The sequence below is a fragment of the Phacochoerus africanus genome, chromosome 10 (genome assembly GCF_016906955.1).
Source record: "Phacochoerus africanus isolate WHEZ1 chromosome 10, ROS_Pafr_v1, whole genome shotgun sequence".
Lineage (NCBI taxonomy): Eukaryota > Metazoa > Chordata > Mammalia > Artiodactyla > Suidae > Phacochoerus > Phacochoerus africanus.
In genome coordinates, this window is record NC_062553.1 from 36,566,941 (window position 1) to 37,638,129 (window position 1,071,189).

At 38.4% G+C, this 1,071,189-nt stretch overlaps 6 protein-coding genes, 2 long non-coding RNA genes and 1 other non-coding gene across 11 annotated transcripts; 3 read left to right on the top strand and 6 right to left on the bottom strand.

The window, feature by feature from the left end:
- Positions 1-108,652: 108,652 nt before the first annotated feature.
- Positions 108,653-108,895, bottom strand: LOC125137338 (cytochrome c oxidase subunit 7B2, mitochondrial). Its single transcript, XM_047798025.1, has one exon. The coding sequence runs from the start codon at positions 108,893-108,895 to the stop codon at positions 108,653-108,655; it is 243 nt and encodes an 80-aa protein (XP_047653981.1).
- An 88,421-nt stretch (positions 108,896-197,316) lies between these two features.
- On the top strand, positions 197,317-197,423 carry LOC125110455 (U6 spliceosomal RNA). Its single transcript, XR_007130629.1, has one exon. It is a non-coding gene; the product is annotated as a U6 spliceosomal RNA (small nuclear RNA).
- Positions 197,424-254,039: 56,616 nt separating this feature from the next.
- GABRA4 (gamma-aminobutyric acid type A receptor subunit alpha4) lies at positions 254,040-326,091 on the bottom strand. The gene is made up of 9 exons (XM_047799333.1): positions 325,669-326,091; positions 325,147-325,265; positions 309,669-309,736; positions 308,384-308,604; positions 308,126-308,208; positions 305,365-305,508; positions 303,529-303,681; positions 297,328-297,587; positions 254,040-256,471 (listed from the first exon to the last, which is right to left on the bottom strand). Exons 1-9 carry the CDS (start codon positions 325,752-325,754, stop codon positions 255,941-255,943), a joined length of 1,665 nt encoding a protein of 554 aa, XP_047655289.1. The 5' UTR covers positions 325,755-326,091; the 3' UTR covers positions 254,040-255,940.
- A 779-nt stretch (positions 326,092-326,870) lies between these two features.
- LOC125137810 (uncharacterized) lies at positions 326,871-342,427 on the bottom strand. Its single transcript, XR_007137511.1, has 3 exons — positions 342,025-342,427; positions 332,270-332,340; positions 326,871-327,435 (listed from the first exon to the last, which is right to left on the bottom strand). It is a non-coding gene; the product is annotated as an uncharacterized LOC125137810 (long non-coding RNA).
- Positions 342,428-362,949: 20,522 nt separating this feature from the next.
- GABRB1 (gamma-aminobutyric acid type A receptor subunit beta1) lies at positions 362,950-737,726 on the top strand. Its single transcript, XM_047799271.1, is given in 10 exon segments — positions 362,950-363,095; positions 363,260-363,351; positions 363,779-363,846; positions 508,015-508,235; positions 641,420-641,502; positions 718,602-718,739; positions 718,844-718,996; positions 723,696-723,940; positions 737,235-737,550; positions 737,553-737,726. Coding segments are annotated over 10 exon segments (1,422 nt in total). The 5' UTR covers positions 362,950-363,015; the 3' UTR covers positions 737,579-737,726.
- Positions 737,727-739,728: 2,002 nt separating this feature from the next.
- LOC125138115 (uncharacterized) lies at positions 739,729-747,959 on the bottom strand. Of its 3 annotated transcripts, XR_007137579.1 has the most exons (6): positions 745,804-747,959; positions 743,546-743,673; positions 743,096-743,148; positions 741,655-741,909; positions 740,669-740,848; positions 739,729-739,785 (listed from the first exon to the last, which is right to left on the bottom strand). It is a non-coding gene; the product is annotated as an uncharacterized LOC125138115 (long non-coding RNA). The 3 variants fall into 3 exon arrangements; XR_007137577.1 differs by lacking the exon at positions 739,729-739,785 and having other exon boundaries at positions 739,839-740,848; XR_007137578.1 differs by lacking the exons at positions 739,729-739,785; positions 743,096-743,148 and having other exon boundaries at positions 739,839-740,848.
- A 5,340-nt stretch (positions 747,960-753,299) lies between these two features.
- COMMD8 (COMM domain containing 8) lies at positions 753,300-767,024 on the bottom strand. Its single transcript, XM_047799018.1, has 5 exons — positions 766,923-767,024; positions 765,044-765,199; positions 760,029-760,181; positions 758,301-758,456; positions 753,300-757,258 (listed from the first exon to the last, which is right to left on the bottom strand). Exons 1-5 carry the CDS (start codon positions 766,986-766,988, stop codon positions 757,238-757,240), a joined length of 552 nt encoding a protein of 183 aa, XP_047654974.1. The 5' UTR covers positions 766,989-767,024; the 3' UTR covers positions 753,300-757,237.
- Positions 767,025-794,388: 27,364 nt separating this feature from the next.
- On the top strand, positions 794,389-916,450 carry ATP10D (ATPase phospholipid transporting 10D (putative)). The gene is given in 24 exon segments (XM_047797955.1): positions 794,389-794,641; positions 827,875-828,196; positions 831,817-832,011; positions 842,855-843,018; positions 843,021-843,058; positions 845,557-845,642; positions 852,160-852,266; positions 852,555-852,686; positions 853,636-853,763; positions 853,880-854,132; positions 863,954-864,192; positions 872,350-872,538; positions 875,224-875,833; positions 877,174-877,280; positions 880,042-880,168; positions 882,424-882,608; positions 885,691-886,000; positions 888,744-888,820; positions 890,508-890,633; positions 893,263-893,463; positions 898,759-898,839; positions 900,034-900,138; positions 904,678-904,865; positions 915,212-916,450. Coding segments are annotated over 24 exon segments (4,323 nt in total). The 5' UTR covers positions 794,389-794,619; the 3' UTR covers positions 915,543-916,450.
- Positions 916,451-919,463: 3,013 nt separating this feature from the next.
- On the bottom strand, positions 919,464-1,028,744 carry CORIN (corin, serine peptidase). The gene is made up of 18 exons (XM_047798095.1): positions 1,028,714-1,028,744; positions 1,022,339-1,022,452; positions 1,010,844-1,010,951; positions 1,007,117-1,007,227; positions 1,005,878-1,005,994; positions 1,000,599-1,000,706; positions 990,352-990,583; positions 986,213-986,358; positions 985,204-985,311; positions 973,671-973,784; positions 970,904-971,014; positions 969,221-969,350; positions 953,870-953,986; positions 949,590-949,639; positions 949,263-949,437; positions 931,665-931,936; positions 929,771-929,904; positions 919,464-919,861 (listed from the first exon to the last, which is right to left on the bottom strand). The coding sequence occupies exons 1-18, from the start codon at positions 1,028,742-1,028,744 to the stop codon at positions 919,685-919,687; spliced, it is 2,355 nt and encodes a 784-aa protein (XP_047654051.1). The 3' UTR covers positions 919,464-919,684.
- Between the last annotated feature and the right edge of the window lie 42,445 nt (positions 1,028,745-1,071,189).

A 1,071,189-nucleotide genomic window follows, 5' to 3' on the forward strand; every position in this document is an offset into this window, starting at 1 on the left:
AGGATCAACTGGGACTGATATTAAAATTGTAGAAATTTCTGAACTCCAGAACCAGAGCTTTAATTAGGTTGGCTTACATCTGACAGTATCAATTTTTTTAATGCACTTGAGAAGTTTTATTTATAGAGATTTTAATAAACATTTTGATTTTTTATAATAATACTTTATTAAAGTAATGAAATCAGAAATGGAGATCTTTCTTAAGACTTTTTAAATAGCTTAACTGAAGTATGACTGACATATAATAAATTGCATATGTTTAAGTTGTATATTTGATAACTACACCAGTGAAGCTACCATCACAATCAAGATAATGAATATATCTACTACCCCCCCCAATTTCCCATTCAGTTATAATTCGTGTCCCCTTTCCTTATATCCTCTTCTTAAGCAATTACTGATTTGCTTTCAGTTACTAGTCACCTTTCTAGAATCTTATATGAATGTACTTATTCATGGGACAGGATTCTTTGGGTTTTTGTTTGTTTTTTAAAGGGAGAGACATGGAGTTCCTGCTGTGGTGCAGGGTATTAATGACCCAACTTCTCTCTGTGGCACTGCTGGTTCAATCCCCTGCCAGGCTCAATGGCTTAAGGATCTGATCCCTGGCCTGGGAATTTCTGTATGCCATGGATATAGGGGGAAAAAGAAATAAATAAATAAAAGGAGAGATGTCTGGCTTCTTTCATTTAGAATAATTATCTTGAGATTCATTCATGTTATATATGTATCAATAGGTGCTTACTGAGTAGTATTACCACTCTGTCTGAATATAAACCACAATTAGTTTATGCATTTGCCTGTTGATGGACTTTCAGATTGTTTCCAAATTTTGGCTATTACAAAAAAGCTGCTATGAACATTTATGCACAAGTCTCTGCTTGTGCAAATGCACTCATTTCTGTTGGGTAAAAACCTAAAATTTGTGACTGCAGAGTCATGTTTAATTTTTTAATGAAAATGACAAACTGTTTTCCCAAGTGGTTATACCACTTCACATTCCTATTTAGCAGTATATGAGAGGTCCCCTCTGCCCCATATCCTTACCAATGCTTGGTATCATCAATCTTTCTAATTTTAGAACAAATGTACTTCCAATGACCATGTAGGAGTTTCTCATAGTAGTTTCAATTTGCAATAAACTGTGACTAATAATGTGGAGCCCTTCATGCACTTATTTGCTACTTAGATCTCATATTACTAAAGTATCAGTTCAAAAATTTTGAACATTTTAAAAATAGGTTATTAAATATAGATTTTTATTCAAACATAACCCTTATCAAAATGAGAGGATTCTTTCATTTTCTAATTTGTTGTGAGTTGTTTTTTATAATCAGGAATCAATTTAATTTTGTGAACTGTTTTCTTATTCCTTATCTAATAATTTATACCATTCTGGCTCAGTTTTGATTGAGTTTTCTTCTCATTAGTATTTCCCTACTTATTTGCATGAGTCGTGATTTTTGATTAGGTACCATAAATGGTAAAATTTAAATAATATGTTTGTATTTCACTAACATTCTTTTTTTTTAATTTTTTTCTTTCTTTTTTTAGGGCTGCACCTGCAGCATATGGAAGTTCCAGGCTAGGGGTTTGATCAGAGCTGCAGCTGCTGACCTACATCACAGGATCTAAGCAGCATATGCAACCTACACTGCAGCTTGCAGCAACACCAGATCCTTGACCCACTGCGTGAGGCCAGGGATGGAATTTGCATCCTCAGGGACACCGGTCAGGATCTTAACCTGCGAAGCCACAATGGGAAATTCTCCACTAAAATTCTTGAGCTTTGTTATGGGAAACCACTAATAGCTTGGAAGCAATCTGATCCTTTTAGATCTGCTTAAGGTTTGCTTGGCAGGATCAGGATATAGTCTAGGTTAATTTTTCCCCACTACTGATGCAAGAACCTTAGTGATCTATCACACACCTGTGATTTGCAAGGTTTTCCAATCCGGCTGTTAGGAAAAATACTGTTCTAGACCCTGTGTGAGTTTCAAGTATTATTCCCTCTAATCTTTTCAGATGATTCTTCCTCAGCCTTGAATATTTTCTGCGTACACGTGCACTGATCAGACCTCAGCTGAAAACTCCAGTTAGGCCCTCTCAGGGCTATGGTTGTTTGTCCAGGAAGTTTTCTCTTCTCTGATATTCTGCCCTGCAAAATGAAGTTGTTTGGCTTCCCTGGGCTTCTGATTGTGTCTCACTGACCCAGGAAAAAGGCTGGGATGTGCTTCTCATGGCACGGCCTGGATAATTTTTCCTGGAAGTATCCTGGAGCAATCAATGGGCTCATCTCCTTTGTTTCTCATCTCAGGGCCCACTGTCTTTCATTGTCTAATGCCCAATTCTTCTAAAACTATTGTTTCACATTTCTTGCCTGGATTTTTAGTTGTTTCAGGCAGCAAAGTATTTTTGATCTCTACTGTGCCACCTAAGTTACCCATTAAACTTTTAAGGTCAGTTTACAATCTTTTTCTTTAATTATAGATTCAGTAAATATTTAACTATCACTTTAAAGGTGGCTTTTAATGAATAGTTTGCCTAATTTATAACTGGATCTAACCAAAACATGTCATCCACATTTGTCATTTTCAATATTCAATTTTGTTCATAATTGAACTATCTCATTGAGAGCATTGGGGGAGGGGGAGGGGGAGGGAGTGGGATGGATTGGGAGTTTGGGGTTAATAGATGCAAACTATTGCTTTCAGAATGTAATCATATTTAACTATTTAACTATGCAATCATATTTAACTACTATAAAACTTATGATTGTACTTTAAGGCAAACATGCATTAAACCCTTAGAAATACTGCAGGTTCCATACTGCAATAATATGTAGCTATATTATCATCCTACAGTCTATGTGGCTATATTATCAATGGAACTGCTATTTTGCATTGACTTCTGTATGCAGGAATGGATTCTGTTTAATAGCTGCCTCCTATCTAGGCCTACTAGGGCCAAACTAGTATATCTGTTAGAACCTTAGTTCTGACTGCAAGGAAATTTTTTTAATTAAAATAAAATATGAGTTTATACATGATTTTATTTAGCTATAGTGGGAAGTAAATTGAATCACTGAGTGATGTAACATAGAGATCATATAAATTCAGATCATCATATAAATTCTTTATGACTAATTTTTTAACCAATACTTTAAACAAGACTAAGAAATAAGTATGACAAAACACCTTCAGTTTAGACCAGGGTTTCTCAACCTCAGCACTGTTGACATTTTGGGACAGATAATTTTGCATATGGATGGGCAAGGGGAAAGAGGCTTTCCTATGCTTTGTAGGGTGTGTATCAGCATTCCTGCCCTATACCCAAAGAATCCCAGTAGCATCTCCCACTTCAATTGACAATAACTGAAGTTTTCTACAGACTCTGGAGAAAAATATCACTTCCACCTGAGAACAACGGTCTAGATATTCCCAGTCCTCCAAGTTTCTGGGATCACATTTTTCTTGAGTATAAAAACAAATATCCGCAACCTTCATCCAATTAAATATAAGCACTGGGAACTATGTCTAGTCACTTATGATGGAGCATGATAATGTGAGAAAATAGAATGTGTACATGTATGTGTAACTGAGTCACCATGCTAAACAGTAGAAAAAAATTGTATTGGAGAAATAACAATTTAAAAAAATAAAAAACAAAACAAAATGAAACAAAATAATAATAATAATAAATAAATAAATAAATATAAGGTTTACTTGTGAGTGGGGCTGTAAGTTGACCCTATTCCACATGGCAGTCTGAGCCTCCACCCTTATGTGGCTCCTGCAATTGCCCCAGCACCTATGCTTGTCCACTCTACTTTCATTCTTCAAAAACCACCACTAAATCTAAGGCTAACATGCTTGTCAGATTTTACAGAATGTTAAAATATGTAAGAGAAATGTTTTATCAAAGGGCAAGAAACAATTTTACATTCAGCATCAATCATCCCCACATCTTCAAAATTATGGACTATTTGTTCCATTAGGAATTTCTCCATGGGACATTCTCTGTGCTGCCAGCATTCTGTTATTGATGGGGGCTGCATCTGCAGGCCCTCCTCACATACTTCCCTTCCACACTTTTCCTTTATGGTCACCTCTCTCCCCATTTCATAATCTCAAAAATCGTGTGTCGCCACATAGAGCAACTCTGCTTTGTCGCTTTTTCACATTCCCTAATTTGAGCCATATTCATTCCCCCCAAAAATGTCCATTGAGACCTATCAGGATGTTTTTCTAAATATTGGAACTATTTGACCAGGAGATGAGTTATAGTCCTGCTCTAAATTCTGAAATAGCACCTCTCCCTATAGAACATTCTACTCCAACTCTTCACCTTGCTTTTCTTTTCTTTTTTTCCAGGGCCCATTTTAAATATTATTTCCAGAGAAGCTGTCCCTGACTCCTTGGTTCCCAACAAAGTAATTTCCCAACTAGGTTAATCTCTTTCCTAGCAGCCAGCTCTTTTACTTAGTTACTCTTATCAGGATCTATAACTATATATACATATATTTGGCTAATTCTTTATTCACTTGTTTTTAGTCATCTCTAAACTCCCTAAGGGTAAGCACACATTTGGTTTTTTCAACTATGCCCAATGTCTAGTGCTGAATACATGTGGGGGGGGGGTTAATTTTAAAAAAATGAATAAATGAGTGTTATAGGAGACTGCAGTGGAAAAGAAAGGCACTTTAAAATATACTCAAAGATTCAATATAAGCTTTACGACAGAAGTGGTAGACTAAGAAGATGAATTAACCAAGATATTTCTAAAGTGGTCCAGAGCAGGGAAGATGAAAGGATCATCCAAAAGGATTCCAACAGCAGTATAGGTACCATTCCTTAACTGCAAAGAATGTAATAAAACCTGTGGTGTCTGCTCTTTTCTTCTGTAATTAATTACTAGGATAGAAATCCTTTTTAGCTCCAGTGATATGTACAAGGGAGATTCTATAATGACCTATTTAGAGAAGCAATAATGTTTCTTTAAAAAACATAAATTATTGAAAATATAAACAATAACTCTGTATTGCATAGACTCCCTCTGAAATCAGTGTTTAAAATCCCTCAAAAGGTGAATGAATACCAAGGGAGAAAAAAAGAGAAAAAGAAGGGAACAGGCAGCCTCTGGACTTGCCCAGCAGGGGAATTAGGCTAGGCAGAAGCCTCAAGCTCCCCCAGGGCCAGAAGAGATGACAGATAAATATGCAAACCAGCTTCTGTTCAAACACTCAGTCAACCACCCCACCCTAGTACATTTCAGATAGCTCTGCCAACATAAATAAATAGATCAAAGTGAAATTCATTCCAAAAGAACCATTTAATTTCAACACCAAAATAATATCTTCTCGAAAGAGCTTATATATATATACATATATATATATATATACACACACACATATATACATATATATATACACACACACATATACATATATATATATACACATATATACATATATATATACACACACACATATATACATATATATACACACACACAGCTAAGAGATACAGGCAAACACATACAAACACGTAACATGCATGCACATACACTTTAACTCAGCAGTAGCTAAACAGTGCCAGCTCAAGTTGAGCTTAGCAACACAGGCTACTGGAACTACATGGCCCTTTAAGGATTTTATAGGATTTTAATTGTTTTACACAATGTCCCGAATCCTTATTTTTAAAATGAGGAAGAAATTGAGCCTCAAAAAATTTCAGTCACATGACCAAGATTACTTATCAAGACAAAGGACATGCTAGCAAGAATGAGAATCCCATTCTTCCAAGTTCTCATGTATTGGCTTCTTACGACCCCAGCCCCATTTCCCACAAAGCTTACAGAGAAACACATGGTTGACATTGAATTAATTGACTGCTTTTCTCAGTACAATTGTTATTAACTACCCCTTGAAAACTAGTGCTATACAAGAGAGGAGAATATTGGAACTAAAAAAGGTATCTATTTCTTAGTGGTGGGCATGTAACTATTACAGAGGCAGAACTAGAGTATGAGCACAGATCTCAAAAAAAAAAAAAGAAAAAGAAAAAGAAGGAAATTCCTGTTGTGGCTCAGAGGTAAGAAGCTCAACTAGTATCTATAAGGATGCAGGTTCAATCCCTGGCCTCGCTCAGTGGGTTAGGGATCCCACATTGCCGTAGCTGTGGTATAGGCCCCCAGCTATAGCTCCTATTCCACCCCTAGCCTGGGAACTTCCATGTGTCACAAGATGCAGCCCTAAAGAGTAAAAAAAAAAAAATTTCACATTATTGCCAATATTAAATTATAAGGGATAAAATAAATGATATGTTAAGGATATGATATGTTAAGGACTACATCCAAAAAAATCTATTTTCTATTCAAGATAGTATCTATATTACTCTCAAAACTTGCCTGAAATAAGAAGAAAAACAAAACACTAAACCCATAGCTACACAGAAAGTCAAAGACTGTGTACCATATACCATGGACTTGCTAGATAGGCCCAGCTGAAAATGGAAACCCAAATTACTGAAACATCTTCAACCTTATGCATTGGAAAGAGGCTTCCAACTGATAGTCGAGGGAATTCTGGGACAATGCTAAGGTAAGGGCTTCTGGGCTCTGGGAGAGGGAGCAAGCTTGAGATAGAACACTAGGTAAATAACTAAGGAATAACAAAGGTCTGAATAAAAATGCTTATCAGAATTTAGAAATGTACATCTAGTCAAACTAGTTTGATTTTATATATATATACATATATATATATTCAATGGTACTGAATATGAGACATTGCTAGACATTAAAGAATTCAAAAATTCATTATACACATTTATTCTGAAAAATTTCCACATCTATACATTTCAACAAAATATAAAAAAAATTACTGAGCCATTGTGGCTCAGCAGATTAAGTATCTGACTAATATCCATGAGGATGCAGGTTTGATCCCTGGCCTCATTCAGTAGGTTCAAGGATCCAGTGTTGCCTCAAGCTACGGTGTAGGTTGCAGATATGGCTTGGATCTGGTGTAGGTCAGCAACTGCAACTCTGATTAGACCACTAGCCTAGGAACCTCCATATGCCACAGGAGTGGCCCTAAAATAAGCAATAAGTAAATAAATAAATAAAATTTTTTAATTACTAAAAAATAGTTGAAAAAAGGAGAATAAACAAAATGTACCACAGAAATTATAATACCATATATAGAAATGGGAAAATTAAAAATCTACAAACAATCCAGACCAAAAAAAAAAAATAGATGAAAAACAGCTGTAGGAGTTCCTGTCACGGCTCAGTAGTTAACGAATCCACCTAGGAACCATGAGGTTGTAGGTTCGATCCCCGGCCTCGCGCAGTGGGTTAAGGATCTGGCGTTGCCATGAGCTGTGGTGTAGGTCACAGATGTGGCTGGATCCCGTGTTGCTGTGGTTCTGGCGTAGGCTGGTGGCTACAGCTCCGATTAGATCCCTAGCCTGGGAACCTCCATATGACAAATGAGCAGCCCTAGAAAAAGGCAAAAGGACAAAAAAAAAAAGACGTAAATATTGAGTTCTTGATACATGCTAGTCATTATGCCAGAGACTTTGCATTCTTTACCATAATAAATGCTCAAATTAACCAGTGGGGTGGATTTAATTACCCATTTTAAAGGTGGGGGAACTGAAGCAAATATAGCTGAATAGATTGTACAAGATTATATATTTAAAGGAGGGCTCAATGGGTTAAAGATCTGGTGCTACCACTGTGGTTCAGGTCACTGCCGTCATGCAGGTTTGATCCATGGCCCAGGAATTCTGCATTCCATGGGTGTGGGGGAAAAAGAAAGATTACACAGTTAATATGTTTTGGAATTGGAATCTGAGGTTAAGTAATAGGACTTTAGATCCTATTCTTAATGACTAAATAAAAAAAGATATACAAGATTTAATATCTATCTTTCTCAAATGCTTTAGAAAAACTGAAGAGTATAGAAGCCTTCCAGACATTTTACGAAGCCAACCTTACCATGATACCAAAATCAGACAAGAACACAAAAAACAGAAAATTACAGGCCAAAATCCTTGATGTATCAAGATGCAAAAATCCTCAACAAAATAATAGCAAACTTAATCTAGCAATATACTAAAAGGAACACACACCATGACCAAGTGAGATTTATTCCAGAAATGCAAAGATGGTTCAACATCCACAAGTCGATCAATGTGATGTATCACATTAAGAAAATGGAGGATAAAAATCATATGATTATCTCAACAGATACAGAAAAATGCACTTCACAAAATTCAGCATTCAATTATGATTAAAATTTCTCAACAAAGTGATAATAGGCCTAATTTTATAAGGTACATAAACATACTCTAACATAATAAAGGCCATATAGGACAAGCCCCCACTTAGTGCTGAAAAGCTGAACTTTTCCTCTAAGATGAGGAATAAGACAGTAATGCCCACTATCATCACTTTTATTCAATGTAGTGTTGAAAGTTCTAGCCACAGAAATTAGGCGAGAAAAAGAAATAAAAGACATTCATATGGGAAAAGAAAAAGTAAAACTGTCACTATTTGTAGATAGCACCATATTACATATAGAAAATGCTAAAGGTGCCACAAAAAACTGCTAGAACTAATAAATTAATTCAGTAAATTTGCAGGATATAAAATCAATAAGCAGAAATTGTGGCTTTTCTGTACACTGATAACAAACTATCCACAAATAACAAGAGAAATTAAGAAAACAACCCCACATACAATTGTATCAAAAAGAATTAAACACATAGTAATAAATTTAACCAAGGATGGGAAAGACCTGTACACTTAAAACTATAAGACACTGACGAAATAAATTGAAGAAGATACAAATAATGAAAAGATAGTTTGTGTTTATGGATTGGAGGAATTAATATTGTTAAAAGGCCCATAGTACCCAAAGCAATCTACAGATTCAGTATAATCCTTACCAAAATTTCAATGGCATATTTCACAGAACTAGAACAAATAATTCTAAATTTTGTATGGAACCACAAAAGATCCTGAATAGTCAAAACAACCTTGAGAAAAAAAGGATTCTAATTATAGCTAGCATGGGATTCTAATTCTGTTATGTTGATTATTATTAACAAAATAGCCAAGATCTGGAAACAACCTCAGTGCCCCTAGATGAATGAATGAATAAACAAAGATGTGATATATACAATAGAAATACTACTCAGCCATAGAAAGAATAAAATCCTGTTATTTGTTATACCTTAAAGGTATAATGTTTAGTGAAATAAGTCAGACAGAGAAAGGTAAATATCACATGATTTCACTCAGAGATGGAATCTGAAAACACAAAAGAACAAAAAAAAATACAACAAAAATAAACTCATATATATAGAGCACAGATTAGTGGTTACCACAGAGGAAGTGTGGTGGGAGAGTGGACAAAATGAGTGATAGTAGGCATCATACAATGGATGACCCAAATGGGTCAACCAGATGGCGATGAATTGCAACTAGACTTGAGATAATGATCCTTGGTAGTGTACACAGATAATCAAATTACAATGCTATATCCCTGAAACTTATATAATACAAAAGAATGTGTATAGAACCACTTTTCTTCATAGTCAAAAATGGGGGAAAAATATACAAGTATCCTTCCATAGCTATAGAAAGCATATATTGATTGGAGGAGATTCATTCAACTGTATCATGTATAAAGCATACATTACTCTTAGATTTGACAAGACACATTATACTGAGTAAAATAAATGAGAAAACAAATAAAAGTAGAGCATTATTCTCTGTACACAAATTTGCAAAGCAGGAACAATTAATTTAAGGTAATAAAAGCCTTGATAGTTTAATAAAGATTATCTTTATCAGGGTTAATGACTGGAAAGGACCAAGAGGGTTGCTTCTGGGTTGACATTAATGCTTTAACATCTTAAACTGGGTAGTCATCGTGTTGATGTGTTGATCACTTTATAAAATTTCCTGAATGCTATATTTAAGACTTTCTCACCTAAATATGGGTACAATTTTCAAAAAAAAGAGACTGTACTTCATATGATATATATTTAATATGTACACATAAATAATATACAATATATATTATACTATAACTTTTTTATGCATTTGTCATTCATTGTGACTATCTGTCCATACCAATAAATCCACTAGTTATAACATCAAACATTGTCATATATTTCCTTTATTCATCTGGTTAAAATTTGCATCATTTTCACACCAAATAAAAATATATTTTTAAAGTATAAAAAAAGTTAAATGGAGATATATAAAGCAAATAAGACATTTTTTATGAATTCCCTTTGAGGTATATTAGTCTCAGGTTTCCTAGAACATAAAGTAAATCCAATGAAATCATTGCAAGAAAATTAAACTTCACACTTTTTTTTCTTTCTGGATGGATGAGTCATTTATCTTTAAGATAGGAAAGGCGTCATGACTCATAAATTATTAGCCGATGGTGGGAAGTCAGCTTTTATGAACTGAAGACAATTAAGACTTCAGTACAAAGACTGCAGAGTGTTCTCAGGCCAGAGTTTCCAGGTGGAAACACAAGTGGGAAGAAAGAAATATATCTTTTAAGTAAATTAATTGAGACATTTTCTTTTCTTCCTAGGCTAGAAAAGTTCTCCATCCTTCCAGACACTGATTAAATGATATCCTTTGAGCACCAATCCTGTACATCAACATATATTCCTCCTTTCAATTCTCCTCTGCACAAAATCAATGTCACTGCCACATGCCTAATGAATGAGGTCTTACCTTTATTTTAAATACTTGTTGTTAATTTTATATACCCATCTTCCCTTATGAAAATGTATTTGGTGAAAAGTATTGAACTGGTAATACCTGGTAATTTACAGATAAATTTTTTGAATTCAGGAAGCTCTACCTTATCCTCTAATATCCTCTCACATTTCTTCATATTACCATTTGCTTACTATTCCACAGTTACTAGAAATAATAAACACACATATCTTCAGAAATGAATTTAAATTATGTCAAAATCTTTCCTAAGAACAGGTGTGGGCAAGGAGAAGGTGGAAAAAACAAAAGCAAAAACACCAGACATGAATGTGGCATGCACGATGGATGGGAAGAAACTTGAACTGAGAAAGTCCCTTAGGAAAGGGCAATGAGGCAGTCATTTATTTAGGACTGCAAATGTAGAAAGAGAAACTAGTGTTTCCATATATAGGGTACCTATTTTATGTCAAGGGTTCATCTTCAAAGAGCTTTATTTTACAGATGATGAAACTGAGGCCCAGAAAAGGCCAGAAATCTATTAGGGTGTACTCAGGTTCCTAGACATTGACAGGTGTTTCTATACTTACCTCTAAGGCTCATCTTTTATTTTACATGTTTAATTCACAACTAGAGCACAGAATCATAAAATATGTGATTAAGTAGACTGTTATGTGAATCATTTGTTGTTGCTTTTCAAAATGTGCCTCGAAATATGCTATAGTGATTTTAAGCAGTAGCCTTTTTATGTAACGTATCAATTTAGTTATAAATTCAAGTTGAAGTCAGGGACAGAGTTGGCACATGAAGAATACACTTATTTTTTGCAGAGATCAAGTGGGGATAAGACAGTGGCACACTACCTAAAAGTATGTATCAGGGGGGAAAATGGGGTCACTTTTCAGTGTTATACATTCCCAGATATTTTTGTGCCATATATACATACTCCAATCCATAAGAACCAACTGCTTCTAAGAACCATTGTCATTGGTAGCTTCTTAAACTCAGTGTTTTGTGGCACAAAGATGTTTGAAAACCACTGCCATAAAAATACATGCTAGAACGCCTATCCAAAATTTAATTTTGTATATTTCAAAGTAATCGCCTTTAACAGTCCGCTACACATTTGGTCAGATACCTTCGATGCTAGTAAATCTTCCAAGGAAAGCTAATTTAACGTTCAGAAAAAAATAATCATTCAGAACCACTTTTCATTTGTCTCAAGAGGCATGTCTGTCCATGATGTTGATTTGTTCTAGTGGCTGAAAGCAGAAGGTAATTCCAAGAAGTTAAGTCCAGCTGTGGGTTGAGTAATGGCTGCCTCTTGGAACGTCTGCCTCCTTATTTTTGAAAAAAGAATAATAGCATCTGCACCAACAATTCACAATAGCGTCTGGTGAATACCAAATGAATTAAATAAGATAATTATGGTGAAATAACGGGCAGTACTTCAGGTACAAAGAAATTGCTCAGTTAATCACTGGTGAGGTTGAAGTGGAAGTTTGACACAATTTAAGGGTAGGTTATACATAGGAAAGCCTGGCAGGCCTGAGGAAAAGCCAAACTCTTTACAACAATTCTAGAGGAATTTAATCAGCTTACTAGGTGGATGGCGAGTGTAACCCAGTACAAAGGAAACAGACAAAATAATGATGGTTAAGAAGTTGAAGATGATACAATATATTAAAATATTATCCTTTTTTGGTTGTTATTGCTTAATTATATCTCATACAGTATCTCTAGCATCCTGAACTATGTTTGCTTTTGTCTCAAACCATCAGGACTGGAACCTCAAGAATCTCTGATTTATATATCTTGCCTTCAGTTATGCCTACAACCAACTCATTGCACTTTCATGTGTGTCTAATACCTCCAGCCCATTCTGTTCCCTCTGCTACCAGCTTAGTTCAGGTTCTCGTTGCTTTCACATGGATTACTATAACATCTCCTGAGAGTTTTCCATTTACCATCTCCCCCAATCGTCCAAATTGTGTCCTGGTGTCACATTAATCTTCAAACAGCACAATAGTCATATCACTCCCTTGCTCAACAACCTTCAATGCAATGCCTTCCTGTTCCCAAATAAATCAACTTCCTATTTTTTTCCACGGTATACAAGGCCCTCCAAAACATAGCTACAATTTTTCTGGCCTTATTCTCAACCCTTCCTACACAAACATTATAAATGCTGGCTCTCTGCTATGACTTTCAACCTACAACCTTATTTAATGCTCACCATAGCACTGATCAAGTATTAACATTTCCAATCTATATAAGTGTAAAATTATATTTATTTATTAATAGTATTTAATATTATTACAATTATATGCTAACTTTAAATTGTTACATTTATTTTACATATCTTTATATTTTTGTAATTAACATTAACTTGACAAAATCCCACATAGAAAAATGTTGCTATGATTCAGATTTAAATTTTCCAACACCAAAGTCCTTGGGATTGCCAGTAAACCTGAGTACCCAATTCTATGAAGTTAGGAATCTCTGACAAGACATTTTAATGATTCTAGGACTTGGCTTCTAATTTTATTGGCTGGTGAATAAAGTATCCCTCTTGCACATACTGTCATCTATTTTTAGGGCCATATGATTTATTCATTAAGATTCTTTGGGTTGAAAATAGTAGATATTGGCACTGGCTAACCCAAGCAAAACAGGTTTATTGGAAGGACATTGAAGTTACTCTTAGAATTAAAGCAAACACCAAGTCTCAAAGCAGCATAATGACAAAAACTAGGACAGCTCCTGGTATCTTAGCAGCAACTTCTACTATATGATGACTCAGTTTCAACCACCTCTGACTTTATGAGTATCCACAGGATTTTTCTAAAACTTGAAAGGTAGATGCTGATTGTCATAGCTTGGGTCATTAGATTAAAGCTTGGATCAGTTAGCCATGTCCAGAGGATAGGAGTTGTAGCATAAATAGAGGCTGTCTTGAGCCAAGCATTTGCCCAAATTTGTGTCTGTTACAGATGTTGACTCTGCAAAGAGGTAATGTAGTCAATATCATTCCCCTATTTGCATCTACTAATTAAAAACTTTTAAAGGAGCTTTCTATAGGAAAATCTGTAGGATCCTAAGATACATTTTCTTACTCTGGATGTTACAAATATATATATATTTTAAATCTATAAGATGGTACTTATCCTTACAAACCAAACAAAAAGAAATGACATTGAAATCACCAAGGAAAATCTAATTCATTCATTCATTCAGTCAGTCATTAAAAAATATTTACTGGATGCCTAAGGTTTGTTTTGGGGATACATTGATATATATATATATATATATATATATATATATATATATACACACACACACACACACACATATAGTATCACTGCCATAGAAGTGGAAAATATGAAATCAGTGAGCTGGACTTAGCATCAGTCTAGATCGTTAAAGGGAAACTGGGTCCAGTTGATACTGGAATCTTTCCTGTAGCAACCATGCAAACATTCTCCTTCTCTGTGTGTGTGTGTGTGTGTGTGTGAATTTACAGTGGAATACATTTGTCAAACTATAGCATGGCCAGGATTCAGTAAAGACAAATGTAGGGTCAATGAAAGTGTGGCTCGGGGACATCACAGGGAGAGGGGTGGTTGGGATTGCTTGAATAAGTGCTTCAGAAAGTTTCAAATTTCTGGGGACCTTTTGGACTTTCCAATGACTATCAGTCCCAGCTATCTACAGCATGACAGAATCACTGGAGGAAAGGGAACAAGCAGGTGAAGCTTTTGGGGCTAGGAATTGCCCTTGAGAACTATGTCTGAGTTCTCCAGCACTTGGCATCAATCAGTCCACAAGAAGGCTTGAAACCAGGGCACAGAAAGATTCCCCCAGAGAACCTCAGAAATATCAAGAGAAAGGACCCACCATTTAGACTAGAATTGTGCTGATAAACAGGTAGTAACTGAGAGCTGGTTGGATTTGGTATGGTAACACACATATCATCTCATTTGTCACCAGTGATGGTGAAGCATCATTAGGCACAGTTATGGACTCTCACGGAGAGCACAGACCCTACCAAACACTCCACTGCTGTTTATCCTCACTGCTCCAGTTTTTATTGTGTACTTTAATTGTATTGCTCTCTAAACCCTGGGCAAAAAAAGGGGATTTATACATTTAGTTCATTTTACCAGCCCCCTTCTCCTTAGTTTTACTCAAAACCCACCACCAAGATATAAACAAATAAAACGCTTCAATTGCAACTGTGGTTTAGCCCAGGTGTTATTCTAGGAGACGTTGTGTACTAGGAACTTCATTCATTTGTACTTTCTTTTTCTTTCTGAAAGTCTACCTTACCTTGGGTTCATCATGATTTGTTATTCTCTTTTCTGCATGAACTCTTTCAGGACACAGTCTGTCTCGTTCATATTTGTCCCAAATTAAATGAAATTGAATGTATGCTGACCTGATGTAGCAAGGCCATTTCTTCTGGAAGGATAATTCGAAAGCCTGGCAAAAATTGTCTTATTTTCAGGACACTAAGAAAAGAAGATGCTGTAGAAGTATCCCTGTGTGTTATTCCACATGACAGAAAGCCAGAAGTTTTCTCAAGAAACACCCCAGGAAAAGCAATGTAGGGAGACCTAGGGCTTTGAAACACATGCTTACACAGAATATATTTTAGAAATGAAAAACTAAAATGTCTTTATTGAGGGAGTTCCCTTCATGGCTCAGAGGTAATGGACCCAACTCGTATCCATGAGGACGTGGGTTCCATACATGGCCTTGCTCAGTGGGTTAAGAATCTGGTGTTGCCGTGAGCTGTGGTGTAGGTCACAGATGTGGCTCGGATCCTGTGTTGCTGTGGCTGTGGTGTAGGTCTGCAGCTGCCACTTTGATTCCACCCATAGCCTGGGAACTTGCTGCATGTGTGGCTCTGAAAAGACCAAAAAAAAAAAAAAAAACTTCTTTATTGAAAGAATAAAAGTAACATTAATAATATGGGAAAAAAATTGAAATTTTGTTAAAGAAAACTCTGAATTGTATGACCAAGAAACTATACTGAAGAGAGAACTCTGGCCCAGACTGACGGGTAGTGGTGAAAAGAGAGGCCATTGAGTAGGATAAATTATTTTCAATACTGAACCACCTTCTAAATGATGGAGCCCTTGTCTCAGCCTTTGCTATTAAGAGAATCAAACTAAGGCAGGATGGGAACAAGATTAAAAGCCAACAGATAGAGAATGGCTCTTCCTCTGAGACAGAAGAGAGAGAAAAACATGGTGCAGCAGGCTTAAAAATATCCCTCCACCCCCCAAAAATACCCACGTCAAATTCTTAGAAGATGGGAAAGTTACCTAATTTGGAAGAAGAGATATGATATACAGATACGATTATGTTCAGGATCTTGAGATAAAGGATTATCCAGGTAGGCTCTAAGTTCCATCACAAGTGTCCCTGTGAAAGAGAGGCAGAGGGAGGTTTCACCCAGACACAGAGGGAAGGCAACATGATGACAGTGGCAGAGACCTGAGTGCTGTGGTCACAAGCCAAGGAGGCTGGAAGAGGCAAAAAAGCAATTCTCCTCTAAAGCGTCTTTAAGGAGTATGGCCCTACTGACACCTTGATTTTGGCCTTCTGGCCTCCAGAACTATGAAAGAATAAATGCCTATTGTTTTGAGCCCCCACATTTGTATGGCAGCCCTGGGAAATTAACACATGCAAATTAAGATTACAGGTAGAAGAGAAGGAGGTAGAAAAGTCCTTACCAGGTGGTCTGATTTCCTGTTCAAGTAAGAACCAAGCATTAACTGAGTTTTCAAGGCCTCTTGTCCTCCAGAAGGGGTATGAGAGTCTTTTTGAGGAACTGGGGAAGAAATGCACGGCAAAAGATATCTAAAGAGCACTCACACGTTTGAACTCATGAATATGTAATGTATTTACTGCCATCTCTTGGGGTTTGACAATCAGCAGCAGGGATGCTTAATAAGCAGACAAAAATCATTCTAGTGTCTTGTCTGAGTTCAGGGGTCAACTAAAGATCTTGGCAAGAACTGGCGAGAACAAGACAAGATTCTAATTCCCAGGAGGAAATATGTAAATAGGAAGGCGCTACAATGATAATGCACCAATATGGGCTCCTTCTAAGAGCTGAGAATATTTAGAGATGTCCATCATCTAGAGGCAAAGCAGAAGCCTGGTTAACAAGGTAGGGCACCTGCTGAAGGTAGGGTATCAATTGCTGCTTAGTAACTTATGTGCCTCAGTTCAGAAGGAATCCAGAAAACTGAGTTGAACTGATGATGCAAATGAGAAATCAAATGGCCTTTCCTCTTTGTATAACTGGCCTTTGGGACTTCATGCTCTTCTTGCTGTTTTCCCATCCATTTCTGACTTCATTGCTCTTTATTCTCAGACTAAAGAGTATTTGGGAGGGAAGGGAGAGGAGAAAGAGGAGAAAAAGAAGAGATGGGAGCAGCTGGAGGGGGAGGGAGTGTTTTTACAAATATCATCTCATATAAACCTCACAAGTATATAATTTAGGTATTACAATCTGTATTTTAGAGAGAAGAAAAATGAGATTTGAAAAATTAAACAGCCCAAAGTCACACAACTTGTAAAAGATGAAGCCATAATTCAAACCCAGGTTGGATTATTTTATGTTTGAAAGTGCCAGAGTTTATTTATCCACTCACCTACTGAAGGACATCTTAGTTACTTCCAGATGTTGGCAATTATAAGTAAAACTGTTAAAAACGTCCATATGCTAGTCTGTATGTGGACAGAAGTTTTCAACTCATTAGGGTAAAGACAAGGAGGGCAGCTGCTGGATTGCATGGTAAGGGTATGTGTAGTTTTGTAGGAAACTGCCACACTATCTTCCAAAGTGGCTGTACATTCCAGTTGATTCACATCCTTATCAGCATTTAGTGTTATTTGCTTTCAGTATTTTGAAATTTGCAATTTCCTAATAACGCTTGATGTTGAACATCTTTTCATATGCTTCCTTGCCATCTGTTTATCTTCTTTAGTGAGGTTTTGATGTTCAAGTCTTTTGCCTATTACTTAATTGGATTATTCATTTTCTTAGTTGGGTTTTAAGAGTTCTTTGTATATTTTGGGAGTTCTCATCGTGGCTCAGCAGAAACGATTCCAACTAGGAACCAAGAGGTTGTGGGTTCGATCCCTGGCCCTGCTCAGTGGGTTAAGATCCAGCATTGCCATGAGCTGTGGTGTAGGTCGAAGATGAGGCTCGGGTTCTGCATTGCTGTGGCTCTGGCATAGGCCAGCAGCTACAGCTCTGATTGGACCTCTAGCCTGGGAACCTCCATATGCTGCGGTGTGGCCCTAAAAAGCAAAAAAAAAAAAGAAAAAGAGTTCTTTGTATAATTTGGATGCGACACCCTTTTTCAGAAGTGTCTTTTGCGAACATTTTCTCCCAGTCTGTGGCTTTTCTTCTCATTCTCTTGACATTGTCTTTTGCAAAGCAGAAGTTTTCAATTTTATTTTATTATTATTACTTGTTTCTGGCCACACCCGTGGCATGCAGAAGTTCCTAGGCCAAGGATCAAAGCCAAGCTACAGCAGTGACAATGCCAAGTCCTTAACTGCTAGGCCACCAGGGAATTCCCAGAAGTTTTCAATTTGAATGAAGTCCAGCTGATCAATTGTTTATTTCATGGATCATGCCTTTAGTGTTGTATCTAGATCCAAGGTCATACAGATTTTCTCCTATGTTGTATTCTTAAGAGTTTAATATTTTTGAATTTTACATTTAGGTCTATGATCCCTTTTGAGTTAGTTTTGTAAGGTCTGCATCTAAATTCTTTTTTAAAAAATTGCATCTGTCCTGTTGTTCCAACACTATTTGATGAAAAGACTCTCTTTGCTCTATTATATATATATATATTTTTTTTTTTGCCAGTACTACACTGTCTTGATTACTATAGCTTCATGGTAAATCTTGAAGAGTAAGTCCTCTGACTTTGTTCTTTTTCAATATTGTGTTGGCTATTCTGTATTTTTTGCTCCTCTACATACACTTCAGAATAAGTCTGTCAATATCCATAAAATAACTTGAATAATTTGGGAAGTACTGACATCCTGCCTATATTGAGTCTTCCTATCCATGAAGATGGACTCTCTCTTCATTTCTTTCATTCCTTGATATCTTTTATCAGAGTTTTGTAGTTTTGGAGATAAAGGAGTCATATTTCAAAATGATTCTTTTCCCTTCCTCCTGCTGGAACAAAGAGAGAATTTCCCTCCACTATTCACTATAAGTAGCTGGTGGAGCTCCTGGAGGTAAAACTCACAGAAGTATGCCCTCCCCCCTCCCCTTGACTGGGACACCTCAGAGTTTTTCTGTCTCAGTATTGTCCACATTTCAGCAATTCACTAGTTATGGCTCAAGTTTCCCTACCATGGTACTAGTTCCTGTGGAGTTTTAGGTGAAGAAGTTCTGCTCTGATCTCTGTATTTGCCTGTCTCTCCAATTTTGAAGGCAATGTTTTTTCCTATGAATGCACTTTCTGAGAAATCTAAGGAAAGTTGTTGATTTTTCACTTTATACATCTTTTTAATTTTTGTTAGGATGGAGTGACAATTTTTAAACTCTTTATATGCCAGACAAAACTAATTATGCTTATTTTTTACTCAGCATTTTTTTATTTATATAATGATTATTTTTTTCATCATAGCTGGTTTACAGTGTTCTGTCAATTTTCTACTATCCAGCAAGGTGACCCAGTCACACATACATGTATACATTCTTTTTCTTACATTATCATGCTCCATCATAAGCGACTAGTTATAGTTCCCAGGCTATACAGCAGGATTTCATTGCTTATCCATTCCAAAGGCAATAGTCTGCATCTATTAACCCCAAGTTCCCAATCCATCCCACTCCCTCTCTCACCCCTTGGCAACCACAAGTCTGCTCTCCAAGTCCATGATTTTCTTTTCTGTGGAAAGGTTCTTTTGTGCCATATATTAGATTCCAGATATAAGTGATACCAGAATGGCATTTGTCTTTCTCTTTCTGACTTACTTCACTTAGTATGAGAGTCTCTAGTTCCAGCCATGTTGCTGCAAATGGCATTATTTTGTTGTTTTTTGTGGCTGAGTAGTATTCTATTGCGTATGTATAGCACATCTTCCTAATCCAATCATCTGTCGATGGACATGTGGGTTGTTTCCATGTCTTGGCTATTGTGAATAGAGCTGCAATGAACATGTGGGTGCTGGTGTCTTTTTCAAGGAAAGTTTTGTCCGGATATATGCCCAAGGGTGGGATTGCTGGGTCATATGGTAGTTCTATGTATAATTTTCTAAGATCCTCCATTCTGTTTTCCATAGTGGTTGTACCAACTTACATTCCCACCAACGCAGGAGGGTTCCCTTTTCTCTACACCCCCACCAGCATTTGTCACTTATGGACTTATTAATGATGGCCATTCTGACTGGTATGAGGTGGTGTCTACTCAGCATTTTCAAGTCTCTCAAAATCTTTCGTTTCTAATCTGCTTTATCAATAATCACCAATTATCACTCATGGAACAAAAGTTACTAAGTAGCTACTACATATAAAAAGTCTCTGCAGGTTGAGGGAAATCAAACATTAACTTGTAACCAAGATATACATCATGCCTGCTTTCATGATTTTATAGCCTAGTGGAAGAAACCATCAATGAATTTCCTTCTTTCTTTTTTCTTTTTTTTTTTTTAAATCTTTTTAGAGCCGCATCTATGGCTAGGAAGTTCCCAGCCTAGGAATCGAATTGGAACTGTAACTGCTAGCCTACACCACAGACACAGCAATGCAGGAGCTGAGCCTGCATCCTCGACTACACCACATATCACCACAAGGCTGAGTGAGGCCAGGGATCAAATCCACATCCTCATGGATATTAGCTATGTTTGTTACAGCCAAGCCACAATGGGGATTTCTTTCCTTTCTATTGCCTACCTTTCATATCTAGTTAATAAGCCATTTGCTGTCCACATTGAATTACATATCTTACAGATAGAACATGGTATCATGTAGGAAAAATTTGAAGTTATGAAAGTTATTTTCAGCACTATATGAAGCAAACTTAAGACTGTTGGGGTCCTTGGTAGTAATTTAAATTATGAATTTCAATAAGAATTCAACAGTTACAAGGAAGAAATACATAAACAACAGAAGAACATTGCGTTGGGAAGAGGTGATTTAAAGCTAGATTTCTGTACTCAAATAGCATATTTTCTTTTAAATAGAAAATCTCTACCTCAAGTTAAATCTAGGTTTCAGGCAAAACCGTCTCTGGTATTTATTATTTATGTACTGAGAGGTAGGTAGAAACACAAAAGTAATTTTAGATTTTGCTTTGGTAACAAATGTGAAACTACCATAGTAGTAGAATGACAGACTCAATCATCTGATAAGAAACACTCCTGTGTTTGCCAAGAGATTCTGCTCTGAGATGAATTTCAAGGGTTTATTCTACCTAACCAGGTGGGAAATTTGCAACAAGAAATAGTTGGAGCCTTTTCAGAAATTACAATATGCTAAAAATATTTTAATACATCTGAGTATTTTCAACATCAATATTCACAATTCATCACTTCTCTTATTTATTTTCCAAGTTAAATACTTTCCATAATTCATTAGGAATATTATAAACTTAACAAGCACCTAAGTGGTATTCATCACATGCAGTTAAATAAATGTTGCTCCTAGCCTATGCAGCAAAGCTTTCCCATGTTCAGTTTTTTCCCCTACATAAATGCTCATTTTCATGTGTTCCCATCCTCTCATGTCAAGCATTCAGTACTTCTGCATCCACTTAGAGTTTAAATAAATGTCCCACATAGTTTGTTATGAAATTAGTAGTTATTTCTCATATTTAATAGAAATCAATAAAACAAAACAGTCTGTGGGTTTGAGAACACACTGGTAAATTCAATTAATGAACAGTATATTACAGAATAAAAGCCATGACAAAACTCAAGCAAGCATATGGTTCACCTGTGACTTCCAACTTCCTCAAATATGTACATAGCCTTTTGAAATAACAAACGTCTCTCTTTTTCAATCTTGCAAAGTGTAAAAAAAATAGCAAGATTTATTAACTTACTTAAACATTATTTAGTGAATACTTAACAGGTATTCGGTAGTTTCCAGGTACTGGGAGGATTCAATGACAAATCTGACAAATAGATTTCATCTCTTTCCCATATGGGGCTTTGAATATAGGGTCCTCATCTAACAGGAAGGCAATTATTCTGGTCTTCATTTGTCCTCTCATCATTCAGTTCTCAGTTAAGAAATATCTCCTTAAGCTCTCTGTAATCATCCTGATGAACGGGCCCCTATTCCACCCCCATCATTTTCCATCACAAAACTGTGTTTGACTTCCTTCATTACTTTTTGACATAATTTTACATATATTTCACTCACTTTTTTCTTGCTTTTTTATCTAAGTAAAACAAAAGTCCCATAGGGTAAACCTTTGCAGCCCTTCCAGTAATGCAGATAATAGCTTATACACAGTAGATTTTCAATTAATGCTTCTTAAGTTAATTAAGTATTCAATAAGAAAATAAATACATAAAAGTTCCTGACAATGTGAGGTTAACTTGTGTTGTGATTTTTGTACAGAGGCTATCTTCAGATGCAGTGTCATTGAAAACTGTAATAGAGAACTGAGGGAATCTACTGGTTGAAGAGAGTGTTGCTTTGCAGGTAGAATTCTAGCCATTTGCTTTTCTGACCACTATTTTATTTCTACAAGGAAAAATCACTACATACAATCAGTTATTCTCCCCCAGCCCTCATTCCTCTGAGATTGTTTCTGCCATTAAATAAGGTTATTCATTTAGTCTTCAAAGACTGTACTTTTTTTGTGGATTGGAAATTGTTTAACAGGAGGTAATTGTGTGATGATTAAAGATGTCAAGTTCAAGTTGTGCCCCTTTTTCATCTCCCTCTAAATTGTGGCCCAAATTTCTCTCCCACCCCTGGTGTTGAGAGTACAGTCAACTTTTACCGATGATTTTATATATGTGGTAAGATAATGGATACCAGCTAAAAAATGGGAAATGGTTATTTAATAGGCAACTCACAGTATCTAGTATATCCCTGGAAGAAGTAATGGTTTCAAATCAATTCAAACAATTATTACCATAATAAATGCTCGCAAATTTCTTTGTAAGAATTAAGGGAGTGAGTCTTTATGTTCTGTTCTGCTATTTACAAGTTTATGTACATTAGTGAAATGTCATCCTAAAAAGAATTAAAATAGGCTAATTTCAACTTTACATTGCCACTTTCAGTCCTTGCATTTTTATAGTTCTCTAATGTCTTCTATAGTTGCTCAATTTCTTCACACTTCAGTGGTCATGGCTAATGCATGTCACATAGCTGTTGGGAATGGAGTGACCTGAAAACTGCCCAAGTCATTGAATGAACAGTAACTGTAAAGACAAACATCAGGGAGTTTTTCTCAGGGAGGATTGAGTTAGTCTTCTACAATATCCTTGAAAGTTTAACTGTTAGTGAGATTTCAATGTCAGCTAACTTTTAATATGGCAAAGTGTAGAAGCTCTTTCTTGTGTGTATTTTATTTATAGTTTTTTCTTTTTTTAATTTTATTTTTAATATGATTTTTATTTTTTTTCCATTTAGCTGGTTTACAGTGTTCTGTCAGTTTTCTACTGTACAGCATGGTGACCCAGTTACACATACATAACTGGGTCTTTTTTCTCACATTATCATGTGCCATCACCTTTTTTATAAACATAATATGATCAGTTTGGGGGTGTTAGTCTTTTGTCTGTTGATAAATTAGTTACAAAATGGTTTTCTTATCTGTAAAATGTGTAGGTTGCACAAAGTCATCCTGAAGTTCCAATAACCAGCCAGAGCACTGGCTGCTAAAGCATGACCATCATCATCCTTCCCCTGCTCAAGAAACTGTGCCAGCTTCCAAGCACCTGCGATATAAGGTCAAATTCCTTTATTCGTATTTCAAGGCTCTTCACTTTCTAGAGTCGCTCTCATTCATGTTAACACTCACTCCTCTGATACACACACACAGTGCACACTGAAGAGATGGCTCAGGCTTGGGTTTATCACTTTAGGAACCATAGCTCTGTGCCATACCCATGCTGCCGAAGATGTGATCCATGTCCCTGTACTGGTCCATGAACCATTTCTTATAGGCTATGACAATGTAAGTCCAGGAACAGAAAGTATTTAGACACTTTTACAGTAATTTGGCATTGCCATGACATTCAAGTTCATCATCCGTGAACTTGTCTTTTCGGCCAGTTACAGTGCCTCCAAACTGGCCCTGTGAATAACATACAGCAGGAGCTGCATGCTGGTCATATTCAGAGAGACCACACTGCAGGATGCATGCAGCCACTGAATTTGATCAAATTTGTACACAAATATGAGAACATTCAAACATTCACATTTGTAACATTTTTGGAATTGTTTTCATTTTTACTCAAGCCTGCTTTTAAATTTAGTTTAATGTTCTTAGCTAAATTAAGGAAATAAAATTTCTATTAGTTATTTTCAATCCTAATTTAATTACGATGATACAAGCAAGCTTCATCACACATTTTTGTCAAGAAAAGATACAGCTTTTAAAAACAGAGCAACAGTCATAAACTAAATCATGGTTCTAAAGAAATGAAGACCAAAAACATTTATATTATATTAAGTCCTGTTTAGTAGCCGTAATTGATGAGAAAGTGTTAAAACTATAGTATGTTCTAGCTAATGTCCTTGCTAATGGGGCAACAGAACCAATGAAACTTAAATAGCTTTTAAACCCAAAACATAAATAAATGTTACAAACCAAAAGTGTTCTATCAAATAGAATATTGAATTAAAAAGTTGATGGAAGTAAATGTTTAATATTTTATATATAACCATTAGTGTTTTGTGAGCTTATTATAAGTAGCCCTGTAAGCTGCTAGCCCTAGAAGTATATAATACTTAACTGCTGAGTTTTTAGTGCAGACTGCTTCATAGGCATTAGCTTGAAAAATGGTGGGTGGAGTTTCAGCAAAGAAAATAATTCAAGTACCACTTTTCAAGGGCACCATACATCAACTTCTGAAACGAATTAATGACATGGAATACCAACTCAGAGAATAAATAAAGCTAGTAAAGAAATTTTCATTGGAACTTAACAAATTCTTAGCATAGGAATCTTTTCAGTATACGTGCAATTTACACTTGAACATTTTCTAGATTCATTGTTAAAAGATACAACTCTACACAAAGTGCATAAAAATATGCAATCTGGAGTTCAAGGTCTGTGTAGGAGTATGCTCTTGTGGTACAGTTGCAAAGGCAAGAAAGCATTCTGAGGAACTAGCCAGTTTTACTGATTCCAGAATAGTAATTCCTATACTCCTTACCTCATCGGAATATTTTGATAGTTAAAGAAAAAAAAGGTAGATGCACTAAGTATTGTGTTTAGGATGTAATAAAAATTATGAGTCAGTAAAAACCAAAATTTCAAATTTGAGATTATTCTCTTTATTAGAAAGTAATATGAAAGCTGATCACAAACTATTGTTGCATGTTGAAGTACAACAGTTATCAAGGAGAAAAGCTCAGATGAAAATATCTGGATTGCAGAATAAAACAGTATAAGATAAAAAAAAAATCAGTTTAGTGTTAACATTTTTCAGATTGTGAACTGAGCATCCAGACTTCTTACTTGTCTGGTAGTTTGGTATTTTTTAATGATCTCAATACATCCATGCAAAGGAGAAATGCAATATATTTATCATAGCAGATAAGTTTTAAAAGGAAAATCAAAGCTTGAAAAAAGGGAGCTTCTACAGAGTGTTATGATGTGGTCCAGAACGTAATAACAATTACTAAATAAGTACATAGTGATCTTGATAATTTTTATCTGTGGAAAGTTATCAACAAGTAACTTATAAATTTGAAAGAATGATTTAAATTAATTTTCCATCAAAAGAATATTCATTTGTCAGATATTAACAGAACCCCAAATCAACTTCTTTTATCGTAAGTTAAATTAAGTTTAGCAATAACTTACAGGATAAATTGTTGGCATTGGCTGCTGATAAAGTATTTACGGTGAATTTTGAAAATATATCATCCTGGATAAAAGTTTAAAATGAGTATCTTTAGCTGGCTAAAATTGCTTTAAAATCACCTTCATTACTATCTAACATATTGTGTGAGACCAATTTCTCTACAATGAGTTTATAAAAAACTGAAATAGTTTAGATATGTTATTCCCTATGAATAGTGTTGTCAAAATATTAAAAATGATATATTTTGATGTGTAGGACATCTCTTCAAAGTGTGATATAAGTGTCCAGTATGGAGAATCTCTATTTTACTCATAACTTTTTAATTTCTGTTATTACACTACAAGTTCAAGTATAATAGTGATTTTCTTTATGAATCACAGTGATGCAACTTTCAATGAAAAAAATGTATGTATTTTTAATTTTTTCTTTTCTCCCTGTAATATTTGTTCTGATTGTATTTATTAAATGCAATTTTTTTCTGTTGAATATAATAAAAACTTGGCTTGTGGTTTTGGTCTGTTTTTTAACTTCTTTTTCCTAGTATTTCATTTTATTGAATTTTACAAAAGTTTAAGTTTGCAACAAAATGGACATTTTTTAAAAAACTGATTTTTTGCTGTAAATAGTTGAACACAATGTCCTATTCTATTCTTGCCATGAGTGATACAGTATTAGGAACACTGAGCAAATGCTGAGCAAATAACTGTGGATATATAGATTTTATCAATAAATTGGGTTACATTTTCTAAAGGGAATAATTTCCCCTAGTGGATGGCTATATCTAGAGAGATTCTTTTCATCTACCAGTTTCCAGGGGTAGAAATCATTAAAATACACAACAGGAATCTCATCATTCTTTTGTCACTGCTCTATTCTTCTTTTTGTCTTTTGTCTTTTTTTTTTTTTTTTTTTTTTTTGTTGTTGTTGCTATTTCTTGGGCCGCTCCCGCGGCATATGGAGGTTCCCAGGCTAGGGGTCCAATCGGAGCTGTAGCCACCGGCCTACGCCAGAGCCACAGCAACGCGGGATCCGAGCCGCGTCTGCAACCTACACCACAGCTCACAGCAACACCGGATCGTTAACCCACTGAGCAAGGCCAGGGACCGAACCCGCAACCTCATGGTTCCTAGTCGGATTCGTTAACCACTGCGCCACGACGGGAACTCCCCACTGCTCTATTCTAATGCTTCTGCAGTGTCAAGCTATTTATTCCATTTTGGATAAAGTACCTAAGGCAAACCACAGCATCAGACCTCAAGTAGGTAGAAAAAAAAGGTATTAACCTATTAATAAAAACATGGACAAGTATGCCTGGCCAGTAATATCTTACAAATTTCACCCCTGAACATGTGTAAAGGATTTGGCTCTTTAAAATATTCAATTAAAATGGAAATAACTCTGGAAACTTAGCTTATTGTTGTTTTATCATTCAGATAACTGGAAGAGGAAAATGGGAAGAAGGGTTTCAGAGATAAGATTCACCAACTCCATAATTTCTTTATGAAAATATATTACTGCCTATATACATATGTATGCATATATATTATACTATATTCATATACACACACAAACACACAAACATATATATAGTTCCATCCTCATGGAAATATAGTAAGCTAAAGATTATTATATCTGATTTAACAGCAAGAAAATAAGAGGAAAAACAAACGACAACATGGAGTATTTTTATTAAATGAAATTATAAAAGACTTAAAATTCTCCATATTGACTATAAATTGAGGCAAATATAAAAAAGAAAAAAGCACAGTTATTTGCTACCATGTTACCCATGTATTTAAGAAACCAAATGATTCAGCACTAAAAATTACATTGGCTTAATTTTGCCACCTGTAACACAGAGTCTCAACTGTAAAAAATAAGCAATCAAACACGAGTAATTTATTTTAAATTTCTGCTACCCTTATGGAAAACCTAAAAAATACTTAGTCATATTTGTACTTATTTTTCTCTCAGATTTTAAAACAACTTCATATTATGCACTCACAAGTCATTCATTCTACATTTCATATTAGTTTCTGATATAAGGCAAAGATCAGATTTATTTTCCTTCACAGTAATTTTTCACCTTTTTTCTTGAAGAACTGGTTGCTTTCCTGCTGGTCTGTGATATCTTATAATAAGTTAGAACCCTGGTTCACGTGCAAATATTCTTATCCCAGTTTGGGGTTCCTAATATTCATTAGTTTAGTTTAGCTTTGCTAATGTTCAGAGAAAAGCTTTTGTCCTCACTACTGAGAATGATTTATTCCTGGGTTATTCAGGAGCTGGGTAGCTTTTGCCTTATGAGAATGTAATATAGATTTTCCAATTTTTGCCATGTCCTACAACATATCTGGCTTCCCAAGCCATTGTTTGTTTATTTTTACCACCAACCCTGTTGCAATACTGGAAATTGCAGGGGCAAGGCAGATGTAGTAAAAGATAGCAGTGCATGAATACATCCCAGAAAGCTAGGTTCCTGCAAAAGGAGATTAACTCCTGGCCCTCTGGTTGGCAAGGCAAGGTGCTTCAAAGCAAAGGAATGGGATCCACAGAGATAATGTGTAGAAGTCCTCATAAATGCAGAAACACGAATGAGTGGGATGTCGTGGAACACTACATGGAGTTCCCAATCTCTCTGAACAAAGCAAGCACATCTTTCTTTTTTCTATACACTGTACAAACCAGTATGCAGGGAAAACAATACTACAGAATGTCTAAAAAGTAGCAAAGATGCTGATGTGATCAGAAAATTTCTTTAAAGACCAAAAATATGGAAGAATCCTGCTACCTTTTGTGTCTGAAGATTTGATGATAGGAAACCAGTCAAGCTGAGATTGTTTGACCAAAGGTAAAACAGAAGAATACACATAAATGTACAAAATGAAACATTACACCACAATGTCTACATTTAATCATTAGTCTCATCCAGGAATGCAAAGTCAAGTTATCTTTATGGTAGTCCATGGGCGAAATGGCAAAAACAAACTAAATCAGCTCATGGTCCTTGGTCTCCTCTTTAACACCTATATTATAGAGTATACCTATACTCAAGTACTTGGGAGTTAGAGAAAACTTTTGCTTTAGACATATTAGTGTGTGAAATCAGTCTTAGAGAAATCACTTTCTCATCAGGTCCAAGTAAGAATCACTCCTTGTCTGTAAGACTTTAAGTGACTAGAATAATTCTTTAGCATAAAACTTTAATGAAGTTCAGCTCTTTCACATAAAATCTTTCATCAAAGTCTTAGTGTCTTCTCTATTCTTGGGTTATATCAGGGATCCTATAAAGGACAACTGACTATGTTCTTTTCCTCCCTGAAGTGAAGAATATAGTTGCCACTACCATTCCATAGAATTCCTACCTTGCTTTTCCAATTGCATGAACCAAGAATATACTCTTTCTCTAAATGATCTAAAATATGGATAGTTGTTACAGTGACTTTCATTCATGTATCTGTGTAAGTGAACTGCAGAATGGTTTCAATTACCTACCAATAAAATTCCTTAGGGAATGGAATTCATTCTCCTATTTTTTTTAAATTGGATATTAGTGTGAATCACTATAGACAAACTCTGTTTCTTTAGTGTAGTTGATAGAACTCACCAAATTACCTAGTACTATCTTAAGGTTAATGGAAAAGAGAAACATTAGCAAGTTAGAACAATTTAGATATAGAAAAATATTACTTTTTTTTTTCTTTTTATGGCCGCACCTGTGACATCGGAAATTCCCTGCTTAGGGGTCATATTGGAGCTGCAGCTGCTGGACTATGCCAGAGCCATAGCAATGACAGATCTGAGCTGCATCTGCGACCTATACCACAGCTTGTGGCGACTTGGGATCCTTAACCCACTGAGTGAGGACAGGGATCAAACCCACATCCTCATGGACACTATGCCTGGTTCTTAACCAGCTGAGCCACAACAGGAACTCCTAGAAAAGTATTTCTATAAGAAATTATGGAGATTTTTAAGAGAAGACACAGGGGCCCTCTTTCCTCACAAGTAGATCATTTCTACATAGGTCCTGTGTCTTAGGAAACTGTTTGTGTTACCATCCTCTCTCATCACCTCTACCAGCAACTCCTATGTAGTCTAATAACCAAAGTCCCTCCAAAGAGAGTGTTATTTGGGGGTATGTGAAATGCTTATTTATATCTCTTTTTAAAACCCCTCAGTAACACCAACAAAAGGCTTTCGATTAATCCAGTCTGTTGACAAAAGAGTGGGGCAAAGTTAATTGTGCTAAAGTTATTTTCATATAACAAACCCATTTTGGATCTTCGTCAATTCAAATGACCAGAGAAAGGAAGTTATTTTAACACTAAAAGAAAAGGTCTTTGCCATATTTAAAACGGAATGAATCTGCCGAAATGCCTAAGAGAGTTTATAAAATTTGTACAAAGATTTTATTGAAAAATAATTGGAAACCACACATGGTATACTATAAAAATTCTAATATTTCGTCCTTTTCAATTCTGACACTGTTAATTTTCTTGCCAGTAACATGGAAATTGAAACACAGTAATTTTTTCCCAATGTTTGCCTAAACAGAATTATGTTATATTACTGTAAGTTCTTTCTATTCTCTGAAAATAATCTAGAATTTCTATTAAATAAATAAAAATCTTTTTTTATTCACATATTTGTTACTTACCTTATTTATAATTTCAAGGATCATCCAAAACTAACTTACATCAACTTACATAAATCCTTACCTTGCTGTAAATGAACACAATTTTGATTCTTAGCAGTCATGATATGCATCGTGCCACAATTTCAAATACATAAACAATTAAGTCATAGCTCTATCTCCTATGGGCCCACTAGATGGGGAACAAAATTAAAAACATGTAGATGAATCTACATTTCTTGAGCAGGAAACAATATGTATTTGCTGATTAGTCAAATGCATACTCTATTTCTTTTTTCTTTTTCTTTTTTCTGTTTTTTGCCTTTTCTAGCGCCGCTCCCGTGGCATATGGAGGTTCCCAGGCTAGAGGTCTAATTAGAGTTGTAGCTGCCGGCCTACACCAGAGCCACAGCAACGTGGGATCTGAGCCGCATCTGCAACCCACACCACAGCTCACGGCAACGCCGGATCCTTAACCCACTGAGCAAGGCCAGGGATCGAACCAACACCCTGATGGTTCCTAGTCGGATTCGTTAACCACTGAGCCACGACGGGAACTCCACATACATCTATTTCTTTGTTAACCAAAAAATCTGATTAGTCTTATAAACTATGGGTCCCTTGAGCATACTTAGATTATATTGAAAATCTAATTTATGATTTTCTTTATTCAAATTATTGATGATCTGTAAAAATATGGAATATGTAGTTCAGTTTTTATTTGTTTCGATTTTTGCTTTTTAGGGCCCCACCCACAGCATATGGAAGTTCCCAGGCTAGGGATTGAATCAGAATTACAGCTGCCAGCCTAGGCCACAGCCACAGAAACTAGGGATCCAAGCAACTTCTGTGACCTACACCACAGCTCATGGCAATACCAGATCTCCAACCCACTGAGCGAGGCCAGGGATTGACCCTGCATCCTCATGGATACTAGTCAGATTAGTTTCCACTGTGCCACAATGGGAACTCCTATAGTTCAGTAGTAAGAGAAATTATCTAAAACAAAATCCAGAAAGAAGAGGAGAAAAGTATATTTACTTTTATGATAAAGTAGGAGGAATAATTGGTATTCTTTTAATCCTTTACTTCTCTGGACTAAATTATTTAAATTGTTCTTATCTGGCAGAATAGATGTAAGTGTTTTGTATAGAAATTCCCCCAGTGTCCTCAGATTTGATTTCTGAGCACATTTAGGTATTTTCTCTCACTCTCTTTTTTTTTTTTCTTATTTCTCTTCCTAACAGAGTGGGAAGCTGTGCTTTTCCCTACAGACAGTTCATAGACAACAGTCTAGCTTGTGGCTCCCTTTAGTGCCTACCCATCTAAATTTAAAATGTTATCACAAGATTGCTTCTAAATCACCAAATCTCTGGCTATTTTCTCTCTGCATTTCTACTTGCCGCTTACTCTGTCCTTTGATGCTGCAACACCAATTCAAATTTCCTCTTCTCTCCCCATGCCTAATACAAAAGAATCATCTATCAGCAAAACTGATAATATCTGTCCTTCATCTTAATTTTTAAGAAAAATGAATCATTTAGATTTATCATTTTAATTTTGAAAGGGAATAACTTATTTGCTATTCACCACTTAATAATAGTTTTTAATATACACAAAAAAGTTCATGTAAAAGAGGAATTATTTTAAGTTATGTCAATGTGAAAATAAGAAAAAGTTTACCAGAGGCAAGAGTTTGGAAGAGACCAATGTCTAAATGTATTTGCATGTAGATTGAAGGCTTTGTATTTAGAGTTCTAAGATCATGATGTAATTGGGGAGTATTCCATGGAAATCAATATTTCCATTTCAAGCTGACTTAGTTACATGGTGATGACAAAATATTTATATTTGTCTCACATGCGTAGCAAGATACAGTTAAATTTTCTTAAACTTTAAATTAAAATGTCACTCAAGAACATAGAACACTTCATGTGCATTTTAAAATTCTTATGACCCAGTGTTCTATAGTTGTGGTACTAAATGATATTAACAACAAACAAAAGTGTTTCCCAGGTAATGATGTGGGATGTTTCCTAAGTTAATTATATGGAGTGTCAAGAACTGAGTCCAAGCTAATTTGTGGACTACTAGTAGTTTCAGAGTACTTGGATAGTTTTTAAAGTGAATTGCTGCTCAGTTCACTATATTAGTACCTTCTCCTCTTTTTCTTATTGCCAAAATCATAATCCAAATGTGAGAAAAAAGACAAGTAGAGAGAATATACATTTTAGAACTATAGAAAATGTATGCCACTTTTCATCTACCTAAAGAAAACTAGCCTTTCTTCAAGCTGTGCATCACAACCCATTAGAGGGTCATAAAAAGTTATTTCAGTGAATCAAAGCTAGCATTTTCAAAACATATATTAGAATATATGGCATACAGTAAAGCTGACTATAAGGGTACATTTTCATGAAAGTTGTTAATATAAATACATACTTGTGAGGTCATACTTTAATTTTTTTTTTTTTAACCATGAATTGTAGTAAAAAGTTTTGAAAACTCCTGACAAACACCCTCTTGGTAAAACTAGAAACTCCAAATCTTAAAACCTAAGGGTAAGACCACATGGACACATAAGGTTATATAAGGTTATAAATGAACGAATGCATTTTTCTCAGACTTCTGATTGTTTTCTCAGCTGAGTGATATTCTCATTCCTTCTCACCTATGCCTGTCTCTTCTGTGGCATAAATAGTTTGTTCATGTTTATCTTCTCAGGACACAGCTATCAAGTATGTTCAAAAAGGGAAAAATGGTTCTAAACTTTCTAGCTATAATTCAGACAGCATCTATAAATGGAAAAATAAAATCTCTATGTTAGTTTCTTACTTTCTAATGTTTAAATACTAAATCTTTATATTTTAATTTTTAAAATTACCTTATAGAACCATGAAAATTTTAAATGAGATATTCATTTTTAAGTCTTAAACATATGTGAAAATTGGCTGTCAATTTACAAATTGATTAAAAACCTAACACTCTGATGCTAATACAAACCCATCATAATTAAAAGAATAAAAACTCAGCAGTGAATTGACTTGATAAAAAAGTAAATAAATAAAATAAAAATAAAATAAGTCACTCAAAACAGTTTGATTTTATGTTGGTATATTTCCATTAAAAAAAAAAAGACCCTAAAAGTAGAAACAAAATAGAGACAAAATAAAAATAACAAACCAAATAAACATATTTAGAGGTTCCAATTTCTTAAAAACCTTATCATTGATGGTAAATATTTCTTAAAACAAATTTTAATCCTCTCAATTAAATTTAAACCAATCTTTTCCTATTTTCCCACTGGTATGACTTAGAGTGGTTCTAAGGCTTTTTATTCCCCACAGATATTTGATTACATCCTAATCCACACACTGGGTCACATTTAGCCTTTCTCACTCTTTAAATCATGCCTCAGTCACTTATGTCTAAGTTTGGCCCTTGAGAAGATTTATGAAAACAAGAGATGTGGTGAATCACTTATTTCATCTGTTAAAGATTTCATTATGTATTTAGTGCAAGGTAAGGAAAAGGTGACCGCTCTGAAGGCCACAGCTCACTGTAACATTGCTGGTAAGATGCAGATCACGCTCTATTTCCTCTTTTTTAATGTCAGTTTTGTAGAAAAAGTAATCAGCACAGGCTGTCTTTTATCTGTTACCAGTTCAATTCTAAATTTTTGAGATCTACCATCAGTCTTCACTACTGGACTAAAAAAATTGCTCTCAAGATATCTAGTTAGTAAAATACAATTATGTATTTTCAGTCCCATTCTTCTGAATTTCTCTAAGTAATTTTTCTTCACTGCCCAGATTCTTGAAACAATTTCTACCTTTAGCTATATCCTGCTTTATTTTCCCAATTGCCTGGTAGTTCTTTTTGTAGTTGTCGTATGTATGTTTCTACATCATAAAAATTGAAATTTTCTGAAGTCTGGTTTTCTAAGGTCTACTTCTCCATCTTTTTCTCTTTGCACTAGGCTCTCCATGTAGATTGATCCAATCACTCTTACAGCTTGAATTACTATTTTAATGGAGATGATACAAATCTTTTCCTAAGACAACCTGACCCCTAGACCAGTTACTCCATTTGATGACAATATATTTATTCAATCTTAAACATTATTATTTTTTGTGTTAAGCATATTTTTGTTCATCCCCCTGACATGCTATCCTTTTGCTCTTCCTCGACTTATCCTATTGAAAAATCTTTCTAAGATGTGTCTCATATGTCTTCTTGATTCCCCAAAATGGGCATGAGGATCATTTCTTCTGCATGACTTCTAGGGTTTTTGTAACAATTGTCTTACTCTACCTGTTTTTGCTATTCTCCACCCGATTGTTTAATCCTGTGTAAGTTATACTCTTTTTCATGGTAGGTGTCTCTATAACAAGATACCATAGACTGGGTGGCTTACAAACAATATAATTTTATTTCTCATAGTTCTGAAGGCTGGGAAGTAAAAACTGAAGGGGTCTGTAGGGTCATATTCTGGTGAAGGCAACTTCCTGGTTCATAGCTGGCACTTTCTTCCTGTATCCTCACATGATGAAAGGGGTGAGGAAGCTCTCTGAGGTCTCTTAATAAAACACTAATCACAATCATGAGGGGCTCCACCCTAATTGACTTAATTACCTCCCAAATGTCCCACCTTCTAATACTATCATTATACTATGTTAGGATTTTAAGATACACATTTTGGGGGACACAGGCATTCAGTCTATAGGAGTAGGGATAATAGCTTAACGTCCTTGTTTTCCCTGAAATGTCTACTCTATAGTGCCTTCAACATATTGAGTGGATCAAGTGGATTTAATGTTTCCACCTTCTCATAATTTTCATTTGGGGATTCCAAAAACATCAGTTTCATGAAACAATCCACCATACAGTTGTGGAGGAAGAAAGAAGTTGGACAACAGTCAAGATCCACTTTTGAGATAACTGGAAGGCAGAGATGTGCATCTAACTGAGACTGAGAAGTTACTGCTTTCTCTAGTCATTGGAGAATTCAGTCTGCGGTACATTCACACCAAGAAAAAAATCATGACGGAACTAGAAAGGAGTCTGGACATTCCATAAGGTATGTAACAACAATCTGACCACTAAAATATGATGAAATCATTAGGACCAAATCTTTCCTGCATAAAACATATTTATCAGCATTAGTTGGTTATATGCCCTGGTTTGATAGTCCAGGTTTTTACTATTGTCTTTAAGTAATTATCATCACCTTGTCTTTAGCTCTCAAAAATGTACCAGTTAGAATGATCATCTTAACTAAAATACACAAGGCTGGACAGTTTGTCTAAGCTATATCTCTATGGTTGCCAAACTATGACCTTGAAAATGCTCACATCTGTCACATTTTGAGCAAAATTATTTATGCTGAATTCAGCATGATTGGCATACTAATTAATTTTTAAATTAATGGAAGGTAAGAATCATTGCATTCCTTCCCTCACTGGGCCTAACAGTGCCTTGTACATTATCGGTCCTTGTTTGGGGTGTATTAAATTGAATACATGCTCTAGAGGGCCAATATTAAAAGTTCTCATTAGGAGAGTCCCTGATATCAGGGGCTCTCCACTAAGTCACACATTTAATACTTTTGTATACATTTAATACATAGATACCTGCTTAAAAAAATGTTCTCATTTAATTATTTGGATACTGAAGATTCAACTCATAGAATTGAGGCTGCTAAGACAAGATTAGCACAAAGAAGAATAGAATTCACTGGACTCTACTATGTTTCTCCTCCTTATGGATACTAGTTGGGTTCATTTCCGCTGCACCACAACGGGAACTCCCCCTTTGAGTAATTTTCAATATATCAAAAAGGAAAATTTAAAGAGAGTTCCATCTGCTTTACTTTCAACTCTTTCTTATCCACTTATTTTTAGCAGCCAAAAAAAAAAAAAAAAAAATCCTGAGAAAATAAAAAAGGTGGCAGCTCGTTTCCCTTATTCCTCCCCATAATCATTTTTAAGATCTCATTAAATTAAAAAAAGATGCATCACTGAATGTGCAAAATTAAAGTTCCTCTGCCACCGAGTCCATTAACCTCTCCAAGAGGACTCTCTGATGCTAACTCTGATAATGCCCTTTAGGCTTACATGCTGTGAAGGAGATAAATGAAGATGAGAACAGAGAAATGATGGAAGCAGAAGAGAAAATCTGGCATCAGTCTTCTAATCTGCAGCACTGGGATTTCTAAAAAAATAAACGCACCATCAATCATGTCAATTAATCCACACTACACCAATCTCCAGATAAAAGGCAATTTCATATGAGGGGAACTGGAGTATACAGAGCAGAACATCAGACCTATTAGAGAGAAGACCGGGCAGAAGTGTTCACTCAGAGATGTGGTCCAGAAAGTAGAATCAGGGTTGCTATAGCCAATTCCAAAATGAAGTCCAGTTATCCTAAGTGTACCAGAGTTTGAAATTCACTATACAATAAGAAATGATTCCCAATGTAGGTCTAGGACATAGCACAAGATTCAAAATCTGAAGGACTGTAGCAAAGGAATTGGTCAGGAGAGAGAATTCTGATTTTTAAATATTTCTTGCTATTTTTCTTTAATTGTATTTGCTCACAGGTGTTTTGCCCCTCCTGTTTGTGCAGAACATTGGCAAGTGGATGAATGAAAGAATGAAGTGTTTCTGAAAGCACTTAAGCCTTATTGCATGAGTTTCATGAATACCTTGGCCAAAAAATGGGGTGTTTAGATGTCCCCTGCTTCTCCCCTAGGCTCTATACACACCCTCTCCTCTCATCACCCACCTATTTGGTTTTAGTAGGCACTTGAGGACCAGGTAGCTGTATGGGTCTCTTCTTTTCTTACCCTCCTATTCTTTACCCAGGGGAGTCTGAGTGAGTATGAAATTTGTACTCCTTCCAGAATTATGAATATCTGAAACAGACACACCAACTCATATCTCAGTTGGTGGCTAAAGTGATATTCCACTAGAATTCAAGATTGGCATCCAACCTAATCAACTGGTGCCCTTGCTGGATCTCTTATTACATATTTTTAATATTGTATGTGGCCAGTAGAGTGTATCAAGTTAATAAATAGAGTTAAGGAGGTTCTTGATAGCTTTAGTGGTTAAGGATTCTAATGTGGCTCATGTTTGACCTCATGCTGGAAAACTTCTGCATGCCACAAGTGTGACCAAAAAAAAAAGTATAATTGAATTCTAAGCATGTCTTAATGCAGAGCTGCCCTATAACTGCCCTATACTCTACTCTTTCTCTAGCTCAAGATCACAAAAATTATCTCCAATATAGTCTTCTAGTACTTGTATAGATTTACATCTTCAGTTTAGATTTTTGAACAATTTTAAGTTAATGTATTTTATATACTTGTATGGTTCCAAGTATCAAAGTTCTTTTTTTGTTTCTGCATACTGATATGTTGATATCCAACGTTTCCAGCACCAGTTGCTGCAAAGACCCTCCCATAATGATTTACCTACAAAACTACTGCTCACTTTGCTTCAGATCTTTGGGATTGCTATGGCTCATGATATGGTAAATATATATATATATTATGGCTTGCCATAAAAAATCTTTGATGTAATATTTCACAGACATAAAATGAGGATAGATCCTTGTCTGCATCACTGTTATTCTTGAAGAATTAAAGATATGCTAAGATAGCAAATTTTCATAGTGAACTCATCTTTGCTCTTACCTATACTTTACAATCCTGCCCTAATCAGTAAACTTCAGAGTTGGGGAAAATTGAAAAATAAAAGAATGATAGATAAAATAGACTAGAGATTAAAGTAGAGTAGTCTGTATGTATTCTGCCCAATATAATCTCAACCTTACTAAGTAACTCTATTAGCAATTTGGAGGTCTATAGTACATTGGGGAAAATGGCACAATTTAACTGAACAGGGGAAGGAAATTTTTCTTTGACATTTTCTAAGGGTTATCTCCCATTATATTAAGAAAATGTGGCAGCATTTTATTGGAGACAGCAACAGAGATAAATTTTTGTGTGAAACCCCAATCTCTGGTCCAAGAAAGGTCTTTATTATTTAGCCTTCAAGAAAATGGAAGTGACAGATTGCAATTGTCAGTAGATACTGACTGCCTTTATGTTCCCCTATGCTTCCTATTCCCAATAGGATGGAGAACTAATTGAACTCTGACTCCAGAATGTGAAACCAAGAAGTTTCATAGCCATCTGAATGCCTTTAGCATGCCCAAGTGTTGCCATGGAGATCAGCATTACTTGCACTTGACATTATAATCCACATTAGCTTCACTAAAAATGGCTAAATAGATGTTGTGTCAGAAAGCTGATAATTCCAGTTGTATGACTTAAATCCCATCCTTCACCCTGATTTTTCAATCTTCTTAAATTTGGTTTGCTGTTTCTATGTATTGCTACAATATACATCAGAGAAGGTATATTTATATCAATCCCATTCAATTGTCTATGTTAATAGGTCAGCAAATAATCTTTTTATGGGTATCACCATTCAATTCAGGAGATTTTAAGTCAGAAATCCCTGGCATCAAAATATCTGTAGTTTAACTACAAAATTAGCAACAGGTCAGGCAAAAGTTATAGGACTCTCTCGAACTAAGATTTATTCATGCTTAAGGGCTTTCTTTCTTTCTTTCTTTCTTTCTCTTCTTCTTTTTCTTTCTTCTTTTTCTTTTCTTTCTTCTCTTTTTCTTTCTTTCTTTCTTTCTTTCTTTCTTTCTTTCTTTCTTTCTTTCTTTCCTTCCTTTCCTTTCCTTTCCTTTCCTTTCCTTTCCTTTCCTTTCTTCTTCTCAAGCTCAATTCAACAACCAATTCATACTCTACTTCCTAACTATTTCTGGAGGTTTCAATTGGAGAGCTTTAGCATCTCAGTGCCTCTGAGATTAACTTTGACAAGAGCTTCCAGACACACCTTCCCAAGGTCATTGGGCTGGTCAGGCAAGCAACTAAGAATATACAAGAGTAGTGTAACTGACCCTGGATAAACCATCACAGTACACTTGGCTATAAAGTTACTCATTAAAAATCTTTACCTTCCACCCTAATCAACATCATGATTCTTCTTCTTTATAGCTGTGTGTGTGTGTGTGTATGCTAAATTCTTTCTGCATGCAGATAAGAAAGTTTTTAACATAATATGGTTCTTTTGATGATAGTTGGGTTGAGCAGCGCTACAGTTTTATTATGCAGTATAGAATGCTTTGGTTTTCAAAAAAAAAGGCATATTTAAAAGCCATTTCTAATTGGCTGACTATGACTGCCTATTGGTCTATTTCTGCATCCAGCTCTCTGTTCCCATGGCATAACTGTGTCAGATTATTATTCTTCATATTATTACCTTTCATTTTTATTTCCAGCCTGGATTTGTAAGCTCTGAGTCCTTACTATCTACTTTCTCCTTTAGTGGAAAAATATATCAAGAAGTATAAGAAAAGTCTCTATTTCTTCCCTTTTTCTATACCTGACAATTTCAAGAAGCCACATTTCAAATACATGAATAACTATAGAGCATTCACTCCAGGTCACAGTATTTTAAAATTTTTAAATATTCAAAGTTTTAAAATATTTTCAATGACATCTTACTCAGATTCAATCCATTTGGTTCAAACACATCTTTAAAAATGTATACTGAAATTTGGATGCAAGTGGTACTTAAAGCTTCGATGATTATTTTGGTTGTTCTGTCATATATTTATATTTTTGAATCTTCAATGCTAATTAATTAATGACCAAGACAAGGAGGGTTATGAAAAAAAGAAGATTAAAAATGGATCTTAACTAGAATCTTTAATGCTTGTCTTTGATTCCAGTGGCAACCTCTGAAATAACTACCTAGAGATCCCAGGGCATAGCCAGTCAAGATTTTCAGAAGCATAGGTACTGATTTTAGCAAAATTAGAAGTTCCTCTGAAATACTGGGAATATTTCCTAATCTGTCTAGTCCACAGGAATATTATTTTATGTTAAGATTGAAAAATACTCTGATTGCTGATTGCCTGGAGCTATGTGTTGCAAATGATTCTGAGATATCATGAGGAAGCATGCTCCACTGGTTCACAAAGTGTGGTTCCTGGTCAGCAGCCTCAGCACCTCATGGGCGCGTGTTAGACATGCAGATTTTCTGGTGCCCCTTCAGATGACTGATTCAGAAACTCTGAGACTGGGGCCTAGCAATCTTCATTTTAACAAGATTTCCAAATGTTAAGTCTCAAAATGCTAAGCTTCAAGAACCGTTGCTCTAACCCATGAACTATTTCTGCCATGTGTGTGGGGTGATGAACCAAAAGTCACTTACCTTTCTGGATAGGAAGAAATAAAAATAGTGACAGAGTAAAGAATTACTAAGCCATTGAAGTTTTTAAAAGTGTGGAATTTCACCATCATGAACTTCACATTGTGATATTCAGTGAGTTTAAAATGAAGTAAAAGCTAAAGGAATTACTAGCGAACAACTGTGGCTAAGCACATTTACTCTTGTCTGCACTGAACCTCTTCTTTTTAGAACAAACCCTCCATATTCCATGATTCTATTGAGGCTATTATTTGGGACCTATTATTAAAAATTGGTTCCAAGAACACAGTATTCAAGGAGATAGACAATTAAATACAGCAAGTTGCATTGGCACAGCACCCCATTTTCCTGGCTGAAATTTGACAGATCTTTCTTAAGTGGTAGCAAAAACTCTGCCTAATGTTTTATCAATTATATAAAATCCAAATTCTGTCTCTATTAATGTTACAGTTTTAGAGACCTTGGCAGAAATATGTCAGTGTTAGTGTATGCTGTTAATTTCTTGACATCAGGAAGATTTTTAGGAATAGACTACCTTATTTTACACAAGGTGGGAATTTCTAAAACAGAGAGGGTAGAATGCAGCCTTATGCTAGGTTACTGTCTTCCTACAGTTAGCAATGGCCAAGGGTGAGGATTCCCATAGTTATGTATTTTGTGAGAATCCTAGTGAAATCTCCATTTCCAATAAAGTTTAGTGTACGCAAAGCCCCGGAAGTGGGAATGTATAGTTGATAATAGCGGAAAGTGAAGTCTTTGCTTAGAAGGCTCATACCTCAGATGTCTGTATGCTTCACCATCTCCTCCTCTTACACCAACTCAAATGCCAGCCTCCTATTTGGGCTCACTGAGACTGCCTCATTTATCACTTCCATCAGCCCTATAAAACACCTCACTCCTGATCCTACTTCACCTGCTATATTGTTTTCCATATGACTTATTGCTTTCTAACCCACAATTAAATTTACTTGCTTACTGTGTCTACCAGTTTTTGTCTATGTTTCCCAGATAGAATGTGAGCTCTCTAATGGCAGGAATTTTTATCTGTTTTATTTATGTATGTATCCCCCATGCCTAGAAGAGTTCATGGCATAGAGTTTGTGCTCACCACATGATTTGTTGAATGAATCAAGAAAACTGTGTCCATTTATTACGTAATAATAAATTGCTTTGCAATAGCTTTGGAACTCTCCATAAAAACTACATCCTTTAAAAATGTATTTAACTTATATACATTACATATACACTCACACACACACACACACACACACATATATACATACCATGTCTGATACAGAGATATGCACTGTAGATTTTTTTAAATGTTACTAAGAAAGTCAATGTTACGGGCTGAATTGTGTTCCCTCCAAATTCATATGTTACCCTAACCCAAAGTACCTCAGATTGTGACTGTATTTGGAGACAGGGTCTTTAATGAGGTAATTAAGTTAAAATGGGGTCATTTGGATAGACCTTAATTCAATCTTAACCATGTCCTTAGAAGAAGAGGAAATAAGGGAACAGACATGCAAAAAGGGAAGACAAGGCCAAGACACAGGAAGAAGATGGCCATCTACAGGCCAAGGAGAGAGGCTTAGAGGAAATCCCTCCCCCATGGCCCTCAGAAAAATTCACCCTCCCGACACCTTGTCTAGACTTCAAATTTATGAGAAAATAATTTTCTGGTGTTAAGCCACCCAGGCTGCAGTTCTATATTATTACAGTAGCTCTAGCAAACTAATAGAGCAGGTTTTTACATACAGCATTAGATTGGGAAAGATTGATGAATCTGCCCACCAGAGACCATTTTTTATATTTTTACATTGGGCAAGAATTTTTTTTTTTTTGGTCTTTTTAGGGCTGTACCTGCAAAATATGGAGGTTCCCAGGCTAAGGATTCAATCAGAGCTGTAGCAGCCGCCCTATGCGAGAGCCACAGCAAAGGGGGATCTGAGACACTTCTGTGACAGCTCACAGCAATGCCAGATCCTTAACTCACTGAGCAAGACCATGCATCAAACCCGAATCCTCATGGATGCTAGTCGGATTCGTTAACCGCTGAGCCACAATGGGAACTCCTAAATTGGGCAAGATATTGATTGTCATATAGCACTTCTGTTGAGAGCCCTCCTGTGTGTGGATTTTTGTCTCTAAGTTCTATGCTCTGGTTCCATTGCTCTCAGGCCCACATCTTTCTAATGGAAACCCTAAATCACCCAGAAAAGGAAAATTTTAGTGGGACCTCAGTGTTCACAAGTTGAATTATGAAGTGTCTTTGACCTTCCCTATATGCATTCAAGCTCTGCTTATTCTTACAGAGAGTAGCTGTTATAGGTCAACCAGGACAGTGCTCATTTTAATGGCATTTGTTAATTATCATAAGAGCAATCCATAAGGATGATGGTATAATAATTACAACAAGCAAACATAAAACATGTTAGTGGTATTTGGCTAATAGTTAACCTACTTTTATGGTTCAGTTAGCAAGGATAGCAAAAAAGAGAGACCAAGTAGGCTATATATATTAAGAGTATCTGCAGATTGGTTTGCATGTATCAGCATGTATATTGGATGAAACAGGCTGAAAATTCAGTGGATTGGTTAACAATTGACAGAGGGGTCTTTGCCTTAACAAAACCAAAAGGCACCCTTGCCGATTTGATAAAGATTTTCTCACTTACTAGTTTCCTCTAGTCTCAGCTGAATAGAGGAAACGTCTCTGCAAGAGCAGTCTTTGGTAATGGGAAGGATTTTCATCTTAGCTAGACCAAATCAGTTCATTTATAATTTAAACATCTTCATCTCAAGCTCAAATATGTCTCAACCTTCCCTGACAATAACTGATCAAGAAAACATGGCAAAGGGGATATCTAGTCAAGAGTTCAGAGTTCCCATCGTGGCTCAGTGGTTAATGAACCCGACTAGCATCCATGAGGATGCGGGTTCGATCCCTGGCCTCACTCAGTGGGTTAAGGAACTGGCATTGCCTTGAGCTGTAGTGTAGGTCGCAGAAGTGGCTTAGATCCAGCATTGCTGTGGCTGTGGTATAGGCCAGCAGCTACAGCTCCGATTTGACCCCAAGCCTGGGAACCTCCATATGCCGCGGGGGTGGCCCTAGAAAGACAAAAAAAAAAAAAAAAAAAAAGTCCTAGACTTCAACAAGAGGATTCTAAGAAGAAAGTTACTTGGAGGTATTTCATCAATACTCACACCAAAGTTAAAATACCCTCTGCTTAGCAAAGCACAGAGGGTCGCTCTAAACAGGTATCTTGTAACTTTAAACTGTTGGTAAAATAAAGTAGATCCATATGTGTACACATTTGTGCACAGTGAGATTTATTCTCTTGAATATTAGATTTATCCAGTCAGTAATATTTTTGAACTTAAGCTTTCCTTTCAAAGTTCTCTCTGTTATAAAACTATTTCTCTTTTATTTCATATAACCACTTACTCTCTCTCTTCAGTTGTCCATTTGATTTTCCTATCTGGCTCTAGCTTTTTGGTTCAATGTATACATAATTCATTCATAGCCTGATTTGGTCCTGGTAAATATACCTCTTTAGTTTAGCATCTCTCCACCCTCCTTGTTCCTGGCAGTTATTAGCCCTCTAGAAAATCTTGTTAGATGAAAGAAGTCTCTCCCATTTTTCTACCTACCTCTAAGGTCTTCAAAAATTTTGTCTTTCAAAATAAATAAGTCAGAGAAAGAGGAGTTTCCACTGTGGCACAGCAGAAATGAACTGACTAGTATTCATGACGATATGGGTTCGATCCTTGGCCTTGCTCAGTGAGTCAGGTATCTGGCATGGCCGTGAGCTGTGGTATAGGTTGCAGACAAGGCTCAGATCCCATGCGGTTGTGGTGTAGGTTGGCAGCTGTAGCTCTGATTCAACCCCTAGCCTGGGATCTTCCATATGCCATGGGTACAGCCCTAAAAGGCAAAAAAAAAAAAAAAAGTCTGATAATGACAAATATCATATGATATCACTTATATGTGGAATATAATAAAAAATTATACAAAAGAACTCATTTATAAAACAGAAACAAACTCACAGATATTGAAATCAAATGTATGGTTAACAAAGGGGAAACCATGGGGGGAGAGGGATAAATTAGGAGGATGGGTAATCACATACACACTACTATATATAAAATAGATACTAATAAAAAGCTACTGTGCAGCACAGGAAGATCTACTCAATATTCTGTAATAACCTATATAGAAAAAAACAATGGGAGTTCCCGTCGTGGCGCAGTGGTTAACGAATCCGACTAGGAACCATGAGGGTGCAGGTTCCGTCCCTGCCCTTGCTCAGTGGGTTAACGATCCGGCGTTGCCGTGAGCTGTGGTGTAGGTTGCAGATGCGGCTCGGATCCAGCATTGCTGTGGCTCTGGCGTAGGCTGGTGGCTACAGCTCCGATTCAACCCCTAGCCTGGGAACCTCCATATGCCGCGGGAGCGGCCCAAGAAATAGCAACAACAACAACAACAACAACAACAAAAAAGACAAAAGACAAAAAAAAAAATTCTAAAAAAAATAAAAAAAAATAAAAAAACAATGGATATATGTATATATATAACAGATTCACTTTGCTATACACCAGAAAATAATACAGCATTGTAAATCAACTATACTCCAATAAAATTTGTAAAAGATATATCAGTGTATAATCTTTCCATCATTACTCATATTAGATAATAGAAAGATAGTTAGGTCATTAGGTAGGTTAGATAGACAGATGGATAAAATCACATATACATATAAAACACAATCAGAAAATATATTTCATATTTGTATATGTGCATTGAACATTTTTGTAATTTTTGGATTGAGAGCTTACCAAAAAGTAGAAGAGTAGATCAAGAAAGGGATTCAGATACAACCTGAAATCAGCTCACTATATTCTCCAAATGTTTGCCTCAGTCTAGCAAAGACAGAGACAAGAGGTCATGGCTCCAAAGGACTCAGTGTTTCTGCTGGCAATGCACTTTTAAGATTAGTAGTCAGAGTTTATTACTGACCCACTGTTATGCTAATCCACACAGACCAATTGGAATTTCTATTGCTCTTTGCATTATCATCATGAGTATTGTTGCTTACCATTGTGACAAAGGCAAGAAATTTTAAAACTGGGAGGAGGGAGTAATGAACCAGTTAAGAATTTGAAATAAACAAATAAATAATCTTTTACTTGATAATGTGAAAGCTACAAATATGGAATACAGGGGGGAAAAAATCACTATCCTATTTTTCTATTAACCCTTCAATAAATCTGTATTTTAACAAAGAGAGAAATAAGTCAATAGTTGCCAATAAATCAATAGTCTACAGAAGGTTCAAGTGAAGAGGGTTTTTTTGAATGTTTACCATTGCTAATTATCTATAAATTACTTAAAACCCTATAGGATTTCCCTTCCTTTATTCTTATTATGTTTGTAACATTTTCAACATCATCTTTTCCAAGTCTAAACTAATGATATTACTTACTTTCATTTCTTATTCTGTGCCTATAGCCAGAATATACTGTCACGAGTGGATCTCATCCACTTCAATGTTTTTAAATGCTATCTATATACTGATAAATCCAAATTTTATATCACCAGCCCCTGCCATTCCTTGGGACATCATTAATGTTTATTAGAGTCACCCCAGGATCAGTAATTCTCAGTTGTCAAAACATTAGAGTACACCCTAACATGGGAAGGGAATCACTCACTCAAACCTAAAAAGCACAACGAATATCATATAAAATAAGCCCAAGGAGGACCACTCCAAGACACACATTAATCAAACTGACTGTCTTTAGATGCTGAACAGGCACTGCAAACTTAACACCCTGAACTGAAATGTTGGTTTTACCCTTCACAATTGCTCACTTTTCCATGTTCCTTATATCAGCAAATGTCATCACTATATCCCTCAGACCAAACATTTCTTTTTCTCACACAGCAAATCTAGTTCACAGCAAATCTGATTGAGCCCATCAATTATACATTCAAAATGCATCCCCCTCAATAGTTCAATTTCCCTGAGTTCCAGTCACAATTCCTGAGCTCCAGGTCTTCTTACTTTCACTCTTTCCCTCTGCATAGTTTGTTCTGTAGACAGCCTACACAGGAATCTTTTTAAAATGCAAAGAGTATGCACTCCCAGATAGTTATTTATTTATGGCTTCCCATCTCAATCAAACTCAAAGTTAGAAGCCTTACAATGGTCCTTTATGATCTAATTACTTCCCAAAGGCCGCACCTCCAAATATCATCTTTTTGGAAATTAGCTGTCAAAATGTGAATTTTGTGGAGACAGTATATTCCAACATTCATTCCTATCTTAAAGGGAGATAATCTAAAGGCCTATCTAGTTACTGAACTCAGCTTGACATCTAGGATCTCTAGATACTAAGCTATCTTTTCTTTAGGTCCTAATGTGATTCCTATGAATATGGCAACATATAAACTACAATGACAAACTTGTTGCTTCGCTACTTAGTACAAACAAGCCAATATACAATGATGGAGCAGGAACAGGGCATGCCCAATAAAAACTCCGAAACAGTGAAAATGGGAAACACACCACAGTTACTGATACATGGCAGTGACAGAATCCTCCTGGGCAAGCTTTTGAAAAATCCTCCTCTCCTCCTTACTTAGACCTGGATTTGGTTATCTTGAAGGAACCCACTGTCCATTGTACTCTGCAACTCTCGGCTCAGCCCACAGAGGCATTGTTAGGAGAGTGTGGACAATATAGCTTTTTTATTATGCTTCCTAACAAGGCAAGTTGGAAAGGTAGGCTAAGAGCTGGTTCAAAGTCACAAGTTATTTTTGGCTAGGCTCATGGTTCCTTAGCAATAAAGGTCCATCAAAAACCTTATCTCTTTTCTGTCAGTTCCATGGTCAGAAACCACATACAAAATATTTTTCTAGATAAAGTTCTCAAGTCTTCCTTTTCTTCCACATTTTTTCCTCAAACGACCCCCTCCTCCCTCAAGAAAGAAAGAGAGAAGTGGGGGGGAAGAAAGAAGAAAGAAGGAAGGAAGGAAGAAAGGAAGGAAGGAAGGAAGGAAGGAAGGAAGGAAGGAAGGAAGGAAGGAGGAAGAAAGGAAGGAAGGAAGGAAGGAAGGAAGGAAGAAAGAAAGGAAGAAAGAAAGAGGAAAGGAAAGGAAAGGAAAGAGGGACGGATGGAGGGAGGGAGGGAGGAAGGAAGTTAGTTTAATTCCAGTACCTTGAGGTACAGCTGAAATAACAGGCTTAGGATGAAGGGCAATTAATTCCCTTAATTTTATATGGCCCCATGACTGAATTACATTTTTTTACCTGAGAAGTTTACATGGTCTTTATGCTTTTAATGTCTTTCAGTCTTATTTTCTATTGTTTAAACCCCAGACATTATTGATCAGCTTTTATAATCATGCAAAATCACAGCAGTACATTTTCTGCTTGAAAGCTGATTATTATTGCCAAAAAGAGGTAACAAAAAGATCCTAAAATTCTGAATGTTTCCAACAATTTTCTTAAGAGTTACAGGCTTTGTAGGCACTTGATCTACTGTCTAGGTTATTATAGGTGACAGTTTTATCAAATGTTTGCCATGGTAAACTGGGATCTTCAGCTTTCTAGCCTTCAATATTCGCTACCCACATTGAGATTTCTAAGCCAATGCCACAAATTTTAGTGTTTTCTTATAGTAGCTCTCTGCTTCTGATATAAATTTCTATATTTTTAGGGCAACCTAGCTAAGGTAATAAATAAGCACCTGATTCCAGTGGCTTAACAGAGTGTAAAAGCATTTCTCAATTATGTAGCATTTCTAGGCATCCATCCTTGTTGCTTTCTTCAATGTGATGAATCAGAGACTTGGGTTATGTCCATGTTATGGCTCTGCCACTTCCTAGACTTTAGAGTTCTCTGCATCAGGCTAGCGGATAGAGAAGGAGTGGGAGAACTGTGCATAGGAGGAAGCCAACTTTATAATTTTTAATTTTTGATAACAGTATAAATTATGGTTGTCATGATTATGATTTTTAAAGTAGTTATTTCCTAATAATTACCTGAATTACATTTAATTCATTTGTTATGGAGTTACTTGCTCTCCTTTTAAGGAATGTCTAGTTAAACATTAAGCTGTAGCATTGCCTCCTAATGACTTTATGTGGTACATCAAAAACCACAGTTCTTCTAGGTCTTATAGGAAAGATCTCTCCAATTGGGCTTCCCACTGTGCTTCTCATTTCTCTATTCTTTACACCAGTATCAACCCCTATAGGCTTTTATTTTATGAAATGCTTTTACCTTTATTTTACTAAAACTTGGCAACTCACTCACGTACTTAGTACTCAGCTTTTCTTACCCCAGATGCTTCTTTCTTCTTACACTGCATGAACTTTTGTGACTCACCTCCACCTTCCCTGGCTTTTTGCCCTCCATGCGTATTTTTTTTTTTTTTAGCTTTGCTACTTTTATGCCAGGGATAGCTGCTCAAAATAAGTCTTTATAAAACATAATAGATGCTAACCCTTCTTCAAACCCCTCACTTTTGATCAACAGCCTTTTTATAACTCCTATTAGATTCCATTTGGTAACTTCTGAGTCTATTTGATTTAGCAAGAAAGCATCAATCTGTATCATCCTAGCTACACTAGAACAACAGCTTTTATAATGTATGTAAATGAAACTTAAAGAAGTTGTTGATCAGAAAGCTAAAGAATGCCACTCAAGAAGAAAGAAACCTAAATACCTAAACATGACATTGTGCCTTTGAACCATAAGTCCCATTTCAGATCTCCTAATACTCCAAAGGTGATGTTGTGAAAACAAATATCTTAGCAGAGGATTACCTACTCCTGAGTAAACTGCCTACCTTTCCAGTGATCTGGATGAGCATTTATAGAAGCCTTCAGTGCGCAGCATCTTTACGGTGTTTCAGACCAATACATCTTTCCGGAAAACCAAACTGGATCAGATCCAGTCCTCAAAGTGACAGCCTTGAAAGAATACAGAATTTAAGCACCCTTAGAGAATTCGGAGGGTCTGCAGCCCACCTCCTCCATTTTATAGACTTAACCTAGAGCTATGCTGCTCTAAGTGTGGCCCACAGACAACAGCTTCCGGGAACTGTTAAAAATGCTGAGTCACAGGCCCCACTCCATCCCTACTGAACAGGAATCTGCACTTTCATAACATCCTGGATGATCTATAATAAATCAAGCATAATAAAGTTTAAGAAACACTGGCCTAAAAGACTATATGTTTATATAGGATGATTGATCAATTTGATTTTGGTAGCAAACAACTTTGATTACTTTTTATTACAAAATTACAGGTCATGCATGTCTGGAATAATTTAGAAAACACAGTAAAGAAAAAAATGATATTAAAATTCATAGACTTGTATTTTTACTGCTCGGATATATTCACTGTTATTACTTGGGTATATATCCCTGTTTCTGTAAACTACTTTTATGAAATAAATGATCTCCCCCCCCCCCCAAAAAAAAAAAGAAAGAAACTGGTTGGACTAGTTCTAGGTCCAACAGTTCACGTCAGAGACTAGCCAGGATTCAGTCTTTATGTCTCAGTTCACATTTCTCGGTATGGTCCACCCACCCCAGTGGTATCTCCTTGGCCTTTATTTTCTACTAGAGTGGGTATGTTCAAGCTCCATGATTATAGGGAGACTCTACGATGTGAGGCCACATCCTTCAGAGAAACTAAAGCCATGTGCCACAGCACACCTTGGTGAGGTACATCATAAACCAGCTTGAAAAGGGTGCATAGGACACCTCTGATGCTTATCCACACAGCTCCTGAACATAAGATTTTAAATAGTCAAGAAGTCTGGGACATATAACTCTTTTAATAAATTGAGCTCTGCTTATAAGGACTTAATTAATGGAAATGAAAGAATTAATGACTGGATACAAGCAAAGAACAGGCAATGCCTTGAGGGAGAAGTCCAGTAGAGGGGCAATGCAGATTAAAGAAGTCTAGGGTTTCCACCAGGAGAGGTGGTAGGTTAAAAATAGGCTCTGGTACACACAAAAGTGGAGTGAATATAGGTAAAAATTCATCAAAAAGAAATAGACATTCAAAAACAAGTTCAACGAATGAATTCACATTAAAATCAAATTTCAGACTAGGATTGAACTGGACTAAGAGCTGTTCCTGTTTTCTGAGATGTTCAGAATACATCACATACATACCAAAACAGACAAAAATCATAGACTTAGTGGCAGTGCCAGGGTTCAGGAAGGTAGAGCCTCTTTTGGAGACAGTAACAACAGATTCTACTCTACTTTGGTTTAGGGTCACACTTTGGTGCCCTAGGTTGCAGCCTTGACTTGGCACCAAGGACGGTTTTCAAAAGGCTTCCAGCACTGTTCAAGATCTGACTGACTTTCCTCTGCCTCTTCCATCCTTATTAATTTGCTTTTGCATCACAAAAGAGGCAAATCTTTTTATGTTTCTATAAAGTTCCATCAGGGAAAGGGCATGGTTCAAACCTTCTCTTCAGTTTTAATATCTTCATATCTACCACATACTGTATAAGACATGAAGGACATTATTCAAAACAATTTTACCTTTCTCAAATAAAATAGCCTATACCCTGAAAGTATTATGGAAGTGAACGTTTTTAAGCATTTAAACAAGCAATCGACTCTGACATGACCATTCTCCTCACGAATTTAATGTTCTATTATTTTTAAATACACTTGTTTCATTCTACATTCAGCTGAGTAAGTATTAGACAATTTTTTTTTCTCATCTCAATAATGCATGGAATGTTATATAGTTCCACCCATTTGGAGCAGCCTTAAATCCAGTAAGGAAGGAAACTGCACATCCTCATCACATAATATGCATACTGTTTGTGACCATTTATCTTGTGGCCAAGAATTTGAAATTTTTTCTAGTTATGTTTTACAGAGGCATCATTTTTCTTATTCTCCTTAAAGTAGGCCAGATTCTATTTTTTTGAAATTAAAAATGAAATTTCTCATCTTTCCTTTTCAGTAGCCCTTAAACAATAACTGCTGAACCTTTTTTTCACTCAATTCCCCCAGGAGCTTAACAATATATTGAACATTTCTTATAGAAATGTTCTCTCTCTTTCATGTTTTAAACAACACACAATTCACAAACCTTGTAAGGCAACTTAAGTTTTTACCCAATTGTTTATTTCAAATGTAGCTTTTCTTTCATAATAGCTAAACACTTGAAAGTTGTTCACAATTACTTCCTTTATAATTTCAAACCCCAAATGATTGCTTTAATCTCCCAAATGTATTTCAAAATTGGTTGTGTTGATGTGTTGAATGAGTCAGAGTACTGCAGCACAATTGACTAGACCTTTGCATAAACACATGATTTTTGTAATTAGAAATTTAATTCCACTTTCCCCTTGTCGTTATCCACCAATTGCAATACATTTTTATCAACTTTGTCCCAGGGGATGTGGCCACCATCTCAAAGTCTATCTCAATTTTTTTTTATTGCTAAAATGCCATTGTTTTTCTTTTTCTTTCATGTTAAATTCTAATTATTGCTGTTTACTTTTTGAAAAATATGTACCCAAGGACACTTGTCCTAAGCCTGGCAAGTCTGTGTTCCAGCTACATAATTTAGTTTTTTGGAAATCTATTAGTGATGGCCCTTGTACTCTCTTTTTCAGTGCTCTAGCTCACCTTAGACCATTGCTCTTTAAAAATTCAGCTCCTCCAATTAGGCCTCCTCCTTGGTGGAAGGAAGTTGTATTATACACTTCAGACAATCTGCGACTTTTCTGTCAGAGCACTAAGTACCTGACTTATGCCTTCTTCCATGCTTGTTGATCATTTCTTCACATCACAAAAGAAACAGCATCTTTTTATGTGCCTGGTTTGAATAAATTTCCATCAGCAAAAGGACATAGTTTAAATGTTCTCTTAAGTTTACTTTCATGATCTTCATAGTTTGTGTTTTGGGGAAAACTGCTCAGGGATTCCCAAACAATCTTCTTGGGGAACTCAAAGGGATGTCAGTGTGAGCCTTGTTCAAAATATACTGTGAGAAAGTATTATTGCAGCAATTAGTTTCCTTTTGTTGACCGAAAAAAAAAAAATAGACTGCCAGGTATTTCTCCAGCAAAGATGATTTTTTTTTCCCCAGGATCAGAAGAGAATTGCAGTTTGGTGTCTGCAGCCATCCAGAGTCATGTCTGCCTTCTCTGGCAAAGGAAGGAGAACACATTTATAAAGGGGAAAAGGAAGTTGGGAGGGCTACAGGAAACAAAGAGTCCATGGCTTTTCATTTGGCAGAGTCACTGCTAGGAAAAAAGAGGAGACTTTCTTAGTCCTATTGGACTCTGTTATCAATGCTACCCCTTCTGGCCTCCCAAGTCTAATTTGGGTTTCTCTCTATTAATGCTTTTACACTTTCAAAGTCTTAGAATACAATGTCTTCTATTAAAGTGAAATAATATTTTAAGAGAAACTAATCCATGATAAACAGAAGCACTAGCTTGGAGTAACACTCCATTACACGTAATTAAATAAATTAGATAATTAGATAAATCTACCTCTTTTTTTTCACCAGATGATTGGAAGTTCCCTCATTATCATGTATCTTCAGGTAAAGGAAAACCAGCTGCTCACTGTAAATGGACAGATGCAATTTTCCAGTGATGGTTTTTGAGAAATTGAGGAGGAAGGATCCATGTCTTACTCACTTCTATATTAGTTTCTAACAGAGTGGCACACAAAAAAATACTTTTGTTGAATTCAAGCCAATATTGTTTTATGTCTTTAAATTAATGACCCCTTAATTTAGATAGCATGTTTTTCTGCAGATATTAATTATGTTTAGAATTTTTGTGCTATAGTTTCTGCACATAATTCCCAGTTGCTTTTATCAACTCATTGTGCAAGTGAGGTAGCAATGAAGTGAGAGAAATATGGAGCAGATGCTTTGCTTAACAGTTCTTGACTTGACAAATAAAGAGGTGCACTACAAGTGAGACTTTAAAAGTATGAAACTACTTGTACATGACTTTTAAAACATTACATTCAACTGAAAATTAATCATGCAGCCAAAAATTTAAAGCATTTTTATTAAATAGAAGACAATGTTTTTTACATTAAGTCCCATTTAAGAAGTCATTACAATAATATTATCTTTCTTTTTGGTCACTCTTCTGTATTTTTAACTCAATATCTTTTCAATTTCACAGGAGACACCTGCCTTAGTTTTTGAGCATGCTTGCTAAGTTTTAAGCCTCAGTGAATTTTCTTAGTGATTTTAAAAATACTCCAGAAGAATGGAAATCTTTCATTTCAGCAGTTTGAATGACGCAGCAATAACGGTCTCCATGGGAGAGTTAAAGAAGCAATGAACTGCAAAGCATGAATTCAGATGGTTGGATTTGGAACTCAAAAAGGGCTCGGATTTGAAATGTAATATATCTACTCATATTCCAGTTCAAATAGAAATGGGGAAAGTCTGACATTACTAAGCATTTATTAATTAAATGACATGCAACACAATTATTCATAGAAGGACTCTCAATGCTGGGTCACTTTAGAACGTACCTCATCTAATGATCACCAAACTGGGAGGAAACCATCATTCAAATCGGTTAAATAATCTAGCCAGTGATAACAGAGGTAAGACAGAATTGTAGACCTGATTCAAAACTGAAGCTCTTTCCACTGCATCTTGCTATTTATCAATTAGGACAGATACAATTATCATAATTTTTGCCTTTTTACCTACACATAAAAGCCCTGAACTAAACTCAGAAACCATGAATTGCAGTTAAGTGCTCTGTTAGAATTTGTTTGACCTTGAGCAAGTTCAGTTCACATCTTATAGTTTCCTCATCTGAAAAAGGAAAGCCTGAGCTCTATAAGCACTTTGAAGATTTTTCTACCTCCAACAAGATGTACTGTAATATTGGAGAGGCAAGGTAATGATAAATAAGGATAAAAAGGAAAAAAAGGAGTTCCTGCTGTGGCACAACAGGATTGGCAGTGTCTCTGGAGCCCTAGGATGCAGGTTTGATCCCTGGCCCAGCACAGTGGGTTAAGTCGCATAGGTTGTAACCATAGCTTGGATCTGATCCCTGACCCAGGAACTCCAAAGGCCATCAGCGAGGATGACAAAGAGAAAAAGGATATATTTTTGCAATTCATGATAAACTCTTCCTAGGGAAAACCATAAATATTTAATTTTGTTCACTATCCATATCAAAACTCACAAAAGTTCTTTTAAGCATTTAAAAATTCTTCTTTAATATGTATCTTTATAATTAGAGGAATTCATAATTATTGTAACAGTAGAAAGCTCAATAGATGATCTTCATGACCTCAATTTACTCATTTCTTTAATTGTTTATAAAGCATATTAAGAGGTTCTCTAAAAGTATAATAATATTAATAAATATATGAAATGACAAACTGAATTCTCCCTCTATGAGGCTTTTCCTAGGAGGCACATGCACTTTTAGCCTTAAGAACTGAACTTTAGGACAGCTCCAATTAGACCCCTAGCCTGGGAACCTCCATATGCCATGGGTGCAGCCCTAGAAAAAGACAAACAAACAAAAAAAAAGAATTGAACTTCAGGACTGCAAAGGGACCATGGTGTTGGTTACCAGAATCGGTTGTGCCAGATGGGCATATTACAATAATTATAAGCTGTGTAGTAATTAATTGGCACTTGCCCCAAAAGGGTTCTCACCTTTGTCCTGGGCTCCTAGGAGGGAACCTTTTAAACTCTTAGAATTTCTCAAGCAGTAAGAATGTCTTTGTTATGTGTGCTGGGCCCCTTGAACCGTACAAGGTGATTCATGACCCGAGGTAAAGCAGCATTTATACATTTTTATGACTCAGCCTTAAATTGATTTTTCAATTGATTGACCATCTCTGATCACAAGTGAATCGAATAAGAAAGTTTCTACTCCATAGAAATCCATCCCTCCTTAAAAAATTAAAAAAAAAAAGAAAACAAGAAAACCACCAAAATTTCAGCACCTAGAGAAAAGCACTGTTAACATTCGGATAGAGAAAGCCAGAGACAGAGAAAGACAAACGGATTGACTTGCATATATGAATTGTAAATCAAAGTTCAATAAAAAAATGTAGAATATATCTCAGGGTTTTAGTGGATATACTAAATTTATAACACATCAGTGAGCTCAGCCTTTGAAGGCTACATGAAAGGCAGTTCCCTTGGCATCTGGGGATTTTGAAGATTAGTAACATACAGTACCTTAACTTGAGAAACAAATCAAATCTGATATCAAAGATATTTTCTTAAAACACATTTTATTCACCTACCAAAATATATTGAACATCTACTATGTGCTTTGTTCATCTTATCAGTGCAGATAGGACAATAAACAAAAGAGACAGACATGAGCCTGACAGTCACACTTTATTTTATTGGAGGAAACCAAAAAGAAAAATAAATAAAACAAGGATAATTTTTGTAGTGGTTATGAAGAAAAATATAATAAATACATGAAAGAGAGTGACTGGCTCGTTACTCTTTATCAGGTGATAAGAGAGGATATGGGGAACAGGATTTGCCACCCCCAATATATGCTTCTCTGCATAAGGATTATTTTTAGCTGGTGATTTTTAATAAACTGCAGGCAATGGAGAATCTCTGAAAGAGTAAGTTACCCTTTGTAAGAAGCATTTATGGGAAGTTCCTTTGTAGCTCAGAGGGCTAAGAATCCTGCAGCTGTGGCTCAGGTTTGATCCCTGGTCCAGAACTTCAGTATGCAGCAGATGCAGCCAAAAAAAAAGAGAGAGAGAGAGTGACACATTTATGCTTGTAAGGGAATTCTTCATTGACAGGGTGTCTCGCTCACTGTGCCAGGAAGAGGTAGATGACTCAATCTCTAGAAACTCTTACCAGTGGAGAAGGCAAAGACTCCAAACCACATACTTTTACATTGTGGATCACTTTTATGTTGACTTTTGAACGACAAGTAGCTAACAAGCAGGCCAAGAATTGGGGAGGAATATTCCAGACAGGATACATAGCTCATGCAAATGCCATAGAGTAGAAGCAAGCTTAACAAGCTTGATAAAAAGAAACTTAGTAAGGCTAGAATGTCTTCAATGTATGGGAGAATGTATGGGATGAAGTCTGAGAAGTAAGAGAGGCAGATCAAGGAAAGAGTTTGGCTTTGGAAAGTGTGATGGGAACCATTTGAGGCCATGGAGGGGGTGGGGTGGGAGGTGGTAATGGGATTTCAGTAGCTTTTAAAATTGTCCCATGGTTTGGGGGTGTTCTGTTCTGTTTTTGCTTTGTTTTTATTTTTATTCTTAATTCTCTTTGCATTTTGGTTTGGGAAATTTCTTGGGATCTATCTTTAAACAAACTAATTCTTTCCTTAAGTGTGTCCAATCTGCTGAAGAAACATCCAAAAGCATTCTTTGTTTCTTTTATTGTGCTTTCGATTTATGACATTTCCTTCTTGTTTGCTAGGATTTCTGTAACTCTGTTACTTCTCAACTATTTTTGCATGTGTCTACTTTTTCTATGAGAGCCCCTAACATATTAATCATAGATATTTTAAATTCACAGACTGCTATTTCAAACATCTATGATATATCTGAGGCTGGTTTGGATGACTATTTTGTCTCTTCATTTTTTTTTTAATTTATTTTCTGTCTTTTGCAGTCTTTTGGATTTTTTGGTTGTTGTTGTTGAAAGCTGGATGCCTTGCATCAGATAATAGGAACTGAGATAAACAGGCTTTTATGTCAATCTGGCTAGGAGTTGGACTATGTTTAATGTTTGCTGTAGCTATAGGTCCCAGAGGCTTCAAATTCTTGCACTGTCTTTGTTTTGTCTTCACTACGATCTTTCAGCTTTCCTAAGTACACTTCCTCAAAGAGAGTTTACATTTTGCAGCTTTTTAGCTGTAATGCACTATTAAACAGAAGCCCTGTTGATGTGGCTGTAATGCATGGATAAAGCATTCTACAAACTTATGATTAACTCTCAGTCTTTTAGTAGGCCTGGGCTACTGGGCTATGACCTTTACCTGTGTTTCTTTTTTTCTTTCTTTCTTTTTTTAATTTGTGACCACCCCACAGCATACGTAGTTCCTGGGCCAGGGATCAGATTTGAGCCTCAGTCACTACCCAAGCTGCAGCTGCTGCAGCACAGGATCCTTAACCCACTGGGCCAGGCTGGGGGGTCGAACCTGTGTCCCAGTGTTCCCAAGATGCTGCCCATCACATTGCACCACAATGGGAATTCCTACATGTGTTTCTTACATTTTCCTTTGCTTATTTGAAACAGGAAGTCACAGAGGAGGCTAGAGTGTGAGGAAGGCCCTTCCTCCAGGGGCGATATAGCTCTGGTCAAGTGTTATCCTCTGAAAAGGAAAACTGTTGCAGGGAAATACACTGTGTGTATTTCACAGTGATTGCTCCTCTAGGCCCCTTAGCAGAGCCAAGAGGGGTCTTCATCTCTTCAACATGAGATCTTGGTAGGATTTCTAGAGGTTAAAATCTGTGAAAGTCAGGGAGTCCCTTCATTCTGAAGAACCCAAGAACTTCTCTCTTACTAGCCCATTCTCAGACTCTAGCAATTCATCAAAATTACCATCTGTGTTCCTACCAGTTAATGTCTCCAGCGGCTTCTGCTCCAATGGTTCTGTTCCAGATTTTGTCTGTGACTCTCTGGTTTCACCCAGATTTCACCCAGATTCTGCTTCGGTAGTTTGTCTTTCAACCTCAACCCTCTGAAGCGTCCAAGAAAAAATCATTGATTTTTCATTTGTTCAGCTTTTTCTTATTATAATAAGGACAGGAGTGGCCACTTCCAAGCTATTTTCATTTCAGAACTGAAGTTGGAATTCAAGAAAATTCATAACAGAGGCTTAATGAATTCTTTGAAAGATACTGACTAAAGGAATCAGTCTATTTTTCAAAAGAGATAGAACACACTCCAGAAATGTGATCTTTTGTATCTGCTTCTCACAGCCTAAAAGCCTTCAATAAACCAGAACAATCTGCATACAGAGAAACTGAGATTCGGAATACTTCTTCAAGACAAAATATGAAAATTCACACCATCAGCATTTACTGCTTTATCCTGGCTTTCTGCCCTTCCTATTTCCATGGTTCTTGAGTTGTGACCCAATCCTCATTAAGTACTCCCTGCCCTTGTTAAATGCCATCTATATCTTTAATCTTTATGGTCCAAATTAGAAAACCATCTTCATCCCTTTCCTAAGACCCCCACCCCAAATGTGTCACTAAGCTCTTTTATCTGATTCCAATTTTTTTCTGGGCCACACCTCCAGCATATGGAAGTCGCAAGCTCAGGGCTGAACTGGAGCTGTACCTGCCAGCCTACAACACAGCTATAGCAACATGGGATCTGAACCACGTCTGCAACCTACACCACACTCACAGCAACACTGGATCCCCCATCCACTGAGTGAGACCATCAATCGAACATGCATCCTCATGGATACTAGTTGGATTCATTTCTGCTGTGCCACAGTGGGAACTCCTTCTGACTTCATTTTCGACGTTTGACCATGGAGAGTTTTCAGGTTCTGTCTTTTCCTATCTCTTGCCCCATAGCCAAAAAAGCCAGTAAGAAAGTCACCCACCTTCCTTTGGCACCAGCAGGAATGAGAACTATGCAAACCCATCCTATACAGGAACTCTTACACTGGCCCTACAACCTAACCAAATAAAAACAAAAGTTCCTCCCTCTGCTCAAGTTATTTTGCTTGACTTACGAGCAACCGCTAGTCCCACTATATAAGCAATAAACTTTTTCTTAACTTCTTGGCACATGTGTGATGTCATCAACCTAACATATTAACCAATTTTGATGGAGGTAGAGATGGGCAACTGCAAAATACCTTCCCTTTTTAATTTTTAAAAATCTTCGTTGTATCACCTGACATCTTCTTTTGGTTCTTTTAAAGCAAAACTTTTTAATGCTCCAATTCCTCTATTCCCATTATCTCTTGAATACAATTCAGAAGTACTTTCACTCCCACCTCCTCACAGAATCTCTTCTTCTGAAGGTCAGCAAAGATCTCATTATTATTTAATCCAAAGGTCAATTTTTAGACTTACTGCTTGAATAACCAGTAGTATTTGATTCAGTTGGTTATTCTTTCCACCTCAAAAAAAATTCTTCTCCTGGCTTTAAGACACAGTAATCTGTAAGTTTCCTTCTATCTCACTGGTGCTTTTTTTTTTAGTCTCTTTAATTTCTTCATCCTCATCTGCCTGAACTCTTGGTGTTGGAATGCTCCAAAATTCAGTTCTTAGACCTATCTTCTCTGTCAAGATTATTCCCTTAGTCATCTTCTCTATGAACTGAGAACTGCCAAATTTTTATCTCAAGGCTTGACCTCTCTCTCTGAAACTCCAAAATTATAGGATTCAACTTCCTACTCAACATCTCTACTTAGATGCTTTAATATCCATTTCAAAATTAACCATATCCAAAACTAGACCCCTGAGAGTCTTCTTTCCAATTTTCTCCACCTGCAATTTTCCCACCTCACTTAACAGTCACTCCATCTTTTCCTGAAGACATCCTTATAACCCTCTTTATCTCTCATATCTTCTAATTGTGAGAAACTTCACTTGTCTCTATTTTCAAAATATATTAAGAAACTGATAAATTCTCACTCTCTCCACTGCTATCACCCTGGCCCAAAGTATCACTATATGACACTGAGTTAATGCAATACTCTTCTAACTAGTCTTCTCTTTTTACCATTGATCCCCTTACCCCCAGTCTATCAGTACAACAGTGAGTTATTCTATAAAGACACATTTGATCTCTCCATTTTTCAAAAACCTTCAATGGTTTTCCACCACAGCCAAAAGAAAAAGCCAAAGTTCTTACAAGAAAACTACAAAGTTCTAAATAATCCGGCATCCCACTGTCCATCTGACCTAACACCCCACCGCTCTCCGCATTGCTTCCTCCATCCCAGCCACACTGGCACACTTTGTTGTTTCTAACTCACTTCCAGGCTTTGATCATTCTATTGGTGTTCCCCTCTGTCAGGAACGACTCTCCAAAGATAACTGCATGACCTAAAACTTTACCTCCTCTGGGAGTTTCCTTTGTGGCTCAGTGGTTAATGAACCTGACTAGGATCCATGAGGGTACAGGTTTGATCTCAGGCCTGGCTCAGTGAGTTAAGGATCCGGCGTTGCCATGAGCTGTGGTCTAGGCCGGCAGCTGTAACTCTGATTTGACCCCTAGCCTGGGAACTTCCATATGCTGCAAATGTGGCCCTAAAAAGTAAAAAAAAAAAAAAAATTCGCCTCCTTCAAATTTATCTTAAATATTACTTCATCCCACATCATCTTATTTAACTTCTCCTTCCTTCCAGCTCTTCATGTCACCCTTCATTATTTATTTCTCCATAGCATGTAATATACCTACCTTAGATATTTATATAATTAAATATACTGTGAAAAATACAAATGACAAGGTATGTTATCCTTTTTTTCCTTCCAATGTTGACAATTGGTCAGTAATGTAAATTCAAAACTTAAGATAGGAAAATCTATATATTTCTAAATTTGAAGCTTCCTATGGTAAATATAAAAGCATTTAACAAGAGATTCCTAACCAAACAAAACTAGATGATATTAGTAGACTTACACATGGGGAGGGATTAATTTTTTATTCTTTAAGAGAATTATTAAAGTTATAACACATTATTACTATGAAATATAAAGGTAAGATATTCATCATAAAACTTTTGGGGGAGAAAAATTCACCACCTCCAAATGCCTCTTTGGCATGAGGATTAATTGAGACTAATTATTTTTGAGAAACAGAAGACCCAGGAAGTCTTTCTTTTGCCTCGAGAATTTAGATAAAGGGCCTGTTTCTTTTTTTCTTTTTTTTTTTTTTTTTGTCTTTTTGCCTTTTCTAGGGCTGCTCCTGCAGCATATGGAGGTTCCCAGGCTAGGGGTCTAATCGGAGCTGTAGCCATAGGCCTACACCAGAGCCACAGCAACGCGGGATCTGAGCCGCATCTGCAACCTACACCACGGCTCACAGCAATGCTGAATCCTTAACCCACTGATCAAGGCCAGGGATCGAACCTGCAACCTCATAGTTCCTAGTCGGATTCGTTAACCACTGCGCCACGACGGGAACTCCGAAAGGGCCTGTTTCTGAATAGAGATATCATCAGAGATACCTGCAAAGAATATGGTCTAGGTGTGCTGGGAGAGACTTGGCAGGCTCTAAAGATCAGAGTCCACTCCATGTCCCATTACTTCTGCATGGACCAGCAAATATGGATTTACCAAACATTCGCTTTTTCATCTTCATGACATTGCCTTCCTCCCCTCTGCAGGGTCAAACCACTACCTGCAGCAGCATCGTCTTTTCTCTTGAGCTGAAAATGGTATTTAAGATGAGGATTCAACTATTTGGTCAAATAGCTCAGTATTTCTGGGTCTCTTCCACGTATACCTGTCATTAAACTGTTATTTGATTGTTCTCCTGCTACCTGTGTCATATCAATTTAATTCTTGGACCAGCTTGAAGAACTTAGAAGCAAAGAGGAACATGTCTTTCTCTCTAACAAACCCAGGGCACTTCTAGTGAACTGAGTAGGTATGATTTCTCCTAGGAAGTCTCTACGTCCCTCCACATGAAATACTACCTCACTGCAGGAAGCATTTTGCTCCCTCCACGGATTCTGCACTTTGCTTCCTGTTACATCCAATTTCATCAGTTTACTTTAAATTTTAATCCCATTCTCAAGAGGCCATTTATTTCCCCTGTTAGTATTCCCTTTATAATCTGGGCACTCTGTCAGCACATGAATCATCAACTCTAGTTACTGTGATGCAGTTCAGCTAATCTGACTTCTCTAAGGTTGCTTTAGAAAAACCATTTGCCCCTAGTATGCACCCATCCTTTATAGCTTAACTCGACTATGTCAGAATCCTTGAAGAAGCCTTTCCGTATGTGTCCCTATAGTATCTAACCTTAGATAATTAAACAACTTGCAAACCATTGGCCCAAGACAATTTTATCCACAGCTTGGACCACGCATTAGATTTCTTTCCTTGGAATTTGAAATTTGGATAATGAGAGAGACTGAGACATTTGTTAGCAAAACAGAGGGTGGAGAAAGCAGATACAGTAAGTACAGGTAACTGAAAACAAAGTCAGACAAACTAGAGTGAAAGTCAACAAAATCCAGTCACTGGGGCACCTGGAACTAACCCAATTTTTGATTAACTTTCAGCATTGTGGATTTTTATGAGATTGTTTTATCCTCCCCTTTATTTGAGCAATCTTGAGTGGATTTCTGTCCCCAATCAACCAAAAAGATCAACCAAAATCCCAAAGACCCAATTATCCTACTGTGTCAATTTGTATAATTTGTGTGAATGCTTCTGTTTTATTGTATTTGTATATTTTGTGTGATTTTCTAAATCTTTCAAAATAAAATTTATTAGATTTAATTAAATGATCAGAAATAGTAAACAGTAAATTAATAATAATGAATAAATAAGTCAGAGTTCCCATCATGGCTCAGCGATTAGCAAACCCAACTAGCATCCATGAGGATGTGGGTTTGATCTCAGGCCTCGCTCAGTGAGTTAAGGATCCAGCGTTGCTCTGAGCTGTGGTGTAGGTCACAGACACCACTCAGATCCAGCATTGCTGTGACTCTGGCTAGGCTGGCAGCTACAGCTCTGATTGGACCCCTAGGCTGGGAACCTCCATATGCTGCGGGTGCAGTCCTAAAAAGACAAAAAGACTGAAAATAAATAAATGATAAAATTTTGATTTTTTGCTGTGGCTTTGGGGTTTTTGTTTTTGTTTTCTTTAAAATGTGGTGAATATGGTATCAATTGGTGCATTTTATTACCTATTAAAATGTTTTTTAGAAAGCCCAACTTTCTCCTTAGCTTGACGGTACAAGGTTTGCCAGTTCCTTTGTGCTTTACTTCTTTCTTAAGTAATGGATGTCTGGCAACAGTCTAATTGCAAAGCCTGCACCACCCTAAACAGGCACCAGGTGATAGCCTATATTTGAAAGCAGAGTAATTAGAAAAATATAAAAGTTACTCAATAAGGAAATGTCTTAAGAGTCAAATCGTAAAGTCAAACATGCCCTGATGTCTAGATGTCTTGAGCATCTTCTCTTAAAACAATATTGTAAAGCAGATCTTTGGGTGGCTTAGGAAATGGTCTAACTTGTTTTTAAATTATTAACATCTTGATTAGAAATACAATCTCACACCCTGCAAATTCATCTAAATAAACAGTACTAAAGGTAAAATGTAAGGTAATCAAAGTAATTGCCTACATGATGTCAAATGCTGTCATTCTATATTCAGAGTGTTATATAAAAATATATCCATGTACACTGAGAGTGAAAGAAAATATTATAAATGTAATTCTGCTGCGTAGCTCATTTACTCATATGTGTGTTATTTCAATCATCTCTCTAAGGAAAGTGCTTCTCAGTGTGTGGTCCCTGGACCAGGTGAATTACTATCATCCAGGAACTAGTACAAAATAAAAATTCTCAGTCTCTACCCCAAACCTAACTGAATTAGAAACTGTGGGGTTATAGCCCAGAATTTTTTTTTTTTTTTTAAACAAAAGACTTTCCGAGATTATAATGCAGCCAACGTTTGGGAAACATTGTTCTTGGAGAAAGACTGCTGAGTAACGCACATTGTACCAAAATGTAGAAAACCAAATTATTCCATTTTCAAATAATTTACAACATGCTACATGGTCAAGCTAAAAGACAATATAAGGTCATTTTCTCACCAGAAAAAGTCATTTATTTGAAGTTTTTTTGATGTCATTGTGTTTTTAGACTGAATGCTGCTCCAGTGTACAACTCAAAGAGATATCCTTCCCCTCAAAAGCCATGTGACTGGGAATTTCTGCTGTGGCACAACTGGATCTGTGGCATCTTGGGAGCGCTGGGTCACAGGTTTGATCCTCAGCCCAGCACGGTGGATTAAGGATTCGGCATTGCTGCAGCTGTGCCTTGGGTTGCAGTTACGACTCGGATCTGATCCCTGACCTAGGAACTCCAAATGCCTTAGGGCTGCCAAAAATGAAAAAAAAATAAGAAACAAAATAAACAAAAAAACTGTGTGACTTGTTCCTTCTATAGATGTACAGATGGCAGAGTCCAAACGACAAAACACTGGTCCTGGTGTTAGCAGCTCTTTATGAATTCTATTCTTCACCTCCCTGTATGAGGCACAGTATTAGAAAACACAAACAAAAAAAAAACCCCACTGTGATAAATAATCATGTCATCAGCTTATTTTGTTTCAAAATTTTAATTTTAATGTTAATTCTCTTTCATTTTAGGTGTGTACACTGTATGTACATTGCATGTGTGTTTTTCTTATTCATGGATTTACTGAAAGCTCTTTTCTATTTTAAACATTTGGTAAGATCAGAAAAAAAATCCTTCATGTGACTCTTCATTGTTTCTGTTTGGGGGATATTTTAAAATAATAATCAATTTAAGGGAGGGGCTATCTGAATACATTACAACAATCTAGCATTCAAAATGAGTCTTGGAATTTCTACTTTCTCTCAATAACAGTTTGGTGAGGACAGGATTTGGCTGCAGTCTCAAAACACTCCATATGTTTGATTTAGAATATTTTCCATGTTGTCACTATTTTTTCACAGATGCACAGATGAAAGGCAAAGTAGATTAAGCTGCCATAAAATACTAAGCTGTATTTTACAACAACCACACAATGATTACCGCTGAATCCCTGCTGAAAATTGCCCCTTCCTTTTTGGATTTCTCTTTAGGTGGCATAGAAAGAAACAGTTGGATGCAGCATTAAGAAGTCATTTGGCATCTTATCCTGCTTCTAATAAAGCCTATGTACATTTTGATCTCCTCCAAGGGAGGGTTAACTTATGTTTTTACTTTGAGGTACATGAAGAGTAAAGCTTGATTACATTCCAGTTTAAAAGTATTTAATTTGCTTTGACATCTATTGTTTACCTATGCCAGGTACGTACAAAGGAACATAAGACATGGTCCTTGTCCTTAAAAATCTCATAAGGGTCCCAAATCATACTTAGCTAAGAACAACAAATGTCAAGTACTTTATATATTAAAGCGGACTTCACAACATTCCTGTGAGATAGGTGTTATTATTATTACCATTTTAGAGAGGAGGAAATTGATTTTCCCAAAGGTATATAGTAAGTCTGTAGGGTTCAAATTTACATCAATGTATTTTCATTCCAAAGCCCATTCCTATTCCAGTACTTCTCATTTCTACTTAACTGGTGTCATCACTCTTTCTGGTTTTCACCGCAGAGAAATGAGCAGTGAGTTGGGCTGGGACATCAACATGAGGCAGAAATAGTTCTTGGCTATATCTGACTTCTGGAGGCATATATAGACAATTATATAATTCAAACAAGTCTACCTCCCAAACTCACCATTGATAATCAACCCCGGTTTAATTAGCCCGATTAGGGAAGGGGCTCTGTTCATGAAGCATGCATACATCAAATCATCATGATGTACACTTTACCTTACCATTTTATGTGTCAACTATACCTAAATAAAGCTGGGGAAAAAAAAAATTTAGCACCAGAGTCTCCGTTCACAAGGAGCCAATGAAAACCATTTTGCTATGCTTATCTAGTCTAGTCTAAAACTTATTTCCTCAGGTTTACAGTTGTACTAAGTACACTAGAAATTCTTAGTAAGGTATTCAGTACTATTTAAATATCAAGTTACATGGCCTCTAAAGTTTATTCTCAACCAAGCAGCTTCTTTACTTTTTGTTGTAGAAGAAAATCTTAATGGGATTGTAGAGTAAATTCACGAGAATTTTCATGATGAATTCTTCTCTGATTTAAATAACTCTTCATTCCTTTCTTAGTGTGAAGATTTTCCACAGGAAATTGGAGAGAGAATTTGGATTGAGCAACAGGTAGTGGTTTGGGGGGTAGAATTATTGGGTATGTATTAATCGATTTAGAAACTTTAACCAAAAACTCTGTTTATTTGGATGTGAATTTATTCAATAACAAGCAAATGTTAGCAATGTTATATACTTTGAAGCAATCACCCTGGCTCACTGCCCTCCATAGGCATTTTGCAGTGCTCCCACCCCCGTGGAATCTTGCTAAATTGCAGAGTATATTTGCATCTAGGGAAGAGATCTCCAACATCCCTTAACCCTCACCGTCAAGAATCTCATTCTTGACCCAGATCAGACTATCCCCTCTCCTCTCTCTGCTTCTAACTTTCTGGTGCTCATCTGTGTACTACAGTAGCCGTTAACTCCATGTAGATATGAAGCACACAAAATACAGCCCGTCTGAATTAGGTGCTCTGTAAGAACGAAACAACCACAACAACAAAACAACCTCTAGTTCAAAGACTTCCTATGAAAAGGAGAATCTTAAGTATCTCAATAATTTGTATATAATTTGATTACATGTTAAAACAATAATATTTTGGATATGTTAACTAGAATCTAGTATTAAATTTACGTTTACTCTTTCCTTTAACTTTTTAAAAAATAAGGTCACCAAAATATTTAAAACTACATGTGTGGATCACATGATATTTTGGTTGGACAGTGCTGCTCTAAGATCATTTCAGCTACATTTGTTGATGAATCTGTCCTTGTGGATGACTCTGGATTGTTACTTATTTGAGAGTGTTACCTCCAACAAAGAGAATCAATTATCATTCCTCCTCTCAGCCCCTAGGAGAATTTAAGAAAGATACAATTTTGCTGTCCCAGGAGAGGCAAAAAGAGAAAGAAAAAAAAAAACAAAACAAAACACTTTTCTCTCTTTCTTTTTCCTCTAGGAACATCTAGTGAGAGAAATATACAATTAGGATTTCTCAGAGGTATCTCAGAACTATCAGCACAGCTGTGAGATTGAAACATGGGTCCAAGGTAATAAAAAATAGTTTCTCCCTGTGTTCCAATATATTGTGTGACATAGCTCTTCTGTTCTGAGTTACCCAGGGTCTCAGTTTCCATGTCTTAAACAGAGAACAGGTCATTAAGCTGTTTCCCATCTAGATCTCCTGTATGATGGAAACCACGACTTTCTTTTTCATGTTTTTAAACAGAGAAAGAATCAGTCTGTAGTCAGGAAAGTCAGGACTTTCTTTTTCATGTTTTTAAACAGAGAAATAATCAGTCTGTAGTCAGGTTTTAATCTTATAAGCTTGTAGAAAGTTTAACTTTCCATCTTGATGCAATTGACCATATGACATCTAGATACTGAGTAGGCAGACTATGCCCAAACCCAATTACTGGACTGCTGGTCATGATCCAATTATTTTCATCATTCAGAAAAAGTTTCCTTTGGTTTCATTTACATTTTAATCCCCTCATTGGGGAGGGCTCTGCTCTGTACCTAACTCCCTTGGTATCATTTCAATCAAGTGATTTTCACATCTCTGGATCTACCTGTGAATTCTGTGTCCTCTTGGGTTTCATGAAATGGCATGAATTTTGTGACTTGGGTGGTGAGAAATACAATATTCTATGCCCGTGTTAAATAATATGGAAAATGACTCTTTCCTGAAGATAGATGCTTTTCTTCATAACTAAATCTGATGATAATTTTAATTGCCATTAATATAAAGTCAATACTCATTTTTGAAAAACAAATAGAAATGGCTTTTCACTAAAATTAGAAATGCTTGAAAAAGTCTGATTTTAATTGATGTCTATAATCTTCTAACTTACGCCTGAAAATTATGCCAGAACCTATTATCTTGACTGCATTTCATAAGATCTGGATAAAGGTTTTGATTTTAATTGCTTTTTAGTGCTTAATTTCCCAGAAAACATTATATTTCTGAACTGATATCTCATATTGAAAACTGTACCAAAATTGACATGACTCAGCTGCAATTCAACAAAGTAAGATGCTATCCAAAATGGTCCTTCTAAGAAGCTCTGCAAAAGATATATGGCTCTCTATTAATTTTTTAAATTTTTTTTTTGGCAAGTGCTTATACTGGCTAGTTCCATTAGCTTATTTATTTATGTATTATTTATGAACTCTAATGTAGATATTATTCTAATGATGTTCATTTTAAAATATTGACATCTTTCCATTAAAACATTAAGGTCAGTGGTTATTAATAAGAATAATCTTCAATTCCAGTAGGAAATAACAGAAGTTTGAAAACACTCCTCTCTCTTGGAGTTATATTAGAGAATAGGAATAATTATACAAAAGCCCTCTCTAGGTATACTGGAGAATCAGATTGGTGACTGGGTGGTTTAAGAATAATCTTGAAGAAAAAATACTTTAAACCTCTCTTCTAATCTATGACAAAGGAGGTAAGAATATACAATGGAGAAAAGACAGCCCCTTCAATAAGCGGTGCTGGGAAAACTGGACAGTCACATGTAAAAAGAATGAAATTATAACACTTCCTAATACTAAACACAAATATAAATTCAAAATGGATTAAAGACCTAAATATAAGACCAGATACTATAAAACTCTTAGAGGAAAGCATAGGCCAAACACTCTCTGACATAAACCACAGCAACATCTTCTCAGATTCACCTCCTAGAGTAAAACAAAAATAAACAAATGGGACTTAATTAAACCTCAAAGTTTCTACACAGCAAAGGAAACCCTAAACAAAACGAAAAGACAATCCACATAATGGGAGAAAATATTTACAAATGAAGAGACTGACAAGGGATTAATCTCCAAAATTTATAAACGACTTCTGTAGCTCCACACCAAAAAAAAAAAAACAAAAACAATCCAATTACAAAATGGGCAGAAGATCTAAACAGACAATTCTTCAAAGAAGACATGGACGTATACATGGCCAAAAAACACAAGAAAAGATGTTCAACATCACTAATTATTAGAGAAATAAAAATCAAAACCATTATGAGATACCACTTTACACTGGGCAGAATGGCTGTCATCAAAAAGTCTACAAACAATAAATGCTGGAGAGAGTGTGGAGAAAAGGGAACCCTATTACGCTGTTGGTGGTAATGCAAATTGGTGCAACCACTGTGGAAAACAGTATGGAGATTCCTCATAAAACTAAAAACAGAATTACCATTTGATCCAGCAATTCCACTCCTAGATATCTATCCAGAGAAAACCATGACTCAAAGAGATACATGTACTTCCAATGTTCTTTGCAGCACTATATACAATAGCCAAGACATGGAAATAGCCTAAATGTCCATTGACATAAGAGTGGATAAAAAAGATGTGGTACATATACACCACGGAATATTACTCAGCCATTAAAAGGAAAGAAATAAACCTCTCTTCTATTGACTTCACATCCTATAGTTTTGTTTTTAATTTCAGAAATATGAACACGTATACTCTGCAGTGTCAAAAAAAAAAAACCTAACTAAACAGTATTTTAATCAATTGGGTTGATGAATTCTTTATCTGAAATAAATACAACAGTTTTTATTAAAGCTTCTAAAAACACCTACACTACTCCAATATTTATCAACTTCATCTGTTGCTTCTGCCCTTAATCCTCTGGTGAAATTATTCACAATAAAACCACAAAGTCACCAATGTTTTCCTAATATCAAATGCCAGTTTACAGTACTGTATTTATTGATGTCATCGACGTATGACTGGAGTTTGGCTGCATGAAGCTTGATGAACCGTACTTGATAGGGGTCTTGTAGTACAACTGAAGAGTGTTCCCCTGTAAGTGTCTTTTCTAATAGACAAACTCTCCAGTTTTAAGTTGTAATGCTTAAGGTCTTCAATCTCCTGAGGGTGCACTTGTGAAAAGATTGCTCTACCCAAACATGGTTATTTTTAGCAGAAGCAATTGGGCCTTTGCAATATTAGAGTATGTCTCCTTTTATAAGTTGTAGGTCAAAAGAAGCAGGTGCCAAGTGAATGGGACATCCTGTGACTAACGGTAAGGCTTTATGAGTCCCAGGAAGGGTGGGTCTGAGATTCAGAAGGACCAACAATGATACTTTTGACCACAGTATTGGAAGGCCTCTACAAACTTTTCCAACTGAGTCTTCATAATGCCATTAGTCTGTTCAACTAGGCACGAGGATTGAGGGTAGTAAGCGCAGTGAAAGTGCTATAAAATTAGCCAAACAACACAGACTTGTAAAAGCACCTGGCCAGTCAAATGGGTTCCTCTGTCACTTTAAAGTTCCAGCGGAGTTTTCCAGGTAGAGAGAAAATTTTCCAAAGGGACTTCAGCCACGGAAGAGACAAGAGTCTTCCTGAAAGAAAAGGCTTCAGTCCAGTGTGAAAATACAAAGCTCCTGACTAACACATGTTTATATCCATTAGACAGAGAAAGTTGTATTAAATCCATTTTCCAGACTTCAAATGGTCCACTAGACAGTTTAAAATATTCTAGGAGCACTTATAAACAGGCTTCCTGGGTTGTACTTTAGATAAGTAGGACAAGTAAGGTAGGTACTTTTGTGGACTTGTTGATATTTTCCCACCAATATTAATTCCTTAAGGCTATTGTTTTGTCAGTAAACCAATGGTTAATGCATATACAGTGTGAAGAGTGGAAATTTTAGCATTTCCAGTAGGACTGGGTTGTTATTTAGCCCCAAACAGAGCTTTCTCTCTTTGTCAAAACAACAACTGTCAAGTTTTCAATCTTTTTTTTTTTTTTTCTTTTCTGAGGCCAATTGTTAGGCCTCTCTAGCCAGTTTTTCTAAATTACTATTTGGATAAATATTCCTTTTGGATCAGGACAAAGATTTGGCTGCTGTTTCTCCCATTAAGGCTAGCATGCCTGGCAAAAATATTAGCAAGGTGATTTTCCCTAGCTTCCTAGAGTCAAGTTTAGAATGTCTTGTACTCTTAATAATAGCTAAAGTGACTGGTAAAAGTATTGCACCCAATAATTCCTGAACATAGGGACCAATTTTACCTTTATTTCACCTGAAAGTAAGGAGGCCATATTGCTTCCACAGCATTCCAAAATCATGAGCTACTCTAAGAGCATATCTAGTATCAGTATAAACATTGACAGTTTTGTCCTTGGCCAAAGTACAAGCCTGTGTAAGAGCTTGTAATTCAGACTGGTGAGTTGAAGGAGCCATAGATAAAGATGTTGCCTCAGAGGCTTGACTTGAAAGTGATGGGTTTTGACAAGTTCAGAGGAAAAGGAATGGGGCAGGTTTAGAGAAAAAGGGAAGTTTAGTGAGATGATTAGTATGAGAGAATTGAGGTCATAGTGGAGGCAGAGACATTGTAGAAGGGAAGGAAGAAGATGGCACCAGTGATGGTTTCTGGCCACGAAGGAACCAAGGGAGAGAGACAAGATGATGGCTGGGGAAGAGCCTGAGGCAAAGAAGCCAAGGAAGAAGAATCTGAGGCTTCATGAGTCAGTCTGTCTTTCTTTAACCATTTGTTTACCTTAGCGAATATTAAAATTTTATTTTGCAGAGAGGCAATTTTAGGCTCCTGAGGTTTGAGGAAGCTTCAAAGTAAGCATCCCACTCAATTCTGAAAATTTCTGAACTATTATAGTCCAATTCATTTTTAAGGAAACTAAGTTTGGCAATTACAAAAGTTCCCCATAATGACCACTGATATTCTAAATTGCCTTTGGTCAGGTCAGTCCATAGTCCATTTGGTTAGGATGCACAAGAAAATAGACCATGGTTTTTAAACATAAAATTAGCCAGAGTCCCTGTGTGGGGATGCCCTCAAAATATTTAGATAACTGGGATCTCATTTTCAGAGGTTTTTTTTCCCTATAAAATAATAATTTAAAAATTTCAAATAGCTCAAACAGCTTACAGCACAAACGGCTCAATTCAAACAGCTTGCAAGCCAATCCCAACCAGTCCTAAGAAGACAGCTTGGTCTGAGAAGAGCCAAACCAAAGGCTTATTTTTTCCTTTTTAGCCAGTCTCCAGAAGATACTTCTTCCAAAGGAATAGTCTGAAGGGAGAAAAATTCAGCATAGTTTCTTCTGAAGTAGTCCTTTCCTGGAGGAATTGGGCAAACAGCACTTCGAGCCACCATCAATTGAAATTTCAATCTTGAGATCAGACCGAAGTGCCAAATGAGTACTAGCATACAGAACAAGGTCTTAAGCAGAAAGTCAAAACCTTTAAATAGATCCCAAATAACCCCTGCAAAGCTTCAAATGCAAAAAGGGTGTGAACTCAGATCCAGGAGAAAGCCATACCTTCAAACCCTAGAGTTGGCAAGAAAAGCAGTAAGTGACAAATAGGCTCAAATCTGCTCAGCAGCCCCAGAGCCCTCGGGGGTCCTATGCATCCTGAATGGGGAATCAAAAAGTTGACCCCAAACCAAAAGACTGCCAGATATTTCTCCAGCAAAGGTGGGTTCATTAAGGATCAGCAGAGAATTGCAAATTGGGGTCTGCAATAATGGCAAATCAGTCGGCAAGGGAAGAACACATTTATAGAGAAGAAAAGAAAGTTGGGAAGGCTGCAATAAAGAGTCTATGGTTTTTTGGTTTTTCGTTGGTTGAGTCCTTGACAGGAAAGAAGAGGAGTCTTTCTACTTCCTGTTGGGCTCTGCTACCAACACAGGGCATGAGAGCTCCCCCTTCTGGTCTTTCAACTCTATTTAATTGAGGTTTCTTCTTTTCTTCTTTTTCCCCTCTTCCTCTTCTTTATTTTATTACAGCCAGTAGAGAGCCAAGATTTCTGGTTAAAGTTGGCATAATCAAACACACACACACACACACACACACATGACTCCACTACACAATTATCCCTAGAAACAAAGTAGTCTCAAATTTCAAGCTATGGAGAAAAAAACTGATTAACATTTTGCATTTCAAATTTTATGATGTGGTAGGTAAAGAATGGATTTTCATGTTAATCTACATGTTTTGGTAACGTTGAACAAACTGTACTTAATTTTTTCCTGAGAAACAGTAGCTGGCTTACTTCTCCACTTTGGAAGTGTTGTTGGTATTCTTTCTTACTAATAAAATCATCTTATGACTAAATAAACTCTTTGCCACTTATGTTGTAAAGAATCCATCCTGGAGTTCCTGTCATGGCTCAGCGGTTAATGAATCTGAGTAGGAACCATGAGGTTGCGGGTTCAATCCCTGGCCTTGCTCAGTGGGTTAAGGATCAGGCGTTACCGTGAGCTGTGGTGTAGGTTGCAGACGCGGCTCTGATCCCGAGTTGCTGTGACTCTGGTGTAGGCCGGTGGCTACAGCTCCAATTAGACCCCTAGCCTAGGAACCTCCATATGCCGCAGAAGCGGCCCAAAAATGGCAAAAAGACAAAAAAAAAAATCCATCCTGCCTCTTGTTATAAGCATCAACTATTAGTGTTTTCTGACATATTCTTTCAGAAATTTTCTATCCATGTGTATGTGTGCCTTTTTCATATAAGGGATATATATTCTTTAACATACAGGAAGATTACAAACTCTTCAGTATTTGCTTACATCATTTAAAAAATATTTTTTCAGAATTCCCATTGTGGCTCAGTGGGTCATGAGGATGTAGGTTCAGTCCCTGGCCTCAATCAGTGGGTTAAGGATCCGGCATTGCCACAAGATGTGCCATAGGTTGCAGATGGGGTTCAGATCTAGCATTACTGTGGCTGTGGTGTAGGCCAGTAGCTGTAGCTCTGATTCGACCCTTGGCCCGGGAACTTCCATATGCCTCAGGTGCCAGGATTTAAAAAAAAAAAATTTCATTTACAATATATTTTTAGAGGATTTTTCCTTGTTAGTACACATTTAAATCACTCTTTTTAGAGACTGATAACATCGCCTTTGTAAGTATATAATGTTTTGTTTAAAAAGATCCCTTTCCCCTGATTGTTTCTGGACTTTTAATATTGAACATATCACATTGTATATATATCTTTTAATATTTGTAACAGCCATCTGTAGGAAATTATTGGGTTGAAAGATATGTGCAGTTAGAGTCCTCAGAGTTATTATCAAGTGATTAATCAAAGAAAAAGTACCAATTTACATTCCATTAACAGTAAGGGAGTGAGTACACATGTTAATCAAACATTTTAACTTTTGCCAACATAGACCAAAAATGTATTATCATTATAGTGTTAATTTGTACGTCGTGGATTCTGAGTTAAGTTGAGCATGTTTCAAATTTTTATAAGGTATTTGCACTTCCTTTCTTCTACAAACTGTACATAAGCTTTGCTGGTTTTATGTATATTTGTGCATAAGCAAGTATATTTATATAAAATATACCTTAAGGATTTTATTTACATGTTTTATGTTTCAAAACTTTTGTTCATTTGATCTTTCTTGGTGTGAGAAAGGTAGACAGATCAAAGGAACAGAAGAGAGAGAACAGAAATAGAAGAAAATGCATATAGGGGATTTAGCGAATAGCTAAATGTGGCATTTCGCTTCAATAGGGAAATGATGGATTATTTTTTCTTTTTTCTTAAAGTGTTTAGAACGACTGTTGGTCACTAGGAACAAACAGAGCTATATCTCAACATTATTATTTTTACCAAAATATATTTTAGAGAGATCAAAGTAGAAAATGTGAAAACTAATCTCATAGGTAATAGGGGAAAAAATGAATATATTTATGCATTATCTTACAGTGGGAAATGACTTTTTTCATGAGACATACATCCCCAAAACTGTAGAGGAAAATATTAAAGTTGCATACTGTAAAATTATTAAATATCAGTACAGAAAAATATTATAAAAATTAAAATAGTAATTGATAAGCCAAAATAGGGGGCAGTATCTCCTAAAGATATAAAGCATTTCTCCACATTGGAAAAATAACAACAGCCCAATAGAAACGTGAGTAGATTATATTAAAGAAGAAATATCACCAATTTATAAACCTCTCTCAGAATCAACAAAATGCAAGTTCAAACAAAAATTTGATACCATCTTGAAGTTCTATGTATAGATTTCTAAGGTATCTCCAAACTGTTCTCCATAGTGGCTGTACCAGTTGACATTCCCACCAACAGTGCAGGAGGGTTCCCTTTTCTCCGCAGCCCCTCCAGCACTTGTTATTTGTGGATTTATTCATGATGGCCATTCTGACTGGTGTGAGGTGATATCTCGTGGTAGTTTTGATGTGCATTTCTCTTATAACCAGCGATGTTGAGCACTTTTTCATGTGTTTGTTGGCCATCTGTATATCTTCTTTGGAGAAATGTCTATTCAGGTCTTTTGCCCATTTTTCCATTGATTGATTGGCTTTTTTGCTGCTGGGTTGTATAAGTTGTTTATATATTCTAGAGATTAAGCCCTTGTCGTTTGCATCATTTGAAAGTGTTTTCTCCCATTCTGTGAGTTGTCTTTTTGTTTTCTTTTGGGTTTCCTTTGCTGTGCAAAAGCTTTTCAGTTTGATGAGGTCCCATGGGTTTATTTTTGCTCTAATTTCGACTGCTTTGGGAGACTGACCTGAGAAAATATTCATGATGTTGATGTCAGAGAGTGTTTTGCCTATGTTTTCTTCTAGGAGTTTGATGGTGTCCTGTCGTATATTGAAGTCTTTCAGCCATTTGGAGTTTATTTTTGTGCATGGTGTGAGGGTGTGTTCTAGTTTCATTGCTTTGCATGCAGCTGTCCAGGTTTCCCAGCAATGCTTGCTGAATAGACTTTCTTTTTCCCATTTGATGTTCTTGCCTCCCTTGTCAAAGATTAATTGACCATAGGTGTCAGGGTTTATTTCCGGGTTCTCTCTTCTGTTCCATTGGTCTGTCTGTCTGTTTTGATACCAGTACCACACTGTTTTGATGACTGTGGCCTTGTAGTATTTCTTGAAGTCTGGGAGAGTGATGCCTCCTGCTTGGTTTTTGTTTCTCAGGATTGCTTTGGCGATTCTGGGTCTTTTGTGGTTCCATATAAATGTTTGGATTGTTTGTTCTAGGCACAATCCCACTCTTGGGCAGCTATCCGGACAAAACTCTACTTAAAAGAGACACATGCACCTGCATGTTCATTGCAGCACTATTCACAATAGCCAAGACATGGAAACAACCCAAATGTCCATCGACAGATGATTGGACTCGAAAGATGTGGTATATATACACAATGGAATACTACTCAGCCATAAAAAAGAATGACATAATGCTATTTGCAGCAACATGGTTGGAGCTAGAGAACCTCATACTGAGTGAAATGAGCCAGAAAGACAAAGACAAATATCATATGCTATCACTTATAACTGGAATCTAATATCCAGCACAAATGAACATCTCCTTAGAAAAGAAAATCATGGACTTGGAGAAGAGACTTGTGGCTGCCTGACGGGAGGGGGAGGGAGTGGGAGGGATCGGGAGCTTGGGCTTATCAGATACAACTTAGAATAGATTTACAAGGAGATCCTGCTGAATAGCATTGAGAACTTTGTCTAGATACTCATGTTGCAACAGAAGAAAGGCTTGGGGAAAAATGTAATTGTAATGTATACATGTAAGGATAACCTGACCCCCTTGCTGTACAGTGGGAAAAAAATAATAATAAATAATTAAAAAAAAAATTTGATACCATCTTTACCTTCTAGGATGATAAAAGTAAAAATATTTCTTAATAGCCCCAAATCTCAAAAGCTGGTGAAACGGCTGTCAGTTGGCTCCACCTCTTTGGAGAATAATTTGGTGATAACAGAATTTAAAAGGCACATATTTTCTCGTTTAGAAATTTTACTTCTTGGAATGTATTCTTATATGTATGTGTGCACAAAAGTGTATGCACTGACATTTATTAACAATGTTGTTTTCTGTCAGAATATTGTTAGGGAGGAAAGTAAAAAACTGACCAATAGAGAGGGAAGTGTTCCACTGAGACAGAAGACTAACTCAGGTAGTTAGTGTAGGAGCCTGGGCTCCCATACATTCTTTTGATATGGATATTGATTAACCTTTGTGGCTTAAGGGCTCCAGGAAGTAACACCTCCACAGGACTTGTTTTATTATGGGAAGTGCTCATTTCGCACAGACTTTGCTTACTATAGGAAATGCGAATCTCTAGCCCACTCCTCGACCAATAAAAAGGAATGAGAGGAATGGTGACTTAATCTAAAGAAAAGGACAAAGAAACCATAAAACATACACGGGACATTTCCAACCCTAAAACCCCTATTGGACAAGGACTGATACATGTAATTGAACAAGGCCAGTGGGAGAAAACCACATCTTTCTGGACCCCACGGTGGTATACCCCCCATCTTTAAGTAGTAAAAAACCCTATAGGACAATAAAGGAGGGAGCTCTTCTCCCCACTCCCGGCTGTCCTGGGAGCTATTTGATTTTCTTTAATAAAGACTTTGCTTGCTCGCTGCCTGTGTGTTCGCGGAGGAGTTCATTCTTCTACTGCCATGGACAAGAACCCGAATTCCGGTATCATCTTTCCGGTAACACTATGTGTGTTGGCTTTGACTAGACTGGAATGGAAACCACTTTCCATTGCATGCATGTTCAAATGTTACCGTATGAATGTGTTATTTAATTAATAATAATGCAGGTGATAATAGGATTTTTACTATTTAATATCTTGGAATTTAATATTACGGTGGAGTTTCACCAATCTTACATCGAAGGGTTATCCAGGAGCACTGAAATTTTAACCTACACCAACATCATCCTTCACATGAGACTATACACACCAAACAAGGACAAATGGGAGAAAGAAGCTTTGGGTATAAGTCATATTTGGCCCTAAACCTCAAAGTTTATAATCCTCTTATGTAAGGACTTCCAAAGCTTGACCTGTCACCTCCTTTATTTCACTCAACCTCCTCCCACATACGTCTCCTTAACCTAAAGCAGATTTTCAGTATTATCAAGTGTTCATTTCCTGGCAGGAAGAGTCAGAAGATATGCAAAGAAAGAGAAAAAAAAGTAGCCTCCAGGGCTGTTGAAATGGCCAAGTTACTGAATTGTTATGAGCCAGGGAGTCAGGAGAGAGAAATTCAAATTGAGCTAGCCATTTAACCCACCGATTAGCTTCACTCATCTGTTATAGCCTCTTCAGTATCTGACATTCAATAAACAGATTTCTTCTTTAAGAGTAAAAAGGAGAAGTATGAGGAATCTTGAAATAGTGCTTTTTCTCACAAAGCTAACAACTCTTTAAGTCTATATTGCAAACTCATTCCTATATTCAGAGGCCCAGACTATATTTCTGACTCAGCTAAATTTCTTAATTTGGATATCCCACCATCATCTCAAAATTAACTTCTCCCAAACGGAACCTATAATTTTCTCCTAAATCTGTACCCCTTGTTATAGTAAGCTCTGTCCTGGTTAAGGACCCACCAGGAACCTAGACACCTAAGGTAAAAATGTCACGGTGGTCCTCCCAGCATACTGGACAAGAGAAACACTTACACTGATTCACGCCGTTTTTCTTTTTCTTTTTCTTTTTCTTTTTTTTTTGTCTTTTTGCCTTTTCTAGGGCTGCTTCCACGGCATATGGAGGTTCCCAGGATAGGGGTCGAATCAGAGCTACAGCTGCCAGCCTATGCCACAGCCACAGCATCGCGGGATCCAAGCCACGTCTGCGACCTACACCACAGCTCACGGCAACGCCGGAACCTTAACCCACTGAGCAAGGCCAGGGATTAAACCTGCAACCTCATGGTTCCTAGTCAGATTCATTAACCACTGCGCCACGACGGGATTCACACCCTTTAAACAACCCTAGATTTCTCTCTCTCTCTCTCTTCTTTCTCTCTCTCACACACATACACACACAATTAAGGAAGTCATGGGCACCTCTGTCCCTATGGGTCCGTCACCTAGACCAGCATAACATGAAATGTTCCACTATCTTTTCTCTCTCTCTTTTTTTTTTTTTTTGGTCTTTTTGCCATTTCTTGGACTGCTCTCACGGCTTATGGAGATTCCCAGGCTAGGGGTCAAATCGGAGCCATAGCCGTCAGCCTGCACCACAGCCACAGCAACACAGGATCCGAGCCGATTCTGCAACCTACACCACAGCTCAGGGCAACGCCGGATCCTTAACCCACTGAGCAAGGGCAGGGATCGAACCCGCAACCTCATGGTTCCTAGTTGGATTTGTTAACCACTGAGCCACGACTGGAACTTCTTTTCTCTTGACTAGAAGAAAACCTCCAAGTTCCATGGCAATGTTTCTCCTATCTCCCCTTCTGAACAATGAGGAAGTGAGTGGTCTCTGTCACCACTGACTTCAGAAAGGAGCCGTGCTGTGGAGGACGATGAGGATTTAAACTGTGGATATGCATGGCTCAGAGAAAACGAATCTGACTATGAGGACACAGGTTCGATCCCTGGCTTTGCTCAGTGGGTTAAGGATATGGTGTTGCTATGAGCTGTGGTGTAGGTCACAGATGTGGTTCAAATCTATCTGGCATTGCTGGGGCTGTGGCTGGAAGCTGCAGCTCCAATTCAACGCCTAATCTGGGAACCTTCATATGCCGTGGGTGTGGTCCTAAAAAGACCAAAAAAAAAAAAAACAAAAACCTGTGGATATGTTTAGCTAAATGAAAAGACAAATTAGTGAACTCGTCAAATGCTCCTTCAGATAGCCTGGGTGCAATGGATTCTTGCAATAATAAAATAGAATTTCTCATTAGTGCCAAGCATCCATTTTCATGTTCTCTTCATGTTCCAATTTATAGTTGCAGAGGTACTCCAGCATTAGTATTGCATTACTAACTGTTCAATAAAAGCTGTGGAACAATAGCAATATTAACAATTCATATTGATCCAAAATTTATATCAATATAGGTCTAGAGGAAATATGAACAAAGAATGTTACCAATTCTTTACGTTGGTAACCAGATGTATGTTAAATGCTTGAATTGTATTCTAAAGTATAATATTCATTGTAATTCACATTTTACATCTTAATTTGAATAGATAAATGCATTGCCTTTGGATGAAAAAGCTTCCTAAAAATATGAAAAGTAATTTTTTAAGTTACTTCAATTTACCTTTTATTGAAAACATATTAAATTATATATATTTTGACTACAATTACATTTTAGCTTTTAATCCCTTAAGCCGTTATTTTCACGAAAAACTGCTGAGCAGAACACTCAGATATATACTACAGTAATTAAATTTAGCTCACATTGATATTTTGCCAACATTGTTATATAAAAATCATAGATTAACACTATAGTTAACCTGTCATTACCGAATTATATTTTGCAAGACAGAAGGATAGAACATGTTTTAATTAACAGATTGTTAAATTAAATAAACTTTAAAAAATTCTTGGTATGTTGGCCTCTGCTGACTCATGCACTGGGACCTGAAATGTGATGGGTTAGCCTGCTCTTCCTAGGACTCCCCTGTTCTCTCACCTCCAGCACCAACTAACTGTTCACCAAGTCCTGCTGGTTCAACTCTTAACTCTTCTTGAACCATTCCCCTCTCTGAAAATTCTTGGCCCACACTCTCATGGGTTTAACGTGGATGACAACAGTCCTTTAATTGGTCTCTTTTCCTCTATTCTCACTCTCATCAAATCTGTTTTTCACAATACCAGAAGAGTGGCTTTTCCACCTATCAAGCAAGCCTTGCCACTACCTTGCTTTACATATTTAAACACTTTGAGAGCACGATGATGATAAGTGAGATAAGTCAGACAAAGAAAGACAAACACTACATGGTATCACTTATACATGGAATCTGAAAAAAGCCATACTTGTAAAACCAGAGAGTAGAATGGTGGTTATCAGGGATTTGGGGGGGGGGGGCGAAGATTGGGGAGATGTTGTTTAAGGGCACACATTTCTAGTAGATACATAAGTCCTAGAGACTTAATACACAGCATAGTGATTATAGACAACGATACTGTATTACAAACTTCAAAGTTGCTAAGACACTAGATCTTAATTGTTCCCACCACAAGAAATTAATTGTGTGACCTGATAGAGGTGTATTGCTTTAACGGTAATCATATTGCTATAAACAAATGTATCAAATCCACACATTGTAAACTTTAAACTTACACAGTATATGTTAATTATATCACAATAAAAATAAACTTAAAAATAAATAAATAAATTGAAGTTGACAGACAGCTAGAAAAGAACACCATGATCATTAGGAATCGGCACAAATAAATAGAAGAAAAAAATGTATAAAACTAAGCAGCCTATCCCCGCCGCAGCAGTTCTGGTGGTGGTTAATGGAACTACCAGACTGAAAATATTTCAGTTACTCTGTGTTACGTAAGACTTTCAATAAAATGATAGAATCTCAAAAATTATATATACACACATGTGCATACCTACGTACATATATACATAGTCAGTCCCCCAAATGACTTATGGGTAAAATCTGAATCTTTTATCATGATATTTAAGGACACTACATAACTTCCATGGTTAATCTTCTGTCATTTTCTTATATACCTTATTCCCGGTAATACTTTTTTTGTTTTCTTTTCATAGGCTTTATTTTCTGAAGCAGTTTAGTTCCAGAGTAAAATTAAGCAAAAAATACTATTTCCACATACCCACTGACCACACCCATGAATAGCTGTCAACAACTGTCACCAGAGTGGTACATTTGTTACAATCGATGAATTTAAATTGACATATTATTATGACCAAAAGCCCATAATTTACAGGAGAGTTCTCTCTTGGTGTTGTACATTCTGTGGGTTTTACAAATGTATAATAAGATGTGAACACCATTATAGTGTCATACACAGTAATTTCACTGCCTAAAAGTATTTTGTGTTCTGCCTCCTCATCACTCTCTCATCCCTAATTATTCACAATCACTGTTCTTTTTACTGTATCTGTTGTTTTGTATTTATAGAAGGTCATAGTTGAAATCACACAGTATGCAGTATTTTCTGATTGGCTTCTTTCACTTAGTAATATTCATTTAAGTTTCCTTCTTGTCTTTTGATGGGTTTTTTGCTTTTTTCAGTGCTGAATAATATTCCATTTTATTGATTTACCATAATTTATTTATCCATTTACTTACTGCTGCTCCCAAGTTATGGCATATAACAGCTTTGTTATATCTGTACGCAATGGTTTTTTGTTTTTTGTTTGTTTTTTTTTTTCATTTTTTGTTTTGTTTTTGTGGGCATGTTTTTAACCCATATTGGTAAATACCAAGGGAGTGTGACTGCTGGATCATATGGTAATAAGCTTAATGTAAGATTCCCCCTAAGACTGGGTCCTCTTGAGTTTTTAAATCTCAGGATTGCCCACACTGAACCTCTAGCAATTTGTCAATTACAGTTTGGATTTCTCCTTCAGTAAACTGTGATTTTCCATGTCCTCTTATCTCTCTAGTTTTGAGGGGGCAGCAATTTGTTCTGTGACTTCAGTTCTCTGATGGATTTAAGAAGAGTTGTGGGTATGATTGGTCCAGTTTTTTACCTTTTTTTTAGGACAGAATGATAACTTTCAAGTTCCTTCTGTGCCAGACTTTAACACCCGCAAATGTTATTGATTTTCTTAATGTGTCGCTATCTCTCTTACTTCAATATCTTTTACAAACTGTTCTATCAGTCTGGGCTTCTGTGCCCTTACTGTCAGCATCCACACTAATCTACATTGGGTTTGTTTTTGTTCATTTCACTTGGAGATGGAAGCTACATACACAGTATCTACATAAGACATCAGGACACAGTTCTTTAACAAGAAATAGAAACAAAACTCAAATTAGCTTAGACTAAAAAGGAAAACCTGTTGGCTCATTTAATAAGAAAATACAGGTGGTAGTTCTTGCTTTAGGCTTGGTTGGATCCAAAGTTTCAAATTTTATCAAGCAGCTACTGTTTTTTCATTCTCCAACAGACTATCCACATCTTAACAAAGATTGCGCTCTGGGTTTGCTATTTCCTTATACCAAATATTCCTGCCACAAAAACATAATAATCTCTTTACTGCTGACATCTATGTTGATCTCTTGAAAAGTTCTGGCATTGTCACTATTCCTAGCAATAAGGGCTACTTTTACAGTCATCCTGGATTCTATTCTTTCTCCTGCAGCCAGAAATCTCACATATAGAGGAGAAGAACTCACACAGGAAGGAATAAAGAGAAGAAGGAATAAAGATAAGATATAAAGATCACAGACGAATTCCATTATTTGTAACCTAGATAGTCTCAAAAATGCTAATATAATGATTTGGGGCAATCAAAATAGACAACTGAAATTACTCCTAAATTCTTTTTTTGTATTTGTTTTTTGCAGAGTTCAAGTTCACTGAAAATTTATTAACACTCATACCTAGTTTGAACTGTCTACAATAAGTGCTAACAAATATATATCCTTAACAGCTACAAAAATAGAATCTAAATTAATAGCTATGCCTTGAAACAATTTTGTTTCATTTTACCCCCAAAATTAGCTTTAATATGATTCTGATATTGTTTTGTACAATTAAAAGGTTTTGCAAAAAAGAATTCTTGCCAAAGAGAGAATAACTTCAAACCATTGCAAAGGTTATTTTAATTGGTATAGAAACAACCATACAAACTTCTATTTAAAGAAACACCAACATTTGCAACTGTATCTGCCTTGAATGTGAATTAATAACCTTTCCATTATGTGTGATAATAATCAGAGCTGCTTGTACTTGCCCAATGCTGTTCTGAAGAGTTTAGACCATTTTTTGACAGCATTAGCTAATAAATAAAACATCACCTTGAGGAAATATTGTAGATGTGGTTATTTTCAGCAATACAGAAAAATGAAAACAGAAGAACTCCTGATCTGCCTTATTTACTTATCAAATCACAAAGACTGAAAGAAGGAGGAGAATTTATCACCAGCTGTGTCTGCAGTCCTCTGCTTGCGCATAATTCTGACTCATTCGTTCACCAAATACTTATGAAGGAGTAGCCTATCAGCAAGCACTATACTAGATCCTGCACTGCTTTGCATTCTTCACAACTGTCTTCCAAATTAGGTGTTCTGTGTTAAGAATATAATATTATAATTCTTGCTATATGTTTCATTTCTTTATGCTTCTATTGTGCTTATGATTTATTTTTAAAAGTTTGGCAACATGAAAAACTATATGTAGATGATGACAGTATCCACAGAAAACTTAAAAATTGATTGGATATTTCAGGCAGGCTATACACTACAAAATTTCCAAAACAGCTAGTATCTTTGATATGGAACACATTTTCGTTTGCTACAAAATTCTAAAATGCAAACATTACATATCATGATTGCAAAAATTAGCAAAGGATCTAAGCAGATAATTTGTGAAAGAAGAAACAGAGACAAGTAAAATTTAAAAGATGCAAACTTGTTAGTGATTAAAGAAAAACCAAGAAATATAAGATGTAATTTCTTTATATAATATTGACATCTAAAAAATGTTAACATCGAAGTTCCCCTTGTGGCTCAGTGGGTTACAAACCCAACTAGTTTGTATCCATGAAGATGCAGGTTGGATCCCTAGCCTTGCTCAGTGGGTTAAGGTTCTGGCATTGCCATGAGCTGTGGTGTAGGTGGCAGACAACTCGGCTTGGATCCTTGGATCCTGAGTTGCCGTGGCTGTGCCGAAGGCTGGCAGTTGCAGCTCCAAATAGACACCTGGTCTGGGAACTTCCAAATGTCACTGCTGTGGCACTAAAAAGAAAAAAAATAGTTAATACCATATTATGTAGAAATATTGGTGATGAATATTGCTCCATAAATTGCTGATGGATACATTTTATTGTAAAGAGATCAGGCACATGAATTGTGGAATTTAACATTTGTATAGACTTTGATTCAGAAACTTTACTTTTAAGATAAAAGCTTAGGGAAATAATCAGGAATGGGGATAAAGATTATGTAAAGTATTTTCACTGCATCATTATTTATAACGCAGTGATAAAGGAGAAAATATTCTATATTCTAACCATGAGGGAAGAGTAAATTATTTTACGATATACTCATGTGTACAATAAAGAATTATTTTTTCCTTTAATTTTTGAGTAATTATTATTCGCATGGAAAATGTTCAGCATACAATGTTGGGCTCAAAGTTGGACCAAATCTACACTAGAGCTATAGAAACAGAAACAAAATGATCTAGAAACTTGAAAAAAGTAGGAAAATGCCATTATTATTAATATCGAGACAATTGTTGATGGTTACTTCCTTCATGTTTTTCTCGAGTATAACACGTTTTCTTCACTGATCATGTATTTAAAACAAAATACAATGAATTTTATCTTAAAAATTAACGTGGTTTCTGGTTCAGGACAGCCAACTAAATATTTTCTTTTCTTACCTCGAGATCCTCACTAGGGGTCAATAAAGAGTAAAAAGTATAAATGACTATAATAAATTGGACCAGGGCTTTTAGCAGGTGGAAGATTTATCAAACATGGACAAACAGAGAAGGGCACACCCACAAAGAACTTAAGAAGGAGAAGGGTCCCACGATGGAGGGAGCTGACCTTGGTATTAATTTTTAGGAGAGCTGAAGTAGTCCGCATTCACCCTTATCCCTAAAGCAATGCAAACCCACCCAAGTGTGAGGGGAAGGGGGAGGGCAAGGAGGACTTCCTTCTAATGAAATGGACATGGCTGCATATGCCCCACATAGGATAAGTGAGTATTTGCCTGAAAAGCAAAACTGCTTCATATTCTACTCTTCAGAAAAATTCCAGTTCTCTGATCAATTACCCAAAATGAAGTCAGCCACTTGACAGGCCCCATTCACACATCTGACACTGCCAGTGACTCTCAATATGCAAGCATAATCAAAAATGCTAGAAATTGAAGAAAAACTTCTAGGAAGAGAAATATCATGATAAACAAATTTGGAAAAGTTACCACAGTAGAAATATCAATTATCAGGGAATTGAAGAAAACTGTATAAAAAAACAAAGAGTCCTAACCCTAGCACAAAGAGGTTTGAAAAGATTATTCTAATCCCCAAAATGAGAACAGGGTGGTAGAAGAAAGGAATGTTAAATATTCACCTATCACACAAAGACATTTATAGACAATGAATGAAATGGATTAATCAAGACATATCCATTTGAGTTCATGATGTGGGGCTACAAGAAGAAATAAACAGAAAAACATTTAGAAATGGTTCTAATGAAAGAGATACTGAAGATAGAAAGAGATGGTATGGGAGACCTTTTTTAAAAAACTTTATGATGCTAGATTTTTTAAAACCATGTATTTATATTACTTTGTTACAAATAAAAAATAATGTTAAAAGTAGCAGGGAAAAAAAATCTATTGCAAAATGTTCCTTCTCAAAATAACAAGATTTTCAAACAAAAGTCAGGTTTCTAAATTCACACTTGTTTTAACTCTCAATCTGAGTTGTGAAAACAGAAATGGAGAACCATCTCTGAAGTTTTAACAGGGATGATTTATTTGGTTGTTGTCACTGAAATTCTATAGTCAAATATGTACTTGATGTGAGTTAAATATTGAGGTGAAGCCTGGGGATTTCAGTGGTTTATATAAGCTACGTCTGTGAATGAAATTTTCCAAGCATTTTGCTAAATATCTCCTATGCCATCATTAAAGATGCAAAGCCAAAAGATTGATAAATAAATTCTGCTTTTAAATGTTGATTTTTTCAATTAATTCCCTCTATCTTTTCTACTCATGACCTATTTGAGGCAAAGACATGTGTTCACAGTGTAAGACACTGGTGATTCTCTGTCATAAACTGGCTTCTGCAGCCTTTAAACTAATAATGCATCTTGACTCAATGCCAGCAATCCCCTGCTGGGATCAGGGGCTCTGACAGCCAGGATTCTTCAACCAATTCAGACTGCAAAACAGCCGTGGAACAAGTTGGTCCAGCTCTGATCTGTCTAGAGATCATCCATTTCCCAGGCTAAATTGGCAAAGAGATTGATAGATTGAAGGATGTTAAGGGGAGCAGTTGACTAGAGCGGGGGAGGTGGTGGTGGGGGGACTTGCAAAAGACAAACAACTAGAGCCCAAGTCTGTGAATGCTTCTCTGATGTTGTGATCCCAAAAGATGATCCAAGAGAAAAACCTTGTTGGAAAAGGTCAAAAGAAATGATTGATTAAATGATTACATTAAAACTAAAAATTCATCTGTCGAAAATATCCTGACTGAATTTAAAGGGCAAATGCTAAAGTAAGAGAATGTTTGCAGCATATGTGACCAAAAATAACTAGTATTTTATGATAGCATAAAGTCCTACAATTTAACAAGGCAAGAATGTATAAAAAAAAAAAAGGAAAATAATGGACAATACACACATTCATGTAATAACAAAATTATAGGGAGTTCCCATTGTTGTACAGCAGTAATGAACCCGACTAGTGTCCGTGAGGTTAGGGGTTCAATCCCTGGCATGGCTGAGTGGGTTAAGGATCCAGCGTTGCCATGAGCTGTGGAGTAGGTTGCAGATATGGCTCAGATCCCATGTTGCTGTGGCTACGGTGTAGGCTTGCAGCTGTAGCACTGATTCAACCCTTAACCTAAGACCTTCCATACGCCATAGGTGTGGCTCTAAAAAGCAAAAACAAACAAAAAAAATTCTTTTATTTTAAAAACGTCATACTATTAACAATCAAAGCAATGAAAATTATATAAATGACATGGCACTTTTTTACCTCTTGGGTTTCAACTGTGCTTTTTAAAAATGAGATTTCTAAGTGGGACTCAAGTGTAAGCAACTTCACATAATGTTGAAACAGCCAAGTACAACTGCTGGAAGCTGGCAAAATTATTCTAAAAAGCATTCTATTAATATTCATATCAATATAAGGAGTTCCCATTGTGGTGCAGTGGGAATGAATCCAACTGGGAACCATGAGGTTGCAGGTTGGATTCCTGGCCTCACTCAGTGGGTTATAAGGATCGGGCATTGCCGTGAGCTGTGGTTTAGGTCGCAGACCTGGCATGGCTGTGTCTGTGGCATAGGCCCGCAGCAACAGCTCCGATTAGACTCCTAGCCTGGGAATCTCCATATGCCATGGGTGTGGCCCTCAAAAGACGAAAAAGACAAAATATATATATATATATATATATATGTTCGTATCAATATATGATGCAAGTTTGAAAATGGTTCTATCTAGTAATTTATTTCATAAGACCTACTTAAAAATAGCTAAAGTAAAGATTCAAGATTTGTGTATAAGGCTGCTTCATGCAGTATTATTTCTAGTAGTACCAAAGGAGGAATTTATAGGTCTAATAGAAGATAAATGTTTAAAGATAGGTGACTCTCAAATAACACAAGCTTTCCAAGCATGATAAAATGCATTTAGCTAATAAAAGTTGTACTTCATAGGGTAGTTGAGGGTATCAAATAAATTCACACAACGTCCTTAGAACGGTGCCTGGCACATAATAATAATAGACATTAACCACTGTTATTTAATCATTATTAAATAATATTAAAATGATGTATTTACTAAAAACTTTGCAACCAAAATTTTTATCACTTACCACTAATTATACAGAATGGCAGAAAGGTAAACAGTTGTAAGAGTAAAGGCTTTAAAGTCAAATAAATGGAAATAATTATAAAAAGATTATATATTTATTGAGGAAATTTAAAGAAATAATGCATTTAAAGTGCATTTAAACATCAGAGCTCTCAAATGAAAGCACATTGTCATCATTATGTACTCATTATGATTACCAACAAAATATACTATAAATGAATATACTAAAAGTATTTTTGATGTTTAAAATATCAAAAACAATATATAATATAAAAACAGAAGTAATAATAAAATGAGCTCACACAAAATCCTGTTTTAAATAGTTTTCAAAAATTGGCCATTTTTCAGTCACAGGATACAAAATCAATACACAGAAATCGATGGCATTTCTATACACTAACAATGAAAGAGCAGAAAAGGAAATTAGGGAAGCAATCCCATTTACCATCGCATCCAAAAGAATAAAATACCTAGGAGTAAACCTATCTAAAGAGACAAAAGACCTGTAGTATGAAAAATATAAGCCACTGATGAAAGAAATCAAAGATGACACAAATAGATGGAAAGATATACCATGCTCGTGGATTGGAAGAGTTAATATTATCAAAATGACTATACTGCCTAAGGCAATCTACAGATTCAATGCAATCCCTATCAAATTACCAAGGACATTTTTCACAGAACTCTAACAAAATATTTTAAAGTTTGTTTGGAAACACAAAAGACCCAAAATAGCCAAAGACATCCTGAAAAAGAAAAAAATGGAGCTGGAGGATTCAGGCTCCCAGACTTCAGGCTATACTACAAAGCAACAGTCATCAAAACCACATGGTACTGGCACAAAGACAGAAATAGAGATCAGTGAAACAGGATAGAAAGCCCAGAATTAAACCCACGCACCTACAGCCAACTCATCTATGACAAAGGATGCAAGAATATACAATGAAGAAAGGACAGCTTGTTCAATAAATGGTGCTGGGAAAACTGGACAGCCACATGGAAAAGAATGAAATTAGAACACTCCCTAACACCATACACAAAAATAAACTCAAAAGGGATTAAAGACCTAGATATAAGACCAGACACTATAAAACTCCTAGAGGAAAACATAGGCCAAACACTCTCTGACATAAACAACAGCAACATCTTCTCAGATCCACCTCTCAGAGTATTGACAAGAAAAAAACAAATGGGACCTAATCAAAGTTTCTGCACAGCAAAGGAAACCCCAAACAACACAAAAAGACAACCCACAGAATGGGAGAAAATCTTTGCAAGTGAATCAACTGACAAGGGATTAATCTCCAAAATTTATAAACAACTTCTGCAGCTCCACACCAAAAAAACAAACACGCCTATCAAAAAATGGGCAGAAGATCTAAACAGACAGTACTCCAAAGAAGACATACAGATGGCCAAAAAACACATAAAAAGATGTTCAGCGCCACTCATTATTAGAGAAATGCATATCAAAACCACTCTGAGGTACCACCTCACACCAGCCAGAATGGCCATCATCCAAAAGTCTACAAACAAGAAGTGCTGGAGAGGGTGTGGAGAAAAAGGAACACTAGTACACTGTTGGTGGGATTGTAAATTGGTGCAACCACTGTAGAAAGCAGGATGGAGATTCCTCAGAAAACTAAACATAGAATTACCATTTGATCTAGCAATCCCACTCCTGGGCATCTACCCAGAGAAAACCACAACTTGCAAAGACACATGTACTCCAATGTTCATTGCAGCACTATTTACAATAGCCAAGACATGGAAACAACCTAAATGTTCATCGACAGAGGAGTCGATCCAGAAGATGTGGTACATATACACAATGGAAATGTTACTCAGCCATTAAAAAGAACAAAATACCAGCATTTTTTGCAACATGGATGGACCTAGAAACTATCATGCTAAGTGAAGTCAGCCATACAATGAGACACCAACATCAAATGCTAACACTGACATGTGGAATCTGAAAAAAGGACAGACTGAACTTCTTTGAAGAACAGATGCTGACTCATAGACATTGAAAAACTTACGGTCTCTGGAGGAGACAGTTTGGGGGGTGGGGGATGTGCCTGGGCTGTGGGATGGAAATCCTGTGAAATCAGATTGTTATGATCATTATACAACTACAGATGTGATAAATTCATTTGAGTAATTAAAAAAAAAATGGCCATTTTTGTTTCATTTATATACTCACCCCCAACACTCACACAGGATTATTTTGAAGCAAATTCTAGAAAGCATTTTACTTTATCTTTTTTTTTTTGTCTTTTTAGGGCTGCACCTGCTGCATATGGAGGTTCCCAGGCTAGGGTCCAATTGGATCTATAGCTGCCGGCCTACGCCACAGCCACAGCAACTTGGGATCTGAGTAGCATCTGCGACCTACACCATAGCTCACAGCAATGCCAGATCCTTAACCCACTAAGTGAGGCCAGGGATCGAACCTGCATCCTCAAGGATGCTAGTCAGGTTCATTAACCGTTGAGCCATGATGGGAACTCCTAGAAAGCATTTTACCTTAAAATGTCTTCATGTATTTCTAAAATATGAGTATTCTTTCATTTTTAACATAACCAAAATATCATTACTTCCTAAAAAAAAAATCTTTAAAACCATCACATCTCTAGTCAGTGTTCAAATTCCCTACTGTCTCATATATTTTTTGTTTCTTTCTTTGAGTCAAGATCCAAGGAAGGTTCATACATTGCAATTACCTTCTCTCTTAAGTTTCACTTAATATATATGTTCCCACCCACTCTTTTTTTTTCTTGCCAATTATTTGCAGGGGAAACTGAATATTTGTTCAAAAGAGCTTCCCAGACTTGATTTTGTTTTCTGCAGCCCCAAAGTATTGTCCAAATGTTTCTGTTTCCTTAATTCCTGTATATTAGTAGTTAGAATGATATTCAACTTTGGATTTTTTTGGAAAGAGTAGTTCAGAGATAGTGTTTGCACTCTCACCGGTGGGCATATAATATTTGATTTTCTTGTTTTTGGCAATATAAGTAGTTGCTAATTATCATGGGTTGGATCCATTCTTTAATTTAATGGTAATATTCTAACTCTGTCTTTTCTGTTATTACTTTATTAACTGGAATAATAGGAAGAGACTTCTCACCATTTATTTATGCTTTAAGGGAGTTCAGATAGAAGAGATAGGGTGAATACTACTTTTTTTTTTTTTTCCTTTTTAGGGCCTTACCTGCAACATATGGAAGTTCCCAGGCTAGGGTCTAATCAGAGTTACAACTACCAGCTTATACCACAGCCATAACAATGCCAGATCCAAGCTGCATCTGCGACCTACACCACAGCTTGTGGCAATGCCAGATCCTTAACCCACTGAGCAAGGCCACAGATGAAACCTACATCCTCATAGATACTAGTCATGTTCTTAACCTGCTGAGCCACAATGGGAACTCCAAATGCTAAATTTTTTTATTCCAATTTTTGAAATAATGAGATGATTTCCTACTATTCTCCAAAGGGAGCATTTGATTCCACTTTAGAGTTTTTCTAATTTCTAAGCATCACAGACAGATGCTTATTACGGTATCACAGATACCAACCAGCACAAGCCTGCTGGTTGGCCCTCATTAAAGGTCTGGATGCCAGCTCTGCAGGACTCTAATATCAAAGAAGGCAGCACCAGCTCAGAAGTGCCCTTTCTTTGGAGGTCTAAGTACTGATTCTGTTGACCCCCTCTTTATGCTTTCAAGTTCGCATAAGTGCAGCTTTTTCTAACTTTGTTTCCCTGGTCATAGTGAAACCCAGCAGGGCCCTCTGGGACTCCTGGCCACAAAAGCCTTTCTGTGTCTCCCATTTCTTGTTCTTGGGAAATGGGCCTCATTCAGCCACCATGACCTACCCAGAGTTCCTAGGAACAGGTTCAGATGGTTGCTGATCAGGTAAGGGAGGAACAGTCAGGTAACAATAGTACAGACTTGGGGCAGGATGCTGGTTACCTCTCAAAGGATATACATAATAATATAGGCATCTTACTATTCACAATAGCCAAGACATGGAAAAACCTAAGTGTCCATTGACAGATAAATGCATTAAGAAGATGTGGTATATACACACAATGGAATACTACTCAGCCATAAAAAAGAACAAAATAATACCATTTGCAGCAACATGGATGGAACTAGAGACCTTCATACTAAGTGAAGTAAGTCAGAAAGAGAAAGACAAATACCATATGATATCACTTATATCTGAAATCTAATATATGGCACCAATGAACCTTTCCACAGAAAAGAAAATCAAGGACATGGAGAATAGACTTGTGGTTGCCAAAGGAGAGGGGGGAGGGTGTGGGATGGATTGGGAATTTGTGGTTAATTGATGCAAACTATTGCCTTTGGAATGGATAAGCAATGAGATCCTGCTGTATAGTACTGGGAACTCTATCTAGTCTCTTATGATGGAGCATGATAATGTGAGAAAAAAGAATGTATACATGTATGTGTAACTGGGTCACCTTGCTGTACAGTAGAAAATTGACAGAACACTGTAAACCAGCTATAATGGAAAGAATAAAAATCATTATTAAAAAAATACAGGCATCTTATACACCTAAGAGAAAAATTACTACATTCCTCATGCTTTTTTTAGAAATGAGTACTTTACAACTGAACAGCTTAGAGTCGTTCCTTGTCCTTCTCCCTGACTTAATTGCACCGTAAACACAATCACCCGTAAACTAGAGATTAGGGACCCTGAGAACAATTGCCTGTGGGTTAAAGATTATTAGCACATGATGCTTTTCAGGAACATTCCTAGTCTGTTCTAATCTCTGATCAATATGCCCTTTCCACAAGTACTGTTATTCCAGACAATAACCCAGAAGGCCACCATCATGATCATACTGTGATCTCCTGACTCCAGATTTGATGACTAAGATTCTGCCAAAGAAAGAATGCGTTTTGTCCCAATCCTGATTCCCATCTGAAAACCTGTTTTTCTCCTTTTTTATTATAAAACTCCTCACAATTCTTTCTGAGGGGGGGGCGTGGTCTTTAGGGCTCTAGCCTGCTGTGACCCCCCCCTTTGTCTGGCAAAGCAATAAAGCCACTTTTTCCTCCTTTACCCAAAACTGTATCTGTGTTTCAGTTTGGCACCAGAAGAGGCCAAATTCCGGCAACAATAGGTTTTTCCCTTTAGTTATTCACTGTGATTCATAAATATTCTCATTTTCATCTAGTTATAAGATTTCATTTTTAAAGTCTCAGAACAGTTTGGAATCAAACCAGTGAAGAGTGCCATAAATGGAATCAGTTTCATTTATTTTTCCTATGCTTAACCAGCTAGTCCAACACTACCTATTAAAAAGTCCAAGTTTTCCTGAATATTGTTTGTTCTTCCAAATGAATTGTATAATCAGCAAGTCAAGCTCCAGACAAAAACATTAAGTGTGTGATAAAGCCAGTATTTAAGTCAATGGGGAACAAATTCTTGGAGTGAAATGTTGCTGTTGTGACACTCAAAGGAAATGGAGGTAAAACATCCTTTAGATCCTTTAGAAAGGCTAGCATCCTTTATTTCCTGAGTTCTGGTCTTTCTAGAGTGCCCCCTGCAGGCAGAGACTAATGGAAGCTGGGGAGCAAACAGAAAGGTGGTTGGTTAGCAGAGGCCCAGGCTGCAAATCTAGGCAGTTATATGGGTGTGGATTTTGGAGCTGAGGAAAACAAGTTTAATAACTGGCTATTCACAGGTTTTTGTTTTCATTTTGTTTTGTTGCTATTACAAAATAATGTTGCCATAAATAGAATTCTGCATACACCTTTTCACGTATTTGCCAGTGCATTCCGAGATAGAGTTCTAGAAATGAGATTGCTGGGTCAAAAGATAAATGCAGACTATAGCCAAATTCTCCTTCAGAGAGATATACCATTTTCCATTCTCAGTACCACTCTGTGAGAGTGCCTGTTTTCCCTTAGCCTTATAAATATTTAGTCAAACTTTGGGATTTTCATCAATCTGATTGGTGAGAAACAGTATCTCAGTTTAGCTGTAATTAGCACATTTCTCTTACGGAAAGTTGTGAATATTTTCATATGTATAAGAGTTATTTGCATTTCTTTTTCTGTGAACTAACTATTTATATCTCTTTTGCTCATTGGTCTTTTACCTCTCTACTTTCAGAAGCTTTTATAAATTAGAGATAGTAACTCTTTAAACTGACATAATTTTCTTTTTCTTTTTTTTCTTTGTCTTTTCAGGGCCGCACCCGCAGCATATGGAGGTTCCCAGGCTAGGGGTCGAATCGGAGCTACAGCTGCCAGCCTATGCCACAACCACAGCAATGCAGGATCCGAGCCATGTCTGTGACCCACACCACAGCTCACGGCAACGCTGGATCCTTAACCCACTGAGCGAGGCCAGGGATTGAACCCACAACCTCACGGTTACTAGTCAGGTTCATTAACCACTGAGCCATGACAGGAACTCCATAAACTGACATAATTTTCAAACACTTTTCCTGATTAGTTGTTATGTTTTTCACTTTGCTTACTGGATTTTTTTGCAATGCAAAAGTTCTTTATATTGTTAAATTTATCATTTTTTTCTCCTTGCATGTGGATTTTGACTCACATTAGGAAATTTTTCTCACTCTTATAAATTCCCCCATATTCTTATTCTTTATTATTATTATTCTTTATTATTATTACTACTATTATTATTTTGTATTTAGAGATCCAAACCAGTTGGAATTTTTCTTTAGTGTCAGAAATGGATACAATTTCATTTTCCTATGGTTAACTAATTATCCCAACACTACTCATTACAAGCCAATATTCTCCCCAGTGTTTAAATGCTACCTTTATCATATATTAAATTTCCAAATTCAATAAGGTCTACTTATGGATTCCCTACTCTATCATATTGGTTTGGCTTCATTTGTACATGATCGCATAGTGCTTTAGAAATAGAGACTCTGAAAGGTGTTTTAATAACCAAGAGAGTCAGTCACTACTTCCAAGATTTTCATCTGTCCCGATTATTATTTGCTCTGCTAAATGAATTTTATAATTCACTTGCCAAGTTCTAAAGAAACATATCTTATTACTATTTCCTGGTAAAGATTTAATGTTATAATTATCTCAGGGACCATTAAACTCTATATGACACTGAGTCTCCCTTTCCAAGAACATGGTATGTATTTTCATTTATTCATGTAGACATACATACATTTGTTGGACACCAGTTAATATCTAGGTGTTCTATGTCTTCATTTATTCTCCCTTTTGGAAATGGAATTGTTGCATCCATTTATCTTTTTCAAACATTGATTTTATGATTTTATAATCTGATTCTACCCTGGAATTCTGTTATTGTTTATAGTTTCCCCATCAATTTTTTTTGGTTTTCCAGATACATAATTCTATTATCTGCAAATAGCAATTAACTCTTTCTTTCTAATTCCTATCCTATGCTTCTGATTATGTTTTTACTGACTAATTTTATAAGCTAATTTCTACAATGAAAATGTTAAACAGCAATGGAAAATATATTTGCTTTGTGCCTGACATTAACCAAAAATCCTTAATGTTTTTTTATTAGGTAAGATGCTAACTTTAAGGCCAAGGGTTGTAGAGTGTGTGTGCGTGTGTGCATATGTGTGTATATGTGTGTGTACACATGAATTAGAACTTTGTTTTTAAAACATAATAAATTTTAAATATTTTTAAATATCTGTATGCATCTATGAACATCAGCAGTTGATTTATCAGTACAATGGATTATATAAATGTTTGTTAATATTTTACTATCTTTGCACATTGCATTCCTGGAATACATCCATATGATTATCAGATATTATTCCCATACTGCTATTGAGACTCGATTGTAATTTTACTTGAGGCACAATCTTTGTAACATATTGGGTCAATAATACACTCATGTCATTCCTGAAATGAATTTGGAATTCATTTTTTTCCTGTTCTTTAATAGTTTAAACAGACTAAAGATTTTCTTATTTTCAAAGTCTGGCAAAATCCTCAACTAGGACCATTCAAGGGTGCTTCTTTTCATTAGCCATGCCACAGAAGTTCCCGAACCAGGGACTGGAGCCATGCCACAGCAGTGACCCGAGCTACAGTAGTGACAATGCTGGATCCTTAATCCACTGGGCTTCCATGGGAACTCCTGTTTTGTTTTTTTTGCTTTCAAATTAGAGTTGTTAACTAAAATTAAAAAAAAGCACAACATGAGAGTTGTGAGTTATGTTTTATTTGGGGCTATCACCTGTGAGTCAGCATTTCAGATAGCTCTGAGGAACTTCTCCAAATAAAACATAACTCATGACTCTCAGGTTGTACAATTTCAGTATTTGTGTCCTCTCCCCCACATTTTTGAAAATATGATTTAACATTTATTAATTAGTTGTTTATTGCATTGATCATTTCAAGGAAGTGAGTTGACCTTTGGATTAATTATTATTCTCAGAATTCCCTTTGTGGCTCAGCAGAAATGAACATGACTAGTATCCATAAGGAGGCAGGTTCGATCCCTGGCCCTGCTCAGTGGGTTAAGGATCCGGGGTTGCCATGAACTGTGGTGTAGGTTGCAGACAAGGCTTGGATCCTGTGGCGTTGCTGTGGCTGTGGCATAGGCCGGCAGCTGCAGCTCAGATTGGACCCCCAGCCTGAGAACATCCAGATGCTGCTGGTGCGGCCCTAAAAGGAAAAAAAAAAGTTCTTAATGGTGTTTTGTTAAGTTTTAGAGTTGATTTAATCCTTCTGATTTGTTTGATTTTTATATAATTCTTTCTAAACTTTCCTTTACTTTTACAAAGCTGTCAGCTGTTTAATTAATTTTTATTGTTATAGGTATTTAATCTATAAATTTCCATCTAATACCTAATTTAGCTGTATACTATCGATTCTGGTATGTTGTGTTCTCCTGAATCTTTATTTTCAAGATCTGAAATTTTGGATTTTATTTCCTCTTTGACCCAAGAGTTTTAGTGTCAACTTGGCTGAGCCACAAGGTACCCAAATATTTGGTCAAGTATTATTTTGATTGTGCCTGTGAGGGTGCTTTAGAATGAGATTAATATTTTAATTGGTAGATTGAGTAAAGGAGACTGCCCTCCCTTAATGTGGGTGGCTTTCATCCAATCAGCTGAAAGCCTGAAAAGAATAAAAAAAGCTGACCTTCCTGCCAATACTCCTCATGCTGACTATCTGAGCTGGGACACTGGCTTTTTCTGGCCTTTGCATTCAGAATGAAATATCACCTCTTCCTGGGTCTTGATCCTGCCAGTTTTCAGGCTGGAAATTACATCATCAGCTGTCCCAGTTCTCAGGCCTTTCGACTTTGACAAACTTCATATCAGCTCTCCAGGGTCTCCAGCTTGTCACGAGCCCTTCAGATCTTGGGACTTGTCAGCTTCCATAATTGCATGAGCCAACCTAGCCCTTACTATATATATATATTATTCCAGGTGGAAGGGGCTTTCTGTTTTATAATTTTTTATTTTTTATTTTTTGGTTTTAATTGCAATACAGCCATAGTATTTATATTACTGCAATTACTCACACATACAGATACACACACACACACACACACACACACACACACAATCTCTCTTGTTTTTAACGGCCACACCCATGGCATATGGAAGTTCCTGAGCCAGGAATTGAATCTGAGCTACAGTTGTGACCATGCCTGGGGCAATGTCGGATTCTTTAGCCAGCTGTGCCAGGCCAGGGACTGAGCCCATGCCTCTGCAGTGACCTGAGCAACTGCAGTTGGATTCTTAACCTACTGTGCCACAGTGGAAACGCCTACACAATCATATTATTTCTATAATCATACTACTTTGGAAGAAAGGGGACTTGAACTGTTTTACCTTGAGAGATGTGTAAATCTCCTTCCTATTATTACTGCTTCCTATTTGTCCTTGCATTTCCTGTGGCTTCTTTTGTTGCTACATTGTTGGTTACTGCCCTGAACTCTTTGCCTACACTGGACTGCTAAATCAGAGAAAAATAAATTTCAATTTTCTTGAAACTCTATTTTAGGTCTTTCTGTTTAGCTTAGTCTTACTGTATCTAACTAACCACAGAAAAACTTACTAAGTTTACCACATTTATAACATTTAGCTCTGAAGAGAAACTGACTCAGTGACAGGTAGCTTTACAAAGTGGTCACTTATTTGCAACTAATACAAATAAAATATGGCACACATTTGGGACTAATTCATGATAGAAGATGCTTTTTGTTATTTTGCCACTCTCTTTACAACAATCACTTCAAATTCTAATAATTCTACTCCACAGACTAGATAATTATATTGTATTCTGAGGAGAGGCATAATACAACACAGTAAATTATTACTTTTGAATGTGTTAACTATACAAAACATTTGCCTTAGTACTGTTGTAGAAAGGGGGACCCCTTTCAGAGTCTGAGAATGGGCTTTTGTCTAACACTTGGAAATAAAGTGTCTGGAGAGACACACGTGCTGACAAAACAAAAGATTTTATCGGGAAGGGGTGCCTGGGTGGAGAGCAGCAGGATGAGGGAACCCAGGGGAACTGCTCTGTCACGTGGTTCACAGACTCAGGTTTTAATGGGGATGGGGTTAGTTTCCGGATTGTCTCTGGCCGGTCTTCTTGCTTAGCCCATACTTGGTCCCTGGCTCAGGGTTCTTCTGGGTGATATGTGCATCTCTCAGCCAAGATGGATTTCAGAGCCAAAGATCCTGGGAGGGTGGTTGTCTCATCCCTCCTATTGGCCCCTCCTAAATTCTTCCAGTTAATCTTCAGGGCAGCACTATGTTCCTCATTAGGGCTTCTTGTTGTGAGACAACTCGTGTAAGCAGCTATTGACTATTACCCTGCCTGGCCAAGGTGGTACTTTCAGTCAATGGCCCCCTAACTGTACATTCAAGTTGCTATAACAGAATCCCATAGATTGAGTGGCTTATCAACAACAGCAATGTATCTCTCATAGTTCTGGAGGCTGGGAAGTCCAAGGTCAAGCTGCTATTAGATTCAGTGTCTGGTAAGAGCTTGCTTCCTCATTTAAAGATAAACTTCTTGTTGTGTTCTCACATGTCAGAAGAGCAATTAACTATCCTAAATTACTCTTTAATAAGGATCTCTCTCATAAGGGCATTAATCCCATTCATGAGGATTCCATTCATGATCTAATCACTTTCCCAGGGCCCCACCTCCAAATACCATCATATTGGGGTTTAGTTTCAACATGAATTTTGGAAGGATACATTCACTCTATAGTAGCATTCTCCTAATTAAATGCCTATCTAAATATGTTACCTATAAGTAAAGAACAAGTAAATAATCTTGTTTAAAAATTTTATGTAATATATCTAAAAAATTAGTAATATACCTTAAAAAGTAGTAAAATATCGTTATGTAATATATCTTTAAAATGATGTGGAATATAAAATTCCTCTTCATCCAGTTGTCCTGGAAACTTCCTTTTGGGTGTTACTAATAGCACTTTTGTTCCATTTTACAGAAGTAACCACCATAAATTTCTTCACTTCTTAGGTCATAACTCAAGAATTGACCACTGAAGTTGGGTAACACTTAGCAAATAAAGAAAATTCTATTTTTTTCTTGTTGGTTTAATTCTTTAATTGGCCAAATTTTAATGCTATTTCTTCCAAGAAGGTGAATAAAATTATTATTTTTTAACTTATAGAATAATTCTCATGCTCAACTAATTATTCCATGCGGTCACATCAGAAAAAAGACAAAATTCAAAATTATTTGTATTTCAGGTATAGTATTGTTAAAATATGTTTAAAATTAATTTTCACTCCTATATTAAATGGTTAGTTTCTAACTTACAAGCAATTAATTTATGAATAACTTCTTAAAAATAAGTGTAAGATCAGAAGTCTTATCCTATTCCACAGGGGATAACAGTTTTATTGCTCTTCAGTAATCTTAGGGAGTAATTTTTAAAGTTACTAGAACTGAAAAAAAAAAATGCTCCTGGTAACACAATTTAGAGAATGTATGAAGTAGCAGACTTTGGCAGGATGGTATAAGGTCCTAACCAGCATTCTCAGAACATCAAGTGATGTAAAAACTATATAATGTCTTGAATAATCTTATTACAGTCCTAAGAGTTAAGAACCCAGGTTCACAAATTATTTAGTAGGTAGGGGAGATAGGTATATAGAGAAAAACAAAGAAGTTGGAGTGAATTTAAGGTTTTTCTAGCATATGCCCTTCAAACATATATTAACATTGAATGTGCTTCATTGAGAAAAAAAAGGCATAAGATAAATGTAATGCACTTGAAGTTGTAACACAGATGAAAGCCTATTTTAACCTGAGGTAGGTCAAATTTTTAAAATTGTTCTTTAACATACTTGAGGTAAATATAAATTATCATATGGCTTATGACTCTTCAGTCATTTCCTCAAAAAACAATCTGAGAATTCTACAATGAGAGGACATGCGTTTAAAATACTTTTAACTATACCCAGGACTTCTTAACCCACAAAACATGCATGTTCCTATTGCTTTCTTTCACTGTTTTTTGAAAAATAAAATTCTGAATACAATCAAAAAAGCCTGTTGTACATCATCTCTGCTTACATGTGTTAAGGCAGAGAGAGTTTAAAAGCTGCTTAATTTTTATATTGTTTCCGTATATAGTAGAGTCACATCATATACGCATTTAATTTAATCAAATTCACCCATATAGGCTTGGAGATAAATAAAGAGGAACAGAAGAAAGGAAAACATAAAGAGGAGTGGGCAGAACTTAAGAGATTGGACTTAGATACAGAATAACAGAGACATAAAGCAAAGAGAAACAATGCATACAGGTCAGAACATTTCATCTCTTGTTCTGCTCAATAAGTTATGTTGGTGAGTGACCTTTTTTGGTTTCACCCTGCTGTTACAAAAGGGCATGTCCTCACAGTCTGTGGAAACCTACTGTACAATTATATTTATCATGTATAATTTTGTCTTGGTAAATGTATATGACTGTATATATTCTTTATATAACAGAACACTGAACTTTATGTGTAACCTCAGATAATATTGAAAATATGATTTTTACCTAACAGGCTTATTTTAGAGCTACTTCTATAATATGATGGAGTCCCTTTCCCGCCCCATTCATATAACCCAAGCTCCAAACAACGATCTTGAAAATAAACTTTTGGAGATTATTCAAGTTTTGAACTAGGGCTAGTCTTTGTATTATCAAAGTTAAATCATAGTCAAAGCTCTTGACATGAGAGGATGTGACATTTCTATTTAGTCTCTATCACCTAGAACAATACTACCTCTTAACCATTCATTAAAGGGCTGAAATCATCATCTGCAATCTCATCCTCAGCAATACTTCCATCACGCATTTATTTATTTCACCAGAAAAAATTGCTTACTAAGCATTTAGCTTAAATCATTAACAAAAAAATCTGTAAATCAGGTATTATTTCCCTCAATTTCATAATCAAAAAACTGGGAGAGATGAGTCAGATAGATAAGGGGCAGAGTTAGGCTCTGAATATAGATCTTTCTGAATTCAAAGTCCATACTATTTTAGGAAGTTGCCTTTCATGCAACAATCTAGAAAGAACAATATTTAAATAGAATGACAGAATGTTGTTTTCAAAACTGTATTTTTATTTCTGTAGTTAGCATCATACTTATCATTTAAATGTTCTCATCTATGAAATAGTTTTAAACCTCATCTGAATGTATTATCTAATAAAATATCCACATACTTTTTTGCTGTTGTTGGTATATTTGTCAGATACCCATCAGTTATGGCTGTGTGTCTGATTGGAAGATCTTTCATTTCAAGAAAATGTGAAATGTTTCCATGGAGATCAGCTTGAGATAGCCCAGTGACGAACTTCTTAGCTATAATTTCACACTGGTTTCTATGGTTTCCAGATAGGGGAAGAAAATGAAGTTGCAGATTTTTTTGCAATGTAAAAGGTTATTGAAAAATAAGAGATACCGCTCAAATTAATGCCATCCCCCCGCCCCAGGAAAGCAACGGCTGTTACTGCAAAACATGAAAGATTTTATGATGTATGTTGTACATCTATGCCATTTTCTCTACCCATAGCAAATGAGGAACAACCATGGTACTTAATTTCCAAATTTAGCAGAAATCTCTCTTAAAAGTGGGAATTCTCTATGAAATCTGTTTTAACAATGGCTACTAATAACTAGCTCACAATCTCCACTTCATTTTTCTTACATCACATCTTTAAAGATGACACACAGTGCATCTGTTACATCAGTTAAGGATGGAGTGAAAACTGTGACACAGAGATATCTCTTTATTTACTGTTTATATCTGAGACCAGAATTTATACAATTTTTTTGGATAGCTCTTGTCATTGTGATTAACTTATCTACATAGTTGTGTCATGAAGCAAACTAAAAAATACTGGACCTTGTATTCAAATCCCTTTAAAGTGGCTTCACATAAATTAGACTGAGCAAACACATACTACCCTTTTGTCCACTTCTCCAGCCTGACCCTTTAACTTACCAATCATCCCAAGAGTTGGCATGCAGCCACACCAGTTATTTATCAATTTACCATCATCATGCAGGATGAGATCAGGGTTGTCTTTACTTAGCATATGAAATTTCTAATGGAGTAGTAGACCAAAAGCCAAGAGATGTGGATTCTATCATCATTCTTAGATGGCTTCCACGTCACTTAACCAAGCCATGGCTAATCATAGGTATATATCTATTCAATAGGATACATGACCAGCTTATATACCGTACAGGATTGTTATGGATTTCAAATGAGAAAAATACTCCTTTAACACATAGATACAGAAAATTTTAACTACTCAGTCTTCACTTTTTTTTTTTTCTTTTTAGGGCCTCACCCACAGCATATGGAAGTTCTTAGCCTAGAGGTGGGGTTGGAGCTATAGCTGCTGGCTTACCCCACAGCCACAGGAATGCTGGATCCAAGCAGCAGCTGCGACCTACACCACACCTCATAGCAACCCTGGATCCCCAACCCACTGAGTAAGGCCAGGGATCAAACCCGCATCTTCATGGATACTAGTCAGATGCCTTTCTGCTGCACAACAGTGGGAACTCTCATTCTTCACTTATTATTCATACTTAAGCCCAGTAGTAAAGTGTAGCCCTAGTAGCCCAGTTTTATCAATAAAAGGAGAACACTATCAAAATGAAGTTCTCCTCCTTCACTGAGAGTAAGCAAATGCATTCAATAACGGCAAAGGAAAATATTACTTTGTATGAAACAATGTAAAAATTAAACTGTGGCTGGAAATTTGATAAATATTTTCAAAAGTTAGTTTTAAGACACAAAGAGAACAACAAAACAGCTTGCAGTCCATGTTTTATGTGTAATTGGGTTGTAATAATCAGTAAGAAAAGTTAGAAACAACAAAAAAATCAGTATCAATTTTCCTCTAAGACACAAATTTATTTAATTAATTAATTAATTTATCTTTTTAGGGCCATACCTGTGGCATAAGAAAGGTCCTAGATAAGGGTCAAATCGGAGCTGCACCTGCCAACCTGCACAACAGCCACAGCAATGCCAGATCCTTAACCCATCAAGCAAGGCCAGGGATCAAACTCACCTCCTCATGGATATCAATTGGGTTTGTTACTGCTGAGCCCCAATGGAACTCCCAGCAGGTACAAATTTAATGTCAAAATAATTACACACACAAAAACACACACATGCACAGCATGCATATGCTCATATATACATATATAACCCTGGCAAGGTAAACTTTAATTCTTATTTCAAATAGAAAAATATTCAAGGTGAAGGTAAGGAAAAACAAATGGTCATTTTAAAATATAGTACCCATTATATACCTCATGCATTCCCTGTCTCTGCTTCCTTGTTTATATACTCTCTTGAAAATGTTTTTTTACCCCTATAGTTGTCACAACAATCTATGATAGCTCCCTATTTTCTCTTGTTCCAGTTTTAATCTTTCTCCAGAAATTCAACCTGTAAACTTGAAGAAAAACTAACAGACAGTATAACTTGGAAGCAAAAGAACATGTTCTAAAAAGCTTGACTCTTGACTCCATTGTTTATAAGTTGTGTGTTTAGGAAAGTTTAAAGTCACTTCAAACCTAGGATTTATAAGTTTGTAAACCAGCAGACCAAGGAGGCAAATAGCTTTAGCAACTACAGAACTAAAACAGCTTAGTTCCAAATTGTCCCTGAAGAAGGGAAATCTTCCTATTGGGCAGTACTTTAAGTAGTGCACATAGTTGTTGCTTTGAAGGAGAAAGGGCCAGATGTACAACTATACACCAAATTGAAGAGACTTGGTGACTTGGCAGGCTAGTTAGGGAATTACAAGGAACAGTATTAGAAAATTAGTGACAAGTTTGGGAATGGATTATGTGAAAAGACTTCTATAAATGAGCAAGGAGCAGGAATATATTCAGGTCCCCTATAAATACTCACCAAAAGGATACTCAGCAGAAGGGTATCTTAACACATGTGTGGACAAAATGACCCCTTCCTATGGCTATCACTCTCTTCCTCAGACACCTGTGCTTTCACAATGGCTCAGAGGCAAAGAGGTCATGCCAGCAGGGATGGAGATTATGTGTATGCTCAATAACATGGGCTTGCACTCATCCCAGAGTTAGTCTGGCTACAGTCACTGTTGAGTGCCCAAACTATCAAATGAACAGACCAATATTGCACCTGCATTTGGCAGTATTCTTTGGAGGAAGGAAGCAAATCAGTCAGCCATCAGCACCAGGTTGATTTCATTAGACCATTTCCATCATGGAAAGGCAGCACTTTGTTCTCACTTGAATACGCACTGAATAAGGTAGATTTACCTTCTCTCCCTGTGACTTTTCTGTGAATACCATCATCCATGACCTTATGAAATGTCTTATTTAGTATCATGGTATGCAACACAGCACTGATTCTGTCCAAGAAGCTGACTTTATAGCAAATAAAGCATAGTAATGAGCTCATGCTTACAGGAGTCACCATGATCAAGCCAGGGGAAGGCATAGTTTCAAAGTGAAGGGCATAAACTTCTCTCATAAGCCATCCATGTCATCTTAGTTAGAGACAATGAGAAACAGGTTCAGGCTCCAGTTCATGTTCATGATTTCAGTGCACGTTCCCAAATCCTTGTTGGCCCTTGATCTCCCTTACTTCATGCTCAGCTTTCCTCCTTTAGCAAGAACTTACTTGTATCAGATACAAAGGCAACAGCCTTGTAAAAACTTCTCTACTAGCTCCCCAAATTGCATTAGTTCTAATTTGAATAACTAACCCTATATACTGTACTATTCACACTGCTTCTGCCTCTCTGATTAAATCATAGAATTAGCATGAAGATTACACAAAAAATTCTACAAATGGATAAGCAAAAAAAAACTGAACAGAAAAAAATGATAAAAGAAACAGAAAGATCATATACACACAAAAGAACCCAACACAAAAAGTTAATACAAGATGTTGACCTGATCAGTAGTCAGAGAAAGATAAATTAAAATATGAACTGCCTGAAATTTCATGCTCATCAAAGTGGCAAATATTAAAATGTATGAAAACTCTAAGAAGAGTCTTATGTGGAACAAGAGCAAGTTGTATAGGTTTCTAGTGAGTGTAAACTAACTACTTTGGGAAATAACTTAGCAAGATCGAGCTTTTAGCAAAGCTGAAAATGGGTTCTCTAAGACTTACAAATTATATACCCATGAAGGACCCTAGAAGACTCCTACATAGTAAAAATGAGGAACATATAATGTCCTTTAGCCAGGGAGCAATATCATTATATATTTTAGCTTGAGGAATAGTATACACATCTTGAGGTTGACCATCCAGGAGTAGGAGGTGGTCTCCATTGTCAACTGTGGTAGGTCTCCCACAAGATACCCTCCAATGATCTTTGCCTTAAGGCAATCATGCCCCTATATAAGGCCCTCCTCTTTTGCATGGTGTTGATTTAGTGTTTCACCTCCTAATGAATAAAATAGATTCATTAGAATAGGGGTGATGGTAGAGGTGATGGAATGTTACTTGCAAGATTAAGTTACAAAAAGACTGTTAGCTCCTGTCATGGGCACCTGTCCTTTGTTATACTGTGAGCTGCCCTAGGGTGAGACCCACAAAACCAGAAACTGATGTCTCCAGCTAATGTCCAGCCAGGCCCTGAGACCAGCAAACAACCATATGAGTAAACTGGGATATGGATCCTCCCCTAGTTGTACCTTAAAATGATGACATCCCTGTCTGACACTTTGCAGAAGTGTAAAATCCTAAACCTGAGGCATCCAGCTAAGTCATGCTCAGATCCTTGACCTACAGAAACTGGTATTAATAAATGTTTGTTGTTTTAAACCACTGAGTTGTAAGGAAATTAGTAAAATGGCAATAAATAAGGAATATGCCCTCCAATAATCATTGCAAATCCACAGTGGTAAACAAATACATTATTTTCAGACTAAGAAGGACTCTGAATTACCTAAAGTCAACCATCGATTCATTAATTCAACCACTAATTACTGAAGACCTAATTTGTCAGGCCCTGTTTTAGGGATAAAGTCATGAAAAAAATAGTCTCCAAGCTACACTTTAATGGAATTTTTCACACAAACAATAATAAAATACATTCTTTGTCAGATGATGATAATCCTAAGAGAAAAATAAAGCACGCAGGAAAGACAAAGCCTGGTGTATGTAGGGATTGCAGTTTTTAAAAGGGTAGTCAGAGACCTTCTCTGAAAAGATAACATGCAAACAAAGCCAAGGAGAGTGTGATAAAGTGAGTCCTACAGGATCTGAAGGAAGTGCATTCCAAGCAAAGTAGAGCAAATGCAAAAGTCTTGATGAAGGAGTGAGTGAAACAAACCGCTACAGCATCTAAGGGGCCTGTGGACCATTTTAAGGACAGTAGCTGGAGTGAAATGGGGAGTTGTAGGGTTTTGAAAAGAGGAGTGACATCACTAAACTAATGTTTTAGAATGATCATTTCGGCTTTTGTGCTTAAAAGAGATTGTGTGTGGCAGGGTTTACAGGGACAGGGCAGGCTTAGGGGTCATCAAGTGTAAAAAAAGGAGACCAAGTAGAAAGTTTTTATAATAATCCCAGTGAAAGTATGGTGATTCAGATCAGGGGGGTAAAGATAAAGGATGTGAAAAATGGTCAATTATGAATATATTCTAAAGAAAGACTCAATAGAATTTGCATGACAATTAAATTAACATGTAAAGTACATATGTGTGTATTTCCACGGAAGAATGTATAGTGTAAATCAATAAGCCAGAAAAATACATGCTCCATTAATTCTACTTTCAAATATCTACTATCCATATTCCCCTATAAGCCATACCCACTGCTACTGCCTTGCTTTCAGGCACTGCAATGAAAATTTTCAATGACTTTTTAAAAGTTCCAAATACATTTTACTTCTTCAGTTATGCTATATCTTAATGAGCAAGAGAGAACTTAAATGACAAGTTGGGTTGGAAACAATTCTGTATTACAGTAACTCTGATGGTTAGTCATCATTCCACTCTTTTGGGGTGACTCTGCCAACAGGGGTCAGGTTCCATTCTATTCCAATCTGTGTAGCTATCAACACCCATGCAACAAGACAGAAGGCAGTTCCGCTAGCTAGTAGAATATTACCATATTTGTCATGAAAATCTGGTGAGTATTTTGAGTGGTTCTGTCTTGTCCTAATTTGCTGAATGCTTCGAATCCTGATACTACTTAGCGCATTTCTGACCAAGGGAAACATTACGAAGGTATGGTAGAACTGCAGTTGATTGAAGCTGCTGGTCTATTTCCTTAAAAATAAACCTGGAAAATCAAAAGGTGGGCAATGACATTTGATCTTTCAGTTCTTCCCACTTTAAAGGTTTCACCCACATCACCCTCTGCAGAGTGGTCCGAGTGTGAGTTTTGATAAAACAATTTGTCTGGATTTGCATCTCAGCTCTGCCACTGATCAGCTGTATGAACTTGGGTGGTGAGTTAACCACTCTTTGACTTAGTTTCTTCAATGGCAAACTGAGATAATAATGTCCAGTTGATAAAATAGCTAAAATACCCAACATGCCTCACTAGGCCAATGATCTGCCTGTGTCTACTATAAATTCCAGTTTCAGTCTGAATGACAAGACATTCACAGGGTATGTCATAACTTTTCCTCCTCCCCTTGTTCCTTGCCTCCCTTCTTTTTAACTCCCTTCCCTACTTCCCCACTTCTCTATCTCTACCTGTAATTCTTGACTTGTATTTTCCTACAGGTAAAATTCAGCTTGCCATTTATTTATTTATTTATTTATTTATTTATTTATTTATTTATTTATTTATTTATTTATTTATATGGCCATATTCATGGCATATGGAAGTTCTGGGCTAGGGGTTGAATCTGAGCCGCAGCTGTGACCTATGCCACAACTGTGGCAATGCTGGGTCCTTTAACTCACTATGCGGGCTGGGGATTGAACCTTCGCCTCCACAGCAACCTGAGCCACTGCACTCAGATTTTTAACCCACTGCACCATATAGGGAACTCCTCTACTTGCCTTCTAAATCCCAGTATAAAGCCACTGCTTTTATGAATTCTTTTCCAAACCTCCCTAGGCTGAAAATGCCCCCTTTTTTCTGGGCTTATACACTTGTTACAACCCTTCTTTCACAGCATTTGACATGCTGCATTGGCTTTATCATTTTTAAAAATGGACTTTATTTTGTTTTTTTAGAGTAGTGTTAGGTTCACAACAAAATTAAATGGAAAGTACACAGTCCTCATATACTTCCTGACTCCACATGTGAATGTCTTCTCCAACCTGAACCAGAGTAGCACATTTGTTACAACCAATGCACCTACATAACAGTCCTTTATCATATATGTCTTTTGTAAATATTTTCTTTCATCCTGTGGCATGTCACTCTCTCGAGGAACTATCTTTACATGCTCTTCCAATAGTTTGCAAAATCTTCAAGACCAAAGGATGTAATTTTGCATACAGAGTAGCTGACACAAAAGTGTAGAAAGAACATTTGTGAACCAATCTGAAATATAAATGAATGCTGGTATCCTCATAAGAAGAAAAAACCAACTGAAAATAAGCCAAAAAATCATGAAACCAAAGTACATGTCATAATAGCCCTAATAATTACATATTTTAAATAGATAGTTATGTTGAAGAAGAGATGTAGAAGCACAAACACATGGAAGAGTTCTGTCCATTTCTCTTCTTTGTGCAAGCTGTCAAACAGTGCTGTCTGTAGCAATGACATATGTTAACTGTGGCCCAAATGCAGGCAACATGGATACAAAAGGGCCTGAGGTCAGAACTTATAAACTTATAACTGTTCATTGAGATTTGCCAACTCAAATGATTTTATTCCCAACTTAAAAAACAAGACCCTAAGGTTCTCTTTTATTTGTTACCAGATGGTAAAGTGGTACTCTGCGTGATTGTGACAAACAAGGCAAAAACAGAACCAATTGTATTTCCTCTGATGTTCCAAACATTCAAAGTTTTTTTCCTGTTAGTCATGAATCTCTCCACCAAAAGGCACTACAGTTTTAATATGGTTGAAGGCGAAATGGATCAGTGTATGACAGGTGCAGCCATAATCCAATACAAAACACTTATGCCACACAAGGCTGTCAGTCCTTAGAAAGGCACAGAACCAGAGAATAATTTGTGATAATAGGGATCTCTTGTGGGTCATCAGCTCATGCCTGCTGCTTTATGACAAACTGATTTCCTTAGTCCTATCCTCATGATGTTACCTTGAAACTCAAAAACTTTGTTTTTAGTGACATCAATCATATTCCTTTGTAGCTTAGTTCATCCTTTGGCAATTCTTCTATCTGTGAAGCTTTTCTTTTCCATCTAGTCTGAATTTGCTTTTGCCAACAAGGGTTCCTTATTAAGAATTTTCTATTAGGGATGCCTTCTATAGTTCATAGTTGGCATTTCATCCTATAATAACCAAACTCCAGCCTTTTCATTCCTATTTTGTTTTTCCTTGTCAGCATCAGCTACATTTGAGGCAGCTGCTTGCATACCTACCTTTTATCTATTTTTGTTTTTAAAGCACATGTAAGAGCTAGGAACACAATGATTAGAGAAATTTTCCATCTTTCTGAACTCCACATGACTTACTTCTACAATAGATTTCGTGTTATCTAAGGGTCTTGAGCCTATTACCTAAACTACAGATTCTAATATCCATATGAAAGCACAAAAAAGGAAAATTCAATGATGTAATACAGGTAAAGAAAATGCTTCTCAAAGTAGATACTTTCTGATGAAAAGAGACTACAAAGAGATGGAAGAAGACAGATTTCTCTAGGTAATAAAAACAAAGTAGAGGTTCTCTCATGCTTATGGCAAAAAAGAAAAGAAATATGTTCTGAATAAATATAAATAAATAGTTAAATGGAGGGAAGTGTCCTATGAGGATGAAAAGGAAAGAGTGATTGTCTCATCTGTTTTATACAGTAATGTTGAAGCTCAGTCCAGAGAAAAGAACTAATACCAGACCTCAATCTAACTGTGATAAGGAGGTATAGAGATTTGAAGCTCCACTGGTAACAATAATAGTTTTAAATCACCAAAGGCCATAAAAAGAAGTAAAGCAATAATGCAGGAAGGAAACTAATATTTATTGAATATATGCCTGTTTCCCAAACATCATACCAGAATTTTGTGCATCTGCAAAATCAGTGTGAGAGGACAATTATTTATCTCCATTAGTTGACAGGAAAAGATGTCAACTCAAGTTGTCTGATTCTAAAATCCAGTGCAGTTTTCCACTACATCTTTTTAAAAAATTATATATTTATTTATTTTTTATTTTTTGGTTTCTTTAGAGCTGCACCCATGGGATATGGAAGTTCCCAGACTAAGAGTCAAATTGGAGCTGCAGATGCCAGGCTACACCACAGCCACAAAAACTCCAGATGTGAGCCACATCTGCGACTTGTGCCATAGCTCACGGCAACTCTGGATCCTTAATCCATAGAGCAAGGCCAGGTATCAAACCTGCATCTTCATGGATACTCGTCAGGTTCATTACTGTTGAGTCACAACAGGAACTGCTAAAATTATATATGTTAAAATTTTGAGATATTTATAGATTCACATGCAGCTGTAAGAAATAATATAAACAGAAAGATCCAATGCATTACCAGTTTCCCTCAATAGTAATACCTTGCAAAACTATAGTAAAATATCACAACCAGGATGTGTATACTGATAGTCAAGATACAGAAGAATATATTTCTGCATATATTTCTCCTCTTGACCTTTTTTTCATTTTTTAAAGTTTTATTGAAGTATAGTTGGTTTATAATATTGTAATTTCTGTTGTACAACGAAGTGATCCAGTTGTACATGTACACTCATCCATTCTCTTTCAGATCCTTTTCCCACATAGATTATCACAGAATATTGGGTAGAGTTCTCTGTGCTATATGGCAGATCCCCATTGGCCAATCATTCCATATACCTCATTATGCATTATGCCAATTGCAAACCCCCAGTCTCTCCCTCCCACCTACATCTGTCCCTTTTGGTAACCATAAGTTTTTCAAAGTCTGTGAGTCTGATTATATTTTGTAAATAAGCTCACTTGTGGTGCAGTGGAAACGAATCCAACTGGGAACCATGAGGTTGCAGGTTCGATCCCTGGCCTCGCTCAGTGAGTTAATGATCCGGCGTTGCCGTGAGCTATGGTGTGGGTCACAGACGCAGCTCAGATCTGGCATTGCTGTGGCTGTGGTGTAGGCTGGCAGCTGTAGCTCTGATTAGACCCCTAGCCTGGAAAACCCCATATGCTGCAAGTGCAGCCCTTAAAAGGGGGGATTAAAAAAAAAAAGAAAGAAACATAAAAAACAAAAATGGTGGGAAAAAAATGTAGGTAGAGAGCTGAAATAGCATGGGAGCAAGATAGCCTAATGAGAGCAGTAACACTAAGTAATAAGTGTTGGTGGAGCAAATACCCACAGATGAGCCTGGAGGTATGAGGAAAGGCACACTCAGAGCTTCTGGCTATGGCATGCTATGGCATTTGGACTCAGTGCTACAGGTCAGTGTTTCCCACTGCTGAGAAAACAGTGCTCAGACTCAAAGCCTTTTCTGTGAGTTAAAAAATAGAATTCTTAATTCTGCCTCTGTTTTTTCTTTTAATCTTCACAATAATGTGAAGAAATACAAGAAAATAATATGAGATCTGACTGATGTAACTTATCAATTTCCTGTGCCTTTTTGTCCTGCATTTTGGTTGCACTTATCCATCTGGGCTAATGTGAAGAGAATGGCGGCAGCTTCTACATTTAAATGATGTGTTCATGCCAGGAACAGAATGAAGAATTAGATGAACAGAGTCATGCCACAGCTTGAAAATAAAAGAACTTAAGGCCACTGAAAGCAAGGTCATACAGTTTTAGGACAATATTAACTGTCATACTGAATTAATGTTGCAAATTTGAATGCTCTTTATTGAATAGCTTGGTTCATTTTAAACTGGAAAATATGTTTTGATTTCAGACTTTTATTACACCTTAAACATAAAGAGGATGAATTTAATTTTATGTTTATACATACATGTGATTTTACAACAAAATAACTTAAAGTGGTACAAATTGAGATTAAATAATTTTGTTTCTTCTTTTAAAAGATACCCTATATGATCCAAATTTGAGAAACATTCTTATAAGTTAGGAAAAACTACATATTGGTTTAATAAGGAAAAGGTTAAGGTGGGAAAAAATCTAAAGGAAAAAGCATTTTACAAAGATAGGTTAAGGAGTTCCCACTGTGGCTCAACGGGTTAGGAGCCTGACCAGTATCCATGAGAATGTGGGTTCCATCCCTGGCCTCTCTAAGTAGGTTAAAGGATCTGGTTTTGCCATAAGCTGTGGTATAGACCAGTAGCTGCAGCTCTGATTCAACTCCTAGCCCGGGAACTTTCATATGCTGCAGGTGTGGCCCAAATAGGTTAGGTGGAGAAATGGCAAGAAGATAGAAAAAGTGGCAGAAAAATTAAGAGGTCAGTTAACTGTTTATTTCAATGGTTCATTAAAAAGATGAGGATCTGAATTAAGTACTGATAACAGACAGGAGAGAGAATTGAAAAATATTAGTAAAAGTAAATCATACTGTTTTGGAAAATAAATTACTCTAGGTAAATTGTGTATTCTCTTCACTCAACCTCTGGGTTAAGATTATGACCAAAATTCTGTTTCAATTTCTTTTAAAAATCAGCAGACATTGACATTGTAGCTTTTAGCCGATCCCAGGTAATTAGAGTTTGGGTGATCTAGATACAGGATGTAGCAAGGTCAAAGCTGATATAATTGAGGTGTGCTAGGAATGACAGGTCTAGATACCTGAGTAGAAGAAAGAGGAGGAATCCTAAAAGGATTTACTTGTATGGTCCTAAAGAAAAAAAAAAAATCAATTTCATCCAGTCTAAGTATAGTCTAACATGGACCAATAAATGACCTGCTTAGCTCTGATATAAGGCTTTCTATCTAATTTCAGGAAGAAAATTGGAAACTGTGCCCTACTTCTCAAATGTGCCCAGAGAGTACCATTAAGTATCTCACAGGGAGATGATGCTCTAGAAGCAATTAATATCAGGGTTACCCAGCCTGGGCACTTTTGACATTGTGGTCCAAGTAACCCTTTGTTGTGGGGGCTGTCCTGTGCAGTGCAGGGCATTTCACAGCATCTCCGCCTCTATATACTACATACCAGTTACTTCCTTCTCTTTAGTTTGACACCAAAAATCTATCTCCAGACATTACCAAATGTCACTTGCAGAGCAAAATCACTCCCTGTTGAAAACCACTGTTGTACACAGAGAAAAGTGTTTCCTGTCACTTCTCCCACAGTCTCCTAAATGGCATTGTTCTAATTCAATACAGAAGGCTTTAATTCTGATAAAGATACACCATGGGATCCATGAAGGTTGTCCATCAATATTTTTTTTTTCGTGAACTCACCTCAATTTTTCAAATGTTGTGCAATACAACTTAGATGAATCACTTAATCTCTCTAGGCATCTGCTTCCTCATCCGTAAAATTAAAAAGTGGAACTAATTTGGCTTTTCCGAAAACCTGCCTGATCCTAAGAGTTATCCAGAATCTCTGTCACACAATGTAGATTCCTGGGCTCCATGTCAAACATACTGTAACAGAGTATCCAGGGGAGTAGCCTGAGAATCTATATTTTTTAAACAAGTTCTCAAGAGAGCCTCGTCATTAGACAAGTTTATGGAACACTGAATCAGATAATCTCTAAGGTCCTACCCAGCTCTAACACTCTAGACCTTTCCAAGGAGAAAAACATTTTAGGAAGACCATTTATTCTTTTAGGCCACTGAAAGAGTACAGTGGTAATTGAATTCACCACCATGGTAATTTAGAAAGCAGTACCTGAGTGACCTGAAGAGTGATAGGGACCTTCTGGGAATAAGTTAGTCAACAGAAACATTTGGCAGCATTTAAAACCATTAAAAGCACCGGTAACACGTGTTTTACTGAATAACAAAGATACACTTTCAAAGCTAAGACTCCTAGACTCCATTACTCAACTATAACACCTTTATTTATTTCCACCTGATTTTTACTTCTACTCTTCTTTCACTGCTTCAGAATATCGACACAAAATAAGAAACAGTAAAAAGGCAATCTTGAAATGAAAATGCACATAACCTGCAGTGTCTCCCATTCACTGATGTATTTCTCAGAAAACTAGGCTTCTCAAGGAGGGATTAAGTGTACACGGTGCAGTGACCCCCATCACGAATTCTTAAGCCTTCAGCCTTTTCCTAACAGGAAATCTGAGAACCCTGCACGAAGCAATGCTGTTGGTGGAAATGCTGAACAATGGTTCTATTTCATACGTAAGGGTATCATCTCCTGAGTCACGGAATTGATGAATGGTACAATCGTTTGCTTAAGGCTATGGCTTATGCCACTTTATTAAGTCTAAAAAGTTTCATAAATGGATGTTACCAGAACAAATAAAAAGGCAGATTACAGTAGCGGATTATTATGTCAGGGGGAGAAATGACAGAATGGACAATTTGCCAGAAGACGTCCTCGAATGGCAAATGTTGCCGGGAGAGTGAAGGGATAGAAGGGATATATTTTCTCTCATCCATTTCACAGCCAAGATGAACAGACCCCTGCCCCACAGCAGCCACCCAAGCCACTACAGTGACAATACGGATCCATAACCCACTGGCTGAGCCACACGGATAGAGAATGCTATAAGTATTCAGTAATGCCCATCCTGGGGATAATCACAGTGTTCATTCAGGTAATTCTTTTTATGTACCTGATTACATTAATGTGGTTCACTTATTAAGTGCCCATTATATTTTCTTTAGTCACAAAGTACTCTCAACTATGCTCATTTTGTCTCTCTCTGACAGCTATGTGTAAGAGAACAAAACAATAACAGAGGCTGGGGGCTTTATTCCGTGACACACTTCAAGTCAATGGCATGACTGTGTAATAATTCTTATTTTGTTTTCTACTAAACTTTAGCAGGCCCAGCAAGTTTCCTCAAAGTGGATGTCCACGTTATTATTACATTACATTTCAAACATTGGCAATAGGTGACCTTGTTTTTTCAGGCAGTACACTAAGTGTTAGAAAGAAGGCTTCTATGCTTACTTTCGAAAGATTTTATATTAACTGCATTCCATGACTCTTTGATTATTGTAGTCAGGTCCAGCTAGAAGAGTATGTTTCAGTGGATCCAGCAAATCAAAACATCTGGATAAACGCACAGCGTTTTTCCAACTTAATCTTGGAACAGAGATTGTGGCCATACTAAATTCTAGAAACTTTGAAAATCTTATCCAGAAAATGATATGGAAACATTGAAAGACATAAGGAAAGTGAGTTATGGGGTCAAATTTGCAGCTTAGATGTTACTCTTTTGTGGGGGAGAGTGTGCAGGGGAATAACGCAGTGTTAATGAGTAATGATAATGACATGCACTTGGACAGTTCACTCAATTAAGATCTTAAAATGTGCCAGTCTCTTATTTCTGCAGTCATCATATTTCTGCATCCAGTCCTTGGCTTCTTCAGAGTCAGACCACGATTCTTTTGCACAGGCACCTAAAGGTAACAGCCTCCAAGAATCCACCTCATGCCCATGGAATTCTCAGAACTTGACATACAAACTGGAATATGAGAATTTATTTTATCAAGTTTAAAAGAAGAGTATTCCATTCCAGTGACTGGAATACATAATTTATCTTTCAACTTAACTAGCTTGACACTGATTACAATTGTAAAGTGACCTTCTATTAGTATTTCCCCAAAGATGTGCCTATTTCACTAGTTTTGTTGGATGCTATTGAGTGTTACTTATAAAAAGGGCTTCAGAATCATCTAGTTTTGGGAAATACACAGGTAAAAAAGTCAAGTGCTTTTTTTATTGAAGTATTTCCCAAACCTCCATGGTGCTAATGCATACTGGTTCTCTGAGAGGGATGCTGCGTGGTGCTTAGCAAACTTAGCTGAACAGCCATACTTTCTTCCCTCTGGAGCATGTGTCCATATTAGTGTTTTCCAGAATACGCTTTGGGGAACATCAAAGGACCTCTCTATGTTCTCAATGTTGTTACATCATTGTACTCACTTAAAGTGGTTTAATAACTCCAAGAGGCATTTCACAAACAAAATCACTTCCTTGTGGGGACTTGTAACATATGACTCAGGGAGTACAGAGTATGTGGTAAGCCTAGGGTATCTTAACAATACTCAAAGCAATTAACTCTAGCCTTCATTATGTGATTCTAACTTCTGCAGCTTTAATATTTGTGCCCATGTTTTTCTCCTCTCCACATCTACCTTTATTCATTAAATGCTCTGTGAGTACAAAGACTGCATGATTTTGCAATGCCCATTAGAGTTGCACCAATGACCCTTCATTGCATAATTTGAAACTTTCATTTAGATCTTGAAATGAAAATGAACAAGCCATTCCCGTCTTTAATCTAGGTATGCCACTGATATAGTCATATAAAAGCAAAGAAAATGTTTAACTTTTAGATATCAAAGACACTTTAAAGATAACATTGACCAGGTGTTTCCATTTTTCATGAATGTTTGTAGTTGCTAATCAAAAATTAAGCCAGGAAGGGTCAACTCCAGAAGTTAATTTTGATCAAATCTAAATTTAAATTGGACTATTTAGAGCTGCAAAATAATCTTGTCCTCCTTATTTCTGAAAATTCCAGATTTTTAAATTTCCAACTTGGACTATCTCTGCCCTCCTAAACTCTGCTCAAAATACATCTGTAAATAAAACCCTTATGAGTAAGGCTTTTGTTATTGCCATCGCCTGGGCAACCTATGGAGCATTTGCAGAGAAATTCCATTTGATGAGAAGAGCCCTTCAGAGCCCTAAAGTTGTAACGGTGATCACTTTGCAAGTTGTTTTACCAGGCCAGTTATGTCTTTCAGTATAATTTACCTTTTCCTTTTCACTTTCATAAAATTTTGGAAAACATTTTTGAAAACTTTTAATAAGATGCTGGCATTTTTTTCTTTTTTTTCTCTTCCATTTAAGATTCGTTATTTGGAAGTGAGAAAGACTTTGGCCAGAGGGGTTATCTTTGGTAAACTACTTTTTTTTCTTGTAAATGCTTCAAAATAAACAGTGAGACAGGATGCACTCTGCCAAACCTTGGGGCAGAGTGCCTGCTTTAGTGAACTTATATTTCATTTTAGTTTTTCTTTTAAGCTCCTGAGGGAAGAAGGTTAAAGAAGAAAGCAAATCTGAAGAAGGTTACCCATCTAAAAATATGCAACGGAAACTGAGAACACAGATTTTGGTTTTGAAATCCTAGATTTTCAATTAGAAGTCTGGTTTCAAAAAGGTTACTTTTTTTTTTTTTTTTCCGCTTTTTAGGGCTGCACCCACGGCATATGGAGGTTCCCAGGCTAGGGGTCTAATCAGAGCTGTTGCTCCCGGCCTATACCACAGTCACAGCAATGCCAGATCCAAGCTGCGTCTGTGACCTACACCATAGCTCATGGCAATGCCAGATCCTTAACCCACCGAGCAAGGTCAGGGATCAAACCTGCAACCTCATGGTTCCTAGTCGGATTTGTTTCCATTGCACCTCGACGGGAATTCCTCAAAAAGGTTACTTTTTAAAACTTCTCTTTAATCTAACGTAGTTTAAAATTTCATAGACAAGGGGAGAGAGGACAAGATGGTGGAGGAGTAGGGGGACATGCTCGCCCTCTTCCACAAACACAACAAAAAAAGCACATCTACAGAATAAATGACTCGCACAGAACAGCAGCCAATTGCTGGCAGAAGAACCTAAACTTCAATAACAGCAAGAAGTTTGTGACATTACTGGGCAGAACGGGAGAAAAGAGGAGAGTGAGAGAAGGTGAATCCGAGCGGGACGGGTGCTCCCGAAAGGGAACTGCGGAGGAGAAAGGGATCCCGCACCCTGGAAAGTCACCTACACGGGGGAAAGATCAAACGAACCAGAGCAATCTCCAGATGCAGAGAAGAGTGTAGCAGTAAGTTGGAGTACAGAAAAGCCAATCAAGAACCGAACGGACCATCTGAACTACGGGCACAGTCACCAAAAATTGAGACGCCTGGGTGGGGGCTGGGCACCGAATCCTCGGCTCCAGAGGTTAGTCCCCGGGAAAGGGCCGGGGGACGCCTGGGTGGGGGCTGGGCACCGAGACTTCACCTCTGAAGGTTAGTCCACGGGCTGGTGGGGCGGGGCGGAGCGGAGCGGGAACTGCTTCCGAGCTCTAGAAACCATTTGACGGAGCAGAGACTGCCTGGGAGAATAGAAAACAAAGCTGTCGCAGAGGAAGGGAGCAATACTCTAGGGGCGGGGAAGTGGAAAGCCGCATCAGAGGGAACCTGGGAGAAGAGCCTCGTCTGCGCCCGTGCTGGGGAGGGGAGAGAAGAAGGGGTGGGTCCCCATAGAATACCCCCCACACCACAGCAAGCTTGCAGGCCCCCTAGCTAGCTGAAAGCTGTGCTTTCCAGTGCATCCCCTCCCCCCACCCCTGCCACCTCCTACGCTCTCGCCAAACCTGGGGCTGCCTGCAATCCAGGAGGGCTGGCCTCAACAATTGCCTGAAGCCTAGCACAGCAGGGGCTGTCCCTGCACAGGACTGCTTGCCCTTTGGAGGGGCTACACTTCCGCAGAGTAGCACCAAACACCACCAGCCCCCGAGAAAAGGCCTGCAGCCCAGAAAAGCTAGAACAAGCCTAGCCAGGCAGTGAATAGATCTGCCTAATTCTCGGACGGTTTTTCTGAGTCGGGCTGACCCGGGGAGGAGCATCTTCGGTTTCCAATGGCCCTGCTACCCGCCCAAGCCCCCAGGGGGTGCCCTAGTGGATCAGCTGCATAGGACTGCCAGCTCCAGGCAGGACCCCCTACAGCCCAGAAAAGCTGCAACAAGCTCAGCCTAGCCGGGAAAAGATCTCAGACGGTCTTTCTGAGTCGGGCTGCCCTGGGGAGGAGCCTCTTGGGTTTCCAGTGGCCCTGCTACCCGCCCAAGCCCCTAGGGGGTGCCCCACTCCCATGGAATAGCTGCTCAGCACCACCAGCCCCCTAGAAGAGCCCCTGCAGCCCAGAAAAGCTGCAACAAGCTTGGCCAGACTGTGAAAAGATCCACCTACATTCTCAGGCCGTCCTTCTGAGTTGGGCTGCCCTAGGGAAGAGCCTCGTAGGTTCTCAGTGACCCAGATAGCTGCTCCAGCCCCCAGGGGGTGCTGCACTCCTGAGGAACAGCTGCCCAACACCGCCAACCCCCTGCAAGAACCCCACAGCCTAAAAACACCAGAGCAAGCTCTGCATGACCAAGTGAAATCTGCTACCATCGTGGTGTGGACCTCTCAGTCCTGTCTGCCCTCAGGAAGTCCTCCTTTGCTTCAAAGAAACCCTGTTAGCCCCATCAACACTCCAGAAAAGCCATACTGCCTCAAAAAAGATTGACCAACAACGCCAGCCCTCAGGAAATATTCCATGGCAGTGACAAGGCAAACACTGCCAGATAACGGAGAGTACAACTCCCTCAGGAGAAAGAAAACAACAAGCAAGATGAAGAAGCTGAGAAACCACACCCAGTCAAACCAACAAGAGAACTCACCTAAAACAGTCAACAATGAAACAGATCTCTGCAGTCTGACAGACCTGGAGTTCAGAAGAGAAATAGTGAAAATACTGAAGGAATTAAGAGAAGATATGAACAGTAATGCAGATACCCTCAGAAAGGAACTAGAAAATATAAGGAGGAGCCAAGAAAAACTAGAACATTCATTTGCAGAGATGCAAACTGAACTAAGGGCAGTAAAAACCAGAATGAATAATGCAGAAGATCGAATCAGTGATATGGAAGATAGAATAATGGAAATCACTCAATCCGGTCAACAGACAGAAAACCGAATCAAAAAACTGGAAAGCAATATAAGAGACCTATGGGATAATATAAAGCGGGCCAATCTATGCATAATAGGAACTCCAGAAGGAGTAGAAAAATATAAGGGGATGGAAAATATATTTGAAGAAATTATCACTGGAAACTTCCCAAATCTAAAGGATACTGGGTTCAAGATACAAGAAGCACAGAGGGCCCCAAACAGACCCACACCAAGACACATCATAATAAAAATGGCAAAAGTTGGTGATAAAGAGAGGATCCTAAAGGCAGCAAGAGAAAAACAGAATGTTACCTACAAGGGAACCCCCATAAGAATATCAGCTGACTTCTCTACAGAAACACTACAGGCCAGGAGGGAATGGCAAGAGATATTTAAAGTGCTAAAAGGAAAAAATATGCAACCTAGAATACTCTATCCAGCAAGAATATCATTTAAAATAGAAGGGGAAATAAAAATTTTTTCCAACAAACAAAAACTTAAAGAATACTGCAACACAAAACCCAGGTTAAAGGAAATACTGAAAGGGCTTCTCCAAACCAAAAAGAAAGGAAGAAAAGGGAAGAAAAAAGAAAAGAAAAAAAAAAAAGAAGAAGAGGAAGAACTAGGACTGAGGAAACCACAATCAGAGAGCAGTCACTCAAATAAGCCAGCATACAGATTTAATCATGAACAGGCCTCAAACAAAATAAAATTAAAAAGAAAAAAATAAAAAGAGTCATCAAAACCATAAAATGTGGGGCAAGGGATGTTAGGAAGTAAATAACCCTTTTTGTTTGTATGTTTCTCTTCTTAATTTTAATATAGTAATGAAGTGTTTGAACTTACAGGACCATCAGGCTAAAACACACAATTATGGGAAGGGGTTAGCATCCTTAAAAAAACAGGGCAACCACAAGCCAAAACCAAATATTGCATTTGCAAAAAATGAAAAAAAAAATACACTCAAGCAGATAATAACAGGAGACCATCCAACCAAAAAAAAAAAGAAAGGAAGAATGGAGAACCATAGAATCAACTGGAACACGAGGTTCAAATGGCAATAAATAATCATCTATCAATTATCACCTTAAATGTCAATGGACTGAACGCCCCAATCAAAAGACACAGAGTGGCTGAGTGGATAAAAAGGCAAAAACCTTCAATATGCTGCCTACAAGAAACTCACCTTAGGACAAAAGATACATAGAGATTGAAAGTGAAAGGGTGGGGAAAAATATTTCACGCCAATAGACATGACAGAAAAGCAGGAGTCACAACGCTCATATCAGACAAAATAGACTTTAAAACAAAAGACATAAAGAAAGACAAAGGACACTACTTAATGATTAAGGGATCCATCCAAGGGGAGGATGTTACTATCGTCAACATATATGCCCCAAATACAGGAGCACCCAGATACATACAACAAATATTAACAGACATAAAGGGAGATATTGACGAGAATACAATCATAGTAGGAGACCTTAATACCCCCCTCACATCAATGGACAGATCCTCTAGACAGAAAACCAATAAAGCAACAGAGATCCTAAAGGAAACAATAGAAAAGTTACACTTACTTGATATCTTCAGGACACTACATCCAAAAAAAGCAGAATACACATGTTTCTCAAATGCTCATGGAACATTCTCAAGAATCGACCACATATTGCGACACAAAGCTAACCTCAATAAATTTAGGAGCATAGAAATTATCTCAAGTATCTTCTCTGACCACAATGCCATGAAATTAGAAACCAACCATGGGAAAAGGAAAGAGAAAAAACCTACTACATGGAGACTAAACAACATGCTACTAAAAAACCAATGGGTCAATGAGGAAATCAAGAAGGAAATTAAAAACTACCTTGAAACAAAGGATAATGAAGACACAACCCCTCAAAATCTATGGGATGCTGCAAAAGCAGTGCTCAGAGGGAAATTTATAACAATACAGGCCTTTCTCAAAAAAGAAGAAAGATCCCAAATTGACAACTTAACCCTCCACCTAAACGAACTAGAAAAAGAAAAACAAAAAAGTCCTCAAGTCAGCAGAAGGAAGGAAATTATAAAGATCAAAGAAGAAATCAATAAAATAGAGACAAAAAACAATAGAGAAAATTAATAAAACCAAGAGCTGGTTCTTTGAAAAGGTGAACAAAATTGACAAACCCCTGGCCAGACTCACTCAAAAGAGGAGAGAAAGAACTCAAATAACCAAAATTATAAATGAAAAAGGAGAAATCACAACTGTTACAGCAGAAATACAAAAAAACCATAAGAGAATACTATGAACAACTATATGGCAACAAATTTGACAATCTGGAAGAAATGGACAATTTTCTAGAATCTTACGGCCTGCCAAAACTGAATCAAGTAGAAACAGACCAACTGAACAGACCGATCACTAGAAATGAAATTGAAGAGGTCATAAAATCACTCCCTACACATAAAAGTCCAGGACCAGATGGCTTCACAGGTGAATTTTATCAAACATATAAAGAGGAATTGGTGCCCATCCTCCTTAAACTCTTTCAAAAGGTTGAAGAAGAAGGAATACTCCCAAAGACATTCTATGATGCCACCATCACCCTCATTCCAAAACCAGACAGAGATACCACCAAAAAAGAAAACTATCACCCCATATCATTGATGAATATAGATGCAAAAATTCTCAACAAAATCTTAGCCAACTGAATCCAACAACATACCAAAAAAATTATACACCATGACCAGGTTGGGTTCATCCCAGCTTCACAAGGATGGTTCAACATACGCAAATCAATCAGCATCATACACCACATTAAAAAAAAAAAGTCAAAAATCATATGATCATCTCAATAGACGCAGAAAAAGCATTTGACAAAGTCCAACATCCATTCATGATCAAGACCCTCGCCAGACTGGGTATACAGGGAACATTCCTGAACATGATCAAAGCCATTTATGATAAACCCACAGCAAATATAATACTCATTGGGAAAAAACTGAAAGCCTTCTCATTCAAATCTGGAACAAGACAGGGATGCCCTCTCACCACTGCTCTTCAACATAGTTTTGGAAGTCCTAGCCACAGCAATTAGACAAACCAAAGAAATCAAAGGCATCCATATAGGAAGAGAAGAGATCAAACTGTCACTGTATGCAGATGACATGATACTATACATAGAAAACCCGAAGGACTCAACCCCAAAACTCCTTGAACTGATTCATACATTCAGCAAAGTAGCAGGATATAAGATGAACATTCAGAAGTCAGTTGCATTTCTGTATACCAGCAATGAAATATTAGAAAAGGAATACAAAAACACGATACCTTTTAAAATTGCACCTCACAAAATCAAATACCTCGGAATACACCTGACCAAGGAGGGAAAGGACCTATATGCCGAGAACTATAAAACTTTAATCAAAGAAATCAAAGAAGATGGAAAGAAATGGAAAGATAGTCCATGTTCCTGGATTGGGAAAATCAATATTGTAAAAATGGCCATACTACCCAAAGCAATCTACAGATTCAATGCAAACCCTATCCAATTACCCAGGACATTTTCACAGAACTAGAACAAACAATCCAAACATTTATATGGAACCACAAAAGACCCAGAATCGCCAAAGCAATCCTGAGAAACAAAAACCAAGCAGGAGGCATCACTCTCCCAGACTTCAAGAAATACTACAAAGCCACAGTCATCAAAACAGTGTGGTACTGGTATCAAAACAGACAGACCGACCAATGGAACAGAAGAGAGAACCCGGAAATAAACCCTGACACCTATGGTCAATTCATCTTTGACAAGGGAGGCAAGAACATCAAATGGGAAAAAGAAAGTCTATTCAGCAAGCATTGCTGGGAAACCTGGACAGCTGCATGCAAAGCAATGAAACTAGAACACACCCTCACACCATGCACGAAAATAAACTCCAAATGGCTGAAAGACTTCAATATACGACAGGACACCATCAAACTCCTAGAAGAAAACATAGGCAAAACACTCTCTGACATCAACATCATGAATATTTTCTCAGGCCAGTCTCCCAAAGCAATCGAAATTAGAGCAAAAATAAACCCATGGGACCTCATCCAACTGAAAAGCTTTTGCACAGCAAAGGAAACCCAAAAGAAAACAAAAAGACAACTTACAGAATGGGGGAAAATAGTTTCAAATGATGCAACCGACAAGGGCTTAATCTCTAGAATATATAAACAACTTATACAACCCAGCAGCAAAAAAGCCAATCAATCAATGGAAAAATGGGCAAAAGACCTGAATAGACATTTCTCCAAAGAAGATATGCAGATGGCCAACAAACACATGAAAAAATGCTCAACATCGCTGGTTATAAGAGAAATGCACATCAAAACTACCACGAGATATCACCTCACACCAGTCAGAATGGCCATCATTAATAAATCCACAAATAACAAGTGCTGGAGGGGCTGCAGAGAAAAGGGAACCCTCCTACACTGTTGGTGGGAATGTCAACTGGTACAGCCACTATGGAGAACAGTTTGGAGATACCTTAGAAATCTATACATAGAACTTCCATATGACCCCGCAATCCCACTCTTGGGCATCTATCCGGACAAAACTCTACTTAAAAGAGACACATGCACCCGCATGTTCATTGCAGCACTATTCACAAGAGCCAGGACATGGAAACAACCCAAATGTCCATCGACAGATGATTGGATTCGGAAGAGGTAGTATATATACACAATGGAATACTACTCAGCCATAAAAAAGAATGACATAATGCCATTTGCAGCAACATGGATGGAACTAGAGACTCTCATACTGAGTGAAATGAGCCAGAAAGACAAAGACAAATACCATATGATATCACTCATAACTGGAATCTAATATCCAGCACAAATGAACATCTCCTCAGAAAAGAAAATCATGGACTTGGAGAAGAGACTTGTGGCTGCCTGATGGGAGGGGGAGGGAATGGGAGGGATCGGGAGCTTGGGCTTATCAGATACAACTTAGAATAGATTTACAAGGAGATCCTGCTGAATAGCATTGAGAACTTTGTCTAGATACTCATGTTGCAACAGAAGAAAGGCTGGGGGAAAAATGTAATTGTAATGTATGCATGTAAGGATAACCTGACCCCCTTGCTGTACAGTGGGAAAAAAATAATAATAATAATATACAACAAAAATTAAAAAATAAAAAAATAAAAATAAAAAAATAAAATTTCATAGACTAAAGCGCATTCTTAAATTAGCATAATTTAACCATATGAACATTTGTTAAGGGGAAAGGTAAGATTTATATACAAATAGGCCAAAATTTTGATTACATGTACAATGTATACTGCTCAGAACCATTGCTGATGCTGGAACTGTGTGTGCTTCTTACACATATTATCTATTTTATCACATTCTTTGAATCCAAATCGTAAGACTCGGACATGACTTAAGTTGCCATTTAATGCTTATGGTCATATTTTGGTCACTGGTCATTCATGATTTGGGTTTATAAATATATGTTGAAGAAGAACATGGGTAGAAATAGGAGGAAGGGGAGAGGATAGTAAATACACAGATTGAGAGACTCCTTTCCTGGATTCACATTCTAATTGAGGGAGAACCAAGCATATGTATGTATTTTTCTAAAACAATCTAGTTACAAGAGGCAAAGAGATCTAAGTATGGATACAAGTATGGACCCTAAATCCTCTGCCCTTTTCTAGAATCAGCACACTGAGCAATAGGATGCTGTAACCAGAGGGTGGAACACATACTGAATGGTCAAAACCAACCCAAACTAAAACAACAAACAAAAACAAATGCAAAAGATGTCTATTATATTAGAAGAAAAAAATCAATTCAATTATAGGTCCATTGGAGTGGGAGTGGAAACACAGAGATTCATTTCTTAAACGACAGGGATCAGTGAAGTAGATTCTCTCTAGTTTCTCCCATCTCTAACACTGTGTTTCTGTATCAAAAATTTCAAGTATCATGTTGCACTGGCACAGAGAAGTCAGTATGAGGGGCAATTAGGGCTGTGTGAGGATAAGTGCATGTACACTATTCTTTCTGATACTTATTTCCAGAACTGAAAGCTGCCCTTTCAAGTTTTTGGCATAATAAAAAGATCCTCTAGAAAATCCTAAATAGTAATGTGATTGTTTTGTTGCTTAAAATGAATCAATTAAGTTCCTATTATGTGACTGCTGCCTGCTACACACCGGAGTTACAAAAATGGATAAGAAAGGTCCATTCTTTCTAAGATTGCTCAGTGGGAGAGAGACAATCATAAGGTTTCGATGTGAAAAGTGTTGCAACAGATATGATCAGGATACTAGGCCACCAAAATTAAGAGGCACCTTCCCCATCCAAACAGCTTATGAAGAGCTTCCTGGAGTAATGGACGAATGAGCTAAATAAGTTCATAAATGAACTTCAACTAGATGTAAAGGAATGAGGGTGGAATGGTTTATCAAGGGTTTTTCTCCATCTAGCAAGACTAAAATTTAATTTTCAAACACTTCCCCTTTAAAGGTGACCTTCAGATCCAATCATGTATAAATCAAGTGAATTTCCTTTAATGTCAAATTCATAACAAGAGCACACATCACAGTAGCACATAAACATCATATTGGAATAAAGCTCCTTCTGGCTTTTTGCCAATTCTATAATACATTTTCATCTTAATTGAACATCATATTGTGATCATCATAAAAATGTATTGTTAATGTTACTGAGAAATAATAGCAGACAAGCCTGAGAGACTTCTTTGAGAACAAAAGCAGGCAATTTATAGACTGGATAAACACAAAATAATCAGAGTTAAGATTGCAAGAATCTAATTGTATTTTGAATTAATAATATCCAAAGTGAAGCAATTTCCTGATTTTACCTCATAGTTCATGATTTTGCAGTGTCACCTATAATTTTATAATTCACATTAAAAGGCCAGAGAGAGTAACTAATAAAATCTTGGATTAATACTGTGAAAATAAATCATAGTCATGCTTCCTAAATACATACAGGCTTCATCCAGGGCTGGATTAAACTAGATTACGAAGGTATTCCCTTTAAGTATCCCTTACAACAAATGTCATACATTATGTAAGAGCCTACAAATGGTAAATGCCAAAATATTGGGAAAGTCCAAAACTAACAACCTATACCCGGTAGTGGATTACCTATGTAAAACATTTAACTATTTGACTGAAAAATTAGTCCCAGAAAAACAACAATGATACCTTAAGTCGAAGCATTAATTTATACTAAGTGAACTGTACACAATGTGAGAATGTATAGAAGGACACAATCCCATGGAAAAAGGGATCTAGTTTCAAACAACAATGAATGAGCCCTCAACACTTCATGAGTTTCCCTTCATTTTCTTGCATCTCATCCACTTTCCACCTCATCATTCTATATAAATAGACATTACAAGGAGCAATAATGGCCTTTCTGCTTCTAATATGGATGTGTTAAATCACTTCTCTTGACTTTTCAGCTACAATAACACCAATGATGCACCCCTCCACTGGATATCTCCTCTCCCATTAGCTTCTATAATATTCCCTATTATAGAAATAATTTTTCCCACTGATGAGTTATATTCAAGATACATGGTTGACTAGAAATATTACACCAGGACTAATACTCTTGCATTAATGAAGAATGAGAATCTGGCAAGCAGAGTGGCCTGATAAACTGGGAATAGCACTTTATCTCTAGAGTTCTATTGGTCCTGAGTTTGTCTACTGTATACAGAATTCTATTATATAATTTAACTATCCAGTTGGCTGCTTCTGCCTTTGAAAAGAGTATCATTGGCCTTGTTGTTGTTGTTTTTCTTTCTTTTTAGGGCTGCACTTGTGGCATATGGAGGTTCCCAGGCTAGGTGTTGAATCGGAGCTGCAGCTGCCAGCCTATGCCACAGCCACATCAACACAGGATACAAGCCACATCTGTGACCTACACCAGAGTGCACAGTAACACTGGATCCTTAATCCACTGAGCAGAGCCAGGGGTCAAACCTGCATCCTCATGGATACTAGTCAGTTTTGTTACCACCAAGCCATATCTGGAACTCCCTCATTGGCCCTGTTTTAATGTAAGAAGTGTACCAAAGTGCCTAAGGACAGTGCCTGAATCTATGTTCTGATGGCTTCTTTCTATTCGCTTCCATCTATTTCATAGTATCAAGTTGAAGAGTTTCAATACTTAAGAACATAATACTGTCCAGTGAACAATCTACTCAAACTATTAGTGAATACAAATATTTACCAAAAGAACCCGACAATGCTGAAAGGCCAAATTGTTTTAGGTCAGGACACAGTACCACTCAAGAGTTTCTTATTGTTTTTAAGACTTTTATCTTTGACATGACTATCCCAGTCTGCTCAGGCTGCCATGAAAAAAAAAAAAAAACCACCACAGACTGCACGACTTCTCTCCACTCAGTGTGCTAATTTTTCTTCTTTACTTCACATAGCCAATTCTAACACATCCTTCTCTTATCAGCTCAAACTGTCCTCAGAGAGATCTTTATATTTTCTTATTTATTGTATTACTTAAAAATAAACACACAAAAAACTGGGTCTATGATATGCTTCATTTTGAATTTATTGAAGCACATATATACATTCGTTATTGTTGGTGGTGGTGTTCATGACATGCCATTTAGTGAATATTTATATATGCATTTTAGAATTTCTTACACCAACATTTTCCTTTAACTTCTATTACAAAATGTGGAAGTTAATTATTATTTTCATTTTAGAGCAGATGAAACCGAGATTTTATGCTGTGCTTTTATTTGTACATTTGAGTAATTACTGAAATAGCAGTTAAAAAAAAATTCTTTGGCCTCAAGGAGCTTAAACAAATCAATGAGAAGGAAAATCATTAAACAACCTCAATCAGATATAATTATAATATGTGATACATTCTATAAAAATGCCAAGTATTAATAACATTAAAGTTATTTTATAATCAGTGGGCAGGAAAGATCTCTCTGAGCAAAAGACATTTATGGTGAGACCAGAAATGACTAGAAATGTTCCAATAGAAGGAGAAGGAAATTCTAAAAATGTTCAACACACACGGAGACCCTGAAGTGGAAACTGAAAGAAGATCAGTGTGACTCAAGGATTGTAAACGGGAAGGAAGCCAGCACATGAGAAGTTAGGCAATACCAGTATAAGCCAGTAATGCAGAACCATGCAGGCCTCAAAAGGATTCTGGATTTTATTTATAAGTACAATATTTTATTTTATTTATAAGTACAACATTTGTCATCCAATAAAAACTATGGTAAGTCAAAGTGCAGTGAAAATTTTCCTATAACAATTAAGACAACCTAGCCTAGTCATATTGCTTTCTAATGTTCTAAACTGCGAGTCATAGAGTAAAGAAATGTAGAGAAGTGGGTGGCTGGCAGGACCCTTGGAGAGAGTAAACCTATCTATCTTTCTCAAAAGAGCCATTATCTCAGCCATATATTTTGCAGATATTAGATGGCAAGTCAGTTTCATGTCTCTGCTTTCAGGCAAGTGCCTAAACATGCAGATAGTCTGCATGTGTTTTCTGACTAAGCTTTAATGTCTTTCCATCTCCAGAAAGTGGAGGTAACAAAGCTGGTATTACATGAAGAAAAAGAATAATGAGTCATTCTATCTCAGCAAAAGAGAGAGATTATAAAAACTGCTGTTGGATCAAATTTTCTTCCCCAGAGTACTTTTAATTAAAATTTATATTTGCAGTAATATGGCATGATACATGGAAGTATATTTATTCATGCAAATATATCTCAAAACAGAGGTTTACAAATGGAGGAACCCAGTCAAATAGGCACAGGAGGTTGGCCAGCAGTTATTCTGAGATTTTTTTCCCCAAGAAGTGAATCTGGATTTCAGTTTTCATGGTTTCACTGTGTATGGAAACTAGTATCCAAAGCCAAAACCTTTCCAAGGCAGAGATCTACCTTCTTACAACTGTGATCCTAAAGGGTTATATCTTCAGGGAAAGGGTGGGCCAAAAATAACCCACTCGGTGGAAAACTGCCAGCAAACTAACTCTCTCAAACTTTGAAGCTGCCTAGAAGGCACTGGTTAAAAATGGTGATTAAGATCTTAGAACTACAAACTGGCCTCTTGCAGGTTTACATCCCAATTTCTCAGGGTCTTGGTAGTCTGAAAGCCCTCAAACTGAGAATATAATTTAGAGACTAGACTCAGAGAAGTAAATGTAAACCCTTTCTGGAAGAACACACTTCCACCCCAGATCTCGGAGGATTTTCACAGTTAAAAGTCTAAGGAAAATGAGCAGTTCATAAACAAAGTACAGAACACAAAGGAAATGAGGCACGACAGGCAGGCACCAGAAGAAATAAGAGAAGAAACTGACACATGAGTACCTGAGACAATGGAATTATCAGAGATTGTCTCCAAGACAATCATATTTATTATATTCAGATACTTTTGAAAAAATCTTAAAACATATACTGTGAACAAGAAACTATTTAGAGCCACTAAGGAGATGTGAAAAGGAACCAAAAAGAATTTCTAAAAATATAAAAAATCAAAATTAAAAACCCAATGAATAGTTTAGTGGCATTAGTCACAACTAAAGAGAGAATTAGTCAACAAGAAGATAACTCTGAGGAAATTATTCAAAATTCAGCAGAGAGAAGCAAAGAAAAAAGTATTAAGAAAGGTTTTTGATGTGTTCAGATGCCTAGAAGAGAAGACAGAACCACACTGGTGAGCGTACATGGCAGCAAATTATAGTAACATATGACTTAAACTGGGCCTCCAGGGATTTTCTCCTTCTTTTGACCCTTAAAATCATTCTGGCCCTTTATTTCTGTCACTTGAACTGTTTGCAAATCAAACAGAGGAAAACTTCTTGGAAAGCAGATGAGTTATTTACATAGAAAGCTGAGTATTCTCTTAGCAGGGCCTCAGCCCTTCCTCAATCAGGGCCTCTTTTTTAAGTGAGTAGAAAAAGCTTTAAAAAGAATGCTATGCCAGCAGAAGCCAGAGCTCCCTAAAAGATAGCTGTTCCTTCTAAGTGTACAACTTGCTTGTCAGCAGAACCAGTAGCAGGGGGCCACCTAAATGGTAGCATCTGGAGTGTAATATAGTTTCCTACTGTTTTCATGCAGCCAAGGTATCCATTAAAGATCTGGCACAGCTTCCAGAGGCACATTAGAAATGGCCTTTACTAAATACACAGTCTCCTCTTCCTTCTACATATAGATTATATTGCTTTAATTGGTCAATCATTCCTACTGTGTTCTCCTGGTCCCAGGACGGGGAGAGAGATGAACTGTTCCTGTATGTGTTACGTTACTGCTGTTTCCTACTGAGAAAGTGTGAACAGACTTAAGGCTAAGAATGCATTTTCCAGAGACTATTAGTTCCTTTTAGTTTTATGTCTGAAATCAGAATGTTTGGACTCAATATCTCAAGCTATTTGAAACTCAAAGGTTCATTGCTTTGCCCCAGGGAAATATGGATCTCTGCTGGTCAACATGATGAATTGCTTTTTGTTACGCCCTTCTCAGACCTTTGGAAGTATTAGGGATTAAAAATCAAGGGAGCCCAGGAGAGATCAGAAATTCTAACTAGAAGTTATTGAGAAGATTAAATTATAAGAGACCTAAAAATTCCATCATCTATTAAGGCACCTTACTGATCTCTTTAATCAAAACTGTCATATATTCATCTACTGTCTTTTTTTTAAAAAAAAAATATCTTGCTGAGACTGCAAATAACCATATGAGCAGTATGATCCTGGGTACAGAATTCAGGAAATTCGATCTCAGCTCTGCAACTTTATTAACTATGTGACCTTGGGCAGGTTGCAAATTCTCCTTGCTTCATTTTCTTCATATGTAAATAAGGATAATAATAACTATTGTATTCTAAGGGGAAATGGGTTTATAAGAGGTTTAATGAGAGTAGGAATAGGTGACAATGGAATACAGCATATAGCAGAGGAGAATAAAAGGAATTTTAACTTTATAATTGCATATTTTAAAATTTATTAACAAGGTCTGCCTTCTGATTTTTTCCCACTTAATCATAAACTTATTGATAATGGGGAGTCTTTTATTCATATTTGAATTCCTAGCACCTATGGAGTATTTTGCATATAAAAGTTCTCAACAAATGTTTGCGGAGTGAATAAATTTTTACAGAGCTAAGTCAAAGTAGGTGTCCAGCTATAGCGCCAACCAGAGGAGACAAGGAAAGGGGGTATATAATTGAAGTTTTCATATGTCACATCAGTTAAATGGAAACATATTCATATAGACATATAGATTACATGTAATTGCTCGTTTCAGTCTCCTTTCTTTCTTTCTTTTTTTTTTTTTTTTGGTCTTTTGTCTTTTTAGGGCCGCACTCGCAGCACATGGAGGTTCCCAGGCTAGGGGTCTAATCACAGCTACAGCTTCCGGCCTACATCACAGCCACAGTGACACCAGATCCAAGCCACATCTTCGACCTGCATCACAGCTCATGGAAACACCAGATCCTTAACCCACTAACCAAGGCCAGGGACTGAACCTGCAACCTCATGGTTCCTAGTTGGATTTGTGTCTGAAGTGCCACAACGGGAACTCCCAGTTTCTTTTCTTAATAAAGTATATAACTTCATGAACTTAAAAAGCATTTCCTGTTTCCTCATTTGTGTGTGATCTTTTATGTTAGACGGTCCTAGAGGAAGACACAAGGATAGAATCTTATTCCTACCAATGATGACCCAAGTGGGTCTAGTTGCTCTTTAAATTGTCTTTGATATAGTTTCAAGAGTACTACAACATTTAAACGTTCACGCACAAAATAAGGCCTCTCATCTGTCTCTGACCATTTCTAGCAGAGTTCATGATGATCCTGATTCAATCAAATTTCACCCTTACTTAATCAGACTTTATACGTACCTCAACAATTGTCTCTCCATCCATGCCAAATCATAGGAATTTAAGTCAAGAGATCGAGCACAAGACAGGTATAAAGTGTATGCTCTACATGATTTTTTGGGTGGAAAATCAAAGTTGCAATTTTATGGACTAAGTATGAAGCCACTGGAGAACTCAAATATTTATATTTGAAGTTGCATCCAAATATGTGTGTGGATATATTGTGTACAAACAAAATAGACAAATGATTAATGACTTTGGCAACAAGCTGATTATCCAGGTTTTATTTAAATGAACATTTGAGTCTCTTTATGTAGGCTGAATATAATTTGGCTACACAAAGAAGGTAATTCAAACTCTTGAAGTATATTAGGGAAAACAAAATAGTTTGGAATTAAGAATGTGGCTAATGACAATACACTCAGGTCAGCCTCACTCAGAAGTAGGCAACTGTCTACATAACTGATTTGAAGTGATCTGAAAAATTACCTTTCCAAAATCATTTCCCTTCTCTAGCTGCTGCTATGTCAGAATTCTTTAGCAAATTTTCCTTACTTTTTAGGACCTTCAAGTGTATATATTAAGGCAGTGAGTATTTCTTAATTTCCTCTTTGTTTAGATGATATCAATATAACAACAATTATATAGAGATTTAAAAAGATAATATTGCCACATTAAATTATACATTGTCAGATAAACTAATTTCAGAGATGTTGATGTGAAAAAAAAATAAAACTCAAAGCAATAAAATGCATTTTTTCATTTAAAGAAATGACAAAGAACAGAATAGTAGCTACATTAGGTGCTTAAGTAGAGTGACTGCAATCCAGCACCTGATCTTCATTAGCACAGAAAGTCCTTTTTTTTCCCCCAGCAATTTATGCAGGTTATTTAGGTTTCAGATGTTCAAGTTATACTATCCATACTCACAATCTTAGATACCTGTTTGATTTATTGCTAGTGCCTTTGTAGTGCAATATTTAGGGTACCTATTCCCTGTAAGTCAAGGTTCTAGGATACTGAATTACCTAAAAAATTATGAGCTTTAAGTAAAATTATTTTTTAAAATTTTGGATTGTTGAGTTTAGAGTATATGGCATGGACTTAAATGTCCACAGACTCTAGAAAAATAATAGAAACATGGCAAAGGGGCTAAAGGTTTTCATAAGAATAAGGTAGGATATTTTTACACTTCAACAAAAATACATATAGTTTCTGTTTTCTTGTAACACATGAAATACAATGTCTATTTTTACTCTGATTGGATTTTCCATTCTAGAGACGTGGGCACAGAAAAATATTTTTCTACTGTTACAAAGAAAACTCATAGTGTAAGCATGATAAAAACTGAGAACTAACACCAAGCTTTAGTGCTGGGGAGAAATAGGCTATGTTGGAAACAGTGGTAAAATAATGAAATCATGTTCTTTATACAAAAGAAAACTGTACTTGACTGTTGCCTTGTGAGAATTTGATTTGGGTTTCCAGATTTAATTTTATAAGAGAAATTGAACATAGAGATTATGAATGTGAAATAGTCTGATTTTTAAAAGTGGGTTTAGTTTCTAAAAACAAGGTGAAGGGCAGATAAAAACACATATAGGGGCCACATTCAGTCTACGGACAGCCTCTGTAAGTCTTTTATCTAGAGGAATGGTGCTGTGGTCTGTGCTTGCGTCCCTGTAAAGTTCACATATTGAAACCTCAACCTCCACCAAAGTAATGGTATTATAAGATGGAGCCCTCATGAATGGGATTTAGCAAGACGTTGGCAGTCTGCAATTCAGAAGAAGGTCCTTAACCGACCATGCTAGCACCCTGATCTCAGGCTTCCAGCCTCCAGAACTGAGAGAAATAAATCTCAGAACTTCCGGCCTCCATAACTGTTGCTTATAAGTTACTCATTGTGTGGTATTTTGTTAGAGTAACTCAAAAGGACTAAGATGGACGTTTTAGACAGACAATGACTAAACTTAATTTCATGATCCAGAAAAGGCTATACCTCCTACAGTAACTGGAAACATGGGCTTTCTTCATTCCCTCATCCCATTTTTCCCTTTAGAATAACCTGGCTATTTGCTCTGGTTTTTCAGGAATACAGTCCATTAAAAATTTCTTTCTAAAGAGTCAGATACAGACTTGGTTAGGTTATGCTCTCCATGGTTACTTTTCAGTCAAGACGTTCACCTTTTAATATTTTTGATAACTCAAATAGCCATTATTCCCTTCTTGAAAGGGGCTTCTAGTTTCTGCAGGTGGTTCTTTTTGAAAACACCACCTTCCTTACTTGCATTCGCTAGCCATACAATTTAAACTTATCTTAGGATCTAATTCCTCTCTTAATGGCTACTTTCAATGATTCTGTGTTGGATTTTAAATTTGCCTGACCTTGTCTTTCATATCTAGAGAAATTATACTAACTCCCCATCTGCCTATACTCAGTACTGTTTCAGTGCTCTAGTTTTATTAATTTTTTCATGCCTATCACCAATTCTCCTCTCTAAATCTTTCGTGGATAGTCTTACCATGTTGTCCCAAAGTAGAGTACTTGACTTTAAAGGAGAGGTGATGGCTGTCTTACCCTTTTCCATTGGTAGACCATTGTCTATTTTCCTTAATTCCAGTTGTAAATGATCATTTGTTGGACTGATAGCTATAGAGAATTTACCCATTACTTCTCTCTTCTCCTTCTCTGTTACACACCCTGGTCCTCTTTGATATCTCCATCTATTCTGAAAGCTCAATTTTTACCTGGAACTCTCCTTCCCTCAGATGTTAGTACTGGTGTGTAAAAGTGGCAACTGATAATAAACCCTCTTGGGAGTGGTGAAGGGACTATTTTTCCTATGGTTGTTCCTGACTCCAAAAGGGAAACAATTTAAAAGGAGCAGAGATTTGACTAAATGTAAAATTTACAGTTTCACTATTTAATTAACACAGCAAGTCATTCACTTGGAAACATAAGGCATTATATCAGAAGATAGGTTATATTTACTTTGAAGTATAAAGATATATCATTTATTTATTAGATAATTGATATTTCTAAATATTTGAAATAAAATTAGGTTTCTGTAAATTTTAATATTCTAATTTGTTACCTCAACTACATAATTACCCCTACTCTAGACATTATACATGATACTGCTTGATACTTAAAAATATACATAAATATACATGGTTTCTTAACCTTTCTTTAATTCTATTAAAGGTAATGACTAAGAAAGAACAAGCTATATTCTTTATGGGAAAGTACAATTAGGACTTCCAGTATGTTATGAAAAGCCTATCTTATAAGACTATATTTTGAAAACCAGAGTATCAGGCTTTCTGGAGCCAAATTTTAACACTAGAGTCATATATTGTTAAAAGAATCATCTCTATTCAGTTTGGTGTTCTAATGCAATTGCAAAAAGTTGCTGTACTTCAGGATGACTTTAAATCTTTCATCATGGAAAGCATAATGCCCAGTTTTTAGAATTTTACATTTCCCCTAAGTATACTGCACATAACTGTACACGACCTACATTAGCATAATCTTTTACTGTTCAGTGATAAATATGTTATTTAAATGCTTTTTTCTAATTGGGTCATATTGCAATGAACAGCCCCCTGCATTATGTATGGCTGTATAATAAGAAACTTCTGAATAATGTCTGTTTCTTCACATACAAAGTAAAATCTGTTACAGTAGCAGGATACATAAGAAAGCCAAAACCTTCCATTATTTATGATGTCTGAAAGAACAGTAGATGGGGTTCAATGGGGCAAAAGTAAGACAAATTAGAAGGGAATTTTAGAGGTAGATTTTGGTTCAACATGAAGAAGACAATTATAAATATTAAAGAGATCTTGTGAGGAAACAGGGACTTTGAGAGGCAGTGAGATCCTTGTTACCTGAAGTGCTTGAAGAAAACTGAAAGTGGTGGAAAATTAAAATACTAAGCAGAACAATGGCCATCAATATTTCCAAGTCATTGTCAAAAGACAAGCTGCCAATAATCGGCAATTTTAAGGAAGATAGTAGAATATTTATTTAAGTTGAAGAATATTTATGTAAAAATATATTTTACATAAACATTCCTAGGAACATTTATATTCCTTACATACTGTGTTAGGAATTTTCCTGTGCCCTGGGGAAAAAACAATGAAAAAGACATACTTCTTGATTTCATGAAGTTTGTAGTCCTTTGGAGAAAACTGTCAAGAGACAACTACAGACAGCTTGAAAAGCAAATGCCCCCAGTTCTGAGTACAGGGCAGTAAAGGATTATCTAGTAGACAAAGCTCAAGCTTGTAGCATCAGGAAAGCAAGGGATCAAAAAAAAAAAAAGATGTTTTTAAAGGAACCTGCATTTCATATAAAACAGCAAAGTTGTCAGGATGGCAAAAGTGTAATTTTTGGACTTATTTTATCATTTACCATTTCCTGTTAAGGTGTTTGGACCAGCTCCTGATGGCCATAAGGAGCCGCTAAAGAATTTTAAGCTGGAGAGTGATCTCATGATATTATAAGTTACAGAAAGACAACTATATTTTCAATGTGGAAAGGGGCGGACTCAGAAGCAAGATGCGCACTGCTGTAATACAAACTCAGAAGGAAATGACTCCAAGTTTAAGGTGGTGGCAATGGAAATGCAGAGAAGAGGAAAGGATCAAGAAAGATCAGCTTTTTCTGAATTTGATGACTGATTACAGAGAAGGAAAATGAAAGCGGAATAATAATGCCTCTTGGATATCTGTCTCCTTCCTTTAGCCATTTCATTTCAACCGCTGAAGATGGAGCAATAAAATAAGGCCTTGGACTTCTCCATGTACCAGGAGGAGCGCAGTAAAGACTGAGAACCACATCCCTTACCAAGACCCTATGAAAGCAAGAGAGGATGTCCAAGAATCCTGTTCCACACAGCCACAGTTTCTCTTGATTATCATACAATAGCTGGCTTAAAATCTAAGCTCCATGGTCTATTTTCCTTCTTGTAACCTACATGTAAAAGCAAATAATCTGCAATAGATAGCAATACGGTGGACCTAGTCAACCTTATTTTTAAGGTAATATTCCAATTTATTCTTACTATTTATGCCCTCCCCCTGGATGCCTGTTTAATACAAACATTTTACAGATATACAAAGACTGTTGCACCATTCAGAGTGAATATGAGGTGTATGTGCTTAGTAAGCTTATGCGATGGAGAAAAGCTAGTTCAAATGGAATTAAGGATACTAAACTGTCTTAAAAACACATTTTCTGGCTTTGAGAATTATACTTTTTGGAAAATTTACTCCAAGGGAGAAAAACATGAATCTTTAATACAATTACCCTACTGTTAAGAGACTCGTGTTCCTGAGCGCAAGGAAATTCATCTACTAGGTTGAAAACAAAGTCATGTAGTAGTTAATTTTATGTCTACATAATTAAATCTCTGATGATGTTTCAAAGTCCACTGATTTGGAAATGATCTCTTCCTGAGATTCATCCTCTTGCATGGTAAAGATAAAGTCTGAGGAAATGTTTTTGGTAACCTAGAAAAGCATTTTAAAGAGTTTCATTAAAATTTAAGAGGGTATATGTCTTAAGTTAGCTTGAACTACTATAACAAAATAGCATAAGCTACTTGGCTTAAATAACAGGTATTCTAGATGAAGGCTGGGAAGTCAAAGATCAAGGTGCTGACCTACTCAGTTCCTCTTCCTGGCTTGCAGGTAGCTGTCTTCTCACTGTGCCCTCACAGGTCAGACAGCAGGTCTGGTCTTTCTTCTTGTAAGGACATGAATTCCATCATGGATACCCTACCCGCATAATTACTTTCCAAGGACCCCATCTCCAAATACCATCTCATAAGGTGTTAAGGCTTTAACATCTGAATTTTGAGTGAACACAGACATTCAGTCTGTTCTGCCCCTGGCTTCCCAAAGGTCATGTCCTTTTCACATGCAATATGGTTTCATTCCATCCCAACAGCCCCCCAAAGTCTTAACTCTTTTCAGCGTCAATACTAAAATCTACAGCCCAAAGCTTAATTTCAGTGTCATCTAAATCAGATATAGATGATACTTAAGGTCTGATTTCTCGTGAGGCAAAATTCCTCTCTAGCGGTGAAACCAGACAAGTTCTGCACTTCTAAGACACAATTGCGGGACAGATATAGTACTGATATTCTCATGCCAAAAGAGAAATAGGAAAGAAGGGAAAGGTGATGGCTCCCAAGAAAATCTAAAACCTAGCAAAGAAAATTCCATCAGATCTTAAGGCTTGAGAATAATCCTCTTGGGTTTGATGCTCTGCCCTCCAGGTTCACTGGGGTGGTAGCCCTGTTCCCATGGCTCTGCCCCTCAGTTCCACAGGGTGGTCCTGTCCCAAGACTTCAAGTAGAGGTCATCTGGTCTGTTGAAACTGAAGCAGTGTCCCATCTGTGGATGGCCTTTAGGGTAAATTTTTCCCTCTTTTTGAAAAAGAGCACACATTCACAGCTGAATAACTCTATAGTCCCACCCTTATCAAATCCAGAGTCCAACAGTCTTCTTCATTTCATCCCATCTCTGCCCTCTTCAGTTCAAATTGGCAGTGTTTCTGCAGCTATAATCCCATAAGCTCTATCCATTACTTTATAGAGTGATAGTCCCACGACATCCTTGGTGTTCTCTTTGGAACATGATTTCTCAGACTTTCAATAAGAATAGGCTGAGAATTTTCCAAATCTTCAAGTTCTGGTGCCTATTGCTTAACAATACTTTCTTCAATATATCTCTCTTTCTTTGCAGTTTACCAAATTACTCCTTTAACACTTTGCTTAGAAATCTCCTCAGTTAAATATCCAATTGCACCATTCACAAGTTCCATCCTCCAAAACACACTAGAACATAGTTCAGGTAAATTCCTTGCCACTTTACAATAAGGATCAGCTTTCCTCCAGTGTCTAGTAACATATTCATCATTTGCATCTGAGAACTCACCAGAATTTCCCATAGTATGCTCCTCAAAACTCTACTAGCCACTACCCATCACCCCATTCCAAAGCTGCTTCTACATATTCAATTATTTGTTACAGCAGCACGCCACTGCAAATGCCAAAATCTGTCTTAGCTTGGGCTGCTGTAACAAAATACCACAGATTGAGCAGAAAACAATTATTTCTTAACAACAGACAAATTTATTTTTTACAATTCTGGAAGCTGGGAAAGCCAAGATCAAGGTGCTGGACAATTTGGTTTCTGATGAAAGCCCCCTCCCTGACTTATAGAATGTTGCCTTCTTACTGTGTCCTCTGCATCCACTGTGAGAGAGGGGGATCTGGTCTCCTCTTCTTATAAAGATATTTGTTCTTCAGGGGGGCTCTACCTTCATGATATCCTATAAATGTAATTATGTCCCAAAGGCTCCACCTCTAAATACCATCACACTGAGGGTTAAAACTTCAACATATGAATGTTTGAGAGATACAAACACTTAACCCATAATAGTATATATAGGAGTATCATGATGGAGGATAATGTGAGAAAAAGGATGTATATATATCTGCATGACTGGGTCACTTTGCTGTACAGTAGAAATTGACAGAACATGGTAAACCAACTATACTGGAAAAAATAAAAATCATTTAAAAAAGATGAAAAATATTCATTTAACAAATATGTATTGTGTCTACTATATGTCCAGGTAACGTGAATATAGAAATGATCAAATAAAAAAGTAAAATTTCTTCTGTCTTACGTCATACTTTCAAGTGTGGGAGGCAAAAACAACGAATAAAATATCCCCCGGTGTAGCAGAAATGATAAACGCTACGGAGAAAAACATGGGGATGGGCATAGGGACTTCAAGAAGAGTGTGAAATTTGGAACTGGGTTTTGAAGAAAAGCCTCGTGGAAAAGATGGGATTTGAACAAAGACTTATAGGAGGTGAAACAGTAAGCCATGTGGTCAAGAATTTCAAGAATTTTGGTCTACCTCTAAATGAGACTGGAAGCTAGTGAGGAATAATAAGCAAAAGAACGACAGTCTCAGTTGCCATTTCACAATATGACTGCTGTGTGTAAAGAGGCTATGGAGGAGGAAGGGTGGGAGGAGGGAGGTTCTTATAAATGCAGGCATTAAATAACTGTCACTTAGACTAGGATAGTAGCAATGGAAGAAATAAGAAGTGGCAGGATTATGGATACACTTTCAAAGTAGAGCTAACAGGATTTCCTTATGGGAATGTGAGGTTAATGATAAAAAGAAGAATCAAGGATGATTCCGTGTTTTTGGCCTGAGCAGAGGAAAGGGTGGCACTAGTGGGGAGGGACTGGGGGTTTACTTGGAAAGGGCAGGGATTTGGTTTTAGAAACCCTAGTTTTGAGCTGTCTGTCTGTCATCCAATGAAGAATGATGAGTAAAGATCTGGATGTGCAGGTTGGGGGTACAAGAAAAGATTGGGCTAGAGATAGAAATGATGGAGTCCTTAGCACACAGAGATGGTATCTGAATCATCTCAGTAGCAGTTAGCAACTGCTGCTAAATCTTATTGGGTTAAAACAACAAATATTTATTTCTCACTTGCATTACTTCTTGATAGCTAAATGGGCTTCATGCTGCGCTTTTTTCTGTCTTCTTATTCCAACATCCAGGCTGAAGGAAGAACCTGGACTATACTAGTTTTTTGTCTTATAGGAAAAAAAAAAAAAAAAAGGAGCAAGAATGTGGACATATAAGGCTTCTGCTTAGAACTGGCATACTGTCCTTCCACTCACATTTCATTGGCCTAACACAGTCAGTCACATGATCAAGCCAGAGAGGGGAGTAGTGACATATATTCCACCTACAGGGTGGCACTGTTCAATGCTAGTCACACTGCAAGAAAAAAGTATGCAAAATCTTATTACAGGACACAAGGAATGAATGACTGAGGGCAATGGTCTAGCGCACCACAGAAAATATGCTTGCATTTAAAATCTCAAGACTAGACAAGATCACCAAATAAGTGACTTTAGCAAAAGAAGCAAAATTATCAAGGACTGAGCCCGGCTCGTTACATCATTAGAAGGATGACTAGATGAAGAAAAACTGAGGGAAAAAAAAGTGACTGAAAAAAAAACCTCTACTGCTAAAATAAAAAAGCCAGAAGAGGGTGGTCAACTGTAAGCAAAGTATAGAAGGAATTTCACAGAGAAATGAGTTGTTATTTGTGTCAAGTGTCAATGCGAAGATAATGGGAACTGACAAATGACCACTGGATTTAGCAATATAGAAGCCTTTGTACTTAGATAAGGAAATTTCAGTGTAATGAAAGGGAGTGATAGCATCAATGCAATGGTTTTAAGGAAAAATGGAAGAACTGCGATTGAATATAGTCAGTATGGATTACTTATGAGAAATGCTGCTTTTGACAAAGAACAGACAAATGAATCAGTAATCGAAAGGTAAAGTGAGGTAAAGAAAAAGTGTGTGTGTTCATGTGTGTGTATGTGTTTAAATAATAGAGAATAATATCATTGATGTTCTCTGGTTGGGAATGTTTCATTAAAAAGAGAAAAACTAACGCAAAAAAGAAAGAGGAAAATTGCTAGACCGAGGTCTTTAACTAGACAAGAGTAAAGGGATTTGGATACAAACGGAGGGACTGTCTTCAGAGTGGTGCTTAGACAATTCATCTGTAATATAAGAACACAAGCAGAATATGTGGCTACAGACACCGGCAGGTAGAAAACTTTAGTTTTCTCAAGAAATGCACAGGGCTATAAAAGAAGCAGCAGTAGACTAGGAAAAGCAGATTAACATGGTAGAACAAGGCATTGTAGGGATTTAATTCCTGGTTCAGTCCTTAACCAGCTATTTGCCTAAAAGCAAATTGCCAAACTTCTCCACACCTCAATTTCATCAATGTTAGATGGAGCTAATACTGGCACCAACTGAATACACTTGAAAGGGTTTAAATGACATAATGTATCTATTTTCCAATACAATCACAAGAAAATGTAAGCTCCATGAGGACATGAATTTCCATTTTTTTTCTTAAAAGTGGTGTAACATTTAAATAACATTAAAGTTACAGTCCCAGCATTCAAGTGCCAAGATTCAGTAGGGACACAGCTAATAATGAATAAATTAACACCTGAAAAATGCTTACATGGTAACTGGCACACAGTAAGTGTTCAAAAAGTGCGATCTATTATTACTACCACCAGTTACTAATATTAACACCATCTTAATTATTTCATAGTGTAGTAATTCCTTCCAAGATAAATACCAGGGACCTTTCCATGTGGTGGAAGTGTGTGTGAGGTTGGACAGGAGCAAATGTGAGAGGTGTCATCTCAAAGTCAAATTCTGTAATAGTTAAATTGAAAACTTCAAGATTCTCAGGAGTATCCACGAACAAGCCTAGACCCTTTCCTATTACTATCCTTACTGTTTATATTTCTCTTAAAGGTTGTTACAGTAGTTACTTTCCTTTATTTTTTTCTCATTAAGTTTTCTTTCTCATGGTTACACAGTAACCATGACAATAACATGCATTCGGCAAACCAAGTTATCTTCTGACTTTTCTATGGTCTCAGTATTTTCTTCTGGTAATACTGTAGTTACAGGCAAGTGCATGCAGATCTTGAGCTTCATTAATTTTCATGACTACCCAACCAAAATGTTTGTTGACTAGTGGAACAAGAAAAATAAACACAATATTTCAAGTCAATTATGAGTGACCTACTTAAGCAGTTTCCCACTGTTACACTCAAATTTAAAAATGTGCATTTGGTGTTAATGTGTGACAGAATCAATAGACATTTTCAAATATAGCTAATGTCTTGTACATTTATGATCCATTGAATAATTTGATATATCAATTAGCTCCATCAGCATTAAAATATTTTCTAGTATTTTTAGCAGCTGTTAATTCAGCTGCTAGAATAATCAATGAAACTTAACTTTCCTTGCAGTAATTCAATAGTCCCTTTGCCTATTTTATTCAATTTTGAGATCCGTTCTTCTCAAATAACAATATTTTACATAGTGGGCATGTGTTCTTATTCAATAACACTGAGTTTTCATAACTGCATACATTCAAAAATACAACATTAAACACAGATATTACTCTTGTATTGTAAATATTGGAAATGTTTACATTCATTGATATAATTATTTTGACAAAGAACATGGCTTTTCCCAAGAAGAGCTAGGTAGCCATTGTAAGAAACTACAAATGGGAGTTCCCATTGTGGCTCAGCCATTAACGAACACAACTAGTATGCAACTAGTGTCTGTGGCGTAGGCCTGTGGCTACAGCTCCAATTCTACTCCTAGCCTGGCAATCTCCATATGCCATGGGTGTGACCCTGAAAAAAGAAAAAAAGACAAAAAAAGAAACTATAAATGTTCACTGAATAACCAATGTTATTAGCTATACTTAATTTAAAACTTATGTGCCAGACACTAATTAGAAATTTACTTCCATTATCACATCTATTTCTCACAATACAAAAAGATGCAATGTTATTCACAAATCACAAATAAAAATTAATTAGATTGATTGGATTCAATGACTTACCCATGGTTACATAGCTGGAATATGATAAATCCAGCAATCAAACTCAGCTGTCACTAAGTCTGTGACTATCATGTCCTGTGCTCTCATGTCCAACTAAAGAGCAGGTTATGAGACATAAAAATGAATGACACAGTCCCTGCTTCACAGTGTGGCAGGGGCACACAGAACATAAAACTAAAAATTTCAGAACTAATATAATAAATTACTTAAAGAAAAAACTATAGAATGATGCAGGCATACAATCTCAGGCAAAATTTGGTTGGTTCTCTAAGAACTTAAAACATAAAATCTGGAGTTGCCGTCATGGTCCAGTGGAAACGAATCCGACTAGTATCCATGAAGAAGCAGGTTCAATCCCTGGCCTTGCTCAGTGGGTCAGCGATCCCACATTGCCGTGAGCTATGGTGTAGGCCGTGGTATAGGCTGGCGTCTGTAGCTCCGATTTGACCCCTAGCCTGGGAACTTACATGTGCAACACAAGCAAAACAAAACAAAAAAACTCCATCAAATCTGTGATTACATTCACTTGAAACATAAACACAACTCTAATTGTTTCAGCTTTTTCTTTTGTTTTCAGGCTGGCATGCCTATATTTCTATATGCTATACAAAGACCCTCTTTTGCTCCCATTTTTAACCTATTTGAATAGCAAAGTCTCTGTTTATACATTATACCATAAATAGCATTTGGCCTTGGTCCATACTCATCTTCACCATAAAACTAATGAAATTAAAACAGTGCATTACTTCAGAACACTACATCATTTTTATCATGTGAAGTCAATGTATTCATTTATTACACTTAAGAAACCACTAAATTTATTAAATATATGAAACTATTTTTCATTATATCATCCCTGCAAAGGAGATTTTATAGCTCATGATGGATTTCGATATGTCAGACATAGGATGACTATTATCATTTTGAAGTTAGAAGAAGCCACCCTAGTAACAGCCAGGTATGCTTATCAATAGCTTAGATCATATGTTCTCCCATGTAGCTAAGAGAATGGATTTTCTATTAATTTTTTTTTTTTTTTTGCTTTTTAGGGCCGCCCTCACGGCGTATGTAGGTTCCCAGGCTAGGGGGTTGAATTTGAGCTACAGCTGCCGACCTAAGCCACTGCCACAGAAGCGCGTCTGTGACCTACACTACAGCTCACCACAATGCCAGATCCACTGAGCGAGGCCAGGGATCAAACCCGCAACCTCATGGTTACTAGTTGGATTCGTTTCTGCTGTGCCACAATGGGAACTCCGCTTCTTTCTTCTGATAACAGACTCCTGCCCACCCTGATCACAGGAGTGAGCACATACCCAAATTAAGCCAATCAGATTCTCTCCTTCTCTCCTCTGGAAATACTAGCCTTGGGAAACACATATATAATTAGTTAGAGCTGCGTTTCTAATGACAGTGCCTTAGAGACTCTGTCATCATCAACCAGTCTAGACAAAAACAGAACTGCCCTAGTTTCTGAACATCTCAAGAGTTGGTTTTCAAATCTCCTCTTCAATCCTTTCCTACATATTCTATATTTGACAGTTCTTTTTTCATAACTAAATGAGTTATAAATTCTAACTTGGCACCTAAGTGGGGTACATGAAAAGACTAGGGAACCCACAGGTACTGGTCCATTGCATTCCTTGTTCCATCACAAAGTGAGTTAGAAGATGAGAGATTATTTGTGTGGAATATTGTGACACTATTTAGAACACTCAGTAAACCCACGAGTAATGAATCTGACATAAACAGGTAGGAAAGCAAAGCTAAATTAAAAATAAATATTTTTGAGACTGTACATTGTTGACCTTTTTTAAAATGAAAAAAGCCCAATGTAGTTGACCTGTAACCAGGTAGCTGGCTGATCTCTTAGAAATACCATTTCACACTAGGGCCCAAATGAAAAGTATTCCAAAAAACTTTCAGAATCTATTTTATTATTCTGAATTTCAGAAATAGGTTTCAATAGCATTAAAAACCATCAGATATGGCACACATTTTATCACTTTATGTCTCAATCTTTATGCAGTTGTTGTCTTGTCTGATTCTAACACCAGTAGAGCTTCACTCACATGCACATTAAGTGAGCGGATTATACCCTGTTAGGGAAAGTTATACCATCACTGAAGTGGAACATATTGCCAAAGATTTAGACCTAACACAATGCTGCTTTCCTGAGAAATCTCTACTCTTGCTGGGAAAGGAACACAAAAGAATTCCAGAAAATCTATTCCAGCAATTTGTGTGGAAACTCAACAGTTATCCTTTTACGAATTATATTTCTTCTCCTCATTCCCATGTTTAAAGTCCTCTTGCTCTCCCTTTGTCACCAACTTCTACCCAAATGAACAGCAATGGAAAGCATGCTAAGATAGGAATCAAAGAGAAAGGAAAAAAGAAAGACTTGGAGGCTAACCTTCACATAACCTCATGGATGGAGTAGAAAAGAGCTACGCATGAGAGAAGAGCCTGTAACTACACAGCACTCCTGCCCAGTAGGAAACACAGCTCTTCCACCTACCAATCTGATTAATACTTCCTCCTCTAGGAACAAATAAGAAAAACAAACAGAAAAAAAAATCCATCTTATACCAATTTTCAGGATTGGTGAGAAAAATAGAAATAAGGTATATAAAGTACCTACCAAAGTGACTATACACAGAAAACATTTAGTAGAGGACCAATCAAATATTTTTGAAATTCAAAATCATTCTTTTAAGTTTTATTTTCATAGTTAAAAGAAAATACACATTCCTTGGAGAAAAACTTAAGAATGTGAGTGAGCAAAAAGAATAAAGCTGAAAACTCTTGAATTCCCATTAGATGGATCAGTTAGTCAACACCACTGGTAAAACTTTGGTATGTGTCTTGTCAATCACGTTCTTTGTAAACTATATTTTACATCTAAATATGTATTATGAACATTTTCTAACATCAGTATCAACATCATTTGAACGCCCTTATACTCAGGTAGTATAGATGCAACTACTTTATTTGACCACTTTCCCACTGCTGAGAGCTAGTGTTGATTGCTTTTTCTTTCTTTTTCTAATAAGTGATACTGTGATAGGCATAAATGTAGCTAAATACTAGTGTGCTTGCTTGTTGGGGAAAATAAATCCTCTGGGTTTATTTGGTAGCTGTAACTACAATTATTTTTCTCATCTATAACAGTCACTTGCTCAATATGTGTCTTCCATTTTAGACTGGCAAGCAAAAATTTTTGAGAGCTTCAGATATATTTACTCCCTTTCTCCATTTTACTGAGATAATCTGGCTTCGCAATTCTTCCCCTCAGTTCTTCCTTTGGCAGAAAGTGGAAGCAGTTCAAGAAACCTGTCCTTTACCAAAAAAAAAAAAAAAAAAAAAAGCTGAAATCACTGAGGGGACTATGCAGGTATCTCCAGATGAAAAAAAGTTAAGGATGCTGCTTGTAGAAAAAGATGTCTGTAGGTCCCTTTTGTATTATAGACCGTGGTTGGTTCCCAAGGTGACCAGACCTAAGAGAACAAAGTTGCAGGACAGCACTTCTTAGAAACTTGAATCCTAGCAAAAAACCTGAACACCACATATAGGAAAATAAAGTTCCTGGATTTCAAGTGTCCGCTGTGGTCTTGGAAAAGATGATGACACTACCAACCATGACAAAGAGACCAATCAGGGGCTTTCTTCCATTTTCTAATCATTGCAAATTCTCCTTTTGTGACTTTAGGAGGAAATGTGAGACCAATAAAGACTGACAAGGAACTTGTTAGCAGAATGCCTATAACACGGCAGGCATTAAATGTTTACTGAATTGAATTAGAAACTAAAAATACAAAGGGAATATTGGTGGAGTATGAAAGGGACATATTAATTATAACTTGGGAAATACTGAAGAGAATTTTTTTATTGAAGAGAAAAAACATCTGAGATGAGAATCCTCGAAGAAGACAGTATCTGGCAGAGGCTTGATATTCATAGACCTTAGCACCTGCTCAGCAGGACTCCATTAAGCTGCAAAGAGGCTGGAAATGAATTCTGAAATTACTTTCACACCTTGCCTTGTCTCTGAGTACTTGGTGTTCTCCCTATTTTCTTTCCTGGGATTTTAGTCTACCCTAGTTTTAGTGGTTTCTACTTATCCAGTTCCTGACCAGCCATGTAATCCCACCACTCGAAGTGTATCTTCCTCACTCCAGTTCTCTTGGATGGATGGCTTTTAGTCCTGATGTGTATGGCCTATGATCCCAAAGTCCTTTTTTTTTTTTTTTTCATTTTAAATAAATTTCTCCTTCATTTTTTTTTTAATATTGTGGTAAGAACATTTAACAAGAGATCAACCTTCCTAATGCTTCTTTATATGTACCATACAATATTATTGCTTCTAAAAGCATGAGCAAAAGCCCAGGAAGAAAAATAAAAGAAAAAGCTGCAGAAGAGCATTGTTGCAAAGTATCGGACCGGAGGGAAGCCCCAACTCCATAGTTTAAAATGTTTGATATCATTCTTCACTTGTATTCAGTCCAGTTACATTTAAATCAATAAAAATGAAATGCTGGATATTGCATAATGGTTTAATAACTGAATTGAAAAACTAATTTCATTACTATGGAAGACAATAAAATCATAATATATAACAGGTAACAGAAGGCAAAAGTTGCCTTTTGAGAGTATTGATGAAATTATTATGTCCTTAAAAGATTTATCTTGTTAAAAACTATGCTATTTTTATAAATACCTAAGGGTCATTTCTCAGTTAAAAAAAAATTGATATCAAGTGAAATGGCTATTTTCAAGAAGTCAGAAATCTAAAATAAGGAGTTAGACATTCAAAAAGAATTTTTAGGCAGCAAGCTTTGACCTGAATGATAATTTTTAGAATCCTTAGAATCATCAGGATTGATTCTTACCAAGTTAAAATATATATTATAGCTATAATTATATTTTTATAATTAATAATTGTATCAATTATATGTTATACATAATTAATAAAACTTATCAAGAAAGTCACAAAAAGAATAATATAATTAGAGCAAAACTGATAGTTAAATCATATTGTTCCAGGCTAATGAAAAGCTACAGAAAAAATGTGAGAAGTTCATGGAAAGCATGATTTTGTGTATCTTCATGCAAAGCAGAGAACAGTGCTGACCTGGGTCAGTCCATGAATGATCCATGGAACAAAATTCTTTATTCTCAGGATTAGGTATGGAGGCTACCATTTCTAACAAGCACTGTGCTGACTCAGCTACTTTCCCAAAATATCTGCTTGTTCTATTTTCTGCTCTGGGCCCTAAATCACCTCTGTTGTGCTCTAACTTAGTATTTGGTTTCTGAACTTCCCCAAGATTTTCCACTGGGAAGCAAAATTAAGTTGAAGTTTAGTTAGAAAAACTTTACAGGACTCTATTTCACGGCCTGTGAATCCAATCAACGCTCAAAAATGAGGTGGATGATTAGCTAGTGTATAGATTATCGAGGCCATTTACTTATTTTCCTTTGGTTGCCTCTCCTCTAACTATTCAGTTGTCTACCTATATTTTGACCAGATAAGACTCAAGAATAGCAAAGTCCAAAATGAGTAAACAAGACTATCAAATAATAGAACAGATCGATATTGTACCTCTTGTACTTATGTCACTGTGGGTTAAAAACAACCACTACCAAAAATAAAAATCTCAAGACAGAAAATAGATTTAAAAAATATTCTCTAGGAATGTTGAAATTGTTTATTGAGTTAAAAGATCCTTTTGATTTATTGTCAATTTCATTATCTACCACTGTTCTCCACTACTCTGAAAATTTAAGAATGAGCTGTTTCTGGTGGACATATTACTGTTCACGGCATTAATAATGTCATGATCCTGGAACACTAAACTACATAAAATAAAATAAGATGATATGTTTCATCCAATCCCAGGGGGAAAAATATGAATTGTCACCCAAATGAACCACTAAAGCTTCATCCCTCAGTCTTCCTTCTAAATATTAAGATGAGCAAAGGAAGACTTAGTTTTTCAATATTTTTGATTTTGGTTTTGGTTTTGTTTTTTCTCTCTGTAAACCCTGAATTGGTTTCTGTAAAACGGTCAGAGATATACTCTGGGGAATTGCTTTTATAGCTCCAATTAAAGCGTATCCTACTAGTATTCTGAAAGTTCAGCTTCAGCAAACATTACCAATGTAGGTGACATTTCTTGGAATTTTAAAGACAATGTGAGTAAAGTGAGCTCCTCTTTGGAATTGTCACTTAGTAACTAAAGGAATTAAAGGTTATCATACAGTTTTCACCAAAAAAAAAAAATTTGTAGGTTTGTTTTTAAAAAGATAGCAGGGAGTTCTTGTTGTGGCTCAGTGGAAATGAATTGAACTGGTAGACATGAGGTTTGAGGGTTCGATCCCTGGCCTCACTTGGTGGGTTAGGAATCTGGCGTTGTCTTGAGCTGGAGTGTAGGTCACAGACTCAACTCAGATCCTACATTGCTAAGTCTGTGGTGTAGGCTGACAGCTGTAGCTCTGATTCAACTCCTAGCCTAGGAACTTCCATACACCATGGGTGCAGCCCTAGAAGTAAAAAAAAAAAAAAAAAAAAAAAAAGATAGCAAAAATACACTGGTTTGGACAATACTATATCTTAATGCTATATCTTGATTTTACACTCAAAATCAAGTATACTTTATGTGAAAAAGTGTGTCTATAATTTTTATGTCTGTCATCTAAACATATTTATGCAATGTGTGCAATCAAGAAATATAGGGGCACTTGAGGCAGGAATAGAGTAAGCAATTTATCTGTCTTAGGTGTGTTCTTTGTAATTCTATTAACCTGCTCAGCAAATGTTTATTAAGCCCTGGCCTAAGGCTAGGTTCTGTAGATGACTCACAGTTTGTACCTTAAATGTAGGGGGTTTATTTCATTGGGTGGGGGCAGCTAAACAGCCCCTAAAGAGACAGACTCCTGAGTCTTTTCATCATACATATAGCATTTATAGTGTTTTGAATAATATTTTATGACCAATAGTCTGGTCACTTCATTTTCAAAACTCAAATTATGTATATAGGTAATTTGTTATTTTATGATTGCTATACTTGTCTTATTGTTGCTCCACTTTCATTGTCTCTTTTACGATTCCAGATCAAGACTGTACCATTTCAGATAAAGACAAACAAAGTCACCTCCAACTATATTCCCTGCCTTTGTTATCCCATCTTCTGAAACATTTTAATTATTTTCAACCCCCATGCCTGTTCCAGTTCCCTATATCCTCCTGGAACTTCTAACAAGATCAACCTCTTAAGACTCCTGACAAATCTGACCAAAGAAAGCCATACACTATCAGTCTCATGGGAGGGGTCTGCTGAGGTAAACACTATTAGATGAGCTCTAGGTACATGCTTGACCACCATTTGGAACCTCTGTTATGCCCCTACTCTGTTGATAAGGTGACCAATTCTTGTTTCTTAAGAATCAAATCCTAGCCTATTCTCATTTTTCTCAGGTTTTTCTCCAAAAGTCCTTACCAAAAGTGGAATTACATTGCAAATTTCAGTTTGTTTCACAAGGGTACTTCTTTTTACCCTCAGCCAATATCTGAACTCCTAATACTATGCACTGATTAATTACCCAGTTTTTTTTGAGTAGAAATAGTCTCAGGGAATACATGCGATATTTTATAATTCTAATTTTAACAAAAGAATATTATTTTGAACAAATGTTATGGGTTTTAAATAGATTTGTAGGTGAATCTTGACTGACTTTCACATATCCCTTTGTCTCTCTTACATCACACTGGATATCTAGTGAATGACCTTGGGCGCTTCCTCTAGACTCTTTAAAGTTAGTTAGCTAGGACCAAGTAGCTCTCCTTCTTCCCAGCTAAACTTCCAAAGGAACCAGGAGCTTCCACGATCTCAAAATGCTGGGCATCTGGCTTTCTAACACTCAATTAAATGCCTAGCACCTAAGTCCAAACTATTTATTTCTTCCCATGCAAAGCTGGTCTCACATGTGCCCTTTATAAAGAAAACAATAACTGTTAAGAGTCTCTCTCCTGGAATCCAAACCATGGGAATACAGACCCGCACCCTTATCCAGGCATCCCCTTCCAAAGGATTCTGAAAGAACAGGGGACCTCTCTATCTGCCATCCCTCCCGCCTGTGAGTATCAGCTTGTGATATTTATTGGTATCCACCCAAGTCTTTACACACTACAAGAAAAGATGGTGTTATAATTAACAGCTATTTTCAATTCTGATTTTAGTATATACCGGTGAAATGAGATAACATTGTTTAAATGGGTACAAAACCAAAGAGCACCTTAAATTCCCCAAATATTTCATTTATCACAAAGATCCAATGAAACTTGCCTGATTAACTTCCAGGAGTAGGTTTCAACATCTGTAGTAAGAATTCCTATTATGTCCTTGATAGATTAGGGGCCCTATAAGATGGCAAATACTTTGCTTAGAATCTTCTAGATTGAATCATCAAATTGCCTAAGACCTTGATCTTCAGATGCTTACTCAAGAAATTAATAAGGGTTTAGGGTCCACAATGACACAGAAGAGATGTCATTGAAATTACCTCTATATTATTTGAGCCAGGCATTTTTGCAAGATATTCTCAAGATTGATTATTTCCATTCCAGATTCCAAGAAGCCAAAGAGAATATGAGTTGTTAGACATTAGCAGTCTTCAATAGTATCGTATAACACAAATGAAGTATTTGGCATTGAGGACACCCAAATCAGATCTTAAATGACCTCTTTAATATGCATTGTTCTCCCACATATCATTGAGTTAGATTCATCTTAGAAGTCTAGTTCAGTGAATTTTCTAACCTTCGCCACCTGATCTTACAACAGTCTATTGAGAACCTCTATGGAGGTTCCCAGGCTAGGGGTCAAATCGGAGTTATGGCTTCTGGCCACAGCCACAGCCACAACAATGCAGGATCCAAGCCAAGTCTGTGATCTACACTACAGCTCACAGAAATGCCAGATCCTTAACCCACTGAGTGAGGCCAGGGATTGAACTCACAATCTCATGGTTACTAGGCAGATTCATTTCCACTGTGCCACAATGGGAACACCTCTTTCCTATTTTTTTTTAATTTTTTATTTATTTTTTTTGTCTTTTAGGGCCACACAGGGAAGTTTCCCAGCTAAAGGTCAAATCTGAGTTTGCAGCTGCCAGCCTAAGCCACAGCCACTGCTATGCTGAATCCAAGCTGTGTCTGCAAACTACACCATGGCTCACAGCAACACCAGATACTTAATGCATTGAGCAAGCCAGGGACTGAACCTGCATCCTCATAGGTACTAGTTGGGTTCACTACTGCTGAGCCACAATGGGAACCTCTCCCCTTATTTTCTTAATATAGAAGTACTGGGGCCTTTGCCAGGAAGATAAGGAAAACTCATACAAAATTTGCCTCAAGAAGCTCTAAATGTACCCCTTGCATGCATAGGTCTTTAGAGCTAAGAGCAGATATACTTATCGCAGCCAAGTGAGCTCCATACTCATTGTGAGCCCTTTCCTGGACAAAGTTCTTTCCTAGTTTTTTTTTCTTTTTTTTTTTTAATGTCTACACCCATGGCATATGGAAGTTCTCAGGCCAGAAACTGAACCCAAGCCACAGGTGAGACCTATGCTGCAGCTGCAGCAACTGCAACCACAGCAACACTGGATCCTTAGCCCACTGCATGTGCTGGGAATCAAACGCATGCCTCCACAGCAATCCAAGCCACTGAAGTCGGATTCTCAACCCATTGTGCCAGAGCAGGAACTCCAGCTCTTTCCCACTTTAAAAGCATCTCTTGATGGACAAAAACCAGCATAGAAGTTACCACTGTAGGAGAATTCATTCAGATGGTTTCCATTCATTTGGTTAGGACAAACTCGGCAGATATGTCAGTCTAAAGGGCCAGTGCTTAGATGAGGCACAGAATTGCAGGGGCCCAAATGAGCATTAGGGATATACTAATTGATTTTTGGCTACATGTTACAGGGGTGAGTTTATTAGTTTAAAGGAGATATGCAGGACTACACAGGGAATTAGGTGAATGTGCATGAAACATCTTGGAAGACGTCCTTCGATATGACAAAAACTTGCTTATTTAGCTAGTTTCTATGGCTTCTTTCATGGAATGAATAAAGTGAACACTGGTTTTATGGAAGTGCTGATGTTGAGAAAATCATGCATAATAGAAAATTCTGCAGAGTATTTTTAAATACCCTTTTGGGGGCACATGTCTCCAATTATAAGTCAGGTATTTACCCCACCCTCACCCCAGCAACATTACTGTCATTTCACTCATTTTAAAGAAGTTATTTGGGCAACAAAGAATGAATTATAGTTATTCCAATCTATTTAAGGGTTCTTACATTGAGTTAGTTCTCCAAAGATTAGCCACAAGAGTTTCTAACCACGGGAGAGGCTGAAAACTGGGCTGTCACATTTACAAAATGTCTCATGCTTGGGTTACTTTGTGGAGAAGTTGTGGAAAAGGAAATTGGAGGGATATGGGACTTGCTTAAATTATCCCCACAACTATCTGCAGTGAAGTTACTGGAACCTCAGGGACTGATGAGCTGAAAAACCTAGTCCTATAAAACGTTGAAGGGATTGGACCTGAGGGGAATTCTGGTAAGTCTTAAAATAGGCTTCCAGAGAGAAAAAGGTACCTGGAAAAGTCCACCTTCCACTCCCACAAGAAGGATTGCCTTTAGATGGCTTTGAATCATCCTCAATAAAGGAGCGTCCATACACTTCCTTAGCAACCAATAGCTGTGGCAAAAATTTTTCCATATGTTCTGTCTTAAAGAAGACAAATCAGGAGTTCCCGTCATGGCGCAGTGGAAATGAATCAGACTAGGAACCTTGAGGTTGCGGGTTCGATCCCTGGCCTTTCTCAGTGGGTTAAGGATCCAGCGTTGCCATGAGCTGTGGTGTAGGTCAAAGATGTGGCTCAGATCTGGCATTGCTGTAGCTGTGGTGTATGCCGGTGGCTACAGCTCTGATTAGACCCCTAGCCTGGGAACCTCCATATGCTGCAGGTGCGGCCCTAAGAAGACAAAGAGACAAACAAAAAAAAAAAATCCCTGCTTCTTGTATTTCATACTTTTCTCAAGTTGTAGCTCATTCTGGCTGTTTGGCATTCTTTCGTGATGCTGTGTGGTTAACTGATCCTCCTTTCTTCTTGTCTCTGGATCCTTATTAAATACCTGAGTTCAATCAGTGTTCCCTGTTCAGTTACCATGACCCAGTTACCATGCTTCTGACTTCTCCATCAAATATTTCATTTCATTAGAGGCAATGTTTTTAAGATTTTCATCGGTCTAGGAGTTCCAGTCGGGGAGCAGCAGAATCGAATCCGACTAGGAACCATGAGGTTGCAGGTTTGATCCCTGGCCTTGCTCAGTGGGTTAAGCATCTGGCGCTGCCGTGAGCTGTGGCATAGGCTGGCAGCTGTAGCTTCGATTAGACCTCTAGCCTGGGAACCTCCATATGCTGCGGGTGCAGCCCCAAAAAAGAACAAAAGGCAAAAAAAAAAGAGTTTCATTGGTATGGAACCAAAGTTCCTTTAAGAGTCTCAGACCATACAATCATATCTTTACATTTTCTCCCACTTCCCCCACCCCAAATATGTTTAGCACTTATAAATAAAGTGCATGTCTTTATTCTCAGATAACTTGGACACTTGCCATGTTTCCCGTGCTTGCATATCACACCTATTCTTGCTCTTTGGCCAAAAATTAAACCTAATTTACTTGATTGCTTTTTATACTTTTCAATAGATAAAGCTGTCCACAAAAAGTTAAGTATTTCTTATAGTTTACACACACAGCCCCATTTATAAAATATCAGAATGAGACTTTCTAAAGCTATCTTCCCTGAAGAATATTGCCTTTGTGCTACCTTAGAGGTCTCTGTTAGGAAAGTATCAACAAACTCCTTTCAAAAAGACTCAAAATGCTACATGTTACTTAAAGAATATACTCCAAAAACTATGTGTGTATATGATTATGTTACAGGTTGCACATATTATTTTATTTCATCTTCACTACTATCCTGCAAGGTAAATATATCAAGAATTCTTATTCCTGTTTCACAGCTAGAAGTACTAAGACTAGTGAAATTGAAGGTTACATGGCAACAAGTGGGAGATAAACAGGTTAAACTTAGTTTTTTTTTAAGAACTCTAATGTTTTAAGGACATAGTTTTTGTTTCCCTCTCTTTTTATCCAGTTTGGTTCTTTCCATTTATCTTCATGCAACATCCTCCTTTCCCTTCATATTTTCTGCCACTTTGCAGATCTTCATAGGTAAATAAGACCTTTCATATGCTGTTACTCCTTTCCACCTCTATTAGATGTTGTTTAAAAATAAATAAAGGAAAAAAAAAATACCCTTCCATGTCTTCATGTAACCTTTAAATAGTTGATGGGATGGGACAATAAAAGCCCTTTGTGAGCTTGAATATCCTTATAATTTAATCACCTGGGGTCCAGGTCTTTTTCTTTTTGTTCCTTTATCTTCCTAAATCTTGGCAGAGCATATAGGCTTAATCAGTATGGTCAGGTAAACACACACATGCACATGTACACATATACACATAACTCAGAGGCATTGTCTGTGCCTTTGTAATTTACAGAGTAAGAAACGCTTGTTTGGTTCCTATTCAGTCTTCTTGTAACTGTATATTCATCTTACCTTTTTCCTGCTATTCCATTCTGTTACATGGATTCATGCTGGCCCTTAATGTACTGGCCCTACTTATGTCCTCACAATCTTCCTCCTTTTATCTATCGCTATGGTAACAGGTAAACGGTATCTATATCTTAATACTCCATTTTAATATTTCATGTTCATATATTTCATGTTTCATTTTTGTCGGTTGTTAAAACCACCAAAATCAAATGACAAGAAGCGTGGCTTAGGGCCTATAAATGGAAAGATAAAAATCACAATGCTAATGACTGACTTTCCATATCACAAAAAAATAAAAGATAAAATGAAACATATCTTCATGTAACCATTATGAATTAGTACTGGGTTTTCTTTGTTTTTTGTTTTTTGTTCTTTTTAATAAATGTGGACCTAAACAGTATGTCCCCCTATTTTTAGTATTGAATTAGATTAGCACTCTGTTGGATTATTATAATAAACATTTATATGAGTTAGGATAGCCTAATTGCTATGACAAATATACTCCAAAATAGAGCATGAGTGAAACATACTAGAAATTTATTTCCCACTCACTTAAAAGCATCTGACAGGTAAACAGTGGGACCAATCTCTCATACAAAATGAAATCTCAATTCCATGCTGCTGCAAGGGGCAGTAAGCATGGAAGCACATACATGAGAAGTTTTATTTCATTTCCAAGCCTGTAAGTGACATGTTTTACTTTTGCTCCCATTCCTTTTATCAGCACTCAGTCACACGGTCATGCCTATCACAAAAACGCTTCGCAGATATCTCCTAGTTTGACCAAAAAGAAGATTGAAACATAGATTTTGGTCAGCAATCAGCAATACCTCTAACATTGTTATTATTAGCTGCAAATGAATTTTGAGGTTAATTAGACAATATTTCTTTAGTCATATGACAAACTTTTAAAAATATTTGTTATTTGCCTAATTATTAGTCTGTCATTGGATACCAAACTTGTTGCACTGCAGATCTCAGAAGCAGACTTCCATTTTGTCTTCTCAAATTCATTGGAAAAGCTGCCTTATGAAAGGTAACATATCATTCTGCTTTCCTTTAGGTGGATCAACCAGTGAAAAATGAGCTGAGATATTTCTCTTTAAGTTTATTCTTCCTGGATGTAATCATTTTCCTACTGAAAAATTGCTAGTAAAAACACATAATTTATTTGAATGCAAACTATGGAACATTTACAAAATAAAATGTTTCCTTAAGGAAATGTATTAAGCCTATAGCTATTTTTTAATAAAGTTACTTTAGAAAAGCTTCCTGCTTTAGAGACATGTATATTAAAGAAAAAGTTACAACTCATACTAATGAATGATAGTATGTTATAAGGTTCTTGGCAGTGAATGATTTCAAAGATTATATTGCAAGATTTGTCATTTTTTTATGAGTGTGTATTACTGATGAGTTGACTGCTATTGGACACATCTGTTGAAGAGGTATCAGCATTAACTATGATTGTTTACAGTAGTTATCAAATTTTAGATGTTAGGAAATTTGTATGAGTTGGTAAAAAAAAGTGTTTAACAATACTATAATTCTTTTATTTTGTTAGTATACAGATTTGGTTTAAGAAAAATGTCATTCAGAAGCATATGATTATTCAGATAGTAAATAAAAATTATCTCCAGTTGGTGTTGAAGTCAGACTCTTCTCTTAAATGATCAATTAATGTTGTAGGATAAATGTGAACGATTCCATAAGTCCATTAAATCTGCATTGCATTGCCTCTTTTTAGACAGACCTCATGATAGTCATATTCATCACTACAGGCTGCAATGTGCAATGTGATCATTAACAATCCCACTTGTCAATAATTCTAATACAGACTTTCCCTTTTTATACTGTACAATTTTTTTTTTTTTTGCCTTGTCCACAGCCGGAGGAAGTTCCAAGGCTAAGGATCAAGCCTGCGCCACAGCAGCAATCTGGGCCACTGTGGTGAAACCTCAGATCCCTAACCTGCTGCACCACCAGGAGAGCTCCTATATGGTATATTTTGTGCATCTTAGATCTTCTTTCCCCATGTCTCTCCTCAGTGCTATCCAAGAAAATTGCAGAGCTTAGCCTTGGAAATTAAAGACCGCCCTGACTCTAGTTAAGAGAAATCTTAGCAATTTAAGAAGGAGGATATGTTCTACCTTCACCTAAAACTGCAGAAATACAGATTCAACTCTGTTCAAGCAGTGAATTAAGAATTTAAAATTTTACTTTCTTGACCAGGTTGGGGGAAATATATAAACTTTTTATTTTTTATTTTTGAAACTCTCTTTGCAAGTATTATTTCAACAAAGAATTTTTATGATATCAAAGGCTCTAAGAATGTTGCAATACCATATGAAAGTATGCTTTAACCCCTAAAATGTCTGTAATATAGATTAGTCATTATAGTAAGTAACACTTTGTTTCCCTGGTAATACTTAAATTAACATTGTTATTTTAAAAAGGTACCAAATAAATACTTGTAAGATTTGTCAAACTAAAAGATCAGTGACCCTTCTTCTTTCATGTATGAGAGTAAAATTATACTTATGATTGTCAGATTTTTAATATAAATAAAAAGTCTGAGGGTTTAGCTTATTGAAAATCAAAAAAAATTGATGACATCAGGAGAAATGGATATGGAGATCTCCTTAAATCCTCCACTAACATTGGCTACCCTCAGTCAGTCCACTGGACAAGAAAATATATACAAACAATATACAGTGAATATAAGACTGAGATTAATCCTGTAATTATAACAGCATATAAAATTGCAGTATTCATGAATCCATATGAAAGAAAAAAACTAGCTTGGTATTCAATACCCTTAACGATGTAGATGGTAGAGTCAAACATTAATTCACACGCTTTATTTAGGCTTCATTCATGTTGGATATCTTTGCCACGTTAATACTTGCCTTATCTCTTCTAACCTCTAGTTATTTGCTTTAGTTGTCCCGTTGCCTAGATGCCCTTTTTTCTATTCCTTTTTCTGAATCTCTTAGACTATAATGGACATCTAAAATGCCATCATTTTTCAAAAAATCCCACCCTTTTAAAAATCTAAACTAGAGTAATCATGCTCTTCTCTGAATTTTCACAATATGTTACTAAAAACTCTAAAATGATCTACTCTGTATTGTAATTATTTAATAGTTATTCTATCTATTATTACATTGTATTCACCTTGAAACTGTAATTGATGTCTTTGTTAATACTCTGCAAAATATCTTGTACATGGCGGAAGCTCAAATCAAATGTTGAAAAAATTATTTAATTTCAAAAAGTATTCAATTTCAAAATAATATCCTGTTTGCACTAGTATGTTTTTTCACAGCCAGAAAAAGTCTACTGCATAATAATAAAGAATTCATGGAGTTCCCGTCGTGGCGCAGTGGTTAACGAATCCGACTAGGAACCATGAGGTTGCAGGTTCGGTCCCTGCCCTTGTTCAGTGGGTTAACAATCCGGCGTTGCCATGAGCTGTGGTGTAGGTTGCAGATGCAGCTCGGATCCCGCGTTGCTGTGGCTCTGGCGTAGGCCGGTGGCTACAGCTCTGATTCGACCCCTAGCCTGGGAACCTCCATGTGCCGCGGGAGCGGCCCAAGAAGTGGCAAAAAGACAAAAAATAAAGAAAGAAAGAAAGAAAGAATTCATAACATCACACAGTATTCACTTGAAGCAGAATACTACATATCTCAGTGACTTGTTTTCACTATAACCCTGGCTGAGTGGGGACTACAAGTGAACCTATGTAAGAGGCATCCAACTAGTAAGTAGTTGCTGCACTATCTCAGCTTACTGAGTGAGAGCCTACTTTGAATGTCCGATAGCTTATTTGTGAGCCTCTGAGCATTTTTAAAAAGTGGGGGTTAGACTCAGGATTTTGCTTCATTTTGCCTTTAAGATGTAGGGTATGGAGAGAAAGAGTGATTCAATCTTAGCTCAGTATTTTCAGGCAAGAGTTCATTACCAGGAAATTAAAATAAGATACAGTCAAGAATAAAGGGGATAGAGAGGAGGCAAGCAAATTTTAAACCTCAATTATACAGATTAGTGGTTAACTGTTAACATGCCATCATTCCTTGCTAGAGTCTATTCAGCTTGACCTGTATATGGATGGAAAAGAGGAAAAGGAAGAATCGGAAAGAAATTAAGGATTAGATGTTAGCAAGAGCCAGGCATTCTGCTAAGTGATTTGCATGAATTGTATTCCATTCTAACAACAGGGAGAATCCTGCTTTTTATTGATGAAGAAGTTGAGGTTCTGGGGATTTAATTACAGCTGCAAGGTCAACAGCCAAGCTAGGTTCACAGTTCATCCTGTCACTTCCCCAAGTTTTGACTTGTCCACCACAAGATGCTGAATAAACTCAAGTTTGATCTGAACATCAACATTTTCACCATCACTGTGCTTTTTTAACCCCTTACTTTTCTCTGACATTTTTCACTGGACAACTTTAATTCATTAACTATGGGCTCTAAACATTCTGAATTATTATATAACAAGGAATAATCCTAGATCACAAAGTAAATACACTTTCTGAAATATTTTTCCTCTTGAGGAAAGAGGCTTAGAATCTGGTTGCAGAGTCAGGCTCAATGAAATTTAAAGAAAAAACAAGAGATGAGGGAAAAGCCTCAAACTGGGACAGCTGAAAGAAGGCCAGATACTCCAATTATCTCAGTAGATTAGAGTTCTGGTACTAAGAAAAGTTGGGGGGTCACCCTATTGAGACTCTCTTCAAACACATTCTCTCCCTCGACTTTAGAACTTGCTTTGTACATGAGATGTTTGAATAACTCTTTGAACCTACACATTTTTTCAGCAGAACACAGAAAGGAACTGATTAGAAATTTAAATTTCAGAAACATTCAGAATTGCAAAATATAGATTTCTTCCCAAAATACTATGCAGTGGCTTCCAGTGAGTCTTATTATGCCCTTACAAAGGGTAACCACACTGGCATCCATGCCAGAATGGACTGTTTAAAAACATTCAGATTGGTTGCACAAATGAGAATAAGATAAAAATTATGTTAATTTTCAATTATTCAATGCTCCTGTATGTATTCTGCAACCTTTGCTGAATTTACTATCTTATTAATCCTTTGCACAGTTAGCAGAAGCTAGGAAGTGTCAGTTTTTTGTTTTTATTGGAGCCCAATCTGTTTAGAATATTGCAGTGAACTTTGTAAAGAATACATGAGCATAAAAGACTGTACTCCTAGATTTTAAGCATCTTTCAAAGTAATAAAAAAGTTAAGTACACAAAAATGTGCTCATTACTATAAGCAGTGCCCTCTGACACAGAAATATGACACAGCATACATATGCATTATCGTCTGTAAGAAATGGACCATTTCTTATCTGTGCCATAAACATAGAGTCTCTGTTCTGTGCATTTCAGACATTTCAATGTTGCAGAAAGCCCCTACCTTGTTTTAACTATTCATTTGGCTATCTTTCTCCACTCCAATGTTGTAAGCTTTGAAAATGAAGTGATCATTATTTCTGCATATTAATGTATATATGGTGCTTTATATAAGTGCTCAATAACTATTTTTATTTATTTTTTTTAATTTCCCCAATACATTCTTTTTTTCTACTGAATATACTACTCAGCCATAAAAAAGAACAAAATAATGCCATTTGCAGCAACATGGATGGAACTAGAGACTTCCATACTGAGTGAAGTAAGTCAGAAATAGAAAGACAAATACCACATATCTGGAATCTAATATATGGCACAAATGAACCTTTCCACAGAAAAGAAAATCATGGACTTGGAGAATAGACTTGTAGTTGTCAATAACTATTTTTAATGAATGACGGAATAAATGAATACAGTGTTTTCAGAGTCACTTTAACATATTCACAATCACCTCAAATTTTGCTCTTTTGAAAACTTCTTTTTTAATGTTGAAACAGAGCATGGGCTCCTGGGCACACAAGCTTTTCTGTGTCCCCCATTTCTTGTTTGGGGGGAATGGGTTTCAGCCTCCATGACATCCCCTGAGCTCCAAAAAGCACGTTCAAACAGTCTGTAATCAGGGAAGGGAGGGGATGCAGAGACCAGGGAGGAAGAGTCAAGAGACAATAGTGCAGCCTAGAGGCAGGGTTCTGGCTCCTAGAAATATACATAACAATATCTTTGAGTCCTTCAAAGAACTGAAACCCCCAACAAATGGAAGATGCTGATGAAGCATTCTTAATTCCAAAAGAAGGATCACCAGAACTAATCCTGGGACCACCTAAACACCAGCTTTGAAAAAAAAATGAAAGCTTTCATCTACCCTAATCCTTAACAGTGGCCCTATTTTTCACTCCCAAATGATAAAACCACCTTCCAATCTCTCCCAAGGTGGGCAGGGTCTTTAAAGCATTAGTGTGCTGTGGCCACCTTTGCCTGGCAAAGTAATACCGTTATCTTTTTCTCCTTCACCCAAAACTCTTGTCTCCAAGTTTCTCTTGGCAATTGTGGACAGAGACCAAGTTCTGGCAACAATGTCATGCTAGGTTCTTTTGGCTGACAAGTGACAGCATTTCGTACATAACAGGAATTATTAAATGACTACTTCTCATAGAAAAAACAATTGTAAAATGAGGGTTAATTTGATTTGAAGAACTTCCTGATTCACCTTTTCATCAAAAGGGTCTTTTGTGGTACAACTTCAGGGTCACACCTCATTCATTCTTTCCACACAAGTGAATTAAAACTCTCATGCTAAGAGCTGGAAGTACAACAGCAAGCTAACACCTCACTCTCAGGGATCTTACAGTCTACTTATAGAGAAATCGATCAAAACAACAAATAAAAATTACAAGACATGATTAAACACTAAAGCAAAGCAGAGTAGTGACAGAAAATCTTGATCTAGTCCCAGATAGAAACTAGGGGATCAAGGCTAAATTCCAGACCTTTCAACTAACTGTCTTCATTTCAAAAGTCAATTGCATCATATCTGCAAGGCTGACTGCAAGGTATACAGATCAAAACAACCCTCTATCTGACTTGTTTTTGCTACCATATAACAGCAAGTTATGCAGTGTATCTTAAAACTTAGTCCAATCTAAGGTAAAAGTTAAAAATTAAGATACAATAGCCCACTACAGAAAGCCAACTAGAATTACTGCAGCCGAAGCCTAGGGATCTGTATTTTAACAGGGTCATAGAATAAGTTTTATACATATTAAAATTAGATCCACTATCTTATGCTGACTTTGCCTACTTAAAAACTACCTCTGAGTTTCAAATCTGGTTGTTTTACTTGAAGCTCTTCTACTATGAATTCAATTCAAATATAGATTTTTAATCGATTATTTTTTAACAAGGTGTCATAAATTCAAGAGGAAAATATGAAGTAAAAGCCATGAGAGGCACTTTGAAAACTGCACCAGAGAGAATTCAGTCATTCTCATCAAAGACAACAATATTAGATAGCACAGATAATTCCTTCTGACAGAAATTACTTTTCCAGAAGAAAGTATGAACTCTATTTGGCAGCAACATTCTTTGAAGTTTTCAGTGAATCCTTAAGTAGTTTTGACTCTGTGTTACAGCCTGTATATAAATGGACTTAAATTAAGACACAAGACAATAAGCAAAGTCATCACATGCAGCAGTCTTTTTAGCAACACAAGGACTGGATTTGGAATATGCAGACTTGGTGGTTGCTCCACTATTTGCTTTATTACATTAAGCAGAGCATTTAATCCCTCTGAGCAGCAAGTTCTCTAATCTTGGTATGTGGACAACAATACATTATACAACACTTGCAGAAAAGAGAATAAATTGAATGAACATAAGCAGTATAAACTCTGACATGTTATTCAAATGTATAAGCTGAATAATAATCATTATCATAAATATTTATTATCAATGTCCAATAATGAGATTATAAGTCTAATATGGAGCACTTTCTGTTGATTAACGATATTATATTATAAACTAAGCCCGGGAGACAGAAATCATGAAGTCCATCTCTCTTACATCACCAAGATAGCTGCTAAGTTTTTAATATACTTTAAGAACTCAATATTTTCAACTGTTTTCACTAATATATTTAAAAAATGATAGCTTAGAGATCAAAAGAACTAGAAAGAGCTCTCCTCTTACCATTATATAACAAAAACAAAAATTAGACAAACATCAAGCAAACAATTTTCTTTAACCCACCAGAGAATTGAGGTCTCAATACAAACAGCTGTAGGCACATCCCAAAGATATTGCTGGTTCGGTTCCAAACTACCACAATAAAACAAATAGTGCAATAAAGAGAGTCACATGAATTTTTAGGTTTCCCAGTGCATATAAAAGTTATATTTATATCATACTGTAGTCTATTAAGTGTATAATAGCATTATGTCTAAAAAAACCAATCTACATACCTTAATTAAAATATAATTTTTTATTACTCAATGAATTTATTACATTTATAGTTGTACAATGATCATCACAATCCAATTTTATAGGATTTCCATCCCACAACCCCCCAAACTGTCTCCTTTGGAAACCATAAGTTTTTCAAAGTCTGTGAGACAGTATCTGTACTGCAAAGAAGTTCATTGTGTCCTTTCTTCAGATTCCACATGTCAGTGACAGCATTTGATGTTGGTGTCTCATTGTTTGACTAACTTCACTTAGCATGATAATTTCTAGGTCCATCTATGTCACTAAAAATGCCAGTATTTCGTTCCTGTTAATGGCTGAGTAATATTCCATTGTGTATATGTACCACATCTTCCTTATCCACTCCTCTGTCGATGGACATTTAGGTTGTTTCCATGTCTTGGCTACTGCAAACAGTGCTGCAGTGAACATTGGAGTACATGTGTTTTTTCGAGTCATGGTTTTTATTGCTAAAATATGCTACCCATCATCTTGTATAGCCTATCAGGTCTTCAACAACAACAATAACAACAAAATCACAAAACATGTGAAAAGGCAAAGGAAAAAAAAGTTTAAGAAACAAAACAATCTTTAGGAAAAAAGACCTAAATCAGGTATGACATTCATATTGGGACTATAAAACAGGACAGTTGATGCTGCGGGTGCAGCCCTAGAAAAGACAAAAATAAATAAATAAATAAATAAGTAAGTAAATAAATAAATAAAATAAACAGGACAGTTGAAATGATTATGGTTAATGTGTTAAAGGCTATAATGAATCATATAAAAATGTAAAAGTGGATAGGATAGAAAGAATCAAATGGAAATGCAAGGAACCAGATATACAGTAAGGAAGGAAGGAAGAAGGGAGGAAGGAAGAAAGAAATGAGGGAGGAAGAAAGGATGGGAGGAAAGGGAAGGAGAAGAAATAATAATAAATTAGATGTAAAATGAAGCAAAGAACAAATGCAATGAATAGAAAACTGCTAGCACGATGCTAGATTTTAATCCAATCATATGGAAAATCATTTGGAATATGAATCATCAAAATAAACAAGTTAAATGACAAAATTTATCAGACTGCATAAAAAGCTAGACCCAACCATATGCTGTCTACAACAAAGCCACTTTAAATATAAAGTCTTAGGCTAAAGCTAAAAGGATGGAGAGATGCATACCATGAAAATAAAAACTTTAAAAAGCTATTATAGTCATATTAGTTTCATACAAAGTAAAGTCTTAAGCACAAGGAAGTTACCTGGTATAAAGAGGGACAATGCATAATTATAAAGGAGTTAATTCTATGAAAAGATGAAAAAATTCTAAATGTGCATGAATCTAATGAAAGAACTTCAAAATAGATTAAGTAACCATAAGTGTACGGGTTCTTTTCTGAGATTTCTATCATGTTCCATTGACCTGTTCCATTATCTGTGTTTTTGTGCTAGTACCATAGTGCTTTGATTACTAGCTCTGTAGTATAGTCTGAAGTCAGGAGGCACAGTTCCTCCAACTCTGTTCTTCTTTCTCAAGATTGTTTTGGCTATTTGGGGTCTTTTGTGTTGCCATACAAACTTTAAAATTTTTTGGAGTTCCCATCGTGGTGCAGTGGTTAACGAATCCGACTAGGAACCATGAGGTTGCGGGTTTGATCCCTGGCCTTGCTCAGTGGGTGAAGGATCTGGCATTGCCGTGAGCTGTAGTGTAGGTTGCAGATGTGGCTCGGATCCCACGTTGCTGTGGCTCTGGTGTAGGCCGGTGGCTACAGCTCCAATTCGACCCCTAGCCTGGGTATCTCCATATGCTGCAGGAGCAGACTGAAAAATGGCAAAAAAAAAAAAAAAAAAAAAAAACCTTTAAATTTTTTGTTCTAATTCTGTGAAAACTACCATTGGTAATTTAATAAGGACTGCACTGAATCTGTATGTTGCCTTGGGTAGTATGGTTCTTTTAATAATACTGATTCTTCCAATTCAAGAGTATGGTATATCTTTCCAACTATTTGTGTAACCTTCAATTTCTTTCATCAGCATCTTATAGTTTTCCAAGTACAGCTCTTCTGCCTCCTTAGGTAGGTTAATCTATGAAAAAAGAGGCAAGAATATTCAATGGAGAAAAAATAGTCTCTTCAATAAGTGGTGCTAGGAAAACTAGACAGCTACATATAAAAGAATGAAATTAGAACATTCCCCAATGCCATACACAAAAATTAACTCAAAATGAATTAAAGACCTAAAATGTAAGACCAGAAACTATAAAACTCCTAGAGGAAAATACATGCAGAACAGTCTTTGACATAAAACATAGCAATTATTTTTCAGCTCCCTCTCCCTAGAGTAATGGAAATAAAAACAAAAATAAACAAATGGAACCTAATTAAACTTAAATGGTTTTGTACAGCAAAGGAAAGCATAAACAAAATGAAAAGAAAACCCACAGACTGGGATAAAATATGTGCAAGCAATGCAATCAACATGGGATTAGGTTGCAAAATACAGAAACAGCTCATACAGCTTAACATCAAAAAAATCATCAACCCAATTAAAAAAAAGGTGCAGAAGACCTAAATAGACATTTCTCCAAAGAAGACATACATATGATCAATAGGAGTATGAAAAGATCTTCAATACTGCTAATTATTAGAGAAATGCAAATGAAAACTACAGTAAGATATTACCTGACATCAATCTGAATGGCTATCATTAAATAGTCTATAAATAGCAAATGCAGGATAGTGTGTGGGGAAAAAAGGAATCCTCCTACACTGTTGGTGGGAATATAAATTGGTGTAGGCACTATGGAGAATAGAATGGAGGTTCCTTAAAAAACTAGATATAAAACTACTATATGACCCAGCAATCACACTCCTGGGCATATAGCTAGAGAAAACCATAATTTGAAAAGATAAATGAACCCCAACGTTCACTGTAGCACTATTTACAATAGTCAAGTCATGCTTGATATTTAGCCACCTAAATATCTACGGACAGAGGAATGTATAAAGAAGATAAAGTACATATATACAATGGAATATTACTCAGCCATAAAAAGGAATGAAATAATGCCATTTTCAACAACATGGATGGACCTAGAGATTATCATATTAAGTGAAGTCAGACAGAGAAACACAAATATCATATGATATTTATATGTGGAATCTAAAATAATAATACAAATGAACTTATTTACATAACAGAAATAGACTCACAGATACAGAAAACATACTTATGTTACCAAAGGGGATAGTAAAGGGACAAAGATAAACTAGGAGTTTGGGATTAACATATACACACCTCTATATGTAAAATAGTTAAAAACAAGGACTATTCAATGTTTTGAAATAATCCATAATAGAAAAGAACCTTAAAAAAACTATACATATGTCACTAAATCACATTTGAGGCTAATACAATATTGTAAATTAACTACACCTCAATTAAAAAATGGTTAAAAATGAGAAAGGAGAAAAAGAACATCAAAATATATGAGTATGGAAAAAATTACAAATCTATAATACTAGTTGAAAACTTCACCATTCTTTTCTCAGTAACTGATAGAAAATTAAGCAGGGAATATTTAATTATACAAATAACACTGTGAGCCACCTTGCCCTAATTCTCATTCACAAAACAATCCACCAAACAATAGCAGAATATACATTTTTCTCAAGTGCACATGAAATATTAAAAGAAATATATCATATCCCGGATCTTATATTAAACTAACAAATTTAAAAGAACAGAAATAAAGCAAGATACATTTTGAGACCATAAGGGAATTAAACTAAAAACTACTAACAGAAAGGTAACTGAAAACCCTCAAATATTTGGAAAATAAACAACACTTCTAAATAACACATGAACCAAGAAAGAATACTCAAAGGAAATTTTATAAATAACAATCTAAAACATAATAAAAACATATCCTCATATAGATATATGAGGAATGCAGTAAATGCTGTGATTAGAGGAAAATATATAGCATTAAATGTGTACATTTTAAAAGATGTAAAAATTAGCAATCTAAGCTTTTAGATATCTTAATAAACTAAAGAACGAGGAGCAAATTAAATGCAAAAGCCAGGAGAAGAAAGGAATGTATAAAGATTAGAGTAGGAATCAATGAAGTTAATGCAGAAAATGGTAGATAAAAATCAAAGAACCAAACATAGGTTCTTTGGAACATTAGTAAAATTGACAAACCTATATCAGGACTGACAAAAAAAGAGAGAAGACACAAATTACAAGTATCAGGAATGAAAGAGAGGACATCATGACTGATACCACAGGCATTCAAGAGACAAGAAGGAAATTGTACAAAAGGGATAACCTGAATAATCCTACATCTATCTTAAAAAATTAAATCTATAGGGAAAAAAATCTTCCTAAAAAAAAAAAAAAAAACTTCACTCCCAGAAAGTTCCACTTGGACATTCTACCAAACATTTAAGGAAGAAACAGCAGCAATTATACACAATCTTTTCCAGAAGATTAAAAACGAAACACTTTCCAATTCAATCTATGATGTCAGCATTATCTAAAAAAGACAAAGAAAATAAAACAATAATCCAGTATCCCTTATAAATATAGGCGTAAAAATGATTGACAGATATTAGCAAATCAAATCCAGCAATATAAATAATGTGGATCATATATCACAATTAAGTATAGAGTTCATTCTATGAATTCAAAAGTGATTCAGTGTTCAAATAACACTCACTGTGGTTCACCATGCTAACAGACTCGATGTATAAAAACATATGATCTCATAGATACCAAAAAGCAATCAATCAAATTCAGCATGCATCCTGATAAAAGTGAATGAATTAAAGTTTTAGCAAATTAGAAGTAGAAGGATACTTCTTTAATTTAATAAGAAATATGTAAAAAACTTTAGTTAACATAATACCAAATAATAAGAGACTGAATTTTTTAATCCTTGAAACCAGGAAAAAAGCAAACATTTTCCTTTACCATTCCTTTTCCTTGTTGTACAGGAAGGCCTAGTAGTGCAATAAGACAAGAAAAAGAGATAAAAAGGCATATGGATTGAAAGGGAGAAATAAAATTGCCTGAATTTATAGACGATATGGACATCTATGGAGAACACACCAACTAAAATATTCTAGTACTATTATGTGAGTTTAGCAAGGTTGCAGGGTAAATATAAATAAACAAAAGTGAAAGTGAATTTAACATCTACATAATATCAATGCGCAACAAAAAATTCATTTTTTTATTTTTTATTTTTTAGGGCCACATCCGTGGCATATGGAGGTTCCCAGGCTAGGGGTCGAATCAGAGCTGTCATTGCTGGGCTACACCACAGCCACAGCAACACAAAATCCAAGCCACATTTGCAACCTACACCCAGCTCACAGCAATGCCAGATCCTTAACCCACTGAGCAAGGCCAGGGATCAAACCTGCATCCTCATGGATGCTAGTTAGATTCGTTAACCACTGAGCTACGACAGGAACTCTGATGTACGAATAAAATTTTAAAAAGAAAATCCCACTTGCAATAGTATCCAAAACATTTACATATAAGTTAACCAAATATACGTAAGATCTATGTGTTAGTCTGGTTCACCAGAGAAATAGAACCAATAGGGTGTGTATGTATGTGTGTATAGAGGGTGATCTGCTTTAGTCAAAGCCTAATGATTTAAATGTTAATATAAAATTACCCTCGGAGTTCTCTTGTGGAGCAGTGGGTTAAGGATCTGGCCTTGTCACTGCAGCAGCTTGGGCCATTGCTATGGTGTGGGTTTGATCCCTGGCCCAGGAACTTCCACATGCCATGGGCACAGCCAAATAAATAAAAAATAGTATCTTCACAGGACATTCAGACTGATGTTGCTTAAGTATCGGGATCCATGACCTCGCCAAGTTAACACATAAAATTAGCTATCACATCTCTATACTGAAGGCTACAAAACGTTAATGAAAGATATTAAAGACCTGAATAAATGGAGAAGTATACCATGGAAATGGATTGAAAGACTCAATAGATATGACTTAGTAGATATAAATTCTAACAAAATTTATCTACAAATTCAATGTAACCATAACCAAAATCACAGCATGCATTTGTTAGATTTTGCCAAGCTTATTCTAAAATTTACACGAAGAAACAAAGGAACTAGACTAACCAAACAGTCCTGAATGAGAACAACGCCAGAAAACTCATACTCCCCATTTCAAGACTTACTATAAAGTCGAAGCAATTATGACAATGTGGTATTGGTGAAAGAATACACATAGACTAATGGAATAAAACTGAGAGTCTAGAAATAGATTCAGATGACTATAGACAATAGATTTTTGATAAAAACTGCCAAGGCAAATTAACAAAAAGGGACAGTCTTTTCAACGATCATTGCTGGAACAGCTGAATATCCTTATTCAAAAAAATGAGCCTGAACATACAACTCATATCTTATTCAAAAAGTAACTTGTAATAGATCATAGACGTAAATGCAAAAATGTAAGACTATAAAATGCCTAGGAAAACAAAGAAGAAAATAGTATCTGTAAAACTTTGGGTTTGGTAATAACTATTTCCTTGACACCGAAGGCAACATACATAAAAGAAAAAAAAACTTGGTAATTAGGAGCTCATCAATATTTAAAACTTGTTTTTGCAAAAGATACTATGAGTAGAACGCAAAGACAAGATACAGACTGGAAGAAATACTTGCAAATTATATAGATGATTAAACATTTGTGTGTAGAATATATTAAGACCTCTTAAAACTCAATAATAAGTTTAATACTCTACAATAACAAATAATTATTTTTGAAAAGACACGAAAGATCTAAATAGGTATTTCACCAAAGTAAATATACAAGTGATGAATAAGCAGAGTTTCAACATCCTTGTATATTAGGAAAATACAAATTTAAACCACAATGAGGTATTATCATAGGTCTATTAGAAAGGCTAAAATCAAAACAGATTAACTTATCCTGACCAATCAAAATCCACTGACGATATGAAGCAATAAGAACTCTCACTCGCTGACAGTGGAAATTCAAAGTGATACAGCCACTTTGGAAAATGGTTTGGCAGGTCCTCATAAAGTTACACATATATTTATAATATGATCCCACAAGTGTTAGACTAAATAAACAAAAGATTACTAAGGATATAAAAGATTTGAATGACTCTATTAATCAACTCGATCTAATTGACATTTATGGAACTCTCCACCCAGTCATTCACCCAATCATTCATAAATAAACTAAAGAAAATATTGGGAAGTTAAAAAAACATATCTCCTCAAATCAATCTCCTTTGCAAATTCATAATTAATTCCTGACTATTATACGCCCTTGATCTCTTTTGGAAATCTAATGCAGTCTTCAAGTCATATCCATCAAATACTAATGGCTCACTATAATCATACATTTGTTTATAAAAATCAAGAATATATAATTTGAGGAATGGTTTCATCAACAGGATAAGATAACACTCTTAAAAAAGTAATGATGACTAAACATTCACAAAGAATTTTTGTAACAATCTGTTTTATGTGTTCCTACACTGCCTCATGCTGTTTGCTGCCACATTTCAAAAATACCAAACATCAAAGTAAGGTGTGAAGAAGGACAATAATAATAATGAACCACAGGACCAATTTATAAATGAAAGATGTACAAAATGTCAGAACTCCCCGTTCCGAAAGACTGAGGTTGAAGTAACTGAAATTACTGTAAACAAAGAAAATATGGATAAGGTAAACATGGGTTCTTACTGATTTCTAGATGCTTAGAATATAAATCTAGAAAACAGTATACTCTTTGAAAGTATATTACTGTTTCACAGATGATGTAAAGTAGCCTGCTAACTACAAGAAAAATGGTTTCTAGAAAATTTCACATATTCTGTGTCAGCATCCAATTATGAAGGTAAGTTAAAAACTATTGGGGTCAAATCCCTAGTCTATGGCATTTGACATCATGCAAAATAATCATACTTCCTCAGAGACAGAACTTTAAAGTTAAAAAAAACATCATGAATGAACTACTTTATATGTCTTACATTAGAAATAATTCAGATCCAATATATCTCAGACATAAAAACATATGAAATGAAAACATATCATATATATGTATACACACACACACACACACACACACACACATACATACATATATATAATTATCAGAAAACCATTCTTGGTAAATATCATTAGGTGAGGTATTTAGCATTCCTTATTAGATGAGTGCAGATGAAATATAGTCATAGAAGCCAAAACACCCGTTATCTATGTTAGTTGCTCTGTTGTTGTTTTTTTTTGGTTTTTTTTTTCCAGGAAGATTGGGCTCCTGCCATAGAAGAGCATCTATAATTTTCTTTCAGCGCTGGTGGTCATGCATCAAAGCACAGCTTGGCCCATTAATCCTGAGTAGAATAAAAGTATGGAGTACTTAGTGATCACACATGTCTTAAAGCCTTATTGGTATTCATAGCTTCTCTCAAGTGTGTGGTAGACTGGAGATGGTCAGTCCTTCTTATTCAAACCTGGATCACTGGCAGCCTTCCTCTCATTCATCTTCTGGGAAAACCCTCAATTACAGTTAGAAGAAATGGTAATGTGCTCAAATTTCCTTCTGTAGCTTATCCCAAGAACTGAGAGTTCTGAATGGCATTTGGCCCAATCCCAGAAATTTTATTCCACATTGGTTTTGCCTTTCCTGAGCCTTTTTTTTTTTTTTCCATTTTAAAATCTGAAACCTCCCCCCACCCCCCCAAAAAAGTGCTTAAGATCAAGCACTGAAATCAAGGCCCTGGACTCTTTTTTTTGAATCAGGTTCTTTGAGCATTTAGTGCCTTTACAAAACATCAACTGATTAACATTTTTATGCTTTATTTTGAGATCAGTTTCTCATCTTAACTCCTTGAGTCGCTGTGATTTTATAAATAGTGTCTTTATTAAGATCGGCTACTGGCTTTCCTCATAGACACCACCGAGTGTGCAGAGTAGAGCAGCCTATTTTTGTGCTCTCTTGAGGAGGCTTGTTCCCTGGCCCTCCCTCATTGTGAGTTTGTTCCGGGCTGTCGGCTGCCTGATGTTTTGATGTCTCTCTCCATTAACTAACTCTTTCCTTTCGACCACTGAGCTTTGGTTTCTTGTTTACTGCCATCCTTGTCACAGTTCTTAGCTTGCTAGTCTGTGTCAACAGAGTCCTTGGCAACTTTCTGTGTCATTTCTTGCCCCTCCTTCTCCACAGACTGCTCTTCACCAATTTGACTTTCCAAAGATAGCCTGTTCAAAGTGTGGATTTTATCTCTGGTCTCACAGACTGTGCTCATTTGAATTATTAGTGAGAGGCAGACTCACACATCAGGTAAGTGACCAACTACACTGTTACTAAAAAGGCATAAAGACAGGTTCTCTCCACAGAGCCTGAAATCCCAGATGAGAGATTCTTTTCTCTGATTTCAAAAATTTTAATATTTTTAGGAGAGTTGATCAAACTATAAACACTCCTCTGTTTACCCTTTGGCTTTTCTACATATATGAACTATTGTGGTATTTACCATACTATATACTCTATTTTACATTATATTATCATAATTAATCACAGTTAAAATATAACATAATTAATTTTATGTTCCTGTGTCCCTATGAGATTATAAGCCACTGTATGGGAATGGTGTTCCAGTCCTTATGTCTTGGTATCTAGGGTAGGACATAGTGACCATTTAAACCATGTTCTAATACATGGTTTTGAGTTAGTAGATATAAAATATAGGTGGAGAGGTGAAAGCTTACACCATTAGCTTCTAATATATTCGTTTTAACAGTAAGAAGTATCGGTTTGGGAATTGAGTCAGCTGATACAACAGAAAAGCCAAATAACAATGGCTTGACCACAACACGCTGAATTTTTCCCATATAATTACAAGTCCAAGGGAAGGAAAATGCTGATATTGACTTGTAAGTTCAAGGATTCCATGAGTAAAATATCAGTAATGTTCCTGTCCTTTCAACGCAGCAAGGTGGCTACTCCTATTCCAGTCATCATGTATACTTTCCAGGCATAAAGAAGAAAGAAAGGGCCAGAAGGAAGATAAACATCTATATCAAGAAAGCAGAACCTCCCAGAAATTCCATCAGATTTGTTTATATTTCATTGGACAGAATTACGGCAGATTGTCTCCCATAGAACAAGGAGGATGAGAAAATGAGGGCCTTGTGGGTTTAAGCCACAAGAAATCTCTGTCACAGAGGGGTACAGAGTAAATGGAAAGAGTCAGTGTAAGTGAAAATGTAAATATAAGAGAGTTAATGTAAATGAAAGAGAGCATATGAAGTCAACTAAGAGCTGCTTCACCATCCTGCCCAGTAATGGCTAACAGGAGACAGACATTTTGATCTGTAAGTTTGAAAGCCTGACTGAGGCATGGGCTTCAAAAAAGAAAGTTTCCTGAACACTTTCTATGTATTTGGCTCTGTGATATACTGACTAATATAACATAATACTTCCCTTAGAGCTGCCCACCTTAACCTAAATTTTGCAACAAGAGAAGTGAGCACAGGATCTTGCAGAAGCACTTACTTCAGACTGGGTGTGTAGTTGTGGAGTGAGAGTCTTTTCAGGGAAGGACTGTCACAGAAGAGAAAGTACAGCTCACCAAATGACGTGCAGAAAGCTCTTACTGGCATAAAGGCAATGCATGAGTATGTAAAGGCACAGGAAGGCAAAGAAAGTGAAAAACATTTTGGGACTTGTAATTTTTTCAGGGATGCGAAGCACAGAATTCGAAAGGTGAGGACAATGGTAGTGAGACAAATTAGAAGACAGGTAAGCAAGAACCAAAGAGTCTTTCTGAACAGAGACAATGGATAATTTTAAGCTGATACTAGTTCTATTTTGGGGGGAAAATTATTCTAAGCTACTGGGGACAGTTTATTGGAGACAGGTAACACTGAAGAGAGGAAATTCAATTATGGGACTATTTCAATCGTTCAAGTGAAAAATACATGGTTTTATCTTGAAACAATACCAGAGGATTTAGGGAAAAAAAGGACTAGACTCCACAAACAAGTCAAAGAACAAACTCACCAAATGCTGTGTGTGCATGTGTGGGGTAGGCAAGCAGAGAAACAAGGGTAGAGGTGGGGCAGAAATGAGAGTAGAAAAACTAAAACAGCTCACATTTCTTCACTCATTCATGGATTCAATAATGGCAATTGAGCTGATTTTCCTAAAGACAGGATGTACTTAGCATAATATGCAATCTCAGTAAGGCATAATAATATACACATCTGTTTATATTAATGTCTATACATCTGTCCCAAGCACATGACATGAGGCAACTTCAAGAAAAGTGACTCACCACTGAGAAACCCAGCAATGAATTCCTGAATCATGGTTGAACAGCCTACTTTCTAGAGTAAATCTTAAAGACCAAAGGAATACTATGAAACACCAGATTTTATTAGGCAAAGAACAGGCTTGTTCATACCATGGTTCCATGAGGAGTTACTCAGTAGCCTTCAAAACAACTTGTTAGTGAACTGAGAAACTTACTACATTGGCCTCTATAGCAATTAAAGAATAAAATCTGGTATCTAAAATTTCTTAAACCATAAGGAAAATGATGCAGTCATCACAAAGCCAATCCAAGTCATTAGATACTTAAATAAGAACAGCAAGGCACATAGGTCCAAGCTCCACAGAAAATCAGCAGAAATGGTGAGTTGGAAGCATGCAAGAGTTCCTAAAATTAGCATTCTATTATCCTGCTTTTATATTATGCATAAAGGTGCCTTAAAGTTCACTAACCCAATAGTCCTTGTCATTGCTATTTCTAGCTCAACCATGCTAATAAGAAGGAATCTCTTAATGCGCTGCCTGGTTTGAAAAAATTGTATGGAAGAATAAATTCCCAAAGTAATTCTGATTTGTAGATAAGAAGAACATCCATATTAAAAGACCCAGCTCTTCTTTTATAAAAGATTGGTTTCCTCTATATTTGTGCATTGGGAAATTATTTGACCTTAAGGAAAATGAAACTGACAAATTTTCAGAAATGGATAAGTATGATTAAAAAAAATACAGAGCTTAGTGGTTATAAGATCACATTAAGTTAGAAAGACCTCGACTGGAGTCTTGATTTTTGCACTTATCAGGTTTCTTACCGAGCACCACAAATAACTCAGAAAAAAATAGCACCTCATTCACAAAATTGTTGTAAGAAGTAAATGCTCATGAGGCATCCAGCCTCAAATCTGGGATCTTAAATCTTAAATATATATTAATATGAAGGGTGAATTAACAACATTCTGCAAAGTAGTGCTTTACATTCCCTTTTTACACAAGAAGAGATTAAGGCTGTGAGAGGGTCACTGACTTATCCAACGTCGCGATGCAAATAAATTCAAAACTAAGACTACTATGATAGGTTAACTGCTCTGATTCTCTTAATTCTCTATTTCAGAAAAAATTCTTTCAATAGGCCAGAACTAAATGTAAATACTGTACTGAGCTTATGGCTTCAGAATTCAGTGAAAGAGGGAGCATATGGCAGGAAATGAAGGTAAAAGAAGTCTACTCCAAAGAGTTCAGTGTGACACAGTCCTGCCCGTGATCAAGCTTAGAACATAGAACCTATGAGACATGGTGAAAATTATCAAGATAATTTAAGTCTGGTGGAGATACAGCAGCAGAAAATATAAAATATAAATTATCAAGTTTACACAAGTGTAGTTTCGAAGACCACCATGTCCAATTTCACTTTGCAAGGATGGTTTAATTATTCCCAAAGGACTAAATATTAAATGTAAGGAAAAATGACAGTTACAAAATACGCACTCTGCTGCCAAGTTTATATGAGAATTTTCAGGAGTGGGGGTGACTTCAGGGAATGGATGAGGGCTTGATTTATGATGCAGGGATGAATTATTATGTTTACATTTACAAGTTCTGTTATTATCAAGGACGTGATAGATTGTAAGAAGACCTTAAAACTTGGGTTAATTTTTTTCAGGTGATGAAGAATTTGAAACCAAAAATATAATGTCTGAATTTTCATGTTCAATTATTAAAATGCCCATGAGTTTACCAAAAAGAAACTGGTTACACTAATTTGCCACTTAACAAAGTTATTACCACCAAAGAATTTCATTATCCTATAAAGTTATATCTCAGTATATAAGTTCACATTTACCAAAGGATGTCTCATTGGTTATTAACTTCGATTGAATAAGTTTAGGGATCAGTATTCCCAAATTCCACTTTCAAACTAACAACTGATTCCAGATAGAATCATAGATAAGGGCAAAGAAAAAATTAATCTCATATTTCCAGATAGTTACACAGCATAATGACCAGGTCAACATAATGCAGAAAGAAGGCATATCACCATCTAATAGGAAAGAGATTTTTAAAAACAATGTCTAAAACAGATAAGCAACCAGGGTATGTTTTATAACACAGGGAATTACACCCATTATCTTGCAATAACTTATAATGGAGTATAATCGGCAAAGATATTAAATCACTATGCTGTTTACCTGAAATTAATATAATACTGTAAATCAACTATACTTCAATAAAAAAGAGAAAGTATTCAATAATTTTTTTAATTAAAAAAAATTGTGCCTAAATTTCTCATAAGCATTATTATACAATCACACCAGGGGGCGCTCTTAACACTGAAATGATGGATGACATTTTAAAACACATGGTGGTCTCAACTAGCCAAAATGAAAGATTTTTCTAAGCAGGTACAGTCCTTGCAATATGTGCTTATCTCATCAAAATGTTTGTTGGAAATACACACATTTTCTTTTCATCCAACTGTTTGCGTTGTTAAGACTATCAAGTTAGTCTATCAAGAAAACATTTTTGGCTGACAGGAAAAATCTTATTTTGGAAACATTTGTCTATTTAGATTGGCATCTATCTCTTATTCTTTCTGTGGTTAGGCTAACTTGGAATAATAAATAGGGTGCTTAAGAGTACATACAACTTTTTTAAATGGTTTCATTGTCAATTTTTTTTCAAAAAATTTCTTCCCATACCTTTATCTTTTTTTTTCTTTTATATAAAAGGAAGAGTCTTCAAAATTACTTAAAACTGAAACTCATGGTGAAATTCTAATCTGATTAGTATGGGCCTTTTCCATATTTTGTCATTACCTGGCGGGAACTCTGAAGCTCAGATGCTTTCCTCAGAAAGTTCAAGATTCGGATTCCTAAAAATATAATTAGAAAAAAATCAGTGTGAGGTTTCAAAGAAACAAAAAAGGCAAAAGGTAAAGGTGGGGTAATTACCCAGAGAAAATCACCATCAACTACTCAACCGAGGGTAAATATTTTTATATATGACATTTGATTAAATAAATTTTAAGAAATAAAGTTGAAAGGAAAGAATCACCAAGTATGCGAATGGAAAAGGACATAGTTAGCTATCTTCCTATAGTGATATAGAATGGGTCAGTCTATAAATTTTTTGCAAACCGTGTATGAGAACACCTTCTTTTGTCTGTAAGCTGCCGCCATGAGTCACTGTCTACCTGAGCTCAAGCTCAAACAGGAAGATTTCTGGTCAAGGTTCACTTGATATTTCATGGAGAACAGGCAGCTACCTCTTGCATGTGAGTTCAGGGAAACAGGAATGAATCTATACTCTTTGCATCCTACATCTAACTCATCATCATACTAATGTCTTAAATCCTGGTGATAAGAACTTTTTTTTTTTTAATTCTACAAAGTAAAAATATACCTGAAGAAAATGATGTACGTATTTACTACTTTAGACTAAAGTGTGTGTGGATGATAGGAAGTCCTAGCTACCCAAAAACATACATTAACACAGTTTTCAAAAATGTGGGCAAGAAGGAAGAAAAAAGAGAAAATAATATGAAAACAGGGTAGACCAAAGGAGAAAATCCTATGGGGAGAGTATGTTAGGAGAGGGGTCAGGTGACTATTATCTTCATTACTCCTGCTTAGCCTTTGAAGTGAAACTAGTACTTAGAGGCTCATAAAGGCAATGCGGTCTTGTTTGATGAGAGGCAACATCTGATGTGAACAAATCTGGCATATTAAAGGCCACAAGAATTTCCATTAACAGCAAAGACAGAGAGTGACAGGGTTGGAGTTTCATGTGGTCCATCCAGTTAGAAGCAGACCCTGAGCCAGCTGGTAGAAAACAGAAAGAGGTTACTGCCCAATAGGCCTGGAGTGGTTACCAGAAAGCCACCAAGTGACCTATATTTTAGATCAGGTCCTAGTGCCACCTGAAGCTAAGGACACTAACCCAAAATAATGGTAAAGAAAAAAAATTTTAAATAAAAGATTTAATTTAGATATGTGAGAACAGAAAAAATTGAGGATGACATAAAGCTTTTTGATCTGAACAACTGAAAGAATAGAACATTTAATAGGACTTGGAAGCTATGGGGAAAGCAGGTTATGTTTACTTCTAAGGGAAATAATTATTTTGACTTTGGATATATGAATTTTGAGGTGCCTATCAGACAAATATACCCAAAAGGAACAATATAAAATAAGCAGTTGACTATATCAGTGCGGAGCTTAGAAAAGGCTATCAAGCTCGGAATATAAAACCTGTCTACTCTGACAACATTTAAAGCCATGAGACAGAAGAGGAAGTGAGCTCGGCTAGAGAAGAAAGATGACAGAGACCAGTCCTAGGGTGGGTAGACTTTTAGGTGCCTCCATCATCCTTTCCCTCTGGTGGTGATGCCCTTATATGATTCCCATTCCCTAGAATGTGGGCAGGACCTGTAACTTGCTTCTAACCAATAGCATATGTGACACCATGTATGTGATTAACACCGTATCATCACATAATTACAATATAAGGTTAGCGCCCATAGTATTGGGAGTTTTTTCTAGCTGACTTTTGTGAAGCAAGCAGCCATGCTGAGAAACCCACCAGGCAAAGAACTGAGAGCAGCCTCTAAAAACTGAGGGCAGCCTCTAGCTGGCATCTTATAAGGTCTTCAGGGTCCAGCCAACATAGAGCCCTCACTCCTACAGTCTTAAGAAAATAAACTCTGCTGAAAAGTTGTTTAAGCTTAGAAATAAATTCTTCCCTTGTCAAGAATTCAGATGATACCCCCAACACTCCCTGAGATCTTGACTGCAGTCCTACAGAAGACCTAGTTAAGCTGTGCCCAGGCTTGTAACCCAAAGAATCTGTGAGATAATACATGTGTGTGTTGTTTCTAACCACTGAATTTGAGGTAATTTGATATGCACCAATAGAAAAGTAATACAAGTTCCAAGTTACTATAATATTTAGAGGTCAGAGAACTATGAAAGAACTAGGGAAAAGACCAAGAGGGGCTGATGAGGAAGAAGGATAACCAAGAGAAAAGCGTTTCTCCAAGGGGCTAATTGCCAACTTCCTCAGAGAAATTTGAAACTGATAAAGAACAAGAGAAAGTTGAGTCTGCTGACCTGCTACAGGCTCATAGGTAATCACCATTGAAAGGGACATGAGAAGCCAGGTGGAGCCACCTCTATTCCAGCTTTGGAATCCCCTACTTTATCCCTTCCTGGGAGAAAGTGATAAGAGGCAGTGATTCTGTGTGGGAATTGGTAGAAACCAGGAAGCTTCTGTTCTTTCTGCTCTAGATGATCATTCACTAACAATACTAGTCCTTTCATTGAAAGATTTACAGCTGTTTCTTAGCAATGAGGAGTTTCCCTGTAGGTATCTTTGAGGGGGTGGTTCTAGTAATCTAACCAGCCCCTAGGTGATCACCAGGGAAAGGGACACGAGAAGCCAAGTCCAAGTCACCTCCATTCCAGCCTCCTTCCAAGGAAAAAGTGCTAAGAGGCAGTGCTGAGGAAAAGACATTTAGCCGTATTAGGTCCCCAGAAGAACCAATTTGTGCCAGAATTGTGCAACCTCACTGTTTACAAGGCTTTGAAAGTTGGTATTTCAAAACCGGCCAACACGTAATACTAATCAAAGTCAGTTCATTTTAATTACCAAGTAGCTAACAACCTATTTTTAAACTTTTGTTTTTAGACATGCTTAGATTGGCTTTTAATGTGTTTTTTTTTTCCTAAATCAATACAACCAAATCTAATGAGCATGTATTATGTGCAAGGCCCTGAATTAACTAGGTGTAGCTCAGTGAAAGAAGCTGCCCTGCTGCTTTTTGTACATCTATAATTCGTATGCAAACTTATGCTATTTATAAAGCACAGTCACACAATCAAAGACTATGTTGTGCCCTAATGTGATTAGTATTCAGCTTTTGTCTAGATTTATCTACAGCAAGCATCCCATTTTCCTACAATGCTTTGAAAGCAATTTCTTTCCTATTCATTAATTCAATGAAGATATATTGAGCACTTAGTTACATAGCAGAGCAAATTGGATAAAAAAGTACACAAGTAGTCAATATTCCTGTTCTATAACAGTGCTATCCAAGATGTGTCCCTTTTATGTCCTCTATATATTTTATCTGTGTATATGTGTGTATACGTGTTATATATATATATATATATATATGTAAAACATATAGTTGACTCTTGAATAGGACAGGGTTCAGGAGCACCAATTCTCAGTGCCACTGAAAATTCTCTTAGACCTTCATAGTCGGCCCTCTGTATCCATGGCTTCTCCATATTCTCAGTTCCACGTTTGCAAATTCAACCAGTTTTGGATTGTGTAATACCTTACCTTTTACTGCTTAAAGAAATCTGCCTATAAATGGACATGTGAGTTCAAGCCTGTGTTGTTCAAGGGTCAATTAACATATGCATATATATACATTTATTCTACCTTTTTTATATATAGAGAGTATATAGATAGACGTGTGCGTACGTGTGTGTGTAGAGGGAAAGAGAGTATATTTACCTATGTATACACTGCCTAACCTAGCAATACAACCTTCCCCCTTGCACCATCAGCCTTTCCCCAGGTTCTGCTCTATCATCAAGGCTAAAAGTCAAATCAATTGCTCCTATATGTCAGTTTGTTCAGGTTAGCAGTCTTCATTATTCTCTGTAATGTCCTTGGCACTGTTAGGCAAAGGGAAGTATAAAACTAGATCATGGCATGGAGGAGTTTTCAACTTATTTTACTACTAACAGCTTTCCTAACCTTTTTTGGCTGATCCTCACTTGAATGTATGCCCTTCCATGGCATTTATTCCTATTATCTTTTCATTGAAATACTTTTTAGTACAGAGTATATGCTCAATAAGAATTACTTAACTAAAAAGATACTTTCCAAAATGACTGAGGTGGCTTGCATGAAAATGGAAATATACATTTAGACAGGCAAATGAAAATATACCATTATATAAATATATACCAACTACAGCTAAATAAAAAGAGCGCACAAAATGTTTAGCCCATAGTTTTCACTCAATAATTTGTTTAATGAATTTAAGACAATAACTATTTTAAAAAATATGTCCGTATAAGTACATTTGAAAATTGAGCCCTGTGCTTTCTCACAGCTATTATAAAGAGAAAAATATAGATTGTGTTGCCTTATTTCCAGCAAAGAGAGGTATTTCATTTTATGAAAGGAAACATTATTTCTCTGGGTGATTAATTCTAAGAATTTGTTACAAAGATAATTATATTAAAGCAAAAATCAGAGCATGTCTTCCTTAACTGTCTAAAGAAAGATGGGTAAATTAACACAGAATTGCTAAAATGAAGATGTTTGATTGAGATACACAACTCTTTCCAGAATTTCCGTTGTGATTCTATCAACTATCACTCTGTGTTATTTATATCTCTACCCAGGAATGATTATTTATTAGAACAAGTTGGTAAGCATTTTCAAGAACAGAAAAAAAAAACAGACTACTAAATGAACATAAATGTCTTGTGCTTTCCAAAATGCACAATGCATGTACATAGTATAGATATCTCACATGAAAAATATACCTCCATATTAATATCTATTTTCCACTCCCCAAAGGTTAAGACTTTAATAGGAAGTATCACATGAAATTATACAAGTGAACACAATTTTAGCCTATAAAACACTGCAAAGATTTAAATTACTAACATTGTAAAAATTATAGTTACTTACCACTGTTATATTAATGAGAACAAACTGCTACTCTACTAGGTCAAATGCATTGCCTGTCAGTGCCACAGTAAGCTGCTGAAGCCATTATCCCTGACGAATGCAACCATTAGGCAACCAGGCTTTGTACCACATGGCTATGCCCCCATAGGACCAGAACTCAGTGGTCCTGGGTTAGGCATCTACTCCAAGAGCAGTGAATCCATTGAGTTGGCTTGTGACATTAAATGAGAACTGGTTCAATTAAAGAACAATGTTGGGGCCAATGTATTTCTTTCTCTTTGCATTCAAACTAAGAAATGCCAAGAAGATTGAGGAGTGACAGAACTGAAAGTGACAGAAGAATAAAGAGGTACTACAAGTCACTTGGACATATAGACATTGAGGGTAGTAGAGTTGCCATCAGAGGTATTGATTCATGACAGGATCCAAGAAGGTAGTGCCCTCCAAAAGCATTTGCTTTGCAGTTCAAAACAAATCCATCTGTGTTCTAGGAAGAGAACACCTTTATCTTTTTTTCCAGCTTTAGTGAGATATAATTGACATGTAATACTGTACAAGTTTAATAAGAGATACAATGTGATGATGTGATAGACATATATATTGCAAAATAATTACCACAGGCCAGTTAGTGCAACTATCACCTCATATGGTTATCACTCTGTGTGTGTGTGTGTGTGTGTGTGTGTGTGTGTGTGTGTGGTGAGTACATTTAAGATCTACTCTTAGCAATTTTCAAGCATATGATACATTAGATTCCCAAGAACTTACTCATCTTATAAGTTATGTACTTTTTGACCATCATCACCCAATTCCCCTCTCCACCCTGCAACTCTACTCTCTGTTTCTGAGCTCAGATTTTTTTAGATTTTTTTTTTGATTCCGCATAGAGATTCGACATGAGATCATAGAGTATTTGTTTCTTTCTGTCTGACTTATGCCATTTAGCTCTCAAGGTTCATCCATGTTATCAGAAATGGTAGGATTTCCTTCTTTTTTGGCTGAATAATATTATTTAATTATATACTCATAATTATATTGTAAATTAATTTTTATATAATAATTACTAGTATCAATAATATGCTACATTACACACATATATATTCTGCTTTTCAAAGATTTGCTTTATACCACTTGGCTGTTAGTACCTGGTTTTGCTCATCAAACTCTGAAGAGAATTTTTCACATTTATGAAAAAAGGTGCAAAGTGAAAATAGCATTCAGCACTTGTTTTGTAGTGAGGCCGTTATGTAAGCCATGTGTACCTGTAGCACCAAGAGTGGCACTAACAAGCTCCCTCCACATGAACTACACTCAGCATCTCAGCATCAAGCCACCATAGCTCCTAACTGTGTCTGTGAGCCTCTATGCCTTATCTAAGATTTACTCTGTGCATCAGTTAGTAAGATGTGTCTACCCTAAGGTAAGTGCTTCTTCAATTTAAGCCGTTTCAGCTGAAGAAAGTTTTCATAGGACCAGTCTGCTTTCGAATAGCGAAAGAAATCTGTATACTTTTTCCTTACATTCACCAGATTTTCCACTAACGGTTGTTTTCTATTCCAGGATCCTATTTCTAGGATTTAGTGATTTTTGTTCTCCTTAGTCTCCTCTAGTAGTTAACAGTTTTCTTTGCTTTTCTTTCATGCTCTAGACATTTTTGAATAGTATTTAACAGTTACTTTGTAAAATATCCCTCAATTTGCATTTGTCCAATAATCTCTCAAAATTAGAATAAAGTTACACATTTTTTGGTAAAATAACACAAAAACAATGTTGTGATTTTCCTAGTGCATAATTTCTCATGGTATCTACCAATATGTCATATTACCAGTGATATTTACATTGACATTTGATTAAGCTTAGCCAGGTTTCTCCACAGGTTTCTTTTTATTGATAAGTATCTTTGGAACATTCTTTGAGACTATGCAAATCATGTTTCTCCTTAACGTCTTCCCACTAACTTAAGAGGGTTTTATGTGCAACATGTGTTATTGTGGTTTTTGCCTAATGGTGGCTCCCTATTTCTCTATTTAATTCCACATTAATTGTAATTCTACTGTGAGGACGAGCTGTCTTCTCCCTCACGTATTTGCTTATTTACGGAATTATTTATTATTATCTGTAAGAACACATGGGTATTTTATTATTTCTGTTAAAATTCATACTATTATTATTTATTTTGTTCTATCTGTTCTGGCTTTGGCCATTAAAGACTCTTTCAGACAACATGTCTCCCATATTCTTTAGACAAGCTGATATTTTTCTTACTTCCTGAAACCCCAAGATGTTACAGACTCATTTTGTATTTTTCCTGCCCTAACCTTCCAATCAACTACTTCTCAAAGGAGTCCTGGTTCTTTTTTTACTGGAGAATGGTGTGTGGAACCAAGATCTAGGTGCTGGGTTTGCTCACTTTAGTGCAGCATCATTGCTTCTGAACCTTTCAGCATACATAACTAGGTTATATATGTGCGCATGTAAACTCTGCATGTTGATCTGACTGCATTTATAGAATCACCTACTTGTTAAAATTTATTTGCAACCCTCAAATTAACACTTCCAGTACTTTCACAGTCATCCTCAGATGTGTGGAGAGCAGTGAAAAATTTGAATCACCCACTATGTATGTTTTCAGCTGAGGTCAAACAAGACAATGCTTCCACCTTATTTCAGCTTTCATAGCCTACACGTGAAATAGGGTGGCTTATTTAGTGCCATGTTTTTATGGGGTTTTTATGGTCAGTGATTTCATTGTTTAAAATGGCTCCCAAGGGTAATGCTGAAGTGCCATCTAGTGTTTCTAAGCACAAGAAGGCTGTGACATGCTTTATGGAAAAAATACATGTATTAGATAAGCTTCATTAAAAATGATTAATAGAGCTATTGGTTGTTAGTTTAATATTAAAGAATCAGCAATAAGTAAGATATCTTTAAACAAAAACACACATAAAACAAGGAAACAAGGCTAAATAGTAACCATTTGATGAGACAGAGGCTTGTAGGAACCTAATCCTATATTTCACCTAGAAGCAATGATTGGTATTCACTAGCTCAGTATTACTAGTGACTTCACAGATCATAATTACTGTAAATAATGAGAATAGACTATTTATCTTATCTGTTTATATATTAAAAACAATGAATTCATATTGACATCTCTGATTCCAATCCAATACCACGAGATTCATTTTAGCCTTCCCTCCTTTTCTTAATTATACTCCTTTCTGCAACACTGAGGAACCCAGCTCTCATTATCTACAATCTATTTCATCTATTTATTTATTTGTTTAATCCTAGTATATATGTGTGTGTAAAATACATGCTTTGCTAACCCATTCCTGCTAAAAATACTTTTACTAATTAGATGACAGCATTTCTGTACACTTCTTTTTGTCACATGTATACACTTAGGATTCTTTTCTACACAGTAAAATTTGGTCAGTTATTTTCTTCCCTATTCTCAATGTGGTTACATTATTCACTTCTAATACAGTTAGGTTAATTTTTTAGTCTGTATTCTATTCTGGCTTCTCCCTCCACCTCCTCATTTGTTTTAATTACATATTGGTTTAGTTTAGGAATATATAAAATATTACTATAATTCCAAGAGTTAGAGTTATACAAAAAGATATACCCATAGACATGTCATTAATGATATATTTTAATTTAATTGATTCTGTTTTATTTACAACTTAAGAATTTAAATGTTTTCCATTTCAATTCTAAAACCTAGGTTTGCTACATGCAGTTCTATATAACTATAGGCCTTCAAAAAATTTTAAAAAAATCTAAAAGCAAAAGAATCAAATGTTTTACTTGCAGATAAGTAAAGTCTGCTTCTTTTAAACTATTTTTAACCACATGAATAAAAACAGCAAGATGCATTGAATATAGTATAGAGTGATTATTTCATTTTATTTTTGCTTTTTAAGGTGCAACCATGGCATATGGAAGTTCCCAGGCTAGAGGTCAAATCAGAGCTATAGCTCCTGGCCTACACCACAGTCACAGCAATGTGGGAACCTGAGCTTCATCTGCAACCTACACCATAGCTCATGGCAATGCTGGATCCCCCACCCACTGAGCAAGGACAGGGATCAACCTGCATCTTCATGGATACTAGTCAGATTCATTTCTGTTGCACTGTGAAGGGAACTCCCCAGAGAGATTATTTTAAAATTAGACTTCTAATGAAATTTTAGCTTCTCTTAATCATTTTCCAAAGATATAGTACAATAGATAATAACATATGCATCAATATTATCAATACATAGCTTTTAAGGATTTTCACATTTACTTTGGATAACTGGCTACCTAATTAATATATTGAGGTAATAATTAATATAATAATATAATATATATAAATATATAATATAAAAATTATTATTGAATTTAGTAAAACTAAATCAACTACCTAATTAATATATTACCTCAATATATATTAATATATTGAGTAAAATATATATTTAGTAAAACTAAATTCAACTACCTATTTAATATATTACCTCAATATATAGTTAATATAGTTAATATATTGAGGTAATAATTAATATAATTATTATATTATATACATTATATAATAATATAATATATATAAATATATAATATAATATAAAAAGTATTATTGAATTTAGTAAAACTTCTGAAATAGAATAACAAAGATATTTCTCTTCACAGACTATATAAGACAACTTAATACAAATCTATGAAAGTTTTAACAGTAAATAGTAGTCAAGATAGCCAGCAGATTCAATATAAATAGGTGAATTTTACATTTGTTCTATGCAAGAAGGTAAGCACTAGCCATATGTGGCTATTAAAAATTAAATTTAAATTAGTTATATACAGTTATAGGTCAACATATAAATCCCATGTTTCATCAAATGAAAATATGACATACATGAAAACTAGAGAGAAAGAAACACAAACACACCACTAAAGAAAATCATCAAACCACAAGCTAAGAAACTAAAAGAAGAAAAGAGTATAGAAGAACTACAAAAAAATACCAGAAAATAAGTAACAAGATGGTAATATTTATATATCTATCAGCAATAAGTGTAAATGTCAATGGAGTAAATGCTCAAATATAAGAAGTAATTAGTTAAAACAAGATCCATCTACATGCTGCTTACAGTAGACTCACTTAAGAGCTAAATACACACACAGACTGAGAGTAAGGGGATGGAAAAAGATATTTCACACAAATAGAAACAATAAGAAAGCTGGGATAGTAATACTCATATGAGACATAGTAGACTTTTTTAGACATGTACAATGAAAGACCAAAAAAAAGGCATTATATAAAGGGATCAATATAAGAGAATATAACACTCATAAACATGTATGCACCTAACACAGGAGCTTCTAAATATATAAAGTAAATATTAACAGACATAAAGGAATAAATTGACAATGATACAGTAAGAGAGGATTTTAACATCTCCACATATATAAATGGAAATATCTAGACAGAAATCAATAAGGAAACATAAGTTACCTTAGATACTTTAGACCAGTTAAACCCAGTGGATATCTATAGGACATGACATCCAAAAAAACAAAAAGCAGAATATACATTCTTTACAAGTGCACATGGAATATTCTTCAGGATAGATAATATGCTAGGCCAAGCAATCTCAAAAAATTTAAAAAGATAGAAATTATATCAACTATTTTTTTCTAAACACAGTGGTATAAAATTAGAAAACAATTTCAGGAAGAAAAAAATGGGGACAACATAAACATGTGGAGACTAAACAATATGCTACTAGTAAAACCAATAGGTCAATTGAAGAAATCAAAGAAGACATGAGAAAATTCCTCAAGTCAAATGAAAATGGAAATAGACCAACCCAAATTCTATGGGATGCAACAAAAGCAGTTCTAAGAAGGGAGTTTATAATGATACAGGCCTACTTCATGAAAAATAAAAAATCTCACACACACAAAAAAACTTACCTACTATATAAAGGAATTAGAAAAAGAAGACTAAACAAAGCCCAAAGTCATAATGAACAAAATAATAAAGATTGTGGAGAAATACATAAAATAGAGATAAAAAATACAAAAGATCAATAAAACCAAGAACTTTTTATTGAAAAAATAAACAAAATTGATGAGCCTTTAGAAAGAATCATTAAGAAAAAGAGATGATCCAAGCAAACGAAATAAGAAATGAAATAGGAAAAATAACAACCAATTTCACAGAGATCTAAAATAATCATAAGAAACTACTATGAACAATTACATGCAAATGAATTGGACAACGTGGAAGAAATGGATAAATTTCTAGAATCATACAATCTTCCAAAACTGAATGAGAAAGGAAAAGAGTATCTGAACAGACTGATCACTAGCAATGAAACTGAATTTGTAATTTAAAAAACACCAAGCAAACAAATTTCCAGGACAAGATGGCTTCACAGGAGAAGTCTACCAAACATATAAAGAAAAGCTAATACCAATCCTCAAACTATTCCAAAATTTTTAAAAGGAGGAGACACTCCCCAATTCATTCAACAAGGTTACTATAACCCTGATAATAAAACCAGAAAAAAAAACAAATCTACAAAACCAGAAAATTACAAGTCAATATCTCTGATGGAAGTAGATGCAAAAATTCTCAAAAAAATATCAGCAAACCAAATCCAACAGTATATAAAAAGAATCATACACATAATCAGGTTGGATTTATTTCAGAGTCACAAGGATGGTTCACATACACAATCAATCAATGCGATACGCCACATTAGCAAAAAGAAGGAGGAAAATCACATGATTGTATCCATAAATGCTACAAAATCATTTATCCAAATTTAACATCCTTTCATGGTAAAAACTCTCATCAAAGTTGGTATAAAGGAAACATATCTCAATATAATAAAGGCTGTTTATAACAAACCAATGGTTATCATCATACTCAATGGTGAAAAGCTAAAAGTTTTTACTTTAAAATCAGGAATAAGACAAGGATGTCCACTTTGCCACTTCTACTTAACATAGTATTGGGAGTCCTAGACACACAATCATACAAGAAAAATATAAAAGGCATCCAAAATGGGAAGGAAGAAGAGAAACAGAGGACATAATACTAGCATAGAAAATCCTAAATTCTCCCCCACAAAGAAGTAATAAATGAAGACAGTATAGTTGCAGGATACAAGACCGATATTTAGAAAACTGTTGTTTTTCTACACACTAAATGAACTGTCAGAACAAGAAAGCAAGAAAATCATCCCATTTAAAATCATATAAAAAATACCTAGGAATAAACTGAATGAAGGAGGTGAAAGAGCTATAAGATATTGATGAAGAAAACTGAAGATGATACAAAGAAATGCAAAGATAACCATGAATGTGGATTGGAAGAATGAATATTAAAATGTCCATACTACACAATGCAATTACATATTTAATGCAATCCCTACTGAAATTACCACATTTTTCACAGAACTAGAATAAATAATCCTAAAATTTATATGGAACTATAAAAGCTCCTGAATTCCCAAAGCAATTTGAGAAAAAAAGACTAAAGCTGAAGATATTACATTCCAAGTCAGACTATACATCAAAGATAAAGTAATCAAAACAGTATGATACTGACAAAAAGAGACATATAGATAGAACATAACAAAGAGAACAGAATTCAGAGCCCAGAAATAAACCTACATGCTTACAGTTAATTATTCTATGGCAAAGAAGGTAAGAATATTCAATGGAGGAAAGTGTCTTCGATAAGTGGTGCTGGGAAAAGAGGACAGCTACATGTAAAAGGAAGGAATTAGAGTATTTTCTCACACCAAATACAAAAATAAAGTAGATTAAAGACCTAAATGTAAGACTTGAAACCATAAAACTCCTAGAAGAAAACATAGGCAGAACATTCCTTGATATAAATTGCATCAATATTTTTTTTGGATCTGCGTCTTAAAGCAAAAAAATAAAATAAAATAAAATAAAAAGGGGGACCTAATTAAACTTGAAACCTTTCAGACAGAAAAGTAAAATAAACACTGAAACAACAAAAAGACAACCTACTGAATGGAAGGAAATATTTGGAGATTATACAACCTATAAGGAGTTAATATCCAAAATATATAAATAGCTCAAACAACTCAATACAAAAAATGATTAAAAATGAGCAGAAGAATTGAATAGACATTTTTTCCCAAAGAGGACAGGCAGATAGCCAATAGGCACATGAAAGGATGTCTGACATCACTAATCATCAGAAAAATCAAACAAAAAACACAATGAGGTATCACCTTACACCTGACAGAACAGCCATCATCAAAAAGAACACAAATAATAAGCGTTGGTAAATTCATGGAGATGAGGGAACCCTAGTAAACTGTTGATTGGTATTATGAAGTAGTGGAAAACAGTATGGAGATGAGGGAACCCTAGTAAACTGTTGATTGGTATTATGAAGTAGTGGAAAACAGTATGGAGATTCCTCAAAAATTACAAATGTGATCCAGCAATTCCACTGCTGGGTACACATTTGAAGACAATTAAAATACTACTTCAAAAAGAAAATGCACCCCAATGTTCACAGGAGCATTATTTACAATTTCCATGATATGGAAGCAATCTAAGTGTTCATCAGCATATGAATGGATAAAGAAAATGTGATATGTTTAAGGAAACATTACTCAGCCATTAAAAAGAATGAAATTTTGCCATTTATAACAACATGGATGGATCTGAAGGGCATCATCACTGAAATAAGTCAAACAGAGACAGGAAAATACTGTACCTTATTATCACTTACATGTAGAATCTAAAAAGTAAAACTAATATATGACTATAACAAAACAGAAACAGGCTCAGAGTTCAGAGAACAAACTAGTGGTTACCAGTGAGCAGAGAGAAGGAAGACGAGACAAGATGGAGGATTAAGAAGTATAAACTATTATGTGATACAAGGGTATATGTATAGCACAGTGACTATAGCCAATAATTTATTATAACTATAAATGGAGTAAAATCTTATTGAATCATTATGTTGTACACCTAAAACTACTATAATATTGTAAGATTGAAGTAAACAACTATACTTCAATTAAAAAATGAAGAGAGAGGAGTTCCTGTTGCAGCTCGGCGGTAACAAATCTGACTGGTGTCCCTGAGGACACAGGTTTGATCCCTGGCCTCAAACAATGGGTAGAGGATTTGGTATTGACATGAGCTGTGGGGTGGGCCGGCAGCTACAGCTTTGATTCAACTCCTGGCTGGGAAATTCCATGTGCCACGGGTGTGGCCCTGAAAGGACAAAAAATTAAAAAAAAAAAATGTTACAAGGGAACACACCTTAACATAATAAATGCCATTTACGACAAACCCACAGCAAATATAATACTCAGTGGAGAAAAGCTGAAAGCCTTACCAGTAAAATCTGGAAAGACAAAGATGCCCACTCTCAGCACTTTTATTCAACATAGAATTGAAAGTCCTAGCCACAACAATTAGACAAACAAGAGAAATAAAAGGTATCCAAATTGGAAGAGGTAAAATTGTCATTGTGTGCAGATGACATGATATTATATGTAGAAAACCCTAAGGACTCAACCCCAAAACTACTAGAACTAATGAACAAATTCAGCAAAGATACAACATTAACATTCAGAAATCAGTCATATTTCTGTATCCTAACAATGAAATATTAGAAAAGGAATACAAAAATACAATACCTTTTAAAATTTCACCCCAAAAAATTCAATACCTGGGAATAAACCTGACTGACCAAGGAGGTGAAAGACTTATACGCTAAGAACTATAAAATATTAATCAAGGAAATTAAAGAAGATTCAAAGAAAGGGAAAAATATTCTATGCTCTTGAGTTGGAAAAATTAATATTGTAAAAAAGGCCATACTAGCCAAAGCAATCTACATATTCAATGCAACCCCTATCAAGTTACCCATGATATTTTTCACAGAACTAGAACAAACAATCTAAAAATTTACACGGAACCACAAAAGACCCAGAATTGCTAAAGCAATCCTGAGAAACAAAAAACAAGCAGGAGGCATAACTCTCCCAGACTTTAGGCAATATTACAAAGCTACAGTAATCAAGACAGTACTGGTACCAAAACAGACATGCAGACCAATGGAACAAAATAGAGAACACAGAAATAAACCCAGATGCCTACAGTCAATTCATCTTTGACAAAGGAGGCAAGAAAATAAAATGGGAAAAAAATCTTCAACAAGTGGTGCTGGGAAAACTGGACAGCTGCATGTAAATCAATCAAACTGAAACACACCTTCACACCATGCATAAAATAAACTCAAAATGGTTTAAAGACTTAAACATAAGACAAGACACCATCAAACTCCTATAAGAGAACATAGGCAAAACATTCTCTGACATCAACCTTACAAATGTTTTCTCAGGTCAGTCTCCCAAGGCAATAGAAATAAAAGCAAGAATAAATCAATGGGACCTAATCAAAGTGACAAGCTTTTGCACAGAAAAGGACACCATAAAAAAAAAAAAAACAACAACAACAACAAAGAAAAACAAAAAGACAACTTACAGAATGGGAGAAAGGAATTTCAAACGATGCAACTGACAAGGGCTTAATCACTAAAATATACAAGCAACTTACACAATTCAAAAGCAAAAAGCCAACAACCCAACTGAAAAATGGGCAAAAGACCTGAATAGACATTTCTCCAAAGACATACAGATGGCCAACAAGCACATGTAAAAATGCTCGACATCACTGATTATTAGAAAAATGCAAATCAGTTACCATGAGGTACCACCTCACACCAGTCAGAATGGCCATCATTAACAAGTCAACAAATAACAAATGCTGGAGAGGGTGTAGGGAAAAGGGAACTCTCCTGCACTGCTGGTGGCAATGTAAATTGGTACAACCACCATGGAAAACAGTATGGAGGTACCTCAGAAAACTAAATATAGAACTACCATGTGACCCAGAAATCCCACTCTTCCTTGAAAAAGACACATGCACTTGCATGTTCATTGCAGCACTATTCACAATAGCCAAGACATGGAAACAACCTAAATGTCCATCAACAATTGAATGGATTAAGAAGATGTGGAATATATACACGATGGAATACTACTCAGCCATAAAAAAGAACAAAATAATGCCATTTGCAGCAACATGGACTGAACTAGAGACTCTTATACTAAGTGAGGTAAGGTCAGAAAGAGAAAGACAGTGCTTGCTTCGGCAGCACATATACTAAAATTGGAACGATACAGAGAAGATTAGCATGGCCCCTGTGCAAGGATGACATGCAAATTCGTGAAGAGAAAGACAAATACCATATGATATCACTTATATCTGGAATCTAGTATATGGTGCAAATGAACCCTTCCACAGAAAAGAAAATCATGGACTGGGAGAACAGATTTGCACTTGTGGTTGCTGAGGGGGAGGGAGTGGGATACTGGGAATTTGGGGTTAATAGATGCAAACTATTGCCTTTGGAATGGATAAGCAATGAGATCCTGCTGTATGGCCCTGGGAACTATATCTAGTCACTTATGATGGAGCATGATAATGTGAGAAAAAGAATGTATTACATATGTGTGACTGGGTCACCTTGCTGGACAGTAGAAAATTGACAGAACACTGTAAACCAGCTATGATGGAAAAAATAAAAATCGTTTAAAAAAATGAAGATAGAGAATGTAAGTGGAGAATAACAAAATACACTATTCATCACAGAAGAAAACGTGACAAAGGCATTAAAACATACTTTGGTGCAATATTAAATTGGCAAACCAGTCATGTATTTTGTGCTCCTCTGACTTTTGGGTTAAGCAAAAAAACTAAGCTAAAATTACATAAATAATATGATCCTAAATTTGTTGATTGTGTGTGTGTGTGTGTGTGTGTCTGTAAACTATAGAAGCAACAAACAGGTGTTTAGGCAGTTAGGTACACAAATGCGAATAAACATAATTAACAGTTTATAATGGATTTCTCTATGTGTTAGATGATAATATTTTTCTTCATACTTTTTCATAGTTTTAAAATATTCACTGTTAAGTCTTGTTTTGTTTTCTAATCAGAAAAATGTTCTAAAAAAAATAGCCCAGGATCTGAATTATCTTCTTCCTCCAAGTTCTTACAGATCAGTGAGGAATGAGAGCCAGGCAGAGGATGTGGCTAAGGTACCAGGACTGGGTAGTTTCCAAACTCCTTGACTAACATCACCTGACTCAAGTGTGCTCACTCCACACACTCAGCTCATCCTAGCACAAGAGGACCAGAACACTGATTTTCACTGTTCAGGGTCACTTATATGGACGTATTTACACACCAGTTCATATGTTTTACTCCTCAACTGCAAAATCAAGTTTCCATTCCTTTAGTATCTTTACAAAGCATCTCATCAAGCACTGGATATAGCTTTTGCAAATATAAGGACCTTAAAAAGGTGAACAGAAAATTATCTCTTGAATATAAAGTGCAGTTTTTCATCCCATTAGGTACTCTTTTCACAGAAAGTGTGAAATTAATTCTTGAAGACCAAAACTACTCCTAGGAGAAACAATATTTTTTTGAGTACTTGAGAAAAGGCTTGAGGCAAAATTATTAAGAATCATCAGTGTTGAAGTGTTTTTGCTTGCATGTATTTTAAAGCGGCAAATAAAAGTAAGGATATTTTCAGTGGAAGAAAATCACCACTTTAGTAATGTCAGGATTTCACATCAGCAAAATTTCAGATTGGTGAAACGGTGAATAGGAACAGAAAGAGTTGATACAATGGAGATACAGTTTGACGGAACTGTGTAATGAAGGTAGAAACTTTTATCTTTAAAAGGTAAACTTCAAGCAATCTCAGGTAAAAGACTGAAAACTCTGTGAACATTGTACCAGTTCTTACAAGCAGACTTGAAAATGCAGACAGAATAGAGAAAATAAGCACATTACAAGGTAAGTAGCCTAGCGGTTACAGACACAGAAGCTGAAGTGTGATGGCCAGAGTGGAAATCTCACCTCCACTATCGCTAGCCGTCTCACTCTCAAAAAGTTACTGAGATTATCCTACTGCAAAATGAGGATAATAATAATATTTACCCCACATGGCTCTTGTGAGAATAAAATAAAACCATAAATACTAGCTGATTTAGATTATGAGGTGGAAAACATAGGTTTATTTCTGTGGAATCCATTTTATGTGTTTTACAACATCATAAAAAGCTGAATTCCTATTTAAAATTTAAATATCAGTTTGAATTGGAGTCATGAATGATGGGCTCTAGTTGAGCTTCTCTGACCTCAAGGTGAACTGTGAGCACACCATATTTTTTTCTAAGCCCTGGTGATGTCATGAGAGAGTATTGTGGGTAAGTTTTACGTTCTCTTGCTGCTTTCAAATTCCTATGATCTATATAGCTGGGAGAAAAAAGTGTTTTAATACTGCTGCTTACAAAATATTTTCACAATAGGAACTGAGATAGTGGAGCGTTTCAACATATTTATGTAACAGCTAAATTAAACAAAGAGCGAGTACAATTTCCCAGTGGGAGAACTTTATAGAAGTAAAAACTGATCAAAACAGTTTTCAGAATGTGTGCATACTAAAGTTTCAGTGAACAGAACAAAATCCCTGAAAAACCAATCCTGGCATTGGAAAGAGGAAAAATTAAACTTTTTTCTCTTTTCTCTGCATGTATATTCCTTCATTATCTCATAGTAAAATGGAAGGTATACTGATAACAGATAAAATCAATTCCACTGACACATTATATTTTTCAACCTCATAATTTAACTAGTATTTATTAACTTCTGATGTGATATAACAGTTAGAAGCTGGTAGGGTTTTGAAGATTTTTTTAAAATTTCAGGTCTTCCCTCTAAAAACTTATTCATATATGTTTACTTATATATACATATATATACATGTATTATATATATATAGCAGAGTAAGAGATATGTATTATATATAAAGATATATACAATACATATTTTTATATACCATGGAATAAGATGTATATACACACAGTTAACAATGAAAGGTAGAATGTATTTAAACACAAAATAAATGGCTTATATCCAGGACAGTAAATTCAAATGATAATCAGGTCCAAGGCAAGTGAGTAAGAGCAATGGGCAAGGGAGATACTGAGCCACACTGAAGCATGTCTTTTCAGTTTGGTAATGGAGGCGGAGGGTCCCCAGATTTTCTTTTCTTTTTTTTTTTTTTTGGTCTTTTTGCTATTTCTTGGGCCGCTCCCGTGGCATATGGAGATTCCCAGGCTAGGGGTCTAATCAGAGCTGTAGCCACCAGCCTATGCCAGAGCCACAGCAACGCGGGATCCGAGCCGTGTCTGCAACCTACACCAAAGCTCACGGCAACGCCGGATCCTTAACCCACTGAGCAAGGGCAGGGACCGAACCCGCAACCTCATGGTTCCTAGTCGGATTCATTAACCACTGCGCCACGACGGGAACTCCCAGATTTTCTAACCTTCTAAACAGAAACAAGAATTTAGGTGTTTACGTAAAATAGCTATTTGTTTCTACTACTGGAAACTAATTTAAAAATTTTTAAACACTGTGTAAATCAAACAGACACATCTCTAAGGCCTAATCATCCTGTGAACTGCCACTTTACAATCTTTGGATTATTAAATGCCATAGAAAAACATTTGTTAGCACTTTATGATTCCCCAGATATTTAACCCGCTGTAATATTTTTTCTCATAAAGCCTGAAGCAATTATTACACTAATTTTTACAATTTTATGGGGAAAAAAAAGGATCAAGGAAGCTAAATAATGTCTATGTAGTCCTGCAACAAATAAACAGAAGCTTTGATTTCAAAACCAGGTTTGTCCATCTCCAATGTCCATATCCTTTCTAATACGCAATATTTTTATCAAAAAAAAAAAAAAAAGGCTGTGTGAAAAAGAAACAACTTTATTTAAGACCTGGGAGGATAGGTAAGATTTGGGTATCCAAAGGGGAGGTATGAAATAGTTTTAGAGACAACATGTGACTATTGGAGGAAGGAATGAGCACAGTACTTTCAGACAATAACTTGAAAACTGGACTGGTGACAGTAGACATTGCATAGGGTGAACCAGGAAAGTGAATTATATATAACACATAAGTAATATTTACTTTAACATTCACCTCAAAATATTACACCCAAAGCTAGTAAACTTAAATTGCTCATTTCTATTCATGTTAATCTCCAGTGTCAAGCAATGATCAACAACAACCTTCACTGTCTTTAATATTCTAAGAAAAATAGATTCTGGTGACAATTCAGAGGTGAAAATCATGTTGACACATGTACATGAGCAAAATTATCTAATACCCTCTCCTCCTAATTCAGACATCCAAAAGCAACACCCAAGTGCAGTTATTCCATATTTCAAACAAGAGTTAGTGTCCTCCTAGATAAATTATCCATAAAATTACACTTCCTAATTTCACCTGAAGAGTACTCAAGTCTCCCTACAAAGTGTCTTAGGCTGACATCCCAGACAGCATGATCTGCCTGTCAAGAAAGTTTAAGAGCTTTCCTGATCACTGTGATAAAACTAGTCTACATTCTTAAATGGTTTGTTTAGTTTCAAAACCACAAAAAGAAGCCTCTAATTCCTTTAAAAATCAAATTGTACTAGCCCCATTAAAATTACCTAACTTTGTGGGAAAATTCAAAATAATATCAGTAAGATTATCTCAGATCTAGCTTGGGGAAGATGGTCCAGTGTTGCCAGAACTTCTGACATATTTCTTCAAAAAATAAATTGGAAAGCTGTTCTTTTTAATGTAAAGTCTCTTAATTTTTCAAATTTTTGCTCACTTAAGAAAATAATTTATAAGCTAAAAACCAAAAAAACTGCAGATCTCCTAAAGGAAATGTATAAATTATCCAGGGTTGGGGCTGAGTAGGGTAGAATTGCAGCAATGTTCAAACATTGCCATAGAAACACTGTATAAGAAATGGTTTATACAAAGGTGAGGAGGAAAGAGACTGCTAATCACATTTGGAAACAGAAATGTAACTTGTTAACTTTCTTTACAAACACTCACCTTGTCCCCTTCCCCCAGTTTCTGGACAAAATGAAGAAAGTACTGAAGCATCATATATTTTCAGAGATTTAAATAAACCAGCTCAAGCAGCATGTGGGTTTCAGGCTCTTTTTCATTCATAAAAAGATTAGCTCTGTATTAAATACATTTTAAACAGAGAGAAAAAAGACAGACATTACTGCAGAGCTTTAAAATACTGCATCTCAAAGTTACCTAATATTTGGTTTGGTACAGTTAGACACACCCTAGAGAAATATCTAAGTATTTCCTGTGAGCAGGAGACTTTTTCAAACAATACATTTGTTTCCCCCAATTCTTGAAGATTCTCATGGGTGTCGTGTGTGTGCGTGTGTTGGTGTTGTGTGTACATTTGTCTGGGTCTGGGGATTTCTAAAGATTGGCAATCACAGCCCTAGTCTTTAGCAATGGATATGGAAGTATCTTAATCTTCTAATATATAAGTAAATAAAAATGACTAGAAATCAAGGTAATTAGTCATGACAGTAACTAACACGTAGGAGAGGGTGACCACATTTTTAAAGCCATTTCACGAACATCACTGATTGCTCATTACCCCAACTTTGAGAGATGAATGCTGCTTACTGCTTAAAAAGTATGCATGTATGATTCTCCCCTGATTATTCATCCAGTAGCTGGCAGAGCCAGAATCTCAACTTAGACCTGCTGACTTAGGGTGGAAAAAATACTTTCAGGGATAGTGTTTTGTCCTTAGTGTATGTGGATGAATGTAAAGAGGAATGCATGGTTAGATGAATGAGCCCTCATGCTAGGATCCCTAAAAGGGGGAGAAGGCTGAAAGCCTCTGTCCTCACTAGAAATGTGGTCTCCTCCTGTCAGTGGGGTTGCCTCCATCCTAATAATCCATACCCCAGCCCTACCAAGCTTCCTCATTTTTCTTACTGCCTTAGCCACATATACAACCTCTTCCATTTCCCCTATGTCCTGACTTAACTGCCTCTTCTAATCCCTCCTTTTGGGCTCACAAGTTCCTATTAAGATGAACACAGATTTGTGGAGTCAGAGACCTGTGTTCAAATTCTGAATCTGACATTTACAAGCTCTGTGATCCTGAAAAAGGTATTTAATGTATCTGAGCTGTAGTTTCCTCACACGGAAAATGGCACTAGGAAAGGAGAGTAAGTTGGGAACTTTAAATGAGATAACTTAAGAGGTATATTTGGTAGCTATTGTTATTATATTAATGCCATTTTGTACCCTCCATTTATCTGACTATTGGGAATACATATTGTTGTTTCTCATGTCTATCTCAGAAAGGCAATTCTTCAAAAATTATGTCAAACAGAGAATTTGCACACCATGAATAAGGGAAATAAACTCAGAGGTCAGAATGCCAGAGTCTAAGTTCATGTCTTACCTCGTCCTAACTGTGGAAACTTGGACAATTTACTAACCCACTGTGTGCCTCAAATGGAGATAGCAATGCTACCTACCTCATAGAGCTTTGGTGTTAATTTAATTAAATGGAAATTAAATAAAGTAGAAATCACTTAGATTATGGTAGGTGCACAATAAATTTTACTATTATTTGTTAGTGGAGCTATTATTTCCTTCTTTATTTAAACCACAGTCACATTCTTTTAGTCAAATTATCAGGGGACTAAAATCGATGTTCAGTTAGTAAATGGATCAAACTATTATGAACCATAAAGAGAAAAATATATTTTTCTTTCAGATTACAATTTACTTCGTGTCTCAAATCAAATTGAAACAAGTCTCCTCTTGTTTGGGAACTCTAGCTTATCCATCTATTTTGACCCTTTTTTAAAGAACATTTGGCTTATATTCCTGTGAAAACTAAATGCAAGGCATAATTTACAACATACAACCAAAATCCAACATTTAATTTTATGTTTTATTCAAGTAAGAGCAGCAGAGCTTGGAGGGGAGAAAACTTGGAATTTGCTTAAATTTATGATACTTTTAAGATTCACAAAATATACTTAAAGCAAAAATGAGGTTATTTTAGTTTCAGTGAAGATACAAGAAGATCCCAAAGGTATGAAGTGGAGAGTAGAATTTCATCCCTGAAGTCTTCACTAGGAATATACTTTTCAGTTGCAACATCTAACATACAAAACTAAAAAACAAGCTGAAACTTATCTAACCTTCATTTTATACTCCATTTCTGTAAGTACCAAACAACATATGGCCCATCATATTGGTTAATTTGTGTATGTTTTTTTGTTCCAAAAGCAGAATGTGTTCTTAGCTATATTAATCATACTTCAAAATAAAGGGTATACTTGGATATGTAGGTTTTATATAATCCCTCATGCCCTCTGAAAGCACATGGTATTTTCTGTCTATGTAGACTTAAACATGATACTTTAAAAAAAAAAAAAAAACAGGAAAAGGAAATTATAAACTTGGCCAAATATCTGCAAATATAGTAGATGTTTTCTGGAAATTTCTCTCAACACTGATATTTTTGTGTATTTTATAAGAATGACACATACAATTCCATGCTGGTTGCTTTTCTTCTGTTCTATTTGTTTGTATACAAACATAATCACAGTACCTTTTAACTGAAGTATTCCCTACTTTATATGCATAGATCTATATCTATCTATCTAACATATATCTCAGATAGATAGATATAGATACAGCTAACTATATAAAAATATAGATAGATAGATCTAGAGAAATATATATATATATATATATATATATATATATATATAGAGAGAGAGAGAGAGAGAGAGAGAGATAGATAGATAGATAGATAGATAGATAGATAGGCAGGCTGCAACACCATTTACAATAGCCAAGACAAGAAAACAACCAAATTCTCATCAATAGATGAATGGATAAAGAAAAGTATATTTATTATTTATATATATATTATATTGAATTATATATAACCAAATTTTTTCATTCATGTATCTATATATTATATGTACCATATAAATTTATCATATAATATATATTTTATACATAAATACTTATTATTCATACATGTAATATATAAATACATATAAATGTATACATATACATACACACAATGAAATATTATTTATGATAACACTTAGGAATGCTAAGGACATTATGCAAGTGAAATAAGCCAGACGTAGGAAGAAAAATGCTGCATGATCTCACCTATACGGGGAATCTAAAAAAGTCAGATCCATAGAAACAGAGTAGAAGCATGGCTTCTGGGGCCTGGAAGTTGGGGGAAGTGGGGAGATGTCAGCTAAAAGGTATGGATTTTCAGTTTTATGATGAATACATTAAAAATGGTGACAATAGCTAATAATAATGCTGTATACTTGAAATGTGCTAAGAAAGTAGATCTTAACTTTTTTCACCACAAAAAAGGTAACTGTGAGGTGATGGATATGTTAATTAGCCTGACTGTGGTAATAACTTCACTATATACATATATATATATACACACACATATATATTATATATTATATATAGTATACATATACACATATATATTATATATTATATGTATATCTATCTCAAATCACTGCACTGTACACCTTAAATACAATTTTTCTTTGTCAATCATACTTCAATAGAGCTGGGAAAATTTTTAAAATATAAGCCACAAAGTAAGAAAGTGCTCAAATAATGGGACGTATCCTAAGAACAGATAAGCCAGTTTAAGTGCACTACTGCTTGCCAAAAGGAACAATTTGAGCACAAAAATAAAACAGAAAGCTTCTAGCTTACATCGATTAAAATTAACAAATTGAACAACAGATTTAGGAGGAACAGGACATTTACAAAGTTCCAAAGTATCATCTCACAAAAATATTTTCAAATCACAACAGAGAAGGATTCTAGCAGGTATCACATTAATCTAGTAATTGAAGTGAGTATCATGAGCAATGGGGCAACTTGAAATCATTCAGCACCTGATAGAATGTAATAAAATGAGGAAATTATTCTTTCTGTGGTTTCCTAACAAAGATGCCTAATCTGAATGTAACCATGAGGAAACATCAGAGAAATTCACATTGAATGAACATTCTACAAAATAACTAGCCTGCCATCTTCAAAAGTGTTAAGGTCATGAAAGACAAAGAAAAGGCCATGGAAATGTTCCACACGGAAGAAGTCAAAGAGATAAAATAACTAAATACAATATGAGAATTTTAGCTGGATTCTTTCGCTGGATGTATTTAGGACAATGGGCAAAACTAGAATGGAATATGAGATTTCTCTGGATATATCAAAATTGATTTCTTGATTTTGACAGTGGCATCATGATTATGTGGAAGAATGCTTGTTCATGGGGATCAAACACTAAAGTATTTGGAAATGATAAAAAATCACATTAGTAACTTACAAATGGTTCAGGGGGAGGAAAGTACAGTCTTTGTACTGTGCTTCCAATTTTTCTTTTGAGATTCTATAATAAAAACATTAACAATAGAAACTTTTAAAATTATTAAAATATGTTAATGTAAACCTACATGTATATAAGCCAGCGTGGGAAAGGCTGATGTAAGCACCAACAAGAAATGTGAAGCTTTACGCTGAAAACTTATTTTTTGTTTTCTGAAAAGTCACTATACCTACTCAGTGTTAAATACAACTAATTTTAGTAAAACTTTGGTTGTTCCAAATCTATTTCTTAAAAATCATCTCAGAAAGACAGTCTAGCCTGGTAATGACTGGCTAGAGTTCAAATATGGTAGACTGATTTTATCTTTGCTAACTCAAAAAAAATTAAATAAATAAAATACTATAAAAATATACTTTCTTAGAAATATTAGAAAAAATGGTATAGTTCAAAACTTTGGGCCAGCAACCAGACATATCTCTTAATCTCTTAAGAGATTCCATTCCTATCATATAGAAAGTTTCTCCCTTCTCCTTCCAGTATCATGTGCATTACTGATCAAGAGATGTTCTGAAAAAAAAAAAAAAAAAAAAAAAAAAGGAGAGAGATGTTGCGAAGAAGTGGCTGGTGCAACTGATTGAAAGCTATGCAGAAAATTTTTACTAAAAGTCCTAGAATTTTAGATGCATGTATTGCAGGATAACAAGAGAAAAAGCATCTCTTTGATAATCAAAGATCTCTATTTTCTAAACTCTATATGTTATAAAAACACCCATGTACGAGCTGAGATCCTATTCCAAATCACTTTAAAAGAAAGAATGGATTCTCAGCTTACTTGGCTCTTATTCACCACTACTCCTGCCACATCTCAAAGACAAAAGCAACTAAAGAATGCAAAGATTGATTTTTATCTTCAACTCCACCTTCATGTGGTCTCTATGACACTATAAACTCTGCCAATAGATGATAAGTCTGATAAATTACCCTGAAGTATAAACCATTTTAATGGGTCTAATGGAACATGGGTTGTAATTCAACTTTTAGTTTAGTAAACTTTTACATTAATATCTCAAGAGGAGTCCTGACAAAGACAGACAGCCTGGGGCTGCTACTTCCTATGCTTTTCTAGTACTGCTTGAACAAGACATCTTGTTAAGTTGAGGTTTTTCCAATGCAGCCTATAGATTCATAAAGACCCAAAGGATACTAGTTAGAGCTTAAAAGAAAGCAATTCTTTGAATGCCTTTTGATATAGCGGCCTGCAGAGAAGAATAAGAATCAAATAGTAGACCCTGTCCACTTCCTTGAAGAATTCCACAGTCCTGGTTCTTAACCTTTTCTGTCTGCAACCATCGTTATTACTGCATAGCTCTACTATTCCTCATTACCTGTGATGAGTTTTGTAACGGGGAAGAGACATTTAATAAACATCCTTCACTTGGGCTCGGGCAACTTAACCTGAAGGTTATAATTTTATTAAAAAGTAAGGTCAGTTTTCCTTTTATTTTTGACAAGCAGTGGGAAATAAAATCTTTACCATAAATGTTTATTTAAAAAAATCAGGGTGCATTATATTTTCATACAGTTGAATCCTAGGTAAGGCTAGTACCAATTCTGAGTATAATTAAATTGATATCACATCTGGATTAAAATATTTAATTCTAGAAGGAAATATTTACCCATGTGAAGGACACTATCAATTGTTTTGACAATTCCATTTTTTTTTTCTTCTTGCCTTTTTGCATTAACTTCATAGATTTGGTATCTTGTATATGCCTTGGTATTTGACTTAATTCAGAAAATTACCCCTTTGATTTGGTCCTTTCACAATCTCCTATCTTTGCACATTTTTGCACTAAAATTTTCACTAAAACTAATTCTTGCCTACCAATTTATAAAATGTTAAACATTTAATTACATTGCCTGAATATCAGTTTAAAATTCTTGTCAGAATCTGTCTTAGCCCATTTGGGCTGCTACATTGGTACACCATAAACTGGGTGGTTTATAAACAATAGACATGTATTTTTTTATAGTCCTGGAGGCTGGTAGTCCAAGAAGAAGGTACTGGCACAGTTAAGTAAAGGTTCTCTTCCTGGTCACAGACTTCTTATTGTATCTTCACGCGGAAGAATGGGCTAGGGAGCTCTGCGAGGTCTCTTCTAACAGCACTAATCCCATTCCTAATCTCCACCCTCATGACCTAAGCACCCCTTCAAGGGTCCCACCTCTTAATACCTTCACACTGGGCATTAGAATGTCAGCTTATAAATTTTGAGGGGACACAAATATTTAGACCATAGAAAGGTCTCAAAATTTATATCTGCTTTCAGAATAAAGTTTCCAGTGTTGTCTTTTTTTTTTTCCCCATATGATCCTGGAACAGCATTATCATGACTACTATGAATACTCTTCTAACCACTGTCCTTTCTAAGTACCTAAAGTAAACAAAGACAATTTCACTGCTATACAGAAGAAATCAGAAGAGCTGTGTTTGAATCTTCATTTTACATAACATATTATTGGATAAATTATGTAACATCTTATTCTTAACCATTTATAAATATTGCTAATTCCATTTTAGAAACTTAGAAACCTGAAGCTCCAAGAGGTTCAATAACATGTACAGAATCAGACAACTAATAAAAGGAATCATGATTCAAGACTGTATTTACCTGTCTTAAATATCTGTGTGAGTTTTACAATTTTTTTTTCTGTTCTATAATGACATCCTTAATCATTTGCTTAATAGAAAGTTCTAATCCAAGTTTTTTCAATTTTCGAAGTAATAAAATACAGTCTCTTCAGCTATGCCTCCATGTTTGGTATCAGATGGTAGGATAAACATAAAGGTGAATAAGATACAACCCTTTCCTTCAATAAATTTACAGCCTAGAATAAAACCAGAAAAACTGGCCTTGATTATACTGGAAAGAGCTTGTCTTTTTTTCTACTTGTCTTTGACATTTAAATCTTCCACTGGAGGTAGAACCTATTAAATATGAGAAGGCAATGAATTGTTAGAGAAATCTGGTTTTGGGTCACAGGCCATCATCATTGGCTCAGTCACAGAGAAACAACATATAAAGGTTATCTAAATGAGGCTTATCCTAAACTGGGTTTCCAGGTCAAGAGATTTCATTTTCATGTTAGAATAAATATATTGAGTCAACTATTGGAATTTTCACCATATAGACAATGTTTCAGTGTCTATAAGTAAATAGTACAATAAGATTTCTCAAAGAGTAGGGGTGAAAGTTAAGATTTTAGGGACCACAAAAGACTCATAACCTAGCATGAGACCCTGAATTTATCCTAGTGGTCATAGAAAAATTGCCAAAGACACCTGACTTCAGGTGGGCCTAGAGGCAGTAATTAGCTAAAGTTGCAGGGACTGGCTTAAAAATGACTTACGTGCTAGAGTTCTTGTTGAAAAACACAATATATATTTATTAAAAAAAATTGTTCCAGAATGATATAAAGAAAACAACTACAGAGACCATAAACAGATTTATTCTCACAACAAATACAATTATTAAGCCTTGGTGTCAGTGTATATTAATCATAATTCTTCAGATATTTGTATGTTATGATGAATACAAGCACAGATATGCAGTTTATTTTTAAATAATCCAATGCAGATGGTAAATGTAGTTACTGCAAAAAGAGCCCTGATTTATAAATAAAAATGTCAAGATATAAACTAAAACAAAAATGAAATGAAACAAAAGAAAAAGGAACTAAAGATGAAGTTATTTCTCAAATAGGAATAGGCAGTATACCAGAATCTATTTTCAGCCTTTCGGAAAATAAATTGGTGAAACCAAAAGTTCAATATGAGGACATGCCTTTTCACAGATTTAAGGAACACTTGATTAAAGGAAAAAGGCAACCCATCTGTGTACATGAAGGAGTCCACCTACTGGACAGAACTGTTAATTGGTGTGGAAAAAAATCACAACCAGGTGTTTTATACTCTAGGCAGAAATCTTCTCAGCAACATAGAAATACAATTGGATTTTTTTTTTTTTTTAATTTTTGGCCACCACACAGCATACAGAGTTCCTGGGCCAGGGATCAGATCGAAGCTACAGATGTGACCCAATGATGCCAGATCCTTAACCCATTGTGCCAGGCAGGGGATTGTACCTGAGTCCCAGCACTCCCAAGATGCCGTTGATCCCGTTGTGCCACAGCAGAAACTCCTATAATTGGCTTTAAAAAAAACAATTAGCATTAGGATTCTAACAAGAGGCAGGAGCCATTAAGTATACCTCAATCTAGGAGGTTTAATACAAATCAAACTGAAAGGAAGGGAGCAAGGAATGCAAGGAGGGAGGAAGGAAGAAGTAAATCTCGTCTCTTCTAGAATCTTTATGTTTCACTTTGTTAATTTGCTTCTGAAAAACATTTTAGGGGATAGATTTTCATGTGTATTTTCCATAGAAAGATACTATGTCCTCCTTTCCTCCTAACTCAAGGGTATTAGCAAAAAAAAAAAAAAAAGAAAAAAGAAAAAAGAAAAAGCAGAGACTCACTTACGAAGCAAAATTTCATTCTAGCCCTAGCCAGTCAGACATCTACGGGAAAAGTTTGCCTGATGTCCTTCAGCTGTACACTGGGGCAGAGTGTACTCCCATTGTGTGGTGTCTCTTAGAAGGGGCCATAAGATCTCATCACTTTCCTTGGAGGAAAAGACTTTGGTATCTCAGAGGGGGTACCTTCAGGTATCAGACACTGCATTCCACCAAGACTTCAATAAATTCTTTCAGGATTATAGGAAATATGCAGCATTTAAATCATGGTCTATTTCTAGCTTATTAATGCCAACTTATGATTTTAAGTACTTTTTAAATAATAGATTTGATTCAAATCACAAAAGTAATACATAAAAAGTCAAGTAACAGTGATGGACAAGTTACTATACTTCTAAAGATAACAGATTACTGTACTTCTTGAATGGTTGTATTGCAATGGCATATCTTTCCTATTTGTCTCTTTTATATACTTCCTACACCCCAATTCTATCTCTTCCCCTAATCTCCATCCTAGATACTATGAATACCACAAAGCAAGCACCAAGAGATATTTTAAGGCACGTGGACAGCTATTCATCTGCATTTTCTAGTGTTTCTATAACAATCATATATTAATTAAACAAACACATGGAGGAAAGATCCATTTGGTAGAACTAGTTCAGCCACCCTTACAAAAAGTTACCACGTTTCCATCATCTACTGTGTTTACCACCTGCATGCTCTCTGGCTAGGGCTTAATATCTTTGTTAGGTCTGGCCTTGGATCTACAAATATGGTCCTATTAGAGACCTGCTCCTTGGATTTAGGTTCTGTCACAATAGTCTTAGCATTCAACTCTTCCCTATATCCAGCAGGTCTGACACTCCAGCACTACTCTACTCTTCCTCAAGTCAGGGACACACACATTTTACTCTCCTGTCTTCACTGACTGAATTCTGTTTTCCAATATTGCTCCAATATGTCTGAGCAGGCTGCCACAGGTATTGCCTCTGAGAGAGGGAGAGGGACTAGATAGATATGACAAAAGGGACAAAGGTACATTCAGCACAGGGTAATGGTAACGTGGAAGGAATGAAGCCCAATTTCATGTGAAAGGAATGCCTTCTGAACATAGTTCATAAATGAGGACAGAAAGTCAAATCCCTCATTTTTAAAATTAATATTATTAGGATAGGAACAAAGGGCTCTGAACAAAAGTAGTGGTCAGTAAATATTGTTGGCTTACCCCAACCGTGTGAACATGCACACACATATGCACACAAACACAAACACAAAGACACCAAAATAAATAAGAAATGTGTCAAAATTAACAGTGTTTCTAAATAGTGAAATTTTGAATGATTACTTTCCTGCTTTTTTCTACAATTGTTGTTCTTACAATGTTTCCTCATTAATCTAGTCTGTGTTACTTTTATTATGAGGACAAAAATGATTTATACAGAGAACTAAATGCCAGTATAAATGCTAAGAAATCCACCTAAGCAGGGAAACCTCTAACCAGCACAGCCAGCTGAGCCCAGCTCTGGAAATAATGGATCTGGCTGAAGGTAGTAGGATAGCGGACTTAAGCCCCACTAAGTAGAATCTGGAATGAGTCCTAAAGCTTTATGTTACTCTGTTGTGTCTGAAAAACTGAAGTCTAAGGCCTCCCTCAGTACACGCCATGTTTTTATAATCACAAGGATTTGGCTTCTGTTCTAGTACAGATTAGCTGCTAAAAGCCGGGTCTGGCAACTGCCTGGAAACTATAATGGATTTAGCCACAGATATCCTCCCTTCACCTATCCCAACAGAAAGGATGCTTCTATAAAGCAAGTGGAGCCCCTAGAATATTAATTATGCCTTATTCATCCATTACTTAAGTATTTATTCAATGCCTATACTACACAAGGGCTTTTGAGACCCTGAGCATATAAAAGAAGATAAATCAGACCACGTCTCTTTCCACATAGATCTTATATTCTACTGGGAGATGTGGACAGTAAATAAAGATGTAAAGAAAAATAAAGCAGGGTAAAGGTGCTCTTTTGAGCAGGACAGGTAGTGAAGGTTTCTCTGACAAGCTGACAAACAAAGACTGAAAAAAATAAAATAAAAGAGCAAACCACTTGGACATCTGGATGAAGATGATTCTGGACAGAGGATGCAGCAAGTGCAAAGACTCTGGGGTAAAGTCCTTCCAGCAAAGCAAAGCAGCTGGAGAACTGTAACTAAGGATAGAAACTAGTGAGTCTGGAGGCAGACAGTATAAGACCTTTGGGTCATAATGAGAATTTTTTTTGGCCACATCCACATCATGTGGAAGTTCCCTAGCCAGGGATCGAACCTATGCCACAGCTGCAACCCAGGCCACTGCAGTGTCAAGGCCAGATGCTTAACCCACTATACTACCAAAAAACTCTGAGAACTTTTTATTTGCATGTGATATGAAAGCATTTGAGAGTAATGGCATATTTACAAATTAAATGGATCTTTCTGGCTATGTATGATATATAGATAAGTGGAGGCAAGAGTAGACACAAGGGGTAGGAGGATAATTCATGTGTTCAGGCTACAGAAGACGGTGGCTTGAATGAAAGCCGTGATGACAGAAACGGAGAGAGGTGGTCAGATTCAGAATAAATTTCAAAAAGGCAGTACCAAGAGTTTTGCTGATGTGGGAAATGAAATGAAGAGTGATGTAAAGGGTGATGCAATTTTTTTTTTAACCTGAGCAACTAGATGTTAGCATTTACTCAAAAGGAAACACTTTGAGAAAGAAGGACCTAGTGGAGAAAAATCAAGAATTTAAATTCAGATATGTTATGTTTAAGTAGACAGTTAGATATGGGTCTGAAGTTCAGAGGAGAGATTCAGGCCAGAGATGGAAGCTGGGGAGACTTTGGGGTCAAGAAGGTAATTTAAAAGGTCACCTAAGGAGTGAATACACCGAAAGAAGACAGGAGGTCCAGGGACAGAGTCCCACGACACTTCAACAGTTAAAGTCAGAATGAGGAAAGGGATCCAACAGAGAGGACTGAAGGGGATAGCAATGAGACAAATAGGAAATCAGAAGAAAGACAACCCCAGAGCCAACTAAATACAGGGTATAAGGTAATACACTTTCAATAATATAACTATGTAAAATTTCTTTGTCTTGGCTCTGATCTCAGAACCCTGGAGAAAAGACATTAGATTATATCAAATTTCAGTTTTCCATGTCCCTTTGAAATTTATGTTGTAGATTTCTGTGTAGATTAGTTTGTTTACCTGAGCCCACTCTTGCTTCTTTCCCTTCTCCTCTAGCTTGTTTCATTAGGGAATGACACTGGATTCAGCACAAGCTAAAGAGACACAGATTTTTCAGAATAACACATCCTGAAAGCAGAGCTTGATTGTGAGCATTGTAAAACCAAATTAAATTTCAGGCATGTTATTCTGATGCAGTGAAGAGAAAATGAATCTCAGATGTAAGGAGGTTTCTTTTGTTCCAGCTCTGTGCAACAAACCTCTTATGTATTCGTTTATTTCCTTACTCTTTCACCCTATTCAGTTAAACTTATTTTTAGCTATTGTTGGCCATCCTTTAGAAGAGCCAAATACTAAGGACTATAATCGAGGACAAACCAAAAGTTCCAAAGAACAGCCTACTTAATGCATCAATGTCAAAAGAAAGAACACCGTTCCTCCCAGAAGGGTCAAGAATCCTCCTCGCTAACTCCTGTAGCCTGTGGGTCTTCCTGACTTTGATATTATCTGTAGGGACTATTGGTATTACTGTTATCGATTATAATATAGCCTAAAAAGAAAAGAAAAGCAGTATCACATAAGTTTTTAGACTTCAGTAATACTTTTGATAACACAAGTGGGACAAGCCTATCAAGAATATTACAAGTTAATACAGGTAAACAGTATAAGCAGACATATTTTAAATCACTGTCATGTATCTTTATTCCTATTTCCCTTGATGGACTTTATGATGCATCTTACAAAAGGTCTTTACTGGGCTGGCCATGTGCAAGAACTGAGTATACCAAGACATGCATTCCTTGCATTGGAGTTCCTTTGGGGACAGTAGTTTATATAGAAGGTAGTTTATATGGAAGCAGTGCTTTGTGCACTTAAGAGGTGATTTACTCAATGGTGCTTTACTCATCTCATACTTTGCAGTTATTTCCCACATCAATTTCCATTATCAGGGAAAAAAATAACTCATTAGAAGGAGATAAAATCAAAATTTCCCCTACGTCTTCAGAAAATACGAATCAGAATAGATCACTGTATCCCCAGACCACCAGTGATTTTGGTAAGGTTTTCTGGTTGTGGTTATTGTGAAAAAAAAATTTATGAACATATGTAGTTGGTGAATGCCTAGGTAAATTTATTTTTCTGAATTTTGTTGCACTGGTCATTTTTAATGCATAAGTATAAACATTTACTTTTTTACCTAAAAGTTTACAGTTTCGTATTTTTCAAAAAAGACCCCCCCCCCCAATTTGTATAAGCTCAAGCTGCACCAAAATCTCATCTCCTTGAGGTAAAAATTATTCACTTAAAGTCACGTAGCTGGGAGTGCCCTGGAGGTTCAATGTTGTCGCTGCTGTGGCCCTGGTTGCTGCTGAGGTACAGTTAAATCCTTTGCCCTGGAACTTTTGCATGCTGAGGGCACAGACTGACTAAATAAATAAATAAATAAATAAATAAATAAATAAATAAAATCACATAGCTGGAAAATGATGAAAAGTGGGCTTGAAGCTAGGGCTGTTTGTCTCAGAGAGCCACCTTCCTTTAAACCTCAGTGTGAATGGATTTTGTCTCCTCTTGAGAATAAATAATTTTGGAAGGGAGTGAAAATCAATGAGGCTTCTGGAGAAAGATATTATTAAGCACACAAAGATGAGTCTAGAGACACCTAAAGTTAAAATATTCCTACTTCAAAATGTTGCCTAGATTTGCGCCACTGGCCTGTTACAGAGCTGGCGGAAAAGAACTATTTACGGAGTGTATAGGAACATGAACCTTTCCTTTGTCCTTACCCATGCGTTTCTATAAATTTGATTATCATTTCACTATCAGCACACCCATGAGATTGTACGATGGAGGAAAAAGAAAAATCTGCAGCATGTTCTTTGTTTATGGAAATCTCTATCTCAGAGGTACCAACCTACTTTTATCTTTGGACGCCTTTTATTATTGTGGTGGTTGCACTATTGGCAAACGTACCCAGTGGCAATTTCATGACTTGCATACTGAATAAACGCAATAAATAATTAAACCTAGCATTAAACAATGCTAATAAATCTATAGGATTGTTTCCTAAAATAATTACACCAGTAATATAAAAAGGTTATAGCAGGCAGATAGACAAGGTAATCAAACTTGAGATTTGATCATCCTCTAGAAGATTCAAAGTATCTCTATTAAAGCTAGTAGGGAAAAACCTTTCTCTGCAGACTATTTTCCTGGTTCATTTTGTACTGTGCTAGCACTGATGAAAAATGGACTAAAAAGCACAAGTTTCTATAATAGAAGTAAACTACAACACATCTAATACATAGTTTTGGTTAAATGAATATTGCATTTTTGTCAACAGCAAGCAACAGGCACTTTCATTAATGCAGTTCTGGTGATACCAGCAGGAAGAACTGAAAGAGGAGAATGTGCTTTATCATCTGTTGCTGAATTTCAATTTTCTTGTTCAAGCACAGTTGAATGCATTTTTTTTGCAACCCAAAGACAGAAGATCTTGATTACCATTGCAGGAATAATCTCAATATTTGTGTGAAGAAGATAGGGAAAATAAATAGTCTCTTCGGATGATGTGTCAGCTTGTGAACTTAACAAAACAAGATATTTTCTTGGAGGTAGGGAAATGAAATTAAGGTGAAATGGTAGATCTATTAAAATGACAACTGAAGGCCTATTTTGTGGCTCATGGCTGGCTTCCCAATTGTCCTTTGTCCTTGTCTTACCCCAGGGGCACAGACAACAGAACTAGAAATAAACAGGGTCAAGACAGGGGCAACTGTCTGGAAATACAGGTCACTCAAGCTGTGGGCCCTATCATGAACTGCTAGTTTTTTTGTAAAATTAAGTTTCCAACTTCCTTTTTCCCCTGCCTTCCACTATCACTACTCTTGTTACAAGTCTTTAAAAAAGAAGTGATCTTTCTTCAGATTTCTTCTCATTTTTTATCCAAAACAAGATCAATTCAACATCAGCTCAGCTGGGATTCTTTGTCTCTATAGGAGGAAATGCTAAGCAGAAAAACATCACTTAGACTTCTGCTAAGAAACAAAGTAGTTCTTTGCCCCTGGGGGTATTAGAAGACACTAATTTAGGAACCAGACCATTCCTGTACAATCAATACAAAACATATTTGCAAGTTTTGCAAAAGTCTCATGGTCAAGATGGGCCTCTTTCTGACACTAACAAACTGGTTTTCATGTACAAAGTTGGAGAAAGCTGGATTGATAAAACTTCTTTTCAGAATCCATACCTTACAGGAACAAAAACCTTTCTAGGAGGAGCTTGCATTTCTCTCCCTGTGCCTTTGAAAAGAAAATGTTCTACCTGATCCTCAGTTCTGTGTTTTGTTCTTAGGTTCTGTTCTATGTTTTGAAAGCTTGGTTTCTGTATATACTGTACATGAATCTGACTGAGGTGTTAGAGGCTGACTTTCTGATGCCCCTCATTTAGGAAAGATGTTAGGCCAGTTTCCTCCCTAATTACCCAGGCCAGATTGATTAGTGTCTTTCAATTGAGCAAACTGCAATATCTTTCAGCTGGGGCGCTTTCCCCAGGTATCCTTCAACTGGGGGGGAAACCCTAGTATCTTTCAATTGGGTAATTCTTCCTCAGTGTATCTCAGCTGAAGAGCCAGGTATCTTTTTACTCATCACCGAGTGAAATATGGCAGGAGATCTAAGATCCAAGAGCTATTTGTCTAATCACGTGGCCTCACTGAGGGGGTGGACCGGCACAAATGACCCTTGCTGGTACCAAGGCTCTGGATCCTTGTGAGGTTCAAGCAAAGGAGAGAAGTCTACTCTGGGTTCCTTTACCGTCACCAAAACAGAAACAACCCAAACAAACAAGAAAACACACCTCTATTATTTCCATTAGCCTCTGAATGTCAGTCCTCAGGTTTTACTTCATATTGTATGGATTCTGGTAACCCTATTGGTTTCCTTTAGTATGTTTAATTAATACTGCCTGAGTGGCAGATATATAAATCTGAGGGGAAGGGTGTTTGGTTTTTGTTTTTGTTTTTGTCTCAAGGGTGAATTGTTTTGGGTTTAACTTGTGCACTCTAGAAAGAGGGTCTTTGTTGAATGCTTTGTGCAAGCTTTTGAAGGCATAATAAAATGAACCCTATAATTCTAGAACATAGACCTCTTATTTCTAGTTTAATTGGAAACACTGTCACTGATCTAAAGAAGAAAGTTAAAGAAAACATAGTTGGTAAATCAATGTTTTGATATCATTTAGGTGGCAAGCCAGTTCTTCAGAGAATGAAAAGCAACTGACTTTGTCTTGAAAATCTCTACAAATGAGAAATTTAAATACAGTCCACAATGACTAGAGACTGAGCCTAATTAACTCAATCAGGTAGGACCTTAAATCATAGAAAAAATAGAAAGAGACCTTTTCAAAAGTACAAACTACTATGGAGTTCCCATCGTGGCTCAGTGGTTAGCGAATCTGACTAGGAACCATGAGGTTGTGGGTTCAATCCCTGTCCTTGCTCAGTGTGTTAAGGATCCGGCGTTGCCATGAGCTGTAGTGTAGGTTGCAGACACAGCTCGGATCCCGTGTTGCTGTGGCTCTGGCATAGGCCGGTGGCTACAGCTCTGATTAGACCCCTAGCCTGGGAACCTCCAAATCCCGCGGGAGCGGCCTAAGAAATGGCAAAAAGACAAAAAAAAAAAAAAAAAGTACAAACTGCTGGAAAGGCTTTCTTGCTCAAAGTCTAATTCACAGTTTACTTAAAGGTTTACCAAGGACAAATAGAAATCTTAAGTCTTTTCCACAAATAGTAAAAATCAAAATTTGCTTAGTCATCTGAGCAAATTTAACTTATTCCAACTGTTATTTACAAACTAGTAAGTTTATATTGTAATACCTGATTCATGACTAAGTTTTAAAGTGAAGCTATGAGATCACTGGTTATAGGTGTTTATACATTTGTATGTACATTATAAATATGATACATCTCTACTTCTGGTATCATCGAAATTCATTAAAGAACTCTAATTCACTAAAAAGCAAGTGCTTATAAATTATTTCTAAATGCAATAGAAATTAACCAAGTTCATGTGATCTGGGAAATAGTATTCAATTAATATGGTATTAAAGTTTAAGGTTGTTTTATTAACACAGAAATGTGTTACTTTTATTGCACCTACATTAAAGTCAAATAAGGTCATATTATCTGTTATAAAATTTATCAGCAAAAGAAATAGCTTGGGGTGATGGCTGACTTGGTTTAATGTCATGAAATTTTTATGGCTAATCTAAACATAACTATTGGGGAAAACTGAATTAAATAGATATAAATGGGTTTAGGTGAATTGTTAAAAAATGATTGTTTTATGGTATACCTGCTAAAAAAATAGTTTCCAGATTTTTGGTAACTTGAAAATTTAGAGTTTTGCTAAGTTAAATGATGGAAATTTATTAAATATCTACATCATTCCCAAATAAAATGAGATACTGAAGCACTAATTACTGAACATAGTCTTCCTTTTGAGAGAAAATATGTTTAGGACTACTAATAAAAATGTTTGTTAGATACTGAAATATTTTCTTTAAAAAAAGTATATTTTTTAGAAATCATAAATAATATTTATAAGTTTGCCAATCTACAGAATGCTAATGCTAAAAAACAGTTCAGGAGTTTCCAATGTGGCTCAGTAGGTTAAGGGCCTGATGTCTCTGTGAGGATGTGGATTCAATCTCTGGCATTGCTCAGAGATCTGGCACTGCCTCAAGCTGCAGCATAAGTCACAGATGTAGCTCAGATCCAGTGCGCTATGGCCGTGGTGTGGCCTCAGCTGCAGCTCCAATTTGAACCCTAGCCCAGGAACTTTCACATGCCGCATGTGCAGCCATAAAAAGAAAAACAAAAACAAAGAAAAAAACAATTCAAAAATGTTTATTTCTTAGTTTTCACTAGAAATTAAGGTTTTAAAAGACAATGCCAATTAATACACGTAATTAAAATGATTAAAATAATACAATCATCTGTATATGAAAGGATAAAAGATATAAGGACTGGAAATGCATTTTGTTAAAGGAAAAGAAGTAATTTTGTCCTGGAGAAAAAAAAAGAAAGGGACAGCATAGGATAAAATCTGATAAGAAAGGAACAGAAGGTTTGTGGAAAAGAAATCCTGAAAAAAGAATTTTATGCATAGTCAAGATTGGCTAAGATTAGGATTGAATTGAGTAAATAAATTTCACTATTAAAAGTAAGCTGGTACAAAACTAGAATTTGTTTTCCTCTCTGCGTTAAAAGAACAAAGTTTTCTTGGAATATTGTGCTCCGTTTGATAACAGGTTGTAAATTTTCTTTACCTTTTAAGCAATCTGTCATAACTTTCTGTATTTGCCTTTAAACTCTTGTATTGCCACTTTGGTTGAATGAATAAGTATTGTCCCACTATGGCCTATGACCCTAGTTGCCCTTTTAAAGGCTTTTGATATCTTGGACAAACTTCCTCAAATAAAATTCTAAATGTTCTTTTGACTTCTAGCTAACTTTGAGATGCTTCAGAGAGCCCCTGATACATCCTAAAGAAAGATATTAAATTAATTAGGTTGATTTGGTATGTTAAATTACACGGAAAACATTGCCCAAAAAGTGGTAATGAACCTCCCTAAGTTATACTGAATGGGTAAATGCCATTAATCTAGATATTCCAGAAATTATATGGAATTCCTAAAAATCTGATATAATGTCATCAGTCATAATTACAGTTATCATCTTAAAATGTTGTATGTCACAGAAATAACCAGTTTCTTTGTCAATTGCACCGTAATTAGATCTTTAACCATGCTATTTTAAGTCCTTCATCATTTATAGACAGTCATTGGTTTACTCTGATGCTTTTAGAAAAATGAAGATTTTCCAGAAGATTTGTAAAAAGGACTTTTTGACAAATATAGGTTTCTGATGATTTTTTTAGGTCACATCACTGAACTGGGTAAGAAATTCTAAAATCTAGTGGAAAACATGATGATTTCATCCAAACCAACAAAAATTAATTACATGGGGCTGAATGAACTGATAAATATGATATATAAAGTTATGGCTTTTTTTGAAATGTTACTTTGTCAGAAATCCTTTCCTCTTCTAAGACCTATAGCAAGTTAATAAAGGATTATTTTATAAATGAAGATGAAACATTTTTTTTTCTCTCTGAGCCCTCTAGAACTTGGCTTCTCCCAGGTGGCTTACTGCGATTCACATTGCAACTAGTTATACTAATCATTGTTTTATTTTGTTCTTTGTTGTTTTAAAATTGTTTATGCTTTGTGTCTCTCTGCTGTACTATGACCTTATTAGTATTACTAGCTATATTACTTATATCTTGTCTATTTTATGATTGTTTTCTCTTGCATTACCCATTGTATAACCAGACCTCCAACAAAATTAATGGTCGCTAAGTGTATTTAGGCAATTTACCATATATTTATCTCCACATAAAATTAACTATAATATTGCAACTCTAGATATGGGAAGAAGCAACAAGGAAAAAGCATTTTCCAGATCTAAACAGACTATTAAGATGCATGCTCCAGAGAATTTTAGGTTATTAACAAGGCCTAATCCAGGTATAGGACATAAATGGCCTATCACCAAGATCCTCCCCTATCCTAGGAGTAAGTTACTTTATGTAAATTTATGACCAAAAGGGGCACTGTGAATAAAAAATAATGTTGCCTGCCATTCCAGTTCTATAAGGATCAATCCATCACTACAACAGTGCACCCTGAGGGGAGCTCAGGATGGAGAAACACAGGAAGCATTCTGTTTTTGATATGCTGTTTTTGATATTGTTTTTTCAATGATCCCATATTCTTACATTTTCTTATACATAGAAAAGCACTAAAATAATTGAGATGTCTATTCCTTGTAATTAGCAGTAATCTTTTCATGCTTGACTATATGTTTTTCCCAGCAAAAAAGTCCATATATATCCTAGTCCCTCCCTTACCCCTGCAGAGCAGTTCTTCAGAGCTATCTGAGAGACTGTCTTCCAAGCTATAGTTCTCAATACGGTCCTTGAATAAAATTTAATTCAACTTTTACATTGTGCTTTTTTTTTCTTTTTATGGCTGCACCTGTGGCATATGAAAGTTCCCCGGGCTAGGGATCAAATAGGAGCTGCAGCTGCTGGCCTACACCACAGCCACAGCAACACCAGATCTGAGCCACATCTGCAACCTACGCTGCAGCTTGTGGCATCGCCAGATCCTTAACCCACTAAGCAAGGCCAGGGATCGAATCCACATCTTCATGGACACTAGGTCAGATACTTAATCCACTGAGCCACAGCAGGAACTCCTTTCATTGTGCCTTTTTATTTCAGTCCAATTTCTTTGCCTAAAGGCTATAAAAGTTGCCAGTTTTGGTCATTTCTTTGGATTTCATATCTTTGAGTCCTAAGTATGCACAAAATTAAATTAGTTTTTCTCCTGTTAATCTCTTTTTTATTACACAGAGTGTCTCAGCCAAAAACCTAGAAGGGATGAGGGAAATTTTTTTCCTCCCCTACACAAGTCTGTTTTCTCAAGCACTTCTCAGGATAACCCCTATGGATGCCAACTCAGCACTGCCCTCCTATCACCACTCACACTGCTACTCCTCCTCCCTCTCCGCTGTTCAAACCTAAATAGCTCATTCACAATTTATCTGACACATCATTTTGCAATAAGGGGTGATAGTAGTTTAACGTGAAAATTTACATGGATAGAAAAGTTCAGACCTCATTTCATACCTACCCCACATGGGGTAACACTTTAAACCAGAAGATTAATCAGGATTTCTCAGACCTAATTTTCTTTTACTTCACATCAAAATTTGATATAGCTGACCAGTGCAGTGTAAGCCCTGACAGTCGTTTTCTCTTTTTTGTAATGCAAGTGCCTGACTTAAGCTCTGATTACCCAGGCATCCACTTAAAAGAGGCATTCCCTTCAAAATAGCTATCTCAAACATATTCCCAGTCATATTACTAGATAAAGATCCAGGCCTCACCCCAGATTCCTTTGTTAAATTTCTGCTCTTATGTTTAAATCCACTAGTAAAGAGTGAGCCACCAAAACCCGAGGGGCTCACCTTCCATCCCAATAAAAGCAGAATCCTAAAACCATGCACTCCCTCTCTCTTACTGCGTCCTCAATGAGTGGCCCCAAGTGTTCCATATATATAATTGCCAAGATTGTAAATAATAAATCTTTTTTTTTTCAAAGTTTCCTGAGTTATTGCCAATGACATCTTGCAACCATATTAAGAACTGAAAAAGCTAGTCTAGTCATAACATTAGTTATCAATAGGCATACAACACCGCATTAACCTGACATCACAAATTTTTTATCTTCACTAAGTATACTGGCTATGTTCTCTGACGTTCACCTCTCTTTTTCTTCTCCTAGCCCTCCAAGAGCTATTTCTCTAAAATATATGCTTTAGCCTTAAAACTAAAGGCTTACACACTCTCATGACTGCTAGCTATCTCCTTTGGGTTGGTGAATTTTAAGCCTTTATCTCCTGCCTAGAATTCCAGTAACGAATGTTCAATGTCTATATAGATTTTTTTCTTGTATTTAGCCACTGACCAATATCCAAATATGCACAAAAATGAATTTGCTACTTTCCCTTCCAAATTTATATACTTTTTTCCAAAAAAAAAGTTACTTCTGAATTGCCTCTTCCCTTCCATTCATAAATTAAGTCTAAAAGAATTGCTAGTTATTCCTTTGAATTCTCTGTTCAAAAAGTCAAAATTAAATTAGATGTTCTCATCCTTTACTGCTTATATTATTCCACTATTTCCCTAATTGGCCTTCCTGATTCAATATCTCTCCATTCAATTTATCAATGACCAATTTTCCTAGAGTACTGTTTTTTCATTCTTTCACTTTCTGGTTTAAAATCTCTGTTCATCCTCTATTACCCATAGCATCTATCTTAAACTCTTTGTTCTAAACTCATAGGTTCATTGTTGACAGCAAATTCTCCTTCTGTTCTCTAATCATAAAAGTAATCAGTGAATCACAGTGTACTGTAAAGTTACTACACTGTAAAGTCATAGGGAAAAAGAGGGCTGTTCATTCTTATTTATCATTGCACTTCTCTAAGAGCAGAAAGTTATTATATGTTCAAAAAAATGGCCTTAGTTCATATTAGTTTCCATACCGGATATACTGTCTTTTTTCTTTACTTCTTATAAAAAGCAAGATCCAAATTGTGTACCATCTTCCCCACTAAATATCATCAACCCTCCAACTTGTATTGATCCTTCTCCTTTTTCAATTCCTATAGGTTTACAATATCCTATATTCCACTTCACCTGAAATAACTTGGTCTTTCTAGCTAGATATTATCATATTCTGTCTACATGAAAATCTGTCATTATATTAGACATTAAGATAAATTTGAATCCTTCTAACTAGAGTCTAAAAGATGAGTAAAGACAGGCAAGTGAATAAAAGCTCACTACCCAAATATTGGGTTTAGCTACTAGTAGGGTATAAAGTGCCAGTGCCTTAGAAGGCATAAAATCCATTGTGATAAAACCGTACAGAGAAGAGAAAACTAGTGCACTTTAAGGAAGCATGTGCATGTGTGTATGTGACAGCTGTACAGGTATGTATGTATGTATGTGTAGGTAGGGAGTACTCCCTAACTAAGGAGGGAGGGACAGTGAGTTGTAAACCAAACAGTGGACTCCATGAGGAAGAAGGAGATTCTTCTCGCAGATTCCAAGGCTCATGATAGATACCATCCAATCTAAATTTCAACCACAAATTCATTTCATAAGTGAAATAATTAATTCAAAAGTAATTCCCATTTTAATGTTCCTTCTGCAACATGGATATAGGCATTTTTAAGGATCTTAAAATAATAAGCATAATAATTATTATAATAGCTATAATTTGTGAAGTATTTGCTATGCCCAAGTACAGCATTAACATCTTTATGCAGCAGAAATGACAGAAAAATCATGTAAGGGATGTGTGGGGAAATAAAACATCCTGGATTCCTCATTGTTCCTATAAAAAGTTCAAGCCTCCTGCAACAAAGGAACAAATTCACTATAAAGTTAGAGAATCTATTCTTTCTTTTCTCCTAGAAACAAGTTCATATATGACAGGATTATATCTGTGGTCATTTGTTTTCCTAATGATGGTACTAAACTGCCCTTATCCAAAAGAATAAGACTTACCTCCTCCAAAGCCAAAAGGTTATGTCCTAGGGTAGGAATGTCTAAGTACTGGGGACTATTGCTAGGTATTTACATTTCAAGGACAAATGAGACCCAGGATTTAGAGACATTTCTCAGTTTGAAATATACAAAACTATCTGACTTCCAGAGAGATTTTATTTACATTCCATTATGGTTATGAATCAGGTCCATCATGTTCCCAAGGATATTTTTCAGGAAGAGAAGAGACAGATAGCTCCTTACCCCTTGATAAGCAGAGAAAACAATGTTTTTTTTTTTCACAGTCTTTACTTACAGACAGTTTGGCTACTTGAGTAGAACAACTGACCTTGCTTTCATCATGTTACCATAAATTTAAAGCTGGGGCCAGGGGTAGAGGCGGTGCCTTTATTATTAATAAAAATCTGTCACTGATACAAATACCCAAGTGATGATTCAGAATAAAATTAATAAAGATTAATATTACAAATCCCAAACCCAATATCGTGTAACAGCATAGGCAGTTCTAAAAAGTCAGGTGTACAATATAATAACTTACTGTGTGTCTGTCTACATCTCATTATCTCTGCTTCTAATAACTAAGCCTACCACAAAACTTTAATTTTGATTTTTAAATTTAGGCCTTCAATGATTTCTCACTCTGTTTTCTGTAAAAGTCTATGTAACATTAAGGCATCAAGGGCAGTATGTGTATGATCCTTGTTCATTTTTCTGCAGAGATCTTAGGGACACATAACTTGAACACATTCCCTCCACATGGCTGTCAAACATAAATTGTTATTGGAGCAGGTCCTAAATGCACTTTATGGTGATGTCCCTTGCTAAACTGATTCCCACCTCAGTTATGAGGCATAACATAGCATCTGAAACTTTAGTTCCATCATCCTACTGTGCTTATTATGGGCTTCCTAACTTGATGAATTGAATGTAAGGAAGGTCAATAATTGGTACTCCTACTCAATTTTTAAAGAATTAAGAGACAGAAACTAGTTAGCTTATTGGGAGATCCAAATATTACCTTTGCATCTGATTACAGCAGGTAGTGAAGAGTACAATTTATCTCTAATGTGTTTTCTGGTACTGAATCCAAAAGTATGCTGCTTCCTTCTTAGCAGTAGTATGGGACATACGCTTCCCTCAGCAAAGTACTATGGGGACAGGCCTTTCTCACCCTTGGAAATGGGAGAGCAGATTATCTTCCTGAAGACAGTTCAATCCCAAGAACAACTGGAGAAAAAGGAGCTCCTCGTTTCTTCTTCTCAAGTCAATAATCAAATAATCCCCTGAACCACTCCGGTAGAAGTTAGGGTGAGAGGCCAGACATGTTATGACAAGGGATCTTACACATAAAGGAAACATCAGAAGTGGGGAGGAAGCATTCTAAAATCCTCCCCACACACCAATATTCTCTAGCATTCTGTTCTCCTAAACTACTGGGCTTGATCAGTAAGCTTCAGCTCAGCCAGGGGAGTGGCATTCCCCTGAAAAAATGAATCAGTAACCTATCAAGACATTCCTGCTTCCACCACTGAGTCACCCATTCCACCAATGACTTGGGGTATCCTTCTGGAACTACTGGTGGCAGTTTAGATTTTTGAGCCCAGAGTCCTCCAAAACAGGTAAAAAAAAAAAAATTAGATTAAATCTGTAATAATTCTATATAAAAATCTGAAAATCTATTCCCAGTTCTATTTCTTATCCCAAATTGTGACTAGCATATTATTCAACATTTCTATCAGAGGTCCTATAATTATAGCAAATGGCTTAAATTCTAAGAATAAAATTCTACATTGTAGAGGTATCCCAAATTTGAAAATAACCTCTTTAAATTATTAAATTCCAAAGGAGAATTTAAAGTCCAAACATTAGGTCACCTTGAAAGTTCATACAGAAAAAATTCTAAGATTCAAAGGAATTAAAGTCTATGGTCAAATTTCCATGCCTTTGTGAGCTGCAGCTTTAAGCTGTTAAAATCAGACTATTAGGAGAAAGTCCAAAACACACGTTGACGAATTTCTTCTACTTCCTCTCAGTCAGAGGCATTTTCAATGCCTGAAGTGAGTATGAATCCAGGAATTCATAAATTATATCAGGTCAAAGACAGGATTTCACCAGTTATGTTTTAAAGAGTCCAAAGAATTGTCATCTGGAAAAAGATAAAGCTGAATCTATATCATACTCCATGACCACTGATAAACTCAAAAAGAATCAATGATTTAAACGTATAAAAGAAAAAAACTGCAGCCATGAGAGTCCAAAAGAAAACATAATTTCTTTACAGATTTGGAGAAAGACACTTCTAAATATGACTCAAAACTCACAAAATAAAATATTGATATATTTCACTACACTAAAAAAAAATAAGCAGGATCAGAAAACAAATCACTGGCATGGGAAAAAAAATCAGAAATTCACATCACGAGCAAAATGTCCATCTCCCTCATATAATAACAGCAGCTAGATATCAAACAGAAACAAAACACTGAAAGTTTCCTAGAAAATGGGCAAAGGAGAGCCAGTTCACAGAATAAAGAAATTCAAGTGGCCCTTAAACAAATGGAAAGATATTTAATTCATTCATATATAATTATTAAATAATACAAATTAAAACAATGCTGAAGTAATATTTTTCATCTATGAGACTGGCAAAAATCTAAACATTTCATAATACTCAGTTGACAAGGCTAAGATGAAGCATATTGTAAGCAGAATGCAAAACAGTAAGAAATGTATGGAATTTGGCAATATATAAACAATGTTACATATGCATTTATATTTTGATCCAACAATTCAAGTTCTGAGAATTTATACTAGATATACACTTAGCAAAAATGACAAGTGCATACATTTATTTATTACCACAATACTATTCTTTTTTTTTTTTTTGTCTTTTTTGTATTTCTTGGGCCACTCCCGCGGCATATGGAGATTCCCAGGCTAGGGGTCGAATCGGAACTGTAGCCACTGGCCTACGCCAGAGCCATAGCAACGTGGGATCCGAGCCGTGTCTGCAACCTACACCACAGCTCACGGCAACGCCGGATCGTTAACCCACTGAGCAAGGGCAGGGACCGAACCCGCAACCTCATGGTTCCTAGTCGGATTCGTTAACCACTGAGCCACCACGGGAACTCCCACAATACTATTCTTAATCACAAAAGAATGGAAATCGCCCAAGTGTCCATCAACAGGGGCCTATTTAAACAAACTATGATACATTCACATAACAAAGTATTAATACTACAGCTCTATTAATATTTTATACAATGAGAAAGAACGAGAGACTCTACATATTGATATGAAAATGTTTCCAGAATATGCAATTAAGAGAAAAAAGGTGCAGAACAATGTATAAAATTTGATTTCTTTTGAAGAGAAAAGGAAAAATTAAATATATATATATTCATATTTGCATGAATCTGCCTTTTAAAAACGACACAGGAGGCATACATAATATAGGACCTACTGAAGAGTTTATCAAATTAGACTCAAATCAGACTGCCTGGGTCTACCTTCTACTTACAAATCAGTTAAACTCTTTATGTTTATCTATAAAATGGGAATTAAAGGAATTCTTACCTCATAGGATTGACACAAAATAAATGAGTTAATATTTGCAAAGTACATAGGACAGAATTGGGCATTTACTAAGTATTATAGAAATGTTTGATAAACAAACAACTAAATAAAACTTGCAAAGGATAGGTTAGAAATAAGATTTATTACTGCATATTTTTTTAAGATCACCTCAGTTTGTGAACTATTCATTTTTGAGTATTGGATGTATTGAATCATACATCCAATACTCAAACAATAGTAAATTAATACATAACCTTAAAACTGGCCCCTCAGCTGAGAAAAGTAAATACAAGACATTCCCAGGTTCTACAGTCGATATCCCCCCAAACACTGTGTTCTCAGAAACCAGAATTGACTATCAACCATCTAAAGGAAGGGACCTGGAAATATTCTTGGTTTCAGCTTCATCAGGATGCTTATTTGTATGACTAGCATAGATTCCAGAAAACATCTATTAATACATTAATTCTGACCCTATGGATTCATCATATCTGGGAGCAGGATACACTTAGCATAGCATTCCCTCTCTTAAAGAATGACATTTGAGACACCCCTGACTTCCAGGAAAGCTTAAACATTTGCAATAAGATCATCACATTTTATTTGAAGTACAATTTTTTCCTCTGCAACCTATTATAAAAACCTCTTCATTTCCTTTTACTCCTTTAATCCCAGTTTCTGGCACTCTGGTATTACTGGAAGTGGAGAGACTATTTTAGGAAACAGGGCCTGCTATCTCCAGTAAGCAGGTATTTCCCGTCCTATACCACAGTGGCTCTTTCCATTACCTCTTAGTATGAACAGAAGTTGGTGCAATGTGCCTCTCAGGGAGGGCTTCTTTCTTATCCCGTTTGTTTTGGCTGGAAAATCACTCTCAACAGATTCCCGAAATGAAGTTGCAATTGATGCTTCTGAAGCCTGAGACCCTAGGGGACCACTGAGAACTAATACCCCTTCCATGTTCTCCTGCAGGCAGTGTCTTTCCTCACTGAATTGTTCATACCTTGAATAGCATTCTTTTCTGTTACACATTTTTCTGCAGCAACAAAATATGCCTCTAGTTTTTATTTTATTCTGTCCTCCTACACCTTTCAGAAAGTTCTAATTTTTTAACACTTTAACCTACTTATTTGATTTCTTCTCCAAAATAAAAAGGATTATTGCCATTTGCTGGAAATGAATACTTGCCTTCCTTTTAAGTCTTTTCTAGATATTAAGGTTTTTTTTCTATTTTCCCCCTATTTTTTAAATTCCACAATCATTCCTACCATCAGAGACAAAATCACTAAATTCTGAGTCTACTAAAAGCATCTAATATTTAAACAAATCTCTTCTCCTCCACTTCCCTGAGATAGATAATTCCACGAAAAAACTTTTCTCCCAACAGACTGATATCAAGCCCATCCAAGCTTAAACTTTTTTTTTTTTTTTTTGTCTGTTGTCTTTTTTGTTGTTGTTGTTGTTGTTGTTATTGCTATTTCTTGGGCCGCTACCGCGGCATATGGAGGTTCCCAGGCTAGGGGTCCAATCGGAACTGTAGCCACCGGCCTACGCCAGAGCCACAGCAACGCGGGATCCGAGCCGTGTCTGCAACCTACACCAAAGCTCACGGCAACGCCGGATCGTTAACCTACTGAGCAAGGGCAGGGACCGAACCCGCAACCTCATGGTTCCTAGTTGGATTCGTTAACCACTGCGCCACGACGGGAACTCCCAAGCTTAAACTTAACTCATGTTCTCACCTTGCTCCTTTCAATATGCCTTATCTTGCTGAGCCTTGTCTTGAGTCCTAATTCTTTTTTTTAAATTTTCTTTGAAGTATAGTTGATTTACAATGTTGCGTTAGTTTCAAGTGTACAGCAACGTGATTGAGTTACACATACATATATATCTATTTTTTCCACATTGTTTTCTGCTATAGGTTTATTACAGAATATTGAGTATTTTAGTCCTAATTATTGAACATGCTCCTTCAGGGCACAAGCTATATCTCTACAAACCTACAAGGACTACATTACCTGAAAAATCACCTAATAATACTTTTCATATTCTACAGATCTTCCTAGATGTCTCATTCTTAAAGATTCTGTTCTCATGCAGTTTATACCATTTCTTATCTGTGAACTCTCCATAGTTTCCTGCTTCTTAACTCTCTTTGAAGGAGTCATTCCATTTTAAGATCTTACCTCTTTCGCCTTTTGATTAATTTGGGACCTGGGACCCCATCTCAGTCTAGTAACAGCTAACACCTCTCCCTTTTCCAAGATTCCGTCGCACAGTACTTAGATCCCCTTGAATCCTCATTTCTCTCTTATAGATGTCTATTTGAACTTCAAAGTGTTTTCTACATCATTTTGTCAATTCACTCCTTAATTTCTCAAGTTTTTTCTTCTAAAAAAAATTTATTTTCCTCTAGCTTATTTTTTTGTTTCCAGCCTTCCATTGTTCTATTATAACCCAAAGCATAAGTTTTAAATTACACTAACACCTGAAATTCCTAAGAAAAATCAAGGATTACAACTAAAGCACTCCAAACACCGGCTTTTTTGACTTGCCATTGTTTTTGCATTTTTTTGACTAGCCATTGTTTTTGCAATAATTTTATGGAACTGTTTCTCATCCTGAATTTGAGAAGAAGATATATGTTCTTTAGAGTAAGGTCCACAATTTTTTTTTTGATTTTGATAGCCATCAATCTCCTGTGGGTCGAGTCACAATTTGAATCTCAGCAGTGGAAAGTTATGGTCAGACTGTATGAAATTACCAAATTCAGCGTCACTTGCTATCAAAAGATGGGAGCAACCTTTATGTGTACCGACAAGTCACATGACTCCTAGATTTGCCCCTCTAACATTCCCTCTTGACTCTGAAAGGGATTCAAAACAATATAAAAGATCAAAAGAATTTCAACAGACTTTCTCTGCCACTAACCTAAGCTTGGCACTAAGTATGTCCTGTAGGTACTGCTGGAAATAGTAAAACACATTGAGACCTAAAAAAGGATAGTACATGAAAAGACTCTCTATAATAAAACCCTCAACTCAGGCAAGGCTATTTATAAAATAATCAGGTGTGCAGAGTTTAAGGTCATGTCGTTACCACTATTTGGCTAGGATATATTTTAAAAGGATATCTCTGGAAGTCTGTAAGTTCCCATTGTGGCTTAATGGTAACAAGCCCCACTAGCATCCATGAGGATGCGGGTCCTATCCTTTGCTCAGTGGGCTAAAGGATCCGTCGGTGCTGAGCTGTGATGTAGGTCGCCGATGCAGCTACGCCACATGCTGTGGCTATGGTGTAGGCCAGCAACTGTAGCTCCAATACCACCCCTAGCCAGGGAACCTCCATATGCTGTAGATTCAGCCCTTAAAAAAAAAAAAAAAAAAAAAAAATGGGTGTCTCAGTAGTCCTGGTCAGATTTTGCTTGCTGAGTCTCTCAAATGCCTGCCTTTGTTTACAAAGACTGCAGACTTTCCTCATGAGAAATAAGTGTTTGCTTATATAAAAACAGCCACTCGTCTATAGATAAAACCGCCATAAGCTGCAACAACCCACTACAGAGAATATGTGGTCAGTACCTAGTCCAATACTGTCAAAGTTTAACACCTCCCACTGCCGCCATGCCATAAGCATGCCCGAAGTTTTACTACATAAACACTCCACAACACAGAATTCTCTTTTTACGCTTTCTCTTTATACCCACTCTATATCCTAGATGTTGGAGTGTGAAAGAGTCCCTGGAAAGAAATGAAAAAAAAAAAAAAAAGCAAGAAAATCAAAATATATCCTTACAACTTGCTAATGAACATGTTTAAGACTGTGGCTTACAACAGCAGACTTACTCATACGGAACTCCAGAATTAGACTTACCAAGGACAGACAGACGGCAGCCAACAGAAGAGAACGCAGAGGCAAATTGTGGACCTATCAACCTTACCGCCTGGAGAGGAGGAGTAAAATTGTGCACTTTAGGAACTGCTCCTCCCTAAGAGGAAAGGAAGGGGCGGGTCACACACGCCGACTTCCGCTTTCGGAACTGACCAATCAGATAGCTGATTTCCCCCTCCAGGGAGGAAGAAAAAGAGAAGCTTTACCCTTAGCCGCGTTTTTTATATGTCCCTCCGACTGAAGGAAACAGCTTTGGGACGAGGTGTTCCCGTTCCTCAACATAATGCAGTCTCTGCAGTCAGGATCTTTTCCTTCCTTGTTACTGCAGTCTTTTAACAAATTTACTGGTTCTATTACATCTTAAGCCCACTTGGTCACAAGGAAATTTTGAGATTTCCAGTAACCACAAGTGTGAACTACAAATCCTATAGCGTATCTGACCTCTCCTAAGCATTCCAGGTTAATTATGATAACCATGTAACTAATCTGCTTTACAAATTAGGACTCTTGAAAGGAAAGGGGGACAATAAAATTTAAATTAAAATTTTTTGAGATTTTGTATTTGTGAATTTATAAAGAGCACAATTCAAAATTCATTTTGTAAGAAAATTATTTATAAAAAAATCACTATAAGCAAAAACTTTAAAATATCTTCATTATAATATGCACATTATTTTTTTATATATAATGATTTTTATTTTTTTCCATTATAGCTGGTTTACAGTGTTTTGTCAATTTTCTACCTTATGGCATGGTGACCCAGTTAAACATACATGTATACATTGTTTTTTTCTCACATTATCATGCTCCATCATAAGTGACCAGACATAGTAAATAATAATAATAATAATATGCACATTAAAAGTAACAGAATGAGAATTCTTGGGAATGTTTATGTATTTTAAATAGTTTCAGCTTTTATTATCTGTAATACTGGGTCACTAGTATTTTTCTGAAGAACACATTTCTAATATGGTGTTATTTTCAATTTTTTTAATTGCAGATAGTCTTCTCAAATATGTATGTTATGGTTGATATATGGGAAATTTTGGCACCATTAATTTACTTTTCACTGTAGATGATAATTTAATTAAGGAGTTACCGCTATAGCTCAAAGGAAATGAATCTGACTAATATCCTTGAGTATGCAGGTTCAATGCCTGGCCTTGCTCAGTGGGTTAAGGATCCAGTGTTGCCATGAGCTGTGGTATACGTTGCAGTTGCGGCTCTGACCTGGCATTGCCCCCTCCAATTTGACCCCTAGCTTGGGAACCTCCATATGCCACGGGTATGACTCTAAGAAAACAACAACAACAAAAAAAAGGTAATTTAGGTAATTTAGTTAAGAAAATAAACTCAGAGAAGTTATGCTAAATAGAAAATCTCATTTCTGTTTTTCCCTAAAATATGCAAATTTTCCAGTCCAAATATTTTCCCAAGTACTGTCTTTTTGCCTCTACTTAGAGTAACAATCTTCAGCAAACATTTGTATGAGAAAAGCTTCATAAAAATGTTTTCCATTATTTATGATCTTTTGAAGTTTTTGCCAAATTAGATGCTGCAAATTGGAAAGCATTTTAAAGTTCATTTTATTTCTCTAAGAATGTGAATTTATTCCATTATAAGAGAAGCTTCATCAAAAGATTCTTCTGTGGGTTAAGATATTCCAAGGTACAGTTGTAGAATTTCAAAATTAAATCTTATGCATAATTTAAAATCCATTTGAACTTGTTTAGGATATTCCTTGATTTTGTAGAAGTAAATTTAAATATCTTCCTTGTGTCACAAGCTTTTTTTCAATAAATGCAATCTGCAAAATCTGAACTTTATTAGCATAGTTTTTTCAGTGTTTAATTAAAATTTCTAAATGATTTTAAAACAATACAATAAAATTTTATGAATTTTCTTTTTAAAAAAGTAGTACCTTTGTAGGCCAAAATTTAAATTTAATTATATTTACAAGGTGTATGTTTAAAGAACTATTTAAAAAATCATATTTAGGAGCAAAGAAAGAAAAAATGCTATTATGTTTGAATCTTTCTTTTTTTTCCTTTTTTGGGTACTCGATTCTAATTTTATCACAAAAAGTTTTGTACTTTGATTCATCAAACTGTTATATACAGTAGTACCTTGGTATCCACAGGGAATTGGTTCAAAGACTCCCTCCCTCAAATGATACCAAAATTCACGAATGCTCAAGTTCCTTATATCAATGCCACAGTATATGCAAATAACCTAAACTGCACATTCTCTCATATACTTTAAATCAACTCTAGATTACTTACAATATCTAATGCAATGCAAATGCTATGCAAATAGTTGCCCATGCACTACAAATTTAAGTGTTGTATTTTGAAACTTTCTGGAATTCTTTTTTCAAATATTTTCAGTCTGTGATTGGTCGAATCTGTGCATGTGAAACCTGCAGATATTGATGGCAAACAGTATAAGGCAGATCTCAGAGATATTGTAGGTTCATTTTCAGACCACTACAATAAAGCAACTATTGAAATAAATCATCACACAAATTTTTTGGTTTCCTAGTGCATATAAAATTATGTTCACATTATGTTATAGTATACTAAATGTACAGTAGTATTACATCTAAATAAAACAATGTAAATACCTTAATTTTAAAATGTTTTATTACTAAAAAATGCTAACCATCATCAGAGCCTTCAATGGCATGGTAGTAACACCAAAGATCACCCATCACAAATCACCATAACAAATGTAATGATAAAGTTTGAACTATTCCAAGAATTACCGAAATGTGACACAGAGACATGAAGTGATCAAATGCTGTTTGAAAAATGGCCCCAATAGATTTGCCAAAAGGAGAGTTGCCACACACCTTCAATTTGTAAAACAAAAACAAACAAAAAACAATGACCCCCCCCAAAAAAAAACATAGTATCTATAAAACACAATGAAGTGAAGCACAATAAAAATGAGGTATGTCTTCACGTAACAATATTTCTGAAGTTTGGCAGTTACAGCTTATAAGTCATTTGTAGTTTGGATGCATTTATGAGTTATGTGCACACCATGGCCAATTCAGAGGATATTGTTATTCCATGTTTCTCCATAAGAATTTTTATATTTTACTATGACCATATGCCCTGCACACTGTAAATTCATTTTACTGCAAATAATTTTATTTCAAATATAATCCTTTTAACTTAATATTCACAAATATAGTAAAAACTTTACTTTTGAGGAATGAACTTTCAAGTTTTAATATGATTCCATAAGCTGAACAGGACAAAAAAAGAGCATTATATTTATATCTTTTTTTTTTTTTGTCTTTTTAAGGCTGCACCCGTGGCATATGGAGGTTCCCAGGCTAGGGGTCTAATCGGAGCTATAGCTGCCAGCCTACACCACAGCCACAGCAATGCCAGATCCAGATCAGAGCCACGTCTGCAACCTACACCACAGTTCATGGCAACGCTGGATCGTTAATCCACTGAGCAAGGCCATAGACCAAACCCGCCACCTCATGGTTCCTAGTCAGATTCACCATGCACCATGATGGGAACACCAAAAAGAGCATTAAAAGTTATTTAATTTATTTTCTATTTGAAACATTGGATAGCAACGATATTAAATTGGCCTTAAGTAACAGCCAACATCTCAACCTACATGAACTAGGAAACTTGGAATTAAAAATAAGAAAAATTAAGTAGATGAATACTCATTTAATCTAAAGGAAAAGATCTATTTCACAGTGTAATATGTACATGTACCTTCTTTAGCCATGTGTGCGATAATTTCTTATCTTCCAAGTCTTCTTAAAATAACTACTAACCTTTGAAATAGGTGCTGATGATTCTTCTGCAAGTCCGTATCTTCTGATTTTCATATGACATCGCTAATGTTCTCATGTTCAGTATTAATAGTGACACTTATATTGTGCACCTTACATATTATTTATCAACTTTCTTAAAAACAGGTATTTAGTAATTAAAATCTTCTTAAACATATACTTTCCTTTTTTAAAAATAGTTCATTGCTCATGAAAAGGCTTATTGCAAAATTCAAAGTTTTATGAAATAATAAAATACTTATGTATCTATACAGTGAATACTAGAACAACTGTAGCAAGAACTTATATATTTACAATATATAGTAAATGACAAAACAACTATAACAAAAACATTCAGCCTACCATGCGTGAGCCCAAGTAGTATGACTTCAACCATTGTCCAGGCATGTTCTGTGTGCCCTTAACTACAATGTTCCACTGAGCCAACATTTTGACATCTTAAGCCTGGAGACGCCCTGCCTCTCAAAGACCTGTGCTGGATCCATGCCACAGCTGTATGGCACCCGAATTGGGTAGCAAGGAAAACAGCATCAGGGAGTTTGCTCACCTTGACTTAAGACCAGACAGAGTTAGCTTCCCTAGCTATCCTGTGCTGTGTGTCCCAGACCACCTTGCTTTAGTAGTGAATGTCTTACATAATCAAAGATGTTGGTTATGCTGGGTCTGGAAAGATCAGGGCCAGAGACAATCTATTTTTGGTTGTCTTTTCGGTGTGACCATGTGCCAGAATTTTGTGTACTATACATGTTTCACACATTTCTAAATGAGATCATGGCAGAAACCACAAGACTAACGCTAAGATCTAACAAATCCGCCCTGACTAATGCAAATATAAATAATGTTTTTTTCATCAATAATGAAAAATCTGAGATAATTTCTATATTGGACAAGATGCCAAGAAATAGGATATGCATTCTTTTGTGTGGCATGCTTCTGTGAGCCTGACACCTTTGGAACTCTCCGGACAAGGAGTGGAAGCAAGTCCTCTTTGAGAAGATCTTCTCTAACCCAGCTGTGTACTTGTGTTTGCTTCCCTCCCTTTACAGTTATTTATAATTGCACAGATTCTGTTTCCTTCAATCACAGAGTTTAACCTTGAAAGCGAAAAGGGGCAGACTGTGCTTACCTCTCCGTTTTTCACCATAACCCTCTCTCTTCTATCTCTGAATACTGACCACCTCACCCTGCTTCTCAGTTTAGCTCATACTCAGATCCACACTGGGGAGAAGGAGTGTTGGAACTCTCTAAAGAAAATTTTGTCAGTTGCCAGATTGGTTATTTTATTTTATTTTTGCTTTTTAGGGCCACATTCTCGGCATACAGAAGTTCCCAGGCTAGGGGTCAAATAGGACCTACAGCTGCCAGCCTACACCACAGCCACAGTAACATGGGATCCAAGCCTCATTTGTGACCTATACCACAGCTCACAGCAATGCCAGATCCCTGACCCACTGGGTGAGGCCGGAGACAGAACCTGCATCCTCATGGATGCTAGTCAGATTCATTTCTGCTGCACCACAATGGGAACTCCTTGGTTCATTTATTCATAATGCAATATGAATAAGAATTAAACTAGAGAGCTAGGTGGAAAGCAGTAGGTAAAGATGAGCAGTGCATGATATGGGTCTTGAGGAATTTATGGAGATTTTTGGAGGTAGGCATATGGAAATAACTGGAATATAGAGAAATGGATGGCACATAAAAGAGGAATTTTAAGAAGTGTTCATTTGTATTATATGCATCCACTTCAAGGTGTTTAAGAAATCCAAGTGAATAAATTAATTTACTTCGAAATTGACCTCTGATGACTGTGCTATGATTCTATTCTATCACCATATGCAATTGTATGATTTCAATAGGATAAAAAAATGGACCAAACAATGGAATTTAGAAAAAAGTCATAAAATAATAGGTCAAGAGATGATTCAGGTTTAAAATATTTATCTAACTATATTAGCATTTGGAAGATATGTGTTTAATCTGTGATACCAAGCTGCACAGTTTTACAGCTTGACCATCCACATGACTTTCTGAGAGACTCTACTTGATGCTTCCCAGCAGGTTTTTGTTTTTTTTTTTTTTAAACTAACGGTTTGCAGGTTGTTTGACAGAACTGACATCTCCATTTATTTAGGTCATATGAACTGCTTGTCTATATTTGTGATGCTGCACTTCAAAAGCTAATTTAAAAATTTCCTTGTTTCGAATTGCCACTCAACTGGCTCAACTGCCAGCTCATGAAGATCTGGAGTTAATTAGCTAAATAAGGGACAGTTAAGGGGATGGTGTAATAGCAACAGAAAGATCTCCATTGCACAATCCCAAAGCTCTGAGTCCCTGTACTTAATTGTGCTGCCATTTTTAGCTAAGGTTTAGGAAGAAGCCACCTTGCCCTGGTAATTCTTTTCCCTGAAACCTAAATGACCTCTAATTTTTACACCCTGCTGAGAGCAACATATGTGACCCAGTTCTCTCACAAGCTTGTTCGATGTGTTATAAATGTAGAGATATGTGTTCTCTATGGAGTTTATTAAAAGGCAAATGTTTCTTCCCCTAAGTCCTCTTCTCCAGATTGGTGTTTGACCATTAGGTAATGGCAGTGCACACAACAGCACACTAAATGGCACAGGTCAAAGGGGAATAATAATAGGGGAATAATAGTTCAGGTTATTTTTCATAGGCTGAAATTCTGTACTGATTATAAAGCTAAATATCCAAACACCATTTTTTAAATATCTCAGTGTAGAAAATCCAGGGCAAGTATATCTAAATGCCACAGAGATTATCAACTGCCAAGAAGTCATGACATGTTAGTATTCATTAAATAGGCCACTGAATAATTTTAATATACATAACAGGTTAAAAATGGCTACAATTCTTTGACCCTTCTCCCATTGAGAGGTAAGGTCCGAGCCCCTCTTCTTGAATATGAGAGGACTCTATTTTGACCTATAGACTATGGCACAAGCGATGTATTTCTGCCAGTTTGTAGGATGGACATTAATGGACTTATAGCTTCCACTCCCCATTTCTTGGAATGCTTGCTCTGGGGAAAGCTAGCTGAGATCTGAGATCTGATTTATGAGACTACCATGCCATGAGAACCCCCAAGACAGTCTTGTACAGAGAGACATCCCCAGAGAGCCACTATGATTGTAGTCCTCTCAGTCTGGGCATCAGGTAGGTAAGCAAAAAAAAAAAAAAAAAAAAATTCCTATGATACCACCCTCATCCATTCTTTGATTGCAACTGCATGAAAGATTCCAAGTGAGAATCACTCATTTGATCAAAAAAAAAAAAAAAGACAAAAGAAAACAATAAATTGTTGTTTTACACCACCAAATGTTGGGGAGGTTTGTTAAGCCCCAAGAGATAACTGGGATAAAACTCAACATGTATCAAGTATTTAATAGGAGCCAGGTACTTTTCAAAACATATTTACATGAATCAACTCATTGAAACATCAAAACCACTCTTAAAATAATTATTTTTATTTGACAAATGGGAAAACTGAACAGCGGTGAGATTAAATGATATGCCTAATGTCACACTATTAAGTGATATACAAACCCAGAGCTCCTAGACCACTGCTATACCTCGAGGTAGTATACTGTCATCTTACATATCTCAGTTTGTGGTCTCCCATTTACAATACTGAGTGTGTGTGTGTGTGTGTGTGTGTGTGTGTGTGTGTGTGCGCGCGCGCGCGCGTGCACACTTACCTAATAATTTGTGCCGACATTCATCAAACTCATTGAAAATACTTTCAGCTTTATCATATCAGGTGGCAAGATGTATATAAACTATGAAGACACTATAAAGATTTGTGTGGCACAGTGGGTTAAGGACCCAACATTGCCTCTGTAAGAATTTGGGTTTGATCCTTGGCCTCACTGCTGTTGCTGTGCAATAGGTCAAAGCTGCAGCTCAGGTTCCACCCCTGGCCCAGGAAATTCCATAAGCCACAGGTGTGGCCATAAAAAGGAAAAAAAAAAAAAAGATTAAATTTAAAAGTAAAATCAATAGTTTAATACAAAGTTATATCTATATCATATACATGTTTCCATTACTTATGTAGTAATAGACATGCTTCTTCTCTCAAATGAAAAAAAAAAAAAAAGAAAAGAAAAGAATCATTTGTCTATAAGCTCCTATCCATATATACATCATGTAGTCTTTTTTTTTTTTTTTTTGGTCTTTTTGCCTTTTCTAGGGCCGCTCCCCTGGCATATGGAGGTTCCCAGGCGAGGGGTCCAATCGGAGCTGTAGCCGCTGGCCTACGCCACAGCCACAGCAAAGCGGGATCTGAGCCTCGTTTGCGACCTACACCACAGCAACGCCGGATCCTTAACCCACTGAGCAAGGCCAGGGATCGAACCCGCCGGGAGCGGCCCAAAAAAAGGCAAAAAGACAAAAAAAAAAGTAACATTGAAACATCAAAAGTAAAATAAAATACTAGATCATGCAGTCTTTTCTTAAGCTTTCATAGCCAGGGGTAGTTAGAATTCCCAGAGAGGAAGGTATGTTGATACAAGGAATATCCGATCACTTTATATTTCACTTTTTAAATTAACAGTGTTAATTTTGGTTTTATACATCTTAGAGCCTCAGAGTATTTCTGCCCTCACTCTGTTTTTTATTTCCACAGTTTCTATCTTTAAATAAATCTCACATAACAATATAAAGATCAATTTGTATTCTAAGAAAGTCACTTCTTGCCAATCAGGCATCAGGTAGGAGAGATGGCTGACTTAATTTTATATTTATAGCCTCAAAACCAACAAGACTCAATAAAAGTAGCTAGATCAACAGCAATTTGATTGTCCACACTGCTAAACATCTATGTTTCTGTGTAAACAATTCAGAAATAAGAACACAACAAGCTTGAATATGCATCACGTTATACTAATTGAAAAAGACTCTTCTCATTCTGTTTTTTCCATTACCTAAAGTTACTGCTGTGGCCGCAGGTTAACTTGTAATTGTATAAGATCAATTGAAAACCGATCTAAAAGTGGTGGAATGGCATTCCTGCCTTGTAAATTATTTCATCTCATTCTACGCCTGGCCAACTTTAAAAACCATTATGGAACTTCTTTCAAAATACTTCTTACCACAGTTTCTAATTTTTTTCCCTCTCTCACCTCTTTGATAAGGTCCTTTTTTTCCTCCTCTCACTAACAGAAGGTGTTTGGTACATGCTAGCGTGCCATAAGCAACACACCAAAGTAAGATTTTCATAGAACAACAATGTAATGTCAACATTCTACTTCTGAAACCAGTGGAACCAATTCTATCCTACAATTACTTTATCAAAACATTTATTTCAAAACAGATTGTACTGTCTGAGTAAGGCATGATTTTTAACTCAAAGCATGATCTTAAAGCATGATCTTATCCAAGAATCACAAATGAGCACTTAAATGGCAAACAACAGTTTTCAAGGAGTATAAAAAGTTTTCAACCATGATATGAGGGTGAAGCTGAGCCTTTTAATTTTCCATAAGTATTTTCTTACCAAGTAACAAGAAGGAGAAAAAACAGTCAAGAACTGTAAAGCTATATTTATTATGTAACAAAAATATACAACCTTACAATAATTTTGAAATATGTAGGTCTGAATCTCTGGCCAGTTGCTACCAACTAAATGTCAGAATTGACTATAGAGCCATGAAAATACCTTTAGTTAAGACCATTAAAAATGGTTGTTTTGATTCTGCTGCGTGTAGCTGTCCAAACTGAACTACTCTCTGACATCATGCACAAAAATAAATCCAAAACAGAGTAAAGACTTAAATATAAGACCTGAAACCATAAAATTTCTAGAAGAAAGCATAAGCAGAAAGATCTTTGACATCAGTTTTAGTAATTTTTTTGGCTTTGTCTCCTCAGGCAAAGGAAACAAAAACAAAAATAAACAAATGAGGACTATATCAAACTAAGACATTTTTACACAGTGAAAGAAACTATCAACATAAAGAAAAGGTCATCTACTAAATGGGAGAAGATATTTGCAAATGATATATCCAGTAAGGGGTTAATACCCCAAATATGCAAATAACTCATACAACTCAACATCAAAAAAACAACCCATTTTAAAAATAGGCAGAGAAAGACACACAGATGGTCAACAGGCACATGAAAAGATGCTCAACATTATTAATCATCAGGGAAATGCAAATCAAAATCACAATGAGATCACACCTCATACCTGTCAGAGTGACTATTATCAAGAAGACAACAGATAGTAAGTGTTGACCAGGATGTGGAGAAAAGGGAATCCTCCTGCACTGCTGGTGGGAATGTAATTGGTGCAGCCACTATGGTAAACAGTATGGAGAATCCTCAAAATAAATAAACAAATAAAAATAGAGCAACCACATGATCCAGCAATTCTACTCCTGGGTGTTTATCCAAAGACATGAAAACACTAATTAGAAACAACATATACATCCCTATGTTCACTGAAGCATTATTTATAATAGCCAAGCAACTTAAATGTCCATCAATAAATGAATGGTTCAAGAAGACACACACACACACATACACACACATGCGTGAGTGCACACGACAGAACATTACTTGGCCATAAAGCATAAAAAAAGAATGAAATCTCGACAACTGGGACAATAGGGATGGACCTAGAGGGTATTATACTAAGTGAAATAAGTCAGACAGAGAAAGACAGATATTGTATGATTTCATTTATATGTTAATTCTGAATAAAAAATAAATGAACAAACATAACAAAACAGAAAAAGAGTTATAGATACAGAAAACAAACAAATGGCTGTCAGAAGGGAGGGAACAAAGAAATAGGTGAGGAAATTAAAAGGTACAAACTTCCAGTTACAAAATAAACGTCATGGGTATGAAATATACAGTGTGGGAAATATAGTCCATAACTATTTAATATCTTTGTATGGTGATATATCTCAACCAGACTTTTATGGTGATAATTTTGAAATGTATAGAAATATCAAATCACTATGTTGTATAAAAGCAACTACCATATTGTCATAGGTCAATTACACTTCAAAACAAAGAAACTCATGGAAAGAGACCAAATTTGTCTTTACTGCAGGGGTGGTAGGTGAGGTAGAGGGGAAATTGGATGAAAGCAGTCTAAAGGTACAAACTAAGCATCTTATAAGATAAATAAAATAAATAAGTACTAGAGATGTTGTGTAGAACATGATAAATATTATTCTATGACATATGCAAGTCAAATTATGCTGCACACCTTAAATGTATACAATGCTGTATGTCAATTATATCTCAATAAAACTTGGGAGGACCCTTCTCATGTTAAAAAAGGATGTTTTCACCACAATCTTAAATTGGAAGTGGATGAACAGATTTGTTTATCTTATTTATCTTAAATTACTAAATATTTTTTATCAAAATGTATATGTAAAGTGAAAGCTATTGTTGGCAAACTATCCTCTTTGGCAATCAACTCAATTCAAATTATCGAGTAAACTAAACCTATAAATTGCCAAGTGCTATGCTAGGATCCTCAGTTTGTTACAAGGCAGTGGGCATATTAATTTCAGTCTTGTTAAACTTACAAGATGAAATTGAACTCATGATCAGGGAACAGAGCCGCCTCATCCATTATCCAAATATAGACACTTTAAAAATGAAAAACACATGTTATCAAATATACATAAGTTCATATGAAAGTTACTACAAAAAAGACATAGGAGACATGGGTAAATGCCATGAATTAACACCTGGGAATTAATTCTGGGAATCAGAAATGGCCTCAGTGAGTGGGGATATTAGTGCTGTGATTATTTAACGAGAAAAGAGCTGAAGAAAGGTGATCATGCAAAGGATTTAGATTGAAAAGACACCAATGTGTGCTCAAGAAGAATACGTCCAAAGAATTTCATGTTGTCCTGGATGCCCAGGTAGTAGAATAGGCAGAAGGAGAGGGTGAAAGTGACATTAGCTGACATTAGGTGAAAGTGACATTAGATTGTACTGAGCCCTGAATTTCATGGTCAGGATTAATGTTTTACTCCAAAGGTGATGGAGAACCAAGCAATAGAGACTTAAAGGCAAGTGTGACACGAATTGAAGTATTCTGACATCAGCGTGTAGAATCGGTGGGGCTGCAGAGATGAGATCAAAGGGCATAAGTAAGGCCACCACTTGAGCAGAAATGCAAAGAGTAATTGTGTAATGTAAAATGGATTACATATCACTCAACCTTTATGATGAATGCCAGTGTTTTAGATCTGCTCTTTGAGGGACATATTTGAATAATTCAGTTAGCACAGTCTCTACAAGGCATTTTCAATTCTATAGTTTATTCTTAGAATGGCCAGAAGGTATTATTCTATTCACAATGCAACCTTTTCCAAAATAAAAAGCAATAGCTTTTCCCCTCACATTTGCTTTTCTGCTAAAAGAAACATTAGACCTAGTCTTACTTATGAGTAAGAATGTATTGTTCTCATTTATGGAGGAGTATTATATATTATAAGATGCATTGGTTAGAAAATTATGCACTTGAAAATATACAAAAATAGAATAACGCTTTCACCCTTTCCATTTTTGCATTCATGAGAAAAAAGGATTTTTTTTTTCCCCTTCTCTCCATGGCACTGGTAGGAACACCAGAAACCAAGGGAAGGAGTTTGGGTGCCATACTACATTAAATTTACCCTAACGAGTGAGGAGACTAAATGCAGGAAACTGAAGGAAGAAATGCAAATGTATCAGAATACTGGAGTAATACCAATTGAGGTATCTTCCTCTGTTAGGAGTACACATGTATCAATCTATTTAGTTTTCAACTGATAAATGCACATGGGGCATCTTGACAATAATATTATTCCACAAGCAAACATATGGGTCTTACTTAATAAATGATACCACTGATTAGCAGTTTTCTTAATGCTAATGATAACAGATTCATGAATCCATTTGCCTAGGATACCAGGTTGATGAATGTTACCCTGAAGAGTTTTTAAATGAGAACATAATCCAAAATAATGTTAAATGGATGACATTATTTTATATCTTCCAGAATAAAATGAGAAGGATAGTATTTAAGATCTCATATGATGGATGCATATTTGACATCAGGAAAACATACTAGAATATAATAGCAAGATTTTCATGTAATTTTCCTCAGGAGAGAGATTAATTTTCAAAATGCACTGAGAATGATAATATAGATTAGGTAACACTGTAAACAAGTTCACAATTACTGAACCACCCTAGGGTGTATTTTCATAACTGAGTGTCCAGCATCAAGATTCTGCTTCCAATTAGTCAGAAAGAAAATTAACCTTTAAATATGAGCTATGTAGAAATTATTCATAGAAGATTGAAACAAATGAAACTAGGAGTTCCCATTGTGGCTCAGCGGAAACGACTCTGACTGGTATCCATGAGGATGCAGGTTCGATCCCTGGCCTTGCTCAATGGGCTAAGGATCCAGCGTTGCCATGAGCTGTGGTGTAGGCTGCAGACACAGCTCAGATTCCACATTGCTGTGGTTGTAGCATAGCATAGCTATAGATTGTACCTACAGCTCCAATTGGACCCGTAGCCTGGGAGCCTCCATATGCCACAGGTGCAGCCCTAAAAAGACAAAAATAAATAAATAAATAAATAAATAAATAAATAAATAAATAAATAAATAAAATAAAACAAATGAAACTAGTGTAATTTAAACAATTGTCTTCCAACTTGAAAAGTCATAATACCTCTGCATGTTCCATTAACTTGCTTTTCCTACCTCTCTATTCATGCTTGGGTTTCAGAATAGCTTTGGTTTTGACTTCCTTTTTCTTCTACATTAGTTGCACATCTCTATTATCAATAATGAACATAAAAGGAAAGTATTAGCTAATTAGTATTCAGTTCAATTGGAAATAGGATCTGGTGAACAATGAAATTTTCAAAAACTAAAAAAAAAGTAGCATAGCACAAAACATTACACAATAAAGAGGCTATATATTTAAATATTAAAAAATGAATACAGTAGGGAATTGCCTTACTCAGTTCAGGCTGCCATAACAGAACACCATAGACTGTGGGGCTTAAACAATAGAAATGCATTTCTCACAGCTGTGGCGGCTGGAAGTCCATGATCAGGGTGTGAGCATGGTTGAGCTGAGTTCTTTCAGGTTGCAGACTGCCAGCTTCTTATTGTATCCTCATGTAGCAGAGAGCAGAGAGAGGAACAAAGCTCACCTGACTCTTATTTTTGTATTTATTATTATTTTTCTAAATTTTTATTATTATTTTTTTCTTTTTAGGGCCACACCTGTGGTATAAGGAAGTTCCTGGACTAGGGGTCAATTTGGGGCAGCAACTGTCAGCTACACCACAGCAACAGCAATGCCAAATCTGAGCTGCATCTGAGACCTACACCATAGCTTGTGGCAACACCAGAACCTTAACCCACTGAGCGAGGCCAGGGATCGAACCCACATTCTCATAGACACTATGTTAGGTACTTAACCTGCTGAGCCACAAAGGGAACTCCTCACCCGACCCTTAAGAGGGCACTAATCCCATTCAGGAGGGCTCCTCTCTTATGACTTCATCTAATCCTACTTCTCTCCCCAAAGCCCCACTTCCTAACACCATCACCTGGTGGGGCTGGGTTCCAATATTTGCATTTTGGGGCCCCACAAACATTTATTCACAATAAGAATCATATTTAACTGAACAAATATATACTGAACAATATACTGAAGGGATAATTAATATGTCATAAAAATAAACAAGGAAAAAGAAAACTATATTATGTAATTTATTAGTGTGTATTCATAGAAAAATGTGTGTATATATGTACATGCTGTGAAGACTCTGTGGTCAACTATGTTATCTCAGGTATGTTTCTCTTTTTTTTAAATGTTTAAATCAAAAGTCTTAATTTTCTTCAGAAAACAGGTGTTTTAGAACAAGGAGGGTTACATTAAAAATGTTTCATGGGGAGTTTCCATCATGGCTCAGTGGGTTAAGGATTGTCTCCATGAGGATGTGGGTTCAATCCCTGGCCTCACTCAGGGGGTTAAGGATCTGGCGTTGCTGTGAGCTGTGATGTAAACTGCAGATGTGGCTTGAACCTGGTGTTGCTATGGCTGTGGCATAGGCCTGCAGCTGCAGCTCCAATTCATCCCCTAGCCTGGAAACTTTCACATGTCACAGGTGCAGGCATAAAAAAGAAAAAAGTAAAAGTAGTTCGTGGTACATTATTAAATATTAAAAACACACGAACAAAACTTTCATTAGAGACTATTGGAGTGTTCAAAGTGTTCATCTTATCAAAATAATTACAGCTAATATTCCAAGCTAAATATTTAAAAACATAAGTTCACATATTTTTATAAGTGAGCATTGTTCAGTTTCTCAGAAATTTCCTTTGGTTTCACAAGCTGCGATTAAGTCATAGATAGCTATAGTCTACTAAATTTGACTCATCAGAAAAGATGAGTCATTTCATACCCTTTTAGTTAACCAAAATCACATAGTTAGAGACTTCCATTGTGCCACATCAGATCTCATGAGCCTAATAACTTTTCTTCATCCATATCACCCTCAAAGAATTTTCTCAACCATGAGAAATTAGTAAAACAACAATCTAGATATTGGTACTGGCCATGCAAGGAATTAAAGATAAGTAAAAACTAGGAATGTTCATGACAGTGGCAGAGCTTCAAAAGTGAAATAGCAAGTGAAAAATGATTCTCTGCCTTATTTATTTATTTATTTATGGCTGCACTGGTGAAATATGGAAGTTCCTGGTCCAGGGATCAAACCCATACCACAGCAGTGACTCAAACAGCTTAGTGACATTGCCAGATACATAAATAACCCTTTGTGCCACAAGAGAACTCCTGTGCCCAATTTAACAGGAAAGATATTTATAAATACAAAAATGGTCCTAAGCCCCCAAATATTCCAAATGTGTTATGTTTGTTGTTTAAATTTAAATAGAAAAACTGCGTTAGATAAATGTAATTTCGTATTTCAGCAATTCCAAAAGTTTAGCTCCAACATATTTGTTTTAAAATATAAGTATCTGTGATCAAATTTTATATAATTTCAATCCTTTATTTTAAACACCCAGTCAGCAGTAGAAATTAAAATCTGAATTATTCTCCATGATAAGCTCGGGTATAAATTTTTTTTGAAGAAATTCATTACTGCTATTAATAAGTTTAGCTTTGAGAATCAACGGAAGTTTGCTTAAAAAGATAGCATTAAAACAAAAATTTCCTAGAGTTCCTGCTGTGGCATAGTGCATTAAGAATCCATAGGTTGCAGTTACGGCTCGGATTCAGTCCCTGGCCTGAGAACTTCCATATGCCACTTGTGTGAATATACACAAAAATCATTTCCTAATGAATTATTTAAAAATATTAAACCAACATTTGATAATATCCCTCTTGGCCAACGCAACACCATGATGACTATGTGTTTCTCATCATAATTTACCACGGTAATACTCTCACAGAGAATAAAATCATCAATTTCGGGGGACAAATGTGATAGTTATAAGCTCCAGAAATGTGTATTTTGTAAGAAAACTGTGTTCCTATGAAATCAATTTCCTTGTATCCCTTACCAATTTTGAACTCTTTTAAATATCACACTTTATTACCTGCTATTCTAATTGAACAAGAATAATGAAGCTCAAAGGATGACAAATTCAGCTATGATATAATAAAATATGGAATATAATTGCTTATTACTCTCATAATAAGGAATGTTTTCAATGGTACCATTAAAGAAACAACTTAAAATTATTCAAAGGATGGACAGTTAAGTTTTTACTCCTCAGTTTTTACAACACTCCAATTAATAAACCAAATAGAACACTATTTCTTCTTCAGTTCTCACTCTTTTTAGCAGAAAATTATTAAGAAATTTTCATCAGTATGGATAAACTGGTGGAAAATTTACCTTCATATTTACTACAACCATTCAATGTCTTATAGAGTATGGCTTTGCGTGAAAACCAGATTTTGATTCAATTTACAGTGAAACGTCCTTAAAATCATAAAGCCTTACCTCATTGACTAACAATAATTTGTATCTTGAAAATTAATTTATATGAAATCTCTGATATATCGCATATTTGACTTAGGAAACTGAATACATAACCAGTAAAATGACAACAAACATGCTCTTTAGAGCAGCAAACGTCTGCAAAGATGGTATGCAGACCACCATTCACAAATTAATACAACTGAAAAAGAATATGTCAGTCAAAGGTTAACCACAATAATATTTATTTTCTATTATTATGCTTTCTTTTCCTGCCCCTAAAGGGAAGTGTTTTCTATGAACTATCTTATCATAGATTTAATCCAGGTTAAAATACCTGATTCCAATGACAGCTGATAAACAGAAAGGGAAAAACCACGTAGCTCTGGTTGTTAGTAAATGATTTCAGTAAAAGATACTCTGGTTGACCCTGGTCTAAAGGATATAAAAATGATAGATGGTTAGTAGATGCAAACTATTACATTTAGAATGGATAAGCAATGAGGTCCTACTGTATAGTACAAGGAACTATATACAGTTTCTTGGGATAGATCATGGTGGAAGATAATATAAGAAAGGGAATGTGTATCTGTGTATGACTGGGTCACTTTGCTGTGCAGCAGAAATTAGTTCTACAATGTAAATCAACTACAATTAAAAATACAAATAATAAAAACCAACAGCAACAAAAAATGATAGATGGTGAGTCAATTTAAAAGGGTGAAATAAAAGCATTTATAATCACACCTCTCCTATGAAATCCCTCCAAAAATAACTTAATCATGAAAAATTGGAAAGAAAAATAAAAACCATGTCAGCAATTATAAGTAACTAACAGCAAACTATAATAAATGGCTTTCAAATTGAGAGACATTTGCACTAATAAGAGAAAGAATACTGACTGGTGCATGTATTTTGACAGGATGTAGATTTCACTAACCGTTATGATCCTGAGATGTCCTCCAAAGACTGAAGACACCAGGACATGGGGTGTGAAGAGGCCAGAGAAAGACATAATCCTGTGTTCATAGGTTTTCAGTTATACATTCCCAAAGGGTAGAATATGGAGGTAAAGAAAAACCCCTGGGAGACTCTACGTGATAGCTGTGAAACAACCTCCTAGCATTATAGAGGGAAAGCTGGGAAAAACCACCAGAGCACTAACAACACACACAGAGTAAAACTGAGAATTTTACATTGTGAGCCACATCAACCACCCTAATGTCAAAAAACAGAGAAAAAATATGGTCCCTGGGCAGAAGATAAAACAGATTTGGGGAGGTGGGCTTGAAACCTGAAACTTAAATAGCTGCTGTGGGCTGATCTGATTCATTCTCCCACCACTTCCCACACTATAGTTCAGTAAATAGCTGGCTTCATTCAGTGATTAATAGAAAGAAACTAGCCTGGATTATAGGCAAAGAAGGCAAAAACCCAACAAAAAAGCAGAAAAAACCCTCCCAAAAAATTGTTTTCAGGAAACAAAGGAAACATTTATGCAGATAGTTCTCTATAGTCTAAAATAAATTCTAGAGATGGGATCATTAATAGCATGAGAAGCTCAAAGAAAAGACAATATTTTAATAAAGACATTGTAAGCAAAACAAGCAGAAAGAAATGAAGAAAGGAAATGGTACAAAAAAGCAAGGAAAGGGAGGTTCCCGTCGTGGCGCAGTGGTTGACGAATCCAACTAGGAACCATGAGGTTGCGGGTTCGGTCCCTGCCCTTGCTCAGTGGGTTAACGATCCGGCGTGGTCGTGAGCCGTGGTGTGGGTTGCAGACGCTGCTCGGATCCCGCGTTGCTGTGGCTGTGGTGTAGGCCGGCGGCTACAGCTCCGATTTGACCCCTAGCCTGGGAACCTCCATATGCCACAGGAGCGGCCCAAAGAAATAGCAAAAAGACAACAACAACAACAACAACAACAATAAAAAAGCAAGGAAAAAGAAAACGATTGTGAAGCTGAAAATTACATTGGAGGTTGCAAAATAGAGTAAACACAACTGAACCCTCACTTGGATTATGTCTGATAAGAATTAACAATGGATGGTAAAACATAAAAATGATTACAGAGAATGTTCTGGTTATAGAAACAAAAGAACATTTTGAAAAAAATTATTTAGACACTAAATAGGAAAAAAATCTTTACTGAAATAAAGACTGACATCTAGGATAAAAAGACATAGCATCCCCTAAATCTCTTACTTTGATTAAACACTATCTAAATTTCAATGATTTCTTCAGTTTTATCCTTATTTTATCTTAAACTAAGATAAACATAAATTTCATGATTTTTAAGTTAAGAGCATTCATATATGGCATATTTGGCTCCTCAATTTACAAAATTCTGTCTTTTAATCATCTTCTGCTCTTCAATACAAACATCTGTATAAAAGCATCTGGCAGGATATTCATGAAATATTAACAATTCCTCTGTGGTGGGATTCTGAGAGTGTTTTTAAATTTCTGCAATTCTCATTTTTATTTTTTTAACAATCAGATATCATTTTTACAATTGACAATAGAGTCACTGGGATTAAAAATAAAAAAATAGGTCAAAGGCAAAGATTGAGAGAAAAGAAAAATGAGATATCTCAATGCTTCTACTACCTCTAGATCCATGCCCCTTCACTCCATAGTTCTTTCAGCAATCAGATGATTTCTCTACAATATAAGCAGAGCATGTTCATTTTTATCTTATTATCCTGTAAGATTGTCAATAAATTGCCACTGGTCCAGGATCACATCTAATATCATCAGTAATTTATATAAAACTCTCTCTAATCCAGTCCAGTAGGTCTTTTCAGTATCAACAATTGTCACTTCCCCCTGTTAGACTTCCTTCCCCAAACCCTGAACTATTCGTAGGAAGAGTTCCCTTTGAAGTTTCAAATCTCTATCTCTTTTGTCTCAGATGGTAGGATACAAAGATGTGCTTTCGTTGTTTGTTTGTTGGAATAGGCAGAGGGGCAAAAATTCCAAATCACTCTACAAAATTTCACTTAATATCTCCATGAAGACTTTTCTGCCATCACTCTTTTTTTCTCTGCATCAACTGTCATAAAATTATGTGTAGCCATCTTCCACCCTCTATACCAGTGCCATGCCAAGCAATATTAGAGTCTGGTGTAAGAAAAAAATTATGAATACCGATCCCATATTTATTTAAATTTTGGTAGTTTGTTCTTCGTCGATTTTTGCATAAATTTTGATTTTTTAAAAATGATTAAAAATGACCTTTCAGAGTTCATTCCAGCTCTGTGCTTTAAATTTTTTCAATAACTTTTCTATGATTCGTATCCATCTGCAAAAGAGGGTGACTCTACTCTCTGCTGACTCTAATTCAAGATTTCTGAGGTCCAATTTAAAATATACATTATTCAAACACTCTGTATACACAACAATGCAAGTCATTTTTAACTGTGAATTAATTATGTAAATATATTATCACACCTAGCCATGCCTGGAGGAAATTAGAAGTCATTATTCAGCAGTTAGTGGCCAACGTGGGGTTGAAAGCTAGAATATAGATATTGGTACTGAATGAAACTATTCTGAATTTCACCATTAAAATGTAGAAACATAACAAAGGTACTGTTCTCACCCCTTCTTCACAGGGACTTTGGGGCCTCTTAATGACTCTTGTGATGTTTTCTCAAGGTGAAAAGTGATGGATTCTTCACAAAAGTTGTCCCATTTAATGCAGCTCTGAGTTACTGAAAAGATAGAAATGACGACCAAAATTAAAAAATTAGCTTTGAAATAATTTGACCAAATTGAGTTAAGGAAAACTCTGTATTTTTATTACTTACATTGTATGCAATTGAAATAATTCCTTTTCATATTAATGATTAGACATTCTGGTCAATTTATTCTTCCAATTAAGAATCCTTCATTAATTTTGTTCTTTCTCTTTGTCTGGCTACCTGATTTATTTTACAATCTTCTTCATATACAAAGGTAAGGACAAAACTATGAATTCACCTATATCACGTATCTACAAATCTAGTTATTTATTCTCATTCCTTTAAAATCCATAAAAATCTATAGAAGAATTTCTTTAAAAAAAAAACAATGAAATATTTCTCAAAAACTGGCCAACAGACTAGCAAAGGGATAGAGAAATAAAGCCATTTTGTTGGAGTAATGAACAACTGTAGCTCATGGCCACAATTTCAAGCATTGTCCTCAAGGTTAGAAATCTTCTCACATTCATGAAATAATTTATTATCAGCTTTTTTGTATAAGTACTCTTTATTAAATATACACATACATACAAATTTTACTGGGCTTCATATTACTGGCATAAAGTTTTGAAGAGTTTGGATTGAATAATGTCTGAAATACTCTTCAACCTTAAAATTACTGATGATTCTAAGAAATACCTAGAGACATAGCCAAGAAGGAATTCTCAGATACGACTCACAATAAATATTTGGCATTTGCATATTTTACAGGTCTCATGTACAACCATTCCAAGGCAATGAAAGAACTAAAAAAAAAATAATGCCAATTCATTAATACAATTTCTTTTCTAAAAAATAAGAGATGCGATCTTCAAGGTGGCCATTTCTATCAAAATGTTCCCCAAGCATCCAGAACATATTCATTCACACCACCCAGATCAGGAAGAAATAAGTAATGAAGAAAAATTTTGGAAGTAACACAACAAAAAACTAGACCCAGATTTAGTGGCGTAGGATGCTGCAAGAAATTCTATTTAGTGGTTAAGCCTACCTAATGAAAAAGAAAAATAAGAACATGAAAATCCTGATAAATTGCATAACAGAGTGAGCAGCATCTTACCCCTTGGCTATGATTCTTTTTTCTTTAGTCAATTCCTTTGTTGTTCTTTTAATTTTAAAATGCTTTCGTTATGAAACTATACAAATATTCTCCGGAATAAACACAAAACTGCCCAGAAATACAAAACTATGGACACAAAAACTCCCTAGAAGCTTAGTATTTCACCAGCTAATATAGATCTATGTTGAGAAAAGCTCTAAGAGACTTTTTACTGAATTCCTAATTCTGATGAGTCTGTGATTTTGATAAAATTCTATTCTGTGATTCTGATCAAATTTGAGACAGGTAATCTATATGGTCTTACAGTGCCCAGATTTCTACTTCAAGGTGCACAGCGCTTTTCACTTAGAGAACAATCTGTACCACATTTTCATTATATTTTGAAGTCAACTTGCTGAATGAAGTTGCACTAACGTGTAATAATCTTGAAATTCTCTATCAACATGGGAGAAATAAATATTTTGAATATGTTATCAGACTCTAAATAATTCTCCCCCAGGAAAGAATGCAATGTCCTCTGCTAGGTGATGGTTTGTTCGCATGCATTGACTGTTCTACTATTTGAGTAATATTACAGGTAAAGGTGAAAGAGCTTTTCTAGAGAGACAGTGTCTCGCATAGTGCCTGGAACATGGTAGGCTCTGAATAACTATATGCTGAAAGAATGCATAACTGAATGAACTATTATCAAAGGGATTCATACAACTTAAACTTTGGCTCAAAGCACAAATTTTCAAGTCAACGATTAAGTCCTGGTGGCCAACATATGGCAGGGAACACATTTTCCCTGGTCTCTGTCTTTGTTGCAGCAGACGTTTCACTCTATTGGTCAGCATTTGTTGTGTTCCATTTTCCTTTCAAAACTGTTTCATTGAACAGGGAAAGTCCTTTTCTTGAAGACACTAAGAGGATCTCCAAAGGTCACCGCATATGATATCCAATAATTCTGATTAAGGGCAGTGCCACTGGGAAATTTAGGGTGGTTGGTTGATATTCATAGTGTGTGTTAGAAAATGTCATAGTCTGTTGTCAAATTTCAATGCATAAATATGCACCATGGATCTCTAATAGCCCTATTTCTCTTGTCCAAGCTTTCCAGGATGGTCTGTATTCTGTCTAATTTGAATGCTGAATTGATTCTATTTAAATCATCTTTCTGAAATGAAAGATGGCTCTCTTTCCCTTCACTGAGGAATTAATTAACTCTCCCAATGACTGGCTTGAATTTTTTAAATGGAAAAATGACATGGAATTTTTATTTTAGCAAAGAACAACTGTTTATCTTTAAAAATATTTAAAAAGACATTCTTCGTGAAGTTCATCATCTTTTAGCAAACTACTATAACAACGAAATTACATTAGACTTTCTGATTTCTCCATAGTATCCTTAGATAAATAAACAACCCAATAGACCATATTAAATGCCCCAAATGTTACTGGAAAGAGAATGCGGGCATATTTGTCTATTTTACTTGTGCCAGATCCAGAAGGTGGCGGAGCAGAGGGAGTAGTGGCGGCCAGCCTCCCAGAAGCCCCTATGCAATTAACTGTGGTCTTAATTCGCCCCAGTCTTGATCCAAACACACGCTGGGTAGAAGCAGATCCAACTGGAACTTGCTGGGACAAATACCCAGTTCTACTAGGAGTAGAAGAAGGAGCAGATGGAATTGCTCTTGCGGCAGATATAGTTTCAGCTGCATTTGCATGGCTGAATGGGTTTGGACTGGAAGCTAAGTAAGACTCTGGTGTGGCTTCAGAAGATCCTTGAACAACCGTGGAAGATTTGCTCGAATGGTTTCCCACCTCAGTTCTGTTGCCAACATCAGATTCAGAGTGAACCAAGGCATTTGCTCTTTTTCTCATGTTCAGGTTGGTATTTGGGTTCTGAAAAGGTATATTGAAAATTAGATCAGTTATGTAGATTTATACAAAATTTAAATGGATCAGATAATTACAAATCATCTGATTTGTAAATCATGAAATAAATCTTTATTTATGCTATAGCCACTCAGCTTGATATAAAAGCTTTAAAATACTAACTAAAAAAGCGCATGCATATATTTGAAACTCTGAATCAAAAATCTTCTATTTCAAAATGTTATGCAATCTTAGAAATAATTAGAATTTAAACCTATACGAAGAAGATTAGGCTTCTAGGACTATAAACTAGCATTATACTTGATTTTACTTTAGGAGTTCATGATGATAGCTGCACAACTTCTTTGTTCAATTTCATTGTAAATAACATTCTATGATATGCTGTATACATTTCAATGAGTTTTGTACATGTTCGCTTTATAAATAGGAAGAACTACATCTATTTGTGTGCACAGAATAAAAACAATAATAGCAATCCGTATGTGCGTGACATTCCTTAAAAGAAAGACAGAAACTCCAAAAGCTTTAATTTCCAAATCTCTGGGATTTATTTTCATAATCTTACATAGACATTATTATAAAATCTAGAAATCCTAATGCCTTTTAGTTTTTCACCACAATTTATAATGCAAATGCAAAGCAAATTTATTTTAAAATAATGACGTATTATACATATAAACAGCATCTCAATTCATTGCATAAAATCTGAGTTCAAATTATTTACCAACAGAGAATGTTTAAAGCAAAATGGAATTCACTATTTTCCATAAAATTATTTTATGGGTAGAACAAGACCGTATTTGAATACAGATGACAAACATTAAAATTTATTCTTATATTTTGACAAGTATGATAAATAACCATATGATAAATAGCCATCTATAGATTGTCCATACTAATGAATGAAAGTAATTGCTTAAATGATCCATAAATAATCACATCTGTCTTTAGAAGATACTATGATTTGGGGTGGCAAAGTTTCCCCCCCTTAATTATGTTTATTCTGAGTTATATTAAGGGTATATTGTAATTACTTTTTCTACCCTCATTGCCTACCATTTTATGAAATAAATGGTTGGTAAGGAGATGGGGAAGTTGAGGAAAAAGATAGAAAGAAGAATAGCTCAGGAAGTTCCTGTCCTGGCTCAGCGGAAAAGAATCTGACTAGCATCCATGAGGACGGAGGTTGGATCCCTGGCCTCGCTCAGTGGGTTAAGGATCCAGCGTTGCTGTGAACTGTGGCGTAGGTTGCAGATGCGGCTCAGGTCTGACATTGCTATGGCTGTGGTGTGAGCCCGCAGCCAACTCCGATTCTACCTCTAGCCTGGGAACCTCCACATACTGCAGGTGCAGCCCTAAAAAGCAAGGAAAGAAAAGAAAAGAATAGCTCACAAGTGGGTGATTAGAAGAAGCCCAGCCTGCAAGGAATTTTATGGATAATATTGCATACAGTTAACTGTGAGCTCACTTTACAGAGAGATTTTATTCTACAGGCAGACTCTTTTCTCATTGCTACACTTCTCAAGTACGTTAAGTGTTCAATCCATATCTCATATACTTGTGAATTATGGCTTCACGTTCCCTGAGAAAGAAGAAAAAGCCTCATAATATGCAGAGTCAAAGCACTATTTGAAAGGTTTAGAAAGTATTTTTCATGTCAGCCTGGAATATTCTTCTGAACAGGTTGTAGCTGAAGTCATGAGAAATTGTAGTCTAACATATGGCACCTAATTTGGGTAGAGACAAGTGAAACCAAAATTGATACTGACTCAAAAGCTAAAGGTACCATTAATTTATCCTGTACTTTTCCTCTACAAAGCACATTGTAAACGCCACCTAATTATCCTCAGATTTTGAATCCTTCCTTACAGAAAGGAAGGATAATCATTAATTACTCAGCATCAATTCTAAAATGTTGTACACACGGTGAAAAATATAAAGAAGGATAAGGCATCCCCAACAATGAAGTAATTTACATTGTCATTTGGAAGATAATACACATGCCCACACACAATCAATAATAAAACAAAAAGTAAACTATCAGGAAGCAAATAAGGTGGCAAGACAAATTAATATTAAATATATGTTAAATTAAATACACTAAGAAGAGAAACTGAGGGAGTAATAAAGGACCAACTGGATAAGCAGGAGAGAAATCTATATTTTCAAATATAGTCTGATATTGGAATATTGCCTTCCTCCACCAAAAGTTGAGTTGCCATAATCTTTAGACACTCACGTTCTCCTTCAGACTAAATTCTAAGAATTGGAGATTTCCATTTCTGCACAAATTGAAGTAACGGGGACTTAATTTACTCTCCCGATCAATAAAATGACAAAAATAAAAATAAAAACGTTAGTAAAACAACTGTTTTGGAAGACATTGGGCATTAGACAATACAGGGCACGGTCACTGAGAGAGAGGAAACAAACTTAGTTTGCATGCTGTGGTGCAGGAAAGGAGAATCTAGGAACAATCTGACCGATTCCCTAAAATTGAGGTGATGAAGCTGAGACTGAGGGAGTGAAGGTGGCTAAAGTTCACAGGAAAAAGTAATAGAGAAGCTTATGCTAGAACAAAAAAAAAAAAAAAAAGAGAGAGAAAGAGAGAGAGGGAGGGAGGGAGAGGGAGAAAACTCCAAAAATCTGGAGTTCCCCCTGAGAATTTTGCTAAGCACAGATCCATTTCTGAATGTAAAGTAACTACCCAAGGCAAAAACAACTACCTGAAAGGATTAGAATAAACAGTACCCAACATACACCAAGCCAGGAAAAGTGCACATTCCCACCAGACATACTGGAAAATCTCCACACTCATGGAGCATTTGCTTTAGTCCTCAGAATTGCCTTGCCTCAGTAATATGGAATAATCAGCCCCCAAGACTGCTCTAATCCTACCTGTTGAGTAGGACCTTAAAGGATGAAACTAACGCTAGGTAACTTAACTGCATCCCAAGAGGAAGCACAAGAAAATTTCCAGGACCCTGTCTTCTTTCCCTTTAGCTCAGAATCCTTCTGAAACATCCTGCAATCCCAACTGTGAATTACATTCTAACAGGGTTAACTAAATATAAACAGGCACCAATTTTTCCTCCCTCTCCTTATTAATGTGCCTTGTAAAGCAGATTTCCCCTCCTCCTCCCATCAGGAGATGAACTCTACTTCCCCGCAGGCTTCCTTACAACCTTCTTTGGTCCAATAGTACTTGGTGGAAGTGATGGTGGTGTTATTTCTGAGTCTTGGTTTTAAGAGTCCCTGATTGCTTCCATTCCCTCTCCAGACACTGCTACACCACCACAAGAGCAAACTTAGGCTAGCCAGCTGGAGAGATCCTTGGGAGCACAGCCAGTCATTGTAGAGAGGCCATCCTAGATCACCCAATAGATAGCTAGCTGACCACTAGACATGTGTGTGTGTGTGTGTGTGTGTGTGTGTGTGTGTGTGTGTCTGTTCCAGCTTAGAGATGAACTGTCCAGCCAAGCCTAATCAAGATCACTGCAACTTCCCAGTTGACTTTGCCTTGAGAATAAAAACAAATGCTTATTGTACGCTACTGAGGATTTGTAGCTGTTGGTTTATGTAGCATTACTGTAGCACCAGATAATGTATATAGCAATCAAATCAAGGGTCCTAACTGGAGTTATTGCCATACCTCTTGTGAGGAGAATTTTCTCAGCCGTTCTGGGATAATTAGAGAGCGCTACCTCCCAGAATTCATCAAAGACCATTAGGGGGCTCTCTTGCCTAACCCCATTTTATTTTAAAGGACCAAGATATTTTGCCATTTACAATCCCATTCTTAAAGAATAACAATGTTTTGGAGTTCCCATAGTGGCTCAGTGGTTAACGAATCCGACTAGGAACCATGAGGTTGTGGGTTTGATCCCTGGCCTTGCTCAGTGGGTTAACGATCCGGCGTTGCCGTGAGCTGTAGTGTAGGTTGCAGACGCAGCTGGGATCCCCCGTGTTGCTGTGGCTGTGGCATAGGCCGGTGGCTACAGCTCTGATTAGACCCCTAGCCTGGGAACCTCCATATGCTGTGGGAGCAGCCCAAGAAAAGGCAAAAAGACCAAAAAAAAAAGAGTAACAGTATTTTAAAACTAGCTGAGATTCTAGTGCTCAATTTATTCCAGTTCTTCATTTTACAGTAGAAGAAGAAAACAGCAGAAAGGTGATGGTAGATGAAAGTCAGACACTGAGTTACTGAGTGTTCTGCCATGTTGTATAGCTTTTGGATGCACAAATGCAGAGGAAGCATTAAAGAATTTCACAAACCCACCTATATGAATCAGTCAAGAATCTGTAATAATCAAGTATATTGTTAAAAATTGATTCAAGATTAGGACAGCAGAAAGGAGTTCAGTGTATCCCTTCAATGTCGTTATGGTACATTGTTTAAAAAGTTCACCCAAGGATTATAAAGTCTCTAGGGAACTGACTTGAGTTAGATTTTGGTCTTTAATATTGGATTTGACCCCAAATATTGTGAAGTTACATATTACCTTATAGATTGCTGTTCAATAGAAAAGAAAACCAAAGGTTATGGCTTTGTCGCCCTGAAAGATATTGACTACTGTATTTAATCTAGCAGTCTTATTCTAGGATTCTTTCTTTAAAAATTGCTACTTATAGAATACAGCAACACAAAACCCAGGTTAAAGGAAATATTGAAAGGGCTTCTCTAAACCAAAAAGAAAGGAAGGAAAGGGAAGAAAAAAGAAAAGAAAAAAAAAAGAAGAGGAAGAACTAGGACTGAGGAAACTGCAATCAGAGAGCAGTCACTCAAATAAGCCAGCATACAGATTTAATCATGAACAGGCCTCAAACAAAATAAAATTAAAAAGAAAAAAATAAAAAAGAGTCATCAAAAGCATAAAATGTGGGCAAGGGATGTTAGGAAGTAAATAACCCTTTTTGTTTGTTTGTTTGTATGTTTCTCTTCTTAATTTTAATATAGTAATGAAGTGTTTGAACTTACAGGACCATCAGGCTAAAACACACAATTATGGGAAGGGGTTAGCATACTTAAAAAACAGGGCAACCACAAGCCAAAACCAAATATTGCATTTGCAAAAAATGAAAAAAAAAAATACACTCAAGCAGATAATAACAGGAGACCATCCAACCAAAAAAAAAAAAATAGAAAGGAAGAATGGAGAACCATAGAATCAACTGGAACACGAGGTTCAAATGGCAATAAATAATCATCTATCAATTATCACCTTAAATGTCAATGGACTGAATGCCCCAATCAAAAGACACAGAGTGGCTGAGTGAATAAAAAGGCAAAAACCTTCAATATGCTGCCTACAAGAAACTCACCTTAGGACAAAAGATACATAGAGATTGAAAGTGAAAGGGTGGGGAAAAATATTTCACGCCAGTAGACATGACAGAAAAGCAGGAGTCGCAACGCTCATATCAGACAAAATAGACTTTAAAACAAAAGACATAAAGAAAGACAAAGAAGGACACTACTTAATGATTAAGGGATCCATCCAAGGGGAGGATGTTACTATCGTCAACATATATGCCCCAAATACAGGAGCACCCAGATACATACAACAAATATTAACAGACATAAAGGGAGATATTGACGAGAATACAATCATAGTAGGAGACCTTAATACCCCCCTCACATCAATGGACAGATCCTCTAGACAGAAAACCAATAAAGCAACAGAGATCCTAAAGGAAACAATAGAAAAGTTACACTTACTTGATATCTTCAGGACACTACATCCAAAAAAAGCAGAATACACATGCTTCTCAAATGCTCATGGAACATTCTCAAGAATCGACCACATATTGGGACACAAAGCTAACCTCAATAAATTTAGGAGCATAGAAATTATCTCAAGTATCTTCTCTGACCACAGTGCCATGAAATTAGAAACCAACCATGGGAAAAGGAAAGAGAAAAAACCTACTGTATGGAGACTAAACAACATGCTACTAAAAAACCAATGGGTCAATGAGGAAATCAAGAAGGAAATTAAAAACTACCTTGAAACAAATGATAATGAAGACACAACCGCTCAAAATCTATGGGATGCTGCGAAAGCAGTGCTCAGAGGGAAATTTATAACAATACAGGCCTTTCTCAAAAAAGAAGAAAGATCCCAAATTGACAACTTAACCCTCCATCTAAACGAATTAGAAAAAGAAGAACAAAAAAGGCCTAAAGTCAGCAGAAGGAAGGAAATTATAAAGATCAAAGAAGAAATCAATAAAATAGAGACAAAAAACAATAGAGAAAATTAATAAAACCAAGAGCTGGTTCTTTGAAAAGGTGAACAAAATTGACAAACCCCTGGCCAGACTCACTAAAAAGAGGAGAGAAAGAACTCAAATAACCAAAATTATAAATGAAAAAGGAGAAATCACAACGGATACAGCAGAAATACAAAAAACCCTAAGAGAATGCTATGAACAACTATATGGCAACAAATTTGACAATCTGGAAGAAATGGACAATTTTCTAGAATATTACGGCCTGCCAAAACTGAATCAAGTAGAAACAGATCAACTGAACAGACCGATCACTAGAAATGAAATTGAAGAGGTCATAAAATCACTCCCTACAAATAAAAGTCCAGGACCAGATGGCTTCACAGGTGAATTTTATCAAACATATAAAGAGGAATTGGTGCCCATCCTCCTGAAACTCTTTCAAAAGGTTGAAGAAGAAGGAATACTCCCAAAGACATTCTATGATGCCACCATCACCCTCATTCCAAAACCAGACAGAGATACCACCAAAAAAGAAAACTATCACCCCATATCATTGATGAATATAGATGCAAAAATTCTCAACAAAATCTTAGCCAACTGAATCCAACAACATACCAAAAAAATCATACACCATGACCAGGTTGGGTTCATCCCAGCTTCACAAGGATGGTTCAACATACGCAAATCAATCAGCATCATACACCACATTAACAAAAAAAAGTCAAAAATCATATGATCATCTCAATAGACGCAGAAAAAGCATTTGACAAAGTCCAACATCCATTCATGATCAAGACCCTCGCCAAAGTGGGTATAGAGGGAACATTCCTGAATATAATCAAAGCCATTTAGGATAAACCCACAGCAAATACAATCCTCCATGGGGAAAAACTGAAAGCCTTCTCACTCAAATCTGGAACAAGACAGGGATGCCCACTCTCACCACTGCTCTTCAACATAGTTTTGGAAGTCCTAGCCACAGCAATTAGACAAACCAAAGAAATCAAAGGCATCCATATAGGAAGAGAAGAGATCAAACTGTCACTGTATGCAGATGACATGATACTATACATAGAAAACCCGAAGGACTCAACCCCAAAACTACTTGAACTGATTAATAAATTCAGCAAAGTAGCAGGATATAAGATGAACATTCAGAAGTCAGTGGCATTTCTGTATACCAGCAATGAAATATTAGAAAAGGAATACAAAAATACGATACCTTTTAAAATTGCACCTCACAAAATCAAATACCTCTGAATACACCTGACCAAGGAGGTAAAGGACCTATATGCCGAGAACTATAAAACTTTAATCAAAGAAATCAAAGAAGATGGAAAGAAATGGAAAGATAGTCCATGTTCCTGGATTGGGAAAATCAATATTGTAAAAATGGCCATACTACCCAAAGCAATCTACAGATTCAATGCAATCCCTATCCAATTACCCAGGACATTTTTCACAGAACTAGAACAAACAATCCAAACATTTATATGGAACCACAAAAGACCCAGAATCGCCAAAGCAATCCTGAGAAACAAAAACCAAGCAGGGGGCAGAACTCTCCCAGACTTCAAGAAATACTACAAAGTCACAGTCATCAAAACAGTGTGGTACTGGTATCAAAACAGACAGACAGACCAATGGAACAGAATAGAGAACCCGGAAATAAACCCTGATACCTATGGTCAATTAATCTTTGACAAGGGAGGCAAGAACATCAAATGGGAAAAAGAAAGTCTATTCAGCAAGCAGTGCTGGGAAACCTGGACAGCTGCATGCAAAGCAATGAAACTAGAACACACCCTCACACCATGCACACAAATAAACTCCAAATGGCTGAAAGACTTAAATATACGACAGGACACCATCAAACTCCTAGAAGAAAACATAGGCAAAACACTCTCTGACATCAACATCATGAATATTTTCTCAGGCCAGTCTCCCAAAGCAATCGAAATTAGAGCAAAAATAAACCCATGGGACCTCATCAAACTGAAAAGCTTTTGCACAGCAAAGGAAACCCAAAAGAAAACCAAAGGGCAACTTACAGAATGGGAGAAAACAGTTTCAAATGATGCAACTGACAAGGGCTTAATCTCTAGAATATATAAACAACTTACACAACCCAACAGCAAAAAAACCAATCAATGGAAAAATGGGCAAAAGACCTGAATAGACATTTCTCCAAAGAAGATATACAGATGGCCAACAAACACATGAAAAAATGCTCAACATCGCTGGTTATAAGAGAAATGCACATCAAAACTACCACGAGATATCACCTCACACCAGTCAGAATGGCCATCATGAATAAATCCACAAATAACAAGTGCTGGAGGGGGTGTGGAGAAAAGGGAACCCTACTGCACTGTTGGTGGGAATGTCAACTGGTACAGCCACTATGGAGAACAGTTTGGAGATACCTCAGAAATCTATACATAGAACTTCCATATGACCCCGCAATCCCACTCTTGGGCATCTATCCGGACAAAACTCTACTTAAAAGAGACACATGCACCCGCATGTTCATTGCAGCACTATTCACAATAGCCAGGACATGGAAACAACCCAAATGTCCATCGACAGAGGATTGGATTCGGAAGAGGTGGTATATATACACAATGGAATACTACTCAGCCATAAAAAAGAATGACATCATGCCATTTGCAGCAACATGGATGGAGCTAGAGAATCTCATACTGAGTGAAATGAGCCAGAAAGACAAAGACAAATATCATATGATATCACTTATAACTGGAATCTAATATCCAGCACAAATGAACATCTCCTCAGAAAAGAAAATCATGGACTTGGAGAAGAGACCTGTGGCTGCCTGACGGGAGGGGGAGGGAGTGGGAGGGATCGGGAGCTTGGGCTTATCAGACACAACTTAGAATAGATTTACAAGGAGATCCTGCTGAATAGCATTGATAACTTTGTCTAGATACTCATGTTGCAACAGAACAAAGGGTGGGGAAAAAATGTAATTGTAATGTATACATGTAAGGATAACCTGACCCCCTTGCTGTACAGTGGGAAAATAAAAAAAATAAAAAAATAAAAAAAAATAAAAATTGCTACTTATAGGCATTCCTCAAAAAAGATGTTGAGCCAATTTCACTCTTTATGTGGCCCCCTTCTTAGTTAATGAGGCAGACAAAACTTTTGACAGGTTCATTCCATATTTGTGTGACATGTTTTTGACAGTCTAAAAATTATACTCTGGCAATGTCTACTATTGGATAAGTTATAAATATCAAAGAAATATAAGCATAGACTTGAAGAATATGTCTGGAGGAAACAGTGATCCCAAGTTAAAGACAGAGGATAAGTCTAAGATGATTGGAATAAAGAACAAATGAAGCAAGAGACTTTATGAAGATGCAGGAAGTGGCATGACTTATGCCACTAGGATTACCATAGAAAACAAAGATCAAATCTTTTTATTCTCCGCTTTACATATTAGTGAACTTCTAGGATATGAATCTATCTTATTAATCATTGGAGGCACACAGCAGGCACCTACTTCATTTTTTAATACATTTCACTGAAATGGATATAATACAGAGTTGATTTCTTTTTCAAATTAAAGTGTCAGGAACTTTCAATCTGACCTTCAGATGACTATTTCTTGGTTTGTGGGCATATTTCTAGAATATTGCAGATATCACTAAGGTGGGTATATAAGTTATATTGATTCATCCCAAGTCTGACTAAGAATGCCTAAAAAGTCTCAGCACTGTAAGTATCAGAACCTGTATAAAGGAAAGCAGAATTTGATTGATTTGAGGCTTAAATCTCTGTTCTCTGCCAAGCGGCCAAATGATACTCAAGTTATTTTGTACTGATGTCTCAAGGTCTACTATGTAAAAAGTAGTTGTTATTTTCCATGATGACAAACTATAAAAAGATTGAGAAATCTGCTGACCTACCTGGCACAGGACTCACCATGAATAATATTCACACAGCCTTCAAGTTTTGGAATAACTAATGTGTCAGCCAGAGTGATGCTATGTTTCATACAGACTGTAGAGTGGTTCCATCAGTATTCAGCAGACACAGCGGTTACAAACAAGAAAAGCACCTAAGCTTCATTTGAATTTTAAAAAATGATTTAGTTTGAAGTCATTTTGTCATTAGTCACAATAGCCTGAAGCAAGGAAACTGGTGGGATAGAGATGCGAGGTGGCAGATTCAAACATTACCAACAAATTAAAGCAGCAACAGGCAAACAGGAGCAAATCCAAGCAATTCGTCAATCATGACTGTGATCTGACACAATTTCTAAGGTAGTATTATCCACTGCAAAAAGAACATTCATCTCAACTTATTACCCTAGCAGCAAAGAGATAAAGTGACTATGACGAGGTTTGCAGAATGCAAGCTACCTTCATATTGCTTGCTTCAAAAGCTAATGAAGTTTAATAAAATGTAATTTAACTCTTCTAAATTAAAAACAAACAAGGCTAATAATGAACAGGTTTATCTTGTAGAATATCAATGAGTCACCCCTCCAAAAAAATCCAATAAGGCAAAGACATTTATTTAAGGCCGTTCCGACAGAGCTTCAGGGGTTAGCCACACATCTTATTTAATAAGGAAATAAACAACTGTGGTAGAGCAGTTGAAACTAAACCCCAAGGTAATGATTTACTGGGGACTATCAGTAGTGTTTTTAAAAAATGCTACTGCATAGAAATGGAAAACATACCCTACAAATAAACACGCTAAATATTTCATAAATTGTTACCAGGGGACTCCATCACACATTGAACAACAAAATGTAGAAATGAAAACACTGAGTTCTCTATTTATTGTATTTCATTTCCTCCCAATGTTAGCATTTAATTCAATGTTTGTATTTCCATAAGCTACAGAAATATTACTTTCAATACCAGGCACTGGGATAAGAAATTTATGTCTTCAATTTGGAATTACCAGAGAACAAGGTCTTACAGAATTCATTCATTTTGTCTTTACATATTGAGAAGTTGAAAGTTTAAAATAGTGGGCTTTCTTGAAGATAGGAGCTTTTGCGGTAGGTTTTGTTACAAAGTGATTTCTAGCACTCCTTTCTATTTGCCAAGGCTTTGCATATTAAATATATGGCTCTAGGAGAGGAAATTTCTTTGTCAGAGGCTTCACCAGTCAGAGTGGAAGTTCTCAGCTTGATCAAGCAGTCTTGGACTTGATCAGAATGCTACCTGGAATTGTTCCAGAAGCTTCATTCACCAATGCTGCCAGCATAACCCTGGAGAGGGTAGAAGACGAAACATACTCCCTTCACTTTCTCTAAATGCTAACACTGAGCTTGATAAAAGTATCATTATAGTCACTCTAAGTGCTTATAAGAATCACCTGGGATCTAGATAAAACCACTGTCTCAGGCCCTTGAGGGAAAAAAGTCTTCTTTATTAGTTATATTGTTGCCAGTTATCAGGTACCAGAAATTAGGAAACATTGGCTAAATAGTTAGGATTATGGGCCACCAAACCAGACAGATCTGAACTTAAATACTGAAGTTGCCAGTTACTAGCTGTGAGATATGTGGCAAGTTACTTAACCTCTTGAAACCTCAAAGTCCTTGTTAAAGCAGGAGCAATAATGGTACCTCCTTGTAAAGCAGAAAGAAGATAATATATGTAAAGCATGTGGTATACAGTAGACAGCAAATGAATATTATATAGAAATAATTCACAAAGCAGATAACAAGAGTCTGCCTCTGAAAGAAAAAGTTACAGCCGTCATAAACAAATCATATAGATAACAAGATTTTAGTATGTTTTTCTATATTAAAAATAAGGTCACCATTTCTAATAATCAGAAAGGTCCAATCCGAGGACCACTGAAGCAAAGGATAGTCTGTGGTGAATTCAGCCATGAAAAGGATGTTGCTGGTTAAAACAAGAATAAGGACGAGGAAATACAAAATTCAATAGGAAAACTAAAATTCATATTAGTCATGGTAAAAGTAAGAATCAACCTTATATGATGATTTTTTTATTTTTTTCCACTATAGCTGGTTTAGAACACTGTAAACCAGGTATAATGGGAAAAAAAAAGAAAATCAATTGAAAAAAAAGAATTCACCTTAGAGTAAATCCTATAACTATGATTAAGACAAATATACCAAGTGCATCAAGGAAAACATAGCAACAGCAGAAAGCACAGTTAGCTTTGACTGAGTGGTTCTTTTGCACCTGGCATTCAGCTAACATAACTTTCAACTAACCAGCTACCACAACCATATGTCATGTTCCATGTAGGAAAAAACTATAGTTAACAAGTATTTCAATGTCCAGAAAATATGTAGGTCACATAGAAAGGGCATCTCATATTGACATATTAGATCACTGCTCTCTCTCTCTCTCTTTCTCTCTGGAACTTTCCAACTATCAGTGAAGCCTGGACACTGGTAATCAGGGAGACAGCAAAGACTGGAAAAAACTGTTGTAACACAACCTACAGGATGATATTCACACTTCATGATGCTATGAAAAGACGTACCCAGAACACTGGCTCACAGTTAAAACTTTGGCAACCCAGTTTGGCTGGCCCACTTTCTAAATCTAATGGACTATTAAAAAGCATTGTATCTATGGACATATTGGCCTGGTTTTATAGTACTACTCTTTTTCTTTCATCTCTTATTTCAATTACAGTAGTCAAAAGGACTTTCTTCTACATTTAAATTGGAAGGAGGGAATGGGACAATGAAGGACACCAGACTAGGGACAGTAGAAGGCAACAAATGTCAAAGAAGGTAAGAGTGACATATTAAGAGGTTGTAATCATTGCTACCGACTGACGTGCATACCCTCCAAATTGATATGTTTTTACAGAACCCTCGTGGTACTGTACTGGAGATAGGATCTTTAAGAAAGTGATGAAATGATATCATAAAAATGGAACCTTGATCAGATACAACTGGTGTCCTCATAAAAGAGGAAGAGACAACAGACAGACCTTTCTCTGTATCATGTGAGGACACAGAAAGAGAGCTCTCACCAGAAACAAAACCTGCCAGAACCTTGATCTTGAGTTGTCTGGACGTTATAACTATAAGAAAATTAATTTCTGTATTTTTTAAGCCCTCTAATCCATGTTATTTTGTTGTGGCAGCCTGAGGAGACTAAGACAATCACCTGCCTTTAATAAAGTAAAATTTAAAACCCATATATTTTAAGATTTTAAAATAGTAAATGTTAACTTCCTCATAGGAAAAAAAAAATAAAACTTAACAAAAAAACCCCCAAAACTGGCAACTCTCTGTTCTCAAATATTTTCTTTGCTTCTAGTCTACAAGCAGAGGAGTCTCTCTTCTCCTCTGAATAAGTCTCCTTTCCTGATAACCGCAAATCCTAGGTAGAGGGAAGATACAAGACACACAGAAAAATGGAAACACTTGTGACAGGAATTTAGCACTGATTCTTTGTAATATTTTTAGTTGTCCTTGATGAATGAAAACACCCCCCCCATATCCACCAGGGGGCATCAACATCATCTTTCTAAACTGTCCAAGTTGCCTAGAGATGAGTCCTCCAGGATACCTCTTAGTTCCCTTCTGCTTTTCTTCATCTAAATCAGAGGACTTCGGTTAACCAGGACTTTCATTTAACCTTCTAATTTGGACTTAGCTCCAGATCCTTCTTCAACTACCTAATATCTTTCCCTAAATATTTTTGCCTCCCTTCAGAGTGTGTGTCCATGTGCTATGGACTTCAGAGCATTCATTTGTTTAAATATTGAGAAAATGTCTCTAACAACAATTTCTAACCTTTGTTCACATTTTACATTAAGAATATTTTTTAAATCCTCCAAATAGGGTTAATGAATGTAGATATGTGATAAAACATTGCGAAAGATTTTATTGGGTTTTTCAATTCCTAACTTGGGTGTCCATACAAATTCATTTTTTAAGCAACCACATTATCCTATGGAAATGATTTGTTTCAGTTTTAAAGTATTCAGAAAATTCTATTTGAACTTAGAAAACATTTGGACAATGCTTTTTTTTCTTAATATAGACTTGATACAATTTGATCATAATGAAACTGTGCTATAATAAAAACTCATCCAGAAAAATCCAGATTCCTACTAACCATATAGGAAACTGGCATAGCAAGCAGTCTGAGTCATAATTTTATCTGCATCAGCAAAGGCAACAGGGGCACTGTCTGAAAAGGAATAATTTATCAAGACCAGATCTTCAGTATACTTCTGCTTTGGGGGAAAATTCCAACGCTCAAGAATTATCAGCCAAGTTGCTTTGTAAAATCATAGCAATGCAGCATAAGGAAGCCTTTGATGAGCCAAGAACTTTACCTAAAGCAGGCTGAATTTTTTTGGAATATTAGATAATGTTTGAATCTAAACATTTATAATAACTTTAATAGATTTATTTTTAGGAAAAAAGGCTCAAGTCCCATGTTTCATCTCTTGATGGAAATGAGCAATAGAAGAGCCACTTTTAAGGGCATAAGCAATAATGCACTTTTTTTTTTTTTTTTTGCTTTTTAGGGCTGCACCCATGGCATATGGAAGTTTCCAGGGAGGGGACCAACTGAAGCCACAGCTACCGGCCGACACCATAGCAACGCCAGATCCGAGCTGCATCTGTGACCTACACCACAGCTCACAGCAACACTGGATCCATAACCCACTGAGCAAGGCCTGGGATTGAACCCACACCCTCATAGATACTAGTTAGGTTCCTTTTTTCACTGAGCCACAAGGGGAACTCCAATAAAGGATTTATTAAAGGCATTGATTCACCCAATTCATTCATTCATTCATCAAATAGGTACTGAGTCCTTAATTTTTCAAGTTACTTTGTCAGGCACTAGGAGAATGGGGTGAAAAAATACAGGCCTTGCAACTTCCACCAGGAATTATTAAAAAGTTATAATAATTAATAAATGCTATGATGGAACTTTTTTGTTTTGTTTTGTTTTGTTTGTTTTTTTGCTATTTCTTTGGGCTGCTCCTGAGGCATGTGGAGGTTCCCAGGCTAGGGGTCGAATCAGAGCTGTAGCCACTGGCCTACGCCAGAGCCACAGCAATGTGGGATCTGAGCCGCATCTGCAACCTACACCACAGCTCACAGCAACGCCGGATCGTTAACCCACTGAGCAAGGGCAGGGACCGAACCCGCAACCTCATGGTTCCTAGTCGGATTCGTTAACCACTGTGCCACGACGGGAACTCCCTGATGGAACATTTTTAAAGTCAGGGAGTACATTATGTAGCCTGGTTGCTGGGAAAGCCTTTTTGTGAAAGAGACACATAAGCTGAAACTTTGGGGATGGGTAAGTCTTAATCAGAGGAAAGAAAAACTGAGGGAACGGAACGAGGTGCCTGATGGAAGGGGAATGATTGTCAAAAGTTTCTAAGTGGTGTAAGAATAAAGAAGGCCAGTAATCTTCCTTGTCAACTAAAATTCAACATCCCTTAAGGATGTTCTAAACGCTTCCTTTTCCTTACATTCTTTTGAAATAGACAATTGAGGCCATGCTTCACATTCAGGAGCTACTTTAAATAATTCATGTCTGATACCAGAACTTGCCAGACAGAAATTCTGAATATTTGTCAGCATCTCTACAATGTATGGAGCACTTACGGTGGACCAAACTATACTAAATGGTTTTCACGAATAACCTCACATATTTCCTACAACCACCAGGAGAGAGGATTAAAATTCTCCTCTTTCCAATGAGGACACTGAAGCTTGGGGAAGTTGAGTACTTCTAAGGTCAGACAATGAAAATGGGATAGAGTCATGATTTGAATTTCAAGCCAACAATTTGTTTTTTTGCCTTTTGGGGGCGGAGGGGAGCTGCATCTGCAGCATATGTAAGTTCCCAGGCTCAGAGTCAAATCAGAACTGCAGCCACAGGCCTACACCACAACCATAGCAACGCTGGATCCTTAGCACACTCAGCAAGGCCAGGGATCGAACACTCATCCTCATGGATACTAGTAGGTTCATTACCACTGAGCCACAACAGGAACTCCAAACCAACAGTATTAACCACTTCAGAAAGGTGCTTAAAACAGAAAATATGGTGATTTGCTATGTTAAAAAGCTACATTAATGAGCTTGAAAGAAAGCAGAAAATAATTTACCTGGAAGAGGTAAAAACCCAAGCCAGGTTAAGTGACATTTATAAACAGCTTGTTTTTTTCAGATTTGGATTTTAGTTACATTTATTTAGTTCCTATTAGAGGCTAAATACTCTACTACCCTTTGATCCACGTTATCTCACAGAACCTTGCTCTGATTAATCCTTCCTTTCCCATATATATAAAAATTGTTGTAGAGTTTTTATGAATTGTTCTTGCTCTTGTTCTGATATCTGTCCTACTTTTTTGTTGCTGAGCCATCACAACCTGCTTATGGATATTACTTTGTATCCCACAGAGCCTGTCCATTCAGGCCCGAATGTTTATCAATAGGTCCACAGTTAGACAATTTATTTTACAGAAAATGTTCTCTTAACCAACACTGCAATCCAGATGAGCAAAGTTTATTTTTTAACTGAAGAAAACTTCTCCTCAAGTTGTTTGAAAAATGAATCAGCATCACCACTCAAAATCTGCAACTTCTCTAGGATAAAAATATTTTTATGCCGTTCTTCTGCAAGAGGGAAGCTATGCTCCAACTTCCTTCCACAGACTTTCCCTTAAGTTTGAATACAGAATTTTCAAGAAGATGTTTACAAAATTACTATTCAAATATATGGTAAAACTGAACCATTTTTTCCTCCTGGTGCATAGGACACTGCAATTTCAACTTTAATTATAACCCAGGGAAGATTCCAACATAGGCACTAGCTCTAGTTTTTGACGTGAAAATGATTCCTCAAATATGTAATTATCTACAAATAATTAAAGTTAATGAAGTTCAGCAATGCGTGTGGCAAATTATGTATAGCATTTACTTCTGTGCACACACATGTGTATGTAGCAGAAAAGGACTCATTAAGCACCCATTACGTACGTTCTTATATTTTAGAAATCAATCCCGTTCCCTCATCTTTACAAATGAAAGCACAGTCAATTGGCCATAAAGCATATGTTGCATTATCCTGTTAACACAATTCAAGTCTCTATCTAGAGTACAACAGCACATAATGTCAGCAGAACAAACATATTCACCATGACACTAGCTGTCAAACAGACACACCCCCCCCGGCCTCCCCCTCCCCCTTCTCCCCTTCCCTGCACCCCCCTGAAAAGAGCCAAAGCCATTTTGATTTTCTCTAGGAAATAACTATGTCCTGAGGAGTAAGTGCCCTGCTAACAGCTATAGTTTCCAATGAGGCATTAGCAAAGCCATCTGACATTTAACGAGGCTCTCATGATGAAACAGCTGTTCATCCAAAGTGAAAATTTAAAAACTTTCTCTGAGCCTAGATAATCTTACTGGAGCTCAAAAATAAGGTATTAGACTATTCCGCATGTGCTACCGCTTTATGACAAGAAAGCCAATTTTGCACTTCACTAAAGGCAGATTGCAAATTAAGCAGGAATTAAACCAGTTAGCTGAGTTGCAATTTATGGCAAATGGCTCATCAGCACATTAATGCATACCACCAACCTAACCTCTTAAGCCAAGCAGGCCAGAAATTAGAAGACACAAATATCTGGTAAGCAGCAAGGGAAATATGCCATCTATAGACATCTGTAAAATGAATCCTAAAACCAAAAGCTACCAAATATCTATCTTCATTATCATTCCTATGGGCAGGATGACGTCAGCTAAAAGCTGATGTCAGAAGCACAAGTTCTAAAATCAGGTAGATTCAAGTTTTGGATTCTGCTAAATACTAGCTGTGTGACCTTGGGGAAATTATTTAGCCTCTCCATGCTACATATTTCGCCTGGGTAAAACGAGGATAATAAGAATAATTACTTGCGAGTTCCCGTTGTGACACAGTGGAAACGAATCTGACTAGGAACCATGAGGATGCGGGTTCGATCCCTGGCTTCGCTCAGTGGGTTAAGGATTCAGCATTGCCATGAGCTGTGGTGTAGGTTGCAGATGCAGCTCAGATCCGGCATTGCTGTGGCTGTGGCGTAGGCCAGTGGCTAAAGCTCCAATTTGACCCCTAGCCTGGGAACCTCCATATGCCGCAGGTGCGGCCCTAAAAAGGAAAAAAAGACAAAAAAATTAAAAAAGATAAAAATAAAAAGAATAATTACTTGGTATTATGAATGGAGTAGTATTCCTAAAGTGCTTAACACACTGCCTGGAGCATAGTAAGGGATCAATGCTTGTTAAATATTATTGTGAAATCGTTATTCATACTCTAAAACAAAAATGTAGGTAGTCCTGAGGCAAAATATTACGATAGAAGTTTCTATTATTTCTCTGTTCTCACTTTTTTTTTTCAACAGAATGAGATGTTTAATGAATACAGTAACTATCCACCTCAGAAAATATTGAAAATATATGGCAACCCTACATTTTGTTCTGTCTTCAAAATTCAGCTTATGTCCTATTCCTAGGTGAAGATAATCGGCTCCAGCCCTTGGGGCAATGCTAAGAACCAGCTATTACACAGTTTGCCCCATCTGCCAATCGTAAAAAGAGATATTTAAGGGTTTCCATTTAAAAGATTTCCTCTGGGCTGATGGCTGTTTGAAGAGCACATAAAGTCAACAATCCTGTGGATATTGTTCTAATTAATATTAATAATAATTTTAAAAATATTTTCACTTTCTCAACGTACAACATACGAAAATTTCTCACATACTACAAAGAAATAAATGGAAATATAAATTCCCACAACTCCTTAACTTTTGACCTGCCTCCAGCTACTACCCTTTCTTTTACTGCCAGATAGGGATCTGTCTGCCGTTTTTTCACCTGTTTCTTCTTCAATCCACTGTGATTTTATTTCCCTTCCCATCTTTCCTTTGAAACTCTTTGTAGATTAACCCACAGGCACTTTTTTTTTTTTAAGAATTCTTTTTTTGTTGTTCTTTTTAGGGCCTCACCTGCGGCATATAGAAGTTCCCAGGCTAGGGGTCGAATCAGACCTGCAGCTTCTGGCCTATGCCACAGCCACAGAAATGCCAGATCCGAGCCACATCTGCAACCTACACCACTTGTGGCAACACTGGATCCTTAACACATGGAGCAAGGCCAGGGATTGAAGCAGCATCCTCAGGAATCCTAGTCGGGTGAGCCATGATGGGAACTCCCCAGTAGGCATGTTTAAAAATCCGTATCTTACATCTGTGCTGGCAGCATCTGTCACTACTGATTACTTCTTCCTCCTTTAAATTAGTTCTACAAATTCCACAATCTGATCATGTTCCCCTTACCTTTCTCGTCCTGTATGGAATGCTCTTCCTCTGCCCAATCCTAAAATGTTCCCTTCCCTGGGGTCCAACCCTCAGACATCTCAGTTTTCTCAATCTTCAGGTACATTAACCTGTCCAGCGGCTTGAATTACCATCTTTATATCAATATCATAAAATCAATATCATAAAATCAATGTCTACTTCCCAAATTTTTCTCCAATCTGAAGACCTATATATCCAGCAAGACATGTACGAGGGGCATACCAATCTTTTAATTGATTCATCCAGGCATTCACATATTAATTCATTTGATTAGTCACCGAATATTTATCGTGTGTCTATTTGTCAGGCTCTGCCTCCCAGTCTAGCTATATTTTCCCCTAGATTCTCAAACCCTCCTCTTAACCACAGCAGATAGGCTAGTGAAGCATATGCTGTGGGTGCCGGGTCTGTACTCACTTGGTTTCCTCAGACATCACTCCAGACAGGCTGATGACTCACTACCTTTCTCTGCCTAAGGGGTTTCTCTGTCTATAGGAGCTTGTCCGGAGTGGGAGAGAGGGTTTGACCAGAAGTAGAAGTAAGTTCACATCCCCTAAATAAACGTAATCAACAAGAGATAAGAGTTGATAAGTAGGCACCTCAGCTTCGCTGCCACCCAACAGGACAGCTCTGAGGTGTGTTTCACACATATTCTGGGAAAGTCTCTGGCAGGATGAGAACAGAGTGGTAAATCTGCTCATTAGTCAGCCTTTATTGGATCATCTTCCTTTCCATCTCACTTTCCTCACAGTGCTTGTTGGGAGCACCTCAAGTATAAATTGCTTGCACACAAATCCTTGCCACAGAGTCTACTTTGAGGAAACCCAATTAAAACACCTGGATTCTATCCAGCATGTCTTCATTTAGTTCTACAAGGATGAGCTACATTGTCTTGTTTCTGGGTCTTGGCACATCCTCTTCTCACTGCCTTTCTTCCATCTTCATTGCCTCCTTTCCATGCTTTCTGTGATAACACTTAGCCATCACTTCCTCTGAGTTTCACCTGCCACACTCCCGCTACAGCCTTATCAGAATCTCCCCCCCAAACAGAGCTGCCAAACAGTACTGTGACATCATCCTATAGCATCCTATGCTTCTTCCTGGCCTGGCATGCAGCATGCTGGCTGTGTGCTGTGAATTTCCTTAGGGCTGCAACCCTGTCTTCCTCTCTTCCTCTCCCCACCAACTAGCACAGGACCAAGCACTAAGAAGTATTCAATAAAAATAAGTCAAATGAATAAATAATAAATGCGGGATGTGTGAACAGTATTGAAATCAATCAACAACAAAACCATTCCCTCCTGGACACTCAAAACAGCAGAAAGGCGTCTCACACAATGTGTCTCAAGAGATAAGTAGTTGGCAAAGAGATATAGCCAAAAGCAGCCCATTTAAATCCACTTGAAAACCAGATGACTGTCATTTACTCCATCCAGATTGTACTTCCTGGGCCACTACAGTAGTTAATGGACTGTTTAATGAGTCAATCCCAGAATATTAACTGATAACCAGAATTAAATGCCTTTCCTCTCTCATGTCATACATTTGCCTGTTTAAAAGTAAGACAGAAGGAGAGAAGACAGTCACCTCCTGGGTCAAGCCTCACCTTCCCCTTGGCCTCTGCTACAACCTGAAGGCTATGGGTACCCACCTGCCTCTCCAGGAGCAAAGTGATGAGACATATGTGCCTCTCTGTCTTCAAACTGCTTGAAACATGGAGCCAGCGGCTGAAATAGCTTGTTTAACAAGGACTGGATTTTTCCTCTCAATCACAGTTCTAAAGCTATCAGTTATTGAAAAGCTGATTTTCAAAGCACACACGAGAACAGCTTTTCTGTACAGCTGCAATGCTATTTAAATCTTCCATGAATATATCCACAAACCCAAGAAAATTCTAAGCTAAAATATTGCTCTTAGAGAGGACATAGTAAAATAAGACCCTAGCAGGGAAAAAAATCCAGGAAATGAAATCTGGTTGTTAATTTTAATACTGGAATTACAAAATTAGCCATACAGCTAGAGGAACACCTGAAGTCACTACTGAGAATTGTCAGCCTGACAGGCTTTCTTTGTGAGGCTCTTCTGTGGCCATTAGCTTGTCTGCCCCCACGGTCATTCTCAATAGGTCTCGAGATGTGGATGAACATCTTAGCCTCACTTTCTGCCATGATGAGGCTGGAAATGGATATAGAATAAGCAGAGTAAGGCAATGCTTTGGAAACACCAAACAGATTCATAAAAGGCAAGACCATCCTTGGAAAGAACTGACTACTTGAACGGTGGTCTCTCAGTGAATCTCAAGACCTTGTCTCCAGCATGACTGTGCCAGAATTCTCAGAAGCCCATTGGTGATCCTGGCAACACTACTGCCATGCTTTAATGCTTTTGATCATTCTCCTTCTATGATCACTCAGTTCCACTGCAAAGGTGTAGGCTGCCTTTGTAGCATTCTATAATGTTGGATACTTCTTTGACTTTCATCCAAGTGGAAACTTTTAGACTCTAGCTACATTGCAATCGGAATGTCCTTCATTTAAGACATTCGATTTCATCAAATTACCTCTCGAAGGACATTATATTGAGTGTGAGTCACTATCATAAATATTTTGGAGCCATTCACTTGGAAACTGGTGATGAAAACAAGGTGACTATACCAAGGGAATTTCACTGAAATCACTGACCAAAGAAAAGCCATGATGAGAACTATTCTATGCCATCTAGTATTGCGTAGCTGTATGCTTCACTTTTGACATCTCTTAGCTCCTCTATAATAGGCTTTCCAGGTTGGAGCTAAATGAATGCTTTTTAACTTATTGATTTACTTCAAATAAAGAAACACCACAATATCCCCTGGATATAACAGGATGATGGTAAAATGTAAGGCAAGCGATCTACACAGCCTCAATACTTAGCACAATGCCTGGCACAAATTAGACAACAAGTATTTGTTGAATGAGTAAATGAATGCGTGTATGCTGAGACCCTCATGTTTATGAAAGACCTACTACACACCATGGCATTGAAAGTTCCACACAAATGTCTGGAGTCACCATGTGAACCCAAAGAATGAATAAAAAGCTCAGCAGGGCCAAGGAAAATTTGGATCTCATCCATATTTGAAAACATGGTGGAATTAATAAATGAAAATTTAATGCCATTTCGAGTTCTAGTGATGCTGTGGAAGCCTGCTGGTCCCTGGGTTTTAAAATACTTTCCCAGCGTACAAAAATCAGAACTCTTTTTCTCATGTTGTTCCTTCTTTTGTTTCCATAGGAAACAGTGACTTCCAGGCATCCGAGATGACACAACACAGATTGCCAAATTGCATGCCACCCTGCAGTTGCCAAGGAGATAATGTATGTCATTCCTACAAATAACATGTTGCTCATGCCTTCATTTCCTTTATCTAGCTTTTGAAGATTATTCTTCGCCTGAACTGAATTCAGATAACGTTCACTGTGGACTGATGGAAACACGCCTTTTTTAAAAAATGTGTTTACCCTACTCCCCCAAGGCACTCGATTGCACCACACACACTGTCTGTGGAGGGTCTGGGCGTATTTCATGCCCATTTTGGAACCAGTGATTCAGCAGTTTTCACTGGAAAATAAAGCATCCTGAATTCTGTCTGCTTGCGTTTTAAGTAAGGGTCCAATTAAATCCACACCTGGCACTAATATATTCCAGTTTATTCCAGTTTAAAATGGCCTACCGCAAAAGCAGCTGCACTGTGTTGAATTTACATGGGAAGGAAAGAAAGGGAAGGAGAAAGCAAGCAAGAAAGGCAAGGATGGAAGGAGTGAAGGAAGGAAAGAAAGAAGGAAGGGAGGAGGGGAGGATGGGAGGCAGGGACAAAATGGAGAAACTTATATTTATTGAGCACCTGCAGTATTCCAGATTAAACATCTGTAAGATGAACAAAGAGAATTAGAGAAATTTGAAATCTTGGCTGACATCATTCCACTAGTGGCGGGTAGAGTCAATATTTTAACTTGAGCATGTCAGACTTAAAAGCACATATGTTCCAGCTACCTAGTGCTGCATAATAAATCACCCCAAAGGATCATGGCTTTAAGCAACAGCAATCATGTTAACACCTTCCTTTATGGGTTTGGAGGTTAGCTGGACTCAGCTAGGCAGCTCTCATTCATTCAGCATCCCTCACATGGTTTCAGCCAAAGCAGCTGTTACTGGAGGCATCTCACTCACATGCCTGCCACTGATGCTGGGGCTGTCAGCCAGCACACCATCCTGTGGTTTCTCTATACGCCCTGGGCTTCCTTACAGTATGGCGGCTGAGTCCAAGAAAGCAATTTTAAGAGATGCAGCCTCACAGTCATAAAGTAACACTTCTCCTGTGGTCACAGGTCCACCCAGGTTCAAGCGTGAAGGAACATTTGTCCACCATACTTTGTGAGAAATGCACGTGGGATGGATGGCCAGTGGCAAGAGTTCTTATTGCAGCCATCTTCAAAAATGTTTTCTGGCACAACACAATTTTTGCCATATTCATTGATGCCTCAAAAACCCTGGGAGCCAGGCTTCACAGGCTCTTTTTGGTCTGCTTGGCGGAATAATTAGGAAGGGAACAGTTACAATGATCAGTCAAAAAGAGCAATGGAGCAACTTTTACTGTCAGCTTGATGAATTGTGAAAAAAAATGAACATTGAAATTAAGCTTTGGAATGAGTTTCTGGTTAATTTTTTGTCCTTACAGAAAGTCCCTTTTTACTCATGCATTGCCAATTTTCAAAACATTCAGATATCATAAACACTAACTTTCCACTAAAACTGTATTGTGGCATAATCATACATGTTAGCACTAACTGTACAGTATTATCAAAAACTGCTTTTACCTAATGTAGGGTTTTGGTTCTTTTGGTCCTTGGGTAAATGGGAGTTTCCTACATGAATCAAATGAATTGTTGTTACCAGGGGTAACAAAATCCACTTGGACATACGTTCTTGCCATCTTAATCTATCATCAATAGATCAGGTGACTTCTGGCTAATGTCTTTACCTTCTTAGCACTCGTTAAACTGGTCTAGTAGTGAACCTAGCCAGGCTTGGGCCACGAACACACATCCAGCAGATCTGAAACAGCCATCTGACCTCAAATCAATATCCAATGTGTCCTTTAACCATTAAAGTAATCACACATGTTTATCCTTTGAAAATATACCCAACTATTATCATAAACAAAGAGAACCTCAGAAAGAAAATAGGATGTTGATGATGCAATACAAAGAAAGAACACCACAAAGACAATAAAGGAGTAAAGACAATAATCAGACTCCGCAAGTATTCAAGCTGGGGAAGCATTTTATGGTGAGCTTGTGAAGAAACAACAGCAATTGCAGTCATCTCATTGCTTGCCTTGCTGAGAGTGTATGATGGTGCTCACTCTACTGTACTGGCAGATTGGCCTGGAATAAACATATATCTAATGTCACTCTTGCTGAGATGAACAGCTCTACAATGAATCAGGTTATACTACTCAGTGCAAAATCAAGTCTATCAGGCAGAATCCCAGAATCCCAAACACAGAAGTGTTCTCTCCAGAACGTGACACTGTTATTTCTACCTCTCTCTTCCCAGACAAGCCCAACATCTACTTTCATTCAAGCTAACACACAGGATGAAACTAGGATTTCCTCAAATTAGTGCTTCACAGAAAAAAAAAAAAAAAAAACCTTAAAAATTGAAATGCTCAGGTAATGCACAAAGCAGTGCCCAGCAAGTGACATGGAAGAAAGGATATTCAATACTTCTTTCTATTTCTGATTTCACCCTACATATTTCAGCTCCAAATTTTACATCTTTCTGTAAAGTTTTTTTCAAAAGAGGAAGAAAGCCTGATAAAATTCCTGAGGATAAAGTAACAGTATCTAACTTTTTTATATTATAGAACAATTAGCCTTCACCTTACACAAACTACGAAGATTTGAGATCTTTTTACTTCTCTGTTTTCTTCATTGTTATGTGTCTTAGAACTTGGATGCTTTATAACACTGTGATTTCTAATACTGTGAGTGGCTAGTTCCACTTAATGGCTACAGAATGCCTGGATAGTAACCAGGAAGTTTACTGTAACCAGTAATTAACTCCAATTGTTTCATGAAACTCTGAAATCCCCTATGAATTGTCATTTTTAACCTTTAACTCCATTTTAATGTGTCTATTACAGTCATATATTTCTAAAGTGCTATTTCTAGTCACATATTTCTAGATTTCTAGGAGACATTTTACTGAAATACTTAAGCAAATTTTCAGTGCTAAAGGAAGACTGATTTTTTACATTTTCTCCATCATTAAGGTAACTATCCACTCTCTTGGTTAAGCTGCGATACTTTTGTCCAGAACAAATATTTACTGGTAGGTCACAAAGACAATAGGCATATACTGGGGTAGTTTCAGGCAGTGGCAAAGTCAACCTATACATGATACATTAATTGAAAAAAATAATAAAAATTTCCAACTTGAAGATCACATAGAAAAAAAAAACCTGCATGTTTCCCTGAAAAAATGATTTTTAAATCTTCCCAAAGTCTATACAATTGGATGCTTCAATACACTTCTTTTAAAGTATATGTAGTAATGAATTTGATAAAATAAATTTGGCAATGGTACAAACCCTTTGCAAAAGTGTCAAAATGAATGGTTTATGGAATTTTGAGAGACGAATGCAATTCAATAAAGAAAGACTGGGGGAAAATAAGAGAAAAAGAACTTGAATGTTGAAAGCTACTAAAGGAGAGAGTCTTTTTTTTTTTTTAATTAAAAAACCAACAGGATTCTCCCTCTAAAATCTCCTTCTACTTTTATGAATTGCTCAGGGATACTAATATAACTTTCTGTCAGCAGATCAAGTCTCCATTGACCACAATCTATTTCAGTCCTGAAATGCATTCTTGTTCTGTGGATAATAGGTAACCTCCTTGCTGCCATTTTTAGATCAGCCCGTTGGCAAACATTAAGCAGAAAGCATGTTCACATTTTCAGGATCAGCTCAGGCTGTAGCAAAGTGGGTTTCTTGCTTGCAGAACCAGCAAGAGTGAGCTCAGCACAGGGAAGAGTGCCTATTGAAGCTCCTCATCTGTACAAGCCTCAGTGGCTTCAAGTCAGAATCAAATAAACAAACCAATGAAACTGGCACAGAGAATATGCCCCCATCAGCCCCAGGCACCAGGAGTACAACTCCCAGGCTGGGATATTCTCAGCTCCAAACTCCATCTCTGTCTTGAAGACAAATAAACTAATAAATGTTAAAAATGATAATCACAGGGTGAGAAGAAGAATGTATACATATGTATGACCAGATCCCTTTGCTGTAGAGCAGAAATTGAGAGAACAGTGTAAATCAACTATAGTAGAAAAAATAAAAATCTTAAAAAAATAAAAATAAGTAAACATGCTAATCACTATAATCACTAGCACAATTTCTTACTAATTCCCTGTTTTGTTGTCAAAAGGAGGCAGCTAATAAAGGAAATGATAAGTCAGATCTTGGCCTCAACTTTACTTCAAAAGGCCATTTGTGATTTCCTTAAAATTGTTTGTAACCAGAAAAATAATAGTATTTTTATAAGCCTCAACCAAATAAAACCTGGGTTTTCTCAAAACAAATCCCAGGCTCCTCCTTTCTTCATGGAAGGGGCAGCCAGTGAAGGTCAAGTGCCCAGTTGTCCACTCATCACTGCTTGTCCACACGTCTTTGGTCAAGGATCTGCTCTGCAAGAGCAGCAAGTTATTATACATTTCCCAGCACTTGCTCACTTTCCAGGGAAGCACCTTGCAAGCTCCATGGAGGCCTCCTTTTTTTCACCTTCCAAGAAGGATGCCCTTCCCAGGGCTTCTCCTTTCAAACCAGTGTTCAGAAGAGTATTGAATAGATCCCTTTTTTCATGTGCACCCAGAGACCATTTCCTTGTTTTCTAGGTGTAAAGAGCAGAGTTGGGCATGACTCTTATCTCCCATGTAGTAGTCCATCTATGTAAGATACAGAAATAGCCCAAACCACAAAACCAAGAGTCAAAAGCACAGACAGTGAAAGGGCAGAGATAGGTGCTCCTTCCTTGGGAAGAATTCTGAAGAAACCAGGTAATTTCAGGTCAAGAACTGTATTATCCAGATTTCCTTCAGTAACCCCAAAGGTCTGGGTGGGTGTATGGGCTTCAAATACAAAAAAGCAATGCTGGAATGGGATTATGGGAATTCCCTCTGCTATTGTTGTCATCTAGGACTTCTCTTCCCTGTCACTATTAGTAGTAGTAATATTGTGCAAGAGACCACATCACATTCATTCTTTCATTCTTTGACTCAGTCAACAAATACTGGATGGGCATTTCCTGGGTGCCAGGCTCTGTGTTAAGCATTGGTCTTATAGTTTGTATTCTTCAAAATGCTTTCTTTAAAAAAAAAAAATCTTGCTGTGGCTCTGGCGTAGGCTGGCAGCTACAGCTCCGATTAGACCCCTAGCCTGGGAACCTCCATATGCTGTGGGAGCGGCCCAAGAAATGGCAAAAAGACAAAAAAAAAGTCATTAAAAAAAAATCTGTTCAATAGACTAATCCCAGATGTATTATACTCATTTTGTTTTGAAAAGTTGCCTTTCTGCTCTTTGGATACAGTGTTCTCACCACCTTTTGCTGGGTCCTCTTTGCAAATGTTCATTCTCAAATATCAACAACCTGCCAAAGAAAAAGTGTAGATGTGCTAAGTGGTGGGGGACCTTCTTCTTCCATACCTCCTGCCTTTCTCTAACATTTTCATGGGACAATTTTTTACTTTCAAGTCACCCTCCGTATCCACATTAAGCTGACTGGACTTAGCAAAAACTTTTCACGAGGCAAAAAGAGAAAGCACTCACAGGGAAACTAACCCCCCACACTCATCTTCACACTCCCATTCTCCGTCTTGAATCCCCTAAAGACAGACTGTTCTCTGACTATGGAACCTACAACTGCTTCAATTAGCTGAAAAAGTAAAAGTGAATTTAAAAGTTTGCTTTAGCCAAACTACTCCCAAAAGAGAGACAGCTGGAGAATTCGCTGGACTACACGGTTAAGGAGTCATGAGATTGCAGAAAACAAAGAAATGCCCATGCTGCTAGTTTTCAAAATAAATAGGTAAATAAAAATAAAGTCAAGGACATCCCATCATTGCTCAGCGAAAAGAGATCTGGCTAGCATCCATGAGGATGCAGGTTCGATCCATGGTGTTGCTCAGTGGGTTAAGGATCCGACGTTGAGTGAGCTGTGGTGTAGGTCATAGACGAGGTTTGGATCCCCTGTTACTCTGGCTGTGGTATAGGCCAGCAGCTACAGCTCAGATTTGACCCCTAGCCTGGAAACCTCCATATGCCATGGGTACAGCCCTAAAAAGACAATACCAAAAAAAAAAAAAAAAAAAGTCAAAATTCAATAAAGAACAAATGAAGGAGAAAGCAAAGAATCTCATGGAATAAATACGCAAGAGGAATGTGAAAATCCAGGCTTACTAATAAAAGCAGCCAAAGAGACTTTGGAAAAGACTGCTATTCAAACCAAGAAGATAGGCCGGGAGGGTCAGAATCTCTGGAATGTGAGGTGCTAGTAAATATTAAGAAAAACATACCATGACACTCAATCTGAGTAGAAAAGGCCCTCTCCTTATATTGACCAAAATACATCATAATTTCCTTCGACCAAAGATGTTTTGATGCATAATATCCTCTAATTCATTTAAATGAGAAGAAGTAAGTAATACTCAAACTGACATGTCTTGAAACTTCTAAATCATCTGCCGAGTGAAAAGCTGGAGATTTAGCAATGTATATTAGGTTGTGGGAAAATTAGCCCCTCAAAATAGCAGAAGGGAAATTGGCAGCTTAGTCAAATAAACCAGAAGGAATGACTAGTCTTACTCAGTAGCTTAGGGAAGAGAACTTGCTGGGAAACACAGCTAAACATTGAAGGAATTTCTTTCCATGGTCTGTATATTTCTGAAGCTGACTATTTTTTTTCCTTCCAAAAAGAAACGCTAGCCCACTCACATTGCTAACATAGAAAAAGATCACTAGATTAATACTAACTGGAAACACCATTAAGAAGAAAATGTTGATAACAAAATTTCACGAGAGGAAGTACAGTTCCTTTATAAATTGCTGTCCCCACACCTGAGCATCGATCTCGTTTATACCAGGAATGAAATCATCAGTATGTATTTCTTGAGCACCTCTAGGTTCTTAGCAAATCTGTGCTAGATGTGCTAGAGAAGGAATGGAGTAAATGGAGAAGTAATGAAAATTCCAACAATGCAGTATTAGTTTATTAATTATATAGCAATTCTAGAGTGATCCTTAAACTAGCTCCTAAATGTCACAATCCAAATTAATGATGTCTACAGTAATGAGCAGGCTCATTTCTTTTATCTGTTTTATCTCTTTTATCTGTTGATTATCAGTAAAATACCCTCACTGCCAGGCTGCATTCTCCCATCAGCCCCTGGGAGATGTTTTATGTCTCTTGGTCTCTCAGAACACCTATTCCTCTTGATTATTTACATTGCTATACTCTATCAACTGACATAATACAAATTCATTTAGGGCAAACATTATCTGTTGAAATTCTTTAAAATTTCCCTCAGCACCTTTATGATGGAATTCTTTTGAACATGTGTATAGTAAATAAATATTGTTAATTGACTATATGAATGCCTGCCAAAGCAAAAAATAAAAGTAATACTTTATTTAACATTTTTTAGATGTTTAAAATGTCAAAAAATTAGGAAAACTCTGGATAAGTCTATAGTTGAAATGACTCCGGGAAATCAATTGATTCTTAACCTCAAGAAAATCCACAAATGTTTGTTTTATGTCAAGCTAGAGATTTGGGAGATATGGCTAATTTTCTGAGACTTTGGGTTCTTTGTAAACTAAACTACCAGCTAAGGGATATGGCTTGTTCATAAATGAGATAGAATTTTATAGGAGGGCTTACACTTTCAACAAGATGAACATTAAGACAAACTTCAGGGAGTTCCCTTTATGGCTCACTGGTTAACAAATCTCACTAGGGTCCATGAGGATGCAGGTTTGATCCCTGGCCTCACTCAGTGGGTTCAAGATCCGCCGTGCCATGAGCTGTGGTGTAGGTTGCAGACATAGCTCAGATCCTGCGTTGCTGTGGCTGCTGCGTAGGCCAGCAGCTGTAGCTCCAATTCGACCCCTAGCCTGGGAACTTCCATATGTCTTGAATGCGGCCCTAAAAAGGAAAAACAAGAACAAAAACAAAAACAAAAACAAAAACAAAAACCTTCAGAAAAATAAGGATTGAGGTGGGCAGTGAGTAAATGTGGGAGGCACAGCAGAGGGTCAGTAGTGTTGGCTATAATGTAGGGGCAGCAATTTCTGGGGTAGTGAACCTGGATTTCACAGCCAGACTCTGTGAGTTTAAATCTTAGCAGATGTGTGACTGGACAAATCACTTAGGCTTCTCTGTGCCTCAATTCTTCATCTATGAAATAGGATGAGGATGGGACAGGACTGCTATGCCAATTATATGAGTTAGCAGATGTAAAATATTTAAAATACTCTCATTCAAAATCTATGGGATGCTGCAAAAGCAATTTTTAGAGGGACGTTCATAGCAATACAGGCCTTCTTCAAAAAAGAAGAAAAATCTCAAATCAACTTAACCTACCACCTAAAAGAATTAGAAAAGGAAGAAAAAACGAAAACTAAGTCAGCAGAAGGAAAGAAATCATAAAGATCAGAGAGGAAATCAATAAAACAGAAATTCAAAACAATAGAAAAAAATCAATAAAACCATGAGCTGGTTCTTTGAAAGGATAAAATACTCTCTGGTGTTTACTGAACACAGGATCAGTTGATGCTCTTATTGCTGTTGAAACAGTATGGATTTTTGCAGTATGGATTTAGCTTGAATATTTAATAATCAGTAAAGTAATCTGACTCAGAGAATCAAAAAAGTATCACCCCCCCCCTTGAATCTATTCTTACTAACGTAAGCATATGTTAAAAAGTATAGCATAGCAAGCTGGCATTAGTTATGGATAGTGAATGAGTTTGTAGTCACACAGATTTTTAAATTAGAAGGGAATATGGATATCATCTTGTTTAACTTCATCATCCAGCTGACAGAAAAATGCAATCTCAAATATTGGGTTCTGTGATCAAACCTACATTGGAAAACTGAGTCAAAAAAAAAAAAAACAAAAACCCTTAATGTTGCCTGTTTTCTGTCGGTGAAAGATAGCATTGTGCATCTGAAAGCATCCAAAATACTTCACCAAGGCTCTGTTTCTTCAATCACAAAACTGTGTGTAACAACACAGCAACTCATCTTGGGGCATATTGTGGAGAATAGAGAAAACATAGATAAAGCTACTAGCACAATATATATATGGCACATAGAAGACACTAAAGTAACAGTAATGATGATCATGGTGACAAGATACCTCCCCATATTCTATATATTATGTATATGCACTTCACAGCTTCTTCCTTTGCCATGATATCTGTGAGTATAGAATGCATGAAAAATAAATGGATATGTTTACTATTTAATCTATAGCCATACCATAACACACACAATCCTACACTGTATTATACTAGATGCATTATACAAGATGCCTTATTACTTCCTTGAGCACTGGTTAATATATCTAGCCTCCCTGATGCAGAATTAAAGTTATGGCATTTCCCCCATCTAGAGGAGAAAAGAGCCTAAATTTTTACTTATGACGCTAATGTTGGCATTTTTCTTCCCACGTGATATTAGTACCAATAATTTCCGAGATAGGTACAATATTGCTTCAATAAGCTACTAAAATTGATTGCTTCTCTTCCTTTTGTCGCTTTGAATGATATCCCTTCCCTCATCACTTTTGCATTTCAAAGGCTAATTTGAAGTCTCAGCTTCACTCTCTCTGATATGATTTATCATCACCCTCTCTACCTTTCCTTCACAGCCTTTTTATTATTTAACTATTTGAAGTTAATTGTTAAATGTCAGCCTCCCCACTACCCACAGATCTACAAAGGAAGTACACACGGTATTCTCAGCCTATGGACACTTACTAGGTACCTCATAAAAAATAGCCATAAATATAATAGGTTCCCAGACTATAACTGTATGTATAGATCCAACATATTTTAGCAGGTAGGTCTAAGGTAGTAGTGCATCTTTGAGAGTAATATAAGCTATATTACTATAAGCATGATTATGTTATTCTAAAACCAGGACTCAGACCACAATTCCACATACTACATGTAGTCACTTACAAGAATAATAGCCTGCCGCTTTCACTAGACTAATTCCCAGGTTTTGTCTTTGAATCCTCAGTGCCTTGCATGGTGAGTGGCACATAGCAGTTGCTCTGTAAACAACTGCTAAATCCCTAGCTGAGATGTTCTCTCTTGCTTTAGCAAAATGACGATTTCTCATGCAGCAGAACATGACACATAAAACTAACAGGTGAAAAACATGATGGAAAAGGAAACATAATGCTGATATTCTTGACACTCAAATCATAGAGTTTGATAATTGTACAATTAAACAATTACTCATTGCCAAAAGAGCATTACTAACTACAGAACATTCTGCACTGAAAAAGGTATGGCTTCGGGGAGGTACAATTTATATAAGATTTAAAGAATGTCATTAAACTACTGTCACCAACACACCGAAATGTCAAGTGAACTGACAGTATTACTTCATGTCCTTGTTCAAACTGCCAAGGAAAGAGATTTTAAACTAAGTTAAGAAATGTAAGAGATAAAGACAAATGAAAAAATGAAAATTTTTTTCATGTGGCTTAAACTATTTAAAGAACAGCACTTCTAGGAGGAGTATTGAGAATGATTGAAATAGAAATTTGAAACTGCCCTAGTTTGTAGACCCTGTTGGAAAGGACTGGACCTTGTGTATTACCAACCACTGGGAAATCATTGCATTTTACATGGATGTCGCTCTCAGGCACTGAGACCTGGGTAAGTGAGCTGGCTAAAACGACCAAAACAACAAACTATGCTTTCCTCATAATGGCTGCACTTGTAGATTTACTGAGGCTTTTTGTTCGATATTTTTTGTTTTCAGAGCATCCTCCTCAGTTCCATTAGTCAAATCCAACTGCTGACAAGTGTGTCTCAGACTGAGTATCTGCTGTTTTCCAGCCTCACTGAGACCAGGCTCTAGCTCACTACTTCACATCTGCCTGTTATATTTACTATGATAAGGAAGAATTTTACATAAAATACAGCTGTTTGGGGAAATTGGTGATAAACATATTGGCTTTTTGAGGCACTACATTTCCTATTGTCGGATTCTTATGGTTGGCTCTTTATAATAAACAACTGTGACTATAAAACACTGTGCTATGTGCTGTATGGGAAGAAAAAATGAAGCCATAATCAATTTTATTAGGAGCTCACCATCTACCCAGGTAAACAGAGCAATGAAACAACTGATGCAAAATATTTCAGGATATTATAAGTGAAAAACTATGTGATGCATACTTTAAATGTTGAAGATGCTCAATGAAATGAAGGATAATAATAAACCACAGCTACGATAATCATCAGGGAGATGTCAATCAAAACCACAATGAGATATCATCTCACATTTGTCAGAAGGCTATCATCAAAAAGACCACAAATAACAAATGCTCCAGAAGGTGTGTATAAAAGGCAACCCTGTACATACTTGTTGGGAATGTAAATTGGAATAACCACTGTGGAAAACAGTATGGAGCTTCCTCAAAAAACTGAAAATAGCATTACCATATGATCCAGCAGTTCCACTCCTGAGCATATAACCAAAGGAAACAAAAACACTAATTTGAAAAGATACATGCACCCCAATGTTCATAGCAGCAGTATTTATAATAGCCGAGATATGGAAGCAACCTGTCTATCAATAGATGAATGTCTATCTCTATTCAGCAGTAGAAATAAGCATTGCCATTTGCAACAACACGGATAGATTCGGAGGGTATTACATTTAGTAAAATAAGTCATACAGAGAAAGACAAATACAGTATGTTATAACATATATGTAGAATCTGAAAATATAAAACAAATAAATGAATATAACAAAATAGAAATAGATTCACAGATATAGATAATGATTGGGGACCAGTGGGGAGAGGGGAGGAGAGAAGGGGAAGATAGAGGTAGGGCATTAAGAGGTACAAACTACTATGCATAAAATAAATAAGTTATAAGGATATATTACACAGCACAAGGAATATAGCCAATATTTTAGAATAACTAAATGAAATATAATCTATAAAATATTGAATTACTGTGTTTGCACACATGAAACTAATATAGTAAATCAACTATACTTTAAAAAATAATAATCGCAGCTATTATTTACCGGGTAGTAAGCACTGTACTATATACTTTACAAGTGTGATGTAATTTTATCCCCAGTATCAGCCTTTCCAGTAGATTCTATCATCACTCTCATTTTGTAGATGTCGATTCTTGACACCACATTTTTGAGATCCTTGAGTTCAGTCAAAATGATCCTCAGATGGGAAACAGAGCTAAAGTTAGACTTTGAACAATGGATAATAGAGAAGGAGATTCTCATGAATGCACTCGAATTATTGAACCCAAGGTGTATCCTTAATTATCTATATATTCTTTTTAATATCATCTTTCTTCTTAAAGACTCTAAGGAGAGAAAATAGCTCTTTAATTTTACAAATATCCTTGTTAAGAACCCATGAACACTTAAAAATTGAGAAGTTCATGAAGAATAGTTAACAATGAGAGGGAAACAGACAAAGAAGTTAGGTAGATGGGAATGGAAAGATGCCCAGAGGAGAAGTATGCACTTGTTGTTCAAAAAAATTGTCATCACTATCAAGGATAGGAAACAGTGTCCCACTATGGAAATTTTCCACCTGTCTAAACTTGAGCTCATTAGCTTCTTCATTACATGTGCTTGACTGCTCTTCTCTATCCTAGTAAATGATGCCACCACCATCTATCTCATTCCTCGTTTCCTTCACTCAGTTTTTCTCATCAGTCACTAAGGCTTGGGATTGAAAGGTATGGGGTTTGCTGGCCCAACCCTGCCACTTACCAGATAGATAACTTTGGGCAGATAACTCAATTCCTAACTATTGATTTCCTCAGTGGTAAAACATGGATAAAAGTAGAACATATAATACAGGTTGTTAGAATTAAATTAACAACACAATGTCTTTAGAAGTTCTTGTAACTGGCACATAAAAATCATTCAGAATATTTTGCTATTATTATTTGGTCATAGAAATATGAACAACAAGACTGTGTTGGGCGCATTGTTTTGCACATACATATTATGTATACATTCTAATCTCTATAGTTATAGACATAACCCTAAATTAAATACTATAAAGTAGCGTTCAAGGAACAAGTATTGCATTCAGGCCTATCTGAATTGAATTAAATATTGGGTTTACCATATCTTAGTTGTGTTATATTGACTCTATCGCTTAATAACTTCAAGCCACAGCTGCTTCATCTATAAAATAGTTATTGTGAGCTTGAAATTAAGTAGCACATGTAAAGCACATCACATAGTATCTGGCACAATTTAAAAGTCCGAATAAGTTTGGTCATCACCTTATTGGATTTTTTTCACAGGATACACATGCATGCATTAGTGCTTCCTTTCTAACTGAACAAGGACTACAAAATATATTTTCAGTTGATTTTTTAAAATGTGATTTTATTAGGAAATCTCTTAATTTTATTTTATAGTTATTTCTTTTCATTACCGGCATCAGTGGGAGAGTAAGTACTCTAAGAAGTAGTAAAGGTATAGAAGATAGAACCACTAGAACAGAGCTCATTTTAAATATTGCAAGAACAGAGAGAAAAGCAGAATTATGGTAATGCTGAGGAGAAACAAAACAGCTGCTTTCCCTCCTTAGATGCCTAAAGACATACTTAAGCTGCCCTGACTGTAGCTCCTCTTAGATTCTGCCAATCAGCCTTTTCTCCTTGCTTCATGAATATTCCATACACCATAAGCTTTCAAATTCTCAAGGAATAAAAATGGTCACCATAAACCTCAGCCAGGCCGTTAATAGTCCATAGGTCACATATGGTGACAATGAATCAAACCACTAGTGAGATTACCCAAAGGACTATTGAATTATCAAGTTCTGTGCAGACTGAAGGCAATTGCAAATGAGTTTAAACACATTTGAAAGAAAGGCAATATCATTCAAATGAGCAAATAGCCATAGAAGTTGGAACGTATCTTAGAATGAGCAAATTCTAGTTGTTTGATTAGAATCTCTACAGAAACTCCAAACTCTCTAAGATTATTAGAATATTTCCTTCCAGTAACATCTTTTAAAATTTTGCTCTTAACACACATTTATCCTCTTCTTGATTTCCTTCTCCTGATTTATATAGTTTTCTCTCTCTCTCCCTTCTCTAATTGTAATGTGTAGTTAAACTTCAAAGTCAAATTTAGTATTGAAACTATTCAATGCCAACTGACACTCCAAAGACAGCTGTGCTCTGGCAGCAATGTGTACTCTGGAGGATGGGTGGACCCACCCATTAATCCCTGTCCTTAAAACATAAATATTCTCCAAGTAAACTTCTGTGGAGATCAAAGTTATAATATACATATATATGTAGTTACACACTGTAGAAGACATGAAACATATGATGGACATTTTGAACTAGATTTGTTATGAACTCCTTCCCAATCCTTAAATACTATGTCTCTATGTCCTTCACAAATTCCATCTTCTTAATCTTGGTTATGGCCATTTACATGCAGCATGTAGCCCATGCTGCCAAGAAGAGCTGGTGAACCAGAGTGAACTTAACCAACAGAATGTATTCAACCAAGCATTCACCAGTCATGGCAATGGCTGTAGTAAAGACATAGGTTTCGAGGAACTACTGGTTCTGCAGAACAGTTTTACACTAAGTGCTACTTTCAAGTATTTATAATATTATAATGCTAGTGCAAGGAGTCTCATTGCCTTGCAAAAATGAAACGACCACTACAACAACTCATCATAAAACAGAAAAAACTACACATATAAAATGTCTTCAAATGCAGAATCTCGAGAGTTGAGCAATCCTGGAGTTGAGGGGAGTTAATGGTTACAGGGAAGAATCAGTATATTTTATAATTTAAACAGTATTAGAAAATCAAAAGTTGAAATATGTTGTTTTAAGACTTAAAGATAACCACTGTTATATAATAATATGTTATACAGCTTCCAGAGTACACGAGAAAAGAAAGAATAGGAAATTTTAGCAATAAAAATATATTATAAAAAATAATATTAAGGAAGAATGTAAAAATAATAAAATCAGACCAAATAGAATTCAAGGGGCATTACATGGAACCTACCCAAAAAAGTTATTTTATTATTAAATTCATAGTGATATAAAAATAGAGCTGTTATAAATCTTTATATGTTGAATATCATAGCATCAAAATGTATGGAACAAAAAATATTTAAAATGCAAAACAACCAACATGATCTCATAATATTTGAGAGAATTTTTATATCTTTTCGGATACTTGAACAAAGTGACTTATTTAGATGGTGAAATAATAAGGTTTCAAGTAAAATTAATTTAACAAATAACAGTCAACCCCTTTCAAATGCCCATCAAACATTTATAAACTTTTGGAGTAATTCAGGGCACAATGAAAATACCAAGAACATTAAAATATGTACAGGTAACATTTCTAGACATAAAATGATAGAACTGAAAATATAAGGGAGCTAAATAAACAAAGTCCCATTCAGAAAGTTTAATATTATCCTCCAAATAATTCTGAGCTTGTAAAGGAAAAAAGCAGCATAATTGCAGAATATTTAGCAAATAATTGCAACATTTCAAAAGTTATGAATTATGGCCAAAAGCTGTATGCAATGCAAATCTCATTACAACAAAGAGGACTCTATTATTAAATAAGAAACACTGAAAATAAATTAATAAGAACTAAACTTAAGAAGCCAGAAAAAGTAACAAAATTAACCTGCAGAAGGATGAAACCCGCATGTTCACTGCAGCTCTGTTCACAATAGCCAAGACATGGAAACAACCCAAATGTCCATCGACAGATGATTGGATTAGGAAAATGTGGTATATATACACAATGGAATACTCTTCAGCCATAAGAAAGAACAAAATAATGCCATTTGCAGCAACATGGATGGAACTAAAGACTCTTATACTGAATGAAGTAAGTCAAAAAGAGAAAGAAAAATACCACATGATATCACTCATATCTGATATCTAATATACAGCACAAATGAACATTTCCACAGAAAAGAAAATCATGGACTTGGAGAAGAGACTTGTGGTTGCCGGGGGAGGGGGAGGGATTGGGAGTTTGGCGTTAACAGATGCAGACTGTTGCTTTTGGAAAGGATTAACAGTGAGATCCTGCTGTGCAGCACTGAGAACTATGTCTAGATACTTACAACGGAGCATGACAATAGGAGAAAAAAATTACGTACACATGTGTGTGTAACTGGGTCCCCACGCAATACAGTGGGGAAAAAAAAGTGTGTTGAGGGAAATAACAATAAAAAATAAATTAAAGAAATAAATAGGTAAATAAAATAAATCGTAAGTCAATAGTTAGAAAGAAACAGTAAAGTTAATAAATAAATCCAAGATAACTTTTTAAAAGGAAGAATAAATGGAATTCTTCTACAAAAGCTTCAACACAACAAAGCACAGCAAATGAAACAACGAACAACAATAAAATGGAGAAAGGGCATAAAATTACCTATGGGGAATGGGGAAGATAATGAAACTGTAAATAATCTTTTTTTAATTGAAAATAATATACAAAATTCATTATAATAATTTTGACCATCTCGGTAAAACTGATTCCTTTAGCGATGTAAGCTTTACAAACTTCATTAATCTCTCGTGCGCTGTTCTTAGAGAATCAGTGCCCAGAGCCTTGTGGGAGGAGAGCTATAAACAGCAGGACCCTCAACAGTTCATTCCTGTCTGATCTGCCCTCCTCTCTGGCCACCTTCCCTCGGAGGACTTCGCTGACCACCTGGATTCTGAACTGAATCTCACCCAAGACAAGGCCCCAGCATTTCCTTCCCACCATCAGAGCACCATCACCACCTAACACATCTAGTGTTTTATTACATAGTTGTGTTTTTATTGTCTGCCTCCCCGTCCTACATACTTAAATATAAGCCTCACAGAGTAAGATATGTGCCAGGGGCTTTGGTTCTCAGACCATAAACAGTGCGTGGCGCATCACTGGTACAACATGTATATTTGTTGAATGAGTGGGGAAAAAAAAAAAAGAATGAATGCATGGGATGGGTTATAACTGAAGGAGAAGAAAGCTGATGATTCACAAACTTTATATACACTTTGATTGGGAGACAAAGGGGTTTTCGACTACCATTTGCGGCAACTGCAATACGGCTGTACGTACATGACCACAGGCACTGTGCCGATGCTAGAAAGACGCCGAGTAGAGTGAGAGAGAGAGAGAGGAAGAAAAAGAGAGCAGAGTGTCAGAGGAAGAGGAGGAGAAAGAAGAGGAGGAGGAGGAGGTGGGGGAGGAGGGGGTGACTGCTTTCTCATTTTCATGATGATCTTGCTATTTTTGTACGACTGGCATCCACGAGGGAAAAGCCATCTTCCTTTTTTTTTTTTTTTTTTTGTAATCACAGAACCACTTATGTGCCTAAATGTAAATTATAGTAACTCTTATTAGGCTTTCACATCCTTTTCGCTGTCTCTTTAGGACAAGAATTCTCAATTTTGGATGCACATCAACTGCAACTGTGGGGCTTCTTGTTATTGGTTTTATTTTCTTCTTCCGTAGGAGGGGGCAGGCCCTACCCAACCCCAGGTTTAATTCTAATGTAGGGCCGCATTGAGGACCGCTGCTCTGCTTTGTTCAGTGAACTCCACTAAAATGTCCTTCCACCTCATTGAAGAATATCCACAGGGTTTTCCTAATAGCATACATAAGATCGTGCCCCTTTCTGTAGAAAATGTTTAATTCTGAAAAGAATTTTCAAACAACTAGCCCTATGGACAGCTAGCTCATTCAGAGCTCCTTCATTTTTAAGCCTTTAACCACAGTTTTAAAGTTTAAATTCACACGTATCTTTTTATACTTTCTTAGATTTTTAAATGGCTTACACTTGGATTTTCCATTTCTCATCTTTCCCTCCTGGGAATGAAAATTTGACCAAAATGCTGAAATCTTAAAACTAAAGGAGATTAATTCAAATACCTGCAGAGGAGCTTCAGGATGCTTTTCCCTCAGCACTGGAGCAGCTGGAATTTCCTGGAGGGCTTTTGATGTCTTCCTTTTGGCTTTTTCCATCTGAACGTTGGTAAAGTAGTTGACAGCAGCAAACTCAATAAGGGCCGAAAATACAAAAGCAAAGCAGACAGCTATGAACCAATCCATGGCAGTCGCGTAGGACACTTTGGGCAAAGAATGCCGCGCACTGATGCTCAGTGTGGTCATGGTGAGGACTGTGGTTATTCCTTCAAAGCAAAAGAGCAATGAGACAAAATACTTTATGGTTACTTCTATGAAAAAAAAAAAATTCACCAAACAAAAAGACTTAGAAAATCGGTGGGATGGGATGACAAAGTTTATAATAACTCAAACCAAACCGTCCTTGATGTAAGATTTTAATCCTAGTGGTGCATTGAAAATAGCACAGGCTTTGGAGTGAGAGACAAATATGGTTCAAATCCAGCTTTTCTAATCATTTGCTCAGTGTGAAATGGATTAAGTTAAGAAAACTCACTGGGTTTCATTTGATGCCCACTTATTGGGTTTAATATGAAGATTAAAAGTACGTAAGGCACCTAATATACATTGGGTTAATATTAGGACCTGGGCCGATGTACCTGAGAAACAACACACACCTAACGGGAAGGGTGGATCTTGAAGAACTGGTTCTCAAGCAGAAGTGGGAAGGCAGGAATACTACAAATGGAAGCATCAGAATTTCTGGAGTAGGCATGGCCCACTGCTGCTGAGAATCTTTACCAGAAAAAGCACAAGTTGTACATACTTATAATCTTCACCTAAATATTACCTATTGAATTAAAATAATAAATTTACTAGTTGTAAACTACCTTAATTTGTATAAAACAATAAAGGTTTGCTACTGACAACTAGATTTCTACAACAATTTAGCATTAAAAAATATTGGACATCTACCATCCATCAGCTTATGGTTGGCAGGAAAATATTTGCAATAAGAATCGAGGTACTTCTCTTTCATCCATAGGCTTCTGAAGCATATAATCTCCAGAAGAACCTTCTCTTAGCCTGGAAGAAAAGTCAGTCCCTATTTTCAATGGAAAAATTCCATCTGCCACTGAAATTACAGAGAAAGACATTATTTAAGGATGATAATATTTGTCCATTTCTGCATTTTTGTATCTCTGTGTATCTAATTTTTATTATCTAGTTACGCTTGAAAATGTATATGGAAATTCACTACAGCCATTGAAACGTATTCTATATAATGCCTTGGAAATCTGAACTGACATACCAGGTGTTTGGGGGTGATGATGACCATGACACTAATGATGAGGAAGGCATAAACTACAAATTAAAATCCATATCAATTTCTAGCTGAAAGCCAAATAATAGCTGTTAAACTCAAGAGATGGTGAGCCCCATGCAATAATAAAGGAATAATATTTGGATGTAGAAAGAAATAATATTATCTCCTCAACTCAGCACTTAATTATATTCTGCCTGTATTGTTCCCTAATTGTTCCATTTGTGAGAGCTTTGTTTCCAAAACTTGATTGAGCATAGATATCTTAAGGGCAGAATTGTCTAATGTTGCTTCAAGATCTACTATAATATTTCACATAATGCCAAGCACATGATAAATGCACAGTAAATAAAAATACATTTTTCAGCTCTTCGCTAATCCATTTTCTTTCCGGTCCCTTCTGATTTTTCAATGTTAAAACATAAAAAATTAGAGCAACTGTGTCGCTTATGAGCTATGGATCTTTCAAAAACATTCCATAAACTATACAGAGAAAGTTGATAATGTGGCTGTAAACCCTTTAAAAATTTATTTGTGATTTTTTTATTTCTATTTTATTAGTCTAAAAGAGTTTTTTTTTTTTTTTTTTTGTCTTTTTGCTATTTCTTTGGGCCGCTCCTGCGGCATATGGAGGTTCCCAGGCTAGGGGCTAATCGGAGCTGTAGCCACTGGCCTATGCCAGAGCCACAGCAATGTGGGATCCGAGCCACATCTGTAACCTACACCACAGCTCACGGCAACGCCGGATCGTTAACCCACTGAGCAAGGGCAGGGACCGAACCTGCAACCTCATGGTTCCTAGTCGGATTTGTTAACCACTGCGCCACGACGGGAACTCCTAAAAGAGATTTTTAATGTGTTTATTCAGTCAAGTATATAAATACCTAAATACTTATGAAAATGCAATACTGTGAATTTACTGCACTTTGTTTTGGAAAGAGACCTAGAGAATTTTAGTTCTCTATTTCACTTTATTTTTATTTTCAATTTTTTGTCTTTTTAGGGCCACACCTGCAACATAGGGAGGTTCCCAGGCTAGGGGTCAAATCGGAGCTGTAGCTGCCAGTCTACACCACAGCTACAGCAACGCTGGATCTGAGCTGTGTCTGTGACCTACACCACAGCTCACGGCAACTCTGGATCCTTAACCCACTGAGCAAGGCCAGGGATAGAACCTGTATCCTCATGGATGCCAGTCAGATTCTTTTCCTCTGAGCCACAATGGGAACTCCTAGGTTTAAATCTGTTTTAAACTCCTCTGTTTTAAATCTCAGAAAAATGGCACCATTCCCATGTTCACTGTGAGATGTGTGAATGAACCCTAAATTAATTTTGAGAAATTGTAGTTACAAAATTTAAAGATAAATCAAAGTTTTTATTCTTATTCATAACAACCTGAGTTTAGTGGCCTATTAAGAATTCAAAAATGTTTTACAACTGTATCAGGTATATTTCCTCTAATAGCATAGACATGATGCTGAAAGCACTTGAAAATAAAATATGAAGAGTGCAGTCTAGATAGGAATACTACTCAGAAAATTTTACAGAGACCATAACGCGATAACTAAATAGGAAATTGAGACAAACATAAACAACGTAACATCCTTCATGTTGCTTTGAAACTTTTTTTTTTTTTTTTGGTAATAGAGCAATTTCTCTTGAGGATCAGAAGTAGTGGTCTTCCTCTTTTCCTGCAGTATGAAAATAAATTCCATTATTAATGCCAAGTAAGCAGAAGATTAATGTAATTATTGAGCTATGAATCCCAAAATTTCTTTCTCATTGTTAAGGAGAGTGGATCACTAGTTTTATGAATATGTTAACTGATGGAAGGATATCAATGTAAAAATGCTGGGTATGTGTCAGCTCTCAACTTCTCTTTCACTGTTTAGGGTAAACTTGATTTTAAAATTTGTAGAAGGGCCCTTCAGATATTATGGTTCATATTTTTTGACTGTTGGCGAAATTATAAAAATAACTGACATAAACAGTCAGCTAAGCATTTTGAAGTTGCCATCTCTTTAGATGTTAAAAAGCTTCTCTGCCTGGAGTTCAAATTTAAGAAAGCACTAGCATAACAGGAATGGGTTTATTCTGACCATTTTTATGTGGAGATTTTGGTTAAATAAATACCAACAGAATAGCAGATGCCAACCTTTCCGATAAGAAGCCATGCTTGCTTTGTATCTAGGAAGACAGTTGATCTGTTACATCTACCCCCAAAACACCTTAATAACCATGGAATTTTTTTTTTTTTTTTGACACATTCAAGTATTGATGCCAGCACCTGTTTTTAGAGTTCTGATTTGCACCATATTGGCTGGGCCAGGAGCCGGAAGAGGATGTATAAGAGTAGGCTAAGGCTCTACCCAAGAGTATATTTTTGGCTAATCACTCCTAGAAAATGAACTAGTAATGATGTAGATATGTCAGCTGGCATTTACCCAGATTTAATGTTTTACTATACTGGAATAATTAGAAAACTTAGAGGCATACAACTTTAGGGATAGAAGGCCTTTCCAGAGAATTTAGCATAGTCTACTGTTCCTATTTACACTGGTTTTTGTTTGGTTGGTTGGTTGGTTTTTGCATGATCTCTGGTGACATCCCTGACCCAGCAACTTCTTTCCTTGAGTAAAGAGGAAAATGAGAGTTAGGAAAGATAGATATTAGCACCAAAATAATTTTTTAACCTAAATCTCATATGACATAGATTGCAAATGCCCCCCAAATACTTAAAACTTAACTTCCTTATGAAAATACCATTGAAAGCCAATACAATTTAATATTTACCATTCTGACACATCTTAGGTCTTAGAAGACTTAATTACTGGGAATAATTTCCCTGGTTAATCAATACCAATTATCTTGGCACATGAGCACAATGAGAAATAAGCATATGGAAAAAGCTACCCACAAAGTGTTCTCGGCACACAATCATACATTTTCACTAAGCAGCTCTGGAATTCTGCATAAGCTCCCCCCACTGCCATACACACACACACACACACACACACACACACACACACACACACACGCATCCTCAGAACCCCCGTGAAGACAGAATGGTGGAATAGAAATAAGAAAGTTCTCAAAGTTAGACAGAAATTGTCTTGGGTCTATCACTTAGACATAGGACTTTATACAAGTTTCTTAATCTCTTTGAGTCTGCATCCTTATCCATATAAAATTAATAATGCCTACCTTGCTAAGTTATTGTGAAGATTAAAAAAGATGACCCCTATCAGTATATGGCAAATCTTATCATCATTATTAATGTTATTGGTATCCTTACCACATGCTACTTCATTTCCTTATAGTATCTTATCTGGATAGGAAATGTTGGGCGGGTAGAGCTGTAATCAATGCTCTCTCTCCCCATACCACTGAGAATTTCTATTATTTGGGGACAAATGAAACAGAACAGTGGCTACCAGTTTATAATCAACTAAGAAAGCATTCAAAGCATTTGAATCACAGTAACTATAAAATACAATGAACATTCACATTATAGCATCAAGTAATGATTCTCAAATGAGGTAGATGGGATTGTGACATACTATTTTTAGTGTCATTGATCATTATGACAGTACATGATGTAAAAATACTAAAAAGTTTTAAAGTATTTTAGTATTTAGTAAAGCTTAGTAAATTTACTAAAACTACAAAATTAATTACTAAATTAGTGAAAATACTTTAGTAAAAAGACTAAAAATAGTATTTTAGTGTATTTTTAGTGTGGTAGACATTGTTCCAAATGCTCTATCCAAATTAACTCATCGAATCTTCATAGTAACCTTATGCTGAAGGCTCAACGACTTAACCCATTGTGACACACGATGAAACAGGCAGAAATAACCCTTTGAAGGCTCAGGGCTAATAAGTGATAGACCACTGAGAACACCAAGAAGCCATTATGAGAATTTCTCTGAGGACTGGGGATGGGGTGAGAAGTTCCCTATCTCCAGTTCCTTCTCATCAGCATCCCTTCAGCCATTGTATGACAAGAGATATTACACCATAGCGTCTATTTGGCTTCCTACCAAATATAAAAAGCAAAGGGAAATTGGAATTTCTTGTGAGGCCATCCTCCCTTTCCAGAGCAGTTCCTACAACGTTCATTCTTATCCCACAACTGAATGCTTCTGCTACTGAGAATCACGAGAAAAAGAATAGAGAGGTATATTACCTTGAATAAATATCACTGTAACTAATTTTATTATTTAAAAGCATGACTGACCTGCATAAGGCTTATTAACAGCTATAAAATTAAAACACATGTGTTCTGGACTTCTTATGGTTAAGAATATGATCTATAAGAATATATTCACTGTAAAAGCAAAAGGAACAAACTATGTTGTATTCAGGAAAAAAAGATGTAGCTCAAATATAACAAATGAACTAATAAACTAAGCACATAATCCTTCCAATTCAATGCATTTAAGCTATTTGCATTTTGTTCCTCTTCATTAAAAGGCAAATTATTCTAAGGCTTTCATATTCATTCAGCCATGACTTTTATTTGTTTTATTTTAAGCTCCCAGTGCATTCCATTTTAACACCTAGATATGATTTTAATTCAATTACACAGCAATAAGCTAGAAACCAAGAATATCACCAAAAGTGAAATAACATTGAGATTCATACTTGATCTTCAACTGTCAGTTCTCAATAAAGGAAATCTGATGGGGTCCCAAAAGGAGGGAGGGGCTCCCCGTATCCTCTTAAGCTTTATTACTTTGTACCGGCTGATAAAAATGAAATCTAATGGGATTCTTTACTCAGCACAGCCTGATATATTACTGTTTAATATTTTCTTAGAAATGATATCTAAAGGGCAGTTCCATGAATCATGATCAAAATGTAATGTGGATAAAAATACCCCCAAAATGAATTATAATTACCAAATACAGTCCTAGCTGGAACTGATTCCTTATTTATCCAGAAGGAAACTTGAGAAAGAATTACTGTCATAATGCATGGAATGTATGTCTGAATCATAAAATAACCCATCTTCCGTCTGAGGTGGAAGTAAACTGTCATAACAATATATTCACCTGTGAATGAAACACAAGGAGAATGCGTTATGGTTCTGCAGGCAATTATTCAATGGCCTTATAATCATTTTTCAGACTAACAAACAATATTCTAAGCAAAGAAAGTATCTTCTGTGCATCACAACATGAACATTGAGAAATATGGAGTTCCCAACTAGGGTGGAAATGGTTTTGAGCATCATCCCACAGAAAAACATTTTTCTTGTATGTAGTAATTAAGCAATTGAATGAATTGGGCTATAACTTTTTAAAAAAATTCTTGCAGTGCTTTCTATTTTAAAGTTCTAACACTGTGAAAGAAACTAGCCTTCATTTTCAGCATTTCTGGAGAGCTTAATTTAGCCCTAACTTTTATGGAAAATACTAGAAAAATTTGAAAATACACACAATTTATATATGAAAATATAAAGCTTAGTTTCAGAAAGAAGTGAAATACATAAGGTATACATTACATACACATAAATGCTTAGGGAAAGGCTGCCGTACTTCCTTAGTTTTAGGAAAGAGCTTTATTTCTAAATGTGGTATGTGTGAAGAACAACACAAAGAAATGCATTTAACATAGAGCCATACATAACACCCCTGAGTTCAGGCATGTTTTATTGGTATTTAGACAAAAACTTTAAAAAACGAATAAGTAAATAAACTGTAATATTTCTGGTATCTTTTGATAATATTTTTAATGTTACATCTGAAAAGGACATATTAAGAAAGTTACTTAGGAAGCAGTAGCTCTATTCTCAGACTTTGAAGCCCAAGATTCGAAAGCCTCAAATCCTCCTAAAATATAGGTTTTTTTTTTTCTTTTTACAGCTGCACCTGCAGCATATGGAAGTTCCCAGGCTAGGGAATGAATCAGGGCTGCAGCTGAAGGCCTATGCCACAGCCACGACACAACGCCAGATCTGAGCCACATCTGAGGCCTACAGGGCAGCTTGTGGCAACACCAGATCCTTATCCCACGGAGCAAGGCCGGGGATCTATCCTGTATCCTCATGGACACTATGTCAGATTCTTAATTTGCTGAGCCACAACAGGAACTCCCAAAACAGATTTGTAATCCCACTTGCTGGCTGGAAAATATTTTTTTCCTGGTGAGATGCATATGTAAGGAATAGTTTTAAAACAAGCAATAATCAGCTGTTTTTCCTCATCGAATATGATAAAAACTAAATCCTACCATTCCTCCCATTCACATTTCAAAAGCAATACAGACCAAGAATCATCACTAATTACCATCCATCTACTCCTATGACAAATTTCATTTATAGCCTTAATAGAATTTATAATTAAGCTTTATATTTTGCTTTGAAAAGAAGAGGAACAAACATTGGGGGAAAAAAAAAAAGATTTGGGGAAATATAGCTTCCAGAAATCAATGGTCAGATTTCCGGCCTCAGAATTCTATGGAAACTAGCTTTAATATATTTTATTCCTGATTTTTGTTTCTGAATAAGGAAGCCAACACACTTCTCACATCTTCCCAACTCAGAATTTATTTTAGACAGAAATAAGGTTTATATATTAAAAAAGAAATCCTGCACTGTGATTTATGCCTCAACTCCCTTTCTGGAAATTTTCTGTTGTCCCCTGAAAACACGAGAGATTTCAATAAACAAGCCAGGACAAAACCCCACAGCTCATGCCAAGTACCACATTGACTTGAATTGTTCAACATCTCACCCGTGATGGATTTGATAGTTTCACTTGATACAGTTTGCCCAATCAAGTCATATTGAACTAAGCTAGAAGACTCCTTTGGCACTTCCACTGATTTCTCAGGACCTTTTGTCCAGGTGTAGATCATCTCACTCTTTGGATAGGCATCTGGAGGGGAGCATAGAAATGGATGGAGTCAGTGCTCCTCTTCCATCAGCATTGATGGTCAATGATGAAGAAGATTGCACATGTCCAAGAAAGATGGAATAAATGAGAACAGTACTGATCATGATTTCTTCAACATGTTTACAATTGAGACACTTGTAGGAATTAAACAAGCAGTCTTGCAACTGGGCATATTCCTTGTTTATTATGCCAAAGATTTGGAGGAGGAGAGACAAAACTAAGGCAACGCACTTGGATATGTTTCCATACCAATAAGATAAACAGTTGAAAAGCAGAAATAATAACCCCACCACCACCACCTGTCAAAGGGCTACTCCTTTCCTTTCTAACTCACTTCCAGAACTTGACCAAGTGACTTCTTCCATCCTAGTGCAATTCTGCCAGTTAGACATGTACCAGATGCTGCCTGTAACACTCCAACAACAAAAGTGGGAAAAACAAACCCTACTATTGGGAGAGCTCTCCGGGGGTCACCCATTTCAGACTCTGCCTCTGGGCAACACCCAGGCTGTTTGGGAACCATTCTGTGGCGACAACTGGCTATGCTGTTTGTAAAGCTCTCCAGGGGATGTACTCATACAACCAGTTCCACTACCTTTAAACTCTTACAATCAGAACATTTTTCCCTTCTGTCTTCAACAAATCCCTCCCAGCGGCAATTTAAGCCCATTTTCTATTATTCGGTGTTCAGTGCAAATGGAGACCAGCTGCTTGCTTACCAGTCTACCCAGAACAGATAGCTTGGCTCACACACAAATGAGTTCAAAAGAACCAAGATGAATTGTGTGCTACCCTCCAGAAACCTTCCCAAAATGGCTAGAGCACAGCAGATCCTCAGTGAAAGTGTTTAATTCTGCAAAAAAGGAATTGATACCTGTGGAGACTATCTTTACAAATGACTTTGCAAAACAAAATATAAGACGTGTGTTGTCATTCAGCAGCATACAATTATGTGCCAAAGTTTATCTTCTTAAGTATATTCCTGTTTAATCATACTTTTAAAGTCCCAGAATGCTATGTTCCTGCCCATGATATTTTAAATCAGGTATCCTACTCATGGTTATCTTATAGCCTTTCCCCCCACCCTGTTTTTCTCGTATGAAATGTAAACATAGTTAAATGATATTTTTCTCCTTCCAGAGTGATTAAGAATACTTCTTTGCTAAGTATGATGGGCCTCTCTCTTTAATTCCCAACCCTGAATCATCAGCTCCAAGGGGTAATTTCTTTATGTTATACAAATCCTGATTGAGGACCAATGAGAAGAGTGCCTTCTATGAGAACTAGGCCGGGGGGTGGGGGGGGGGGGGCAGGGTGATGGGTGGTCAAGGACTTTCCCTAGATTAGAGCTATCTTGGGTAAAATTTATACAGCACAAATAGTTTTAAATTCTGGCTACAGTAAGGTTGCCCTTTCTGTCTACCTACTTTTCTGTTTTTATATTCCCTCATTAAATCACTGGCCAGGGAGCAAAGGATTCTCTCTAGCTTCAAGTTAGCCAATTGAATATTGTGATTACTAAGGGTTATAAAAAGAATGGTGACTTAATGGAGTCTCATTAAGTTAAGCAATGAGCAAAGATAACAGCAGAAAACAATTTCACAATCAGTGCGACTAAGAATCTGAAGCAATAGTAAAAGTCAGTATCTATTTTCGGTAGATTCTGATTGAGTCAAATATTTGAGGCAGACATGAGAAAAGGCAATCACATTTTGCTCCCGTCTCTGAGAAAGGAGCTTGGGGAAAAGGAATTCCATAGTCCATCCTACCCATTCATTTCATCCTCTTCCCTTCACCTCCACAATATATCCCAAATCCAGCTGTCTCACACTTCCCGGTACCATCCTAGTCTAAGCCACCACCCTCTTTGTACTAAGACATACAGCCTCTAGTCTTCTCTGCTTCTTCTCTTGCTTCCCTATAATCCATCCTCCATAGAAAAGCTGAAATGAAATTGTGAAATGTCAATCAAAGAATGCCATGCCCTTTAGTAAAACCTTCCAAAGATATCCCATGGCATTAGGAATAATATCCAAACTCCTTAATGTGATCTATAAGGCACTATATACTGTCTTGCTCTCTCTACATAGCAGACCACACCTCCTACTCTTTAGTTGGGCTTTGGTCACTTTAGTCGTAACAGAGCTGCTTATTTTATTCTAACCTATGTCATGCCAGGAAGCCCTGAACCTTCATCTATTCAAGTCTGTCATAAAGGATTCTGCTTGTAACATAAACTGTTAAATTATGAAAACAAGAAAGTTATTTATACTTTCTATGTTACATCACCAACACTTGGAGTTTAGAGGTCCCTGAATTTTTCCATTGATCACCAACCTATGACTTATGAGTCAATTTACCTAGGCTATCTAGGTAGGCTAGGTAAGTAGAAATAGATTTTTTTTTGGGGGGAAGGGTTATTTTTACTTCTTTACTTAAATATGTTAGATAATAAACAGTCTCCTAAAAGTCAAACCTTGGACAGTTTTTGTCATGGACAATGATTTTAATGTTGGACTATGGAAAATCATGGATGTATAAAAATATCGGCTTTCATGAAATAGTCATAAATTCTAACAACAGTTTTATTGTAACTTACAACTCCCAAATTTCAAAGGACATGCATGGCCATCCATGGGGAAATCCACCAATCTCATGGGACACTCTGCACTTATGGTGAGTCTATGATGGAAAAAGGCAATTAATCAAAATCGACACTTCAAAAATAATTTTACAAATCCCTCAATGAGGAAGAAGGAGGGAAGGAAGGAAAAAAGAGACAGGAAGGAAGAAGGGGAAAAAAGAAAAGGGAAGAGTTAAAAAAAAAGGGGAAACAGAAAAAAGAAAAAATGACTACCTCATTGTGTATAAAATAGTGCCATTTCTCATAATTCTAAAAAGCTTATTTGGAGCTGTCATATTATGTGAGACAGATTTCTTTCCATTCCTGAAGAAAGTATCAGGGGTCCATACTTTTGTTACCATCATATTATTCAATCTCAAAATTTCAATGGGGCCATCATATTTTAGTCTTTTGTCAATCCATGTCTGTCTGAAGAACACATCCATTGTGTATTCCTAAGGAAATTAGTTTCAGACATATTCAAATCACAGGTGAGTATGCATAAATATGCAGATAATGCATTAAATTCTAGCCTCTTTCCCACTCAAAAAAGAAATCCCCAAATAACAAATAGGAGCAGATTTAAAAAAAAAAAATCAATGGAACAAAAAGATTCTCAACAATTAAAGGTCACTTTGCTGTATAGCAGAAATTGACGGAACACTGTAAATCAACTATAATAGAAAAAACAAAAATCTTAAAAAATAATAAAGTATGTCATATCTACCTTAATACCTTAATCTTCTACATTTGTTAGATAAATACATTATCATACATATTAATCATTCAAGAATAATTACTGTAATTTAATAAAACTGCCAGCATCAGGTAATTACATTTGTACTTTGTTTTAAATCAAGTGACAAAATGAGTTGATGTGTAACCAATATCATTGCATAATTAATCATAAAATTGCAGGCAAAGACAAAGTAAAATATGTAAGACAAAGTAAAATATGTAACAGAGAAATTTTATGTCCACATAATTTGTTAACATCTGCCTAGGGTCAAGGGAAAAAGGAAAGTAGTTTCTTTGACCTGGAAACTAAAAACATTTAATATTAGAGAGCACAACTGAATGGAAAAATTTATCCTGACCAGTGCTTGATGTTCTAAGCTCTTGAAGTGTGAGAAAGAGGGAAGTGGGGGGAGCAACTGGGCCAACAGGGAATTCAAAATGCAATTAGGACTACAAGATAGTTTTGGTACCAAAACTAATTTCTAATTTTAACCTCCTCAGTAAGTTCCAAAGGGGGGGAGGGAATACTACGTACAACATTTTACTATGGGGACTAGTAATAGAACGTTCTTTTCTTATTGAGAATGAATCCACCCCCCCCCAAAAAAAATACTCAAATGTTAGAGCTGAAATGCAAATCCAATATCATACTTATAAACTTTTTAGGCTGTTCTTTGACTCTCTAGCTCTGTGACTGTCTGCAAAATACATGTTAATTGCCCTCTTTTCTGCATGTTTTCTCCAAATCTAAAAAAGTACATTTAATTTCCCAAATACCTACCATTTCAACATCAGAAACAGGTCCAAAGCTAGTGACATATATATCGGTTTTTACTTCAGTAACAGGACCTAGTAAGTATGAAGTAAACAAGTGTGAAAATATTATCAATCTTACAGGCAAGATGGGTTTGATAATTAAAAAGTAAGGACAGATAGATGTATCATGTTTTTACAAGCATCTTAAATTTTCAGTGAGATAACGCATCTTTACAAAAAAATGTAGACAAAAGAACAATAAAACCAGAAAGCAATATTTACTTACAGGCAAAAAAGAAACCCCAATTACTTACCAGGAACCTTGTTTCTCCAAAGATATATCACCCCCAGGCACTGTTACAACAGCCAGTGCAGGGAACAAAAGCTTTTAGCTTTTGTGATTTTTTTATAGTCCATCATCAGATTGGCCTTTAGTAAAGAGGTGAGCTGTTAAAAAGAGGGAACTTAAACCACAAGAGTGAGGAGAAGAAAAAACCATAATGGCTGCAAGGAATGCATCTTTGGTGAGTTGAAGATATTGGTAAATAACTTAAACACAAAAATGATTCATGTCGTCTTTCACGATAGGCAGACCATCCATTGGTCAGTAGAATCAAAGACAAACTCTCCTAAAAGTCAGACCTAGTTATGCTCTGCCACCTACTTGCTCTGTGATCTTGGGTGAGTTACTTTACTCTCAATAGCAGCAACCATACCTATCAGGCAAGACTGTTGATGATGATCAAAGGAAATTCCTCCTAAGAGACCCTGAACACAGTCACTCTCTCATGGGAGTTCTTATCAAGTTTTAGTTTCTCTTCCCTTCCAATGATGGCCCCTACTGAGATTCTTTCCTATGGCTAACTAAGACTGGTTCAGGAACAAGTATAGGAGTGTGTCTGGCAGAAGAGAAAGGTGGGAGCATCATGATAATGGGGCTGATACAGATTTTCAGCAAAGGAAAACTGCTGCAATCTGGGTTTAGCACAATGCTTAAAACCAGAAATTCTGGTGTTCACATTTGGCTGTAACACTTTCTAACTGTATAATCTTGGTCAAGTCACATATCATCAGAGTTAAAGGTTTTAATGACTATTAACTGAAATAATACATGTAAATCACTTGTCCCAGTCTCCATAACATAACAGCATGCTCAATAATGATAAAAATATTATTATACATCACATCAACTTTTATTACTAATAAAAAATTCTTACACTCTTGAGTATCATTTCTTAAGTGATGGTTTATAGCACTGTATGGCCAGAGGCTACACAGTCCATACTGGAAGGAATAACATCTGCTCTCCAGATAGACTATTTCCCTTGGATACTGGTTAGGCAACTGGACTTATGCCAAAAAAGACAAAGAACAATTGGAATAGCTTAATGCCCTAGGTCTATAGCTATCCTCATAAAAATATGAGACTATTTTTTGTTTCTATGTGGTAAAGACTGAGCCTTAGAAAGAAAAACATTTTGAGGGAGAAAGCAAAAGTTTTTGAATACGTATCCTAAAAAAAAAATTATTCTTTGGAAGTACAGTGAAAGGAAAACTATAGATCACGTTGATCTGCCATGAGTTTTCATTTTTTAAAAATAACACTTTTGGAAAACAGAGAGAATAGGTGTGAGAAGTTAATTGAATTTTTATTTGAATGAGAAAAGGGAAAACAACAACTACAAAAATATGATCGTAATAAGCTTATCAAAATCAAAGTGTTCCAGAAATAGATAAGTAATCAGGAAGTCAGTAAGGTGTTGAACCCTAGCGGATGGAGATTTCATTCTAAAAGTTTCCAAAATGGAAGAAATCACTCTCCTAGTTTCTTCAGGACAATTGCTAAAGTGTTGGGAAAAAACAAAACAAAACAAAACGATATTTTGGTGCAAGTCAGAGCAAGACGAGATAATACTCAGAACAATTAAGGTTGAGTAGGTCCTGACAAGAGGACTGTTTGACAAGAATCTTCCGAATAAAATTAGGATACTTGTTCTCAAACTTTAATAGGGTCAGAATCACATGCTCTATGTTCAGCATCACGACCTCAGTATTTGTTTGTGAAATTATTCAGTATTTGCTTTATATGATTATAAAAATATCTTTGAGATTGAATGAGATCCTAAAAATATATATAATTGGTAGAGAAATTTCATTTGGGTATCCATTCTGTAAACATTTATTGAGTGAACATCTGCCGTTTGCCAGGTTCCATGCTGGGCCCTGGTGTTATGTGGTAAACAAAACTCACAGGTTCCCTGCCTCAGTGAATTAATGTGCTGTTGGGGGAGTCAAAGTATAAATAATAAAGAAAGAGATTAAATGGAAGAATGCTATTATTCATAAGAAACAAAACAGGCTGATAATGGAGTGGGTCTGGAAAGCCCCTCTAGATTTTTTTGGCCACTATTCAAAGCAATGCCTTTTGAACTGAAGGAAGATCACGAGCCATTGAAAGAGCAGAGAGAATGCATTTCAGGTGAGGAAAACGTCAGGGGAAAAGCTCAGACAGAGCACCTCCTTCTCTGCCCATATTCTGAAAGTGGTATCTTTTAAGCAACATATGTATACAGTATGTAATAGTGACAGTTTTAAACTTGTAGAAGAACCAGTGAAAGAGGTTGTTGTGGCCTCAAGTATGTTCCTTCTAAACTCATATATTAAAGTTCTAGCACCTGGTACTCGGAAAGTAATAATATTTTGAGGTAGGGTCTTAAAAGGGGGGATTAACTTAAAACAAAGTCACTAGAGTGACCCTATGCTAATACGACTGGTGCCCTAATAAGAAGAGATTGGGACCCAGAAACACACAGAAGAAGAACCATGTGAAGACACACAGAGAAGACAGCCATCTACAAGCCAAGGACAGAGAGCCTAGAAGAAATCAACCCTGCTGACACCTCGATCTTGGACTTCAAGTCTCTGGAAATATGAAAAAATAAACCTGCTATTACTTAAGCCACTCTGTGGTGCTTTGTTATGGCAGAAGCAAATGAATGCAGAGGTTAATCAGTTGTCCTGTGTTCTTTCCCCAAGTTTTCCCCAAGAAAAATGTTTTCCCTTGGATACTGGTTAGGTAACCAATTTAGGCAAAAAAAGACAAAGAACAATTGGAATAGCTTAATCCCTAGGTCTAAAGTTATCCTCATAAAAACCCCTCTGATCTGCAGTCCAGCTCTGTCTCTGTTTATAGGTTATGGTGAGAAGTTTGATTTGTTGTCCTTTAATCATTGGGAGACCACTAAAGATGTAAAGAAAATATATGATCTGAATTATCTATTTTACAAAATCCTACCAGCAGCTGTATGGATAGCGAATTACAGGGAGGCTAGAGGAGAAGAAGAGCTGTTCTAAGAGGCTGATTGTTAGTCCAGGTAGGATGATGGTATCTTGGATTAGGGATATGCAGTGGAGGTGGAGAGGAGACAGATCAAGGTGCATGTATGTGTGGAACTGCTCACATGAAATAGGGTTTTTCCCAAAGAACAGTAAGTAGAGACACTACTACTATTGATTTAAGGCTTTCCATCTGCCAAGCAGGACGCCAAGCTCTTCCCATGGGCTATTTCATTCAATCTTCACAACACCTTCCGGGGTGATATTTTACAAGAACTTTATGGATTTGGAAACTGAGCTCACACAAGTTCAATATTATACTCCAGAACCAGAATTACAACTCCTGCTTTTCTGTGGTCACACCTGAGGCATGGAAAGGTCCCAGGCCAGGGATTGAACTTGTGCCACAGGAGCAACTCTGAACCATAGCAGTATCAATGCTGGATCCTTAACCCACTAGGCCACCAGGGAACCCCCCCAAACCCTTGTATTACTCTAGATTTACATTCTAGATTTACCAAGCTAATTACATCATTAAATTCTAAGTCAGCAATTAATTACATATAATTTTCTATCGAGTACATAATAGGCAATACATATCTTTCCTGTTTTGTTTCATGAGTAGTTTCTCAACTATGTTCCTACAGCTCTTTCTCTGACCTTTCTCTTACTCTCATTATAGCCTGCTTGAATCTGTCTCGCCCTCCTTAACAGTGAAGACAAGACGAAATCTCAATCCTCTTGCAAATCCCAAATGAGCACAGTGCTTTACATATGCTAGGTGGTAAATAACGATGTGTTTGACTGAGTTCCTCATATTATTCCAGTAGTGGTTTTAAAATCTCCCCAAAGGCAAAATTACTGGGACTCATTTGTTACATCAGTTAGGCTAAAAATATTTCCCGATTAAAGTAGAATCCGTGTGGTTTTATCTATATTTGCATCCTTTCCCAGAACAAATCCCAGGCCATAAACATAATAGGTTTCCAATAAATCAGTTTTCAATGAGCAATGGTCGCTATGCAATTAAGAATAATTCTTAGAGACACTTCCTCTAACCCTGCTGTTTAGGATGTTCAAATCAACCTTTTCTAAGAGCGTAATTACATAGAAACCAGATAATTTTGAGCTTGGAAGGACTTCTCATAATTTTATATTCATTTTTGTAACATGAGACATCTTTTATTTTAAAATGCTACTTTTTTTGGTAATCGGGAAATAGTTTTTAACCCCCTCCCCCATAGAGTGGATAGTTCCTAAGGCAAAGTGATCTTCAACAGTCATTGAAAAAACAAAGAGCCAAAACCACCAGGATCAATTTCAGAGGAATACTCCCATCTTACTAATGAATATAACTTGCTTGGGAAGTGGAAAGGTAATTAACAATGTGTCTCAGATAATTTCCTAGTGTTTACTTTAGCTATATAGACCTGGACCAAAATATTACTTTTTAATTTTCTTCTCCAGTAATAGAGTACAATTTGCTGCCACACCCAGGAGAAGGACTTAAGCTGTTTTGCAGATGTTGAAAGGAGTCAACTCTGTTTTCTGCATTGCCTCCCCAGCTATGCATTTGAGGAAGTATTTCCAGTTTCTCAGTCACCTAAAGCCATGCATCCAGCTACATCTTACAAAACACTATTAATGTGTCTCCCCAAATCAGGAGACTTAGAGTACTTTTAATCGATAGAGCAACAACAAAGAAACTTGGTGGAATATTTAAAGAAATCTCTAATTCCATTTGTCACTTACAAAATACAGAAAAACTAGCCTTCTCGTATATTAAATAAGGGACAGATGTATTGATATTGCTAAGAAAGCAAATTACTATAGAGTCTTACTTAGATGACATTAAAGATTAATGCTTCTTTTATGCTATGATCCTTCTATCAATCCAGCTCCACTTTTTAAATATTAAAGCCATCAAAAAAATAAATAAGAAAAGTCCTAAAAACAACAATAGAATATGAGCAAAGGCTGAGAATGCAATTCATGGGAGGAAAATTCTGGGGGTTTTTTACTTTTGAAAATTTTATTTTTTTACTTTTTATTATAATTGATTTACAGTGTTCTGTCAATTTCTGCTGTACAGCAAAGTCACCCAGTTATACATATATATATATAGTGTGTGTGTATACACACACACACACACACACATATTCTTTTTCTCACATTGTCCTCCATCATGTTCCATCAAATTGATTAGATATAGTTCCCTGCTATAGGAGGAGAATCTTGTGGGCAATAAAGATTTGAAAAGATATATACAATTACATATACATATATATATTTTTTTTGTTTTTGCTTTTTAGGGCCGAACCCATGCCATACGGAAGTTCCCAGGCTAGTGGTCAAATCAGAGCTGCAGCTGCCGGGCTACACCACGGCCACAGCAACGCTAGATCCAAGCCTCATCTGTGACCTATACCACAGCTCACAGCAACACCAGATCCTTAACCCACTGAGCAAGGCCAGGGATTGAACCCACATCCTCATGGATACTAGTCAGGTTCATGACCACTGAACCACTACAGGAACTCCCTGTATATTCTTTACTAAAGTGTTGAAGAGTTTGTGGATCCTGAATCTCTTTTTCACTGTAAATGGGAGTTTGAATTTGTAAATCCACCAGAGAAAACAGTTTGGCATTATCTCATCAAGTTGAACTCCCACTTACACTAAGATCCAGAAAAACCCATTCTTGGATATATATGCAAAAGAAACTCTTGCACATTTACAGCAGGAAATTTGGGCCAGAATATTCACAGCAACACAGTCTTGGAAACAAGCAAAATGCCTACTGCCAACAGAGCAGATGAATCAGCTGGTTTCGATGCAGTGGGAATATCACACGGCAGTCAACATGAATGATCTACAGCAATACACAAGGGTGAGAAGGAATCCTGTAAATACACAATCAAGTGAAAAAAAGCATCCGAAGATTGTAAGCATCATGTTAAAAATTATTAAATTTTAAAATTTTAAATGTATTTGTTAAGGAATAAAATTGCGCTAAAATGCTATTCAAATAAAGCGATGCAATACTTCAAACCAAGATTCAGAAAGGTGGTCACTTTGGGTGGGAAAGATTAAAAAATAGGATAGAGGAGACCATAGAGCAGAATAAGTTGTCATGGTTGTGCGGTTTAATGATTTAAGTGGGTGCTTATTGTATTATAATAAATGAATGAATAAATGAATAGACGGATGGATAAAAAGAAGGTTATGTTTGGACCAATAATGGGAGTGTGACATGAGCCAAGGATTATTAATCCAGAATCCAATTCTGTGCAGCAGAAGTTTTTTAAAATAAAAATATTATATGGATGGACCTAGAGATTGTCATACTAAGTGAAGTAAATCTGAATTACTGCAGAATGACAAGGAAGACAAACATCATATGATATCACTTGTGTGGATATCCATATGTGGAATCTTAAAAAAAAAAGGATACAAATGAACTTATTTGCAGAAAAGAAACAGACTCATAGACCTTAGAAACTTATGGGCACCAAAGAGGACATGGGGGGGAGGGATGGACTGGGGGTTTGGGACTGGCATATACACGCTATGGTATACGGAATGATTGGCCAGTGGGGCTCTGCTACTTAGCACAGAGAAGTCTACCCAACATTCTGTGATAATCTATATGGGAAAAGAATCTGAACAAGAAGGGATGTATGTCAGCGTATAACTAAATCACTTTGTTGTACAGCAGAAATTATCACAACTTTGTACATCAATTATACTTCAATAAAACTTTAAAAATCAAAAAACTAAAAACAAAAAATAAACAAAAACATTAAAAAGGCCTAGACAATAAAGCAGCTATTTGCTTAATAATATACAAAATGCAAATTGACATATTTATTTCATCTGAAAGAAAACTCACAACCCAGTGAAATATCATCAAAATATCCACTAATTTATTAATAAACTGTATCTAGGTTTTCAGTTTATTTCACCAAATGTATTTTGCATATTCTTACCCTAAAGAACATGTAAATATACATTAGCACCAGCACGTCTTTTTTTATTAAACCAAGAGCATAAGAAAGCAGATTTGTGTTCTGGATTCTAGACATCTTTTTTTCAGTTATCCATTCCCTCCACTCTATATTAAGTTATTCTCTACTAGTCTATTTCCAGGGGTATACAAACAGGTTATGGTACTTCTAATCCTTTAAAAAGGGCAATCCCATACAAGTTATCCCAAACTATTGAGTAGGTTTCCCTGTGCTATACAGTAATTCTCATTAATCATCTATTTGATGTGTTATTCCCACCCTCCCAATTCTTCCTTCTCCTGAGTAGTTTCACCTACGGTAACCATAATAAGATTTGTTTTAAAATCTGTGAGTTTCTGTTTTTAAATAAGTTCTTTCATATCATTTTTATTAAACTCCACATATGTGATATCATATGGTATTTATCTTTTTCTGTCTGACGTACTTCACTCGGTATGAGAATCTCCAGATCCACCCATGTCCCTGTAAATGGATATATTTATATATATGATTGGTTCACTTTGCTGTACACCTGCAACTAATGCCACATTGCAAATCAACTATAGGCCAATAAAATTAAATCTAAAAAATAAAAATAAAGATGTCAACCTTTCCTCTTTCTCTTCTTTTTCATATTTAAACTTCTAGGGACAAAAACCTATGCTCCCTGCCTGGAATTCTGCTCCCCTTTTTGTTCACTCAATCATCATAATCTAGTCTTCAAGCTCAGGATCCACTAAAATTCCTTTTTTTCGATATGATCAGTTTCCCCCTATCTACAGCATTGTTCCCACAAACTTAAAAAACTCTTATTTCTCACTTTGTAAAACTCCCCTGATGCTGCTTTTCCTTCCATTTATCAGCCCACTTCCCTGCTGCCCCTTAAAATGCCCAGAAAGAAACTTCTGCCATTCTTTCTGGTACCCAAGCAATCAGACTTTAGTCTTTATCACACCACCAACGCTGCTCTTGTCAAAAATCAATGCAGACATAGATATTGTTAAATCGAGTGGTCCATTTTACCTTCTCATCTTTCTTAATCTGTCAGGAGCATTAGATGTAATTCATCAATCCTGCCTCTACTTTGAAATGCTTTTTTTTTTTTTTTTAAGCATCTGCTATGTACACTTGCGTTGAGGTTTCCCTCCTGTCTCAAAGCCCACTCCTTTTCAGTCTTCCTGGGACAGAGATTCCTCTTCTTTTCCCACCTCTTAACATTGGGGACTTTTCAGAACTCAATATTTTGTACCTCTTCTTTAGGATCCTCTTAGGCTTGAGGATCTCTTTAGTCTTACGGTGTTAAATATCATATACGATGATCTCCCCAGTATCCTTCATTCCATGCTTATCTTCGCTTTATACCTAGGAAGTAAGTCAAATTTAACGTATCCCACAAACAAATCATTCATCCACATCCCTAAGCTGCTTCTACCATAGTCTTGGCAACTCTGTTTTTCTAGATGTTCAAGTCAAAAACTTAAGTGTCCCACTAGACACCTCACTTTTTCTCGCATCCAATATTCTTGCTGTCACCAGGGGACTAGAACTCTGAAATATAGCTAGAAGCCAATCATATCTTACAACTTTGCAAATTCTCTGTCACCAACTTGATCCAAATGTCCATTGTCCCCTGCTCGATTTATCTTAAAAACTTTTCTGCACTTGCCCTTGATCGCCATTCACTATTCTCAATCCAGTAACCAAAGCGAGCCTTTGAAAATTAGCCCTTTCAGATCTCGCGCCTACTGGAAACTGATCAGTTACTTCTAATGTGATTTGTAGTAAAAGCGAAGTTCTCACCAGCCTGCAAAGATCTACACAAACTCATCCCTGTTTCTCACTGACCCCTTCTTACTCTTTGGCCCTGTTAACTTCACTGCAGTGACACCCCCACGCTTAGCATGTTTACACATAGACTCTCTTCTAACAAGACCCGGCTTATGCTCTTACCTACTTTGGACCAAGTTCAAATATCCCTTCGAGACTTTCCTAACGACTAGTTAAAACTGCAACCTCCTTGCCTGCTTAATACTACTTGATAGGAGTTCTTTATTGACATTTGACACACTGTATAGTTTGCTTATTTCTGTTACCCCTTTTCTGTCTCTTTCACCAGAGTATCAGCTCAGGAGGGCAGGGAATTGTGTCTTTTTTGTTTGCCAATGTATCCTCAGTGCCATCCTATAAGAGTGTCTGGTATATATTATACAATTGATGAATTTTTGATGAAAAGTAAATAAAATTAAATATCTCCATGTGATCAGTCCTTATCTTACTCAATATCTTAGAAGAACTTGAGAGTGTCTCATCACTCCTTCCTAAGACATTCCATTCTCTTGACTACATCACAGTCTACTCTTTTCCATTCTCCTTTGACAAGTCTTTTTTTTTTTTTTTTTGTCTTTTCAGGGCAAAGATATATGGCTGTTTCCAGGCTAGGGATCGAATGGGGGCTGTAGCCACCAGCTTACACCACAGCCATAGCCCATAGGATCTGCGCCTCGCCTGCAACCTACACCACAGCTCATGGCAACACCAGATCCTTAACCCACTGAGCAAGGCCAGGGATCGAACCCAGATCCTCATGGATACTGGTCAGATTTGTTTCTGCTGAGCTATGACGGGAACTCCTCTGACAATTGTGTTTTCTGCCCTTACTCAATTGTTAACGTTTTCTTGAGGTGTGGTTCTGGGCTCTTTGCTCTGCTCTCTCTATAGTCTTCTCTATACATCTACTCTATTCTCACAGCATTATATACTGATGACTCCAGACAAAACTCTCCTCTGATACTAAGACAAGAACAACCACTAGGATGCCATCCCAGCATCCTAAGCTTAAAGATAGCCACACATGAGCTCTTGATTTCACCCCCCTCCCTTGACTGTTCTCCTCCAGTGCCCTCCAATCTACTTTACTCAATAGCAGCAATCATACCTATCAGGCAAGGCTATTGATGTACTTTTTCAAAAAAAAAAAAAAATGGGAGTCATTTTTGATTTCTCCCTTTCCTTCACCACCCATAGAGAATCCACTGCCTATTGTTTGTTGAATTATACCTCCAAAATATATCTCACTTTTATTCATTTATAGTCATTTTTTCTATTTTTCTATATCTACATCTTATTCCAAGCCACAATTAATTTAATGGAGAGAACCAAGAAATAAAAAGCTTTTTCATTAGTCTCCTTGTTTCTAATATTGCCCCACCTCCAAATCTAAGCCTTTCTTTTTATTATGCAGCAACCAGAGGGATCACATTACAATCTAAGTCACACCACGTCGTTCCCCCCACACCCCTAAAATACCTCAGTGGTGCCCAGATTCACAAAAAGAAAACTCCTTTACCAAAAGCCAAGATAATCCCATGAGATTCTTCCTCTTGATTTCTAACTCCAGGCATACTGGATCCATTTTACTGTATAAATCTCACTAATTTATTATCTACCTCAGGATCTTTGCACTTGCTTTTTTTTTTTTTCTGCCTAAGAACAACTTTTGCTTAATCTTTCCATGTCTGTCACCTTTATGTTTTAGCTTAAAAGACTTCCTTGTCCACTGTATCTGAATTGATACTCCACCCAGTTTATTCCTTATCTTAGCATGCTACTGGATTTTTCCATAGCATTATCTTTAATTATTTTATTTGATACCTTGTTATTTTTTATCTCTCTTCACTGTGTCTGATTCAGAATTATATCTTTACAACTTATCATTGTTCTTAACACATAACAGTCTCTATGTATTGGTTCAACAAATGAATGAATGAATGAATATGACAAATCAGAAGAGAATGAAGCTTTATTTTTCTGTTGCCCTGTGGGTATAAAATGTTATTTTCATCTATATATTTTTAAAAATATATATATTTTTTGGTCTTTTTTTTTTAAAAGGGTCACAGCCATGGCATATGGAAATTCCCAGACTAGGGGTCAAATCAGAGCTACAGCTGCCAGCCTATCCCACAGCCACAGCAACATTAGATCCAAGCCACGTCTGTGACCTACACCACAGCTCAAGCCAATACTGGATCCTTAACCCACTGAGCAGGGCTAGGGACAAAACCCATATCCTTGTGGATATCAGTTGGGTTTGTTACTGCTGAGCCACGTTGGAACCCCTAAAAAAATATATTCTATGTCAGCATTCAAATGAATAAAGCTAGCACATGACACCTCAATTTAATTTTTAGGCTGAGCTATATAGATCATCTGAAAACACTGCAAGGAAGGATATTTTCATTTCTGTGGGAAATTTTTTAACAAATTTACCTAGATGTACACACTCCCCAATGTTTCCTTTTCTATTTCAAAATGTTATTAAAGCTTTAGACTAAAAGTCCTCATTTTATCCCTTTGGGAGAAGTATAGTTTTGCTTATTTTAAAGACTTGGTAACAAGAGGTATTTTAATGATAATTTAACTCCTAATAAACAGAAGGATGCAAAAAAGTCTTAGAAGGGTTGTAGCGATAAACTAGCTGCCTGGCCTTGTCAATTCCTAATCATAGGGTTCTTGGGTAATTCATTGCAATGTTTCTCAGCCTTCTCTTTAACCGAGAGATGATGCCCACCCTGCTTATCTTTTTGTGTTGTTTTGATCGTCTTTTTAGACATTGCTTGTGAACATGTTTTGAAACGTGGTGAAAACCTTACTAATGTGAAGTCCTACTGTGTTGGTAAACAACCTTGCAAAACTGACCCGAGTTCTCCACTCCCATTTCAGAGAGATTATGGAAAATGATGTAAGGCAATCATCTATATTTATATTTATCTGGAAGCATTTACTATTTCTGAACGTTACCTCAAAAACTGGAGATGCGCAAAAAGTTGTGTAGTCCTTCAATAAATGGAAGTGGGTAAGGGCTGGCTTCCTAAACTCTCTCCTGGTGGTTGGCACCTTAGCTATGCATTTTTAAAATGATGCGTAAGAGTGTTGAAAGTGGATATGAGTCCAAAGGGTGATTTTCTAGCTCCTTTGTGGAAGGGTTCACTTGTGTGTCGCTTCTAAGCAAGTAGAAGCTACTTCTGGATGAGAGCAGACTGATTTGTCAGAGGCTAGAAGGACTCTACCCCTCAGATGTCCCAACCTAGCCTCCCTCACTCGCCTCCTTCCTTCCTTCTCACCTTTCCCCTTTCCTTCTCCAGTGGAGAACGTGGGAGACAAAGGAGGGGAGATCCTGGAGGGATGAAAAGAAAGAACCCTTTCAGTTCCTTTCACTTCCCCTTTGCAAGCTGTGCTGCTGAGTTAAAAATACATAATTTCATTTCCACATCTATTTCAACCCCTGCCTGGCCTACTGAGCAATCACAAACCATCCAATTTCAATTCAGATCTTTGCTTCTAGCTTTATTTTAAATGGAACACAGCTAAGTTGTATAAACAGATATAAAGTAAAGGCTCCACCAAGAGCAGAAGTAGGATTAAAGGAACCAAGAAGTAAATCTGTATTTATAGTGTACGGGTCAAAATCAGAATTGTTTTCATTCCATTTCTAAAATGCCAAACTTAAGTATAAAAGGCCAAAGAAGGGATCAAATTCGTGGCATCCAAGAGTCTCTGCTTACCATGTGTTCTTATTACTTTTGGTGATACTCATTTACAATATCTTATAAATAGATTATACATTTTCTGCAGGTGAGAATCACTATTCCGCTATCACATTGGGAATACTGTGCATTTATAGAAAATAAAAATGAAATCATATTTACCAGAAATATTTATGAGCAACAACCTCCAAACTGTGCTATATAGTAAATTATTAATAATTAATCAATGGCTAACACTTGAAGTAATGCGAATTCAATCCTTTCTCATAAAGCTATAAAAGAATCTCCAGGCGGATAATGAAGATCCCTTGGCAGAGACTAATAATATGACTAATAATGCCCTTGAAACATTTTAGCAGTACTGCAGCTAACCAAAATCCAGCAAGGGCTTACATAGGTTGATTTCATTCATTCTATTGGCTATATATTATCATAGAGGAGGGTCATTGGTAAAAAGAATACATCCACAATGGATCCCATCTTCCTTTTAAATTACAACTTGCATTATAACCAACTGGGCAGATATTATTTCAATTTTCAACATTTAATAATAAAACCATATCATTTCAATGATAACTTTTCACTTTAATTCATGTTCAGGGACATCAATTCTCTAATGAATTCTCTAATGAATACTTAAACTACATGTGATTTGGTATTCCTGTTTTTTTTTTTTTCTCAAAATGTCAAGTTTAGAAACTTTATGGGCAGATAAATCCTCTTTTATTGATATAATATAGTCATAAATGGTATCACATCATCTGAAACCTTCTCCACAAAATTATTTTTGATCTAAAGTGATAATTTTCCAGTCACTTATCAAAGATCGTGCATTGACAAGTGATTCACTTCTGTAAGGAAGCCTCTTTTCAGATTTGCATGACAGCAAATACAGTGTTGAGCATCCTAACCCTGGAGAGGCAATGTGAAAAGAGCCAGGAAAATCCTTCATCCTTCTCATCCGTCTTTATCACTCTCAACATGCAAATCTGAAGTAGTATCTGCTATGGCTTCCTGTAACCTTCTCAAAAAAATCCAGAAAAAAAAGTGGCTCTTGATTCCAGAAGACCTGATTCCAGCCTATGCTATTTTTCCTTCTATAAATCACTCTCTTTCTAATCTTCAGTGTTCTCCTTTGTTACATGAGAAGAACAAGACTAGATGGACTCCAAAGCCTCGTCCAACTCTATCCAATTCCCTTTCATTTCCAACAATTCCTTCCAAGCTGGGACCAGACACCTTGGAAATAATGTCGAATCCCACACTGTTTTCCAGTAAAGTCCCACTCCCTTTTACTTTCTGCATTCCCTATCTTCTTATCTCCTAAACACCCTCGGTAGGAAGCTTGAATGCATCAGTGCTTCTAATATCATGACACTCATAACAGAGTAGCTGATAGCATCACAGTCTTTATGACTTTGTCTTTTGAATACACATCCTGGCCATGCCACTTACTAATGGTGAACTTGGACCAGTTGCTTAAGCTCCCCAGCCTCAATTTCTTCATCTGTAAAATAGGAAGAGTAGTAGTGTTCCCTCAGGGTTGCTGTGAGGGTAAAATAAGAATGCCTATGAAACGCCTGGTATGGATGAAATTTGGGGTAAATAAATATGATATGAGTTACTGTTACTACTACTTCTAGAATATAAGTGCCTTTAAGATAGAGCCTGTGTCTTCTCAACTCACTTCTCAAGAGGTAACTAGCTCAGAGGAGTGGGAAGAAAGGGATTTGGTGGTTAGGAAGACGTGTGCTCTGAACTGCACTGAGGGGGTGTCTGAGGTTAAGAATTGTATCTTGAGATTTCTGTGAACCTGGTGCCTAGCACAATGCTTGCCACAGAGATTCTCATTACATAAGCAAATAGACTATGAAAAAGAGCAACAGTGCTGTTAGTGGACGTGCCTCTATTAGACCCTTTATACATATTTACTGAAGGAAGATGTAAAGCAGAAATACCTGACTCCAAAGTCTTAGAAGGGGAGTAAATGCCACTTCTCCAAATAAAGTAAAATCTCATCCCACTATGGAAAAGAATAGGAAAGGACTGGGTTCTCTTGCAGAGCAGGCAGCTTCATGCCCCAGATTCATTTCCTAGGTAGCACAGGGTCGAGGTTTTGGCAGAGGGACTGACACCACGTGGGAGGACAGGGGACTTCGGATCAGCTGTCTCAAGTGCAATGTGCCCTGAGCAAAGTGGCCAGGTTCAGGGGAGTCCATTCCAGGGCGCAGTGCAGCGGGGCAGCTGAGCCCCGAGTTCCCATTTTTTGACTCTTCCCCTCGAACCTCCCCCGCCCAGTAGTCAGGTCCCGGGAGGTAATTACTGTGGGGGAGCGGCAAAGCTTCTGAGGGGGCAGGGAGAGGGGAAAGTGCGGGTGGGGGCGGTTTTCTTGTCAGAGGTCTCATCAAAAGAGCAGAGAGAGGGAGAGAAAAGAGACAGAGGGAGAGGGAAAGAGGGAGAGAGCTAGAGAGAGCAAGAGATTGAGAAGAGAGAGAGATTGAGAGATTTTTTCATTTTCGCACGCGAGGCATACCTAATGATATTCCCACAGACAGACAGGCAGACGGAGAGAGAGACAGACAGGACACACTTGCGCGTTTGAAATCGTTCATACCCCCAAATCCAGGACGCAGCCTGTTGTCATAACCATCGAGTAAACCGTCCAGGATGCGGGTAAAATTTTCCGGGCATAATTTCTCCTCCTTTTGGTTCGGTCCTGGGGATTCGTTTAAACTGCAAAGGCGTAAAATAAAAATAAAAATAAAAAAATAAAACAGCGGGCTGAGGAGATTATTTTAAGAATTGATCAGCGAACAGGTGGAAATGGGTTTATCTTCTAGGAGAAGAGTCTCTTGCCCCAAACTAAAGGAAGCAGGGCTAAGGGATGGAGGAGAGAGAGATGAGCAGGAAATGTGCATCCTGCGCACAGGGACCCTAGTACCCACACTCATCTTGGACCTGGTCTCTCATCATCTCCGCCTCTACGCGGTCAGAGCAAAGCCAGGCTCAGGGCCCCTGACCTCACAGCGGAGACCAGAGGGTCTGGTTTGCCCTGGGAGGAGAAGGCGTCTAGAGGGGACCGAGAGATGGCCCCTTCGCCACCTTCCCCTGGCCCCCAGCACCCCAAGGAACTCACCAAGCCGCCAGGCACAGGACGTGCAGGAGGGCGAAACTGACCCCGAAGGACGTCGCAATCGCGGGTACCTTCTTGCCAGAAACCATCTTTGCAACATGCCATACTTTAAGCCTGTTCAGGTTTCCAGGCTCTCCAGATGCCCTGAGCAGGGTGCAAGGCGAGGGCAGAGGCTCTCCGCGGCGTGCGCACACTCGCGCTCACACTCGCCCGCGCTCACACTCGCCCGCGCTCAGCCAGCCCCAGCCGCGGTGGGCGCGTGTGTGCACGCGGGCCGGGGAGGCGGATCTTGCCTTGCCTCGCCCCCTCCTTTTCTCGCTGAGCTCTCCAGTGTATGGAGAGCCGTGTATACCGCTCACACCCTTTCGTGCCTGCACCCCGAAGCTGCTGGGGTTAACCCTGTGGCGCTGGCACCAGAAAAGCTGAACCAAGTTTTTTTTCCGACCCTTAATTCCAGGGAGCAGGACCCGGGGCTCCGGCCCCTCCTCACGATCTCAACCCTCCCATCCCAGTTCGGTCCCCGCCCACAGGGGACCTCCACTTCTCCCTCCCGCAGGGATTTGGACTTAACCCCTGAAGCTCCTCTCTTCTAAGGTTGTTGGAGCACCTGTTTGTACCCATTTTCAAGGCTAGAGGTGGAGAAAGGACTGGAAGGTAGCGCTTGCTGGGCCTGGGGATGGGAGACCGTGACGGCTAGAGGGGATCCAGTCCCTCTGGGACTCTCTCCTTCAAGTGTTGGGAGGCGGGGATGGAAAGAAGATTCTTCCTGGTAAAAGGGTTTGCAACTCGCTGGGCGGACTCTCGCCAAACTGTTGGGAAGTGGCTTTGGGCCTCATTTTACAGTCAACTCCTTTGCCAAGCTGTTGCTGTAAAGAAACCAAATTTCTTTACACGATGCCCGCCGCCGCCTGGCACATGCCCTCTGCTTTGTTGCTCCATCCTTTTTCTGGAGGGGAGAAAAAAGGTAGTGGCAAAGGACATCTGGTCAAAATCACTTTCTTTCACTTCTTTAGACATTTGACACTCTTCTTCCACAGCAGAGGTGACTGACTTCCAGAAGGCTTCAGGGAGAGGGAAAGGATTGCTGGGGAGAGGGAGAGGAGAAAGCAGAAAAAGAGAAAATGTGTGTGTGTGTGTGAGAGAGAGAGAGAGATTAAAATGGAAGGGAATGGCTCACAGTTCATTAATGACTTGAAAGGCAATACTAAGCACTATAACTTTAGTGTTTTATTGAACAGAGATAAGCACTTCCAAGAGAACTTTTAAAAACGTTAATTATTGCTTTCAAAGAAGAAAGGTGTCTTTCGCATTAATAGTGATGCATATGGAAATGCTTCCATGATGGAATAATGACCTAAGTAATTTCCATGAATTTAGGGCCCTGGATCCAGTCACCGCCAATAATTATGTTCTGTTTACAACTGTGATGGCTTGTTCAAAGTTTGATGGCAGGTGGACTGATTTGATATGGAAACAGTCAACCAAGGGAGTTTGGAGGTTCCGTTTGTTTATTTTTGTTAGTTTGTTTCAGTCTCCTGGTTAAAGTTTTCCTTGCAAGGGGGAAGCTTTTCTGATTGCCAAAAGGTCATTACAGCCAGAGGTGGGTACTTTCATGATATTCCATATTGCTTCCTTCATGGCATTTATTATACTTCATCCTAATTCCATCCGTATCATTCTTCTCTGAATGACGTAATCTCCTTGAGGGCCTGGGCTGGGTCAGTTTTGTTTATCTGTGTTTGTTCTTTCTCTCATTACAGTGCATGGCACCTAGTACAGGATAATAAATATTTATTGAATGAACAATTAAACAAATTAATGAATTGCTTGTTTCCAGATCCATCTTAATTAATTCGGATGAAATTCAAGCTCACTCTCTTGGGAAAAAAATGGAAATACTAGTGTATTCCCTAAATGTGCTACGAAATCATTTGCCTCCTCAGATTATCCACATAACAACTGCTAATTTGTTATGTTGTTATATCATACTATATTATTTCTCCAATCTTAGTGGTTCTCTACACTTCCTAAAGTCTGTCGGTATTCTCTAATTTTCCTTCAATTTCCATTTGAAAAATATATACCAGGAGTTCTTGTCATGGCTCAGCAGTTGCCAAACCAGACTAATATCCATGAGGAAATGGGTTCAATCCCTGGCCTTATTCAGTGGGTTAAGGATCTGCGCATTGGCTTGAGCTGTAGTGTAGGTTGCAGACACGGGTTCAGTTCCTGCATTGCTGTGGCTGTGGTATAGGCCAGTGACTGCAGCTCGGATTCGATCCCTAGCCTGGGAACCTCCACATGCCGCAGGGTGCGGCCCTAAAAAGAAAGAAAAAGAAAAAGAAAAACCACACAATACCATAAATAAAGTTAATTAAAAAGATTCAAAACATTAAACATAAAAAAATAAAAAATATACCAGAAAATAAAGAATAGGAAACAATGGCCTTGGAAAACAAAGTTCCATATTATTAAAGATGTCTTTAAAATTCCAGTTTTAACTATGTGAAACTAAAACCTTCAAAGGGATAAAAAGAAGATTCCCTTCATATAGCTATCTCCAATTATATATATATATATATATATATTTTTTTTTTTTTGTCTTTTGTCTTGTTGTTGTTGTTGTTGCTATTTCTTGGGCCGCTCCCGCGGCATATGGAGGTTCCCAGGCTAGGGGTCGAATCGGAGCTGTAGCCACCGGCCTACGCCAGAGACACAGCAACGCGGGATCCGAGCCGCGTCTGCAACCTACACCACAGCTCACGGCAACACCGGATCGTTAACCCACTGAGCAAGGGCAGGGACCGAACCCGCAACCTCATGGTTCCTAGTCGGATTCGTCAACCACTGCGCCACGACGGGAACTCCCAATTATATTTTTGGTAACTGATCTATAGTACATAAGATCACGATCAGCTGAAGATAATAGTGGAGACATTTATATCTCATTTTGTTTTATATCACAGCCTTTCATTGATGCTACCTTTGCATTATTAAAGAATTTAGATGCTGGGTTTTATTTTCTAAAATCTTATGTATATATCTTGTCACTATGAATTTTATACTAAATCCCATATTCAAAAACTTACAGTTTAACCTACCATTATCATTAAATATGCTATTATTTTCTATATAAACTCCTATCTATTATGATCCAGATTGTGGGTGATTTTTTCCTTATACAGCTGTGTAGAAATATGAAGGTGTTAAAATTATACTTATAACTTCCTTTTTAAAGTTAACATAATGTCTTTGATTGCTATATTCAGATGCACAACCCCCAAGCATCACTATGTTAAGCCAGCAACAGATTATAAATATATCATGAGGGTTTACTTTTGATATGGAATGCAAATAATACAGACCACCCTACTGCCAAAGTCTGAGGATGGACATTTTGTCCACAATGCTTATGAAATGTCTTGGAAATTTTTCCGTGTGGCTCTTCATAACTTTTATCAGATTCTCAAAGGCTATGAACAACTATAGTATGTATGTACCAATGTTTACTATGAAAGATGGCATATGTAACAGTCATTGATAATCAACCAAACAGGCAAACATTTATAACTAATGTGTGACAAATATCTTTATCCCATTAGATAAACTTATCCATTGCCTGTTCCTACAGACTATTATGTAGATAGTCTGTCTCCTTTGAAAGTATTCTGCCTGATTTTTGTCAGTTTATTAAATGGCCAATCAGACTGGTACACAAAAATTGGGGATGATAATAAAGTGAATAACTTGTAAGAGTTCAACCTGTTTTTCTTTCTACTAATTATTTCTAGTAAACTAATGAACCTGTTTTAACTATTTTATGCTTTACATTCTGGAGGCTTATGGATATACACCTAGCTCAAGTATTTTAGTTCTGAGAACATAGTTATTGACTACTTTTAAATGAATGCATCTCTTTGTCCTGCACGTTTAGATAGGTGAGAAGAACTGATTTGATGCTCTTGAGTCATGCCTTTCCTTATTTGTATTAAGACAATGATTTTACAAAAATTGAGCTGCATGCTGGCCTGTAATTACTGTCTAGTTGTTCATTTTTATCTCTGTTATTAAGACATCTCAAAACTGTGTCTGTTGTCCTAATGGTTATTACGTTTAAAATGACCAAGCTGGGGCACCTTGACAAAAACATATTTACAAAACAAATATTTTGTAATATTAGTTGATTACTGCTTCCGAAATAAGTATATATTTTTCTCTGCCATGTAGTGAATACAGATTTAGTTGTTTCAGTGCGTTCCCTTTAAAGAGAATAAAATTTAGGCAATATTTGTATCTTACTTGAATAATTTCTATACATGAAATTTGGAAAGTCAACTATTATAATAAACATTTAAAAATAATTAAATTTTTGTGATTGTCCACGACCAAGTTGGACATTGAAGGAAGTATATCCACACTTAAGGGTCTCTAAGATCCCACGTTAATTTAAACTGTAATAGGAAATACGAGCTCTCTAATATAAGCTTTTGTTTCTTTTGAAAGTCCAATGTGTTACAATAAGCAGAAAGTATGTATTTTAAGAGCCTGGAATCCAAGTAAAGAATTTAAATACTTTTAGATTTAATTGGAAATGACTAATAATGTGTGAAGCATTACTTTATTTATTAGACCTTGAATTCTAGAGTGAGTTCTCAGAGTAATTAAAGAAGTACTACTTTATACCAGACTCCTAAGAGCTATGATTGGGGTGGGTGTGTGTGTGTGTGAATGTTCTATAAATTCCATGCAAAGTACTATTAGGAATATCCCCTTGATTTCATTCATGTATGTGTTTCTGTGCATTTTCAACATTTCTGAAAAAAAAAAACTATTATCAAGTGATAGATTTTTTTCAGCATTTAATAATAATGATTAGCAAGGGTAATTTATGCATTATCCATAGTACTCAACATTAAATATATTGTTAAATTTGCTAGCAAGTGCCTATGTTATGATAAACATATTGTCTTTTTCTTTTCTTTTCTTTTCTTTTTTTGCTTTTTAGGGCTGAACTCCTGGCATATGGAAGTTCCAATGCTAGGGGTCAAATCAGAGCTATAGCTTCTGGCCTATACCACAGCCACAGCAATGCTAAATCTGAGCCACTTCAGCAACCTACAACACAGCTCATGGCAATGCTGGATTCTTAACCCACTGAGCAGGGCCAGGAATGGAACCCACAGCCTCATGGATACTAGCTAGATTTGTTACCACCGAGCCACAACAGGAACTTCTGCTTTTTTATTTCTTTCTACTTATTTTTATTTTTATTTTAGGTAAAATAACAGGAGTTAGCTTTCTATCAATTCTGGAGGCTAGAAATCTGAGACCTATGTGTTAGCAGAGCTCTTTCTTCTGAGGCCTCTCTCCACAGCTTACTAATGATCATCATGTCACAGCCTTTTCTCTGTTTGCATGTGCAACTTTGTCCAAATTTCCTCTTCTTGTATACATATTGACCAGGTCCACCCTAAAGACTTCATTTTAACTGAATTTCTTTTTTCAAATATCTATTTTCAAGTAAAGTCACATTCTGAAGCATTGGGGTTAAGACATCAATGTATGAATTTGGCAAGGACAGAATTCAGCACATAGCAGTCATGATCTTCCTTCAACTATCTATAATGAATAAAAGGAAAGTCATATACATATAATTATCTTTTAAATTCATTAAGCCACAAAGACATATATGATATTCTTATGTCAACAGTAATGATGGTGGTATTAAGAACCTTTATTATAATAATAGCAGTTAAACTTTATTAATAGCTAATCTCATTTAAATCTTCAGAAGAAAACATTTATAATAAGGTAGTATTTCTTTCATTTTTATAGATAAGGAAACTGAAGCTTAAAAATGTTAAATGATTTGTTCATGGTTACATGATCAGAAAATGGAAATGTCAAGATTTTGCTCTACTTCCTTGAATATTAGATTAAATTTTTGTTATTTTATTTGATATATGTATGTAAAATGACTGCTACAATGTTAGTTAACACACCCATCACATCACACAGTTACGTGTGTGTGTGAGTGTGAGAAAGAGATGAGAACATTCAAGATCTATTCTTAGACAATTTCCAGTGTGCAATATAGTATTATTAATGATAGTCCTCATGCTATACTTTTGATCTTTAAAACTTCTTCTTATTTTTTGTCTTTTAGGGCTGTACCTGCAGCATATGGAGGGTCCCAGGCTAGGGATCAAATCAGAGCCATAGCCGCTGGTCTACAGCACAACTCACAGCAATGCTGGATCCTTAACCCACTGAGCGAGGCCAGAGATCAAACCTGCATCCTCATGCTAGTCAGGTTCCTTTCCAGTGAACCACTATGATGGGAACTCAAAAAAAACTTTCTTATTTTAATTGAAAGTTTTAAATCCCTTTGATCAACACTTCCACATTTCCTTAACCTCAGCCTCTGACAACCACCCATCCACCCTCTTTCTATGAGTCAACTTTTTTAGATTTTAGGTATAAGTGAAATCACCCAATATTTATCTTTGTCTCTGTTGTCTTATTTCAAGAGTAATACAGAACTAATACAACCAATTCGGAAAGCCATTTTCGACATGTACATAAAAGTTGAACATGATCATACCCTATGATCAGGCCAGCCCAGGCTTGTTTTATAGCCCACAGAAGCTCTCAAACATATTCATAACCAGGGACCTAGAAAATAGAGTATTTTTTTTAATAGTGGGGAAATAGCAACAAACGAAATTCTCTTTAACAGGGAAATGGATATATTAAATTTGGTGTAAATGAAGCACTATATGCAATTAAAATTAAGGAAATCAGGTATATATCTATATATATAGATATATAAATACATGTCAGAAATATAATGTGAACAAAATAAACAAGTGGCAGAGTAATACCTTCCATAAAATATACAACATTTAAAACATGAAAGATAATGTACATTCTTTATGGGTATACATGTAGTAATAGATGTGCATAAAAGAAATAAATACCAAATTAGAGGTAATGTCTATCTGTGAAGAAGAAAGAGAACTACAGTATGGAGAGGAACATTGGCTACTTTCTTTATCTAATGAAGAAAATATGGCAAAATGTTAAACATTGACAAATCTGGTAGTAAGGACTTGGGAGTTTCTATATCATTTTTTTTTTTTGTATTGATCTGACCATTCCTTGCTGTACAACAAACCATTACAAGACTCACTGGCTTGAAACGACAATTTATGATGATCTCTCAGTGTTGACCAGGCTCATCTGGTGGCTCTCTTTGGGGGTGACTCATCCTGTTGCAGTTGGATGGTAACTAAGGCTGTGGTCATCTGAGGGCTTGACTGAGCTAGCTATGAAGATAACTTATTACTTCACATGACTGGCACCTCAGCTGGCACCTCTGGAACAGCTGGAGGGTGACTGGATATCTCCTCTCTCTTTCACCTCCTTACTTAGTTAACGTGGATTTCCTCACAACATAATGATCTCAGGGTAGCCTGACTTTTTACATGGCAGCTGGCTTCCCCAAGGCAAACACTTCAAGAGTTAGGCTGAAGCTGCAAGACTTCTTAAGAAAGAGCCTTAGAAATCAGTGTCACCACTATAGCATTCTATTGGTCAAATCAATTATAGGACCAAACTACATCCAAGCAAAGAGGATGCACAAAAATACAATTATTGGAGACATGGTTACTAAGTGACCATCTTTGAAGACTATCACAGGTATATTTCTATATGCTTGAATTATTTCATAGAAAAGTTGATTAATAGTTTATATGAATGGTCTCAACTTGGTTTGGCTACAGTACCCAGATATTTGGTCAAAAATTATTTTAGATGTTTCTGTGAAAGTACTTTTTGGATGAGGTTAGCATTTAAATCAGAAGTCTCTGAGTAAAGGCGATTACCCTTAGGAATATAGGTGGGCCTCATCCAATCAGTTGAAGGTCTTAAAGAAAAAAGACTGACCTACCCAGAGGAAGAGGGAATTCTGCCAGCAGATCTTCAGATTCAAACTGTAATTCTTCCCTGGGTTGCCAGCTTGCTAATCTATCCTATAGATTTTGGATGTGCCAGCCTCCATAAGTGTGTGGGCCAATTTCTTAAAATTAATCTCTCTCTCTCGGTTTCTATTTGTTCTGCTTCTCTGCAGAACCCTAATTTGAGACAAGTGGCGGGGGGATAGAAGACTAAATGTTTATTGAATCTTTTAGGTATGAGAAAAATTTAATGCTGTGTCCAATCAACAAGTAAACATTTTTCTTCCTTTTCAAATACTTTTAAATGTTCCCTAAATAAGTAGTATGAAATTATTATAGAATCCTAGATCTTCTGTTATCATATCTTCTTATCACTGTTGTTCTTAGGATGGGTAGGTTTTTTGTTTGTATGTTTGTTTGTTTGTCTTTTTAGGGCTGTACCCTCACCATACGGAGGTTCCCAGGCTAGGGGCCTAATCAGAGCTGTAACTGCTGGCCTATGCCACAGCCACAGCAATGTAGGATCTGAGCCATGTCTGTGACCTACACCATAGCTCACAGCAACACCAGATCCTTAGCCCACTGAGCAAGGCCAGGGATCAAACCCATGTCCTCATGGATACTAGTTGGGTTTGTTAACTGCCAGGCCACAATGGTAACTCCTGGGTGGGCAGTTTTTTTGTGACAGATAAGGACTCACAATATGTGAGGACACATAAAGTTTAAACATACATGAGCCATAACTGAGGTTTTAAATCAACCACTGTATTTGATTTTTATCATTTTAATTAGCCAAATAATATATGCTCATTAAAGAAACTTTGGAGAATACAAAACATTAGCAAAAAAACCCCTCCAAATTATGTACAATTATTCAAATAAAACATTTTAAACTTTTTCTTTTAAGAAAAAAAGGGGGGGGGGCTTAAGCCTTTGAAGATATATCACCATTTGCTTTACAAGCTTTAAGAAAAACAGTAGTAAGGGAATATAATCAGCAATTAAATAAGCTCAAATAACAGAGATGTGAGATGTCTTTTATGAAAGACAATTCATAAATTGAATTGCATATTTTATGAAATTTTATTGTATATATTTGCATTATTTTTATTTTGTCATTTCGTTTTTTACTAGTAATATGAAGAGACCCCTACTTCACAACCAGAAGAAAAATTAAATTAGCCTAAAGGATGTGTTTTTTTTTCACTAATCATTATAGACAATAGTTTAGTCTTTCAAATTGCTTAAATTAAAAAAAAAACTTTGATGAAAAGCATAAATGTCTATTATTTGTATATTTTTTCCAGTATTTTTAAATCCACAGTATAGAACCTAACACAAAAATCAGGTTCACACAAATTAAATCATCAAAGTATCACAAGTATATACTGGCTGATCATCAAACCAACACAACATTTCGAACTAAATTTTCCATACAAACCCAGGAACATGTAACATAACACTGTGGTAGTGCATTTGGTCCTCAGAAGACTATGAAGCCAGACTGCTCTTCATTACCATCTGGTGGCTACTGCATGGAGTGGCATTAACCATAATTTTAAAAGAAAGAAGAACTGCATATCCTACTTCCAAATAGAGAGCCTCAGTGTTATTGATGAATATTAAAAATACACACAGGTAAGAACCAAGGAAGGATTTTGGACTTTCCTTGCTATGAAAAGTGTACCAGAAAAAGTTATTTATTGGAAACAATCCACAATGGACAAAAGTTGAATGTTTGACACAAATGATTGATGAACAGCCTAAGACCTCCAAATCCCACATGTCTGTTTTACAACAGAAAAAGACAATGTAATGTTTTTTCTTTTAGTGATAAATCAGATGAAGTCATTTTTCTGAATTTACTAAATATCTTGGTCATCCATGTATCATCACGTATCATTTGCCAAAGAAATATCCTTTCCTATTTTATCTACCTCATAAATACATATGTATCTTTAAAAATGTAGCTTAAATGATGTTTTGCTTGAGAAGTCTATCTTAGCCTTCCTGGCTAAAGTTTCAGTTATTCATCCTTGTAGACTTCTTGTCTACTAAGCATTTGTGTCGTAGTTTTTATTCATGACTATCTGAGTTTCTCAGGAGAGTGGATGGTGCCCTATTTATCATTATAAAACCCAAGTTCTAAGCATTTAATATATATTTATGTAAGGAATGAATCCAGGAAGTTCATTGTTATTTAGGAAATTTAAACCAAAGGAAACCTCTCACATTTCAGGCTTAACGGACCTTGAAACTAGGACAGAGTGAAATTTTGGAGAAAATAAATGTTCACGTTGACCTTTTAAATTTCCCTTTCTATCTTAGAGTTACAAAGCCAAAATAGAACCCGGGAAATCATCTAGTTCTGCCACATAATTTTAAGTATGAAACTGAGGCTCAGAGAGAACATTTGACTTCCTCAAGTTTCTGCAACTAATAACCACTGGATTCAGGATTTGAACCTCTATCTTCTGAGTCCTCATCAGTGAGATTCTTATTCTAGTGGTTTAATCTATGAATTCTTTTAGGAAAAATCTTAGGTCTAGGAAAATGGACTTTAAAAATTAAACTCCCCCTAGTTGCTGTGGCTCTGGTGTAGGCCGGCAGCTACAGCTCTGATTCGACGCCTAGCCTGGGAACCTCCATATGTCGCGGGAGTGGCCCAAGAAATGGCAAAAAGACAAAAAAAAAAAAATTAAACTCCCTTTTAAGGATCTGAACCCTATACTTGATCTGTGACCCAGGCTATACCTATTTACAGGCAAGTCAGGAAATTTTTAATTATGTTATAGGTCCATGTGATAATTCAGTTGAACCTTAAACAATGCAATTTGAAATATGCAGATCCACTTATACGCAGATTTTTTTTTTTTCAGTAAATACATTCTACACAGTACTACCCAATCTGTGATTGGTTGAATCTACAGATGTGGAATGGCCTCATAGGAGGGCTAACTATAAGCTATAGAGGAATTTTACACTGTGTGTGGGGGGGTCCGTGTCCCTAAATTCTCTACCCTACTCCATTGTTCAAGGATTAACTGTAGGTTTAAATTTTTTAACGTGCTTAAATTTGGTACCAGCAGTTCTAGGAATTTGTCTTAAGAAAACAGCAAGTCATGCTGAGATTATGAGCACAATGAGCAACCAAACAGCATTAGTAATACTTTTGAAAAAAGGATAGTCTGATATAACTTGCGTCTTTGGCTATTAAGGAGTATACATTTTAGCTGAATAGCAGGTGGTTATTTTTTCTTTTTTTCTTTTTTGGCTGCCCTGTGGCTTACGGAGTTCATGGGCCAGGGATCAGATACCAGCCTCAGTCGAGACCACAGCTGCAGCAAAGCCAGATCCTTAAGGGATTGGCTGGGCCAGGATCAAGCCCGAGTCCCAGATCCCAAGATGCCGCCAATCCCATTGCGCCACAGCAAAAACTCCAAGTAGGAGGTTCTTGAGATACTCCAAATGCACCTTGTTTTTTCATCAAACCCATGTGATAAAAACAGATGATACAGTCTCTTGGAATGTGTTTCTCAAAAGATATGCTGGTCAACATCCAGAACCAGTTTTCTTCTGTGAATGTGTGTTTCATGGCGCATCATCCAGTATTTTCAGCTTTAGAAATTATACTAACGGCAAAAAAAAAAAAAAGTTTTTGGCATTTTCAGGCTTAACATTTATAGTTTCCATAATTTTGGCATTTCCCATGGGTGTCTGGCATGTAGTTATTTGTAATTTCTGCTAAGGCATAAATATAAATAGTAGGTGCTGAGAGACCAGAGAGCAGGCAGAGCCAGTCAATTGGCTGATCTTAGCCAAGGGCAGACCTGGACTGAGGCCAGACATCAACCTGGCTTTGTGATTCCGGGGGTTAGTATCCCACAGATAGAAACTCTCCATAGGTGATTAAAATTTCAGTGAATGCTGAAAATGTAGCAAACATGTTTTGAGCAGAGTCTGAAAAGAACCCCATGATACTAAAAGAAATGGAACTTCGAGAGAAAGTAGCAAAGCAGTGCAAATATCCAGTATTCATAGAGACCATCAACGATCTATCTTAAGTTAGTCATTTTTGTAAAAGCTTTCCAAAGACACAGCACCAAAAATGCCTTTTTTTTTTCTTTTTTTTTTCTTTTTTTTTCAGTCACTGAGAACATTGCTTCTCCCTCTGGAAATTCTCTAATATTAGGAACCAATGGTTTTACAATGACTACCAAATCGTACCTGAATTTTTAAGCAGGTGAGCTACGCATATGGAACTCAGTTAACTAGTGCCTTCATTTAATTTGCCCTCTACTCCACTTATTTACAGTTAACTCTCTGCATTTTAGACCTTTCTGTACAAAGATTCTCTTCTTTTCTTTCTTCTTGTCCTTTTGTAAAAATTTTATTTGAAACTTGGAAGTATCTAAGGAGACTTTTTATATATTTTTTCAAGTCATCTAATAAAGAAGCAATACTTTCTCTTTATTTTCCACTTGCTTGGTTTAATCAGACTATTTTTTCTGACTCATTTTGATGTTCTTCAAATGGAATCCTTTCAATTGAGTTATTTACAACAAAATTATAATGAAGATTGTGTTATTTCTCTTCCTTTCCATATCAAATTATGACCATATATTTTGATTTTAGGTTGGGATTGGCTTCCAGAAATTTCATAAGACTTCCTAACACCCATAGCCAGATTCCTCATTATATTGTACTGAAAGAAAACCTGGCTCTTGGGAAATAAATTTAACATATTATGATTTACTTCATTATTCCAGAGTGTGTAGTCTCATAAAGTTTTCAGTAAAAATTTTAAAAATTTATAAAAATTACCCTGTAATAATCATAAAAATATAATTCTGTGCTCTTATGGGTCTGGTACATTTACTACATCTAAACTTTGTTTCACATCATGAATACAAAATCACTCCAAAATCAAATTGCTTCACTTGGTTTTGATTACAATAACTTTAATTATGCATCAGTATGGAACCTGTAGGCAAGCTGCTTATGAACTAAGGAATTATAAAGCCTAAGCACTAAAAAGTATTATAGCTGGGTTTGGCATAAGGTTCTATAATAAGATGTTGTCTTCAACATATTTGACTTGCTTGTAACACAAAATTTTGCCGTATGTGAACCCAGGCAGGAACACACAGTAAGTGGGACAAATAGAAAACATTGTAAGATGATAGATTTAAACCCAATATTCCAATAGTTACAAGAAATTTAAAAATGAATATTGCAATGAAAAGACAAAGGTTGCTGGTCTGAATAACAAAATAAAGCTTAAGTATACGGCACTTAAAAAAGAGTCCCATTGTGGCTCAGGGGGTTAAGGACCTGACACAGTCACACCACAGGTGTGGCTGTAAAAAGAAAAAGAAAAGAGAGAGTCACTTTTGTTCCAACTGTGGCCAGGTTTAGGACCCAGCATTGTCTCTGCAGTGGCTTGGGTTGCTGATGAGGCTGGGGTTCAATCCCTGGCCCTGGAATATCCATAGGCCACCAGTGCAGCAAAAAAAGAAGGAAGGAAGGGAGGGAAGAAGGAAAGAAAAGAAAGAGAAAGAGAAAGAAAGAAAAAAGAAAAATTCATTTTAAAAGTAAGAACACAAATCATTTTAAGGTAAAGTATATCCCCATGTTGTCACATATTGTAACATCAGCTAAAGCAAATTTTCTCTCAAAGAAGCATCATTAGATATAAAGGTGGATGTTTTGTATTGAAAAAGATATATTATATATATATATATATATATTATATATATATATATATATAATATATATATACACCCCAGAATGATATAATTTTGAATTTGTTTGCATTTCAATTTATAGTCTTAAAAAAACTTTATAGAAAACACTGACAAAACTAAGATCTCTAATCATAGTGGGAGATTTTAACATACTTCTCTCAAAAACTGATGGAGCGCAAACAGACAAAATACTTAGTAAATGTATAGATAATTTTAAGAGCACTGTTAACACACTGGACCATTATAGGGGACAGCTGCACCTAACAACTACAGAGTATATCTTTTCAAGTGACATGGGACATTATCCCAACTGACCACATACTGGGGCTTAAAGCAAATCAAAACAACTCTCAAAGGACTGAATTCATACCAACTATATTTTTTGACCATTGTTAAATTAAGCTAGAAATTAAATAATACATAAATAGCCATAAAATCTTTCTGGAGAATGGAGAAAAGGGAGATGGAACCAGAGGCCAGAGGGATGGGGTGGGGGGAGTCCAGGCATGTGAGGCTTAAGTCATCCTAAGGTGTTCATATCCTAATAGCCCTGGGAAAGCATTAAAGGATATACATCTCGGGACTGATAAAATCAAGTTTGCATTTTTAAAAGGTCATCTGGCTGTGTCTGCGGTGATGGGAAGTGAGGGGGTTAGACTGGATGAAGAATAGTTTTGAGTGAGGAAACTCTGGAGTCCTGGAAGCCAGGCAGCAGGTGCATGCAATATGACATAGATGAGGCTGGCTTTCTGAAGTAGAACAGTGGCATGGAAATCAGGGATGGAAATAAATGGAAAGATGAGAGAAATATTTAGGTGACAGGATAAGTACTGCTAGCATTTGTTGATAAGAAATGACTCTCAGGTTTTTGTCTTGGTTAAATGCTAGGGTGAGGTACCAATTGCTTAATACAGAATATAAGAGGTGGGAGGGGAGGAAATTGGTGATAACAACTACGAGATACCCAAGGGGATCCTAGAGACACTTAAGTTCAGAACAGTCTTCTGGACCTTAAATATACACTTGAGATTTTAAGTGGTAAATACAGCCATATGTGTACATAAGATTGCACAAAGAAATGAGTAGAAATTTTATGTTAGAAGAAGAATGGCAACTTTTAAACTTCTGATATCGACTATCATTTGGGGAAAAATAAGACACTTTTCCTTATACCTAGACTTAAAAAATACTACTAATATAATTTGTTTATATAAATTTAAGGAATAACACCTGATATTAATGCACTCAACATTACTAATCAATACCACCTACTAAGCTTAACATGTCTGTGTTCAAAAGAATATCAATTTTAACATTTTTATGGAGGATGAAAAATAGAACTTGAAGGAGTTTCTGTTGTGGCTCAGTGGAAATGAACCTCACTAGTATCCATGAGGATGTAGGTTTGATTCCTGGCCTGGCTCTGTGGGTTAAGGATCTAGTGTAGCTGCCAGCTGTGATGAGAGGCCAGAAGCTGTAGCTCTGATTTGATGCCTAGCCTGTGAACTTCCATATGCCTAAACTGCAGCCCTAAAAAAAAAAAAAAAAAAAAAACCAAACAAACAAACAAAAAAACAACTTGAGTGTTAATGAATCTAATTATACAAACCATGGTTAAGACAGTTAAGACGAATGTAAAATGTGTAACACTGAGGGTCCAGGTGATGTCAGAGGTGATATGCCAGTAAGAGCATTAATCCACATAATTGTGGTTTTGCTCTGGAATTTGATTGTAGAAATAAAATTAATTGGTTGAGGTGATTTAAAATAGAATGTTTCAGGGTTGGTCCATTGGATAAGAACAAGTGAATCAAGAACATCATGTATTGGCAAATGGTGGTTGATGTAGCAGAGGATGAGCAGTCTTAAGATAGACAAAAAAGAAAGTAAAACCAACACTGCAGATTTCATCCAAAGGCAGTGTTTTTTTTTGTTTTTTTGTTTAAATACATATGTGTACTTTGAAAGACTTGTTTTGTTTTTCTTTTTAGGGCTGCATCTGTGGCATATGGAAGTTCCCAGGCTAGGGTTTGAATCAGAGCTTCCGCTGAGGCTCACACCATAGCACAGCAACACCTGATTTGAGCTGCATCTGTGACCTATGCCCCAGCTTACAGCAGTGCCAGATCCTTAATCCACTAAGCAAGGTCAGGAATCAAACCCACATCCTCATGGAGAAAACATCAAGCCCTTAACCTGCTGAGCCACAACGGGAACTCCTGAAAGTATTTTTTTTTTTTTTTAAATCTTTGTCTAGGAGTTCCCATTGTGACTCAGTGGTTAATGAATCTGACTAGCATCCATGAGGACGCAGGTTCAATCCCTGACCTTCCTCAGTGGGTTAAGGATCTGGCATTACCGTGAGCTGTGGTGTAGGTTGCAGAGTTGGCTTGGATCTGGTGTGGCCATAGCTGTGGCATAGGCTGGCGGCTCTAGCTCTGATTCAACCCCTAGCCTGGGAATCTCCATATGCCATGGGTGCAGCCCTAAAAAGACCAAAATATATATATATATATATATATATATATATATATATATATATATATATGTCTAGTAGCTCTCAAAACAAGACATTTGGATGGACTTCCCAAGCCCTTGCAGATAAACCAAGAGTTATTTGCTGGCCACTGCTAACACTTTAGGTTTCTGCTTACCTCTTGATAAATGTGGCTGTTTGATTCCAGTTCTTAGTCAATCTTAGCTTTGGTACATATTCAAGGAAGCTTTCTCAGTGAGTGGTATACACTGTCTTGACCTCCCTTTGATCAGTAGCCAAGCAATGTAACAGAAAGTGCATTGGCATTTCTCTTCCATAAATTCCACAAGCATCAGGTTCACATTCCTGCCTCTGACATACTGGCTGCAAACAAAAATCAATTCTTGCTGGTCCCTCACATGAGGAACTAGAAGAAAAAGGAGGGCTCAGGTCTGAAAATATTGATAAAGTCAAAAAATCTCTCCTTTTTGAAAAAATATCTGAAGCAAGATGCATGTAAGCTTCATCGAAACACTCTGGAAGTTCCCATTGTGGCGCAGTGGAAACGAATCCGACTAGGAACCATGAGGTTGCGGGTTTGAGCCCTGGCCTCGTTCAGTGGGTTAGGGATCCAGCATTGCCGTGCACTGTGGTGTAGGCTTGGATCTGGCATTGCTGTGGCTGTGGCATAGATAGGCCAGAGGCTACAGCTCTGATTGGATCCTAAAAAGACAAAAAAAAAAAAAAAAAAAGAAGAAGAAAGAAAAGAGAAAAAAAATAATAAATAAGTAAATAAATAAAACACTCTGGGACCAAGCTTCAGCTTATCATGAGGTTTATATAATTCTGGGAGAATTTGCTCCCTAGTCCTGCCTTATTCCCTGAGACCTGATTTCTCACTTATGACTTAGACTTGAACCTGAGTCCTGTTCTTATTCTCCTTGCCCAGGGAGTAGAATCCCCCTATGTATAAGTTCCAGATTCCTGGGTTAGAGCTCTCCTATTTATAGATTTCTTTGGTACAACTCTTGGCCCTTCAACTTGGACCTTCAACGCTGCTTGCCTTTCAACCTCACAAGAATGTGCCCTGAGCAATAGAGTGAACACACTCTTCTTGACGTTAGGGTTCACTAAGATGTTTAGTGTTCATCTTCACTGACACCAGTTTGTTGTTGACATTTTCTGTTGTTCATGTTTTCCTCTTGGTATCGGAGTTTTTCTTACCATGCCTGTCCCTAAGCCTGCTTCCACTGCCCATTGTCTTCTAGGCTTTGCCACCTCACTGCTGCCAAATGGGCTCTTCTTAGGCTTTTCCACTGGACCCAGATGCCTAGCATCTGAATACACAATATCATTTCCACAACTGTATCAGCACTGGAATCCACATCTGAAGTGGAATGACTGCTCAACAGATATCAGAACTCACAGGCAGCTCAATAATTGGGCTCAAAACTAAGACACTGAATAGTGGACATTAGGAACAAAGTCTTTTTTTTTAATTTTTAAGATATGATCCGATGGTTATATTACCAGAGCCACAAACTATAATGAAATATAGCCAAAAAATTATCAAGACCCTTTTACAGACTATTAGAGCAGAAAGAACTTTTAAAATTATCTAGATCAACTCCCTGTCTCCTATTCCAGTGTTCCTTTAATGATTACATTGTATTTCAGATTAATGAAGGAAATATGACAAGCCATAACCTTATTTTTATTAGTGTAAGAAACTAATCAGTTGAAATGGTGGCTCATTTCCCTGACACTATTTATTGTGGTGAAATTATCATGTATCACCATATTGTTTTTTTAAAAGTTATTTGTCTTTTTGCCTTTTCCTGCGGCATATGGAGGTTCCCAGGTTAGGGGTCTAATCGGAGCTGTAGATGCCAGCCTACACCAGAGCCACAGCAACGCGGGATCCAAGCCGCATCTGCGACCTACACCACAGCTCATGGCAACGCCAGATCCTTAACCCACTGAGCAAGGCCAGGGATCAAACCTGCAACCTCATGGCTCCCAGTCGGATTCATTAACCCCTGGGCCATGATGGGAACTCCGTGCATCACCATGTTATGCTTATTATGTAGCAAAGTTCCTGTTTCTTCTTCCCCAAAGCTGCAATATTATACTCTGATCTTTCTTTTGTGTGTGTGTGTGTTTTCTCAGGGCCACATCCATGGCATATGGAAATTTCCAGGCTAGGGGTAGAATTGGAGCTGTAGCTGCCGGCCTACACCACAGCCACAGCAACAACAGATCCAAGCCACATCCTACAACCTGTACCACAACTTACCGCAAATGGCAGATCCTTAACCCGCTGAGTGAGACCAGGGATGGAACCTGAATCCTCATGGATCCTAGTTGGGTTCTTTACTGCTTCACTACCACAGGAACTCTTATCTGATCTTTTCTAATCCTAGCTTCCCTATTACTTAACTGTTTGACCTTGGAAACATTGTTTCACTCCTCTGGGCATCATTTTCATCATTTACAAAATAAGGACAATGATAGTGCCTATTTTATAGCACTGTTAACAAGGATTAAATGTGTTAATACATGTTAAAACAATTCAGAGAGTGCCTGGAACATAATGAGCACTAACAAAGTAGGAGCTATATTTAATAACGAATATATTTGATTTTTTTAAATTGACACTTCCAGAAAACTCATTGCCACTGATGGAGAGAAAGTCTTTCTACAGCTAGAGGTCAAAAGCTGAAAAGTGTTAAAACATTAGGGTGTTAACACATCCGTGTGAATAAGTTTTTGTCAAGGTGAAAATGAGGGCATTAGACAATTTGCAGTTTCAATGGTAAATGGAGTTCACAGGTGGCCGAGGTACCTAAAAAATGAAAGAACATGCAACATGAATGGGCAAGTTTCCAAAAGAGGATGTGGGAGGCTCAGAAAAACTTCAAAGACTTTCCAAGTTGTTGGAGGAGGTCATGGAAAGGACGGGACTCCTGGTTGACTGGGGCTTCTCACCCGCTCCCTGTTCCTGAAATGTACATTCTGCCCACCGTGTCCACACTGGGAGTTGTTTCAGTGGCAAAGCCTTGATGCGGCGGAGTGTTCTTGAGACTGTTTGGATGGAATATGTGACTGAAACCCATTAGGACCTCTGTATAAAGTTTTAAGTTTCTGGGGAGCATGTATGAAATCTACCTGTCTTGCAGCCACCCAAAACAAGCCTCGCATGGGATGTCCCTTGTTTATGAAACCTGCAGCCATCAATCCTGGGCAGTCTGCCTCTTTCTTCAAGTCTCTCCTTGCCCTCATTTACCGGGGCCAGTTTGTGAACCAATGCAACTGTGTCCATTGCTGCTGCAGGAATAAACCAGAGGTGTGATCAGGATGGCTTTTTTTTTTTTTTTTTTTTTCCCCGGCTTGATTGTGCAAACCCACACCAAGCCTGCAACTGTGATCCTGCCCTGGGCTGAGGGGGCTGTCATAGGCACTCAGCCCAGCTATGAACTGTTTGAGCAGCAAATACTAAGAAAGCTGGCAGCAAGACCGATGTGGGGCTGAGCCAAAGACATCTGTACTGTGTGCTGCTCGCCTGGGGCTAAAAACGAGGTGCAGGAATGGGTAAGAGTAGGTCCCAGATGGGGCCAAATAGTTACGCTTGACTGGAAAGCAGAGCTGTCCCAGACGGTTCCCAGGGAGACCTGTTTTGGGCAAGCTTACCTGTTCTCTGCGGTGATTGTGTTCCAACAATTTGTGTTGGGGTTTACAAATTTGACTAATCTCTGTTTCACTTTGTAGTTTTAAACTGTTCCAACCCTGGGGCAACTCATAGGTTTATACTTTCTAAGTAAAATACACTCTCAGTAAAGGAGAAAGACATACTTTTTTTTTTTTTTTTGGTCTTTTTAGGGTGGCACCTGTGGCATATGGAAGTTCCCAGGCTAGGGGTCAAATCTGAGCTGTAGCTGCTGGCCACAGCCACAGCCACAGCCACGCCAGATCCAAGCCGTGTCTGCGTCCTATACCACAGCTCACCCCAACTCGGGATCCTTAACTCACTGAGCAACTCCAGGGATTGAACCTGCAGCTTCATGGATACTAGTCCGGTTCATTACTGTTGAGCCATAGTGGGAACCCAAGACGTGCCTTTTTCAGAGTTTTGTGATTTGTGCTTACATCTAATTTTATATGTTAGATGAATATGGACCGATTTTCTCCCCATGATTTATATACTTCTTTCTAAACTCCTCCCAAGCCTTAAAAGTTGATTTTTTAATATTTCAAAATACAAGGGGAAAAAAAAACAGAAAATTATAAAACAAATGTACTCTGCTCCACACTCAGCTCTATTAAATACTAACATTTTGTCAAAATGTATATAGAACTTGTTTAATAAAAACATTACAGATACAATTGAAACTTCCCAAGAACTTCACTATAACTGATCTTCCATCTTTAAATATAGTTCTTTTTTCCACATATATTTGTAACATTATTTATATGCATACAAAATAATAAGTTTATTTAGCATGCTTTTGGTATTTTTATATATAGTATGCAATTTGCCTTTTATATTATGTCTTTGAGATTATTGATGATTATACATTGCCATGGTAATTAACCCTAGCTTCTGCAACAAACAATGCACAGCATAATGAGACAAAAGTTTATTCCTCCCACACGTAAGGTCCAATGTAATTTACTCATTTAAATTTTGAATAGATTTCTCCAAATTCTGACTTAGGGGGTCTCAGCTTCTTCCATCATGTGGCTTCTCTATTTTAGATTTCTGGTTTTCTAGTCTCATTGAAGTGGGAGAAAGAGGAAAATAAAGGTAAGTACACTAGCTGTGTAACCACCTTAGCCAAAAAAGTAACACACAACATTCTTCTTGACATCCTATTGCTTGGAACATGTCGCAGTCACCCTAACTTCAAGGGAATTACTGAGTTGCAAAAATGAGAGCAAATGGTTTCAGAGCTTTAATCAGATAGTGTTGCCATTAAGTATCTGCTTTAATTGGCAGCTATTAGTCTGCTGTTTATCAGTGTACTATATAAACTATGAATAGGCATCAGTTACTTTCGCAATGTTTACTCTCTCTGATTAACAAGACAATACATTAAGTTTTTTTTTTATTTAAATGATTCTTTCTCTCTCACTCTTTCTCTCTCTCTTTTTTTTAAGGGCCTCACCCGCAGCATATGGAAATTCCCAGGGGCTCGAATCAGAGCTACAGCTGACGGCCTACACCGCAGGCACAGCAACAAATGATCTGAGCCGCATCTGCAAGCTACACCACAGCTCAGGGCAACACCAGATCCCGGACCCACTGAGCAAGGCCAGGGGTGGAACCCACATCCTCATGGACACTAGTCAGATTTGTTTCTGCCCCGCCACAACTGGAACTCCTCTTCTCTTCATTTTATTCATTTGATTCATTTATTCAAGATATATATTTGATCTCGTACAATGTATCGGGATTTTTTGTATATTCTACCACAGATATCTTTCTTAGACCATACAACCTAGCAGGAAAACATATGTCCAGAAAATTATAGAACTATGAGGAAGATGTTCAAATAGAGATTTGAATCAAATGCTACAAAAGCTGGAGTATTAGGGAGAACTGTATCTTGACATCCTTGAGTATGAGATGGGCAGAGAAGCACTGCAGTGATAGAATCCAGCATGTCAAAGACTTGCTTCTGTTTATACAGAAAATGAGATAAATTCAGCACTAATTATATATAGAATGTGTGGCAATAGGGGAGGAGTTCAATGAAGGAAAAACAATATATACAATAAAGGTAATAGACAGGGTTGTGGTTCCCTTTGTCCCCAGATAAAGCATGCTGCTTTCAACAGCATAATGAACAAGGCTACGAAAGCCAGAGATTCTTTAAAAATGCTTCACATTTGCCCTATAAAAATTTCATATTCTTGGGTACTGAGTGAAAAGTCAAGCCTATTTTTTCTATTATTTTTTCCACCTCATCAAAAATGTTCAAGCTCTTTTAAAAATGATTTAATAGAAATTTTTGGAAAAACCATAATCATTTGAATTGATCACTAAAGTGACATAGTGACAGTGAATTACAAAATTGCTTAATTTTTGAAGGAAAATCAAATCCAGAAATGTTCTTTACCTTCCTTTAGGTGACAAAATTTATGTTATGCTGACAATTTAATGAACAAAATAATGTTCCTCGGTTGACATGATATGAGAGTAGAATCAGTTTTTAAACTAGGTGCTAAAATGTCCAATCTGTTATTATTAGGAAGTTTAACTTTTGATAAATAACATGGACAGTTTTAAAAGCAGGGGTTTAGAAATACCAGAATTAATATTATTATTATTATTATTTGGCTGGAGAAAAGAATGATAAGGCATTTGGAAAGAGTGATGATTGGAGTTAACTGACTTAGAATGGATTTCTAGGTCTGTAATTTACGAGATGTGTGACCTTCTTCAGGTCATACAGTTTCTATATATCTCACCATATCTCACCTTGAAAAGAGAGTGTTGGGTCAGATTGTCAAATTCTGTGCTGGTATAAAAGCCCAAAGAGTCTAAAGGAGTATTTATTAGGCATCATGCTCCAGATATGACAAAAGTGTCAGAGAAAAGTTTTATGCCTCTGGCAACTATATAAAATTATACACACCTTCAATGATACTTCCATAACTCTGATGCTTCACTGATGTTTGCATTATTTATGTTTTTACTCAAACTCTTTGGAAAATTAAAAACATTTTCTTGACTGAATACTGCATGCAGTGTTACTTCAGGGAAATAGTAAGAAAATACAAGATCGACTTCTAGGAGAATTATACTGTGAAAATCACTTTAAGAAGCTACCTAAGAGAAAAATCTGAATAAATAAGAAATGGTTGGAAACAAATAGGAATATATATGAATATATAAAATAGGAAAGAGTAACTATAAACAGCAAAAAATAAAAATTAAAATAAAGTCTAATAATTTATTAGATCACACACACACACACACTGACTTCTGTGGAATATTGGCAACATACTTCCTCATGACTGAATACCTTTATCTTGATTATCTCATGAATAGCAGCTGACTAATCTCTAAATTGAAATTTTTCACACTGCTTTAGAACCCTGTGCACATTTATCCATAGAGTTCTAAAGAGAGGTTAAAATTAGGTAGGAATAACTGGCTAGTATCTCTCAGAGCTCAAATAATTAATTTGTTGTTAAGTTCAGATTTCAATTACTGGATATTTCAGTCTATGCTCTACCTTTTCTCCATCAGAAGCAGTGTAGCTTAGTAGTTAATATTACTTGCTTTGGATTTTGACTTTGTGAGCTTGAACCCTGGCTCTTTTTTTTTTTTTTTTTGTCTTTTGTTGTTGTTATTGTTGTTGTTGTTGCTATTCCTTGGGCCGCTCCCGCGGCATATGGAGGTTCCCAGGCTAGGGGTGGAATCGGAGCTGTAGCCACCGGCCTACGCCAGAGCCACCACAACGCGGGATCCGAGCCGCGTCTGCAACCTACACCACAGCTCACGGCAATGCCGGATCCTTAACCCGCTGAGCAAGGGCAGGGACCGAACCGGAAACCTCATGGTTCCTAGTCGGATTCGTTAACCACTGCGCCACGACGGGAACTCCAAACCCTGGCTCTTTGATATCTAAGCTGTGTGACCAGTAGCAAGTTGCTTTTCCCATCTGTTCTCTCCTTCCAAAAAATCTGAAAAATGAAGACAGTATTACCAGAGTTTAAAGATCTTAGGTGTAAATGACTTAATGCGGGGAAAAAAGACAACAGTGCCTAGCACATAGTAAGCATTAAATAAATTATAGCTTGTTTTTATTTCATAATTTTTAAAGTAAGGCTTATTCAAAATATCTCCTTCTTCGTATATTTCATGACAACCAGTCAATGTCATGGCACCCCCTCTAACTTGCAAATGTTTTATGTCTGTCTCTTTTGCTGTAGCTTCAGAACAATTTCTTAACAATTGCTTTCGATTTCACTGCATTTAACTTAAAAATCAGGGAATAATTTGTTTTATTGGTTTATCTGCTTATCACTTAATTTTATGCCTTAATTTCCTCTTTCTTGTATTGATGTTTTGTTTAGCTGTAGTAATCCTTAGGTAATTCTTGCTGAAGGGATTTTTCGTGGGCACACCATTCTCTGTCCTTTTATGTCTAAAAATGACTTTATATTATCAACAAAACTGAACGCTAGTTTGTGAGAATACAGAATTAGCACTTGAAAGTCAGATGTTTTAAGTCATTTCATTGGCTTCCTGTACTAAATTTGTTGATAATAATTTCAGATGTACAGGTTCATAAATTTGCTCATTTTACGCCTTAAAAAATAATTTGTTACTAAATTTGCTGACAAAAATGAGAAATTATTTTTTCTGTGAAAATGACATGATTCTTTTTCTCAAGAGAATTCTGGATTTATCCAGAATGTTCTGAAAATTCACCAGACTATGACTAATTATGCTGTTTAACATTCAACAAGCTTGTTCAATCATAAAACTAATAATTTTTGTCACTTCTAGGACATTACTATTTCTTTTACTACTTGCTCTTCTTTTTCTCTATTTTTTCCTTATGTAACTTTTGAATCTCTTTTCAATGACTCTATATTGTCTTTGCAATGCAATCTTGATTGTTACTTGATTCTATTATCTGGGTCACTAATAAAATCTTCAATTGTGTCATTCGTCTATCAAATTTTCTTTTAAAACTTAACAATTTCATTTCAAATTCTAGAGACTCTGTTTTTTATTTTTGCTGTTATTGTTGACTTTTGTTTTTGCCCAACAGTTTCTTTTTCTAGTTAGACATGCTGTATATATGCAAATCTTTCTCAAACTAGTATATCTGCTTTAACATAGCCTTACTTTCCATGAGATTTAATTTTCTACTTGTGGAATTTATTCCTTTACCTTCATGATGCTGATTTTCCTTAAAGATTTGCTGACCCTTGATTATCTGCCTATATTTACATGTGAGGGTCTATATTAACAGTATTTCTTAAACATGCATTAGAAATATTACATGACGGAGTTCCCGTCGTGGCGCAGTGGTTAACGAATCCGACTAGGAACCATGAGGTTGCGGGTTCGGTCCCTGCCCTTGCTCAGTGCGTTAACGATCCGGCGTTGCCGTGAGCTGTGGTGTAGGTTGCAGACTCGGCTCGGATCCCGCATTGCTGTGGCTCTGGCGTAGGCCGGTGGCTACAGCTCCGATTCGACCCCTGGCCTGGGAACCTCCATATGCCGCGGGAGCGGCCCAAGGAATAGCAACAACAACAACAAAAAAAAAAACAAAAGACAAAAAAAAAAGGAAATATTACATGCCAGGAGTTCCCCATAGTGGCTCAGCGGTTAATGAACCTGACGAAGAACGTGAGGTTGCGGGTTCAATCCCTGGCCTCAGTGGGTTAAGGCTCCGGCATTGCCGTGGTGTAGGTCACAGATACGGCTCAGATCTAACATTGATGTGGCTGTGGGTTAGGCCGGCAGATGTAGCTCGACGTCTAGCCAGGGATCCTCCATATGCCACAGGTGTGGCCCTGAAAAGCAAGCAAACAAACAAAAAAATTCCAGGCCAATGGCTAACACATTTCTAATGAAAGGAAATGACAGATGCCTGCATCTTCCAAATATTCCACCCATATTTACTTAGTTTTAGCAGATGGTGGAAGTGACTCTTGACTGAAGAAAAGACTTAGTTGCTCAGAATTTCGGGTGATTTAGACTTTATCTCCAAAAAGGATGGTTTTGTAAATTTGTTTTTTTTTTTTTACTTAGAAAAGTATTATTTAATTAAAGAATTGTACTGAACCATTCAATGATTTGTCCAAATGTCTAGGTTTTTCAAATTTTCCTTCCAATTCCCCCTAAAATACTTTACTCCATCAACCACATAAGTCAAAGCCTTTGCTTGTGTTTTGCACCTGCCCCAACTTTTCCAAAGCACGTAACTGTGAATTTAAGGTCTAGCAGAAAGTTTCAGTCTTTTGAGGTGTCTTTCTTGACACTCTAGGATATATATATTAAACTTTTGGTGTCTCAGTTACTTCATCTGTAAAACAGAACTAATTATAGTATCACTACCTCATAAGGTATTATAAGCACTAAAAATGTCAAATGGTTAAAATAGGATTAATAAATAATAAACCCATAAAAATGTTAATTATTCTTACTAAAACATAAAATTAGTATTTTAAATAGAAGCATAATTGAAATAGCTCTATTATGCACTTTTAAACAAGAAATCATTTATTTATTTGGGTAGAATTCTTTTTGTTTCTTTTTTTAATTTATACAATGATTTTTATTTTCCATTGTAGCTGGTTTACAGTGTTCTGTCAATTTTCTACTGTACAGCAAGGTGAGCCAGTTACACATACATGTATACCTTCTTTTTTCTCCCATTATCATGCTCCATCATAAGTGACCAGACATAGTTCCTAGTGCTACACAGCAGGATCTCATTGCTAATCCATTCCAATTCTTAAAACAAAAAAATATTACCTTATAGTCACTCCAAATACTGGAAATAGTAGAAATATGGAAAATAGAAATATGGAAATTAGAAATTTAAGAAGATTTTAAACAGAAGTATAAATGTAAGGAAAGAATAAAATGTGAATTATTTACGATAATATAATTTATAAAATTTTATGGCATGATGATTAAAAGGTAAAATGAAAAAAGGGTAAAGTTCCTGTTGTGGCTCAGAGGTTAACGAATCTGACCAGCATCCATGAGGCCACAGGTTTGATCTCTGGCCTTGCTCAGTGGGTTAAGCTGTGAGCTCTGATGTAGGTTGCAGATGTGGCTTGGATCTTGTGTTGCTGTGGCTGTGGCATATACCAGCAGCTACAGCTCCGATTCGACCCCTAGACTGGGAACCTCCATATGCCATGGGTGAGGCCCTAAAAAAAAAAGGGGGGGAAAAGAAAAAGAGGTAATATTGCATGAAAAGAGGCCGTATTACATGATATGTTTTATTTCTCAAAAGTCCACATTATAATATGTGAATAAGAAGAGCTGAGAAATACAAAGAAAAAAGGAATTTTTTATATTAGCAGTTACAAATTGTTAAATAACTGGCTATTAATATAATCTGAAGCATAAGACACTTTCGTAAGAAAAGAGTAAACTTTTAGAGAATAAATTCACATCCAAAAAATGAAATAAGACTATTTCCATTAACACAGATAAAAATACTACTTAAGCTAATTAGTATATTTACTGTAATAACAAAGTTACATGAGAGTTTATAATCTAAAGAAGTTAATACCATACTTATTCTACAAAATAAAATGTGAAAGCATAACAAACGACATCTGTTTCAATGATAGTGTGGCTACCTTACCAAAATTCAAATCTTACTAAAAGTGATTGTGATAAAAATATATGATATTATAAACGAAAAGTTTGTATTCTTTGACCAACTGCAAGATCTGGGAAACTAAAATATATCGTGATGATTATAGTTAATAATTATTGTATTGTATACTTAAAATCTGTTAAGAGAGTAGATCTTAGGTGTTCTCATTATACCCACACTCAAAAGGTAACTATGTGAGGTGATGGATATATTAACTTGGTTTAGTAAGCATTTCACAATGTATATATATATCGTATATGTAATATATATGCTTATGTATGTATACTTATATATTGTTTTATACATTATAATTGAATGTGATGAATATAATGTTTACATATAATATATATCACATATCTGGTACATATAATATATATGTATCATGTCTATATAATGTTAGGTTAAATCAGAAATGTTGATTAAACAGAATGAAAATTCCACAGATTCAGAAAATAGTATATGACATGGCTGTTAGTATTACAAACAATCCTTAAGATAGATTGTGGTAATTTATCCTGCCCCCAAAGTATATGAAATCATATTTCTCCACAGCATTCAAGATACTTGAGTTTAAATATTTTTAAAATAACAAACTAGTGTAGTTCTCTTGTGGACCAGCAGGTTAAGGATCTGGCATTGCCACTGCAGTGGCTCTGGGGGCAGGGAGAGTGGTCAATCCCTGGTCCAGGAAATTTACATGCCATAGGCAAGGCAAAAAAAAAAAAAGTGAAAAAAAGGTACTTCAAATTTTTAAAATTGTAATTAATTTGACTGCTAACTACAGAGGTTGAAAAACTTTTAATTTTTGGAAACTTTCTTTTGTGATATGCTTGCTGCAATCACTTGCCCATTTACTTACTGGATTTTTTCTCTTATTGATGCGTATCAACATTAAAAAATTATAAACTGCAAATATATCTTCCCAGTTTGTCACTTGTTTTAATTAGTTTTTATAAAATCAAATACTGGAAAATATGGAGTGGATAATGAACACCCACATATCCTGTTTTCATTCATTGCTTGAGTAATTTATCTTGGATAAAGTATTATAGATTAATTTGAAGCATGTTTTATATCCTAAAACCGAATACCCTTCCTATCCTGTTGTCTATTTTTACCATAGACCTCCATCTACCTACATATCTATCATCTATTTATCTATCCATTGTCTCTAAGTATGTATCTATATACAAAATAATATGTATTCTGATTTTTGCACTTAAAGTGTTTTAACTTTACTAAAGTTATCGCATTCATTTTGATCCATACCCAGCTCTCTTTTGTTTTTGCTTAATGCTTCGTAGTGGGATTTATCTCTGTTAAAACATATAGACACATATATTTTCAGTATTACATTTCATTGTGTACCTATATCCTTATTTATCCCCTTTAGATAAATATTTAGCTCACTGCCAGTTTTACACTGTTAGAAGCAACACTGCAATCTACATTCTTAGACTGCATGAGTATCTCTCTAGGATGTGTTCCTAGTGGTGGAAATTCTGGGCCAAATGGCACGTGCATCTTTGACTTTATCAGATATGCACAAATTGCTTTACAAGTTGTTCATCCATTTATATGCCTCCTGAAACTATGTATATGAGCCTCTCTAACCAGTATTTGACATTCTTAAATTTTTCATATCTGATACATTTGAGATGGTGTATCATTGTTTTAATTTGCAATTCCTCTATCAGAGTAGCTCTTTTTCTCTGTCATTTACTTGTAGGTGATTTTTCTTTTCTGAGAAATTCTTCATACTACTCTTCTGGCAGTCAAATTTGCTGAAAATATGTGCTTTCAGTGTACAACTTGACTTTTCACTATACTAATAGTCTTTTGATTTAAAGTTCACATTTTGTTTTTTTTTTTTTTTTTGTCTTTTTGCTATTTATTGGGCCGCTCCAGCGGCATGTGGAGGTTCCCAGGCTAGGGGTCGAATAGGAGCTGTAGCCACCAGCCTACACCAGAGCCACAGCAACGCGGGATCCGAGCTGCGTCTGTAACCTACACCACAGCTCACGGCAATGCCGGATCGTTAACGCACTGAGCAAGGGCAGGGACCGAACCGGAAACCTCATGGTTCCTAGTCGGATTCGTTAACCACTGCGCCACGACGGGAACTCCTTAGAGTTCACATTTTTATGTGGTGATCACTATCAGTCTTTCTCTTTGTAGTTTATACTTTTATTTACCTACACTCAAATCATAAATACATTTCCTGTACAATTTTTCTAAAGTTTTGAATTTTTAGTTTTATATTTGAATTTATATCCACCTGTAATAAATTTTTGTACATGTAATGAGGTAAAAACTTTTTTCCCTTAATGGATAATAAGTTGGCACTACAGCATTTATTGAATAGCTCATCCTCTCCAACTTTTCCTAAAATAGAAGAATGTCTTGATGCTCTTTATTTGATTGTATTTTTTTTTTTTTTACTGTCTGTGCATGAACTCCAATCTACATAGAAACTCTTAATTTCTCTCTCTCTTTTATTCATTTATTTATTTATTTATTGAGGGCCTTACCCATGGCATAAGGAAGTTCCCAGGTCAGATCAGCACTGTAGCTGCTGGCCTACATCACAGTCATAGCAAGGTGGGATCCCAGCTGCATCTGCAATCTACACCACAGCTCATGGCAATGCCAGATCCTTAACCCACTGAGCTAGGCCAGGGATTGAACCTGCATACTCATGGATGCTAGTCAGGTTCGTTTCTGCTGAGCAATGATGGGAACTCCCTGTTTAATTTCAATATTTCAATGTCTTGATATTTCAAAGGCAAGTGTCCTCATATACTCCCTTTTTTAGTCTTCCAAATTTTGTCTTTTTTCCACTCTTCACTTTTACGTTTGAATTTTAGAATTGCTTTTTAATTTCCAATATAAATATAAGAATGATTTAAATTGATTATATTTCTTACATTATATTTATAATATAAAGAATTGACATCTTTATAACATTGGATCTTCCTTACCACAAATTTTCCATTTATAGGTCTCATTTTATGTCCTTCAATGTTATAAGGATTCTCTATAAAGCTCTTACTTTTTTTTTCCAGATATTCCTAGATACATCAGAATTTTTGCTATTTTTGTAGTGGAATAACATTTGCTTGTTTGTTCAGTAACTGCTGTGTATAGGAATGCTACTAACATGTATTTAAATAGTTGATTTTGGAGTTGCTGTTGTGGCTCACTGGCTTACGAACCTGGCCAGTATCCATGAGGACATGGGTTCGGTCCCTGGCCTTGCTCAGGGAGTTAAGGATCTAGCATTGCCGTGAGCTGCAGTGTAGGTTGCAGAAGTGGCTCGGATCTCAAGTTGCTGTGCCTGTTGTGTAGGCTGACAGTGCAACTTCTTTTAGCCAAAAGGGTAAGGGGGTGTTTATATTTATTATTTTCCAAAGATACAATTGTCCTAATATTTATTGGAAAAGCTATCATTTACTCACTAATCTGAAACATTAATTTTACTATATGCTTAACTTTTTTTTACAGTGAGGTCAATTTCTGAGGAATGGAGAATAAAGTTAGTGTGTGCATTTATTTTGTCCTCACAGGAAGGAAGCTACTTTGCAGTACTTCCAAATAATTATTATTAACTTTCTTCTACATATATCCAAGCTAATATATTCATTTAAATAAGATTTTAAGATGGATAATAAAGGACTGCAGAGTTTCATACTTGCTGGGCACAAAATGGATGCTCAATAAATTTGATTGAAGCAAAACTGAATGGAAGTGAATTTTAGTTACATTCTTTTTTAAAAAGGTGAAAATATGTATTTTTTAAACAAAATCTCTATTATTAATCTTCCCCTTACAGTGTGCCGTCTACATTAAAGCTACATAATATCCCTGACGTGACTTATCAAAAACAGCTTTAACTTATATATTATCTGTCTGGACTCAGTATTTACAAGAATAAATAAATAAGAAGGACCAGTCTGAAAGAGAAACTATCATTTTCAAGTTTGATCCCAATTCAAAGTAGCAATTCAAAGCTTATTACTCTAAATGTTTATCAATAAGCATATTTAGTCACTAAGAATATGTGTAAGGTTTTTTGACCTTGAGACACTTCCATCCTGGTTGGATGATAATTTTTTGTTTCCCTAAGACTTATCAGTAGAGGATAATAGGATGACCAATGACCCTCAGGTGCAGCTTTCACACACACACACACACACGAAACTAAAGTGATTCTTGAAGGGGGAAGATCTGATTTAAGAGGATTGGTTGATTTGGGGAAAAAACAAGCTACTTCACAGAGGAAGTAAGTTTTGGCTTTTTCAAGCCATGACAAATCCTATAGAAGGTCTGGACCTATGATATTTAAAATTTTTCAATTATTGATTTTTCTATATTATTTTGAATTTATTTTTTTGCCAACTGGTTCTAACAATTAGTCAAAACAGCTTACACACTGTATCTATTTATCTATCTACCTATGTAGTATAAGACACCAGTTTTTAAAATAGTGACAAAGGAAAATTAAATTTAGAATTCTAAAGCATCAGGGAGAAATGTAATATATCAACATGCAGATCATTAGGATCTTACAATAATGATTACAGCTGAATTATACCTATAATTCTAAGATTCCCAGTGGCTAATAGGGAAGTGAATGAACTTTAGGATTCTTCTTGCCCATGAGATATAAGCTATTCAGGAAATGAACTTTCAGAGTATTAGGATCTGGGAAAATTTTTTTCCCCACAGGTCTTCATTCATAAGATTCTGAGTGATACAGTAGGCTCCATCCTCATAGCAGCCCAATAACAGCTGTGGTCATGAATATTTTATGACTTCTTACACTATATCCTTCCATGTAAGTGGAAGGCATCATTTAAAACCCAATTCAGTGAAACTGATCCCAACTGGGGCATGCTAAACATTAGGATTCAAGTATGCAGAGTCACCAATACTTTTCCTTAATTCTGCAGTGACAATCTTGACTCTTTGGCAAACACTGACAAATACAATCCTGGTTATTAGTCAAAAAGAATTATTAGGGTTTATGACCAACTGGAAAACATATATCCCAATAAAAGCTATATAAATTAAACATATATAGTGAACACTGAACCAATACATCATCTATGAATTGAATTTGGCTACCAGGGATGATAATTTGCAACCGTCAATGGATAGATCAATTGACAAATTCCATGTGGAAGAGGACTCAGTGCGCTGTCTTTTCTACTATTGTACCACCAGCGGTTAGCATATTGTTTGACACTTAGTAAATTTCAATAAATACTTGAGAAGTAAATGACTAAACAAATGAATGCATGAAGTAGACCTCCACATATTTTATCTTCTACAGTGCAACTTTTGCAAAGAGTTGTGCAGCAGAGAGGGGTTCTATGCTTCAACAAGGACCTGAAGCATAAATAAATCTTCTCTTTTACCTATTAAAAGGAGATCCATATGGATTAAAAAGAGGTAGATCTGACATCTTTTAAGAAAATTAAGAAGCCTGATTAAGTTAACATTGGCCCCAGAAGAAATGCTCCTAATGTTTAAAGTTGTTGGGAAGCTCAAATGAAAAAATGGAATTAATGTATATGTAGAATGTTAAGATCTATACATGTATGAATATATGTATAATTCCTCAAGCACCTTTCAAAAGTCTGTAAGTCCTGACCTTTCCAACAATTTGATGTCTCCATTATGCTTATGAAACTTTGTACTAGTCTATTACTTCCCCTCCATGCTAAACACTATCTGACTTTAGTTCTTTTCCCTCGGGCTATTGTAATAATCCTTCTTCCTTATTGTTTTTACTGTCTCTGGCTCCTTCTTGGGGTATTTGCTTCACAGCATAGAGTAGATGGCTGATGTCGCCATTTATTAGCTGTTTGATATTGAAATAATTTCATTACTTTGATTCATTCTCAGTATCGTCATCTATAAAATGAGAATGATAAAAATAATATCTACCGCATTTGGATTGCTATAAGGGTTAAATGAGATCATCTATGTCATGTGCACAATTATGAGCAAATAGTCCACAATGGATGAGTGCTAATTGTTCTTGTCATGATTATTCTACCAGAACATCATTAGGTCAGATGAATATCATTACTTAAACTGTGATTTCTTACCAGCCGTCAGGTGACTTCCATTACATGAAAAACGCTAAAGTTTGGAATTGTTTTGATTTTTCTTCCAGTGGTTACAAGAAGAAAAGGACTAAAAGCAATGCAGTATTTATGATAACATTTAAAAACGCACATGAGGAAAAGATTAAGTCAACTCTAATATATTAATATAGTGTAATATATAACTAAAACAGTGTTCAAGCAGTAAGCATACAAAGATTTTGCTAAAATTGTTAAACTACCACATGGTCATCAAGATTTATAATGTGGCTATTACTTAAAAACATTGTTTACATGGCAGTAGGCCGACTGAATGTTTAGATGTATGTGTGTTTTTTTATGGCTTAGTAACAAATTACCACAAATGTAATAGCTTAATACAGCCAAAAATTCTTACCTCACCATTTCTGTAGGTCAAAAGCCTGGTACCACATGGCTGGTCTGCTCAGGGTTAACACAAATCTGACTCAGAGGGGTCCCTCAGGCTGAGTTCTTCTGGAGGTTCTGGGAGAAGTCAGCTTCCATGTTTAATTTCAAAGCATTTATATTCCATGAAAAATTCAGTTTTTTACAGTTTTAACACTGTGGTCTCTGGTTTCCTTTCTGACTGACTGTCCGCTGGGACTGCTCCTCGGTCTGACATTCCACCAGCGTCTCTTGCTGCAAGGCCTCCTTCATCTCCAAGCCAGAAAGGGTGCATCAAGTCCGAAAGGGTGCATCAAGTTCTCATGACTCTGACTCAGACGTAGAGTTTGTGTGATTCGTTAACACCCACATGGATAATTCCATTCTTGGTAATCAATTGACTTCATAACTTAATCGTACCTATGGAATTCCTGCTCAGGAGTGTTGCTTAAACTTGGCTTCTGCACACTGGCACAGAACTGAATCATGGAGACAGAGTTTTGGGTGAAGTAAAAATGAATAGCTTCATTTCTCTGCCAGACTCAGGGAACCGCAGCAGACCAGTGCCCTCTAAACTGTGCGTCCCACCCTGGAGACGGTCGTGAGGAGTCTTATAGGGCTCAAGGAGTAGGGTGTGGTCAGCTCATGGGCATTCTTCTGAGTGGTTGGTGGTGAGTTATTTGGAAGTCAGCATCATCAACCTTCTGGTTTCAGCTGGCTTGGGGTCTATTTGTTTGTGGGCATTTAGTTAACGTCTTTTACCTGATGAGAATTGCAGTCTGCAAAACAGCTTGAAAACACATGGCCCAGAGTACTATCTACATAGTCCTTGAAGAAGAACTAAAGGTCCTTGACTTTGTTGAATGACTAAAGTCTTATTTTGTCTTGCTTGACTGTTTTCCTTTCTTTGGGCATTTTCTCACTTCTATGATTAAATTTATTTTTTTGCCTGAGCTTTTTCTATAGACAAAAAGCAGGCGGAGGATGTAGGTGGAGGTCGATCCTGCAAAGGCCCCACAGAGTCCTGCTCAGTTATAGGAGTACCTAGATTACTATTTAATTGAATAATTGAGAGAAGATGTGTAGACACCAAGATTCTGGGCAATACTGTATTTGAGAACATCTTAGAAGTCTGTCTATAGATAACAGCTCCATTTCTCACAGAATGAATTCTTTCTGGGGAAATAGTTAAATAAATCTACTTAAGAAATTGTTCTGATGTCAGGAAGGAGGATAAAGAAACCAGCCATCCCTATGTGGAAACTGTATTTTTTTAATATTTAAGAAATAACAAGAAATCTCTTGAACTGATGGGAACTGAAGGAGTGGATAGAAAAGGAAAGCAGTTGCTTGGACTATGGATTTAGGTCCTGGTTGGTATTTGTGAGGTTTTCAAATTTAAAAAAGGAATTTATTTTTAATTGTCTTTCTCTGATCTAGTGGGTACATCAGTGGTGTCTCAATGTGTTTTCAATTTACATTTCCCTCATGACCAACTATGTAAAATGTCTTTTCATATCATTATTAACTAGTTACATATGCTCTTTTGAGAAGGATCTGTCTGTCTTTTTTCCACTTTTTAAAATAATTGAAATATTTTTTCTTTATTGTTGAGTTATAACAGCTTTTTGTGAATATAATTTGCCAAACATGTTTTGCTGATATTCTCCCCAGATTAATTTGCCTTCCTTAATGATGTGTTTAACAAGTAAAGTTATTTTTTATTTGGAAAAAAAAAAAAACAAACAAACCTGTGATTTCCAGAATCTTAACTCTGTAAAATGGTAATTGTAATTTTCCTGGTGGTCTAGCCTCAGCTTCCCGTTGCATCCTTGTTACCTGCCCTCTCTCCCTTTAATATTCTGCTCAATTACTTCAGGGTTCAGCTATCTAAGCAGATCTCATGCTTTCAAGTCTCAGTTTGTCAAAGTGTCTTTCAAGTTTTTTGGCATAGGCTATTCCTGCCTTCAGGAATGCCCTTCCCTCCCAGCTCTGGAAAAAAGCTTTCTCCTCCTGAAGCCATATCTACTTCTTGCTGGTAGAATTAACAACCCTCCTGTCACTATGAGAACTCTTTAGAGATATATTGAATTTACTTGTATTTGTGTCCGTCTCCCCGATTAACCTATGAATTTCTCTAGGAAGGGAAAATTCCCTTCTACATTCTCTGCACTGCGGATCTTTGGGATAATAAAGTCATCTCTAAGTCCCACAATGCCCAGAACATAGCAAAGATTTAATATATACTATTAAACAAATGAACAAACGCCTGGCCGAGGGTCTCCCGCCAAACAATGAATTATCGAATTGTACTGACTGAATTTAATTTAATTCAAACAACTCTTGTTCCTACAGAATCCCACTCTGCTAGGAAACAGAGGTTAGACCCTCTGGGTGTTTCAGGGTCCTGCTTTGGTAACTAATAGGAGCTAACACGCTGGCAGTTAAAACAGGGTTTTCTTACTAGAACCTAGAGGAAAAGTGAGACTTGCAGCAAATGGCTCTAGAAAAAGGACTGGCTGCCTGAGACGCTGCCTCTTACTTGCTCCCCTCACCTCTCAGCCTGGAAAGACGGGAAAGGAGGAGGGAAGAAAATTGGGGGGTGGGGGAGCGAATACAAAAGTTGGCCCGCCCCTCTCTCCTTCTCCCACCCCAAGCTAGCTTTCCTAAAATGCTTGGCGCTGGGGGCGCGGGGGAAGGCGCTGATTCTTGGAGTCCTCATTCTTGGAGTCCTCAAATACCTCCTGACTTTCCTTCTCTGGCTCTCGCTCGCCACTCACTTCGCCCCCCAGCCCCTTCATGCCTGCCTCCCGTCATCACACACACCACGTAACCAGAGAATCGCCTCCCCTCCAGACTCCCAGTGACTGTCTGAGACCCCAGTGACTGTCAACGAAAGATGCCAGTCACAGACAGCCTAAGCCAGATCCCTGGGAGTTGAGTTAAAAAAAAAAAAAATCAGGTTGAAGGCAGCAAGGAAAAGAATATAGCAACCTCCAATGCACAAAGATCCGTATCCACATGCACGTAGGATCCCGAACAAGGAAACAGCAGAGTATCTTTTACTACTCGGAGGACGCGGAGCACCACAAACAGGAACTTTAAAGGGATTGAAATCTGTTGCCTGTTCCACTAGGAATATTGTTTGCAAGGCACAAGGTGTCTTTTGGTAGTGAGCACCCTCTGCGCATGCGCAGGTCCATTCGGGAATTACTGCCCTGCCGCCGACTAAGTTGCATTCCTTGAACCTTCGCAGAAAAGACAATTCTTTAATCAGAGTTAGTAATGTGGACAGTACAAAATCGAGAGAGTTTGGGGCTTCTCTCTTTCCCTGTGATGATTGCCATGGTCTGTTGTGCACACAGGTGAGCTGCTGTTGTTGAATGTCTCTATTTTCTCGGTGTTTTTCTTTTTACATGCTTGCTGGATCATGTAGCTCGTTATTTGGGGGGTAGGTGTGCCTGTCTATTTTTATGTATGCTCACAGTTTGTGTTCATTCTGAATACGGTCCCTACTTCTTCCCTTCAGCGCCAATGAGCCCAGCAACATGTCATACGTGAAAGAGACAGTGGACAGATTGCTCAAAGGATATGACATTCGCTTGCGGCCGGACTTTGGAGGTAATTCTTCATCTTTTTTTCAACCTGTAACCCACATCTAGTTCTCCTTTCTTGTCAAAGATAAATGTCAAAAAAAAAAAAAAAAGAAGAAGCATGTCATTTTCGTAAGCGTGCACTACGCCCTAAGCGCTGGCCAAACACACACACACACACACGCACACACATGCACACGCTGGACCTTCAGTCGCAGGTGGATGAAACCCCAGGCAAAGCCGACCTTCCCCCGGCCCGACACACCCTCTGCATAGTCACTGCATCACGCGTGTGCCCACACCTGTTTTCCCAGGCTGTCCCCTGCAAGGGGGTGGAGAGGTGGGGGTGGCAGGAACCCATTCCGAATGTAGTAAGCGCAGGGAAGCCCTCAGCCCCTCCCCAGCCTGTCGCCACTCTGAGATTAGGTCCAAAATGTGTTCCACCTCCCCGGCAGGGCCCCCCGTGGACGTCGGGATGAGGATCGATGTCGCCAGCATAGACATGGTCTCCGAGGTGAACATGGTAAGTGGCCTTCCGACTGGCCGGGCGGCCAGGCTTACGCAGATGCGAAATGGGCCGGTCTCCGTGCCCTCTGTGTTTCGTTGGCGGTCACCTCGCCCCGGCCCCTGGAGTCCCACTCCGCGCGCGCTCCCTACTCTGTCGCACACACCCTGCTGTCCCTGGTTTGTATTTTCCACACACACGCGCGCTCACACACACACACGGGCTACTGCGGTGTTCTGGAGGAAACGTGCTCCGCACTATTTGGGGAAGGACGAGTGACTGTGGCGACAGCGGAGCGGGTGGGGCGGAGTCAGCGGTACTTTCGCAGGGTTTCCTTTGCTGTTGCGATGCGCAGGGCACCATCTGCCGGCGGCCGGGCGGGCTGCACGAGAGTATCCCCGGACCGTGGTCCGCAGCCGCCTCCTCGCCAGGCGCGGTCCCAGCAGCCCGCGAGCCGGACCTACCCAGGCCCGCCACCAAGGACCCAGAGCGTCCCCTCCCTCTTTCCAGGCTCTGGCACACCGAGTGGCAGGAGCAACAGGCTGAGGCAACAGTCCAGCCTGCTAGCTAATATGAAAGTGTTCTAGCCAGCTTCGGGGGAGAGGCTGTTATTGTTCCCACGTGGGGGTTGGTGAATTTGTCTTGCTGCACCTTGCGAATTTAAGTTGAGACGGAATGGGTCGAGTTATTGCTTTACTTTGCCTTAGAAACCTAAGCATGCTGAAAAAGCCTATCAAAGAGATGGTGGAAGGGGGATGCGGGTGCGTGTGCGGGTGGGGGGCGACAGTAACAGTGCAATGCTTTCATTGAGATGAGTTAAGGTTTATTTTTTTTTTCCTCCTTACATTCTGAAGCTGTTGCAAAATGGATTGAAATCATAGCTGTCTGTCACTTTCTCTATTGGCTGTTTCCAACCACTGTGGGGTAGCAGTTTTCTAGAGTTTCTAACTGTTGCTTCTTATAAGGCAGGGGGGAAAGATCGTTGCTTTTCTAGAACCAACCACCCAGGGAACAACTAGACCTACCTGAGCAAAGTGCCATTTTATTGCACTTGCAAAAAAAAAAAAAAAAAAAAAAAAAAAGAAAGAAAGAAAGAAAGAAAGAAAGAAAGAAAAATATATGTACATGGTGGCAGCAGAAATTTAGACAGCCTGAATAATTTAGACACTAAAGCCAACTGGGATTTTGTCACTTTATAGCTGTAAAGGCTATTGAATTGTCATTTCATTTCAATATTCGTGTGTCGTTTTATTTTAACACGCTAAGACATTTTTTTTTCTTTTCTTAGGGTATTTAGGGGAAGAAATACATATATTGAAAATCTCTTGAGTGGGGATTAGAATAAAAAGTGTGGTTATTAAATTTCTGTGTTTTAATGTTGTAACTATCTCTGCTATAAATAGCTTATTTTAATACCATTTTAAATTAATATCTCTGAGGGATGTATTAGAAAAGCAATCTTGAAATATTAATGTACAATGAACATTTTCTGAGTTGGAAAATATTTTTAAAAGACTCTTTTTTTAATATTCTGTTCACATACATGTCACTATCACAAAGCACCCAAGACTCACTATTCACTTATGCTTGGAAATGTAATAATATTTACAAACACTGGCGAGTGTAATAATGTGTGTATATATACAAACTGTACCCAATCTGTGCTATTGCGACTGGATAAATTAGACAATTAGTTTAACAATTTGTTTGTATCATGTAGATAAATCATGATAATACTTTTCTTTTCACTCATTTATTTTGTTGCCTTGTAAGTACTCACACAGATAATTTATAAACTAGGAGAATATTCAGAAAGCTCAAAAGGCAAACTGCATTTTCCAGTGGTCTGCTTTTCAGAGTACTATGCTTTTCAGAATTTTTTAAATGTGTAATTCTGTTCAGGATATTTATAAATGACTTTTCACTTAAAAAAAAAAAAACTGAATCGAATAGGGAGATTGCTGTTAACTAAAATAACCACTACAATGAAAAGCCTCTGTATAACCAGTTGTTCAAGTGAATTCATATAAAAACTCAGAAAAAAACACTGAATTTAATTTTAGTACTGCCGGAAATAGCTCTTAATGATGGAATAATATAATCTATTTACTCACTGTACCATATATATGTACTTGATTTTTAAAAATATTCACCCGAGATAAACCTTTAAAAATATATTCTGCTAAATTACCCATTACCTTTTCACAAAGATGTTAGGGACACGATGGGAAAATAGAAGCTACTGAACATTGAAAAATAATAAGCCTTGACTTACTTATTCTTACTAGTTTCTCTTTTTAATGAGCCCTACCAAGACCGAAGTTTTATTTTTTTTTCTGTCATCTATGACAAGCATTGAAATATGTGGATTGGAAATAACGCCCCAAAAATGGAAACAAAGAGGAATTTTAGAATTGAGGGATCTATATAAATACAATCTGGATAGTTAGCCTTGGTTAAGAGCACTGTTTATGATGCACTTTGATTTTTAGATAATATAAGCAGGATTGAAATGTCAATAGGAAATAAGACATTTCTTTTATATTGAGCATGTTTCAGAAGCTTGATAAGCAGTAACTTCTGCTGAAAAGAGGAGTAAGAGGCAGTTGGAGCAAAAGGATACAGTAGCCTCCAGAAATTGCCTCAAAGTAACCACTAACATGGAGGGGAGATCCGATTTGATCTTCTGATTGGTCTCGGGCAGGATACCTTATTTGCTTGGGGAACAGGTTATATAGTAGTGGGGTGAGACCTGGGTGACATTCCTTCTCTAGTAGGGAGTAAGCAGCCCAGGCTGATCAAAGTGGGGGAAGGGGTATTACAATGAGACATGGCCAGAGGCTTTTGGGTTTAATCTTCTTGAAGGAGACTTGAAGCTAATGACTTGAAGTCATTAGCACAATAAAACAGGTAGTAATAGGTTATTTAATAGGATTTTTTCAACAAAATTAACAATAAATAAGTATGGACATTGAAAAAATAAAACTAGTTTTAAAGAAAACTCAAATTAAAATCCATTGCTAAAACATTGGTCATTTTAATATTTTTATTCATTACTGTTATTGGCCACGCATTTCCAAAGCTGGGAAAATGACGTAATTGTATATTAATGGGTTTGAAAGCTAGATTCTGTTAATTTGTGTTCTCTTCCTATGCTACCCTTAGTGAAATATTCCAGATTGGTTTCTAACATTGCCTGTTTTAAACACTAACATCACATCAAGAGTATTTTCTGATTCACGTCCTTCCAGATTTCAAATGTTTTTTTTCCCCAAATTTAAGACTGAGTGAGACAGAGAGAGAGATTTTTTAGTCAAGAATTTCTATAGTCAAGAATTGTTGGTTCTGACCAGCGAATGCAAAACCCCTGAATGCAGGAAAACCTCTGAATGCAAAACCTCTGATGCAGGGAAAAACTATACTTGGGAACAAGAGTTTTCTCTTCAGACAATAATGCTAAATCAGGAAGAATGAAGAATTTTTCTTTGGGCATCATGGGATATATTGTGCATTTGATAGGGACTACATACTGTCATTATTTTCTAAACAGTGATCTTAAAAGAAACTACTGTAATTACCATATATTTTAAAGTAAATCTCTCAATCCTTCTCTTTTAACAATTTCTGCCAACACATATACTGATAGACAAACACACACAAAAGATTGATGCAAGAGGAATAAGAGGCAATTGGAGGAAAAGGACAAGCCCCCAGAAATTCCCTTAAAGTAACCACTAACGTTGGCTGATGTAAACCCAATAAAATACAAATAATAACAAGCCAGTCTTCTCCTAGAGTAGTAGGTTGGGGGCACAAGATATTAACCACCTGCAAACAAAAGGTTGAACTCTTGCATTTCTGACGCCAATGACTAACTGTTCCTTCTCATTAAAGAGGCAGCTCCTGATCATCAAGGAGGAGTTCCAAGCACAGAGCTCTCTGTCCCTGATCTAAAGACTTGATGGTTTGAATGGCCACCCCCAGACAACTTAACATCTATTGAGTCCTAGCTCAAAGCTGTTCCCAGTAATGAATAGCTGTCACATATTCCTTGTTTTCTTCCTTCAGGCATGTATCATCAATGGCCAGCTGATTTTACATTCCTTTCTGTTTGTGCCTGATTGCCCCATCCCTCTAATAGAAAGATTTATTAACTAAGTTGGGTGTCACTCTGTTTCTGGTGGAGCAAGGGACCCATCCTCATCACCAAATGGTTCTAACAGAAAACAGAGAGGAACCGATTGAATCTGAAGCTGAGGTAGAAGCCTTAGTGGACCCTGGAGAGTAGAATATAGAGGTTCCAGGCTTGGCCAAAAATATCCAGTTGAGACCTAGGCAGGAATATCCCTGCAAAAAAGCAGTACCCCTGAAAATCAGAGGCAGAGGAGGATACTGTTAAGAACCTAACTCATTTATGGAGAGAGGGTTTCCCAAAGGCAAGGTGCCACCCATGGACCAGGACATCAGTGGGAATCGAGGGACCCAAAGGAGACAATGGTGCACCTGATCGATCCCTAAGGTTTCCAAGCCCCCCCGCCCCAACTGCCCTGTGAGCCTTGAGCCTCAGGTCCCATGGGTTCCCGTGGTTCCCCAACCCCCTTGGCAAGAATGGTAAAGCCAGAAAGCCCTGAGGCCCCAGTGAGATTTGAACTCATGACCCCTGGTTTACAATGCTCTTACAGCCATTACAGTGAACACTAAAAGCAGCTCCTCTTCCTCCCCCCCAAAAACCTAAAATGAGTCAACTTTCTAAATAATGGCCCAAAGAAAAACAAATTTAACTTCTCAAATATCCACTATTGTTAAATTCCACTGTTGTTATTTTAATATTTGATTCCAGAGGTTTCTGGGGCCCACTGCAGTTATGTCTAATTACCATCATCTTAGTGACACAAAACAGTAACCACTTGTCACAAATCTCCCTCCCGCATTTCTCTAAACCAGTGTTTCTCCTTCTTTAATGTGTATCTGAATCACTCTGGGATCTCAAAGCGTTAAAAGGCAAATTCTGATTCAGAGGCTGGGATGGAGTCTGACATCCCACGTTTTTAACAACCCCCAGGTGTTGCCAATTGCTGGTACGCGGACAGCACTTTGAGAAGCAAGAGTTATTCTAAGTTCTAGCAGTATCACAAAATGATTTTTTCCCCCTCTTAAATTTCTCCAAGAGTGGTATTTTTCCAAGGTTTCAAATTAAGTTTCAAGTTAATTTCTAGGTGGTTAAACTGGTAGCTGTGCCTGAATGTGAAAATTAGTTTAGTAATTGATGGTAAGCAACAGGATGAAGATGAGAGCCTGGATGATTGGGTTTGACTTAAACTAATAAGCAGTCCTCCTAACTGTCAATACTTCTGAGTCAGCCAGCCTTAAATGATGGCTATGAAAATGTCACCAAGCACCTAACTCCAACAAGGCTATCCTGCTGCTTTACAGAACAATGACTTTTCTCCTTCAGAATAGAGAACATTGCAAACCAGATTTCCCCCCACTAGGAGCTTGCAATAGCTTTGTACAATCACCTCAACATACTCTTGCTACTGTCAGTAAATTCCCTGACCCTCTGCAAATAGAGCAAGTACAGCACTACCCTGTAAAGGCATCAACAGTTATCAGCAATTAAAGATATAAATGCGTTTTTCTCTTATATGAGTAATCAACCAGGTCTCACTTTTAGGTGCTGGGTTACAATATTATACTATGTGGAGAAGCTAAGAGAGGAAAAATTTCCCTATGTCTTTCTGTTTGGGGAGATCTTCTTATACTCTAAGACACATCAAAGCAAGCCTATCCAGAATTTGTAAAGTTTGAGATCACATTTGAAGCCTCTGTTCTTAGGATTACACAGCCAGACTAGGTATTAAAGAGTGTAATACAATGAAAATAGTGACATCTATTGAATGCCCTATGTATAAGGTATGGCTATCAAATGCTTAGCAGCCCATTTAAAGCTCTTCAGTTATCATCTCCCATTACAGTTGGGGAAACAGGTTGAGAGATGGAGAAACATAGGTCAAAAGAGGTTAAAAAACTTGCTCAGAAGTTACAAATCTAGTAAAGAGAAGAGCCAGGATTTGAACCCAGGCAGCCTGACTCCAGCATCTGGCTCCTATCTTTGAGGCAAGTAAAAAACATATTCTTGATATTTACCTTTGGGACCTTGAGAGAGTCACTTGACTTCTCCGGGCCTTAAGTTTCTCCTCTGCAAAATGCTAAACCTCTTTCTAATTCAAATCTTCTACCATATAAACTTAGGCTATTAAATATTTTAGACTTTGTCAAAAATCAAGATTCTTCTCCATCTTATTTTCCTGCCACATTCCATGTAACTCCATTTTGTTCTCCTGTTAAGATGTGTCAGTCAACAAGCAATTATTTATTGATTTTTTCTTGTACATACTTTCTAATTTTATTTTTCATTTTAAAAATTGTTATTGAAGTGTAGTTTTTACAGTACTGTGATAATTTCTGCTGTACAACAAAGTGATTCAATTATATAGGTACACACATCCATTCATTCTTTTTCATATTCAATAGGCATTTATTGAATTCCCACTGAATGTAAATGCTGATAGTCTCCTGGGAACAGTGTAATAATGACTGCGTGCCATCCAGGGCCTCTTGAATTACCATTTTAATTGGTCATGGCTTTATCATCCATTTTTTTCCCTAGTTAAACACATTCCCAAAGACAGCAACAAGAAATGTTGAATCAATGGTCTTCAGAATGAAACTTGACTGATGTCCAGTTTATATTGTATTGATTATTGGAGTCAAGACCAAATTGGAAGTATTTCTATATGATGTTGTCCACTGTATTTATTGCTCAACTATTGCCAAACTAATAAATGTTTCAACACTTAATGTGAAACAGAAGGACTCCTTTATTTTCTACGATCTGGGTATCCCAAAGGATTTACCCAATCCACCTAAAATCTTTCCATCAGGTGGTCTGGGAGCAAGAGGTAAAGCCAAGGTGTTCATCTCAGTTGAACATCACTCAGGATCGATTCTGTAAATGTTTGGTGCATTTTTCTTGGCAGGGTCCTAGACACACATGAGATGACATCTTACATTATCAGGGAAGGTCAAACATTTCAAAAGAAAAACAAATGGTATTCAATGTTTCCAGTTGATTTGAGTTTCAGTAACTCAAATAACTTATCACTGAGGAAGATGAGTGGTATATGCTTGCAATTGATTACATGTTAATACAGGGTTTCCCCATGAACTTTTTCAGAGCACTGAATCCTGTTTTTCATAATCCCAGGATAGAGTTTCTGCATTTTAGAATACTTCTGTTTTCAGAAGACCATGAATTTCATAAAGTCTCTTGACTGCTGATCGTTGAAAGAAATTGTAGTCAGTAGCATATAACAATCTGTTGCTCAACACTTGGCAAAAATGCTGGAAACAAAGTTTAAAATTAATTCCTATCACTGGTGATAACTTAGAAATAAGGCTGGTCACATGAAGCGTGAAAGATGAATGGGTTTTCTTTCTTTCCTTTTTTATTTTTATTTTTTGGTCTTTTTAGGGCCACACCCACAGCATATGGAGGTTCAAGGGCTAGGGGTCCAATCAGAGATGTAGCTGCCGGCCTGTGCCACAGCCACAGCAATGTGGGATCCGAGCTATATCTGCTATCTATACCACAGTTCAAGCCAATGCCTGATCCTTAACCCATTGAACCAGGCCAGTGTTATTGAAGTGTTCTCACTTATATGAAGAGAAGCCTCTCTAGAAACATATATTTTTGTATATGGACTGACCAGTTCTGGAGGAATATACAGGACATGAGTAACAGTGGTTGTCTCTTGGTGGTGGAACCAGCACTGGCTGTGTGACTTGCAGGGATACTTTCTGTTCTTTTTTTTGTTTTGTTTTGTTTTTTAGGGTCCCCAGGCCAGGGGTTGAATCAGAACTACAGCTCTACAGATGCCGGCCTATACCACAGCCACAGCAAGGCCAGATCTGAGCCGCATCTGTGACCTAAACCACAGCTCATGGCATCGCCAATCCTTAACCCACTGAGTGGGGCCATGGATCAAACACACATCCTCATGGATGGTAGTTGGGTTCATTTCTGCTGAGCCACAGCAGGAAGTTCCTTTCTGTTCTTTATATTCCCTTTTGAATTGTTTGATTTTTTTTTAAAGAAATCTTACACATTTTACATTTTCACTTTAAAAAGACACATGTACATATGTAGAGAAAGAGACACAAACAGAGACAGAAAGAAATGATGCTGAAATGTGTATGCTAAGGAAATCAATCCTGATCCTGAAAGACAGAAAACCTGCTACAGGTTCTAACAGGTGCTACATTTTGCATTTCAGATAGATCATTCTGAGAGCTGCTTGGAAGATGAAGTAGAGATGGCTAAAACCAGGGCCTGTGTTCCTAGTCAAAAAGCATCGAAAAGTGTTTCAAAGTCCAGATGAGAGATGATAAATGACTAAAGTAGAACAGCGACCCGAGGACTGGAAAGGAAGGAAAAAAAGATATTCAAATAGAGGCCAATCAGAGGGATGTCATGACCGGTTCGATGTTGGAAGTTAGAGATCAGGGAGCCTAGACTGCCCCCTGGGGTTCCCTATAGAGTGATGGGTACTATGGCACCATCAGCCCAGGGAGGGAAACAGGAAAAGAAGCCCCAGCTACCTTGTTCACCACCAAAGTAGATATGTTTCTGGATTTAAATATATATATCAGAGCATATCGTTACCAGTTACTGGTGGGAACACTGAGGTAGAATATTGGAGGTTGAAACCGTCTTGAAAAAAGCTAGTGACCCTTCTAGTTCTGTTCACAAATAAGGCGAGGTCTGCAGGGAGAAGTCCTGGGCCCATAAATGCAGAGGCTGAAATGAGGTGGTTAGAGATCTGCAGAAAGGGTGCTGGCCAAGGATAGAGAATGCAGTGCAGTCAACTTTAATCTGCAGCAATATGGTTCTTTATCGAAGAGGACTCAGACCCTGATAGATTTAGAACTTACTTTTCAAATCCACCCCCACCCAGGGAAGTGACCTTTGTCCTCTGTTTCAGTTGCTTTTATAACACCATATAGGGGTAGAACATGATGGGAGATGATATAAGAAAGGGAATGTGTGTGTGTGTGTGTGTGTGTGTGTGTGTGTGTGTGTGTGTGTGTGCATGAGACTGGGTCACTTTGCTGTACAGCAGAAATTGACACCACATTGTAAATTAGCTCTAATAAAAATTATGTAATTTGTGCTATTAAAATACTCAGAGAATAAAAAAATGTTACATCAACTCAGATCAAAAAACCATATAGGTAGGGAAAAAAGATGTGTGCGGAACCCATTTGCAAAGCATCTGCTCTCTTCTCCATTGCGTCCCTAAAATGATTCAGAGTCCTTCTGGAACACTGTGTTTCCATGGGAAATAGCACGGAAGCAGTGTGAGTTCTTGTAGAAAGTGTATTTGGCGATGAAATGAGACGAGGTATAATAGATAGCACAAGTGGGGCCAAGAGCTAGCCCAGAGAGATGAAGCTTTGCTGCCAGGAAATTCAAAAGTGACTCCCAGGAGCTTTGTAGAAGAGCAGAAACATTTGAATGGCTTGGTGGGGATGATCTTAAACACGAAATCAACAAAGCCCCATCCCTGCAAATGGTCTCCTGGACAGAGGATATCTATTTAAGCAAAGGCATATTCAGAGATGGTGTCATTTAATTTAGAGAAAGAAAGTAGAGAAGCCGCTAGAGAAATACATTCAAACAGAAGAGGGTTCTTAGGTAGCTGTTAGCAATCAGCTATTCCATCCCTACCGAAAGTGAAAAAGTGTGGGTTAAGGTCCTTCAGATGCAACAGGAAAGTCAGAGGCCAGATGTCTTGTTCTTGTTGCTGAATGGATTAATCAGGGAAGTTGCTAGGAATGAATCTTGCTTGAATGAGAAGGTTTATTTGGGATCCTTCCTGAAGGCGGGGGAATAGATTTGTTGAACGCTCAGGGTCCCTGCCTACTCAAACCTCCTGTGACTCATGGGGAGTTTTTTTTTTTTTTTCCTGATCTATTATTTTCAAGAGAATGATATACAATTCTCTAGCTGAGAGAAACAGCTTTGTGGTTTCCATAGAGATAGTTCGACGACATTTATTTGAAATCCTACCTATGCCTAGAACATTTTCTCGTGTCAGAGGCCATCATTTCTCCTTCCTACCACTTGCAATCCCTCACCCACTCAAAGGCGTCTAGATCTACTTTAAAACCCACAGGAAATCATCTTTCTTCTATAAAGCTTTCTCTGCAGCCACACGGGAGAGAAATCTACCAGAGGAAGAGTGCATATAAACAAATCAAGACTCTGAAAGACAAAAGACGCTATGTAACATAATTGTCATCTTTCCATTTGTATAAGGTTTTTATTAACCTTGATTTCCATCCCCCACCCACAGCACTACCTAAGCCCCAGGAAGTTTAGGGTTGTATTCTTTATGCTCTCTATGTAGCTCCTCGCATATTATAGGGACTTAATAACATTTATTAGGATTATAAAAGAATTTTTCTAGCCGTAAAAAAGTGTTAGTAATAATGGCATTTAAAATTTCTAATTCAGAAATTAATAGTTTCTCTGTCAGGTCCACCTTATACCTTCACATGTAATTTTCTTTTATGTTGAGCATGAACCATGAGCCATTTCCATAGAAACAGCTTTATCACATGGCACAGCTAGTTTCACAGATACAAATCTCTTCATGACAAATATCAATGTCATGAAGATATATATGTATCATCATATACAGTATATATATATATATATATATATATATATATATATGCATATGTGTGTATACACACGTAACTTTTTAAAAAATTAGTGAATTCTTTCCATTTTTCAAAATGTCATCTGTCTGCTGGTACCTGAACTATCAATATTTCTGGAAACATTTAAGAAATTACTAAAGAATAACTTGATTGGAGTTCCTGTTGTGGCACAGTGGTTAACGAATCCGACTAGCATCCATGAGGTTGCGGGTTCGATCCCTGCCCTTGCTCAGTGAGTTAAGGATCCAGCATTGCTGGGAGCTGTGGTGTAGATCGCAGATGCGGCTTGGATCCCATGTTGCTGTGGCTCAGGTGTAGGCTGGCGGCTACAGCTCTGATCAGACCCCTAGCCTGGGAACCTCCATGTGCTGTAGGAGTGGCCCAAGAAATGGCCAAAAAAAAAAAAAAGAATAACTTGATTGATGACTCCAAAGTGAATTTAGAAAGGAGAAAAATCAAACATAAAAGATAGCCTATGAAAAGGGGGTTCCTCAGCCATCTAGAGTGGTTTTGAATGAGGTAAGTTAGATTTTAAAAGGTAAACAAGAAACTGTATCAAATTTGAAAATATAAAGTAAATGATATGTCTAATCCAGAAATAGATACATATATTCTATATGTTTAATATATATGTATTTAATAGCTATTTATATCAGTCTACATCTATCTAGTCATTTCTGCTATAATCGTGTCCTTATCACAACATGATGTTTGCTTTCAAATGTCAGCTTTTGTGTGAAACTTCCACATCCACACAGTGATTTGTCATAACTAGTAAGTGTACTAAATCAACTACTGCATTAAATGGAGATGAGATTCTTTCCACAGACATCACACCTGCCCATACTCCAACACACACACACACACACGTGCATGCACCCATGCACACATGCACACAATTCAGCACCTCCCAAAGAAACAACCAAGAGAACAAAAATCCCAGTTCAAACTGACTGCAGAGTTCAGATGAGAAAATTCACTATGAAGGGTAAGGTTGGTCCATTGAAAATGTCTGGCTAAATGCAGTGAGAACTGATCTTTTAGAAGTTTTGGGAATGGGAGGAGGAGAACAGAATGAAATATTTGGAGAGTGGAAGGGACTCACAAAACTGGAAAGCAGTATTCACTTTTGGGTGGGTTATTGGTGCATCTTACATCTATGCCAACCCGACTTGGGGAGACGCCCCTGTGAGCTGTGGGGTCATGAAGGGGATTTCATAACCTGGTTGTCTGCAGTTAAGGAAGGGAATGACTTTCGGGATGTGACATGTGCCCTAACAGTGTGCAAACATCCCTGTCACAGAACATAAGCAGGTCTGGATGAATTACATTTTGGCCTAGTTATCAAGCAGCTTGTCCGCCTTTTAAAGGATCCGTACCTTCGGCTCTGCAAAAGATATGTAAGTCCAAACTCAAACAAAGCAAATGCCATTTTTTTCAATACTAACAAACCTCACTGAGTGGAGGTTTGCTTTTGCGTGGAAACGTGGGACACTTAGTAGTGTAGGAAGGTAGCACCGACAGAAGTTGACTTCAGAAGCTACCTGTTTGAAATATCAGATCTTGCTATCTTCTGCTTTGATGCCTGCCGAAACGTGAATAACCCTGAGAGAGGTGGTACCATGATGCTCATCTTTATGTCTTGTATTTAGACCAGCCTGTGAATGAATGGTTGGATGACAAAACAGGTTTGCAAAAGAGACAGAGACTAGAAAAAAATGTGAGGAAAGCAAGCCATCAAGAGTTATTTCATACTTTCCCCCCAAATCAGCCGTGTCTTGATTTCAGGAGCCCAGGTGAAGGGGCTCAAAACAATGGCTAAGGTGTGCTGAGACAGGATTTGTGTTGTCCACACTCATCCTGTGCACTTGAAAAGCATTTTGCTTGATCTGACAGTGATGCCCAGTACTTTGTAGCCCAAGATGTGAAATCATCAAATTCACCTCCATTCCCTGGGACCATAGCATCTATGCTAACTGGGCCATGTGACCATAATACCTTATAGCTTTAATAACATGATAAATCTCATAGTTAAAAATCAGTGTCTAGTGGGCAGCACACTGGCAATTTTTTAAGTTCAGACATTCCTCGTCTGGTGTATAAATGTTGGACTTTCTCCTTAAGCACATTCCCCTTGAATGTGCTCCAGTCAGTTTATATTTGAATACTTTTAAATTGCTTTAAAATGTCAGGATGATAAGGTATCCTAATTTACAGTCTCAGGTATAAATCTTGTGACTTACTTAAACCCTTTGATTCTCAGTTTTGTGTAAAATGGAAATAAACATTTCTGCTCTACTTATTTCAGGGAGCAGTGAGAATCAAAAGAGATAAATCAGATACAAATATATGCTCTGTATATGTGATATATAGTATAAATTACCATATGAATGTTAAAGGCTGGTATTTTTATTATTTTACTATTATCTCCCAGGCTTGTAATGGATTTCTCCCTCCTTAATGTCCAGGCATCAGGAATAACATTCATTCGCATCTTGCATAATCAAAAATAATACGATTTTTGTTGGCTACTGGGATTTTCATCATGCAGTTGGAGTTCATAGCCCTATTTCTAATTGTGAAACTATCCTGTGACATCTGACAGAAAAAAAAAAAAAGGAGTTTCCCTCACCTTTCCTTCTCACCATTTTCTCTTGGTTTTCACACTGAGACTTCTCAAATTTACAAGTTTCAGTCTGTATACGGTTCCCCATCCCTCTCTAAATTTCATATTTTGTGTTACTCCCTGGTATTTGAAAGAGATGGGGCATGTGGTTTTCTGAGGGTTTAGCCAAGGAACTAGGGCTCTGGAATTGACTTCTAATTTTACTTACAGTTCCTCCAATTACAGACCCTGTTACCTTGGCACTAATTAACCCTAGAGTAATCATATAATTTATTGTTCAAATGTGAACTTTTGAGAATGACAGGGAATGATATTACTACTACCTGGGTCAAGAAGTGTGAACCAATACTGTCCTGGGAAAGCCAGGCTTTATGACCATCCTATGTCATTCAAAGCCTGAATTTCTTTATCTTTAAAATGGGAATAAATTATAATTTCTTCTTAGATCATTGAAGGCTTAATGAGACAGTATGTTCCCAGACTTGGAGATAGTATCCGTTATTGATAATGTACTTCTTCCTTTTCGTTTTCTCCTCCCCTTTCTTCTCCTTTTTCTCCTTCTCTTTCTACTTTTCTTCCTCTCCCTCCCTTTCCCCTCCCTCCTCATCCCCCCTCCTGCCCCTCTTCCTTCCCCCTCCCCTTCTTCCTCCTTCTCCTCCTCCTCCTTCTTCTTCTCCTTCTTCTCCTCCTTCTTTATTGAGCACATACTGTGTACCAGGTACTGTTCTGAACACTATATGAGTATCAACGACAGAATCAGGTAGAGTGGATGAGATAACCTGATAAAAACTGTATACTAAAGTTTGAGATAAGCAAACATAAACATTATCTATCAGCTCACCACCCTTGCTTACGGAGAACATTATAAGGGTAAAGAGACTTGCTAGGAATTGGGATGCATTAGAAGAAATTGTAGGATTTACTTTGTTTCTTTGAGGAACAGCCAAGAATCTCATTGAGAAGTTGAGTTATTAAAAGATAACTATCTTTGGGAGTTCCTGTTATGGCACAGCAGAAACGAATCCAACTAGAAACCATGAGGTTGTGGGTTCGATCCTTGGCCTCGCTCAGTGGGTTAAGGATCCGGCGTTGCTGTGAGCTGTGGTGTAGCTCATAGACTCGGCTCAGATCTGGCATTGATGTGACTGTGGCATAGGTCACAGCTGTACCTCCAATTAGACCCCTAGCCTGGGAACCTCCATAGGCTGCAGGTGCGGCCCTAAAAAGCAAAAAGATAAAAATAAATAAATAAATAAAAATAAATCATCTTCATGGGGTCATAATTGTCCCTAACACTAAAAAAGGGCCCTGAAAATGAGATCTCAACTTAAGACATGACTTAAGACATGACAGAGAAAGTTCAACCAAATTGAGCTGTTCTAAGGGAGGATAACCTAGAGGATAACCTAGGTAGGAAGGTGATGGATATTCCAGGCAAGGCAAAATAGTACAAAGATGTTTACAGATGAAAGATTACCAAGAACAATCAGATACGAATCTTAAGGCCTGGAAAACCTTCTTGGAGTCTTAATAATAATAATACTTACCAAGTACTTCTACAAAGCAGGTGCCATTCTAAGTACTTTACAAATATTAATCCATTTAATACATAATGCAGCCATATGAAGTATCTATGTTTATTATCTCTACTCTACTGAGATAATAAACTGAGACACAGAAAAGTTAGGAAACTTGCCCAAAGTTACACAACTAGCACCTTATAGAGTGCTAGTTAAGGAAACTGAGACACAGAAAAGTTAAGAAACTTGCCCAAAGTTACACAACTAGCACCTGAGAGAGTTGTGATTTGTACCCAAGTAGACTGGCTTCAGAATCTTATGTGTGGTGTTTAGGTCATTAGATCATAAAACATCATTAGTTCTGATAACATTTAAACCTAGAGAGGTTTCAAAGATTAGGAAACATTATTAATACTCAGCAAACTGGGTCCTAGGATGAACTGCATTCGCAATCAATATAATTTAGCCCTGGGTTAAAGTTGGTAAAATTAAGGGGTGGCTTGATTAATGTCTTCAAGTTTATAAAAAAATGTTTGATCTGTTCACTGATTTAAATCACAGTGGACCAGAGTTCCCATTGTGGCTCAGTGGTTAATGAATCCAACTAGGAACCTTGAGGTCGTGTGTTCGATCCCTGGCCTTGCTCAGTGGACTAAGGATCCGGCATTGCCGTGAGCTGTAGTGTAGGTTGCAGACTCGGCTCAGATCCCGAGTTGCTGTGGCTCTGGCGTAGGCCGTCAGCTACAGCTCCGATTAGACCCCTAGCCTGGGAACCTCCATATGCCGAAGGAGTGGCCCAAGAAATGGCAAAAACAAAAACAAAAACAAAAAAACAGAGACAAAATAAACAAAAAAGAAAAAATAAATAAATCACAGTGGACCTATTTTGGTGCAAGGTGTGAAAGTGCTCTGTCAGGTCCTTACAGATTACATCCCCCTTCTGAGAGAACTCCTTAGCCTGCAGGAAGAAGCAAAGTTTAGATTGGACATAAGGAAGAACATCTTGACTGTAATGAGTGAGAAGATGCTGGAAGCAGCTATGAAGAGTATCTGGGAAGTGTCCATCCTTAGAGAGCTTCAGAACAAGAAAAGCTAATTATATCTGTCCTAGTTGGCTTACATGGCTCTTCTACCCAAAAGCAAGAGGGTGACAAGAGAAAGGAAATTTCTCTAAGACCCATCCCAACTAAGGAATCTGAACTTCTAAAATTTTTAATTAATATTTACAAACCATCTGTTTTTAGACCTTCAAAAATCACCACATTTTGGTCACTTCTAGAGTGTGTGTAATTCAAGAAGTTTACAGCATCACAACCATGCACTTAGAGACCGTGGGAGGGCACTTGGCTGGGCTGTCATTAATTCAGTGGCTCTTTTTGGAGCAACTAACTTATTGACCTCACAATGCACAGTGCTCAAACTTATATCTAAGAAAAAGTTGCCATGTCACTAACCTTCATGTTGGTTAATGAAGAAGAGATTCAAGAGACATTAAATCCTCAAATGCCACGGGTGTTCTGTAACAAGAGCTTCTTGAAGACTGTGCCTGATGAATGCATTTTGCACAGGGCACATTGGGTAAAATCATGAGGACTTGAAATGGAAATATAATGCATTCAGGTCTGTGTATACTTCTGTATTTTCGTGCAGGAAAAAAGACAACCCTTAATGTTAAGAATAGAAACAGTGGAGTTCCCGTCGTGGCGCAGTGGTTGACGAATCCAACTGGGAACCATGAGGTTGCGGGTTCGGTCCCTGCCCTTGCTCAGTGGGTTAAGGATCCGGCATTGCCGCGAGCTGTGGTGTAGGTTGCAGACGCGGCTCGGATCCCGAGTTGCTGTGGCTCTGGCGTAGGCCGGTGGCTACAGCTCTGATTCAACCCCTAGCCTGGGAACCTCCATATGCCACGGGAGCGGCCCAAGGAATAGCAACAACGACAACAACAATAACAAAAAAAAAGACAAAAAAAAAGAATAGAAACAGTTACTAAATTATAATGAATATGCACCATGTATCAGGTACTAACATAAACGCTGGACATCGGTTTTTACAAGAGCCACCTGAGATAGGAACACTTAATATCCTTATTTCACAGATAAAGAACTGAGTCCAGGAAAGCTGCTGTGTGATGGGGTTGTGTTTATAGCTCAGGCCTGTTGGACTCAAGAGCCAGATGTTTAACTCCCTCTTTTGGGTCCTGGAACCCGATTCCAATGTGTGTGTGAATGTGTGTGTGTGTGTACGGAGGGGGGCAGGTTGGGAGGTTCCCCACACATATGACCAGTCATTCTCTGGACACCACTTTGGTGTCCTACACTACAACTCAATTCTGACACTATCCAGAGATGGCCTCAGTTCCACAGGTTAAGGGTTCTGCCCTGCAAGACTCTTCCCTCTCCCTCCTCAGATGCAAGACCACGTTGTTACCTGTACTTTGACTAACTGGCTCTATCTAAAGCAGAGTTTCCCGCAACCTCCTCCTCGGGCTTGTTTATTTTTTGCTAGAGAACTCAGAGAAACATTTTACTTCCTAGAACGTCGTTGATGTTGCTAGAGCAGCAGTGGGATGGGAGAGAGGCATAGGGCAAGGTGCAGGCAAAGGGGGCGGAGCTTCCATGCCCGCTCCAGATGTACCCCTCTCCCCTGTTTCCAAGTATTCACCCACTGTGAAGCTTTGAGCCCCTGTCCTTTCAAGCCTTTCTAGAAGCTTATATATTGCATATATATAATTAAATCATTGGCCCTTATAGATTGATTCATCTCCAGCCCCTTTTCCCTCCCTGGGGGACAGGGGGTGGGAAAGGAAATTCCAGTCCTCTAAATGCTCAGTAGGCCGTGCAGGCAATTAGCTCCCATCTTTTGGCACTTTCCCTAAATCGCCTCATTAACATAACAAAAGACACCTTTCTTGCTCTTAGCACTTGGGAAATTCTAAGGAGTATTAAGAGTTGTTTGCCAAAAGCTGACAGGGGTGGGGAGCAGGAAGACCAAATATGTATTTCTTATTATAAATCACAGTACATACACCCCCCCTTCTCATTTTCTCCGACAATCACTTCTTTCCATTTCAGCGTTCACTCTGGTCCGACTTGTGCTGTTAAAGAAACAGATCTTTTCCTTCTGCAGAACCGGGCAGCATCCCTCCCAAAAGAAACAAGTTGTGGATTTCAGGCCTCAAAATGAGCATAAGCACGAGGGCTAGCTGGTGTTCTTGCTCGCGTTCAGAGGGATGACTTCCCCGGACAGAACCTTACCTCTTAATCATAACCATCTCAGGATGAAAGACTTAAAAAAAAAATGACACCCACCCGGGGAGAGCGTTGTTTGGTGGGAGCCCAGGTTCTTGTTTCTCCCTCCAGTGCCATCCTAGTCATGGTCCATAAAACAGGAAACACAGCATTTTTCCGGTCAGGTCAGCTTGCAGGGCTGATTTGTTTGTTTGAGTCCAAGATGAAGAGTCAGAAGATCTAAAATCTGTTATTTTTCAGTTCACAAGATTTCCTGCCAGTGGAAAGGAAGAACTGCCCTCCATTCCAGGATTCTCTAATGGGGCCTGGGTGGGGGGGGGCGTCAACCACAGGAAGGGGTGAGGGTTGGGGGGGGGAGCCAGTTGTTTCTTGGTGGAGAGAGTAAGGACACTAATTCGAGGACCCATTTCTGGGTAGAGAAGACAGAAAAGTTTCAGGTATATTTAGCTCTTATTTTTCCGACTGAACACAGAGAGAACTCAAACAGCAATATGTAAAGGTCAGATCATTTCATCACTGTCCTTTCAGAAGTAGGAAATTACATTATGAAATGCAGATGGCATCTCGAGGTTAAAATAGCAAGTTATTATTACCACATAGCTTACAGGAGAGATTTTTCATTTTCCTGTCTCCTGGAGGACTATACATTTAAAACACATTTATTAAAAAAATTAAATAAGTATATTTAAAAATGTGTAAACTTGTTTCTTCTGGCTTGGTTGAAATGATGCCAGTGAAAATAAAACAATCACTTAGCTTGCTTCTACGAAAATAAAAACCAATGAATTTACTGGCAAAGAACAGTATATTTATAAGTAGAAAACATTCATGGAACATGGTTTAGAGAGAAACGACTTGCTTGAAATAAACTATCTTTCTGTATTTCAAAAATGCAAAGTTGGGCTGTTTGAGAGACCACTCAAATGCTGCTCAATTCTGCTAAAACCATTACAGGCTTTCACATTTACTTTTTTTTTTTTGGACTATATAAAGCGTAGTACCGCTACTCACCAATATAGATCTTGCTGTATTTGTTCATCCCTCATAGCTAAAGAATAATCTATGCTCTTACAAGGAGTTTAACAAGGACAGGGTTAACTGCACCTGTGCTGTCCCTGAAGATTGTGGCTCCAGGCAGTTTCAGGCACACACGGGTCGGGTCAGGTCAGAACTTCATCACCTTTTTTTTTTTTTTAAAAGCGATTCAGATGGTAAATATTCCTTTTTAATTTTTTTTCTTCTTTTAATTGAAGTATAGTTGATTTACAGTGTCGTGTTAATATTATGTATCAGTTAAGTAATTCAGTTATACAGACATACGTATCTTTTTTTCAGATTCTTTTCCCTTAATATTATAAAATATTGAGCAGAGTTTCCTGTGCTATGCAGTAGGTCCTTGTTAGTTACCTATTTTATATATAGTAGTGTGTATATGTTAATTCCAAATTCCTAGTTTATCCCCTCAGCCCCCTCCCCACTTTCTCCTATTGGGTTCAAGGATAATACCAAATTCTCCGCGCTGGAGGGTATGTCGCATAAGGTGGGCTTCAGAAAAAGTTAGGCTTAGGCATCCTGCATTGTGTGTTTTAGGGAAGTCTGAAAATATGTAATTTCAGAATGACTTTCATAATTGAAATCACCAGATCAGTATATTATTTTGAACTTCTCAACCCCTTTAACTCCTGATTTTATTGGAGAGTTAGTAGAAAAGAAAGATTTATGTCAGCTAGTAAATATACGTATTTTTAAAGAGATGCTAATTAGAAATCCCCAAGAAGTTGTTTGTTTGTTTCTTTGTCTGTTTTGGAAATTCCAGATACAAAGGGGAAAACGAAGGCCCATGCACACAGTTCAGGGAAGCAAAGACTAGTTTTGATGAAATTTAATTTCAAGAAGAGTCTAGAGACACCTTCCTATCATCATTGTTAGACAGCTGCTCTGGAAACACCTTGCTATCGGCGGACATCCAACACTGAGAAAAAAACCTATGTTCCCCCAAAATTACCTCCTTTACATTCAGAAGTAAATTAACAACAAAGGTGCCCTTCTCTCTCCTGACTCCTCCCATTTTTGCTCCTTATTATACATGAAAGAAATAAACACTCCCATCACAAACTCAGTTTCACTATCACTGATAATTCCTCTTTCTTCTTCCATCTCTTCTTCCTTTCTACCCTCGTTGCCCCTATGTTTCCTGAATTTAGTAGTTAATGGAGACTCCTCTGGCCACCATCTCTTCTGGAAAAGCCACGTGGTGGAAAGTAGCTGGGTTATGACTTGGCCCACCCTGGCTTCTGCCTCTGTCTTTGTAAATGTTCTCTCTGCTAATATCCTTGTCTCTGCTGTTGGAGCAAGAAAAAAAAATGTCATTCCCACTCATCAAGCCGCCTTCTTCTTTCTCAGGCAAGGAGGCATAGTTTCTGTCAGTGTGAAAATAAATCTTTGGGCTCCCCTTTCCACTTGTTGAGAATGGTGGCGAGGGAGGAAGAAAGAGAAGATTAGGATTTCAAAGGCCCAACCAATTAGTCTGTGATGCCAAGGGGTAAGACCCAGAATAACTAACTGGCTCTTTGTTTAGGGGAATGTTAATAAATTCTTGGGAATAAAACATACATCTAGATTTAAGAAGGGGAAAAGAAATAAAATTCTGGACATGCACAAAAACCCAGAGACAACATTGGACTTTTAACAGTACAATGATAGAGAGCTTGGGTTAATTGATTTCAGTCTCAAAGGATGCCAGCTGACATATAGCTATATGTAAAATGTCATTAAAACCACCGTAGAGGAAAGAGAAAACCTATTGTTTAGTGGATACTGAGTAAGCCCTCGCCCCCTTGTCACGGAAACAATATGGAGACCATGTCACCGGAGGAAAGGAATATAGTGTGAACTGAAGTTTGGCACTTACCGTGCCTCTACATGGAGTAAAACATGAGCCATTGCAGCTACCAACCTGCAGCACCCCCTGAATGGAGCTCAGGCTGGAGACCCGGAGTGAGGCACTCTGTGCTCTGGGAAAACTGGGAGAACAGGCCTTCAGATAGTCTGATATTTTTAGAAGATTTTATGAGCCCAATTCTTGCATCTCCTCACATCTGGAAAAATACTAAAATCCTTCCTGGCCATGTCTGCTCCTTGTGACAGGTAGTAACCTTCAGGAGACCAGCATCAAACTTTTATAATATGTATGTATGGCTTCATGAACCTCGCCCTCACCTTTATCATATCCTGATATTTCCTCTTTTCCTCTTTGGGCGGTATTTCAGAGCTGTCTGAAATACCATGCCCCGTCTGTAGTTAAGAATAAAAGAATGCCTCAATCATCTCCCCCAAGGGTGAGAGCCTGTGAGTCCTGCAAGCTGTGAAAACTCAGGATACAGGCTCTGATAGTTGAGATGCATATCAAAGCCTAGCCCTCTTTTGTTCCCATTCCTTGCCCTTTGCTGCAAAAACTCACACATATCCTAGCTCCTCCCTCACCACCTAGGAGCAATTTCCCAGGGCTACCTGAGATGCTGTCTCCTGGGGGCTTGCGTCCTAATTTTGCCCCAGATAAAACTTTTCTCTCAACATTCAGGTTGTATATTTTTATGTCGACAATAGGAAGACTTGAACTGAGGACACAGAAAGACAAGAGCATGGCAATAAGGCATATGATCATATGCCTTATTGCCATGCTCTTGTCCCCCAATTTCCTACTTGTACTCCCATGGAGACAGCAAACTCAGGGGTGAATAGTGATGCACCTCTTCAGATATGGGGCTGAAGGGGTCGGGAGAGGGGCTATCTTGCAATTCAGACCCTGTAGCATACGCAATTAATGAAAAGCCTGTGGACCACCAATTTAAAATTGTTTTGCATGCAGACTCAGAAGCCCCGAGCTTCAGTTGCCACAGTGTGAACTCCTTAGACCCAGTTCATGCTGTGACCTTTTAAATACCAGAGGTGGTGAAACCCAAGAATAGGGAACCAACGTTTTGAACTCATCAGAGGTATGAACCCCATGTTCCTGGCCTCTTGCTGGCCCTCCTGATCCTTCTGTTTGTGTTCCATGCTTTCTAACTTTTTGTTCCATTCTCTCACTTTCCTCTCTGACTTGATCATAGCGGTATGAATCTTCCTGTCAGTATATCTATCCCTTTGTGGCTTAGCTTGCAAAGCATTCGGTGGACTTAAATACCATGCGATTCAAACCAGCTATTCTGGTGGAAACAGATAGTGGCTTCACTGTGCCACGTTTGTTCCTGAGCACTGAGCCCCTAGCCAGGCACACCCTATTTGGCTAGCTGTATAGGATAAGACAGCTATAGGATAAGAATGCTTCCCTGTGTGAACCCCGTTGAGATACCCAAAGAAGATAAAAGAAGAGGAAAGCAGGGGAAAAAGAGAGGGATAGAAATAGAGAGGGAGAAATATGGGACTAGGGTGAGTTTAGTGGGTGCAGTTAACTCCAGTGAAAATCAGAGAAGAAATTTGAATATAAGAATGAGAAAATAGCAATACCTGCATTGTTATCTTCACCATACAAATGAAGAAACTGAGGAGTTAGGCACCTCTTCCAAAGTCACTAGTCAAGGCTGAACTGATTTTCAAACCCAGCCCTATCTTACTCCAGGACACTTGTCAGTATTCAGCTGCTTCTGGAAATACAATATTATTGAAATATTCCACTATTTTTTTTTAGGATTTAGATTGCTTTCAATTTTTCGCTTTTATAAATGATGATGTAATAAACATCTTTATACATTCAAACAAACAAAGAATGAGAAAAAAAGCGAGGAGTAGTATATGACTCTTTTGCAGGTTGGGTTCTCCTTAAACAATGAGATCAGAATTTCTGTTCATCAGGACGTATTAAATAATGCTCTTAGGAACAGCTCCCGTTGGAGCATAAGTGCAGCAGCATTCATTGATGAAAGGGAGAGGTGAAATCATGGTGAAGTTGAATTCAGATGTAGTTGCTGGGAGTTCCTGTCTTGGCTCAGGGGAAATGAACCTGGCTAGTATCCATGAGGAGCGAGTTCGATTCCTGGGCTCACTCAGAGGGTTAAGGATCCGGCATTACCATGAGGCTGTGGTGTAGGTCACAGATGCAGCTTGGATCCTGAGTTGCTGTGGCTGTGTTGTAGGCCAGCAGCTGTAGCTGCAATTAGACCCCTAGCCCTGGAACTTCCATATGCCCTTAAAAACAAACAAACAAACAAACAAACAAACAAAAAAAAACCCCACACACACAGTTGCTAAAAATGCTTAACTAATCCCATGGAGACCCCTGGAGCTAGAATGACCCTTCAGAATGATCTAGAATTGAGGCATGTGGCCTGGGGCTTCATTCCCCACCCCCAACCTTCTCCTGCAACATCTACTGGCCATATGATAAGGGCTGTCCCTGGGAAAGGTGTGACTTGCTGTGAGTGGGGAATCCTCCAGCCAGGACATTGCTGGAGAGGGACTCAGCTGAGAGGTATCAGCCATCACTCCTGGCAGCTGGAGGAATGAGTGTTTCAGTCTTTAATGGGATGTGAGATTCAACTGGCTTCACAGCATCTCAACAGCCCCAGAGTCAGAATGCAGCTGAAAAGGCTGAACTGAATTTCCCTCACAAGCTTGATGGCATTTCGTCTCCTACTAGTCACTGATTATTCCATGTGCATTGGTCTTGTTTCCCATCTAAACTCAAAACATTCTGAGCCCTAGTATCACATCTCACATACTTTTCTACCCCGTAATAATTCCTTTAGCCACGAGCTGTGGTGTGGGTCGCAGACGCAGCTTAGATCCCACGTTGCTGTGGCTGTGGTGTAGGCCGGCGGCTACAGCTCTGATTAGACCCCTAGCCTGGGAACCTCCATATGCTGCAGAAGTGGCCCTAGAAAAGGCAAAAAGACAAAAAAAAATTCCTTTAGAAAAGTAAATGGCCCAATCTAAGACTGATGGAAAAACCAGACTGTGGTAACGTGATACTGAAATAACACAAAGTTCTCTCCTCTGTATGTTGAAGAAAATAAAATTGACCTCTTGTTTACCAATTTTTTCCCCTGTCATACGTGCATATAAATGTCTCCCAAGTGAACTAGTTCTGATGCTCTGTGAAAGGCAGCCCTATACCTGGAAAATCCCAAAGACAAGATAGTGGAGACATGGAGAACGTAGGTGTGAAAGTGAATACGAGCTCCGTCACTTGACCAGAGTCTGAAGACCAGCTTCTCTTTCCTGCTGTCCTGTTCTTACTGTGTGATCGTGAGAAAAATCAGTTGACCTCTCTCAGAGGTACTTCTTTTTTCATGAAATGATGAAGCGTAATGTTGTCTGCTTTACCTTCTTGAACAGCAGTGGGTGTCGGACTGAAGGACTTGATGAGGATCGATAGATAACGCCTGCCTGGTGGGCTTGAGGCCTAAAATGCAGTGCAGGAGGAGTTTCATTGTTATTGTGATCAGTTTGAAGATGAAATTTCTTTTTTTAAATTATAGCTGTTTCACAATGTTTCTTCAATTTCTGTTAGACAGCAAAGTGACCCAATCCTACACAGTTCCCTGTGCTGTACAGTAGGACCCCTTTGCCCAACCATTCCAGACATTACAGTTTGCATCCACCAACCCCTGTCTGTCCCACTCCCTGTCTTCCCTCTGCCCTCAGCAACCACAAGTTTGCTCTCCAAGTCTATGATCATGGACACAGATCACAGATGAAATGTCTAAAATTAATATCCTACATTCTACTGTATATAGTAATAAAAAGGCAATTTAGGTTTTTTTGATTATTGACTATAATGGAAGAACTCTATTTCATTCACAATGTCAGACCCTGAATTGTTACACTGGCTTCTAGGTTCCTCGTTTCTGAAGTGAAGGGTCAGGTATGTAAGATGACTTCTCATAAAGGTTTGGTTTCTAAACTTCGTAAATATGCATCTTCCAAACCAGCATTTTTGTCTATCAACCAGGGGAAATGAGACATTGATACTTCTTGTGTCTGTTTAACAAAGTGATTTAATTGTTTGTGGGGAGAAGGTTAATACAGATGCATATGTACCACGGAATCTGGAACAGAGATGTTTTGGAAGAATTTCAGAATGTTCAGGGAAGTAAGGTTAACCTCAAATAATTTCAGACTGCCAAACTTAATTATGGGTTGGACTTAAATGTTCTCCATTAATGCAGTTATCTGTCGAGTTGAGATTGAAAGGGTTCAGGAGTAGGCTTTTTAATGACCTATTTCGGTGTAGAAGGCTCTCAAGTGGTAACCAAGCAGACACCATTCACATGGGCATGTGCTTTGTCTAAATATTGTTTGGAATGCTAATTACATTCCCCAAATGGAATAACTTTTCTTTTTGCTGATCTTAAATTAAATAGCACCCCTCAACACACACACACACACACACACACACACACATTGCCTAGCAGAGGCAGAAATGTGAGGTGGAAGGTGAGATTCTCAGGGTGGCTGAGCTGGGCATCATTTTTAGTACCCAAACACATACTATTTGCCACAAGTCAGGAAAATTACCAGCTGGAGATCAGGAGAAAAATTAGCAGCAAAATTCTCTTTTTATTCCTCTTTTATCTAAGCTTTGACCTCCCCATCCTTCTGTGGGTACCTAGAGTTTTTTTTTTTTTTTTTTTTTTTAATATCTAGTTTTCCATTAAAGAAAAAAAGTAAAAGCCTACCTTTAAGACTGGGTATGAAGGGAGTTCCCATCGTGGTGCAGAGGAAACGAATCTAACTAGGAACCATGAGGTTTCAGGTTTGATCCCTGACCTCGCTCAGTGGGTTGAGGATCCGGCTTCGCCATGAGCTATTGGTGTAGGTGGCAGACACAGCTCGGATCTGGCATTGCTATGGCTCTAGTGTAGGCCGGCAGCTATAGCTCTGATTAGACTCCTAGCCTGGGAACCTCTATGTGCCACAGATGCAGCCCTAAAAAGACAGTTGACACACACACAAAAAAAGACTGGATATGAAGCTCATTTATAACCATGTTCAATCCATTGGAAAGGCTTATTCCAGGACTCTCCTTAAGGGCATTTGGCACTGACAAAATGCAAAGGCTGAGGTCCAAGAGTGGGCTTTTAATAGTGAAATGTTTTGTTTAATTTTTAAAAATTTTTATTGGAATATAGTTGCCTTATAATGTTGCATTAGTTGCAAGGGTACAGCAAAGTGACTCATTTGTACATATCCATTCTTTTTCATATTCTTTTCCCATATAAATTATTACACAGTATGGAGTAGATTCCTCTGTGCTATACACTAGGTCCTTGTTACTTATCTATTTTATATATAGCAGTGTGTATATATTAATCCCAATCTTCTAATTTATCCCTTCTCACTACTTTTCCCTTTTGGTAACCATAAGTTTGGTTTCAAAATCTTTGAGTCTGTTTTGTAAATTAGTTTTTTTGTATCATTTTTATTAGATTCCACATAGAAATGGTATCATATATTTGTCTTTGTCTCACTTCACTTAGTATAATAATCTCTAGGTCCATCAATGTTGCTGCAAATGGCCTTATTTTGTTCCTATTGTTGTTGAGTAATATTCCATTGTATATAGGTACCACATCTTCTTTATCCATTCTTGTGTTGATGGATATTTAGGTAGCTTACACACCCTGGCTATTGTAAATAGTGCTCCAATGAACAAATGCATGCATGTATCTTTTTGAATTATGGTTTTCTCCAGACATATGCCCAGAGTGGGATTAATCTCAAAAATTAACAAAGAGCTCATGTAGCTATATATCAAAAAAACAAACAACCTAATCAAAAAATGGGCAGAAGATCTAAAAAGAATTTCTCCAAAGAAGACAGACTGATGGCCAAAAAGCACATAAAATATGCTCAACATCACTAATTATTAGAGAAATGCAGATCAAAACACCCTGAGGTATCACCTCACATCAGTCAGAATGGCCATCTTCAAAAAGTCTACAAATAATAAATACTAAATAGGATGTGAAGAAAAGGAAACCCTCCTATACTGTTGGTGGAAATATAAGTTGATACAACAACTATGGAGAATTGTATGGAATTTCCTTAAAAAACTTAACATAGAACTACCATATGATCCAGCAGCCCCATTCCTGGGCATATATCTGGAGAAAACCCTAACAGTGAAACTTCTAATACTGGTGAAACCTAGGCTAAGAATTTCAAATAATCAGTGACCTCATATTAAGTATCCTCCAGGTGGATGGTATTGATTGCGTTCTGTTGATATATCTAGATCCCAACTCTTATTCCATCCATGACACAGTCTGGGAAACAATGCTGGCATCCTTTCTATTTGACCTAATTCCTATCCTTATTGAAACATAGAGCTTAAATTGATTAGAAACAAAGCCATGGAGACATAGCAAGAACCATTCTCTCAGAGGTCTTCAAATCTGTCACCCTTTACTTTGGTGAAGAAAAATTAAAATCTATTATTTTAATTGTGTTCTTTTGGGAAGCTACCCTCTCTAACTTGGCTTAGAAAGCATGTCTTCAAAATCAGTGTTTTTTATCTCACTTGAGTTGGGTTGGACTCATAGATATTGTATTTCCTAGCCTTTCACAGCTGGGTTTGTGCAAGGTTGAGACCCCCCCATGTCAGGGGTGTGGATGAGGAAGGGTGGAGGCTCCGATCACATATGAAGGTAGAAACGGTAGCTAGTTTTTTTCACTTTAATCATCCAACTCTAACATAGGTGAGAAAGAAAACCAGAAGAACACAACATACAAAATGGACAAATTAGTTGGGATCAGTGCCCGAAAGACTCAAGCCTGGGTAGAAATTGATAAGAAGGAAGGTTGCTGCTTAAAATAATTCACAGAAGGACTGAAAGAATAGAAAAGGATTTGAATTGGTATCCTGATGTGGTCTTTACTAACTCCAGACTGTCTGAAATGAAAGAGAAAATAGGAGAAAAAGGCAGAGAGAGATGGAGACAGAGAAATGGTTTGTCAGACATAAAGTGTGGTCAAAAACTATGGGCTTTGTTCCACTTTTATATCACTAATCACAATAAGTGAGAGACAAAATGAACTGAGGAACCTAGATTTCTCTCACTGTGTCTCTGATAAGTGTTCAATCTGGGGAAAAAGGATATGATTCCTTAATGACTCTGGCCCGCAGATTTTTCTATTAAATAGCAGACATTCCCGAGCTTTTTTTTTTTTTTTTTTTTTTAGTAATATGTGATCCATTGAATTATTTTTAAGATGACGATTGCTATCATTTAAAAGAATTTCTCCAGAATGTTGAGGTTTGATGCAAAACAAAGGATTAATTATGAAAATCTCACATAAATTCGGAAACCATCAGAAAAGAGCCTGGATAGGATGACTCTAGCGCACTTAATGCTTAGACTAAAGATAAGTTCCTTTGCATAGTTAATGCAACTGGAATTTTTCTAAGTAGCACATCCAGTGCACATCCAGTATAACTGAAGCACAATAAATAATAAACTTCATTATTTAATGTCATTATCTTTCACACTCATCCTGGCTAACTACATCATAGTGGACTTTCCAGAATCAATCCATATTTTCTCCCCGTCTCTTAGGATGAGATGGGAGTCTGAGACCACTGCTGAGAGGAATGTGTACCCTTTGTGCAGATAAAGACAGCAGTTTGGCAATGGTCTCAGCCAGTGAGTACAATCCCTATTACTAAAGTTATGCATGGCTTCTTGCACAAGTGTGCTACGTGCTTGAGATCATATACAGAATACCAAGGACAGAAGTATGGTGAAGTAAGTTCCTGATAGAGAGAAACTAGCTATGGTGAGAAAGTGACAAAATAGGGATTGAGGGCAAAAATCTGAGCAAGAGACATTAGTCTAGAACCCACACAATGCATAGCACATTTTCCATGAAAATAGGCAATAGTTAAAACTACCACCTGAAAAAGCTGCACAGAGCTCTAGGCAGGTGATTCACTTAGGACATAGTTTTATATAGCCTGTGAGGTTAAAGAAGGCCAAAGATTCATGAGCCATGAGATGCTGATAGGACCTGGATTTTCCACTTAGAGAACAAAACGTTCCTTTCTGTGTAGAAGGTTCCATCATCGCTCAGGAAGCTCTTATTAATCACTGACCTATACATAGAGACAGGTCATTGAACAAGTAAACAACTAAGACTTTATTGGGAAAAAGTCTATATGGTTTCTATAAGTGGAAATCACACCAGACTAAACAACCTGAATTCTCTCAGGCATAAACAGGTCTTTTAAAAACAAATAGATGCTCATACTAAGTAAAGTAAATTACAAAGAGAAAGACAAATACTATATGATATCACTTATATGCGGAATCTAATATATGACACAAATGAACCTATCTATAGAAAAGAAACAAACGCATGGATGTGGAGAATAGACTTGTGGTTGCCAAAGGGGATGGAGTGGGTTGGACTGGGAATTTGGGGTCAATAGATGCAAACTTATACCTAGAATGGATAAGCAGTGAAGTCCTGCTGTATGGCACTGGGAACTCTCTCCAATCACTTGTGATGGAACATGATGGAAGATAACATGAGAAAAAGAATGTATATTTAATATATATATGTGTGTGTGTATGTGTATATACACGTGTGTGTGTGTGTAACATTGTAAATCAGCTATCATAAACATTTAAAAATTAAAAAATAAATAAATAAACAGATGCCTTGTAGACAGGGAACTACCAGTAGAAGTAATTTAATTTGACATGTAGAAAGCCTTTGACAAGCTAGACCTCATGAGATATGTCACTTGGGGGGCTTTCAAATGTCAGCTATCCACATGTCCATGTTGGGAGATGGTTCTCATGTCCAGTAGAAGGGTGGATTACCTAGAAGTGTTCAAACTACGCCTTTTGGACTTTCACAGATGGGCCCTAAGGCCCGTGCATGACCAAGTAAGCTAATGGCAGATATTATTTCAATAGGGCAGTTCTGTACTAATTTTATATATTGCAATTTCTACTAAGCTTTCATTCCAATGGCTTGAAAACCACTCTATTAGATTACCTTTGAAATCCCTTCAACTTTTATGAAGAATCTGTGATTGTCATTTTAATCTACCCCAATGGATATACATTTTTATTCACTAAGGAACTTGGATAATTTTTTGGAACAGAAAACTGCATTTAAAGCAGAAAACAAAGCATAGTGATAAATGACACATTTTTTAGAAAATAAATAAAATGTAGTGTCTACTGAGAACCGACACCAAGGTCCATCTTTTTAATTAATTAATTAACTGGTATTCAATGAGGAGATTGCAATATTCAGTTTTACAGCTGAGTTTATCTTGGAAATAAGTGTCAGTTAAGTTGGCTCCAATATGACTTTAATATTTATTATAGGCAAACTCAAGGAAGAGTGCTATGAGCCAATTTAGCCTTAGAGAAATTCTCTACACTATGAAAGATTTAGGACAATGCCAAATAGGAGTGACTTTCTAGTCCTTCCACAGACCCGTTTTATTCACCTACGGCTGACTGGGGTGAGAAAGCATATTGTTCGCCCTTGAATCTTGTGCTATGTGAAGTCCTGGGGTAAGACTAAGTCTTTTGACTTCTCTAGTTCATATGACCAGTTCATTGATGTTACTTCTATTAGTTTCCTCGTGTCTTAGTCCTAAAAGCTAGTCAACAGCAGAGACTTTTGTGTAGTTCTAAAGATATTTTTTCAGTGGGACATAAAAACCTAAAAAAAAAAAAAATGAGAGAGAGATATCATGCTAAATAAAATCTATAATACATTAAGCCCAGTGTGTTGTTTCTGATAGTAAATGGTGAGTTGTGGAAGGCCAAGATATCCCTCTAAAATGTCCATTTTAGAGATCACATCCAATTTTATGACTTTAAATATAACCAATGTGCTGGTGAGTTCCAAATATGTAGTCCTAGCCCTGACCCATCTTTCACACATTTACTCCTTTATTCAATTGCCTGCTAATCATTTTTGATGTAAAAATGACCATTTCTCAAATGCAATATTCCACAAATGGACTTATAGCTTTTTTTTTCAAATTAGCATTTTCAATATTCACAATCTCTGTTAATGGCCCCAGGCAAGCACCAAAATATGTATATAGACCCGTTATTCACTCATCACATATTTTTTTCCTACTATTTTCTGTGATCTTCAAACAAATACACTTAAATGATAACTCTCTGGGGTTAGCTTTTAGGAAATGGTTCACAAACTTCATCCTTTATAATTCACGGATTTCTATTTGCCAGAACAGTCTTCAAGAAACAAATATGGGAGTTCCTGTCGTGGCACAGTGGTTAACGAATCTGACTAGGAACCATGAGGTTGTGGGTTCGATCCCTGCCCTTGCTCAGTGGGTTAAGGATCTGGCATTGCTGTGAGCTGTGGTGTCACAGACTCAGCTAGGATCTGGCATTGCTATGGCTGTGCATAGGCCGGCAGGTACAGCTCCTATTAGACCCCTAGCTCCTGGGAACTTCCATATGCTATGGGTGCAGCCGTAAAAAGAAAAAAGACAAAGAAAAAAATGCCATCTGCAGCAACATGGATGCAACTAGATATTACCATACTCAGTTAAGAAAGCAAGAAAGAGAAAGACAAATACCATATGATATCACCTGTATGAGGAATGTAAAATATGGCACACATGAACCTATCTACAAAACAGAAACAGACTCACAGACATAGACAACAGATTTCTGGTTGCCAAGGGGTTGGGGAAGGAAGTGGGATGGACAGGGGAGTTTGGGGTTGGTAGATGCAAACTATTCCATTTAGAATGAATAAGCAATGAGGTCCTACTGCACAGCACAGGGAACTACATTCAGTCTCTTGGGATAGACTATGATGGAAGATAATATAAGAAAGAGAATGTGTGTGTGTGTATATATATATACCTGGCTTACTTTGCTGTAGAGCAGAAATTGACACAACACTGTAAATCAACTATGCTCTAAAAAATAAAATATAATTTAAAAAATTTAAAAAAAGAAATCTTTAACAATAAAAAAATAAAAAATATGACCTCCAGTATATAAACATATATCCCACAAAGGTGACAATCTGTAATCCAAATACCATATCACACAGAAAGTAAGGGAACTGGAATATAAATATAGGCCTCCCAGACTCTGAATGTAAGACTACCCTTAAGGTCATCATCATATGCTGAATCTCAGAGCAAGTAAGCTGTTGTTTTGGCAGTCATAAGTGAAAGGGAAAAAATAAAACCACAGAAATATCTCAGCTTCCAGAGGTATGCCTTAGAACTACACAAATTAAGTCAACCCTTTGAACATTTCTGCATTTACATTGGTGAGGGTTATTTGTTTTTCTCTCAGTGGAATTAATTTCCACATGTCCTTTTCAATTATAGTAAATACAGGTAAAGAATTTTGAAAAGAGTTTGCAGTTTGAATAGAAAGCATTTCTCCTTGTGACTTTTTTTTTCCCCCATCCTGAAGCCAGTGGCATGCTTGTTATCCCTCAGAATTTCTCACCTTAACACGCATCTCTACAGAGGGTAGGTTGCCAGGCTTGCCTTAGTGGTTTCAACAGCTTCAATTAATTTCCAGTATGGAAATGCCTTAGAGTGAGTCATGTACACCGCACAAGAAAGATGGCACTTTAAAATGAATGTGCGATGTTGGCCCTCAGCCATTCCCCATTTGTTATTTATTACATAATTCATAGTTGGTTGGATAAATCATACTATTATTCATCTCAAGCATTTTGCTTTTAAAAGTAAGTATCCAATTCCAGGATTTTATGGTTTCAATTGAAGAATTAATGTCCCATGGTGAATCTACAATAAACATATTTAATCTTCTATCCCATCATTATGAAACAGAAGATTACTAAAACATAGCTATCAAATCCATTTATTCAAAAATATTTTGCTAGCAAAATAATAATGCTTCATATGTGCCTATTTTTTCAAAAGGCTTTGACATGTTGATTTGAATTTCCCTTTGGGTTGGAAATCTGTACATCTGTAATTGAACTGTCAACTCTCCCAGGGCAAAACTCAATTCTGAAAAAAATGATTTTTGCCTATTCCATTCATTCTAAGGAAACTAACAAAGGTGAACTATATTATAGTGCTTTTTTAAAAATTGGATTATTGATCTCTTCTTTGAAAATAATTTAGTCAAGGGTTTGAGGAGTCATGTAGGCAAAATAGAGAGTTGACTAAGATTGTTACTTTTTGTTTATTAGACTTAAACAGTGAGGGAAAAGGGAACAGGCTGGAATTCAGAAGCAATTGGGCTTCTTAGTACATCCTACCAAGAAAATAAGTTGCTTTTCTGCTACTAGCTGGGTGGATTATCTCCAGTTACTCAAAGGGAGCTTTGAAGAATTAATTGTTTTTTTTGTTTTTTTGTCTTTTTCTAGGGCTGCTTCCTGCGGCATCTAGGGGTTCCCAGGTTAGAGATCTAATAGGAGCTGTAGCCACCGGCCTACACCAGAGCCACAGCAACGCAGGATCTAAGCTACACCTGCAACCTCACACCACAGCTCACAGCAACGCTGGATCCTTAACCCACTGAGCAAGGCCAGGGATTGAACCTGCAACCTCATGGTTCCTAGTCAGATTCATTAACCACTGCACCATAACGGGAACTCCTGAAGAATTAATTGAACTAAAAGAAATGTCATGTCATAAGCAAGGCCAAGTCCACAATGCCTTTTCTTCATTCATGCAGGAGCTACATAGAAAGCATTGAACTCTGTAGCAAAATGTCTCATCTTCAGAGTAATTCCTCTGGTGAGGTGTCTTCTTAGACTCTAATTTATCAACCCCTGGTTTCTCCCCAAAATGCTCATCACTCTGTGGTGACGTTGCAAATATTTTCTTTTGATTCGTTTGGTAATGTGTGCTGTTTTTCCTCAGTGGAATTTGTCACCTGAGACTAGCTTCAGTGTAGTCCCTCTCAACTCTCAAATGGTAATATCCATTGCTATTTTTCATTCCGACGTTGAATTCTGTTTCTGTAATGGTGACACATAAGATGCTGCCAAGGTAAATCAGAGTCATATTTATCTTCTCCTCAGAGACCTTATTGCATTATTTAGTCTTATGAGGCCTTTTCATTTATGCTGCTTGGCACCTTATCGGGTCTCAAAGTCCTGGCGCGCCCACGCCAATCTGATGTGACACAGCTGATAGCATTTGAACTGCATCACGTTAAGGGGCACTTGTAAGCCACTTATACCAAATTCCACTGAGAACAGAGCAAAAATCAGACAGGGTTATTTTCTCAAAAGGATTTTTCCAATCCTGAGTTATTCCCAACACATTTCCAGTGACTCCTTCAGATCAAGCTTGAAGCAATGTCTTTTTTTGACAAGCTAGAGATTAATTTATTGCTTGGTGTTTTTGCTGACACAGTGGAAACCTGTTCCCACCAAAAAAAAAAAAATAAACAAAAACAAAAAACAAAACAAAACAAAACCCCTATGCCTTTCTTTGGAAATTTGGACTACCTAGAATGTTCTTTGATGCTATGTATATGTTCAATGCCAATTTGGGAAAACTCAGCAAAACAGATGAGGCAATTTATTTTAAATTACTTATGTGACATGACTTGATTTAAATATTTGAGCATATCCTAGGAAGATTACAATATTTTACTTTTCTTCCTTTATTTAAAGCAGCATTTTCTAACTCTTTCTATAACATTCAAGAGATTTCCTTATTATCCTTCTGATTTTCATAGAAATCTTGTGTAGAAAGAATACTCTGCTTGAAGTCAGGAGACTTGGTGTTCTCATAGTAAGGAAGGGATCCTTGACCATATCTCTTCAACTCTGTCTGTCTTGGTTCCCTTACGTACTAGTAGTCTTGTCCAGTTCATGTCTTCAAATCCTAATAGGTGTACATCGAGGACTGAATCTTTTGAAAACAGTATCTCCAATTGGAGGCATGGAGAACATTTCAAGTTTTATATACACAAAATCTTGAGTTTACTCCAAACCTCTTCTCTCAGTGTTTTCAGTTGCAAAACATGGCACCGCCATTGGCTCAGTGACCTCGACCAAAAATCTTGGAGTCTTCTATGGCTCTCTCATACTTCACGTCAAACCCATCAACGGATTCTTCCAGGTATACCTTCAAGTGTATCCAAAATTTGACCACTCTCACCACATTTATGACTACCACCCAAATCCAAGCCATATCATCTCCTTCCTGAATCACTGTGAAGCCTCCTAACTGTTCTCCGAGCTGCCACTTTGCCATCTTCAAATCCACTCTCTATTAGAGAAGGCAGAGGGCTATTTCCAAAACACCATTCATATTATATCACTTCTCTATTCTTTTTGAAATCTTTGTTTTAATTGAATGAGAGATTCTTTAAATTCTACAGTGCTTTAGAGTTTTCAAAAATTTCACACACATGATTCCATATAATCCTTTTTCCCCCACTATCCTTATATTGCCCCTCTCCCTTCCCTCTCTTCACTGGTAACCACTTGTTTGTTCTCTTTATCTGTGTCTGCTTCTTTTTTTGTTTTATTATATAAAAAAAGAAAGAACTTTGGCCATTTGCAGCAAAATGAGTGGACTTGGAAGGCATTATGCTAAGTGAAATAAGTCAGACAAAGACAAATACTATATGATATCACTTGTATGTGGAATCTAAACAAAAGAAAAAAAAATCGCTTTACTATTTAAACCCTCTGATGTTTTCCTCTCTTACTTAGACCAAAATCCAGAAGACTTGTACTATTTTCTAAGACCATAAGGACTCTCTATGGCAACCTCTTTCATTTATCATCTTTCTCCCTGTCTCTTTTTTCAAGCCCTCTTGACCTCCACCATGTAAGTGTTGAACATGCCAAGCACATGCTCCGTTAGACTTGTTAGGGTCTAACTGGTGCTGTGAGCCCAACATATACAATTTGGGGGATGCTTTTTAGGTAAGAGAGAGCGCAAATTAGATATAGAAGTGAATATTTAGAATAAAAAAATCACTGCAATTTACAAATTTGGATAGGCTGGCAAACATCTTAACAGTATTTTAATTAAATAACTGGCTTCTAGACCTCAGTACAATAGATGTAGACATATACTTGGATTCCTACTGTGGTAAGCCAGTGATAGCTTAAATAACAAATGACTGCCAACCACATAAACTCACGAAAACCAAACTAATTAAGTCTCCTCATGATCCCAACAGTACCCCTAGCTACTCTAACTCTATGTGATGGAAAGGAGGGAAGTGTGGTGGAAGGAAGAGTAGGAATCAAAAAGCAAACATAAGCAGTGTGGTTAACAGTCCATAGTGTGCAAGTCTCATAAGGAGTACATGACCCTGTGAACACTAGGCTAGGGCCCTTCCCGGGACCTTGGCAGGATCTGATCAAATGAGGTGTCTTAAAGCTTCAGCTCATTAGCTTGAAGGTGGGTCAGTCTCTGCATTGGCCTTTCCACTTAATGGAATGCTATGCCCCCATTTGTGTCTCTATTTCAATGTTCTTACTTCCATGAGCCCTTTCTGTGTCTTCTAACTAAAGCAATGAGCCTTGTCACTCTCTCTTCCTTTTTCTTATTTTTCTTCATAGCATTTACCACTTAGTATTAAATAATCTATCTACTTTTTATTAACTTATTGTTTGCTTCCCCTGCTAGAATGGCAGTGTCATGACTACAAGGACACTTTTTTTTGGAATGTAGTAGATGCTTAGTAAATGTCTATTGAATGAAATGATGAATGTATTATCTCAAAATGTTTGTGAAGGCCAATGGGATTATGGTATTTGTAAGTGGTATGAGAACAGAAAGGTCTCATTGTTATAAAGACATTAGTGATTTGGTTTTGGCATCACCAGAAGCTAGCTTCCTCCCAGAAAGGATATTTAATTGGGAAATACACAGGAAGGACTTTGGCAGTGCAAGGAGAGATTTGGCTGGGTTTTAATTATGAATTTGTTAAAATTGGCCTGGACTCTGTGAAGTAGTTTGAATGCCGTTCCCATGGTTTTACCTCACCACTGGGAAAAACTGGTGACATTTTAAATGGCACTAGATGTTGGAAAGACAAATGGCACATTAAAACCCACACACCAGCGTGCAACGCTGCCTCAACCCAATAACAACTCTTCTTAATAAAAACAATGTTTCATCTCTCGCATAATAAAGGTTTTTCTCCCCCTTGCTCTCAAATGGGTACTGTCTCTTTCATCGAGACATGTGCTTTTTTTTTTCCCCCTTTAGCAAAAGTTGGAAAACTGCCTCCTTGTTGAAGCTATGCAATTTCTCAGTCCTCCCAGGATAGCCAGGCAGCTCGTCACTCATAGTGATAGCTCCATTCACACACTGACATCATAAAAACATGAAGGAAGAGAAAGACAGTATTGTGCAAAGGACTTTAAGACAAGAGAAAAATAAACCCTTTGGATATTTCAGAATAGAATCCTAATGCACGGTGAATGGCAGAGTCTTGAAATTCCTGTTTTAAATTCCTCTTGATGAGAGACCTCCAATTGTTAGCGCAATCAAAGTTTTGCCAGTCTTCAGGTGAGCCAAACACTGAATAACTCCGGACCATTGAACAACTGATGGTTCTTCTGCTTTGTCGTCTTGAGGCTGAAAATGAGGGAGGAAAAGATGGCCCCATCCAAAACACATAAAGGAATAAAACCATTGATGAACATGGGATCTCAGAATTATTTAAGCTTGGAAAAACTAGGTTTTTCCAAAAATTGACATTGAAAAAGTAGCATTTATCTATTTAAATATTTTTTAAAAAGCAGTTTTTTTGGAGGGAGTGAGGGAGGGAGACAATAATTTCTAAATTATTTGTTAGTGATGTGTCTCTCTCACACATTAGGGTAAGTGTGTTAAGTGGTTGACACCTGTATCTCAACAAAGTCCCTTCTCTTTGGAGTCATCCAAGTTCATAAATCAGCACTGAGATGTATGTATGAGCTGTCAAGGCTCTGAGAGCAGTTGCTTAGGTGCCCAGAACAAAGGAGCCCTGGATCTGGGAACGTGAAATGATTAACAACAGCGAGAGGTGCCAAGCCCTGGCTTCCTCCATAAAACAAAGATTTCTCCAAGTTTGCCTTTGTATCATTCTGGATTTTTGTTCCAATCTAACCTCTTCTCTAAATGGTGTCTCTTTCCCTCCCATCCTCATTTTGGGAGGACTCATAGCCTCTCCTTATGTAGGATTAATTTAGATCAGCTTTGAACCGGAAACCCGGCATGAAATACTATTCTACTCCTCTAAAACTAATATTTTCCTCTTCCATTACCCATATTCAGAGCATCATCAGTCTTCCTAAACCCTCCAGAAACCTTGGTGTTTTCATCAAACTCATTTTTGCCTTGATCCCTGATTTCCTGTTTTCAAGTTATTTCTCAGATCGGTCCTGTTTCTACCTCCTAATTGAAGCCTCCATTTCTCCTCTTCAGAAATGAAATTATTTTCTAATTATTTCCATCCCTTCTGTTCAATCCTCCAAAATACCCATCAATCCAAACAGTCTTCCAAAGTTACCATTAAAAATACATATTGGTTAAAAAGCTTCTACAGGTTCAAGTTGTATCACTTAAACTCTGAACTCCTTAAGTAATTAATATTTTATACAATTTGACCCTCACCTATTTTTTTGGTTGCATTTTCTTCTTTACTCCAGTTTATACCCTTAGGAACCACATTCTCTAGCCAGGTCTTTCAATGCTGTTCCTAAAAGACTTCTGTGATTTAAATATATTCTTCTCACCAGAAAGGTTTTCTCATGTTTGTCCATCAAAATCCTTCACATTGCAACCTCTTTAGGATATTCAATTTCCTCATTCAGAAAAAAAAAAAAAAAACCCAAAACAAACAATTTCCCTTTTCCTATTTTCCATGGTAAATTTTATCCCTAATGTAGCCCACTTCTCTCCTTTTCTTTGCAATAAAAATACTTAAATATACTGACTATACCCACTACCTCCAATTTCTCTTCACACATTTCCTTTCGAACCCATTGAAATTACTACTCCGACAAGACCATCCATATCTGGATAACAAAAACCTCTACATTGCTATACCTAGTGGTTAATTCTCAGTCATCTTAGTAAGAATATTGCATTTGCCCTTCTTCCTGAAATATTTTGACCATTTGCCTCCCAGGATACCACTCAATCTAGGTTTCTCCCTAATTTGTCAAGCACTCCTTCTCAGTTCCCTTTGCTATTACACATTGTCTCCCAACTTCTAAACTTTGGATGACCCCAAGGACCATTTTTCAGATCATTGTTCTTTTCAACCTCCTCCTTGAGTGACTTTATCTAATCTAATGGCTTTAAATATCAAACTTCACTCAAGGACTCTCAAAGTCAGAGATCTCAAGCATGAATTGCAGACTCTTTACCCAACTACTGCTTTTGCTAGCTCCACATAGCAGTCTAATGTGCATCTCAAATTTAACATGTCCCCAAACAAATCCCGATTCCCAACCCCCACTGTAACCTAAACTTTCACTCCCACATATTTTTTTAATCTAAGACAGAAGCAATGCCATTCTGATTGCTCAGATCACCCATTTAAGGGGGTCACCTTTTCTTCCACATCCCATATCAGACCTATCCGCTAGTCCTAAATGCCCTGCCTTCCTAATATGTTCAGTCTCCTCATGTCTTAAACTCATTGTTTTTGTGAGTCCTGGATTATGGCAAACGCTTTTGAACGAACTTCTCTGCTTCTGTACTAAACCTCCACAATGTATAGTACTCAACAAAGCAGCCAGGACAGCCTTCACAAATCCCAAGTCAGGTCATGTTCCTCTTTGGCTCCCACATTCCAGTGGCTTCACTTGGCACTCGAAATAAAATTCCCAACTTTAACGTGGCCAAGAACATCTTTCTGGCCTCAGCTACTTTCTTGAGCTTACCTTTTGCTACCTTCCCCTGTACTGTGGCCCCAGTCACGCCTGCCTCCTTTCTGATCCTCAGACATTCCATACACTCCCTTAATAAGACCTCTGTACTAGCCTTCTCTGCCAGAAACATGTGTATCCAGATTCTTGAATGATTTTTATCTCCTTTCAGGACTCTGCTCAAATGTCATTTTCCTTGTGAGGCTTTCTCCTGAGTACCCTGTATAAAATGGCACACTCGCCCCAACCAGAACCCTCCTTCCCTGCCCAGCACTTCTTATCCTGATTATCTTGTTTTTGCTTTATCAAGAGAACTCATCAGCATCTGAAATGTTACATAGTTACCTGTTTTATTTTCCTTTCTCTCCTCAATAGATAATACCAGTGCCAAGATGGCAGGACTTTGTATCTATTTAGTTCTTTGTTGTATTCCCAGTGCCTAGAACAGTGCCAGGCATATAGAAGGCATTCAGTAGATATGTATTGGATAAACTCTTCTCCAGAGTTTTTAAGTTCTTAACTCTCAAGCCAACTGGTATAAATATAATATGTATATAACCTATTTTTCAGCAAAGCATAAAATTCCTGTTCTATTTTAATTGGGCGATGAGAGTGATGGGGATGATGAAGCTGAGGTTAGACTATCTTGAGAATCACCATGTGACTGAAAATTACTTTAAAACAGCTCTGTGATTTAGGGAGGAAGTGAAGTCGTAATCTCTTAGTCATCAGCAAGAAGAGCTGAAGTGATACAATACAAAAAGTCATCTTGACTGGATGGAAACGGGGCATACTTTCCTGCTTGGAAAAAGCCTTAGATTTCTTTTTTAAGTGGTGCCCTCTCAAGCAAATTTTGACACTCATGTATATTTATTCAATGAAGAAGATTGTTATTGCATCACAGTGCTTCAGGATGGTATCTTCCCGTGGGTTTACCATTTTAAGCAACTGATGGCATTTACCATAGAGAGTACGTGTGGATTACAATTTCGGAAGATACATTGTGGCGGGTTTCCTTTAGTATCATAGTCTAAGGGAAAAAGTTAAGAGTTTAATATTTTATAACTCACAGCAGGTTACACATTCAAGCTAAACATGTTTTAGTAGCAATGCTTCGAGCGACCAAAGACCATTGCTGCTAGAGAAAAAAAAGAAATGTTTGTTTGCTACTATGGTTCCCAGCAGAGTCTAGACTAAATAAGCAGCCTGATAAAGGAATAAGCTATTTTATTCCCATAATATTTAGCTAAGTACAACTTCTACTATGTGGTATCATATTTGGTAATATTTCTCTAATATCTACCTGAAAATATGCTGGCATAATAATCAGGCAATGCTGTAAATTTTAATCTACTCATATAGTCTTGGTTCCTGAGAATGATATGTCTACAATACCTGGCTGTATATGCTACCACATAAAAAACACAGATAAACTTAGGAAGCTGGTTTCTGTTTTCTCTTGAGATAGGTTTCTTGAAATCTGTGTTATTTATGTGTTGTCACCAATTTAATTAACATTAAGAAATTATACAGCCAATTTGGCAGTACTTTAAGTTAATGTAACAATTTATCTGGCATTGTTAATGTGGTTTTAAACGCTGACATGTCACCATTATTGAGTATTTACTAAACATTTCCGTTGATTAGCACACACACAAAGTTCTGTCTTTTTAATTTAGACAGTTCATATTACAAACCTATACACTGTGACTTATCAGAAGGGCTATTAAAACACAGATACTTACAGTTAATCTCAAAGAGTATCCAGAATTGGATTGAATACAGATGCTTGGTGGCAACAGCTGTTTTAATGGCCTAGACTGCTTCTCTTACCTTTATCTGCTTGGAAAATTCATAAGTATCTCTGATTCTCATTTTTTATTTTGAGATTATCATTAATTTCAAGCTATCATTGCATTTTTTTCTAAATGAGAAGAGTTAGTGCAAGATAAATAAATTTTTTTCAGATCTAATTTTAAAAACAATATTGGGAGTTCCCGTCGTGGCGCAGTGGTTAACGAATCCGACTAGGAACCATGAGGTTGCGGGTTCGGTCCCTGCCCTTGCTCAGTGGGTTAAGGATCCGGCGTTGCCATGAGCTGTGGTGCAGGTTGCAGACGCGGCTCGGATCCCGCGTTGCTGTGGCTCTGGCGTAGGCCGGTGGCTACAGCTCCGATTCAACCCCTAGCCTGGGAACCTCCATATGCCGTGGAAGCGGCCCAAAGAAATAGCAAAAAGACCAAAATAAAATAAAATAAAATAAAATAAAATAAAATAAAATAAATAAAAACAATATTGTTCTTGCCAAGTATTTTTCAATGGTCTTTAACAATGGTTTTTTTTGGAAAAATCGGACAATGAATGTTTTAATGTAGAAATACATTTTTACAAGCAAATAGGCTAAACAATAGTATATTTTAGAAACTGCCTTATAGACTTATGGTTGCCAAGGGGGAGGAGGTGGGAGTGGAGTGGACTGGGAGCTTGGGGGTGGTAGATGCAAACCGTAACATTTAGAATGGATAAGCAATGAGGCCCTGCTGTATAGCGCAGGGAACTATATCCAATCTTTTGGGATAGAACATGATAGGAGATAATGTGAGAAAAATAATGCATATGTATGTATGACGGGGTGATTTGCTTAGAGCAGAAATTGACAGAACATTGTAAATCAACTATAATAAAATTTTTTAATAAAATAAAAAATAAAATCTGCCTGTATAAAAAGGAACCAAATAAAGAACTTATACAATATGCTGAAACATATCTTTGAAGCTTGTGTCTAAAAATGGCACAAATTAAAGAGCTTAAAGTATTTTGCAGCTCCTGCAAAATAGATCCCCCTTGTAGCATGCAAGGCTAATGTTGGATTTCCTCACATTAAACTTTCTAAACTACTTGCTGAAAGATACCAAGTAAGAAGGCAGAGACTGCCAGGGCAGGGTGTTTTCTGTAAAATAGAGCTACTAATATTACATTTCTCATAGAATTTTGTGAAGATTAAGCCATATACTGGCTATGATGCTTCAAGTGCTTAGCATAGAGCTTGATGCATAAGAAGAAGAGGTGAATAAATGTGAGCTATTGTTATTATTCCTACAGTTACCAGGGCAAACACAACATGCAAAAAAGGGCTCAGAGGCTGAAGTAACTAACACAAGGAAGACTTCAGAGGAGGTGACATTTGAGTCTCATTTAGAACACGAATATATAATTGTGTAAAGATCGAAAGGAGCTAAAGCTGGAAGAATTATAATGACCAACGAAGATGCAATTGTTAATTGAATTTTAAACCACTTGTCTTTTCTGTGCACCACACCAAAAGTAACTAAATGGCAGATGCGGCACTAGAAAAAAATCTCAGGATTATCTCAGCATTTAAGGGCAAATCACTTAAAATAGCCATGTTACTGAAATGGAGGAATTTCCTTCCTCTCCTGCCAAGGTCTGGTGAGGAAGAGCTGTTTTTAGAGCTGGTTTCTTCCAAAATTAAAAATGGCTTCCATGAGGATTTTCACTGCCAATATGAGGCTGTATAAGTGGTTTCTGTTTCGCTGAGGAGCCACTGGTGCGCAGAATGAAATCCCGATGAAATCAGAGAGCAGGGAAAGCGCCTCGGAAAATTCCTGTTGTAGCAGCAAATGAGAAGCATCCTGTGATTTTCCTTCCCCTTCTGTTTCTGACCCAACCAAAGTAGCACCCTGATTCCACAGGTACCGGCTGAATTAGGTGTTGCAAACATTAGGCATTGGGGACACATACCTGATGCTATGATAGTCATTAATATAGTGGTGCAATTAGAAATAAAGCCTGCAGTCCAAGGAGAGTTGTCTTCGTGAATGCCAGGGGTGAACTGGCAGTCTATGCTTGGTCTTTTTGTCTGTCGCAAAGGTGAATCAAACAAGCGAATCAAGTGTTAAACCTCTCCAAAATAATCAAAGCAGCAATGAAGCTTGCACCCCATCCTTCAGCCAGCATGTTTGTGATATAGAAAGAATTCTTTTAGGTGTTATTTTTTCATGCCTATTTCAGTAACAAGGAAATTATCTTTTTAAGATGTTTGTTCTTCCCAGAAATCCCTTCTTGCCACATCAATATGGGGTCCCATGAAATATTAGAAAATACGTGAAAACAGCATAAGCCAAATGGAGGGGAGGTATCTACTGGCTGTGGATAATTAATTATATTGGAATTGGGATTTCCAAGGGTGTGTCATCTCCCTTTCTCAGCTCAGTCCCTAAGTATCACCTCCATTCTACCTGCTCCCAAGCAAACCTTGCACAACACAAAGCTTGTTGCATAAACTTAGAGGTACAGTGGAATGCTATCAGAAATCGAAATGTACCCAAGTCCCCAGTGTTCGTCTGTCTTACGGTGTGCATCATTGGATCTCTATTTAAAGAACTGATTTTCGAGAGTTCCCTTGTGGGTCAGTGGGTTAAGGATCTGGCATTGTCACTGCTGTGACTCCGGTCATTGCTGTGGCATGGGTTAGATTCCTGGCTGGGGAACTTTCACATGCCCTGGGTGCTGCCACAAACAAACAAGCAAACAAACAAAAAACAAAAACAAAAAAACTGAGTTTCTGGAGAAGGTTCACATGATTCACTTATTCCTTAGTTTGTTGGGAGTTAGTCTTGTTTGAATAGAATAGTCCTTTAAAGACTTTAAGCCACAAACTATTCTAAGTTTTACATACAATATGCATTAAGCCATCCACATGGCAAAGAAGACCTGCTTATTATCCCCCTGGAGCAGGGGCCAAAAATAATTAACTAAAGTAGAAAATAAAATATCCATAGAATAGCTATTTTTCTTATTCCATGTCATCTGTATCATGTCCCTTTGAGGCAAATATATCTTGAGTAGAATGTACAAGCAGCAAGTTTTCTATTATTTACAAATTGCTGAGTATATCCTGTCAAAACACTCACTAAAAATACTTCACATTCTCTCAATCATGCTAGGAAAAACACAATCACTCAAGAAAGAGTTTGCCTACAGAATATCACACCCTTCTAAATAAATTGTTAGGGAGACCACATGAGATACTTTGCTCTACTTTTGCCCCTTGCCAAAAAGCAGCTTCTAGAAGACCTAGAGCTGAGCAGTCTTTTCAAAGTCTCATTAGCTCACGTTGTTATTAGTGATTAGAAATATTGGGAGTTCCCATCGTGGTGCAGTGGTTAACGAGTCCGACTAGGAACCATGAGGTTGCGGGTTCGGTCCCTGCCCTTGCTCAGCGGGTTAACGATCCTGCGTTGCCGTGAGCTGTGGTGTAGGTTGCAGACGCGGCTCGGATCCCGAGTTGCTATGGCTCTGGTGTAGGCCAGTGGCTACAGCTCCGATTCAACCCCTAGCCTGGGAACCTCCATATGCCGCGGGAGCCGCCCAAGAAATAGCAACAACAACAACAACAACAAAGACAAAAGACAAAAAAAAAAAGAAATATTGTTATCTTATCAGTCACTGGAAAACTTTGAGATGCAACATTAATTGAAAGTATTCATAGTTTTTTTACTTTTTTTCTCTTACCTCACATTATCACCCTTTCCTGCAAACTGACACTTTCACCTGCTAACTTTTCACTGTTTACATTGAAGAGGACTTAACCTAATTTAAATGCCCCTTTTTTTCCCTTGCATTTTAGAGCCACACCTGCAGCATATGGACGTTCCCAAGCTAGGGGTCAAATCGGAGCTGCCAGTCTATACCACAGACACAGCAACACTGGATCCAAGCCCCATCTGCAACCTATGCTGCAGCTTGTGGCAACGCTGGATCCTTAACCCACTGAGGGAGGCCAGGGATCAAACCTGCAACCTCATGGTTACCTGTCATGTTCTTAACGCGCTGGGCCACAACGAGAACCCCTAAATGCCTTTTAAAACATACCATCCTTGAGGAAAGTTGTCAGAGGAGTGAAGGAACCTGGTGTATGAAGCTGGGAGGCCTGACTTTCATTTTTGCTCCATTCTTTTCTTCCTGTATGTCATTTGGTTTGCTGCATAGTCTTTCTTACAGCCCTTGCTTTAACCATCTGTAAAATGGGAGTGTGAGACCAGTGAGCCTGAGGAGATCTTTCAGCTCTTAGACCCTGGAATGCTGGAATTTATCTCTCCAGGCCCCTCCTCCTTGTCCCCCTCCAGCCAACTTTTCTTTGGCAATAACATATTATCCCACTCCCTCTAGCCAAAACTCCCCAACCTTTTTTATCCTCCAGTTCATCTCTTCCATCCTCGGTGACCAGAGACTTGTTCCTTCTGGGTCCTATGCTCTGCATAGAAAGAGACTTGACCACTCAAACAAGAACGAGGGCCCTCTCCTATCATGTATTAGTTTTACATACATGGCAAATGGCAGACATGTTCTGTGTCCTACTCCTCATGTGTGAAAGGGAACTAAAAACAGTCTTCTGTCAGCTTTGAAACGTAAGGAGTTTGGAGGATGAGAGAGAGAAGTGAGTGTGAAACATGCAGTGTCCTAGAAATGCAGTGTATTGTGACAAATGAACACATTCGCATGGACTGCTATGGAATCTCTCCTAGGTAACTCTTGTTCTTTTTAATAAGACCTTCAAGACACACATTTCTTAATCAAAAACAATGACCCTGAAAGTCCTGTGGACACTCTACCAGCCCGGTGCTGGAGACAGTGAGGATAAGAGAGGAGCCTGATGGCCGCTGGCTGATAGCACTCCCATTTATAGTTCTGTGGTTAAACACAAGGGAATTTGCCTAGATGTCTGTCTTTATGGATCAACTGCTCCAGCTCCATTCAACAATGGTGTGAAACCCACTCGCTATGCAAGATCCGCACATCAGGTGGACTATTGTTATAGTCTGAACAGTATCCAAAAGCCAGGATGAAAAGGAAGAGGACTTAACTCTAAGCCTGCAAGATTATGTTTTACAAGGAACAGTGATCCCGAGGAGTGAAATATTGTGAATTAAAAATCATCCCCCAGCTTAAGATGACATAATGCAGCCTTTGATACCTCTGAAAAACCATCCAGAACTAAGACCCAAAGTATTTAATGGATCAGCTATAGCCAAAAAAATAATCAGATTTTTCTGTCCTCAGATCATTATGGGGATAAAGCAACAGAGGGAGGGTTATGTCAGCACTGAGGCACTGTTCAATGGACCTTAGGCCTGGCATTTAAATTCATTTTCTTCATTTGCGGAATTAAGATAACCTTCACTGAGATGGTGCATAATAAAGCAGCTTGTATAAACTTAACACCAGGCAGGTGATTAGTCCAGCTGACACATTTATTATTATATTTGACGCTTTCTCTTCTCTAAATTTTGCACAATACATTCTCTCTGTGCAGCTCTATGAACATTCAAATAAGGTGTATGATTTTTGTGTTCAACTATCATTGTGTTCAACAAGCTCTCGTTATCCCTGAACTTGTGCTGACAGTCTCTGCCTCCAGAAGTTTGTTAATATCAAACTTCTCCTCTGGGGGGTATATCCACCTTTTAGGGGCCAACAAGCACACTAATAAATCCACATAAACCTGCCCAAGACATCAGGGTTGGTCTAAAGAAAGAAAGAAAAGAATCATAGACATATACTTTAAGGAGTATATCCCTTCCTTCATCTCTCTCTTACTCAATGGGTGATAAATCTCAATTTATCCAAACTTAATGGATTGAATGTTTTAGACAGGAGCCACTATGATGGCTTTTCCCTGGTAAATAGACATTAGAACCCATGCAAATCCAATCAATTCCTAGTATTTTGTGTAGCATGTTTTCCATTTTCTTTGACTAGTGGGACAGGAGTCCTTTTGGCTAAAAGACTGGACTATGTACCAGGCAGAATAACCTCTGGAAAAACCGAATTTGCCTTTCTTCGGGTTCTCTCATGTGTTTGTTGTGTGATCATGTGTAAGTTGTTATGCTTCTCTGGGCTTCATTATCTTCCACTCTACAATAGAGATGGTAATGCTTGCTTATTTTACTAAATTATTAAAGAGATGCAAACAACTTTAGATAATACATGAAGTGATACACATAGAAGAGTTTATAAAGTTAGTGGTATAAATGATATCCACATATTTGATTTCACTGAACTTTAGTCAACTACTGTCACTTTCATGATTTTTATAACAGCTGAGGATCTCTTGAGCTATAAGTACATAATATTTTGTTTCAACTCTGTTTTGTTACCAGAATTAATTTATTTTTAAAAGTAAACTTTATATCACTGTTGTAAATGGAAAACAGATATCACTTTGAGAAACAGAAGATAACTTTAAAAACAAATTCAATTGGGAGTTCCCATCGTGGCTTAGTGGAAACAAATCCAACTAGTATCCACAGGGATGTGGGTTCCATCCCTGGCCTTGCTCAGTGGGTCAGGAATCTGGCGTTGCCTTGAGCTGTGGTGTAGATTTGAAGACATGGCTCGGATCCGATCCTGCATTGCTGTGGCTGTGGTATAGGCCAGCAGCTGTAGCTCTGATTCTACTCTTAGTCTGGGAACTTCCACATGCCTCAGGAATGGCCCTAAAAAGGAAAAAAAAAATTCAATCGAAACTAATGTAATTAAATTCTAGCAAGATTCTTCTCTGCTGTGCCTCTGACCTACTCTTCGTTAAAATCAGAGACTAGCAGATATTACAGAGCATTAAAAATTACCCTAGTTTTATACCAAGGCTTTCCAATAGATGTAAACCAGAAGTTTTGCAAGGTATTTTAAAAGAGTAATTTTCTCACTGTGTTATTCTCTGCCGTTTCTTAAATGACTTGAAATTATCTTGCTTACCATCTGCAGGATGTGTCCTTTGTTTGAAGGAAAATTGGCAGAGCAAGAAATATAATGGGTTAGGAGTCTGTGGCTCTGCCCTAGACCTTGGCACATCACTAATGTCTGTGAGCCTTAGATTCTTAATTTCAAGTAATGATGTTGGGATATAATATTTCTATGATCTCTCTTTGCTAAAATACTGTGCAGTGTATTTCATTTATACATGCAGAATAGAGAGCACCTCATTTAGTAAATATCTGAGACTGTCTAGCTTCTTATTACTAAAAGAACGATCTCGTTCATCACAAGGTTTTATCTCCAAAAATAAGGTCATTCTGAACTTCTACTGACATCACCAGTTCAAGAGATGGCCTAGCCTATAGGGAAATCAGGGAATTCATTTTAATACTGCCTGTAATGGAAGATTAGATGCAAAAGAGTATGCAAAATTATCAGATATTCATGAATAATAGGCTACCCTGATCTTTCCCGCTAAAGTGCTACAGAAATATCTTGATTGATAGTACGCTTTTACAAAGGAATAGAAAAAAAGGACAGATTGCCCTACTTCCAACAGGCCTTTTGAAAGCACACCTGAATAAATACAGCACTAGATTAATTGAGGAGACCATTAGCTTTGTAATAGATGGATTCTCGATGATTTAATGATGACTTGAAACGCAAGCTTTAATGATGTCCTCAGCTCTGCAAAGCAGGTCATTTCTGTTGGTGAGAGACACCGACTTATGTTGCCCATTGCATGTTTTAGACTTTCCATTCTCAGGGCTATTGTTATTTGCACACATGAATACACACACAAGTGTAATATTAGTGCAAGGGAGGAAAAACGAGTTCCTTTTAGTGTGTAGTATCTTGCAACTTTTCTTAATGTCTTGTTTTAAGAAATGTAGAGTCTTCTAAAGCTGGTGATTATATATTCCACCCAATTTTCCATTAATTATCATAATAAAGTAATGGTTATGCATCAAAAGTTTCATATTTAAGGCCTGGTGTTAGAGGCTCACCCAGGTGAACTGGTCAGTGATTAAAGCATGGCCTCCTCGCTCAGATTTTCATTGTCTTTGGTCAGGCAGACCAGTGTTGGTCAGTAGAGCTCTAGAGCATGGCTACCCACCCATTCCCACTCCAAGACGCTTCATCTCCTTGTTCCACACCAGAGCTTGCTTAGGCCTGGCTTACCTGTCCTTTGAATTTTGGATCTCACCCTCAGAACATTGGCTCTGTTAAAGATGCCATCCTGACTATGTTTTACTACTCAGCACTCAATAATTGTTCTGGATTTCCCCTAAGCCTCTACCCATCTAGTCTCATTTTCTTTTTTTTTTTTTTGTCTTTTTGCTATTTCTTTGGGCCGCTCCCGCGGCATATGGAGGTTCCCAGGCTGGATCGTTAACCCACTGAGCAAGGGCAGGGACCGAACCCACAACCTCATGGTTCCTAGTCGGATTCGTTAACCACTGCGCCACGACGGGAACTCCTAGTCTCATTTTCTGATCAAAGACGTATCTCACTGGAGAGTCTGCACCATCAGCCACCTACTTGAGGCCCCCAGCCAACTCACTCTGTCTCCCAAGCCCTGGGTATGGGCTGTAACATTGCATTGCCTTGTAAGAAAAAACTCTCAGCTGTAAAGAAAAAAAAAATAACAGGAAAAGAATACAGTTTGATTCCTTTCAATTAAAACTGATCAATTTTTAATCAAAAGGAATCCTAAGAGTAAGTCATCAATATGAATGTAAAGTAGCTATGGTTTCTTTCATGAGGGATAAATTAAATTGAAAGTCTCAAGGACAAACATCAATAACAGCTTCAATAAATAGAATGTGTTGGACTGAAATGTCACGCTGTTTCTATTTCAGCCTTCTGTGGGAATGCTTCTGCCAATATGTGGTTTTGGCTTTGTAAGGCAAACACAGGGAAGCTATTTTTTTGTCTTCTAGATCTTCAACTGGTAATCAGTATAACCTGGCATCACTGAACTGGCTAAACCTGATTACTGTCTATACTCACATGTGCCTTCAAACCAGGCTTACCCATCCCTGCATTTCAAGGTCAACACCCAATAAAAGTCAATGCAAAATACCAAAGAGACCAAAGCATCTCAGATATCTCCCTCTCTCTCTCTCTCTCTGGGGGGGTGTGTGTGTGTTTGGATGCACTGAATAACCAGCTCTGACATCAATAATCTTTCCCTAGAGTCAGTGTATTCAATTCACGGAAGCATTTAGCATAACACTTGGCACAAAATAAGATTTTGTAATGGTAGCTATGATTAGTTTGGGGCTTCTCACACTGCCTGATTCTGAGCTTCTCATCCTTCAGGCTTAACTCTGTTTCTGGTTCTAAGAGATTTCAAATGAGTCATAAATAACATAGTTCTGGCACCCAGAGTGTTTCCTGGCAGAGCCAGGAGAAGTCTCCTTAAAGATGGTGCAGGGACAGTAACCCTCTGTCTCCACCTTCAAATTGTGCACTTGGGCTCCACACTGACAAAACCAATTTCAGCTGCAACTGCCACTTACTAGTTGTGGGACAGTGGCCAATATATAACCCTGCCAGTGTCTGTTTCTCTTCATTTGATATGGCTACACTAACTTATTACATGACTTGGGTAAAATGCCTAACTCACTTTTCCCCAGTGTCCTCATCGATAAAATGAAGAAGTTGGACTTGTCACTGCTAGATGACCTCTACAATTCCATCTAGATCTAATATTTTTATTCATTGCCAGATGATAAAAAAGTCTGTAATAAAAATTTATATACCATTTCCCCCTCTTGATATTAGAAGTTTAATGAAAAGAATCTATGGTAATATATTATTCTAAATTAGATTTTGTAGCTTTTGTCCATATAATCTTTAAAGCACTTTTTTTTGCATCCAAAACAAGTGAAACCAAAATTCACAAGTAAACAAAATTCACTTTGCATTAATGCAGCACTTAATTTTCTGTGTTCATCAATGCTCAGATTGCTTATGACAACAGAAGTACTTTCCATATTGGCACTTGACAGACATTGAAACAGTGTATTGAACTTGTGTAAATAACAAATTTAGAACAGTGGGTTCTTTGCAAAAAAAATATTCTCACTTCTCAGGAAATCTTATTTTTCAGGGGAAGGGAAAATTATATTTAATTACTTTAGTTATTGTTTCTGCATAAGAAATACATCCAAAATCTAGTGTCTTAATGTTATTTTTCTCAAGATTTCCTGGGTTGATGATCTGGGCAACAATTTTGCTGGTCTGATCAGGAGACATTCATGTGGTTGCAGTCACCTAATGACTCCATTGAAGGCTTAATTTCAAGGAGATGCTTTTGTTCATATTTGCACATGCTGCTCTACCTGTCACCTCCAGCTGGCCTCTCACCTCCACAGCCTGGTACTCCAAGGTTCCAAGAACACCAGAGGAGACACTGCAAAGTCTCTTGAGACCTGGAGAGGTTGCAGTATCACTTCTGCCACATACTTTTGGTCAAAGCAAGTCACAAGAAGATGAAGATACAGGAGGGTGAAGAAATTGCTTTCAGCCCTTGATGGGAATGAGTAGCAAAGTCATATTGCCCAAGCATGAGATACAGAGAGGACTGATTTATTGTTAAATTGTGGGTTGTTTAATCCACCATGCCAATACACTCTTTCCATAAAGACAACTGGGAAAGAATTCTTTTATTTTCATGGTCTTAACATTCTTGATTTTAAATACTATGCTAAGTAAAGAAGAGGTCTTATAATTAGCTAAACTCAAAGTATTCAGAGAATAGTACAGAGACTTTTTTTAGTGCAGAGACTTTTTTAAAAAGAGGACCCCTTTCTACTTTTCAAATGTTGAGGATTCTTAATCAAACATTTAGTTGTTTCAAGGTAAATTTGTGGTCTATGAGAATTAATTAATGGTTCTTTTGTGTTTGACAGGGAATTTCCTTCCCAAAAGTCTTTTCAGTTTCCTTCAAGAAAGTCATCGGTTACATTAATTCTTAAGATATCTAAAATCACCCTTATTTACAAAAGAAAACCAAATCTTGAATGCATTCTCTTATATTAGAAGATTTTTTAACACATATGAAAAAGGCAAAAGCTAGAGGAAGGATAGCCTTGGTTTATAAAGGGAAATTGCAAGCACTCAGTAAGAACTCAGAACTTTGTCAGTGAAGAAGTCAAAAGTCACTGAAGTATCAGTAATGGGTGTGCTAAACCAAGCTGAAAACTAGGGCAAAAATTCACGGCATGGATTTATGGGGTGAATACAAATGCTCCTGTACCTGTCATGTTATCCCCTGCCTAAACCATTGGCTCATTGCCCACATCTGTGTTGTAGGAGGGTTTGCAGTCCACAGGGTGTCTGTCTCACAGCATCACTCAAATAGGTTCTCGTTTCTTCCAAGACAGTCCTCTTAGTGGTCTTGTCAGGAAGGGGGAAATTTTTGCCTCTACCTCTCTTGACTCTTTGTGCCTTGACTAACAGAGTGGACATGCAAAAGCTTAAAAGGAGAAAAACACATCTTAATTTGTGTGCATGGAATTCTCATAGAAAGGAGACCAAGGAGTGGATAAAGCAGGCAGCTTTTTATACTTTTCAGACAAAAAAAAAAAACAATGAATTCATGAGGAACTGACAGGACAAAGAGACTTAGGTCTGGGATACTTCGTTAAGGAAGAATCAGAACAGAATTTGGGCTTAGGTCATAAACTGAAAAAGTAACACGGGTTGTTTATACAGGCTTCTCAGCCCTGGGTTCACCATCTGGGGTAAGAGTGTCCTCTGCCTCCAGGTGCCGGGAGTGCATCTCTTGTGAGGGGTTTATTTCCTGCTTTTAGGAAGACAGGGAGGAGGGTTTGAGTGTCCCTCTTGCATTGACTCCTTCTTAAGTAACTAAGTCAAAGTAATCAATAGCCACTGAGGCTCATTCCAGGGTGTCCTGTTCTGGACCCCACAGTCTTCAGTGCTCAGGAGGCTGCTGGAATTCATTGCCCAGTACTGCTTCTGACATCTCCATGGGAATCATCACTCTGATTCTCTTAATCCTGCCATCAAAGTGCCAAAATGTTTCTAGATTTCCCGTCATCCTTATGGTGCTGGGACCCTGCTCCAGCCCATGTGGAAGTGGAGGAAATGCTACTCTCCCCCGTTTGGACTTTTCACCCGAACGCTTAGGCTCTACTGCTTTTACTTACATAGCTCACAAAGCACTTGATGGATTTTCAAAGCTCCTTCAAACTTTGTCCGCATTAATTCTCTCCAAAGGGCTTATACTTAATCTATGAGGATGGGAGAGGGTGCTTGTATTAGTCACGGATCTCCAGGGAAACAGAAGAAAGAGGATGCACACAGATGCAAGCTAGAGATTTATTAGGCAGATTGGTTTGTATGGCTATGGAGGCTAAGAAGTCCCATCATCTGCTGTCAGCAAACTAAAGATCCAGGAAAGCTGGTGGTATAATTCAGTCTGAGTCTGAAGGCCTGAAAACCAGGAGAGCCGTGTGTGTTAAGTCCTACAGCCCAGGGGCCCAAGAACCATGAGTTCAGATGTCCGTGGGTAGGAGATAGACAGCTCAACAAGAGAGAGAATCTGCCTTTCCTTTGCCTTATTTTTTCTCTTGGGACCCTCAATGGAAACCTCCACGGATGATACCCACCCACATTTGTGAGAGCAAATCTCTATTCAGTCTACTAAATCAAATGCTCATCTCTTCCAGAAACACCTTCACAGACACACCTATACACAAAGTTTACCAGCTCTCTGGGCATCCCTTAACCCAGTCAGCTTGCCACATAAAACTAACTGTCACAGTAATGAAACCAGGCTATTGTCCCCATTGACCATTTAGGGACTTTCCCTTCCCACAGATGAGTTTCTGCAAATAAGCAGGTACAATTCCTCACAAGCCAAGAGACATTGGGGAAAGATGAACATTTGTTGACCTCACCAACTCATCAAAGCTTCCACAATGTATCTGAGATGCAGTTTAGACTCAGCTAGAACTTAAGACATATGACATAATTAAATACATTAGAATTAATACCTGATATTCAGAATTTCCCAGACAGGAACGTCAAATCCTAGAATACCTACTTTAAAGCCATGTGATTATTAATCATGCAAGCCCCATAATATTATAAAACTTTCCTCTAAATAAACTTTTTGAAAGTACCTCGGGGAAACGACATCATGTGGCAAAAAGAACTTGCAGTTGGATAGATCTTAGTAAACAAGCACTCTCTCATTTTAAGGCTTGTTTTCCTCATTTGAAAAATGAGGATAATAAAACATAATGGAGGATGATTTGAATGATTGAAGAGGAAAATGTGTATAAAGCATTCAGCATACCATCTACTAAGAGGCAGCAGACTTTTGATACAAACTAGCTAGTACTGTTTTTGTAACCTAGGGACCTACTTAGAGCCTGAGAGAAATAGTTCCCTTCTTGAGTATACATACATTAAAATGGTACTTTCTATATGTCATAATATATGGAAATGTTAATTTGGGTACTATTTCAATTCTTATTTACTATAATTGTTAGAGGACAAAAAATATGACATTGCACAGGATATCCACTTCACGAAGACACTTTAAAAGAAGAAAAACTTTTTCACTTTTTCTGCTTTCAGAAAAACATGAGCCATTAGAATTCCTTTAGCTGACATTTATTTAACACCAAGGGAGCATAGGAGCCTGCCCTCATAGAAGGGGACAAACAGTAAACAAATGCGATACTGAGCTAGGAATATCCAGAAGCTGAGACAGGAACATCCGGTCAAAGAAGATATCTTTAAATGGGGAGGCAGGGAGGCCACTCTAAAGAAGTGATGCTAGACTGAGACCTGGAGAAGGAGAAGGGTCTAGCCATGTAAAGTCCAGGGAGGACTAGGCTAGGGAAAGAGCCACTGACAAATCTTAGTGGAAGAGCCTGGCATGTTTGTGTGGCCAGCCTTAGAAAGAGGAAGACAAGTGGTAGGAATGAGGCTGGAGAGGCAGGAAACAGCTATGGAAGAACCATGAGTGCTAGAGCCTTGAACCCTGAAGAAGAGCTTGTTTCTTTCCTTGATAGCTGTGTCACTAAGAAGACCGGCTGATATTATGGGGACCTATAAGCATGGAATTCTTATTTCATTCACTATTTAACAAATGTTGTTTCAACCACTTGAATGACCAACTGCTGTTGCCCATCCAAAGACTAAACTGCCCACCACCCTTCCATCAGCCTGCATGATTTCACATAAAGATCTAATAACTGTAATCTCTCCTAGCTGTAGCCAATGTTTGCAGGGCTTGTCTTTGTAAAAATAAGAATTTTGTACTTTGAGGAGTTCCCTTCGTGGCTCAGTGGTTAATGAACCTTACTAGGATCCCTGAGGATGGGGGTTTGATTCCTGAACTCGCTCAGTGGTTAAGGATCTGGTGTTGCTGTGAGCTGTGATGTAGGTCACAGATGTGGCTCGGATCCCAAGTTGCTATGGCTGTGGTGTAGACTAGCAGATGTAGCTCCGATTTGTGTGGAATCATGCAGTCTCAAATGCTTACACACAGGCCACTTCAGAGTGACATTTTGAGATGAAGGTGGATTAGAACACAGCTCTTTGTTGCCCAAAGTCAAGGTTTTTTCCCCCAAACTCATGTACTCTTGAGAAAAGGCAGATTCTGGAGATTTACAAGGTAGGAAGGGAAAATAGGGAGCTCCACTTTCAGGAAAAAAAAATCTAAAGACACAGTCCACTGAATCATTTCAGAACCTCAGAAATACAGAAGCAGCTGGAGACCAGAGATCCCCAAAGGGAAAAACATAGTTTCTAGGGATCTTTCCTTTACCTGTTTCCCTATTCCAGTGTTTGTTAATCATTGGGATTACTAGTAAGGCATATGAAAAATTGTTTTGTGCTTCAAAAAGAATAGCTGGAGTATTAAAGAACTAAATACAAGATGAAAGACTTGAATATAAATGTGACACTATAAAACTCCTAGAAGAGAACATAAGCAAAACATTCTCTGCCATAAGTCATAGCAATATATTCTTAGGTTAGCCTCCCCAGGCAACCTAAATAAATAAATAAATAAAATAAAAGCAAAAATAAATATGATCTAATCAAAGCAAAGGAAGCCATAAACAGAATGAAAAGACAACCTATACACTAGGAGAAAATATTTGCAAATGATGACCCAAAAGGGCTTAACTTCCAAAATATAGAAACAGCTCATACAATTCAATATCAAAGCACAAACATTCCCATCAAAAAAGGGGAGGAGACCTAAATAGACATTTCTTCAAAGACAGAGAGGGCCAACAAGCAAAGATGCTCAACATCACTAATTATTAGAGAAATGCAAATCAAAACTACAATGAGGTATCACCTCATACCAAAGTGGCCATAATCAAAAAGTCTGCAAACAATAAATCCTGAAGAGGGTTTGGAGAAAAAAGTACCCTCCCGCACTGTTGGTAGGATTGGAAATTGAGGCAGCCACTATGGAGAACAGTATGTAGGTTCCTTAGATAACTAAAAATAGAGGAGTTCCCATTGTGGCTCAGCGAAACAAATCTGACTCCATGATGACGCAGTCCTCCCTGGACTTTACATGGCTAGACCCTTCTCCTTCTCCAGGTCTCAGTCTAGCATCACTTCGTTAGAGTGGCCTCCCTGCCTCCCCATTTAAAGTTATTTTCTTTGACTGAATGTTCCTGTCTCAGCTTCCGGATGTTCCTATCAGTATTGCATTTGTTTATTGTTTGTCCCCTTCTATGAGGGCAGGCTCTATGCTCCCTTGGTGTTCAATAAATGTCAGCTGAAGGAATTCTAATGGCTCATGTTTTTCTGAAAGCAGAAAAAGTGAAAAAGTTTTTCTACTTTTAAAGTACCTTTGCGGTGTGGATCTCTTAAGCAGTGTCATATTTCTTGTCCTCCATCATTCCCTCTATAACAATCATAGTAAATAAGAATTGAAATAGTACCCAAATTAACATTTTCATATGAGACTATTTTCTCATTAGGAAAGTAAGAATAATAGTCCCTATTCTTTCACAGAGTTTTGGTGGAGAATATACAGAAAAGATACATATGTTAAAAACATATATCATCAAGAGGCTTTAGAAAGAAGGCCTGAAACATGCAATGTTTTATAAAGAAGTAAAATAATAAGTTTTTAAGAATTCCAGTATTACTTATAATCACATAATCAGATAGTCAATAATGAGATATGATCAACTTTCTATGATGGATAAAAAAGGTTTATTAATGTATGTACTATGGCTACCTTTTATACTTTTAAAATGTGGAAGGATAATAGAAACTACATGGAAGTAAATGGTATAAAAAATAAAGCCGTATTAATAATTATAGTAAAAAAATAAATCCCAAGCTCTTTTCAACCATAATAGGAAAATTGAAGATATGCCAGTTGTTATCAGATTATTTGCAAGTAGCAGATTTAGGGCATAAAAGGGACTTCTTCTTTTGATAATTCTAGAGAATAATTTATGCCTAATGTCATTTTAGTTCTGTCACATTTGTGACTGTTCTTCCTTCAGTGCATTTTTTTTTCAATCAGTAAACTGCTAATGTTATCAGACTTTTTCGTTGAATATAAAAACAATTACTGCTATGACTAGGAAAGTTATTAATGCAATAAATGACCCATCTGCGGGATAGGAAATTGAAAATAAGTTGCTTATTTTACATCCTGTTAGCAAAGAAGTTTGAATGACATGCTTTTAATTTCATGAAATGTAAAATGTCTAATACAATCAGTTATAACTAGCCTTTCCCACAATAGATTTATCCCATCTTATCTATTTAGATTACAAAATCGCATAAAATTTGTCGTACAAAATCATTTTTCAGTGTTTCCTTTTAGTCATCAGAAATGTTAAAATCTAGGGATTGTGCAGAACTGGAATCTGACAGTGGGAAGAAAAGGTAAAATACAGCTGGACGAAAATCAAACTGATGGATATTTTAATGGCAACTGATCCAGACACACACAGAACTGGGCAAGTTATTGAGATATTACCCATAGCATATTGGAATATTTGGGGGCTGGTGTGATCTCAACTTGACTCTCTTTTTCCTCTCTCAAGAATTAAGGACAGGGGCCCTGGCTTAGGCTGACCCTTCTATTGATCTCAAGCCTTCAGGGAAAGAAAAAAAGTTCTATCTCACTAACTACTAAGATTAGAGAACCTAATACAATAAAATCATGGATATAAGCAAACTTTACCCAGAGACCTCAAAAAGATGAGAGTGGGTGGACTACAAGGTATGGATCAGAGTATCATGGGGTGAGCAGTTATGCCCTGTGTGTGTAGTGTGCAGTGTGCAGTGTGAGGCGTACATGTGTGCCTGGCCTGGGATGGTTTTTTTCTACCTAGTTCTTTTCTACTCTTCATCCCGAGCCACCCCAAGTATCAACTCTTCTATGAGATTTTTCCAAACAATATCTCCCATCCACTCAAAGAATATAGGCTTCTTATACTCTGGTCCCATTGTGTGTAACTCAATAATAGCATTAATTACATTTTAATATGATCCGTTTATTTATCCCAAATGGTAGTTTTGTCCCCCAGGGGACATTGGGCAGTGTCTGAAAATATTTCTGGTTGTGTGGTCTAAGGAGGAGGCTGCTTGCCCTGGCATCTAGTGGGTAGGGGCCAGGGATACCGCTAAACACGTTGTGATGCGCAGAACAGCGCCTCCCGCCTCCCAAACGGAGAATTGTCCTGCTTGAAAACTAAGTACTAAGGTTGAAAAACCTTGTAACAGCTAGTTGACTTTTGTTTTTTTGGCTGGACCCATAGTACATGGAATTTCCCTGGCCAGGGATTAAACCCTTGCCACAGAAGTGACCGGAGCTGCTGTAGTGACAATGCCAGATCCTTAACCCGCTGCACCACAAGGGAAATCCAGCTTGCTTTTAAACTCTCGCTAAATATCAGAACCTGTGTTAGGATCAGAAGGGAAAGATAAATAGAAAGATAACAGGGTCGAGTTGTTTGTTTCCCTGGCTGTCTCCCTCCCCATATTAAAGTAGTGATATTCTTCAGACAGAATTAATTCTCATAACTCTTCCCCCCCAATCAACCTCTTGGCTCAATGAGTCATGCAACTGTCCATTCATTCTGTTCCTCAAGGCTACGGGTCAACGTGGTCACCTCTCACCTCCCCATTTAGTTTTAATTCCTTGTGCTTTCATTTGCCCAATTGTGGGAAAGTACAAAGTTGTAGGCAGTAATCATTTGCAGTACCATTTTTTTTCCTGAGGACAGAAGAAAAAAAATCTCATCTTATTACTTATCTCAGTCCAAAATTATCACTTAATTGAAATAGCAGGGGAAGCTAAGAGTCAAAGATGACTTCCTAATAAAAAGTTAGCAGGAAAATTGGGGGAAAAGCAATTTCTGTCTCTTAACATATGTATTAGAACCTTAAGAATTGATAAGACTTTGCATTATCACAAATGTGCACTGATGATTATGGCAAACTTTTTCTTAAGTTATGAGATGAACTAATTCTAAGAGACCATTTTATGCCCTAAAATTCCTAATGGTAATAAATTAAAAAAAAAAGGTTGTCATGTAATCTTTTTCTTTGCCTGGATACACTGCAATGAAAAAAGAATTTTGTGCATTTGCCCCCATTTCTACCTTATTTAGAAGCTATCAAAAAATAATGATCGCACTGCCTTCCATCTGTCCCTAGTGTTTTGTAGTGTTCCCTTGGGGATTGTGGCTGTGAATGGAGGAAAGATGGGCTAACACACCTGGCAGGCAAGACTTCTTCCTCAATTTTACCTCAACCAGAGCCTGCTCCTTTCAGTTCAATAGAAAAAAAAATGTTAGGATTTTAATAAGGTCTCCTTTATTTATTTTTTTTTCTTTTCATTATTCTAGAAGATGGAGCAAAAAAGAGATACTGCTGCAATTTATGCCAAACTGTGTTCTCGTCTATGTTTTCCTCTAAGAGTTTTCTAGTATCTGGCCCTACGTTTAGGTCTTTAATCCAGTTTGAATGTATTTTTGTGTATGGTGTTAGGGAGTGTTCTAATTTCATTCTTTTACGTGTAACTGTCCAGTTTTCCCAGCACCGCTTATTGAGGAGACCATCTTTTCTCCACTGTATATTCTTGCCTCCTTTGTTGTAGATTAGTTGACCATGGATGTGTGGGTTTATTTCTGAGCTTTCTATCCTATTCCATTGATCTATATTTCTGCTTTTGTGCCAGTATCATACTGTTCTGATGTATGGTCTGAAGTCAAGGAGCCTGATTCCTCCAGCTCTATTTTTCTTTCTCAGGATTGCTTTGGCTACTTGGGGGTCTTTTGTGTTTCCATACAAATTTATAATTTTGTTTTTAAAATGCCATTAGTAATTTAATAATGACTTCAGTGAATCTGTAGATTGCCTTGGGTAGTATAGTTATTTTGACAATATTGATTCTTACAATCCAAAAGCGTGGTATCTTTCCATCTGTTTGCATCTTCTTCAATTTCTTTCATCAGTGTCTTATAGTTATCAGAGTATAGGTCCTTTGCCTTCTTAAGTAGGTTTATTTCTAGATATTTTATTTTATGATGTGGTGGTAAGTGGGATCGTTTCCCTAATTTATCTTTCTTATTTTTTTGTGTGTGTAGGAATGCAAGAGATTTCTGGGTATTAACTTTACATCCTGCAAATTTACCAAATTCATTGATGAGCTCTAGTAGTTTTCTGGTAATATCTTTAGGATTTTCTATATATAGTATCATGTCATCTGCAAACAGTGACAGTTTAACTTCTTTTCCAATTTGGATTCCTTTTATTGTTTTCTCTTCTCTAATTGCCTTAGCTAAGACTTCCAAAACTATATTGAATAAAGTGGTGAAAGGCGACATCCTTGTCTTGACATCCTTATCTTGACATCCTTATCTTAGAGGAAATGCTTTCAGCTTTTCACCATTGAGAGTAATGTTAGCTATGGATTTGTCATATGTGGCCTTTAGTATGTTGAGGTAGAGTCCCTCTATGCCCACTTTCTAGAGAGTTATTTTTTTTAATCAAAAATAGTTGTTGAATTTTGTCAGATGCGTTTTCTGCATTTATTGAGATGACGGTATGGTTTTTATTCTTTAGTTTGTTAATGTGATGTATCATATTAATTTGCAGAACTTAAAGAATTCTTGCATCCCTAGGATAAATCCCACTTGATTATGGTGTATGATACTTTTAATGTACTGTTATATTCAGTTTTCTAATATTTTGTTGAGGATTTTTACATCTATGTTCATCAATGATATGGGGCTTTAATTTTCTTTCTTTCTTTTTTTTTTGTAGTGTCTTGGTCTAGTTTTGGTATTAGGGTAATGGTGGTTTATTGAATGAGCTTGGGAATATTCCTTCCTCTGCATTTTTTTTTGAATAGTTTCAGAAGGACAGGTGTTAACTCTTCTCTACATGTTTGATAAAATTTTCCTGTGAAGCCACCTAATTGTGGACTTTTGTTTTTTGGAAGTTTTTACATCACAGTTTCTATTTCAGTACTTATGATTGATCTATTTATATTTTATGTTTCTTCCTGGTTCAGTCTTAGAAGGTTGTAACTTTGTAAGAATTTGTCTATTTCTTCTAGGTTGTCCATTTTATTGACATATAGTTGCATATGGTAGTCTCATGATCCTTTGTAGTTCTGTGGTATCAGTTGTAACTTCTTTTTCATTTCTAATTTTATTGATTTGGGCTCTCTCCCTTTTTTCTTGATAAGCCTGGCTAAATGTTTATCATTTTTATTCATCTTTTCAAGAATAAAAAAGGAAAAAGCAACCCACAGAATGGCAGAAGATCTTTACACATGAAGGGGTCAATCTCCAAAATATGCAAACATCTCATACAACTCAATATAAAAAAAATAAACAACCCAGACATTGAAGAACTTATGGTCTCCGGAGGAGACAGTTTGGGGGGTGGGGGGGATGTGCCTGGGCTGTGGGATGGAAATCCTGTTAAATCAGATTGTTATGATCATTATACAACTACAGATGTGATAAATTCATTTGAGTAATAAAAAAATGGAAAAAAATAAAAAAAATAAAATAAACAACCCAAATAAAAAAATGTTCAGAAGACCTAACTAGACATTTCTCCAAGGAAGACGTGCAGATGGCCAAAAAGTGCATGAAAAGATGCTCATCATCACTAATTATTAGAGAACTGTGAATCAAAACTACAATGAGGTATCACCATACATCAGTCAGAATGGCCATCATCAAAAGGCCTACAAACAATAAAGGGGGTGAGGGTGTGGAGAGAAGACAACCCTCGAACATTGTTGGTGGGTATGTAAATCGGTGCAACCACTATGGATAACAGTATGGAGAGTCCTTAAAAAATTAACATAATGCTCTGGTGGCTCAAAGGACTAGAGATCCAGCATTGCCACTGTTTTGGGTGGGTTCAGTCCCTGTCCCCAGAACTTTCATGTGCCATGGGCACAATCCAAAAACCCTACTAAATATAGAACTACCAAATGATCCAGCAATCCCACTCCTGGGCATATATCCAAAGAAAACTATAATTCAAAAATATACACACACCCCAATGTTCATTGCAGCACTATTTACTTCAAAGATGGGAAAAGCAACCTAAATGTCCATCAACAGAGGAATGGATAAGGAAGAGGTAGTTCATATATACAATGGAATATTAACCATAAAAAGAACAAAATAATGCCATTTATAGCAATGTGGATGGGCCTAGAGATTATCATATTAAATGAAGTAAGTCAGACAGACAAATATCACATATCATTTATATGTGGACTCTAATAAAAATGATAGAAAGGACGTATTTACAAAATAGAAACAAACTCAAAGATTTCAAAATCAATCCTATGGTTACCAAAGGGAGACACAGTGGGAGGAATAAATTAGGAGGTTGAGATGAAGATATAACAGTACTATATATAAAATAGATAAGTAACAAAAGCTACTGTACAGCACAGAGAAATCTACTCAATACTTGTAATAACCTAAATGGGAATAGAATCTAAAAAGGAATATATATACATATACATATATATATATATATATTTATGATAACTGATTCACTTTGCTGTACACCTGAAACTAACATGACATTGTAGGTCAACTATGCTCCCATAAAGTTTAAATAAAAAAATAACATGCTAGGAAACAAAAATTTTTAAAACACTGTTTTGAAAAAATAAGAATGAAAGAAGGTTTTATTCTAATCAATAAGTATTAAGACTTATGTGGGATGGAAATCCTGTGAAATCAGATTGTTATGATCATTATACAGCTACAGATGTGATAAATTCATTTGAGTAATAAAAAATTTTAAAAAAAGACTTATGTAATTAATATAAGTCTTTGTTTTTGTCTTTTTAGGGCCACACCCAAGGCATGTGGAAGTTCCCAGGCTAGGGGTCGCATCAGAGCTGCAGCTTCTGGCCTACACCACAGCCACAGCAATGGTGGGACCTGACCCACATCTGCAACCTACTCCACAGTTCACAGCAACACCAGACCTTTAACCCACGTAGCAAGGCCAGGGGTGGAAACTGCATCCTCATGGATACTAGTCAGTTTCGTTACTGCTGAGCCACAATGGGAACTCCTAATCTAAGTCTTTTACATATACAGAGGGTCCAATCTTTAGCTTAAGCTGTATATCCTGTTAGGATTGAAAATATGGAGTGCATCTGTTGGACTGGTAAACCACACCTGCTGGGGGTCAACTTGCATGAGAATCTGAGAAGATGCTTCAAGGGAAGAAAACAGTCATGCAGAGAAACCTAGCTAAGAAAAAAAAAAAATCCCTGACACAGCACAGGGGTTTGTCGGAGGGTTTGGTAAGGAATGGGGCTGCTAAATGCAACTTTGAAATATATTCCATTAAATGTAGTAAGACATGGAGCACGATGTTCTGGAACCCCGTTAACAGAATATTTAAGAATTTACATTAGAAAAAGGAGGAACAGATGCAATTTCTCATTTTGATAGAACTCCAAACAACTCTGGGAACTTGAATGTCCCAGAAGTGATGGTGGGGCTAGGCAGGTGCCAGCAAGTGTAACAGACAATGCAGAAGCACCACAGCACCTGGTGGCCACCCATGGCAAAGGCACCAGTGATCTGTGGATTGCTTTGAATTGGATGAACACTTCTGCAGTACCCAGGAATGTGGACCAGGAAAAGAAAAGAGGAAAAGTAATATGCTTGGCAAATAAAGACTACAGTTGAGGAGCCTGGTTCAAGTGTGTATATGAGAACTTTCCAAGGAGATGGTGTCATGTATGTGCAAATAGGGAACAAAGAGACCTTGGAAAATGGTGACTACTCTGACACTATACCATTTGTACCTGCAGACTGGTGAGGCCAGAAGGAAACACTGGGAACATTTATGACTCATGAAATTCCTAAACTGATTCTTGATTCTTACTGATCTTTTAATCTTCACATTCTTCAATCACTTTCATTAGCTGTCACTGCTGAGTTTCTCTTGAAATATCACAGATGTGGATATTAATGTATTCTTTGCAAATTGTGCTTATTCTTCAATGGAAGTGACTATTATCTTTGATAATTTAATGAGGACTTTCATTCCAAAGATCAATCACATGCATCAGATTCCATAAGCCATGGGTCATCCTTACCTGGAATTTAAATGAAAATCATTGCTTTATCATAGGGAAAAAAAATCCGATAGACAAGACTAACCATATGTTTGAGGAACAATGAAAAATCTTTGGAAATATAAAATGCTTAGTGTAGAATAATGAGAAATATTTCACTTTACTTTTTACTGAGCTCATTTTTATTTTATTTAAGGGACTTTTTTCATGGAGTCACAGAGCTAGAAACATACCTCCACATGTCACATACTCTGTTCTCCCGCCTTCACAAAGATGGTGGTATAGCATACTTTTATATATTTTCAGGGATCCCTTCTCTTTGCTCACACCAGTATGAATATAAAAGTTCCTATGCGGAGAAAAAAATACAGCTTCCAATACCCTACATTGATTTTAGATTGGAGAAGTCTTTGGTATTCCAGTATTATTCTGTTTTGCCTTCCCGCTAATTAAAATGGAAACACCAAGCTAAATAGGTAGTGAAACAGGCCAGCCAAGAAGTGAGAAGGCACTGGAAACAGGACATGGCTACTGCAGGTTAGACTTGGATTCACCAAGTCTAACCTGCAGAGAAAGAGGTTTTGTAGAAGGAACAAGGTATACACAAGCGAGAACAATAAGTAAAAAGTAGATTGTGCTAAATGTGTGTGGTAGGCAGGACCATGTCTCTCCATCCCATTCCCTAAAGATGCTCATGTCCTAATCCTTTGAACCTGTGAGTCGGTTACCTTAGAGGGCAAAGGGACTTAGCAAATGAGATTAAAAATTAAGTTAAGGACCTTGAGATGGGGACATTATCTTGGATTATCCACATAAATGCAATCTAATCACATGGGTCTTTAGAAATAGAGAACATTTCCCACAAGTGTTAAGAAGGAAGAATAATCAGAGACAGAGTCAACTGTTCCTATAGAAGGACATTAAGAGAGTGGCACCTTTGTAGGCTTTGAATCTGGAGGAAAGACATGAGCCAAGGCATGTGGGCTGGAAACTAGAAAAGGCCAAGAAATGGATTCTCCCTTAAGAGCCTCCGGAAAGGAACCAGCCCTCCTGACACCTTGAGTTTAGCCCCATAAAACGTGTGCAGACTTCGAGCCTATGGACCTATAACAAAATTGGACTATTTTAAGCCACCAAGTTTGTTGTCATTCATTAGAGCAACAATAGAAAACTAATATGATAATAAGGTTGAGTCTCCCTTCTGCCCTTGACTGCTTACATTCTATTCCCAAAATAACATCCAGAGTGATCCTATTAAGACAAAAACAGATCATGTCTCTTTTCTGCTCAAAATCCTCCAGTAGCTTCATGTCTCAGTCTGAGTTGAAAACACACATCCTCACAATAAGCCTCCAAGGTCCTACACCATTCATCTCATCATTTCTTCAGATTCTATCCCTCCTCCTTTCCCTCCCACCCTTCTCTGGACACACTGACCCTCTTGCACTTCCAGGAACTCACCTGGCACACTTCTGCCTTAGGACCTGGGGCTTGGTGTCCCTGTAATTGAAAATCTCTTTCCTTAGATAGCTGCATGATTCACTTCTATACCTTGTTTAGGTCTTTGTTCCAATGACATCCATTAAGAGAATATTCTATGACCACAAAGAAAATGGGAATTGAAAGCTCCCACTCCACTCATTTCAATTTTATTGCTTTATTTTTTGTCGCATAACTTTTACATATGATGTACAACATCATTTTACCTATATTTTACTTATTTCTGTTGTCCATTATCTTTTTATTTCCACTAGACTGTAAGGCCCATTAAGACATAGAGTTTTTTTCTATTTTATTCATCACTGATTCTCCAGCACCTAGAATTTTGCCTGGCACATAGTTGGTGTTAAATACCTATTTATGGAATATGTAAATGAAGATGACATTAGAATTAAAAGAAGGAATCACCTTAGGTATTTATTCTCTTCTTGATCTCATAATGACATTTACAGTCAATGGAACCCAAGTAAAAAATTTTGAGAAACAGCATAAGGCTCTCTACGCAAAACACGAGTTTTGTAGTTTATCTTGGGTTTCTTAGATTCATGGTTAGTCTTTTTCTAATCCAAGATCTTTCACTATCACAACTTATTTCTCAAAAACTTAACAATGTACTCATATCTATGATCATGAAATTCGCCCTGGCACCCTGTGTGTATCTTTCATTTGGTCTTGTCAAATTGGGATATACTTAACTGTGCATGTGCTATCTTTCCACAGCCTCTTCTTACATTAAAAGTGCATTGGACATAACTGCTGTAACTCAGTTCTCTATCAGTAAAAATTAGAATGGTGATCTGGAATGTAATTTGTCAGCACACACACAAAAAAGTGTTTGTTTTTCAATTGAATTTCTTTCTTCCTTCTGTGTTTGTTTCCAGTTCAGCTTCATTAAAATTTGCCAGGCCTCCTCTGGAGTTGTCTCCCTGTCTCACCCCAAATCAATATAGGTATCATTTACTTTGGGGGTTTATTAACTCAATGTATCTCATTCAAAGATCTCATTACTGGGTTGGCATTTTATCATAAAACTTTATAAGCAGCTATCATTCTCACAGAGGAATAACCCCAAACCCTTCTGCTATCTGCCCTTTGGAACTGATTCCTTCCCTAATTAGGGTATCAACCAAATGTTATTTTAGTGTTTTGTTTATTTTTTTCCAAATGAGCGTCCTGACAAGACAGAGTATCGAGACTGATTTATAACATTAGGCTGAAGATGCATTATATTTCATGGCATCCAATGGGACTGGGTTTTAAAATAAGCATTCATTTTTATTATCTCATATTAATCTCACAACACTGTAGAGGTATGTATAGGTTCAAAATTAACTGACTCACTGTGACTCAGGTTTATATAAATTTCCTAAGGTTAAATAATTGTTTAAGAACTTGAGGTGATGGTGAGGAAAGTGGGGTACTTTGATGTTGTCCTGTATTGTGACACTTAGTATTGTGATGCCAATCTGGAGGTTTTTCAATGAGCTGTGCTTTTTTTCTGTAATAACCCCAGGTAGATGTCACCTTGAATCTTCTTACAAATTTTCATTGAAAAGCATTGAAACTTTATAGAAACAACCTATTCTATCACCAATTGTGTCTTATTGTTGAACAGCTCTTATACAAAAGGGGGTGGGATGGTGGAACTAAGTTCCAGTGATTTTTCACTCACTAGTTCTACTTCTGGCTTCTGGGGCAACACACATTACCTTCCCATTTGGCAATATAGGTAATAAAGTTGTATAGATATAGCCCTGGTAAAAAAAAGTCTCTATCTTGGCATGACAATTCCATCAAAAAAAGAAAACGTTCAAATCAATTACAGGACAGTTCTCAAATAGTAAGAACATAGCAACATCATGACCTCAGGCCACTGTAACCTGGTGAGAAATAGGAGTTTGGTCATATTCCTCAGGGTAGAGGAAGAAGAAGGAGAAGAAGGAGAGGAAGACTGAGAGTCATGGCTGTAGGGAATGATTTCCATCTCTCCAAGGACAGAATATGAACTATAATGAAATCTTCCCCACTCAACTTTTGAGATCTGGCAGACATAACCTGTGAATGCCCCCAGTGGCAAGATATCTTTACCTGGTCCTTTGCCCTTGCCTTGAGCTAGACAATGATGTCTGCCTGCTAATGGATGTTCATAGTGATCATTAAAACTGGACCTCTCCTCTTAAATACAAATAAAGTTCATGGTAAAAATTCTACTATGGAGATTTTTTGAGTGAATGGATTGCTCATTGTCTGTGTCCCTCAGAGCCCCGTGTTGTCCGTTAGGTGCTACGGAAGCAAGTATTCAGCTCTGGGAATGTTTAAAAAATTTTTTTTCACTCACCACACCTGCAGAGACATCTCTTTAGGCCTTCTGGGTAGTTTTGAGCAAGAAATTGGGGGTAATCGCTACCAAAGGAAGAATTATGTATGTTTCTGCAAGTACATCCAAGACTGAAGTGTCTAGTGCTGTCAATACGCTGCTTTAATGAGCATTAAATTCACTTTCAAAAGTCAACGAAACACCTTTCTGTAACAAGCTTCTTAGATGCCTTATTTAATGATTACCAAAAAAAGGCATTTAGTTGTAAATTCGCCTACATGATTCGATTTAAGAGTGTATCTATTCTAGGAGATCCTGTTGTGGCTCAGAGGTTAACAAATCTGACTAACATCCATGAGGACGCAGGTTCAATCCCTGGCCTTGCTCAGTGGGTTAAAGATCCAGCGATTCCGTGAAAGGTGCTGTAGGTCTCAGACACAGCTCAGATCCTGTGTAGCTGTGGCTGTGGCATAGGCCGGCAACTACACCTCCGATTAGACTAGACCCCTAGCCTGGGAACCTCCATATACCGCAGGTGCAGCCCTAAAAAAGGAAAAAAAAAAAAAGAATATTTCTATTCTATTGTACTCTGTAAACCACATTTAGACATTATCAAAAGAGGAATATAATAAAACAAGCAAATTATATAGATTTATTTCAGTTTTCAGATTAAAGTTATATGCTCAGAGTTTCAAAGACTTAAAAGGCAGTTCAAGAGAATGCTATTTTGTTTTATATATTCAGAAAACGAGGACCTATTTCTAATTAAAGTGCAACAAAAATCAAATGACTATAAAATTATTTCTAGGGGAAATTGTGTTAAGGAAAATATTTATGTAATAACATTTTAGGGGGTAATAACTCATGCAGGATCATGTTTATTGTCTACTATTAATTTACAAAATTATATCTTAAGACCCTAAAACTGCTGATACAGGTTTCAATTGTGTTTTTATTTCAGGAGGCTGTTTGGCTCTTTAAGATGCAGACTCCGGGAGTTCCTGTAGTGGCGCAGTGGTTAACGAATCCGACTAGGAACCATGAGGTTGCGGGTTCGGTCCCTGCCCTTCTCAGTGGGTTAATGATCCGGCGTTGCCGTGAGCTGTAGTGTAGGTTGCAGACGCGGCTCGGATCCCGCGTTGCTGTGGCTCTGGCGTAGGCCGGTGGCTATAGCTCCGATTCGACCCCTAGCCTGGGAACCTCCATATGCCGTGGAAGCGGCCCAAAGAAATAGCAAAAAGACAAAAAAAAAAAAAAAATGCAGAGTCCGAGCAGAACATAAGTCAGCAAAGAAAAGCTCGGTTCTTGAGGAAAAGGAGCAATATAGTGTCACTTCCCTGGGCTTTTAATTAGTTATAAATGAGTCTGAAATATTTTGATTATCTTTGAATACAAATAATTTTGAACTTTTTTTGGTCTTTTGTCTAAAAAGACAAAAAGGGCTGCACCCGTGGCATGTGGAGGTTTCCAGACTAGGGGTCCAAGCAGAGCTGTAGCTGCCAGCCTACACTGTAGACACATAAATGCAGGATCCAAGACGCATCTTTGACCTATACCACAGCTCACAGCAACAACGGACTTAACCCACTGAGCGAGGCCAGGGATCGAACCTGCATCCTCATGGATACTTGTCAGGTTCATTAACCATTGAGCCACGATGGGAACTCCTAAACTTATTTTTAAATTTTGGTGCAATGTTAAGTGAAATAGATTCCTTTTTCTTGTAAGTCTTTGCTGATTCCTCCTCTGGAATCTTGTATTTATTTCTGTGCTCCCATGGCATTTCATTGATTTAAATAACATTTTAGTCACCCTATGTTGCAAAAAAGCAGAGATGGGAAGGGTAAGGGAGAAAACCAATTAAAAAAAATATATATATATATACAATACATATGTATTACAGTATTTATAGTGTGGAATAGTAAAGGGTAAAGGAGAGAACCAACTAAAAATATGTTACAGTATATATGTATGTATATAAAAGTAAAGAGTAGAAAGCATCTACTCTTAGCTCAGGAAATACTCAACCATGAGAGACCCACTCTACCCAAAGGTCAGAATCAAAGAAGAAACCTTAGAAGCACTGACATCAAGAAGTAGGTCTGAAAGTATAATAGAGGGGGCTTGCAAGTATTTCTGAAAAAGAGGTCAGCTTGCATGAAGTCAGGAAGGTGTACACGCATATACATGTGAAGGAGATCTGAGCATCAGACACTGTGTCTGTAACAGAGTACATACAGGGGGGTGGGCACAGTGAAGCTGGAAAGTTAGGTTGCAGTGAAACTAAAGAATTTCTATGCTGTGCTTAGAAGGTTGGATTTAGTTCTCTATGTAATGAAAGTTTTACATGAAGTTCCCCTTTGCTAGACTCCCTTTAGGACAGGGCTTATCTGCACTCACATGTTTTTGAGCTTGACTCCAAGCCCCAGAATATACCTCAACCATAGCCCATGATTACTGCCCTGTAAAGAGTTGTTGAATTCATATATGGGTGCATGAATCATGCATGAAACCAGATTATTGCTGTGGAATCGAAAGCTAGGATTCAAGAGAGCAATGTTTCGTTCAGTAGCTTCAGAACAAGAGGAATAGAAATACAGAGTTAAAGTAGCATTGCCTTGTGGATGATTTTTCAATGTAAAAAAAAAGGATTATTAGGCAAATAACTTTATGTGGAAATTACCATTATTTTGTTCCATTTTGGTGTAATATGTATAATATACAATTTCTGTAAGCTGCATTTAATTAAGATGCATGGTACCTTTATTTTCACCTCCTTTCTTTGGACTAAATTTCTCACTGCCACTGCGGCAAACAGCTTCTTTAAACAGTAGAACTAAAGAGAAGGAAAAAAAATCACTTTGGACTAATATCGTCTCTACTGACCTCTATCCCATTATGTGTAACAATTCTGGTTTGTTCGGCTCCTCCTAAGTGTTTATATGTGAAAAACCATGCAGATGTCATGGTAGGAAACATCACAGCAAAATGAAAACACATTTCTATTTTAAAAGCCAAAACAACCAATAAAATTATGGAGAAATATACGGGTATAGAGTGTTTTATATTCTGGTCCTTAGATGCAGAATGCTTATTCCAGAAAGAGATGGAAATGGCAGATGGGTGCCATTTCTCTTTGAAGTCAGGAAGGTGTTTTTACAAAAGCACCTTCTTCATCTCTGAAGTGTATTTCTAGATAGGAAGAGGAAGAGTGCCATTCTTTGTAGGAACTGCAAATAAACCCCAATTTGCCATTTTAATTAGCAGCGAACCTAGGTTTACTTTAGAAATTGAAAAAAAATAAAATAAAGTGCTTGGAGTCAACCAACAGTTGGCACGTTGTCATAAAAACTTGGCTGTGAAGGTGCAGGATAAAAGAACTCCATAGTTTCACAAACCTTGCTAATCTGCATTTACAAACAGGGTTGACAGTTTAGGGAATCCAATAGGGAGGGAAGTTGGAATTTCAGTTGAGATTTACAATCAAGATATCATATTTTGGCTTTTTTGTATATTATTCCACCCACAAAAACCACATGGTGACAAATAACTACATGGTGTTCACCCTCAAGGATGCTCTTCAGAGACATGTAGGTCTCAGCCTGAATATGATCTGGTCCCTACCCTCCAGAAGTGTAAGAGCTTGTTATGGAGATGAACAAGTCAATAGGCAAATTAGAATGCAATGAGAATTGCCGTAAATGGAATGATTATGGAGAACCATAGGAGTGGCTATGAAGAGAGTCAAGCTATCTCAGTTGATCTAGGGTTAAGGAGCCAGGGGAAGATTCCAGAAAAGTGAAGTATAAATTGAGTCCTAAAGCCAGGCTGGGGTTATCCATTTGAAGGAAGGAAGGTAGCAACAGAATGGCAGAGATGATTGAGAAAATGGCAAGTTCTGAGAACTTAACTCTATAATGTGGCAGAAACATAAAGGGCCAGAAAGTGCTAAGAGATGAGAGGGGAGGAAAAAGTAGAGGCCAGTACATAGAGGACAAGCAACTTAAAATTTATACTTTAGCTATCCTCCTAAGACTGGGTTGAAGAATACTAAGACTGGGGTCAAGAAGGGTCAAGAGATTACTACAGTAGTTTAAGTGAAGAATGATGGACCTTAGTTACCTTAAGAGTGGAGAGATCTGAAAAAATATAAGGAAGGTAGAATTAGCAGTTAGTAGTGGCTACCTTGAGGTGAGGGAAGGGAGAAGTTAAGGATGACTTCTAATTCTTTCTGTGGGCCACTGGGTGAGTGGTTGTACATTCTTTGAGATCTGGAACAAACCAAATGAGGCTTGTGTGTGCAGGTGGATGGAGATGTGGAGTGAGGGGAGAAGTCGAATTTGTGGGAATTTGTGGGCTATCCAATGAAGAAGTTCAAGATGTTGAGTTTAAACAAGTAGTATGTATCTCCAAGCTAAGACCATAGAAACAAAAGAGGGAAGCAGTCTTGTCTTGGTATTCTAAAGTTATTATTTTATTTATCTTAGTGCCAAATGTGAAAATCAAACCTCTGGCCTCCAGAAATATTAAAGATACAGTCTTTTGGTGGAAATCTTTTCCAGAGTGGTAACTGCCTCTAGATATCTTGAAAAACTAAAATGCAACCCTATTGCAACCAGGTTATTTTCCTGAACTCATATTTTTTTGTGTTAAAACTGCTTTGTAGTGAGATTGATACTTATACTTAAAAAATTATTTTATTAGATTATTTTATTATGTTACTCTATTTAACTACATCATTGGATGTGTGGTTAAAGGAATTATCTTTCTATGATATTGTTTTTATTCAACATAAGAAAGTTTAGTTAAGTTGATTCCAGTGAAGTTCAAATCACATTTTATATTTCTATGTAGAAACTAGTCAATGGCTAAAACCAAATGAATCATATTGGTTATATTGGAGAAATAATAAAATTGTTTAAAAATATAACTTGTTTGTAGTGTAAGAGAAAGTTTGAAAGAATTATACATAAGTCCTTTGAAACTATAACATGTTTACATCCATAGAGAGATAAGCCAGGCAATCTTCTGACTAGTGGTCATCTTACATCTTGTTATGTCCTTTATTTTTTATCACACCATGGTGATTGGTGACTCTTTAGTAGGCAGAAGACCTTCCTGATGGAATATTATTGTCAAAGATCCCCTTTGAGGCAGGAAAATAAACTCTATCATGCCCTCTCTGAAACACTATTGTTCACCAGCTAAAGAGCATCTGGTAAGCTTTTCAAGGCAGTCATTGAAATTACTCCACAAAATTTGGCCTGAGAACATCAGCTCCACAGAAATAGAGTATTCCCTATTTCTTTTTCCAAAGATGACTTTATTCAGCTGGTAAGTATCACTATTTAGTGATGTACTTAGAATGCTAAACTCTTAGAACTGGAGAGAGCCTCTCAGACACTTACTGCACCAGTTCTCATGGGTTGATATCCAGCATCTACTTGATGCCTCTCTCAAATTCTCACCAACTTGATTACCTGCCTCAGGACAAATTCTCGTTTGTCTCTCCCACTGAGATTATCAAAAAATTGCACTGCTTAGAACTAGGAAAGTAATAAGGAATAATTAATTTCACAGGGTATCATTGCTTTTAGAATAACAATAATGACGTCTTGACTGCACTACTATCTAGTGTGATATTAGGGAACTTAAACTCTCTGCACTTCTGTTTACGCATCTGTGAAATGAGCCAATAATATTAGTTTAATTTGTATAATAACCTTTTAGGGTAGTTGGAGGAAATAAATGATTTAAAAAAAACCATAGAACAATGTTTGGCACATGGTGATCTGTAGAAATCAGCTATTAGTAGGAGACAAACAAATATGGAAAAAAACAAAAGTAGCTTTCTATCAGTGATCCCAAATAGACACAGATTTTTTTTCTTAAAATGTCAAATTTTCAAAAAACTGGAAAGACACCAAATTTCATAAGAGAGTTCCTTTTAGATGGTATTGTTTTATCTTTGAAAATGATGGCAGAACCTAGAAAAATTACAGCTGCTAAAGGTTGAGATATTTTTGGTCAGTAATATTTTGTTTTTGTTCTTATTTTCCATTCTCTGGAATCCAGTAATTGTGTTTACACTAACCCAAATCTCCTCTTCTTTCCAATTTAAATGAATCCACTTTGAATCCACTTCAGACGCATGGTTTTATAATTTCATATTCATGACATGCTATTCATCTCTCTGAACTTGCCTTGCTCCCACTGACAATCAGAATCCCCTCAGATGAATTTCACAGGCACTTGAAAATTAATTCTGCAAGATGGTTGAGGAGGCCATTGAATTTTTTTAAAGAAATACTTTTAGCTTAGATCTCAGTAGTCATCTGAATTAATATCCAGACTTATTTCCCACTTTTTGAATAATAAATAAATCCATGAAAGAACTAGGAAAGTATCAATAGAAAAGAAACTGAAAAATCTTCTGGAGTAGATTCCTTGTGATTTTATGCTGAAATAATTCTAAAGTCATTAGGTAAATACAAATTTTATAAGAATCATATTGATTCTTATAAATATTATTTTTTTGACATTTCACTACTTCTTTAATTATAAAAAGCATAAATATCTGGCAATGAATTTCACAGACCCATCTGCAGTAATAACTATTCATCACAAAGAAAAAGCTAACAGAATTTTCCATCTAATAAAATTTTAATAAATAATTTATTTCTTTGCAGCCATATTGTCATATTAATTAGTTTTGAATTACATGTTATAATCATTGTGATTCTTGCTTTAAGCTTGTATGTTAAATCTTTTTAGTAACGATTGTTTTTTATTATAGGGAGTAGTGAAACAGTGGTATAATTTCCCTGTAAGTGTTACCTCAACAGTCTTCTTTTTTGACAAATAAAATTCTGGGGAGTTCCCTTCATGGTGCAGCAGAAACCAAATCTGACTAGAATCCTTGAGGATGAGGGTTTGATCCCTGGCCTTGCTCAGTGGGTCGGGGATCTGGCATTGCCATGAGCTGTGGTGTAGGTTGCAGAAGTGGCTCAGATCTGGTGTTGCTGTGGCTGTGGTGTAGGCCAGCAGCTACAGCTCCGATTCTACCCCTAGCCTGGGAACTTCCATATGCCACAGGTGAGGCCCTAAAAAAAAAAAAAAAAAAAAAAAAAAGACAAAATGGATGAATTCTTAATGGCCAGGACACTAAAGTGGATCATGAGAAAACTATTTCCCACAGAGTTCAAATGATGTACCTTCTCTCTTAACTGAAGAGATTAGCTCAGCTGCTGGAATAAAGCCTGATGGACTCTTTAAAAGGCATTTGCTTCCTGATATGTCAGTGGTGAAGACACTGTTTATGACTTTGAGATACTTTAAGTATTAAGACTGTTGTGAGAATTCAAATGAAATAATTTGTCAAAGTTCTTTGAAAACATTAAAGCACTCTAGAAAGTGAGGTTGTTTTGGTAGGTTATGGTATATCGTTAATATCTTTAGCAAAGTAGTGATACAATCAGATGTATTTCTAGATGATTAATATGGATATGGGTTTAAGGATGGCCTATAGTGGGCAAAGACTACATGTTGGGTGACCAGATAGAAGGGTACTTGTAATAAAAATTATTAGCTTGTGACTGATTCAGTGGGAAAGGTAAGAACGGGACAAATAATATGGATGTAGGTAACTTAGATAATCATTAAAGTTCCTTTTAAAATTGACATTTAGTTACAATCTGATAAACAAACACTATGCCTGACATCCATATACGCGTAATTTTATATGATTTTATCTGAAAACTACAAATACCTAAACTCAATGTAGAATTGGAGAGAGAGGGAAATGCTAGAGGATCCCGAGGTTTGATGGCAGGTTGATTTAGAAAAGTGATGATGTCTCAATAAAAAAAATAGGCATTTAGGTGGCAGGCTTGAGGTGGGAGATAGGGAAAATGTGACAAGTAAGTTTAGAGACTTTTTTTTTTAATTTTAGAGGCTAAAGAAGGAGAAATATCTATCAGGCATCTTGTGTGGGGCCCTGGAGCTCTTGAAAATGGTAGATTTAGAGAGTTAACTCTCACTTTGGGAGTTATCTGCATATGGAAGATGAAAACTGGGATTTAAAACCTTCTGGAGTTCTTCATGTTTGATCTTTTGAGAACTTTCTTTCTTTCAAAACAAGAATAAAACCAGGACTCTGGTTGTCTATTTCTAGGTCCTTGGTGGCACTTTAGTCCCCAAGGCTGGTGTCCATATATTAGACTCTGTGAGCTGAAATGGAACAGCCAGAAGCAACAAAATAAAAGGTTAGTATTGTAGTGGAAGAAGGAAGCCAGAAATCAAAGACTAAGGACCAATGAGTGATACCAAGTGTCAAGAAAATGACTGTTATTGGTCAAGGTATAAAAATGAAACGAATTAGACAGGAACCTAAAGGGTCAGCAGGTTGAAGTTAAGGTTCTAGACTACTTTTGGGAACACAGGAGGTTGCTATGAATCACCTTTTTAAAGATTCTGAGCCAAATCTAACTATATAAAATATTTACCCAGATTTAATCTTCTGTCCTCACTATATTTCTCTTCAGCAAATCCCTTAAATAGATTTTTAACCATGTACAAATCTCAAGAGACACTGCTAACCTTAACTACTCTTATCTCTAAATAAAGCCTTTTCCTGTAAGTAGTGGTAATTTCATTTTCATGAACACAGACAATGCTCTTTTCTTTTGTTAATGAAATTATAATAAAACAGAGAAGATGCATAAGGCCTAAGTGTACATCTTCAAATAATGCTATTTTAGGTATTTTTGTCAAATCTTTGCTTAATCAAAACTTAAAAAAAAATTGTATTAATTAAAGGAGTTTATTCTAGTCAGTTGCAATAACTCATATGACATTTTGTTCCAAAATGCATTGAAGGGAATTTTTTTTTATATTAAGGTAGAGTTGATTTACTATGCTGTACCAATTTCTGCTGTGCAGCAAAGTGACCCAGTCATACATATATGCAAAAGGGAATCCGTTTTATAAGTGAGAAATATCTTTATTCAAAGTAAATGAATTCAATTTTCAATTAAAATAGTTTAAAATATTAATGAAGGACAAGTTTGAGAAATCGTATCTTTCTATAGTGATAGAGTGGTAGTAATAAAAATAGTGATTTAATAAAAATAAATATCATCAGTTCTATCAGAGGAATCTAAAACAATGAAGCAACATTAATTCCTTATTTAGAGAGTCAGTTGCCAAAATGTGAAAGTATATGAATTTCATTTATTCAACAAATACTTACTGAGATCTCACCATATGACTGGAACTTTTTCAAATTTTTTTTCATTGGAGTGTAGTTGGCTTACAAATGTTATATTAGTTTCAGGTGTACAGCAAAGAGAATCGGTCATACTTATAAATATATCTTTTTTTCTCATGTAGGTTATTATAAACTATTGAGTAGATTTTCCTGTGCTATACAGTAGGTTCTATTTTATACAGTAGTTTGTATGTGTTATTCCCACCCTCCCAATTCGTCCCTCCCCTCAGTGGTTTCACATATGGTAACCAAGATTGGTTTTGAAATCTGTGAGTTTGTTTCTGTTTTATAAATAAGTTCTTTTGTATCATTCTCATTAGATTCCACATATAAGTGATATCATATGATAGTTGTCTTTGTCTGCTTTGCTTCACTCAGTATGATAATCTCTAGGTCCATCCATGTTGCTGAAAATGGGATTATTTCATTATTTTTTATGGCTTAGTAATATTCCATTGTATATATGTACTACATCTTTATCCATTCCTTTGCCAATGGACATTTATAAGACTTGACTATTGCTAATAGTGCTACAATGAATATTGGAGTGCATGTATCTTTTCAAATTATGACTTCCTCTCAATGTATGCCCAGGAGTGGGATTGCTGGATCATATTGTAGTTCTACATTTAGTTTTTTAAAGAACCTTCATACTGCTCTCCATAGTAATGGTACCAGTTTACATTCTGACCAACAGTGTAGATGGGTCCCCTTTTCTCCACACCCTTTCCAGTATTTATTGTTTGCAGACGTTTCAATGATGGCTATTCTGAGCTGTGTGAGGTGATACTTCATTGTAGTTTTGATTTGCATTTCTCTAATAGTGATGTTGAGCATCTTTGCATGTGTTTTTTGGCCATCTGTCTTTCTTCTTTGGAGAAATGTCTATTTAGATATTCCGTCCATTTTTTGATTTTTTTTGTTTGTTTGCTTTTTGGTATAAAACTCTATGCAATGTTTGTATATTTTAGAGAGTAATCCCTCGCTTTGTTTGCAAATATTTTCTGTCATTCTGTGGCTTGCCTTTTAGTTTGTTTATGGTTTCCTTTGCTGTGAAAAGATTTTTTTTTCTTTTTGTCTTTTATTTTTTTTTCTTTCTTTCTTTCTTTCTTTTTTTTTTTTTTTTTTTTTTGCTTTTGGCTTTTTAGGGCTGCCCTGGCAGCACATGGAAGTTCCCATACTAGAGGTAAAATTGGAGCTGCAGCTGTCAGCCTATGCCCTAGCCACAGCTCTGGGGGATCCAAGCCTTGCCTATGACCTACACCACAGCTCATGACAATCCTGGATTCTTTAACCCACTGAGCGAGCCCAGGGATAAAACCTGCATCTTCATGGATACTAGTCAGGTTCATAACCCTCTGAGCCACAACAGGAACTCCCCAAAAGCTTTTTTGAATAAGGTCCCATTGGTTTATTTTTGTTTTTATTTTCATTTTTCTAGGGGGTGTGTCAAACAAGATATTACTGTGATTTATGTCAGAGTGTTCTGCCTATGTTTTCCCTAGGAGTTTTATAGTATCTGGCCTTACAGTTAGGTCCTTAATCCATTTTGAGTCTATTTTTGTATGTGGTGTTAAAGAATCTTCTGGTTTCATTCTTTTGCATGTAGCTATCCAGTTTTCCCAGCATCACTTATTGAAGAGACTGTCTTTCCTCCACTGTATGTTCTTGCCTCCCTTGTCATAGATCAGTTGACCATAGGTGCTTGGGTTTATTTCCGAGCTTTCTATCTTGTTCCATTGATCTATATTTTGTCTGGGACTTTTTAACCTATATTTCTCTGAAGAAGTTGGATGAGTTTCAACTATGAGGCAAATTAATTCAGATTATGAATGCAAATAAGGTTTACAATAAAAGATCCTATAGCATGAAGCAAGAATAGTTTATTTGTATAAGAACAAAAATAAATTAGATCTAGTAACAGAATCTCTCACTGTGATTTTGAAACAGAGCAGGACCCTGTGATCCTCCCTCACCCATGTCCTCCACCTGCCCTTTGTCTACAGAAAAATTTTAGTCAAAGAATACATTTAATCGGAGAAATGAGAAAATGCAGAAGCAAAGGAAAATTGTCAAACAAGACAAAATAACAGTTTAGTCATTAAACAGAGTCAAGGACACTTAGTTCCTCCTCAAGGATTACAGATATTATTCTGAGCCATATCCTTTGAGATATTTTATAGGTATTGAAACCTCCACCAGTTAGAAAAACTTAACTACGTGATGACCAGAATGTAGCCATGAAATGAGACAGCCACGATTCTGAGAACTGGCCTCAAAGAAATGGGAACAAACTGACCCTGAAATTGAAGATTATCTGTACTTGAAACAATCAAGATGATGCTGATCAGACCAATTCAAGATTATGACCAATTTCAAAATGACTGTCAGAGCTGACTCTGCTGTTTCTGCCTGTAGCCCCTTCCTCTGCCTACACAGCCTTGAAACACTCCTTTAAAGGTCTTTCCCACTGGTTGTCATCAGGGAGAATCAGCCTTTAGACACAAGTCTGCTCTCTACGCACCACAACCCCCAGCTGCCAGCTTCCAAAGTAAGGCAAATCTTCCTTTTTACCAACTTTGCCTTTTTTATTGGCTTTAGAATGGCCAGCAGCAGGACCCCACTTTCAGTAAATTTGGGGAAAAAAAGATGATACATTTATTTTCTGTTGTCCCTCAAAAGATTGTATCTCTGAGTACTAAACCAGAAGATTTTCTGGGTTAAAAATTAGTTTCAGTTTGGTATGTCATTTTATTACTCTATGACTTAAAATGTGGGGGTGTAGCTGGCAGCTAAATAACACTTCTCACAATTTCTCAAAAATAATTTGGCATTATTAAGCTTCCATGGTGAAGGGGCAGTTCAAGTGAGATGTGTCCATTTAAAAAGTAAGCTGATAGAAAAAAAAAAAAATTGGAGTTTCCATCATGGCACAGCAGAAACACACCCGACTAGGAACAATGAGGTTGCGGGTTTGACTCCTGGCCTCGTTCAGTGGGTTAAGGATCTGTGTTGCCATGAGCGGTGGTGTAGGCTGCCAGCTGTAGCTCCGATTGGACCCCTAGCCTGGGAACCTCTATATACCATGGGTGAGGCCCTAAAAAAGCAAAACAAACAAACAAACAAACAAAAAAGTAAGCTGATGGATTTCCCATCATGGCTCAGCAAAACAAATCTGACTCGCATCCATGAGGACGCAGGTTTGACCCCTGGCCTTGCCATGAGCTGTGGTGAAGGTCACAGATATGGTTCAGATTCCGTTTTGCTGTGGCTGTGGCTTAGGCCAGCAGTTGCAGCTCAGTTTCAACCTCCATATGTTGTGAGTGCGATCCTTAAAAAAAAAGGCAAAAATAAAAAAATTTAAAAAGGTAAGCTGTGAAGATGACATAAATCTAAATTTCTGAAAGACTCATGAAATAAAATAATAAAACTCATGCTTTTAAAGATATATATCAGAGAGTTGATTTCACATCAAGATTAATCTTTCTGAACCATGCTTAGGAAGTGGCGGAATTGTAAACTTGAACTTGGTGTCTAGGCTGCCATGTCATTGCTTGTCAAAGATATAGCCTTATCAGGAATTTGTGTTGCGGTGTAGTGGAAGTGAATCGGACTAGGATCCATGAGGTTGCATGTTCAATCTCTGTCTTCACTCAGTGGGTCCAGGATCCAGCGTTGCCATGAACTGTGGTGTGGGTCACAGATGTGGATCAGATCCTGAGTTACTGTGGCTGTGGCGTAAGCCAGCAGCCACAGCTCCAATTTGACCCTTAGCCTGGGAACTTCCACATGCCGTGGGTGCCCCCCCCCAAAAGATATCGCCTTATTAGAAATATAATGCCAAAGCATGGAGGCAATCTAAATGTCCATCAACAGATGAATGGATAAAGAAGATATGGTGTGTATGTATATACATATCCATACAATGGAATATTACTCGGCCATAAAAAAGAATGAAATAACCTCATTTGCAGCAATGTGGATAGACCTAGAGGTTATCATACTAAGTAAGTCAGACAGAGAAAGACAACTATCATATAATATCGTTTATGTGTGGAATCTGAAAAAAAAATACAAATGAACTTATTTATAGAATAGAAATATACCTATGGGCATAGGAAAAAAACTATGGGGAAGGGAGGGAGGGAAAAATGAGGAGGATGGGATTAACTTATACACACTACTATATATAAAATAGGTAAACAACAAGGACCACTATATCACATAGGAAACTCTACTCAATATTTTGTAATAAGCTATAAGGGAAAATAATATGAAAAATAATGTTTATATATTTTTAAAAATTAATGCAATCAAATAATCCCATAAAGTATTTTACTAATGCAATGAATTCTGTTCAATCAGTGGATATTGAGTACCAGCCCTATGCTAGACACTGTAATAGGCAGTAGGGGAGGCGGCAGAGAAATTCTTAAAAATCCTGCCCTTATGGAGCTTATATTCTTACTTGTGAAAAGTAACTTCATTCTTGTTAAAAAAAATTAATCACATGCTTGCCTCTGAACTTATATAAAATTATAAAATTATCTAAGTTAAAAAATCCCCTCTATATCCAACTTTTATCTCTTACTTCCTTTTTAAAATTTAGCCCTTTCTGTCTTCTCTTCAACTATAATACTTTTTTTTCCCCCCAAAGGTCTACCTTTATATTAAGTTTAGATGGATTTAGAGGGTTGGGTGGGCAGGGTATACAGAAGAGAGAATCTATGCTGAAAAAGATAAATGTCACAGCAAGGAAAGAAAATATAAAATTATGAGGAATAGCTTAATCCATATGATAAAACATATTAAATGATAAGTGGTAATTTAGCCACTGAGAATTCAAGGAAGGGAGAAATAAGTCAATAGAATTAATCAAAACAAACTTCAAAAATGAGATGGAATTTAAGCCAACATTAAAAGATTGGTAAATTTTAGAAATCTGAGAGAAGAAAATAACCATTAAAAGGAAACATTTTTTTTTCTCTCAACATCTAATGCCCAGGTCCCTATCATTACTCTAGTTATGCCAAATTTCAGATTAATAATTGAAAAAACTAAGCTTTTTAGCATAACACAATCTGCAAATAAAAGGGTTTTTTTTTTTTAGCTTGATCAATAGTTCCAAATTTCCCAGGTATCATTTTTTATTTAATTTATTCAGCCATAAAGAATGGAGATCCCTAGAGTTCTGCTTTCCAATAACAGAATAACAGGACGCACAGAATGTCCTTAGACCTCCGAAAGGACAGGTCTTAAGTCCACAGCCTTATGGCAGTTTATTGTTCCCAATAGACCTTAGCTCCGATGGTTAGCATTGTCTACATGAGTTAGAGATGCACATACAAGTTGCAGTTCTTTGGTTCTGAAATGCACTGCTCCATCTCCCTAGCAGCATACGGTGCTCCTGCCCTCTCCATCACCCCTACCCGAAAGCTTTCCTTAGACAGCTGAGCAATCCATGATGTACCCGGAGAGGGTCACAGCCTCTCTTGCCACCCTCTGCTTCCTGCACAGCCCATGCTCAGAGTACTTTCAGAGTACACGGCATGGTTGGAAACAACCATTTGGCTCAGACAGCGTGGAGTCCTGGCTTTGGTTCATTTTAAAGATAGTTCCTCAGTGTTAGGGTGTTTCTCTCTGGTCTTGTGAAGCTCTTCATACTAAGATTGGGTACTAGAAGTGCCAGTGCATCAAAATGTTCATCCCTAGCCCCACCTGTATTTTTTTGTGGCCATCTGCCTGCCTGTGATTCTGGGCACGAAGTGTTAGGTGTGTTGGCCAACAATGTGCGTTTCTATTCATCTTTATCAAGGAGGCAGATCATTGAATTTCTGCCCAGGTTTTTGGCATGTGGCTTTTCTTCTGTATTATTTCATGCCATTATTGCCAGCGTCGTGTCTGTTTTCATGCAGTCATGGGTGTTTTCATCAGAATCCTGGGGGACGTGTATTAGTCCCTCTCTGTGCTGACTGGGAACTTACTCCACCTTTCATTTTTGAAACCAGGACCAGCTACATATTTTGTGAGGCGCAGTGTAAAGTGAAAATGTGGGGCCCCTTGTCCAAAAATCCAAGATTATGTCTTCAGTTCTCAGATATTCTTTTTCTACTATATAGTTCTCAGAAATCCCTGCTAGTTTAATGATCTCAATTACTCCTTCCTGAAGATGGCTCCAAATATCTCCAGCTTTTATGCTTCTCATAAGATAGAGGTACAAATTTCTAATCACAGACATTTACTAATAGCTGATACACCTGCAAGAGGATCTTTCATCTTATCTCTCAAGCTACTGGCTACTTTATGTGAATTTCCTTTACTCTGAACCTTCGATTATTTCCCCCCACCTCCGGCTTCACAAATTTAAGTAACAATAAGAGTTCCCGTCACGGCTCAGTGGTTAATGAACCCAACTAGTATCCATGAGGACGTGGGTTTGATACCTGGCCTTGCTCAGTGGGTTAGGGATCCAGCGTTGCTGTGAGCTGTGGTGCAGGTTGAAGATGCAGCTTGGATCCTGTGTTGCTGTGGCATGTGTCGGCAGTTGCAGCTCTGATTGGACCCCCTAGTCTGGGAACCTTCATATGCCACAGGTGCGCCCCTAAAAAAGACAAAACAAACAAACAAAAAACTAAGTAACAATCAACCTTTGATTTTTCTTTAAATTTGGGGGTATTAGCCAAATAATATTTTTCTGATTTTTTTTTTCACTTGCCTTGTCACATTGTTGGCTGCTTTAAGTACTTTAATCCTTCATAAGATCTTGACAAAAATGATTTGGAAAAAAAGATCAAAATATCAAAAATACTGTTTTTTTAAAAGAAACATTTAACTTAACATAACGTTTAAATCTTGACTGATACACTTGATTTTCATTTTTGGATTTAAATTCTAGGAAACATCTCTTACAAAAATCAACCGAAAATTATTTTCTTTTTCTTTTTATTTTTTGCACATATGGAGTTCCCAGGCCAGGGGTCAGATTTGCTACCTAATCCTCAGCTGTGGCAATGCTGAATCCTTAACCCACTGTACCAGGGCTGTGTCCCAGCACGCCCAAGACACTGCCAATCTCATTGCACCACAGTGGGGACACTGAAAATTATTTTCATATAATGCTATTTTATATGTTGAAAAGGAAAAAAGCATAATTTTAATAATGTATAAACAGTGAACTGGAAAAGACTTTTTTTCTGACATATTAAGATTTTTTAATCAAACAAAAGTACTGTGTTAACAAGGTTTCATAAAACAAAGTTACAGCAAATGGAAATTTCTCTGATTATTTGAGACAGGAATATTATTTCTCATCTCCTTATAAATCCAATCGAGTTTCACATTAATGCTGAAACAAGACACATGATACTCTGCTTTCATTTGTATTATACTTTCTAGCTTCCTACTTTGTGTACCTGATTTTATTATTATTGTGAATGTCCATGATAGCTGGAATGTGTCACTTTGCTAAAGACAACTTCAAAATATTTTCTGCATTTAACCACTATAAGCCATAGGTGCTCTCTCTTGCTACTTTCAGGAAAACCAAGCTTCAAACTTTGAAAATATTTTTGTAAGTAGCCCATGATTTTTAACTCAGTTTTAGTTGAGCATCTTATAACAAAATTAATTGCCAAGGCTGATATATTCTACAGCTAGTTACTTAAGGCGGTATCTATGAGCTGCACAAAGACAAAGGTTTGTTTTGTTTTCCTAAGTATTATTTTTCTGTTCTGCTGGTGAATTGTTTGGAAGTTCATTCCTAACCCAAGACATTCATCTCAATTAGCTGAATTGGCTCCCTGCAGATAGCCCTTAATATGGAATATCATTCACTTACAAAATAGTCGCCGCAGACATCTGCCAGTGCTCAACCTGGCAGCAAAGATGTATAAAAAACATTTCAACTTCTGTCTTTGGACATGCAGAGGCTATCACTACACTGTAATGTTTAGTGCTCTGATTTGTCGTCACTTACTCTCTCTGCTTATCTCTCTCCTAAATCAGTGACATTGTCACGGTGACCTATTTTGGAACGTGTACTAGTAAATTCGTTTGTGTTAAAGTAGGTGGGAGACTATAAGGTATTTATTAATTTTCCCTTGGGCTTTCTGATTAGATATTATGGCATATTGGTTGTATGGGATTTCTGATTAGATATTATGGCATATTCGTTGTATGGTTCTTACCGTTGTGATGCAGACACTCTGGAGCTTTTCTTTGGGCAAGCAGAAACACATGCAAGCTGTTGAAAAGTCCTGAAACTACTGCATTTGTGTATAATGAGAAAGTCACTAAAATTTTTTATATTTTTGTAATGGGAGAAGCCAGTCCTCTGAGTGTTTTAGAAAAAGAGTTGAGTTATTTTTGAAAAGTTCATGGGCATCGAAGCATGTACATAAGAGACAGGGTTCAGCCATACAAAAATTCTTCAGAGTCCCCACTTGACATGCCCCATCAGGCCTCCAGGTCTTTGTATGAGTAAGCCTGTCTGCCCTTGATGCCTTCCTCAGCCTTTCTGATTGCTGGCGGGGGTGCTGCCTTCAACTGGATGGGCCCTTTTTCAAGATTCAGTTCAGAAATGATCTCCTCTGTGAAACCCCTTCGAACATCAATATCTTTTTTCCTCTACACATTCAACTCTCAAACTCCTCCCCAGGAATCTATTTAGGATCATCTTGGAGCTCAGGAAATGACAATAGTTGTGTGATATCTCTGGTTCTCCCACTTAACACACTAACACTTAGCAGCTATAGGGCTGCTTTTTGGTATTTGGCTCCGGGAAACATCCCTGTTAAAGAACCACCTGAAATTCTGAAATAATTAAGTTATGAAATACCCGTGGATTATAAAATCCTTTTTATGTAATAAGGTTAGATTATGAAATACATTAGGAGAGAACAATTTAGACTCCATAAGTTCCAGATTCATCATTTGTAAGATAAGGGGAAGGTGCATGTAGGGTTAGGAACATTTTAGGTAAAGAAACATCAGAAAGTTTCTAGCACACAAGAAACAATCAGTGAATGTTCACTATTATAAAGTCACATATCACATAGTCTTTCTAAGCATTTACTTCTCTTTCTTATGAAATTCATGAAGGTGGTCTATGAGTTATATACCAATATAATCCCTGAACCTAGAATAAAACCTGGCAACTAGGTGATGCTTAATAAATATTTATTAAAATTAAAATGTAAGATATAAAATATATGGAGTTTCCATTGTGGCTCAGTGGGTTAAGGACGTGGATGTTGTCTCTGTGAGGATGCAGGTTTGATCCCTGGCCTGGCTCAGAGGGTTAAGGATCTGGTGTTGCCACAAACTGCAGCATAGGTCACAGATGTGTCTCAGATCTAGTGTCGCTGTGGCTGTGGCTGTGGCATAGGCCAAAGTTGCAGCTCCAATTCAATCCCTGGCCTGGAAATTTCCATAAGCTGCAGGGGTGGCCTTAAAAAGAAAAAAAAAGATATAAAATATAGGACAAAAGTAGTTAACTTTTTCATTATTGATTATGGACTGGGTCCAAATATATGTTTTAAATTTAGTCCAGGTGTTTAAGCTTATCTCAAAAAGGATGGAAATGTGTTTATAGTGAAAAAACATAAAGTTAAATGCCAATGAATTTAAAGGACATTTAGCCTTTAAAATATCAATTTGCTATCATGTTTGCCTACTAATTTCAGCGTCTATAACTAAAGAAACACATCATTCTTGGGACTCAATGAACAATTCATTGACCAAAGTGATTCAGCCTAATGTCATAAAAAGCTGGGCTTCTTGAAATTATGCAAGTAGTTTCACTCCCTTTCATGTGATAGAGTATTTGATTTTTTAAAAAATTGTTTTTACTGTTTTCAAAATGAATTAAAACCCTATGAAAAGTTCTGTTGAGGACTTCTTACTGTGGCACAGCAGAAACAAATCCAGGTTGCATCCCTGGCCTTACTCAGTGGGTTAGGGATCCGTGAGCTATGGTGTAGGTCGCAGACACCGCTTGGATCCTGGGTTGCTGTGGCTGTGGTGTAGACCACCAGCTGTAGCTCCATTTGACCCCTAGCCTGGGAATTTCCATATGCCACAGGTGTGGCCCTAAAAAAAAAAAAAAAAGAAAAAGAAAAAGGAAAACAAGTTCCGTTGATCTGCTAATTACTATATGGTTCTCTCAGATGTAAAAGAAAATCCTTCATCAGGAATAAAAGCAATAGTTAGAATTCCATATAAGATTCTTAGTTATGTATATGTGACCCCTGATGAAATACTCTCTAAACCCTTTTTAAGAATAAATAGATGTGATTATTGAAGTAGTAGCCTTAGAAATTCATGCACACTCAAACACACACTCATACACACACTCATATACGTACACCCTAACGTATACATGCAAGTATACTTACATATATATCTCCAAGTACCTCCAGAAGTAAGGTTCAGAAACTTGTGTCAACAAACACACTGGCTAAACAGAATATGCCCTGTGGATGATACATTTCTAAGCCAAACATCTGTCTCCTACATTAGCAACCACAACTTGCAATTCAGGCATGTGCCACATACACTGAAAGATAAGAGAGAAAGAGTTAATTAAAAGATACATGGAATTAAAATGAATAAGTATTTGATAAAAAATAAGCCTCCATTTTAAAGTAACATTTGCAAGCTGTACATGTGTATGAAAACATAAACATGCTCTACCAGATTTTTTCTTAATTTTTTAAAATTGTTTTTCATATTTTATTTTTTACTTTTAACTTTTTTTACTTTTTTTACTTTTTTTTTACCTGTGGCATATGGAAGTTTATTTTATTTTTTATTAAAGTGTAGTTGATTGACAGTGTTGTGCCAATTTCTGCTGTAAAACATAGTGACCCAGTCAAACATATATACGCATTTAGATTTTAAAATTTATATTACTGAGTTAAGACAGTGTAATGTTAATATGGGAAGAGGTAAACAAAGAACTAAGGTATTTATGTATATAAGCATATCTATATACACATGGAAATTTGATATAAAATAAAGATACCTTTACAAACCAGAAAAGATTAACTATTCAATAAAAGGTGCTAGAAATTTTATTGTAAATATTGGAGAGTATAAAATTCTATTCTTATTCATACTATATCCTAAATAAATTTCATATATACATAAAACCATAAGTAAAACAGTCAAATTTTGAAGAAAGCAGAGGCAAACATAACTTCAGGAAGAGAAAATAGTTTTTTCCAACAAAATACAAAAGAATATAAAATTAGAGTTTGGTAAATTTAACCACATCAAAGTTAAGTCTTTAACTTCAACCTAAGACACCAGAAGTTAAAGCAAAACTCAAGCTGAGGGAAGATTTTTAAAGTGTGTACAAGCACATACCATTACTATCTATAATGCATAAAACTACTCCGTAGAAAATTAGGTAACAGATTTAAAAAGATAATTTGGGAGTTCCCGTCGTGGCACAGTGGTTAACGAATCCGACTGGGAACCATGAGGTTTCAGGTTCAGTCCCTGCCCTTGCTCAGTGGGTTAACGATCCGGCGTTGCCGTGAGCTGTGGTGCAGGTTGCAGACGCGGCTCGGATCCCGCGTTGCTGTGGCTCTGGCGTAGGCCTGTGGCTACAGCTCTGATTCAACCCCTAGCCTGGGAACCTCCATATGCCGTGGAAGCGGCCCAAGAAATAGCAACAACAACAACAACAACAAAAGACAAAAGACAAAAAAAAAAAAGATAATTTGCAGGAGTTCCTGTCATGGCGCAGTGGAAACGAATCCAACTAGGAACCATGAGGTTGCAGGTTCAATCCCTGGCCTCGCTCAGTGGGTTAAGGATCCCGCATTGCCGTGAGCTGTGGTGTAGGTTGCAGACATGGCTCGGATCTGGCATTGCTGTGGCTGTGGTGTAGGAAGGCAGCTACAGCTCCGATTCGACCCCTAGCCTGGGAACCTCCATATGCCACAGGTGCGGCCCTAAAAGGACAAATGACAAAAAGATAATTTACAGAAAAGAAAATCCATGTGGCCAATTAGATTAGCACCTGAAAAGAGGTTCAATGTAGCTGGTAATCAAGGGTATGCAAAATAAAACAATGAGACATCATTAAACATCCATAATGTAGGTAAAAATTAAGGAGTCAACTGATACTGATGAGAAACTAGAGAAATAGGAGCATTCATGCCTACAGAGAGGGGTGTTCATTGGTTCAAGCCTTGTACTGACAATACCTACTACAGATGAAGATGGGCATTGACATTCAACCCAAGGGATCCTACTTCCAACTATGTACCCAGGAGAACTTGAACTCATAAGCCTAAGGAGCTATATGCTAGAACATTCATCATTCATTTAAGAAAATATGGAGTTCCCATTGTGGCTCAGCAGTTAATGAACCTGACTAACATCCATGAGGATGTGGGTTTGATCCCTAGCCTTGCTCAGTGGGTTAAGGATCCGGCATTGCCATGAGCTGTGGTGTAGGTCTCAGATGAGGCTCGGATCCCACGTTGCTCTGGCTCTGGCATAGGCTGGCAGCTACAGACAGCTCCAGTTGGACCCCTAGCCTGGGAACCTCCACATGCAGCTGTGTGGCCCTAAAAAGATAAAAAAAAAAAAAAAAAGTTGGCTGCAACTCTAATGTTCCTTATGTAAAAATGGATAAGCAAACTATAGCATATTCATAATGAAACATTTGAAGTCAGTTAAGATGAATGAACTAAAGAAACCCCATATCAACATATATAAATCTCAGGAATTCAATTTTGAACAAAAAATATGTTGCAGAATCATATGTAATTTATGACATAGCTTATATAATGTTTGAAATGTTGCCAAAGAATTATAATACTTTTAGAATACATAAAGTAATAGTATAAGAGCATACATGTAAAATAAAAACATCAAAATCAGCTTATAGTTACTTTGGCAATGAAATTTCAGAATGGATTCTGGGGGCATACAAGATTCTTCAACTAAACTGGTAATTATTTACTCTAAATATTCAAAATCAAACATATCAACTCTAAACATTCTATAAAATGAGATGAGTTCTGAGTACCTTATGCACCCTAATTTTCTATAACTTTAAAAAGTTCATAATACATAATGTTGTACATCAATGATACTTCAATTTAAGAAATTAAAAATTTTTTTAAATAGTTTTTTTTGTCTTTTGTCTTTTTGGGGCCACATCCATGGCATATGGAGGTTCCCCACAGGGTCAAGTTGGAGCTAAAGCTGCCAGCTTTCACCACAGCCAGAGCAGCATGGGATCTGAGCCACATCTGTGACCTACACCACAGCTCACAGCAATGCCAGATCCTTAACCCACTGAGCAAGGCCAGGGATCGAACCCGCTTCCTGATGGATACTAGCTGTGTTTGTTAACCACTGAGCCATGACAGGAACTCCTAAAAAATAAATTTTAAAAAATTGTTCATAATTAAAAATTAATTTTAAAAGAAATTAAAAGTATTAAAATTAAAAGGGAAGAGGTAAAAATGTCATATGAAGATGACATGATACTATATATAGAAACCCTGAAGACCCCGCACAAAAACTATAAGAACTTACAAAGGACACAAATCTGTTGCACCTCTTTACACTAACAATGAAATATCAAAAAGAGAAAGTAAAACAAAAACATCCCTGTTAAAATCCCATCAAAAATTAAAAAATTCAGGAATAAACCTTACCAAGGAGGTGAAAGATTTATACACTGAGAACTATAGAGCACTGATAAAGGAAACTGAAGATGATTCAAAGTGGAAGAATATCCCATGCTCTTGGGTTGGAAGAATTAATATTGCTAAAATAGTCATTCTACCCAAAGCAATCTACAGATTTAAGATGATCCCTATCAAATTACCCATGACACTTTACACAGAACTAGAAAAAATTATTCTAAAATTTATATGGAATCACAATAGATTCAGAATGGCCAAAGCAACATTGAGGAAAAGGAATAAAGCTGCAGGCATAATCCTCCCAGACTTCAGACAATACTACAAGGCTATAGCTATGAAAAGATTGTGGTACTGGCACAAAAACAGACATATGGATCAATGGAATAGACTAGAGGACCCAGAAATAAACCTGCACACCTACTGTCAACTAATCTTTGGCAAAAGAGGCAAGAATACACAATGGAGAAAGTCTCTTTCAGCAAATGTGAAAGCTAGTCAGTCACATTTATGTCTAAAGTTAGAACAAAAATAAGCTCAAGATATATAAATAGCATTAAACAAATTTTACTTAGATAATTGCCTATGAAAACGTATCTTGCTTGTAGAAATGGATTTCATTTCAAAGGATGCATACACAACCAATTTTCATTAAGTGCAGTCATTTAAATGATTTTATGTAAGTGAAAGAAAAGCTTTGTTTAGAATTTTGAGGTGGTTTCTTTACAGTAAGGACTTATAAAATAAGTAATTGTGCTAAATGAACACCAAATATGTCCAATCAATCTAACTTGATTTGAATAGCTTTCAAAACATTTAATTTCTTAAAGATGTAATTTTTAACAGTTACTTAATATTAATATAAATTAATATCATTATTAGGCATGATCTTCTTGTGAAATGAAAAAAAAATTAGACACTTCTCTGGTTTTGCAATCCATTTCCATGATGTCTGTATCTTTAATTCCATTCCTGACTACTGTTTGGGCTCTTAAACTCTGCACACAGCCTAGAGCAGAGCTTCTAGGAAAGCCCTGTCAGCATTTAATAAGTGATCATCCTATCACCGTAATATTGCCCGGAGCTGTACTTCCAAAAATCACATAACTGGATTTATGCTTGAAAACTTGGAATCATCTGTGGTCAAGGAAACACTTTTCTGCAGAGAGTTTAAAATTTTAGTTGACAATGCTGAATCTCATTTTGCTGAATTCATTCTGGGTGAAATAACTTTCAGGCTGTTTGGTTCTTCTTTTGTTGTAAACGTCTTCCTTTTGCATTTGATACACTAGGCAAATGAAAGTATGAAAAGAGAATTCTAAGATATCATGGATGTAATAATTTTGGAAGGCAGCTAACACCCCCAAGGCTGGTAGGAAAGAGGTAGGAATTACTAAAACTCAGACATTTGGAGGAGGAAGGGACCCATGGCATTGAAACTCAGGCTTCTGAGGGTGCTGCTCAGCAGGAGCTGGTGCTCTGAGGGGTAGCATAATGGAGTGGGCTCTGTGAGTGTCGGAAAAACTGCAACAGCTGCTGTCACAGGATAAAACTGTCACTATCGGGGTAAAGAATTCTTGCTGAGGTTGGAATCACAGGAACCAGAGCAGACAGAAGCTCATTGGAAACTCATGAAAGAGTTCAGCCTGCAACTTCCTTCTAGCTCCCTCTACTGGCAGAGCTGAAGATGAATGAGCTGGCCACACCGAGTTGTTTAATGGAGTCACAGTCTTGAGTATAGAAAATAGGGGTTGGGAGTTCCTGTTGTGGCTCAGCGGTAACAAATCCAACTAGTATCCATGAGGATGCGGCTTGAATCCCTGGCCTTGCTCAGTGGATTAAGGATCTTGTGTTGCTGCAAGCTGTGGTATAGGTCACATACTCAGCTCAGGTCCAGCATTGTGGTGAGGGCTGGCAGCTACAGCTTTGATTCGACCCCTATCCTGGGAACTTCCATATGCCTTGGGTGCAGCCCTAAAAATACAGGGGGAAAAAAGGAAAATAGGGGTTGGGAGTTCCCTGGTGGTCTAGTGGTTATGATTCAGAGCTTTCACTGAATCTGCCTGGGTTCAATCCCTGGTCTGAGATTCCACATCAAGCCACAGCACACTGTGGCAAAAAAAAAAAAAAAAAAAAGTTGGGGTTGGAAGTGAGAACAAATTACTAAGTGGCCTCCATGTTATCCATATCAACATACAAAAGGTGGAGGCTGTCATTCTACAATGGTCTGAAAGCTGGTAGATAGATGACCCAGAATTCTCCTGACTGCTTCAAATCCTGTAAACTTTAGACATCATAAATATCCCTTGGGATTGTTTATTCAGTAATTCCAGTATTTTTTTTTTTTTGGTCTTTTTGCTATTTCTTGGGCCGCACCCGTGGCATATGGAGGTTCCCAGGCTAGGGGTCGAATCGGAGCTGTAGCCACCAGCCTTCGCCAGAGCCACAGCAAAGCGGGATCCGAGCCATGTCTGCAACCTACACCACAGCTCACGGCAATGCCAGATCGTTAACCCACTGAGCAAGGGCAGGGACCGAACCTGCAACCTCATGATTCTTAGTCGCATTCGTTAACCACTGCGCCACGACGGGAACTCCCCCAGTATTTTTTAATTCACTTTTTAAAATGAAATTTATTTACAACCGCATTGGAAGAAACCTTTTTCTGGGCTAAAGAGGAAGCAAACTCAACTTAGTTTTTTCAAAGAATCGAAAATCTACAAAGCAAGACAAAAAAATATATAGGGAGTTCCCATTGTGGGTTAGTGGTTTAAGAACCCAACGTTGTCTCTGTGAGGATGCAGGTTTAATCCCTGGGCTTGCTCACTTTGTTAGGATCCAGCATTGCCACAAGCTGCAGGGTAATTCACAGATGCAGCTCGGATCAGGTGTTGTTGTGGCTGTGGCATAGGCCTGCAGCTGCTACCCCAGGAACTTCCATATCACATGGGTATAGCCATTAAAAGAAATTTATATACACACATATATACACACGTATGTGTTTGTGTGTGTGTATGTATAAATCAATAGGAAAATTAAAAGCTATACAATCTAAGTATATAACCTGAGGTCATATGGCCTTCAGATAAGTCTATCACTCCTTAAAACTAATTGATAGAAGAGATAAAAAACCTGCGGGATCATTTGTAAAAGACTTTGTTGAAGAGACTGCATGGTCTTGAGGAATGGGTAGGATTCTAAAATTGGCTCTTGGCATTAGAGGAACCTTACAGACAGGGAAAATGGCATGTTAAATCTGGGCTTGCAGGAAAATAAAATGTCCATTATAAAATAGCAAAAATCATCAGATTCACATTGACTCTGACGCTGATGTAAGAGAATATTGAGAGAGAAGTCAGGAGAGGAAATTCAGAATCAGACTGTGGGGCTTTTTAGCGTTATGCCAGAAGCTTGTTATTTATTAAGTAGATAAGCTACTGGAAATTTTTGAGCAAATAGGTAAAAAGCTTCACAAAATTAAACTAGTGACTGTGCACCAATTGAGTCAAAGGAGAAGAACATACTGGCAAATATTACAGGAAGATCAGCAATGAAGCCGAAAGAGCAGAAAGGAGGGAATAAGGGATCTGAAAAAATTATACATTTCTTTCCATCTTTTTTTTTTTCTACAGTAAGCCTCCATTTCTGCATAAGCTAGATGAGGTGCTAAAAATGTTTCCTATGTGGGTGGTTAGCCTCTGCTTCCATCCTCATAATACAGCTGTCCCTTGCCATGATATTTTTAAGAAACATAAAAATAGGCCAAAATCAGATACAGTTTCAGTAGGGAAAAACATAAGAGTGCCTTCATATATTAAGTCTCATATCCTAACCAAAGTATCATGTATGGATTAAATATTTATAATATTAATTATGAGGAGAGTAGTCTAAAGGACTTTATTTAGGTCAAGCATATAAGGATGATATCAATAAGCTCCTATTGATCATTTTTTATAAAGGACATGAATTGGACTAAAGAAAAAGACTAAAAAAAGAATATAGAATGCAAACATATATGGATATTTATATATATAAAATATATATTTCATATATAGATGAGCTAATTTAGTATGAGAACCTTTGGATATACAAATTAAATTGGCCTCAACTACTTTCTATGTCCAATAGTGCCCATAAAATAAACAGAAACATGTTTAAGGAAATTATTTCTTTTCTTCATTGATACCACAGTTTCTAAGACCTTATCTTTTCCTTCATGAATTAGTTCATTAGCCATATGAAAGTATTTTGCTATGGATTTTCTTTCTTCTATTATTGTTTATACATGTCTTCTCACTATCCCTTTGCTCATATGCTGGTCTGCAAGTAAATTGCCCTAGGCTAAATTCTGCATTTCCCTTTCAACATTTTCTTTGCCTCCTAGAAGATCTTGGTCAAGAATATGTAGTTTCTGTGCCTCTAGTCATTTCATCTATAAAATGAGATTTAAAATATTGCCTTACCCTGTGACCAATTAAAATGCATATTATTCCTTAGAACATCTTTAGAGCAATCACGGAAAGAGCTAAATGAAAATGAGTGGTGAGTAACTGAATAATGGACATAAAACAGAATAATAAAAATGTTATTAATCTAATAGAAGGCAGGAAAGGAAAAAAGAAGAAAAGAGCAAATATAAAACAAATAGCAAAAAGATTTAACTTGAGTTCCTTGGTGCCTAGAGGTTAAGGATCTGGCATTGTCACTGCTGTGGTGTGGTTCAATCCCCAGCTGGGAACTTTCCCATGGTGTGGGCATGACCAAAAAAGGGGGTAGATTTTAATTTAACCATATCATTAATCTTATTAAATATAAAACATTTATAAATGCAAGCCAATGAAAAGGTGGAGGGTGTCAGAAAAATGTCTATGAGAAATCAATTTTAAGTATAAAGAACAGGTTAAAGTGGAATGATGGAAAAAGATGCAACCTTTAAACTCTAATAATAAGTCCAAAGTAGTTATATTTTAGACTAAATGAAATTGAAAATTCCACAGATCAAAATTGTGGAATGTAGTTACTGCAATGCTGAGAGGGAAACAGTTTTAAATGTTGTATTGAAAAAGAAAAAAGATCAGTGATGATCTAGGCTTCCATCATAAGAAGCAGAGGAGAAAATTAAACCAAATTAAGTATAAGAAAAGAAGTAATAAAAAGAGAAAATCAATGAGATAGAAAAGTCTGTACTTAGACTAATCTACCTAAACTGATCAAAATAAAAGATATTGATCACACTATCAATATCATTAACAAAAAAAGAACTATTACTTCATCTCAAAAACATGAGCAGAAGAAATGATGCAAAAACTGGACATTGTATAATTCTATTTATATGAAATCCTAGAATAGGCAGATCTGATTTAGCATGTAGAAGGCATATCATGGAGCCAATTTTTTGAATACTTTTCTTGTTTTATCATGTTTCAGAGAGTTAGAATATTCTGGAATATTCAGACATAACTGGTGGTGGGACAAAAAACTTTATTTCCTGGTAATGGGAGCAGTGCCACAGATTAGTTCCTTATATCACCCTGTAGGTCTTGAGTTTTCTTTTTCCCTTGATCTTGCCAGTCCCTGGCCTTCTCTTCTACTGCTTTTGGTCTGTATTCACACCAATATGCATTTGATTATATTGACTTGATTAGGTAAAGTGCTTAAATACCAAACTGCTTGTTGGTGAATAATGATGGCCTACTGGCAACCTATTTATTATAGTAAAAGCTAAAGGTATAAATGAAATAAAATCACATCAACAATATAAATATACTTAATTAACTAAGACTTCTAATACACCACAAAAATGCTGCTGTAATTTTTTCCTAGTGTTGGAAAAAGAGATTTGGGCAACACTTCTTGGACTAGCCATAGAGTTAATGATTTTCTGATGCTGGTCATGGATTTCCCCAGGCATATAATATGCTTTAATGTGGGTAACTAAAATATTGTAGTCTATTTCTCTCATCTCTTATAAATATGCAATGGCTCTTATAGCAACCCCTCCCCCTGATTTCTCATATGTTAAAGAGGAAAGTTATACTCATATGACTGAGATCTGCCTCACTCCAGTAGAGGGTGACTGGGGGTTCTGGAACTAAATTTCAACTCTCAGCACAATTATTAGTTTCTGCAAAGTAACCAAAGCATAGAAAAGCCATAGTGTGTGACAATTAAAGATGGAATATGTCCCAGTGAGCTAATGTCTCATAAACTTTGAACTTTAAGCAGAGCCATTAGTAATGATTAGATTTTCCATAAGGATATTTTTGCTAAAAGGCAGATCATAGGTACCAATGTCAAAATCACTCCATAGGCAGTGAACTGCCAACATCATTTATTTCCAAATATATCATTCCTTCCCACCTACCCCCCTACATCTCTCTCGCCTCCTCCACCCAAAGGAACACAAGTTAAATATCCTCTTCAATTAACTTCAGGTCCATATGAAGTGCAGTTCTCTAGACTATTCATCATAAAAGAAGCATGATGGAAAATACCTATATGCACCATCACCCTAAAAACTCCAGATATTTCAAAGATTAATATGGATTTAATTCTTGTTAAGTAAGTTGTATTGCATTGTGGAGTTCCTTGGTGGCACAGAGGGTTAAGGATCCATCCAGTGTTGTCACTACAGTGACTTTGGCCATTGCCATGGCATGGGTTCAATCCCTGGCCCCAGAACTTCTTCAAGCCGCTGGCTCAGCCAAAAAGAAACAAAGGTCATATCTTATTGCATTTATTTAACTGATAAATACTTTTTCACTTCCTATGATGTGTCAGGTGCTATAGGTTTGTAATATAAAATGGTGATATGACAGACATAGTTCCTGCCTTCAATATTCTTATAGTTGAATGAGAGAAACTCAAATTAGATGAATAATTATAAATAATTAGTTAAGCACCAGGATGTATCTGGTGCAATGGAAATCACCATGAATGTAGCTATTTTGGATTCTGAGAGTCAATTTAAGTCTTCAGGGAGAAAGAGATACTTAACTAAGACCTAAGAGGGATTGGAAGGAAAAACTTTCTTTGGGAAAGGATACAGCAAGTGTCCAAAGACTTCAGACAAGAAGAGATAATCAACTTTCCAGGAATGGAAAAGAGGTCAGCATAGGAGAAAAGCAATCTAAAGCAGTAAGATAAATGTAGGAATAGATAGATACAGATGATAGATAGATAGATAGATATATGGAGTCTAGCTTTACTTTTCGTGTGTATAAGTCATTGTTTCATTTTTAAGCATCTATTGAAAAGCCTGCTAGAAATTTCACATCTTTTGCCTGGATGACTGTTTCCTGCATAATCTCCTAACTGATCACCATAACTCTTTGCCCCCACTTCCCATGGTCTCTTCCCCCACACCAAGCCAAGGATTTTCTTTCTAAAATGCAAATTGGATTACATTGCTTCACTGCTTGAAAGAAGCTATGCCCTCAAAAAATAAAGACCACAAACCTGAACCAGTCCTGGGTGGGCTGGCCCCTGCTCCTCTCTTCAGCCTCCAATCAGTGCAGGCTCCCTTTTTCCATGATGTCTGGCTTGAGCTACCATGGCTTTTCTTTCCGTCTCTAGAAAATATAATGCCCTACTGCAGCATGCCCTTTGCACAATTTGTCATTTCGGCTTGAAGCCTACTTTTGGCTTGCTTTTTATTTATTCTGGCTTCTGTCAAATACGCCTTTTTTTGTGAAATATTTGTGACCACTAGCCCACATTCTCATCAAGAAAGGGTCAAATCCTCCTATTACACGCTTTGATGGAGGCGTGCAACTTCTCTTTTGTAACACTAGGTGCTGTTTAATTTATATATTTAGCTGTATAATTATTAATTAGTACTTGTCTCCTGCACTAACAGTAGGTCATAAGTATAATGAGGGCAGGGACTCTACATGCTCTAAGGGCCAAAAGGACAGGGATTCTTTTGTGTGTTACTCATCACTGTATCCCCAGCTCTGTGGTAGGTACCTATTTGGGGCTTAATAAATATTTCTTGACTGAGGGAATTCGAGTCATAGTCAAGAAGGCTAGTTTCAAGTAAAGTTTTTAAGGTCCTTTAGGAGAAATTACAGGAAGCAGGCTTATTGAAGATGGACTGGTGGCCAGACTATCAAGTGGCTTTAAAGCACGGCTGAAGGTCTGTCTATGCTTTTGCAAAACCACCTTCACGTCTCACGGTTTAAAGGCTCTGTGTGCTCACATTCACACAAAAATTCTGCTGTCCTTGGCCCAGGAAGAAAACAGAAGAGACAATTTTCTGATTGTTTGAATCCATTGTTCCTCCTGGAGAGTCTTGTTATTCCTGAATGCAAGTCAGTTTTACATAATGTATCCATTGCTTTAGATTTCATCATTACCTGTCTCTTCAGTGCTACAGAGGGAGTAGGCAAATTTGCCAGAGTTTGGATGTAGAAAATATTTATTATTTTCAAATGAACCATGTGGTGTTATGATACAATGAAAGAACCAATACCTTGGGTTTGATGACCCAATTTATATTTCTATTATGCTACAAAAGCTCCAGGAACCTGGGCAAACTACTGAATTTTTAGATAAGGTTGACTATCAGAATTTAAGGACTCTGGGTGCCTTCTAGCTGACAAGTACTGAAAAACGTTACTGATGTCTCTGGCTGAGCAAAACAATCTTTTGTAGCTCATAGGATCATAATTCCATATTTAGAAATAATGTTATCCTTTACCTATTTTTTAAAATTTACAATTTAATTTGACAGATAGCCTCTGGACTACTGCCTCAGAAAGAGAAGTTTGAGTTTTCATATATTTGGAACTTAGGTTTATTTTATTTACTTTGCTTTATTAAATCATGTATGTATTGGATCTTTAACTACAGTGATAGCGAAGAAGGATAAAAATCAATTCATCAAACATCGCATCGGGCAGATTTCATCTAGAAAGAACCATTCAGTTTGAATTTCTTCCTTTTCTTAAAGTGTGGTTTTGTTCCCTTTTTGACAATGTATATCACATTATACATTATACAATGTTTATACATTATACGCTTTCTCTCTTGGCAGTTCCCTGTTGATGTGATAGATAGCTTAGTGACATAGGTCCTCATCTTAGAATTACTATTAAAATCCTCCAATGCCCTTAGGCTGGTTTAGAATCTCCGTGGAAAAGTTACCTCTTTTTGGCTTGTATTGCTTTAAAAATGGATATGGGACCATTTAGAGATGAGTTTTTTTTTTTTTTTAATTTAGTTTAAGATAACAGTCTGATCCTGACCACTATATCGCTAAAGAGCCAATTAAAAGGTTTTCATAAGCTAAAATTTCATGTCAGTGAACATAGGATGGAGGCATTAATGAACTAAAAATCTCGACAAAGTTTAGGAATGAAGGAAAGTGCATGAATAAGGGTGGCCTGGTAAAACTAGATGGAAAGAGCCACCATCTAGATTATGTTCTGAGGACCCTGCCACTGAGTAGGAAGTCAGCAGGCCTGCAGAACCCCAGATTGACTCCAAGACAAGAATGAGCAGTATCTATAATTCCTTCAGGAAGAATCCCACCTTGCTTTGATTCCTGATCCCTCTACTTACAACATACTTCCTTTTCTATGGAGTTTCCATCGTGACTCAGTGGTTAATGAACCCGACTAGCATCCATGAGGACGGAGGTTCAATCCCTGGCCTCACTCAGTAGGTTAAGTATATGGTGTCACCATGAGCTGTGGTGTAGGTCACAGACATGGTTCGGATCCTGTGTTGCTGTGGCTGTGGCACAGGTTGGCAGCTGCAGCTCTGTTTTGACCCCTAGTCTGGGAACCTCCATAAGCCTAAAAAGACAAATTAAAAAAAAAAAAAAACAAAAAACAAACCCACAAACCCACAAAAACAAAACACTTCCTTTTTGTATCTCCATGCCTTTCCACCTTATTTCTTTCTTTCAATTCCCTTTCCAAATATCATTCTATAAAAGAGATACTCTTTTACTACTTTATCTAAACAAGAACTCTCTCTCTCCCTTCCCTCAAACCCATCACTGTATCTCTACTCTGCTTTGATTTTCTTCACAATACCTAGCATATTTTATCTTCATGTTCAATTTGTTCAATGTCTCTCTCACAAAAAAAAATAATAACTTTCATAAGAGCAATGTATGTGTTTGGCTAACTAATTTGTAGACCATGAATAACAATTTCTAGATTAATTAAGTGAATGAATGATTGAATTGTGAGTATGAACTTCTGATGTGGCCCTCAGCCCAACTTCATGCTTTCCGCACTACAATATTTAGAATACCTATTAGCCAGATATTTATTCCCAATTTGGCTGAGTGAGGAAAAGGACTTCTTTAAAGAATGAATAAATGGTCAAAAGCAAACTGCAGTAACGAGTGTCGATGTTGGTGCTTTGTGTATATGAGTGTCTCCCAATATAACTGCCACCTCCTATCAATTTACCCTAGTCCATAAACTTCCAGTCAGATTATTTACTTCATTCTTTTCTCGCTCTGTTTTTTAGGGCTTCACCCATGGCATATGGAAGTTCCCAGGCTAGGGGTTGAAACAGAGCCGCAGCTGCTGGCCTATGCTATATCCACAGCAACTCAGGATCTGAGCCGCATCTGCGATCTACACCACAGCTCATGGTAATGCCAGATCCCCAACCCACTGAATGAGGCCAGGGATCAAACCCACATCCTCATGGATACTAGTCGGTTTCATGTCTGCTACACCATAAGAACTCTACTTCATTCTTAAACACAATGATCAATAAAAACTTACTGTATATTTGAAGAAAGCATGTGGGGGTAACAATGATTAAGCAGAGTAAGCAAAAACATTTTACTGTAGAAGAAACAAATAAAACAATAAATGTTTAACAAAATCTAATTCATATCCTTAGAGAGGTTTGAGAAGAGATTACATCCTCAGAACTAGAACAAGATGCTATGAAGAAGGAACAAAAACAATAAAGAGCCCTTGGTAATTAAAAATAAACCAGTCAAAATTTAAAAAGAAAGCCAAATCAAGGCCAAAAATAAAATCAAGATAATTCCTTACAATATAGTTAAGAAAGAGAAAAGATGTAAAGAACATTAGCCCAGAAGGTTCAAATTTCAGCTAATAGAGATTCCAGAAAAGTACAATGAAACAAGATCTTTAACTTAAAAATACTAAATAGCGTAGTCTAGAACTGAAGAAAAGCGTAGATCTTTAAATCTAAAAATCCCAGTATGTATAAATAAATGACAAAAGTAGTGTGTGCTGAGAGTAGCATGTGTAACTTCACTGTGAAGCTGCAAAACACTTACAGTGAAAAAGATTAAAAGCCCCCAGTGAGGTAGAAAAACAAACAAAAAACAACAACAATAAAAAATTGGTTACCACTAGTGAATGAGAATCATAAGAAATTATACATTTCTCTCAGAACTCCAGATGCTAGCATACATAGATAAATGAATTTGAAGTCTTGAGAGAAAATAGTTTCAAATCTAAAATCTGATGTCCAGCAATACAATCAGTAAATTAGGAGAGTAAAGACATTTCAAGATTTACAATGGCTTAAAATTTACCTATCTTGGAAAAAAAAAAAAGCAAGAAGCATAACTCTCCCAGACTTCAGATACTATTACAAAGCGATAGTAATTAAGACAGTGCAGTACTGGTACAAAACAGACATACAGATCAATGGAACAGGATAGAGAACCCGGAAATAAATCTAGACACCTACGGTCAATTGATCTTTGACAAAGGAGGCAAGAATATAAAATAGGAAAAAGTCTTTTCAGGAAGTGGTGCTGGGAAAACTGGACAGCTGCATGTACATCAATGAAACTAGAGCACACCCTTACACCATACACAAACATAAACTCAATGTGGCTTAAAGACTTGAACATAAGACATGACACCATAAAACTCCTAGAAGAGAACATAGGCAAGACATTCTCAGACATAAACCTTATAAATGTCTTATGTCAGTCTCCAGAAGGAAGAGAAATAAAAACAAAAATAAACCAATGGTCCTAATCAAAATTACAAGCTTTTGCACAGCAAAGGAAACCATTAAAAAAAAAAAAAAAAGACAGCCTTTGGAATGGGAGAAAATAGTCATAAACCATGCAGCTAAAAAGGGCTTTATCTCAAAAATATACAAACAACTCATACAACTCAACAAGAAACAAGCAAACAACCCATATATATGCAAGCAGCATACATATGTGTGGGTGTATATGTATACACCAGGTCACTTTGCTGTACAGCAGAAATTGGCACAACAATGTAAATCAAATATACTTTTATTTTAAAAAATGAAAAAAAAACCTTAGTTAGAAAATCCCTTGAGAAAATGCATCAGAAAATTAAGGAAGTAAATTTTAAAAGGGAAAGAAATATTTGGGATCCATGGATTAATAGAATCAGTTAAGGAAAATCCTATAAAGAAATCTCTGTAGTAATCTAAAGTGGAACCAACCCACACAGGATCAAGCTAATGGAAGACTCCTAATTCATCAAAGAGATCTTTGGTGAAAAAGAGGGACAATGTTAGAAACTTAGAAAGAATATAAGATTAGTTTAAAAGAAGAGAATATAATTAAAAAGAAAGAAAATGGAGTTCCTGTTGTGGTGCAATGGAAACGAACCCAACTAGTAACCATGAGACTACGGGTTCGATCCCTGGCTTTGCTCAGTGGGTTAAGGATCCGGCGTTGCCATGAGCTGTGGTGTCACAGGTAAGGCTCAGATCTGACGTTGCTTTGGCTGTGGCATAGACCGGTGGCTGCAGCTCCGATTCGGCCCCTAGCCTGGGAATCTCTGTAAGCCATGGGTGCAGCCCTAAAAAACAAAACATAACAAAACAAAAAACAAAAAAGAAAGAAAACTAAAATCTCTAAAAAGAAAATTAAGTTAAAAGCCAGTGTTCTTAAAAAGAAAAATAGGAATGGATTCCAAGCAACCAATGAGTCAGAAGCTATAAAATATTAGGAATAAGGTTTTCTTCTCCCATCTTTCAAACACAGCCCCCCACTCCCACATGTACACACACAAAGGCAATCAGCAGATAAAGACTGTACAAAAAAGGTATAATGCTAAAGTGAAACTTAGCACAATTTTGAGATACTGATACTGTGTTGGAAAGGGGGATGCACTGAGGATTTCTTTGAGCTCTAGAGACTTTATATTTGAACTTGAGGCAAGGAAACAATCATAGTACGCTCTTTGGCTCTGCTTTGTCTTATGGTCATAAGAAATAAGATAACTGCTTCTCAATTTTTCATTTTTAGAGTAAATGTAAATGAAATGTAACGATTACGAAGTCAACCCTGACTAGGGAGATCAAAACTACAGCTGAGGGAGATTGGGAGGGGGTAGGAAGAGACATGGAGATAAACACAGTTGTCAATATCCTTATTTTATAAAGTAGAGTCAAGAGACACTGTGTAAAAAATAGTAGAAGTATAAGAAAACTTTTCAAATATTATGAATAGAGGAAAACAATTTTACAATTATATTGTGGGGAGGCAAACATATTTGTGAGCTAAACCTTATAGTATGAAGTCTATGAGAAGAAAAAATAAGCATATTATTGAGAATTTTGAAAGTATCTACTTTTCAAATATTATGAATAGAGGAAAACAATTTTACAATTATATTGTGGGGAGGCAAACATATTTGTGAGCTAAACCTTATAGTATGAAGTCTATGAGAAGAAAAAATAAGCATATTATTGAGAATTTTGAAAGTATCTACCAAAGCTAACAATAGAAATAGTTAAAAGTTTGGGGAAAAACAGGATAAAGAAAGTGCTTCCATATTATTTTACGATTTCAAAATGTACATGAGCACATTTTAAATGTATTTAAGTTCTTTTGACAAATTCTAATTATAGTGAAATGCAAACAAGTAAAACATGCAAAGACCTTTCACCAAGTGCTAGCATACTAGAACGAGGTAGCATTTTTTAATAAAAAGAAAAGCTATAATACATAAAAGGAAATATACTTGGGTAGTTTTATTTCGATATAAGCTCAAGCTTATAGAAATATTTTGAGAATAATACAAAGAATTACTTTTTTGTTTATATTTGCCCATCCCCTCCGTTATTTGTTCTTTAAACACACGAATATGCACATTTTTCTGAACCATTTGTGAATAAATTGCAGACATTGTATTCTTTTACCCCTAAACACTTCAGTGTATATATATTTTAAGAACAAAGACTTTTCCTTTCATAATTACAGTATGATTATCAATATTAGGACATTTAACATTGACACCTTGTTATTTCAAAATGTACATGGGCACATTTTGACAGTTCTTGCTGTGGCTCAGCGGTAATGAACGCAGTTACTATCCATGAGGATGCGAGTTTGATCCCTAGCCTCATTCAGTGGATTAAGGATCCAGCGTTGCTGTGGGCTGTGGTGTAGGTTGCAAATGCAGCTCAGATTCAACCCCTAGCCTGGGAACTTCCATATGCTGCAGGTGCAGTCCTAAAAAAGCCCCCCCCCGCCCCCCGCCAATGAAAAGTGCATGGGCACATTTTAAATGTGCTATTATCTATTCCAAAGTTCACAATACAATTTCCTCAGTTGTCCCAATTTTTCCTCTATTCAATTACCTTTGATAGCTCATTACATTTTTCCCTTTCCAGTTCCTAATCCAGGAACATATTCCAGTTAGTGATCATTTCTTTTTAACACAGAACTGTTCATCAGTATCTGTCTTTCATGATCTTGACATTTTTTAAGAGGCTAGCAAGCTGTTTTATAGACTATCTGAATTTGAATTTGTTTGATGTTTCCTCGTGATTAAATTCAGGTTATGCATTTTTTGGCAGAGATATTACAGAAATGACTGTGCTCTCGGTGCATCCCTTCAGAAGACACATGGTATTGGTTTGCTCTATTGCTGGTGACATTATCTTTGATAATTTGGTTAAGGTGGAGGCGTCTAGATTTCTCCATTAAAAAAAAATTAGAATTTTCCCCTCCGCAGCTGCAAAATAATTCTTTTGATACTACATAAATATCTTGTTTCTCATCAAATGTTTATCCATTCGTCTTAGCATGGGAATATGGTAAGAATTTAAAAGAAAGTTTTGGGGAACATTAATCTCTCATTTTTATTTCTGTATTCAAGAACTTTCAGTCAGTATCTCAATACCTCAAGATAGTTATAGGGAGATTTAAAAGCACCAATGTTGATTTCATATATTCATTCCCATTGATGATTTTTTAAAGGTATCTCTTTTGCATATACATTTAGTAATTTAGGATACTTGTAACAATAGGTTAATAATCACTTGTTTCTAATCATACTCCACTGAATCATTATGAAGCTGAAAATAAAGGTTATGTTACAGTTTTCATCTGTGCTTTGGAAAGGATTAGTGCTGTTTATCCTATCAGGACAAACACTGCGTAATTGTACCCTCTGTTTCCTAATAATTAGGAGGTAGGGTTATATCACATGAAATACACACAATAAAACCACCCATAACTAGCTTAGTTTGGGAAAAAAAAAGAAAGAAAGGAAAACAAGATTGATATCACCAATGTGTGGAGAAAACAATAATTAGAAATAAAATTCTCAAATACAAATGATAGAACCACGACAGATATTCTTGGGGAAAAGACCAAATTTTTAAATATATAAACTTTGGTTTATTTTATGTAAATAATTATATTAGATTCTTTTAATAGATGAGTATCTTAAAAACTTAGAAATGTTGCCAATTGCAAAAAAAATTCTCTGTCCAGCATATAGGTAAATGTAATTTTACATTCCTAGGAAATTTGAGTTTAGTATTGAAGTAGTGATTTAAAAAAAGCTTTCTGTGTTCTAATATACAGCATGCTGTGCGGAAAGATCTTAGCAAAAAGTTTCAGCTGGAAATGCAATGAAGGACAAGTAAGACTAGAATGCTTTATAGGTATAATGAGTAAAGGAGAGAATAGTAAAAAAAAAAAAAAAAAAAACCAAAATATTGTCATTCTGGAAAATCTAGAACATGGCTGTTGGATTTTTATTTTATTTTATTTTTTTATGGTAATGGTGAGAAGCTCCTTTAAGGGGGAAGGTGTTGAGCTCCATTTCAGAAATTGGCAGCATGGTCATGAGAGATAGAATAACCAGCAGTGGGTTAGAGGGATAGAGAGATTAGTACTATTAACACTTTCATGCAGACAAGTCTATGGCATCCAGAGACTCCCAGGGGGAGCAGACTTAGAAGGAGGGCACAACACCAGAGATTTCACTTTCTGCACAGCTTAGTCCAACAGTAGAAAAAGAAGAGAAGCCACTGGAGACATTTCAGTGGTCGGAAGAGAAGTGAAAAGCACCATTCTCAGATCTTATGTCACTAAAAATCCTGATGATGCTCCCTTCTTAGTGTCTCTCTCATCTGCCTCTTTCTCCATCCCTACTCCTCATTTTTTTGGTGTAAGCCTGTACCATTTCTTAAATCAGTCAACTAGTGGTCTGTGCCTCTAACTTCTTTACCTCCCTCTCCAATCTACTTTCTGCACCACTGTGCTATCAGAGTGATCTTTATAAAATGTTCAGCTGACCAAAAACATTTCCCTGATAAAAAAAAATTATTTACTGGCTCTCTTATGCCTTCAGATTTGTCTAAATTATGATACAGACATACTTACTTCTCAAAATTCCCAAGTCCTCTGTGTTATTAAACTGAGTGGTCCTTTTTTTTTTTTTGTCTTTTTGCCTTTTCTAGGGCTGCTCCGGCAGCATATGGAGGTTCCCAGGCTAGGGATCGAATCGGAGCTGTAGCCACTGGCCTAGCAACGTGGTATCGGAGCTGTGTCTGCAACCTACAGCACAGCTAACGGCAACGCCGGATCCTCGACCCACTGTGCAAGGCCAGGGATCGAATGTAAAACCTCATGGTTCTTAGTCGGATTCGTTAACCGCTCTGCCACAACGGGAACTCCTGAGTGGTCCTTCTTAAAATGCTGAATACTCGCCCTGAAAGCCTCTCCTCTCTTCCTCACCTGAATAATTACTAATAGATTTAAAAACTTGGATCAAGCGCCACCTCTAGAAAGCCTTTCTCTTCCTAAAATAGGTGTCCTTCCTATTGAATAGAGTGGCGCCAGTGTATTCCACAGAAGATATGAAAAAAAAAATCAACAAAATACATACAACTAAAAAGAATAAATAGCACTACCATTTGGGATTAACATATACACATTGCTATATATAAAACATAAACAGCTAGGACCTAGTGCATAGCACAGGGAACTATACTCAATATTTTGTAATAACCTATAAGGGAAAAGAATCTGAAAAAAGTATATATATATATATGTATAACTGAATTACTTTGCTGTACACCTGAAAATAACACAGCATTGTAAAGCAATTCTGCTTCAATTTTGAAAGAAAAAGAATAAGTAGTAAATCTGGGCTATGGGAAAAATAAAAGTAGAACCACAGAGATAAGAATATCACATGGAAACACAGGTTGCCTCACACTGTACAGTTGTAGATGAAAGCTGAAGTCCTATTTTCCTGGCAGCTAAGTCAAATAAGAAAAAGCACACTTTTACAAGGTTCCCCGGATGCATAAAAAAGCAAAATGAGCCTTAAAAAGGAGGACGATTTCTGTGAAACTGAAATGCAATGTATATCATAATTCCTTTGTCTGTCCTTTTCTCACTTGTTCTCTCATATCAGGTCCGAGGGCATCATAAGGAAATGTAATTGAGAAAGACTAGTTCTACTGAAGCCAAAAATTTCTGATCAAAACAGCCAATTCTCTGGTGGCTTTGCTTCGACAAATGTAAAATTTATAATAGCTAGAGAAATGGATTGGATGGGAATTATTTACAAGCACGTTAGATGCCAGGGAAATTTGGAAAATCCCCAAAGGGATGTTAAACTCATTTTTGCTACCGTGAACAAAAAAAAAAAAAGGACAGAATTAAGTTCGCAATGATCACGTTTGCCGGGTGTAAGGTAAAAGTATTACGTTGGTGATGATGTGTAGAACAGAGTGGGCAAGCAGATTACACAAACTATGAATTGTTTAGCTCTGACATTCAACTGTCCCATTACTTTTTTTTTTCTCTAAATTCCTACCAAGAGAAGGAAATGCCTCTTCTTCCTCTACTATGGATCATGTATCTATTAGCCCATTTTTTCGTTTTGCCTTTTATTTTTTTTATTACTCAATGAATTTTATTATGTTTATAGTTGTACAATGATCCTCACAACCCAATTTTATAGCATTTCCATCCCAAACACTCAGTGCATCCCCCCACCTGCCAACCTGTCTCCTTTGGAAACCATAAGTTTTTCAAAGTCTGTGAGTCATTTTCTGTTCTGTAAAGAAGTTCATTGTGTCCTTTTTTTAGATTCCACATGTAAATGATAGCATATGATGTTGGTGTCTCACTGTCTAACTTCACTTAGCATGGTAATTTCTAGGTCCATTCATGTTGCTGCAAATGCTGTTATTTCTTTCCTCTTAATAGCTGAGTAATATTCCATTGTGTATACGTACCACATTTTCTTTATTCACTCCTCTGTTGATGGACATTTAGGTTGTTTCCATGTCTTGGCGGCTGTAAATAGTGCTGCAATACATATTGAGTACATACATGTTTCTTTTCGAGTCATAGATGCCCAGGAGTGGGATTGCTGGGTCAAATGGTAATTCTATTTTTAGTTTTCTGAGGAATCTCCACACTGTTTTCCACAGTGGTTGCACCAACTTACATTCCCACCAACATTGTAATAGGGTTCGCTTTTCTCCACACCCTGTCTAGCATTTATTGTTTGTAGACTTTTTGATGACAGCCATTCTGGCCAGTGTAAAGAGGTACCTCAGAGTGGTTTTGATTTGCATTTCTCTAATAATGAGTGATGCTGAAGATCTTTTCATCTGTTTTTTTTTGGGGGGGGGGCCATGTCTATGTCTTCTTTGGATAATTGTTTAGATCTTCTGCCCATTTTTTGATGGGATTGTTTGTTTTTATTTTGGTATTGAGCTGCAAGAGGTGAGCCCATTGTTTCTTTAATCTGAACTGTATAATTAAGAGATCTCTGGTTTGAAAAAACCAGAACCAACTTAAGCTAGTTTATCAAAAAAGGGCATTTTGGAATTCCCGCTGTAAATTAAGGATCCACAATGGGTTAAGGATCTGGCATTGTTGCAGCTGCAGCTTAGGTCGCAACTGTGGCTTGGATCTGATCCCTGGCCCAGGAAATCCAAATACCCAGGGTGGCCAAAAACCAAAGCAAAAAAGGGAGGCATTCCTATATGGATAAAGAGGTACAGATGATATCCAAATTATTTAAAAATGACCAAATCTCTGCCTTCTTTGCTCGGTGCCTAAATATTCCTTCAATCCCTCAGTGTTTGTAAGAAATGTACTTTTAAATGAGCAAGACTGGAGTGTAGAAAACATTTAAAAATGAGTATAGAATGGGTCCTGATCAATTTGAATAAACTACCATCATAAACAGACTGATATTGCTTTGCTAGTGTATTTGGCTGAATTCCAGCCTTGTGCAGGGGTATCAAACTTTCACTCTGACTGGGGCCTCCAGGAAGGAATGGAACCGGACCCTGAAAATCCATTCGGTCTCCTTCTCCATTTCTTGTAGTTGCTCCTGCTGCCTGCCTGCCTCATTCTTTTCTCCATACACAAGGTTTGGCTTCTTATTTTGCCTGATAAGTAGAGGAAGAGCATGCCTAAGTTCCCAAGTTCAAGTTTCCTACAGAACAGCTTCTTTATTCAGATTCAGAATTTCCAGAAGAATGTATTTGGTCATCGTTGCTTAGGCCAGAGGATCTATTCCTAGTCCAGTCAACTGTAGCTAGAGGTTCTGGATCATATTTTTTTTTTTAATGATTTTTATTTTTTCCATTATAGGTGGTTTATAGTGCTCTGTCAATTTTCTACTGTACAACAAAGTGACCCAGTCACACATACATATACACATTCTTCTTCTCACATTATCTTCCATCATGCTCCATCACAAGTGACTAGATATATTTTATATTTTAAAAAACTGCCAAAAATTCAAGTGGTTATTATGAATATTATATTTTATGTACCATGAAATTTATTTCTTGTCATATTTTTATTTACTTCCTTTGTCATGATTTTTTCACATGACTATATTATGATTTTATAAAGTTCTACAATCTTCCCTGCTTTCTCTGAAGTTGGTAATGATTTCTGAGAATCACTTCATATCTTTATTAATAGCTTTTAAGCTAGAACTAAAGAACCTATGGTTTCTTCTCTAGGGATGCATGTGAATTTAAATAAATATAAATATCTATCACACCAAACAGTATCCCAAGACCATGTGTTAATAAGTGGCTGACCTTTTAAAGATGGTCTCGAGCCAATAATTCAGATAACACAGAGGCAGACTCTATAACCATATGGTCCTTGAAATGACTGTTTTGTTTGTCTGACTCATTTATTGGTTAATTCAGAAGATATTTCATGAGGACAATAACTTTGAGCTAAGCATCAGTTAGATGCTGGAAAGAATGGATACATAAAATATAATTCCATCTCCAAAGGAGCCTCTGCTATAGAGGAAAGACATTAGGAAGGAGGTGATTTCAGGAAACGTGACAAATGTAAAATAAAGGTAAGCCCAGAGTGCTATAGGCTCCTTGTCCTATGAGGTGAAGGAATGAAGGGATGTCCAAATGGGTGTCATTAATTTAGGACTAAATAATGGGAGAGGGAGAGGAGGCACAGGCAGAGAGTGTAGTCAGGATTGGGGCAAAGGCAAAGAGAAATAGAAATGCTAAAAGGTATATTCAGAATGTTGGTGTATGAAAACGTAAGAGATGGTATAACAAGAGTGTGGTCCTTTCAGTACATGACAAATGAGATTTCATGACTAGAGCATAGAGTTCAAGATGGAGGAAGAAATGAGAGATGAGACTGGGCGTATAAATAGATCATAAATGGTCTGAGAAATCATGTCAAGATGTTTGAATTCACTCCTGAGAACAATGGGGAGCCATATGAGAAAAGTAGGGACATGATCAGATTCTCATTTTAGAACATGAGACAATAATGTGAAAAAAATCAAAGAGGGTGAATTGAAGGCAGGGAAACCAGTTGGAATTGCACAGTTATTCAGAACAGAAGAGATTGTGGTCTGAAGTAAGATTATGGCAATAAGTAGGAGAGCAGGGGATAAATTTGAAGTGTATAGTTAACCCTTGAACAATACATGTTTAACTCTGTGGATCCACTCATACATGGTGTTTTTCAATAGTAAATACTATGGTACGACATCATCCGAGGTTGGTTGAATCCAAAGATGCTGAATGTGGATACAGAGAAACCACAGATATGGAGCATGGACTGTAAATTGTACAAGGGCATGGAGGGTCAGCACTCCTAGCCCCCAGCGTTGTGTTTAGAAGTTGTAAATAAAAGAAATGTGTAATTTATTGGATTGGTGGGGGTCTTGAGTGAAAGAGGAGGAGACAAAGTCAAGAAGATTCCCAAATATATTGACAACAAAGATGGTACCTGGGATGTGAAAGGGAAATAACTACCCCCACTTGATGCAGTGATGTTTAGTCTCCTTTATTAGCATTTGCTTGTATATTATAAGATAAATACATTTTGTATTTATCAATTTTCTTCTATAAAAATCATCTCAGCTTCATAATCACCTTGTCCTCATGGAAAGCATGATTTCTTTGACCTTCCTACTGGGAGCCAGATTTGCAGATCTATTTTTCATTATAAACTAAAAATATGCTGTGAACTGTATTCAGAAAGTCTGTACCAATACTTCCAGCAGCAGTACCATGGTAGGACTTTTCCATGATGTTTAGGAGTAGAGCAGCCAGCTAAAATGCTTCTCCCACCCAGGAAGACAAGGATTCTGTTTCTCTATTATTTCTCTCTCTCTCTCTCTCTTACTTTAACTTATCCGTTGAGTGAACAATGCCCTTCCAGCAGTGCTAACCCCAGGCACATTGTGAATTTTATAAAATTTGTCTTCCATAGTGGAATCCTAATTTTCTTCACCTGTATCGTTTTCCTTCTGTTTTAAATTATCCTGTTCTAAAATGTCAAGGGTTTCTGCTGATTGCTCCATCTGGACGGGAGGAACACACAGACATTCACACAAACAATTTTAGGTAAAGATTTTAGAATAAATCACAGGGACAAAACAAGGCAATACTGCACATTTATTTTTTAGTGTGATTTTCTCTAGAATTCTACATAAAGGGTGAATGTACACATATATGCATGTGCATGGCCCATGGATGGAGAAAACATCTTAGAGGTCCTTGCCATATTGGACCCCATAAGCAATCACCCAGTTCATTACTAGGTCACTCTGACCCTATATCTTGGTGTATTTCATATTTCAAAAAAAAAAAAAAAAAGCTGGGGTTCCTGTCATGGCTCAGCGGTTAATGAACCCAATTAGTATCCATGAGGACGCAAGTTCAGTCCCTGGCCTTGGGCTCAGTGGGTTAAGCATCCGGTGTTGCCGGGAGCTAAGGTATAGGTTGCAGATGTGGCTCGGATCCTGCGTTGCTGTGGCTGTGGTATAGGCTGGTGGCTCTAGCTCTGATTTGACCCCTAGCCTGGGAACTTTCATATGCCATGGATACGGCCCTGAAAAGACCAAAAAAAAAAAAAAGCTAATGGTGTTTTCTGGTCAGCAAATTCTAAATATACTGCTAAGATGTTAGTTGGGTGAAGAATAAAATAACAGTAGTAATGTCAGATCATATCCATTGAAAGGCTTAATACAGAGTTCCCGTTGTGGTGCAGTGGTTAACGAATCCGACTAGGAACCATGAGGTTGCGGGTTCGAACCCTGGCCTTGCTCAGTGGGTTAAGGATCTGGTGTTGCCGTGAGCTGTGGTGTAGGTCGCAGACATGGCTCGGATCCCGCATTGCTGTGGCTCTGGTGTAGGCCGGTGGCTACAGCTCCAATTAGACCCCTAGCCTGGAACCTCCATGTGCCAAGGGAGTGGCCCTAGAAATGGAAAAAAAAAAAAGAAAGAAAAGAAAAAGAAAGGCTTAATACAAGCTAGCTCTCCTATGTTCCTCTAGCTCTGAAAGGTCTTTCTTCTCTTTAAACTTAGAGCTAACTATTGTTCCCTGGAACCTCACTGAGAATAGAAGAAAAGCATTCTATCTTGTTCATTGTTGCATCCTCAGCACCTAAAACTATCTTTTGCTGTATATTATGCACTGAATAAATATCTCTCGGTATATCAATGAAAGCTGTCCATTAATTGTTTCGTGAGTATCCTTTTCTCCTGGACCACACTGAAGGTAGGGACGTCATCAATTCTATAGTCCACATAGGAGCTAAAATTCTAAGTACTAAAATGTTACTGATAAGGCTGACTGACTAATTAGGTTAGTGAATATCTAACAAAAAATATGCCCGATTCAAAAGAACAGCTTTAGAAGAAGATATGTTAGTTTCCTACACCTGCCGTAATAAATGACCACAAGCCAGGTGGCTTCAAACAACAAAAGATATTTTCTCTCAGATTTTCTGATGGCCAGAAGTTTGAAATCAAGATGTCAGCAGAGGAGTTCCCACTGTGGTGCAGCAGCTTAAGGATCTGGCATAGTCCCTGCAGCAGTTAGGGTTGCTGTGTGGCCATCCCTGGTCAGGGAACTTCTATATGCCTTGGGTGCAGCCAAGCCAAAAAAAAAAAAAGATGTCAGCAGAGCTGTGCCCCCTCTGAAAAGTTCCAGGAGAGAATTCTTTGCCTCTTCCAGCTTCTTGTGGCTCCAGGTGTTCTTTGGTTTGTGGCTGCATAACCCCAGGCTTGGTTTGCATCCTTACAGCACCTTTTTCTCTTTTCCCTTCCGTTGCTTCCATGTATGTCTCTTATAAGGAAAATTTGTGATTGGATTTAGGGACCACACCTAATCCAGAAAGATCCAGAATGATCTTGTCTCAAGATATTTAACTTAATTTCATCTGAGATGTCCCCCTTTCCAAATGAGGTTACAGTCTCAGGTTCTGGGAGTTAGGGACATATCTTGAGGAGGGGGTGCACCATTCAGCCCACTGTAGGAGGTGTGTGTAGTAGAAAATGTACAGCTTTGGAGTCAGTGATACCTGGATTCAAAACCCAGCTCAGACATTTATAACTAGCCTTTTGAATCTCTCTCAACCTCAGTATCATTATCTCTGCTTTTATGAGTTGCTAAGACTACATACTATGTGAGATCATGTATAGGAAGTGAAGAGCAAAATATATGGTCCCTTGTAAATGCTCAAGAAATGCTTCCATTGTTTCTCACTTATTAAGCACCTTGACCAAAAGTACTTAACCAGTTCAAGGCTTTCTTCTGAAGACCAGTTGTAACTTTTACAGTATTTTATTGAATATTTCTCTTGCCAAAATCTTCTCAGAAATCCTCTCACTATTGAATCTTATAATCAAACTTGTCAAATAATATAGTCTTACAACAAAATACAACAAGAGCTCTTTAGAAATTATAACTTGGCTTAAGAGTTTGAAATCAACATTCATTTTTGGATATCTGGAGGGAATTACAAGTGATGGGGACAGGCCATTTTTCCTTGGTACTGCTAAGTGGAAAAAGCTAATGAATTATAAGTACATCATTTTGTCTTCTCTGACATGTATCAAAAAACAGTTTCTATGAAATACCTAAAATGCTTGCCTCGAGTCCTTATTTTGACTGGTGCCAAGAATCTCATGAGATAGACTTTACTTAGAACAAAATTAAATATGAATATTAATGGGATTAAAGGCTTCAGTAAAAGGGCACAGTATAGAGCTTTCAGACACACAGAACTTCAAAAATTCTTATTTATATTTCAAATCAATGAATGTAAGCTTGGGTGGCAGGGGAGGGGTGCATGTTCACAACTGCATATCTAGAAACAAGATAAGATTGATCTCTATATTATATACTGTCTTCAAAAAATTATATCAGCATCACCAAGAAATTACTCTTAGCACTGTTAGATTAGTTTATTCATCACTGCAAACATTGAAGACTGTTAATGAACACCTATTATATTCTGGACATTGTGCATGAAATAGTTAAAAAAAAAAAAAAAGAAAGAAACACTGCCTTCCTGGCAGGCAGAGTCTAGGAAGGGGTAAAGACATGGAAGTAGATAAATGCCATATATTATACTAAGTTTGATACTAAGGAATAGGCATAGATAGCGAGAGGGAGGGAGAAACTCTCCTGGGGTTGCAATGCCTAGCAGAATGACTGGCGCAGAGTAACGATTCAAAAATTAGTTTATAGGTGAATAAGTGATTACCTTGGGCTAAGTTTCAAAGCATGACATACCAAAATAAAACTATTGAGATCCTAAGCTAGGCACTTTCAAGTTGTCAGAGAAGATTTGGGTTGCTCTTATTTGAGCTGACAATATGTGGAGGCCTCTTTAAGAATTGATAACCGAATTAGTACCCACGTAGTTGGACTTTACCAGGAAATAAGATCCTGTATCAGCATCTATAATTAGTTCCAGAGATGCCCAGCATATCATTCAAGGGACTCAGCTGTTCGTTGTCTTTGCTTTATCCGTAAATACTTCTGGTTCCCCTGTTTTCATCGGAAATTCTTACTTGTCTCCTTTTTCTTTCTATACACGGTTTCCTCTCTGTGTCTCTGTTTCTGCTCCAGGCTACTACCTGTGTTCCTTTCTGTGTGTCTTAACCTTCAAACTCAAGAGAGAATCTCTAGCCAGTACAAAGCATGCATAATGTGCAGAATGAATATCCAAGGACAATTCATAGCCCACCACCCAGTCTTTTTAAGCCCTTTCTCTGCATCAGAGTGTTGTGGCCAGCCTGGGCAAGTCATGTGACCATAGTATACTAAAATACAGATAAAAATAATGGCTGTGGACAAGGCACACCATCAGAGGACCTTTTTATATGCAGTATAGCAATCACGAAGGGGTGCTTATTGCTCATGGAATGGATTTACAATGAGATCCTGCTGTATAGCACTAAAAACTGGGTCTAGATACTTACAACACAGCATGACAATGGGAGAAAAAATTATATATACATACATATATGTGTAACTGGGTCCCCATGTACAGTGGAAAAACAAATGTGTTGGGGGAAATAATGATAAAAAAATTAAATTAAAAAAAAACAAAGGGGTGCTCGGTGGTATTGCAGGAACAATTGAAATAAAGCAATTTCTTGTGGTATCTCTAAGTTATACTTAGAGTAGTTACTCTTGGTTGAACACATAATTGTACACTAAGTGCTATCTGAAGTGTTTTATTTTACTATCTTGATTAATTTCAAACTAAGGTGAGGAAATTTGACCTTGGAAAGGTTAAGTGAATTGGTAACAGAGCTAATAAAAGACAAAGCTGGAATTAAGTTTAGATCCATTTGACTCCACATCCTATACTTTAATTGTGATACTGCATGACTACAGTTTCTAAAAGTGCAGCCCAGCAGTGGATTTTAGAGAAACTGTCACAACTGACAGCACATTATGCTTAATTCGGAAATGGGATATTCATACACTGCGTTGGAGAGACTAGCCCATGTGGTTTAGTGACTGGTCTACTATGTCATGAAAAATCAGAACCCCAAAGATCCTCAGTTTGCTGTTCTCCTGAGTGAACATTATTTATTCAGTGCATATCAATATATTTACATCTAGTAAACATCTACCAGTATCTATGTGCTAGATAATGTGGGCATACAGAGACAAATAAGACGTGGACCACATGCTCAAAAACATAGAGTGAGGGTACAGGTGAAAAAGCCAAGTAATGACCATACGAAATAGAATGGATAGACACTGTCATAGAGCAATTAACAGAGTAACAAAGAGCAGAATAAGGGGAAGATTAATTTGGCTTAGAGTGGGGATTGGAGAATTCTTTATACAGATTGGTATCAACTTGGGCCTTGGAGGTAAGTAGGATTTTGATTTTTAATAAGGGGAAAAAATACAACCCTAGACAGAGATATGGAAAAATACAAGAATGTTAAGGTAATAGCCTTTGTGTCAGCAGCAGGGTGCACTCAAGTAGTTGGGTAGTCAAGGGGCAAACGATGTTGGAAAAGTAGGTTGTCTTTACTTGACAAAGAAGAGACCAGACCTCTTTTTCTGGAGGTATGGCAATTATAGGCAATTTTCTTCTGCCAAGAAGGTCTTCCTGGATTATGATCAGGAAACCACACAAATGCTGCCCATGGTGACTCCACATGATACGGTAGCATCATTTGCCTTCAGGCGCAGTTGCAGTGTGGCAACCTGCTAGTATTTTCACCACTGCCCTGAAAATTGGGGCTCATGACTGCTCTCCAGAGTCTCCACTTCAAATATTTCAAATATGAAGGCCACCAATTACACACATACATGTACACACTTAAGCCCAAGAAAAAGGATGAAGAGGGTGAGGAGAGAGAAAGAGATGTGCTATGAGCACAGGAAGGATTTTTATGGACTTGTCTTTCATCTTGCAGAAGAAATGAGCATGATGTGGCATGGCTATTTATAGATCTCTAAAAATGATTTCTAGTCAGGTAATCTTGCAAAATCAAGGAATGCATATATATGTATATATTTACATATATATATATATAAAAAAACATAATGAATATTTAAATGTAGCGGGAACTTCAGATCCTCCTGAAACGAAGGCGTTTCAGTGGCAACATCAGAAGGGGACTGACTCCAAAGGGATGAGAATTGTTTCCATGGCAACCCCCAGGCTGACTCATTCATAGATGACGCTTTAAACTTGTGACATGAGAGAAATTGCTTGAGGATTTTTAACACTGTACCAAAATATGCATTGCTCCATGCAAATGAAAAAATACAACAGCATAGCCCTTTTCCCCCCTAAGGCTTTCTGTGACACTTGTAGACAAGACCTGCCATCAGCCTTTACATGGATTAAATCATGAGCCACGGCAACTGCTGACCCGCAGCACCCCCTGAGGAGATCTCAGGATGAAGACCAGAAGTGAAGCACTCTGTACTCTGGGAAAACTAGAAGAGTAGGTCTTCAGATAGTCAGGAGAAGATTTTATGTACCCAATTGTTGCATCTCCCCATATCTAGAAAAAAAAACACTAAAATCCCTCCTGGTGATGTCTGCTGATGGCAAGTGCCAAACTTCAGTTCACAGAAATAAAACCATAGAAGCTCTTACTTTCAATCTGTTTATGCTCATCCACTTCTAATGTGTTGTCATGCACACACAATCTAAGTGAAAAGATCTGTAACCTGTAGTATTTACTGTGTTTGCTTTTCATCTTAATGTCACTTAGAAATAATTTCTTACAAGGGTAACATAGTTGCTGCCATAACTCATCACTAAGGAGGCTTTTATTTGAAAATGGTAGAATACTTTGGCAGGCTTTTGAATGTGAAAGCCATCCCACCAAGAAAATTACTCTACTTCCTGTACTCCTCGAGGATTATTTAGGGACAAAAATGCTCTTTCCCTCAGCAAACATCTGAAGAATCATCCAGGGCAGTGATGAACAATTGACTGTATTTAGCATTCCGTGGGGCTGTCCACAGCACACAGATAAGAGCATGCAGCCATACTCATTACCATCGCCAGCTGATGAAGGGGAGTTCATGGATAAAACATCAGAGGGGGCTGAAAAGTCTACATTAGAACTGAATGTTAATGATTTATTGCCATCCACAAAAAAAAGCAAGGCAGAAGTCAGCCTTAGGCAAGAGATAAAAGCCTTGTCCTAGGAGGGAAATCTTTTGTGCTTGTGATACATGTTTAAACCACTGCTTGTTATGTGGTACAGTGGAAAGAACTAGGAATTTAAAGACAGAAAAACTTGGATTCAAATTATAGCTCAGACTTTTCTAGCAGAGTTGCTGTAGGCATCCCTTAAACTAAGAGTCTCTTCTATAAAAAAAGGAATATTAATTTAAACTTCATAGATTTATGAGTTTTAAACAATGTAACATATAGAAAGCACCTAGTAAAGTGCTGGTCAGATAGCTGAATATTCAGTAATAGCTCTTATTATTCAGGATGCAGTGGGAAAAAATTAGTAACTTAAAGGGAATGAAAATAGGTATTGCATTGTTCTGAAACATGCTTTTAGCTACTTGATTTTCCTTATTTAAAGAGTTTTTTTTAACTGTTTTTAGGACTATTATATTCATTATTTCAATTCATCATTCCAACAATCTTGTTGATAGTTTCCCTGCCCATCACATAGGTGAGGAGATTGAGTATCAGAGTACATGACACATTTGTTCTAAGATCCCAGAAATAATGAACAATGAATCTGTAACTCGATTCCAACTCCCCCAATTCTGTTTTAGCCAAAGACTTAGTTGATAGCTCAGTTTGTTTTAGCATGGTGTTAGCCTGGAGCTTTTATTCCTAGTTGGGTCTAATCTTTATCCTTAATGCAAATCTACTAAGATATGCATGCTTGGTATAGGTCCAAGGAGGGCTGTGAAGTTGTATCAGAGGGAATTTAAGTTTATCAGAATTATTAGCTTTAGAATTCATTAGCCAAATATTTTATACTGCCCAAGATATTCTTTGAGTGTTTTTTGGTCATCATGTGGTATAAGGTTGCCAATCTCTTCAGGAATATGTGCCAAGTCACTTTTCAGCCCGACCCAGTCAAAGATTAACACAAGTTTGAACAGATGCTCCATGAATTTAAGCCACTGGAGGAGACAAATATGGGTATATATGTAGCTTTTTGATTCTGTAAACCTGATTTTAATGCCTTAGTTGATACTTTTGAATTAAGTTCAATATTTAAAAATGATTTTACCAAAGGAGCAGGTATTTTTATTTTCATTTACTTTAGCAAGTTATTAAGCTCCAGAGCATGGCATCATACAAGACAAAAGATTCAGTAAAACAAGAGTATCTTTGATATTTATATCTCTGTCTCTATATCTATCTATCTACAGAAAGAGAGAATTATTGAAGCATTATTTTTAAGTTGTAAAAGAACCTGAAACAACTTCAATGACCTTTGATAGAATAATGATTAATTTCTATGTTATCGTATACTGTGCAGCCATTAAATGGAATGAGTTAAATGTCTAACCATTGATTTGGAGGACTTTCTGAGTTGACATTAAGAAAAGAAAGATTCACATAAGTGAATACAATACTATTTAAAAAAAAACAACAGAAGTTCTATCTATATGAATATATGTTGGCAGATAATTGCATAAGCATAAGCAAACATGTAAAAGTTTGTCCACCAAGTTACTAATTAGTGAAAGAAAGAAGAATGGAGGAAGTAATATTCCTAAACAATAAACAAGTAGACAAATTAATAAATAATAGCTGTGGGAAAAAGTAATAATGCTTATGATAAAAATAGCATCTATAGGAGTTTCAGTTGTATCTCAGTGGGTTAAGAATCCAACTAGTATCCATGAGGATGCAGGTTTGATCCCTGGCCTTGCTCAGTGGGTTAAGGATCTGGCATTGCCCTGAGCTATGGTGTAGGTTGCAGGTGCAGCTTGAATCCCGAGTTGCTGTGGCTGTGATGTAGGCCGGCAGCTGTAGCTCCAATTTGACCCCTAGCCTGGGAACTTTCATATGCTGCAGGTGTGGCCCTAAAAAAAAAGTAGTATGTAAAGAATGATCTTATTTCTTATAATGGCGATACCAAAAGTTTATAGTTATTATCGCCAAATGGAAAATTAAAACAAACCAAAAAACAAGATGGTACAGTAAAGAGAGGTTGGAACAGAGAGTAAACGTGATAAAGTTTACATTTAGACATTATAATTTGCTACCTATTCTATCTTGAGAGTTCCCCAGGGATTCCCCAGAGATCATGATCTATAGTCTCGTTAGGGTGATAATTTGATAGAAATCCATCTTCCCATTAGAAAGTCTGAAAATAAGGTTTCTGAGCATGTCCTAAGGATTCCTTCCTGCGAAGATAAGTTAATGCCTTAAGAGCTATTAGAAGTGCTAATTCTGGAGAGAGAGATTACTGTAGCACTTAACAATCCCTCCATCAATCCTATTAGTTTTAAAAAATTATTAGACTATAATTGATTTACAGTGTTGTGTCAATTTCTGCTCTACAGCAAAGTGACCCAGCCATGTATATATAATTTTTCTCATACTATCATCTCCATCCCAAGAGGTTGGGTATGGTTACCTGTCTGCCCTATTGATTTTTCTTTCTTGCTTTTATGGCCTCACCCATGGCATATGGAGGTTCCCAGGCCAAGGGTCAAATCAGAGCTGAAGCTGCCAGCCTACACCACAACCACAGCAAAGCCATATCCGAGCCATGTCTGTGATCTGCACCACAGCTCACAGCAATGCTGGATCCTTAACCCACTGAGCAAGACCAGGGATCGAAGCTGTGTCCTCAGGGATACTAGTCAGATTCGTTTCCACTGAGCCACGATGGAAATTGCCACTCTATTAATTTTGAGTTCCTAAAATCTCACTGTCTTCCAACAAAACAGTACCAGACCTAGAAGTTTGCCTATTGACTGCTCCCTTTTAAGCTCTATACACATTACGAGATCACAGATTACAAGAGAAAACTGCCTTCCTGGGCTAGAAAATGAGCACAATTTTTTTTCTCTTCTAGGTGTGTGTGTTTTGATAGAATCTTAGTTTAATTCTGTTCTTATACCCTTTCCCAGTTTAGCTCACTACATAGCTTGGCTTTTTCAAGTTGCCATGCATACCACATGTTGATTACCATTCTGGTCATGAATTTATAGTTCAGCTCAGGAGGGTCAGCTAAAACCACCACATTCTGAAGTTGCAGATCCTCCATGCATCTGATTTTATTTTATTTATTTATTTCTAAATAAAATAATTGCTTTTATTTAGACATCGGGGAAAATGGAAACAGTAATTTTCTATGAACCTTGGGAACTAGGGAACTTTGGAAAAAACTTAAGTAATTAAGTATGTGGTTTTAAATGTCAGTGCTTTTCTTTTTTTTTCTTTTTTTTTAATTACTCAAATGAATTTATCACATCTGTAGTTGTGTAATGATCATAGTGATCTGATTTCACAGGATTTCCATCCCACAGCCCAAGCATATTCCCCCACCCCCCCAAACTGTCTCCTCCAGAGACCATAAGTTTTTCAATATCTGTGAGTCAGCATCTGTTCTGCAAAGAAGTTCAGTCTGAACTTTTTTCAGATTCTACATGTCAGTGAAAGCATTTGATGTTGGTGTATCATTGTATGGCTGACCTAGCAGGATAATTTCTAGGTCTATCTATGTTGCTAAAAATGCCGGTATTTCATTCATTTTAATGGCTGAGTAATATTCCATTGTGTATATGTACCACATCTTGATCCACTCCTCTGTCGATGGACATTTAGGTTGTTCCCAAGTCTTGGCTATTGAGAAGAGTGCTGCAATGAACATCAGAGTACATGTGTCTTTGTGAGTTGTGGTTTTTTTCTGGATAGATGCCCAGGAGTGGGATTTCTGGATCAAATGGTAGTTCTATGTTTAGTTTTCTGAGGAATCTCCACACTGTTTTCCACAGTGGTTGCACCAATTTACAATCCCACCAACAGTGTACTAGGGTTCCTTTTTCTCCACACCCTCTCCAGCACTTCTTGTTTGTAGACTTTTTGATGATGGCCATTCTGGCTGGTGTAAGGTGGTACCTCAGAGTGATTTTGATTTGCATTTCTCTAATGATGAGTGATGTTGAGCATCTTTTCATGTGTTTTTTTGGCCATCTGCATGTCTTCTTTGGAGAACAATCTGTTTAGATCTTCTGCCCATTTTTGGATGGGGTTGTTCGTGTTTTTGGTATGGAGCTGCAGAAGGTGTTTATAAATTTGGGAGATTAATCCCTTGTCAGTTGATTCACTTGCAAAGATGTTCTCCCATTCTGTGGGTTGTCTTTTCGTTTTGTTTAGTGTTTCCTTTGCTGTGCAGAAACTTTTCAGTTTGATTAGGTCCCATTTGTTTATTTTTGTTTTTCTTGTCAATACTCTAAGAAGTGGATCTGAGAAGATGTTGCTGTCGTTTATGTCAAAGAGTGTTTGGCCTATGTTTTCCTCTAACAGTTTGATAGTGCCTGGTCTTATATCTAGGTCTTTAATCCATTTGGAGTTGATTTTTGTGTATGGTGTTAGGGAGTGTTCTAATTTCATTCTTTTCCATGTGGCTGTCCAGTTTTCCCAGCACCACTTATTGAACAGGCTGTCCTTTCTCCATTGTGTATCCTTTCCTCCTTTGTCATGGATTAGTTGGCTGTAGGTGCATGGGTTTAATTCTGGGCTTTCTATCCTGTTCCACTGATCTCTATGTCTGTCTTTGTGCCAGTAGCATGTGGTTTTGATGATTGTTGCTTTGTAGTATAGCCTGAAGTCAGGGAGCCTGATTCCTCCAGCCCCATTTTTATTTTTCAGGCCAGGGATCAAATTGGCTTCCTCATGGATAGTACTTGGGTCCATTACTGCTGAGCCACAAGGGGAACTCTGCTTTGATGACCTCCCCTTTTGTACTTTTTGGAGTGTATGAATGTATGATTTTCAGAAAAAAAATGCACCCTACAGGTGCACAACGTCTAAGGTTGACTGTCTTGCCACCAGCCTGATCATTTTCCAGATGGGAAAACTGACACCCAGGAGAGCCAGGGCACTGCCTGACCTTCGAGGTTGGCCCATGGCCACATCCAGCTCCAAGCTGCAATCAGCCCTTGGCTTGCCTCAAAGGCAGTGCTCAGGTGAGATCACTGAGCAGGGAGCAGAATCATCAGAGAGCAGGGTGTTCTAGAACATGGTGGGCCTCCCCCTCCCCCAGCCCTAACAGCCATCTGCCCTGGTTGCCAGGCACCTGTGTGTTTGGGTGGCAGAGTTCCGTGGGATCAGTTGTGGCCAACGGTCAGAGGCAGAGCTGTGGTGTCTGTGGGGCTGGAGAGGGCCTGCTGCCTGCCACCAAAATGTTTTGGATGCCAGCCATGGAGCTCCTGGGGAACGCTCTGCTGGTGGTGTCTGACACCTTGAGAGAAGTTCTGGGTCTCCTGGGGCTTCCCTGGGAGACCCCTCTCTGGGCCGCTCTGCTGGTCTGGGTCGTCCAGAGCGGGCGTCCTTCAAGAAGAGGAAGAGAGCCAGCCGAGAGGGGTTCTGTCCAGGCTGAAGTCTACAGAAAGGTCAGGAGGAAGATGGGACTGATGGCCCGAGGCCTTGAAGCCCTCCAGCCACCTGCTGTGGAGGCCAGCGCTCCCACGTTGCAAAGCCTGTTCTTGGTGGCACTTCATCAAATCCCTAACAGGTCATCTCCCGACAGGGAAGGCTTCCTTGGAAAAGGACGGAAGAGCAAGCACTCTCACATTTGCTGTCTCGGGCTGATGGGGGCTCGCCTCCAAGGACAGATCCAGTCCCTTGCAGCCACCTCGGAAGCCTATGAATCCCAAGGGACCAAGGCCCAAAATGCCCTGAAAACATCCCAGGAGAAGGTACACCACCTCCAGGAGAAACTCATGATTGGGCTGAAGGAAAACACTCATTTTCAGCAATGTCTGGCATGGCTCTGCCAGGAAACAGAGGGATGGAAGCAGAGAACGCGGGTCCCAAGGGGACGAAACAATGTGCTGGAACGTTTCCACGCACGGAGGCAGCGGGCCCCGGAGGAGAAAGGGAGCCAGCTGATATCTCTGGTCAAAAGCACCCTGAAGGCCATCCATTGGCTTGAGCTCTGGGAAGCAGAGGGAACCCGAGATGTGGACGATGACCATCCCCCGGCACGGCTGCCTGAAGCCCATCTGAAGCATCCCATTGACGCAGGGCACGGCAAAGGATCCCTGCAATGGCGCGCAGAAGAAATCAAGGCCATCTCCAGAAAACTGCCTGAAGACCATCAAATCAATGGAGAGCTGGCGGGACAAGTACAAAGTCTCCAAACTGAGCGAGCATCCTTGCAGGCGGAGAACACGCAGCTGGAAAGGGAGATTCAGGAGCTTCGGCTCCAACTCAGGATGCTGCCTCAATTACATGAACAGCACCTCAAGCTGCTCCTGAGAAGATCCATTGAGGAGGAAGCTCGTGGCCTAGCCTTCCAGAAGAAATGTCCCCAGGTGTTTAGACGCCTGGGCTCTCTGTGTCAGCAGGGCAGAGTCTACAAGAAGATAGCGGAAGACACGGGCAGAGAGTTGGCCAGGACCACTGTCTCTTACCAGAACGAGATCCTCTTCTATGAGACGAGAGCCCGAGAAAGAGGGATGGCAGCTCTGTGCGCCGAGAGACAGCTCCTGGAGCTCAGAAGGGAAAACGCTGCCATGAGACAAAGGCTGGCCCATCTCCAGTTCGAGCTCCAGCCTTTCCCGAGCAGGGCTGTGGTGCCTGCTGTTCCACACAGGGCCCAGAGGCGCCCGCAAGTCCCAGGGCAACCCCTCGCTCATCCAGTTCCCCAGGAAGCAGGAAGGTCACACCGGGAGGGCTCAGGCTTCCCAAGTCCCACGCAGGTTGGATTCCCTGGTCAGACCAGCTGGGTCTAAACACCCACAGCCACCCCGAGACCTACACCTGTGACCTCTCCCTAGACAAGGAGATTGGATTTCTCCCTTTCCAGTCCAACTGCTCTATTTAACTGATGCGCTCACGCCTCCTGCTGGCATTAGAGTGCCTTGTTAGTATTGGCTCAAATAGGGATTCGTTTAGTATCATTCTTAGGAATACCTGCATTTCAGGTTACTGGGCCCTCACATTGAAAGTGTATAAGGATTGTATTTTGATTTCAGTAAAAGGTCCACTTTTCATCAAAAAAAATTAAATGTCAGTGCTTTATGATCATTCTGGTAAATGAATCATCAGTCTAATATTTTATTGAAATTTTAAATATTGACTAACAATATTCAGCAATGTCTGGCATGGCTCTGCCAGGAAACAGAGGGATGGAATAGAGATATTTTAAAGCTTTAGTATAAATAGGCTTATACTTCTAAAATGACAAGTTGTTACTGGAATTACCAATGAAATTTCATTTGATAAAATTAAAAATATGTCTATTAACACTTTGTAGAAAGTCACTATTAATTCACTCCTAAAGGGCAAGTTTGTTTTAAACTCCATATGCTTTTATCATCTTCCAGAAATGTACCACTAATTTCCTATATTAGTGGTAATTACAGATTTATTAATCTTGTGTGGTTAGAGAATAGAAAATCTGGATTATTAACTATTTTAGCTAACTGAGAGTCCTCATGTGTGTTATTTAAGGATAACCAATATTTCAGAATTTAAGATGAGTTTGTACTAACATACTTAGTGCTGATATTGACTGCCCTAAACACACAGCACTACTTAATTCACATTCAACTAACATATTTGAGCACTTGCCATCATCAATGGTGCACTATGTTAGGGCTGAAAAATATAAACCCCCGCCCTTGGGGAGCTCAAAATCTAGTGGGACTGAGAAATAATTACAAAATATGTACTATAATCAAAGTAGAAGAGTGTTCTGAGAACTCCAAGGAGTGACTCATCCCAGAGTTGAATTTCCCAGGGGTGTTATCCTCTTCTCACCTTCTCTGCTCTCTCCATGGTGAGCTAATCCATTCCCACAGCTGCATCTCTATCACTCATGACTCACTTGGTTTTGTTTCTGCCCGAGCCTTGTCTTCCTATATCCTGGCCCCTAACTGCTTACTTGGCACCTCTCCGTACAAGTGCCACCGACACCCACAACACAAAGCAGCCCGAAAGAAATTAGTCATCCTCAGTCCCCAAACCTCATTTCTTACTATTGTGATCCATCTGCTCACTTAGGTCAGAAACCCTATTGTCATCTTTGATTCTCCTTCTCTCTATCCTCCAAGATCAAAATCTCACCAAATCCTGCCCTAGCTATTTGTTTTCTCTCAGCCACCTCCCCTTCAGTGCTGTATTAACTCTGACTTATCTAATTCTCTAGGTGAATTCCAGAGCTTGTTAAACTGTTAACCTCCTACTCAACAATCTTGCCTCCTGTAGTAGGCAGCCACCAATGAAGCAAAATGGAATCACTCTGACTCCTCTAAGTATTTGAAGGGGAGGGGATTTCATGCAGGGAACTGGTCGCAGAGGTGATGGAAAGACCGAGAAGCCTCTGGAGGCCAATGAGGCAGCCTGGAAATAAACAATGCTCATTTTTCCCGGCCTAGGAATTCCTTGAGGCAGGCAGGGAAAATGTATTAGTCAACATTTTTGCCTCAGCATCTGGTAGAATACTATGCCTTCAATCTAGTCAATAGTCATCCAGTGTTGACAGGAAATTAGTCACTCTAATAACCTAAGATCAAAAAATCTTTTGACTTAGAAGTTTCTAGAAAAAGTTCCCTGGTTCAGGCTCTGCTTTCCACTATATCTTACCATGGAAACAACTTTAATTATTTAAGCTTCTGACTATTTAGATTCTAGAATATAAGACATTTAAACTGTCATTTTATGAAACACAAATTTTATCATATCCTTTATAATAAACTGGATTCATTGTATAGAAAAATGTTCTTATATTTTTAAGGAAAATGAATCTTTACAGCTTCTGAAGTAAATCTTAGATTACAAATTGTTGAAATTCTCATGTTATACAGTCTCAGTTTTATGTAGTGAGACTCTCCTGCAGTCTACTGCTTTGGAACACATATTCATACTCCAGTTGTCCTGTTGGTGTTATATGTGCCCATGTGATTTCCTTAGATGACTCTCATTGGTATAAGCCCATAACTCTTAATGTTTTTGTTCACCCACAAGATTGATTCATTCCAGAATTGTTCAGAACACAAGACTGACAAAAAGTCTGACAACACAGATGGGTAAACCAAATGGGGCTATTTAGGATGAAATGAAGGTAAAAGAAGATTATGTTCTCTGAGGCAATGCACAGTCTACAGTTGGTGGGGGAAAAAAATTAGTCATAAGTAAAGAGCATGGGCTTTGGCAAAATGAGAATGCATGTATTTTAAAGCTATTGTAAAAAAAAACATGGTTAAGGAGAAAGCACAACAAATATGTATCAATAGTTACCATGATATTAGGTGATGTTAAGATAAAAGATTAGAAATTAACAGAAAATCTGAAGATACGCTGATGCATTTCTGCTGCAGAATGTACTTAATAATTGACACTGATACACAAAACTTTCATGTAAACAGGAGGTTCCATTAGAAACAGATATTATATTGTTCATTTTGATTACAATCTAAATTGGTTTATTTAACAGGAAATATTTGACTAAACTTCGTCAGGCAATTTTTGATTAAACTTTCATCTTCATGAGATGCAAGTTGTGTAGGTTTTTTTGTTTTGTTTCCTATACTTATAAGAGGCACCACTACTTTTTGTTAGCATATACACTTAGTTTCCAAGTTATGTTTCTTAATAATTGCCCTTATGTCTGATGGGAAATTGTCTCCATAGAAGTAAATATGTTTTCCTTCTCTCTCCTTCCTCTCTTGGTTAATAAAAAGTATCTAAGACGTCTTCCCCTTTTTTCTAGTCATTTAGCATCTCAGAGTCTCATATTCCTTATAATACCTCCTTTTTTTGAAATGAAGGAGGAGGGCCAGATGGTTGAGGTTTTCTTAGGTTTTTAAAATATGTATAATTATTGCTTAAGGAGATTCTGATATGGACATTGAACAGCATAATTATTATGGCTTTTGTTTGACTGGAGGAAATAAAAATGGAATCTACTTAGCACAAGGAAAGTGAAGTTTGTTGTAATAATTTAGAGGGTTCATAAGAAGCTGAAGTATTAAACAGGTCCAGACCTCAGAAGAATTAGAAATAGGAAGCAGAAAGTCTTATGAACTTGGTAATTTGTTATCTAACACAATGTCAGGCACTCTCCTGGCTATTTTCTGCATCTTTCTCCTTTTGCTTTCTTCCTTTGCAGTCTGGCTTCCTCTTTTTATTCATCATCTGTCCTCTCTTACAACTCCATAATAGCAGTGCAGCCCTTGTTCTATGTCATGACGTTTGCACTTGGTCGCACAGCTCCTGTATCAATCCTTTGTCCAAGGCAAATTTCTGGGAGAGCACTTTGATGGTCTATCTCATCTTTTTAAGCCAGGCACAGGTTTATCATCTGCCTCTCAATCAGCTGGTCTTAAATTAGACATTTACTCTTCATTCTCAAGGTGGGAGGGGGCAGAATCATGCGATGTAAAATATGCTCAAGCTCTGGAGTTCCTGTTGTGGCTCAGCAGGTTAAGAATCCAACTAGTCTCCATGAGGACATGGGTTTGATCCCTGGCTTCATTCAATGGGTTAAGGATCTGGGGTCGCTGTGAGCTGTAGTGTAGGTTGCAGACATGGCTCGGATCTGGCGTGGCTGTGGCTGTGGCTGTGGCCAGGAGCTGCAATTCTGATTTGACCCCTAGCCTGGGAATTTCCATATGCTGGGGGTGCAGCCCTAAAAATCAAAACCAAAACCAAAACCAAAATACGCTCATGCTCAGCCAGCGAGGACTGTAGGCAGGGCAGTTTCCATCCCAGAAGTTCCTGTAGAAGTGATGCACAGCTCTACCACAATCAGCTTTGGGAGGAAGCAGCCTTAGCTTTGGAATGAATGGATCTTCAACTAAACTGGCATAAATATTTTACAAGGAACAGGGATTTGTGCTTGGGTCCCCTTATGATGTATAATGTACAATCAAATCAATGAAAGATAAAATACAAATTTGTACAGGGGGCTTGTTCTTTCATATATATCCCTTTTCTTGAGAACAGTTTGAAAAGGAGGGATTGCTCATATGATCCTTCTGATCAGATGCAATATTACTAGATGTTAAAGCAATATTTTGTCTCTTTACTATCAAATTAGTTTGAGATGTGTGCTGATTGTGGAGGCAGCTAATAAGAGACTTTCACTTTTTTAGCCCACTGTGAAGTCTTCTTAGAGCTCATTCTGGTAAAAGACATATGGCAGGATATTTGCCTAAACCATATCGCTCTTTCTCCCTATTTTGATGCTAGATAATTAATGGATTTTAATGAAATGATTTCTTATGTTAAAGTGGGTAATTATAAACCATTTAATGACAGTATTTCTTACAGAATTTTAAGGGATATGTTGAAAGTTTGAGTAGATGCGTTGATGATAAAGGATTTTTTTTTTCTTTTTCTTTTAACAGTTGCAGCGGTGGCACATGGAAATTCCCAGGGTAGGGTCAGATCCGAGCTGCAGCTGCTGGCCTTTGCCACAGCCACAGCAACACTGGATCCAAGCCATATCTATGCCAAGTTCTTAACCTGCTGAGCCACAATGGGAACTCCTGGATTTTGAAATATTTTACTGGTACTGAAATGGAAGAGATCTTCATTTAAGGCTGGGTTTCTTAACCTTGACACTGTCAACATTTGGAGCCAGATAATTTCATTGTAGGGGATATGCTGTGCAGTGTATTAGGTTGGGGAACTTCCCTGGCTTTTACCCATAGATATTAGTGTTACCAAGTCCAAGCTCATACTGCTTGTCACACAAAAGGACAATAAATTGAGAGAACTGGTCTTGGGACAAGGAACAGTGACTTTATTCAGAAAACCAGCAAACTGAGAAGATGGCAGACCAGTGTCCCAAAGAAATATCTTACCCAAGTTAGAACTCAGGCTTCTTTTATACTAAAAGGGAAGGGGGTAGGGCTGGTTGTTGCAGACCTCTTGGTGCCAGAATCCTATATCCTTTCAGCTATTCACATAGGTCTGGTCACAATGTTCCTATAAATGTCCATGGCAGTTATGTTCTGTTCAGCAACTTTTTATCTATGTGAATGGAAAACTGTTAAACCTTTAAAGGTCAAGCCTAGGAGGCAGAGCATGGAGAAAGGGCTGTTACAAATATCTCAAGCTGTAGGCAACCATTGTTTTACAAAGGTGCAGAGCCAGCATGACTAAGCACAAGCAACAGAGCACAGGGGTTAAAGCTAAAAAAATAGATTTAATATGGAGTCAGGTTTATTCTTCTCTATTATGCTAGTAGCACACAGAGTACTTCTAGTTGTAGCAAACAAAACTGTCTCCAGAAATTGCTAAATGTCTTCTTGGGGATAAAATCATCCTGAGTTTAAAACTACTGATCTTACATCACTAAACATAGTACTCTCCAGACCCACTGATGTTGCAAATGGCAATATTTCATTCTTTATTGTGGCTGAGTAATTCCGTGTGTGTGTGTGTGTGTGTGTGTGTGTGTGTGTGTGTGTGTGTGTGTGTCTTTATTCATTAATCTGTTGAGGGACACAGGTTGATTCCATTTCTTGGAAAGACAAATATTGTATGGTATCACAGGTAGCATCTAAAAAAATAAAACAAATGAACACATATACCAAAGTGAAACAGATTGACAGGTATAGAGAAATAAACTTGTCATCAGCAGGGAGGGGGAAAGAGAAAGGGGCAAAATAGAGGTAAGGGATTAAGAGTTACAAACTTCTATGTATAAAATAAATAAGCTACAAGGATATATTGTACAGCACAGGGGATACAGCCAATATTTTATAAGAACTTTAAATGTAGTCTAATCCATAAAAATATTGAATCACTATGTTGCACATCAGAAACTAATATAATATTGTAAATCAACTATACTTCAACAAAAATAGGTAAATAAGTGGATTAATAAAAAGAATGTTGCCTTTATTTTCCAAAAGAATTGCTTTCATTAATTAGAAATATTTTCTATTCCTTTAAACATTTTTAGATTTAAAAAGTATGGTTTGGGGAATTTAATTGAGCTCTACTTATTTGGTATTGTCTCTCCTGCTTTTCCCCAATGAATCAAGTCCTCTCATGCCTGAATTAGCCTGACCAATTTCATTAGCAATCTCATACCAGTTAATCCCATCAATTTGCCTCAGTGTCAAAGAGTCCCCTGTGGCCCATAGTTTCTAAACATGTCACAACTTAGTTCAAGTAGTAGTTTGCACACTTGAGCCAGTTGAACATTTATAATGCACCTGGAAGAAAAATGATTTTAGCATTCTTGGCCAAAGTATTAATACTTTTAATTTCTTTCTGAAAACTACATTCTCCTTGGCATGCTTGTACTTTGGACAAATGAAGAATTAATAGAAAATCTGTTGCAGGGCTTCCTGTTTGTGGCGCAGTGGAAATGAATCCAACTAGTATCCAGAAGGATGCAGGTTCGATCCTGGGTCTCGCTCAGTTGGTTAAGGATCTGGCATTGCCATGAGCTGCAGTGTAGGTCGCAGGCGTGGCTCGGATCCCGAGTTGCTGTGGCTGTGGTGTAGGGCAGCAATTGAAGCTCTGATTCGACCCCTAGCCTGGGCGCCTCCAAATGCCACACATGTGGCCTAAAAAAAAAAGAAAAGGAAAAAAATCTGCTGTGTCAGAGAACTCAATACAGCGATTTTAAGCCTTTCTTTCCCATCTAAAAATAGAATACACCAAAGTGATATCATAGGCTTTATTATATGCAGATGTCACTGTTAATATTTATACCAAGGTGCAGATAGAATAATTAATTTAAAATTCAGTAAGTAGTTTCTCAGAGATGTAAACCTTAAATCCTCTCAAGGAGAATTTTCTTCTTTCACAAGCTTGTGGGAACAAAATGTGATAATAGATACAAAAGGCTATGAAAACCACAGAGCTCAGAACACACTAGGAGAAGGAAACTATTGTCATGGGTGGTACAATATACATAGTAAAGAAATTTTGCTGTGTTTTAAGTCTTTCCACATTGTCATTATCACAATTATCATAAGCGTCAAAAAGTTTTTAAGGTTATCAATCTTAACTCAATACAGCGATTTTACAGGTCCATATTTCTATTTATCATTGAGTCAGTTCCTAGATTAGGATAATAACCCTAGAAATGCATAAGAAGAAAATTTCTGAAAGGTACTTGCCCCACATCACCCACTTCCAAATGTAAAATATTAGCATACATAAATTTCCACTGAATTACTTCTTATTGCAAATAGGGTAAATTACTGCTTTAATTGAGAAACATGGTGTGATTTTTTTTTTAGTCAATATTTATTGAAAACACAGTGAGTTCGTATAGACCAAAGATCTGACTACCTGTATATAGTTCTCTCTTTACAGCAAACAAAACAGTATCCAGACAGGGAAGGGGAAAAGTCTAAACACACACCCACCCCCCCACCCCACCCCCCCGCACACACATGTTCACATATACTTATTTGGTCTATGCAGAGATCACTCATGTTTATATTATCTTCTTCTCCCATTCTCCATTGTTTACTTACCACAAACATTTTCAGAATTATTATTAGAGTATTATTTGTCATTATATTCATTTGTACATTAAGTTTTCCCCATCACACATTAAAAGTTTCTTTATTGAGAAGACCGTGGAGTAAGGATTTCGCCTCATGGTCTCCTTGTGAGGAAATCCTCTGTATCACCCATGAGAGCTGGAGGCTGATGAGTATTCAGCCTGAGTACTGAAGAGTAACCTCTGGTGATGGTGCTGGTCCACCTGGCAAAGTTTACAATAATGTACCTTTAGATAGTTATTAATTTTCTTACATTGGATGAATGACAAGACCCCAACAATAAGACTTAACGAAATAGACAACTGCTTATTTTCATGGTCATCGGGGTCCCCCTGCCTACAAGTTCTTTTATAAATATCCCCTTAAAAGTAAAAATGCTTATGGAGATGAATATGTACATTCCAAGTAATTTGGAGATGTAATAGTCATCTTTAAATAGCAGCAAACAATTTGGAAGATAATATATTTGTTTATTAGCAAGTTTTCTAAAGTACCCGCACCATAATTTTCCCAGTTAATTCTTGCACGAAACCAGTAAAATGCTATAGTTTTTCTTTCAGAAATGAGACATCCAAGATGCAAGGAATTAAGTTAGTTGCTCATAGTTACATAGCAAGATATTTTAGAATCTAAGGCCCAGAATATATCCATACATTTTCTTCCAAAAAGATATGATGTTAAGAGCTTGAAGAGGATGTAAATGAGAATGCTGGCAATTGAAGAGAATTGTATATAACTCTGTGGGTTTTCTTTTTGTTAAATAAAGGTAAGGTACAGGGATGTTTCAGACCTTTTAAAGGGATGTTTTATGATTAATAGCAAAGAGCAAATGTCCTTGTCATTGAACAAGAAAGGATGGCTTCGAATTATTACAAAACTTTTCCTGAGTAAACACTGTAAGTGTTCTCAAAGATAGTGGTTAAAGGACATTGGAACTAATTATCCAGAATAATTGAATAAATGAATATTGTCTATCATTTAGAAAATCTCAGAGGTGTATATATATCCATATAGGGATTTTTTTTTAAGTTTATACTACTACTTTATTTTTTTATTTGTATAATGATTTTTTATTTTTTTTCCATTGCACCTGGTTTACAGTGTTCTGTCAATTTTCTACTGTACAGCATGGGGACCAGCTGCATATACATGTATACATTCTTTTTTCTCATATTATCATGCTCCATCATAAGTGACTAGACATAGTTCCAAGTGCTACACAGCAGGATCTAATTGCTAATCCATTCCAAAGGCAATAGTCTGCATCTATTAACTCCAAGCTCCCCATCCATCCCACTCCATCCACCTCCCCCTTGGCAATCACAGTCTATTCTCCAAATCCATGATTTTCTTTTCTATGTACAGGTTCATTTGTGCCGTGTATTAGATTCCAGATATAAGTGATATCACATGGTATTTGTCTTTTTCTTTCTGACTTACTTCACTCAGTATGAGAGTCTCTAGTCCCATCCATGTTGCTGCAAATGGCATTATTTTGGTTTTTTTTATGGCTGAGTAGTATTCCATTGTGTATATATACCACTTCTTCCTAATCCATTCATCTGTTGATGGACATTTGGGTTGTTTCCATGTCTTGGCTATTGTGAATAGAGCTGCAATGAACATATGGGTGCATGTGTATTTTTCAAGGAAAGTTTTGTCTGAATATATGCCCAAGAGTGGAATTTCTAGGTCATATGGTAGTTCTATGCATAGTTTTTAAGTTACCTCCATACTGTTCTCCATAGTGGCTGTACCAGCTTACATTCCCCCCGTGTAGGAGGGTTCCCTTTTCTCCACACCCCCTCCAGCATTTGTTATTTGTGGACTTATTAATGATGGCCATTCTGACTGGTGTGAGGTGGTACCTCATAGTAGTTTTGAGTTGCATTTCTCTAATAATCAGTGGTGTTGAGCATTTTTTGTGTGCTTGTTGGTCATCTACATATCTTCTTTGGAGAAATGTCTATTCAGGTCTTTGCCCATTTTTCAATTAGGTTGTTGGCTTTTTTGCTGTTGAGTTGTATTAGTTGCTTGTACATTTTAGAGATTAAGCCCTTGTCAGTTGCATCATTTAAAACTATTTTCTCCCATTCTGTAGGTTGTATTTTTGTTTTCTTTTTGGTTTCCTTTGCTGTGCAAATGGTCATCAGTTTGATTAGGTCCCATTGGTTTATTTTTGCTTTTATTTCTGTTGCTTTGGGAGACTGACCTGAGCAAACATTTGTAAGGTTGATGTCAGAGAATGTGTTGCCTACGTTCTCTTCCAGGAGTTTGATGGTGTCTTGTCTTATATTTAAGTCTTTCAGCCATTTTGTGTTTATTTTTGTGCATGGTGTGAGGGTGTGTTCTAGTTTCATTGATTTGGATGCAGCTGTCCAGTTTCCCCAGCACCACCTGCTGAAAAGACTGTCTTTTTTCCCATTTTATATTCTTGCCTCCTTTCTTGAAGATTAATTAACTGCAGCTGTCTGGGTTTATTTCTGGGTTCTCTATTCTGTTCCATTGGTCTGTCTGTCTGTTTTGGTACCAGTACCACACTGTCTTGATGACTGTGGCTTTGTAATATTGCCTAAAGTCTGGGAGAGTTATGCCTCCTGCTTGGTTTTTGTTCCTCAGAATTGCTTTGGCAATTCTGAGTCCCTTGTGGTTCCATATAAATTTTTGGATTGTTTGTTCTAGTTCTGTGAAAAATGTCATGGGTAATTTGATACAGATTGCATTAAATCTGTAGATTGCTTTGAGTAGTATGGCCATCTTTACAATATTAATTTTTCCAAGCCAGGAGCATGGAATATCTTTCCATTTCTTTACATCTTCTTTAATTTCCTTGATTAATGTTTTATAGTTCTCAGAATATAAGTTCTTTACCTCCTTGGTCAGGTATATTCCCAGGTATTTGATTTTTTGGGGTGCAATTTTAAAAGGTATTGTATTTTTGTATTCCTTTTCTAATATTTCATTCTTTGTATACAGAAATGCAACTGATTTCTGAATGTTAATCTTTTTTTTTTTGTCTTTTCGTCTTTTTTGTTGTTGTTGTTGTTGCTATTTCTTGGGCCGCTCCCGCGGCATATGGAGGTTCCCAGGCTAGGGGTTGAATCGGAGCTGTAGCCACCGGCCTACACCAGAGCCACAGCAACGCGGGATCCGAGCCGCGTCTGCAACCTGCACCACAGCTCACGGCAACGCAGGATCGTTAACCCACTGAGCAAGGGCAGGGACCGAGCCCACAACCTCATGGTTCCTAGTCGGATTCGTTAACCACTGCGCCACGACGGGAACTCCTGAATGTTAATCTTATATCCTGATACTTTGCTGAATTTGTTGATCAGTTCAAGTAGTTTTTGGGTTGAGTCCTTGGGGTTTTCTAGTATAGTGTCATGTCATCTGCATACAGTGACAGTTTTAAGTCTTTTCTTCCTATTCAAATGCATTTTATTTCTTTTGTTTGTCTGCTGTGGCTAGGACTTCCAATACTATGTTGAATAACAGTGGTGAGAGTGGGCATCTTTGTCTTGTTCCGGATTTTAGTGGGAAGGCTTTCAGCTTTTCTCCATTGAGTATTTTATTTGCTGTGGGTTTGTCATAAATGGCTTTTATTATGTTAAGGTATGTTCCCTCTACACCCACTTTGGTAAGAGTTTTTATCATGAATGGATGTTGGACTTAGTTGCTTTCTCTGCATCTATTGAGATGATCATGTGGTTTTTGACTTTTCTTTTGTTAATGTGGTGGATGATGTTGATTGATTTGTGTATGTTGAGGTACTTTTCTTTTTAGTTTTTGTGAATGTAATATTCAGTTTTGATTTGTGGTTGCCATGTTTTTTAAGTATGTTAACCCCTTCCTAAATTTGCTTGCTTTAGCATGATAGTCATATAGGCTCAAACACATCATTAAAATAAAAAAAGAATCTATATTTTCTTACTTTACTTCCCCACATTGTATGATTTTGAGGTCCTTTTTTTTTTTTAACATCTTCATGTTTAGCTCTGTTTGCTGGATTATTTAAGTGACTGCTTTCTAATTGCGGTTTTTCCCATCCTAATTCTTTTTTTTTTTTAAGAGAAGTTCATTCAGAATTTCTTTTAGAATGGGTTTAGTATTGCTGTACTCTTTTAGATTTTGTTTGTTGGAGAAATTCTTTATTTCCCCTTCTGTTTTAAATGATATTCTTCCTTGGTAGAATATTCTAGGTTGCAAATTTTTTCCTTTCAGCACTTTAAATATATCTTGCCACTCCTTCTGGCCTATAGTCTTTCTGTAGAGAAATCAGCTGATAGCCTTATGGGGGTTCCCTTATAATGAATGCTTTGTTCTCTCTTACTGTCTTTAGGATCCTCTATCTTTAAATTTTTGCCATTTTTATTATAATATGTTTTGGTGTGGGCCTGTTTGGGTTCAACTTGTTTGGGGCCCTCTGTGCTTCCTGTATCTTGATATCAGTATCCTTTATTTTTTTAAATTTTTTTATTATTTTTTCTTTTCTAGGGCCTCACCCACAGCATATGGAGGTTCCCAGGCTAGGGGTCTAATCGGAGCTATAGCCCCCTGCCTATGCCAGAGCCACAGCAATGCAGGACCTAAGCCACGTCTGTGACCTACACCACAGCTCTCACAGCAATGCCGGGTCCTTAACCCACTGAGCAAGGACAGGGATCAAACCCAAAAACTTGTGGTTCCTAGTTGGATTTGTTAACCGTTGAGCTATGACAGGAACTCCAATTATCAGTATCCTTTAGATTTGGAAAATTTTCAATCATAATTTCATCAGATATATTTTAAATACCCTTTTCTTTTTCTTCTCCTTCTGGAATTCCTATTATGTGTAGATTGACCTGCTTTATATTATCCGATAGGTCTCATATTGCTTTCATGTTTTTTCATTTGGTTTTCTGTCTGCTGTCCTGATTGGGTGATTTCCATTATTCTATCTTCCACATCACTAATTCATTCCTCTTAATCGTTCATTCTGCTCTTTATTGCCTTTAGCTCAGTTTGTATCTCTGAAAATGAATTTCCTAGTTTTTCTTGGCTCCTCCTTATATTTTTCTAGTTCCTTTTTAAAGGAATCTGAATTGCTGTTCATATCCTCTCTTAATTCCTTCAGTATTTTCACTATCTCCCTTTTGAACTCAATGTCTGTCAGACTGCAGAGGTCTGTTTCATTGTTGACTGCTTTAGGTGAATTCTCCTGTTGCTTTAACTGGGAATGGTTTCTGAGCTTCTTCATCTTGCTTGTGTTTTTCTTTTTCTGTGGGTTTGAGGAAGTCACACTGTAGTCTTATAAGGCTACTTATATGCAAGAATACACCTTTGTATTTTGGGGGGGTACTATTTATTTTTGGTGTGGGAGTTTGAATATTTGCTGTCTCTTTCTTTGGTGTTAGCTAGCAGGCTGTTATCCCCAGGATGCTCAGTGTGTTTTCAGGGAGGAGGAGGCAATGGCTACTACGGCCAGTAGTCAGTGCCTGGTCATTGGGCTCTCAACAGCAGCAAGGACCTGCAGGAAGGTGGCACAGGCTACTCCTAGATGCAGGTCCCTGGGAAGTTGTAATGAGCTGTAGGTAGATCTACAAGGTGACCAGAGCATTTGGCAGTAGCAGCAGCAGCAGGGTGTGTGAGTTCCCAGGGGAGTGAGAGCAACAACAGCTTATGTTTGATTGCAATGCCCTCCTCTGAGATGACTGGAACCATAGGCAGTGCCTGTTCAGGGACCCCTAGTGGGAGCGGGCCATGACCATCTCTAGAGCCTGTGATAACTGCAGTGGTTTGTCCCTGCCACCTGTAGACCATGCATGAAGCACTCCATCTCACTTAACCCACATAGGAGGTGCTGTACAGGCTGCTCCTAGTTGCAGGATCCTGGGAAGTGACAGAGATCAGGCATGTGGATACTGCCCTGGAGCATTTGGCAGTGGCAGCAGCAGGGTAGATGTGTTCCCAGGGGTGCGAGAACACCAACAGGTATGTTCAGCCACAATGCCCTCCTCTGTGGTGCCCTTGAGGTGAATGGGGGTGCAAGTGGTCTCTCACGGACCCTAGTGGTGGTGAGCCACTCCAACCTCTGGAGCCAGAGGTAACTGCAGTGGTTTGCCGCCACCTCCTGTAGACCATGCCAGAAGCACCTCGTCTTGCTTCTCTCTCACAGGAGGTGCTGCACAAGCTGCTCCTAGTTGCAGGTTCCTTGGAAGGGACAGTGATCAAGTGTCTGGGCACTGCCAAGAGTGTTTGGCAGTGGCAGCAGCAGGGCGGGTGTGCTCCCAGGGGAGCAAGAGCAACAACAGGTGGTGTTCCATCACAATGTCTTCTTCTGTGGTGCCCTTTAAGGTGGTTGGGGCTGCAAGTGATTTTTGTTCAGGTATCCCCAGTGGCAGCAGGCCACGCCCACCTCTGGAGTCAGGGATGACTGAGGCGGTTTGCCCCCGCACCTGCAGACCATGCAAGAAGCACCCTGTCCCACTTAGCCCACACAGGAGGTGCTGCACCAGCTGCTCCTAGTTGTAGGGTCTTGGGAGGGGACAGTGACCAAGTGTCTGGGCACTGCCCAGAGCGTTTGGCAGTGGCAGCTGCAGGGTGGGTGTGTTCCCAGGGGAGTGAGAGCAACAGCGTATGGTGCTTGGTTGCCCTCTTTTTTTTCTTTTTTGCAAACCCCTGAGGTGACTGGGGTCGCACGCAGGTGGAGCCCATTCACAGGCCTCCAGTGGTGGCAGGCCATGCCTCCCTCTGGCCTCTGAGATGACCGCCACAATCTGTCCCTGCTGCCTATAGATCATGCAAGAGGCACCACGTCACACTTAGTCCCCTGATGCCCTTAGCCCACACAAGAGGTGTCTGGCCACCTGTAGCCTGCACAAGAAGCGCCCAGCCTTCCCTATATGAGCAAGAGTCTTCTCGCCACCCGTAGCCTGCGCCAGAGCTGCCCTGCCCTCTGACAGCCTGTGGGCATGCGCACACTCTGGTGCAGGGCGTTTCCCATGGCGGTCTGCCCTCCACTTCTCTCCCTCCCCAGCAGTAGCGCCTTCCCTCTCCTGGGGGTCCAGAACTTCTCCCAGGTTTGCTCTGCTCTGGCGTTCCCTCTGCTGTGGCGTTCCCCTCCTCAGCCCATGGTGTATCACTCCCCCACCAGTGCCGCACTGCTCCTTAGCCCCTCAGGCTGTCCCCACACAGCCACCCCCAGTCCTTTCCCCGGAACTGACCTGCGGAGCCTAAGTCTCAGCACCCAGCCCCCGCCCGAGGCCCTCAGGCTGTGGTGTCCAGGCCAGTGTTTCAGATGATCTGTGCGGCTCTCCCTCTGCATTGCTCTTCTCAGTCCAGCTGCTGCGCTTTTCTCGGCAACTTTGAGGTGCATCTGACTTGGCTGATCTTAAGTCAGTTAGGTGGGTTCCTTTTCTCTTTCACAGCTCCCTCTCAGGAATGCTAGTCCCATCCTGATTCCTTTTCTCTCTCTTTTTTCCTTTTGTTCTACCCCGTTATGTCAAGAGTTTCTTGCCATTTTTGGAGGTTTAAGTTCTTCTGGCAGCAATCAGTTGATGTTCCGTGTGAGTCGTTTTACATGCACATGTGTTGTTTTTTGATGTGTTTGTGGGAGAAGGTGTGCATGACCTCTTACTCCTCCACCATCTTGCTCCGCCCCCCATATAGGGATCTTCATGAAGTGTAGTTTGCCCAGATGTAAGGCATTATCTGAGTTAATGTTTCCCCAATGCAAGTGGCATAGATAACAATGGCAGTACACAAGAGTTTTGCAGGAATTATGCAGTGTTTTCCTAACTGTTGCTAAAGAATTCTGCTAAAGCTATCAACCGATAAATGTCCTTTTAAAAAAGTGAACCTTCTGTTTTCATTATATTTGGAGCCACATCTTAAGTCTTTCTGGTTTCACTGCTCCCTCTTATTTTTTTAATGGTCAATTACCCTTTGTATGCATAGAGTTCTTTAAAAACAGACAACTAAAGACATCACCTTTCCTCTCCTGTAAGCTTGATGCATTTATTGAATCCAAATCTTCTCGTCTCTCACTGCAAGAGGAAACATGGGCATAAAAAAAGTGCAAAGGTACATCCTTAGAGAAGGTGGGAAAATACAGTACAAAACCAACTCTGAACTCAAACCAATTCCTGAATCAAAGCAAGAATGAGGTTTGAGAGGAATTCTTAAGCAGTTCCACCACTGATGTCTGTTTCTTAGGCCAAATAAATATCTCCATCCATGCATGACATATAAACTACTTTTCAGGGCTAATAGACAAGTTGTAATTTGATAGAAAGATTCAGATAATGGACATTGACAACCTTTGTAAGGAAAACAGCACTATTCATTCAAAAGGCATTTGCATTTAGGAACTCATCCTCTCCTTTTAAGCTGCACCCACTTTTAGTTAAGATTTAACCAACATACCCCTCCAAAACAGTACTGTAAATATAATATCCAGAGGCAGATTTTTGTGGACATGAATCTCTAGGTACAACTTCCCTTTATGACCTTCTTCATGATATCTTTACCTTAATGCCAAACCTTAAAATTCATTTAAATGGATTTCCTCTCTACTGATACAAATACTTCTGCATGCATTCAACAATTGCTCTGGTACTTCTAACCTATAGGTTGCCCTATACTTGGGAGTGCAAATTTCAGTATATTCAAATGTAACCTCTTGGAGGAGAGCAGCATGGTGGCATCTGCAGTACCGCATGCTATCACATCCTTAACAAAAGTCCTGAGATGCTGCTGCTGATGATGATGATAAGGATGATAGTAAAATTCTTTTTTTATTTCCTTTCTTTTACAGGATTATACACTTACTATGTATTTCCAGCAGTCTTGGAAAGACAAAAGGCTTTCTTATTCTGGAATCCCACTAAACCTCACACTAGACAACAGAGTAGCTGACCAACTCTGGGTACCAGACACCTACTTTCTGAATGACAAGAAATCATTTGTGCATGGGGTTACAGTGAAGAATCGAATGATCCGACTTCATCCTGATGGGACAGTTCTCTATGGACTCCGGTAAGCAACTTTATGTTGCATGTTTTTACTGTTGATGCTCACATTGTTTTATTGTTTACTTTGGAAGTGGGCAGAGGGGAGAGAGGCAAGTAGGTGAATACACAGACTATTTAATCTGTAAAATAAAATAATATTAAAGATCAGAAAATCTCTTTAGAACAGTTTGAGCTAAACCTAGACAACCTTGTCCATCAAAGGTAAGTGATTTACCCTGACCTTCAAATAATAAACATAGTAATAAGAATATGTCTGTTAGATTTCACATCTAGTTTATTCTAGACATTACATCTTTAGCCAACTGCATTGTCATCTCAGACCCACTCAGACTCAATTACAGTGTGTTCTAGGTATTCACTATAGTTACTTCATTATGAAATGGAATTGGGAAACAGTATTTTGAAGAAATGGGAAAATATTTTTAGTGACTTTGAGAAGATTCAGAGTGATTTTATTCCTTTAAGTCTCTACCTTTTCACTTTTTTGGAATGTATATGATCCACATTAAATTAATTTTTGTGTTTGTTATGAAGTAAGGGTTGAGGTTCAGTTTTTTCCATATGGCTATCCAGTTATTCTAGACCCATTTGCTAAAAATAAAAAGATTTTGCTTTTCCTATCAGATTGTGTTGGTACCTTTGACTGGATAAATGGGAGTCTATTTCTAGGATCCATTCTGTTCCATTGTTCTTTTTGTCCATCCTTAAGATAGTAGCACACTATTTTAATTACTATAACTAAGTCACGAAGCCGCATAATGTAAGTCTTTCAACTTTACACTTATTTAACTGCTTTGGAAATTCTAAGTCCTTTGTATCTCTCTATAAATTTTAGAATCAACTTGCCAATTTCTATCCCAAATGTCTGCTGGGGTTATAACTAAGATTGCACTGAATCTATAGATAAGTTTGGGGAAAATCGACACTTAAAATTATCAAGTTTTCTAATCCGTGAATATAATGTATCATTATATATTTAGGTTATCCTTAATTTCTATCAGCAATGTTTTTACTGTAATGTTTTGTTTTATTTATTTTTAAAGAATCAAATATAAAAAATATTCTATACTTATAAAGGTAAATTATTAAACCCTCATGTAGTTAAGGGTTTATTAAAACTTTTAGGCTGCAATTCAAATCAGCTTCCACTTTTATCAAAGAAATATCTGAATTGTGACATTGTTATGGTAGGATGTGTAGAGTGGTGGTAATTTAAACTTTGTTGTCACCTTTTGTGATCCCTTTGCAAAGCTATTGAAAATTTCCTATTATTTTAGAGTATTCATAAACCCCCTAAAACCCTTTTATATAGCATCAATGCTAAGCTAAAACTATAGTTAAGGGGCAGAAGTCTAAAATTAATGTGTGTGCAATATCCAAAAACATGAAGTGTGTAAAGAATGTATCTATGATAAAACTTTTGAACTTAACCTAATGGTTCATTATTTAGTTGATAGCTTTGGTCCTCATTTGCACAGTAAAATAGCATCAGATGATCTTGGCAAAATGATCTTTGGAATTTTCCCACACTTTCAGTACCCCAGGAGCTGTCAACTCTAGTTAAAAACCTCTGACCTAAAAATCTTCTCAAAAATGGTGAAACAAAGTAACAATTCCCTCAAGTATATTGTTATTACTACAGTCAAAAATCTAATCCAAGAGCAGTGGTGATCATTAGTGATAGTTCATGCACTGGAAATCAGTTGTAATTTGTCTATTACCTATGTAGCTTCTATTATATATAACAAAGGCGTAAAGTGATGACTTATCCTTCTAAAGTATTCTGGGATAATAATTCTATGACTCAACGTAGTAGGCTGGTCAACCACAACAACCGTGTAACATGTGGTCATCATATGTGATTAGTCAAGAGTTTAAAAAAAGTTGTTTTATTTAAAAAAAAAAAAGACAAGATTTTTTTCAAACAAGAAGGTGGGTTGCATTCTCAGTTTACCGAGTCTCACTTCAGGCTTTTTCTAAATTATCGCAGTCTCTACCAATGGCAGTGCTGCAGAGGTAGAAAAATATTTGAGAACTAAGAAGTTGAACATGTCTCATTTTAAACTGAGAAATCCAGGAGTTCCCATTGTGGCTCAGCAATGACAAACCCAACTAGTATCCATGAGGATGCGTGTTCCATCCCTGGCCTTGCTCAGTGGGTAAAGGATCTGATGGTGCCGTGAGCTGCAGTGTAGGTCACAAATGTGGCTCAGATCCTGTGTTGCTGTGGCTGTGACGCAGTCCAGCAGCTTACAGCTCTGATTGGACTCCTTACCTGGGACCTTCCATATTCTGAGGGTGCAGCCCTAAAAAGATAAAACCAAAAATAAAACTCGTAAATATGAGGCACAGAAGCGGGGAGGGCCTGATCTAAGAGCACAACAAAATAATGGCAGCGTTAGGACTAAAATCCAGGTGTTCTGATTCTATACCTGTGCTTTGGGCCGCACCCACGGCATATGGAGGTTCCCAGGCTGGGGGTCTAATCGGATCTGTAGCCGCTGGCCTACACCAGAGCCACAGCAATGCCAGATCTGAGCCATGTTTGCGACCTACGCCACAACTCCCGGCAACGTCCGATCCTTAACCCGCTGAGTTAGGCCAGGGATCAAAACCGAAACCTCTTGGTTCCTAGTTGGATTCCTAGTTGGATAACCTCTGAACCATGATGGGAACTCCTATCCCTATGCCTTTCTTACTCCACTGTCTTGCAAATGCATTTGGAAGTCAGTATTGCCTTCCAAGTTGCATAGTATTGTTTTCTCCTCTCTGCAACCAAGCCGCAGCTTTGTAGCTAGGAGCCGACCAACACATCTCTCCAGGAATATCACAAAACCTTCATCTATCACTTGGACTCTGATCTCTTTCATCAACTTTCCCTATGAGAGCCTTGCACGTGTTCTGCTATCTCTCCCCGCCTTCTCTGTCTTCCTCTCTATCTCTTTCCTCACAAATTTGTTTTTCTTTTCCCTAGATCTTATAAATATTCTGGTAAAACCATAGGCATAAGAAAGAATGATAACTGGAGTCACCGGACCAAAGTTGGGCTCCAATAGTATACATACATCAGATCATATCAATCCCACCCTGGAAAAAAAAAAAAAAAAGACAACCCACACAAACAAACCATTCATGTTTTCTTGGTTCCCATAAATTAAGGTTTCATTTTTCTGTCTGGAATCTGAGAACCTCTGCCTATGGCCAAAATGTCTTTCCCACATTGTTATCCACTTCCTTCCTCTAAGAAGCCTAAACATTTATAGAACAATTTACTCATTTCTCTAAGCATACCTAGGCATACTCCTCCAGGCCCATGAGATTTGTAATTCTCTTAAGATGTTCTATCTTTCTGTGTTTTAGAGTTATTTTCCTGTGATGTAAATAAGATTATATATTTGTTGAAAATGTGAACTGCATTTCTTTAACTATTGTATCCCCTTTCTCCAACCAAACGTCTGAAACGTTGCAATGAAAATTTGTAGGATGTGGTCACCGGACTGACAAAATGTCAGCTGCCACATTTCCTATATCTAAATCAAGGCTTTGAACCAAAGAACAATTATCACTATTAATGACCAGATGTGTTCTGCCTCTTGTCCAAACACGATCCAGCTGGCTGAAAACACTGATTGTCTCCAAGGCCTAGTGCTGTGGGTGCTGAAAGGTTGTGTTTATCTTTCCCTGAAAATGGCAGGCATGGAACAACTTAATTCTGGGAAGCCATTTAGTGGTGCATTTAAACTCCTTAAATTGATCTTCCTTTTGCCTTTCCCTCCTAACATTCGCCTTGCGTTTCTTTCAAAATTTCACAAGGTTATTTTCCTACATCTTCCACCAAAGGTGAGCCCAGGGCCAGGTGGTTTGGAAGGGCTACGTGAGAATGGGGAATGGAAAGGGTAATGTCAAGCAGAGCCTTTCCAGCTCACGTTGGGACGTCATACACGTGTTGTATACATATCACTTTTTTTTTTTTTAACTTTTTAGGGCCGCACCCTCAGCATATGGAGGTTCCCAGGCTAGTGGTTGAGTTGGAACTGTCCCTGCCAGCCACAGCCACAGCCACACCAGATCTGAGCCATATCTGCAACCTATACCGCAGGTCAGGGCAGCGCCAGATCCTTAACCCACTGAACAAGGCCAGGGATTGGACCCATGTCCTCCTGGATACTAGTAGGGCTCATTAACCACTGAGCCATGAAGGGAACTCCCACATCACATCATTTTAATATTGATAGCAATTCAACCAATATCCAGGTATATAAATAATGAAACTGTACTATCCATCAGGCACTATGCTAAATGCTTTACCTATATTGTCATGATTAATCTTGACCACAACACTATGAACTTTGCATTATTATGCTAATTTTACAGATACCAACACTAGGAGAGCTAAAGTAATTTTTCCTGTCTCATAACTTATGAACTTTTCAAAAGCAAGTAGGTACACATATTGCGTTTGGCTTGTAAACCTATCTAAAATTTCTTTTACTCTGTTTCCTGTTCCTTCATTTTCCTTCCATAAATATTTTTTCTTAAGAAACCATGCTGTTTTTTGTGATTACATCCTTTGTTGTAAATGTGTTCTTTTATGCCCCATATTTGAGGCTTGATCAGATTTGGATTAGTTATTTTGTTGTGCTTTGGCCAGGCTGCTTCATAAACCAGCTATATTGTGCATTTTTATCAGGTCCGCCTGTCTGTTTTTGTGATATGAACACTGATGTGCTGATTCAGACATTGACAATACAATCTATCCATAATTGTAATTCCATGGATTTTTATGTAACAGCATGTGTCTAGCGCTGCTATAACAAAATGCATGACTTAACAGAAATTTATTGCCCGCCAGTTCCTACCAAGGGCTGTGAAGGAAAGATCTATCCCAGGCCTCTCTCCTTGGCATAGAGATGACTGCTCCCTGCGTCACCTTTCTTCTATGTGTATTTTTGTGTCCCTTTTTATAAGGACACCCATCATGTTGGATTAGGGCCTACCTTAATGATCTCACTTTAATGCAATTACTTTTGTAAAGACCCTTTCCTGCAAACAAGATCACATTCTGAAGCCCTGGAGGTTATGACTGCAACATATGGATTTAGGGGGACACAATTCACTAATGATTTTAGCAGCCACTGATAATCTTTGTCTAAAACTATTTAGAGTTTACAAAATGACCAAATTCTTATTTATTTAATTTTTTAAATGATTTTTGTTTTTTCCATCATAGCTTGTTTTACAATGTTCTGTCCATTTTCTACTGTACAGCAAGGTGGCCCAGTCACACACACATATATACATTCTTTTTCTCACATTATCACATGCTCCATCATAAGTGACTAAACAGTTCTTAGTGCTACACAGCAGGATCTCATTGCTTATCCATTCCAAAGGCAATATTTTGCATCTATTAATCCTATTCCCAGTCCACCTCAATACCCCCCTCCCCCTTGGCAACCGCAAGTCTGTTCTCCAAGTCTGTGAGTTTCTTTTCTGTGAAAACGTTCATTTGTGCCATATATTAGATTCCAGATATAAGTGATATCACATGGTATTTGTCTTTTTCTTTCTGACTTACTTCACTCAGTATGAGAGTCTCTAGTCCCATCCATGTTGCTGCAAATGGCATTATTTTGTTCTTTTTTGTGGATGAGTAGTATTCCATTGTGTATATATACTACTTCTTCCTAATCCATTCATCTGTTGATGGACATTTGTCTTGACTATTGTGAATAGAGCTGCAATGAACATACAGGTGCATGTATCTTTTTCAAAGAAAGTTTTGTTTGGATATATGCCCAAGAGTGGAATTTCTAGGTCATATGGTAGTTCTATGCATAGTTTTAAGTTAACTCCATGCTATTCTCCATAGTGGTCGTACCAATTTACATTCCCCCCAACAGTAAAGGAGGGTTCCCTTTTCTCCACACCTCCTCCAGCTTTTGTTATTTGTGGACTTATTAATGATGGCCATTCTGACTGGTGTGAGGTGGTACCTCATAGTAGTTTTGAGTTGCATTTCTCTAACAATCAGTGGTGTTGAGCATTTTTTGTGTGCTTGTTGGTCATCTACATATCTTCTTTGGAGAAATGTCTATTCAGGTCTTTGCCCATTTTTCCATGGGGTTGTTGGCTTTTTTGCTGTTGAGTTGTATTAGTTGCTTGTACATTTTAGAGATTAAGCCCTTGTCGGTTGCATCATTTAAAACTATTTTCTCCCACTTTGTAAATTGTCTTTTTGTTTTCTTTTTGGTTTCCTTTGCTGTGCAAATGGTCATCAGTTTGAATAGGTCCCATTGGTTTATTTTTGCTTTTATTTCTGTTGCTTTGGGAGACTGACCTGAGCAAACATTTGTAAGGTTGATGTCAGAGAATGTGTTGCCTACGTTCTCTTCCAGGAGTTTGATGGTGTCTTGTCTTATATTTAAGTCTTTCAGCCATTTTGTGTTTATTTTTGTGCATGGTGTGAGGGTGTGTTCTAGTTTCATTGATTTGGATGCAGCTGTCCAGTTTCCCCAGCACCACCGGCTGAAAAGACTGTCTTTTTTCCCATTTTATATTCTTGCCTCCTTTCTTGAAGATTAATTAACTGCAGCTGTCTGGGTTTATTTCTGGGTTCTCTATTCTGTTCCATTGGTCTGTCTGTCTGTTTTGGTACCAGTACCACACTGTCTTGATGACTGTGGCTTTGTAATATTGCCTAAAGTCTGGGAGAGTTATGCCTTCTGCTTGGTTTTTGTTCCCGCCCTTATTTATTAACTAGATTATTCTCTAAAGAACTTTCCCTCACCAACTAGTTGGTAATCCTGGGGTCAAATTGCTACAATGAATGTAAGATAAATGCTTGATTATTTCCCTTCATTTAGTTTTCAAAGCAAGTTGTTTCTCTAGAACCCCTCAAATGTAGCCACTGAAGTTTCCTTGGTTTTGTATGTGTGTGTGTTTATTATTATGAAGTCACAAGTTTATAACAGGTATGTCTGTTTCAGTCCAATGCCGCTGTTATTTTTGATCCTCTTTGCTTCTCTTTGGCCAGTGATGAGTGCCTCAGTTCTTTCAACATGACCTTAATAGCAACTGATAGCTACTTTGTCTTCTGGCACATCAAAGTGTACGTTCTTTGTCCCTAAGGGGGATAAAAATATCATGGGTGCTTATTGATGTTTCTGATTCAAATTTGATATTGCTAACAAACCCAAGTTCACTCTGTTCACCACACAGCAGGCCAATAAATTTGAAGATGAGTTGTTGTGCAAGGAATAGAGACTTTAATCAGAAAACCAGCAGGCAGACTAGTTTCTCAAAAAACCATCTTGCCTCAGTCTAAATTCAGACTCCTTTTATACCGAGGAAAGGGAGGGGGAGGGGCCAACGGTCACTCACTAACTGTCACTTGCTTGAGGGAAGGGACCACTGCAATGCTGACCAATGGCTGAGCAGGACCACTGAAGGTCACTCACTAACAGTTACTCACTTACAATATTACAGGGCTTTTATTCCACTTCTTTGATTCAATCTTTTGTTTCTTTCCTCCTCATTGAAAACATTAATTTTCAATGCGTGAACATTATTTATTTACTTTGTCCTGCCATATATATATATATATACATATATATGCATGTGAGTATCTAATAGTATATATATAATCATTTTTTAAATAAAAACAACAACATCATTGTTACTAATAATGTGATTACCAAAACAGGTTTAAGATTTCCTTGTAGTAATTTTTGTCTTTAGGATATATCCTGTAAGGGACATAAACTAGAATTACTATTCTTTTAAGTTACATTTTTTTAACTGAAGTATAGCTGATTTACATGATTCTGATGTACAACAAAGTAATTCAGTTATATATATATATTCTTTTTATTTATATATTCTTTTTCAGATTCTTTTCCATTATAAGTCATTACAAGGTATTGACTATAGTTCCCTGTGCTATACAGTAGGTCCCTTTTGTCTTAGGTTACATTTTAAGTTTCAGGTTAGGAACAGTTCCTAACAGCACCTTTTTCCTTTTTTTTTTCTTTTTAGGGCCACTCCCACCACATATGGAGGTTCCCAGGCTAGGGGTCTAATCAGAGCTGTAGCTGCCGGCCTACACCACAGCCACAGCAACCTGGGATCCAAGCCATGTCTGCGACCTACAGTACAGTTCACGGCAACGTCGGATCCTTAACCCACCGAGCGAGGCCAGGGATCGAACCTGTGTCTTCATAGTTGCTAGTCATTCATTAACCACTGAGCCACGATGGGAACGCCTTAGGAACAGTTCCTTACTGAATGGTTAAGCTACCACTTAACTTCATTCTGTTTTTGGTTTTGATTTTCTATTTAATATTTCATAATTGTATAAAACATTTACATGGCTAAGGTCAAACTATGAAATAAAAGTAGTGTTATTTCCATTGATGTCCCAGCCCTCTTCCATTCTCTTATTCGTTTTTGACCTTGTTCTTCCATTGTAACAAACATTATATAGAGTTATAGTCCCACCTTTGCTAGAAGGTTGTATGCCTACTCCTCATTACCTTGTCAAGTGATTTTGCAAAGCCAGAGTGTTAACCTGAGTCTTCTCATCTCCACCTACACTCTTAGCCCCTGCACAGAGCAGCTTAACCATCCTGTGTTAAGCATTTTTTTTCTGCCATAGATCATCTCTAGGAAGACAGTTGTCCATGTAAGATGATTTTGTTGCTTGCCATTTTTGTAGAAATGAAAATAATTATAAAGGACAGATAGCATCAATGGGAGAACAGCTCTGCCAAGTGTGTGTTTTATGAAATGAACACAGCTTTGTCAGATTCTCTTACACATACCCATGGCTCCAAATCTCAAAGAGAAGCTTCTAAGCTTTAGGTTTCACAGAAATGAATCAATGTTCACCAGAAACCTGTGTCCTGATGAGGGTTTTGAGAACTCCCTTACCATATTTGCTTACCTCGCTCTACTTTGAATCGATTTTTTTGTTTTTGTCTTTGACACTGCCTGACTGTGGATTGTGCATGAGAATAAAATCAATGGCTACATTTATTGAATATAAAAGAAAAACAGAGTTTCCCACTGTTCCTTGGAGGATCATCTCATCTTACCTTGTTCTTCATGATAAAGCCAAGCAAAAAATAGAGGCAATTATCTTGATAACATAGATCCAAAAGAACCCCACCACTATTGATTTTCAAAGCAGTTTAGGGGTTCTAAATTTTTCATATTAGCTTTCTATATTGATTATACACCCTGAAAATAAGATTTCTCTCAAAGACTTTCCATGTATAGAAGCCATTATGATTGCATCCAAGAGTCCTGGGCAGATCACATGGGGCTCACTGTGAGATATAGGCTGGACAAAAATATTGTTAAGGGGATTGCAGAGAATAAATATGTGGGTGGATGCAGTGTTTGCAGAGGAGGACTGGCTGATATTGACAAATGGACGCTGTTAAGAGAGAGAAACTTGTTACATCAAATGGAAGATAGAAAAAACAAAGCATGCATAAGGCATAGGTAGCTGACTTTATTAGAAAGAATGCCTGGAGACTCTCTATAATTCCCACCAAAGACCATAGTGTTGTTATTCCCCTCACACTGTAGTTGGACTACATTGTAGAGTTTCATCAGTGGAGTACAGAGAAAGCTATTTAAAATGTTCTCCAGTGAACAGCCTGATATTTTTGTCCCTTAAAATTTTCATTTTTATTTTTAATGTTCTTTAGTCATATACATATGTACACATAGGAAAAACTTTATGAGGCAGTGATTTTTGTTAGGGTCTCCTTTTTTCTTGTAAGTATGGTATTGTGACTAATTCAAATACAAAGTGAGCAATTTAAATAACTATGTAGTTAATTAGCTATTGTGTGGTCACATGACCTGTGGGTGGGCTATAATGTTTAAACCTCCATAATTAAATTAATGTAAAAGATTAAGTAAAAACAGCATAAATTATCTAAAAAAAACTATCTCCAAATTCTTACCCTTGATTGAGTCTCTCATGGAATAATAGCTAATGTGAACATTTGGAAAAGAAAAAAAAAGAAAGAAAGAAAGAAAGAGGAGGGAAGAAAGGAAGGAAAGAAGGAAGGAAGGAAGAGACAGAGGAAGCAAAAGGAGACAAAAAAGGAAAGGAAAAACTAAATATCTTGGAAATATGTTATGAATTTGACATCTTAGTTATATTACAAATTACACTTCCAATAAGATATAATAGATTTTGACAACTGTTTGTGACTATTTTTTTTTGTCTTTTTGCTATTTCTTGGGGTGCTCCTGCGGCATATGGAGGTTCCCAGGCTAGGGGTCGAATCGGAGCTGTAGCCACCAGCCTATGCCAGAGCCACAGCAACGCGGGATCTGAGCTGCATCTGCAACCTACACCACAGCTCACGTCAATGCCGGATCGTTAACCCACTGAGCAAGGGCAGGGACCGAACCTGCAACCTCATGGTTCCTAGTCGGATTCGTTAACCACTGCTCCACGACGGGAACTCCTGTTTGTGACTATTTTTAAGAAATCTTCTCTAAGACCTCCATTTATTCCATTAAACCATTATTTCCAACTTCAGTATTTAAGTACAACTTCCATGATTTCTGCCACAATGGCATATCATCTAAAAATATTGGCATATTTTTCAATTACGTATATATGAATGTGTATATATGTGTGTGTATATATATATATATATTACATATTTATATTTTAAAGGGAACTTTTATTACCTCTATATGTAGAAAATTTTTTAAAGTAGACATTAAAATACATCTAATCCTGCCGTATAACACAGGAAACTGTATCTAGTCACTTGTGATGGAACATGATGGAGGATAATGTGTGAAAAAGAATGTATATATATTTATGATTGAGTCATTTTGCTGTACAGCAGAAATTGACAGAACATTATAAATCAACTATAATAAAAAATTAAAATCTTAATAAAATAAAATTACCTAAGTTAACAATTTTACTAAAATTTAGAGTTCCCGTCATGGCTCAGTGGGTAAGGAACCCAACTAGTATCCACAAGGATGTGGGTTTAATCCCTGACCTCAGTGGGTTAAGGATCCAGCATTGCCAAGATCTGTGGTGTAGGTTGCAGACACATCTTGGACCCCACATGGCTGTGGTTGTGGGGTGGGCCAGCAGCTGCAGCTGCAATTTGACCTCTAGCCTGGGACCATCCATATGCCACAGGTACGGCTCTAAAAAGACTAAAAAAAAAAAAAAAAAAAAAGAATTTTACTAAAATTTAAAAATGCTTATCCATGTTCCATCTACAATGATCCTTCCTCATTTATAGAACTGAAATAACAATGTTACCTATCTTATGGGATATTATTAAGACTAACGATTTAATAGCAGTAAAGGATTTACAGCATTCTGACACATATTAAAGGCCAGATTTGTGCTGATTTATCTTGTATAAAACTTATGGTATATGTATGCATAGATAATGAGCATACACTGTTGACATAATAATGATCATCAGCAAAGGCCTAAGTTTTCTTTACTCAACTTAGAGCTAACCTCCCTTTCAGCATTCTGTATCTCACATTGTGAAACAGCCACCACTGGAAGCCACCAGCTGGCTCTTTTGCAAATTCAATTTCTCTTTTTGTATACAAAAGGGAAGAAAAGTATGTTTCTCAGACCTAAAATTCCACTTTGGCTTCTCTCTCAGGGTTAATTAAGCTAGGTATAGCATTTCTTATTTTTTAGTGTTATTGTCATGTTAGAGCTTTCCATATATGGACCAATCAATGTAGCATGATGCTCGTGGAGGATGCAGTAGCCCGTCACCACTGGGAGGCTGTAGTCTACTTGCAAGTAGACGAGAAATTTCACAAAGGATTCCTGAAAGGATATGTACCATTAAAACAAAATAGCTGAGTAGTATTCCATTGTGTATATATACCACATCTTCCTAATCCAATTGTCTGTAGATGGACATTTGGGTTGTTTCCATGTCTTGGCTATTGTGAATAGAAAACATTTTCTAAGGCTAGATCTTTTAGAAAAATATTAACTTACTTTTTATATCAACCCAAAGAATCTCATTAGCAACAGTATACATTTACAGTAAACCTAATATTGCTCTATTACATATAAAAGAAGTAATAAAACAATGAATACCATAATTACTGAAATTAATGCCTCATCCTACTGAGTGTCTCAAACCACAAAAGACATCTTGAGGGGAAAAGAAGCTTTCCTACACAGCCCACTCTTCCCTCCCTGTTTGAAAACGTGAATATTATTTATTCAAGTAGAGCATGCCTTATTCTTTCCAAGACATGGAAGGTTATATTCAAGGAGCAGCTCTTTGGCCAACGAATTAGTATTTGCTTTTCTATATCTTCTAGGAAAGTTTTAGTTTGATCTTTCCCCTTTATTTAATAAAGATAGGGATGGAGCTATCAGGGTAAAGCCTACCTGTAATGAAACCAGAAGGAGCTGGAGCTGATTAAGCTGCTTAATCCATTGTCTTCTAATTGCAAAGTACTGGTAGAAACTTGAATAACAATGACAACAGCAAATAATGTAAATGGGATTTTTTTATTAAATCCTCACATTCTTAATATTTTTTACAAACAGAATTCTTTGTTCTTCTTAAGCATCAAAGGATTACTGAAAATGGGGAAATGTATTTCTCTAGAATGCAAAAAACAGATTGCTTTGAAAATCTAGATAATAACATTTCAAAAACTCAAGTGGAATCCTGAAGATTAATAAGTGCCACTTAAGGTGTTATGAACATATGTATGTTATTACACATTTCTACTTTCTTAGTTAAAAAGTAGACAACACCAGGAAAGACGAACTTCATCTTTTCAGGTTCAATAATATTTTATTCTCAGGCATGACAGGCATAGGTCCCAGGACCTGCTAGCTTTTCGGTATTTTGTGAAAATATTTGAACTTGAAAAGCAAAGCTTAATGGCTCCAAAACAAAAAACTCTTTTAAGATCAAAATTCAAATTATGTGTTAAATGTCTTCAACAGTGACATATCTACAAGCCACTTGTAAACTTAAACATAAAACTCATATAAAATTATTATTCATAAAAATAATTTATGAATTTTTAAAATTATATTTACTGCATTTGTTCAGGAATGCCTAAGAAGAAAATAATATTCGCAAAGATCTCACTCATGCTTTGTTTACTTTGGAATTTCCTACCTGGTCTCTTGGTTCTGTTGTCTCCTTTTTCAGTTCTCATCCTCAGCCCACTGGCAGATTTTTTAAAAAATAAAACAGTATTTACGATGCCCCTCCCCTGGTCAGGAACGTGTTAACTCCCAGTCACCCACCACACTTTACATTTAAGTATGCCCCTGCCACACAGCCTCATTTGAGATTTTGCCCAACCATGAAGTCTTACACCTCAAGTGTGGGTTTCCTTTCACTTTCTCTAATCACTAGACTGAGTCTTATTTCCTAGCTTGTGGTCAGTAGTTCCCCTTCTTTCTTGCCAACTCAACAATGAAAAATCTTTCCATTTCCTTTTAATCAGTAATCAGTAATGATTATACAGTTTTGTTGTTGTTGTTGTTTTGTTTTGTTTTGCTATTTTAGGGCTATACTCGAGGCATATGGAAGGAAGTTCCCAGGCTAGGGGTCAAATTGGAGCTGCAGCTGCCGGCCTACGCCACAGCCACAGCAATGTCAAATCCGAGCCATGTCTGCAACCTACACCACAGCCCATGGCAATGCCGGATCTTTAACCCAATGAATGAGGCCAAGGATCGAACCCATATCCTCATGGATCCTAGTCCGATTTGTTAAGCACTGAGCTACAAAGGGAACTCCGATGATTGTACAGTTTTTTTGATCTGAGGAACTGAAATAATGAGTTGGAGGAACTGTAGATAAAAGACTTCTGGAGATAAGCTAAGCTCTGTTTGGAGGATGTTTTCTTTGAAATGTTTGTAGATGTGCAGATGAAGAGGTTGATTGGCAGTTAGATAGAGGAGTGAGGGCTGGATTCAGGGTCATTAGTATATAGGTGGCCTTCAGAGTCACGTGACTGGATGATGTCACCAAGAGAATGAACATAGATGGAACAGAGATGAGACCAACATCAGGAGAAAGGAGAAGTCCCCTGAAGCAAGAAAGAAGAGGGAAAAATAGCAAAGGAAACTAAAAAGAAGCAACCTGTGGAAGTAGGAAAGAAGTCAAGAGAGTTTGGTTTCCTTGAAGCCGAATGACCAGAGTATTCCAAGAAGGTAGAGTAATCAGTTGTGTCAAGCATTGTTAATCAGTCGAATGATTGGAGGGTTATTGGTGTTTGTCATGACCAAACTGGGTGCAGGGTTGGAGGAAGCAGTCTAATTAAAACAGATTCAGGAGAGAAAGGGAGGAGTGGGTTTGCAAACAATAGACATAGAAGTGTACTGTTGCGACAGATACATTTAAGGAGGGGAATTTGATCACTGGGGAGAGAGCCAAGAGGCACTCTGGCAGTGTCTTTGAGTAGGCAAGAAGGTATGACAGCTAATGTAAAAGTGGAGGCTTAGCCTTAGATAGGGACGTGAATAATTTCTTCATTGTAATAGAAGGCAGTCTGTGGATACAAAGTCAAATAGATCAATGTGGTGGTAGCATTTAATCATTGCAACAAGTCCTTAAGAGAGGTGGTCTCATTGTCTCCCTTTTAAAATAAAGAAACTGAGGCACCAAGAAGTTAAATAACTTATTTAAGATCATATAGCTGGAAAGTGACCAAGTCAGAATTTAAAACCAAGTGATCTAACTTCATGGCCTAAATGCTTAGCTACCATTCTAACAGATATACAGGGTCAACACAAGGTCAGGCCTCACCTAGACTCTTTTTCTCAGTCCTGGATAAGTCATTTTTGAGAGTAATATTGACAAGCCAGAGAAACACAACTGGGATGGCAAAGGCCTTGGAACTCTGTCCCTATGCAGATAATGAAGCTCTAAATACCTTCTGAATATTATCACTCTTAGATCTTTTTTTCTGTAAGGCCACAGAAGAGATGCCAATATAGTTGCTTGTGTTTAAAAATATAAGAACAAAAACTAGGGTTTTAAAAAGATGTTGGAAGAAAACAGGAGGAAAATGTAGAAGGAACTAGGGAAGGAATTTATTTTACCTAGACATAACATAAGCCTAGCTAGTGGAAAAATATGATAACTCACCTGAAGTATTTGAAAACCTGGTATTTCAAAGAAAGCTTAGATTTACCCTGTATTGCTTCCAACAGAAGATCAATGGCCAACATATGAAACTTTCAAGGAACTTATCAGTTCCAACTGTCTACCTTTGTGAACCTAATATGAAAGAAGTTCACTACAAAAATTCTAGTATCTCTCTGGAGGTAGATAGACTGATGAAAACAAAAGAACTTGAGCTTCAAAATCAGAAGAACAAGCCCCAGCATTTACTGGTTGCATGCTTTAGGGCCAGTTACCCAACCTCTTGATCCTCAACTTCCTCACTTATAAAGTATCTGTAGTGTTACATCTTTCAGATTTTTGTAAGATTAATGTGTGTAAAGGAAGAAGAACAGCATTTTTGTTTGTTTTGTTTTGTTTTTCTCTTACCCCTCTCTAACATCAGCCTCTCCATTACTAAATGTGCTTAGAGAGAGGTTGGATAAGTACAAACACATATCAAAGATGCCTCAAACGGGATTCCAGCCCTGAGCGTGAGGTTGATTAAGTGGATTGTTAGGTGCGTTATAACTCCACATTCCTATAGAGCTAAGGGAAATGTTAAAAGCATCACTCTTGGGAGTTCCTGTCGTGGTGCAGTGGTTAACGAATCCGACTAGGAACCATGAGGTTGCGGGTTCAGCCCCTGCCCTTGCTCGGTGGGTTAACGATCCGGCGTTGCCGTGAGCTGTGGTGTAGGTTGCAGACGCGGCTCGGATCCCGCGTTGCTGTGGCTCTGGCGTAGGCCGGTGGCTACAGCTCCGATTCGACCCCTAGCCTGGGAACCTCCAGATGCCGTGGGAGCGGCCCAAAGAAATAACAAAAAGACTAAATAAATAAATAAAATTAGTTATTTAAATTAAAAAAAAAAAGCATCAGACTTGGAGGTACACAGTCCTGGGATAGAATATCTAATTCTCCAGCATGTCAGCTATATGACCTTGGACACGTCAATTAACCTGTCTATGCCACAGTTTCTTTAATAGAATCATGAGTGCCAATAGAGCATGATTGCTGAGATGGATGAGAAGTACATTTTAAATGCCTAGCACAGGGCCTATCTTATAGTAAGCACTCAATAAATTGCAGCTGTTCCTATTCTTAGGACTACTCTGTGGGTTTAAGAGCCTATCTCTTTAAAGAGTTGTCTCACTTCCTTGGGAGGTTACTGCTGCTTTCAAGATAAAGTGGAAGGTTCTTTCATGGCCCTTATAGAATCATTCGGATTACCTTCGATGATATCTGCAGCTAGCCCCTTAGACTCTCTCTAGGTTTGTTCAAACTGGACAATGAAGAGGCATTTCATTCTTTTCTCTGCTCTGAGTTTTTTGAGACATTGGATTAGTGGAGCCAGAGAAGAATGAAGCCATTATCTTGGTGCAGGAAACTCTGTTATTGCTCATTATTTTCAAGTATTATGTACTTTCGTCTTTTGTGTCACAGGATAATTCTGTACCAAGGAAACCGTATGTGCCAAAAATATAGCATCACTTTTATTCACCCCCATATAAAAAGGGCAGTGAAGGATGCCATTTTTAGAAAAAGATAAAAAGAGTCTTTGAAGATCCTCATCCTTTGTGTCTTTTATCTAGAAATACACATGCCAAATGAGATGCCAAGAGATTTGGTTTCTGCTAAGAAGCTTAAGAAAATTAGGGCTATGGTTGAATGTAACATTTCTGGCTTAATATAGAGAAAATGCAGTATAATGAGTTGCTTTGTTCCAGGTTCCACTTTCATGTTCTGCCTTTATCTTCATCTTTATTGTCAAAAAATTTGAAATGTTCCAACTTTGTGACTGTGAGAATGATGGGCCATACTCTTAAGTCATTCACTTTTTTCAAAAAAAGAAAAAAAAAAAAAAGGATGTTTTGCATGTTTTCAGGGTGTGAGAAGAGTCAAAGGGGGAAAAAAAAATAACACAATAATTAGCCTATATGATATGCCCAAAAGAAAATAGAAGACTAATATGCCATCAAATAGGTGTAGTTCTAACAGGGCCATTTCTGGAATATCCCAGGGTCTGAAATGATTAGAAATCTTTCCCTTCTGACCTTCAGCAGCTGCAAGAAGAAATTTGGCAAAGAACCACCCACATGCTCACCAGTCTGTGTGCTGACTCTCTTCCCCAGCTGTCTTCCCTTCCCCTAACTCTAGTAATCAAGAATTAGCATTAGGGAGTTGCCATTATGGCTCAGCAGATTAAGAGCCTGACTAGTATTCATGAGAATGCGGGTTCAATCTATGGCCTTGCTCAGTGTATTAAGCATTGCCCAGATCTGGCGTTGCTGTGGCTGTGGTGTAGGCCAGCAGCTGCATCTCCAATTTGACCCCTGGTCTAGGAACTTCCATATCCACAGGTGCGGCCCTAAAAGAAAAAAACAAGAAAAAACAAATAGTCATTACTTAAAAAAAAAATAAAAAAGAATTTGCATTAGGATTAAACAAGCCAGATTCTGATCATTGGACGTAGCTTGGTGCATCTGCTAGGACTTTGGGGTCCATCCACTAAGATAAGCCCATGAATTCAAGTTAAAGTTTGGAATTTAAGGGGATCTTAGGAGTTCCCGTCGTGGCGCAGTGGTTAACGAATCCGACTAGGAACCATGAGGTTGCGGGTTCGGTCCCTGCCCTTGCTCAGTGGGTTAAGGATCCGGCGTTGCCGTGAGCTGTGGTGTAGGTTGCAGACGCGGCTCAGATCCCGCGTTGCTGTGGCTCTGGTGTAGGCCAGTGGCTACAGCTCCGATTTGACCCCTAGCCTGGGAACCTCCATATGCCGCAGGAGAGGCCCTAGAAAAGGCAAAAAGACAAAAAAAAGAAAGAAAGAAAAGTGTCCTCTTTGACAGAGGCACACAACAATAGCACAGTAGAACAGGTATAAGTCAAACAGCCTCTTTTTCTGGCTAAAACTTCCTAGGCAAAGAAAGAGACTCCAGATATAGGGAATACAGGGAGTGCACTTTTGTTTTTCATCTTTTTAGGGCCACACCGGCAGTATATGGAGGTTCCCAGGCTATGGGTCCAATGAGAGCTGTAGTCACTAGCCTACACCACAGCCATAGCAATGCCAAATCTGGGCCATGTCTGAGACCTACACCACAGCTCATGGCAATGCCAGATCCTTAACCCACTGAGCAAGGTCAGGGATTGAACCTGTGTCCTTATGGATACTAGTCAGATCTGTTTCCACTGAGCCACGACAGAAGTCCAGGATCCAGGGTCTAGCCTTTTCCTTGACTCTACAGTACAATGCAGTCTAGGATAGTGACTCCAACCAGTATAGAAACTCAATCCATACATGAATCTTGGGAGCACAGAAGACAAAGGTTGTGCCCGCATAGTTGTGTAGACCCTCTGGTTAGAGGCAGTGATAATTTTGCATCCACACGTGAGTGACCTTTTGTTGGAGGCTAAAAGGACTTATTCATAGGGACATTGGAGACATTTCCTAGGCTATCCCAGAAAACTGTGAGAATTTCTGAAGTAAATACTTTTTAGAAGAGGTGTGATCATCAGGTTTGCTATCAAATACTATTAATGCAATGTCATTTAAACTTCAGGATGATGTGTTATAGGGAAGTGTGAGAAGTAGAGAGCCATGGTTTCACACTGCAGAAAATAAATCATGACATTCAGATTATTAACGAATCAAAAGTCTTCCTTAATGCTTTTAATTGGTGAGCAAGTGATGCCATAAAATCTCATATTTACCAAATACTAATAACCATGTTATAGAGCTCCCTTGATATTTAGAAAGGAAGAAATTTTGCTCTTTACATGCTTAGGGAACATTATTTGACTCCCAAGATAAGCAGCATCTTTCTCTCTGTCTTCTGGACCTGTGACCTGGTACTCCTCTAAAAGCATGACCTATCCATTCATTTCTTCCACAGAGCTCCCACCTTTCTTCATTCTACCAACCTGGAAATGGAGGGCCAGGTAGATAATTTCCTTTTTCCCAGTTGCTGCTTCTAAACAGTTAAATCACTCCTCTCTTTCTGTACCTGTCTATACTACTTTTTTCAGCCTCCGCTAGTGTTGCCTTGTATCCCATAAGGTTATAGCTACTTTCCAATACAATTCACATAACTCATAGTTTTGGTTTTCCATTCTATTCTACCTTGAACCCAATGAACTCTACATCCAAATAGATAATACTGTGGACCACCTACCATCTCAGTTCAGTTGACTCCAGATTCATTCATATTGAAAACCTACCAGAAAGTCTACAATTGGTCTACACGCTTTGGTATTTTAACCTCTTCACGCAATTCCCACAAGCCTTCAATGGTAAGTTCTGCCTTAATGGTTTCTCCAGTTCTCAGTCCCTTCCCAGTTCACCCACATTAGACTTGGTGAGTAGGGTGCAATGGTTGGCCACTATAATGTGGTTCTCCACTACATTTTAAAACCTTCCAGCCTCTCCAGAAGTCCACTCTTGGTTACTCTAATAATCTGCTTCCTGTGTTCCTGTTCCTAGAATGGACACCAAAACTACATTGGCAGAAACTACTTTTAACATTCACTTTGTCCATTCCCTCCTCTTGAAAGTAGAGTTCCTATAAAATATTTCATAAGCCAAAACAGCAGAAAGTGAGGAAGCAATTATCTTAGGACACATGGCTAATGGATGCACTAAATTAATTAAGATAGAGCACAGATGCTCAGACACAGTTCACAGCCATGGCAGACTGATGCTGAAAGGTGCTTGGCAAAGCCACTCTCTACCTCAATGTGGCTGCCTCTATAGGCTGCTGCAAAACCAACAACGAGCACTATTTTTGCTTGTGGCCTTTTTTTGTAAAAACAAAAATCCTACTTTCTTTCAGTTAGCAAAAATAAGAACTAGTGTAGGTCTCTTGTAAAAGTGAAGTCGCCTAAGGCGAACTTTGAAAAAACAGGAAATACCTATATTCATTCTCCCAGCACCTCAGTTTCCTCATCTGAGGATGCTAATGACACTTGCTCCCCAGAATTTTTATATTATGTGTCATCATATGTCAACTTTTTCTGGATGTGCCTTCAGTTTTACAAAGTCGAGGAATTAATTGATGGGTGGAGTGTTTCAAAACAAACATCACCAAAGTAAACCTGGGGGAGCCAGTCCTCAGCTCTCTCTTGTAATCATTGCACTTAAATGATCTTTAAAGGGTCTGTCTGAAAGTAACTCTATCCTGAGCACACATCAGCATGCACACTAAGTATCAGAACATGAACCCAAATCACAGAAAGGTGCAGGGCCAACTGAGACCTGCTGTAGAGCACAGGGGACTCTACCCAATATTCTGTGATATATTCTACATGGGTAAAGAATCTGAAAAAGAAATAATGTGTGTGATATGTGTAACAGAATCACATTGTTGTACAGCAGAAATTATCACAACGTTGTAAGTCAACTATACTTCAATAAAACTTTAGAAAGGAAAACTAATGAAATCTATCCTGGGGACTAAATGCTTGGTTCAGTGGGACCCACTGCATGTATACATTAAGAATGCATCTAAATTAAATATATCCTGAATATTTCCAAATACATGTTGTCAACCAAATTGTTACTCCCCCTCTAGTTGGGACCAACCATCTTTTCTCTCCTGAATGTGGCTGTCACTGTACCTTTACAACCACAGTGCTATAGGGCTACAGATCCTTCTGAGAAGCTGGTGTGAGAAATGCATGTTGCCCCCATGAAAATAAATGTTCATACATTTCACACATACAGGCAAGAGCACAATCTAAAAATGACAGTCCATGGCCCCTCCCTAGTGGAGACTCTTCTTTGAGGTTTTAACTCCTCCTCCAGAGTCTTTTAGATGCACAGCAGCCATGATGATGCTTGAAACAGAAGTCATGTCACTTCTGCACTAAAAACCTCCAATGACTTCTCACCTCACTCAGAAAAGAATCTAAAGTATGGTATCACATAATCTGACCCCATGGTTCCTCATTTCCTACCCCTTCCTTTCAATCACTGCACTCCTGTCACAAAGGCATTGCTGATACTCACCAAGCAGCCTCCTGCCTAGGTTCCAAGTATTCCTTCTGCCTAGAAGGTTCTTCCTCTGGAAGTACACAGAGCTGGCCCCTTCTCTCAGATCCCCAGTGCCATCTGACCACAGAGGCCCTTATCACTCTCTCTCCCTTTGCCTTGATTTGTTCACTGTCTTAGCAATCATGACCATTTTTTAAAAATGATTTTTATTTTTTCCATTATAGTTGGTTTACAGTGTTCTCTTAGTCTTTTACTGTATAGCAAATTGACCCAGTCACATACATGTATACATTCTTTTTCTCACATTTTGAATCATGTACTTGTTTGTACTTTGACTCCAGTTCCCATACACTAGGTGATCATTTCCATGAGTACGTGAAAGTTGTTTTGTTTTCTGCTGTAATCCCAGTGACTAGATCATGGTTGGTACATGGTGCATACTTGTGCAGTATTTGTTGGATGAAAGCATGATCTAGATAAACAATTAATAAATAAACATCACACAAAATGTAAATCTAAGTGAGTACCTTCCCAGGCAAGATAACCTTTTAAAAGAAGACACATGTGTTTGTCTTCAAAGGTAGTTCAGAATTAGGCCACAAACCATTCAAGGGGTTGATTTCATTACTTTATGGTCACTTTAGAGGGTTTTTTTTTTAACGCAAGATGGTATATATTTTTAGATTGATAACCCATTTGTTCACCAGGTGTGTTTCTGTTTGATTTTTCACCCCAAATCTAATTGACTGCAAGAGGGAAAATTGTATTTTGGGTGCCAAGTTAAATGATGCTGTGCTTGTTGGGTTGTGATCAATAGTTCTCTCTGAAAATTCTTACATATAAAGAAATATTGTTACCCTTAGAGTTCACTGTTTGTCAGAAATCCAATATACTTTAGAGGGAAAATCAAGAAACCATTCCCTCTGTCCCCTCTGCCATGATGTGTGACATTGAAGACTGGTCCAAAATAGTCTTTAAAAGGGCTAAAAGTATATTATTTGACCCAGGTAGACTTCATCAAATAACAGTATTTCATCAATTAACATGTTTAAAAATTACAGATAGTACCCAAGTAAAATACTCAAATTTCCTTGGTGCTGAGGTCAGTACATACTTTCCTCACTTATATAAATGCACGCTGCTTTGTGTTTGGGGGTTAGACTAAGGGTTGCTCTACATGAGGCAAATACTCTATGTAGTTAATCTCTAGTTATCCATTCCACAAACTTTTATGGAGCACCAGCTGAGCTCCAGCAGCACTACCAGTTGGTAGAGATACAAAGTCAAGTGATACATATGTTTTTGAGGGAGAGAGAATCTAGAAAAGAAATTACTGCAGGGCATTGTACAAAGTATCCTGGGAATGGAAAGGTACAAGATGGAATAGGACCAGAAATGAATAGGAGCTTAGGTCCTCCAAATAAAATGAAGAAGAGCAGAGAGATATTTAAAGAAGGTGATATTTGTGCTCGGTTTTGAGGGATGCCGAGAAGCTTACCAAAAATAGAAGAAGTCAGAGGGCAGAAATGGCTTTCAGGGCAATGGAAGTACTTGGAAAGTCTTGGAGTGGATGGAGAATACATTGACCGAGCTAAAAGCAGGAGTCAAACCTATGAGGATAAGTGAGGGCCTTGTGCATTGCATTGTGGTAGTGATGAGCAGCTCAAGCTTAGGAAATAGTCTAATGACCATTTCAGAATTGTTTGTGGACAAGGTCCTCTCTAGCAGCAACATGGAGGAGGTGGTATGGGAGGCAGAGTCTGTGTTGAAGCTTGAGGGGCCCATTTGCGTTTTGAAACAGGGGTTTTGTTAAAGACCTAGACCTCTTTTGTCCACAGACTCAAAAAGATCTGCCTCCTGCACCACACTAGTTTGTAAGGTCCTGAAGGTAGAGTACCTGGTTTTATTCACCTTTATTTCCCCAGAACCCGGCATTCCGGGACTGCAGGTGTTCAATAAATAATTTTTAGTTGAATCAGTCTGCTGTTTGGATTTTTTTTTTCTTTTCTTATGCAGTGAGTTTCCAGGCTCTGTTGTACAGCATATTCTAACACAAAGATGGAACTATCACTTAGCCTTTTACTGGTATTCAGCAGCCCAGCTTGGTAAGAAAGAATTATGCTGACACTCAATATCCAGGATAACTGCACTGGAAAGTGGTTGCCAAGGCAGAGGGGGAGGGTGGGATGGACTGGGAATCTGGGGTTAATAGTGGCAAACTATTGCATTTGGAGTGGATAAGCAACGAGATCCTGCTGTATAGCACGGGGAAGTATATCTAGTCACTTGTGATGGAACATGATGGAGGATAATGTGAGAAAAAGAATATGTGTGTGTGTGTGTGTGTGTGTGTGTGTGTGTGTATGAGACTGGGTCACTTTGCTGTACGGTAGAAAATTGACAGAACACTGTAAACTAACTATAATGGAAAAAATAAAAATCATTTATTAAAAATAAGAAAGAAAATGCAAGAAAGCTCTTCAGGCCACCTTGGTTTGCTCTCCCTCCTTCATAATATAAAGCCAGAACAAATGGTTCAATCAGAAGCAACTTTGAATTCCTATTTGACCTGACTCCCTTAATCTTCTACTAGGTTCAGGGAATAGAACCTAGTATGAAGTGTGAAGATAACTGAGACAATTTCTCCAGAAAGGCAGCTGAAGCCATCATTGGTAAAACTTAGTTAAGAAAATAATTGTCACATTGTACATCCTCCAGCAGTTGACTCAACAGCTAAGATAATAAGTACTGCCCACCCATTTTCTGCTAATCATAGTCAACTCTATCTAAATTAGCTTTAAAAGATTGGATTTGGGAGTTCCCATCGTGGTGCAGTGGAAATGAATCCGACTAGGAACCATGAGGTTGCAGGTTCAATCCCTGGCCTCGCTCAGTGGGCTAAGGATCCGGCATTGCCATGAGCTGTGATGTAGGTCGCAGACGTGGCTCAGATCCTCCATTGCTGTGGCTGTGGCCAGCAGCTGTAGCTCTGATTCGACCCCTAGCCTGCAAATCTCCATATGCTGTGGGTGTGGCCCTAAAAAGAAAAAAAAAAAAAGATTGGATTTGTATATATGTATAACTGAATCACTTTGTGTAGCAGAAATTATCACACCATTGTAAATCAAACAAACTTCAATAAAACTTTAAAAAACAAACAAAAGAAACCATGAAAAAATTAGGTAAATTGATAATTTCTTTTTTTTTTTTTTTTTGATCTTTTTGCTATTTGTTTGGGCCGCTCCCATGGCATATGGAGGTTCCCAGGCTAGGGGTCGAATCAGAGCTGTAGCCACCGGCCTACACCACAGCTCACAGCAACGCCGGATCGCTAACCCACTGAGCAAGGGCAGGGACCAAACCCGCAACCTCATGGTTCCTAGCCGGATTCGCTAACCACTGCGCCACGACGGGAACTCCTGATAATTTCTTAATTTTCAATTGATGTGACACACAAGGTAAGTTTAAGTATCATGTATTGTACAATTACTGTAAACCAACATTCATTGTATTAATAGCTTTATACATGTTATCTTTTTAAATTTTTCCAACAAACTTGACCCTTGTCAACCCTTGCACCTAGTCCCCCATATATGCTTCAGAAAGCCATCACAGCTATTTTCGAAAGCTTTTAAATCTCCTCACTTCAATGCATAATGAATATACTCTTTTGAGAACAAAAGAGAGAGGATATAAAACAAAAATTCAGAAAGGTTAAATAGGACAAGGTCATATCGTGTAGTAAGAAGGATTTAAATCCCTGCCTGTCTGACTTCTAATCCCCCTAGTTCTCAAACTTTCTTTTTTTCTCATCTTTATTGAGATGTAATTCACAAATAACATTGTATTAATTTAAGGTATACATAATGCCTTGATATTTGTATATATTATAGACTGATTACCACAATTATTTAACAGCCGTCACCTCACATTGTTACATTTTCTTTTCTTGTGATGAGAACTTTTAAAATCTACTCTCTTAACAAGCTTCAAATCCACCATACAGTATCATTAACTATAGTACAATGCCATACATAGTATCCTTAGGATTATATATTTCATAACTGGAAGTTTGTGCCTTTTGATTATGTTCAGCCTCAACTCCCACCTCTGCCTCTGGCAACCACAAATCTGTTCTCTGTTTCTACAAGTTTGGTTTTGTGCATTTGAATCACCTCAGAATATTATGAAAATACATATTTTGATTTGGTAGCACTATGTATCTAAGGCAAGGCCTGAGATTCCAGGGACCATAACTTGAGTATAATTACTAAACCAATATAGTTCTAAACCACAAAGCTAGACCTGAGTGTAGAAAATTCAGTCTCTGTCAATAATTGTAACAGATTCTTGACTGTTTGCTCTGCAAATTCTGGACCCAAGTCTAATTCAAACGTGGAATATTTCTCTGGCCTGACATCATACATTTTATTCCCAGAATTTTCAGATTTTTAGACAAAATTCAGGTCTGTTTGAAGTATTAAACCCTCAGAAAATTCTTTATGATCTACTTCACATTCTCCCCCTCTCCTGGAAAGAAAGTGTCCACATAGAAGACAAGTTAGAGTTAAAGAAAAGATGATCAGACAGGCAATTCATCTGCTGGATATATAGCCAAAGAAAATGAAAACATGAATTCCAAAAAAGCACATGCACCCCAATGTTCATAGCAGCATTACTTACAATTGCCAAGACAGGGAGTTCCCATCGTGGCTCAGTGGTTAATGAATCCGACTAGGAACCATGAGGTTGCAGGTTCGATCCCTGCCCTTGCTCAGTGGGTTAAGGATCCGGCATTGCTGAGAGCTGTGGTGTAGGTTGCAGACGTGGCTCGGATCCTGCGTTGCTGTGGCTATGGAGTAGGCCAGCAGCTACAGCTCCAATTCCACCCCTAGGCTGGGAACCTCCATATGCCGCGGGTGCAGCCCAAGAAATGGCAAAAAGACAAAAAAAAAAAAATTGCCAAGACATGGAAGCAAACTAAGTGTTCATCAACAGGTGAATGAATAATGTATGTATCGTACTATACATATATATTATATATATAATATTACTCAGACATAAAAGGTATGGGATTCTGCCATTTGCAAGAATGTGGATGGAACCAAAGACTATTATGTTTAGTGAAACGAGTCAGAGAAAAAAAATACTCTGTTATCACTCATAAGTGGAATCTATAAAATAAATAAAACAAACAAATGCGTATAACAAAACAGAAACAGACTCAAGATATAGAAAACAAACTAGTGGATACCAGTGAGGAGAGAGAATGGGGGAAGGGAAAGATAGAGGTATGGGCTTAAGAGATACAAACTACTATGTATAAGATAGATAAGCACCAAGGATATATTGTAGAGCACAAGGAAATATAGCTATTATCCTGTAATAACTTTAAAGGGAGTATAATCTATAAAAATATTGAATCACTATGTTGTACAACTGAAACTAATATAATATTATAAATCAACTGGATCTTAGTAAAAAACAAAACAAAACAAAAAAACAAACAAAAAAAACCTCCAAAAGAAAAGGTAATCAGAACCAGCAGAGAGATAGAGAATAATATCACTAAACCAATGGTAACAAGATTTAACAAGGACGAGGAAGACAAATATCCCTCAAATTTTTTCCTTGTAGTTACTCCAAGATGCCTAGCTCTCCAATACCTCAGGGCCCTTTTTCTTTTCTGTTTCTGGGCTTTTCTTTCCCACATCACACAGTAGATTTCATCTTTCAGCTTTTGGCTTAAAAGTCACCACCTCAGAAATGGCCATCTTACCTAAAATAGGTCCCCCACTTTTACTCTACCCTCAAACTATCCCATGACCTTCATAAATGGAGGAATTCACTTCTTCCTTATTCACCAATTTCAATCATCATCAATGATTAGTGAAATGCATGGCTCGTGGCACAGAGCCATACATTTGAAATATTTGTTAAATACATAAATGAAAGCAAAGCAGGATGAGACCAAGAAAATGTCAATGGATTTGATAATTAATAAATTATCAATGCCCTTAGATGAGAATGTTTTGAGTCAGGTGGTAAAAGTTAAAGAATGCTTTGAAGAAAATTAAGTCTACTCCTTTAGGAAGACTGGCTGTGACAGGTGAAAAAAAATTATTAGGAAAGAGGTAGGGAGTAAGGGAGTTGGAGGCTTATTTTGGGGTCTTATATAGTTGAATGTTTTGATGAAGAAAAGAGAAAGGGTCATCAGCATGAGCTATGTTTGAAAATGCAGAAAGAATTCAAGTTATCAAACTAGTATTAAAACTGAACTATTTAAGTGAAAACCCAAACTAATGATTCAAGAAGACCGTCAATCACATAGATGGAATGCTGATTCACAAACTGAAAAATTACAAATTGTGACATATAGTCATTTAAAGACCTTTAAACAGGAGTTCCTGTCGTGGCTCAGTGGTTAACAAATCCAACTAGGAACCACGAGGTTGTGAGTTCGATCCCTGGCCTTGCTCAGCAGATTAAGGATCTGGCTTGGCCATGAGCTGTGGTGTAGGTTGCAGATGCGGCTCAGATCTGGCATTGCTGTGGCTCTGGTGTAGACTGGCGGCTACAGCTCTGATTAGATCCCTAGCCTGGGAACCTCCATATGCCACAGGTGTGGCCCTAAAAAGACAAAAAAAAAAAAAAAAGACCTTTAAGCATATAAATTTGTCATTCAAAGAACTTATACTATTACCAAAACTATAACACATTCTCCTTCCGTTGTTGTTCTGGGATCTTTCTTTTAAGACTCAAACATTACCACACCAGAATCAGAATAAGAGGTAATTGTGTGTTTGCGAGGTGTTTTTAAAGAGAGACTCTGGGTCTCTCTGTCTTTAATACCTACTTCACCGACAGCGTGATAGGAAATGGTATGAAAACCAAAATCTGTCTGCACTAAGGAGTGTAGCATTTGTACTGATGATCATCCTTCTACATGACTTTTGAAAGCTACTGCAATCATTTTTTCAGGACTTTTGAATCACCTGACTTCAAAGCACAGTGAATATATTCTTGGTGAAAAAGAAGAAAAAGCAATTAGGGCCCCCTCAAATTTGAACAGAGTAGAAGGAAATTGAAAGAATGTTTCAAAATGCATTCCATTCTGTCATTTAATTACTAACCATAATATATTTTTCTTTATTACCTCATTAATTGTTTAACATGTTCATACTATTTCCAAAAAATATTTGAAGTGGCTTCTGGATTAACATAAGTTTGAACACTTACAAAATAAAATGGAACAGATTCCATGTTAAGATAACGTCATTTAAAAAAATATGCAGTTTTGAATTATTAATCATTTATAATTAAATGTGTTATGGTTATGTTTCTTCCTCCATATAAGTGAGAGACACCTTGGAATAAAAGATTATACTCTCCACCTATGCATGTATCCCCAAAACAAAATAGATTCTGTGATATATTTACTTTATCATAAAATTTAAAAAAAAAATCAAGGACTATAAAATTAGCAATGAATTTAATAGTTGAAAGACCATTTCAATAGCAATTAATAGCTAAATTTTATGAAAGGAAGTTCTAAGGCACTGTTCTGACTTCTATGTACTAACTCATTTATTCCTTATAGCAACCATATACTGTGGGAACTAATTTTATTCCCATTCTATAGATAAGAAAATGGGATTAAAAACAATTAAATAACTTCCAGTTTACCTAAGAAGTAGAAAAGCTAGAAATTCAAAGTGAGGAGCTCAGCTTCAGAGCCCTCATGACTAACCATTTAGGGAGGAAGTTTACAATCCACAGGAAGCCAGCACTGCATAAAGAGACAAGATCTTTTCAGTCTCCTCAAAGCTCTATGAGATAACATGATTTTATCCCATCTTACGAGTGAAGAAATTGGGGATTCGAGGTGAGGTTCCATACAATCTGTGAGCATTGACAATCTCTCTAAGGCTCAATGTCCTCATTTGTAAAATGGGTTCTATCAAGCATCTCATAGAGTTTGCAGGGTGAATTAAAAATAATCATATATGTAGTGTTTATCAAGTAATAGATTTTCCATACATGGCCTTTCATTGAAGGTGTTATCTAAATATCTCCAGAGGAATGTCTTTCTCAAGGACCTGGGAATCATCCCTTTGAAGTGTAATCATCAAGAAAGATGGGGGCCTTATCTCTCAGTATCTATGGGGGGGGATGTTAAGAGCTTAACTTCCCTAAGTGTGAGTTAGGAAACACAGATGGCTTAAGCATATTGAACAACCTTATTTTTCCACTAATTCACCCTAGGACTTAAAAATTCTTCCACCTTTTCTTCCAGTAGAGTTTTTTTCAGCCTTTCTCCCCTATTGCAAAAAGTCTTTGAATAAAATCATCCTTGCCAGTTTAAAATCAATCAATCAACCTAAGTGTTTTTCATAATGAAGTAATAATCTACATTGAAAACATTTAGTCTAAATCTATTTTATCAATGTAACAATTTTGTGCAAAGGGAATATTGCAGAGGCATATGCATACGTGTGTGTGTGTGTGTGTGTGTGTGTGTGTTTTGTAGTGAATTTAAATTAAATTAGTGCCCCATTGGGCACTCTCTCTTCATTGGAGAGTTGGGATTTTCATCATTTGACAATAAGGTAATATCATGCAAAATGTGATTGATATCTGAATGACATTTTTGTGACCAAGAAAAGGTCAGCAGCTCCTTTTTATCATCTAATTTCCATGCAAAATGCATTATTTCAGACACAATATTCAAGAATGAGATACAACAGATGATTATTTTGAAAATGACAGCATTAAACTACACTCAGTTTCTCTTTAAATTTTCACCAGTTTCATTAACTATAAAATGACTTGTACTTTGACTCTGGCACTCTCATCTCAAGCTTATTAATATACTGCTTTTATTTCTTGTAAAACTCATGTCAAACTGATTAAACCTGAACATAAGTTCAACAGTGCGGAATAAAACTGACGTCATTTTGTCAGATGGTCTCCTTGCCTGGAATGAGAAAACAGTCTGAGCCATCCCAAATTTGGGATGTCTTTTGTTAGCCAGCCTAAGGACCACACAATAATATACATATTCTTTTTAACAAGCTTACATTTTTTTTCACTGGCTAAACTCTATTTAGAACAAGTAGATGTTTCTGCTAGTCTTCTTCTTTTGCCTTTCCCAGCTGCCATTCGTGTTATTAAAAATGAATGATAACACATAAAACTATTATTTGTATTTATTTTATCTCTTCTCCTCATTCTAGAAATTCTGTATTAAACTTCAAATTTTCCTTTTGCTTGCTTCATTTAATAATGCACCAAGTGTTCTAAGTTCTTATGGCAAATACTATTTTTCCCATGATGAGTCATCAGGTGGGTGTTATCAAACCAGCACGTCAATGTACAAAAGTTACAAAATAGAAGTGCATTTTTAAACCTTTAATAAGATGTTTTTCGAAGACCTTCTCAATGAGGGCCTTTCCAAGAGTCTCTGCAGGACTTAATGAATAGATTCCAAAGAGAGAAGATTTGTTGGAAGTGAGAATTTGACCTATAATTTTTTAAGATGTGGTACACTTAGCATCTAAAAGATAGAAAGATATTTAAACAACCACAACCTCAGACTAAGAAGTGGCTTGAGACCAGGGCAGAGGCATAGCTAGGCTTCAGCAGCCAGAAGTTGTGCAATTCTATACATAATTGCTAGGCGCCCCTTCTTGGATGTTGGAAAGGGTCCAGTGAAAGTGAGAAGACTTAAAGTGGAAGTTTCATTAGTTCACTGTGAATCTGCCTCTTGACATTAGGTGGGCAAAAATGGGTAAAATGGGTGGTAATTGTGCCCTGCCTACATAAATTATGTGTTTATTTATGCATGCATACATACCAACAGTGCTAAAATTAAGCTCTTAGTAGGTTCAAGTCACTGTCAAAGATTCTACCAAATTATTTCATTTAATTCTCTCAGCAACAAGGGGAGAAACATGATTTTTTAAAATATTTTATTGTTGAGTATACAAACTACTGTGTAAAATAGGTAGTTAATGAGAACCTACTTTGTAGCCCAGGAAAATCTACTCAATAGTTTGTAATAACCTATATGGGAAAAAAAGAATGGGTATATTTATATGTATGACTGACTCACTTTGCTGTACACCTGAAAGTAATACATTATAAATCAACTATACTCCAATAAAATTAAATTTTGAAAAATATTATATTGTTGAGAAATTGAGACTTAAACAATTTAGGTGATTTACCTAAAGTCGCCAGTGATTCAGTAACAAACCCTGTCTGTCTAATGTCAAAGTCTATGGTCATCCTTTCTCTAGCCCAAAAGGCAGTACTGTTTCTGTAGTACAGAGTGGATAAGGAAAGTAAAATCAGCCTTTGTTAGACATTCCTAGTTGGGTGAAAAGCTCAAAACGTGTAATAGTAGTGAACATTTTAAGGACTTTTAGAACAAAATTAATTGAATTAACAGCTATATATTTACCAAATAATGTATCCTAAGAGATCCCCCACCCCACCTCAAACTGGGATATAACCTTGGAAAGCAAAGGCCATGGATTTAAATAGGTGATAAACCATCAAAGAGTCTCTTAGGAATCATTAGGTAGAAAGTAGATTATTTGTTAGACTGAACAATTCACATGTGGAATTCAAGTGAATTCTCACTGACTAGATTTTAAGATCAGCCTTAGTAACAATTCCCTCATGAGGACTTTCAGATGTGTCCAGAGTCCATCTAGTCCCAAGTGCGTGAGACTGGGTCTTCATGGGGTTCACACTCTAATCATCATGTCCATGGTGGAAGCAATCAGGGAGATCCATCACTAAGGAGATCCAGCCTAGAATCTTGCATGGAGCCACAGGGAAGACCAGGTAGAATATTGAGGACTCTGTGTATATGCAAATAAGAAAGGAAGATAGACATGAAAACAATGGCACTAAAGATCTCTCTTTTCCAGAATAGACCCAGACATTTCCAAAGACCCCCTTGGGGTTCTAGTTGACTAGAGAATAGAGGTGTCTTGGGTCTTCCAAGACATCTTTTCTTAAAGATGTGTGTATAAGGACTAGAACAAGAGTCAGACATGTTGTTAGAGTTCTAGGAAAATATATGCCCAAATGAATTTAAATTGGGGAATTTTTTAAACAAAGTGCTATTTTTAAAATAAAATGTTAAGTACTTTTCACCTCTCAGATCTTAGTGCAGGTAGAATCAATATGCTCCCACTATTATTTCTGTACTTTGTGCATAGATTATATTAAGCACATTGTAGAGCAGCTCTTTGTTCCTTTGTTTTCACCCCCACCAGAATGGGAGTTCCTTGAGAGTGATGTTCACAATTCTTTCCTATGTATAACCCTTATACGCTCCTACATAGACTCTCAGTGTGTACTTGCTGAGTTGCAAACAAGAACCTGAGGCACAATGAGGCTTAAGCAACTTATGTGGAGCAACAAATTAGAACTTGTTAAGAGAAAGCTAACAACCTCTCAGCCAGGGCTTTTCTATTAACCTACAGTAAGAGCTGGGTGTCCTCTGAAAGTGTCCAGACATCACTGAGAAATGCTAGAATTCTCTCAGCCATCTAGCATTATCAAATGCAGAAACAATTACATGTGGTATCCTACAGTTTTGTTTTGCTGCAAAACGTAGGACTTCCTATACTTATGCGTCATCACTAGTTGACTCCATATCATTTGAGTGGATTTGTTCATTGGATTTTATTCTTCCTGGATTACTCCATTTTATTAACCGCATTTTCCAGGCGCTGATCCCTCCCAGTCTGCCCCCAATTCATGAATGGAAATGTGGCACAATAAAAAATGCCCATCTGGTGGCCCATTTTTGTTGACCTAATGAAGTGGCTCATTAGAACTGTTGATTTTCCTTAATATTCGCAACTGAATCCGATGAAGGCAAATAATGCTAAACTGTCCATTTCCCCAGGCTGAATCAATAGGGCTGTTGTGATATTACAGGCTCTGGGCTCATGACTCTATCACAGTGCTTTCCACGCCATATTATAATATGTCTGAACACAGAAGCTATGATTCCCCCATTGAAATATAAGTCTTCTTGAGGTAAGAGACCACATCCAGTTTACCGTAGGATTCCTAAGCCCTACCCTAATGCCCAGCCCATAATAGGTACTCAATAAACATTAATCACAGCACACCACAACTCTGCTTTTTTCCTCCTTCCCAGCTTCTCATTAAGATAAATCTGAATATCACAAGGGGGCATAGGGAGGTGTTATCTTGGAATCAGAAATACCACCTGGCAGGAGCAGGTCCAAGGAGGTACCCCATAAACTAACACCCTTCCTGATCACTTAGTTCAGAGTCTACTGGAACATCTTATCTAATAGAGTAAATTTCCAAGACATATATAAGATCTATAAGGACCTCAAGAATTTTATATGAACAGATATTATACCAGCTTGGACTAAAACAGAGAGGGGACAAAATGAAAGAAGCTCTCAAAATTCTAAGGCGGGAAAAACTGATTCTCAGCTGCCTTTCATGATAAAAGAAAGAGAATTTTGAGCTGTGCCTTGGGTTCAGATTGTGAAACCTAGAGGCACTGAGGATTATTTCCATGCTTTAAAATCTAATGGAATTTGCCTGGTTGTATTTCTAAATTCCTTAGGGCCAGCAACTCTTTGTTTCTTTCCATTTTATCCTTCTCTGAATGAAAATGTCTATTATTGTTTTCCTATGCATGTCCCACCATTGTATTTTGGTAGCAATGGAATATAGGTAGAAATAAGCCTAAAGGAACACTATAACCTTGTTATTTCCCATTGTGGCACAGCAGAAACCAATCCAACTAGAATCCATGAGGATGTGGGTTCGATCCTTCATCTAGCTCACCGGGTCAGGGATCTGGCATTGCCATGAGTTGTGGTGTAAGTCGCAGACATGGCTCAGATCCTTTGTTGCTATGGCTGTGGCATAGGCCGACAGCTCCAGCTCAGATTCTACCTCAAGCCTGGGAATTTCTATATGCAGTGGGTGCAGCCCTAAAAAGCTAAAGAAAAACAAAAACACCCTAGAACCTTATTTTCCAGATTTCTGAATGGACAAGAGGGATAAGAGTGATAGGAAGAGAATTACAAACTCATCATGAGACAGTGGTACATTTATTGTTAAGTTTTATCTAATGAAACATGGTGATGTCAGCAGCCCTTAGGAATGTTGGGCATTATCTGATGACTGTAAGCTTTGGAGTTAGTGCTAACTGTGAATTCCAGCTTGGCCATACGCTTTTCCCTTGATATCCTAAGTTGTCTCATTTGGAAAATGGGGATTTGAATCTCTCGTTTATAACATCAATGTGTGGATTAACTGGGGAAATTCTGCACCTAATTTATCAAGTGCTTTGCTCGTGGAAATCACCATTGGAATCATCCTTTTTATTCAAGCATTCAGCAAGTTTACTTAGTACAGATCACGTCCTACGCACTGCTTTATATGCTGAGGATAAATCAGTGCTAAAAAGATAGAAAAATCCCTGTCTTTGTGTCATGTATATTCTTTTGGAAGGGTTATGTATTAAACTAGATAATAAAGTAAAAAATATTTTGTGTAACACATAGGAATAAGTGCTCAGGAGAAACACAGAGAAAGGGAACTCAGTGGTAGCTGGAAGCATGTATATTTGCAAATGACAATAAAACAGTACTAAAGGAAAAGCAGGTGATGCAGGAGCAAGAGGGTAGTAGGGTCGTTGTTTTAGGTGAGAAGAACTGGGATCCAGAGCACAAGTGTTAGGTAGCTGACACATGCAGCTCATCTGCAGTTGAGATGTAAGATAAGTCTATGGGACGGAAGCCGGTGGGAAGATGTATGTGGGCTCAGAGTGTGTGCAAGTTCTCTTCTGGTGGCTTCCAGTTTCTAGGCAAATAGATAGGCATGTCATCAGTTGAGAGTAAGAATTGGAGGCAAATGTTCAATGTTGGGAGAATGAGCCAGAAGAAGGAAAGAATAATCCAGAAAAAAATGGAAGGTACCACCCAGACTAGACAAAGAAAGGATAGCTCAGGCAGCAGAATTAGGCCTGTTCTGTCATCCTGAATTTAAAGAGATTAATCAGCTTGGTTGTTGTTCTTCCCTATCCATTTTTCACTGCACAGAAGGATGCATGCAGTTAGCAGATATAAAGATTTAACGAAGGTTATCCTTTAGCCAATGAAATTCAACAGAAAAAGAGGTTGGTAAGAGAATTTGAGATATATGTAAGGGAGTGATTATAGTAACTCAGCTTAAAAATTAAGCTGAGCACAGAGGGAAATGAGGACATGTGTGTGTGGAGGAGGGAACATACTGAAAATAGTGATAGGATCAGTGTATTGTCCTTGCAGAACCAAAGTATTGCTGGAATTGAAGTGTTAGAAGGACAAAATTGAGACACAGAAGAAGGCATTTGGGAAGCATTATGTTTGCATTTGAAATGCAGTTATTGATCATAATGCAATGTGAATCTGGCAGTGAGTGGCTGGGATGGGCAAATGACAAGATCATTGGAAAAGAGGTCCAGAAGCTGATCAAAACATTGAATAGATCACCCAATGGTTATTTAAAGAAGATGAAATCTGAGTCTTAGAAAAGGTTTATCCATAATGGCATAGTTTTTTTGTTTTTTGTTTTGTTTTTAGTAAAGACAGTCAATGCTCTGTAGCAAAATAACTTGTCTTTGACATATTTCATTTACAATTACTTCAGCCAAAAACCAAAATGGTTTTATATATGTATACCTTATGTTGTGGGAATGACTGATGGATGAATACCATTAATAATAGAAGTGTCACCCGTGAATTCAAAAGCTTTTTCCAAACAATTGGATCCTCAGAACTTTGCATGATACCAGGAAATAAATATTCAGTGAATATGTGCTACTTTAATAAAGGTGTATATGACACACCTAAAGTTACACCTTTAGCTACTTTTATGTAATATTAACCCCATCTTGAGAAAGTCATCTCTAGAACATTAGTTTAACATAAATAATTGGCATGCTATAATGTACATACTTAATTTCTCCCTGTTACTTGCAATTCAAGCAGCCAGGCTGGTTAATAATGTTATTAGCCAGCTAGTGTAGCCATTAACCAGTTTTATAATTTAAAATCATGTCATTTCCAACTCTAAAAAGTTTGGTTGTGATGATCATTGTACAACTATAAATGTAACTGAGTAATAAAAAAAAGCTATATAAAAAATAAAATAAAATCAGGTCTGTAATTAGACATACTACATTTCAACAAATATAAATCTGGTATATAAATATAATTTTATAGCTGGTTTACAGTGTTCTGTCAATTTAACACTGTACAGCAAAGTGACCCAGTCACATATACATGTATACATCCTTTTTCTCATATTATCCTTCATCATGCCCATGATGAGTGACTAGATATATTTCCCAGAGCTCTACAGCAGTATCTCATGGCTTATCCATTCCCAAGTTTGCATCTATTAACCCCAGATTCCCAGTCCATCCCACTCCCCACCCCCCATCCTCCTTGGCAATCACAAGTCTGTTCTCCAAGTCCATGAGTCTCTTTTCTGTGGAAAGCTTTATTTGTGCCATATATTATATTCTAGACATAAGTGATATCATATGGTATTTTTCTTTCTCTTTCTGACTTACTTCACTTAGTATGAGAGTCTCTAGTTCCATCCATGTTGTTGCAGATGGCATTGTTTTCTTCTTTTTTATGGCTGAATAGTATTCCATTGAATCACTGATATTTATTGGAGAAATATTTTCTTACCTTGAATAAATTTGATGGCTAATCATTCTTCTTAAAATATGTCTAAAATCACCTGCTCTAAACCGTGCAATGTCTTTTAAATATGTTAAATCCTATGAAAATGAAATGATCCAAAATTTTGGAAGGACAAAAAAAATAGTAAATAATAAAGAAGACAATCTCATACAGCCTATTATCTTGTATTTTTGAGTGGAATTTACCAAACAGCCAGTACAAAAATTTTTAACTTTTAAGGAGAAATTTCATCTGCAAAAAAATTGATGTCTGCTTTTGGACACTCACTTCTTTTGCATGGCAAAGTTTAAGGCATGCCTACCTGGATCTATTGCCTCTCCAGATTGAAAAATTGACACTTTTTTAATGTAGAGCTAGTGAAAGACCGTTTATTCTCTGTCATTCTTTGCTATATAATTGAATGATGAGGAAAATAACATAGAAAGTCCCCCTGTTTCTGGTTACCTCTTAGGAAAAGGCAGCGGACACACCAGTGTTTTCACACAGGTAGATTCAGCCGTATTGGAAATGTGTTGTTTCTTAAGCACCATAGCTATGAATGTTTCATCATTATGCTAAAAATAAATATGTAAATAATAAATAAAATGTATGGGTTTGTTACAAAGATTTTTAAATGAATGAACTATTTCATGATTAAAATTTGTAAAAACAAAAATAATGTAGCTAAAGCCCTATTATTGAAGAGTCAAAATGTTAGCCAAATATAGCATATGTTCTTATTTGGGGAGGCATGTGATAGTGTTGCTTCTGTCCTGTCTGTTCTGTTCTTTTGGGGGAAGTACAAGCATCTTCTGCTTCATCCTGTTTTAGATTAACTGACATAGAAGAGTATCCTTGTAGAAGAAATTGACATGGATACTCCCATCCTAATCCAACATGTAATGCCCTCACTCCACAAGGAATATTCTGTCTCTCCACCCTCAACACTCTGGGTCCAAACTAGTTGATGGAGATCATGGCACAGCCTTCACTCATTTAATAAGTATTTGTTTGTTGAAAATCTTGTTCAGAAAAGGAATCATAAGTTTTGAGATCTCTTCCCTCCTACATGAATAATCCACTTCAGGTTTTCTGACTATATAAACTGTTTAAGTAGCCAGCTAGTTCATTAGGAGATATGGGACAATTGCAATATATTCTGAGAACAAAGCTAGTGAAAGGAAAAACAAGCACAGAATTGACTCTTTCAAAAGAGGCCATTTATTTTCTGTGAGGCAAGAACTTAATTTCCAAGGAATGGTTTACACAGCCTTCCTAACCGGTATGAATAATAAGACTTTCCCAGTAATGAAAAAAATACTATCTCAGAACTCTCCCAGGAACACTCAGCATTGCATCAAAACTAATTCCTTTATTTTATTTTATTTTATGTTATTTTATTTTATTTTATTTTATTTTATTTTATTTTATTTTGTCTTCTTAGGGCCACATCTGCAGCATATGGAAGTTCCCAGGCCAGGGGTCAAACTGGAGCTGCAGCTGCTGGCCTACGCCACAGCCACAGCAATGAGGGATCAGAGCTGCATCTTCAACCTACACCACAGCTCATGGTAACAACAGATCCTTAGCCCATTGAGCAAGGCCAGGGATTGAAGTCATGAATACTAGTCAGGTTCCTTACCACTGGGCCACAATGGGAATTCCATAACACTAGTTCTTTTGAGCTGACCACCTCTTTACAAAAAGAGAAGAAGACTCTGGCTGCCTGGTTGGGTGTCTGTCCATCCACGTGAACAGGACAAGCTCCTGGTGTCCATCAGCACCAATACCAAGGACAGCAGCTCCTCTCTCTCTCTCTCTCTCTCTCTCTCTCTCTCTAACAGGAACACATATCACTGGTCTATAAAGTGGGCACACAAAGCTTGAAACAGAAAAGAAGTGAGGCCCCTGTTGCCTCCACCTCCCATGTAGACACTCTCCAAGCAGACATTCCTGGAGGAAAATCCTGGTGCTGAGACTTTTAACTACATCATCCATAAGCCACACTATGGCCAACTATGTAATTTAAAAAAATAATCCCAAGCACTTCCAACTATGGATAAACTATTTTCTCTGTTTTCCATTTTTAATGACTCTAAAAAAACTGCCTCCTGCCATCTCACCACAGGAAGCAACTTGTGCGCTGCCACCTTGTAAAGAGTCATTCAGCAGGGTAAACACAGTATCATGTTTCACATCCCCTGGTCAAATGCCACAAATTGCCTCTCCCTAAATCTGAGCAGGGCTGCCTATCATGTATACTATTTCAGTCAGTAACTGAGACCCTCCACCTCAAAAATCCACTTCTTTGCTGCCTACCAAGACACATCATACAACGATGAGGGAGTGGGGGCAGAGGATGAGGAGGGATCTTTTTTCTTTCTTTTTTTTTTTCTTTTTAGGATCACATCTGTGGCATATGGGGGTTCCCAGGCTAGGAGTCAAATTGGAGGTATAGCTGCCAGCCTACACCACAGTCACTGCAACACGGTTTCCAAGCTGCATCTGTGACCTACACTACAGCTCGTAGCAAGCCAGATCCTTAGTGAGGTCAGGGATGGAACCCACATCCTCATAGATTCTTAACCCACTGAGCCACAATGGGAACTCCCCAGGAGGCATTTTTGAAGCAGTTAAAAAGAAGGAGAGAGGAAGAAATGGGAATGCCTGTTTCTGCTGTTAAAACCTGCCTTCCTTCCTTCCAGTAGCTCTTTTAACAGAGAGGTGCCCTGGTTGCTGGTGGCAACCCTCACTTGTGACACTCTGATGGCATGCGGCAGATCTTCCCTCCATGGTCCCATGGGCACAACACCAGATTGTCATGCACAATGATTTTTCCCTCATCCCATAGAGACATCACAGCTGCCCCCTCAGAGTGTAGACTGGAGGCAAAACCTCACTCCTGAGCGGGACAAATGTATGCTCAGAGCACTGCTCTGGGAACAACACGATGATGCTCTAAGCCTGTTCCATTTACTTCATCTGGGGTTGAGAAAATGAAAGCAAGGATCTCAGAGGACCTTTGACAGGTCTGAGAAATAAAAAATAAAACATCTAGTTTAAAGCCAATAATTTCTCTGCACTTTACACTCTCCTCTTGAAACTATGGCTGTGGAAGATGCTGAGAAAGAGAAAATTGAGTGTGGTCTTGAGGTTCAAAGGGAGCAGATGCATCTGAATTTAAATGGTAAAATCACTGTGGTCTTCTTTATGAGATGATGAATGTACCCAACTGGACGCTTACATACTGTTGTAACATGTGGGGCCTGGATTTGTGGTTACACTCTTGGCACACATACGGTCTAGTGTCTCTGTTCAAAACGGGCTGCATGTTGTGATTTCTGCCTGATTTTGAAGATTAAAATCAAGGAGGTGGGAGGGATAGATTGGGGGTTTAGGCTTGGCAAATACCAGCTTATGTATGTGGACTGGATGATCAACAGGGACCTGCTGTAGAGCTCGGGGAAAATCTACTCAGTGTTCCATGATAACCTATATGGGAGTGGATATGTGGATATGTATGGCTGAATCACGTTGCCGTACAGCAGAAATTAACACAACATTGTAAAACAACTTTAATAAAATTAAATTTTAAAAAGCATCAGGGGCAGGGAATATGGTGACAAACAGCACTGACTGGACAAATATTTTAGCGTTTCCAGGGCTACTCTGTCACAGTGATGCTTTGACCTTAAATCACAGATTAAATATTTAAAATTATTGTTTGGGTAGTTTTACCCTGATTATAAGGGATCCTGAGAGGCTAATGTTTCTCACTCTCCTCCCATGAGAAGTCCCTAAGTATATCATCAAGAAAAATGTTCATCTGATCAAATACAACTAACCAAACCCTTCACTCATCTTGAGCTTTAATCTGTTGATAGATCAATAGCCTCAGGCACAAGTGAAGTGAGTGAGTACTTGCTGGGTTTTAGAGCCAGCATCTTTGCATTTCCTCTACTCACCATTCTACATGCACACAGATACACGAGCATACACACACCTAGGCACACAAAGGCAGGCTTATCAAGTTGATGGTATATGATATCCCTGTAGTTATAGACCATAGTTAATTCCAAATCTTAACTTCCAAATACGCCTGAGAGGGTTTATGAGTTAATGCAAATATGCACTCACTGATACCAGATTCATTCATGAGAATAGTTCTTATAGAAAGAAGGCACCAAGATTATAACAGGATGGAGAGAAAATGTGGTGAAGAAAAAAGTTTTCTGTTTCCCAGTGTTCTAAGATATATCCAGCTCAAAGGAACTGTGATTAAATCACATGTCTAGATTTGGTATTTCATAAAATGTATTGCCTTGTAAGAATTATGAGATGTCTTTGAAGTCTAAGTATTTAATTTTTCCTTAACGTTTTCCATTTAAAAATGTTGTCCAAGGAAAACCCTTGAACATATTTTGATTTCATTTCAAATTTTAAAGGCAATCCAGTTTAAGGTTTATGAATGCTCTGAAACGTCTTCTGAAATTCTATGAAATGCCTTGAATGATGATTCCAGAGGTCATCGTCTTATGTTTTGGTAGTACAACCTCTTGAAGGTTTTCCAGTTCCACTTACCATCTAGAACACAGTCTAGCAGTTTGCTTTGTTCATTATCACCCAACCCTTCTTTTCTTTTTGAGTTTCTGCAATTATTGAGTCAAAAAGGAGAATAATGCAAGAGAAGAAAATATTTTCTGTGGAGTACTAAGCAAAACCCTTTTAAAGGAGCCCTTTAAGGGAAGTTTGTTAAACATAAAGTATTTGGGGGAGCTTAGTGATTTTGGTCGAAGGTGTCTTTACCACTCTCCAGGTCTTCGCGCAGCTCATCTCTGAGTGCTTACAAAGACCAGCGTGGAGCGTATTCCCAGAGCTAGCTAAGCTCGTAAGGCTTAACTGTAAAAGAACCATGGGGATTTTCTTAATAAAACATTTCACCTGGGAGCATTAGGATTACAGGATAAAAACAACAACACTGAATGTCTTAAAACCATGAATTGACCTAAAATCTATAGACTTTCCCTTTGCCAGGACGGGGCTTGTTCATCTATTTGATTCAGACGTGCTGGTGGAAAAAAACATAGTTTAAAAAGAAGGATTAGTTAACCTGGCAGGGATGAAAGAGGTAAGGTGAAAACGCATGGTGCTAGGTTTTTGTTCTTTTTTTTTTTTTTTTAAATTCATGGAGGCTCTAAGTCCTGTAACGGTCTATAAATAATTCTGGTAAATGATGCCAAGGGTAGAAATGGCTTTCTCTACATGGGAGCTGGATGGCATTTGATCTCCTTAAATACACAATGATCTCACACTTCTTTCAAAGGTCTAGTCTTGTTCAACTTTTGCAACTGTGTCTAAAGACAATGGCAAATAAAATATCTAAAACACACTTTTTAATCCTTATTTTTAAGTGTAATGAATATTTTCACTGAAAAACATAGTGGCTAACATTGTTTTTACTACTTACTGCATATAAAGCATGTGCATTTTATTAATTCATTGAACCTTTACAACGCAAAACACCTAGGTTTTATTATTTTTCTCTGACCAAGGAACCCAAAGGATGGAGGTAACTTACCCAAAGTCACAGGCTAGTCAACAGCAGCAAATATATGAACCACACCATCTATCTAACTCACAACCAAACACACAAACATTTAAACAAGGTGCATTTTTAGAGAATAGATTTCATTTTATTGAATCATAACTTCCATTTCCCAGATTACACCAGAAAAAAATGTTCTGAATTTAAAATCGTATTCAGAAGCCTGAAAAGTGTTAAGCCACGATGGTGATGTCTTCTGCAAGTTAATTTTCCATCTTTCCAGCAATCTATGTTAATTTGAGATGAACTCAAATCTAATGCCTTTTTGACAGGGAGGGAAGAAACAGGATTTTTATAAAGAGATGACTAAAATTCGCTAGAGTATACCAACGGCTTTGACAGGACACTCAGCATCGTGACACAACTTGAACAAACCCCACATAAGTTTAGCTCACTTATCCACCTAAGCAATCTACTTTCTTTTAATTTTTGATAGTCTTTATTTTTTATTTTTAATATTACTTTTTATTACAGTATAGTTGATTTACACTGTTGTGTTGATTTCTGCAATCCATTCATTTGATGTTAAAGTGGCATTACATTTAACTTGTGCTTTTCCCTGTTTCTCCTTCCTTTAAAGTGTCAACTTCTGATTTTGTTTCCTTATTAATATATGAACTCTGATTAGGCCATAGGAAGAGAAAACTATACAAAGATAATGGCCCTGCCACAGCTAGCCCATGTCACTCATTTCTGCCATAATATTCTGCATCTTACACTAGTGAGAAAAGCACGTGAATCAGAATTAAATGTAGCCTTCACAGTTCTCATACTCTTAATCCCTTTTAGGCTCTACTTACAACTAATTAAAAGCTAGCAGTCAACCTTTGTTTTATAAAACCTGGATATGCTGATGTTTTGATCCAGTGATTTCAATTGTGTAGTATTTTTACATTATTAAAACCATACATAACAGCCAATTATACATACTGATTTAGAAGTGGCTTCTCCCAACCTACTTGGCCAGCTATTCAATTACATTAATGCAGATTTCCACTATATGTCATACCACTGTAGCACATGGAACTCCAACTCATTTTAGTCCCAAAGGTTCCCAGGTAACTTTTAATTATATATTTAACCTAGAAAGGTCAGTCAGTCTTGAAAACTAGAGTGCAATGGGGGTATAGTCCTTAGATACTTTTCTGGGCTATGACTTCTTCAGTGACCTTGGGAGAATTATTATATCTTAACCTGTTAAGTTTATGGATTTACTTATTATAATTAAATAATGACTATAAAAATGGATTGCCCTGATTTGTACACCAATATTCATGGCAATATTATTCACAACATAAAAAGTTAAAAACAACCCAAATTTCCATCAATAGATGAATGGATAAACAAAGACCAGTATATAAAAAGATGGAATATTATTCAGCCATAAAAAGGAATGACGTTCTAATGCATGCTCCAACATTATGAGCCTTGAAAACATTAGGCTAAGTAAAATAACTAAAATAACCCAGACACAAAAAATATTATATAATTCCAATTACATGAAATTTATAGATTAGGCAAACTCATAGAAACAGAAAGTAGATTAGAAGTCACCAAAGACTAAGGAGAGTGAGGAATGAAGAGTTAATTAATGCTTCATGGGTACAGAGTTTCTGTTTGGAGTTATAAACAATTTTTGGAAATAGTGATGATGATTGTACAACATTGAGGATACAATTAATATCATTGAAGTAGACGCTTAAAATACCTCCCTCAAACAGCAAATTTTGGGCTAATATATACTGTCTTACTGTAACTTTCTTAAAATTAATAATGTCATATGCTAAGCACATTGAATTCTACACTTGAATGAATTATAAGGTATGTATATTTATCTTAAATGAATGAATTATAAGGTATATATATGTATCTCAATAAAACTGCTAAAGACAAACGAAAAATATATTGTTCTGAGGTTCAGTTGAATGTCAGCAACTAAAAGGGATAGGCAGGGTGACGGACTTAGGATCCACATGGAGAGGTCAACGTGGTGATGTGGTACCTGAGTGAGAGCTGGCACTGTTGCAATCCCATAAACTGCTCAAGTTTGCCTCCAGCTCTTTTCTGGGGCATTCTTTATATCTATGTGGCATTTTCATTTCTCTCCCAGAGATGGGTCCATTCTGGGAAGACAGTTATGACCCAGAGGCCTAAGACCAACTACTTGGCTAAGCTCTTGGTACCATCCACACTCTTAAGTTACTAATAATTGAGGAACTGATTCAGTGCTGACAGCTTCTGTCTCTTTGGACATAACCGTCCGAAAGGCAACGATAGCAGTGCTCAGTTTGCCTGCCTATCCCTCTAGATACTCAGACATCACTTGAGACCACAGACAGGGTTGACTACCATATGGGAACCTTGACAGCATGAGTTCTCACATTGCTTTTAGACCTTTCCATTTCCCTCCATAACTGAAATGTCCCTGGATACTTTATAACCTGAGAGCCTCAACTGTTTCACTAAAGGAAGAAAAAGTACAGAGCTGTTAAATCTACTTTTTTCACATGTCACAAGTTTGGACTGTAATTTGATTCTATTTCTCAAGTTGCTCAGTAATCCATTGAGGTTTCTAAGTTAACCACAACTCCTGACACTCCCTTTATTAGACTATTTCTATACCATGTAACCTCCACAACACCAGCATACTGTTCATTGCACTGAACGATTTTTGGCATATTTATCAGTCTCCCCTAGAAAACCTTGAACTTCACAATGGCAGGGACCACATGCTCTTTATCTCCTTACTTCAACTGGGAAAACAGGCCTGCAGTAGCTGCACAGAAACATGTCAGCTAAATGAATCAAGGAATAAAAAATGAATCAGTAAATGAATGGCATTGAAAGAGCTCCATAAATACTTTACTGATTAAAAAAAGACATGTCAGTGAAAAAAAAGTGTTCAGTTTTGTGACTAGCAACATATTCAGTGGGCCAGTATTAGTTATATGTGTAGAGATGTAAATATATGCCTTGGATCCTCCGTAGCTACAAATATCCTTCCTTACTGTTTGTGTACATAATTTTGCAGTTCAAAGGTTGTGGTCTTATTAAAGGAGAACAAGGCATTATCTTTCAAAATTAGCATAATTTCCTGCTGGTGCCATAACAGAAATGGATGACAGTCTAGCTAACTACTTTTTTCAGGTTCTTAATGCTCTCTGTTTACCTTCTTCATTTAAACTTTTACTCAGTTGATGTGCCATTAAATATAAACCAGGAAGGGAAGAATGCAGAACTCCCCGTAGGATGCTTACTACTGGCTAGGATCCTGCCACTCTTGTCTAAGAAATGTTGTGGATTAAATATGTGCCCCAGAGTTTTGGCCTCCTTGATTCTAATAGAAAATCTTTGTAAGTTACTTAACCTTATAGCTTGAATGCTCACTAAAGCCAAGAGCTGACATATACACAGAGGCTGTAAAACATACGAATGAACCAAAGCTGGAATGTATTTATAGGATGACAAATTATCCACATTAAATTTAGGTAACGGAAAAGGAGTCTCTCAGGGATCTACAGATTTTCAATTTCATATGAGCATTTGTTTGCTTCTGATGTCTGGCTGTTCCATTTTAGGTAACTATTTTTACATCATGGCATTTCCCTTGCATTATTTTTGTTTTAAAGCCTTGAATAGGTCTATTGGGTACTATTAAAGGCTGTTAATTTCAGCTCCTGAATGGATAAAATTTAATGCTGGGAATAGTGATGTTTATTGTATAAATACTGATTTACTCACTTATGATGTAGATTTAACTTTAGATGTTGCTTATTATTCATTCATTCACTCACAGTGAATTTATTAAATATTTGTTAAAACTGTGCTATGAACCAGATACCATATTAGCTACTAAGGACACAGAGATAATGGACATAGTGTTATCCTGAAAGAACTCACAGTTTAGTGATGAGAGACAGATTAATAAATATTTCCAATATATTTGATTAGCAAAGATGGAGATAATCACAGAGGGCTAATGCAACATTGAAAGTGGACCCCTAACTCAACTTATGAATCATGGGTAGCTTCTAGGAGGAGGTGACAAAGTGGAAACTAGGAGCAGAGAAGGAAACAAGGGCATTCTGGATAAAGAGACAGCATGTGAGAAACCCAGAGACACAAGCCAACCATCCCCAGTGGCAGAATACTGAGCCTTTTTGTCACTCAAGATGTTCTTTTTTTTTCCAAGTGATTTTATTTTTTTTTAATTTTTATTAAAGTATTGTCGATTTACAATGACCCAGTCATACATATATATACATTCCTTTTCTTACATTATCTTCCATCATGGTTTATCCCAAGAGACTGGATAAAGTTCCCTGTGCCATACAGAAATACTTCATTGCTTATCCATTCTAAATGTAATAGTTTGCATTGACTAACCCCAAACTCCCAGTCCATCCCACTCCCTCCCTCTCTTCCTTGGCAACCAAGAGTCTGTTCTCTATGTCAGTGAGTCTGTTTCTGTTTTGCAGATAAGTTCATTTGTGCCATATTTTAAATTCCACATAAAATTGATATCATATTATTTGTCTTTCTGCTTCTGACTTACTTGACTTAGTATGAGAATCTCTAGTTGCATTCATGTTGCTGCAAATGGCATTATTTCATTCTTTTTTATGGCTGAGTAGTAGTCCATTGTATGTGCCACTTCTCAAGAAGTTCTTAGCTTTAAGCATTAGTTAACCAGGTGATATTTTCCATGCTTGAGAACTATTTCTTTCCCATGTTATCAGATTAACTTGTCTTTTTAGGTTATTCTGAGAGTCTTAATCAGAATCTATTCTTGTGATTTGGATCCAGGCCTAATTTAAGTTTATGACACCTTGATCTATTCACTCTGGCTTGATTATCTATTCCAGGTGACTATCCAAGTGAGTGAAGCCCAACAGTATAGAACATGTAAAACATTTTCAACCAACCGATCTACATTACTTTACAACTTTAAAATGTGTGCTTTCCTCATTAATTCATTTGCCCTCACAGTCATCTTGTATAATAGGTGTTATTAATGATAATGCCCACTTTTAAAAGTGAAGTAAAAAAACTCCTAGAGGTTTCTGACAAAAAAGAAGGCACATGAACTGGGTAAATCAGGATAGTTTAATGTAAGGATTACTTGCAAAGTATGGACAGAGTTTAGGGTCACCAATAAGGGACAGTATGTGTGCTACCCTGAACTAATAAAACCAGGTAAGGAGCCCATACCTCCCTAAGCCTGGGCATTCTTATGTTATTGCAGGTGTAACAAATTACCACAAACTTAGTGGTTTAAAATAACATGAATTTAGGGAGTTCTCATTGTGGCTTGGCAGCTTGCAAACCCAACTACTATCCCTAAGCATGTGGGTTCGATCCTTGTCTTTGCTCAGCAGATTAAGGATCCAGCATTGCCATGAGCTATGGCATAGGCTGCAGATGTGGCTTGGATCCCAGGTTGCTGTGGCTGTGGCATAGGCTGCAACTACAGCGCTGATTTAACCCTTACCCTGGGAACTTCAATATGGCACAGGTGCATCCCTAAAAAGAAAAAAAAAAAGAAAAAAAAATATGGCACTAATTTGTTATCATACATGTCAGAAATCCAAAATTGATTTCCCTCTGCTAAGTCCCAGTGTCGACAGGGAGGTGTTGCTTCCAGAGACTCTAGAAAAGCCTTGAGAGGTTGTCCATTTCTTGGCTCACATGCTCACATCACACTGTCCTTTCTCCCCTTGCTTCTAGTCTTACATTCCTCTTATAAAGACCCTTATGATGATAATCAAGATAAGCCAGGATAATCTCATCTCAAGATCCTTAGCTTGATTACATCTACAAAGTCCCACATTCACAGGTTCCAGGGAAGCTAGATCTCTTCCAGGGAGGCTATCATTCAGCCCACTGCAACCTGAGAGGCAAGGGAAGGCAGCGTTATTGAGCCCAGAGAGAGCTGTGTACAGAGGACATCTGATGTCAAATGTGGGCTTCTTCAGAGAGACACAGTCAACCATGCAAACCCTTCAAGGGGGACCTGGAAGAAAGAAGTACCCTCTCTTCATGCCCTCCTACCTCTGACCTCCTACCTGAGTCTCCCATTGGCCCAACCTATTGGCCCTTCCAGTAGTGGGGAGGCAATAGGAGCCCACCAATGACATCTGGGCATGTCCAGTTCTCTGATGAATAGCCAGGTGAAGAATGAAGACAGGTCTGTGAGGCCAACAGAAGACATCCAATGGCATTCCTTTTGTGAATTTTAAAAAAATTTTTAATTATTCTTATAAAAGTTTTATGTGCTCATTACTTTAAATGTCCAACAGTAAAGAAGCATAGAAAACAAAATTGAAGTTCTACCCCCCAACCTGTCCCAACACCCTTCACACACCCCCCTGCTAACCAATCTCCTAGGTGGCAGGGCACACAAATGTGCATATCAGAGAAAGAGTAGGTATGGAGAAACTGATTACACTCATAAAATCTTTTTCAGCTTTTTTTCCTGATGCAAGGTATGCAACAATGTTATTCCTTCTGTCTAAAATTAGAAAATAGTCTCTCTTCAAGATTTTCTGCTTAAGCCCCACTTACCACTCAGGTCTTATCTCAAATAGCACTTCTTCAGGAAAGCTATGCAAAACTTCCCAGCATAAATTAGATACCCATCCCCATGCACTTCGTACTCTTTTGGCATCTGGCATTTTCCTTTAATTAGGAAAGACTTTTATTTGTCTGCTTTATTGATTAATCCATGTATGTTTATCTCCCCATTGGTTTCTGAGCTCTAGGAGGCCAGATAACCTCTGTAGCCCCAGCAGTGGTTGGCACATACTAGAAATGAAATGCTTTATATCTATGTGGGTACCTCAACTTAAATCTCACATCTAAAGAAAAAATTCAAAGTTTAGTACAAGCAAATGCATCAATATTTAACATATTTTCACAATTTGTGTGCTGTCTTTGTCTCTCTCTTTGGCTTACTCTCACTCTTTCTTCTTCACCCATTTTTCTATCCTTCTCTCTCTTTTTTTCGCTCTTTTTCTTTTTTTTGGTTGCAGCAACCCAAGCCACTGCAGTGACAACACTGAAGCCATAACTCATTGTGCCACCAGAGAATGCCTCTCTTTTCTGATTTATGTTCTAAATATCTGATTTCCAATTCAAACTCAATTTTGATGTCTGAAAATACTTAACAATACTTAACTCAGACTGAGCATGTCCTTACTGTTTTCCTCTACACCACTGTAGGTGTGGGAGGATCTGTTTATCAGCAAATATCATATGATTCTCATTTCTATTTTCTTCTCATATTAACTGTGATTGCCATCTTCTGTTCATTGTGAAATGTCTTATATTTTTTCTAGGCCAGAGAAAGAGTGATTTGTGATTTCTGTGACTTTGAAAATTTCTCAGCTGAAGAGAGCTTTTTTCTGTCAGTCCTGGGAAATACAGTTTCTAAAATCAATAGTGCTTTCTTTGGTTCTTTATAGAAAAGTGTTGCTCTATCTTATTACTTTGCGAGTCTTTTATCTTTTGGTAAGATTTTTGATTTTCACTGTTCCTTTTTCCTCTTCATCACTAAGGCTTTTAGGTTGCTTCTCATGTGCAGAAATGATGTCTTAATGAGACTCCAGTGTCTGGTCTTGTGTATGCTTTCACTCTTCTTCTCTTCAGTGCTCTGAGCTATCGAGTCTTGGCCCTGTCATCAATATTTCTCCTCTTATGATAGGATTCCTTTTGTCTACAATTAATAGTATTTGTAGTCTATCACCCTTGGTCCCCCATTACCCTCTTCTCTCTTCCTTACAATCTCCACCTGACTCTCCATTCTAGCATGTGCTCTATAGCTGGCTCCACTGATTTAGAAATATTTCCCTAATTATGTGTAAATTATAGTTCTATTCTTGCCTCCTGGTAAGATTATAGGCATAGGTTAAGGGTGATTTTCTTTTCTCCTTGAGAATCTGCACTGCTTTTTGGAGAATTCTGGAGAAACTCAGATTTAGAAGAACCCTCTCTATCATGGGAAATGAGAATTTAAATTGGGTTTTGAAAAAGTAGTTATTAACAACCTCTTTGATGCAAAATATGGCTAGAAAAGTGCTCAAGTATCAGATATTATGTTGTCATATTTTTAGTATTGAATTAAAAAGCTCTTCTCCCAAAATTGATCTCAACTCAAAGGCCAACCACGTCAATAACAGTATCCACTTGAGTCTCATTTTTCTTTCTAAAGCCATCAGTCAACAGAATTTCTCTACAATACTGGGAGGCTGCTCAATGTTGTTGTTGAGATTTGTAGAAGTTCCCACATTTCTGTTCTTTACTCCTTCCTTAGGAGCATAATCCTATTTTATCTAGGCATATGGCTACACTAAGTAAAGATTACACTTCTTGTCTTCCCTCATAGCAAAGTATGGTCATGGGACACATACTGGTCAGTGGTGTAAAACCAAAAGAATCATGGTTTAACTTCTGCAGGGATCCCTCAAAGAAATGGGTATACTCTTATTCAGCCTTCCTCATTTCTGCTGGATGGAATACCAACACAATGGTTGGTGCACAAGCAGCCATCTTAAACTAGGAGGAGAAAGTCCCACATGTTCAAGAAGGAAGAATAACAACATAGAAATAACATGATTCCCTGATAACTGTGGAACTGCCATATCATTTTAGGAATGTTAAATTGCAAATTGCATTTCAGAAAAAGAGAACTAAGTATCTGTGTTTTTTAAGTCACTGTTATTTTGTTTTCTGTCATTCTTAATCAGACCTAATTCTAAAAGTATGCTGGAAATCTAAAAGTAAGCGGATGTAGACAACTGCTCTGTATCAACTGTAGCTGCTACATATAGTACTAAAATTATCTTTGGACCACATAAGTATAGTTCAATTCTGAATCATCAAGAATAATGCTGCTTCATCTATGCACTGAACAGTCTACATTATGTGTAAATTTCCCCCATCTTCTTGTAAATTATTCTGTATTAGAAGATACTTGATCTTTTATCTTCAACTTATAATTGCCATAATTTCTTCCAGCTTTGTTTCTTTAAAAACACGCATATTTTATAAGATTGAGTCTTAGATACTTTATAGTACCTGTTTCTATTGAAGATGAATTCCTTTTTCATCTACATATTTTATAATTAGTTATATATCAGTATTGCTGTTGACTTGTAAAAGTTGATCTTGTATCCAGCAACCCCATTAACTCTCATATTAATTTAAAAGTTGCCTGTAGATAGTTGTATGTTTAAAATACTCAGAAAACATCTGTGCAGATGAATTTATTTTCTGTAGAACAACAAGTCCAAAAGACTAAGCTAAGTAGATTAGGGAGAAAATTAAAAGATAGATAAATAAATAAGGTATACCCTGAATCAGTATTAAAAAAAAAGCCAATATTCTTTGATGTACCATAAGATATTGAGTTTCTCTACTTTGGTAAAAGAATATAAAAGAATCAATCATATCCTTAAAAGAACCATTTGCTTTGATTTTTACACCCCAGAGATTTCAATAAACTGATCCATTTAATTACTGGAGTTCATTTTAAGTCAATACAGTAACTTATTTATAGGGAATAAGCCCACTTTAGAAGTTTTGTTCACACTGGCTAGAGCTCAAGAACTCTAGAACGATCTTGGTGAAGAAATGAATAGCACCTCTTCAGAAGCCAGCTCAGTCAAATTCTTCATTCATATTGGATGACACAGTTCCTCTCAAATTATTCACACAGGAGCTTTGCAACTGCATAAATTATTTCAAGTGGCTGATTTCACATTCTATGAAATCTTTTACCTTAAATGAATGGCTGGTATGCCTGTCTGCTATTGACAAATGGGAGTGGAATATATTAGTCATAAAGAAGAATAGGCTTTCCAAGCTAAAAATGGAAATAAATAGGAAAAACAAACCACGAATAAATATCGTGCTTTGAGAAGAAAGTTGAAAAACTCTGCCAGATTTCCTGAGAATCTCTTCTCTCTTTTTACACTTCAAAACAAGTCTTTTTAGAGTGCTTCAATCAGTTTTCACCCTTCAACTCATTCAGGATTCATTATATTATCTCATATTGGTAACTTAATTTTACTATATTTAATACTTTAGTGTTATTCTAACAGAGGAAAAGGATGTCTTTGGCTCATGAGTAAGACAAATCATAAAGTAACATGCTATTGCTCTAAACTCCATTAAGAAAAAAATCATGGTTGGAGTTCCCATCCTGGTGCAGTGGTTAATGAATCTGACTAGGAACCATGAGGTTGCGGGTTCGGTCCCTGGCCTTCCTCAGTGGGTTAAGGATCCGGTGTTGCCGTGAGCTGTGGTGTAGGTTGCAGATGTGGCTCGGATCCCATGTTGCTGAGGCTCTGGTGTAGGCCAGTGGCTACAGCTCTGATTCGATCCCTAGCCTGGGAACCTCCATATGCCACAGGAGCAGCCATAGGAAAAAAAAAAGAAAAAAAAATCATGGTGATTATAGAAAACATGTGATGGGAAAGCCAACACTGATCTTCTTAAGCAGTTTTCCCTAGAATTGAATTAATCTCAGTGATAACGTTGACCTGTAGAGGAACAACCTCAAGCCTCATTCAACACCAGTGCTCTTTGTAATGTGATACTCTGCTCCCATTTTTATGCACATAAATAATTCATTATATTAAAAACTGTGATCAATCATATTGAGGTCAAGAGTCAAAAATCACTCATAGATTTGTAAAAAGAATTAGAGAATTCCAATGACAAATGGACATATGATTGGAGAATCAAATCTGCTGGTAATTAAGGAGTTAACATTTCCCACTCATTTGAGTAATAGTTTAAAAAAGTCTGACAATGACATGTTGGCAAGGGGAACTTACTGAAAGAAATACACATTTGGGACCACCGTTTTGATAAGCAGCTCATTCATATCTAGTAAACTGAGTTTATGCATTCTTCAACCCAGGAAGCCTAGCCCTAAGTTCATGTTCTCACACTTGTGTTTAAAAACAAAGGCAATGAAATGCTTGTAGCAGCATTGTTTTAATAGTGGGAAAAATCTGAAACAACCTAAATATCCATCAATAGGAGAATAGAGAAACAAAATGTGATGTAATCATACAAAAAACCACTGCAAATAAAATAAGAATGGTTTGCAGGTATTGATATGTATAAATATTTTTAAAAACCCCTTGTTAAGAATATGTACCATATGGAACAATTCATATACATCTTAAAAGGTGGACCACGTAGTCTCTTACAAAAATGTATACCTTGGAGTTCCCATCGTGGCTCAGGAAACGAATCTAGCAGAAACGAATCTGACAGGTATCCATGAGGACACAGGTTTGATCCCTGGCCTTGCTGAGTGGGTTAAGGATCCGGCATTGCTGTGAGCTCTGGTGTAGGTTGCAGGTGTGGCTCAGATCTGGCATTGCTGTGGCTATGGTGTAGGCCAGCAGCTGTAGCTCCAATTCAACTCCTAGCCTGGGAACTTCCACATGCTGAGGGTGTGGCCCTAAAAAGACAATGAAGACATTCTAGAAAGTGATAAAAATCTATTCTGGGAATGGATGAAAAATGGCAGTGTGCAAGAAAACAGGTACACGGGAGGATTTTCAACTATTTGTGGTAGTACATATCTGATATGGAGAATGAATGAATACATACTTGATATTTTATCCTCTATATTTCCTCCTGTCTTAAATATAATTATAATCATTCGAATTGTTTATAATACCCCAAACTTGCAAGAAATATTATTTATCTCAGAACCCCATGCCGGATTGAGTTCTGAGTTTCTAATTGATGACCTTTCCTGGGAGATAAGAACTCCAGAGGAAAGGAGATAGCATTCTTAGACATTTCCCATGAGCTCATGTCACTCTCTAGAATTTACCTAGAAAAACATAAGTTAGAGGCAACCTATGAATACTACAAATTCCAAGTTTGAACCCTAATTCTTAAGCATTGCTTCTCTAATCAAATCATAGGAACTCCCCCCCCCCCCCTTTTTTAGGGCATTTGAGACATATGGAAGTTCCCAGGCTAGAAGCTGAATTGGAGCTGCACCTGCTGGCCTATCCCACAGCCATAACAATGTGGGATCTGAGCCTCATCTGCAACCTATACCACAGCTCAGGGCAACACTGGATCCTTAACCCACTGAGCAAGGCCGGAGATCGAACCCGCATCCTCATGAATACTAGTCGAATTCATTCCCACTGAGCCACAACAGGAACTCCCAGATCATAGGGGTTTTTCCCATGCTTCTCTTTATTTCCCGTTTCCTCCCTGGCTTACTAGCTTTCACATTTGCTTCTCTTACTTTGACAGGAAAGAGTGGCTGTGTCTTAGTTATTTTTTTATTCTCTTTATAGACCTGAAATGTCTGATCATAGAGAAACATCTCTCACTGTGCACTCTTCTAAAAGTTAATATAAAAAGAGAATGGTCTATGGTCAATAGAACTGGTTTCAAAACTTGGTGCTATTTACGATTAATCAGCTGAGTGATCTCCAGAAAGTTATTGACAATCTGTTATTCTGCATCATTTCCTCCTTTCAAAAAGAAGAGGAATTTGTGCAATTCTTATGAGAACCAGAGAAAATAAAATATGTAAACGTTGATTAAAATATACTTTTAAATATTTTATAGCATGTTGTGTAATTGTGGTGACCATGTTAAAAATCTGATGATAGGAGTTCCTGTTGTGGCTCAGTGGTAACGAACCTGACTAGTATCTCTGAGGATGCAGGTTCAGTCTCTGGCCTCGCTCAGTGGGTTAAGTATCCGGCATTGCCATGAGCTATGGTATAGGTTGCAGATATGGCTTGGATCCCAAGTTGCTGTGGCTGTGACATAGGCCAGCAGCTACAGCTCCGATTCAAACCCTAGCCTGGGCTCTTCCATATGCTGCACATGTGGCCCTAAAAAGAAAAAAAAAACTGATGATATAACATTAAAATTAAAGTTCAATTCATTGCACATAATTCTATGAGGATCTGGCTAAGTTAATATGAAACAGTCATAGCCTTCCAGAGTTCCACTACACCAAATCATCAAATGTGACACCTGCCACTCCCTGCAGAAGTTAAGTACAAAAGTACCTAGCCTAGTACCTGGTTAGATACAGAAGCACCTGGCTTGAACTATATATTCCATAGATATATCATAAATATAAAGCACTAAGTTACTGTGTTATTACTTTTATTCTTCTAGCCTTCTATTAACTGCCTTGGAAACCTTGTAAGCAACCATGCCTAGACTCATTCATTACAGTGCCGCCACTGTAAAATCTTTCGGACTCAATGTTGTTCATTTTTGGTCCTCCTTTCAATTCACTTCCAGGTCATTGTTCTTTAATGATGGCCCTTTGATGACTTCAACATTTATGTTGTAACCTTCCCTAAACCCTGTTCCTCAAGCTCTTTAATCTAGTGTCTGTCATCCGCATCTTATTTAATATGCACATAACATACCTGACATTACTCTACTTCCAAAATCAAAACCTAAGAAAGTTTCCTCTCTGAGTCAACCCTCAGGCTATAGTTTTTATTTCTTTGCTTCTTGATCTTAGTGAATCTATTCCTCATCCCTGGTGTGACTTTGATCTGCATCTTTTTCAATTCTTATGGACTAACACATCCATGCAAGAATTGCCTATCTTCCTACCCAAGACCTCACGATCATTCATTTCAGAACTGCTTCTATCAGATGCATAGAATTCTTTATAAGCTTCCATTTGTCATGCCAACTTTCCATTTACCAATTCTGATTAAACCTATTATGTTTTCATCTTCCTTTGCTAAAATCACAAAATATATTTTCAAACCTGCCTCTGAAAAAGCCCCTCTCCTAAAGAAACTTTCTCAACTGAGCTACCTTCCCATCTTTTTTTTTAAGACACCAAATATTCCTCAACCTTTTGCAATCAGAACTCTCATTCCAGTATTCTTTTTTTTTCTTTTTTTTTTTTTAGGGCCACACCTGTGGCATATGGAAGTTCCCAGGCTAGGCATCAAATTGGAGCTAAGCTGCTGGCCTACACCACAGCCACAGGAACGTGAGATCTGAGATGCATCTGGGACCTATGCTGCAGCTTGAGGCAATGCCAGATCCTTAACTCACTGAGCAAGATTAGGGATTGAACCCGCATCTTCATGGATACTAGTTGGGTTTTTAATCTGCTGAGCCACCACAGAAACTCCCCAGTATTCTTAAACCCACTTCCTTATAGTTTTAAAAGAACTTCTACTCACCCAAACAACACTTCCTTGGTATACCATCATAACTTGATACTTTCCTACTTCTTGGCTCTCTTTCACTTTGATGCCTCTATTTTACATTCCCCTGTTTCCTTCTGTTCAGTGAAGGATTCCTTCATGTTCTTATCCTCTTCTGCAGTTGCTCCAATTTGGCAATATCATCTATAATCACAGCCTCATTAACTACCTCTCAACAGATGGTTCCTAAATCTATGCCCTAAGCATAGCCTTTCCTGAATTTCCTGCTTCCTAACGATTTTCTTCCCCTAGAGGTTCTATCAACAACAACAATAAGCATACACCACTCCAGGTCCTAAATTCCTCCTAAAACCTCCTAAAATCTTCTCAATTTCAGTAAATGTCATCACAAGCCTTTTATTCAGAGGAATCCAGAACCTCCTGTTCATCTTTTATTCCTGTTCTCTTCTACTGCTTAGCCATAATTCTGTGCATTAAAACTCTCTGATGTCTGTGGATTTCTTACCCTTCTTTGGGGTTCTAATGCACCTTTTATCACTTATCTGGCTTTTATGATAATATGTTGTTATCTCTTTTCCATGACCCTTTTGTGGATCCTTTTCTCCTATTACGTCTAATCCAGCTGCTTCCAAAGAAAACTTAGGATCAAAGCATACCTCTGACTAGATTACTTCCTCTACTCAGAAATCATCAGCTGTCTATGTGTATTATTACACATAGAGTTATTAAATATGGAATTAAAAACCCCTCATGAGATAGATCCAACTCATCTCTTCTGAAGGAGTAGTGGTTACATGCTCCACTCTGAAGTTAGGGAGACCTGGTTTTAATCTTGGCTCTACTACCTCATTGTTGCCATAAATGTTGATTAAGCTCTTTAAAATATTCCAAAAATTATTTGGGGACCTGGAAATACACAAATGAACAAGAATACAAGGTTCAGAGTTCAAGTTGTGGCTCAGCGGAACCAAATCTGACTAGTATCCATGAGGATGCAGGTTTGATCCCTGGCCTTGCTCAGTGGGTTAAGTAAGGATCCAGTCGTGAGCTGTGGTGTAGGTCACAGATGCAGCTTGGATCTGGCATTGCTGTGGCTGTGGTGTAGGCTGGCAGCAACAGCTCCGATTTGACCCCTAGCCTGGGAACCTCCATATGCCACAGGTGCAGCCCTAAAAAGACAAAAAAAAAAAAGAATACAAGGTTCCTGCCCCCATGGAACTTGTACATCTTTCAGTAAGTGCTTGTCAAGGGTCTGCTGTGTATCAAGAAGGTCTCTACCACTTTTTGGGTATAGGGGATACATCTGTAAATAAAACAAGTAAATGAATAAACAAATGATTGACTATACAAACACAAATATATAGTATATAAATACATATGTCATTATAATTTGTTTCAAGATTTGATAGTCTGTTCAGGGAAGGCCTAAGCTGCTAACACTTGGTTTGAGAGCTGGGGCAAAGCATTCCAGGAGAGGGATTTACAATTGCACATGCCCTTGGTAATGATGTCAAGAATGAACTTGGACTTAGAGAAATAGGAAAGGATTATGTGATGGAAGGTGCTGTGACTTTAGGCAAGTTACTTATTCTGTCTATGCCTCAGTTCCTTTACCTCTGAAATGATACCAATACCACACTTCATCATTTTGTAGTCAGGGTAAAATGAAATAATGCATGTGACACACTTAAGGAATTGTATTAAATGCTCAGTAAATGGTACCTGTTGCCACCTTTGATGTAATCACTGCACTTGGACTTCATGATACAGACCCCCTTCCAAGTGCTCCAAACTTCCTCTTGCCTCTCCCACATATCTTTTGTTCATGATGTTCCTTTCTTTAGAAAGAAACCTCATTTCCCCTCATCTTTATCTGTCAAAATATAATCCACATTTCAGTATCATCTCTTCCATAAATCTTGTTCTGATTTCACCAGCCGAATGCATCTCTCATCTCTAGGCTTTCTTAGCACTTTATGAATATCTCTTTTCTAGCCCAAATCATATTCCCCACTTCCTGACTTCCTTACTGGATTCTGAGCTCCTTTACGATAATACTAAGTGTTCAAATGTTTATCTCCAGCCCTAGCACCTACACATGGCATTACCTTGCCCAATTATATTAATGCCTAATAAATATTTATCAAATTGAATTAGAATTTAATTCATTCAGTTCACCTTGGGCTTGTCACTTGATCCATTCCATTATTGCTTAGTTTATCAAGAGTGGCTTATGATTTTCTTTAACTATCCCTAGAAATAATATAGGCACACTAAACTACACTAGGTAGGAACTGATATATAGTCATTCATCATTGTTCATGGTAATTATGTTCTATAAAGTTCTGCAAACATCCAATTAGCAAATCCTAGAGGTTATATAGGGTTAGACTCCCATGAATCTCTAGTTATAACTTTCTGTCAACCAGTCAGTATATAACCTTGTTTAATATGTACTGATGCATAAGGACACCATGTTGAATGTGTATTGTTGGCTCAGTAACATTGAACTCATAGCCAACAGCACTATAATGTTTGCCTGAGTGCAGTTTATCTAGCTTGCATACTTTTTCCATAAGGCACATCACAACCTTCTTGCATTTAGGATTACCAGACAGCAATTTAGCACTGTGCTTAGGGTTTTAAACAGCAACATCACCAGTGAAACACAAAAATGTGAGAATATGACACTAAGTATATTGCCAAAAGAACACTTGTTTAGTGTATGAGCCGAAATGAGAAGGCAGCTCGTTGTCTTATTCGACCTATGCTGGGAACACCTGGGTTGTTAGGCAACTCCAATTTTTCTCTGCTCTGCACAAGTCCACAAATGACCACAAAAGCACTATGAGTTTTGTTTTGGAGGTTACAAGTACAATTTTGCAAGTAAGCAAATTTGCAAATACAAAATCCATGAATAATGAGTTTCCATTAGATGTGCCTCTCTGGTATGTCATCACAATAATGGTACCACATTAAGTCCTGCTTGCCTGTATCCCCATCCTTGTGCAGTCCCCTTTCATACTGATTCTGGCTTTGACCATGTGACTTCCTTTGGCCAAAAGAACAAGAGTAAATATGAAGCAATCAAAAGCCTGAAAAGCTAGTCACTGGGGCTTGAACTCTTAGAATGCTGCCACCATGTGAAGATATAAGAAATCAGTTTTATTGTGCTACAGAAGCAGGAATGAGCAGACAGCCAGCATACACTACAAGACCTGTGCATGAGGCCATCTTGGACCACCTAGCCAGTCAAGTCACAGGATGATGCAGCCACATAAATCACTCCAAGACACTCAATAAGAAAACTACCCAGCTCAGATCATCTTAAATTGCTGAGTCACAGATCATGAGCAAATAAAAAGCATTGTTGCTTTAAGCCATTAACAATTATGGTATTTTTTTTTTAGAAGCAATAGATAACTTTTACAACCTCTATATTCCTCAGGTCTACAATTCTAACAAGATTTTTTTAAATTGTGGACTTCAAAGAAATCTGCAGTTTATGTGTAAGCACTCATTCCATATGATCTAAAAACTTTAATTCTCTCATATTAGAATGATTCCTTCTAGATTCTCAAAGAAATCAAATGGCATCTTGCCATCCAGACTCATCTGAAGCAATATGATTGCCCAATTTCCCATGGTGGACAAGGAAGAGTCATGTCCCCAAGGCAATTTCTTCTCCTCCGTCCTTCTCCTCCCCTCCTCCCTCCTCTTCCCCCCATTTCCTCTCCATTTTCTTCTTCCTCCCCCTCCCCCTCCTCCTCTGCCTCCTCCTCCTTTCTTCATCATCTTCTTCTTCCTCCTCTTCTTCTTCTCTCTCTCTCCCTCTCCTTTATTTCTATCTGCAACTCTAAGCCAAGTCTCTCTGACTTGTAAGAGTTTTGTTTTCTATTTTTAATTTTCTTAGCTTATCCTGGTTAAATTGAAAATTATGAGAGGTAAAACTGCCTTTTTTACTATAGGCTCTCCAGCAGTGCCTTCACTGGTATTTTTCATTTGTTATGGAAGCATGTACAGGCACACACAATAAAAGTTAAGGAGAAAAAAGACCTAGTATTTCCTTGTCAAAAATGAAATTTGGGATGTAGGTAAATAAGAGATACAGTGTAATAAAATATCTACATAAATATATGACTATAATAATAAAGTGCTATTTAATATCTTCCAAACTTTATAATATTTTTCTTTATTTGAGTTTTTTTTATTCTTTTATATAAAACCTGACAACTACGAAGCTTACTTAAGTTTGAAGCATACCTATGGGGTAAAGAAAGAGTTATGAAGGGAATTAAGAAGATGATGACTTTTGGACATCCAGTAACAGATTGGTAGACTTTGGAAATTCAGAATTCTTTATAAGAAAATGCCCATGGGAGTTCCCTTGTGGCTCAGTGGGTTAAGGATCCTGCATTGTCACTGCTGTGGTGTGGGCTCTATCCCTGGCCCAGGAACCTCCACATGCCGTGGGTGCAGTCAAAAAGAAAAAAAGAAAATGCCCATGTTCTAGGGAGCTGTGGTTCTAGCTCATTTGATGATGAGTTCCTTCTCCTTTAATACTCTGTATGTCTAGACTATGACATTTGGAAGTCAACTCTTACAGAGAATGGAGAAGGGTGAAAAATTACAGACAATAAAAAACCGAGAGTTCTGTCTCTGACAGAAATTTCCTTTCCACTAAAGCAAGTAACATCCTAATCCGTAACAGATTTCTTATAAATCTCTCCTCTGTAGTCACTCTCCTCTAGTTTTGAGAACATGTGAAACTTTAAAAAAAAATCTCAACATAATTTATTCATAGTTAGATTTAGATAGCTAAATCTATAAAACTTGGTAGCTTTAAAAGTTGAATTATAGCAACAATTTAAAAACTTCATTAACTGAAAAGATTGAACTTTCCTGAGCTCTGTGTTCCCAGAAAACAACCGCTGTTGAGATGTCCCTTCGCCACTTTATTTTCCAAACCCCCTCTCTTCATTTTTCGCTCCAGGAAATGGCCAGTCACCAAGAACCCTTTCCCATGTGACTCAAATAAGACACATTGTCCACTTTTCCTCATGACTACCAAAAAGATCCCAGATGACTCCTTGTTTATCTGCCTATCATTAAATTAAAAAATACTCTTACACCTATTAAAAATGATAGGGAAGACTTTAATCAAAACTATGGCAATTGAAGTCAGCTCTTGAAATGATGAAGAGACCGTGCTCACCTCCAGTTCCAGCAAAAAGAAATAGAGATTCAGAGCCAAAGGAGCAGAGTGAGGGGATCAGTAGAAGTAAAATTACTAAGAAGAAGCATCAATGGTTGGAAGATTCCTGTTCAACTGGCCTAAAAGGATTCTTGCCTAAGGCAAAACAATGACTTATACATCAAAGGTGGGGGATGAGAAACTTGATCAGACATCAAGGGTGATGTGATATCAAGGTTGGGGGTATTTTGCTAAACTGAGCAGAATTCTTGCTAAAGTTAGACTCAGCAATAACAGACACAGAAGGCAAAGATCAAGGGTCTACTTGAGACGAGGGCTCAGAGGAGCCTAATTAAAATTTGATCAAAGAGGTTCTGCTATGTAGCCCAGGGAGCTGTATCTAATCTCTTGGGATGGAACATGATGGAAGATAATATAAGAAAAAGAATGTACATAAGTGTATGACTGGGTCACTTTGCTGTACAGTAGAAATTGGCACAAAATTGTAAATCAGCTATGCTTTAATAATAAATAAATAAATAAATAATTTGTTTTAAACATAGGCAGAAAAAAAGAAAAGCATCTTTGAGCCTAAACAAACCCCAGCCTGCCCTTCCTTTTCTTTGAGACCTTTCTCATTAGTACAAGTTCTCCATGTTCTCATAACATGAATAAGATCATCTCATTGATCTCTCCATTCTCTTTGTCTTTAACATTGGAGCATTTCCCTGGTTTTATGACCCTGGAGCAGAGACTCTCAACCCCTGCCCAGAGTAAGGATTCGGAGTCTGTGGCCCCTGCACGGAACTGTGTGAAGATGCAAATTGGGCGCAGAGTAGAGATCTTATGCATAGCGTTCATCAAATGTTTGGACAAATGTATGTCCTCATAACAATTTACGAAGCCCTGATAGATGTTTTTCATTTTTTGGTTTGTTTTGAGTATGGGATGGGATGAATTTGGTGTGACTTAATTCAGAATGGGAGAGCTGTGTACCCTGTTTTCCTTGACAAGTTTCAGATTCACAGGTTTTTCTTTTATTGAGAAAAGACTGAAGAATGGGTAGGAAGATAAATTAACTGCAGAAAGTCTAGATGTTTCAAGCACAGAATTAGTAATTCTATGCTAATTCTCGGAGGTTAAATAATCTTCATAAAACACAGATTAGGGGAAGTGAGGGTGAAAGTAGCTCTCAGGGATGGTGGACAATATAATCTGATTCTGTTTATATGGTTATCATTGCCCTTTTAAATTCTCATTAGCTCTGTTAATCACCGTGAACTCTTTCAGCACAAATTAATAGTTCATGCAAATCTTATTTGTTTCACCCTTCCGCAGAAGTTTCTTCAAGTAAATGCTTGTGCAGTGGGTCTGAACATGCAACCACAAATATGAATCATCAAAAATGGTTGATTATGGAGTTCCCGTTGTGGCGCAGTGGTTGATGAATCCGACTAGGAACCATGAGGTTGCGGGTTTGATCCCTGCCCTTGCTCAGTGGGTTGATGATCCGGCATTGCCGTGAGCTGTGGTGTGGGCCACAGACGTGGCTTGGATCCCACATTGCTGTGGCTCTGGCATAGGCTGGCAGCTACAGCTCCGATTAGACCCCTAGCCTGGGAACCTCCATATGCCGCGGGAACAGCCCAAGAAATGGCAAAAAGACCAAAAAAAAAAAAAAGATTGATTATTTTATTTTCTTTAAATCAGGATAAATCTAACTTAGAACCTGCAGATATACTGCAATCTTCACCATGCAGCATTGCATACTCACTAAATGATTGTTCTCCATAGTATTTATTTCTATCTGACAATATATATTTCATTTACTTTTATTATTTCTTTCCTCACTCTTGAAATGTAAGCTTTTGAGAGTAGAAGTTGTTCTTTTACTCCGCATTATAGCCACACCACCTGGTACTAGGCTAAACAGCAGGGGTTGAACAAATGGCAATAATTCCTGTACTGTTGACCATCCCTGGGTTGTGGGACTAGCCCTGGAAATGCACGAACTTGAATTTTCACCCAGACTCTAACTACACTGCAGTTGCAACAGAGTGATTAGTTCAGCTCCTGGAGCCCTGGAATGAAGACGAGGCTGAGTTCAGATTCATCCTGAATCAAACCAATGTGGTTGGGCTTTTTTCCCCCATAGTGACCAACAATTGGAAGTCAGAGGGTGTCTTAGTTTGCTAGGACCACCAGAACAAAATACCACAGAGGGGGTGGTTTAAATGACAGAAATTCATTTTCTCACAGTTCTGGAGGCTGCCAGTCCAAGGTCAAGGTGTTAGGTTTGATTTTTCCTGAATCCTTTCTCCTTGGCCACCCTCTTCATGCCTCTTTACAAGGTTGTCCTTTATGCATGTACATCATCTTTTGTCCCTGCCTGTCCTCATCTCTTCTTCTCTGACAGAAGTCAAATTGGAATGGGGCCCACCCTAATAGCCTCAGTTTAAAATAATTACTGTTTTAAAAACCCTGCATCCAGCCGAGTTTCTGTTGTGGCTAGGTGGAAACGAATCTGACTAGGAACCATGAGGTTTTGGGTTTGATACCTGGCCTTGCTCAGTGGGTTAAGGATCCGGCGTTGCCGTGAGCTGTGGTGTAGGTCGCAGACGCGGCTCAGATATGGCGTTGCTGTGGCTGTGGTGTAGGCAGGTGGCTACAGCTCCAGTTAGACCCCTAGCCTGGGTACTTCCAAATGCCACAGGGGCGCACCCCCCCCCCCCAAAAAAAAAGACAAAAAAAAATCCTGCCTCCAAAAATAGTCACATTCTGAGGTATTGGGAGTTTAGGGCTACAACATCTGCATTTGGAGCTAACACAATTCAGTCTATAACATTCTGCCCTTTGGACGCCCCAAAATTCATGTCCTTCCCACATGAAAAATAAATTCCCAAGTGTCTTCACCTATTCCAGCATCAATACTAAGTGCAAAAATCTCATCTAAATGGTATCCAAACCAAGTATAGAATATACTCACAATTCCTCTTGTGGCAAAATTCTCCAGCTGTGAACCTGTGAAACAAGACAAGTTATGTGCTTCTAAAATACAACCATGGGACAGGCATAGGAGACACATTCTCATCCCAGAAGGGAGAAACTAGAAAGAAGGAAAAGGGTCATGGTTCTCACCTGTGTGGAATGTGCTACCTTCAGAATGCAGAAGAGCCTACCAAGGATTTTCCTTCTTTCTCAGGAGTGAGAAATGTGAGAAGTAATAATCCCTTTTATGTCAGAGGGGATGTCCCTGCATTCTAGACTTACAGACTCTTAACACTTCACTGATGTGGTAGCTCCCTGGATATTTGTCTCTCACTCACCCTTCTTTACCCCTAACCACTCAACTCTAAGTCTCCAAAATACTTGCCACTTACTGCTGGTTAACATAATACCGTAAAGAGGAAGGGGCAGAGGCAGAAGCTGAACTGTGGGGCAGTGGCAAAGGTGGGCCTCAGCTAATTCCACAGGATGACGGGAGTTGTATGGGCTTTCCGAGTTGAAACTGTATTTCCCCCACAGTGTTGAGTAGTCATTAGATGCCTCCAGAGGCATAACCTTGGGCCATTTAGATCACTTCACTGAAGGTCAAGTCCTGGAGAGGGAGCCACGGATGAGTCCTTCGATTTTAAAGGAAGATCTGGGTGATGGACTCTTATCCACTGCAACACGGATTTGTGCTCATATTGCTTATGGCCAGTATGAGATAATATCTGTTGTTTTAGTGGGGCTAAATAATTTGTCTCAAGTTATGCAACTAGTAAATGGCAGAACTGAAGTCAAACTGGGAAGGATTCATACAAGCTTCTTTACCCCTAACCACTCAACTCTAATACCCAAAGAAAAGAAAAAGGGAAAAGAACATTTGATCCTGGTTCTCAAGGAGGGTACAAGGACGAGGTATTTAATGAAAAAAAATGAACAGAATAATTTCTCCCTATTCCTACCCTGTTATGTTCACTGTGATGATCTTTCTGCACTCTTTCTCATCCCACCTCAAACCCAGACACCTTTTTCGGTTTCAGGCTTAGGGCTGAGCTAACATGTTTCTCTGCCATAGACATGGCTTTATTAAGCTATATCTCAAGCCAGGAAACACTGGGGATCAGAAGCTCTTTCTCCAGGTCTAGAAGTCATTTGAAAACCCAAGTACCCTGCTCCATTCTCTCTTCATCCAACATCGTTAACGTGTTGGAACAGCCGCTACCTTAAATGATATTTAAATTTCTTGTGTCAGCCAGGATAGGAAACATGGCACATTCATAGTAGGTTATTTGTAGAGTTTAATTGGGGTCTCGGCAAAGATGAGACAATGTCAAGAAAGCTAGTGTGTAATTAGTGCAGTCCTGGGACTAGTAATCATGAGGAGCCTTAAACTTGAAGGATGAGGTGAGAGAGAAGAGTGTCTTTGTATGAGGGCAACCTGACATTGTCAACCAGGGGAGCCCACGAGGAGGGAGCTGGAGTAATAGATACCTTAACTTCACTGTTCTCCTCCAATCTCCTGCCACTGCCACCATTAACCAGATCCAAAAGGAACCTAAAGGGGCATAGGAGCCCTCTGAACAGTCCCTACAGGGTAGCATCCTGGAGCATGAAGGGAAGCAGATAAAAGACGGAGACTGGGGCTAGAGGAGCAAATGGAAAATATCAAAAACACTATTTAACTCTATTATGTTGTGCCTTAGATAGCATCTGTTTGGATGATGGGTCTTACAATTGTGCATGGTTCAAGTGGAGAACACACCTAGAACTTTCTTCTTGGCATCATAGGTGCATGTGCCCATAGTGTGGTGGGGCAGAGAGGGCAGGAAGTATTAAGGAGATAAAGAAAAGGAGAAGGAGACTTTAAAAACTTTTATTACATTACACAGAAGGAGGAATTGAGGTTAATATATACTTCATTCAGGAACAAGTGCCCAATAGTTTTTTTTTTAAGGGAATTATCCTTGACCAGAGATATTTATATAACTCTGTGATATTACATAATATTATGTAATATAGGTTCTTTCTGTCCTTAGACTGCAACCCACAGAAACACTTTATCAGTGAGCAGTTGAGTTATAATATGATTCTTCTAAAATGATGCAGTGGACAGAGGCTTTAAGGCAGACTCGTCTGTGAGATTGAACAAATGATTCAACCCCTCAAATGAGCCCAGTTTCCTCTCCAAATGAATATAATAACAACAGTTACCATTTATACAGCACAACCAGGCACTGTGCTGGTGCAGTGGATATTCATATATCCTTTTTACAGATGCAGAAACTGACACTTCCAGAGGCGAAATAATTTTCCCATGGCTAGCAAAGGATGGAGCCAGGATTTGAATCCAGCCTCTCTGACTTCAAAACTCTAGATCTTAATTATTATGTGGAACTCCAGTTCAAAAGGATTTTGGAAAATAAAGTGACTTAATTTTTTGAAGTGAGTGACTCAAACCTAATATATGTGTGTGTTCAATATGTGTTTGCTGAAAGAAATTGAATGAATGAATGAAACTCATGCTGCAAGCCCATTCAGCATTGTAATAGCTTATTTAATAAGAATGACCCAGTGAGAATTCCCATCGTGGCACAGCAGAAATGAATCTGACTAGAAGCTATGAGGTTGTGGGTTTGATCGCTGGCCTCGCTCAGTGGGTCGAGGATTTGGCATTGCCGTGAGCTGTGGTGTAGGCTACAGATGCGGCTCGGATCTGGCGTTGCTGTGGCTATGGTGTAGGCTGGCAGCTTCAGCTCTGATTAGACCCCTAGCCTGGGAATCTCCATATGCCATGGGCACGGCCCTAAAAAGACAAAAAAAAAAAAAAAAAAAAAAAAAAGAATGACCCAAGCATGAGAAGGAAAGTGGAGAGAGAGGGAGAAGTCATATTTAATTGGCTCTGACTGTACTTATGTGCATTAGATATGAGCAGTTTTCCTCATGGTTTGTGTGATCCAAGTATCAAATAATTCTTTATTGATTGCTGGCAAGAAAATGAGTATGGCCAAGCAAAAATGGATAACACCTGGTAACCATAATGTCTATTTTAGGCTGAGAAAAACACTCCTTCAAAGATACGGTCCCTTCCTAATGCCCAAACCTGTAAATATTACCTTAGATGGCAAAAGAGTGAATAGTACCTTATTTTGCATACAATGTAAATAAGTTAAGGATCTGTAGAGAAGATGCTTATCTTGGATTGTCTAGGTGGGTCTGAAATGCTATCACATGTATCCTTATACAAGAAACAGAAGAAGTTTTGAGACAGACATACATGGAAGAAAAGGCAACATGAGGAGTGAGGCACATGCTGGATTGATGTGGCCATAAGTTAAGGAATGCTTCCCTTCAGGAGCCATCAGAAATGAGAAGAGACAAGAAAGGGATTCTCCACTAGAGCTTCGGGAGGGTGTGGCCCTGTCAACACCCTGACTTTGGGATGCTGGCCTCCAGAAATGGAAGCAAGTACATTTCCGTCATTTAAATCCACCAGTACGTGGCAATTGGTGACAACATCAATAGGAAACTAATACACTGTCTTTCCAAGTGATGCCTGATTAAATTGTGTTAGTTTTCAAGGGTACCATTTGGCAAAACAAATTATTGTCACTATAGTAAAGACTGAATTCTATAGGAAATATATTGTTAATTGCCATGAGGACAGGAAATTCGAATATTTCACTGAAGAACTACTTTTCATTCCCCTAAAGCCTTGAGGCTAGCTAAGGGAAAGAGAGTGCTACCAATGAATCATATGAGTGTGTGGTTTGGGGAAGAGTTAGATGATAGGATAGAAGGAAGTTGAGTCTTGAGGTAGGCAGGACCAATGAGGAGCTAATTGCTGCTGGATGGGGTACCCATTGATCTTTCCATAAATCACAGCCAGGAGCGCAATGCTATGTTTACCTCTGGAAAGTGATCTAAAAAAAAAAAAAAAAAGATGCTGGTTGACAAAATCAGAAATTTCCTTGTTGATATCTGAAACCGACCCCCACACATGTAAGGCAAGAGACCAGAGAAAGAGGCAGACCAATCCAGCAGATTGGTAGGTGGCAGTGTCACTAAGCAAGGGAACTTACAAAGCTTGCCTCCAGCAGCCAAAAGATGAGTATATCTCTGCCCCTGCCTGCCAGAATCTTAAAAGTTTATATAGAGGCCTTACCTGGGTTCAGCCAGGTATTCAATCCAGATGGTCTCAACGATTTCTTGCTCTCTCAAGGCTACATCCTTGAAGATGGCTTTGCAATGGAAATGGTGAACAGAATGTATATTTCACAGATGGGGAGAGGGTGGGTGAGAAGCTCTGACTGCCCAGGCGCAGCTCATGGGTCGACCACTAGTCATGTTCCCTCAACGACTTCCTCCAACAAAAGACCACTCAAATACATGTGCAGAGAAACAAGGACCTCAGGCGTTTCAGTGACGGGGATTTGGGAAGATATAGTAGCGAACGAGAGAGACTACTCAGTGCCCCCACCCCCAACCTGAAGAGTCTAAATGCTTGCACTTGTGAGATTTTAGAAGCTCCTGGAAGATTCCTATCAAGTTACTAATAGTTAAGGCCTTTTGGAGTTCCCATGTGGTGCAGTGGTTAACAAATTCGACTAGGAACCATGAGGCTTCGGGTTTGATCCCTGGCCTTGCTCAGTGGGTTAAGGATCCAGCGTTGCCGTGAGCTGTGGTGTAGGTTGCAGATGCGGCTCAGATCCTGCATTGCTGTGGCTCTGGCGGAGGCCAGCGTCTACAGCTCCAATTAGACCCCTAGCCTGGAAGCCTCTATATGCCATGGGAAGCGTCCCTAGAAAAGGCAAAAAAAGACACACACACACAAATAATAATTAAGCCCTTTTGTATTAAAACAACAGTGCATGACGTTTAGTAAAATTGATTTTTTTTCCATAAGAGTTTAAAATAAATTAGCTATTTCCAGAAGTTCATGGTTGTCAGCAAATAGAAATGTCATATGCTTAACTCCAATCTTAGTAATGCTCTGTGTTAGTCATTTGATTTCTCTTAGCCTCAGTTCTTTCATCTGTAAAATGAGGAGGTCGAAAAAAATAATTATAACCATGTTAATAGTCGCCAATGGTCTAGAAACCTATGACTCAATCACTAAAAGCTGGAAATATTCTGCTCTTATGATGATAAATTACTTCCTTAATGCTGCAAATGTACTTAGAAGGAAATCAAAATGTACTGGATGGTAGTGGCAATTAGTCTATTATATGGTATTTTTTATTATTGAACAACACAAACTCACAATGCAATAGTTACCTGGGAGAAAGACAAATCCAATAATTTGAGGGACAGGATTTAGCTTTTTGTATCAACCAGACAAATAATGTGAGCTCTTTGAGTACATTAACCATATTTGGAACATGCCTGAAACATAATAGCAGATACTCACTTCCATGTGAAAGCCTATTGTTAGATCTTATTTCCAGACACAGGCAGCATAAGGAAAATTACAATTACTTACAGATTTTCAGCATTGTATCTATGTTCAACTCTGTTGGAGTTTCAGTAAAGGTTTTCCATGGCAACACATTGATAGTGGTCATAATTATAGCACATTATATTTTTAAAATATTGTTTATACATTTCTAAGCATCTTTAAGCTCTGTTTGTAGAGCATCTTATTTTTTGCAACAATTACCTTCAGGAGTAGTAGGTAATATTCTTCTAGTCTACAAAAATGGAGGAAGCAAGCTGTAAACATGACTGTGAATTTGGGTTTTATCCATAGTTCTAAAGTTAACTTATTCTCTCATCTGTCACAGGAGCCTCCTGGAGTTTTTTTGTTTGTTTGTTTTTGGTTTTTTTTTTTGTTTGTTTGTTTTTTGTTTTTTAGGTTTTTTTTTCCTACAGGACTACTCCATTATGTTAATTTTTTTATTGTTATTTCCCCAATACGATTTTTTTCTACTGTACGGCATGGTGACCCAGTTACACGTACGTGTATGCATTCTTTTTTTCCCATTATCATGCTCCATCATAAGTGACTAGATATAGTTCTCAGTGCTTTTAACAACTGTACAACACTAAAATTCCACAACCAGAGCCACTTTTCACCACCCTTCAGACATGGTAGTCATCAGCTTGGTCCTCAAGGGTGATAGAACTGATCTCCGATGCTTATTTCACTGAGAACATCAGGGACTCTTAATTGCCAATCCAGGTAACTATATTCAGTTCTCATTCTATTAGGCATATTTTAGACATTTACATATTTATTTATTTTCACCATTCTTTAGCTTTTGAGGTAGAAATTTCCAATTTCTCTTCTTTATTTTATTGCCTATTTCTCATCATCTAATAATCCTTTGACTGTTAATCTCCAGATTTCTGTGCCAATCCTCTTATTTGAGCCATCCATGATCACTCACTTTTGTGACTTTAAAAATCACTTTTCTTTGCTAAAAACTCTGTTGTATCATCTGACCCCCAATTTTTTTATTGTTATTTCCCCAAAACAATTTTTTCCCACTTACAGCATGGGGACCCAGTTACACATACATGTATACATACTTTTTTCTCCCATTATCATACTCAGTCGTAAGTATCTAGACATAGTTCTCAGTGCTAGACAGCAGGATCTCATTGTTAATCCATTCCAAAAACAATGGTTTGCATCTGTTAACCCCAAACTCCCAATCCATCCTGCTCCCTCCCCCTCCCCCTTGGCAACCACAAGTCTAATCTACAAGTCCATGATTTTCTTTTCTGTGGAAAGTGAACCCCAAATTTGATTACAAATATCCCCATCTGGATTCCCTGAGTGCACTTGATGCACATGGTAAATTCCAAGATAGAACTCAAGCTTTTCCTGCAAGTCTGCACCATCTCCAACACAATATGCTTCTGATATGAGTACTCATATCTATGCTATCTTTCAAACATCTTCATCAAACCCACCTCCTCGTAGTATATCCCATGGGTGATCAGATCCTTCGGATTCTACCCACAAAATACTTCTCAAATTATCTTTTCTTGTCTCTATCCCTACTTCCTCTGCCATAACTCAGATTATCATCTCCTTTTTTATGTTTTCAGAAGCCTCATCTTCTTCCCATTGTCTCTCTCTCCTCTTGACAATTCTCCCCACTGCTGCCAGTCACTATTCCACAAAATTAAGTTAATGGCATTGTCCTCTTACTGAAAAACATCCCTGAACCTGTAGAACCTTCCGCAATTTGGAATGAAATTCTAACTTCTGCACTTGACATGTGAGGAGGTTTGCAATCTGGCCCAGCTCCTTTCTAGCATGATCTTTTCTGCTCTGCTGAACAGTTAGTACTACTGATGTTGAACTTCTTTAACTCCCTACTCATATCCAAACTTTTTTAGGATTCTACTTTTTTGAACAAATTCTTTGCTCATGATGTATGTAACCTCTCAATATAGCATTTTCTTATATTTGAGAAATGGTCAATTGTTCCTATTCTAAGTTCTCAGAGCTTTTTTAGCATATACACGCCAATTCACTAAATTGCACTGTAATTTCTTCATTTATGCCAACAAATACCACTAGACTATATTAATTTGTCACTGTCTATATACAAGATTCTTGTCAAACCTAAAAGTGAAATCTGATATGTAGTACCTTTTAGAAATTACATCGTAATTATATTTTATGGTGTTTTAAAAATGCTGTGGTTTCAAATGGGAACTAATCAAATTTATAATCTTTGGCACAGAAAAGGACACCATAAACAAAATGAAAAGAAAACCTACATAATGGCAGAAAACATTTGCAAATGGTGCAACCAAGAAGAGCTTAATTTCCAAAATACACAGATAGCTCATACAATGTAATGTCAAAAAAAAAAAAATCAAAAAATGAGCAGAAGGCTAAATAGACATTTCTCCAAAGAAGACATACGGATGGTCAACAGGCATATGAAAAGATGATCAACATCATTAATTTTCATAGAAATGCAAATCAAAACCACAATTAGATATCACCTCACACCAGTAAGAACAGCTATCATCAAAAAGCCTATAAATAATAAATGTTGTAGAGGGTGTGGAGTAAAGGAAAGACTCTTACACTGTTGGTGAGGATGTAAATTGGTGCAGCCACTATGAAGGGTCCTTAAAAAACTAAAAAATAGAGTTACTATATGATCCAGCAATCTCACTCCTGGGCATATATCTGGAGAAAATTCTAATTTGAAAAGATACATGCATCTCCAAGGTTCATAGCAGGACTATTTACAATACCCAAGACATGGAAGCAACCTAAGTGTCCATCAATAGATTAATGGACAAAGACATAGTATATGTATACAATGGCATATTACTCATAAAAAGAAGGAAATAGTGTCATTTGCAGCAATATGGATGGACCTAAAGATTATCATACTAAGTGAAGTAAGTTATAAGAAAAATATATGATTGTAACTTATATGTGGAATCTGAAAAATGATACAAATGAACTTATTTGAAAAACAGAAACAGACACATATAGAAAACAAACTTATGTTTACCAAAGGGAAAAGGCAGAGGAAAGGATAAATGTGTATAACTGAATCACTTTGCTGTGTACCAGAGACCAACACAACATTGTAAATCAACTATATCTCAGTTTTAAAAGTAGTATGACTTCAAATTGTGCAGATAGTGAGTTTATTAGATGTTTATAACCTAAAAACCTCAGATAAGAGTATTTAATGGACAGTCAGGAAATTGCATTTAACGTTACTACTGCACTCTTAAAGAGTAAACTCCAGAGTTCCCGTCGTGGCACAGTGGTTAATGAATCCGACTAAGGTTGCAGTTCGATCCCTGGCCTTGCTCAGTGGGTTAATGATCCGGCATGGCTGTGAGCTGTGGTGTAGTTTCCAGGCGAGGCTTGGATCCTGCGTTGCTGTGGCTCTGGCATAGGCCGGTGGCTACAGCTCCAATTAGACCCCTAGCCTGGGAACCTCCATATGCCGAGGGAGCGGCCCAAGAAATGGCAAAGAGACAAAAAAAAAAAAATTTGCTTCTTGAAACCTATGGTTGTTACACAATACTAATTGAAGTGTGACCTAATAATAAGAATATTTTAACCATAGAACATCTTCCTTGCTGATTTTTAACAGAAGATTTCCTTGGGAGTGATAAATCGTGTTGAATGCTAAATATACATTTGTTCACAAGAATGTAATAAAACTTGAAGTTTCAAAGCATAATGCCAATATTTCTCCTCCCTAACACATGTCAGAAACTCCATCACGTAAGGTTTGCTTTGCTTCTCCAAGTTCAAAAACAAAAGCATTATTTCACCACTTGGCTTCTTTCATTTTTTGAAAGAAGCCTATTTTCTACTTTTTTTTTTTTTTACAAATTTTTTCTTTGCTTTTTCCATTTTATGATATTTTTGGTGGTAAAATTGCTGGCTTACACTTAAGTTCCCTAATTCAGAGCATTTAAAAAGGAAGAAAAAAGTCTCTTTTTACCCTATTAACATATTAGATCTGAGCATGTATTTTGATATTGCCACATGCACAGTTGAAATTCTCCCTTCACTCTACGAATATCTCTATATTGGGCATAAATTTTGAGGTTACTACATTCTTGATTTTCTATCCCTCTTTAAGCAACGGTCATTGAGAAGCTGCAAGTGAGAATTATGAGTAAGGTCTTTGGAAAGAGAGCAAAGAACAATTCATTTTGATTGAATAAAATGAAAGATAAAAACCTTAATTTGGAAGACAATGTAATTAAGCTCCACTACTTTAAATTAACTGATAAATGCAATTAAATACCAATTCCAGGTTCCATAGGATATTCTAGGTACTCTTACTTTTACCTTCAAAATATTAATATATAAAAACATTAGCAGGTGGCAAGAAAAACAAAGAAAATAGATGACAGGTAGATGATAGTGGGGAGAGAGGGATAGAGGGCCAAAACCACACACAGATGATTGATGGCAGGTTGTGTCTTAATTTTACAAAATATTTTAATATTGTAATAGAACCATACATGGCATTAGACTTTAAAGAATTAGGAGGAAATGTTCAGTGGAATTAGAATTGAGATTTTAAATATATTTATTCTTTTATAAGCATTTCAGCAAAATTAACATAGCAGTGGATAATATTACTTTGTAGTTTTTTATTTAACTGGATATTTATGTGGAGGATAATTAATTTGGATTCATCTTTCACATTTTACATTACTGTAAGTAACAACCAAATCAAAAAACATACAAAATATATTGGAGTTCCCGTTGTGGCTCAGTGGTTAATGAATCCGACTAGGAACCATGAGGTTTCGGGTTCGATCCCTGCCCTTGCTCAGTGGGTTAAGGATTCGGCGTTACCATGAGCTGTGGTATAGATCGCAGATGCGGCTCAGATCCTGCGTTGCTGTGGCTCTGGCGTAGGCCGGTGGCTACAGCTCTGACTGGACCCCTAGCCTGGGAACCTTCATATGCCACAGGAGCGGCCCTAGAAAAGGCAAAAAGACCAAAACCAAACAAACAAACATACAAAATGTAAAAGAAAATACAATCACACAAGTTAAATAACAACAGAAGAAATAGAAACTCAGTCCATTCATGAAATGAAGGTTATTAGAGACAAATAGATATGTCCATACATGTAAAGAAAATGTTTTAAAGGCAAAATGCCATAAAATAGAAATAACAGAATGAAGAAAACATAACAAATAAACATAATTGATAAACTTTCACTATTTGAAGTATGGAGAAAGCAGATTAATGTATGGTAAGTATATAAATTCTACTTAATAAATGCTCAAAAATAGTATGTGGATGAGAATTAGAGAAATTAGCTTATAAATTGCCTATGAAAACATGAATAGAGATGGCATTTTAGAAATAATATGGCATTAAAACAGACTCTGAGAATCCACATATGGCTTTTGTCCAAATAGCTCTACGTCAGAGCATATAACTCAAAAAATAAACTGAGAATGGAAAAACAAGAAGATCTGTTTATTATGAATGAAAAATTGAAAACATTCTAAGTTCTCAAGAATAGTGGAATAGTTGAGTAAAGAGTATATTAAGGAAAGCTATAGCATGAAATAACAGTGTATAAACTATGGCAATGCTAGGTAATGTTTACATAAAAATTATATAGAGCAAATGCTTGTTAGACCAGATATATATATATACATATATATACACACACACATATATACATACACACACATATATAAAAGATATATATATATATTGATATAACAGACATATGTATCTATATATATCTTAACAGACATATATATATATATATACATACATACACATATAGAACATTTCTTCCAGAAGCAACAGAACACACATTCTTAAGTGCACATGATACACTCACCAGGGTATATGAGGCCCAAAAACAAGTCTTAATAAATTTAATGAGGTTGAAATCATACTAAGCATCTTTTCCAACCATACTGTAATTGATTTTTAATTAAATTCTTCTTGTAAAATCAATTACAAGAAGAAAACTGGAAAATTCACAAATATGTGGATATTAAACAACCTGCATAAGAAAAGTAAAAGGCTCAATATAAATATTAAATAAGTACAAATTTTTTTCTGTCCTAATGCTTTCCCTAAAAGGGGAAGCCTGAATTAAAGGATGCAGCATTAAGTCTTCAATTATGGTGGGAAGAGATTTAGAAACATTAGTTGGGGGAGTTCTCATTGTGGCTCTGTGGGTTAAAAACCCAGTGAAGTCTCCATGAGGATGCGGATTGGATCCCTGGCTGAGATAAAGGCTAGGTGTATGTTTTTGGTTTAATAGATACTGGTACATTGTTTTAGGGGAAAAAGTAAAAAAACAAATAAGCAAAGGACCTGTCCAGTTAGCAATGGGCCTCATCACCTCTAAAGCTTTCTTTTTTTAATATTGTTTATTGTATCGCAATTCAATACAAAAAGAACTTAGCACACTGGTTCATCTGAAATTATAAGCATCAAGTTTTCAGTGGTAATAGCTTTTAAGTAGTTCAGTTCAAGAAAACTGAATTTTGGAGTTCTCGTCGTGGCTCAGTGGTTAACAAATCCGACCAGGAACCATGAGGTTTTGGGTTCGATCCCTGGCTTGCTCAGTGGGTTAAGGATCCGGCGTTGCCATGAGCTGTGGTGTAGGTTGCAGACATGTCTCGGATCCCTCGTTGCTGTGGCTCTGGTGTACGCCAGCGGCTAGAGCTCCGATTAGATCCCTAGCCTGGGAACCTCCATGGGCCACAGGAAGCGGCCCTAGAAAAGGCAAAAAGACAGAAAAGAAAAAGAAAACGAAAACTGAATTTCTCCAAGTACAGTCAATCCATCTTCTCAGGAGCAAGTTTGCCTCAAAGTCAAGAGCAATGGTTGTTTTTCACGTTCTCAGGGATGCTCACAGAATGCATGCAGTCCTGTGCTCTGGAGCCTTCCTGCAGCAGCTCAGCACTGGTCTGCATTCTCTGTTCCAGCACCGCCTGATGAGCCAGCCTAATTGGCCTTGCTCACTCTGCACCGCCACAGGGCCCAGTGTTTAGGCCAAGCAATCATCTTTGCACACATTGCTCCTGCAAAGATCTTTCCTTTTCTTGTATTTCACTTAATAAAATTAGTCACTACACACGGTGGATTAGCAGCAGCAGCAGCTCAGCTTCCTCGGATTTACATGAATTTATTCTCAGTGGAGAGATCAAGAGGCAATTTATTCAGTTCTTGGCCTTGTTAGGAGCTCCCATCACCCGACCCTGCAGCTCTGTCTGAATAACATGTTTGTGATTATTTGTTATTTGGTACAATGATTCTCACTTTTGCAGGGAGCTCCTAGGAGATCATTTCCAGATTCTAAATTTTTCTAAACTAGTTCTATCAGAGCAAGAGGGAGCAAGAGCCAAAAAAAAAAAAAAAAAAAGTACAAGTTTTAGAAAGTGGGCCAAAATGTCCAAAATGTGACTGGTCACAAAACAGTTCTCACAGTCTCTATTTTTTCCAAAGTGACTCTCAGGATATTTCTCTGAACCGTAGGAGTTATGTTTTCAAACAAACTGTCCATGCACTGTGCTCGTATGTTTAATACATTGAAAATTCAGTATTTCAAGAGTGGTGGCTGTGAACATTTCATTGATCTAAGGCTACAGTTAGAGAAGGGGCAGTCTCCCTGAATGTCTACACAGATAGCTAGAGGGAAGGAAATGATGACAGAGTACCACTCTCCTCTCCTCTTTGATGCCTAAAGATATTTCTATGATGAAAAGAGCTGAATCCAGAACCACCAAGCCGTAGAATATGAAAGTGTCTCTCTTTTCCAACTTCAAGATATATGGAAAGGCAGGCAGGTAATTTAAACTGTGGTCCCTTACTCTTCTTACATGTGTGTATAACAATAACACCAACCTCGCAGGACCTTGGTGGAGCTTAGATGGGATCAGGCCTTACAAGGATACAACACAGCACCTGGATTTAGTATATTCATATTATATTAGAGTATACAATAATATTAGCTGTCACTATTGTGGTGACTATTAGTGTCCTTGCCTTCGTTTCCTTCTCTCTCATCCTGTTCCTCCCCTTCCAGCCTCCAATTCCTACATAAAAGAAACACAAATTGTATATACTCATGCCAATGGTCTATATGACTAGAAAGAACCACAGAAAACCCAGATGTATAAAAAGAAAGAAAGATTAAAAAAAAAAAAAAAGAGGGAGTTCCCTTAGTGGCTCAGTGGGTAACAACCCTGGCCTCGCTCAGTGGGTTAAGGATCCGGCGTTGTCGTGAGCTGGGGTGTAGTTGCAGACACGGCTCAGATACTGGCTTGCTGTGGCTGTGGTGTAGTTTGGCAGCTGCAGCTCTGATTTAACCCCTAGCCTTGGAACTTCCTTATGCTGCAAGTGGAGCCCTAAAAAGCTAAAAAAAAAAAAAAGGAAGGAAGAAAAGAGAGAGAGGGAGGGAGGGAGGAAGGGAGGAAGGAAGGAAAAGATAGAAACACTCAGAGAGTATCTGAGAAACTATTACCAGTATTTGCCTTTGCTTTTAACTGTACACATTTCTTTATTGTTCAAATTTTTTACCATATCCATATATGATTTTTATTGAAAGTAAAAAAATGGGAGATTTTTAGAAAAAAACTTGGAGAAACTCAAAGACAATGGCATAAAATAATAATAATAACAAACACTTTTATAGCTCTTGGTATGTACCAGACAGTATAGTCAGTATGCATTGACTATTTAATACTCACAATAACCTGGGGAAATAGAAAAAGTCATTATTCCCATTTTACATGTGAGCAAAGTGATGTACAAAGATGCTAAATAACTTGCCATCAGTCACACTCCTGAAAATTGGGGAGCCACAATTTGAAGCAAGGCTGTGTAGCTCCAGGTTCTGGACTCTTAAACAAATATACTATATGGTAGTGAAGATAAAGGAAGAAGGTTGAGAGATGGTATGATTTTTACCCTTATGTATACAAGGAATTTAAAAGAGAAGGGAAATTTTTTTGTTGTTTTGTCCATAGAGTACCCCACTTGTAGTACATGAGTTCTAATTAAAGCAGAAATAAATGAATTTATGTAGGAAATAACTTGATTATCAGTTGAAAAAAATCTGAAATGGTACAAGAAGAAGATGACTTTGAAAACATGGCTTTTTCTATTATTAAAAATCTCTCTCTAAGTTCCCTGGTGGCTCAGCCAGGTAAGGACCCAGTGATGTCACTGCTGTGTCTCTGATTACAGCTATGGCACAGGTTTGATGGCTGGCCTAGGAACTTCCACATGCCACAGGCACAGCCAAAGAAAAAATTATCTCCAGGGAGTAATTGTAATAATTAAACTGCTCATCTTCATGAGTATTGTTGTTTTGGGGGGCATGCAATGTCTCTTACCACCTAATTCCATTTCTTTAGTCTTATTTACAAATTGCGCCCCTCAAATGATCAATCATATACCTTAAGAGATAGTATCTTGAAGACTACCCACCCTACCTTGTTTCATTTGATGGATCTCATTACTCTTGTAAGGATGAAATTAAGATGATTAAATAAAACATATTAAATAAATCATGAAGGTAATCTGTATGAAGTACATCACTTTTTTGAGACACAATTTTCTGGCGTATAAAGAAAAGGCTCTAATAGTCAAGTATTCCAAAAAAAAATGTTGTAATGAAATTTCTCTAGTAAAATAGGTAATGGACTGGTAATTGCATACTTTATTGAAGATACTGGTCCTCCCATTAATGGGATCCATAAAATGAACACTCTCTCTGACTTCATTGAGACCAGAGTAGTAAATGAGCTGATAGTGCTTATAGATAAAAATAGAGGCTATTGCACGGACAATAGAGGACATCTTATTTTAGAAAAAAGGAAAGTGTTGAAACATTGAGGTAGTTATTTTGCAAATCTGCTAGATCATTTTCTCTCCTAGTTTTGTCTGGGGCCCATGATCAAGAAGTTTTGAGTCCTGCCATTACTTCACCAGATGATCCATTATCATAGAATCTTCCTGTCTCTAGTGAGAAATAAATTTGGGAGAGGCTTTCTCAACAACCCCCTTATCCCCACCTGATTATATACTCACCAGTTCTGTAAAGTCACACCTGACAGTTTCTCCATGTTGCAATGCACATGAAGGATGATGTTGCCACTCCCACAAATTGGCTGTAATATTTGCACAATACCTTGCCCAATAACCATATCACCAACCTCTCCCTCTTCCCTTTACAGAAGCACATTGAAATGCAAGAATCTGGAAGAAACATTATTTTATAGATAACCTTGAATCCTTCTCACTTCTACAATTGAAGGATTCTACAAGTGAATCCTTGAGTTGTACGCAAGGATAAGTCACACATAAAATCTCTCATTTTATCATCTTTTGTATCAAGCCTTGTATGTAATCAGTTTGAAAGAACTAACTTTCCATGAGACTATGGAAGAGAACTGACACTAGACCACATCATAACATGTCTGTCATTTGCCTAGAGACCAAATGGAATTATACTCCATTGCCTGCAAGAGAATCAACTTCTCTCTACTTTGCTTGAAATAAAAAGGGAAGGCTTGACAGAAAATAGAGGCAATTGCTTTCTCTATACTTCAAAGATAATATGATGTTTAAATATCTGATATTGGAGGTCAAATATACCTGAGTTCAAATCCTGGCTCTGCTGCTTGTTAGATTCGTAATTCTGATTACGAGTTACATAACCCTTTTGAGCTGCAGTTTATTCATCTATAAAATGAGGCCAATTAAATAGAGTTTAAACCATTAACTGTTATTAGTAGGAGAAGGAGTAGTTATTCATCATTGTCTGGCATATTTTCAGAAGAAACCTGATTATATAAAAACCCTGTCCTTTCTCCTAACAAATATATCAACCCTTCTGAATAAATATTTGTACAAAACTATTTTCTTAAAAAAGTTACCGTAAGAGTTAGGTTTGTTCGTTTCAAATATGGGCATTATCTGAACAAATAATTATTTCAGTTCAGGGAAATGAAATTAATTTGTTACCAATTAATCAGCAAGTCAATTCTGAAGTCTTTGATGCCCAAAATAAGTTTTGGGCATGAAGTAAGCAGAATGGACATTTCCGAGACCGAGAGGCATGGCAGCACATCTCAAATCTGTGTGTTTACCAGACCACTTGAGCAACTTGTTAAAACACAGCTTGCTGGCCTCTTCTCCAGAGTTCCCGGTTTAATAGGTTTCAGATAGAGCCCAAGAATTTACCATTCTAACACTTTGTAGTTGATTTTGATGCTGCCAGTTTGGGACAACACTCTGAGAACCCCTGGAATAGATGATGTATTAGGGGATTGCTGGATGGTTTGTTACTGAAGATGCAATGTAATCAACACATAGCCAGAGATTGGGCCAGAAGAAAAAGAAAAGACACTGATCATCAAACAACTTCGACCTTTACTGAGATGGGTGTCAGTTTATCCTAAGGTCCAGTTTAAAAGTATTGATACTGTAGGAATGGAGTGGGGAGTGAGAAGCCAGAAGCCTAGCTGGCCAGTTGAGAAGTGGATGTAATAATCCAATGCAGAGATGATGGAGGCTTGAGTTAAGTCAGAGTGGGGATGCAGATGAAATAGAACTTGATAATGTATGAAGTGAAAGGATGGAAGGAGCATAGTTTGAAGATGCTTTTTAAGGACTCACAGTGGACTCATAATTTATAATTAACTGTATTAACTATTATTTCACATATTTATATCCATAATAAAATAGAACAGGCTTGAAAGAGTACATTCCAGTCAACTACTGACCACTTTGGCAGTAAAAAAGATTCCCAAAGAATAAGAATGCTAGTGTGCATTCAGTGCTTGCTTGCTTGCTTTGCTCTAGGAACTGTACCACATACTCTACTCTTAGTATTTTATTTAGTTCTCCATACACTCTACAATGTAGGTACTATAGTTAGCCCCACTTTACAGAAGCAGAGAACATGATTCACAGATTAAATCACTGGCTGTTTCAGATAATCTTCCTTTTGCCCTTCCAAATATACTTTTCATTTTTTTCTACCTGCTTTCTGCCTCAGGAAGCTGACCTGTGTGGGCAATCTTCAAGTTGGATGTGGCCAATAGGAGAACCTGGCAAGAAATGAGAAATAGGGAACAAGGAGAGGTCAAGTGTTATCTCCTTCTCCTCTGTTTTCTCACACTGGCTATGTTCCTCAACAAAATGTCACAGATCCTCTGTCTGTAGCCCTGTCTACACAGCTTTCTCTTTCCTGGTTCAAGGAACCAACTCTTGCCCTCTTCCTTTCAGGTTTAAAGAGAGTAAGAGCTCTTCTGTTACTAGGACTAGCATACTAAACAACCCCTCACAGTTGCCTTACAAGCTGCTTACAATTTTAAAATTGGTCCCTTTATGAAATTCTCCTCAAATTATTCTACTTTGAGGGAGCTACCTCTTTCCCAATGGAACCCTGAGTGATACAATTGCTCAAAGATCACAACTAAAGGAGAAGGGAGGCAGGAATTAGAAATCCCACCATCTGGCTCTAGGCACCACGCTAATTATATGCTAAAAATGATTTTGAGTTATTTCACATATTTGTATCCATAATAAAATAGACCAAGTTTGAAAGAGGAGGTTCCAATCAACTGTTGACCCCATTGGCAGTAGTTGCAGAGCTATAGACAGAAGATCTGTGACATTTTGTTGAGGATCATACCCAGTGTGAGACAACATAGGGAAAAGAGATAACACTTGACCTCTTTATGCTCCGTATTTCTCATCTTCTGCCAGGTTCTCCCATCGGCTACATGCACTGGAAGTAGAGGGCTGTGTGGAGGACAAGGGTGAGGGGAGAGAAAGATTGGTAAGGAGTGTCTCCTCTCCTCTATTTGGGAACCGAGGGCAGAGGAGGGCAAAGGACCATCTAGTTAAATAGCTTTCTACAAATCAAGAAAATCTAAGCATCTAAAAAAATAAGACTGGTGAAAATCCATGCTCTGACCTCTTGACTGGTTCATCCTAATTGGGAAAGAAAAGAAGACTCTTTACTCCCTTCCTTGACACCTTTACAAGAGAGCAACAGTCTGTTTAAAAATAGATCAGGTCTAAAGCACTGCTATTACGAAGATAATAAGTGGCAGCGCTTGCTTTCCTCAATCTCACACCTCACTCTGGTGCCTGCCCTTTCTATCAGCAAGACACGCAATTAAAATAGTGTGCTGAACAAAATGAGACAGGATAGAGCCAGCTCCTGTGAGGTTTCTGAAAAGGCTGTTTAAACTAACAACCTGTACATGATGTAGATGACAATTTTTTAATGGGTGAAAGTATAGTTAGAGGATGAAAAGCAGCACTCTAGATATATCTCTTTATTCTCGCATGTCCGTATCCCATTCAGTTAAAAGAACTCATTTTCTTGCCGCGTGTGCTATCATATTCCTGTTGATAGAGTGCCATGTACAGTGATATCATACAGTTATAAGTAATGAAAGTTAATATACATGAAACCATCAGAAAACAGATGGATGTTCAACTTTCCAGAACTGATTAGAATTGTTAATCAGTTCAGAAGCGTGCAGACACAGCCAAGATAACAGTTCTAGGGACTTGTGATATTTTCTGAACAGCATAATTCTGTCTCGACGTAACCATAGATAAGTTTAGGTTATGTGCCTATCATTTTATATTTAAATATATTCATTCTTTAACCCAGAAATCAAAAGCCATGAGCATGTTGCTCTAAAATGCAGAGCTAGATATTGACGATAAAAGTGGCAATTATGACCACCATGGAGAAAATAAGGACTTGAGAAAATGAAAACAAAAGAAATTTACTAGATGTAATAACTTTTCTAGGAAAATCACAAAGTGACAACAAAGATACATATATATATCACAAAAGAAGTTTAAAAATTCAGAATTCAAAAGAATGATAGTTTATTAATCAAAATTTGATTTACTAATGAGTCAAAATATTTAACATATTTTATGTGCACAAAATAACATGCAACTTTCTATAAATCCACTAGGAATATAGATATAGATATATAGAGAGAAATATATATAATAAACAGTTCCATTCTTCTCAGAAAGTGTCTTTTTACATTGGAAATGAGTGATAGGCCAGTGCACCATAATGTCTAGATCTCTTGTCTCTAAGCTCAGAATTATCACTTCAGTAAATTTCTATTCTAACCAATTACACAGAAACAATCAATATCATGTCTTAAAAATACCATATGATATCACTTATATCTGGAATCTAATATATGGCACAAATGAACCTTTCCACAGAAAACCGTTGGACTTGGAGAACAGACTTGCAGTTGCCAAGGGGGAGACAGAGGGAGTGGGATAGACTGGGAGTCTGGGATTAATAGATGCAAACTATTGCCTTTGGAATGGATAAGCAATGACATCCTGCTGTATAGCACTAGGAACTATATCTAATCACTTATGATGGAGCATGATGGAGGATAATGTGAGAAAAAGAATGTAATATGTGTGTGTGACTGGGTCACTTTGCTGTACAGTGGAAGACTGACACAACACTGTAAACCAGCTATAATGAAAAAAAAATCACTTTTAAAAAATATATCATGTTTTAGTTCCCATACTCTACTCAACTGCCTGCCTGCTCCCTTAGTTCTAATCAAGTGAATCTATTCTAGGTCATGCCTATATGCAGCTGATTTAAATGAACTGCAGCCTTGAACAGGACTTTCATTGCTGCCATTGATGTGATCAATGCAGTCACCACAGTCACATTGATCATGCAGCAACAGACATCCATCTTTGAGACAGCCACATTCAACATTCCCAGCATGCCTCTGTTTACTGTCAGCCACAGATAAGTCTGAGGCTCACACTGGACAGGAAGTTTCCTAGGCTAGGGAGATGATGCACACTTAGCCCCAAATTCTAAAGTTAACAATTTGGATGATCTACCATGTTAATTATTGTCAGAAACAAGGCAAATAAGGGGGCGGATGCAAAACTTGTAAGAGTAATGAGCAAGCCAAACCTGGTCTCTAGAGTAACAAGTTAGTTTTTTCTGCAATACTTATAAGGTATGTTTGTATATTAGAAATAACAAACATTTATGTACTCTTTTATGAGCAAGGCACTGTTCTAAATTGGGGGGGTGTCATTTATTACCTTATTCAGTCTGTTCAGCATCCTAATTTTTTTATTTATTATTTCATTCATTCTACTCAATATCCTACAAAGTATTTCTTATTAACATCAATATATACTGAGGCTATGGAAGGTTAAATAATGTGCTCAAGGTCACCTAACAAGTGCTGGGGCTGGATTCAAACCCAGGTCCGAAAGGTATCAGAACAATGTTGGATTTTTGTACTGCAAACCTCCCCAGTCATAGTTGAGGTCACTGCCAATACCCCTTCTGGTGATATATACACCACTCGTTGTAGTTCATTTCTTTAATACTCTCAACCCCAATTCCTACAAAACTATAGAAAGTTTGACATCTATTCCAAATTATAAATAATGTCAAGAAGCTTAAATGATTAACCGGAATCAAATTTTTAAGACAAAATTAAATCTGATATGAAGCATGGATAGAGAGAGTTAATGAAGGCAAGGGAGAGCTCCTTGAACTCTTATAACGCCCTTCAGCTGGTTACCTTCTCTGGTATGAGAATAAGTTAAAAGGTCGCCATGAAGGGCAGGTTATTAATATTTTCTTGGAAAGGGCAGAGACCAGTCAATGAACATTTGACTCAGCACTTCACTGGAAGGCCTTCCTAAATATCAAATCATTAAATCGTTTCAAAAATGTGGATTTATTTTTTGGAATTCTGGTTAAATGTGGAGAAATGAACACATACATCTATTTCTGCCCACTCTTTTACTATTACTGAAATGAAAGAAGAGAAATAAAAGCAGTAAGAATCTTCAGTGACGAAATGAACAAACAAAAATATGGACAGAAACAGCTGCAGGAAGGAAGGAAGGAAAGAATATGGACAAATATCTGGTAGGTAGGAGGTTGATGAAGGAGAGGTTACTGACTTAGCTGAGAAGAGAAAGCTAAGCTCTGTGTCTGTACAAGGAGATAGATGCAAAAGACGAAGTTCTTCCTACAACTTTTGCAACCAGGCAAAGATGAAAAGCAAAAGAGACAGCCCTCGGAACCCCAAATTGACTTGAGAATAGGGCACAATATTCCATGAAATGTCAGGTAAAGCTTAGGGCTGAAGAGAAAGACTTCTTTAAAAAAGAGATAAATAATGGGGTCCTACTCTACAGCACAGGGAACTGTGCCTAGTCTCTTAGGTTAGAAGGCAATGGAAGATAATGCGGAAAAAAAAGAAAAGAATGTATGTATGTGTATGTGTGGCTGGGTCACTTTGCTGTACAGCAGAAATTTAAGGAACATTGTAAATTGACTATACTTTAATTAAAAAAAAATTTAAAGGTTAGACCCAAATTTCTTCCTGCAACCTTTGCAACCAGGCATTCATTCATCCCCAACTTCCTAAGACCAGAGGAGTTTTACTCTTTCAAGAAAATGAACCAAAGAATTTAGATTCAGGATTCCTCGATGTGATGAGGACATGGTGAGTTACTAAACAGAAAGCAGTGAGTTAAATGAAAGTCTCCAGAGTTTCATGCTGGGCCTCCCAGCCCCATTCTCATACCTCTGCTCCCAGACCTCTGGCGTCCCAGAGTATATCTGCAGCTTAAGGATTTGTCTTTGAAAAAAATCAGAGGAGACTTACAATTACTAACATATAGGATGGTGTCTGAATCCAAAGAGCAAGTCTCAAATACAAAACATTAGCCAGATGCTGTCACTTCAATGCCTCACTCTTAAAATGAACAGACAGCGCACAGTAAGGGTAACAGCAATATGAAGAAGCCCTTGTATATCAGAGACAGAGGAAAGAAATGAAGTTTAGAAGGAAAAAACAGCACAAGGGATAGAAAGTAATTATAAAAGAGAAGTATTTAAGAATATATCCATAGAAAGAAAGAAGAGATTTTATTCATAAGACACCAAATGGGATGCTATTTTTAAAAGAACAACATCAACAAAAAAGCTGACATAAAAATAGTATAGTTCTTGGGGAAATATACCAGTGAAAGAGTAGAAAGACGATCCAAGAAAGCCTCAGAAGAGGTGGAATTAAAAAAGCCAAAAAAAAAAAGGACAGTTAAAAAAAAAAAGAAACAAGTGGTAAGAAGTCAATCACCCAAATAATCATTTCATAGGCAATGAAAAAAATGGGAGGAAGGGAATTATCAAATTAATTCAGAAACATTTCAGAGATTGGAAAAAAATAGTTTCCAGGTTGAAGGAGTCCCCTAAATTCCCAGATCAGTAAAGAAAACAAAAAACAAACAAAAAAAAAGCCACTCCAAGTCCCATCGCAATGGAATCACAGCCTCCCAGAGACAAGTGAAATTCCAGGAGCTTGCAAGAGGAAGTTTAAGTCATGTGCAAAGAAGAATCTCTGGCATTCCCATTGTGGTTCAGCAGGTTAAGAATGCAACATAGTGTCTGGTGAGGATGTGGGTTCAATCCCTGGCCTGACTCAGTGGGTTGAGGATCTGGTGCTGCCACAAACTGCTGCGTAGGGTCTCAGATGTGGCTCAGATAGGGCTTTGCTGTGGCTGTAGCCTAGGCTGGCCGCTGTGGCTCTAATTTGATCCCTAGCCCAGGAACTTCCATATGCCACAGGTGTGGTCATAAAAAGAAAAAAAAAGAAGCAGAAGAAGAATCTGAATGGCATCTGACTTTTCATAAGCAGAACTAGAATCTAGAGTTACTAGTAGAGATGTACGTTAAAAATTCTGAGGGAAAATGATTTAACCTTCTATGTGTAATAAATCATCTATCAAATGTAAAAGTAAAATAACAAATGTTTTTTGATATTCATGACCTAGAAAAATTTACCTCCATTTGTATATTTTTCTAGACAGTTACAACTGTCTTGCTAATGACAAAATGAAATAATAACTAAAATAATAAAATAAAGTACTGTAATAATAATAGCAATAGTGACAATGATGATAATTATAAACACATGCAATATAAGTGAGATAACAGAACCTAACAGGAAAGATTATGTGAAGTGTGAGAAATCTGAAGATGACTGGTTTGTGCCACACCTGGAAAGCCACCAGCCTACGCTGAAACAAAAAGACCTGTGAGAGTGGATGACTGGGATGTGGGCATGGGGTGGTTGTGGGGGGTGCTACTGAATATTTTTAAATAGTATAAATAGTAATGGAATTGAAAAATACAAAAACAAGAGATAAATAGTAATGGAATTTGAAAAATAGGAAAACAAGAATTTTTTAAATGAAGCAATTAATAAAGAAGAACACAACTTGAACATGAAAAGAAATACAATTGTACAACTTGGTTCACATAAACAATATTTTTGTAACCATAACAATAATAACACAAAAACTTAAACTCTAATTGAAGCAGATGTATACATACATACATTTTATATATATATGTATATATATACACATATAAATTATGTGGGAAAATGAAAATAAAGGAAGTGGGTATAAGAAAGCTAAATATTCAACCATGGTAAGAGAAAGGCAATAGAAAATTATATGGTTGGAGTTCCCATCTTGGCTCAGAGGTTAACGAACCCAACTAGGAACCATGAGGTTGCTAGTTTGATCTCTGGCCTCGCTCAGTGGGTTCAGGATCCGGCATTGCCGTGAGCTGTGGTGTAGGTCACAGACGAGGCTCGGATCCCGTGTTGCTGTGACTGCGGTGTAGGCTGGCAGCTGTAGCTCTGATTAGACCCCTAGCCTGGGAACCTCCATATGCCGAGAGAGCAGCCCTAGAAAAGGCAAAAAAAAAAGAAAAGAAAATTGTACAGTGGTATAAATATATATACATATAATACTATATAATATACATAACATAATAAATATGTATATATAAATATTATTTGGTGTTTGTCATTAGTTCCTGAGTTTATGCTAATGACATGGGACCCCTAAAATACTCCAGGATAGGGGCTGCTTGGCAGAAAAAAACAACTGAGTGACTAGAGCTCTGGAACTTCCATTCCCATCTCGACTTCCAGAAATTGAGTTCAATCATGTAGCCAGTGACATTAACCAATATGCCTCATAAAGAAACTTTGGTAAAACACTCTGGATTGGAAATTCCCATTGTGGCTCAGCTGTAATGAGCCCAACTAGTATCCATGAGGATGGGGGGTCAGTCCTTGGCCTCGTCAGTGGGTTAAGGAGCCAGCATTGCCATGAGCTGTGGTGTAGTTCGAAGATATGGCTCAGATCCCGCATTGCTGTGGCTGTGGTGTAGGCCAACAGATGTAGCTCCGATTCAACCCCTAGCCCAGGAACTTCCATGTGCCCCAGGTGGAGCCCTTAAAAAAAAAAAAAAAAAAAAAAAAAGCAACTCTGGTCAGTGAGGTTCAGGGAGCTTCCAGGTGGGTAACCACATCATTTGTGCTGGGAGGGTGGTGCACCCAGACTTCACTAGGAGGGGGCATGGAGGTACTGTGTCCCGCCCGCTTCCCTCCACAAGACCTTGTCCTATTCATCTCTTCCATTTGGCTATTCCTGAGTTGTATTCTTTATAATAAAATTGCAAAAGTGTAGCACTTTTTTTTTTTTTGTCTTTGTGCTATTTCTTGGGCCACTCCCGCGGCATATGGAGGTTCCCAGGCTAGGGGTCGAATCGGAGCTGTAGCCACCAGCCTACGCCAGAGCCACAGCAACACGGGATCCGAGCCACGTCTGCAACCTACACCACAGCTCACGGCAACGCCGGATCGTTAACCCACTGAGCAAGGGCAGGGACCGAACCCGCAACCTCATGGTTCCTAGTCGGATTCGTTAACCACTGCGCCACGACGGGAACTCCCAAAAGTGTAGCACTTTTAGTACGTTCTGTAAGTTGTGCAAGAAAATTTTCGTTCTTGATGGGGTTTATGGACACTCCCAAATTTGTAGCCAGACAGGAAGAAATACAGGGATCATAGGAACACCCAGGACTGACATTTCCAAGTGGGAACAGTCTTGTGGGGTCTGTAGTAACTCCAGATTTAATTGAATTGTGAAACATTAAATTGGGGTCAAAATGTTGGCTGTTGAAACACAGCAGCAAAAGCATAATGCTTAGAAATATGAAAGTTAGTACCAGAAGGAAAAGCTAAAATAGTTCAAAGTTATTTCTCTACAGAGCTGGATTAAAGAATGGAGAAGAGTGGGCAGAGGTTGCTTTATTTCCTTAAAATCTTTTGTTTTACCATGAGCATACATTACATTGATAAAAATGAAATTTGATTTAAATGAATTAATTCATTTCTAAGAGGTGAATCACTTATTTTACTATCCACTAAGCTCTTCAAGTCATAATGTCTACTACTTAACCATTCATTCATTTCCATATTTATTATCTGACATTCTGTGCTCAGTGGGGAATAAAAAGACTTGGGGAATGTCTAGTCTTTCTGAGAAAAGCCACATGAAAAAAGAAAGAATAAATTCAGAGCAATAGATACTATATTAAAAACACATTATTATCATTATTATCAACTTCCAGGAGTAGGCATTTTTTTTCTAATGGGCAGATTTTTATAACTTGTATTGGCATAATGTGATCAATACAATTTGCATGATACAGGTCATGATTTTTTTTATTATGGTTGATTTACAATGTTCTGTCAATTTCTGCTGCACAGCAAAGTTACCCAGCCATACATCCATATACATTATTTTTTCACATTATCCACCAAGGTCATGATTTTTTATTATACAAAAGTGTTTCAAAAGTGATCAAAATGTATATATGAAAAATCATTTTGTGAGCACAGGAAAACATGTTTCATATAAAACATGAACTCAAGCTGTTTTATTTTCATGCCTAGCTTCTCATTTGGCAACGATTTTTTAGTTTTATATTGGAATTTTGATCTGTGCTACAATTTGTTTTTATGGTTTCCAAAGTCATTGAATTTGGTCTGGTTTTATGCACTGTTCAAGGTTTATTCAGTGACATTTAGGTTGTTTTCTTTTTATCCATTTGCATCAGTCAATGCATTATTTTGAGCTTGCAAGAAGAATGTACAAATGTCTTTCTCTTTACTATTTAAATTCCCATGAGAAATATAACTCTGTTATGGCAAAGCTGAAACCCCAATCCCAAATCTCTACTTCCCCTTGAAACAGTGGCTTTTATTATGCACTTCTTTATTAACTTGAGGTCTCTTTGGCAAGCACCATTGCATGAGCACAGAACAGACATTCAGATAGATAATGAAATAATGGGTCATAATCAGATAATGAAAACCACTCTGTTAGTCCAGCAAATTTTGTCAACTTGTCTCAGCTAGTCACATCCAATGAGAGATGGGGGTCCACTGGGGTCTAGGGCTGGGGCTGAAATGTTGGCAACATCCAACAGTTGAGGTAACTGGTCACACTGCCCTAAGGCTGGATGCACCTCATTCTTCCACTGTCCTTTCCCCTTCTTTGTTTTCCTTCTATTCTGTCTATCTTTTTATTATTCTTTGTTTCCCTTTACTCTTATTTTCCTACATGCCTTCATCCTGCCAAACATACATATTTAGCATGTATTATGATCAGGGCTGATAAGCAGTGTACATTTATGAACTTATTAATCCTCACTACAGCCCTATGGAATTGGTGTTAATTGATATTTCCATTGCACTACTAAGAAACCAAGGCAAGGAAGAACTCCCCAAATTCACCTAGCTAGAAATCCCACATTCTGGATTATTGTATTATATTTGTTATTGATACACTGCTTAACAAGCTGGATGCTGTAAGGTACCCTTTTCAACTCTCTCCCCCTACCCACCCCCAACCCCCCACTCCCCCACCCCCCCCCCACCCCAGCCCCACACCCCCACCACACCCCCCACCCCAAGGCTGTCTAAGTCTGGTGACTGTTAAGCCCAGCAAATTCCAGGTTTAACTAGTTCACTCAAAGTGATCAGTCTTTGGCTGCAATGCAGCTGTTAGTTTTCCAGTTAGCCTCTGGATTCTTAAGCCACTTCTACCTTCCAAAGCAATGCGAAGTGTTGTTAGAGACAAATAAGAGGGAAAAGTCAGATTTGTGGGATCTGAATTTACCCATGTGACATGACTGTTTTGGTTTTAGCCTTAGGGTGCCTTCTTCCTAAAGCTTACCTGGGCTTTATAAGGTGGTGTGGGCAGACTGTTGCTCCTAAAATGAGGAATAATTCCTGCCTATTAGCAAGTGAGTTTACCTCCAGGAAACCGTTGAAAGTCAGTACAAATCAGAAGAGTTTCGGCAGGAGCCTAAATTAACCTGCAGGAGCCTTTCTGAGCTGCAAGCCATATTACTCCCAAGCACAAGGTCAGCTCCGTCACGATTTTGGCTCTGCTCCTAAAGTAGGAATGATTTTTGAAAAAGAAATTGCCTGTTGCTTTATGTTGTGGAAAAGAAAAAAAATTTAAGAAAATGTAACTAATCAAGAGCTAGAAGACTTGAAAACAGAAGTTTTCAGATTAGTAATGCAAAGCTGGAATCATGTTTCCTTGTATTTGTCAAAGTGGGGAACATAAAATCCTGCTAACCTATTCAGTTAGCTAAAAGGTTTCCATGACAACTGTGGGAACTTGGAACATTTAGTACTCTTGTCTTCAAAAATAACCTTTCTGTATAGGCAAGAGATTGTTCAAAGCACTAACCCACCTCACCTTTCTAGAACAAGGTAACTACCTGACCATTATCTTGGTCTCCTACAACCCTGGAAAAATTTCAAATGGTCTTTTTACCCTACAGCATAGGAATAAAAATCCAGATAACTAGTCCAGGATAAACTGTGTTTTAATCTCAACAGGTTTATTATGCACTCATTAGTTTTTCCAAAGGAAAGTGAACTTACTTCTGTGCAAGGAATTATAGATATAAAGGTTGTTCTTTCCTTTTAAGGCCAATCAAGTTGACAATAGAAAATATAGTTATCTCTTATAAAAAAAAATCCTGAAAAGGCAGCAACACATGTCATGGTAGATAGGATAGGAAAACTAGAAAAATTGTAAGGAAAAGATAAAATATCCATTATCTCACAACACATCCTAACCATTGTTAACATTTTTATATATTTCTCTTTTAGTGTTTATATCATATCTTTATTTTGTTTGTTCATTGAAAAAAAAAAACTGAAGCATTCTTTAAATTTGACCCACAGAGATAAGCTTGGGTGATGGAGGGTTTCTTGCAAAAACAAACAAACAAAAAACATTGATAATCACTTGGGCGTCAGTGCCTCTAAGATCAACTCTATAAAGAAACAAAACAATAGCTTCATGGATACAAAAGTACAATTAACCTACCTCATCTGTGCAGTGGCATTCCTATTTCTCCAGAAAGAGCTTCTGATTGGTCTGTTGGCCATTATCCAATAAGGAGCATCTCTCTTCCTAGCTTATTCCATCCTTGCCCAGTTTCAGATGTACAAGTGGCAGAAGCTCCAGACATTTCATGGACCATTTCAGCCTTCCTTGTGCAGAAGGGAATCTCACAGGCTGCTTACCAATATACCTTATACACAATTTTATGTCTTTTTTTTCCCCTGAGATTTATCATCAGTAGCATTTCAGCAACGGAAGTTCATTCCCACTGCAAGCAATAAAGGTATGGGGAGGGCATTCAGGAGAAATTAAAAGTAATCATTAATCAATAAAACCAACCAAAATTTAGCCTTCCTTATATTAGCACAATGCTCCAGCAATTTTAAATATTGGGAATAAAATATTTCTTCTCCAAAAGTATTTTTTGTTGGTCTAATGTCTAAAGAATTAGTGGAGACACTGATGGATTTTACTTAAATAATATATATGTGCATATACATGTAAATGTCAAATTAGGACATTTTAGTTCTTACACTGTCATTAACTTTGTGATCTACAGGGGAGTTAATTCAAAGGACTGCCTGTGCAGTCCATGACAGAGAATTAGCTACGATGTTCCTCGGCTCTTAAGAGTAAGTTCCATAGGGTTCAAAATCATTCGAGCTCACTGTGAAGGCAGTTCATGTATTCATTCCTATGCCCTGTACCTCCGTGCGCTTAGACAGGAGATTTGGAACAGTGTTGATGTAGTTGCTGTAAAAAGTAACAGAACTTGAGTTACTTTAATTCTGTCATTCTGTGTGCACATCATCCTCTGAAACAGGGAGTTCAGTCTTTTGGAAGTATTTCTGCATGTGCTTTTGCCCACTTCCTTCCAAAAAAATATGAGATCCTATTGTATAGCCCAGGGAACTATATCCAATCTCTTGAGATAGAACATAATGGAAGATAGTATGAGGAAAAGAATATGTGTGTATGCATGTATCTATATCTAAATATCACTATGCTATACAGCAGAAATTGACACAACACTGTAAATCAACTATATTATAATAAAAAAAATAAAATTTTAAAGTAAAAATGTTAATTTACTACTTTTCCCATTTTGTACTATAGTATTTATTTTTAAAATCTATTTTAGTCTATTTTCTCTATTGACATGTAATCACATAAAAAATTCAAAGCTAGAAGAATTTTACTGTTCATATATCTTTTTTTGGCCATTGCTACTATTTGTTATATTCCACAATTATTCCTGAAAGTCATTTTGTCCTGGAGAGAAAGAAGGGAATTTGGAATGATTCATTCCAGGTGTCTGACACACAAGATACTCCATTGTCTGTCATGTTTTAAGCATTTAATCACATTAGGTTCTCATTATAAACACTGTTTTGCTATAATAATATCCCTTTATCTAGAAATGCCAAAACTTTTTATCAGCTATTCATCTAATTATTGGACAATTAGCTTGTTTCCAGGCTTCACTTTTATAAATAGGGTTATATTGGATATCTCTGTACACATTTTATTTCTACTTCCTGGCTTTACCTCAGGCTAATTTTATGGGACAAGTTACAGTCAGTAAATAGAGCCAAAAACCAGGACAGGAGCACCACAATCGATTATCCACAAGCTAGACGATGTGAATCATCACAGCAGTGAACTCTAGCTTATTCAATAGTTAATTACCCACAAGCTGAGTATCCATAATTTATATGACCTACCTACAGCATCCTAGAAAAAAGCAAAAATATAAAAACAAAATCATTTTATGGTGCATTGTCTTTAAAAAGGCTTCAGAATCTCTTTCTCTCTTTGTATCTGCATCTATTATTTATGTGCTGTATTCGTGAACATTCCCATCTATCATGTTATGCAGAGGCTCTGCCGAATAAAATCCTCACAGGCAGCTCCTAGTCATCTAGGACATCCTAATCTGCTATATTTATTCATGTTTCAATGCATATGCCAAATAAGAAATTGGCAAGGTGATGTGAGGGGCTATGGATACTCAGCTTTGTTCTTAAGCTTGGAGTCAGGCAACATTTCTCCTGCTAGTTTATTTCCTACCAAACTTATGTGCAGAATATAAGGAGAATCTGATTTACACCCACACTAAGGAAGCTGTCCTGCCCTGAAATCACAATGCAGTGCATTTCAAAGTGGATCTTTCTGCGAGAGACAGGGCAAAGTCATGGGTAAGTGTTTGGGTATAGTGCCAGGCTGCCTGAGTGGGACTCCCACTGGCTGGTGGGGTGACCCTGGGCTAGTCAGGGGTTGTACTAAGCTCTGGGCTAAAAGAATAAACAAATTATAGTTCCTGCCTGATGGAAACTTACAATTTAGAGAGTCAGACAATGAAAAAAGATCATTATCTAAGAGAATGCCAATAAGTTATCCCATCCAGACTCAGAATACCTGCCAGTTATTACCATATTATTACTAAGATTGATGTTACCTCCCACAGAAGATTAAATCCCTTTGAAAGCTGAAGTTTGGGGTTGGTAGATGCAAACTATTATATTTAGAATGGATGAGCCCTATTGTATAGCATAGGGGCCCTATATCCAGTCTCTTGGGATAGAGCATGATGGAAAATAGTGTGAGAAAAAAAAATGTATATATATATATATATGACTAGGTCACTATGCTGTACAGCAGAAACTGATACTGTAAATCAACAATATTCTAATAAAAATAATTTAAAAAAAAAACACCATAGGTACACAAGGTAGATTGCCTCTTTCCTCAACCTCTCTCTCTCCATGTATGTAGCGACATGTGTGTGTATACACACACACACATATATTGAAGATAGATTCTCTCTGCACATGCATATACATATACACATTTATATACATGCAAATATTTACATACATATGTAAATATATTTTCTCCTCTAGGGAAAAAAAAAATGGGTGGATGCTCCCACCACTCCCCTTTACTATTTGCCATCTTCCTCATTATTTTGTTCCTTCTTGTTCAACCAAGAATACCTGACTCAAATTCAACCTCTTGCCAGTTTTCTGACCTCTGCCAAATTTACTTGACTTCATGAAGCCTCAGTTTCTCCACCTATAAAATGAAGACTAAAAGCAATATAATCTCATGGTGATTGTATGCAGATTCTAAGCAATAAGCTATATCAAATGTTAAACATAATGCCAGGCACATAGTTAAGAATTCAGTGAATGTTAGATGCTTTTACAATTAGTATGTAAATTACTTCAGTCAATATAAGATCATCATAGACTTGGAGCTCATTATTATGACCTTCCCTCTCGGATCTTATAATTATTAGAGAATAATTATTGAACATTTATAGGGAATATAAATGTTCCTTCTATACAAGGAAGAGATTATTTTCTATGGCTTCCTATGAACTATTAGATATAGCTACTAGTTCCAACTACTGGTTCCAATGACTGCACTGCACGTTGCCTAGATAAGACGTTCTTTTCTCCATACCCCTTCACCACACTTGTAAGTGTCACTTGACCCCAAAGCTCACTTCTAGCATGTGGAGAAGATTACTACTCACCCAAGTAAGCCAAATGGAGGGTCTTAGGCACATAGACAGGCATCACTTTCTAAAGGAAATTTGAACAACAGCACACTGGCTGCTCTCACTGTGGAATTCTCAGCAGTGGGAGATGAGAGGGAGAACTGAAAGCCTGGGCTCTGTGCCTGTCCACACACGGGGCCATGTGGTCTCATTCCCGGTGCTTCTGTCCAGCTACCTATTATGTGGAGCTTGGGGACCTTTTCTTTTGGACCTAGCTGCTGTCCAAATGGCCACTGCCCCCATCCAGCTAAAGAAATTTTTTCAGGCTAGGCAAAAACTAGATTAAGTCAAGTTTTCAAATCATTTTCCTGTCATACTTAAGAAAAAGCCTTTGAAAAGTCCAAACCATACCAAAAGTATGTTCATACCATCCTGAATGTACCCAGTCTTGTCTGAAAAGTCCAAGAGCTGAAATTCTGACAACTTTGTTCTCTGAATCCATTTTGACAACTTCCTTTTAAGCCAGTGAATGGTTTGCATCAAGCTATCCAGGCAAAAAAGTGAGGAAGGAATTCAGGGTACAAGTCAGTGAAGCATCTAAGGAGGAACCACAAAGGGTGCAATTGACATTTACTTCCTTTCTACAGCTACAGCAAGTTGGCCTTGGTAAAAGAGCAACAGGGAAGCAAGCATTCCAGAGTGGTCTAGCCCTTTGTAACCAATCCCACCTCTACTCCTACTACAAATTTAACACTTAAATAGTCACCACATTGCTGGAGCAGGGAAGAAGTAAAGGATTGGACTGGAGAGACATTCTCTAGTAGTAGCTAAGGCCATGTGCTCTGAAATCAAAAAAATCTGGGGAGTTCCCTTCATGGTGCAGGGGAAACGAATCCGACTAGGAACCATGAGGTTGCAGGTTTGATCCCTGGCCTCGCTCAGTGGGTTAAGGATCCATCGTTGCTGTGAGCTGTGGTGTACATCACAGCTGCGGCTTGGATCCCATGTTGCTGTGGCTGTGGCGTAGGCCAGCAGCAACAGCTCCGATTAGACTCTAGCCTGGGAACCTCCATATGCCGCAGATGTGGCCCTAAAATGAAAAGACAAAAAAAAAATCTGGGTTCAGGGTTCCCATTGGGGCTCAGCAGAAATGAATCCGACTAGTATCCATGAGGATGCAGGTTCGATCCCTGGCCTCACTCAGTGGGTTCCGGCCTTGCCCTGAGCTGTGGTGTAGGTCGCAGACACAGCAGGATCTTGTGTTGTTGTGGCGTAAGCCTTCACCTTCAATTCAACCCCTAGCCTAGGAACCCTCATATGCCGTGGACGTGGCTCTAAAAAGGCATAAATAAAATAAAATAAAATAAAATAAAATAAAATAAAATAAAATAAAAAGATCTGGGTTCCAATCCTTTTTCAGCTACTTACATGCTAAGTGACCTTAGCAAATTATTCAACTTCTGTTAGCTCTGGCTTCCTCAATTGATAAAGTGGGTGGTAGCTCTGACTTCACAAGGTTAATCTGGGAACTCAATAACAATAAAGTCTTGGCACAAGGAACCCACCAGCCGGTGTTAGCTTCTGCTATGTTTAAGGCGGATGGAGGAAGGGAGATTAAGTCAAGAAAACTTTCTGATGTCTGTGCTGTGCTGTGTCAAGCCTGTGTTATTTGGTTTCCAAGATTAGGAAACCACTGGATGCCTTGTCCAATGTTGGCAGCTCATTTTTGTTGTGCAAAATTTACATTTGCAGGCCTCGCAGAAACTGTTACAGAAAGAAGCACATAAAAGATTCATGCACATTCGGCAGTTACCTCCCAGATAACGCTTCTCAGGGGATTGATTAAGGAATTTAATTTAAACCAACAGAACCAGTAGTATTTCAGCAGATCCCTTGTGTAACTGTTAGTGAACATAAATATACATGGACAGGCTTAGGGTATTTCTGTGATTCTTACAATTATCTAGTTCAAAGGAAAGCAAACTGATTACCATATGCATGAAACGGAGAAAGAGAAAGTTCTGTTCTGTGTCAGCAGTAGGGGGAAAGGTGGTTTTGAAATATGAATGTCTTGCTACTTTTTTTTTGTCTTTTTTATCTTTTTTGTTGTTGTTGTTGCTATTTCTTGGGCCGCTCCCGCGGCATATGGAGGTTCCCAGGCTAGGGGTCCAATTGGAGCTGTAGCCACCGGCCTACGCCAGAGCCACAGCAACAGCGGGATCCGAGCCGCATCTGCAACCTACACCACAGCTCACGGCAATGCCAGATCGTTAACCCACTGAGCAAGGGCAGGGACCGAACCCGCAACCTCATGGTTCCTAGTCGGATTCGTTAACCACTGCGCCACGACGGGAACTCCTGTCTTGCTACTTTTTATTCGATGTGTTTTCAATGCTCATAGGAAGAAAATAATTACCAAAATATGGCACATGGAAGCAAACGGAGTGTGTATTTTCCTTCTCAAGTTGCTTTGTTCTAACTTAGACCAAAAGTAATTCTAGCTAACATAATCCCTGCAATAGTATGTATATCGGAGGGATTAAATGCTAAATAAATCATCCTTTTCTTATATTTGGTTATCATCATACACTTCATAGTTATGTCAAGCATTAGTTAGAACAGCAAAGTTTTGCTTTTTCAATAATATCTTTCATAGAAGCTAAATAAAAAGCAGAAATTCTCTGATTAAAGGGGAGATTAGGAGTTCCCATCATGGCACATCAGAAATGAATCCAACTAGGAACCATGAGGTTGCAGGTTCAATCCCTGGCCTTGCTCAGTGGGTTAAGGATCCAGCATTGCCATGAGCTGTGGTGTAGGTTGCAGACAAGGCTCAGATCTGGCATTGCTGTGGCTGTGGTGTAGGCCAGAAGCTGTAGCTCCAATTGGACCCCTAGCCTGGGAATCTCCATATGTCCTGGGTGAGGCCCTAAAAAGAAAAATAAATAAACAAACAAACAAACAAACAAACATACATAAAGGAGAGGTTAGATGCCTGAAATTCAGGCCTTTTATCTTCCCCGTCAGTCTTCAGAAATAGCCCCCAAAATGACCCTGTGCAATCCAGAGACTCAAAAGAACATAGTTTGAAAACGTGTGTTATGCATGACTTTATTACACACCTTCACACCATTTTATTTTAAACTCCTGAAAGACCTATGGTATAGATCTTAACACCCTCATTTTGCAGATCAAGAAACCAAGATTTGGAAGGGAAATATTTCTCAAGATCACTCAGCTTATGAATCTCAGCTTTTGGACTCAAAGCAAATCTTCTTGCTCTAAAGCAAGGTTTCTTTTCTTTTTTCTTTCTTTCTTTTTTTTTTTTTATTTTTGACATGAACCTTTTTAAATATTTGTTGAAGGAGATCATTATTTATTTATTTATAATTTTGTTTAATTTTATTGGAGTATAGTTGACTTACAAAAACATGGCACAATGAACTTATCTACAAAATAGAAACAGACTCACAGACATGGAGAACAGACTTGTGGTGGCCAAGGGGGAGGGGGAAGGAAGTGGGATGGACTGGGAGTTTGGGATTGGTAGACACAAACTATTACATTTAGAATGGATAAGCAACAAGGTCCTACTGTACAGCACAGGGAAATTTATCTGGTCTCTTAGGATAGAACATGATGGAAGATAGTATGAGGAAAAAAAAACTATATATACATACATACATATATACACGTATTACTGTGTCACTTTACTGTGCAGCAGAAATTGATAAAACACTGTAAAGCAGTGTGTCTTAACATTTGCACTACTGATGCTTGCAGCTGGAAGATTCTTTGTTCCATGGGGCCATCATAGAATACCCTGCCCATCATAGACGATTTAACAGCATCCTTGGCCTCTACCCACTAGAAGTCAATAGTACACTATCCCTGCAATGACAACAAATATGGCTCCAGGTACTACCAAAGGTCCCATGCACTGGAGTGCAAGGACACAATGTTCCCAGGTGGAGAGCCAAGGTTCGTAATCTGGTATGCATGGATCCCCCAAAAGGCCCGTGGATAGATAGGACTCTAGGAGTCCTTGAACTTGGGGGGGAAAGATTTGTGTTTTTTATTTTTGGTAACCTCTATTAGAAATTTAATATTTCTTTCCATGATAAATACAAGTGACAGGCCTTAATAGAATTATCAGTACTTGTGACGTTTAACCAAAAGAAAGTACCAATATACCAGATTTTTACCTAATTTTAGTTAGGTAAAAATATCATTGAAAATTAGTATAAATGACTCTGATTGTTACTTCAAAATTATGCTAGATATTTGACCCATTGTCTGATCTTATTTAAGACATTACTAAAGAGTATATATTACATTTCTTACATTTTGCTAATTATATTGCAAAATAATTGTTTTCCTTTGTAATCCTTTCTTCACTTCACTGAATCTTTACAGTTTTCTGAGAAGCTGTCCATAGGTTTAGCTTGATGGTAAAATGAGTCCGTGATACAAAGAAGTTTTCAAAGCACTACTCTAAAGCATCTGCATTTTACCACTTATATTTGGGGAGACATGGGAAAGTTCTCTAGTGGCTCAAAGTACAGATTCTATTCTACCTGCACTCACATTACTGTCTGTAACCTTAACCAGATTAAATCACTCTCTAAACTTCGGTTTGTTCATCTGTAAAATGAAAATAATATTAGTATGTACCTCATACTGGCTCTCATAAGGTTGAGTGTTTACTACAGTGCCTGGCCCATAGTGGGCACTTAATAACTACAAGTTAGTATTATTCCTACGTTAGTGTCTTAGACTAAGGCATCTGTTTATATATAATTGCCTACTGAGCATTTTGTCAATAGCAGTAGCATTGACAAGGCATGGAAATCTCTGAAATATATGTCAGTAAATACAAAATACTTACATTAATCTCTCTCTTGGCTAGTGATGGTTAGCTTTTTCCATTTGCGGGAGATATATAAGAAATTCATTTTCTTTAAGAAGGATTTGAAAGTACTCAAAATTTCATTTGTTCCTAGACACTATGAGAATGGAAACAGCCTTTATTTCGCAGTGCTGGGCTCAATGGGTGAGGAATCAGCAGGAACAGTGACAACAGAAGTAAGCTGGGAATTGCTGGACTAGGTGAAGCTTCAATCCCCAGGTTTCTGCTGTTTCCTGCCCCTCGGTGCCAATTACCAACAGACCCCTGCTGATCACACTTTTCCATCCCTGCTCGATTCTCACTCGAAAGAATTTCTTTTCTCATGTGATGCCAATTCATGATAAATGCTCACAAAGGCATGACAATTTCAATTGCCAGACCATCTGGCTACTGGATATTTTACCGTGGTTTTCAGAGCCAAGAGCTTCACCACTTGCCCTGTTTCGAAGGAAACAAAAGCCATAGTGACAATTCGTGACTTAGATGAACTGTCTCACTGCTCATTAAAGATGGCCTCTGGGGGTCAGCAAGCACAAGCTGTACTTGTGTTCCTGCAGCCAGAGCACTGGGTGCTATATTGCTCATTTTCATTATTCTTATTTGCATCTTCCCTTCTGAATCACTTGGGGGAACCAAACTGAAGTGTGATCTGAACATAAGAAAAGTCCTTATTCTGCCCTCTTTCTCTAGGATGTTTGGATGGATGGATGGATGGTTTCCGTCATTCAGTCAGTCAACAAACCAATATCGAGCATTGGAACATCAGGCCACTTTCATGCTTAAACATTTCAGGATAATGTCCAAATCCCTTAGTTTAGTAAATAAACAAACAAACCCAATAATAGCCAAACTGAAGCCACTCATTAATAAGTAAAACCGATTTAGTGGGTGATGACAACCATTTTTACAAATGAATGAAATAGCATAAGACAGGATAGAGCAAAATGCATTCTCTGTATTAAGGGTAAGTGCTGCTTCATGAAACTTTTCTTAAATATTTGTGTATGTTGTATTGAGTTGAAAGGTAAAATGAGTTTCTTGTTGGAGATCAAAGTGAAGAAAAAGTTTAAAAGCCACTGGCTGGAAAAGTCCTTTTATGCACCCGCAAACCCCATTTCTAACTGCTGCATCAAAACACATTCTTTGGGAGTTCCCGTCATGGCTCAGTGGTTAATGAGCCCTACTAGTATCCATGAGGACATGGGTTTGATCCCTGGCCTCACTCAGTGGGTTAAGGATCCAGCGTTGCCCCGAGCTGTGATGTAGATCCCAGACACAGCTCGGATCCCATGTTGCTGTGGCTGTGGTGTAGGCCAGCAGCTGCAACTCCAATTCAACCCCTAGCCTGGGAACCTCCATATGCCTCTGGTGCAGCCCCTAAAAAGGCAAAAAAAAAAAAAAATTTCACTCTTTAAACATGCTGCACTGCTCCAGTTCTCTAAAAGCACATATTCTTCTGTGGTTCCAGATGCTTGCATAGTACACACTTACTGTATATTTCAACACAGTGCCTGCCTCACTACTCTTTGATCTACCTCTAGCCTCCTCCAGAAAGCCTCTCCCCACGCCCCCAAGCTGGGGCAAGTCCCCTTCTAGCAGCTTACAAGACCCTCACGCATCCCAGCATAAGTACCCTTTCCATTGATGTTTACTTGTCTTTTATCTTTTCAACTATAAGCTCTTGAAAATCAAAACATAGTATAACTGGTTCTTGTAGCTATAGCTTTTAACTTCCACCGTCAACTGTGAAAAGCACCCAAGCCTGAGAAATAGTAATCCAGTTCAATGTCATCAAAGTGTGAGATGCTTATTAGTGATAGTGGTACACTGGGATTTTCACTTAAGGAGTGGATTCTAAGGGAATTTGAATGACAATAATATTAAATATTATTTTAATATTAATATTAAATAAATATTAATAGGTATTAAATTGAACCACTCAGTGAGGAAATTATTCCTTTTGCAAAATTTACCCATCTTCCTCATTACAAAAGGGAGAAAAAAAAATCTGTTTGGTGTGTTAAAGGATAGATTTTGTAAAAAGTAAAATTATGACTCACCTACCAATCAATATAAAATGAAAATGTGGCAAAGATTTAACTTACTTTTTAATAAGGGAACCAGTCAACTCTTGCAACCAGGTCAAAGGAAGATTCAAAAGACTCCCCATATATAGACAAATAAGGAATGCTGAAATGAAATTACAAAAAGACATAAAATGGGTCTATTCACAAGGCAATAAACAATTTCAATTCTCTTGACAAAGTCAATGTGTGTTTCTCTGGAAAAGAATCATTTGCATTATCATCATTTTCCACAACTTAGTTGTAAAGTAACTGAAGAAACAATGAAAGGCTGAGATAATGCAGAAGGGTTATCTTTTTGGTCCATTTCAGTCCTTTGTAATTTTTCCCAACTGGCACAAGTCTTTTCTCTCCCTCCAACAATTATTAATCTTCTTTGCAACAGATAGAAAGCAAAACACTCTCTCTGAGCCTCTGGTATATAGCAATGACTAGCTGACATTGGATAATATCATTTTATTCTTATTGTGATCATCTAACACTTATCTTTTGTTTTTTTACACCAAATCATTTCTCTTCATTGTAATAGTGTGAATTTGTTCTTTAAAATTTTATTAATATAATGAGTCTGTTAAAAGAAATTAATGAGGGAATCGCAGCACAGTGGTACAAATATCAGGCTATATATATATATATATATATATATATATATATATATATACACATATATATATACACATATATGTTAGGACAAACACTTCAAGTGAGTTTAATAAGTTACTTAAGCTCTCTATGCCTCAGCTACTTTATTTGTGAAATGTATTTATTGTAAAACGGATAGGTAGACAAGTTGAAGATTACAGAGGAATCTGGGAAGCCAGGTAATTCAGTAGCTAATGTGGGAGAATGAACAGAAGCTGGTGAAAATTGTATTGAAATACGTTACTTCTGCCAAGATTTTTTTTTTCCACTGTACAGCATGGAGATCAAGTTACACATACATGTATACATAATTTTTCCTCCCATTGTCGTGTTGCAATGTAAGTATCTAGACATAGTTCTCAGTGCTACACAGCAGGATCTCTTTGTAAATCCATTCCAAGAGCAATAGTTTGCATCCATTCACCCCAAGCTCTGATCCCTCCCACTCCCTCCCCCTCCCCCTTGGCAACCACAAGTCTAATCTCCAAGTCCATGATTTTCTTTTCTGTGGAAAGGTTCATTTGTGCTGTATGTTAGATTCCAGTTATAAGTGATATCATATGGTATTTGTCTTTCTCTTTCTGACATATTTCACTCAGTATGAGAGTCTCTAGTTCTATCCACTGCTGAGATATTTCTTCTGTAGGTCCACCCAAGTATTTAGCAGTGGGATTGTGGCCACTGGCAGTAAATGCAGAGGAGAGCAATTACAAAATCAAATCTAAAAAAAAAAAAAAAAAGAGTTCTCCTTGTGGCTCAGTAGTTAACGAGCCCAACTAGTATATATGAGGACACGGGTTCAATCTCTGGCCTTGCTCAGTAGGTTAAGGATCCAGTGTTGCTGTGAGCTGTGGCACCAGATGTGGCTTGGATATTGCATTGCAGTGGTGTAGGCTGGCAGCCACAGCTCTGACTCAACCCCTAGCCTGGGAAACTCCATATGCCACAGGTGCAGCCCTAAAAAGACCAAAAAAATAAAAAATAAACCAAAAATCAAATCTGCCATTACTTAGAAAACACATGTACATAGGAAGAGCAGGGACCAAAGAGGACACTGAGGGCAATGTCATCATGTAAGACAAACCGAGGGAGTCTATTGAAAAAAAATGGGCAAGTCAGAAAAACAGGAGGAAAACAAGAAAGCAGGAGAATGTCAATCAAGAAAATTGAGTGTTTTATGTAGCAGTGATTAATGAACAAGTTTTTGTGCTTCAGAGAGATTTGTAAGGTGAGAACTGAATGGCGGCCATTGCATTTGGCAGTAAGACAGTCAGTGGTGACCTCTGAATCCAGAAGGCTAAGTGTGGTGATTGAGTTGTGTGATAGGAGACGCTACCTCTTCCAGGAGAGAAGACACTCTTCCAAGAAGGAAGAGGGAAGGTAATACCTAGAACAGGAGGCATGGACAAGAGAATAATTTTGTTACCATTATGTGCAATTTTTTTGTCTATTTGTTTTGCAAAGCCTGGGACATGTTTATAGGCTATAATGAAGGAACTATTTCAGAAAAGGGCAAATAGAGGTGTGAAAGGCAGGATAAATAATTGGCCAATTAAAGCCCTGGTATTGGTGAGAGGGGATAAAATTGCAGACAACGGAGGGTTTTACATCAAACAGCTAAGGATTGGCAGGCAAGCATTGTAGGTGAAGGGAAGTGGGTCACTCCTCTTGTTGAAGTTATCTGCTAGGCAAATGTTCCAAGGTGGTGACCATAATCCAGGGATTTTAAAGAAAAATGAAGAGATTTGGAATAGCTGCTTGAGTTCAATAGGATAGAGAGTTCACTGAACGTTAACTGAAAGGGATGTAGAACTGGATTCTGGGTCTGACTGAGGTGGATGACACATTTGTGGCAGAACCGTACTGAACAATTGTGCCCCGTTGTCCTTCCGTATTTGGTCAAAGTGTACAGATGGATTGTCAAGTTTCTCCTTCTAAAATTAGTATTCTTCACCATGATGAATCCAGTCAGTTAGGATGCATTCTTCTTGCAAGAAATAGAAAATTGAACGAGGTTTAAACAAAGGATGAGTCTCTTTTTCTCATCTAATGAAGTCTAAAGGTAGATGGCTGTGGACATTTGTTCAACAACTCATTGACAATAATAAAACAAGTCTCTCTGTAATTCTTTCTGCTTTTAACCACATTTGCATTTGATCTGGTAGGGAAAAAGTGAAGGAGGATTGGTGCCAAAGTTATCAGTGCACTTTCTCAGGAAGACAACAGAAGACTCGAAGCCCCAGCCTCGCTACATCTCGTTGACTCTCTTACTTTAAAAAAAGTGTCAGGGGAGTTCCTGTCGTGGCGCAGTGGTTAACGAATCCGACTAGGAACCACGAGGTTGCGGGTTCGGTCCCTGCCCTTGCTCAGTGGGTTAACGATCCGGGGTTGCCATGAGCTGTGGTGTAGGTTGCAGACGCGGCTCGGATCCCGCGTTGCTGTGGCTCAGGCGTAGGCCGGTGGCTACAGCTCCGATTGGACCCCTAGCCTGGGAACCTCCATATGCCGCGGGAGTGGCCCAAGAAATAGCAACAACAACAACAACAACAACAAAAAGAGACAAAAGACAAAAAAAAGTGTCAGGCTTACAACAAAAGGGGCAATAATATACAATGGAAAAAAGACATTCTCTTCAACAAGGGATGCTGAGAGAACCAGACAGCTACATGTAAAAGGATGAGATTAGAATATTTCCTCACATTATATAAAAAAATAAACTCAAAATGGTTTGAAGACCTAAATGTAAGACCTGAAACCAAAAAAAACTCCCAGAATAAAACATAGATAGAACACTCTTTGACGTAAATTGTAGCAGTATTTTTTTTGGAACTGTCTCCTAAGTCAAAAAGAAATAAAATCAAAAATAAACAAATGGGATCTGATTAAAGCCAAAAACTTTTGCACAGCAAAGGAAATCAAGGACAAAATGAAAAGACACCTACAGAATGGGAGAAGACATTTGCAAATGATATGACTGTTAAGGGGTTTATATGCAAAATATATAAACAGCTCAATATTTTAAAAATCTGATTTTAAAAAGGGCAGAGGACTTGAATAGACATTTTTCCAAATAAGACACACGGATGGCCAACAGGCACTTGAAAATATACTCAACATCTCTAATTATTAGGGAAATGCAAATCAAAACCACAATGAGGTATCACTTCACTTCCACCTTCAGCAACTCTCCTGCCTGCAAAATAAAGTCCGTGTTTTCATACAAAGCCCCCTCCTGCCTTTCTTTTGCAAGTCCCCTGTGTTCCATCTGAACCAGAATTTTTCAGTTTCCCTGATATGATATGCATATACTGTATTCAATTGTACTATAAAGATAAGAAAACAAATCCTAGATGAAACTTATAAGAAGTATTGAGCATAAATAGTAAGCAAGTTGTTTTTGTGGTATAGGTATGATTGATAGGATAAAGTATAATAATGAATAAGCAAGTAACTTGTGAAACAGACAGAATTCATAAGATGCACTCAGTATAGACAATAAATTAATAACATGTATGACACACCAAGGGAAAAATAAATAGGAAAACATGAATGAACAAACAAGGGTGATTTACAGATAGAAATGGATAGAGAGAACAAATTCTTGATCATCAATGACAACTGTAATGTCCCCAGATTTGCCATCCGTTAGTAACACCCAAAACTCCTGTTCTGGCCCCACATAAGCTCTACCCAAGAATTACAAATAAAACCCATGGTTGTTGGAGGAGCTAATTGCAAGACACAGCTGTGGTTAGACATGACCACAGAGATATTCCATAGGGCAATGTTATGTCCCTGTATCTTTCCCTCCCTCTCATTGGCCCAGAGTAACCTTCTGTGGACTACCTTGCTTGAACCTCAGCTCTTCTGATAATCACACTATCAGTGGGGAAGTCTGAGGTGGCAAAGACAGAGAGGACATGTGAACATTATACATCCCACAACTCTCATACTGAAATTCGTATACTTACTTGCACCTATCCTAAGTGTAGTTTGCCCCATTTCTTCCCTCCCCACCACCCCCCTTTTTAAACTGTCTTTTAAATTGACTTAATATGTCATGTGATGCAAGCATCTTAATTTAGCTGCTCCATGACCTCTGGGAGGTTTAGTTATTAGTGTACTTGGAAGCATTAAGATAAATTCTCACATGACACCTGATCACATCACATTTTTTCATATGCTTTTGTGCATGTTTTGTTCTCCATACTTAGAATGCTGTTCCCCCATATCTTTCTGTGAATAATTACTTATGCTTTAAAACCCAGATCATACTGACACTACCTTTAAAGTCTTTCCAGCTCTGCTTTTGGTTTCAGCACTGTTCCCTGTGTTAGCCTCTAAACTGGATCTCCACGAGTCCTACCTCCTACCAATTCTCACCATGTATAATATCTGTCCCTTGAGTGTGGTCATACCTAGTGACTCACTTCAAAGGTACAGAATATAGCAAAAGGGATATGATGTCACTTGAGATTAGGTTTCAAAAAGATCTGTTTCTGTGTAGCTGGTCTTTCTTGCTATTTCTCACTTGCTCTGAGGGAGAGCAGTTGAGCATTGCCCTGTGGAAATGCCTTTGTGACAAAGAACTGAGGGAGAGCTCCAATTAACAGCCAGCAAGGAACAGATGCCCCTGGTCCAGGAGCATGTGAGGAACTGAATCCTATTTACAACAATTTGAGTGAGTTTAGGAGTGGGTCCTTCCTCATTTGAGCCTTCAGATAAGACCTTGATTGCAACCTGTGAAAGGCCTAGAGGAAGAGACACCAAATTACATCAAGCCCAGATTTCTGGCCCACAAAAATCTGTGAGATGGCAAATATTTGTTGTTTTAAACCACTAAGTTTTGAGGTAATTTGTTATGCAGCAATGGATAGCTAGTACATTCCCTATGCGTACATCTAATATCAATCTCAGAGCGCTGGTGTGATATATCTGTACAACCATGTTATTATTTGTACCTTGAAGTGAGGACTTCTATTTTCACGATGTTTTCCCAGGGTCTAGTACCTCTTGGAATGTCCTGGGTCCATGACTGAGATGTTTAGTGATTTGAAAAATCCTTGTGCTAAGTAATTTAATCTTAATAACATTAGTATTTATTGAGTCCTTTCCCTTCAAGGCAATTATTTTTTTCCTTAGGTCCACACTCAGGGCATATAGAAGTTCCCAGGCTAGGAATTGAATTGGTTCTGCAGCTACTGGCCTACACCACAGCCACAGCAATGCCAGATCCAAGCCTTATCTGTGATCTGTACCACAGCTCACAGCAACACTGGATCCTTAACCCACTGAGCCGAGGCCAGGGATCAAACCCAAGTCCCCATGGATACTAGTTGTGTTTGTTACCACTGAGCCATAATGGAAACTCCAAGGCAATTTTTAAAATACTTTACAGGTATTATTTTATCTAATCCTAATATCCCATTTTAGGAAGAAGGAAACTCAGTCATGGAGAAATCAGGTAATTCGTAACCTGCCCAGCATCAAAAGCTAAAGGAACCTGGCTGTTAACACAGGCAAGCTACCTAGAGCTCACATTCTCAACCACAAAGACTGCATAGATACCTTATAGTTCTAATATTACATACACTGTATATACATCTTATACTTTTTATTACATACTTCGCCAGCACAGTACCTTGCCTAGAAAGAATCATTAAATATGAGTGAGTGAGTTAGTGAGTGAGTGAAGAAATCAGTACCAGAGATTTTTTGTTCTGGTTGAGTTTTTATCTTCTGAGCCAAAGAGACAAACACATTGGCAACAGAGGAATTCTTTGACTCTTCCCTGAGGATCCATTATCATCTGTGATGATGTGAAACAGAGACCATTGGTCCACAGAGACCCTTTCAATTCCCCTTTCCGTCTGAGTAAAAACTGGAGAAACGTTACATTTTCACAAGCCTTTATTTCTGTCATTTTTCCCCCATCTTGAATCTATTGTTTTAAATGAACTCACCCAGGGAAAAAAAAAAAAATAAGGCATTATCTCTGAAATAAAATGTAACTGGCATGCAGCAGTCTCATTGCATCAGAGTTATAAGTCAACTCTGAAATGGTCAAATGAGCACCATGTCAAAATTGAAGACTTTGTTGCTATTGTTAGTGGGGGTAGGGAAGGTTTCTCATGGATTATAACAGACTAAATGGAGAGAACAACATGGAAAAATTAGTTAAACTCCACCACACAGAACTCCTTTTCTATTGTTTTTTTATCTGTGCCCACTGTGGTAAATTGGCTACTCCTTAAAAGAGTATGTGCCTAATTTTTTATTTTAGTTTATTATTATAGATTCAGCTGTCAGCACTGGGAACTATGTCTAGTCACTTATGATGGAGCATGATAATGTGAGAAAAAAAGAATGTATACATGTATGTGTAACTGGATCATCATGCTGTACAGTAGAAAAAAAATGTATTGGGGTAATAACAATTGATTAAAATTAAGACTAAAAAATAATAAAATTTAAAAAATTATGGAGGAATAGTGAGTGAGTGATGGAAGCCTGGCTGTGCTGTATGAGAGCCACCAGCCTTCCTGCCTCTTTACATAGAGTAGGTTGGTGAGTTAAATCATAACAAGAGATAGACTACCTAAAAACCTGACCCCACCAGTGCTTCAGCCATTTTTTTGTCTTGCGATGTCTATGGACCATGATTTAAACTCTGTTAATAGTTTTGCATGACCCAGAAATAAAAATGAGGTAGCAATTAAATTGATGAGATTTAAGAGTTTAAATGGGAGCCTTCAGGGAAAGAGACTTCACGGAACGGGACTCAGTTGTGCTAAGATGAGGAAGATCTAGCACTGAGGCACATGCCCTCCAAACACACAGTGAGAAATGCTGAAAGATTGTCCTCTCTACTTTGCAGGGGGTTTTTTTTTTTTTGTCTCGTTGTTTGGTTTTTTGTTTTGTTTTGTTTTGGGGATGTTCTTTTGTCTTTTTAGGGCCAATGGCACAGCATATGGAAGTTCCCAGGATAGGGGTCAAATCAGAGGCTACAGCTGCCAGCCACAAGTACAGCAACACCAGATCTCAGCCACATCTGCAACCCACATCACAGCTCACAGCAACACCAGATCCTTAACCCGCTGAGCAAGGCCAAGGCTTGAACCCTCATCTTCATGAATACTACTCAGGTTCATTACCGCTGAGCCACAACAGGAACTGCTCTACTTTGCAGTTTTGTCTAGAAGTACATCTTCGGAGCACATGTGAGACCAGAATGAGACCTTACTCTCTAGAAGATGCTAGATTAAAATTAATGAAGGAAGATTGCAGAAAAGTAAACACTTTCAATTAATAATTGAAATTATGACTGAAAATACTATACTTTTGTTTTTGAGTATCTTCAAGCAAAGCACTATCAGGACTCTGATAAAAAAATAGGAAAACTAGGAGTTCCCATCATGGCTCAGTGGTTAATGAACCAGACTAGTATCCACGAGGACTCAGGTTCGATCCCTGGCCTTGCTCAGTGGGTTAGGGATGCAGCATGTCCATGAGCTGTGGAGTAGGTCACATCCACAGCTCGGATCCCGAGTTGCTGTGGCTGTGGTTGCATCTGTGGGTGGCAGCTACAGCTCCGATTTTGACCTGTAGCCTGGGAACCTCCATATGCCATGGGTGCAGCCCTAAAAAGACCAAAAAAAAAAAAAAAAAGGAAAACTAGAGAATAAGAGTTTTGAGTAGCTTTTCTCCTGAGGTTAATACATATCATGGAAAGCAAGAACACTGACAAATTTCCAGGGATTTTCCCTAAAGCCTACTACACTTTCTGAAATATTTATATTAATAATGTTTTACCTACAGAAATTTAATTGGGGCAGGATGAGCATATCCTCTTACTTGACAACTCTTCACATTCACTTCTTACAGAATTACCTTATGATCTTTTTCAGGGGCCCTCTGGGAAAACTAAAAGAGAGCTTTGCATATAAAAGATTAAATATAGATGATAGAACTATAGGTATAGATTCTTTACCTTGTGTAAAAGGCATTAACCAGTAAGGCAAGTAAGCAAATCCACCAAGATCAGTCAAGCTCTGCTAAAAAGTTAATAACATTTCATAGCTTATTTTCAGACTCGGTTATTACAAATCAAAGAAAATAAAATTCACTTTCCGAGTTTGTCCTTTATCATGCTCTTTCATATTCTGGAACATAAATACACTTCATTTTAGTACAGTGCTTCTTTTTTTTTTTTAGGGCTGCACCCATGGTATATGGAGGTTCCCAGGCTAGGGGTCAAATTGGAGCTGAGGCCGCTGGCCTACCTCACAGCTCACAGCAATGCTGGATCCTTAACCCCCTGAGCGAGGCCAGGGATCGAACCTGCGTCCTCAAGAATACTAGCAGATTCATTTCCGCTGAGCCCTGACAGGAACTCTGGTATAGCGCTTCTTAACCAGAGGGTCTATATAGTCAGAACTATTTTCATAACAACACTAAGATGTTAACACGCAATGCGTTCATCATTACTGTCTCAAAATGAATCAAGAAACACATATTAAAATTTTTCTGTTTTAATTTCAACTGTGGTAAATATTGATGAGATTTAAGAGTTTAAATGCATCAGGAGAGCAAGACATTTGAGTGCCATGGGTTTAGTATAAAACCATTTTTTCCTTGAATAATAAAGACACACATATACAGGTGTATTTCTTTGTCACTATGACTCCTAGAATAGGCTTAGCAAGTCCTATAAATTATAACTTTTAACCAAAAAAAATGAAATTATATGTCACAAATAAAAGTAGGGAGTGGAAAACTGAAAACTGTCTGTCATACAAAAATATTTCAACAGACTAGCAGAGCTCATGAACACATATAACACAACTTTTTACAGACATATACATCCTTTTAATGTCTTCTCAAAGTGGCAAAAAATAAACACATTCATTAACATCCCCAAAGCTATAGCCACTAAATCTCACAAAAATAAGAAGAAAAGTATACGAATTTAAAATTATGGTTAGTAATCAATGTTTAAGTGTTTACTTAGAAATTATCTAGGCACTAAATGATTATCCATTAATTAGTTCAATTTAATATCAGTCTAAGGCTTTAAGCTAATTATCATGAAAATTGCCTTCAATATGACATATTACAAAACCTAATTATGGTTGAAGTAAAGTTTGTCAGAATAATGATTCAATTTATTTGAACACGAATTACATTTTTCTTAATCATTCTTAAGAAATATTTTGTAGTATTAATGTTAGCATATTTGATCAGTAAACCTGTATAAGTTAGGGAAACCAAACCAAAGTAGAATAAAAATGTATGCTTGCATTATACTTAATATTGATAATTTGGAAAAGATATGGCTGTTTTATATAAAGTCAAAATTATTAAACTAGGACCATTTACCAAAGATTTATCTTAATTAGGTGAACTGGAGCCTTAAAATGTTTCTGAGTTAGCTTTTATAAGAAACTATTTTGTTTAAGTCTAGAACATTTAAAATATTTGAAATACAGTTTTCCTTATTTCCAGGGAATTTAGGAGTATTTGATTTTTATTAGCACTTATTTATCTAAATAAAGCAATCAGAATAGAGCACTATTATATTAAAAGACTTTATTATCTAATACTCTCATATAATGGGAGTTACTGAATTATAGATACACAGACACAAAGTGTTTATAAATTTAGATCTACACTTTTGCCACAGGTTAAGGGTATATATAGGAACACAAAAACTTGTGGTCTGGATATCAAACAGCTGCTTTCCATTCCACTGGGCACAAGATTCTTAATTGACTTGAGCTCAAAATGGACAAATAGATAAAACAAACAAAAAAGACTAACAAATCAGATTCGCTGTTGTCTCTCATCCAACAGAGTATAGAACGCAAACTCTATTATCCATTAACCTATTTACAGAAATCATTAAATGGTCAGACCATGAAACCAAATCCTCAATCATTGCTGTCACCCATGGGGAATAACATTGTTTATAAGCAAACTAGAAACAAAAACAAAACAGGAGTTCCCGTCGTGGCACAGTGGTTAACGAATCCGACTAGGAACCATGAGGTTGCGGGTTCGATCCCTGCCCTTGCTCAGTGGGTTAACGATCCGGTGTTGCTGTGAGCTGTGGTGTAGGTGGCAGATGCGGCTCTGGTCCTGCATTACTGTGGCTCTGGTGTAGGCTGGCAGCTACAGCTCCGATTCGACCCCTAGCATGGGAACCTCCATATGCCGCGGGAGCGGCCCAAGAAATGGCAAAAAGACAAATAAATAAATAAATAAATAAATAAATAAATAAATAAAATTGATCAGCCTAATCTCTTTAAAAAAAAAATCGGTATATAAGGAAAAGACAAAAGAGTCAGCAAAGTTATGTTTTTGGGTTTCACCTTAAAATAAATCCATAAATACACATATCACCCCTGGAAACCAAGAAAAGACACGCCTTATGGCAGAAATTATCACAACATTGTAAATCAACTATACTTCAATAAAACTTAAAAAGAAAAGACATGCCTGAGATTAACTGGACTGCAAGGTATACCTTTCTGGTGATATATTTTATGTAGATAAATCTGTTGGTCATCTTGATAGATTAGTTCCAAAACTGTTAAAGGACAATCATTTTAAAAAGATAAAATCATGTAAAAATATAAAACAAACATGTCAAAGATTTCAATAATTCATTAACTAATGAGAGAACTAGTGAGATGTTATAACCAATTCCAAGGAGAATCCAAGCAGTAGAGATACTGAAAAGACATAGTATACTAAAACAAATTCACAAATAAACTGGCAAAACTGGCCAGTATCCAAAGGGCAATATCAATTAACATTGTAATTCTCTGGATAAGAATTCTTTACATTATTATAATTTTTCTACAATGCACAGAATTGCAAAATAGCTCTTAGAATGAAAAGTGAGATAACCCTGACCACTAGACAAGACATCTCATGATCCTTCTGGTTCATTTCAAAATCTTTCACAATTTTCCCTACAAAATGAGAGGTAAAGTCCTTTCTGAATTACAGACACTAATACACATGGAGTGCATATAAATTCAGATCTACACTTTTGCCACAGGTCAAGAGTAAACTTAGAAACACAAAACTATGATCCTAATACATTTCCCTCCTCGGAACAGATTCCTCTTCCAAACCCAAAACAACCCTCAACATAGAGAGATATGGTGATGATTGGAGGAGACATGGATGCCAGGTCTAGTGCCAAGTGCTGTTCCTTCCACTTTCACCTTTCTATTTGCACGATTAAACATAGCACGTAATGTAGTATTTGCACTATTATTGTAGAAATGCAATTTTCTCTATTAAATACAGAATTTATTTGTAGAAAACTTGAAAGTGAAACTAAGAAATGATTAAGTTGTTACACTTTCTTCTATCAGTAGTACCTTCTAATTATGTCAGTGATATTAAAGTTGTAAATGCTTTGAGATGTACCACTTCCTGTAATATTATTGATTAACTAGTATAAAATACACAAATATTATGCCAATAAACTTCATTTAAATATTTTAAAATATCCAAAATTAAAGAGTCCTTTACTATGAGACATTGTGGTATTTAAATCCAAATTTTCTTGTATATGAAATATTCAAAATTAGGTTCTATGTTTATTGCACAATATTTTCTTAGTGCATAATCAGAATTAAGAACAAGATTTATTGGGTACAGCATTTTCAATTTACTCAGGAAAATGGACTCTACCAAAATGCAGTTTTAATTTATGCAGTTTTTGGATAATAGGACAGCACCACTTGTTTATTTATTTAATTGGTCAAGATACTAAAACAGTCTTTTGTTCAGAGTAATTAATTACCATAGTTAATTGGAACATTCGGGTTTTCCATACACCTGAAAATGGTCATAATGAATTTCATTATTCTCAAGGGTAATGGTGAGATGAATCACTTTACGTTTAATATTAAGTAGGCGAAGACCATATATCATTTCCTTTACTTAATATATTTTGATTTTAGCAATCCATGCATGTGTTCATGTATGCTTCCTGAATAAAGCATATTTAATAAGTTCCTTGTTTTGTTAATTTTTAGTTTATAGGTTATCGATAGAAAAGGAAAGGTGAGAAGAAATGTACATTTACTTACTCTGAATTTCTAGTTACTAAAATTTTGCGTTTAAAAAGGAAGGATGAAACTAAAAACATAGGTAATTCACAGATTTTTCTTATACCTGCCTTAATTTAAGCACACTTCAAGCAGCTTCATAACTCTAGAAATTATCCAGCTGACAATAGCCTGTGGGTGTCTTTTTTAGAAAATCCACCCGAGACAATTTTTTTGTAAGAAACTAAACTGAGGAGAGGAAACAGATCTTTAGCCTAAATCTGTGTTTCAAGCAACATTGGCATAGTTTTTAAATAAAGACAGAACACTGCTCTTTCTGTCTTCTTTAGAGAAGTAATGATTGCAGTGTTTCTTTAAGTTGTATATTATTATCATTAATTTACAAATCAGTTCTATGCCAGATACTGGGCTGGACACTGGTAAATGACTCATGTGAGGTTATTTCTCTCATGGTACTTACTATCTATTCAAGCAACATGTAAAAACATGTTATAACACAAATAATTTTATAGTTGCAAATTGTGATGAGAGATCTAAGGATATATATACCATTTTCAAGATCCATCTGAGTTACATTTCTTTTTTAAAAATTTTTATTGAAATATAGTTGATTTATAATGCTGTGATAATTTCTGCTGTACAACAAAGTGATTCAGTAACACATATACACACATCCATTCTTTTTAAGATTCCTTTCCATATAGATTATCATAGAATATTGGTTAGTGTTCCCTGTGCTATACGACAGATCCCATTGGCCAATCATTCCATATAAGGTTTCTCAACTGAAGAAGACCATTTCAGAAGACTATAATCATTGCCTGCTATCAGTGCAAATTAGGTATAGAGTCAATGTGAGAGAGAGAAATTTCATATTCCTTTTCTTTTTTGTTTATAGTAATTCTGGAATAGGGAAAAGGAAGGTGGCTATATCCAGTTCCAAACATTTAAAATAAAAGCATAGAGTGTTATTTAAGGATTTATCTGTTCATGTAGGGATATCAAATTGAAGAGTCATAGAGAGATTAAGAATATATTAACAAATTGCCCTATTAGCTTCATCTCCTTTAAAGAAAGAATGACAGAAATACAGACAAAGAAAGGGAAGAAGGGAAGGATGAGGAAACAGAGGAAAGGAAAGCCAGCAGGAAGGGCAAGAGAACTTCCAATGACTACAACGCCATCTCTATCCCATCCTATCTCTTCTTCCCCTACCTCACCCTCTGCAGATACAATTACTATGCCAAAATTGCTGTGTATCATTTCAATGTATATTTTTACATTTTATTACAGACACATGCAATATGTGATTTCCTAAGCCCCTTTCTATTTTTTTGTTTGTTCACACAACATGGCCCATGTAGGTACATGAATATCTAGGTCATTCATTTTAACTGCAATTAAGTAGCCCATTGTAGACACACCAGAGTTGTCTATCCACTTTGCTTTGTTGAGCTATTGGAGCCTTTATCCGTTTCTGCTGTTGCAAAGAGTACTTGATGAACATCTCTGTTAATGTCTCCTTATATGCAAGTGAAGAGCCATTTAGAAACAAAATGGCTGGGTCATACTGAACCCTCCAGATTTTACCTACTTAACATTGCACTTATTAAAAAAAAAAGAACAGAAAAAATCTGGTTTTATATTGTGACTCAATTTTGGAAATTTATGCTTACACAGGGGCAGAAGTCATATTTTTCATTATTGTATTATCTGAAATGCTTCATCATTAACTTGGAAACATATAAAATCCTCTTCCCATTTTTGCTTTTAGAACATACCCCTTAATTAGCCTAATTCTGCTGGTGTTCATTATGAATTCAAAAAAGCAATGTAGCTTCATTTTTTATTTTATTTCTATAATTTATACTTCATGTTAAAATTTTTAACAGTAAAACCATGAAAATACATGTCAACAAAGACATTAAATTTAACATATACTTATTTATCTAATTAACTAGAATAGATAGCCACAAAGTTAGTCTATACTGAGACTCTATGCACTCCTGCTTGATATTTGGAAAAATTCTATTATTCATCTTCTTTTAATCACAAATTTATATACCATTAGTGATTTTAGTTTCTAGAGAAACAATGGCTCAGATACAACTTGTAAACAAATATGTTAAAAATATTTTACTGTGCTAGTAATTAAAATTTAATATAAAGAATTAAAAGTACTTTTTTATACATTAACAAAAACAGTACAATATCCACTTGAGCAGTAGTATGGAGAAATTTATGCTCTCTAGTATTATAATTTAGTACAATTCTTGAGAAAGTATTTTTGCCATATATAGTATAAGAAGCCATAAAAGCTTTCTTGTCTTTGGATACTCTATGTAGAGGATGCTAAAGTTCCACACAAAAACCATTAGAATTAATAATAGCTATGAATGAATGAATGAATTCAGCAATGTAGTAGGATACAAGGTTAAAATAGAGAAATCTGTTGCATTTCTTTCCACTAACATTAAAATATCAGGACAAAGTAAAAAAAATCCATTTAAAATCATGTCAAAGAAATAAAATACCTAAGAATAAACTTATCCAAGGAGCTGAAACACCTATACACTGAAAACTATAAAACATTGATGAGGGAAACTGAGGATGATTCAAAGAAATGGAAAGATATCCCCTGCTTTTGGATTGGAAGAAATAATATTGTTAAAATGGCCATACCACCAAAAGCCATCTATACATTTAATGCCATCCTTATTAAAATACCCATGACATTTTTCACAAAACTAGAACCAATAATTCTAAAATTTATATAGAACCAAAAAAGGCCCAGAATTGCCAGAACTTTCAAAGCAATCCTGAAAAAAAAAAAGAACAAATCTGGAGGCATAATCTTTCCAGACTTCAGACAATACTGCAAAGCCACTGTAATCAAAAAAGCATAGTACTGACACAAAACCAGGCATACAGATCAATGGAACAGACTAGAGAGCCCAGAAATAAACCCATTGCACCTATGGTCAATTAATCTACAACAAAGGAGGCAAGAATACATATAGGGAAAAAAGAATCTTTTCCACAGGGAAAGCTGAACAGCTACATGTAAATCAGTGAAATTAGAACACTCCCTCCTACCATATACAAAAATAAACTCAAGGAGTTCCCATTATGGCTTAGTGATAATGAACCCAACTAGTATCCATGAGAATGCAGGTTCAATTCCTGGCCTCACTCAATGGGTTAAGGATCACATATTACCATGAGCTATAGTGTAGGTTGCAGGTGTGGCTCAGATCTGGTTTTGCTGTGGCTGTGGTATATAGGCCAGCAGCTAAAGCTCCAATTTGACCCATAGCCTGGGAACTTCCATATGCTGTGGATACAACTCTAAAAAGACAAAATAATAATAATTATTATTATAAATTCAAATTGTTTAAAGACCTAAATATAAGACATGACAATATAAAATGCCTAGAAGAAAACATAGGCAAATTATTCTTTGACATAAACCATAGCAATATTTTCTTATCAGTTTCCCAAGTCAAAAGAAATACAAGCAAAAATAAACAAGTGGGATCTAATTAAAGTGATAAGCTTTTGCACAATAAAGAAAACCATCAACGAAACAAAAAGGCAACCTATAAAATGGGAAAAAATATTTGAAAATGATGCAATGGGCAAGGGCTTAATGTCCAAAATATACAAACAACTCATACAACTCAATATCAAAACAAAAAGCAGGTAACCCTGTCAAAAAGTAGGCAGAAGACATAAATAGACTATAAATAGACATAAATAGTTCATCTTTAATTATTAGATGAAAATCAAAACCACAATGAAGTATCACCTCACACCACTTAGAAAGGCCATCATCAAAAAGTCTACAAACATATTAATGCTGGAGAGATGTGGAAAAAAGGGAACCCTCATACACTATTGGTGGGAATGTAAATTGGTACAGTTACTACGGAAAACAGTACAGAATTTCCTTAAAAAAACTAAAAATAGAGCTACTATATGATCTGGCAATCTCACCCATGGGTATATATCCAGAGAAAACAACTCTACTTTTTAAAAGATTCATGCACCCCAATGTTCATAGTTGCACTATTTATAATATCCAAAACATGAAAGCAGCTGAAATATTTATTAACGGATGAATAGATAAAGAGGATGTAGTATATATGCACAATGGAATACTACTCAGCCATAAAAAGAATGGAATAAGGCCATTTGCAGCAAAGTAAATGGACCTAGAGGATTTTACTTAAAGTAAGTCAGAGAGACAAATGCTATATGATACCACTTATATGTTGAATCTGAAAAACAATACAAATGAATCTATATGCAAAACAGAAAAGGACTCATAGACATAGAATACAAATTATGGTTACCAAAGGGGAGAGGGAGAGAGGGACAAATTAGGAGTATGAGATTAACCTTGATAGAAACTATTATATATAAAATAAATAAGCAACAAGAATTTACTGTATAGCACAGCGAATTATATTGAATATCTTATAATAACCAATAAAATATAAAACAAAAACATGACTGAATCACTTTGCTATAAACCTGAAACTAACATGATATTGTAAATCAACTATACTTTAATTTAAAATTTTTTCCTGCCTTTAAATAGAGCAATCTTACTTATTATCTCTATCCTAAAGAAATAATCCAAAATATGAAAAGTCCATATATTCATGTAAATGTTTATTAGCCTTCATTTAAATTAATGAAATTGAAAACCACTTAAATGTATGTCCAAGATAAAGTGTATTGTTTCCCACTGAAAAATCTTCAATCCTGATTATTATATATTAAGATTTACAGGGAAGAAGAGAGCACTTTAAACATGATTACAACCATGCAAAAATCCCACGGCCATTGGAGAAGGAGGCTGAAAATAAATCTCATAATGTTGCTAGTAGTCATATTAGAAGTAATATTTTCCCACTAATTTGAGAATATTTTTAAAATGTATTACTTGCGTAAAAAAGAAAAGGAATAATGCCCCAAGCCCTGCTTTTTATTTCTCATGGGGAGATGGAAATGTTCACAATTTATACCACTGCCTTACTTGTGTTTCTTTTGGGCTTAGTTCAGTTTAGTTTTGTTTCTCATGTAAAGCCATTGTCCTAAGACAATGCAGTATTTTATTGCTCTATTACTTTTGAATCTTATTTCATTCCTTCAGGACTACCATTTCAAGATTACTCCTATTATCTTTCAATAAATGTGTTAGCTCTTTGTACTGGGAGAAATCATCCTGTCACAAAGCAACACAGTAGTTTTGCAAATAAGCCAAAAAATTAATAACTGTGAAAGAAGATCCATATCTTTGCTTTACCACCTAATTCTTTCTGAGTCCTTATTTAACTGTCCCGCACTTATCGATTACTAAGTCATGGGCTTCCATCAGAGGTAAACATTTTCTTTGAATTTGACCTTTACTACAATTTCTAAGTCCATTTCACTTGCTTAAGGGCTTGCTATTATTTTAATGCCCCACAGTTTGTCCACTACAGAAACTGCTGATGATCAAGATGATGAGAAGAGGAGTTCCCATCGTGGCTCAGTGGAAACAAATCTGACTAGCACCCATGAGGATGCAGGTTCGATTCCCAGCCTCGCTCAGTGGGTTAAGGATCCGGTCTTCCCATGAGCTGTGGTGTAGGCTGCAGATGCAGCTCAGATCTGGCATTGCTGTGGCTGTGGCTGTGGCCAGCAGCTATAGATATCTCTGATTTGACCCCTAGCCTGGGAACCTTCATATGCTGCAGGTATGGCCCTAAAAAGACAAAAAAGACAGAGGAAAAAAAGATGATGAGAAGAAAGATCCTCTGATTTAAAGGATCTTTTTTCTGCCACCTAACACATAGGTTGCAGCTAATCTTTTCTAGGAATCATTGTATATTTTTCATCTAACTAGGAAACATTAAGCATATAAGAAATGTAACACATGCTCTTATATGCGACAGATATATGAATATAGTGATATAATTCATATCACCAAACATGAATAGAGTGATAAAATTCATATCACCAAACATGAATAGAGTGATATATGAATATAGTGATAGAAAAATAGTCTGAGTTCAGCAAGACGTCCACGGTAAAACATAATGGAGATTAGCCCTGGATCCTTGACAAGGGTCTATTAATTGCTATTGCCCTATGAGTACTTTTAGTTGTTATTCCCCTGCCCCAGGCTGCTCTGATTTATGAACAGCTTTTCATATTCACAAAGTGGTTCATGAATCACTTTGGCCCAGCAGAAATGAATAAAAATGAGCCCATTTACACAACATTTGGTATGTAGCTAATTACCTGAAAATGAAGGCTTGGGATTGCACTCAGAAGAGTGTCATTAACATTCAGCACAAAGAGTACAAAACAGAGGGAGAAAAGAAAACAGAATCAAAAAAATATATATAAGCATAGCAACAAGAATGCTATTTACTCAATGTGTATTTTTTTAAAGCATTACCAAATCATACCTAATGGTGTCTTCCAACAGAGGAATGGTTAAGTACATGCAGTATATATAAGACAGAATCTTGAGTATCCATCAAAATTGTCTTCATGGAGAATAGCAATGACTTAAGAAAATTCTTACCGTGAAAGTTAAGCAAAAAGTAGCAAATAAAATTGTTAAATACAATGTAATTTCAACTTTAGTAAACAACACACTTGTTTGGGAAGGAAAGGAAACTAATAATCAGACAGTGGTGATGAGATTATAATTTTCCCTATTTTTCAGGTGTTTTACTATGACCTTGCATTAATCTTACAATGTTTTTTATTAGGAATCTTATATGTATTTATTTATTTAGAAGCATACAGCTTAAAAATAATAATAGCTGAAGTTAATTGAAAGACAACTATGTACCAAGCATTGAGCTTGTATGTGCATATAGTAACCCTCTTCTTCTTGCCTGTTTCATGTTATATCCACCTACAATACTTCTGTTTGTGGAATACCACAAACTTAATTAAGTCATCCAATAACACCAAACAAATCAATGTAGGATGGAACACTCCCTCCTGAGTGATTGTCATGCTTTCTTTTTTTTTTTTTTTGTCTTTTTAGGGCTGCACCTGCGACATATGAAGGTTCCCAATCTAGGTGTCTAATCGGAGCTACAACTGCAAGCCTATGCCAGAGCCACAGCAACACCGGATCCGAGCCGCATCTGCAACCTACACCACAGCTCACAGCAAAGCCGGATCCTTAACCTACTGAGCGAGGCCAGGGATGGAACCCGCAAAGTCATGGTTCCTAATCGGATTCATTTCTGCTGCTCCAGGATGGGAACGCCCATGCTTTCTTGGTAATGTGAACATTTCCCTGATGTGAGATATTTGTATCTTAAGAAAAATGATGTTCCCACTGTGGCTCAGTGGTGAGCCAACCTGACTAGTATCCATGAGGACGTGATTTCGATCCCTGGCCTCGCTCAGTGGGTTAAGGATCTGGCATTGCTATGAGCTGTGGGTAGGTTGCAGATGCAGTTTGGATCCCACATTGCTGTGGCTGTGCTGTAGGCCAGCAGCTTCAGCTCTGATTGGACCCCTAACCTGGGAACCTCCATATGTCTCAGGTGCAGCCCTAAAAAGAGGAAGGAAGGAGGGAGGGAGGGAGGGAATGAAGGAAGGAAAGAAGGAAGGAAGGAAGGAAGGAAGAAAGGAGGGAAGGAAGGAAGGAAGGAAGGAAGGAAGGAAGGAAGGAAGGAAGGAAGAAAAGAAAAAAAAAAGAAAGAAAGAGAGAGAAATGGCAAAACTAGGAGTCCCAAAGAGAGATAAGAATACCTCCCTGGCTATTTTATGAAACCAATAGGCAATGACTCTTTCTTCTATCTTCTGCTACCTGACAGTATTAACAAACAAACAACAAGAAACAAAAAAATGACAGCTTGAAGATGCACTTGAAGGCTGTAGCCTCCATGCTTACAGTATTGCCTGATTCCTAATAAGTCCCCTGTCATTTTAGTATTCATTATTGAGTGGATAAAAGACATCCTAAATTATTGATAACTAAATGAATTGTTTAACTTGTTTTACGGCTTGTGGGAGAAATTATACTGAACTAATTGCTCTCTTCTTAGGTTTATATGGCCTGAATATAACTGGAAAGATAATAAACCTTAGCTCCCGAGTCTAGCATATTGAATATGAATTTCAGTGTTACAATTTACAGACTATGTAAACTTGGAAACATTTCCTATCCTTATCAGATGTCAGTTTCCTTATCTTTGAAATGGGCACAAATATGGCATCAATATAATAAAGCTATTGTCAATAATAAATTAAGTAATGCATGTACTGGCAGTTAGAATAAGGGCCCTCCAAAGATGTTCACATCCTAATTCTTATGACCTTTAAGTATATTTCCTTACCAGGGACTTCACAGATGGGATTAACGTAGGGACTTTGAAATGAGATTATCCAGGATTATCTAGGGTGTGCCCAACGTAATCTCAAAGCTTCTTTTACAAGGCAGGCAGGTGAGGCAGAGAGTGAGGAGATGTGAGGACCAAAGCAGACACTGGAATGATGGAGGAAGGTTGAGGAAGTGGGCGTGAGCCAAGGAATGCAAAGCAGCCTCTAGAAACTGGAGAAGACAAGGGGAGAGATTCTCCTCGAGAGCTTCCACTTTGATTTTAGGACTTCTGACTTCTGCAACTATAAGAGAATAAATCTGTGTTGTTTTGTGCCACTAAATTAGTGGTACCTAGTTACAAAAGCAATAGGCAAGTAATACAGAAAGCTTAGCATAGTGCCCATCACAGAGAATTCTAACATAATATTCCCTCTGTCCCTTAAGATCTAGGTCAGAGTAGCTGAAACACACAACCCATTATTTCAACACTTTCCCCAGGGTTGCCGAGGCTTCCCAAAGGGCTTCATGTTTTGGCCATCTCTGGCTTTAAAGTTTAGCTTTCTCCAAATTGGTATAATTTATAGAACATTATTCTATAAATGCTGTCAAGATATGGAATTCAGCTACTTTACAAGGATAAAAGTAAAACATTTACAGAAATCTTTACTGTAGGGGGAAGTGTTGGGGGAGAAGTTGGTTTAGATAAATAAAGAAAAATTTATTATAAAAGCAATGCAAAAATCTTAAAACTGAATACTGTTCTTCAAAATGTTTTGCTACTCCATCATTTTGCTTCTCCACACCTAAATTCCTTTTAAATCTCATGGCAGCATATCTCCTTTTGTTTCTTTATCATTTGTATCTCATGATCTCAGGATTTCACCTTCAATACCAAGGTATTTTCCTAAACATAGTGGCCTATCTGAAATAAAATTTGGTGCCAACCATGAACATAACGCATAGTCTTTTACCACTCAGTAAGTGTTAAACTATGGAGAAAAAAAAAATTCTGTGCACCCATGGTCATGACTTAGGTTTACCCATCCCTCATCTTTCATTGATTTCTTTGGGTGAAGAATCTAACATGGGTTAAGAGTGCAGCCTAGAGGCCAAAGCAAGCCATGAGATGTTCTTCAAAAAACTACCCAGTGATATTAATTTCAATCTTGTACCACCATCAATTTCCCCAGACTTAGGCATTTGATTAGGATACAGCATTTTCAGTCTTTTTCCTCTTTACTTTCTCATATTCCTTTTATATAGAGTCTATTAAATTGTACGGTTATGCTCTACACAGATCACATTTGAGGATTGAAGTTCATTTCTATAAAAACGAAGATTATAGGAAAATCTCAACCATATCTACACAATTCATTCAAGTTTCCATTCTTATTTATAAAAATGCTCACTCCGTGTGTGTGTGTGTGTGTGTGTGTGTGTGTGTGTGTGTGTGTGTGTGTGTGTCTAGGCTTTAAGCTACTTAAGGGCCAGGGCTTCCTGGATTGTATTTTATCAGCAATGAGAGTCATGCTGCCCTTAGACATCAAATATACATGATTTGTGATTACAATGATTACAGTGACTCTCAGGGTCAATGACTATGCAGCATATAACTTAATACATAAATACTACAGCAACAGGATTTCTGTTCATTCCAAAGTCTCATGGGACCATAGTTTCTAATTAATAGCCTCTTATAGTGTTCTAACCTAACATTCGAAAGGTCAGTAAATTTGATTATAACATAAGTCATTCTAAATGTTTTTGAGGAGTTCCCTGGTGGCTCAGTAGGTTAAGGATCTGGCGTTGTCACTGCTCTGGATGGGGCACTGCTGTGGCAAGGGGTTGAACTCTGGCTCTGGAATTTCTGCATGCCACAGGCATGGCTAAACAACGACAACAACTGCAAAATGTCTTTGAAAGAAGACAGATGAATGTTATGCTGTCATGAGTCTATACCTCCAGGAGGTCTGAGTTCAGAAAAAGTCAGCTAATACTTTTGCCTTTAGCTGGTTCTCCTCTATTGTCATGTGCTATTAGCCAACAACCATATTTTCACACACTCAGAATGAATGTCTTGAGTATGCAAAGTTAAAGTTCAAAAAGCACTTCAATCTTAAAGCCCTCAACCTATCCAGTTTTGTGATCTTTGGCACTTTTGACTCCACAGAAGATTTTGAACATCAGGCTGCCTCAGCCACAACTTGAGAACATTTCCATGAGGATGTGTTAATTAATTGTAGCAGTGACTAACACTGCTGAGCAATTGCATTAGGCAAGGCGAACAAATAGAATCCCAGGGAGCAGTTTCTTAGAGATGTTCCTTGTTGCCTCACACCCAGAAGACATGAGTTGAATAGAATTCTGCCCAGGGTCATCTTTTTGTTGATGCTCCTGCAAATTATTTTTATTGTTGTTGTCATTTTTTAGGGCCACACCCATGGCGTAGGGACGTTCCCAGGCTAAGGGTCGAATCAGAGCTATAGCTGCTGGCCTACACCACAGCCATGGCAACATCAGATCTGAACTATGTCTGCAACCTACACCACAGCTCACCAACACCAGATCCTTAACTCCAGTGAGTGAGGCCAGGGATCGAACCTGCATCCTCATGGATATTGCTCAGGTTCGTTACTGCTGAGCCACCATGGGAACTCCTCCTGCGAATTCTTCCTGAGCAGTTCTTCTCCCAAAGAGCTCAGGATACTCAGCCCACTTAGTTTCAAGTATTGCAAAATCTAGAAAACCCAACCTTTAAATTGGCAGAGATAGACATTCTATTGCATATATTTCTGCAGCAACATGAATTTATGAGCTCCTGCTTGTAGAGGGGTCCCTGCCTGAGTCTCAATGATCCTTCTCTTCTTAGATAAGAGACCTTTATGGGTTCTCGGTGATGGATTTATATGTGTGTGGTTTTCCTTCCGATTCTTAGAAATAATTTTGGGATAGATGGCACCTAATCCAAGTTGAGACAGTGAAATCTTCCTGAGAATTCAAATTTGGAACAGAGAGATCCCAAGAAGGAAGCTGTTTCACTAACATCAGTACTCTGCAGAGAACGGGAACTTTCTCGAAGTTCAAGTTCCTAGAGCTGCTCTGATTTCTTCTCTTCCTGAGTTGTGCCATCTCGACTCTCTTGGGTATCTTAATGGGATTGGGGGAAGGAGTAGTGAACTCACCAAGGTGATCATAATTGAAAAAACATCAGGTCATAGGCAAGCTTTTGGTGTGATGTGTGGTTTCACAATGTAATATCAATTAAATTTCTCATATTTATTAATTGCTGAATGGATTGACCACAACAGATAACAACAGTAAATTCAGTTATGCTTTCTAAAATCTGGGGCCGGGGGGTTCCCATTGTGGCTCAGTGGTTAACAAATCCAACTAGGAACCATGAGGTTGCGGGTTCAATCCCTGGCCTTGCTCAGTGGGTTGAGGATTTTGAGTTGCCGTGAGCTATGGTGTAGGTTGCAGATGTGGCTCTGGCATAGGCCGGCGACTACAGCTCCAATTCGACCCCTAGCCTGGGAACCTCCATATGCCACGGGAGTGGCCCTAGAAAAGGCAAAAAGACAAAAAAATAAATAAATAAAATCGGGGGAGGGGGTGTTATTGTTGTTTGCTTGTTTACCGCTCACAATTACAGCACCCATAAGCATGAGACATGTTACATTTTACATTTTGCTTTGTTGGCTTTTCAAATTGCTTTGTAAAATTCCAGAGCGGTAGATGCGTGAATCAGTGGTTCATCATAAGATTTTGATGAATGTCCTGGTTTTGCTATGATGTGGTTAACTAACCAGATGACATGTGTCTAAAAATAATGTCAATTACATGGGAAAAGCTGACCAGTGAGGCTCAAATAATGTTTTCAAGTATCCCAAAGCTTTTTAATATTTCTACACTCTCCTATTCTAATTTTACTTTAAAATGTTATAATTTTTTAAATTAGAAGCATGTGCAGTGTAATATGCCCTATACCACATTTTATTTTTTAACTTTTATTGAAATATAATTGATTTATAATTTTATGTTAGTTTCAGGTGCACGCAAAGTGAGTCTGTTTTATATCTATCTATCTATATATATATTCTTTTATTCTTTTTTAGATTCTTTGCAAAGTGAGTCTGTTTTATATCTATCTATCTATATATATATATTCTTTTATTCTTTTTTAGATTCTTTGCCTTTATAGGTTAATAGAAGATATTGAGTATAATTCCCTGTGCAATAAGTAGGTCCTTGTTGATTATCTATTTTATATATAGTAATGTGTATTTTAATCCCAAACTTCTAATTTATCCCTCCCCCCTTCCCTGTGTTATATAGTAGGTCCTTGTTGTTTATCTACTTTATATATAGTAGTGTGTATCTGCTAATCTCAGATTCCCAATTTATCCTTCCCCCTTTTCCCCTTTTGGTAACCATAAGTTTATTTTCTATGTCTTCTTACAAAACAGAAATAGACTGTTTTGTTTTGTAAAAGGTTCATTTGTATCATTTTTTTAGATTCCACATATAAGTGGCACCTTATAATAGTTGTCTTTGTCTGCCTCCCTTCACTTAGTATGATAATCTCTAGGTCCATCCATGTTGCTGCAAATGGCATTATTCCATTCTTTTTTACGGCCGAGGAGTATTTCATTGTGTATATATGTACCACATCTTCTTTATCCATTCATCTGTCAACGGATATTTAGGTCACTTCAGTGTCTTGGCTATTGTAAATAGTGCTGCTATAAACACTGGGGTATGTGCCACATTTCAATGCACAAAAGACCATCATAATATTAACCTGGGAGTTCCCAATGTGGCTCAGTGGTAACAAACCCAACTAGTATCCATGAGGGTGCAGGTTCAATCCCTGGTCTTAATCAGCGAGTTAAGGATCCAGCATTTCCATGAGCTGTGGTGTAGGTCAGAGGTGTGGCTCAGATCCCTCATTGCTGTGGCTGTGGCATAGGACATCAGCTACAGCTCCAATTGGACCTCTAGCCTGGGAACCTCCATATGCTGCAAGTGCAGCTCTAAAAAGACCCCCCCCCCCAAAAAAAAAGTTTCCTCAGAGGAAATGTGTTTGAAAGCACCACTATAGCAGTGTTTTTTAACCTTGACATTACTGACATTTTGGAACAGATAATTCTTAATTCCTGGCATTGTATCATGTTTAGCAGCATTCCTGGCCTCCACCATTTAGTTGCCATTATAAACTCTCCATCCGCAGCCTGACAATCAACACTGCTTCCAGATATTGCCAAATGCCCGCTGCTGGACAAAATTATCCGTAGTTGAAAAGAACTGGCTAAATCATAGGATCATGAGGATGGTCACTCTTTAATAATTCCTGGAGAACGCTCACATCGTCACAACTTTTTTCTTCTTTGTCTTTTCAGGACCACATCTTTGGCATATGGAAATTCCCAGGCTGGGGATTGAATTGGAGCTCTAAGCTGCTGGCCTATGCCACAGTCACAGCAATGCCAGATCTATGCTGTGTCTACTACCTACACCACGACTCACGGCAACGCTGGATCCTTAATCCACTGAGCGAGGCCAGGGATCGAACCCGAGTCCTCATGGATACTAGTCAGGTTTGTCACCACTGAGCCACAAGAGGAACTCCTTCACAACTTCCATATTCATAAGCAGCTATTAAAGAATATTGTAAAGTAGAGAGGTGATGTTTTTAAGCATTTTAAAATCATTATTGTGTTGTCTTATTGACGGTATTTTAAACACTATTCAGACCATAAAAATAATGTTGTAGAATTATGTTTTCAGACAATAAAAGATATTCATGATAAATTACGAAATGAAAAAAAAACTAATCAATTTTTATGATTATGGGAGCAGAAATCAAAAAGGAACATAGTAAACTCTTTTTATGTACTAAATACTGGAATACAACCAGTCTTCACATTTTTGTAAAATGCTATAAAAAATTTAAATTAATTTTTAAAATTCCTTTTGCTCTTGCCTAAAGCTCAAATCAATCTGATTAATTGACCAATATCCTGTCTAAGAAAGGCTTCAAAGGGAATCCCCATTTTTATCTTTCATAAAGAAAGCCAAAGAGAAATTGAGAAGGGCTAGGGCTTTTCCAGTAATGCTTTTTGGAAGAAGATGCTGATTAGGTTAACATAAATGACTAAAACAATAATTTGCCTTGACAGGCTCAAAAAACGTGGTATGAAAAGTGCTTTGTCAAATATACATACATTGTTGATGGGAGTGTAAATTGGCTCAACATCTATGAATGGCAATGTGGCAAAATTAAAATGCCTTTTATTCTAACAATTCCCATTCTAGAAATAGCCAATCAATGAATGTAGTCAGATATAGAATTGTAGCAGTATAATTCAGAGCATCTTTATTTGTAAAAGTAAAAGGTATGAAACAACATAAATGCCCACCAAAGAGTGATTAGGAAAATAAATTGCATCATTTTCCTATAACTCAACACATTGCAGTAAAGTTTTTTACAGACAGCTTATTATTTACCAATATGGAACCAAAGCCAAGATGCACTATCAATGAAAACAAGCTAGGTTCAGAACAGGGTGTGTAGGAGGCTTCTAACTAAGGAGCTTCCCCCTAGATAATATGGCTGGGCTTCTATTTGCACATAGGATACATATAGAAATTTCCAATGACAGAGCTCCTGGGGATTAAGGTATAAAGGAAGCCTATTATTAGACATGAATTTTGAATTCTTTATATTGTGATTATATATTATTTTGTGAAAGAGGACTGTGTAATTTTTAAGAAAATTACTTAATTCTGAAGTGATATCAAATGTTTGTATGCATGCAGTAGCCATATGAATTTAAGTTATTCTCAGATATCCCAGTCCAAAAAACCAGCCCAGGCACAGGCACAAGAAAATGGAATAATGGAAATTCAGATAGATTATCTATAGTCAAGATCCTTGGATTTGCATAAACACATAAGCCACACTGAAGCTGGTAAATATAGTGTAAACAGTGATCCTAGGGTGGTGTTTCTTTACTGGTTATGTGCTTTCTACTGAGTATAGCTGTACCAGGCTCTTGGAGATGAATCTGACAGATCTCTGTAAAGGGAGCAATGTGAGGCATCAAAAGTCGTAAAGGAAGACTTTTGTTGTTTTATCATCAGATCGCAGCAGGAGAGGGAAGTGGGCTTTGATGCATAGTGCAGATGTTCTCCTGCTCATCAAACCAGACTTGCTGCCGAAGCTGGCAGAGACCTTGCTAGGATGCTAGTAAATGAAGAAAGGGCCATGGGATAATAAGCCATCATAGGCTATAATGATGGCCATCTTTTGTGGGGCACTTTACTAAGTATAGGGCACTGGGCTAAAATCTTTGGATACATCATCTCATTTAATCCTCAACAGCAATTCTATGCAGACCATATTTTGATTGATAAGGGAGCTGAGACTCCAGGAGATAAATTCACTAGCCCAACCTCCCAACACTAGTGAACAGCCAAGAAAGACTCAAACTTAATCTGCCTGCCTTCAAAGCTTTTTTTATTTTTTTTTTTTTATTTTTAGGTCCACACCTGCGGCACATGGAAGTTACCAGACTAGGGGTCAAACTGGAGCTGTAGCCGCCGGCCTACACCACAGCCACAGCAACTCTCGATCCAAGCCGCGTCTGTGACCTACACCACAGCTCACGGCCATGCCAGATTCTTAACCTACTGAGCGAGGCCAGGGTTCGAATCAAACCCACATCCTCATGGATACTAGTCGGGTTCTTAACCCCCTGAGCCACAACAGGAACTCTTCTTCAAAACTTTTGATCACAAAGGTTTGATGTGACTGGTAGGCGTTTTTCAGGGCTCAGAAGCCTGCAGGTGAAAGTCATCATCCTCACGATGCTGTTTTTTCTCTCTCTCACCTGGACAGGATCACAACCACAGCTGCATGTATGATGGACCTACGAAGATATCCTCTGGATGAACAAAACTGCACCCTGGAGATTGAAAGTTGTGAGTAACTTGGACAGGGGAGCCAAAAGGAGGGATGCTTGCTTGACCCAATTAAATTCAACCTAGTGTGGAGTAATTGCTACTGGGATATTTTTAGCCACACTACTCTGCCGGCTTGGTTCACAGTCTAGTAACATTTTCCTTGATATTGGACTTAACGTTCATTTCAGTGAAGTTATATTTTTGAACCATTAAGGGAAGTCCACCTATTTTAGCTGGATAATTTATAAATTCACGCTTCCACCTTCTCAGAATCGAGCTTCTCAAAAAGGCCTCCCAATAACCAAGCTGCATTAATAAGAGAGGAAAACTCTTTTAATATGAAAAGACTTTCTGAGATTGTTTTTGGTTCTATAGTCTGTCCACCTGAAGGATTGTAAATTGCTGTCTTTTAGGAAAACACCTTGGTAAAGTCTTGTGTTTGGTAAACACTATGGAATTGTCTTTCTTCATAGGAAGAACAAGATGATAAAATGGTATTTATAAGGCTTGTGGTTTAGGCCAAAGGCTTAATAACTGATTTTGGTTCGTCATCTTGCCTTGTTTTTCACTGATTGCTTTCTTAACAATTAGAATATTTTAGAAACTAGGATTTAATCTGATTGATTACCTTTGTTTCAGTATTTCTTAATCTTCAACACAAGGGCATTTGAGCTCATTTATTGTGAATAAATGAAAACCAGATGAGGCCATTTCCTAGTTTTCAGGGGCACAGAAAATACCCTGAAATTCACAGCATTACAATACTACTTAATGTAATGTGGGAATAGATGTATTTATTTAGGTCATTTAAAATGCTTTCTAGATCTACACATCATAACAGTGATGAAAAATGGGAAAATTCCAGGTGATCCTCTAGTATTCTTAAAAAATAAATATATCCCCCATTGTCTGATTATTAAGTAATTACATTCATTTTCTAGTTTTACTGAATACAAACATAGGAATAAAGATGATTATATAGATATAGGTCCAGTTATAGACATTGATCTATTACCACCTGAACCTGGAAAACATTACTGAGCTATTCTGTAATTAATATTTTAATTTAAAATGCACTTACAAATGCATAGTTGGCTGAAATGTGTTCCTACATCAAAGTATTAATGGTGACATTTGGTTTAAATGACAATGACAAGTACAGGAATGAAATATAAACCAAATCATTTACTGGAGTTCCTGTCATGGCACAGTGGAAACGAACCCGACTAGGAACCATGAGGTTTCGGGTTTGATCCCTGGACTCACTCAGTGGGTTAAGGATCTGGCATTGCCATACACTGTGGTGTAGGTCATAGATGTGGCTTGGATCCCACATTGCTGTGGCTGTGCTGTAGGCCAGAGGCTTCAGCTCCGATTGGACCCCTAACCTGGGAACCTCCATATGCTGCAGGTGTAGCCCTAAAATGCGAAAAAAATCATTTATTAATAGCTAATAATATTTTATAAATAACACAGAACTTTAGCTAAGTAAACCATTAGCTTTTGGAACTGACATGGAAATAGAAGGATAATCCATGAATTGCTCATTCACGTAGGTTGCCTTTTGCCCTCGCCCTCTCTTCCATCCATTGCGTTTTTTTACCCTTGCTTCTATTGGACAATATTAGAATATGACAATCTATCAATATTCCCAGGTCTACATTTACATCATTTACTTAAAGAAGCAATGGATTTTGACTTGTACTTAATTTTAGCACTTGCAATTGATTCTGTGTGTAAATTGCAAGTGCTAAAATTAACATTTTCACCCAAAATGCTTATTTTATTTTATAATGTGTATTGAGGTTTTTCTGCTACTACAGGTTTACATTTTTTTTAATTAGGCAATTTTCTTTATTCATCTTTAGAAAATTGTGACTTTTAGGTCCATTTATCATATCATACAATGACCAAAACTATAAATGAGGAAGAATTAAATATAAATTTTGTGGGGCACGGACTGGGGAGGCCCTAACAGTCAGAGAGTCCAAAGTTATCATAAAATATGGTGTCAGGCAGTACACAGTGACCAAGGCATATGATAATCATTGAGGCAACCAGTTGTCTGGACAGATGGATAAGGAATAGTAACTGGGACCCTAAAAGTCCATTAATACATAGGACCATAGGCAGATAGTGACCATTATCAAAGTGATACAAGAGCGGTTCATGGACCTCTAGTCCCTAAAGATGTTCACCTAAAGCAAAGCAGCAACTCAGGCCTGTAGAATTTGTGTAATGAGGAGTGTATGAAGACAAGAACTTGGGAGAAAGAAAAAAAAAAGTGGGGGGGGACTGCCTTCTATTCATCAGACAAAAGCTAGGCATTGTATAACACCTCTGTAACTGGTTTCTAACAGAGATAATGTATCCGAGGCTCAGAGAAGTTAAGGTAACTTACTCGGGGCCACGAGGCAAGGAGAGTAGTGAAGTGGGGATTCAAACCCAGCAATCTATTCTCTATAAGGGGATCTTGCAATCAACAGCTGAGTAAGGAAGAAGCAGAACAATGATAAGAAGTGTAACAGATATCAGAACCACTCACTCAGCTAGACTGAGGATCCTGAATCAACCAAAGTCTGGTCTATATTTCCTAAATTTATCCTGATAAAGGTTAGAGTAGATCCCAGAAGCTTAAGCAGAATTTAGCTTTTAGGTCAAGGATTAAATGATTACAACTGTGGAGACAACATAATCTGTGGATGCAAGTAGTCCAGGAGTTCCTGTTGTGGCAAGGCAGGTTAAGAACCTGAATAGTATCCATGAGGGTGTGGGTTTGATCCCTGTCCTCACTCAATGGGTTAAGGATCTGGTGTTTCCGAAAGCTGTGGTGTGGGTTGCAGATGCAGCTTAGATCCAGCATTGCTGTGGCTGTGGTGCAGGCCTGCAGCTGTAGCTCCAATTAGATCTCTAGCTTTGGAATTTCCATATGCCTCAGGTGTGGCCCTAAAAAGACAAAAACCATTTTTTTTTGAAAAATAGACATTTCACCATGGAATATATACAGATGGCCAACAAGCACATGAAAATTGCTCAACATCACTGATAATTAGAGAAATGCAAATCAAAATGACCATGGGATACCATCTCACACCAGTCAGAATGGCCATCATTAATAAGTCCACAAATAACAAATGCTGGAGGGGGTGTGGAGAAAAGGGGACCCTCCTGCACTTTTGGTGGGAATGTAAGCTGGTACAACTATGGAGAACAGTATGGAGAGACCTTAGAAATCTATACATAGAACTACCATATGACCCAGCAATCCCACTCTTAGGCATATATCCAGACAAAACTTTCCTTGAAAAAGACACATGCACCCACATGTTAACTGCAGCACTATTCACAATAGCCAAGACATGGAAACAACCCAAATGTCCATCAACAGATGATTGGATTAGGAAGAAGTGGTATATATACACAAAGGAATACTACTCAGCCATAAAAAGAATGACATAATGCCATTTGCAGCAACATGGATGGAACTATAGATGCTCATAATGAGAGAAGTAAGTCAGAAAGAGAAGGACAAATACCATATGATATCACTTATATCTGGAATCTAATATATGGCACAAATGAATCTTTTCACAGAAAAGAAAATCATGGACTTAGAGAATAGACTTGTGGTTGCCACGAGGGAGGCAGATGAGTGGGATGGATTGGGATCTTGGGGTTAATAGATGCAGGCTATTGCCTTTGGAATGGATTAGCAATGAGATCCTGCTGTGTAGCACAGGGAATTGTGTCTGGTCATTTATGATGGAGCATGATAATGTGAGCAGAAAGAATGTAAACATGTATATGTAACTGGGTCCCCATGACATTTTGTTCTAGAAAATTGACAGATAACTGTAAACCAGCTATAATGGAAAAAATAAAAATCATTATATAAAAAAACAGAAAGAAAAAGAAAAAGAAAAAATTAAAACAGAAAGATAATACGAGAAAAAGAATGTGTATATATAGGTATGGCTGGGTCACTATGCTGTACAGCAGAAATTGGCTCAACATTATAAATAAACTGTCCCCTAATAATAAAAAAAAATAAAAAAATAAAAAATAAAGAGGTTTGTATCAGTGCAAAATTTAAAAAGGAAAAAAACAAAGGAACAAAGTAGTCCTGATCCCACTGACGCTATCCCTAAAAAAATAAATTAAAAGCCTCGAATGACAACATTGCTTAGCTCTAATATTTTCCTTAAACTGCAGTCCTTCTTAATAATAGATAAACCGATGTAAAGAGATCTTAACTCTTTGTAATACTTTAAAGGGACAAAGGAACATATGGCAGTAAGATGGAGTCCAAATGAGCTTTGCTTACTCCTGCCTAAGTACATAATCAATATGTTCCTGAGAGTTAATAAATCTGTTATCCATCTATTTTTTAACTCTTCAAGAAGAAATATGTGTTGCAGTATTTTCTGAAACAGCACTCACCAAACTGACATTTTATGAAGACTATAACTTTGCTTGAAAGTGATTACAAATGAGAGGGTCTAGTGTCAGCTGGGGAATAGGAATAATAAACTAAACATTTCGCCAATGTAATCGTACTTCTGTGACCAGTGGAGTAGAAACTTTACCTACCTTACAAAATGTACTAGTTTGTCTTCCCTTCCATTACAAGCTCAAGAATGGGGACGTGTTTTCCTTGGGAGGTCCTTTGAGACAAATTAAAGATGTGTTGCTTTTCTTTAATGTCGTCTAATCAAGTAAAATTAGAAAGGCCATAAAGCCTTGTTAAATTGAAATTTTACTTGAACTTGGAGTGGATTAATAGCTTCATAGCCCTGGGATACTATAAAATGAGTTAATGGCACATGGAAAAAATCAATCAAGGAATTTAGTATTAAGAGGATTTGGAATTTGAAATCAATAAAGCTATCATGTGAAGTTTTGATAGCCACAAGCTTCATGGAAATACAGAAAATATTTGTATCGTGAAGGAGTCAAATGCCTTTTCCTATTTATCTTCTGCAGCAACTATTGATGAAAATCTCAATCCTGGTCTTCCCCTCTCACTATCAGCTGATAATGCTGCCTCTCACTACACCCAAAGGAAAAAAATTAAAAATTAGAAGCCATTTCAGGTCTGAAATCTCTCAGGAATCTCATCCATCTTCTTGTAAATACCCTTCTATCTCACTATTCTAAGTTAGGCCCCTGTACTTCAGAGGCTCTTCCTTTAATAGGCTGCCTGAGCTCCCCTGGGCTCAGAATTTCCATCTCTTTCTTCCTCCTCTGGGAGTTGATTTTCTCAGGTTCACACACACCTCTACCCCTGATCTTCCAGACCCTCAGTCTCACCCTCTCTGCTTTTTTTTTCTTTTCACAGCCTAAAAACAAGCTGAAAACTTTTCTCATGATAAAACACCTCTCCTTGACCCTCACACCTTCCCTTAAGCTTTTTATAATCTCTCTACTTCCTTTTTCTCTAAACTGCTAGTCTATATCTGTTGTCTGTTGCCTCAACTTCCTCTCAAACCACCGTAATCTGGGGCCTGCCTACCTACCCATCTCCCACGTCCACTGACATTTTTCTCAGGAAGATCACAAAGGACCTCTCTTTATTTACCATCTTTATTCCACTGATCTCCAAATGTGTTTCTCCAGCTCAGATCTCTTTTTTTCTTAGCCCCAGATTGATGTGCATAATACTCTGCTTTGCATATCTACTTTGACGTGTCACAGGCATATTAAACTTCATTTGCTCAAAACGTTGACTCTCAGGTTTTCCCTCACAAATGAGTTTCCTCTCCAGCCTCCTTAATCTCACTACCCAACCAGAATCCTAGGATTAACTGTTGACATCTTCCTCTCCCTCGCATTCCTCCCATCCAATCTATTGTCAAGTACCATCCATTCTCTTTGCCAAATATATATTTATTTGCTGAGATATTTATCAAACCCTTTCACTTCTGTCCAGCCCGACTGCCGCCACGCTTCTCCAAACCATCATTACTTCTTGCCTGAATCACTGTAGCAGTCCTCCCATTGGTCTTCTTGCTTTCACTCTTGACTCCCTCTGATTTATTCTCTACCCATTACCAGAGTGATCTTTGCAAGATGTTAATTGAACCATATTTCCATATGCACCTGCAGCATATGGCAATTCTCAGCTTAGGGGTTGAATCAGAGCTGCAGCTGAGGCCAATGCCACAGCCAAGGCAACACTGGATCTGAGCCATATCTGCAACCATGCTGCAGTTTATGGAAATGCTAGGTCTTTAACCCACTGAGCAAAGCTGGGGATTGAATGCCCATCCTCGCGGAGATAGCGTCAGATCCTTAACCCACTGAGACACAATGGGAACTCCAGATCATATTATTCTATGCTTTACAATATTCCAAGACTTCTCATTGCCCCAAGAAAACTCTCCACATTCCTAATTTGACTGACAAGCTTCTGAATGAGGCTCTCCTTCAATATCTCTGTCTGAAGCCATCTTTCCTTTGTTTACTACACCAAATTCCAACACCATAGATTCTTTGTTTCTTACAGACCAATATTTGTTCTATTTCATTGTCTTCACCATCTTGTTCTTCTGGTTGAAATGCTTTTCCCCATGATGGTTCCTTTGGCTTTTCCTCTTCTCATCCTTCAATTCTCATTGAACATACCATCTGAACAAGAGGATTTCCTAGAATCCAGTCTAAATCAGTGAACACCCAACATTTTCTTTCAAAATTCTGTTAGTTTTCCACATTGCACTTAGTAGTGTTTGTTTGCTTCTGTACTTATTGCTATTTCCCTCTGTGGATTAGAAATCCTTGAAGAAAAAGATCATTGTTTTGTTCACAACACAATAATTAAAATCCAGCCTAGTACCTGACAACAGATATTTGTGAAGAGAATGTATGCTAAGTTTCTTGGCTCCAAACTTTTCAAGTCTTTTGAATTTTGAAAGATAAGTATAACTTTAATTTTTTTCAGGTAAGATTTGGGACAGGGATTTTTCTTTTCTCACAATATAATATTCTTTCATTTATATAATTTTCTATTCATGCTTTAAGACTGTCTCAAAAATTTAAGGTTGTATATGTGTTGATCAAAGGCCAGATAAGGGAAAACCTAACATTTTATTTTAGGAGTTTCCATAAGCTGGTAACTGCAGTGAACCATTATGAGTTTTTTTTATTTACGTGAGTCATGAACTGTCTACACCCCTCCCACCTGAATCCCAACCAGTTTTTCAAAAGAAGGTAACATTTAATGATACCCGGTTATTTTTATAGAAAATAAAAATTTTCCTTTATTTTAAAGAAAGATACTTGTTTCTTTTTTGAAAATTTAATTGGAGTATAAACTGACTTACAATGTTGTACTAGTTTCAGGTGTACAGCAAAGTGAATCAGTTGTACATAAACATATATCCATTCTTATTTCCTGTATGGATTATTACAAACTTTTGAGTAGATTTTCTTGTGCTATACAATAGGTTCTTGTTAACCATCTATTTATACAGTAGTGTGACTTGTTTCTTATTTTTAAAAATGGCTTGGAAACTTTTTACTTGGGCATTGTCTTACTGTATTTATTCAATTTAATGAACCATCTATTCAATCAATCTATTAGTCTAAGAATATTGTCATTGTGTTGATTTAAATGTCTTGGTAGTAGAAACATGTGCACAGAAGTCAAGCCATAGTCATGTTTTATTACTTCCAAAATAATTTTTTCTTGTCCATAAAAATAACAAGTGATAAGGAAAATGTATCTAATAAAATGGCCTAACTTAACTACAAAAAATTCTCTGAGAAAATGTGAGGTTTACAGAGTTGAAATGCTAAGTTTTATCTGTACAATGTGTTACTTTAACACCTAGAAATAACATAAGTGTAGTGTCTGGACATAAGGCAGGAGCAGTTCTACAAAAGTCTGCCCTTGTTAAGTCACATGCAGAGAATCACGTCCAGTTCTTAATGTCATATTGGAGAGACCAAGATATTTTGGAAGAAAATTTTAGAGAGGCGTAAGAGCCATTTCTGAATGTTTTAAATGCTAAAATATAGAAGAGAAATCTTATGTTTGGTGTTATCTAGTGTATTAGTAAGAATTCTCTAGAGAAACAGAACCGATGGAATACATATGTATAGAGAGAACAAGATTTATTATAAAGAATTGGCTCATGTAATGATGGAAGCTAATAAATCCCAAAGCCTGCAGGATGAGTCAGCAAACTGATGGTACATTTCCAGACTGAAGGCCAGCAGGCTTGCAATCCAGGAAAAGCCAACATTTCCATTTGAGTTTGAAAACAGTAAAAGACTGATTGCCCAGTGCAAAGGTAGTCAGGCAGGAGGTCAGTCTTTTTGTTTCCATTCAGGCCTTCAACTGATTGGATGTGGCCCACCCACATTAAGGAGGGCAATCTACTTTACTCAGTAGATGCTAATCTCATCCAAAAAACCCATTCATAGGAACACACAGAATAATGTTTGACCAACTATCTGGGCACCCTGTGGCCCAGTCAAGTTGACACATAAAATTAACCATCGCACCCAGAGTGCTAGATTTGAATTCATTCAATTCAAATAGCTTTTTTTGGGGGGGGGGCTTTTTTAGGGCTGCACCTGCAGCATATGGAAGTTCCTAGGCTAGGGTTTGAATTGGAGCTGCAGCCGCTGACCTATGCCACAGTCACAGCAACAGCAATGCCAGATCAGAGCCATGCCTATGACCTGCACCACAGCTCAAGGCAATGCTGGATCCTTAACCCACTGAGTGAGGCCAGGGATCAAACCCATATCTCATGGATCCTAGTCAGGCTCCTTAACCACTGAACCACGAAGGGAACTCTCAAATAGCATTTTTTAAAGTGGTGACCATGAGCCACTCTGTGCTATGTAGGGTCTGTGGATACAGCAGCAACAGAGCAGACAGGGGATGGAAGTTGCATGAAGGTAGATGTAGAATTGAAGAGAAATTCTACCCAATGAGCAGAATTGCCCATTCATGAAAAAAAGTTCCCCCTTAAGAAAGACTTCCCCTCCCACAGAGACATTTCACTTAATTGGAAATGGCCACCTACAGAATTAATGTAGAAGACATTCCTCATTGAGAGGGCTGTTAATTATACAAACCTAAAGATCTCTTTCAGCCCTAAAATCGAGAACTCTGGGGGCATATTCAATTTAGTCACATCACCAGTAAATTCCTTATGTGCTTGCCTATACTATTAGTTATAAAGTGATCCTGATTTACAAAGGATATTAGAACATTAAAAAATGTTATGAATACATGAACACATAAATACTCGCAAGAAAAATTTGAAATATAGGACAATTACAAGCAAAGACTTTGAATCACTGTTACTTTATTGCTGCCTGCCAAACCATTAATTCTGATTTGAAATAATTTAAAAATAGCATCTACAACACACTGCACACTTTCTATTCATGGATGCTAAACACCCAAAATAACAGAAGTAAATTGAACCTCATGAATGATTCATGGTTTCCCTTGCTTTATGTCCGCATTGTCAAGGAAATTAGCAGCATTGGATATCTCCTTAGATAAATTTGATTTTGCCATATTCAGTAGACGACTTAATGAAAATGAATATTTCACATTTATTTTCATAGAAATGTTAATGAATTTTAGTGCCTGTAGCTTTTTTGATGAGCAGAGGGGTGGGTGTAAGGAAGAAGGGAATCTTTTCTGAATTAATTTATTCCTTTTTCCAAGCTGCTTTTTTGAAACTGTGGAAAAGCAGTCTTTCTGAAAAGTCTCTGATCTTTTAAAGTTAGAAAATAAAAGCCAGTGGGGGAATGGAGTTTCTTTTATGAAACTAGTTTTGCAATCAACTTGTCTATAAGTTAGCCTTAGGGCTGTTCACATCTACCCTAAAGACAATTTAAGTTTATTTTCTATACATGGATAAGTGGCTGTGTAGATTGATGAAGAGATGTCTGATTTATAGATTTAGACTTCTGGAAGTTTCTTCTCTTCTTGATGCTCTGATAGATGACCATTTTGCTACTAGCTTCCTAAGAGAAAGTCAAAATAAAGTGTGTTGCTTTGTCTAAAGGTTTTAGGTATTAATCAAACACTTTAAAGAAATTTTTTTTTGTCTTTTTGCCATTTCTTGGGCCGCTCCCCCGGCATATGGAGGTTCCCAGGCTAGGGGTCCAATTGGAGCTGTAGCCACCGGCCTACACCAGAGCCACAGCAACGCAGGATCCGAGCCGCATCTGCGACCTACACCACAGCTCACGGCCACACCGGATCGTTAACCCACTGAGCAAGGGCAGGGATCGAACCCGCAACCTCATGGTTCCTAGTCGGATTCGTTAACCACTGCGCCACGACGGGAACTCCTAAAGAAAATTTTTAAAGGAACTTTGATCTTCTAAAACTGGACACCCTTGCTAACTGAGGGCTTTGGTTCACTTTGGATTCAAACTTGACAATAACAACTGCTAATACTTATTGATTGTATATTAATAGGCCAGGCACTTAAAAATTTCCCATTGAAATGTCACCAAAATCCTATTGTTTTACTCCATTTTAAAGAGGAGTAACTCAAAGCACCAAGGTAATTACTTGCCCAAGTCACAAAACCATAGTGGTCCAAAAGGGATTTGAACTCAAGCAATCTGATTTGAATGTCTAAGAATTACTTCCCCTCCATATGACCTCAGAAAACTCTCCAGCTTCCCTACTGCGTGTGAATTGGTTGTTTTAGGGGTATGCCCTGGATCTGGATCTGGGTGCAAAGCAGACACCCGAGAACAAAGCAGGTTTTGGGGGTTTTGGTTTCTTTGTTTTTTGCTTTTGAGGGCAGCACCTGCGGCATATGGAAGTTCCCAGGCTAAGGGTCTAATCCGAGATGCAGCTGCTGCCCTACGCCACAGCCACAGAAATGCCAGATCCGAGCATATCTGCAACCTACACCACAGCTCATGGCAATGCTGGATCTCTGACCTACTGAGTGAGGCCAGAAGTCAAACCCGCATCCTCATGGATCCTAGTCAAATTCCTTTCCACTGCACCACAATGGGAACTCCCAAAGCAGATGTTAATTGTTCCTTCCCCTCTCTGCTGAATCAGTCTTCAGTTCACTTCCTACATGAGCATTTATTTTCTGACATGCTTGCCAAAGAAATTGTAATTTAAGAGTAATGTATTTTACCAGGTCACTTCTATAATTGCTACAGATCATACAACATCAGAAACTCTCTTTGAAATGACTACAGATTCTCTTCCCCAAATCACTTCAGTAGAGTGTCTAGTTCAGTTCTAGGCTTGACTGACTGCAGTGGTGTTGTAGTTTCAAAGTCCATTCATTACTCATAATTGTTATGCATGAACATCTATAACCTTGAAAATGGACATAGTCTCCTAAGAGGTTTTTATTTGGTTTGTTCTGTGAACCATATCCATATGAGGCAGGCTAAGACCTGGGACCAGGGACACTTTGCTACTGCTTGCACCTAGACAGACATCTCCTCAAGCCACAAAGTACAAAGAAACTATAAGGGACTAAAAATAACTGTGTGCATGCATAGTTGGGGTAAATTATAAACAACAAAATACAAAAAGACTAAAAAGGAAATCAGCTGACTCTTCTGAAGATCTGAGATCAAAAGCAGGGTTCTAGGCATGGCCCCTGAACACAACACTACTGAAAGGGTGGGCAAACCACCTAAGCCACCCTCTGGCCCAATCCCTGGAGCCACCCCTACCCTTACCCCGTATAGGGAAGCAGCTTGCCCCAACTCCTGCCACCCCAAGCAAGCTAGGGAAACTGTTGCTTGTTTTTGCTCCCCCCTGCTGCAGCAGCGACCCCCAATAAAGCCTTGAATTTCTTGCCTAGCCTCTCACCATTTGAGTAAGGAGGCTAAGAACCCTGGTCAGTAACACATAATAGGAACCATGTGTTAATAAAGATAATTTAATTTTCACTGCAGTGTCAATTTCCATGTTTAAATCACTTTATTCTTGTCTTTAAAGATAAAAGATTTTAAAAGGGATGTTTTTAAAAATATTGATACTGTGACACCCGCCTCAGACCGATAATATCAGAATTTGTAGAAGGTAGACCCTTTTTGCAAGCATTTTTTAAGCTCCTCAGGTGATTTTTATATTTTCTTTTAACAACAATGCCCACAGCATGTGGACGTTTCCAGGCTAGGAGTCAAATTGGAGCAGCAATTGCTGGCCTACACTAGTCACAGCAATGCTGGATCTGAGCCACATCTGCGACCTACACCACAGCGTGTGACAACGCCAGATCCTTAATCTACTGAGTGAGACCAGGGATCAAACCCGCATCCTCAGAGAGACTATGTTGGGTTCTTAACCTGCTGAGCCACAATGAGAACTCCTCCCCTGGTGATTTTAATATGCAGCCATGCACGACAACCACTGCTTTAAGGCGGTCATGCTTTAAATTTTTGCTTTTCTCTTTTTCTTTCACCAACTCTTCTAAGAGACCCAGTTTTCTAAATGGGAAAGAGAATGGAAACATAGAAATAAATGAAAGAAAAAAGAACAGCAAAGAACAGAAAATAGCACAATTTCTTGCAGAGAAAAAAAATAATTGAAATGATCAAAAGAAAAAGGTTAAACTATTTTTTCCTTTATCCCCTCTGGCAGAAGGCTCCATTTTTTTTCTTTGCAAGTACATGCTTTGAAATAAATAGGTATACCAATGGACCCATCTTTCACTGGAATTAAGTGCTTCAATCAGATTTTCAAATCCATGTAATAATAAGTCATTGTTACAAGACACTGTTTTAAAAGCCCACATATATATATCAGTGTATATATATATATATATATATACACACACACACACATATACATGTATATATATATACACACACATACATATATATACCATATATAGATAAGAATGCAGTGCAATCAATGAAACATTAATTTGTATTATGATGTGGTAAATGGAGTTAGCTACTTGGGAAAGAGGCATAGGCATCAGATGTTTCAGTAACATTATTATGTTTTTAAAAAAGCTAATTAACATTTTACTCAAATGAATACACAGCAGCTGGCTTTACAGGAATAGTTTTGTTTGTTTGGGGGTTTTATTTTATTTTTATTTTATTTTATTGAGCGACAGAGTCTTTAAATTCTATAGCGCTTTACACTTTTCAAAACGTTCACATACATGATTTCATATAATCCCATAATAATCCTTTTCTCCCCCCAGGCCCTTGTGTTGCCCCTCCCCCTTTCCTCTCCCCACTGTTCACCACTAATCTGTTCTCTAGATCTTCAAGTGTACTTCTTTTTTGTCTTATTCACTAGTTTGTTGTAATTTTTTAGATTCCACCTATAAGTGATATCACACAGTATTTTTACAGGAATAGTTTCATCAAAACAACATCGAGCCAGGTCTATGTCTTTCAATCTTAAGAATAAAATAATAATAATGTCTGCACTCATCTTCATCTCCTCATCCTGCCCCACAGGCACTGACTGTACTCATTCAATCGTGAAAAAGGACAGATCTGTCACAAAGCTCCCGCTAGATAATGCTATTGATTCCAAATAGACTGTATTCTTAGTACTGAGATTAGGTAGACCTACATCTCAGACATGAAATTTCACTGAGTAGAGCCAAAGGGTTGCCTGCTCTTACCTTAAAAACTGTCAGAGTGGAAACTCATCACTTGTCTGATACACTTCCCAAGGTGCTTGTCAAAAGTTCACGAGCTTGCAGGAATCTTGTTAAAATGCATTCTGGTTTAATAGGTTTGGACTGGGGTCTGTGACTTTGTGTTTCTAACATGTCACCAGGTAATGCTGGTGTTACCAGCCTATGAACCACACTTTGAGTAGTAAGAAGCTGGAATAAGTTTTAAAAAATAAAAATAAAAAAACCCTGTCTCACCTGTGCTCCTCCTCAATCGGCTTTCCAGCCTGTTTGCTTCCTACTGAGATTTAAATAATTAGCCTTTGTCACACTGATTGCTCAGCACTTGATTCAAGAGAGTTTTTTCTGTTAACTGAGGCAGAAAAGTCATTTTTCAGATGACCTGAATAATTCCCAAACACTGAAATCTGAACAGCTTAGATGCTGTTAGACATCCTGGGTGTGGACATTCCTGGCTTACGAGTTGATATATGGAAGATTTCTGGATGTATTATGTCATTAGTACTCTTAAGCCCACATTAAAAATAGTTGTTGAATATTTTGTACTTGGAAAGGATTTAATTCTAATGAAGGGAAAAATAGTGAAAAATAGTCTATTTGATTTTACTTGACTTTACATCTACAAACTAGAGCTTTTAGTGGGAGGAACATATAATTACACCTTCACTTATCTAAAGATCTAGGATGTAAGGAGTCACTCTAAAGAACTCAAATTTGCCAAATGTTAACTATTTTGAAGCAAGTCTTTCTCAACAGAGATTCTTTTCTGAAGATTCAGGGTCATAACTATAATCATTTTTCATGCTGGGCTGAAGCTCCACCTTCATCTGAAGCAAAGGGAGGTGTGAGGACCAGCGTTCTGATCCCCATAGTGACCTTAATCTAAGACCTGCTTTTTGTGTCTTCCTTGACAAAGTGATGAAAGCCTCTTTCTACATAATTAGTGTGTCAACAAAAGAAATGTCTATCTCTCATCAATTAGGTATATTTTTACAACTCAAAAAAAGGGGGAGGTATTTTCCTGGCACAGTTCTCATTTTAAGTAACATTGTCTCTTCATTAGGGATCAGTAATAGCTCTTTATGAGAGGTTCATTTCAACATGTCAGCCATTGAGTCTGTACTGACTCATCTTATCAGTCCAGATCATCAGTGTCCACCTCCTCATCCTGATCACCATGGCAATGGGTTCTCAGTCACCTGTATTCATGCAGTATCCAGTTATTGAGCTAACATGGGTTTTTTACACATAATGTCCTATTTTCACTGTTGGTACCATTAGTTTATCTCTTCCTCTTTGAAACTGTACATACCATATGCCAAAACAGTACTTCGTTCTGTAAAGGGAAGATATTTTTACATAATTGTCATCTGACTGTGGATGGGAAGTATCAGGACGTTTCTTTCCCAAGAAATGCAAACTGATACTCTCCTCATTGCCCTCCTCATTAATTACTTCAATCTCATCTAGTAGCATAATCAAAGGGTCAAGTTTTAGTTGGCTAACCAGTATTTGGCATTATAGTAAAACAAAATATTCCTCCTGGTTTGCATGAAATTTAAGAAGTATCCTTCTGCCCCACTGATACCAGGTCATAGTTACTCTTCTTAAAGTTTCACTTTGAAGAGAATTTAATTCATAAGCATGAAATATGATTATTACATATTCTATCTTTTGTTCCATTTGGGGCTGAATAATAATACCAATAATAATTTAATGATAACAACAATCAAATACTATAACTACTATTAATAATAATGATATGACCGGAAGTGTTAGGATGTAAGTAGCCAAAGCATGCTGAGAGAGGATGTCTCAGACACTATTTTCACTTGCCAAAATTTAAACCATGAAAAAAGCAATACAGCTGGGTCAAGTCAAGCTCACCTGGAGGCATGAATGCATGCAGAAGGTTTAAACATGACAAAGACAGCATAGGACATCAGCTCTGAGCTTATACATCAGTCCAACAGAATTTTGGGAAGCATTTTGGGTGGAAAATTCTTTCTTAGACATTAAAGATCTACCCCTGTAAGTATGTTGGTCTTCTCTGAATCAAACCTCTGAGAAAATGAACAAATGGACTTGTCATCCACTAAACTGAAGACAGCATCAGGCAGAGCCCAGAAAAGTTTTTAGACATTTTAAATTTGTGTTTCTATTAGGCATCTAAGTGGAGATAGCACGTTCACAGTTGAAAGTCTTGGTCTAAAGTTCAGGGTAGAGGTTACATTTCTCTGTCTGGAAATGTAAATTTACAATTCATGAACTTCTAGATGCATGCATCCTGACATCACCAAGGTAATGTAGTGTAGCTAGAGAAGAGGTTCAAGTGCTAAGTCGTAGTCAAACCAATATGTAGAGTTTTAGGGAAATGATAGAAAACTCATCCTGCAATTGTCAATTGTTATGTACAAGAACACTACATAAGTAATTCATTTAATCTCAACAATGACTCTATCATTAGGTACCATTATTGTTCCCATTTTACCAATGAGGAAACTGAGTCACAGTAGCATTACCTAATTTGTTCATATTCGCATTCATTAAGTGGCAGGGTCAAATCAGCAAAGACTAAGTGGGTGATGGGTGAGGTAGGAGGAAGCCTGGGAGAGAGGAGTATGCTAGAAATAAAGTAAAAATATTTTAGAAAAAAAAAAGGTGATTATATGGGTCAAATGCACATGGTAAAATAAGAAGTGAGAAATGATCATTGGATTAGGCAAAATGGAGAGCTGGAAGAAAAAATCTAAATGCAGTAGATATAGAGGAGATTAGGAGAAAAGAAAGTAGATACAGCAAGTGTTGTAAACTCCTTTAACGAATTTTATTGTTCAGGAGAAAAGAAAAACTGAATGATAGAGAAGAGCATAGGATCAATAGAAATTTTTTGTTTGCTTCTTTGTTTTAAGATATAAACAATAGAAGCAAGTTTGTATGCTGGTGGAAATAATTCAGGGGAAAGAGGGAAATTGACAGTGTAATAGAGGAAAAAATGGTGTAAGACAGATGTCAATGAATGGGCTGGAGGAGATGAAATTATTCAGTATAAAAGTAAAGGTAAAAAAGAGCTCAGACAGTTCATCATAGTAAGAGAACGAGGCACTAATCCTGGTAAATAAATAGATACGATGGTGATACCCTGTAGAAATTTTTGTTTAATTAATTCTATGTTCTCAATGAAGCAGGAATTAAGGTCCTCAACTAGAAGTATTAGGTAACTGAGGAGAAGGTATTGGGGGATTGAGGACAAGGGGAAAGATACAAGACAGGTGTAGACCAGAACAGGAGAAGGCCAGGCTGAGAATATGGGGGGCTCATGAGCTGCACTGAGGATATAAAGTGCTTCTGTTTTCCTTTAGCTGTATTTGGAAGGAGGGTTTCAGGTTAGAGGAGAGTGCAAGAGTGGATTTATCCATGATTGGAGTTTTTCCATGCAGGTGCTGAGAACTAGGATAGGGAAGAAGGAAAATGTACAAAAAGAGTGATTATAAGGCTCATCCATGACATTTGAACTAGGCCAGGAGACAATTGCAGTTATGAGGGGCCGTGAGGGACAGTTTAACTGTGGTCAAATTAATGGGCCATAGAGTCTAATGGGGTGAAAACTAGAGTCAGGGTATGAGAGAATTAGATGAGGAATAGGAGAGTAAGAATTAGATGAGGAATAGAGAGTAAGGTGTAAGAAACTGATTTTATGAAGGCAATGCAGTTATCAGTCATAAAAAGGTCTAGACATGGAAGTGAGTGGCAAGAAAAATGGAAGAAACAATTGTTACAAGAAAACAGCTCAAAGAATTTAAAGTCTGGTGTATAGAAAACTAATGTACATGTACACTGGATTCATAAAAAAGGAACATGTATGTGAAAAGAAGCTAAACACACAGAAGAGGTAGAAGAATTAATTTTTGATTGGTAGATAACAATAAGATAACATGATATTCAAAGTTAGAGGGTTTTATTTTTTATTAGAGTGTAGCTGATTTACAGTGTTGTATCCATTTCTGCTGTATAGCATACTAACCCATATATATATATATATATATACATATATATACTAACCCATATATACTAACCCATAATATATATATACATTTATATATATACATATATATAAATGTATATATATATACATTTTTTAGTATAGCATACTAACCCATATATATATATATATACACATATATATACTAACCCATATATACTAACCCATATATATATATATATACATTTATATATATATACTAACCCATATATATATACATTTATATATATATACTAACCCATATATATATATATACATTTATATATATATATATAATGTATATATATAAATGTATATATATATACACATTTTTTTCTCATACTATCTTCCACCATATTCTATCCCAAGAGATTGGACATGGTTCCCTGTGTTGTTCAGTAGGACCCCATTGCTTATCTATTCTAAATGTAATAGTTTGCACCTACCCACCCCAACTCCCAATCTGTCCCACTCTCTCCTCCTTCCCCAGGCAACCACAAGTCTATTCTCCATGTCTGTGATTTGTTTCTGTTTTGTAGATAGGATCATTTGTGCCATAGTTTAGATTCCACATTAAGTGATATCACATGATGTTTTCTTTCTCTGACTTCATTCACTTAGTGTGAGAAGCTCTAGTGGCATCCATATTGCTATAAATGGCATTAATTTGTCCTTTTTATGGCTGAGTAGTAATCCGTTGTATGTATGTAACACATCTTCTTAATCCCTTCATCTATTGATACACATTTAGATTGTTTCCATGTCTTGGCTATTGTAAATAGTGCTGCAATGAGCATAGGGGTGCATGGATCTTTTTCAAAGTTAAAGGTTTTTAGAAGGGATAATAAGGAACAAAGAGTCACTTAATGCAATTTGCAAGCCCAATGCTAGAGGGGTAGGAGGAACAGGAGCCAGTACTTTCAGAGGGCTGTTGGATAAGCTGTTTTTGTAAGGGGAGCAAGGTTTTAGTGAGGACCAGGACATTGAAGATAAGAGTGGATTTTGCTTATGCTGGATTTTGGGGTCCTACGTAGAGGGAAGGTTTGGAGAACCATGGAGGGCCAGAGGGTGAAAACAGAATAGAAGACATATAGATCCTTATGCAAGTATATAAAGACAATACGCAAAGTGCCTGGTACAGTCCTTAACACATTTTAACTACTCAACATTATCAGGGTACAAGACAGTCAGCTATTTGCCCCCACAGAACTCTGAATTGCTCCGTTTTTTTGTACCAGTTGTAAGTAGTCTTTTTCTTCAGTTTGTTTTGTCACACTTGTCATCACCCCAATTGTTGCTACAGTTGTTGTCAATGTCGTCATCACTCTCCCCTCTTAATTTCTAACCACTTTCTCCCATCTCTTGGCTTTCACCTTGAAAGCTGATTCTGTACATCACTAACCAATCAGAGCCTCTTCTCCTCTGCTCTTGAGCTGAATGATGACACAGTGTCAGGAACAACAGCTTGTCTTATTCTTGTTGGTTCTGGTTATTTCTAGGTTCCCAGAGGTCTCTGATTCTTTCATCACATACAAGTGTTTATTGCACACATACCATCCCCAACACTGTCAGTACTTCTTGGATGACAGGATGACTCTGTCACAGTCTCCCAAAGGCTACATTCCTAAAGTAGCATTTGTACAGATGTATGAACGCCATTCTCAAGAGTTTTTGATTATTAGAAACCAGATCACTCACCAGCAACATTCTATTGCTATTTTAACCTAGCATTAAAGTCCAAAGCATTTTGTTTTCTTGTCAGGTTCACAGGCCAGTGACTCATTTCCTTTTAAGTTAACTTGGGATCAATTGAAAAGACTCGGTGGGGCCATCTCTCTTCCTAACATGGGCAGCTTAAATACAACTACTGGTTTCCACATATTCCTGTGTATCTCATTCCTAAACAGACTACTTTCCAACATTCTTTGGTGTGTTCTGTCAAGCACCATACAGATGGTTGCCCAGCCTGCCCTATAGACACGAAAGTGATGTGACAAAAAATTTGGCCCACAGTTCTTCTCCCTAATTCCCTGGAGATTCTCAGGATCTCCATTATTTGTTTCATTTGAAAATCAGTGGCCTGTGGCTGACTTATGGTTGCCAAGGGAGTGGGTGGTGTCAGAGGGATAGATGAGGAGTTGGGGATTAGCAGATGCAAACTGTTATATATAGAATAGATAAACAACAAGACCCTACTGTATAGCACAGGGAACTATATTCAATATCCTATAATAAACCATAATGGAAAATAATATGAAAAAGAATGTGTGTGTGTGTGTGTATATATATATATATATATATATATATATATATATAATATGAAAAATAATGTGTGTGTGTGTGTATATATATATACATATATATATATATGTAGCTGAATCACTTTGCTGTACAGCAGAAATTAACACAACATTGTAAATCAACTATACTTCAATTTAAAAATTTTAATAAGGAGTTCCTGTCATGGCTCAGTGGTTAATGAATCCAACTAGGAACCGTGAGGTTGCAGGTTCAATCCCTGGCCTTGATCAGTGGGTTAAGGATCCGGCATTGCTGTGAGCTGTGGTGTAGGTCACAGATGCCGCTCATCCCACGTTGCTGTGGCTCTGGTGTAGGCTGGCGGCTACAGCTCCGATTAGACCCTTAGGCTGGGAACCTCCATGTGCCATGGGTGCAGCCCTAGAAAAGACAAAAAGACAATCAATCACTCAATCAATCAATCAATATTTTAAAAATAAAATATTTAATAAAATAAAATACATGAACAACAAAATAGAAAAGAAAGGAAAAGAAGAGAAAAACCATTGTCCCTGCACAACTACAGGTAAGAGAGGAAAGTGAGGGGCCCAACCATTGGTAAATTTTCCAAAAATCTCTTTTTGGTCTAACCACCTCTACCTAAAAGTTTGGGGATCTAGGAGACTGTCAAGAAAACAGTTAATAATTCAAAACTTTACTCACCCACACATTTTCTATAGTCCTTATCATGTATCATAAACTGTTCTGGGCAGAACAGAGTCTGTCCAGATGTACCTTACAATCTGTTATAGAGGGATAGAAAAAAAACAAAAGAAAGTCACTGATATAAACTATAATACATAAGTGATCAGTGTCTTGAAGAACAGAAAGATGGGGTACAGAGATGGAGAGTTGCGAGAGCAGGTGCAAACACGTATGCAAATTGTTTTGGATCAGGGAGTTTAAAAAATACAATAATATTAACACAAGGAAAGATAAAGAGTATGTCTACATTATATAGGCCCAGGTGTTGAAAGATCTATTCAGTGCCACCAAGGCACTCAGCCATTATGAACTGCGGGCTCCTGTCTTCTCCCTTTGCTCTGGTCCATTGCCCTGCCCTGTCTCAGTGCAATGAATAATCAGTATTTGCTTTAAATAAATCACATGTGTGAAATCCTAACCGTGTTAATACAATAAATTCAGGTTAACATCACCGCTGGTGCATATGTGGAATTGGAAGTTATCTCGGTGGCTTTGAGAAGTTTATTTGATTAATGTGTCCTTGCCCACATACCTCAAAATAAAATGACTGCAACAGTGACCTTCCAAGTGGACAGCAGTTTACACCTCCATTCTGAGTGTTGGGAACTATCCTATACTGGAGCCAAAAAAGTTCCTACTCTTGTTACATGGACTCTCAGCACCACAGTGTGATGTCCTCTCTCGGCCACTGCCCTGGATGTGGACAGCCACACTGGGCTAAGTCTCCTGGAGGTGATGTGCATACAATCACCACAGTATTTACACTCAGGAGTAGTAGAAATGCTTCAGTTCTCTGGAAGTTACTTTTTATTGAATATTTATTGATCTTGCATTATTATTTGCAACTAATGTCCGTTCTTCCTATTATAACAAATTTTGTCCTAAACCGAGTTCCTCTAATGGAACAAAATCAGACACTTTGGAAAACTCCATTGACTTTTCTTAGGTCTCAAAGGTGTTTCTGAATGTTGAAAAGCAATTTTTTTACTAAATAATACCTGAATGGCTTTTTGGGGAAAACTTCATTGACTTTCTTAGGTCTCAAGGTATTTCTGATTGTTGAAAAGCAATAGTTTACTAAATAATACCTGAATGGATTTGTTAAAAAAATTTTGTTTCCCCCCAAAAAATGCTAGCTATAACTCCATGTGTATTAATGCATTTTGTTGAACCTTAACATCCTCAAATTTAACATTTGAGATTCTGTTTCTAGTCAAGGTTCTGTCAAGAAAATTCAATATACTCAGTGTATGAAAAGTTTTAATATAGGGAACGAAGAGCATACATGAAGATTGGAAACGCCGGTGAGCAGAGATGAAAGAAATCAACCTCCGCGCTTCCAGGCTGGAACACTCAATCAGGGAAGGTGTTGCAATACTCAGGATCTCTGGGAAACCCATTCCCATTATCTCTGTCTCTAAAGGAAAGTAAAGGTACGCAAGAGCCTCTCAGCAAGTCCCGGTGAATCTCACATCTGCCCATGCATCTGGCACAATGGTCCCCAGAAAATAATGGCCTCTCCTCCTCCAACTTCCAAATCTGGTACCCATGCCTCACTTCAGCAAACTCTAATCTGAAGAAAGAGATTCTGAGAAAACTATTTCCAGCTTTTCTTCAATGATACTTGGGCTGGTGATGTCAAGTTGACAACAAGCCATCTAACAGGCATGTTACAGAGATCTCAGAATTCCATGTCTCACTATTTATAAGTTTTCTGAAACACAACCTGGAATCCTATGCCCTAACTGACATAGGGAAGGAGCAAGCCATACAACCAGAGAGAGCACCTCATCATTCATCCAGCTTTCCCTCCATGCCATCAACAAATATTTGATTCAATCTTTGTATGTGCAGTGAACAGAACAAGCATGGACTGGGATCTTGTGGTGCTTGCATCTTGAGAAGGCTTTGTCCTCATCTCCATGGAAGCTGCATTTGGGGGAAAATTTATACGTTGTTGGATCATTCACAAATTTGGAGAACATCAAGGGACTGAGATTCTCAGCCATCTTAACAACTAAATTTTGCAAAATCAAGTTCAGTCATAAAAGCAATCCAAAATACCCCTTGTGTCATCAAATGTCATTTCTTGATTTATGGCCATGCTCTCAGGAAATTAAGACAATAATCCACAGCATTTATATTTATCAATAAGTACAGCAATTTGTACTTATCGAAAGGTAATCTCTAGTGGTGCCTTGTTTGACCCTCACAAATCACCTTGCAGGTATGGACAGATAATGTTTCTCTTTTAATCAATGAAAAATCCAGGACACAGAGAAGGCAAGTCCTTGTTTATTTAATTAACGTTGGACTTGAAACTAGATCTCAATTCAGGGCCCTTCTACAGCATCCCCTTGTCTCTTTTTGTACTTGCCGGGTGTGAAACTACAGCATTAAAAAGGCCTGGCCCTTCTAAATCATTTTTATTGCCCACTTGTAATGGTTCTTCAAGTTTAAATTCTGAACCAGTGTCTGGAAATGTCCTGTTCTTTGTTAATGGAACAATGAGCAATTCTCCCTTGGACAGAGCCCTTCTTTTTATAGATGTCTTCTATAATAAATAGGTCACCTGGTCATATCCATACCTGTGAGTAGTTTATTAAGGCAGGTCTGTCTTCAAATATCTGTGTCTGGCAAAATCCTTTTAGGGAACATAAGCACTTAGGACACTGAGGACAGAAGCTTAGGAGTAGAGAGGACACTGAAGATTATTTAGGCCAATTCTGTCAGATATAGATGAGGAGAGTGAAATTCTGCAAGTCTTAAGGGCATTGAGGTCAAAGTCACACAGCTAGTTACCCAGAAAGCAGTCCTTGTGCAGAAGTCTGATTTAAACATTCAGCACATGTTATGCTGCTAGTATGTGGAGAGGTTAGGAACATTTTAAGAATATTCTCTGGATTAAAACCAAGGTGTGGAGGCATAAAACAATGAAAGAAGAATACAAGGGTGGAAATAATTGCAAAATAATGGTTCGTAAGCTATCATTGCTATAATTCCCTGGAGGAATATATTTTTAATCTCCGCTTCATTCTACAAAAGACATGAGGCATTTTACACACACACATGAAAAATACTTTTGGTGTCAGAGGATTAGAGTAAGTAGTTGTGGTGAACAGGACAAAGGAAAACTACAGGTAGAAAAATAATAAAGCAAAGCTTCTTATTAAGGTGGACTCTACAGTTAAGAGAAATGGAACCCAGATTTATCACTAAGTTTTCTAATGGCCAAAGCAAGTAAACCCAATCAATTTACAAGATTCAAATTGTCCATAAAACCAAACCTAATTTACTATTCTGAAGTATTTATCCAGTAAGTATTCAGAAAGAGAGTTCAGGAGTTCCCGTCGTGGCACAGTGGTTAACGAATCCGACTAGGAACCATGAGGTTTCGGGTTCGGTCCCTGCCCTTGCTCAGTGGGTTAAGGATCCGGCGTTGCCGTGAGCTGTGGTGTAGGTTGCAGACGCGGCTCGGATCTGGTGTTGCTGTGGCTCTGGCGTAGGTGGGCAACAACAGCTCCGATTCGACCCCTAGCCTGGGAACCTCCATATGCCGCGGGAGCGGCCCAAGAAATAGCAAAAAGACAAAAAAAAAAAAAAAAAGAAAGAAAGAAAGAGAGTTCAGAGTCTTATCCAGTTCTTTCTTATGCAATCCATCAATATAGTCTGTTGGCATAACACCAAACCAAAGTACAATTCATTAAAGCAATTCTAATACATTCAAAATGATGCTGAAGGATCCAGAAATTTGTGGTCTGGCTTGATCCAAAGCCATCACTCAGGGCATGTAGAGAAATAGATTCATTACCTGACTCCAAAGTATTTCTTCCAAAACATTTATGGCAATATGGAAAGCAAGGAGCTCATGGTATACCATTCGTCAAGAGCCAATGGTGTGTATAGTCTGTCATGCTGGTTGATGACTCCTCCACAAGTTAGCTAATCAACCAAGTAGAGTTGAGTATCATTAAGGGCATCAACTGCGAAAATGAAAGAGCCTAATTATCCTATGTAATGCCTTTATAAAGGGCCAAATAATGTTAAAACCACACCTGCCCAACTTAAAATATATGTATACACAGACAGGTCAAGAGCAAAAAAGACCTGAGACCAGGGGTTAGAGAATTGGAATGGCCCCCTACGGGAGATAGGACTTGAACTTGGACAGAGAGAAAACGTGAGGAAATTTTAGGATGGAAGAGTCACAGGATCACAAGGTAAGGGAATTAAAGATAGAAGACAGTTGGTTTGCCATCAAAATGTGTGACTTTAAAATGCAGCAACAATGGAGCGAATCTGAACATAATTCTGCTTGATCTTTTTAATGGAAATACTGTGAGTAGAAAGTTCTTTAAATTAATATGACAGCACTGGTTTGATAGGATTTCGAGCCAGTGAATTCAGTAAGTGGGTTTGTTTTGATGACCTTTGCTAATTTGTTGAATGCTGTGAAAATCCCCTGCAGACTTTCCAACGGTTCCAAAGCTAAAAATAATGACCTCACTGAAGAGTCTGTTGGCTGCCCTGATTCAGAGAATAGCTGAGAATGACCAATGGACTCTGGTTCCAAAATGAGGCTCAGAAATTTGCAGCCTGGCATATCGTGTATACCAGAAAATGATGTCTGCCTTGCTAGGGAGCAAACATAGGGCCAGAGGGAGCCATAACTACTATCGCTTCTAAATAAAAGTTGTGATTACATTAATACTTAATTGTAAGCTAACTCCGCACCAGGTACTGTGTTTCACATGTATATTACATATTTCATGTTATCCTCACGACCTCTCTGTGAAGAAATATCACTAGCTTCTAGATGTGGTAACAAAGATTCATAAGCTTTAGGTAACTTGCTTAAAGTTGCGCAGTTCATTAATGCCAAAGGCTTTGAACCCAAGTCTTTCTGATCTAGAGCATAGAGAGAGGTCTACTCTGAAGATACAAATTTGTGAATTGTCTGAATATTTTGATTATTATAGCTGTGGGTATAGGTGAGTTTCCCTGAAGAGATAATGTGTAGTAAGAAATGAAGTTAGGAGGCCTGAGGAACTCCAATATTTAACAACCGGATAAATAAGAATGGAAAGAAGACAAGAAAGGAACATCCAAAGAAATAGGAAGAAAACCAGAGGGAGCAGAGTCGCAGAAGCCAAAAAAACAGAAAGTACAGTATAACAAAGTGATTCAGTTATACTTTGTTGTATAGCAGAAATTATCACGACATTGTAAATGAACTATATGTCAATAAAACTTTTTAAAATAGGGCGAAGGAAGTAAAATAACTTTGGGTTTAACAAGCTCTAACCTGAATATATATATGTATATAGACATGGCTTTGCCTCATTAGCAACATTGCACAAACTTCTAAGCAAGTTCAAACTGGAATAGAGCAGAGAGCATGGACTTTCAATTCCAGTTCTGATACTAAATCTCAGACCTTAGGCAGTTCAGTCATTGTAATATATTTCTCTCATTAGAATTATGAACTATATCAGAATATGTACATATAAATACACAAATCTTATAGCCCTCTCACCTGTAGTGATCTTTGCTCCTATAAGTTTTTTATCAACTTTAGAAATACTTTTTGACTTTGCGTCCATGAAAATGGTAAGGATGGAATATTATAATCCATAATTTTCAGAATATAAGATACTCTTTTGAAGATTACTGCAATATGCTTCATTGGTCTTAGTGAACTTAATGCTTGAAAAAATATGTGTTTCATTTATTACTTTATATCAGTTTTTATTTTTTCATTTAAACTATTTTCCACTTAGGCTTATATTATAGATACATATAATGAGATTTTAAGGCATTAATTAATATATATCTAAATGATTAAAGGCTGGATTTTTAATACACATTTCAAGTAAAACTTTATGTGTATAATTTTAAAATATCTGGTCTTAATTTAGAAACAAAGATAATGAGTCCTACTGTCAAGCGCCTCTATAGCATAGTTGAAAAGTCACAGTGTAAGAATCAAATATCTCTAGGTTGATCCCAGATTTATTACCTGGGCACGTTATCATTATACCACCTTGTGCCTCGTTTGCTTCACCTATGAAATATGGACAATACTTGCCTCATGAGGTTGCTGTCAGGAAATGTCTGCCCATATAAGTACTCACCAAATGTGAATGCCTTCTTACCATCACAATAATATGATGCCAGAATAGTTGCCTCTAGAAAGAGCGAAAATTGCCCCCTGAAATCATAACAAATTATAACTGTATTATACGTTGTGGAACTGGCATACTTGTCACCCATAAAAATAATCACGTGTATTTTCAATATATTCAGAGTGCTAGGAACTCTGATGACATGATGATAAACAACCCTGGGTTTATGGTCATCTCATAGCTTGTGAATTGAAACATTTCACCATCCGCATCAATGAAGACAGTTAACTTCTGTATGATTTGAGAGAAGAAAATGATGGTTTCTCCTGCACTAGCTTTTAGTAAAAATGCCCAACTAAAGAGGCTTGCAGAGAATCCCTTCAATAATGATGTGCTGAGTGAATGAATAGAGTGAAATGGAGTGAGATAAAAGTTCATTTCCATATTCTAGGAAATGTATAGCAATTAGATATTATGCTGATTTTGCAAACTTCACAACTCTGTGGAAAAATCAGTGCTATACGGGGCCCTGCAGCCATTCATTTACTCAATAGGTAAGGTGCTTTCCTATGGCACAATGATATTAGGTACCATGATGGTCAAAAAAGAATCACATCCATAGGTCTCTGCCCTACAGACCTATAGTACCCAGCAGGAACACCATGAACTGGATAATCAGAAGATTATTTCTGCAATAAAGTAGTCCTCCTCAACTAATCTTCATCAAATCCTTCTATTTTAGGACAAGGGTGTCTATTATGTTTCCCCAACAAAGCGATATCAAATCCAATCAAACTGAAAGCCAAGACAAATTGTTGATTTTGTTTCTTTTAAATTCAACATATAGAAATTATCATGCTGGAGTTCCCGTCGTGGCTCAGTGGTTAACGAATCCAACTAGGAACCATGAGGTTGCCTGTTCAATCCCTGGCCTTGCTCAGTGGGTTAAGGATTCAGCGTTGCCGTGAGCTGTGGTGTAGGTCACAGAAGGGGCTAGGATCCCGCGCTGCTGAGGCTCTGGCGTAGGCCAGTGGCTACAGCTCGGATTAGACCCCTAGCCTGGGAAACTCCATATGCTGCGGGAGCAGCCCAAGAAATGGCAAAAAGACAAAACAAAAACAAAAACAAAAACAAAAACAAAAAAAAAGAAATTATCATGCTAAGTGAAGTCAATCAGACAATGAGACACGAATGTCAAATGCTATCACTTAAATGTGGAATCTAAAAAAAGCACATAATGAACTTCTTTGCAGAAGAGACACTGACTCACAGACTTTGAAAAACTTATGGTTTCCAAATGAGACAGGTTGGGGGGGTGGGGGGACTCGCTGGGGGTTTGGGATGGAAATGCTATAAAATTTGGTTGTCATGATTGTTGTACACCTATAAATGTAATAAAATTCATTAAGTAATTTTTAAAAAAAGATTAGCTACTTAAACAAATTCTACATAGATATCATCTTCTTTAGGATATTGTTTTCTTCTAGATTCTGAGCATTATAGGTACATTCTAATTTGCCTATTGCCTAATCCATATATTGGCACTCACACTTTTTGGTTTACATGTTTAGAATTGCTTGTTTTGGATATTTTGTTTATTTCGTCAGAGTAGTGAGGGCTTAATGAGGAGAAAGTATAAAATGGTCAGAGCTCTTTCTTGGCCTATTTCTCCATCTAGTTCCTTTCCAATGCTTTTTAATTAAGTGAAGACTACTAAAATATAAAAATGTAATAATGAATTTCATCAAAGTTCCTCCCACTTCACTAGTTTCTCCGACAGTAAGGTCAAGACACATTTTGGGAGGTTTCATGTTAAGTGATGCTTTGATATTTCCATCACAAGTACATAATTATTGCTAACTTATTTTAAGGTGAGTGAAGATAATTTTTAATTAATACTTTTGTAAGCCTTCTTGATATAAATGCCTGGGATTCATCTTCTAATATGTAAAAGAATATCCTCTTTCCCAACTTGAGAGATGAATTGATATGTTGTTTTGGCTTCCTTAGAGTAAAATAAGAAGGGCAATACTTACGTAGAAATATCATTGAGGCTGGTACGTAAGAGGCATTCATTTTCTATTTTTATTTTGATCAGTCATACAGGGACAAGGTTTAAGAATGCAATAGTTTCTCAAGGCCCAGTATAAAAACAGCAGTCTCCTATCTCCCTCTGCCCCCATCTCCTCCATTCCCATTAACCAGCAGTCACTGATTTCAACTCTTTTAGTGTGTTTTTTGTTTACATTCACATTTCTAAATAATATCACTTGTACTGTTTATTCTTGGTTTTTCACTTTAGTACTCTGCCTTTTTCACACACCCCCATATCCCCCCACCAACCACACACACACACACACAGACACACAAAATTTCTTTCCTGTTCCTCTCCCTAATATTGATGTCTAATGATCAACCAATATCCACTATTATTAAAATATTGAGATGCTTCCCTTTAGGTTGGAAAATAGCTTTTGCTCTGAAGCTCCTGAGCGACCCACCTCTACCCCATTCGCCCAGCACCCCCAACACCAGAACGCTCAGATATTTTCCTCCCACAATCCAACAATGAAGGGAGTAACACCTGGCTCAGTGGAGTCCACTCAGCTTTACCCAGGGTCCAGTACACCTTTGTTTGTGGCCCATAATAGACCAATAATTGCTAAATATTTAATATGTTAATATAATTCCTGGTTATAGTACAACTTTTGGTTATACTAATATCTAATGCCCGCATTATTACAACTCTGTAATAATGTAATATAATTCACAGAGGAGCTAGTATGCTAAGACTAAATTCACTTTTCTGTACAGTTTAGCCTCTTTTCCATTATTCAGTCATTCACAAACTCTTTGTCTAGGTGTACATCTCTTCTTAAACACACAAATGACTTTACTGTAAACCTGAAGCTAATACAACATTGTAAATCAACTATATCCCAACAAAATTTTTTAAATATGTAAAGTGAAAAGAAATCACACAGATAATCTAACCAGTTTATTTTCTGAGGGATATCTCTGCAAGAATTCCGTGTTCTCTTGCTCCCATCCAAACCTGTTGCCCTCTAGGTCGCTGCTGCATTGCTGTCACCTCAGGATCTCCCTCCCCATCATCCTAGGGACTTCTTGTCTATCTTTTGTATGGAAGCCTCTGTTTTCTAAATTCCACATCATTTTCTTCCTTAATTTACATCCTGGTAGAGCCTTCCCTGCAGCTTTCTGAGCATGGCTTCAGGAAGATAAGCTTTTTGAGACCTTGCATGTCTGGCAATACCTTTATTCACTCCTGACAATTGATTGAATTTTTATGTATATAGACTCTTATGTAAGAAATCAATTTCCCTTGTATTTTCCAAGGCAATATTACTGTCTTCTAGCTTCTGATGTCGCTGCTGAGAAGGTGAATCTATTCTGATTCTTGACTCTTTACACAGGGATGGTCTTTGCCTTTGCAACATTTTAGGATATTCTCTCTGCTTCCCAAGATTATACATTTCATAATGACAAGTCTTATTGTGAGCCTCTTTGATCATGTTAAGTATCATATTAGACTTTCAATCTAGAGACCTCTAGAATGTCATACAGTTGGAATCATAGGCATCTTAGTTCTTCTGGGTTGCTTTAAAAAATACCATAGACTGGGTAGCTTATGAAGAAAGGAAATCTATTTCTCACTGTTCTGGAGGCTGGGAAGTCCAAGATCACCATGCCAGCCGATTTGGTATCTGCTGAGGGCCTGCTTCCTGGTTCACAAGTGGCCATCATCTCTGTGTCCTCACGTGGTGGAGGGGGTGGAGGAGCTCTCTAGAGCCTCTTCTGTAAGGACACTAGGGAGAGCTCTGTTCCCATGGCCTAATCATCTCCCAAAGGCTCCACCTCCCAATACCATCACACTGGGCATTAGGGTTTTAACATATGAACTTTGCAGACACACAAACATTCAGCCTATAGCAATATAGTATGTGATCTTTTCAAACCAGCTTCTTTCATTTAGTAAATATTGGCTCGATAGCACATTTCTTTTTTGTTTTTCTGGGTTTTTTGTTGTTTTGTTGTTTTTTGTTTTGTTTTTGTTTTTGTCTTTTTAGGGCTGCACCCATAGCATATGGAGGTTCCCAGGCTAGGGATTGAATTGGAGCTTTAGCCTCCGTCCTATACCACAGCTATAGCAACACCAGCTCCAAGCCCCATCCGCAACCTACACTGCAGCTTACAGCAACACTGGATCCTTTAACCCACTGAGCAAGGCCAGGGATCGAACCCACATCTTCATGGATACTGGTCAGATTCTTAACCCACTGAGCCACAATGGGAACTTGCGACAGCACATTTCTTTTTAGCACTGAGCAACATTCTATTTATGGAAATGCTACAGTTTATCCACTTACCTACTGAATAACATCTTAGTTTCTGCCATGTGTTGGCAATTGTGAATAAAACTCCCAAAAACATTCATGTGCAGGTTTTTGTGTGGATGTAAGTTTTCTGCCCATTTTGGTAAATACCAAGGAGGTATGATTGCTGGATTGTATGATAAGATTATGTTTAGTATTGTAAGAAAATGCCAAACTGTCTTCCAAGTGGCAATACCATTTTACATACCCAGTAGCAATGAATGAGAGTTCCTTAGCTCCACATCTTTGTCAGCATTTGTTTTTGTCAGTGTTTTGGATTTTTGCTATTTCAATAGGTGTGTAGTGGGATCTCATAGCTGTTTAAATTTTCAATTTTCTAATGACATATGATGTTGAGCACTTTTTCGTATATCTATTTGCCCTCTGTGTTTCTTCTTTAATGAGGTCGGTGCAGATCTTTTGCCCATTTTTTAATTGGATTCTTTGTTTTCTTAGTATTGTGTTTTGAAAGTTCTTTATATATTTCAAGATACCAGTCCTTTATCAGAAATGTGTTGAACACCACTTTATTTTAATTGTTTGTTTTAATAGTAATGCATTTACATAGTTAAAAAATAAAAAAAAATTAAAAGGTAAATGTTGGGAGGTCTCACCCCCCCCAACTCCTTCCAAATTCACCCCCTTTTTCTTCAGCATTTTTATTATTTTCTGATTTATCCTTCTTAGGTCTCTTTACGCAAATACAAATATATTTTACCTTTCCCATTTCTTACCAAAGGTGGCATTTCATATACATCATTCTACACCTGGCTTTTTCACCTAACATGATATCTTGGCATCTCTCCATATATATTTTTTTTTACGGCTGCATCATATTCCATCATGGGGATATACTATGGTTAAGAAATTCTTGGAGTTCCTTTCATGGCTCAGTGGTTAACGATCCCATCTAGGATCCATGAGGATGCAGGATCGATCCCTGGCCTCTGATCAGTGAGTTAAGGATCAGGCATTGCTATGAGCTGTGATGTAGGTCACAGACACAGCTCGGATCCAGCGTTGCTGTGACTGTGGCATAGCCTGGCAGCTGTAGCTCTGATTCAACCCCTAGCCTGGAAACTTCCATATGCCATGGGTTCAGCCCTAAACAGCAAAAAAAAAAAAAAAAAAAAAAAAGAAAAGAAATTCTCTGTTGCTGGATCACCCTGGCTTTTAAAAGTACATTGTGCTCTCAATTGCAGAGGGTTTTTTTGGGGGGGAGGGGGGCACCTCCATAATGGAAATTGGAGTTAAAATTTATTTCCCCCATTGCCAGCTTAGGTACTTATTTTTTGCATGTTTGGGACAGTTTTCTCTTGGTTCCCTGGTCCGTCTGCTTTCTGGTTTCCAGAGTTTCTTTTATTCATAGCATTTTCATCTTCACACTGAAGGAACACTTCCTGGATTGTTTAGGTGTCTGTGAAGTTCACACTCATCTTGTATACTTCTATTGCACTTTTCTGGATTTTGGTCATATCCTTTCAGAATGAAGAGACTCAGTTTTCACAAATGAAAATAATCTTGTAAAGAACTATAAGGTGGGGCATAAAATTATTTCCTTCTTAAGAGACTGAAAAAAAAAACGGGAAACAGTATGGTCTAAAAGACTTTTGGGGTCATTCAGCAAGGCAATAAATTTCTTTCTATGGCTTTTAACTCTCTATATGTGACTATAACTATTACAGAACCATTTCTGTCCCTGGATTTCAACTCAATAGGCTTGATTACTGTTTTCCTAATTTATAGGTACTGTTAGCACATCAGTGCAAATACATCAAGGGCCCTGAGGGAGCGGTAATTCCCCTGCTGTACACTTCAACCGATATACTCATTTGGTTCAGTAACTATATGAGTCACAAGACGAACTTCCCCTGTGAGGCTGCAGAGCAATGGTTCAGTTTGTGCCCTGCAGTCATACAGAACCCACAGCTAATCCACTTTCTAGTTATGCCACCTTCAGCAAGTTACTTAACTCATCTAAACCTATGTTTCCACATATACGAAATAATGTGTACCTCATAGGTTTTGTCAGTAGTCCAGAGCTAAGCAATTCTCCACGACAGCTGGATGTCCTACAACTCAACTCAGTTCTGACACTATTACCCTGGAGATAATGTTGGATCCCACAGGTGAAGGGCTTAGTCCTGCATGCCTGGCCCCCTCCCCCATCCCACTTCAGATGCCAGTCAAAAGTCAGTTATCACCTGTGCTTCTGACTGACTGGCTATAAGTAAGAGGTTCCAATGATCCCCCCATCCTTGGTTTTGATTAATTTGCTAGAGGGACTCACAGGACTGAGGGAAACATTTGGCTTAGTAGATAACCACTTTATTATAAAAGGATATAACTCAGGAACAGCCAGCCTGAAGAGATGCAGAGGTATGAGGGAAGGACACTGAGTTTCCATGCTGTCTGTCATGTCCACTCTTCCTGAATCTCCATGTGTCTACCAACGAGAAACTCTTGAACCCAGTCCTTTTGGGATTTTATGGAGGTTTCATTACATAGGCATAATTGTCATCAGCACTGGTGATTGATTAAACTTCCACCTCCTCTTTCCCTCTTAGGTGGATGGGTGCAACTGAAAGTTCCAACCCTCTAATCTCAGGATTGACTCCACAGGCAACCAGTCTCCATCTTTAGGTACTTTCTCAAAGCCAGTTCATTAACATAAACCAACTGTGGTGGGAAGGGCCTTTTTGAAAATAATAAGACACCTATTTCACCTTTATGGTTTTAGGAACTGAGGACAAAAGACTAATTATGATAAAAGATGTTCCCAGGGCTCTTATCACTCAGGAAGTTCCAAGAGTTTGGGGAGCTGTGAGCCAGGAACCATAGACAAAGCAAAAAATACATAAGAAATATATTTTAGTCATCTGAATGATCAAATATATGTTTCTTCTAAATCACAGTATTTCCATTTGTTTTCCCAACTGGTCTAAAAAATTCCGTGAATAAAGAGATTCTGTCTGGGTTCCTCCTCTTTGTATTGCAGGTGCCAAGTAGAGTGCTTGACCCATAGCAAAAACTGACAAATACTCATGGAAGACTCTTAGAATAAAGGAATGGGCAAATATGTATTAATTCTCAGGATGCAAAAAAAATTTTTTTTCAAGAAAACTATGTAGCACATGTATTTAGGAAAGTCAATTTGCTATTATAGGAAAATTCTTTTTTTATTGTTATTCTCTTCCTCCAAATTTGATCTCCAAACCCTTCTAAGGAGCACATTTTAAACAAACATTTTTTACTGACCAAGGCCAAACAGATACTCAATCTTGTCTACTGTGCCCTCTCAAGCTGCATTTATACTTAAGACAAAAGGAGAAATAGGAAAATGCTGTGTTTAGTAATTGGAATATATCTGTCATAGGTAAGATGACCTTTGTGTCATGAGAGTGCTGCTTTGATTTGGTGGCGGAGTGTGGGTCATAAACCTTCATAAAAATGCCCTGGAAGATGTTGATCTGGTTTTACCTCTTTAAACTGGGACTTTTACCGAGAACATTTCCATCATGTAATGTTCCGTAATAATGTCACCCAGAAAAAAAAAAAGAAACCACTCAAAATAATTGACATTTATTTGTTGTTGTTATGTGGGTAAAATTCTGATAAAATCAGATTAAAAATATTGTTTCATTGGTCTTTTTGATGCCCCTGAAGGCTGTGCTGAAAATCATTACAGGAGGTCCTATTTTTTCCCAGTCCTATGCCACACAACATACATTATGTCTGATTCTCATGAACATCCTTTGGGATCAGCAATTCACTGTTATTCCTGTTTAACGAATGAAGAAATAGAGACCCAAGGTTAAAATCATGCCAGCGATCACTATAATGCTTAGCAGAAAGGCAGTATAAAAACCTTATTCATGGAGTTCCCCTTGTGGCTCATCAGTTATGAACCCAACTAGTATCTATGAGGATGCTGTTTCTATCTCTGGCCTTGCTCAGTGGGTTAAGGATCTGGCATTGCCGTGAGCTGTGGTATAGGTTGCAGAAGCTGCTTGAATCCTGCTTTACTGTGGCTGTGGCTATGGCTGGCAGCCGCAGCTCCAATTCGACCCCTAGCCTGGGAACTTCATATGCTGTGGGTGCAGCCCTAAAAAGAAAAAAAAAAATCTGATTCCAAAATTCATGTTCCTCAATACCTTTCTTGTAATGAGATTTTTTTTCCTTAGCAATCATCATGAAATATCTTTATAGGCAATGAAATGGTAGACCCCTAATGTTACACTTATAACGCCAAATTTCCTAAACCAAGTCAACTCATACAAAAAGGGTAAGAAATTTAGGTGTAAGAGTTTGGGAGTTATCATAGGAGAAGTGGTTAAAGGAGGAAACAGAGAGAGGATTGGAAAAGAACTGTAAAAGATGGAAGAGTTTCTGTGATTAGCGGTCAGCTGATTGTAATGTCTATTCTTACAGTTGTGAAATTTGTCACTCTTTGAACACCCAGCATTCCTAGGTCTTATGTACATAAGACCCCCATCTATAAGGCAGAGCCTGTCTCTCACTATCAAAACTGATCATAACTTTCAAAACTGAAAATACCAGATGCTCATGTTCCCAGCATCCTTGCATCTGGGCATGAGGCAGACCTCAGTGCCACCATTCATTTACTCATACTCATCACAAGCATCAAATCAAAAGTTAGTGGTGTAAAGAAGAAAGGAGCACAGAGAATCCATCATGACAAGAGGAGCCCCATAGTAGCAGTGGCTGGAGTGGGTCTGCTGGCCCCTTCTTGTCTCCAAGCTCAGTGCTGTTGATGGCTGGAGTGAGGTTCAGGGCAGAAGCATGGGGTCTCATGGGGTCAGTTCTAGGGCATCCATTTGGGCAGTCATTCCTGGCTTTACGACCTCAGAGCCTGGTTCACAGACACTCAGGGAATCCGTGAGCTCCCCAACACATTTTAATAGATTCCTTTTTTATTTAAACCTAGTTCCCACTGCCTAAATCTGAAAGTTTAGACTGGAAAAAAAAAATACATACAAATAATAATAATAACAATGATAATAACTAGCATATCTTGAGAGCTTATAATTTAACTCAGCCAAATACTTTAAAATAATTTCACTCCTTAAAGTCTCACTGCAACCCAGTAATTCTTATAGTTCAGATGAAGACACTAAGAGATTAAAGTGGTTTACTCAAGGCATCTTGCTAGAAAGTGGCAGAACCAAGATTTGAACCCATTGTTGTGACTTTGTAAGCTATTTACTCAGCCACTAAACTTGAACATATAATTTAGGAGTGCTTTGTACTATAGGTAGGTGTGTGAGGATTTTCCAAAGAAACAAAACAAACTGGATGGGTGTACAAATAAAAAAGAGAGGGAGAGAGGGATTGGCTTATAAAAGTGTGAGGGCTAGCAAGTTTAATCTCTAGCAGGCCAGAGACCCAGGAAGGGTTAATGTTGCAGCTCAAGTCCAAAAGTGGTCTTGGGGTAGAATTCGCTCTCTTAAGTGTCTATATCCAAACACCTTCTTCTCATAAGGACATCAGTCCTATTGGATTAGGATTCACATTAATGACTTCATTTTAATTTAGTTACCTTACTAAAGACCCCATCTCCAAATACAGTTACGTTTGAATTACCCAAGGTTAGGACTGCAACATCTCAGTATTGGAGGAGACAGAATTCAGCCCATAACAATAGTAATTTCAAACAACAGTTGGAAAGTGCCCTAAATGTACATGTAGCCTCAGGAATTTTCTCAGTTTGGGTGACACCTCTATAGTGTGTTTGGGGACCCCTCAGTTTTCAAAAGATCAGTCCTGCCCATAGCCACCATCAAAATGGTAACCATAATAATTATTGGAAACCAAAGTTCCCTACGTCTTAATTAATGATACTCAGCTACAAGAAAAATTTAAGTTGTATTTTGCACAAGAACTACAAGAATTAGTTGCCATATAGTTTCCCAGTACTTCCACCCCTGGGGAGAATCAAATGAAATAAACTGCAGGAGTTCCCGTCGTGGCGCAGTGGTTAACAAATCCGACTAGGAACCATGAGGTTGCGGGTTCGATCCCTGCCCTTGCTCAGTGAGTTAAGGATCCAGCGTTGCCGTGAGCTGTGGTGTGGGTTGCAGACGGCTCGGATCCTGCGTTGCTGTGGCTCTGACACAGGCTGACAGCTACAGCTCGGATTAGACCCCTAGCCTGGGAACCTCCATATGCCACGGGAGTGGCCCAAGAAATAGCGAAAAGACAAAAAAAGAAAGAAAGAAACTGCACTATGGCATCATCAGACAGCTACTCAAAATATTCTTCTCCTTCAAGGACTGACAGCTTTGGGCTGTAATCACACAACTCTTGCAAAGGTTTCAAACCTCGAGGGGGTCAGACAGCATTGTGAGTTCTGAAGTAGGCACTCTTAGCAGTGAACATCATGATGGGGACATTTGTCATCTTTTCATCTGGAGATTTGTTATTCAGTGGTTGCAAGTGAAGGTGAGTGTTTAGAAAAGCCACCTTAACTCTCCATCGGTTATTTCATAGCAGCAAAACCATCTTGCATTTGCAGAACACTCTGTACTTTTCAAGGTACTTGCAAATGCATTAGTTCGTTTCCTCTAAATGGTCCTTGATTGGCCTAAAAGTGAAATCAGCTTCCCAACATGCCTAGCGCTCTCAGAGGGCACTTTATGAGCTGAAAAAACATGACCCGAAGTGAAGAAATTGCTCTGAAAGTGTTCTGTAAAAATCAAGGCACCGTTATTATACACATTCATAAATTGTGAAGCTACTGTGTTAAATCCTTAAGGGAATTGTGGGGATTAGCCAAAGATTTTCAATCCCTTCCTGTTTACTTTGTTTTTAACACCATTTTCTGTAGGGGTAATCTCTTAAATCCAATGTTACCTTATTAAAATTTTCAGACAAAAACATGCTTCTATTTCCATTCTGGTTTTCTCTTAATAGCCAATACATACATATTCCCTTCAAAGAAAACAGAAGGTAATTACTGTCGAAAGATCCTAAAATGAAAATACTTGTCACAATTAGATGGGGCCTGAATATTTCTCCCTACACAAAGCGGGTGGTGATCTCTCTTTTTTTTTTTTTTTTCTAAGTAAAATAGTGATCTGTGTTCTGCCTGCGTGCCTTCTGCACTAGACGAAGTGAAAATGAATTTTATTTGGTTTCACTCTGGGAGCCTGTTATATTGACCAACATGGGTGGGGGGAGGGAGGGAATCACCTAATTTGTTCAAATATAATCACTCAATCACTCAGTGTACAACAAAGACATTGGTTGTTTTGACTCTCTGCAGGGAAAGCTTTTTAAAAAAAAAAAAAAATAACAGACACAGAATATCTTGAGAATCCTCTTGTTATTCTGCTAGTGGAGTCTGTAGCTAAGGAGACATCTGTGATGAGGGATAAGGAAGATCTTTTTTTTTCCTGAAATACAAAGAGTGGAGTAAAAAGATCATTTTTTGAATTAAAACTTGAGAAATAACCTTATTCTTTACATATATATATATATATATATATATTTTTTTTTTTTTACACAGGAGTACTGAAATTCAGAGTAGATTTTTTTTCTGTTTTTTTTTTTCCTTTGGTGTTAGAAAATAAAAATGGAACTCACTCTCCTAAAATATGTAAGGAAAGAGCTAATCTCATGTAAGAAATGTGGAAGGCACTGCCTGTATTGATAATAGGATGTGTCTCTAATCCTGGTTCTAATAACACTGTGCAACCATGTTTTTGCTGAGGTGGGAGAGCAGATAAAACCTTGCTTCAAAGATACTTTCTGCTATTGATTTGATTAAACAGTTCTACAGAGTAAATCATGATGTCTTTACAGTTAGTCCTACAAATAGCATCCCTCCAATTCTAATATAAAATGTCTATCATTACAATGGGAAGTCTAATGTATTTCCTTAGAATCTGAATTTGAATGATCAAAACTATTCATCAAATACTCTATGTGTTATTACATCAAAGTCAAATGGAGCTTTGAGTCAAGAATCCATACAATTAAGACCCAAAATTCACTTTCACAGGAAGCACCCTGGCAATTCAAGCTGTGCTGAGATAGCAAATAATAAAAACACAATTTTTACTGAGTGCTTGTTATGCACCAGACACTTTTTAAAATGCTCTATGCCTGTTAATTCACTTCTCATAACAACCTTTTGAGAATAAGTATTATTACTTATATTTTATAAAGGAAAAAATGAAGTCATGCAAATGCTAAGTACCTTGACAAAAATCAAACAGCTAGTGGATAGCTGGAATTCAAACCTAGATAATTAGGTTCCAGAATCCAGGCCAGTAACCACTATTTTACAGTGCAGACATCTGAGAAACTAGTGATGAGAAGTAAACATGATACATTATATGGTTCATTGTGTCATACTACATCTAGTCACTGGTGATGGAACATGATGGAGGATAATGTAAGAAAAAGATATATATATACATATATATATAAACATATATACATATGTGTGTGTGTGTGTATATATATATATAACTGGGTCACTTTGCTATACAGTAGAAATGGACAGAACACTGTAAATCAACTATAGTGGAAAAAATTAAACTCATAAAATTAAAAAATAACCCAAGGAGTTCAAGAGAATACCAATGATTTTGGTGGGGGGGGGGTGAAGGGGGAGAGCTCTTAATAACACAAGAAATTTCTTCTGCAGACTTGAAAACATGCCTATGAAAATATCTTATGGGTTGAGAATAACCTAGCCAAAGGGAGGGGGTAAAAAATATGCCAGATTCGAGCATAAACAAAAGCACATGCAACGGCCATTTGGCTGGAGGAAACATGGGTGTTAGAGGAGTTGAAGCTGAAGCCAGTGGCTGAAGGCAGAATGAAGGGGACTTGAGAGAAAAGAGGCTGGAGAAGAGACAGAGTGCCCCACTCAGGGCTGTGTGAGCTATGTTAATGGCCTTGCTCTGTGTCTTGAGAGAAGTGGGAAAAACATTGAGAGAATTTAGGCAGAGGGTTATTAGGAACAGATGCACCCTTTGATATCAGTCACCTGACTGCTACTCTCTGGAAAAACAATTTGGAGAGATCTAGAATGGAAGCAAATAGACCAGTTTAAAAATATTGCAATTGCATCAGCCAAAAATGATACAAGTAGAGCTATCAGTGGAGATGGAGAAAACTGAACTGATTCAAGAGATGTTCCTCTGTTAAATTTTTTTTAAATGATGACAAATTAGACATTGCAGATAAGGAAGAAAATGTCAAAGATGACTCATATTTCTGACTGGTGCAATTCTGTGGATGATAGGTTTAGATGAAAAGATCAAGAGGTCATGTTGAAGATATTGAACTTGAGGTGGCATTAGTTATCCACTGAAGTTGCCCAGTTCACAGTGAGATTATGGGTCTGAAGCTTAGAGGAGAGGTCTAGGCTATACCTATGGTTTTGGCTGTTACCAAGGCAAAGAGATTTTTTTAAAAACTACTGACCAGGATACCTCATCCAGGGGCAAAAATATAAAATAAGTGAGAAGACAGGAAGGCCAGGATCCAGCCTTGGGAGAAGAAAAGTCTACAAAGAATTGTAAGACAGGGTTTCCAGGGCATAACCAGCAGAAGTGGTATCAAGGAAGCTAATGGAGGAGAGTTTCAAGAAGGAAGGCAAAGACAAGGTCAAATGTACTAAGAGGGCCAGTAAAGTAAAGTGAGGACTGAAAAACTGACTATAGCAAAATGAAAGTAGAGTCATGGCTATTAGCATAAAATTTGGGGGATGGGACCAGAGATCAGACCAGAATAAGGCAAATGGATGGTAAAGCAATGCAGGGACAGTGGACAACTCTAGAAACTCTGCTGTGAAACAGGGAGGGGGATTAGAGTGGCAACGAGGAGAATGAGGCAAAGGGAATGACCTCAGACATTAAAATTCAAATCTCTAATGACAGATGGGATCTGCCCACATTTCGAAACTATTGGTCAAACACAGATTTATAATATTTGAACATTTTCAAAGGAAGGAGTAGTTTGAATTGATCATACATTTGCATAGGGTCCATGTAGTTCCCATAGTGCTTCAGCAGCTTAAGAACCTGTCTTGACTCTGTGAGGATGCAGTTTTGACCCCTGGCCTCCCTCGGCAGGTTTAAGGATGGCATTGCCATAAGCTGCAGCGATGGTCACAGATGAGGCTTGATCTGGTTGTTTGTTGTGGCTGTGACGTAGGCCTGAGCTACAGGTCTAATTTGACCCCTAGCCTGGGAACTTCCACATACTGCAGGTACGGCCGGCCGTAAAAGAATAAATAAATAAATAATAAATAAATAAATAAATAAATTAAATAAATTAAATAAATAGTAAATTTGTGGGTCCTTGGAGATGTTTGTCTTTCATATAGGATTCAGTAACCTGGCTACGCAAAAGCCTTGTCCATCTAGATACTCGGAAGACAGAACAGATGCATATTAAAGTTTAAGTATTGTCCATCTGTTGCTCAAGAAATAAAAGGAAGTACCTTTCCCTTAAGGCACCTAGGACATGATTATTTAAAAGCCCTGAGGCATCAACCCTTCATCCTCAGTTTTTGTCAAATATTTATTAAACTTACACTGTGTACTAGTTCCTGTGTTTGATGTGAGAATGTAAAAGTGAAAATATACAACCCCTGACCTCGAGATGTTTATCTAATAAGAGAATAAGTATACATGTAAACAGATGTCACTGGAACATTGTAAAATGCCATACAGAGATGTGCACAAAATGCCATGTAGAAGGGGTATATGAATCACCAGATTGAGTGTATGTGTCTAAGTATATATGTGTGCACCACCCGTGGGGGTCATACATGAAATATAAAACTCCTGAGCTGGTCTTGAATAATAATGATACTTTGTATTTATTGAAAAATTATAATGTGCCAAGTAAGTGGTAAGCACTTTATATCTTATTATTCCCATTTTAGAGATAAAGAAAACAGAGGCAAAAAGAGTTTAATTAACTTGTTGACAATAGCACAATCTAATGAATGTTAGAGTTGGGACTCAAACTCATTCTTCCTCCAGAGCCTGTCTTCTGTACCACCATGTCTTAGACCACACCATATACCATGGCGTATAATCAGACATTAGCGAAGCTTTGTGTGTTGGAAATGAGGGTGAAAGGAGAGATGCCAGGCCTGAAAATCAGTTCATCTTACTCTTCTCTGTTTTCTAATTTCACTCTGATCACAGGATGCTGAAACAGCTATCCCAGGGTTAAAAAGAAGATATGGCCACTTTCCCAGGTCATTTTTTGTAGGCAGAAAGGGGCTTATTATAGCATAATTTATGATTCTGGTCCCCAAATTTGCCAATATAGACTAGAAATAGAATGGACAATTGGTTCTGTCCATTTTAAGTAGTTTGGTAAGGATGAACCGGAGGATAATTTTCTATTTAGGTTAATAAGCCCATCTTGGGAAAAGCAGCTCAGAGAGAAGTAATACTGCTGCTCTACTTTTCTAATAATTCCAAGTTAGAATCCATCAGACCCCCTGGAAGTCAAGGCACTTAGGGCACCATAGGTGATTATACCAATGTAGGTTGTATAGAATAAGTAAACAGAAGATCATAAGGGAGAAAAAGTGTTCACCTTGACAGGGGTAGGTAGACATTAAGATCAACTATGTTTCCAAAACACTGAATCAAGATTTAAAAAAAAAAAAAAATCTGTCTTAGGAGCTGAGGACCTTAGTAACAGCTCTGAGATCAAGGGAGTCAAGTGAATAATCATCTTATCACCAGTGATACTCTTATCTAATCACTGGAGAAAAAAATGATCTAAAGTCACCCAGTCCACATTGCATGTGTGAAGAAGGACAGGAACAGAACAGAAGCTTTACCCTCATGACTTGCAATGAACTGGATGTTTGCATCCCTCAAATTCTTATATTTAAGTATAATCCCCACTATGATGGTATTGGGAGGTGGGGTCTTTGAGAGATGATCAGGTCATCAGTTCTTAATGAATGAGATTCATGTTCATATAAGAGACATCCCTTGCCCCTTCCAGCACATGAAGACATAGCAAGAAGATGGCCATCTATGAACCAGGGAGCAGGCTTTCACCAGACACCCAATCTACTAACACCTCTGGAACTGTGAGAAATAAATATCTGTTGTTTATAAGACACCCAGTCTGTGGTGTTCTGTTATAGCAGCCGAGAACGACTAAGACAGGACTGGAACCAACAGAGAAGGGACCAGAGAGGCTGTATTGCTGTGGACTTTTTCCCTTTGAGAATTCTGGAGGGTGGGTTTGGAGAAGATTATCATTTGATGAACTGAGAGGTCATTAAGGGACAGTAGACGACATGTGGCTATAGGACAGGTCGGGGGAAAAAGACCCCCAAACTATTCTGTTTATTGTATGGTTTTTCTTCATGTTGCCAAACTTCTTACCTCCTTGTGATGACAAAGACAAATTACAAAATAAAAGAAGAAGGAGGAGGAAGAGGAGGAGGGGGAAGAAAAGGAAGAAGGAGGAGGAAAAGTAGAGGAGGGAGAAGGGAGTGGGGAGGAGGGAGGAAGACAAGAATACTATAGTAAAATCACGAAGGCAGAGAAGAAAGTTAAGGGACAAATCAAAGCATAAAATCAAGTACAAGAATAAAATTAAATGATAACAAAATAAAGAAAAAATATACCCTAAAATATATAAAGTTCAATAAAGGTAATACCTAAAGACCAGAATAAAGGAAAAGAAAAACTGAAACCAGTGAGATTAAAAAAAAAAAAAAAATCAAAACACAGAAATAAGAAGGATAAAAGATTAAAAATAAAACCGGCATAAATAAAAAACATAAAAGGCCTAGAACCAGTGAGATTAAAAGCTGGAAACATGAAAGTCAGAGGGTTAAAAGATAAAAGCTAAAACAAGTAAATCCAAGTTAAAAGCAATACTTAGAAGTTGAGCATAAAATTCTTTTAAAGACTGTTTAAAAGTTGTCTTCTTCTTAGAATAGATCAAAAGAATTTGAGATAGAAAGTGAAGACAAGGGAAAAACAAGAATCCTAAAGAATTAAGCAAAACAAACTAAAATAGAAATAGGGAAAAATTAAGTAATCAACATACACCATGGCAACAAGAAATTCTAAAATAATATTGAGATGCTAGTTTATACCTCAGCATATGTTTGATGTAACAAGGGGGAAAAAAATAATCAGTCAAAGAGAAAAAGAGATGGACTATAAAGCACATTTTGAAAATCTATCCTTGGTTCCTGTCCATCCTTCCACCTCTCCAGTCTTCATCTGAAAAAAAAAAAAAAAAATTACTGTTTTTCTTCAATCCTCAGCTCAGCCTTCACAACTGCTTACAGGAAGAAGCATAGAGAAAAAGAATGTGATATATATATATATATATGTATGACGGGTTACTATTCTATATAGCAGAAATTGACACAACACTGTAAATCAACTACGCTCTAATTTAAAAATTTTTTAACTATTAAAAATAAGCCCATTGTGGCTCAGTGGTAATGAACCCAACTAGTATCGATGAGGGCAGGTTCGTGTCCCTGGCTTCGCTCAGTGGATTAAGGGTCCAGCATTGCTGTGGCCGTAGTGTAGGCTAGCAGCTGCAGCTTGGATTCTACCCCTAGCCTGAAACTTCCATAAGCTGCAAGTGAAGCCCTAGAAAAAGTTAATTAATTAAAAAAATAAAATAAAATAAAGCATAGAGAGCTTAAGTATGGTTAGCCCTATATAAAACTGCAGAAGATATAAAGTCTATTTTGGTTTTTTTATTTGTGTGTTTATCCCTTCAATATCCTCTAGCCCTTTAATCTATTATCCATGCATTAATGAATTACCACTTATTTTGAAATACTTTAATTCTGCTATTTCCAGGATAACTCCCATTTTCAAAAAAAAAAAAAAAAAGGTCCATTGGAGAGGTATTTTGGACGGGGATCCTTTCTTATCATTCTGGTTTTTGGTGACTAGCTACCCCACAAAGATTTATGTTGGATGCCTCCCCTTTGCTCGCCCCAACACCACCTCCCCACCCCCACCCCCCACCATCTGTCTCTACCCTTCTCCACTCTGTTCTGTGTTCGGGACATTGAGATTATGGGCTGTGTCCATGAGCTTGTTACTATCGCCTTTCTGGTTTTTACCCAATGAGAGGCATGGGCAGGATATGGGAGAAGGAGTGAACTGAAGTTGTTTTTCTCTGTGGTTCCCTTGCTGCCATGGACTGACTCCACCCCTCCAGCAAGGCCACAGCTCCTGCCTGACTCTTCTCCTGCAGCTTCTCCCTCTGAACGCTGGGCACAGATAATCTGCTCCCTCCTCTTGACCCTTCAGTTTTAGGAGTGGTGGTAACTGGTTCCCTGGCAGTTGCCAGCCCTGGGAGGCTTAATGTCCCCTTGTTGGGTTTGTCTTAACCCGCAGGGTTGTAAATAGCCCTTTTTATTAATCCCCCAACATGAAGTGTGCCATCTCTTTCCAGCTGGGACCCTGATTGACACAGGAGGGTAAAGGACGTATAGGGCAAATTTTAACTTTGGCATTCTCCATCCTAAGCTCAGGACTGTTCATACTACCTGTAGGCTGCCCATAGGTCTCCCATTTTGGCATGCCACCAGGGCTCCCAAAGCCATTGCATATCTAGAATCTGTCTGACTTCCTCCTCCATCCAAACTTATCTGTATATGAGCCTTTTTCCCAAGACTCCGATCTCTTCAGCGTGCATGCAGATGAATCCCTAGAACTCATCTCTGCCAGAAAATGAATTATCTCTCACTCAAGTAAGCAGAAAGTTTCCTAATGGCCCTCAAATTACATCAGAATGAATTACTGCAAAAAATACATAACTGGCTTTTCTTCCTTCAGTTTTGTCCTCCACCCATCTATTCAAAGCACTGCAACCGGATTAATTTCTCTATAAAGACATTTCATTATGCTTCCCACTGATTTTAAAAGCCTCAATTGTTTCTTCATTGTCCATGGGATAAATTCAAGCATTTAAGATCCATAGTCTGGCTCCAAACAAATCTTCAGCTTTATCCATCTCTACAGAGTGTCCTAGCCTTAAGGGAATATTCCAGGTGAAGATGGGAAAGAATATGAACATCACTCTCACTTTCCAAAGACATGTTCTTCTAATTTTCTTGGATAGCATTATGTAGCACGGGCAGACTCCTCCATGAGATGACATTCATAATTTTTCTTTGACTTTAGCTTCTATCATGACAAAAAGGCACAAGGTTTATACTGCCATAGACAAATAGTTACTGTGCCTTATAATTCATAATTTGTCCAATTGATTTCATCTGCTATCATGTTTCAAATTCTATTGGCTTTTGGAGGGTATTTTTCCCTATTTTTTATTAAAGTTTGGCTGACTTACAATGTGCCAATTTCCGATGTATAGCAAAATGACCCAAGCAAACATTCCTTTCTTTATATTATCTTCCTTCTTGGTCTATCCAAAGAGATTGAATATAGCTTCCTGTGCTATACAGTAGGATCCCATTGCTTATCCATTCTAAATGTAATTGTTTGCATCTACCAGTCCCAAATTCTCCATCCGTCCCACTCCTTCCCCTTCCCCCTTGTTGTCAAGTCTATTCTCTATGTCTGTGATCTGTTTCTGTTTTGTAGATAGGTTTTATGTGGGATCTAAAATATAGCACAATTGAACCTATCTATTGCCTTTTAACCTATTAAAATGTTTTCTGAAATTCTGTGACATTAGATTGTGGCATTATAAGGGAATTACCACCTGTGTTGCCAAGGTTGTGTGATGTCTCCCAGTCCCACTCCATACATTCTGACTTCCTTCCTTCCAAGCCTCTTTATTCCCTCTCCTGAAATATCTTTTATCTTCCTCTCTACTTTTCCAAATACTGCACACTGTCATGTGCTAAATGATCAGTAGGTATTACCATTGTTATTGCCTGCCATTCCAATTTCATGTCAAGCACTGTTCTCTAGGGACCATACTGTTGACCAGTGAGTTTGTCCTTTACCACGTTATAGCATGTCTCTCTCAATACAGGTCAGGTTTCCCTGATTAGACTCCCAAGTGGCTTTAAGGAGCTATCAGGTCTAGTACCTCTGTGTAGCCCATATCAACACACCACCCCAAGCACTGATAAAAAAAAATGGGTGCTTACTAAATAATTTAGAACTAAAGTCAAAGCTTTCTCTAAAAGGCAGAACTCTCAACCTGACAGAGCTCAGGTTCTTTTATCAGCTCCTAGACATCCAAAAATGAAAGTGTTGATAATTCACCTGAAGAGAATCAACGAATGCAGGAAAAGTCCAATCAGGCAAATGTTATGCCTTCCCTAGGTTCCTTTCCATGGGCTCTTCTTTCCAATGAATCCCTTTGCTGTGCCACTGGGCAGCCCTCTGTAGTTCCCCTCCTGTCTTCACCTTTAATCCCTCAGTGCTCATCTTGTCATGCTGCCATATATATTCCATAGGACACAGAAAATTTGCTAGAACAAAAAACCCTACAATTTACAACACGAAAGATGCTTGTTTCTCTTCTGCCTAACAGTCCAGAAGTAGATGGTAAGCAAGGCTCTGCTCTAAAAGAATGTCCAGAGACCCAGGTTCCTTTCAGTTTCTTGGCTGTGCCATCCCATAAGAAGTTGCGCTTATCCATGTGGTCAAGGCTGGCTCATCACATCTACATTTTAGGTCATAGGAAGTAGGAGACAAGGAAGTGGAGGGCTTCTGATTTCCTTTGAGCCATCTCTGTTATCCCCAGTAAAGTTGTCTTCTTAACTAGGACCCTAGAACCAGGTTGTCCACCATGGTTAGATATGTGCATAGGGAAAGAAGCTTATACCCCGGGAATATTTGCTCCCAGCCTGGTATCATATGACTGCTACCCCCGGAAACCTAGAGCCCTTGTTTGTCAGCACCTAAAGATATGTCCCATGACTAGCACCACAATCCCAGCTTTTAGGTCTTTGCAGCCTAAAAATGAGTTAATGTATAAATATCCTGTAATTGAAGCTTTCAAGGACTGCCATGGTCCCTTTCTCCAGTTTCCTGACCCTGACCTAATTGGCATTTTCTACTCCCCAGCACCCATGGACTCAGACCTAACACCCCAAGTCTGTTGTTCTTCCATTGGAGTACTTCTGCCCTTTAGGGGACATTTGGCATCGTCTGGAGACATTTGTGGTTGTCATAAGTGGAGAGGGGAGGTACTACTGGCCAAGGATGCTTCTAAACATCTCACCATATACAAGAGAGCCCTCCCCACCCATGACAAAGACATATCAAGGACAAAATGGAATGGTGCCAAAGCTGGGAAAATTTGCTCTAGGACAATTCTAATTCTTCTCGGAGTCTTACAGGGAGCCAAGCCCATGCACCCAGGACAGTAGATTCTCCTACCTAGCAATGTGCTTCTTATCCATTCTATGGCCTGCTTGTCTCACCATACGTTGCTTCAGACTCTTAGTCTAGGTGCTTTGTTTTGTTTTGTTTGTTTTGTTACAGCCACACTTGTGGCATATAGATATTCCCAGGCTAAGGGTTGAATTGAAGCTGCAGCTGAGGCCTATGCCATAGCCACAGCTATACTGGGTCTAAGCCACATCTGTGACCCACACTGCAGCTTGTGGCAATACCAGATCCTTGACCCACTGAGTGAGGCCATGAATGGAAACTGCATCCTTATGGATACTACGTCCTTAACCTACGGAGCCACAATAGGAACTCCAGACTCGGTCTTGGTTTTTATAAAAGCCAATAATCTCAGTAGTCTATGACAATTAACATTGTTTAAGTTGGTCTTTTTTAATGAAGTAAAATTTTATTATCTTTTGGGGAATGTTACAATGTGTCCTCAACACTAACAAAGAATGAATAATAAGCAGTTAGGTTAATGGGGAGGACGCAAGTCTGGAGACCACGTTCTTGATCTTGTTTCTGTAGCTAAACAGCTCTGTGGTCATGAGCAAACCATAGACCTGAGCTCCAATTTTCCCTTTCATTAAAATGAAGAGTGGGACTCATTTAAGACATCAGATTATTCTTGCTGTGCCTAGGCCCAGTTGCAATAATTACCTCTTCACTTTCTTTTCTATTTACACACACACACACACACACACACACACACACACACACTCATTTTTACAAAAGGTTAATTCCCTCCGTTAAGTTTACATTCCCTAGAATTAAACCAGTAGCAGTTTTCAACAACAGCTATTAAGCCAACAGGCAAATTTATCCATATCCTCATCTACTTCTTTTTTCTAATTTCAGACTTAGCATTCCTCTATTTAATTGTGTGCGTTCGACCAAGTCTTAATCTTTCTGGGCCTTGGCTTCTACTTGGCAAAGTGAGAGAGTTCATTTCCAAATTCCCTTCTAGTTCTAATATATTTTTGCTATCCAAAACTTTTTCTGGCTTTACCTTGCACCCTCTCAAGCGTGTGTGATGATTCATGTCATGAAAATATAATAACATCAGTGAAGACATCAGCATTTAGTAAAATGGTAGTAGGAAAAATTCTTATTTTTCATAACCTTAAGAATAATGACTGACCATAAACAGACAAAATAGGCGGTTATTTTGTGACTTTATATTTGCAGTATTTAGCTCCCTTTTTTATTATATTTCACAGCTCACACTAGAAGAAACAGAGAGCAAAAAATCAAATTTAAATACTGACAAATCACAGGAGTGCTTCTCTTCAGTTTCCTAAGTAACTCGCCCAAACCTGATTTCCTGTATAGTAAAAAAAAAAAAAAAAAAAAGACGCACACATATAATTTTATTTTTGTCCTCAAGTTTCACAAAAACAGTTGTTTCAAATTTGGTAAGTAAATCTTCCCGCATCCTAGTAACTTGCCTTTAGTTTAAGGATACACGATGGGGGGCTTCCCATGACACTCAGAATAATGATCAAGTTTCAGTTGGCTCAAATTAAGACTAATGATGAAAGAAAATTCACAATATTTGTGACTTCTGGGTTTCTTGGAGGTCTCTATGTGTACCTGGTGATGGGCAGGTGTGTTCTGTGCTCCCAGGCGGGAAAACGTTTCTGGAACATCAGAGACGGAGATCAGTGCTCAGCGGCTTGTCTTTCCAGGGTCCCACTTCCAGTAGAAGCAAGCAGTTGTCTCTAAACTGTGGAGCTTGACCGCCCAGGGACAAGCACCACCAAGCTGCTTGTAAGTGGATCATAATCAGTGGATAGGAACAAGTTCTCCAATGTTCTCCTAACAAGTAAACAAAACTTTCTTCCACGTTCCACCAACTCCATTAAATTCACTTGGTGCAAAGGCATCCAGGCTGTCACTCAGACAGAACTTGTTGGACACAATGTAGAAGTTCTATTCTCCCCCCAGTCCTGGCCCCCAACCTGTTGACAAAGCTCTCTTTCCTATCCTTGCATCTCAAGCCAGTTCCATAAATTTCTAGCAACTTTCAATTATTTACCGAAAAAAAAAAAAAAAAAAACCTCAGCTCTGTTTAAAATTCCAATCTCTTCCCACCCATTCCCCACTTCACACCCTATAGCTCAAAGGAGGGGAGTAGGAGGGAGGGGGGTGAGCTCTGTGCTGTCACCCTGCCTTCCTCTATGGGACTAGATGTTGGGAGGATGAGTGTGCATAAGAAAGAAAACAGATGTTGCTACTGGCTGAGTGATTGCCGACCTGCATCAAAAGTCAGTACTTACCAGCTGACCCAATCTGACCAAACACACCCTCTGTGTGGCCGGCATCCATGGACCGCCTCTTTCTGGGTACATGAGTGAGTTCTGGAGAGAGGTGGAGCTTCCTCATTACATAGTTCCTTGATCAAGAGCTAAACAGCTATCACAACCATCACCTTTCCCATTTTCATGCACATGCATGCGTGCGCACACACACACACTCTCTCTCTCTCTCTCTCTCTCTCTCTCTCTCTCTCTCTCACTCACCCTGACCCTGGGAATCGACAAACTTCTTTCTGCTACGTCCACCTGCCCAGCAGGCAACCCTCATAGATGGTCTACTTGAGCCAGTGGAAACCTGACTTTGCAAATACTGGAGGGCAGGTCCCTCCACTACAGACTCTCTTGTTTTTCTACCAGGGGAGCAATCTCATGGCCTTTTCCTTGCAGGCACAAGGGTATATCAGTGAGTCTGTGCCTAAGCAAATAATCACTGCAGGAAAATGAAGTGCAGGGTCCCTTTCCTGCAGGTATTGACAATCTTTAAATGGTCTTCCCTTTTCTCCTTTTATTTATTCATTTATTTGTTTTGCATTTTAGGGCCACACCCGTGCATATGGAATTGGAACTGCAGCTGCTGGCCTATGCCACAGCCACAGCAATGCAGGATCCAAGCTGTATCTGTGACCTACACCACAGCTCATGGCAAGGCCAGATCCCTAACCCACTGAGTGAGGCCAGGGATCGAACCCGCATCCTCATGGATCCCAGTCCAGTTCGTTATTACTGAGCCGCAATGGGAACTCCTCCCTTTTCTCCCTTTAAAGAAGTGAAGGGAAACCATAATATTCTGTACTAGCTGACCGCTCACACCCTGACAATTTTCTCAATCTATCCTTTCCTCATTTATTTCCTCTCTCTGCATGCCTTCTCTTTTCTATTCTTCCTTCCATTCTTTTTATTTGGGCTGGTGTGGGAATGGTGATTAAAATTTCTTCTGCTGCCTCTCAGGACACCCAGGAAGAGACATGTAGTCCCACCCATTTGTGGTTCTTTTCAGAATGTAAATTACTTGGCCCCACTTTCAGATTCCATTCACCAACTTGAGGACAAAGGGAAAGTCACACTCGCATGAGTTTCACTCTCAAGTCACCAAACCATTTGGCATATTGCAGACTCTGACTGAGCAGTACATCTGTCTACATGCAAAGATGACCATCTGAAGGGATATACCTGAGTTCAAAATCCAGCTCTGCCTCTTAACATGGTGTGTGGTCTTAAGGCAAAGTGCTCAATTAAGGTTCAAGTTCCTTATCTCTGGAATAGACAATTCCAACCTTAAGGTGCCTTGAGCTGTGGATGGAAAAGTGCTCAAAAATATTATTTAATATTTGAATCTTATTTAATACTTGAATCAAACTCACAAGCAGCCTTGTGGCAACAATGTGCAAGACACTGGGTGAGTAAGGTTTGGTGTCTGATATCAAGGCATTCACAATCTTAATATGGAGAATGACATATAAAGACCTAATTATGATAAAATACAGCAAGTACAAAAAAAGATACATAAAAAGTGCTCATGAGGGCAAACTGAACGAGGATCACTGTGAAGCAAAATGTCTAGGAAAATCTGTTTTAATTGCTTCCTAGTCATTCTGTTGGCAGGAGAGGGATCCCTTTCCAGGGTTATGGTGATAGCCGAACATGTGACACCTGACAGCAGTCAGAAGACGTCAACAGCAATTTGTCAGTCAAATTGGGGAGGACACCATATGTCATGCAAGTCCACATGACGATTGCACTCAGGAATAAGTGAACAATTAGGGTCTGCACGATGCAGGCTTTGCAGCATTAAGAGGGTGAGATGCCCCCTGGTTTCCACAGGGTGAGATGGATATGACTGGCTTGGTTGTATAAGTCCACAGGCTGGCAGGGAACCAAAATCTGTTACTCAGGGATATACAGGATCTGTGCCTGGTCTCTGTGACGAGGAAGGTTATCTGTCTAGGGGTCCCAATCCACAGGAGCAGATCAAGGCCCTCCTGACCTCATAAGATGCCAAGTGAATACATCATATTCAGTCTTAATTTTAGGTCTTACATGATTCTTTCCTGCAGCAAACATCATCTGAACTCAGTCTGAAAGACTAATCATAAGTTATATGAGTGACTGGCATGGGGTTGGGGTCATGGCATTCCAGTTGAAGTAAATAGCACGACCACAAGCAAATTTTGTCCATGGACAGTGTATGTAAGATCTGCATACATTTAATGTTGCTGAAGCATAAATGGTGCAGAAGAAGGTGGTAGGAAAAGTAGAAGGGATTGATAGAGGGTGATTGATAGAGCCTTGAGGCCAGAGAAAGAACTTAGACAATACTCTGATATTCTTTTTTTTTTTTTTTTTTGTCTTTTTGCCATTTCTTGGGCCGCTCCCGCGGTATATGGAAATTCCCAGGCTAGGGGTTGATTTGGAGCCGTAGCCACCGGCCTACGCCAGAACCACAGCAACGCGGGATCCAAGCCACATCTGCAACCTACACCACAGCTCACGGCAACGCCGGATCCTTAACCCACTGAGCAAGGCCAGGGATCGAACCTGCAACCTCATGGTTCCTAGTCAGATTCGTTAACCTCTGAGCCACAACGGGAACTCCTACTCTGAGATTCTGATGCTAAAAGGCATTCTTCTAAAAATGACTAGGGTACAGTAATTGGGGATAAGGACCACTTAAAACAAATTATACTAATATCTTTATGTCATTATATTTTAATATCCTGCTGGAGTGCATGTATAAACCTCTAAGACTGTGTGCATTACCACACAATCTTCTTAAATCAGGGGACATTAGTCTTTTAGGAATTTTTTTTTCCCCAGAACATCAATTAATTGTTCCAGGAAACAAAGTTTTAAAATTACTGTTATAGGTAATGAGGGATCATTAAAAGATTCAAGCTGGGAGTGACATTGTCATATTTGTACTTTAAATTAAACACTCTGGTGGATGTGTAGAAGATGAATTTGAAAGGATAAAAAATTTGATTATTATCAGATACAGCTTGGAATAGATTTACAAGGAGATCCTGCTGAGTAGCATTGAGAACTATGTCTAGATACTCATATTGCAACAGAACAAAGGGTGGAGGGGGGGGAATGTATACATGTAAGGATAACTTGATCCCCTTGCTGTACAGTGGGAAAAAAAATAAATTAAAAAAAAAAGAAAAAAAATTGGATGATTTAGCGAACCCAGTTAGGAGGTTGTGCAAGCAACCCAAGAAGGAGACCACAAATAGACATAGGCTAATAAAGGTGGGGAAGGGGGAATTTTGAAAGACATTTTTACCTAATAGATGAGGTAAATGTATTGTGGGAAAGCTAGGTCATGCTACAGTCAGAAACACACAGCAAATTCTCAATGACTTAACAGAGCAAAGGTGTCTACCCCGTTTACCCTAAGGGTCTGTCATAAATGGATGTGGAGGCAGGGGGTTCTGCTCCACAGGCTCATGGACTCAGTTGATGGAGATTTTGTAATCTTATAGCGACACCTCCTGGAAGAGAGCGTTTCTTGGGTCATTACAGAAAGGGAAAGAACTTGGAGATTCTGGCACTGGCTCTGGCCTGAAGAGCCAGAGCTCTTCAGCTGTCATTCTTGGTAAAAGCCCACTGACTAGAATTAGTCACATGGATCTGACTAATTATTGTGAGTCTTGGAAATATGATCTTTCATGTCTCCTAGAATGGGAGGAAAACCAAATATTGGTCCATTGGTTCACAGTAAGCGAGGAAAAGGAAAAAAGGACCCTGAGTGACAAGGTCAATGACGGTGCTATGAACTAGGAGAAGAGGGGAAAATGTTCCAGAGAGGAGATGATGAACATTTTGAGTTTTATGTGAGGAGTTTTTTATCTAGGATGACAGGTAGATTGTTGGAAGTTGGAGGTCTAAATCTCAAAGGAGAATGCAATCCTAGAAGTAAAGATTTAGGAGTCCTCATCAGTAGTTAAAATGAAAAGTGGACGTATTATCCAAGAAGAGTGAAATGTTCTCTAAGGAACATCATAGTTTTTGATTTAAGAGGAAAACCCCAAGAAGAGGATGGGAAACTGTCAGAAACAGATAAGAAGAGAACCCAGAAATGTCATTTCCAAAAAAAATGTGCAAGAAGGTGAGGTTCTCAGAGAAAGCTTTCAGCAACAACAAATACACCTTAGGAATCAGGTAAGACAGAAACTAAAAAGGGCCCAGTTGATTTGACAGTTAGGAAGCCATTGGTCCCACATATGAGATCATATGATATTTATCTGTGTCTGACTTATTTCATTCAGCATAATGTCCTTCAGTTTCATCCATGTGGTCACAAATGGCAGGATTTCTTTCTTTTATAAGAATATAAAAAAATTCCAGTATTGTGTAGTGTGTGTGTGTGTGTGTGTGTGTGTGTGTGTGTGTGTGTGTGTGTGTAATGAACATAGGGTGCAGAGATCTTTTGAGATACTCATTTCATTTCTTTCTGATAATACCTGGGAGCGAAATTTCTGGATCATAAGGTATTTTTTAAAGAAATTCCAGGAGTTCCCGTCATGGCTCAGTGGTTAACTAATCTGACTAGGAACGATGAGGCTGTAGATTTGATCCTGGCCTTGCTCAGTGGGTTAAAGGTCCGGCATTGCCGTGAGCTGTAGTGTAGGTTGCAGACAGGGCTCGGATCCCGCGTTGCTGTGGCTCTGGCGTAGGCTGGTGGCTACAGCTCTGATTAGACCCCTAGCCTGGGAATCTCCATATGCCATGGGAGCAGCCCTAGAAAAGGCAAAAAGACAAAAAAAAAAAAAAAGAAAGAAAAGAAAAGAAAAAAGAAAAAAAAGAAATTCCATAATATTTTCCCTAGCATTTGTACCAATTTACATTCCCACCAACTGTGCACAAGAGCTCCTTTCTTTCCCATATCCTCACCAAAACTTATCTTTTGTCTTTTAGATGATAGCCACTCTGACAGGCAGCAGATGACATATATGTCCTTGTGGTTTTGATTTGTGTTCCCCTGATGATTAGTGATATTGAACACCTTTTCAGGTACCTGTTAGCCATTTCTGTTTTCTTTGAGAAAATGAGTATTCAGGTCCATATTGCCCATTTTTAAAATTGTGTTATTTGGCTTTTTGCTGTTGAGTTGGATGAACTCCTTGTATATTTTGGATATTAACCCCTTATCTAGATATATGGTTTGCAAATAGTTTCTCTCCCATCCTGTAGGTTGTCTTTTCATTCTTTTCTTCTTTTCTTTTTTATTATTATTTTTTTATTTATTTATTATTTATTTTGTCTTTTGTTGTTGTTATTGTTGTTGTTGTTGTTATTGCTATTTTCTTGGGCCGCTCCCGCGGCATATGGAGGTTCCCAGGCTAGGGGTTGAATCGGAGCTGTAGCCACCGGCCTACGCCAGAGCCACAGCAACGAGGGATCCGAGCCGCGTCTGCAACCTACACCACAGCTCACGGCAACGCCGGATCCTTAACCCACTGAGCAAGGGCAGGGACCGAACCCGCAACCTCATGGTTCCTAGTCGGATTCGTTAACCACTGCACCACGACGGGAACTCCTTTTTCATTATTTTCTTTGCTGTGCATTTGCTGTGTGTGTGTCTTGCCAGTTTAAAATCACACCAGGATATTTTTCTTCTTTGTTGAATTGCCAAAAAAAAAAAAAAGAAGAAGCTATTGCAAGAAGAAGTTCATGAAAGAAGGAAAGAGATGCCAGCTAAACTGTTATGATTTGAACGGTGAGAGAGCAGTGAGGAAATGGAAGAGGCAGAGAAAAGTGAGGTTTTATTCCCAGTCTTCTTCCTCAACCTCCATGAATCATTTATTTATTCAACCGATATTTAGTAAAGGTTTATTAGAGAATAAACAATACACATGAGCTTTCTGCTCTTGAGTTGCTCTACTGGATGAGCATTATATTTCCTTCTAGCTGTTCCTGTAACACTTTGTACATTCTTTTATTTTAGCACTTTGAATATTGTGTCCTATGTATTTATTTCTTTTCTCTCTCTTGAAACAATGAACTCATTCAGGATAAAAACAGGATAAAGATTTATTGATCTGTTTATACCAAAAGATCAGCACAATGCCTGGACATAGTAGGCATGCAATAAAAGATTTTCTTTAATTAAATTATTCAATCCTCACAGTTCTGTGAGACAGTGATTAGCCTCATTTCATAGAAAAGGCAGCTGAGACACCGCATGGCTACATCTTAGCCAAGGTTGTAAGCAGTAAATATCAGAGCTGAGACCAGAATCCAGGCTTTGGAGTCCTTGTCTGCTTCTCTCCATCACACCAGAATGGCTTTGACAGCTTTTCCTTCTGGGGTAATAGATTCAATATGACTTATGCATAGCTTGTCAAATTCATCATTCTATTCCAGATTAGAGATTAGCAGGATGGTCTGAGATATGAATAGGGCAAGAGATCAAAACCAGTCCGCAAGAGTTCCCTGGTGGCTTAGCAGGTTAAGGATCTGCCATGGTCACTTCTGTGGCTCATATTACTGTCATGGCAAGGGTTTGATCCCTGGCCCAGGAACTTCTGCATGCTGTGGGCATGGCCAAAAAAAAAAAAAAACATTCCAAACATTCCCATCGTGCTTAAACCCACAATTTTAACTGAGCTGAACCACTGCATACTATTCTATATTAAGATTAACCATATGAAGTGGCTGTCTTAGGTCCAAAAAAAGGTCAAATATCAACACTTTCATAAGGTTCAACCAAATATAGTATAAAGTAATCTCTTCTATTGTATGACACGGAAAAAACGAATGAACTGGTAGTATAAATTAACATGCATGAAAATAGGCAGTGTGGTGGAGAGGAAAGATTTTAGAAAGGCTGCCCTAACAAGGTTTGGGACCATGTTCCTTACACTGTCTAAATCTGTGTCCTAACGATTATAATGAAGATAATCATTTCTTCCTACGTGGCTGTTGTAAAGATTGAACGACATTGTCATGTACATATAAAATATCTCACTCTAGACCTGATCCATAAAAGGCACTAAATCAGTAGCGGTGATAGTGATCACAAGAGGACATGGATATTTTTGCTATAAAGTGCTTATTTAATCACTAAGATTTATTCATTTATATTTGCTTTTTAGGGCCGCACCCTATGGAGTTTCTCAGGCTAGGGGTCAAATTGGAGGTAGAGCTGCCGGCCTACGCCACAGCCACAGCAATGCAGGACCCAGGCTACGTCTGCAACCTACACCACAGCTCACGTCAACGCTGGATCCTGAACCCACTGAGCAAGGCCAGAGATCAAACCTGCATGTTCATGGATGCTGGTCAGATTCATTAACCACTGAGCCACGACAGGAACCTGATCACTAGTATTTATTTCCAGGGTTTATTCTAGAGAAGAATTTCTAAATTGCTCTACATAGTCTTAATAGAAAAAAAAATAACTTCTCTAGAATTTCTTGTGATAATGTGTATTGCTTGCCTTAGCAAGTCAACTGCATGGAACATTTAAACATATATCACATGGAGTTCCCGTCGTGGCGCAGTGGTTAACAAATCCGACTAGGAACCATGAGGTTGCGGGTTCGATCCCTGCCCTTGCTCAGTGGGTCAAGGTTCTGGCATTGCCGTGAGCTGTGGTGTAGGTCACAGACGCGGCTCGGATCCTGCGTTGCTGTGGCTCTGGCGTAGGCTGGCAGCTACAGCTCCGATTCGACCCCTAGCCCGGGAACCTCCATATGCCACAGGAGCGGCCCAAGAAATGGCAAAAAAAAAAGACAAAAAAATAATAAATAAATAAACATATATCACAAACAGTTGCCTGCTACATAATACCTTTTGAGTATTATGCCTCAACAGGGAATTAGCAGCCAAGCAGTGGAGTTTTAAAGATAAATATTTATATGGAGTTTCTCAAAGAATTCTCAAGAACATTGACTACTCTAAACTCTAAAAAAGTAATCTATCCAAAAATAAATGAAAATTAATTACCAGAGTGGCTGCTTCAAAGCATTCTAGATCAGTGGCCACCGTTATCTTCAGTTTCAGGGTTCTTTTGTCAGCAACATAGGGATTAAACCAAAGTATGTCTGAAAAAATCTGAAAATGTGGCATAAAAAGACTATGAGAAAGGATTCTTCTAGTACAATTTTATTTTAAAATCCATGTTTTAGTAACACGAACCTCTGAAAATTGAACACCCATCTGTATAATTGAAAATGGAGAGTCTTTGAAGAAAAAACTTAATCTAAGCTACTTGGGGAGAAAAGTAATCCAGTCTACTCTTAAAGCCGCAGCCATGCTGTTTTATAGGGAATCCAACTGTATATCTTTTGCTAGAGTTCTAATATAGCCTTTAGATATTGTATAGAGGTTGAGAGCAAGAACTATACTTTCATAATCTCTGTAATTTTTTCTTCTAGATGCAGCTAAGACAGGTAAAAAAAAAATTTTCAGTCTACAAACTAAAATGTATCAAAATGCATTCTTTCTTTTCTACAATTTAATTTTAGACAATGAGGTTCAGTCTCATAATTTCCACATACTCTCTCAAAGTCAGCACTTTCTCAGACACTTCAGGTGTTGACTCAGTAACACCAGAATTGTTTCTTTCTTCTTGCTCTTGCCCAGCATTGATGGTGAACTCAGAGGGCACCAGAGTAAATGCCAGGAGAGCGGTGGGGTGGCCTTGGTCTGCACTGTCTCCCCTTTGTGCCCCTCCTCCCTCTGGGGTTGATTCTAAGCTCTGGAGGTGCTTACAGACCCATCCGATACATCATCATGGCGGGGAGGGGCTGGGGAGGGGTTGCTCTACTTTCATGCTCAATCTGTTAGGTCCTGAGTCATTCTCTGACTTCAGAGATAACTTATCCTATCTGGGTCATAGCACAGGTGACATCAGGTCTCACTCCAGTGGCAACCTGATATTCTGTGTGTGCTGACTAGCAGTGTGCCCAAGACTTAACTGAGTTTTTGAGCCCTGGCAGGAACTGTCCATGATGTATCATTTCAATGAGATAATCTTAAGATATCTTACTGGACCACAGGTTCTCTCCTGGTGCAGATCTGCAGCCAGCAACCCTCTCTTATGATGGTGAACACACAGGAAACTGAGATGGACTTGTCACTGGCACTCTGCTGCTTTAACAGAGCATAATGTTCTCCCAAATAGTGGAATGAAAAGCCTTCTTTCTATAATGTTTGCTTGGCTTCACTGTAAAGGCACAAGTTCCACTGCCATCCAGAACCTTAAAGAGGCTGTCTAGTATCATACCTCTACTCCGGAACCCAGCTTAAAGGGGCAGGGGCAGACGGGCTTCCCAAATTCACATCTTGACTCATCTTTCCTCTCTACTTTTCTCTCCTCTCTTCCCTTCCTTGAAGTGTCTTGAACTAGCATATGTCCTTCAGGATGAAAAGGATTCTTTAGAAAGTTCACATATGTAGAGATCCTTATGAATTTCAGGCTGTTATCCTTTAAATCAAAGAGCCAAAAATGTGCCACACTTATTAATCAAGTTCTCCAAGGGTCCCTTTCCCCCCACCCAGCCCCCAGTAGTGTATAATCAAAATCTTACCATCTCGACTTAGGGTGGACCTAAGGTTCTTGGATTATAAGTGAAGAAACTATTTGTGATTTGATGACAGAACAGTTCCATATCTTCCTTTCCCCAAAGAACCATCTGCTTGGAATGAGATGTGGGTAACATCATGAACCACTATTCACATTGCCCATACAAATACTTTTAATATGACCCATTCTACCAAACATAGTACCCACTAGCTATGGACCACAGTTTCTCAACATCAGCATTATTGGCATATTGGGCTGGAAAATTCATACAGAGCACTGCCCTGAATGTTGCAAAACATCTAGCAGCTTCCCTGGCCTCTAATAACTAGATGCTAGTAGCACCCATCCCCCAAGTTGACACAACCAAAAATGGTCTCCTAGTGTTGCCAAATGTCCCTTGGGTGGGGGATGGGGGATCACCCTCAATTGAGGATGATGCTATAAACCCATCCTGAAGAATGTGCAATGCCTGTGTAATGCTTCTAAGTATTTTGATAATAGATTGCTTCTAAGAAACACTCTGTATCTGTAACCTTGCAAAAAAAACAACCTTTTTTATCTTCCCTATGAGTCAGGGACTACAAATTACTGGCCCCATTTCCACAGATAGAAACTTGGGAGCATTCAGCTTTCCCAATCAGGTCATGGAAATCTGGACTGTCATTTCCCCCTTCTGAAAAGTGAAAGATACTTACTTTTTTCCTCAGCCTGAGATCAGGCAATAACATCAGAGCAATGCCCTTTCCTCAACTGCTGTCCCTAAACGTCCACATCAGGCAGCTTCAAAGATAAATTTATATTTGCCTGTCTTCCTATTTCATGGACATCAGAAATAAAGCCCTCAATGTAAATAAAATGGCAGCCAGCCACATATCTCATCACTGTAACTGCCAAGTTACACGGGGTGAAAAATCAATTCCAGCAAAACCTGTAATAATAGGCTAGGTTCTTTTCTCCGTCAGGCCCAGACACAAGGCAATTTTTAAAACACAGATATTAATGTGCCTAACATGCCTACCACAATAACCTCCGTGACACCAATCTAGCACTTGGGCATGAGTGCAGATAAGCTATAGGTACAAACTGAACTGTCAGCTCTGCAACATTGTATTCACATGGGTTTCAAAAGCCAAGAAATTACACAAGAACATATAATAGTTTGTGAGCCATGCAAGCATGTGGCATCCTAGTTGCTAAGGCTATCCAACCTGATCGTAAAGGGAATCCAAAAAGCATGGGCTATCTGAAGATGGCTGAGAACTACTAGGGAAAAAGCTATCTTGTTGGGAAATAAAAGCCTTTTTTTAGATACTAGAGCTTGGTGCCATGTTATTACTGTAGCTTGCATGTAACACATGTGTGAAAACACAGGGCAGGGGCTACATACTTTGCATCCACAAAAAGGAAAGACAGCATATTCAGAAACTGAATGGAGTGGATCTCAATGAATGGCATCTGAGTGTGAGTGATAAGCTATATGAGACCAAAAGACATTGATTACAGCTGAAAGAAATCAGGAACTAGGCAAGTTAGTTAATAAAAATGGAAAATAAACCCTGACCTGAGAGAAGCCTAATTTTTAATTTAATGCATTTTCTTGCTACCAGCTGCATAATGATAGTTACAAATGTGAAGAGTAGGTCCATATTATTTGCTGCACATAGATATTTTTCAACTCATGTGCATAGCTAAAATAGCATAGACTCTTCTTTGGAAGATATCAGTGAAAAGATTAAAACTTAAGCATTAAATATACCAAAACATGTTATTTGCTATGGTCATTGTAGTAACAATTATTAGGGTTGCATGTATTTAAATATAAACATATTTCTAGCTTAAAAAAATGAATTCGTGACTAGGTGTATTAATCAGAATTGTTCTAGTGTTATTTAACATAAATGAATTTTAAAATAAATTCTTGTGAGAATTAGTGATCCAAAGCTAAAATAGTCAGGAAAAATGTAAAACTCTTTCAAGTGAAAGTAATAAAATTTTCAGACAATATCCTCTCTCTGCCTATGAATCTGGAAGGTCTTGAGTGCCCTCTATAGGTCATTCAAATAATTTTCACAGATTTGAAGTTTACTTTCCCAAAATGTATTTAGGCAATTTTTAAAACATAAAAATAATTTACTGGAGCTTTATTTTTAAAAGCATTATCTGTTCACCATGTAAAATTTGTAAATTAAAAGACCCATGATCCTGGAAGTTTCTGTTGTGGCTCAGCAGTAACAAGCCAGACTAGTATCCATGAGGGTGCAGGTTTGGTCCCTGGCCTTGCTCAGTAGGTTAAGGATCTCACATTGTGGTGAGCTGTGGTGTAGGTCACAGACACAGCTTGGATCTCCCTTTGCTGTGGCTGTGGCTAGGCCGGCAGCTGTAACTACAATTAGATCCATAGCCTGGGAACTTCCATATCCCATACCTTCAGCCCTAGAAAGCAAAACAAACAAACAAAGAAACAAAAACATGATCCTAACACCCAGAGATAACTGCTACTAACTATTTTATACATATCCTTGGTTATTATACATGTACACATATATTTTTAAATGGCCACACCCAGGGCATATGGAAGTTCCCAGGCCAGGGATTGAATCTGATGTATGCTGCAGCTACAGCAACACTGGATCCCTTAACCCAACGCACCAGGCTGGGGAATTGAACCTGCGCCACAGCAGTTGGGGTCTTAACCCACTGTGCCACATACTTTTTTATTATGTTTGTTTTATTTTAAAAGTATACTGTAAATATTTTACCATGACTGCTTTGGTTAATTTGGACTGTTTTGTTTTTGGTTTTGGGTTTTTTTTTTTTTTTTTAGTTTTTTACAGGTTCTCCAAAAATGTATTTTATTGACAAATCACCATTTCTTTTCATCAGCATTTCTCAGTCGAAAGTGACCCTCCATACAGTGACTGTCAGAATGTCTATCATCAAAAAGTCTACAAATAGTAAATGCTGGTGAGGATAAGGGGAAAATAGAATCTTTGTATACTGTTGGTAGGAATGTAAATTGCTACCGCCACTGTGGACAACAGTATGGAAGTTTCTCAAAAAAATAAAAATAAAACCATATGACTCAACAATTCCACTCCTGGGTATATACCCAAAAAAACCACAAGCACTAATTCAAAAGATACATGCACCTCTTTGTTCACAGCAGCATTATTTACAATAGCCAAGACATGGAAACAACCTAAATGTCCATCCGCAGATGAATGGATAAAGAAGTATATATATCATGTGTGTGTGTGCATGTGTGTGTGTGTGTGTATGTGTACTCAGCCCATTAAAAAAAGAATGAAATTTTGCCATTCAAAGCAACATGGATGGACTTGGAGGGCATTGTGCTAAGTGAAATAAGTCAGAAAAAGAAAGATAAGCTCTTGTATGGTATCACTTGTACATGGAATCTAAAAAATACAACAAACTGGTGAATGTAACATAAAAGAAGCAGACTCACAGATATAGAGAACAAAACAATGGCTATCTACCAGTGGGGAGGGGAGAGGGGCAACACAGGGGTGGGAGAACTGGAGGTACAAACTACTGGGTGTATTATAAACTCAAGTATATATTGTACAACATGGGGAATATAGCCAATATTCTATAGTAACAGTACATGGAAAGTGGAGGATAATGTTAGAAAAAGAATGTATATATGTGTATACCTGGGTCACTATGCTGCACAGCAGAGTTTGACAGGACACTATAAATCAACTATAATAAAAAAATAAAAGCAAAAATAAAAATTTAAAAAGTTAAAAAAAAAGAAAGTGACCCTCCAAAAAAAAGAAAAGAAAAGAAAAAGAGAAGAATTAAAATGAAACAAAACTCAGTAACTACTCAGGGGTGGACTCATAAGCAAGTAGAATGATTCTTCAAAATAAAAATGCTATGGAGATATTCTGAATAACTTTCCACATTTAGGATGCAATGTGGTCATAAAAATTAAATTAGATAAGTGGGGTTATCATTTAAACTATTAATCTAGAGTTTCAGGCCAATAGTAACATTGCCAGAACAGTAAGGTTCAAATAATATTGCCTTTGAATTAGCTGGATAATTGCCTTGGTTTGTACTTTACTTGTTCTTGATCTTATTTTTCCCTGAAGGTCACTCACTCTTTAGAAAAAAAAAGGCCCAAATGGCATATGAAGTGCTTGTCAACATCAGAGGGGAATCCCTAGTCTAGTTTGGGCCTGATTTTGCTTTTTTATACTTTTGAATAAATCAGCGATGTACACCTTTAAAGATATCAACCAGATCAGGCATTCTTGAATAACAGCCACTCAAATTGGATGGTTAAACAATCTTAGATGACATCTGATATCAACACACTAGTTTAGATCCTATGCTTATGGGGTTGGTTCTTTTTTCATATGTTCAAGTAAATATGGTCATTCTACTCCTTGGAGAAAACAGGCATAGTGGATTTTTCCCCCAACTAAACAACTGTTTCAAAGTGGAGTCGGGTTTTGATCTTCATTTTTATCTGGAGCAGAAATTATGGGCAGAGATGACATCCAATTAGTTGAAGCCAAGACCTCCCTGGAGGTGAGCTGAAGGGCGGGGCCTTCTCCATTTTATAATTTTGGAAAAGAGATTTCCAACACAACTTTGCAAGGAGTACATTTTGTTGTTGTTGACATTGTTGCCATACTGTAAAATTTATCTTTTTGAGAAAGTTGTACTCAGATCTTGGCATAACTTAGGAACAAGCGTTAGCAGTCACAATTTATTTCCATCTTTTGCCCCAGTTATGTTTTTAAGGAGGGAGGGTGCAAAAAATTGGGATGTCATTAACTGTATAAACAATGTAAAAGGGTTTTAAGACTATAAAAGAAAATCTGACCATAGAAAGCCCAGAAAGATCTCCTTTGCAATTAATACAAATTAGAAAACAGATGGATAAGGATTTTTTTCTGAGACATGAAACAGTCACTCCTTTGACTGTCAAGACAAATAAAATGTAGATGGCTAGTAGCTGTTTGTTTTGAAAAAATTTTATTGGTGAAAAACATATAAGACAAACAGTCAATAAGATTTTGGGGAGTTCCTGTTGTGGCTCAGCTAAGAACCAGATATTGCCTCTGTGAGGATGTGGGTTCATTCAATCCCTGATCTCATTCAGTGGGTTAAGGATCCAGTGCTGCTATGGCTGGGATGTAGGCCTGCAGCTGCACCTTTGATTTGACCCCTAGCCTGGGAATTTCCATATGCTGCAATTGTGGCTTTAAAAGGCGGGGGTGGGGGGCAGATGTTAGCATTTCTAGGTATGAGTATCTTTTACTTCACCACTGATTTTGGTGATAGAACAACCCTGATTCTGGTCTTTAACCAGTAATGTCCCTAAAACATGGGCACCTGCATAAACTAATGCAAAATAGCTCTATTAGTGCATATTAAAGGAAGCTGGACATTGTGAAGAGGTTATTACCACGAACATATACCCTCAGTACACCAAATGATTATTGGCATTGATAGAATGGAACACAGTATTCTATGTTCCAGAAGGTAAGAAAGATAAATTCTAAGACACTTAGGCTGATGAGATTGATTCATCTGGGAAAGGTTCTAGCCCTGGATCCCACAAAAGGGGGCTCAGTAATCTATGGACGCAGCTTGATTTCTCCAAACACAAGTGAGAAGAGACCTCATTTCCTTATATGATAGGATTGTGACATCACTGAATCAGGAAGATATAAATATGGAGATACAGAATCCAAACTAAAACTATTACATAAATATTAAATGAATAGATAATGGCTGTCACCCTGCAAAGTGCTGATTAAAGACTCTTGACATCAACCTAGAAGGGTATTGCCAAGAGAGTATTGCAGGGCTTTGTCTTTGTCTCTACCATCCCACAATTGTCTCAATCAAGGCAATAATGATAAAAGGCATGTTCATCAAGTTTGAAGAGAACATGAAACTAAGAGGGTGAGCAAATGATAAAAAAAAAAAAAACACCTCAACAGCAAGTCAAATTGAATTAGATAAAATTAAATGGGGACAATATTAGATCCTATATTTGAGTCCAAAGGGGAAAAAAGACTGTCAAAAAGCTAATTTGAACATGTGCTGTTTTAATAGAAGATCAGTGATTAGAACAAGAAAAGTCCTGCTCTTTGCTAGCCAGCTACACCAAGAATGTCAAAAGTTGGACAGATATGGCAGAAACCACGTAAGAGCCTCAACAGCCTGGGACCAGAAAAATGCTAGAGCAGGTCAGACAGGGTCAGACAGGCTCAGCCTCAGAGAGGGCACCTGAACAATCCAAGGGAACAACAGCTACATGGAATCCAACCTAGCAGGCAGTGTCATCTTGAGAAATTCCAGGTGGTAGGCAGTTTAGAAGTCAGAACTAGCCACAGTCAGAGTCAGAAGATCTGAAGATGGCCACAGGATTCCCACCAGTGGGAAATTCAAGAGGAGCTGGATATACTCCAAAGAAAGAAAGAATGAGAGATCTCCAGCAGGGCACTAGAGCCCTGTTGGTATCCGGGGTCCCACAAAGTCAATTTGCCATCAAGCACTCTAGGCAAAATGTCAACATACTAAGAGTTCTTCAAGGGTCTTAAGTTATTCCAAAATACATAAGGGAAACAACAATATTCAAACTAATATAACACTATGTTAACAAGTCAGCTGCAATCTAGTGCTTGTATAGTGACATGGAAATTAGGTTTAATGTGGGATGGGAATGCATTTTCATGTATTTCATACAGTGTGGAAAGGTGTCTCAAAAGGCAAAAGTACCTGGGATTTAAATGGGAGTCACTAGTGTAAACAGGATTAATGGGCTGTGTGATATTAAGCAGTCAGATATGAATAAGCAGGACTCTAGGAAAGCCATTCTGAAAATTTACACATTGGCCAGATATAGAAAGTGCCAGGGCTTGATTAGAGTAGGGAGAAGCCTAAGAATTTTGACCTTGTTCCTGATGCATCCAGTCCTAGATCTGGCTGGAAATGGGAGGATGGGGGTGGAGGGTGGGCCATCTCAGAGGATGCTTAAGAAATGAGAAAACATGCCTGGATCTAAGACCAAATCTGAAGGATGTGATATAATTCCAAATCTGCTGCTACTTGATTTCTGAATCAGTCAGGAGTAGCTCAGGACCTGGGTGGGATTAATCTTGGAGGTGAGTCAAAATAGGAACAGTTGCCAGACAACACAAAAGGAGGAGATGAGCCAAGGTAGACATGGCCACCTCTCAGTCTGGGGCTCCAGGGCTTCAAAGGGCATAGAAGCAACCTGGAAACAACTGAGAGGAGAGAAACTTCATAAATCAGTATATCCTGGGTGGGACCAGAGCCTGAAGAAGGAAACACTGAAAGGGATCATCAAAAATGAGAGGTGCTGTCACGTAGAAAGTGTACTGGGTTCGTTTTCTTTTAGCACAAGTGGTAGACAAGATCAGATGGTGAATGCTGTCCAAGAAGATGAATTTGTACTAAATATAAGGACATATTTTCTAATGATTACATAGACACCTAATTAACTATTGAGTTGACTGAGAAAACAGTGAGGGGGCTATCCCTAAAGACAGGATGACTACTCAAATGGTAGCTCTTCAGATAGAAATCAATTATTAAGTGGGTTGTTGCACAGATCTGTACCTACTGTTTCTTAATATTTGTGGAAATGCTTCAAAAATCTGGCTTCCACGGTTGGCTTGCTACTTCTTAGGAATTTATGGAGATATAGAGATTGGTGAAAGAGGAATCTCAATAACTTTTAGAATAAATGTTAGAGCAGATTTGGAGCCACTGGAAGGATTAGACCCAATTGGCTTTCTTATCTTCTTCTGAGATGCATCGTTATAAATATCTAATAACCTTATAAAGGGAAGGATCTACACAGCTCCAGAAGCAGAAACCTTGATAAATTCCTAGTATTTCTGCCCTCCTGTGGAAAGAGGAGGGAGTACTAAATTTACTTCAGTAGACCAGTTGAAATGTTTTTTTTTTTTAATTATTTCCTCAATACAATTCTTTCTTCTACTGTACAGCATGGTGATCCAGTTACACATGCATGTATACATTCTTTTTTCTCCCATTATCATGCTCCATCATAAGTGACTAGACTAATTCTCAATGCTACACCGCAGGATCTCATGTTGATCATGTGTGTGACTTTGATTAGGAGCTAGTAGTGACTGGTGTCATTGGCAGGGAAGATACTGGCTCCTATAACTGGACTTTCCACTGGCCGCAGAGCATTTCTTGTTTCTCAACAGCTAAAAGAGAGGGAAATCTTTCTCCTACAATTTTTGAGTGCAAATCCTAGATTCCTCTGGGACTGGGCCATCTTGGGTCACATGTCTATATTCAAGCAATTAATTTGTCCAGAAGACTTCTATGACCTAATTGTTCTAGACCTGGGTTATTGCCTAGCCCCGAGTCAGTCACCATAGCAAAACAGATAGTGTTTTAACAATTGGTTTAAGCCAATCCAGCCCCACACTGTGAAACTGGAGCTGAGGCTATGGCTGCTCCACAAAGGGAAATAATTTACTTATGCCCACTCACGGATTAGAAGCTTAAATCTTTCCATTCTCTAAAACACAGTTCAGTACCATTTTAGACCATCCTCCCAGCTCTATTAAGCACAGCAGGGAGTAATTTTTATTTCCAGATTAGAAACTGCATCCAAAATTGTGTTTCCAACAGTGAAAAGGAGCACTAACATCCAGATACTTCTATATTTGTACGACCTCCATGCATCTTTATCCACTGACATCAACTTAATTTTATCTGTGCTTTCTGCACCACTAAGAAGTCCCCAGGGGCTGAGAGGAATTTTTGAGAGCTTCTGTGTAGTTATTGTTGCTAGGAAACAATATCCGTGGTACCCAAGTGTTCGGGCATTGAAACACTGTGTGAAGTCACTGGTTCATAAAGGAAACCTTTGGTAAATAGGTTGTTTGGGTGTGAGTAAATTGATGTTCGCTCTCTGTGGCAAAATGTTCTTGTGTAATCTTTGAATAATAGTTTATTTCTAGGCTTCTATTATTTCCTTTGGATCCAGCTGCCACTGTTGCTCCCAGGAGAACTCATACTTCTACCTGAAATGGAGTGAGCATTCGTTTTTTTTTTTCTCCCCCCCAAACCATCTGTAATTATCTCAGTGCCTTGAACACTAAGCCTAACGGGTTTTAGTTAAAGTGCAAGTGAGCTTGGGAATACAGACACAGATCACTGACTTTATAAATTGTTGAATACTATTAAACTCTGCATTGATTAATAGCCGTACTCCAGCTCTTTTATTGTGCATGGCATTGAAAGGTTCTACTGCTCTGCAGGAGCAGGAAACAGTGAGAGGTAGTATTTGGGCTCACCCACTGCATTCTCTCTTCTCGACCCCAAACTTCAAACAACTCTGGTCTCTCAACTCTACTTGTTGCTTGTATATTTCTCCCCTGGAATGCTATAACTCAAAGGCTGAAGCTGTAAATTATCACCTAGTTACTCAGTAAGCATAAAATTAAAAAGCAGCTTTTTCCATCTTGCCAGTGCCCAGACCCACCTATAAGGCCCCTGTGAGCAGAATCATCTTAATCAAGGAGTAAATCTAGCTCAAGGATGCTACCAAATAAGTTACCTATATCAGGTTAGCAGTTTGAGGCAATAAACTTAGACCCCTGAGCAGCAAAAAACCTTCACAAATTTCATGTACTCAAAAATATGTATCAGATACTTAATTGAGGACAGAATCTATTCTGGGCATCAGGAATTTTTTTAATGAATAAAAGGACTTTGCTTTCAAAAAGTTTACAGTATTATGCGAGATGGTGGAGCCAAAAGGCAGAGCTAAACACAAAGCTATGTAAACAGATGAAATATTTGCATGATAAGATGTACTATGTGACTGACAGGATCCCACTGGGAAAGCAGAAAATACTCAAGTTTTTTGAAAAAGGGGATTTCATAGTTACAAAGATTGGATGAGCTGGAAAACCAAGAGAGAGAAGGAATAAAGGGCACTAAAGGAGAAAAAGCCAGAAGCTGCTCAGATTCCTGGGCAATTTGAATCCTATTAAAATGCTGTTCTAGTTGTTTGTGGAGTTGCCAAAAGAAGTTCTGTGAGAGCCTGGAATCAACACATTGCCCTAGCAGCAATCACCAGCAACAGCAGAACTACCTCTACCAGAGACAGAGTCAAGCGCCTCCTCCCCCCCTCCCCTTTGTACCTTCTAACCTTCAGCCCCTTTTTCCTAAGGGCAGCATCTAACAGAAAGCCAGAGAGAGTGGGAGCTCCACCCCAGGGCTACAGAACAAAGCACAGAAAGCAGGAAATCAGGCACAGGAATAGCAAATGAATGACTAGCCCAAGCCACAACATAGGTTTTAATGGAAAGCTCTGGTAATCCCAAATCTGGAGCAAATAATTCTTTCCTAGAAGAGAAAGAGAGTGCATCAATCCAGATTCTGTTGCAGATAACAGAAGCCCATTTGGCTAGCTTCAGCAAAGATTAAATAAAAGAAGGTGCTTAGAAAAATAAGAGGCTGCCCTAGTAGGCTACAGGCTGGGCAACTAGAAATGACTCCCAACACCACACTGCACACCGGTCCTCCAAGGGCACTGAGAGCTTCACCATGGTCAGGAAGCAGTAATCAGGTCACTCCTGCCATCATATTGAGTCAGGATCATAGAAAGCTAAAACCAGAATTCCTGGTTCCAGAGCCATCTGACTGTAAGAGCTGCACCAGCAAAATGAGTGCCTCAGATATTACCTTTGACATCACAAGACTTCATTTAATAATGGTACCTAAACCTTATCTACTACCTTGTTGCAAAGGACTCTGGGAAATGTAGTTTTTAGCTTTCCTGAAGATTAAAATACATGCTAAAGAAAGCCGATCCACACAGTACCTGCCACAGAAGGATTTAGAAAGGAATTTTGTGGCGAACTCTGTAACATTTTATATGAAGCTCCAAGAGGGCAGGCGCCATGTCAGCCTAATTCAGCACCATACCACAGCATCTTTCCACCCCCAGCACGAGTCAGCACTCAGTACATACCTACTCATTGAATGAATAATTCATACACACAGGTTAGTGCCTGGTTGTGGAGTTAAGCTTGGTAAGGAGTCTTATTTTTTAGAGTTGCCCTGGATTTTGTGATTTGTTTAACTTTAAAATCACTTTGTCTAGCCAAAACAAAAAGCCCGTTGGTATTAATAGGTAATCACATTAAGCTGTAAATGGACTTATGAGGTTGACTCTTCCTATTCAAAACATGGTGTGTCCTTTTATTTGTTCAAAGCCTCTTTTTTGCCTTTCAAAAGTGTTTCAAAGTTTGCTTCATATGTCTTACCTGTTTCTGATTAAGTTTATTACTAGATACTTCTTGTCTCCATTTTCAAAGAGGTCTTTTCTTCTGTTATATGTTATAAATTGTTTTTATATACGAAAGCTATCTATTTCTGTATAGTAATTATGTACTCCATAACCATACCAAATTCTATTTGTTCGCAAAAGTCATTCACTTAATTCTTTGGGGTTTACTGGAGATACAGTTGTATAATTAGCAAACCTTAATAGTTTAACCAGCAGTTTTCCAACTTTATAATGCAAATTTCCTTCTCTTGTTTAATGCATCGGTTAGTATTTCCAGAACAATGTTAAAAGTAATAGCAGTGGTAATAGACACCCCTGTCTTGTTTCTAACTTTCATGGGAATATTCTACCATTTCCACAATAGGCATGATGCTGGCTTTGAAACTGAGATAGCTATATCTCACCATGTTAAGAAAGTACCCATCTATTTATATTTACTGAGTGATGTTGTTTATTAAAAAAACCAATAGGTTGGCTATTAAATCTTGTCAAATGCCTTTTTAGCACCTGTGTAAATAATCACATATGCTTTTTTTCTCCTTAGATCTGTTAATATATGAAGTGTATTACTAGATTTTCTAATATTGAGCCATTTGCACTCTTAAAATAAACCCCACTAGTTATGCATTGTTATTTTATGTACTGCTGGATTTTGTTCACTAATGTTCTACTTCATTTATGAAAATAATTTGGAAATTTTGATTCTTAGTCTATACTTTGGAACTGTTTAAGGAGGAAACAGAGTAATTTCTTAAATGTTTGAGTCTGATGTTTGTTTGTAGGGGGTGACATCATGCTATTTTGATCTTCTATCTTTCCTGCATTGGGCTTGAGCAAATGGTTTTCTTATCAGAAAATTATCCATTTCATTTGAATTTTCAAATTTGTTTGCAGAGACCTGAGCACAGTAGTCTTATGATTTTTTTTTTTTTACAGTCCCTGTTCCAAAGCACTTTCCATGATGATGTCCTAGTTATCCATCCTAATTCATTTGACTGGAATCTTCCGCAGAATAGTGTCCTCAAACAGGTCCCTGGGTGATCCATTCTCTGATCTTTACACATCTTCTCTGGAAAGAAGTGGTATTTTGCCTGAGAATGAGACTCTTGAATCTCTAAGCTGCTGCCCTTTTGCCTTCACTCTACATGTTCTGTATTGTTATTTTATAATCCTTTCCAGTCTAGAGCTGCACATCAGAAGTCTGATGCTTTTTCCTGTGAGAACACCTTGTACTTTCTATCTGGAAGATTGTAAAATGATTATTTTACCCTTAAAGTTCAGGAATGATATGAGGATTACCTCATATTATGAGCCCTTCAATATGTCAAATAATTTTATTATGTATTATACGTATATTTTTCTGTGGAGGTTTTCCAGAAGTTCTTTTAAGAATTTGTTTTAAGGCAGTTTTAGGTTCATAGCAAAATTGAGGGAAGGTAGATATAACCCTTACCTCCTGACCCCCACTCGTGGATGTCATCCCCTGTTATTAACATCCCCCAACAAAGTGATCCATTTATTACAACTGATGAGCCAACATGGACACATCATCACCCAGAGCCCATAGTTTTACTTTAGGTTTCACTCTTCGTGTTGTCCATTCTGTGGGTTTAGACAAATGCATAATGACATGTATCTGCCACTAATGTATCATACAGAGTGTTTTCATTGCTCTCTAAAGATCTTCTTTGCTCTGTCCATTCATCCCCCCCTACTCCCAACCATGGCAACCACTGATCTTTCTGTCTCCATAATTTTGCCTTTTCCAGAAATGTCACATAGTTGAAATCATACAGCATGTAGCCTTCTCAGGTTGATTTCTTTCACTTAGTACTATGCATTTAAGTTTCCTCCCTATCTTTTCATGGCTTGATATCTCATTTCTCCTTAGCACTAACATACAATTGCCCATGTGTGCCGTAGTATTAAAGGACCGGAGAACATCCTGATTGCTCCCAAGTTTTGGCAGTTATGAATAAAGCTGCTGTAATCATCTGTATGTAGTTTTTGTGTGGACATAAATGATCAGTTCCTTGGGTAAAAACTAAGGCACATGATTTCTAGATCATATGATAAGAGTATGTTTAGTTTTGTAAGAAATTGCTAAACTCTTTTCCAAAGTTGGTGCACCATTTTGCATTCCCACCAGCAATGAATAAGAGTTCTTGGAGTTCCCTGGTAGCACAGCAGGTTAAGAATAAGGTATGGTCACTGCTGTGGCTCTGGTCACTGCTGTGGCATGGGTTTGATCCCTGGCCTGGGAACTTCTGCATGTTTTGAGTGCAGCCAAAAAAAAGTGAGTGCAACTTGCTGCTCCACCTCCTCTCTGACATTTGGTGCTGTCAGTATTCCAGATTTTGACCATTCCGATAGCTGTGTAGTTGTATGACATTAATCTTTTAATTTGCATTTCTCCTACAGCATATAATGAGAAGTATCTTTTCATATGGTTATTTGTCATCTGTATATCTCCTTTGGTGAGATGTCTGTTAAGATTTTTGGCCAATTTTTAATCAGGTTTTTTTTTGTTTTCTTACTGTCAAGTTTTAAGATCTCCTTGTATATGGTGGATAACAGTCCTTTATCAAATTGTCTTTTGCATATATTTTCCCCCAGTCTGTGGCTTGTCTTCTCTTGAGTTCAGAAGGTTTTATCAGATTCTTAAGGAGATGTTAAGAACTACAGTCTTACAGAGCCATACCCAAATTTGGTATAAATCCCCAATTTTCCAATTAGTTTCATGTAAGTTGCTCTAAATCCACTGGGTGAAGAGGGTCTCACAGCCTCTCAGACACTGAAGATTATATCTAGAAATAACTACTTTCTATTATTTCTACGCTACACTTGGCTCATTGTAAAATGGGTTACTGAATAGGAAAGACGACCCTTTGAAGAAGGGGCAGATTCTTGGACTAAAAGACAATAGTTTAAAGAGAAATAAAATACAAATTTTAACATTATAGTCAATAATAACCTCTATAGAGTGGCAAAATAACAAATATAAAACAATTGTGAGTTCAATGAGTTCAGGGCTGAGAATGCAAAAAAAAAAAAAAAAAAGCTTTTTGGAGAGAAGTTACAAATGTTTAAAGCAATCAAGTTAAGAGTTTTATTTCCCCTCAAAAAAAAAAAAGGAAAAATAATATTTCTTACATTCTTTCAATAGTATTCTGATGGTGATCCCTTGGCACTTGGAATTCAAATTTTAGATTTTAAATATATTATTTTTTTATTTATCTCTTGAAAAACAGTCTCTGGTTTTAATCAAGAGTAGGGCAGCAAAATGTCTACCACATTATGTGGTTACTTTTGAAACACAAGCCCTAGTAATTCTAATGGGAAAAGATACGCTGCTTTCTTATTTGAGGCGAATGTAAATAGAAAGTAAACTTAGAAGGTAAACATACTTATACCACAGACCCCTCCCCACCAAAAAGCTCAGGAATTGCCTGAGTACTTTTGCAAGTAGAGATAAAGGTGGGGCTATAAACAGGAAAAGAGACTCTAAGAAATGGTTATATCTCCAGATCCCTTGACCCACACCTCCACCCCACAAAGACTGCGTCTTATCCTCTGAAGAGGGTATAACAGCAGGTCTTCGGGATGGGGGACAGGAATGCAGAGCTTGAAGGTAGGAACACAGGCTGAAAATAAAGGGATTAAAAGAAAAAAGAAAAGACACTTAGAAAGATCTTCATCCCTAGCAGATAGAAAGATACAAATCACTTCTATATGCTTTAAATGATTTTTAGATATTGAGACATATCAATGCATTGTTTTTATGCAAGCTTCCCTAATATATGACCATAATCCAGCTAGACCCCTGGCAAATGGGAGCAGAAATGGAAGGGGGAATGGATCCCAGGATAGACCCTTCTACCACGATCTACAATCCTCTACACGTTCTCCTTAATTAAAACTCATTCTTAAATATTAAGATGTAAAAATAATCAGAGTTCCCATTGTGACTCAGCATGTTAAAAACCTGACATAAGGTCTGTGAGGATGCAGGTCTGATCTCTGCCCTCATTCAGTGAGTTAAGGATTTGGCATTGCCACAACCTGTAGCATACGTTCAGGTTCGGTGTTGCCATGGTAGTGGCGTAGGACAGCAGCTACAGCTCCCAATTTGATCCCTAGCCTGGGAATTTCCATATGCTGCAGGAATGGCTGTAAAAAGAAAAAAAAATCATCAAAAGTTCATATAGTTTCCAAACTTACTGTTTCAAAAAATCTCACCTATATATTAGCTGTAATCAAAGGATATAAATAGAAATGACTAATTTTCTAAAAGAAATGCATATTTTTTTTAATGTCTTGCTCATTGAGTAGGTACCAACTTGGTTTTCCATTATACTCTACCCCTTTACCTTTTCTGTTTCCCTTTTAAAAAATATGTGCTCAGTTACTATACTTGTTGTTAATAATGCATAGTCAAAATCTATGCCCAGGTACCTAGAATCTAGGCATCCCCAGACCTAACTGAAGAGTGCCCACTGATGGACACAATGAGAATAAATATACAGTGGTGATGGCACATTTCATCAAATGATCACAGAGCTTATGTTCACTAAAGCCAGGTGTACCCATCTCTCAATGCGGCCACAGCCAAGCCATCAGAAATAGCACTCAAGGAGTTCCCGTCGTGGCGCATTGGTTAACGAATCCGACTAGGAACCATGAGGTTGCGGGTTCGGTCCCTGCCCTTGCTCAGTGGGTTAACGATCCGGCGTTGCTGTGAGCTGTGGTGTAGGTTGCAGATGCGGCTCGGATCCCGCGTTGCTGTGGCTCTGGTGTAGGCCGGTGGCTACAGTTCCGATCGGACCCCTAGCCTGGGAACTTCCATATACCATGGGTGCGGCCCAAGAAATAGCAAAAAGACAAAAAAAAAAATTAAAGAAAAGAAATAGCACTCAAGAGAGTTCCTGTCGTGGCTCAGCGGTAATGAATCTGACTAGTATCCATGAGGACTCAGGTTCGATACCTGGCCTCACTCAGTGGGTTAAGGATCTGGTGTTGCTGTGAGCTGTGGTGCACATCGCAGACATGGCTCAGATCCTGAGTTGCTGCGGCTTGTGGTGTGGGCTACAGCAGGCCATTCGACCCCTAGCCTTGGAACTTCCATATGCCACAGGGGCAGCCCAAGAAACAAAGAAAGAGAGGGAGGGAAGGAGGAAGGAAGAAAGGAAAGAAGGATTAAAAAAAGACATAGCACTCAACATGGACCTCTTAGGTCATCCTGATTTAAAACAAACTCCTCTGATCATCAATTGCTGGGAAGTTTCTCTCCAGATCCCAGACTGTCTTCAAAATGAGTTTCTAGGCCAACTGAACTCTACTTAACTGTGCTGTTTCTTGGTTTCAGATGGCTATACCACTGATGACATTGAGTTTTACTGGAATGGAGGAGAGGGAGCCGTAACGGGAGTTAATAAAATTGAGCTTCCTCAGTTTTCAATTGTTGACTACAAGATGGTGTCCAAGAAGGTGGAGTTCACAACAGGTGAGGCCATTTCCCCAAAATGAACTAGGGGCGCTGAGAAAGGAGATGGCTCTAACCAAATGGCAATCTGATTTTGTTTTTCTTTCACTTTTTTTTCCACTCAGGAGCATATCCGAGACTGTCACTAAGTTTTCGTCTAAAGAGAAACATTGGTTACTTCATTTTGCAAACCTACATGCCCTCCACACTGATTACGATTCTATCCTGGGTGTCTTTTTGGATCAATTACGATGCATCTGCAGCCAGAGTTGCACTAGGTAATTCATTGCCAGAACTACAGAGCTGGTGGGATTTAATTTCAAACACCAACCAATGATAAGAATTACAGGCAAGGGCCAAAGAATGAGATTATCATTACAGTGCTGGATAATAAAACATCTAAGTGTAAGCACTTACGGGTGAATGTTTTACAACATAATGTCTTTTTATCATTTTACCAAAATTAAAAAAAAAAAACCTTGGAGTACATTCAACACTATGTAAGTTCTTCTTAAAGCATATTTTAAAACTCTCATCACACTAATTTTTACTAACTTTGTGATTTCTTCTTTGGTTCCTGCTTTTTATTGTGGAGAACATTACTGCGTTTTTGTCAAATCGATTTGGAGCCAGCTAAACTTTGTGACCATTATCAAGCTATGTCAATACTATCTTTCAAGTATTAACTACAGTTAAATCATATCTATCTGAGTCTCCTTTAAGTGGAGCTCCCTGCACTTGAATAAGGCACGGACAATTTATCAGCTATATTAATGATCTGTGAGCAGGACAGAATAAAAATGGTTTCCTTCCCAGGGGAACAAAATTCAGAATTAATCTTGCCATGATTGAGTAACTGCTGCAAGCTAAAAGGCTCTATTTGAGACTTTAAAGGATTCCTTGGCAAGTTAGAATATATAAGGTCTGTTTGATGAATCTGGGTGTGTGTGGGTCTGCCTCATTATTTGATCTCAGGGCTAGTTCCGTTATCACTTTCTGGAGCTTATTCACACTCACAAACACACACCCCCATACACATACATAAAAAAGAGCAGCAGCATTTATGACTAAGCTAACGTATACATCTCTTTTCCTCTGAGACTATGGAACTGGATTAGATGATCAGCAGACCCTTTTACCCCTAGACTAATTGTCATCTCCACAGCTCATTTCTATTGGTTGAGTACATAAAGCAGCCCATTATTAACCCTTGAACATTATAAGACTAAGAAAAATAGACAGTTTATCATATCATACATATGTATCTGCACATATTATTTGAATGTGAAAATGTGTAACTGCTATGGCTAAAGAAACACATTGGACAATGCCCACAGCTGAGAATAAGAAATATCAAGGTCCTGAACTGTGGTTCTCTTTACACTTCTATCCTCAAAGCTAATGATATTTGATTAGAAATGTCAACATATAAAGACACTGACTAAACCTGTTCTTTGAAATATAAAAGCTAAAGTATTTAAAAACTTTATCTAAGTGAAAAAAGGCATTTACTTAATAGCCCTTCTTGATTAAAGAAATTGAGCCAAAGAGTAGAAGCAGAAGTGAAATTAGTGAATTTTGTTTCATGTTTTAAAGTTTTATTTAAATATAGTTGATTTATAATGTGATAATTATTGCTGTACAACAAAGTGATTCAGTTATCCATATACAAACATCTATTCATTTTCACATTATTTTCCCATGTAGATTATCTCAGAATTGGGTAGAGTTCTCTGTGCTATACAGCAGGTCTCTGTTGGCTAATCATTCCATATACTTCACTGTGCATATACCAATCCCAAATCCCCAGTCCATCCCTCCCTCCAGCTCTTGTCTCCTTTGGTAACCATAAGTTTGTTTTCAAAGTCTGTGAGTCCGTTTCTGTTTTGCAAATAAGTTCATTTGTCTTTTTTTTCAGATTCTACATATAAATGATATCATATGATGTTTTTCTTCCACATCTAACTTCACCTTGTATGATAATCTCTAGGTCCATCCATGTTGCTGCAAATGGCATTGTTTCATTCTTTTTTAGGGCTGAGTAATATTCCATTGTATAGAATTTTAAATTAATTGTTTCTGTACAAGACACTAGGTAGTGGAGTTCCCATCATGGCTCAGTGGTTAACTAATCTGACTAGGAACCATGAGGTTGTGGGTCAGATCCCTGACCTTGCTCAGTGGGTTAAGGATCTGGCGTTGCCATGAGCTGTGGTGCAGGTGGCAGATGCAGCTTGGATCCCGAGTTGCTGTGGCTCTGGTGCAGACCAGCAGCTATAGCTCTGATTAGACCTAGCCTGGGAACTCCCCATATGCCATGGGTGCGGCCCTAGAAAGACAAGACACTAGGTAGAGCTACATTAGGGGCAATTTAAAAAAAAAAATTTAAGGGCCCCAAATAGTTCCCAGGCTAGGAGTTAAATCAGAGCTACAGCTGCTGGCCTATGCCACAGCCACAGCGATGCCAGATCTGAGCTACATCTGTGATCTACACCACAGCTTGCGGCAATGCCAGATCCTTAACCGACTGAGAGGGGCCAGGGATCAAACCCAAATCCTCATGGATACTAGTCAGGTTTGTTTCTGCTGAGCCACAACAGGAACTCCTGAAATTTAAATTTTTATTCAAATAAATAAATAGGACAACTCATGATGGCATTTCAATATCAGTCCAGATATTTAAATTCATCATTGATCCAAACCATTTTAATTTTTCATGTGGTAGTTCTGACTTCCTACATTATCTGTTCTCCTAAAGTTGAAAAGTCAAATCAGGGAGTCTAAACAGAATTCTCTGCATGGCAATGAAGGCTAAACTATTTTCTTCCCTTTTCATTTTTGAACTTTCATTCCCTTTGCCAGTTTTTCTTTACCTTTAATATCCATTTCCCATTTCCCATTTTTAAAGACCCCATCAAGTTTTAGGATTTACTTTTTCATCTCTCTCTGCCTTTATTTTAAATGCCTTTGCTAACTGCCTCCTTGTTTTTTTTATCCCTAGCCAGGTGAATAACTAATCTCAGAGTTTCTGTTTACTCAGCTATAAAGTGGGAATAATATACTTGCCCTATTACACTCAGTGGGCTGTTATGACAGCCTTATAATTCATAGCTGTAAGTGTTTAAAATTGTAAAAACACCATACAAATGTGTAATATTAGTACTGAAGCACAGTTTAGTATTAGATATTAGTGTCAATTCTTATTTTTCCCAACTATCATTTCATCATCACCACCATCAACACAAAATATTATACAGACACACAAACATTATTTTAACTAAGTGGACAAAGCAGAATCTTCCTTTAAAGATTATAGTCTTAGTAGTTCCCCTCATGGTGCAGCGGAAACGAGTCCGACTAGGAACCATGCGACCCTACCCTCGCTCAGTGGGTTGAGGATCTGGCGTTGCCATGAGCTGTGGTGTAGACTGCAGATGCGGCAGGATCTGGCATTGCTGTGGCTCTGGTGTGGGCCAGCAGCTACAGCTCCAATTAGACCCCTAGCCTGGGAAACGCCATGTGCCGAGAGTGCAGCCCTAAAAAGACAAAAGACGAAAAATTTTTAAAATAAAAAATAAAGATTATAATCTTATTTTTCTTCAGTAAGTTGAATTTTAAGGAAATCTTTTCCAATTTCAGGAAACTAATTCATTCTAGCCTCTGGAATCAACAAACTAGAGGCAATATTTGGGGGAAAAAAGTAATAGAATATATTATATTTAAAAATACATTTGCCAGATACTTAATGAATTTTCTTCTTTTGGTGTTGACTCACTGTGAATAATACATTATAATTTTAAAAAGCAATACTAATCCTGTGACCTGGGTGTATTACAGATTCATGCAATAAAATAGGTCTCTTCAAACTAGTCACCACCTTTCAGTTCAGTAGTGGCTGCTGTGGAGATGAGTATTACAAGGACAGCTCTAGGAGGGGCATGACAGAGATGCTGGAAGAAGGAAGAAGGAGGTGACAAGTAGCAGAATGAGGAACATATGCTACGCGATGAGCATATTGATGAGAATCTGATATTTCCATCCTTTCTTTCTTTTTCTTTCTTTCTTTCTTTCTTTCTTTCTTTCTTTCTTTCTTTCTTTCTTTCTTTCTTTCTTTCTTTCTTTCTTTTTCTTTTCTTTCTTCCTTCCTTCCTTCCTTCCTTCTTTTTCTTTCTTTCCTTCTTTCCTTCCTTCCTTCCTTCTTTCTTTCCTTCTTTCCTTCCTTCTTCCTTCCTTCCTTCCTTCCTTTCTTTCTTTTTTTTTTTTTTTTGATTTTTAGGGCCAAACCCAGGCTAGGGGTTAAACAGAGCTACAGCTGCGGCCCTACACCACAGCATAGCCATGCAGGATCCGAGCCACATCTGTGACATACACCACAGCTCATGGCAACACCGTATCCCTAGCCCACTGAGCGAGGCCAGGGATTCAACCAGCAACCTCATGGTTCCTAGTAGGTTTGTTTCCGCTGAGCCACAGTGGGAACTCCCCCTTTTTCTTTTTCCCTTATGCATTATTTTTTATCAAAAAACAGTTTTCAACCCAGCACTCCCAGAGCATCCTATTTTATGGCTCACTCATGGACTACACAGGGACCTGCAACTTTTCCTTTAAATGATGTGCCCTTTTTGCCCTGTGGTTTATTGCATTACTGCCATCATTCTGGGGCACCAACAAGAGAATGGCATCAGCCCTCTCAGTCTTAAAAAAGGGGACTCGGTGTTCCTATTGCGGCGCAGTGAAAACAAATCCGACTAGGAATCATGAGATTGCTGGTTCGATCTGGTGTGGCCATAAGCTGTAGTGTAGGTCTGGCGTTGCTGTGGCTGTGGTGCAGACCAGCAGCTGTAGCTCCATTTCGACTCCTAGCCTGGGAACCTCCATATGCTGTGGGTGCAGCCCTAAAAAGCAAAAAAAAAAAAAAAAAATGAAAAGGGGACTTAACCAGTGCCTTCAGGTAAGTTGTGTCTTTCTGTTTCCTAGGAATCACCACGGTGCTGACAATGACGACCATCAGCACTCATCTCAGGGAGACCCTGCCAAAGATCCCTTATGTCAAGGCGATTGATATTTACCTGATGGGCTGCTTTGTGTTTGTGTTCCTGGCTCTGCTGGAATATGCCTTTGTAAATTACATCTTCTTTGGGAAAGGCCCTCAGAAAAAGGGAGCTGGCAAACAAGACCAAAGCGCTAATGAGAAGAATAAACTGGAGATGAATAAAGTCCAGGTAATACATTAAATATTCCTAGCAACCTTTGGAAATTGAGCAACAGCATGGTGCTTAGAGGTCTCATAACAGAAAAAAAAATGATGAAATATCAGTTTATCTTTAATAAGGCTCAAACCACCCTTCATCTTCATGTTTGAAAACTGAGGATTGAAGATGTTAGGTTGAAGTTTACATAGATTAATAACATACTTGGGCCTGCAGTTCAACCCCAAGTCCATTATTCTTTATCTTAAAGTATGTAGTTATGAAAGTCTATGCAAAAGAATAATTCCAGATCTACTTAATAAATAGATGATTGATCTAAAGTGAACACGCTCTTACTCCTAAGTGGTAGTGGGACACTATAGCACAGTGGTTACAACCACAGACTGGAATCAAGCTGCCTGGGTTTAATTCCCAGCTCTGCCACTGACTGGCTTTAGAACTTCAGGCATATCAACCCATGTAACTCCTTATCTAACCTCTACTCTCAATATCATCATCCATAAAATGGAGTTTACTATAGTATACCTATCTCTCAGTTAGTGAAGGACTAAAAGAGTTTCCTTATTTTTTTAAGTCTTGTATTTGGAACAATACCTAGAACATAATAAGTACTTAATTGGATCTCAAATCAGGAAACTTGTATTCAAATGAATGAACTTTTTAAAGTTGAATTCCAGTAAGAAAGAAACTCCCTCCATTGTCAGGAGACAAAACACTTAAAGAAAATAAAGATGCATTTTGATCTGTGGAAAGCTAGACTAGGAATGCCACAAATGGTTTTCACAGAAACATAAGTAGACAAATGTATGCCAAAATTCAAAAACAGATCATGTTAAGAGATGGCAAAGTAGTTTCTATCAAACTAACCCTCTTATAGATTAAAAGTTATAAACCTTGAGCAAAATTTTTAAAAATCTACTTGATATGGGAGAGTAACTGAAAACAAGCAAAAATCAGAAGAGAATTAGCCCTCTAACAAAGGAAACTCCACTGGGTGAAATCAGTGTTTATACAGCTTTTCCCCCAAGGCCATGCCTCAGTCTGGGGCAGGGGTGTTGAACAGCAAAACATCAGCAAAGAAAATTGCAGTTTTATTGATCTAATACAACAGAGCATGCAGTTTGATACTTCCAGAGTTCCTGGAAATTTTAGCAAGAAGCGAGTCACAGGAGAAACTCAAAAATCTAAATATAAACTTCCCATGAATCTTTAGTTGATCTCCAAATTACAAATGTATAGATAAAATGCCAAGAAATCCAGAAGGAAAAAAACAAAACAAAACAAAACAAAAACAGCTGAAAGACTGGGTGGGGGGGGGATATAGAGATATTTCAGCTGTTATCCACCACATGGAAGTTAGGATTTGGAGTTTGAATCCAACTATTTAGGACAAACAGGTAAATATATTAATTAGCTTTCCAATAAAATCCCAAAAGGATCATACCTTAGGAGTAAATACTAAGTCACAAGTTTAAGAGATTCCCCCTCGACTTAAGGGAAAAACTAAAATAGACTCACCCTAACAATACATAAAACCAAATCTCTACACTAGGGGATCTATTAGGAATTTAACTGTCTTTTAAAACAAAACCCAAGATTTGTCAGGGAAGATAACAAAATCCAGTCTCTATAGTGCCTTATCAACATGTCTAGTACAATAATAAGAAATTCCTAGACATGAGAAGAAATAGGAAAAAACTGCCCACAATCAAGAGAAAGAAATTTAGTCAATAAAACAGACCTGCCAAAACCTCATATGTTGGGTTAAAAGATAAGGGCTATAATTAATAATAAGAACTATAATTAATATGTTTAGAAGTTCATAGGAAATAGCCAAATATCCTATACTAGGTGAATGCTTAAACTATTATACCTTCACACTGTGGAGTACCAGACCAATAAAAAGTAAAGGACCATTGATACAGGCAACAACTTGGATGAATCTCAAGGGCATTATGCCAAGTGAACACAGCCAGTCTTAAAAGATTACATATTGTCTGATTCCATTTAGATAATACTCCTGAAATAACACAATTATAGAGATGAAGAACAGATTAGTGGTTGCCAGAACTTCTGACCGTGGTGGGGAGGGGAAGATGGATGGGACTGATCATAACAGGGTAGCTCGAGGGAAATCTTTGCAGTGGAAGAATAGTTTTGTATCTTGATTGAAGTGGTGGTTACATGAATCTAACATGTAGTAAAAGTACATAAAACTATACACATTTTATACCAATATCAGTTCCTGGTTTTGATATTGTAAAATAGTTAAGTAAGATATAATCAATGGGGGAAACTGGGAGAAGAGTACCTGGAATCCCTCTGTGCTGTCTATGCAACTTTCTAGAAATCCACAATAATTTCAAATTTTAAAGTTAAGAGTTCCCTGGTGGCCCAGCAGGTTAAGGATCCAGCAGTTATCACCACTGTGGCTCAGGTCGCTGCTGTGGCATGGGTTTCATCTCTGGCCCCCAAACTTCTCCATGCCACGGGTATGGCCAAAACAAAAATTAAAAGTTTAAAATAAAAGCCATAGAAAGAGATTACTATATGAATAGATGGGATGTATCAGAATAGGACTTGAAAACTATATAAAAGAACCAGTGGAAATCATAAAATTGAAAAATTTTATTAGATGGATTAGTATCAGATTTTATACAACAGAAGAAAGAATTAGTAACATTGAAGGTCATGTTGGCATCCTCTCACTTTTTCCATTGCTGCTGTTCTTACTAAAAATACCACTACCTCAGGGATGCCGTAATGGACAGATGCACTGTTGGTTTATACTTGGTACCCTTGTAATTTGTTCTCATGGCATCCTGGGCTTTTCCACCTTAGGAGTGACCACAGTATTGAGTATGTTTTTGTCTGCGTAATTATTTTTGTAACCTCTCTCTGTTAGACTCCAAGCTTCCCAAGGATAGGCACCAGGGTCCTTGTCTATTACGTTTATTGTTCTTTCCTCGGTGGCTAGAAGTGAGATAATTCCAAAGAAGCTTGTTTTGAATGAATGACTGCTAGAAAGGCGTTTTCCACTCAAGATGGGGTCTTAGCTACCACACAACATACTGGATGTTACACTGCAGTGGATTAGTAAATTCTTATCTATTCATAAGTAAGAAAAGGGGGCCATCCATAGTCCAATTTTAGCTTCTTCCCCAGACTTATAGTTTCTATCACTTTGATTTTTGACATTTTCTCAAGCTTACTTTCTATCAGCCTCTGCTATTGAGTCACAATGATATAACATCAGATACATATAATCTTCCAAGAAGTGTTGTGGATGAGATTTTATAAACATCTTTCTGTTTAGATGGAATAATAACTTACAAGGAATTTATAATCATCCCTGTAGCTGCATAAGTTTTCCCGTTCCTAACTTCCTTATCCTCTTCCAAAACCAAGGGCTCAGGCAATGTGACAATAACAAAACAAGTATATTACTTCATCTGTTCTGTGCATCATCTCCAGCAGTGAAGTTAATAGTGCAACCTGTGTGGTATTTTAAAATGGTAGCCCCTGGTTATATTTTAAAAACAGAAAATATTAGATTTTTTTCTTTAATATAATGGTTGGATGATCCCTCCCTTTCATTTTTGATGCTTATAAACAGTCGAATTCAGATGACATACAGGTTCTGGTTCCAGACACTTTTTTTCTGAGGGATGCCTAATACCAGCCTAGAGCATAAGGTGGCATTGACCATTTATCACATATTATTGTGATGGCCCTGGCTGGGCAGTCCTGTCAAGGGGGATCTGTACTGAAGCTTCAGAAGTGCTTGCTTTGTCTTGATTTATATTTCCACCGCTGCACTGAAGCATCTTTTTATATGAGTACAGATGCTCAATCCAGACATTAGGAGAGTTTCAACCTCCAAGGTGATAAAGACTGTAGATTCATAAACCCCTCAGGCATCATTTAAAACTAGAGATGGTATTTAGAGTTTTGAAAGATAGATTTCTTAGTACAGCCAGGCTGTAAGTAAGCTACATCTAGGCCACTTTTATACTAAGCTGGAACATCGATGGTTGTATCTGCTGACCACAATGCCTGCCCATTTGCAAAGAGAACCACCTAAGATGGAATGGTTGCATGGGTGGTCTATGATCAGAGACTGATTCAAGATCATTCTAAGTCATGGGGGACACTGGTGGCATCTGCTGAAGAGTCATGCCCAAGGTAAAGTTGGAACCCCAACTTGACAAGTCAAGAAACAGAATTTTTCCCTTCAGAACCAGAAGCTGATCCTGTGATCTGGTTTCTTTCCTCCCATTCCTATTCTCTATGGTGAATCATCTACACTTTCAGACAACTTTCTAAATGTAAATCAGTTCTGTATTTGATTAATTACAGGATACAAAATGCGTGTGAAAATAGGCTTCATAAAGATAAACAGGAGTTCCCGTGGTGGAACGAATCTGACTAGAAACTATGAGGTTGCGGGTTTGATCCCTGGCCTAGCTCAGTGGGTTAAAGATCTGGTGCTGCTGTAAGCTATGGTGTAGGTCGAAGATGTGGCTCAGATCCTGCATTGCTGTGGCTGTGGTGTAAGCAAGCAGCTACAGTTCCAATTAGACCCCTAGCCTGGGAACCTCCATATGCCTCAAATAAGACCCTAAAAAGAAAAAAAAAAAAAAAAGATAAATAGCCCCATATCACTGCCTTGCCCTTGGCCTTTAATTAAACTAAGCATTCTGACTTAGCATCTTGGATTCTGGAGAAATTCAGGCAGGGCTTTTGATTTCTAATGATAACCTGCACTAAAAGTTCTTGAACTTCTTTAGCCCTCAAACCCCTGTCCACTTCTGGCTTGGTCCATGGTTTGTTCTCTAGTCTTGGTTTAATTTAGCTAATCTCCAGAGTTTTCAGTAGCCTAACAGTCTAATTTTCCAGGAACCCAAAATCAATCTCAATATCCCACCCCCACCCCTCATTTTCCTTCTGGCATCTAGCCTCTAATTTCTTCTATATCTAAACAGCTAGGATTCTTTTGTGAATGAGAGAGAAATCTAACTTACAAGTTTAAAAAATTCCAACAGCTTAAGAAAAAGAGGGGGGAGGGGAATCTTTTGGCCCACACAACTGAACAGCAAAGGTTCTGATTTCACATGTGGCGAAATCCAGATGTTCCAACAATGTCATCAGAAAGCATATCCCTTCATCTCTTAATTCTGCTTTCCTTTATGTTCACTTTATTTTCAGTAGACCTACTCTCATGGTGGTCCCTAAACTCCAAGGTTTATAGTGTCAAAGTTCTTCAACCCCAACACAAAATTACTTTCTTATACTCATGAGTTCCAAAAAAAAAAAGTCTTAAAGGAGTTACCATTGTAGCATGGTGAGTTAAGAATCCAATTGCAGTGGCTTGGGTCACTGCAGAGACACAGGTTCAATCTCCAGCACAGCACAGAGGGTTAAAGGATCCAGCATTACCACAGCTGCAGCACAGTTCACAGCTTTGGCTCGGATTTAGTCCCTAATCCAAGAATTTCCATATGCCGAACTGCATATGGGTGCAGCCATAAAATAGAAAAAAAAATCCTGGATAAAGTCTTTGGGGACCAGCTTGAGTCATAGTCTCATGACTCAGAAATCAGTTCCCTTGACCAGGAAGATGGAAAACCCTATGTGCCCAGGTCTAGATTGTATGTCTGTCCCTAGAGCCTGGAGAGTGCAGTCGGGCACCACATTCAACAAGTGAATGTCAAGGAAGTGTTGTTGGAGGAAGGTGGATTGGAATGAAACAGGTCTAATCAACACACATCCACCACAACCCATCCAGACCCTTTGCCTAAAGTATATATCCAGACTCCTTAACGTGGGATCCAGAGCCCAGTGCGTTCTCATTCTGCTTTCCTCTTCTACCTCACTTCTCCTTCCTCTCCCCACCCATTTTTTTTTTATTTATTTTGTGTGTGTGTGTGTGTCTGTCTGTCTGTCTGTCTTTTTCTTTTTAGGGCCGCACTTGCAGCATATGGACTAGGGGTCCATAGACTAGGGGTCTAATCGGAGCTACAGCTGCCGACCTACACCACAGCCACAGCAACACCAGATCTGAGCCATGTCTGCACCCTACACCACAGCTCACTGCAACACTGGATCCTTAACTCACTGAGCGAGGCCAGGGATCAAACCCGCAACCTCATGGTTCCTAGTCGGATTCGTGTCCACTGCACCACAACAGGAAGTCCAGGATCCACCTCTTAACTGATCTGTCTCCTCATTCCTCAGGCTGATTTGGTGCTCCTCTGCTATCCCTCTACTGCACCTTATGCTTAGCTATTTTCTTAATTTATCGATTATTTAATGAGTTTATACTATGTGAATCCCCCCTAACCATTGGGGATACAGTTGGCAATAAATCACACAAAAGCCTACATTTGAATGAAAGAGGCGGACAATGACCATCACAAACACACAACTATATCACACACACAGACACACACAGAGTGCCAGGTAATAATAAATGCTATAAAGAAAAAAAAGCAGAACTTGAATGCAGACACTGTATTTCCGACTTTGGTGTTCCAATGCCTCTCACAGAGTCTAGCACAACTCAGACACTTACATGACTTTTAAAATAACAAGGCAACTAATGAAATGATTGTAAAACCAAACAGGTGTAACCTCAGAATTCATGTGTAGTTGGGAACTTTTTTCCCATTATAGTCCAATGATTACAAAATCAAATTTTAAGCCTTTTCCCAAATGAAAACTATTTGGTACTTTTTAGAATTAAATAATATATGCAAGAAATATTTTCTAATGAAGGACGTTTATTCCAATTAGGGGCAGTTAGTGGTAACAATAATGTGTGTTATTAACACATGGATTTCAACTTCTGTTTAAGTGGCCCTCACAAATCTTTTCCCAGTGAATCCCTTCTTAAACCCTTGTATTGGAATCTAAGCTGATTGATAACCCACACTGCTTTTCTTTCGTCATCTCTAATTGGGAGGAATAAAGCATAGAAGTGTTTGTGCTGATTAATTGAGGAAACCCTGGCTTATTTCAATAAGAAGATTCTACCTGTTGAGATGCAGTAACAAGAACTCATGCACTTAGGTGTGGTATCCACAAACCCGAAGCTGTTCATACATAGGTGGACATTCCACGTTCTAAATAGCTCCTTTACAGCCATGTGAAAAACAATCATTACTCTGGCCCAAATCACTCAACCATTCTTTTCTATACTTGAAGAGCAAAACATCAGTGATGACATTTTAAATGAATAATTTAAGGAGATTCACTGAAGGTGAATCAGAAAAATGGCCCTGGGAGTTCCTGTTATGGTGCAGAGGAAATGAACCCAACTAGCATCCATGAGGACGTGGGTTCAATCCCTGTCCTCACTCAATGGGTTAAGGATCTGGCGTTGCTGTGGCTAGGGTGTAGGCTGGCAGCTGTAGCTCCAATTCGACTCCTAGCCTGGGAACTTTCATATGCTGCAGGTACAGCCCTAAAAAGCAAGAAAAAAATTATACATATAGGTATACACACACACACACAGCTGTTTTGTTTTCTTCATAATGCTACTCAATATTTAAAAATGAATTTTATTACCTGTTTTCTTTATAAGAATGTGTAAAAGCCCACAGTTCAGGAGCCATATCTCTTTTACTCACTGCTATCTTCCCAGAACTGTTTCTAAATTCCCAGAATTTTCAAACAAGCTCTTGTGATTGGTTAGCACTGCCCTGCAGGAAAGGAAGAGAGGGTTCTCCAGCTGGAAGCCACCTCTCCCCACCTCAGGTCTTTACGCAGTGAAATCGCAGGTGCCCCTGTGTATATGAACCCCTCCAAGATTTGCCTGTGGTCAGGAGAATCTTCAGGATGGACCTTCAGGAGGGAAGATGAGAGAAAACATCAGGAGGCAAGGAGAAGGTGAATCACACAGTCACAAGTGAGCACATTTCAAAAAATCTATTAGGAGAACTAATAACCTGAGTTTGAAAGAGGTTACAGTATTTGCCCAATAAAACATGTAGAACCAGTAAGAGATGGGGGCAGTCACAGTGCTTGTACAGCAGAGTATAAGGTTAAAGGCCTTATTAGTCGAGATCTTTGAAATTCTAAAACGTGAGACATATTGCTTATGGGGGACTGGTTCCTTCATCAGTGTCTGGAACAGGGCCTGGCACATAGTAGGTACCTTTTATTGAATAAAAGGATGAGTGAATGAAGGAACTATTAACATTTTAACTTTTTCCCATTATAAACCTAAAAATAACTCTTCTAGCCCATAAATATACCTAATAGGAAGTGGGGTGAGGAGGAGGGATTAACAAGCTCTTAGGGCTACAGATCTAAAGCCGTGTTCTCCGCTCCCCTTTATTAGACATCTTGCATTTGGATCATCTATCTGAATGGGAAGAGAATGAGTTATTTGCCCTCCTGAAGCCTTAAAAATATTTATATTCTGGAGTTCCCATTGTGGCTCAGTGGGTTAAGGATCAGACATTGTGTCTGTGCAGATGCGGGTTCGATTCCTGGATTTGCTCAGTGGGTTAAGAATCCAGCACTGGAGTTCCTGTCATGGAAAAGGAACATGACTGGTATCCATGAGTACACAAGTTCAATCCCTGGCCTTGCTCAGTGGGGTAAGGATCGGCGTTGCCCTGAGCTGTGGTGTAGGTGACATATATGGCTCGGATCTGGTGTTGCTGTGGCCGTGGTGTAGCCAGTGGCTGCAGCTCAGATCCAACCCCTAGCCTGGGAACCTCCATATGCGATGGGTGTGGCCCTAAAAAGACAAAAAAGAAAAAAAGAGAAAGAAAGGAAAGAAGGAAGGAAGGGAGGGAGGAAGAAAGAATCCAGCGTTGCCCCATAGGTTGTAGATGCAGCTCAGACCCAGTGGTGCCATGGCTGAGGCACAGGCTGCAGCTGCAGCTGCAGGTCTGATTCGACCCCAGCCTGGGAAATTCCATATACCACAGGTGTGGCCATAAAAATAAAAATAGCAAGAATCATCATATTCACTTGTTCTTAATTTAGGGTCAGCAATGCTTTAAACTTAAAAACGAATCAGTGATGTCAGTTTAACAATTACGTGGTTCATCACGAAGCCATTGCCCGGATAGTAGACAGACTTACCTCCCCAATTATCAGAACCCCGAACAACTGCAGACCTTACCCACCAAGGCAGCAGTTCAATATGCACAGCCCTGACTGGACTGCACCTTCTCCAGAAGCAGATCAGAGGAAGAGAAGAGTCCAGAAGGCCCAATGCCACATATGCCTGCCTCTTTCTTCCAAATTTGCCCATGAGATGGGTCAATGGGAAGAGTGAAAGAGGAAAAAGAGAAAAGAAGCCAGAAGTGTTCCTCCAAGCTTGTCTCCTGGAGGCTGGAGAGGAAAGTCCCTTGCTGTACCGCAGCCTGCAGGGCAGGGAATGGTTATCTCACTGAACACTTATTCCAACATCAGCAACGCAGTAGGAAGTCCCTTAGGCTGTGTCTGCCCTAGAAATCCAGTGTGCTGACATCTTCATTTGCCTTACGTCCTTCTGTTCCAAGGGTTTAAAACCTCCGACATCTGGATCATGCCCAACCCAGATGTCAATATTTCCTTATTAAATTAGGCAGCGGTTGACCATTAAAGGTGATGAAGCAATGCCCAGCATAGCTCCTTGTTGCTTCTGAAGATGTGAAGAAATGTGGCCACTTTCCCCGTGGATGTTATTTTTGGGAAGCTGTGCCAGTCATGGATATAAGGATCTCTTGGGTGTCCTTATACAGTTGAGGTGAAAGGAAAACCACTCTTCTCCAAAGGGCAAGAGTTAAGGCAGAGCCAAAAAGAAACCTGCTGGAGTCAGCTGGAGTGTGGTTACTATACACCCACCTCACTAGGCAGCAAAATCTTGGAGGATGGAGAATGAAATGTCACACCTCTGAGAAATGCTTGTGCACACCATCTCACACACACACACAGACACACTCACTCACTTACTGTACCATCAACTTTTAGGATACATCCTAGCTTATGTAGGAGACAGAATGGAGATGGGCAATAATGGTTATACAACACTCCTTAATTTTCTCTTTTTTTTTCACTCCTTAATTTTCAAATAAAGAACATGGTAATGTTCAACTATGCAGTAATGAAATCAACTTTCATGGGTAGCTGCACAACTGGATTCATTATTTTATATGTCAAACCACTTAAAGCTATGATTTCTTGTCAATGACGAATATTTGGAAGGTTATGCAGGAACTAATAAACACCATGCAATTTATAAGCACCTTTGAGTCTGCACCAAGGTTAACCAAAATATCTTCATAAAAATGTACTTTGTTTGCCATGACTTCTGTTTAATGAGAAGCAACTGTACACTTCGCTGGCTGATTCTAAATTCTAGCTTGTTTACTTAAGAGAGATTTTGTGATAATGTAACATAATGATGCATCCAGTACAGGTCAAGTGATTCCGTTTTACAAGTGTTTTTTTGTTTTTTTGTTTTTAGCATGCTGTGTCTCAGCCTGGAATAGTCTCTATGATCAAAGTCAGTGAAAAATCAGAAACAAACCCGTGAGATTACCTAGTGAAAACCTTTCATTTATGGATGAGGAAATCGAGTTAATAACGAAACTAGGATGAAAACAGTTTTCAACTCCCAGTCCTTTGTTCTATCCTCCTCCCATCCTTTAAGATTCAAGACAAGCCCCACCTCCTCATGAAGCCTTCCATGAACCCCAATGATTTCTCACTTTTGTGAACCCCTAATCATGGTCTATACTGTCCTACTTAGCATTTGGTTAAAAACTCTTTTATCATTTCCAATATTATGTCTTATGCTGGTATCTCTATGGAAATTATTATCTCAAGGACAAAATCATGTTTGATGATTCTCTGGACTGTTCCACAATACCAGGCAAAATCACTTGCATCATTTTACCTCCCAAAGTATTTGCCCCTTCTCTAATGAATCTAGAACTCTGGTCTTTGTCACTTCAACCCTATCATCCTCTTTAGTAACATGGACTTCCATAGGCATGATTTTCAACCACAGAAATACACTACTTTATATATATTCACACCCTTGACACATAGCACAATAGCTGGTGACATAATAAGTAGTCAATAAAGGTCTGGGGAGAAAGAGAGAAAATTCTTGAGGTTACTGTGACCAGGAAGGTCCACAGAGGAAGTAAAATTTCAATTGAGCTTGAAGAAAACACATTGATTAATGTGCAAAGAGGAGGGGAAAATGATATTTGAAACAAAGCGTCTCCTATGTTTGAATTCCAAATTTGTTTAACCTTAGGCATTTATTTAACCTGAGCCTCAGTTTTCCCATCCGCTGAACTAGGATGATATTATATATTTCAAAATGTTCTGAAAAATAAATTTCTGAGAAATGTATCTGATAAATTACACAGTAGGATTGATAAGTAGTAGTTACTAACAACAATAACAAAAATTAATAATAAATCCCTGAATAAAGAAAGCAATAGATGAGCCAGCATAGTGGTTAGCCAGGTTAGACAGAATGCTTCACAAGGGTAAATGACGATCGGTGAGAATGCAGAGAGAGACAGAGGCCAGATTCAGTCACCATTTCTCTCTCCCACTAATTCAAAGCTTAAAGTTATCAATCGCATCACTAAATTCACTGCAGGATGTGGTAATGGCCAAGGACTATGAAGTGGTTCATTCTTAGTTAAAATCATATGAGCTTTGAATCAGACAGGACATGGGTTGTAATCTAAGTTCGGGCACTTACTGAGATGTGACCTTGAGGCAGTTGTTGTTGTATTAAACAAGTAATATCTATGAAGCACCTACCATAACACTAGGCACATGACAGACACAAAAAATCTGAGCTATCTCATCTGTGATGTCCCACCATCACATCTCACCCTCTGCACTTTTCTTTGTCTTTGCTTCCTCGTATGCTTTTCTCTATCTCTTTCTTCATCACCAGGTTCTTTGCTTGCCCACCCAAATCCTGGGCTTTCACAAGTGTTGACTGAAATCAGTGTCATTTGAAAGCATTTATAGAGCACATATTATAAGTCAGACACTGTGCTAGTAACTCTAAATTTAAATACAGCTGCCTGGATTGCCCTTGGAAGTACTTCAAATTCTTTTGCATGAATGAGCCATGACCTCCCCAGGGAAATCAGTTTGCAAAGTACATTAGCATGAAGTTAAACAAAGCCTTTAAAAACATATATGAGCCCTAAGGTACTCACAATTTCTGTAGCTCCAGAAGTGTGTGTCTGGGCATAGCATAAAAAAAAAATCAAGAAACCTGGGATAGGTATCACCAGAGTGGTAGAAGCAACAGTGAACAGTGGTGGAGACACAAAACTTAAGTCTAGCCAGGGATATTCTTTTGACCCATGAACCCATCCCAACTTCTGGCAATTTGGCCTGAAGAAATAATCATAGATATGCACAAAGATTTAGCTAAAAGATCTTCTTTGTAGGTTTGTTTATTTAATAGTAAAAAAAAAAAAAAAGCAAGCCTGAACATCTAGTACTCGATTGATTCAGTTATACTTTATTCATTTAAGCTATGAATACATGATATCACAGAGGACTATTTATTAACATGGAAAAATGATCGATCAGGCAATACTACTAACTGACAAAAGCTGATTGCAAAGCAAAATATACTAGGTGAGCCTGTGTTTGTAAGTATATACAAACAGAAAAAAGACTGGAGGTTTAACAAGATATTAGAAACAATGGACACTGAAGATGAAATTGACTTTTTACTTTTTTTGTTTCCTAATTGTTTCTAGTTTTGATTGTTTCTGTTTCACTTTTGTAATAAGCAAACAATTTTTGGTTATTACAAAATATATATATACATGTAATGTATATCCATAGATTCAATAAATGATAGCTAGTAAAAACAAAATTATATAATTTTATATATTTATGATAAATATTATATGTAATATATATTCCACCCACACATACACACACACACACAAAACAGCACTACACACACATATACATAGTGTTTAGTGAATGGAGATAAATGATGGATAGTTTGGATTAGATAATAATGGATGGCAGATTGATAGATGATGGATTAGATCATAGATAGTAATCACATTGATTGATAGATGATGGATTAGATGATAGATCAATGACAGATAGATATGATAGAGAGGATAGATAGATGATGGATGGATGGATAGATAGACAGACATCCAGGATGCACGCAAAGCTAGATGTCTAGCAAAACACTATGCAACGAGCCCCTCGCGGTATCCTCAGTTACAGGTTAACAGAAACGAGCTCAAGTCAGTTAAGTGGTGCCTGAGCCTGTCTTTTTATCCGTCAGGTCGACGCCCACGGCAACATTCTCCTCAGCACCCTGGAAATCAGGAATGAGACCAGCGGCTCGGAAGTACTCACTGGCGTGAGCGACCCCAAGGCCACCATGTACTCGTACGACAGCGCCAGCATCCAGTACCGCAAGCCCATGAGCAGCCGCGAGGCATACGGGCGGGCGCTGGACCGGCACGGCGCGCACAGCAAGGGGCGCATCCGCAGACGCGCGTCGCAGCTCAAAGTCAAAATCCCCGACTTGACTGATGTAAATTCCATAGACAAGTGGTCCCGAATGTTCTTCCCCATCACCTTTTCTCTTTTTAACGTCGTTATTGGCTTTACTATGTACACTAAGGTCTGTCCCAGTGGTTCATAAATGACTACTTTCCTCTTCTCTTGGTTTTTAACCCCACAGGTCCCCCAGCAGCGATACTGCTGTGCTTTTTGAGGTAAGAGATTCAGCCATCCAATTGGTTTTAGGTCTTACATATCAATTTTATTACTGCACCATGTTTACTTCAAAAAAGAGAGAAAAAAACAAACAAAAAAAAAAAACCTCTATTTTTTTCCAGTCTACTGTGGTCCAGGTTATCGGCTCTTTCAGAGCTCTGTTAATTGCCATGTTTACAAACACACACACACACACACACACACACACACACACACACACACACACACAAAGAAAGAAATTAGATAGGTAGCTCTTTAGCAGTTCTAGTTGCCCTGGATTTTATTGATTATTTTTTAAAGGAAAATGAAAAGAGGACTTAGCTCTCTGTGCGCGTTGCTTCCTGGTAAACTGTAACAATCTCATGCTGCCAAAAAAAACCACACAATTTCCAGGATCTCAGAAGAAAAAAACAAAGCCATTGATAAGTTACAGATTTCCAGGAAGAAGGGAAAACAAAAAGGAGCCCAGAAAAGGGAGGAAGACGCCCCCTCCACCCTCAAGTTGCCCTAGGTCCACTGGAGAAGGGGTCCCAGCTCCATGGAGGAAGAGGGAGAGACTGGAAGCACTGATCCAGGTTAGGCCAAACCAATCTGCCATCTTCACCTCACCATTAAGCCAGATATTCTTTTTAAAAATACATCTTTCTCAGACCTCCAGGTAGACTTAAAATCAACATTAGAATCCAACTTGGTAGCCATTGCGGCCATTTTTCTTTTCCTGTTAAGAATAAGGGGGGATGGGGCGGGGGGGGGGGGGGGGACGGTGATCCTTTTTTAAATTCTTTCAAATGAGCAGCCCTGAACTTATTTCCTTAGCCTGGAATCACTTGATGTGGTGCCATGAAGCCATGGCATCACATTTCCCCAGTTTCTCCTTCAGAGAAATTGAGAGAAGGGGGGCTAGGGCGGGTAGGCTTTAAAGAAGGGGTTGGTAAGACATTTTTGCTTGAGAAAAATATTGCCCTTTCCGTAAGGAAGGCAAGATTTATGTGCTGTGAAAAGGGTGCCTGGGCAGTTACCTTAACTGCCAAATCTTTAATCAATAGTATATATTTCTTAGCCTTCCAGAGAGCAGGATCAAACAGGACAAGCTGGTTGCATGGTGCTAGTTCCTCAGCTAGCGCTTTACGCAGCTGCTCTCTGAGCTCTGCATTCCAAAACATGCAATGAATGCTTCAGGAATTGCACATATACCCATTTGGTACCATTGTCCTTCAAGGCCAAATTTCTACTTTAAAGAAAATCTTCAAAAATAGCAAAACCACAGATAACGACAACAACAACATCAACATCACTGAGCCTTCAAATATTTACAACAGCCCCTCAAGTACAGACCTTGTCTACAGTCATGACTGCTTCTGCCTTATCTCTGCTCATGAATTACTTTGCTCATCACAGAAGGAGCATCCCTCCGTAGCTCAACACACAATTCTAAACATATCCAACCCACTACAGTTGAGATTCATCTACTTCATGTCATGAAAGCCTTATTATTTGTGTGTGTTCAGCCTGAGAATATAAGAATTCTATATGTTCATTTGCAAGATTGACGGAAATCCATGTTGACCAACCATTTATAAAGGCGATTTGGGACCTGATCTATGGATGTGATAAAAGAGGTGAGGTAACAATAGGGATGATGACCTTGTTTGATAATCTGGCTTTCTCCCTAAGGCTGTGATGTGGGTCCATGTTTACAACAGCTTCAGCTGCTAGAGATTAAAATCTTAATTGAAAAGAGGAGGCTGAATTCTGCTGAGAAACCCAAAGAGAGAGAGGGTTGAGGTGTTCTTTTAGAAAGGAAGAGGAAAAGAGAATCCCAAAATAAACAAATGGATATGCTATAGATATTATATGTTTTATGAAATGCTAAATCAGAAACAAAGTATCTGTTAATCTATGTTTCATAACAAAACAATTCTCTTTACTTACCTGTTTAGATCATTCTTCTTGGAAAAGATCGAGTAATTTATAGGGAGTTTCTGTTGTGGTTTCAGTGGGTTAAGGATCCTGGTGTTGCCATGAGCTGTGGTGTGGGTCGCAGATGCAGCTTGGATGGGGTGTGGCTGTGGCTGTGGCTTAGGCTGGCAGCTGCATCTCTGATTTGACCCCTATATGCCGCAGATGTGGCCATAAAAACGGGGGGGGGGGAGATTGAGTTATTTATAGTTTTATCATGATTATCTTGCCTTAAAAGTCTAAAGAATGTGATGCTTGTAATTTTAGATGTAAAGCATCTCTAAGAAAAAAGAACATTTTGAATTCTTATATCTTAGCCTTTGTAAAATGTAAAACTAGTACCTGAATCTACCATCAGGCACAAAGTGGTGTCACTGCATGCCCTTTTGGATGTAGAAAGTCACAGCTAGCATTACACAAATCCTGTTAGGTAGCTCTGATTTTAGAGGCAACAGCAGTCAGGAAAATGGAAAAGCTGCCATATTTCCAGTTAATGACCTCTGTCCCCACTTCCTTCTTCTGGACACCTTCTAGCCAAATCCTCCCCTCCTTGGCCCCCACCCACTCTCTTTCCAGGCTGAAGAGTACACAGATCAAAACCCTTCCTTCTCTGCCTCTCTACCCCTGTGTTGCCCAAATTGATGTACATAAAACATAAATGTTGTTAGACATTCTTAAGTGCCCTCCAACTGGTCCCCATTCCTGAAAAATTCACATCATTCCATCAGAGAGGAGTTACTTTTTAACCATTATTGGGTTGTTTTCTTTTAGCGATGAAAATAGCCATAATCTCCTGCATTACCGAAGTGGCAGCAGAGGCTAAAACTTGCTCAGACACACTCTCTTATGCCACAGTCATGTCCAGGGGACCCCATGTTCACAGTTCATAATCTGTGATGTAAATTGTGTCTCAGACTTACCCTGTGAAGACCCAGCAGAAATCCCATCATTCATCAGACAATAACTACACATGCATTCCTACCGGTCATGTTTCTTGACTTAAAATATCAGGGGTAACATGTGCATTCCACTTACCAGCTTTGTGAGGCAAAACCCAGGTGAAAGACACGTCTTTGGTTTGAATTATCCAGGATTGTTGCCTCAATCCTCTCCATTGCCAAATAGAAACAGCAGACTGGTTGTGAATTCTGCTGACTAAATGATAGGTGTTTTCATATATATCATCTTTATCGTGCATTACAATCAATGAAGGATCTTGAAGATGCAAAGAGAAAATGTGGTGCAGAGAATAAAGTTTGGTTTACGGATCCAAGGACAGGCATTCCTTAAACAAGCATTATGTACAATACACAGAACTGTGGACTAAATTCCATCTTTGTAAAACCGATGACTACTTTATATTCATTTCAGAAGGAGCTCCATCACAATTTGCCAAGTGAAACAAACAAACAAAAAGATCTATTTATAATGTTAGAAGGAAAAGACCTCCAAGATTTCTAATACGGACAATTTTGAATAGTATTTTACAAAGGATAATGTGCCACAGTTTTGTTTTGTTTTGTTTTTCCTAAACAAAGTGTAAGCATATATTTATCCCCGGAGGGAGGGTAAAGGAATGTGTGAGGCTTTGTTCATGTGGGTTCAATCAGCAGTTACTGGGATGAGGAAGACAGAAAAACAATCAAAAATATCTGTTGCTTAAAAGCAAACAGTCAACACAGAGGTCAAGTTTTTAATGGAATGTAGAATATTATGTAAACTTCTTTGTAAATTCTGTACATAGTTCATTGAATCGTTCCCTGTTGTGTGGTGGTCTCAGCTTTGGGTGGATGTTTGAAAAATCTGAGCATTGTAAATAATGTAAGCTTCCAAAGCACTTGCTTTTATTCATGAAGTGAAATGACTAGTGATTTGGACCCAAACCAGACTCTTTTTTAGCTCTTGCTCTTTCTCTGCCATTTTCGTGTGTGCAGTTGTGTAATTCTGCCAGGTGTCTGTGATCACTGCCTCATGCCCCAACCCCTCTGAAAGGCACTGGAGCTGCCCAGAAGGCTGCACACCTGTGGGGCTCGGGATCAGCACACCAGCAGAGACAGGAACCTTAGCGTGATGCTTCTGGAACTGTTCCGTGAAAAGTAGATGTGCTTTCATCACTCACTTGTGGCCACGCATATATTCAGAGACAGAATTATCCATGCTGTTGAGAGGGTCAGGAATGGAAGACATGATCAAAATCCACAGGTAATCCAAAGCTTCATTTGCACCAATAGCCTGAGCTTCTACCTTCTTTCCTTCCACAAGGTTTCCCACGACTTCTAACAAGAATAGAAATGGATGGATGGTTGATCAGGGTAAGCAAACAGTCAAATGGGCGAATGGTAGGAAGGAGAAAAGGAAGAGATAGCCTGCGACACTGATAACACCAACTGGCTGATTCATGCCTGAAAGATCCAGAGGTAACCATGCCACTGGTTTTGAAAGGTAAAAAGAAACATTCGTATAAATAGATTGGATCCTAAGTATTTTTCCACTGTAGGCCCGGGACGTGTTTGATATATGCTGGTTAAACTTAAAAGAGAATCTGGCAGTTAAACGCTCTTAAATATATTTCTTCCAAGTCCTAGTATTCTTGAAAAAGTCTTCAGAATGGTGGGGTATTATGCCATGAGATGTGTTTCCATGCAAACTGGCGGTCCCAGAAAGGGTGATGTATCCACAGAAATTCTGACTGTCTAAACAAGTAGGGATACAGATTGGTTTCCCAGCAATATTTAGGAGTGAACAAGGTCTTTCTTGGAGGTAAGAACTCAGCAAGGCAGGGCTTTTCTTGCCAGCATTTTAAATGCCAGGAGAGTGCAGAGAGCCACCACTGTGAGACATTTTGGCTCCAAAACATGCCAATGAGGGTCCACCAGCAATTGAATAAGAAAAATGCCCTGTTGGAACTAACAAGATCAGTTTCTAGGTCCAGAGCACATTGTGTGCTTTTGCTTAAACCCTGCTTTTCTTGATAACGGAAATCAACTAAACCAACAGAAAACTTCATTGTTAGAGGCTGCAGTTTCACAAACATTTGAAAGGAAATCCTTTTCAATAGAAGATTTGCAAACCAGAAAAGACTGACTTCCTGGAAGGATAAGCATAGTTTTGAGTTTGTTTTTATTTCTCCAAAGCAAGAATTTTCTTATTCAAACCAAAGAGGTCTAATGATTGGTGGTTTGGTTTGGTGTTTCCTACTTTGAATAGTCCTTGGTACATTGAGGAATAGGCAACCATTCCTGACTGGCCCCTAGATGCTTTGCCCATCCTGGAGCAACTGGCCCTCATTACCAAGGCTTCAGTAGGAATTTACTGTGGGAAAAGGGAGACTCTTTCTGAACCAGTTGGGAAAGAAAACCAATCTCAATAACATCTCTACCTGCATTTCCTGAAGACAATGGAAAAATAAATCAATAAAAACAAATCCATAAAACAGAGGCCAAATAACATTATGCAATTTACCTTCAGTCCACAGGATTACAGATTCACCAGCTTAAAACAGCCCCAGTTAGCAGCTAAGGACAAATAAGAGAAATCAGTGTTGTTGTCTGGGTCCTACTTCTCCCTGAATTTCCTTTTAAAGAAAAACAGGGAAGGGGGACCATTTTCCAATATAATTTTTATAGGTGTAATTATTAAAATATGTTCATGCATCTTGCAACTTCGCCAATGCAAAATAGATGACCTCGGGTGTGTCCGTTCCTTCCTAGCACCATATGCCATCCTGCCTCGTGCCTTAAACCCAATGAAATCAATTCAATTATTTTTTCTTTCTCATCTCTAAACCTCATAAACTGTCTCGCCCATGAATAGCTGAAAGCTTAAGCTTCTTTGGACTCCTATTGTATATCTTCAACTGAATACACAAAACAACGAATTTTAATAATTTCCCCAAATACCTACTCCTCTTACCTTTAAAAGATCTTTAGTTTGTGTAGTCACAGTAGCCTCTTCTGAAATGCCTTGGGTTATTTTTCTTTTCTGCTTTTCTGTCCCTTGTATAGAGAGTACACGCTAAACTAAACCTTCTCTCTCCCAATCTAATTCAAAACAAAATGGAAATAAAAATCATTAGCTCAAACCTAGGATAATTACATTATCTACACCTAAGTTTGATGATAAGACCATCTCTTTACAGTATATTGTCGTGAACCCAAGCTTTATCGATCTTTTCATCACACTTATTCATACCTGTCTTCAGTCTGAATTGTACACCACTTAAAAATCTATTATTATTCCTCCCAGAATGGCTTATCATCTACACAGCACATCTAGACTATCCTCTAGGAACTAGACCTGCTTCATCATCTCTGTATCTTATGTCTATTGCAGATTCACACCTCCATACATTATCCCACCTACTTCCTCTTAACTTTCTAGCAGGCATTAAATGCAATAAATAATTGGGCAGGTCATAATGCGAACTGGCTAAATTTCCCCTTTAAAATCTGTAGAACATCTTTTTCCTCCAGGAAGCATTTTTTTTTTTAATTTTTTTTTTCATTATAGCTGGTTTACAGTGTCCTGTCAATTTTCGACTGTACAAGGAAGCATTTCCATATTTAGAGAACAGAAAGTTCTCTAAATACACACCAAGCAATGTGTAGCTTAACCTTAAAAAGTTAACTATAAATGAGCCACATGGTGGGAAGAAGGAAATGACAATGGACAGAAGACACCCTGGAGTTAAGATTTCATGCCCTGGCTTCACTGCTGTCACTACCACTGCCCAGATGCGTGACTGTGGACACACTCCAAGATGACCTCCAAGTTCCCTTCCAGAACTAAATTTCAAAGGGGATTTTAGAGGTGTTCATTTGTAAAAGAGGCTACCAGAAAGACAGAAGAGTCCTGTGCCCTCTGCTAACACAGCCCCACAAATTTGGTAATATCCCTTGTTGCCTGTCTTTGGGAGTAAGCTATCTGGTATAAAGTGAACTGAATTTATATTCCTCTTTAAAAAAGACACACAGAAGGTAAATTTTCAGGCAAATGGCAAAAATATATATACTTTATGATTTTAGTCATGGTCTGCACTACAATAATTCCCATTAAGAGCATTGGAGAGTCTTGGCTAACATAAATCAGCCTGGTCTCTATTTTCAGATCTCTGGAAAGACGTGGATCCCTTAGGCCATTCTATCTCAGTCAGGAATGGCCATGAAATGCCCCTCCTGAGTGGAAAAGCCAACTTTTAAGCAGCATCTGAGCAGAAATGCTGTTGCAGTGCCCTTCAGCATTTCTTCCCATCTGAGATGCCATCACTGTCCTGTGTCCTGTAAGGGGAATAGCCCAGAGCATCAAGCTCTCCAGCAAGAAGCAGCCTCCCATCTATTGGAAAAGGTCTTTAGAACTTTGTTATCCATTCTCTCTGACCCACTTCTCCCACCTTCTTTCATCTCCTCCTTATCTGGTTAAATCTGCCAAATGTTTTCGGCACAGCCATGACAAAACTGAGAGTTTACTGATTAAATTGTGATCAGGATTTCTAGCTCTGGACATTTTTGAAGCATGCATCCTCCCATTCCAGTCTCTGAACACCATCCCCAACACGATTCCTGCACCCAGATGTTCTCACTCTCTTTTTTAAAAAGATACCTTTCAACGCTAAACCTTCATGGTTCCCCTGAGAACCCCTGACCATTCAGAATTGCTAGGACAGTGCCTAGAAATTCCTCCCTCCCATCATAGGCCAGTCTCGTTTTTGTAGAGTTAGCCTAATAGTCTGCCGTTCGACTTCACACGCCCCACAAAAACTTAGGTACAGGTGTATTCATCACTCCTCTTAAGGTAGTGAGATAATAGTTTTCTTTTTCTGGTTTCTCATGCTTTTTGTCAAAAGATGGTTTCATATTTAATTTCATTGTTTTAAAAACAGAGGAGGCATTCCTAAGTCTTCAAATTTGCACCACTTTGAAATTAGTACTTACTAATATGTATATTAATTAGGACCCATTCAGGTGCAAGTAACCAAAAATACAACTAAAAGTAACTTTCATAATCAAACTGTTATCTCATATATCAGTAACTTAGAAGGGAGGAAATTACTGGGTTAATTATTTCAAGAGTGCAATGATGTCATTCAGGACCCAGGTCCCTTCCCTAAGCATTTCTTTTTAACTCTGAAGGTTATCAGCACCCTGCTATGGTTGCAATGTAGCTATACTCACACACTGGTTATCAAGTGGAAGAAATAAGGACAAGTCCTGCCTTGAGTTTCTTTCTAAAAGCAAGGAATTCTTTTCCCCCCAATTCCTCCAGCAGTCTTCTCTTTTGTCCCATTGGCCAGGGTTGGATTACACATCCATGCTTGAATCGGTCTCTGATAAAAGGAATGGAATTATCAAGATGGGTTTGCAACACTGACCACAGAGCTTTCCAATGCCTGGGGGGGGGGGGGGGGGGCTGGGGTGACATGTTAACAAAGGGAGGGAAGAATGGCTTTTGGGTAGATATCCAATGATGACTGTCACACATTGGTCTAAGGCATCAGAAACACTTTTCCACACGTAATTCCAGGATCTGACCTTCACTGCAAGCCTGTGAAGTTATGATGACAATACCAATATCTGGAAATAGAAGCTCAAATAGGTTAAAAATGATTTACCCAAGTTTGGATAATGAGTCAGTGATGGAGTCCACAGTCAATTCCAGTTTTTCTTGGCTGCAAAGGCAAAGCTTTGTCCCACTCCGCTATTCTGCCTGGATTTAATCTTTTTACCCTGAGGATCCAGGTACTGGGTAGTCCAGAGATGAGTGGAGCATAGGAGCTAAGAGAGTAATTTCCTCTCTCAACAGCTAGAAATTCTGCCCAGCAAATACTCTTGCACTTTCCTTTCTCCTTCTCCTCCATCCTCCCCCACCCAACACACAAGCCTCTCAGCCTTTTCTCTTTGGGGGAAAATGTAGAAAGAGCAGCCTATGCAAAAATAGCCTGCAGGGTGCCCCAGTCTGCCTGAGGTAATGCAAGTGTGTAATCATCAGGAGAGCCACTTTTCACTCTCAAAATTGTCCATTTAGGTAATAAATGACGTAGTCATGCTAATTATGGGGACTCATAATTCCCATACCCGGAGCAGGGAAATGTTAAGAATATTAGCACCTTGGAGAAGATGTTTCGGTTCCGTGAGAATCATTTACTCATGACTGACCTCAGTCTTCTCCATCACACACACTCACTTTATTTCTCGTAGTTCCCCTCGCGCAGCTTCAGACAAACTAATCCTCAGGCCTTCCCTACCCTTCCACTGCAGCAGCCACCTATTGTCCCCGAATGTTCTCCTTGCTGTGCTTGAATTCTGAGATTTTTCTCTCCATTGCCCAGATCTGCCTCCTCCTAGCCCCTCCCTAATGCTGGAGTATGAATCAGGCCAACATCATCCAAAAAGCCATCATGAGCAACCATCCCTCATTCTGTTCACTCTGCTTCCCTGCCTCCCTACTCAATCCTTCTGGCCATTTTGTCCAATAACAGTTATTTCACTTGTGTATTTTCCAGTAGCATAAGGTCCTTGGGGGCAAATGCCCCATTTTCTAGTTCTTTTGTATTCCTCCAAACATCTATTATTCTGTTCATGATAGACAGTCTGTACCTGCTGATTAAATAATCTATGTTGGTAAATGCAGCAATAAAGAAGCACATTTCCAAAACGGATGTAACTTCAGGATTATAGATACCTTGCAAGGCAGGTGTCCCCTCCCCACCCCCCAAGTTATTTTAGTCCCATAGAGCCTATGTCTACGACCCTAAATGGATTTTTTTTTTTTTAATGCAGTCAGTCAAAGTTACAGTTGAACCCAGTTGTGCCAAGTGGTCATTGAGATTTTCTCCATTGCTTATGACTAAACAAACTGAATCCTAATACCACCATTCTAGATTCTGTCGGTCTAGCAGAATTGGACTTTGCATGCTAATTATTACTGCTTTTTACGGAAAAAGGAAATTTTTTATTTAAAGTTTCATTTTCCCCTCATTTATCCAAGTTTGCCTTATTAAAAGCCTTTGAATCTAGATTCTACAGGGTGTTCACTCTTAAAGCTGGGACTACACTGCGTACTGAAACACTCCCATGTGAATTCTAAGAGAATCCTCCCAGAGAATACTGCACACCAAATTTCACATCTGCCAAGAAATAAACAAAGTTTAGAGCTATCTATGGCAGATGGACAGTTCCTGACAATCACCTCTTATTGGGCAGTGAATAAAACAGATTGCATAAAATAGATGTACGAGGTTGCATTAAATAGATGTACAGAGGAGTTCCCGTTGTGGCTCAGCAGTAACAAACCCAATTAGCATCCATGAGGACTCGGGTTTGATCTCTGGGCCTCGATCAGTGGGTTAAGGATCCAACATTGCCATGAGACGTGGTGAAGGTCACAGATGCAGCTCCTCTGATCCCACGTTGCTGTTGCTGTAGCTGTGGCACAGGCCGGCAGCTGCAGCTCTAATTCGACCCCTAACCTGGGAACTTCCATGTGCCACAGGTGCAGCCCTAAAAAACAAAAAGAAAAAAAAATACATGTACAGAGAAATACCTTTTCTTCTTCCCCCTCCCGTTAACTTTCTTGCTCTCCTGTTGTGTATATTATTTAATTATTTGCATAAAAGATATCATTTGCAAGCCTTACCTCAAAGTGGCAACCAGCCGCCCTAGTTTTACTAGATAACATATTTTTCTACTTGATGTTTCCCCCAAATACGTTGAATTACAGTGTATATGCTTTTTCCCTTTTTTAAGCTCATCAATTTCATGTTAATCTGTTTCCCACATCTTTTTAAAATACTCACTGGATAAAGCTTGAAATACTTCTATTTTGCAACAATGCTCCTGAAACATTTCGGGGAAGCCCCTTGATTATTCTAACCCCTGCAGTGTCGTGGAAAATAGAATTATATATACAAGCGATATTTCATATTCAGAACATCCACTGCTCTTCTAAGTATGGAATAATCATGATTAGATATGCATATATTCACTGTGTTGCTCAACTCCTTATTTTAGAGAGGGCCAATAACCCTCTTGATAAAAACTACAATGTGGCGTTATTACAAAGTCAAGATTGCATGAAGGTTTTGGAAATTCCAAATGATATAAATGTTTACAAGGACCAAAATTTTTTTTGACATCTTTAAATAAGCTTTTTATTTTTGACCACCAGGCAACATTTTGTGTCATTGTGATGGGAACCTAATGACTACTGTGAAATAACGCTGTCGTTTCATCTAAAAGATTCGTGGAAATGTAAATCGGAAACTTTAATACTGTATAAATCCAAATAAAATTGTTTTTGAGAGAAACTCAACTGGGTTAGGGTGGCTTGCTTGAAACATTCTCTTGGCTGTCCATCATTTCTGAGTAATTATGTCCTGTCTCTGACTTTACCCAAAGAGACTCAACCTGAGGCAATGATCTTTACATAGATATTTAGGTTTGGGAAAGAGGACTCATTAGGCTAAAAATGGGAACATTACTATCCTGCCAGCAATAGAACACCTCTTTGGCTACCACCTCACTTAAAACTTGATTGAATCCAAAAATTAACTGAACTTTCTAAACCAGTCTCCCACTATTGTAATTGACAGCATCCTATACTACACAACTGGATCTTTCAAAAGCAGGTGCTACATGTACACAGAAAGAAATTCATATCTTCTGTTGCCTCTCAAAATCCGTTATGCTAAACTCACCAAATATGTTAGATGTTAAGTGTTTTGTTCCATGTGTCTTTAATCTCCACTAATCAATTTGATGAACTATTTACCCTCCTACTAAACATGAATTAGCTAATTCATATCCTGAATGGTATCACACAGTTTTTGTAAATAAAATAATCCCCCTCTCCCTCTTTATTTTTCAGCAGGCAGAACTCCTCCAATTGCACAGGTACATAAATTACAATAGTTTAATGTTTTTTTGCTCTTTTGACATAAGCATTTGGTTTCTTACATAAGCAGCGACTACTTTTGTATGCCTTCCAGACTACTAAAAAGCTAACTGGCCAGAATGAGTATTTCTGGAAACTTACAGAAATTTTAATGAGACAGGTTTAACAAATGCCAAGAAAGAAAAGGTAGACTCCTTACTTTTATAATTCAAGTTTCTATTTTGTATCACTGTATGCTGCATTTTCTGACTGAAACTGCTGTCCTAATGAAACTTGTGATTTTCTGTAGCTGCTTTTTACATGTGATCTCAAACTTTCATACAGTGTGCTTGATTTGTACCCTTTCAGTTAGGAATTTGATTAAATATCCTAAGGGTTTCATTAATTCCTTTTTACACGCTTGAAAGTATTTGATGTTATGCCTTCGCTCTCAAAAACAATCTGTGGACAAAATCCACGAAGCCTGTAGATGGTGATTTATACACAAAGGAAACAGATTTCCTTCTAAGCAGTGAATCAGTGACAAAGAAGTTGTTCAGTGTCCTCTGATTCCTGACCCTTTTACCTTTCATGGCCTTTTTTCTATTCATCATTCATTGAGTAACCGTGAATTCTCGTGAAATGCAAAATCAACTCACATGCAATCAGGTATGGACACAAGAAATGCTTGTGCTCTTGATTTCAGGACTCACAGATTCGCTACCAGTCACAGGACTGTAGTTTACTCAGTATTTTGTTAATAGTGTGGCTTTGCTATAAAATAAGTTGTTTTCTTTGCTTTGGTACTACAAGATTTTAAATGTTGCAGCAAATGAAAGAAAACACGTTTGAAGGCTGGTGTTGAAAACCATCAGCTATGCTTACAAAAGCCCTTGTGCAGCTTCTGAAATGTAGTTTATTGCTGTAAATATGTACAATTTATGTTAGCCTGTTTATTCCTAAAACATAAATAAAACTTTTTTAAATTAAAAATGCCTACACATAAAAAGCTTACTTTGTACTATGTTTTAACAATGCAAGATTTCAAGCGTATCTTTTTATAATCCTTAAAAACGTTTAGAATTCTGAATCTATCATTTGAGAGAGTTTACTACAAAATTTAATGCAAAACAAAATCCCTTTATTTGAAAGAAATTCTTTGCAGTATTATCCAACAATTGGGGGAAAACACCAGCACTTTTCCAGGAGCTTATTTCTATATGACTTTTTCTTTTTAATATTATTTAAGATAACATGCTTTACAAACATTTGAACATATAGAGTGTTTCTATATTAGGACATTAGAAGAAGAAATGAAGTCTCCTTGTATTCAAAAAATGCCTAAAATGGACTTTAATAGCATCCATTTGTGAGGTGCATTCTGTCACATTTCTTTTTAAATTCTCCACTGTAAATATGAATAGTAGAGTCGGCCTATTTGTCAGTCTTTCCTTATTTGAAGACTTGCAACCTCCAAACTCATTCTCTCCCTTCAGAAATGATATGTTGACAATAAAATAATGAACAGATAAAAGGTGTGAAGCTCATTTATCCATTAATTGGTGATTAGTGGAACAGCTTTTCAAGAAGAGCCTAAATTCAGGCCTAGGAATGACTTTAACATCCATCCAGCAAAATACCTGGGAACCTGCACTTTATCAGCAGAACCTTGGCCTGCAGAGCTACCAGGGGTTGGGACACCCTACACTTGGCTACTATTCCCCGACGACTGTGTTATCAAATGGGAGAAACAAATGGCCATCCAGGTTCGTTTAGACTAGGAAGGAACAGGTATATATGTAGTGTGTTTGGGATTTGCTCTAATGATTACAGATAATAAATAAAGAGAGTGTTTGTGTATCTGTGTTGTTACTAGTTATCTGCCAAGGATAAGGAGAAATGAGGACCCCTGGGCACCACTGGGGGGGAATGTAAAATAATGTCACCGCTATGGAAAACGGTATGAAGATTTCTCAAAAAAATTAAAAATAGAACTACCATGTGATTCAGCAATCCCACTTCAAGGTATTTATCCAAAGAATTGGGAACAGGCTCTTGAAGAGATCTTGCACTCCTGCGCTCACTGCAGCATTAGTCAAAAACGGCCGAGAGGTGAAAACAACTTAAATGTCCATTAACAGATGAATAGATAAAGAAAATGTGATATACACATAAATTGGGATATTATTTAGCTTTAACAAGAAAGAAAGAAGGAAGGAAGGAGGGAAGGAGAGAGAGAGAGAGAGAAAAGAAAAGAGCAAGAGAAAGGAAGGAAGAAAAGAAATCCTGAGGACATTTTAAGTGATATATGCTACTTACGGAAGGGCAAAGGCTACATGATTCCACTTACATGAAGTATCTAAAGTAGTCAAATTCCAGAGTTCCCAATGTGGCTCAGCAGTAAAGAACCCAACTAGTATCCACGAAGACAAGGGTTCCATTCCTGGCCTCGATCAGTGGGTTACGGATATGGTGTTGCCATGAGCTGTTGGTGTAGGTCGCAGACACAGCTCAGATCCCACATTGCTGTGGCTGTGGCATAGACCTGCATCCGTAGCTCAGATTTGACCCCTCGCCTAGGAACTTCCATATGCCATGGGTGCAGCTCTAAAAAAAAAAAAAAAAAGTAGTCAAATTCCTGAAGCAGAAAGTAGAACGGTGATTTCCAGGGGCTGTAGGAGGGAGAAATAGGAGTTGCTCTTTGAGGCTAGAGTTTCAGTGATAACAGGATGAGAAAGTTCTAGAGCTCTGCTATATAACAACATACATAGAGTTAACAATTCTGTACTGGACACTTAAACATTCTGTTAAAAGAACAGATTTCACGTTATGGCTTTTCCCACAACTTGAAAGAAAGAAATGCAAAGTGGTACAGCCACTTTGAAAAAGTTGGGCAGGTTCTTACAACATTAAACATAGTTGTGCAATATGATCCAGAATTCACATTCCTAGGTATTACTCATTTAATCTGAACACTTGAATCCACATAAAAACCTGCCTGTGCATGGTTGCGGGAGCTATATTCGTAATTGCCAAAAAAAAAAAAAAAGAAGCAACTTCCCTCAATAGGTGAATATACTGTGGTACATCTATACAATGAGATAGTATTCAGAGAGAAGAGAGAAAGGAGTTATAGAAGCAAAAAAAAAAAAAGTGGAGGAAAATGCACACTGCTGAGTGAAAGCAGCCAGTCTAAAAAGATGACAAACTACATGATCCCAATTATATGACATTCTGGAAAAGGCAAAACTATAAAGTAATTAAGAAAAATGACTGTCTGGGGTTCGGAGGAAGAAGAGTAGAAGTGAATATGTATAAAGCATAGGGGATTTTTAGGATGTTGAACTATTCTGTAGAGTCAACACATGTGCTAGTTCACAACCTCGGGAGTTTCCCAAGTGTAATCTGAAGCCAGTCCAAAGAAAGAGGTGAACCACTCAAGACTGGTAGGTGGCGATCTGAATAAGCAAGGGAACTGACAAGGCTTGTCTTGGGCGGCTGCAAGAAAAACAGACCTCCACAGCAACCCACTCAATCCTGAAAGTTTATATAGAAGCCTTAACTGGACTCCTTCACATAATATTGTTCAGAGAGTCTCAATACCACATTATCATCTCAAGGCAGTATCCTTGGGGCAGCTTCTGGGAGTGGAAAAGACAAATGAAACACACATCCCGAGGACAAGAGAGGGGGCAGGGAACCTCCCACTGCCGGGGTCCAGCTCACAGGTTAACAGGTGGTCAAGTCCTCTTGATGCCCTCCCCCACAAAACATGACACCACGCATTTGTCAAAGCTCAGAACTGTTCAACACGACAACTTTAATGTATGCAAATTTAAATTTAGGAAGTTGGAGGATCCCAGCAAGGAAGACAGACTGTGGCCCAAAAATATCTATTACAAATGTATAAAACAACTTCACCAAGGAAAAATGGGAAAAAAGGTAATGACCCAAATAACTTGGAAATGAGTGGAGTCTGTAAGACTAAAGGCAAAAGGAACTGCAGATAAATCCTTCCTAAAAGACAGTTTTTTGTCCACAGGGGTAGAGATTAACAACTTGGATACTGCTCTATATATAGTTTGGAACTGAACAATTAAGTAAATGGATGGTGGATGGTGGGAGTCAGGATTCTCACTTGCTCAAATGTGGATTTACAAATAAAGGAGGGTAGCAGGTTAGAATGATCCCTCTGGTAATGGATCAGAGTTGGAGTTATCAAGATGAACTCATGAGCAGCGTAACATACACATGATTATATAAAGAAACATTCATAGATATGTGTATATGGACAGGTGAATTTACATGCACATATTTCTTTGTTCTGTCAGCTCAGGGGGTCCAAAAGAAACAACAGCCCCATAGCAGTTAGCACGCCTAGTTTGATTTCTAATATCATTCTTCAATAAATTGAACCAGGGCTTCTTGGAGAAATGCTTTATTCTAGGACTGAGCAAGAAATAGATAAGGTTAGCCTAGTGCATCTTGCATTGCCAGAAAGCTGAGGAGGTCATATAAAATAAATAAAAGCCACTTCCACTGACGGGGTTGTCTTCAAGAGCTCCAAATGGCCAAAGCTGGAAAAAATTTGAGTAATAAGTGCCCTATTGTATAAAATACAATAACCCAAAGTATAACATAAGTATCTATGGAGTCCATACTCTATATGTAAATGGTAAACAAATTAATAAATAGGAGAGGAGACAAATCTATGCAGAAGAATTCTAAAAGATTTAGCCTAATTCCTTAAGTTTGGGCTACACGTAGCGACTGCCTTCCAAAGAAGACAGTGTGGAAGGAGGAGAAATAAAAACTTTACAGTGAAAAAAAACCTGAAACACTACCTCAGCCAAGTGATCAAAGTCAATGTCAAATCAGAAATCTTGGTAACAGTATGCATCCTTGATATGATGTGATGTAAATGGCACTTCACCTCTGTGATCTTGCTCCCCAAAACCCATAAGCCCAGTGCACATGCAAGAAAAGCATTAAATGCCAACAGAGAAACACCCTATAAAATATCTCCCCCACATTCCTCAAATTGTCCAGGTCATCGAAAACAAGGAAAGTATAAGAAATTTTCACAGCAAGAGAAGCCTAAAAAGACATGACAGCTAAATATAAAACGGGATCTTGGAATAGAAAAAGGACGTTGGGCAGAAACTCAGGAAATGTGAATAAACTATGGAATTTAGTTAATAATAATGTATTGATATTTAATTCATCAATTATAACAGAATTTTTATAACAAAAATTATACTAATATGATAAAATAGTGGAAACTAGATGTAGGGTATATGAGATCTCTTTGTACTATCTGCTTGATTTTTCTGTATATCTAAAACTGTCTTAAAATTTTTTTTAAAGAAAAAAAACGTAAGTCATAGATTGGGAGATAATACTTAAACACTTTCAAGGAACATATGTGATCAAGACTTGTATCCAGGCTATACAGAGAATTCCCAAAACTGAAAAAAATAAGAAAACAATCCAATTTAAAAATGGGCAACAGATCTGAACAGGCACTTCACCAAAGATACACAAATGGCAAATAAGCACATGAAAAGATGCTTAACATCATTAGTCATTAGGGAAATGAATATTATTAAAAACCACAATGAGATACCGCTATACACCTGTTAGAATAGCTGAAATTAAAAAGACTGACCGCACCAAGTGTTAGCAAGGAGGTAGAGGCGGACTCTCATAGACTGTGGTATAGAACATAAAATAGTAAATTCACTTTGGAAAACAGTTTGGCAATTTCTTAAAAAGATAAACACACACCTACCATATGATCCAACCATTCACTCCACAGTATTTACTTCCAAAAGAAAGTATGTGTTCATACGAAGACATATACAAGAATGTTCTGTGCACTGTAACAGCCAAAAATTTTAAATAACCAAAACATCCATTAACAGATGAACAGATAAATGACGGTAGAATTCTACAACAGAGTATTTCTCAACAAAAAGGAATGAACTACTGATATATGGATGGACTCTAATGATGAAAGAAGCCAGATCACACACACACACAAAGACATAGCGTATGATTCCATTTCTATTAAACTCTCAAAAATGTGAACACCATTGATAGCAGCAAGAAGCAGATCAGTGGTTGTTGGGGCACAGGGTGCAGGAGCAGAGACTACGAAAGGCAGAAAGACACTTTCAGTGGTTCAATGGTTGGCTGTTCACCACTGCCACTGAGGTGATACTTTCGTGGGTGTGTATATGTCAAAACTGATCAGACTGCCCACTTAAATACGTGCAGTTTACAGTATGTCAGATTTTAATAACACATTTAAACATACTAATGTAGTGAGAGAAGGACTAAGTACAGAACTTTTTTCCCCTTCTCAAAGGAAGGACCACATAGAGGGTTGAAATGCAGAAAGACCTTAGATCAGTATGATTAAAAGTGCTTGCCCACAAACCGTTACTGGCCCACAATGACACAAGGAACTTGCACAAGAAGGTAAAATCAACTCCTTCCCTAAGCACACTGGTTAGTTCAGCTGATTTTTTTTTCTTTCATAGCCAATATTTCTCAATGAAGAAAGCAGGATGTTGATGAACCTCCTGGCACAAGCGCCTCACCTGACCACAGAGCTGTAACAACAGTTCACAGAGTGGCATTAATCTACTGACACATTTTGAGCAGTACCGGCTAGATGGTGCTCACGTTTATTAATCTCGCTAAAGCCTATCTTCGTCTGTAAGATGAGAATAATAATTGCTCTGGACACCTTGAATAATAGTCTGATGCTCTAATGATGTATAAGGCTTGCAAACAGCAGGTACCAGTGATGTGTTATTGTGTTATGGAGGAAGTCATCTGAAATAAAGCAATAGATAAAAATGAAATATTTGTTCAGTATGCTTGTTTTTAAAGGTAACTGAGATGAAAAAATGGTTTGTTTTCCAATGGAGTTGTTAACATCCAAAACTTCATTAAGATTTTATAACAAATTAAGAGTTTATTGCAAATATGGACCTATATAGAGTCTTAGCTGATATTTGAACAGCAATATATACACTATTCAATGACATGTATTCATTTTATCAGAGCAAACTTTCCTGATCACAGACATAGAGAAGTAATAGTGTTATTTTTATCTATGTTCTAATGTAAGAGTTTAGTTTCTAGAATTCAAATCTCAAAATTCTTCACACAGATTTTTTTCTTATTCACATCTGAAGAGCCTCTCTAAGAAATTTTACATTTTCCAACCTTTCCTTTGAACTATGAAAGACATGGAATCTCCTGAGTACAGATGCAGCTTATACATTCTTTAAAAGTTATTTTTTTTAAATATCACAAATTACCAATATATATCCATAACAAACATCCTTGCCATCCACACAGTTAAGCATTATCCAAATATATTTGTGCTTGTATGTTTACATTACTTTAGAGCCTTTTTCAGTTTTCAATAAAACTCTATATCTATAAAGAGCTCTCAAATATTTAATAATTGAAGCAAAACAGTCACTATGAAAATATAAACTATTAAAGCCTTTCCATCTTTCATGTTTTTACGCATTTCTTGTCAACCATATGATTTTCTGTTCTTTAGGGAAGCTGATAAATTGTCTTTGTAACCTCAACACTGCTGCTTTCTCAGCTTGCCAGAATAGTACAGTGCAGGTTTTCTGAACACATGATATTCATTCTGCCACATCACTTGTAGCAGTGGAATGTGATGATGCTGGTATTCGTCATTTCCAGTTATTTCAACTGCAGAACCACCTTAAAACACACAAAAGTGGGGGAAGTCAGTTTATACCAGAATGATGCCAGTATCTGCTGAATGAGATGAAGAAGACAACTCTGAAGAAGAGCCTGGAGAACTGACATTAAGTGCAAGGCACAGAGGGCACCGGTCTGCCAGGATCCATGGCTCAAGATTCATTTAACACTCACACCAGGCACTGCCACACACCCTTTTCAGACATGTAGCCCAATCCTAAGGCAGGGTACCAGCTTGTTACTGGGCATGTGGACCAGTCATCAAGGCATCATGATGGCCAAGTAACTTCAGAGCGTGAAGGGAAGATGAAGTACACCAGGGTTTCAAAGAGATCGAGCCAAGAAGATTGGATTGGTGGCAAGAGAGGTTGGTAAGAATAAGTGAGTTTAACCCTTGAAACCCAATCACTGGAGAGAACACTCAGCAACAGGGAAAGCAACATACACAACAGTTATGTTTACATCCCACAAAGCAGCAGCTTCTACCGTTTAAATATTATTTTTCTCATTAAACACTCAGAATGATCACCATTATTTAGCCATTCCTTGGTAAATGTAAAGCTTTTATCCCTTCATGAGTTCTATTCTGTCTTAACCTGATTTCATTATAATAACTACAAGCCATATTTTGTCTCCTGTACTTAAAGCAATTTCCTATTTGCCCAGTTAAATAAGCCAATCTTTTCTTCAAGATCATAATTATTTTTAATCATGAAATCTATTCAGAATCAATTATTTACACAGCCCCAAGTGAAAATTTTTATTTTTTTATCATTAATGAGCACTGGAGCAAAACAAATCTAGCTGTTATTCTTTCAAAACTAATTACTTGATAAATTATGTTCTATTAATGTAAATTAAAATTTATAATATCTAAAACTAGAGAGGCAGAACATAACAAAGTATTTTCTGTGCTTGACATAAAATATGAAGAACAAAAGAAATACTAAACATGAACAATTAGTTTTCCTTCTATTGCTCTAATGGTATCACAATCAAAACTTAAATATTTTGAACCATTCAACAAAATTAAAACACATACCTTATTAGCTGCTTCTAAGGAATTTATTAAATTCTGCAGCTCTTCTTTACTCATCTCAACAGAATAAGGTTTGACTTCACCATTTTCTTTCACATCTAGATGAAGGTTTAAAAGTGGCATTTGTAATGTAGCAATCTTGTCACTTGAAAGTGCAAGCTGTTTAAAATGAGGGAAATGGTAATTAGTAAGTTGTTTTAAAAAGTAATATATTAAATATACATCAGCACTTATGAACAACACACTAAAAAAAAAAAAAAAGAGTACTCCTTTTTGCTATGAAGTCCAGGGAAATGTGAAAGAAATACAAGAAATTAAACCATGCCAACTCAGCACATACTTGAGGAACAGAAAAAGAAGAAGAGTGAATAAAAGAGAAGTAGGTTAGAGAGAAAAGACAACCAGTCAGCATTCTCTGGTAGGTACAGAAATCTAGAGTAGAGTTGTGGCTTGGAAGTACCCAATGATCCAATGCATCAAGAAAGATGGAGAATTCTTAAAGAAGTGTAAAGATACCAAGAGGATGAAAGTCCAGATACAACAATAGAAAAACACAGGTAAACTTCAGAAATTAAGACCCTTAAATCATGAGCAGCTAACCATCAACTAAACTATTGATCAATGTTGTCAGGATACTGTCTTCGATTAGAGACACTCAACAAAAACATCTGATGCTTTGACCTCTTCTACTTTCTGCCTAAAGAGGAGAGAGAAGGACCAGATGTTTATAACACTAACAGTTTCTGCACCAATCAACCACAGCTTCATGGGCAGATGGCAAGGAGAAACTCAACTTTCCTGCAATCTGAGCCAGGACACTCTACAATAACTGGATTTTGCGTGCTGCCACTTGAAAATTTTACTTGGACAATGATAAGGACTCCTTCCCTAACAAAAAACCTGAAGCGACACCCCTGTGGCACGTACATTACAGAATCAAACAAAACCCCACGCATCTCCTTCATTTTTTCTCCAAAACCCAGGACTCACAGTATCTGCAATTTCTAAGTATCACCTTCAGGTTGTCCACATCATGAATAATTCTCCTCAATAGTTCCAATAAGTGGTTTCTCAGCCTATGCTTGAATACCAACAATGTGGAGGAGTGTTCTATCTCGAAAAGAGGTGAAAATAATTGCCGGATACTCATAGCAGTTGAATAATTATTCCCTAGCTTGAATCAAACCCATCTTGTTACAAATCATATGTTAGCTTTTGTCCTACCCTCCAAAGTCACAAAGCATAAATATATACATATATTCCTTCATCCATATGGCTTTTAGTCCTTTAGTAACTTACTTATTATCCGTGTAATGTTATCATATATGGTTTGGATATCTGTAGTACACTTAGTGAAGCCCAAGTTAACACAAAAGATGTAATTTTAATTATCTCCAATACTTTTTTAGTAAAATGTATTCTCAAAAATAACAGAAATCGGAGTTCCTGTCATGGCTCAGCAGAAACAAATCTGACTAGCATCCATGAGGATGCAGGTTCGATCCCCGGCTTTGCTCAGTGGGCTAAGGACCATGCATTGCACTGTGGCCATAGTATAGGCCAACGGCTATAGCTCCAATTTGATCCCTAGCCTGGGAACCTCCATATGCTGTGGGAGTGGCCATAAAAGGGCAAATAAATAAATAACAGACATTTTAGATTTATATTATAAAAACAAATCTATTCAACAAATGAAAAAAAGCAAATACTCATAAATAAGCATCTTCTTACCTTTAACTGCCAATCAAAATCCTGTAGCTGTGCTGAGGAAATACCAACTATTTCTTCTAACAGAGCCTGCTTGATTTCATCTTTTCTACTTTTTAAGCATTTCATGATCGCTTCTTGATGAGATGAATTCAACTGATTCAACTGCTGAGATATCTGTGAAAATAAAAATGGTTAGAATATATGTAAAAAGGGCTTTCTGTTCAAGACGTAAATATTTACACTCTCCTTTCACATACCCCTTAAGATGAGAGTAAATGATAAAAATAGAATACTTCTGTAACTATAAAAAGAATAAAATGAAATGCAAAACCAGTAAATGAGATTTTAACAAATTTTTGCAAAACAGAAAGTAGAGGAAAAGGGCTGACTGATGAAGCAGTGTAAGAGTGAATACACTTGGAAACCACTAAAGCTGGTATAGTTAGTTATATTACTGTATCAGACAACATAGTCTTTAAGCCAGTAAGAATTATAAAAAACAGAACAGGACGGCAAATGGGTTGTTCGACAGAACTGTATAACAATCATAAATTTGTGTGCACCTAATAATATAGCTTCAAAATATATACTCTATAAAACAGCAAAACTTGGCAGAAAAAAAGAGAAATGGGTAAGTCAACTTTCATAATTAAGAGACAATACCACACCCCTCAGTAACTGATAGAAACCAAAAAAAAAAAAAAAATGATTAAAGACATAGAATTGAAAAACACTTTCTTTTTTTTTTTTTTCTTTTTTGCTATTTCTTGGGCCGCTGCCGCGGCATATGGAGGTTCCCAGGCTAGGGGTCTAATCGGAGCTGTAGCTGCCAGCCTATGCCAGAGCCACAGCAACACAGAATCCGAGCCGCATCTGCGACCTACACCACAGCTCACGGCAACACCGGATCCTTAACCCACTGAGCAAGGGCAGGGACCGAACCCGAAACCTCATGGTTCCTAGTTGGATTCGTTAACCACTGTGCCACGATAGGAACTCCGAAAAACACTTTCTACTTAACCTAATCTACATGCAACAGCTGTAGAATACATACTACCATCAAATGTATATGGAACGTTCATGAAAAGGAACCGTATGTTAAGCCATGTAGCAAATCACAACAGATTTCAAAGGAATGGAATCCTACTATACGTATTTTGGGGCCACTGTGTAAATAAATCATAACTGAAAACAAAAAAAATCCCAAGAATTTCAAAATTAAGCAACATGCTAACACAGTAGTAAGTGACAAAAGAATAAAATTGATTTCACATAAAATCTTCCAGAGAAAAGGAAAACTTCCTAATTCACTCCAGGAGAATGGAAAAATACATAGATATACAAGTGGATCTCTATCATTCAAATATAGATGGAAAAAAACCCTAAATAAGATACTGGCAAAACATATCAAAAGATACATAAACAGATAATATATCATGACTAAGTGGGGTTTATTTTTGCAGTGCAAGGTTAGCTTTACATTTAAAAAATCAGTGTAAGGCATGGAGTTCCAATTGTGGCTCAGGGGTAACAAACTCAACTAGTATCCATGAGAACACAAGTTCAATCCCTGGCCTCGACCAGTGGGCTAAGGATCCGGCATTGCTGTAAGCTGTGGTGTTGCTGTGAGCTATGGTGTAGGTTACAGATGTGGCTCAGATCCTGCATTACTGTGGCTGTGGTGTAGCCAGCAGCTATAGCTCTGATTCGACCCCTAGCCTGAGAACTTCCATATGTCTGGATATGGCCCTAAAAAGACAACAAGCAAAACACCTAGGTGAGGCATCACATTAACAAAATAAAGGTGAAAAATAATAAATTCAGGAAAAAAGTGTTTCATAAAATTCAGTATCTATTAATGATAAAAATTCTCAGCAAAGTAAGAATTGTAGGAAGCTTCTTTAGTCTGATCATGAATAGCAGCTATAAAATCATACAGCTAACATACTAAATGGTGAAAGAGTAAACACATACATTTTCCCTAAGATTAGGAACAAGGCATGGCTTTCCCCCGACCCCCAACACTATCCTAAATATGTTAGCCAGTGCAATAAAAAAGTAAATAAATAAATAAAGGTAGTAAAACTGAAAAAAAAAAAAAGACTGCATACAAAAAAATTCAAAAACCATTAGATACAGTAAATAAACTTAAAATTTTTGTTGGGTACAAAGTATATAAAAATCAACTTTGTTCCTACATACTAGCAAAGAACAAAATTTTAAAATATCAGAAATACGTTACTTAAAAATAAATCCAATAAAATAATTGAAAAATACAAAATGTTAGAAAGAAATTGACGCTAATCTAAATAGGTTTTACCATGTTCATAGATCAGAGGGCTCAATACTGTTATAATGTCAATCCCACCCCCCCCAAATGATCCAGGGATTCATTGCTATGGGCCATGAATTGTGTTCCCTCAATATTCATGTTAAAACACTACCCCCTAAGCTGATACCTGGAAATGGGGCCTTAGAGAGGTAATTAGATTTAGATAAGGTCATGATAAGAAACACCAGAGTTTGCTCTCTGTCTCCACCCCTCACCCACAACAGCCATATGAGGTCAGGGGGAGAGGGCAACCATCCACAGCAGGGAAAAAAGCCCTCACCAGGGGCCAGAATCAGCCAGTGACTTAATTTTAGACTCCCAGTCTCTAGAACCATGAGAAATTAACTCTTCTTATTTAAGCTATCCACCCTCAGGTTTTTGTCATGGCAGCCCAAGCTAAATTCCCTATCAAAATTTCAGCAGGTTTTTTTTTGGTTAAAATTGACAAGCTGATTTTTATATACACCTGGAAATCAAGATGATCTAGAATAATCAAGGCAATCTCAAAGAAACATAAAGTTGAAGGTCTTCTACCAGATATCAAAACTTAATGTAGCTTTAATTCTACAGTAATAAAGACACTGCCGTATGGGCAAATACGATGGAGCAGAATAAGAGCCCAGAGGAGTTCCTGTCGTGGCGAAGTGGTTAACGAATCTGACTGGGAACCATGAGGTTGAAGGTTCGGTCCCTGGCCTTGCTCAGTGGGTTAAGGATCCCTACTTGCTGTGGCTCTGGTGTAGGTCTGCAGCTACAGCTCCGATTCGACCCCTAGCCTGGGAACCTCCATATGCCACGGGAGCAGCCCTAGAAAAGGCAAAAAGACAAAAAAAAAAAAAGAGCCCAGATATAGCCTCATACAGATATTGTCACCTGATTTCCAGAAGGACTGCACAGCAATTCTATGCAGCAAGGATGGTCACTTCAATAAATATTACTAGGTCAAGAAAACATCATATGGAAAAATCTGAACATGATCTCTATATGCAAATACTCATTCAAAATGCATCGGTGACAAATGTAAAAGCTAAAACACTCAAGCTTCTATAAGAAAATGTATAAAAACAGCTTCATGACTCTGCAGCACAAATGTTTCTTTTTTTTTGTCTTTTTTTTTGGTTGTTGTTGTTGTTGTTGCTGTTGCTGTTGCTATTTCTTGGGCCGCTCCCGCGGCATATGGAGGTTCCCAGGCTAGGGGTTGAATCGGAGCTGTAGCCACCGGCCTACGCCAGAGCCACAGCAACTCGGGATCCGAGCCGCGTCTGCAACCCACACCATAGCTCACGGCGACGCCGGATCGTTAACCCACTGAGCAAGGGCAGGGACCGAACCCGCAACCTCATGGTTCCTAGTCGGATTCGTTAACCACTGCGCCACAAATGTTTCTTAACACAGCATTAATATCACTAACCATCAAAAGAAATATTGACAAATTGGACTTGATTAAAACTCAGAACTTCAGCGTTCCTGTCGTGGTGCAGCAGAAACGAATCCAACTAGGAACCATGAGGTTGTAGGTTCGATCCCAGGCCTCGCTCAGTGGTTTAAGGATCTGGCATTGCTGTGAGCTATGGTGTAGGCTGCATACGAGACTCAGATCTGGCGTTGCTGGGCTCTGGCATAGGCCGCGGGCAACAGCTCCAATTAGATCCCTAGCCTGGGAACCTCCATATGCCACGGGTGCGGCCCTCAAAAGACGAAAAATAAATAAAATCCAGAACTTCTATACATAAGACACCGCTAAGGGACTGAAAAGGCAAGCAATACAATAGAAGACACATAAAGTACAAATATCCAAGAACTCATATTCAGAATATCACCCAAGTCAAAATGACAAACATACTCACTCCATTTTTCCCCAAGTGGACAACCTACACAAACATGCCCAAATAATGTGGCAAAGGTACAAAAGCAATTCAATGGAAGGATACCCTTCAAGTTCACTTGAAGATGTCTATCCTAGAAAAGCTTGCCCATATGTGTATGCGTACAAGAAGACAAACACAAAATGTTTCTAGCAGCACTATTCATCACAATAAAAGGCAATGATCCAACATTCATCAGTAGGGGAACAGAAAAATAAGTTCCACTAATTTCTATCATCAAATACTAAGAGGGATTAAAACATATAAAGAAGATCTACATTTTTCAACATTAATGAATCTAAAACACAATGTTGCAGAAAAATTACAAATGGATGCATATGTTACCATTTACAAGTTACACATTTAAACAGCTCAAATAATTGCATACATATCGCTTAAAGATGCAAACATTCATACAATATAGAATACAAAACATGCACACAATTCACAAGTGGTAATCTCTAGTGGGAGGGTGATATTTATCTGTAATGCCTTCTTTCTAAAACACACACACGAACCTGAAATACATAAAGTAAAATGTTAACAACTGTTCAATTGCGGTAATTGGAATATAGATGTCATTTGCATAACGTTTGGTTTTCTTCTATGATTCAAATGCTTCACGACTTAAAAAATACAATCAAAACCCAAACTACAAAAACCCAGAACTTTCAGATTTTCCACTTCCTCACAATTATGACGTTTTCTATCAGACATTTACTGATGATGGCCCTTGTACTCCATAGTGCCCTAAAGACCAACTTCATCAAAAAAAAAAATCTAAACACAAATTATTTATTTATTTTATCATAAGACATAGAAACTCAGAGTGCAGTTACCTCTTCATCAGTTAAATTTTTACCAACTACAGCTTTGAAAAATTCAGTAATGTCTTCTAGAACATGCATCCATTCTGTTGAATCCCAAACACTCTGATAATCCTTGTAGAGTGGATAAGTTCGACCACAAAAGCCATCAATTATTTTGTGAAGAAGCTACAGAGAGAAAAAAGGAGATTAATTAATTATAAGTAAAATCATGGGAAGCTCCCTGGTGGCCTAGTGGTTACGACTCAAGAGCTTTCACCACTGCAGCCCATATCCAACCCCTGGACTGGGAACTGAGATCCTGCTTCAAGCTACTGCACAGAGTAGTTTTTCACTTTTATTTTTTTTTTGGCTAACATCATTTTATTAAAAGTTAGTGAGTTCCTGTTGTGGCTCAGCTGGTTACGAACCCGACTAGTATCCATGAGAATGTGGATTTGATCCCTGGCCTTGATCAATGGGTTAAGGATCTGGCGTTGCTGTGAGCTGTGGTGTAGGTCGCAGATGGGGCTCAGATCTGGCATTGCTTTGGCTGTGGCATAGGCCAGCGGCTGTAGTTCCAATTCGACCCCTAGCCTGGGAACTTCCATATGTCACAGGTGCAGCCCTAAAAGCAAAAAAAAAAAAAAAAAAAAGTTAGAGCTTCACACACACAAACCAAACCTTCTGTAATTTTGTTGACCTTCAGAAGCTAAAATAATTTTATAGATACACTACTGTTTTTCCAAAATTCCTGAAAATAAAATGGTGAGAATAAAAGTTTCTCCTTAGGATTCCTTAGACATTGTATTTATATCAATAACCAAAAAACCAAAAAACAAGGTGACTCTTAGATCAGAGTCTTTTAAAATGTATATATACAAACCCCTTCTCTCCATTTTCCACAATATCCACACTGACTTCTCCAAAAAAGACCTCAGTGTCTTTCTTTTTCTTTCTTACATTCCTTTCTCTCTACCCTACCTTAACGCCAAATGGAAATCCTAACACATATAACTGAGCATAAGAAGATGGTGGATTGTGGAGCAAAACTGACTAGTCTGAGTCCTATTTCCACTACTTACTACTTTAGTCAAGGTATTTAAACATTCTGTGCCCACTTCTTCATAGTAAAACAAAGACATCATCTACCCCCATAATGCTGTTGTAAGGATTGAATAAGAATATATGTAAAGCACTTGGACAATTCTGGCATTAAACATTGCTTGCCATTGCTATCCTTCTTCTTCTTGTTATCATCACTATTACTAATTACTATTGCTGGTACCATATTTAATGCCTTTTAACATGTATTAACTGAGTATGTGCTATACCAGCACTTGAACCACCCCACTTAAAGTAATTCTCCCAGTTTTTGGTAGCATTTAGCAATATTTTTTTCTGTCGCCCTCAAGGCAGTAGGATAAGCTTCTTTAGGTCATCAAGGTATCCCCAGCGCCCAGCACTGCGCTTGGTGCAGAGGGGAGCGTTCCGGAGGTTTGTATTGAGTGAATGAATGAAACAAATAGGCTGCAAGCTACCGCCTCCAGGCTGTGAACTTTGAAAAACTACGTGGCCACTCCCCCAACCCCCACCCCCGCGGTCTCTGGAGCTCCCGGCTGCGCGAGGAGGTAGACAGACAGTTTCCCAGCCAGGTGCGGGCACCACCGGGCAGTGTCTACGCGCCAAGCCTCCGGAGGGGCGCCTCCAAGCCAGGTCCCCGGAAGTAGTACCCTGAGCCCCTGCCTCCAAGGCTCGCTAGGGTAAGCAGGGGCGGGCCACTCCGAATCAACACCTCTTCCCTCTCCCTTCCCTGGGAAGCCTACGCGAGCCTGCAGCGGCTCGTATCTGCCCCAAAGGCCTGGCCGCCCGGGAGCCGGCCTAGCACAGCCATCCTCTGCACCCTCCTCACCTGCGGGCCCAGCTCCGCAGGCAGCTTCTGGAGCCGCCACAAGGGCGTCCCTTCTTCCGGCTCCATCCCTGCGTGAAACAGAGGCTCGGTCACGTGACAAGCTTCAGAGTTTCCTTTGGGGGCCTGCGCCTGCCCACGTGACTCCCTCGGTTCGGGCGGGGTGGGGGGCGGGCGCGGAGACGCAGGAGCCCTTGTGCGCGTGCGCAGAGATGCTGCCCACGCTTTCTCCGGTAATTAAGGAAAATTCTTTAAACCTGATACGACTTTGCTTAAACACCCTTAGAAATTGCAAGAGAAGCACATTTGGCCCAGTCGATATAGTTCAGCTGGGCGAGCGTTAGACTGAAAGCACGTTTGCAATCTTTCAAAGTAGTGTGCAATTTTGCTGGGAGTTCTGTTGAGCTTTTTCTGCACTCTTTAGAAAACCATCTAAAAGGGGTAGCCACATTTAGGGGTGTGCCAGACTCATTTTCCTGGAGGTTTGGCTTATGTCTATTGCTAGAGTATCCTAATTTGAAAGGCAAATTGAGAGTTTCCATGCGGAGAGTCTTTATATAGATTTCCTAAGAAAATACTAGTTTCATCCCCAATTCCAGGTAACAAAATCAGAGAAGTTCGTAGCGTTGTCAGATGTCCAGTTAAATATGAAATTTCAGATTAGCAACGAATGTGTCTTATAAGTGTGCCCTAAATATTGCATGGAACATACACTAAAAAAGTGTTCATTGAAATTGCTGTTGTGGCACAGTGTAAACGAATCTGACTAGGAACCATAAGGTTGTGAGTTCAGTCCCTGGCCTTGTTCAGTGGGTTAAGGATCAGGCCTTGCAGTGAGCTGTGGTGTAGGTTGCAGACAAAGCTCGGATCTGGTGTTGCTGTGGTGTAAGCTGGCAGCTGTAGCTCCGATTAGATCCCTAGCCTGGGAACCTCCATATGCCACGGATGTGGCCCCAAAAAGGGCAAAAAAAGTATTACTTATTTATCCAAAAGTTTAACTGGGTATCTTCTATTTAATCTGTCAACCCTAAAAGTCCCTAAAAACCTGAGCTAAGTTAAGAGCACAGCCTGAAGTGAAAAAAAATCAGTCAGACTCTAGAGTCACACTCAACGTTGGGCCAAACCTAAAACCCAGCCTTTCTGTGATTTCTTTCGTTATTACAGCTGTTACTTTAATCAAGTTCTGAAGAATTCAGTAATGATAAGACGTTCCCTGACATCCAGAAGTATGTGCAGAAGCATAGTAGGTTGGAGAGAGAAACAGGAATTACAATCCAATATAAACTTAAAAGTAGTGCAAGGTGATAAAGCATACCACAGGAAAGAAATTTTATTTTAGTCTGTGGGCTATGCATAAAAACACTACCCAGTGACATCCTTCAAGAGTTAGCACAAATGCTTTTTCTCTACCTTACACCCACTTCTTGAATTTTCATGGATGTCCCTCTCTTTTAAAATTTGCCACTTTCGGCGTTTCCGCTGTGATGCAGATGGGTTAAGAATCTGACTGCAGCAGCTCAGGCCTCTGTGGAGGCATGGGTTCCATCCCTGGCCTAGAAACTTCCATATGACACCAGTGGGACCATAAAATTAAAAAAAAAAAAATTGCCACTTTTTAGTTCTTTAGGTAGGTAGGTACAATTTTCATGGTCGCAGTTGAAACATAATCGTCTTAACACTTCATCTTTATGCATAGGTGCTCCCAATAAATGAGAAGGTATCTGGAAAAACACCTAATCTATGTCTGGTGGTAAATGTATGGAGCATAGGGTCTGTTTTCTAAGCAAACAACTAAATTTTATATGTTGTAACAGAATAAAAATATTTATGAAACATCTCCTATATGCCAAACAATTTATGGATTATATCTTAATGATCCTCCCTATAAACATGTGTGGTGGGTATTATCCTAACTTGAAAAATGAGGAAATAAAACGTAGAGAACAGACATGTTTCCTCATTTTTCAAGTTAGGATAATACCCAGCACACAAGGTTGTAGGAAGAATTAATAGATACAACAGGGAGTGGGATGGACTGGGAGATTGGAGTTGGTAGATGCAAACTATTGCATTTAGAAAGAATAAGCAATGAGGTCCTACTGTACAGCACAGGGAACTATATCCAGCTCTTGGGATAGACCATGTGGAAAGACAGTATAAGAAGGGGCATGTATGTATATATATGTATGACTGGATCTGTCCAGCAGAAATTGGCACAACACTGTAAATCAACTATACTTTTAATTTTAAAAAAATGAGAAAACAGGAGTTCCCGTCCTGGCGCAGTGGTTAACGAATCCGACTAGGAACCATGAGGTTGCGGGTTCGGTCCCTGCCCTTGCTCAGTGGGTTAATGATCCAGCGTTGCCGTGAGCTGTGGTGTAGGTTGCAGACGCGGCTCGGATCCCGCCTTGCTGTGGCTCTGGCGTAGGCCGGTGGCTACAGCTCCAATTGGACCCCTAGCCTGGGAACCTCCATATGCCGCGGGAGCGGCCCAAGAAATAGCAACAACAACAACAACAAAAGACAAAAAAAATGAGAAAACAAGCTTGGTGAAGAAATATTGAGCGTGTATCGAAGGTCACATAAGCAGTACCTATGATCTTATTTGCATCTGTGAACTGGTAAGGCTTATACCTTGAATTATTCTTATGATCCTAATGGCAAAGACTAAGGAGCAAAATTGTAAATATAAGGTGAAATATTAGTGAAAATCTGAAACAGGCATTCCCACATTGCTGTTGAAAATATAGATTAGTGCACTTTTTTCTGGAGAATTGCAGTTACATGCACAAAACCTTTAAAATATATATAACTCTTGAACCCAGGAATCCAGTTTTAGAAATATAAGAAGGAAATGTTTAGCTCTAAGAAGAGTCATTGATACATTAGTTACTATAGTAAATAGCTAGTAATGTATTATTGGCCTAACAAATTTTGATACAGCATAAAATTAATCCACAAAAAAGGTGATTTTGTAGAAAAAAATACTTGATAAAATATAAACTTGCTCACTCTACACTACTGGGAAAAAATGTAGGTTTCAAAACTACTTGTACTGTACAATCCGTGGTGTGAATTGCACGGATACTTGTAGTGTGTAAATTCCTGGCCTAGGAATATATTAAATATATAGTAATGGTTATCTTTCATTTCAGGGATTGCAGGTGAATTTGATTCTTTTTTAGTTTTTCTAGATTTTCTATTCAAAGGTTTATTTAAAATGTCCTAATGGTAGTGCTGATAAATTATGATTCCATCTATTCCCTTTAAATTTTGACCTGAAAATTAGCCAAGTCATACCTGAACTCATTCATCCCTTTCTTCCAACATCTTGCTAAGCGCAACCAATAACAACCAATATACGTTGATAATTGTCTTCCAATCCCATTGCCTAGAATTATAGTCTCAGCTGGTGTAGATTCTGCCTTCCTAATTGTCAAAGGCTCTGTGTAACATGCATCCTAGCTTTTCAGCCCACTGTTGTCCATTAAGCCAACCACATACTTTAGGTTATTATACAGTTCTTCCCACTCTCATACCAATTTCTGCATCGATCAAAATTAACTGCTTTAACAAAACAACACCAAAATTTTGGTAGCCTAACAATATCTATTTATTTAATAAGTATGTTATATGTACACCAGTTTAATACAGATGTAGGTGGTAATGTCCCTCTTTTATTTCTCCAAGACCTCAGAGTTCTTTTGTTGTTGTTGTTGTTGTTGTTGTCTATTTAGGGCCACACCCAAGGCATATGGAAGTTCCTCGGCTGGGGGTCGAATCGGAGCTGTAGCTGCCAGCCAGCCTACACCACATCCAGAGCAACTCGGGATCTGAGCCACGTCTGCAACCTACACCACAGCTCACGGCAACAGCAACATCGGATCCTTAACCCACTGAGCAAGACCAGGGATTGAACCCGCATCCTCATGGATGTTAGTCAGGTTCATTAACCACTGAGCCATGACTCCAAGACCTCAGAGTTCTGTCTGTTCAAACAGTGAGTGGGAAAAGAGACAGTGTATGCAGGATCATAAAGAAGATTTTTATGTGCGAGATCTAGAAATGAACAGCAGGTCTACACATTTCCATCAGCCAGAAGCCAGATTCATGGCAGCACCTAGCCATAAGGGAATCTTAAAAATATAGTTTAGGAGTTCCCATCGTGGCGCAGTGGTTAACGAATCCGACTAGGAACCATGAGGTTGCGGGTTCGGTCCCTGCCCTTGCTCAGTGGGTTAACGATCCGGCGTTGCCGTGAGCTGTGGTGTAGGTTGCAGACGCGGCTCGGATCCCGCGTTGCTATGGCTCTGGCGTAGGCTGGCAGCTGCAGCTCCAATTCCACCCCTAGCCTGGGAACCTCCATATGCCGCGGGAGCGGCCAATAAAAAAAAAAATATATATATATATATAGTTTAGCTGTGTGCCCAAAAGAAAAAGAAAACAGAGTTTGGTAAACACAGTTATCTCTACTACACTCATGGTTTTTTAAAAGGCAATTGAAAACTTCTAATAGGAGATACAGCAATCCTGTGAACAAACATCCACTTTTCATATGGAACAATCACGCTTGACAACCTACTATTACCACCTGCAAAGTATAAAACCAAGCTTCAACTCATATTTCATGCCTGCTTCAAATTAGTATTCCTTCAGGTTTGTATTCGGAGAAGGATCTGAGAGGTGAATAATTCAATCAACCCCTTTGTGTGTTATTGCCACTATCGGGTTAGATTAAAATCCGTGATTCTAGAAGTTATGTCTGAGAGAAATTAAGGAGGCAAAACTGCCTGGTTGTTTAGGTAAAACTGAATTATACTAATTTAGAACTATTATAAGGAAAGATTCAGTTTTCAGGATTTTTTTTAGGTTCCCCAGACTCTATTCTGTCATTTCACTCAGAAGATATTGGCTCACGATAACTGAACTTTCAAGAGTCTGATTGATTACACAAGAATGTCACACAATAGGAACTGCTTCTCCTTCGTGTATTCTTTCTTGAAGATAAACTTTTCTTTGACGCTCCTTTTCATTAAATGCCACCTTCTTATTGCTTATTAAAAATTATTGACCAAGATTTAGGAAATATTCTGATCCAGAGGGTAATCCTGAGAATTTCTATTTCCCGTCACTGTGGGTCAATTCTTACTAGTAAATTTCAAATGATAACTTTCTTTTATTCCTAAATTCTGGGCTTCCTTCTTTCAGCCATGTACTGACATTAGCTTCAGCAATTACAATTTCTGACAAATATTTGAGGAATCAAGAAAAGCTATTAACAGAGTTCCTCTTGTGTGTCTCAGCAGTAGCAAACCCAACTAGTATCCAAGAGGATGCTGGTTTGATCCCTGGCCTCACTCAGTGGGTTAAAGGATCTGTCATTGCCATGAGCTGTGTTGTAGGTCACAGATGCAGCTTGGATGCCACAGCGTTGCTGTGGCACAGGCCAGCAGCTATAATTCTTATTTGACTCCTAGCCTGAGAACTTCCATACGCTGCAAGTGCAGCCCTAAAAAAGACCAAAAAAAAAAAAAAAGAGAGAGAAAGAAAATAAAAGAAAAAGGAAAGAAAAGCTACTAACTCATTATTCAGAGTTGAAGGCAATCTTTATTAAGAGAAATTTTCTGTAGCTTTCCACATCTATTTTTCAGTTCAAACTTGCTTTTCAGATTATCCTATGACTTGAAGTTGACTAATTTGTTCACCTTAACTAGATATGTTGCAATATAGATTTGTGTAGTGATTTGCATTGCAATCTATGTAAAATTATTCCTGTTCATAAATTTTTGAGAGAAAAGGACCTTCAAGGTTAAACGAATTTAATTAGTCTTATAACCATACAGGATATATTTAAATGTTACATTGACATTGGTTCTATTGCATTGAAAGAAGTTATGGATAGCTAATATACAAAGATTTGAAAGATACTGGGTTTCATTTTGTCTGTGTAAACTTAGATTTGGCTGCCTAGGAAACACTTTCTTAGAAGTCAATTATAAATGTCTCATTTCATTCTAGTGAATGAACTTAATAAACAGAAGGCTTTTGCCTTTCTTTTTTGAGCTTTATATGTAATTAAATGCTTTTAACACTTCCTTATGACATATATTCTTTATCAAAAAAAATAGTCTGTTGCTTAAGCTGAGTTCTGCATTAAAGTGATCTTTGAAACAGAGACATTTTGACTTTAAAAGGGCAATAAAAATTGTACATAAGTTATTTCAGTGTAGCACTAAAGAATACAATAGAGTAAAAGCTCTGAAATTGTTCTGTTAAAGTGAAATACTTGAGTGAACTGCAATTTTGGCATTTAGACCTAAAGCACTCTCTGTCCTGGGGGTTGGCAGTCTTTTAAAATGGTATGTCAAGTGCTCCATTAGTCTTTATGAGGAAGGTTCTGTGCCTGCAAGACCTCCCTCTTCTCAGTTGCCACCTCTTTTAATCACTGTACCCAAAGCCTCCACATCTGTGAGCTGTCAGGATTTTAGCCAGTGGTTCTTAATCAAGATAGCTCATTAGATTCACTCCAGAGAATTTTTGAGTGAGTGATTTTTCACTTTAAATGTGCTAGACTTTTGTGGGGTTTGTTTTGTTTTTTGTCTTTTTGTCTTTTTGCCTTTTCTAGGGCTGCTCCCTTGGCATATGGAAGTTCCCAGGCTAGAGGTCTATTCGGAGCTGTAGTTACCGGCCTACGCCAGAACCACAGCAATGCCAGATCTGAGCGGGTCTGGGACCTACACCACAGCTCATGGCAATGCTGGATCCTTAACCCACTGAGCAAGGCCAGGGATCAAACCCACAGCCTCATGGTTTCTAGTCAGATTCGTTAACCACTGAGCCATGACGGGAACTCCTATACTTTTGTTTTGAATAGCTTTGTGATTTATATACCATAAAATCCTGGCATGTAAAGTACAGCTCAGTGGAGTTTACTAAATTTATACAGTTCTGCAATCAACACAATTTTGAGATCACTACCATGCCCCAACCCCTCAAAAATGTCCCTTGTGACTATTTGTAGATAGTCATGTGGAAGCTTTCCAAAAATATAACAGCCAGACCTCAGCCCCCAGACCAATAATATCAGAATCTCTTTGTGGGTAGAACACTAACATTTTTTGTTGTTAGAAAAACACCCCAAATGATTTTAATGTAAACCAGTGTTGATATCCACTAATTTGAACGAAACTTTGCAGAAAAGATGAAGGTTGGAAAGTGTAGGCATGACCCCTTACTAACCAGGAGATTTGGGCCAACTTGGACCAATGTTGTCTCATCAAGAACAGCAGAATAACAAAGACCTTTAGAACATTTAGAGAGTGATGAAGAGCTTTGGATCACTCTGGTTGTATTCTGTTGTTTACTTTACCTAGAATCTTCTCTCCAGCCACCTGCAGCTCTCTCCATGCATATCTAGTAGGCCTGGGGAAGTCAGACACATTCCCCAGAGAATTTTAATTGCTGCCTCATGTGTTTCCATAACTCTTTTAACTTCTATTATAGTCTTTATTGCATTGCATTGCAGCTGTTTGTTTAATGTCTGCTTCTCCCATTATTTTGTGAGAGCTCCTTGAAAAGCAGAGGCCATGGCATATTCATTTTCATATTCTAAACAGAGTCTGGCATGAAGCAGATGCTCTGTAAGTGTTTGGTGAGTTCAGAAAAAGAAGAGGTGATTAAAAAAAGAAAACTATGAAAAGCTTAGGCTATGATCCAAGTGAACCTTGACTACAAATTAGAATCAACTGAGGATGTTTTTCAAAATCCCTGTGACCAAATCACACCCAGACCAATTAAGTCAGAGTCTCTAGGGATGGAACCCACAACTTCCCATGTGATTCTCCTAAATTGTAGCCAAAATTGAGAACCAGGAGGTTAAAGCCTTAAAAGATGGTCCAAAATTGCCTTCTTGACCAAAATAGTTTTGCTCTATTGCCTGAAATATTTAAATTATTTGCTGTTACTGCCTGAAGAGAGCTCAGAAATGCAGGTGGATTTATATCTGTTTAAAATATATAAAGCCCATAGCAAACCCAAGAAAGGACATTGGGATTCATATAGTATGAATTACTGAAGTCTGACCATTTTCTCCTGACTTCTCACTTGAAGAACCATTATGCAAACTACTGCATTTGGAGTGGATAAGCAATGAAGTCCTGCTGTATAGCACAGCGAACTATATCCAACCACTTCTGATGTAACATGATGGAAGATAATACAAGAAAAAGAATGTATATATATGTATAGCTGAGTCACTTTGCTGTACAGCAGAAATTGACATAATATTGTAAATCAACTATAATAAAAAAATAAAAAAAAAGAACCACTGTGAAATTGGAATCTTAACTGGGGTAGAAATTGAACGTATCAAAGTGAATTGCACTGAACAATATTTTTAGGTGAGGAGGACTTTAGTCAAGGCTTTCAGAGTGGAAGAGAGACCAAAACTCAACTCCTCTGCCACAAAGGGCAGGAGAGTTTTAAGTGGGTGTGAGTGAGAACACAGGACATCTGCTTTTGCTAACTGGCTTGACCCACAGGAAAAGTAAATTTTCTCATATTTCTTTTTGGTTGCTTTTTTAGGGCCACACTGCTGCATATGGAAATTCCCAGGCTAGGGGCCGAATGGGAGCTGCAGCTGCTTGCCTATACCACAGCCACAGCAAAGCCACATCCAAGCCACGTCTGCAACTTACGCCAGAGTTCACAGCAACACCCGATCCTTGACCCACCCAGCAAGGGTTCATAACCTAGAGAGCCACAATGGGAACTCCCATTTTCTAGTATTTCTGGGTGACAAGAGACAGTTTTACAAGCTAGAGCAAGACAGCCATGCAAATTAGGCTCCTACCCTTCCACAAAGACTGAGAGATAAGGTTGCTGAGTCCTTGGACGGAGGTAAGTCTCACAAGCTCTTGAGAAAGATATTCCTCAACTGTCAAACTGGCAAGAGACTTTAATTTTTTTTTTTTTTATTTTGTGTGTGTGAAGATTTCTATCTGCAAGGAGAGAGAAAGTCATCATAGTTACAAGTTTTCTAAAGAAAATACTATCTGAACGTGGAGGTCAAGGATTGAGTCAGGAGGAAACTTCACTAAAGTGAGCCAAGCTGGGAAACTTCAAGGCAGTCTTGGTCAAAAGATAATTCTGAAATTTCAACAAGATAATTTTGAAACCTAGAGAGTGATAAGGAAGCCCAGAAAAGCTGCCCAAGAAATGCCTCCACAGCTTTCAGCAGCCATGTTTAGTATGAGGATATGGGATCATTGGATGGTCCAAACAGAAAAGCTAGAAAAGGACTTCGGGAATTTTGGGAAACACAATATGTTGCGGGTTTTCTCCTCCATAGCCTGGTTGTGCTGTCAAAGAAAAAGAAAAAGGAAAGGCTTCTTTCATCACATTCGTTTTCCAGAAGGAACTCTCAGGCTTACATTCCACCCTACCCTTCAGCTACGAAGGAAAACACCCACAGCTGCAGTCACCTACTGACCTGAAAAAGTCATTCGAACTGGTTAATTCATTGACTGGGTGAGGCCCATGCCACTGTAGCTTCTCTCCTCACAGTCTCTGATTATTCCAAGCTTGGTGTGACAATTAAAGGAAGCCACAGAGAAGTTTGCCCTGCACTTGTCCCATAAACAGTGTGAGGTATAACTTGGGGGGACTATTTTTGCTTTCATCCCAGAATCACTGGGTTTTTTAGTTTTTTGTAGGTTCTGATTTTTTCCACCTTCTATCCCACTTCTTCTCATTCCGTATGACTCCCACTGCAGAGGGAGTGTGTTAGTTTTTAGACTGTAATCAGCTTAATCATTCCCCAAACACAGGTCTCTGTCTTCAGATATATCCCCATTTTTTCTGCCAACTTACTATTCTTTGCATTGGCACTTAAAGGTATTTTCTTATTTTAGTTAAAACTAAATTGAGTTAACTAAGAAAAACACTATTTTTGTGTTTCTTCCTGGATGGGGGGAGATTAATTTTAAAATATTTTTGAAAATTAAGAAAGTACAATGGAGATTTCTTAAGTTTTTTTTTCCCCCACTGTACAGCAAGCAGATCGAGTTATCCTTACATGTATACATTTTTTCCCCCACCCTTTGTTCTGTTGCAACATGAGTATCTAGACATAGTTCTCAATGCTACTCAGCAGGATCTCCTTGTAAATCTATTCTAAATTGTGTCTGATAACCTCAAGCTCCCAATCCCTCCCACTCCCTCCCTCTCCCATCAGGCAGCCACAAGTCTATTTCCCAAGTCCATGATTTTCTTTTCTGAGGAGATGTTCATTTGTGCTGGATATTAGATTCCAGTTATAAGTGATATCATATGGTATTTGTCTTTGTCTTTCTGACTCATTTCACTCAGTATGAGATTCTCTAGTTCCATCCATGTTGCTGCAAATGGCATTATGTCATTCTTTTTTATGGCTGAGTAGTATTCCATTGTGTATATATACCACCTCTTCCGAATCCAATCATCTGTCGATGGACATTTGGGTTGTTTCCATGTCCTGGCTATTGTGAATAGTGCTGCAATGAACATGCAGGTGCATGTGTCTCTTTTAAGTAGAGTTTTGTCCGGATATATGCCCAAGAGTGGGATTGTGGGGTCATGTGGTAGTTCTATGTATAGATTTCTAAGGTATCTCCAAACTGTTCTCCATAGTGGCTGTACCAGTTTACATTCCCACCAACAGTGCAGGAGGGTTCCCTTTTCACAACGGAGATTTTTTATAAGCCAATTACCACAGTTTAAGGGCTCCACGTTGTAGCACGTCATCAATAGAGGAATTATAAATTAAATGACATACATCGAATAACAAGATGCTGTACACTCTCAAAAGAAATGAAATACAGAGTTCCTGTCGTGGCTCAGTGGTTAACGAATCCGACTGGGAAGCATGAGGTTGTGGGTTCGATCCCTGGCCTTGCTTGGTGGGTCGAGGATCCGGTGTTGCCGTGAGCTGTGGTGTAGGTCGCAGACACGGCTCAGATCCCACATTGCTGTGGCTCTGGTGCAGGCTGGTGGCTACAGCTCCGATTAGATCCCTAGCCTGGGAACCTCCATATGCCATGGGAGCGGCCCAAGAAATGGCAAAAAGACAAAAAAAAAAAAGAAAAGAAAAAAAGAAATCGAATATATCAGTGAGAACAGATCTAGATTTTTTAAAATAATGTTCAATTAAAAGATGTGAAACTTGTTGACATACCACATACAGCCATGTATATTAATTAAAGTATATTTTAAAAAGTAATGGCAGCATATATATATATATGTATATATATACACACACACACACGTATATATGTACTTTTTTAAGGATCTGGAAGTTTACACAACTTATACATGTAGCTTCTGGAAAATTAGGCTTGGAGTAATGTTAAAGAGGGCATTAGTGATAGCTACAAAAAGAAACCAGAAGTTTGTGTCATGGCTCAGTGGTTAATGAACCCAACTAGTATCCATGAGCACGTGGATTTGATCCCTGGCCTCACTCAGTGGGTTAAGGATCCAGCATTGCCGTGAGCTGTAGTGTAGGTGGAAGACGTGGCTGGGATCCAGTGTTGCTGTGGCTGTGGCACAGGCTGGCGGCTGTAGCTCTGATTCAACCCCTAGCCTGGGAACCTCTGTATGTTGTGGGTGTGGCCCTAAAAGGCAAAAAAAGAAAAAAAGAAAGAAAGAAAAAAACATCAGATTGGCGGTACATAATCCAAAATGGTTAACTGTTAACTAATTCTGAATAGTAGGATAGTGTATATTTGCTCCATTATTTTTGTACTTTTCTAGATCACTTAAATTTACAAAAATAAAACCAAAGTAAACGTAAAGATCGCATGCTAGATCTAAGCCAGGAATTTAAAGAAGGGAAACTCACTATCAAGGTGAACAGAGACATTCTGGTAAAGGAATAAGAAGGATTTGGAAGATAAATTGAATATCCATAGGCAGACATGGATGAACACAGTGATTTGGCTGCAAGGAATCATGCAAACCAAAAAGGCAGATAATCAATTCCAATGTCAGGGTGTATCCAAAAATTAGTAAAATTTTAAATCAAAACTCGATGCCAGGAATAAAGACATTTTGATATACAGTATTATGAGGACTACTCAGCTCCAGAGTGAAGCAGATAGTTTTTCAAAAAGCTAGCTCTTGGCATTGGTGGCATGGTTACTAAATGATACAGCAGAACAGGAGGAAGCAAGAACTTGGTCAGATAATTACAGTGTTAGAAGCCAGACTAATCTTAGAAGACATCTAATTCAACTTCCTCTTAGAGAAGAGGAAACTCTGAAGTTAATCAGCAGCAGTGGTCCAGCCCAATGCAGCCTCTAACATCAGCATCACCAGAACAGTTCACATTTTGACTGTCTTTGATGGTAAAACAGAGTAAACCAGTTGACATGCTGAAATATAAGGCGAATGATGAAAAAAAAATCATAATGATTGTAGTGTATGCTCTAGACATTATGATTTTAAAATTTACAGATTAAACAGACACTTTTAGACATTCCTTTTTGTTAAATTCATTTTATTCTAACCTAGTGTTAGGCAAAGAACGATCATTTTAAAAATCAAAGAGGTTTTAGCAGAGATCAGGTGCTGTAAATTGAGCCTATAAAAGGGTAGGAAAGCCCTGGGTTAGCATCTATAAAAGCTGGTTTAATGAAAGGTACAACGATATTTTAAAGAATTCTTATAAAAGCCCTATGCCGATGACAGCAAATGGATTTTATGCAAACAGTGACAACCTATCAGGGGACCATGTGAAAGATCTTTCAGGGCCTGTATAGCGCCCTGCACATCTCTTAGTACCTTCTTTTAAGAAAAGAAACATTTGAAAAATTAGATATTGTAATAGGATTCATTACTGGGCTCCTTTAGTAATGAACTTCTCTAGGGCTGGGGGAATAAAATAAAATTGGACTCGGGGAAACTCAATGAACACAGTATTTAAGAAATATCCTTTTGGTAGAGATAAAAAAAATACACATATTTATTGATATTTGTCTTGCTCTGCATGACAGTACATGGGTTCAGAAAATGTGTTTCATCGATGACAGATGGTCCAAATTAGTCTGAACATTAAACATTATACCCTGGACGGACTTAAGCAATAACTGTTTCCAGAAGAGCCATTGACACCAGCATGGGTCAAAAGCAGCAGTCTCAGACACAGCAAGGGAGGAAGCCCCTTGGGGGCCTAGCCAGCCTTCTTTTCTGCCTCTTAATTCTGCCTGTCTGATCCACAGAGGCAATTGTTCAAGATATGTACATATTTTTTTCTTTTAGGGCTGAACCCAAGGCATATGGACGTTCCCAGGCTAGGGGTGAAATCAGAGCTACAGCTGCCAACCTAAACCCTAGCCACAGCAATGCCAGATCCCAGCTGCATCTGTGACCTGCGCCAGGAATCAAACCTGTGTCCTTGTGGATACTAGTCAGATTGTTTCCGCTGAGCCACAATGGGAACTCTAGATTCTTCCCTTTAGATATCAACTAATACTTTAGCATATGCCCTGAACTTCCAATTGGGAACAACTTAACAACCTTCTGAATCAATTGGAGGTGAAATGTGGGCCAGGACCCAGCATGTGAGAGCAGCAAAGGGCCAGCCCATCTCTTGCCCTTCTGTTTTGGCAGTGCTTGTTTACCTATCTGATCCCCTTGCATTCTTGCAGGGCCTTGTTTTGTGTTATCTTTTTCTTTAAAGTCTTTTTTTTATTATGGTTTGCTTACAGGGACTTTTACACCTGTCTTGGCCAACCTTGGGATCTTGTATTCCAAACTCTAATTTTAGTGTCTAAGAGAAAGGAAGATACTGTCTTTTCTTTAAATTGTTTTTGTTGTGCTTTTTAGGACCACACCTGCAGCATATGGAAATTCCTGGGCTAGGGGTTGAGGTGGAGCTTCAGCTGCCAGCCTACGCCACAGCCAGAGCAGTGCTGGATCCCTAACCACTGAGTGAAGCCAGGGATCAAACCTGAATCTTCATGGGCCCTACCCAGGTTCTTAACCTGCTGAGCCACAATGGGAACTCCTGACTTTGCTTTAAATCTAATTTTTAATATATATTTACAGTTTTAAAACATAATGAGAGGAGGACCCATGTACCCACTGTGATGGCTCATTTTATGGGTCAAAATGGCTAGGCCACAAATCCAGCTATTTGATCAAACATTATTCTAGGTGTTTTTGCCAATGTTATTTTTTTAGATGAGATTAACTTTATTTTTATTTTTCTTTCTAGGGCCGAACTCTTGGCATATAGAAGTTCCCAGGCTAGGGGTCAAATCAGAGCTACAGCTGCCAGCCACAGCCACAGCCACACCAGATCTGAGCTGTGTCTGTAACCTACACCACAGCTCATGGCAATGCCGGATCCTTAGCCCACTGAGGAAGGCCAGAGGTCAAACCCACGTCCTTATGGATACTAGTCAGATTCATTATCACTGAGCCACAATGGGAACTCTGAGATTAACTTTAAATCAAATGACTTTGAGTAAATCAAATTAACCTCCATAATGTGGCTAGGCCTCATTCAAGCCATCGAAAGCCTTAATTGAAAAAGCCTGACCTCTCCCGATGGCGAGAGAGACAGGGACGGAGACAGAGATTCTGGAACAGACTGCCTTTGGACTCAAACTGCAACATCAACCCTTCCCCAGGTCTCCAGCCTGCCCACCTCCTTTGCAGATTTTGGATTTAAGAGCTCCCACAATCACGTGAGCCAACTCCTTAAAAATCTTTCCGTCTCCCTCTTTCTCTTATGTTTATTTATGTACATCATATCAGTTCAGTTCTGTTTTTCTGGAGAATCCCAACTAAATGACCACCGTTGAGTTTAAGAAACTATAGAACATCCCCTGAACCTTGTGGTCCACTGTGTGCTCCTCCCAGATCCTATTGACTTTCTATTCTAATTTTTCTTGGTAATGGAGATGCTTGATCAGCAGCATCACTCCAGGCACTTCACCCAGTAGATGGCAGGAATGTCACTGCATTCAGCATGGAAACTTGCACTAGGCTTAATGAAGCACCTAAATGAATGAAAATGTCACACATCATCCATCAGACCAAAAACACAGCAGCTAGGATTCTGCTGGCCTGCCTCCCCAGGTTGGGGTTCTTCCTAAGAGCTCAGGACCCCGTGACATGACTGACCCCATTCTTTGGAGCAGAAGCATTCCTGCAAGCCACGCAAGCTTAGCTGTCATGTAACAGGGAAGATCAGACCGTGCAAAGATTCTTGAATGCACTGCTTCCTTTGTACACCCTTGCCAGTTCCTTGTTCTGGGTCTTCATGTGATCTCTCTCCCACCACAGTGTCTGCATTAACCGTCACTTTTAGATGAGTTTATTATAGCACAGCTCTGCCCACAACGCTCCTTCTACTTGAAAATCTACACGGTGGAGTCATAGTTCTCATGCTCTCCTTCCCTACCATGCACTGGTCACCTAAAAACTAAAAACAGCCTCAACTATGCCATGTACTCCAACGTTTTTATGTTTTCCCTCTTACTTGTTTGCTGTTTTGTTTGTATGTTGCCAGAGATCTTTATTTTTCTGAGGGCATTCCTACTCAGAAAGCCCACTCAGGAGTTCCCGTTGCAGTGCAGCGGAAACGAATCCAACTAGTATCCATGAGAACACGGGTTCAATCCCTGGCCTCACTCAGTGGGTGTTGTCATGAGCTGTGGTGTAGGTCACAGACGAGGCTCAGATCCTGTGTGGCTCTGGTGTGGGCCGGCTGCTGTAGCTCCCATTTGACCCCTAGCCTGGGAACTTCCTCCATATGCTGTGGGTGCAGCCCTAATGAAAAAAACCATTCAAACGACATCCTATATGAAACTTTTATGAGTTCCCTATCCCACGAGAAGAATTAACCCCCAGTCGGTTACACTCCCATAGCACCTGATTCCTACCTCCATCATAAACACTTATCCTATTAGCCCCTTACAAATTGGTATTAAAGTTCTGTGGTGGTATTTAAGGGAGAGGGCAGAAGATGATTCTAAATCGAAAATGTCATGCTCTACTTAGATTCATCCAGCCTTTACAAGGGTTAAGTTTTTTGCTAGGGGACTTTTTCTAAGAATAATTTCAGTCCCATGAGGTTCCTGGGTCTCAGTCTAAGAAGCTTCCGCTGTGCTGCCCCACTAGTTTGCCAGAGCAGCCTGGCATGACTGAATCCCAGCTGTGGACATCTCACAGCCTGGCAGGAAATAGGAAGGAGAAAAGGAAGCAGCAGGTGTGAACGATGGGCACACAGCATTGGAGGTATCAAGATGACAGTGCTGTCAGAAGCAAGTGGTTGGCAGACAACGGGAAATGCACAAACAAGACTCAGGAGCGGGCAGAAAGGAGTTTGAAAGTCCTCAGCTCAGAGACCAGGACTAAGTTCATGAAAATGAATGAGGTTACTGGATTAGTCCTTAGAAAGATCACCTACATCTGAAAAAAGCAGAAGTTCCTGCTCCAGTGCAATAGAATCGGTTGGTTAGATCCCTTAACCTTAACAGTGGGTTAAGAATCCAGTGTTGCCTCAGCTGTGGCTTAGGTGGCTTTGGTGACAACTACGGCTCAGATCTGATCCCTGGCTGGGGAATTCCATAAGCCGTGGGACGGCCAAAAAAAAAAAAAAAAAAAAAAAGCCAGACAAACAAATGATTTTTTTTTTCCTCTTTTTGCTTTTTAAGGCCACATCCACAGTATATGGAAGTTCCCAAGCCAGGGGTCACATCACAGCTACAGCTGCCGGCCTACACCACAGCCACAGCAATGCCAGATCCAAGCCTCACCTGTGACCTGCACCACAGCTCATGGCAATGCTGGATACTAAGCCACTGAGCGAGGCCAGGGCTCGACCCCGAAACCTCATGGATACTAATTGAGTTCCTTAACCACTGAGCCACAACGAGAACTCCCAGATGATTTTTTTAACTAAAAAATTTTTAAAGAAAAGAGCCAGCAAGAACATGCAGAAACTCAAGGGAGTTCCCAGTAATAGGGAGTGGTTATCAAAGTCAGTTTGACAAGGGAGAATGGGAGAAAGACACTTGAATTTGACAGAATTGTGATCTTTGCTAAGTTTCAGGGGAGAAAAAGAAAGCAGACGAAAGGGGCTTACGGAGTTAACAAATCTTTAAGACCTGTTGTAGCGAATTTTGTTAATCTGGTAAGGAAAGAGATAAAATCATTTGATCTGAGGAGATAGCAAGATCAAAAAAAAAAAATTCTCTTTTTTTTCCTCTCCTTTCCTTCTATAAACTTCCTTCTCTCCTTTTTTTCTTTGTCTTTCTCCTCCTCCTTCCTCTAAGTATAGAAAACATATATATTCATCTCTAAATTAAATATCTATAGGCTGAAGGGAATAATCACATGAAGAGAAATGAAGTAAGATTTAAAGAGAGATAATAATTGATAACATAACCCCCTGGCCAAGAGCTGGCAGCCAGAGATAACTGACTTCAGAGTGAAACAGAACTCCTTTTTCTAAAGAAGGGAGGACTGCTTACGTAGAAATGTAGGAATTAGTGAGATTCATACATCATGATGGCTTGTTTGCATCTCACTATGTTGCATAATCACCTGTCCTGGGTGGAGGTGCTAAGTCTGGGCTTAGACTGGTGCCTGGCACTTGGTGGGCACTCTGTAAATGTGTGTTTGAAGAGGAGGGCTTGGATGAGAATGTGTTAAGGAAATAGTTAAAGATAAACAAGAGTTCATCAAGGGTGTGGATTTGAGTTCCCTGGTGGCTCAGCGGGTTAAGGATCTGCCCTTGGCACTGCTGTGGCTCCAGTAATCTGTGGCACGGATTTGATCCCTGGCCTGGGAACTTCTGCATTTCATGGGCATAGCCAAAAGTAAAAAATACAAAAAAAAGAGTGTGGATTCCATTGAGTTAACTAAAATCTTCAGGGGAAACATTTGGCTTATTTTCATAGTATTTTCCTGCAACACAACCCAGAAACGTATGGAGAGAGCAGCCAGAAGTCCTCCCCAGGGTTGAGGATTGACAAGGTAGACTTGGGTAGGAAGAAGTGGAATAGGAGCTGACTGTGATCATGGAGGAGGCCCTTGAGTTATGGAGCCACAACCGTGAAACCATCATGGAGATGGCCAACCTAATCAGACCAAAGCCTCTAATACCCGGGAAAATCTCCATGCTGGTGATATGAATAGAACATTTAAATCCCAAACATGGCACCCTCTTATCTCAAGATGTCTGAAATCTACAATGTTTGATTCCCCCACATACTGCGCATTGAATGTGTCACTGAACTACCCAATAAGGATAAGAACATCCAGGCTAGACAGCAGGTGAGTTCTTCAGAGAGTTAATGAGGGGGTGCATAGAAGGATGTCTGAGTCTGTGGCTACAAAGAGTGATTCTCAGAGTTCCAGGACTTGGACCTTTCCACCTCCAGTGTTGACAGGATGATGCAAACTATGTAGTAAAGTGTGATGGTTCTGTGAACTTCACTTTGAACTTTGAGATCATTTTTTATTTTGGTATTTTTGCAAGATTCCATAGAGATACTCAAGTAAAGACCCAAGTATTTCTTCTTTTTTTTCTTTTTTTTGTCTTTTTAGGGTTGAACCCATGGCATATGGCAGTTCCCAGGCTAGGGGTAGAATCAGAACTGGAGCTGCTGGCCTAGGCCACAGCCACAGCAATGTCAGATCCGAGCTGCACCTGTGACCTACACCACAGCTCACGGCAACGCTGGATCCTTAACCCACTGAGCAAGGCCAGGGATCAAAACAGATTTGTTTCCACTGAGCCATGATGGGAACTCCCAAGACTGAAGTATTTCTTGAACCTTAGTAAAGTATATAAATGAGAGAAAGAAAGCAAAGAAAAAATGTATAACTGTGTATTTCAGCAGCAATACTATAAAAGGCTTCTATATCCCAGTAGACTTATCTTTTTTTGTTTGTTTTTGTTTTGTTTTGTTTTGCCTTTTCTAGGGCCGCTCCAGTGGCATATGGAGGTTCCCAGGCTAGGGGTCCAATCAGAACTGTAGCCACCGGCCTATGCCAGAGCCACAGCAACGCGAGATTCGAGCCATGTCTGCAAACTACACCACAGCTCACTGCAACGCCGGATCGTTAACCCACTGAGCAAGGCCAGGGATTGAACCCGAAACGTCATGGTTCCTAGTATGGATTCATTAACCACTGAGCCACGACAGGAACTCCCCTAGTAGACTTATCTTTAAAGGAATATCCTGCTTCTGAACTATTGATGCCAAGTGCTCAATTGTCAGGTACTGAGGCACGTGTGAAAACTCTGCTATCCTGACACACACACATTACTTTCCCTCCCTGTGAGGGTCAGCTCTAAGTAACGGAAGCAACAAATCATTCTGGAGATGAGCAATAACCAGAATGATTAAGCAAGTTCACTCTCCTAGTTGCTCAAGCCCAAACCTTAGGATTATCCCTGACTCCTCTCTTTGTCTTAGAACTCACACACAATTTATGAGCAATCCTGTTGAATCTACCTTCAGTAAATACCCAGAAGCTGCTCATTATGTTCACAGTGACCATCCTGGTCTAAGTCAAAATCACGTCTCCCCTTGTTTATTAAATATCACCTCTTGACTCTCCCACCATCAACCATTGCTCCTTAGAGTTCATTGGTTTTTGTTTTTGTTTTTTTGTTTTTTTGCCTTTTCTAGGGCCACTTTCTGTGGCATATGGAGGTTCCCAGGCTAGGGGTCCAATCAGAGCTGTAGCCACCGGCCTACGCCAGAGCCACAGCAATGCGGGATCCGAGCCGCATCTGCGACCTACACCACAGCTCACGGCAATGCCAGATCCTTAACCCACTGAGCAAGGCCAGGGATTGAACCCGCAACCTCATGGTTCCTAGTCAGATTCGTTAACCACTGCGCCACGATGGGAACTTCGAGTTCACTGTTAATCGTACAGCTAGAATGATCCTGTTAAAACATTTGTCAGACTGTATCAGTCTCCACTCAAAACCTGTGTCCTTCTGATCTACTAAGGTAGCATCCAAAGTCCTCACAGAAGACTGTGTAGCCTTCTAGGATTTCTGCCTCTGATGTTACCTTCTCCGACTTCCCACTGCCACCATGCTGTTCCCTGAATTACAGTGCCCTAGTCATGCTGGCATTGTGCTGTCCCTACAACATTCAGGGGTACCCCTGCTTTTGCACTGAATATTCTCTTGGCCTGATATGTTCTGTCTTTGGTCACCCTTATGACTTGCTCTCTTACCTCCTTTATTTACTTATTTATTTTTAGGGCCACACCTATGACACATGGAGGTTCCCAGGCTAGTGGTCAAATTGGAGCTGTAGCTATTGGCCCCTATGCCAGAGCCACTGCAACACCAGATCTGAGCCATATGTGTGACCTACACCACAGCTCACGGCAATACCGGATCCCTAACCACTAAGCGAGGCCAGGGATCGAACCGGTGTCCTCATGGATACTAGTCTTATTCATTTCTGCTGAGCCACAGTGGGAACTCCTCTTACCTCCTTTAGATCTTTGCTCATGTGTCACTTTATTGGAAAGAACCATCCCCCCACCCCCACCCCCAAATTAAAGGTTATGTTCTTTCCCACTGTTTTCCCTATGGCTATTACTACCATCCAACATATTAAATATTTTACATCCATCCAATGAGGACAGGACTTTTTGTCTTGCTTACCCCTGTCTTCTTGTACCTGGAATAGTGCCTGCCACAAATCGAGTGCTCCGTTAATACTCATTAAATGAATAAGAGACTGAATAAGCAGAGACGTGGGGTTGAAACTGAAAATGTCATTCACTTTGCTCTTTTTCTAGTGATTGTGAAATTGACTTGTAACCCAAGTGTCTCCAATTCTGCCTGCCTTCTAAGGCCACTGTATCCCTCAAAACTCAAATAAAACAGCTACAACTCCCTCTTGTTTACAAGAACTGCTGGAGAAAGGGGAGTTGATCACTTCTTGGCCTGTGTTTGTGCTCCTCTAGAATTGCAATCCCAGGTGATCACATTGCCTCCCCTTTGCCATTTTTTCTTTGGCCACCCCTCCCCCTCAGGCATAGACAGTCCTCTTCAGTCCTCAAATTCTATTAAAGGAGGCCAGGGAGCATAACAGACTTTTTTTTTTTTTTGAAGTTTTGAGGATAATACAAAGATTTTCATCACTTTTCATGTGTTGGCATTCATGGAAAAATAATAATATTGGTACATCTTAATGGGGTAAACTAATTTGATCTGTAAGGGGCTTGGTATGAAATTTCACTGTATTTTTTGAAAAAAAAATTATGACAGAATCATAATAAATTTTAAAATTCCAAGTATTGAGGAAGTTGTTAAAAACTTGGACTATATAAAATTTCCTTACGAAACATTTAACATTTTTTATTGAGTATCTCCGCCCCACTTTGATGCACATTTTTTCTCTCATATGGTTTTTTTTTAGTTGGGATATAATCCATGCACTGTAAAATTCACCAGTTAAAACATCTCTTTTATGTGTTTTTAGTGGACTTGTACAGCCACCACCAACTCTCTATTTCAGAACAGTTTTCTCACCCCAGTTAGAACCCTTGTGGCCATTAGCAGTCACTGTTTATTCTTTCTTCCCAGCCTCTGGCAACCACTACTCTACTTTCTGTCTCTGTGGATTAACCTATTCTGGGCATCTCATAGAAATAGAATCACACATTATGTGGCCTGTTGTGTCTGGTGTCTCTCTAGGAGCATTTTATTTTATTTTCGTTTTTTTAAGGCTGTGCCAGCAGCACATGGAGGTTCCCAGGCTAGGGGTTGAATCGGAGCTGTAGCTGCCAGCCTACACCACAGCCATGGCAACACTGGATCCTTAACCCATTGAGTGAGGCCAGGGATCAAACCTGGGTCCTCAGGGATGCTAGTTGGGTTTGTTACCTGCTGAGCCATGATAGAAACTCCTCTATGAGCATTTTGATACACGGTTTTATGTTTGAAAGGGCTACATATAATTTTGGATAAATGTAAGGATTGCTTCAAAGTCTTGGTAATTACCATCAGTGAGAAACTATTTTCATAACCATATCAGAATTTGCAAGAGTTGCAATTTTATTTAAAGACTCTAACAGCCCTTCCTTTATTTAGTTTAACCATGTGAAATTGCTATTTTGGATACCAACACTGGTTGAGAATTTCCCATCATGGCTCAGCGGTAAGGAACCTGACTAGTATCCATTAGGATGAGAGTTCGATCCCTGGCCTCACTCAGCGGGTTAAGGATCCGGTGTTGCCATGAGCTGTTGTGTAGGTTGCAGACGAGGCACAGATCCCATGTTGCTGTGGCTGTGGCGTAGGCTGGCCGCTGTGGCTCTGATTTGACCCCTAGCCCAGGAACTTCCATATGTTGCGGGTATGGCCCTAAAAAGACTAAATAAGTAAATAATAACTGGTTGAATATTGGCAGTTGCATATGGATCAACCTCCAATTTCACCAAGGAATGTAGTATCAAAATTCTTCCTGATCTGATTTCACATCCAATTCAGTTTTTCATGTCAAGCTCTAATGTGCAGAGCATGTTTTAGGGAACAACAACAGTCCCTCACAGCTGGAAATGGAAAGAGGTATCCAAGATATATGAAAAGAGAGAACTGGGGCCAGGGTGAAGCTGTGCTTGCTTAGCCTCCTCACTAGCCCCACCAAACAGTCCCTCAGACTGGTCACCACGTCTTTGGGAACTTGGAACACAGCCTCTTTCATCTGCTCTGTGGATACCTGTTCCATGATGAGCTCTAGACTCTTCAGGTCCTTTGCAGCTACCCAGGGGCCCAGAGATTGTTATCTTGCAGTATGACTATAGCCTGTTATCTAGGGAGCTCTGACTTGTAAGGAATATAGCACCACAGCAAAGGCAACCACTTAAAAGTGGATATTAGACATCAATTTATTAAAGTCCCTCAGCCATAGCTGCTCAGGGAATTTGTCATTGGCCTTCTTCCCCGTCTGGCCCAGAGCTTGTATGCCCCTCCTTAGAGACTGGATACTATCTTTTCTCTCTGTTATCATCCATCCTTTCACCTTTCCAAAGCCCCCAAACTCCTGCCTTCTCTGGCCAGTAGAGGAAACAGCATAATATCTAGAAAAATATATACTTCCTCTCAACTACATCTAAATTCAGACAAAAGCTCTGGAGGTTTCGTCTAAGTAGAGGAGTGATGAACTATCTTTCTGAAACGACAGGGCCATCAATCCATGTGAGGAATTCTGCCACTGTCCTATTAACCATTTTTCATCACATTACAAACTGGATCCAGAAGGAATTAATGGACATATCTAGAACTCAGGGACAAGCTTGAATCTCTGCCATCACGGAGATTCCCTTTCTGACATTCTGTGTTATTGCATTCCAAGGGTTTTTGTAAGATTAAAAGCCAATCTGTTCTCATATGGAAGAAAGTGATTCAGTGGATATAAACGGAAGGAAATGTAATTCCTCTTTTTAAGAAATGCACACGTATACAGTTAAGGCCTGTTTACAACCAGCAGTAATGATGTATATATTCTTCTTTCTTTAAAAATATATAGAATTTCTACTCTCAATAAGGCAGTAATGGTCATAGCAATGCTTTACCCCTGACCCCAAATCATTGAATATGCACCTTCCTAATTAATTGAAAGCTATGCTGAAAAGTCTACAATAGAATGTGGATTCTCAGGTCTTTCAGCTCCTAGCTGTGCAGTCATGGGCAAGCTGCTTTATCTCTCGTGTCTCAGATTTCTTATCTCTAAATAAACACTGAACTCCTGGAGCTGATAGGATTAAGTGAGGAATAGTTGTCAACTACTTAGAATAGTACCTAACGTAGAAATGTCTTATGAGTGCTCATTAAGCATCAAGGAAAGAAAAAAAGGAAAAAAATACAGTGATGATATTACTAGAATTAGGGCTCATCTACAATGCATAAGCCCTTACTGCTGGAGGCATTGAACTCTTTTTTTTGTCCGTAAGTTAGAATTCCACTCCTGGGACGGATTCTCATCTATGCCTGATTCACACTTGTTAATAAGTAATACAGAGAAAAAGAAGTGTTTAATATGCATCATGAAAAATCAGCTTATGTGTTACCTTAGGAAACACTGTTATATGGAAAATATTTGAAGGCAAACAAAAAATGAAAAACACATTATTTTATGTGTTCCTTTAAAATAGTGGCCTGAAAGAATGAGTTTTTTTTCCCCCCCCCCCCGCATCTAATTGGATAAGAAGTATCATTGGTTCTAGGAAGAATCACGACTACTGTTCTACAAATCATGTTTTCTGAGTTTACTGCTGCTGCCATGCTAATCTTGGAGTATGTTTAAAAAAAAAAAAAAAAGAGGGAAAAGCAGAAGTCAGTGAATTGATAACTATCATTTATTGAACCTTTATTTGTTTTACATAGTGACAAGCACTTCAGTTATGTGAATTGATATCAACTTATTAGCAGTGAGTTAGATAATATTGGATTCATTTTGCCTATGGTACTTAGAGACAGTACCCAAGAATATACATCTAAAAATTTGCAGAACTAAGATTTAAAGCCAGGTCAAACCCAGGCACTTCACTGTTATGCTATGTTTCCTACTGGCAATTGCGAAGTTATTGATGTTGAGATACTAATTACAAATAACTACTAATTACAAATTTTCTAGTTGAAAAAGATGAAATTTCCTGGCATCTATACTATACACTTTGAATGTTAAGGTTTTTTCTAAAATGTCCTGAGAAGGTAGGCACATAACAATTGAAAATAACTTTGAAATTACAACGAAGTAAATATACTTTAATTTTGGCAATGGTATATGGATTAATACTTTCATTTTGGTAGCCAATGTATTAACTCAAAGATTTCATGGATTTTTTGTTTGTTTGTTTGTTTTCTTTTTTTTTTCTTTCTTTTTTTTAGAGCCACACCTACAGCATATGGAGGTTCCCGGGCTAGGGGTTGAATCAGAGCTGTTGCTGCCCACCTATGCCAGAGCCACAGCAACACCAGATCCGAGCTGCATCTGCAACCTACACCACAGCTTGCAGCAACGCCAGATCCTTAACCCACTGAGCGAGGCCAGGGAGCGAACCCACAACCTCATGGTTCCTAGTTGGATTCATTTCCGCTGTGCCATGACGGGAACTCTGGATTTTGTGTTTTTTTAATGGCAATAACTCTTATGAGAAATGTTACATATTAGAAGAATGTAAAAACAAACTGGAGCTCTCTTTAATAGTGATTATTTGCAATGATATTCATAAGTATTAATTTTTCTTCCAAATTTATTGATACAGTTGACATACAGCACAGTAAGGTGCACAACATAATGATGTGACTTCCACATAGATAAAATGATTATGACACCATCATCTAACATAGATATAAAATAAAAGAAAAAGATATTTTCCTTGTGATGAGAACTGGTAGGCTTAGCTCTTAACAAATTTCATATGTGTAACATCTAGCAGTGTTACTTATTTAAATCATGTTCATCACATCCCGAGTACTTAGTTGTCTTATAACTGAAGAAGGTTGTATCTTCTGACCACCTTCATCACCAAAGCTATTACATTATTACTGACATTATTTCCCACGCTGTACAATTCATTGCTATGACTCATACATTTTTTAACTAGAGGTTTGTACCTCTTAATTCCCTTCACCTATTTCACTCAAAAGTGTTCATTTTAAGAACTTGACTAAGTTATATTTAAATCATAATCTGGACACAGGCTCCTTTCATTCAGCCAGATGATACAGAAAGCTAGTAAAGTTCCCTAACTCTTCTATCCTTTCCCACTCAGCAATTTTGATGTGTATCTTATCATATTTCCATTAAAATATATAAATACATAGAGAATATACATTATATATGTAGGATACATTGCATTATGAAATGTTTCACACCATTTTGCTACTACATTTTTTTTTCTTTTAACCATAATGTAGATTTTCCTCTAAGTCAATAATTTAAATCTTAGCCTGCAATTGCCAACCTTTGCTACAGATGAGAATCACTTGGGGAGCTTAAAAAAAAGAGAGAGAGATTGCCAGAGCTTCACCCTCAGGATTCCGGTTTAATTGGCTTGGGTGGGGCCTTGGCATCAAGCTCCTCAGTTGAGTCTGATGTGCAGCTTGTTAGAACTACTGAGTTAAGTAATCCAAATAGGCTGCAAATCTCAGCTCCCTGCCTGAATTGTCCTGGGATGCATTCTCCCAAGAAGGCTTCCCACTGAAATGATTTCAGCAGAGGTGCTGATATGAGAAATTGTGGGAGCCCATCTTACATTTTAAGTCTCCTTAAGAAGGTTGCTTAATCAGATGGGAAAATTCTGTCATCTTGTATACCATGTTAGGGACAGTCCTGACAGCAAAAAGGGCTACCAGGGCCAGCGATTTCAGAGACAACATAAAGGATAGTCTCTTCTCCTGGGCTGGGTTTATTCCCCAAATTGACTAAACTCTATAGAGATTTGCCCTTGCCTGCAGAAGGAGTTTTCCAGAATTGGCCATCACAGGAAGCCACACCCAGAACTTGTTTCTCCCGGTTTGGGAGAGGCACCTACTCAGTGGGTGCAGGAACTTGTTTGGCCTCTCCAGCCTGGCCCAGGAGAGTCTGCAAGTTTCCTAGCTCCATAGGTCTGTCCCGGTGGGCTCTTCAATGTTAGAGAAGCATTCATACGATCGTTTAGTTTTCTTCACTCTTGCTACATATTTAAGAAACACTTGAGAAAATGGAAGCTAGATGGACAAACAGAGCCTTGGAGAGTTTTGCCCCTTCTCCATCTTTGTGTCAATGGGATAATGCAGTTGACACCCAGTGATTCGTACTATTTGATAGCTTACTATTATTGCTGCTGTTGGTTCTGTGTTCTCTGAAACCTTTCTCGTTCTTAAAGCACTTAGAAGTTTTGAGAGACCAGATGGATTGCTGGAATTTACTTAAAATATATATATTTTTAAAGCTGTGAATTTTAAGCTAACAGACCATGGCAGGTGAATGGAGAAAGCCACATTATACTGGCTCAAAACAGGGAGTAGAAGGACAAGGAGTGAGAAAAAGACCAAGTCAGACTTTGTGGTCTTTTTCTCCATTTCTTTTCTAGTTATACATTAAATGTTTACAGATTTAATCCCTTTATCCTCCAAAAACTAATTGCCAAGCGTTTCAAGTCGAGGGAAATGAGTGAACTGTTAAACAGAATTTCGGCAAAATAAGAATAAATCAAACCCCAACCTCAGGCAATCTGTGCTGTAACATGAAAGCCAAGAGGAGGAACTACAAAGTCTTCGGTCTACTGAGGTATCTGCACTAGGCAGACGGGAAGCTGGGTCCACCCGCTGGAGCTGGGAAGCCCCCGGGCGGCCAGGCCCCGCCCCTCCCTGACGTCACGGGAGGTGGAGCGGCGAACGATTGGCCAATCCTGGAAGCTTCAGCTGTTCTGCATCTCCGCGGAGAGGGAAGAGGAGGAAGAGTGGGGGGAAAGGAGGGAGGAGGAGGTTGCCAGCTCTGCCTGAGCTGGTCTCCGGCTCCTGCGGCTGAGTTTGGGAGCTGTCTGAGAAGTGATGTTTGTTTGTTTGTTTTCTTTAAAGGCAGATGGCTAGCGTAGAAACAGAAACTGCCTCGTCTCTTCGGATTTGTGCAAGGTTCTTCTTTTGCGTCGTGGGACTGGTGATCATCGTGCTGTGATGTGTGTCCAGAGAGGAATTGGTGAGGGTGAACCAGCGAACCTCTTTGACGGTTTCCCTGCTTTCCGTTTCATTACCCGCCCTCTTTTCCTCTTAACTCTGTTTCTTCACTCTCTGTGTTTCTCTTTTCTCTCCCTCTCCCAGTAATTGTGTTCAGGTTGGACGAAGTGCCTCAAAACGGGAGTTTAGGGTTTTTGTTTAACTTTTTAAAAAGAGAGGGAGAGAAACTTACACCGTTTTCAGTCATTTGATTTCAGGATAGGGATTATTTTATCTATTCTGAATGTTGGGTTTTGTGACAAGATAAATTATGCACACACACCCTTTGTCATCTTACTGTAAAATCGAGCAGATTAAAGCAACTTTGGCTCGTCTCAAAGGTAGTGAAGAAAATGGGGGTTGAAACTATAACCCGGCAAATAAACCACGGGTTGATTCCTAAGGAAGAAAGAGGTGTTTGTGTTGGAGCGTGCTCAGAAGTAGTTTTTACAGGAATGCTACAAAAAAGCATGCGTTTTTTCCCCTGCTAACGCTAACTTTGCAGAACTTAATTGTTATTTAGGTCACCTTCATCTTACATTATAAAACATGTAGTTATACTTTGTATTGGCAACAGAGAGGCATCTGTTTAGTTAGTGAAACCTTCCATTCCGGAGAGTCGAGCTTCCTGTACCTTCGGAAACGGTATATTTTAACTCCTAATTATAAGGACAGGTTAATTCGAGTATTTAGAATGTTATCTAAATAAGACCAAAGTTTCTTCTTTTTTTCACTTTCGTTCTTAACAAGGAGAAAAACAATTCCATAGTCTGAGAGCAAACCTCTGACTAATCAACCTTGAAAGACAACTAATCAGCCAGAAGACTAGGGGGCTCCTTATCCACCAAATGTTACTGTCTTAGAAAAGATAATTATTTTTACATTAGATTAGGTCACATTTCTGTGAAGAGCATCATCATACAAAGATATTTTTTGACTTATTTAGAGCCAGTCTGTAACACATGGTCACTGTAACAGGGTAAACGTGTTCAGTGCCCAGGTGAGCCCTCACTCCAGTCTATCCCAACAGGTAATGTCTGCTCCTTCTATTACAAATGCGTATTACTTTACATTGAGATCTCTTTTTTTCAGTCAAAAGGAGGTCATTCTATGTATGTTGAAAAACAATTCTCGGAGTTCCCGTCGTGGCGCAGTGGTTAACGAATCCGACTAGGAACCATGAGGTTGCGGGTTCGGTCCCTGCCCTTGCTCAGTGGGTTAAGGATCCGGCGTTGCCGTGAGCTGTGGTGTAGGTTGCAGACGCGGCTCGGATCCCGCGTTGCTGTGGCTCTGGCGTAGGCCGGTGGCTACAGCTCCGATTCAACCCCTAGCCTGGGAACCTCTATATGCAGCGGGAGCGGCCCAAGAAATAGCAACAACAACAACAACAAAAAAGACAAAAAAAAAAAAAAAAACTCTCCAACATTCAGAAAGTTTTAGACAGTTTTAAAGAGTAACACTGTAATTGCTGATTTAACATTTGTTAAACTGTATGAACAAGATGGAGAATCTAAGCATTCTGAAACAGGATAATCAGGACTGTTTGACTTTGCATTGCAAAAACAATACTGGTACAATGCAGTTGCTTAGTGACTAAATAGAATTTGAAGAGGATATCATTTATTTGGATGTTGGTAAATGAAGGAAATGCTTAACATTTAATTTGCAGTGGAACGGAGATGACTCATCTGTTCAACCAGTGTACTTCTTAGAATTTAAAAAATAAGAAATTAAAAAATGTCCACATAGTCAGGCCTTCATTATGGGTCTTCCTGTCTGTTCTAGATCAAAGTAGTCTTTTTAATGAAGGAAAAAAATAAATAAATAAATGACGGAAAATCAGAGAAGATGCTACAAACAAGATCACATGGGAATTCTCAAAACCCAATGCATTAGTGAAGGTAAATTTAATAGCTTGTTAGTGCTTGAAAAAAGGTGAATCTAATTGTCACAATTTTGTGTGTGATGGATGCCATCACCTCTTCTGACCAATAAAGCAGGCTAGCAGCTTTCCTTATCACCCAAAAAAAGTTTGTTGTGTGTTCTCTTAAAACTTCATTCCCTCCCTGTGGAACCAGAGGGAGTTCCCAGTGGTAACGAACCCAACTAGTATCCATGAGGATGCAGGTTTAATCTCCAGCCCTGCTCAGACGGTTAAGGATCTGGCATTGCCTTGAGCTTTGGTGTAGGTCACAGTCACAGCTCAGATCTGGCATTGCTATGGCTGTGGTGTAGACTGGAGGCTGAAGCTCCAATTAGACTAGCCTGGGAGCTTCCATATGCTGCAGGTGTGGCCATAAATTTAAAAATAAAATGGAACCAGAGAGATAGAAAAGTCTCACCTGTGCCTTCTGATGTCCCATTAAGGTCTGATTTACCGAAAACTGATAAATTGGAATTTTCTTAAATGTTAGGAAGTTATATCAGTCTTGGAACATTTTTGCTCATGGTTTCAGAACAAGAAATGTAGAAATGCACCAGGTCAGGTTGGTCTCAAAAAATGAACTGAATTGAGTTTTGTTTATATGCCTAGACTGGTTTTGTCAGCTTGGGGAGTTTTCAAAGCAGGTTTTCATTTGTTTTTACTTTAACAGAACCTCACCAAACTCTGCCCTTTTCACATGTGCTGCCCATAAATACAACCTATCCAAAACCCTAAATGGACTCATCTGTAGTTTGCTGTAGTTTGTGTATCCTGAATTGAAATTCCTCTGCTATTCCCAAATAAATCGTCTCTTTGAGCTTGCCTCAGTTTACCTCTTTAAGTCAACACTACTGTCTTAGATGGGTTTATTTCATTTCAGAAATCATCTGAAACAATGCTTTGGTTTTTTTTTATTATATGGCTGCACTGGTAGCATATGGAAGTTCCCCAGGCCAGGGATTGAATCCAAGCCACAGCTGTGACCTATGCCACAGCTGCAGCAATGCTTGAACCTTTAATCGGCTATGCAAGAGAAGGATCCAACTGATCCTTCTCTGTGACCTCAGCCACTGTGGTCAATTCTTAACTGACAATGTCCTACTTTTGGGGAAAAAAATCCAGTCTATCCACACAAACTATTTGTGGAGAATAAAGCAAATGTTAATAGTACTTATGTTTGGGTGGTGGGATTAAAGATTTCTCTTTTTCTCATGGTATTAATCTGTAGTTTCTACAGTTTCTACCCTGAATATATTTTAGTTAGCAGAGAAAGAAGTCACTATCCCAATAAAGCAATTTGCCCTAGATGAAGAGCCCATAGACAGTGTTATCTTCAGCTCCTTTGACAAAGCCTCCACCATCTCATTGTGTGTAATTCCTTGTCAGGTGTCATTGTTTCTGAATTATACTTGCTGGTGAGAACGTTTGGATTGTAAGGGAAATCGCAAGATAATTCTAGTGGCATTCACTCTTCTGCCCTCGGCGGTTTTCTGAAATAACAGGCAGTGTTGGACTGATTTGAGTTGTATTCCTTTTCATTTCCTGTTGATTACATTTGTAAGGATCTCGTGCTGATAAGCCTTAATTAAATACTCAATTTATTTTGCTAAAATCTTATTCCATTTAAGGACATTCTGAATGAAGATGAGTACAACTACATTTCTGTTAGTCAAATAGACTTAAAAATCTCAACTCTTTATGTGGATAGCTAAGATTTTTTTGTATCTTGGTTATAAGGAAGGTGAAAATCAGCTTTAAATTATCCAAAAATGTGAAGTCTTTCTCATCATTTTATAGTACTCATAATTACTTAGCATTATCATTCCCCTTACAGACCGTAATATAATATAGAAGGTTCTAGTAAAAATGTAATTATCCTTTCTTCTTTGCTAAAGTTTTTCATAGACTGGTGTTTTCAGATGTCCTTATGACAAAGGTTCTCTTTACTGATTTGCGATGTCCTTCAGCCAGCAAATTAACATTTCTACCTTGCCAGGTTAGAAAAATTTCTGAATCATTTTAAAAAAAATTTTTATTGAAGGAATTCCCATTGGGGCTCAGCGGTTAACGAACCCGACTAGCATCCATGAGGACTCAGGTTCAATCACTGGTCTCGCTCAGTGGGTTAAGGATCCAGCGTTGCCGTGGGCTCTGGTGTAGGTCGCAGACCCAGTTCAAATCCCAAGTTGTTTTGGTGTTGGCCAGCAGCTACAAATCCAATTGGACCCCTAGCTTGGGAACCTCCATATGCCACGGGTGTGGCCCTAAAAATCAACAAAACAAATTTTATTGTAGTTGACATACAATATCATATTTAGTTTAGGTGTATAACATAGTGATTTGATATTTTTATACACTATGCACCACACAAAGTTATTACAGTATTACTATATCACCTTACTGTATATTATATCTTTGTGACTTATAACTGGTAGTTTGTATCTCTTAATCGTTTTCACCTGTTTCATCCCCTTTCCTCTGGCAACCACTAGTTCTCTGCATCTGTGAGTTGTTTCTACATGGTTATATTTGTTCATTGGTTTATTAGATTCCACCTATAAGTGAAAGCAGATAGTATTTTTCTTTTTCTGTGTTATTTTACTAAGTATAACACCCTCCAGGCCCATTTATGTTGTCAGAGATATCAAAATTTCATTATCTTTTTTTATGATTAAGTAATATTCCATTACACATATATACATCTTTCTTATCCATTCCTCTGTTGAACATTTGGGTTGTTTTCATATCTTGGCTGTTGTAAATAATGCTTCAGTGAATACTGGGGTGCATATATCTTTTGAAATTAGTTTTTTTTTTTTTTTAATGTGGAGGGGCTAAATACCCGAAGTGGAATTGCTGAATCATATGGTAATTTTTAATTTTTGAGAAAACTCATATTGTTTTCCATAGTGGCAGTGCCAATTTATATTCCAACCAACAGTCACAAGTGTTCATTTTTCCCCACATCCTAAGCAGCACTTTTTATTTCTTGTTTTTTTTGTTGATAATTGTTCTTACAGGTGAGAGATAATATCATATTGTGGTTTTGACTTCCATTTCTCTGATTCGTGATGTTGAGCATCTCTTCATGTGCTGTTGGCTATCTGTATGTCTTTGGAAAATACCTGTTCAGATTCTCTGCCCATTTTTAATCAGATTGGCTTTTTTTTTATATTGAGTTTTGTAAGTTCTTTATATATTTTGGATATTATCCCCTTATCAGACATAGCATTTATAAGTATCTTCTCCCACTCAGTAGGCTTCATTTCTCTCGATGCAATAGCTTTATCATTTGATGTGGTCCCACCTATTTATTTTTGCTTTTTTGTTGCCCTTGGTTGAGACAGAGCCAAAAAAATCTATATATCACTAAGCCTGATGTCAAAGAGCTGTATGCCTATGTTTTTTTGCTTGTTTGTTTTTTTTGTGTCTGGCCTTACATTCAAGTCTTTCATTCATTTTTCAAATATATGTACATTATTTTTTTGAGAAAATGGTCTAGTTTCATTCTTTGGCATGTAGCTGTCCAGTTTTCCTAACACCACTTATTGAAGAGGCTATGTTTTCCTCATTGTGTATTTATGCCTCATTTGTCGTATACTAATTGGCCACGTGTGTGGGTTAGGGGCTCTCTATTCTCTTCCATTGATGTGTGTCTGTTTTTGTGGCAGTATCATACTATTTTAATTACTATATCTTGGATTATAGTTTGATATCAGGAATCAGATCTCTAGCTCTACTTTTTTCAAAATTGCTTTGGCTAGTCAGGGTCTTCAGTGGCTTCTTACAAATTTTAGGATTATTTGTTTTAGTTCTGTGGAAAGTGCCATGGATGGATAGATAGACATCGTATTGAATATGTAGATCTCTTTGGGTAGTATAGATATTTTATCAATATTAATTCTTCTGATCCATGAGCACAGTATATCTTTCTATTCATTTGTGTCAAGTTCAATTTCTTTTATCAACGTCTTAACATTTTTTAGAGTACAGCTCTTGAAATTCCTTGGTTAAATTTATTCCTAGGTAATTTTTTCTTTTCAATGGTGATTGTAAATAGGATTGATAGTTCATTATTACTGTATAGCAATGTGGTAGATTTCTGTTTATTAACTTTGTATCCAGTATATTAACTTTACTGAATTCATTTACTTTTTTTTTTTTTTGGTGGGGGGGGCCCTTAGAATTTTTTATATGTAGTATCATGCCATCTGCAATTAGTGACAAGAGTTACTTCTCTCTCAAAATTTTGATACCTTTTATTTTTTTCTTGACTGACTGCTGAGCCTAGGACTTTTAGTTCTATGATAAATAAAAGTGGGAGAGTTGGCATACTTGTTCCTGATTGTAGAGGAAAAGCTTGCAGCTTTCCAATGTTAATTATAATGTTGGTTGTGGGCTTTTCATAAATAGTCTTATGTTGAGGTATGGTCCCTCTATACTCACTTTTTAAAAAATTTATTTTATTTTTTTTTAATTTTGTCTTTTTGCCTTTTCTAGGGCCGCTCCCGTGGCATATGGAGGTTCTCAGGCTAGGGGTCTAATTGGAGCTGTAGCCGCCAGCCTATGCCAGAGCCACAGCAACATGGGATCCAAGCTGCGTCTGCGACCTACACCACAGCTCACAGCAATGCCGGATCCTTAACCCACTGAGCAAGGCCAGGGATTGAACCTGAAACCTCATGGTTCCTAGTTGGATTCGTTAACCACTGACCCACGATGGGAAGTCTTCTCTATACTCACTTTGTTAAGAGTTTTTTATCATGAACAGATGTTGAATTTGTCAAATGCTTTTCTGCATCTGTTAAAGTAGTTATATAATTTTTAAAATGTATTTTATTGAAGTATATTTGATTTACAATGTTTTAATTTCTGCTGTACAGCAAAGTGATTCAGTTATACAGACACACACATATATATATTTTTTTAAAAAATATTCTTTTCTGTTATGGGTTTATCACAAATATTCAATAGTGTTCTTTGTGCTATACAGTAGGACCTTGTTGTTTCTCCATTCTGTATCATTCTATATATAATACTTTGCATCTGCTAATCCCAAACTCCCAGTCACGTCCATCCCTCCCCCAATCTCCCTCCCTCTTGGCAACCACAAATCTTTTCTTTATGTCTGTATGTTCCTTTTTTGTAGATAAATTCATTTGCATTATATTTTAGGTTTCACGTATAAGTGATAGGATATGGCATTTGGCTTTCTCTTTCTGACTTACTTCACTTAGTGTAATAATCTGTAGTTCCATCCATGTTGCTGCAAATTTAATCCTTTTTTATGGCTGAGTAGTATTCCATTGTACCTAACCTTCTTTATCCATTCATCTGTCAATGAATATTTAGGTTGTTTCCATGTCTTGCCTATTGTGAATAGTGCTGCTGTGAACATACAGATGCATGTATGGTTTCTAATTATAGTTTTGTATGGATATGCCCAGGAGTGGGATTGCTGGATCATATGGCAACTCAATTTTTAGTTTTTTAGGGAAGCTGCATACTGTTTTCCATAGTGACTGCACCAGTTTACATTGCCATCAATAATGTAGAAGGGTTCTCTTTTTTCCACACTTTCTCCTGCATTTATTATTTGTAGATTTTTTGATGATGGCCATTGTGACTGATATAAGGAGATACCCCATTGTAGTTTTGATTTGCATTCTCTAATAATTAGTAATGAAGGAATTCCCGTTGTGGCGCAGTGGTTAACGAATCTGACTAGGAACCATGAGGTTGCGGGTTCGCTCCCTGCCCTTGCTCAGTGGGTTAACGATCCGGCGTTGCCGTGAGCTGTGGTGTGGGTTGCAGACGCGGCTCGGATCCTGCGTTGCTGTGGCTCCGATTTGACCCCTAGCCTGGGAACCTCCATATGCCGCAGGAGCGGCCCAAAGAAATAGCAAAAAGACCAAAAAATAAATAAATAAATAATAATAATAATTAGTAATGTCAAGCATATTTTTATGTGCTTTTTGGCCATCTGTCTTCTTTGGAGAAATGTCTGTTTAGATCTTCTTACCATCTTTTAATTGAATTGTTTTTGTTTTTTTTTTGTTTTTTTTTTTTTTTTTTGAAATAAAGCAGTATGAGATGTTTGTATATTTTGGAAATTAATCCCTTGTCAGTTGCTTCATTCTCCGTTTTTTTCCCCCATTCTGTGGGTTTTTTGTTTTGCTAATGGTTTCCTTTGCTATGCAAAAGCTTTCAAGTTTAATTATGTTCCTTTTGTTTATTTTTATTTTCATTACTCTAGGAGGTGGATCAAAAAAGAGACTGCTGTGATTTATGTCAGAGTGTTCTGCCTATGTTTTTCTCTTAAGAGTTTAAAAGTATCTACCCTTACACTTAGGTCTTTAATCCATTTTGAGTTTATTTTTGTGAGACTGTTCTCATTTCATTATTTTACATGTAGTATCTCAGATTTCCCAGCAAAACTTATTGAAGAGATTGTCTTTTCTTCATTGTATATTCTTGCCTCCTTTGTTGTAGATTAATTGACCATATGCGTGTAGGTTTAAATCTTGGCTTTCTGTAGTGTTCCATTGATCTTTATGTCTGATTTTGTGCCAGTACCATGCTGTTTTGATTGCTGTAGTTTTGTAGCAGTCTGAAGTCAGGGAGCCTGATTCATCCAATTCCTTTTTCTTTCTCAGGATTGCTTTGGCTATTCAGGATCTTTTGTGTTTCCATACAAATTTATTTATTTATTTGTTCTAGATCTGTGAAAAATGCCATTGGTAACTTAGTAGGGATTGCACTGAATCTGTAGATTGCCTTAGGTCATATAGTCATTTTGACAATATTGATTCTTCCAGTCCAAGAACGTAGTATATCTTTCTGTTTGTTACATCTTCAATTTCTTTTATTGGTGTCTTATAGTTATCTGAGTACAGTTCTTTTGCCTTCTTTTTGATGTGATGGTAAATGGGACTGTTTTCTAATTTCTCTTTCTGATCTTTTGTTAGTGTATTAGGAATTCATGAAACCTCTGTGCATGTCTTTAGATTTCCATAGATTTTTGAAAAGTTCCTTTTGCAAATTACTGTGGTGACTAATCCAGAAGATAATTGCCCTATTAATGTATAAAAAAGAGTTCTACTAATTATTTGAATAATTGTTAATTATTTAAACAATATAATATATACACCATTGGGATAGAAATGAAAAGTTTAATAAAACAATTTTTAATAATTCATGGAGAAAATTATTTAGAAATTAAAAATAAATCTCTGCAAAACACCACTCAGACACAGAAAACTTATGATTACCCAAGGGGAAGGAGTCGGGGGAGGGATAAATTAGGAGTATAGGATTAACAGATTCACAACTACCATATATGAAATTGATAAACAAGGATTTGCTGTGTAGCACAGGGAATGATATTCAATATCTAATAATTACTCATAATGAAAAAAAGATATATATGTATATATGACTGAATCACTGCTATACATCTGAAACTAACACAATATTGTAAATCAACTATACTTTAATAAAAAAATTTTTTAATGTGCAAAATAATAAAGTCTCTCCAGAGTATATTTGAATTGCTCATGTCACTGGTTTTCAAAGTCAAGTACCTAGACCAGGAGCAACAACATCACTGGGACACGATAGAACTGCAGATTCATAGTCTCTGCTGGATACTGATTGAATCAAAACTGGGGAGAGTGGGGGAGGGAGGGAGGGAGAGTGGGACAGTGTGTGTGTAGCCTGTGGAATCTGTGTTTTCACAAGCTCCAGGTGATTCTGGTCTATGGTAGTTTGAGGACACAAACTTTGGGTAAATACTTCCCTCTGTGAGCAGGCCATACTCACTGGGATTTGGCAGGAAAGTGCCACCTGGTTTCCTTCCTCCCTTCCCTCCTTCCTTCCTTCCCCATTTCTCTCTCCCTCCCTCCCCCTGCTACCTCCTCCCTCCCTCTTTCTTTTTCCATTCCTCCTCTTTTCTAGTCTCTCCCCTCTCTTCCCCTCTCTTTTCCCCTCCTCATCCATCTTTCTTTCTTTCTTCCCAATGCACAGCATGCAGAAGTTCCTGGGCCAGGAATTAAACCCATGCCACAGCAGTGACAATGTTGGATCCTTAACCCACTGAGACAGCAGGGAATTCCATTTCTTTCTTCCTTTCTTCCTTTCCTTTCTTCCTTCTTTCTTATTTAATTTTTAAATTGAAGTACAGTTGATTTACAATATTTCAAGTGTATAACAGTGACTCAGTATTCTTATAGAGTATGTGGCATTTAAAGTTGCAGTTTGTCTGTTTTATACATAGTGCTTTGTGCCTCTCAATTCCCTAACCCTGTCTTGCCCCTTATCCTTTCCTCTTCTCACTGGTAACCACTACTTTGTTCTTTATATCTGTGACTCTGTTTCTGTTTTATTATTTTCATTCTTTTTAAAAAAACTTATTTGAATTCCACATTTAAGCGATAACATACAGAATTTGTCTTTCTCTGCCTGACCATGTTGTTGCAAATGGCAGAATTTCATTGTTTGTTATGGCTGAATAATGTTTCATTGTGTGTATATTTATATATAAAAAAACATATATACATGTGTGCGTGTGTGTATAGGGGGAGTGTGTCTATACATAGACAGTTTATCTACTCATCTTTTGATGGACGCTTAAGTTGCTTCCATGTTTTGGCTATTGTATATAATGCTGCTGTGAACATTGGGTACAGGTATTTTTTGAATTAGTGTTGTCATTTTCTTCAGTATATACCCAGGAATGGAATTTCTGGATCATGTAGTAGTTCTATTTTAAGTTTTTTAGGAACATCCGTTCTGTTTTCCAGAGGAACCGAATGAATTTCATCCCCACTTTCAGTGTACTAGAGTTTGCTTTTCTCCACATCATTACCAACATTTGTTATTGGTAGAGTTTTTGACCATAGCCATTCTGACAGTTCAGAGGTGAATACCACATTGTGGTTTTGTTTTCTGCTTTTTGTGAAAATGTCCACATGTTTAATGTTGGCAACTTTATTTATTTATTTGCTTTTTAGGGCTGTACCTGTGTCATATGGAAGTTCCCAGGCTAGGGGTAGGATCAGAGCTACAGCTGCTGGTCTACAGCCACGCCAGATCCTCAACCCACTGAGCGAGGCCAGGGATCGAACATAACATCCTCATGGATACTAGTCAGATTTGTTTCTGCTGTGCCACAATGAGAACTCCCCGAATTGTGGTTTTAATTTGCATTTCTCTGATGACAGTATGTTGCATATCTTTTCATGAACCTGTTGGCCATCCCCATCTTCTTCAGAAAAATGTATATTCAGGTCTTCTGACCGTTTTTTAATTGAATTTTTTTATATTGAACTCTGTGAACTGTTTATGTATTTTGAATATCAACCCCTTATTAGTCATATCAGTCAATATTTTATCACATTAAGTGTGTGGTCTTTTCATTTTGTCGATGGTTTCCTTGTTTGCAAAAGCTTTTAAGTTTAATTGGTTCCCATTTGTTTATTTTTACTTTTGTTTCATTTGCCTTAGGAGACAGATCCAAATAAATATTGCTACAATTTATGTCAGAGTGTTCTGCCTGTATTTTCTTCCAGGAATTTTATTGTTTCTGGTCTTGCATGTAGACCTTTAATCCATTTTGTTTATTTTTGTATATGGTATGAAAACATATTCTAATTTCATTTTTTTATGTGTAGCTGTCTAGTTATCCCAGCACCACTTACTGAAGAGACTGTCTTTTCTGCATTGTATCTTCTTACCTCCTTTGTCATAGGTTAATTGACCATAGGTGGGTTTATTTGGGGGCTCTCTATTCTGTTCCTTTGATCTGTATATCTGTTTTTATGCCATTGTCAGGCTGTTTTGGTTGCTGTAGCTTTGTAGTAGAGTCTGAAGTCAGGGAGCCTGATTCCTCCAGCTTTGTTCATTTTTCTCGAGATTGCTTTGGCTGGTCTACTTTAAAGGCTTCCAAGAAAGACAATTCCATTGGCTTTTCTATATACCATTTCAAATATCTTGGTATTATCCCTGAGCTGGCTTCAAAAGCCATTATTTTAAGCTTACAAAACTGTCCAAAAAGACGAGATTTGTGTTGGTTGGTTTTATGTTGTTATTTACTTCTTGGAAACAGATTCCCTTCCACATGTTTTTGTAAATATTTTCATGAGGGAAAAAAGAGGAATATTTTTTTTCCCATCCTTTGATATTTTTGGAGGATAATTAAAGGAAGCAAATACGAATCCTTATGACTCTCAGTAGAGAGTTTGTGCCTAGGAAATCGTTTTCCCCGAGTGTCTTTGCAGAGGTGGGGAATAATATTGATTCCTACCATGTGCGTTGAAATTGTTATCAATTAATTCTATATAGAGTTCCAGCATAAAAGCGTTTATTGCATCTGTACATATTCTTTTAATGTACTTTGGACTTAATCAGTTTAGATTAAGTCTCTCCTTTAGTGCTGGAAATTTTGTTTGTCAGCTTTATGCCAGGCCCATGTGACATGAACGTGGTCATTTCAGAATAACGTACACTGGTCATGTTGTGAAGATAATAGGAATCAGCAGAAAGAATCTTGAAGTAAGTTCTCAAGTAGGAATTAGGAACCTTCTGATCTATAAGTGCTTTTCTCCTTGACTGACTGTAATTTCTAATGTAAAGAGTGATGAAGGTGATATTTGAGAAGCATAACAGACAATTTGAGGCTGCTTTGATATCTAGAATTGTATATTATTTGCATAAGAATAAAATACTTTAATAATTAAACTTTCTTTTGCAGAGTATCATTTAAATTCTATTTCAAATCTAATTTTCCTTGAGAAAACACTCCCAAAACCATCTGGCTCTTTAAGTAAGCTATCTCTTAAAATTTAACCAGCTATATCTATGAGGCATTTTTAGTGACTATCTTTTGTCCAAAAGAAACCTGAATGATTTAGTTGGATTTGCAGCATTTTTAATTACATTCAAAGCTTCTTGGCAAGGATATGACACATAGATATTCCCTTAATGATGAAATTTATATACTCAATTTTGCTTTTTCTCTGATGTAATATGGAATATTATTAGAAATTCATACCATGCTGCTTATGGACTTGGATGTGAATATTCTTCAGTGTTGAGGCAGCATGCTTGTTTTGCATTTTATAAGGCTGTTCTTAAAAACTTAAAGGATTGTATCTTTTCCTTATATTTAGAAGAAATACGTTAACTTCTGTGTATGCATTTCTCTACCATAAGCATAGGCATTGTGATTAAAGTTGAATAGGTTTTGTGTGATTATAGTTTTGGGATAGTTTTTGATTGAAATAAATATCTGTCTTCTAATTATAAAGTAAGAATACATGTTCATGGTAAAAAAAAAAAAAAAAGGAACAGCTGCAAATGATACTTTAAAATCACTTACTAATGTACTACCTCAAAATAGCCAGTATTGAAGTTTTAAAAAATGTTTAATTCCAAATTTATATATATGTGTGTGTGTATTCTAGTTGAGATCATAGTTACAGACAGGTCTAAATCATGGTTTAAAACCTTATAGACTTCAAGCATTTTCTTATAAAATTTATTTGAAAATTAGTTTTAATAAATGCACTATATTTCCATTTAAATATAACACAGTTTAACAATTTATCTTTTTCTGGAAATTTGAATTAGTGCCCTTTCCAGTGCTGAATTGATGGTCTTTCTACTCAGGGTCAAAGAGAATGAACACTTTTAAGGCATATTACCTATTGGTTTCAGAAAATTAAGAGGCTAGACTCCCCAAGCACTATATGAAAACTTGCCTTCATTCAATACCCTGAAATAAAGAAACCCCTTGCTACCGTCAAGAAAAAAAAATACTAAATCTGCTTTGTTTTTCTTAGATTGGTTGTATAGTAAGTATATATAAAATATATGTATAGTTTTCTACATATTTGCACTTCATCAGCTTCTATGTATTTGTTGATTAGTCTTTGCCCAAGTATGTTCTTTTTGTAAATGTTTAAACCAGAAATGAGTAATTTCTAATAATTGCTTTTACAAAGTATCACTATTAAAAAAAAAATAGGCCATTGTGAGTAATAATGGGACTCCTTACCGTGACCTTGAACCAATAGGACAGATCCTACAAATTAGCCGTGAAAGTTTTCAGATAGATACAAATCTGAATACATCTTAGTTCTTCTAACATCTCAGGATATTGCCATGTTCAATTTTAGCGGGCATGAAATGTATCCCAATTGAGTTAAATAATTTATGATGCATTCGTAATGACATACTTTAGACATTAACAAAAAGCCTTAACAGTAGATGTATGAGTACTAAAATCATAGTGGAGAGAAGAGTTGGATTATATTATGAACTGCCACTGACTTGATGTGTAATATTGGGCAAGTCATTGTCCTGAATCTCAGTTTTCTTGTTTATAAAATAAAATATTTAGTTGGATACTTAAGTTTTTTGGTTTTTTTTTTTTAAAGCTTTAAAATTCTGGTTTTCCTATTTAAGTTGCTAAGCCTTATCATCTTTAAAATACTTTTCTCCTACCTGGCAGAAATGTTAGCATCCAGTGATTAAAAATTAGTGCACTCAAAACAGTAAGAATAGCTGCGCTTAATTATTCTATTATGTGTCATTTACCTTTCATATAGTCTCATTAACTCCTTACAGTAAACCTAAAGAGGAGGTCTTATTTTGCTGGTGGGGAAGCTGAGGGTTATACAAAGTCCCACTGGGGCTGAATGGTTAGTCAGAATTTGACTCATGCATGACAGAAAAGCTCCTCCCTCCACTCTGCTAGTTACCTGTCTTTTGAAGAAATGGCAGTGGCTGTGTAAACCAGCATTTTCACCTGTGGCATTATTGGCATTTGGGGCCAGATTAGCATTTGCTGTGGCGGGCTATCTTGAGCATGATAAGAGCATCCGTGGCATCTATCCGTTCGCACTCACACTAAAAATGTCTCTGGGCATTACCAGAGGTTCTCCTGTGTATGGTGAGGAATTACACCCAGTCAAGGATTGCTGATGTAATACAACTCAAGTCATCAACAGTCGCAGGCAAAAATAATTGTTATCTCTGGTAAAAGTCAGGGGCTTTAGGCCATTTTGGATTTCAAAGATCAGGATGGAATTGACTAAGAATCCCTGTGAAGAACCCTGCTCCATCATTCAGCAGTATTTATACGTTTTTGATTGCTTGACCTTTACCTACTTGAGATTTTTCTTACTGAAGAGTACTCATCCCCTGGATGCATAGTACACCACCATGAACCTGACTGCAAATTAGTTAATTTATTGTAAAATAATTATTGAGTACTTGCCATGTGTTGGGCATTGTCGAGTTACTGTACCTGGTTAAAGCAGTGAGCCAGGTTGTCCTAGAGAGGAAACAGATATGAAACAATTATAGCTCATTCCCTTTCTTTTCTCTTTTTTTCTTTCCTTTCCCTTCTTTTCTTCCATCCTGCCACACTTGCAATATATACAAATTCTTGGACCAGGGATCCAACCCGTGCTACAGGAGAAACCAGAGCCACATCAGTGACAATGTCAGATCCTTAACCTACTGAGCCACCAGGGAACAACACCTCATTCCCCTTTGTTTCAGATAATCTTTTTAAGCACATCTTTAGGATAACAATATAATGTGTTTATCATATTTAACACACACATGCAAATACAAACACAGCTAATCACATAGGGCTAAAGTTTGCCCTCTTTCATATGAATGAGTGAAGATAGCACACACTAGGAAATTTGTGTTCTACCAGTTTAAAAAGATACTTGGGCTCTGGTTTTCAAAACGAGTACTTATCTGGGGTCTGGCTCCATTTCAGAACTGACTTGTTGTTGTAATACTCTTAGTATTTGTGGCTTTGAAACCTGGCCATAAACATGTCAGAGTTTGTCACACAGGGCTTAATCTCTGAAGTAGTCAGTTAATGAGGGAATCTCATGAATTGCATGCCTGATCTCTCTCCTGAACTCTGTATTCTACAAGGACAAGAACCACAGATTTTTTCATTGAATTTTGGTTGCAGTGCCTGGAACAGTACCTGGCTGAGCCATGGTAGCCTTTTGGTACATGTTTATTAGGTGTGAATATGTACCAAAGGAACATACCTAAGGAAACAAGATCTTTGAACAGTGAAAATAGGTTTCACTAAATAAGTCGTCTTAAGTTTCTGTATTCTCCCTGAAGACCATTGAGATTGTTAACTCCATTTGTTTCTTCTAAGCTAGTTGAAAGTCTGAGTTCAGTCTTGATAAAAGCAGATGTTTGGGCAGCCAAGAGAGACACAAACCTATAAACTCAGACGTGAGCGTTCAAAACAAGGAGGTCTTCACCCGCTGGATGAAAGCTTGTGGATATGCCTCCGAAGACCCGGAAGGAATCCCTGTAGAGAGCTCTTGGCAGTAATGGGTGTTTTGAGCATAGGTGCTGAACTCTCATAAGAAAATTTATTTGGAGTGCTACATAAAACGTAGGGAAATTGAGAACACATTCAAAAGGGTTTCTGTCATGATGAAATTATACTGATACTTAAGGGATAAAACCTTAAGCCTTCTGGAAAAAATAGGTTCCTGGGAAGAACTTCCTTCCTGATGATTTTAGAACAGTGAAATTCAAATGCTTCAGCTATTTTTAAAAATAGATTCTGTTTTGTTTCCTTTTTTTACGTCTTTCTGTTGCAGAGTCTTGTTAGCTTTACCTGCTGTAGCTCTTAATATGAATAACTTCAGCTTTTAATAAATAATAAAAGCTATAATGAGATACCTAAGTTTTATCACTTCTAGAGTTGGTGTGTGTAGCATTGTTAAAGATGTTTGGTCATTACTACATATAAGAGGGTTATTTTATTCATTCATTATGTCCATTCCACAAATAGGTATTAGGAGTGTGCTCTGTGCCTGATATTGTGCTAAGCCTGGGTTACATCCGTAGACAAAGGAGATAGAAATTCCTACTCTCGTGAAGGGGGAAGGCAGCAAGACCTAAAATACAAGTATAGTTATGTTGTTAGTGACTTAAGAATTCTACGAAAAATAAAAAAGGAGAGTAGGGATTACTGAGACAAGGTGATATAGTGATGGAATGAAGGAGGGGAGGAGTAAAAGCTTGAAGAAGACATTGGGAGGCAGGTATGTGAAGCACTGGTGGCTATTAAGATGGGAACCTCTGGAGGATTTTAAATTACGGGATTGTCAGGTTGTAACTTCAGTGTTAACAGGACAGGTAATAGTATTGGACTATGGTGATAGTTGTGGAGGTGATGCCAGGTGGTGAGAATCCAGATGTATTTTCAAGGTAGAGCCAGGAGTTCCCTGGTGGTTCAGTGGGTTAAGTTGTGGAACTTCCACATGCTGTGTGTGCAACCAAATAAAAGTAGAGCCAGTCATATTTGTTGGCTTGTGAGAGAGAGACGGGACCCGGGATGACTCAAAACCCTTTGGGCTGAGGATCTGGAAGGATAGAGCTGAATCCACTACCAGGGCCAAGTCTTTGAGGAAAGTGGATTTTGGGGGAGCTCCATTTTGCACATTTTACCACTTGGGAAGGAGCCCGCATGAGATGAGCTGTCTCATTCGGTCAGAAGTGCACATCTGGAATTTAGGAAGAGGTCTGTGCTAGAGGGCGGTCACGTGGAGGGACCCTTTAGAACTTCTCTTCAGATAGCTTTGGTTTTCTCAGTCAGGTAGAAACTTGGTCATCAGCAGGAAGAAAGTTGAGAGGGAGTTGTGGAAAATTAGAGAGTCAGAAACAGTTGTCTTTGTGGGCAAGTGAAGAGACTAGGAATGCTGTATGAGTGAGGTCAGCATGTATGGCCAACCATGGTTCATGGTCGAGAATTTAAAGGGACATTCCATGTGCTGGAAACTTCTTTTTCACCATATCTTTGCACGTATTTTTACTTATTTTCAGTTCCCTGGCATTTTTTTTTTTTTTGGAAAGTGTTGCTGCCCTTATGAGGGTAAAACATTAAAACAAAGGAGGTGACATTAATTGGGACGTTATTTATTTCTCTCAGCCACTTTCACCTTGTAGGTATTAGAACAGAGTATGTAGGGTTTTAGATATAACTGCCTTGAGTATACTAAGTTAAGGGTTTTGCCAAGAAAGAAGTGAAAGTGGAGCCAAGGGGTTGAGAGAATATATAATACAGGGAAGTGATAGCAGTGTTGACGTAAAATTCAAACTGTGAGCAGGGAAATGAGGCCACCCAAGAATGAGAAGCAGTGAAAAGGTGGTGGTGGGTCAGTTGCTTAAAGGTCCCTGTGGGGTCAGAAAATATTGAAATCAGGTTAAAAATGGATCATTTTATGTATGTATTTATTCATGCATTCATTTATGCATGCATGTGGCCACAGCATTGAGAAGTTCCCAGGCCAGGAATTGAACCCATGCCACAACAGTAACAATGTCAGATCCTTAACCACCAGTCCCATCAGGGAACTCCTGAATCATTTAAATGTTATTCTTAAATAGTGAATCATATTTCAAATACATGGAAAGAGTTTTCTACTGAATCCATCTAATGATTTTTTTCAACTTAAGCACAAGTAGTTGAGTTCGTTAACTTTAGTTTTTCTTGTTTAAAAAAATTTTTTTTTAATCTTTTTGTCTTTTTGCCTTTTCTAGGGCCTCTCCTGAGGCATATGGAGGTTCCCAGGCTAGGGGTCTAATCGGATCTGTAGCCGCCAGCCTACGTGCCACAGCAATGCCAGATCCGAGCTGTGTCTGCGACCCACTCCCAGCACAGTGAGTTCAAGGATCCAGTGCTGTTGCAGCTGTGGCGTAGGTAACTCAGATCTGTCCCTGCAGAGAGGCCAAAAAAAGAAAAGGATGTCCTGGATAAGTGGCATGTAATTCAGTACCTCTGTCATGGTACTAAGGCCCGAGATACGTTTTCCCCCGGGGTAATCCGTGTTCACATTCCTAGAAGTAAAATGACCAATTTCATGCAGCACAGTATAGACCAATGATGTGTTGGAATGCGTTTCAGTGAAAGCAATCCTTAAAACTTCCAAAGTACTGGAGTCCCAAAAATAGCTATCTGAAGACTTAGCTCGACCCACACACTGTGATTCTAGAGGAATTGGTTATCTTCATATTCTTACTAAGACAAAACTTTGCAGATACTTAAGTTTTACTCTGACAAGCTTTAAAAGTGCAGTGTTACACTTTACTTGAGGTAGGGAGTTCCCATTGTGGCGCAGTGGTTAACGAATCCGACTAGGAACCATGAGGTTGCGGGTTCAATCCCTGGCCTTGTTCAGTGGGTTAAGGATCCGGTGTTGCCGTGAGCTGTGGTGTAGGTTGCAGACGCGGCTCGGATCCCGAGTTGCTGTGGCTCTGGCGTAGGCCGGTGGCTATAGCTCCAATTAGACCCCTAGCCTGGGAACCTCCACATGCCTGGGGAGCGGCTCTAGAAAAAAAGGCAACAGGACAAAAAAAAAAAAAAAAGAATGGCTAGCTTTTCCCGGGATGGAATAATGCATCTTTATATATATATATATATATATACATATATACACACCCCAGTTATATTTTACACCTCTGTCTTCTTCCCAAAGAAACACGTTGTGTTTAAACATTCTAATTTAACTCTTCATCATTGCTGAAGATGTTTTCATCAGCAGTGATATAAGCCTGTCACTCTTTTCTGGGCAGGGTCCCTTCCCACAGTCTGAATGAGAGGCCATTTCTGTGATCCCGAACAGTGTCTTTTGTTTCTATTTCCCTGGTATCAACCATAGTGTATTTTTCAGGTCATTGTTGTTGAATGAGTTGGGAATGAGTGAGCCTGGTTTAAGCCCTCTTTCTAAAAAGGGCTATGTGCCTGAGTAGAATTGACCTTTTCCCATTTAGCATCCTAAAAATGATAAAACACCAGAAAGATTGGGTATTGGTCAATGTGAAAGATACTGTGACTTAGTTTCTCATATACCTATCCAGCACTTCCTTTCATGATGATAATCACCAATTATCAGTTACTTTAGTTCAGTGTTTTAGTTCCATTGCACTTCCTTCATGATGATAATCAATTATCAGTTACTTTAGTTCAGTGTTTTTGGTGATGTATTACCTTTGCATGATCTCTTGTTTATATCTAAGATACAGACTGTGTACTTCTACTGGGGACTTGGTTCAAGAAGTTCAATTTAACAGGAAATTTTAAATAACATGCAGAATTCCAAGAGGACTTTAGTTGGCAAATCTGATTCCTCCCACTTATGAATGAATGATTTCCTCCCTGAAGATTATATGACTTTATTATTGAAGAGCCATACTTTTTTCATTAAGTAAATTGAACTTTGTCATCACCAAAACTCGTATTAGATACATCTACCACTGTTCGTATTTATCTTCTTTTCCAAAGATCATGGTGGGTAAAGAAAAACACTTTCTCTTTTTTAGATAGCAGGACAACAGTTACTAAGAGAGTCAATGTGTCACCCTGACACCTGACACAACAGTGAAACCCGCAGAAATAGCAAATGAGCTTGCTGACATCATTATTCCCCGTCAGATAAGGAATCGGTCTCCTTGTGGTAATAAACTTCGTAGAGTTCGGCAAGTCAGAGATGACCCAGATTGGAACAAGCTCAAGTGTTATCAGGGCTCACTGTGTTTTAGGGAAGGTTACCTCTGACTTTCAGGTCAAGGAGACTTTCATATCTTGAGTCTACCTTAAAACAGTTTTTATCTTATTCTCAAAAACCCATGGCTATAAAAATTTCTCAATTTTTTTTTTGACCCTGGTAGATAGCTTCTCATTCTTCCAAGGTTTGGAACATATGAGAACTTTGATGTTGTGTTAGTGTTTTCTCATCTTGATCAATAAGGTTAGAAGTCTGTCAAGGCCAGGACCCATTGTTCTTCCTTGCTGAGCTTTTGGAAATGATTGAAGTAGATTATGAGTGTATCAAACCTGCTGAAGAAAAAATCCATCCTGAAGGCCTTGTCATGAACCTCTGGGGATTTTTTTGTGTAAACTAGACCTTCGCTGTTTTAGTTTATTTTAGTCTTAGATGTGGGGATCAGCATGCATCAGCTGTCAAGTCATTGGTACGTAGCCTTGGTCTATACTCTGAAAGGAAGTGGGCTTCCGTAGACAAGAGTGATACCTAGTAAACTGGTCACTCTTAATTTCAACTTTACATTTTGGAATAAGGTTATTGAGCACAGAGTAGTTGTTCTCAAAGTGTGGCCCCAGCACCAGCAGGAGCAGCACTACCTGGAAGCTTGTTAAACATGTTGATTCTTGAACCCCACCCCAGACCTGTTGAATCAGAGGCTGTGGAGGGGTAGGTGTGTGGTTTAGAACACTCTGATGCATGCTGGGATTTGACAGACACAACAGAGCATCTTGAAATGACTGTACATAAGAATGTTTTTCTTGTTAAAACAGGTGAGCTCATGTATGTATTTCAAGTTGTTTGTTGGCTGGTGATGACCTCAGAAAACTTTAAATACTAACTGGGCCCAAGGAAATTCATTATCCTGTATTTACCTTTGGTAATCTGCCCTACTGCAGACTTCATTAAGCATTCATTAAGGGAAACAGGATTTTTTTTTTCTTTCTAGGGCTGCACCCACTGCATGTAGAAATTCCCACACTAGCAGTTGAATCAGAGCTACAGGCGCCAGCCTATACCACAGCCACAGCAATGCAAGATCCAAGCCCTGTCTGCAACCTGTACCACAGCCCATGGCAATGCCAGATCCTTAACCCAGTGAGCGAGGCCAGGGTTCAAACTCGCAACCTCATGGATTCTAGTTGGTTCGTTAACATCTGAGCCATTGAAGGAAACTCTGAAACAGGGTTTTTGAGAACTGTCTGCTTTCAAGTACATTGGTGTCCAAGTAGAAACATAGAATGATAGGTTATTCTAGCTACACTCTCTTATTGAATGATTTTAGTTTTCAATATCTAGAAAAAATAGACCCGTTAGAAATAATTTAGTTTCAAATGATTATATTTGATTATTTTTAATTTTAGATATAAATACCATTGTATAGTCAGAAAGGTATGCCTTTGGAGTCAAATTGTGTGCCTCGAGTTTTCAGACTTTCTTTGACTTTTTGTTCTTCTGAAAAGTGGAAATGAAACTCCATACCAAGTTGTGAAATTTAAATGACATGCAGAACATAGTAACAGTTTATAATCATTAGAGAAGTGTTAGTACTTATTCTCTAAGCAATGTTTGGTTTATATTTATTTCTGAACATAATTGATTTTATGCTTAAAATTGACAGTTTATAGATATAAAATTTTAATTTTTTTCCCCCCAGCTTCTGTGAGTGAAAGGAATACTGGGTCTTGTAATATTGTATAGATGTAACATCAAGGGCAGCATTAGACTGTTTAATTGCTGTTAATTCCTACTTCTTTCTTAAAAAACTTTAAAAAAAATTATAAATCAGTACACTTTCACTCTAACAAGGAAAAGTTAAGCTCTTTCTATTTTTATTCTCAGCTTAAGATAGTATTTGTAGCCTCCTATGAATTATTCTATACTTTCATTCATGTCCTTGAAAATGTATGTAAACATAACACGCATCCAGGCAGTTTGTGTTACTAAGGGAAGTGAGCTAAGGCCAAGTCAGTTGTAGATTCTGCAATGCAGTAAGAAATAGAACCTAGACCTTTGGGTCTATGGTATAGGAAACAGTCCTTGGTTCCTGTTTGGTGGACCCTGTGTCATGTCCCTCCTCTTCCAGCCTGAGTTTGGAATGGCAGTGGGTTCCTCATTCCCCACAGTTGGCAAATGACTAAATGGTCATATCTTCATGAGGAACTGGGCAGGTGATGGGAGCTGCATCCACTCATGTGCATCCTAGATCTTTGCAAATCCCGTTTACTGATTAGGTAGTAAACCAAAGTGAAACTTAAACTGTGTCCAGGTTCTCATTCTCAACATTCTTTGAACCCAGGTTAGTCATTTTGGTCTGTTCCTTGTTCATTTTTACAAATGTTGGATCATTATATTTACATTTCTGTCATTTGCTTTTGTTGTTGTTTCAGTATAAGTCATCAGTCTGTCAGTGGTTGGGGAGGTGTCATTTTTAATAGATGCGTAATATTTCATAATGTGGCTGTGTTACACTTTAGTCATGTGATCTCCACTTGAAAGACTGTCAAGCTTTGAGGTTATTGTTGGTACCCTTCCCCCCTAAGAAAACCAACTTCATTTATAGATCCTTGTACATATAATTCCAGATAAAACTCTCCAAAGTGGAACTACTGTGTGAACAGAAATTTAAAATTAAAAAAATTTTAAGAGATGTATTTAAAAGTATGTATGTATTTGAAATTTTAAGAGGTACTGTCAATTTGGGGGGTGGGGATAGGGGAGGATGGTTATGGAAATTCACACTCCCTTTGCCAGAGAGGTTTTTCTCCCTGTCCTTATCAGCACTGGCTATACCGATTTGTTTTAATATTTATCAGTCATACCGAAAAAGCAGTATCTCCAGGATAGCTTCAATTTGCAATCATCTGGTGACTGGTGAGGCTGTGTGTCTCTTCATGCTTATTGGCCCTTTAGATTTCCTCTTCTGAGAATTGCTTATTCACATTCCTTGCCCAGTTATATTAGGCTTTTCCTTTTGTTCTTATAAATTGGTATGAATAATTTGGATATTAGGAATATTGAGTTTGCCAGTCATTATGAACTGTGCTTATCTCTTGTTTTATTGATGATTTTTTGCTATATAAGATAACAGATAAATGAATAGTTAAAATAGTTCTTTACTAACTTCTCTCTTTCTTAGAAAGCTTTTCCCAGCTAACAGTAATAAAATATTGTTCTAAGTTTTCTTCTGGTAAATTTATAGTACATTTTACGTTTAAGTTTTTATTCTATCTAGCGGTTTATTTTTTAATTTAAAAGTTATTTTAAAAATTCATTAAAATATTTTAATAAAATATCTGTTTTTAATGTATAAAGTAGAAATTTAACTTTGTTTTCAAGATGGATGACCATTAATTTCAGTTATTAAACAAATTGCTGTTTTCCCACTGAGTTGAAATTCTACTTTTGCCGTGTATTACATTCCTATTTATACAAGGATCTACTTTTGGACCCTCTGCGTTAATTTTCTATAAGTTACCAGAAATTTAGTGGCTTAAAAGAACCCTGACTTACTAGTGTATAATTCTGTAGATTGGAAGTCCAAGAACCATGAAATTGTGTTTTTTGCTCAAGTTCTCAATGGTGAGATTAAGATGTCATCCAGGCGTTCCCGTCATAGCTCAGCGGTAACAAATCCAGCTAGAATCCATAAGGGCATGTGTTCGATCCCTAGCCTTGCTCTGTGGGTTAAGGATCTGGCATTTCTGTGAGCTGTGGTGTAGGTCACAGACGTGGCTTGGAACCCACGTTGCTATGGCTCTGGTGTAGGGCAGCAGCTAAAGCTCCGACTTGATCCCTAGCCTGGGAACCACATGCTGTGGGTTTAGCCCTAAAAAAAAAGGCAAAAAAAAAGTCATCCAGACTGAGTTTTCCTCTGAAAAGTCTGGGGAAGAATCTACTGCCAATTCATTCAGATTGTTGGCAGAATTCAGTTCCTTGCAGTTTTAGGACTTTAGTCTCTGTTTCCTTGCTGGCTGTCAGTCGAGGATGCTCTGAACCCCTCAAGACTACCACCACCATTCTTTTGAGTTGTATTTCATTTACTAATAGAAAATTGAGTTTTTATAGAGTTTTTCGTCAACATTGATAAATTGGTTTGTAATTTTCTTGTGGCAATTATAAAGAAGTTTATACATATTTTTAGTACATACAGATATTTTTATGATTATAAATGATGATTGCAGTAAAGTATTTTTTTTGCCATTTAGTTGCCTTGCTATGAAATAGTATTTGCCAGTTGGGTGTATGTAGTATTGGTTTGTATTAATCCTATATCCAGTCCCTCTCTCAGTATTAACATGCATTAAGAATTTGGATCTTTGCAATCAGTGGTCATATTAACTTTTAGATTCCAGATAAAATGCTGATGGCAGTTGCTTAAAGCAAGGTGCCCAGAGTCAGGCGGCCTTTGACATTGCATTTCTGGGTAGTATTAGGCTTCAAGTGGCCATGCTGAGCCCGGGAACATGCAGTTAATCTTTCATGTAGTTAATCTTTAATGGTATTTTCCCATCACTAACCAGCAGTAGGTTTGCTGTAATCTAAATTTTCATATAGTAGTAGTTTGCTCTTGGACTAAAAATGAAGTTAGGAATGGAGACTTTAATAAAACCATATAAACTGTTGTCTTTTTTTTCTTCTTTTTTATTGAAAAACCTCCATCTTCTTCCTACCTTTAAGGACAAAAGCTCATTCAGGGTAGTGTATCCAGATGAAAAACATTCTTTCTTATTCCAAGTTGTGATAATTGACCTTTAAGCACTTAGTTCTTTGTATACTTACTTTTTTTTGGTTAATTCTCTCAGGGTTCCAATCAGTGGCAGATTATCAGATCAAATAAAGCATGGAGCCATTTGATTTATTAGCAGCAAACCATGACAGATCAGCTCTTTGTGGAGTGGGTTACATCTTAGAATTATGAATGATGTTCTTGAAAGACCCTAAAAATGCTTCATAACAAGTTGCTCATTACAGCTTTTGTCTGTGAGGTTGCTCTTGTTTACACCTGGGAACAGTTGAGAGCGTTTTGCTCTACTCAGCCAGCTGGTTGCCTGGCAGACTGTTCAGCTCAATGAAAAGCCGAGTTGCTAAAGCTGCATGTGACCAGGTGGGCAAACGTGAGTTACATATACTTTAAGAAATTAGGAGTTCCCGTGGTGGCGCAGTGGTTAACGAATCCGACTAGGAACCATGAGGTTGCGGGTTCAATCCCTGGCCTTGCTCAGTGGGTTAACGATCCAGTGTTGCCGTGAGCCGGGGTGTAGGTTGCAGGCGCGGCTTGGATCCAGCGTTGCTGTGGCTCTGGCCTAGGCTGGCAGCTACAGCTCCGATTAGACCCCTAGCCTGGGAACCTCCATATGCCGCAGGAGCGGCCCAATAAATAGCAAAAAGGCAAAAAAAAAGAAAAAAAAAAGAAATTAAACATAGGTGGGTGGCTGAGTGTGGTTGTTACTATCAGTTCTGTGCTAACGGATTCTCAGTTAACACTTATGAATAAATACGGTAGTTGGGAGAACACTATCCAGAGTATCACCACAGTTGTTAATCTTTACTTAGCACTTCCTATGGTGCACACACTGCTCTAAGGGCTTTACATATATTAACTCACTTAATCCTCACAACAACCCTTTGATCAAGGTTAGTTGGCAAGTGGAGGTGCCAGAAATTGATGTTGGTGTCTGGCTCCTGAGTCCATGCTGTTCATCACTATTATACTGCTTATTAGTCTTGGCAATTTATTAAGAAAACAATGGTTTCTGCAGACGTCTTTTCAGGCCTGGAGAAGCAGATTCCTTCTGTTAATAAAGGTGTAATGATGCAATCACAAGCTGAGAGTGACTGCATCTGTTTCCTGAAAGTTTTGTCTTTTACTTCTGCTTCTATTGAAAGGACCGCCAGGCTGAGCCATAAAGATGAAACAGGGTGTTTTTGTTTCCATTTCCTGTCCTGCTACCTTTCTATAAAATTCAATGCTCAACAGCCATTTGTTGATCATCTCACACTGGCCAAGCGTTAGTTTCTGGGGAGTCTGGAAAAGACTTAGCTGTGTTCCTTGACTTTGAAGAAAGAAGTTAGCTCTAGTGTGCTGCAGCAAGTGCAGTAACTGAGCCATGCCCAGGACTGTAATGGGAGCAGAGAAGGGAATGCCTTAGGGGACCTCCTGTGTCAAACCTTCTCAATGTTCCCCACTCTTAGGTAAATCTTAAACAGCCTAGAAGGTGAAGAGAAGCCGATGTGGTGAGTGGGCATATGATTGACCAGCCCTCCAGAAAGATAGGGCAGCATTTGCAAAGGTGCCAGGTATAGGCTATACTTGGCAACCTCCTTGATAGGTCACCTGGGTACTTATTAAATTTTGCATTCGTGGGCCTGTATTCTGTATCCTCTGAGTCAGCATCTCCAGGGGGAGTGCCCTCAGGGACTGTGATTAACAGGGGCCACAGAGGGTTCTCATCTATGGAGCTTAGAAAACACTACACACGTGACATACAGTTCATGAACATAGAATGAAATTTGGAGAGAATGAGGATGAGATCAGGTGGCATGAAGGTCATTTTATGTCATGTCTGGCTTTTGTGGTGGTTTGCATTTCTGTTTGTATGCTACTTATTGCTACTTTCCTTCTCAAGTATCAACAGATGTATTGAACAGAGCATTTATATAGACCTGGAAAGCTTAATTTGAAAGCAATATATTGAAAGTTGGGACTTCAGCCCAATTTACAGGGTTTCCAATCTTGACTTAAGCTGAGAAGCAGCCAAGGAGGAGAGTGGGGAAAAGAATGAACATTGTTCATTCACAGTGTGCCCGTGACTCTATTAGCAAGCGGAGGCCAAGAGGTTAATTACATAGGCCACATAGCTAGTAAGTGATGCAGCTGATACAAAAACCTGGGTCTGTAGAACAGGAGGGACTTGATTTTTTTAAGAGTGGGGATCAGATGGCTCTCTTATTCAGTGAAAATACATGTACCAGACAATGGAGGGTTAGAGTTAGGGGCTATAGTAAAAGTTTTGACATTGGTTACATGTGAAAACATGTGCCCAATATTCTGTATTTTTTTCTTTGTGAGAGAAGCTAATTATCAATATTTTATATGAGTTTATCTCCATTTAAAAATATCGGCCCTATGTTAAAAAAAACTTAGAGTGTTTGCCAAAACCATTACAAAATACATCATTGGGTAAAATTTTGCTTAAAGACTATTGGTTTGTGACTTTGAGATTATATAATCTATAAGGTCTAAGCTTTAAAATGTCATGATTCTTGCTGATTCTTGATGAGGTAAGATGTGTTGTGATTTGTTTTCCTTTCATATTTGAAAGAAATTTTTCCTGAATAAGTATGTGAAATATTAACAACAGAGCCTTCTCTAAGCATCAGTGGACTTTTAACTTTGCGGTGAAGATGAAGCGGTAACTTGCTTCTGGCTTAAAGTGCTGTCCTCCCTTGGGCCTCTTAGTCCAGCTTCTGTTTTTCAGTGCCTTTCTTCTATAAAAGGAGCTAAAATGGGATCATCTACTTCCACGTGTGCTTTCAACCCACATGGAGCCACGTGCAGTCAGTGTCTTTGCAAAGTATGTAGAGCAACATATTAATGAACCTTGAAACCAATACAGCTTGGTTGGTATTAAAATGAGAGACTGAGAAAGAATAGAATAGCATAGCATAGAATAAAATATGCACCCATTGGAAGTAGGAAGGGCAAGAATTGTTGTGTAGGACTTTTGATTCAAGTGTGCATGTGTGCGTGTGTGTTCCAAGATATATCATTGAATGTATTTCTTACTGGCCTTGCAATTAGCAAATTTTAGAGCACTGAGCCAGAGTGACTAAGTAGATCCTTGGTCATTCCCCCTGGATCTAAGATGGTATAGATTCTAAGCTGGAAATTTGAAAGGATTTTTACCATGTGTGAATTACTTCTACTCCTGGTCTTTTTTCTTCAATCTCTTGAAAATGCTAATGAACTTTCTTGTCTTGTGTAGATCAGTCCTTTGGTCCAGCAATCACTTTTCAGGCAAGGGTGGAAGTGTGGAAGGGAGGGGGAGTCATTACAAGATGGTAAGGCATGTGGCTTTGGAGAGTAGAACAGAGAGCGGAAGAGAGACTCCATGGCCGAGAAGGATGCTGAGGAGCCCAGTCCCCGTTCCATCTTCCCTGAAATTCCTTGAGAATGAAAAGGGGGAAGGGGGAAGACAATGCATGAGTGAATAGAGCATCTAATTAAAGTTTAAGAACACTGAAAAGGCATAGAGGAAGGTGAACCTCCATTTGTAGATTGGTCTCTTTGAAACTGAGTGAGTGGGGAGAGGAGGTTCTGGAGGAGGTCTGTAGAATGAAAAGCTGATTGTTTTTGTGAGCCAGGAAGGATAATTGCTTATGTGAGGTTATTAGTTAGATACACCATGAATTACCTGACACCTCCCATGGGTCAGATTTGTTTATTCATTTCTTTTTTTTTTTCTTTTAGGGCTTCACCTGTGGCATATGGAAGTTCCCAGGCTAGGGACTGAATTGGAGCTGCAGCTGCCTGCCTACACTACAGCCACAGCAATACCAGATCCAAGCCGTGTCCGTGACCTACTACACCACAGCTCACAGCAGTGCCGTATCCTTAACCCTTTGAGCAGGGCCAGGGATCGAACCTGCATCCTCCTGGATACTAGTTGGGTTTGTAACCTGCTAAGCCCAATGGGAACTCCCTTTTTACTCATCTCTAAGTTTGTGTTCTCAAGAAATTGTATTCTGAAGTTTAAAGAATGAAGTAGAATCTCAAGGGTTGTATAAGATCATGGGCCATAGAGGGAAACACACTCCTCTATCTTCATAAGACTCTAATTGCAAATGAAAACTTCTCTTTTGAAGTTTTCAGAAATAATATTAAATTGTACTAATTTCAAACTTCTGAAAAATAGAAGATTTATCATAATGACCAACTGATGGGGTGAAATGAATGAAAAACACTTAAGTAATTTACACTTATGTTGATTCATGGATAAAGCACCATCTTGCATCCTGATTCTGGGGGAGATTTCCAGATAAGTTAAGAACTATTTGAATAACTCAAGCTCTCATTACTAGGTATAGGTTAAGATGCTGTTTTTATATATAGTTGACCCTTGAACAATGTGGGTTTGAACTGTAGGAATCCACTTACACAAGGATGTTTTTCCAGCATAAGTCTTACAGTGTTACTGAATCCTAGTTGGTTGAATCTGCAGATGTGCAGGAACCGTGGAAGTGGAGGGTCAAGTGCAAACTACAGGTGGATAACCTACTATGAGGAGGGTTTGCCCCCCAGTCTCCACACTGTTCAAGGGTCTGCTGTACTGAAGTGAAAAGTAGGCTTCACAAATTACTTTCAGAGATAGATTTTAAAGACATTATAATGAAAAGATTGGATTATTTGACCAATTGGTCTACATTGATTCAGCTCTCTATGAACAGATATTTGAGAGAAGAAACTTCAAAGGACAAACCTGATAGGAGTAGAACTTTTTTTTTGGGGGGGGGGTCTTGTTTCCATTACTAATATAAAACTGGAAAAACTTGGGATATTTTCTCTCACCGAGAATAGATGCTGTGTATTGTGGATCTAATGTCCAGGCACAAAATACACACACTTGGAGACTATTGTATTCTTCCCATTAAAAGTAATTTTTTCATTTTATTTTTATTATTTTGCTTTTGATCACATAAGTATTAAAGAGCTGATAGTCTTATAAGACTATTAGTATTACTGTTATTACTATTATTATTTTGCTTTTTAGGGCTGCACCTGCAGCACATGGAGGTTCCCGGGTTAGGGGTCAAATTGGAGCTACAGGTGCCAGTCTGTGCCACAGCCACAGCAACAAGGGATGTGAGCCACATCTGTGACCTACACCTCAGCTCATGCAATGCTGGATCCTTAACCTACTGAGTGAGGCAAGGAATGGAACCTGCATCCTCATGGATCCTAGTTAGGTTTGTTTCTGCTGAGCCAAAATGGGAACGCCAGGATTATTATTTGTGATTCAATTTATTTTATGTAAATGCAGTGACAAAGTGATGCTGTGTAACTGTAATCTCTAGGATTGCTTAAGGGTCAGTGTAGAATAAACAAGTGTGTTAGCTAGAATGGATTATTAAAAATACTGACTTTTCACTAGAATTACTAGAATGTAAGTTTGGACCAATCTTCCAGTGCTGCTTGGTAATGATCTATAATTTCCTATCTGTGAAAGCTGGATACAATTTTGATGTACTTAAGGGGAAACTGTTAGGTTTTGGTTAGTATAACACTTTAGAGAAAACAAGCAGTAGACTTGTTATAAACTTAGAATGAACCTGAGGAAGGAAGCAAACTTAAAAAATTTGCCGAGATGACTTCAGTGCCTTGGACATTATTTTGCACTTGGGATTGCATTTATATATTTACATGCCTATTGCCTTGCCTAGACCCTGAGATCCTGGAGAAGGGGACCCAGGTCTTAAACAACCCTATATTCCTAGCCTAGTGTAGTTTCTAGCACATAATCTGGTTTTTCTCCAGATGACATCATGGACCACTGGAATCAGATTCATCAGGGGAGTTTTGTCACCAGTTCAGATTATCAGGATGCACACAGATTTGCCAAATAGGAATCTCCAGGGGCAAACTCCAATTTTAAATGATTGAGTAAATGCATTGTCATTGATAAAGCAAGGATAGAAAGCAAGGCCTCCTGACCTTGCCTTCTACACACTTGCTGACATGCTTAGAGCCTCCTGGATGAACTTCTATTGGGCCACTTACTTCTAGTAAGTGCCAGCTACTTTTTTGTTTTTTTTTTTTTTTTGTTTGCAGCCCTTTTTTAGGTCTGTACCCATAGCATATGGAGGTTCCCAGGCCTAGGGATCTAATCGGAGCTACAGCTGCCGGCCTGCAGCATAACCACAGCAATGTGGCATCTGAGCAGCATCCGCAACCTACGTCACAGCTCACAGCAACACCGGATCCTTAACGCACTGAGCGAGGCCAGGGATTGTACCCACATCTTCATGGATACTAGTTGACATCATTTCTGCTGAGCCACAGCAGGAACTCTCAGTGCCAGCTACTTTGAAACACAGTAACAGTTAAAAGTAGAGTGTAGGATTGGAAAGATTTGATGTGAATCAGCTTTGTCAACTTAATAACTACATAAATTTCAACAAGTTACTATACTTCTCTAAGCCTGTTTTCTCTTTGATAAAATAGAAATATGACTGTGTCATAAGATTGATGTAAATACTAAGAAAGCATAGAAAATGCTTTGCAAAGTGCTTGGAGTACAGTGTGCTCTTAATGTTAGCTTTTTCTTTTGCTTTTTTTTAAAAGCTCACATTCTAGGCAGGGCTGAATGATTTGAAAAAGTAAAAACTTGAAAATAATCATGAAAGATTGTCTAAAGAGTTAGATTTTTACTTTATATCAAATCACCCCAAAACTTGGTGGATTGGCAGTTGGGGCTGAGCCTGGTTGAGACAGCTCATCCCTCTTCCAAATTGGGTCACCTGGGCTCACTCATGTGTTAGTGGCCTCTCTTGCCTTTTGACTGGAGCCATGGTTGCTAAGTGGGTTATGAGTGTTCCAGAGGTGGCTCGGGAACATTGTGGAGGCCACAGGTTTCTCCAGAGGAGTGGGAAAGAGGCAGTTGGTGGGAAACGATGAGCAAGCACTTTTCAAGCCCCTGCTTGTATCAGGTTTCCTCGTGCTTCATTAGCTAAAGCAAGATGCATGGCCAAGCCTAGATTCAAGGGATCCTTCATTGGAGTGCCCATCATGGCTCAGAAGAAACAAATCTGACTAGCATCCATGAGGACACAGGTTGGATCCCTGGCCTCGATCAGTGGGTTAAGGATCCAGTGTTGCCGTGAGCTGTGGTGTAGGTCACAGACGTGGCTTGGATCCCGTGGTGCTGTGGCGTAGGCCAGCAGCCACGGGTCCGATTCAACCTCTAGCCTGGGAACCTCCGCATGTCGAGGGTCTGGTCTTAAAAAAAAAAAAGACTTCATCAATTACTAGTGGAGGGATGTGCATAGAGGGGTGGAAAGAAGTTGTGGCCATTTGTAAAATCTGCGAGGAATGGGTTTTATTGGCTGTTTACTCCATGTATCAGGCTTTCTGCTGGGTGATTTAGAGGTTTTTCCCTTAATCCTCATAACAATTTCCCGACATGTGTGACAGTTCCATTTCAAGGATGAGAGGGACTGATGATGAGATAAATTGAGACTTGTACACATGAAGCCCGAAGTATTTGCCTCAAGTTGTGGAGAGGCCTTTTAGGTGCTGTCTTTTGTTGCTTCGGTGATCAGATGATCAGCCCAGGAGGCATAAGGTGTATGATCTCTTGCATGAAAGTTTGGTCAAAACCAAGTTCCAATGACTAGTTTTACTTTCACATTCATACCTTGAATCATTAGGTCATTGATTGACTTGTTTATTTATTTTTCTACTTAGAATTTTTATTTTTTTATTACTCAATGAATTGTATGACATTTATAGGTGTATAGTGATCATCACAACCCAGTATTATAGCCTTTCCATCCCAAACCCCCAGCGCATGGGCCATTTATTTAGGATACAAAAAAAATTTCATTTTACTCTAACGACTATTCTTGGAGACTCCAGAAACTTAAGTATGTTTGAGTGTGTTTTTCTTTGTTTTTTTTTTTTTGCCAGATCAGCTGCACAACCTGCATCTCCCCGTGTTTTGGACATGACCGAGGCTCTTCAATGGGCCAGATACCACTGGCAGCGGCTGATCGGCAGTACAAACACGGATGATGATGAGAGACCCTACAACTATTCCTCTCTGCTTGGCTGCGGGGGCAAGTCCTCTCAGACCCCCAAAGTGGCAGGAAGGCACCGGGTGGTTGTCCCCCACCTCCGGCCCTTCAAGGATGAATACGAAAAGTTCTCTGGAACCTATGTGAATAACAGAATACGGACAACCAAGTACACGCTTTTGAATTTTGTGCCAAGAAATTTATTTGAACAATTTCACAGGTACTGTTATTTAAAAAAAAAAAAAAAATCTTAAGAGTTGTTCTTGGTCATTTCTAGTCAATGTATAAGATTTTTCTCTTTCTCTACCCTGCCTGTTACTTCAGCCTAAGGCTTGTGACATTAGCTTTGCTGATTCTGGTAGAGTCTGTTGTGGAATGACGACCCCTTACATTCACATAACACTTTACAAATATTTTTTACTTTTTTGCTTTTTAGGGCCACCCCTTGGCATATGGAGGTTCCCAGGCTAGGGGATGAATCAGAGCTGTAGCTGCCAGCCTATCCCACAGCTCACAGCAAAGCCAGGTCCTTAACCCACTGAGCAAGGCCAGGGATCGAACCTGCAACCTCATGGTTACTAGTCAGATTCGTTTCCACTGTGCCATGATGGGTACTCCTGCTTCACAATTAATAAGATGCTTTCTCAGAGTTCCCGCTCAGCAGTAATGAACCCAGTTAGTGTCCATGAGGGTGTGGGTTCGGTCTCTGGCCTTGCAAAGTGGTTTAAGGATCCAGTGTTGCTGTGAACTATAGTGTAGGTCGCAGACGCGGCTCGGATCCTATGTTTCTGTGGCATAGGCTACATCTCCAATTTGACTCCTAGCCTGGAAACTTTTCTATGCCATACCTGCCCCCCTGGGGGAAAAAAAAACAGCAAAACAAAAAAAGTTTAAAAAAAGATACATTCGGGGAGTTCCCATTGTGGCTCGGTGGTTAATGAATCTGACTAAGAACCATGAGGTTGCGGATTCAATCCCTGGCCTTGCTCAGTGGGTTAAGGATCTGGCATTGCTGTGGCTGTGGTGTAGGCCGGTGGCTACAGCTCCGATTAGACCCCTAGGCTGGGAACCTCCATATGCCACAGGAGCAGCCCAAGAAATGGCAAAAAGACAAAAAAATATATATATATATATATATATATATATACTTTCTTGTGACAAGAGAAGCCATTTTTATCTTTTTATTACAGAAGAGGGAACTAAATTTGGCATTGTGGCTTAGCCAATGTCATGCCAGTGATAAGCCTGGGAGGGGCTATATACTTGCTTTTATGTTCTTTCCATTACCATCTGAATTGTAATTTTAGCTTTTTCTTCTTGGTAACGGAAATGGAGCTCTGAAGCAAATGCAGATGTAAGCTATTATTAGGTGAAAGAATGACATAATTCAGTTTAATGTGTACATATCAAAGCCCTCCTGTGATGTTAGGTATTGAAGGAAATGCAAGGCTAAATGGTGCTCCTTTTCTTTCAGAGTTATATTTAGCAAGGGAAAAAAGATCTGTATCCAAACAGTGAAAAGTAGAGTTCCTGTTGTGGCACAGCAAAAACAAATCCGACTAGGAACCATGAGGTTTGGGGTTCGATTCCTGGCCTCGCTCAGTGGGCTAAGGATCCCGTGTTGCTGAGAGCTGTGGTGTAGATTGCAGATGCGGCTTGGTTCTGGAACATTGCTGTGCCTGTGCTGTAGGCTGGCAGCTACAGCTCCGAGTAGCCCCCTAGCCTGGGAACCTCCTTATGCTGTGGGTGTGGCCCTAAAAAAAAAACAACACACACACAACAAAAACAGTGAAAAGATATAGTGGATGTGTTGAGTGTTATAAGGTGCTACCAACTAGGATGGAAGCCTCAAAAAGAGAAACATTCCTACTAGCTGGAGCAATGGAAGGGAAGTGGCATTTGACCGTAATTATGAAGGGTGAGATTTTGAAGCCAGAAGTGTCTGCAAAGCACATTTCAGATGGAGGAAGGAGAATAAGAAGAGGCAGAATGGCAGCAGCATAGAGGGTTTACCTGAGGCCTGGTAAGTGGTCCTCTGCGATGGACAAAGAGGCAAATAGAAGGCAGAGAGGACATAGGAAGATGCTGTATATGTGCTGTGATGCAAACCTGAATTTAGAACAATGTGGGAATGAGAAGATTGAAAGATAATCAATTATAGATGTTATAGATTCTTACTAGATGTAGGGAACTGAGTGAAAGGAGTAGAAAGATGATGTGAACAGGTTGAGTTGTGATGACCAGGAGGTAAGAAAAAAAGAAGCTTGGCTAGAAGATTATCTTGTTTTCATAAATGTTGGGTTTGAGAGGCTAATGTCAGTATAAACATGCTCAGCATTCATTATTCATTCCACATATATCCACTCTCAATTTGCCTTTTTTTTTTTTTTTTTTTTTGCCTTTTAAGGTCATACCCTGGCATAAGGAAGTTCTCAGGCCAGGTGTCAAATGGGAGCTATAGCTGCCAGCCTACGCCACAGCCATAGCATTGTGGGCTCTGAGCCGTGTCTGCAACCTATACCACAGCTCACGGCAACACCAAATCCTTAACCCACTGAGCGAGGCCAGGGATTGAACCCGACTCCTCATGGATACTCTTCAGGTTCATTACCACTGAGCCACAATGGGAACTCCCACTCTCAATTTTAATTCTATATACATTTATTTAACAGTGGATAGGTTTAAAGTACATATGTGAGTTTGTTGAATTAATGGCTTTAGATGCAATGGGTGTTTCTGTCTTGTATGGAGTTTGCAATCTTGTGTGCTTGATGGAGTTAGAACCTGGCTCTTGAATAGTTCAGGGTCCAGCACTGTAGATGTAGGTGCAGTTCACATGGAAATAGTTGAGGCCACAGAAATAGCAAAAAGGGCTAAGAAAAAAATTGCTGCATAAAAGGAATTAGAAGTGAGGAAGGAGTATGTATAGGTTATTTTGAGAAGTTTCGTGGGCCATAGGAAAAATGTGAGGAAAGTTAAAAGAGGCATGCAAGATGGAGGTTTTGTTTCTTTTAAGGAAAGAGGCTGCTTGGAGTTGGGCAGAGTGGGTTAAGAACCAGACTGCAGCCCTCGGACCCCTGCAAAGGTGCAGGTTTGGTCCCTGGCCTGGCTCAGTAGGTTAAAGGATCTGGCATTGCTGAAGCTGCAGCATAGGTTGTAGCTGTGGCTCAGATTCAATCCCTGGCCTGGGAACAGTTTAAAAAAAAAAAAAAAGTTATAAACAAAGAGGCTGCTTGAATTTACCTTATGAGTCAGTCGGGAAATACTTGAATATATAAATTAGAGGAATTTCCTTGGAAGTGGTTCTGAATAGCATAAAAGTCCTTCAGAAAGAGAAGAGTTTATCTCAGGGAAAAATAAACCCTCACAATTTTCTTTTTATACTGAACCTCGTTTGAACCTAATGTTTGAACAAGCAAATTAACACCTGAAAGTTAGAGGGTTGGTTCTTGGTTTTCGCTGTTTTGTTTTTTAACTTGTTAAACACCAAATTTAACTCCTTAGCTCTGATTTTACTCTTAAGTTTTTTGAACTTTTAAAAAGAAAATAGTACTTCCTATCGTGCTTTATAGTATGTGTTATGCAACACACTCCAACACTTATGATTACATATTTAATAAACCATGCCTCATATTTATTAAAGTGTGTCCAAGCCACATGTCTACGGCAATAATAAATGGTTCATTCAGATTTGTTAGATTTTATTAGTTCTCTCTGTTTTGTAGACGCCGAAAGCAACAGATAGAAACTTGTAGGAAAATGCCATCTAGTATTTTGCCTCTTTTGCTCCAGGCTTTTATACGATTTGTTAACACCTCCTTGTGTGTGTTTGGGTTGCAGAGCCGCCAATTTATATTTCCTGTTTCTAGTTGTCCTGAACTGGGTGCCTTTGGTAGAAGCCTTCCAAAAAGAAATTACCATGCTGCCTCTGGTGGTTGTCCTTACAATTATTGCAGTTAAAGATGGCTTGGAAGATTACCGAAAATATAAAATTGACAAAAGGATCAACAATTTAGTCACTAAAGTTTACAGTAGGTAAGTGTAACAGGACCTATGCTGGGAATACACATGTATCATTTAGAAACATGCAGAAAGTTACTCCGCCCCCCCCCCCCTTAGGTGTGACCAGGATCCTTTTGGTGGTTGGGGTAGTAGTTTCAACTAATATTTATTAAAGTCCTACAGGGAAATTAATTCAAGCACCATAGGAAAACTACAATGTACAAACCATTGTCAACCCAGGAGTTGATAAAGCAGAAACTTCTATAATTTAGGCATAAGTGGAACTGAAAGAGTTAAAATTCAAGCCATAAGAAGGAAAGCAAGCAGATAGTTATCCTGGGTGTTACAATTTGGGATTATGAAGAGGATGTGGCAGGGGAGTTCCCATCCTGGCTCAGTGGTAATGAATTCAACTAGTATCCATGAGGACTCAGGTTCGATCCTTGGCCTCACGCAGTGGGTTAAGGACCCCCAGCCTGGGAACTTCCATATGCCATAAACTTTTTAGAGTCTGGCCCTAAAAAGCAAACAACAACAACAACAAAAAAGATGAAGAAATAAAACTGAATTAATCAAAAAAAGAAGTGGATGGATTTGAAAAATATGAATGACATGTTTTCCTTTCATTTCATTCATTCATCTTTCATATGGATGTTTTTCATAAAACAAGGTGGGATGTGAATAAAGGGAAGATGAGCTTCCGGTAGAGGAAAGGGGATTGTGAGAAATGGAGAAGTGTATTTTTTTGGTGTGTACAAAGCTGGAAGCCTATAAAATCCTTCCTGTTACAGCAACAACAGAGGACATTCATAATAGGAGGTCTTTTCAGGGGCATATTTGCTCAGTGGGAGATGGGTATTTCCAGTGTTTATGAAATAGAACGCGTGTGTAGCTAAGAATAAAGTCCATTAAGGTGAGTTTTGAACTGAGCTATGTATTAATGACTACATTTGCAAATGCCACAATGCTCATGTCCAGAGACAACTATTTATAACGCTGTGATGTACTCCTTCAAGTCATGCGCATGTTGTGTGTTGTGGGTGGGAGATGGTTTACCAGATTGGGATTTTATTAATATATTATTTTATCCCAGTTCTTTTACCCTAATATTACACCATAAATATTTCCTATGTCTTTACCCTTTCAAGAAAGTATTTTTAATAGCTGCCTTGTCTATATTATGACTCTAAGGTAATTTAAGGTAATATGAAAACTGTCCCATACGTATATAATTTTGAGAATGTATGCTTCAGTGACTGTTCCTATACCAAAGTGTTGAAGATCTGTGATTATTTCAGCATTGTAATTAGAAATGGAATTATTAGATCAAAGAGGGAGGAATATATTGAAGTCCTTAATTGTGTGGCTTTTATGAAAATGAATTAAAGTTTATAGTGTGAATTCTCTGGAGTACCCTTTAATGAGAAATGTACCTACTTCCTAAGAAGTCATTATTGGGACTAGATCTGCAAGCTGCTCTTCTTTTGTTTTTTTTAACTTAATGAATTTTATTATACTGATAGTATACAAATATCACCACAACCCAGTTTTACACCATTTCCATCCCAAACCCTCAGCACATTCCTCCCCAGCAACCTGTCTCCTTGGTAACCAGAAATTTTTCAAAGTCTGAGTCAGGTTCTTTTCTGCAAAGAAGTTCATTGTATTCTTTCTTTTAATTCCACATGTAAGTGATAGCATACAATGTTTGTGTCTCACTAACTTCATTTAGCATGATAATTTCTACGTCTATCCATGTTGCCGGAAATGCCATTATTTCATTCCTTTTTATGGCTGAGTAATATTCCAATGTGTATATTATGACATCTTCTTTATCCACTCCTCTGTGAAAGGACATTGAGGGTGTTTCCTTGTCATGGCTGTTGTATATAGTGCTTCAATGAACATTGGAGTACATACATCTTTTTGAGTCATGGTTTTCTCTGCACAGATGCCCAGGAGTGGGATTGCTGGATCAAATGATAGTTCTATTTTAAGTTTTTTGAGAAATCTCCATACTGTTTTCCATAGTGGTTGCACCAATTTATATTCCCACCAACAGTGTAAGAGGATTCCCTTTTCTCCACATCCTCTCCAGCATTTATTGTTTGTAGACTTTTTGATGATGGCTATTCTGGCTGGTGTAAGGTGATACCTCGCAGTAGTTTTGATTTGCCTAGTGATGTCGAACATCTTTTGATATATTTTTTGGCCAGCTGTATGTCGTCTTTGGAGAATTGTATGTTTAGATCATCTGCCCATTTTTTGATGTGGTTTATTTTTTTTGGTACTGAGCTGCAGGAGGTGTTTATATATTAGGAAGATTAATCCCTTGTCAGTTGCTTCGTTTGCAGATATTTTCTCTCATCCTGTGGGTTGTCTGTGAACTGCTTTTCAACCAAGTTTTTGGCATCACTTTTTCTCACCTCAGACTTTGGAAGGCTAGGGAGTTTTCTGAGGACAATGAGTGTGTTAACTGGGCCTGAGGGAGTAACCAAGTAAAGTGGCAGTGATGAGAAGATAAAGTCAGGGCATCAGAGGCCTGCTGTGGAGAGGGACTTCATTACCAGGCTCCCCCTTAGACATGGATGAAGACAGTCTTCCAGAAAAACAGAATCAATAGGAAGAAGATGTGTTATAAAGAATTGGCTCATGGGGTTATGGAGGCTAAGAAGTCCCACTGTCTTCCATCTGCAAGCTGGAGGCCCAGGACATCAGTATGATTGAAGACCAGAGAGCCAATGGTGTAGATACCAGTCCAGGTCTGAAGGCTGGAGAACCAGGAATGCCGAGGGCAGACCCATGTCTTCCTTCACCTTTTTGTTCTATTGAGGCCCTCAGCGGATTCGATGGTGCCCACTGGAGAGGGCCATCTACTTTCCTCAGTTCATCCATTCAAATGCTAATCTCTTCCGGAAACACAGACCCAGAAATAATGTTTAACCAGGTATCTGGGTATCCTACAGCCCGGTGAAGCAGACTCACAAAATCAAAATAAAACAACCATCTCAAGTGTTTTCCTTTGGTGGTAGAGAATCCATCTTTTGAGCAAAGAAGTAATGGGGTGAAAGTTAGGCTCTAGGAGTATTGGTTCACTTGGATCATGAGAATGGCTTCTATATAGATCTGCCTCTACGAGTCAATCCAGGGCACTGCTGGAAGGGATTCATAGAGGGGATACTGTGAAGACGAGCACGATGGAATTTTGGTGAACTTTGAAGTTTTTTTTTTTTTTTTTAAGCTTTTGGAGGATAAAAGTACCACTGATAGAATAGGCAGCATTAAATTCATCTCAGAATGAACTGGAAATGATAGCAAGACAGACATCCAGGTGGAAATGCCCAGTGGGCAAATAGGAATGTATTACAGAAGTTCTGGAAGGAAGGAAAGGCTGTAGAGAGAAATTTCAAACTCATCAATCCATTTAAAGGTGATTTGAAGTTAGGACTTTGACTTATTTACTCAAGGGGAAAAATGTGAAGAGCTAAAAAACTGAGCTTTCAGTCCAAAGGTAGGCACCTGCTTCAGCCTCTGGGATGACTTCACAGGCTCTGCTGGACAGATGCCGTCGCTCTGAGATCTCAGAGCATTTGGTATCTTTCTTGGGTTGACTTCAGTGCTCTGATATAGACTCAGATTTCATAAGACAATAATTCTTAATTTGTCATACCAGAGATTCTATTCTATGTCTAGTTTCCAAGTTAGAACAAATGATAATCGAGGTTTAAAAGTTTAGTTTAGGACATTGCTGTTGTAGCTCAGTAGTAATGAGCCTTACTAATATCCATGAGGATGTAGGTTTGATTCCTGGCCTCATTCGGTGGATTAAGGATCCTGAATTGCTGTGAGCTGTGGTGTAGGTCACAGGCACGGCTTGGATCTGACATTCTTTGGCTGTGGCCTAGGCCAGCAGCTATAACTCTGATTCAACCCCTAACCTGGCAGTCTCCATATGCCACAGGTGGGGCCCCAAAAAGACAAAAAAAAAAGTTGATAGAGTCTCTGCCCTCAAAGAATAGCTCTAAGAATAGGATTTTACAGTGATTATAAGATTAACAAAATCCATATTTTGACCAATTTTAAGATTACTCACCCAATGCCAAATTTAGCAAATGGTGAGAATACTTCTTATATATTTTTAAATACAAATTCTTATAAGTAAATAATTTCTGAATTTTTTTTCTTTTTTGGCTTTTTTTGGGCCACACCTGAGGCATATGGAAGTTCCCAGGCTAGGTGTCTAGGAATTGGAGCCACAGCTGTGTCTGTGACCTACACCACAGCTCACAGCAACACCAGACCTTTAACCCACCAAGCAAGGCCAGAGATCAAACCCACATCCTCATGGATACTAGTTGGGTTCATTTCCACTGAGCCACAATGGGAACTACCAATAATTGCTGATTTTTAGTGCTAGTTTAGAATTGATACTGTGCGTGTGTTTGCTTTTTTAGGTTCTTCTAAAAAGTTCTAACCCTGATTCTCTCACTTAGTAGCTTTGTAGCCTTGGGCAGATTATATAAACAAGCTAAATTCCAGTTCCTTTCATTATGAATGAAAGTATAAAACCAGTAAGCACAGTACCTAGCCCTTTCTAAGTACTAAGTAAAAGTTTGCTAGTGTGGTTATTAGAGGTTAATAATAACTATAAGCTAGAGTTATGTTTGTCACATAATCAAGTCATTTAATCAGTATTTGCGAACTCCTTAAAAAAAAAATCAGTGTTTTCACTGTATGATTTTTTTTTTCTTTTTTCTTTTTAGGGCCACACTTGCAGCATGTGAATGTTACCAGGCTAGGGGTCGAATTGGAGCTGCAGCTTCCAGCCTATACCACAGCCACAGCAATGCCAAATCTGAGCCATGTCTGCGACCTACAATGCAGCTGGTGGCAATGCCAGATCCTTAACCCACAGAGCAAGGCCAGGATCAGAACCTATATCCTCATGGACACTATGTTGGGTTCTTAACCTGCTGAGCCACAATGGGAACTCCTGTATGGTTTTTTAAATACCAAAATTTCCTAATGGGAGACGGGTAATTTTTTCTTTCCTCAGTTATCCTTTTAGACATAGTTGGGATTTGTTTTTGATGTTTTGCATCTAATCTTGAGGATGAGATGCAGTATTCTCTTCAATTGCTTAGGATCTAGTCTGAGATATTACTTTATGGTTTCATTTCATAATAGAATCAGGTAACTCTTTATGTCTTTTCATGATATTCTGTGTAATTTGCTTTTTGTTCGTTGTTGTAGAAGAAATAATACTTACATTATGACCTCCCTCATTGTTCTTGGAACAAATTATAAATAAATGAAGGTGGGCTATAAGACCTTGTCTCATTGATTTAAGTTAATGTACTAACTTAAATTCCTATGAAATACAAAGAAGTTACTTTAGACGGCAAATTATTTCTCAATAAAATTAAGTTGAAAGTATGACCCATTAAATTTTGTAAGCTTTTGGGATAAGCATATTACCATAAGCAGATAATTTGGTTCTTATTTGTAGTATGTGGACTTTCACAAGGTGCTGGATTTTATTTGGGAAAGTATCATAAGGAAATAAGCACTAGTATGGAAATTAAACATTGAAACCCTATTATACTCCAATTAAGTTAGAATAAACTATTGAAAACTTTTCTTAATATTGCCTTTAAAGTGGCAGCCATTTGTGAGGTTTTAAGATTTGCTTCAAGGATGATAGAAGTATGTTGAAAATAAAGCTATAATCACCCAGCAAATTTAAGTGCCTACCATGTTGTAGGCACCTAGAGATTTGGAAGCTTAAGCAAAAAAACATAAAATACATGACCCCCCCACTTCCGGAACTTAGGTTGTTTTCTGATCTTTAAAAATCACCATATTGTTGCTGTTAGGAGTTAAATACTAACTAATGTTAATATTTTAGACTTGTCTCGTATATCCATAGAATTTCTTGATTCTTGAAATGAGACTAAATATCAGTGGCTTTCTAAGATACTAACCGTATTTATACATGACATTTTTCCAAAGCACTGGTTCTTAAAATTCACATTCTAATACACAATTAAACCATGTTTATTTGGTGGTCACTAGTAAGTTGCTGTAGCTGGGAGCAAAGTCTAGTATTTGAGAGTTGGACTCTGGCAAATCCCAGGTCTACTTAGGAACTGTGCAACCTTGAGCAAGGGACTTGACCTGTCAGAGCCAGCTTTTTCTCATTTTGAAGAGGTGGGAGAGTGGGGTGTAGCATAGTCAGAGTACCAACTGCCTAACATTGATACAAAAATTAAATGAATTGATGAATATAAAGTATCCAATAAATCTTAGCTGCGCTTGTGTCCAATGATTATTCATTATTTGCTTGTTATAAATTGATTTTAGTGTTTTATTGGAAAAATATTAAAGAGGATTAAAAAGAAAATTTTATTCATAAGCCTACTCTTTCTCTCTTTAAACTTGTTTAAGTAGGAAGTAGAAGTCTGTATTTTCTGCCTTTTATTCTAACCTCTCTTTTTCCTCCCAACTCCTAGCCCAGTAGAGTCACTGTTAACAACAGCCAGTGTATTCTTCCCAACGTTTCCCAATGCTGATGTTGCAAAGCTGTGTGACACTGAACTCTTTTAAAGAAGCAAAATGGGTCTAGGAATTTGCCTGAAGTTGGGATTATGAGAGCTCTGTCCCGACCAGGAGAGTAATACAGAAGCACAAATAACCAAGCAGATGCAAGAATTTCTAGTACAGTTAGGCTGTAGAAGAACTCCTTTTAGTAGTTTTAATTCTGTATTAGAGAAGGAAATACAGCCTTTTTGTTTTTTGTTTTTGTTTGTTTGTTTTTTCTTTTTGCAGCCCCTCCTGCAGCATATGAAAGTTCCTGGGCTTAGGGGTCCAATTGGAGCTGCAGCTGAGCCTATCCCACAGCCATGGCAAAACCAAATCCGAGCTGCATCTGTGACCTGTATCACAGCTTGAGGCAATACCAGATCCTTAACCCACGGAGCAAGGCCAAGGATCGAACCCACATCCTCACAGATACTATGTCAGGTTCTTAACCCAGTGAACCATGATAGGAACTCCTACAGCCTCATTCTGAGTCTACCACAACTAAAAATTTTTAAAGCTAGTTAAAACTGTCAGTGAGCACTATCAATTAGCTTGTCCTTTTTTTCGCACTCCACGCTCCCCCACACCCTATGTCACTGTGCCTAGACCCTCAGCATAAATTCTCTACCTGAGATGCTTATTGTCCTACCTTTGTTCTCCAACTCACTCTAGATCATCCTGCAGGACTCACTTCTTCCAGAGCTGAATGTACCAGCTCTTTGCTTCCATACTAGTCTATGCACATCTCTCCCTTAGGAGTATCTCTTTTGCAGCTGTTGATCATAACTTCTTTAAGATGGTGACCCTATCTTAGTTCCTTTTGTATTCTTAATGCCTAAACTGATAGCTGGCATAAATACAGACCAGTATATGTTTCTTGACCTGAACTAGCTAGCTGTTGGTGAAATGAGCTGTTTGAAAATAAAATCCTAGTATGGACTCCAGATTGGGAAAAGTGAAGTTGATTCATTTATGAAATTGGCTTCATTTGCCCTCTGTTCCAATGTAAATAAATGGTGTGCCTCTGAGGGCTCCTACTTCTTAGGTTTGAGAGAAAGATAAAATCCTTAACCCTAATATTCAAATCTGTTTTCTCCCTACGTTCATAAGTTCTTGGCAAATTTCCTTATAGCTTCCTTCATGGAAAAAGAGGCCATTAAGCACGAATTTATGTACCTCAGTGCCTTCTTATATCATCCACATCTTCTCCTACTTTCTTCTGACCTTACATGAAGAGGTAACTCCCTTCCTTAAAACAGTAATCCTTTCACCTATATTCCTAATTCTCTCCCATGTTGCGTCTCCATAGCCTCCACCAATGCCCCCGACTCTGTCCTCTCTCTTCAACTTTGCCTCTCTGTGCACTTCTTCCTTGCAGGCTGTGTGCATGTCCAGTTCTTTCATCCTTTCTGTGCTTTGACGTACCTTCCCTTGCAGTGGCCACGTTTACCCTTTTAATCCTTTCATAATTAAATGTCATGAAGTACTGTACTTCTTCAATTCCCAATCATTCCTTGATTCACTGGACAATTTGCTTTCTTCTTCACTCTCCCCATCAACAATTTGATCTATTAGCATAATAACAAACATCTTAATAACCACATACCATAGACATGACCCCTTTGTGGCTGTTTTGTTTTTTTTTAACAATGATGACTCCTGTTTTGAAATTCCCTTTTTTCTTGATTTATCTAACATTTCCTTTTGAGTCTTCTTTTATTTCTCTATCACTTTGAAATCTTTTTCCCTAAGGGATCTCATTTCTCTGCCTGGTGTCAATGGCCCTCTGTGTATCTAGGACTTTCAACTTTAAATTTCTCCTTATGAACTTCAGCTCAGAACAGTCAAAACTGCTGGAGCTCTTCAATTATTATATCCCACTTAAAATAAAAACTTTCCTAAGTAAATTTATTCCCTGTGATGCAACCAGTTGCTCCTAAAATTGGGGTCATGGTAAAAGGCACCATTCATCATACAAATCAGAAACAATAGTGTCATCCTTGGTGATTCCTTTGTGTGGAATAAGTCATCATACTTGGTTGTCTCTAGTATCCACATGTGCCTTGATTTAATCTCCTTTCATCTATCTTTTTTGCTACTGCCTTTATTCTGTCTTCATTCCTCCCCTGAATTATTTCAATAACTTTCCATTGGTTTGTTGGTCATTCCTATTCCTAACTAGCCTGCAACCCAACAAGGAGAAATAGGATCTGATCCTTCTGTGAACCTTTATTGATTTGCCATTTTCTATGGAATGAAATCCCTACTCCTAGATATGGCAGTGGGACTGAACCTTCAAAATGGACCCCTGCCTACCTTTTGGATCTTCTGTTACTTCCCGCCATGGAAGAATGAATTGGTACATACAAACAGTAGAAAAAAAATTGTTAAACCATTGATTTATCTTTCTCCATACAATGACAAACTTTTTAGGTGATTAAGGGTTTCCTTTAGTTGAGTTTAACTTGGTGCATTAGGTAGTGGGGGAGAATGTCATAAAAATCTTAGATAGCCCTTTAGGCTAAATATTTCTTTTCTTTCTTTTTTTTTTTTTTTTTGCCTTTTCTAGGGCTGCTCCCGCAGCAGATGGAGGTTCCCAGGCTAGGGATCTAATCGGAGCTGCAGCCGCTGGCCTAAGCCAGAGCCACAGAAACGTGGGATCCAAGCCGCGTCTGTGACCCACAGCTCATGGCAACGCTGGATACTTAACCCACTGAGCAAGGCCAGGGATCGAACCTGCAACCTCATGGTTCCTAGTCAAATTCGTTAACCACTGCGCCACGACGGGAACTTAGGTTAAATATTTCTTGAAATATCTAATTCCATATGGCAGAAGTCATATAGGTATCAGCATTAGATGGCATTTCTATTTAATATGATGTATTCATTTTTAATATATAGGTCATATAGCTTAGAATATAACTATCTCCTAGGCTTCTTTAACAATGAATTTGAATATTTAGCTCCAAATATGTAATAGAAGATAAATCTTTACTTTTAAAATAAGTGAATTTTTATAGCAAATAGCAGTTCTTTGAAGCTATTTGGGAGGAAATAGGGGAAACGATACAGACCTTCCTAACACCGGCTGGCCGTGTTTTATGTGAAATGCTGCTTGACTCGTAATCGATATTCTATGATACAAACTAGTCTAAGGAGAATGCTTTGTGGAGCCTAATTTATGCCATTGAAATGAAAATGCATGAGAGGCTTGGCAAAGGCTTTAACATAAAGCAGGGTATTTGGGGCAAGTCAACCTTGATTGATGTACCTTTCCTCTAAATAGGATTGAATATATAGAATGGGAAAACTACACTTTTGAAACAGGTTAAAATTGGCCCTTCTCCTTTCTAGGGATCAGCTGCAGCTAACTCAGTACTGTTACAACCAGTTATTTCTATTAAATGATAATTGGGGTCTTGTATGTGTTTAGCAGTATCATGATTTTTAAAAATGTTGTCTGGGTATTTTTTCTGTATCTTTTGGGTTTTCTTTAATTTATCCATCCTACCTGCCAGATGGGAAGCTCTCTGAGAGCAAATAATGTCTTGTGCACTTTGAGATCCTTGCCACCTGACCGCAGGACAGTGCACAAGGATTGCTTTGTATATGAACAAAACTCATCCAATGTTAATTTTAATTTTAGACCAGAATTACTCAAATAGCATAATGGTTCCAAATTTCACAGGAAAAGAGCTGAAAAATATGTTTTGGCAGCTTAATAACTACATTTTCAGGTGAATCAATTTTTGGACTTTTTTTTTTTTTTTACCAATTCTCTGGCTTCCCTTTTAGCTTTTTTTTTTTTTTCTTTTTTAGGGCTGAACCTCCAAGTATATGGAAGTTCCTAGGCTAGGGGTCAAATCAGAGCTGCAGCTGCCAGCCTATACCACAGCCCCAGCAATGTGGACTCTGAGCCGTGTCTGCAATCTACACCACAGCTCATGGCAACACAGGATCTTTGACCCATTGAGTGAGACCAGAGATTGAACCTGCACTCTCATGGATACTATTTGGATTCATAACCTGCTGAGCCACAATGGAAACTCCCCCTTTTTAGCATTTTACAGATTAAAATTCACCCATGGAGTTCCCTGGTGGCTCAGGGGGTTAAGGATCTGGCCTTGTCACTGCTGTGGCGTGGGTTCTATCCATGGCCTGGGAACTTCCACATGCTGTGGGTGTGGCCAAAAAGTTCACCCTAACACTTTAAATTATATACTAAAATTTTAAAAAACTTATGTGTATTTTGAGCTTGATATTCTTTTTAATTTTTTTATTTTTCCAATTTTAGGAAAGAGAAAAAATATGTTGATAGATGCTGGAAGGATGTTACTGTTGGCGACTTTATTCGGCTTTCCTGTAATGAGGTCATTCCTGCAGATATGGTTTTACTCTTTTCCACTGATCCAGATGGAATCTGTCACATTGAGACTTCCGGTCTTGATGGAGAGAGCAATTTAAACAGAGGCAGGTGGTTCGGGGCTATTCAGAGCAGGTGAGTAATGTGTTCTCTGTTGATGGCTTTAACTTTTTCTTTTCAGATGATGACTGAGCTCATTTTCACATGTACAGATAAAGAGATTTTTGAATTCATTTTTACCTTTACAAATGGAATGACTGAGCTCATTTTCACATGTACAGATAAAGAGATTTTTGAATTCATTTTTACCTTTACAAAATGGAATTTTAGAGAGCTCTATCCAGTTCCAGATATCAGTGGAGGTGTGCTGTAGTTTATAGATAAAAATATACAATGCCTTTGGAGTAAACACTTCGGTCTGGCAAGCATATATTTTTTTGGAATTGAATTTAAGGAACCTAATAGTTTGGGAAATTATTTTGCAATAGAAATAATCCACTTCTAGTTTACTTTTCTTAAACTTAGATTTTTATGTTAGGTTTTATTGAAGCTGGAAATACCAACTGGTCATTGTTCCTAAAATCTGTAATTACTTATATACCAAGGCCTTTTAGGACTTTTGTAACTTCACATGCCTCCGAGCTGTGAGCCTTCACCACACTGTGGTGAGGGAAAGAAGAGTTTTGATGTTATATTAACGTGAGTTAGAATGAATCCCAGCTCTGCCATTTAATTGCTGTGTGACTTTGGGCAGGTCACTTAAACACTGCTTCAGTTTCATTATCTTAAAGTGGAAATGATGATGGCTCTCTCACAGTCTTATTGTGAGACTCAAATGAAGTAATATATGTAAAAACATCATGCAAAATACCTGAATATTGATTTTCATTTCCTTTCTCTAGAAGCACTTGAGGTGAGATATTTTAAAATGTAAGTTTTAATTAATTTGTTTATTTTTGGCTTTCTAGGGCTGCACCCATGGCATATGGGAAGTGTTCCCAGGCTAGGGGTCAAATAGGAGCTGCAGCTTCCAGCCTACACCACAGCACAGCCACAGTAATGCAGGATCTGAGCTGCATCTATGAGCTACACCATAGCTCACAGCAATGCCAGATCCTTAACCTACTGAGCAAGGCCAGGGATTGAACCGGAGTCCTCATAGATACTAGTTGGGTTCATTACCACTGAGCCACAGCAGGAACCTCCCTAAAATGTAACTTTTTTGGAATTCTCTTGTGGTGCAGTGGGTTAAGGATTGGACATTGTCACTGCAGTGGCTTGGGTCACTGCTGTGGCACAGGTGTGATTCCTGGCCTTGGAACTTCCATATGCTGTGGGTGCAGCCAGAAAAATAATAAAATAAAAATATAAAATGTAACTTTTTTATTTGAACTATCATTAGGTTAGGTTTCTCATAAACCAAAAATAGTTTAGCCTAATAACATCCTTATCTTTGGTAAATTCTACCTTGTCACATTAAGTCCATTCTTTCTATATAGATTCATTTAGATCAGTTGTGATTGTTATGCCCCTCAGCTTACTGTAATGGTCATATTTGTAAGCATTCTTATACCTAAAGCATTGGTAAAAATCTTATACTACTTGGAATTCTGTTACATACCACTAAATGTTTACTTTGAGGACGATACCAGTTGTTAATCAGCATACTTTGCTTTCAATCAAAGATGAGCTTCCTAGAAGCTGATGACCTCATTTATAAGCCTGGCTTTAAACACTTTCTTGGTTTGAGACCTTTAGCCAATTACTGATCCTCTGATCCTCTTTGTGTATCTCTTTCTTCATCTGTTAATTAGGCCTAATCATAGAACCTAACTCATAAGGTTGTGAAGAAGAAAATAGTTAAGATATTTAAAGGGCATAATATAGATTCTAGTTCATCAGAAGAAGTTGGTAAATATTCATAGCAAATCATAGGGTCATATTCCTCATGTTTTCCAAATGTTTGCTGATATACATATTAATACTTTGAGATGTGTGAATAGCATGTATCTTATTAGCCAAAAAGCCACACAAAAAAGGAATGAGATAAGGTTGATGGGGCTTGTTCTTGGTGAATCCACGCCTTAGAGAATCCATGCCTATTTTCTGTAAGAACACTTGGCTTATTTACTCATTGGTTTTACAGAACAGTCTTAAATTATTATTTGATCTATTTGAGAATTTTGTAAGATATTGATAACAGCATATTTTAACTTTTTAGATAAAATTTGCTGAGATCAAAGGTATATGTGCTCCAAGTACTCATATGTATGTGAGCATATGGATATATATACACACGCATACTTAATCTCAGAAATTACCTTTATGGTTAAAGAACAACAACAGAAGTATTTTCAGCTCTTCAGTGTCTTCAGATAAAAATGAGCACTGTAGGAGGAGAGCTTTCTTCTGTGGGGAGAACCGCATGGATTCCAATAGATAATTCAGACATTCTCATTACCTGAAGATGTTTATTAATACTCTAGGCCCATTCTGATCTCATTTATTTTTCCTGTACATTAAATTTTATGCCTTAGTTTTATCTTAAAACATTGGCGAAAGGATAAATAACTTAAATCTCAAGATGTAACCTTGTATTTTTGTTTGGTGATTTTTTAAAAAAATATTTTTAGGACTCTGAAGTTGATCCTGAGAAGTTCTCCAGTAGGATAGAATGTGAAAGTCCAAACAATGACCTCAACAGATTCCGAGGCTTTCTGTGAGTGATACATGTCTTACCTTTGGGGATGTGAATAGAGTTGTATGTTGCAATTATATTTAACTCAGAACTTTTGTGTTCTCATACCCAAGTTAAATCACTAAAGGCTATAAATTAAGCCACCTTGAAATTTGGCTTATTGTAGTTATTTGATAAATATTTAAGTATGTAATTTTTTTTAAAACAACAGCAAAATCTTGTTCTTAGTCCGAGAATCTCTTTCAGTGGTATGTGAATGTCTTACATGAACTCCACGTTAAGCCCAAGGCATATTCGTTACTTGGAAGACAGTGTTTGGACAGACTTGCCAGCTTAAGTGACATGATAGAATGAGGTCCTTCTATCCTATTAGGATTATCAGGTGGACAATTATGTTGACAAAAGTTATCTAATGATTTTGAAATATATCTAAGAAAAGTATGGGAATCCACAACAGTGTTCATTTTAGAGGCTTCCTGTTGGATCTACATCCCTTTTCAAGAGCAGCTAGAATTTAGGGTCTGTCTTGATTTCAGACTGGTTTCTGCCCCTTCAGTGCTTTATTTCAGGGGCCAAGTTATTTACTCTTTGATCCTTCCTGATTTTTAAGAGGAGTCAGTCAGACTTACTTTATAGTGGTGGTCTTGTGAGAAAAACATAAAAGAGAAAAAAAGTTCCCAACTCATTGTTTGAGATGAGAGTTATCCTGATACCAAAAGAATATAAAGACATTTAAGGGAAGATTAATATCCCTCATGAACTTAGATACAAAAATATCTACTCAGAATTAGAGCAAATCAAACCCAACAGTATTTAAAAAGGATAATACATAATGCCTCAGTGGGACTTAAACTAAAAATTCAGGATTGGCTTAACATTAGAAGATCAAACAATGTAACTCACCATATTAACAAAATGTAATTAACAAATTGAAAAAAGAAAAACCAGGTGAGCATCTCATGGACATATAGAAAAAGCATTACGACAAAATCGACTTCTTAAAAACTGAAAATAGAAGGGAACTTCTCAACCTGAGAAAGGGCATCTACAAAAACCCCACAGTTTAAAATCATACTTAAATGGTGAAAGACCTTTTTCCCTAAGATCAGAAACAACACATGGATATTGTCTCTAATCACTTGTATTTAAGATTGTGCTGGAGGTTATAGCTAATGTAAAGGAAGTAGAAGCGTTCAAATAATAATAAATAAAACTGTCTTTTATTCATAGAGAGTGTGGTGGTCTTTGTAGAAAAATCTGATGAAATCTACCAAAAAAAAAAAAAACTAAACTGAGTTTAGCAATGTTGTAGGAAACAAGATCAATATACAAAAATTAGATTTCTGTATACTAGCAGCGAACAGGTATTGACATTTAAAAAAATCAGTTTATAATAGCATCAGAAAAAAAATCTTAAAAAACAACCTGACAAAAGATATAAAAGGCCACACTTTTGAGAGAAACTAGAGACTTAACTAAATGGAGAGACACATGTTCATGCATTGAAAAGACTCTGTATTGCTACGATGTCAGGTTTTCCCCAAATTGATCTATAATAATCCCAGTTGAAATCTTAGCAAGTTTTTTTTTTTTTTTGGAACTTAAGTTTATTCTAAAAATGTTTGTGGAGATGCAAAGAACCAATTTAACTATAACAAATTTGAGAAAGAAGAACAAATTTGGAGGGTTAATACTACCAGATTTTGTTTTTGGCATAAATATGGACCAGGAGGTCAATGGAAGAGATTACAGAGTACAGAAATTGACCCAGACCTTTAAGGGAAACTTGCTTTTGACAATTTAGTGACAACTGGCAGAGGCTTAGTGGAAAAAGATTAGTTGTTTCAACAAATGATGTTGCAAAACAAAAAATTATGTGGCAACAATTAGACATCTATATTAAAAAAAAAAAACCCTCCAATCCAGACTTCTCACCACTTAAAAAAATTGACTAAAAATTGATCCTATACTTACATGTAAACCTGAAATTATAAAACTCCTCAAAGAAAATGTAGAGGAAATCTTTGCCATCCTGTGTTAGGCAAAGATTTCTTAGATACAACACCAAAAGCACAATTATTAAAAGGACAAAGTAAGTAAAGACAAAATTTTCATCAAAATTAGAAGCTTATTTTCTTCAAATCACACTGCTAAGTGGATAAAAACATAAGTCACAGACCAGAATAAAATATTTGCAATGCATGTATCTGAGATAGGGCTTGTACTGAGAATATATAAAGACATTGTGAAACTTAGTAATAAGTAAATAATACAATACTTCTGTCTTTTTTTTTTTTTTTAAAGGGCTGCCCACGCAGCATGTGGACCTTCCCAGGCTAGGGGTCCAATTGGAGCTGCAGCTGCCAGCCTACACCACTGCCACAGCAATGTGGGATCTGAGCTGCATCTGTGACCTACATTATGGCTCACAGCAATGCTAGATCCTTAACCCACTGAGCAAGGGCAGGGACTGAACCTGCATCTTCATGGATACTAGCTGGGCTTGTTACCACTGAGCCACAATGGGAATGCCAAACAATACAATTTTTTAAATGGTCAAAAACTTGAGCAAACCCTTAACCAAAAAAGATATATGAATGACAAATATCTATGTGAAAAGAAGCAAGTTAAAACCCCAGAGCTACAACTGCTAAATTAAAAGGACCAACTATACCAACCCTTCAAAAGGATGTAGAGGAATTAGAGCACTCATACTGGTAGGAACGGAAAATGTTACCACCACTTTAGAAAATAGTTTGGGAATGTCCTAAAAAGTTAAACACATGCTTACCCTATGATCTGGCCATTCCACTCCTAAGTAGTTACCCAAGAGAAAGGAAGCATTTATCCATACACTAACCTGTACACAAATACTCAAAGCAGGTTCAAGGAGCAGCACAGGTAATGGCATTAAGGCCTGAGACCATGGTGCATTTGCAGAGTCGTGAGTGAGTGGTTAAGTGTGTTGGAAGGGTAGATGAGAATAAGGTAGATCTCAAAGAGGCGGGATCATGAAGAGATGTTAACTGATGGTCCTGTCTTCAGAAATGTGTTCATAAGCCATCTCTTAGGATTAGTCCTTTTTTAGTAGTAGTTCCTCCAGTTGGCTGACAATTTACAAAATTTCCTCTTGGGTGGAAAACAAATGTATGATTATCAAAGGGAAGAAGTGAGGTGGGAGAGGGATCAATTAGAAGTTAGGGATTACCATAATACACACTACTTTATCAAAAATAAGATAACCAACAAGGACCTCCTGTACAGCCCAGGGAACTATACTTACTATTTTATAATAACCGATAAGGGAGGAGAACCTGAAGTGTGTAACAATCACTGTGCTCTACACCTGAAACTAACACGATATTGTAAATCAGTTATACTTCAATAAAAGTTTTATTCCTCTTGTCAGTGTCAGATTTAAGGGCGGCCATTTTTTGACCTGAACTTCAGCATCTGAAAAATCAAAAAAAAAAAAGTCTGAGTACAGTTTGTGCAGCCCCCTACTGGGAATGCTGACTCCCCTGACAAACTTAGGCTTGCTTTCTGGCACAATTACAGACAGGAAAGAATGGGAACTTTAGTTTATCACTGCGTGGTCTGCAACATAGAACTCTGCACAGACTCTGACTCAGAGCATGTATATTTAGTAGAGTCCACCTAGGTGGATACAGTAATTTTTTGTGAAACTGTTTTATCTGCTGAACTAGCTCCTTATCCTTTTCCTGCTGAGTGGCCTATTTTCTAAAATCAACAAAAAACTTGAGATGCTCAAACTCACTCTGCATGATTGATGGCCTCTCTGACCTTCTTATTCTCAGGCAGCACTGACTTCTTCCCTCTTTGTACCACATCATGTGCAGAATATCAGATTTCTATCATAATAACTATACTACTTACACTTAACACATTACCATATCAGTCACCTCCTGTTCGAGACTACAGGAGCTGAGAAGTTTTTCTGTTCTCATCATCCAGATGGGAGCATTGGGCACATGGTAGATTTTATGTTGGCTCTTGAATGGATGAGCCTACGTAACATCTGGGAATGATGGATATGTTTATTTTCCTGATTGTGGTGATGGTTTTGCAGGGGGGAAATGGCAAAACATCACATCTTGACATGTTTGTGGACAGGTCAGTGTCTCGTATGGAATCTGAAGGTCCCACACTGTTTAAGTGCCAAATATCACACGCCCATCAAGGGTCAGATATGTTTACAGTTTGGAGCAGGCATAGTAAGGATAGAAGCCTGGCTTTGATGTAATGGTGATAATCTAGAATGATGTAATGGTAAAAAAGAAGGATTCCAGGAGAAAAAAATCTTAATGCACTAAGGAACTTTGGAACTGATCCTTTCATATGTTATATCTGTCCCTGTAAAAGGTCTAGGGATCACAAATGCTGTGTTAATGAGGACTGTGTGATGCATGCCACATGGAAATGTAAATGTTGAAACTTCGTTCCCTTATCTGTAAATCCAGGAAGTAGAATTAGATGAAACCCAAGGACACTGCTAGTTCTGTCTATGACCCAAATATTCTATATACATTTATCTGAAGCCATGTAAACATACACCTTTTAGAAGAAAAGTCCTTTACAAATTAAAGGCGTGAAATGACAAATCTGTCTCTTTTCCTCCTCCTCTGTGGTAGGAAACTTTCTGAAGAGCCTTTATTTTCTTTTCCTTGTAATTCCAGATAGCAAGGACAGCAGAGACGACGATAATTTTCCTCTATGTAACAAAGAAGAAACAACTAGTAGACGGAAGTATATTGCTTAGACAACCATCTAATGTTACAGCTGAAATCAATAATGCATTTTCACAAAATAGATGAAATACATTACTTTTGGTTTATTTAAAAAATTTTCCCAAGCTACTAGTGTAATTTAATCAAGTGATTGCTTTGATAATTTTAACACTGTTTATTACAGAAGATTTCAAACATGCAAAAGTAGGAAGCAAGAGTGCTATGAACACCCATGGGCCCTCGCTCAGTTTTAACTCTTTCGTAATTTTGCCAACTTCGTTTCAGTTATCCTCCCACTTCCTTCCCCATCCCTATATCACATCATTCACTGTAAACGCTTCACTGTGAATATAAAGCAGAAAAGGACTTTCTTAAAATGCAGTAGCCATAGCATCATCATCACATTGAACTAAATTACAATTTCTTGCTAGAATCTAATACCTAGTCTTTGTTCTGATTTCTCAGTCTCAAGAATATTTTTTTTTTTTATGGTCAGTATATTCTAACCAGTCTCAAAACAAAATTTTTCAATTTATATTTGGTTGATATGTCTCTAAATTTAGCCTCCCAAGACATTGGGCCATTGAGCTTGCAGAATTTACCAAAGTCTAGATTGAGCTGATTGCGTGCATCCTGCTTTGGGTCCCCCCACCCTGCCTTTTCCTCCAGGCCCCTCATTTGTCAGGTAGACTGGGTCATTGTGCTTACGGAGGTTACCACTGCAGATCTGGTAGCTTTGGCCAACGGCACCCTTGTGGTGGTGGTTAACATGTTTTTCTTTTCTTTTCTTTTCTTTTTTCTTTTTGTCTTTTTGCCATTTCTGGGCCGCTCCCGCGGCATATGGAGATTCCCAGGCTAGGGGTTGAATTGGAGCTGTAGCCACTGGCCTGCGCCAGAGCCATAGCAACGCGGGATCCGAGCCGCGTCTGCAACCTACACCACAGCTCACGGCAACGCCGGATCGTTAACCCACTGAGCAAGGGCAGGGATCGAACCCGCAACCTCATGGTTCCTAGTCGGATTCGTTAACCACTGCGCTACGACGGGAACTCCAACATGTTTTTCTAGTCTTGTTTCTTGAAGACTGTCCAGAGGCACTTTCAGAATCTGATGAAAGAAATAGCTTTTTCTCCGTAGAAAATGACAAGTGCATATGCACTCACCTAGACACACATGGGGAAATGTTATAGTTTCAAAGCCTTCACAGATCCCCTGATTGCTCTCATAGAGGCTTGATTAGATTCACAAGGAAATGGACACTTTCATCTCAACACCTAGAGGACTGTGATGTCCCCTCATCAGTTCTGTTGAGATCTGTGTTGTTAGCTTTATTTCATTAGAAAGTTCCCCAGCCTTCCACCTGATAATTTTAGCAGCCATGGATTATCATTGTTAAGAATAATCCTTGATTTCACCAGGGTCTAAAACGATAATTTTCTAATTCCATCAAGACCTTTCTTTTCATCAGCTATTGAGTTACCCTGAAATACAATTTCTGTAGTAGAAGTGGATACCTTATTTAGAATATTTTTTAGTGTTTGTGTTATTAGAAGTTGACAAACAAGGAATAATAGAAAACAATGTTAGAAACTTGTTGCATCTTTTTTTCAAGCCACAGTGGGTAATGCAACTCTGAAATAAGAAAAGCAAATGTGTCAGGGATTTAACACGTTCTCTGTGAACTGCGTAACTTCATTCTCCAATGGAGAAAACTCAAAAGTTACAATTTTTATTTTTACGTCTCCATTTTTGCTATTTTAAAATAAATCTCTATGCTGTCTTTCTTATAGAGAACATTCCAACAAAGAACGTGTGGGTCTCAGTAAAGAGAATTTATTACTTAGAGGATGCACCATAAGGAACACAGAGGCTGTCATGGGCATCGTGGTTTATGCAGGTTGGTTACACTTCGAACTTTTCACCATTGTCTCCTCTGTGCTTTTTTGCAAGTTAACATTTTCCATTTACTCAAAATGCAGTCTCTGGAAGCAGGAAAGAAATGTCGTCTTGATAACCTTAATTGTTGGTTTCTTTTTCTAAATGGATCAGAGATGCAAAGTAAATTAACAAAATCTATTACATAATTACTTGTCATTAAACTATCAGCTGGAGAGATTTAAAAATAGGGTATTTTTTACCTGATTTTAATGTGCCCATTTTCTGACATACTTTGTTACCCATGTAGGTCATGAAACCAAAGCGATGCTGAACAACAGTGGACCAAGGTATAAGCGCAGCAAGTTAGAAAGAAGAGCAAATACAGATGTCCTCTGGTGTGTCCTACTTTTGGTTATAATGTGTTTAACTGGTGCATTGGGTAGGTGGAATTTGATTATTTGCTGACATCTTTTCAGCAAGATACTCATTTAGGAATATTTTATTTTCAAAATGATATTTATGAATTTAAGTTTGGCTTCTGAAAGGGAGGTTTTATTTGCCAGTAATTTTTTTTCTTCACATCTTTAGCTCTCTCATTCTCTGACCTGAAAAGCATTAATATTGATCATATCCAGTTACACATGGCCACAGTACTAAAGGGACTTGGAAAGAGATGTAGAAAAAGAGAGGACAGGAGTTCCCATTGTGGCTCAGTGGAAATGAATCCGACTAGTATCCTTGAGAACGTGGGTTCAGTACCTGGCCTTGCTCAGTGGGTCAGGAATCTGGTGATGTTGTGAGCTGTGGTGTAGGCTACAGGCACAGCTCGGATCCTGCATTTCTATGGCTGTGGCACCCTAGGCTGGCAGCCGTAGCTCTGATTCAACCCCTCGTCTGGGAACTTCCATATGCCTCAAATAGTGCCCTAAAAACCAAGAAAAAAGAGTGAGAGACAGGAGAATATGTGGCCTTGAATTTGAATTTGTTTTTCAAAATAAATGATTGGTGTTCAACCAAAATAAATACTTTCATCCTCTTTCTTTCTTTCTTTCTTTCTTTTTGTCTTTTGTCTTTTTAGGGCCACACCCGCAGCATATGGAGGTTCCAAGGCTAGAGGTCTAATCTGAGCTGTTGTTGCCAGCCTACACCACAGCCACAGCAACATGGGATCCGAGCCACGTCTGCAACCCACACCACAGCTCACGGCAACACCAGATCCTTAACCTGAGCAAGGCCAAGGATCGAATCTGCAACTTCCTGGTTCCTAGTCGGATTTATTTCTGTTGCGCCAAGATGGGAACTCCTTCTCCTCTTTCTTAGGAATAAAGTTCTGTGTTTGCATAATAAATATGTAAGCATCCTTTTGATGTCTCTGTGTTTTTTGAAAGGTCATGGAATCTGGTTGAGCAGATATAAAAACATACCCTTTTTTAACATCCCTGAGCCTGATGGCCATGTCACATCACCAGTGTTGGCAGGATTCTATATGTTTTGGACCATGATCATCCTGTTACAGGTAATGTCTTTTGAGCGCATCATAGAAGTTTGATCTTTGCTACGTAGACACCTATATTTGGTTTCTCATCCTTTCTTTTCCCTTTTGACATTTCTTTTTAACTGGCTCTTTTTTAGGTCTTGATTCCCATTTCTCTCTATGTTTCCATTGAAATCGTGAAGCTGGGACAGATATATTTTATTCAAAGCGACGTGGATTTCTACAATGAGAAGATGGATTCTACTGTTCAGTGCCGAGCCCTGAACATCACTGAGGATCTTGGACAGATTCAGTACCTCTTTTCTGATAAGACAGGAACTCTCACAGAGAACAAGATGGTTTTTCGAAGATGTAGTGTGGCAGGCTTTGACTACTGCCATGAGGAAAATGGTGAGTGTTGAATTTCTGTGAAAACCATTCTTAAGACTGGTTAGTTTTGCACCCACCTAAAGGTTTGGTAATTCTGGCGTAGAAGTGCTGTGTTTCAGCATTGACTACTTAACTCCTCCAAATGTGCATTAAGCTTCATTGTTTCCCCTTTGAAAGTTAGGAGGTCAAAGAGTCTACCACCATGGTTTCTTTTCTTTCCTTTTTTTTTGTTGTTGTTGTTGCCCTGGTTTCTCTAAAAGGAAAGTAAATTACCAGCAGTTGTGTGATTGGCAGTTGGATACAGTGACAGTGGTAGTGCATCATAGATACCGTTGAGAATCTGATGAACCTCTATGGACCATCTTCCTGAAAAATACTTTGAAAATAATTCCAAAGGATGGCAGTCTCCTCCTTATCCCATCATTCAGCCCATAGGTATCCACTGGTCCTTGATTAAGAATATCTAGTTTAAGGAATTCCTGTTGTGGCTCAGTGGGTTAAGAACCCGACTAGTATCCATGAGGATGTGGGTTAGATCCCTGGCCTTGCTCAGTGGATTAAGGATCCCGTGTTGCCGTGAGCTGCGGTATAGGTCGAAGAGGCTGCTAGGATCTAACATTGCTCTGGCTGTGGCATAGGCTGGCAGCTGCTAGTTCAACCCCTAGCCTGGGAGTTTCTCTATGTCACACACATGGTCCTAAAAAGACAAAAAAAAAAAAAAAAGGAGTATCTAGTTTAAGAAGAAATAAGTGAGCTGAACTTCGAGGCTAAGGAAGTAAATATATAAATGGCAAGTTTTCTTTAAAGAGTTGAACTTACTAATTTTGTTATTTATAAAAGTAAGAGCACTCCTATGGAAACGATTCTGAGAAGTGTCCAAATTAACCTAGAAGTTAACCACTGTTAATAATTTGAGAACTATATAACCATCTGTTTCTTTATGCATATTCCTATATATGTGGACATAAATAGTTGCAGGTTTTCCCTATTATAACATTTCTGGGCAACTTGCTTCTTTTATTCAGCAATATCTCAGGGACTTTTCTTCTAAGTCAGTTCATGACTTAAAACATTAAGTGCATGGTATTGCATTGTATGCGGTCAAGCTTGGTTGCTACCATAACGGCACATGTTTTGTGAGCTCCTAATATGTAGCACGAGTCCCTGATCTCATGTAGCTTAGAATTTAGGTGAGAAGGGAGACGATTAAAAATTATGATAAATAAAATTCATCATGCAATATTCGTTTTGTACATACATGTCGGTATAATTATTTTTATCAGATACATGTCCAAAATTGGTATTGCTGAATCCAGAGGTATGCACATTTAAAATCTGTATAGTGGAGTTCCCGTTGTGGCACAGCAGAAACGAATCCGACTAGGAACCATGAAGTTGTGGGTTCAATCCCTGGCCTCACTCAGTGGGTTAAGGATTCAGCATTGCCGTGAGCGGTGGGGTGTAGGTCACAGACAAGGCTTGAATCTGGCGTTGCTGTGGCCCTGGTGTAGGCCGGTGCCTACAGCTCCAATTAAACCCCTAGCCTGGAAACCTCCATATGCCACGGGTGCGGCCCTAAAAAGGACAAAAGACCAAAAAAAAAAAAAAAAGAAAGAAAAACTATATAGACCCTATACAATTTGTTTCTAAATATTGTGATAATAATTTATAGTCTTACAACCCAGAAAAATAGTTTTTCACATATAGCTGTAACGTGTCGAAGTTACTCTTTTGAATTTGTGAGTTTTGTAGACATAGCACTTCATTGTTTTAATTTTTCTCTGATTAGTAATGAGATGTTTAACTTTTTCTATGTTTTTTGGCTATGTGAATTTCCTTGGTGGAATGATCATGTCTTTATAAACGAGTTTTTCTTTATAATATTTAGGAGGGTTTTGTTTATTAAGGCAAGGTTTGTGTGCCCCAGTCCAGGTTGTCTGTGACCCATGTCCATTTTCATTTATATACCTGTATTGAACCAGCTGTTAAAAAAATTAGAATATCAACCCTGATGGTATTCTTTTCTTCTACATGTGGCATGTATTTTCCTGATTGATCATTTATCACTGTATTAGTTTTCTATTACCACTTAACTAATAACTACACATTTGGTAGCTTCAAGCAACACAGATAGACTATCTCACAGCTTCTGTGGTGCAAGAGTCTGAGTACAGGTAGCTGTGTGTCTCAAAGCCTCTCACAGGCTGAAAATCTAAATGTTGGCTGGAGCTACCATCTTATCTGAGGCTCATAGTCCTCTTCTTAGTTCCCTGGTTTTGGAGTTGTCAGAGGCTTGAGGTTGTAGGACTGAGGTGCCTGCTTCCTTGCTGGCTGTCTGCCTGGGGCCATTCTGAGCTCCTGGACATGGCCCACTGTTCCTTGTTACATGACCTCTCCTCTTCAAGGCAGAATCTCTAGCTTTGCATCTCTCTGACTTCAGGGAAGTCCTGGCACCTCTTTAATCTGATGAGGTCATGCCTACCTAGTATGGCCTTCTTTCACATCAACTCAGATTCAGCTGGCTAGAGACTTGATAACATCTGCCAAATCCCTCTGCCGTTTTCATGTAATGCAATTTAATTACAGTTCTTTTGAATCATTTTTATTAGATTCTACATATAAGTGATGTTATATGATATTTGTCTTTTTCTAACTTAATTCACTCAGAATGGAAATCGCTAGGTCCATTCATGTTACTGCAAATGTTATTTCATTTTTTGTGGCTGAATAATACTCTTTTTTTTTTTTTACAATTTTAAATGAATTTTCTTTTTTTTAAATTTCCCCAATACGTTATTTTTTCTACTGTATAGCATGGTGACCCAGTTACACATGCATGTATACATTCTTTTTTCTCATATTATCATGCTCCATAAGTGACTAGACATGCGTAATATTCCATTGTATATATGTTCCATGTCTTCTTTATCTATTCCTCTGTTGCTGGACATGTAGGTTACCTCCATGTTTTGGGTGCTGTAAATAGTGCTGTAGTGAACACTGAGGTGCATGTATCTTTTCAAATTGTGGTTTTCTTAATAATAAAATTTTTAGTTAAGAATAATTTTAGATTTACAGAAGAGTTATAAAGATATTGAGAATTCTGGGATGCCTAGTTATCCCTATTATTAATGTCTTACGTTAGTCATAAGATACATTAGTCTTAAGTAATGAGCCAGTATTGACACTTTACTATTAACTGAAATCCGTACTTTATTCGGATTTCCTTGGATTTTTGCCTAAGAACCTTTCTTTTTGTCTCATGATCCCATCCAGGGGGCCACATAACAGTCATCATTTCAGTTCCTCTAGATTTGACAGTTCCTTTGACTTTGACTTTTCCTTTTTTAGGTGATCGTAAGAGTTCTGAGGGGGCACTGTTCAGGGATTTTGTAGTGTCCCTCAGTTTGGGTTTGTCTGGAGAGTGCCTCTGTGTTGCATAGTTTGTGCATTTTTCTACATGGCAGCATTTAGTAGTTTCCGAGAACAAGGATTTTGAAGTCAAACCTGAATCTGATTCCCATCTTCACCACTTACAGATTGTGTGACCCTCGGCAAGTTATATAATTTCTCTGGGCCACAGTAGAAAGCTTTAGTAGTATCTTCTCCTCCCTCAGATGGTTAAGAGAATAAGAGAAGATAGATCATGAAAGGCACTTAGAGCATAGCACAGAGTAAATTCTTTGCAAATATTAGCTGTTGTTATTGTCACCATTGTTGTCAAAATAAGAAATAGACTTGTCTTTTGAGGAACTCGTGGTCCAATGTGGGAGACAGACATGGAAACATAAAAATACATTTTTAAGTATGGTAAAATTAAAGTCAGTGTTTTCTTTGTGTATTGTTTTCATTTTCAGGCAGTCCGTTTTGGAGGTGGATTTGCAGTGATCAAGTTTTATGGCTTGGAGGGTATTAGACAAGAGATTCTTGAGATGCTGGAAATGTATGGAGAATTAGTTTAGAGTAAAAAGTTTTGTGTCAAGGATTTGTGGATGATACAGTTGAAAGAAACTCAGCTGAGTGTGCTATTTACAAGCAGGCAAAGTTGGAATGCTGGAAATCTCTGGGCAATTAGCTCATAGCACAATGTTTGATGGAGGCTATGTGGATGATACAGTTGAAAGATGTTGATCTGAGTGGCCTGTGCTGTTCACCCTTGTGTTTGGCCCTTTGAAGAGCACATTGGAAAGTGTGATAGGAATTCTCTTGTGGTGCAGCAGGTTAAGGATCTGACATTGTCAATGCAGCAGCTCAAGTCACTAGCTTCGGTGTGGGTTTGATACCTCGCCTGGGATTTTCACATGCCATTGGCATGGCAAAAAAAAAGAGTGTGATAAATGTTTTGTACCATTGTCTTATGCTTACTTCTCCCAGATATAAAATAAATGTGACTAACAATACCTTTTGTATACAAATGTTCACATCAGCATTATTTATGATAGCCTCAAACTGTAACTATATATAACAGGCCATGAACAGGTTACTGGATGTTTGAAGGGGAGAATTGGAAGAGGGATTAGGATTAAATAAAAAAGCGAAATAAAGTAGTTAATGTAGTACCTACCTTGAGACAAGGGAAAGATTACAGACTTTGTATATTTTCTTATGAGCTTGAAGGCAAGAATTTTTTTGCCACTTGGAGGCATTTGTGGAACTAATCAGGATCTCCTTTAAGAGACATCCTAGAAGTTTTCATGAGCATTTGGATCGATTTTGATTTTCAGTAAATAACAAGCCTTTGCTTCCAATACCCAATTTTTAAATGGTTTTCAGAGTCCAAAAGTATGGCTCTAGTAGTTTTGTTTTCGGAATCACATTGTAACTTTGCATGTTTACTTCTTAAAGCATTCCACAAAATGATTAAGATTGAGTTACCCCCATATCTTTTTGATTTCACTCTCGCAGTTCTACCTATTGAGCAAGATTGTCCCACAGTAATAGCTCAGCTGTCTGGCATTGTACTAATTACAAAGTCGCATGATGACTGGCTTCCTTAGTGATGCCTATGAGAAATTCCTAAAGTATAGCCTTCGTGTTTATATATGTTGTATAGCATTCTGATTATTTTTAAAATGATATCACATCATCTTTAAATTTCTTTAGCTACTCAAGGATTGCTCAGCTTAGCACTGTTGACATTTTGGGCTGGATGGCTTTTTCTCCTGGGGGGCTATTTAAGATGTTTAGAAGCCTCTTTGTCCTTTGCTCACTACATGCCAGTTTCACCCCTCTCCCAGTTGTAACAACCAAGTTGTACACAGATGTTGCCAAATGTTTGAAGAGGGACAGATGCACCCCTTGTTGAGAATCACTGAGCTAACCTCTTATACCCAAGTAACTGCTAAGGAGATAAAACATAATGGATACTTGTACTGTTTTGGGAGCCATGAAAGCCCAAATTCAAATCCCAACTCCAACTCCACCCCCACCAAACTGTTCACTGTCTTACTCTCCTCAGCTGCAAAGTGGAGCAGTGATAGTTTCTACCACGTAGCATTATTTTAAAGATAAAAACAAAATATATAGATATAAATACAGTTATATGTAATTGTTTCTATGAAGGCCTTAGCACAGCCTGCACAATCAGAGGCAAAGGCCCTGGCCAGGTGGCCAGGGATTATCAAAGTAAGCTAGAGGAAATGTGAGAAAGGAAGGAAAAAATAATCATAATAAATTTTTAAAAAGTAAAGGACCTAGCTAGCAAGGTGCTGGATGAAAAGGAAATGCTCAATAAATGTTAACACCCTACCCCACAGCTTTCCCTTGATGCTAGGGATATTTTAGTTCTATGTCTATTCATAAATTTCTTCACTCTTCGTGTAATATTTTAAAACTATAAAACAAGCAGAAGATATTGACTGGTGTAAAATAAAGAATCAAGCAGAAGATATTGATTATGTGAAATAATAAAGAATAATACAAGCAGAAGATATTGACTGAAATAATAAAGCAGAAGATATTGACTATGTGAAATAATGAAGAATAATAATACATGTTAACTTTGGGGGCTATATTTAGAAACAATTGTAGCATGAAGACTCAGCCCAGGCTGTGGAGTTTCATAGAACTGAATAGAAGACTGACCTGTATCACTTTTGTGAGATGGGGAAACTTCGTTTCAATTTATTTCTAAAGTTGAGGTATTGCTAATACCTGCCTCAGAAGTTCTAGTGATTAAATGGGGCAAATGTCTGGCACATAGCAACATTCCCTAGGTCATAGAAGTTATAATGTGGTACCAGTGAGTGGTATGGATTGAGAGCCGGTGCAGTGACAGAGGTCTTCAGTGAGGAAGTAGCATTTGAACTAAGCCTTTAAAAGCTTTCAGGATTGATGTGAGTAGAAAGGAAGAGAATGGATATCGTAAACAAAGGCAAGCTGAGAAGATGGAGTGCTTCAGAATGTTTGGGACACAATAAGTAGATGGGTTTTTGAAGCTGAAAGGTCACACAGGGAAACAGTCTCTATTTTTTTAGGGAGAGATATAATGAAACCCACAGAATTGGAAAGGACCTCGAAGCCTTTGAGTCCAAATTGTTCTTTCTGACAGTAAGAAAAGAGGGGCCCAGAAGGAGCAAGTGAATTGTTGAAAGCCTCTTAGTCTTTGGAAGAGTTAGTTCTAGCATCCAAAATCACCGTGTTACCTCTTAGCCTCTCCTGGAAAAAATAAATAAAATAGATATAGAAAAAATACAGACAAAAACTGTTAAATAGGATATGTAAATACTCTTTATTTTATAAATGAACTTGCCAAAAGCCTTACTTTATTCAGGGTAGCTAGACTTGGCCTGAATACAGACAGCTAGCAATCCAAATAAGCACATATTTTTTGATTGTCTACTCTGTATTCCAGATACTGGATATAAAGATAAACCCGACAGGCACAGCCCCCGCTGTCACAGAACTACTTCCGGAGGACGTCATCACCTATAAATTAATTTTTATTTATTTATTTTTTTGGCCTTCCCATGGCATGTGGAAGTTTCTGGGCCAGGGATCAAACCCTTGTCACAGCAGTGACAATGCTGGATCCTTAACCCACTAGGGAACTCCAAATTTGTAATAAAACATATTAAATAGTGAAAAGTGTTTTGTAGAGGATTAAAATGAGGGTGATATGGGAGTTCCCTGGTAGCTTTCCCATGCCCGGGGCACAGCCAAAAAAAAAAAATAAGGTGAGGTGATAGGATGTAGAATGATCAGCAAGCTGCTTTGAATTGGGCAGTTGGGCAAGGCTTCTCTAAGGGAGATATGAAAGCCTCCATCTGAAAGCCTAGATCTGAATGACAAGGTCTTTGAATTCAGGGGTAAAAGCCCGTTTCGTCAGAGAGAACAGGTAGTATACAGGTCCTCAGACTGAAATGAGCTTGTCAGCTTTCAAAGCAAAGAAAAGACCAGTGAGGTCGGTTTTAGTACAGAAGGGGAAGCAACAAAGTTAGGTCAGTAGGGGCCAGATGATTTTGAATTAGGTAAGGATAAGGGATTCAGATTTTACTTCAAGTGAACCGTGAGGCCACTGGAAAGTTTTTTGTTTGTTTGTTTTGGGGGAGGGGGGTACGCTGGTCTGATATGCTTTCTCTTTTAGAAGATCATTCTAGCTGCTATTTCAGGAATGGATTCCGGAGGGTAAAGGCCATTTAGGAGGCTGATGATAATGGTGGCTTGAATTAAGGTAATGTAGCTGGAGATAATATTATTATTTAGATATTTGGTATGTATTTTGGATGAAGAATAGACAGCTATTAGTGATGCTTTGAATATGGGGGGTGTAGGGAAGAAAGGAGAAATCAAGGAGAATCCTAGATTTTTCTTATAAATAGCTAGGTACGGAGTTCCTGTCGTGGCGCAGTGGTTAACGAATCCGACTAGGAACCATGAGGTTGCGGGTTCGGTCCCTGCCCTTGCTCAGTGGGTTAATGATCCGGCGTTGCCATGAGCTGTGGTGTAGGTCGCAGACGCGGCTCGGATCCCGCGTTGCTGTGGCTCTGGCGTAGGCGGGAGGCTACAGCTCCGATTGGACCCCTAGCCTGGGAACCTCCATATGCCGCGGGAGCGGCCCAAGAAATACCAAAAATAAATAAATAAATAAATAGCTAGGTAGATATTTAGATGTCATTTACAAAGATGAGAAAGACCAAAGAACAAGTAATGTGGGGGTGGGGGATGGCTAGGTGAAGAGAGAAAGCATCATACGTTTACCATAGCCAATTGAAGATGCCCATTATTTATTCAGCAAGTATTTATTGAGTATCAGCCACTGCTTTTAGTTCTAGGAATATCATATTTAAAAAAGACAAAATTTTCTGTCCTTTTAGAGTTTATATTCTAATGGATAATTAAAAATAAGGTATGAGGCAGCAAAAAATATATTTAAATTTATCAGTGAGCTGGCACTTTTGGTCAGTATAGGAAATGATCAGCCATGAAAAGGAATGAAATAATGCCATTTGCAGCAACATGGTTGGACCTAGAGATTATGACACTAAGTCAGACAGATAAAGATAAATATCATATGATATCACTTGTATATGTAATCTATAAAAATGATACAAATGAACTTATTTACAAAACAGAAATAGACTCACAGACATAGAGAACAGACTTGTGGTTACCAAAGGGGAAAGAGGAGAAATAGGAATAAATTGGGAATTTGGAATTAAGAAGTATACACTACTATATGTAAAATAAAACAAGGACCTACTGTGTAGCACAGAGAACTATATTCAGTATCTTGTAATAATCCATATTGGAAAAGAATCAGAAAAAGAATATACATATATATGTATAGAAAACTGAATCACTCTGCTGTATACCTGAAACATTGTCAATCAACTATACTTCAATTTCTAAAATATAGGAAATGAAAAAATAAGATATATGATGTACACACAGTGGTAAGTGCTGGGGTAGGATATATAATAAACTGTGTGGTTAGATCTGGGAAGTCTTCACTGACAAAGGGACAGAACAGGAGGCTTGAAGGAGGTAAAGGAGTGAGCCATGCAGATACCTGTTGGAAGAGCCTCCTGGACATCCAACTGGAAATGTCAAGTTGAGAGCTGGGTAGATGAGTCTAGATTTAATTAGAGGTCAGAGCTGAAGGTATAGGCTTGATGGTCGTGTGCACAGAGATGGTCTTTCAAGGATGGGACCAGATGATGTCACCAACGAAGAGTATGTAGGTAGTGAAAGGAAAGAGCTCCTGCAGCCATCTGGTATCTGCGGAGAACAGGAGACACCAGGAAAAACTAAGAAGCAGCAGCATTGAAGCAGGAAGAAAAACAGGTATATGTGGTATCAGAGATACCAAAAGACATTTGAAAGAAGAGAAAATAGCAGATACTGTTAAGAATTCCAATGTGATGGGAACAGATACAGGCACTGGGTTAGGTAACATGGAGCTAGCTCTTTGGCAACCTTGACAAGAGCAATGTCGGTGAAGAGATGGGGACAGAAAGTCATGAGACTAGTGGCGGAGAGACTGGTGTAGGTGAGAGAGGGGAGAGTTTTAAGAGTGAAGTCCTTTTGAAGCCCAGAGCAGGGAAGCAGATCACAAGGGGAGGATTGGCCACTTGAAATGTTATCCATGGTAATAGGGAGAGCAGAGAGTCTGGGGACAGATGCAGATAGGTTGGTAGATTTGATCATGGGCCAAGTAGGGACCTCTCTGATTGGTTCTGTTGTTCTTCATGATGTAAGTTCATTAATGAGGTATATTGGATGCCAGGTTTAAAAAGGAGGAGGTGGTATATATGAAACAGCTATTTACGGAAATGCCTGACCTACTCAACTTGCAAGTGTTGCCTCTCAGATAATGACCTGGTGTGATTTTTATCCCTCAGCCAAAAGGTTAGAGTCCTATCAGGAAGCTGTCTCTGAAGATGAAGATTTTGCCGACACTCTCAGTGGCTCCCTTGGCAATATGGCAAAGCCAAGGACCCCCAGCTGCAGGACGGTTCACAATGGGCCTTTGGGAAGTAAATCCTCGAATCATCTCAGCGGGAGCTGTTTCGCTCTAGGAAGTGGAGAAGGAGCTGGTGAAGTGCCTCATTCCAGACAGGCTGCTTTCAGTAGCCCCATTGTAAGTGTGAATGCATGACTCGAATCTTGTATGTCCACAATGAATAATAGTAGAGCCAAACACTGTTGTCTTTTCTATGTGAGGAGAGACCATAATTGCACACACATTCACAATGGCCTAATTTTGGAGATAATTCATTGTTGAGAGACAGTATATCATTTCTGTGGGAAAAAAACAACAAAACTATGTTTCTGGTCAGGGTCGGTCATGTCTGAGCCTGTGGGGAAAGCTGCCTTGGTTTCAGGGTCATGGCTCACTTTCAGAACTAGCAAAACTTTCCAGAGGTATCTCACAGACAGGTAAGTATGTCTAATTGATAGGCAAATTTGGAGGCCTCTTGGTATCCTCCAAGGCATTTTTTTTTTCTCTTTGTAATCTTTCCCTAAACCCCACCAAATCTGTGTCCTCTTCCCCATTCCTAGTCCTCAGAAGGCCATACCTCAGGGTGAGTTCTTGAGTCCTGAGGGAAAAACCTAGAGGAAGGACCACATGGAAGATGAGAAAATATGCTTGTATCAAAAAACTAGAGATCAAGTTTTGCTCTACTTAAAATTACTTCTGTTAAAATGTCAGCTGCCTTCTCTGCCCTCCCCATTTCATTATAACTCTCCCGTTTGGCCAAAATGAGGATTCCCCAGACATGAGTCTGGTACGTGGTTGGTGACCTCTGATATAGGTGACACAACAAGCAAAGAATTCACTTCGGGGAAACTTTGTGTTTCTAAGTTGAATTTATTGTATGAATTTCATAGTAGATATATGATCTGAGTAGACCCCAGGGGTCTCATTTCTTCTGGAAGGCCTTGAGGGGAATCTGACTCTTCTCAAAGTTCCAACAAATGGGGGATTTCAGCAACTAGGATGATCATTTCACTGTAACTTACCCAGACCATTCCTGTGGCTCTACGGATGGAATATATGTTAGAGTCTTTATCCTTTGTCAGGTGATTATCAACATCTGGACTTTATTTTTCTCCAGCTTCTGAAAAAAGGGGAGGAAAGAATGCACACAACCTCCTCTCTGTATGCACTTTCAGGCCGTATCAGAAATGGTCTATATTTTCTTGTGTTTTTGTCAAGTTTGCCCATTCTTGTTCTGATCTTTTACATTTCCCATCCCCCTGAAGGGAACCGTATGTTGACTCCTGTTTGGTTGGAAGTCAAGGATATTAGCAACCAGGGAGCTCTACCATGGCCTCCCTTTGTTTCCTGATCCAGCCTCGCTCTCTTCCTGGAGCAAAGGTTTATTTCCCAGTTTAATGTCATCCCGATTTTAATCCATTTCCCCCATCTAAAATTTATTCCCCTCTTACAACTTGCCTCTGTCTACCAAATGTGCTGAAAAACTTCTTTAGGCATCATTTCTTCTAAAGACTTCTCAGACTCTTTTCTCATCTTCCAAGTTATGTTTACATACTCGCTCCTGCCCTGTAGTCCCCTGGTCCTTATGACATTGGCTTTATTTCCACCTCTGACATAGACCTCGCTCCTTGAATCCTCAGCATCTAGTCCAGCATCTCGCATGTCATTCTCAGTGAGGCTGCTTAGTATGCTCAATCTTCCCATTCAGCCTGTTTTCAGTTGCCCTGTACTCCAATGCCATGTGTCATGCTGATTCTCTAGATGCTCTGGGGTTGCTGTTTTGTATCTTCTGTACCACCCTCTTATATATAGGATAAAGAGGTCTTCCTTGCAATATGAGACCATTTCTTACTCTTGCTCGAGAAACATCAATTCTATCTTTCATGGAGGCCAAAGTTACTTTGAGCAAGGTGTAGATCCTTTGACCTGAAAAATTAGCATCTATAAAAACTTGGCATGCAACTCTAAAAGTCCATCCTTGGAGCCCAGATTGAGAACACCAGCTTGAAAGCACACTGAGAGCTGTGATGGCCAGAAGTGGAAGCTCATAAGAGAGCGCCCTTCGTGGGGGAGGCAAGGTGAGAGTCACAGAGCTAGGATCCAAGGCAGGGAGCAGGCAAAGGGGTGCCAGCTTGGGGAGTTAGAATGTCATTGAAGACTGTGAGTCCTGGGTTCTCATGACCTATTTTGGAAATAGAAACCTTTCCTTTATAAGTCAGTGTTTTTTCTGCTTCTTTAACCCTCCAAAAGTTTTCATTCAGCAAGTATGCCATTCATTCTGCCTGGAGTGCTGTCCTCTTACACCTTTTGTGGCTGTTTTCTTTTTTTCACTGAGGTCTCAGCTCAGATGTCAACTGCTCACCACTATACAATCCAAAGTACATTCCATCACCCCTACTCTTGTCTCAGTCTAGAAGCATCTTGTTTATAGGTTAGTGTTTAGGATCTGCTGTCTCCCCCACCTAGATGTGGGTTCCATGCACCCAGGATATCATCTGTTCTGTGCACCCCACTTTCCTTGAGTGCCTGATACCTTAGATCAACAATAAATATTTGTAGGTTGAATGAGTGAATTAATGGATCAGTGGAAGACAATGGGATAATACTAGACACTTGGGTATAAAATGAGTACAACATGCCCCCATCTTTCAGCTTTGTTCTAGGTGGAGGGGATAGACCTATAAGTAAATAAATATAATCCTGTTTAAAGATGCAGTAATGGTAGTTAATCCAGAGTGTAGTGTGGGCATGAAGAAGGGAGTAGTCAACTCTAAGAGGGGGTGAAAAGGGAGCAGGAAAGGCTGCCCAGGAGTTCCCTTGTGGTGCAGTGGGTTTAGAATCCAGTGTTGTCACTGAAGCAGCTCAGGTCATTGCTGTGGCACAGGTTCAATTCCTGGCCCAGGAAATTCTACATGCTATGGGTGGCCAAAAAAAAAGAAAAAAAAAAGGCTCCACAAAAGACACAAAAGAGGTGAAACTTTATCTATGGTTAAATTAACGAATAGGGGTTTGCCAGGTAGAAAAGGAAGGAAAGGGACTTAGGGTAGACAGTGTGTGGCATGTATGAAGGCTCAGAGCCACAGGACCAGAGAGAACAGCTGGTGGAGGGGGAGCATCCACGTGTCGTCATTGGCTTTTGTCTTTTTCCATCAGGTCTGTGGTATTTAGGAATCTGAGGGAGAAGGCATTTGTATCAATATTTAAGCCAAAGTTGTCTTGATGGAGTGGCCAGTGGGGAATGAAATAAAAACCTCAGGTACAGGCGGAACTGGGGCAGGAGTAGGGCACAGAATTAAAGCCTGATAAACTTTATCTCCCACGTGAAATATCTTTGCCCATTATTAAACCGTGGACATTGTAATTTTGCATAACCAATTAAAGTGGGTCTCTTTCATTCTCAGTTTTAAAACTGAACAATCAGTATATAGTAAGGCTACCCCAAAACTTTGGCAGACAACATGAGAAGGCAAGGAGAAGTCTTGGCTTATTTGCCAAGAGAAGTATTTGCTTATTTAATGTGGATTCATATGGGGGCAGGCAAAAACAAAACAAAACAAAACAAAACAAAAAACAAAGAAAAGGGAGGGGGAGAGGAAGGAAGGAAGGAGGAATGTGAAATCTGCAACCTGGTAGGAAGGCACATCATGAATCACAGGGGCAAATCTAAAATTTCAAGTAGCCAGATGGTATCTAAGATGAGGACAAGGATGTTGGACTCTCAGCATGAAACAGATGAGGCTTAATTTAGTTATGGGAAGCTGTCCACGTCATGCCCTGTGTTATCTAATTGGGTATATGTTTTTGCCACACTTTGAAAAAAAAAAAAAAAACCCTTCTATTTATATCTGGACTCTAATATATGGCACAAAGGAATATATCTCTAGAAAAAAACAGACTCATAGACATGGAGAACAGACTTGTTTTGCTGAGGGGGAGGTGAATGGAAGGGGATGGACTGGGAGTCTGGGGTTAGTAGATGCAAACTATAGCATTTAGAGTGGATAAGCATTTGCTGTGTAGCACCCACCGGGAACTGTATCTAATCACGAGTGATGGAACATGATGTAGGATAATGTGAGAAAAAGAATGTGTGTATATATGTATAACAGGGTCACTTTGCTATAGAGCAGAAATTGACAGAACATTGTAAATCAACTACAATAGAAAATTTTTGAAAATGTCTGTTTGAGGCCAAGTTGGTGGTGGTGGTAGGGGGTTTATGTATTTGTTTTCTAAAGAGTAACATCTTTTTAATTTGTTTCTCCACTGCTTTGCTTAGGAAATATAAAACCAGCAAGTGTTCCATAGTAATGCGCAACTGTAAACTCTTATGACTTCTCCATGTGCCAGGTACTGAGTTAAGGATTTATAAGGTATGCTCGGGCATAAAAATGAATGAAATAAAGCCATCTGCAGCAACATGGATGGGCCTAGAGATTATCCTATTAAGTGAAGTAAGGAGACAAAGATGAATACCATATGATTTCATTTACATGTGGAATCTGAAAGAATGATTCAGATGAGCTTATTTACAAAACAGAAATAGACTCACAGACATAGAAAACAAACTTACGCTTACCAAAGGGAACAGGGAGGAGGGATAAATTAGGAATTTGGGATTAAAAGATACAGTATTATATATAAATAAACAGCAAGGACCTACTGTATAGCACAGGGAGCAATATTCAATATCTTGTAATAACCTATAGTGGAATAGGATGTGTATAATTGAATCACTTTACTGTACACCTAGAACATTGTAAACCAACTATTCTTCAATTTAAAAAAAAATATGTAAGATGCAGTCCTGAAAGGAATTTACCCTCTCTGTGTGAGAGGAGTGCACCTTCATGGAATCATTTAAATCAGGATCGTGTGGACCTGGTTCCTGGTTCCTAATAGCTGTTCAGAGAAGGCAGGAGCTGTCCACCACAGAAAAAAGCAAGTCATTTTTGTAGTACAAGGTCTCCTTGAGAAAGATTTGGATCTTAGGAAAAACACTTGTAATACAGTCTATGATAAGAATTGCATGTGAGGAGTTCCTGTCATGGCTCAGTGGTTAACGAATCCGACTAGGAACCATGAGGTTGCAGGTTCGATCCCTAGCCTTGCTCAGTGGGTTAAGAATCTGGTGTTGCTGTGGCTCTGGCATAGGCTGGTGGCTATGGCACTGATTAGACCCCTAGCCTGGGAGCCTCCATATGCCACGGGAGCGGCCCTAGAAAGGCAAAAAAAAAAAAAAAAAAGAATTGCATGTGATAACACTATATTTTCTCTTCATTTTATCATCTAAATGTCTTAGTCACTAGGGATTAACTTATTTTAGAGATACTAACTGAAGTGGAAGAATATTCCATTCCTGCCACTTCGTTTTGACATGGATCTTCAATCTTCTTCTCGGCCTGCCTACCTGCCTGCCTGCCTTTTTTTCTTTTTAGGACTGCACCCATGGCATATGGAAGTTCCCAGGCTAGGGGTTGGATCAGAGCTGAAGCTGCCAGCCTATGCCACAGACACGGTAACGAGGGATCCAGGAATACAAGCCGGATCTGCGACCTACACCATCACTCACAGCAACACCGGATCCTTGACCCACTGAGCGGGGCCAGAGATCGAACCCTAAACCTCATGGATTCATTACTGCCAAACCACAGTGGTAACTCCTGGGCTGCTCTTTTAGATATTATTTTATGATGCTTTTAGGGTCTTGTTGGTCCTGAGTTCCTCACATTTATTTTGACAATACTTTTTATATACACAGTTTTGCTGACCAGAGCCCCAGCTTTGGTCAGTAACAGTATCTGCTTTTCTTCTCAATGGTCACAGCACAGGTTCTTAAATTCCCCAAATGACATATTAGATTGACTTAATGTCAATAGTGAAAGTTACAAACCTTTCATTAGCCTTAAATTAACTTCGAAATGAAGTAGAGTCCTTATGTTCTGAAGCCAGTTATTCATCAATGCGGAGACCAATGGCACAATGAAATCACTCTTAAGGTCTCTACCTCAATCCTAATCATGTTCTGAAGAATGAAGTTTTCTTATAAAAAATAGCCCTGGGGAAACCTGTGCCTACTAGCAGCTGCTTCCTGGTACCCATTCAAGGCTCTGAGAAGAGCTACAATAGACCTATTTAAACATTTCTTAAACTTATTGCAGTAGGGAACTCTTTGGAGATTTGCTTAACATGTATAAAGGCTTCAAGAGGGCTGCCTCTGGCATCTCTCAGCAAGATTCGCAAGTGTCAAGTGAGAAAGAGGTCTCAGACGTTGCCACTCTCTTCTGACTTGGGCAAGGAGGTCCTCAAGGAAGGGGTGGTTCTCCGAGCTGCTGAAGACCCAGTACAAGCACCAGCTCAGTGTTACTGCAGGAAACATGGCCACCTTGTTAATGAATGGCTGTCAGATCCACTAAGATTCAATTAAGTGTATTAAGATTCAATACGATTCAGGAGTTCCCATTGTGGCGCAGCGGAAACGAATCCGATTAGGAACCGTGAGGTTGCGGGTTCGATCCCTGGCCTCTCTCAGTGGGTTGAGGATCTGGCATTGCCATGAGCTGTGGTGTGGGTCGCAGACATGGCTTGGATCTGGTGTGGCTGTGGCTGTGGCATAGGCCAGCAGCTGTAGCTCCGATCCGACCCCTAGCCAGGGAAGCTCCATATGCTGCAGGTGCGACCCTAAAAAAAAAAAAAAGAAAAAAAAAGCCAAAAAAAAAGATTCAGTAATATTCAATTTTTGCTAAGTCAAATATCCCAGAACAGTAGAGGCAGATGCATTGAGATGGAAATTTAAGAATGCTCTGTGACAGGAGAAAGCTGGGACCTTTGAAAGCCATTGTGGTCCAGGAAACCTGCCTGAAGATGAGTATATAATTCAAGAAGGAAAAGGAACATTACATTATTTGGGTTTCTGCTGTGCTGATCACATCTCACTTGTTGTCCCATTTACTTTATTTATATGGCCACCCTATGAGGTAGGTGCACTTTTTACCATTATTCAGAAGAGGAAAACAAAGCTCAAAGGGTTAATAAGTAAGCTGCCTGAGGCCTCCAGGATGTAGGCAGTGGGTCTGGGACCTGAACCCCAACCCAAATAATTTCCAGCCTCTGCTCTTTTCTTATTGTGCCTGTGTGAAACCTTACCAAACTCCTAAGCATGAACTATGAGCCACAGTCATTCTGAGTCTAATATCACACATCTCTGTGTTTTATTCTGTTCTTTTAATCCCCTCTCCTGGCTTTTCTTGCCAGCAGCCAAGACTGCTCGACAATACAAGGGCACTTTTGTGAAAACTTGATTCAGGAGAGGTGGTCCTTCTTTTGACTTGTCTGAAACATTTCTAAAGCAGTTGACTACCTGTTACAGGATGATAAACAGATTTCTGCTGCAACATTCTCTCTTTTAAACCCATACTTCTCAAAGAGCATGAGAAGTATTGTGTTATACAAGATGAAGTTTTTCCCCCCAATAATCGAACTTCTTAAAACCAACTTGTAAAAGAAATTAGATAAAAGAGAAGGACATAGGGCATCGTTGTCAAATATCTTTGATGATGAGAAATCCTAGAGGAACCCTTGGATATTAGCGTCTTGTAGAATATGACTAGGAAATGCAGAAGTCCTGTTAGCCTGCTTATAGTAATTTTTATTTTATTAGAAGAGATTTTATTTTATTTTTTTGTGTTGAATTTTTTAAAGTATCGTGGATTTAGAATGTTGTGCCAATATCTGCTGTACAGCAAAGTGACCCAGTCATACATATATCTACATTCCCTTTCTTATATTATCTTCTGTCATGGTCGATGGAGGTCTGGTTTTTAACAATAGTAGTGACTTGAGCCATAAAGTATTTGGTTAAAATGGCATGGTATGGATAACACTACATTTTAAAAAAATTTGCTCTTCATCAGTCGCTGTTGGATGAACCTACGCCCAAGGTAGAATCCTAGACACAATAAAATAGAGCTTTGCACCGTGTATTTCAAAATAAGAAAACAGCCATTCAACTAGATTTTGGTGAAAGGCATTGTTCCTCTCTCTTGCTTGGTTTAAGATAATAGTCAAGGTAAGTCTCCCCCAATATTATGCAGTCTGGATTTTCCATTTAATTTTTTGTCTTATTTCCCTATTCACCTCCCATAGCACCATGTACATTAAGTCTTTTTTAGACGAATAATGTTTACTGCCTCATGCTTCACAGATTCCAGTTAGAAAAGCTACTTTTCCATGTAAATAAAAACTCTTGTTTTTAGGTACTTAATGTAACACTCCTTTGTCTTACTGGATCTTCAGGAAACAGATGTGGTACCAGATACCAGGCTTTGGGACAAGTGTAGTCAGATTACTCCTCAGCTCTTTACCCCACTGGATGATGCTGTCCCAGATCCGCCACTCGAGACTCTGTACATCATCGACTTCTTTATTGCATTGGCAATTTGCAACACAGTGGTGGTTTCTGCTCCTAACCAACCACGGCAAAAGGTAAGGTCCCTAATGCAAGCAAAGGTTACCTTCTGGAAGAGAACTTTGAGCTTAAACATACTTGTTCTTTGAATAGTAATTAATAATTGTAGCAGCTCACATTTGTACATCACTTAATCTGTAGTCTCAGTTTAGGATATTCTAAGTGATTTACAGCTATTAATACATTGAATCCCTCTCAACAGCCCCATGAGTTAGGTACTAAGACCCTACTATTCCCCATTTTACAGATAAGCTTAAGTAACTTCCCCAGGGTCACAGGACTAGTTTGTGGGGGAGGTAGGATTGAACCCCAGAAGTATGGCTTGGTGCTACCATACTGTTTTGCCTCTAAAAGGATAGCTGAGGAGAGCAGTTCTTAGGAAACGTGACTCTATTCATTTTGCTTGTTTCCTTACCAAATTAAAGCTGTCTGTGAGACTTCTGAGACCACCAGTGCATGCCCCACATCAAGCAAAACCTATTGGATTCGTTATCATGTTTAATGATAATGTACCTTTTCACGTACCAGTTGGGTTAAATGTAAACTCAATCACTCTCAAATTCAGTACATCTATAATATACTGAAGTTCTGCAGCTCCCATATAAACTGGATTTTTAAAGTCTCTTTGCAGCTTAGAACTCATGGACAATTCATTTTCAATTACAAGGAAAAAGTTGTTTTCGAGATCGGTGATTGACCTCTTGCTGTGCTATCTTCCTTGAGTATAACTATCTCTCCTTTTGCACACATCCACTTAAAATTCTATTTGCAGCACAACCCAGTTAAATTTAAATTTTTCATTAGATCATTTTCTCTCGGCAACTTCAGAAGTGGTCGATTTTAACAAAAAATAATTTACTTCCCATTAAGCTCCCATTTGATCAGAAACTATATTTTTGTAAGATTTCGACTAGAAATGTGCTCTTTGAAAACTGATTATGTAGTTAGGGGATAAATCACTGAATGTTCTGTTTTTCTCCCCATAAAACACTGTTTCGTACATATCTGTTTCCAGTGCAGACAACTTTTGGTGTTTTCTGCTTAAGAAATGTTGTTGCCTTATCCCCCCCTAAAACATAATATTCAATGGCCTGAAAAAATCTCAATAGGCATGTCAGGTCCTAAGCTTCATGCTAGTTCAGGGTAATGATAGAAAAGCAGTGAATAAAGATCTACTTAGAATTCATGTGTGTTACAGAAACCTTATCTCTGGTTGAATTTTGACTTGTTTCTGAGTTACCAGCAAGTTTGAAAACTGACAAGCATGAGTCCCTCAGATTGTCGTAAAATTAAGAATTATTAGAAAACATTTTAATTCCCTTGAGAATTAAATGAGAAGATTTAATTTTTCTAAATGAGAAAATGTTAGGATTCATTGGTCTCCCCAATTAGTATTAAATTCTAAATTTAATCACTGATAAGAATGAAGATCTAGAAGAAATCAAGTTATGAACAAGAAAAAGTTCTATAAAAATAGAAATTTGAATTCATATTGTGATGCTGATAATTCTTCCATATACTACTTTATTTTTTTAATTCATATTAACAACCTCTTTTAGCATCTGGAAAATGAAAGGAAAAAATAACGTTTCATCATCTTCTTTTTTTACTGCCACACCTGCAGCATATGGAAGTTTCCAGGCTAGGGTTGATTTGAAGCTGCAGCTGAGGCCTACACCACAGTCATGGCAATGCCAGATCTGAGCCACATCTGTGACCTACACTGCATCTTGAGGCAATGCTGGATCCTTATCCCACTGAGTGAGGCCAGGGATTGAACTCATACCCTCATGGAGACTGTGTTGGGTTCTTAACCCACTGAGCTACAGTGGGAACTCACATTTTGTTCATCTTTGATTTACTTTCTTCCAGTGTTTCAAACGTATATTATTATTAGTTTTTATACTATTCATACTGTTTTTATAGTTTTTTCAATATTGCCCTGTAATCTCTATAAACTTGATCTTTAAATATTATAAAACATTTTTAGAAGATGTTTCTAATTTTCTATTGTTGCATATTTGCTTGTAATTTTATTTATTTATTTATTTTTGCTTTTTAGGACTGTAGCCATGGCATGTGGAAGTTCCCAGGCTAGGGGTCGAGTTGGAGCTGCAGCTGCCAGCCTGCATCACAGCCACAGCAATAAGGGGTCTGAGCTGCATCTATGACCTACACCATAGTTCACGGCAGTGCTGGATCCTTAACCCACTGAGCGAGGCCATGGATCAAACTGCATCCTCATGGATACCAGCTGGTTTTATCTCCACCACACCACAACAGGAAGTCCCCTTGCTTGTAATTTTAAAGTGTTATTGCTAAGACGCACATAATACCGATTATTATTTTTTTACACTTTGAGTTATTTCCTTAGAGAAATTTCGAAATTTCTATTGAAAAATTATTTCAATAGAAAAAATGTGCCCACTGCGAGCAATATTACCATTTTGTCTGTTGCCATCAGTTGTCAGATTGCTTCTTAAACTGTTGGAGAAATTCATAATGCCATCGACAGACATTAGCGCATCTTTTCATTATGGTTCTTTTTATTTTTATGAATGTTTTCTGCAGCAGATGTAAGTGTGAAGCAGGCTGCTGGTCCTATAAGAGTGGCATGTCTTCATATCTGATTTTTTTTTTTACCCTAGTTTGACTTCTCATTTCTTCTCAATACTGCAACCGTCCCATGTTATCTTTCCTAGATCAGACTCTCTTCTCTGAGTGGAATGCCCATTAAGTCTTTGGAAGAAATTAAAAACCTGTTCCAGAAGCTGTCTGTCCGAAGGTCAAGTTCGCCATCTCTTGCCAGTGGGAAGGAGCCATTCTCTGGGGTCCCAAACGCCTTTGTGAGCAGACTTTCCCTCTTTAGTCGCATGAAACCTGCTTCTCCTCTAGAGGAAGAGAGCTCCCAGACGAGTGAGAGCCCCCAGGGCCATGGGAGCTCAGCTTGTCCCACAGAAACTGAGCAACAGAGCAGTGATGAGGGCATCACGGACGGCAAGGTGGGATCCCCGCCTGGACAGCCCTCGGCCTCCAGCCTGTGTTACGAGGCCGAGAGCCCGGATGAAGCAGCCCTGGTGTATGCCGCCCGGGCTTACCAGTGCACGTTACGGTCCCGGACGCCAGAGCAGGTGGTGGTGGACTTCGCTGCTTTGGGACCATTAACATTTCAACTCCTGCACATCCTGCCCTTCGACTCCGTAAGGAAAAGGATGTCGGTTGTGGTCCGCCACCCCCTTTCCAACCAAGTCGTGGTGTATACAAAGGGTGCGGATTCTGTCATCATGGAGCTGCTCTCTGGGGCTTCCCCAGGTGGGTTCATCCAGGACTGAGAGGGAGGAGATGGGGAGGGCTCGGAGAGGAAAAGCCCACTCTCCGTGGTTTGTTTGTCTTGTCTTCTAAAGGCAAACAAGCAGATTTTGGGGCATCAGTCGCACTTGGTGAAGTAGGGAAGGGTGCCTGGGATTTGGTGAGAAAGCATGTACATCTGGGGGTTACACAGACCAGGTTTCAAATCTGGATGCTGACATTAGCTGTGTCTTGATAATGTTATCTAACTGTTCTCAGCCTTTGCCTTCAATAAGTCAGGATTATGGTTCCTGAAAGTTTGTTTTTGTTTTTTGGGTTTGTTTGTTTGTTTGTTTGTTTGTTTTTAGGGCCACACCTGTGGCACATGGAAGTTCCCAGGCTATGGGGTTCGTTGAATCAGAATTGCAGCTGCCAGCCTACAGTACAGCCACAGCAACCTGGGATCTGAGCTGCATCTGCGACCTACATAGCAATGCCAGATCTTTAACCCACTGAGCGAGGCCAGGGATTGAGCCCACATCCTCATGGGTCCTGGTTGGGTTTGCTACTGCTGAGCCAGTGAGAGATCTGGTTCCTGAGGGTTTTAATAATATACTGTATACAGTATATGCAGTGCCTCCAACCCAGAGCCCAGAGAACGGTAAATGCTCAATGAGTGACAGCGTTATTGTAATCATTGTTATTGTCATTACTGATGATGTGGCTTTTGTAATAAGTTCTTAGTATGTTTCTCTCCCAGGGAGAAAGAAACAAGGGAAAGATTTATTCTTAAGGGTCACTTTTATTTTGTATTATTATTATTATTTTTTTTTGGCAATTTCTACAGCATGCAGAAGTTCCTGGGCCAGGGATAGAACCTGAGCCACAGCAGTGACAACACTGAATCCTTAACCACTAGGCCACCCAGGGTTCCTTTTATTTATTTTTAAAATAATTATTCTTTTTATTTTCACTGCCCTTTTTTTTAAAAAAACAATTATTTTTTATTTTCTTTTTACAGCTGTACCTATGGCATATGGAAGTTCCCAGGCCAAGGGTCAAATGGTAGCTGCAGCTGCCAGTCTATGCCACAGCCACAGCCATGCCAGATCTGAGCCATGTCTGCAACCTATGCTGCAGTTCGTGGCAACACCAGATCCTTAATCCACTGAGTGAGGCCGGGGACTGAACCTGCATCCTCACAGAACCAGTGTTAGTTCCTTGACCTGCTGAACCACAACAGGAACTCCCAGGGGTCCCTTTTATAAAGGCACATTTGGGATTCAAAACTACAGGGCCATTTGTTTGTTGAGATTTAATTGGGCAGACTGGTGGGGAACACTTGTGTTTGTGAATTATTTCAGATGGACCAAGTCTGGAGAAACAACAGATGATGATAAGGGAGAAAACCCAGAAGCACTTGGACGACTATGCCAAACAAGGCCTGCGTACTCTGTGTATCGCAAAGAAGGTGAGGCTGCTTAGTTCACCCACTGGCTTCATTCCTTCCCATGTTTGACTCTCATTTAATGAAAACTAGCATGTATTAAACACCATCCAGGCATCAGGAAAAGGCATTGGGCCAGTAGCTCTCTTTTCATAGAGCTTCTTTATTCCTTATACATTAGTTGGTTGGAGTTTGTTCCAGAAAGGTGCCTAGAAGTTATATTCTCTGAGTTCTCACATGTTTTAATATAGCTAAGTACTTTTGTGTAGAAACTACAGTTGGGCTGGGTATAAAAATCCCTGGATCCTCCTTTCTTTCTTTGAGAACCTTGTAAGTGTTACTCTCCTGTCTTGCAGCATTAAATGTGCTTTGAAAAGAGTGAGGCCAGAGACTGGTCTTCCATTGTCCCCTTATATAAGTTCTTGATATTTTTTTCCTGATATGCTCCTAAGTCTCTATCTGCACATCCAGGTAAATTTACTAAATATTATCTCAGTATTGATTATTTTCTATTGAGAATAATTCTGCGACATAGTCTTTTCTTCCTAAATAAAAATGGAGGTAATAACAAAGAAGAGAGAGCTCTAAGAAGTAATTTGAGGGATGGGAGAACAGACGGATACCAGAACCACCCCTGTGAGGGCACAGGAGAAACAAATATATGGAGCCTTTCAAGAGTGAATTGGTCACGTGTTTGGTGGTCAGTTTTATGGCTTAATATTGACCATATCAGGCTGCTCAGCTGTAATGAAGCTCTGCAAGGCCTCACATCCTTATGTTACCCTCCCTCATTGATAAGCCAAGACATCCCCAGGCCCTTCCCTATAGCCATGGCCACAACCACATCCCCAGCTGCACTTATGGACCATGTTTCTTCCATCAGTGCAGACCCAACTAGCTCACTGTTTGAGAGTGGAGCTGTGGCAGAAGTTGGAGACATCTACAGAGGTGGAGAAGGAGCATCTAGTAAGAGCTCATGCAAGGGAAGCAGTTTATGGGAGGAGGGACAGCAGTTAGTTGTAAAGATAGGACAGAGCTTTGATGAACGTTGAAGGACAAGCAACAAAGAACAGTCAGCCCATGGGGATAAAACTGGAGAAGAACCGAAGAGACCACCCCTGCTAGCTCTCTCCCCACTTCTCTGTAACTACCTCCCCCTCCCCAACACCCCTTTCTGTCGTCTTCTCCCTCCCTGGCTCTGAGTCCTGTAGCTAATTTTTGCAGTGCTGGAAGCCAAAGTATTCATTTTCCCTCCTTCATCCTGGGCTGTAGCTAATAGAGAAGATGGGAACATGTAGATCAAAGCATCAGTGCTTAATGGCTGTCTAGTAATTGCCAAACCATGGAGCTCCTGGGGGCCTGAATTGGAGGCTGTAGCTAGGGCTGGAGACCAACATCGGGATCTTTCATTTCTCACCAAATACTAGCTCTTGGGAACTGCCTTAGGGAAAGTGGAGCCTTTTGTCCACTCTAAGGCTCTTACTCAATCAGTGACAGGAAGCATCAAAGCCTGCCTCACACAGGATCAAAACAGAACCTTCTGCCTTTTTGGTGGAGTGATCCTCCACTGATAAAAATGTAGCCCAACAGATAGGAGACTCTCCCAAATCAAATTACCTTATGGGCAAGAATGAGTAGATAGAGAGGTTGCCTCATGTCCTCCACTCCATGCTGCTTTATAAAAACTGAATGGAGATCTCTTCCTCTAGGGCAACCTGAAGACAAAGGGAAAATGTATCATTGGTGCCTCCTCTAGGAATTCCACTTCATTTTTTGTTTGGAACAGGACTTCCTTGCTTCACCCATACGGCCGCCTCTTTCTTTTTTAAAAAAAATTTTTTGAGGAGTTCCCATCATGGTGCAGTGGTTAACGAATCCGACTAGGAACCATGAGGTTGTGGGTTCGATCCCTGCCCTTGCTCAGTGGGTTGACGATCCGGCATTGCCATGAGCTGTGGTGTAGGTCGTAGACTCGGCTCGGATCCTGTGTTGCTGTGGCTCTGGTATAGGCTGGTGGCTACAGCTCCGATTGGACCCCTAGCCTGGGAACCTCCGTATGCCGTGGGAGCGGCCCAAGAAATGGCAAAAAGACAAAAAAAAATTTTTTTTGAAATTATAGTTGATTTACAATGTGTCGATTTCTGCCATACAGCAAAGTAACCCAGTCATACATATATATAGTCATATATATATATATGTATTTTTTTCTCATGCTAAGTAACCCAGTCATATATCGTCATATATATATATTTTTTTTCTCATGCTATCTTCATCATGTTCTATCACAAGTGATTGGATATACTTCCTTGTGTTGTACAGTGGGAGGCCTCCTCTTTCTTTTAACCTTTGCAAATAACTAATCCCATAAACCAGCTGTTAAAAGAAATCAAAGGTGTTGCTAGCTATATAATATAGTGAATAGTCCTGACACCATTTTCTCAACTACACTATTAGAATCTCCCTGAATTTAACTCTGAATTGGAGACTTTTCCCAACTGCATACTCCCTGCTTTAATTAAATAGATCAACCCACTTGCATCACATGTGGTGCTTAGAATTAACCAGAGATACTAGTCTCCAGGGTCCATCCCTCATCAGCATGACTCTAGTCTGATTATAGAGCCGGTGAAGTTTGTCACCAAGTGGTATGAGGATAGGGACCTGGCCTGGATGTACCCAGAGAGAGGAATACCTAAAGCAAGTTCATGGCTTGACATTTTTCCCGGATTGGTCTTTACAGGATCATCATACAGCCTAGCCTCATAGCTCTTTTCTTCCTCCATAGATCATGAGTGACACAGAATACGCAGAGTGGCTGAGAAATCATTTTTTAGCTGAAACCAGCATTGACAACAAGGAAGAATTACTCCTTGAATCGGCCATGAGATTGGAGAACAAACTAACTTTACTTGGTAGGTAGACTATGCTGTATTGTCTGAATGGAGAATTTTCAAAATGAAACTCAGTGTCTCTAAATCAGTTACTTACCAGTGCCTTTTTTCGCTCACTTCGATCTAATAGCTGTGTGTGGTTCTACCCACCCTGTCCAGTTTGATTTCTACCCAGCTTCCAATCCTTTCCATTCCATTGTCCACTCTAGTGAGCTAGACTTCATGTGTGTGGGGTCAGAGTGGTCATCTGAAAGATGATCATTTAAAACTTGAATGCTTGGGAGTTCCCTGGTGGTCTAGTGATTAGGATTTGGCCCTTTCACCACTGCACCCCAGGTTCCATTCCTGGTCTGGGAACTGAGATTCCACATCAAGTTGCTGTCAAAAGCCAAAATAATAATAGTAATAAAAATTTAATACTTAACATGGAGTACAAAGTGAAATAAATACCCTGGTTCAAGAGAAGAAAGGTAGTTTCTTGCAAGGCATTGGATAAAGTATTTAATGTATGCTGTCTTTTTGAATCCATATAACAAATCTCTATTTTATTTTGGAGAAACGTGGAGCAGAGAGCAGTTTAATGACTTGTTCAAAGTCACAGGCCAGGTACTGGCAAAGCTAAGAGGAAGCTCAGATCTACTTCCCTCTAGGCTCATATTCTTTATTCTCTGCCTGCAACTAGACTAAGGAAATTTATTTCTCTCTCACATCCTGGTTTCAACTAGAAGTTGCACAACTGACACTGCTTGTCTCAGATTGAGCTGCATCTTAAAATCCCCTGCAGCGCTTTAAGACGCACTGATGCCTCCCAGGGATTCTGATTCAGTCCATCTGATGTGTGGCCTGGGTGTTTGAATTTTTCAAAGCTCCCCCAGTGGTTCTGAGAGGCAGCCATATTTTGGTTGTTGTTTTTTGTTTTTAGTGCTGCACCCGTGGCATATGGAAGTTCCCAGGCTAAGGGTCACATCAGAGCTGCTGCTGCCAGCCACAGCCACAGCAACGTGGGATCCAAGCCACTTCTGTGACCTACACCACAGCTCACGGCAACACCTGAACAAGGCCAGGATCAAACCTGCATCCTCATGGATACTAGGCCGGTTCATTACTGCTGAGCCACAATGGGAACTCCAGCAGCCATGGCTGAGAAACACTGCCTGAGAGTCTGAACATCTAGATCCTAAGCTAAGTGCTTACCCGCCAAGACAACAGCTCCTGAACTCCATTTCTCTGGTTCAGACAAAAGCAGCCGTCCTCCCTGGACTCTGGCCAATAGAGTAATGATCTCACTCCTAAGTCGTTTCTCCATGACTGTGTGAGTGGAATTAATCCACATTTCCTCATCTGCTGTTCCAAACCCAAAACTGCTTTGGACATTTAGTGCAAAACTCATTCAGCAGCGAGAGCAGGCCTGATGTGATAAGAAAATGTACAGTGTTGGGAGTTCCACTGTGGCGCAGTTGTTAGCAAATCCGACTAGGAACCATGAGGTTTCGGATTCGGTCCCTGGCCTTGCTCAGTGGGTTAAGGATCTGGCATTGCCATGAGCTGTGGTGTAGGTCAAAGACACGGCTCGGATCCTGCATTGCTGTGGCTCTGGCGTAGGCCGGCGGCTACAGCTCCAATTAGACCCTTAGCCTGGGAACCTCCATATGCCACGGGTGCGGCCCTAGAAAAGGCAAAAAAAAAAAAAAAAGAAAATGTACAGTGTTTATTACCTTAATTAGTGTGATTGTTGTCATTTGTAAGGTTTGCTGAAGAAATACTAATATGCTTGATGACCGGATATTATAAACTATGTTAGATGTACCATCTTAACCTTTTAAAATCTGCGAGACATTTGGATTCCAAAATATATCTAGCTCCAATTATTTTAGGAAAGGAAATTATGGAGTTCATTATGAAAGAGCATTAAAAATAGACATTGTTTTCCTCACCAGAACATTCCTAGAAAGCCAACCCTAACCCTTGAGAGTAGCATAGAATTATAAAATTGTGGAGTAAGGCTATATATGTATCTGAAACCCCCTCAGCTTAAAGAGAAGAAAGCTAGCTAAAAGGAGAGCAGGTAAGTTTGATAAATGCATTGATTTCTAGGGCTTCCTTCCCCAAATATGGCTTTGTGTATGATTTTGGTTGGGTTTTGACACTTACTTTGGGTCCCTCAAAGCTGCCAGAGTAGTGTGGGTTGGCTAACACATGGGGTTCAACTATAGCATAGGTGCACTTCAGCTGGCTTTGGTTATGTACACGTCCTGATGCACTTGGGGTATTTTTAGGTGCTACTGGCATTGAAGACCGCCTGCAAGAGGGTGTCCCCGAGTCTATAGAAGCCCTTCACAAAGCTGGAATCAAGATCTGGATGCTGACAGGGGACAAACAGGAAACAGCTGTCAACATTGCTTATGCGTGCAAGCTCCTGGAGCCAGATGACAAGCTTTTTATCCTCAATACTGAAACTAAAGTACGTACGCTGAGATTAATCCCGTCTTTCTGTTTGGTTTTGTTTTTCCAAAGCCAATGGAGTACATGTGATTTGATGGCTGTAAGGAGAAAGATGCACCAGTAACCATTAGCTCCTTGATAATTAGATCTTCTGTCCAGCAGCCTAGCATGTTTAGTTCTTATGAAGGCTTGGGAAATAAAATGATTCAAAGGAATCATTGCTGAAAAAAAGGCGTTAAGTGATAGTTTTCTTTTTACTTGCTCCCCACCATATTGGATTATCAATGATTTGACAAGACTTAAACCGTGATGACAAAATATGTCAAGCTCTGGGACAGGAATCTACCCTCTGTTCAAACTGAGGGGGAAGTGATGATTTTTATTGGAAGCAGGTGAATAAATATTTTCATGGTAATTCTAAAATTAGGCTCAGGGTTATCCTGCCCTCTAGTGGTACATCTTAGGTAGTGCACCTGAGAATATCAAAAGTTGGAAGACCTGGTTAAGGGAAGGGGAAAAAAAGGTTTTGTCTTCCTTCTTCTAAGGAGAAGGAATTGAAGAGGTTAGGACTCAGCCTACTTTTTCTAATGCCCTCCACGCCTGCCACTAATCTCTAACACAAATGTTGTAATCAGTTAAATAGACATTTTTTTTTCAGAAAATTCCTAGTATAGAGATAGTATGATTTGTGCATATTATTTAATTTGCTTGGAAAACCTTCCCCTTTCCTTCCTCAGTTGTCAGACTTAATCAGTGACAACCCTTCTGTCACAAAAATCTGCCTCTCAGAAATCCCCTGGAGCTTCTTACCCGGATCACACCTTTGTGGCAGGCTGCCACGTTTGGTTAGCCATGTTTTTATGCTTAGGCATCAGTCAGTACCCCAGGAGAAGGTACATGTGGAGGAAAGGGAATTTTCCTTATTAACACAGAGTGAGTTCTCCTTGGCTGTGGGCCCAGGGACCCACAGACACAACCACCAGCCAGACCCCAGTGTCAGCTGAGGAGGGAGCACAAGAAAATGCTTGGTCATTGTGGTCACTCAGATGGATGTGCCCTCAGTTCAGATGCTCAGGCTGCCAGTGACCCAGGTGTGTGACCTTGGGGTTTCCTTTCTAAGTCATTTTCCTTACTTGCAATGTGAGGATAAGTGGTACCTATTTCATAGGGTTGTTGCAGGCATTCGATGAGAAAACATAAACTGACGAATGTGGTGCCTTGCAGATGAACGGGGCTCAGTGAACCTTTAAAAGTAAAGACAATAAATCGTTTGTGTTTCATTTTGGCTTTAACATTTTTGTGAACAGTAAGATCCTTAGGATTCTGGAATTTATTTGTAAATATACAATTTATGGTTAAAGGCATTTGAAACTCCCAGTTGAAGAAGTCTTGGTGGAGTATCTGCTGTGGACTGTTCTAAGTACAAAAGCTTTTTTTTTTTTTTCCTTTTTGCTATTAATAGCTATTTTACCTCGGAATTTTTCAGATAACAGAACACAGTGAGTGAACAGAATTTAGATTTTTAATGACTCAAGTCTATGCATATAAAATCCCAGGTGCATAGTGGGGGATCAGTCACTGTCACTCTCCGCGCCTCAGGAGATGCTGAGAGTTAAGAATGGAATTGAGGATCATGGAGCTCAATTTGTCATTTAGTAAAGGAATTGCTCTTGTGACATTTTAACTGGGCCACCTGGCCACCCACGCCATGATGTGACATCCAGTCATTTCCGTAGTGTAGTACCTCAGCTTTACAAATTGTCATCCACTTTGCCTCTTAAATTTATAAATTAGGTTATGGTAAATGGGGCCACTTACTTTACATAATCTCCATTCTCGTAAGTTTCAATTCTTTTTTTTTTTTTCTTCTTGTCTTTCAAGTGCTATACCTGGGGCATATGGAGGTTCCCAGGCTAGGGGTCAAATCGGAGCTACAGCAGCTGGCCTACACCACAGCTCATGGCAACACCAGATTCTTAACCCACTGAGCGAGGCCAGGGATTGAACCTGTGTCCTCATGGATGCTATTTGGATTTGTTTCCACTGAGCCTTGATGGGAACTCCTCGATTGTTTTTGTTTGTTTGTTTTAATATAATATCGTCCTGAATTATTTACTACCTTTTTTTAAAATCTCATTTCATTTAAAATTTTCTCCTGAGAGTGTAACTCTTTATTTTCCTGTTTCTTAGAATCTATGAAAGGCTTTTTCATACATAATCTCATTTGGCTATTATAACAAGTAGAGCAGAAAAAATTATCCTCATTTTGTACCCTGAGACTCTAAAAGGTTGTGATTTGTCTAAGTACCTATGGCTTATTACTAGTCAAGCATGTTTCTGTATTCTATTACTTATTATATGTAATCTATATTATATATAATCTATAATCTATATTATATATAATCTATACTGTATCTATCTCCGTATTTACACATTATTCCCAGAGTAAGTGCTATAAAGTTGCTACAACACCGAAATAGTAAAAACTGAACCATTACCCTTATGGGAAAAAAGATTAGGTTCCTGTGAGCCTCTGGTCACAACATTTTTGTCAACAAATGAATATGTAACCTTGTTTCGTGTTTCTTTTTAAAGACACATTATTATTATTATTATTTTGTCTTTCTTTTTAGGGCCACACCTGCAGCATATGGAGGTTCCCAGTTTAGGGGTCCAATAGGAACTGTAGCCGCCAGCCTACGCCAGGGCCACAGCAACGCGGGATCCGAGCCGCATCTGCGATCTACACCAGAGCTCGCAGCAACACTGGATCCTTAACCCACTGAGCAAGGCCAGGGGTCGAACTTGTGTCCTCATGGATACCAGTCAGGTTCATTAACTACTGAGCCATGATGGCAACTCCCTTAGAGACACATGATTGTGTGTGTGTGTATGTGTGTGTGTGTGTCTACAAAACTTGTCCAACATCTTCTCCCTAAGGCATATCACAACCTCTTGTGTGTAGGAACACTAGACAACAGTATTCACTCCCTGGGGTTCCCTTGATGCAGCAGTTATTAAAGAATAACAATGATAAATCTAGCCGGATATGGCCACCGAGGGTGCCCCAAGGCTTAACTGTCTTTGCTTCTTGTTTCAAGGATGCCTGTGAGGTGCTGATGGACACAATTTTGAAAGAGCTTCAGGGGAAGAACCCAGCTGCTCCAGAGCGAGGACCATTAAGCGAGGATTCACAGCAGCCTCCTGGCCCCCAGGACCCAGGGCTGCGCGCTGGACTCATTATCACGGGGAAGACCCTGGAGTTCGCCCTGCAGGAGAGTCTGCAGAGGCAGTTCCTGGAGCTGACTGCTTGCTGCCAGGCTGTGGTCTGCTGCCGAGCCACACCCCTGCAGAAGAGCGAGGTGGTGAAACTGGTACGCGGCCATCTCCGGGTGATGACCCTGGCCATTGGTGAGTTGGGTGGAACCCAGCACCGCGCTTCTCCCTGTGATGTCACGCCAGAGGCCGATCCCCCGGTCTGTCCCTCCTTCTGAACATGTCTTTATGCTTCCGTCGGTCGGCCCTTTCCTCCCCGCTTTCCCTCCCTTCTTTCTCTCAGTCCCCCCACCCCCTCCCCCTTTCTGTCCATGATCTGTTTGGCTCGCTGCTCTGAACCAGGTGATAGAGATGGGATGGGGAAAATAATATAATAGGACTCTTTGGGTTACACATCAGATTCACAAACCACCTGGATTAAGGAGGGTAATTACTGAATCAAGGAACGGCAAAGTTCACGAGTTCTAACTTTCGAGAAAGTTAAATTGAGGAATATGGACAATGCATTTATTTATTCACTCAACACTTATTTATTGAGTGCCTTCTATGTCCCAGGCATTTCTCTAGCCATGGAGATACACAAGTATGTAAAACTGACAGAGTACCTTGTCTTAAGGAGCTTATGTCTAGTAGGAGGGCGGTACAGTTAAAAAAAAAAAAGTGAAACAAAAAAGTGTAAAGATAGAAGGTACCATCTCGTGACAAGTGCTGTTGAAAAAAATAGGGATACAGCACATTGGGAAGGGAGAGGGGGCTGCTATTTTAAATAGGTTTTTGTCAGAGTCTCACTGAGAAGGTTGAGTGTGAGCAGAGGCTTGAAGGAAATGGTAAGATGAGCCATAGGAGATCTGGGGGAAGAGCATTCCTGGTAGAGCAGGAGGTGAAAGGAAAGGCCATGGACCCTGCTTGGTGTGTTCAAACCCAAAGCAGGCTGAACGCAGGGAAGAGTTTTCTGCAGGTCGGTGAAGGGTTGAGAGGCGGCAGGTGGCCAGATCGTGTAGGGTCTTCGAGGCCTTTAGGGATCTTGGCTTTTGTCCGAAGAGATAGGGAGCCCCAGCAGGTCTGTGAGCACTGGAGGACCATGAGCTCCCATGAGTTGAAAAAGATCATGTTGGCTGCTGTGTTGAGTAACCACTGGGTTGTAAGGACATAAGGAAGGAGACCAGTTGAGAGGCTATTGAAGTAATTCAGGGAAAAGAGAATGGTGGCTTCAGAAGAGGTGGTGGGTCGTGGTCACGTAGTAGACATGGTTTGAAGAAAGAGCTGGTGACGTTTGTTGACAGACTGGTTATGTTATATTCTGGGAGGGGTCAAGGGGGGGGATGTCGAGTTTTTGTCTGTAAGAGCAGAAAGGATGGAGCGGCCGTTTGATGAGATGGGGTCAGGGCAATCAGGAATCGGCCTTAGCCTCTTAACGTTGGAGAGGTCCACTAGATGTCTAAGCAGTGATGTCAAGGAGGCAGCTGGGTATAAAGTCTTGGAATGCAGCCGTGAGGAACTGGCTAGAGGAGATGAAGCTCTGAGATGCCACAAAGCTAAGAGATTGGCAAGATGAGACCTCAGGCATCTCTGACAGTCTCTCTTTTCACTCAGGTTGTCTTCAGTCTCAGGTAGCATCTCCCCTTGGGGTGCTGATGGAGCCACCAGAAACTCCCACCTGCATAGCCTATCCCATTAGCAACCTGAGTGAAAGGAGAGCACCTCGTTGCAAGTTTCTGGAATTAAGTATCAGGATTAGGGTAGAATTCTGTTCAACTATCTCACTGAGTAAATGTATAAGTGACTGATTTTTTTTTTTTTTTTAAGGGCTGTGCCCTAGGCATATGGAAATTCCCAGGCTAGGGGTCAGATCAAAGCTGCAGCTGCCAGCCTGTGCCACAACCACAGCAATGCCAGATCTGAGCCATGTCACAGCAATGCTGATCCTTAACCCACTGAACAGGGCCAGGGACTGAACCCGATTCCTCATGGATCTTAGTCGGGTTTGCTACTGCTGGGCCACAGCGGGAACTCCTGAATGAACTATTCAAGCCCCTGGATCCAGATGTTCCTGAAGCTAGGGCCCCTGGGCATGGAAATTATATCAATGAAGCTGAAACATGTGCACATCTCTTAACCAATCACTAAGGCCAGGGAACAGCAATGATAATTTCCCAGCCCTGAGTCAGTTACCCATCATAAATCTGAGAGTTTGGGTTCATCCTAACAAACCACGTGGACTCTGAGTTCCCACAGAAAATCAGGATGCTGTTACCAAAAAAATCAAGTGAAGGTTGGTGGGCAGTTGGGAACAAGAGATGCTCATTACCGGCAGGAATGTCATACCTCCTCTTAAGCAGCTTCCCGTGTGCTGGGGAGACAGAAGTCTATAGCAACCACAATACCATGTGATAGATATGATAGAGATTCACAGGGGTACTTGGAGCCTAAGGAAGGGGCATTGGGTCTAAAAGGAATATGAGAAGGGTTTCCCAGAGGAAATGATAGCTAAACGCACAGCAAGAGTCCTTGAAATCTAGCCAGTGGGATGGGGGTGATGAGGACAGAGTTATAAGAATACAAAAGAGCACGTACAGGAGCTGGAAGGAGCAGGTAAGCAGCAGGAACACTGAAGGTAGAGTGAATATCATAGAGAAAGGGGAGGTCAGTCCAGATAGCGGTCATAGCACGAAGGACATTAAGGTAGGGTGGAGTATGGAATTCTCCCTCATGACAGTGGACGCCATATTGAATTTCTGCTCATCTAGCTGCCAGGCAACTTGGAGACGTGGGATACAATTTGAAGGATTTGTTTGTTGGCTTAAGTGGCCACCATCGATGGGCACGATGGCATCTTTTCTCTGCTCGTGTTTCTTACCTTTTCTTCTATCTCATGAAGGTGATGGCGCCAATGACGTTAGCATGATACAGGTGGCAGACATTGGGATTGGGATCTCGGGTCAGGAAGGCATGCAGGTGAGTGGCCGTTGTGCACCCACATACCATGAACTTGACCTGCCCTCCCAAAGGCAACATTCCCCATAGTCCAATCGCTGTGGTAGAGCGAGGCTGTCTGTGACTAGCTCAGGAGTGAGTGACAGGGCATTTAGCCATTCATTGTTGGTTATTTACTGGGTGAGCACTGTGGGATTTTCCTGGGCAATTAATTTTAGCTCTGTGGCTCCCTTGTTCAGTTAACAATAAAACTTGTCTAAATCATAAGAACATACATATTTAGCCCCCAATAACTATGTGACTTTGAACACTGATGAGAGCTACTAAGGATCTCAATGAAAGACCTTAGGATCCGAAAGAGCGGGAGAGGGGGAAAGAAGAAAAGAGAGAGTAAGGGGAGTTCCCGTCGTGGCGCAGTGGTTAATGAATCCGACTAAGAACCATGAGGTTGCGGGTTCGGTCCCTGCCCTTGCTCAGTGGGTTAATGATCCGGCGTTGCCGTGAGCTGTGGTGTAGTTTGCAGACGCGGCTCGGATCCCGAGTTGCTGTGGCTCTGGCGTAGGCTGGTGGCTACAGCTCCGATAGACCCCTAGCCTGGAAACCTCCATATGCCACGGGAGCGGCCCAAGAAATAGCAAAAAAAAAGACAAAAAAAAAAGAGAGAGAGAGAGAGAGAGAGGGAGGAGTTCCCACAATGGCTCGGTGGAAACAAATCTGACTAGTATCCATGAGGACCCTGGCCTCAATCAGTGGGTGAAAGGTCTGACGTGGCTGTGAGCTATGGTGTAGGTCACAGATGTGGCTCGGATCCTGTACTGCTGTGGTATAGGCTAGAGGCTACAGTGCCAATTCGACCCCTAGCCTGGTAACCTCCATATGCTGTGGGTGTGGCCCTAAAAAGACCAAAAAAAAGGGGGGGGGAGAGAATGAGAGATGTAAGACTGTCCTATTTGTGTGTGGGGGGGGTGGGGGGATAGTGGTTTTGTTTCTTTGTTTGTTGTTTTGCCATACCCCATGGCTTGCAGAAGAGAATTTCCTGGGACAGGGATCAGACCTGTGCCACAGCAGCAAACCGAGCCACAGCAGTGACAATAATGGATGCTTAACCCACTGAGCCACCAAGGACCTCCTGGATAGAGTTTTAGTCACAGAATTCAGATAGAAGCTCATCCAGAAGACTGCTTGCCAGGTGTACACAGCAAATCCTGCCAAAGGAAAGTGGAATGGGAGGCTTAGGGTTTCCCAAGAATTGTAAATAATGACATCTCTACAAAGATGAGACATGCAAGATACCTCTTTGCCTGACACATTATACGAAGTCACACGAAGTCATGACTGTAATTGTCATGACCGTCTCTTCATGGAGGAGAAGCAAAACGCACAAAGTAATGGGCCCAGTTCTTGCTAAGGGAGCTGCTTTCTAGGAGACATCACTTGCTGAAATTCCATCATGAGGGGTAGCCAAAGAGAGGTTTTGTTTCATTGGACCATTTTGGAAAGCAGAGTGGTGACGCCAAGCAACCTAGCCAGGCTTGTATTCATGGGGCTTTGTCTTAGTTTCTTTTTTCTTTTTCTTTTTTATTTTTTTGGTCTGCATGTAAGGTTTAAACCACACATTTGGCCAGTCTGAGCCTGCTGAGCCAGGCTGCCCTGCTGTTCTAACATGTTAGTTGCTCAGGGTGACACACTCTCCTTGTTGCCTCGGCAGGCGGTGATGGCCAGTGACTTTGCCATTTCTCAGTTTAAACATCTCAGCAAGCTCCTCCTCGTCCATGGGCACTGGTGTTACACCCGGCTTTCCAACATGATTCTCTATTTTTTCTACAAGAACGTGGTATGTAGCTCCAGGGAATCCACCCCTCCCGCTTCCCACGTCCACTCCTGCTCGCGAGAGGGGCAAAGAGGAAGAGCCCCACGAGGGGCTTGCTTATTGATGTTTGGAAAGCAGCCGGGAACACTCCTGCTGTCTTACCAGGGATAATCTGGGAATGTGCTGTGCTTCAGCTGCTGACAGCAAATTGCAAGGCTTGTCCATCTGCTAGCATTGTCTATTCCCTATGCATTTAAATTCAATTAAGCCCTGTCTGATTCGTTTAGAATCCAGCTTTTGACCTTCCCTAAAAAGGTTGTGACAAGCAGAATTATGAAATGTTTAATGCTCTCTGTCAGTAGGGAATGAAAAGGTTTGCCTCCCTTTTACGGGAGATACCAAAAAAAAATACCTGCTGTTCCCCAGCGGCTGTCCCACGTGGTATGTTGAAGACACAGATATAGCCGAAAACCCCGTATTGTGCCTCTTGGCCTGCAGCTGGGTCACACTCCATGATGCAGAATTCTCTGGCCAGCTTGTGAAATGTGTTTGCACATGATAGCTGTGTGATGGTCAAGAAACTTAATTTCGACCATGTAATTCCTAAAGGGCAGAATTTGATTTGTAGACATCCTGGCCTGTGATCTTCGGCATACCGTTTAAATTTCAGTCTCCTCTTTCAGAAACTCAGGTTGGCCTTTGATTGCTTCACCTAAATCCCTTCTAGGCACAGTGATGTAAATATGTCACAATTTTCAGACCAAATTTATTCTTGGTCTTTAAAGTCCATGAGGAGCCCGTTAGTGGCAAACGTGCATTTACATCATGCTATTGAAATACCGTCTTTAGGAAAAAGATGACTTTAACGGGTCATTTTTAGGATATCCCAAATGTATAATGTAGATCTGTGCATAGGTGTGTCTGTGTGTCTGTCTATCAGCAGGGACATTTTTTTTTCCCCCTATAGCACAATGAGCTTTTTAGGATGCTCTCAGTACTTTTACTAATTAGAATTGGCACATTTAGCCAAAGTTTAAAAAAACTTGGATACTTTATGATCACATTTGAAATGTACAACATCTCTGGCTGAGTGTGTGATTCTGGAGAACGCTGTGACTTGTTTAAAATTCCAGAATTTAGTGGTCAGTGACTTTTAGAGAAGCACTCCCCCCGCCCAGGTTTTTTAAAAATGCTTTTTCTACCTTCTATTATGACGCAGCCCACTGCATCCTCTCCCTCTCCCTTTTAACTCCAAATTTCTAACTAATATTAGAAAGAGATGCCGCTTGCTTTTGGGGGGGGGGTGTTCATTAGTAGCAACTGCATCACCAGGGAGTAAGGATCCTGTGTTCCTTTTACTCCGTAACCCTGGATGACAGTGATATTCTCTCAACTTATTTCTACCGCTTTTCCTGTCGGGCCAAACAATGCATGGTTTGTACACTGTGGAGATCAGGGCCAGTATCAGAAACTGTTGGAGGAGCTTAGCTTTCTGGGGCCGTAGTTCTTGGATCTTGGACAACTTTTGCGATAGTGATAAAGACTGTGGATTCAGTCTCCAGAATAGTTTCCCAAATACACGTACCCAAAACTGATAGGTTTTCAGGAGGGAGGCATGATGCCTGTCATAAACTCTCGTCTGAGGATCGTGGCCCCTGTCTTAAGGTCTTCCAATGGACTGTGATGCCACTGATGATAAGTCCTGCATCAGCTAATGAATACTCAGGAAAAAGGCACTTTCTAGGTCATGAGCACTTTCTAACTGGATCTTGATAGTAAGCCCTCATGTGGCATAATTTTCAATTTCCAGATAGAAGAGCCAAAATTCATAGACGTTAGGGAAATAACCTCAAGTCATGTAGTCAGTTGGAAGTGTCCCCAGATTTGGAACAAGACTCCCTAAATCTCAGTCCCGTGTCCTTCCCTGCGTCCTGCCTTCCTTGGGGGCACAGAGCGCTTGCTATCATGGACTTAGATTGCCAGAGACAGAATACTGAAGAAAACACTCTAGAAGGTATGTGCCTGGCTTGTAGGGTGACCGCCTGTCCTGATTTGGGACTGTCGTAGTTAGAGTCCCAGGTCCTGGGAAACAGCTCAGTCCCAAGCAAACTGGGATGGTTGGCCACTCACTGGCACCACCCACTTCACTGCGAAAAAAATAATTGTGAACCCAGAAGGGAAGAGAATGAACATTCGTTGTAGGCCTGCTGTGTACCAGACCCAGGGCTAGTTTCTCATCTAGAGCTGGAACGAACGCCTCCATTTGAATACTGGCTCTGCGGCCGAGTAGCCTGGTAACTTCGGGCAAGTTCCTTAGCCTCACTGTGCCTCATGTTCCTCATCTGTAAAATGGGAACAGCACTAATTCCCAATTTATTACGAAAATTAAATGTGTTATTCATAAACTCCTTAGAACCGTGCCAGCTCCACACAGTAATGGTCTGTGTATGTGTGTGCGTTTGTGTGTCTTAATTTACTAAGACATTTCCCCACAGCAGCTGCAAGGTAAGTTGTGGCCTTCGATTCTGTGAGAGAGGAAGCTGTCCTGAGGGAGGGGCTGAAGTCGCACAGCTCAGGATGCAGCGGGTGGCATGAGCGGTCGTAGCACACACTGCTGACTCTAAGACATGCGTGTCCCTCTTTGTGTCCCTAGGCCTATGTGAACCTCCTTTTCTGGTACCAGTTCTTTTGTGGGTTTTCAGGAACATCCATGACTGACTATTGGGTCTTGATCTTCTTCAACCTCCTTTTCACATCCGCCCCTCCCGTCATCTATGGTGTTCTGGAGAAGGATGTGTCTGCAGAGATGCTCCTGCAACTGCCTGAGCTTTACAGGAGTGGCCAGAGATCAGAGGTGGGTGCCACAGCAGCACTGCGCAGACTGATAACACACCCCTTGTCAAAACCAGGGCGTTTTCCAGTCAGATCGGCTCAAGTGTGGTCATGTATTGAAAACAATTTGAATGTGTGTGTGTTTCCAAAGATCTCTTGTGACACTGCACATAAAATTCCTCACTTCTGAGACGAACACACATAAAAGCATGAAAGACCCGAGGTGCACATAAGAAGACATCTAGCCTTTGGACCTTACAACGAACAATATCTAGTTTTTACCAAACCGCACGGTGCCTTCTGTTGTGCAGACTACGAAGTACGCTGGTCCCATTTATCTCCACAAAGCACTTTGAGAGAGAACGTCTTCCCATTCTAAGAGGAAGCATCTGAACTTCAAAGGGGCTACGTCATTTTCTCCAAAAATTTCACAGCTGAAAAATGGCAGATCCAAGATGGGGGCCTTCCGAGTTTGTTTCTAAAGGCAAAATTAAATTCTTCAGGTGCCACTCTCCCTTAGAACAGCGGAGTCCTCTTAATGGCTCCCTCTCCCTAAGACCAGCCTCACCTCCACTTAGATGCTCTTGGTCCTGTCCGTGCACCTCTGATGCATCCTTTATATCAGCCCTCCCCGCCCCATCCTTCTCTCTCTGCCCTCCTCAGCTCCTACCTAGAGGATTGTCGTCACTGATTAATTAAGCCAGCTGTCCTAATTCATCTCTTACAAGATTAAGCATAACCAGCATTGAGATGGCCTTATGAATGTTTATGTAATGCCTCCTGTATGCCCGGTACTGTTGTAAGTGCTTAACATATATAAATCTAATTCTCAAAGTGCCCCTGCAGGATAGATGCTATCATTATCCACACTGTTGATGAGGCAAGTTGGGCGCAGGGAGGTACCTGAAGTAATCTGCCTGTGTCACCAAGCTCCTGAGTGGTGCAGGTGAACCCTGGTTCCTGAGCCCATGCTATGCTGCAGAAAGAACATCGGTGTCATCTTTGGTCCTTAGGTGCCTCCCACCCCTTTGCTGTTTAATGGCCAGAAATCCAAAGTGTGCTCATTGGTCCATTGTTGGGATCATAGGGACTGAAATGGACCAACAACCTATAGACACCTGTATGTGGGCAAGGCTGAAGGGTCAGTCTGGTCAGATAATCTAGCCTTGAGAAGAGTCTTCCATTAGGACGTTTTCAGTTGCACGTGATAGAAACCCAGTTCAAATTGGCTTAATAAAAAAGGAAAATGTTTTGACTGTCATAGCTGCAAAATCCAGGAATAATGGTGACGGAACACCGTTATTCTTTAAGCAACCCTAGATGTGCTGGTTATAAATCATTGAGCCCCTCTTGAGTCCTTTGCTTTTCCCTGTATTTATCACTGTGGCTTGAAAGATTGTTTTCTCATCCACCAGGCTGGGGACATAGATCATTCCCCAGGACAGAGCGGGGACACGTGGACAGGATTGTCAAGGAGGGTTTCCTGTAGAAGAACTAGACAAACAAAAATGAGACTCTGCAGTTCCCGTTGTGGCTCAACGGAAACGAAACTGACTAGCATCCATGAGAATGCAGGTTCAATCCCTGGCCTCGCTCTCTCAGTGGGGCACGGATCCGACGTTGCCACGAGCTGTGGTGTAGGTCATAGATGTGGCTCAGATCCCGCGTTGCTGTGGCTGTGGTGTAAGCCAGCAGCTACAGCTCCGATTCAACCCCTAGCCTGGGGCCGTGGGTGCAGCCCTAGAAAGACAAAAAATAAAAATAAAAAACGAGACTCACTGTAAGAAATCCATGTATTGAGCTTTACTGGACTCATTGTTCTGAAGATGCTGACCCAGATGAGCACATGTTAGAAATGATGGGTTATGTTTAGCCTAAGTTTAAATTCGGATTCTGTGGTGTGTGACCTCATTAAGTTATTTGACTTGCCTGTACTCCAATTTCTTTACTTTATGGAGATGATACAAGGATTAATATGTAAGTTCCAGCCATATTAAACTCTCAGTACATTGTTTTTACCCCACACTCACATTTAACCAGAAATTCGAGGAAATTCTGAATTTAAAATGATGTGTTTTTGAGTTTCCATTGTGGTTCAGTGGGTTAAGAACTCAGCATAATCTCCATAGGATTTGGGTTTGATTCCTGGCCCCTCTCAGTGGGTTAAGGATCTAGTGTTGCCACAAACTGTGGTGTAGGTTACAAATTTGACTTGGATCCAGTGTTGCTACAGTTGTGGTGTAGGCCTGCCGCTGCAGTACTGACTTGACCTCTAGCCTAGGAACTTCCACATGCTGCAAGTGCAGCTGGAAGAAGAAAAAAATAAAATCAATAAAATGACTTGTTTTTGTCAATCCAGCTTTATTCTGTCTTAAACTGCCTTTCCAGACTAGAGAGTAATTTAATGTCCTTAGGCTCATGGAGCAGCCAACACAGAGGAAAAGTCAGCTTCCAGGCAAGTAGAAATCCTTACAATCCTTTAATGTCATCCAGCCCATTCAGGTCAAAGAACCACATGGGGTCTTCCTAAAAACGTCCAGTCCAACTTAAAAGTTCAAGGCGAGGGTGCAGGAATGTGTGGTTGATATTAATGAAGGTTGTTCTGTGCCCTAGGCCTGAGTTGAATTCCACATTCATTGGGGAAAGAGGAGTAAAAGGGAGATTCTGAAAGTTTTTTATAGCTGATGTTTCAAAAGCCTATTTGTACAGCCTGAAGATTGTAATTGGTCTTAGAAGAGTTGAGGTCATTGCTTCCTGTTGTTGAAACATGCTATCTTTTGCACACACTATTCTAGCAAGCCGGCCAGTTTTATAATACACGGTAAGAGTGAGCAGATTTCCAATATGTGTCCACTGATAAAAGGTGATGGATTTCATTGACGTTACCTTCCAGAAGAGTTGTCCTTTCTTTGAACTTGGCCTCCACGCAAATTCATTTTTATACTTGGGCCATTTCCTGTCTTTGTCCTTAAATATACTTTCCAGGGTTATAGCATCTCCCTCCTTGAAAGGAGATGGGTCTGGAAGGCTGCAGTCAGAGGCATCCTTTCCAAGAAGCAATAGTGTTGCCCATCTCTCCATCACCCACACAGTCTTCTTTCCTGGCTTTTACTTCATGTCCAGATTTTCCCTCTCAGTTTCCAGGAGATCCCATGAGTTACTCCCTTTATTCTCTCATTTGTCTTACCCTTGACCCTTCTCTACTCCCAAGCCCCCCCACTCACATGACCAAAGAGAAAGTGTACTTGTTACCTTTTGGTGCTCGGTTTTTTGAACACCCTCTGCTCCCCCAGAAGCCGGAAGCTGTATTTTAACTTATTCTAAATTGTTCTCTCTCTTATCCGGTGACATTTTTGTTGCCCCTTTGACTCTGCCACATTCTCTTCCACCATTTGGTTGTGCTTTGTTAGAATCGATTGTGCACCATTAAGACTTTATGGACACTTGCGTGAAGAAGGGCCAGGTAGAAGATTCATTTCCAGTGAAAAGAATTGTAAAAGAAAATACAGGGAAAAGTAGACTGGAAATGATGAATCTTCATTGCTTTAATTTTGCAGAGGACAGGGATAAAAAAGAAAAAAAGGATAGGTGTAAAACTTCCAAGTATAGTCTTTTGAAGAATGGAAGAAGGTATATGGCGAGTTTGTATATTTTTAAAGATTAGTTCTTCAGGAGACCATTAGACATTTTCAAGGAAATGTTAGCCTCTTTTTGCATTTGAAAGGGAATAAGACTATGAACACCTTAAGAAAAGGGAAGGCTAGTTAAGGGATGTGATATGTGTGTTGCTGTTTTTGTCCATGGCAGACATCACTTATAACCTGCAGCACTCCAGCCTTCCTGAATGGGTCTAAATGGAGCCTTCTGCACAGAGATTATCATTCATCAGAGTTATCTCTTGTGAAAACCTGTTTTCCACCACTTGACTAGTGTGTCTACTTGATCTTTCTCTCTCTTTCTAGAAGATGTGGTAGGAAGCAATTGAGCACATGAAAAGTTATATGACAATAGTTGATTAAGCCAACAGATAGTCGTGAAGTACCTGCTATGTACCAGACATGGTTTTAATCACTTGAATAAAAGAACCCAAGTCCTACTCTATGAAGTTTGCACTCCATTGAGAGAACATAGGAAATCTTTAAGGAAATATTTCTTTGTCATTGTTGTTTGTTTTTTTTTAGGGCTGCACCTGCAGCCTATGGAGGTTCCCAGGCTAGGGGTCAAATCAGAGCTACAGCTGCCAGCCGGCTCCACAGCCACAGCAACACTGGATCCAAGCCATGTCTGCCACCTACACCACAGCTCATGGCAACGCCGGATCATTAACCCATTGAGCAAGGCCAGGGGTCAAACCCACAACCTCATGGTTCCTAGTCGGATTCATTCCCACTGCACCACACAGGAACTCCAAGGAAATATTTCTGATGGTGGTGAGAGACTTCTCAGGAGGCCGTGGAAGTAAATGATTAAAGGCTTGACATTTAGACTGATCCAGGGGTCTATGCCTCTATGAGGAAGTGATCTTTAAGTCAGGATAGGAATAGTAAGGAGCTGATTGGGAAGAGCAGGAAAGAATTTCTGGCAGAAACAACAGCACAGGTTAAGCCCCAAGGAAGGAATGGATGTAGCATATTTGAGAAATAGGATGAAGTCTGTGGGGAGGATGGTGAAGGAGGGTGGGAGGAGGGGGCGGGGTGACCCAGGAGAGCAGGGGCTTCAGTGGGCGGACCACGAAGGACCTTATAGGCCATGGGAAAGAATTTAGATTGTATTGGAAACACTGTGAAAGTCATTGGGGTTTGGGAGGGGGGCCAGTTTGATTAATTAGGGAGATGACCTGATTTACGTTTTTTAAAACTGGCCGCTATGGGAAGACTGGTTTAGGGCCAAGAGAATAAGCCAAGAGGCGGGTGGATGGCTCTCCAGTCATTCATAGAGAGTTGGTGGTAAATTGGAATGAAAGAAGTAAAGGGGAGAGAAGTGGATGAATTTGGAGAAGTTTTTGAAACGTGGTCAATAGGAAGTGATAATACTGCTATCCCTGTTTCAGGCAGATTTAAGATTGTTCCAATGAGAAAAGCAAAACAAGCTGAAGTTTCTTCAGTGATTTTTCTCTTTCACCTGTGAACTTATTCAATTATCACCCTTCATTCCTACACAACTATTTACAAATCCTACCTGTTTTGTGAGTGAGAGAATTAAAGGAATAGAGTTTTCTCTCAGAGAAGCAAAAACAAGCACTGGTTTGTGTTGTTCTATGATTTCACTTTGACCCTCGTTAATCTTGCTCCCTCCCCAATATCTGTTTCATTTTTAGGCATACTTACCCCACACCTTCTGGATCACCCTGTTGGATGCCTTTTATCAAAGCCTGGTCTGCTTCTTTGTGCCTTACTATGTAAGTCCTTGTTCCCTCAAAGGGTTTGTTGTTAATGAAGTAATGATGCTTCTTTATACTTTGTCACTGGTATCGGCATAGAGAATTAGGTATATTAGGGTAGATTGCTCACACAATCAAGTCGATTATTAACTGACTATAACACCCCTCCCAAATAGGTTAAATTTGGAGAGAGGTTCCTAGCTGAGTCCTCTTGGGTCTCTTTTTCTAGGTATAGGTACTGATTGACAGTTTTCATCAATGACTTGAATAAAATTGGAGGTCCACCATATGATGAGAGGAGTCAGAATCAGAGAGGCAGAGTAAAATAGAAATGCTATTGTTAGTTAACACTAGGCTAATTCTATCACGATGACATTCAGAATATTGAATTTAAGTGCTCTCCCCAAAACTAAAAAAAAAGCAAAAAAAAACCCCACCAATATGTTACACAGGTAAAGAATGGAAGATATGTGACCAAGCAAGCAAAGACTGTGTAAAATTAATTTAAAAATTTTAGGCCATCACCAAGCACAAAGCAGCACAATACAGTTGTCCATCCACACATTTCTTCCTGGAAGAAAATATTAATTCGATCATGGATGGTTAACAAAAGTTCAGCAATAAGAAGGAGAAAGGTAATCGTCTCTAAGGGAAGAATTGTTATTCTTTATTCAATTAAAGTTATTTGCACTCACCCAGTTAGAATATTCTAGGTACACTGCATTTCTTTTCATTTTTTAAAGTTTCATGGACATATGGTTGATTCACAATGTGTTAATTTCTGGTGTACAACACAGTGATGCAGATATATATATATATAAACATATCCTTTTTTTTTTCAGATTCTTTTCCTAGGTAGGTTATCACAGAATATTGAGTAGAGTTCCTTGTGCTGTACAGCAGGTCCCCACTGACCATCTATTTCGTATATAATAATGGCATATGCCGGTCCCATTTCAAGAGGAGTATGGATGAGGCAGTCTGAAGTATAATTAGAATAGAAATACTAGAATTGTCAAAGATCAGAAAATAGTGTCATTTGAAGAATACTTTAAGGACTTGAAGACATTTACATGTGAGAAGGATGGATATTTGTTAATAGTGGTATATACTCAGGTTAGCCATAGTACCTGCTTCAAAGGTTTGCAGCTCTGTTAAGTGAAACTCACACTGCTGAGTAAGAGGTCACCAACTCTTACCCTCTCTCCGTAGACCTACCAGAGCTCAGACATTGACATCTTTGCATTCGGGAACCCCCTGAACACAGCTGCTCTCTTCATCATTCTCCTCCATCTGGTCATTGAAAGCAAGAGTTTGGTGAGTAGTTTTCCTGCCTCTGAAGCAGCCTGAAACTATTGGTGGGGAAACATGCTCCTGCCTAGAAGACCAGTGGTGATGAGAAGAGTCATGACCCCATTGAAGAAGGGTAATTCACAGCTACTCTTGGTGATTGTTGAGTACCATTATGCTGAGGTTGATGTACAGTCATGGAGAACCCCTGCCTGGTCCCCTTGGCGGTTTCCATGGTGTGGCTGGTTCATAGAGGTGAGTCAAGCTGGAGAAACAATTACCCTTCTATGGCTGGCGTTCTTCCAGACCTAGCTGATGCCTTTCAACTAAAAGAAAAACAGGTGTTTTTATAAATCCGGGTATACTGACTTTTGTAAGTGATGATTTTATGCTTTTCTCATAATACCAAAAAAATGTATCTTCATCTGCTTCCAGAATGTTTCCCATTCATTTAATTCTAAGGTGTTTTTTTTTCAAACTTAGTTGCTGAGTTAATGATAAAGTTAAGTCTTCTCATAAAAATGGCAGGGTGGCTCTGCAGCAAAGCTAATACGTGGAATTCAGATAAAGAGCACTTTGCTGTAAATTCTCCTTTGCAGGAGAAGACCATCCTACCCATGTCTGGAGAATAAACTGCCTCTGTGATGATATATGCTGCTCTCTCACTTCCACTGTCATTGTCTCTGCTGTAGGCAAAGCCTCACTGTCATCTCTCCCTGAACCATGGTTATAGCCTCCCTCGTCTTTCCACCTCCTACGGTTGACTCCCTGGCCCTCTCTACAACACGATCAGAGTCATCCTTTTGAAATATGAATCAGGAGCTCCCATCGTGGCTCAGTGGTTAACGAATCCGACTAGGAACCATGAGGTTGAGGGTTCGATCCCTGGCCTTGCTCAGTGGGTTAACGATCCTGCATTGCCATGAGCTGTGGTGTAGGTTGCAGACACAGCTCGGATTGGCATTGCTGTGGCTGTGGCGTAGGCCGGAGGCAACAGGTGGGATTAGATCCCTAGCCTGGGAACCCTAGAAAAAGGCAAAAAAAAAAAGACAAAAAAGAAATATGCACCAGACATTTTTGCTCTCCTTTGGGTACAACCCCTCAGTGGCTTCTTATGGTACCTGGAATAAAATCTAAAAATCCTAAGATGGCCTGATAGGCTTCATGTAGTGATGCCTTCTCTCTCTCTCCAACCTCATTTCCACATATTTATAGGCTAGAACCACACTGTCCCTCCTCCAGTTTCTTAGCTGCAATAAACTCATTACCATGTCAGGGCCTTGGCATTGACCATATCCTCTGATGAAAATATTCCTAGCTCCTTTTTAGATCTCTGCACGTTACCCAGCTCAAGTGTCATTTTAGGTTTCAGCAAAAAAGCTGCTTCCCCAAGAGCCCTTCCCTAACATCCATTTTTTCATACCATCCTTTTTTTATTCATAATCCTAGGATTATAATTAATTATGATTATTTTGTTCATGTTTCTCTTCTACATTAGACTATAATCTGAGGACAAGGTTCATGTTTATTTTGTTCACCACTGTATGTAGGTCAAGACAGGCACATAGTAGGTGTTCAAAAAATACTTGAATGAATAAATGAGTGATTAAATGACTAACCAATGTTTGGGGTATATTTAACATCCTGGTGGTGATGCATTTGAAACGGGAAAACAGCCAAATGAATTCTTGTTTTAAATGTGATCTGAGGTTATGTTATGAGATTATTTACAGTCGCAAGTCGAGCTGAATATTTTCGACATCACTTGCTTTGCTTATAACTGGCTGTAACCAAACCTTACAAGCCTAAATTGTTGTAAAAGGTTAATATCTGCAAACACCAGATGGGAAGAGCAAAGGGAATTCTGTAACTAAAATATTTGGGCTTGTTCAAATATCAGTTTACGTTTTTAAGCAATTATGTAGGTATTTTTCACTGCTGCCTAAGGAAGCGTCTTACGTTCTGACACTGATGAATGTTCTGCAGGCTCTAACATGTCAAATATCCACTTGGGTTCAGTGGTTGTGAGCCACAGCAATCTATTTTGGCTAACCTGAGCAAATAGGAAAGCTATTAAAAATATATTGGAGAATCATCTAAAACAAGTAAAAAAAATATATATCCTGGGGATCCAGAATGGCTCTGGAGATCTAGGAGTTGGAAACCTTGAGCAGGTGGGTGGGGATGGTCCTCGGGTCTGGATTGGCCCCATTTTCTTTTCTGCCCTTGCCTTGTTCGTGGTCTCCCAAGTTCAGCCTCTGCTGACAGATTTCTATTTCCTTGGCTCCAGAGGCTCTAGCAAGAGGAGAAATATTTCGCCAAGATTGTGCCTGATGCTGAGTGTCCGCACTAAGAGAAGCGGAGTAAAAGCTGGGTGCCAAGAGCAGTGACTGCTGTGTGTAAAGGGTGAATCATTAAAGAATTGTCACACCAGGGGAGGCTAGTACTCATGACCTTGGGAGGTCACTTGTCAGTAGGAGTTGACTATTCTGAGAATTTGAATTGGTTTCCCTTCACGCCTTTGCTCACCATCTCATTGCCACCTCTCCCATCTCCCTGGTGTTTTTTTTTTTTACCCATTGTCCCATTGATTTAAATGTGTCAACTCCATCGAGTCACATCTCACTTCCCAAAAGCACATCTTGGAAGGAAAAAATTTCAGGCAATAGGGCTCTGTGGGAAGGAAGGACAGTTGAGAAAGAAAAAAAAAATCATTGTTTTAGAGGATAAGAATTGAAATTAAAGATTTAGCCAGCATTTTCTGAGCATTTTGTGCATGTTTACAGAAAGTGAGCAGTCTCTGTGACTCTCGTTAAGACATCTGCCCTGGGGAAGTACGTTGCAAGGTGAAGAGGAAATCGGAGAAAATTGGATCTTGCTTGAAAATGATAGCCTTAGAAAATAAAAAAAGATTAATAAAGCAATGCTTCCCCTGAAAGAGTAACATGTACCACATGGTATACACAATGACTTTGGGTGATACTGTACATGGCTCTAAATAATACTGCATAACCTACCATATAACACGAGGGCAATTCTCTTTTGTACATTGCATGACATCAAAATAGCAGCCTGTTTGGGGCTGTTATGTTTTATCGCAATAACTCTTGCTAATTTCCCTTCATAACAAACATAGGTCAGACCCCAGACTCTGCACTGTTAATGACAGGTAATGCTGATAGTACATTGAAAGTAGTGATCTGCTTTTTTTTTTTTTTTTTTTTCCTGTCTTTTTGCCATTTCTCGGGCCGCTCCTGTGGCATATGGAGGTTCCCAGGCTAGGGGTCTAATTGGAGCCGTAGCTGCCAACCTACGCCAGAGCCACAGCAACGCAGGATCCGAGCCGCATCTACGACCTACACCACAGCTCACGGCAACACCGGATCGCTAACCCACTGAGCAAGGGCAGGGACCGAACCCGCAACCTCATGGTTCCTAGTCGGATTCGTTAACTACTGCACCACGACAGGAACTCCTTGCTTTTCTTTCTAAATAAAGTTATTAAAGAGTGGGACAGTTTACAGCAAAATGTTAAGAAAAATAATAGTGCAAGCTCTATGGAGATATGAAGGTGAATAAGTTATAGTGTGATACAGGGATTTACTTCTTGCTCATGTAAAGTTACTAAGGTTCCAGACAGCTCTAGAGAGGTTGTCCTCTGAGGGGTGGCTCTGTCACCCAGGCTGTGTCTTGTCACGATACCACCTGGAATTATCCCCAAGAAGAACTCCTTGGTCAACATGGAAAGAAAGGAGACAGCATGGAAAATTGCACAGCAGCTGTTCCTTGCCTCTGACTTGAAAGTTTTACACATCTTTTCCATTCACACTTTATTCGTCAAAGCAAGATGTGTGGCCATGCTGAATTTCAGGGGGGTGGAGAAATACAGTCCTCCCATATGCTTGGTTTTAGGTTTTTTTTAATCTTTTTAGGGCCACACCCACTGCATATGGAAATTCCCAGGCTAGGGGTCACATCGGATCTATAGCCACCCACCTACGCCACAGCCACAGCAATGCAGAATCCAAGCTGCATCTGCAACCTACACCAGAGCTCATAGCAGCACCAGATCCTTGACCCACGGATCAAGGCCAGGGATCAAACCCAGGTCCTCGTGGATGCTAGTCAGGTTTGTTAACCACTGAGCCACGACAGGAACTGCCCAAATGCTTATTAGGGGAAGAGAATGAGAAAATGATGGGTCGCAGTAATGTCTACCACCTCCTTAAAGGAATAAAGTTTGAGGTTCACTGGAGTAATGAAGAAACAGACCAATGAGTGACTCTGAAAACAGTAAGGAGAAAATCCAAACAATGCAAAAGAACCAGTCATCCACATGACTTTTTGGCAGCTGACTTAGCTTTATAGGTTTAAACAGTGATATGAATTATTCACGAAGATGCTCTTGGCTTATCTCTTCAATATTTGGCATTTTGCTCACCAAGGTTTGTTAACAGCAGTCACCCACTGCTTACATGTGACAGCTCTTCAACAGAGCAGATTTTGCCAGGCTGCAGAACTCTCAGAGAGAGCTTGTTCATTTCCCCTGCTCTTCTTGTTTTGCAGACTTGGATCCACATGCTGGTCATCGTTGGGAGCATCTTGTGTTATTTTCTCTTCGCCTTGGCTTTTGGAGCCATGTGTGTAACTTGCAACCCACCATCCAATCCCTACTGGATTATGCAGGCACACATGCTGGATCCAGTGTTCTACTTAGTTTGTGTTCTCACAACCTGTGTTGCTCTTCTGCCCAGGTATGGCATTTGTATTTTCATCAGGAGAGTAAGTGAAATCATAGGCTTAGAATTTTTTTTTTTTTTTTTTTTTTTTGCTTTTTAGGGCCACGCTTGTGGCATATGGAGGTTCCCAGGCTAGGGGTCTAATTAGAGCTGTAGCTGCCAGCCTACACCACAGCCACAGCAATGCTAGACCCAAGCTGCATCAGCAACCCACACCACTGCTCACAGCAATGCCAGATTACCCCACTGAGCAAAGCCAGGGGTCAAACCCACATCCTCATGGATACTAGTTGGGTTCATTACTGCTGAACCACAACAGGACCTCCAGGCTTAGAATTCTTTAAGCAGCTACTGAGAGTGGATGGTACACCATCCTGTTGAGGAATAGAGAAGTCTGTCTGTGTACTTGTTAAAATACTGGTTTTTAACTCTTTTACCAGAGAACAGAAATGGCTTAAGCAAACGGAAAGCTTTATTTCTCTCTCAAGAAATGTTCTGGTCTGGTTGATAGTCCATGGGGATAGGACAGCATTGTTTCATCCAGTCTTGGTCGCTGCATCCCTTTCTCACTGCCTGCATGAGGCAGAAAGAGCAGATGGGAAAGAACAGTTTTCTAGCCTTCCTCTTTTTTGTTCTTCTTTGTATTGGCATGATCCAGATGTGGCACATCATTGCTCACATCCCATTAACTAAAACCTGAGTATGTAGACTCTGAGTGGCTAAAAGCAGGAGGTTTCTAAAAAGAAGGGGAAAAGGGGTACTAAAAGACACGTATCAGTCTCTACTACAGTCTGTAAGCACTGAAGACTATACCTCCCTTCTTTGATTTCACTTATTTTTCCCATTTTAATTGAACTCGATGTCTCATATTGCATAGGATGGAAATGGGCAAGAAGTATGCATGGGTTTATAATCTATAGATTCTTTGAACTCTTTAAAGTTCTTCCTCTCTATAGTTTTATAAAATCTGTTTAGCTAGAAACACTGTAAGCAAATAGTTGTGCTCCCCTTTTAAACATAATAGGAGCATCACAATGGCAATTTCATATTATTGTCTAACAGAGTTGACAAATTAGCTCACAGGTCAATTTGGCACACTGCCTGTTTTGTAAATAAAGTTTTATTGGGACACAGACATACTCAGTAATTTACTTACTATCTGTGGTTCTTTTGCACTATGACAGGAACACTGAATAGTTCCAATAAAGGTTACCTGACTTGCAAAGCCTGAGATATTACTATCTGACCGGCTGGACAAAAGTTTGCCAACCCTAGTCTGTAACACCATCATAAGGCATAATGGACACAAACCCTTTGTTACTGAGTCATTCTCCTTTTATAGTTGTATACATAACAGTAGGACTGTTAACCTGAGATGCTTCTGTAGTGTTCATTCTTATTACCAGCTTTCGGATTGAAAACTGACAGATGAACTTGTAGAATTTATGAAGAAATAATTCCCCAAAAGTTAAAGCCTGAAAAAAAAATACCTCCAAGAGCATTAACAGTACAGTTCTGATAGTGATGAGCTGAAAAAATGACCCCCTAAAACACATCAACACCCTAATCCCTGAAGGCTGTTAATGTTTTTTTTTTGGGGGGGGGGGCATTTTTTAAAAGTTTTCTTGTAGTTGATTTACAGTGTTATGATAATTTCTGCTGTACAACAAAGTGACTTAGTTATACATGTACATACATCCATTCTTTTTCAGATTCTTTCCCTATATTGATTATCACAGAATATTGGTTAGAGTTCCCTGTGCTATACAGCAGGTCCCAGTTGGTCAATCATTCAATACACCTCAGTGTGTATGTGCCAATCCCAAACCCCAGTCCATCCCTTCCCACATTATCTGTCCCCTTTGGTAACCATAAGTTTGCTTTCAAAGTCTGTGTCAGTTTTTGTCCTGCAAATAAATTCATTTGTATCCTTCTTTTAGATTCCACATATAAGTGAAAGCATGATGTTTGTCTTTCGCTGTCTAATAACTTCACTGAGTATGATAATCTCTAGGTACATCCTTGTTGCTACAAATGGCATTATTTCCTTTGTTTTTATGGCTGAGTAATATTCCATTGTATATATATACCACATCTTCTTTATCCAGCCCTCTGTCAGTGGACATTTAGATTGCTTCTTTGTGGTAGCATTGAAAATAGTACTGCAATAAACATTAGGGTACATATATCTTTTCAAATTACGGTTTTCTTTGGATAGATGCCCAGGAGTGGGATTGCTGGATTGTATGGTAATTCTATTTTTAGTTTTTTGAGGAACCCCCATACTGTTTTCTATAGTGGTTGTGCCAATTTATATTCCAAAAAACAGTGTAAGTGTTCTTTTTTCTTCTTGCCTCTTCAGCATTGATCGTTTGTAGGCATTTTGATGATGGCCATTCTGGCTGGTGTAAGGTAGTACCTCATTGTAATTTTGATTTGCATTTCTCTGATAATTAGCAATGTTGAGCATCTTTCGAGTGTTATTTGGCAATTTGTATGTTTTCTTTGGAGAAATGTCTCTTTAGATCTTCCCATTTTTTTGATTTTTTTTTTTTTGATATTGAGCTGCATGACTTGTTTGTATACTTTGGAGATGAATCCCTTGTCAGTCACTTCATTTGCAAATATTTTCTTCCATTCTGTGGGTTGTATATTTGTTTTGTTCATGGTCTCCTTTGCTATGCAAAAGCTTTTAAGTTTAATTAGGCCCCATTTGTATATTTTTGTTTCTATTTTCATTGCTCTAGGGGTTGGATCTCTGAAGACAATTGTTGTAGTTTATGTCAGAGTGTTTTATGTGTTTTTCTCTAAGTGTTTTATGGTATCCAGTCTTATATTTAGGTCTTTAATCCATTTTGAGTTTATTTTTGTGTATAGTGTTAGAGAATGTTCTAATAGCATTCTCTTAACATGTAGCTGTCCAGTTTTCCCAGAACCATCTTTTTGAAGAGACAGTCTTTTCTCCATTGTATATTCTTGCCTCCTTTGTCATAGATTAATTGACCATAGATGCTTGGGTTTATTTTTGGGCTTTCTGTCCTGTTCTGTTGATCTGTATTTCTATTTTTGTTTCAGTACCACACTGTATGATGACTGTAGTTTTGTAATATAATCTGAGGTCAGGGATCCTGTTTCCTCCAGTTCCATTTTTTTTTTCCCTCAGGATTACTTTAGCTATTCAGGGTATTTTGTGTTTCCATAGAAATTTTAAAAATATATGTTCTCATTCTGTGAAAAAGGTCATTGGTGATTTGATAGAGATTGCATTGAATCTGTAGATTGCCTTGGGTAGTAGTTATTTTGACAATATTGATTGTTCCAATCCAAGAGCATGGTATATCTTTCCATCTGTTTGTGTCATCTTTGATTTATTTCACTAGTGTCTCATGGTTTTCAGAGGTACAGGTCTTTTGCCTCTTTAGGTAGGTTTATTCCTAGGTTTTGTTTTTTGTTTGTTTGTTTTTTGGGTGTTTTTTTTTTTTTCGGTGTGATGGTAAATGGGATTGTTCCCCTCATTTCTTTTTCTGATCTTTCATTGTTAATGTATAGAAATGCATGGGTTGCTATGTATTAATTTTTTATCCTGCAATTTTACCAAATTCATTGATGAGCTATAGTTTTCTGATAGCCTCTTTAGAATTTTCTGTGTGCATATCATCTGCAAAGAGTGATAGTTCTTTTATTTCTTGTTCTTCTCTAATTGCCATGGCTAAGACTCCCAAAATTTTGTTGAGTAAAAGTAGGGCAAGTGGACATTCTTTTATTGTTCCTGATCTTAGAGGGAATTCTTCAGCTTTTCATTGTTGAGAATGATGTTAGTTGTGGGTTTGTCATATATGGCATCTATTACGTAGAGGTAGGTTCCCTCTATGCCCACTTTCTAGAGGGGTTATTATCAGAAATGGATGTTGGATTTTGTCAAAAGCTTTTTTGCATCTATTGAGATGATCAAGTGGTTTATATTCTTCAATTTGTTAATGTGGTGTATCACACTGATTGATTTGCAGATATTGAAAAATCCTTGCATCCTTGGGATAATTCCCACTCGATCATGATGTATCATGCTTTTAATGTATTGCTGGATTTGGTTTGCTAGTATTTTGTTGAGGGTTTTTGCATCTATGTTCATCAGTGATATTGGCCTGTAATTTTCTTTTTTTGTAGTATCTTTGGTTTTGGTATCACAGTGATTTTGGCCTCTTAGAATATGTTTGGGAGTGTTGTTTCCTCTGCAGTTTTTGGAAGTCTCAGAAGGATAGGTGTTAACACTTCTCTAAATATTTGCTAGAATTCTCCAGTGAAGCCATCCAGTCCTAGACATTGATTTCTTGGAAGCTTTTGAATCACAGTTTGAATTTCAGTACTTCTGATTGGTCCTTTCATCTTTTCTTTTTCTTCCTGGTTCAGTCTTAGAAGATTGTACCTTTCTAAGAATTTGTCCATTTCTTCTAGGTTTTCCGTTTTATTGGCATATAGTTGCATATAGTAGTCTCTTATGATCCTTTGTATTTCTGTGATGTCCATTGTAATTTCTTCTTTTTCATTTCTTTTTTCTCTTTAAAGGCCACACTTGTGGCATATGGAGGTTCCCAGGCTAGGGGTCAAGTCAGAGCTGTTGCCACCAGCCTACACCACAGCCATAGCAATGCTGGATCCGAGCCATGACTGAAACCTATACCACAGCGCATGGCAATACCAGATCCTTAACCCACTGAGCAAGGGCAGAGATCAAACCCACAACCTCATGGTTCCTAGTCAGACTTGCTTCCACTGCTCCACGATGGGAACTCCTCCTTTTTCATTTCTGATTTTAATGATTTGAGCCTTTTCCCTTTTTTTCTTCAAGAATCTGGCTAAGGCTTTATCAGTTCTTCTCATCTTTTCAAAGAACCAGCTTTTGGTTTCACTGATTTTTTTTCTTCTGTTTTGTTCATTTCTTGTTCATTTATTTCTGCTCTGATATTTATTATTTCCTTCTACTAACTTTGGATTTTGTTTGTTCTTTCTCTGGTTGCTGTACATGTAAGTTTAAGTTGCTTATTTGATGTTTTTCTAGTCTCCTGAGGTAGACTTGTATTGCTATAAACTTCCATCTTAGAACTGCTTCCGCCACATCCCGTAGGTTTTAGATCATTGTGTCTTCATTGTCATTTGTCTCTAGGTATTTTTTTTATTTCCTTTTTGATTTTTTCAGTGATCCATTGGTTATTTAGTAGTGTATTATTTAGTCTCCACATGTTGTGTTTTTTTGCAGTTTTTTTTCCCTCTTGTAGTTGATTTCTGGTCTTAGCATGTTATGGTTGGAAAAGATGCTTGATATGATTTCAATTTTCTTAAATTTACCAAGGCTTGTTTTGTGGCCCAGAATGTGATCTATCCTAGAGAATGTTCCATGTGCACTTAAGAAGAATGTGTATTCTGCTGTTTTCAGATGGAATGTTGAAAGTCCGTTAAATTCATCTGGTCTAATGCATTTTTTAAGGCCTGTGTTTCTTTGTTGATTTTCTATCTTGATGATCTGTCCATTGTGGTAAGTCCTCCAATATTATTATGTTATTGTCAATTTCTCCTTTTGTGGCTGTTAGCAGTTGTCTTATATATCGAGGTGCTTCTACGTTGGGTGCATCTATATTTACAATTGTTATATCTTGTATTGATCCTTTGATCATTATGTAATACCCTTCTTTGTCTCTTGTAACCATCTTTATTTTAAATTCTAACTTGTCCGATACGAGTATTGCTACTCCAACTTTCTTTAAATTTCTGTTTGTATGGACTATCTTCTTCTATCCTCTCACTCTCACTTTGTATATGTCCCCAGAACTGATGCAGGTCTTTTTTAGACAGCACATATATTGTATCAACTCAGCCAGTCTCTGGCTTTTGGTTGGAGCATTTAGTCCATTTACATTTAAGGTAATTATTGATACATATGTTCTTATTGCCATTTTAATTGTTTTGGATTTGTTTTTGTGAGTCTTTTTTCTTCCCTTTCCCTTTTGTTCTCTTGTATTTGATGACTATCTTTAGAGTTGTGTTTGGATAGATTTTTCTTTTTTGCATGTGTATCTATTGTAGATTTTTGGTTTCCAGTTACCATGAGCTTTTGATATAAATCCCTCTCTATACACACACACACACACACACACAGTTGTTTTAAATTGTTTGTCTCTTAACTGCAAATGCATCTCCAATATTCTGTATTTGTACCCTCCTCACTGTTGCTAGTTTTTATCTCATATTTGTGCGTGGATGATTTCCTTTCTTTACTTTATGTTTGCCTTTACCATTGAGCTCTCATTTGTATTTTTTTCCTTTTTTTTTTTTTTAGGACCACACCTATGGCATATGGAAGTTTCTGGGCTGGAAGTTTAATGGGAGCTGCAACTGCCAGCCTATCTCACAGCCACAGTAATGCCATATCTGAGCCAGTGCTGCAGCTTGCAGCAACACTGGATCCTTAGCTCACTGAGTAAGTCCAGAGATTGAACCTGAATCCTCATGGATGCTGGTCAGGTTATTATTCTGATGACCCACAACAGGAATTCCCTCATTCATAATTTTATTGTTCCTAGTTGGGGCCTTTTCTTTTCCACTTAGAGAAGTTCCTTTTTAATTGTTGTAATGCTGGTTTGGTGGGTGCTGAATTCTCCTAGCTTTTGCTTATCTGTAAAGCTTTTGACTTTTCCTTCAAATCTGAATGAAAGCCTTACTGGGTAGAGTGTTCTTGGTTTTAGATTTTTTTTTTTCCTTTCATCACTTTTATATTGTGCCACTCCCTTCTGGCCTGCAGAATTTCTGCTGAAAAATCAGCTGATAACCTTATGAGGGTTCCCTTGTATGCTATTTTTGCTTTTCCCTAGCTCCTTTCAACATTTTCTTTATGTCTTTAATTTTGGTTAGTTTGATTAATATATGTCTTGGGGTATTCCTCCTTGGGTTTATTCTATATGGTATTCATTGTGCTTCCTAGATTTAAGTGAGTGATTCCTTTCCCATGTTAGGGGAGTTTTCAGTTATTATCTCTTCAAATATTTTCTCCATCCCTTTCTCTCTTATCCTCTGGCTCCCCTATAATGTGAATATTGGTGCATTTAAAGTTGTCCCAAAGTTCTCTTAGACTGTCCTTATTTCTTTTCATTATTTTCTTTATTCTGTTCCATGTCAGAGATTTCCATCAGTCTGTCTTCAACCTCACTTATTAATTCTTCTGCCTCCTGTATTCTGCTATTGATTCCTTCTAGTGAATTTTTATTTCTGTTACCGTGTTTTTTATCTCTGCTTATTTAATCTTTAAATCTTCTATTTCCTTGCTAAATGTTTCTTGTAATTGATTGATCTTTGCCTCCTTTTTTTTTGTCTTTTTGCCTTTTCTAGGGCCACTCCCATAGCATATGGAAGTTCCCAGGCTAGGGGTCTAATCTGAGCCTATGCCAGAGCCACAGCAATGCAAGATCTGAGCTATGTCTGCGACCTACACCACAGCTTATGGCAACACTGGATTCTTAACCCACTGAATAAGGCCAGGGATCAAACCTGTAACCCCATGGTTCCTAGTCAGATTTGTTAACCACTGAGCCATGATGAGAAATCCCTTTGCCTCCATTTTTTTTTCTGAGACCTTAGATTATCTTTAATATCATTATTCTAAAGTCTTTTTCATGTAGGTTGCTTATCTCTACTTCACTTAACTGTTCTTCTGGGGTTTTGTCTTGTTCCTTCACATGGCTCATATTTCTCTGCCTTTTCATTTTGTAAAGCTTTTGGTGTGGTCTCCTTTTTGCAGGCTACAGGGTTGTAGCCTCTCTTGCTTTTTGTGTCTTCCCCTTGTAGGTGAAATTGATACAGGGACTTGTGGCAGGCTTCCTGATGAGAGTGTCTGTTGCCTGCCCCCTGGTAGGTGGAGCTAATTCTTTTTCCTCTGGTGCATGGGGGTTTTTCTCTGAGTGTGATTAGAGATGGATGTGTGCCAGGGAGGACTTTACATAACCTGTTTGCTGACGGGTGGGTCTGTGTTCCCACTCTGTTTATTGTTTGGCCTGAGGCTTCTCAGCCCTGATGAGTAGGGCCAGATTTTTCCAAAATGATAGCCTCCAGGAGAGCTCACACCAATGATTATTCCTGAGACCTTTGCCTCCTATGTCCTGCCCCCACAGTGAGTCATAGCTGCCCCCTGCTGTCCCAGGAGACCCTCTAAGACCCACAGGTCTGACCCAGATTCTTACAGAGTCTTTGCTTTGCCCTGGGATCCAGTGCACATGAAACCCTGTGTGCATCCTCCAAGGGCAGAGTCTTTTTCTCCCCAGTCCTGTAGAGCTCCTATACTCCAGCCCCACTAGCCTTCAACACCAAATGGTACAAGGGCTGCTCCTCTAAATTCCAGATGCCTAGGCTCAGGAACCTGATGTGGGGTCTTGAACTCACACCTGTGGTAGAGCTTCTGCAATTCAGTTATTTTCCAGTCCTATACCCAGTGGGTATAGGATTGCTGATATTGTGAAAGTACCCCTCCTACCATCTCATTGTGGCTTCTTCTTTGTCTTTGGGTGTAGGATATCTTTTTTGGTAGCTTCCAGTCTATTTTGTTGATTGTTGTTCAGCAGTTAGTTGTGATTTTGATGTTTCCATGAGAGGAGGTGAGCTTGAGTTCTTCTCCTCTGCCATTGTGTTTCTCTCTTGGAGGGTGGTTTTTTAGGGTTTTTTCTGCTCATGTGGTAAAAAAGGAATTTGTAGATATAATTAAGATAAGGGTCTTGAGACAGAGAGGTTATCCTGGATTATCTCTGTGGGCTCTAATGCCATCACAAGTGTCTTCATAAGAGAGAGGCAGGGGGATATTTGACTCAGACAGAAGAGGAGGAAGCACTTTGGCCATGGTAGCAGCGAGCCCTTGGTCACAAGCCAAGGAATGCCAGAAGCCAGAAGCAGCAAGGAATGAATTCTCTGGCACCTTTAGAAGGGAACTGGCCTTTCCACCACCTTGATTTTTTTTTTTTCAGTGAAACTTATTTCAGAATTTTTGGCTGACAGAACTGTGAGAGAATAAGGTTTTGTTGGTTCTAAGCCATCAAATTTATGATAATTTGTTACAGCAGCCATAGAAAACTAATACAGACTTTGATATCAGGAAGATGGTACTGATATTTTTAGGTACTGCTACTACCTAAAAATGTAAAAGTGGCCTTGAAATTAGATGATGGGCAGAGGTTGGAAGAATTTTAAGACACATGATACAAAAATACTGTATTCCCTTAATCAAGCTGTCAGTAGAAATATGGACATTAAAGTGCCTGCTGATGAGAATTCAGAAGAAAAGTAGGAAGCATGGGTAAAGAAAGCCATATCATTTTAGAAAATACATGAATGGTCATAAACAGGTAGTTGCTAGAAATATGAATGTTAAAGGCTCTGCTAGTGAGGTCTTCGAAGGAATGAGTAACAATTTACTGGAATTTGAGGAAAGCAGATTTTTGCAGTAAAGTGGCAGAAAACTTACTTGAATTATGTTCTACTGCTATGTGGAAAGCAGAATTTTTCAAGGATGAGCTTGGATATTTAGCCGAGGAGTTTCCTAAGCAAAGAGTTGAAGGTTTGTTCTGGTTTCTTCTTGCTGCTTATAGTTAAACGTAAGAGGAACGATGGAGGGAAGTACTGTTAAGTACAAAGGAACTAGATTCAGGAAATTCTCAGCCTATCCATATTTCAAAAGTTGTAAAAATTAGAAGATTGGCTATTGAGAAGATTGGCTATTAGAAGATTGGCTATTGTACTAGAGAGAAGGCTAAGAGTTTGGCTGGACAGCCTTTTGCTAGTGCTGAAGAGACTAGGGGTGTGACTCATTGATCCTCTCAACCATCTCAGCAGCCACCAAGAAAGGAGATGGGATAAACAGGAAAGATCTATGGAGGACCCTCTATTTTATGGCATAAACACCTATGACATACACTGGAGACCCACAAGGTTTTTGAGACTTCTATAGCAGCATAATTATTGCCAGCTTGGACTGAAAGGGACAAGTTTGTGGTAATTTGTTATAATAGCCACATGGTAGGAAACTAACACCTAGCATTTAAAAACATACTTATTATGCCAGTACTCTGTGTGTTGTATATTATCTCATCTAACTTATCATTAAGCCTCTGATGCAGCTCTATTGGTATCTCTGCTTTTACATATTTATTTTCTCAGTGCTTTAAAAATATTAATTTAATATTGTTATTATCTCTACTTTATAGTTCACTTTTCCTCCCACTTTACCTCAAGACGGGCCACCAGATCCTTTACATTTTCTAATTGGTATTTCTTGTGTTCCTTAATGCATTTGAAGTGAATGTAATTCTGTATTGCTTCTTGTAATCTAGATTTATATACAGAGTTCTTCAGGGATCCCTGTTTCCATCTCCAATTCTGAGGGCTAAGCACTTTGACAGACTGACTGCCGAGGAGAGGAAGGAAGCTCTCAAGAAGTGGAGAGGGGCTGGAAAGATGGATCCAGTGACATCTAAGTGTGCTGACTACTCAGCTGCCAAGTCAGAGAGAATACCCATTTCGGACCCTCCTGCTGTCTTTACAGTGATGTCTTCAACTTCTTGTGTTTTTGAGCATGGAAACTTAGCTGTATGTGAAACTGCTATAGACTCAGACTCCTCTAAAACTAAGGTCTCAGGGATGGCTGGACCCTCAAACAACTGAAAAAGTAGGATACCCTCCTTGGAGTTCCAAGTGTTCCTTCAAGTGTGGAATGGGGACTTTGAAGAGGCTCCTCTACCAAGCAAGAATGACTTGGATTTTTCCTTAAGGGACAAGAGCATCTTGTTCTTGAGCTCAGAAAAGCTAAAGTGATGACCTTTGCTGTATGTTTGTACATACATTTTTAAAGGAGGTTAAAGTTGGGCCTGTACAGAGTTTAAAGAAGTGAAATATTTAATTCAGAATCAAATGCTTTTATGAAACTTTTTGGATTTTTGTGAAAGCATTTTAATTGCCTTAGAAATGCAGACATTTTCAAGGAGATTCATTTGAGACAAATATTTATTTTATTTTCTGCTCATTTCAGTGTTCTCCCAAGGTGGAGCCTTCATTCGGAAGGGGCACCGGGGGTCCCAGGGGTCCACAGAGATGTGTTCTCTCCGCTTCCAGTCAAAAGAAGACTTTATGAGGTCTGCCTCTGTGCAAATGTTGTCAGTTGAGAAACAGATACAGAATGTTGGTAAGGAAGACAGAATCAGTCGAGTCTAGAACCCATTTGGCAATTTCCTGTATTCTAAAACTGACAATAGCCTGATCCAGATGAGACAATCAGTTTCAAAGAGTCTTCAGGAGACCATTTGAGGGTTTGTAGTCTTGAGAGTACCCTACAATTTTTCTGGTTGTGCAGCCTCTAAAAATGAGATATTGTGTAGTGAGACTGATACAGGTGGTTCTCAGGAATTTTCTATGACGTTCTTAGAAAAATTAATATTTAATACATTTTAGGACAGGAATGGCTATACCAAGTTAATTGCTGTTACAAATCATGTATGCTGGCTTTGGTTGGAACAAAGAAACCAGTTGCTACCCAAACTGCCAGGTATTATTATAAAATCATGTATTCTTGCTGAGTTCTTTTAAAATTTTGTATCTATTCATCTGAAAATTGTCAGCCCTCCAGAATTCCCTTTATGAAATCCCCATGCTAATGTTCCGTGTCTATATCAAGGTCATCCCAATGACTATTCAGCTATTATTCTCAGGGCCTACTCTTCTATCTGCTGCTCCTTTCCTGGTCTCACATTTTCAGTAGCCTTCTTATATTGTTGCAGATGGTCTAGTTATACAGACTGTTTTATACAGACTGATTTTAGAACATTCAAAATCCCACATGGCTAATGGAGGTAGCTTTCTGCTTTCTTACAATTTTTTTTAAAAAAATAAACTGTTTAATAAGCAACATATACAAAAAGCTGTCATCACTCGTATAGGTATTCACCAAATGCAACAATAATTGGTACCAGAACTCAGAAGGAAAATCCCAAAGCATACCTTTTACCAGAATATTTTTTGACCTTATATGGAAAATCAGTGATGTCATATTATCTGTTATCTGCATAGCAGCTCGCATGCATTCCTTGAGAACACCATCTTGCTGATAAATAAAAATTTAGGACATATTTACTTGTAAATACAGGATTCGAATCTAAGGATAAAAAGAATGAGTCCAAGAGTTAAGAAAAAGTTCAGTGTCCAAGATATAAAGTGTCTCTACACATGAGTAAAGAAAGGTCTTGAGTCTTCATGTTATGGGTTCAAAATCTCCTATCCACAATTGTACAATCCCAAGACCTCTGAAAACTGAAAAAGTTTCGTAATTAGGCACAAATTCAATGTCTTAAATAGAGGTAAGTCTGTTTATTTAACAAAATTATTCATATATTTCACCACAAAAATATGAATAGATTTTATTAATGGGTGCTAAACTTTTTAATATCATGTCTTAAACTTTGTTTTTTGCTCTTTAGGGTCATACAGCATATGGATGTTCCCAGGCTAGGGGTTGAATAGGAGCTACAGGTGCTGGCCTACACCACAGCAACGCAGGATCTGAGCTGTGTCTTCGACCTACACCACAGCTCATGACAACACCAGATCCTTAACCCACTGAGCCAGGGATCAAACCCACAACCTCACGGTTCCTAGTCAGATTTGTTTCCACAGCGCCATTATGGTAACTCCTAAAAATATTTTTAAATTCTGAATTTTGAAACCCATCTGGCCCTCAGGGGAAAGAGATTTTGGATCTGTATGAAGCTTTTAAAAGGTCTCATTTACAAGTGAATAACTCTTACATAAGTTGCACAAGCTGTTGTGGTCTGTTGCACGTTAGCATTCAGCGTATTTCACCATGGGGGAACCCAAATTTGCTCCTAGTAGCCAAGAAAAATTAATTAACAGTATACATTTTGCAACATAATTTACCCCAAAAGATGTATTAAAGAATTAGTTCAGATTCCCAAAATGTGCTTTAGACATTAAACATCCTTGCACTCTTACCAGGGCTAAAGTTTTCCTTGGACAGTCGATGAGTGAGCTGAGACTTACAAGCACCCTCTGATTTCAGACTAATCAGAGAGCTGTCATCTAACATAAAAGACCATATTCTTGTTAAGAATGAGGTATAATACAAGTCAATTTTGATTGGTGGGGAACCTGGGTGCCAACTAGTTGTAGTGGGAAACAATTTCCTGGGGCTTGTTTCCATCTTTTATATCCATTAAAAAAAAATTATGCCTTTATATTTGTATTAAGGGTTATTTAAAATACACTATGTACATTTCACTGAACGTTAAGTTGTCCATAAGTTGTTAGGTACCTATAGTTCTAACAAAACTGATGCATATTCTTAAAGGTTCGTACAGTTATGACTACAATTCAGCTGCTGGATTTTACATTCTCAGTAGGCTTATACAGAACAAGAGATGAATAACGTGAAACATGTCAAGACCACTTTTTGAATGTTCTATATGCACACACATACAGAAGAGTACAAAAAGATGTATAAAATTGCAGGTGGTCTCTGGAATGCTGAAGCAGTCCAGGTTGCTGGTGGATGGAATCCTACTTGTTCAAAAGGCTTCTGGATGTTGCAAAATAGATGCCTGACTAATTCAATTAGGTGGGTATGAAGATTGGTGTTTTGAAGCTTTTTAGTGGGGAAAAATACTTTAATCACTAATTACTTCTGAAATGTATGTGTGTAAAGTAGCCTAGGACTTAAAAGCATCTTTAAATTTTGTTTTACTTATCAATGGGAAGAACTGGCAATACCGGATACTGAACATCTTTCAAGGAAAATTATAAAATGTTTTACTCCATGCAAAGTTTTACTGTGCTTTGAGATACATTTCCGTGATTTTATTGGTATGGATGAACACAGGAAAACTGGAAAATATTTAATTAGAGATGGGGTGCAATTTAATTTTCTTTTTTAAAAAATTGCTTCTCACCACTCTAAAAGCAAGTTCTCCTTTGGCAAAGTTTGATCTCAACTTCACTGTCACACAGGCAGAATGAAATAGTCGCCACACATATTTCCCTAGTTGTTGAAATCTCACTTGGCCAATTGATACATAGTGAACAAACCCCAGCTCAGCTATAGGAAGGTTCTATGGAGACTTGTATAAAATTACAGCCTTGATTTAAATTCAGAATGGGCGGTCCTCTAATATCAGGTGCTACTATTGATGTCAGAAGAGTTTTGGGCTTGGTGTGACTTGCTATTTCAGCTACCTAAATGGATGCTCTGAAGTCTTCTGCAAGCTCTCAGAATTATGCAGACTTTAGAAGAGTAATGGTAAATAACTTAAGCATGTAAATTCTCTTGGCTTTCAGTGAATCAAAAGCAAGTCTCCAATGTTAATATTGAAATTTGCTACTAGTCTATTGTGCTTGAGAAGCAAAAGCTGGCAAAGATTAGTTAGCCTGGATATCACTGTCCTTTTTGTGGCAAGACAAAAGAGAACTTTCTCTAACATTTCACATTACAGTCAAGGTTAGGTCTGCCTGGCAAAAGAACAAGCCGTTTTCCTTTGTTTTTGTTTTTTGGGTTTTTTTTTTTTTTTTTTTTGAAGACTTTCCTTGAACTTCAAGTCAGAGAAAACTGAGATTGAAAAAAAAAAAAAAAAAGCCGAATAAAATTAGACTAAGACAAACATGAACATTTGCAGTGCGAGGAGAAGCATCCCTGTCCATGAAAAGTGCTTCTGTACAGCTCTCTGCAGGAAGTTCGCCACTGTCTAAAAAGCCATTTTCTTTGAGTATCGCTGGCAAGTCTCTCTCTGATCATCTTTGGAATTAGTTTAGGAGAAAGGTGTGGATGTATATTTGCCTCTCAATCCATCCACGAAGTATGTCACATTGCTATAAACTCCAGGCCCCAGGACTTTGGAAAAGCAGACGGAGCCCCATGAAGTTAAACCAAATAATGTCCATTGTCCTCCAGGCCGCTCACACACAAGAGGCCCACCACTGTCACCCTGTAACGAAGAGCACTGGATGTTAGTCACTGGCATTTCAGAGCCCTCATGGTTGGTAGCCACGCTATCCAGAGGGTAGAATAAAGCCAAACCCAGCTTAACCAATAGGTTGAAAAATTTCATTGAAGCTTTCATTGTCAACCTGTGGAGGGAACATGCTTTCCACTTAAATTGACTTTCTCTTTTTTGGCCACGCCCCAAGCATGCAGAAACTACACAGCCAGGGACTGAACCTGCGCCACAGCAGTGACAATGCCAGATCCTTAACTCCTGAGCCACTTAGGGAATGCCTCAAATGAACATTTTTAAACCCTGATCTTTAAAAGAATAAGGATGGTTTGGAAAAGAACTATTTATTTTTCTCCCACAAAATCAGAGGACTTTTGTCATTTCTTGCACTTAAAGGTCATAAATTTTTAAAATTTAGTGTATCAGAACTGATTCTCTCCTAACTGGTCGCATTCTTTAATTCTGATCCATTTTATAAATGTAGAACATACCCTAAATGCAACATTTAAGGATTGTTTCCCCACCAGGAAAAAAAAATGCTAGAAAAGTATTCTAAAATAAGTCACTACCTTCAAGACTCTTGCTATGTGAATAAATGGATTAAAGTAAAACACACTCAGGGACCACTCACTGTATTTCTTAATATCAAAAAATTAACCATGCTTGGATAGAAAATACATAAGAATTACAGTATTTATAACCTACATTTTGTTTCACTTGCATAGAGGCTTTGTTCCTGTTGTTTTCTTTTTTTTTTTTTAGAACCGCACCCAAGGCACATGAAAATTGCCAGGCTAAGGGTCATATCCAAGCTGCAGCTGCCCGCCTGCACCACAGTCACAGCAACGCCAGATCCTTAACCCGCTGAGTGAGGCCAGAGATTGAATCCACGTCCTCTTGGTTACTAGTGGGGTTCGTTTTCTCTGAGCCACATTGGGAACTCCTCACATGCATAGAGATTTTAATTCTTGATATTTAAGTTTTAGGTATTACAATTGAGTTGTATTCACTTTTTTGTTTTTTGGTTTTTTTTGGGGTTTTTTAGTTGTTGTTGACATGTAATAGACCCTGTGGCTTTCAAAATGCTAGTATTTGCTACATCTGAAAAGATGGTAATAGAGGTGTATCCTGCACGGCCTCAAAAGAGAAAGCTTGATACCCTAGAAAACAAGTATGTGAACTCATGGCAGAAATTTACAATATGCTTTGCCCTGCAAGAATTTCAAAGGTGGAAGATAATTTATGGTTCCCACTTGGTAATGTTGGAGAATAATAGTAATCATGTTTACTGATGCTCTCCTAAACACTTTCCCTGTATTAGCTCATTTAATCTGCATGAAAACCCTCCATGGTAATAGTAATAATTATTATAATTATTATGACATGTTATACTTTATATAAATATATCATAATTATCAATCTATTTTGAGATAATAAAACTGAAGCACAGTTCTATGTTTATTAGCAAAGCTAATATTTAAACCCAGTCAGTCGAGTGCATAACTCCAACTCTATAACTACTACGCTGTCTTGTTTCTTAGAAATGTTAGTGAATAGAACTGCTATTAAAGCAAAATTGACTTTGATTGTGTTTATAGTTTTATAGAAGTGTTGATTGTTTAAGTGAAAAATAGTTGAGTTACAAGATTGTGTTTCAGGTGTACAATAGAGTGATTCAGTTTTTTTTCAGATTACTTTCCATTATAGGTTATTTTAAGATATTGACTATAGTTTCCTGTGCTATACAGTACATTTTTATTGCTTATCTACTTTATGTGTAGTAGTTTGTATCTTGTAATCCCAAATTCCTAATTTATCTCTCCCCTATCCCCTTTCCCCTTTGGTAGCTATAAGTTTTCTATGTCTATGAATCTGTTTCTGTTTCATATGTAGATTAATTTGCATTATCATTTTTTTTTTACATTTTTAGCGCCACACCCACGGCATATGGAGGTTCCCAGGCTAGGGGTCTAATTGGAACTACAGCTGCCAGCCTACACCACAGCTCATGACAACGCCAGATCCTTAACCCACTGAGCAAGGCCAGGGATCGAACCTACAACCTCGTAGTTCCTAGTCAGATTCATTTCTGCTGTGCCACGATGGGAACTCCAATTTGTATCATTTTTTAGATTTTACATATAAGTGATATGAGGTGTTTTTCTTTGTCTGACTTACTTCACTAAGTGTATAACCTTCTCGAGGTGCATCCATTGCTGCAAATGCCAACATATCATTCCTTTTCATGGCTGAGTGATGTTCCATTATACCATATCTTCTTAAGCCAATCATCTGTCGATGGGCACTTGGGTTGTTTTCATGCCTTAGCTGGGGTGCATCTATCTTTTTGAATTAAGAGTTTGCATTTTTTCTGCATATATGCCCAGGAATGGGATTGCTAGATCACATGGTTGCTCTATTTTTATTTTTTTAAGGGACCTCCATACTGTTCTCCATGGTGGCTGCACCAATTTACATTCCAAACAACAGTGCAGAAGAATTTCCTTTCCTCCACACACACTCCAGTATTTCATTTGCAGATTTTTTGATGATGGCCATTCTGACCAGTGTAAGGTGACACCTCATCGTGGTTTTTTATTTGCATTTCTCTCATGATTAGTCATATTGAACATGTTTTCATGTACCTGTTGGCCATCTGTATATCTTCTTTGGGGAAATGTCTACTTAGGTCTTCTGCCCATTTTTGATTAGGCTGGGTTTTTTTTTTTTGATATTGAGTTGTATATGTATTTTAGAAATTAAGTCCTTGCCAACCATATCATTTGCACATATTTTCTCTCATTCTGTAGGTTGTCTTTTCACTTTCTTAATGGTTTCTTTGCTGTTCAAAAGGTTTTAAATTTGATTAGGTCATATTAGTTTATTTTTGCTTTTATTTCTTTTGCCTTGGGAGACTGATCTAAGAAAATACTGCTATGATTTATGTCAGAGAATGTTTTGCCTATGTAATCTTCTAGGAGTGTTATGGTATCATGTCTTATATTAGGTCTTTAAACTACTTTGATTTTATTTTGTATAAGGTATGAGGGAATGCTTTAATTTCTTTGATTTGTATCTGTTCAGCTTTCCCACCACACTTGAACAGACTATCTTTTCTCCATTATATTCCTACCTCCTTTGTTGTAGGCTGATTGACCCCAGGTGTGTGCACTTATTTCTGGGCTTTCTATCCAGTTCCATTGTTCTCTATTTCTGCTTTTGTACCAACATCATGTTGTTTTGATTACTGTAGCTTTGTAGTATAGTCTGAACTATGGAAGGGTTATGCCTCCAGCTTTGTTCCTTTTCCTCAGGATTGCTTTGGCAATTCTGGGGTGAGTGTTTGTGTGTGTGGTTTCATATAAATTTTTGGATTATTTTTTCCAATTCTGTGAAAAATGCCATGGATATTTTGATAGGGATTACATTAAATCTATAGATTGCTTTGGGTAGGTAGTATGGCTATTTTTACAGTCTTCTTCTAATCTAAGGGCATGGGATATCTTCCCATTTTTTTGAACTATCTTCAGTTTCCTTTACAGTATTTTATAGTTTTCAGCATATAGGGCGTTCACCTCCTTGGCTCCTTGGTTAAGTTTATTCCTAGGTTTGGCTTTTTGGGGGGGTTGTTGTTGTGAAAGCAGAATGTAAGGGTTATAAATAAAGGAGTCTTTGAAGGACTAAGAGGTTACTTTCATCTGGAGGGAAATACAGTGTCCCCTTAAGAGTGTCTAACAGAAACTGAGTCCTGATAACTTCTTTAATTTTGTGGGAATTCAGCACTGTGTTTTGAGCTAGGCTTAATAAGGCAGGTGGACATCTGTCAGTTGGAAAACAAGAGGTGTGAGGGAGCAGCAATTCAAAACAAAAGAGAGATTAAAGCTAAAGTCAGAGTTTGATTTTTTTTTAAATGTCCTCTTTTCCTCCTTGTAATATTGGGCTTTAGGTCAAAGTTTGTGTTGGTTTCAATGTTGAGCTCCATGATCTGCAGACCTTAACAGAGGACCTGTGGCTTCCAGTGTGTCCTGTTGATGTAATTAAGGAAGATAATGAGAGTTCTGGTGAATAATCTTGTTCCAGGCCTGGTAAAAAGTACACTTGGGTTTTTTTTTGTAACTGGAGGTGTGTTAGCCAGCATCTGGTATGTTTTTTAAGGTACCCAACAGTGCTGAATTCCTACCAAATTAAAGAAGTTATTGGGACTCAGTTCCTGTTAGACATTATGATATGAACATGCCTGTGTGTGTGTTGGACTTTCACTTCTCTTTCAAAGAATCACCTTCCTTCCTCTCCCTTTAGCAGTTACCAAGAGATGAAGTGGCACTGGTTTTTGGTAGACCTCCAGATCATGATGGCAACAGGGAGAAATGTATCCACATTAATCATTGCTAATAGGATAGTGTAGTGACCAAGCACTTGGATCCTAAAAGCCAGACTGCCTGAGTTCATATCTTTATTCTACCACCTTAATACTAAGTGATATGAGGTAAGTTACTTAACCCTCTCTGGCCCCACATCTTCTTGGTCTGTAAAATAAGAAAAACACAGGTACTACCACAAGAGATGATTGTGAGAGTTGAGTGAGTTATTAGAAAGTGTTTAGAAGAGATCCTGGAACACAGTAAGCACCACCTGAGAGATGTTAACATTCACATAGCTGATGTTCATTACGGGCATATGCCAAACACCATATACAGATATGCTGAAAGATGAGGCCTTTCAGATACATTAACTCATTTAATCTTTGTAATATCCTGCAAATTAGACAATAAGTCCCATTATTTGAGAGAAAACTTTCTAGAGATGTGGAAGAATTTATCCAGGTCATATCTGCCAGAGATGGGATCCAACCCAAATCTTTCGGGTTACAAATCACATGTATTAAGCCTAACACAATGCTGCTTCCTAAAATACTTTTTTTGGGGGGCTTGAACTAGCAAACTAGGCCTCTGGCATGGAAGGCAGGGATTCCTCTACCACAGCCCACCTAAACTAGATAACATGTGGTCAGGGAACAGAAGGGAAGGTGACTCAATGAAACGTCAAGCTCGTTCTTTGAAAAGATCAACAAAATTGATAAAACTTTAATCAGACTCTTCAAGAAAAAAGGGAGAGGGCTCAAATCAATACAATTAAAAATGAAAAAAGTTACAATGGATATCATAGAAATGTAAAGGATCATAAGAGACTACTATAAGCAACAATATGCCAATAAAATGGACAACCTAGAAGAAATGGACAAATTCTTAGGTACAATCCTCCAAGACTGAACCAGGAAGAAATAGAAAAGATGAACAGACCAATCACAAGTAACTGAAATTGAAACTGTGATGCAAAAACTTCCAGCAAACCAATGTCCAGGACCAGATGGCTTCCCAGGCAAATTCTATCAAACTTTCAAAGAAGTTAACATCTATCCTTCTGAAACTATTCCAAAAAATGCAGAGGAAAGAATACTTTCAAAGTGATTCTACAAGGCCACCATCAGCCTTACCAAAACCAGACAAAGATACAACAAAAAAAAGAAAACTTCAGGCCAATATCACTAATGAACATAGATGCAAAGTGAATCCAGTAACACATTAAAGGATCATAACCATGATAAAGTAGGATTTATCTCAGGGATACAAGGATTCTTTAATATCCACAAGTTAGTGTGATACACCACATTAACAAACTGAAGAATAAAAACCATATGGTCATCTCAATGCAGGAAAGGCTGATGACAAAATTCAACATCCATTTATAATAAAAAACTGTATAGAAATGGGCATAGATGGGTACCTGCATCAACATAATAAAGCCCATCTATAACAAACCCACAGCTAAAAATTATTCTCAATGGTGTAAAAGCTGAAAGCATTTCTTCTAAGATCAGGAAGAAGGCAAGGATGTCCTATTCTGCCTTTTTTGTTCAACATATTTTTGGAAGTCCTAGATACAACAGAGTAAGAAAAGGAATCCAAATTGTAAAAAAAGTAAAACTATCACTGTTTGCAGATAACATGATAGTATACCTAGAAAATACTAAGGATACTACTGGAAAACTACTAGAGTTCATCAGTGAAATTCACAAAATTGTAGGATACACAATAAATACACAGAAATCTATTGCATTCCTGTACACTAACAACAAAAGATCAAAAAGAGAAAACAATCCCACCCAACAGCCAAAAGCCAATCAATCAATGGAAAAATGGGCAAAAGACCTGAATAGACTGTTCTCCAAGGAAGATATACAGATGGCCAACAAACACATGAAAAAATGCTCAACATCGCTGATTATAAGAGAAATGCAAATCAAAACTACCATGAGATACCACCTCACACCAGTCAGAATGGCCATCATTAATAAATCCACAAATAACAAGTGCTGGAGAGGGTGTGGAGAAAAGGGAACCCTCCTGCACTGTTAGTGGGAATGTAAACTGGTACAGCCACTATGGAGAACAGTTTGGAGATACCTCAGAAATCTATACATAGAACATCCATATGACCCAGCAATCCCACTCTTGGGCACATATCCGGACAAAACTCTACTTAAAAGAGACACATGCACCTGCATGTTCATTGTAGCACTATTCGCAATAGCCAGGACATGGAAACAACCCAAATGTCCATCAACAGATGATTGGATTCGGAAGATGTAGTATATATACACAATGGAATACTACTCAGCGATAAAAAAGAATGACATAATGCCACTTGCAGCAACATGGATGGAACTAGAGAATCTCATACTGAGTGAAATGAGCCAGAAAGACAAAGACAAATACCATATGATATCACTTATAACTGGAATCTAATATCCAGCACAAATGAACATCTCAGAAAAGAAAATCATGGACTTGGGAAATAGACTTGTGGCTGCCTGATGGGAGAGGGAGGGAGTGGGAGGGATTGGGAGCTTGAGGTTATCAGACACAATTTAGAATAGATTTACAAGGAGATCCTGCTGAGCAGCATTGAGAACTATGTCTAGATACTCATGTTGCAACAGAACAAAGGGTGGGGGAAAAAATGTATACATGTAAGGATAACTTGATCCCCTTGCTGTACAGTGGGAAAATAAAAAAAGAAAACAATCCCATTTACCACTGAAAAAGATTATAATACCTAGGAATAAATGTATCTAAGGAAGCAAAAGACCTATACTCCAGTAACTAAGACATTGATGAAGGAGTTCCCTTCATGGCTCAGCAGTTAATGAACCTGACTAGAATCTCTGAGGATTCAGGTTTGGTCCCTGGCCTTGTTCAGTGGGTTAAGGATCCAGTGTTGCCATGAGATACAGTATAGGTCACAGTCGCAGCTCGGATCCTGCATGGCTGTGGTGTAGATTGGCAGCTGTAGCTCCAATTGGACCCCTAGCCTGGGAACTTCCATATGCTGTGGGTACAGCCACAAAAATAAATAAAACAGCTGAACTATATGCTAAGAAAAGACATTGATGAAAAGTTGAAGATGACAGAAACAGATGGAACACTAAACCATTGTCTTGGATTGGAAGAATTAATCTACAGATTAAACACAATCCCTATCAATTTACCAATGGCATTTTTCATAGAACTAGAATAAAAATATATTAATTTGTATGGAAATATAGAAGACCCCAAATAGCCAAAGCAAGCCTTAGGGGGAAAAAAAAATGGAGCTGGAGGAATCGGGCTCCCTGACTTCAGACTACACTACAAAGCTTTAGTCATCAAAACACTATGGTACTGGCACAAAAACAAAAATATAGATCAATGGAATAAACTAGAAAGTCCAGAAATAAACCCATGCAACTATGGTCAATTAAACTATGATAAAGGAGGCAAGAATATACAATGGAGAAAAGACAGTCTCTTCAGTAACTAGTGCTGGGAAAACTGGGCAGCTATATGTAAAAGAGTGAACTTAGAACATTCTTAATGCCATACACAAAAAACTAAAAATGGCCTGAAGACCCTAAATATAAAACCAGATGCTATAAAATTCTTAAACAAAAACATAGGCAGAACACTCTTTGACAGAAATTGCAGCAATATCTTTTCAGACATACCCCTAGAGCAATGAAAAGTAAATAATAAGCAAATGGGACCTAATTAAACTTAAAAGCTTTTGCACAGCAAAGGAAACCATAAACAAAATGAAGATAACCCACAGAATGGGAGAAAACATTTGCAACACAGTGATCAACAAGGGATTGATCTCCAAGATATAAATAACTCATGCAGCTCAATATCAAAGAATGAAAAAAATGTCAGAAGACATAATTGGGTATTGGCTTCTTCAAAGAAGCCATTCAGATGGTCCAAAATCATAAAAGATGTTCAACACCACTAATGATTAGAGAAATACAAATAAAAACTACAATGAGGTATCACTTCATGCCAACCAGAATGGCCTTCATCAAAAAGTCTATACAAATAATACATGCTGGAGAGGGCATGAAGAAAAGGGAACCCTCCTACACTGTTGATGGGAATATAAATTAGTACAACCATTATGGAAACAGTATGCAACCTCCTTAAAAAAAAAAAAACAACTAAACATAAAGCTACCATATGATCCAGCAATCCCACTCCTGGGCATATATTTGGAGAAAACCATAATTGAAAAGTTATATGCATCCCAATAATCACTGCAACACTAGTTAAAATAGCCAAGACATGGAAGCAACCTAAGTGTCCATCAGCAGATAAACAGATAAAGAAGATGTGCTACATATATATATACAATGGAATATTACTTGGCCATCGAAAGGAATGAGTAGTTCCCACTATGGCACAATGGGATTTGGTGGTGTCTCTGGAGCACTGGGACACAGGTTTGATCTCCTGCCTGGCACAGTGGGTTAAGGATCCAGTGTTGGCATAGGTCGCAACTGTGGTTCAGATCTGATTCCTGGCCCAGGAACTCCATGTGCTTTGGGGTGGCCAAAACAAAAAAAGTAAAGAAGAATGAAATAGTGCCATCTTCAGCAACATGGATGGACTTAGGGATTATCACACTAAGTGAAGTAAATCAGAGAAAGACAAATATCACTTAAATGTGGGAACTAAGAAAAAAAATGATACAAATGAACTTTTGGCAAAACAGAAACAGACTCACAGACTTCAAAAAACAATTTAAGGTTGCCCATAGGGAGAGGTGGTGGGGGAGAGATAAATTAGGAGTCTGAGATTACCTATTTTATATAGAGTAGTATGTAGATTAATCAACAAGGACCTTCTGTATAGCACAGGGAGCTCTACTCAGTATTCTGTAATAACCTCTATGGAAAAAGAATCTGAAAAAGAATGGACATATGGATATGTATAACCGAATCACTCTACTGCACACTTGAAACTAAGAGCATTTTCAATCAACTATACTCCAATGTAAAATAAAAATTAAATTGTAAAAAAAAAGACATTCTAACAATCAAGTGAAGGCCCAGACAATGTCCGTGTGATGAGTTCCTGAGACAGAGGTGGTCCTATCACACAGTCCAGAGGTTTTGGTGTTGTCTGTGCTTTAGTGCTATCACCCTGATAGCCGAGTATGTTCTAGGTGTCTGTCCCTCTGCTTCTTAGGGCAGCCCAATTGGAGCCAAGGTTACTAGCTGCTCTTAAAATCTTGTGTGTCCTAGCCACTAAAATGGTCCAATGAGATGGACCAGAACAATCCTCCTGGTGCTGACCCCGGGTGATGTTCCCTAGGCAGGAGGTGAGAAAGCAGAAGCCCACCTGAGTTAGGGGCATGGAGGTAATTCAAGGGATTGCTTGGGTCCTGGATGAAGGAAAAACCCCTGTGAATAAACATTTAGTAACAAATGATGTTCAAAAGGGCCATACGTGAATAATACTGAGCTTATACAGACCCATGAAAGCTATTGCTGAACGGAGTCTCCTTGGGCACCGGAAAGCAGCTTACCATGCACGAGTCGACGGTGCCAGACTCGTAGCCGGCACAGATCATCCGCGTGGTAATGGTCTTCATGTCAAAGTAGGACTGACACTGCTCCAGGGAAATAATGCGGACTTCGCCCTCTTGCAGCTTAAAAGGCACTAGATTTTTTTTTTTTTTAAAGAAGGAGAAATAAAATACATCAGGGTAAAACGATGCACAAAGGAGGCTAACCATACATGAAAGGACTACATTTTCTACCAAGAGAATCACTATTAAAATTGAATTTCAAAGACAAGGCCTGTCTGGAATCTGAATTTTCCAATCAGAGGTGCTGACGGCAATCATTTGGTCCAACCCCTTTGTTTTGTTAATGAGAAAAATCCAGGCACAGGCTGGTGACATAAGTTGGTTAGGTAACCTGGCACATGCTTTTCCTCTCTTATTACATGTGGCAACAAAAACAGGAGCTACTACAAGGAAAAGGAAGATAATCAAGGCAGAGCACTGCCTTAGATGGGGGCTACCAGATGGGTGACAGCTCAGCATGGGGGCCCAGTTCTGCCTACGTTCGGGTCACCTGTTCAGTCCAACAGGGCAAGGGTTGCCTTATCTTTGGTTTAAACAATATGTCTCACCATATATTACAGTAGCCATCGTTTGAGATCAGAACTTTACTCGGAAAGGATGTTTTAGGGCAATGTTGAAAGGGAAGAGCCATCCCTTCATGTCAGCAGAGAGAATGTGTGAATTACATCTTGCTGGAAATCTCTCCCAGAATAACAATGGATTTCTCAAAGCCAGACAGCAAGAATCCCTCATTGTTCAGCGACTCTACAAAATATACACACTGTTCTCCTTTTAGATAGTGATGGTGAAGCAGGGTTTATGTTCAGGGTACCTTGTTGGAAAAAGGAATGATGTTTGGAAAAATCAATGCAATGCAGGAAGTTGTCAAAAGAATGGTAGGAAGAACCATGGATAACATTTCCTGGGTATCAGCAGTGGGCCGGGCTCCTGAACTCAGCATTCCCTGGGCCTGTTGTCTTTAATCTTTACAATATTCCCGTTGAGTTAGTCAGCTGCTATTATTTTTTCCATTTTATAGTAAGCTAGAAAGTGGTGCAGCGGGATCAATAAGATCTTCCTCACTGAATTCAGACCCTTGCTCTTCCTGCTACATTATAAATGTGGTATTGTGTTACATATCACACAATTACTATGAGTTTAATGTGGATACTGAAAACAATACGAGTAGAGGCCATATAAAAAGATTCTGCTAGAATTCCCATTGTGGCACAATGGAAACAAATCCATAAGGACATGGGTTCGATCGCTGGCCTTGCTCAGTGGGTCGGGGATCTGGCCTGGCTGTAAGATGTGGTGTAAGGTGCTGATGTGGCTCAGAACCTGAGTTGCTGTGGCTGTGGTATAGGCGGCAGCTACAGCTCCAATGGGATCCCTAGTCTGGGAACTTCTATATCCTGCAGGTATGGCCCTAAAAAGCAAAAAAAAAAAAAAAAATAAAAATAAAAAAATAAAAAAATTCTGCTCACATATATCACAGTACTGTTTACAGGCTTTGTTTTTGATTTTTAGGGCCACATCTGTGGCAGCATATCAGCATATGGAAGTTCCCAGGTTAGGAATCAAATGAGAGCTGCAGCTGCTGGACTACACCAGATATGAGCTGCATCTGTGACCTACACTGCAGCTCACAACAATGCCAGATCCTGAACCCACTGAGTGAGGCGAGGGATTGAACCTGGACACATGTTAAGTATTTGTGGCCAAGGCTGGGAGTTCCCTGGTGGTCTAGAGGTTAGGGAATGGGAAACAATTATTGCCCAAGGCTAGAAAGTACCCTAGGGTTTTCTAGTTACGACCTGTAAGGCATGTGCTCCTTAGGCTCCTGACTTACTTTTGTTGCCCATGTGTCCCCAACCTGTGATATAGCAGTACGTATCTGGTTCCAATGATTGCTCTGGGCTGGGTAGGCAGACTGGCCGGACATAGCTTGTTTCATTGATGTCTTCGCTTAGCTCCACTATGCTGATGTCATAGTCCACCACCATGCGACTGTAGCGAGGATGCAGGATGATAGATTTCACGAGGCGCGTCTGCATGAATGTTGACGGGTGGTCCAGGTTATTGATGCCAAACACCACTTTCCAAACAGCAGCATTCTCTCTCCTAAAATAATAATTCAAGAGCTATTGGTGTCTTAAACTCAAGGTTTATCTTTGAAAATTTACATATGATTTTTACAATATTTATGTAAATGATAGCTCTTTCCATGCCCATCTCCCATGTATTCATATAAGGAGCATTTCTATCATGCCTTGAGCACTTTGTAAATATTGCATTGTTGTGGAAGGCAGAGCTCAGGCTTGTGAATGGGGCTGTTCTGGGAAATAAAACTTGTCCCGTTTGAAAGGGAAGCAGAGTAGTTACATGCTTCATTGAGTAGAAAGATTATGACAACATGAGAACAAGAGAAAGGAGACGAGAAAAAAAATTTAAAAGAGACTCAAAAGCCAAGGCTGGGAGTTCCCTGGTGGTCTAGAGGTTAGACTTTGGTGCTTTCAGGGGTTCAATTCCTGGTCAGGAAACTAAGATCCCACATTAAGCCACTGCACATTGTGGCTGAACAAACAAAACAAAACAAACAAACAAAAAAAACAGGAAAAAAAAAAAAACAAAGCTGAGAGAGATTCCTCCAAGAAGGATTTCCAGTGCCTCAGAGAAATGTCAAGTTTTCAGGGATGGCTTCTGAAAATTTCATGGCAGGGGTTTAAAAAGGTCACTCCCAGCTTCTAATGGACTTCATTGTTTTTGAATACTTGTCAGCCATGTCTAATCAATTTTACCTTAAAAGACTTCCCATTCAACATCCAGGACTCTCCACGCTCCAGAATTTCCTCCCATCTCTGGCAACCCCGCTTGTCTGTCTTCTCTGCTGGATCCTTCTGCTCTGCTCCACTGTCTATACTGAAGTGTCCCAGGGCTCTGCCTTCAGTCTCCTCATTCTATACTCACCTCCTTAAGGATTTCATCTAGTCCAGTGGCATTAAATGCTACCTGTAGCCTGGTACCTCCTAAACCTGTATCTCCAGATCCACCCTCTCCCTTGAGCTGCAGACTTGTACCCTCAATTATCCATCCAACACGTGCACTTGGATGTTTGATACTGGCTACGATTTATTAGTGTTTACTGTGCATTTGGGGATGGTCTAAGCATTCGGAATTCATTCTAGTCATCTGACGTTTATAACCACCAGTTATGCAGTTGAATCACCTCTCTTATACCCAACACTGAATGCACCTGTTGGTGCTTAGAACTTTCAAATATACTCTGAATCTTGTTGTCTCTCCTTCTGCCACCACGACAACCCTAATCTAAGCTTCTCTTACCTCCTAAATGGTGGCTCTTCTTTTACTCTTAGCCCCTACTGCTCTCCTCACAGTAACAGAGTGATCTTTTAAAAAATAAAATTAGGAGTTCTCTTTGTGGCTCAGTGGTAATGAATCCGACTAGTACTCATGAGGATACAGGTTCAATTCCTGGCCTCACTCAGTAGGTTAAGGATCTGGCGTTGCTCTGAGCTACAGTGTAGGCTGGTATGGCTGTGGCTGTGATGTAGGCCAGCACCTGCAGGTCCAATTCAACCCCTAGCCTGGGAACTTCCATGTGCCAAGAGCACAGCTCTAAAAAAAATAAAAAATAAAAAATAAAATCAGATTACATCCATTTCCTGCTCATAAATTTGCAAGGACTTTGAATCACACTCGAGACAAACTGTAGACTCCTATCCATGGCCTTCGAGGCCCCACAGGACCTGCTCCATTGGAACCCCAGGGACTATGTATTTTTGGACATGTCAAGGACACGAACAATTCAAGTTGTGCTTCATTTGTTCCCTCTGCTTTGTTTGTTCTCTCACCTTCCTTTGCTGTTCTCTCAGCTCTCACCTGCATCCCAGCTTTATTCCTCTCTTTACCCAGGTCCCAGCTCAAACATCACCTCCTTAGAACTGTCCTCCTTGACTGCCCCATCTAGCCTTTACCGCATCACTCTCTACACTTGACTCAAAAGCCCTCATTGATATCAATGACATTGACATATTTGTCTCAAAAGCCCTCATTGATATCAATGACATTGACATATTTCTTTGTCTATTATCTGTCTTCTCCGAGAATATAAGGTCTGTGAAGGCAGGGACTTGGCTGATATTCCCAGGACCTAGGACCTGGCATGCAGTGGGTTTTCAACAAGTGTTTGGTTAATAATAGCTCAATGGATGATGTTTCAAAATATTTATTAATGCCCAGCTCCAACCACCTAAGCAAGGCCTGTTCATCATCACTGCCTCCATCTCCCCCCTATTCTCAGTTTCTTTTCCTCAACAGTGGGCCAGGACCAGAGGCATGGACATTTAGTGACTCACAGTGTTGCAGGATGGAGCTTTTATTGTGGACACTCCCTCACACTGTGGTGATACACCAGCCATGCCATCACTGTCCCCACTTGCAAGCTTTTCCAACTCACATATGCTGATTTGACCAGACTAGTTGTTTTCAAACCGAGGCTGAATATGGAATCATCTGAGGAGCTTTCATATATGGATTGTTTTGGACATCACGCCAGATCACCTGAAAGTTTGGGGTGGGGCCTGGGAATTTGTATTTTATTTATTTATTTATTTTTACCTTTTCTAGGCCCGCTCCCATGGCACATGGAGTTCCCAGGCTAGGGGTCTAATCGGAGCTGTAGCCACCCGTCTACACCAGAGCCACAGCAACTCGGGATCCGAGCCACATCTGCGACCTACACCACAGCTCTTGACAACACCGGATCATTAACCCATTGAGCAAGGCCAGGAATCGAACCCATAACCTCATGGTTCCTAGTCGGATTCGTTAACCACTGCGCCACAACGGCAACTCCGGAATTTGTATTTTAAATAGTTGCCTGAGGAATCTAAAAAAAAAAAACTACCCACCCTCCTTTTTCTTTGGCATGCCCTTTTTCACCATTTTCTCATGCATGGAAAAAATTCCAAGGACTAAAATTTCAGGAGAGTTAGGGAAAAAGTGTGCAAAGCCAATATTCACCTGTTTTTAGCACTGTTGGGTTCTTAGACCAGACTACTAAAAGATTCTTCTATACAGCTAGGCATTCTGTCCTTTTTCCATTGTAAAAAAAAAAAAATACAGCTATCAAAATTGATGTCATATGGAAACAACCTAAGTGGTACATCAACAGATGAATGGATGAAGCTGCAGTATGTTATATTAAGGGATATGACTCGGTCACAAAAAAGAATTAAGCTTACCATTTGCAACAACACGAATGGACTTGGAGAGTATTATGCTAAGTGAAATAAATCAGAGAAAAACAAATACTGTATGAGATCATGTATATGTGGAATCTAAAAAAATAACCTAGTGAACATAACAAAAAAGAAATAGATTCACAGATATAGAGAACAAACTAAAGGTTGCCAGCTGTGAGAGAGAAGGGGAGAGGGACAAGACAGGAGGAGGGGATGAAGAGGTACAAACCACTACGTATAAAATAAGCTACGATGATATGTTGTACAGCACAGGGTTATAGTCAATATTTTTTTTTGTCTTTTTGCCTTTTTGAGGGCTGCTTCCCGCGGCATATGGAGGTTCCCAGGCTAGGGATCTAACCAGAGCTGCAGCCGCCTGCCTATGCCAGAGCCACAGCAACGCGGGATCCGAGCCGCGTCTGCAACCTACATCATAGCTCACGGCAACGCCGGATCCTTAACCCACTGAGCAAGGCCAGGGATCAAACCCGCCACCTCATGGTTCCTAGTCGGATTCGTTAACCACTGTGCCATGACGGGAACTCCCAATATTTTTTTAAAGTATAGTTTATTTACAATGATTCAGATGTACAGCAAAATGATTCAGTATACATTCTTTTTCAGATTCTTTTCCATTATGGGTTATTGTAAGTTATAACTATTGAATATAGTTCCTTGTGCTATATACTAAGTCCTTGCTGTATAGTCAATATTTTATAACTATAAAGGGAATATAACCTTAAAATTGTGAATCATCATGTTATACACTTGAAACATATAATATTGTACTTCAACTATACTCCAGTAAAAATTGATGTCATTATTTGAATATATATATATATATATGTCTGCATATGTAGAGAGAAACATACACTCACACACATACACACATATATATGTTGTGCCAGGGATTACAATAATAAAGACATGATCCCTGCCTATACAAACTTTAGAACTGAGTGAAGATGAACAAGTAAACAATTATAATAAAGTGCAGGAAATGCTATCTAATGAACATTATGGAATAATTATTATAATAATTATTTTTCATCAAAGTCATCACTCAAAGATCATGCCTGCCTGCCTACCTACCTGCCTTCTTCCCCTCTTCCTCCCTTTGGCTTCTTGTTCCTTCCATTTTTTTAGTCTAGAGGAATAAGTACATGAACATCTGAGAAATTCAATATTCACTTGAGATTCTATGGTTTAAGACATCTGAAATTGAGCAATTATTAATTTCCAATGTCTAGCTATTTGATAGCTTCTTGCCTTGAATTAGCTACTCAGTTTTGGTTACAAGGACTCACCTGTCTGCTTAAATCACAAGCAATATGACAGACAGTTGAACAAAGCGAATTATTTATAACAAGGTGAAAGAGTGTAAAATTTTCAGACTTAATTACTATATTGGGGCTAATCTAATTCTAAACAGCAAAACGTAAGTATCAATAAAACCGCTAAATATTATTAACTCGTATCCAGCAATCTCTTATGACACAAGCTATTGTTCCTATGGCATTAATATCCACCAAAAGAAAAAAAAAGTACATAGGAAATTCATATACTTGTGTATTCAGTAAGGAAATTGTTCTATTTTCTTTTTTGTCATGGGTATAAAGGGGAAAATAAAGTCTCTTTAAATATTTTTTCCCCAAGCCAGGAAAAACAATAACCTGTTGTTCAAAAGGGGTACATGAAGATATATATATATATATATGGAATATTGGTATAGTAAGCATATGCTAGAGAAAATGAGTCACCTTATCTGGGTAGAAGGAAAAAGAGGGTAGAGGATTTAGGACTGACTGCATGAAGGCCATAGGATCCTAGTTTCGGCAAAAAGTACCCACTAGAGAAACATACGGGAACAAACTATGTTCATGTGGCCATATTAGCGAAGAGTTAATTTGGGCTACAAAGAAAAAAAGCCAAATATAGCAGCTGGAAATCATCAGCATCAAGGGGATTTTCTTCTCAGTCCTGTCGGACCTCAAAGCAATCGCAAGGATACGTGACACATCCTTAAAGAAGTTTGTGCAAAGATCCTCACTCAGAGTGGGTCAGCAGCCACAGTGAAGCTGGGTGAAAATCCATCGACAACGATGAAAGTGGCTAAGGAAGATGTTAAGAGACCTTCTCCTTGCATTCTTGTTCTACATGGTCTTTCACTACCAGAAAGTCACATTTCATTTGCTTCCTGTTTATCCTAGTGTTTGAATAATGAATATACCTGATAGATAATGTTGAGAGAAAAGGAATTCAACTTCCAATTCTTCAGTCATCACTCTAGAGAGAAAACACAGCTACTTACATATCTCAGGTGCATCAAAGCATCCAGGGAAGTTTATACAGAATTGCAGGCACAGGGTCTCTGGACACAATAACCAGTTTCAATTTGCAATCTGCCACACTCAACTTTAGTTTAGATATGAAAATGTCTAAATTTTCACTTAATTCAGCTAGAGAAGTTTAGAGATGTTCTATCTTTATCTCTTCTTAAGAGCACAAATTTTTCCCTCCTTTTACTCTTTCTGATTTTTCTCCAAATATTTTATATTTACTATTTTCCTTTTTTAAGAAAATTAATGTAACATTTGTGATAGAAATCATACTATGTTATGAGACTTACTCCAGAAATGGCACAGTCAAGCAGTAACTTGGAAGTAGTTCAAAATTTACCATATTTGCACTACGTAAAGAAATGTTACAAGAAAACTTCATTGCTTTCCTACCCATCTTAGGAAACTCTGACTTGTCATATTGCACCTGTCCTGGGTATTTTTAAAGAATTCTCTGTTAGGAGTTCCCATCATGGCGCAGCGGAAACGAAGCCGACTAGGAACCCATGAGGTTGCAGGTTCTATCCCTGGCCTCGCTCAGTGGGTTAAGGATCTGGTGTTGCTGTGAGCTGTGGTGTAGGTCGCAGAGGTGGCTCAGATCTGGCGTTGCTATGGCTGTGGTGTAGGCTGGTGGCTACAGCTCCCATTAGATGCTTAGCCTGGGAAACTCCACATGACGCAGGTGTGGCCCTAAAAAGACAAAAGACAAAAGACAAAAAAAAAAAGAATTCTGTTAACACATGCAATGAATAGACTTTAAAATAATGTGACCACAAGGTAATTGCACAGAGAGGCTGGGTGTAAGTCAATTAAGCAGAAGACATCAGACCACTAGACTCCCCCATCTTGAGGGCCATGTGCCCCTCGGGGCCTGCGATTGCTCAAGTGTTGGGAGGACCACTGTGACCTTGACCTTCTGATTATTTAAGGGAAGCCAAAGTTCTGGATTTCATGTAAAGTATACATAGTTTTACATGCTGGCTAAAAGTTTAAAAATGTATCCAACGAGTGAAAAGAGATCAAAGCTGCATCCTTCATTAGTATAAAATCTCTACAGTTTCCAAGTATCTCTTTATACTCATCTCAAACGATCTGTTCACCAACCGTGAGGTGTAAATAGAGAATATTCTTTTTAGAGAAGAGAAAGCAGTGACTCCTAGCAGATGAGTGACTCATGTAAAGTCACAGAGATACTAAATGACGACAAAAGACCAGAAACCTAGTCCTTTGAACACTTATACCACATCCTTCCTACTAAACTTCTCGGAAACACAGAGAAAGGTCTGAAGGCATCAACGCTGGAATCAGGTATTGGCCATAGCAGGTAAAGCATGAAGGATGGGTGGAAAGTGCCTGGTGAGTGATAGGATGGCAGATCGCAAGAAGATACCTTCTCTTTCCTGAACACATCCCCCAGATATGAGGGAGAGCTAGACATCAGTGATGCAGTTACTGAAATTGTCCGTGAAAGTGGACAATTCTATTATCCCAGGGTCCACGAAAGCAAGAGAAGAGCCTAGTCAGATACACATCCTAGACCTTCAACAATCAGATTTAAAAATGTTTTAGGGGAAAGATAGGATAATATGTCTAGAGACTCTTAAAGCAAGTACAGCTCAACAGCGATGGGAGAGTTTGAGTGCCAAATTCTGATTTACCATCACAAATGATTACAGTAAGAAAATGCAGTAAGGAAGTGATTTAAATCAGCTAAAAAGTAAATATAACTACATAAGGGTCCTAGACCTTTGAAACTGCTAAGTTTATCATGAAATTGTAGCGACTGTCAAAAAGTCTTGGTCAGAGTCAAAGCAGGGGTTTTTTCCAAAAGGAAATACAGGCAGGAAAAATAAAAATGGCTTATCGGCAAAAGAACATGGGGGAAGAATAAGAAAAGAGGACATTTCTATTTGGGGCAAATAATTTAATATTAGCAGATAACTACAACAAAGCAAAACTATTTGAACTTTACTTCTAATTTCTGCTTTCAAGGAGAATGATTTTTTGGACAACATCCAGAAGATTCATCTTCCATGTGATAAAACTTTTAAGTGCTTAAAACACTGAAATTTTGAGTTGGTTTCTGGTCTAAGATATAGGAGGGGTCAGGAAAAGATCACTGACCTTCTGTAGGTGAGTTAACACTTCTAGTTCCAGACAAATTACAGCTCTAACTACTCAAAGAACTACAGACGTGATTACTAAGAAACACCAAGAAGGGACTGGTTAGTCAGTTAACAAATAGATATTGAGAGGTTGCTATATTCCTTGCTGAAGGAAACAATGTAAAATACAAAGGTAAAGAAGACAGGTTCATGCCCTCATTGAGCTTTCAACCTACTGGGCTAAATTTTTAAAAAATACATGTATATATAAGCAAGATTATCTCTGGTAATTAGGAATGAAGAAATAGGGTAATGGGATAGAGATGACTGGTATGTGATAAAATGACTGGTCATTTTAGCTAAGATGGTGATACCTTCAACAAAGTGACGCTTTGAGACTTGAATCAGGGGATGGAGGCAGCTTTGTGACTCTATAGGAGTGTTCCAAACAGCAAGTACAAAGGTCCTGAGGCAGGAATGAGCTTGGGGGCAACTTCAGGAACAAAAAGGGGAGATGTTTGGAGCCCAATAAGTGATGAGAGAGTAGGGGGGAAATGCAGAAGTAGGACTAGATATTTAAAGCCTATGCTAAGAGAATCTTATTCTTGCTACAATGAGAAGCTATTGTAAGGTTCAAGCAGAGGTGGTGACATGGTTTGATTTACATTTTTTTTTATCATACTGTGTGTAGAATAGACAATGAAGGAAAAAGAGAGTAGTCAAAAAACGGGAGACTTTTTTTTTTTAATGGTCTTTTCTAGGGCCACACCCACAGCATATGGAGGTTCCCAGGTTAGGGATCTAAATGGAGCTGTAGCTGTTGGCCTACACCACAGCCACAGCAATGCGATCCAAGCTGCGTCTGTGACCCACACCACAGTTCATGGCAATGCTGGATCCTTAATCCACTGAGTGAGGTCAGGGATCGAACCTGCAACCTCATAGTTCCTAGTCAGATTTGTTAACCACTGAGCCATGACGGGAACACCAACAGGAGACCATTTTAAAACTTGTTATGAATTGTTTATGTCCTCGCCCCAAATTTCATATATTGAAATTCTAATTCCTGGTATATTAGAACAAGATCTTATTTGGAGATAAGGTCTTTACAGAGGTAATCAAGTTAAAATGAAGCCATTTTGGTAAGCCTTAATCTAAGATGACTGGCATTCTTATAAAAAGGGAAACTTAGAGACAGATGCACACAAAGTGTGAAGATTAAGGCAAAGATCAGAATGACACTTCTATAGGACAAAGAATGCCAAAGATTGCTAGCAAAACACCAGAGAAGCATTTTTTCTCTTAGCCCTTAGAAGGAACCAACCATCCCAATACCCTGATCTTGGATTTTCAGCCTCCATAACTGTAAGACAATGAACTTCTGTTATTCAAGCCACTCAATTTGTGGTACCTTGTTATGGACACCCTAGGAAGCTAATAGATCCGATATGATGGTGGCTGGATTAGGATTATAGCATAAAGATGAAGAGAGGTAGTTGGGTTCAAACTATATTTTGGAAGAAGATTCTATAGAATTTATCACTAGTAAAGGTGAGAGGAATTAAGAAGGACTCCAAGGTTTGGTGTATTAGCAAACCAATGGGTAACAATGCCTTTTACTGAGATGAGGGAAGTCAGTGAAGCATACAATTATTGCTCAATGAACAAGGTAAGGAATCAAGCTTTGTTCTGGATACATAAAATAGAATACTTATTACACATTCAAATGGGCACCTCATCTAAGCATTTAAGTATGTTTGCAGTTGGTAGGTAGCAATGGTGGTTGGGAGAAAATCTGGGCTGTGCTAGAGATATAAATTTGGAATACATGATATTGAGCTGTATGAACTGTCTGTATATTTTGGAGACTAATCCCTTGTCAGTCACAATCTTTGCAAATATTTTCTGCCATTAAGTGGGTTGTCTTTTAGTTTTGTTTATGGTTTCCCTTGCTGTGAAAAAGCTTTTAAATTTAATTAGGTCCCATTTGTTTATTTTTGTTTTTATTTTCATTACCCTAGGAGATGGATCCACCAAAAGATATTGCTATGATTTATGTCAAAGATGTTCTGCCTATGTTTCCCTCTAAGGGCTTTATAGTATCTGGCCTTAGATTTAGGTCTTTAATCCACTTGGAGTTTATTTTTGTGTATAGTGTTAGAGAGTGTTCTAATTTCACTCTTTTACATGTAGCTGCCCGGTTTTCCCAGCAAATTTTATTGAATGGACTGCCTTTTCTCCATTGTATATTTGCATATTCTTGCTTCCTTTTTCATAGATTAATTGACCATGGTGCATGGGTTTATTTATGGGCTTTCTACTTTGTTCCATTTATCTATATTTCTGGTTCTGTGTTTTGTGTACCATACTGTTTTGATTACTGTAGCTTTGTAGTATAGTCTAAAGTCAGGGCGCCTGATTCCTCCAGCTCTGTTTTTCTTTGTCAAGCCTGCTTTGGCAACCACTACTGAGAATGGTACAGAGGTTCTTTAATAAGCTAAAACCCTACTCCTGGGCATATATCCAGAGAAAACCATAATTTGAAAAAGTCCACTATTTACAATAGCCAATACATGGAAGCAACCTAAATGTCCACCAACAGAGGAATGGATAAAGAAGATGTGGTACATACATAGAATGGGATATTACTCAGCCATAAAAACAAATGAAATAATGCCATTTGTAGCAGCATGGATGGACTAAGAGGTTATCATACTAAGTGAAGTAAGCCAGGCAGAGAGAGACAAATATCATATGATATTGCTTATATGTGAAGTCTAAAAAAAAATGATACAAGTGAACTTATATACAAAACAAAAGTTGGCCCACAGATAGAGAAAACAAACTTATAGTTACCAAAGGGGGAAAGGTGGGGAGGGATAAGTTAGAGTTTGGGATTAACATATACACACTACTATACATAAAATAGATAAACAACAAGGACTACCTGTATAGCATAGGGAACTATACTCAATATTTTTGTTCCAACCTATAAAAGAAATGAATCTGAAAAAGAATCTATCTATGTATGTCACTTTGCTGTACACCTGAAACTAATACAAAATTTTAAAGCAACTATACTCCAGTAAAAAAATTAAATAAATTTGGAAATCACAAAAAATATTTTATACTAATATCAATAATTAATATTCATATTTGTTAAATATAATCAAGTATTTGAAATCATGTGATTAGAGAATTGTAGACAGATAAGAAAGCCAAGAATTGAGACCTTATCTCAAGGACTGTTATAACAAATTACCACAGACTGGGTGGCTTAAACAACAAACATTTATTTCTCACAGTTGTGCAGGCTAGAGGCTCAAGATTAGGGTACTAGCATGGTCTGGTTCTGGTGAAGACCCTCTTCCTCACTTACAAATGTGTCTTCTTGTTGTATTTTTATATGGTAGAGGGCAAGAGGGCTAGCTTTCTTCCTGTTCTTATAAGGACACTCATCCCATTATGGATGTTTTGCTCTCATGACCTAATTACCTCTCAAGGGCCCCACCTCCTAAAACCATCCTGCTGGGGGTTAGGTTTTCAACATATGAAATTAAGGGGACACAAATGTTTGTAATAGTCCTGGGGGATTAAAACATTCAGTAGCTTAAAAGGAGAAGTTACAAAAAGAGGGGAAAAAAAGGGAAGGTCAGTGATATAAGAAGAAAATAAGAAATTTTTTTTAAATAAAGTATTTCAAGAAGGATGTAGTAATCAAATATTGGAGAGGTTTCCAGTGAGTTGGAAACTGAAAATTCACCATTGGATCTGGCAAGATGGAAGTCACTAAAGACTTCGGTAAGTGGCCTTTCTAAAGCAGCCTTGATGAGAGCAAAAGCAGAGTGCCCCGAGAGAGATACAGAAGTGTAAAAGTGGAGAGAGTGACTGTAGGAAATGCTTTTAGGACTTACAGTGTGAATACTAGCCAAAATAGAGTGATATTTGAAGAGGGATGTGAAGTCAAGACAAGGTGGTTTGAGTTGGTGACATCACAGTATGTTTGCTGAAGGACGTGATCCAGCCAAAAAGGAGAAAGTGAAGATGAAAAATAGAAATGATGATTTAAAAATTTAACTCTTTGAAAAGGTGAATGGGGATATGACTGTCCCTAAACAGGAGCAAGGACACATCCTCCATCACCGTAACTCAAAGGAAAAGAGACAATGTGGCCATGGGTATGGGTAACTTGTTGGAATTAGGGGTGAGACAAGGCAAAAAACATAATGGTGTCTATTTTCCTCATGACCCATGGAAGTGAGACCAGTGGAGAGTGAAGGAGATTTGGTGAGAGAGGAGAAGATGTCAAATAGTGGCTTTACTCTGAGCATATATTGGATGGGTACCATATTGTTAGAAGCTCATTTGAGATTCATGATTATACATTTGACATGAGCTCCGTTAGCAGTCGGGTGTATGATGTTCTCTAGTGCTGGTCAGCTGTTCAGGTGCAGATATAGAGTACTTGAGTTATAAGATTAAAAGGAACAAGTAACTATAAAGGTTGAAAGGGGAAGAACTCCCAGTTTCTCTGAACCCCAGAATCCATGGAGATTGGCCCAAAGTTTAGGCTAATTGCTGGCTACATCTAGACCCAGATATTTTCCACTTGAGTGGGGAGGATGGCAAAGAATGTCTCCCCAGGGAAGCAGGGCAGTGGGGAGCATGGAATGAGGCCAGAGTCACCTAGAGCTTTTTAGAACCACACTTAACTCCAATGATACTGAAAAATGGCACCCCAGGGGAGGTATGGATCCAGAGTGGAGAATTCCTGTTAGTAGAAAGAACAGTAGATAAATTGGTACTTGCTGGGAATGGATGAAATCTCTCAAGTTCATAAAATGTAAAGAACAAATTGTGAATGACTGACCTGCTTTATAAGCACCTAGAAGATAAAGAGGGTTAGGATACAGGATAGGCTCAATAATAAAAAGTCAGACAGAACCTCTCACTTCTTGAGTGTATTAAAAGACAGATCAGTACAGGTGGGTGAGCACATGGTTTTGTTCTCTGAAGAGACAGGGAGCTGTCCAGAAATGGATGAAAAGATTATTGAGTAATATTAAGGGTCCAACAGGTGCTGAAAGTCAGGCATGACACTAATCTACATCCTTGGGAAACCTTAGTCCAGAAGAGCATGAGATAGGGTTGAAAACGTGATATTCACATTGACTCTGCACTGGAGGTCTCTCTGGTGGGCATGGCTGAAAGATCTAGGGACAAAGAAGTTGAAGGTTCTGGTAGGAGGACCCCAGGACACTAGGTTATCTGGGGAAAGAAAAGAGATGAGGACCAGAGGGATGGACTGAGATAACAGAGGAGATGTGCAGACCAGCAACCCCAAGTCTTGTTGGTGTGAAGAGCTGGTGTGGCAGAAATCGAGACACCGGTGACCTGGAGGGTTAAGGGCTGTGATCATATAGTGAAAGCATAGTTTTTCATGCAGGTTTCCTGGAGAGGAATTAAACACTTCTGACAATGACTAGTTATGTGCTAGCCTGGGAAGTTCATGCTTACATCTTACAGAGGTAGAGGGCAGCAAGAAAACTGCTTATTAAATTACTTCTGAAACTCAATGTCTCTCTTCCTTAGGGCTGTGGAAGTTCAGTTGTTACTTGGGCACATGGGACTTCATCTGATCAACTTAGCACCGCATATTTTCAATTTTCATTTGGGATTTTCAAATACCTCTCCATAGAAGAGCAAGACACATTTGTCTTTTTTCCCATGAATATAATTAAGAACGACAGGCTTGAAAAGACCTACAGATGGGTCACACTGGGGCTTGCCAAACAAAGTATGGGACCAGGATATGAAGTAAATCCCATTAATTGCAGCAATCGATGGCTCTGGCAGAGAGTAAGGCTTACAATTAGATGTTCTCAAACACTTTCAGTGTCACTGGAGAAATGGTAAAATAGAATCAAAGTTACTAACTAGCACACATCTAAGCAAAGAACTTGTTTGAGGTCGGGCAATTTCTAACTATTTAAGGATGGGCCAGGCCCCATGTGATAGTTCTGAGAAGTCTAGTGTTCCATGAAATTTCACCAAAGCCTTTGACAGAATATCCATCTCCTTAATTACAAACACATATTTCTTCTCTATTGCAAGACTTCTCCTTAACCTCACAGCTCTGTCAGTGAAAGAGGAAAGTTGGACACGACATGTGGAAATGACAGAAGTGGTGCATGAACCTGGATGAACTAGCACATAAGGGTATTGTTCCCTTAAAGAGCTGTTGGATTCATTTAGGTAATCACATTTTGATGAATGTACCCTTGCTAGCACAATCTTCTGCTTATCATGGAGTCATAAATCAGACCTGGAGAAGACATCTGGAAACATCTGGCCCCTTCTGAAGCAATAATGTGGCAGTGTATTTCATGACAGACTACAAAGGCTCTTCCAGTCATCTCAGGAGGAGGTACTGGTTTTATTTTTTAAAATATTTATTTTCCCAAAAAGGGCAATAAGATAGCTCAATACACACATTTCCACTTTATCATCACTTCTCATACTCTAATTTTTTTTTTTTTTGGTCTTTTTAGGGCCATACCTATGGCCATTCCCAGGCTAGGGGTCCAATCAGAGCTGTAGCTGCCCGCCTATGCCACAGCCACAGCAACTCAGGATCCAAGCTGTGTCTTCGACCTACACCATGGCTCACGGCAACACAAGACCCTTAACTCACTGAGCAAGGCCAGGGATCGAACCCACGTCCTCATGGATACAGGTCGGGTTCATTAACCACTGAGCCACAATGGGAAATCCCTAATCATTTTTTAAATGTCTGTCTCCTCACTAGGGTAGCATTCCAAGGAAGAAATGTCTTCATCTCTGTAACCCTCATCTGGAGCTGAAGATATGTGCTGGGACCCTACTCTGTACAAACAAGACCACTAGTAGTTGAGTAGCTTTATATAAGAAGCTGTATTACAGTATTGTTAAGGTGGTAGCAAACCAGAACTAACCTAAGTTTTCATCAACTGGGGAATAATAGAAAAAGTCATGGCGACTCTCTGTGATGCAATATCATATAGCTTTGAAAAAGAATGAGCTAGAACTATATCCATTAATTTGGAGGGATGTCTGTGATACATTGCTACGTAGGTAAAGCAACTTACTTTAGAAACCAAGTGTGATTTCCAACTGAAAAAATAAATGACTCCATGAGAAAAATAAATGTTTATAGCTGTGGAAGGACAATAGCTAGGGGTTACCTTGAGGAAAATGAGAAAATAAAGGAAATAGTGCTAGCAAAATGCAAAAATACCCTTGTCATAATGCTAAGGGAAAAGTTAGAATGCATGTTCTTAGTAATAATATTGTAAAAGGAAAAAGACTGCCTTTTACTGACTGGTGTCAGGCATGGCTTTTAAGGCTTTGCATAAATGACCTCACTTGTGAGCAAGGGTCTGTTTTTTCTTTCATTTCACAGATGAGGACACTGTGGCCAAGAGAAGTTTATAAATGGACTCATGGTCCCAGAGTAATGGCAAAGCTGAGGAAAAAATAATAATAGGCAAATAGGCACTAAAAAAAGGAAACTGCATTTTTTAATGCAAATTAGCCAGATCAAATGAAAACAATCAATTTAATGAAGCAATTGAACTGAGTTAATATGTTTTAGCTTTTCGCTATTTATTATTACTGTTAAAGTAAAATTATTAAAATTAAAAAGAATGAAGTGTGTAGGATGGTGTTTTGTTTTGTTTTGTTTTGTCTTGTCTTTTTAGGGCCACATCTGCAGCGTAAGGACATTCCCAGGTTAGGGGTTGAATCGGAGCTAGTGACCTACACCACAGCTCATGGCAACACAGGATCCTTAACCCATGAAGTGAGGCCAGGGATCAAACCTACATTCTCATGGTTACCAGTGAAGTTTGTTACCACTGAGTCGCAACGGGAACTCCAGGATGGTGGTTTTTAAAACATGTCTTCAAATACTCTGCCACGCCTCTTGGTGACAGAAGAATTCTGTTTCTCCCCTTGGAATCTGGATGGGGCGTGGGATGGCATTCATCAACCCTCAGCGGAATCGAATCAATATATGTCTTTGGAGCCTGGATCAAAAAAGGACACCACTTCCTCCTGGATCCTTTCTTGGGAATCTCACGCTGGGGGATTCCAGACACCATGTGGTGAGTCCCTTTTGGAGAGGAACAAAGGCCCCTGCCAACATGCAGCATGCACTGCCAGACTTCACATGGTTCCAGCCCCCAGAACCTTAGAGACTTCCAGAAGAATCCCCAGACTCTGTCGAGCAGAGACAACCAGCCATGACCTGTCTGGAAATCTGACCTCCGGAGTCTTCCGTGACCATAAAAAATGATTAGGTTCTGTTGTTGTTTTTTTATTGTTTGTTTTAGGTGTTTTTGGTTTTGGGGTTTTTTGCTCCTTAATCACACAACAACAGTTGAACCAGATGAGGACCTTCTGCAATAATGGTAGGTTTCCTCTTGGTATTATTTTCCTGCTCCCTTTGGATCTACTGTGATAATTAATTTTATGTACCAAGTGGCTAGACCATGATGCCCAGATATTCGGCCAAACATTTTTTTGGATGTTTCTGTGAAGGTGTTTGTTGGATGAGATTAACATACAGAATGGTGGACTAATGTTAGTAAAGCCGATTACTCTCCACAATGTGGGTGGGCCTTACCCAATCAGTTGGAGAACAGACACTGAACTTCCCAGAACAGGACTCGAACTGCAGCTCTTTCCCAAGTCCCCTGCCTGCTGCCCCATTAGATTTTGGGCTCACCAAGCTTTCAGTAGTGTTTGCCAATTCCCTGAAAGTAATCCCTCTCTCTCTTTATCTCCTTGGTCTGTGTCTCTGGACAATCCTGACTAATACACATATTGTTTTCACTCTGCTTCCCAAATGCCTCACCAATTCCTCCAGCATCCTAACCACACTACGTATCCAAGTAAAATCCCCTCTGTTTAACTTCCTATGCACTTGATGTATTTAAGGGGCTAGAAAAGAGATGAATTCTGGCTGGAGAGTCCACCTTCTAAACTGTTTCCTCCTCGTTCCTCTTTAGGACATAAATTATAAGCGACATACATCTGTTGCCAATAAAGGAGAAGCACCCACACAGAATGATAACCCTGAGGGTAGAAAAATCTAAGCAGATAAAAAAGGGCTGCGAAGGAGATCCACTGTGACTTGTACACTGAAGCAGCTTCACAAAATTACCTATGCCATTAAAAATGTCCAAGTGGGAATTCCCATTGTGGCTTGGTGGAAATGAATCTGAGTAGTACCCATGAGGACGCAGGTTCGATCCCTGGCCTCACTCGGTGGGTTAAGGATCCAGCATCACACCATGAGCTGTGGTGTAGGTCACAGACTTGGCTCAGATCCCACGTTGCTATGGCTGTGGTGTAAGCTGGCAGCTAATCACTCTGATTCAACCCCTAGCCTGAACCTCCATATGCCGTGGGTGCGGCTCTAAAAAGACAAAAAAAAAAAAAAATGCCCAAGTTGGGTAGACCATGATGAAAGATAATATAAGAAAAGGAGTGTGTGTGTGTGTGTGTGTGTGTGTGTGTGTGTGTGTACATATATATGTGACTGGGTCACTTTGCTGTACTACAGAAATTGGCACAACATGTAAATCAACTCAACTTTAAAAAATGTAAAACAACAACAACAATAACAACCAAACGAAAATGCCCAAGTGACAAAATGATGAGATCCAGGCAAAGTAAAAGAAAAGGTGCAGCTTACCCCTCGAAACAGTGGGCGACAGTCAGAACCCATTTCTTGGCAATGAGGACGCAGCCGCAAATGTGTCCACTGGGTTCACTCTGCAGGGAACACTGCCAGGGCCACCGTCCAGGGCGACTGGTCCGACCCCCCAGGATCCTCTTGTTCATTCGGGCAGCAGGGCGGCGCCCACAGTCTCTCAAGGAGCAGAAAGGACAGTAAGTGACTCACCACCCAACCCAGCAAGATGCCTGCGTCTTTGCTGTCATGTCTAAGTGATCATGTCCCCCCAGTCTAATCCAGCTACGTTAGGTTCAGAGCCCACTGTGACACCACCAATTCTCTCACCTTGTTTAGCACATAGAAGAGAAATCTTACTTCTGCTGTGACAGGACTGCCTGGATTTGGAAACATGAAATGGCAGAGTATTCAGTTACACATTTGTTGTTCATTTCAAACACATTCCCAGTGAAAAGCAAGACACGGATTATACTTAGGATAGAAATTCTCAAGGCAAGGCAGGGTCAGATAGCACCTGAGGGGTGTGGATATTTGAAGGGTGTACTTTTTTTAAAGTGTATTTAACATCATCATAATACAATTTCACATTTGTGGGAAGAGAAACTGCTGTTAGCAAAGTTTCCCACATCATTTCAATGGGTGGCACCACCCAGAAAACTGCGTCAATCAATGATTTTCCAGGTAGGGAGAGGAAAAGGGAAAACATTAGTTGGCTTCTTAGCACCTACGCTGAGGAGGGAGCACGGCAGATGTTGACGCTTATGGAGAGGACATGTCCAAAAAAAGTTGAGAAATAGTTTGAATGAAATAAAATATTACTTCAAAAAGTCAGAGAACAGATAAAGTATTTGGACTGGAAAAGAAGCTGGCTGAGACTTTGTTCTATGATCCTTTTTTTTTAATTGCAGTATGGCTGACTTACAAGATTGTGTTAGTTTCAGCAAAGTGATTCAGTTTTTTTTTCTGATTATATTCCATTATAGGTTATTATAAGATATTGAATATAATTCCCTGTGCTATACAGGAAATCCTTGTTGCTTATATATTTTATGTATAGCAGTCGGTATCTGTTAATCCCATACTCCTAATTTATCCCTTCCGATTCCCTCTTCCCTTGGTTAACCATAAATTGCTTTCCATGCTGCTGAGACTCTCAATGCTAAACTATGTATCTATGGTTAGCTGACAGGAGGGAGGGGGGATTAAATCTGTGCCCTGTATATGGCAAGATCAGAACCAGCAAGGAGAACCTATAGAAAGAGCAAGTTCAGGAAAGGAAGAACTTTCTAAAAATCAGAGTTAAGCTTTGAAGGTAAGAACATGGCCATACTCAAGCATCTATCAATGTGGCTGCACAAGAGAATTCACTTCAGGGCATGCTAAGTTTTAATCACCAAGTTTACTCTCAATGTAAATTTAAAGAAAAAAAAAAACCCACTTTGGGACTGTCAAATATACTATGATGTGCTTAGAATCCTAGATCTCTCAGGGAAAAACAGCTCTAAACATGCCATTTTCACATTCCCTTTTGAAGATTTACTATATTTTTATTTCTTGCTAAATTTGCACAGTGATGTGTGTAACTAAAAAGAGACAATAAATTACATAATACAGAAAAAGCACATTTGCATTTTGCTTTCCCACAACCTGAAGTTGTATCTCCTCCTTTTTCTCTATCTCATTGTTCTTAGTCTCCTTGCAGCACTTCCAAATATCTGAAATTCATTTTGTTTATCACTAGCTTATAGTCTCTCTCTGTCCATCTCTACAATGTATGTTTTCTGAGATCAGAGTCCTTGTCCTTCTCATTCACTTCTACAACCCCTCAGAGCTTAACACTGAATCCGACATAGAAGAAATACTAACAATTTGTTATTATCTGTTAGATCTTAAAATCATAGCTTTTAGGGAGCGGGAAAGACCAAAGATCTGTTTCAACTCTTTATTTTTTACTTATTTATTTTTTATCTTTTTAGGGCCGCACCCGTGGCATATGGAGGTTCCCAGGCTAGGGTTAAAATTGGAACTACAGCTGTAGGCCTACACCGCAGCCACAGCAATGCAGGATCTGAGCCTCATCTGTGATCTACACCACAGATCACAGCAAAGCCAGATCCTCAACCCACTGAGCGAGGCCAGGGACCAAACCTGCATCCTCATGGATACTAGTCAGATTCATTTCCTCTGAAGCACAATGGGAACTCCTCAACTCTTTATTTTAAAGGAAATTGAGGTTATGTAGGATTGCACAACTAGTCAGTAAGCCAGAATTAGAACCAGGTCCACAGATTCCCAATTTAGAATGAGTTATCTATTCTATTCAGCAAGTGGTGCTGGGAAAACTGGACAGCTGCATGTAAATCAATGAAACTAGAAAACATCCTCATACCCTACACAAAAACAAACTCAAAATGGCTTAAATACTTAAACATAAGACAAGATACCATCAAACTCCTAGAAGAGAACATAGGCAAAACAACTCTGATGTCAACCCTACAAATGTTTTCTTAGGTCAGTCTCCCAAAATAATAGAAATTAAAACAAAAATAAACCAATGGGACCTAATCAAACTCACAAGCTTTTGTACAGTAAAGGAAAGCAACAAACAAAAAACACAAAAAGACAACCTACGGAATGGGAGAAAAGTTTAAAATGATGCAACCAACAAGGGCCTAATCTTCAAAATATAGGAACAACCCATACAACTCAACAGCAAAAAAAAAAAAAAAAAAAAAAAAAAACCAATCCAATTGAAAAATGGGTAGAAGACCTGAATAGATGTTTCTCCAAAGAAGACATACAGATGGCTAACAGGCACATGAAAAAATGCTCAACATCACTAATTATCAGAGAAATGCAAATCAAAATACAGTGAGTTACCACCTCACACTGGTCAGAACAGCCATCATTAGTCTACAAAACAAATGCCAGAGAGGGTGTGGAGAAAAGGGGACCCTCCTACACTGTTGGTGTGAATGTAAATTGGTATAACCACTATGGAGAACAGTGTGGAGGTACCTCAGAAACTAAACATAGAACTACCACATCATCCAGCAACCCCACTCCTGGGCATATATCTGGACAAAACTTTCACTGAAAAAGATACATGCACCCCTATGTTCATTGCAGCACTATTCACAATAGCCAAGACATGGAAACAACTTAAATGTCCGTTGAGAGATGAATGGATTAAGAAGATGTGGTGCATATACACAATAGAATACTACTCAGCCATAAAAAAGAACAAAATAATGCCATTTTCAGCAACATGGATGGAACTGGAGATTCTCATGCTAAGTGAAGTCAGAAAGAGAAAGACAAATACCATCTGATATCACCTATATCTGGAATCTAATATATGGCACAAAATGAACATATCTACAGAAAAGAAACAAACTCATGAACATGGAGAATGGACTCCAAGGGGGAGGAGAAAGGATTGGGATGGACTGGAAATTTGGGGTTAGTAGATGCAAACTATTGCATTTGGAGCAGATAAGCAATGATCCTGCTGTATAGCATAGGGAACTATATCCAATCACTTGTGATGGAACATGATGGAGGATAATGAGAAAAAAAATGTGTATATAACTGGGTCACTTTACTGTACAGTGGAAATGGACAGAACATTGCAAATCGACTTGATAAAAAATTTTTTAAATGAGCTATCTATCTATATCTATATCTATCTATCTACTATCTATCTATCTAGCCTGACTCTTTTGGCAATCACAGTCTGGGGAAACAACTCACTCTGTTGAAAGATTCAGGTCATTGTTTTGGAGTGTGTGCTTTGGTTGACAACTCTTCAGAAATTTGGCTGCCAAGTTTGGTCTATAGGAAAAATGTGAAGACATTCTAAATAGAAATGTTCCACCTTTAGTCTTCTTTGGAATTTTTAAGAGGTGGTTTCTCTAGCATTTATTAAAAGCTTTGGAGTCAGATAAATTTGAGTTGAGTTCAGAGACTAGCACTTACCATCTGTGGGCTATAAGTTTTGAGCAAGTTATTTGAACATTCTACAGCTATGTTCCTATAATACAATAAATACAAAATAAGTATTTATTCCCTCAATTTACCTTTCTCCTTCACCTTTACCCACAGATGAGGAACGCAATGTTGACGTGATTTCTTAGGGGACATTTTTCAGAAGTATATTTTCAAGGCTACTTGATTATCATTTCATTTTGTGTCTGTTTTTTTCCCTCAGCCTCTCCAAGTTTTATCAGTTGTCATTACATCAATTTCCTCTGTTAACTAGTTCCATGTAACATCTGTAGGAAGTGTGGACATTCAGAATCTATTTCAAATAGGATGTGATAAAAACTGCATGATTAGAACCAAAATTCCTCCTCTTTCACCATGATAGTTTCTGCAATCATCATTAGAAAGAAATGTAATTACCAAGGGAAAAAAAAACCTATGTCTACAAAGAAAAACAAAAAGGCAAATGATGTTGAAATGGAAAGCCCCACAGCTATTGTATGGAAGTCTTTTTTCATGTGGCAAATTTGGATTATCTTAAATTAGAAACATAAGAAGGGCCCTGAAAACAAGACTTTTGCTCCATAATCCACTCTACACAGCACTTGTGATGGGTGTCTTACCCTTCTACCAGTAGTTCATGCAAAGTGGTCCCATTAAGCCTCTCCCAGCCTGAGTGTAACGTCAGCCACTGTTGGTCTTGCTCCTGTTGTTGTATCAATTTGGTCACAGATGGTTCTCTGATAAAAGGGCAAATACCACATAAACATTCAAAGCACAATGATCTTTGAGCAATATCTTTATTTAGCACTCATTCTCTTACAAAAAGAAGCATTAAATTATCAGTCAATACTTCAAAAGGAGGATTTAAGTACTGAAATAAGTTTGGTAGGGAATGTGACCAGCAAGAAGGGAAATATCCTAAAACAATAAGATCCACATTGTTACAAGCTGTTTTAGTCATTCTTTCTGCTCACATGTATTTGAACTTTGTAAGGTGTTGGAATGCTAACATACATGATCTAAAAGTTCCAATACCTAAAACACAAGAGCAACTTCGGGCAGGGATCAAAAGTAAAATAAATGATCTGCCTGGAGTATTTCTTCTCTTTTCTTGCCTAATATAATCCTTCAAATAAAATAAATAATAGGGAAAGAGAATGAATGGCTATTGCATGTCGTTCAGACAATATAAAGTTGTAAGCAGAATTTTTTTCAACATACTGAAAAATCTCTATGCACCAAAAATCAAGACGACTCTAGAAAGCAGAGATGGAAGTTAGACAATGTCATTTGCTGTTTACCTATCTTCTCACCACCTATACTCTCCAGGGAATGTCTCATTAAATCTCTCAAATAAATATGGTGGCACTCTACCCAACATTTAAAACCTTAGGTTTCAGAGTTCCTGATGTGGCTCAGCAGATTAAGGACTGGACATTATCTCTGCGAGCATGAGGGTTTGATCCCTGGCCTCGCTCAGTGGGTTAAGGACCGGCTATGCCAAAACATGCAGCATAGGTCATGGATGCAGTTCAGATCCGGTGTTGCCATAGCTGTGGTGTAGGCCTCATCTGCAGCTCCGATTCAGCACCTAGCCCAGGAACTTCCATATGCACAGGTGTAGCAATAAAAAGAAAAAAAATAATCTTCAGTGTCAAAAGTGTTTGGGTTTTTATATAAAACTTCCTATTCTGCATGAAATGGTCAGTTCATTTAATCAATCTATATATTTTTTATTACCCCCCATTTTTTTATATAATGATTTTTATTTTTATTTTCCATTATAGCTGGTTTACAGTGTTCTGTCAATTATCCTCTGTACAGCATGGTGACCCAGCTACATGTACATGTATACATTCTTTTTTCTCCCATTATCATGCTCCATCATAAGTGACCAGACATAGTTCCCAGTGCTACACAGCAGGATCTCCTTGCTAATCCATTCCAAAGGCAAGAGTCTGCATCTATTAACCCCAAGCCCCCAATCCGTCCCACTCCCTCCCCCTCCCCCTTGGAAACCACAAGTCTATTCTCCAAGTCCATGATTTTCTTTTCTGTGGAAAGGTTCACTGGTGCCGTATACTAGATTCCAGACACAAGTAATATCACAGAGTATTTGTCTTTCTCTTTCTGACTCACTTCGCTCAGTATGAGAGTCAATCTATATTTGAAGAAAATCTTGGATTTTTAGTGCCCAGTGCTATCATGGGTAGAAGAGATGGAGTGATTCATTTTAAACAAGAGGAGGGAGGGTTCCCCTGAGCCCAGGGGGAAGCAGGAGAGAAGGAAGCAGATACTCAGTTGGATTTGGAGAGGGGAGGAGAATTCCAGTGAATTCACCAAGAGAATTCAAATCACACAATCAGATAGCCTCTACTTTTCAAGTAGGAACGGTAGCTCCTTGTATGAAAGCTGTAGGGGGTGGCGGAGGTGCATGATGATGAGGAAAGTGATGTGTGTGTGGAACTGTTGCCTAGTGGAAGTATTGGAGAAATGCCTCAAAGATAACTTCACAGAACGGCAAGCAGCACTGAGGATTCACACTAATCTGGAAATTCTGAAGTGGCAGTAGCATCAAATCTACCAGTTTAGCAACTTTCTATTTTGATCATGGAATGCCAACGTTTTGGCGAAAATGGGGGGGGGGGGAGCACAGGAAGGGAAGAAAAGGTAGATTTAGTGGCATTGAAAGAAAAATGATCGTTTCATCTAATTATTGATTATTTTAAAACTACTGCAATCACACAAGAGGAAATAAAACAAAAACCTCCTCACACCCTGTTATTCTAAAAAGAATAAAACCCTCTCAAGAAAAGCCTTGATGATAAGAGCCAAAGATTAAAAACAAAATAGTCTTCAATAATGATTGGCTTATAATCATTTGATTTTGAAACAAATGGCACAAACCCTGCCCACACTTTAAGAGGTGTTGTGAAAGATTTAATTTATTTAGAAACTTGAATGAACTGTTTGATTTTTGAAGATGTCGCAAAACCGACAGTAAAATGAGAATTTTATTTTCCTTAACCAAAATGAGGGTCTGGCTTTCTGTCAATCCCAGAAATGCTGTATGCAGAGGCAGAGTGGGACAGAAAAAAAGTACAAGTCAGAGGCCACACAAACCACTCATGGTGTTTCTCTTGATACTGTTATCCTGAAAATTCCTTTCTGCAACAGAACAACCCATGGCCTCCTAAATCCAGGCATTTTACCAGCAAAAGGTCAAAGAAAGATCAGCTTCAGATTTGTTATTTAATGAAATCATTCTTTAAGCAAATAGTCATAGGGGACAATGGAGATTTGCATGAGGACAGTTCAGCAGGGGATCTGCACTGATGCTGAAGAGAAAAATCATTGTCAGGGACACTTCAGCCTTTCAACTCACAAGGTCCCTTTAGCAACCTCAAGGGACTTTTCTGTTTCTCCAGTTCATTCATTAGCCTCCAACAAGAAAGGCAATTTAGCCTAACTCTCTCCGTTACATCAAGAGGAAAATCTAAGAAATTCATCATCAAGAAGAAAGGAGTATTATTACAAAAATCAGTTTTCCAGGAAATTCTTACACTTCTCATGCACAAAAATAAATCTGTCAGCACTAGAACTGTCATCTTATATATGGCCCATTAAAAAACTTCAGAGAGGTGAAGTAGAATTCATATGGTTCTACTTCTGCCATCATAAAGATTCTGAGCATCTGTGTGCTTTTGAATCTTAATTTTTCTATAAATTAAAAAATAATAATGTTAACATTTGCACACAGAAGAAACCCAAACATTAGTCAATGAAAAAATAGTCTTCCCATCCAAGATGTATAAAAAACCACTGTAAAAAGCATTTGAGTATTCTTGCCATGTTTCCTCTGTTACCCTTGTGTATATACCCCTATTTTTTGGTCTATAAACATTGTTGTGTGTGGTTTTGATGATATTTTCACTTAATGATTTATTTTGGAAGTCTTTCCATAGTAATAGCTAAATGATATGAAGATGATGATGATAAATTTTCCATAGATTCAGCACTAAAAGACTTACTTGCTTTTTTGGTTTGTTTTGTTTGTTTTGTTTGTTTGGCTGCACCCAGGGCATATGGAATTTCCTGAGCCAGGGATCAAACCCAGGCCACAGCATCAACCCAAGCCACTGCAGTGACAACACTAGACCCCTAATGTGCCACAAGAGAACTCCAAGACTAAAGTGTGTCTATATTATTTAATCCTCTCAACAACTTTGTGAAGTATGCCTTTGGGGGGGGGGGGGGGCACACCTGCAGCAAATGGAAGTTCTCAGGCTAGAAGTCAAAGTCAAAAGTCAAATCAGAGCTACAGCTGCCAGCCTGCACCACAGCCACAGCCACGCCAGATCTGAGCCGTATCTGTGATCTACACCACAGGTCCTGGCAATGCCAGATCCTTAACCCACTGAGCAGGGCCAAGGATCAAATCTGTGTCCCCATGGATACCAGTCTGGTTCATTACTGCCGAGCCACCATGGGAACTCCTAAGTATGCTTTACTATTATTCTCCATTTTGGAGGTGAAAAAAATGAGGCAAAGAGAGAATAAGTAACATGCCCAAGGTTACACAGCGAGTAGATGGCAGGGCTGGTATTTAAGTCCCTGTGGTTTGATGTCAGAATACCACTTCTAACACTTTGGATACTACACAGACCTCCTCTATTAAGGGCACACACCATGCTCTTTTCGCAATTGCATAGAGTACTATTATATGGAAGTACATTTACTTCACCAATCCAGTATTACACACAGGCAGGTGGTTTCCAATTTGGGCTATAACAAAAAAAGCAGCAGTTAACACTTTTAACCATTCAGCTTTGCCTACATACACAAAGGTGACTTTAGAATAACTTCCTGGAAATGAAATTACCAAAGCAAACTTTAAATTTTTGATGAATAGTAGGACTCTCCCCTTCAAAGACCGATGCCAATTTACATACTTGCCAGGAGTAAGTGTGTCTATACTTTTTAATTTGTATAACTACATATATAATGTAAATCATGGTATTAAAAATGTCTCCGGGAGTTCTCGTCGTGGCACAGTGGTTAACGAATCCGATGAGGAACCATGAGGTTTCGGGTTCGATCCCTGGCCTTGCTCAGTGGGTTAAGGATCTGGCATTGCTGTGAGCTGTGGTGTAGGTTGCAGACACGGCTTGGATCCCGAGTTGCTGTGGCTCTGGTGTAGGCTGGTGGCTACAGCTCTGATAGATCCCTAGCCTGGAAACCTCCATATGCCGCAGGAAGTGGCCCTAGAAAAGGCAAAAAGACAAAACAAACAAACAAACAAACAAAAAAAACCCAAAAAAAAGTCTCTGGAACATAGCTGCTCAAATTTTGTTGAACGATTGGGAATGCATTTGCCTTATCTTCTTCCGTATCATATCAAGAAACAAAGAAGTCCTGTTGGGTAAAGAGCAAAAGGGCAAAAAACATCTTGCCAGTAGCTAAGCACTGAGAACTAGAGATGGGCACCTGCCAGCTGCCTCTCCACAGACTGAATCATGAGCCACCGCAGCTGCTGACCCTCGACACCCCCAAAAGGAGCTCAGGGTGGAGACCAGGAGTGAGGCACTCTGCACTCTGGGAAAATGACAGAACAGGTCTTCAGATAAATATTCTCAGAAGATTTTTTGAGCCCAATTCTTGCATCTCCTCGTCTTTAGAAAAGCACTGAAATCCTTCATGGTGATGTCTGCCCCCCGTAACCTTCATGAGACAAGCAGCAACCTTCTGTAAAAATGTGTGCTTAGTTGCACGTACCTCCCCCTTCACTAAAAACATATATGCTGACCTTCCCCCCACCTCTTTGGAGTGGTATTTCAGGGCTGTCTGAAATGCTGCCTCCTGGGCGACAGTCCCTATTTTGCCCCAAATAAAACTTAACTCTCAACTTTTAAGTTGTGTATATTTTTTTAAGTCAACTGCATCAAAGTCACTGTATCCTGAGGGAGTCCGTGCAGAGAATGCCTTCAGATCCAAATGCTTCCATAGCAGCCATGAAATCATACACAGAGGAGGAAATGTAAGCAACAGGCTATTCCAATGCCCTCTTCTGTGGACAATGTGAGAAAACAGAAACACTGACCTAGACCCATCCCAAACATCTGTGGGTCCCAGAGCCAGAGGCCCCCCTGTGCTATATGTCTTTATATAGAGATGCTGTAAATTAAGTTAACAAGCTGTTAGGGAAAATGCATTCTATCTTGACAAACATATCTTTTTTGGCTGCTTTGCTTTGCTGTACACCTGAACCTAACACAACATTTTCAGTCACTTATACTCCAATAAAATTTACTTTTTAAAAAACCAACATGGAGTTTCCACTGTGGCTCAATGGTAACAAATCCAATTAATAAATGAGGACATGGGCTTGATCTCTGGCCTTGCTCAGTAGGTTAAGGATCCCATGTTGCTGTGAGGTGCGAAGTAGGTTGCAGCCATTGCTGCGGCTGTCTACAGCCCTAAACTCAAAATCCTTCATCTTTGTGACCAAAAATGAGAGACACCCTCTCTCCCAGGTCCACTTAAAACAAATCTTATTGAAGAACTTTAAGTATTACAAAATTAATCACTGTGGCCCAGGAGAGAATTCCTTTGATTAGTCCAGCTTGGGTGAGATACCTACCAATGAACCAATCACTGAGGCCAAGAACCGGGGGTCATGTACAAAGATGGCAGCGCCCTTTTGGATCCCAAGGACAGAATGAGAAATGAAGCAAGTCCTCAAAATGAAGGGATGCAGGTCCCAAAGGAAGGAAGGAATGCAGAGAAACAACACAATAAATGTCTGCTACAAGTGACTTGACTTGAAATTTTTTAGTTCAAAAAATTATTATGCCTCAGAGTCAAGATCTACATGATCCTTTGTTAGCTTTTGGAAGATGTAGGAAAGGTCAAAGACTGAGTAGAAATTAGACTTGACTTATATTCATGAATGACACAGTGGGTTAATCAGTGAGGGTTCAGTAAACTCAGTTTACTCATTGCAGAAGGAATATTTCCCTGGAGGAACTCAAACAAATGACACAGTCAGATAGACAAGTGTTAAAACTCATTGTTAATGAGGTTGATATACCGGAATGGAAACGGAGACCACACACTGGTGTTTTATCAGATGGAGTCCCTCCTTCCTCGAGGAGCTATTACTTTAGTGAGAGGAACAAATTACAAAGATATGAAAAAAATAATAATTTCTGGTCCTGGTGAGAGCTTTGAAGAAGACCTAGTAAGCAAATAGAGAGTGCCTTGGTGAGTGTGAAAGCTGTTCCCATTAGGACTGTCAAGAAAGACCTTTGTAAGTACTTGATATAAAAGCTGAGACAAGAATGATGAGATGGAGGGGATCCTGTTAATGTCTAGAGATCAGCCTTCCAAACAAAAGGAACAGTGAAGCCAACGCTCCCGAGATGAGAATAAGTTTATAGTCCTTGAATATCTGTAATGAGGTCAATGTGTCTGAAGTTTGGTGGACAAGTGGAAAGTGCTAGGAGATTGGGTCAGACGGAGGCAGGTGCCTGATGATGCTATACAGGCTAGTGTAAGAAATTGGATTTTGCCTCCAGACTGTACAAGTAAGAAGAAAAGACCAATGGGTCTGGCATTTAGATAATATTACTGACAATCAGTCTGGTCTTGGGAGTGAAAAAGCAAACCAAATTGCAGTTAAGTTTCAAAGACAACATGAAGGAAGGTAAGTTATCACCAGGAGTCTCAAGTGTACTTCCAAAATGGGGCTGGTACCACGTAAGGACTTCTAACAGAACAACACAAGTCTTTTTGGTCAATTCCTGATGGATTCTCAAATGGTAACTCATATTCTTATTTATCCAGGGTCCATTCTTATTCATCTCCAATAGAAATGCATTTTGATGACTCGAGAATGTGATGCCCCCAGAGGCTTTACAGATATTGATTCTTCCCACTCCAGCATCTTCATACTCATTGTTAGCCCTGATATTTTTGGTAGAAAGGTGTGTTTTGACAGTACTTAAATCTGGAGAATCCATGGAAACTATCTTTGATTTTATAAATTCTGGGGTGAATCTATTTTTAATGAACATTTTTTTTACCCCAAAATGAAATGTAAGAGAATGAAAGAAAAATATAATTAATCCAGGATCTCACATAGTTTTATTCCAGTTAATAATGGTGAATTTCTCTATACCACTGAGAAGTTTCTAATTTCATAAATTATTCATTAACCTGACTGATACAGTTTGAGATTCAGTTTGCTGACAAATATCTGCATTTTTGGCAGAGCCAGCTGTTTGTGATCATGTGGGAATGCCCTTAGGATAACTGTGGGCTTAACCTTGCTCTTGCTTATCAAAGCCTCATACCTAGTGGTCTCATGGAAAAACTTAAAAAAGATTTCCCCTTCCTTTAGTATTTTTTTAGGAGAATTATTTTTCTTTTCATCTTTTTAGGGCCACACCTGCAGCATAGGGAAGTTCCCAGGCTAGGGGTCGAATTGGAGCTGCAGCTGCTGGCCTACACCACAGTCACAGTAATGCAGGATCTGAGCCATGTCTGCGACCTACACCACAGCTCAAGGCAATGCTGGATCCTTAACCCACTGAGAAAGGCCAGGGATCGAACCTGCATCCTTATGAATATTAGTCAGGTTCATTACCGTGAAGCCACAACAGGAACTCCAGAGAGATTATTTTTCTCTCTTATCCCAGAATAACATGTTCCAGGGAATCCTTCACTTACACATTGGACTTTGTGATTTTCTTCTCACCCAGGCAGTCATTTAAGCTGCAGCTTCTTGGGAATGTGTTAAGGAATTAATTTCCCATGCCTGAGATACACGTTTGCCAGAGAAGCTACAAAGCTGTGTATGAAGGAAAATAACACTTTGTGGATGGGCTTCGGTTGACTTAAACTTACAATATGCCAAGTATGTACTTATTACTATATGACTTTTCAAAAAGTGAAAAACGCTTTGGATCACGGCCCTGCTTGATGAATTTGCACCTCACCACCTCCCCACTGCTACCCACTTAAACATTCTACAATGATAAGATCACCAGGCGCTAAGACTTGCCACATGAATTCCTGCTGTGGTGCAGCAGGTTAAAGATCCGATGTTGACTCCATGGCGGCACAGGTTTGATCCCCAGCCTGGCACAGAGGGTTAAGGATCTGGCATTGTCACAGCTGCAGCTCAGATTGAATTCCTGGCTTGGGAAGTTCCATATGCTGCTGGTGTGACAAAAAAAAAAAAAGAAAGAAAGAAAGAAAGAAAAAGGACATCATGTCGTATTGGTTTTTAAGTACTCCAGGAGATTCAGGTGCAAAAAAGCTCAAGAAAATGAGAAAGGTTTCATGAAAGACATGAGGCTTGAGTGAGACCCTGAAGAATTGAGATAGGAAATGCAGAGAATGATCATCTATGGATACAGAGGCTGAGAAGAGTGGTTTCCTACTTAGAATCTGAAATCACATACAACATGCACCCATCCTCTAGGCTATAAAGATTACACGTTGTTGGGGGTTCCCACTGTGGCTCAGTGGAAACAAATCTTACTAGCATCCACAAGAACCCAGATTCGATTCCTGGCCTCTTTCAGTGGGTTATGGATCTGGCATTGCTGTGAGCTGTGGTGTAGGTCACAGACACGGCTCAGATCTGGTATTGTTGTGGCTGTGGTGTAGGCTGGCAGCTATAGCTCCAATTCGACCCCAAGCCTGGGAACCTACATATGCCTCAGGTGCAGCCCTAAAAAGAAAAAAAAAAAGAAAAAAATAAAGGAAGTGAAAGAAGACATTTGACAGAAAATGATTTATTTCTGCCTTCAGACATTCAGGCCTCTATAACAAATTGCCATAGCCTGGGTGGCTTGTAAACAACAGAGATTTATTTCCCATAGTTGCAGAGGCTGAGAAATCCAAGGTCGAGGAGGTGGCCAATTTGGTGTCTGATGAAGACCCACCTCCTCAATCACAGTTGGCCGTCTTTTTTGCTGGGAAATCACAGGATGGTAGGTGAGGGGGAACTCTGTGAGGTCTCTTGTATAAGTCACTAATCCCATTCTTGAGAGCTCCACTCTCATGTCCTAACCACCTCCCCAAGGTCCCACTGCTTAATACCATCACACTGGGGATTAGGATTTCACATATGAATTATGGGAGGGGGTACATAAACATTCAGTCTATATAGCAATTGAACATGATATTTGTCCTATAGCAGGTAGGGCTCTAGCAGAAATTCAGTCATGGACTAGTGAGAGCTTTTAGAGAAATGGAGGCACCAAAGATATCCTAGCCCTAGTTCTCTCACCAGTCACTGCCCATATTACTTTGCTTCTCTTTTTCCCAAAATTCTGCAAAAGAAAGTGCTACACTTCCTGCCTCTAATTTCTCTCTTCCTACCCTATCTTAGGCTTTTGCCCCCTCACTCTGCCAAAAGTGCTCATGTCCATGACATGCACATTGTTGAAATCAAGTCATTTTCAGTCCTCATTTTACTTGACTTCTCAGCAGTCTTTGCTACAATTGACCAACACCTCTTCCTTGATATATCTTCACTTTCCAGGATATCACATACTTCCACTCCATGGGTTTGGTTCTTTGGTTCATCTCCTTTGGCTTGCTACATTGCTTTTCCCATCGTCTTAATATGAGGGCTCCCTTGGGCTTCTTTTCTTCTTTACATATACTCACTCTCTTGATCACCCAGATTTAAAAAAATGAACAGTATCATTTTTGAACACATTGAAGGCAGACAATTAAAAATATGAGCAGGACCAAGTATAGGTGAGAAGATGGAGAAAATTGTAACTCTCATGCAATACTGGTAGAGTATAAAATGGTGCAGCTCTTGGGAAAACAGTTTGGTAGTTACTTAAAAAATTAAATGTTGAGTTCCACTTGACCCAGTAATTCTAGTCTTAAGCATATACCCAAGAGAGTGGAAGACATATTCATACAAAAACTTGTACATGAATGTTCATAGCAGCATTTTTTATAAGAGCCAAAAGGTGGAGATGACCAAAATGGCCACCATTGATAAACAGATAATCAACTTGTGGTTATAGCTACACAACAGAATATTACTCAGCCATAGACAGGAATGACCGATGCATAGTACAACATGGATGAACCTTAAAAACGCTATGCTAAGTGAAGAAGACAGACAATAAAAGCACATATTGCATGACTCTATTTATGTGAAATATGCACAATAGGGAAATCCATAGAGAAAGAAAGTAAATTAGGATTTTTTTAGAGGTTAGGGGAAGAGAAATGGGGAGTGACTGATAATGAGCATGGGGTTTGTTTTTTGAGTGATGAAGATGCTCTGGAATTAGACCATGATGATATCTACAACTCTGTGAACACATTAAAAGCAACTGAATTACACACTTTTTTTTTTTTAGGGCCGCACCTGTGGCATATGGAAATAACCAGGCTAGGGTTGGAATTGGAGCCACAGCTGACAGCCAACACCACAGCCATAGCAACATCAGATCCAAGTGGCATCTACAACCTACACCAAGCTTGCAGTTATGTCGGATCCTTAACCTACTGAGCAAGGCCAGGGATCGAACCTGCATACTCAAAGACACTATGTCAGGTTCTCAACCCACTGAGTCACAATGGGAACTCTGAATTGTGCACTTTTAAATAGTGAATTTTATGGTATCTAAATTCTATCTTAATTTTTTTGGTCATGTCCACGGCATGTAGACGTTCCCAGGCTAAGGACTGAACCCAAGCCACAGCAGCAACCCAAGCCACTGCAGTGACAATGCTGGATCCTTAACCCACTGTACCACAAGAGAACTACATTAAAAAAAATTGCAAAGTTTTGAGCTTTATTTCCATGATTTACAAGTACAGGACCAGCAACCTGGGCTAGACTGACTGGTACAGAGCCTGAATCTGTCTCTGAGCTTCATGAAAGTCAATAAGAATACCATCCTGGGCTAAACAGTTCTTATATGACAAATGAAATCTGAAGTTAGAAACTTTGTCCTGGAGTACTCTTTAGGAAAAAATTACAATGTAAATTCTAATATATTGTATTACTATGAGGTAGTACAGTAGGATGTTTCTTCTACTGTCCAACTCCAAAAGATTGGGGCATAAAATCAAATTGCAACTAACTCTATAAAAGGATTGTTGCCAAAACAGTAGAGCCTGTTTCTAGATGACCTAACTTTTATAGAAATAAACTTATGAAGCCAAGAGACACAGAGAATCACCTTCCCTTAGTCCAGCTTCCTCAAATATCAGATGTCTCTCAACTGAGCATGTGGCAAGTATTAGAGGGCAGTCCAAATTCTGATTTGTATTGTTGATTCAATAAATGTCCAGATGTTTTTGATACTGGACACGCAGGTAGCAAAGTCCATATACTGTCAGGAGAATTTAGGGGCTTGATTTATACCCTTGTCTAACCAAATAGTCATCATACTTCCAGCTGGGGTGAACTCTAGAGATACCTACAGATGGGGGTAAAATGGTTTTCAGATTCAGAAAAGAACTCTGAATCTTCTCATTTAGACAAGCACTTAGTCAAGAGCCTGGCATTTCTGCTGTTCGACAGGGAAAGCATAATTTGGGGCCGAAACACTCGAAGTGCAGGTGTTTTTAATCAACTGCTTCTTACGTGAAAGCATCTCAGTAGAATCCCTGTAAAACATGTAATTTTGGTATAGATCTGCAATTTTAACAACCTAGCTCCAAAATATACCTCCTCAAGTAGATGAATGATCTACTTGATGTTCAGGTATGTTCATCATGTACAGAGCTTTTATTTATACATGCCGAATGAATGAATTTATATTATAGTATCAAGATAATTTTAGAAATGAATGTTTTTCTTATGTAATTTGAATAGGAATGCCATGTGCTATGCTATAAATGAACCTGTCTCAGATGACAAAAAGTCTGGATTTTTTTTTCTACCTTTACATTCTTGATTGTTCACGCATATGTCTTTCCCACTATAAGTGTTTTTCTGTTTTTTTGTTGTTTTTTTTTTGCTTTTTAGGGCTGCACCCATGACATATGGAGGTTCTCAGGCCAGGGTCAAATCAGAGCTGTAGCTGCTGGCCTACACCACAGCCAGAACAATGTTAGAACCGAGGTGTGTCTGAGACAGCTCATGGCAACACCAGATCCTTAACCCACTGAATAAGGCCAGGGATCAAACCTGCATCCTCATGGATGCTAGTCAGATTCGTTTTCACTAAGCCATGATGGGAACTCGTGCTATAAGCTCTTTGATGATGCTGTTCACCTTTGCAACCTCCACATAATGCCTACTCCTATACGAGAACCCACAGGCAGATACTTAAAAAACAATGAGAGGGAGATACTAAATAGAATTCAATGGGTTTTTTTCTTGAACTTCAAGTTTCAACTGCAGAGTATGTTTGGAGGTATGAAGGTAGGCCCATGCAGTGGACACTTCACTCCAGAAGCTAAAAGAGGCTAGTTCTTCCCTCTCTCCCCTTCCTCTGGCAGCTGGAGTGTAGGTCAATGCCTAGCCATGGCCAAACGGACCTTCGTTTTAGGGACTTTGAATCAGGAGGAAAGGACTCAAAGGTGCAGGGTTACTTAGGGTTAATTTGAATCATCAGAGGCAGAACTGTGAATCTGCAGCACAGCAACCAGTCTCCAGGGACAGTGGTACAGAAGCTTCCTAAGCATCCCATTCTATGGCAGGAATTTGGCCTCATCTTGCCCACTATCTTTGTTCCTACTCTCCAGATCTATATCAATTCATGAGCCACCCACGTCAACTGAAGAGGAAACTTGAATGCAATCAAAAGTACATCAAAAAACTAAGACTACCTTTCCTACCCATTTCCTTGGAAGATGAAGCACTTCTTACCCATTAACTCAGTCAAATACACATTACAGTTTTCCAACCATACTGCTCTCACAGATTTTCCTAGCTCTCCTGTGAAAGAAACTTATCTTTAAAAAATCTGAATATCTATCTCGATTTTAAATATTTAAGACATTTCAATGATATTTTCCCATATATTTTCCCCTATATTTTCTCCATAAGGAAATGGAGCAATGGAATAAAAAGATTTAAAAAAAAATTCCAATATGTACGTAATAGCCAAGGGTAAAAACTACCAAAATGGATGAATACATCTGTGAATGAGTAGATTTTAAAATATGGTGTATCCATGCAATGGAATATTATTCAGCCATAAACAGGAATAAGGTACTGATACACAGATCATGAAAACCTTATGTTTAGTAAAAGAAGCCAGATAACGGTGATGGTTGTACAACATTATGAATATACTAAATGCCACTGAATTGTACACTTGAAAATGGTTCAAATGGTAAGTTTTATGTTGTGTATTTTACCACAATGAAAAAAATGAAATCCAATATCCAAAAAATTAAAAGAAATGCAAAGTAGAAGATTTTAAACCTGACCCCTTCTACTTGCAAAAGAACAAGGTAGCTTGTCAAAATAATTTTTCTGGCTATAAAATCTTTGTAGTTCCAACTTTCCCTCAGAACTCTCACTGGAGTTATCTATCATTATGTAACCAAGTTTTCATATTAAGAAATAACCTTGTGTTTTGGTAAGAAGAAAGTGAAGTTCATTCAACAGGCTTTTAATTAATCTCTGATCATAATCACATCCCCTTTCATTTAGACGCAATAAGGAAGTTGCAAAAAAGAAGTATAATTTAATGGATTTGGGCAAATATAATTTTTTCACTCTGGCAAAGTTTTAAGCTCTTTTATTATATCATCTGTTACCCAATTTTCCAAAGATGTAGGGCTTAACATGGGAAATATGGGCTGAAGATGCTGGTATGTATAAAATTCTTCAAAATGGGATAAAAAAGGGAGTTCCCACCATGATGCAGCAAAAACGAATCCGACTAGGAAACATGAGGTTGTGGGTTCGATCTCTGGCCTCACTCAGGGGGTTAAGGATTTGGTGTTGCTGTGAGCTGTGGTGTAGGCCACAGATACGGCTCAGATCCCGCGTTGCTGCGACTGTGGTGTAGGCTAGCAGCATAGCTCCAATTACACTCCTAGCCTGGGAACATCCATATGCCACTGGTGCAGCCCTAAAAAGCAAAAAAAAAAAAAAAAAAAAGGGGGGGTAAGAGAAAATGTGTTGCTAGCTGCTATTCCATAACTGGATGGCTCTTTATTGTTAAATTATTTCAAGTTTGATCAATGGAATTCTGGGAAGTGACATTTACTCAATTTTTATTCTAGAATTTTATAACTCCTCTAGCTTTTATTTCTATCATTTCTATATTTGCCCCAAGTTTCACAATATCATTGAGAAAAGGAAAAAAATGTGTGTGTGTGTGTATATATATATATATACACACACACACTAAGACGCTTCAATTATTATTTTCCTATCCCAATAGAACTGGAACAGAAAACTACCCAGCAAGTATCCAACTTTCAAAGTATTGATTTCAGCATGTTTGTATCAAAGACAGTGTCTTTTCATTCTAAGACGCAAAAATGGTGAACTAGTTCCTGATTTACATTTCCTGCATTACACAGGGTCAATTGAAATGCCAGCAACTTCAAGTTCTACATCCCAACTTAATAAAAAAAAAATACATGTTGCTTGAAAAGGAATTTTCAATAACCTCTTGGGGGGGAAATCGCAAGATTTTCAATCTTCCCAGCCAGGTTTCTTGGAGGAGACCGCCTTAATGCTTTTATAAATAATAAAAGCGGTTCATTTCAGAAGTCCTTAAACTGCAATTACTTGATTTACTTTTAGAGGCTTTATCAAAGTAGGTTTTCAACCCACACTCTTCAGAGCAGGTGCCTGTAATTAAATCCAGCCCTCTCACCTGATTCATTTCCCATGCTTCAGAGGGCTCTGTCTGAGAGCACTCACTCACTCTGCCTTCATAAGGAAGACATTATTGCCAAGCTCCACAAAGCCCTTGGAGAAATTCATCCGTGCTACAAACTACTGACCTTACCCTAAACCCATCTGCTTGCAGGCCAGCTGACTCAACGTCTCCTGCCAGCCATCCGCACACACGTGGTGTTCCACAGCAGATCTGTGAGCGGTCAGCAATGAAGAGGAGTTCACATTTTTAGAGAGGGTCACTGAGGAGGGGAAAAAAAAAAAAAGGGAAAGTCTCATTTGAAACATTTCTTCTCAGGAACCCAAATAAAACATACCTTCGCTTTACTTGCAGACATTTCATTTTTATTTCTTTTTGCTAAGAACCACTTAGTGAATTCTTACCCTATGCAAATCACTGATCTCCATGTGGTGGAGGACTGAAAAATGAATTAGATGTGTTCTCTGCCCTCCAAGAATTACAGGCTCTAGCGAAAGAGGCAATTCTTTTTTTTTTTTTTTTTTTGGTCTTTTTGTCTTTTCTAGGGCTGCTCTGGCGGCATATGGAGCTTCCCAGGCTAGGGGTCTAATTGGAGCTGTAGCTGCCAGCCACAACCACGGCCACAGCCACAGCCACAGCAATGCAGGATCCAAGCTGCATCTTCAACCTACACCACAGCTCACGGCAACGCCAGATCCTTAACCCACTGAGCAAGGCCAGGGATCACACCCGCGACCTCATGGTTCCTAGTCGAATTCATTAACCACTGCGCCACGACGGGAACTCCAAGGCAATTCTTAATGTTATGCATTAGAAGATGGCCAGAGGCAGGTGCCATTCCCATGAGTTTATCCAATGATTTGTATAATTAGAGGGGGCCAGTTGTAACTTCATTTTAACATCACCCTTCAAGAAAGCCTATGAGTACGCAAGCATCTGAGGGTGATGGTAATGCAAGACTGATTTGGCATACGCACTGATTCCTATTTCACAAAAGGGCATCCTCTGCCCTTCATAAACCCGCAGAGTATTTGTGGAAACATTGCACAATGAATGACAATACACATCATAATTGTGATTTAGCCAGGTGACACAAAGGATTGAAATAAGAACCAAGGGAGTGACAGGGAACTACATCTAATCACTTGTGACGGAACATGATGGAGGACAATGTGAGAAAAAGAATGTATACATATGTATAGATGGGTGACTCTACTGAAGAGCAGAAATTAACAGAACACTGTATATCAACTAAATTTAAAAAAAGACTAAAAGAACCAAGGGAATGGAAGGGGTGATGAGCATAGGACAACAGAAGATATCAAACTCAAGGTTAGAAACTTTAACATTGGGATACTGGTGGGAGAGGCTTTCAAGTCCTCTTCATTAAGGGAGCGGACAGAAGTCTCATCTGGATCTGGAGCAGGAGTCCTGGGAAGATGGAAGGCCCACTTTAGTGTCCTGGGCCAAGAGGTGTCAAGGATACAAGAATGACCGACCACTGATAACTGTTCAAGCTGGGTGATAGTGAGTTTTTAAAAATTATATTCATATGAAAAGTGATGTGGTTCTAAAAATTTGAACCCAAATATATTCACATATATCATAGACATCTCAAAGAGAGAAGTAACTTGAGGTGAAGGGTTCTGGGAGATGGAAATAACATGTAGGAATCACCACTATCAGCTTTTATCGAAGTAAAGAAGAATAGATGAACTTGGTTAGTAAGATCCGTGAAGCCATTTAGGATCATTCAGCCTAAGTGGCTTGACAGGCGTTAGGACACAGAGCAGATGGGAGAAACAGGCAGCTCACCACAGTCCCATTCATCTGAGCTGTCTACGCAGTCGACTTCACCGTCACACCACCGGTCACGTGACACACACTCATGGTTCGCGCATTCTAACTCATCATCTTGGCAAAATGCTGGCAGGGAAACAAGAAGTGAGGACACAGTTTTAGGAATTACTGTGATTATCACTAACAGGCACATCATTGTCCTCCAGCCGCAGTGTGGAGGGAGGAAAAGATGTGGTCACTGAAGCTTCCACACAGGTGTCAAGATGGTAGAGCAGAACTGGTAAAAATCTCATTTCAGAGAGGTCCATCCATACCAAAAGCAAGTATTTAAGCAGATCGACCATCTCCAAGTGACTAGATTCTCTAGTTCTAACCACAGGTTCGAAAACGTGGTGCCCAGAGCAGCAGAAATACCAAGGATGAGAACATAGAGCTAAAACCTGCAGTGGTATGAGCAGAGCACGGGGCATGGGAAGAGCAAAGTCATTCTAGGATGAAAACCAGCTCTGTCCACATTTATGGATTATTTTATTTTATTTTATTTTATTGTCTTTTTGCCTTATTTCTAGGGCCGCTCCCATGGCATATGGAGGTTCCCAGGCTAGGGGTCTAATCGGAGCTGCAGCTGCCAGCCCATGCCAGAGCCACAGCAATGCCAGATCCGAGCCGAGTCTGCAACCTACACCACAGCTCACGGCAATGCCGGATCCTTAACCCACTGAGCAAGGCCAGGGATCAAATCTACAACCTCATGGTTCCTCGTCGGATTCGTTAATCACTGCACCACGACAGGAACTCCTGGATAATTTTATTTTTAAAAATTTCTCCTATGAAATGACTCTCTGAGTCACATACTCATTCTCTCTTGGGTTTTAAAAAACTATAGCAAAACTCCTTGATTGCCTGCCTAGGATCTATTTCCTTTCTTCCTCCCCTTCTAAGGGAACCTGATTTTATTCAGGCCCCCACACAAGCCGCTGATCCAGAGGAAGATTCATTTAAGCAGGAGATGGCATTTTTCTGGCTACAATTCTTTCTTTCTTTTTTGTTTAAGGATTTATTTATTAATTTATTTTATTATTTCATTTTCTTTTTGCCATTTCTTGGGCCGCTCCCTCGGCACATGGAGGTTCTCAGGCTAGGGGTCTAATCAGAGCTGTAGCCACCGGCCCACGCCAGAGCCACAGCAACGCAGGATCCGAGCCGCGTCTGCAACCTACACCACAGCTCACGGCAACGCCGAATCGTTAACCCACTGAACAAGGGCAGGGACCGAACCCGCAACCTCATGGTTCCTAGTCGGATTCGTTAACCACTGCACCACGACGGGAACTCCAGGCTACAATTATTTCTTTCTGAGCACATCATGAGCCCAGGAGTACATGTGTGATCACCAACATCAGGGTCTTGGTCTGTGGTTTTGTGGGTTGATTTTTATAAGACGGTTCCTGCCCAAACCCTCCTGGCTAGGCCACATGTCCTAGCCTGACACAGGGGCTGCCTGGAGGAAACAGCATCTTTTTCTAATTGGTTCTCCCTAAGGGTACTTCTTTTTGCAATTCCGCTCTTTAGGTGGCATCTTTTGGAATCCACACACAGACAGCTGACTGCTAGCTGGGACCTGGATCAAAGTTAGCCAATCGGAGTGAATCCTTAAATGATGCTGCAGAGCTGAGGACAAGATTTTCGTTCCTTCCCGGTAGGTACAACCAGGGAAGCGAGGTGCCCCAGGTGCTCTTGGCAGGATCCATCTTTGGACCCTGGTAAGAGTCAGCCAGAGGTCAAGTGAACTCAAAGGATCACAGAAGAGGTGGTGAACTCCTGAATCCAGCCTCAATAATCTACCATACACTTGACTTGTGATATGATAAGACATACTCCATATACAGGATCACAAAAGATAATAAATGTCTTCATTGTTTAACCCAGTTTGAGTTAAGCTTTCTGTTACCAGTCACTGATGCATCTTAGGAGGGTTTTTCCCCCCCTGATTTTAAAACTACTGACTATTCATTTGGAATGTATAGAAAAGGTAAACAAACACAGAAAATAATTCAACCACGGAGGGATTATAATTATAAACTTTATGCTCTTTTGATCCTTTTCTGTATGTAGGTATATGTTCTTTCAAAACTCAGCACACAAAAAAACAGCATACATAATTCTTTATATTTTGTTTTAGCCATCTAATGTTACATAAGGAACCCAGGAGAAATTATTCTTCTAATTTGATTTTTAATGCTTGCACATTATTTCATTTTATGTTTTTTTTAATGTTTCCTATTCTTGGATATTTGGGGCATTTTAATTTTTCCATGTTATAAATAATGCTAGGCTAATATAATTATGCATATATTTTACATGTTTGATTGTCTTCTTGGCATATATTTTTACAAGTGGGGTTTTACTCAAAAGGTCTAAACATACAAAAAGCTTTTGATAGATAGTTTCAAATTTCTGGCTTACATTTAAAATGAGAGGTGGGAGTTCCCATTGTGGCACAGTGGTTAACAAACCCAAATAGGATCCATGAGGATGCAGGTTCAATCCCTGGCCTCGCTCAGTGGGTTACGGATCTTGCATTGCCGTAAGCTGTGGTGTAAGTCACAGACGCGGCTCGGATCCTGAGTTGCTGTGGCTGTGGTGCAGGCTGGCAACTGCAGTTCTGATTCAACCCCTAGCCTGGGAACTTCCATATGCTGGTGCGGCCTTAAAAAGCAAATTAATTAAGAGGTAATTCGTGTTCAAACTGTCAGGCTGACAATTTCACACAGGCACTTACAGCAATTTTTTTCATCCATGTTATCAGGACAGTCTGGGAACCCATCACAGATGACTGTGTGCTTCAAACATTGTTTATTGGATGGACATTCCCAAAGGTCTCTCTCTTTACATCCTGGAGACAGAAGGAAAGGTTATTTGCAATGGATGTGAAGGTGCAAATGACAAAGGCTTTGATCACACCATGTAAAAAATTATAAAGGTATGATCTCTTTTTTCCTAATGAGTTTTGATTCCTGAATTCTCTGGAAAATGTAATTCTGAAAGTAGAAATGCTCAGTAATCTCCATACTGCATTATAAATAGTACAGCTCCCCTAGGAGAAGATCAAAAGTGACATATGGGAAATAGGAAAAAAAATGAAAAAGCAACTGTACATTAACGTTCATCTTTAGCTGTTCCTTTTGCTTTCTGAGCCAATTTGCCACATATAAGACTCATCTACAAAACGATGAGTTACTCTTTTAAGCAAATATGCCAAACTCTAGAGATCTAAATGCACGTTATCTTAAAATATAATTTAAATCAACAAACAGGGAAGCCATCTGCGTGTTTAGCAAGAGACGCTCCTCCTATGCCAGCCAAATAGCTACAAAACTAGTTTAAGACCCAGGTACAAAAGCCATCATGTTACTTTTGTAATGTAGTCAGAGATCAAAGGTTAGAAACTTTATCAATTCCGATGAGATATGATCATAATTTGCATAAGATCAAGTCTATACGCTTGAACTGTAATTTACCTATAAAATAGCAAGCATTTGCCATGAACTTACGAACGTCACTTTATCTTTTTAGAGCCACACCCGAGGCATATGGAAGTTCCCAGGCTAGGGGTTGAATCAGAGCTGCAGCTGCTGGCCTACACCACAGCTCACAGCAACGCTGGATCCTTAACCACTGAGTAGGACCAGGGATCAAACCCAGTTCCTCAGATACTAGTCTGATTCATTACCACTGAGCCACAACGGGAACTCCACCAATGTCATTTGATTCACATGAAAAGCTATATATGTGTATTATACGTCCACTAAAACATGCCAAGTGTTTGTTGAAGACCCATGACCTTCACCAGCTATGAGCTGTGTGAAGGAAGAGACGAGGTGTTCTCATCTTCAAGCATCCTGAACCCCGCTGCCCGGAAGAGCAGCTAGCCCCTAGCAGGGCCTCAACACATGTGAATTTTAAATGGAACTTCATTTCACGTAAGAAACAAAAAGTCTCTCATTCTCAGGAAAAGGTAATGTAGTTTAAGGTGACAGAAATGTCAAGCAGTGATCAAATGAGGAGTTTCCTTAAAGGCGCTATTTCTCATCTGATCTGGCAAAAATAATTCAGAGAAATGTCATAAATGGTTGACTTGGGTTTCTTAGAGTCCCTTTGAAGAAAAAAAAATCCGCTTAAAAAAAATTCTCGGCAATCCTTGGTGGCTCAGCAGGCTAAGGATCCATCATTGTCACCACTGTGGCTTGGGTTGCAGCTGTGGTGTGGGTTTGATCCCTGGCCCTGGAACTTCCACAGGCCACGGGTATATCCCCAAAAAAATTCTCATGGAGGAGCTCCTGGTGGCTCAGTGAGTTAAGGATCAGTATTGTCACTCCTGTGGCGTAGGTTTGATCCCTGGACCAGGAACTTTCACATGCCACTGGCATGGCAAAAAAAAAAAAAAAAAAAGAAAGTTATCAAAATAGGCCACCAGTAGAGAACTTTTTATGAGCTAAAATTAGATTTAAAATATTTCCAGTTCAAAAATATAGGATCATGGTAGAGTATTTGATTGTAAAACTATAGGAAATAGTGAGAATCCTTCATTAGCTGTACATCTGGAATGATCTTGGGCCCATGGACATCTATTCTAAGAACTCATGGGGGTATCATTTGGAGTTTTCCGATAACTGAGGATACAGACGTCACCTGGAAAACTCTGACAATGAGCATCGCATCACAAACCATATCACTTGCCAGTAGAGGATGAGAGAAAACAGCATGAGCCTTTCTGACTATTCACAAGGCACCATTCCTTAGAGTAGAGAGAAGAATTTGGATACTTGGAATGACCTGGTACAAGACGACAAAAATCGATCTACTGGGACATAGGACCTGTATCCTCACAGACAGCAATGATAATAATAAGAGATGGCGTTCCTGTCGTGGTGCAGCAGAGACGAATCCAACTAGGAACCATGAGGTTGCAGGTTAGATCCCTGGCCTCGCTCAGTGGGTTAAGGATCCTGTGTTGCCAAAAGCTGTGGTGTAGGTCGCAGACGCGGCTTGGATCTGGCGTTGCTGTGGCTCTGGAGTAGGCTGGCGGCAACAGCTCTGATTGGACCCTTAGCCTGGGAACCTCCATGTGCCATGGCTGCGGCCCTAAAAAGACAAAAGACTAAATAAATAAATAAATAATAAGAGGTAACATTTATTATTGACTATAAAGCCACATTCTAGATATTAGTTTCAATTCTCATAATAATACCACAGTGTCAGAATTACAATCAGCATTTTCTAAGTAAGGAAACTGAGATTTGGAGAAAATGAATAAACTGCTCCAAATCCTGCCTTAGAGAGGAAGATCCAATAGGGAAGCAGGTGCAAACCTTCAGTTGCATCCCTCTGTTAAATGGGAATACACAGCATGCATAAGGTGTATGAGCAAGGGAAACACAGCTCTAGAGTCAGCCATCTGGATTTGAACTCTAGCTCCAATCTCATTAGCTGTGTGACCTTGGGTAAGTTACTTAATTTCTCTGAACCTCAGTTATAATCGCTCTAAAATAGTAACAACACCCGCTACAAAGGGTTGGTATAGAGATTAAATGAGTACTCTATAGATGGTAGTTTCCCTCCTGTAGCTTCTCTTTTCTAATAAAAGTTTATGTGACCTAATGCCTCCTTTGTGGAGTTATGATGAGTGTACATGAAATATGAAAAGGCCAAGAGATTAGTCACATGGAAGATAGTATTATGATTTTGTGAAGCGACTGCTCTCTCTCTCTCTTTTTTTTTTTTGTCTTTTTGCTATTTCTTGGGTCGCCCCTGTGGCATATGGAGGTTCCCAGGCTAGGGGTTGAATCAGAGCTGTAGTCACCGGCCTACGCCAGAGCCACAGCAACGTGGGATCTGAGCCGCGTCTGCAACCTACACCACAGCTCATGGCAACACCGGATCATTAACCCACTGAGCAAGACCAGGGATCAAACGCGCAACCTCATGGTTCCTAGTCGGATTCGTTAACCACTGGACCATGACGGGAACTCTAACTGCTCTCTCTTTAAAGCAGTATTTTTGGTGTAATTATACTTTAAATGTATGCATTAAAAGGAAAAGCATTAAAACTTAACCATTCAAAATTAAAAATAGGTATGGATTGGATGGGATATTTAATGCAGCTATAGGTCATGAAACCAAATAATTGTTGATGTCAGCAAAACTGCCACCCCCCACCCCCACTCCCTGCACAGACATAACAACCACACCCATCTGGAGGCCACAGTGTGTTGCCATAGTGACTACATCTTTCCCAGTTTTCCCAGGACTCTGCAGGTTTGCCCACTAAACGTCCCTTCTTCTAAGAACCCCCTCAGTGCTGGGCAAACCGGAAGTGCGCTCAGCATTCTGCTGGGTTCCTCACTTTCTCTCTCATTTTCACAAAAACTGTGAAGCAAGCTTTCCTGCCAGAGGCAGATTCCATCCGAACTGGGGCACCTGTTTCTTCCATCAAAAAAGCTGTCACTATAGGTGAAGACCACAAACCACCTTAGAGCAGATGCTCCTTGCACTAAGAAGCTCTCAGTTGTGCAAGGGCAGGGTAGGTAGGTCTGCTCATAAGGGCTTTTAATTTGAGCTCCACAAACTAAACAGTATTATCAGGGAGGAACTGGTCACAGAGGAAGGGAGCAAGGCGATTCTGAGTCCTGGACAGACGGATCTGAGGCTAAGACAGATCTAGCCATCTTGGGTCCACAGCCAAGCAGGGACCCTTAGAGCAGGGCTGAGCCTTGACGGTCAGAGCTGGCAGGTGTGAAGGCCCCTCCAGAGTATGTGACCCTGAGCCATGGAGCCCCAAACCTCAAAGAACCGGTGCAGCACCTGTAGTTGCAGTCGAACAAAAGACCTGCCTCACCCCCACCCACTCCCAGGACTCCAGCCTAACAGCCAAGAGTAGTGACAGCAGCACAAGAGCTCCCACCTTTGACCAGAAAATCTCCAAATTTCTGAGTTACTTCCCCCTCTGAGGGGCACCATCCCCACATCATCCTGTCACCCTCTTCAACATGTGCTGGTTCAGCACCCTGTGAAGAGGCAGGACGAAGAAATGGAAAGGGCTTCGAATCACAGGGTGGGGCCACCCTCAGTGACTGTGATCCCGGAGGTGGGGACATCCGCTGGAAAACAAGCACTACCTCCAGCTCAAGGCGCCAGCCCACTGCCCATGTTTACTCTGTGAATCGGGACCTCGCCCAGTCCACTCTCCTCTGCCATATAGAAGATCTTGGTCTGTCAGAGACCACACCAAGCTAGATAGGATTCCTTCCCTTGAGGGACATCCCCGGGGCGACATCTGAGGGGACTTGCCACCTGGATTTCCTAACGCTATGGCAGGTGGCTCTTAGTTACTGCCTTCTAAGGACTAAATATAGCATGTTATAAGCATTCCAAGCTGTGAAGGATAAAGTAGGTTTCCCTAAATTTTACAGGGGAGAAAACTGAGGTCCAGAGAAGTTGAGTGACTAGCCAAAAATCACACAGCCTCTAAGTGCTGACAGGGATTCAAATCCAAGTCTAGGGCTATACAGAGCACCCTCTGCCATTCCAGGCTGTCTGCCCAAGACACCAGCTGAGAAAGTGGAGAGTTTACCATGTGGCAAAATATCTAAAGGGCAGGAGAATATTTCTCCCTTAACAAGAAAGAATTAAGTGTAATCAGAGATCAATTCTAAGACTCATCCTGAAAACACACATGTGGGTATGCAATATGATATAAACCCAATGACCCTTACACTGTCTTCTAGTCACTTAAGTCAGTCCCTTCTACAAGCAAAGAGAAAAGAGAAAAAAGGACACTGGCTCTCTGGAACCTTCCACGGGTTTATGGAGAAAGGGAAGGCCACTTAATAGATTTATCAGGGTGACATTTTACAAACAAAGGAAAGGAGATCAATATAAAAATAGCTACATGAGAATAGGAATTTGGTGCCTATAGTAAAACACAAATCATATTGACAATGGTTTTTGTTTTGTTTTGTTTTGTTTTTGGCTTTTTAGGGATACACCCTTAGCACATGGAGGTTCCCAGGCTAGGGGGCTAATCGGAGCTACAGCTGCCAGCCTGCACCACAGCTATGACAACACCAGATCTGAGCCATGTCTGTGACACACCACAGCTCACGGCAACACTGGATCCTTAACCCACTGAGCGAGGCCAGGGATCAAGCCTGCAACCTCATGGTTCCTAGTCGGATTTGTTTCCACTTTGCCCTGATGGGAATTCTTACAAAGGGTTTTTCTTTAGCAATAATTAATACTAAAAGCAATGCAGAAACTGCTCAAACTAAAAGGAATATGTAAATGTATAAATGAATCACTTTGTTGTACAGCAGAAATGATCATAATATTTTAAATCAACTGTACTTCAATAAAACTTTAAAAATGAAAAAAAACTAATAGTAAAGCCCTTCTTTGTGAGAAATACATATATATTATTAATGAACCCCTAAACTTTTAAAAATCAAGCTGTAAGACCCACAAATATCAGAGCCAGAGGCTTTAAACACAGACTAAAGGGATTCTGGCTCCAAGAAGAGGTTCACTTACGATGCACCCAAGAGGAGATCAAAGAGAGATGATGGAACGGTTTTTAATCATGTAAAGACAAGCCCAGACACTTACAGTCAATTAATCTTCAACAAAAGAGGCAAGAATATAAAATGGGAAAAAGACAGTCTTTTTAGCAGGTGGTGCTGGGAAAACTGGACAGCTGGATGCAAATCAATGAAAATGGAATACACCCTCACACTATGCACAAAAATAAACTCGAAATGGCTTAAAGACTTAAACGTAAGACAAGGCACCATCAAACTCCTAGAAGAGAACATAGGCAAAACATTCTCCGACATCAACCTTACAAATGTTTTCTTAGGTCAGTCTCCTAAAGCAGCAGAAATAAAAGCAATAATAAACCCATGGGGCGGACCTAATCAAACTGACAAACTTTTGCAGAGCAAAGGAAACCATAAAAAAAAAGAAGAAGAAGAAGAAGAAGAAGAAGACGACAACCTAGGGAATGGGAGAAAATAGTTTCAAACAATTTAACTGACAAGGGCTTAATTTCTAAAATATACAAACAACTTATACAATTCAACAGCAAAAAAAACCCAACAACCCAACTGAAAAATGGGCAAGAGTATTGTATAGACATTTCTCCAAAGAATACATACAGATGGCCAACAAGTACATGAAAAAAATGCTCAACATCACTGATTATTAGAGAAATGCATATCAAAACTACTATGAGGTACCACCTCACACCAATCAGAATGGCCATCATTAACAAGTCCACACGTAACAAATGCTGGAGAGTGTGGAGAAAAGGGAACCTTCCTGCACTGTTGGTGGGACTGTAAATTGGTACAACCACTATGGAAAACAGTATGGAGGTACCTTAGAAAACTATACATAGAACTACCATATGACCCACCAATCTCACTCTTGGGCATATATCCAGACAAAACTTTCCTTGAAAAAGACACATGTATCCATATGTTCACTGCAGCACTATTCACAATAGCTGAGACATGGAAGCAACCTAAATGTCCATTGACAGATGACTGGATTAGGACGATGTGGTGTATATACACAATGGAATACTACTCAGCCATAAAAAAGGACAAAATAATGCCATTCACAGCAACATGGATGGAACTAGAGACTTTCACACTAAGTGAAATAATTTAGAAAGAGAAAGACAAATACCACATGTATCACTTATATCTGGAATCTAATATATGGCACAAATGAACTTTTCCAAGAAAAGAAAATCATGGACTTGGAGAACAGACTTGTGGTTGCCAAGGGGGAGGAGGAGGGGGAGGGAGTGGGATGGAGTGGGAATCTGGGGTTAATAGATGCAAACTATTGCCTTTGGAATGGATAAGCAATGAGATCCTGCTGTATAGCACTGGGAACTGTATTTAGTCACTTATGATAGAGCATGAAGGAGGATAATGTGAGAAAAAGAATGTATGACTGGGTCACCGTGCTGTACAATAGAAAATTGACAGAACACTGTAAACCAGCTATAACGGAAAAAATAAAACTCATTTAAAAAAAAAAGAAAAAAAAATCATGTGAAGACAAACAGAAAGGCCCTTAATGACACTCAGACATTTGTATTGCTGTCCATCTTTCTCTGTATGTTGAATACCCTTTTATATAGAAGAGTGCCCACTTAATAGTTGGGATGTATTCATGCAATGAAGGGTTTCATTTCTTCAGCAGATATAAAGAAACAGAGCTATATTCTCATTTAACTGCCCCATTGAGAAGACTTGCTGGTCACATCAGAGCCCAGATACCACCTTGCTCCCACTGGTAGTTCATGCACTTGTGGGCACAGGTCTAGCAAAAGTCGAACCTCAGTCTCACAAAACAAATTTATTGTGTGAAGGCAAAGCTCAGAAATATAATCCTATTTTATTTTCTTCAGATCGCCTTTCATTATGTCTTTTTTTTTTTTTTTTGGCTGTGTCGAAGGCATGTAGAAGTTCCTGGGCTACAGACTGAACTCATGCCACAGCAGTGACCCAAGCCACTACAGTGACAACACTGGAGCCTTAACCAACTGCTGCACAAGAGAACTCCTCCTTTCCTTTATGTCTTTCTTGTTCATTTCTTTGCCCAGATCTTCACCTTTTTTCTCCATTGCTTAGAAGTCATTGCTTAGGAAAGGTTAAATTGAAGATAAGTTCCTTTCATTGCTAGATTTACAGCCAGCTTCATGTATACAGTAGAGGTTCATTTAATGACAATCAGCCTTTAAGACAAGAAAATGCTTCTGGACCAACACAGTCCTGACTGTGCAAAACCCTTCCATCTTCTAGGCTTCCCTTCCATGAAGCAATTCTGGAATGACGTGTTCACATAAATATAAAGAATTATGTAAACATAATTCTTCCAAACACTTGTTGAAAACATTTCTAATAATTGTTTACATTAACTATTACACAATCAGTACAACGTCAACAAAGATTTACCAAAAGAGAAGGAGATATGTCATATCAACATTACTCACTGCTAAATGCTTAATGCAAATATTTAAAAAGTGTATTTATAGTGTGCTTTGATTGCCATGCTTTCATGCTGCAGAAGTGTCAAAGAAACAGCGTAAATTTCCAAGCCACCAAATTATTTTATAACTAAATTAAAGATGTACTGTTTTGAGGGGAAAACCCAATAATGTTGTTAAAATTTCTGGAGGAGCTGCAAATGTGTGAAAGTGAATAGTTAATTGCCACATTATTCAGTAAAGCCCAAGCATTCAAGTGCCTTCCACTCCGCAATGGATGGAATAAATCAGAAAGACTTAAGGCTTGGAGTGAAATCCAGCTTCACTGGAGCTGGTATCTGCATTACCAGACGGTATGGCTATATACACCCAGGCAACAGGGACAAACTGAGCAAGGAGGCAAAACGGGAACTGGATTGTGGCCATTGTCCCCATCAGGCCTTCTTCTACTACATGACTTCCTTATCTGATTTTAAGTGCTGTGTTCCTCCCCAGAACATGTGACATGACCATTCAAACACATGCATGTCTCCCAAAGGGGAATGTACACAAAATGTCTATTATCAGTCGCTTTGGAAACCTTTTTTCTTCTTCCTTCCTTTTTTCCTTCCTTCCTTCCCTCCCCCCCCTTTCCTTCCTTCTTTCTTTCCTTTTTTTTTTTTTTCCTTTTTAGGGCCACACCCACGGCATATGGAAGTTCCCAGGCTAGGGGTCAAATTGGAGCTGCAGCTGCCCGCCTGCACCACAGCCACAGCAACACGGAATCCAAGCTGGATCTGTGACCTACACTGCAGCTTGTGGCAATGCCAGATCCTTAACCCAATGAGCAAGGCCAGGGATCAAACCCACATACTTAGGGATACTAGCCGGGTACTTAACCCACTGAGCCACAAAGAACCTCCCACTTTGGAAAACTTAAAGACAGTTTTCTCATAAATTAATACTGTTGAGGGCAATTAATGCTCCTAAACTATTCATTTATTACTAACTTTTAACATTTCTTAACCAGAGCTGAGTAGTACCATCAGTATTTTGAGTGTTTTGTAGAAATTGGACAATCTATTCACAACTTCTGGTGAACCTTTTATTGAGAGATTTTAGAGCACTGACAAAACTCATTACTTAACTAGAAATCTGACATTTGGGGGGTCATTTGTATCCAACAGTGCTTTAAGTTTCTTGTTTGCAAAATATACTCTAGAACTCAGACCATTTAGTCTTCATAAGCCTTTTTTCTTTTACTTTTTTAATTATTCAATGAATTTATTACACTTGTAGTTGTACAATGATCATCACAATCCAATTTTATAGTATTTCCATCCCACACCCCCAGCATATCCCCCCATCCGCCAAACTGTTTCCTTTGGAAACCATAAGTTTTTCAAAGTCTGTGAGTTAGTATCTGAACTTCTTTGCATAAGCCTCTTTTTGAAACTAAGCTTTTACATTTCTCAAATATTTAGTCCCCTACTGCAAATTTTGGTCTAGCCAGCCATCCGGGTATCATGTAACCTCTTTGACTAATCTAAGATAATCTGTTTTAAATTGTATCTTAGGAGTTCCCATTGTGACGCAGTGGAAACCAATCTGACTGGTAACCATGTGGTTGCGGGTTCGATCTGTGGACTCACTCAGCGGGTTAAGGACCCGGCATTGCCATGAGCTGTGGTGTAGGTTGCAGACGTGGCTTGAATCCTGAGTTGCTGTGGCTGTGGCATAGGCCAGAAGCTGTAGGTACGATTATAGCTACAATTAGACCCCTAGCCTGGGAACCTCCATATGCCGTGGGTGTGGTCCTAGAAAGAAAGAAGGAAGGAAGGAAGGAAAGAGACTTAAAAAAGTGAATCTTAAAATAATACAGCCCCTAAAAGCCATAGTTCAGTGAAAAAATCAAATAGATTCTCAATAAATCACTTATATAAAGGATATTTAATAAGTTTTTATTTATATCTTTACATAGAGACCACAAACAAACAACAGTAGCTTCTCAAAACACTGTATGTTCCTCCCTAACAAAATTACCCCTGGTCATTGTACCATCGTTCTGACAGCTCTGATTTTCTAGAAGATGCACTTGTCCATATTTAGAGCAGCTGATAGGATTTTAGCTGCTTGCTTGTGACATTTTGTCTAGACCAGAAGGGCAATGTCTACTATGGGAAATTCATTTTGGGGAGCACAGAAATATGTCATACGTCAAAGGGCAAAAGAATAAAATGATTTTAAAAGATGCATTGCTTTATGTGCTTTCAATGGCAAAGAAGTGTCAATTTTTAAAAGCAGAACAAGCTAAATAATCATAACCAATTATTCTTTGGACAGCCCTTCAATCATTTTGGTTTACTCCAGAATATTGCTTAGTAAAGAGGTTGTCTGTTTTCCATTCCCTGACACATTTTGAAGTTACAAGTACAAAGGTCTACAGAGAAATAACATGAGAATTAGCTTCACTTAAATTACCATTGGTATTTCTAGCTTTCCCATTGGTGATTTTGGAGCTCAAAGGCAGAAATGTCTGGAATTTTTCTCCTTTGTAGATGGAGACAAAATCAGAGAGGGCATGAAAATAAATCCCAATTAAATTTGAATGTTGAAGGCTGAACTCTTTCTCTGTGTATCTAGATGGGAATTATAGACAAAGACACTATTATTCTGACCTTAAAACAGATGACAAATGGCTTTAGAATGTGTGTGTGTGTGTGTGTGTGTGTGTGTGTTTAGGGCTGAACCCATGGCATTTGGAAATTCCCCAGGCTAGGGGTCAAATCGGAGCTGCAGTTGCTGACCTACGCCACAGTCACAGCAACACCAGATCCAACCTGCATCTGCAACCTACCCCACAGCTCACAGCAACACCAGCTACTTAAGCCACTGAGTGAGGTGAAGGATTGAATGTGAGTCCTCATGGATACTAGTCAGGTTTGTTAACTGCTGAGCCACAACAGGAACTCCTAGAATTTCTTAACAAAAATAATCCCTTACATTTGTGAAGAGCTTCTTCTTTAACTAAGGGTTTGTACGCACGGCATCAAGATGATAAACAGAAGTGTAGCTTTGAGAAAATCAACGGAATTATCAGGAAAAACATTTATAATTCATGCCTCACCATTTGAGGATTTAAGAAGTAAATGCCTTAGCCTTTAATCCAAGTCACTACTTATGACTATCAGTGAATAGGTGACATATTTTAACACGGTCCCTAATCCTAACCACTTACTGTCGTACATTTAAGACAAGTGCTGTCTCACATACATACCACAGTTCTCTTCATCACTGTCATCATCACAGTCGGCCTGGCCATCACATCTTCTGGAAGCCAGGACACACCGTCCCGAGCTGCACTTGAAGTGGCTAGGTGAGCATTCTGTTAAAAGCAATGGACCACATTACTGTCAACAGACTGAAAACTCAGAACCATCAGCTAATTTATTCATGCGCATGTCGATGTTGAGGAGAGGTTATCACTGAAGATAATATGGCCCTCCACCAAGCCGAAATGGTCACAGTTCACCTGGCTTTCTTCTATCTGCCTGTCAGCACCTTTTTCCTTCATCCTTGGCATCACCTCTCCAGATCAACTGTTCTGTGTCTTTATGCATTCCAGGGGTTACCTCTTTTGCTGAATGGACAACTTAACAAGTGCTGGAGGCTGAAAAGACCTATGAAAGTCAATGTGTCTAACTATGCTGCTGTTTTTCCTTTAATGTGTCAAACTGTTTCCCATCCTAATCTCTCCACCTGGTGGGCAGGTCCCTGATTGCACTTCTCTCCCTGAAGAAGTTGCCAAGGTCTCTGAATGCATTGCACTTGAAGGAACCAAGGTTTGATCTTCACCTTTGCCTTCAGGACCCCCTAGTCTAAAAGAAGCATCCATATTTAATGGGCTCTGTGAGTTAGATGTAAAAATAAATACCTGGAATATTAATGTCATCCCTGTAATGTATTTATTTATTTAGTTTTTGGCTGTGTCTGTGGCATGTGGAAATTCCTGGGCCAGGGATCAAGCCCATGCCACAGCAGCGACCTGAGCCAGGTCCTTGACCCACTGCCCTGCCAGGGAACTCCTGCAATTTATTTTTAAAATGAAGGCCATGTCTAAGAGATAAGCATCAACTTCCTCAGTGTAATCAAGTTTACAGATTCACCACCTATGCGGCCTTTCTATTGGCAACTAAAGAAAAACAATGACAAAAGAGGAACTTCTAAAGGTAGCTGATAAATCCATCCATGTTAGACATCCCGCTATAATTAATTTAAAAATTAACCTTCCACATCTGCATCAGGCATCAGGCAGGTTTGATTGTCTGAATTTTCCTCTGGAAACTGACTGCAATCGGTATCTTCCGGCCACTGTAGGCCCACAATCCCAAGAACGGACTCACAGCGGTCTTTGGAGTGCTCACACAGAGCTCTGAAAGCAAGAAAGACAAAACGTTACAAACAGCAACCGTACACCTGAGAGGTACATTAGGCATCTGTGCAGGGTGTTCACTCTGCATGGGTGTGGGTCGGTGTGTTTATGTGCTGTGTAAATGGTGTGTGTGTATCTATAGATATGGCTGCACATATACCTAAGAGGTGTTTGGGAAACCAAAATAAGTCATATCACTACAAGGGGGTACCTTCCAGAAATATACTTGCACCAAAAGAAACTTCTTTTCAGAAACAGAAATAGAGACATTCCCAGGACTCAGGATGCCCTTCTCACTTTCTCTTCTTTCAGGCAGACACACCCTCCCACATTTTTATTTCAAGCAGGGAAGTCCCCCACATCACTCTGGACAGTCTGCCCACAAGAGTCACGGAATCTGCACAGCACCCTCAGCCTGGACTCCTTTTGTGCCCTGTGATGCCCTGTGATGTGGGCCACTTCACTACCAGCCTGGCTCACCTGAGATATTATCTCAGCTTATACCAATGCTATTGAAAACCTTGGTACTTCTCCCAAACCCAATCCATGTTGAGCTCAAGTTGGTAAAAATGAAGTCTGTCGGGTTTTATTAAAGACACTAAGCACTGTACCAGTTGCTTTCATGGGTGTTATCTCATTTGTGCCCAGAATATTTTATTTTTTATTTTTTATTTTATTTTTTGCTTTTTAGGGCCACACCTGCAGCATATGGATGTTCCCAGGCTAGGGGTCAAATCGGAGCTACAGCTGCTGGCCTACCCCACAGCCACAGCAACATGGGATCCTTAACCCATGTTAAGGCCAGGGATCGAACCAGCAACCTCATGGATACTAGCCAGATTCATTTCTGCTGCGCCACAACGGGAACTCCTATACCCAGAATATTTTTAAACTGAGGTATCAGCATGCCTCAAAGAACACACCTTTACTTCCAATGGAAGGGGGGCATAGTTTGCCTCCATGTATAGCAACAAAATTAGTTTAAACAAATTATTAAGTAGACATAACCAAGATAAGTTCCTAAGGTAAATTTATTTCCTTTTAAATACATTCTCATTTCTTAAAAATTTCAAACTTTAAATTAATGACCTAGTTAATTTCAATAAGGTAAAAAATGGTTAGTAATTGAGTGGAGAAGTTTCAGAAAAGGCTCCACCTAGATTTAAATCTGTCTAGATTTAAGTTAAGACAGAGCGTGACTTGATCCTGGTTTAGCCTAGGAATTTGGGGCAAAGACAAAGCTGTGGTATTCCCATATTAAGTTTGCAAAAATGGGAAGTTCAACAGTGTTTCGTAACTCTCTGTTGGACCAAACGGTTCTGTTGTAGATTTACTAAAAAACAAAACAAAACCAAAAAATGTGTATAATTCCATTTCCCACTGTGGCTCAATGGGTTAAGAATCTGACTACAATAGCTCAGGTCGCTGCAGAGGCATGGGTTCTATCCCCAGGTTCGATTCCCGGCCTGGCTCAGTGGGTTTAAAGGATCCAGCGATGCTGCAGCTGTGGTGTAGGTCACAGCTGTGGCTCAGATTCAATCTCTTCCCTGGGAATTTCCATGTGCCGTGGGTGCGGCCTTTAAAAAAAAAAAGGTTCCACTGCTGCTGTTTTAAATTCATTGAAATATACTAATTTAGAAGGAAGGCTGTATAGTGCCTGACTCTACCAGTTTTTTTCCCTATAAAATGGAAATACAACCTGTCCTATTGGTAGCAGCTTCTCCAAGAGGTTATTTCGAGGCTGAGAATTACCTCAAAGTATTTAGCACATCGTAAGGGCTTGAGAACCTTAGATTTTTCCAACTCATAACAAAAACTAAATGATAAGATCAATAAGCAAGCTAGGTAAAAGCAACTATGTATTACTCCATGAACATATTAGTATATTATTCTTTTCATAATTCAAAACATTTTTCCTTACAAATATCTAAATGTAAAATTCATTTTGAGAGCCACTGAAAATGCAAGATGTATGTGCAAATCTGAGTCAAAACTAAGTATCTAGAAGTTCAACAACTGTTTATTGAATAATATTTAATGATCAGTCTCATCTTAGGCATTTGGATATGAATCTAAAGTCCTAAAATTATCAATTATGTGTAGATGTAAATTTGTTCCCTGAGTTACAGAAATTTTTTGAATGCAAAGTCAAATACAAGAATTGCTAAGTACTATGAGAAGTAATTGTTCACTATCTGGGAGTTCCCGTCGTGGCGCAGCGGTTAACGAATCTGACTAGGAACCATGAGGTTGTGGGTTCGATCCCTGGCCTTGCTCAGTGGGTTAAAGATCTGGCGTTTCATGGGCTGTGGTGTTAGGTTGCAGACGCAGCTCAGATCCCACGTTGCTGTGGCTCTGGCGTAGGCCAGCAGCTACATCTCCAATTTGACCCCTAGCCTGGGAACCTCCGTATGCCTCGGGAACGGCTCAAGAAAACACAAAAAGACAAAAAAAAAAGGAATTATTCGCTATCATCAATTGCTTACCAAAAGTGGAATAAGATTAAAAATGGATTGTTAGCATAAAACTGGTAGATATTTTATCAGTGATACTTTAAAAGGCATTTACCAAAAATTTTCTGAATTATGTTTGTATAAGCCAACATTAAGTTTTATTCTATTTGTATAATTTGTTCAGTTCCCCAAGTCACTTTGAAATTTTATTGTTTCCTGCCCCAGCGCTACAGATGCCTGTACCTTGTCATCTATTTGATATTCAGTGTATAATTTATTGTTTTCCCATCTGACAATGGTATTGATATTATTGCTCTTCTGATCCCAACATATGGTTTCCAGAGTTACCACTCACACTTAGGCAGGTGCATCTGTGTGTTCCCCCTTTGATGGGAAACAGCCCTGAGGAGAGCATCCCCCAGCTCAGTGTGAGTTTGGTCCCTCTTCTATGTTGTGTGTCCGGAATGCAACATAGAACAGGGACCAAACTGCCCCAGAGCAGTTAGCTGTGCTCCAATCCGATCACAGGAGCTCTGTTTATTCTGGTCTTGCAGACAATTGGCAGCACTTTATACAGAGGTACATTTATCTGATCTCACAACAACCCAGCCCAGCAACCATCATGCTATCTTACAGGGAAAGGAGCTGAAGCTGGGAGAGACGAGGAAACTGTATGAGGCTATAAGCAGCTACAGAAGAGCCAGGACTGGAGAATCAGAAGTGGACTCCAGAGTCATATGCGTAACCTGTAGGACATGACCCACATCCTAAGTCCAAGCCACACCCCTGAAATGCTGTCTTATATTTTATCCAAGGAGGTACAAAAACAGTGACACTGGGGTTCCTATCATGGCTCAGCAGTAATGAACCGCACTAGTATCCATGTGGACAAGGGTTTGATTCCCCAGCCTTGCTCAGTGGGTTAGGGATTTGGCACTACCATGAGCTGGGGTGTAGGCTGCAGACAGGCTCAGAGCTGACATTACTGTGGCCATGGTGTAGGCTGGCAACTGCAGTTCTGATTTGACCCCTAACCTGGGAACTTCCATATGCCACTGGAGCAGCACCCATGCCCCCCCCACAAAATAAAAAACAGTGATGCCCATCCCCCAACCATCCCATGAGTCTGCTTCCAAGTGTCCTTTGGGCCACTCTGTGTAACATCTCCTAACTTTGGATGTTATTGGAAGGTGGCATTTTAAACACATTAATGTTACCAGAGAAAGCACCAGAAACACCCCTTCTGCTGACTCACATTTTTAAAAGTGCTTCCTGATCCATCAAAATGAAATATGTGTGATCTTATTTGATCCAAGTCCATGAATGATGATCAAAGTTCTTGTTTGGTACTTCGGGAGTGAATTCTTACTCAGATATTCCCTTTAGAGTTCCTACTTCTTTACCTTTTAAATACATTATTTGTTAAATACAGAGATTGGTAGCAAAATACGTACTCAGTTTAAACTGTAAATAAATCTTCCTTCCCTTGGTTCTCCCTGAGGGAAAATGAGGATGCTTAGAAGAGACCCCACTGTCTTACCTGCAAGGGGGAATCCGCTGGCTTGTGATCTCATCACACTTTGGTACCAAGATGGTACAGGCAAAGAACATGAGGTATTTGTAACAGTTGGTTTGAACAAGTGCAGGGAAGAGAGAGGATTCCCAGCTGATGGATGCTTCCTTTTGAGTCCTATGGCCAAGGTAATTTGGATAATTTGTATAGTTGTAGGGCAAATTCATGCAGAGTTCCAACGTAATTGGCTCACATTGACCTAACGAGAAAAAAAAAAAATCACACACAGATACCTATTATTTATTTTTCAATTTCACATGTAAAATAATTTCTTAAAAACTTAAAAAATTAGGAGTTCCCATTGTGGCTCAGTGGTTAACAAATCCAACTAGGAACTACGAGGTTGCGGGTTCGATCCCTGGCCTCGCTCAGTGGGTTAAAGATCTGGCATTGCCGTGAGCTGTGGTGTAGGTCGCAGACATGGCTCGGATCCCATGTTGCTGTGGCTGTGGTGTACGCTGGAGGCGACACCTCCGATTAGACCCCTAGCCTGGGAACCTCCGTATGCTGCAGGAGCAGACCTAGAAAAAGCAAAAAGACAAAGCAAACAAACAAACAAAAACTTACAAAATTAAAATCAATCTTACCCTCTTTCTTTAATGTAGCTAGGACTAAAACATAAGTAGTATATAAGCTTGCCATCAGGGAGTTCCCGTTGTAGGACAGTGGTAGTGAAGCCAACTGGTATCCATGAGGATGCGGGTTGGATCCCTGGGCTTGTTCTTTGGGTTAAGGATCCAGAGTTGCTGTGGCTGTTATGTAGGCTGGCTGTTGCAGCTCCGATTCAACCCCTAGCCTGGAGCTTCTATATGCCACAGGTGTGGCCCTAAAAAGCAGGAAAAAAAAAAAGATTGCCATCAAAAGAGAGACAGTGTGGCTAGTGAAGTTTCTTGAAAAGCCAAGATTCATTTCTGCACATGTAGTTGTGCACAGCATGCATGTTTTAGCACTGTGCACAGCATGCATGTTTTAGAATACCTCTCATTTTTTCCCTTGGTTCTTCTCATCTGAAAGCAACTCCCTTTCCTGATTCCTTTTATTCACTTTAATTTGTCTTCTATTTCTGATTTATCTTTACTTTTTTTTTTTTTTGGTGGCCACCAAGGCAGCATATGGAGTTCCCAGGCCAGCCACAGTTATGACCCAAGCCTCAGATTCGGCAATGCCAGATCCCCAACCCACTGTGCTGGGCGGGGGATCAAACCTGAATCCCAGTGCAGAATGCTACCAAACCCATTGTGCCACAGTGGGAACTCCTTTTTTTTAAAATCTTAAAAAAAAATTTTTTTTTTAGGGCCTCACCTGTGGCATATGGAAGTTCCCGGGATAGGGATTGAATTGGAGCTGCAGCTGCCGGCCTATGCCACAGCCACACCAACGCTGGATCCTTAACTCCATTGAGTGAGGCCAGGGAACAAACTCACATCCTCATGATCACTAGTCAGGGTCTTAACCTGTTGAGCCATGATGGGAACTTCCTATCGTTTACTGCCAAACTAGTATATCCTCCAACATCTTCACAGCCATTGAAAGAGAATCAATGAATTTGGCTATATTGGCAATTAGATGACTTTTTCTATTGTTTTATTATTTTTTTTGTCTTTTTTTTGTTGTTGTTGTTGTTGTTGCTATTTCTTGGGCCGCTCCTGCGGCATATGGAGGTTCCCAGGCTAGGGGTCAAATCGGAGCTGTAGCCACCGGCCTACGCCAGAGCCACAGCAACGCGGGATCTGAGCTGTGTCTGCGACCTACACCACAGCTCATGGCAACGCCGGATCGTTAACCCACTGAGCAAGGGCAGGGACCGAACCTGCAACCTCATGGTTCCTAGTCAGATTCGTTAACCACTGCGCCACGACGGGAACTCCTCTATTGTTTTATTATTGATCGATGTATAAGGCTACATCTTTCAGGGCAAGGGTAGGCTGAGGTCTGTTAGATAGCCATTAGACATCCATTGACAGTGAAATGATTCCTAACCCAAGGCTATTTCACAGTCCAGATCACAGCCTAACTTTTCAGCCTCATCACCTATGACTATCTCATCAGCAATAGTTCCTTGGCAACATGAGACATTTGAAGGACCACGTGCCTTTGTGGGTCTTGTTAGCTTTTCTCTCCTTCTTTCCTTCACATACTTGTCATCACCCCTCAGATGCAATCATGGTTCTAGCTGCCGGGTACGTAGTGCACCTGCTGCCTGGAATAATCCTTTCCCATCTTCCCCACCAAGCTAACTTCTCCTTGGTCTGCAGCACTCAGCACAAACACCTCTCCCAGGAAGCCTTCCATGTATATTTATATGTATATATACACATATACACACACATATACATATTATATAATATATAATAAATATATAATGTTATTTATTTGTATGTTAATATACACACACATTGTATATAATTAATTCTTTTTCAGATTCTTTTCCATTATAGTTTATTATAAGATATTTTATAGTTCCCTGGAAACCTTATTTCTTGATCTCGAAGCCTGCGCCAAGCATTTTTCGAGAATTAGGAAGGAGAGGAGGGGAGAAAACATCAGAAGCTATCCTGGGTCCTTTAAAATATAACGAAAGTCCCTGTCCTTGAGGCCAAGTCTCCAGAGGAAGAAAGACACACGTGCAGGTAGCTGTGGTATTAACAGGCTAGGAGGACAGTGCTGAACAAAAAGCTAGAGCCCCCAGGGGAGGGAGGGACAAGGTGGACACTGCAGCTCCAAAGCCTTCCCAGGATGAGTGAGATTTGCAGGAATGTGGTAGAACAGTTCGCTGTTCTCTGTATTCGTAGACGTACCACATTCCCAGGAGAAAGGTAATCAAGGGAGTGTCTTGCTAAAAAACAGGCCAGGCCCACCAAAGACTCCAGGGCTTATTAAGAGTAATTACTTAGGAGTTCCCTGGTGGCTCATCAGGTTAAGGCTCTGCTGTTGTCACTGTGGCTCAGATCGCTGGTGTGGCACAGGTTTGATTCCTGGTCTGGGAACTTCTATGTGCCAACAGGTGAGGCCCAATAAAATAAATCAATAATTCAAGTTAAATTGAGTTATTTGACTAAGAAGTGGCATGCAGGCAACTAGATTAGCAGTAAGGACTGCAGTGAAATATTAAAACAGCCCTGGGACTATTTCTCGTCTAAAGGATCTGAGGGCTTCACAGAGATTATGCTGATAAGGGGCCTGACATTGGCCAGATTAAAAAATCTCCTGGACCAGGTGTATAAGACTCTCAGTTTACTGGGGAAGAAGTAACAGTGTAAAGCCAGCATAATCCTGAGAATTTCTAGAGGTTGAACCGAAGGAAAGAGATGGAGCAGGTATGGGGTTGATTCAGCTTATCCCTTCTTTGATTTGTGAAAGAGGAGCAATACTGAAATGTTTTGATTTCCAATTACACCAAAAAAAAAAAAAAGAAATGCATCTTTCTTGTAATAATAAAAAACAATACAAAGGTGCATTTAGGAAAAGTTCTTCATCTCCCTACCTCCCTTTCTCTTACCTTCCTTCAGAGCAAACAGATGGGTTTAATCCTTCCTTCCACTTGCTCATATTTACACACAAGCATTTACACACTCAGGCAGAGATTTGTCTTCATTTGCTTTTGCCAAAGCAGAGCCATCCTATTCTCATTACGATGCAACTCTCTTTGTCGCTTGATTACCTTGCAAATCAATCCAGCTCAAACCCTACATCTTTCCTAATTTAATATATTTATAATTTATAAAAATGGGATGATTCACATGTATTTTGATGCAGTCTTTTTTTCCCTGTAGATTTTTTTTCTCTCTCTTCCGCAACCACCCTATCAAGTTTTAACTTTTTATCAGTTTATTTCATTGAGATGACTAATAGACATTTCATATGGATAACTTTTCTCTCTTTTGATATGCACTTTTAATCTGAGATAAGATATAGCCTTTAAGTGTTTCAGAGCTAAGGGAAATGAAAGGATTAAGTTACAATCATATATTATTCTGAGACCTTTATCGAATGTGATAAAGTTGGTTGAATCTTGTGTTTTGTTGCTTAATAAAGGCATTCTTCACAGAGTGCTAAGCAAGATAAACTCTCAATATATCTGGTAACCTCAAATTCTATGATTTATGATATCAATAAACTTTCATCTTAAGCAGGAAAACGCACTCACAAGCCTGACTTACAACAGCCACTAGAGGGCGATCGCGTCACAAACATGTGAGGATGTTGCGCTGCCTCGCGGCTGTTTTCAATGAGCTTTTGAGGCAGTGCCTGGCAGGGCAAGCTCAACATAGATGAGGTGTAATAAATATCTATGGAAAAAATAATCAAAATGATCATGATTGAGTCTCAATTGTAGCCCACCTTTCGAAGTCTGAAACAAGATTTGTTAATAAATACAACCTAAAGACAGGATTGTTAACGAAACCATGTTACATCTCTGCCCCAGAGCCTTTGGAAATCATGCAACGGATGATAGTCACCAACATGAGAAAATGTCACTTCCATCATCCACTGGCATATATACAATTCCAAGATTCAGCTTTGTCTCAAACTTTAAATCTCTATCATTATTTTTAATAATCTGAAGAGCTATTGTTATAAGGTAAACAGGCTTGTAACCACCACCCAGGTCAAGAAATTGAACTTGGATTTTTTTTTTTTTCTTTTTTGGGCACCCCACCACATGTGGAGCTCCCAGGCCAGGGATCCAATCTGAGACACAGTGGCGAATTACCCCGCAGCTGGATCCTTTAACCCACTATGCCGGGCTAGAGATAGAACTTACATCCTGAAGATGCAGAGACACCATGGATCCTGTTCCTCCACAGAGGGAACTCCAAGAAAAGGAACTTTGCCAGCCATCCCAGGTGGCCTTCCATATACCCTGTCTGATGCCAGCCTTCTCCTTTCCCCAGAGGAACTACTGAGCTTCAGAGCCATCACTTCCTTGTTCTTCTTCACAGTTTTATTACCTAAGTGTGTGCCACACACCACATACTATGCTTTAAGCTTACCCACTTTTGGAAACCTATCTTAAGTGTCTTATAATATCTGTATCCCCCCTCCCATCTTTTTATGTTTCCTTAATGTTTGACTAGAGAAGAATCCGGGGACTTGACCTGCCAAGTGTGCCAGGGCGTGGATTTTGCTGACTATACACGCCTGGTGAGGTTGAACATGCTCCCCTGGGTTCCTTGTATCCTCAACACTGGCAGCTGAAGCTGGGGGCTGATTAGGTTTCATCTCTTTGGCAAGACTCTGCAGTGCTCTTTCATCAGAAGACACGTCTGGAGTTTCCGCTGTGGCTCAGTGGTTAATGACTCTGACTAGGAACCATGAGGTTGCGGGTTCGATCCCTGGTCTTGCTCAGTGGGTTAAGGATCCGGTGTTGCTGTGAGCTGTGGTGTAGGTCGCAGATGCGGTTCAGATCTGGCATTGCTGTGGCTCTGGCGTAGGCCAGCTACTACAGCTCCGATTCAACCCCTAGCTTGGGAACCTCCATATGCCGTGGGTGTGGCTCTAAAAAGACAAAAGACAAAAACAAACAAACAACAACAAACAAAAAAAAAACACATCTGTCTGTTGACCTCTCATAACGTCCACAGCTGTATAGCCACACTCCATGCCTTGGCCCATTTATTCTCTTGGTTACCAAATGGTAACACTGCAGCTCAGTCATTTATTTTTCACTTACTAGTTGGGCAGACTTTTAGAAAAAGATCATTCCTCTCATCTATCACTTGTTCCCAAGAACTAAAGTCCTTAACCGTTACGGCGTTTGGCTTTTTGACCATACCCCTATGCTATCTGTTCCTTCCAACTAGAAATTGCAAAGAGAAGGTGAGAAATGGACAGACCACTGAGAAATTATTCGAAGACCAAAGCTGTTCATTTTCTCCTGGAGGTAACTTTTCAGCACAAGGAACACAGTGCTATCTCCCCATTCATGTATACAACTTCAGTTTTCTTTCTAGGTTCTCTTCAAATATATTCAGTTTCCCTAGTATCTCACAGTCTCATCAGCTTCCTCATTCACCACAGATGTTCTCTTCATATATACTTAGCAAATATTCAAATACCCTCTTTTCTGAGTGCGGCACTGGACTAGCCCCTGATCCTCATTCCTTCTGGGCTATTAAAAATAAGGGTTTCGGAGTTTCTGTGGTGGCTTGGGGGTAGCAAATCCGACTGGTATCCAAAAGGATGCGGGTTCCATCCCTGGCCTTGCTCAGTGGGTTAAGGATCCAGTGTGGGCGTGAGCTGTGGTGTAGGTCTCAGATATGGCTTGGATCTGGCACTGCTGTGGCTGTGGCCTAGGCCAGGCAGCTGCAGCTCCAATTGGACCCCTCGCCTGGGAACCTCCAGATGCTGCACGTGTGGCCCTAACAAACCAACCAACCAACCAACCAAGTGTTGGAGGAAAAAAATGCATTCGTGCACATGCACAATTAAAGAATGATGGAACCCTACGGGAAACTTGGGAGGGTCCCTGAGGCATGGCAGTCATACCCGGCTTGCTGTGTAGTGATCACGAGCACAAAGAGGTGGGACACAAGCCCGGGGGGTGGCTTGTTCTGCCAGGTTCCCCGAGCTGTCCAGATTGAACAGGACAAGGTGGAAGTGATGGATCAGTCCATCCACAACAGTCCAAGCTGAGAGGACATAAGATTCCTGCTCCTACCCCCAAGGCAAGGAGATGGCTGCACTTTGCCTCCCAGCAGGGTGCAAATGTGGTAAAGATTCTGGGCTTGAGTGAGTGTGGTGATACCAAGATACTTCAAGCCTATCAGTACACAATGTCATCTGTTCTTCAGGCTTTTTTAAATTATAGGCATTTCTGGGAATCTGAGATAAACATGTCCCTTCTTCATTGAAAAGTATGAAAACCGTGAATGTCATCCAGTTTCAGGAATGTCATTGACCCCAGCAGCCTGGTCAGGCCACTAAAGCCATCATTCTCCATCTTGGCTGCACATGGGGTCACCTGGGGAGCTGTAAAAATACTGAGGCCTGGGTCCCTTCCAGCATGTCTTCAGGGACCATGAAAAAGTCATATAGGAGTTCCCTTTGTGGCTCAGCAGTTAACGAACTTGACTGGGATCCATGAGGATGCGGGTTCAATCCCTGAGCTGGCTCAGTGGGTTAAGGATCTAGCATTGCCATGAGCTGTGGTATAACTCAAAGATGCAGCTCGGATCTGGCATTGCTGTGGCTGTGGTGTAGGCTGGCAGCTATAGCTCCGATTTGATCCCTAGCCTGGGAACTTCCATATGCTACAGGTGTGGCCCCAAAAAGCGGAAGGAAGGAAGGAAGGGGAAGGGAAGGGAAGGGAGGAAAGAAGGAAGGAAGGAAGAAAGAGTTGTGTTATATAATATTTTATGGGATGGCAAGAACCATTGTCTTTAAGGCTAGCCTCCCAGCCACTCCAGTGAGAGGCTGACTCTACCAGGCAGAATACCCACATCCTCTAAACTAATTTTCCCATTGGAAGGGAGCCAGAGAAAGACAGTGCTCTTTGGTTGTCTCTAAGCATCTATATAACAATAGTCTGTGACAGTGGCAAAGACCTTTAAACAATTAATGACATTTTCAAGTGCATGAAGAGTTTTCTGAGAGGAGATGCCACTTGCCCATATTTACAGAGAACCAAGTTCACACCTACCATCCTGAAAAATAAGGAACAACATCTCTATACTCAAGGAGAAGGTAGGCACATATGCTGCTTTTATTTTTTTATTTGCTTTTTGTCTTTTTAGGGCTGCACCTGCAGCATATGGAGGTTCCCAGGCTAGGGGTTGAATCGGAGCTGCAGCTGCCAGCCTATGCCACAGCCACAGCCACACCAGATCTAAGCTGAGTCTGCCACCTACATCCACCACAGCTCACGGCAATGCTGGATCCTGAACCCACTGAGTGAGGCCAGGGATCAAACCCACGTCCTCATGGATACTAGTCAGGTTTTTAATCTGCTGAGCCACAACGGGAACTCCCATTTACACTGCTTTTAATAACACAGAAGGAAGGGGGACCAGTGACTGGCATAGTGCCTGGAATTCAGAAGGAGTGAGGTGTTCAAATGTTTGTGGAATGTATACACAGAGAACCTGGCAAGATCATCTGTGAAGAAAGAGGAAGCTGGTGAGACAGTGAGATGCTAGGGAAACTCTGAGTGTATTTGAAGAACCTAGAAAGAAAACCCATGTCATATACCTGAGTATTTGGCAGATGATCCCCCTGCTGAAAAGTTATTAACAGAGAGGCTGGAATCATATCTCCTTTCTTTGCCATTAAAGTGCCCTGTGCCCATTGCCTGCCTGGGTCATCACAGGCACACTGTCAATACTGGGTGGATATACATATGGGCTGAGTTATCTGTTGCCCTCCCTACAAGCTCTTTCTTTGACAGGTGATATTTATTTTTTTTTAATCTTGAAATATTTGAAGGGTAGAAGAGACAGAGCAACATAAACCCTGTTACTTCCCGCCTAAATGTGACATGGGCAAACATGGCTCTTTTAATTTTTTTTTTTCAACATTTAACAGTAAGTGCCATTCCATGTCAGACAAAACTGTAGTAAGATACACATGTCTGAGACAGCATTGTCACTGTTCCCAATTCTGCAGCCCAAGTTCAAGGTGAAGTAAAAAAAAAAATGATTCTGGGAGGTCCTCTTGTGAATGAGTGGGTTGAGAACCCAACTAGTATCCATGAGGATGCAGATTCAATCCCTGGCCTCGCTCAGTGGGTTAAGGATCTGGTGTTGCCACAAGCTGCAGTGTAGGTCACAGACGCAGTTTGGATCTGGCACTGCTGTGGGTGTGGTATAGGCTGGCAGCTGTAGCGCTGATTCAACCCCTAGCCTGGGAACTTCCATATGCCACAGGTGCAGCCCTAAAAGGTAAAAAAAAACCCAAACAAACAAACAAACAAACAAAAAGATTCTGAAAGTGTTCCAGCGAGGATGGGAAGATGAGCAAAGTCGAACCATATCCACATACATATATATAACCATATACACATTCATACATACATACATACACACACACACACACACACCCACACCCCTATACATATACGCATCTATGTAATCAGTTTAGACAGAATAAAATCGTAGTGCATCTTAGTGATCAGATTGATAACTACCTGCACTGTTCTCTCCTATAGGAAATGGAGGAGGGTTGGATATGGTGCTTTCAGCCAGTTACTCAGTGCTCATGAAAACAAACAAAAAACCTCATCAATCCAGGTTTTCCATGGGCTTTCTCCCTGAGACGCCTCACCAGCCCACTGTTTTCACCTCTTGAGGTCCCCTAATGGGTATGGGGCCCCCCATAAGCTCTGCATTGACCCAGAAAGGTCACAGAGGAGAACCACGATCCAAAAACTTCAGCAAATGCAGGGACCCTTAAGCCTTGCAACTTCCCAGCTTCCAGGGACCTTCTTGCCCATGGAAAGCTGACAGTCCTGTTTCTCAGTCTCAAGCCCATGCTGATAGGGAAGCCAAAAATTAATTCTAAAACGTGAAAGAAAGGTGTAGAATATGAAAGCAAAGCTCAGAAGTAAGACACCATTGCTGGAAATCTGAGTCTTTGGGGGCTTTCTGATTCCTTTTACATTTCCCGTGAGAGTCTGTCTGCTACTCCTGCCTATTCCATCTTCCCCTAATATTCCTCCTCCTGAAGCCAGCTTGGAGACAGCCACCTGTCTACAGCATTTGGAGTGGTCCCATTGTCACCGACACCAATGAACATAATGGCAGCAGGATCTTTAGAGGTTAGCAAAGTTACTGGAAGGGCGAGAACAAATTTTATTGCAAGAGCAGACCACTGAAGTTTCATGCAGCCATTTAGGGGAACTTCCGATTTGCTTCTGGGATACAGTTTCCAGTTTTGAAGCTGGGCTTTAAAAAGGAAGAAAGATAGCATCTGCCAGCAGCCGAAGCCAAGACAAGAATATAAAGGAGCTGATGCTGAGTAGAAAGTCATGGTAATGACATTAAGTAATATGGATTTATAGCCCTTGCATGATGACACATTTGTTTATGATTTAAGTTAATTAAGACCATTTTGCTTCTTTTCTGCTACCACAGGCAAGCTTTCAAAAGGGGGGGGGGAGGTATGTATATACATATTTTGGAGGCATTCCAGACTCCAGCAGTTTAATGTCAATGCAAAAGGGAAAAGCCAAGTGCATATCCTGACACGTGGTTGTGTTTGCCAGCGGCTGTACTTACTACAGTTATTCGGACTGTTGCCTGGGTCACAAAGAGAGCCACCAGCACATGAATCAAGGCAGGAACTGTAGAGGCATCGTTGGTCTCCTTCTTGACACGGAGTCTGACCTACAGAGGTGGGGAAAGGCACATTCACTTTCATCAACATCTGTAAATTCTTTATATGAGGATCTAAAGGATCAAGAACGTCTGGTGGAGCCGGGAGATGAAACAGCTTTCATTTCTTTCCAAGTTCTCCAAAAATATTAAACACACGTTGAGTTGGTGCTTTCTGGATTAATTTTCCCAGCAACTAAATACAACACCATTATTCCAGAAGGATTCTGCTGGAATGAAGAAACTGAGAGGCACCCCATCCTTTAAAAACAGGTCATGGTTGCTTTTCATGCAAAAGGTAGCATTTTCTATTTACATGGGTGCATGCAGGTGACACAAGAAAATTCAAGTGATGGGAGCGCAAGGCCAATATTTTTAAGACTCAGTTGATCCCAACTCTAGTCTTCTAAGGAAGATGCTTTCCTTACTAGTAAATAGGGCATCAACATCAACACAATAAAGATACTTTATCATAGTCTTATGCAGCTGTTATCCTTATTTTCCGTGTATCCTTGGAAAGTATCAGTGACCTAGCTACAACATCCTGAGAATTGGGTTTCTAGTTTCCAAGTGAAGGACAACAGTAACGTCAGCCTAATGGCTTTTCCTTAAGGTATTTAGAGAGGAAACTGCTTTTCCCATTGATTTCCTGGTCATCTGAAGATTAAATGGATAAGGTAATAAATTACTGCCTATTCCCTAACTCTCCCCTATTGTAACCAATAACTTTGAGACACGTCATCTAGAGTCTAGCACATCTTGCAAGGCATTTTAAAATATAAATAACAAGATGGGTATATATACAATCATTCTATCTATAATTCTAAAACAATATGCATTATACCGGATTCTTTCTTCCTCCTGGTACCATTCATTACAACACTATATATCATGGCCTTGCAGAAAAGAGATATTACCTCCCCCCTTTTTTTGTCTTTTTAGGCCCGCACCCATGGCAAATGGAGATTCCCAGGCTAGGGAATCTCTGGCCTATGCCACAGCCACAACAATGCCAGATCCCAGCTGTGTCTGGGATCTACACCACAGCTCATAGCAACACCGGTTCATTAAGCCACTGAGCAAGGCCAGGGATCGAACCTGAGTCCTCATGGATGCTAGTCAGATTCGTTTCCGCTGAGCCACAATGGGAACTCCCACTCCCTTTTTTTTTTAATGTTAGCAGGTCAAACTTTTTGCTAAGTAAACCAGGCTAAGTTCCATGAATTTAGTCTCTTAAAGAAGTTTTTTTTGGAGTTCCCTGGTGTCTCCGTGGGTTAAGGATCTGCCATCACAGTAGCTCGAGTCGCTGCTGTGATGCAGGTTTGATTCCTGGCCCGGAACTTTCACATGCCATGGATGCAATAAAAAAAATTAAGACAGCATGCGGAGTTCCCATCGTGGCTCGGTGGTTAATGAAGCTGACTAGGAACCATGAGGTGGCGGGTTCAATCCCTGGCCTCACTCAGTGGGTTAAGGATCCAGCGTTGCCGTGAGCTGTGGTGTAGGTCGCAGACGTGGCTCGGATCCCTGTTGCTGTGGCTCTGGCGAAGGCTGGTAGCTATGGCTCCAAAAAGACCCCTAGCCTGGGAACCTCCATATGCCATATGCCGCAGGTGTGGCCATAAAAAGACCAAAAAAAAAAAAAGAAAAAAAGAAAAAAGACAGCATGCATTCATTATTTCAGGCAATATTAAGTGCCTGCTATGTGACAACTTATGTGACAAGCTAGGCACTGAGTATTAAAAGATTTTAAAAAGCAGAGTTTCTACTCTGATTAGGGAATCATCATGAACAGAACTTTGCAATGCCATGTGATCACTGCTCCACTGAAGGTACACATAAAAAGCAATAAAAACCAACTAGGGCAGCAAGAGTAAAGCTTCTCAAAGGAGTTCTTCAGGCAGATCCAGTAAGCTGGGATAAGAGGAGGGGTGGGTTTCCCAAGCAGATAGCAGGATATGCAATGCCCTGAAGTTTAAAATATACAGGCTGGAGTTCCTGTGGTGGCACAATGGGGATTGGCAGCACCTCTGCAGCATCAGGATACAGGCTCAATCCCCAGCCTGGCACCATGGGTCAAGGATCTGGCATGGCCACGGCTGTGGCGTAGGCTGCAACTTCAGGTCAGAGCTGATCCCTGGCCCTGCCACTCCATTCACCAGGGGGGCAGCCAAAAAAGAAAAGAAAAGGGAAAAAAAAAAAAAGTACACAGACTGGAGTCACTGGAGGTTAAGGGAGACGAAAGAGGGAGACTGAGAGCAAGACTGAGGGTCGTAAAGGCCTAAATCTTGAATAGGCCCCAGGTCCTGGGAGAAGTGGTCCCTGCCCCCTCCCACCCTGGGAGAGCAGAACCAGCCTGCCCCCACTGCTGACTGTCACCCTGCTGTCACTCGCTCCCCTTCCCTCTCAGCTCTCTGATCGCAGTGCTTTCCTCCCACGACCCTGAGCTACCTCGCTCCTTCCCGCCTCAGGGTCTTTAGCCAGGGGGTTCCCTGTGTCTGAAATGCTTTCTCCATCCCACCCTCCTTTGCTAACTGCACGCAGTCTCCAGGTCTTAGCTTCCCAGAGGCCCTTGCCCAGGACAGGCATCACATGCGGTGACATTTCCCTCCTGGCCGATGTCACCGCACAGGTAGACACAGACTAGCACAATTATTTATACCGCGTCTCCCCCTCCAGGAGCCTCCCAGTCCGGTAAGCTATTCCGCATGCCACGAATATAAAGGTGCTCTAATTTTACTTTTCAATCCATTTTATCATGTGACTTCCTTACATCTCACACGTGTAAGGAAATATTTATAAATCCAGCCTCTGCCTAGTAAAGGATCCCAAAGTATTTCAAACAGCACTGAATTAAGTGGGAAGAAAGAACTACTTGGTCAAAAGGGAGGTGAATGGCTGATAAACACACCATAACTCATGGCTAGAAAAGGAGTTCCTTCTGAATTTTAAAATTGGTAAAACGAACTCCTCCTTGTCCAGTTCTTAATGGAATCATGGAGTTCTCATTGTGGCTCAGTGGTTAACAAATCCGACTAGGAAACATGAGGTTGTGGGTTCGATCCCTGGCCTTGCTCAGTGGGTTAAGGATCCAGCGTTGCCGTGAGCTGTGGTGTAGGTTGCAGATGTGGCTCAGATCCCACATTGCTGTGGCTGTGGCATAGGCTGGTGGCTGCAGCTCTGATTAGACCCCTAGCCTGGGAACCACCATGTGCCATAGGAGCGGCCCAAGAAAATGGCAAAAAGACAAAAAAAAAAAAAGAATTTTAAATTTGGTAAAACGAACTCCTCCTTGTCCAGTTCTTAATGGAATCATCTGGGATTAAAAGGCTCTCCTGTTGGGTCCAGAATGCAGTTTCATTAAAGGTATTCTAATGACCAATATTCATTACAACAAGACTCATTTAGTGACAGGTGACCAATCTTATCAGCCGATTTGGACTACACATGGCCCAAGACATGCCTTCACCTACCAGCCAGGTGGTCAGAGCTAACATTTACTCAGTGCTCACCATGTGCCATCTCCATGAAGTAGTTATCATTATCCTGAGATTACAGACACAGAAACTGAGACATAACGGGGTTAAGTTATTGGCCTAAAGTCAACCAGGAAGTGGCAGAGCTGGGGTTTGAACCCAGGCAGCTGGGCTACGATATCCACATTCTTAACGACTAAGCTATGTTAGGAAGAGGCAAGGTCACATATAAACAAATGCAGTGATTTAAAAAACTTTTTATTAATGTATAGGTGATTTTCAATGTTGTGCCAAGTTTCTGCTGTACAGCAAAGTAACCCAGTCATACATATACATATATATACACACGTGTGTGTGTGTGTGTGTGTGTGTGTATACATATATTCCTTTCCTTATACTATCTTCCATCATGGTCTGTCCCAAGAGATTAGATACAGTTTCCCTGTGCACAAATACAGTGATTTTTAAGTCAAGAGATATTACCAGTCTTGGACTGAGAGATGTTTCTACATAAATAGGGGCTTAAAACAATCAGTGTGTACCTTTATTTTCTGACAGGCATATTTTATTTTAATTTTATAATGATTTCATTTTTTCCATTGTAGTTGGTTTCAGTGTTCTGTCAATTTCTATAGTACCGCAAAGTGACCCAGTCACACACACATACATACACATTCTTTTTCTCACATTATCCTCCACCATGCTCCATCATAAGTGACTAGATATAGTTCCCAGTGCTATACAGCAAGCTCTCATTGCTTATCCATTCCAAAGGCAATAGTTTGCATCTATTAACCCCAGATTCCCCATCCATCCCACTCCCTCCCCCTCCCCCTCAGCAACCACAAGTCTGTTCTCCAAGTCCATGAGTTTCTTCTCTGTGGGAAGGTTCATTTGTGCCGTATATTAGATTCCAGATATAACTGATATTTGACAGACACATTTTAAAAACCAACTTTTGATTTATGTTTTCTTTTTTGGTTTCACAGATACTATCAGACTCCTTTTAAAATGTATTTAAGCATGTTGCTTGGTAATATGAGGCATTAAACTGCTTCTCTGGGAGCTCCCATTGTGGTTCAGCAGTAACAAACCCAACTAGGATCCATGAGGATGCAGGTTTGATCCCTGGCCCCATTTAGTAGGTTAAGGATCCAGCATTGCTATGAGCTGTGGTATAGGTCACAGACGCTGCTCCAATCCTGAGTTGCTGTGGCTGTGGTGTAGGTCAGCAGCTGCAGCTCCAATTTGACCCCTAGCCTGGGAACTTCCATATGCCACGGGTACAGTCCTTAAAAAAAAAAAAAAAAAAAATGCTTCTGTGTACAAGTTTATTTTAGGGAGACGTTATATTTAACTTGAGAAGTCAGTTCCTTCTAACTGGAATCTAATCTAATTGAGTTGAATACTATAAGCTACACTTTTCTCTTTATCACAATATTTCCCCATGAAATTGCTGAATCCACCCATGCTGTTTAAGTGTTTAACCTCTGCTCTTCACCCTTAGGGAGGATTTTTCAGTGTAAGTTGCATGTGAATTCTAATTACCATAAGAAAGAGTTCCTGGCTGACCAGAGCTGCGAGGATCAGTGCTGGGCACTCTGGAATTATTTATGTGGAAATCCTAGGACATTTCCAACTTTCTGCTTTGCCCTCAAGGAAAGCCCAGCCACTAAGGACTGTCTCAGGGGCTGGACACATACTTACCATCGCTGCAACTCTCCTCATCACTTCCGTCCTTACAGTCTTCATCTCCGTCGCACCAGAAAGTGCTGGGGACACACTGTCCATTTCTGCATTCCACCAGACCCTGGCTGTGACATGCTAGGAAAGGCCAAAATAAGACACACTTTGATTATCTGTACTTCTTTCCATCTGCAGATCATATCAGATTCCCGTTTTTCTGGCATCACCAAGAAACGTTCTAGATATCTGAATGTTCGGCATAAAGGAACAAATGTATCCTTAATTTTTTTTTTTTTTTTTTTTTTGCTTTTTAGGCCCACACCTGCATCATATGGAGGTTCCCAGGCTAGGGGTCAATTTGGAGCTGTAGCTGCAGGTCTACACCACAGCCACAGAAATACTAGATCCAAGCCATGTCTGCAATCTACACCACAGCTCATGGCCAACGCCAGATCTTTAACCCACTGAGCAAGGTCAGGGATTGAACCCGCAACCTCATGGTTCCTAGTCGGATTCATTAACCAGTGAACCACAATAGGAACTCCACTTTTTCTACTTTTGTTGATAGCAAAAGATGAAATAAGCAGTTTAATTAGTTTGAACGTGCATAAAATGCATCATATGAACTCTTTCAAGGCAATACTACTCTCTTTAACACCTAGCTGCTTCCATCCATCATTTTATGATTCCCTACTGAGTATACAGTAGTTTTTAGGGGGAAAAAAAAGTGACCAGCCATACTTGACTTCATTAGCTACCCGAAGACTGTTTAATCATCCAGAAACACAACAGGCTCTAAAATGATAATAGTTTCTCACACGATGTAACTATATCAAACCAAACGCTCACTTCTTTCTGCCAGTTCTCTCCATGTTCACCAACACATGGTGCCTGGCAGCAGGTCTGGAAGCTCCTGCAGGGAAACTTAACTGTTCATGCACTGACTGCAGAGGGGATGTCCCCCGGTCTCTGGGAACAACATCCCCTTTGACAGTCTCGGATGCGGAAAGGAGCTTTGTGAACAAGGAGAGAGAACACAGCCACCTACTTGCCAGAGCAACCACATTAGGCTCGGAGTTTGGGGGAGAGAGATGCAGACGTCAGTAACACTACGTTGTCCCTGTCATCACATCACTCAATCCTGATCTTTATAAGCTACGACCAAAGTATAAGAATCCATTTAGAGGGTGAACCTTGTGTATCTGGCTAAACAGGCAGAAGAGGGAAAATAAGCAAGATGAAAATCCGCGGGGCACTCACAGCAATTGACCTCGTCGGACTTATCCACACAGTCATGGTCACCGTCACACACCCACTCTATGGCGATGCAGCGCCCGTCTCCACAGCGATGCTCTTCTGTGGGATTGCAATCTGGACGAAACAAAAACTCAGAAGGATTGGGGAGGTCCCGTCATGGCTCAGCAGAGATGAATCTGAGTAGCATCCATGAGGATGCAGGTTCGATCCCTGGCCTCGCTCAGTGGGTTAAGGATCCGACATTGCCATGAGCTGTGGTGCAGGTCACAGATGCAGCTTGGATCTGGCGTTGCTGTGGTTGTGGTGCTGGCCAGTGGCTATAGCTTCAGTTTGACCCCTAGCCTGGGAATCTCCATATGCCACAGGTTCAGCCCTAAAAAATATAAAACCGGCACAAGAAACACTTAGAACAGTGGCACATGGTTCTAGTGGAAGAGAGTTTGTTCCAATTATTCCAATACCTTCAATATTGGAGATTTCTATGATGGATCTGGCACAATGAAAAAGGTACCTCTCCACAACCACGAACACTGTGGGGTAAGATCTGCCTATTTTCCAGATGAAATAACCGTCCAGATTTTTTAAGATGCAGAGTCTGTTTTTTGTTTTGTTTAGTCATCATTTTCTTTCCTTCAGAAAATTCTGGAATTTGGTTTAAATAAACAGAAGTGTGATTTGGGTTTCACAGTGTAGATAGCTGATTTGATGACCTGTGACAACTCCATCATGCTTCTAAGAATTGTAACTTACTTCTCTATGGTAAATTGGGAAGGCAACTGTCTCCTCCTTTTGTCTTTCCTGATGCTAAGCTTAGGCCTTCTATGGAATTGTCTTAATACATAACTGCGTAATATATAAGAACTGCCAGGTAAGAAATGCTTTTTTTTTTTTTTCTGCTTTTTAGGGCCACTCCCACGGCATGTGGAGGTTCCCAGGCTAGGGATCAAATTGGAGCTACAGCTTCCGGCCTAAACCACAGCCACAGCCATGATAGATCCAAGCTGCATCTGCGACCTATACCACAGCTCACAGCAACACCGGCTCCTTAACCCACTGAGCAAGGCCAGGGATCAAACACGAATCCTCATGGATACTAGTTGGGGTCGTTATCACTGAGCCACAATGGCAACTCCCCAAAATATTTCTTGCGATTCTTTTAATCCTGAATTTTCCTCCATCCCAAACTATATATTCCTGGAAAAAAGGAAAACTAAGTGATGTTTCTTCTCACAGCAGGCAGAACTTATAGGATCCTTTGCCATGAGACATGAAATAAGCTTCGTACAAACAGCCCTCTAAAAGGTGTGTGTGGATACATGAGCAACAGATTAAATAATGTGAAACTATCATAGGTTTCTGTTAACGGTGCCAACTGCCTCAACAGACTTGTAGTAGAGGGGCCATGGGTCTTGAAGGATATATGGGAGCAATTAAGTGAAGAAGATGGAAGATGTGGCCCAAAGGAATAAAGACACAATAGGTGGGATGCTTGGGCAGGAACCAGAGGCGCCACCACATGATCAGCTTGCTAAAGATGGGCAGCTGGGATAAAGACTGGTCTAAGAGAACGTTATGATGATCACCATTAGATGGGGACAAAGTCACCCTAAGAGCATAAGCTTCATGATATCCTACTACCTCCAGAGGAATGATGTCCACGTGTAAGACCATTGTCTTTCACACACTAACTACATGCTGGTCCTCTCCACAGACCTATTTAACTACCAAGCTATGCTCAAGCCCCATCCCACCATCCTTCCTCTCTTATCTCCAGTTATCCCATTGATAAAAGGGGACTGACATTCGATAAGCTCTAACGCTTCCGACTATAGATCCTAGGATGTACATAATTATAATCCCTTCTCATTCTTTGTGTCCCAGAAGATAATCTATGTCTATCTAGTAACCCATGGGATGGTTTGTACATAAGTACAGTTTCCAATATTCTTATGGATGCAGCGATGGGCAGCTAGACAGGTATTTCTAGAAACTACTGAATCTCCCAGCATGGGGCCATTTCTGACACTCCGAGGCATTCCTCTGCTCATACTCCTGATCTTTCCCCAACACTGCTTTTGTGATTCTCTCAGGCTGAAAAGCATTTCACAGCATGTGCCCAGTGTCCATCCTCATCTCACCTTGCCCTTCAGTTCATAGTTACACATTCTTATTTCACTCTATATAGTATCTACAAAGTCTAAAGCTAATCACAAAATCAAAAAGGTAAATAAAGCAAGAATTTTGCTGGTTTTAATTCATGATAGGGCATTCAGAATTGACCACAGTTCTTTAAAAGGTAGGTTCATTTTTTTTTCTTTTCTTATTCTTCATGAAAGACATAGACATGGCTGATAAACACATGAAAAGGTGCTCAGTATAATTAACCATTAAGGAAAAGTGGTTCAGTTATATATGCATAACTGACTATAGTTCCCTGTGCTAAAATGAATATAGTTCCCTTTTTTTTTAGATTTTTAGACCCGCACCTGCGGCATATGGAAGTTCCCAGGTGAGAGGTCAAGTCAGAGCTGCAGCTGCTGGCCACAGACACAACCAAAGCAACTCAGGATCTGAGTCTCATCTGCGACCTACACAGCAGCTCTCAGCAATGCCAGATCCTTAATCCACTGAGCAAGGCCAGGGATCGAACCCTCATCCTCAAGGATACTAGACGGGTTTGTTTCTGCTGAGCCACCCAGGACTTCTTACACTCTTTATTAATTGAGATATAATTGACATAAAATGTTGTGTAAGTTTATGCTAAGTGAGATAAGTCAGAAGGGAAAGATAAATACTGTGTGATATCACTTACAGGTAGAATCTGAAAAAGCTGAATTTGTAAAAACAGAGAGTAGACTGTCAGCAGGAGCTGAGGGGGTGTGGGCTGGGGAATTGGAAAGATGTTATTCACAGGTACAAATGTGCAACTACTAGGTAGGTTCATTCTTTAAAGGATAAGATCAGTTTTTGTACATAGAACACATGCACCCTCTTAACCCTAGATGTCACCACTGCAGAAGTCACCCCTGTAGTGTGTGGCAATCAAATAAAGGAAGGTCTTTGAAGGTTATGCATAATAAGGGGATCAGGAACAGACAATAGATCTGTCTGCAAAGTTTTGCTCAAGGGCTCAAAATCTAAACATGAGCCACTTGCTCCAACCAGAGAAGAAACAGAATACTTTTAAAGAAAGAAAAAAATATGAACTCCCATTTCTACTCCACTTCTCCAGCATTTCCTTAGTATGACTTTACATCAGAAATATGACATTGGGAGTTCCTGTCACGGCGCAGTGGTTAACGAATCCAACTAGGAACCATAAGGTTGCGGGTTTGATCCCTGCCCTTGCTCAGTGGGTTGACGATCTGGCATTGCCGTGAGCTGTGGTGTAGGTTACAGACGTGGCTTGGATCCTGCGTTGCTGTGGCTCTAGTGTAGGCAGTGGCTACAGCTCCAATTAGACCCCTAGGCTGGGAACCTCCCATGTGCCGTGGTAGCAGCCCAAGAAATGGGAAAAAGACAAAAAAAAAAAAAGAAAGAAATATGACATTTACACAGAAGACATGACTGAGACTAGCAATTATAAAAACCTCCTCTTTCTGAAAACTCAGAAACCAACAGTTTTGTAATTTAACTCACTAATCACATTAGCAAACAATGAGCTACAAGTTCTTAATGATACAGGGCTGTAATTTTAAATGAAAACCTTTAGGGAAATAAGGCTACTTACCACAGTTTTGCTCGTCACTCAGATCCCCACAGTCATCATATCCATCACACACAAGGCTGTAATTAAGGCACTTGCCCGTGTGACAGTGAAACAGATTCTCACTGCAATCTGAAAATAAGAAAAGCCACTGATGGGTCATCAGAGTGAAACAGGACGTTACAGTAGTCATTTATATAACAAGAGCATATCATGGGAGGGCAATCATGATGGTAACCTGGTCCATATCTATTCTACGGGTGAGGAGACTATGATACATTGGGGTCCACTGACTTGTTCAAAGTCACATAACAAGTTACTGCAGAGCCAGGACTAGCTTTCATCACCGCCCGAAAGTATTTATCCAAGTTGCACTTGATGTCACCTGAAAGCGCCTTTCTAGTCAATTACGAGAAAAGATAGTCTCCATTCACCATGGCTCCTGCTGAAGTACAAGTTCATACAGAATGAATACTTAATAGAAGGTGAGTTGTTATTTCTTTAAATTATCTCCTTCAGGATGAAAGTCTGGTTTCGTCAATGGTAAGCATAAACATAATGGAGAGAAAAGTCATTTAGATTACAAAGTAGTTACTTCCACACAACTTTATCACTTACATCAATTGAATGTTTCATAACATGACCCTTAAATACACAGTGCTGTCCTAGATTATGGTGAAAAGACAAGACAAAGTGATAAGGGAATTCCCGCTCTGGCAGACTGGGCTAAGAATCCAACTGCAGTGGCTCGGGTTGCTGCAAAGATGCAGATTCAACTGCCCAGCCTGGTGCTGGCTAAAGGGACCAGCATTGCCACAGCTGCAGAGCAGGTTGCAGCTGCGGCTTGGAGTCAATCCCTGGCCTAGGAACTTCCATATGCCTTGGGTAAGGCCATAACACTAAAAAACAAAGCTTATAATTTAATGTTGGAATAAACATCTTGCAAGGAAATTTTAATAAGAGATGGGTCTTATACTTGGGTAAACCAGAACTCCTGGTCTAGTTCTGTCATCTTCTAGCTGTGCGAATTTGAGTCAGTTAGTTAAAATGTATGAATCTGGGAGTTCCTGTCATGGCTCAGTGGTTAGGGAATCCGACTAGGAACCATGAGGTTGAGGGTTCAATTCCTGGCCTTGCTCAGTGGGTTAACGATCTGGCGTTGCCGTGAGCTGTGGTGTAGGTTGCAGATGTGGCTCGGATCCCGCATTGCTGTGGCTCTGATGTAGGCCGGAGGCTACAGCTCGGATTAGACCCCTAGCCTGGTAACCTCCATATGCCGTGGGAAGCGGCCCGAGAAATGGCAACAAAGACAAAAGACAAAAAAAAAAAAAAAAAAAAGGATGAATCTGTAAACTGATTTGTGAAATGAGGATAAGATCAATTACTTAAGGGATTGTTTGGGGGAGATAGAAACAATAAAATAATGTGTGTAAGATGCCAAGAAAATGCAATAGGAAAAGAGTACTCTTCAAATGGTGTTGGTACAACTGGACTTCAAATATGCAAAATTAAACTCTGATCTTTACCTCAAACCATACACAAAAAATATCTCAAAATGGATTATAGACCTCAATGTAAGAGCAAAAAAATCTTTGTGACCTTGGGAGGCACAAAATTCTTTTTTTTTTTTTTTTGTCTTTTTAGGGGCACACTCATGGTATATGGAGATTCCCAGAGGTCAAATCAGAGCTACAGCTGCTGGCCTACACCACAGCCACAGCAATGCCAGATCCAAGCCATGTCTGCGACGTACATCACAGCTCACGGCAACCCTGGATCCTTAACGCACTGAGCAAGGCCAGGGATCAAACCTGCGTTCTCATGACTACTAGTCAGATTCGTTTCCACTGAGCCATGGCAGGAACTCCAGAATTCTTGGATATAACAAAAAAAGCACAAGTCATAAAAGAAAAATATTCATTAAATATTATAAATAGTATTTGTTAAAGTTAAAAAATATTTGTGCTTCCAAAGATACTATTAAGAAAGAAAAAGACAAGTGACCTAACAGAAAAAATACTTTCAAATCACGTGTCTGATAAATGACTTACATCCAGAATATACAAAGAACTCTTTATGCAATAATAAGCAAACAACCCAACTATAGATAAGCAAAAGACTTGAATAGAAAATTTTCAGGAAAGACACAGAAAAAGCTAAGCACATGAAAAGGTGCTCAATATGATTAATCATTAAGGAAATGCAAATAAAAACCACAATAAGATACTATTCCATATCCCTTAAAATAGCCATAATAGATAAGACAGATAATACCAAGTATTGGCAAGGATTTTGAAAACCTGAAACTCTCATATACAGCTGGTGGGGATGTAAAGTGAGAATGCCACCTTGTAAAGCAGTTTGGCAGACTCATAAACTGAACTATAAACTTACCATGTGATTCAGGAAGTCCACTCTTAGAAATCTACCCAAGAGAAGTGAAATATATACCCCACAAAGACTTGTACGTGAATGTTTACAGCAGCATCATTCATAATAGCCAAAGACTAGAAACACTCCAAATGCTCAACAACTGGTAAAAAGATAAGCAAAATGTAGTATATTCATACAACGGGATACTATTCAGCAATTAAAAGTATCAAACTACTGATACATGTGACAGCATAAAGGAACCTCAGAAACATTAAGCTAAATGAAATAAACCAGACACAAAGCCTATATGTTGTGTGACCCATTTATGAAGGTCCTGGAAAAAGCATACTCACAGAGGCAGATGTCAGAACAGCGGTATCTCTGGCTTGAGATGAGGGAACGGGGACTGACTGCAAATAGGCGGGAGCAAAATTTAGGGGGAGAGGGAAAACTTCTAGAAGTGGATTGTGGTGATAGTTGCATACTTCTCCAAATTTACTAAAAATCAATGGGTTGATTTTAGAGCATGTATCATACCTCGATAAAGCTGTAATTTAATTACATGTAATGTTCAAAATACATGTAAAGAGTGCATCGAATAGACACTAGATTTCTTAAATGTATTATCTTTTCCCTTATTTAAGTGAATGAATTTCAAAAGGATGCTCTTAAGACTAGAGAGGGATTATGAACAATGGGCTGGATTGTAATAGACGGGATGGAATGAAAACTTCGGCATGTTTCACCCAGAGGGAATGGCAAGAACAAAGGCAAGAGGTGAGAAATGGAGGCACATGGGAGGACCAGTCTGCTTGGCTGATGAAGACCAAGAATCTAATGATTAATAGTCTAGTCTCCTAAATTCCAGCTCCCTGTTCCTCCTCATGCAGACGTCTGCATCTCATACAGCTGATGCTGGGGACCTCTTTACTCTAAACATCCCAAACTCTCTAACAATTCATAATCAAAAGTCTTGGACATTGATCAGTGAAACTGTTAGCCACATCAAAATATTATCCTTGCTATTTACATGAATCCCAAACTTTGATTTCAAAGATCCTTCTTCTCAAAGGAAGGTACTTAAATACTTTTAGAATCACATCATTTTAGAAATGAAATGGGCCTTAGAGCATCTGTTCAGTGCCATCATTCAGAGGGTGTATTTGCCCTACTATCTATAAAATAGATAATCAACGAGGACCTACTGTACAGCACAGGGAACTCTATTCAATATTTGATCATCTTTGTGGGAAAACAATCTGAAAAAGGATAGATAGATGTATATAGATAACTAAATCACGTTGCTATACCCCTGAAACTAACACAACATTGTTAATCAGCTATACTCCAATATAAAATAAAGTGAAAAAAAGAGGGTGTGTTGTGTATATACACACACAATGTGCATACACATAGGCTCACAATTATGCAAAAACAGAACTTTGCAGGTACTTTCTATTTTTCATTTCCCCTGAGCTAAATAACTTTCAAACAAGGACAACCATCATAAGGGAAAATACAAGGATTAAAAGAGGGCTCATTTTTCACCCTGACAGTACTATTCCCTCCCATGCAGCAGAGGGCGCTAACGCCCCACCCTGCACCCCACTGCCAACTAGGATGATTGCACACTTGCTGGCAGAGTCAAGGTTATGACTCTGGTTCTCCTGCTCACTGAGCAGGGTTGAGGAATTTATGCATCAGAGATACACATTTTCTCAGGAAGTTTTAAGAGATCTTATTGACTTTTGTTTTCATCTCTTGTGAGAAGTTTTGAATCAGCATGCTAGAACCAGCAGTCACCAGGGTCCTGACTTTGACAATCAGGGCAGAAGTACTTACATTACCCGAAAGTAGAGACAAGGATGACAGATTTTAAACCACATGAATTCATTTTTTTTGTTTGTTTGTTTTTTGTTTGTTTTGTGCTTTTTTGAAATTTTTATTTTTTTTACAGAATAAAATACATATATTTAAACACAATTACATTCACACAGATTATTATATCATGGATCTTAAGAAACAGATTAAGTGACTCCCTCTGGAGAAGTGGAATGGAAAATATGCTGAGACAAATAGGAAATTTATTCTATACTTTATCCCATTTTGTATGGCTTTCATCTTTACCATTTAGTATTATCTATTACATTTCAATTTTTCTTTATGAATTCATTTTTTTAAAAAAACAGTACACTTCACTTTTTTGGATGGTCACACTGGGAATCAAATGCTCCTTCCAGAATCTAATTAACCGGTCAGCTTTCCCTGATTATCAGGAAGTCGGCAGGCTGTGTTAACAGCATCTCTTGCCTCAACAAATTTGTCTTTTAAACAAAAAAGAATCTGAATAACCTGAGAACACACCAAAAACCTCCCTTCTGTGAACCCCAGTCCAGGATCCCCGGTAATTCATACAAAAACACCTCGCTGGAGATGTTTTGTAAATTTATACTGTCAACTTATTTCATAAATGGAGATGACGCAAGCATTTTTCCCCCTCAATTTCTCATTATTCACACAGGTGCAGACTCAATTCTCCACTGTTTTGACTTTCTTGGTTAGAAGCCATTTTCAGAGTTTAGACACCAAATTAGCTGTAATTGGAAAACAACTCGTTACCTCCCTAAGGTCTGAGTAATTCATAAACACGCAAAACCTTAACCAGAAGCACTGCACACCCAGAAATACAGAGCAAATAGCAAAGATCACAGTGCCTCCTTTTATTGGAATAAATGTTTATTCGAACTAAAAAGAAATGCTGTCAGCGCAATTTGGGGCCAACAGATCAAAACTTTCACAAGCTGCTGGCCTCAATTTTCTTGCTCAATACAAGCATGACCTTGTGTAACCTAAGGTAGGTGTTTTCCTAGATATAGATCTTTTTTTCTGAATGAGAGCTTGGTAGAAAATATTACCTCTGAAGCTCTTGCATGTTAAAGTTTATTTCAGTGTGGCATTCCACGCTATGAAGTTTTATCCCTCAAAATTATCTTTAAATTAAAGGCAAGAACTAAGGAGCAGAAAGCCTTTTATCAAGAGCTTCATTCAATTTGTTCAGTCTCTATGAGTCTATAAACATAATCATCTTCCCTCCAATGAAGATTCAAGTGCGGGAGTTCCTGTTGTGGCATAGCGGAACGAATCCAAGCAGTACCCATGAGGATTCGATCCCTGGCCTCGCTCTGTGGGTCAGGGATCCGGAGTCGCCATGAGCTCTGGTATAGGTCACAGACGTGGTTCAGATCCCTGGTTGCTGTGGCTGTGGTTAGGCTGACAGCTACAGGTCCTATTCGACTCCTAGCCTGGGAACTTCTATATGCCTTAGGTGTGGTCCTAAAAAGAAAAAAAAAAAAAGAAAAGAAAAGATTCACGATACAAGCGCAGATGCTCAGTTTCCTCCCAGAATCATCTTCATTTTGAGATGACCAAAGAGAGCCCATCTTGTTACAACTCCCCAGGCTTCGTGCCCCTTGGGTTCTTTCAGCTACTGACTTCTAGCTCCAAGGAAGGATTTCTCAACTGCAGAACCCCTGACATTTGGGGCTGGGTGACTCTTTGTTGTGGGGTTGTCCTGTACGCTGTAGGATGTTGAGCAACATCCCGGCCTCTGCCCCCCAAATGCCAGAAGGCTCCTCTCCAACCCCTGCAGTTGTGATAATCAAATAAATCTCCATAATGTCCCTTCTGGGGCAACATTACCCCCTGGTTAGAGCTATTGTTCTGCACTATCCAAGCGTCCCATTGTTCCAAGGCCAGTTTTAATCCCATCTTTTCCATCAGCTCTCTCCACATCAATCCAGCAACCTGTGCTCTGAAACTCTTCTCTCCTCACAGGATCTGTCTGTTTACACGATCTTCTTTTGTTTTGTGACATCTATGATATTATTCTAAAACACTCTATTTAATGATCTCTATGTTTATGTGTCATTTCCCAATCAGACCAAAAGTCTCATGAAGCTAGAAACCACATCTCAACTGTCTCTATATCTACCAGGTATCTCAAACACGCTTCACACATAGCAGGAATTCAAGACAGTTCAGTGAGTTGATGGATTCCATATAATCAGATTGCCACTAAACACAAGTGAATTTTTCAGACACCTGACGCTTCTTCTATTGGTGTTGAATGGAGTATTTTAATTTTTATCGCTTTGGTGGAAGTCTTTCCTAGAATTTACTGGCACCTCTTAGTAAAGAAAACATGTTAAGTACACTTGCTTTTGATGACCCAGAAACATGATATGGAACGTCAATTTTTACTTTGTTCTGTTTGGATTGTTTCTTTTCTAAAGTAGCTCCATGTGGTACTGCTTTTTTTTTTTTCTTTTTTCTTTTTTCTTTTTACTGCCACTCCTATGGCATACAGAAGTTCCCTGGCTAGGGGTCAAATCAAAGCTGCAGCTGCCAGCCTTTGCTACAGCCACAGCAGCACTGGATCCTTAACCCACTGAGCAAGACCAGGGATTGAACCCACATCCTCACGGACACTACATCCGATTCTTAACATGGGAACTCTCATGTGGTACTGCTTTTAAAACCACTGTGCATATTGTAGTGTTTCTGTCTTCTTCACGGTGCATCATTGGACCTTGGTTGGGATGAGGGTGGGGGTGTTTGGAGGCAAGAAGGCAAGGAGAACAAGATAACAACTACACACACACACACACACACACACACACAAAGATAACAACCACAATCACAGGCATAAATCCTGATGTCCTTTGGGAACTACTGCATGCCAGCCACTGGTCTCCGTGCCTGACATCCACTGATGTGTTATTCTGCACAGCAATTCTAGAGAGAGTTACAATTATCTATTGTTTCCATTTTACTGATGAGGACACCGAGGCCCAGAGAGATGGAGTAACTTGCCAAGTTCACAGGGGCAGGAAATGATATGGAAGAAATAAGAACTCAGGCAGCCCAATTCAAGACCTTATATTATAATCACTGTACTGTGCGGTAACTAGTATAATTAATTATACTAATTAGTATAATTCGTCAACTCTGTATAATTAGCTCACCACAGTCCTCAAAAAGAAACCTACCAATTTTACCCCAAATCCAGAGCAAATGATTTCCAAAAGTATTTCACAGCGGTTTACGGGGCATAAAGTGGGTGGACTTTGCGGCATCTATTTTCCCTGCTGTATCAGACACTGTTTGAAAGCTGGTTATAGAAGCAAAAGATTACAGCATGTTAGCAAGAAAAGACACCAGACAGCCTCTGGCTGCATACTAGAATCACTGGATGTCCTGTCAAGGTACTGCTGCCAGGGCGCCCCCTACAGACAAACGGAAGTAGAATCCCTGCAAGTGTGTCTTCCCAGAGATGGTACTGTGCTGCCAGCCTTGATGACAAGGAAAACTAGGGGTGCCTCAAGCCACAGGGATAGAAATTTTTTTAAAAAGAACACACTTTTCTTAATGGAAGTTCCCGTCGTGGCGCAGTGGTTAACGAATCTGACTAGGAACCATGAGGTGGTAGGTTCCATCCCTGGCCTTGCTCAGTCGTTAAGGATCCAGCGTTGCCGTGAGCTGTGGTGTAGGTTGCAGACGTGGCTCAGATCCTGCATTGCTGTGGCTCTGGTGTAGGCCAGTGGCTATATCTCCGATTCGACCCCTAGCCTGGGAACCTCCATATGTCGCGGGAGCAGCCCTAGAAAAGGCAGAAAGACAAAAATAATAATAATAATAAATAAATAAATAAAATAAAAAGAACACACTTTTCTTAATTTTCAAAAATCTCGCTACACCACTAGAATTATTCCTGGTGGGCTGCAAATCTATTTTCCTAATACTTAGGAAGAGATTGATAAACACAGCAAAATGAGTTGGGAGGGAGAGCGCGGGGAGTCTGTGAGCAGCCCAGATACCTGGAAAGCCTCCTTGATAGAAAACTACCTCCTTCAGTATAATAGAGCATCCAAGATAAACAGTTTCTTATCATTTGAATGATCGGAGTCTAATCATTCACCAAATTTGAACTTTGATGGATGTAGGCAAGTCAAAGGCAGCAGAGTTTGATTTGGACCCATTCAAGACTGGACTCAAATCTAGCATTTGAACCACTGGCATAATCATTTCATCACTCTGAGCCTCAGATCTGCATCAGAAGGAATAATGAGGAGTTCCCGCTGTGGCACAGTGGGTTAAGAATCTGACTGCAGCAGCTGCTGCGCAGGTCGCAGCTATGGCTTGCATTCAATCCCTAGCCCAGGAATTTCCATATGCCATAGGTGCAACCTTAAAAAATAATAATAACAAAAAATAAAAATTTTTAATAAAAAGAATAATGCTTCCTTTGCTGAAAATTAAACCCAAATCATGTAGGTAAACGCTTCTAACACAGCTGATCAGGGAACTTAACAAATCACCAATCCCTTCCCTTCCTTCCTGGGACCCGGCATATTCCTGTGCTCCCACCGGGAATCCCCAGCAAAACCTCCCTCTCCCCTCGGGAGTACCTATGGGCTGCATTCCTGTTCTGATCTGCATCCACACTCAAGTTCAAACATAACACTCTTCCTTCACTGCAGCGTGGTGACAACAGGAGGGTAGCATCTTCTATAAACACGCATGCTGAAATGCCACAGGCACTGCATGGTAAAGCTCAGAGGCAGATGTCCTTCTAAGGTCAAGAACAACTGAGTGCACAGTTTTCAGTGTCTACCTAAGCATATTCATAAGCAAGTATTCTGAAGGGCTGTATTTTCTCAGCAAACCAAGCCAAATGGTTTTTGATGGGTGTTCATGAGGAAGGCCTCATCTTCCTTCATAAACGTTTCCACTCCTAGGACATTGCTAAATACCTTACAGAATAACAATACCTTCTTTGTTTGGTCACCGACTAGGAAAAATTAACTCCTGCATATTCAATTTCAACAAATGCAGCAGAAGCTCTTACTGTTTAAGGGCAATGCTCAGTGCAATGGAGGAACATAATGATGAAGCTAGTGTTGACTCATCACTAGAGGTAAGAGGCACATGCAGAATTTGAATATGACATAATATGGGCCACAACCAGGAGATAAACAAGAGATTCCACCATAACTCCCATTATTGTATGAATTTATTCTATTGAAATTATAATCCCTACTATAGGTGCTTTGCACAATATTTTCTCCCAGGTCCGGAGCCATACTCCCTAATATAAATATACATCCTATAAAAATGTTTTTTATGTATAATAGGGTGCCATAGGTTTTTCTGAAAGGAGAATTCCAAATTATAAAAACAAATTTCTTAGTGAAAACATTTCCAAAAATATGGGTGGCATAAGTGAACTTCCCCAGGATGCTACCTACCTATTATGCAAAACAAGCAAATGCATGAGTGAATACATATATAATAAACAAATGAAGTCAATGAAGGTGAGGGTACATGTAAACAAATAATTTGGAGGGAATACCAAAGACAAAATTAATGTCTTTTTTAAAACTGCAGGGGTTATCAGAAATTTTAATACATGAAAATGTATTGTAACTGTCTAAGAAGTAGACCTGATAGATAGCATTTCTCAAACTTATTTATTTTTTTCCCAGGCATTTTGCAATATTCAGGTACTATGGAACACCAATTTGGGAAACACTGACCCCATCTTACAAAAATATACTGCCTTTCAAAAGTTATGGCAAATAAGCACCCTAACCCTTTATGTGGAAGAAGCGTTGGTCCATCTGGCAACACACCAGAGGAATTGCTAGCGATGAACAATTGAGATGCGCTCCTATAAAGCCTTGGCAACTTCTACAGGGAGTAAAATACAGCTTTTCTCAAAGTAACTATGGTGGTCATATAACCATTAAAAAATAACCTGAACACAAAAGCATTTGGTTCTATTTTGGATGCAGATCCTACAATGGATTCTTAAGGCTAATTTTTTTCTTTTTCCTTGTTGCATAATTGCAAAACAGTTTGAGATCTGAATAAGTAGTTGACATGGACTGACGGGCTGTGTTCTCCCAAAATGTGTTACATTGAAGCCTTAACTCCCAGTGTGACTGCATCCGGAGACAAGGCCTGTGAGAAGGTGGTAAAGGTGAAATGAGGTCCTACAGGTGGGCCCCTAACTGAATAGGGGTGATACCCTTGTTAAGAAGAGGAAGAGACACCAGAGCGCCTCTCTGCTCCCCACTTGCCCTCCAAAGAGGTCCTCTGAGCCCACCGAGAGATGGCAGCTGCCTACCAGCCAGAAACAGAACTCTTACCAGAAACTGAACCCTACTGGACCTTGATCTGGGACTTTTCAGTCTCCAGAAGTGTGAGAAAATACATTTCTGCTGTCTGAGCCACCCAATCCGGGATGTGCTCAAGCAGACGAATGCAATACTGGACAAACCATCATTTTAATCCAAAATGACTAATCAGGGAGTTCCCGTTGTGGCGCAGTGAAAGTGAATCTGACTAGAGACCATGGGGTTGTGGGTTCGATCCCTGGCCTCACTCAGTGGGTTAAGGATCCAGCGTTGCTGTGGCTGTGGTGTAGGCCAGTGGTTACAGCTCCGATTCAACCCCTAGCCTGGGAACCTCCATATGCCGCAGGTGCGGCCCTAAAAAAGACAAAAGACAAAGAAAAAGAAAAAGACTAATCAAGTAAATTGAGGATGTTTAAGGCTGACGCTTCTGATGCATGGGTTTAAAACAGTTAATGCCATCACAATCTCCAGGGTTAGAGGAAGCATAAACAAACAAGAGGCTTTGCATCTGCTGTGCTGTGAATGTTAAGGGTCGTGAGGGTAAAAAAATTTCCTGTTAAAAATAACCTTTTTAAAAAAGCTGACCTTTAGACTCATAAAGCTTCAAAAATAAAAACAAAAATCCTCACCCAAACAAAATAAACAAAAAGCCTTTTCCCGATCTTAAGATGTCTCAGGCAAAAACACTTGAACTCCTGGTCTGTCCCAACACGGCATCTAGCCGTGGAGCTCCTAATGAAATCAGGCATTTGAAAGGTGTGCAAACACCGGGGTGGGGGAGGATGAACACATTGGCTCACTTAAGAAAAGCAAAGCAAAATCAAATTGGTCTATCCGAGGGTGGGGGGTTGTCAGGCTTGGATGTTGGAATGGCTCTGGTTTCTAGGCCCCTGAATAGAAGAATCCCGGCCCCCACCCCAGACTAACCCCACACAGCCTGTCACCTACTGCAATGGGCCTCGTCACTCCAGTCGTCACAGTCATTGTAGCCGTTACACTGCAGTTTCCTGGGGACGCAGATGCCACTGGCACACAGAAAGCTCTCACCCCCTCCACAGAGCACTGAAAAAAAAAAAGGGCAGAAAGACAATGTCAGAATAAGAAGTCTTTTTGTTTTCCCTCGTTCTCTCTTTCATCACATTCTGTGTATGACCGGGTCACTATACTGTACAGCAGAAATTGACACAACTGTAAATCAACTATACTTTCAGCAAAATGAAATTAAAACAAGAAAAGAAGTCTTTGTTTTCATCTTTTAAAATTAGGAGAAATCGTAGTTTGCATCATGACTCAGCAGTCACAAACTTCACTAGGATCCATGAGGACGCATGTTCCTTCCCTGGCCTCGCTCAGTGGGTTAAGGATGTGGTGTTGCTGTGAGCTGTGGTATAGGCTGGCAGCTACAGCTCCGACTGGACCCCTAGCCTGGCAACCTCCATATGCCCTGGGTGTGGCCCCCCCAAGTTAATTCATTAATGAAATAAACAAATAAAATTTTAAAAATAAAATAAACAAATCAAGAAAAGAAAGAAAACCTTCCTTTGTTATTTAACAGAGAAGCTTCCCGATTCCCTCAGTTTCACCGTCACCAAGTTTTCTCTGGCCTCGGAGAACATTAATTGTAAAATTAATTACCTGGGAAGAAGACAGAGTGTTTGCCTGAGAAAAGCAAAAGAGAATCCACCAGTGGGCTTGCAGATGAGAGGCCTCCATGCCCAGAGCACAGGACAGCAGCCTCAACAAACTGCACAACTTATGTGGGGAAAATTACCACATGGGAGTATTTTTCTCAAAATCTGAAAATTATTCAAAGTGAAGTATTATTTACTGAACAAACATTAAAAGAAAGACAAAACCACCCTCTCTGAAAACGTTACTCAATGTTGTGCAAGCTTACAGCTAAGAATAGTCCATTGGTATGTCCTTGAACGGAGGTATAAAGACCCCAAGCTTTGTATTTGAAATGTGTTTATTACTTGACTTAATAAAAATGCCAGTTTAAAATGTTAGCCTATGGAATGTGAAATAGCATTAGCTAATAATATTTTCATTATTTTCATTCTGTTTTGGCCTATGGAATGTGACATAGCATTAGCTAATAATATTTTCATTCTTTTCCTTACCACAGTTGCCTTTTGGTATTCTCTGCTTTAAGTCTTAGGGTGCTCTTTTTCTTCTCAAAATTCAACAAATATTCAATTGTTTCAAAATTACATTAGACAAAAATATAAGAAGCTAGAAAGATTTTCTTAAACCATTAATGAAAGTACACATCATTTCAACAAAATGAGTGTTAAAATACTTCAATATTTGGTAATATACACCAAAAACCTTTTAAATGTGTATAACATTTGACCCAGTAATCTTATTTCTTGGCCTTCATACAAAGGAAGTCAGGAAGTCATTATGAATAAGTGTGAGTTTGTTTTTTGGCCATGTCTGTGGCATGCGGAAGTTCCTGGACCAGGGATCAAACCATCGCCACATCAGTGACCCAAGCTGTTGCAGTGACAACACTGGATCCTTAACCCTCTGCGCCACAAGAGAACTCTGAGTTTTTATATTTAAAGATATTCATACCACCATGGTTTATAACAGGGAAATAACAACTATACAAAATAAACTTTAGTAGTTCCATAACAGGAATACTATTACAGTCATGTAAAATCATATCATAAAAAACAATGTCCTGGCACAAAGTTCAAAACAATTTTTTTTTTCTTCTTTTTTTTTTTTTTTTTTTTGCTTTTTAGGGCCACACCCACAGTGTATGGAGATTCCCAGGCTAGGGGCAGAATCAGAGCTACAGCTGCTGGCCACAGCCACAGCCACAGCAACGTGGCATCAGAGCCACATCTGCAAACTATACCACAGCTCACAGCAACACCAGATCCATGATCCACTGAGAAAGGCCTAGGATCGAACCTGAAACCTCATGCTTACTAGTCGGATTCATTTCCACTTCGCCACCATAGGAACTCCCAAGATAATTTAAGTGTAAAAACATCATTTGATTCTAAAAGAACGGAATATAATTTGGCCCAGAAAGAAGTATATCTAAGGTTACTATGATATCCCCTGGCATAAGGACTGAAAGTAAATAATTTTCTTCGTTGTATTTTTTTCTGTGTTCTACAAATGTACTTATAATAATCATGCATTACTTTTTTTTTTTTTTTGGTCTTTCTAGGGCCACACCCACAGCATATGGAGGTTCCCAGGCTAGGGGCTGAATCAGAGCTGTAGCTGCCGGCCTGCGCCAGAGCCACAGCAACATGGGATCTGAGCCATTGTCTGTGACCTACACCACAGCTCACGGCAATACTGGATCCTTAACCCACTGAGTGAGGCCAGGAATCGAATCCACATCCTCATGGATACTAGTCAAACCACTAAGCCACGACAGGAACTCCTTTTTTTCTTTTTTTTAATGTCTTACTTTTTAATCAGAAAAAAAAACGAACTTTTTCCATGAGTTCCCAATTCAGAGTAACAGAAAATAAATACAATCCTTGAAAACTTCTCTCTGGGAGTTGCCATGGTGACTCAATGAGTTAAGAACCCAACATAGTGTGGGTGAGGATGCAGGTTCAATCCCTGGCTTTAGTCAGTGGGGTAAGGATCCAGTGTTACTGTGGCTGTGGCATAGGTCACAGATGCAGCTCCGATTTGACCCCTAGCCCAGGGACTTCCATGTGCTACAGGTGTGGCCCTAAAAAGGAAAAGAGAAGACAAGAAAAAGAGAAGACAAGAAAAGAAAACTTCTCTCTGGCTCTTTCTCTGACTCCCTCCCACAAAAGTTTGTGAGATCAGCCTTGTGGTCACCGGCCCTGGGTCACCGCCACCACCCCCTGAACCACATATTCCTTGATGAGATGAACCTTGCTATCTAACTAAAAGGAACCAGGAAATATGGAACATTTAACTCAGAAACTGAAATACAGAAAAATTGACTAAACATCCCAAGCAGCAAAGCCCATGTCTTTCATAGTTCCCATGTTCCCCAGCAGAGTGGCTGGCTGGCCCTCAGGAGGTTCTTAATTAATGGGAAAGCCACCCCCGTCTCAATGGAACACAAACTATTGCCATAAGGCAAAGGCAAAGATGCAACTGACAGACTGTTTTCCAATGCTATCCAGGAAATCAGAGTTTCAACTTGCTGAACATTAAGTACTAGTCAATTTGGTATGTTTCTTATAATGCTACTTCATGTGTAACCTTCACAGTACCAACTAAGAAAGTCTAATTTTCCGTCATTTCTCATGGTTTTCGTACCCATACAAATGGCATCTGTGGAGTTTGACTGCCAAAATATGAAACATGTTTGTTTTGCACACGCTTAGAGATTTCAGCATAGGATTGGACACCTCTAGCTCCAGACAGAAGTTCTTAAAGGGTATAGAGAAAACCCTATCTAAAATGAAAAACCAAAACATTAAAGATTTTACTGGCCAGTCAGTACCATATCCTCCGCTCTAGGGTTAAGAGAAAATGTTCAAGGAATAAGTGTTTATCCTGTTGGGAGACTGTTTCTGGATTATCCTAGAGAGTGCAGAAATTCCATCTGTCTGCATTTCAGCAGCTGCAGTGCCTCAGAAAAATTATTGCATTCCCTACAATATGGTTCTGATGATTCCTGGGGAAATGTACCTGAAAGCTCAATATTAAATAGCTCCTAACATCTAGGTTTCATCTTTAAGACGCTATATATTTTATTCCAATAAAGCCATCCTTGTGTATGGTTATATCCAATCTGGATCAAATTTAAAACATAGCATTGCATGCATTGTTTTGATTATCAATATTCCATGTCTTGGCTGATTCAGCAGAAACTGACTTCTTTTGTGTGGTTCCTCAGCTGGCGTTGTGGCTGTCCATGGCTTTAAGACAATGAAAATTATTTCTTTATTCTTATTCTTTCTTTGGAAGTTCTTTGGACTTGTACAGTTTCATTAATCAAAATTACTTTTGGAAAATTCGGATAGCTTTGTACATTCTGTTTGATTTCTTCCTAACCTTTATTTAGAATTTCTACTTTTCTTGGTGTAAAAACTGTTCCATTAGCAAGCCATTGCAGACACACCCTCATTTAGAATTACCAAAGAGCCCCATAAAGTACACAGGTAGCACTTCTATCGCAACATCCTCGAGGTAAGTGGTGGTCTACAAACAGAGGAATTAGAGGAGTATCAAACCCGACTAGTATCCATGAGGATGTAGGTTCAGTCCCTGGCTTTGCTCAGTGGATTGGGGATCCGCTGTTGCCATGAGCTGTGGTGTACGTTGCAGATGTGGCTCAGATCCCGCAGTGCTGTGGCTGTGGTGTAGGCCGGCAGCTGTAGCTCTGATTCGACCCCTAGCCTGGGAACCTCCATATGCCATGTGTGCAGCCCTAAAGAGAAAAAAAAAAAAAAAAAAAAAAGAGGAACAAGAGGGTCATGTGGTTAAGACAATTGCCCAAAGCCATGTAGCTAGGAAAAAGAGACAAATGCCCCAGAATTATGATGTCCAGGCTCCAGGCCCAATCATCCACACCGTACCCACTCCTGTTTCTAGTACACAGGCAGCTGATACGTGCTCGGTTTAAGAGTACCAGGTTCAGGGGAAAATACAAACGTGTCTTTATTTTTCTCTCTAAACAAAAGAGAAATGTCTGTCCTTCAGGGGAACTAGGCCGGATGAGATGAAATTCCATGTGAGCTCTTGGTTTTTTGGAGAACACCCTAAGAGAGCTCTTAACGAGTTTCTGGAGAGATTTTTCAACTATGAATTTCACTATCTTATAGCAATCATCTTGCAACAGCCTTTAGACTGAGATCTTAAGATGACAATGGGAGGTTCCCTGAGGTGAAGTCACGCTATTCCAATCTTGACACCATTTTCACTAACATCATTGGGTAATTCTTTTTTTTTTTTTTTGGTCTTTTTGCCATTTTCTTGGGCCGCTCCTACGGCATATGGAGGTTCCCAGGCTAGAGGTCCAATCGGAGCTGTAGCCGCCAGCCTGTGCCAGAGCCACAGCAACGCAGGATCCGAGCCGTGTCTGCAACCTACACCACAGCTCACGGCATTGCCAGATCCTTAACCCACTGAGCGAGGCCAGGGATCGAACCCGAAATCTCATGGTTCCTAGTCGGATTCGTTAACCACTGAGCCACAACGGGAACTCCTCATTGGGTAATTCTAAGTATATATTGGACTTTAAATCAATAGCAGATTTTTTTTTTTTTTTTGGTCTTTTTAGGGATGCACTCATGGCATATGGAGGTTCCCAGGCTAGGGGGCTGATCATAACTGTAGCCGCTGGCCTACACCACAGCCACAACAATGCCAGATGTGAGCCACATCTGCAACCTATACCATAGCTCTCGGCAACACTGAATCCTTAACCCACTGAGCGAGGCCAACCTATGACCTCATAGATACTAGTCAGATTTATTTCCCCTGAGCTACGACAGGAACTCCAAATCAATGGCAGATTGATCAATGAACAATTCACTTATTAACTGAACAAATATTTACTATCTACTATGTGCTAGGCATTACCCTAGCCATAATTATATATACTGCAGTAAAGAAAACAAAAATACAGAGTTCCTGTCATGGCACAGTGGAAACAAACCTGACTAGGAACCGTGAGGTTGCGGGTTTGATTGCTGGCGTCGCTCAGTGGGTTAACGATCCGGCGTTGCCGTGAGCTGTGGTGTAGGTCGCAGCTAAAGCTCAGATCTGGCATTGCTGTGGCTCTGGCATAGGCCGGCGGCTACAGCTCCGATTAGACTCCTAGCCTGGGAACCTCCATGTGCTGTGGGTGCAGCCCTAAAAAGGACAAAAAGACAAAAAAAGAAAAGAAGAAAAAAAGAAAAAAAAATACTTCCCATCTTCATGTAGGATGAAATCTAGTGATCATTATCTGATAAAGACACTTTTACTTACTAAAGATGAGTCACCACCAAAGCTACTTCCATTTATACAGGTGATAATTAGTTAATATTAATGCAACAACAGCAGTATACAAAGATACACTGCCTAAGACACTAGTTTCCATGTCCAAGTGATGAGGACTATTATGAATCACCTGGATTCAGAATCACATGGATTCTGAAAAGTATATACTCCTGATGATGATCAGCTCTTTTCAGTCTTCTTGTTTTTGACAACAGACTGCTGAAACACTACTTATAGCCTGAAATGGCCTTTAGGTTTTCTGCATCTGCTTCCAACCCTCTCCGTTCTCTCTGCCTGTATATCTGCAGCATTTACATGGCAAGTGCTTTTGTTATTGGGCTTGTTAACTTGTAGTCTTTTTCAGAAACAACTCACCAGTTGCTGACTGCATAGTATCCTCATTCATCATGTCTTTGAGTCCTTGTTGGAAGTCTAAAGCTCAAGTTCAACTCTACCTCTGAAGAGAAAGTCAGCCTGGCATCAGAGCATATACTGAGAGCTTCCCAGCCCTTCAGTCTACGTACTGCTCAAAATTAAGTGACTATAAGCCACTATTGCTCTTACCTTTTATAAAGTTATTTGAGCATATGAAAAAGAGTGAGTAAAATCTCTTAGCAGCTGATACAAGAATACTTCTTGGAGAAAGCGTTGTATCTTTGGGCATGACAGGTTGATAAAAGGATCGAAATGAAAGATAAGAGGGCAGAGAGCAGAAAGAAAATACAAAGGCGTGCTCAAGGAATTAAACTTGATCTTTACTCTGCCTTCGAAGTTGCATTAACTGGAAGGCCCTTCCTTTGGTTGAACATCAAGATGTTCGGAGTGGGTATGGATAGAGCACAGAAAGCTCTGTATGAGAGGAGTGAGATCCCCATGGACAAGAGAAAATCCACATGGGCATTCTCGTGGGAGATCAATAAAAAAGTTGGTTGAGTCCCTCTGAGGACAGTAGAGAGAAGACTCTTTGGGGAAAAACAAATATCTACAGGGACATTTCAAGTGGTTTTTGGAGCAATGGGAGGTATAATCACTTTAGGATTACACCTGCCATATGGAATCAACAAAGCTTATGTTGCTCTAATTTTTTTTTCACTCACTGATTTAATCAATGTGGCACTCTTCTAAGAGCTTGAATACAAGATAGATCCCTGTATTATATTCTAGGGAGACAAACAATATCAATGAACATAATAAATAGAAAATGGTTATACATAGGTCAGAAGGTATCAAGTGCTATAAAGAAAAAAATTGTACATCTACACACACACACAGATTTCTTTTCTTATATTATCTTCCATTATGGTCTATCCCAAGCTATAGTTCCCTGTGCTATACGGTAGGACCTCATTGCTTATCAGTTTATCTATTTCAAATATAATAGCTTGCATCTACCAACCCCAAACTCCCAGTCCATCCTATTCCCTCCTCTCTCCCACCTGGCAATGACAAGTCTGTTCTCCATGCCTGTGAATCTGTTTCTGTTCTGTAGATAGGTTCATTTTTGCCACATTTTAGATTCCACATATAAGTGATATTGTATGGTATTTGTCTTTCTCTTTCTGACTTACTTCACTTAGTATGAGAATCTCTAGTTGCATCCATGTTGCTGCAAATGGCATTATTTGATTCTTTTTGATGGCTGACTAGTGCTTCATTGCATATATGTACCACATCTTCTTAATCCATTCATCTGTCAATGGGTATTTAGGTCATTTCTATCTTGGCTATTGTGAATATTGCTGCTATGAATATAGGGGTGCATGTATCTTTTTGAATTATAGTTTTGTCCAGATTTATGCCCAGGAGCGGGATTGCTGGATCACATGATAATTCTATCTAAAAACAGTTCGTTTTCTGAGGAACTTCCACACTGTTTTCCATAGTGTGGATGCATTTTGAAAGTAGATCATTTTGTTGTGCTGTAGAAATTGGCACAACATTGTAAATCAACTATACATTTAAAAAAATAATTCTGAACCAAAAAAGAAAGAAAGAAAGAAAGAAAAAGAAAGTAGAGCCAGGAGGGTGTCCTGGCCCATTCAATGAAAGTTGAAAGGGAAAGACAAGGGCCAATGATGGCTTCAAGTTTCCAATCAGCCAGAAGATAGGAACTGCCATCTGCTGAGATGCAGAGGGCTACTGGAGGAGTAGGACCATGGGGGGAAAGAACCAGGAGCTACAATTTGGGCATGCTGAGTCTGACATATGCAGTAGACGCCCAGGTGGAAATGCTGAGGAGACAGCTGGATATGTAAGTTCAAAGTCCAGGGAAGAGGACAGGACTACAAACAATAAATGTATGAGTCAACAGAAAATCAAGTTAAAGCTCGTGTTCCTGGATGAGATCATGAGGGGAACAAGTAGTGAAGAGTTAGACGGTGCCGAGAAGACAGATGAGGGCTGAACCATTAAACTCCATGTGTAACACCTAAGGGAAGAGAGGAAGCCAGCCAAGAGACTGAGCAGGAGCAGCCAGGGTGGTAGGACACCCAGCAGGTGTGTTGTCCTGGAAGCCAAGTATAGGAAAATGCACCAAAACGGAGGAAGTGATCAGCTGTGCCAGAAGCTGTTGATGTGTCAGGTAAGATGAAACTGAGACATGAACAGCTGGCAAGAGCAGTTTCATGGAGCAGTGAGGACCAGAGTCTGATGGAGTATGTTTAAGAGGGGATGAAAGAAACAGCACCGATGGAAGGACAACTCCTGTGCTGCAGAAGAGAAGAGATAAATGGGGCAGCAGATCCCAAGGGAGGTGGAGTAAAAAGAAATGTGGTTTTTAATGTTTTTGCATGAGTGTATTCTTGGTAGCGGGAGGGGGGGGGGCGGATGAAGGGCTATTAAGTTCTGCCTGTAGTTTGGCTCAGGTCAAATAAACGATGACCATGCCTGGAGATATAGGAGTTTGGGGATAGAGGATATATGTATGGAGGAATATATGTATGACTCGGCCATTGTGCTGCACAGTAGAAACTGACAGAACACTGTAAATGAACTCTAATGGAAAAAAATGATAAAAATAAGTAAGTACATAAATAATACGTAACTAAATAAATAATGATGCCTATCTTGGATCTACCTGTCCCTTTAATCCCATCACTACAATGTGACTTCCTCTGAAAAAGTCTATCATCTAAGGTGAGAAATCCTTCTCATTCTCTTCTTCCTCTTCTTCGTCATCTACTAGACATCTATTAAACCTGGGGCACCTGTGCCCGTCACTTCCGAGAGCACTGGTGCTCAAGACCAGTTGTGGGTGCTGACAAACAAATAAACCCCTGTGATTTTATGACTCACATGATCTGTATGAGCAGAAGATACATATTTATTGCTTATTCTCTCTCCCTTCTAGAATGCAAGCTCCTTGAGAGAAGGTACCTTATCACTTTTTCTCGCTGTTGTATCTCTAGACTAGAATGGAATTAAATCCTTGTGAAATGCATCAATGAAGACCGAGAATACAGTGTCCAGCAGGACTACCTGATCACTTCTATTTCTTGGTCCTACATGTTCAAAGGCAATAAATATCTTACAATTGTATTCTTTTCATTGCTGGAGGAATAAACGGTTGATGAAATATAACAATTGCTCTGCTTATCTTTCCCACTGACCTGTGATGATATGCCTAACATTCTCCCATCACCTACACCCACAATACCCATTCCTTGGGTTGAAATGGTAGCTTTGAGATGAACTCTAGGATACCAAGAAAAGGGACACTGGGGCAACATCGTGGGTTAAGCGGGTATCTTGAGTCCCCTACTCTAATTCAACCAAAGAGCTCTACGATTATCTGCTATTACATTTGAGTCTGTGTAAAATATCCTTTGAGAATGGGTCTCTGCTGCCCCAAACAAGTTGGAGAACCCCTTCAACCCTTCAGATTTTAAGTGTTCAGTTAGTCTAAGAGAGCTTACATTTTAATTCATTTTCTTGGCAAGGAATACTTAGCTCTGAATGTGATTACAGACTGTTTAGCTTTCCATTATATAAATAAAATGGGATGAAAGAATGGCAAGCAAGATGAGTAACTTCTGAAGTGGCACGGGCCTCATAGAGGAGAGGTTCAGGAAGTCTAAACCAGGAGAATAAGTGTGAAGAGGTGAGGTCTAGAGCCACAATGAGCTCTGAAGGGCCCCATGTGAAGGTGCCATGGGTGTGGCTCCAACTCCAACACACTCCAGGGTAAGAAATGCCACCTGGCTTTATTTGTCTAAATCAAATAAATCCACACTTCCCCACTCAAAAAGGTGGAAAGAATTATTACTCAGGCATTTTGGGCGTGGGGGTCTCTTCCTCCCTAAGGATCCAAGGGAAGAACTGCGGAAGAGGCTTAGCTTTCAGTTCCTCAGAGAATCAGAGGGGCTTCTAGTTCTAAGCCTTTGTTTGGGATTTATGGGCTTATACGGCAGGCAGAATGCTCCATCATGTCTGTGCCATGCCAGGGTCACACCAAGTCACGCCAGAGCCATGGGTCCCCATGTAGCTTTCCCTGGTTGCTCCATGCAGCCATTTCTCTCTGAGACCCTGCCTCTTCCCCTAAGCTAGTGCTCACGGGTTCTTGCTATGGGAGGGATGTGCCAAGGTCCAGCCCCCTTCCAAGTCTTGGGGGATGACTTCTCTGCCCCCTGCTTCCACCTCTACCCTCTAAACCCTTCCCCCATGCACCCTACCCCGGATGATGACACAAGCTCTGCTCGATCCTTCTCTCCCTTTTCAGAGATTACAAAGACGATAAGACACATCTTTTATGTCTTAACAAATTGCTCCATCACACAGATTTTTTTCACTCACTGCAGATGAAGCAAATGACTCTATTAGCACCTTGCAAAATCTCTGTTCCAAGGTAGTAGAGGGTAGGCAGCCAGTAATGCCTGTTGCATAAAACGCACTTAAAGAGCCCTTAGATAGTCTAAAAATAGAAATGCCACAATGACTTCCTCTTTTATGATCTGTGGTGACCATCTTGCTACAAAGACAAAGTAAAACCAGTCCCCTTAATACAGTCCAACTCTTTCATTCCAAGTTCCTCAATGCCTATTATATAACATGATTTTGTTTTGTTTTTTAGGGCTGCACCCATGGCATACGGAAGTTCCTAGACTAGGGGGCAAATCCAAGCTGCAGCTGCCAGCCTATGCCACAGCCACAGCCACACCAGATCTGAGTCACGTTTGCAATCTACACCACAGCTCATGGCAACGCCAGATCCCTGACCCATTGCGAGAGGCCAGGGATGGAATCTGCACCCTCATGGATACTAGTTAGATTCAGTTCTGCTGCGCCACAACAGGAACTCCTATAACATGTTTTTAATAGTGAGAAACTATCACTGTCAACCCATGCCCAAAGCAAATTCAAAACAACTCCCCCAATTAAATGTCCTCAAGACTAAGCTACTCCTTGACTCATTTTTTTTCCCCTCTGAAATAAAGCTATGCTTTGATTCAGTGGAAACTCTGCCAGCTGGCCTTCAGCTTAAATTTCTAAAAGGAAGAGTTAAGTATACTTATTGCCTGTCTGACAGCTTGATGGAAGATCTATCATTCTATAGCAAAATCAGTCATTATAGAATTATCCAAAAATCACCAGTAGGAAACAAGAATAGATTTATAACTGGTGGCACTCTGATAGGAGAGGGATGGAAATAGAGTTTAGAAAGCAGTTCCATGTCATCACTCAACATCTCAAGTAAAATCACAGGATAAATAGAGTTAGACAAAACCCTGCCTGGTAGATTTAAAATCCAATGAGACGGGATAAAGGAAAGAAAGAACGGAGTAAAAAGGAGGAAGTCAAGCTTTAGGGTTAGAGACTGCCAGTAATAGACTACCAAGAAGAAGTCAAAACTTACTTTCTTTCTTTCTTCCTTTCTTTCTTTCTTTCTTTCTTTCTTTCTTTCTTTCTTTCTTTCTTTCTTTCTTTCTTTCTTTCTCTCTTTCTTTCTCTCTTTCTTTCTCTCTTTCTTTCTCTCTTTCTTTCTCTCTTTCTTTCTTTCTTTCTCTTTCTTTCTAGGGCTTCATCTGTGGCATATGGAAGTTTCCAGGCTAGGGATCAAATCAGAGCTGCAGCTACTGGCCTATTCCACAGCCACAGCAACACCAGATTCAAGCCATGTCTGTGACCTATGCTGCAGCTCATGGCAATGCCATATCCTTAACCCACTGAGCGAGGCCAGGGATCAAACTTGCATCCTCATGGATACTAGTTGGGTTCATTACTGCTGAGCCACAATAGGAAATCTGAGAAGTTTAAACTTTTTAAAAAAGAAATCTCTATTCATTCAACATTTGAGAGAAAAAGCAAGAAGGCAGGACATTTTTTAAAATGAGGAAAACAACTTCCTATCAGGAATTGTCTAATTAAAAGAATATACTAGTTTTACTATCTCATAATTTAGGGTCTAAAAGTCTTAAATAGGACAATGAAGCAATTTTGTCAAAAACTGTTGGAAAACAAGATGTCAGGACTCTGTTACTTATCATTTCCTGCAAATAAGTGCAATAATATAAAGTTTTTGAAAAGCATGGACAATTTAGAAACTACATATTTGTACTTAATCCTCTCGACAGGGATTAGTATCTGGCAGGCAGAGATTCTGAAATTCAGAGATAATTACACAAACATTTAAGCTGGGGGGGGTGCTACTTTCAGAATTTGCTTTAGGAAATAAAAATTTTACTTTCTAAATAAATCATTCTTATTTATTTGTACCTTAAAGTATTTTTGAGACTTTCTCCAAGTCTAAGCCTGTCTCAAATGATATTTTGCAATTATTCACTATGAATCATACAATGACAATGATGGCACAATACACTTAGTACTCTTGACAAATTTCAAACATATGTTGAAAGTTTTCTATTAAGTGCTAATACATGCATAGAAACATAGGAAAAATAAAGGAGATATACATGACTTGAAAAGTAACATATACATATGGTAGTATCTAAAAAGCTATATATATTAAGTTTTTCAGACCTTTATTAAATGTGTAATACAATTACAACATCTATAGAAAGGCATAGAAGAAAGATGAACAAAGAAAAATCATGTTTGAAGAGCCATTCCATGGCATTTTTCTTATTTGTTGGGCTATACAAGTTGGACTGATATCATTTTATAAGTCTACAGTTTATGAATTTCATTTTCAACTCAAACCAAATTTACTTTTAATCCCAGTTTCTTTTATTTTTGTCCATTTATTGACAATCTAAAACCTAGAATAAATTGTCTATGACTTGGCAGTACTGTATAGCCTGAGACCCCAAAAAGAGAATAGACATATTTAGAATTTACTGTGAAAAGAACTTTGAAAGAATATCTTTCAAGAGTAGATTACAATTCTACCCTCATGTCTAAAAATTCACTTCCAATTCCATGAAGACAGTGCCATGTTACTTTCCCACATATTCTCTCTTGTTAATTACTGTAACAGAGTATTCCCAAACATCATTCTTAAAAATTCACTGATCTTCAGTACATTGCAGCATCTCACCTATCTTCTAGATCAGGGAGACAGTAGCTGGATGCCAAGATTCTGAAGCCCTAAGTTAGAACCCTGTCCACAACCCTCTCTACTTTCCATCTTCCTAATGGATCATAACAATCCCCATTCACCTGTCCCCATGCAGTAAACCATGAGGACAGCACAAATTCCACTGCATGGGTCAAGGCAGAATTGGGAAAACCTAGATACTTCTGGCACCTGATCCTTCAAGCTTAAACTGTCCCCAAATAATCGGGTAGCTTCACTTCTAAATGCTATTGTGATTAAAAGAAAATTAGTTCATAAACATTCATCCTAATCTCCATACTGATATTGATTGGGTCTATGGACAAGAAAAACAATCATTCACAATAATGACCCTGAGATGTCAAAATAAAAGTCGGTCTGTAGAAAAAGTCCAGACTTGGATTTAAATTAAGCTATTTGTGCTGATTTGAGCAAGCTGTTTAAACCTTCGAGGTTTTAGTTTCCTTATCTGAATTCCACCTGCTTTGGTGTTGTCTTTATCAGTAATTGATATAAAGCACCTGGCACCAGATCACATAAAGCCCACTATGTCCCGCTTATTAAGACTGGAAAATACATAATTCACTTTTGAAAGAGGGCCATCAAGTGTGTAAAACTGCCTTGTGCTTAAAGGGTCAACCTGCAAATAATTAGAGCATCCTATTCTCCAACTTTGTAGTTAGAAGCAGGCAGCCTACTTAAGACCTGGAAAATGGGGGCAATTGGATTCTTTGTAACAACCAAGATAATCTGGCAAGAACAAGTCTGAAAAGATCAACACACACAGGAACCAATATAACCCCATCGAGGGATAGAATTCCTAACTTTTCTTTGGCTCAGAGACAAAAAAGGAAGTCAATTGCTCCAGGAAAGTTGACTTTTCCTGTTAAATCGTTTGTGTCCTGTTAAATGATTTACATGCTGGTGGAACACAGAGGTCCCGAGTTCTCTCTCCCATGCTTCCTCCATGTTTTTTATTCTGCATGCCCTTCACAGCTCAGCTACATAAAATCTCTCCTAGTATCCCTGGTTACCAGTATTATATGTAACAAAGGCACACAGACCAAACTGGACATGGAAAAATCAACCTCGCCTGAAACTAAATATAAGCACAATTTAATTAACTTGCATTCCAGAGTCATAGCTGCCAACTTACTGAGACTGAACTAGGTACACAGCACCCAAAGGCTCAGAGGGAGAGGGAAAATATTACTCTTCTCCCCCACCCCCAGACTCCACAAGCTTCATATGTTCCTTTGTACCAGTAAGCAGGAATAATGTCCTCTGTATACAAGATACAGGGATCCAACTAGGGAGGCATATACTGAAGGAAGGCAGGAAGCAGAGAGAGGTAATGAGAGGCTGAAGTTTCAGGAAAGATACAGGAACTAGACATGAATGGCAAATTATCTGGCATCCAAGTCAGCTCTGAGTCAAGTAGGGGAAGGTCTACTTAATCCCTGAAAGGGGAAAAGACATTGCTGCAGATAATGGAAAGTCAGAATCAATGTGCCTGACACTGTGAACTCCCAGGACTGCAATGAGGACCGTCACGGAGTCTCATCTAGAAATATGCCAAGGATCAGCCTTATGTGTTTAAATCAGTCCGGGGAAACTTTATAACACAAGGGTTGGCCAGTGGTGCGTGGGTTAGGGGACTGAGCTCAGGAAAGGGGGTGATGCCCCTGGGAAAAGGTCCATTTGTTCCCATTTGACATAAGGGTAGGGAAGACGCGGTTTTCAGGCAGGAGCACGAGATGGCAGCCACACTCAGCACTGGAAAGAAGTCAGGAGAGGGAGGGAGTGGGAGGGATCGGGAGCTTGGGGTTGTCAGATACAACTTAGAATAGATTTACAAGGAGATCCTGCTGAGTAGCATTGAGAACTATGTCTAGATATTCATATTGCAACAGAACAAAGGGTGGGAAAAAAATGCATACATGTAAGAGTAACTGGATCCCCATGCTGTACAGTGGGAAAAATAAATAAATAAATTTTAAAAAACCTTAAAAAAAAAAAATTCAGCCCGAGACCCTCACCACGTGAGAGGGGGTGGAGAGGCACAGGGACTCCAGCTGGGAGACTTCTTGCCTCTAAAGGACATCCTCAGCTTGGGTCTGTATCTGGGTAAAATCATGAAATCACACTTCTGCGATTATTACTACAGAGAATTAAAGTCTTTCCCAGCAGATGCCTGCTTGTATCTTTAGCACATTTTTCTATTGGTTTTTTTTCCGCACTGGTTTATTGAAATTTTTTTGTTGCAATTATTTTTTTCTCCAGGCCATCACTTTGTCTTTTTCTTGTAAAGTCTTGGTCACTTTAGCTCTGGAAAAGCTTTATGTGTATCTGAAGTCAACTACATCAGTCCTCACGGTTTGTCTTTAGAAACCACATCTATATGTGTTGTCAAACAGAAACTCTCGGAGGACAGGGATTTTTGTCTGTTTTGTCTTCCGCTATAGCCATAGGACCTAGAACAGTGATGGACATACAGCGTGGGTTACGCAAACTATGTTTTCAACCCAGAACCTTCGTTGAGCGGATGGAAAACACCATGGCCAAAATTAAGACACATATTCTAGGCCACAGAGATAGGAAAATCAGGTCAGGTTTCCTAATAGTCAAACGGACATGGCCATTGGGGGAAGGCTATGAATTGACTGACTGATTTTTTGTTAAGTAAGAAAGTTTCCCATTTTGCTGAAATGGTCAAAATATGAAATACACAGCCTGGTCTGTATTTGAGAGAAAAGAATAAAAGACCTCTGACGATGTGTTCCAGATTTAAGTTTCAGCAAAATGCCAAAGGAAAGAAATGTGGTGGCTACTTTCAAGCCGGTACCTTTCTTAACAATGACCACCAGGGGGAGACCACACCATGAAGCAAAGCACAGAGCCCGCGCTGTAACTACAGGAACCATCCAGGTGTGTGAGCAAAAACAACTGTATTTTATGTGTTTTCACTATGTTAAAATAAAATCACATTTAGAAATCATTTTACACCTCAAAAATCAGACATAAAAATCTGAATTCTCATAGACCCATGCGTCACGGAACCCTTGAAATACTTGGTGCGTTTATTTCAGAATTGACATCTTCCATTCTCGTAACAACCAATAATTTAAGAAATCCAATTTTTACCCAGCCAGCTTTATCGCAAGAGGCTTTATATACATTTTAAAAATTGTAATTGGTACCTAGAGTGATTTTTGTGGAATGGAAATAGGTTTTTCAGCAGGTGATCTCATTACAGGATAATCTCATTACCAATGTCTGTTAGAAAGTCTCACCATGACACCCAAGCTGAAATGAAGCTCTTCCCCACTGCAGAAAAGGTTTTGTGAAAGTTAGTATTATAAGCTCCGAGCTTCTCTGCTCTAAGAACTCTGAAAAACACTGCCAAATTTTCCTCTGCAACTATCCTCCTTAGGAAACTCTGTGATAACCATTCCAGGGCCATTTACAAGTAGACAGAAAAGGAAGCCAAGTGCTTTGCAAAATTTGGCTTTGATTCAATTGGCTCTTGGGAGATCTCCCTGCCTAAAGTATTTCCCAGCTAAAATTCCCCAGTTTGCATTTTACTCATTTAACACAAGCCAAAAGGCCTCAATTAAAAGGCAGCTCCTGGGGACTCTTCATTTACTCAACCAGCCAAGAATTCTGGAGTCTGTCTGTGGAAGGCACAGTGCTGGACTTGGCAGAAATCATAAGGCCTCACAGAGACTGCGAAAGACAAGTCATTATCAGGACTACTACATAAAGATAGCACTTTATATATATATGTTTATCTTTTTAAAATGATACTCTGGAAATTTAGCATAAAAAAATTAGGAAAGGGTAAAATCTAAAACGTGGGACCCCAAGAAAGACATACTGAAACTGAGCAGGGCCCTGTGGGGCTCTTGGGCACAAGCTTTTCTGTGTCTGCCCTTCTTTCTTTCTTTCTTTCCTTTCTTTCTTTTTAGTAGTTGACTTACAGTGTTCTGTCAATTTCTGCTGTACAGCAAAGTGACCCAGTCATAAATATACATATACACGTTCTTTTTCTCACATTATCCTCCATCATGTTCCATCACAAGTGATTGTGCTATACAGCAGAGTGTCCACCCTTTCTTGTTTTTAGGGAATAAGCCGCAGCCTCCGTGACCTTCCCTGAACTCCAAAGAGCACATTCAAACAGCGGTTAATCAGGGAAGAGAGGTGAGGCGATGCAGAGACAAGGGAGAAACAGTTGAGAAACAATAGTGTGACCTTGAGGCAGGATCTTGGTTGTTCTTCAAGGAACATACATAACAATATCTTTGATACGTTCTGCAGAACTAAAACCCCCCAAGAAATGAAAACGAGAGAAGGATCCCCAAGAACCAGTCCTGGGGCCACTAAACACCACCTTTGAAGAAGAATGAAAGCCTGCATCCACCCTATCCTTATCTATGGCCGTATTTTCTACACCCAAACTATAAAACCACTTCCTAATCTCTCCCAAGGGGAGCACAGTCTTTAGGGAATGAGTCTGCCATGGCCCCCTTTGCCTGGCAAAACAATAAAGTTATTCTTTTTCTCCTTCCCCCCAAACTCTGTCTCTGTGTTCCTATTCAGCACTGGGGGACAGAGGCTGAGTTTCAACAACAAAACCTGGGTAGAAAGGCCCCAGAGGACCAAGGGTCACATGGGGGCAGCAGGGGCCAAAGAAGGGGGGACAGTGACCTAAATGAGAATCAGAGAGGAAGGAAGTCCCCTCTGCTAAAAATTCCACCCAGGACTAAGCATCCATGGCTTCGTTTAAGCCAACCCTTTATCAACTGCTTTCTATTTATCAGGTATTGTCTTCAAGGCTTTACCTTCATTCTTCCTATGGACACAGCTATGAGGTGATACGCTTATTTATCAGAGGATGCAATCTACGTTAAAAAAGCTGCTAACTTTCCACCATAATATAGCGAATAAGGACTAGAGCCACTTACTAAAACCAGAGCCTATATATTTAACATAAATACTCAAGGGCACTGCATCAGTTTCCTTACTGCTATTGCAAAAAAAAAAAATTAACACAAATTAGGTGGCTTAAAAGAGGAATTTATTCTCCCACAAGTGTGCAGATCAGATGCTTAAAAGAGGAATTTATTCTCCCACAAGTATGCAGGTCTCACTGGGCTAAAATCAAGATCCTGGCAAGTATGTGTTCCATTCTGGAGGCTCTCAGGGAGAATCTGTTTTCTTGCCTTTCCAGCTCCCAGTGGCTATGCCCCCACCCCTTCCTTGGCCCGTGGCCCCCTTCTTTCATGTGGAAAGTCACCAACCCAGTATCTCTCTCACCCTGCCTGGGCATCCTCTCTTTCTCCGACTCCTCTCTTCTCCTTCTGTGACTCTCCTGCTTTGGGGCCACCCAGACAATCCAGGAGAATCTCTCTCCTCCCCCTCACTCTTTCTCTCTCTGGCAGTACCTGCAGCATATAGAAGTTCCCAGGCCAAGGACTGAATCTGAACTGAAGCTGTGACCTCCTCTGGATCCTTTAACCCACTGCATAGGGCCAGAATCCAAGCCTCTGCAGCAACCCAAGCTGCTGCAGTCAGATTCTTAACCCACTGCACCATGGCAGGAACTCCCAGAATCTCCCTGTTTTAAGGTCAGATGAATGGCACACTTATTTCCATCTTCAACTTCTTTTTTCTTTTTAGAGCCGCACCCATGGCATATGAAAGTTCCCAGACTAGGGGTTGAATTGGAGCTGCAGCTGCCAGCCTATTCCACAGCCACAGCAATGCCAGATCCCAGCCACATCTGCAACCTACGCTGCAGCTCACAGCAATGCCAGGTCCTTAACCCACTGAGAGAGGCCAGGGATCAAACTGGCATCCTCATGGCTTCTAGTCGGGTTCTTAACCCACTGAGCCACAAGGGGAACTGCAATCCTTTACTGATTTTCTGTATGCACCTTACATACACACAGCCACCTATAAATGGCTGGCTCAAAGAGGTGTGTCCTCTCTTGTACCTGCTGACTGCCTTCTCAGGCCCTGCAAAGTCATTAGGGGGAAATCGTTCTTTGATTCTATTCCTGTGATATGCATGTTCAAAAGAGTCAGGAGTGATCCTCTAACAGGTAAATGAATCTGACACCAGGCTGTGGTGCAACCAAGAGCCATCTGTGCCTTTGTAGCTGTCAGCTACAGGTACGTCTGGCTTTCCCGGGAGGTAAGAGCTCAGCCAAGAAACAGAAGAGAACAGAGGCCTGAGGAAAAGCTTGGCCTTGACCTCCCTTTCTTTCTCCATCATTACTAGCAACCAAAATCCCTCTTAAAAGCTCCAGAGGGCTACATGTGAGGGCCATGAAAAATCTATGGGACTTCACACTATTCTGCAGCAGGCACAGAAAAGGCAATGAAGAGGTATCTGCAGAAAGCTGAGCAGATGGACCAGTTCCACTGCCAGGACTGGCTGCAGAATTTGCAGGGCTCAGTGGAAAATAAAGATGTGAGGCCACTTGTAGGAAAGAAGCCTACTTTAAAAATACTAAAATACAAGCATTGTTTCCATAAAATATTTTATCACTTACACAATGTAACAGCAGCCAGTGATATATGACATAAACTTATCAACTGCTCAAAAATACTACTTTGCGTCATAATTTAATCTAAGAAATAATGTGGGCATGTGATTTTTCTGGCTTACCTTTCCACAAATTCATTTTTTTTTCTTTCTTTTGTCTTTCTGGTATTTATAGGGCTGCTCCCATGGCACATGGAGGTTCCCAGGCTAGGGGTCGAATCGGAGCTGTAGCCGCCGGCCTAGGCCAGAGCAACAGCAATGCAGGATCCGAGCCTCATCTGCGACCTACACCACAGCTCATGACAACGCCAGATCGTTAACCCACTGAGCAAGGCCAGGGATCGAACCCGCAACCTCATGGTTCCTAGTCGGATTCGTTTCCGCTGCGCCACGATGGGAACTCCTCCACAAATTCATTTATTAACTCATCAAATGTATACTTTTGGCAACATGATTTTCAATCCATAGAATGGAAAATGGTGTCAGTACCTCAGACAACAATGCAGAATTGCAAACAATTTGTGTTACTTTTTAATTCTGACAAGGATCATTTTTTTTTCTTTTTTCTTTTTTTTTTTTTTTTTTTTTTTGTCTTTTCTAGGTCTGCACCTGCAGCATATGGAGGTTCCCAGGCTAGGGGTCAAATCGGAGCTGTAGCCGCCGGCCTACGCCAGAGCCACAGCAATGCCAAATCTGATCCACGTCTTCACCTACACCACAGCTCATGGCAATTGCCAGATCCTTAACCCACTGAGTGAGGCCAGGGATCAAACCCTCAACCTCATGGTTCCTAGTCAGATTCATTAACCACTGAACCACGATGGGAACTCCCAGGATCATTTTTTTCTGATGCAATTTTTCTTATTGCCATTAAGGTTATTTTATAGGCTGTGACAGGATAGATTTCTGATAAATTATTTCAAAATACAAATTTTAGAGATCTAGAGGTGATGAGTCTCATGGAGCAATTAATAAAAAGGTTTAATTCTTTATACAAATTAGTTTCATGTAAGTATAAGTTTAATTTGAAATGTAAATGTTTATAATGGCATTCTAATGCGTCTTCTGGTATTTTCTGGAAATCATGAGGCTCACACAAGAAATCAAAAATGGCTTCAAAGTTGTACACAATTCAAAAATGCCCATTTGTACATCCTATAGCTGAATCATTAATATTAAGGAATTTTTCATTTTATGGTATCTTCCTCATTAATAAATGGTGCTCCCAAAGTTCCCATTAAAATAGTAGGTTTTTTCCACTGGCAGTGGTTAACTGTAATTTTGATTTCTAAGCCTGTGGATATTTTTTGGCAATGTTTCTACATTCAGAGCCAAAATACTAAAATATTTGAAGCATTCTAATAAGTCCTTGATAAATGCTTTATTGCGGTGTTCATACATGTGCTTTTATTGTGTAATAATTTACTAACAAAATCTGCTGCCTGAGCACCAGTAGCTCCTGTCTCAAGGTTCAGGTGGAGAGTTAATATTTGGGCAGATGCCACAGGGACAGGCTCCAGGGACAATCAACAAGCGGATGAGGGGCCAAGCCCACTATTACCATCCTCGAAAACTACTGGTGCTGTTGCTTCTGCCATCAAGGCCACCAATTTGGGCCTAGATCCTGGCCCAACCGCCTTGGTGTCCTGTGGGGTCCCAGACAGTCCTCAGACAAGGGCTTTGAGCCACCAGAGCTGTTGCTCAGCACCCACACTGCCTGACCATCATGCCTTTTGCCACGTACCCAGATGTGTACACACTCCCCCCCCTCCACATATCCCTGCCACACACATACCTGCTCCATCATCCCATTAGACCTCAATTACACAAGTAGAAAGACAAAGCTGTTAATTTCAAGACAGTGACAGCAGACCCTGAAACCAAGCCTGGAAACCTTCTGAGCACAGAACCCTGTGCCACTGCACAAATCATTAGCCCATCAAGCCGGCCCTGCCCCAGCCTTCCAAAAGCAAAGGGTGAGATGGGGTGAAAACCTGTGACAAGTCCTTCTGAGAAGTTACAGCAGCACCATTGCTCCTCAAAACCTAATTCTTATGTGTCTATTCATCCTTCGCCCACATCTCTTCTGCCACACTCACCAAATTCCATCCTGTGGGAGTCACCGTCTAGACAGGGGAACCGCCACTGTGATATGGCCAAGACTGCTGGCCGTGCATCCTAATGGGCTCTCCACCTCTCTCACAGTAAGGGGCTTTCACGTGCACCCACCGCTGGGTGCCAAACCGAAGACCACATTTCCCAGCCCCATGTTACCAAGTCTTCCACCACAGAATATAAACAGATTCCTCTTCTACTTTGCCTGCTTTGGAAGCGACTTGCTGTCCCATGCTTCCTCCTCTCCTTATCCTCCCACAAGCTGGAGCACAGATGCAGGGCTCAGGAAGCTTCAATCACTTAGATAAGAACTGCGGTCTACAGACAGTGACGCAAATAATGGACTGAACCCACGTCTTGAGATGACTTCATAGGGCAAGGCTGACTTGGCAACCTGGAAAATTCACCTTGGATCTATTGCTTAACTGAGAAATTAAATGTTATTTTCTCTCAGCCACTGTATTTCAGGATCTCATCTGTTACAGCAGGTTAGCTCTCGCTTTCTCTCTCTCTCTCTTTTTTTTTGTTTTGTCTTTTTAGGTCTGCACCTGCGGCATATGGAAGCTTCCAAGCTAGGGTCAAATGGCAGTTACAGTGGCAGGCCTGTACCATAGCCACAGCAATGTGGGATCCGAGCCACATCTGCAACCTACACCACAGCTCACAGCAAGGCTGGATCCTTAACCCACTGAGCAAGGCCAGGGATCGAACCCATGTCCTCATGGATACTAGTTGGGTTCATTACCACTGAGCCACGATGGGAACTCCTAGTTCTTCTATACCTTTCAAACATTTGAGATTCAAACCTGGAGAAGTTTCTTTCTCATTGTCCATCTGTCCATGAGGAAGATCTGAGAAGAAAATGGCATGAGCGTCAGGACTGCTAGGGGAAGGTGGATCCATCACATCCCCATGAGGTCTCTGGATGCCCCTTTGGACCCAGACATGGACTGACACATGGGTTACGAGTCTAATAGGCGGTGGTAACAGAGTCCAGCCCAGAGATGCATTCACAACATTGCCTCTATGAGAAGATCTCTCTCATGTTTGAAATAACTAATCTGCAAATCTATCTTTAAACAACAGCCCTGTCATTGGCTGAAGGATGCCTGTAATTCCGTACCTACCTGATAAAACTGTAGTTGAAATTAATTACATAATACATGCAAACTATTAGGCACAGTATCTGACACCATGTGAGCTTTTGATTAATTTATTTTTTAAATCACTGACATTATTAAATTGGCATCATAATGTAGGCAGCCAAAGCAGGAAATCATTTAAGGATGTATCCTGCCTCAGGTGAGGGGCAGCAGCGGACAACTCTCTCTCCTCTGACCCCCACACAGAGGTAGGAGGCATAAATTTGTTACACATTCCTAACTCTCTTAGCTTCCACAAGTAGTTCTGATACATCTTTCCAGATGTACACTGCAAAAACCTATTGCCTCAAAAAATGCGTAAGCTGTTAAAACATTCCCCACAGTAGACAATGATAAGTGATGGGTTAGAGAATCAACACAGAAGGAAACATCTATGCATCAGAAAGAGGAAACCAAGGGGTTCCCCTCGTGGCGCAGCAGCAATGAACCCGACTAGGAACCATGAGGTTGAGGGTTCCATCCCTGACTTCACTCAGTGGATTAAGGATCCAGCGTTGCTGTGAGCTGTGGTGTAGGTTGTAGACACGGCTCAGATCTGGCGTTGCTGTGGCCCTGGTGTAGGCCGGCAGCAACAGCTCTGATTAGACCCTGAGCCTGGTAACCTCTGTATGTCGTGGGTGCGGCCCTAAAAGGACAAAAGACCAAAAAAAAAAAAAAAAAAAGAAGAAGAAGAAGAAGAAGAAACCAAGCAGTGAGTCAGTGAGTACAAGAGAGAAACAGAATAGCCACCAAATCTACTCCTCTCAACCCCTCAAGAGCCTGGCATGAGGAGAAATAAATTTAATTTCTTTAAGATTAACCTTAAAATCAATAAACAAAGGATCAGAGCAAGATGGTTTTTTTAAAAAAATTCAAGACGACAAGGGGCTTCTATTTTGAAAAAAAATAAAAAGAATAAAAGGAAAACAATAAAGCCTTCTTTAAAGCTATAGAGAATGAAAAGAGATAATGGAAAACCTTGAGACTTAATTAGGTGTAGAGAAAATCTGGTAATAGATGAAACGGAGACATCAGAATTTTAATTACTTACTTATCGCTAGAGCATGGTTTTCAGAGAGTGAGCAGTGAATAATAACAAAGACCAGAAAAGGGAGAGAAAATCGGTGAAAATCTGCAGAAAGATTTCTTAAATAATCTGGCCTGGGCAGTCTTTGATTTGTTCAGCATTTTTAAGGAAGGAGATATTCTGCGTAAAGAAAAATTCAAAGAGCTGAAGCATATCTGCTCAAGATTCCTAGCTCTTTCATAGTTTTATTAAAGCTCTGTGGAACACTGGTTCCCCATCTTCTTAAATGCGGAGCACTAATTTTTAACATTTTTTTGGTACCCCAAGGTCTTTACAATGAGCAGCAAAACTTTCCCAAGGGCTACAAAGAGGATCCTGGGGTGAATTCGTCCCTATGCACAGTTGTCTAAGACTGCAGCCCGCTTTAGGCTCTTGCCATTTGGAACCTGTCATTCTTCCTCCTCGTTACATGCAGGCTCAGTGGTCACCCTCTCCACTGGTCCAGAGATACCTGTACCAGCAGTTCTTTCCACCTCCATCTATTCACCATTAATTATAGATCTGGAAACCAAAAAAAGCAAGTTTTTAGATTTGTTTCAAAAGTAAAAATGAACAGGTGAGGGAAGAGGACCTTGGGAAATATTTTGAATGGCAGAACGAACACCTATTTTGGTTATTCTGGTTGTTCATCGTTTCTGTATTTTTACTTTTTTTTTCCCCCCCTTTTTAGGGCCACACCTGCAGCATATGGAAGTTCCTGGGCTAGGGGTCGAATCGGAGCTGCAGCTCCAGGCCTACGCCACAGCCACAGCAACTCTGAATCCTTAACCCACTGAGCAAGGCCAGGGATCAAACCACATTCTCATGGGTACTAGTCATATTCTTAACCCAATGAGCCTCAATGGGAACTCCTATTTTTACTTTTTAATCATTGGTTGTGTTCTGAGCAATGTAGGTGGCAACCTCTGGATAAGTGAGGTGCTCCTATATAGTCAAATAATTAAAGCGGCAGCACAATAAAAGAGACAATGTTCCTATATTGGAAAGAGCATGGAGCTTTACCATTAGAACTGGGTTCAAGCCCCAGCTCTGCTTCTCATATGTGGTATGAGCACTCACACCCACTCTGCAGTGGTATTCTGAAGAGTAAAAGAGATATAAGGTAAAATGCCTGCCTTGGTACATGGAACATATAGAGCTCACACCGACAAACCCTAGTATTATTTTTCAGTTGTTGAACATGTATGGAAATTTGAATGTGTGTCTGATATGCTCAGATGGGATTATGACAAACTCAAAATTCAATCTGTAAGGGAGGGGAAAAGTCAACTTTAAATTATTTTAGGTAAAACAAAACAAATTAGGTTTCTAGAATTTTAAAGCTGAAAGAAACTGGCAGTCCTACAGTTCTACCTCCCCATACTAAAGATAAGAAAAGCAAGTTGAGGAAACTTAACTTGGCCAGGGTCACAGAGCTAGTCAGAATGTAGAGGCAGGACTGGAACCCAGGTTTTCTAGTGTCTAATCCAATGCTCTCATGCAAATATGAATTAATCTAAAACAGAGGTTGGCAAACTTTTCTTTTTAAGCCAAACAGTACATTTTTTAGGCTTTTGGTAGTCTCTGTTGCAACTGTTCAACTACGCCATTATAGAGCAAAAGCTGTCATAGATAACGCATAAATGAATGGGCATGGATGCATTTCAATAAAACTTCACTTACAAAACCGGCTGCAGGCTGTACCTGGGCTCATGGGCTGCAGTTTGCTGATCCTGATCTAGAACAAGTTTACAGACCCTTTAGCTAGAGGAAAATGATGGGTATCATTTCAAATCAACAAATCTACTATCAATACAGTTTAAAAAAAAAAGGATGACAATAAAGGAACTCAGAATATTGATTATACATATATAATATATATATATATAATATGCATATGTTGCTATTGTGACTAATATTTTAAAATGATGTTTGATAAAGCTCAATCCTGGCTTTAAGGTCATTACATTCTTTAGTAGTAGTAATTGGAATAATTCAAGAAAGAAACTAAGAAAACGGGCGGATTCTCAAAGAATTGGAACTATAAATGATTTTGGCTAAATAAGATCTGCGAAGAGAACTAAAATAGTAGTAAACGTTGAATGATATAATTTACTTCAGTTAGAATACTTAAAACATAAAACACTAGGAGAAAAAGCCAAATACTCTAACCCTAAGAAGTAAGTTAAATATTGCCATCAACATCTATTGATCACCACAAACCGAAAACATCTCACCATCTCACCAAGGGAATATCCTAAATATAAGAATCAAAGAGTATGATCATGGAAACAGGAATGATCTGCTAGAAATAAGAAAACACCCAAAGTGTACCTGGCTTTGTGTCAAGACCTCCTCATGATACTGGTTCCATGATCATAATCTGCACAATATTCTTTAAAGACATAAAGAGAGATCTCATGAAAGAAGATACCCAAATGCCTTTTCTTCTCCATTAAGGGCTAATGCAAAAAATAAAAATAAAAATAAATAAACCTTTGCTGCAATATAAGGCATAGACAAATTTCCTGTTCCTAAGAAGTATGACAGATTGGAATGGGTTTGCCAAAGAATATCGTTCAAGCTTCCTTTAGGGAGCCTTTGAGAGAAGTCTAAACGCTGCATCTGTTTGGTGTAAGGTATCCTCTCCAAAGAGAAAGGAAAGACGTAGAAGCCTTTTCAACATCTGAATTTTAAGGGAGCTTTTTCAAACTGTGATTTGACATAGTCAATTGAACTAAATGTAGTACTCTATTTTCCCTAATGTTTATGTTGCTCCCTAGAAGTAAACTCGTTGTTTAAAAAGCCCATCTACCCTTGGAGGCACTAAAGAAATAACTCAATGATATATGATGAGAATGAGGTTCATTACGTTGTGCCAACTTGTTCCCAACATCTGTTCAGTTTATACAATGACTCATTCAGAGTATTCAGTGCTTAGTGCAAACAACTGGGATATTCCAATATTTGATTTGTCCTTGGGCTTTCCCACACCTAGACTTTGGTTTCACTGCATGCTTTTGGAAGAAAAAAGGCATAAAATGAAGCTGTTATCAATGAACAAGAGATTGACTTCTAACTATGAAAGTTTTATGTATACAATTTTTGCAACTCAAAAGGCTCTGAGTCAACGGTGATAATAGCCAAACAGCATTTAAACACTGTTGCTGTCTGTCAGACACACAATTAGAGCTGTTGCCTGAGTATCATAGTCCAGGATCACTCTTCCTATATCTTTTTCTTTATATAGAAAAGAAAAATTTTAACTTAATGTCTAATGCGTCACAATCCAGTGCACTAATAAATCACATAGAATAGTGTTTTTCATTCACACATATATGAATGTATATATACATAGTCCTTTTTCTAGTCATATACATTCACTTGCAATGCAGTTATAATTTATAGCTAAATACAGCTATGAGAAAAGCTTCAGCTTTTCAAAATAAATAATAGGGATCTTATTTCTGTGCATCAGCTTTTAAAAAAAGAAGATGGCTTCAATTACCACACAAAAATGTAGCTGCCTTGTAAATACTACCAAAAAGTAAATGAGAATAAAGCCACTTTCACACTTGTTAAAGATAAAATGTTAACTGAACAAATAATGCGTCAGGAAAAGACAGAAAGAATATATTCTCTACAATGGAAAGTAGAGAAATGCTCTTAGTCTTAATTGATTTTATAAAGAAAATTCCTATAGAAATAATACTACAAAAATCATAATAAAAGCAAATTTAAAAAAATTAAATTGGCAAGACCAAAAAGATGCCTGCCCCCTGAAGAAAAGAAACTGAGTTTAATTTATTCAAAGGAAAAGTAAAGTTTTGTGTCAAAATTCAGAAATCTCAGAACCATGTATTTTTCTCATTTATTTTCCATTGTAATGGCCTTCAGGGTTTTTCACAGCAACAACAATAGCTCTAACAGATGACTCGGGCATGCCAAAGTGGTACATATTCAATTTTACCAGCTGGTAAAAAATGTTTTTTCTCACCCACTGCTTTGACCAGGTCACCCCTCCCCACCAATGGCCTCACTATTGTTCTCCTTATCAAGTACAGACTCCTTGTTCTCAACTTCAAAGGCCCCCTCCAGTTTTCCCAGCTTTCATTTCCTCTCCAACCAGTCTGGATTCTTCTACCCCAGAAAGCCTTCACTCGGTCCTTTCATTCACTGGCCCCATCCTTCATCCATACTTTCTCTCACTTTCAGGCAGGCTCAGATTGCTTTCAACAACCACTTCTTCCCTCCAAATGAAACTTCATTAAACTAAAAATTAAACTGGTTGTGTTTAATGACCATCTGCTTGTGTTTCCTTGTTTTTATTTTGAAATCTAATGACATCTGCCCTGTACCAAGAGATTGGGACCAGGGCCCCAGGAACACATTTCTCAAGTATTTTAGTCATTCATGTTCAATCTACTAGACCTGTAAGAGGAATGACACTAAATAAAAAATAAAGCATCTGCATCACATCTGCTGGGACCATGCCAGGACCGGAAGAAACTGCGAAGGTTAAGTACTAGATAGGAGAGGAACAAAGACACAGACAGCCCGTATCACACCATGAATGTGATAAACTGGCAATAAGCTGAGAAGGAACAGAGAGATAGGACATGGGAGGGGGAACTGGGCTGCAAAGGAGCTCAGTATCCAAGTAGAAACAAAAATAGACTCGAGTTCAGCCAGCTGGGAAGAACCGCCTTTGGGTAACTGACTTGATGCCAAATGCCAAAACGGACACACAACATGAGTGACACAAATCACTCTCTCATTTGATTCAGCTTCTGAAAGGCCATTCCCTTTTCTGCAATAAACGTTGCTATTAGCCTGCTTGTTTTGTTGCTAATCCTAACGGGACTGCTGGTACAATTCAAAAGGCTGGATTAATTCTGTGCCCTTGAAGTTGCTTCCTTCATTGCTAAAAGCACCTTCATTTATTCTCTCATTCCAAAATACACTGAATATCAAGGTTATTTTATCAGGAAATATCCTGAAATAATGAGCCTCAGTGTCCTTGTCTGTAGGATAAGGATAGTAATACATACCCATTACACTGAGCAGAAAACTAAATGAGACGGTGCTATAAAACACAGTAACTGACACCCAGCATGCATGCAGTAAGTTAGCTATTATTTATTATTACAATTACTATAAGACCCTTGTTTTTAACATATGACTAGTTGTCATTGTAACCTAACTTGAGCCATAAACCAATAAAATCTAATTTTTAAACCAATGTTTACTTCCACACATTTTTCTATCTTCCTGGAGAATACAAGTAATCACATTTTTTTTTTTTTTTTGGTCTTTTTAGGGCCACACCCATGGCATATGGAGGCTCCCAGGCAAGGGGTTGAACTGGAGCTATAGCCCCCAGCCTACACCACAGTCACAGCAATGTCAAATCCAAGCTGTGTCTGCAATCTACACCACAGCTCAAGGCAACACCGGATCCTTAACCCACTGAGCAAGACTAGGGATTGAGCCTGCTAGTCAGATTCATTTGCACTGAGCCACGAGAGGAACTCCGAATCACGTTTTTTATAAATATTTTTCTGGAGTCCTGTAGGAACTCCATTCCAATTCTCCTGAGGCTAGCAGGGCACCAACTGGGGAAAAGCAGGAGTGAGGAAAGAGAAGAACTAAAATAGAAGATTTAGCACTTCTTAGTCTGCACTATAGTTAAAAGGTAAGTTGAGCCATTTCTCACAACTCCTGTGGGTCTCAGAGGAAGACAGACGTCTCAAAACTTTTGAAGTTCTGAAGGGCTTTTGGAATTTGCCCCTTAAATGTCCTGAAGTTTGTGTCCTTCCTTTGCACTTCATGTTCGCCCACCGTAAGTCCTCCACTTCTTTGATTTCAGCCCAACGTGGATATACCTCTCTCCTGAATTTCAGGTACCTACACCCAATGACACAGCCAGGAAATTCAAGAGTCTATAATGGTTCTTTCTCCCTATTTTTTCTCCTGTGGCCCCCACTTTGACAAGTGGTACAACCACCACATTCTGCCTCTTCCCAACTAAATACTTACCTGTTATCATTCCTTCTGTGTCTCCCTCTCCCCAGGAGATCACCAGATCTCCCATGTGTGGGTCCTTTAGAACAGGGGCTTTGTCGTGTTTGCTGCTGAAACCCCAGGGCCTGAAACAATCCCACAAATAAGAGGCACTCTATGCACCTTTGCTGTACACATGAATGGCATATGGTTGCTGCTTCATAACTGCTGAGCAAAGGCATGAATGGATGTCTTTAAGCTGAGTTCCCAGAAAACAAGAGGGACATAAAAACAATTCTCCTTTACTTAAATTTTTCTAGTAGTTTGTTCTTATCAACAAAGCTATTAAAACGTATGAAACAGTTTGTTTTCCACCAGAAGAACAGATACTTTTTGTTTTGTTGCAATGTTCAAATGTTAATCCCTGGCTGTTGGGATTCACAGTTAAGCAAGAAGCTTTCCAGTCTTCAGAGGTTATCCTATACAAATCTGTAAAAAATCCCCTATTCAAAAGTTCTACTAAGCGGCGAGTCTTCTGAAATTCAAATTGGGAAAATTGGAAACAGCTTAGCAACCCCAAAGCATAGTATTTCACAAAATCCTATGGAGTAAAAACCCAGGTCCTATGGGGCACTGGCTGAGTGTAAGCAATTTCAGAAAAGATTAACTCTTTCAGACCTTCTGTGTGCTATTCAGTGGACAGACTTAATTTGTCAAGGACTCTCAAATTTTTGAGGGATCAACATTACATTTCATCTAGAACATTCTGTCCTTCGCATCGGAGTTGATTTTAGTGGACCAGGGTCCTGGAGTATAGATGTTATTTTCTCACTAGGAAGTATGTAGCCTCACATTTTACTTTGTATGAAGTCTCCAGTCAAATCAGCCTTCAATGCTTTGCTTCGTAAAAATAGCAAAAATGTGCTACAAATAACAGAAATAAATACGAAGTCAGTACACTCATGTCTGCATAGCAGAATAAAAGATTTCATGAAGTAAAAATATTTCAGGCTCTTTTATTTTTATCACTTTATTCTATACAGGGTAGGTCTAAACCTTATATGTTTCATTCAACTAGAAGACTGCTGGCAGGCAGACTTATTTTCAGTCTAAATTAAACCCTAAATTAAGCCATACATTTCTGACATCTCTTCCAAGCAAAAAAATGAGAGCAAAACTCTAAACTCCTTACCAGGTCAGTGTCAGTAATTCTAAACGAAATAGCTCCTTTTTGTCCTGTGTTGAGATTTATTCAAATTGCCAACCATGGTGGGAAAAAAAAGAAAAAACAATTATGTTATCATGAAACATAAAGGAGAGAGAAGAAGCTGACTGGTGTGTGTGCAGGTAACCATTGCATATCTAATCATAAATTACAAGGTTAAGGTGCGGTATTTTCTTTATATATGTAATTGTGTGCTTTATATACACATACATACTATGTACATATACACAGGAATTCCCTAAAAAACATGTACTTTTCATATAAAATTAGCCCTTTCCTTCTTTTGTGGGCCTATGCTATAGGTTTAATCTTTCATCTAACCTAAGTACCTGAAAGAAATGATTTTTAAATAAGTAGCCTTTGTACACAGCATCACCACTCTGTGCTAATTTTAAATGTGATTAAGTTAACAGCTCGAAGGAATCCTCTTTTCTCCTCTTGAAGTGAGTGCACTATGTTTTATAACAGTGACAGCCTAGGTCTTTGAACTCTCGAAAGGCATAAATTCAAACAGGTTCAAATCATGGCTCCGCCAAGTCCTGCCTCTATAATTGTGAACAAGTTATTCGACCTCTCTAGGCATCAGTTGTCTCATCTACAAAATGGGAAATGTTTCAGCCCCATTCATGCTGCCACACCAATACTGCAGCTGGGGCTGCTTAAACAGCAGATGTTTATTTCTCACAGTTTTGTGAAGCCCAAGGTCAGGATACCAGTGAGACAGGCTGGAAAATGGGACTTGGGACTCTTGGCTACAACATTTGCCCACAGGCACAAAGGTCTCCTCCAGGAGCAACAACATACAAAGAAATTATAAGGGATTAAAAATAACCACAGTGGACTAAAAATAGGAACAGGCATGCACAGTTGGGGCAAGTTACCAACAATAAGATACAAAAAGATCAAATGCCAGGTCGAAGAGCTGGGAACAAAAGCAGGTCCTGTGCCTGCACCCTTCACACAACACCACCAAGGAGGTGGGCAGACCACCCATGCTACCCCTCCTCACCATATGGGTTTTGTGGATCATAACATAATGTCTTTTCTATCAAAGGAAATCCTGGTTACTCCATTTTGCTGCTGGTTTCAGCTGAAACACCCTCCTGTGAGGCCCCCACCCCCTTACCTCTTCTCCCAGCAACAGTTTGTTTCAAGTAGCCAATGGGGCAGAATGTGCACCCTGGTCTGACCAATGGGAAGGGGACAGGCACATCACCTGCATTAGGGATAAATAGGGAAGGTCTTTTCTTCTCTGCAAGCGCTTTTTGGAGTACTCGAGCCCTTCTGCAGAAATAAAGAGACTTGTCGAGATCTCCCCCTGTCCACGTATCTTATTTTCTGACACTGACAACCAGAGCTAGAGTCATTTTATTTCCCTCACTGTTCCCACCTAAGGAACCTGTGCACCTCCCCTCAGTCAGCAAGCAAGGGAACCTGTTACTTGTTCTTGTTCCTCTCTGCTGCATCAGGGGCCCCAAATAAAGCCTTGCCTGAATTTCTTGTCTGGCCTCTTCTCAGTTTCTATTGATTAAGGAAGACTAAGAACCCTAGGGGGTAACACCAGCAGGATCAGATTCTCTCCTTTTTTTTTTTTTTTTTTGTCTTTTTAGGGCCATACCCATGGCATATGGAGGTTCCCAGGCTAGGGGTCCATTTGGAGCTATATAATGCTGGCCTGTCTACACCACAGCCACAGCAATGCCAGATCCAAGCCAGGTCTGCCACCTATACCACAGCTCACAGCAATGCCGGATCCTTAACCCGTTAGTGAGGCCATGGATCGAACCTGCAACCTCATAGTTCCTGGTTGGATTCGTTTCCACTGCACCATGAGGGGAACTCCAGGGTCAGATTCTTAGTGAGGGCCCTTCTCCAGGTTCTGTCCTCACAGGCCTCTGGGCCTCTGGGATCTTTCCTTACAAGAACACTCTTGCTTCTCTCTGGGATTTGCTACATTTCTCTAAACACTAATAAACATATTTAGTCTTTCTTCCCTTCTTTCTTCTTTTCAAAAAGGACACTAATTTCCTCATAGGATCCACCCTCACAACCTCATCTAAACCTAATTACCTCCCAAAGCCTCCACCTCCTAAAACCATTCTACTGGGAGACAATTTGAACATACAAATTGGGGGGAGGGACCCAATATGCAGGCTGTAACAGACCCACAGTGCAGCTGGGAGGAATAAATAAGAAAATATCTAAACAGACGTGTTGCCAAAGGAGAGAAGAGAGGGAGGGGTATGGACTGGGAGTTTGGGGCTAGTAGGTGCAAACTATTACGTAGAATGGATAAGCAACGAGGTCCTCCTGTATAGCACAGGAAACTATATCCAATCTCTTGGGATAGAACATGATGGAAGATAAATGAGAAAAAGAATATATATGATGGAATAGGCATGGGTAGTTATAGAATCCCAGTAGAGGATCACAGATAGAGAGGAAAATCTAGGGGACTCTGGGAGATCACTTTAAGTTAATAAATTGCTCCAAAAAAAAAGCCATTGGCACAAGGAGGCTTGCTTCACTAGTGGAGGTGTGAGAATTGCCTCAGGTCATTGGGTGGGGGTGGGATGAGGCCTGCATTCAGATTCAGACCAAAGGCAGGAGTTTGACGACTGCTCTTCTGCTGATTTGAATACCCACCTTACCAGACACCAAGGAGGAGCTGCTACTCCCAGAAAGGAAGAGGTGGGCTTTTCCAACCCCCACTCCCCTTGGATGATAAAACTGTAGCCCACCAGATCCAGGGGGCAGAGCTCCCGTGCCTGCCCACTTGCATCTCTCACAAGCATCCTATCCTAGTAAATCTGTTTCTTGCCTATCACTTTGTTTCTCACTGAATTCCTCCTTCGAGGAGGCATAAAGAACCTGAACCTCAGTAAGTCCAGATGGAGCATGCTAATTTAAAACGTGGGTTCAAGTCCCAATCTGGGTTTAGGCTAGGTTCCAGGCCCGGTATGTGGGTTCAAGTCTCAATCTGAGTTCTGGCTAGGTTCAGGCCATTAGTCCTATCAGTTTCCTATATTTATGACTGGGTCACTGTGGTATAGCAGAAACTGGCACAACATCATAAATCACCTATTCTCTAATAAAAATTTAAAATTTTTTAAAAAACATTAGAAAAAAAAGAATATATCTCTAAAATGCTTAGTACACCATTTGGTATATAATAAGTGCTCAGCAAGTGTTATATATCATTATTGTTATAACTATTATTTTTTAAACACTATTAAGACTCTATTATGTGAATTGGAAAGTCTGACCACTATATCTTATGGGATTTCTTTTTTTCTTCTTTAACTCTCTTATTGCCTTAAGCATATTCACCCAAGAGAAGCTTAACTTAAAAACTGAATTTCCCTTCTACAAATCTCTATCAAAATGCCATTTCCACAGACTACCAGCCTCTAACTATTCCATCTTCACAAGTACTCAGCACTTTTCCGATCTTGCTGCTTATCACATATATTAATGTAATCACTTGTATACGTGTATATGTATTTCTGTCATTTGTGATTCATTTTTATACTATGTCTGTTTTCAACATTAGATTATCACTAAAGAAGTGGAGCCAGGATAATATCCAGGTCTGTTTGATTCCATGATAGCCATCTTCTAGGTATGGAATGTGTTTCCCTAAGGGTAAGCAAAGACTTTCCAGGCAGAGTTTGAAGGGAATCAATTTCCATATCCTTAATTTCCTTCTCTTCTATAGTTGCCCTTACTTGAGGCCACATGCAAGGGTGAAATCATCAGTTTTCTTTTTCTCCCCTTTCACAGTGTCCTTTTTTTTCAGTTGACGAAAGAAAAACATGCCTCTTATCCATTCTAAACCTGCTATGGTGCATAATCCTAAGGTATAAAACATCTGGAGTTCGAAACATATGGGCAACTCAAAAGAGCTTCCATTTAGCTATCTTGCAGCCTTACCCCTCAAATGTCAGAGAATATATTGTTCCTAAGGGGAACCGCTTGAAGGGCAAAGTTAAAAGAGCACAGAGGAAAAACAGTGACAGTAAGAACACTCATTTCCTTCAGGCAGCAAACTTGTGTCAAGGCACTGGATTTTGTTAGACTAGCTAAATATGTATCTTAAAATTAGAAGTAAAAAATAAGATTCTTAGCTTCTAGTTCCAGTTAAGATGCCATAAGAATATTACACTTTGTCTCCCCCTCTGATTACTATTGAAAACTGTGACCAGAGCACACAAAGCAACTATCTACAGTATTTGAAAAGGAGGGAAGAGCAGAAGATTGAGAAGAGAGAATCAAGATTTAACGAGACTAATACAAATATCAAATCATTATGTTGTATGCTTGAAACTAATATACTGTTATATGTCAATTATACTTCAATTTTTAAAAAGACTAATAAGGAAGTAAGTTTTCTAGTGTTTTTCTTTTTCCACCCATATTTCACAACACAGAGTCGGGGTGGCAAAATCATGGAACTGTGTATCAGGCATGGCCACGAGAAACTCCCTCCCTGGTCAAAGAAATGGGAGGGAGGGGTCTTGCTCTACAAAGGGGCGGGGAATCCCCCTGAGGTGTCTTCTCTCTTGACCCTCCTCTGGAGGAAGGTCCCAGTCCTAAAGCTGTACTCTTGCAACCTAGGAGGTACAGCAGCAGTCTAGGTTGCCTATTGGCCCCAGAGGTGGATATGACAGCAAAAGGATGCTGAAACCACAGCCTGTGGGATGAAGGACCAGGAGGAAGGATACCTGAGAGTTAGGGAGTTTCAAGGAAATTACAAAGAGGAGGAAGCTTGAAGACCTGGTGAGGCTATGTGTGAAGTCCTGAGGTTTTTCTCTCAGGAGTGCATCCATGAAAATGAGATGAAATATAACACCAAAGCTTTGAGACATAAACTACAATGTAGGTCACAGCCTAGGTACCAGACTGGTCCTTGGGAGGCACACACATGGGGAGGACCCAAAAAGGACCACAAGGTCTTTGAAAACTAAACTGACATTGGAACCAAAGAAGGTCCCTACAGAAGGTATAATGGGACTTATAACCTAAACCCAACTGTGTCAACTGACTATGAAACAACAAAACACAAAGAAAAATCAACATTCTCCAGAGAATTTTAACAGGGCCCGGAATCTCATAATATATTCAAAATGCCCAGTTTGTAATCTGAAATTAGTTGACGAACTAAAAAGCAGGACATTCTCAACACCCCCAAGTGAAAAGATAATTAAGAGATGCCATTCCTGATATGACTTAGATATTGGAATTATGCTCCATGAGGTAATGGTAAACAGCTTTGAAATGAGTGCAAGGACAAGTTCTCAGTAGAGAAATAGCAGCTACAAGTTAGAATCAAGTAGAAATTTTAGAACTAAAAAATAACTAAAAATTTTTAAGAGCCACAGAATGGCAGAATGGAGATGCAATGGAAAGGTTCAGTGAACTTGAATATAGATTAATAGAAACTATGAAACCTGAACATCAGAGAAAAAAGATTGAAGAAAATGAATATAAGTTCAGGGATATGTTGGATACTATAAAAAGGTCTAATACTGACGTTAATACTGATTAAAATCCAAGGAGGAAAAGAGAAACATTTGTACAGAAAATAAAATTGAAAAATCAATGACTAAAACCTTCTAAATCTAATGAGAAATATAAATTTGGACTTTAGAAGCTCAGCAGACCCAAAAAGAATAAACTCAAAGACAATTATACTTAAACACAAAATAATCAACTAAATGGGGTTTATCTTGGGAAGCAAGACTATGTCAATGTCCAAAAAATAATAAAACTCATTACCAGCTTAACAACCAAAGAAAAGCTATATGATCAAAATAGTAGATGCAGAAAAAGCCTTTGATAAAATTCAAGTTTTTCATGATAAAAACTCTCAGGAAACTAAAAGGAGAATTTAAAGGCTCACCTGGTTATGTCAGCCCTACCATGATACTCCTTCTTTAAGTCAACCATGATATGAAACATCACCTGCTGACAGAATTGTCTATCCCAGCATATTCACAGTTCATATCCATATTCAAAGACAGGGAGATTATCCAGGTATAATGAGTATGCCAGAGTAGTGGAAACTATCTTATAATTCTGCTTACCTTAACTAGCAATTAACAACAGGAAACCAATATTCTAAGACAATCCCTTCTAAATAGATCTAAAAGTAACAAAAGATCTATGCAAGATCTATGTAACAGAAATGTATTATAGAAATATATAATATAAACGTTGGGAGAGAATCAGGAAAGACCTAATAAATGGAGAGATAAACCAAATTCATGGCTTGGAAGATTCCATATGATTAAGATATCACATTGTCATTTTCCTAAATTAACCTAGAGCTTTAACATAAATCCAATCAAATCTCTGCAGGATTTTTTGACAAGCTGATTCTAAAATTTAGGTAGAAAGGCAAAGTACTAAAACTGAAAAATAAATTTTGAGCAAGAACACAGCTGAAAAACTCCTACCACCAAGACGTAAAGACTTACTGTAAAGCTATGATAATCAAGATAGCATGGTTTTGGTTAGGCGATAGACACAAATGAATGGAACAGGAAAAAGAGTCCAAAAATAGACCTACATGAATATGGTCAATTAACTTGACAAAGGTGCAAAAGCAATTTAATGGGGAAAGATCAGTCTTTTCAACAATGCTCCTAGAAAAATTAGACATTGATTTGCAAGAAGAAGATACTTGACCTGTACTTCACACTTTATGCAAAAATTTAACTCACCATAGCTCATAATAAAATGAAAAGTATCAAAGTCTCAGAACAATTACAGGAGAAAATATTCATGCACATAAATAAGGCAGAGTTCTTATATGATACCAAAGCATGTTCCATACAAAAAAAAGATTGATAAATTGATAAACTTGATCAAAATTAAAAATGTTTGCTCAGTGAAAGAAAATGAGAATGAAAAGAAAAGTATAGGTTGGAAGAAAATATTTCCAAATCACATATTCACCAAAAGGCTTTCACCCAGAATATATAAACAACTCTTAATTAAAATTCAACAGCAAGAAATACAACCCAAGAACAAAATGAGCAAAGGATATGAATGAACACTTCATTAAAGAAGATATGCCAATGGCAAAAAGCATGTTAAAAGATACTCACCTCTAGTTATTGAAGACATGTAAATTAAAATCAGAATGAGATACCTCTACAAACCTATTAAATGGCTAACACAAAACCAACAATAAGAATCAAGCTGACAATACCAAGCACTGGTGAAATTGTGGAGCAACTGGAATTTATGCACATTGTTGATGTGAAAGCAAAATAATACAGTCACACTGGAAAACAGTTGGGCAATTCTTACAAAATACTTAGCAAGCTAGGTATTTATCCTGGAGAAATTTGCTTACAAAAACCTTAAGCAAATGTTTGGCAATAATTTTCATAATTACTAAAAATTAGAAGCAACAATGTCCTTTAGGACCTTCGAGTGGAGATAGCAAGGAGGACAGAGCCAACCCGGGAGCCCCAGATCCTGGGGGCTACACAGGGTGAGGTTTGGGAAACACTGAGCTTGAGGTCCAGGCATGGATTAAAAGTAAATGTCCTTCAACAAGTGAATAAATGACCAAACTAGGGTACATCCATATAATGGAATATTACTAAATAATAAAAAGGAAAAACTATGGATACATGAAACAACATGGATGAATCTTAAAGGTATTATGCTAAGTGAAAGAAGCCAGTCTCAAAAGATAACATGATTCTATTTACATGACATTCTGGAAAGGCATGAAGGAAGGTTTGGAGAACAGATCAGTGGTTTCCAGGGGTTTGGGGTAATAACATGGTGTGACCACAAAGGTCAACATAAGGACAAGTTTTGGGTGATAAAACTTTTCTGTATCCTGATTGTGTTGGGGGTTACATGAATCTACGCACGTGTTAAAACTCACAGAACTATCCACAAGAAAAAAGCGAATTTTATTGTGTAAATTCAGAAGTAAAAAAATTAAAAGTAAGGTTTTGTTTTTTGCTTTTTAGGGTCAGAATTGCAGCATATGGAAGTTGCAGGCTAGGGGTCTAATCGGAGCTATAGCCACCAGCCTATGCCACAGCCACAGCAACGAGGGATCCAAGCTGTGTCTGTGACCTACACCACAGCTCACGGCAACACTGGATCTTTAACCCACTGAGTGAGGCCAGGGATTGATAGATACTAGACAGGTTCGCTACCCCTGAGCCATGATGGGAAATCCAAAAGTAAGATTCTTATCATGGGAACATATATTTACATGCTAATATAAACTAAAAAATAATGTCAGCTTATTTCTGTTAGAAATCACTCTAATTTGGCCAATTAGTTTGATATTGAAGATTGGCTTTTTACCAGTTAGGTAAGTTCTTTTGTTTGTTTGTTTGTTTCGTCTTTTCTAGGGCTGCACCTCTGACATATGGAGGTTCCCAGGCTAGGGGTTGAATTGGAGCTGTTGCTGCTGCCTACACCAGAGCCACAGCAACGTGGGATCCGAACCGTGTCTGCGACCTACACCACAGCTCACTTGAGCAAGGCCAGGGATCGAACCCGCAACCTCATGGTTCCTAGTCGGATTCATTAGCCACTGACCCCTGAGGGGAACTCTGGTAAATTCTATATATACTGAATGAACCAAATTAATAGCTCCAAAGTTTTGAGATATGGTATCTCAAAGCATATGGTAGTACGAAATGATTTTCATCAAAAATATTACATTAGTTGGAGCCCCCTCGTGGTGCAGTAGGTTAAGCATCCAGTGTTTGGGTTTGGGGTGCTGCTATGGTGTGGGTTCAATCCCTGGCCTGGGAACTCCTGTATGCATTGGGTATAGCCCCAAAAAACTACATTAACAAAGATTTAAATTAATAATATTTCAGTTTCCCAATTCTTTCTGAATATACAGGTAGGGTTAAACAAAGTGACTTTAAATGAAAGAGTAACAAATAGACATTTGATAAATCCTCGTAAAATTCTCAGAAATTGAGACAGTGAAGACTCTAATGTCTGGATAATAAATTCATGTCCAAGTAGGCTGCTTTCCAACCCTATGCTTTCAAACATGGAAGGAGAACCTAATCAAGCTGTCCTCTAATCATTAAAAATAATTTAATAATAGATTATTACTATGTGCCTTTTGACATTAAACTGCAAGGTTGTTCAAATAACTGAAGGTCATGTTATATGCGCTTTTGATTTTCCCATGTACTTAATTATGTGAATAAGTTTTCAAGGCACTATAATCAAGAAGAGAAAAAAAAAATCACAATAGAATTGATGCCTAACTCTGTTCTACTCTACGACGAGACAGTTTTAAAAAAAGAAACCATCCCCTCTAACACATCAAGAGATGAATTTCCGGAGTTCCCACCCTGGCTCATTGGAAATGAATCTGACTAGCATCCATGAGGACACACTTTCAATCCCTGGGCTCGCTAAGTGGGTTAAGGATCTGGGTTGTAAGAGCTGTGGTGTAGGTCGCAAACACGGCTCGGATGCCACGTTGCTGTGGCTGTGGCATAAGCCAGCAGCTACAGCTCCGATTCAACCCCTAGCCTGGGAACCTCCACATGCTGCGAGTGTGGCCCTAGAAAGACAAAAAAAAAAGAGAGAGAGAGAAAGAGAGAGAGAGATGAATTTCCAACCAATGCCACATTTAAGTTTAGTAATTATTTATAAATACTTATAATAAGAAACAGTAGCTATGATAAATTAATTTTTAAAATGCTAACAGTACCATGAGTGAAGGGAAGTTTTTTCACAAATAATTCTAAGGGCTCTTTGGTGGCTCAGAGAGGTTAAGAATCTGGCATTGTCACTGCTGTGGTTCTGGCTACCACTATGGCATGGGTTCAGTCCCTGACCTGGAAACTTCTGCATGCTGCAGGCATGGCCAAAAAAAAATATAATAATGATGATGATGATAATTATAATTTCCATTTCTAGATATAGTTTTGTTCTAGAGATGTATTATAAGCATTAAAAAGGGAGCACATCATTAGGAAATTCTATAAGAGAAGGGAAATAGAAATAAGAATTCAGGGAGAAAGAGGAACTATGTAATATTTGTACAATGTTAAAAAAAGAGCTTGTGGAAGTCCCTGTGTGGCACAGTGGGTTAAGGATCTGGCATTGCCACAATGGCACAGGCTGCAACTGCAGCACGGGTTCCCTCCCTGGCCCGGGAACTTCCACATGCCACGGGTGCAGCCAAAAAAAAAAAAAAAAAAAGAGCTTGTAATTTTTAAATAGTCGTGAGTACCAAGTCACTACAGTTTTAAATTCCACTGGAATTCCCCTGTGGCACAGTGGGATTGGCGGTATCGCTGAAGTGTCAGGACTCAGGTTCGATCCCCAGCTGGTAGCCCAGCACAGTGGGTTAAAACGATCCGGTGTTGCTGCAGCTGCAGTGTGGATTACAACTGCAGCTCAGATCTGATCCCTGGCCGGGGGACTCCATATACCACAAGGCAGCCAAAAAAAAAGAGAAAAAAAAATTCAACTGGACACATTTAAAAGAATAATATAACAGTTTCACTTAAAATGTTGATTATTATAATATCCTTTAGATTGTATTGTCAACAACTCCATTCACGATTTAAAGTTTTTAGATATTAACTTAAAATTGTGCAAAGGGTATATAAATTTTCAAACTCCTTTCAAGGCCCTGCAATCAAATACTATCATATTGCCTCCTCGATTAAGAATTTAGCTCATTAAAAAAAAAAAAAAAGAATTTAGTTCATTCTGTTTAAATGTGTTCAGGGGTTCAGACACAAAATAAACATATGGGTTGAGCAGATGAAAATGGAGATTGAGATTACTTCCCAATTGCCGAGCTCAATAGAAATGAAGTTATGAAGATTGCGATGCTATTTGGCATAATGAAGTTGCAATTTCAGAAGAGATTTTGATGTGATGATTCTGACTCACGCATTAGTTTCAGTGGGTGGCCAAGAGTGTAGAGTTTAAGCTCTAGGATGTCTGGATTACTAGGAAATTGCCTCATCACTGTAGCTCAGTTTCGAGAATTGATTGGGCTTAAGGAGTTATGTCCACCCAAAGGACATAGTATCCAATCCTGGAAACTTGGGGTTTTGAAATAGAACTAAGCCAATATCTTCATTATATGAAAAAAACAAAAACCAGCCAGCAATTTTTTCCAACTACCTGATGTAGCTGCTATGATTAAACTGACCACCATGTGTGCTGAGACCAGCTCAGCAGGATGGGGCTGAAGAACGGGTGCTGTGGAACTTAAGGAAAAAAGTTAACATAAAACAAGACACAGAGACAGTAAAGGTGGGAACCGGGGGACTCAAGGTCTCAGGGACCAAGAGCACCCCTCAAGAAACCACACCACTTTTATGGTGCTCTTTAGATGAGACTAAGTCAGGAGGGGCTATGGGTGGATGATATAGGGTTTGTTTACTATTTTATAAGTTCTTTTACTATTGTAAAAGTCACTTAGCTGGTAAAAGGTTAAGCTTTTACTCTGACCTTTAGGCACAGAACAGTCTTTTTTCTTAAGCTTAAGTCATTTGCCAGCACTGTGACTATTTTTCAAGCAGGAAGATTGGATAAAGTAAAGCAGGAAGATGGAATTTTCAAAGAAACATGTCTGTGCCCAACACATGGGGATATAAAGCTAGAGAAGGAATTAAAAGAGATGATGTTTTGAATTATCCAGGGTGTGAATTACCAGCATTCTCGCTGGAGTGGCCAGACTGATTATGAACCAAAATTGGCATAGAGCTCTGAATTTTTGGTTATATATATTGGGAAAAAGTAGGCTTTTGTTGCTCTAAATTCCTGCATTTTACTGTAATCTGTAGGACCACAAATGTGACTCTCTGATGGCAAGCCACAATACTGAACGAAATGTGAATGCACTTGCTCTGCAGCCACTGAACAAAATAATATTCTAGGAGAAGCACAGGGATCAACCTGTGATTGGGGGTTTCTGAGTTATCAACCTCTAGGCCAGGCAGCTAACTTGGAAAGAGACGAAGAAGAATGAATGCAGGTGAGGAAAGGAAACCTCTACATTTCAGTTTTAGGAACCACTGCGCCTTCACGTGCAAACCCGTATCTGGCAGAGAATAGAAACCTAATCTCAAATGCTCTATAAAGAAGAATGACTGAGCCCAAAGAGAACAGATAGTATTTCGGCTTAACCAGAAATCTGTTTTGTTTGGCACTGCCTCTTTATGCTGGGCATGCAGAAGAACGAAGTCAAAACAACGGTGACGCTCACAGAAAAACAGTGGAAATCCACAAGACCATTTCTCGTGGTTCCCAGATGGAGTGAAGTTGTTAGGGTCTTTAAATGATTTTAAAAACCTTCAAGTTTCTATCACAGCCAAACGAAATTCATGTACCAGTCCAGTTGATCATGCAGTTACTAAGAGTTCTTTGATGTCCTTAGCTCTATAATGGCCCAAATAACTACAGCAACAATGATAGCTATAGCTTCTCTTGCTTACCTTATCCTCTCCCTAACACGTGCTACATGACAGTCCTACAGACAGGTGCTTAAATGTAGTGAGAGGGCATCTCTGGGGGAAGAGCACTGATGGCCGAGGAGCTGGAGCCTAAACAGCAAAAAAGCAAGTATTCAGAGAGAAGTCAGAGAGGTGATGGGAGGCAGGTAATGAAAGGCAGGATGTTGACCTTGCACAACTCCAGGAGGCACTGTTTACCTTGAATTCTGTGTGACTGGTGCTCCCCAGGAGTTGTATGATAACAATAATACCAATGAGGACCCGGAAAGTTGTAAGGATGGTGGCGTTTATGAAACTGACACGCTACTCTAGTGAGGCACCTTTTTATTTATTTATTTTAATTTAGGGCCATGCCTGCAGCATATGGAAGTTCCCAGGCTAGGGGTCAAATCAGAGCTGTAGCTGCCAGCCTACACCACAGCCACAGCAACACCAGATCTGAGCTGCATCTGCTATCTACACCACAGCTCACGGCAACGCCAGATCCTTAACCCACTGAGCGAGGCCAGGGATTGATCCTGCATCCTCGTGGATACTAGTTGGGTTCATTACCACTGATCTACAGTGGGAATTCTGGATGATGGCTTTTATATTGAAGGGGATGGAAAATCTTGGAAAGGAGAGATGTGAATGTTTAAAAAAAAAAAATCCCTTTTGTGCTGAATGGAGAAGTCTTCTAGAGCACAGGAAGACAGCAAGGACTGGTAAGAAGCTGGAAGGAGAATCCAGGTAGGCGCTGAGGGAACTTGAGCCAGGTCGTGTTTGTGGAGGTGGTGAGCCCTCGTTGCATTCTGCTTATAAGTAAGGTTTCTGATAGGTCGGACATGGCACAGGAGAGAAAGAGAAGAGCCAAGGATGACCCAAGGCTTTGGGCTGGAAGAATGAAGTTGTTATTTATGAAGAGGGGGAGGGCTGGTGGAGGAGCAGGGGGCAATACCAGATCAGGGAAGTACCTGTTATGTTCATCACACCTCATAGACACTCAAGTGGAAATAACCAAAAGGCTGTGTGTGTGTGCGCATGCGTGTGCACCGTAAGCATGCTATGCATGCAGGTCCAGAGTTCAGAAGCTGTGCAGGCTTGAGACCCACATTGGTGGCTGCCAGTGCCTGGTGGTATTCTGAGCCATGGGCCTGAGTTGGATCACCCAAAAAGGAGAGCTCCAAGGATGGGGCCCTGCGGTACTCCAGTGTTAAGAGATGAGAGAAATGAAGAGAAAACATTAAAGGAGGCCAAAACTCAGGGGTCAGAGTAGAAGGGAAACCTACCTGGAAGCCTAGAGAGTTTATCTTGGGAGGAGGGAGTGATTAACTGTGGCAAACGCTGCAAGAGGTCAGGTCAGAGGAAAACTGAGAACTTCCCACGGAAGTTAGCAACAGGGAGGGAAATCCCTGGAGACTTGGGGAAATGCAGTTTTGCTTGAAAGGTGGAAACAAAGGCACTAGCGTATGGGTTGGAAGCCTGAGGGAGTGGAATAAAATTTGGGGTAGATACAGATGTAAGAGCCATCAGTACTTAGGTGGCCACAAGTATGAAGTCTCACAGAGAAAATGTAGAGAGTGTTGAGGAAAGAGGGTTGAGACTGGAGGAAAGAGGGGTGAGACTGGATGTTTAAGGGGTCAGTAGAGGAAGAGAAGAGACTGGAGTGTGGCTAGAGTGATGGGAAATAGACCCAAACTGAGCCATGAAACAAAAGGCAAAAGCTACAGAGAAAGGAGAAATCCGCAGGGACAAAAGCCTGCCACTGCAGCAGGCAGCCAAGATTTCTCCTTCTTCCTCTACAACCCCATGTCTCTGCTCTTGTAGGACAGAGTACTTATGGGGTGTAGGGGATCCTATCCACTGCAAAGGCTAAAGGATGGAAGGGCATCCCCAGCTACCTCACCCCTCTAGTGGGGTAATTCTGAGCTACATGTTGCACACTCTTGCCCAGATTTCCCCATGAGATTAAGCTCCAGTTGCCCACTAAGGTAACTGGATTCTTTTTTATTTTGTCTTTTTAGGGCCACACCAGCCACATATGGAAGTTCTTAGGCTAGAGATGGATTCAGAGCTGCAGCTGCCAGCCTCTACACCACAGCCACAGCAATGGGGGATCCAAGCTGTGACTGCGACCCATGCCACAGCCCAATGCTGGATCCTTAACCCAATGAGCAAGGCCAGGGATTGAACCTGTGTCCTCATGGACACCAGTCAGGTTTGTTACTGCAGAGCCATGACAGGAACTCCCAGGTAGCTGGACTCATAATTTACCTTTAGTGGCCACCTTCCCTTCCTTGAATCACTGTCCCACTCCTCTGCTCATCCATGCCTCTCCCAAATATATGATCTGCACTCTAATCCTTGTCTCAGGCTCTGCCTCTGTGCTTCTGTGTCTATCCCTCCACTGGTCTAAGAGCTCTTTAAAAAAGTATGCATGCCTTTTTTCCTTTCCACTTCCTGATGAACGGCCTGGTACCTAGAATACGCTTCTAAATGTCTATTAGATTGAAATGTTTACATTTGCATCGTACATAATGGCTTCTGAAACTTTTTCAAGTATGTCATCTCATTTAGCCCACAAAACAGTTCTATCGCCCAGGTATCATTATTCTTATTCTCAAGCTGAGGAAAGAGAAGTGAAAAGGGTTTAAGAAACTTGCTCAAAACCACACCGTTATTAAATAAGACAGCCAGGGTTTGAAGACAAATCTTCAGATCTAAGTTTGATGCTGTTAAAAGAAGCCTCTACACATGGAAGAAAGAAAATGTTTTTATAACTTAAATTTTAAATAATTTAAAATTACAAGTGTAGGATTTTGAAATTATAGGAAAACCTTATTATCTGACTATTCATTGTAATGAGAAGGGCATAGCTAGTTTTTAGTAACTCTACCATGCAATTTATAATCATTGAGACTAAGTACATCAAAAAAATAGCATTGCATTATTTCTCCTACATGAACTCCCAATTCAATTGGGGAAGCTCAGAGTATATGTTTTACAAAGATCTCACAACTACAATTTTGCTGCTAACACACTGAAGTGGTTGCTCTCAGCAACCAGAGCTCCAAAGCAAATAAGATACTAGGAAAGGAAGAGGAAAAGAATAAATAGCTGCAGTTCTTTCATGGCAGGGGAGATCTCTTTAGGCCTACAGAAATACTATTTAAAAACTACTTTCCATATACAATTACAGACAAGGTAAAATAAAGGATTAGTGAGAAAGCCCGGAATGATTGATGGACCTTGACCTTTAGCCCTCTGAGTTCTCACAACTCAACTATGGAAACACACACAACTGTTTATTTTAAAACCTCTGAAGCACAGTTCCCACCGCATTATCACGTTAGCACGTTATTTTCTTTACAGGGCCTGGCATCAATAGAGATGGACAGGATAAGGGAACTGTGTATCCTTCTAGATGAGAACAAATTACCTTCAGAGTTATGACTGATTGCAAGGATGCTGAGAGAAGACGAAGGGAATTTACAGAGGAGGCTTTGGGAGAAGCAGCTGTTACACGTTGTGAGTTTTGGCTCGACCTGGCCTAAAAAGCTATTTTGAAAGTCCTTATGAGAAGGGGGCTGGAACAGGGGGTAGCATTCAAGGATTAACAATCAAATCCCAAGATGGTCCCAGGAGAGTGGACTATTGGGTAGAAGATAGAGCCTGGAGGACTGATTTTCAGTAACCTTGGAGGGATCTTCCTGAACGTCAGTTTCTTAATTTAGAAAATGAAGATGATAATACCTCCGAGATTTGCTCTGGAAGCAAAGTGAGCTCACATCTGTGAAAGCACTCAGCGAAGGAGAACGGGGTCCGTCATATTTTAAAAGGGGGATGGTTGCTGTTTTCTTGGGGCAAGCGATTTGGTAAGTTGGCAGGAGATGCCTGAGATGGGAGTCAACTTTTTTTTTTTTTTTTCTCGTCTTTTTGCTATTTCTTGGGCTGCTCCAGAGGCATATGGAGGTTCCCAGGCTAGGGGTCGAATCAGAGCTGTAGCCACCGGCCTAGCCAGAGCCACAGCAACATGGGATCCGAGCCGCGTCTGCAACCTACACCACAGCTCACGGCAACGCCGGATCGTTAACCCACTAAGCAAGGGCTGGGACCGAACCCGTAACCTCATGGTTCCTAGTCGGATTCGTTAACCATTGCGCCACGACGGGAACTCCGGGAGTCAACTTTTAATCATCATTTGTTTCGTGGGCTAGGTAGGCACCCGATGCCACCCAAGGTTCACGGTGTTGATGTCAATCCCAAACCACCTCCTTGCCTCCCCTGTGCCCAGCGGGACCCTTCCTCTTTCAAATACTCAGAATTCCCTATGTAAGTGGCTCTACTTCTATCCCATTATCACTTAACTTGTGTTCCTTCTTTTTTTTAAGGCCACACTCTCGGCACATGGAAATTCCTGGGCTAGGGCTCAAATGTGAGCTGCAGCTGCCAGCCTACGCCACAGCCATGGCAATGCGGAATCTGAGACTCACCTGCAACCTATGCCAGAGCTTGCGGCAACATCGGAACCTTAAGCCACTAAGCAAGGCCAGGGATCAAACCCACATCCTCATGGATACTAGTCAGGTTCTTAACCTGCTGAGTCACAATGGAAACTTCTTTTTTGGTCATGCCCATGGCAAGCAGAAGTTCTTGGGCCAGCGATCAAACCCGCACCACAGCTGTAACCAGAGCCACAGCAGTGACAATGCCAGATCCCTAACCCATTGTGCCACAAGGGAATTTCCTAACCTGTGCTCCTTTATA

Excerpts from the sequence above, each read along its gene's own strand:
- LOC125137338 (XM_047798025.1), bottom strand. The coding sequence starts at position 108,895 with ATGTTTCCCTTGGTCAGAAATGCGCTAAGTAGTATCAGGATTCGAAGC.
- GABRA4 (XM_047799333.1), bottom strand. The coding sequence starts at position 325,754 with ATGGTTTCTGGCAAGAAGGTACCCGCGATTGCGACGTCCTTCGGGGTC. Across the intron at positions 325,266-325,668 it reads GTCCTGTGCCTGGCGGCTTG|TTTAAACGAATCCCCAGGAC; the intron begins GTGAGTTCCTTG and ends ACGCCTTTGCAG. Across the intron at positions 256,472-297,327 it reads ATCCTGAAGCTCCTCTGCAG|AACCCAAATACCAACCTGAA; the intron begins GTATTTGAATTA and ends ATACCTTTTCAG.
- COMMD8 (XM_047799018.1), bottom strand. The coding sequence starts at position 766,988 with ATGGAGCCGGAAGAAGGGACGCCCTTGTGGCGGCTCCAGAAGCTGCCT. Across the intron at positions 760,182-765,043 it reads AAAATTTAACTGATGAAGAG|ATATCTCAGCAGTTGAATCA; the intron begins GTAACTGCACTC and ends TTATTTTCACAG. Across the intron at positions 758,457-760,028 it reads ATTTTGATTGGCAGTTAAAG|CTTGCACTTTCAAGTGACAA; the intron begins GTAAGAAGATGC and ends CATTTTAAACAG.
- CORIN (XM_047798095.1), bottom strand. The coding sequence starts at position 1,028,744 with ATGAATGAGGATACTATGCAGTCAGCAACTG. Across the intron at positions 1,000,707-1,005,877 it reads TGAGGAGAGTTGCAGCGATG|GTCAGACTCCGTGTCAAGAA; the intron begins GTAAGTATGTGT and ends CCACCTCTGTAG. Across the intron at positions 949,640-953,869 it reads CATGAACTACTGGTAGAAGG|GCAGTCCTGTCACAGCAGAA; the intron begins GTAAGACACCCA and ends TTCCAAATCCAG.